This window comes from Caloenas nicobarica, chromosome 3 (assembly GCF_036013445.1).
Source record: "Caloenas nicobarica isolate bCalNic1 chromosome 3, bCalNic1.hap1, whole genome shotgun sequence".
Lineage (NCBI taxonomy): Eukaryota > Metazoa > Chordata > Aves > Columbiformes > Columbidae > Caloenas > Caloenas nicobarica.
Window position 1 is genome coordinate 28,322,878 of NC_088247.1, and position 1,153,433 is coordinate 29,476,310.

The 1,153,433-nt window shown below is 36.9% G+C and overlaps 4 protein-coding genes across 17 annotated transcripts; 3 read left to right on the top strand and 1 right to left on the bottom strand.

Annotated features, from left to right (window-relative positions):
- Positions 1-34,705: 34,705 nt before the first annotated feature.
- LOC135987296 (uncharacterized) lies at positions 34,706-42,918 on the top strand. Its single transcript, XM_065632095.1, has 2 exons — positions 34,706-34,959; positions 42,819-42,918. Exons 1-2 carry the CDS (start codon positions 34,921-34,923, stop codon positions 42,912-42,914), a joined length of 135 nt encoding a protein of 44 aa, XP_065488167.1. The 5' UTR covers positions 34,706-34,920; the 3' UTR covers positions 42,915-42,918.
- A 346-nt stretch (positions 42,919-43,264) lies between these two features.
- Positions 43,265-49,522, top strand: PTP4A1 (protein tyrosine phosphatase 4A1). Its single transcript, XM_065632094.1, has 5 exons — positions 43,265-43,369; positions 44,813-44,905; positions 45,294-45,424; positions 46,828-46,902; positions 48,085-49,522. Exons 1-5 carry the CDS (start codon positions 43,265-43,267, stop codon positions 48,200-48,202), a joined length of 522 nt encoding a protein of 173 aa, XP_065488166.1. The 3' UTR covers positions 48,203-49,522.
- An 11,229-nt stretch (positions 49,523-60,751) lies between these two features.
- Positions 60,752-119,182, top strand: PHF3 (PHD finger protein 3). Of its 14 annotated transcripts, none has more exons than XM_065630495.1 (18): positions 71,635-71,724; positions 83,308-83,444; positions 84,867-85,022; positions 85,247-85,324; positions 85,582-85,743; positions 86,942-88,763; positions 99,640-99,967; positions 100,983-101,160; positions 103,705-103,855; positions 103,981-104,137; positions 105,165-105,281; positions 107,380-107,511; positions 108,033-108,165; positions 108,664-108,859; positions 110,194-110,341; positions 111,800-111,889; positions 112,772-112,967; positions 114,119-119,179. In XM_065630495.1, the coding sequence occupies exons 5-18, from the start codon at positions 85,602-85,604 to the stop codon at positions 116,296-116,298; spliced, it is 5,970 nt and encodes a 1,989-aa protein (XP_065486567.1). In that variant the 5' UTR covers positions 71,635-71,724; positions 83,308-83,444; positions 84,867-85,022; positions 85,247-85,324; positions 85,582-85,601; the 3' UTR covers positions 116,299-119,179. The 14 variants fall into 14 exon arrangements, with proteins under 14 accessions (XP_065486579.1, XP_065486571.1, XP_065486566.1 ...); XM_065630496.1 differs by having other exon boundaries at positions 71,665-71,724; positions 83,311-83,444; XM_065630497.1 differs by lacking the exon at positions 83,308-83,444 and adding an exon at positions 83,753-83,845 and having other exon boundaries at positions 71,679-71,724.
- Positions 119,183-120,283: 1,101 nt separating this feature from the next.
- EYS (eyes shut homolog) lies at positions 120,284-946,533 on the bottom strand. Its single transcript, XM_065631328.1, has 48 exons — positions 945,693-946,533; positions 942,387-942,500; positions 885,400-885,593; positions 882,576-882,703; positions 875,913-876,027; positions 863,012-863,171; positions 845,597-845,701; positions 845,188-845,327; positions 838,056-838,222; positions 828,420-828,673; positions 811,342-811,446; positions 725,823-725,936; positions 723,786-723,908; positions 711,911-712,015; positions 695,108-695,230; positions 693,268-693,381; positions 691,978-692,091; positions 691,424-691,537; positions 673,392-673,589; positions 671,059-671,180; positions 636,804-636,925; positions 611,909-612,168; positions 606,727-606,823; positions 605,346-605,453; positions 604,819-604,964; positions 585,147-585,318; positions 584,546-584,624; positions 570,627-570,826; positions 507,619-507,743; positions 503,802-503,926; positions 497,556-497,808; positions 413,485-413,675; positions 411,649-411,740; positions 396,116-396,266; positions 364,084-364,196; positions 340,209-340,438; positions 284,960-285,124; positions 277,271-277,424; positions 243,281-243,389; positions 239,840-240,060; positions 178,421-178,593; positions 163,253-163,435; positions 158,662-158,828; positions 158,328-158,472; positions 151,796-151,970; positions 143,942-144,114; positions 131,337-131,498; positions 120,284-121,498 (listed from the first exon to the last, which is right to left on the bottom strand). Exons 1-48 carry the CDS (start codon positions 946,531-946,533, stop codon positions 120,300-120,302), a joined length of 8,940 nt encoding a protein of 2,979 aa, XP_065487400.1. The 3' UTR covers positions 120,284-120,299.
- Between the last annotated feature and the right edge of the window lie 206,900 nt (positions 946,534-1,153,433).

Sequence of the window (1,153,433 nt, forward strand, 5' to 3'; positions counted from 1 at the left end):
TTTTTCAGATTTATATTTACTAGCTTCTTTCTACTAACTCTAAATGCTATCCCAAAGTCACTTCCAGGTGAGTGAGGCTAAGCTCGTGGTAAGAGACAGGCAAGTTAATAAGTTCAACTTATTCTGCAATTGAAATTTCTTGGCTATATATGTGAAGTGAAAGAAACCTTAATTATCTTCATGATTGCTCCAATAGTAGAGAGTCGTAAGAGAAGCACTAAGGCTGGTATGGGCTGAATTAAAGTTTGTGTGCAAAAGCAGCTCACAAAGGGCTTGAGGGCATTTGTCCCATCCCAACAGATGGGATGAGGGATGAGTTAACTCTGAACGCGACACGCACCCTGACTCAACAGATGAGATCAGGTGTGAGTTAACTCTGGGTAATTCTGCGCGGCAATGCGAAGTGGATGACAGACAATCACTCCGGGGGTCCAGTTATGAATTTACTAAAAGCACGTGGTGGTGTACAAATTACAGCGATTAGTGACTTGGCAAAAGTATGTTATAGTAACATGAAACTTCAAAAGCCCTTCTAAAAAACGGTGGATTGGCAACAATTAGTAACTGTAATGCAAAACTTAACAAGACTTTAGCAGCAGAACTTACAATGGTATTACTTTTATATGTTCAAGAAAAAGAAAGAGAGAAAAGGAAAACTAAGATATCAGAAAGAGAGAGAGAGAGAGAGTGAGAGAGAGAGAGATAGAAGGATATCACCACTCCACAGGTACATCGGTCCCGTGACGACCTCTGGAGGGGGGGATGCATTGAAGATTTACACGCCGCCAACCTATATCATACATGAGGTTGTTGTATAACCCAGTTCATTTATATGCGAGATAGGAGAGGGTGGTTCATCTCTTCCCTCTGCTCACTCTTCATGCTAATTAGGAAGACTTCTGGAAATGGGTCTGGGGTCTTCAGACTAGGGGAGAGTTCACAGTACTGGCCAGAAGTGAGTTGTTTTTCCTGTCAGGGGTAGCTGTTGGTTTGTGGTTTCTTCTGGTAGTTGGTTGTCCGACAGATGGTTCATCTCTATCATTCCAATTAGGCCATGAGGCCTTTCACAGCAACACTGTTAATTGCCCTTATCTTGCAAGGTGTCTGCCTCCATGGCCATAAAACTTTGGGAAAGATAAGACAAGGTGTCATCTATCTTTTCCTCCCAAAGTAACAAAAACCAGACACTTAAGGCATAACAAGGTCCTTTGTTCTGCTAAGGATGGGGGATGTGCTTCAAGGTTGTCACAGTATTGACGGATAAAAAGCTGCACATGAGCTGGCAATATGCGGTCACAGCCATGAAAGCATCCTGGGATGCATAGAAGCATGACCAGCGGGTTGAGGGAGATGATTCTGCCCCTCTACTCCGCTCTGGTGAGACCCCACCTGCAGTACTGTGTCCAGGTCTGTAGTCCTCAGTACAGAAAAGACATGGAGCTGTTTGAGAGGGTCCAGAGGAGGCCCACAAAGATAATCAGAGGAATGGAACACCTCTGCTATGAGGACAGGCTGAAAGAGTTGGGGTTGTTCGACCTAGAGAAGAGAAGGCTCCAGGGATACCTTATTGCAGCCTTTCAGTACTTTAAAGGGGGCTTACAAGAAAGATGGGGATGAAGTTTTTGGCAGGGCCGATTGCAACAGGGCAAGGGATAATGGTGTTGAAGTAGAGGGGAGATTCAGACTAGATATAAGAAGGAAATTTTTCACAGTAAGGGAGGGAAAACACTGGAACAGGTTGCCCAGAGATGTAGTTGATGCACTATCCCTGGAAACATTCAAGATTAGACTGGGTATGGCTCTGAGCAACCTGATCTAGTTGCAGATGGCCCTGCTCATTGCAGGAGGGGTAGACTAGATGACCTTTAAAGGTCCCTGCCAACCCAAACTATTCTATGATTCTATAAGAAGCAGTACTGCAAGAGCTAAAAGAAGGGCTTGTGTTGATGGCAAAGGACAAAACTGACAGCAATCAAACTGGTAAAGACTGAGGAATGAGGTTTTGTCAAGAACAGAGGGCTTGTGGTCCAATAACAGGAGGATGGCAGCAAAGACAGACCATACTGTATATATCATTCCTGTTCATCTTAACAGGGTAGCAGATTGTAACTTTAAAGATACCTCAAATGAGGAAACAAATACAATGGGCAACACATGGTCTAAGATTCATGGAAAGTGAAATTAAATGCTGAAACAGAAGAATCACCCTAAAATAATGTTTGATTTTTAAATGGTATTGAAGAGCAGTCCAAAAACCCTTTTGTTATTGCCAGTGAAGAGGAAGCTAAGAGACATAGTAAAGAATCAACAACCAGTATCCTTTTTCATCCACGTAACACACAGATGATCACTTGGACACACATGTCTCTGTGCTTCTGAGTATGTGGGTAAGAGTGAGTGAAAACCTAGAGCTGACTGAAATCAGTCTTGTTTAAAATAATTTTCTGTGAGTTTTCACATTGAGGTTTTTACACAAATTTCCCACAAAGCTGAGGAGAAAAAGGATGTTCATATTAAATTTGTTGTAAATGATCCCCAAAGAGACACCACTTAAAATAAAATGTGTAATCACTTGAGCAAAGAACTTCTTTAAGAAATTCGTTCTTTCTATGAGTGCCTTGATCATGAAGCAATAGAGTTATAGTGCAACTAAATTATTTCTTGATAATAGAATCACCATTATTCTCTCTTCTATTAGCTATGTTTTAGAAAGTAGAGCTCTGATTAAATCTGAAGGATCTCAGATATTTTTGTGGAGTTAGGCATATCTCAAGCAAGGTTTTCAGACTGGATCCCTCTGAAGTCTTAACAGCTGTTTTGGGTAGTGTTTGGATTCTACAATAGCAAAGGTGGAAGCCAAGCACTGAGCTTCTTATACTGGGGCAGCGCAGAAAAAAAACTCTGAGCACCAAGGAAACAGTCAGGATGACTTTCTGAAATGAAGCACTTACAGCCACCACATAAAGGCTTTTGATGTGTGACTGCACTGAGTATGAGATTAAGACACCTAAATCAAAGTGTTATAGGCATCTAAGCTGTGGAACTCTTTTATTTGCTAGTAAGGTCATAGCCTTCATGTCTGCTCTAAGGTGAACTAAACTGCTCTTCAGACTCCAACTCAGATTAAATTTCTATTGACTATAATGGGGCCATAGACATATCTGTATGCATCTAAATATAAAAATCTAAATTTAAGGGTCTTAATGTATAGACAAGTATCACTGTCATGCACATATCTTGTTCTAGATGTCATTGGTCTTTCTTTGTACATGCCTCTAGATCACATTTCTGCAACAGTTTGCTTATGAATGCCCCTCTATTTTTCATGATTGACAACATTTTTACTGTGACCAATTTGTAATTGTTCTCACTTTGTCCAAATAACAGCATTAAATATTGTTAATTCATGCTTAAATTATGCATTTCTTGAATTAAAGTTTCATTTTGTGTCATGGAACAGTTTCATACAGCTAAAAATTGGCATATTCATAACTGCTCCAGTTTTTTGGTGGTATCTATGCCTAGCATAGCAGGGCTAATGTTTCCTGAAAGTTTAACAATGGACAGACTATGTGACATGAAAATCAGAATGTCTGGAGCAATTACCTACTGTTTAGCTCCCATAATTTTTCTATCATTTACAGATAACATGCCATGGAAAAATGTTCAGACAATTCTATTGTAATAGTTCAGGTTACATTTTTTTTTTTTATAGTGAGAATAAACTCTTGTTCTTGGAAGTCCTGGTAACAATGATATCTGACATCTCTTGCTTAGTCACATAACAACATTTATATCTAATGATAACATACTTTTCCCCCGCATTTGGCTGCTGATAGTTTCAGTACCGAATAAAATATTCTTAGTTTCCAAAGAATGAGATTAAAAATCTGCCCTTTATCATGCTGTTCTTGCTTGTAAACTCACTATGACTTTACAGTTGTTAAGATTACAAGTAGGAATCCAGACTTTGGGGTTTTATTAGCAGTTCTTTGCTGTCTGTCCAGACCTGTGCAGTCCCTTAACTTTCATTTCTGTGGTTGGTTTGTTTGTTTGTTTATTTTCTTGGGTTTTTTGTTTGGGTTTTTTGTGCCTAGTGTTCATGGTATAGTCCAGAACCTCATATAATTCAGCATAAAAACAAATTTTAACAAGTATTGTAGACGTCACAGTGTTGGTTTTTAAACCTATTTTACTCATCTTAAACTAAAGTGTTGATTTTTGAATGAAGTCCTGATTATCCTTCCTACTGTTACATACAAACACCCTTTAAAACTTCATTTTGATTATGTTTGCCCTGATTTGGGTCACTTTACAGAGCTCCAGGAAGTAACATTTCCTTTGCTCCCTCCCTGTGGTTATGGTGTGAAGCCAAGGAAAGAATGCTGCATGGACAGTGCAGAATGAGCAGTCCCATGGGAATACCTCCTCCCAAATGGGCATCCCTCTTCCATCACCTGTGGAGTTGTACAGAGAACTTAGCATCCATCCACCCACCCACCTTTGACAGAGCTGACCATGAACAGGGCTCTGAGCAATCTGATCTAGTTGAAGATGTCCCTGCTCATTGCATGGGGGTTCGACTAGATGACCTTTAATGGTCCCTTCCAACCTGAACTATACTATAATTTTATGATTCAGTGCCTTCTTTACTGATTATAGCCCCACAATCTTGGATACTCCTGCATGTTCTTAGCAATGTTTTATTTCTTTTGGTTCACATCCAGAAAACGTACATCTAAGTGCAGAGGAAATGAGCTCTAGCGGTGATATAGATAGCCTTCCACTGGTCCACATATATCCTGGCTGTGGTGTAGTGCACAGACAAATGTTGAAGACCCATCATTAATTTTTCATGGCCTATCAGGAGAGGTATGATGTAAAAAACATCTGTGGAAAACGTAAGACAAGTCGCAGAACATTAACCGTTTTCTTTCTTGCTTTGGTAACAGATTTAGGCTATCCTGTCACCATTTAATTCTGCCAAAAATGCCAAAAGTCACTATGTTAATTATCCTTAGGATAGGTTGTCATTAGCCTAAAGGCTGAAGTGATTCTTTCTGTGTTTTGATACACATATATATATGTATATACATATATATATGTCTGTCAATATCTGTCAATATTTAATACCTGCCTGCTGTGATTTTTGAAATATGTGATTTTTTTAAATTTGTAGATTTTATCCTCTGCTTACATAAACCAATTTTAGTAGCTTGTTCCATTTTGCTCTACACTACAGCTGAAGGTCTTACTTTTCAAATTTCATGCAAAATATAAAATACATCAAAACAGTGAACTAAGTCTGACTATTCTATATCCCAGTTTAAAACTACTCTGTTGTTTTTGCCCTGTGTACCAGCAAATAATTACTTTATGTTATAAAAATGAAAAAATTTTAGTTTTTTTCTCTTCTCTGTATTCTGTTGATTAAGGTGTTGGCCCATCCCACCAAGTGGGACTAGGGAAGAGTTAACTCTGAGTACTTTGCACGGTAACACAAATTGACAACAGACAATCACCTCAGAGGTCCAATTCAATCACGGATTTACTAAAAGCACTCAGTGGAATTGCAAATTACAACGAAAGAGTTACTTGCCAAAAGTTTGTAACTGTATCATAAAACTTAGCGAGACTTTAACAACAAAACTCTTATCTGCCCAGAATAAATTAAACAGGGAGAAAGAGAGAGAGAGAGGAAAAGGAGAGAGATAGGTTAATACATCAGAAAAAAGGTAAGATCTCACCACTCCATTGTTCTTGGTGGTGGGTGTCAAACTTGGTTAATGCCTTGCAGCATACACACACACAGAAAACCACAAAACAGACAGACAGACCAACAGACAGACTGATGACCTAAGTTTCTCAGGTGACGAAATTTTATAACACAGTCCATTTGCATGAGAGATAGGAGAGGGCATCTTGTCTCCTCCCTCTGCTTGCTCTTCATGCTAATTTAGAAGATTTTTCTAGAAATAGGTCAATGGTCAAGAAGTGGTTGCAGTACTGACCAGAAGTGAGTTGTTTTGTTCATTAGGAGTAGCTGTTGGTTCATGGTTTCTCCTAGCAGTTGATTGTCCACCAGATGGTCCATCTTTGATCTTCCCAATCGCACCAGGAGACCTTGACAGCAACACTGTTAATTGTCTCTGTCTCAAAAATTTATGCCATCATTTCACAGAACCTTGGAAAAGACAGACTGTCTGCCTCCACAGCCATCTATCTTTTCTGCCCAAAGTAGCAAAAACCAGATATTTAAGGCATAACATGGTCCTTTGTTTTACAAAAGATGGGTGGGAGGGAGCGGTGCTTCAAGGCTGTCACAGGTGTTCTCACATAAAAGGGGAAGACTGCTTCAGATTCTGACATATTAAAAAGAAAATTTGAATATACATTTTTTCTTCTCACATGAGTGCTCCAACTATTGCTTTTTGGAGGGAATATGTGTATCCGCTACCACATGGGCTATAAAAGCCTTTATCGTTCATTGGAAATGGTATGAGAACATCCTTAAATTGGTCGTCTAAAACATTTGGGAAGATGTCTGGTTTGGCAATCCTGCCATGAAATATTTTTCAGTGTAGGTCCCCAAGCAATGCAGTGACAACCAGTGTAAAGTGGCAGAAGCACTTCAGTGGCAGAAAATCACACAGTACCCAAATTGCAGGATTCTGTGTCTGCAAAGTTGTGGAAGCTGGCACTACCTGAGACTTTTGCATTAAGCAGCTTTTGATAGTAGACCTCTGCCTCAGAAAATGGAGAAAACTGTTATCTCCTCAACTTGCAGAGATTGTGGGGAAATAAATGCCTCAAAATTAGCATGGTTCTGAGACCAATAGATAAATAGTTTTTCATGTAGCTTTCTAGGATAATATACTGTGTTCAGGAAAATCCTTAGTTTAAACAGATGGACAACGCAAAACAGTAGGGTGGAAAATTTACAGATGGCACAGAAATATTCTGAGGAATGAAGCCAACATTTTTAAGTATAAATCCTCATAAGCCACGCATACAGTGAAAGAAGCATCTTGTCTGAAAGAAGCTACTCAGAAGTGTTGGGTCCACCAATACAGGCTGCCTGTTGTTCATTTCAGGTTTAATTCTAGTTTTAGGACTTAAGTGAGCATTCAAGCTTGAAAATATTTGTCTGTTGCTATAATGCTTCAAACCAGGAGTAAAATAGGCAGAGCAGGTCATGCTATTAAATATTCAAACATAGTAGCTGCTCATAGAGCCAGACTCCCAGGTATCACAATCACTTTCTATTATCTAAGGAAGCACTAGAGCGTCAAGCACTTTTACACATGGACATCAACTGATCACTGTGGTGGGCTGACTCTGGCTGAACACCAGGTGCCCACCAAAGCTGTTCTGTCAGTCCCCTCATCAGCTGGACGAGGGAGACAAAATCGTGGGTTGAGATAAGGACAGGGGGAGATCACTCACCAATTGACATCATGGGTAAAACAGACTCAACTTGGGAAAATTAATTTATTACCAATCAAATCAGAGTAGGATAATGAGAAAAAAAAACCAAATCTTAAAACACCTTCCCCACCCCATCTCTTCTTCTCAGGCTTAACTTTACTCCTGATTTTCTCTACTTCTTCCCCTTCCAGCAGCATAGACAGACAGCGAATGGGGGTTGTGGTCAGTTCATCACATGTTGTTTCTCCAGCTCCTTCCTCCTCAGAGGAGGACTCCTCACACTCTCCCCTGCTCCAGCCTGGGGTCCCTCCCACAGGAGACAGTCCACCATGGACTTCTCCAACATGAGTCCTTCCCACAGGCTGCAGTTCTTCACGAACCGCTCCAGCGTGGGTCCCTTTCACAGGCTGCAGTCCCTCAGGAACACACTGCTCCAGCCTGGGTCCCCCATGGGGTCACAAGTCCTGCCAGTAAACCTGCTCCAGTCTGGGCTCCTCTCCCCACAAGGCCACAGGTACTGGCAGGAGTCTGCTCCAGCAGGGGCTTCCCATGTGGTCACAGCCTCCTTTGGGCATCTACCTCCTCTGATGTGGGGTCCTCCATGGGTACAGGTGGGTCTCTGCTCCACCATGGACCTCCATGGGCTGCAGGGGGACAGCGGCCTCACCATGGTCTGCACCATGCAGGGGAATCTCTGCTCCAGCTCCTGGAGCACCTCCTGCCCTCCTCCTGCACTGACCTTGGTGTCTGCAGAGTTGTTTCTCTCTTTCTCTTCAGCTCCAGTTGTGCAGGGTTTTTTTCCCCCTTCTTAAATACGTTATCCCAGAGGTGCTACCACCATTGCTGATGGGCTCAGCCTTGGCCAGCAGTGGGTCCATCTTGCAGCTGGCTGGCATTGGCTGTGGTGGATGTGGTGCAAACTTCCAGCAGCTTCTCACAGAAGCCACTCCTGTAGCCCTCCGCTACCAAAACCTTGCCACGCAAACCCAGTACAATCACTTTGAAAAAAATTTGTCCCAGAAAAATAGCAAACATGATGGTCTGTATGAAAATAATCAAAAGAGTTATAGCAAGTAACTCTTTCTCTTCCTTTTTTCTCTTAATTCCCTCTCTTTAATTCAACTTTTCCATTTTGCCCATTCAATTTTTTTCTCTCATTTAACCTCCTTCAGAAATTGTATTCCCAAGCAAGCCTCCTATTTCTTCAGTCCTCACTCAGTAACTCCCACAGTGGTGTAAATCAGGCTTTGGAATCAGTGTACGGAAATCCTCCTGTGACTGACAAGTCAAGGGATCAACTGTATTCAGATTTCTGAAGGCAGTATTTCCTATCTCTGACTGACAGAATGAGTTCAGGACAGATTATTTCAACCTCCTCTCATTTTATTTCTTGTAACCCAGCCCAGATATTTTTTTTTTAACTTGACACCTTATAGGATTAAAATTTCTCATTCCTCTTCCTTTCCTCTTTCTGATCTCTTTCCTCAATGTCTTCCAACCTTATCTCTTAGCTCTGTGTCTTTTTCTTCTATAAGGAAAAGATCAAATTAACTTACATTATTTCTTCCCTGTTTTTTTTTATATTTAAGAAATACAGCTCTCTGATGGTACCAGGAAGGACTTTTTAAGTTGAATATAGTCACACATTTTTAGAAATTGATGACAAAGAATGATACAGTATTTCACTATCATAGTTTATGTGGTTCACAAAACAATGTTATGCACTTGAGAATATGTATCAAAACATTGTTATATGTACACTATACATATACATATATATGTGTGAAAGAATGGGCAGGGTGTATGCATGTATGCAGATACATATTATCATTTTAAAAACAAGGCTAGAAATATAAACTGGAAATCTGTCACAGAAACACATAAAGTCCCCAAATGACTGAGCTTTTACTTTCAAAAAAGCAACTGTTTTGATGAATTCCTGTATTTACTAAAATAAAAGAGTAGTTACTAATTTCTACCCATAATGTCTTTAAGTCTTTTTATTCTATGCAGATCATATGAGAGTACATTCTTTCTTTTTGAAAAGAAGATAAAGTTATGAATATCAATATTATAATGTTTTACTAAATTTGGACCAATTTTGCAGTTGCTGAGGGTAAATTCCATGCATTTTCAGTAGAAGTTTAGCTGGAGAGTTGTAGGTTCAGTCCCAGTGTTTCCAGTGTCTCACCATGATAGACAGTATATTCTAGTCATAAATAAAGCCAATGTATGTTTGGAGAGAGGCAATCATTTCATTATGTGGAAATAACTAAATTTTCTAAATGTTATATTTCCTAAATGTTATGTATTCTAGTTTAAAGCCCTTGTCTGCATGTTTAGAATAACTATGTAAGAAAGTTATTTAAAGGAGGATGACCAATCAACAATGTGTATTTCAGAAATGAATCAGAATACTGCTGAGTTTGGAAACCTAGAGAAGCGTCTCTTCCCCATCAAGCTTTGCCTCATTCATGATTGCTACACAACAGTGACACTCCTTTTCCTGAAAAGCAAGATAGATTTTTATGGAATGTCTGGTTGAAATAGCATTTTTGTCTTTCACTGACTTATGATGATGAAAGCATTGTATTTTCAAACTACTTATATAGTAGTTCGAAAAAATAACTTCATTGTTTTTCTGAATCCTCTGTGGGTCTTGGGCAAGCAAGTTGGATGATGGCTTTAGAAACTGCTCATATAGCACAGACAGAATACGTGTTCTTTTGATGGACGAATCCCAGGAGGAACAGCAGAGCTGACATTTGACACATGCTGGTTATTAAACTATATCTCAGGGGGTGTACCGGAAGTGGATTTGCCAGCCATGCCTCCATTAATAAAGATGAACTGCAGTAGATACCGTACTTAGTAACTCTGCTTGAAAGTTAATAATTAAGATTATATGGAAAACAATTCCATTCACCAATAGCTTTCGAGATTACTTTCATTTTGATGTGGAATGAAAAGAAAAACAAGTGGATTTTTGTCCCCCAAAAAATTCTGTTGAAACAGCTCTTTAACTTTCAAGAACAGAAGTTGTGTGATCACTAGAAGTAATCAGAGAACCCTGCTAGAGATCCATCATAATATTAATTTCTGCTGAAACTTCATGAAATGTACACATCCAAGAAATATTCCAGCCATGGCAAACCTGGATATTTCAACATCTTTCCATTTTAGTGAAAGCAGTTCTTGTAATTATGTAGAAAACTAACATAAACACTACAAATCTTCTCTTACAACAGTGCAACCGAATTATTAATAACATGAGTCCTATTTTGCCACTTCTAAAGGAACTTGGTTAAAATGGATAGGAGACAAATGCAATGGAAACCAGAGGTATTTTGTGATCATCGTTCTTCATGGGTTGATTTAGATCCCTTTTATTCAAAATGCATATTTGCTTCAACGAAGGGTTTCAAAAGGCACACTTTCTCTTTTTATGCCCTTAAAACTCGACTGAAAAAGAAACTTTGATATATGAGTCTGCCAACAGGATTAAATAAAACAATATTTTAAAAATTATTCAAGCAGAATATATTTTCGCTATGGCCCACAGTGTTGGGATAAACCAGGGAAAGGAAGGACGTGATCACTATGGCTGAGCATGATCTCACTGAGAAGTACAGAAGCCAATGTTGCCAGAGAGTCTGGTGCAAAGCAGTTAGGTCTCAGTCTTTTCTTCTCCCTACTACTGCCTCTCTTTCTATTTTACTAAATGCAGCATGAAAAGGAAAACCAGAGTTCACCCAGCCGTGCTGTGAAAGGATCAAAAAAAAAAATAAAAAAAAACCCATTTTTCAACAACTGCACTAAATGATTGTAAGTTGTAGGTAAGCATTATCTGTAGTACATAATTCCTGATTATTTGGGATCAATACTTTCAAAAGGTTAATCCTTTTTCTATAAAATTTATTTATAAAATTGTACGGTTTTACCTATTTATCTTTAAAGCCAAACAGCAGGGGCATCAAACTCATTTTCACCAGGAGCCACATCAGCCTCACGGTTGCCTTCAAAGGGCTGAATGTAATTTAGGACTGTATAAGCGTAGCTAAAATTACATTTGGCAAGGCTGATGTGGTCCCTGGTGAAAATGAGTTTGACACCACTGCCATACAGTAACGTGTCATTTCTCAATATTCTACCAATAATATTTCATGAAGTGACTATGTTATTTCAAAAAATTAAACATTTTCAGAAGAATATGGGTGAGACAGAAGGGGAGCTAAGGCATCTCGTCCTTGTAAATTCCTTCAGAAAAAGAAGCTACAATGGCTCCACACAACTCTCCTTAGAGTTTGTAGAAGCCTTGACAGAGGCCGGTAATACTTATAATGCCAGGCATTTCACAATATGCCTAATATTTTTATCAGTTCATGAGTTGACTAATTCCCCAGGAATGTAATATATTTTCTGTGCACTTTTCCTATTACTAAAGTAACATGATTTTTAAATAAATTAGTGTTTGCATGAAACTGGAAGTGGACTAATAAGGTTACTGGCAAAGAAAAGAGACTGGATTTTTCTGTGAGAAACTTGTAAGCCACGATTAAAATAAAGGATATAGGGAAACTAAGACAGCTGCTGCTATGATGAAAGGTCACTGCAATGTATGTGCATGAAAGATTTGACTCAGCTCCAGATACATACAAAGTCCAAGATGTCATCTGATACTTCTAATTTCCAAATTAGTAAGAAAACAAAGGCAACATAAACAGGATAAGAGTCATTCTAATCTTGTGAAGACACTGTTGTATTTGCTACAGCAGAAGTAAGGCAACAGTCAGAGTTCTGACATAATTCCTCATCAAAACTGATTTTCTGGACAATGAAATTTGTGTAGCAAGACCAGACATTCATAGATAGTTAATTTCCTAGCTTAGTGTGCAAAAGGAAAAAAGAGGGAAAACATGCTTAATTTGTACAATTTTTTTTGTTCAAATTCATGAAAGTTCCATCCTTCTCTTTATTGACATACACTTAAGTATTATCTTACCTGACTTACAGTTGAAAATAGAATACAAAATGTCCTAACAGTGTCAATTCCATGTAACTTCATTAAGATCAGTTCACCTGTTCATTTGCCCCAGTTTTAGAGTCATGTATTTTCTTCTATGGCACTGAAATAACTCCTGATTTACACAATAAAAATGCAACAGATCTCTGGTCCTTTAGCATGAGATTGTTCTTTATGAACATCAGTGGATTGCATTCTAAAAGATATATAGAAATTATGCATTTCTCCAGGTGAATTAGCTGAGAGATTGATCTGATTTGGGAAAATAAAAAATATTTTAGGTCAATTAAATTGCTTGTCTGGGATTTCTAATTGTTAGGATGCAGATAATTGAAGGAAAGTGGGAAAAAAACCTCAGCTTTCTCCTAGAAAAACTGCCAGAGTATGTCTGGAAAAGCAACTGGACCTAGAAATACTTGCTAAATACTTAATGAGGCAAAGGAGCCATACTTCGTTACTTCATTTTTAGCTGTTCAGTATTGGCTACAATTGTTAGGCACTATGTGTTTCTTAATGAAAGAAATTATTTAATGTAACTTTTATTTGACATTATTTTCATTATTTGACATCATTTTGCACTGATGTTATTTCTTTTACAAAAATGAAAGTATTTCGGACCTGTACTAATGTAATTTAGAGCAGAAAGAGGCCCTTAGAATTACTGGAAGGGCAGGTGGCTGAGATAACCATAACCAATACTTTCCAGTAGAAGTTGTTCATAGAATCATAGAGTAGTTTGGGTTGGAAGGGACCCCCAAAGGTCATCTAGCCCAACTGCCCTGCAATGAGCAGGGGCATCCTCAAAACTACAGTCATTCTTTTCTTTAAGTCAATTCACAGAACTGCTGAAAAAGTTCTTGGATCAGTTATTTTAAACTTGCCCAACAACTGTTGAAGCTGACATTTTCCATACTGGAAATCTTGTTGAGCCTGGAAACTTTTAGAAAACGTTAGCAATAACACTTTGGTTATTTGTGACAAGAGAATAAGGAAAAATTGGTTGTTTTCTACATACTAAAACCAAAAGTATTTCTTGGCAATACTTTAGCCCCATCTCACTCTGCACCTGTCTTCCCCTCCTCCATGCTTTGTTTCATGGTTTTATACCTGAGCAAGACATGGATATTTCAAGGATGGACCTGTCACTGTCCCTGTGAGATACCATCTCAAATGGCCACATTATAAAGCTTTAAAGTGCCACCCACATGTACCCACAGAGACCTGTGAGAGATGACAGTCAAAACTGTTAGAAGTTCCATACTCACTGAACATATTAAAGCTTTACAAGGCTTGTAGTGATGAGTGGGCTGATCCTGCACTCTCTCCATAAAGTGAATGACTGAGCTCATAGACAGAGCTTTGGAAAATTTTCCCTTTCCTGGCTGTTCCCAGTTGCTTTGTATCAGATTGGTTCTGGTATAAGAAGTGAAAACTGCAACCACATAGTCTGATTTTTTCAAGTGTTAAGCACTCTGATTGTAACAGTTGTCAGAGGGACCTCTGCTCTAGACATACGAATTGCTAAAAATACTACCTTATTTGAAAAATGAGGCTTCTGCCTTCTTAGTTAGACACATGAAATTAATGGATCCCTTTGACCTTAACCTCTCCATACTTCAGCCTTCTACAAATTAAATAGGGATGAAATACTCCATTTTTTCACAAGGGTGTTGGGAAAATAAATTAATAATTTTTTGTGGTGATTTCAGATGCAAATGATACATTTCATAGGAAAACCTATGAGAAAGGTAATGATTCAGAGAATAACTTAAATAGTGTGCACTTTCAGCTGTAATGAATTAGGCAATATTTTAAATATGTGCTTCTATATCGTAATACATAGGCACTTGGATGCCAAATTAAGATTGCAAAGGTATTTTTCATTCTGGCACTTATACATTTTATAGTACCTGGTTTCTCAACCTTACATTTTTATGTTTATGCATATGTCTATGTTTTTAAAAAAATGAATTTTGCTGCAGCAGCACTTTAAATCTGTATTTAATGACAAATTCTACAGCCTCTGAATAGAAAAGGAATTATTTATGACCACCATGACTGTTTCTCCTTATAATTATTATTAATTACTACTTACTGTAGTCTGCTTTTACAGTCTGTTTTCTCACTGTATGTCCTGCCTTGCATGTTTGTAAATCTAGTGAGAGCTGAAGAGTCACCTTCCTCACTGTTTTGTGACATGGTCACTGCTACCTGGTTCTGCAACATTAGTACAATGATCTGTTTGTAAACATTTTAATCTTACAATTGCTGACCATAATGAAAAATAAGTTAGTGATATAGTAACGGAGAAAGGATTCACTCCTAGATTTTTGCCTACAGGCTATGAAACCAGACAAATGAACAGCAGAGCAGATAACACTTTACTGTTTCTTGTCCTATTTCACTTCTAGGGGACATTTTTAGTGACCAGTTTGTTTTAGCATCATTCGACTTTGAGTAAGGTTAAAAATTTCAGTCCGTGCTACATTGCAATACACTTAATTACATTTTTAACTGTTGCCAGTCATATAAATAAGTCCTTGATGTTAAATCCAGAGGCGTGAAGCGGGTTAGCAGGAATTTATTTTCTACTCTGTTTTGCCACTGGCTTACTTTTGCAGGTGTGGCTCTCGATTAATAAAGAATAGATTTATTTGGTAAGGAAGTGCCATATTTACAGTAATACTGTCCAAGAAAAGCCACAGCTTGACATTGTAACTGAAATTTTTAATAAAGTGGGAATCATAGTACCCAATAGCTTAAAGCTGACAGAAAAGACAACGTGCCTATACATTCACTCCAATACCATGGTTAAAGCCAACATGGAAAAACACCAAGAGTAACAGACGCTATGGCAAATTTTGCACATCATCAGAAAGAAGACTTGAACTGTTGTTTTATTTGTATGCTGTTCAAGCAGGCAGATTTCTAGAAACAGCCTTTTAAAAAAGAGCATAGCCAAAAAGCCTGAGTCTGGGCATTGTGATAGCCAAGTAGGTCACCAAGAAAATAGCAACACAACTAATGTAAAACAGAAATAATCCTGAAGATGAAAAATAGACCAAAAAAACTCAGGATGCAGCTGAAGCAATTATTTAAATCCTAAGAAAAAAACAGGTTATACAAGACAATTTCTCTAAGAGAGGTCACTATAAATCCAGATCAACAAAGATTAAAATAGCAGCAGGAGGAATTCGCCATAGTAAATCAATTTTACAAAATAAAAGTCCTTTATCTCAGTGATAAACTAGAGACAAACTAAAAGCATGCAGTAGAAAATAATATAAAATAATAACTACAATCTTTGGTGTAATGTACAAAATTTAAGTCTGGAATACCATCCATATTTCAGTAAGTTTAAAGGTCACAAATGTAAAGAGAACATAAAACTTTTGATGAATCCTGATATCAGGATAATTGAGTGTGCCAAATATATTATAATGTGTGTTAGAAGCATCACAAAGCCCCAGTCAAAAACAGAATTCCATGTACAAAAAAACATATGAAATAATGATAACCATGCTAAGCACTGCAGTATGAGCAAGATACAGACTAAATTGTTTTATTCACTGGAGCTTTTACAAGACAAAAATGTTGGGGTTTTTTCATTGCATTAGTTGCGCTGCTGCAAGTTTATCCATACTGAAGGTTCTACAAATTATGAGTGTTAGAATAGCATCCAAATACTAATTAGGTATTAATAAGGTATTAACAAGCAGGTCTTAATAAGACACAGCAAGCTGATAGGGACCAAATACAATATCACTGTTCCATACACATCACATAAAAGAACAGCTTTTGAACATTACAGCCTAAACTTAATAAAAGCTAAAATTCAGTTAATTGTGTACTGCACTGAGGTGCCCATGTTATATCAGAAATGGCAATATGTTTTAACCTTTCCTACAAAATACATAGGGATCAGTTTGTGTTTCAGTCAGAAGAGAATTTAAGTCTAACATTTCAAGCACTATAACAAAACTGTTCTATCTTGTCTCCTTCTAAATGCTTCATCAGAATTCCCACAAGACAAAAATTACAAGAGATTTTAAAATATACTGAATGATAGCAGAACCGTGCAGTCAGCATTTTTCTCTATAAATTCACTGTAAATGCTAGATGTGTCATTGCAGGCCTGACAATCCCACTTCTAATTTTTCCACACCTTCCTCCAGAGATCCAAACTGTTTCATTTTGTACTATCCAAAAACTGTTCCACCTGTACATTTCTCAATTCAATATCTGAATCAGATAATGATTGTGATTCCTTCAAGTAACTGTGATAATATTCGCAACTCCAAATAACTGCCATCAGTTTTGTAAAATACCAAAAAAAGCTAAGTAAACGGAATAGACATAAAGAATTCTGAAAGGTCAAGCTCTAAACCCAAATTTTAGAGAACCTTTGTGTTATCTCTGTAGTTTTCAAAAGCTGGTTATAATGAAATTTGAGTAAGCTTTGCCACGTGCTTTCTTAACTTTTCCTGATTTACGTAATGAAAATACAAAATTGATTATAAATTGATGTTGAGTTTCACTGAGATTACTCAAACTGACTGGGACTAAAGGAACAAGTGCCAACTATGTCTGTACATATGCATTAGTATTTATTTATTCTGTTTCTATACATGAAAGCAGGTGATTCAGACGAAGACTTTTGAAGTATTGACACCATTTCCCTCTCACGAAGAGTGACTTGGAGTTGAAAAATGGAAAAGAAAGAGTTGTCATGCCTTCACTAATCCTTTACTAAGAATACTTTGTGTTTCATTATGGTTTTTGTTTATATAAAAGATCCTTTGAGATTGTACACATATCCATTTATCTACATAAGTTGTTCCCTATCAAAATTATCCTCAAATACTGTCATTTTCAAATCACATGAAAAAAAGTAATACATTGTCAAGAGATATGAAAAAAGTCCATTACAAACAATAAGATTTAGACCTGCTAGGGATTTGACTTCTTAAAATCAGTGATTCAGTTATTAAAGCAAGGATATTCAAAGACGACTGAAAAAATTGACAGGACAGACTCCCTTTGAACCTTTTGAAAATCTGAGGTGTGATCACTGAGCAGAGCAGCATTTATTTTTCTATCATACATTAGTTACTTAGCCAATCATATTAGAAGACAGCAACAACAGAAAATAAGCAAGAGATTTAGTAACAACACATACTGTATGACTTGGATCACTGTGAAGCTACGTAAACATAGTACAGAACAACAGCAAGGTACATAAGTGAAAATTATTGTAAAGAACACTGAACCAACTCAGTTCATGGGGTAATGTATACTTGTAGGATGTGCATCTAAACCACAAACTTCAGAATCAGATTCCCTAAAAGAGTCTTGACCCTTTATTCTCTTTTTCTATAACCATGGTCTGTTTACACATCTTACTGACTCAAATTCTAAGGTCCTGTCTCAGTAAGCTCTCAAGAGAAAATCTTCAATGGATTATCTGCACAAAGTCTCCTTTGATTCTTCAAAATTAATTCAGGGACCTAGCATGCACAGTCTACTCCTTCAGTTACTCAAAAATTTATTAAAATTATGCTGGTCTTAAAATATGTCAGTATTTGCTTTTCCCTCAGCCTTATCCAGAGGCGTGTAGACCTTATGTAGAGTAAGGAAGAGGAATGCAACACATGTACAAGCAGTGGTACGTGAAAGCTAACTTTAAGCTGACTTGGGCAACAAGTTCATAAGCTGTTAGTACTTCAGTGCCCCTAAAGGCCAGCAGGAAGATTTGTATTCGATTATGGACACCAAGTCCACAGTGCAGGTGTATTTGGATTCCAAGCTTTTTCCAGCCAGTAACAAAGGTTTAGGAGGTCTTTGCTACAGATCACTGATCTACGTGAGCATTTAAGCACGTAAACAGCACAAATACATTAAAAAGTTGCTGAGCTGTTCAGAACACTATCTGTATTTGTAGCTTCAGGATGTTAAATAATATACTAGATTTGCCTTTTAACAAAGAAGAAAGATGAAGGTTAGTTTCAACAAGCCATTTTTCCACACACAGGTAGTTGTTTCTTTTAGTACAAACACAGGTGATTAAAGAATCTCAGTAAGCTAGCCATGTCACTAGACAGTGACAAAAGGCAATTGGCAGTTATTAACTGGGATTTGTCTGTACTTGTTTCACATTTTAAAAGTGCTGTATAATTCCCATTATTCTTAAATGTCCTTTTGCAGAAATTGAGAAGCTATGATTTTCTTAACTGTATTTTCCTAGTCATATCTATGGAAGTGTTAAAAACAGCAAGAACTCTGGTGCTGACTCATTCTCCATTGAAAAGACATTTGTGTTGAATTAATATGAATAGTGGGTTTAAAGGTATTTTACCCATGAACTGAGCAGTAAGGCATTGCTTTTAATTCCAGTTCCAGAAGGTTGTAAATCAAAACTGCAAACTCCTTTTCCATAATTCTAAGAAGGTATCAGACATGTCCTACTGATATTTTGTTGGTATATTCAAATGAGAGTCAAGTATCTTGCCAAATCTGAAGCAGAGTGTTGACTGATTTAAAAACCTTCTTCCTTAGAAAACCTAAAAAAGTATATTTTTTAATATATATTTCTGTAACATCTATTTGGCACAAACAGGTGGTGCACTGAGTTGCAGGTTCCTGTTCTAGTAATAGAACCTAACAGTTTGGTAGGTGCTCAAATTGACACTAAGTCAATTTGCTTCTAGCTAGTATTTCTACAGCATTTTATCCCAGTGCATCCAAACTAAGTGAAAAAAACCTTTTTTTTCTTTTTTATTTTATTTCTTAGAAGCCAGCATTTGTCAGACAATAATTCCAGACCAAATTGCTTCAAACCGAACACCAGAGGTCTTAGTAGAAAATGAGCTAGAGACTAATTTTTTTCTACAAAGTTTTGGAATGATACCTCCCTTGCAAATAGTAAATAGGACTGGAAATTGGAGGTTCCCCACTCCCTTGTGCAGTGGCTTCTTTTTACCTAGAACAAAAGAAAGGAGAAACAGAAAAATATGTGAAATTCTTACTTGCAGCTACATGCAGAACTGCTAGAATTGTGCTGCATTTTCTACCATTGTAAGGTCTTTGGAGGACATGGTTTTTTTCTTTATGCCTCTACCTGATTTTATATAGCTACAATTAAATGCCAAAAAGCTTTACTCAACTTTGCTTTACTCAAAAAAAAGGCTTTTTTAACATAACTTGGTTTATTTTTATATGTAATAAGAGAAAAATCACATGAAGCTGGGCCTGTGTCTGGGAGACTTCACTGCCCAAAATACCAGTAGTATTACAATCACAAAAATAGGGCTTGGTAGAGGCCATTCCAATTTAGCTAATGTATTGCTCTCCTGACACTGGCGTTATACGAACACAAAGCTCTTCCTATTCTCAGCTCCCACTTGCAGTTTATAAATAGCTGTGTTGCTCTGTGCAAAAACAGGTTGCAAACAAGATGGAAGGAACCAGTAGTGGGAAATAATCTACCTTTTTTCTGGGGTCTAATTAGTGTTTGTATTGCTGCAATGATCAGAGTCAAAGCACTTGAATTCCCTGTGTGCTTCAGAAATGAACTATGTTCTTTTTCTCATCTTCAGGATTTTGTGGAAATGATTCTTAAAACAGTATTAAAGTGGAATCCAGTAACGGTACATTGATCAAAATAATAGTTGAGATTAAAAAACATTTTCCTTTCTTTTTTTTTATACACTGCCATTCCTTCACATTTCTTCAGGCAACATTTCTGCCTGCATCGACATGGGAAGAGAAAGCTTGGTGGGATGATGGCAAAGGAGTACACAGTACCACTATGGCAATTAGGCGACACCCAATGCACTCAATGGCAGCAGCAGCACAAAGAGGACCTACCAGCTACAGCTGCTGGCCCACAGCCCATGTGATCTGGCCTGCCCAGAGAAAGCTGCTATCAAATTAGACTTTGACCAAGATCTGTGGGACAAAGAACAATTTGTATAGGAAGCAATGATCTAAAAAATCCCAATTAAAAAATGATGGACTTCTGCCAAACAGCATATTGGGAGCTTTGGGAGCTTTTTAAGAGACAAGTTTCCCCTTGCAAGTGAACTGCCCTACACATGTACTCTTTTTCCTCTTTGACTTTTTTTTTTTTAGAGAGATTCTGCTAACCTTGCAAAAAAGCAGCAAAAATCCAGTAAGCCTGTAGTCAGACAGTTCTTCCCTCAGAAATCTTAACATAGTGTCTATCAGGCCTGCTCCTAAGACTGCACAGCACCTGTCTTTCCAGTACAGTTTGGTCCTGTGCCCTCCCTGACTTTGGTATTTTCAGCTAGAAACCCTCAGCCTAAAATCACATTGCATCCTCTATTCAAAGAAGATCTGAAAAGAGACCAAATACAAATACTTCAACACTTGGTCCCAGGAGGAGGTTTCAAAACTGAGGATTTGGCATCCATATGACATATATAGCACATAGCAGTATGTGACTAGAATAACAACACAAAAATTTGATACCCTGCTGTCCAGACAAAAAAAATCCTGAGGATAGTGACATGTCTGAAATCCAGAAATGTCACATGCAATGTCAGACACCAGTAAGGCCTTCCTGTCCACTTGTGATCCATAGTCATGAATTCTTGCTTGAGAACAGGCTGGATCTGGATTTATGCCTTTCCTTCTAGACCACAACGGAATGGTTTCTGCATAACTGCCTTAAGGGTAACACACTGCTAAGGGAAGGACTGCCTTGAGTTTAAAAATTGTCTTCAACCTCAAACCCATGTTTCCTATTTTCTAGAGAATTTTCTAATTGACATCCTATCTGTTGGCGGTAAATAAGGTTCCGGAAAGAATTATAACACATTTTAAAAGGAGGCAAAGAGGGAATTAGGAACTTACAAACTAGTCATCCAAATGCAATTCTCAGAAAAATACTGTGATAATCAACCAAAAAAGTTTGAAGGTCTCTAACACACAGACTAAGAGATTTGTAGGGAATCTCCTGCAATAAACCAATTTAATCTCCTTCTAAACCAGGCAATTGGCGTTGTGGATAGGACAGAAGCAGAAAAGATTATATATATTAACTTGCAAAAAGTTTTTTGATGCTTCCATGTGATTTTTTTTCAAGCAATGAAAGAAAAATATCTTTATGAAACTAAAGACAGGTACAAAAGCACTTGGAAAACTACTCTAACTAGTTTTTAAAGAAAATTCTAAAAAATTCTTCTTTTTGTGTCACACTAACTAATGTTATGTCCATAGTTCAGGTCAAGTATATTTACAGCACAGAGCTTCATTAACCCTACAGTCTAGGGATGTGACCCTTCTAAATTGACAGTAATCTGATTTCCAGCCTTTCAGTGTTCAGTCTTATACTGAATTGCTTGAAATATGTTTGAAATACACTATACCTCCTTGCTCTTTTAAAGCCAGCAATAAGAAATAAATTACTAGTTGTTAAGGCACTATCCTGGAACATTTGAGACTTCTGTTTAAATCATTATTCAGAAACAAACAGATGTAACTTAAAATCCTGTTTCTTTAATCACTAGTCTGTCCTGGACCACCAATGATATTGTTCCACTATGGATATAATGGATAAATAATCAGTGAGTCACAGACCAAAAGAGTAAGAAGGTAGACACTTAACTAATAGGTATGGCATGTGTATTCCAGCAAAGGGGTTTTCTACATCTTGTTAGAGAGTGAAGAGTAACAGAAGAGATCGAGAGGCCCTAGTCACTCACTAGAGATGTGGTGCAGTCTGAGGCTTAAGGGAGTCTTCTCAGAGATGCAGTCTCAAATCCCAGAAGATAGGAGAGAGGATTAAATTTAAGGTCTTGTAGTCCTTACAAGTGCTCTGACCCTGCAGTATTACACCAATACCGTGACATAGTTGTATTTGCAAACCATGTGAGGCCCTTAATTTCTTTTGTTTTTCTTAAAAGTGCCTAAATCATTTCAGGTCAAATGCATCCTTTAAGGCTGTAAAAATGAAATTATGATGGTCTCTGTACTTTATGGTTTTTTAATGTTTTCAAGGTAAGGATAACAAAGAACTACAACAGTCGTCCAAGAGGTTGTAGTATCCCAAATATTGGAGCACAGTCAGGACACATTAGAAAAGCATCTGTCAGGAGTGACGTGCACTGATCTGTAACATTTTGGGATGGGAAAATAGACTGGGTGAATTCCTGAGGTTCTTAGCTAGCTCCATTTTCCTCTGGTCTTCTGTCCTTCAGAAGAGATCAGACTGGTTTTAATCTCAGCAAAGGCAGAAATTTGTCCCACAGGCTTAAAGATTACAAGTTCATTTGAAATATAAGACACGTAGATTCAACTGCATAATTTGAAATATGGACATACGTTCTTAGGGCTTGCAAGTACTTTAACTGTCTTTTTAACTTGATACTTGAAATAGAGTATCACTGTTTAGCTTCAGGATGATGAGTTAAGAGAATGTATCGAAATACTCCAGAAGAAAGGTAGAAAATAATGTCATGTGAAATAGTAGGTGTGTCATGTCAACTGACTGTATGTATTTATCAAGAGTGACATTTGATTGTGGTGCAATTCTATTGGTTTTCACAAACTAAGTGGATTAAGGTCTATTTGGAACATAGCACAACTCAAAGTAAAACATCAGGCAGAGTATGGGAACAGATACTGGTGACTCTGAAGATATCCTTTCCTCTGACTCAGAACTAAGCCAGACACCTACCATGGTTTTAGATTTTGATGGGGTAATTTTTTCAGATGAGTGATATGCTAAAGCCATTGGTAAGGAGAGTCTGTGTCACTCTAGATTGGCAAGACTTGGAATATCACTTTTGGTATGACACTGAACCCCACATAAATTCTGGGGTTTCAACAGAACACAAAGTTGGTTTATTTTCTTCCTATCACAAGTTGTTTGGGAGACTTACAATGCAAATAAACTGCTTCACTTCAGTATGATTATTGTTTGCATAGCAGTATATTAAATGCTATAGGACAGTAAGCATTAAGATGCATTCAGGGTATTACAATGTAATTTTAGAATTTTCCCTTTACTTTTATATTGGCTTTGCTTGAGACATTTACTGTTACAGTTAAAAGGGAAAAATATTGTTAATATTTATGGCTACTAATTTAAAATATTACACACAGTTTGACTCACTGAATGTGTACAATTTAGCATGAATAAATACACAAAGCTAACAAGGACTCCAGATAGGACTATAATTAGACAGATGTGGAAATACCAGAATTCAATATCACCAGGAGCTGAATGAGAGTTCAGGGATTGGAGCACATTTCATATGAGGAGAAGCTGAGAGAGCTGAGGCTGTTCAGCCTGGAGAAGAGAAGGCTCAGGGGGACTCATCAGTGTATATAAATACTTGACGGGAGGGCGTAAAGAAAATGGGGCCGGGCTCTTTTCAGTAGTGCCCAGTGGCAAGAACAGAGGCAACAGGCACAAACTGAAACACAGGACAGTCCATCCGAACATCAGGAAACACTATTTTACTGTGAGGGTGACCGAGCGCTGGCACAGGTTGTCCAGAGCGGTTGTTAAGCCTCCATCTGTGGAGATATTTAAAAGCTGCCTGGACATGGATTTAGGCAACTGGTTCTAGGTAGCCCTGTTTGAGCAAGATGACCTCCAGAGGTCTGTTCTAACCTCAACTACCCTGTGAGTCTGTAATAAACTATGGGTGAGTTGATATAACAACCCACCTTAAGTTGCCCATGCGGGACAGGATTCACATTACCCCAAGTGATCAGTTCGAAATATAGATGTTTACTCTAATTGTTCATTCTGTCTCTACAGTCAAGAGAAATACTGATTTAAAACAATTTATCCCATGTTAAATGCTTATTTCAGAACAGGATTAATTACTCTCTAGAAGGGCTTCTCTCTCTCTCTCTGTGAATTACAGAGGAAGCGTAGACGACTAACTCACATTTGACACTTAACTCATGGTGGCTTGGAGGGAAATGATTTTGATTTAGCTTGAATTGAGATTATTCAATGCCTGAATTTGTGTGAATAACAATTCATAAATGTGCTGCATTACAAGTCAGTCCTCTGATTAGGATTTCCTGTATTTATCATTTTATTTCATAGTTTACATTGTATCTATATAATGCAACACCAGATCAAAGAAATTTCTTGTAATCTGCTCTCTTAAAGCAACAACAGTTACTTCAAAGACAAATTTTATACCATTTTTGCTATATAATAACATGGCAGAAGACAGAGCATAAGGAAAGCATACAAATACATGGAGGTCAGGGGAACTTGATAAAGACAGCGTAGGAGAAATACAGAGCATAAGGAAGAGGAAAACCAAGTGAGCCCCAAAAACTAAATATAAAATGGTATTCCTGACCATTCAGCAGGGAAAATAAAGTAATAAATTTTCACCTCTGCTTCTGCAGTTGAAAACTGCAATCCTTGAAGAATCTTTTAAAGAAAATTCAGGTAGCCTGGTGCACAATATACAGGACTGAGATTACAAGAATAAAGAAAAAGAAATATGTGGTCTTGTGGCAAGTACGATGGAGGAAACAAGTGGCAAATAAGATGAAGGAAACAATATTGTTACTATTCATTGGTCCCTATAATGACAGCAGAGAAAAAGCAGAAGGAAGAGCTGTCAAACATAGGTAAGTGAAAATCCTTAAAAATAAAGAATTTGTACTGCAAGTGGAGGAAGCAGCACACAAAAGTAGTTAACATATTACATAATTGTAATAATTAAGAATGCCTGCTGCTTTAGTTTCTAGAGAATGAATGGACTTGAGTAACAGTGTGTGGACAAGACATTCATAGGTAGGAGCCTCTTTTATTTTTATGTTCATTACTATGGATAAGGAGGTAAATGAAAACATTTTTTTTCAAGCTGTATTATCGTGATGGTGCTGCACAGGCTGAAGTGTATTTACAAATTGACTGGAGTAGCCATTTACTTTTCTTTACCTGCAGGCTGTACTGATACCTCTTTCTTTTTCTTAACTCATCAGCATTTTTAGTAAATTTTCTTAGAAGCCATAGTAAGTTTTTTAAATGTTTTACTTTTTAAAAACATTAGTTTCATGGTTATGTTCAAGAACTTTTACCCCCATGTTTGCCTATTTTCTTCCTTTGTTTTGATTGCAGCCTGACTAAAGAAAGTCAGTCTCACCCCCCAAGAGTTGGCAGTTACTTAAGCTTTATTCCTTTCCTCTACGTTTTTTGTCTGCTGTATCTCCCACTGAGCTGTGCTGACTCCTGCTGATTCTGTTCTTAGTCTCCTAATTCTTCTCATGTTTTGATCAGGAATCTGAGCCTTCTAATTAAGAGTGTCAATTCTCTTATGCCGTAACCATCTAAAGTTGGGAAGCCCCAAGTGACTATTGCTTTGGAAAATGTGATTTATGCTCTGAGATCATTGAGATGCTTTTGAAAAGTAATCTTTCAAACTAAAGGCCAACTTCCAAAGGCAAAACTTATCTTTTGCTCAGGTCTTGATCAGAGATGACATCATATTTATTTGTTTCCAAAATTAGTATCATATGTGAGAATGTGCCTGAATAAAGCAGAGCAAAACCTGAATAAAGGCTTCAGGCTATTTTCTGAAAGAAGACTAAACCAGGGTATCTGTTGTTCTTTCCTACATAAGGATAGTGAAAGTACATTAAAATGGAAAATAACACAAAATACCCAAAAATATGAGCAGTGAAAAAGTATTGATGGCCAGTTGTATTCACAATGGTACTTTCAAAAAAAGCCATGATTTGTATATTACTTTCCATTGTATTTTAGTCAAATCAGAGAGAGATTTGTAGCTTTTATCTTCTACAAACAGTGCTTGCTTCTGAAAGCTTCATGCCCAGACTTACTAAATCACTAACGGGTTGAGAGGCTTCAGAAAATGTGTGGTTCACAGAGCTACCTTATGAACCTAACAATGCAGACAGCAGAGGTTGTCAGACTTTTATTTGCATCAACTGAGCAGCATAAGGTGCTTGATTTCAAAGGTTCTCTCCAAAGTCTGTAGCATTCTTAGAAACGGTGTCCGCAGAGTTCTGGTATCACATTGCCCAGACTTTTGATAATGTCTCCAGACTGTTTCTTGCCTAATTACAAATGATTAAATAAAATTAAATCTTAGGATGTATCTTGATGCCTAGATATTAGAATTTCTGGAATTTTATTATTTTTTCTACAATGGAATTTATTTAAAAACTGGAATCTCTAATAAAATGACAAGCTACAAGAAAGATGTCAGTAAATTTTAGAATCTGGTTTCCTTAAAAAATATACTCTGTGTAGTGAAAATATGAGAGTCTGCTTCTACATTTCTTTAGTCATTCTAAAGTACTGCAGAAAAAAAAAATATTATCAGTTTTACATTCATTTTTTCTATATCCTAAGAATCATCTTCTTCTGCCAACAAGGACTTTGCATGGAGTGTTTTTTGGTGTACTGAAATCTTTAAAAAGTGTCTAAGAGACTCCGCAGGAAATATTGGCTCTATTGGCATCTCAAAGAGCTACTTCACCTTTTTTCTGCCATTGCAGACATTGTTAGATTTTCTGAATTACTTGTTGTGACCTGTTTAGTAAGACTTAGCTCTTAGTTCCATACTTTTCTCCTCCTTTTCCCTCCCTTCCAAAGGCCAGCTTCAAGGACATTAGTTTCGGTATATACGATTATCCACAGTGGGTATGTCCACCTGACGCACCATTTTCACATCTACTCAGGCAACCTTAAACCAAACTATTTCTGATGATCTACAATTCCATAAACCAGGTATATCCTGAATACTCACTGGTGCACTTGTTTACTCCAATGGTTATGATGGTATATCCCAGTTTAACGAGTGCCCTTCTGAGTGGCGTATCTCTAGGAACAAAGCAAACAGATTATTTTTCCTTTCTGGCTCTAAGAACAGAAGATACTTTAGCTTGCCACCACACACACGGGGTACTTCTGGCCCCTATAGTTCTTACTATTCTCCATTTGCATCACAGACACATCAAATATGCTGCCCCCAATTCTAAGTGTTTATGTTATGATGGAGACATCCATGCAATGCTTGATGCCTTTTGTACAATACTAGAATGCAAGAAAACGCTGAAAATGTAAAGAAATTACTACCACAGTATTTTCATTACAAAGTGGACAGCCACAGAAACTGCTGCAATTGTTACTCTCTTCCCAAGTATACGCTAGTGTTTCAGGCAGGAATTGTGCATGTCCACAATGGGAACGTTTAAACGCAGATAAGGAATAATTGCAGTGGCTCTAGAATTCTGCACCTAAACAGATGTAGAAACAGATGTGTCCCACTCTTCTTGGTGTGGAGACGCTACCACTAATTATTCAAAAAAGTTACCCATGTGGCATATGTTGAAATAATAGCTAGTTTCAGAAAGCAGGATTATTGCTAAAATGCACATGCCCACAGCTTGCATTGCTGAGAACACATATGAACACGTCGACTGCAACAATATCGCAATCCCTAGTTTTGGGCTTGATGGCAGGTTCAGAACTAATAGTTTGAAAAATTTAAATAGATGCATGGCACTAGGGGTACAGAGGAGGCCTTTCTGCATAAAGAAACTTGCACAAGCAAACTACAGTGTATTCAGTCATAATATTTTCCATGAGGTACAGGTCCCTATGTTCGGTATGTATTATTTTGGCCAACACTTACATGACTGTTACCCAAAGCAATATTCTGACTGTGGAAGCCCAGGGAAAAGACAATATAATGACACACATAGCAAAGGCTAGTGCAGAGTCCATCTGGCAGATTGAAAGTAAAACAGTGTCAGGCCTACAACATCATTCAGATGTCAGTGTGGCAAAAAGTGCATGTTTATTGGTAGCCTGAGAGTCTCTACCCACTGCAAGACCAAAAGAAGTCCTTTTTCATAGCAAAGTCTCAGCATATTTTTGATTTGCTGAACAAAGCAAAAGGCAAAGGAAATTATGGATCTAAAATAATCTCAGCACGAGGTCACAGAGGCTGATAGTTCTCAGATGCTTTCTTGTTTAAAACCAAATAGAAAAGCCAGGGGTTTTTTTTTGTTTTGATTTGGGGCTTTTTTGTTTGGTTGGGTTTTTTTTTTTTTTTTTAGGAAATACAGGAAATTTCTAGTCTTTTCCTTGTATTGGCTTACAGCTTCCATCTTGTTTTTTACATATACATTCTTTTTTCCATTTAAAGTAATACTAGTTCATCTGTGTTTGTGAGCTTTGGATTATAAGGTTACACATATTTTGTTTTCCAAGTGATTTGTTTTTCCTATTAAATTCAAAATTTCAGAAGTCTGAATACAGGTACATTTTTTTCTCATACACTGACAATTATGGTACTATAAAAAGAGAAATGCTCACTAAGCAAAGAAGCAAGAAAAGGACACGCACACCTGAGAAGAAAATATAATAATTTGTATTTTCCATGACATGTTCTAAATTTCCTTCTTCTATAATAATTTTAATTTCCATTAAATAGCATAGGCTTGTATTTGAGCATGGAATAGAACTGCAACAGAGCTTCTGTTACCAGCTTTGGATTCTTTCAATTTTTAATTCAAATCCCAGAATTAAAATCAAAGGCAAAAATTTTTAACAATAATGAAATTCCAACAGTAAATGACAAGACAAATTTTGACTCTGGTGACAGCACAGCATACCAGTTGACAGATGAATATAGCAAGTTTTACAAGTGGACCTGTAAAGTTTTCTTGTCTAATTTGTTGAGATTTTGCTGGGGAAAAAAAAAAAGAAAAAGAAAAAGAAAAATCAATGAACAGGCAATGAACACCATAAGGGATAAAATCAGGAGAAGTGTGGCGAGGATGCTGAACAGGCAATGAGTGACCGATAGCTGCAGTAATCTGAGCAGCTGAGCAAAGAGATCGCTGTTTAGTTCTGGCTGCAGCACTAACAGCACAGGGCAGTAAAATCTGTGGTTAAGATTTTAGACCAAAAACATAAAAGAATTTTCACACTCATCCAAACACTGTTCAAAAGGGAATAGTTACAAGTCTTTGTAATTGCCATTTGCTCTTCCAATTACCATTAAAATGTAAAAGACATTATTATTAAAGTACCAGTTTAGCAGTCTTCATAGACAGTATTGTTGAAAGACAGTAACAAAAATAACAAAAAACAAACACCAAAAAAAATCCACACAAAACAAACAAACCCCACAGAAGCAGACTGCAGTTTTGTAACAGCAGCTGTATAGGATCTTTATGCCACAATTTCCTACATACACAGTCACAGCAAATATGGAAAGCACGATCGGTGCCAAAGGCTCTGTTCTTTGTCCTTGTGGCTCTGATTCACCCCCAACATGTCTTGTCAAAGTATCCGCAGGCTGTCAGCTTGAACAGCTTGCCGACATAAATGCCATGATATATCCAGAATGTCAGATCATTGGACTGTTCCACAAAGAGTGTTTGGAGAAAATCTAACTTAAATTAAATTTAAAAGGCCTGGTTTTCCTAATGTATAGGCTTAATCTACTTCACTAGGAATAAATAAGTAGATACGTTGTAGAAATGCATAACAACAGAAAACTTAGCAGTAAGCAATATTGTGCAATTTTGTTAAAAACTATTGATCTTAAAGATTACTCCTGTAATACTTAAATCACCATCTACTTGGATTATATGTTGCCTAAGTGCCAATCATGAATGTTAAAACTGCCGAGTGACAATTACAGCATAAGCCTATGAAAGACCATGATTTATTCAATCATGAAAAATCCTTCTTTAGCAGATCCCCAAGGTTTTAACACGTTAGGCATAAAGTCCATTACAGAGACTTTTTTTTATCAAATAGACATAAGCAACATGAGGAATTAACTGCATTTTCCCAATATAAACCTGAAAAAGGGCTTCAGAATGTTTGGTTGTATTTGTGAAGTATTAGTAGTAGTTGTCTACTCTCTCTAACCAGTCCATGGCCAATGCATATTACCAGAGTTCCAGAAAGAAACTGAAACTACCTTCTCTTCCAAAATCAGAAGCAGTTTTAAGAGCTGAAAAAAACTCTCATTACCACTAAAGCATATACAAAAGATCTAGCCCAAGATCATTATGCTCTTCCAGAAGCCTTTAGCACACCACACTTTGTATATGAAGCGCCTGTTTACATTAATGGGCAAAAGGTGTGTGCTAAATCCTCGTAACAAATTTAGGGTAGTTTTTATAAGTACTTATGGACAAAGAAACCAAATAAATATGAATAATCCACTTGTCTATTATAATGCCTGAACTCTTTTCAGGGTAACAGAAGCATTCTTACGAACTCACAAATCTTGCTTGCACTCCTGGTTCTAGCTATATGACTTTGTGTGTGTCTGTACTAAAACACATTCCTGAGCGAAAACAAGTCACTAAACCATCTAGATTACTTTGCATAACCACATCAACATCATTGCTACTTGCTAGTCATCAGTCTTCGCATAAGTCACACCTTTTTTAGTGATTATTGATTACAGTCCTTTGATAAAACTGTTCAGAAACACCAACATTTAGTGTTACTGCTATGCAGTTACTTTTATGCCAATCTTGTAATCTTATCAAAGTATTAAGTCAGTTTTCTTTACAACAGCTGTATGCCCTAGAACTACATTTATTTACATTAATTATATTCTTGTACTTTAATTCTTTTTTTAATTTAATCAGCTTAGTCATGTATGAGTCTTCTATTTGATGACAGTCTAACTTGGTCATAGTCAACTCACTTAACCTTTTTAAACATTGGCATGACATCGGCATAAATAACAGCCTTCTAAACTTCCAACACAAAAAAAGCTACAGTTAATATCAGGAAATCAAACATCTAACCAGCAAACCCTTAAGTGTGTAATTCCATACAGCTAGACTAGTAATGGACATAACATCTCTATAAAATCCATCTGATTCCATTCAAATTTAAAATAAGATTGGTCCACAGAAACACCAGGTTCAGTGAAACTACAGTGAATCTACATCCAACTGATACTTCAACAAATTCAGATTCTCTAATTACTTTTTAGTATATAATTGTTGTGGGGTTTTTTCCCCCTCATGTTATCATACTGAAGATTCACAAAAATCTCAGGGACAACTGACTTCTGTCTGGATAGACTAAGGAAATTAGATGTCTGCAAAAGACAAGGACATCGAGAATCAATATTTTTATTTAGTCTTCACATAATATTTACATTAGTTGATACATAAAGATACCCATTTCGAACATGACTAATATTTTAAATTTTAACTTTCACAAATCTCATAGAAGCAGCATTCTCAAACCAGAAGACATGTACTAGCAAAAAATTAATACAAACCACTTCAAAGTGAAGCATAGACACAGTGGGACTGCATGTTGAATACTACTTACTGTTCTGGTCTCTTTGGTTAAAAAATAATATAATGGATTTTTTGTAAGTACAGCATGGTTCACAAAGATGATCAGAAGTAAAACATTGCTTCCTAATTATATCAGGATTTCCCTTCTTGACAAAAACGGCTAACAAAGCATATAAAGTATATACACTTTTACATAAACAAAGTGAATATGGAATTTTCTCCCTGTTGTACTTAACAGAATAAGGTAACATCAAACTATCAGATTACAAAACAGCAGATTTTATAAAATAAAATAAACATAAGGTATAACTTCTCATTTTGATTTTTGAAACTTCGTTATGTTTGACTGGTTTAATGCACAACTTCCTATTAAAACTTTCCAAAAATATTGATAAAAGTCCACAATGAACTAGACATTCTGGCTACACCTAAATTTTATTTTTGACTGACAAGGCTTCAAAAATATATTCAAATGTTGTCGTATTATAGCATCTTATCGTAAAAGTTGTATTAATCTTCTTAACACCAATGGTGATGATCATGTCTGCTTCTCAAACTGGTATCAGTCTCTTCTGAATTTGCCCCACAGATTTCTCTTTACAAGCATTTCTTTTTTTCTTATCTTTAAAATTCTTCAGAAGCCTTGTCTCTTTCTGTTATTTTCTGCCTCCTCAACCCACTTTGTTTCATCAGTTCACTAGTTGGCACCTTGTAACTATCCACTTGTCTATCCCATAAATATCTTTGGTTCTGTCCTATGTCATATAAAATAATTATAGACTATTTTATTGTAATCTGCTTCTCTCTGACACTCCAAGTATCTCGTCATCTCAGAATGTAAAACACAGTGACTGCATCTGAAGTGCCAACTAGTATGACATAATTAGTAACAACCAGGGGCCCCAGAGAAGAACTATCACAATAAAAATGAATATTAAATAGTTAAAATGAGACAGGTGTTCTTTCTTCAAAAAAGAAAACCTGCGTGTTTTTAAACTAAAAGCTTTCTGAGCTAAATCCTTTCTTCTTGGGTATATAATTTCAAATAAACTGCCAGTGACTCTTATTTCCAGTGTAAGCTACTGTGCTACAGCACTGAAAGGATGCCGCAGCAGAAAGTAATTTGAGCCTAAAATCCTGACCAGTTTAATGTCCAATGAAACAGTAAACAAAAGCTGGCATTGTTGGAGAAAAAGAAAAAACAGCATGGATTAAAGCAGGTAAATAGCAGTTTTATGTCTCAAAACTCTATCCAGAGCTAATTCCTCAAGCATTACTTACTATAGAGAGAAACTGTACTGACTCTTTCTCTTTTTTCCCCAAAAATGTTCCTGACATTTTAACCACCAACAAATAAACAATATTCCAAGCAGCCACTAGCCTTGGGATCTTCTTATTTTATAGGACTCTGAGCACATTTTTAAGCTTTACACGGAAAAGGAAACAGCTGCAAGTTCACCAGGGTTGTGCCCTGAGTCAGTCAGTAAATACAAAATGCAAATGTAAATAAATACAACCTAGATGTGTTTATAGACCAGAAAAGCTGAGTATATTAACCTAGTAGAGACACGTCTCCCGGTCAGAAATTAACTTATGCCCACCTGAAGCCAGGTGGAGTGAAAGGTAATACAGACATGTTCTAAATAACACATCTCTCACGTGTCTGTTACCATGAAAACCTCCTCTGTATGAACCATGGTTTCTGCAGGTTATACAAAAATAGAAAATTTGGGCAAGACCACAAACCAGCCATGCCTTTGTACAAGCCAATACAAACTGCTGAGATTCAGAATGGAGCTGTTTATTTTTCTGATCAAAAAACAATTCCTGCAGACTCCCGTAATCTGTATAGTAACAATAATATAACATGCAAGAAGGCAGGCTTAACTAGTTACATATAACTAGAACAGTATCAGGCTAACTGAAGCTAAAAATAGCCTGTTATTTCATAAAGCTAGCGCTGACCCAAATGGAGGTGTTTTCCAGGTTGACTGTGTCCAGCTGGGGATGGACTCTCAGGCCTCTGTCAGTTACACATGGCAGCGATACCACAGGTGTTTCCCACCACCGGCTTTCACGCGTGAGGTGTCTGTGTCTCAGCAGCACCTGTGTCCTGGGAGACAGCGCTTCCTGGGAGCAAGAGAGCACAAGGCTCAGTCCATATTGCTCCCCACAGCACTTCTGGCCTACTGGGCTGATCTCCCATCTGTAAAACCAGAAATCATGATTTTATCTGGACTTAACAGCCCCGAATAGTCTGCAGACCAAACGCGCTAAGAGCTTCCTGTTAGCATTAGACTTGCGAAAGAGGTTTTGCAGCCCGAGAGCGACGGGGCCTGGGTATCGGAACGCGCGCAGGGCCGCGGCTGCTCCACCGCCGTTCGGTTTCTCACGCAGCTTCTGGCGGCGGAGGGGCCGCAACGCGCCACCGCGCGTCCAGCCGCGCTGCCCTTGCCGCCTTCCCCTCAGCCCCGTCGGCCGCCCTTCCCTCAAACATCCCGCAGCCCCGCAGCAGGGCGCCAGCCGGCCACCCCGCACCGGGGGCGCGGGGAACAGTCTGGAACTCGCCGCCCCGGGGGAGCCGCGGGCCGCGCCACGCGCTCCCCGGCGAGACCGGCGGCAGCGGCGGGGGGTGGCGCTGCCGCGCAGGGCGGCCCCGGCCCGGCCCCTGGAGACAATTCCTGCGCCCGCCCGCGCGTCCCGCTCTGCCCCCGCCGCGCCGCGCCCCTCCCCGGCCCCACCACCACCCGCTTCATTCACTAACCGGTTCTCTCCGGCTGCCTCCGCCTCTCGGCTCCCTCCCGCCTCCGCCCAGCCTGCCGGCGCCGCGCCCCCCGCGGCGGCCGAGCTCCCGCCCAGGACGCGCTGGAGGCGCCTCTAATTGGGCAGGCGCCACGCTCGTCGCCGACGTGCGTGAGCGAGGGGCGGGCCCTGGTCTCCTGTGCGGGGGGCGGCGCCGAGTGTCCCTCCTGGTGCAGCAGCGTCCGCTCCGCGCCAGCCCGCAGAGCCGCCCGCTGCTGCAGCTGTATGCTCCAGCCCCGCTCCGCCGCCGAACCCCCTCCGGCAGCTCCGCGGCCTCCAGCGCCTCCGCGTCCTCCTAGTTCTGGTCCTCCTGCCCCCGGCGGTGGCGCCCGCACCCCGGCTGTATGATCAGGCTACAGTCTTCAATGAGTAACCATATTCCTGTGAGTGCCGCCCGCGCCCCCCGCCCCGGCCCGCTTCCCCCGGCCCCTCGCCCTGCCGGCTGCCCTCCTGCGCCCTGCTCCCGCGCTTCTCCTCCCGCTGCCGTCTCCTCCATGTTGTCTCTTTGTTCTGTCGCCTGGGTCACGCTGGCTCCGGGCGGCTTCTCGCAGCGCCGGGCTGTGGCTTCGCCTGTGCGGGCCGCAGGGGAGCCGATCCAGCCCTGCTGCGGCGCGGCTCGGCCTTCCTCCCGCCCCCGGAGCCCCTCTCCTCCTGCTCCCGCCTGCCGGTGCTCCTCTCCCCTTCTCCACCGGGAGATGAAGAGAGGGCGACCTCTCCGCGGCTCCCGAGCGGCCCGGCCCGGGCACAAAGCCGCGTTGTGAGCCCGGCTGCCGCCGGCCCCGCCCGCCCGGGCTCCCCCCGCCGGTGTCTGTCTGGCGGCGTCTGCCGTGCTGGGCCGGGGCGGGCGGCCGCCGGGAAGGGCAGCGCCTCTGCCGCCGGGGCTCTGCGCCCCCGGGCCGTGTCAGGCCGGCGGGGGCTGGGAGCCCCCTACCGGGAGGAGGCCGGGGCCGGGCGGCGGCTGCGGGGGACAAGATGGCTCCGCGTCGGGGGCCTGATCGAAGCGTGATGCGAACCCGTGACCGCCGCAGCTGGGGCGACGGCCCGGCCCGCGGGGCGGTGTCGCGGCTGGGGCAGCGTCCCCTCGCCGGGGAGAGGCAGGCGGCCCGGCGCCCCTCGGCTGACGCGGCGCTGGAGGTGGCCGGAGCCCGGGGCTTTCTGGGCAAGCCGGGGCTTGCCCGTGGGCGCTCGCCAGCGGGGCAGCGCGGCCGGGCCGCGGCGCTGGCACCGGGTGGCGTGGCCGGCGCTCCCCCCGCGCCGGGGCCCCACGTGCGCGGCCGGGCCGAGGGCGAAGACGGGCGAGCGGCTTCTTTGTCTCCGGCGTGCTCGGGCGGGGAGTCAGACCCGGCTGCGAGCGAGGACGTGAGGCCTTTCCGAAATGAGCTGTACGCAGCAGAGGTGGGGTATGCCCCAACTCACGTACGCAGCCGCCCGGCTCAGCCTGGGCTTTTGGATGGCTCCTCAGCGGGGGAAGAGTCCGCAGAGGAGTCATTCAAGTACACGTTGAGGTGGATGTTTCTGTAACAGTCTGCCATTTACCCTTAGAAGCTCACGAATGCTGTCAAATACCTTAATTTTTACCGGACCTGCTTTTAAGATCTTGCCATCTGGCTTTTCAAGGAAGGCATTTCCTTCTGGAGGTGGATCGCAGTTTAGCATCAGAAGTTTTTGCTTTCCTCACATACTTGCCTTTCCCCCCACTGCTCCTAGTCTAAGTGTGCTGCCTAACATCTGCGACCAAAGAGCACCCTGTGTATTTAATTACAAACAACGAATGGCTTGCTGGTGGTAGTACATCCTCCAAAAGTAAGGAAGCAAGAAAGACAAAGCATTATAAAAATCAAGTAACCATTGTATGGTGATAGTAGAATCACCATTAGTGGTGGTTGTGTGCAGATCTGGGTTGCTGGTCTGTTAGCCAGCTACACACATTGCAAATATTATGAGCTGACAAATGCACAGTCTTTGTGGCATGAGGGTCCTGTGATTCTGGCGTTTCTTGCTGAAGACAACTTCCCAATATCTCTACCTGCATCTGCAGAGTCTCCAGAGCAGTGACTCAGAAGTAGGAATTCTGTCTATAATCTCATAAAACTGTCAAATCAAAAAACCTGAAGATGACACTTAAATGTCAGTTCTTATTATTCCATTGATGGAACATCAAAGGGTTTTCTAATTGTCTTACAGGAACAGAATCATTTCAGGAGGAAAATGTGGAAGAGAGAAATTGTACAGCCATGGGAGGAAACGTGAGAGTGAGAAAGAAAAATGAGTGACAGATGTAGCAGGAGCCAAGGGAGAAGAATGTTATTGTCTTAACAAAACTAAATGTGTCAGGCAGTAAATAAGTATAATTTAGTATTATCTAGTAACTTCTATCTTGTGAAACCTTCCTGTTCCGACAGAATACATGCCACGTAAGAATGCTGGATCTATCCCAGTGTGTAGGCTGACTCTTAAGTGATCACTTCTTCTCTTAAAGATTAAGCAGGACACCCAGATCAGGGTATTACTGTATTCTAAACTAGTAGGAGATTGTCACATTGTATTTAAAAAAATTAAAACTCACTCTCTCAGATCAATACAAGAGGTACCTTTGTGTTAAAAGTCTGTAACTCCTTACAGCTTTCTTCACAGATGCAACTTGTTTGGCACTCACACCTTTATTAGACTCAATAAAATACAGCAATAACTGTCATTGTGTGTATATGCAAAGTTTCTCATTATTACTTAAAACATAATGGAATAATTTTTGAGTAGGATGACAGCATTTATGTAGTTTGCTGCTGAAGTGACAGTGTTAAGTCATTTTGAGACCACTTGCTTTCAGAAACTCAAAAAGAGGTTACGTTAGACAAGGGGATTGAATCGTTTCTTTTATGTCTTATTTTCCCCAATACCTGTTAAGGCTTTTTTGCATTCTTTTTTTCCACGGTCTAAGCAGAAGAACTAGGAAGACAGTCACATGGCCTCAGTTACATCATCTCTGGAAGTTGCATTGACTTGTTCTACAGGAAGTTTTGAGAACTTTTTCTTCCCCCTAAACTGCATACTTGAATCACAAGAAACATCCTTCTTTCACATAGCATGTCATAATAAATCTATGATAAACCTTTGGAATCTCCCATCTGTTACATGTAAATGTATTTTTGTAGGCCATGAGTTGCTTTCTGTGGTCCAAAATGAGTATTGTTATCCCTGTGGATATCATAATACAGGCATTCATGTGCCTAGTAGGTAGAAGGTGAATCTTATCAACAATACCTAATGAAGGTACCTTGTGTAATGGCTCTGCAGTCTGCACCCCTTACCCCTCCTGCTCTTCCTTGTCTGCCTTAGCGGTTGCTACTTAGGCCTTGAGTAGTTGGAGGAAGTCAGAGGTATTTGTCCCTCTGTCCTTCAGTAGCTTTTTGTTGGGTAGCAGGTTAGAACAATGAACTTACCTGCAGGTGCTCTCAAATTGAAATGTAATGTAGTTTATTTTAGTTTTCTAGTTTTGATCCTGTGGTTTCAGCAGGTGAGTGTGTGGCAGGTCTTGACTTCAGAAAATGATCCCATGTAGTTAATTCTTGGCAGTGTATGAGCAGGTGGACCGAGCAACTATGAACAGTCTTCTGCATCTTCTGAAGGTAGAGTGAAGTGTCATGTAACTGTGTAAACAAGTGCTTTTGTTTGCAGGCTTCTCAAGATACTACTAAGTTGTGAACAACAATGTCAACAGCATGGGATAACCTTACACCTCTCTGCTTTCCACCTATCAGTAACAATCTGATATATTACTTTCATAAGCAATTTTTGGCAGACACCAGCGATTGTTCGTTTCAAACCCAGAATAAGCATACCTGTGAATCAGTCTACTTGCCAGTCAAGAGAGATACTTTAGCTTCCTGTCCCAAAGAAGGACATGAATTAAACCTTTTCCTTTCATGATGTCTTTCTTTTGCATTAATAAACTATTCTCTAACTTCTCCTACCATAAATGGTAGCAGATGGTGCAATCATAATTAACATAACATCTCATATTGGACAGGATACCTTCTCTTAATAGGTGATCCTCGCATATTAACCTCAGTTTTCTTTTCCAAGTTTATTTTGATGGATGTCGCAGTCTAAGTGCTGTTTGGCTTTTTCTTAATAATACAATCTGCTGCGTCTGTTTCCAAAATCCTTCAGCGTTCATTTTCCTCAAGGAAAACTCACATGTAAATTGAAAATAATACACTGGTGTACCCAACTTGATAGTGTAAATGTTGAGTTGTGTCATTCTTTTAAACTTCTGCATACAATACCATGCATTTGAGTTTCATTTATGCAGCCTTATGCTTGCATACACTATCTTGACTTTTTGATAGATTACATACCAAGTAGTTAACTCTGAGACAACCCAGAAATTTTCAAGCTGTGTTTCCAAGCCTCTTGAAAGTTGCTCACAGCATTTGGGTCCCCCCTGTGCCCAAGGCGGTCTTAATTACAACACTACTTTCATAGCTTATTTCTTGTCTTGCAGGTCTTTTTGCTGAAGATGGGTGAAGCCTTGTACTCTAGCTTAACGCCATAGCACAAACAGCATGCCAATGTACTAGTTGTCTTTAATCTTAATTTGGCTCCCAGAACAGAACTAAACTAGGCTGGCAAAGCTGTCTTAGGATAGTGCAGCATGTTGCTGCTTTAAGGAGTTGGTCTGTGGAGCTTTCTGGCTAGCAGTGGTAAGAAGTGATGGCATTCACATCAAAGGAAAATGTGAGCTTTACTCATTTATAATGTGGCAGCAGCAGTTGCCAAGGTGAAGAGCGAGACTCAAATACATGCTTGGTTAGGTCCTTAGTTGTGTGAATTAGTAAGGTGCTGATGTGTCTAATTTCTAAGTGTTAAGATAGTATTAAAGAAATGAATTCATTTGTAGGGGTTAATTACACATGGACCTCAAACTTAACGTTGCGTAATGTACTTTTTTGTGTGTAAGAACTTGAGCTGTGCACCTAGTTTCTAAGTGTGATTAACAATCTTCATTTTAAAAAGTACTTACGGATGCTGTGCGGTCTGCCCTCCTTCTTACCCCCATGATGAGTTTGTCTGGTATCATACTGAGTGCTCCTAGTTGCGTACTAAGGGCAGGTTGCCTACCAGACTGGATGAATCTTCATTACTTTTTACTTCCTACCTGCCCCCATATGGGGTCATGTTAACTGTGTCCAGTTACTCCACATTCTTTTCTCCCCAAAAATCTCCATCTTGCAGAGTAGGAGGTCTTGTCTTTACCCTAGTCAGCCCATTCCATCTCCCTGAGCTCACTTGCATGCTTTGTTGTTTCTGACAGCCTCCAGTCCTTCATCTTCTACCACAGAAAAGGACAGGCTATGATTCCTCTTAGCAGTCTTAAGAAGAGATAAACCTGAGATCTGCCAGTGCATGCGAAAAGCGACACAAGACCATGTGCAGCTATATGTGCTTAAAGCTGTCCTGTCCCTTTTTGCTGCTCTGCTGCTTAAACTAATTGAAAGTGACTTTAAATAAGCTATCTTCAGTTCTTTTTTTCAGTTGCTGTTTTAGGTGTTCCCTAGGTCTGGTCCTAGGAGCCTTTTTTAATGCACATCTACCTTCTGCTGAGACATGGCTGGTGTCAGATGACAATTCTTGGAGTTCTTACGAATCTGAATTTTTTGTGGTTCCTGTTACTCTGTTGGCCTTTGACTTCAGAGGATCCTTCTTACTCTTTCTTTTCATGCCTGTTAGATTTAGAGTTCTCGCTGTCCCTCAAGTTATGGCAAATAAAAACTCAAACAGTTGTAACTAGCAAACTTAATCCTACAGTCTTTACAGAAATGGTGGTGGTAGCGTCTCTGGAGCAGCAGCAAAGTGCATGTGAAATTATCATATTATAACTTAAATAGTTTCCTTATGCAAACGTCTTTCTTGTAGTTCTTAGCAGTTTGGGGGGTTTTTTGTACGCCACGCTTGTCATTAAGGTTCATCCTTAAAATTCTTTGCAGGAAGCTGTCTGAAAACATGAAGGATTCCTGGAGTTGGCCTACTTTTTCTAAAGGTCCTTTGTAACATTGTATGATGCAGCGCTACCCATCTGCTACAGTCCGATCTTAATTATTATCTTCTTTGTTACTACTGCTCTGTTACTGAACTTCCTCTTCTCTGGACTTGCAAAATCATGTCTACAGCATAAAACATGGTTGCAATTCTGTAAATTGTAGTTTACCATAAGAACTCCTGTCCTGCTGAGGTACCTAGATGTCCTTTAAAGGTCACTTCCTACCCAGACTGTTCTATGATTCTACAACTCCGTACCTTTTAGAAAACTCAACAATTATTAGACTATTGATCTGTTGTGACTTCTGCTTAATACTAATCATTATTAGATAGACTTGCTGTAGTCTTAATGGTATATGGTGAAGTGCCCGCAGTGGAGTCTTGGTCTGACTCCAAATCCAACATGGTAGTTAGTGGTTGTGACTTATTTGCATGTAGCTTTTTCTTCCTGCCCTTTTGTAAAGTGTTTTAAGACATTGGCTTTTATCAGGACTTACTGGACAGTTGTCTTTAGGACCTGATCTTTTGAATTTGCCTCCTCATGATTGGGAAGCTTTTCAGCACGGGCTGCTTGTTTCATGGTCACTTGAATGGGAAGGTATCAGTGTAGACAGTATTTCAGTGCTCTATCTCCTTATTTTTTCTTGTACACTTGCCTTGATTATATATGTGGATGGATGCATAGCGCTGATTTGTAATTATTAAAAAAGCCGAACACACCTACAATTAAGTTACATGGTCTGTTTGCTAGAAACTAAGTTTATGAAGGCAAAGAACCGATATTACTGTATCCCAGCCAGAGGAGAAAAAAAAAAAAAAAAACACTCCGACATTTTAAAGAAAGTATGTGATAGCAATTTTATAGCACTCTGTGCTCAGCTAATGTATTCCCACAGTGTCTTGGGCAATATTTTGCTTGGGTGTAGAAATACATAGATGCCTTCCAATGCTGGGAGTTGACTGGCCAAGATAAGTCATTTGTTCTGCTAAACAGTTGTAGGGGTCAATGATGTTTCTCTCTAGTACCCAAGTATTTTAGTGGGCATTTGGTTTGGCTTGTGCCTGTGTTTTGGGACACAAAACTTCTCTCTTTATTTCTGTTCCCTAGACAGGTATTGTCAGCAGCACTGGTACTGAGGTTGGCCACAAAACTAGCTCCTCTGCTGTAACATTCCACAGAGCATAAAAGCATATATTCTTGGGTCACTTGCATAGGAACATCTGCAAATGAATACACAACTCGGAGCAGTTCGTTAGCTGTCTACTTTCTTGTTGTGCGTCTTGCAGTAATTTTATAAGTAAACTTACCCATAGTAAAATAGCACACCACGGGGCAGAAATAACCTTTTCAATAAACTTGACTGTGTATGTTTTTAGCTAGACTGTTACCACTATCTTGGTATGTTAACAAAGTCATGGTGTGAAAAGGCAGATGAAGGTTGCCATGTGTCTTCAGCCTTTAGTATGTGAGATGTTCTTTAGTTAGAAATCTCTGTACCTTGAAAATCTCCAGATATGTTCAAAAGCTTGCATTGTTTTGTTAGGCCACAAAGACTTTTTGCTTTCAAGACTTCCTGTTTGACACAGGTGGATTTAAATGATTTTTTGGTCTACTGGCTGTTCTGTATGTGAATTAATAAGGCTTACATGCAAAATAAGTCTTTAGCCTTTAAGTGATTCTGCATCTATGTAGAGACTGGTAGTTTTTGTTTAAACATTAGAAATTGTATGATGTTCAGCTTGAATATTCAAGGAATCTCATCCTTGCCTTCATGGGACTACTTAACATCAGTGTAACTTTAGTAGATGTTGTGATGTCTCTCAATTCAGAATGGAAAATACTGTTGTATGAGTATCCTGGAACAGGATATGCTTTATATAAATACTGGGGTTCTTAAAACTTCACCTCATGTTGCTATGTTTAGCACATTTGATTTGGTATTTTAATACATTTCTGGTTTTAGTGTTGAAACAACTCTATATGGAAACTTTTCATTGAGTTAATGTGTTTATTTCAAGTAATCCTTGCTAAAAAAGGTAGCAGGATTCTTACACAAACCTAATTCTTGGATTAAGAAATAAACCTTGTGAAACTGCTTAGTTGCTCTGTTTTTATTTTTTTCATTTTATAATGCTTGTTGTCTTCAAAATAACCTTGCTTCACCTGTGCTCATTATGTGCTTTTTTTCCCCTCTCTTTACAGCAGTTCTGTGGTGTTCTTGGTCACACATTTATGGAGTTTCTGAAGGGCAGTGGAGACTACTGCCAGGCACAGCACGACCTCTATGCAGACAAGTGAACTGTAGAAATTCATTACTACTCCACCAAGAAGCCCCCCTAAGAGTGGTTGACCAGGATAAGAAGTATTGAATTGAAATTGGCAGAGCATTTAACAACAGAATTCAGACCTGGATGGGGTAAACCTCAGTGCACTGCCTTTCTTTTGCCTCAGTATTACTGGATTGAAGAATTGCTGCTTCTTGTTAGGAGGTTCATTTCATTTCCCATTACTCTCAACTTCATACTTGCAAGCACTGAGAATTTCACGTGGAGTATAGTGAAGTAGACTTCAGTTTCTCTACATCACTTCTGTATTAGAATTTTTTTTTAATCCTTTCATAATATTGTTGCATGTTTAACTAAATCAATATGGCCCGAATGAACCGCCCAGCTCCTGTGGAAATCACCTACAAGAACATGAGATTCCTAATCACACACAACCCAACCAATGCAACCTTAAACAAATTTATAGAGGTAAGGCTGGGACAGAATTCTTACTGATGTGATTTTTTTTTTTTTTTTTTTTTAATGCCTGAACAGCATGCTATATTAACAGTTTCCTTCTTTACTAGTTGATAACAGCTGTGGAAGCCATATCAAGAGGTACTGAGACTGTTCGTAAATTGACTTTTTTCAAATACTGATGCCATGCTTCAAAGACCTACAGATAAATCTATTCAGATATACTTTGGCCTTCACAAAAACATACTTTTGAAAGTGAAGGACTGAAATAGTTATGGCATCTAGTACATTGTACATGAAGTACATTGTTTAGGTCTGAAAACAGGAATTATCTGGCAGAGTTACGTGTAGAACAATACAAAGATATCTCCCTTCAGTATTAGCAGAACATGGTTCTAGTGTTGTTTCAGAGAATCCTCTGAGTGTCACAGTGTCTACGTGAGTGAAATCTGTGGCTGTAGGCTCTTCATCTAGAGCTGCTGAAGCTATTTTAAGTGTTTTGCTACATGCTGAAATTGTTTACTGACTAAAGCCAGGTGGCTTGGCGTATACTGCTAGTATTGAAACTCATCATGTAAACCTTGCATCTAGCATGTTGAAGCTATAAAGTGCCCAGTTAAAAGTGTAGGCATATATGCTAACAATAGGTTCCTCCGAAGTTATCTCCTGGTAAGGTCTTGAGTTTGTAATGCAGTTCTTCATTAGCAAGATTCTAGGTGTATTATGCCTCAGTTGTGCATTCAGTGTGGGACAACGTACAAGAAACATAGTGAGATAACATTTGCTTGTCTTTATACCCTCACAACTAGATCAAATATGCTTAAGCTATGCTTCAGTCATTACTGTGACAGCTACATTGTGAATGATGGATTGTTGCAGGGATAATGAAGAATGATTGCCCCCTTTTTTTTTAATGGAGGGTAATAGCAAAATGGAAAGTTAAATTTTCATATTCTCTAGTTACAATAACTTGAGAACTGGAATAATTTGTCTTGTGCTCATAACTCTTAACTCTAATTGTAAGAGGTCTTACAATCCTGTTGTTTTAAGCAGACAGAGAAAAGGGGAAGATCTAAACTTCCCTCAGAATGCTTTTGGTGAAGCATGTAGCTTTGCAAACCAGGAAACTTCCTGTTTCTTTAAAGGAAGGATCTTTTAGAGGTGGCCTACTTATTTCATCAATATTTATGTGGATCTAATTTTAAAAGAAAAAGAAGCCTGATCCAATGTAACAGAACTTAATCTTCAGACATGTTTGCAGAAGAGCTTAAAGGTATCTGGCATTAGCACACAGGTTTTCAGTTATTTCATCTTTCTGTGTTTTTCACAGGGTGGCAAGCATTTGTGTGAGTTTACTTATTAAAAATTTTGGAATGAGTTAATAAGCTAACCTATCGAGAGAAATCTAAGTGAAGTCAGTTTACTTCTAAAGCAGATGTTTTTTTCACCCCCTAGGAACTTAAGAAATATGGCGTTACCACAGTGGTGAGAGTGTGTGAAGCTACTTATGACACTGCTCCGGTGGAAAAAGAAGGCATTCAGGTTTTGGTGAGTAGTGCAGAAGCAGAGTTTTAAACCGACGCACCAGCCCTGCCCGCCACCCCCCCAAAAAAAAATTGTTTTGATACCACCTTATTAGCTCCAGAAGTGTATTCCAGTAGCTGATGGAAGCAAAAGCTGTATAGACATCCTTTCTTGGTCAGGAAAAAAATCCTGTTTGGAGCAAAATCATTCGCTTAATGGAAACAGATTGAAAGGAGTATATTCCTAATTTTACTATGGTATACTATTAGAAAACTGTAAGCTTGAGTGGTTCCCTTAGCTGTCAGCTCTTTTGTCCATTGTGTCACCTCCATTTTTGTGTATGCACATAGCATACAATCATGAAGAGTCCTATCTTTATGTATTGATTCATGTATGTCACACTATATTCTAGGATTGGCCCTTTGATGACGGTGCTCCACCATCCAACCAGATTGTTGATGATTGGCTAAACCTCCTTAAAGTTAAATTTCGTGAAGAACCTGGTTGTTGTATTGCTGTACACTGTGTTGCTGGTCTTGGAAGGTGGGTAAAGTTTTAAAAATCTGTTGAATTGCCATCCCTGGTCAGACTTGTTAAAATCTAGTACAAAAGTTTATTTGAGTCAGATGTAAAATAGCCTCATATCTGGTATTGGAATGACCTCACACTTTAAAAGTAGTTCAGATGACAGGAAACTGTTGTATGTAAATATTAGACTTAAAGGCATTTTAGTCAACAAATGATGCTATTATCACAGATATCACACAAAAACTACTGAATGAAGTAAACAGGTATATTCTTGTGCCAAGCATATTGATATTTTTTTTGTCCTGCTACATCATCTTTTTTTCTAATGAGTTTTGTGACACACCTGTTAAGTTTTCATCCACACTGCAGCAATATTTCCAGTCTCTTTCTACGAAGGGTACTGTAACTATTAGCTTCAAATAAGTAGGTCATTCTGTCATATCAAGACAAACTTTAATCCACCACCTATTTAGTGTTCTCTGAACTCCCAAAGCTCTATTTCTGTCTCATTTCCAGCAGTGAGTGTCAAAATTTTTATGGAAAATGCTAAATAGTCTTCTCTTAGCCCTGTTCCCTCTGTCTGCTGCTGCTGTCTTAAATACAGTTCCAGCAGTTGTAAGAACATAATGTTTTTGCTGCTGTTGTTCTAGACTACCTGGGAACTAGATCTGTTCAAAAAGCAGTTGCTGTATTCTAGGCATGGTTTTCAGCATGTCCAATATAAAATGGAGGTTTCTGTTCTTGCTGTCTGTAAGCCTGGCCTATCCACTGTTTGCATTATGGCTTCATACATAATAAAGTTTACTGTAATGCTCAGTGCTACCAAAACAAGTCATCTTCAGCTGCTTACAATGATATCTGTTGTTTTTTTTCTTCAAAGTTGGGCAGTTAACTAATTGAAAAGAAGATCCTAGCTTTTTATCACGTAAGGTTTTTTTTTTTTTAAAAATCCTTGAAAAGGATTGGGGGTGTGCAGCAGCCTGTGGATTGCATCTGTTCCTACTAAAACTTGTGACACTAGTTCTAGGACTTGTCAGTTCTTATTGGACCTGACCCCTCTTCTGATTTCTGCTTTGGGGTCCTGACTGCTTCTAAAGATGCTTGCTTGTGGGAATAGAAACCCATATGCAGCTCCTCCCCAGAATCAATTGGCTTTGAAACAAATGGGTAAAGATAATTTGCATTTTATACCTGCTGTTTTCTCCTGTACCTAAAGTCAGATGAAAAAAGCTAATGTTGATCAGAGTTAATTTAAAGCCCTTGCTTAATAAGAATGGTGTTGCAGATGGGTAGCTTGAAAACAGATGGTATAATGGCTCAGTTTTTTGCTTCCCCAGGGCAGAAACACCAGATACACAGAAGGACAGAAAAGAGAACTGGTTAAACAATACTTTTTTTTTTTTTTTTTTTTAAACCAGAGCTCCAGTCTTAGTTGCTCTTGCACTGATAGAATGTGGAATGAAGTATGAAGATGCAGTGCAGTTCATAAGACAGTAAGTATGAAGCTAACATCTAACTGTTTCAAAGACTTAACATGTTGACGTATCCTTGGGCACTAAAGGCAATTCTAAATGATGATCTTGTCTTTTACTGTTTTTTTGGTAACGTATTTAGTACCTCTGAACTTTGTAACACATACTGTGTATAGTCAGTGTTGTAGGACTTGGCCTTTGGGATGGGTATTTTCCATTCATGTGGAAAGCAGAATCAGTAAGATACTTGAGCAAGTGTAAAAAAAACAAACAAAAATACCCTAACTTTCTGTTAGATCTACAGGGTTGTCTTTATTATTTGTACATATGAGAGGCAGAATATATTTGAAATTTAGGTTCTGTCAGCTACCTCGAGCTAACAATTATTCACATTTGTGGATCCTTTCTTCTGTATTAGATCAAAGTGTGCTAAACAGTTCTTCCTAGTCTTTTCTGGTAGTCTACCAAAGAAAATATTTGATTGAATTTTTTAATAAATGTAAGTTGGATAAGAACAATTTTAGTCTCAAGGCCTCAATTTTGCAGGTTTCAACTATATTAAAAAGAAGCTGCAGCTCATATAAACAATACCAAAATACTTCTTGCATAACTGCCAAATGTTTAAAGAATTAAATTCAGCTTGTACATCTTAACACGCTAGTATATATCAAGTGAGGAATAGGAAGCCTGGCACATATTCCAAACACTCAGCAAAAATGTACCCTTCCTTCACACACTTCTGGTTTGAGAAAACCGAGAAAACTCAGTTTCAGTTCAGCTTCTTATTATGGGGAGTTAAAATGTTTACGTACTTTCTTAATATTGTAGTATTCTTCATAATTATTTTAAAAGCCTGTATAACTTCAGCTGTCTTAAGAAGACCATCTTGCATCTGCTCCATAGCTTCCTTTTGAAGTTTCTTCTGAAGATCTTAATTAAGATCTTTGGCTTCTGTATTTCAGAAGCTAAAACAGTCTAAAATGCTATATACTCCTTTGAGCATGCAGTCCAACGAGGTATTTGTGAAAGGAAGCTACCACCCTCTTTCCTGGCACTTTTAATTATCCTTATTTTGATTACAGTCTTGACTTAATGGTGGGGGTTTTTTTAAGTGACCTAAAAATATTTTGCTGTGGTTGGTGATGCTGTTTCACTAGGCAATAGATTAACGTTCTGTTTTAAATATTTTTTTCCTCCATCTAGGAAGCGGCGTGGAGCTTTTAACAGCAAGCAACTTCTGTACTTGGAGAAATACCGCCCCAAGATGCGTCTGCGCTTTAAAGACTCCAATGGTCACCGAAATAATTGTTGTATTCAGTAAAGCTCAATAGCCTATAGTACTTCTTTGGGAATAAAGGATGGAAACTAGAATTAACAAGACTGCATGCCAGAGACATCAGTCTGATATTTTTTTTTTTTTAGTAGTAAATGAAGCTTCCTTAGGAGTATTTAATAGGCTAAAGGCTTAGTAGAAATGCAACTTCTATGTTTAGATAAATATCCGTTTGGAGACTCAGTAAATGTTTTTGCTGTACCCTGTTTCTGAGCTGTCTCCTTGTTTGTTAATTACCAGTTCAGATATCCTTTAATCATGCCATTGAGTCTTACCCACATAGTTTCAACTACTAAAAATTGGGGTACTGAAATAAATAAATCTGTAGAGAGATTAGGTGCCAAAATACCCAGCATATCAGCTATGTGTTTTTCCTTATAAATGAGCATATTTCTGATGACGTGAGAACTACCAGCTTATCTGGACCTTATCTTTTTTTCTACAGTCATTTCAATATTGAAGAATATGGCCTCTAAGGTAGCCTTGCCTGCTCACTGTATGTTTTGTCTCCCACAATCGCACTAGAATTATCAGGATTTGCACAGTCTGTCTTTTTAATACTATGAATTACAGCAACTTTTTACCCCAGCGTCTGTACTTTTGTTATCTGAACCTCTACATTTTACAAATCATTATTCTCTGGTTACTCATGTAGAAATCTTTTAAATTGTACAGAAGCACACAAGTCTTTAATGTCTCCAGACAAAAAGCCTTACAGTAAAATTAATGTTGGCACTTCATGTGCAACTTAACAGAGGGCCTGAAAAGGTTGGGAGGGGCTATTTAATATTTCTAGTAAAATGTTGCCTTTGTCTTGTGCAGGAAGTATAGAATATGCCCTTTACTTTAGTAAATATTTTTTTAAAATGTAGAAATGCTTTGTTATTGTAGCTAAAAATTCTTAATCAGAAAATTTCTGAAAAATCTTGTAGTTTCTTTTACTGTACCTATTGAAAGTTGTTTACCAACTATTGCTTTGTTGAAAGTGTGATTTTTTTTTTTTTTTTCTTTTATTTTTCCTCCTTGAGTTTCTGCTATGACTTGGGCAGACCTCTGTAATATTTTGTATGCCTTTCAAGCTGCGTAACTTAATATTTGGATACTTGATAATTTGTTTTACTATGTAATTGATAAAATGGTGATGTGTATTAATGTTAGTTCTACCATATATTTATACTGTCTTGGGAATGTGTGGTTATAGTTCTGTGGGAGAAATAATTTTGCCAGTGTTCACCAGCTTGTAAAATCTAGTGTGAGAGCTTAAACATCTAAATAAATACTGAAATGCACTTACGAAGTTTGCTGAAACGCTCATGACTTTCACTTAGTTTTGTGTACTTTGTCAGCAATCTTGAGGTGCCTAAATCCAGAATCTATCCAGGCATCTTTTTTTTTAAAAAAAAAAAAAAATCTAGGCCTGAATGTCCCCTTTGCTGTAATGTTTGCTGTTTGTTTTACTCATAAATAAATGTGGACAACAATTAATAGTAGAAAGTATAGTATTTCTTTATGTAGCTTGCTTGTGATGTCCCTTCCCCAGTACTAAAATAGGCTACTTGCTTAGTGTTCTTGAAACTGTCTTTACAGATATGTATGCTCTTCTGCATTTACTGCAGAGCTTAGGGAACACTTGTATCAGTAGCATTAGAATTTACTTACAAAACAGTATGATACAGTGCTTCATTGTCAAGACTGAAGTCCAAGCAGAAGATATCCCAAAATCATGTGAGCTAAGACCTGTGTTTGAGTTGCCAGTGTGGTGACCAAGTTTCCTGATTAGGACTGAAGGATGCTTTTAGTAGCCAGCTGAGGTGCTGTTCTTACTGGTGATCATAAGCTGAGGTCCATGTCTGCTTAAAATTAAGCTATGCTTATACCTATCTTGGTTTTTCTAACCGATGAGGTGGAATGCTGTGTACAACATAAGCTCCAATGAGATTTCTGATGAATTGTTCTTGGAAAGGTCTAGTCTCATTATAAACTTTGAAATTCTCTATGATTTAAAACTGCCTGAAACTGAATATAATTTAGCTTCATAAAGTAGTAAAACAAACTCTTAACTAGTTGAGCTTTCCTTTGGAAGTTAAACTTGATTTAAAGGGTATTCTGATCAAAGGAATACAGCTTCATTTGTGTGAGGAAACAAGGCCTTTTCTTTTGGAAGGACATCCAAAGTCATCAATGTTTCTGTTGTCAAGATGGACTAGACTTCAGGAACAATTGTAAAGACAAAACCTACAAAAATTCTGTAACTCAGCAGTTCAGCAGGCTGATGTAAATACTGGTGTAACACAGATTAGTATCCAAACTGAGTTAAAAATACTAATTTGGTCACTCATGGAATGAGGAGGAATCTGTAAAACAACTACCAATAAAATGCCTGCTTTTTTAAAATTTAAAATTATTAGTGCAAGTCTGCTACGTACATCAGATTTTGCTGTGTCTCCACAGGATTCACATGGGTAAGGAGGGCTGTGTTTAGGTTAAGAACTCTAACATTTTAGTGATGGGAGCTTGGTCCTTTGAACTCTTCAAACTTGAGACTGGGCTTGATTTTAGTCCAGAACACTAGGATTTCTAAAGAGGAAGAACTTTTGCATAATAGGTGTGTCTGTTTAAAGCAAAGATCAAGTCAATCTCAGAACTGTTTCCACATGTAGATATGAATCCCGAAGGAACAGAAAATGGCTCTTGCGTAGCAACTCTGGTAGGTTTCAAGGACTAAGATGTTGACTGTACTTGATAAGATAGCAGATGGAAGTATATAAAGTAAGTTAAATGAAGTTCTATATAACTTACATGATTTTACAAATAAATGGGAAGAAAAACTTAAATGGAATTACTGTATCTTCACTTAAGGCTAAAGCCTGGCATGGAAGACAGGCTTTAATGTTACCTAATGGCTTAGGTAAATATGGCTTGTAAATGGTGGTAGTATTTGTAACATTCCTTAGCATGTAGCAGAAGTTAAATATTCATGGGAAATAGGGGGAGAGGGAGAGCATGATCTTGCAATTATCACAGCAGAAAACTTGATGGGTTCTCTATACCGTTCTGTCATGTAGTCCTTAAATATTGCTGAGAAAAATAGTCAAGATATTGTTTTACTTGATGTCCCAAATCGGGTATAAAGTTAAACATGATTCTCTTAAATATGATTCTCAGAAGTGCTGAGCATTCACTTCCAAGTGAAGTCTGTAAATACTGTACTTACATGAAATCACGTAGTACTACATATTTCTGGACAGTCCTGAAGCATTTCAGACTGAGTACTCAAAGCTAGTTAATATTTCTGATTGTTAATATCCCTGGTCTTCAGTTCTTCATGCATAAAAATGCATTCATTCCTGTCCTCGCATACGGAGGGCAGCTGTGGAGATCAGCAGTAATTTCTGAAGTAATCAGAGCCATATGTATTATTGCAGAAGAAAGAGTAGGAAAACGTGTAATTCAGGGTACAAATTCTAGGTTAGACTTAAGATCTTTGTCCATAAGAAAAGTAGTAAAGCACTGGTCATTCGTGTGACCATTGTTCATCCTTACAAGTGAGACGAGGGAAAAATAGTGTGTAATTAGGTATTTGTACTTGAGAGTGCCAGACTAAGGTTTCCTAGATGGCCTGACCTGTATCATGTTTAAGCTTCTGAGTGCTTGACTGTGCAGTATTAACAACGTTTTTCAATTTTTTTTTAATTATTTAAATAGTTACTGAGAGGTAGTATTCAAAACAATACTTCAGATTTGTTGGGATTTTGCTATATTTTACAAGTATTTTCTGTAAGTACACAGGAGGTTTACAAGCTGGAGGTGATCGTAATCTATTTGGAACAATGTTATCTTTTTGTACGTATTGTGTAATCCCTGCTGAGGCGATCTTCACTGTAATAAAAAGAATAGCTAAGATTCGCAAATTGAATGCAAATCTCAAAATCAGGCTGAAATTTGGTGGGTTTTTTTAATAGCTGGGAGGGACTCATCTAAATGAATACAGACTTTTACAACATGTGAGTAGAAGCTTCCCTCACAGTAGAATGGATTTTGCACTTCTCAGGCAACTAATATGCTGAGAGAAAGGTCTAAAATAGGTTAGATGAAGAGCTCTCTAAAGGTGAGAGCATAGTCTGTAAAGGCAGCACTGGACAGCAAATTCAGTTTGCAATGTTGGTATCTACAAGTAGATTAAATAAATCTCACCTAACTTATCTAAGTGCAATAGTTCAAAGTATCAGGTAAAGTATTGGGTATTTCTCTCAACATACCCTGCTCTTAATGTGTAATAAATATTGATAATTAGAATCTGATTTTATTTTTATTGATATGGATTTATGCTACAGGTAACAACAGCAAGCCTTATAGGCATTATTTTCCTCTTGATCACCTGCATTAATGCTGTTAATTTTGATAGATACTGTTCTAATGTGTTCTGTCCTCAATGCATTGATAATTAATTATCTCAATAACAACGCAAGTTAACTTATCGGTGGAAAACATCTTTGTGAAGTAATAGTGGTTAAATAGTGGTCTGACAAGAAAAGATAAGGCCAGTGCCAGAAGATCAAGTTGCCTCCTTCAATTTCTGATTCAAATGAGAGCTCTTTCAAAGCGTAGCTGAAGAAAACCACATACCCCACAGTGTTTAGATACATGGGAATGCTCAATATAGAAACAGTCAAATAGTAGAAGATACTCAGTCTCAACACTACATGTAACCTGTGTCAGTGTAACAAAACCTAAGTAAATATATGGAAAGGGTATTTTCTGGTGGGCTGGCGTCTTAATTATACTTTATTGGTGTAATAACAGCAGTAGCAGATCCTTATCCTTCATATAAATTTGCACATGACAATATTTTGTCAGTGAGTTTCACAGATGTTTGTTCTGAAAAAGACTGAAAGTAAATTACAAGACAAGCTTAAATTACAAGGAGAAATAATTTAAGACATAGTTATGATACTGATCTGAACAGGACAGTGCAACTTCAGTACTGTCACACACTCCGTTAGCTGATACTAGTGGGAGGCTACACACTCCGTAGTTGGCCTCCTTCTATTCTCCAGTAAATCTGTGTGTCACAAGGTAGGACATGCAAAACCTGGACTTGCCTTTAACATTTCCATTCAACTCTGTGAAACTTTCAATTCGTCCTAACAAAAGCACATAAAAACAATGGTGACATAGCAGATCTGAGAAACCCTGAAGGGGTTCTCCTACACTGCAAGAACAATCATCCCTTTAGGCTTCATATAGAAGGTTTTCTACAGTAACACACACCCCCCTATCCCAGGGACACACTATCCTGCCCTCCACCATTTGGTATGGCAGGATTCTTGCTTCTCCTTTCTCTCAAACAGGGAGTTCCGTGTAGGATGCTATGGAAGATGCGTACCTGGCAGGAACTACATAGCCTTGATGCACTACCTCAGGTCTCCCCACATGGACTGTCTCTGCACCATGTCTTTATCCAGTCAGGATTAATTTGGCTAATGGGGAGGCTTTTTTCCTAGGCAGACACTTGGTGGCTGTTTCCCATTTTAATCTAACCAGTTAGACAATTTTATAATATCCAAACACTGTGTCATGTTCAGGAGGCTATCCTTCTGATGGAGAGCATGCAAACTTCCCCACATTTGTGTTTAATCACAAACCTGACTTATTTTTACTACTCCCATTCTCAGGCTTCATTCGCATGTCTGATCGCAGCTCTTTATTGTGTAAGGCTTGTTTTGTACCTTGAGGGTCTTGACTTCCTTATTTTTTTCCTATTTTCCCTGCTCAGAAATTCTTGGTCATTTCTATTACATTTGTCTACTTGTCCTCAAGACTCTCTTCTGGGCTTCCTTAATTGGTATCTAGTTTTCTTCGCTGGAAAATAATTAAGAAGTACTATCTAATGGCACTTCATGTTTACATTCCTGTCTCGTCTTCCAGCATTACCAAATATTTATGCTACTTTAAACTTGGGTCTCAGTAAGTTCTATTAAATAGCAAGCCCTTTCCCCTTGGAAGGAGAAAATTTGGAGGTTCTAAGTCAAGTCCAGGAAGGGAATTAGAGAGAATTACAATATATTCTTGAGTTGAAGCAGTAGGATGTTTTGGAAGGAGATCCCCTAATTGTCCCATTTAGAGATACAGAGTAATTTAGATTTAGGTCAAAACATTAGGAAGTGATCTAGTCCAACCCCATGCTGAAAGCAGGGCTAACTTCACAATTAGATCATGGTATTCAGGCACCTGTCCAGTCAAGTTTTTAATATCTCCAAGGATGGAGATAACTCGGTCCTTTCCAGACCTTTGTTCTAGGGTTTGACTGCCCTCTCAGTGAATACTCTTCCCTTGATAGCTAGTTAGAGTTTTCCTGGATGCAGTTGGCCTCTTTCTCCCATTTTTTCCACTGCAACCTCCTAAAGAGACTGTCTGTTCCTCTTTACATCCTCCTGCTAGGTAGCTGAGACAGCAGTAAACCTCCCTCCTCAGCCTCCTCTTAAGAAACAGAGATATCTCAGCATGCCATATGCTCCAAGCCTCTAAGCATCTTGATGACCCTACACCAGGGTTCCCTCCAATTTGTCAATATTTCGCTTGTACCAGTGAGCTTAAAATTGGACATAGTACTCCAGTTGTGGTCTGTAATCACCTCCCTTGACCTGCTGCCCGGTCTCCTTCTGATGCAATCTTTCAATTCAATTTGTCCACCAGGTCCTTTCTGCAAAGCTGCTTTCTTGCCAATTGACCCCCAGCCTGTACCACCTGTGCATGGGCTATTACATCCCTGATGTAGGACTAACAACTTAAATGACATTTGTTGCTCTCCATCCACTGAAGCAATCATCTCATCATATGCTATCAGATTGGTCAGAGTAGCTTGACCTCGGTAAATCCAAGGTGATCTGTACACAATCGTTTCTTTTTCATGTGCTTAGAAATGGCTTCCATGAGAATTTGCTCCACAACCTTCCTGGGAAAGGAAGTGAAGCTGATGGGTCTGTATTTCCCTGGAACCTTTTTCTTGCCTTGAAGGTGTGCATGAAGTTTTCCTTACTCCAGTCATCAGAAACCTCGCCAATCACCAAGACCTTTCAAAGAGGAGAGCAGTCTCATGACAGCTTCAGCCAGCTCCAACAGTACCCTTGCATGCATCCCATTTGGTCTAGTTGGTTTAATTGTTCCTAAACTCCATCTTTCTCTACTGTGGTGCTGATCTCTTCCTCGTGGTATCCAGTGATAGGACGTGTAGGAATAGTTCAAAGCTGTGCCAGGGAAGGTTTAGACTGCACACTAGGAAGCATTTATTTACCAAGTGGGTGGGCAAACACTAGAACAGGCTTCCTAGAGAGGTAGTCAATGCCCCAAGCCTGTTTAAGAGGCATTTGGACAATGCACTTGATAACATACTTTAACCTTTGGTTAGCCCTGAATTGGTCAGGCTGTTGGACTAGACAATTAGTGGAGGTCCCTTCCAACTGAAATTATTCTATTCCATTCAATTCCATTCTATTCTAATTGGCGTACTGTGCCAAATTCAGCGGCAGGCACCCAGGGGTGCAGTTTTTTGTATCTATTGTACCTAAGGCTGGGACTGAACCAAGCAGCTGCAGTTGTCCCCCAGCACCCCCAGCCTTTCTCCCTGAGGAGCGCTGGGAGCAGAGGCCTGTCTGTGTCAGCAGGACACTGAGGCTAGGAACGGATTTACTGCAGAGCTGAGTAGTGCACAGCCAGCATCTCTGCAAGCACTCCACATCATATAAAGTTTATGATGCACAGCTATGTAGGTTCCCACTCACACAGACTGCAAATATAGTACTGTATAGCTGGAGATTAGCAACTTCAGTATCTATACACAAGAATGGGGAAAAAAAGAGTAGGACAGCTTTGGGCCTGGAATGATAATTACAAATTCTGAAAGGAAAAAACTACATGGAATAAAATGCAGAATGGATTTTCCAGAGGTCATTATGCCACACTATAAATCATTAGTTAAACTGGAGAAGGAGATTTAGTAGAATAATTTTAAGGCAGAAAAAGCAGGAGACAACAACAGATAATAATGGAAGGCTGGACAGAGGTTGAGTGGAATTTCCAAACAATTGATTTGGGAACTGCACTTTTGTGTATGTATATGTATTATTATATTAAATATATAATAAATATTACCATACATAAACCCACATAATATATACTAATATGTCTATATAGATAGAATTATTTAATTGCATTTTCATAAAACATAGAATATGATGAAGAACTGTGATGACTGAGGAAGATCAGCATGGTATGCATAGTCCTTGTTACTTTTGTCCAAGATAGAGGAATTTAAGCTAAAGCAAATAAGATTTCTTCTCCAACAGCCTGGAGGACTTCCAGCAATATCAAATTCAAACTTTGAACCTTTTAAGGTCTTTCATTTGATTTTGCTTTCCAGAGTGATATATCATATATCCTTCCTTCACAAACTAATTTATCTTATTGCATTTTTTCTTAGTCTTTATTTACATTATTCTTTATTTAGAACCCTGGGATTAAGAAACAATTTGCTTATTTCTGTACAGTGGTCACTGTAAGGTCTCTTGGTTCTGTGCTCTGATAGTCAACAGAACCGCCCCACGATCCAGCAATTCCAGCAAAAAAGGCATATTGCCAGTCTTTATTTCTAGTGCCATGGCTGTGCCCCTGCTACTTGATGCAATATCACACTTGTTGGCAGGAGAAACACTTAAGACAACTGGCTATAGAACTGAGACAGAGATGTAGAGAGTGGAAGAGATGAACAGAGAACATGTGTGCAAACGAAATATAACTTTCAACCTTAGTGGAAAAGCAGAAACAAAATCTCACAAATCAGAAACCAGCCTTACAGAAAACTTATATAGATTTTTAATGGAAGATACATCAGGTACTCCCTACAATGTATATGAATAAAGCTATTTGAATATATGTAGAGAGTTATTTACATGAATAAACTTTTCTTAAAATAATAATTGATGATCTCTCCTTACACATATACAGAAGAAATAAAACACTGATAAATTATCAAATGAGCATTTATTCAAAACAAAATTATTATTTTTTACTAACATTTACTACCAAATGCTTATCTCCACAGAACATTAAAATTAAGGTGAACAGGTAGTGGAGTGAAATCTCAGCTGTTTAGAGGATCAGTAACTCCAGCAGCAGTTCCATAGGCAACTGCCCAAACTTGTGTGAGAGATAAGTCCCAAAAGCCTGGTTAATGCAACCTATAATTGTTTTCTTCTACTGGTCCAAAATTTCATTCAAGGATTTTTCTTTTCCAGGTTCATGCAACTGTCTGTAAATAACTGCAAGTCTATCTTGTCTTCTGGGATAAAATATTTTTTTTCAGTCTTGAATCTATGCATTCCATTGGGTAAGTCTTAAAAAAAATAGCTTGTAGCTTCTGTATATTTCACCTCTCTACTAAAATCTACCCTTAGTCATAGAACCTTGCCTTTGTTCACCAAAGCTGTATTGTTAATTTTAAAATCTACAGTCCCTTTCACCTGTGGAACTGAATGGTTTCCTGCTGCTCTCTAGAGTCTGACATACAGCTGCTGTTTGATCTAATGACTGGCAGCTGCCAATCAGTCTTTATGGGGGATCTTAAACTCAGTGGAAAGTGGGTAAAATGGAACACGTTACAGTTACTGTATTAATTGAGGAAAGGTGGGTAATGAAAGGAAAAACAGTGTCAAAATCAGGCATTCTTAAAAAAAAAGACTAAAAAATTTAGGAGATTCTTGGCTATTATTGTCTTGCATTTGAAAAAGAAACAGTAAAAGAACTCTTCTTACAACAAGAAATAGAAAAGATGTGAAGAACCGGCAGTTTGAATTTTTACTAAGGATACTGGTTCATGTTAATTTATACTCAATAGGCTTCAAATGAGCCAACTATGGAGCTTCCTGAACCATTGATATTGGCAAATCCTGGATATTGTGAACAGGCAGTCTGCTGCTCCTCCTGGGAAAAATCTTAGCAAATGTAGTTCGAAAGGCAGTTATCCAAGAGGTGTAAATGTAATATTTATAACTTTTCAAAAACCAGATACTTAGTAGAAAAAAAAAAAAGCTTGTTCAGTATAGTAAATTTAGCAGATAAATAAAACTGTTTCTGTAGCAGATACTTTAATTTCTTTCAAGGTCTAATTGGGCTTTGCATGACATTCTAAGAAGTTACATATTTGCAAATAAGTGTAACACTTGGGTATTAAAATCATTTAAATCAAATATATTGAGAAAATTCAAATAGACACACCCAGCCAAAAAAAAAATGTTCCTGTGAGAGTTTGCTTGAATAGTTATTGGGCTATTGCTACGATATATCTCATCTTTTGACAGTGGCAAATACTACCCTGGGGCATGGGAGAAAACTTGTTAGTCTTCTACCATACCCAACAATTGATTTATCTAGTTAGGCATACAAAACAATCTAGCTCCTTTCTATGTTTTGACAACTGGAGAACTAGTAATTAACACTCATCAGCAAGCCATGTTTAAGACCAGTAAGATACCTGACTGTATAGCATATTTTCAAAAATACCAATTAGAAAAAGACATGGAAGGGCAGGGGAAGGTTGTCAGCAAAATCATTCAGGAACCTCTGGGAAAGACTTGCGGCTGAAAAGAGACTTCGAATTATAAGCAAAGAAACTGCCTTCTGCTGCTGCTGCTGCCTTCTCCCATGTTCAAAGCACTAGCAGACTGTTTCCTGAAAATAAATAGGTTGCTTTCCAATGGAAAAAACTTGCAGGATCTGGACTGTTACCAAGTAGGTCATGTGTAAAGGCACATGATAAAAACATCGCTAGGAATGATAGCAGATGGTGCAGTTGTAATTGTGGATAGCTGACCTGCCATTGTGTATAGCTGACCTGCCATTGTGTATAAAGATCCCTGTAATACCTATTAAGTTGTCCTTTGCAGTCTTTTTGGTTGGTCTTTTTTAATGTTAAATAAATCCACAACATAGGTGCTATAGGTGGGAAAATTCGCTATATATGTGGCCAGCAATTGTGACTATGAAGTTACTGGTACAGCATGGGTCATAGCAAAAGAAAAGTACACACACTCTATTATAGGTCACAGGAGTTATGTGACTTTTGAAAATGTAAAGAAAGAACTGAATAGGGCAATGAATAACGATCAGATTACTAGCAGTGCTTTGTTTGGTGCTTGTGTCAAAAGTAATGAGAGCAAAAGGGTTGAATGCCAGAAAATTTGTGCAATGCAAATGTTTTTAACTGAATTTCACTCCAGGCAGTCATTTCATTTCTTAGCATAATGTTGAGAATACATTAGAGGTTTAGTGCCTTGTTGAAAAATTGTGCCTAAAAAGCCTTTGAAGAAATGAGTTCAATCAGCCCAGTAGCTTAGTTCTGTGCCATCATAAAAAGGCAGTATTTTTTTAAAGATGCTTGCCTTGGAAAGGAAAGAGCATTTCTGAAAATGGGAAAGCACAAGAAGAAAACTGGAAAAAAAACCATGTGTGGTGATTTGCATAAAGATAATTTAAGGACAGAGAAAAAAGTTCGGGTGGGGTAAAAACTCTGCTGTGCTAGAAAGGTGTTACTGTCTTGTTGCAACTACCCTATGTAGTGGTTGAAAATGTCACTTTGCTACTATGCCTTCAGATTAAAGCCTTCTTTCCTACTGTGATGGCAGCAAGAAAAATATTTAAGGCATTTCTACCTTTATGGCACCACAGGAGGCCCTGAAGAACATGAATGTCAAAGACTCCAAACAGAACCAGAGAAAGGTACAAAAGGAAAACCAAACCATTTTAACTTCACCTTTTTGTTATTCTTTTTGTCCTGACACAGTAAAATGTTTGCATTTCATTACAGAACATGAGGAAAATGTAAAGGTACTGTTAATATAGAATCATTCAAAATGTCTGATTGTTAGGATTTGATTGTTCAAAATCTGTTTCTCTTTTGGGGACGTATTCAATTTGAAACTTGGCATATGTGATGAAACCCCAGTACTGCACTTAATACTAGCCATCAAGCTGAAAAAAGAATAACGTATGTTGCATTTAACTAATGCTATAATGCAAAATAGAACGAGAGCTCTTTTCTCAGATAACTTGACGTAGAGACTAAATTACTTCAGGTTCTGATGGTTTGATAAACTCACACCATAAAGACCCTTTGGTGGGAATTTGCGTGAATGTGTGCCACAGGTACCTACAGCGCACATGGAGAAGTTGTCGCCAGAAAGAGGCGGCCAAGGAGAAGTGACACACGTGCTGAGAAGCGGCTTGAGACACGTCTCCCCACGACTGTTCCTGTTCGACCTGCAGTAACCGACGAACCTGGCACATGGGGAGTTGAAGGAATCTGCCCAAGGCCGCCGGCGCACAGGAAGGATCGACAACACGGTTGCATAACACGGACTGCACAGAAGAGGGTGGCAGCTGCTATTTGCAGACAAAGACAACAGAATTACACAGGCACCCGCCGCAGGGGCGCCGGGCCGGCCGCCCCCAGCTGCAGCAGCGGCCTGTGCCCCGCTGGTTACGGGGAAGCCTGCAGGCCCACCCGGCCGCCCTCCACCCACCCGCAGGCCGGGCCGGCCGGGCGCACGGCCTGGCCCGCGCAGCTGCAGCCTGGGGGCCACCACCAGGCGCTTCTCGCCATTTCGGCTCCCAACACCAGCGAGGGTGCCCAAGACCTTCCCCAGGTGAGCCGCGGAGGCCGGCTCCGCTGACGGGGCCTTTCCGGGGCCTGGCGCAGCAGGGGCCGCAAGCACAGTTATGTCACGGCGCGGCAGATCTCGCCGGGAAGAGGCCGCAGGCGGCACGAAGCACCCGGCACCACACCCCGCGCCCCAGCACGGCCCGACCGAGCCCGGCGCCCCCCGGCGCTGGGTGCACGATCGCGGCCGCCCCGGGCCCGGCGCCTGCGCAGCGGCGCACGCGGCCCCCCCCGTACCAGCGCTGTCACGTGAGCGCCGGGCCCGGCGCCGCTCGCCTGACGCCGCGGGGGCGCGCCTGGAGGGCAGCGGGCACGCGGCCGGCACCGCGAGCCGAGCCAGGCCAGGCCGGGCCGGGCCGCGCGGGACCAGTTGGGCCGGGAGAGGGGGAGCCCGCGCGCACCCCCGTTCCCGCGGGGCTGCGCGCGCCGCCCTCTCTCCCTTCGGCGCGGCCGCCGCGTCCTTCCTCCGCGGCTCCGGGGCAGCGCTGGGCGGCGGAGCAGGGTGAGTTACCGCCGCCGGGCCGCGGCAGGTAAAGTGGGGAGGGCGGAGTGGGGGGAGACGAAGGAGGTCGTTGCGTGGCCTCGCTCTGCCTTCCCTGGGGCGCCGTGGGTGGGCAGCCAGGCCGGGCCGGGCCTGCCGTGGCGGTGGGGCCGCGGCCTGGCTGGGCCTGGCGGCAGGACTCGGCGCAGCGGGTCGGCCCGGGTGGGACGCGGCCTGCTTCCGCCGCGCGCCGCCGGCCCGGGCTGGGCGCGGAGCCGCTGCCGCCGCCGGCCCTTCTGTAGAGGCGGCCCGCGGGCTGGCGGCGGGCGCGGAGGACGCTCCCCGGCCGAGCCCCGGCTGCCCCGCTCCTCCCGGGCCCGGCCCTGCAGCGCTGACCTCGCGCAGGCTGCGCCCCGCGGACCCCGGCCCGGCAGGGCCCCGGGCTCCTCGCCCTGCCACCTGACATGGCGCTCTGGCCCCGGCCTCGATGCCTGCGGCGGCCTCTACTGTCCCCGCCCGCCCCGGCGTCCGTGCGGGACCCTGCCGCAGGCTCCCTGCCCGGAGCCGCGCTGCTGCTGCCTTTATTGCACCGCTTTCTCTGCTCCGCGTTTGCTAGGTCTTGCCCCTTCTTGGCGGTGCTTGTCCCTCCTCACTTCTTGAGGCGCTGATGCCTTTTTGCCCCATAAAAACCTGAGGAACGAACACCAATTTAGACCCTGCTGTTCTTCCTGCTATTGGTCTGACCTACTCCGGGCTCCTCCTCCCGTCTCTCAAGCTCAGCATCATCAACAATTCCTGGGTTTAACTCTTGTGTATAGTACCCACTGTAGGAAGTGCGGGAGAAAATGTGGTCATTGGTGGTACCCAGGCCTAGTGGTATTTCCATATCCTGTTGGATGAGATGCTCTTTCTGAGGCAATGCGTCCATGCTTCTTGCTTGCTACTGGAATGCAAGTAATTAATATCTATTAGGCTTTAGAAGAGTCATCATTCATGTGATTGCAAGTGTGTTTTCTATATGATCTACACAATGGAGACTTGCAGGCATGAGCCATTGGAAGAAGAGCACTTTGTGCATTGTAGATCGAGTTAGTAGAAGTAGCCTGCAGAATGAAGCATAAAAGCGAGGAAGAGAAGACAGAAACATGGAATGATGACAGCTGTACCATACAAATTGTGGTTGTGGTGTTGTCTTTCATATGTCTCTTAATCCGTTATGTAATTTTTATACCTTTGCTTTTATAAAAATGGATGTTAACTTTGCTAAACCATGGAAATATTGTAGGATTAAATGTAAGGAGGGTAAACATATGGGATCTCTTTACCACCACTAATTCATGGTTTGTTTTGCTTAATAAATGAATCTGTTAAAGTTCAGGACACACTGTAAGGGGGATCTTGAAAACCTGTTTTTTGTATTTCTTGGAATAATTTAACTTTGGTCTCTACACTTCATCTGTAGCCCACAGTGAAACTGCTACTCAGCTTTCGTTTTACTTTACCAAGTAGTTCTAGTTTTATTTTCTGTAGTCAGCTTTAAAGATCATACATATAAATATGGAGTTCTGGACACCTAGATTTTTTCAGCTGTCATTGCCTGTTACTCAGTCATTCAGTTTTTATGTGCATTTTACATTTGCAAACCCTCGTGAATTTTAAGCAGCTGAAACAGCACCTAACTACAAACCATGCTGGCTAGATCTTATTCAGTATAGTTAACTGAAGTAATTCAGCACAGTAGTAAGGTGTTTCTAAGAAAACAAAAACTCTAAAAAGTCTGTAATTATTATTTCCTCTTTTTACAAGGCTTAGCTCTTCCTTAAAGAGTAAATACTACTCATGTTATGCAAAGAGTTAGGCCCATGTATGTTGTAAGAATTTTTTTTAGCTGTTATTTTAGTGAAGTTTTTATAGTAAAAAATAATTTTCCCTGGTTTACTTACTAAGGGGAGATAAATTATTTGTAGGAAAAAATAATCATTCATTGTTTTATTACATTATTCTGGCATATTATGTCAGAAACTTTTTATTTCTATGGGAAGGGAATATTTTTGAAAGGTAATATTATGAAGTAGCAATGACAAAGTCCACTAAGTTGGGATATGAGTGTTCATTATATAGCAGCAAAACATGAAAATATAGATGACTTGTGACATCTGCTTGAGTGGTGTAAATATAGCTATGTGATGGATAGTATTTTTCTATTGAAGACTTTATGAGGCTTAGCCATTAAGCGTCTGTTTCTGAAGAAAAACTAATTTTAACCTGTTTTTCCAAATGAATCATTATCAGAGAGACACTGACATTCAAAAGGTATTACAAATGAGATTATTTGATCTGGGGTGACTGACAATCAGTGTAACCTGTTACACAGCTTAACGTTTATACTGTGTTCGAGCTGAAAATATTTGAAGTGATTCTTGAGGAACCTGAGGTTGGAAAAGAGTTGAAGAGCATAGCAGTAGTGATGGAAAAATAATCCATCCTTGTTTTTTTCTGTTCAAGGAAATTATTCTTGGTAGTGAGCTTACAATTTCTAGAGATATATGCAGTGATGGAGAGATTAATTAAGTTATGTATAATCTTTGATGATGCTTAATTTTTGTGAGATTCAAGAGTGTACATTGATGGGACCATCCAGGAAAGGAAAACAGTCTACTTTACAAAATACATTTGAAAGATTTCACGAAATAAAGACTTTTTTGTGACAGAACACAACCTCTAGTGCAGCAGTTTGTGCCTCTTCTAGCTGTAAAGTGAGGGTGAAGAATGTAATTTTTTTGAGGAGAGGTTACTTTGTTCAAAAGATAACTGCTGAGGTGATTTTTTTATGATATAATTGGATCTTATATGATGAAGAAAAGGTTTCTCTGTACTTTTTCTGCATTTCTTTGTCTTATAATTAAGTCCTTTGTTTGAAATTTACTTTTTTCCCTGCTCACTGAAATGAGGTACAATTTTGGCTCGTGAATGTAATTCTTTTGGATAGTGAAGGTTTAATTAAGAATCTCAGATTTTCTGCCCTTCGTTCAAATATTGTGATAGGAAGTAGTAAGAGATCTGCTGTGTCACTGAGGGGAGCAGTATATACCTTCGGATTATAGGTGAATTTTGTGGTGTGGTTATTATTATTTGATGTGTCAGACTATTGAGGTTTCCTTAGCAGGGTGATAGGATTTGGGTCAGTTGGTGTCTGAAGACTTTAGGCTGAGGGGAATACAAAAATAATACAGACGAGCTGGTTAAGAATGAATGAAATGCTCAGATTTACATTTCTTGTTCTTTGATCTGTGGCAGGGCTTTGGTTTTGGTGCTACTAAAAGCTAGATCTTTAATTTTAAATGAGAGATTAAAATAATAAATAATAAATAGGGGATATAAATAAGGGAACAGGTGGCTTATGGATACGTATGGGTAGATATTTCTAGTGTACAGCTTTGTCATTGTACCTGGGTCTCCTTTACAGCAATATTAATGTTTCAAATAAACGTGTTGGCTACGTGTAGCTGTTATGCAGGTCTTCGACAGTGTCCTGTTTGATGAAAGATGGGGGAACAAGAAAGATAAAATTTGATTATGATCGAAGGTCAAAGCTCAGCAAACTGTATTCCATCCGAGGACACTGAAACTTTCTTTAACAGTTCTGAACACATTTTTATGGCTATATTGCAGTTCATATGCTCATAAATCAAATTGCTTGTCCTGCTAAAAATGTTTTGTCAGTTAACTTAATTCTTGAAGACAGCCCTAGAGGATGGGATTTGAACCAATGTGAACCAGAGTAGAAAGCTCATTGGCGTGAGAGTTGGATAATCTCACTCAAAAAGTTGCAATCAGCACCTCGATGTCCAAGTGAAGACCAGTGATGAGTGGTGTTCCTCAGGGTTCAGCATTGGGACCAGCGCTGTTTGACATCTTTGTTGGTAACATGGACATTGGATCAAGTTGTCCCGTCCCAACAGATGGGATGAGGGATGAGTTAACTCTGAACGCGACACGCACCCTGACTCAACAGATGAGATCAGGTATGAGTTAACTCCGGGTAATTCTGCGCAGCAGTGCGAAGTCAATGACAGTCAATCATTCCAGGGGTCCAATTATGAATTTACTACAAATTACAGTGATTAGTGACTTGGCAAAAGTATATTATAGTAACATGAAACTTACCAATACATTCACAGCAAAAGCCCTTCTAAAAATGGTAGATTGGCAACAATTAGTAACTGTAATGCAAAACTTAACAAGACTTTAGCAGTAGAACTCAAAATGGTATTACTTTTATATGTTCAAGAAAAAGAAAGAGAGAGAGAGAGAAGGAAAACTAAGATATCAGAAAGAGAAAGGGAGGGAGAGAGAGAGAGAGAGAGAGAGAGAGAGAAAGAGAGAGAGAGAGAGAGAAAGATATCACCACTCCACAGGTACATCGGTCCCACGACGACCTCTGGAGGGGGGGATGCGTTGAAGATTTACACGCCGCCAACCTATATCATACATGAGGTTGTTGTATAACCCAGTTCATTTATATGCGAGATAGGAGAGGGTGGTTCATCTCTTCCCTCTGCTCACTCTTCATGCTAATTAGGAAGACTTCTGGAAATGGGTCTGGGGTCTTCAGACTAGGGGAAAGTTCACAGTACTGGCCAGAAGTGAGTTGTTTTGCCTGTCAGGGGTAGCTGTTGGTTCGTGGTTTCTTCTGGTAGTTGGTTGTCCGACAGATGGTTCATCTCTATCATTCCAATTAGGCCATGAGGCCTTTCACAGCAACACTGTTAATTGCCCTTATCTTGCAAGGTGTCTGCCTCCATGGCCATAAAACTTTGGGAAAGATAAGACAAGGTGTCATCTATCTTTTCCTCCCAAAGTAACAAAAACCAGACGTTTAAGGCATAACAAGGTCCTTTGTTCTGCTAAGGATGAGGGGTGTGCTTCAAGGTTGTCACACAAGTGTACTCTCAGCAAGTTTGCTGATGACACCAAGCTGTGCAGTATGATTGGCACACTGGAGGGAAGGGATGCCATCCAGAGGGACTTTGACAGGCATGAGAGATGGGCATGTGCCAACCACATGAAGTTCAGCAAGGCCAAGTGCAAGGTCCTGCACGTGGGTCAGGGCAATCCCAAGTACAAGTACAGGCTGGGAGGAGAGTGAGTTGAGAGCAGCCCTGAGGAGAAGGAGCACCATTCCTATGAAGACAGGCTGAGAGAGTTGGGGTTGTTCAGCCTGGAGAAGAGAAGGCTCTGGGGAGACCTTATAGCAGCCTTCCAGTACCTAAATGGGACCTACAAGAAAGCTGGAGAGGGACTTTTTACAAGGGCGTGTAGTGATAGGACAAGGGGTAATGACTTTGAACTGAAAGAGGGGACATTTAGATTAAATACAAGGAACAAATTCCTCACCATGAGGGTGATGGGGCACTTGAACAGGCTGCCCAGAGAAGTGGTAGATGTCCCGTCCCTGGAAGTGTTCAAGGCCAGGTTGGATGGGACTTTGAGCAGCCTGCTCTAGTGAAAGGTGTCCCTGCTCTTGGCAGAGGGGTTGGAACTAGATGATTTTCAAGGTCTCTTCCAACCCAAACCATTCTATGATATGTAATGAAAATCCAAATATGTAGTTGGAAAATTAAAAGCTTGTACATACCTGGTGTTTAAGGGAGGCTTAATTTAGAAAGCAAAGGCGGAGTATCCTTAACCTGTACATCAGCTAAGAAACACCCAGGATTTCTAGTGGTATATACAATTTGTGGTCACTTCTGCTTGAGGTAAGGTGGTAGAGACGTGCTGATGCAGTTGGATATCTCTGCTAAACTGTTTTGCTTTGCTCGACAAGAAAATAATGTAACAGTAACTAAAGTATTTTTTTACCTCTTTCACAGAAAATTAAACAATAGAAACCTTAAAGATGTACAGTATCTCTTGTCCAGATACTAGTTTTCATTCCTCTCTGAGATTGGTTTGAAATAGTATGCTTGTTTGAGATCTTGGTTTCTTTCCTTAATAAGTGATCATTCTGGCTATTTTTAATCTTGGACAGTCATTTGAAGCTGCTAGAGATATAATGACAAAGTAGTAAATGGGGACAGGATAAAAATCTGCCATATCGGATCCTACAGCATGTTTATTTCACACCAATATTTATTTGGGTTTGAAGCAATATTATGACATACCTAACTTAAAATAATTTAACAACCGAAGAACTGGGTTTTATAAGCTGGAAGTCTCAGACAAAAATAAAATTATGTTGAGAGCATGAAGAGATTTTATACTAAACATGTGGGAGGAATTCTGGAAGACGTTTAACTGACATGTTTTTTCTCTTTAACAGGATTGTTTTAGTGATGGATCACTTAATAATGAAAGATGTGGGTTGGTTGGTTGTTTCTGTGAGTACTTGTTGTTGCAGTAGGGGGCTGATTGAAACGAATCAGTCTCAAAAGTGTGAGAGGGATGTACTTTATTTAAGGAATTGAGGAGAGCGCTCTGTGTAGCTTTTGCTTTTCTTGATGGTCAGATCTCATTGCACCCACGCTCCTGTATCTTGCTGTGCTGTGTACCGTAGCAGTTTTAGTACATGCCTTGATGCTCCATGAGCCGGTGGGTGGAAGAAGTTTCACAGCTGTCCAGACTGAATCCAGCTGGGACTTCCTCCTTTGTCATTTGCTCCTTTGCCTCGTTCATGTGCGCACCTCTTCTCACTGCTTCTCCAGATGTGAAACTTTTCATATTCTGTTGCTTCTGATTAACTACACCGTGGGAAAACACTTTTGAATTATTGCATGATGGAGTATGCTTAGTATATGCCATTTTGCTGTGACTGATGCTGAGCCACTGGCCTTTAGTGTTCAAGTGAAGGACACAGCTGTGTTCCAGGGGGACGACACATTCATTCCTCCTCCGAGTAGTTAGAGTTATCTTTGGAAATATGTGACCATGAAAAACTTAACTGCGTTTTTACCTCTAACTTTGGCTACTTTTCCTGGTGTTTGAAGTGTTTCAAATGCAAAATAAACCATTCAGAATTAATGCACTTTAGGCATTGTGTAAGGGAAGATTTTTTTTGTTTTGGTAGCAATTATTTCTAGCAATCAGCTGTCTAGCACAAAGTGTATCTTTCATTGTCAGTCTCCACAGATTGTATACTTCATGCGATAGTTAATCTAGTAATGCTAGAAATAATTTTTTAAGCTTGGGACTGTACAAGTTATGCAAAGAATTGAACAGTGGTTTCTCGAAACAGGTAAAGAAAAATTTTGATCCCATGTACTTTACTGGGATAACCCCTCTAAATATTTTAAAAATTGTAAAACAAAATCTTTAATCTTAGATTTTGCTATAGCAGGACATTTATGCAAAACCACTTTGTTTGTATTCTTACAATGACTTTTTGGTGCAAAATTTGGATAGAACTTATACTTGATCATAGACTCATGCTTGAGAAATAAAACTTTCAATAAAATTCCTCTTGAATTTTCTCTAATAGCTAATTAGGTGGTGTTGAAGGTGGCTGTGGCCATTGCATGTATAGTTGCTTTGACAGTTACTTTGCAGTGCTTTTAGTGTTCTGAATCGCTGCATGGTGCTCTTGCAAAACTGTAGGTTTTCTTTCTTTGTCACATTGCTGAAGACAGGTTAATTTCTGTTAGCAGCCATTTTTGTAGCAAGAGCTGACATTCTGCTTGAGCTTTGCTACTAAACACTGCTCTTAAAGAAGGTCAGTATTGCTTTGGTAACAACAATGTTTGAGTAACAATTATATAGATGTTCCCCTCCTATCCAGAAAAGAATTTGAGATATATTATTGTGTGTTCAAAACCCCACCACTCTTTTTAATCTAATTTTGAGTACAAAAAGTTTCTTATAGTAGTTCATGGGTTTTCTATTGAAGTGTCATTGGCAATCATTAGCAGCAGGGTTCACCATCATTTCATCCTGTGTCTGTTAATCTCGTACTTGTGTGATGGTAATACGAAAAAAACCCTGTCATTATGAGAAGATGTTTTAGAATACTGGATTGGAGCATCTGTAATTATTTTCTTACTTTGAGCTACTGCACCTCTTGTAGTTTATCCTGTATAGTATCTGATTGTTGTAACTACATGGTATAGTAAAAACAGATTGTACAGTGCAGCATAGCACTTCCTCTGTTAGACTGCTGCTTTGTTTGTTGCCAAATTTGGAAATTATTTTGACAACTGCAGAAAGAATACAGACTGCTGTACGTGCTCGTTGGCATTATGTATATGTAGATGCACTGCATTGCTTGAAAACAATAGTACATTTTTGGTTTAGAGAGCTTTCAAATTATAACATACTTGCTGCTGTAAGACTGCTGCCTACTTACTAAATGCACCTGATTTAGCCTGATTTGCCTTCTTGCTGGCTGTTTGGTCAGTAGGGCATTGTGTATCAGACAGTTTTGTCATGGTTAGTGTGTTAATACTGTAAAGACACCATGTTCTGCAAAGTAGTGCCATACCTGAGCATTGCTTTTCTTCTGAGCTGCCCTATGGTAGAAGGAATAAACATTGTTACGTTTAAAAGAAAAAAAAAAAAAAACCAAAACAAACCAGAAAATTAAACATTTTTGTTGCTCACCTGTAGTTTTTGTAAATTTGTGAAATTAAATAAATTGCATAAATAGGGTTGAAATTGTAGCAGAGCTCTTGCATGTGTATGGCTAGGGTTTTCCCTGTCGATAGCTAAAACAAAAAATGTCCTGTTAATGTGTATAATACATTTTATACACCAATGTGTTTAAAGAAGCATTCTTACTGTTCTAGTAAGCATGAGTAGGTACTGGATTTATTTAGTGGCATGGTGATGGAGTAGGGATCTAGAAAGTAATTTAAGCACTACAAACTCTAAATCTCACTTGTAATTTTCCTTTAATTAATGCATTCATTAAAAAAAAAATCCTGTCTAGTGTGTAGAAGAAGGAGGATGATGAAGGAAGGAGTGGGAGAGAATGTATATCCTTTTTCCAAAAGCTTGAACGGCTTTCAGTGTGCCAAAACTAGTCTCCCAGACCTTCTTGTATGCCAAATTAAGCCAGACACTACTGCACTACTCCATTTTCTTTGCCTCTGTGACCATGTTTGTTATAATTATCTCTCTCCACTTTTAAGTATATGCTTATGCTAAACTTTTGAAGAAACATTTTGCTGACTTTTTTCCTATTCTTTTGTGTAGTTATGTATTCTCATTAGTTGAATCTCTGCTGCAATAGTTGCATTTCTGCTATGTCGCAAAGATTGGATGTAGAAAATAGGGAACCCCTTCTTGTAAAATGTAGGTACCATCTTTGAATACAATTCCTTAAGTTTTACCTAAACTTCTTCAAAAGTGAAGTTTTTAAAAGGCTCCTGGCCCTTCTGAAGCTAGCACAGCATTCTTATACTTGATTGAGGTCAGCATTTCATATAAAATTTCTATAATTTTATTGATATAATGATAGGTGAAAAATAATAGAGATAAGGCCTTGCTACTTAAAAATAGTTACTTGCTGTGAAGTACTTGGTAGTTCCTCTATGAATGGAAATATAGTCCTTCCCAGTTTTAGGCCTGGTATGGCAGGCTCTTGAGCTTTCCCAGCTCCACTGATGTTAGTGGAAGCTGACCTGACTTTTTACATTTAAAAGTAAAGATAAATGTGTGCTCACAGTGCCGCTAACCAGGTTTGCTTGTTCTTGGTTTCCCCATCCCTCTGTTGTTCCACCCCCTTGGGTTGGTTAAGGTTTGAACAAATTTCAGAAAGGAAGTGTTTGAGTTAGCCCTTGTTATGCAAACTCTGTAGAAATGGCAACACTCTGATGCAGACAGCGGAGTTTATATTAACTTAACACGGGATTTATTTTAAAAATAGTCAGAACTGCTTTTTAGATAGGCGGTGGACCATACTAAACCATAAGCAATTTTTTTTTTTTTGGTTAAAATTCTAAAATATCTTAAACGTTCTTTATAAAACACAACAGCTGAAACAATTTGCTGGTGTCTTAGGTGTTTTACAATTTGTAGCTTATTTTCTTATGGTATTTTTCTTGTCTTTCTATAGGGCTGAAAGACACACAGGAGTCTTCATGGATATAGTTGATACATTTAACCATTTAATTCCTACTGAACACTTAGATGATGCCCTATTTCTAGGATCCAACCTGGAGAATGAAGTCTGTGAGGATTTTAGTACAAGTCAAAATGTCTTAGAGGATTCGCTGAAGAACATGCTCAGCGATAAGGATCCTATGCTAGGATCTGCAAGTGCCCAGTTCTGTTTGCCTGTTTTGGATAGCAATGATCCCAATTTCCAGATGCCTTGTTCAACAGGTAAATGTTACAATTTTTTAAGATTACAGTTTAAAATACAGTTATACTCTAGTACCAACCCTTTTTGGTAATGTAGAAATAATAATTTGGGTTTTCTGTCTTCTTCCTGCCCTTTTTGTTGCGCTGCTTACGTGCCTGGCATGTAAACCATGTGCAGTTCTTTTTAACTTAATCACATAACAATAGAAGAAGGCTCCTAATCTGGATCAGAATTGAGGCTTTGTCTTGAGTATGTGTAAGTCATTCCCAATTGCAGTCATGATTTGGTCGAAGTACTGTGCCTTATCAGTGAAGTTGCTAATTGTCTTCAAAAAATGTAAAAATTCTGGATTAACAGTAGGAGCATGAGAGTTGTACAAATTCCTGCTCTGACCTCAGGGTCATTCTGTTACTGCTAGGCCTTCTAGTAGTGGCCTGGTACCAGATTCTGAGTGTTTTCTTTTGGTTGGCTTCAAACAAAATCTCGCAATGATAATACAATACAGTTCTTTTTGACTGTTTGAAAACACCTGATTTGGAAACAATTTAGAGCAAAGTTTTAAATAAAAATAATCTTGGGGGTTGTGGAGTAGTTTTGGAAGATTTAAAAAAAAGAGTGATCCAGTCCTTTAAATTATTTATATTAATGAGCAGTTGGAATAATTACACTGAATTTGGTGTAAGAGAAAAAAATATACTCTACGCTTAATAGTTTTTTTAATATTTGACTGGAAGTTTAGAAACAGAATAAATTTTTTAGGTTCATTACTTAAAAGTGGTGTAGATCACTGCAGATAACTGACTCTATCAACGTTGGTTTTTTTTTTTTTCCTAGTAACTTTTATGAGCTGTTTCTGAAAATCTTGATGATTTCCTGATACAATGTATATTTTTGTTTCTACTAACAGACTAAATTCTCACCTTCACTAAGCTAAGTGATATTACAATATGGAAAATCGTAAACCAAAGATGATATTGACTGAGGCAACGAAAAAGTGAATTACAAAGCAAAACCAAGATATTTATATTTTTTTACTTCAGTAGAACACTATTTGAGGCCATCCTTAATGTTTTTGCTTGTTCTTGCCATAGTCTGTATCCTTATACATTTTTATCTGTAACCCACCAAATTAATGAAGTAGGTATCCAAGAGGACACGAGGTGTTCTTGCGGTTGCTTGTTCTTTGTAGGTCTTGATAAGAACTATCCTTATTCTGAGATGGTAGGACCACAGTATACGTGTACAGTTGAGAACGATTATCAGTTTGAAGCAAAGTTTCTTTGCTTGTCTTTCTTCCTTAAGTATTCATATAGCTCATGATATATTTGATTTGTCTGAGAATGTTGGTGACCTAATACAGCTTACATAGTCTACTGGTAAGAATGCAGTCATGCAAGATGATAGTACCCTTCGTAAGAACTACCAATGCAAAGGCTGTCTTTTTCCAGACTGTATGTGTGAAAACCCATCTCTACACCAACATCAATTTGTCTATAAAAGAAAAAAGCATAACTCTCCCCACAAAATTTGCCCTACTTATGCCCTTAGAGCTACAGCACCATTGATGTATCATGCAGAATTGTAGTTTGCTGTATTCTGATCCTTCCAGTTCTTTTTTTTCCACCTCTGTGTAGGATCTCACTATGAATTTATTCTATAGTGCATTAAGCAGTATGGTAACAAGAATGGTTGGCTGTTGGCTCTTAACCTTTCACTAGAAGTGTACGTAGAAAAATGTATTTGCAGTAAGGTTGTACTAGGTTTACGTACATTTGTTGTTACCTATGTTAAACAGGGCAAGACCTGGAAAATACTGAAATGGAAGATGGTGGTGATTTTTGATTTCTTTACTGAAGAGTTATTAGGTTGGTGCAAAAGTAATTGTGGTTTTGGTCCGTGAATTTTAATCATGACTAGGCTCAAACACATCTTTATTAATCAAAATAAGAACCATTACAATCAACACAGTTTTGCCAATGAGAAATAAGTTTGTTTATTCATGCTTTGGGATTTGACGAACTCTTGGAAAGCATTTTCTGCATCCTGCTGGTTGTGGAAGCGTTCTTCCTGCAAAAAGTTGTCGCGATGCTCGAAGAAGTGGTAGTTGGTTGGTAAGAGGTCAGGTGAATATGGTGGATGAAGCAAAACTTCATAGCCCAATTCGTTCCACTTTTGAAGCATCGGTTGTGCGACATGCAGTGAGGAATTGTTGTGGAGAAGACATGTGAAGAGTCTCTTCTGTTGACCAATGCTGGCTGCAGGCATTGCAGTTTTTGGTGTATCTTATCGATTTGCTGAGCAGACTTCTCAGATGGAATGGTTTGACTGGGATTCCAAAAGCTGTAGTGGATCAGGCCGGCAGCAGAAACTGCCAGGTCAGTTCAAAGCAAGTTGAGCGTGGCCTCACAGTCACAGGCTCTGGTTCTTATGGGGCATTTTAACTACCCTGATGTTTGCTGGAAGGACTACTCAGCCAGGCAGCCTCAGTCTAGGAGGTTCCTCCAGTGCATTGACGGTAACTTTCTGATGCAAATGGTGGAGGAGCCGACTAGGAGAGGTGCGCTGCTGGATCTCGTCCTCGCTAACAAGGAGGGTCTGGTTGAAGCAGTAAAGGTGGAGGGCTGCCTTGGTTGCAGTGACCATGAGATGGTGGAGTTCAGAATCTCCTGTGGCGGGAGCAGAATACCGAGCAGAATTGCAACCCTGGACTTCAGCAGGGCCGACTTTGGCCTTTTCAAACAATTGCTGGAGGAAATCCCGTGGGCAAGGCTGCTTGAAGGTAAAGGGGCCCAAGATAGTTGGTTAACATTCAGGGACTGCTTCTACCAAGCTCAAGATCAGTGCATCCCGACAGGTAGGAAGTCAAGGAAGGGAGCCAGGAGACCTGCGTGGTTAAACAGGGAACTGCTGGGCAAACTCAAGCGGAAGAGGAGGGTTTACAAATCATGGAAGGAGGGGCTGGCCACTTGGGAAGAATATAAGGCTGTTGTCAGAGGATGTAGGGAGGCAACTAGGAAAGCTAAGGCCTCCTTAGAGTTAAACCTGGCGAGAGGGGTCAAGGACAACAGGAAGAGCTTCTTCAAATACATGGCAGATAAAACTAACACCAGAGGCAATGTAGGCCCACTGATGAATGGGGTGGGTGCCCTGGTGACAGAAGATACAGAGAAGGCAGAATTACTGAATGCCCTCTTTGTCTCTGTCTACTCTGCCGGAGGCTGTCCTGAGGAGCCCCATACCCCTGAGGCCCCAGAGGAAGGCAGGGCAATGGAGGAGTTTGCCTTGGTTGATGAGGACTGGGTTAGGGACCAGTTAAGCAATCTGGACACCCATAAATCCATGGGTCCAGATGGGATGCACCCACAGGTGCTGAGGGAGCTGGCTGAAGTCATTGCTGGACCGCTCTCCATCATCTTTGCCAAGTCTTGGGAAGCGGGAGAGGTACCTGAGGACTGGAGGAAAGCAAATGTCACTCCGGTCTTCAAAAAGGGCAAGAAGGAGGACCCGGGCAACTATAGACCGGTCAGCCTCACCTCCATCCCTGGGAAAGTGATGGAACACCTTATCCTTGGTGCCATCTTAAGATGTATCAAGGATAAGAGGGTCATCAGGGGCAGTCAACATGGCTTCACCAAGGGGAAGTCGTGTTTGACCAACCTCATAGCCTTTTATGAAGACGTAACAAGGTGGATTGACGATGGCAGAGCAGTGGATGTGGTCTACCTTGACTTCAGCAAAGCATTTGACACCGTCTCCCACAGCATCCTCACGGCAAAACTGAGGAAGTGTGGACTGGATGATCGGGTAGTGACGTGGACTGCAAACTGGCTGAAGGAGAGAAGCCAGAGAGTTGTGATCAATGGGGCAGAGTCTGGTTGGAGGCCTGTATCTAGTGGAGTGCCTCAAGAGTTGGTACTGGGACCAGTATTATTCAATATATTCATCAACGACTTGGATGAGGGAATTGAGTGTACTATCAGCAAGTCTGCTGATGACACCAAGCTGGGAGGAGTGGCTGACACGCCAGAGGGCTGTGCTGCCATCCAGCGAGATCTGGACAGGCTGGAGAGTTGGGCGGGGAAAAATTTAATGAAATATAACAAGGGAAAACGTAGAGTCTTGCATCTGGGCAGGAACAACCCCAGGTTCCAGTATAGGTTGGGGAATGACCTATTAGAGAGCAGTGTAGGGGAAAGGGACCTGGGAGTCCTGGTGGACAGCAGGATGACCATGAGCCAGCACTGTGCCCTTCTGGGCAAGAAGGCCAATGGCATCCTGGGGTGTATTAGAAGGGGGTTGGTTAGTAGGTCGAGAGAGGTTCTCCTTCCCCTCTACTCTGCCCTGGTGAGACCTCATCTGGAATATTGTGTCCAGTTCTGGGCCCCTCAGTTCAAGAAGGACAGGGAACTGCCGGAGAGAGTCCAGCGCAGGGCCACAAAGATGATGAAGGGAGTGGAGCATCTCCCTTATGAGGAAAGGTTGAGGGAGCTGGGTCTCTTTAGCTTGGAGAAGAGGAGACTGAGGGGTGACCTCATCAATGTTTATAAATATATAAAGGGTGGGTGTCACGAGGATGGAGCCAGGCTCTTCTCGGTGACAACCAACAGTAAGACAAGGGGTAATGGGTTCAAGCTGGAACACAAGAGGTTCCACTTAAATGTGAGAAGAAACTTCTCAGTGAGGGTGACGGAACACTGGAACAGGCTGCCCAGGGAGGTTGTGGATTCTCCTTCTCTGGAGACTTTCAAAACCCGCCTGGACGCCCTCCTGTGTAACCTCACCTAGGTGTTCCTGCTCTGGCAGGGGGATTGGACTAGATGATCTTTCGAGGTCCCTTCCAATCCCTAACATTCTGTGATTCTGTGATTCTGTCAGTGACCATGATCTTTTTTTGGTGCAAGTTTGGCTTTGGGAAGTGCTTTGGAGGTTGTTCTTGGTCCAACCACCAAGCTAGTTGTCACCAGTTGTTGTATAAAATCCACTTTTCATTCCATGTCACAATCCGATTGAGAAATGGTTTGTTGTTGTTGTGTAGAGTAAGAGAAGATGACACTTCAAAAAGATTTTTTTTTTTTTGATTTACGGTCAGCTCATGAGGCACACACTTATCAAGCTTTTTCACCTTTCCAATTTGCTTCAAATGTCGAACAACCAATGAATGATCGATGTTGAGTTCTTTGGCAACTTCTGGTGTAGTTGTAAGAGGATCAGCTTCGATGATTGCTCTCTATTGGTCATTGTGAACTTCCAATGGCTGGCCGCTACAGTCCTCATCTTCAAGGCTCTTGAACCACCACTGCACTGTATGTTCATTAGCAGTTCCTGGGCCAAATGTCTTGATATTGCGAGTTGTCTCTGCCACTTTACAACCCATTTTGAACTCGAATAAGAAAATTGCTAAAATATGCTTTTTGTCTCTAACATCATTTCCATAGTCTAAAATAAATATAAAATAAACAACAAGTAATAAGTCAGTAGCAAAAAAACATAAAGCGAGAAAAGCACATTAAAATGATGCATAACATAACCACATTTATTTAAGAATGTATTCCAGTACCAAATGGCAAATTTCAACAATGCGAAACTTGCAGTTCCTTTTGCATCAGCCTAATATTTTTTTCCAGAGGCACAAGTTTTTTTACCACAATTTGTTTTAGACCTTCAAACAGTATTTTGCATAACCCACACCTAGACCATGGAACAGTTTAAGAAAAGGAGCAAAATCCTCATGGCAATGAGTTCTGAGGGCAAGCAAAGGGCAGATTTATCGTGCTTGCAGCTCCATGAATAACTGGAACATACTCTGTTCTGTCCAGTTTTATAGTGGTGACGATTTCGTGCTACAGCATATTTGCAGTAAAGGTAAAAATAGTTGGACCGATGAGGTGGTTTGGCTAAATGGTATTAGGTTTCATAGATAAAATGGAGGAGCGGAAGTCACAGCTCACTAATACATGTTTGAAAGTCTAGGTTCAGCAGAGTTCAATACTATTTGTAAACCCACACACAGAACAAGATACTATCTTTATATGCTTTCAACTCAAAGAACTTTTACCATGTTCTATATATGGAATTTCTTATGTAAACGTGAGTACGTGTGAGTGGCAGAAACTTTGAGAAAGGATTGTTTCAGGCCAGCTTACCCACATACCAAATTTCTTAGGATCATGATGACATTTTCCCTGCTTTACTAGGGAGATCAGGTCTTTTTCTCTAAGAACGCTTTCTTGCTCTTAAGTTGTTTTCGAATATGGGTTTGTTTCCTGCTCTTTTTCTTACTGCTGCATTGACAGTAGTTCTTGTTGGGTGTTATTTACAGGCCTAATCCAAAGTTATTACTCATCAACATTGCATCTATCTTGCTCAGCTTTAGGGTTTATGTTGCACATCATTCGCCGTGAAGTAAGGTTTTTGTTAATACCAGGCTCTTTTCATGGCAATATTGCTGTTTAGCGCTGGGCTGGCTAAACATCAAAGCAGTTGCTTGCTCACCTTTACTTCTCTGGAGGGAAGAGAAAGGGGAAGAAAGACTCATGGGTTGAAAGAGAAACAGATTTAATAAAATACTAGTAAAACGAAAATGATACAAAGCAAATACTTGGCTACTAGAACACGTGCTCCCAGCAATGAACATTAGAAGATGGACACTGTGAGCACAGTGAGTTCAGTAAAGGCACGGAGAGCAACATCAGGACACAGGGAATGTACTGGAACCAGGCCCTGGGAGCAGGAACAGGAGCAGGGCCCCCTCAAGGATGGCAGCCATTGAGGAAAGGGCTGTTCTCAGAACTTCCTGCTTAAATGTGGAATGTGACGTTCATGGTATAGAGTACTTCTGTTGACCAGCTTAAGTCAACTCTCCTGGATCCATCTGCTCCTTGCTTCATTATGCACCTGTTTACTTGCAAAACATGAGAAACTTGAGTTCTTGCCTTCTTTCCTGCTAAGTCCCAAACACTGGAAAGTTACTGGAAGAAAACATTAACTCTGTCCCAAGGTGCTATCTTATTATTCTCGAACTACATTCAAAACAAAAGACTATGCTAACTATCAACAAGGGAATTAACTAACCTCATGGAAAATTACCTCCATTCAGTCAAACCAGCACAGGTGAGTTACCAGTTATCTGACTGCATGTGATGGATACTGGTAGAAATTGTTTCTATGTCCTTTAAACAGTTCAAGTACTTGTCTGTAAGATGGAAACATAAATTTTTGTGAGTTGAAGTTTGATTTCTAATCACTGCTTGTTAGAGGCATCTACCCAGAAAATGCAGGTTTTGTAAGTTGGGTTATAAATGCTTCTGTTGGGAAGGATGGTAGCGTAGAGTCAGAATAATTTGAGTTGGAAGAGACTTTAAAGATCATCTCGTCCATCCCTCCTGAAATGAGCAGGGACATCTTCAACTAGATCAGGTTGCTCAGAGCCCTGTCCAACCTCACCTTGAATGTTTCCAGGGACGGGGCATCTGCAGGCAACCTGTGCCAGTGTTTCACCACCCTCATAATAAAACATTTCTTCCTTATATCTAGTCTGAATCTATCCTCCTTTAGTTTGAAACCATTATCCCTTGTCCTATCACAACGAGCCCTATTAAAAAATCTGTCCCCATCTTTCTTATAAGCCTCCTTTGGGTACTGAAAGACCACAATAAGGTCTCCCTGGAGTCTTCTCTTCTCCAGAATGAACAATCCCAACTGTCTCAGCCCTTCCTCATAGGAGAGATGCTCCATCCCTCTGATCATTTTTGTGGCCCTCCTTTGGACCCTCTCCAACAGGTCCATGTCTTTCATGTACTGAACATCTCATAGTCAGCAGTACTGATGTATGACGAATAGCAAGGAGCATGAGTGGATGTCTGTTGTCTATCTATTGATAGGAAGAACTACAGGGTGTTTCAAAAATATGGACCCAATTTCAAAGCCTTGTGATTTCAAATTGGGTCCATCTTTTTGAAACACACGGTATATCAGTACAAACAAAGCAGTCTCATGTTCGTGTCTTGGCCTGAATCCAGTTTGTGCTGGATCTAAGAATGGTTTCTTCAGTTACATGACATAGTTGGTCTTTGCTTGCTGAGCTTGCTCTGTAATTGCCACTGTGTTGTAGAATGAGGTTGTCTTGTTCAGCTTTAAACAGTTAAATGTTTGGAGAAGTTGAGAAGGTTCTTTCCAGGTGATCCTGGTAATGGCTTTGAGAAGAGGTTGAATTAACTCTTTATGACTCTCACAAGCTGGAAAGGGTATGAGTCAAATTAGTAGATTTTATGCTGAAATGCTTTTAGGATGTGTTTGTGGGGTAACTATTTAACTGTAAAGATATAGTTGGGTTGCTGGTTTATGGGGTTAGACTGAGCTGATTGCTGCTCTTATAGGTAGGAAGCTTTCTGTTATTTCAGTGAATCAAGGTACAAGCTATTCACAGATCTTATTCACTGCAGCTCATAGGAGCTTAGCAGTAGTGGAAGCCATTTACTATCTTGAAGTAGGTATGAGCAGAAAAGACATAGTTTTGATAGCGGAAACTGATAAAACTGCTGTCTTTCCCAGTTAAAGGACAGAATTTGACAAAATGAGGCTTTTGAAAATTAAATCAAACAATCATAAGCATCCCATAGCATGTTTTAGGTGTTTCTGTGCTCTTTTCATCAGTGTGGTCCAGGGGCTATTCTTCAAGAACTGAATGACCAATGCAGGAGGGTAGATTACATAGAATAGCTCTCAGGTGCCTTTGTCTGGGTGGTATGGGTGGGTATGGATGTGTGGGTTTGGGGTTGCTTTTTGCTTTTCCTTACTGAGCAATCCCTTGATCAGAAGTGGAAACTATGAAGTTTAGGATATGACATAACTCTTGAGAGCATCACCTTTGGGTCGTATCCTAGTGATAGATTCTTTGGTTTGTTCTGTTATTTCTTGCTGGAAGACATCCTGGAAGCTTATCCATTAATACTTGCTTGTGAGCATAGCCAGTCAGACTGGTCACATGCCAGTGAACTAAATAACCAGCATTGGTACTAAATTGGTATTTTTCAGCTATCATGAATTCTGTAGCTTTTCAGGATATCATTTGCTGGGGCAGTTTGATTTATTATACATGTAATAGATAGAAGGAAATTGGAGTTGCATATCATCTGGAGACATTTATGGATTTTGTAATCAAATTGAACTTTTAACCAATGTAGTTTGTGGGTATGTTTATCAAACCAGGTATTTCTCATAGATGTTGAGGAAGACTGACCCCATAAAAGTGTAAAAAGACTGTTGGGGACATCTTTTTAATTGCCCTTTTTTCCTGTCCCTCTGGATTGCTGCTGGGAAAGTACAGTCTGTTCTTTCAAGTTTTAGCCTGTGATTTCATAAGTACTGTTGAAAGCAGCATCACCTGTGCTGAAATTGTGATCACCTACTGAACCTTTGGAACCAAACCAGTTGTTCAGACTATAAATAATTGTTTTCTTCAGCTAGTGTTCTCTCTGGCTGTGTTAGCCATTTCAGGCTCTTTTCACTAAAGCCAAATGTATGTGTATTTTTCTTCCTGCATATGAAGTAATTTTGAATGTAACCTTCAGATTGCAACCCCAAATTGGGTCTACAGTTGTTTCAGTTTTCTTACTTTTCCTTCCTCCAAGCTGTCCATGTGAACAGTTGCACAGAGTCTTGTGACCAATGTAGTAACTTTCCTGTATAAAATTTTAATTAACTATATTGGTATTATATTGAGAACCTGGAAAATGTTTATTGTGCGCATTTTTCTGTTTGTAGTTAACAAACTACCAGCTTCCCGTATTTTAGGTCCTTCTGAAGACTTTAGTTATTTATTCCTTTGGACAGTTTTATGGATGGAGAGAGATTGGATCTGTAATAGGATTTGCAAGCAGTTTATATATTTATGAATCATGGAGTTCATCTAAAGGCTCTCTTAATAAAATAATTTGATTTGAAGTGCTTGGTTTGATGCTGTGTTTTGTTGGAATTTGTGCTTTACTATTTATTTCCAAAGTAACAGCTTCCTGTGGCTAAAGAACTACAAGTAGCCCTGTGATGTAACTCCATCTTGTTTTTAAATGGGGATTCAGTCCTCTGTCAAGATACATGCTGTATTAAGTTTATTAATCCTACTTGATTTTCATATGTTTTTATTCTAAAGACACGAAAATTTCCTCTTTACAATTTAAAGATTGATGGAGAATGGGAGTAAATGTTTAGTTAGTATTTCACATAGGACTTACTGTGATTCTTTTCTTGCATGGGGCAGTCAGTACAAGGTACTCGCAGGCAAATTCTCGGTTAAATGGGTTACAAGCTTACAGGAAAACTTCAGTAAACCAGTTGGAATGTAGTGTTTTCTTATGTAAGATATGTCATCAGTGACCTCACTTCTCTTGAAAAAATATTTTTTTCTGACAGAGCATTTTTAATTGTAATTGTTTTAATTCTGTTCCTTGAACATATACAACGTCAATAGGAAAAAGGTTTTCATATAAAATATACCATATTTGCTTACAGTCTTGACAATTATCAATATATATGCTTCATTGCTTTACTAGAGCTCATTAGCTCTTATTAAGGTTCACCCAGACATGTGCTAGTTACTGCTTTATGCTGTTGCTGTTCTTTTCATTGAAGTGTAATGTTAGTTTTTTTGTTATCATCTGCATGTAACATAGCAGAAATTTTAAAACATTCAGCCATTTCCGTGGTGCTTTTAGAATTAAATTATGGAATACATTGTGGACTTGGTCAGTCCTGCTCTTAGTGTAATTCAGGTGGACGTAACATTTACAACTATGCAAAGCAGCATCAACAGTGTAGTTCTGCTCCATGTGGTTAGCTAAGCAAAAGAAAATCAGGGCCAACATCTATAGGAATTTACATTTAAGATTTACCTTGACCTGTGTGTCTAAAACCTGAATATTTCTGTCTGAAATAATCAAGGGAAGATGTTTTTCAAGATATTTATACATTTCAAAGGTTTCGATGATGTTTTTAGGGGTATTTTCTTCTCCTTCCCTGCTCTTCCCCCAGCAAGGAAGGCTCGTTTTTCTCAATTTTATGTTGATGAAGAATTTAAAAATTCTCATGCTTTTGTTTTAACACATGGAAAAAATTACTTTAAATTTGCAAGTAAACCATTTTTACTGCTATTATTCTGTTATTCTATAACATACAAAAATGAGTCAGTGGCACCTCACAGTAATTTGGAATTTAAATACTTTACAAGTAATGGAAAGACTCAGTATTAAGTTGAAGGCCAGTCGTGGCTCTTCCACTATGAATATGTTGAACGTGATTCATTTTTTGCTTATTTGCAGCTTGTTCAGTTGTACAGTGGTGTACAACATTTCCATTCAGATATGCTTTTTTCTTTATTTTTTCCTTTCCTCTGTCTTTTATCCTTCTGTCTTAATTTCTATATTTATTACGGAGATAATAATCTTTAGATATTTATTACTAAGGTCATCTGTATCTCTTTAGTTCTGTCTGGTTTTACTTTTGTTGGCTTACTCTTCCAAGCACTGTTTCTCTACCTCCTCTTCCCTTTCATGATTTGATTTCCTAGTCTCCTCTGTATTACTATTTTCTGTCACTTTTTCTCTTCCCAGCAGGGTCTGTGTGGAGTGCTCCTCAGCCCGGGCCTCATGGGGCTGTGCTAGCGGAGTTATAGCTCAGGTGGTTTGAAATTAGCAAGATTCTGTGCTTCAAATTCCTCTGTAAAATTAAAGCTACAGCACAGAGTCTTGTAAGTATGAAAGTACTTTAATTCTAATATTTCAAACTGTCAATAGTAGACTGAATGTGTCCTTTTTGTTATTAATAAAGGAGGGTGTGTAAATTCAGTAACTTGAGCAAGATCATTGTAAACCCCAAGGCTCTAATGGCAACCCTGACACCTGCTCCAGAGCTGTTTCAGAAGCTGAGTAGCTTTTATTTGTCATGTTGTCTTCAGTAGCTTAGTAGTTTAGTTCTACACTGAAGAAAAAGAAGAGGGTCTGAAAGGAGTCTCCTTTGTCACAATCTGTTCCTGAATACCAGTTCCACATTCTGTAGGAACACTCTTCAATGTGAATGCTAATACCAAAGTGCAGAGCTGTTGGGAGGACGTATTCTTTGAGAACACAAGAATGGACAGCCGAAGTTAGGGTAAGGGTCCATCTTGTTTGGTTTTCCATCTTGGACAGTGGCCAGTATTAGATATTTGGGGAAAACTGGTGTCTATGTCATCTTTTTGCCAGTGTGTCCTTTTTCCCAATATGTAGCTCTAATCAGCAGTTATGTGATTAAGGAACATTGGATGAGTGGAGTAAGACCAGCATTATCAGTCCTCTGCAGCTTGTGTGTGATATCTGTGCGTGTATGTACACGTGCACAGGCATAAAGGTGGCTCTGTGGATTGGAAATTGAAAGCTGCCAGTAATTTCTGGAAACACTCTTTTGCTGTAAACTGATGTATACAATGCAGTAACTAAAAAATATGGTTAAAATAAAATGAGTAACGGTAAGTTGCCAGCTCAAGAAACTCCTAGCTTTCAGCTCCTGACAGCCACGTAATTACGGAGGTCCAGAGTGCTGATTATCTGGTGTCAAGGTCAGCCTTCCTTAAGAGGCTGTTTAAAGTCTTTCTAATATTTAAGCTTGAAAATTATCTGGTGGGTTTTTTTGGATACTTCATGATCGGTGATTGTGGATTGAATTACAGTCTTGGTAGACTTGATTATTCATCACTGTTGGGCTTTAGCAGTGTTTTACAACTTCCAATTTTTGTTATTTGTAAAGTATGCTCATGCTCAGTGCATTCACATGAGCATTAAGTTGCAGTAACATCAGACTTGAAAAGGAGCAGGAATTGAGAGATTTTCTGGGACAGTCTAAAAATTCTATCAGTTTTTAATTTCTATTAACTTCTTTCTCATTTTAATTTCTAATATGAATTTATTAATTTAGATCAATTTTAGGTAAGAAATTGTTAGAAATTTTTAGATACCTTTTTTCTGTCCTGTGAGTTAGTTTATCTTAAAAATGCTTCTAGATAGGTGCCTGAATAGTGAAAAATAGGGGCATATTTGGTTGTTTGGAGGTTGTGTTGTATTTGTTGGACCATCCTACATGTTTTGTAAAACCACTTGGGTGTTTGGCTTGGTCTCACAAATTTCGCATCCCACAGGGACCAGGATTCATTAATCACACATAGGATCTCGGGATAGGAGAGGCTGCCATTGCAGAACCAAACTTAGAGAAAGTGAGGAGAATGGCTGGTACAGTGGCCTGACTGCCTCTTAGGAAACCTATTTTCAGGAGCAACCTCTGGGATCCTTCTCAGGTTAGTGGAGGATAGGAATTGGACAATGTTCTCTGACTCTCCTGGGAGACTAGTGCATGCTGCACTCAATGTTCTTCCAAAAAAAGGTTGCAGATGCAGATATGTGATGTGGGTGGGACTTAAGAGTGCTAAAATTGTATCCTATGAGAAGACTGTGATTTTTAAACTCTGTTCACTTCTGGATCAGCTCTTTCTGCTGTTTACCTTTCTTCACTTTTTCTTAGGTGGGAAGGGACAGTGAGGGACAGCTGATCTTTTAAGACTGGGAACCTTCCTGTGGCAAACAAACAAACAATAAAAATGTGAGTCCACCAAAAAGCTATAAGGACTACCTACAGAAATTTTAATCTTTGGGTGATAGCTGCTTCTACACTGAAACTGCCGCACATGGGAGTTTTCTGTCTTGCTTTTCTTCCCTTTTCCCCCCTTTCGTTTGTTTTTAGATGGCAATTTTTTTTTATTTTTCCCCTGCCTCTTCCCCTGTCTTGCTCAACACTGCAGCTGCAACATTTTTTGATCATTTTAAGTTTTAGGTTCTTTCTTGTTTGGTTTTTTTCAGTTATTGGTCTTGATGATATTATGGATGAAGAAGGAGTTAAAGAGAGTGGTAACGATGCCATTGATGAAGATGAGCTTGTTCTACCTAACAGGAATTTGAGAAGCCGTTGTGAAGAAACATCAGTCACATCACCAAGAAAATCACCACGTTTAATGGCACAAGGTGACCATTCAATAGATGATGTGCTTTTGCACATTTGAAATCAATTAAATTTTTATAATCCCATCCCCCCAACATGTATAACCTTGAAGTAAAGCTTTGCTATTTGTCTGTGTGAATTCAAGTATAGACACTTCCTTTTTTATAAACTGGGCCTAGAAGTTGGCATCCATAGGGTACTACTCAATTTTAATTCCTCTTTGAAAATACTAGGTATCTTCCTTATGCCCTGTGGTCCTTAAACTCATTTTTGAGATTTTTAATCCTTTTACTTGCATCAGATTACCACTGTGGTTCTCCACCGACAAAAGCATGTATTTGCAAAATGCATTGGAATATTAGGTTAGCGTGGCTCTTCATTTTCAAATAAAATTTTAATTCTGTTTATTTCTATTTGTGCATTTTCCTTTTGTTGTAAATTATGTTATAGTAATTGCAGTCATAAAGTCTTTCATCAAAATATCTTAATATACTTAATAAGTATTTTAATCAAATATATAAATTCTGTGTGGTAGCTAATTGATTATGATTAAGGTTTTTCTAACTTGTTGAACTGGTGGAGTTATTGACACCTCCGCTTTTTCCCCTTATGGAGTAGGCTGAGTTAAAAAGATAAAATTACTTAGGGAAGTCAGAATTTAAATGAGAGCCTGTGGTACAAACCTGGTGAATATGCCTTTTGAAAAGGCCCTGGAATGGGTTTCTTGTTTAGAAAATGTAAGAGATGTTATCAAGTGAGAATGTGACTGTTCCTCAGATTCATATACTGTGTTCTCAGATTCATATACTGTGTTCTCTAAAAGGTTTGTAAACTTCACATCTATATTTCTAATTGCATTATAACTTGTTCAATTTTTACTTGAGGTAGAAAAAGTTGAGTGGTAGAAATGTAGAGTGGGTTTTGTCTTTTAGTCATCACTTCTCTTTTATACATACTATTCAGAACTTTCATAGCCATTGGAATAATATTTAACATCCAAACTGTGGCAGTGTAAAATTGAAATGCAAGTAATTGATAGCTTTTAAACACAGACAGCTGAGATGTGGGTTTTTTTTTTTAATTAAGTAAACAACTAAGTTTTAAGTTCTTCTTGTGTCCAGTAAGCTGAATCAGTCTAAATCAGTTCTATTGTAGGTAAGTCTTGTGTTTGCAAAACGGAGGATGCTGTATAGCTAAGACATTTTCTTTTTCCCTTCCTAGAACCAGTACGGAGTTTGCGACAGAGCACGCTAGCCAAACGTTCGAATGTTGCACCTCTTGTTAGCACCAAGAAATCATCTGTAAAAAGTGGATCTGCTCTAAAGACTGGACAGAAACAAGAGAGAAGTCCAGCTAAAGAGACAGATGTTGCTGCACCCTTGAAAATAGAACAGCCTAAAGAAGTTAGGCGTAGTACAAGACTATCAGGACAGACAGAAGGAACGGCCGCAGCAGTAACAGCATCCCCAAGTAATACAAAATGTTTTCCTGGTCCCGAAGAGGTGAATGAAATAAAGTCTGAAACCCTTGAGCAGGCAAAAGTTGAGAAAACATCCCAAGAGTTAAGTTCTGCTAATTTAGCAGGAGCCTGTTCTCCTCCTGGAGAAACAACGGAAGTAACAGAGGTTGCAACAAAGACTGAATCTAGGAATGTTGAGTCAGTTTGTTCAGTGTCTGCAGATACTGAAATTGCTGCAGGTGAAAATGAAGCAAATGATGTGATTGATTCAATGGACTCTGAAACTTCTTCAGAAGAAAAGACTGGAAGTAAACCAGAAGAACCGGAGAAGAAAACAGAAGAGCATCAACAAAGTGGGGTAACTGGAAGAGCTAATGATCCATCTAGTGTTTGTGTGAATCCAAGTGAAATTTGTGAGACCTTTTCAAATTTGTCCAGCTCTGTAGAAGAGGAGATTGGTTGTAGTTCAAGTTCCCACAATGTGGATGTTGCTAATGAAAATACATTGTCAGTACAGGAAAGCGTAACAGAACCTGTAGATGATGACAAGGGAGTGGAGAAAACTGTAAATTCAACTGAGAAACTACTGGACAGTAAAGAGTTTCCTAATAAAGACTTGAAAAGCGATGAGTTGACTTCTGCTGACCCAGGAAATAGCATTTTAGAAAGCACTGTTCTTGACCAAACAAGCTCAAACGTACAGCAGCAGATCAGCAGTACTAAAGTAGAAGGTCTTGAGGCACCAAAGCTTCAGGATAATGATAAACAAATCAGCACTTCATCAAAATGTGAAAAGAATGTTAGGCCCCGGCACAGTAAATCTATAATACAGAATAAGCAAAATCTGACTCCAGGTACTCGACAGAAATTGGGTACAGTGCAACAAGAAATAACGCGTTCAAGAACAAGGGCTGGTCTTACTGTTTCAGGTCTTCACAGTCCATCTTCAACAAGTCTGAAGCGGAATGCAGACGAGCAAGAGATTCTTCAGCATCCAAACAACCCAGTTAAAATTAGGAAGAAACAGTCTGATCTGGGTTTGAAAGCAAAGAGCTGTGTTTCAGGGGTGACAGTAAAAAAGCAGACCAATACAATACTGAAGAAAATACCCCGAGTCCAGGCTTCTGGACAAGTACAGAAGTCATCAATTCAAAGAGCAAGTGAGAAATCTCCTACTCATCAAAGCTATTCTAAAGATACCCACCATTCTGTGCACTCATTATCGGGGCATGTTTCAAATCTTGGTCAGAAGCAAGGCCAGAGTCAGAAACACCAGCTTGCAACTGTGCTCAAAACGAATAGCTCCACAAAGGAAGAAGCAGAGACAAAAAATTTCCCTGTTGTAGAACATCTGAAAGAGGATGATAAAGAAAAAAACAAATCAAAAAGAATTGATAAGAATCTCCAACCTCGCCAGAGAAGAAGTAGCAAAAGTCTTTCACTTGATGAACCTCCATTGTTCATTCCAGATAACATTTCAACTGTTAAACGAGAAGGCTTGGAACATACCTCTGCTAGTGAAAGCAAACATGTTTGGGTGCCCAACAAGCAGTGTGGCTTTTGCAGAAAGCCACATGGCAACAGGTGTGTGTGGCTTTGTGTCTGAGGAATTTATTACTGGGCTCAGAAGATAATTTTTTTCTCTCTTACCAAATATTTCATGATGCTGGTGCCAAAACAAAAAGGCATAGCCTTATAATGGAAGCCTGTCTGTTATAATGTCAATTAGTTTCCTTTGGACTCATATACTTTTTTATCATCTTTTAAATTGAGCGTTCAAAACTAGTTTGACCAAAAAAAATTTACTAGAAGTGTTTTATTATATGAATACATTTTGTGAGGAATGTGTTATTCTGCTATGTTGTTAAAATATGTACTTTAAACCTGACTTTTTTTTTTCCTAGAAAGAAATAAGACTAAGATATCTCTGTTCCAGATTGTCATTTCCTTCTTTCCAGAGACCTCTTATGTTGAAGAATCACCATCAACCAAAAAAAATCAAATAGTTGTTTGCATGTGACTTTTATCTAGTAGCAGTGCAATTCTAATTCCAAGAGATTCGGAGGCTTTTTTCAGTTTGTATAATCGCTGCTGTGAGGCTTCATGTAACAGGAGTAATGAAGTAGCTGGGCAGGGGGATGGAGAACATCAGTCTCAAAAAAACCCTATAAAACATCCATGTGAGTGTATCTGAAATCGGCTTTAACTAAACCTGATAATGAAGTTGCATCTGAAGTTCATTATGTCCCTCTGTGACAAAAGCACTGTATGTGAACTGAAAAAGGCCATTGGGTTCCACTAGTGAACTGTCAATCCAAGAATAAGAATTCCTTTATTGCCACTTATTTTCTGGATTTAACATTTAACTATTTTTTCATAGTTGCAGTTTTCTCTGCCAGCCTTTTTTTTTTTAATTGATTTCAAAGATGTTTCTGATTAGTCCTTTGCTTACATAAGAGAAACTTTTAATACTAATTTTTAGTGAGTATGCTTTAGAACTCTGTATATCAGAGTGAAATACTGAACAATTACCTGTGGTGCCTGGAGCTTTTATAGCATTCATTTGTGTTGAAGAAGAGCCCTTGTGAGTTTTATTGACTTATTATATTGTATTTGAAAAACATGCATGAAGTTCATTAACTGTGCAGCTATAGCAACTGCAACAGCGTGTCCTATTAAAAGAATTAACACTAGGTTTGCTCTACCTGCTTGATGGGAATTACCCGATTGCAGGGGTCCTCACACTTAGATCCTTGTTGTGTGGGATTTTTTTTTGTGTGTGTGTTATTGTTGTTGGTTTGTGGGTTTTTTGTTTTGTTTTGTTGGTGTGTGTGTTTGTTTTTCTGGTTGGTTGGTTGTTTTGGTGGTTTTTTGTTTGTTTTGTGGTTTTTGTTTGGTTTTGTTTATTTTTTGGGGGGGTTTGTGTGTGGTTTTTTTTTTTTTGAATCCATCTCTTTACAATTTGTGCCTCTATAACAGTGTTTAATTTTATGCAGTTGGTATTTTCTTAGTTTTCATCATCTCGTGTATGGTAGTGGTAGAAGTACATGGGTAGGCTGTATTTCAGTGAATTGTTTAAATTCAGAAAGGCTGCTTCATTACGTGAAAATGTTTCTGTGGATATTTTAGAGCAAAATATGCATATTTGGGGTGTAAATTGCTTGGTATCTGCTAAAAATTCAGCTTTGAGTTAAACTCTTCATGTTATTATTGTATTTTTGCTAACACTTTAAACATCTGTGGGTTTTTTGTTCTGAATGTCTTTTTAGAGTTCAGAAAGTCTTGATTTTGAATACTAAATGGATCTAACCAATACTGGGAAGATAACAGCAGTGAGGCAGAACTAAATCTGCTTGTTGTAGTTTATAAAGTCAAGGCAATGCTACAGAAGATACAAATAATATGCGCTGCTATAGGACTGAATGCAACAAACCAGTTTTGCATCGACAGCTCTTGCTGCTGCTAGAAGAATGGTTTAATATATGGATCAACAGCTGAGGTTGGATTGAGAGAGCCCATGAGTTGCCACAGATTATTATCATGGGTATCCTCAACTTTGCAATGTCAGTTTTGTTAAGCTGTTGGGGTTGTTTTATTTGAGGTTTTGTTTGTTTGTTTTTTGATATGTCTGTTACAAAAGTGTTGACAGAACCAGCAGTTTCAGTGGGAAAAGATCAGATTTCCTAAATGTAGAAAGATGTTTAGTATATAAACACAGAATTTTTGTATATAAAATGTGACTGAAACATAGCAGTGGAGTGAGGAAGCTTGTAGTATTGAGCCCTGTGCTTAATAATAGAAGACTTAGGACTGTCCATCTAGCACTTTTTATCATCACTGTTCTAAAAAGTGAAATTTCAATTTGTTCAAATTACTTTTATTTTGTAGTTTTATTCTGCAAATAAGAACTCTTAAACCTTTCAGAGTCACTTCATGTCACTAATATACAAGAAGCAGCAAAACTTGTATCTAGAGTGCCTTGACATTTTTGTGTAACTACTGGTACAAGAACAAGAAAATGTTTTCAGCATGGTCCAAAAAAAAAAAAAAAAGCTTAACATGATAAATTTCACTTTTATCACCTGTAAAAACATCAAAACTATTGAAATCGACTGTAGCGATAGAGTTTTTTACATTCACTTTGTGGATTGCTTTTCAAGGAATTTTTGTTTCCATTCTGTAATAGCCTAGCTGGCCAGCCTGGTTACTTTTTTTTTGTTGCCTCTGTTCATTGTACAGGAGAAAAGGAGAAAGTGTGAGACACAAATATTGACAAATGACAGGAATTTCAACAAATATGAAAGGCAAAGCTAAGATCTGAAACAGTATTTGTGTTTATATTTAAACTCTGAAAATTTTTATCAGTGCTATGGTACAATTTACTTGTAGCAAAAGAAGTTGAACTGACGTTGCAGCCCCAAGTTGGGAAATAATGTGCGTAACAGCTGTACAGTACATCATGTTAATGAAAACCATTTAGAATTGAGGCTGCAAAACAGTAGTCACTTGAACCTTTTGTATTCCTTACAATAAATGCAAAGCCATTAACTTGTTAATGTAGTATTAAGTTTGGAAAATTGATTCAAGTGGAAGACAATGTGTGGGGATGGTTTCATCAGCGTTATTTGTGTACAGAATCCCCAAAGGGGATGCTTACATACGCCTTTCACAACCCCAGAGTAAACTTACTGTTCCTGCAGGAAGAACAGTAGAACAAGTAGTACTGGTATGATGTTGATTTGTTTCAGAACCAGCACCTGACAAGTAAATTTAAATCTTAAGGAATATATGCAGTACTTTGCTGGCAACATGCAAAGTCAAAGTACGATTACCTTGCACTGCAGATACAACGGATTTGACTAGGGAAGGAGGAATCCTTTTTTACAAACATGTGACTTGTATGATCAAAAAAGTTTACAAGTTATAACGTGTCTTACTTTCTACGAGGCATGCCTGTTTTTTTTCTGTTAATAGATCGTCATTCTTTGGCACCCGATCTTTGAACTATGAGTTTTCACACTGTTTTCCACTTGTCTTGCTGCTTCTATGTTGCAACCAACATAGTTTTGTATTTTATATCTTCATTACCCAGAGAGTGGGTGGTCAATGTGTGGCTTTAGGATTAATTGTTTCAATCTGTTTGCTTGATGTATTGTGTTGATTCCCATTCAGATATTTACTTTTGCAATGTAACTAAAAGATAATTGTTCTTTCATATGAAAATGAAACCCTGTTTCTGAGTGAGTCAGATAATTATGTAATTAGTAGTTTTCAGCACATCTGAAACAGTTTTTTTTTCAGCATTAAGTTTGAATTATTGTTGTTTTTCGTTATGGTGTTGCTTTCAACCCATTCGACTTTGCTTTTGTGTTCCCATATCGCTGTCAGTTGTTTTCTCATCAGCTAACATAAATCATATGCATAAATTTTCATTCATCTATGTATAGATGAAACGTGTATGTGTATGGATATGCATATCACATAGAAAAATGTTCCAGACTGACATTACTACCTCAACTTGTTAATTAGTTCAAGTGATGTTGAAAATATTAAGCTTTGTCTCAAGCAATAGTTATTTTTCCTGGAGATAGTTGAAGGAAAAAATATGTAGTTCATTGACACAGAGCTAGATGATGGTAGCTCTGCAGACACTGAGAAATCTGCTAATGTTAAGATTTCTTCTTGTATGCATCAAATGCATCCCTTTGATGTAAGGGCTTATAATATGAATTTATCCAGTTTTCACTGTAGATGTTCAAGTTCTCTGTGGTATGGAGGGCTGAGCTCATCTGTGCTTGTACAGTTAGACAAAACTAATGTTTTGCAGATTTTTCTTCCTTGTCTACACTCTAATGGAAGAAGTTCCACCAACTTCTGATTAATAATTCATAGTACATAACTTGAGATATTCTCTTTCTAAGCAAATTTTCTAGAAAGCACTATATCACAATCAAAGTTTGTAGCTTTAATTTGTTGCTGGTGACTTCCTCTTTTGAATTCAACAATTCTAGTAAGGTTTTTCAATAGTCTATGGGAGTTTGGGTGTTCTCTTTTTTTTCTGTTTGTTGTTGCTTGGGATTCAATGGTACAGTTTGTGTGGTCAGAAACAAACTGCCCTTTTCAGAGCTCACAGAAGAATGAAGTGGTGCAGGACCAGAGTTTTACTTAGGGTCTTTTTTCCCCCCACATTTCAACTCTTCTTTAATATGAAGGAAAATTTTGTAATATATTAAAAGGCAATTAAATGGAAAGTGCAGAAGTTGATTTAGCAAAGATAACAGTATTCCTGATCTTTTTCATGTGCATAGTCACAAAAAAGTTTCTGCACAACTGTAATACAGAAGATTACTTTGGCTGATGGATGAAGTTAAAAAAAAAAAATCTGAAACCTGGTTTTTTTTTTCCTGTAACAAAAGTTATTAGGACATTTATTTTTTGAAATTAGTGCTAATACTTCAGTGAACTTATTTTGGAACCAGATCATCATATAATTTGCACAGCAAATACAAAAGAGAACGGTTGAGGAAGGAGATTAAGGCCCCAAACTTAGAGGCATTCTTAAATTACATGTGCATATTTTTTTAAGAATGGGTGCATATACAGCAAATGAATCATTGTGACAAAATTCTTCACAAGAAATAGTAATTAGAATAATTATGCCTTAGTTCCAGTACATGTTCATTGAATAGTATGTTAAATTTCAGATTGTGCAAGATGTCATCAATTTATAGTCAATCATGCTTTTAAGTTTTCTGCCTCTTACTGCTTTCTTCTACTGTGAAAAACCTTGCAACATTAAAAGTGATCATGCATGTCCACAAAAACTGAATTATACAGTATAAGCAAAATAGCATTATAATGTATAATTAAAGAATGGAAGGACTCCAGTGTATTTTATATTTACAGCTGTATCATTTTATTAGTAGTTTTTATATGGGTTATATTACTATGCTGCTGTACTAGTAGGATTGGTATTAATACCATTACCATTAGGGAATCGGGTAAAGGGATAGCATTAGTTCTCTAAAATACATAGTTTTATAAAGTATGTATGTATATATGCAGTTTATAGAATGTACAATCCTGAAGATGCAACATGTGGGTAGAATGCACTGCTAATGAAGCTTCCTTTAGTTATTGTTATGTGTGTGTGTATATATATATATATATTTGTGGTTAATGTTAGGAGATGTATTGTACCCATTTTTTGAGGTTTTGGGAAGTTCATTTTCCTGTTTTGTTGTTGGGCACGCTTCGTGTATTCACCTTTAGTTCAAAGAGCATAGGGCTGCTTATCTCCCTGTTTGCTTCCTTTTTGGAGAGGTTCATGTAATGTGAAAAATAAAGAAAATTATGCCTCTAAGGAAAAAAGGAAGTTATATTACATAAAAGAATGGGTTATTGAAATGTAATATTTAGGCAATAAGTTTGCAGTGTCTTTTTCCTGTGCTGCGGATTCCATGTAAAAGAGGTCTGCTGATAGTGTTTCTTTGAAGATAGTCAGTTATTGTTTCTAGAAGGTCAAAGCCTGAAAAACCATGTTACCTGTGTTAGACTTGTACAAAAAGCAAACAAGAGAAACTGCTATGTATATTTGCTCTGACAATGTAGAGCAATTTTTTTTTATTAACACTCGTTTCACTTGAGCTTCGAATTGAGCCCATACTACTTCACTGATGTGGAGGCTCTGCTAAAGCTGCTTCTCTACTAGTGACACCTTTAGTAGCTGAAGGAAAAACAGTTGCTTCTGTGCAGTGTCTCTGCTGTAATGTTGACTGGACTGTGGCATTAATGCAGCTGAGACACGGTTGTAATGTTAATACAAATTTACAACAGATTTTATAGCAGGTTGTTGAACAGTAGAATTAAGGGGGGAAAATGCAGATGTGGGACATACTTTAAATACTTAAGTCCTTAAAAAGTGCGTGATCGGTGATGTTACTCCTCTTAGGTGAATTTGGGGTTAGGGTGTCATTTTGAATAGTTTAAGTTTTGCATTTTTTTTAATTAAGATTTGAGCCTTATTGCTGTGTTTTCCCTATGCTATGTACCACAAATGCAAAAGACTAAAGAGAGCCAAATATTTCTGAAGTAGATGATTTTCTGTGGTAATGCACCTCATATTGTTAATTAATCTTAAAGTGCCGATTACCGGCCCACACTGAACTATTCTGACAGTTCCTAATTTTTTGTTTCTTTTTTACTCATAAGTATGGCTTTACAACAGACAATTGTTTTAGAAATGAGAGAGTTTCTACTCATTTTATGTGTAAAATATAATTTCCCAGTAATGGATTTCTCTGGAAACTTGGTTTTGTTACAGAAATTGATTGTATGTAAATTAATTTTAAAACATGGCATGCATATTTTGAAAATAAATTGCCCAAGCCTGAGTTTTTTCATCTAACAGATGAATTAAATTTACTACAAATAAAACACCAAAGAAAATCTCCCAATCCGAAGAGAGATTGTGGAAGGTTTGCAGTAATTATTGCCCATCTCTTTTTATGTATTATCTATTACTTTCTGATTTTAAGGTACGTCTTTTCATGCTGATGTGCGCACAACCAAGACGATTCTTTAAAAGGAATGAAACAATAACCTACTCAATGTGAAGTTCTCAATGAACTATAGTACTATCAGCTGTCACCTGTCAGCTCTTTAGATTTTTTCTTAAAATTTTGTTTTTATATTGAAGCCCAGTGAAAGCAATTTTGTTCTTGAATGTGGCATAATTTAATATTTTAAAACACATTTTTCTTTCTCTTTCAGCTTTACATCTTCCAATCCAGCCTTACAACATGGGTAAAACTCCTGCACTTCAAACCTGAAGCAATCTGCAGTCAGAAACTTTGGTGTTTTAATAGTCCAAGATACCAGAACCTCTTCAGTTGCAACTCTGACAGCTGTGCAAGAGGACATCCTTAATCCTTCAAGCCAGGCTTCAGTTTCTCTTGACTCCTCTTTGTAGTCTTTGAGCATTGCCTGTTACCCAGTTATAATTGCTGTTACAAATCATAATTATGTTTTCTGGGCAGTTGAGTGAAACAGATAAAGATGTAAAAGTGGCCTTATGGTAAAAAGGATTGTTTGCATTAGTGGTACCAAAATCAGTATGTTCTCTCCCAGCCTCAGAAGTCAGAGTCTTGCAGTTGCCTAGTGTGAAAATACTAGTAGATATAGTGACTTTTTTCTTTTAGGCAGGCAGCACCAGTATTTTTATTGCCATTTGGTATAATTAGGTTTAAGCAAGACAATTTTAAACACAACATTCTCTTTTATAGTACAGGTTTCATGGACATTTCCAGATTCTCTTTGTAGTCTCAGTTTCTGAATCCTGAATTCTGAAGTTTTATTGTCTGTATTTAAATGTAATGTAATTGAAACCTTATTGTGAAGACTGGAATGAAGCCAAATTGATATTCTACCTTCAGTAGTTTCCTTAAGATGCCTTGAATGATATCTGTCCATCTTGGTATATATTCCTGGGAAGAATGGTCTGTTTCTGAGCTGAATTCATTATAGGTTTTTTAACCTTTTTTTTTTTTTTTTTTTTTTTTTTTTTGGTGTAAATAGACCTGAAAATAAAGATGTAAGACTGGATGCCTATCTGGTGCTTTACTCATCATACACTATTCTAATTGCCCACTTAATATGTGTCAGCTAAGCTAAAAAATTCCACATGCTGTCACTTTAAAGTTGAAGATGTGCAGCAACTTGTATATTTTAGTCTCTGGAGTTCATCGCTTTTTTTTGCAAATCTAGTCTGTTTTCTAAATAATCAAAATTTTGTTTTGGTTGCTTAAAGTTGCAATCTACCTTGCTCATATAACAAATTAGTTTCCAATGCCTGAATTTCCAAACAGGGAAAGAAATACATGTATTTTTAATAAAAATTCAAGTAGTAGTTGTGGCTTCAAGACAGTGTGTTCTTGATTTCCTTCTGTTTTTAACCAAAAGGCATTCATTCATTAGCACTCTAAAATCCTTTAAGGAAGGAGCACCTGACTGTGCTTTGCACTTAACTGTATGCTTTCATCTTATTTCAGCTCTGTAGAATATCTTATGTTTGGAATTTTTGTGACCAGTTTTGGTATTTCCAAAACTTTACAAATATTTTCTTTCTGTGGTGTGAGATGTATCCGATGTAAAGCATCCTCTTGTGGATCCTTGCAGTTGTGAAATAGGTGCTCATGCTGTATTTCCTGCCATTGTGCATTTGGCTCTAGGTTCTCAGGAGCAATCATCTTTGTGTTAAAATCCCATTGCTTCTCTCTTGTTTTCCTTTTGTGTTTATGAATGTTATGGTATTACTCTGGCAAGACCATCAGAAGCAGTTGTCTCTTCTTGTATCTTCACTTTGCTCGAACATGGGTCTGAAAAGATTGAGGTACTGACAAAACATGAAGGAACCTCTGCCTTCCCAATAGAAGCTGCTAAGTAGATGGGCAGATACTGTTTGCTGGTCGTGACTACTACCAAAAATGTACTTGCAACTCAGAAAAAAAGAAAATTAAAAAAGAGAAAATAGTTTTCTTCACAAAGTAGATAAACTCTTTTCTTCAAATCTCACAAATAGCATTACAGGCTAGTGAAGCTGGAAATTAGCTTTTTCTCACACTGCTAGAGCTTTAAACCTTCTCACACTCATTTTACATCAAAATGGCCATTTACTGCAGCAAAATTTAATACTGATTTATTTTGGATAACGAAGGACAGAACATAAAGCCACAATATTTTCTTCTTCTCTTGTGTTTCAAATATTGCTGTTAAATAGATATTTAATCTCTTGAGATACCTATAGTTTCTTGAATATAGTACCTGCATCAAACCATCTGGAGTGTTTCTCCACAGTTCTGGTGAATGAGAGCTCCTCTAAGCATGTTCTGTAATTTCTATATGGTTTTGCAAAGTAGGTAAGTCAGCAGATAGCAGATCCTGGCCTTAATAGGAACATACATACATTAGGAATAATTTTCCTTAGAATCATCTTACGAAAGAGATTTATAGAATAATAAAGAAACAGGCTTTGCAGGTCAGTGTATTTAGCTTGTTGAATATATTGCTGAAAAAACATTTCACTTAATTACTTTTAAAATTGGGTCTGTGTTCTATGGAATTTAAAAACTAATAATTTGGTAAATTTTTCAGTATTGATAAAGCACTCACAGTTTTCATAATACACTTGCAGTCTTTCTGGATTTTCTTCATCCAGGCAATATATATCATAGTACATATATTTAATATATTTTATTTAAGTATAAAAGAAAAAAAGTTATGAAAGGGGAAAGGGAATGTAAGTGGATAATGCAAGAGATCTTGCTACATCATTCAAAGGCAGATCTTTAGTAATGATTCATTATTGTAAGAAAGGATTTAAAAAAAATAATTACTACCAATTAAGTCTCCTGAATTACATATTACATATGTTTAACCTGTCTAACTTTGAAATTTCACATACTTCCACAATAGTTCCACTGGAAATTGTACCTTTCAGTGCAGTTAGGTACTAGTGATACCTAATGAAGTTTTCAAAATACATCTGCAAAATAGTCAGAAATGGTGGTTTTATTTATGACTAAGTGATTTTTACACTTTCAAAATACAATCTGTACTTAGAGTTACATTAACTTCCAAAATAATGAAACAATTTAAGTGCCTGTGAAAAGTGTCCTTTAAATGATATTCATTTTAGTGTTTGAAACAGTCTTTCTGAATAAAATGGCTGAGCAATGCAAAAGTGGCATGTACCTTATTTAAAACTAGCCAGTCAGTCATTGCAAGCTAGTCAGATGTAGTTGGAAGCCAACTGCTGTCCTCATATTCACTAGTAAAGGGTCAGCCTTCTGGAATTAATTCGGTAGTACTGGTCTAATGAATGCGATGTGAAATCCCAACTCATATCTTGATGTTTCTGTGCTAATCATGTTTGTCAAAACTCTCAGACATCTCTGACTGCTATGGAAGATTGTAGTCAATACATTTATCCTGTAAGGATGATGATCATATTTGAAGGAAGGCAAGGATAACGTACTCTTTCAAGAAAACTTTCTTTCCAAGTCTTTCAAATCTTTACAAAAAAGTTTACTGGTTTTGAGAGTTGTGGATTTTTTTTTAATTTTTTTTTTCTTTTTTTAAATTTTATTTATTTTTTTTTTAAACAATCTGAAAAAATCCTGTTGGTAGGATTTGGGGCAGGTTACAAAAATATAATGAGGTTATGATGTTCTCTTGGACTATTACAAAGTAAAAAAAAAAAAAAGTCAAAAAACCTCTTTCTTAAGAAGATCATACCATGTCGTAAGGCTGGAGATGGATGTAAAGCTACAAAGAAAATTGCTTATGAGGTAAGGAGGAATTGTTGAGATGCACAAATCAAAACAAGTATGGTACGTTTTGCTTAAGTTGCTGTATCTTCTTTCATAGTCTATACACTGACTTACGGCTTTTTCATTTTCAGATTTATGGTGGGCTGTGGCAGATGTGATGATTGGTTTCATGGCGATTGTGTTGGACTGAGTCTTTCTCAAGCACAGCAGATGGGTGAAGAGGATAAAGAATATGTGTGTGTGAAATGCTGTGCTGAAGAAGACAAAAAAATGGAGTGTTTTGATCAAAGTGTACCAGATACTGAAGTGAAACTTGAAATCCATAGAGAAGAAAAAGCAATTGAGTGTGAAAAACCAGGGATGTCGAAGCAAACACCTACCTGTAATCTAAATGTAACAAGTGAAAAAACAAAGCAAACAGAGGACGCTGGGAAGCACAAAGTCAAAATCTTCAGACGGGTGAGTCTTAGTACTTAAAATTCTGTTGATTATTCGGGGTAGAAGGAGCTTCCTTCTAACCTCCTGCCATTTAAAATACCACATTTCAAACATTTTTGTGAATCCAATTTAAAACTTCATTATTATTATCAGAGTGACTTCATTTTCTAACTGACTTTACTCTTTTCGAGATTATATTGCTAAACTCCTTACATTGAGCAGGGTTATGTGCGCATCATATGCACGTGTATATATGCCTACATGTATAGGTGTATGTAGAACTTTGTATATTTTTCTTTCTAAACACTTTTACGGGATATCTCTCGATTTGCTGAATGATAGAAACTGCAGATCTTTTTATCTGTAGAACAATATGAAAACAGTATTTTCGTTTTGATTGTTTTAACTTAACTTGTTTAACTTACATGTAGAAGAAAATGCCTAATGCTTTAATTAGGGCCTTTCTGCTTGCTTTGTGTCTCATGTTACTAACCAAAGGATAATTTGCAAAAGCGGTGAGATGTCTTTATTACAATTCTTTAGAATCTTTTAGTATATAGCATCATGTTCATCATAACTTAATCATCAGTAATCCTTTTTGTTTTATTTCTGCATATTAGTATTGTAATTCTGACATGGAAGCTATTCTGTTTAATTTTGGTTTACATGTGCTTTCTAATCATGAGTGGCTTCTTGCAGATATGTAGCTAAAACTGGTTAAGGGATGTTCATTGGTATCTCTGACCTTTTAAAATAGCAGAAAACATAGTGTTTTTCAACATCGAGCCTAACTGGAAACTGCCCATGATGTGTCTTCAGCTACTATTTCAAAGAGATTGTTAAGCAATATTTGGCAGTACTTTGGGATATCGTTCATTAACGTTTTAGAAAATATAATATGGTGGTGCATACATCAAGGCAATTCATTATACAGTGTACTTAAAAAGGAAAAAAACTGGGGAAAAAAAGTGTGGTAACTATGCAGTGGTGCATTGTGTCATTCAGTAGCATGCTCATCTGTAAATGTTTATTTCAGGAATCTGGTGATGGGAAGAACTTGGCCGAGTCCAGAGACTTGGATACTAAAAAAGGGCAACATGTTCCTGCTCGAAAAGTATCACAAACTGCTGTAATTCCTCGGCGGTCCACTGAAGATAAAAATGAAAAAATAAGTAAAGAATCCCTTGGTGTTGTTGAAAGGTCCACGAAATCAGGTAGTGAGATTTGGTGAAGTACTATACACTGTAATTCACATGTATGTACAGTGTAGGATGATGACTTTCTTTATAGAATCAATTTTTCAAACCACATTTCGTAGTGCAAGTGATGGTGATCTGAAGAGCTGTTTGTTCACATTATATTTATGATCTTTATTTCTCATTTCTTTTTAAGTTTTATTTAGCAGGTGAATGTTTCCTGTGTAGATGTGTGAATGTCTCTTGTTTTAATAGCAGAGGATGCTCACATAATCAAGAATGGGAGAAAAAGTACACAAAGACATCTCTGTGTTTAAGCTTCATTTCACATTGCAGAAAACTTTGAAATACTATTACATAAAATACAATGAAATACTTAATGTACATAAAAGTGTTTTAAATATAAGCGATACTTAGACTTACTGATGTCTTTTGCACAAATTGACAAATTGTATTAACTCATTTCAAAGGGAAACATTCTGTTGCACACTGAGCGATCAGATTTTCATCTAAATTTTATCTGAGAGGTTGAAGGGTTGTATTTCCCCCTCCCAGCAACCTCCGTCCCCTCCACAGCTCACTTCCAGGAAGCATTATTCTACCCAGATTGTGGTAATACGAAATTGATGTCATTTGGGACTGAAATCTCTGCAACAAAGGTAGTGAGATTTTGTGTGAGATCTGCGTCTTTGTCTCCTAAACTGAAGCTTTGAATTCTTGTCTAAAAAAAAAAAACCAAACCAACAAACCAAAACACAAACCCAAACAAAAAAAGAAACAACCAACCAACCAACAACAAAACAACCACCAAAAAAACCCCCAACACAACAAAAACCAAACCAAACAAAACAGCAGCTCTTCTGGTCTTCCGCCAATCCTGATATGTTCTAGAAACTTTTTGGTGGAAGAAAACAGTGGAAAATGTCAGGGTTAAATGTAAATTTAAATATAAATATTTTATACTGAATGGTGTCTTTTACACTTCAACTACTTTGTTTTTCAACTTCGAAATTCAGTCTCACGAAATAATTGACATCCTTTTTAACTGCAAATTACATAGAGTGAAATGAGTCTTGGCATCCCTGAAGTAATTGAATTGTTCTAAAATATACTAATTGAACTAGGAGATGACAAAAAGATTTTTATAATGACAATTTCAGAACAGAAGTTAACCTTAAAATGATTTTGAACAGACGGGAGGCTTGGCAGTCTCATTTAGGACAATTAGCATAAAATTATTAAACAGCATATTTGTCTTAATCTCTTAACTGCTTTGAATTATGCTTATAGTGGCTTTGGTTATTGCTAATCTTGCCCATCATTTCCTTGTTACAGGATTGTGCTTTCAGGTGATTCAAACTTCACCAAAGTGTGGCTGGCATGTGGGTGATGGCCTCAGGCTACATTTTTTGAAAATTTTTAGTCCATTTCTTCATCCTCCTTATGAGGAGGAGATGAGCAAATAAAAGCATTATTAGAGCTGCTTTACTTAACAATCCTGGCATATGAACACTTTAGATGACAGCACAGAGCGGCAAACAGCTGTCTGGGGTCTGTACCACCTTGCTGGTGAGGAAGGGGAAATCAGTCATTTTGATAGGGATGATAGTTGCGTTATTGAGGGAGTTGGTGGTCCAACCACACAGTCTGTCCAACGGGAAAGAAAATCTGTCTTCCTATAACTGCAGTTAGTTTGCTTCTGGTATTAATGTGTTTTAAGTTGTAGTCAGTAGGTGAAAGTAAAAATGAAATACTTCTTTTTGCCATCAAACACTCAAGTTATATCTTCATCGGTCTTCAATTTCTTTTTTTCAGACTAGAAAGTGAATAAATTAATATTGTTTATTTCCCATTGTTTTCATAAATGGAAGGTTACTGCTCTAAATTAGTGGCATGTTCATGTGCTGAGACAAGTGAGCTTTCAGTTGACACTCTGAAAATTAAAGTTTGAAGGAATTTTGGTTTTTTGCTTTAATGATTTTAATTTGATTAGAAATTTCCATTCTTTCTGGCATAAACCTTATAATGGCCTTGTTTAAGAGTGTCTGTTACCTGAATCAGAAGCTGAGATTATTACAGTTGAAACAATTTTGATGGCTAACAGATACAGAAATGCCAAGTTTAACAAAAAACACTGTTTTAAAGTAAGCTTTAATATGCTTAATAAGTGCTTCCCAGTACAATATTTCTCAGTCATTGAAAAATTAATTTAAGCTTTTACAAAAATTCAAGGTAAAAAATCCTACTTAAGATCAAGCTAATAAGCACTGGTCATCTTAGGTTAGTGTAGAAGAAAATACTTTAAGACCTGTTTGTTTCTGTGAAAGAAGTTTTTTTCTGGATTAATCTGTGTAATACAAAATCCAAACCAAATAAGAAACAGAACCAAAACAAAAACCACCACTACCACCAAAAAACCACAAAAAACAACCACCGCTCTGTGAGTCCATTCCTTATCCTTGAAGGTCAATTCTTAGCAGTTTAAAAATGACATCTACAAATGGTAAAAGTTTCTAGCAGTGGCTTGAGTAGCTTACAATTTTTAACTCTGTGTTTTGATAGGTGTTCATGAGAAACAAGAAATTAAGAAGAAGAAAAATGAAAAGGGATCTATTAGTGCAACACACGTGCCAGCCGTGCCAGCTTCTAAACCTTCTGCTGATCAGATAAGACAAAGTGTCAAGCAGTCTCTTAAGGAAATTCTGATTAAAAGGTAAAGATACATTATTAAACGAAATTATTAATTTACATTTCTAATTATTTTCTTTCTGAAGGCAGAGAAAAAATATTAATTATTTGGAAGCATTTGCTTATTTTTGCCTTTGTGTTCTATGGCAGGTTGACAGACTCCAGTTTAAAGATTCCTGAGGAGAGAGCAGGAAAAGTTGCCACAAGGATTGAGAGAGAGTTGTTTTCTTTTTTTCGGGACACTGACTCAAAGTACAAGAACAAATACCGAAGTTTAATGTTCAATCTAAAAGATCCTAAAAATAATGTATGTATTATTTGTTTGTTGTGCTTTGCAGAAATCCTTTATTTGCTTTAGATTAAAGAAACAGTCTTCTATGTAGATACATTTTAATCCTTTCACAATTTATCCTGTTTTTTATTTTTTCTGTATGTTTCATCATCTCTTTGATGTTGTTTGTCCTCTCGCGTACTCAGTGTTCTCCATGTTCTTTTTTTCCTTGTTCCCCATCATTAATTCTTCAGCTCCTTGCTCTCAGTGTTTCAAAGTGTGGTGGATACAGGTTGCCTAGGTTAAGCGTTTGTCTTTACCACTGATGTGTTGTCTGGGTGTCCCTGTCCTGCCCCATAACTCTTTCCTGCTTACTGCCCCTATTTTTGTTTCTGTCCAGTAGCTTGCCTCACTGTGCTTTTTCATGCCCAGATTTCTCAAGATGGGTCGTTACTCTCTTTTCTGCTTTCTATGAGCCCATTGTTCAACATTATACCTCCTCAACTTCTATCTTTTGTCCTTTTGTCAGTTATTCTGATCAAGGTGCTTTGTCTGTAGTATACTACTATTGTCATTAGCCAACTGTAAATTATATGAACTGGCTAAATTCTGTCACTGGCTTCTCTTTGCTCATAGTGCTAATCTATGGGGGATTTTTTTTTACCTTAGATATTCAGTTCGGTCAGTCAAGAAGCATAGACATCCTTGTTACTACTAGCTTCTTTCTGCTATGTAATACAGGGCATTTGCACCTTTACAAAAAAAGAACCTCCTGAGTTACTACTGCAATGGGCATAAACTCACTTTCTCCTTTGGAACAGCAGCTAATTATACGTCTGATCATTAAGAGTTTATGTAGATACATTCTGATATGTAGAATAAATGGAGCTCTGGAGTTAACCTTGTATCTTATAAAATCTAGTACTGCTTACTACAGTGGGAGATAATTGCAAAACCACACAATCCGTATAGCTTTACAGAGTATGTTGTATGTTCCTTTTCTGCTTTATTTCCTGTTGGTTTTGTCTTGACAGCAGTAGTTAACTTTTCTACTTTCTTCTAGATATTATTTAAGAAAGTACTGAAAGGAGAGGTTACACCAGACCATCTAATAAAAATGAGCCCAGAAGAACTGGCTTCCAAAGAACTGGCTGCTTGGAGACGGAGAGAAAACAGACACGTGAGATTTGTCAACTTACGTTGTTTAGTTGACTGCCTAAGTGTATTTAACTTCTGTTTTCAGGTTAAATGTGTGTAGAAAGAACAGAATGTACATTTCACAAAGCAACTCTGACTAATCAGGAGGATCTCTAGAATTTATTTAGTATTAAAACCGCGAAGGAGTTGTTAGGACAGAAGTGAGAGAAGTGCAATAAATTCCTAACGGGGGGAAACCATGTGTTTTCTTTTCTGTGCAGCTTTGTTGCTGCTTGCTCTTTCTTTCTTCTGTCTCAAGAGTGAAGGCATCTTTGTCCTTATATCCAACAAGATTTTAAAGCTCTAGCTGGCACTTTATACCCACCAGTTTCTTAAAAAGGGAAAATATCCCTTTAGACAAACCAAACCGAACTGGTGGTGTTTATAACTTACATACTGATGGAGCATGACAATTCACCCGCCAAGAAGTAAACGTGAAGCTGAAAACCCGATTTGCCAGTCTGAAAAACCCTATAAAGTGGGAGGAAAAAAAAAAAGTATGAAGTTTATTAGGTTAGTTTGAGCAGTACTTTTCTCAAAACAGAAAGTCATGCTATCCTTCTTGCGGTGTTGACAGTTTCAAAGGGGAAGCAGGAATATAAGGAGCTGTGTTAATTTTACAGAAGATACCTTTTTCTTGGATATTACCCTGTTTATTAGGCAGTTAGTCTGATGATAGTTAACTGCAGTTAGTTACAAAATCTGAATTTGAGTTGGCAGAATCTTTGGTATTTATATGCCACTTCATAGAACTGAAAGGCGCAAAATGTGGGTGGTGTTAACTGATACGCACTTTGTGTTTGGGTTTTATGGTATTAGGAATTGTGGGTTATATCAAATGACTTCTGATAAAAAATTAATTAGTAGTTACTGTAACATAGAATAAATGGAAGTTCATCCTCTTGAATTCTGTGTGCTCAGAATGAAAGAATGTTCAGTGGTAACTGATTCAAGTACAGTGGGATGTTTTAGACACTGCAGTTTGCATCGCAACATCTATTACTCCTGGGTTTTTTTCTTTTCTTTGCATATTGCAACTGGATCTGTTTATGAGTCACAACAACTTTTACTAGTTCCTATGCAAAAACAGCTGTTGAATTATTCAGTTATCTGAAAGTCGTTTTGAGAGCAAGTCTGTTTATTCTGTAGCTATTGAAATCCCCTCTTTTGTAGTACATCTTCATTACATTTATTTTACAAACATCAATAAAATACTGAAAACAGACTGTACAAAACAGTATTCCACTACTACAACTTCAACACAAAAGCATCTACTGCTTAAAAATTACTGAAGGGTCCTAAATATTTCACAGAAATACTTAAAAATTTCTAGAAGTTGAAATGGAATACAACATGTGAAATAAATATCAATGTATAATTTGTCTGTACCTTTCATTTTCCTATTTAAGCAAAACTTTGAAACTACTGCTTACTAGTATTTTTGAAGTTTCCCCAGTGTGTTCAAAAGCAACTGTAGGTACTTGACAGACAGGTAACACAATCACAGAATCCTTGTTTCCTTATGAAACCAAACTTGAAATATTGGGGACAGCCAACACAAACCGTATTGGTTTAAGAAGTAGAAACGTGCTTTAAGAAGCAATTTAGAAATAATGTTTTATGTTTTATTTTTTGCGACAGAGCAAAGCAGCAGTGCTGATCAGAATTAGCATATCCATTACTTTAAGAATACATTTAAAAGTTTTTATTGAAGTAGAGCCTTAGTTTTATGTACTCAAAGACAAGCTGTGGAAAAATATATGTATTTACATCCTACATTGTCCCTGTTATTAGAGGAAAAGAGTTGATGCGTTTTTTATTATACCTCTTGGAAATCAGAACTACCGATCTTTAAATTCAATGTTGAAAGTCCACTTTATAACTTGTTTAAACACATGCCTGAAAATTACTTGCTGCACTATAGGTCAAATTAGACCTGCTGCTTGACACTTGCAAAATAAGAATGTTTCCTTTTTCTCAGAGGGTTTCCTTAATTGCAGTCCTATTTTCTGTTGTTATATTTGTGAATTTCCAAGTTTTATTATATGGAAGTAAATATACATAACTTCCTGTTTTTACAGACAATTGAAATGATCGAGAAAGAACAGAGAGAAGTTGAAAGAAGACCTATCACAAAAATTACTCACAAAGGAGAAATAGAAATTGAAAGTGAAACACCGATGAAAGAGCAAGAGGAAGTTATGGAAATTCAGGTAGAAATAAAAAAGAACAACACAGCATATTTAGTTCATAGATAATATGGGTGTAAAGTGGTTTGTATATGATCTTGTTGCTCAGATCTGTAAGTATATGTTAGGTCTGGTTTGAGTTCAATTTTTCTTTTAACTTCACTGATTTTCACTTCTGGGCCTTGTGGGTTTGGGTATTTTTTTAAAATTTTTATTTTATTTTATTTTATTTTATTTTATTTTATTTTATTTTATTTTTTTATTCCTGCCCAGTCCGCCAAGTTATGTTCATGACTCTGTGATTTTGGCAATAGTAGAAAATATTCTAAATCTTACCTAAAAGTTACTTAGGAATACCAGTTCAATCTTTTAATGCATTAGTAGATTTTGTGATAGTCTTCTAGGCTATACAGCTAAAGGGACAGTTTTATGTCTGAAGGGAAGAAAATACCATCAAATATTTAAGCAATATGAATAGCATTATTTGGACTACTAACAGAGTGGGGGGGAAAAAAGCTAACTGAAAAGCATTTGACTTTTCTTAGGAACCTAATATGAAGTTTTTTGAGAAGTCAGATGAAGCTGAAAAAGATAAAGAAGTAAATGAATCTGCATCTCCAGACACTACAAGTCAACATAAAAATCATCTCTTCGATCTTAACTGCAAAATTTGCATAGGTAATTTTGAATAGCACATCAAAATAAATGCATCATGTTTATATAATGCTTTTCAGTCATAAATCTCAATATGCCTCAAGAATGTAAATAAATGTGGAGTTTTTTTCCTAGTTTGCTGACAGAGATGTGGAAGCAGTGTTTTTATTTATAATTTACAAAAGAGACAATATTAACATGATACGCTGTTGGCATAAAGTTGCCTTCTACTTAAAAAAGAGGGGGGCTGCAGAGACAGAAATCTCTTTAATGGGAATACATGCTATTGTTGACTCTTCATTTCTTTATCTTATCCCATTACAGTGGCAATATTTATGGATAATAATATATAAATACATAGTATATAAACTTATAAATATTTATAAAATGTGAGATAGAATAAAGAAATGATACCTCAGTGGCAATATGTAGTATTTTTGGTGCATCTTCCTTGTCTTCAGAGGAAGTCCACTTTTGTTTCTTTAATAAAAAATAAAAACCGTTGCAATTCATTCTCTGCAGGCCGAATGGCACCACCTACTGATGATCTTTCTGCAAAAAAAGTGAAAGTGTCTGTTGGAGTTGCACGGAAGCAGTCGGACAATGAAGCAGAGAGCATTGCTGATGCCCTTTCGTCAACATCAAGTATTTTAGCTTCAGAATTACTGGAAGATGATAAGCAAGACTCATCAAAATCATCATTGACACCTCTCCCAAAGTAATATAAACTGTAGAAAAAGTATTTTAAAATGAAAGACATTATTAATCTTGTTAAGCTATTATGACTAAAGCTAATTTTTTCAAATGGCATTTCATTAATCCATTAGCGTACTTGAAGTTGTACAGCTTCTTAGGAATGGGGTTCTCTGCCGAAGTAAATGAATGCTATGCATTTGTATAAATGATACTACATATATTGTTGTGATTCCAGAATTTCTAATTACCACATTTTCTTTTTGAGGAAAAGTAAACAGCCTTACGTTTTCTGGTGCATCAAGGCCTAAAAAGGCACAAGTTCATATTAAAAATATCAGAAAATATATTTCATATTGTATTTTGCTATTAAGGAAAGTAGTATCTACAGTGCTGCAACTGAATGTGTGTGTGTTTGTGTATGTATAAAGCTGCAGAATTTGAGATTTCTCTAAACAGAGCATTTATACTGGTAAGTCAGGGTAGTTTAAAATCTCAAAACACCACTTTTCTAGAAATGACAGTTAACAGCAGCTTGCTTGATGTTTTGTTGCCGTATTTGCTGTCAACTCTCTTCATTTTCTCCCACACTCTGCTACCCACTAAAGAGGGAATTGCAATTTATGAGGCTGTCTTTTTTTTGGTTTGAGGGAGAGATTTCTAGAAAAACATCGACTCCCAGTTATTTAGAATTGACCAGAGTTCACGCTGAAATTCCGCCTTTATCAGGATAGTGTGATCCTTTACCAAGGACGGTGGACTTTGTGTTGTGAATAGTTTGCTGGAGATTCAAATAAGTAATTTCTAGTGTAGACAGAAAGAAACCTAGTTTACTGTATTACTGTAATAGCAAACATCTGGTAGTACTGGGTGGCTAGCTTAAAACTGCTGATAGTGTGCCTAGAATATTTTGATAACATGTTGGGCTGTGTTGAAATGTGTAGGAGCCAAGAAGGCAGGGTGAAGGCCCATAGGCAGTATATCGTCTTTTCCCCGCCTCCCTATGGCAGGGGAAGATGTTACTGGGTCTGCAGCACCTATATGTGTTTGTGTGTCCTCTTCAGTAGCATTTAGTAACTCTTGGACTAAATAACTTCTCCATTCTCAAAAGATACAGTAGTGAACTAGTGTGCTGCTTGTCTGGCAGTCCCTCATGTAACACATAGCTACTCCTCTGGAAGGTGAGAAACATGGTTGTCTGCCTATCTCTTTTCATCGACCCTCAAGTATGCTTAACTGAAAAATAAAATTCATAATGACAACTAATTTCTTTTACAAAGAAAGATGATCTTGCATTTACATGATCTTGAATAATATATCGTATTCTAAACAAAGTGGTTTTTGTTTGCCATTTTTTAGGTCAGAAACACCTGGTACTGTGGAATGTGAAAGTCTGTTTCTGGCACGTCTGAATTTCATCTGGAAGGGTTTCATCAATATGCCTTCAGTGGCAAAGTTTGTTATTAAGGCTTATCCAGTTTCTGGCTCTTTTGATTATTTAACGGAGGTATTTATATTTACTGCAAAGAATGAAAAAATTGATCTGCTATCTTTAGTGACTTGTTTACCTTGTAGGCTAATAAAAATATAATGAGGAAAGGCAGTGAAGCGTGACCACTCTTCTGTGTAAAGTGTTTGTGGGAGGACATTGGTTAGGATATGCATTTGTAAGTAAAGAGTTTTTCACCTTGTCTTATGTGATTCATCAGGATTCAAGTTCTTTGATATGTTTTAAGATGTTTTGCTCTCAGTGTAAGATGTTTCTTGAGGTTAAGCAGCATAATTTCCAGAGCCGGTTTTATAGAAGTTGAACATTTTGTTTATTATGGAACATCGTCTCTAGTGTAAAGTAGCAGGGAAAGATAGGACAAAATTTGCTACTGAGATAACTACCTCGGTGCCATCCATTTTCTGAATTAGAGGTGAGAAAATTGGATCTTAGTTTTGAATTCAAAGCATTAAACAAGTCGCTACCAATTTTTGGCGGAGAAGCGTCTACTGGTGGTTTTTGTTGACAGTGCAAGAAAACTTCTCATCTTCTACAACAGAAACCTGCATAACGGGATTTATTTTTTTTGCCTATCTGGTGGCAATTCTGGTCCTAACTTTATAAGACTAAATACTACCTGAAAACAAAAAGTTTATGAAGCGTTCTCTTCAGTGTCTGAGAGGCAGGAAACGGGTGCAACTGCTTATAATAGTTGTCCTCATGGCATAAAGTAAGGATCAGAGGGCTGATAAGGCTGAATGTTACTTCTCACCAATGACACAGGATGCATCAGCTTTCTAATTAAAAGGACTTAAGTCTTCTATTAATGTGATTATCTTTGCTGTAAATCTTCAGCGAAGTGCAGGATATGCAATACCATTTAATACTAAAGGATTGTTTTATGAATATAATGTTACTCTCCAAACTCTTCTGCTTTATTTCAAAAAACTGTTTTTCCTTAGGTGTTCCTAAATAATTTTGAAAGTCTATTTTTGTTACTTGTGAATAGTGAATTCAAAACTACCCAAGAACAAATTTATGTCTATGTATGCACATGTGGGTAGGTTATGTTTGTCCTTCATGATTAGGATTCTGAAAGTTTGTTGTATTCCTTCGTAGTTGTGGGGCTCCCACAGCAGTTTGATCTTATAGATAACTTGGGTGTTTCCAGAGCACAGTATGGTTATGTTTACAGTTAATGTTGCCGAAATAAATAATTTTAGGGAAGGTATAGATGAACAGTATTGAATGATAATGAATTTAGTACAGATCATTAACTTTGCACTGAAAATACTAATTTAAATATCAAAAATATAAATATTAATTAGTTCCTACTGTTGTAACCTCTACTAATATTTTAAAATTATAATTTAAGAACTGTAAGAATTAAGTATGTCTATAATATGTTAAATAGATTATGAAGGATTTACCACAATTTTTATGTTGGATTCAGATATCTATTGTCCTTTCTCATAGGATTTACCTGATAGTATTCAAGTAGGTGGCAGGATATCACCTCACACTGTCTGGGAGTATGTAGAAAAAATCAAAGCTTCTGGGACCAAGGTAAGAATTTTATATATTGAAGACTTGCTGTTTAACCTATATTCTATTCACCCTAAGGATCTTTTTCTTTTTTTTTCCTGGAACATTTGTGAAATACATGACACTATAAGGATAACTGACTGTTACATTGAGTGGGATGGACGGCAGCTGATGATGTGTATTTTCTTACTATCTAACCTTGAAGCTGTCATTTGCTGTTTAAGAATACTTGTATTCCTTTGAGACAGTAACTCATCATGAATGTTTGGACACCACACGTCTCAAGTGTCACTCTTCAGTTTCGGTACTGTGACAGTATGCAAAACCATCTCAGTGGTCCTCTGCTGGACTTGTCCTGCGGGGTGCGGGTTGTCCTTGTGCTGGGGAGCCCAAAACTAGATAGTGTTCTCCAGATGCTCTCTCACAACTGCTGGATAGAAGGGAATAATCATTTCCCCTGGCCTGCTGGGTGCTGGGTTTCTGACACCCACATGCATTTGGTCTTCTTGGCGTGGATGCGTTGCTGGTTCACATTCAGCTTGTCCACTCGGATCCCTGTGTCCTTTTATGCCAAGCTGCTTTTCATCCAGCCAGTCCCCCGACCTGTCCTGGTGCGTGGGGTTACTCCATCTCAAGGTGCAAGATTTTGCGTTTGCCTTTGCTTACCTTCATGCACTGAAATTCATTTTTTTATACACTAAATGCTTTTTGCTTTCTCCAGTTTTCTTTAATTATTTTTAGCTGTGTTACTGCTCCTTCTTTCTCTCTTTTTCTCTGCATTCATGGGGAGGCTTTTTCTCTTCATCTGAACTATTCTTTTAAATAAAGAACAGCCACTAAAACAATTAAAATTTCATAGAAATATGTATCTGACTATCTTTTTCTCTCTCTTTTTGTAAACAGGAGATCTGTGTAGTTCGCTTTACCCCTGTCACTGAAGAGGATCAGATATCCTATGCATTATTGTTTGCCTATTTCAGCAGTAGAAAACGCTATGGTGTAGCGGCCAATAACATGAAACAAGTGAAAGATTTGTACCTCATTCCTTTAGGTTCCTCAGATAAAGTCCCACATCATCTTGTGCCTTTTGATGGGCCTGGTAAGTACAGCTTGGAATTTAGAACTTTATTTTTGTAATGCTACTTAAAGACATTTACAACAGGAATATAAGAGAAAATTAAATTTAAAAATGCCAGTTATTCTGTTCAAACACGTCATGGGTTTTCCATAGTTTTATAGTAGCTTCCTTGAAAAGACATTAATTTCCCATTGTAAGATTATTCTGATACTTTAAATATTGTTGGAAAAATTACTGCACATAACTTTGTTTCATGTTTACAACATTCTTCCTCTAGCCCAGGTGGCTTTGTAGGTTACAGTTGCAGTAAATTCAGTGATGCAAGTGAACTATGATAGTAGGCGTACTGACTTCCAAATTGATACTCGAACTTTAAAATATTGTTTTTCATTATTTGAAATCTACTAATTCATTTTTTTCTCAAGTTTTCCAAACTTTCTTAAAAAAAAATGGGTGGGCAAGGAAGAAAAGATCCTGAAACAGCTCTCAGTTGTTCCGAATTTACCTGAGTTATTTTGTATCAATTTAGTTTGATTATAAAAATTTGTGGATGATTTCTTCTTTTGAGATAGGCAGGGCCGAAATGAAGACATGATGAGCTACAACACAATTTTTTTTTGCAAGAACCTAAATTACACAGAACAAAATATACATAGTGAAGAGATAGCTAATAGTATACCTTGAAATACCAGACCTTCCTGGAGTGAGGGAAGCATTTTGGAAAGTCACTCTTGGTAGATCTTTGAAGAAGTATCTCTAACTTAAATCAATTTGGAGACTTTGTGGTTGCAAGTGTGCAACTATTTTTTTTCCCTCTTGTGCTTTGCTACCACTGTTAGCAGATTGTAGCTGTGTTAGACTAACATGACGTTTAACTTCTGTGCTTTTTCTTATGTGACTAGATGTCCTACATACCTGTCTTGTGATCTGTATTTTGAAGTTATAGTGGGCAATATAGTACTTAAAGCAATTTTAATTTGCAATGTTCGAAGTAATAATTTTTGTGTTGGAAATAAATTTTTGATAATTTTGTTTGTTATGTTTAATGATGGAAATTTCAAATGTCATAAAATGCTTTCTATAATATAAGAGTATGGGAGTTATTTTTGTTAAAATGATTGCCTTAACCAAAACATAAGGAGATGATAAATTGCTGTTACAATTTTGTACAGGGATTGAAATACATCGACCAAATTTATTACTGGGATTGATAATTCGCCAGAAAATGAAGAGGCAGATTACTGCTGTTGCAAGTGTTACTAGTAGTTTTGTGGATGAAACTTCTGAAAGTACCTTGAGTAGCTTGCCGCCAGAGAAGAAAAGCAAGCCAAACAAACCTGAAGTCTCTCATCATGAGTTAGCACTAGAAGAAGAAGAGGAAAATGATTTTTTTAATTCCTTCACAACTGTGCTACACAAGCAGAGGAATAAACCTCAGCAATCTAATATAGAAGATGTTCCAGCAGTTACTGAACCATTGGTGGAAAGTACCAAACATGAACCACCAAAGCCCCTCAGATTTCTTCCTGGAGTCCTGGTTGGATGGGAGAATCAGCCTTCAACTCTGGAGCTTGCAAATAAACCGCTGCCAGTCGATGATATTCTTCAAAGCCTGTTGGGTACAACAGGGCAAGCATATGAGCCCAGCAAGTCAGAAGCGGGTTCCAGTGAAGACATACCATTATTAAATGAGCAATCAATCTTAAAAGAAGAAAACATGGATGTTGCTGAGGTAACTACTGAAGGTAGTGAAGCAAAGACTGGTTTGGATGGTCTACAAGAGTCCACTAACGCAACTGTAACTGTGGATGCAGCAGCTGTAGGTACCTCAAGTTCCGCAAGAAGTGCTGGATCTTTGATAGGGCTGAGTCTTAAGGGAAAACCTCCAGATGTCTCTACAGAAGCATTTTTAGCAAATTTATCTGCTCAGTCACAAAATAAAGAAACTGAAGAAAGTAAAGAAAATGACCCAAAACAGCAGTTACCTGACAAGGATAATGTTGCACAGGAAGTTAGGAGGACCACAAATTCCAGCTTTTCTTCCTCACCAAATGCAGGGAAAAAAACCAATGAGAACAACATTAATGTTGGCTCTGCTGAAGGTAGCACTGCTAATACCTCTAAATCACCACCATTTATTAATCTTAAAAGAGACCCACGACAGGCAGCTGGACGAAGCCAGCAGACTAATGCTTCAGAAAACAAGGAAGGAGACAGTAGCAGAAATGAAGACCGACAGAATGCCTCAGGAAATGATCAAGTGGAACCAGAAAATAAACGATCTTCTGGAGAAGTGGGCTTAAACCTGTATCAAAGTGACACGCAAACCAGTGAGGCACAGTACAGTTCAACTGCAGCAAAAGCAGATAACGTGTGTGCATCGCAAGCGGAAGATACCAAACACTCGCAGGAAGATGCACTGATGCAAAACATTGAAACAGTGAACTCATTTAGAAGAGGACCAGCAGCAACTTCATCTCATTTTGAACCTGAAAACTCTTCTCGTTCTGAATTCATTCCCAAAGTCCCAAGCCCTGTTACAAGTGGCAGCTTCTCATCTGTTAGACCTCCACAGCAGAATTTTCAGCATCCTAAACCTAATCCCCCTGGGTTTCAGTTTCAGGCTCCTGCACCTCATAACTTCCCTCCACAAAATAACCCTATGTTTGGATTTCCTCCTCATTTACCACCTCCACTTCTTCCTCCTCCAGGCTTTGGCTTTCCCCAGAATCCGATGATGCCATGGCCACCCGTTGCTCATTTATCAGGTCAGCCACCACGCTATGCTGGACCCATTGCACAAGGGCTACCAGTGGCTCACAAACAATCAAGATTTTTGGGGCCAGAAAATTTTTTTCAGAGTAAAGATAGTAGGAGACCAGAAAGACGCCACAGTGATCCTTGGGGCAGACAAGAACAGCATTTGGAGAGAGGGTTCAGTAGAGGAAAAAATGATCAACATAGGCAAAGATTTTACAGTGAATCCCATCACCAAAAGAAAGACAGACATGAGAAAGAGTGGAACAACGAAAAATATTGGGAGCAAGATTCTGAAAGAAACAGACGCAGAGACAGAAACCAGGAAAAAGAGAGAGAGAGGAAAAGCAGAGAGGAAGGACAGAGAGACAAAGAAAGATTGCGGTCTCCCCACAATGATAGGGCTGCTGATGGAAAAAGCCCCAGAGAGACTAGAAATCCAGAAAAAAAGACGGAAAAGCCTAAAAGTGAAGAACAGGCTCATGAAAAAGATAAGGAGAGGGAGAAAGGCAAAGAGAAGCATAGAGAACGAGAAAGTGAAAAGAACAGAGAGAGACATAGGGACCACAGTGATAGAACTAAAAGCAAAAGGTAAAAAGATGCAGGCAGTCTTTTAAAATCCTATTTAAATAAACTGTTAGAGTAACGTCGTAAAACTTTGTATAAAAAAAAAAAAAAGCCTGCTAGGATTGTGCCATCTTTTTTACTCAGTGTTGGTGTTTTGCAGAAACAAGTCTGTCTTTTGGTACCACTCAATGTACCAATACTCATCCTTTTTTTTCGTTATACCAACTATCACTAGAAGTAGGAGTTTAATATTTTTAAAAATTTTACATTGCTGTATATTCAAAATTTTAAAGATTTCTTTTATTAATATGCAATAAAGGCTTAGAAATTTTCTTAGCTGAGGAAGTTGGCTTAAGTCTGCAGTATAATTGCTGCCTTTGGTAATTTGTGCTCTCTTCTGTTTTAAGATGCTTTGCTAATTTTAAAGGTGAATTTCATACAATAACCTTCTTTTTAAATTGCACTGTTTTTACAGACTGTAGCAAAGCCTCAGAATCCACAGACATTATAACAAAATATAATATGTCCGGAGGTGTGAAGAGGTTTTTTTTTTTAATTATTTGGTAGGACAACAGAATAATTGAAGTGTGTTTCATTAGTTTTTCAAGTATTTCCTAAGCATCTGAAGCAGTTTGTGATCAGAAATTGAAAGGCTGAGCTGCTCAAATGTTACCGCTTTAAACTGCACTTGTTTTAATAAGAAAGCATTTTTAACCTAAATTCTTGAAAATATGATTTGTAGTGGTAAATTCATTTCTCCCACCATTTTCCATGCTTCAAAAACTTGAATATCTAAGCTTGTACATTACTTTGTGTTTTGCTATCCTTTTTACTGTAAAATGTAAATATTTTAAGGGATATTTTGATTCTAAAATGATAAAACTTTCTCACATACTGTCTGTGTTTGATTTCATAGGTGTGAAACTGTAGGCTAAATGAATATAGCAGGCTGAGTTACACAATGCCACATTTGTTCTACACTTCATGGCTCGGATGTTTCAAGTTTTGGGGGGGTGAAGACTGGGGGAGAAGGGCAGAAGGGTGTTTTGTACCATTGCGACTTCTAGTAAATTGATATTTTGTAGAGACTATCATCCACCGATGAAAAACAAAAAGCCAAAAAAAGCAAACGTGAAAACAAATCTCTTGCTCTTATACTTCTTAGAATACACTGTTCACTTTGAGTCTGTCAGAAACAACGAAAGTATTCCACCATATATAGAAAAACTTAGATTTATTGTTCTGTTTTTCAGTGTTGTTTGTTTGTTTGGGTTTTTTTCACATGACCTTAGGTACTGACCTAACATTTTGCACTTTGCCATTGAAAAGCCTCTTCTTTCGAGAAAGGTCTTTCCAGTTTAACAACACACTAATTCTTAGTTTTAATTATTAATATATTTTAAGGCAAAATATAATTTGGATACGTTGCAGGTAGCTGCATGAAATGAAGGGGGCAGTAAACCTTTATTATTTAAGTAGTGTTTTGTAGACTCATAGCTGAGAAGATTCATGAGGAAAAAATGCTCAGTTTTTTAGTAGCTTTAGTAGCATGATACCATGACATGATTATATTTGCTTTTTTCCAAATTAATTCCATGGTCTGTATAGCAGTAGTGCCATTGAATATATCTGGTAGTATTATGGATGTATTTTGTTGTTTAAATAATTACATCAGGATTCTTTAGACACAGAAGTGCACCAAAGCATTGTTCTGGTTTTTGGAGTAAGTTTTAAATCAGCAGCTCTGCTTGTGAAGATTTTCTTTTGACCTGTTCAAAAGTATAATAGTCTACTTACGGTCCCTATGCAACCTATCTCTCACGTTCACGTCCATTTGTGCTCTAAAAATAAACTGGGAGCAATGAAAATTGCAACTGTCTGTATGGAAAGGCCAGGAATGCTTTCTGCCAGAACTACCAGAAATAATTTATTTGGAAAGAATATGTAAAATTTGCCACGTGCTTTACTATCGCCCTTTTGTGTGCAGAACCTGAAGAGAGCCTCAGTAAAACAGCTCTTGAGAGAGAGGGTTTTTAAGAGTTTAAATTAACAAGCAGCGGCAGTTTCCAGGATTTGGTCCTAGAATCTGAGTTAGCGTAAATGGGAATAAATCCTGCTACTGCAGGAATGAAGGACATTGTCTTCTCTGTTGCCTTCAGCCACCCGTGTTGGCTGGAAGTGCTCCCATGACTTGTTACTTGTTTTACACTGAATCGCTGCTCAGGCCACAGAAAGCAGCGCGCACGGAGGAGGAACTGGCAGTACCCCAGCAGCCTCTGAGAGAACAGGATAAACCCTAAATATGCTTCCTTCCCGGCATCACATGGCCATAAAAGGCCCTTCTAAGAGAAACTGGAAGAGGAGAAGAATCTGGGGCCAGCTCTAATGCCAAGTGGGCTTCATGAGCTGCCTGTTGGGAAGAGGGGAAGAAGCTCTAGTGCATTGGGGTGATTGCTTGAGGGCTCAGAGCAGCTGAAGAGGGTGGAAGGAACCTCACAAAGATGTTTGCAAATCCTTATTAAAATGTCTCAGGGTAATTCCATCACTGCCTCCCACCTTAGTTATCTTCCAGTCATCTGTAACTGACTTGACAGTGCATTCGGTGCTGCATACTAATTATGGATATGTGGAAAGTAACATGTGTCACCTGGTTTTACTGTACTTATTGTTTCTGCTTTATCGAAAGACACACAAAAAATCAGAAATTGTTAACTTGTTTCTGATGGGTACCCACTGAAGGCTTGTATTTGGAGAATTTCCATGCAAGGAGGTGATGGTTTATTATCTGCTTTTGAGCAATAGTAAAGTAAAAAAGGAAAATATAGGAATCAGTCACTATTTTATTTAAGTATTTTACTTATACAGTAAGTCAGCAGTCAAATAAGAAATGTAGATACCATCATAAATCACTTGTTTAAGCACATTAAAATATAACTTGATTTATTTTGGTTTTATTGTTGACTAAATAGAATATAACGGCTTTTTCAGAAGGAATAGAATTTTTGCATTTGTATATGAAGAGCTCTATTTATTTTTGAGATTATAAATTCATGAAAAACATAGTCATGGAAATTCAACTTACTGTGGCCAAAACCTTTGTTTAGTAAAATTTCAAAATTGCATTTAGGGGCATATAAGCCAGAAAGGAATGTCTAAAGCAAAGCAGTTCTTAGACTCTCTAGTTTTTAAGCAGTTAGGAATAGAAGTTACCTGTAGGCTGACGGCCACCTTCCCACGTTCCAGTTGTGAATGGTTAAAACAAAGAGTTTTCATGTAGTCAAACAGGGGAGACCTCCGCTGGAGAAGACCAGGAGGCATATTTTATATCTGTTCAAGAATTAAGTAAAATACCATTTCCGCTCTTAAAATCATTCTTCAAGTGTAATATTTTAGTGTGAAGACAGGCTTAAGTCCTACCCTCTTACAAAAATGCATAAGTGATGGATAGAGACTTGGGAGGAAGGGAGAATGTCATCACCTTTTAGACTTAATAAATAATTATGGATGTTATGATTTTTTAAATTCTCCTTACAAGAAACATGCTTTTAATCCCAAGTGCACTTTTTTTTCTCCCTCCAATTTCAGTTTTTACACTTGACCTTAATATTACAAAATTATAAAAAAGAAAATCTGCATTCTAATACAATTTCAGTTTTGGAGAAACAGGTAAGTCGTGTGTTCTCATAAACCAACAAACAATACTGGCATGACAGTTGGCTTTATAAGCTAATTGCTACCTATTTTTCTACAAAACTATTTCCAGCACAACAAAGAAAAAAACTGCAGACTTGCCCATTATTTTAAAGTAACTACTGAAGAGTATATGTAAGTAATTATGAGTAAAACAGCTGATCACATTTTAGATATGCTATTAATAGTCAACACTAAAAAAAGAAAAGGAATTAGGGACAATTTTATTAAGTGCTTCCTTATGTTGGTTTGCAAGCCTTACACTGCCAGCTAACATAAGAAGCAGGAGGAAAAGGAAATCCATCACTTTTTATTAAAGAGTCTTAAACAGTTTTTCAATTAATTTCCATAATTTCCATTGTAAACATTATACCCTTCTCCTTTCATTAGCTGAATCTTCTTAGAATCTTGGAAGAGCACAACATCTTTAATTTTGCCAATGAATTCCTTCTGAAAAAGCCCTGTAGTGACTATATTGACTTTTCTGCCAATTTCAAACCCACCAAAATAACAAATGCCACCATAGTTTAAAGCAGTGTATTTTCTGTGTGGATCAATATCTTCAAAAAGAATGAGCTCCTCATCAAGGTATACCTTAATACAAGTTTGGTTTTGAACTACAGTAACAAAATGCCATCTTTCATCACAACAGGTGTAGTATTTACTGTGAATTAGAGGGACAGAGATTCTTTCTCCGAGATTAATCACAACTTTCAATGTTCCATTGGCAAGACCAATGGCAAGGAAATCATTATCTTCATCTTCACCTTTTCCCATCCATACTATTAAGCCTTCAGTTTGATTGGTAGTAAAATTTAAAGAAATGCGGCTATACTGAAGGTCTCTTTTTCCATAATAAGGATCTGTGTATTTGATGTAGGAGTTGCCAACGAACTTTGCTATGAAAAATTTGATTTTGCTGTCACAGTACTTCCCTGACCAGCCTAGTGCGCAGACACACGTGTATGAAAACAAAGCAGGCTGAGGAATACAGAGAGCTTGAGACCCACACCTGTTTTGTGAACAGTGAACAGATTGTTCGCATGTGCTCCCTGTCCACTCTTGTGGGCAAGAACAAGAGAAGCCTGAGTTTTCAACTTGACATGTTCCATTATTTTTGCACACTGTGTAACCACAAGCTGTTCCGTCACAGTCACCAACGTTGGCTCCACCTTTGGGGTCAGTCACGGTAAGCCTCAGTACCCTGTTGTTTATTACAATTTCTCGTATACAACCAGTAAAACCTGTGGGTTCATTTCCTACTGCCATTGAATTGACAAGGTTTAAGGAGGACACCCCTCCAACAAAAAAATCCGTGTGTGTGTCTAGCGCGGTCATTCCAGGACTAGCGTTTTGAGTGACATTGATGCCATCCAGGTCCAGGTAGCCTTCGTTACCTGCTCTTCCTGCTTTGAGTGAATGCCATGTATTGCCATTTGCACGAACCTTCTGAAAGGTCTGTAGGATGACTGTCTTGTCTCCAAGGTTGTAGCGTAACTGTATATATCCGTTTAGTAACGATATGCATAGAAAGTCACCTGTAAAAAACAGTATAAAATAGTTTTACTTTTTAGGGGCAGCACACTGAAGATGCATGATGACACACGTGATGCTTTCATGCCTGCGCTTCCCCAATTCAATAACTTATTTTCAGTAGCCTTATACCATCATCATGTATAAATCACACAAAGGAATCATTGATGAGCTTTTTGTGGCCTTGTTTTTGTTATTGGAAACTGAGCTCATGTTTGCTTCAAAGAAAAGCCCAGCTTTCTGAAAAGCTCTGCTTTGGTGCAGAGACTAGGTAACTGTGAGGTAGGAGGGCACAGGATCTCTTTGGCAACCAAGGAATGTGAGCTGGTGTTCCCACAAAAACAAGCAAGTTTTGGCCAAGTTATAAACACCAGCATACTCTCAGTTTCTATATGGTGAATAAAGGCTTGATGGATTTGTCAGTGTAATGCACTGGAAGTTTGTCTGCACCTAACACACTGCTCTCCCTGAAGCTGCTTTTTGCGACAGGGATGTTTTGCCTTTAATAATCTGACAGCTGTAGGAACAGATAAGGTTTTTATTGAATTGTTCTTTGGAGGCCTCCATGACAGGTGGTATTAGGAGGGAGTTATCTTTTCTTGTACTACCAGTGTTTCTGGCCTTACAGGCAACATAAAAGGAGAGAGGGTACCACTCTGAACTGTGCTTATAAACGTGAAGAAGAAAAACTGGGAAAGGTGAGGAAATGGAAGCTGGAAGGAAAGTATTGAAGAGCAGAGCTGGAGTCTAATAGGGGAAGGTGACAGACAGGCAGAAGAGGATAGCGAAAAAGCGCAAATGAAAGTCACCTTTTCAAACAATTTAACTTTTTTGATATATTGCTTTTGGAAATAGTAGGCATAAGGTTTTTTGTTCATTTGGGGTTTTTGTTTGTTTTTAATAAATTGATAAATATGTTTATTAAAGTTGAATGTAAGCTTTCTCTCCTAATAGTTACCAGTAAAACTTAAGTTCATGTAGTATTTTACTAATGAAAAAATACTTTTAAATTTGGAAAGTACCATTTTCTTAAAGATTCAGCATACTTAAGGGTTGACCTGTTAGTAGAATGAATGGAGTTTGCTTTCTTGGGGGTTTCATTTCGGAGTATATCTAATCCTTGAGCTATGCTGCCTTTAGTGAAGTTAAAAATGAATAGCTTAATTTACTGGAGGTTTGTGAAAGTTAGCAAAATTACACCTCTCTTTTTTCTGGAGATGTTTCAGTTGTATTAGTGGCTGTAGAGCACGTGCTTCATACCGCATCTTCCCTGCCCCAGACAACCACAGAAGAATGAGAAGGCTCTTCCTTCTTTCAGCTTCAGTCTAACGATGGCAGAGCTCTTCCTTCCAGCTTGCTAGTTCCAGCTGTGATGATCTGTTTTACCTACCTGTGTTTAGTGTTCTTTTTGAGTATATTGTTTGTTTCTACATTTTTCAGAAAATGAATAAAATTCTATTCACTTGTGGTTTCTCTTGCTCAGTGATGTGGCCTTAAGCTTGCTTCATTTTTCAGTGCATAGTCTGAATGCACTCATCTCACTTGTTTGTTTGAGCAATGTACATAACTTGCTTGTCTGTTTCTTTTATCAGGACCTCAATCCTAGGGTAAGAAAGGAGCATCAGAAAAAGTTCCTGAACTACCTCTTTGGGAGCCTTCAATCCCCTCTCCTACTCAAACATGCAGACTTGCCCACAGACGTGAGTGCTCATTCCTTGCAGTCTAGGAAGAAGGGAAACATCTGACCAGGGTTCCTTGCTCATCTGTCTTGTAATTAAGAGCTGGAGAAGCTGGAACTTTCTCCAAGACTTCCTGGCCTGCAGGGAAGTTTTTTGGTAGCTTTGCACATTTGACAACCATCTGTCTGAGACAACATTAGCGAATAGTGCTTCAGTGATGTCTAGGAAAAAATGGATGTGGTTTCAGCAGTTAATCATAGTGCTTCTGACTCAAGCCTAACGATGTCTGTTGCTAATGTACATGCAGTCAGGTTCGGAGTCTTACTACAAGAGCAAATCTGTGTTATTGCATCTGCTTTTTACAGTGTAAAGAAAGGTTATGACTGAGTACTCTGGATTGTGCTTTAGCACAATCTCTTCAAATGGGAATAACTTTCTTGTCTGCTAGTTGTGAACAAAATAATAAAACTTCCCTATTTCGACTCTCCCTGAGTCTCTCAAGGCTCTCACTTACTCCCTTGGTTAGATCCTCTCTTTTCACAGTTGACTTTCCATTTTAGTCTTTGGCAAGAACAGCAGAGTGTTGAGATTCAAGTTTTATGACATGGACATTGATCCCAGGGTTCAGCTCAGTATTTCTCCATTAAGTTTATCATGCCATAGGTACTATTTGGGGACAACTGGCTTAAAATGTTTTAGGAGTCTAACATAAGGTGCTGTATGCCCAGTGTCCATTAAATTTCCTCTCAAGGTGAAGGCAAATTACGGGCTTGTCTTTGTTCCTCTTCACTTTAGCAACCAGTGAAATTTTCAACAAGGGGCCTCGGTCTGTCCTGTCCCTGAGGGACGAGTTGCGCAGCCGAAGCCTGTGCAGGCCTATGCCATCATAGGAATTGCATCATAGGAATTGCCTCACCATTTTAAACAAATGGCACCCTTACCGCTAAATTTCTTCTCTAAGCAGTCTCAGTATGGGAGACCATGAAGCAAGGTGGTTTCCACTGTTCCAGTTTGAGCATTAGTCAAACCTGTCCCAAATGACCCTAACTGGGGCCAAAGACCTTTCTGAGGAAGTTTGCTTTTGTTAAGTGTGAAGGAGATAACATCCTCAGTTTTGCAGGATTAGATTTTATAGCTGGTCCCTGCTTTCTAGAAAACACGACCTACACACAGGACACACAACTCTGCTTCCAGCTTTTCAGATTAGGATCTCATCTAATCTGGACTATTTATCCCCATCAGTAGCATTGTAAAAAAAGCAGAGAGCCTCCTGAGGTAGGCACTCACAGCCATCATTTTGTTGTTCACTCGAGCCTTTGCCCAAGCTGTTGCATGTTGTGCAAGGAACTGTCAGGCAATCTGTCTCAATATGGTTGAATTTTCTTTGGGAATAAACCGCTGTAGTTTAGCTGTGGCTTGAAACTGCAATGTGTCAAGACCCTGGGTGTTGAGCAAAATCTTCAATGGTTGCAGCTTTCAGTTCTGTTCTGATGCACGTTCCTGCCCCTCTCATCTTCCCTGTTTCAGTAAAATATAAAGAAGAGGGGGTTTTTATAACCTAAATGCCAAGAGATTGTTTCCTTGTCTTCTCAGGGGCAGGAAATTTTGTAGCAGGTGTTGTCTTAAGAAACTGTTCTGGACTTATAGTAGCACTTCTACTTGCAAACCCCCTTTTCAGGTTTTTCACCAAATGACTGCGGGTCAAAGTTGCTCCACTTCAGGGTGGATTCTCTCTATTCCATAGTAAAAACTAGCACTCCATAAAAGGTATCGATTTTTCTTCATCTCTTTAATTTTCAGGCTTTTATTATGTGCATAAGTGTCACCTGCTCCCATATCAGATGTCAGCATTCCCAGAAGCCAGGTCAACTCTATGTCCTGAGCAGTCAGTTCGTACAACTAAGAGTTAATGAAAAGTCTCCTGTGGGTACGTCTGACTACTAGTGTGAGATCTGGATTATCCACGATGATATCTGCTTATATGACTTCTTATGATGGATTCTGAATGTATCACGAATTTTTTTCAGCTTGCTACTAGTCTGAATAAGTATGATGGTTACAGTCACACAGTCAAGTTTTAAATTCTCTCAAATGGTGACAGTGCCCTTTCATAGTCAGCTTTTATCTAGACGTGCAAGTGTGTCTGTACGTCCCCATCTTGAGAGGGCATCATGCTTAAGCAGTATCAGGTCACCATGTTTTTATGTTGCCACAGGAAACTCATCTACATTGTAATGTTAAGAGGTTTGTGCAGTTGGAAACGCATGCTAGGAATGCTGCCCTCTATTTTGAGACGTCCTGTTCATGCCAGAAGCATTACCATGTGTAACAAATGTGAGAGTGTTAAATTTACACAGCTGTGTAGGGCAAAGACCTCTGCAGTTACTGCCTTCATGATCAAATCTGCTTAATGCTGATGTATTTCCTAGGAGGACTGAATACAATGTCAGGATCTTAGGCTGACAGACCCTGGGCAGGGAGGGTGTCCTGGATATTATTTTTAACATTTCTCTTTCAGGGTCTCTTCCCCATGGTGACTCAAAGCCTACCCTTGTGCTCTGTGAGTACAAGACAAAGCCTTTATTACCTGTTAGAGTACCTGAATTTATTCCTACACTTCATTGCAAATTGACAATAAGGATTTTCCACTGTTTTTAAGGCCAAAGGATCTTCCAGATCATCCTTTTAAGTAACTTTTCCAGCAGTGGATGCAGTCGTCTTGCCAGTGGTGTTCATCTTTTTTGATGCCATTGTCATGTCACCAGTGATCCAGAAGTGCAGGTCTCTCTAAAGGCTCCCTCTTTGCTCAGTACTCACTGATTAGTTCTAGTTCCTGGACTACTGAAGGTCTCGATTCTTTTACAATGACTCATAAGACATCTGATTCTTGTCCTGTTTCTCATCCTGTGCTACTAAGCAGAAGGCTCCATGCTATGATCTTCTGATGGGGACAGAGGCTTTGATGAGCTCAGTGCTTCAGCAGCTCCTGCAGGACAGGTGTCTCAAGAGCTCTAGGCAGTAGTTTCCTGGTTGCAGAACACCTGTAGTCGTGGTTCTGTCAGCCACTTCAGAACCCTGAGGTGGCATCTCTGGATGTATGTTTGCTGGCCTCAGTCTCTGCCTTCTGTTGCTTTCATTCCTCTAGCTCAAGGCCCTAATGTCAGCTTCTGTATTGGGCAGCATCGCCCCCACACCCCTCCCCACTCCTTCCACCTTCTTTTTTCAGAAACGTTTATTGATCATCGGCACCATCTCAGTGACAGAGGGAACATTTGAACCTTATACTCTTAGAAGCAATAACATTCACAGGAATAATTCACAATTAATGAAAGGAAACTCTCTTATTGTAGGTTAGTTTCAGTATATGCTCGTCTTCACTCTAAGTTGACCCTTTAAGCCACCATAGTCACGTGCCTGTGTCTCCAACAGTATTATTGTTTCTTGTTGGTATGATGCATCCTATAACCATCATAGCTCCAAATGTATCTTTGCTCACTTTTCATTCCTCCCTTGCTGAACTTAGTTCATGTTGCTTTCATTCTTCCTTTTTTTTGTTATCCTGTTCTTCACAGTTTTCCTTCCACCCTGTATTATCTTCCATGGACCCAAATCACATCCTCTTATGCTGTGACCCTTTATATATTCTTCCAGCAGCAGAGCTTTTCTTGTCTAGCGGGGGTTGAATAGTTGTGTCAGCCTCCCGCTGAGTGGCTCTACTCTATGGCCAAGGAAGGTGATGTACTGTGGTCTCCACATGGGACAGAACCTAACTGACCAACAGCTGTCCTTCACAGCTGGTCTTCTGAGCATTTCCAAGAGCCAGGGTAAGGCCCAGGACCAAGGAGAAAAAGCAAAGCAGAAGAGGGAGGGCTATAAACATGCAGAACAAGGGAACAAAGGACAGAGAGAAGAGATGAGCCTCATTCCCACCCTTCCGCAGCCTCTGCTGCTAGTTGCTAGACAGTAATACAGCAGCATGGTTGAAATTTGTTGTTCTCAGCTTAATCTGTAGGTTTTGTTGCCTGCCTTGTCTTTAGGTGTTTGTTAACCTTGACTCTGTCTTTGTCACGGTCTGAGTGCATGCACAGCGCTGGGTATCAGTTGCAGCTTGTTGCAGCTGTTGTAACTTGATCTTTCATCCAGAGATGACCGTAGCCAGTGCCTCTAATGCACACTGACAGGAGCTGCCCATGGATGTGCTTTCATGGGTTATTACAAAATAATTCTACTCCATGAATGGAGCCACATCTCACAGCAAGACTGAGAGCATGTATCAGGCCAAGCCTGTAAATCTTTCAAACCATGTTGAAGTCCCTGTGGCAATAGGTGGATTCCAGCTTCCATGGGGAGCACCATCCCAGAGCAGAAGGGGCATAGCTGGGATCAGAACAACCCCAGACAGAGTAATGCTCATGCATCTAGAAGGGGTGGGCAATTATCTATTTGTAGGTTAGACCACTCAGCCTCACCTTTCCAAAATGCTGCCTTTCTTGGTGAAGAAATTTTTCCTGTTTCCTTTAGTCACCACTGTCGCCCTGGCATAATTCGGCAGTGAGAAGGAGCCACCTTCCTTGAGCAACCTCAGTTTGCCAGTCTCAGTTTTGGTTTGCTTGCCAGTGGCAAACAGGTAGCAAGAACACTGCATGTGCAATGGATTTCAGGACAAATAGGGGTGTCTGTTCTGTCACACACAGACCTGGCAGTTCTGCTTCTTACGCTGTTGATTTAGTCCATACAAATGATCCCAAAACTAGTAACAAAGCAGAAATGATGTCCCTATCGGCTAAGGAAATGACTGCAAAGAGAGGCTTAACCACTCTAAGTTTCCGTTCTAAAAGTGGGTGGATAATCAGTTTGTTTCTGAAGAGGAAAACAAGACTCCTCCATTGTGGGTATTCTAGAAATTCTGAACATTTCCAAAAGATTTTAGTCCAATTCCATGATTCAGTTTTCACCATAAACAGTATCTTGGAAAACCATGCAGACATCGCACACCTGCACTCTTATTCAATACCTCTTATTTTCATGCTTTAGGTTTTTAAACTGAAATGCCTTAAATACGAGGAGTTAAAAGTTTGGAGGTTTTTCAGACCAGGTAGGTAACATAATCCTCTTGAGAGCCAGAGCACTGGTGTTGCAGTTGTTGAGTGTTAAATTTAGCGTGAGTCATCCCATTCTGTTTATTAACCTGACTTCCTTCTTAGTCACCCAGCATAACTGTTCTTTCTCATCTCATCAGGGAGCAAACCTTTCCATCACCCTGGCCTGCTCCCTGCAGTACTGCAAACAGTCCACAGCATGTTCCACCTTCACGAACAAATGTAAAGCTTCAGTAATGCTATGACTCAATGAAAAAGTGATGTTCCTTACTGCCCTTTACCCAGAGTGCTGAGGCCTTCAAGTATAGAGAAGGGTCACTATGTAAATGGACTGAATTATACATTGTTCAGCAGTTGATGGGCATCCAGCAACCCCTGTCTGAATTAGAGTCTATTTACTGAATGGGGCTCTCACACGTTCGTTGGTAGAATGCACTTGAAGATGTGAAGTGGGCTGGCCTTGCACCGATGCACTCCTGAACTCCGCAAGAATGCTGTATTATTTGCAGAGACCTTGCTCAGCAGCAGTGCATACAACTGTCTGCATCTCCCACATTTTTACCTCATTTCCATAAACAAGTAATCAAAGAGGGGAGGAAAAAGTCATTCTATCTGCAAGTTCTCAAACCAAAATGTGCACACACAGCTCACTGGTTGGATTTTTTCCCAGCGTATTATTAATACAGCTGGGCACATAAATTTTGCCAAACTTTGGAAATTATTTTCTTAGGGCCTGCAGAAATCAATACTACCAGGCTTAAAGTCATGTTACACATTCAGAAAGAGCTGACAAAGCAAGAAAACTGATGACTGACAGAATTATAGAAAATTCTGCTAACGGATAAAAATTCATAGGATGTTTTCCATTTCATGCCAATTTGTCAGGTGTTTAAATGTGTTTACTGAAGTAATCACACTGTTATGGGGTGAAGGCTGGAACCAGCATACCGGCTTTGGAGTAAGAAGACCAGCCACCTACCCACTCTTTTAGAAATGCATATAATGTTCTTTGAAAAGAACAAAGCAAGAAGGAAGTGTTTCAACAGAAACATTTACCTACTGAAGATTTTATTGTAATGATGGGAGGGTTATTTGGTGGGGGCATGCCCCTGAAGGGAAAGTCCCAGTGTAGCATTTACACAGGTGACGAACCAAGCCAATGTATAACTGTGCCACTGTGAGATGCTACAACTCAGTGTCATTGCCAAATTAGCTACATAGTCAGAGCTCATTTCTTTTTAAAAAACAACATTGCCTAGTGAGAAAAAAAATGTTCTAATTGTTTCCTATTAAAAAGGAATTTTAGGAAAAAAATCCTGTGATTTCAGCAATCAATTTATTAAATCTTACATAACTGTGTAGAAGAAAAGGCTTTATATAAAGTGCTTTCTAAACTAATCCCCAACACAAAGCTCTTTCACATCTGCTGCCTGCTAAGAATACTTCTGAGTCTTTCATCAGTCTAATTCTGCCTGGATTTGACAGGATTATAGGAAGGCAAATATAAAGAGCCAGCTGATTAGCTTTTCCTAAATCTTTCAAAACTTCAAGACAGTGAAAATGGAAGTAGGAAATTTGCAAAGAAATTAAATTACTCTATAGAAGATTTTTTAAATTTTGAAATGAAATTGATATGATTCTAGAAGGTGATTTAAAGAAAATATTATTTCCTGCGTGAACTAAACGTTCATGAAGGGCAATAGAATGAGGGCGTGCTCGTGCTAAACCACTCCTGGCCCAAGTCAACCAGACTTAGCACTCTCTTTGATGCTTGCAAATATTTAATTTCTTTATATGCTAGCTGCTTCTGTGTCCTCTGACTATTCTTTTGAGGGAGATCCTTTTTTCTCTTCTATTTTTCATGGCCTATGTAATGCTTTAGTTTATACAGGAGAGAACTGTTCACTGAGAATCTCAGAATTTGGCCTGTAAGTGACCGACTTATAAGAGATACATTGTAGAAGACAGAGTTCTTTGCAAATACATATATTTGTATTACAGATGCTCCATATATTTTTCTTTGAAACTGCTTCTCTCTGTGTGGTTGTGGAGGTGCCAGCAGTGTATGATGTGTTATCAGTCTTACCAAATAGCAGCCTGTTAAAATATCTGTGTACAGAATAAGAAGGTGGTAAATTTGGCATATATGTGTTTATATTCATGTGTAGCTGAGTATGTTTATTGAAATATCTCAAAGCTCTAGGCTTTGAACAAAGGAATGTAAAAATACATGAGAAATAGTTGTGGGGTTTTTGTCATGCAAAAGCCCATTTTTGCATAATATACTACTTAATGGAAGCAGAAAATCTGCTCTAAGATCATGTTATGAGTGATACGTAATGCTTTTGTTTAAAAACATGCAGGACACCACATAAATGCAATATAAAGATGAAATATATTAATATTATTAATATATTAATAAAGTAATTACAAAAAAATTACACCTTAAAGACTAAATTTTAAAATGTATTTACACTGGTTGGCAAATTATGTTTTCTTGCCATGAAGTTTTAGAAATGTTAACTCAGTAAAGTTTACAATACTTTTATAAATAGTAGAAAGTTTTATTTAGATTTGTTTTTCACTCTGCATATCTGGCAAATGCAGAAATTGTATGTTTTGCATGCTGCACCAGCAAGCATTTCAGCATTGTATAATAAAAAGTTAAACTTCTGATGAACCTCATTAGCTTGTTTGATCAGTTTTCATATTGCTTTATTTTTGGTCATTTTAAAACACTGGGCCAAACCCCTAGACTGTGAATCCCAGTGTCGCTGCACTGAAACTGTGAGAGCAAAATCAGTAAATGTCTGTTGAAAAGCTGGGTACAGTTACTTTTCAGGGGAAAATGGTTTCCTGAACCACCTCATTAAATACTTGCTTGCTTTGGAGTAATCCAAAATTTTGTTATGCATGTTTTTTCTTATGAACTTGATTATTCACTATTTGAAACCCAGTCACTATGGGCAATGAGTTACCCAGACTGAATGTTTGAATCACTTCAATGTACTGCCTTTGTTTTTCAAAAAAGGGTGTATGATACCAGCAAACTGGAATGTCCTTACCTGACTGAGTAGCCAGACGCTGTGCAGTGTAAAACAGGATACCATCTGGAGACAGAGGCTGAAACTCTAGTTTTATATGGGTCTTATGCCGGATATAAAACGGTGCAAATGACATCCATGATGATTCATTACTTCTGAAAGATGGATCACTAATGGAAATATCTGAAAAATACAAGAGGAAATGTCTTCTGAAAGATATTTTGAGAAGGCCACTTTATTATGGCACCAGTTGTCTACAGTTATTTTGTATAGTTCATAAATGCTGTACATAATACTTCCAATTCTTCCATTTCCAAAGACAAAAATAACCTAAATATAGAATAAAACTTAGATAATAGCAAATCAATGCCATTTTGTCTTCTGTGTGCCTTTTTTTCATTAACAATCAAGCTCATAGTTGTAATGCAAAATAAATGTGATCTTATTAGTGTTCACTTTCAAATAAATGTAAGTGTAAATTTTACATTGTTTAAAAATTCAAAAGCAAAATACTTTTGCAGGAGTCAGAATAAACATTTGTTTCTTCACCATACAGATGAAAACCTTAGTGGAGGATTTTTCATGAACTGCTTTGTGTGTCATAAAAATGTACATTTTAAGTAGACTGTGTTTATCAATTGCTGCTGAAGTTTTAGGATAATCATACCAAGATGCTTGATAATTCAAATTGTCCTATTTTACACTGAAACAGAGTACTTTCATACAATTACAGTGAAATACAATGTACACTTTTGAGCTATACATAAATGCATCATTCTGTCTTACCACTTGTCTCAGTGCTGATAGTTCATATACCCCTAACAAACCGTGCTGGTTAAACGTCCTTCAGCCGAATGATAAATGATTATACTTTTCTGTGCTCTTTATGCTACTTGAAACTGTTCCAAGTTTTTTCCCACTATCACAACATTATGTATTTGAGATATAATTATGGCAGCTATCAGCTAATTCCTCATCATGTGGTTGTTAGTTTGCTGTATTTGTTTACTGGAATAAGCCAAGCTATTTAGATGTGCAGGGTACATTTAGACCAGTGTGGGATAAGCCCTCTTTACTACTTAGTTAACGGCAGTACTAAATGCCTGAACCCTAAGTGCTTCTCCTCAGTTTTCTGTTTCTCTGCTGAAGCTATGCTGTTTCTGCTCTGAGGCCATCCTCTTTCTTCATTTTGGTACTCCCAGTTTCATAGTTTGACAGTAACTTGCTTTCAGTCAAATGTACCTTCTAGTATACACGTACCTTGTAGTGCACTTCTAGGCAACCTTATGCTGTCTTTCCATACTCACATTTTCTGCAGAGTGTCTGCTCATTAATCCACTTGCCATCCGGTTGCACCTTGTGTTGCCTGTCGCCGATGGGCCTTAGTTATTAGACTGGTGTACAGTCAGCATGCTGCAAGGCTGCCTAATTTGTCTGCTTGTCACACCACCTCTCTCAGAATAGGACTCAAGGTGTTCCTGGTGGACTGTGTCCAGCAGTCTGCTGCACCATTACACAGGAACCAGATCTCTCAGCTGTTATCAGTGTAATGACTTGAGGACACCTCTGGAATGGGCAGTAACAACACAGCTGGACTTTCTGTTCATTTCCCCCCACTAAATTACAGTCAGTACTTCTGAGGAAGGTGCATGGATTTAACCTCAGAAATTCTCAGTAAGTTTAAAACTAAGTTTTAATGCCTGGAATATCAATTATAATGGATTTATGAAATGCTTGAATGATCAGAATCAGGCTTTTGATGAGCTGTTGTTCAGCCTATGTATTATATATTGTCATGCAAACACATTACATTAACAAATCACTCCCATCCTAAGCATCATAATAGCTGGCAGTGTCTGTAGTAATATATTGCATAATGGCAGAAATGTGAACTTCCTGGCATCTATACTTAAAAGTTGACAGATATAAAAATAGTTTTAAGAGTAGCAACTACCCTGGAAGATAAATAGTAATAAAAGTTGCTAAACAGAGTAGGTGACATAATTTATATCACTAAAACTTATAAACACTATCAGGTAGAAGAGGCAAAATAATACTTAATAGTTTTCATATGGATTTTTAGGTGTCTTTATATTTTTCAATAGGTAAGAGACAATGTTCTCCATTAGTAGTTAAAGATGTTATCCCTAAGCTGATGTCTTCATATTTAAAAATCAATCAGAAATAATAGTTAGTTTTGTACAATAACATTTTTTCCTTTATGCAAAATTTGGAAGTTAGTCTTTTAGCAGATTTTTGCACAGTGAGACTTGCATATGGAGGAACTGTGCCTCAGCAGTCAATCCTGTATTAAAATATGCTGCTGGCTAACAGGTCATACCAGGTGAAGTGTACAATGAGGCATTGGAAAGTCTTTATGTCAGATTCAGTTTAACTTCGTCAATGTAGTTAATTCTTTACTGCTTGTGAAGGAAGCATGCACAATGACTAGAGTGAAAGCAAAATGTTCAGCTGCAGCAGGATTGCAATGCTACATTGCTTATCATTGGAAGGTATATGAAAGGAAAATTGCTGTGATAAAAAGCCTTGGAGCAGAGAGAGAGAACAAGGATGAAAAAGGTGATTTTATAGTGTCACTCAGAGAATGAATTAAATCCATGGCTTCACATTACAAACAGAGTATTAAAAAATAACACCCACATCTTCAGTAGCAAATGTCAGAATGCTTTAGAAAAGCGGTATTATCCTGATTTATGGATACCAAATAAAATACTCTATTTAATATACTTCATTCTGAAACTTCCAAGATGCAAATATTTTATTCCCGTTTTACTAAAAAAACGGGTTTATTTCCAATAAACATATCTGAACAAATGTCAGAAAATGACATATTTTGCCACAATGAAGGAGGACTAAATACAGGAAGTACTAGAATGACTTTTAATTCACTTGTAATAGATTGTTTAAGTACTGATTACATGCATGGAAAAGATCTGACTTGACAGGTACATAGAAACGTGCAACCATCTATCAGAACAGAATGCTTTAACTCTACTGCAGTGCGCACAGATGATCAGTATAAAATTTCATTTTTGCAAAATTGCATTTATAGATAGACAAACTTTTAAGGTGAAGAATAAGACATTTTAAACTTTTCAATTTGCTTTTATGACAGCTATATGCAAAACTAACATGTCATGTCAAATGCTGAGGTACTTCACTGTTTTCTTGGCAACAACTCTTTTTTCCCAGCTAAGGTAAGAAAATAAGAAGATTGGCTAAACTTGTGCAAGCAGATCCTGTGTTACATATGCTTACTCCAGAGAAATTCTTTGCTAAAATAAATGAGGTGAATGGATTTCTTTGCCAATCCTATAAGCTAAATTTGTAGGACTTGGGCTGGGTAACTACCACATTACTCACTAGGGCGCTCAGCACTGTGTGGTGCATTGTAAGCACAACAGGCATTTAAGCAAACATTTCTGTTCTGTCTCTGATTAATGACTCACTTTTCAAAGCTGAGTACTAGTATCTGATGAAGCTATGCATTTCTAAATGATACCAAGAAAAACACCAAATCCCTTTAGACCAGTTAGAAGTTCCTGCACAAAGTTCCTGCAAGCACTATTGCTGAAGTGTGCTTTTCTTTCCCTCTACCATGCATTAATACCTTTCAGGTTCCTCCTGTAATGCTCACACATCCTATTCAACCGGTGTTATGAACAAAGCTTTCTAGCACACTCTTGCAGCTAAATTCCAACCATTGAGGCAGAAGTGCTTGTACACACCCCAGTCTACATTTTGATGGCATTAAATTTTGATATGATCTTCAAGCAGCTTGCCGCCTCGAAACTTTCAGCAAGCCCCTTTTGCTATTCAGCATGTCAAGGAAACTTGCAGTGGAAAAGTAAAACAGTCACCATGAAATAAAGCTCGAACTCCCAGCAGGAATACAGAGCCAGCGCCTGAGTTGAACAGGGATGGAGTTAGGAGTCAAAACTCAGCAGGAGTTGAAACTGGCAAGGGATGTGAAGGAGAACAAGAAGGACTTCCACCAAGAAGGCTATGGAAAAAGTAAGGCTGCTAGGCCCTCCTCAAAGGGGACCTAATAACAACAGACATGGCAAAAGCCAATATATTCATTCACAGCTTGCTTTTGGTTCATTTTTTTACTTTGTAAAGCCTGATGAAGCCTCCCAAATCCCCGAGACTTTTAGCTGAGCTTGGGGAAGTGAAACATTATCTACGGCAGAGGAAGAATCTGGGAGCACATCAGGCAATCAGACACGTACAAGGGGAGGGCACCAGCCAGGGCGCATCCCTGAGTGCTCAGGGAGATGGTCAATATCGCTGTGAGGCTGCTCGCCGTCAATAAGCTCTGCAAAGTCAAGGTGATCACAGGAAGTTCCTGATGACTGGAGGAAGGCAAAATATCATGTCCCTCTCCAACACAGGAAAGAAGGATGATGCAGGGACCAATATACCAGTCAGCCTCACCTCACTTGGGAACTATATGGAGCAAAACTGTCTTGACATAATATACGAGCATATAAAGGACAAGAAGGTGACAAGGTCAAATTGTGTGTGACCAGGCTGATAGCCTTCTGTGAGGAGATGGGTGGCTCAGTGTCAAGCCAAGAGCAGTGAATGTTTTTTGCCTGCAGTTTGACAAGACCTCTGACAGTTTTTCACAGTAACCAGATGGCCAAATTGGCAAAAAGTGGTTTGGATGGATGGGTAAGGCTGTGATACTAAGTAGCTATATCAGTTTGCTTTTCCTCTCTCAAATCTTTTTTGCAATTAAATATATCAAACAAAATTTTTCACAGAACTCTGCCACTCACTACCATAAATCTGCTGTCCTGACCACAAGCCATAATTTCATCTCAGGATTTGTTTAGTTTTGGTGGTGTTAGAAGCCAGGTTTTCTGTGAGGGAGCAGTGAGGGGTGAGAGCCAGGACTGATCTAACACGGCTGACAGGGCAGAGCGGGACAGGCCTGGGGAGAGCAGCCAGGTCAGCTCCAGAGGCCAGGTCACCAGGAAGGCCCACAGTGATGAGGCAGGGGTAAGGTCACACCTGCATGTCAGTCTGTGGGTCAGAGTCCAGGTCCAGATCAACACAGCCAAGTGAGACATGAATGTGATGCTGCTGCAGTGTAGTTCAGCGATGGATCAAGGGCAGGGACCTCTCTTTAAAAGCCGCTCCTGAAGCAATGCAGGAGGAAGCTCCTCCTGATACTTCTCAACAAAGCTGTCCTCGAGACCAGACACCAGCCCTGTCTCTAGGCTGGCTGTGAGACCAGGCAGACAAACCCCCAGGAAGCAGAGGGAGGATGCACTCAGGGCATGGCACTTACAGTGCAAGTCTAACTGTTCATGAGCAATAAACACCTGTCCAAAAGCTTTAAACTCCACAGTCAGAAATTTTCAGTGGTTTCATTCCTTCATAGAGTGAGCAGATCCATCAGTTGCTTTTTTCATTTTGGAAAACAATGACAAATATGGCTGTATGGAATTCCTTGTCTTAAGACTACTGGTACTGCATAGGTATTTTTTTTTCTGTGTAAGAATGTGGAAAAACTGAAAAAAAAATTTCATCTTATCTAAATAGAAAGGTATATTTTCTGTTGAATTATCACTTTTTACTTAATATTTGAAGAGCCTGCTTTTCATAACTTATAAACTAATTCATTGTAGCAAACAGAAGACACATATAACTTCAATTTTTAGTGCAGTAACAGAGCATGTTAACAAAAATAACAATTATTAACACAACTCGAATATAACAGAACAATGTGATCATGAAAGTTGTTATTTTGCCAGACCTGCAGCCATTATTAATTGTTGCTGTCCCTGAAGAGGAGAGACAGAGACAATCATTATTCTGAGCAATGCTGAAACAAAAGACTGCAATTTTCTAAGTGAAGGCTACAGTTCTGTTTCGTTTTGTTGCAGTGGAGTTGTAATCTCTGCTGTTAGCTAATGAGAGACCTAATTAGCTAAGAAGTAACATCTAGGAGCATTTGGCTAAATCCCTAAAGAGATCTCTGGTTTTACAAAGCCTAAAATAGCTATTACTAGCCAAAGTCAAAACAGTAAACCTCAGTCTTTCAGTGTGACACATACTAGAGATAAGTGCCTAAGAATAATTCATGTGAGCCAGCAAATTGTAGTAGGAACAGATATGAAACCTGTGAGTATCTCAGAGTAGCCTGATAAAGCAATTGGTAAAGAATTAAGTACCTAAAAGTTTGTTAATCTAGTTTCAAACTGAGATCTTCCATTACTCATATCTTGGATTGGATTTAGTCTGACAACAGTGCAAGTGTGTTTTGAGGAGCACTGCAGTATAAGAAAGCTGGTATTCTGCATAGTGTCTGTGAGAATAATTAAGTCAGGGAAATAGACTACTATAAAATTGGAGGAATGAATTTTGGCATTAAGACACTTTCCTTCAGCTGTCTACACATATTATTTAGAGGCATGAAAATACCCATTACAGTCAACTATGACAGAAGACAAGATTCAGTTGCTTAAACATGTTCGTCACTTGCCACTGAAATGCCTTAGCATGTCCAGACCATCCACATGGGCCTGGCTGGTATAACAGCAAACACAGGACCTGCTGCAGTCAGTAGCTGGAAGCTGTGAAGGATATATGGCGGTGGGTAACCAGGTCTAATTTTCAAGTAACCGAATAGCATCGCTATGCAATAGTCAACAGATCGAGAAAGAGATTCATCTTATCCTGAAGTAGCTTCCTCCAAGGCTCCATTCAACTTCCTAACATAGGTATCTACTGCTATTTTTTCACCCCCTCTACTGCTTTATCTTCATGTGCCATTCCAGAAAGGCACAGGCATCCAACAGGTCCTGTGCCATATCTATGAACCCTGTCTGGATGCTTTTGGATACAAGTTTCAATGCCAGGAAGTCTCAAACAGCACTAAGCATCTACAATTAGAAAAGCTACTTATTAGCTAAATAGCTTCACTGGCACTATTGACTAGATATTCATTAACCAAAATGGGAACTTAAGATATTGAACTCACATGTAGAGACAAATCTAGGTGCCTTCCCTTTAAAACTGGTTTCGACCCTTGACACAGTTTCTAAATCTGAACACCTTCACAAAGTAAGATGACTGGCATATTTTCTGCAAATCATTCATTCTCATAGAGGAAGTCTGAAAATAATTCCAGAGCCATCCTGGTAAGTCCTAGTTAGCTGACTGTATCTTGTTCTTACTCAGCTGGGTAGCTGGAGGGAATGGTAAGTGCATGACTGAATTTTTATTGGGGCATCACGCCACTCATGGCTGCCCTGGTGTGGAGGGCATTATCGCTGTACTGCATATCAATGCCTTCATTTTGTCATGCATGACTTCCACTTGACTTTATATATCATTAATTCATGGCATGTATTTAAGTAGGCAACTCACTTTATTCTACTTGACATTTTACAAATGCATGTTTTCTTGTGCTGACCGAAAATATTAAGTTTACTGGACTGTTACTGATAAATCTGAAAGCTTAGATTGCTTTTTAGTTAAAACTCTAATAGCACCTTTTATCCTTATAGGACATGACTGCTACAGCTGCTATAATATTTAAAGATTTTTCTCATGTTGCCACAAGGTTTCAAAAAATAAGAGTGGAAACAAAGCTTGATGGGACCAGTGTTGCTTAAGTGACTAAGAGAACACACTAGTCACTGTGACTCAAAACAAGAAGCTAGTAAGTGCCTGCAGTTGTCCTTTATGTGGTTAAACACAGAAACACAAGCTTTCAAATAATAACTATGAAATAGTTTGTGCATTAAGCCAGCAAGTCTAACTGCATTGTCAGATAAATTCAACATACATGTGCATGCACAAATGTGTGCTGAAGTGTTTGTACGTAAGGTGTCTTGTCATGTAAAAGTCTTGAGCTAAATCATACTGTGAATTAATTTGTCTTACAATAGCAGTCAAAATATGTCAGGTAACATTCTAGACTATGTAGAAAGAAAAAGATCTTTATGGTAGAAGTTTTTCCAAAAGCCAGGTTCTTCCATTTTTCATTCATTCATCATGACTATGAAGATGGATTAAATGTTTACAGAATTATTGTAACTTTTTTTTCCTTTCTGTCAGTTTATCAGGTATTTTAAAAAAATTGTTGTATTTTTGTATCAGAATAATGGAATTTGATATCAGAATAGTATCTAGAAATTGACTTGAGCTGCTAAACATGGCCAAAGGAACTCATTTGCCATTTGTTCATCAAGGAAATGGTTTTATTGCTTGACAAGTATCCCACTAAATTGAGGATGCAACAATGAAAAGCTTTTTACATTTGCTTTCATTTCTTCACGAGCTGTATGTTGACAGGCTGTATTTCTAGCTATGGAATTCAGAGGCTAACATATTGTTGAAGAAATCTATTTATTAAGTTATTTCTTTGTGAAAAGGGCAGTAGCATTCCATTATGATGCCTTGAAGTCAAGAAAAATTATTTTAACACATTTTATGAAAGTATGTGACACAAACTGATCCTGCTAAAGAAAACTGCTGACTAATTTAAAATTTATAGAAATACTGTGATGGAATCTCTGCTTATTCAGCCACTGGCAATTCTTCTCCAATACTGCCATCTGTAGAATCTTTCAAATACTACATTGCTGTCCCCTCAAATGAGAATATTATCAGGGTTGTGAAGTCCCTTATCTGAAATTATAGGTCTTCATTCCTCTGCAAAATGGAGTAAATTATCTAGGACATAAATTTCATATGCTTAGGATCTAGAGGAATTCTAGCTTATGTGTAAATATATCTCACTGCTTAACAGAATGTCACAGGAACTTCATTGACTCCAAATTTATTTTGATCAAGTTTTTCAGTGCCTTAAGTGATACTATTGATGTCAAGATGAGAGACTTGATTTAATCCATTAAAACAAATGTTTGCAGGAGAGCTTAAACAACCAGGTCCTCAGAGCTTTCTCCCTCTTCAGAAACCCTTGGAGATACCTAATTACAAAGGTACTCATGGGGCCAAATGGAATTTGGTGTTCAATGCCATGCAGTAGACTCCCCAGATAAAGTGCTGGGAGCTTGAATCTCTTGTTGGTGTTAATGAAATAACTAGACTGAATTACATGCTGCTCTGGGCTGAAGTTTCGCTTTTTAATCAGAAAACAATTTAGACTTGTCTGGTACTTTAGTTGCAAACTTCAAGTTGAATGAACAGATTTGACTAATATTGTATTTCGGTGTCTTGGAAAACATAGCTACTTTAAAACAAAACAAAACAAATAAAAAATACCCAAACCAAACCAAACAAACAGCACCCCCCCGCCCCAGCCTAACAAAACAAAAAAACCCCCACCAAAATCAAAACAAAACCAACCAATAAAACCACACAAAGAACCAATCCCAAACAACCTAGATAAACTACTTCCCCTGTATTCCTAACCCTTGCAATTCAGGGCCTGCTAACTAAGAACTAACATTATGCCAGAGCTCGGTAATGTTTGGTTGCCATTTATGCCATTCCAGATTTGGGCTGGTTTTGCTGCGTCACTGTTACCGTTGGGACCTTTTCAAACCAACGGAACAGAATTATTTGTTGCTTCATGTGTCACAAATAGTCTTAAAGTGGTCTGAGTCCGGACAGCAATTTTAACACTAAGTATAAAAGACTCCTGCATAAATTTCCCATTTCCTTCCCATTTCATTACAATCACTTTTATTTCTAGCAGTATAAATTAATCTGTTTGTTTGTTTACATCAGTGTTACCTTTAGAAACCTAACACACTTGAAGATCCATCCTGTCTTATGAGCGTTAATGAGTTCGGACAACACAGTATACTCAAGAAGTGGAGTTTTAAATTATTCTAGTATTAATGTATTACTCTGCCTTGACTGACAAGGCTTTGCTCCTTGGACTCATTCGCCAACCCTCTCCTCTCTTCCTAGTGCTCCTTAGGGTTGCCTGCTGTTCCAAAGTATGTCTGAAATTTCATAGGCATCTTCCCACTATGCTTCAGTCACCAATGTGTGGCTTACCTGCTAAACCTCTTGATATTTCTCCTAGAAGAGCAAGTCCTGGCACTTGTTTTGGCAGGTTGAAATATACAACGAATTATTTGCTCTCAGTGTCAGACAAAAATATATCTGTGTACTACTTGCTGAATATTAATCGACCATGTATAGGAAATGCAGGGTAATTGAAACTGTTACCCTCTTTTCATCAAGAGGGTTGAGTTCTTCTAAAATACATGATTTAATACACATCTTACTGCAACCTCCTGAGAATATTGCTCAGTATTTACATTTTGGCCATTAGCATTGTCATAGTGGACCAAGTAAGCACTGTGAATATCAAGCTATATGAGCCACTAAAACTGTGTTCTTTCACTGTTCTTGCTCTCCCTGGGTTCACTCTTGTTCTAACTTAGTTTTCCAACTACTGAACACTTATTAGTGCAGCTCTGACTTCTAAAGCTTAATCATAATGTACCATATCTCTGTGCTGACAGTCTTGCATCCTTGGTGGTTTGAGTTGCTGCTCTAAGCAAGACACATCATGTTACTCTTTAAGAACAGTGAAGTCCTCATCCACACATCTGCTTTCAACTGTCATTTACATAGTTCATAAAGAACCACAAACATTTTTATTGTTTGCTAGGCAAAATAGTGCTTGATTATTGTCAGTTTATGTTTAAGTACCCTTAACATTTGTGGCCAGAGAACTCTTCCTTATTGTGCTTCTACCCCTACTGCCCCATTTACTTCACCTGACTTGTTCTCATGCAATTCATAGTGTTGTACTGTATTTACCAGCTGCTATTATTTGGTAAAGCCCTATTTGTTCTTACTCTTTGTTATTGTCCTCTGCTTTTTTGCCTCATAAATCTCTTCTGTCTTTCTCTCATACCTTTATTTATTTTCTTTTTTTCCTTTTTTCTTGTACATTATTAGTCTCCATCATTTAATTTCCCTTTGTTCTCTCCTGGTCCCTTGGGCTGTTCATTGCTCTCTGTCTCTTTTTCTTTTGGCTCCAATAACCACCATCAATCCAGAGATGAGATATTCAATCTTGATAAGCAGCTGTTTTTTAGCAATTTGCCATCCACTAAAACTGCAAACTGTGCTTTGAAAAATCTCATGATAATTCATTATTCTGCCAGAGTAAGGTGAAATGCAGGGCAAAGAGTTTGGTCAGGACTCATAGTCCCTATTCATAAAAAGAAAGCTTTTAAATAAAACAGAGAGGAACCCTCTAATGTGTTTACCAGGTGGAGGAATTACTAAAAGGATGACAACCTACAAGAAATACAATTTTCTGTTGCTCAGATATGCGCTATTTGTACTGGTAATAGTGGCCATAACAAGAAGATCCAAATCTATTCTGAAACCAGAACACAGGAGTGTTTACCTGATTAATTGTGTGCTTTATAGGTAGCACATATCCTGCTGATCAGTGTCCTGAATCCAGATGGCATTACTTTTGAAAACCTCACTTGAAATGAGAACTCAAAGTTGAAAAGTTCATATAAAGAGCCCTGAAAAGCTGTTACAGCAGAAGCAATAGAGCAAGCACATTCTTACATGAAATTTAACAATGACTTTCCAGAAACTATATTCTCTTTTATTTGAGCCTACAAATTGCAAGTGCTTTCTGTAATGGGATTTTAAAACTGTATCCATCTACAGGGTGAGGACTGCAAATCAGTTCAAATGCAGTTCAGCTGGTCAGTTTTGTGCTTGAAACTTGCTCTGTAGGCACAAGAAGGGAGGCTGGACCTTGGCAGGCAGTTTGGAAAGGGAGCTATTTAACAGTAACTGGAGTTCTCCAAAAGATGTACAGAGAGTTTCTCAAAGGACAAACATAAGCTTGTACAAGATTAACTCGAATTTAAGAGCAGCGGAATATAAGGTATGGTCTGTACTACATCTCCTTGCATACAGAGGCGCGTCAGACACTTACAGGACAAGTCTCTGAGCTTGTAGCACCTGTGTATCCACATTGTTGAATATTCATTTGTGCAATCTCTCAGAGAAGAAAACAGACAGATGAAGGATTCCTCTACTTGAGGCTAAGAAATGCAAAGCCGGCAAACTGAGGACATACTTTGAGGGCAACATGTTGGAAGACAGGGAAAACGGGCAGTTGAAGATTACAGTGATGTTTGTATCTTTTATCATAATTCTCAGTACAACTCTCCCCAATAGCCAGTAAAGTCAACAGGAAACTCTCCATTAGCGTCAGTAGAAATTGGATAAGGTCCCAGATGCTTCTTACTTCTGAAGCGTACTCAAAAGTGTACTACTGAGCTCTCAGGTGTATTTCTCAACATGCTTCATTACGATGAGCTTGGAAATTGAACTAAGCACTATAATGCTGCTCTGCGATGCTTGCTGTCCCCTCAGTATCTGACAATGCCACACTGCCCATGAATTTGGTTGAATGATTTGGAAGAATTGAAGGAACAGACAGTGGAAATCAACATGTAACAATTCTTAGCTTTAAACTACTTGATTTTTCTAACAGAAAGGAGCACCAGTTTCTTAAATAAAACCTATTTTGTCTCTCTATGTCACATTTAATTGATATATCACAGAATACTGTGTTTTTCTGCCTAGGCATTACTGCATAATTGTATGTACATTTGACGTACCTTGTTCACAATAGGTACCAGTTGTTCCGAGAGGACAGTGACATGTGTAGCCGTCAGGCAGTGGCACACAGGTTCCGCCTTGCTTACACAGATGTGGAGGATTGTGCTCAGGTTCACATACTGACACCGTTTCTGTGCAAAATGCACCTTTCCATCCAGTGGGGCAGTCACAGCTACAGTGGGTAAGTGAAATGAAATAATGCAACATTATTACCAAATGAAATCAACACATCAGTAACAATGTAATCAAGATTTTCAATTTTGGTACCTATTCTTATAATTGGCACATCAGAGGTAGGTTTGATGAAGCATTTGATGGAAAAGGTAGTGGATTTGACTGTGAAAGAGGTGGCAATCCAAGTGTTACATGTCTGTGACTGTAAATCTATGCCATAAGCACATTTTCTAAACTAACTGAATCACTGGACTTGTTGGTGTCCACTACTCTTTATGCCTTTCTTTCATCCATGCCAGGAGAATATAACAAAAAAAAATTCACACACACTAACCTGTAAATTTAAATTTAAAATTAGCATGAATTCTATATAAATTGTTAAATATAGAATACAGTTGGCATTGATGTTAAAAATGCCCTCCTTACTGAAAAGTTTCAAAATACTGATAGTTAAAATGAAATATGTTAGACCTATTGTATTTTAGAATTTAGTGACACTTTATGATAAAAAAATCATTCCCCTAAATAAAAGTACTTATTGATTTTTCTCTCTCAAGACTAAGAATGAAACCTTGTATATTTTCTTTGATTCTTAGCCCATGTCTTTTCGTATATGTGCCAAATATTGAATTTTTTTTCAGACTCACTGAGCTACACTTTCTCTAGTAATCAGCCCACTGTTTCTGGGCAAAACATAATGAGGACTCTGTGAAACTGCTGTTTCACCAAACCTTCAGATCAGACAACAACATGCAAACAAAGCACAGCCAACAAGCCCTTCGGAGTGATAAACAGCTATTTGGAATGAAGGCAAAAAGAGGACGGGACCTTGCAAATGCAAAAGCACCTCAATTCATCAAAGTCAATATCAGAATGCTTTCTGTCTCAGCTATAAATGTTATGCTTTGATGCATGAAAGATACTGAGAAAGGGAAGTAATTTAACTCCCTGAGCACAAACAGAAATGTGCATTTCTTGGGCTATGAAGCAGGGTGTTTGGAGCCAAAGCCACTGCTACTGGACAGCATGCAAAAAGGTTCTTCCCCTTTCTCTTGCTTGTGTCTCCATGTGCCTAGATTCCTTTTCAGTCTTGTCTTTTAGGACCTAATAAAAGTTAGGTTTTTAAATGTGTTGAAGATTGTTTCATAGAATCATAGAATGTCCTGAGTTGGAAGGGACCCACAAGGATCATGGAGTCCAATTCATGTCTCTGCAATAGGACAACCCCGAAATCCACACCATGTGTCTGAGGGCATTGTCCAATTGCTTCTCGAATGTTGTCAGGCTTGGGGCCATGACTGCCTCCCTGGAGAGCCTGTTCCAGTGCTCCACCACCCTCTGGGTGAAGAACTTTTTCCTAATATCCAACCTAAACCTATTTGCTGTGGCCTACAGTGGCAAAGGTCTACGAATGAATGCAACTTCTTCTACTTAACAGTCCTAAGCAAGTTGGGCTGGAGTTTGGAAGTTTAGATCCAGAATTTCCTAATCTTTAGAGAGATAAGGGAAGAGGCAGTATTTCAAATCCTTTCTGATTGTGGTCTGCCATGCTGGTCTAGTTTTCTTTATGTTTTCCTGGTTGTGATTGCTTGTAGTTTTTCCAGACCAAGACAACCCAATGGCGCGCAACATCACCAGTGCCTTGACTCTCAGGGATTTAAAGACCCATTTAGAATCACAGAATATCTCAAGCAGGAAGGGACACTTAAGGATCATCAAGTCCAACTCCCTGCTCCTTGCAAGACTATCTAAGACTTATGACTAGGGCAGTCATCCAGACACTCCTTGAATTTCTTTAGGTATAAGAGGTGAAACTCATTCTGAGATCAAGACACCTAATTTTATGTTACGTTAGATGCCCAGAGGGCCTCCAGTTGCCTTCTTAGAGGTATGCAAGAGAGGAAGCTTGAGACCAGGGAGACAAGATTCTGACAGAGACCACTGAATGCTCAAGTTTAGGCAATGGGATCCTCGAGCAGGTGCCTGAACTCATATGCTAATCAATGGTGACTCAGCTGAAAGAGTCAGGGGAACTGGAGCACTATCCATTCCACAAACCAACACATGCATGACTCTAATGATGAGGTGATGCATTCAATTGCCTCCACACAGGCATTTTAGTGCCATCTGACATGCCTTGGTGCACCTGGGAGATCTGTGTGATAAGACAGAAGAACTGCATAAGACTCGAGCTCTTCTGGACATCCTATGAAGACCAGAAAAGGTATCCCACTATTTATGCTATTAGAATGCCAATGTTTAGACAATTGGAAAGTCCTGGACCTCCATTGACTGTAATAGGATCTTACATATTTATCTCACCTGGAGACACTCTAAGTTTATGTGTCTTAGGAACTAAATCTCACTACAAGATACTTCCCTATTTTCAGGGTTTTTGAAGAACATGGATTAAATTGATTCTTCTGTACTGCAGCTTTTGAATTTCTCAAAAGCAAGTGCCAAAACATCTCTTATCTTTTTCTATAACAGATTTTTAGGTGGAGAAAGGACAGTAGGGCTTTCATATACAACTTTGATAGTATTTCTGAGAGGAAATTGGATAACCTTGAATCCCCTAGTTTTGCAAAGGACTCTTAACAGGATGCACTTTACAGCAAATACACGGCAAAGTCAGTCAGTTCAGGAAGAGAGAACTCTTAAATTCACAGCTCCCAGACAAATATAACAAAAGATCACTTTCAGTTCTGGAAATTTCAGATACCACTTCAAGTTCTGTAATCTTTGTATTTAGGATGTTCAAGTATGGCTTCATTTAATGTCATCATCTTGTTTGTTTCTTGTCAAATGCTTAACAGTGTCATGCAGTGTTCATAGAACCGTTTTCGAGACTCAAAGTCCCTTACCAAAGCCAAACTGAGCTCTCAAACAAGTAACACAGTTTCTACATAAGTAAGGACAGTAAGTTTATGTCACTTTTGATGACAGACCAAACCCTTAAATTTATGATCTAAAAATTCAGGCAAAATTTAAAAAAAATTATGACAAGTATTTTCATTTTATAAAGTCTGTAAGCAATATGTGTGTACGTTAGTACAAAAAATCCTAATCAAACCAAAAGCATTTCTTGAACCTTAAGGGAAATAATTAAAGGTCCTAAAGGATTTTTGTAAAGAAATAGGAAAATTTGCTTATATCCAATGTGGTTTCCTAAACTAAACAAAGAGCATTGACATTAAACATAGAAAATACCATGCTTAAAATGTCATACTCAATGCTAACAAACCTGCAACTTCCCACAGTTATGAAAATGTAGCGTCAAATGAAACAAATAAAGTTATAGCAGTAAAGGAGGGATTCAGCTTTGAAAATTCAGACACCTGAATTTAGGTGTCTACATGTAAGATGGGCATATAGTCAGTGGAGAGGCTGAACTAATTTACCTAATTAATTAGGCCAGCTGACATCAGGCAGATATTTAGTGTCATCTGAAACTCTGTAGTGTATCTCATCTGGCCTCCAACCACTATTCCAGGAGGAATTGTCACATCTGTCAAAACCATATGGGTATCTCAGCGCAGGACATCCCAAATTCATATTGGCTTGTATTTGCCATATCAGGCTGCCCAAACTACTGGAGATTTCTGGATATATTTCTTAAATTTGTATTGTATTGGCACTGAAAGATGCTGAGCAATGGAGATCTCTAAATAAAAGTGGCTTTAAGTTCAGGCAGTAGAAAACTAGAGCATTAATGGAAAACAATCTGTCCTAGAGGCTAGAAGACAAAAATTGAGCCTGAAGAAATTAAGATTGGAAGTAAAGTAACTATATTTAAACAAAGATAATTATGGAATGCTGCAAAAGGGTGCTATTAAATAAGCCAAATTGGATGACAATTTTTAGATAGCAAATTCACTCCCAAAAGTAGAAACTTTTCTTGATCTAAACCACAACAATTAAACACCTTTTCCCTACAAACTATAAAATTATGTCCTTGCATTAAAGATTGGTTCCATCCTTGCATTGAAAATTGGTTCTAGTCAAATCTAACCTAACAATGAAACTACAGCAGCTCATTTACTTGAATACTGTGTTCAGTTCTGGGCTCCTCACTGCCAGAAAGATGTTGATGTGCTGGAGCGAGTTCAGAGAAGGGCAACGAAGCTGGTGAGGGGCCTGGAGCACAAGTCTTGTGAGGAGCGGTTGAGGGAACAGGAGCTGTTTAGCCTGGAGAAAAGGAGGCTGAGGGGAGACCATATTGCTGTCTACAACTACCTGAAATTAGGTTATAGCATGGAGGGTGTTGGTCTCTTCTCCCAAGTAAGACGGGATAGGATGAGAGGAAATGGCCTCAAGTTGTGCCAGGAGAGGTTTAGATTAGATATTAGGAGAAACTTCTTCATGGAAAGGGTTGTCAGGCATTGGAACAGGCTGCCCAGGGAAGTGCTTGAGCCACAATCCCTGGAGGTGTTTAAAAAATGCATAGGTGAGGTTCTTAGGGACATGGTTTAGAGGTGGACTTGGCAATGCTAGGTTAATGGTTGGACTCAATGATCTTAAAGGTCTTTTGCAACCAAAATGATTCTATGATTTTATGGGGCATTCCTCTACCATACAGGGGTATGATTTAATTTCCTAAACCTAAATGGGTAGTGCTATTTGAAAGCTATAGAGTACTGAGAAATCCACATGAGGCTAAGTGATATGACAGAAGAGTTATGCAAGTTCTCAGCTCTTCCAAAGCACCAGCTGAAGGCCGAATTTCTACCCGGGGTATCTAAAGTGACACTGCGTGCTTACATTTAGCAAACTAAATCCTGCCAATTATGTCTGATGTTCTGTTCAAAGTACACACAAGACATACTTTTACTTCAGTTAACAAGCAATAGTTATAAGACACCACAGACAATCTTGCTATACATAGTTTTCTATTTTGTATGACTCTATGCCATAAATAATGGAGGATATTATTGTCCCTTTAACATAAAATTTTTCATTTTATTATTAAATATTTCTTCTTTATTTTGTTAAAACATAGTAGTTGTGCCCTGTTGCTGGCCAGAATGTAAAGTTTTATGCTACATATTTCTGCTTCTATTTAAATCAAAGCATTATCCCTATAGCAACTGAATTTACAGCTTAACAGCGTTGCGCACTTTCTGGCAGGGTGGTGAAAGCAAGATATAAAAGCAGCTTACAACACCACCAAAAACTTCTGGTAAGATCTCATTTCAGGAGAGGAAATATTTGAACACAAATCCAGTTCCCTCAAGGACTTTGCTCTTCAAAGGAACACAGATGATTTGAAAACAGAAAGAAGTTCCCTCTGAGACAATGTGAGATGGCATTGACAGCTACTATACATTGACAAAAATGATATGTATGCTACATGACACCTCTGGCAATGATTCACTTTTCTGTGAGAGGAAAAAGTGGCCATTACTGGTCCATGCATGCCTATACACATAGTCTGTGAAGACCTAGCTGTCTTGAAATATGAGGAGAGGAATATAATTCAGTAGCAGGCCACTACAAATTAAAAGCAAGCGAATAAACAAGCCCCAGAAAAAACAAATTAAACACCCTCCTCTCCCCCCTCCCATTTTAGAACAATCACCAAATAAATCTGGAATACTAATTATGAAACTATAATGATGAAAAAGAACTTTGCCTATAATATCAAGCTGCCAGTGTAGCTATGTCACCAGCTGCCACTTGCTTTCCAATTATTCTCTAGATCTTGCTGGTGGTGGCTCTGCGAACCTTACAGACATGAGGATAAGTTAGCATAGCTGGGTAAACTGCTGAAGCAAGGACTGAGGCTGGTGCAGGTGAGCAGATGGGAGTGTCATGCTTCAGCCCACATTTCTATTTTTTTTTCCTTGCAGTTTTGGTTTATATCTCTCTAACATGCTCATGAGTGAAAAGAGTGGCATTCTCCTTACTTATTTCTCAGAAAGTAAACACTCTGAATGTCAAGGATTTAACTGTTCTGGAAGGATCCTGCAAAGTGCAATAGTAGGGAGATACCTGTAGCACAACAATTGGAAAACAATACCAAATTACATCTTTCAGAGCATTGTATTCATTACTGTTTTTAAGAGATAAATAAGTTCAAAAGAGGACTGGGGAGGGAACTGCATGCTGCAGTTCACGGGTAAATTTTCCATATTTTAGTACAGCCTTACCAGCTTTAGAAGCACTAGTTTTGTACAGGTTTTCTTACAGATGAAGATTTGTCTCAGGGGCAGCAAAAACAATTACCATGTCATTTTCTCTCCAGCACACAGTCAGTAGATTATTTTTAGCTTGATAGGAATGCAAACTGTTTTCTTTGTAGCACATGGAAGGACAGTTCTTTGTTGTTTTGAAGAAAAATACACAGAAGCTCTACAGTGCAAAGCCTGTTTTTTTTTCTTCTTATCTGTCTTGCTGTCTGCAGTGTTTTCAGTCAGTGTCTTCAGATGTTTTAAATCAGCACTTTTCTCTTTTTAAAATAATTATGCAAATATGTGTAAATAAATGAACACATGCAGAAGCACATAGGGGAAGCAAGAATAATTAATCTTGGCAGATACTTTTAAAATCAAAGATGCTCCTCAGCAAAGGTTTTACAGCTGTGTTACAAAGTGTTTGAAAACACGATTTATTACAATGGAAGTGTTGATACACAACAGCAATTCGGAACTACAAATGTACTTCCTTCTTGTATGCCTTTCAGTCTGGGCACTATGATCCATCTACACTTAGTGATAAGGTATGAAAGACCATAGACTTGTCTTCTGGGCCACTTGTCCTCATCATCACTTATTATGCCATAGGTCAGCCAGGTGAACAGCTTATATGATGAACTGACATAGTTCAAACCATTTTAACATTACGTCCTTACTAACACATCTTGTATTGTTTGAAATGGATTAAGAAGGTCTTACATGAGCAGGCCAGCCAGCAGATCTGGAAAGGCAACAGTGAATGAACACATGAGAATGGCATGAAGAGTGACCAGAGAAGGTGCATTTGAGAATCAGGAAAGTATCCACAGAAATCACAAGTGGAGGCACAGACAACTGTGTGTATTAGGGAGAGACTGAGCAGGAGAGAAGGATGCACAGGTGCTAGGTAAGGGAGCTCTTAAGGATTTGAACTGGCTCAGAACTTTCTGATGTTGGGCAGTCAGTTGTTTACTCCAGAAAGGGGAGTCTTAGATGAAAATAGTAATTTCCAGGAAACAGAAGTCACCTGTTTTTGCTCCATCAGAAATGTTCAGAAATTAAGACAGTCAAGCTGTCCTCTTTGCTGTTTGTTCTCTGCTAGCTAGGCTGCTCATCTAGTGTTTTGAAAATGTCTTTCTTAAACATCTAGTTCTTTCCATGCATTTCGTAGTCAAGTCAGGATGCCAGTGACTTTAGTGGAGCAGAGTCAGTCCATGGACTTTCTTTAAAAAGTTTCCCAGAAAGTGTCCTAACATAATTTTAGTATTTTAGTTTTGATTTTATTAATATAAGATTAAAATTTTCTGTGTAACTCAATGAAGCCTTCAGCAGCTTTCTCCTTCCTTTCTATTTTCCTTTTTTTTTTTCCCTTTTCTTTATTTTCTTTCTTTTCTTTCAAGATGACAGGCCCCTGGAGACTTCTGTTATGAAGCCACTAAATTACCATAGTTATTAGTCTAGAGATCAGTCTATAACGTAGTCTAAAAAAAAAAAAAGTATACTTACTAAACAGTAGAGCCACTTTCTATGCACTTCCCACCATTCCTGCATTTTATTAAACTGCATGGGGAATCTTTACATTGTCCAACGCTGCGACCAGAATTGGGGTGACCTTCTGGAGTCCCTGGTGACTTAAACTCTTGATTCATGCTGGTGCGAACTTGAACATCAAAAATGCAACCTCAAAAGTAGAAAAAAAAATTGTTTAAAACAGACAGAAGAAGTCGAAACAAACCAAATAACAGGACAGTGTCAACCCTCAATGAATGGGTTCCACTAAAATGTCTTCAGTGGGTGGGCAACCATGCCATTTACATGTGCTAAAGATATGCTGACAGTAAGTGCAAATAAGTGGATGATCATAAGTTCCTTCATTTAATGATAGGTAAAGCAACAGAAGTAATTTCTCAAGGAATAGACAGAATACAAAGTCACCAACTGAGGAATGACTAGGTGCAGTTTTGTGTTTATACATGCATGCTCTTACAGGAATGCATCTATATCAGATAAAAGCAGTCGAAACCAACCAAACAAACAAAAACAAACACAGAAAAAAAGGAGAGTATATACCAAGAAGACTGTTTAATGTAAAATACTTAAGAATCCAGAGAATACTGACTAATATAATGCAGGCAGGAAATGTGGACTTGAATTTCCTTAGCTTGAAAAGGACCCCTTCAGAGAAGCACCTAGATCCTCCCCTTCTCAAATGAATGCTTCAGGCCCTGGTACATACAGGTCACATTGCATTTGACCACATTTTGAACTAGGTGTATGCTGCTCCTTTAGGCCCTTAATCTCAGAAAATAATTCAAAAGTTTAATGTATACTAGTAAGGTAAACACTTCCACGGTCTGTTTCTTGGTCATGTGTAGCTGCAGTATAGCTGCATCTAGACTACTGATGGGAAATGGTCCCTAGATTATGCTAAGTCCCTGAATATACCGAAGAATTGTTTGGAAAAATTATAGTTGTTACAGACCAAATATTTGTCAGGGACCATTGTAAGAATTTATTTGTAGGGATGATTGAGTGCCAGTGCCTTGATCTCTGCCCTGATGTTCTTTTAATTTGCTAAAACATTGGTATCCCAAGTGAAAAGAGGGGCCAAAGCTTCAGAGTGAAGCAGAGGTGTTCCCCACTTGCTGCCTCCAGGTAGCTCCTGCTTTGTGTGTGGGATTTCTGGGGACCGCCCCTTTGGAAAGTCTTTGCTGTTCCTAGTGACAGCACAAGATGGTTAGCCTTATGGGTCTAACTTAATTCATCAGTATTTCTGAATCAGTTTCCCAGATCTGCATGCTCATTTAAGTACTGCAAACCCGAATATTATGCCATGTACTACATCTTTTTGGATCAAACCCTAAGTAACCTTTCGAAATATACCTGAACATCCAAACGACTCAGAGTCCCATTTAAAGGTAGCCTTAAGCAGTTTAGAAATGTCATCCAGATCGATACATAAATATATACATTTTTAAACTGAAAATCAGCTTTTAAACCACTTTAGTTAATCCAGAACAGTAATGTGTTTGGAAATGCTCATACCTTTCTAAACCTGATTTATACAGTTTAGCTGAGATATGGTGAATTCCTACAGTGTTTGAAATCATGAAAATAGTAGGTATTCAGCAGTGCATGCCAGAGGATTTCTGCTTAGTATGAAAAGGAAAGGATACAATATGGAGATTGCAAGTAACCATCACTCTGTCTTTTTTAAAAAAATCACTTAATATGAGTTTTTGCATGCTTCACTGAAATCACAGAAGAAAAATACTTGCATCTGAAAGACACAATCAATGTCCAACCTTGATTTTTTTTTATAATCACATAATTTTTTTTTACAAAATATAAGAATACTTATAGCAAGATAACTCCTTTAACTACAGTTAGAACAATGTTAGTAAAAGCAGCTTAGAAAGGCTTTTCCCATGTTATACACATTTTTTAGTTCTGTTTATATTAACACACAGCTGATAATTAAAAAATTCATATTAAGCAATTTAAAAATAACCTAGTTTGATGATGACTTGTTATCTTCATATTATTGTTTCTTTGCTTTTAACAGTGTTGGTTTTAGGCCACCATACGCTCAGTAAATCCCAACTAATGTTTCATCTGTTTATCAGTAGCAGATAAAGCATGTTCTGTTCTCCTGAGTCTTGCTGGAGTGCTAAGGAAAAACAGCCCAGAGCTCTGTGTAAACAATGGAAAGCACAGTGAGTACCCAAGAACTGGTAAGGTCACCATGGAAAATAAACTGGCATTTGTGCTGGTGACTAGTTTAACTGTACCAGCAGAACATCTAGGTTAGAAACAGTTCTTGAGCACTTGTAAACAAAGCATATAGTATGTATTAGGGTGTTTGGACCCAGCTTTATGAGTTCAACTGATTTTTTTCATTTAATTTTCTTTTTTCTTCAAATGCTTAGTTAGTGGGATGCAGAAGAAGGACTCAGAGCAGCAATTTGAGCCTGTTGTAGCAAGCACTGTACAGCCTCCTGCAGAAGGATCAGCTGATGAATGTGCCTTCTTTCTGACCTGAATTCTTTTTGCTTTCCCAGTCCTGGGCCTCTTTTAACAAGAGACTGCCAACTATGCTGAATAGTGGAGCGGTTTTCTGACACAGCCAAGTTAGCAAGAGGAACTCAAAAGAAATTTCTGAATTTGTGAGTTAAACTTGATTTGATCCTGGAGATTAAAGTTTGATGCAAATAAACTGAAATCAGACTCAACAAGACAGTGCACTTGCTGAGGATATACCACCTCTTTGTTTGTAATCCTGAGACTGCGCTTAAAGCTTTCTGTCAATGATTTTTTTTTCCTCTCAATTTAATTTATAGCTTTCACTCCGGTCATGCAGAGCTTGCAAACCGCCAAAGGGCCACAAACAATAGATTAGATAAACTTCAGAGATTATAATAAAAAACATGAGTTCATTACTCAGCTGTACTTTTTTTTTTTTGGCTATATTCTTATACAAATATTTTTTTCAAAAATTTCTCTCTAGTCTTGCTTACCTGCTTGGAAGGACTTGGTACTAATTTGACTAAAAATACACAAAGCAAATAGATACATAGGTAAACTGCGGTCTATCTGAATGGAGTACTGAATTTACACATTTCTAAAATTCTACTTGTCCTGAAGTGCTTTGCTTTTCCCTTGCTTTTCTTGACTGCTTGTGAGTGGTGGGGTGTTTGTCTAAAAAGGAAAATGGCCTCCACAATAACTACCCAGTGCTGTTCTGAGCTATGACCCAAACACCCAGAGGGCCTGTATGAACCATACCCAACTGTGATGCAAGAGGCAACACTGACTAAAAACTACTTCAGAAGTCACTTTTCTCTGTGACAGCTGTGATGCAGAACATAAAGAAAAGTAATCGTTGCCCTGGCAGGCTTATAATGTATTCTATATTATTATGAACAGAAACTTTGACCACAAGACTGTATTTGTATCTATTTGGAACTCAGCTGAGTTCTGGGTTTACTTTATTTTTAAAAGTGACTACAGTAGCTGGAATTTTATTTACTTCTGTACAAAATAATTTAAATGAAGAGATGGCTCTTTCAGTGCAGAAGAAACAGTTCAGCTTTATGGTAAGAGCTTCTTTTGCCTTTTTACTCCTCCACTTAATACCATTTGCTGTCAAACAACAGATTGCTTCTATAGACATACTTCACCCTATTTATGAACAGGACCACAGGAACAATAAGTTGCTCCTCACTTATTTCTAGATGCAAGCCCTGGCTCTCCATCCATTGCTTCTATGGCTAGAGACTGCATCGTGCCATCATGGTAGCACAGAGTGTGAAACATCAGAACTTTCCCTCTTTTTTCTCGCTGACACCAGATTTCTCTCTGCCTTTCTCAGAGATGCGAGGTCCAGAAAGCCAGATGTAACTTCTGGCTTTTTCCAAATAATTCTCTGTCTCATCTTGTGTAGGTGAGTCATAGTTTGAGTTATGCAGACCTAAACATGAGGCAGTTGATTTTATACTCCATTTCAGATTGTCCGTAATGAGCAGGCTAAGTCTCTTTGGCCACAAGACTTGCAGCTACCTAAAACCCACACTGACTTTTTAGAGCAGCTGCAGGATGCTTTGGTACACACCTCAGAAGACCCTCAAAGGGCCCCCTGTTATAGGACAATGCAGAAAAGCTGGACACTTAACTAACCTACCATGTTCCCATTTACAAAAGGCTCCTGTAAGCCCAAAAGGAGCTACAAATTTGGATGAAGTTTAAAGTTGAGAGCACCTCAAACTCCACGTGAACATGGCTGCTTCATCTGAGCTCTACCTTTACTAATTTCTTCAGCTTCTCACAGGGGCTTAAGGAAGTTTTCTAAATTGCTTAAGCTACCATCAAACATTCTTCAGCCTAGCAAAAGAATCTGCAGGTGCCGGTCCCCAAATTTCCTAAACTTAAAATTCCCAATCTTTTGGTTATTAAGTTAGTATATTAAAGACATTTATTTTCTGTTTCCTGCTCCCCCATGGAATTATTTGGACAACAGCTGCTGAAGGCATGCAGGTAAGGGAGGAAATGGTCCGAAACAGCAGCTGTACAGAGTAAAAACCCTAAATGATTGCACACTGACATTGGGGACAGTTAGTCTGCAGCAGCAAGGCTGACCTCCATGTTTCTTGATCCAATAGTGATTGCTTACAAGAGGAGAGGTACACTCGAGTATTAGAAGCAAAGTGGTTTTAATAAATCATGCCTTCTAAAGCAGCCAACAGAGCTTTCTGAAGGTCTGAGCAGTTTAATCGAGTATGTGCTAGATAAATTTATCTTGTTTGTCACTTTCAGAGTTTTTCTGTTGGCTCCCTATAGCTGCAGATTGGCTGAAGTAAAATGGTTCAAAATTCTCTTTTATGTTAGTAGTAATGAAGCTCCTGCTCTGGAGAAGAGCTGTGGAGGTTTATTTCTGATCCTGAGGATCCTGAGAACTGAAACTGGGGAGAAATCTGTGCTAGAAGAACAAATGAGATGCTGACTACCTGAAAAAAGTCATATGAAATCGGTCATAGGGAGGTGTAGCTTCCTTGAAAGTCAATGTGCTCTGAAAAACAGAGACAAACTGCTGGTGGGAACTGGAACAAGGAATGAATTAGCAAATATAGTAGACTTAATGCTGTGAATGATAGGGATAAAGAGAAAACTGTTTATGTGCTACATGTCTGACAAAATTTCGAGGTAGACACTTTTTTTTAAACAGTAAGAAAAATCACTAAATAGTACAGTAACTAACAGTACACAAACTTTGAAATACTTTTGTTTCTTGGGGGAAAAAATATTCATTCTGCATTTGTAGAAATTTGGCCACCACAATGCACTTGCAACTAAAGAACCTCCAAAACTGGCAAAAGTTTTGCGGTTAAAGTGAAGCACCAGAGATTCCTGTTGGAATAGACATTAACATGTCTATAAAATAAGCCAGAAGTACTTCACAAATATTGACACTATTAAAATACTTGCATAGACATTATGTTTTATGAAATGCCAATTTGCAAGCTCTTAAGAAGCTATGAAAAGTATAACTATTCAATCCATACTTCCTGAAAAGATGGAGACAGGTGAAATGTTAATTCATATGACTTTTTGAGTGAAAAGCTCATTACAGGATAAGAAATTGATATTGAGGAAGCTTCTGTGTAAGACAAAGTAGTAGGGTGATGGTTGGAAAAGAAGCAGTTACACGGCCTTAGTAGAAATGGAGTGTAGTAGTGTACAAAAGTGAATTTATTGCTATGTTTGCCTTTCATAATGTGGCCCCAATTTTATAATTGAGAACTCAAACTTTGCTCTGCTCTGGCAAAACATTTTCATTTTAAAGGTTTTCCAGTGCTTAAAATAAATTGAACTTTACCTCACAAATATTGAGCACATTATTTCTATGGAAGTAAGGAAAGAAAATGAAGAAGTGTTATGAACTAATCATTTGCTTCGTTGCTGATCTGGTAGGAGTTGAATTAAGATTTCTACAAAGCTTCAAATATCAGTTTTGAGGTAGGAATTATTATCTGTTAGAAAAAGAGCTGAAATATTTCTAACAGGAATTACTTAGGTCCTATCTAGAGACCTAGATCATGATGTCAGGAAAAACAAAACAACCCGAATTTCACTGTGTCCTATCATAAAGAAGCTTTCAGCATGAAAACTGATACCCAAAACAGCACTGACAGTGACAATAGTCAGAGCTAGTGGGGAGAAGAATCTAAGCTGCTTTACCACAGAGAAAGGAAGTCCTTTTGGAGAGATGCTGTAGAATAGGGACAGATAAGAAGAAATTATATCACGGCAAACTTCCATTTTTATCAGAAACAGAAAATATTAAAAATAGTTAGCAAAGCTTCTCTTTGCATCATGTTTCTTAGTTATCATAGTAAAATAGTGAAAAAGTCACGAGGATCTCAGCCAAAGGAGATCCTAGTTTGTTTCCTTACAACACATAGATTTTAGATCTTTATTTCATAGGCAACTGAAACAACATAATGCATGTTTTAAAAGGAAGTGAAAACAGTATTATCTTTACCTTGAAAGCCGTTCTTAAATCTAGATCCGTTCGGTAGGAGTTCTGGAATATACTCATAATAGCCTCCCAAATAAAACTGACTGAAGACATTGAGTCCAACCAGTCTCCCAGGAGAAGCGACAGTTTTATTCTTGTGATCATCCACCTTTCAATGAAACATTTATATTTGTTACAATAAAGGAATTTACCTTATATAGAAACACCTAATGAAGACAGTCCTCCAAACTTAACAGGGAAACACAAAAGTAGTTTTTAAACTTTCCATATAAAATGTGGGAAAAATAAGGGACACTTTCATCTAAGAGCTATCCTTCTAAAGGAAGTAATTTCTTACCTTCAGCCAGCCTTTTTGTAGATATCTGCCAAGATGGATGACATGAATACTGAGTGTCAGATCAAGTGGTTTACTACTGATTGTTGCTGTGCCAGAACCTAGATTGTAGCTATATACAACTCGGCCATTACGGAGGCCTAACACCAAGAAATCATCTCCATTCAGACCTGAAAAGGCAAAAGAAGAATAACTACTTATTCTAGGATCTAGTGAATACTGGTGCACAAAAAATTCTCCAAATCCACTGACAATATATCAGTTTAGGAAAAATTTAGCCAGGAAGGTTTTAAATTTTATATACATTTTAATATCCTCTGTTTAACTAGTAATACTATTTCCAGTACTCTTGTGGATTTAAAGTGGAAACTGCAGAGATTTTGAACATATTTCAGACTTTTTTAGGGAAGTTCTTTTTCACACTGGAGTAGGTTAATGACATTCACAAAACCTGTTGAGCCTGGTAAATTTAGCAGCCATTGCTGCTCCCTCCCCCTACAGCATGAATAAATTCTCAACTTTCTCCAGAATCTTAAAACGAGCAAATTGAAATTCCAAGTTGCATGTGAGAAAAGCCCATGACTTAATTCTATTCCGGTTTGCTTTCATGGTAGGTACTTGAGAGCAGCTGCTACTGTGAGGTAAGGGGAAAAATAGGGATATGGGCCTGAAGCTTGGTCAGCTGTCCTCAATCCAAGAGTGCCTGGAGACTTTACTGCAGCTGCCCCTGATTAGGGTGGTTCTAGAGTATTTCTTACTGAGGTTTCTCTGGTCAGAACAGCTGTATGCTCTAATTCTCTGAAGTCTTCTTAGACTTTCAGGTTAGAATTCATTCATGTGAAAATCTGCAGTAAATAAATTAATTTCTTTATATTTAGAACTACATGCTGGAAGTGTAGTCTGTGCTTATCAGGTACTATGCTATAAAATCTCATTTGAAAGGTTTTTAAGTCTGACATAAAGCCTGTGAGTGAGAATTAAGTTTCTGGACTCATTCCTGGTTATCTGAGTAAATGGATATTTACACTGGCATCTTTGAAGAGAATTCAGTCTACTCATGTAGGCAAGAGTAAAACCACCATTAGAAAAAACATTATCAACTTGATTATTTTTACAAAACCCACCCTTTCTTTTGCACATACTCCTAGTATGGTAAAAGAACTGGGATACAAACAATGGTAAAAGGGAAGAATGTTATCAGTCTTGGATTAGGATGCCCTGAATTGAAATTCAAAGCCATCAATTTCTTTTTACAACTCTCCTGTGAATTCAAGCAATTCAGCATTCAATTTCATGCATGTAAATTGTGTTTTATTTGATATTCTGTTTTCATAAGGGTATCTCATTTTGTATTTGGTTTAGGGAAGGTCTCTTCCTATTTGTTCTTGCAGTGTCATATGGTGCCCGTCATTTCAATTGTATTCTTTGATGCCCCCATGCATGGGGAGTTTGCTTCATTTGCAAAAGATAAAGTGGGCTTTTCCCCCACAAGAAGCAACGATAGGTATATTTCATCCTCACAGCGAAGTTCTGCATACTAATGTTTCATGGCCAAAACTACTGTATTTCCCTTGTCTCATATGTTGTAAGTGAACATGCTGCTTTAGCAATGTGGGAAGGAGGAGGAACAGTACTCTGCTTTTTCTATACAGAAGTTTGATTTTTCTATATCGTTACTATTTTGATGTAACATGAATATATATAAAAAGAAAAGCTTATTCCAAAGAATTTTAATATGCAGCCTCTGTAGAAAATGTGCAGTTACATTCAGTTGAATAAAACACAAACACTGTTTCTTTTTATTTAGATGATTTGTTCATGACTGAATGAAACCCCATTGCCTTCAGTTACATTGGCATTACCAGTGAAGGATGTCTAAACTGAAAACAACAGTTTTTTAAAGTCATTACCAACACTTCTATTTTTAACAGTGTCCACAAGGTAGTTACATGATTTGGCCTGAAAAACCAGGGGAGGCACATTAAAGACACCAGTAAGAATTTCTTCTACTCAATTCAGCTAAATATGGTTGCATGAGCTCCACAATGACTTTGACATTACAGGGCACACCCTGCAGGCAGGCCTTTTTGAGACAGACTTCAGTGCAATGTATCTGGTTTATTTTTAAGCATTTTTTTGTATTATATTTGGACTTCTTGTAACTGAAAAAAACCCCAACAACCCAACAGGTTAATTCACACTATCGGTGCTCTACATTTCATATTTATTCATAGAATCCTTCATATTCTATCCTGAGTAAAGAAAGTAGACAAACTGGTGTGATTTTTGTTTGGTTACATTTCCTATTTCTGTACTGACAGTTTGAAATTCAGTTCCCAAAGTTGTAGAAAGATGTCTGAATGTGGGGGTTCATTCTTGTCATTGAAAATAATGTACTAATGATTCATTTGTGTTTGTTTGCATTACAAAAGAGCTATGTATAATTGTTATAAAACTTTTTTGAAAGCTGCTTTCTGAATTACTAGGTGGAAATACTCTAGGTAATGTCAATGCACCATTTCCACTTGGCTAGCCAAAAAATAAAGACAATATTTCCTCCATCCACAATAATAAATAATTAGTAAGTGAAAGGAAAAGCTGCCTGCGAGCAAATGGTGACTGTCATGATATGAACGGTGTTAGACCTGGATGCAGTTAAAATAGTGTTGAATATAGTTCAGTTAGCAGGATCAGCCAGGCCTGACCATATTTTGCTGAAGTTTGGAAAAAAAGTTAGCAAAGTCTGATTCACACACAGACACAGAAAAAAAAGTTTTGAGTTTAAATACACTCACAGTGGTTTAATATTTATTTATGTTAGGCTAGTTTGGAGAATCAACTCAATAGATTAAGTAAATCAGTTTGTGGCTGTTTGTCCATATGCTGTACCAGGGTATCACGGCACACTGAAGTACAGCTGATAGCTGAGCTGCACCAGCTAAATTTGACAGGATCTTTGCAAATTAAAAGTAACAGGCTTAATTGTAAACTGCCAAGCCCTTCTAAGCTAACATGTTTTAGTTGGCATTGTAGCAGACTAACACTCTGACTCTCAGAAGTCTACCACGAGGAGAAAGGGGAAGAAGCCCTAGAGTGTACAGGAACTTAAGTAAAGAAAACGAGACCTAAGAAAATATCAAATGTATTAACATAGCAAATGGAGAATACCCTGTATCCTATTGATGTGATGTACTGCAGTTGTTTCATGCAATATATATGTAACTGCATAAGGCATCCCCCAAACATTTTTAAAAATGTAGTTTGGGACCTCAGTATCTTAAAACTGCAACTAATAATTTCTCCCCCCTTTCACCTTCCTGAAGTATTAATTTTCTGAGCCTATTCAGCATAAGCACAGGGTTCCCACATGTTGTGGGCCATAGCTGCCAAACTACTTGTGATGTTTTGGATATGGTAAAGCATCTACTGTAGCAGTAGAGACTTACATCTAGGTACCTAAAGCACTTTCCTACTCTGATGGGTTTAGACCTAAAGACACATCACCAAACATCCCCCCTAGGCTTCAACAATCCTGTAGGACAGCTCCAAATCAAAAAGTTAGCTCATGCTCCAATTGTGGAAACAATTAAGGTAAAAATAAGTACTATGTTTCCTATGATCTATTAAGTATAAAGTAGTTTCTACCTGACTGCTTTAAATCTGCATTAACATTTCATTAATTTTTTCTCAGCTTTCATCAATATTATGGATCCTGTGTGGACAGTAATGCTAGGATGGACATAACACATGTAGTATTACTGTTTTACCCCATTTCAATGCTGAGGCCACATCAGCCTGCCACAGTGGGGTGCTGTGAAGGAATACCTAAAGTATTGCTAAAATCTTAGTACAATTGTTGTAAGTAGATTTATATAACCTGCTTCTCAGCTGTGTTAATCAGACCAAGTTGAATACTTCGCTACACAGATTGTAGCAGGACTTATTCATAGCTAGCTTGGGTTAACTTGTATTGAGTGATCTCAATGATTAGGATCTAATATTTCATGTAAATAACACAGAGTCCAATTCTGGCTGCCACAGGGTTGGATTTCAGTGTTGAGAGTTCTGTGAGCCATGGAAGTGCAGCCACTGAGACAACAGCAGCAATTTGTGGCTGTTCCTGCAGCAGGTTGGTTGAGGACACAAGAAGAAGAAATGGCAGGTGGCTGTGGCATGATGGATGGATGGACTTTCCAATAAAGTAAGTATCACTGGAAAAAGATTTGAGACAGCATTTCTCAAAACTGCACACCAAATAAACATAGTCAATAATGAAATTTATGTTTATGACTGAAAAGAGAATCTTAATCTTCTGGTTTCCATTTATTTTGTTCAGAAATATGCTACCTCAAGCATCAGATTAACTGTCGACTTTAATAACTGGAAGCAGTTACACTTCTTAATGAAAAGAAACATTTATACAATCTGATTGTTTACTGTGTGTTTACAAACCAAGAAAGTATTGAAGAGATTATTTCCTCCTAATAAAATTATATCCTAAAAAGAATCAAGAAAAAGATGCATATATTTATATCCTACTTGTTCAATGAATATTTGAAAGCGTGTAAGGATAGATAATAAAAATAAAGCTTACCTTGGCCTTTCTGCCCAGTGAAAAAAATCAGGTTATCTTGTAAAGCTGAGTGGTGGTTTGCCAACTGAAATTTCACACGGAATTCATAGTAGAAGGTGATATTTGGGATTGTAGAATAAGCTAAGAATGACGTATAGCCAAAGACATCTGTACCACTGAAACTCGGTTGACTAATATTAATAGCTGGATTTAAAAAAAAAATAAATTAGGTGTTAGGGCAAATTATTTAATATATGTATTTGCAGATTCTATTTAATAGCCCATTGCAGAACTTAAAAACTAATAAATAATACTAATAATTTGATACATTGTAATATTTTTCATACATACAAACATAGTTTAACTTTCTTCTGAGTCTAATCTCTTTATTTTTCAGCTTTTGTAAAGAGGCTTCTTTTACCACTGACTTATTGGCAACTACTGCCATCTCCTGGATTCTAGATAGCATTGTTATGAATAGAAATACACTGCAATATTTACTCAAAACTCAGATAGACAAAAGAAAACATACAAAGAAATTCTCCTGTTAAAAGAAGTGCCATCTCTGACATGCATCTGAGTGAAAGTGAGTACAGAGATGTGCTGAAGAGGTTGAGGAATTATAATTCTTCACAGGTAAGGAAATAATCAAAAGAAACATCATAAAAGGATGAATTTGCAGCACAGTGAATAGAACCTGCATGAATTATATTGTTCACATTATTTGCTCCACCATTTGAACTATCTGAATATTCAGGAATTGAGTATCAAAAAATGTATCATTTACACTACTGACAAATTATTTTTTTTACTGTCATTTAGGTTCAATTTAGTGAAAATTTCCTTTATGTTTGGCACTGACCAAGCAAAACACGTAGCTTTTTCTAAAATGCCTTTACCAACTACATATACTCCTCCTTCCTCCAAAGCTGCGAAGGCTACAAGTTCATTCAAACACCTACTGATTTTGCAACACAGAAATTTATAATTTATGCTAAGAAAAACTGTGGGATTAAAAAAGCAGATAAAAAGCAAATGAAATCACGTCTATACACATATCTGTACTGGTAAACAGTTGTTAGAACACTGTTGCTAAGCACTCCCACAGCCCCAAGGACTGCTGCTGCAGCCGAGTAGCCAGGCTGCTGTAGTCAATTCTTGTAGTTGATGCTCAGAGGAGAGATAACATAATGCTTGTATTGACAATATGGTTTAGTGAAACACAGGACAGAGAGGAAGAATAGCTGAGTAAAGCTTAATCCTGAAAGACTGGGTAAGGGGCTAGATTTAAAAGATTTGAGCAGTTATCTCTAACCAACCTGAGCACCAAATGTGACTAGATCCAGCTTTACTAATGGGGGAGGAAGGAATACGTAGCTGCACCATGTACAAACCAGACTGGGAAGTGCTAGTAAAGAATTATAAATCTGTGTTAAGTAAATCTGTGTTAGCCTAGGTACCTTTCAGCATCTGGCCTTCAACACTTACACAGTGGAAGAAATAATCACACGTAATTGTGAAAATGATATCACCATCTCTAGTTTGTGGAATCTGTATCTAAATTTGCAACCTGGGACACCTGCCACGTCAGCACTGAAGTGGCAGACGTTGCCTCAGTATCTGCATCTGACCAAAGGTGCAGACGTAGGCTCTGACAAACCTTTTCTAGCACAGATTTGCAGGCTGCAGCAATACAGAGTGTACTGTCCCATTTATTAAGCACCACTTCACACAGCTGGCACATTGTGCCTTGTTCTGTGATCTGAAATGGGAGCCAGGAAATTTCTCTATGAAACAATGATTTTGTCCTAATTAGAAGAAAACTGACAATGAGTTTGTTCTTAATCTAGTCTGACTGAACATAACCTCAAGTCTCAGACCTTTGTGAGTCATGTGCTGCAGCGGAGGAAAAACACAACTGTTCGTATTTAAATTTGTTGTTGGCTGCAGTTCACCAGTACTCACTCAGATTACCTGAACATGCCTGAGGGACATTCAAGTTCAGCATTTTATGCTTCTCAGGAAGCTATGACAGACAGATGGCTCCTTTAATGTGAAGTATTCTTTCTACCTTTCTTTTTTCTTTTCTTTCTTTCTTTCTTTCTTTCTTTCTTTCTTTCTTTCTTTCTTTCTTTCTTTCTTTCTTTCTTTCTTTCTTTCTTTCTTTCTTTCTTTCTTTCTTTCTTTCTTTCTTTCTTTCTATTTAATTCAAAGCAAAATATTTAAGAGAGAAGATTTTAAAATAAAGGAGGCCTTTGTTTTTACTGGTTTTTCCTGTTCCCTTTATAATGGGAAAGGCAAATTCTTTCATGTAACTCCACAGTGCCAGGTAATTTGGTTCACTGACAGAGATCACTGAAGAGTCTATTCCTGACAAGCTCTTCCCAGCAGGGTGAAACACTTCATTCCCAGGATGAAGTATGCCATTGTCTCAGCTGTTTTGTTGGAGCTTTCTAACTGGGGAGTTATTATCTTGCTTTTCTACTTGCTTCTTTCAACATTCCCTATAAAGATGGATGGAACATTGACAAATGAATGTCCTACAAAGTGAGCTACAACAGTAGGACGTGGACAGTAGAAAGATGCTGCTCCCACTGACCAGGTGCTGTACAACATACAGAAAATTGTTAAATATATCCATACTCATATTATTACTACATATCAGTTTAAATTTCACTGCAGTTTTGACACATCCTAGAACAAAAGGCTCAAAGATCTCAATTCATGCTCACAACTAAAACCATATCTCATTCAAGCAAGAACACTTTTGGCCCATTAACCAGGGGACAGCAAATTTGGGGCTACTGAGACAAGACTCAGCTTTTCTCTGTGTGTTTCTTTATGTAACAAAGTGATAGACAGATTTACTGGCTGAGGTTTTGTTGAAGTCATGACAAAACTGTGTTGATAACAGAACTGTTCCTATCTAAGGTTATTTTAAAATTTATCTTTAAATAACTTTACCTAAAATGAAGGGTATGGGGCTACTCTTTTAAGAAGGCAGAAGTGGGAACTGGCCTTAGTAAGCTGAACATGTTATCCAAAATTTAGTTTGGTAAGTTCACCATCATAGGAAGTTGCTATCTTTGACTCCAGAGACAAGTATCACCATCTCTATATGGCCTGTGATACTACACATGGCACGGGCTCCCAACAGTACTGAAAAGGTTGGTCTTAAATTGTGGTTTCGCCTATTGTTTTCTCCTGCTTTTAGGATGACATCTAAGAAAACAGGCTTGGGAGAAAAATTACCAGGCCAAAGGGATGATGAAGTTTTACAGCCATAAATTAACAGAAAATGGTACAGAAAGATAAGCAGTTTTATTGAAAAAGTTCATACCAGTAAATATAGACAGCAATATTCAGTGTTTGCAAACAGGTTGTGTATGCTATATTTGGTCAACTGTCAGATGTCAAAATCTTGACACTGTCAAGCAGGTTTAAAATGCTTCTTAGAGACACCTCAGAGACAGTCCAAGTTCAAAACACCTCAGACAGAGGTGACATGTTTTGAAGAATAATTCTCAAAGTCCTGAAGAAGGTGTATCACAGAATGTCAACATGTTACTCAGGAGTTCCTGAAGGCGGGACAGCTATTCAGAGATGACACTGAATGAATGGCCTATGTCCATGATCTTTAACATGGATGCACCCTGAAAGAAAGTCTATATAAAGGCAAAAAGATGGGAGCTCTGTCTTCAACCCAAAACATAATATACATTCTGGTTTGGACCTTTATCTTCAGTGCAATTTTACCTACAGCTCACCAGAACTGGGTAGAAGAACTGCACTTTACTTTCAAGATCTTCATATGGGGAAAGGTTACATATAATCATGCCTTCTGTACTCTCACCAAAAAATCCGGTATGTGCTAAATTTTTGCTATACGGTAATACGAAAACATTTTATTTCACATTGATGTTTAATAATTGTTAGACTTTTAATTTCACAGTATTGCTTACCTATTTTTTTCTATATTATTTACTATAGGAAAGAGACATATCTAGGCCCTAAGCCTCTCCCTTAGAAGAAATCTGCACATGTACACAATGGGTGGCAGCCATCTGAGAAAATGAGAGCATCTGTGATTTAGGTGTCTATATAACAGCTGACTACCTAAAGTTGCACTCTATGTCAGTGGAAAAATTAAGCACATTTACGATGCAGTGTCTTTCACATGAAACACCTACCTTATACAGGTCAGGTGAACAGTATTCTGAAATACTTGTTTCACCCCATCACATACAAAAGTAGCATTAGGTCGTAAGTCAGAGTGAAGTATTACAAACTTGTAAAGTTAGGTAGGATGAAGCCTATCTTCGCTGTATCCTGCAACTGCTTCTGACTCTGCTTTTTCTTTTTCTTTGGTCTTCATTGCCATAAAAGCTAAATGATTTAGAAATTCTGAACTCATTCTCTGTGAAATCAAGGAATTTTTTTTTTCTGATTTTGAAGAGTGGGAACCATAGGATACTCAGAAACTAAATTATTTGCACAAAGTTACACACAAAGTCTGGAGTGTATTGTAGAATTGAGTATAGATGTATGAACTCCAGTTGAAAGCACAATCACAAAACATTCTTTGCAAATTGACCTTTTAATTTCTTACCCCTGGGTGTCTGAGCACGGCCCCTTTCAAAATATCTGGCAAATAGCAATTTTCATAACTAATGTTGATCTTTGACCTGAGGATCTCCCCTCAGCTCTTTATGGCCTTTTCATCCAGTTTTAACTGTGCAGTTTGCTGGGGCTATGAAGTATGTTCAATAACACATCCAGCACTGTAGAAGCTCACGACATCCCTGCTGTGCTTTAGGTTCCAGATGTAGTAACAGACTCAACTCAGAATAACAGCACAGTAACAAATACAAATCAGAAGCATGGTTACCCAAGTTAAAACAACAGTAAATCCAGTATATCACTAACAGTGGGATAAACTTAATATCTGGGCACACAAAGATTTATGTGGCGGAGTTATCACGAGGCCAGCAGGAAGCAGAGCATTTCTTCTTCTCCAGATGAGCAACTCAGACCCACTGACAGGTTTAGGGAATTTCAAATTCCCTGATCAGACTGTTATTTTTTATTGTTGACTTGCAGAAGCACTACCTGCATGTGTTGACCAGCCATCACACTCCACCCCTGCTCCTCTCCTTGCTGGTCCTCTCCTGTGTGTGCACGGTGCTTGGATGTTACCTGAAAGGGTGCGTGACCACCATATGGAGCTGTACCTATATAAGGCATGTGGTCACCAAATGGAGAAATACTGTATAAAGCAATAGGAGCCCCAGAGGCATGTTTTATGAAAATCATTATATATTATTTTGGTTTACTTCTTCACAGTTTTCTCCAGAGTGTTGAAGCAATTTCTCACACTCAGTAAAAGTCAGATGTAGTATCTAACTAACTGCCCTATCCTTAGCAGATAGGTACCTGCACTAAATGTTTGTGAACAGCCCTACCTATGCTGGTCTCTGGAGAGTAAAATGTTAACTAATCCTGAGTCAAAAGCTTATATTTCTGGCTAACTCAATAGATCCATCTTGACAACTATTTCATTTTTTATCTGTTTCTGGACTGGCACTTATAGATTTTATACCATATTTTTTAATCATGTTTCTTCTCTACACTAAGTATTATTTATCAAGAGATCTTTATTCATTCACATCAAAAAGTTAATCAGTAAATGTGCATCAGTGTAAAACATCCAGTCTTTGAGATACCTTTCATGCAATGACTTTCATTAGTTTGATTTTGATGGAGAGTAGTTTGCCATACTCTTACATATTTTTAAATTAAAAATTTAAAAAATAGGAAAAAACCCCACAACTGTATGAAAAACACAGTGATTGGTAAAATTGTGTCCAGCAAGATATCTCCACCTTTTCCTTTTATTCTCTTTCCTTTCATTATAAAGCTGTGGAGCCAAGACTGGAGAAAATTGTATAATCTTCTAGCACTTGAAACACAGTTCTTTGAAACATTATTTCTAGAATGTTTTCGGATGGCTGAAATAGCAGAGGGCACAGCTAACCACACTGGTTATTTCCCTTTTCCTGCCTGGAGACCATCCAAGCTGATTCCCACCCTTGCTCTTGCAGTGTACAGTCTGAAGTGAGAAAGAACAGAGATGTGTCCCAATGGCTATGATTATAAGCCATGCAAAACCACATTACAAATTATCAGAGTGCCTAAAACACACACTGTTCTGACAGAGTACCGAAGTCTTTTATCAACTTCTTGTCCTTGATCTTGTCCTATGTCTCCCTGTCAGTCCCATGCCATTCATCATGGTCCTCTTCAGCATTCCCAGCACTGAACAAGTAATAAGGTACGATATGTCCCATTGCCTCACAAACAAATAATGACAAATTATCCCATTATATAAATACATTAATATGGTTGGTTACCTACTTCCCTAACATTGTACAACGTATCAGAGGTGAGCATAAAAGTGGGAGGTAAAAAAAAATCAACTATAGTTTGAAAAAAATCTTAAAGAGGAAAGAATAAAGTGACAAAGAAGAAAGAAAATACTAGTTTCATTATCTTTGAATTTTCTGTTATAAGTTAAAATTAATGTTTCTTTTAGTGTTCACTGGCAATACATCTTGAACCACAGCTTTACAATACATCGCAAAAAACAAGACAGATGAAAGGGATAGAAAAAGATGAAGACTTCAGGCTACAGAATTACCATCACATAATCCGCTTCTTTCTATTATCACTGACTACTGTGAAGAGTTATCAATTCAGTGTCTGGTTCCAGGATTGGCAGCCATATACACTGTGGCATGAGTATTATTCAGTTCTCTTAAATACCAGCTCACATATTTGCAAAGATAATATTGAAAAAAAAAATGGAAATTGCTACCAAGTGTTGTATTTTCCAGTCTTCCAAGCTGTATAAAAGTTTCCAGAAAAATGCCCTTTGCCATCACAAAATTCAGCAGCCACTGTTTCTCTTACTGGCTTGCAGTATAGCAAATAATAATAATAATAAAACCCCAAACAAACAAACTTGCTCTTGAGCACAGAAACATTCATGAACAGAGTGCAAAATATTTTCTTAGCTGAGTTTAGAAAAATTATTTTTAAAGTAGCTGGGTTATTCCTCCTCTTACTTATGTTTGTAATGAATCAGCAAGAAGATTGCACGTTTGAGCTACAACACATGCTCCTGATGGAAGCAGCTTGCTTAACAAAGCTATATAAACCTAAATATAAATGCATTTCTATAAATTCCTATATATTTACAATCACCAATTTTAAATACCCATTTGCATGCAGACCTCTGGCACAAGGTTCTGGTAGCAACCTCTCTCTGTGTAATGCGGCACATTAGAAGGTATTAGATCAGGGACCGATGGCTGATGGCTCTTCTCCATAATTTTTCCAGGAATTGAGGTTACACTAACAGTTCTGTAGTTCCCTGGGTCTTCCCTCGCTCCCTTTTTGTGGATTGGAATAACATTGTCCATCTTCCAGTCAGCAGGAACCTCCCCAGACTCCCAAGACCTTTCGTAGATCATAGAGAGGGGTTCTGCTGTATGATCCACTAGCTCCTTCAGAACTCTGGGATGAATCCCATCAGGCCGCATGGACCTGTGAACATTCAGATGATATAGCTGGTCCCTTCCAATTTCAATGTTCACAAATGGAAAGTCACTGTTCCCACGCTTATGGTCCTCTGACTCAGGACTGGACACCCCAAGGTCTATCATTATCATTAAAGACTGAGACAAAAACTGCATTGAATGCCTCTTCTTTTTCTTCATCCCTATTAGTCAGATGACCACCTTCAACAAGCCCAATGTTTTCTTCAGAGCTCCTCTTGCTATTAACATGCATAAAAAAGCCCTGGACAGTTTCAGCTGTAATTGAGCTTGGGGCTTTCGTGTCTTCCGCCTGCATAAATGAACCACAGCTCTGCACTCTTCCTGCAAAGCCTGACCTTGCTTCCAAAGATCACACAGTTTATTTTTCCTCTTGACCTCCATGAGGAGTTGCCTGTTCAGTGAAACTGGCCTTCTGCCCTACTTGCTTGACTTATGACAGTGAAATTGCCTGCTCCCATATATTTAGTTTAAATGTTTTGCTAGTTCTACATTAAAGCTGTTTTCTTTAATAGGCAACACAGTTTCCTCACCAGAAACTCTGGGGAGTTCAAGGAGGAAAAGCTAAGGGGTGGTGGAGCTGCAGGGTAGTGCAGTGCCAGGTGAGAATTCAAGGTGGTAGTAGAAGACTCCTGATGTCTGAAAGACTGTTGTAAGAGGAGTTAGAGATCTGCACAATGTGTAATTCAGGCATATGGCTTCCCGTTCCCACCTCCAGTAGATACTTAGGTATTGCTTTATTTGTCTTGTGGTATCAGTAGTCATGGAGCCCACGGGCCCTATTAGCTTAGCTTATTTCTGTAATTGTATGGACTGGTAACTTGTACTTCTGATTGGAAGATGAGACTTGAAATAATAAAAGTGATTTCACTGCTCAAGCATGAAAATATGAAGCTGAAAAACTGGTAATACAGCAGTGACATTAATAGTGTGTGACTGTGGATATGATATGTGCGTTTTGTACAACTTTTATGAAATTCCTCACATTGGAGGGGAAAGGGGAAATTAAAGCCCAGCTAAAAGCAAATGACCCAGAAAATAAATTTCCTTGATCAGGAAGAAGAGCCACGCTGATCAGCATTCCTCAAAGTCTCTTACCGCTGACCAGAAACCTTGCAATGCAGTTTTTTTTTTTTTTTTAATCTGATGAAATTTCCTTTGGGCATCTGCTGTCACCAAACTGCATGATTTAGTCTGCAGACCCAAACAACTCTGAAGGTGACATTGTGCGCCAAACATAGCTGCACAGAAGCAATGTGCTTGCAGGCTGATTTTCACTCTACAGAGCTTGGAGCAAGTGACTATTCCCACTTCAGCACTTTGAAATTAATTTTATACATAGGGGGAATACATCCTGCAGAAAACCTGCTGGAATCCTTTGGACTTTGAACCATTACCGTGAATGTTTCTAAGAAATGTTTGAAGGAACATACTTACAGATTGCTGTGAACACATGCTGTGGATGGCCCTTTTTGGTGTGTGTTTATTAAATACAATGTCACAGTTAGGACTCTATTTTATGTTGTCACATATGTACATATGTGAAACACATGGTGTAACTAAAACACTAAAACACTGTAATTGACACAATTACTCAATTTAACAATGCACGTTCCTTTGAAATCCTTCTCCTTTTAAATTTGCATTTGTGCTCGCAAAGCACTTGCTCTTGATTGATGGCTTAACAAAATGCTCCATGGTATGACCAACAGCTTCCCAAAAAGGCCCAGTTTCTTGTGCAACATATAAGTAACAACAACACAAAGAGTTTAGAACTCCAGGTGTTCATTTCCATTCCTGGCGAATGAACCACTTCTACTTCAACAATGATACCCTGATACTTCCTCCTTAACATTTCTACGTCTTAATTATCAAAATTCCTTACGCTCATATTTCAAATGTACTGGCTTTATATTTTACAGATCATACCAGTTTCCTGTACCAACCAGTGAATGCCCCAATCTCTACTTAGATGAAATTGTTAAAAAAAAATAGAAAAAAGAAATAAAGGCTGATTAATGAGATGGTAGGGATTGAACAAGTTGCTGGTTTGGGGGGAGGGGGGGTTGGTAGAAGTACAGTGTCCTAAACTCTGTTTATTTTGGTGAGATACAACAGTAGTGTTTTTAATAGTTTAGTCTCATTAAAACTATTTGACTTTTATTTCATGTTAACCACAGTGATTTGGCCACATTTATGTTCAAATCATTATAATCAGAATTCTCCTTAATTTTAAGAGAGTTGAAGTATGGTGATACGAACATCTCTCTTAACTCTGAGCTCAAGCTTTCTCTTTGGACTTAGCACGCACCACAGATTTTCATGTAAGTCTTAGATTCCATGAAATGAAAATTTCCCTGGATGATGGGCAGTTCTAGTGCTAACCTAATCCTCACTTTCTTCCATAGCGAGTTGTTGACATGTCTTCCTGACCAACTTTTAAAAGTAGAAAAATCAAATACATAGAAGTATTTTAAAAAGCATTTCAGAGAAAAAAATGTCTATAGCACCGCTGGAGAACGTGTATTCATATGGTCTGAAATGGTGCTATTTGTAAATACTTCAATTCACCAGTGTGATCCTAAATACTGGAGATTTACAATCTGCAAGAAGCACAATGCAAGCAACTTTTTACTAAATTAAATATGAAAGGAAATTTATCAGACTAGGGCTCGACCGTTGGCTGCTTTCACACGAAACTACTGAAAAGCCAGAGCTCAATAACTGAGCTCAGTTTAAATGATACAGACTGCTTTTTGTACAGCTTAAAAAAACAAAGCCTCTTGGGAGAGTGAGTCAAGCTGCCACTGTAGACATAGTCACTCTTCCAAATTGTTGCATACAATAATGTGTCATGTTTTCTATTTTAGTAAGTGACTAAATTATTGCTTCAGGCAACTCCACTCCCCCTGAGCTGGAAGTCATAGGGACATTTAACTCCTCAAATCAACAGTGTTTGGTTATGTGATAAATGTTCTCCTGCACCCCCACAAAGCAGCAGGGAGAGCCAATGGCAGGTGGGGGAACTCAGTTCACACTCTACTCCAGCTACTCCCAGTCCTCTCTCAGGCCCATCAGCCCACCACAGGTCCATCTCCACAAACCCATAGAAGCACAGAGCCCAAAGGCAGATGGGAACCCAAATTAAGGATTCAGAGGAAGGGACGCCCTGTCCAGGCTTGTGCCAGGAAACTCTCAGCCCTAGTGTCCAGGTGTGACACCGACCATGGCGAGTCAACACTGGAACACCTTTTGGACAGAAGGGTGTAAGCACCATGGGGTATGGGACACATTACGGGATGGAAGTGAAGAGCATTTTGAAATAGTATAGGACTTAGGGATGTTTAAGGGAGGAACCAAAGGTGGGGAAAAGGAGGGAATTAGGTGATTTGGGGAGGAATAAGTGAGAAAAATAGGGGGATACAGGGACAAAAAGGGCCAGGCACATGTAAATAGTTGGCTGGTCAGTACCCTTGTCTAGCTGTGTCCTTCTGATCAGCACAGCTGTCCTCTCTTCTATTATCATCCCCCGTTCCCCTTGGCCCATTATGCCTTAGCTATTTAGCTTCTTGAGAGAGACTGCAATATATAATGGTCAACTTGTAGTCATAATAACATGGTCATCTAGTGATAAAAGCAAGAAAAGATGTGTAGTGAGAGATAATGCATTTCACTATATATATTTGGAAAAATGGACATGCTTTTAGGAAGCTTTTCTTGATGTCAGAAACAAGTATAACATAACTCAGATAAACTCAGAGCAATTGTTCCCAGCATGCTTGGACTACACTATGCTCCATCTACTTCAGAAATGGAAGAAAAGTCCTTGTCAGTCCCAGAGCCTTGTCTGTTTTTCCATAGTTTTATAGGTTTGTCTAACAGAAGTTATATCTATCCTTAAATTTTTGCCTCATTTGTCATATTTATGGTAGCCCTATAGTTTTCTCACTTTTAGAATGTTGTGCATTGCCCATAAAATGATGTATTTTTAACTTGTCATGTCGAGCGATTTTTTTTCCATTTAATAGCAACAATAGTGTTATTATCACTTCTTCTTACATATTTGTAGAGATTGATGTTGTTTTTAGTGTGACTTCCAATGCTCAACAGATGGCAATTGGAGCTCTGATATGGACAAGACCTGTAGCACTGGGCTCATTTGTCGCTATGTCCACATCTATATTTTTCCTTATTTGTTTTTTGTAAATAATTTCTATTGGTAGGAGTGTCAGAGACTGAAAAGGATAATGGCTCAAACATTGTGGCAAAACTAGCTCATCCAGCTGCAGGAGACTGGACATTCCAAGGAGCAGGAGATGGGATATTCAGTATACGGTGAATTGTGATTAGCAATGACAAGCTAATAAGCCACAGACAAAGGCCGGCTGGCTGATACAGGATTTGGGGGGCGTGTTGGAGAGCACGTAGCTCTGTCTTCTGATAGGCCCAACATGGCACAAAGGGAAAAGACGAGATCCTTCAAGATGGCCTGAGACTTGTCAATCTTTCACATTCACCTCCCCAGACTTTTCTGTCTTTTGCAATAACACCTCCACAAAAGACCAAAAATTACACAAGCAGGCAACCCAGAGGGCTATAAAGGCCCACCTTGTGCAAGCAGTGGTGGTGTCCACCCACCATCCTGAAGACCACTCTGCCCACCAGTCTCACCACATGAACTGAACAGGACACCAGAGGATGCCGCATATCCAAGACTATGAACTCCATCACACATAAAACAGAGCCATAAGGATGGTGAAATCTTTCTCTCTCTTTTCTTTATTTCTTATACTTCTATTCTTTTGCTTTCCTTTTTATAAGTAATATAGTAACATAAGATTTACAGCCCCGCATTATGCCACAAACTTTCTATGTTTACCAATTTAACGTGCAATAACATAAATCCTTCTGCCACCAAATCATTTGCTAATTGGGCCAAGCTGCAAAATAAAAGCCTTTTATGGACCTTAAGTACTGTGTGTACTGTTTTCCAACCAAGGGGACCCACGAACCTGAGTCACCTGTCCCCTGACTCATACCTCTGGGTGGGACATGACAAGGAGCAGCATGGAATCTGCAGTTCTATTTGGTACATTTTCTACATCAATTTTATCAAATAATCATTTTAACATATTGCACATTTCCTGTTTGTGAAGAACAACTATTATTTGATAAGCATTTAGGAAAAACAGGCTTTCCTTCAGTGTTTCAGACACAAAGTAGCATGCATTTAGTTACTAATCTTAACAGTAGAGACAATATTGTATACTTTAAATGGGAGATGATTCATAAAAAATGCATGCAGCTAGACTTTAAATTTCATGAACCATTTCTTTCTAATAAATGTATTCTCTGCATCACTTGTTAGTGTAAACAACTAAATTTGTCTTCTGTTTCTGATATACTTTGCATTGTTCTACCATTGTAATTAAGCAATATACCACAATCTACCATTATCTTCAAATACCTCGTCAAATGTATAGCCTTGATGCTGCTAGGGCTACTGCTAAGGCTGCACCAGCTTTCACTGCATTGCAGCTGTTTCTCTCCTTTGTGGAATTTTAGTGTGTGTGATAAAAAGGCCTTCTGCAGCTCATTTTAAGTTCCAATGCAAAATCCAACTTAACAAGACTTTTGTCTGTGCTCAGTTAATTTCTACTCCTTCTAAACTCTTAACACACTGTCCAATAAAATAATTTTTCATATTTCAGTAATTTTTTATGTTGTGGGCTTATTTTATTGACCCTAGACTTATGCTCTGTCCTACGAAGCTGGGTGTTCCTCCCTGTTTTGCTTGCTTACAGTGATGATCCAGACTGAGTTTTCCCTTTCCACTCAATAGCATTTCATTCTTTCCGTGCTTTCAAAGCCTTCAGCTCTGTAGTGTAATCAAACCAGTGAATTTGTGTACTTTCAACTTAGGCGCTCTCAATTTTTACTCATTCTCTCAATTTAGAGACAGGTAACTACAAAGAACTGTGGAAGAGCCTCATTGAATGAATACAGGGAAAAAATGTTAGATGATACTCAGTGTTGACAGATGTAAATTGAGGTAGATTACAGAAGCAGTCTTAGCCTTCCACATGGAATGGTGGGCTCTGAACTCACCATCAGCACTCAGAGAAAGAGGTGTCAAGAGTTTTAATAAGCAGTTTCACGAAAATATCAGTGTACTTATAAAAGGAAATAGAATGGAAGAAATGGTTAAGAAAAGGGCAGAGAGTAAAACAGAAAAATGCCAGACACTACTGTATAAAGCAGTGGCATTGCCACACCTTGAATATTGTGGTCAGCTCTGGACCCCCATTTTAAAGAGGATGCAGTGGAACTGAGAAGGATCAAAGACAGGCAGCCTGGATGACTAAAGATACAGCATGGCTGGTGTCCCAAAAATGGTTGAATCAACTTGGACTATTCAGAAATAATTTTGGGAGGGTAGTAATCAGGTTATATATAAAATTAGGAGAGGCATGGAGAAGTGCATGGAAGAAAATAATTCTATCAAGGACTAACCCAGATACCAACCCCAGCACATGAAGACCCAATGTCTTGTGCTACTGCAAATTAAGAAAGATTACCAAGGAAGTATCATACATGTTTCAAACAGCTACCTACATATTCGCTATTGGCTATCAATTATCAGGGTTAGATGAAAATATGGATAAAAAATAAACATTCATCTACTGAATATTTCAGAAATTAAAATGTTAAAAAAGAGGTAAAGATGTATATGATATGAAGGAAAAGACAATATAGACTTTGATATGACCTGAATGTTGCTTAATATTTCTTTTAAAAGGCAGTTCATATGCATTACTGAATCAGCTCAGAACCAGTGATTATTTTCTATATGCAGGTTTTTCAATCATTGCTTCTTGCACCATGGAGTGTTAGGGGAAAAGAATACCTTGGATGTTTACACACAGGAATTTCTGACCTAGAACAATCATTATAATCAATGCTTGAGGAATAAAAGCCCCTCCTTTTATAATATTAGTCAAAATGACCTATTTATTTGACTTTACTAATTTCCCTTCATCCTGTCTCCTGTTTCATAGCAAAGTACTTGGTATATTTTAATTTGTTCCCATATTTGACCTCAGAAATGAATCAAATTTTAGCAGCTGGTGGTATGTGTACGATTTATTACCTATGGTTTAAATAATCCTTTTATTTACAAAATATACGAAGTAATACTTCCCTAAGTAGAGGAAAAACCAAACTAGAGGAGAAATTAATTTCTCCAAAGGAGCTCTCAGTCAAATCTCTCTCAGCTTTTCTCCAGGTAAATTACTAAAACATCAGATACTACCTGGTATTTCCTAGCTTGTCTACTCCCAGCTTCTTTGATCCCTCTCTCTTCTTTCCTGTGGCCAACACTTTTAAGAAACAACATGCGGAGAGAGTGCTCAGCTCAGACATTCTTTGCTTGTGACTGGATTTTGGGATGTGTTTGTAGGTGGGGAGGTGGTCACTTTCAGTGTTTTGCCTTCGAAGCACTGGACTTGTTTCTTACCATGGCTTCTATGAATGACAGAAACTATGACTGATGCACGAAGAATATGGTTCTTACCATCACTGCAGAGGATGCCAGATCTCCCATATGGACAAAGGCAAACAGCATCTTGCCTGGACTTTGGAAAACACGTAGCACCATTTCCACACGGATTTTCATCACAAGTTGTGAACTGGCAGAGTTTTCCAGAGTAGAGTTTAGGGCATTCACAAAACCAATTTTCTTTATCACTGAAAAATTTAAATTAAAAACAAAAAAAAAAAAGTATCAGTACAAAAAACTTAAAAAAAGAGGATGGGTTTTATACTCAGAAAATCAGTGGCATTTGACTTATGGTTGTAATACATTTCTTTGTTTTTACTCTCGTAACATTTTTGTTCTTGTGTACCTGGCATTAGAGATGACACAATGCTTTATGGGTGACTTGACAGGTTCTTTTGGGTTTAATTTTACATTTTAATTTATCTTTCCTTTCATGGTAAGATATGTGACTTTTCTAATGTCTCACTAGTTATTTGTTCTGCTGCTTTCATAACATAGTTGAAAAAAATGCTACAGAAAAACTGCTCTTCTATTATGTCTAAAAAATGAAATAAAGTGAAAACGAAAAATGTGAAGTTACTAGTTTACTTTGCAAATGGTAACATCATTTGTACATTCAGGTATTACATATAGCTTGTGACAACACAGTAGGATGAAAAGAAAAACTGAAATACGAATATTTACAGTAGTGATTATAGTGAAATTGAACCAGAATAAACAGGTAATATCTCTGCTTTCATATATCTTATGTTCTCAGTCATAGAAAGAATATTAGAAAAAGTAAGAGAAAAAATAAGTTACCATCAGTCTTGAAGGGTGATAAAAACAAACGTTTAGAAATGTACATATTCAGTTTGTATGAATTATCTTCTCTTTAGTGTGCACAGATCTACAATGGCAGATATGGTACAAAACTCAAAATTAGATAGGAAAAGCAGGAGTGTGAGACATTCCCATCTACCACGTATTATAAATACAATTTCATTAAAGGTCTTATTTAACTTTCTCCTTGTTTTATGACTGAAATTAGATGGCAGCTAGATAGGTCAGTTCATGTGATTACTACACATCCTTGATAGTGAACAGAAACATGTCTTTCTTATACGTGATAAGGTTACATGCGCCTGTGGGTATGAATGCAGAAGACGTGATGTGAGCTGTATCAAACCACAGTCATTATGTCTTTCCAGATAATAGCATAATCATTATGATGATCCGTGATAAAATGTCAAATACATGTGATTTCTAAAAATCTGTTCACTGCTTATAATATCCATGCAATCAGGTTAGAGAAGCTGAGAAAACTCCTGTATTTTTTAAAAGAGGGGCATAAGTAAGTCTTGTGACAGTCTTTGTGCATAGCAGTTGATTAGTGTGTTTCTAAACTGACCACCCGCAGGTCTGGGGAGTGAAGATCTCAGCTGGAGAGTCTATCAGAATGAATCTCATGAATAACGCCTCCAGACACCTTTGCAAAAGAAAATTGCTATCAGCTGCAGTAATAAATTTCTCTGTGTAGCCTATTCTATTTATAGATTTGCTGCAGACACCAGGAGAGGAATGTAAATGAGACACTGGATTGCTTTCATTTGTGCAGCATTGAGAAGCCTGCTTTCAGCGGTTTTAATACCAGCATTACACAGTTCAGCTAATTAAAAAAGCAACAATAAACTGAATTCTTCCTGGAAATCTACAATTGATGGTGATGATCTCTAAAACTAGTTATCAAATGTGTTTCTGTTTGTTTATAGAAGAGAAGACAGATCATCACTACTGACTGAAAAAATATAGAGAACTTAGCCTTCATCTTTAAAAAAACAATTTTCATACATTCTTCTATTGAGCTGTATATGTCAACATCGTCCATTTCTTTCTATTGTCTTTTGCTCTTGTGGAGAACATTAAAAATAATAGGTCTCATAACAAATTGTGAGGAGCTTATTGTTATCAAAATGAATGATGTTCTAATGTTTTGCCATTGATGCCATAACATCCTAATTACAAAGAATAATTAATCCCAATGAGGTAAAGAAAACAGTTTTTAAAAAGTTCTACAAAATAATACAAAGCTTGAAAATATAACAGCTAACCACACAGAAAAAATATCACAGCCAGTTCACAAGAATTAGTATACTGAAATATGAAGTCCCAAATGACTTCTAATTCTTTCTCCAAGTAGTCTGTAACATTACTTAGTTAAGGAGAGGACAAAGGCTCCCATATTCTGCTGAATTAATCTCAGCTGCAAGAAACACAGAAATTCTTGAATCACCAGGGACTTCTCTCCTCCCAAGTGGATTTCACAATTTCATTACATCCTTCTATCCTTTATACATGCAAGAAGCAAATGAAAGCGGACAGCAAATCAGAGAGGTAGTATCTTTTGTGTACACTGTACACATGTGAATGGCTTCAAGAAAAGGTTATTGGATAATTACATACACAAGCTGAGGAAAGTGAATAATGTGTGAAAGAAACAAGGAAAATATCAGAATTTCGAGGCTGCAAAATTAGAAACAAATTTGGAGTGTTTTGCTGAAATGCATTACGTCTTTATTAGTGTTTAAATTCAGCTCCAGAGCATGGTTTTGAAGCAAACCTCTTGGTTGTCCCCCGTTGAAGTGCCTTGGTTGACGTTGTAGAGTGGTGTCAAGAGTACATGAACCCAATTTCTTTCAGATGAACCTGCACCAGAACATTGCCTCACATCTCAGGTACTCAACTGCTGATGGGCATTCAGTCCATGGGGCCATATGAGGTCTAGTGTGAGTTAAAGCTCCCTGAATTGTGAATAATGGGGATATTGGGTCCTCAGCACTAATTGATTTGCCCTGTAAATCTACTCCTATTGAACTACATTACCTGCTAATATGGATGTAGATTTATAAGCCATCAAAAGAAAATCAGACAGCCATGCTGTATATTATATATCAGAAAAGGCTCCAGACTTTAAACTGGAGTACTGATGACCTCCAGAATTAGACAGAGAAAAAACACGTAGCCACCAAGAATCATAAGAAGGAAGAATGTCACAAATGGTGAGAGAAAATGAGAGAAGAGACAGAAATAGTGTAGAAAAGGGGTGAAAGTGAAAAGAACAATACTCCAAGAGCACCATCATAATATGTCACCAGCCTTATGATATATGAAGAAAAAAGCATAGGGAAGATGAACTGTTCTCTGACTTTCTTATAATCCTTCTCTGAGGTGGTAAGGGACACACCTTTCATTACCATTTCCCATGTTAAAAAAGGTCTTTGATCTTTGGTCTACACATCAGATTGGAAAGAAAATCATCAAGAAGCATTTGTGTGGTATGACATGAAATTGGTAATTCAGTAATACAAATTCTTCTCCTTGAATCAGTACTATGTCAGTGGCCCAATTTAATGAAATCAAAGTTTTATATCAGATTAACACCTCTGTGATGCCAACACAGGTTTTGATGACTTTTTTTTTTTTTTTTTTGCTATTGCACATTGTAGAGGAGTCTGGTTTTTAACATTTAACATTAATAATACAGTCACAGCTGTATTTAACCACAGTTTTGACTTTGAAACTAATTCTGGTTTTAAAATAAAATATTATAATCTCTCTGTACAACGTGTCATAGACATCATTTGTACTCCAGTGAAACAGTGCTGTGGCTCTCTATTTTTCTATATTTTTGATATGCCTGTGCTTTTTCCGTCTCTAAAGGGGGAGCACTATGCTTTGTGATTCCCACTGACAGCACTGTACGTGCCATTTGTGTAGTCATATGTGAGAGGCTTCCCTGAAAGGAAGCACACTCAGCATCCTTTAATCATGACAGCGCTAAGGTGAGAATGCCAAAAACTACATGTCACAGTGGGTTCAATATTTAATGACACAAGTTCTTTCAGTGCTCTCACTGTATTATCTGGGACAAAGCCATGGAATTTGAGGTAACAGTTTCCAAAGCTTCCTCGGTTAATAAATAGATGTAATTTAGTTCATTTTAAAGTTGTTACTCTTACTTATTCCTCGTGCCATTTTGGTTTAAATTACTGGAAAATGAAAGGAGCATCATACTTTATCAGTTTAAACTTTGTGTTGAATTACACTTCATGCAAAGATTCATTAAATCTCTTTCTAGAAAATACCAGGATAATGTAAAGGTGATTAGGATCTTCCTTTGAAAGCTTTGTGGAATAGCCAAATCTAAAGAAACTCATTGCAGCAAGAAGGATAACCTCATCTCATCAATAATCTTAAAAATGTCAAAGGACAATACATAAGGGAGGCATTTCTCCCTTGTGAACAGCAGGCGTTTTTCTAGTATATATCTGCCAATCTTTCCTTGCATTATACAGCTCCCAAAAATCAATTCAGCTTTCCTGCTGCTTTAGTACTTTCACCCAGGTCTCCTCAATTATGATATCTTCACTAGATCCGAGCGCTTTACTGATTTGAATCCTTTTTTCCTGTATCAGGAATTATTATTCTGCAAGCTCTGGTGATTCACTTCAAATTTCCTTTCACTGAAAGCACTTTCTAAACTGCTTCTCTTCATATAAACAACCACTGACAGGCCCTGTTTAAACCAAGTCTAAATCACTTGTGGACTAAATTGGTTTTGAAAACTCCTGGGGAGTTTCCAGATTGGTTGGGTGCATTCATGGAAAAAAGCTTTTGCTTTAAATTTTGTTGGAGGCAGGCTTAAACTCAGAGTTATACTGGTTCTAGAATGGACTAAATAGAAGCTCACATTTAAAAGACATTTCCAAATTTTTTGATATTGGTTAAAAGTTTTGGAGTGGAAAGCTTCCAATTCCACTTCAAAAAGGAGAACAGGAGTGACAGACAGGCTCCAGCACCTCACTCGCCTGCAGCCAATGTACAAGAAAGAAAGTATTGCATACAAAATGGTTCAGCTCAAACAGAAAATTAATTTATAGGACTCAACTAAGAAATTTAATTAAAATAGCTACTTAATCCATCCCAGCCAGACACCAATGATCAATCTTATCATTAAGCATATATATATGAGATTCCTTGAACAAGAATTCACTACCTAAATCTTAGAAAGCACACCGGAGTTGTGTTTGAGTTAGTTATGACTCGGGAAGGACAGAATTTGGTTTATGGAAATGATGAAGGAGGAAGAGCTCTTGCTTATTGGCAGAATATCTATTTCAGACCTTCAAAGATGTCATTATTTTCAGGAATTTAGGATTGTTACAACTTATTTTAAAATGTACTCATTCAAATATCTAACACAGTACTATCTAACTTTTCAGGATCATGAATCCTCTTCTGAAGTCTTTTATAAACCCTCTTTAACTCTCATTTTCCACTCAGATAGTGAATATACAGGTGATTCCCCTTCACATGAAGGATATACATCCGTTAAAAAGTATGATGCATAAAAAGTCCTGTGCTTTAATGTGACAATTATGACTGTTCCTGTCACACAAGAGGATACACAATTGTGGTATAAAGCACTTCTGGACACATAATACTTAATGGTGGATGGTTAAGGATCCCTCAGGAAAAAGTACAGCAAGCAATGGTTGGCGAGAACAATTTATGTGGGCAGCAGTCCATTCCCTGGACACATCTGAGAAGACAAACAATGGTCTGTCATGCTGGGTCCATTACAAGGGCTGTAATTAGCTCTGACACTTCTTCCCCAATCTCCTCAGTCTTTTCAGTTAATACTACATTTTCTCTTTCCTTGTGTTGTATGGGAAAAATAATAAATAGAGTTTTCCATCTCTAAAATGTATTTATAAAAATGAAATGAAAAAAAATTAAAACAGTTGAAAACCAATGGTTTTGACAATAAAAAGTAGCACTATCTGAAACATGGCCAGGGAAGCACATAAACATTTTCAACAGCATAATGTAGAAGCCAGATTTCTACCTCTCACTGAAATCACATGCTGCCTAACTTCTTTGTGCTTTGAAAATATCTCATAATTCCTAATGACAGAAAGTTTCCAATTGCTCCCAGCAATCCCTAGAACCCTAAACAGCCTTTGCTTCAATATATTTGCTATTTGCAGCAGAACTCATGAGCACCATATCCAAAGCAGTAACACTGGACATCAGAATGCAGCATATTGCTTATTGCACTGTTTTCATTAAACATGTATTGTATACTATCATTAATTTTTATTAGAATTTAAAAAAAATCTTTTTAGCACAAAAACATTATTTCAGTTTTAGATGAATTTATAGGTTGCAGACCTGTGTAACTTAGTAACTTGTAAGATTTCAAAGTCTCCTCACAGAGTAATTACAGTTCGCTACACTGATCATGAGGAGATGGATAACAACAAAATTGAATAACAAAATTTTGAATAGTCTGTAAAATAACTGCATTTACTTTAAATTCACAATGTAATAATTTTGAACTATAATGGCTATAATCTAAAACCAGAACTGCCTACTGTGGAAAGAGAAATAAAATCAGTGTAAATCTAGGTGTTCGTGACACTTTCCTCTATTTCTCAATTTCTTCCTAATAATTATTTTCTGTTTCTAAAATAGATTTTTATTCATGTATTTATTATTTTAAACTTCCGTAGATGCAAATTCTTCCTATTCCATTCTGAATTCAACTTACAGAAAGAAGTTTTCATAACCACTTTTTAATTGCATTGTCTCTAGTTTGACCAATTTGCAACTGCAATGATCAGTGGCTCAGCATTATCTTCATTTCTATTCAGCACTCATTGGTACTTTCTTGTAAGCCTTGTCTTGTACAAGGCTGGAAGTCAGGAATCTCTTAGGAACTCAAATAAAAAGGTAAGTTAGGCTTTGAACTTGCAGGCATCGTCACCTTCCCACAGTGATTTGCTCCATTCACAGAATTATTTCCCAATACCTCCTTCTTTTCAATCCTAGGTACCATCACTGGTCCTTATATTTTCAACCCAGTCTCTGATCTTTCTGTTTCTTGCTTAAGAAAATAGAGATCATTTCACCATATGCACATAACACAGTGTAATATTTACATATAAGCATTAATTTACACATAAGCTAAACCATAACTTCTTTGAACTGGCATAATATTTACCACTCACTTTGGATACTTGCTTTTCTAACAACCCTACAAATGCCACAAGAGATAAATTCTGAATGAATGAATTTCATGGAGGAATGGAATCTGAATGGAATCTTTCTTAGAGGGTTCTTCTTTCCACATTATATCTGCACCCTATTTTTGTCAGTGATTGTCAGAAGAAAATTTGTACCTCACTTGTTCATGTCTTAACAGAAACACAAAACTGAGTGTACGGGTGCCCACTTTGCTTTTTCTCTGGACAGTTAACAGAGCCACAGGAAGTCTTAACTGGGACAGAGCAGGTATTACGATAACGCTTTTCCATGGAAGGGTATGACTATGAGCCATACTTTTACAACAATATTTTAATATTAATGAGGGTGTCATATATCTCCACTTTGACACTTCAAAGCTCGCATGTAGTTTCTAATTTTTTAATTGTACTTGTTTTCCATCCATGGGCCTTGGCAGCTTGCTGATTTTTTTCTGATTCTTTAAGGTGACATAGAAGAAGGTAAAATTCTTCCCTACAAATCATGCCTCAAAGCAGTAACCCATTGTAGACAGATATTCTCTGTGTTTGCACAGTGGCTAGCAAAATGTAGCTCCTTGTTCCTTCTACCTATTCATTACTGCAAATATGAATAAATAATAACATTAATATATATTAAAAATTGTACTTTTCTTGTAGCATGTCATGGTGTAATTAATACATTAAAAATGCAACACTGACCTAAACAGTAAAGAAAGCAGTTCAGGAAACTGCCTGGACTTTTGTACATTCTTTGAAAGAGTATAACTTGAGATACAACTAGAAGTCATTTGCCTATAAAAAATATTTTTTCAAGCTCCTGGTCAAATGTATTTAATGACTGTTACACAGAATAGGAGGCTGTAGCCTCTCAAACATCAAATCCCATGAATGTTGTGGGCTTAGTTCATTTCTATTAACACCTGAATCTAAACCTATTATGAAGCTTGAAGCGATATATGAATGACACACATCAACTACTCTTACCATATTTTCTACAAATTTAGTGCTTATGAAAGGTGTAGATTAGCTGAAATTCTCTGGTTGGCACAAATTAGATAATGTAAATTTCCTTACCAATGACCAAGGTAATTTTTCTGCCTCAGAGGTAATTCACACTTCTGTGCCTTTTCAATCTGTGGTTTCTCTGACTGACAAGAGTTTTAACTGTAATGTAGATAACTCCTAGAGAATTGAAATAAGGCTGTGAAATTTCCAAAGAGCTTTGTACAGCCCTCAGACTAGAACATCATCAGTCGTATGATATAACTGAATTGGTAGGTCATGTCTGAAGAACACCGATTTTCAGGAATCACCTCACATATACTTGGTAATAAAGTCTAGAGATAAATCTTATCTCAGCCCAACAGTGGTGTTTCATCACTGGGGATATATTTACTTACACTATAAGCATGGAATATGTGGTACTGAAACCCAGCAAAAAGAAAAAAATCTAAGCATCCTAGATCTTAGAACAAAACCAGTAAAATTTGCCTCCATCAGACATTGCACTCTCATGTTGATTGTAGCATAAACAAGAAAATACCATTTTTTTTACTTCCAAACCAAAGTGTCTCTTAAAGCTTCTGGGTGCATATGCCCCGACCGCCTCTTTCTTCCAGTCTCTTAGAGATTCACTTCCCCATTAGTCCAGATATCTTCCTCTACTATCAGGAATAGAGAGGAGAAGAAAGCCAGGGCACTGTCTCCTTGTCCCTCCTTTCTCTGGAGTGCCATGAGCTCTCAGGAGTAAGAAATTTCTGCAGCACAGGACTTATGTTTATAAATTAACTGAACTGTAGGACTTTAAGGAAAACTTCACAGATTCCCTTTGCCCATGGCTTTGTCTGAATACCTACAATTAATCCAGATTAAGACATTTAGTTAAATGACATCAAAGGTAGGTCACAAAATTTAAAACAAAAAGCAGTTAGGAACATAAGTACGTTTGAAGGACCAAGTCTTGACCTGTTTACCACAGTTTACTCCTACTACGAATTAAAGATAATGTATAGGAGACTGCACAAACCTTTCACAGAGGCTGATTAGTTAAACTTGCAAAACTATTTGAACATGAAAAGGGCAAGAGAAATGTTGAGTACTAGAACCATTGACAACATCGACTGAAGTCAGAAGTTAGCAATCACTGTGCTTAGCAATCACTGTGTGCTTTTAGTTTTTTTACAATAGAATATTTATCAATAGCTTGAGTTGTTCTGTCTTATAGGTTGACCTTTTACTTTGATTGCTGCCTCAGCTCTGAATTTCACACATTCCTGGATGATGGCTATGATTTATGAAGGATATAAGGTGCCCTAAAAACTGTGAAATCAAATGCTATAAAACTGAGTGTTGGCATTTTTCAAATGTGCAAGAACTGTAACTGAGCTGTTCTATTGGTGAGAATTAGCATAGCTGGGTGACACACCAGGCTAAACTAGTGCAAAATGCAACAGGAAAAGTCTGATTTGCAGCTGACCTTTATAATTGGTACAAAAGGCCATTTGTGTACCGTTTTCTTGAACAGACGTAACTTAAAATTCCAAGAGATTAGTCACTCTCTACCTTGCACTCAAGAGGTCAGATAAGCCAGGTAGTCTGACTTAATTGCAGCAAAAAGTAAATTACTATCTTGAAACAGTAAATTACAGGAGAATTTATGTTAGAGGGAAACTATTGCATTGCAGCATCATTAGCAGTACTGTTATTTGCTTCCAGACTTCTTTCAGAGAAATGAGTCCGTTCCTTTTCCTTGATATCATGATGCCAATCCATTTATTTACATCTATGCAGAAGAATAATAGGAAATTATTCAGTCAGTCTGGCTCTACAGGTTATCTTATCATGCAAACTTCAGGGGAGTGGAAATAAGCCCTTCTTTTAAAAAAAGACACCTGAAATTATGGATGAATGACTAAAGTAACCCAAATTCAGATTGGAAATACTTATGTAAGAATTTACATTTAATCATAGGGGTGTTTAAAGTAATTTTTGTAGAAAATACAGACACATGATTTTTCTTTTTTTTTTTTTTTTTTTTTTTATATAAGGTGTCTGTAGCTAAGGTTTAGCAAGAAGGTGTCTGTGACAATATTAACCTTTAAATGTAAATGAACTTCTCCACATCTTCTGAATATTTTTCATTTTCCACTGTGCATCAGTATAATGTCTATCCATATAAAATGGATGTACTAGAATAATTACTAATAACAAAGTGATATTACACTGTCTCCTTGAAATGTCTGAACATTTTACAGATATGACCACTGCTGGGGAAATGAATCGTGCTTCAGTCTCTAACATACACTGTACTCTTCTGACAGAAACATTTCTATCGCACTGATTCAGTAGCAAGGATGGTGATTTCAAAGGTCTTTCAGTGTTTTTGCCATAAAGTTTCGAGACTATGTCTGCACAGCAGAATGACGAGATCATGAAAGTAGAATTAGAAATATTCAGTTTAGCTTTAATCTAATTAGCACTGTTACCATCTGCAGTGAAAACATGGCAGGATGTTTCATCCTGACTGCTAATCGTTCAAGGAAAGCAGGACTTTCACTCTGTTTACTAGCATGTATTGATATTACTACACATTCTATCTTCATGAACACTACCTTAGTTGCACCTTTTTTTATAGCCATTATGTCTTTGTTTTGCTTTACAGGCATGCCTTCTGTATATCCATAGAAACAAGCACAGAATGAACTGTGATGCCTTGTGGTCACACATTTGTTTTGAAGTTACCACATAATGGATGTGAGAGTGCCTTAAAAAAAAAATGGAAAAAGTAAGACAGAGGGTTGATGCAGAGGGAAGAATACATATTGACTCCTCCTGTTTACTTATTTCAGTCAACTTATAACATAGTTACCAAATCCATATTGGCTGCAATATTAATGCAGAAATTTATTTGATATCAATACTCCTATAAATGAAATGCACATTAAAGCCAGAAAGTATGACTGACTATTGCAAGAGCTCAGTTATTAGGTTGGGGAAGTTAAACATCCTACTTGTGGATACACAGTGATTTGGTAATGACAGTAGGTGCTTGGAGTTTTCCCAGGCTTCTTGGTTCATTTGTCCAAATCAGAACAGCCCTACTGAAATCTGTGGTGCTCTTGAAAAGTCACAGTTTTTCATACACTGTAATACAAATAAACATAATTAGAATCAGAAATTTAATTTTGGGAAGATGGAAGAAGGCAAACAAAAATCCCATTCTCTAATGCTGGACTGCTTATGCTTTAATATTATAAATTTATTGCCAAAATGAAAAGTAACCCTGGAGTACCAACTAAAACCGCAGTTGTCTCAATTTTTGTTATATGCCTGATCATAGGTAGGGGCAGGTCCCCTACTGATTATCATGCATCCAGGGCAACAGACTCACTCTTGCATTGTTGACTGCTGAGGTCTTCACCTCTGAAGAGGAGGTGAAAAATGCTCCCAGAAAACTTCTGAGAGACTTGGGAGCTTATAGACTAACCCAGAACGGGGCCTGGAGTGCAAAAGTAATTTGAGACCTGTACCACAAATTACCCTAGAATCAGGAGAACTTGACAGAATCAGAGGTTATATAGCATTTTTATTTTACAGGTGTAAAAATTAAAAACATGAATGTCATCTCTGCTTAGTCAAATGAATTGTACAACACAACTGTTAGTCAAAAGAGAACAATTTCTTTGTCCTTTTTCTGATGTGCTTTGTAAAGCCTAAGAGATTCAGAACTGGAAGGCAGTTCCCTGGAGTTGAGGTCCCCCCACAACTAAATAGCTTTCACATTAAAAAAACCAACACCTGTAAGTGAATTTCCAACACAAAAGCTTTTAATGTGTTGAAGAGTAAGGCCATGGTGTGAATGTTCAGCTTGTGTTTGAACCAGATGACTGGTTTCATGAGGATCATATCCTTCAGCACAGTGGCACATGCTTTAATGCAGACAAAGATCTCCATGAAACCAGTTAGCAACTACAGAAGCTGGGAAAACACATTAATTCTTTGATACGCATGCTTATTCTCACCGCAAAAAAAGGGAAGGAAAAAAAAAAAAAGAGATCACAGAATCATATAACCATTTGTGTTGGAAGGGGCCTTAAAGATCATCTAGTTACAACCCCCCTGCCATGGGCAGGAACACCTTCCACAAGACCAGGTTGCTCAAAGCCCCATCCAACCTGGCCTTGAACACTTCCAGGGATGGGGCATCCACAGCTTCTCTGGGCAACCTGTTCAAGTGCCTCACCACTCTCATGGTGAAGAATTTCTTCCTTATATCTAATCTAAATCTACCTTCTTTCAGTTTAAAACCATTACCCCTTGTCCTGTCACCACATGCCTTTGTAAAAAGTCCCTCTCCAGTTTTCTTGGAGGTCCCCTTTAGGTACTGGAAGGCTGCTATAAGGTCTCTATGATGCCTTCTCATAGAATCATAGAATAATTTTGGTTGGAAGAGACCCTCAGGATCATTGAGTCCAACCATAACCTAACCTAACTCTAGCACTAAACCGTGTGCCTAAGAACCTCGTCTAAACACCTTTTAAACACTTCCAGGGATGGTGACTCCACCACTTCCCTGGGCAGCCTGTTCCAGTGCCTGACAACCCTTTCTGTGAAGAAGTTTTTCCTAATATCCAATCTAAACCTTCCCTGGCGCAACTTGAGGCCATTTCCTCTTGTCCTATCACTTGCTGCTTGGGATAAGAGACCAACACCCTCCATGCTACAACCTTCTTTCAGGTAGTTGTAGACAGTGATAAGGTCTCCCTTCAGCCTCCTTTTTTCCAGACTAAACAGCCCCAGCTCCCTCAACCGCTTCTCATAAGACTTGTGCTCCAAGTCTCTCCCCAGTTTCATCACCCTCCTCTGCACTCTCTCTAGTATTTCAACATCCTTCTTATGATAAAGGGCCCAAAACTGAACACCATATTCAAGGTGGGGCCTCACCAGCACCGAGTACAGTGGCACAATCACTTCTCTAGTCCTGCTGGCCACACTATTCCTGATCCAAGCCAGGATGCTGTTGGCCTTTTTGGCCACCTGGGCACACTGCTGGCTCATATTCAGCCAGCTGTCAGTCAACACTCCCAGATCCCTCTCTACCAGGCAGCTTTCCAGCCACTCTTCCCCGAGCCTGTAGTGCTGCCTGGGGTTGTTATGACCCAAGTGCAGGACCTGGCACTTGGCCTTGTTAAACCTCGTACAACTGGCCTCAGCCCAACAATCCAGCCGGTCGAGATCCCTCTGTATGGCCTTCCTACCCTCCAGCAGATCAACACTCCCACCCAATTTGATGTCATCTGCAAACTTACTAAGGGTGCACTCAATCCCCTCATCCCAATCATTGACAAAGAGATTAAACAGAACTGGCCCCAATACTGAGCCCTGTGTAACACCACTCATGACTGGCCACCAACTGGATTTGTCTCCATTCACCACAACTCTTTGGGCCCGGCCCTCCAGCCAGTTCTTTATCCATCGCAGAGTACACCCACCCAGGCCATGAGCTGCCAGCTTCTCCAGGAGAATGCTGTGGGATATGGTGTCAAATGCTTTACTAAAGTTTAAGTACACAACATCCACAGCCAGGCTAAACAACCTCAACTCTCTCAGTCCGTCTACATAGGAGAGGTGCTCCAGCCCTCTCATCATCTTCATGACCCTCTGGACTAGCTTGAAGAAGTTCATGTCCTTCTTATGTTGGGGGCTCCAGAGCTGGATGCAGTACTCCAGGTGGGGTCTCACAAGAGCAGAGTATAGAGGGAGAATTGCCTCCCTCGACCTGCTGGTCACATTACTTTTGATTCAGCCCAGCACATGGTTGGCTTTCTGGGCTGCAAGCACACATTACTGGCTCATGTTGAGCTTCTCGTCAACCAACACCACCAAGCCCTTCTCTGAAGGGCTGCTCTCAACCCATTCTCTGCCCAGCTTGTATTTGTACTTGGGATTGCCCTGACCCATGTGCAGGACCTTGCACTTGGCCTTGTTGAATTTCATGATGTTCACACAGGCCCACCTCTCAAGCCTCACAAGGTCCTTCTGGATGGCATCTCTTCCCTCCAATGTGTCAACCACACCACACAGCTCAGTGTCATCAGCAGGATCTGCCCCATGATCTTGCCAGGAACAGAGGTGAGACTGACTGGCCTTTAGTTACCTGGGTTTTCATTTTTTTTTTCTTTTTAAACACCAGACTGTCACGGCTTCTCAAATAAGATGGATAACGGCTTAGCAAATTAATCTGTCGGTTCCCTCAGGACCCACGCTGCACCTCATCAGGTCCCATGGACTTGTGCACTTTCAGGTGCCTTAGATGGTCTTGAACCTGATCTCCTACAGTGGGCAGTTCTTCACTGTCCCGGTCTGTGCCTTTGCCTTCTGCAACTTGGGCGGTGTCACTAGAGCACTTGTCCATGAAGACTGACACAAAACAGTCATTGAGGACCTCAGTCCTCTCCCTATTCTGGGTAGCCAGGTCTCCCATTTCCTTCCAGATAGGGCCCATATTTTCCCTAGTCTTCCTTTTAAGACTGACGTACCTATAGAAGCTTTTCTTGTTGCCCTTGAAGTCCTTGGCCAGGTTTAATACTATCAGGACTTTAGCTTTCCTAACCTGATCCCTATCTACTCAGACAATTTCTCTGTATTCATCCCAGGCTACCTGTTCTTGCTTCCACCCTCTGTAAGCTCTGTAGTTCCTACTTTACTCAAGGTCATGTAATCCTGAAAAGTTAATACTCAAAAATATGCTGTTGTGTAACAAATCAGGATGTCACACAAATCAAAAGTCTGCAAAACCAAAATAAAAAATATTGAATTTTTATGTAGAGTCAGTAATCTTTTTTTGTTGCTGTTGTTGTTGGATATTGAAGAAAAGGGTGCAAGAAGGAGGGAAGTCATAATAACATCCAGCTATGATTGAACTGTATTGTCTGCGGTATATAACCTCTGTATTAAATTGACATGCATTCAGGGGTAGAAAAGTAGAGAAACACATATTGTCATCAAAAACTGGTATAGTTTTCCTTTTTTTTTTTTTTTTTAAATTTGATTTGAGAAATCCTGACTTTGTTGACATTCACTTAGGACATTTCATATGTGATCTATGTAAACATGGAATATCGTAATCAATGACATAAATTGTTAGGTCAGTTCGATACTGTATCATCTGTGAGATATATGCTTTAACAGATCTTTAACTGCAACTGATATAAACCATAGTTGATTATAAATATTTATTAAGCATTTTTCTGTGGAACTATTTAAAGTGTAAAATCAACAATTAGAGTTAATTAGTATCTTCTATTATAGGATGAGCAAATTCCTTTAAAATCTCACTTTCCTTTTGTACCTACACTACCATTTCTTTTTAAAGTTGTCAAAGAGATGAGTAACTGAACTGATTTAAAATATGCTAATATTAATAATATTTTAATTTGTCAAACAGCAACAAAATTAATTTCACAGTGGTATTTGTGGGAAAGGGATGTCTGGCAGAGGTTTCTGCTAATGCAACTGAACATGGAATATCTTCACTGGAATTGAATCTGCACTGTGATTGTAAAGAGAGCAGAGTAAGAGCAGTTTGTGTTGCAGTTTAAGAAGCTGGCTCAAGTCCTCCAAGACTTTACAGTGCATAGAATCTTTTCTGGCAGAAATTTCTGTAACTCATATGGCTACCCTTAAATGTACTTTCTGTGTGTAATATAATTCTATGTCTTCTAGTATAATCTAGAACAGTGTTTATGCCAAGGTATCATTTATATGTTTCCTGTGTTCCAGCAATAGGCTTAATGCTAGACTGGAAATTGCAGTACTGGATGAACGGTAAGCCCTTCTGCTGCTATAATTGTTCAGCTCCACAGGTGGTAGCTATGGCAGCATCACTTGTGCAAAGAGAATACCATGCAGCTTCTGATATTTTAAGGAAAGTTCAATTTTTTATTGTTAAAAGCAGTCCTATACAGCACAATACTTACATACTTACAAATGGCATTAATCACACTGTTACTATTAGAGATTGACTCATGCACAGTATCTGTAATAAATGCTAAAACCAGAAAAAATAGATACTATGGAGTGACTTACTAAACAAAGACTATATGAGTAAAAGTTATACGTAGAATACATATAAAAAGTGGCTAGCATGGCTTTGAAAAATTATATAATATATGGAAGTGTAAGCATATATATTTGTTAATTTTATCTAAGGGTCACCTTTATCTCCAAAGTGGTACAGTTATGTGCTGAACATCAAACTAATCTATTTTACACAAGACTCCATAAATCTCAAATTTTAGGGAGACAATAAAAACATAGCTTTTGTGGATCCCCTTTAGCACTGTATTTGTTATTTATCAAATGTCTTTTTGTATACATAGCTAAGGTGTGCTGCTGATGTGATACAATAAGATGTAATGACCACTAGAACTATGAATTAATCTAAGAATCATCAGCATAAATCATATAGGATCGCAAATCATACATTAATCACTCCCTCATACGTCACCAACTGCCAGGGGATGGCCGGTAATGTGCCCTCTCTCATTCTTAAACAGTTGCAGGCAGTGCCTGAAATAGTGCTATGTCCTATTTTATGAAGGTTAAGTATCCTGGAGAAAAAGCATCATCCTCTTCCTACCCAAGCTATTAAAAAGCCTCATCCCCCATCCATCATCATTTCAAGGAATACATTGCTCTGCGGTCACTGAGCGCTCCTGCCTGCCAGGGAACGCAACCCTCTGAAGAGCACAACCTGCGGCACGTACCTACCACCTGTCATCTTGCAACACCGGAGTTTTTCCAAATGCAGACCAGAGACCCTGCGAGAAAGCCTCAGAACACACTCTATTGCAGCCAAACTGATGACAAGAAAAAAATAATTCTTTCCCACTGTCCCAGAAGAAATTAGTGCAGTATTCACAGTGGCTTGCAGGATTCACAGCTGTGCTCAGACCTATGAATGAAAACAAGTGATCTCCCAGCAAGAGAGTTGTGGCTGATGAGGCAATATCACACATTCTTTCTTCTCTGAGTTATGAAAAAGAACTGGTGATCTATCTGACTTATTTTTGACATGTCTTATTGACTTCTAGGAGAAACTCAGAACCCTTTATTTCTCCAGTCAGACAAAGTCGTACTCTCTTTTAGCTTATGTGACACACATTCTTGAAATGGAAACTTTTTCCTTCTAAGACCTGTTCTGTGGCCAAGACACACTGACACCAGGCCATGCCCCCTCATCTGAAACACTACAAGGTAGTAGAGACACATGCCATTTCTTTCTTTTGATACTCTGGTCATGTTTGCAAAATGAAGAATTTCGAAATATTATGAGTGGCAAAGAGAAAAGAGGTGGAATATGAAAAGCCTGGTTATAACACTCCATCACATTCAGCAGCAAAATAAAATATTTTTTTCCCCAGAAAATGCTTTCAATTAAAATTGCTGATATTTTTAAAGCTAACTTTTACTATTATTATCCTATTATTATCACCATGACACTTCTAATAATGCAAACATTTCACACGGACGAGATGGTCTGCATTGTGACAAATATTAGAAAAAGCATTAGTTTAATTTTCTTCTGAGCTGAATTTTATGCAGGATTTGAAATGCATGAGGTTTTTGCTGGGAACTAGCATTTGCTAGAGTGTAGCTAGGTCCCTCATGCATTAGATTTAGGTCAAAGTTTGTACTTCTTTTTTTCATAGTCTCTCATTCCCAACAAAGAAGCCAATTGCTGCTGAAAGGACAAACAGTGAGGACATTCTTCCTCTAAAACCTTAACAAGACATAAGACAGGCAGATGTGGACATTTTTTATTATTTCATACATTGACCTATTACTGAAGTGGAATCTACTGGATATTTCATAGTTCACTACTACTGCATCAGATCAGAGAATCAGGCTCTCAACATTTATCCAGCTGGCTGTACTGGGTCTGGCTGGAAAAGAGTTAATTTTCTTCATAGCAGCCTGTATGGTGCTGTGTTTTGGACTTGTGACCAAAGCAGTGCTAACACATCAATGTTTTAGCTCTTGCTGGACAGTGCTTGCACAGCATCAAGATTTTCTGTTTCTCACTCTGAATAGTCTGGGAGCAAGCAGGAAGCCAGGAGGGGACACAGTCAGGACAGCTGACCTGAACTGGCCAAAAGGATATCCCATACCGTAGGAGATTGTACTCAGCAATGAAAACCGGGAGGTCATCTTTGCAAAGCAGTTGTTGCTCGGAGACTGGCTGGGCACTGGTCTGCTGGGGCTAAACGATTGCTTTTGTATTTTTTTTCTTTGTTTTCCTTCAGTTATTAAACTGTCTTTAACTCAACTCCCCAGTTTTCTTGCTTTTGCCCTTCCAGTTGCCCCCCATCCTGGTAGAGGCCAATGGGCAAGTGGTTGGGGTGGGTTACCTGCTGGCTGGAGTCAACCCACCCTGCTGAGTAACTGACAAACTCCAAATGGGCCTGGGAGCTGCTGTAGCAGGAACTGCAAGGAGGAGTTTGCATTTGGTGTGCTGTTCAAGGATGAATGATGTGGCCCAAAGACTCTAAAATCTGGACTTTGCAAGGGACATTAACTTCCTGCAATTCCTCCACATTTTGAAAACAATAAACATTTGTCAGAGTGAGTTCACTAGCAGATCAGAATTTGCGTGACAGCCAGGGTGCAATACATTTGAATCAAGAAATAGAGAGCAGAAATCCTGCATATCCTTAAACGCTTCCATGCTTCATTTTTGAGTCTGTTCCTGCTGGCCCACAGACCACAGCAGACTCCTTGCCCAGGTTCTGTGATGGCAAATACAGAAAACCCACTTCCCTGGAGTCAGTACAAATCCCAGCAGCGTGCCCACAGAACTATGAGTGTGTCATTGGAATTGACACTAAGCGGGGCAGGGCAGCACACAGAAACATGCAGACTTTCTGATCTGGCCTAGTGTAGGCCTTGAAGTCCAGGAACAAAAAAGACTGCAGGGGAGGCAGATGGCATGCTGTCAAGGGAACCATCTAAAATGGGGAACATGTATCATTATCAAGCCGTTTAGCAACTCATACCTTAGGTTAACTTTGGTGATTTTCTCAGAATAATTGTAAGCATTCTTGTACAAAGAAATACTGGAAGGTGAGACCTAAGAGGATGGACAAAAGCACACCAGGGACTTGATTCTGTGGGGCATTTTGTGATACTTATAGATACTAGCTTTGAGAAGGAGGTAGTGTTGCTTCATATGTTATTTGTAAGAGAATTTCAGAGCATTCAGAATTACAAAATTGCTCCTGCTATTGGCAAAAGATGGTCAAGTAGAGTTCTGGACTTTCTGATCTACACTGGATGCGTGTCTAGATCTACACTGGATGTGTCTAGTGTCTAATAGCATCCAAAAGCAATTCAGTACTGTCTCAATATTTTTAAGCGGGCCAATCAGCAAATTATAGTGACTTGTAGGGAGAAACAAACAGGAATGCTATACCTGTTGCAATTATATAAGAAGATAGGAATGTAAGAAGAGTTACACCATGTCAGACCAATGTGCATATGTACCATTACCCTATCTCTGACAATGGAAAAAACTGTCATCTCACAAGAAAGGATAGTTATAATGCAACATTGTGACATCCATCTTCTTATGACCTGCAGCAAAGGACATCTTGAATCAAATATGTTTCACAGTCCTTAATAGATATTTTTTCTCCATGAACTTGTCTTATCCCTTTCTAAAACCATGGCAACTTTGAACATCTGCAGTGTGGCACTGTTCCACTGCTTATCTACCTCCTGTGTTTGAACTTCTGTCTCCTTTTTTCGTGTGATGCACACAAGTTATTCTATTAGAATATGAACAATTATTGTCTATTTGCTTTTCTCATGTCTCTCCTTATGTTGCAGACATCTTTCATAACACTCTTCAACTATCTCTTTTCCACACTAGAAAATCTCAAGCTAATCTGTTGAATGGAGATGCCATTTCTTTGATCATCCTTCTTGCCTTTTTTTTCCTTCAACTTCATCACTCTCCTTTTTGAGATGGGAGAATAAAACAGGAAAAATGATGTGGGGTAATGGAGCCCTAACAATTCACATTTGTGCACCATTATGAGGTTTTATGTTTGGTTGGTTGTTTTTTTTTCCTTCCTAAGGATTTACTCTTTGCTTGCTTAATTGCTATTGAGCACAGAGCTAATGTATTTCATAGATTCTTCATAAACTGTTTCAGAAAATATTAGAGCCTATAAAGCTCCAAAAGCTTTCCTGAGAGGCAGCTGCTGATTCAGAGCAAACCCTTCCATTTGCAAAGTTAAGATCTTCCCCTTTTAATGTGTTTTACTTCTCAATATGTATTAACTTTCTCTGTATTGAACTTTCATCCACATTTATCACTCGCTCGCTCGCTCACTCACTCACTCACTCCGTCACTCAGTAAGTATTGTAAGAACTCTCATACAATTCTTCACACTTGTCTTGGATGGCTACAGATCAGCCTTGATAGGTAAAAGATAAGGTAATATGAGCAAAATGTCACAGTGGACCTTGAGCAGGGTCAAGAACCAACTTGTAGCAGGGAATATTGTAAGGACGGCTTACTTACCCTGAGCTTTGGGAAAGAGAGCAAAACCTCTGTATCTAGTGAACCATATGCCCTAATTCTTTGCCCTAAGTGGGATGAAGCTTTTTTCATACTTTGAATTCTAGAATACAAGGGAGAACAGGTGAACAATATCAATGCACCAGACACATGCTTACACCTGCTTAAAAGACGTGTCTGTCATAATGGAGTTGCAACTTTCCCTTTTAATTTCAGCTCACCTTTTACATCTATATTTCAGTTACTGTTTAAAAATGATCCCACAAGCATTAAAAATAATGAATTAAAGAAAGTTAGGAAAAGGCCACATTCTGTATAGTGAAAGAAGCAAAAATGACATCTTGCTTATAATGTCACACCCTGCTGGCTTTAAACCATTTTAATGCCTGATTTAGAAAGTGTTTAATTGTATTCTAAGATGTTCTAAAGTAAGATAATATCGTCTGTTTCTAAATTTACTTCCATTCAAAGCAGTTTAAGGCAATTTATCTCAAAGAACTGTTGTGCAGAGATGATAAGGATACAAACACATCCTAATTGCAAAGGGACATTTGCCATTTCTGGAATACAAAGGAAAATATTATTACAAGTTAAGGTTGAAAATGGTGGTAAGAAAACATGACATTCACCTGGAATTTTGTAAATTTATGTTTTCATGTATCATGTCAGTTTTTCTAGAAATCAGCTAATAGAGATGCCAAGGCAGCCAAAATTGATAAAATCTAAAGTAGACTTTCTGTTGTCTGGTCTCCAAGTGTCAGCAGCAATACCTTCAACGTTACCAATGTCCTGAAGGCACAAGTGTCTCCTATTTTTACAACTGTGATATGTCTCATTTCTCAGGAAGAGCAGTTGCCATTGAAAATTACATTTTAAAACTGGTAATCTCTAGAAAGAAAATAATGAAAAACATCAAAAAACAGATGACTGAAATGCATCTGATGGTACAAGACTCATTAATGTTCGGTTTCTGATGAGTCTTGCTGTATTTATGCAGAAGATATGAAAGGATTAGAATGTGCTAAGAACTGTGGCATGGAAAAAATCCTTGCTTTTCCACAGATTTTCAGACCACGGGCAAATTTCTTAGAGGTTTTCACTGAAGAGCATATTTAAGACAGCAATAGCTTCATGACAACATACCACCTAAGAAGCAGCCTGATGAGATCCCTCTGCTAGCACAACCGACTTGAGTTAAAAAGACCACCATACCTGAATTTTTGGTAGTAAAAGAATTCAAATTATAGAGGAAAGACTCAACTTTGAATCTGAATAATTTTTCACCCAAGGGAAGACAAGGTTTTTTCTATGCTAAGGTTCTTAATCTGTAAAATTGGCATAACTTTGTTTTTCTGAGTGGGTTACAAAGATCAGCGTGAAGCACTAAGGAAATATGATTCAGATAAGTCCTTAATGCCTATTTAAAAAAAAAATCTGTTACAACAAAAATTGTCTGCCCTTAGACTCATCCAACAGTAGTGATTCAATGGAATGAACTAATATTTCTACTTCTATTTAGCAATATTTACTCCTTGGCCTTAGTTTCAGTGTATTAGTTTACTTGATGGAAAGAAGCACTGTTCTATTGTCTTTCAACACTGAAAGATTTTTGTTTGGAAAGGAAAGTTGAAAATGGCTTGAACGCACAATTTGTCATTTTATTCTAAATTCAACAAATGACTATGATTATTTTTGTATTTGTATTTGAAGCTGTGCTCATAAATGCAAGGTTTCAGAAGCAAAACCAATAATATCATAGCATTCCCAAAGCTTTGTAAGGTAAACTTACTGAAGATATTTACATGCAAGTGGGTGTGCAGCTTCCTTTGCATTACCATGCTGAAAATGGCTTTAGTGCTAGCCAAACTAGTCAAACATCCATCACTGGCATAATAATGGCTTCAGGTCATTCCTAGGAGCCTGCCTGAGCCCTTAGTACATTCCCAGAAAACTTTTCTGTAAAACTGAATTCCCTTCACTGAAGTTCACACACAAGCTTTCTAGCTTTGATGTGTCTACGTTCCACTACCTTAAACTGCCTTAGAAGAAACATGTTGTTTTTCTAAAAGGATAGGAACTAGAGTTATTACAAGTATATTATTAAAAACATAAGCTTATATAGAACAACATAATTCTGCTTACAGATAATCAACTATAGACCGGTCAGCCTCACCTCCATCCCTGGGAAAGTGATGGAACACCTTATCCTTGGTGCCATCTTAAGACATATCAAGGATAAGAGGGTCATCAGGGGCAGTCAACATGGCTTCACCAAGGGGAAGTCGTGCTTGACCAACCTCATAGCCTTTTATGAAGACATAACAAGGTGGATTGATGATGGCAGAGCGGTGGATGTGGTCTACCTTGACTTCAGCAAAGCATTTGACACCGTCTCCCACAGCATCCTCACGGCTAAACTGAAGAAGTGTGGACTGGACGAATGGGTAGTGAGGTGGACCGCAAACTGGCCGAAGGAAAGAAGCCAGAGAGTTGTGGTCAATGGGGCGGAGTCTGGTTGGAGGCCTGTATCTAGTGGAGTCCCTCAAGGGTTGGTACTGGGACCAGTATTATTCAGTATATTCATCAACGACTTGGATGAGGGAATTGAGTGTACTATCAGCAAGTTTGCTGATGACGCCAAGCTGGGAGGAGTGGCTGACACACCAGAAGGCTGTGCTGCCATCCAGCGAGATATGGACAGGCTGGAGAGTTGGGCGGGGAAAAAATTAATGAAATATAACAAGGGAAAATGTAGAGTCTTACATCTGGGCAGGAAAAACCCCAGGTTCCAGTCTAGGTTGGGGAATGACCTATTAGAGAGCAGTGTAGGGGAAAGGGACCTGGGAGTCCTGGTGGACAGCAGGATGACCATGAGCCAGCACTGTGCCCTTGTGGCCAAGAAGGCCAATGGCATCCTGGGGTGTATTAGAAGGGGGGTGGTTAGTAGGTCAAGAGAGGTTCTGCTTCCCCTCTACTCTGCCCTGGTGAGACCTCATCTGGAATACTGTGTCCAGTTCTGGGCCCCTCAGTTCAAGAAGGACAGGGAACTGCTGGAGAGAGTCCAGCACAGGGCAATGAAGATGATGAAAGGAGTGGAGCATCTCCCTTATGAGAAAAGGCTGAGGGAGCTGGGTCTCTTTAGCTTGGAGAAGAGGAGACTGAGGGGTGACCTCATCAATGTTTATAAATATATAAAGGGTGGGTGTCACGAGGATGGAGCCAGGCTCTTCTCAGTGACAACCAACAATAAGACAAGGGGTAATGGGTTCAAGCTGGAACACAAGAGGTTCCACTTAAATGTGAGAAGAAACTTCTTCTCAGTCAGGGTGACGGAACACTGGAACAGGCTGCCCAGGGAGGTTGTGGAGTCTTCTTCTCTGGAGACATTCAAAACCCGCCTGGACGCCTTCCCGTGTAACCTCACCTAGGTGTTCCTGCTCTGGCAGCGGGATTGGACTAGATGATCTTTTGAGGTCCCTTCCAATCCCTAACATTCTGTGATTCTGTGATTCTCTGAATGAAAGGAAACCCCCAGTAGTCTGAGACTTTTAACTCCAAGCAACTGCTGATAATGACAATAACTAGCAGGCAAGTATCACTATCACAAGCAGACATGCAAACTTACCAAAAGCCCAAGCAGATAATCCTAAGAATATACATGATGATATACTGGATGTAACAGTTTAGGAAAAGTTTACCTTCTACTACTTTTTTAAATAGCTGTCAGTCATTAAAAAACAAACAAAAAAAAGGAGTAGCTGTTTAAAACATGCCATAAATCTTGAATGCATATGATAGTGAAACCTCTATAAAAATAACTTGCAAATAAAGATTGACAGTAACTGGAAGAAAAAGCTCACCCTCTGAAAGAATACCAGATTTCATCTTTCAAAAGTTATAGTTGGGGAAATTCGAAGTAAAAATTCTGCTGGAAGAAATTGGCTTAACAAGTCTGTTTTCAGACTCTCAAAACTGAACCCCAAAATAGATGTGAAAGACTATAAAGACAACTAAAATCATTGCAGTGTCTTATGGAAATCTCAGACTTCCATTTACTTTATTCCAGGTTCTTTGTCAAGTCTGCACGAAGACTATTGGTACCATAGGCATTTAATATCTTTTGAGAAAACTGTGAGATGGTATGTGTCATAATAGCAAATCTCCCTGGTAATACTTTCTTAACATTGTTGAATACGATTCTTTTTTTTCTTTCTCCTTTTCCATATTTAAAACAAAACATGCCCCCCCATCTGAAGTGCTGTATCAGTGGAAGTGTATTAACATTATATGTCAAAAATTACTCAGGCAGTAGCTTGTGAAACCACTGAGGACTGGGTCCTATTGTAACAGGTATTTAATACACAGTCGGATCTGGCAGTATAATATTTGAACACCATGGCAACAGATCTGTTCATGCAGTTGCTCAAATACTATGGAGATGACAACAATATAAAGAGAAAGCCTGAAGATGTCAATAGCTTGGTAGATTTTACTGTTCCTGTGCTCCTTTCTCTGTAGGCTGGAAAGATGAGGGGGCTCATATCTATCTCACTGCTGCCCCATTCCTCAAATCTGTCTGTAAGCAGGAGTGACAAACTTCACCCACACATACAGTTCGTACTGTTCGTTCTCCATGTCCCAAAAGCCGGAGAGCAAGATTTGTGCCACTAGACCACAATTTTCAAGATTATTTCATGACACTTAAATGCTTGAAAAGTTAAAACAACAGTCTGGAAATTTCATTGTAGGTACAATTAGGGAATGAACCATTTTAGCAAATGAAAGTCTGCTCAGTGTGTTATACCTGTTTTGTGTATTTGCAATTTGTTAGCAGAGTGGAACTAGCTGCTTCTAGCTCTGGTATTCACAGCAATAGGCTTAAGTACTAGGCAGCCCAATCAAGAGCCTTCATCACTCAGCTTTCAGAATTGCTTTATGACAATTTGCAATGTTTATGATTCTGTCAACTGCCTGTAATGTATAAACTCTGTGGTCATCTGGATAAAATAATGCTCTTATACTAATATGATAAATCAAAACTACTATATAGGATTTATTTCATATATTATGATGCCCTTGGTTCAGCATTATCTTAATGTACTCCACTGCAATAAGGCTCTGTACAGTTGCAGTAATATACTGCAATTGTATATAGTTTAGAAAAGCTTTATTGAAATAATACTGCACAGCATTTTTACATATTTCTTAAAATAGCAGACATAATGTAAGCCAAAAATCACAGACTATTTAATAATGCATGAGATGTTAAAATCATGCCACTTTTATATTGTAAATTGTCCTTTTTTTCTTCTTCTTAGTGTCTCAGATGTTCTCTTCAATATTGTGCTATTTCATGCTCCTTCACTGATCTGAACATGAAGAAGTATCATTTTACAGCACACTACTGTTGTATTTTTCCTACCAATCTATAATGCATTATAAGAAGCAGTTAAAGAATAAAGGAGTTCCTTTTGCCCCTGCTTCCCCATTTACTTTACTTCATTTGCACACATTCAGAAAAAACTGAAGGAATCACTGTGTTTATCTTCCTAAACGCTATTTCAGACCTTATAAAATCAAGGGAGAGATTCAGAGGTCATGCTAATCTTATGCACAATTTTATTGTCATTCAGACACCCTTAGATGTAAAAAGCTATGTTCACAGAAACTAACGACTTTGCCAGTGTAGGAGTCTGCTTTTCAGTCAACGTAAAGATATTACAGAAGTCAGTGCTCACACAGTTTATCAGAAAGGAATATCCTTGCCTCTTCGACTTCTGAAGTAGGCAGGTGTTGTCTTAAGTGTACAACACATTTCTGTCATGAGGGGATCCTAAAGAAGTACAATCCTGTTGCTTAGCAATATCAAGCAAACAAGATTAAAAACAATTCTCTTCATCCTATTTTTCTCTGCCTTGCACTTGTTCCTTTTCTGAAATATCCACAGGCACTTGTGACTAAGCCATACTAAGCTTACATCCAGTATGATGTACCATATTTTTCAAAGTATGAAAAAGGCACTTTTATGAAATCCTTTTACAGAAATACCAGCCATTACTGAATGTTTTAAATTATTAAACTGGTACTAAACTGGAACAATCCACTTAATTATATTTGTGGAAAAAAAAACCCAGCAAAACCAACAAACTAAACAAAACCAAAATATGTCAGATTCAGATTCCTTAAAAAACAGAGGAAATAATACTGTGCTAGAAGCAGAATTTCTTGTTCAAAGATCACAGAGTCAGAGAACGGTTGAGGTTGGAAAGGACGTCTAGAGGTCACCTGGTCCAACCCCTCTGCTCAAGCAGGGTCACCTGCAGCCAGTTGCCCAGGACTACATCCATGCAGCTTTTGAATATCTCCAAGGACGGAGACTCCACAACCTCCCTGGGCAATGCGTATCAGCATATGTTTAGCTAATAATGTAGTACAAAGCAAATTATAACAACTTCAGAATGTATTTTTTTGCTCATTTCACTCCTTATCAAGACAGTGATAAGGAAAAATCAAGAATTACAGACACAAGCAACCTGACAATCACTTTAATTTCAAGATAGATTGTAGCTGTTAACAATTACAGCAGTCAGTCAAATGGAAGCTGCTTACACAGGTGAAATAACATCAGAGCAGACCAAAGAGACAGTGAAGGATGTTCACTGGATATTGAGCATTTTCAACCCTGAAAATGTTTACTTGACAGTTGGCCAGCTTGCATTTAAAATCAAATTTTCATACTCTCTGTGTCTTGCAAACAAATGCTAAGTAAGATATATTTTTCAGAAACTGTAACACCCAGCTATTGAACCGAATACTTGTAATTCAGAATGTTGAATTTTTCCAGCATTTTATGTTTATCAAACAGTCCAAATTATAATATTTCATATTCTACAGGAAAAGGAAAGATTAAAAGAGTATTAATAAATGTATACCTAACACTTAAAATTTGCACAGATCACAGACAAAGTGAATGGCTGTAAAGAATTGAAATAATCTCTTTAGATGAGACAAATGACGATGAATAAAGATGCAGGGTCAAAAAAGTTGAACAATGCCAATGTACATATAGTACACAGAGAGAGGTATGTTACGCAGGGAGAAAGTCTTTACTGTTAGAAAAATATAGTCTATTTTATCTCCCTTTTATATGATAAATACAAATCTAATCACTTTTAATAACATGGCCCTTTCTACAAAAAATCAAATTTAGCTTGGCCAAATATTGTAAATAACACTAGGTGGCAGCAAAAAGTAAGCTAACAAATTCATAACATAAGGTATATATCGAGATTTAGTACAGAAAGGCTGCACAATTTCAACAGGGAACAAAGGTGAAAGGAAAGAAATTCTAGTCTTCTTTTGCTTAGGTGTTAGTAGCGCAATGCCTAAGCAAGTTGTCCATTGCACTATTTATTATTCTATTGCAAAGCTGAGTTGTTCACAATGGTCTTTCAAGGAGAGCAAAACACAAAGTCACTGTGTGGGCTCAGTGCAAAGAAAGTCAGTAACAAACCCAATGGTGCTAATAGGTGCACAAATGGCTATGCCATGCTCTCAATACTTTAGTCAAATATTTTAGTTAAAACACCACACCATACTTAAATATAAAAAAATCTGAGAATATATGCCAAAATAAGGCTCTGTTTTCCAAATTATTTGTAGTGTTGCCTTCTCTTCAATGTATTTTAATTTCTATAATTAGGATTTCAAACTGCAGTCAGGCAGAGGATTCCAGAAGTTGTATGGATTGATCAGTATAGTCTGATTAAAAGTGGATCTCCTCCTGGAAAAAAAAAACTATGTAAAGCTGTAGCACTTAAATCTTATCTAAAATGGCTGCCAGAATATTAGGTATAATACAGAGGACACCTGTAATGACATTATAGTCTGAAAAACGTTTTGAATTTGGCATGTGTTAGTTAACGTGGCTCTCATTAAAGTTAATTACTTACATCTCTTTGCATCCCTACAGAAGAGACACAAAAAGTTACAACTAACTAAGAAAAGATTCATATAATTCTTAATATCTCATGAGAAGGAATCCCTTATAAATGTTGCTCTGTTAATGGAAGCATGGAACCTGCACATGGATCAAAAGAGAAGAGGCAAGCAATACAAATGCAATCGTGCATAAAGCGGAGAACTTGCTATTTAAGATACTTTTAATATTTTTACCTCTTCCTAGCTTCCCTTCCATCATAGTACTAAAGAGAAAGAACCACTTTTGGGAGCTTGCACTTTATAACCCAACATGCTCTCCTGCTCACCAACCTCTCACAGGGATTCCTTTGTCTGGCAGAGCGGGAATAGGGAAAAGGAAGACAGACCAGAAGACTTTGTTTAAAGATCACAAGGCTGACTTCTTGAATTTCAGTTGCTTTAGTATTTATATACTGTAACATACATTAAATAACATATTGAATAATTCAGGATCAGACATGATAGAACTTTATTGCAAACATATTATTTGGCAAATTCATCAAGCATAACAACACAACTGTGTCAAAATGTGCTTTTTTCGCCATCAGCTGAAATCCCAAATGACCTATAGACGGTAAATTTACGGTATAGAGCCTGATGAGTATTGTGGCAGAAAGTAGCAAGACTGTAAGAAAGAAATTTCAGTCCAGGTGTGTAAGTAAATTGATAAATGATCTTAAACATCATCTTTAATATTAAATAACAGCAATTTGAAACTCCTATTGTACCAATGAGGGTATAGTTTAATATACAACAAGGAATCTGATCTGTAATGCTTACTATTTTATTGTAGTCAAAAAGCATTTTTCATCAAACTGTTCCCCCTCGTAATACTGTAGTCATCCATTTTTGTTTTCAGAAAGGCTGATAAAGCTCTACTACAATATGATAACTGTTCTAATCTAAACAGAATCAGATGGTTTCTGGAGTCCTTGTTTCCGTGCATGTGGATATAGACCTACGTTCTCTGTTCCTTCCCTGAACTTCCTACACCTTTGCCCGTGTACTGCTCTCCTCCATTTCCCTAAGAGTGTCTTGCTGATGCAATTTTCACTGAATTCAACTAGTTGGGAGGATATTTCTATTGAAATAAGCACATACACAAACACACAAACATATTATTTGTAAATGGCTTTTGATTACGATTAATTTTCATTAATTTTGTGCAATACAAAGTAGCACTGTTTAATTTTTCATTCTGGAAATCTAGTTTTTCAATGAGGGCTGAAAACTAAAAATTTTTTTACAGACAGTTCATGGGAAGTTTTCTCGTTTTGCAATGGTTGTTCTGTGTATTTGGATAAAGTTAGGCTATCCTCTGGGGAGCTGAGGATTACCTTTCTGCCAAAGGCTGCCATGAATTCAGAATCACTAAACACAGCAGACGGTGGAAGAGAAATTCTTTGTGGACTTTTGCAAAAGAATATTTTCTTCAGCTAAAAGGAATAGAATCACAGTTATAAAGAACTAAAAAAAATGGTTTTATTACCACCTCTAAAGAGAAACAACTGTTAAAATATAGTCAACACAGAAGATTTCTGCGATTTTTATCTAGCTAAGAGGTTTTGCTGTAGTTGGAAAAAATGTTCCAATACAACAAATGACACTTCTCAAAGGACCCATTTTAATATTAATTTCATGAATATGCTTAATTTGCCAAAAAAATTTAACCTTTTAATCAAGGTAGGGATATAACTCTGGTCATAAACTGTATTCTGACTGTATTCTGTGTAAGAAAGTGACTGAATGCCTTACTAATGTGTGAAGATCATTGTGGCTTACGCTATGGAACACCAAACCACAATTTCTGAACTTAATAAATCAAATTGAAAAAGATACTTAAAGAATCCCTTTCTGTACCACTTAAGTGAAGCCTTCTTCAGCAAGGAAAACAATATTGGCTTAATGAGAATGGAACATCTGGGCAGGAAATGATGATTTACTTGGATGTGCAACCAGAACTGCAAGAATACATCTTATTCTCCAGCCAGCAGGTTACTTATGCATTAATCTGCCGTAGGTATTTTTTAAGTATTGGAAGACATTTAGCAATTGAGAGCAAGTAAGACTCATGCTTAAGCTCTCATCTGAAAGAGAATTGCTGTGTTCCTTAACATCAGACTATGACATTTAACCAGAACAGATTTGGAGATGTGTGTCCCTTGCTGAATCAACACTCATGATTCTTTGCCACCTGGGTTTTCTGAAGAGGTTTCCTGAGCATCAAACCAGCATCACACAGCTTAACGGTTCTGACGGTTTCACTGAAAAATACAACAGGCCTACAGAGTATCTGCACCTATTATACTATTCTATGACCTTTCTTTCTGAAAGGGAATTATGTATTTTTTCCTCTGCTTCTGGTTTTGAGTCAGGTGGACTTTGTGGAAATCCTTTGATGATATAGTATCACAAACCACAAGGTCTCCTTGGGTAAACACATTTATACAGGCAGACTTAAAATGCTATGTCAAATTTTTGCCCATATTTCGGAAGCTTCCTGAGAAGCTAAGTATATAAAACTGGATTGAAGAGGATTTATTTTTCTAATATATATGAAAGAAATTGAAAGGAAGCTGTTAGGAATGATTTTATAATCACCCTTGAGGAAGAAACCATTTAGAGCAACACTAGTAGCATGCAAGCTTCATACAATCTCAAGAAAGCATTAAGAACATTTATGATCGTTGTAGCAGAAGTCCAATTTACATTGAGCTAAAGGGAATGCATGACTTGGAATTACCAAGTGTGCAGATAAGTTGAGCAGGTCAGAACAGGATCGGTGTCATACCTTTGGGTATGTCAGAAGTAATATGTACTAATGTATTATTTAAAAGATTTTAATGAAAACTGAATCAGATGAAGTGTTTCTAATCTGATTTTCACTGTATCAGGCTAAGACCTGCTCTGTGATAAAAACTTCATGAAATCTAAAGAAAAATAAATAAGCAGTGATCAACAGAGTGTAAAAAACTTCAGTCTGCAGGGCTGAGACTCAAACACTAACTTTCTGTTATTAGTTGATTCCCAACTTGCCAAATGACTTACTTATACTTTCAAGAAAAATTAGCGATTGATAAAAAATGCCACTTCTCTCCACCAAGGACTGTCAAGAACTACAGCTCCTAGTCAGGATATCTCAAGTGGAATATAAGTTATTAGTTTCTTCTCACCATCAAATACTCCCTCAAAACTGGCACTTCTCATCTTTAATTAACAAACAGATGCAAAGTCAAGTGCCACAAGTCTCAGTTGTGCAAGTAATGATGCGAAACTGTTTCCCTGGGCTCCAGGTCTTTCAATAGGAATAAAGAGGCTGTACTACAGAACCCTCTCCAGACCATCTTAGACTCTGTTCCTGCTTCTCTCCTACAACAGACTCCTCTGGGGCTCTGGAAAACTGTGAATTAATAAAATCAACTTTTTTTGTAGTAGCCAGTTGATTCAGAAAACTGCATCAATGTTTAAACTAAAAATCCTTTTTTTTTTTTTTTTTCCTACAGTCTGTTAGTACTTCCACAGTCATTTCAAGCAAGTTGCTGTGAAGAAAAAATAGTCACAAGAATGAAATTGCAGCATGCATGGACTGATAAACTGCCACTTACATAATAAACCAGTTATGTTTCCAACTTCAGGTTAATCTTCGGCTAACTTCAGCCAAGATAAAGGAACACTTTGACTCCACTTGACCTGGCGACTTCACAGACTGACCAATTCAGAAAACTTTTGCTTGAGCTTACCACTGACCTTGACTGGTAAGAAATACATATTGATGGCTTCTTTCCTTGCAACATTTCATTTATCAATTCTAAATTTTGTAACCTTTCTTACTAAAGGTTTTAAAGACAAGGTAAGAGTGAACAGTATGGGTATTTCCCATACTAAGGCCTAGTCTAGTCTTAGGAACTGTAATCAGACTGCTTCTAAATTATGAGGGAAACAAAATATTTTCTTAGTTTCCCAAGGGTTTCAGTCTATAAATTTACTAATTAATCATAATTTGTCTCTAACCTTTGCTTCTTATCTATTATGTTGGCTTGACATATTTTAGCATGTTCTCTCATCAGCCTCAGAAAAGCTGATTCAGACCTTCATATGTTAGCACTACACTCTTAAATGTTGCACCTTGTAACACTCAGTTCCAATTATTTTTATGCAAATGGTATGACAACAACCCATGTCTGTCTCACCTCCCACTAATTAGATTCTAAGTTTTTAAAGGCATTTTCAGCTCTTTTAACTCTGCACCATGCTTGAAAAAATATTTCTGTAACACTACTCTTCTTCCAGCACTGCAGCCCAGTCTTTCTAATAGCTTCCAGATAATTCCTCCCTTCCGCTATATGATATGTTCCCTCTGGGCTTCTTTAACGAAAAATATTCTCCCCAAGGAGCTCAGGAAGACATTTACTGCATACCTGCAACTGCCAAGAAATTACTATTCTTACCATATTGCTGTTTCTACAGACCGGGTATGACACTTCTTTCTATAAACTCAGACATGCCCATTAAAACTTGAATGCCCAACTTCATTTTTATTTCATTATTTTTCTCTTTGGGTCACAAGCTTAAGTTTGACCTTGTTCTACATATTTATAGATGCCAGCATGCCAGCAATGCTATGAATCTTTGATGACTATGTGAAAAAAAAAATTCTTAACAATGGCAACAATTATTTAGCCTTACTTGTTTTGTATCCATAGCTTCCAAGAATACTAAGTGAGATTTAAGAACAGTGTTTCCAGGCTCTGCATCTCCATTTCCATCCACGCTTTCAACAGTGAAAAGTCCAGATTCAGAAAATGATTTTCTGAAATATGGCAACATATTTGCGTGCCTCGGAGAGTCACTGTACATGTGTACTTGGACCAAATCACCTGAAAACAAGTCAAAAATCCTGCCTGATAATTACCTTGGTTTTTGATGACCAAGAAACGGGACAAACCACTAATGAAATGTCTATGAACTAATGAAAATGAAAAAAAAAAATATACCCAAACTTTCATTGATTTAATAAACTAAATCCATTCCATTAAGGTATAAGTATTAAGTGATTATTAGGAATGCAGCTATAAATTCTTCCAGCTTTTGAGAAAGCATGGTTAAACAGGGAACTGCTGAGTAAGCTCAAGTGGAAGAGGAGAGTTTACAAATCATGGAAGGAGAGGCTAGCCATGTGGGAAGAATATAAGGCTGTTGTTAAAGGATGTAGGGAGGCAACTAGGAAAGTTAAGGCCTCCTTAGAGTTAAACCTGGCAAGAGGGGTCAAGGACAACAGAAAGAGCTTCTTCAAATACATGGCAGATAAAACTAACATCAGAGGCAATGTAGGCCCACTGATGAATGGGGTGGGTGCCCTGGTGACAGAAGATACAGAGAAGGCAGAGTTACTGAATGCCTTCTTTGTCTCTATTTACTCTGCCGGAGGCTGTCCTGAGGAGCCCCGTACCCCTGAGGCCCCAGAGGAAGGCAGGCCAATGGAGGAGTTTGCCTTGGTTGATGAGAACTGGGTTAGGGACCAGTTAAGCAATCTGGACACCCATAAATCCATGGGTCCAGATGGGATGCACCCGCGGGTGCTGAGGGAGCTGGCTGAAATAATTGCTGGACCACTCTCCATCATCTTTGCCAAGTCTTGGGAAACGGGAGAGGTACCTGAGGACTGGAAGAAAGCAAATGTCACTCCGGTCTTCAAAAAGGGCAAGAAGGAGGACCCGGGCAACTATAGACCGGTCAGCCTCACCTCCATCCCTGGGAAAGTGACGGAACACCTTATCCTTGGTGCCATCTTAGGACATATCAAGGATAAGAGGGTCATCAGGGGCAGTCAACATGGCTTCACCAAGGGGAAGTCATGCTTGACCAACCTCATAGCCTTTTATGAAGACATAACAAGGTAGATTGATGATGGCAGAGTGGTGGATGTGGTCTACCTTGACTTCAGCAAAGCATTTGACACCGTCTCCCACACCATCCTCACGGCTAAACTGAAGAACTGTGGACTGGACGATCGGCTAGTGAGGTGGACTGCAAACTGGCTGAAGGAAAGAAGCCAGAGAGTCGTGGTCAATGGGGCGGAGTCTGGTTGGAGGCCTGTATCTAGTGGAGTGCCTCAAGGGTCAGTACTGGGACCAGTATTATTCAATATATTCATCAGCTACTTGGATGAGGGAATTGAGTGTACTATCAGCAAGTTTGCTGATGACACCAAGCTGGGAGGAGTGGCTGACACGCCAGAAGGCCGTGCTGCCATCCAGTGAGATCTGGACAGGCTGGAGAGTTGGGCGGGGAAAAATTTAATGAAATATAACAAGAGAAAATGTAGCGTCTTACATCTGGGCAGGAACAACCCCAGGTTCCAGTCTAGGTTGGTGAATGACCTATTAGAGAGCAGTGTAGGGGAAAGGGACCTGGGAGTCCTGGTGGACAGCAGGATGACCATGAGCCAGCACTGTGCCCCTGTGGCCAAGAAGGCCAATGGCATCCTGGGGTGTATTAGAAGGGGGGTGGTTAGTAGGTCCAGAGAGGTTCTCCTTCCCCTCTACTCTGCCCTGGTGAGACCTCATCTGGAATACTGTGTCCAGTTCTGGGCCCCTCAGTTCAAGAAGGACAGGGAACTGCTGGAGAGAGTCCAGCGCAGGGCAATGAAGATGACGAAGGGAGTGGAGCATCTCCCTTATGAGGAAAGGCTGAGGGAGCTGGGTCTCTTTAGCTTGGAGAAGAGGAGACTGAGGGGTGACCTCATCAATGTTTATAAATATATAAAGGGTGGGTGTCACGAGGATGGAGCCAGGCTCTTCTCGGTGACAACCAACAATAAGACAAGGGGTAATGGGTTCAAGCTGGAACACAAGAGGTTCCACTTAAATGTGAGAAGAAACTTCTTCTCAGTCAGGGTGACTGAACACTGGAACAGGCTGCCCAGGGAGGTTGTGGAGTCTCCTTCTCTGGAGACATTCAAAACCCGCCTGGACGCCTTCCTGTGTAACCTCATCTGGGTGTTCCTGCTCTGGCAGGGGGGTAGGACTAGATGATCTTTTGAGGTCCCTTCCAATTCCTAACATTCTGTGATTCTGTGAATTTATATAGAAATGTCCGGTTACAGAGAAGTGTCACGATTATCAAGTCTAAAAACTTAGGTGCAAAATACAATATCTATGAAGGTAAATTCAGGTCTTATTTAATGAAACAGTAAGGCTTAGCAATGAAGATAATGACTCCACAAGTTAAGAAAATGTAACTCTGAGCACTTTGTTGGTTCACCAATTTGCCCAATTATTAGCATTGGTAACTCAGCATGAAAATTTAGCACTTTCAAGGAAAAGAAGAACAGGAATTCTTCAGATTGCTTTGAAATATACAAAGATGGTAGAAAAAGGCACTTCATCATAATTAAGAAAAAATTATCTTCTCCAGTTACACACCGACCTCTGAAATCCAATGCTCTCCTATACTTATGAGACGGAACACTCATTAATTTTAATTTATGATCCAGAAAAGTAAGAGTCAGTAAGTATCAAACAAAACATTGTCAGTGTGGCTCTGACAGTCATTCCTCAGCACAAAATCAGAAATTTTCTTCAGCCAAATATGTAACAAAGAAACATTTCCTCTTGTTTATAGACTTGTGCTGCATGTTTTTTTGAATGTCCAAGAGAAAAGGGAGCTCTGCAGTCTTCCCTGGATATTTAATCTGTGACACCTTATCTTCTTGATACTGTACTTTGTAAGTCACTTTATAAAATATCACTAATGAGTAATAAAATACAATTAGTGGAGAGATCTAGTATTACACCTTTAAGTCACCAAACATTAACTGAACCTAATTTAATCTTTACCAATACATAAATCTAAAAAATAGTCAATCTTTTCAAACTTTAAAAAAAATACATATTCCTGATGATAAACTCACTAAACACATCACGTAAAGATGCTGTATTATCTGACATCCCTTCACCAAATCTTCCTAAGCTTCCTAAGCTTATAGGAGAGACATGTATATATGATTTAGTAATTTATTAGAACTCCACAAAAAGAACTGTATGCCCAGATTTTTTATTAATATATAGACAAATAAAAATATTTGTATTTAGTTTTACATATGAGCAAAGAAATTGAATATGAAATTGAATACTCTTTTGGCCTTCGGACAAGAATTTTAACTGTAACTGAAAGTCTGAATGAGTGTAGTGGGTTTGCGTGGCAAGGTTGTGTTAGCCACAGGGTTGGCTTCTACGAGAAGCTGCTTGAAGCTTCCCCTGTGTCTGATAGAACAATGCCAGCCATGCGAAGCTCCTGCTGGAGCAGGGTCCTGACAGGAGCTGTGGCCTCATGGACAGAGGATCCCACACTGGAGCAGGTTTGCTGGCAGGACTTGTGACCCCATGGGGGACCCAGGCTGGAGCAGTGTGTTCCTGAGGGACTGCAGCCTGTGAAAAGGACCCACGCTGGAGCAGTTCATGAAGAACTGCAGCCTGTGGGATGGACTCACATTGGAAAAGTTCATGGAGAACTGTCTCCTGTGGGAGGGACCCCAGGCTGGAGCAGGGAAGAGTGTGAGGAGTCCTTTCCTGAGGAGGAAGGAGTGGCAGAAAAAACGTGATGAACTGACCACAACCCCCATTCCCTGTCCTCCTGTGTCACTCAGGAGGAGGAGACAGAGAAAATCAGGAATAAAGTTAAGTGTAAGAAGGGATGGGTGGGGGGAAGGTGTTTTAGTTTGTATTTTCTCATTATCCTACTCTGCTTTTGATCGGTAATTTTGATTTCTAATAAAATATTGTGGGTTTTTTTTTCCCAAGTGGAGTCTGTTTTGCTCATGATGCTAATTGGTGGTGAGTGATCTCTCCCTGTCCTTATTTCGACCCATGAGCCTTTCATTATATTTTCTTTCCCCTTTCCAGCTGAGGAGGGGAGTGATAGAGCAGCTTTGGTGAGCACCTGGTGTCCAGCCAAAGTCAACCCACCACACAATATGACATCAGAGGAATGACATGTAGATTAGAATAGTATTTAATTTCAAATCAGCTGCTCTCCATGTTTTGCATTATATGAAAGAATACCTGACTACACCCATATGATACCCTTCTTCACATCCTACACAGAAAATGATTAAAAATGTTTGTCAGAAAGGAGGAAGTACAATAAGGCAGGTGCAATCTTTTTTAGTAGAGAACAAAACCTCAGCTTTCAAATACAATGCTTTTACTGAAAAAAGTTTGAAAAAAGAATTAGATGTGATGTATCGTCACAAAGGCTAAGCCCTTGACTATACCATCCGCCTTGAGTGAAGAGCAGCACTGCTCTATCTCAGGAAAGATAGAGATACATTAATGAATCCTTTTGACTGAAAACATTACCAGTAAATAATTTTTGCAACTAAAGTGACAGAAAGCACAAACTATGTTGGAACACTAAAGAGGACTGAATGTATTTTAAGGGATATGCTACAGCTAAAGCAAAAATAACAGGCATACCAACAGATTGTGATGAAACCTTGTTGTATATGTTATGAAGTATCTCAAGCTAGACAGTCACAATGATCCACTTCCCATTAGATCCATCATTTCACTGGACTTATAAATATGATAAAGTACTTCAGTTATCCAGGATATGAAGGGAACACAGTCAGGGTTACATCAATTAATAATTTGTGATCTTAAAAAAAAAATAGCAAAAAAAAAAAAGAGGAGGAGGTAGATTACAGTCCTCCACATAGTTTTTTCTAATCTCTGGATTTCACGTACTTCATAAGCAGCCAAATTGGCTAAGAGTGTTGGCCCCTCAGTTGTCAGTACCATCCCCTGTTGGAGGAAACAACACCACAAGAAAATCAGTACGACAGAATGTGTAACCATGGTTCAGTTACTCCTCTTCACAGCTCAATACCTTAATACAAATCCACCTGGCTTACACTAAAATGCCAAACTGGATGATGAGATGCAGGCATACATTGCTTCATCTGACCCAGAAGTGGAGCAGACAGCTTGAACACACACTGCCAGCATTACCTGTCAAAGGTCTGAATGAGTTCATCTAGAATTGGAAATTTATACTGGACAAGGGCAAGTTCATTTCACACTTTTCTTTTTGAACTCTATGGGTGTATCTAATTTGGAAAACAAAGATGGCAGGCCATCTTAAATAGCCAAACAATGCTCATCCCAGTGTATTTGCCTACAGTTTGGGTCACAAATCTTAAATTATCATCTTTTGCGTGCTTTCTACTGCTATATACACATTATTTGATATTTTAGAGTATGTTCCTCTGGTCCTTGTTATGCATTTGGAGTAGATGATTGCTGCAGGTCCCTTCCAACTGAAATATTCTATAAAACTCTTCTATAACTTATTGCACTGTTATGCTATATGTGATGCTACAGACTTCTTTTCTGAAAATCTCCTTTGGAGATATTTTTAAACAATAGTCTGGTGATCAGACTTGTGTAACAAATTCAACACTGTACACACTCGTTTTTACGCATTATAAACAATTCTTGCTGTTCCTCTATTGATTCTTTTTTGTTGTTGTTGTTTTTCAATAATTCTCCAATCAGCAATATATAATTTCAAAACAGAACCAAATGTTTCCAGGATGCTTTGCTTCCAATGTTTTGCATGATGCATACTAACTGCTAAGACATTGATTCACTACATTGTCAAAAACTGTGGGAATTTTCTCTTTTCACTTGAGTGGTCTGAAAGTTAGATAGCTAGACCAAGCTAATTATCTACATATTGACAGTCAAATAGGCAGAAAAGTATTTCTGGAGAAGGATTTATCCAGTACTAAGACATATGCCTAAAAGAAGTGGTATGTTCTGCCAAAAGTGCCTGCAAGTCTGCACTGACTAGGGAGGGAGCACACACATGACTTAGATGAGACATCTTACTTGCTGGGGACTTATGTTGGTACAGTAAATCCCATCCTAGTGGCTCACCTGAAGGTTTGAGAAAACAACTGTTATCTGAAATTCAAGATTTGACATCAAGCATAGGCTACTAATGCTAGCTAGTTCTGTACTGTTTTTAAAATAAAGATTTTAGTTTTTTATTTTTTACTATTCTAAAAATTAGAGATTCAAAAAATTATTGCAAAAGTTTTAAATACAAATTCTAGTGATTACGTAAAACACCTAAGAAAATGCGTGTGTGGGTAATTTAATAAATTAGCTGCTGCTAATTTGGTAAATATAATCTGGTAAATATAGCAAGTTAAATGAAGGTATGGCTACAGACGAAAAAGCTGACATCTTGAGAGCTTCAAGTATCTTTCATAATATGACATTGAATATTGTTATAATTTGCTTCTGGATAAACAATGACCTATATTATATAAAATACATTATATGAGCTGTTTCATGTGTCTGCCAGAATTATAAAGTCAAAGAACACATTAAATTTGTCACACTTGTCACATTTTTGTTAACATACTAAATTCCTGCTGAAAAAGGATTCTGTATATTTTAACAATGTGCTATGCCAGACAATTAAAATCAGGAGTTTCAGTAATTGCCCCTGAAGATTTCACAGAAGAAGGTGGCCTTGATCAAACTGGAATGTAGGGGAATACTTACAAGAAGCTTCCTCTCCTTGGCTTTACAAGAAATCAAGACCACATGTTCTGCATTTGTACTGATTGTTTCCATAGACATTTAGGAAGTCTGAGTCAATTTGTTTCTGATGTGAGCAGGTGCCATTCCACTGAAATGAATGCTGTCTTATCAACAGTGAACTTGGCTCTAGGTATCATAATAGCCAAAATATTCCATTTACATCTATCTGCAGAGAACAGCTATGAAATGCAATGAAAACCTTCCGGCTTTAAGGGAAGGAAGTTAAAGGTGTGATGTAGTCACCAGCATTGCATGGGTCCAGCGCAGGTTTGGGGAGTGTGGTTATGGGGGAATACCTGCAGAAAGAATTTTCTCAGGTGACTCCACCTTATTACATGGAACAATGGATTTTTGGACTGCGTCTGGCAAAGTCAAACCTAATAAATAAACAAGAGATATATAATTTATATCCCATTTGCATATAAAGAAAGCAAAAGTAGGTAAGAAAAGACACTCCAATCATAAACTACTCTCAGCAATAAGAGGACAAACAGCAAGAAGAAAATATACTTATTCATAAGAACAATAATCGTGCAATTTAGTTGGCAAACTAATTGCATTTGTGCTAGGAGAGTGGATATTGGCAGTGGGGAAAATAATGGTCCCCATATATTTTAGTATTACACTAAAATGTGAAGAATTTAAGCATTACAGAGAAAAAAAAACCCCAAACAAATAGCATGAGCAGACCATAAAATATGACGTAATAGAAATAACAGAGAAATGGTAGAATAGAAAATATGTCTGGAACGGTGATTTTCAAAGGAAAGTATTCTTCGGAAAAAAAAGCAGGGGCTAAAGGTGGCATTGAACAGAGGTGTTATGATAGACTATAGCTCTCAGGAAAGGAAAAAAAAAAGGTTGGTGATCCCATAATGTAAAATAAACCATAAAATATCTGGACCTCAGTAAATAATTTACTTGTTGGCATGCTCAAAATTGCTAAACTGTAAAATAATATTGGGTGAGCATGTGCCTACCTGGCCCACCTTCAGCAAAATGTCCTTGAAAACAACAGCTGATAACAGGGATGCATGTAACAGTATGCGTGGTTGGACACCCAGTCACCTGAGTGTTTGTCCCAGACACATAATCACAGAATCACAGAATCACAGAATGTTAGGGATTGGAAGGGACCTCAAAAGATCATCTAGTCCAATCCCCCTGTCAGGGCAGGAACACCTAGGTGAGGTTACACGGGAAGGCGTCCAGGCGGGTTTTGAATGTCTCCAGAGAAGAAGACTCCACAACCTCCCTGGGCAGCCTGTTCCAGTGTTCTGTCACCCTGACTGAGAAGAAGTTTCTTCTCACATTTAAGTGGAACCTCTTGTGTTCCAGCTTGAACCCATTACCCCTTGTCTTATTGTTGGTTGTCACCGAGAAGAGCCTGTCTCCATCCTCGTGACACCCACCCTTTAAATATTTATAAACATTGATGAGGTCACCCCTCAGTCTCCTCTTCTCCAAGCTAAAGAGACCCAGCTCCCTCAGCCTTTCCTCATAAGGGAGATGCTCCACTCCCTTCATCATCTTTGTTGCCCTGCGCTGGACTCTCTCCGGCAGTTCCCTATCCTTCTTGAACTGGGGGGCCCAGAACTGGACACAATATTCCAGATGAGGTCTCACCAGGGCAGAGTAGAGGGGAAGGAGAACCTCTCTCGACCTACTAACCACCCCCATTCTAATACACCCCAGGATGCCATTGGCCTTCTTGGCCACAAGGGCACAGTGCTGGCTCACGGTCATCCTGCTGTCCACCAGGACCCCCAGGTCCCTTTCCCCTACACTGCTCTCTAATAGGTCATTCGCCAACCTAGACTGGAACCTGGGGTTGTTCCTGCCCAGATGCAAGACTCTACATTTTCCCTTGTTATATTTCATTAATTTTTTTCCCTCCCACCTCTCCAGCCTGTCCAGATCTCACTGGATGGCAGCACAGCCCTCTGCCGTGTCAGGCACTCCTCCCAGCTTGGTGTCATCAGCAAACTTGCTGATATTACACTCAATTCCCTCATCCAAGTCGTTGATGAATATATTGAATAATACTGGTCCCGGTACTGACCCTTGAGGCACTCCACTAGATACAGGCCTCCAACCAGACTCTGCCCCATTGACCACAACTGTCTGGCTTCTCTCCTTCAGCCAGTTTGCGGTCCACCTCACTACCCAATCGTCCAGTCCACACTTCTTCAGTTTAGCTGTGAGGATGCTGTGGGAGACGGTGTCAAATGCTTTACTGAAGTCAAGGTAGACCACATCCACTGCTCTGCCATCATCAATCCACCTTGTTACGTCTTCATAAAAGGCTATGAGGTTGGTCAAGCACGACTTCCCCTTGGTGAAGCCATGTTGACTGCCCCTGATGACCCTCTTATCCTTGATATGTCTTAAGATGGCACCAAGGATAAGGTGTTCCATCACTTTCCCAGGGATGGAGGTGAGGCTGACCGGTCTATAGTTGCCCGGGTCCTCCTTCTTGCCCTTTTTGAAGACCGGAGTGACATTTGCTTTCCTCCAGTCCTCAGGTACCTTTCCCGTTTCCCAAGACTTGGCAAAGATGATGGAGAGTGGTCCAGCAATGACTTCAGCCAGCTCCCTCAGCACCCACGGGTGCATCCCATCTGGACCCATGGATTTATGGATGTCCAGATTGCTTAACTGGTCCCTAACCCAGTCCTCATCAACCAAGGCAAACTCCTCCATTGGCCTGCCTTCCTCTGGGGCCTCAGGGGTACGGGGCTCCTCAGGACAGCATAATGCTAAGGAGGAACTCCATGACACCATCAACCAGATGAAGCAGTAACCAAGGAATTGTAAAAAGACTTTTGAAACAAAAGAGTCAGCTTGAAATGCAGTGTAGAAGCACAGGGTGCTGGGAGAGGTGGGGTCAGGAGCAGTGACCCTGGCTCGGCACTGCCAGGTATCTCCTGCCGGCATCTGCAGCCCTGCCTGTATGAGGTCTGGCAGCTCTGTGTGAGGCACAGAGCAGCCTGCACCCAGCCAGGGACCCACGGTGTGGGGGTGGCACAGGAGGACCCATCCTCAGGGTGAATATGGGGCTGTGTGGGGCACTTACCCATGCAGGTTCCTCAGCAGGCTGCTGGCAGCAGCGAGGGGGACACTCAGCTGGAGCACCCACATCTCCACATGAGGGTCTGCATGTGGGGCACCCACACTCTTCAGTGTTTGTAAAATCCAGACTGCCTGTGAGGGGCTGGGTGTGAACACCCTGTCTGCCTGTGTAGATCGGTTATAGAAAGTTGCTTACAAATTTGTAGATGTTTATTAACATTCTGCAGCCTCTAATACTGTGGTTTATCTGTGGCATTGCTGATACTGATCCTGAATGTTTAGTTCACTTATTGCCACATAATTAATAAATCAATAATTACTCATTACTAATAAATCAATAAATTACTTCAATCCAAATTTAAACCACATGAATTAAGTAGCCTTTCTCTGTGACAAATATGTGTAAATATTTTAAGATAGAGAGAGAACTGCCAGTACTGGCTGCATCTAACTTCTTATTCTACATAATTCTAAACATGCACAGACTGTTGTACTTATGTATTCAGGAAACAACTTAGGTTGTCTGAGACAACCTAAAGTTTGTCCAGATTGAGAAAATAGGTGTAGACAGAAAAAATTGTGAATGAGGACATCCAAATAATTATCCATATTGCACTGCAACAGATGTTCCCAGCTGTATCAAACACAGATGAAAGCACTTAATGGCACAAAATCTTTGCAGCATTCAGCTGGCTAAAACCAGATGCAAAGGTTGACAGTCATGTTCTCTGTGGAATAAAGGAGAGCCCTGAATTAGAATCCCTCTTTTCAGACAGAACTAATTGGTTATTACTTAAGATGCCTGTTCTCTTTTCTGATTTTTGAAAAAAGTTATCCCACTTTCCTTTTTTCTTGAAAAATAATTAGAGTCAAAACAGAAACAACAAGGCAAACATAATGCTGTTTACCAGTAGCTTTGGTGACTGCTTGTAGGAAAGGGTAAATGTTCACAGAGGAAAAAAGAGAAACCATTCCCTCCTCCTTAAAGACAGGTCAAGCCAAACCAGCTCATTTGTTAACATGTTTCCTTACCCAAGCAAGCAGAGTGGGAAGGGAAATAACTTCCTACAGTTCAACACAAAGAGGGTCATAACACTTCAGGAATTCTATGTGATATCATTATATCATCTTCCTGTGCTAAAGATCCCTGCAATAGCTAACAGCTTTGTAATAATTAGCTCCTGCCAGAAAGCAGGATGTTAGTGAGGAGGGAAAATGTTAATAGTTTATGCAATAGTCAGGATTATTGGCACACTATCATTATAAATAATTGAATCAAGTAAATCTCCTGGCTGTAACATATCCTTGAGATGTTTGGTTCTTGTTCATATTGATGTGGTTCTGGGACACAATATTGATTTAATCATTCTTTTCTATTAAATCAGTGTTGACGAAACAGGCCAGGTTTATACTCCTCCACATGTTCATTCCAAAACAGGGAGATCTGAAAGCATTTATTTGTATTTGCTCTCTCTGTTTGCACTGCACTTATTCAGAAGCCATTTTTAAGCTGGAGTACCAAAATGCTGTACTGCCTTACTCTGAGCTAGTATGCACTCGGCTAACAGTGGGCTGTAATGAACGTATCAAGTCATTGTATTTCAGCAACATTAAATAGCTATTAATGCCTAAAATATTGAAAGACAAATGTGACAGAATTGACTATATTAGTTCAGAGCTTACAATCTATCCCTGCTCTTATTCATTGGGCCTGTGCAGATCACTTAGTCACTCTACGGTAAGGGTTGCAAAGTCATCTCAAGATGAAAAGACATTTTTTTTCCAAAGGATGAATTCTCGGACTTCTCAGCAACACGTACACTTACCCATGACTGCTATTGCCAGAGGTAGAACAGGGTTTGCCCTTTTCTTTGTCTCAGAAGTGAGAGGCGAGTGGATTTCTCTTTTCCCCAGTTTCACTTTACACTGACATCCACAGTGACACACGCTGCTAGCAGCGAGCCAGTGACACCGCAGCAATTTCTCTCCTATGGAGCTATTCATCCAGCGGTCTAAAATGACTCACATAGTGCTTTATTGCTCTGTTTTCTGTCTTTCTTTATACCACCCTGTCTTTCCCCTTCTAGCTGGCTACACTTCTCTGAAAAGAATAATTAGGCAAAATTTGACAAATTTTTAATCAACATGACTGCAGTGGTTTTGGTGGTATTCCTCCTGGCCCCAGTCTTTACCTTCTATCAATAGAAACCACTTAATAAGTTCAAGACATTATTATGCACGCTTCTGACTGCAGGTCCTTCATTGATTTCTAAGGATGATCCAACCAAGTATGGCAATGAAACAAGCATCTTAAGAACTTTTATTAGGTCCTAAATGAGACACACTTTTTCACATTTCCCTCCTGTTGCTTTCTGTTCAGGTCTATAATGCAGATCAATACAATCCAGAGTTATCCTGGGTGAAGAAAAAGTTGTTGAATGTATCCAGCTGTGGGCTTGATTAGATTTTCACTTCACTGGTATAAATCAGAGTAATGTCACATAAAGCAGGGGAATCTCTGCACTCTAAAATGGTGTAATCTCAGATGTAAAATGAGAACCAAGCTCCATTTTCTTTCTTTTTCTGCTAGCAGTGCTAGCTCAAAATCTTGCATCAGAGAGTGAAGCTCCTTTATGTGTAAACACTGAATTGTACAATTGCTAATTATTAATGATTACAACATTTGGGCAGAGAGGAATATGCCCCTAACATCTGCTGGCAAGAAAGATAATTGGAGATGCTGCCTGAAAGAATATGTACTTCTGCCTCTGTGACTCAGATGCATAATTCCTGTTTGAAGAAAGGTAAGTGATTTGAAGAAATGCTGGTTACAGGCACAAGGTTGCTCAAACAGAAGGCAGTTCTGATGGATGGCTGGAATATGTTGATTTTATTTCTTTAATAGCATGATGTGTTTCTGTGTTTTCTCTTATGTTCATTCTGATTTCAAAAATGAAAAAAAAAGCCTCAAGCACAATTCCTATATTCAAAATGCAGGATAAAATAATGTTTTCTGTACTGTGAATGAAAATAAGGTAGCAGTGCCACGCAGGCTCTTGCCTATGTGCACACTTCACTGTGCAAGGATACCTTCACGAACACAGCATTTCTACTAAAATACATCATTCACTAAGTCTCTCTGGAACTACTCACATAAGAAATACTTTTGAGAGTGAGGTAGCTTGATTGGCCCACATCGAGCACTTTTCTTCAATGTAGCAGAGAAAGGGAAATGTAATCAGGAAAAGCATAGAAAAAAACTGCCTCTGATACCTCAGTAGTAGTGAGAAAAAAAGATACACTTGAATGGAAACAAACAACAACAATTTCCCTTCCTTCCCACACACACAGTATTCTTATGCCAATATTTACTAGGTTAAGCAGCACAGAACAATTGTGAGTAACCCTGAATTTTCCTTATTGAAAAAGATACTGCAATGAAGCACAGAACAAAAAAGGTGGGAGCAGTCGCAGAAAATGGCACACCACTGCTGGGCATTATTATTTCTGGTCTCCTGAGGTCTTAATTTAGAGCATGCTTTTTTTTTTCCCTTTAAAAAAAACCTGCAGAGATAAAAATGCAGTGGAGAGGAGGGACTGAGGTTATAGAAGACAAAGAACATCTTAAGCATCTTAAAACAAGTGCAACACACAAAACCAAAATGACTAAATATGCCCCAACACAGTACTACCTTTTTTTTTTTTTCACTATTTTTTTTTCTTCCTGGTAAATCTCAGAACATTTCAAATGTTAGCTGACATAAGGATTGTCAGAACCTGAGGTTTTTTCTCCTCTCTGTGAAATATAAACTCTGAAACATTTCAGCCAAGCTACTGCCAGTAGGAAGGTGCTTTTATGAGACAAAAATTGCTTGAATATGCTACTGGGGGATTTACTTTCTCTGTAGTCCTAGTTTTATTTAGATGTCATAAAAAGCTGACAAAACCCAATTACTACCATCTCTGCAAAGTCCTCCTTTAGCTCACCTCTAAGATCTACTGCATTTTGTCCAGAGCGGCTTTAGTGCAATGTCCATTTTTCTAGCTGGGAGCGGGTGACATTCCAGCTGCAGGTGGCAGCAACCCACACATCTTCCGTTTCAGAACCTAGCAGAAGATTAAAATAAGCCCAGACACACAGAACAGCGTTTCACTCAGACAGAGCAGAACAAAATATGGACAAAAAGGATCTCAGGGTTTTTCTGACCAAGTAAAAGAGTTTTTGAAGAACCCATTTACTTATATTATGACCTTTATTTTTAAATAAAGTATTTTAAAATAAATTGTACAAATTAAGTATTTTTCTTTACACCAGTGGAGTTTTTTTTGTTTGTTTGAGTTTGTTGGTTTGTAGGGGGTTTTTTTGTTTGGTTGGTTTTTATTTTAGAAAAGGGCTATTTTGCATACAGGCTCTTGGACAGTGTATAATCAAACATCTGCAAAGTAAAAAGATGAAATTTGACATTAATAAAACCTTTCTCATTTCGTCTCCAACTTTATTTTTATAAATTGGGGTAATCTGTAGTGGCTGAACTCAAGATACTCTGGGTATTATTTTGGGATTGTTGCTAAGGTTGCGGTGTTCTTGTCTAAGGAAGGTTAATCGTACATGTACCCATCTTCTCAGTGTAAGATGACAGAACGCATGGCATGTCAAGGACTTGAGAAATACACATACATTGACAAAAGTACTAAAAATAAATATTACCTAGTCTAGCCTACAGAAACTGGTTGCAAATTTAAACATCCAGGAGTTAGGAACTGCCCAATTCATACCGAAAAAAATCCACCCCAAAATATGGACGAAATCATACTGAGAAACAAAATCATTACATATTTATACATATTCATATGTACCAATTTATCTATGCATACACTTGTATAATAATGTACAAGTCTTTTTCTAGTACACAAATATTTATCCATAAAAAATGGATGAAATCTCAGGTTTTAGCTACAGTAGTTCTCGGCAGAAGAAAGATATGTTCATTTCAGTTACCATTTTGTACATATTCTACACCTAGTGAGATTAGTTCATACCCACAAATGCCATCTTGTTTATATTAAATCACAGCTTTTTACCATCCAAGCACAGGATGAACATCCTTTCATTTAAAAACTAAGTATTATAACCCTACATCTGCTTCTAAATCATCATCTCAGCTTTAAAGACCTGCTTGAAAACAAACAAGCAACTGTCTATAAATAAAAAAGTGTCCTGATATTGAATCCTATGCCATCTCTGTATTGGCTCTTGCCTTGCAGTAGTTCAAATGCAAAACATGCTCTCCTACAGATGGAATCCACTTGTCCTTGCTATTAAGTGAAACACAGCAGGACCCAGAGAGCATTTGCTGAAGCTGAAAACTGACTTTATAATTTAGCCTTGAATCTTGAGCTGGCATAACTATTACATTATAAATCTGGATGCTGAGTCTCAACACTTGTAAAACAAATAAAATAAACTCCTGATTGCTTTGTCTTTTTCATTGCAGTTTAAGCATACATATTAAAGCTGGATTTCAATACTAAAAACATCCTATGTTTGTCCACTCAAAGGATTTCAATGCCTAACATTAAACATCTATCTGCCAAGAGTGAAACAAAGAAAGTTTGTCCACCTCACTGTTTTCAAAGCAGGGAAAGTAGTAAGGATACTCAAAGCCTGCATCAGTTTTTAAAAAAGTGAGTGGCTACATTTAACTTGCTGTGAAACCAGATGCACGTTTGTACATAGTATTCTAGCTCCGTTATCCCTGCAACAGTGACAAATTAAGGAGCTGTTTTCCAAGGGGAAGGGCAAAGCCCATGTCACACTTCAGCTCTGCTTCCAGGACTTAAGTGAATCTCAAATTGGCAAATGTCACCCTGGGAATGGCAAGGGTGTAAGAATCATACTGACAGAATCAGAAACCAAGGGAAAGTACCAGGGAAATGAAATGGATCATAACTCTTGTTTCCATTTAGTCTCCAGGTTGTGGGTGGCATTTAGACTTTCTGCCTACTTGACAGGTTTGGTATTAGTCACCAGGAAGATTTTTTTTTTTTCTGATACTGTCTTTTGGATAAAAGGAGACTAGAGTTGTGTCAGGCAGGATCTGAGAGAAAAGAAATTTCATCACATTATCAGCTGTAAGTGTATCATATAATTTGGAGTAAAAGCACCTTATGGGCTGTGTGTCTGGAGGAGCAAGGGGAGATTACAGCCCTTTGGCAAACTTTCACCTTACCTTCTCCATGAAATATGAGCCAAAAATGTTAAAAAAGCTATCCACCTTTACAATACACTATTTATTTGTTAATGGTTCTTAACTCCAAGTGGTTTTCAGTCAAATTTACCCTAGATTTTTCTAAATAGTTTATTATCTCCATTATATTAGTGTATTTATCCAGGTAGTGACTCTGATCCATGTAACAGTATAATGAATACTAATGAATGCCAAGAAAAGAATCTGGATTATGTAAAATGACAACATGATGAAAACAAGCTTAGCTTGAATTTGGGGATTTAAATCAATCTCTGAATATTCTGGTAAAGTATGAAGTTCATAATTAATCCCTGAAGGTATCCAGGACAGAGTTTAAATCTGGGTTAATGAACTACTATGTTTGGTTTCCAGCTTAGAAATATACTGCACTGTTTCTGAAAATGGTTTACAGAATGGAAAAACAGATGAATAATTGAGCAAGTCTGACAACTGAAATATAATGTCATTATACTGTCATATTATATACTAGTCCAAAAAATAATAATTCCTGGATATTCTTCATCCTACAGACAGTAGCAGTCTTCATGTTTTACCTGAAGATTTGTGTTCAAAATGCTAACTGTTTATAACTCAAAACCTCTTATTGTTAAGAATTCTTTTTAAGTTGAATGTCTGTTATTGATGCCATACCCTTTTCTAGCATATTTCTGTTTATTTTACAGTGACTTTTCTTTGGCTTTTCCAGAACCCTGCTGTGAGTAATTCTGAAGAAAATAAATTAATTTAAAGCTGTGAATACTTGCAGGGCTAAGACTGTCACCAAGAAAAATAGAAAAAAAATGGTTATTTATAGAATAACAATCATGCATCTTGAACAAACGCTGTTCATTTACATTTCATTAGTAATATTCACTCACAATGTACTCCAATCCACATGTCTGTTGGGGATTTTACCTATTTTCTCAGTGTCCTCATCCTTACAACTGGGGGGAGATACAAAGTAAAACCCATTGCCTTTAGCACCCTCACGAACAATGTGTTATAAAACTGCATAGTATAATAAAGAGAAGGCAATTATGAACAAAGGAACACATATAGCACAGCTATACCCGCTGTATAATTAAATTTTTTGAGTGTATACACGTGTTTTGTATCTGTGTTTCCACAGGTATTTCACTCACACTTCACTAAATCCTGATGATTGCAGCAAAGATGATGACATGGTAATGTAAGTTATGGACCTTCACATCCTATCAGCAGCTTCAAAGGCTGCTTGGAAACAGAAGAGAGATGTCATGACCAGAGCTTCTGGAACTGAAGGCTTACATACCCCACTGTAATCTTGAGAAAATTTGCAGGAGAATGGAGAGAGGTACCTCTAATGTAAATAACAGTGCTGCACAGAGGAGGCAGTTTCAACAAGTGTTTTTAAAAAACACTCCTGATGCTGAGCAACTGTCTTCTGACTGGGACATTTCACCTCGGGGGATTCCTGAGGTGCTCCCTCCCACTGGACATTTTCAGAACTTGACCTCATTTCTGTTACAACCTATTTAGAAATAAGTGTGAAAAACTGCTAGCACTTCTGTATTTTATGTACACACCAAAGCAAAGTATCCCTGAAAGTACATTACATGTTAATATATATTGAAGTGGTCCAGGTACAGAAATGAGTAGGATGTCCAAGAAGCTCATATAACTATTTCATATGGCCCACTTCATATGTCACAACCACATTAGAAGATGATATGAAGAAACAGCATGGTTAGTCTTCTATGTAGCTTCTCTTCAGAGAAATGAAATGTTTTCTCAGTCTCCTGTAAAACTCCTTACTGAGTCAATGTCAGAAGACATCTAGTGCACATACTGACCTCCAAGCCCAATGAATTTTCCAAAGCATGAAAGAGGGCTAAATTGATGGGCATACAGAGAAGGTGACCTGAATACCAGAGAACATAGCATCCCTTACCGAGCTCTCATGCCTTGTGAAGTAATACAAATCATGGCTTAACTCCCCTGATCCTCTAATTCATACCAACTAAGCACTATCGGACTTTGAAACAGAGAAGAAGAAATACCAGCTGTACTCTTACAAGCACACAAAGAGCGTACTTTAACTGGCTGTGACTAATAAGTCTGGTAATAATACAAACACTATTAAAAAGAGGAGTCTGTCCCTAAAGGAAACAATAAGCCTTTTAAAGCTATGCAGGACTTTTTACTTAGTAATACAGTACTCTAGATAGGTAATTGAACAGCATTGCTACTGAGTAATAGATAAAGGAGATAGACAATAGACAACTGTTACTGCAGATAATGACATCAGCTTTCAAGGTGCTGCTGTGGAACAATTCTTACTGCTCCACAACTAGTCTACAGCAATGCTAGATGGCTCCACAGATTATGGAAGATACTAATGGATCCATATTAAGCCTTGTGTTGACCTCTTCTACTACGATTTCAGGCACTCCAAGGAAGGTCCTGGTGAAGGACAAAAGGATTTTAGTGGTTCTAGTGTCCTTTTATCTTCCTGTCTCCTAAGATTTGTATTTACAGAGAATCAGTCTTCAAGAGCAGTTGTTTCATATGTATTTTTGTCAACACAGTGTTTTTTTGAGGAGGGATGCACTCAGTCTCTAGCAGGACACCAGATAATTCTTAAACCTCTGGATTCTTTATGAATAACATATTTAGAGTAATATACAACTAGCGGTATATAAATATATATATATATACTTCCCCAGTTTAAAACCCAACCAACCAACCACAACAACAAAAAACCCCCCAAAATACCCAACCAACCAAAAAAACCCGAAACCAAATCACTCTCTCCTTTACAACATGCAAGACTGATATTTAATCCGAAATAACTGGAACTGGTTGTGGGGAATATTGTACAAGCACCCAGGAAAATGGGCAGTGAAAAAACAAAAGTGAGGTATTAGTGAGGTTACCTTTGCCTTTGAATAGCCAGCTGGACACTTGCAGACACTCTGGGTACAGAAAGAAAATCTTCTCTATTTTTGTCTTTTCTTCCACCTAAAAGCTATCTTTTAGCTAGGTTTGGCTAGCTAAAAGAAGCCTAATCTAAATGCATTATATGCATGCATACACAGCATGAAATTTCCAAGACTATGTGGGTACCACTCTGTATTTACCTGTACATATCATCACAAAGTTGGCTGGTTTTAACAAATCCAAAAAACAAGGGTTACTGGTAAAAAAAAAAAAAAAAAAAAAAAAATCCAGTTTCCTGTCTTTCTAAAAATCAAACTTAAATAAATGCTGTTACTGAGAAAGAAATAAAGCAACAAAAGCAAATTTGGTGATGTGGTAACCTTCCATATCAAGATGACACCTCAAATCCAGAGTTCCCAAATTACATTTGAAAATTAAGCAAGTTCTCAAATTCAACAAGATACCAAAGGTGAAGGTTTCTCTAAACCATAATAAAAATCAGTTCTTCTCCATGACCTCAGATAAACTTTACTCTTTCTTTTAGTGACAAGTCCCCTAAAACCAGGATTCAGGACAATTATATTCTCCCCCATTCAATCTCCAGTCAACCACGCTAGTCAGGACTGAAATTTTTTTCTCTCTTATGTAATTTTCATTGCTTGAAGTTCAGAAATATATCACTAGTAGGTAGGTGTATATGCTAGGTTAGCAGCAAAGGAATAAATGTTCTAACATTTATTACAGATAGTGCATTATTAATCTTCTGCTGTACAAGTCTTGCAATGTTATTGTGATATCTTACAGTAAACAGCTAGAGCATGTAATAGGTCCTTGCAGGAAACTTACACATTTCACTGGAAGGATTATCTCTGTGGAATTTTTGAAAAGCATTAGTACAAAGAATATGGCACATTTATCATTTTTCATGCACATACTATGTAGGTTACAGCTTATAACTAACAGTATGAGCTATAATATTTGTCAGGATTTATAGCAGAGTGAAATTCTTATAAGAATCTATGCACTACTTCTCCAGTTGGAGTGTTTTAAGTATTTCTATCTAGACTTAAAACATCTCACTGGCCTTGGAAAAATATAGTATTCAATTCATGTTACTGATAAGTTGTGTTTTAAAGCTTTTTCAAATCAGATACTCCTTCTGGAATCAAAACTAACAGAAATGATTTGGTTGTGCTGTAATTCTTGAGAATTAGATGAGGTTCTTAGGGAGAGATGAGGTTCTTAGGGACATGATTTAGTGATAGTGTTAGGTTAATGATTGGACTCTATGATCCTGAGGGTCTCTTCCAACCAAAATTATTCTATGATTCTAAAATGTTGTTCCATTGTATTTCTGGAAATCGAGTCAAAACATTCTGAGATAAGTGGTACTAAAATGGCACTTAGTGGTATGTCAATATCCACACTAAAATTTTAGCCATGGCAGCTTCTCTGATTCAAATACATTTGAATTGAGATGACGTATAAATATCAAGTTCAACAAATTTTGTGCATAGCTTGCACATTATCTAACCAGTCAGGAATTTAAAGTCCTATTTATATATAGACCCTTGATTTTCCTGCATGATCTATTTTCAGCATGTTACTTTTCACACTAATCAAATAGTGAATCTGTGGATCTCCAAATCAGTCTTCCTAAATAATGGGGTTTGTAAGCATGAATCATAATAACAGCGTCTTCTGCAACTGTAAAATGTGAGCATCTTTATTATTGACAGACCTGCCCAAAACCAGCCCCTTAAAAAGAAACAGGTTACCTTCTTCATACAAATCAGTATTACATAAGTGCATATGGTGCGAATTCTGAAAAGATGTGAGAATACACAACTCCCATCTGGAAATCTTCCTTTGCAAATCAACTAAAATACAAATTAATGCCTTTGGTTCATCTTTCCGCAACAGCTGAATACAGTGAGACTTAAAACATTAGTTCTGGACTTAATATGGACAATAGTGAAGTTAACTAAGATTTAGATTGTAAAAAAAAAGAACTAACAGATCTATAAAAAGACCCCTGACATATGATCAGTCCTGCTATTTCTGACTAGCTGGTTTCTTTTTTACACAGAAACACCTACATCTAAAGCAGTGATTGGAAATTTGCGAGCAATTTTCAAAATCTGGCCTGCAATGCTGTTCAGCAGTTATGAGATGTGCTTCAGTGCTCCTTGGTTTGAAAATGGGCACTTACTCTTTCTTGTGTAACAATTTTACATTTAGTTCAACAAACACACAAATCAGATTTTGCAAGCTGGAATCGAACTGCAGCTCTGTGCTAGAAATGCGAGCAAAGCATTTATAAGGGCATAAAAGCCTATCCTTAGATGAATACATTCAGCCCAAACTTGACACAACATGCATTTTTGGGTTATGGCCACAGGGAAGTACAAGAAGTATTTCTGGCACATGATATGGGAGAGGTTCGCCATGACTATACTTTGAAATAGAAAATGATGTAAAAACAAGTTGAAAATAACATTTTAGTGTCTCCAAAGTCATCAGTTTGAACTCCTCCTTCTTTTTCTAAAAACAGTCATAGTCATAATGATTTTTTGTACTGTTTGTTTTAATTAACATTGAGGATGTATACTAAAATGAGACCTCAAAATTAGTTAAGTCACTTCACTTGATCTCTTCAGTATCTGCAATATATGGAATTCTATCACTTAACCAAGTTCAAATATAAAATTTCCTTTAACATACAAGAAAGCTAACCTAGAACTTTCTTTGTTTTTAAAAGGCATTGAAAAGCTAACCAGCTGAGCTTCAGGAAACACTTGGGGTGGAATATTTAATTTGGTGATCAGTTCCTTAAGGTATAAGAATTGTGTGATGCCCCAGCATGCAGAAAACAGACAGTTTTTAGAATATGATTTAAAAAACGGCTTTCCCTGTTTACAGCTGAAAAAGGTACCATCCGAATGAGACCTACAAATTTAGCAAGGTATTTCTTACATTATCAAGGGATGAAAATTGAAAAATTACATTCCTTGTGTATTTTTGGTGATTACAGCATTAATGGCAGTTGAAATCTGAAGATAAGTGTCTCTCTATTGAAATTTATTGCTAATTGAGTTTGATTTTTCAGTCTTGGTTAATTGATTAACATTAATGGACCCATCTGCTGCACCAATACATGAGGAACAACAACAGCAAGAATAATCACTGCGAGAATAGTTTGAGACACTGGAAACATGATTGTTTGTGGGAGCAATTAACTTTGAGATTGCACTCTGCATTGTAAAAACTAAGCTTGTCTATGTTTACATTTTATCAAGTCTTTGTATAGTTTAAAACAAATGTATTAATCAACTACTACTACTGTAGTGGCTGACACAATTGTCAAATCATTGGTGAAGTAATTTTATGAGTTTATTTCCCACACACAGATGTGTCTTCTTAATTAACACTAGGCTTGGTTTACAACATCTGGCTCATATGATCAGGGGGCCACACAGAATATTAAGAGGGTCCTAGGTTAATCTTTCCATGCCCTTTTCAAGCACATACTTTTAAATCTTATCGGCTTTGAAATCACAAAATTAATCATAGAACTATATGACACTGAAACCCTAAATTTACTGAATAGTTGTCATTTTTTCCTCTGAAATAAACCAATCTCTGGAATTCTACATTAGCACGGATTTAAAGGGCAGTAAAAGAGTTAGTGAACTTGCAAAAGTACTTCTAAAAACAATAGAGCATTCACAGAGGAGAGTACTTCAGTTTTAAAAACTAATAAAATAATAGCTATGTAGAGAATCAGAAATTTAGATTTGCACTGGACCACTCATCTGATACAGTATATGTTTAAATACTCTTGAAACAGAACGGCTTTTGTCCTTACACACACACAGATTTTTTTAGTTAAAACATAAATGGACCCTACATAACTTTTTTTTTTTTTTTTGTAATTAAAGTGGAGCAGATCTTAACCTAAAAAGAACGAAAACAACTAGACATTTGCAATTGCACAATATGACATATTCAGTAGTTTCACAGCAAAATGGAGATTATGCAGCCTATCCCCAACACCACAGTCAAGCCCAGACATCCTTGTGCTGTGTCTGACCCTGGTTCCCCTCACTGGGCTTGATCCTGATGCCTCACCAGTGGACCAATGTCCCAGCCCAGCCTCAGCTTGTCACCATCCCCAGGGAGGTGCCAGCTGTCCTGCTTCTGGCTAGGGTGGTGGGACAGGACCTGGCTGCTGGAGTCTGCTCTGATGGACCCCTGGGGAGCACCCGATGCAATCAGGGAGCTGCTGGCCCCTGCTGCATCCTGAAATTTTGTGTCTGAAAACTAGGTGTATAGGAATCCCTGTCTCTTGCTACCATAAATATAGATAAAACATTTTTAATTCCAAATAAATTTATTCTGCACGATTACTGTAATTAATAGAATGAACACAATAGGATTTTTTCTGATGAAGAGAAAAGGCAAGTAAGTTTCTTTTAAGAACTACTGTAAAAAATGTTTCTATGAAACACACCTGTCTATGCCCAGCAGTATGTGTGACGACCTCCAGTGTTCATTATAAAACATGTATAAGATATTTGCTATGTAAAACTTCATGGCCTTTTAGAAGCAAAAGCTCTAATGAGTTGCTAAGTACTTGAATAACATACAATGCTTTTTTTCCCACTAAACAGTATATTTGAAACAACTGGCAAAATCTTAAGTCAATAATGGTTTTATATGGATTGTCAAATTGTTGGGTTTTTATCTGATCTTTTTTTTTAATACAGCTAAGATTTTTTCAGTAATAAATACTCAAATGGACAATTAATGAGGTAGATGGGAATATTTTAACACTATAGATTACTTATGGCTCTCATTGGCTGCAGTCTCATGAATATAAATTCATTATCTGAAGATAACGCAGTTGTATAGTCCACATGCACCACTTGAACACCAGGATTGAAGCCTGGAAAGTTTTCCCCATAAACTATACAGAAAATGTCCACTTCTGGCTTATCAATTCTCCTGCTCCACACATGACATGGTGTGAACCACTACAGTTTGATGACCAAGTAATTAATCAAATAGTCACTAGGATAAAGCAACCAATAAATTAAAGTGGTGCGAGGGAAGAAACTCAAATATTTCAGCTACAAGAGGTACAAAAGGATGTTTGTAACCAAAGCAATGAAGGAAGAAGGTGACAACAAGCCCAAGACACTTAAAATTGGTCCATTTACTGAATAGAATTTGCTACATTACACACATTTACTAAATAGACTCCTAGTATTAGTAGGCACTGCTGGAAACAAGTACAGGAAAAGTCTATATCACAGAATCTGTCACCATTCCTTTCGGGAGATGCTTTACCCACTGAAGCACCGGACTTGGGTCTTAAGACAACAGATTCAGAGAAACAAATTTTGCAGAGTGTTCACGTCCAGATGAAAGAGGTTCTGGAGCCAGACATGCCAAGGCCAATCAGGAGGCATGCAAGTCATTGTTTTCCCTTATCTCCTCAATTTGAGCAAACCTGTTCAAGATGGAATTGGTGTACAGCAAACTGAAGCATTCTCCAAAGGGGTTTCTGATCCTGGCATTCTGTCAGGCAGAGTGAGTGTAAATCACCTGCTAGTACTGCTGAAAAATGGCTGCTAGCATGGGTAAATTTACATCCTCACTTGCCCCTGTTTACATCCTCTATAAAGAAATTGGTGCAGATGCATAGATGACCTCTCAAGAAGTGAATCTTTTAGATCTGTCACGCTTCTCAGCAAAGCAGAAGTGATTTGATTGATTACATGTTACACATTGATGAAGCAATCTGTTCTCACATATGTGTTTAACTGTCCAAGAAAGAGTATGTTGCACTCACTGTGGACAAAATGAAGCTTCAGGACTATGGGATACAGGAATTGCTCCTCTAAAGATTACTACCTAGTAACCTATCCAAGTGAAACCTCCAAATCCTGAGAGACAACCTGTTGTGATAGTTGCTATTAACAGTTTTGACAGCTAAAATGAATGATCAGCCTCTGAAAAAGCAAATTCTATTCTGTGAAGTGAACAGTACGAAATCAGAGCTGTAGAACTTGGACGTGAAACATGGCATCAAGATCTTCCTAGCAAGGTGAAACTTACTCCATGTAGATGGTTTGTGAACTGGCTGAAGGATGTATGTACATACATATGAGAATCAGCAAACTAGGTGAGAAGGGAAAAAATGACCTCCCTTGACCCACTCACTCTTTCTAATGCATCCCAGTATGCTGCTTCCTTTCTTTGTCACACCCATGGTCAGCTAGGTGTCCACAAGACCTGACGAGTCTTTTTCTGCAAAGTTCTTGCCAGCCAGTCTCCAGTCTATATTGCTGCCTGGGTTTATTCCACCCCAGGAGCAAGACTTTGTATTTACCTTTGTTGAACAATATAAGATTCCTGTCGGCTCATTTCTCCGGTCTGTCAAGATCCCTCTGAATGGCAGCAGACCCATCTAGTGCAACAATCACTCCTCCTTGCTTTGTATTTAGCCCTTGTTTCTGGAGTGCACCCTGTTCCATCTTATAGGTCATTAACAAAGAAAAATGGTATTGGATCCAGTATTGACACTTGGGTCACTCTGCTAGTGAATGGCCTCCATCTAGAATTTGTGTCACCAGTCCTCTGGGCATTTTGAGTCTGCCCTTCAGCCAGTTTCCAGTTCACCTCACTGTGCACTTATCCAGCCAGTACTTAATCAGTTTGTCACTAAAGATGGTATGGGCAGCAGTTTTGATGCCTTACTAAAGTTCAGTAAACAACGTCCAGTGCTCTCCTCTCATCCCTCAAACCAGCCATCTCATTGTGGAATGCTAATAGGTTGGTTAAGTACAATTTCTTCTTCATAAATCCATGGTGACCACTCTGAACAACTTCCTTGTCATTCATGTGTTTGGAAACAGTTTCCAGGACAATTTGGTCCACCAGCTTCCCAAAGATCAAGGTGAGGCTAACCATCCTGTAGTTCCTCAGATCCTCCTTCTTGCCCTTCCTGAAGGTAGTCTTCTAGTCCTTGGGAACCTCTCCCAATCACCTCATCTTTCAGAGGTTATCAGGATCTTGCTATGACATCAGATAGCTCCCTCAGCACCCATATATGAAACCCAACATGTCCCATGGACTTGAAGTTTCCAGTTGGTTTAACTGTTCCCTAACCTGATCCTCCTCCATCAAGAGTAAATTTTCCTTGCTCAAAATTTTCTCCTCTAGGTCTGAGAGGAATAGGATTCCTGAAAGCCAGTCTTATCAATAAGCACTGAGGCAAAGAAGGGACTGAGTATTTTAGTCTTTTCTGGATGTTTAGTCACCAGAATATCTGCCCCATTCAGCAGCAAGCCCACATTTTTCCAGTCTTTCTTTCGCTGCTGATGCAGTTGTAGAAGTATTTGGTTTTGCTCTGCATGTCCCCCGACAGATTAATCTCCAGATGGACTTTGGTTTTCATAATGTCATAGCTGCATATTTGGACATTTTCTCTATTTCCTTCCAGGTCACCTGGCCATGCTTCTACCTCTTGTATGCTTCCTTTTGATGTTTGAGTTTTGTCAGGAGCATCTTGTTCATCCATGTGGGCTTCCTGCCACTTAATTTCCTGCTCATTGGAATGGATCATTCTTGGGCTTGGAGGAAGTGATCCCTGAAAATCAGTTGGCGGCTGTAGAAAATCATGAAAATCATGCTTCTGTAGAGCTGCTTATCCCTGGTTTGAACATGCACAGTCTTCCATGACTCTGGGCAGAAGAGCAGCGACCCGTTTTCAGAACAAAAGCATTTCTGAAAAGGGCTGAGGCCAGCAGTTGGAAAGCAGAAAAGCAGGAAACAAATCCAATGGTCATGAATTATTCAGGACCCAAGCTTTAAACGAAACCATATTCCATAATAGTGGATGACAGGCCAATCGGTAGAATGACAGAGATATAGCAAGGAACAACAGAGGAAAAACAGACTCATTACTCCCAAGTACACATGCAGTTTTACCAGTCTGGTAGGCAAATTGTGTATATTTTCATAAAGTTGCCTTGTTCTTATTTGTGCTCTAGTCAAACAAGGTTTAGAGATCAAAACCCTGTTTTGTGTTCTTTGTGTGCTCATACCAGCTAAGAGGGGCGGAGAAGCACCTCAAAACTTTGATTCAGGTTCTCCTCAACCTAAGAAACACACAGTGGTTCAAAGCTTTAAAAGAATTTTAGACTATGTTCTGTTCAGCATTTGCCTTGAAGCTGAAGTACAATTTTTAAAGCAGACATGGCAGATACTTTATGAATTCTATGCATTTTAAATAGAAAAGGGGCTCCTAAGTGCTGAGTGCTTCACACAATGATCAAGTTACTATGGCTTAAAATGTTACCGTGCTCCGATTGAACCATTATTCAACTGAACCATCATCTGCTGTGCTTTTAGCCCATGTCTTCTTTTGACTCCAGTTCTTCTTTCAGCACGATGCACTTCAACTTTCAAAGGATCTTTGACAACACTTCTTCACACATGCTGAAGGTGCTGACTTGTTAGTGTTTCATAGCATGATGACAAAGGTCTATGCTATGTAGCCAGGAGCACACCATGAAGATGTGTGAAGGTACAAGGACTAGTAATATACAGAGTCATTAGACAGAAGAATGAGATTTTATGTGTTTCTGTCCAAACTATCTATATAAAGAGTCTGATTTAGTCACTGAGCCTTGTGTAGGGGAACTGATTTAGTTGATCATAAAAGAATTCTGGCAGCAACCCAATATGTATGCGGTGTGGGCAATGTAAGCAAATAAGGTATAAAATCTCTCTGGTTAAGCATGAAGATGTCACATTTTCTACTTAATATTATCAGGAGAAAAGATTGGTGATTACTTCATTACATAGAAAATGAAGAATGAACCTACCAGCCACAGAGTGTAAATAGATGATAAAATTATTGAAGAGGTAACTCTTACCTAGTGCAGGTCCCACCATTGCGACATGGATGATAATCACATATCGGAACATTGCAGTTCTCAATGTTCCTCCCTCCAAGAGCCTCATCTATGATGAACAACTCTTTGTTGTTAACTTGAAAATCCCTAATGCATCCTTTATAGCCAACTATGTGCCCAGCACATCGATTAACCTCTTCATAAACAGGAACATTTCCAAGGAAGATTGATCCAAAGGTGATCTGCAGAAACAAGAAGAGAATCATCAGAAAAGAATGTGATTTGTGATGTTACTGTAAGCAATGAATGAATAATAACTAGAGATAAAAGAAATTGTCATTACCTGAAGCTTGCCAAAAACTATGATACTTGCTGATGGGATTATTTTTTTAAATGTCATTCTCTTTAAAAAAAAATCATACAAAGAGAGCGGTTTAATGTATTTCCATATCTTCAAACATGTAAGACAACATACATTCCATGAAACACAACTTGGAATTCTCAGTCTTAACTGCAATGAACATGGTAAGGTTTTCTCATTGCTTGCCTCATTCTATACTGTGAGTTTCACATTCATGGTTGAGGGTTTGCGCAGGAACACAGGAGAGGCTGTAGACTTAAAGATAAAGCTTCTCTTCAGGATATGGAAACTACAGAACCCCAAGGCAAGAGGAACACAGAAACAAGATTTTATTCTTTTTAGGTGAATGACAGAGAACAAACTGCTATACTGAAGCCAAGGGGGAAAGGGGAAGTTTTAGGTAGTGAATTCTAGAGCCACAAATACCTAGAACATCCTTATAAAGGTGCCAAATAAATCCGCAACTATTTCATACTGAGACTGACCAAATGGTATTAGCGGTCGGTCTGGTAATTCCTGTGCTACCTGACTGAGGAGTCAAACCCTTGACCATCAGAGGCAAAGGATCTGTGACTCATTTAGCACTGTGAATTCCACCTGTCAAACTGACGCCTGACTTTCTGGACTTCTGACATAGGGTTTCACCATTCCTAAATTCCTTTGCTAAATGCGTGTCACTAAGAATTAAAAAAATCATATTTCTTTCATAAATGTCTCACATTGTGATGCATTTATTTGCACAGTACCATAAATCCAGAAAGTGGGTGAAACCTAGTCAATTCAAGTCAAGTAGGAATAAACCAATGGAATAAAAAGTATTTCACAGCATGTGTAAAACAAAGACATAATTTATGTGAGGAGACAACTTACAGTGAAGGGGCCCTTCGCTATCTTATTCAGCCACCAACTGTAAAGAACTAGGAACATGAGGAAAACATCACATTGATTTATCTGGAATTCACACATCCGTATGATTTTGTTTTGCTGTTCCCTGTATTGCTTTTATCAGTCCTGGAGCTATGTTGCTGAAAATTGCAAGTGAAATTTGGAGATACAAGGAACATGAATACCTCCAGATATTCCTTTACTTACAGTGTGTTTCATTTAGAAGGGAAAGATAAAAAACCCTACTTCTTTTAGAGCATGGATAAAATTAAATCAGATTTTTCATGTGGAAGGAATTCAAAGACATCAGCTCAGCACTTGTCGAATTAATTTCATATCACTTGACTTCATCCCCTTTCAAATAAAGCTATAAACCACTGTAGTTACAGGCAAGATTTGTAAGTAGTGTTTGCAGACAGACATCTCTCTGCTTGTGAACCTGTTACAAGAATTAAACAGAGCACTGGGCTGGAATGTAAACTATGATTAAGAAAAGTGTTTTTAACACTTCTCTTGCAATGCAATCTTTTTATTAATGGGCTTATTTTACAAAAGCACTGACCTTGGGGGCAGATCCAATGTACCACAGAACAACTTCAGTAGGCTCTGCCCAGTTTCTTGCATCAATGGATTTTATCATTATATGTTAGATGTTTAAGCTCATGCTAGTACACCATAATACACATTTATTTCTGTATAGGTCCTATTCTGAATTTAACTGACAATCAGAATATATTTTATGGAAGCACACAGGAAGAATTCCTGTAAGTCTTGTTAATAACATAACAGGCTTAATATAATGTTATATTAACATTATGTTAACTTCTGTAATACTCATGCTTAGCTTTTCAAATACTAATTTGAAAATATCCTTCTTCACTTGGAGCCTGAGTGCTAAGGATTAGCTTGGCTAGTAATGGGAAGAAATTCATCAGTCCTCCTAGAGATAAGAAATGTCTCTTTTTCTTTCTTTGCTTGTGTTCTTTGCAAAGAAAATAGGCGCTCTAGGAGACTAGGAGTAGTTCCGTAAAATGTAATAGTTAGTCATGAGGATATGACATTCACACTACATACCATGCAAGGTGTTATTCTGGATTAAGTATCAGATGGTGCTATGAAATACCCGTTAGTGTTTACAGCACATTCCATGCACTCATTGAGAGCATCTTTTGTGTTGTTTTACCCTAAAAGAGTTCAGCTGGCACACTCCAGGATTGCCCTGCAACAGGAACCAAAGTGTAGTAATTGGGGCTGATAAGAACATTCACTTCAAAAGTCCACTCATGATCTGAACCAAAACTTAACTGTGGACTCTCACAAAAAGAAATAGAGAAGAGTTATGGACTTTTTTAGGAACCAAAGAAATTTCCTGATGAAGAGCAGAAATATTCTGACATGCGATCTTGGTGCATAACATCAAAGACAGCTACCTGCAAGTTTTTTATGACTACGGTATTGCTGACTTCTCTATATAATTAAGTACTGATGGGACAAGATTCTTTGTGCGGAAGCTGCCAATAGTGTTAGCTTTACTTTCTGCCAGAGTTCTGAACCCGAAACATAAAGGAAGAAACAAAGGAATCTTCCACAGCAGAATGTCAGGAAGCTATGAACAACTGATGGGGCTAATAGCAATCTCTAATGCAAGTTGTTTATATCAGACTGAACAAACACCTAGATACAAGCTGGCCTATTGCCCACTTAGAATGAGTCTTCTGCTACCATTTTCAAAATGGAGACAGTCATTTTTACAATACTATTCATAAATGAAGCCCTAGCAACAAGTCACACCAGGTTAAATCATTGATGATTCTTAACTGCCCTCCACTGGACAGTGTGGCCTCTAAATAAAAAGTAACCAGAAATACTGCTTAACAGTATCTGTATTTCTTCTAATAACACCATGGTCTAGATAAATGACATTGCTAAGAGATTATCTTTCCTCTTGCAGTACCAGTGTCCTTTTCAATGGACTTTAGGCAGTTGAAGCAGAATTTTCAGAGTCAGGTAAGATGAAGAAATTAATGGAAATACTGTGGATGCTTAATGTGAAAAGATATATTAAAGAAAAATTAAGTACATATAATGATATCTGAGAAGTAACCACATTTCCTCCTTCAGAAAAAGTTAGAATGCCTATTCTCCTTTGAGAATAACTAATACGCTGATAAAATGTTCAAAGCAAATAGCTATTTTTTGATGTTTTGCAGACTTACCTGAGATGCTCGATATGAGAGAGAAAGTCTGTGTTGTACAGGAGGATTTCCATCTAAAGCCATTTCAATCATACAGTAACCTTCAGGACTGCCCACAGGCAACATGTAGCTGGAAGGAAACAGAAGATCTCATTATTGTTTATGCTGTTGAGAGCAGAGTATTCAAATCTCACACAGCAAAGGCAAGGTGGAAAAGATGCGTCTGCCTCTATAAAGGATGGCAATCTTTGGACACTAATAATTCGAGTTGCATGGCTACTTGGACTACCCAGGAGAAAAAAGATTGAAGTTTCTTCTACCAATGTCCCTCTTCTATTAGCTTTCCTACTGTTCTTGACTCCAGCGTTTGAAATGTATACAGAGACAAAGAAGAAAGAGATCTTTACATGAAAAGAGAAAGAGATCTTTACATGCATAAGTGGGTACTGATAAATTGTAAGTGCTAACTGTGGCTGACATATGGTTTCCCTAGTATAGAGGACTGTTGGACAAGTAACATCAATGTTGAATGATGCTGAACTCCCTAGGTGGAAATCTCCTTTTCCTGCCCTACAGGGGAAACAAAAATGGAATAAGAAATGAAAGGCTGCATACCTCTGAGCAGCAAGATTACACTGCGATATAGTTATCGCTACTTGGGAAGTGTGCTGTTAATGTAAACTCTGGTATTGAGCTTCACAGATAAAGAAGAATATAAGGTTAAGGGAATTTGTAAAGCAAATACTAGTGAACATTCAATAAAACACTGAGAATTCTTCAGGTTCTTTCTATGATGAGATCTGATGAAATGCTATTATCAACAATAAATATTCAATCCAACAAGATGACTTTCAAATATACTGGTTTTGTATTTAGAAAGGAAATTTGCATAAACTTTATCACAGCAATAGCAGAATAGGAGAACAGTAGTCGATAGATTCTTTAAAACCCTGCTATTTCTGCAGAAGTGCTTCCCAGTTCCACTTTGTCTCAGTTTCAATTTTCACATGCATTAAAAAAGAACATGATAGGCCTCCTTTTGGGAGGCATGTTAAGGTTTACTGACCACATGTACTCTACAACATGAAACTCTGCTCAGTCATATCCATAGAATACGTTTCTAGAGCAAGGCTTTAATAAGAACAATGTTACACTGTCGTGCAATATTTCACAAATGTTACACAACGGATTTTACAAAAGATTCTGAAAAAAATATACATTTATATGGATTGCCAAATTTGCATTTTTTTTAGCTGAACAAATGCTGAAGGACAACTACAGGGATCTCATAAACGACCTTGTGTTGGGATAGACGAATTTTTATGTTAGGCCATAGACATATGAAAGAGTTAATAGATTTTAAAGCCCATTATGTCCTGAACAGTAGAACCACTTATTACTAATCTTAGAAGTGACCTCAGCACTGCCAAGGACAAGCTTAGTCCTGGATGAACCACATCAAGACCTACCATGCTCTCAAATGCCAACCTTTTCATATACCACCGCCCTATTGGTTGTGTACAGCTGCCATAGTATTATTTATCCCACGTTATGCCTGGAACGTTGCTTTTCTACTCCTCTGTCTACAGTCTTACTATTTTATCCTCCTGCCTGTAGATTCAGTATGAAATTTCGTCTCAGTTTTCACCTCTGAAGTTACTGGGAACATTGTATTGACATAAATGAATATAGTATTAGTCCCCTAATGAATATTTATAACATTCACTGCAGTGCAGTGATTTCTGAATGAGCGGTAAAAAACCACAGGTCTCATAGGCAGCACATCAATATCAGCAGGTGATACACCCATATTAATAAATCCTTCATTTCCAGTGGTTGTATTGCTTCTCGTTCCAGAGCTAATTCAATCAATACTACCTCATTGAGTTTTTCACTGTGCTCTGCTGTGTGGGGTTGAAATGTGCTAAATTATTTCACCTTTGTAAGTCTGCAACGCTTTTCCTATTTTTCAACCAGGAACAACGTGTTAAAATTTTTTTTAAAGACTGAGGTGTTTGAATGGCATCTTCTATTACCACTTTTTGAAATGTGATCTAGACCCCTAGACTATTCAAACGAGTTTGAAAACTATTTATTTTTCTTTCTTATTTCAGGTTAAAAATATCATGTTGTTTTTAAGTATATTTTAAGTTAAGTTCCTTCTTAGGTAGTCTAAATTTAACATTTTGATTTTGAATGTACGGATCCAGAAGCAATGTCTGCTGTTCTGAAGATAAGCTAATTTTCACAATTTCATTATAAAATACAAATTGAGTAAGGAAAAATTGCTCCTTAATAATAAATTAATAAATAATAAAAATTAAATAACAATAATAAAACTAAATAACAACAAATAATAAATAATAAAGAGTTCACCCTTAATAAATAAACAGATAATTTACAGATAGTTTTATGATCTCCTTTTTAGATATTTGGAATAAGGACAATTTTTGAGAAAGTACTTCAACCTACTGTAGTTTCCAACAAATTATTGATATGTAAAGTATCCTTTGAATTTTACTTATTATTCCTACTCATATTTCAGCTGATGAGAGTTGTCCAGGAAAACCACAGTGTATACAGATAACTTTTTCAGGTAAAAGAAAATCAGTTCATTTAGGATTCTCTTGGGGAAAACCAGCTCATAACCTTTCCTTGATGCTTTCCACTCTGACTGGATATTGTAATATAGATCTAGCATACTCATTGGATTGCTGGGCCCAAAGAGTTGTGGTGAACAGAATAACAGAATGAAATCCAGTTGGCAGCCGGTCATGAGTGGTGTTCCCCAGGGCTCAGTATTGAGGCCAGTTCTGTTTAATCTCTTTATAAATGATCTGGATCATTTTGATCCTTAGGTCTCAATTTCACAAAGAACATAAAACTTTTTTTTTTTTTTTTTTTAAGATGCGGCAATGAAATCTCAAAGAAAAAACTGATTTGTTTGTTGTTAGCCAGTAGATTGGTGACTGAGTTGTGAGAAAAAAAAACATAGGCTGTAAGCAGCAACCTACTGCCCTGCATTCTGGAGCACACATTAGGAATGTTACCACTACTTTCTTCAGCATTTGCTCTTTTTTCTTCAAGGATGTCCAAGCAAGCAATACTTGAAGTTTCTCTCTGTCTTATGTCACAGAAAGGAAAAACTGTCATTTGAAATGTGAGCAAAATGAATATTTTTCATGCTTACATTACCACAAAATTAGGACTGTTTGAATTTGCTAGATTACTCAAATATGCTTAGAGTAGCTTTTAGACAGAGACAGAGCATGGAAAATTACAGCCCAAAAGAGAGTTTTCTGAGAAAATGATAAAAATAATGAAAAATGGCAATTAAAACAGAAATGCTGTCTCTGTCTTTACTAATACCACAAAGTGCTACACTATGGACATATGCAAGACATAATTATACTTGCTTTTAAAAACAAGGATGGAAAAAACAACGTGCTTGAAATATTCTGTGGCAGAAATAACCTGAATTAAAATGTCACTTCATGTAGCTCTGTGACTTGATAATATTTTTCTTATATTCTAAGATTAAATCTGTCTCAATCTTGCAACCAGATAAATGCAGTTCTATTATTGCATGCATCTCATATAAGATTGAAATCCATTATCCACATTAGAAAAGATAAAACCAAACTGATAATTTATTCTCTTGACATTTTTCTTTAGTTTTTCTAATTAACCTCATATTATGAGATACTGACCTCACATTAAGAACACCTGAGTTGAAAGTGGCTAATCACTGACATCTTTAAATTTTGAAGTATTTTTAGTTCCATTGTGCTTTTTTACTCGTTTAGATGCTGAAGGCATTTCAGCCCATCTGCCTCACATCTCAGTGGCGTATTTCAGTTGCATTCAAAGACAGCATATTTTTCCCTCCAGAGGCAGTGACAAGAGAGAATGCAATATGATTCCTATTGCAGGATTATTTTGTCAGGTACTAAAATTGTGATTCATGCACATCACACTCATAATGATATAAAAAGGGTTCACTGAGCACTGGGAATTCAGGGAGAATTGGGTGTGTGGGGAGTAGGTATGGAAAATGGGTGTGTGGGGAGAACACATGGGAATGTTATGCACAATAATCTAAATAGGTCTGGAGCCACGTGGACCCCAACCTATTCCTGTAGATGCTAAGATACAAGCTTCATGTAGTCGAATATTTGTTTCCACATATTTGAAATAAGAAGAGGTTCAGCCTTCTTCTGTGCTTGTCTTAGAATAGCATGATTTTTTCATAGCTGCTGTGGATTTTATATAAGCTTGTTAAGAAAAAGAATTAACAAAGGATTTACTACAGGGGCTGTTTCTTTACAAAAGACTCATGGACCTCAACAGATGCAAACCAGAAATTATATACAGTGATTAATGCCATTACTAGTTACATCTTGATTAATTATGTGCATGAACACTGAATTTCTGACAAAGTGCAATGTTTACGTAACATGCTCATACCTATGACATAATTGTGGATATTAAGTATTGGATTAATTTATGTCTGGAAACGATATTGAAAGAAATCCTCTTAAACTAGTTAAGATTGAGGCACTTCTAAATCGAATGTTACCTGGTATAATCTTGCTCAAGCAAATGTTTTAGCTTAAGTTATAGCAGCTACTTCTCCCCGTGAGAAACACAACCACAATTTTGTTTTCCTTTCAGGCTAGTCACCAGGTGGCACTAGAGCAGCAGAGTAGAAAGAATGAATGCAAACTTCATACTTCTGTCTCTGCTAATCAATGGAAAGACTGATTTAAGCCCTAATTGATAGCATGATTGCTTCAGCCTCCAGTTTATATCAAGGGAAACACAGTAAAGTGTCTTAAACTGATTACATATTTGACAATATGGATGAGAATAGGTCCAGAGACTGGAACTTTGGAAGACTTTTAACTGCATTCATGCATTAAAATTACCTAATGTAATAATGTAAAAATGGCACATTGTTGTGTAAACATATTTAAGAAAATTTAGTTTATAGCAATTACATTTTGTATGTATTGCTGGAGGTGCAGATGTATTTCTAACAGATTAAGGAAGAGGCATAACAAAATTAAAATGTCAGATCATCAGATATAAAAAAACCCCAAGCATTATAAAGAAAACTGGCTTCATTCTTATCCAAGACAAGTTATCAGTGTAAGATTTCTTTTGAACAAAGATCTCACACTGCTAGGAGACAAGAATTTCTGATATTCTGAAAAAATATTACGAAGTAGTTATACTACTGTCCATTTTCTAATGCCACAATTGGAAGGTTACATTTAGAACTATTTGCTATTTTTCTATCTACAAGTTGACAAACACTAGCCCAACTTAAAAGAGCATCATAGGAAAAAATCCTCTTTAGTGAAAAAGTGTTGATATTAAATATACAATCTAAAATTACTCCCACAAAACACTGAAGCAGTGGCTTAATTTACACCCTTGATTAACCAGAGAAGTTGTCAAGGGAATATCTAACCAGCTGTCAAGCAATACATAAGATTTTTCAAGAACAGTAATTTTACTTTTGACTTTTCAATTCATAAGTGTGAAAATCTGTACTGTATTTTACAGTTTTCATAATCTCTTGGTACTTATTTCCAAAATTCTTGCCTTTACTATTTTTTTTCCTTAAAAATGTATTTTAAAAAATTCATTATTAAAAACATACCTTCTCTTCCCAAAATTAACTTCAACATGCTACTTCCATGGAAATGTTCATGTCTCTCTACCCTCTTCTATTTCAACAAGGTCAAATGTGGTACTTCTTACCACATTCAATTACAACACCAAGAAGTGATAATTACGAAAATGAATGCTGCATTATATGTCTGACATTTTATTTGAAATCAATGAAACATCTGTTGTAACCTCCAGCCATCCAACACCAAATTTCAGGTTTTCTCATTGCTATGAGCTGACTGAACTGTTAAAGCATACCACAGCAGGGTGGAGGGGGAGAGAGAGAGACAAGGGAAAGGGGTAGACAAAAGCACGGAAGATGAAAAATCTCAAATGATTTTGACCCCTAACAGTGTCTTGCAGTAATCTCTTGATGCCTTTTTCTTAAAGAAAAAAAAAAAAAAGTGAACTTTTAGAATGCTGAAAAGATCGTATTGAAAGAGCTGGCCAATGTAATCACGGGACCTCTCTTCATTATTTTATTTTTCAGCTGTCTTGGTTGGGAGTCTGGAGAGGTCCCAGTCAACTGGAAGGTGGCTAATGTCCCAATTTACAAGAAGGGAAAAAAGGAATACTCTGATAACTACAGGTCTGTTAGCCTCACTTCAGTGCCTGGTAAAAATATGGAGAATGCTATTCTGGGACTTACTGAAAAACACTTGACAGGCAACGCAGCCATTGGTCCTATCCAGCACATATTCAGAAGGAAAAAATCCTGCTTCACCAACCTAATTTCCTTTTATGGCAAGGTCACCCATCTAGCTGACCAAGGGAAGCCAGTAGATGTGGTGGTATTGGATTTTTTTGATACTTTCTCTGACAGTATACTCCTGGACAAAATGGCCAGCACACAGCAAGACAAGTTCACCATACATTAGATGAGCAATTGGCTGATGGGTCAGGTCAAAGAGTTATGGTTTACATCAGGCTGGTGGCTAGTCACCAGTGGGGTTCCCCAGGGCTAATTTTAGTGCCAGTTTGCCAACAATACTAAACTAGGAGGAGCTGTCGACTCCTTTGAGGGTAGAGAGGCCTTACAGAAAGATTTGGATAGACTAGGTAGCTGGGCAATCACCAACGATATGAAATTCAACAGAGCAAGTGCCAAATGCCCCACCTGGAAAGAGATCTTGCAGATTGGGTTGATGGCAAATTCAATATGAGTCAACAGTGTGCCCTGGCAGCCAAGACGGCCAACTGTATCCTGAGGTGCACCAAGCACAGCACTGCCAGCTGGGCGAGGGAGGTGATTGTTCCACTCTACGCTGCACTGGTGCAGCCTCACCTGGAGCCCTGTGTGCAGTTCTGGGCACCCCAATATAAGAAGGATGTAAAAGTATTAGAGTGTGTCCAGAGGAAGGCAACCAAGGTGGTGAAAGGTCTTGAGGGCAAGACTTACAAGAAGTGGCTGAGGTCACCTGGCTTGTTCAGCTTGGAGTAGAGAAGGCTGAGTGATGACCTCATCGCAGTCTACAGCTTGCTTAAGTAGGGCAGCGGAGGGGGATATGCTGATCTCCTCTCTCTGGTGACTAACAACAGGACACGAAGAAGTTAAATGAAGCTAAATCAGGGCAATTGTTGTCAGAAGTCTAGGTTTGGAGAAGAAAAGAAACCCTAGCTAGTAAAGGCTCTTCTGATGGGGCAGAAAATCCAACAGTTTTGCTGATGGCTAATTTTCAGTGTTTTCTTAATTGAGCCTCAGAGTGTCTGGTATTTGATTCAAGAGCTGTTCCTCACTATGTGAAGAAAAACAATTAACAGTTTTTGGCAGCATTACACTGAACATTACATTCCCCGTTATTACTGACACCTTCCTCAAATCCATACATCAAAGGCTGTTCCTCCTAACAATGCCAAAAACCAGATTCTGCTCCTTGTACTTAAATTCCTTCTTCCTTGATCCATTTTACTAGAGTATGTAGGAAAAGAAGAACTTAGAAAAATCATAAAAAACATACAATGGTTTGGGGTGGAAGGAACCATTAAAGATCATCTAGTTACAACCCCCCTGCCATGAGTAGGGACATCTTTCACTAGACCAAGTTGCTCAAAGCCCCATCCAACATGGCCTTGAATACTTCCAGGGATGGGGCACCTACGACTTCTCTGGGCAGCCTGTTCCAGTGCCTTACCACCTTCATGGTGAAGAAATTCTTTGTTATATCTAATCTAAGTCTAACCTCTGTTCAGTTTAAAGCCATTACCCCTTGTCCTATCACTATGTGCCCTTATAAGGTGAAGAAATTTGAGGGAGTGAGCTCTTAAAGACAGGCAATTAGCATACATAAGAGTAGACATAGTAATGCACATGAGTATTTTGGGGGGTCTAGCCTGCCTTATGAATATATGAAGTTGCTCTTATATATTTGTACCAAATAATAAGGGTACTATATCTAGGATACTAATGATATTGCTCATCTATTTCTACGCCTTATATAGCTTGGTATGTTCATATCGTATAGTGGGTCCTGCAGTACTGCACTGATTCTTCTTGATATAAAAGAACATTAGAGGTCCTGTTACTGGTTACTGCAAAAAAGGGAGAATATTTCAAACTGAACTGGAGTTTTTTTCCTACTATTATACACAGCGCTCTGTCTTCAGCTCAGTTTGTTCCTAAGTGCTCCATATTGCATTGTTGCAAAATACTACTTATTGTTTTCAATGAAAAGAGTTGCAAAAAGCACTGCCTAAAAAAAGACCTGAAAACCGAGTTTTTAGAGCATTAATCCAGTTACATTATACTTTGAAAGTCTTCCAAGTACTGCATTTTCTCTTTCTTCATTGTGGTTGCAAAAAGGAAACAGAAGAAGGAACTATCTAGCTGTTGCATGAACACAGATACACAGTTTTATGGAAATACCAGTCTTAGGCACCACTTTCAACAACAATTTCCTTTTAAATTATATTTTTTTAATTGACATTTGATTATAGATTTATTGACAGGGTTCTTTTATATACATAACATGCTTGATTTTCTACCAGACTTCCGGATTTATCTGTGGAAAACAACAAACATTTCATTCAGCACTTCAAAATGTATGAGGAAGTTTGAACTGAATTGTACATATATTTACACTAGAACTCCTATGCAATTTGCACAGTAATATAATAATTTTTGTACTAGATGCCTCCTTTCCCCCATTTTTCCACATAAGTCTTTTAAAAAGCTTCAAATGTATGTATCTTAATGGGAAAAGCAACAAGAAGCAGAAAAACCTTATAGCTCTTCCCCACATGATTTTGCACATTCCAGGAGATCACAACTTTCTCAACAAAAATCTGACCTTATTAATAAAACTGGTGTTATGTTACTATTTAAAATATTTCTTACAGATATGTTATATATTTTCCTATAAAGATAATACAGAGTTTGATATTGAAAAGGTACTGATTGACTTTTGTTTCTCAGTAGTTTCTCACAGTACTTGCTGGGCCTTCTGAGAACAGAGAGAATTCTAACGAAGTGTAACGCATGTCAGGACTCGCATTTATACAAGAGAGAAAACTGTGGACAGCTCTTCCTCAGTTCTGATTAATCCAGGAAGAATAATAGCATCCTTACATGGCTCTCATATTAAAGGTGCTTAGTCTTCCCAAGTCATACATATATCAAGCTATAAGAAACGAAGCATCCATAAGAGAACGACACTTCTTGGCTTTCTGTTATTAACATGCTGTGAGAATATATTTTTAATACTGTCACAGTAAATCTGCTAAATTTCAAATCTGTTTATCACGTGTGTACTTCCATACTACCCAGTTTTAGTATGAAAAGATTATTCAGTCTGACATTGACTTTTTGCCATTATTTTGTTGGACAGAACCTTCTTTTAATGTGGAAAGATATTTTTAAAAAATGTTTATTTATTCTACTCTTCCGTTCTTAGGACATTTTCTTTGATTTAGAAACAAATCTCACCAGCAATTGGCTTGATGCAGATCATCAGCTTTTTTCCAACTAGCTTTTAAGGGGGTGTTTTGCTAGACTTGTTGTTATGTCCCTTCACATAATCTAGTAATAATTAATCTGTTATTGACATAAAGAACACAGTGCTTAATATGGCACAATAATTATAAGCAAAACATACTTCATAGTGGATTTTCAAAGCTCCTAGGACTTGGAAACAGTTATACAACTGACAACAGTTCCACAGCAAGTATCCTTGAGAGTAGATGGCAAACTGAAAATCAGTCAACAACGTCATCTTATTACAGAAAAGGTAACCACATATTGGGATGTATAGATAGGTATAAAGACAGTGGACATGTAAAGCATTTTTCTGCTTTCTTCCAAGGTAAGGACAACGAATAATGTCATATTTTTTAATGACCCACTTTATTAATCAGTAGTTTTACTCAATCCCTTTTCATTAATCTCTGATCTTCTGTTCCCTTATTATGATCAACATATTTGGTATCTGCATTTCCTCATTTCTCTTGTTGCTGCTACATAAGATGTGCTAATAGACTTCAAATGGTGCACCTCTGACGCAGAATACATAAGCCAAGATAATCAAAACTACGAAAGTGCCTCAAGAACTACTGGAGATCTGGAAAAGTGAGCTATGAGATAAGTTTAAATCCAGGTTTCATCAAATCCAAGATACATCCTTTAGTTGTTGGCATTCTCGCAGTGGATATCTGATGTTGATGATACCATACATTATTTAGGCAAAATCAAAAGAGCTGAAGAATACAAGCCAAATCACACGAACAAAATAATCTCCAAGCATGTAGAAGGCTGCTACAAACAAGCAATGAGTAATCTTTCCTTTGTCTCCATGTCAAACATTATAAAAAAATATCTCTACTAGTATGGATACTGAGGTAGATTGTACAGGTTTGTACAGGCTCCCTCACTGGAGGTTTTTAAGGACAGGTTAGATAAACATCTGTCAGAAATGGCATAAGCATTTAATTTACATTGACGAATATGGCCTGTGTCCTACTAAGGCAGTGGTGTAGACGAGGTGATCATATAAGATGTCTTGCAGCCCTAAAATGCTATAATTCTAACATTTCTGTAAGAAGAATTACATATGATTCAGTGAAGGAATGCTAACAGTGAAAAATTTGTCTCAGATTTGGTGAAAAGTGATCTTAAAACTAAAATGAAATTTCCAGTCTTTCAGATAATTGAGCCCATTAAAAAGTAAAGAAAGAGCAAAAAGGTCTCATAATAGACAAACGAGACTATAATAGAAGTGACTGCAATGATCAGTGTCTCTGAATTTCTATAGGACTAGATTCTTTCATACACAAATCTAATCTTAAGAAAAAATGTCTTTCTAGAGAGTGCTGAACAAAAGGGAAGAAAAGAAAATGCTTTATTCACCTTCAAACTGTATCTTCTTTGCAGTGGAGATACTACTAGAACTGGATAGTCTGGGAGAACAAATACACTTTATCTTGTCTAATATTGTCTACCTTGCACAGAAGGTGCAATTTCTTTCTTTAATGTTGGCATACAGTTTTTCATACACTACACAGAACTTAAAAAACCCTCAGAAATTCATGTTTGTGCATGGGCACATTAGCAGCTGAAAAGGATAATATATACTTTAGCTGAAAGAGATGCTGTTTATGCTAGGTTCTACTTTGCTTGCTTTATGCCTCACTTACTTCAGTTCTGCCAGTCCAACAGTCAAATATATGATCCTTTAGTAGATTGGTTAATGGGACTCTTTCTATTGCATACATCACCGAGCATACTACAGGCAGCATGCACCCAAGGATCATTTACTTCAGTGGAATGCTTTTCTTCAACATATATATTTTATGAATCATGACTTTAAAGACATCTGTTCTCAAACTGGCTCCTTAAAGAAAAGTGTAAATCCTACTCTTAATCATATCTCTGCAATTCCACTGTCTTCACAGAGACTGCACTGGTGTAAACACAATACATCAATGCACTGTGACAACCGACTGATAGACTGTGACATCTCCATTTCACACACGCAAAACTGGGAATAACACAAAGATACTGGAATAATTAGCATTAACACCTATGCAGAGTTTTGAAGCCACAACAACATCATCATCATCATGGTTGTTATCATTATTCATGATCATGACAGTATTGGAGGAATAGATTGCTACAAAATTGATCCTGACAGTAGGTACCAACTCCTACAAAAACCTTATGTTCTAATCTGAGTTTCAGGACAACCTGTTCTTACTTAGAAGAATGGAGAATATGTATTGCACTTGTGCTTATGTACTAACTATTGTCTATTGAATCATAATAGGCTTCTTTGTGTATTTTGTGGGCTTTTTTCTGTTAGATAAATTCATGGAGCCACTAGTTTTTACTGCTGATAAAGGTGTGTTTTTAAACCAAGTAATCAAGCTTCAAGACTGAATACTGTTTATTTCTCCTGTGTCTGACAGCATTACTTCAGGTTCATGTACCAATGGGGTATTTGCTGCACCTGAACAAGGCTGGTTTAATTTTCATCATGGATATCTTTAGCTTTTCTTGGAGCCTGCATTATACCAAAGAGAAAGACTTCTACTCTTCTACTCTCCAGAGCTCCAGAGATGAACATTCCTCAGGGAAAATGCTTGCAGTCTTTTGCAAGCACTTACCCTCTAAATCTGGCTTCTCTAATTCATTGGTTTTTAATATAGATGTAATTGCATTCAAGCAATTTTATGAAAATTGTCTAATGACAGAAAGTTTGCTTCCTCCTCCAGTTAAAAGCCTCCAGTTCGAGCCTATGCAGCACCTAATAAAAATTCTGGAAGACGTACAGAAAAAAATGAGGGAAACTCAAGTATAATCTCCACTGAAAGAATATTCTGATGTGAAAGAAGTGAAACTCTTCTCATGAAGAGTCATTACATAACAGGTTTTGACCTGTTCTTCTCTTAAGTGCAGATGAAACAAAATGGCAAACACGCTCCCTAACACTGATCTATTATCTCAAAAGTCAGATATAGTCTTCCATTTTGTGTCTCACATAAATCTGATCTTATGAATGAAAATTAGGAAGCCACCTGACACATGAATAAAGCTGTATCAATGCAATGTTGTACAAACAACAATGCAATACTGCAGTGATCTCCAATTGAGAGTCTTCTGTTTTCTTACCTATTGCAGACATAAGAAATACAATAATGAGTAATGTATATTGTTTCTACCAGGCAGCACTAATTAATTTTCCTTTGCATACTCTGATGGTCTAAAATGAACTGCTACCTCCCTCTACATGGGAAAACTAAGAGAAAAATAGGCTAAGCAATGTGGTTAATAAGAAACCGCTGTTTAAACTTGAATGCCAACAGAAGGAACAATTTATATACTTATATGGGAAATTCTGGGGAAAGTAAAGAATAAAATCCTTCCATTGCCAACTAACACATACTCTGAAGTTGCGGCTGGCATCTTTGCTAATACTCACGACCAACAGACATCCTGCTAATATTTCAGTTTTCTGAATTTAAGCATCAATAAAAAAAAAAAAAAAAAAAGAAAAGGTGTTTCGGGTTCAGAATCTTCAAGGCCTATGTCTTCTAATCCTTTGTAACTTCAAGTCTTTGGATCTTAGAGCTACTCTCACATTGCCCTAATTGAGACTTAAGCAAACTTTACATGCCTGCTCCTCACAGTGATATTCAGACAGCCTATTCTTAGGCTTTGCTGATGACATTCAAGTAATTTGGTTCTTCCAGTTCTCAGAAGCATCCTAGGCAGAAAAAAGGAATAGACAGACATCTAATCTCTTATAATTCAGGAACAACTGTTGAAGCACCTATATCCTCTACTTAACTCTTTTACAAAGGTCAAAGAATATCTAATTCAGTTGATTCACAATAAGATCAACTGAAAATATGGCAAGAGAATGTGAGTTAGGGCATATGGAGACGAGGACAACCTCTTAAAATAGGATTTGAGTTCTCCAATGTACTGCTTAATTTGGCAAATTAATATTTTATTCCATTGAAGGTGCAAATATATGTTATTGCTGAAGAATCATTTTGTATGTATGACAAGAATTATAAGAAACGTTTTATTTGTGGTAAGCATTACTTTTTCTGTTATCATAAACAAAGGGCCAAGCAGACCTGCAGAGTATACTGCAAAAGGGTAATACACCAGTTGTAGCTCAGATGAAACTGGAAATGAATAACTTATCTTTCTTAGTAAACTGTAACACCAGTTGAGTCACGTCTCCGCTTCCAGCCCTCACCAACATTTTGTCTCTCGTTTTGACACTGTCAGTAAGAGAGGAGGTGAGTCCTTGCCATCACAATCCCTTCATGCCCTCTTCAACACATGTAAGAATGACTTTCATTTTGGACAAATGAGAGGTAGCAGGGCTACTAAAAGTGCTGGGCATATTACAAATCTTCTTTTACAAAGCACCTGAAGTCAGTAATACAAGGCAGAAATGTTAAATGACATGCCCACTTACCAGACTTAAAATTTATTGATTTGTGAAGCCCGCCAGGCAATGTAATCAGTTAACTGTTTCTTGACTGATAGTTATTTCTTTGAACACACAAAGGAATGGAACAGAGCAGATCTGTGTATTCAGAATACATACATAAGTATAGAACTGCACAGAACTTGAAGTTTGCTGTTGCTATCTAAACTAATTAAAGGGGGTCCACTCACCTTTATCTGGACCAGAGTCATTAGCTATGCTATTGCAGTCTGCTTATGATAACACATATGCTGTATTTTTCCCAAACATCAAAAAAGTATGAGCTTTAGAACTGCTATGTCAAAGCAATTAAGATTCTCATAATATTTTCATATGTACTTTGCACTTGAAGCTGTCTAAATCACAGCATCCAACATGAACAGCTAAGAACATTTTGCTAAGCTATAACCAACTTAAAAAAAAAAAAAAAGAAAAACAAGACTGCCTTACGGTTATATGTTTATACACATTTCATCTGCTATCTGTACATGAATGTACAGGATCATAACGTTTATTCCCTATTTGAATATAAAATTGTAAAATACAGATTATAAAATCATTTGGATGTGCTTCAAGAGGGACTGCTTGAATAGTCAGTTGCAGATTTTATAATATACTACATGTGTCTCACCTATTTTCTTCAGTCACTTTGATTAGTGATGTATATTTGAGCTGAAGTGTATTATTTGGAAAATAAATATTGCACAAGGTTTATGAATATTAACTGTAAAAAAGAAAAACAAGGTAAATATAATACATTTAGCTTGTATGAGTAAATGTTTATTCCTAGGCCAACCTTTATTAAGTGTTTGTTTTTTAAACAAGATAGATTACTTTCATCAGATTTTAGAAATAGAAAGTATGAGGTGTTCATGGAAAAGGGCAATCTTGCATGATGTGAAATGTGCTACATTTCTTCACGGGAAGACAAAATCTTATGAAGGATGGTAGCCTTTCAACAAGATTATATTTTATGAATGTAAGTTGTTAAGGAAATTATGGAAGTGTAAACAAACACAATGACTGTTGCTGTGCATGTACAATCTGGTTTTGCTTACAGATGGAGGTGTTTTATTTTTTCATTTTGTTGTCCACTTTTTCACTTCAATATTATGAATGCAAATACATTTGGAAACATTAGAGTACATTTCACTACAAGAAAAAAAATGAGATTAACTATTTCATTTCAGAGGGATGCTCAGTGCTATTAATCACCTAGATACTTTAAGCAAAAATTCAAGCACTGAATAAAGTTTCAATTTATCAGAATAAATATTTTTAACTGACAAAAATAATTTCAGACTAAGCTATCTCTGATTTGCAGCAGTGTAGATTATACACACAAATTACATCAGAGTCAATTCAACTATCTTATTAAAAAATGTGAAATCACAAATTTCCCACCTGGAAGTGTGAATTCATTCAGATTTGTTCCCACAGCAGGAATAAATCCCATTGGATTTCATCTTACCCTTAAATTGCTCTATTTATTAGTAAACCACACTTCCAGTGAAAAATTAAGAACATGAAAATGTTTGGACTGCCTGTATTTTTAGTAAAAAACATATTATGAAGTTTTGGGGAACTACAAAACAAATGACTGAGCTCATAAACATACAGAAGACCATATTCGTCATAACAGTGCATATCATAAACTTTAGCTTTATGTACTGAAACATAAGAAGCATTTTGAAAGGCTGAGTCCTCCAGCATTTATATAGGAGAATAGCTCATACTAGACAAATGTTACAGGGAGAAAAATACACACATAGAAGACAAGTCCAGTAACTGCTGATATAGTTGGTTTGAGATAGTTTAACAGTTAACTACAAACTAACCAAAGCCAATACTAAATCTTTTTATTCAGGTGACGTTCATCGTCATCAGTCGGCATCCAGTTCATGAGACTAAACAGGATTATTCAAAGGAGCTGGATTTTTTTTGGATCTCACTGTGTGAGAGAGTCTAGATGGTCCTCCCTGGTCACCACAAACTTGTCAGAGACAAATGCTATGCAGAAGTGTTCATGGCTGTTAGCTGTAAGGAAGCATGATTGGTGGGGAGAAGTCAACTGTGTTTGCCTGGAGATTAGCTGTGGCAGTGACATAAAATAACATGAAGAAGTAAATATCTTTGCCTGGAGACTGGTACTGGAAGTAACATGAGGAAGAAAACAGCAAGGGGAGATGAAAGGGATGACTGGAGGAAATCACTATAATGAATGAGTACTCGACTGAGTGACCACATAATGCCTAGACCAGAAGACTGCTTAATAAACCCACCATGTTACTTAACAAACTTTGGTAGGAGAAAAGATGCTTTGAAGACCTTGAAGTAGCCTCCACCTCTAGGTCCAACTTGTACCGCCTCATGAGAGGAAGTACCAAAGCCTTGATCTTATTGCTGAACCTAGGACAAAGTAGACCAAGTGTTACATTCTGAACTTGACCACTCAGGACACACTGTGGCCCAGCTGCTCCCTCAAGGCTGGGATGTCGGAAGCCACAGGGGCTCTCTGGTGTGGCAGGGCAGCCAGAAATCATGAACACGGTTGTTTTCTTGTAAGAAAATCTAATAGTAGCTCGAATGATCAAAATGGGGTATCCCTTTCACAGTCAAGCTGTTTTAAAATGTTTTAACTGAAAAGCAGCGTATTTTAGGAAACACTTTTATTTATCAGTCATAAACTCCTTGTTTAGATTATTTCAGTCTTCAGCTATGCATCTCAGTACTTTACGATTATCAATGAATTTTATAATAACAAGATCTCTGCAGATCTTGTATCACTGGGAAGAAGCTGAAGCAAAGATAGATGAAATGACTTGCTCAAGATCATGTCCCAGGGATGCCAAGTATGTCAGGTAAGGAGTGGAAATTCTGTGACTGTCATAGTTATATTCACTAAGTAAATGTTCCTATATGAAGTTACTAGAAATTAAGGGGAATCAACCTAAACCCAACTTGCTTTTAAAGAACATATCCACTGTGCTGATTAAATTGCAGCAGTTAAGTATTTATCTCTCTTGAGTGAATATTAAATGCTTTTCTTAATAATGAAAGTGGAAAACTTTCCCTATTATGCATCTGCCTCTCATTCACAAGCCAGAGGAAGAGAGAGGGCAGGAAAATATGGTGAGCAGGATTAGATCAGCTAATCCTACCACTGCTTTCAGTAAACAGCTATTGGATTGTCTTTAAAATTAAAAAAAAATAATAACAAAAATAGGCTACTGTCTGGTCAGGAAGGAAAAAAATAAACCCGAACACCTGTGCCTGGTATACGAACAGCTGGGTGCATGCTGCTGATGATTCAACTGTAATATGTGCTGCATATAATTAGATAAGCAGAATAAGTTGTGTGGGGAATCTATTACGGAAAATCTAGTGCATGTTTGATTAGCTTTATTTTCTTTTCACTGCCTTCCTTTTATCACCATTTTCTCATTCAGGAAGGGCTGGGGGAGCAAAGGATGTTCTGTGCTTGTCTTCTACTGTCACTGCTGAATATTAATGTAACAGTTTGTGTAGGCAGGGAGGAACTAGCCCTTATTTGGCTTGACTCAGAAACCAACTGTATAATGACATGAACAGACAACACGTTCATTTGCAGAAGGAAAGCTGCAAAGGAGAGAATAAGAAGCTTATTTGGCAAAGTTTTTAATAGTCATCTTCGACCAGCACAACATTTTGGAATCTCCTTGTCGTCCATCCATGAAAATGATTTAAAGCACACTAATTTTATAGCAGAAGTTCTTTGGAGCCCATAGAAAATGGGGTCAATTATCTGGGATTAAAATGATCAGGGATACTCTCAGCTGCTGACATTTAAAAGATCTCAAATGTTTGAATACACAGTTTGAAGGAAGAGACTCAGAATTTTTCTCTTTTTGTTGTTTAAAGGTATGCAATGAGATTTGAAAAGTATAGAGAATGTACCTACAATTTTCCCAGCTATTAGGCAATTTAGTTTATTTCATCAGCTGAACATGCTGGAGCACTATGCTGTGAAAGTTGCAGGTGGCAAAATGTTAGTTCATGTTTAGTTCAAGAACTTGTGTAAGGTGAGATGAGATATACCAGCTTCTTGCAGCTCAGCGTGAACAATTCTGTGCTGCTTCATTTCTTACTTAATGTAGCTGTAAATGTTTTGGGCATTCGGTCTTCTGTATTCAGTGTGCAACCTTTGGCATACTTAGCAGTCTTCCTGCTTATAAATGAGAAAAATGACATCTTACCCTTTCTCTGTCTTCTAAAAGTAGATTTTGAGTAGTTTACAAAAAAAAACACACCAAAAAACCCCCAAAAAACCCAAAACCAACAAAACAAAAAAACACAAAACAAAACCACAAAAAACCCCAAACATGAAAGAATTCTAAGTGAGAGCAAAAGCATATTCTGCATTTAATCACTGATTTAGTACTGCATGAAAAAGAATACAAAAGCTATCAAAAAAATCCCACAGCCTTGCTACAAACTATCAGCTGTAATTCAAATTATATGGATAAATCACTTTAAATCACAAATCGGTGGTATGATATGAGCTAATTATGACAGCGTTGGACCCATTGTCTTTGGATAAGGTTTGTCATCTACACATTTATTCACCAAAGTAAGAGTCTGTTATAAAGAACAAGACAAGATTTTCCAAGATCTAGGACTGTTCCTGGGTCTCATTTCGGTACTTGCTTGAGTGATACAATATTTCATATTAGATCTACTATTAATAAGGGACAGCTTTAGTCAATCTGAGACTGTGCTGCTGCCAAAAGGAATGGTGCCCAATAGCACCTTAATGCAGCTGTTCGGTGTGATTAGAGATCTGATCCTAATAAAACCCAAGTCACCAAATCCCCCAAAAGATGATTTTTCAGTCAGATCAGCAGAATTTCTGCAGCAGTTCACAGCTAATCAGACTAAGTTAATCAGCCTTGTCTTCAATTGTCTGCCTGTAAGGCTGACACTGAAGAAGACTTCAATGAGAGATACATTAATTCCAGAAGCTATAAGATGCTGAGCAGTGTAAAATGCACAAGAAAATAAAATGTCACAGATGCTGTATTGCCTCAAAATACTTTATGCTGAAAGGTAGTATATGCAATAATATACAGCCATTTACCATTCATTATGAATTAATATTGTATATGTTGGAATATATGAACAGTTGAATGCCATAGGATTAATTTTTAGCATTCTGAGACTTCTTTCATTTTTTATTAGAGATGAAGAAAATGGTGATTCCTACCACTTCTGTTATTAAATAGAGAATTTATCTATTATTAAATATGTGCACTGTGTTTTAGAAAAAACAAACAGCAACAAAAACAAAACCTGAAAAACTTTCTGGCTTAAATTTGAGGCTTAAAGAGGTTAAGAGGAAACAGATGAAATCATATGAAATAATATAGGCTTTAGAAAGCATTTATTGCCCTTGGAGCAGGAACTGGGTACTTAGCAAGACAAGCACTACTGCATCATTGGCTTGGAGAACCTCAGTGCATCACCACACTGAGTTCTAAAATTGAAAAACATATATATACATTTGGCATGGGCTGCTGCTGAGATTATTGTCTGCACCAAGCAACCAGCAAACTCCACTCAAGTGTCACTGTGAGCCTGTTTTATCTCACATACCTCCACCTTATGTTTTCAGTAAAACTGCTTGTGTACACGCTGCTGTGTATGGGAACTGAAGAAACACCATTTATTATACAAAGTGGAATGACAGAAGTGCCAGATTCACTACCTATATGAAATACAGTCAAAAATCTGGGGTAAAGGAGACTCTACAGAAAGATTATAGGGGTATGTATTTGGTGCAAATAAATTCACTAAAACAAAGTGATATATGTTCCTCTCCTGTTAAAGGTGAAGGAAGAACTCACAATCTTTACAATAAAAACCTTCCTCTTTGGCTGGTTCAGGAAGAGTGCTTTTCACCTGCTTTGGCTAATGAAAGAAATGGTTGGATCATGCCTTGTCTTATGTCAGCCACAGACTGGTGTTTAGATTTGTATTTTTCACAACAGTTGCCATTGAGCAAAATTTACACCCTCCCCGAGAACATGGGCAAGTATAATCCTGTTATTTTCCAGATGGGTGAACAAAAGAGGTTGCAGAAGATTGCTTCTGACAGTGCTGGGAACAAAACCCAGGGGCTGAACCACCTATCAGATTTACATAAAATGTATTCAAATGCAAGAGAAAATGTATTTTTGAAGGTGTTTTGAACAGCTGCTGAGTAATTTAGTAGCAACACAGCATGCTACAGCATAGCTCCCACATTCACGTCTTTCATTACTACTAGTCCCCTAGGTGCTGGCAGCTCTGACAAGACAATGTGAACTGTAGAGGGGATAAAATAATTTCTGTGACAATGTATAGATCCCTAGCTCCTGGTGTTCTCACTAAAACCCATCAGCTCAGTAGGAAGTCATATCCACCATGAACATAAAAGGCTGACCAGCACTGCAAACTGCATAGAAGCTGTATAAGAAAAAACACAGCGACACATATCCCAAGGCACAGATATGAACTGGTGCTATATAAGCTATACAACCCAAATGCAGAAATGTACAGCAAACATATGATACTGCAGTTGAGCAAAGCCTCTAAAAAAAGGCAGTCAACAGTCTGGAGAATAATTTTATTTTAAAGTACTTAAAATCTCCCTCCACATTACATGTCTGTTTATGGTTCACTTGGAGTATGAGATCAAATGCAGATTAGGCTTTATATAAAGTTTCATCATTCATGGCAAAGCACAGGGTTTCTACTGACCCAGAGAACCTGTTTACAAACTATGTTAAAATAGTTACTGTATCCTGAAATACCTTGTAATGCCACAAATATCTCTCATGCTTCTGGAAAGACAACAGCAGCAGTTGTGCTGGACATTAATTGCCTTGCTATGTCAAGTAAATGCTAACACTTATAATGTGACTACATAAATTCTACAATATATTCACCTTTACCTTCTATTGAACAACAGAATAAAACCTTATGCAACAGAAGGCAGCACTAGTTATAACTTAAATAAACTACAGAGGTAACATTTATTACAAAGGTTTGCCCATGCAGCTATGTATGAAAGGAATGTAGGAAAATCACTTTTTGTACCACTTCACCATTCTTCTGTGGTGGGTTGACCTTGGCCAGCTGGCACACGCCCACTCAGCCGCTCTCTCACTCCCCTTCCTCAACATGACAGTGGGGGCAGAGGAGTTAGATCACAAAACTCCTGGGTCAAGATGAAGACAGGGAGATCACTTACCAATTACCATTATAGGCAAAAAAGGCTTGGTGTAAGGAAAATTGATTTAATTTATTGCCAATATATTTGGGTAGTGAGAAACAAAGACAAAACCTAAAACACCTTGTCCCTAACCCGCTTTCTTCCAGGCTCGACTTTCTTCCGAACTCCTGTATCCTCCCACCCCAAGCAGTGTGGGGAAGGGGAATGGGTGCTGTGGACAGTCCATAACAGCTCCTCTCTGCTGCCCCTTCCTCCTCTCACTTTTTCCCTGTTCCAGTGTGGGCTGTCCATGGGCCGCAGTTCCTTCAAGAAACACACACCTGCTGCAGCCCATGGGCTGCAGCGTGGATATCTGCTCTGGCATGGTCTCTCCACAGGCTGTGTGGAATCTCTGCTCTGGTGTCTGGAGCACCTTCTTCCTCACTTCTCTGACCTTGGTGCTCATGGGATTGTTTCTCTTTTTTTCCTCTCTCACTCTTTACTCTGCCCATGTGGTGTTTTGCCCTTCCTTAAACACTTTCAACAGAGGCGCCACCACCTTGGCGGCGGGCTCAGCTGTGCCCTGTGGTGGGTGGTTGGAGCTGCTGGAACCAGTTGTGTCCAGCACAGGGCAGCCCTGGCCTCTCCTCACAGAGATCCCCCTGCAGCCCCCGCTGCCAGAGCCTGGGCACCTGCACCCTGTACACCTTCTTTCTATAAACTTCGCATGCACTTTGCTAAAAGATTAAGCTGTTGACAGGTAGACGCAACTTTACTAGCTGAAAACTAAGTATCTTATCGTACAACCTTGTCAGTACCAGTATAACAGCAATGACTTTGAAAACTAGTCCTAGCTATTTAAAAATATCTTTGTTTTGAACTGCATAATGTAATATTACCACTAATCTGCACATCTAACCTGTTTCTGGTGAAGGTGTCTGCCCTTCAGTTTCTGCTACATTTAGCCATAGCTTAAATTTCTGTCTGCAATCAGCCTCCAGTGAAATGTATTTTAATTTGTGTATTTCCAGCCATGTCAAGGACAAGATCAAGTAATGGTCACAAAATGACAAAGCATTTTTGGATGAAGGTGATCGCGGATGTAGCAGTAGCATCAGTAACTACACAGAAAATAGATAACAAAGCTGAAGAGAATGGGACAAAAGGCAAGTGGCACACAACGGTGAGCAATCAGAGAAGAACGTTTCATGGACAGTTTATGGTCTAATAAAAAGCCAGGTTAGCGTGTGCTTCAAAGAACACACAAAGGCTAATAAGGGCAGTCAAGGTGGTAGAGAGATGAAAAAAATCTTTTCCCACCTGAATTAACTACATTCTAGAATATAAATTTGTCACAGAATTGATGCACTTCAGTCAAAGGGGGAGAAATACCTTCCTTCCTTGGTTGTGTTTTTTAAATGAATTTCTTTCAGACTCTCAGGAAGATGTAGCTCCCATGTCTCTCTCTCTAACCTAACTCCTAAGACTACTTAACAAATGTATGTGTAAATTTTACTCAATATTCTCTTTAATCAAATGATTCAATTTGGAGCACTGGATGTTCTTACTGCCAGTATGTAAAACTAGACCTAAAGCAGATAGTCTAAAAACAATCAGCTGCCTGATGTCCTTTTTGTTCCTTCTTCTCTGTAGATATTCGTTAAATGTCTACAAGAAATTTATTTAGGATGCAAGAACTTAAAAAAATAAGGTTATAGCAATTGAAATAAAATAACAACAATAAATCACAGAATAACAATTGCTGTTTCTTCTCTCATCCCCCATGAAAAAAGGATTTCCTATGAGTTGTAGGAATCCTGAGTTAGTATACCTGAGGCCCTGTGATGATTTTGGGCCGCAGAGCTGGACTGAGCATAGTACCAAATACAGGTCATGCACCAGGATCTTGATGCCACGTTTTTTAATCTCTTTAAATACTTAACTTGCTCTCAGAACATTTAATCTTTTGAACATCTTTCTGGTGAGTACTACTTTACAGCTGTGCAAGCTAAGTAACAAGTTAAGATTAACCAAACTCTTTAAAAATATGTAGGAAGTTTACTGCTGAGATAGAAGCGGATGACCTAGACTAAGGAGAACTGCTTCCTTCTCCTCAGCACAGAGGAGAAAATTCACCTAACCCTGCAGCAGTCTGGTTTGAGAAACTTCACTGCCTGTTTCATTGCTGGTGGAGACCTGCCCTCTGATTCCTCTACAATTACTGGTACTCATGAGGTGTATCAATGAGAGCCAAACTGGCTTGCTGGGGGATACATTTTCTTCCCTTTCCCTCTATCACTCTTTTTTGGACACTCAAGTAAAGGCTAGCTGACTACTGGTTTTTAATTTTTACTGATTTTCAATATCTACAGAGCAAATAGCACTTCCTATTGCTTTCAGCTAAAGCAAACCTGTAGAGAATTACAAACTGTTATAAGCACACTGAACCAATTTTATTTCTGTATTGATCTTCCACTTAAGCAACAACAGGCTTGACGAAGAGAATTCAAAAAAATTGCTTTGCCTTCACAGATCTTTTTTTCATTTTGCTATTCAGAACTCACAAATACCCAGCAGAGTAAATATTTGCTATCAACTCACTTCCTAGGAAGAAGGCAACATGACACCTTCATAAGCTATTTTGCAATATACTCTATAGCTATAGTTCCATGTGCTGGGCCAAACAGAAATAAAAGAGTTTTCTGGAAAGTCCTCTGTGTGAAGCACTGGATGACCAGATATTGAGCTAATGAATTTTACAGAATTCAATACACTTTAGCAATACATACATGAATACAGAAACTATCAAAATATTGAACATTATTGAAAAAATATTTTTTGATATACCAGATTATCTTGAATTTTAATAGTTATTATTCGCTCTGTAATCCAGTGACTCCTCTTCCCTTCAAATCACAGATAACTGCATCATTTCATGTAGAATACCTAGTGTCTCTTTGGCAGTACTGTAATCCATTTGTACTATTGTGGCAGTTGCACACCCCCCTGAGATCTGGAGCCTTCAACAGGGCAGTTGATGGCTCTTTTAGCACCTTTTGTGCCCCACTGTGCTTGTCCCCACGTACATACCTAGGGTGGTACCAAGGTGTTGATAGTCACATCCTCCCCTGCCCCGGGGCAGGGTGACTTCACCTCCACCAGCTGGTGGGGCCGGAGGGGTGGGTCCCTCAGTCAGTTGACCGGGTCCTTAACGGGACCCAGAGTCAATTGACAGGGTCATTAGGAGAGGAGGTGCCCAGAGTAGCTGAAAAGCTTCTGGATGATATTGTAATGCCCACAGCCAGATCCGACCAGACTATAAAATGGGCTACTCACTGAAGGCCCCCTTTGGAGTGGCCTTCTTGGAGCACCGGGTCTGTGAACTGAAGCCCTCCCCTTAGACTGGGACGCCATCTAAGGAGACTTCCCAGGACTGACAGCACCTCACCTCCTCCTGTGGTGAGTTATTTACTGGATATATCCTTGAACGAGTCCTCGCTTAACCAGGCAAGCATGAGTCCTTGCCTAGCCCAGGCGAGTTATTATTTCTTGTGGGTACCCTGGAGTCAGAGGTCTCTGGTTTTGTTTCTTGTGAGTGTGTGCATGCACACTGTGGATCCTCATTATTCTTATTTTGCTGTACCCCATTAACCTCCTCAACTGATATCCAAACCCGTATTTTATGTTGTTGGAGTGCTAACTAATTGTATAAACCCTGTTCCTAGGCGGTTTATTGGCTGCACTTTTCCAGCCAGAATAAAGTCTGTTTGGAACTTCTTGTCCACCTAAAACTGACTTTGGGGTGCCTCCATGACAACTATCATGTATGTGAATTAACTGTTCTTCCTTCTAAGCAGATCAGAAGGGCTCTGCATCCTGCTTCTTCCCTGGAACAGAGGGAACAGCCAAGTATTTTGAAATCTTTACTACCTGTTTCACACAGTCTCTTTCAGCCACAAGAAGATGAAAAAGTGAATCATATCAGATCGTGGAGCAGAAAGTGCAGCGAGTAAACAATCACATCAACTCTACTTTGAATATAATGCTTTATGCAGCACACAGGAAAAAAAGGACTATGGCACACTTGAAAGGATTAGTGCACACTGTTAAACCAGTGTCTCCTTTAATACATGAAGGAAGAGTTTGAAAGAGCTTAGCAAAATTCTGGAAATTTAGGTTAAATGTAGTTTAGCATTTCCATGATATAACAAAAAGAACATTTATAAGTGCTTTAGCTGTAACATTGCTGAAAGGCAAATCGTATAATTTTCAAAGCAGATATATCCAGAAAACAGGAATTGGGCTACGCAGACTATTAGAACTTTAATCTTGTATATTTTCCTTGCAGAAATACAGAGATTCTCCCGAAATTGGAAAAAATTTGGTACAAAGCCAAATCTAAAAATAAAAGGTAATGAAATGTGCATTCATTATGTTTTATAACGTATACCTTAATTCTGATGAATCCACAGCTCATTGCCTTTAGGAGATCCAGTAAATTGTGACACAGAGCTTCAGTAAAATCACATAAATTAATAACTGTTATTAGCAACATCAGTCACTAAGAAAGTAATAAATAATTATTGCAATGTGCAATTGCATTGAAACAGTGCATTGAAAGTGTTCCTTTAAAGTGATTATTAATCCTAGGGCTTTCTTTGGAAAATGAGGTTTTCTGGTTATTCTTGATTCTGAAGATTACACTAGCTTTTATTTATGTCACTTTTGATAAGAGGGGCTGCTAAACCGGAAGGTGTTTGAATGTTCTGAAGTATTCGACAGTTTAGCTATGCTTTGTTAAGGTTATAACATGAAAAACTGTTCGCGTATCTAGTTACCAACATATATGTAATATGCGTAGTAACAAAATACTGAACATACATTAGCGATTACCATGGTCATTAAAAATCTGATCTTGTTCAAATATGTGAATATTGATACAACAAAGTTTATAGGCATCCCTCATTAGTCCTATTCTTCTACCATTTCCATTCTAGTGAGAAAATACAAAGAAAATACGCTGTACTGAATCATTTGATATTTCTTTACAATCAATAATTGACAGCAATGAAATTCAGGATATGAGGGACATTACTGAAATGCTTGACTTAGGATAAAAAGACATAATAAAAATAGTGGACAAAACAGAATATCAATCTTCATTATCATTTTCAAGTTTGACGTGCTTATCAGCACAACTATGAGAAGAGGTCTGGATGCCTACCACTTCAGGAAAGGCAGCTGACAAAGCTGCACTATGCTACTCAGTATTACTGAACTGCTGCTACAGTTCACATTTAAAAATTTATATTGATATGAATGTAATTCATATCAATAAGAAAACTCACATCTAGCAACAGAACTGATTAAACTCCTTCAGTGCATTGTTTTCAATCAGCTGTTTTAGCTTCTGGACTATACATCCTTGCAGATACTCACATGACATTTGCTGCAGCTCCCTAACTTGAAAATAAGCAAACACAGCAAATATCACTGCTATAGTGATATAGCTCTTTCATCTGAGATAAAAGTTGAATGACATATTATGAGGGGGAAGATGAAAGTATTGTGACTCTATACACTATGGTGAACCACTTTGGAATAAATCATCCAAAAATCAATTAATATTGGAAATTCAATTTCAGATAAGAATAAATCTATCCAGCTAGAAATTATAAAAAATCAATATAACATCATAATTGCATTCTTAAAAATCACATTGTTCAAGTGAAAAGAAAAAAAACCCCATGGCCAGAGCACTTGGCACTTCTGCCCTCCCCTTAGCACACTTGCCATAAAAAGCTCAGTGAATTATCTATGTTGAGGATAACTGCATAAAAAAAAGAAGGTAAAATAAAAGAATTCTTAAGTCAGTAATAAGACAGTTGTCTGCAAGCATTTGCAGTATAAATACCATTTAGCATGTGTATTCTGCTTGGCTTTGCCCATGTTGAAGGGACAAACATCACCAAATCCAATGGGATCCACAGTTCTTTCATAATGGAACAAAGCCATCAATCTGGTCATGACCCAATTAAGACAGTGATGCAGAACTTTCAGACTAGAATCAGAGCTATTAACCACCTGGGTATCTGCTAGAAGGACAATAAAGCATGACTCAAGCCATCTGGGAGATTCCTAGAGTGCATTGACAATCTCATGGCACAGGTGATCAAGGAGCTGGACTCTGCAGGTGCTCTGCTGCACCTGATACTCACAAACAAGCAAGAACTGGCTGGAGGTGTGAAAGTCAGAAGCAGCCTTAGTTGCAGTGACCATGAGATGGTAGAAACCAGGATCCTAGGAGGACAGAGCAAAGCAAAAAGCAGGAGCACAACCCTGGATGTCAGCGAATAGACTCTGGTCTCTTCAGGGATCAGGCCCTGAAGAGAAGAGTGGTCCAGGAGATCTGGTTGATATTCAAATATCACCTCCTACAAGCTCAAGAAAGGTCCATCCCAACAAGTAGGAAACCAAGCAAATGCAGCAGGAGGCCTCCGTGGGTGAACAAGGAGCTTCTAATTGAACTCAGACATAAAATGGAAGTGCACAAGGCATGAAAATATGGGCAGGTGATTCAGGAAGAGTATAGAGTTGCTGTCTGATCCAGCAGGGATAGGGTTAGGAAAACTGAGGCTGACCTGTACTTGACTATGGCAAGTGACATGCAGAGCAACAAGAAAGGATTCTACAAGAATATCAGCAGCAAAAGGGAAACTTAAGTAAATGTGAGCTCACTGCTGAACAGGGAAGTTAATCTGCTGACAAAGGACCTGGAAAAGGCTGAGATACTCAGTGCCTTCTTTACCTCAGTCTTTACTGGCAAGATTGTCCTTTGTGTCCAAGAAGGTAATTTTCCCCCCCTCTTCTACACCAGTGAGACCACATCTGGAGTGTTGTATCCAGTTCTGGGCTCCTCAGTACAAGAAAGTTATGGACTTACAGGAGCGAGTTCAGCAAAAGGCCACAAAGCTGAGTAAGGCATTGGAGAATCTTTCAGATATTCTATCCCTGACTGAACATGGTCCTACATGCTCTATGTGACCCTGATTGAGCAGAAGTCTTGGACAGGATGACCTCAAGAAGTCCCTTCCAACCTAAACAATGATGCAATTTTGTGTTTCTGTGTTCTTGAGATATTCCTGTAAGGTCAGTTAATTTAAGATGACCTAGTCTAAGCCAGAGCATGAAGGGTACAGGAATTCAAACATCTGCTCTTCAAGTCAGTATCTAATGAGCTTGAATTGCCACTGCAGTTGGTTTGTCGGCTTTGACGGATTACTGATGAAATACTGAATACTGTGGCTGAACGAAAGCAAAAAAATTGTTTCAGAAAGTGACATATATTTCCAAATTAATATTCTGTTCACAAAATCTGAAATGGAAACAAAACTAAAAAGTAATCTTTTCTATGCTCTTTATGAGAATCCATTCTCTTATTTGAGTTATTTCAGCTAGCAGGCCACACAGAATAATTTAACTAGTTGACTGTAATGTTCCATCAAATGGTCAATTTTAATTGCATATACAAGAATTTATATGCATTAGTTTGATGTAATGCATTTATTATGGGACTGTTTTTGAGACTAAATAACAGATGTAGTGATTTATCGATGCAAAACTCTAACAGCTGGATTGATGGACCTGAGATTAAGGTTTTCAGAGAACAAATGTTATATGGGCATACATTGTACAAACCTTCCTGCCTCGTAGTGGCAAATGTGATGATGATTTTATGAAATAAATATACATTACAAACTGAACTGAGTCCATTAGTGTTTTTACAAGGCCTGCTAAGTTGTAATTAACTGCAGATAATTTCAGTGGAAAATAATTTCTATGAAAGCCATTTTTAGGTTTTGTCCCATCAAGACTTATGCTGAGTTATCATGATTCGTGATTTCTATAGAAAATGCAGTAAATATAAACATGTATAGTTGTATATACAGTCCTTCTAAAACTGAACCCAACTTTAATTCAAAATTTATTAAGTCTACTCAATGTCCTACAGCATTTCCAGTTTTATACAACACAACATCCACACAGGTATGATTAATACACGTGCTGACTTAAAATTCAAAAATAAATATACAGTAAGTAAGATATTCCATTTCAAAGCCACGTCTAAATGTGTTTTCTTTAACAATTTATAAATCCATATGATAGAATAACAATTCTTAAATCTCTCCCAGACTGAGGTGTGGTGATGGCAATATTGCATCAAGTTGGCTCAAGTTATCTATCAAAACACCTTTCCTTTTCACTTTCATCACATAATTGATTATGTTGGAAGCTTAGGAGTATTTGAAGACAGCAAAATGTTTTCCACACGTCACAAATATAGGCTACACTATATACCTGTTCAGATACAAAGCCACTAACATTTACAAACAGCTGCTCAGTTGTTCCAATTCATCAATCAAAAAATTCCTGTATTCCTAGGTAATTTGGTAATGCTAGAAACAATAGCAAAACAGAGAATTAATTTTTTGTTTTACTGATTTAATGTAATTTTCAGTAATACTTGCACACTATGCAGAACACCCAGCATCTGTAAATACTAATAAAATGCTGACTTAAAAGTATGCACTAATGTGAAAACATATCTCTGGAATGATGACATGAAATACGTAAACCCCATGACTCAAAATGGGTCAACAGATTGCATGGATAGTGATTTACATATTCTTTTTAAAAACACACTTGCAGAATGCACATGCAACAAAAAACTTTAAGGTCAGTTCGAACAACTGTCTCTTCTGTGGAAAAGGAGGAAGTGGAAGTGTAGGTAAAAACATGGGCATGCACTCAGTGCATTACATATTGCCAAAGTTTCCATGTGGATTTACAAAAACATGTTTAGGACTTTCACAGTTCAGAATGAGTTATCTGCTTTTGAAGCATGAAGATGAAATAATAAACTTCAGCGGCTTCCATACAACTGCATGGTCTAGGCTAGAGCTGGCAAAACAACATTAACGGAATAATTTATTTAACAAATAAATGCTTTTATGGACAGCTATATGTTGTCTTCTCGGACACGAGTAAACACTTAAATCCATACCACTAATTAAAGTGTGACAGAAAACTGGAAACAACTACATTCAATACATTCACTTAGAAGATACATGAAATATTAATGTGCACAATACAATGATAAAGCTGTGTGGGAATGGGTAGTATATTCATTAACTTCTGCAGCAAAATTCTGGCAATTCTGCAGGTAAATAAGATGGAAAGGAGTGACACTATCCTATACAGGCAAGATTTTAATTAATGGTTGCCAAGGATCTTCCAAACAGAAAAGAATCTGGTGTCTCCCATCACTGTCTAGAATGGACAATCTAAACTTAAGGAAATATAATTGAAAAAAAAAAATCATTTAGAGAAGAAAGTATAAACATGTCTAAAAAAAAAAATCAGTATTCCTACTCTAAAAGGTAAAATCCATCTCACTACCTAGAAAAATCAAAATCCTGGTGAAATTATTATCTCAGCTTGTTAAAGTTACTTACTTTCAACCACTGAATTGAAGAAAGAGCATCTGGCCTCAGTCACATCACTTTAACCACAAACAACATATAGCAGATTTTGCATCAGGCAAATGCATTTCAGAACACACACATGGAATGAAATGTGTTTGAACTAATGTTATTTGAATAATTTTAAGGAACAAATCCATAAAAGCAATCCAAACTACATCTCAAGTATGTGCTCACAGCTTTAACTGAAAAGATCAATACAATCTCAATTATGAAATCACAAAAATTTAAACCCAAACAAATACACATTTTCAAAACTAGCAATCACATCATTCTAAAATAAACAGAAATGGAAACAAAAGAAGAAAACTGGATTGAAACAGGTTTCTTTAGGCAAGGTAAAAGAGTAAGCCATCAGAGTTTTATTGTTGTTGTTTTTTTTTTTTTCTGTGAAGCTGTTGTTTCACCAGGGCTCGAAAGGCAATGACTGAACATTTAAAACTCATTTTATCTTCATCAGGTTTGAAAGAAATGGCTGTATCTAAGGACACTAATCATATAGATAAGAGAAAGTACAAGGTAGAAACTATGGGGATATCTTAGCTTCCTGTATATGGCGGATTTAGAAAGACAAAGTTTGAGAAGATTAATATCTGCTTCTACAGATACTATTGGTTGTGTTAAATTATAATTTTTATCCACTGGAGCCATAGTTGCATCCAGAACTGGAATATTTGACAAATACGATCTTATAGCCTTATTCAAATTCAAATTTAACAGAAATATCGTCTCCCAATTCGAGTGATTTCAAACAGTAACAAAAATAGTTATTTATTTCAGTCTTCATCTATTTTCCTACATTACAGAGAGAAAAACCTCATTAATTTTGCAGGTAAAACATACAGAGTTATCTATCTTCAAAAGCCTCTATGAGAACACAAATCAACAGTTTTGTCACAGATTAATATTTTATAGCCTATGGTACAAGATCTTGGGGGACCACAAACGCCTTGTCAAGTTTGCTTTTTTCTTTGGCAGAGGTTAAGGATGATTGCTGAAGGATTACAATTTTATTGCTGCGTGGTGAAGGATATACTGCTCTCTCTACATTTTAGAAGGACTCACAAGAATAATCACTAGTCATTTTGAAGGCAAAGCCCATAAACTCAGATGCATGTAAATCCCCACCAGTCACAGCCTACAATCACACCTTGCAAGTTATTTCGTATGCTCCCATTTTAAATATAGCAGCATAAATTCCAGTAAACAAAGGTAATGTGTAAACTGAACTGACGTTACTTTTTAGTGTAACAACATGGAGAATGAAGCCATAAATATACAGGTGTTAATTTTAAGGTAAAAAGGAAGAAAATAAATTAATTTTTCAGTGTGAACTTGAACTCTATAAGTAGAATCAATCTTTACAATGCCATTTAGCTGTACTTCTTGTTAAGATATTATCAGACTTTGAAATCTGTGCCGCGTTTTAATGCCTTAATCTTATGAAGCAGAGACAATGCTATAACAGCTAATACAGTGCAGACAATTACCTGACCAATGTCTCACATGAGAGTAGTCTCTGACATTAAAAAACATATTTATAATTGTTTGTTAGTATTGCGCTCTATACTTCTATCATACCTTCTAAGACAAAAAAAAATATCTGCTGGCTCATAGGGAGAGGATATAATTTTATTTGTACCTTTTATATACATTTACAATTTGTACAGAAATCCTAAAACATTAATTTACCGCTAGAAAACAAGTAATTAGATTTGAATGTATGATATATGACTTTGCTTCATTAGTACAAGGCATTAATACTCATATAGAATAAAGGGGAAAAAGACTTTTTTAAATGGAGTGCAAGAGTAATAACGTACAGACCTGTGGCTGAGAATATAAGATGCAAATGAAACAGTTTCTTAAATGGTAGATTATTTAACCTTCTATATATTGAAAAGAGGTTTTATATTTATATTCCAATGACTTTGTTTTCAAAAGAATATGGTAAAGCCTATGGGGTGAGCATAAAATCTAAACAAAAAAAGCCTACACAGTGTCTTCTCCCCCTACCAATCTACTCTATGTACTGAAACCCTCGAGCCTCCTGGTATGAGCAGCATTTTAGAATTTCTCAACATTTACAGCATACAGAAATAGTTCAGAGGACAAATACAAAAACCTTCAGATGATGCTTTTATACGCCTTTTCTGGTAGTAAGAAGGTAATTTTGAGAACTCTCACACGCCTGTGCCAGGGAAACTTTTGCAGGCTCCTTCATATTCCATTCTCTAACAGCAAAAATGGTCATAGCTAAAACTACCTTTAATTTAATAACTTGTGCAATAAGTTCCCTCACATCACAAATGCTTACAGTTCAGGTGCAGGAATTAGCTCTCATTATTTAACTATGCAAAAAAATAAAATAAAATATTAATCATGGTAAATTGAAATTTTATAAGGGTGTCAAAATTATTCCCAAAATATTATTAAAGCAAACATTCAATACTTCACTGCTATTTTAACGTTACTAATAGAAATTTAACACAACATCTATATTATTTCATTCTTACCTTTTTCCTAACTTGCACATATGAAATTCCAGGAGTGGAAAAGAGTTAATCCATTACCAAGGCATGATATCAATACATTTTCCAAAATTATAAGTTAACTATTCTGTGAATTATTGTGCATACTAGATGAAAAAAATCACAGTACTGATCAGCTACCATTGTACACTGCTCACAGTACAGTTGCATATGTAGATATGACAGCTTACTGCATTGCAAGATGTTGCTAGTATGCCCATTTTTAATTTTTAATCTTAAAATTATATATAAAATTATATATTTAGCACTATAATTTTAATGACAAATCTAGTTTATTCAGTGTGTAAATTAATAAGCATAAATTATGAGCTACCCATTTGTAACCTCCAACGTTAGGTTTAAATTGTTTCAATTCTCAAACTAGTTCCATGTTTATCTGTAAAAATATCTGGAGTTTGAACAACTCACAAATTCTCCAAAGGACTGAACTAATCAGTGTGAGCTAAAATTTATTTTCAGTCAAGGACACTATCTTGTCAAAAACGCTTTTTGTTGTCCAAAAAATGAGGTTGCACTTTACTGCTCAATATACATGACTAAAACTTTAGCATAACACAGTGGTAAGTTCTTACCTTATTGTGATAGGGATGAGTATACCCTTGCTAATGGATTCATTGACAGATACAGTTAGAATGTTCTGAGAGTTTCCACAGCTGAATCGAGCTGTTGGTCTTCCCTCCACAAGATACAAGTGAAGAAACTGTTCTCCGAAATTCTTTTCACTAGCTTTGAAAAAAAAAAAATTGAGACAGTCACACTTCTGAAAGTATAGGACCTTCCAAAACTATTCCACACTACTGGAATGCCATCAATAGTCATAATGCCTATGTGACACTGGGAAGTCTTCTATCCATATACAGGACTCTGCTTGAGTGACTGTGAGAATAAAATTACACTCTGTATGAACAGCTGATAACAGGTCAAAGTAAGAGAAAATAAGCAGAAGACAAAATTTACTTTGCTACCACTGGTAGAGGAGATTCAGGCTAGACAGGAGGAAGAAATTTTTTACAGTGACAGTGGTGAAACACTGGCACAGGTTTCCCAGGGAGGTGGTAGATGACCCATCTCTGGAAACATTCAAGGCCGGGCTGGATGGGACACTGAGCAACCTGATCTAGTTGAAGATGGCCCTGCTTATGGCAGGGGGGAGTTGGACTAGATGATCTTTGAAGGTCCCTTCTAACCCAAACTATTCTATGATTCTGTGGTTCTATGATTTTCTCTATATTCAGCAGTATCATTAAGGTGACATAGGTGACAATAAAAAAAAAATAAAAAAAAAATTCACAAAAATACTATATCATGATTTACTATTTCATTCAGCTTTTCAACCATTTTACACAAAAAAATTATGAGAACATCTTTCTTATAATCTCTGTAAAGATTATGAAAAATTCACCTTTCCCAACTAATGATACATTTCAGACTTGATGAGAAGAATAATTGCTATCTACAAAATATCAGATATATTGCAGTTCAAACTAAGAATAAAAATTTTCTTTTCACTTCCACTAAGTAGTGTAATGTAAATAGGACAGCAAAATATTTCTGTTTAAATGATGAATGGCACATAGGTCATCTACTAAAAAAAGAACTGACATCTTTTCATGGATATTTTTTATTATTATAATTTGCCCTTTGAATTTAACTGTCTTTGCTTCTCATAGAAGGTAAGAGACGGTTCCTGTTTAGGATTTTTATTGCCTTTAAGACAAACTGTTAAAATGTTAGCCTGTTTTTTGCAATGTATTTTACTATTTTTAAGTAAAAAAGACTCAGTAGCTATGTCATGAAATTGAATTTACTGTATATATTTGTTCAGCAGTATTTTAATATAAGATTACTATGTTCTTAACTTCCAGAATCACAGTATTTAGGAAACCTGTAACCTTGAGTTCCAGAATTATCTCTGCATCCAATTCTCCCGCCTGCCTGGAACACACCTCCTATCCATTGTCTGTAGCTGAGTTGAGAAAAAACACACAACACATACACCACACAAATAAACTTTTTATGAGGATATGTAGTAGGAGAGAGTATCTGCTTCCTCATGGCTATCTGATCAACAACCTTGTCAAATGGGATGACAAGGAAAACAGGGAAGCCAAAATGTGCTGAAGCACAAACCTGACCGATGAATGGAGATAGTAACAAGAACCAAACCCAGTGGGTTACACTAACTGGTATGGTCATGCAGAGTGTGTGAATGCTCATTTCAGTAAGATTATCTGATCTAGGACCCTCTAAAAATGATACGGAAAAAGGGAAGGCAATAAGCAAAACACACAGGTGACAAAGAGCAACAGAAATAATGGCAAGAAACCAAACTTGTCAGTCACATTAATGGATGGGCTATCAAGAAACTTCAGGCATCCCTTCAAAGAGTGCCAAGCTGGGCTTGGCAACTGGTCTGGGATAGTGGGGGAGGGTTATATTGGTGGGTGGGTTACTCTGGTTCTGAGAACAGACAGAGGTCAGGAACCATCTGAGTAAAAATCTTGTTGGATATTGGAAGTAATTTACCTTGACCTTAGCAGAGACTATGTGAGGAGATCAGGTCAAAGAAATGAGATCTCAGCAATCATTCTTTCACAGGAAACTGCAGGCCTGAAGGCTATTTTCATACATCTCAATGTGATGGCAGGCAGGTGGCCACTAGGCTCAAATGGCTGTCTATCTAGAGTTTTAAATTCCAGTTGGGATGTAGGAAGAAGATTTATTAGGCAAAAACATATGTGGACACAAAGGAAGGATACTATACTGTGCATTGTTCTCCTGGAGAATGCCAGCTGAAACAACACACAAATAGACTATGGCTGAATAGGCCCATCTTTAGTTTTAGGAGGGTAAGTAGAATATGGGTAGATCTGGGGAACAGAGCTTCTGAGAGTACAGGAAAATAATTTAAGTGCACAACTAATGAAAAAGGAGCTGGTGTCCTTAAGGAATGCTATAAACATGGGCTGTGATATCTGAAATCCAATTGTCAGAAGTTATAGACTTCCATATATAGTAGAAGTTAAACAACAAACAGAGTTGACTCTGTTAAAAGTGAAAATGACGAAGTAAAACTTGATAACTGTATCAGTTTTTTATGACCACTTGTAATTTATTTTGCTTTGTGGCTAAATACCACAATTTGCTTTGACATGATGAAATTAAATCATGCAAAAAAGTAAAATCAATAAGGAATAGAATAAAACATTCTAAGAATGCATACTGTACTCAACAAAGAAATATGTCTCAAATGATGGCTAATCTTTATTGGCACAAATGTAATAAATGTGTATGTTTTCAAACTTTTCTCATTACGTATTTAAAGAAAAATCTCCTCACATTCTGCCAATAATTTAAAGGTAAGGCCCAGAAATTTTTAGTCCATCGACTGTTACCATTTGTATCCTTCTTAAATATAATAAATACTGAAATAATTAGGGAAAACATAATTAAGAAGGTAAGTATATTTTCCTTTGTATTAAGGGAGGCTAGATGGGGCTCTGAGCAACCTGATCTAGTTGAAGATGTCCCTGCTCATTACAGAGGATTTAGACTAGATGAGCTTCACAGATCCCTTCCAACTGAAACTATTCTATGATTCTGTTAAAACAGAGGATGGTTTATAATCTATTAAAAACGATGTGCAAACCAGTTCTTCTTGGATTGATTCTTTGCCTCTAACATATGTAGTAATTTTCTATAAATCACATCCTCTTTCTTTCCTCATGTTTTTAACAATCTATTTTTGGTAGCCTCTGCAAACACCACTTAGTCCTTAGTATCTGTTACTCTCAACCAACCATTGTTAAAACCCTTGCTTATAAAGGCATTAAATAGGAAAATGCATTTCAACAACATTATGGCAAGATATAGCAAAGAGACACATCCAGCACAGTCAATGATTCTCATATTCTGCCTATCAGTTTGCCTATAAGTAGGCTTGTTTTCTGTATACACAGATTTTATTTTTTTTTATATATATATATGTGTACTTGCATTAACTGCTAAACGTATTACAATAACACATCAGTACTTAAGCGTTCACTTGTCTTTATCTTAAGATGCATGAATATGAACAAGTGGAGAGAGTTCAGAACTCCTTTTTTGATCCTCGCTGGCTGGCATGTTAGGTAAAGATAGATACAAGTTTCAATCCTTGTACATTTTCCCTTAAGATTCTGATTAAAATATTCTAGGCATTCAAATAATTCTGATTCAAATCCATTTGTACATCAAAAGCATCTTCTCTGAGAATTCTCAGTATAGTTAAATGTTTACTAATTATCTGCCAGATAAACAGATGTAACCTCATCACAACCTGGTAAAATCAGGTGTGCTTGTAAAAATGAATGGCTTGAAAGTGGACTGATTTAAAAAACAAACAAAACCAACAACAAACCAATTATTTCCTAGTAAAATACACCTGCAACAAACAGATCACTGTGATTTTCTTTATATTTTTAAAAATTCTTTTGACAACAAGAGGATTTTTGCTTTATGAATGTGTGAAACTTATTGCAACCTTAAATGTGGACCTATTGCTATCATCAGTATATTAACAGAATATGAAAATCTCAGTAATGTTAGCCCTTTTTTATAATTCTGTAGTTCTTGTACCTAGTGAGTTCACTTGCCTCAAGACAACTTTCTGCTGACAGTTCATTTCTCAGCTGTTTGATGGTAGCACAGCTTCCAAAAAACAGCAGCAGAAGCAGTTGTACTACTATGAAAAGGAGCGCAGCTGACAACAGCAGTTTCTCTTTTGAAGCTGTTAGAAAGGAAAACGAAAGACAGAGAAGGGGCAAAAAACAAGGATGAAGGAAGAGCAAAGGGAGCCTGTGAACTCATGAAAGATATAATGTTCATCTGACAGAACTACAGAAGGCCTTATGCATGCATAGAGAAATGATAAATTACAAAATTCTGGATAATCCATATATGCACATAGTATTCATTCATGAAACACTGAAGAGATATTTATTTCACAAATGTATTAAATAATGCATTTTACATTCATGTAAAACTAAATATGGATATTGATATGGACAATCATAGCAAAACTTCATATTGTTTGAAAAGGAATTTACCAGAAAGACACACAAGCAAAGAGCGAAAATAAGGGAAAGAAACTGGTGCTATAGAAAGTGGACCAGATCCTGAGGAAGACTAAGTAAAAATGTAAAGCAAAGCTATAATTAATGTTAGATAAAGTATCAGAGTTCTACAAAATATGCAGTCCTCCACTACTTTTTGAGTCTGTGTTCAACAGTCAGGAAGAGATTTTTTTTTTTTTTTTTTCCAATCTTAGCAGAAACCTAACCAGAAGAAAACCTATTGGTCACTAAAAGAGTGGAAACTTACAAGTCAGGTAAAATTCTACTTTAGGGGTAGCAAGGGGAATGGGACTGCAAGTACCACACGTTACTGGGAACTAACAAAGAAAAAGTGAGTAAAATGACTGCTAGAAATCAGGTAAAAATTATCCCAAGTTCCTGGAGCTGCCCCAGCTCAGTGTCAGGGTAAGAACTAAACTCATATCACTGCATCCTGACCCTTCCTTCTTCCCTCTCTCTGGGTGCATGAAGGGATAAGGAGGGAGCTATGACACAGTCCATGAAGGTCTCTAGACATGGATAACTGGAAAGCAAACAAATGCATGGTTCTCCACTAACACCACACTATCTTTCCAGAAAGCGCAAAGATAAATGTTTTAAATAACATGAAGTGCTCAAATACTGCTGTAATAAAACTGCTGTAAACGGAAATACTGTATTAAGAGTTTTCCACAGAATGCATGAACTGAGAGATGAACAGCTATTAGGGTGGATACAGGATAAATACACTATCTAGAAAATAGAATACTTTCTGTTATAAGACCAATAATTCAAGTCAGGTAATCAAAATCAGAGAAAATGTTTCAACTTTCTGAAATTCCAGCCAATCATTTTTATTTTAATTTTTGTTGCAAGAACCTGGAAAGCAAAACTGGAATGCAAATATTTCTTTGTATTTCTGTGGAAGTCAAGAAGAAAGTATGTCAGTGGGAAATGGAAATTGAGGTACTCTGACCTCAGAAAATGGAAACCCTCAAAGCAGTTTTTTTAAGGCACACGCATACTTTGTCAAAACAAGTAAGAGGTACTAGAACTCACGAAAACTTCAGGAAAAAGGAATCTCTGCATGTGCCAAGAACTAGGGTCTCTAACTAATAACAGAGAGGGCTTTTGTGCAGTGAAAGTATGAGAATTCAGGTATAAGACAAATATAGATTCAAGATAAAATTGAAGAGTAATAATTCTATGCAATTGGGATGAAATTAATTTAGGTAAAAACTGAAGTGATAACTACCCTATGATAGTGAGCTTTAAGCATTTACAATTTATTTATGCATAAGTCTTGAATGGTTTAATTATTTTATAAGCTGAAAATTACTCTTTTTTTATTTTCTGTAATTTAGCTTCATGGTTGTGATATATCTGGATATATATCACACTATAAATTAAATCAGATGAAGATCAAACATGGTTGAGTTGTAAACTAGGCCAACAGCATCCAGCATTGCAAATTCTGTTTCAAAGCTACTCCCACCCCCATCCCTCCCCAGCTTTGTAAATTTGCTACTTTCAGATCCAAACACGGTTTAGTGACAGTGTTAGGTTAACTGTTGGACTCTATGATCTTGAGGGTCTTTTCCTATCAAAATAATTCTATGATTCTATGATAAGACCTTTTCCAATAAGCAATGATAGAAACAAATTTGGCTCTGGTTGTAGGAATACAGTTTGATTTTCCTGGTTTTCAGAAAACATCACTTCCTCCTGAGAACGGCAGAGAAATGTCCATGTTGGATTTTTTTTTTTTTTTTTAAACAGACATGCTTACTCAGGGCTTATGGGTAGAGAGCAAACTTAAACTTTGGCTGGAAGCTAACTACTTTGCAGTGAGGAGGCAAACAAAATCATTAAATGCCAAATATATTCAAAGTATTTCCAGTGAACTTCTCTTGAAGGACATATAACTCCTCTTGGAATAACTAACAAGTATAAAACACTTCAACATAAAGAACTGCCACGTCACCACTTATCCATGATTCTTAGCAAATTCTGCAGCCATGTACCTTAGGCAGCTGCAGCAACAGCCCAGCTATAACATGGAAGTATTTGACATAGCATTTTGATAAGAACTAAACATAAGTTTTCAATTTGGTGCTACAGTGTTTTACATCTAAAGAATGTGTCATACAGATAATAATAAAAGGCATAATTAAATAATGTCATGAAGTTTATACTGCTTTTAGCTCTGACTTATAAATAGTTATGTAGTGCAGGTGAACTCACATAATACTTTCAGTTTAATATAAAAATAAGAAAAATTGATGCAAATAATTTGTATTAAACCAACAAGATTTCTTGGTGCAGACAAACTCCAGGAAGCTGCAGTGAACAGAAAATGCTCCTGTCTTTTTGGAGTAAATCTAACACATAGATTATATTTTTCTAGCTCTTACTGGGTTCAGGAAGAAACCACCTCACTTTCCTGGTTTTCCATTTGATAGAAATTATGAGCTAAACATATATATAATGAAATATTCAACTGGCAGAGAAGCCTGTTTTTCTTGCTGACTAGTGAAAAGCAGACTGTCTCAGAAGTTCATGCCATATACTGAGGAATGAAACATGCAGGCAAGAAGGAACATTCTTTTGTAGTATTAACATGCATACCTCCAAGTTTGCAAGTATACTCTCTGGGAACCACAAAGGAATCCTCTGAAGTGTGAAATCACAGTAAATACTCTGAAATATGGCAAATTTGCAGAACTTAAGATACTTGTGCAAGTCAAAAAAATCTTTGGAACCAAGATCATATTTATAATAAGAAGTGAGTCTCAAACCAACTATGGAGAAGCTGTTTCTCTGTAATAAATTGATCAAAACTTCTTCAACATTTGTATTTTAGAGCTGTAACGCTTATTACTAATGTCATACACTTCCTGTGTTCGTTCTTCTCGGGAAGCAGCATTTTCAGTTTTAAGTTATGTTTTGCTCAGTGAGTCATAAATTAAAGAACTTTCCAGAGGAACACAAAAAATGATGGTTCAAATTTTATAATGCATCATGCATTAGAATACCAAAAGGCTTCTACTGCATTTTAATGACTCATTTTGCTGCTGAATAGAAAATGCCAGCTGATGTACACTAAAGTTAATAGGGACCTGAAGGAGCTAAAACTGATACTTAACTTCAAGTATCATTGGTACTCACTGTAAAGAATTGTGCCATGTAGAGCAGTTGTTTTCACTGTCAAGTACAGAGTCATCAGATGGCTTGTTTCCTGCCCAGATGCAGTCCTGGTCTCAGATACAGATGTTAGAAAAGGTAGTTCCAAATAAGAATTTCCAGTGAAGGATGGAAAAAATAGTGCTGTGTCTGAAATGAGTAACCAAAAGCTAATTTTATTATTTTATTTCAAAATAAAGTAATACAATACAATATAATCAGCAAAACATATTTAAAAATATCTGTTCTTCTGAATACATGTGAATGGTATAATCAACTTTATTATTTGCAGAGCATGCATAGAAAATTATTTAATTTCAAACATTCAAGTTAAATAAGCAGAAAATGAAAATGTTCTAGCAGCTGCATATTACCAGAAGTGAAAAGACCATTATAGGAGGGACTACTGCTAGAAGATGCAATAAAGTTCAAAAGATTGTCACAAATATTTTCAGAAGTGTCCATGCAGAAGTTTTGTCCCATGATATCCCTGTGAAGTACTTCTGGTTTATAGTGCCAGATAAGAAACACAGGTTTTCTTCATTTTGAGGATACTCAAATATTCTGAGTTTGAAATTAAGATGAGGATGCCATTGGGCATTATAAACATTTTTCCAGTACACTGCTGCTGTCTTGAAAATAAATAATCACAAGAGAAAATTTTTAGCTATGAAGGCTTAACATTTGCAACATTTACTGCATTAATTACCTTTGTCACTATGTTGTGGTGTTTTTTTTTCCTTCCCCTGAAGCTGTGATGATAATACCACTCAAGCAAGAAAAAACAGAACAAAACTAATTGAGGTTAGGCAGAATGTCTTCCTGATGCCTTAAGCACCCTAGTTAAGCAACTCTCCTTGAAGACTCTCCAAATTCATCACCAGGGATATGAATAAGGAATGAGCAACAAGAAAAGCAGTCTGAGTTCAGGTAATATTTTTGTAAAGAAATTTTTAATTTAATGAACTAAAACTATACAATGGATTTACAGTTGATGGTTACACACAGGCATGACTAATACTTTTTTTTTTTCCAAACTTTTAATTCACTTTATTTTTTGTTTCTTTGTGAAATCCACCCATGTTTTATTCTCTGCCTTTTTTTTGGACTTAAGATGGAACAAAATGAAATCCCTAGTTAAACAAGCATGTGTTGAAGGTCATTCATTAAAAAAAACCCACCACAACCTGACAGCAAAAGAAAGGCAGGATGGAAAGCAAGAAGTAGCTGTTTCTAAATGGTAGGCCTGGAAAAATCAGGATTGTTGGAGAAAGTGAAAAAAATATGGCATGGAAAAATTCCCTTGGAGGGTGAGGTAAGGTCAAAGGCGTTACAAATCAGAAGCAGACCTATAAACTTATGGGAATACCATTTGTCTAATTAAATCCATACTTTCAAAGGGAACAGTACCAGCAAATCTAGCTAGCTCAGTGCAGGGACACAAACATGATTAAGGGACTGGGGCTTCCTTCATATGAGGAAAGGCTGAGAGAGACAGGACTCCTCAGGCTGAAGAAGAGCAGGCTCACGTGGATTTTATCAATGTCTACAAATACCTGATTGGAGGGGATGGAGAAGAGGGAGCGAAACTCTTCTCAACAATGCTCCCTGACAGGCAATGGGCACACATCAAAACCCAAGAAATTTCACCTAAACACATGAAAATGCTTTTTCCACTGTGAGGGTGGTCAATCACTGGCACAGGTTTCCTAGAGAGGTTTGTCAAGTCTCAGTCCTTAGAGATTTTCAAAACCTGACTGTACATGGTTGTGAGAAACCTGTTCTAGGTGACCCTGCTCTGCTTGAGCAGATGGTCGGACTAGATAATCTCAAGCGGTCCCTTCCAACCTCAACAATCTGGTGATTCTGTGACCTTTCACAGAGAGGATCTGTGCAAACAATGTTAATTCTTATTCTTCAAATGCAGTGCCTTCAGAAACCTCAGTGTAGCACAGTACTGACAATATAGTGGTACACCTTGCAGCTATATCTATTAAAATGTCTTTTATTAGGCAGTTTTCAAAAAATACTTGACTTCAAGATTAACTGACACAATTTTGTTTCTACATTAAAAATATTTTGTGAAGTTTCTTTCAGGTATCTGAAGGCGAGAGGTGGGCAGGCTGGCAGGGGTGACACTGTCGTGGGAGTCTATTACAGGCCACCAGATCAGAGTGAGGATGTTGATGAGGCCTTCTATGGGCAGCTGAGGGCGGCCTCACAGTCACAGGCTCTGGTTGTTATGGGGGATTTTAACTACCCTGATGTTTGCTGGAAGGACTACTCAGCCAGCCAGCCTCAGTCTAGGAGGTTCCTCCAGTGCATTGACGGTAACTTTCTGATGCAAATGGTGGAGGAGCCGACTAGGAGAGGTGCGCTGCTGGATCTTGTCCTCGCTAACAAGGAGGGTCTGGTTGAAGCAGTAAAGGTGGAGGGCTGCCTTGGTTGCAGCGACCATGAAATGGTGGAGTTCAGAATCTCATGTGGTGGGAGCAGAATAGCAAGCAGAATTGCAACCCTGGACTTCAGCAGGGCCGACTTTGGCCTATTCAAACAATTGCTGGGGGAAATCCCGTGGGCAAGGCTGCTTGAAAGGTAAAGGGGCCCAAGATAGTTGGTTAACATTCAGGGACTGCTTCTACCAAGCTCAAGATCAGTGCATCTCGACGCGCAGGAAGTCAAGGAAGGGAGCCAGGAGACCTGCGTGGTTAAACAGGGAACTGCTGGGCAAACTCAAGTGGAAGAGGAGGGTTTACAAATCATGGAAGGAGGGGCTGGCCACTTGGGAAGAATATAAGGCTGTTGTCAGAGGATGTAGGGAGGCAACTAGGAAAGCTAAGGCCTCCTTAGAGTTAAACCTGGCGAGAGGGGTCAAGGACAACAGGAAGAGCTTCTTCAAATACATGGCAGATAAAACTAACACCAGAGGCAATGTAGGCCTACTGATGAATGGGGTGGGTGCCCTGGTGACAGAAGATACAGAGAAGGCAGAATTACTGAATGCCTTCTTTGTCTCTGTCTACTCTGCCAGAGGCTGTCCTGAGGAGCCCCGTACCCCTGAGGCCCCAGAGGAAGGCAGGACAATGGAGGAGTTTGCCTCAGTTGATGAGGACTGGGTTAGGGACCAGTTAAGCAATCTGGACACCCATAAATCCATGGGTCCAGATGGGATGCACCCGCAGGTCCTGAGGGAGCTGGCTGAAGTCATTGCTGGACCACTCTCCATCATCTTTGCCAAGTCTTGGGAAACGGGAGAGGTGCCTGAGGACTGGAAGAAAGCAAATGTCACTCCGGTCTTCAAAAAGGGCAAGAAGGAGGACCCGGGCAACTACAGACCGGTCAGCCTCACCTCCATCCCTGGGAAAGTGATGGAACACCTTATCCTTGGTGCCATCTTAAGACATATCAAGGATAAGAGGGTCATCAGGGGCAGTCAACATGGCTTCACCAAGGGGAAGTCGTGTTTGACCAACCTCATAGCCTTTTATGAAGACGTAACAAGGTGGATTGACGATGGCAGAGCAGTGGATGTGGTCTACCTTGACTTCAGCAAAGCATTTGACACCGTCTCCCACAGCATCCTCACAGCAAAACTGAGGAAGTGTGGACTGGATGATCGGGTAGTGAGGTGGACTGCAAACTGGCTGAAGGAGAGAAGCCAGAGAGTCGTGGTCAATGGGGCGGAGTCTGGTTGGAGGCCTGTATCTAGTGGAGTGCCTCAAGGGTCAGTTCTGGGACCAATACTGTTCAATATATTCATCAACGACTTGGATGAGGGAATAGAGTGTACTATCAGCAAGTTTGCTGATGACACCAAGCTGGGAGGAGTGGCTGACACGCCAGAGGGCTGTGCTGCCATCCAGTGAGATCTGGACAGGCTGGAGAGTTGGGCGGGGAAAAATGTAATGAAATATAACAAGGGAAAGTGTACAGTCTTGCATCTGGGCAGGAACAACCCCAGGTTCCAGTACAGGTTGGGGAATGACCTATTAGAGAGCAGTGTAGGGGAAAGGGACCTGGGGGTCCTGGTGGACAGCAGGATGACCATGAGCCAGCACTGTGCCCTTGTGGCCAAGAAGGCCAATGGCATCCTGGGGTGTATTAGAAGGGGGGTGGTTAGTAGGTCGAGAGAGGTTCTGCTTCTCCTCTACTCTGCCCTGGTGAGACCTCATCTGGAATATTGTGTCCAGTTCTGGGCTCCTCAGTTCAAGAAGGGTAGGGAACTGCTGGAGAGAGTCCAGCGCAGAGCCACAAAGATGATGAAGGGAGTGGAGCATCTCCCTTATGAGGAAAGGCTGAGGGAGCTGGGTCTCTTTAGCTTGGAGGAGACTGAGGGGTGACCTCATCAATGTTTATAAATATATAAAGGGTGGGTGTCACAAGGATGGAGCCAGGCTCTTCTCGGTGACAACCAACAGTAAGACAAGGGGTAATGGGTTCAAGCTGGAACACAAGAGGTTCCACTTAAATTTGAGAAGAAACTTCTTCTCAGTGAGGGTGACGGAACACTGGAACAGGCTGCCCAGGGAGGTTGTGGAGTCTCCTTCTGTGGAGACATTCAAAACCCGCCTGGACGCCTTCCTGTGTAACCTCACCTAGGTGTTCCTGCCCTGGCAGGAGGATTGGACTGGATGATCTTTCGAGGTCCCTTCCAATCTGTAACATTCTGTGATTCTGTGAGAGTGAGGAGGGGAAGTGAGCGTAGGATATCCAGGCAATTTTGAAAGGAAGGACAATCTCATCAGTCCTTTAGCTGGAATAGGTCCCTTCAAAGGGGAGACCTTCTGTAAAGACCTGCAACTTTCCAGGGAGTCCAGCACCCTGCATCCAGAGGTCTCTGCACTAATGGAAAACCAAAACTACTGAGGGAAATGCTATTTCAACTGTAGTGACTACATCTGCAGTGCTGCACTCAAAGTAGCCTAGGCCTCCATCACCAATGCAATGAAGTCCTCTCAGGAGTCAGCAGAAGAGAGATAGCAGACAGACTTAAACTCATACCTGGCCAACAAAGCCATCCAGGATCACTAAGATGCAGAGTACGCCCTATTTCCCAGGGTGTGTAGGCTATTAGCCCGCTGATCCTCAAGAGTCATTCTCTACTCTAAAGCTGTGCAACAGTTGCAATTTATTGCAACTGTACAACATCAGTAAAGAGGTCACTGAGACCACAGGGGTTAGTCCTCTCTTGAATGAAGTGCCTAAGTGGGACAAAACTAAACAGCAGGTATCTTCTTGACACACAAACAGATACACAAGTATCTACCTTCACATAAACTGAGACTGATTATCTACAGTGTAGATCAGAAGAAGGAATACAACCTCTACAAGTAGCACAATGAAGCAAAGAAGCCACTAAAAGCTTCTTAAGCATAAGACACCGAGAAAAATATTATACTCAGCAAGAGGAATCAACTGTGAAGCATTCAAATTCAACAGCTGAGAAGTACTGAAACAGGACATGGTTAGCTGTGCTTTCCATGTCCCATACCGCAGGGGAGGGGGAGGTTTGAGTAGCCACAGATGCTGCAGGGAACAGCTTCGCAGACTCAGGGATGGGAGAGGTGCCTGAGGACTGGAGGAAAGCGAATGTCACTCGAGTCTTCAAAAAGAGCAAGAAGGAGGACCCGGGTAACTATAGACTGGTCAGCCTCACCCCCATTCCTGGAAAGGTGATGGAACAACTTATGCCTTGAGATGGCACCAAGGATATCAAGGATAAGAGGGTCATTAGGGGCAGTCAACATGGCTTCACCAAATGGGAAGTCGTGTTTGACCAACCTCATAGCCTTTTATGAAGACATAAAAAGGTGGATAGATGATGGCAGCGCAGTGGATGTGGTCTACCTTGACTTCAGTAAAGCATTTGACACCGTCTCCCACAGCATCCTCACAGCTAAACTGAGGAAGCATGGACTGGATGATCAAGTAGTGAGGTGGACCACAAACTGGCTGAAGGAAAGAAGACAGAGAGTCGTGGTCAATGGGCAGAGTCTAGTTGGAGGCCTGTATCTAGTGGAGTCCCTCAAGGGTCAGTACTGGGACCAGTACTATTCTATATATTCACCAACAACTTGGATGAGGGAATAGAGTGTACTATCAGCAAGTTTGCTGATGACACAAAACTGGGAGGAGTAGCTGACACGCCAGAAGGCTGTGCTGCCATCCAGCAAGACCTGGACAGGCTGGAGAGTTGGGCGGGGAAAAATGTAATGAAATATAACAAGGGAAAGTGTACAGTCTTGCATCTGGGCAGGAACAACCCCAGGTTCCAGTACAGGTTGGGGAATGACCTGATTAGAGAGCAGTGTAGGGGAAAGGGACCTGGGGGTCCTGGTGGACAGCAGGATGACCATGAGCCAGCACTGTGCCCTTCTGGCCAAGGCAGCCAGTGGCATCCTGGGGTGTATTGGAAGGGGAGTGGTTAGTAGGTCGAGAGAGGTTCTCCTTCCCCTCTACTCTGCCCTGGTGAGACCTCATCTGGAATATTGTGTCCAGTTCTGGGCCCCTCAGTTCAAGAAGGACAGGGAACTGCTGGAGAGAGTCCAGCGCAGGGCCACAAAGATGATGAAGGGAGTGGAGCATCTCACTTATGAGGAAAGGCTGAGGGAGCTGGGTCTCTTTAGCTTGGAGGAGACTGACAGGTGACCCCATTGATGTTTATAAATATGTAAATATTTATAAATATGTAAATATGTTTATGAATATGCAAAGGGTGAGTGTCACGAGGATGGAGCCAGGCTCTTCTTGGTAACAACCAATGATAGGGCAAGGGGTAATGGGTTCAAGCTGGAACACAAGAGGTTCCACTTAAATATGAGAAGAAACTTCTTCACGGTGAGGGTGACAGAGCACTGGAACAGGCTGCTCGGAGAGGTGGTCGAGTCTCCTTCTCTGGAGACATTCAAAACCCGCCTGGACGCCTTCCTGTGTAACCTCATCTAGGTGTTCCTGCTCTGGCAGGGGGATTGGACTAGATGATCTTTCGAGGTCCCTTCCAATCCCTAACATTCTGTGATTCTGTGACTGTGCTTGACAGAACATCCTTTCTACAGGGAAATGTACCCATGAAAACACTCTAGAGCAGTCTTCTCTATTTGGCTTAAAAGGTGACTTGAAAGCATCACAAGCTAGCTGAGGTGCTTGAACAGCTAGTTTGCCATTTTGGTTTTTGTAACTTTGTTCTGTAACTATAGAATTGTTTTTAAGTACGCATATTGTCTTGTTCCTTAAATCTTGACAAATAAGAAAGGTAATTCTGAGTAAAAGAATAAAAAAAAATGAGAACTCAATTCCAAAAGGAGGCCTGGAGAGGAAACTGTAATTCAGCGGCAAGAATTTGGCAAGCATGTAGCCCAGCATATGGCAAGACAGTGAAAAACAGGTTGGAACTCCAGCGTCCCAAGGGTACCTGTAGCAATATCCACTAAGTCTAAGTTTTCTTGTCTTATCTTGCATACAGTGGAAACACATTTTAAGTGTCCTCAATATCTGTCAAGAAACAAGCAATTCATTTTCAGTATTGCTGGATTTGTCAAAAGTAAAAAAAAATCTACCCCCTCTTTTGAATAATTTTTCACATCTCATGTTTTATCCTTAACAGAATTGATACATACAGCTAACTGTAGACCCAGTATTTGAAATTAATTCAATAACAGCAGCAAACCGTTTGATAAGAGGGAATAGTTTGATGTAATGCAAACAGTTGTTTGCAGCAAACTGTAGCCTCACATGCAGCATTACTCTTAAAACTTATCAAGATTAACCTGATGACACATTATTTTTGGAAGAACTTGGTAATAACCTTTGAGAGATTTCATAAAGATATGAGTGTTAGGAGATCTCTGATAGTGGAGTATTATCATCAAAAATGTAAGAAATCCATAAACAAAAGAAACTCCAGCATTCTAAGTGAAGATCTTGTCAACTTGGTGCTACATTTTACAGGTAACTATAGAACCTTTCTGTAAGGTTATGTTAAATAGTAATACAAAATTCCCTGATGTGGGATTCTACAGACATTCAAACATATTTAAGCTTTGAATTTATATATGTTACTGGTAATAGTAAACAGTGAAAAGACATCTTAAATTATTTTAGTATGCATACATAGTACATAAAGATGGCTACTGTAAAATCTTTCTTAAAATGAACAAAATCATAACTTATACACTGTGAAAAAACTTGGAATAAAATTAACTTTTAGGGAAAAAAATGTAGCAAATGCATATATCTACAAGTAAAACCTGTGTTAAGATAAATCCACGGTTCTGAAAAATCAGTTGCTTCTCCGTGTAGTTGATTAAGTCTGTGTATTAAAAATCTAAAATCTTGAGATTTGTGATGAAATACACAGGTAGAATAGTACAGTCAAAACTGCTCATCTGGAATATCTTTTTCCACTTCCCTCCTTCTACTAAACTCTGAATTAGCAGAAATTAAAGTCCCACACAGCTCTGAGCATGGCTGCACACTGGTAGGTTCCATGAATCAGAGCCAAAGAGGGCATATGCTGAAATAAAATAAGCTAATAACAGAAATACTATTGATGCCAGCTACAATATGCATGTAAGACTCTACTACAACATTGGAGTATTTTACGCTGTTTTCTAGTAACATTTACAGATCGGCATAGTCTAAGATGGTTGCTGGCAATAAATAATTTTGTACTTTATTTATTTCACAGAATCACAGAATGTTTGGGGTTGGAAGGGACCTCTGGACCTCATCTAGTCCAACCCACCTGCTAAAGCAGGTTCACCTAGAGTAGATTGAATGTTTCCAGAGAAGGAGACTCCACAACCTCTCTGGGCAGCCTATTTCAGTGCTCTGTCACCCTCAAAGCAGTTTCATCTTACATTCAGATGAAACTTCCTGTGTTTCTGTTTGTGCTCCTTACCCCTTATCCTGTTGTTGGGCGCCACTAAAAAGAGTCTGGTCCCATCCTCTTGACACCCACCCTTGAGATATTTATAAGCATTGATAAAATTCCCTCTCAGCCTTTTCTTCTCCAGGCTGAACAGACCCAGCTCTCTCAGCCTTTCCTCATAAGAAAAATGCTCCAGAACCCTAATGATCTTTTCAGCCCTCTGCTGGTCTCCCTCCAGTAGTTCCTTGTCTTTCTTCAACTTGGGAGCCCAGAACTGGACGCAGTACTGCAGATGCAGCCTCACCAGGGCAGAGGGGGAGGAAAACCTCTCTCGACCTGCTGGTCACACTCTTCTCAATGCACCTCAGCATACTGTTGGCCTTCTTGGCCACAAGGGCACATTGTTGACTCAAGGTTAAATTGTTGTCGACCAGGACTCCCAGGTCCTTCTCCACAGACATGCTTTCCAGCAGGTCGACCTCTAACCTGAATTGAGGCCTGGGGTTATTCCTCCCTAGTTGCAGGGCTGTACACCTACCTTTGTTGAATTTCATTACATTCTTCTCTGCCCAAATCTTCAGACTGTCCAGGTCTTGCTGAATGGCAGCAACAGTCCTCTGCAGTATTAACCACTCCTCCCAGTTCGGTATCATCAGCAAACCTGCTGAGGGTGCACTCAGTCTCTTCATCCAGGTCATTGATGAACAGGTTGAAGAAGACTGGACCCAGTACTGACCCCTGAGGAACACCACTAGCTACAGGCCTCCAACTAGACTCTGCACCACTGAAGCACAGGCCTACAGAAGAAATGATTACTTCATTCTTTCCTGGGGCTACTGACACTGTCAGCTCTGACTTCAAGGGACTATTCCACTGGGGCAGAGGTCTCCAAAGTGGACTGCATGCACCCTGGGGTGTATGCAAGACAAATCACTAAGGTACAGGAAGAAAAATTTTACAACTGCAGTAGTACATATATGTCATTTATAAATAAATGCATATTTTTTTTTTTTTTTTTTTACTGATGATGTGCACAATCAAAATAGTTTGGACGCCACTGCACTAGGGAAAATCTGAAGGGCAAAAGGAACTTATCAACCATGTCCCTCACAAGAATGAGAGGGAACCTAATGGAGTCACCAGCACAGTAGGTCTGTAGTATGGATAATTTCTACAAAGGAATTCCATGATGATTCTTTGACCTACTTCTAAGGTCTTTGAGCAGAATGTAACTTTTTGAGATATTAGCTGTTACTACAACTAAACAATGACAAATATGACACTATACCAAGAGAGGATAGTGAGAAAGCTAATACAGTACAACTTTTCAAAGCCATACAGTTATTTTAGAGTTAGAGTATGTTCCTATTTCAATAAACAAAATGGATTAAGGAATTTCAGTCCCCAAACTGTATTTGTTAGGATATATAGATGTCTAAAACCTAAGTTGATCAAACTCAGGTCCCTACCTGCATACAAGCTTCATCTTTAGATACTTAAATACATCAATGATCAGGAAGCAGCATAATACAATTTTATATATATATATATAAAAGACCTTGTAAGTACAAGGCAAAATCAATGTTGAGAAAACCTTAACCAGTTTATATTATGATCCTATTTGACTTAGTCTTACTTAGAAAATAGCAGCAAGGGGAAGAATACAGTTTTCCACTGCTAGTAAATTGGAATCACTCTATTTCCACTTCTATCTCTAATTTTCCATTAGCATTGTTTGCTTTTTGTGGTAAGTTTGGCTTAGTACTAAACTCTATTAAATTCTAGGAAAAACAGACGTTTTAATCTTGAAGATAGTAATATTCATCAACTGCACCAGCCACTGCTAAATAAATTCTAATGAGACATAAATAACACTTTTAATAGTAAGGATGAGTAGCAGAAAAAAATTAACACAACATCAAAACAAACAAATGCCACCAAAAAATACCACCACAAAACCCTAGAAAGGGAAGTAATGCATTCATCTTCTGGTAAGAGAGATCCAATCAAACATCTGACCTAGCTGCCTCCAACCTACAACTCAGATAACTGCACTGAAAGTCCTTGGTCCTCTTTAACAGCAGCAGAAATGGGTAATCCTTGGATGTGATTCTTCTCACCTTAAAATAAACATCTAAAAAGGCCAGATGAATCACAACCTAAACCCACCTCTCTATTTGCTATAAAATGACTTGAGAGTCACTGGCTTAGCTGTAGACATGTACACCAGTAATATTGGAAGTTAGATGACTAATTCTCACTCTTGATGTCTTTGCATCAGAACCAAATGGCCTGCTGGAGGACTTTCTTTAGGCAAATCAAATTAACATAGTAGTTCTGAGTTGAAAAGTTAGAGATGTGAACTGAACAGGATATCAGAATACTGAGTCAGGGATTTAAACTCTGAATTTGCTATTTGTGTTTTTCAATTACAGTGGTAAACAACCTATGACAGAGATCTGAAACTTATGGGCAGATTCTGTACTTGTTCTTCTTTTCCATCACTCAAAGAATATAGTAGAAACATAGATAATAAAAACTTTGCCAACCAGTGCAGAAAACATTTTCTGTATCACCAAGAATGGAGGTGTTCCTAGCAGGGAAAAAGTCACTTTAGCAGCATCATCAAGGGACTGATGAATTCGTGACTTGCTTTATGCATCTCACACTCACAGACTACCCCAGGAGCTAAATTTAACTACCTGACAGTAATGCATTCTTTTATCTCATGTTCACAGTGGGAAAAAAATCAAAGTGAAAGAAATATGATTCAGAAAATTCCTAGGGATTATGTCTGGTACATACAAAATCTGACTTGGGTATTTCATAAAGCATCACACACATCTACAATAGTACAGAACTACAATAACCATTTCCTCAATAACTGTAACTTTAGAAATCTACAAAATAATTGATTAGGTGATTTCAGCTGTTCCCAGACAATCAAATATGAAACAAAATAAATCTCACCCTTGCTGCTTTCATTTGTTTCAATGCACAAAAACCTTCTGCTTGCTGTGTAACTGAACTCCTACATTATAAGGCAAAAAATTCTTCCGGAATAAAATGCACAAGTTACGAGGCTAGCCTGGTGCCTTGTTGATAGTGCTCTCTGCTGTCAACTGGGAGATCTGAATTCAGATCACTGACTTACTCTCTTACTTTGCAGATAGCTAGGGGCTTTGAATGGTAGAGCGACAGTATATTTAATCGTGAAGATTTAGAGGAAGCTCTGGGAGACAACAGGCCACATAAGCAATCCTTAAGAGCAGGATATAATCTCACTTTCATTGAAGGAAACTGCCATACAAGTGGAGAAGTATTAGATGAAAAGAGTTTTAAAAAAATCTAGGAAAATAAAGCAGATGATGCCATGAAAAGTGTGGGGGACTATGGTGGGTCTGTGGATTCCCTGACAGAGGGTATGGGAACAGAGATTGGCCTTGAAGATATTAAGGTGCACGCGTGAGAAAGAAGGGAGGAAAAGAGTAACACTGATGATAGCAAAATTAGCCAATGATATGTTACTATTGCAGACTGTAACCAATAGCAAACAGACACTTGAGCTGGTAAAGACTATATAAAAAAGCATTTGTGGCAATAAATGGAGACTGCTGTTTGTACATAAGAACTTGGTCTGTGTCGTTTGTCCATCTCAACCGCAACAGAAAAGTCTCTTCTGATTTCTTACAAGCAACCTGGTAACATGCATCTGCTAAGGTACAATGAAACACAGAACAGAAGCAGAGATGATCAAAGGGATGGTAACGGCTTCCAGAGTTAGAAACAGATCAGGCCTATGCAATGTGATAAGGAAAATGTGAATAAGAAATGACAACAATGTGTTTTGTAACACAAAAACTAAGGGTACTCAGTGATATTGTCAGGTCACAGGCTTGAAAAACAAAAGGAAATTAATAATAAGTTTTCACAGCATTTGTGAAATATTTGTCTTGGGTAATTTATTGCCACGAGACATTATGTAGGTCACAAGTACTATAATACAACAACAACAACCACCAAACTCAAAACCCCCCCAAACAAACAAAAAACAAAATAAAAAAACCCCAAACAAAACACAACCAACAAAAACCAACCAAACAAAAAACCAAAAAAAACTCCACCAAAACAAAGAAACCCCAAACTTGAAAAATTAAGAAAAATATAGGAAAACCAATCTAAGCCGTCATACGAGGAAAGAATGAGAGAACTGGGTTTATTCAGCCTTGAGATAAGAAGGCTTAGGGCACACCTCATCACCATGTTGCACTATTTAAAGGGTGGCTACAACGAGTCACATGGAGCAGACGTGGGGTAATGGGTACAAGTTATTCCTGGGGAGATTGCAATTGGACACAAGATGGAAGTTTTTCACAATGAGAAGAATCAGCCATTTGAATAATCTCCACAAGGAAGTGGTGGATTCCCCAACATTGGACACTTTTAAGATTCAGCTGAACAGGGTGCTGGGTCAACTTGTCTAGACTGTGAGAACAGTGTGTGATTGTTGTCTAGACTGTGACAACCAAGAAAAGTTGGACCAGATGATCCTTGAGATCCCTTTCAGTCTGGTGTTCTATGATTCTATAATTCATGTGCTTTGGGAAACAGAGAGCCACAAGAAGAATAAACTATTTTCATATCCTTATTTTGTAGCCATCATTATTCTTCTTCCAACCTCACATTTTAGCAGGAAAGAATAACTGTTTTGTTGTTGTTGTTTTTTCCTTAGACCCTCAGTTGCTGTACATCAGAAAAGCTGTAACTGTATCAGTTTACAGCAGATGAGAATTCAGTATTTCTGGCCAGCTCCCGTGTATCTGTAAAAGGAAGAAAGCGACCTGTCTCACAGACTAAGATGAAGCTTATTCAGTTGATGGCCATGAAGCTTGCTAAGCTGTCCAGCTGAGTGATGCTGTGTAATTATTAAATTCTGGGTTTTTTTGCACCTGGGACACAGCAGCCCTGGCTGTACATACAGGCTGGGAGACAAGATGCTGGAAAGTAGCTCCACAGAGAGAGATCTCGGGGTTCTGGTCAACAGCAAGTTGAACATGAGCCAACAGTGTGCCCTGGCAGCCAAGAGGGCAACCGTGTCCTGGGGTACATCAAGCACAGCATTGCCAGCCGGGCGAGAGAGGTGATTGTCCTGCTCTGCACTGGTGCGGCCTCACCTGGAGCACTGTGTGCAGTTCTGGGCACCACACTATAAGAAAAAGATATAAAGCTACTGGAGAGTGTCCAGAAGAGGGCTACAAAGTTGGTGAAGGGTTTGGTGGGGAAGCCGTATCCAGAGCAGTTAAAGTCACTTGGTTTATTCAGCCTGAGGAGACTGAGGGGAGACCTCATGGTGGCTACAGCTTCCTCACAAGGGGAGGAGAACGTGCAGGCACTGATCTCTTCTCTCTGGTGACCCATGACAGAACCCGAGGGAATGGCAGGAAGATGTGTCAGGGGAGGTTTAGGTTGGACATTAGGAAAAGGTTCTTCACCCAGAGGGTGGTGGAGCACTGGAACAGGCTCCCCAGGGAGGTGTCACGGCCCCAAGCCTGGCAGTGTTCCAGAAGAGACTGGACAATGCCCTCAGACACATGGTGTGAACCGTGGGGTTGTCATATGCAAGGACAGGAGCTGGACTCAATGATCCTCGTGGGTCCCTTCCAACTCAGGACATTCTATGATTTTTTTATGGATATCATGTGGACATGTAAAGTAAGACCAGATGTGTAAGTGGAACAGACGGACATCAGAAAGGAAAAAGGAAAATAAATCATTCATATTCAGTTCAAGATTTTGTGAAAACAGGTATGACAGTAGGTATAAAAACCCTCAACAGAAAGTATAAAAAAACCAGTCAAGAAATTGGCTGTTGAAAAAATCCCAAACAATCTAGTTGTTGTTAGTCCAAATCCACAAACAAAATTGGTATCTCACTGTTTTTAGTAGTTTTGGACACAACCCAGTCATTCATCTTTTTGTTTGATTAATTTCATCTCCAAAATTTATTACTTTGCTCCTAAGTGCATTGGATTTTGAAAAGAATGCTCCTAATTGATACTAGAACCTAATCAGATGTATTTTACCACCTGCATTCAAAACGATGCATAAGTGCTTAATTCTTTTCCTGAATTTGACACAGAGAAAATTGGGAAGCTATTATCTCATTTTTTCTTCAAGCTCAATATATTTGACAGGAAATATGATCTTCCTGGAAAAACACCAGAGTTTTATCTATTAAAAAAAAAGTCCTATCTAGGAGGGAAATGAAGGTCCTCTATATCTTCATTTATACTTTTCAATCTCTCCCAATTACAGGAAAAAGTCTAAGGTAGACTTTGAATATCAAACCATAATTTACACTGGAGTTGTCATAATGCACTACTATATTTTATATTGAAAAACTGGTTACTTTTAAGGTCACTGTGACACATTATGGCAAATTTTAATGAAGCAAGGACTTGCAAAAATCTTCTGAAGTTCACTCATTAATATATTTGTTCTGTGAAGTATCACGGAAGGTCGACTTGAACATTAGCTTTCACATTTTTGATTCAAGTGTAATGAAGTGGTAAAAGGAGTGAATGAAAGAAAGTTTTCGTTTTCAGGGGAAAAAGGCAGGTGGCGGAATATAATACATATGGAAATGCTGACTTTTTATAACATGTTGATGTACTAGAGATCATATATTACTCATTGCAATAGAGAACTGTTTGGTTACACAAATGAATGTGACCCAATATCTTCATTTTCTGTTGTTTTACAATCAGTCTCAGTTAAATGTGTATATGTTTTGTGTATTTGCAATTCTCATGTTTATAAAAATTCTAGGGCCATCTTTTTGCTTTATGTGATATCAATGTACTTTCAATGACTTTATTTCTGCCAGATAAATTTAATTTTATTCTCTGCAATGGTGCTTGAACACAAACTAACATTCCTATCCCAAAGGATCAGAGAAATACTCAATGAGTAATTTGCTGTAAAAGTTTAATTTGGAGAAATATTCAGACTTTTTCAGTGTGTGTTGTATTTAGTCAGTTGAAGAGGAATCTTCCATCTGGATAACACTGCAGACTGATTTGTCATATGGCTGGCACCAGATAACAGATGATCAATATTATATGTGAAATGCAAGCTGTAGTTTTAAGAACACTAAATTTAATGTGCTTATATAAATAATGCAGTTTATATATTGCTACATTGTGTATGCACCAAATTCTTATTACTTTTCTAGCAGATCTTAATGAAATTTTGATTAGACTTTCCTATTATTATTTAGACATATAGATGCATAATTTACACAACTGTGTAAATCTAATCAGAAATTCTAATCTGAATTTGTTTTCATAGGTTTATGGTGCAAAGGTAGTTCCTGAAATTTACAGGGAATGTACTGATAGCTAGAAAATCAGAAAAGTAGGTTCCTCCTGCACAAATCTGGAAAGAAAAAAGATAAAATAGTGCTCCAGAGGTACTACTACTGCATTCCTATGAAACCAAGAAGTTTCTTTATCTTCCTGTTAAAGTTTCAGTAACACACTCCTGAAGTTCATTTGAGCTATTTATGAATGATCTCCTAATCTTTTAGCAAACATCACATAAAATGAAGAGACTAATTTGGTAGAGTGTCAACTGGTTAAACAACCAAAGATCAAGCAACTTCCTTCTACCAGTGCTTTTAATGTAGAAAATACAGATTCGACCTTTTTAGATGACTGTTTCAAAAAGAATTTCACTCTGCTTCCCAGGACATTGCAAGATCTCTAAACCATATTTATAGGAATATATTCACATTCTGGTTGTTATGTCTCTCTTTATTTTGATACACAATAATTTGCGGCCAATACATTCAGTGTTTTTTCAGAAATCTGGTTAAATTTTGTTAGAAAATACTTTTCATTTTTGGTGGTTGTGGGTTTTTTTGGAGGCGGGAGGCTGGGGGCTAGTGCATAGATAAATCTATGTGTCTTAGTTAAAAATAAAAAAATATGAAAGCAGCTGCTAATAAATGGACAGAACATTGTCCAGCACAACAAGTGGTTAACAAGCTACTGGAACCCAAAAAAGAGAAAAAAAACCCCAAACAAACCAAGACTTAAGAGCAAAATCATACTAAGAAAACAAAAATTACACAGGTCAAGATGAAGCAAAAGTAAATATTTGGTATTTGGTGGAAGACTGGATTTCAAAGGCAATTTTATAACTTAGCCTCCCATTTACAAAACTAATCAGGAGACCAGACAATAAAAATCAATAAAATCCACTAAGCTAGAATAGAATTATAAAAAGAAATTATAAAAAGAAAATTTTGGCAAAAGAATACTAAAAATACAAACAGAAAGTTCATCAAGAAGTTCTTCTAACTTCTTGAACCCGAGTGTGTAAGCTTTTCTACTTTTTAAGCCTGGAATGAATATATTTACTTGATTCTACCTCTTAATTATAGTTAGCCAGTGAATTGGTTGCTATGTTTTAATTTTTTAAACTAACATCTTACAGTTCACAGAATCACAGAATGTTATGGATTGGAAGGGACCTTGAAAGATCATCCAGTCCAATCCCCCTGCCAGAGCAGGAACACCCAGATGAGGTTACACAGGAATGTGTCCAGGCGGGTTTTGAATGTCTCCAGAGAAGAAGACTCCACAACCTCCCTGGGCAGCCTGTTCCAGTGTCTGTCACCCTCACTGAGAATAAGTTTCTTCTCATATTTAAGTGGAACCTCTTGTGTTCCAGCTTGAACCCATTACCCCTTGTCCTATCATTGGTTGTTACCAAGAAGAGCCTGGCTCCATCCTCGTGACACTCACCCTTTACATATTTATAAACATTAATGAGGCCACCCCTCAGTTTCCTCCAAGCTAAAGAGACCCAGCTCCCTCAGCCTTTCCTCATAAGGGAGATGCTCCACTCCCTTCATCATCTTTGTGGCCCTGCGCTGGACTCTCTCCAGCAGTTCCCTGTCCTTCTGGAACTGAGGGGCCCAGAACTGGACACAATATTCCAGATGCGGTCTCGAGTTGTCCCTGAGGCTTTGGGCTGGGGATGTTTCAAGGCCTCTGGATTCAAATCACAGAGTTATCTTATTCTGAAAAAAACCCTGTTTTGCAGGGTATGATAACAGCCTGAGATTAGCAAGTGACAACGGCTGCAAGTAAGAATGAGCAAGGTTAGAAACAACGTGAACATAAACACTGTCAATTTCTGCTCTCTCAAACCATTAAGTTTTAAGAGAAACAATGACAGCCACAAAATAGGAATAAGAAAGTATTTCTTCTACATCTCACAATTATATTAACAACTTGTCATGGTTTCTTCTGGGAATCATGTAGCTAACTCTGAGGTTGGTGAAAAAAAAAATCAACAAATTACAGACCAAGTGTAATACTTAAGGGCTAAAATTATTAACAAATTAAGATAGATTAATCTTCAGTTAGCATCAGAGCAGGAATTAGAAAAACCAACATTTCAATGTATTTACTCTTTCCTTTAAGGATTCACAAAACAGAATATTTTCTGCCTCCCCACAGTTTTCCTAATGTAGTTTGTTTATTTTTAGCCTGAATTTTCTGATAGAAGAATGCGAAAAATATAAAATTGAGAAGTCTCTCTATAGACATCTTACTTATTCCTTTCCCTCATTTCCTAACATTTGCCACTGTTATATTAGTTAGGAAGTACCAAATTAGAATTACCACTTATATATAATGATCACTTTTAACATTTGCAGTAGACTGTATCTAACATTTAATGTTCTTAGAAAAGTATTCTCCAGTTGATCTCAAGATAATATTTACTGTGTTAATATTTAATAATAATAACAATAATAAATCTGAATTGCAGTAACTTTAGTTGTTATTTTGTCAATTACAAGAGAGCAATATTTGAGGGAAGCATGTACCTTTGCAAATATGCATGTTCAGCTAATCCCAACAGCAATAATTTCAAAGTGGTTTAATTGGCCTCACTGTTGTAGGCACACAACCAGTTCAGTCATACAAAATTGCAAGATAATATTACAGTCAAGGAAGTAAACTTTTCTGAATTGAACTAATAAAGCGGCCAACCGAAAACCCAGAAATGCATAATCTCTTGCAGGATTTCTTGTTTTCTTTGGCAGCCTTATTCAGCCAAGATGTAAAGGCAATCCTGACTGACATTACCTTAAACTTAAATGAGTAATTTTACTGGCTTTATCTTGACTATCTTGTCTTTAACTGTACTATCACCACTCTCCTTTCCAAAACATAACCAGTAGAAGTGTCAGATGAGATGCACAGAATCACAGAATGTTAGGGATTGGAAGGGACCTTGACCATGTTCTGTTTTAGAGCTTTCAGCTCATCTGCATGCTTTTTTCCACTGATTTGATGTTACGGTGACGTAGCAAACCCCTACTGTGGGTGTAGGTGAAACAAAGAGAGTAACTGTTCAATTTACCTGTATGTCACCTGCTATGTGCAGACTGTAGCATGGATTTTTGGACAGCAGTGCTGGACGGGGCTCTGAGCAACCTGATCTAGTTGAGATGTTCCTGCTCCTTGCAGGGTGTTAGACTGGATGACCTTTAAACATCCCTTCCAACCCAAAACATTCTATGATTCTATGATTTTGTTGAAGCAGAAGTGACTGACCAATAGAAAAAAAAAAATAACTTACTGCCTTGCCATAGCTGGTGCATTTTGAGTCAGTGTAAATCCCTTCTGAGAAGAAAGAAAGGGAAGATTGCTTCTCCAAGGAACAGCTGAACAAGCTCCATTTGGAGACGGAAGAAGCCTGCAGCATAGCTGTAAACACAGATATTCCCAACCCCATCTGTCTTCACGCTCCATTCTGCCAACCCAAAAAGGCCTGCCTAAATTTAGTCCCAAAGGCAATAAAAAGGTCTACGAGAGTTTCAACAAACCTAGGAAGCCACCCTTCTTGAAGAGATCTGTTTTCAACCCTTTTAACTTCTTTGTAGTGCAAATCTGACTTTCATCTATACAAAGAGTTACTTTCTTCTAATTTGGATGATTTTAGACTTCCTTTCATGTTTTGGGGTGTTCTCTCTGAAAGAAAAGCAAAACAGTGTTTCAACTCTAGGTTGCAGCTTATCTGGGAAGCTGCCAGACTAAATGCTCTTATTGCAGAACCATTTCTGGCACAGTTTTCCAGTTATCACAAAACACCAAATGCCTATTGATTTCAGTGAAGCATTACAGAACACTTGATTTCTCTTTTGTTTAACTGTACAGAGATAGCTTTTTTTTAGCACTACTGTAAACAAACTTCTCTGTATTGGTGTTAAGTAGGTCTATTGAAACAGGTTGTTGATTTGATTTACAGCACTAGTTTGTAAATCTTTATAGTTAAATGAACAGCAAGAAGTAAAAGAACAGAGATAATCTTATCCTACAGAAAAGTACACGTGAACAAAACATTGCTTTTCTCCCTAGCTTTACTGTAGAATTCAAACACAAACTTCTGCTTGATAGTAATTCAAGTCCAGGTGGCCAAGCTATGTCACCAGAATACAGTTTGAAAAATACTGTAAGTGAAATGACACAAACGCTGGGAAGCAAATGACAAATTATTTTCCAGCATCTGCCAACATTTAAGAAACACTTTCTTGTATACATGGATATTTCTACAAAGGATCCCAGGAGGAAAATGATCTTCTCTTCCAGACAAGAAAACAAATAGAGCAACATTTATCATGGACTAAAGTAATCCTTGTACCTCAACACAACACAAAAGAATTTCTAAAGCAGAGTACGTAAGAAGAAACAAGTCTCAAGTATACCTGGCTTCATTACGAAAAAAACACAGGTTTGATCCTTTCTGATTCAAGGAACACAAACTAGAAGATGTATGAAGGTTATGTGGCAATAAAAGCATAAAACACGCCAAGGTTAAGAGAGTTTCTCAGTGAACCAGGAAAACAAACACCTAAAGTACTGTTTCAGTATGTTGTTTGGGTTTTTTTTGTTTGTTTGTTTTTTGTTTTTGGTTTTTTTGTTTTTTTGTTTTTTTTTTTCTCCTCAGTTCAGAAGTTAACTGCATTTGCACTACTAGAAGCTGGTCTGTTGTAAAAACAAAAGAAGGAGGCTACTGCAAAAGGGACCCACAATTTCCAAGTCTTCAAAGACAATTTTAAAATGTAGCATATAAGAAAAAGGACATTATAATCACTACAAGGAGTTTTGAGTCCAGAAGCACTTTACAGAGGTGATCCAGAGAAAGAAAAATGATGAAGATATGGGGAAGAAAACCCAGCCCAGAAGAGAAATATTTTTCACTTGTGGGTATAAAAGGCAGACGGAATTCACCTCTCAAGTCTGAATAGGAAAAATAAGAAAACTGTTTGACTTGAGTGAACTGTTCAGATCACAGACAACCGGCTATGTTAGAAGTACAAATCAGGTTGTACAAACTTACTCTTTACTTCATATGGCCCTAGGGAACTCCAGTTCAGAAGAACAGATCTGTATCAGGATACCATATCAAGAATCTACATCAACTCAAAGACCTAGATAATTAATTTCTGGTTTACAGGTGAGTAGGACAGTTGTCTGCTTGAAGCTCTTGAAAACTACAGAGCCTGGACCCAGTAAGAATGTATTTTTCCTCTCACTTTCTGGTTTGGATCAACGCTTTGTACAAACAAAACTCTGTGATGCACAAAAACACAGTCTAAGGATAAGTAACTTTATATTGTGCTTAACATTTGCACATCTACCAATTCATACATCTTTCTTAGCAAGTGTGCTGGGTTTGGCTAGGATAGGGTTAATTTTCTTCATATTAGATAGTATGGGGCTATATTTTGGATTTGTGATGGAAACAGTGTTGATAGAGGGATGTTTTAGTTATTGCTGAGCAGTGCTTACACAGAGCGACGGTCTCACACAACCACACTAACGGGTAGACTAGGGGTGCATAAGAAGCTGGAAGGAGGCACAGCTGGGACAGCTGATGCCAACTGACCAAAGAGATGTTCCATACCACATAATGTCATGTTCAGCAACATAAAGTTGGGGGAAGAAGGAGAAAAGCAGGGATGTTTGGAGTTATGGAGTTTTGTCTTCTAAGGCAGCCCTGCTGTCTCGGAGATGGCTGAACACCTGCCTGCCCATGCAAAGTAGTGAATGAATTTCTTGTTTTGTTTTGATTGTGTGCACAGCTTTTGCTTTACTTGTTCAACTGTCTTTATCTCAACTCATGGGTTTTCTCACTTCTATTCTTCTGATTTTCTCCCCCATCCCACTGGGGGATAGTGAGTGAGCAGCTGTGTGGGGCTTAGTTGCCAACTAGGGTTAAACCACAACAGAAAGCCACAAATAATAATTTTATGCAATTATCAGTTCTAGAGGGTTAACATTTCCATATTTGTTTAACATTTGTATATTTGTCTTCATAAATGACTTAGACACAGGACTTGAAGGAATACTAAGTTTACTGATGACACTAAATTGGAAGGAGCTGTTGACACTCCCAAGGGCAGAGAGGCCCTTCAAAGGGATCTGGATAAACTGGAGAACTGGACAATCACCAACCACATGAGGTTCAACAAGGGCAACTGCCGGATTTTGCACCTGGGACACAGCAACCCTGGCTGTACATACAGACTGGGGGACAAGATGCTGGAAAGCAGCTCCGCAGAGAGAGATCTCGGGGTTCTGGTCAACAGCAAGTTGAACATGAGCCAACAGTGTGCCCTGGCAGCCAAGAGGGCCAACCGTGTCCTGGGGTGCACCAAGCACATCACCGCTAGCTGCTCGAAGGAGGTGATTTTCATGCTCTGCACTGGTGCGGCCTCACCTGGAGCACTGTGTGCAGTTCTGGGCACCACACTATAAAAAAAAGATATAAAGCTACTGGAGAGTGTCCAGAAGAGGGCTACAAAGTTGGTGAAGGGTTTGGTGGGGAAGCCATATGAAGAGAAGCTAAAGTCACTTGGTTTGCTCAACCTGAAGAAGAGAAGACCAAGTGGAGACCTCATTGTGGTCTGCAGCTTCCTCATAAGGGGAGGAGGAGGGGCAGGCACTCATCTCTTCTCTCTGGTGACCAATGACAGAACCCGAGGGAATGGCAGGAAGATGTGTCAGGGGAGGTTTAGGTTGGACATTAGGAAAAGGTTCTTCACCCAGAGGGTGGTGGAGCACTGGAACAGGCTCCCCAGGGAGGTGTCACGGCCCCAAGCCTGACAGTGTTCAAGAAGAGACTGCACAACGCCCTCAGACACATGGTGTGAACTGTGGGGTTGTCATATGCAGGGATAGGAATTGGACTCAATCCTTGTGGGTCCCTTCCAACTCAGGACATTCCACGATTCTATGATATCAGCTGTTCTTTTCTCCCAGCAAACTCCGAAAGGTTATTTCAAATTGAAGCTGCTGATGTTGCTTTGACGGTTAGGCTGTTCTTCTCAATAAAAATCATAGACAACTTGGTAAACAAACCCCATTATTATGTCAAATATTTATTTCTCTAAAGCTGAAATAAATCCCCCTATACATTCCATTGGAATATTACTTCACTGTTACACATGAAGCTGGGAAATCAATAAGATTTAGTACAGTGAGCTAAGATACAAGCAATTTCTTAGACTGAAGAAGAGAACGCACCTGAGAGATAAACACTAACTTTTCATTACACTTTGTGAAACTATTAAAATTTCTATTTGATTCAGAAATGGAATAAGAAAAAATGAATTAAGTAACGCCTTGCTTTTAAAACAAGTCAGCATTTCTGATTATCTTCTCTTCTCTCCTTCCATCATGATTTCAGAACATATATTCTCATCAGCTCCAAGATTTAGAGATTAATACATTACCCCACGTCTGATATTGACTTTAGATTTAGCTTTAACAGTCTTTCAGTGAGCAGCTGCTAAAAATCAAAACTGTACTAAGGCAGACAGGAATGCATGATGCAAGATGATAATCAGGATTATGTAGTTTCAGAGATACCAGACTATTGGAGCTAGAAAGTCTGCTGCCCTCTATGATGGAAAGCTAGAGGCACTTTTAGCTTTTCAGCTGGCGTATTTCTATTTTTGACATTAGAGTTGCTCACAAAGCACTTACTATATCCTACAGAGCTGAGCAGCATTTTTTTTTTTACCTAAAACAACTAATGTCTATGCTGCAACAGCAGTTAAGTTGCAGAATGGTTTCAAAACTCAAACATTTCTGAGTCTTTATAATATTACTGGCATGTAGCAAAATAAACCTACTGTCTGAAGTACTGATAGCAAAATAAACTACTTTTTAGGGATTGCTATTTTCTCCTTTGTTCCATTTATCACTGATCCATGACTGATATATATTAAACAACAGATTATCAATCATCTTGCACTAATTTAATTCTATTACCTAATACATTGGAGGACACTATAAAAATACAAAAAGTTTAAATTTGCTTGTATATAGCTAAAATTAATTAATAATCTAGAATAGCATTAATGGTTCAATGTGCTAGTCTTTTGCCATGTTAATTAGAATTTAAAGAGCTACTTCACGAAGTTCAGTACTTTCGTTTTTGTTACTGTTTATGATGTTATTCTTTCAGTTTAATACCTCTGACATCCCACAGTAAATTTCAATGCCATGTCTATACTGGTTTTGAGTGGGATAGGGTAATTTTTTTCATGGTAGCTATATGATGCAATGTTTTGGACTTGTGATGAAAATAGTGCACTGTCAATGTACTACATTCAATTTTTGGTTCACAAACACAGGTCTAGTAGCACTTTTAAACTCTTCGCCTCTAGACACTATGGGCCTGGACTGCGTAGAGTAGAGACTCTCCCAATATCTGATCTTACATAAAAAAAGAATTATTAGTAACTCTGTTTTGTTAAGATGATATGGTACTTTAGGATAGGATATTTTATTTAAATTCATTGGCAGGGGTGAATTAAGTTTCATTTTGAGAACTACTTGTACTACTGTAGTATTTGTTTTCTATAAATTCTATAAATTTCTGATGAGCAACTGCAATTGTAAAACAACCTTACAGCAGTGTCACAGCTCTGCCACTAAAACCACATGTTATTATGGCTCTCTAGTACATGATAAAGAAAACAGGAAAGCAGTGAATAAAACACCACAGAAATCACATTTACTACTACTTTTAAATACATGTTCCCCATCTGCTTGTCCTGGTTTTGTTAAAAACAAGACCAGTTCTCTTTTAGTGAATTTTCCTTTCAGCTAAGTTCTTCTAAGTAACTTCTAAGTAACTGCATGTTTTTTGAGACACTGCACTCCGGAGCTGATAAGGGTGACCAATGGAATGCAGAAGAGCCCCATGTTTAGATTTATTGCTAAAACAACCAAGAATTCTGATAACGTCCCATAAGTGAGAGGGGTGTATTTGCAAGGAGGGGCGGACAGAACAGGCAACTAAAACTGAGTATTCCATCCCATCCACATCGTACATCCTATAGAAGTGGGAGATCATGAGGGTCTCACTCTCTTCGACCATGGCCTGCTACTAATATCTGCTTGGCTATAAATAGTCATCTATGAAATTACTTCTTTTTCAAACCATAGGGATGGGATTTCAAACCATTAGTATGGGATTAAAAAAAAGAGGCTAAAATAAACTATTATTCAGCAGAGCTCAGACGCAGTTTAGAGCAGTGCTAATTATTCTTTTGAAAGAAACACAACCTCAAAACACATTGAAAGGGAGATAAAATTAAAATATGTTCACAAGAACATGTCCTAGGATAAGGAACACCTGTCCTTTTATCTTGTGCTATCTCATTATTAACAAAGGTACATTCTGCATTTTAGTGCTGTCTGATTTTTCCTCTTAGAACCATATTTCACCCTGAGTCACCTCATATTTTCTTCCTAACAGTCTCAGTGCTGAAGGATTTCAGACTGGAAAATGTAATTGCTTTCTGGGTTTTTACTAAATTCATTTGTTAACAAACCCACTAAAATGTATCACAATTGATGAACTGCAGGTAAATGATAAGACAGATTTAATCTCATTTATCTACTAAATCACTTTAATTAGTTTTGGACTGTCAGCTATTACTTCTAGATTCTTAAAACAAAAACTCTCATTTGAATAAAATACTCCTACAAGTCAAATAACCTTTCACAAATTAATTAAAAAAAAAAAAGAGAAAAATTCATGTCATTAGTATACCACTTCCACTTTATAACTTGGATGATAAGACACAAAATAACTAACATCTGTCATCTTGAAAAGTGTTCTTTACCTTTATCTAATGTCAAGCAGAGTCAGACATTGAGCACTCATTTAGACTGATTTCAATTCATATTGATTTTAATGCATGCCTATAAAAATCAAAATTTGCCATTTGGTTTGTTTTTGTACATTGCTTATTGATGTCAGATGCAGTAGTATAAAGTCAAAATAAAGAGTCTGTAAAGCTGACAGTGACTGCTACCACAAAGTGTGGGCAGCTGTTACTAACAATATGAATTATCATAAAAATATACTTAATATCTTTTTGCATCTCGGGCCAACAGAATAAAAACTTTTTTTCTTCTTCCCAGCATGTAAATAAACAATAAATGCTTAAAACTTCATTATATAATCTGTGTTTCCTTGGTACTGAGCAGCAACTGTTTTGAAAGAAGCTTCACATTGATTTTAAAGAACAAATTGTGTGAAATAAAGCCATTATTTCAACAAAAACCACTTCCAAAATGTTATACAAACATGAAAAGGATTTGTAAATCATGTTGGCATTACTAAGGGCACACAGTAGTGATCTTGCTCAGTTAGCATATCAGCTTTCTTAGACTTTTTAAAAAAAATTTCACTGCGGAAGAGGAACAAGAGAGAAAATAATAACATAGACATAGACTGATACCTTCCCCAACCACCTAAGTCTTACATATTTGCTACTTAATCTATGGGAAATTTTCATTTATATTAATAACTATGTGACCTCCTTTTATTTTTTGACAATAAATTAATATATCTGCTGCTATGGCATACATATGGTACAGAAAGTGCAGCAACTGAACTGATACTACTGCTGTAAAAATGTACTGCCTTTAATTAGACTCACACATTTGTATAAGGAGGTATCTGCAACCAAAACGTGGATTCTTCTTTGCCTATGTTTATGTATCAAGGAGACAAAAACAAAGCCTGATGAATCAACAAAATAAATTAATAATTTGTTCTCTTCAATTAGAATGGCAATCCTTCTGTTTTCCTAAGAAGGCTGGGAAGGGACTAGAGTAGCAGCAGGCGCAGGTCACGGGTTAAAGCTCTACTATGAGAAACATCAGAAAGGAGATTTCCAAACAGAAATACGAAGGAGGGATCTGAGATATCTTATCTTCAAATATGAGATATCTGGGGTCAGGAAAGTGGTTAAGTCTGTTCTCAGGTGCTGACATCTCCAACTAAGTCTTGCATCTGGGGCAGGTACACACACAGAGTGAGTTTTATAACCATCCCATTCATTTTCACTGCTAGAAATAGCCAAGATGTAACACAGGTGAAACCTGGATATAAGCCAAGCCGTTATACAAGTAAAATCCTGGCAGCCTAGCCCAGGATTCTGTTTCTGATAGGGCCTAAGGATGTCACAGAAGAGGACAGGAACATGGCACGTATGTAGTGATGCTACTGAAAAACTCTTAGAACCTCCAACAATTTGAAACTTGAGGACTTTATAAGCCAAAGATTTTGTCTTTGTGTTTAATACATTTTAATGAATCTTTGTGTCATGAATTTATAAAAGTTTCTTTTTGAACTCATGTAGCTTCTAGTATTCCTACAAAAAAGTCCCACTGCTTAATTACACTATGTGAAGAATACAAGCAGAATAATCCCCAATGATTTCAACAAGGCTGATGGTTTCTTTCCCCTCAGAACATACAGTGCCTCAAAAAAGACAAAATACCTAAAAGCTGTGGAAAAATATGAATTCCATGAAACAGTTCTTTGGACATTCTGCTAGCAATTCTGTATTACACCTCAAGAAATTAGTTCCAGAACTGTTTTGTTTGTTTTTTTCTGAAGAACTTCATATTTATCTTCAGAATTTAAAACCAAAAGAAAACCTACTACAGGTTTCAGTGTGTGTGCCGAGTTAATGAGAGAAAGCAACTGATTCTACTACTGCAGGTTACAAACAAAAAAAACTTGACAACTGAAGAGTATATAGGTTTAACAAAAACATAACAAACTACCATTCCTAATGTCAAAAGAAATAAGAGAATATCTTCTGTTAAGAAAACAGTTTCTACCATCATAAACTTAACAGATAAAGCTCATGAAGCCCTCAATTATTTCTCCACACAGGATGCATTCTGGTGTCACGGAAGAAAGTGTTGTTCAAAATCCCCACGTTCATACAGACACATCTACCCCTCATGTCTCTACCCATAAATTTAATTCATGACTCTATTTTTTTTTCTTCTCTCAAATACTATCATGTAATTAAAGCATCGAAGTTTGACTAACTTATCTGAAAAAGAATATCAGAGGGCACACAACAGTGAACAAGAAGAACTTGCTAATTTTAAAATGGAAGCAGGAAAATCTTTCTCTAAATGAATCACATTTTTTTCAGTAGTGAAGTGCTGAGACTAGACTCGTGTTCATTTATGAATTAGATGTAGTAGCTAAAATTGTTACTGTTCTTCAGCTGCTCATTATCATGCCCTCAGATAAGATCTTCGATTCATGTGAATCTTGAATCTTTCAGTACATTTCAGGCACAGTAAAACATGTTATCTTAAATCATCTTACAAATGAGACCATTACAGAATCAATTTTTATCAAGATGGATTACAATAATATCCTAAATTAGGTGAAAAATTAGACAGTAGACTCACACTTTAACAAGCATCTGTAAAAACTCTAAAAATAAGTGTTTTCCTTCATGCATTCAACTTTGTACTTCCAAAAGCTAAATAAGCATCCAGCTTTTTAGAAAACAGAACACACCACAGTTTTAGAATTTTGTTAGTTCTTCCACAAATGATGAGTACTGCCTCTGGGCAGGCATGTGGAAAACACAGCTTTCTAAAGGACCAGAACACTCTTGATAGCTTAATTAGCCCAAAATAGTAATAATGAACCCCCAACACACACTCAGCGTAAGCTTCTATGGTCTTTGTTTCCTGTTCTTATTTAACTCATGCATTCTGCATTAGACTGTATTTTATATTAGTATAATGACTATCATAGCTAAACTCAGATTTTTGAGAGCTATACCTTTCTCCTACCTATGGTATTTTGGTAGGATCCCATTCAGAATTTTTCATTAAAAAATAACTAACTCTTAAGTACGTTAAGAGGTTTGTAGTGGTTTTATTTCAGGTAATCAAAATGGTATTACTGTTGCATAAAATAAGATGAAATTGCAACACTTTTTGTTCAGGATTTTGTGTTTCATAGAGAATTTTTAGAAACATCATCTTGTGTGAGAAAGTTTTTGTTATAGTTATGGAACAGCTGATATGGAGCTCCAGTCTCTATAGGTATGACATTGGATATTGATGTAAAATGACAACTGAAATTTTGTATAATAAACTTTGTACCAGAATATTTCTAATTTTTTAGGTCTACTACAGATAGAGTAAGGCTAGATATTGTATCATGATATCAGTGGGGCATTACTTCACATTTCCTTAGAAAACAGTTTCAGTTGTTCAGCACTTGGTTAAATGAAACATACTGAAATTTTGACTATGTAAAGTCTGACTCATGTCCCAAAGATGTTACTAGAATGCTAGAATTTAACTGCACAGATTGAAAGAAAAACAAGAAAATTAACATTCACAGACTAAGTCTGGCTAAACTCAATTGACCTCTTTGCCTCAGAAAAAATGCCCATCCTCCACACTTATAATAAAACGGCTAGGCCTGGAAGGGACCTTTAAAGATCTAGCCCAACATTCATCGCTTGAGTGACAACTGTTAAGGGATGCGCAGACAGTGGATATTTCCACACAGTGTATGAGGCAGCTGGGAAGTAGCCTGGACAGCATCGCACATTCATGCTGCAGGAAGGTTGAGCTCTTGTTACCACACACACTCACAGCACCAAGAACTGCCCAATCTCAAGCTGCTTCTGCACACTAATTAGTCATGTAAAATGTGACACTGGGACCTCTCTATGGAGGTGAGGAGATCACTGTGAGATTGTGAGCTTTTGAAGATCTACATAAAAAGACTTGGTGGTACTATCCCATTTCTGATTTAATGACAGTACCACACCATAACGAGCTGTACTATGAATAATTTTAAACCCATCAGCTAGCTTAGAGGTAAATCTGTCATGTCCTAGAGATAAATGCTCTAAATGTTATTGTCAGTAATTCAGTGAGGATGCTAATGCTGATGGTGCACCTGTTATAAACACTCTGCTTATTTGAAGGAAAAAAGCAGGGATCTTACAGTTTTGTTGCATGAGAGCCTTCAATCCCAAAAACCAGCCTGCCACTGCAAAGGACAAATAACTTTTAAGGAATGTCCTCTTTCTTAAATATCTTCACAATTCCTTTTCTCTCAATTTTTAAAGAAATTCACTAAGTACTGTAATTTTATAAGTAACAGTGAAGTCCATATTTCTGTCACGTAAGTGTATGATGGTGCCAAAGACATAGCTGTTAGGACTAGAATTAGCTATTTAGCTTGCAGACAGACACTGATAAAGGCTAGCAAATGCACATTTAAGGCTCTACTATGACATTACTAATAGATTTTCTCTTTAATTTTTCTGCTTTTTTGAGCAAGATGTTTGGGTCAACTTACATGACAGTTGTATTAAGCTGCACTGTGTCAGCAAAATCAACTGGTTACAAATAGAAGACCTTCATTTCCATCAATGGAACAACACCTTCATTTGTTCCTGAAGAAGACTACGTATTATTGCATCATTACTGTCTTCAAATTACGGATAGATACCCTGAAATGAAACCTAACATCTAAGTATGCAAGCGGTATAATTGTGTCAACAGGAATTCTACTTTTCTGAAATGTTCATCATTGTAATAGCTCAAACATACTTTATCCCCTAAATAAATAAAAATTACATTATCAGGCAGAACTGAAGACACAGAACTCAAAACGAGTGGAAATAGGGTAAAATAATATGCAAAAGCCAAAGACAGCAACTGATTCTGTTATTCTGTCACTCATTTAAAGGACTTATTTAAGGGGCACTTCATACATAGTTACTTTTATCAGTTTATAAGTGGTTCATTAAAATATCATAGGCAAAATACATAAACAATGAAAATAATATGGCATTTTATATATGAAATATCTGCAAGTGATGACAAACACTGAAGTGCCTTATGACAGGCAGTAGATTTTGAGATGTGCTGTGCATGATAGTATTTTCTCCCTTGTTCAAGGGAGATTCAAAGCATTCAGGTCAGAGACTTTTCTATTTACTCACAGCACTTGGGGCAGTTCCTTCTCCGCAAAGTTTTCACAACTAAGTTACAGGAACAGAAGCCACATCACAAGCATCCAGTTACAATATATTTCAGAGTTCAATATTTACTGGGAGACAAGAGGCAGTTTCCTCCTTGAGTGGCTGTGTGTACCTATTCTACTGCTGATGACCTACCACAGCAGGAATTTTTAATAGAAACTCTGACAAACACACACACACCTCACGGTGATCCAAGCAAAAGTATACCAACTTTTGCATCATAAAAACAAGAGAAAAGGACTGCATTTGATGAAAGGACATTAAAAAGATAATTGTATCACATTCCTGACAGCATCCAAGCTAATAATTGCCTATGCACAATGTTCACTCAATGGGCCTGAGTCCCAAAAAACAAGCTGCAATTTTATCAGAAGCATCAAGTCTTTCAGCCACATCCAGATATTTCACTGGAGATCCCTTCATTAGTGACAGACCTGTATTTTATTCTTCAACCACATATACCCAACCGTCCAGGACATTTTTTAAAATGTACCTGTCTAGATAGAGTGAAAATTCTCTGCAAACATCCATTATTATAGTCTGTATTCTCCTTTACCCGAAAGTCATTTGGAAATGCTGGCAAAGAGATAGGTTCATCTACGAAGTGACACATAGCTAACTTTCGCATATGTGTAAGATCCAATTTCACAGAAACTTTATGAAATATGGCAGGAGATTCTGTTATCACTGTCTGTTATCTATTTCTTTCATGGAAGTGTTGCAGCTAGCAATGATACAAAACAGCCATAAGTTTGAAATGTGGGATTGTGAGGTTTGATAAAGCCAAATGCAAATATAAACTCCATGTACTGAACCCACTTAATTGACAATTTTATTTAAACCCTTTCAGAAGTCTGTCATTTGCTGACAAAATGCTGAAAAAGCCATAATAGATGATACATGGCTCAGGTAGCAGCTAAATACACTGTTATCCAATCCAGTGACAGGCACAGCTGCTTAAGCGAATAGTTTAGGATATCCAGAATCTGGGATATTGTTAGTAATGGATGTCATTGTGGAGAAAATGACAGATTGTTTTTTCGCTTTGAAGGTATCTAGGTCTGCTAGAATTGCTTCTGTTATGTTCAAACCTCTGTGGTACTTCTGAAGCATGCACCTTGTCTTGAGGAAATCATGTACTGAGCCTCCAGTAAGACGGACTGCAAGATGAGCTGGAACAAGGCTTAGGTCCACTAAGTTACCTTTTCCTTAAAAAGACTGTGTTCTGAAGTGTATGAAGTATGGGTGGCCTCAATAAGCAGCTGCTCACAAACTATTTAATTCTGTTTTGTTTAGGCTTTACTACAGTGTGAAGATGGGCACTTACAATTAGTCAGAATTTCCCAGAAGTGAAAATGCAGTAGCAGCTGCATCACCATTGGATAAACTAAGCCTGCTGTTTTTGGCAGCCTGGAATAGAGTGCCAAAAAAAGAAAGGGCAGAGCAACTGGGAAAACTGATTTAAAAGTTAGATGACACTTAAGGATCTGATTATATAAAGCAGTTATAAAGCACTTGTAGATTATCCCAATATTTTCATCATAAATCACAAACTTCAATGTTTAAGCAAACAGTCAGAAATAAAAGAGCTGTCCTTACAAGACCCTCGGGCGTGTTCACAACCTTTCTTGCCTTTTAATGCTTCTGTACATCTCATGTCTATAAAGAGCATTTGAGGAGAAAATTCTTTTTTTCGTGTATCTCTGCTTCCCTTCAGAATACAGAGTGTTAGATTAAAGTAGTAATGAAAAAGTCATTGTTGTTGCCTTAAGGTGATGTTGCAGCCTCAACTAAATGAGGGCTCATTATCAAATTTCCTGTTTTATTATTACTAGTGTTCAAAGAATCCAAATAATGTCAATATGAATTAAATGCAGATCCTAACCAAAGTCCAGTGAAATACTATAACTAACACTTACATATGAGTTTACCATTCCAGTGCCATAAAACAATAGCCAAACGTCTAACAATCCTCTCAAATAAGAATTAGCTTCATCTGATAGAAGAAAAAGAGTGTTCCTATTCAAGCATTTATGAGTAGCCAGTCATGCACATTAATGCAGCTAGGAAACCTGTACCTTCAGTGATGGCTCAACAGGCTCAAACACAACACACTACTGTCCAAATGATAATCAAAAGTCTTGGCTCCAGGCTTTGAGTTTAACTCTCTGTTCACTGTGGCATACGGCTGGTTGGACCTTGTTGATCTTCAGGCAACTTCCCTGCCACTATCTGCTAACAGCAGCACTTACCTGAGCACAGAGAAGGCTCCAGAACAACAGGTGGGGAGAGCCCACCCAACAGCAGCCAATGGCCGGGCACTGTGGGAATTTGAATCAATCACAACCGGTTATTCCCTCCCTGCTCCTATGACTGACAGGAGCCGTGGCCTCTGACAGAGAGAGCCAGCAGAGACTCTGCATGAGGCGGCTGGAGCAGGGTGGGGCTCTAATGGCCGCCGGCCCTGCCCAACCCAGGTGGTTTGGAGTGCTGTCCTGACCGGCCTGACCTCCTTCCAGCTGTGCTGCCCCACCACAACCACCACCACCACCACCAAGGGGCAGGGACGCTTTGTGAGGAACCTTTACCCTGGTCCACCTGGCTTCTCTCCCAGGCTGTCACATCTCCCCTGTCATGCGCAGGGAGGCCTGTCATTCGTTAGCATTAATTACATACCTGTGATTAAAAGTGCTTCAGTACCTGGGCCCATTAAGTCTCCACACTGTCAGTTCAGACATCTTAATATCCTGATTTGAACAGGGGTTATTTACAGTGATCCCAATGAAAGGCTATTAGAAAAAGACTGACTGGCAATTATAAAGTGATTGCTTGTACTGCACTTACTGTATTAAATTTTAACAAAATTGAGCTCATTGCAAGCTATGCTTTCAACAAAGTTCATGAAGAATTGGGAATCAATACAGATTTTCTGTTTAGGGGCAAAGCCAGATTCACATCCAGATGCCTCCAAGCCCACAGAATACAAGCTTGACTCCAGCTTTAAAGGACTGCATAGACACATGATATATGTAATCTATTGTCAAATTAATTCATTTTATTTAAAGAGTAACCATTTAGAATCTATTTAAATATTCTCACGATTTCAGTCTGGTTTTAAAATTTTGATTAAGAATTTTCTCCCATTCTCTTTCTATAATTTCATGTACAGTTCTCTCACAATTGTCTTCCCTTAGATCGTTCAGCAGAAGAGAGATCTCTGTCACTGAAGACTGTCTAGATTCTAACAGTCAAAGTCTAACAGCTCCTGAAATAGCATCCAATGTGCTGCAGTGTTACAGTTCAGCTACATCTATAGTTTCTGTGTTTTCATATTTGAAAAGAAAGCATGTATATACAGAGAGGTAAATAAATGTCTTTACTCCCACTTTTTTGAGTTGTAATACCCATGAGAAATACACTTACCATGATTTAAGACTGGACATCTTCATATTTCCTGAATTCAATTGGTGTCTTAATACTCAGTGTCAAAAATACTTTCTGTTACTTTTCTTGTATGCCTTTAGGGTACAATACAGCTGATGGAACTTTCCTGCCAGTGGCCAGTTATGACGAGGGTATCCAAGCAAGCAAGCATGTAAGAGGATACTATGACAATTACTTCTAAAACCCCTTCAGTTTTAAGGGTTTAAAAGTTGTATTACTCCTGGGAGTGGCACTGCAGGCACAAATAGAGAATGAGAGGCAGAAGGAAAGAACTGTACTAACTGTTGTCCCATTTCTCATGGGCAGTGATCTGTTCAGAAAACTAACTCTGCACAGTGCTGTGTGAAGTCAAGTCAGAACCACTAGGAGTTTACATAGGCTCCACAACAAATGAGACTGCAGTTTTGGTGCTGCAGTGAAATAAGAAGGGCATAATCCAGGAGATCAATCATGGAATATTCTTATTAGCAGGTAAGACAGTGACCTGACAGGCATATAATTGACTATAGCTGGCTTGGAGCTCAATATGGTGAAAAAAATACCTATAGAGATATGTTGAGGTATGGTGGATACATAAAACCACAACATATATTCTTAATCAATTAAAATCTGACTTTTGGCAGTGTAAGAGCAGTAGAAGTAAAATCTATGCAAGCTGTCAATAAGGAGCATATTTTAATCTATTAGAGGAGTGGAAAATATTGGAAGACTCAAGCCATTGTTGTAGCACGTATCTCGTCTCTTGAAACCTGGTAATAAGAGCTAACATAAAATGCATCACTAATTATCAGGAGAATAAAAGAAAAAAATAACCAGTGCCTACACTGAAAAAAACAATAAAAGGCAAGCTGATTTTGATTCCTGGCCTAATTATTGCATTATCCAACTGTCTTTCTAAACTCATGTTCACTTGACTCAGTGTGAGTTATTCATGCAGACTCTGTTTCTAGTCAGTGAGTGGAAATAGACACATTTAGTGTCTGATTCCTCTGAACTGTTTTAGATGGCTGAGATAATGGATGCCCAAGAAATGCCTGCTTCTCTTCACTAACTGAAGGAATCTAGGATGTCTAGCTCAGATACAGACAGTTATATTGTAAATATACTTAAATGAGACAAACTCTGCTAGTAAGCAGTGAGATACCAAAATTAAGCTAATTAACCATAAAGCAAATTAAAGGCTGCAGTAGAGCTTCAGTTGAGTATTTTTTTAATTAGGGCACACTTACAGGCTTCTGTTTGCATGAGTGAAGTCTTACGTTTGGGTTAATACCACAAATAGAATAATATCAGAAGAGCAAAAGGTGTTCAAGCCTGGGAAATGAACTCCATGGGACTTCATTTCTTTTTTGAAACTGCAGTGAGAAAATCAACAACATTGGTTAAAGCTGCTGGTAGTTTGAGCTCAAAAGAAGAAGAAAATTATCCAGTCTCTAGAGCTTACTTTCACAGAGGGGCAACTTTGTAGAGATGACTCCAGGCACAGAACTGCATACAGTTAATTGTTATATGCAGTTATGCACGGAAGTTTCTTATCACAGCTTGGGTTCGATGCTACCACAGCTTGCTTTCTATTCAGCAGTTGCTAACTGTGACTGCAACATAGGTATAACTTGAAGAATCACACATTTTATAGCTGAACTAACTAGAAATAAGTGTTTTAAAATATTATTGCTACGATTTGCTAGACTCATCTGTCTAAAAAGCTCAATATAACATTTTAGAAGAGTCTATTTTGCATGCAGAACTTTCCGAAGAAAACAAAAGAACATGCCCAAGAGTGACCCAATCCTTTAATGTACATTTTTGCCACATTAGAAAGTTCATCGATCTAAGCAAAACAAGTAAGATAGTACTGTCTGCAACTTAGCACTAGTGCTTGACTAAATATTGTCCATCCAGTAGTTCAGGCTAAGTATTTTTATGGTAAGTTACACATTTGATACAAAAGAAGGAAACATTTTTTTTGCACTGTTTTAAGTCAGATGTATGTAAAGCTGCCACTGATTTGATGAAAGAAGGTTTGTGGGGAGAATGTATAGGAATGTATGCTTAAAGATTCATAAATAATTTGTCACATGCTTTAAAATTTTATCACATTTTCTGTTACTGTCTATTTGGTACAATAATACAGCTATTTACATCTTGTGTCCAAGAAAGATGTTAATAGATTAAAATGAAAGTTAATGTGTACTAGGGAAAAGATACGTGTTCGGTTTTTAAACATGCTTTTTCAACTCTTGTTAAATATTATTTCCTGAGTCCTTCCCACCCTGAAATACAAACACTTGAAATATTCTTCTCTCTAAATGAGTCTCATCAGAAATATGATTGATATAGGAAAAAAGTTCCAGTACGTTGTGAGGTTAGTTTGATCAATTGGTAGAGCAAGCATGATCTCCTAGCCAATTTTATAGGCTAATGATAAAGAGAGAGACATTTTTCTTTTAAAATTACACAGTGTAGCCTCACTGGATACCAGCCACAAGAGATAAGTCATGTGGGCACTCACAAAGTGCCTCATCTTAATTAGTAGTAAGGACACCAACACATATCACATATCTTCACTCTGTGTTCACTTGGTTCTAACTTAAAAGCAATGCAAGTCGGAAGTCTGCAAACACCTTTCATATGTCAACAATCTGAAAGCCAAATACTTGCTTCTAGAAAGCCGGGAAAATGTGTCATTTCCTTAAAATCTATTCTGCTCATGTTCTGCTTTTTTTTTTTTTAGAAGATAAAGCTGCCTTCCTGTTGAGGCAAAACTGGATACATAGCATTGTATATCAAATGAAAGAATAATTAAAAAGACAGTGCCGGGAGTGACAACTTAGCTACTTAACCTGCTCTCAAGTTTTACTTCACTGTCTTCAAACTGCTGGAGTTACAGAATTGCTGGGAAAACTGTATTACTTTATCTAGCAGTGAATAATGTTTGCAGTGTTTTAGTTCTCCTATGCCTGCACATCTTTTTTTGCCTAATACTGTGGTTAAAATAAAGCTCTCCTACCTGGTTTTCCAATGCAACTTTCCATTTTTACTAGTCTTTTATAAGGGCATACTCTCTCAGGCAATGGATTTAAGTGATTTACACAGTATTAGACCAAGGGGAAGAAATGCTTGTGTTCCCCAGAGCAGCCACACTTTTAATCAAATATAGCTCATAAATCACATTTACAACTTTCAGAGCTCAATCAATAGGATACTTTATAGTCTGTAACAAAATTATCTGGAAAGAAGCAGAAGTATAAGAGGGATGTTACTGAGGGACCACGCACATCTAGGCTCTGCACCCTGTCTGCCTTTAGGGAATTAAACTGCCTATTTTAACAATGAGTGATCTGTCCCAGAACTCTAACACATTTATAAGCAACACATATTTGGCTGATAATGAAACATTCTAAGAGGCTATAATCAATAGTACCACAGCACAGCAAGTTTCCTGTTCCACTTTACCCTAGTTTGGGGAAAATTTTTAACACTTTTCTTATTAAACTTTAGTTAAAGACTTCTGTTCTCCTGGGCAGAAGTTTTCATGACTTTGCTAACACTGTGCTATTAAATTTCTCTGAAGCTCTCTCCAAGTAAATCACAGAATACCAGGGACTTCTTGGTGCTAATTCAGTTACATGTCTTCCTTAAGTTCAATTTGCATATTTAATACAGCAAATTCTTCATCAGGTGTTTAATTTGTGTACTTAATACTGAACAGTATCCTTCTGTAATATGTAGTAAAAATTACTTCATTATGTAATGCATAGAAGTTGCTATTTGTACAGTACTTCATCTAGTACTGATGTAACTCAATTCCGGCTTTATAAATTACTGTTAGATACTCACATAACTTCAATTATAATTTAGATAACTTTCTCATAATTTCTGGAGTACACAATAGAACATGAGAACTTTATCACCTCCGAATAGGTACCTCTTCAAAATGTGGTGCTTACTTGTACGTTCTACTAATGATACAAATGCACTGTATGTATTTTGAGTTGAAGATTTATTTGAACCTTTTTTTCATTGCACAAGGTACCATGAGGATTTTTATACTCCGTGCTATGAGCACAAATAACAAAAAATATTGTCTGGACCTCTTGCAAATCTAATGCCAGTAGCTTTCATGAAATTATAAATGGATGCCTGCAGCTGCTGTATCGATATTCAAATTGCACACATACTCCAGTGATACCAGGGAGTGCTGGCTAAGTGACTTCTAAGTGATGGACTACTCAATAGCACATTTTCATTCAGATTAAAATCATCTTAACAGGCTGAGTTCAGACAGCTTTGCCTTTCATTCCTTTTTTGAGACACCTGCAGGAAGCATTGGCAAAGATCTGGTTGATTTCAGGTTTTGAAGACAGAAGACTAGAACAGACTAAACACTGAAGATGTGAGAGCTGTTACCAGCTCTTACCAAATATAAAGGATAAAAATGAGTAAATAGTAATGATGCATTCAGATTTTGCATTAAAATGTATTTCTTTTATTACTTTCAGCAACTTGGATGCAAATTGCTTATAAAGACAGAAGACAAATGCTGTCATAGCTCAGAAACCTCTTCTCTTGCTGAACTACAAATGACTTTTAATGTTATATCTATGTGAGATCATGTTGCCACTCATTTAAGACAGCTCCATAGACTAAAACTGGTAAAGTCCTAGATGTGACTGAGTCTTTAATGGGTTTGAACACTTATCATTTTCAATCAAAACCTTCAATAATTTTACTTCAAAGGAGGGTGGAAGAAAGTTGACACAAAACGTGAAACTGATAGGAGCCAAATTAATCTTTTGCCCAATTTAATGGCCAATTTCTTTATTTCGGTTTTAATAAACTCTGTAGGATGAAAGGTACCAAGGTCTCATTGGTATCTGAAACCTCCTGAGATATCTCAAGACGTAACATGAAAAGTATCCCTTATACTGCAGGTCCTATGGCATTCTGATTAAGACAAGTGAACCTGTTTCTGAAGTCTGTAAAAGGTTGTTTGTTTATTTAGAGAGCTTCTTCACTTTATGACCAGAGATTCAGGTGGAATAGTAGGATACTGAGAAGGGATGCTGAAAGTATTTAAGCTCTAGAAACCAACTGTTTGAATTCTGCTTGGCATCCGTATTTTAGGAACTAACCAAAGCCTAATTAGACACACTCCTAACTGAAGTCCAAGTCTTTAAAAGATATTTGGTCATATGGAGCCTTTGATTTCCCACTTATGCTATAAGAAGAGTATGTCTGCTAAAGTTTTCTCTTATGGTGTTCTGCAGACCTGATGGGTGAGTCATGGCAAATATCATCTGGTGTCAGATGGTGAGCTTCCAGACAAACCTTCTTCTTGTAGATGATATGTCATATAATAAAATTACCTTATTAAAATGACCTTATTTTCTACCATAATCAGAATCCTCTGACATATAGCCATAAATGAAAATGTTGGTAATAATGTCTTTCTGGTATTCCAGGGACAGCAATTGGATGGACACACAGAGGCCTGTCTGCATGATCTTGCACAGAAAAATACTTACTAATTCAATTTCTATTCAGAGTTGGCAGGGCAAGAATCAGATCTGGTCTACAAGGCATGATGCTGCACTAATGCACACAGATGGTAGTAATTTTCCCGAATGTGTGAATTCCCATGCTAATAAAATCACATTATTTATGATTTCTTCACACACTCCTTCAAGACCAGTGATTTCTCAGATGAAGTTAGAGCATGACCATCTGTCACTGATCATAAGGACATACATAGAGTGGAGCAATCACACAGCATCTCGTCAAAATATAACTCAAAATGCCAATAATGGATACTTGATCTGGAATATGATATAATAAAAGTTATCATATAATGAAAAAGACATATATTCTAGCAAGGCAAGTAACACTTATACTATGGAGTCTAGATTTTCTTCCAATGTAAGATTCTGAAATCTCTACCAAACCAGATAAACTCTGAACTTAAGATTTTTCTCAAGACAAGTCACATATCAGAGCTACTTTACATTTCTTAATATGTTGAATATATGCTGAGTATCCAGCTTATAAGAGGATGTTTTCTTTTGTGTCAGCCAGTCACCAAAGAAAGGTGCACCAAGATACAGGGTGTTTTTAATTAAGTGTGCAACTGATTCCGTTAAAAGTGAAGGAAATTGCCTTTGTGTAATTACTGGACTGACAAGCATATTTTTCATCAATAACACATAGATTTTGTTGCCAAGAATGAATTATGATTATTTGGTGTACATTGATAGTACTGATATTAAAAAAATACATATTTTAAAATTGTTCGGTGCAAATGAATCCTCAAGTTTCTTTTGCACATTAATGTATTGAGTTTTCAAATCCAAATAAGCTTTCCCTTGAGGAAAGAAATTTTCCTCTGGGAAAATAAAAAGAAAAAAAAAAGGTACATGTGCTTGTTTCAGAGAAAGAAAATTAAAGGTTTGTGTTTTGTGAAAACACAAAAAATAGGATCCTTGAAAACACATGGAGTAGCTGTGGTTGGTTTTAAATACTGGGCAGTGGATTTAAAACTGCTGATCAGACATACCTGCAGCCATACTATTAGGTTACTGTTCCCAAGCATTCTCATGAGTTTGCTGTGCTAACTGTTGTGTACTGAGTTAAGGACAGTTGGTTCAGTCTATGAAAACATGACTTCTCTAGGTGATCTGCTGATCCTTGGCAGAAAAAATGGTTTTGGAATTTACCTTTGTGGGACATGATTGCTGTCAGATATATTTAGTGTGTGAAACCTGACAGCACCTGCTAATTCATTGAGCTTCATCCCCCTTAAGATACTGTATTAGCTTTCAAAGGCATCTGACCCGGAGTATGAGACTTCTAATGATTAGAAAAGGATGTAAATATGTACCTCTTTGAGGCAGTCTTGGAAATCTTAAAAAATATCTAGATAAAGAATGGAAAAGTGAATTATTATATGGGAAACAGAATCACATCCCAAAAAAAACTGCAGAAGAAAGGACAGCAAGAATTGCAGTGAAGGAACAGAAGTCCAAGGTCATACAGTGAGTCTGAGGCTTTTTCAAGAATATATCAGAGCTTGATTTTCAGTCCTCTACGCTATTTGATAGTAACAGTTTCTCTGTCAAGCACTGAACTTGTCAGATTACAATAGAAAAAAAAATACATCAGTAATTGGAAAATCAGTTTCTTGTAGAGCATGCGTGGAGCTGCTTCTAGTGTCCTGAAGCACTCACTCTCCATAAGCTACTCCCAGGAACAGGCTTTTGCTCTACTCAATTACTGTAGGGTTACTTGAGGGTGCACAGGAGGACGCTCTTTTAACTTTCTTACCTGATTTTCTTTCTTTCCTCAAATACAGTGTTGACTGAGAAACAGTCAGTGTCTTGGATTTCTGACAGTCTATTTTACTTTTCTTTCAGTACATTTGGCTTTGTTATCTTTTCCCTTACACTGAACATTGTCTGTGCAAATACCTCTTCCACTGTTACCATGAAACGACTGAATAGTTGGCTCCAGGAAACTAATCCTGCAAAGCTACCTGACATCATCTTTCTCCAAAATATCTCTCTTCCAAGTCAAACTCTCTGGAAACCAATCTCTCTACGATCCACCTTGGTGATGGTTGCTTTCTTTGGTACCTTTTATTCAGCTTTATAATCCTGTATGTGTAGACAAAGAAAACCATTTCTGTGGTCTCACTAGAGTAATTCAGACCATCTCAGAACGTATGTGTTATTGTTCTTCCCTAAATCCTTTCCCCCTTTCCTTTATTCTTATAGTAGATCTGATGTGACGTGCAGAGCACCAAGCTAAGGCGGGTGGTGTATACTGTTCTCTGCTGTGTCACATTTATGGTGGTCCAATGGTCACAAAAGTGATGAAAACAAGCAGCAAGCTACTGCAGCTTTTGAGAGAAGAGCTTATGGAACCAGCAGAAAAACACAAAGTACAGACTATAGGTTTTGTGGTCAAAGATAGGACAAGTAAAGCACAGTAATTACTAGCATCATATTGTAACACGAATATTTAGATACATTTTCTGAAATCATCTCTCACTGATAGAAATGAAGTTATTCAGATTTTTATTCAAATTCTCCAATTGTTTCCCAACATTGTCTCTTTAAGTGACCGACTGGTTAATAAAATTTCAGCCCAAATTTCCGTGAAATTTTCCATTTCTCTTTCACTGCATTCTGTTTATTTTGAACATCATGATAGGTGCTACTTCAGTTGAGCTTCGTGCTCTTTATGATATTATATTAGCTTTCAAAAGCAGCTGATCTGAATGATCAGGTATCCCAGGATTAGAAAAGGAAGTATAACAAATAAGGACCTCATAACATGATGTAGTGAAGCATGGAAAGAGAAACTTAATTGTTTTATTCTACATATGCTGTTGTCCAAAAACACTAGGGGCAAAAGAAAGAATATTTATAAACGTTATGAAGATATTTGAAGGTTAACCTTTTCTCAGTTTTTGCTTTCATTGTTACTCTTCTGAGTAGTTATTATATATAATAGTTATGCTGCCATACCTTCAGTCTATTACAAAGTTTTCCATTTTCTGCCAGAATTAAAAAAAAAAAAAAAATAGCATAGAAAAGATAAATGGAAGCAACAAAAATAAAGCTGCCTTCTTATTTTTTTCCCCCCAAAAGGAAGAGACTTCATAGCTCAGTCTTTTTCAGTGATGACAATAGGAAAACTTTCATACACTTTTAAGAAAAAAAGTTGGACTAAATATGACCGGTTTTAGAATTGCACCCAGATTTCTACCAAGAGATAACTGAATTCAGATTTTGTTTAGTAAGTGTTATCTCATTTTCAAAGTTATTGTCATGATCTTTTGTAAATAACCACAATAACCACAAAGTACACTAAGTGTGTGCAGATAGCAAAAAAAAGCAATGGGAAAACTGAATGGAGTGTTTTTTGTAGAAGTATTTTTTTCCACTAAGTATTTAGTAAAAACATCAGTAGTAAAGAACCTCACTTTAACTTCTTGTGTCACCCACATTCTCTATTAAATGGGATGCAGTACACAACAGTTCTGCTGACCTGACCTTCTCACCACAGGGGCCACCACAACCACCTTTAACCTCAACCAGAAATGTTTTCCACACAACCAGACTATGAAAAAAGTAATGCAAGTTTGTAACAGTAGGCAGGCACCAGGCAGAGATCACCTTCCATCCGAGTGACGACTGAAAACCCTAAGACCAGGTGGTCTTTTTGGTAGACTGTCGTGCATGTAAGAGTGACAAGAAATTGTCAAATGTAAAGAGATGTTAAAAATATCCCTTTCTTTATACTGTGGCTCAAGAAAAAGATAGGTGCAGAGTCAATCTTTTCCTCTTCTGTTCACACAGCACTGGGGGAGGGTGGGGCTTGCAAGTCAGAAAGGGCTGTAACGGCTACAACAGAAAGGAGAATAAACAAGTGAAAAAAGTTGGAATATGGTGTTTCTATATGCTTTTTGTCTATTATATGCATATACACGATAGCATATAACCAATTTATTACTATCTGGGGGAACAAAGCCGGAAGATAAATAAGGACATGCTGTCAATATTTCATGGTCTGCAACATAACATTAAGAAAGAAAAGAAGAAAAGAAAAGAAAAGAAAAGAAAAGAGGAGAAAAGAGAAGAAAAGAGAAGAAGAGAAAAGAAAAGAAGAGAAAAGAAGAGAAAAGAAAAGAAAAGAGAAGAAAAGAAGAGAAAAGAAGAAACAGTCTTGGTCAGGTTCAGTAAGAAGCATTTCTGTTATTAGCAAAGACATTACTTCTAATGACATTTCACAGTATTTCCATAGATGCCTTCAGCATTTTTCTCCCTCACTTTTTTTTTTTTGGTAGACAGACATTGTCTGATTACATTCTCTCTTAAAGACTCATGAATCAAATGTTAAGGGGGAAGACACTTTTTATTAGGAGAGCACCTTATAAAGCGGAGAATGAAAATAGCCATTCTATGAGCAAAAAATCGTGGCATAGATTGAAGATATTACCAGAACTTATAAAAACCCTAATGTCATGCACAATGACTAAGCCTTATTGATTATTACAAGTAAGCTTCACCATTATTCATAGAGTTAGTGTCTATATACTTTTGGAAAGTTGTTTATATGAAAAATAAAATACAGTAATATAATAGTGGAGTATTAATCTACTGCTCCTCAAACTGTAACAATTCAGCAGGATTTCAGCGTGCCACCACTGGAGCTAGAAGAAAGAATGAAGAAAGTCTCTGTTCTGGAAATTCAGAAAACATCTAATGCATTTTCAGAGGTAACAGAAAATGCAGAGAAATACAGGAGTTGGTAAGGTCCCTGCTGAAACCTCATTTTAACAACAACAAACTAGTAGACTTCCACTGCACTGAGATAACACAATAACACCCCAAGCTAAAAGAGCTTATGGCAAATGCCAAGCAGAGAACATCAGTTTCCTTCCTCAGATAGTTCTGAGTTCTTATTAGCACTCTCTGTGCACAGAGATTTTTTTCTTAATTATTTTAAGATACCTTCAGCTAGATTAAGTGTAATGCCAATTTATATTTTTCTTCATAACTCCTCATTTCACTTTTATTTTGCTTTTCTATATTAGTATTTCAATAATATTTTCAGTGCTGAGCTGCCTTATCACACAACTTCAGAAATCTCTCCTACCTGCTGTTAAGTGACACAGTAGTAGTTTCTTTACCTTATTCCTCTCTCCTTTCCTTGAATGTCATCAACTTCTTAGTATATCTAACAGGGAACAAAGGCTTAATCACCTTTTTAATGTACCTAAATCCCAGTGAAGCTCTTTGTGGTTTTACAAACAAAACAAAACAAGAAAAGCAAGGGTGACCTGTACATCAAACACATTTTGAGCCAATATTTTGGATCACAATGTTCTGGTTTGGCAAAATTTATTGTTACTGTTCCTTTTAAATCTTTTTCCTCCTCAGCATCTCTGGATAAATTTCAGGCCCTCAAGCATCAGTATCTGGATTATTCATGGAAATGTTCAGGCTTTATATCTGGGCTGGCATTCTTCCCTTTATTCTCAACTGCACCCAGTCTGCCCTCCAGAAATGGAAAATGGGAGAATGATTCTGATCATTTAGAACTGAATTTCGTCTTATTTCCTGTCTTGAGTCTGTCTGGATTCATCTTTAAAGGAAGAGATTTATGCAGTCTGCTGGATTTCAAAGAACAATGAACGGAATGTGCCTTCTTGATTTTTTTAATGCATGGAAATCCTTGATTTTCTGCACCTTTATTATTTATTAATATTTTAATGAGTGATTTAAAATACTTTCATAACAAGAGCAGAATTAACAGATTATAATAGGAATTCCTATGAAACTCCAATATAAGAACCTCCAGAAACAGAGGGAGTTATATGCTGATACTACTGTGGTCTTAACAACATATTTAATAAAGTAAACCTGTATTTGGTGGGAATACTCTGATCTTCTTGTGTGTTTTTTTGCTTGTTTGTTTGTTTGTTTGTTGTGTTTGGTTGGTTGGTTTGTTTTCTCTATTAAAATAACAACTCCGTAATTTAAACGTCAGACTAACCTGCAGTGATAAACTTTTTCCGTTTTGCAACTGTACTCTGAAAATACCCCCAAAACAACAGCATACTGCTATATGAGAAAATGTGTGTGAAGAAACAGGTCTTCAACAGGAACTAGGCTTCTGCTGTTAAACTCTAAAAGAAACTTTAAATACTGTACTTTGCCACATTGTACATATTTCACTCATATTTTTTTAGTTGATTTGTGCTCTTTATTTCACTATAGTTCACCAGTTACTGAAACAGATTGTTCGTATGAATAAAAAGAAACAGTCACTACAACTATGATTATTTCTATGTAATAGTATTAAGGATAATGCCATGTGTTGGCAAATATATTTGGAAGTTGGATGAATCTATAGTTTTCCGTTATGTTTGGTAGAGGCTAATAGAATGCTTGCCTTTATTTTCTTTGTTATATTTCCCATATTTGCACAGTTTCCATTGTATTCAATATGCAAGAGGGGTTTTTATTAATTATTTATAATACAGTGGTTTTATTTTGTCATTTATAGAGCTAAAAAATCATTAAAGAAAATTCTTGATAGAAGACAATTCTTGATACAGCACAATACAATTCACATATGAAAATTGTTTTCATTTCTGCACTTTGCTGTCTTAAATATGGATCTAACAGAAAGTAAGAATATGACAGTAATTTCTGTTTGGGCAATGCCTTAAATTTTTGCTCTGTTTGATGGTGTATTCAGTATTTTCACAAATTCCACTGAAATACAAGGGGACACTACATTCTCCCAACCTTTCGAACCTCTCACACATTCTCCACAAACTGATCTACATGCATGTAGAATGTAAATATATGTGTATTGTGCCACTAGGAAATTCGCCTTTTGAATGCTGAATTACCTAAATTCAGGATTTTAGCTAAATAGCTAAAATATTTTTGCTATATAATTGCATACTTTTTCATCACAAACTGTTATTACAAAAATGTAAAGAAACTACTATGGTGGGAAGAAAAACTGGCTTTTATGTTTTATAAGAGAAGCTGACTCATTTTCTTCAATGGGAGGTTTACTATCTTGAGGAGCTTCAAAACAGTGATTTCCTAACCATTATGTTACAAATTTCCCCGCTGTTTAAACAGCAATAGTTTGAGGTTTTATAAAAGCACAAGCACCAGTGTGCCATGAATATGCATAAAAAGGAACATGTCAGGCACTCTTAATTAGAAATAATTTGGAGTTTCATGGTTAAGTCAGAGTTTTATCCTTAGGCCAGGAAACAGCAAAACCATTTCCTCTGTAACAACATCATGTAAGTAGCCTGTGTACTCTCAAAATGACCACTCACTTAAGTAGGTGACATGGAAGGATCTTCCAGTTGGCTTGTCCTGGAGCAGGGTGCTTTAGTGAGGGCCCCAGAGAATCCTGATGTTTGCTTCACACTTTCAGCTAGCTGAAGCTTCGGAGAGGTGTCCTGGGAGCAGACCAACAGCTGCACATCTTTGTATCCAGGAATGAAACATTCCCTTGTTTTTAACTGCAGCATTCTTGAAATCAAAATGTCAAGGTAGCACAATGTACTGCCATCCTAACTCTTTAACACAGGTGATTTCATTGGTAAAAGGCCTGACTAACTACTGTTTATTCTGTTCTACAAAAGCAAACCCGGTCTTCTATGTATCTTTCTTACAGGCTACGTAATAAAGCTCAAAGACATTATTTAATACCTCAGCTGCTTTATTACATGGTATTTCCCGTGGAAGAACGCAAATGAGTCAAGCTCAGAAAATAAGCTTTGCCATACTGCCTGAGGAGACAGATAACATTTCCCTAGATGACTTGATTATCAGCAAATTAGCACCAACAGAACAAAAGGCAGCAATTCAGGTGTTACTGAAAGAAGGTGTTTCCAGAAAATGCCATAAATGGAGAACTAATGAAAGAAAAAGAAAGCAAGTATTTGTCATTTATGCAACAATTATTATCTTTGTATGACAAGTGACTCGAAGGAGTTGGGAGAATAGGTTGGGAGAATAGCTGAATAGCTTACAAGCTTTAGAAACAATAAATTTTTATATCAACATTTTTAAGCAAAAAATCAAGGGAAGAAAGCTTGTTCCCAAAATTTCTAAACTTGCTCTTATTTAATTTTCTGTTATCTGTTCTTGTCCAAAATAGCATTTGTTATCAAATTGTTTCAATTCTCCTAAAGATTACTATGACAAGAAAGCTTTCATCCACATTAAAGAAATAGTGATTCAGAAGCCTAATACTAGAAATACCAAAATTTCACAGGTCTGATCTACATGAGACAAAGAGGTTTCTACTGCTTTTATCAATTGTTTTTTTTTCCCAGAAATAAAAGAACAGCTTCTTGAAGAGTGCTTATCCAAGCCTTTATAACAAAATGCTACAGCTATCTCATTTTTAATACAAACCTTTAAACAATACTTTAAAACAATGCTTAATTATTTTAAATGGCTCATGACTGGTTATGAATAGATGTGAATATAAAATAGAGAATGTACTAGCAAACTGACAAATGTTTAAAATGTTTATATCACTATTAACTGTTTTCACAGTAATCTTTCAAATAAATTAGTGCCCAACAGGCTCCATAATGTTCTTTCAGAGCAGACTTCTGAAATGTGTATCAACTCTCTGTTCAGTAAGAGAACCCTATAGCTCTATAATATACCATATAGCAATAGATCCTATATCTGTTATGAGGATCATGTTTTGGGGGGAAGTGTCAGTGCAGTGGTATATAGCTTTGCAGAGACTGGAACACCAGTTGTTAGAGTTGGTCTGTGCTTTGAAGAGCTCTTTCTCTAACTCAACAAGCTCCTTCTTTCTCATTATCTTCCCTCTAGATATAACTAAGTTGTATCTTACACTGTCATTTAATCATGCTTTTAATCTATTCTTAATAACCGTAGAAAACTGCCATATTCCTTTGCAATTTCATGAAGTCCCCTAGAAGGGTTTGAGGTTGTTTTTAACTGATAAGCGACATAAATGACCAAACTAGGAACAGAATGGATGGATTCTAATTCAGGATCTGGTGTAGCTGAATACCTGCATCCTTAACATTAAGGACACAAATCACACAAATTACTTACACTCTTACAGTTAAATACATGTAAAGCTTACACACTCCATGGGATCTGGGACATAGTTTCTAAATTAGAAGAAAATGTAATAATATATTGTATTGTGTTGTATTAAAGCTCAGTTATACTGACACTTACTTTTGAGGTGGTACTAAAACTCTGTTCAGAAGGGCAGAAGAAAGATTAGCTGCAAATCTCTTCACCACTTTCTTGTGAACCCAGCTGCTCTTCCCTCAAAATCCTATTTTCCTTCCATTTCAAAAACACTTCAGTAAATTAACCACAGCAAGTAAAAATCTGATATGCAGTAACTGATAAAACAAGATGGCATCAGATTGGAGATATTTTAGACATCTTCAAAAACTTCTCCATAATTTTGTGAACTAAGAAGGAAGAAATTTGGAACCGTATGCTAAATGACTGTGCAGCTAACGTGACTACTCACAGATGCAGGTTCTTGTGAAGTGTTAACAAGTTACACTTCGTAAGGTTTGCCTGTTTCATATCAAAGTGCAAGATTATATCCATGCGTAAAAGTGCAGAGAACATTAAACTTAATTTAGATAATTCCTTTTTGCACTGCGCACCAAAATAGTTTATAGTTTTTCTGTTGAATTTTATTTTACCATCCAAAATGTATGGGAATGGTTAGCTATTTCCTACACGCACTTTAAAATTGTTATAATAGCAACCAGTGCATCAAAGCCAATACACACAGTTATTTGATTTCTGGCTAAATCCTCATTTGTTCTTAACTAGCCTACTGTGTTCTTAATTTTTAATGTCATCCTTTAAAAAGACACTCTAAATCTGAAGGGAAAACTTTTTTCAAATTTAGCCCAAAAGCTAGAGCATTAATGTTTATTTTGTGGGAAATCAATAGGTATCTCATGAGTTTTGACACTGGCTGTGGTTTATGACATCAAATGAATTACTGAAGTTTATACATATCTCTAAACACTTTTTTTTTTCCTTTTCTGGTGGCAGAGTCCTACTGGGTTTTGAATCATTTTCAGGGAAGACGAAATGAATTAAAACGCTTGAACTCTGGAAAAACAAAGGATATGGGGTAACAATTTCCTGTTTTCCTTTCTGGATACCTCAAACTGAGACTTGATTGTGGAGATGAATGCATGGTTGCCTTTCCTCACCCTCAGCTCTTTATATGATTCCCACTTCCTCATCCTTCTTTTCGACAGAAATTGTCACAGACTTGTTTTAAATCATGCATACACAGTATAAACATTATTAAGGAGATAAAGAGATCTATGACCCACTGGATACATGAGATTGTATGCTTCTAAATATGGCTGAAATCACAGAAGTTGGGCTAATTACATTTATTTTTAAAACCAAACAGAAAAAAAGACCAAAAAAAATTGTCAGAGATGAATGATACTAGTCAATGACACAAGTTAGAAAGGTTAAGTTAGGAACAATGTTTAGAAAAGATGTCAGTAAAAGAAACTTCAAACATTGAGGGTGATATTATCAAGTATCGCTCAACAAACCAGGAATTCAACAAGCATATCTTGGGGAACAAATGTAGCAAAGTCTCCATGTGGGCTGTTGCAAGATAAATGCCTGTAACAGCCTCCTATTTTACTCCTGGTTTTGCAGATTTGTCAAAGGAGTTGACCTTTAAGTAATGTACAGAATATACAGAGGCAACATATCAAATTAAACAGATTTCCTGTTTTAACACATGGCATTTAAATATTCTTTTTATTGAACAATTTATAAAACTTTTACAGAATACTAAAAATTTTTGAGACTTTAAAAATGTTAATCTTATAATTAACAGTCAAGGACATGCTTTCTTTTCACACACAAGACAGTGATATTCCAAACCTATCACTATGAACTTTACAGTAATAGACAACCATCTGCCTTCATGCTAAAGCAGAAGCATTACATTTTTTCCACTCGTGCAGGGATTTCGCAATGAAGCAGATAAAACAGCTTAGCTAACAAAGAATTGTTTCAGGGAGGAGAGAATGATATATTTCATATTAAAGTCAAAAAGCTTATTTACCTAGAAAGAAAAAGAAAAAAAAGCAGCTCAGAGTACACTACCTACCCTTCACCATATTCCTTATCTACACAATCCTTCCTGTCTATTGTTTGACCTAGCAAACACAGCTCCACAATAAAGATTAAATTTATGCTAGCAGCAAATTTTCTACACTGCATTTAAAGTTAGAGTTTTTAAAATAAAGCTTGTAGCAATTTCTCCTTTCTGGATCACTTTGGTAATTTGTAGTTAAAATTTTTAAAAAGGAAACACTGAAAGCACTGTTAAAGGGAACTGAGGCTTCAGCTGGTTGCATATATATGCTTTAGACTAAATCCTCACTTTGTGTAAGTTGGCATATATCCAGTGCTGATATATTCAGTCTGACTTCAGCAAATACAGTCATTCATATCTGTGATTTTCTCTTTCCTCAGAAAAATGAAGATAGATTTCCACTTTTCAAAATTATCATTTAAGGACATTTCAGCTTTCAGAGGTATATGATCATTTAGAGTAAATACATCATGTATTTAAATAAACTGGCTGGGCTTTAATATATCCATGATGGCATTACGACTTGAACATATTTCCTGTAAGGGCAGAACAAGCTGCTGGAGTTTATTAGTTAAGAAGCAATCTAATAGGAAAATGCAACATTGCATATAATATGATGCTATCAAATTGAACAACATGACTTAGATAATGACATTCACTTACTTTTACAATAGAAGACGGTCTTATATGTTGTCAGAAATATACACAAAGTAACTCAGTGGTATATCTTAACCTAGATATGAAATAAGCAAATGCACGCATTCTAATGAAGCCAAGATATCTACACAGGGGTTGTATATAAGACCTTGTCTAACATGATTTCAAGTTTACATTACTGAAATGTACAGGTATACATTACAGTATCATTAAAAAAGATCACAGCTATCTTTAAGGGGTTAAGAGACAATTTCCTTGACCGGAGCAAAGTTTCTGGGTTGCATACATGATAATTTACTTTCTCCTTTGCAAGGTCTATGGTAAATAATCATAAAATGATTACAGATGCCCTTATCTCCTGTACTTATGAGACTTCCTGAAGAACTGGTCCCTGAATATCAAAGGCTTATAATGGAAGTTCAGCTGGGCAATTTCTGATCTCATTACACTAAATTATCAATCTCATTGAAACTACAGGATTAAATAATATCACATTATGCTTCAGTTACTTTTCAGCCACTAAATGGAGGATACATAAAATCTGATCTCGATCTATATAAACATGCAATGCGACAGCACATGCCCTGGGTTGTAGCTTCCCCAGTGAGCTGCTGATGAGCCTGTCACATACGGCAGCCCTGGCTGACCCGGGAGTGCTCAGCACCAAGGAGGCTATTCCCTCTATTGACGGTGGGGTTGCAGAGGGTAAAAGCAGAGCTCTGTGAAAAGAGGAACCCTTTAACTCATCTTCTTCACACAACAGGGAAAAAGAAATGTTCTTCTTGCAGTGCCAGAACTGTTAAAAGACACCCCATACAGAAAAATGAATCACTACTAAAATCTCATCACCAAGCATACCTGCAAACATCAGTGAAACAAATGGCATCTCTTCTGATTTTAGAAAAAAAAGAAAGACATTTAACCATTAAAAGGATGATATAATTATACAGCTGAGATTATATTCTCAAAAGGAGCTACTTGTTTCACGTTTTTTGTTTTGGTTTTGTTTTTTTTTGTAATCTTGTATTCTGATTTATTGAATGGAATTGTTACCAGTTTGTCAAACGTAGGATGTCAGATATCATCAGATATTTGGTTACAATTGCAACTTACTATAATAGTCTCCTACTTTTAATTTGCTCTTCAGGTAGTCATAATTCAGTCATATATTCACACATGATTTTTGAAACAAAGTCACAGAAATAAAGAGAAGGGGACCTCTTCAGTTACACAGTGAAATAAACATGTGAATTTCCCTTCGAAATGTGGTTGGAAGACAGTCAACTTATCCCATTTTATGAACTCAGCAGGCCTGTACTGGTTAAACTTCAAAGCCTTAGGATGATTTATTTTTGAATGAGCAAACTCAAGAATAGCTTTTTTAGTCAATGGGCCGGAAGGTACTTCTACGAAAGTCTGTGGCACAGAGAGGTAAGTACTCAGCCCATGTAATACGATTCAAACATAGATTATGTCATTTTTCACTAAAAGCACCAAACTGTAGAAGACTGCTGCACTGACAGGTCAACTGGAAGGTAAGACTAGGTCAGAAGAAGGCAGCAATCAGACACTGGTAGAAGGCACCAGTGGACTCCAGACAAGGTGTCACCCAACAGAGTGGCTGTGCATATAAACTGATATGGCCTATTACTACAAGATGCCTGTCAAACTCCTCAAATTTAACCTTGCTTAGAAAAAAACCCTCCTGGCCTAACCCTCAGGAAAAGCCAAAATATGCTCCCATCCATAATACTGCAGATGATGCTGATACAAAGGATGCCAAATGCATTCTTTGGACTGCAGGAGGGAATTCTGACACATAAAATGTATGTAAATAAATAAAACACTTCATTGAAATATTGAAAATACTTCATTGAAACACACCGAATGGTAACTAAATCAGTTACATTTGAAGGAAACACGCTTTTTTCATTCCACTATTTTATGGATTCTAGTGCCATTTGCACAGCTGCCATGTACTGAAAGCAAGTGCAAATAGGATGCTCAGATACCAAATGCATAGAAGATACTCACGGAATTCAATTTTAACACTGACAATGTGAAAATATATGATTTAATTTATTACAAAGTTGGGAAAGGCTGAAAGATATAACATTCTGTGATATCTAAGCAACACATGACAATTTTTTTTTTGAGCTCACAGTCATTGATTGCTTTCACATATAGTGAGTGTAATGACCTACTTTCAGACAGTAATACAAGGTGATGTTAGTTCAGATATACCGACAGCCTGACAAGGGCATTTTTAACTCCAGGTGCCTGTATTTTATACCATAGGAAGTTCATTTGGAGGATGTTACAGTTATATAACCATAATCTAGACGATATTTTTGTTCTTTTCCTGTGTACCAGTAATGCCCTTTAATTACTATGAGAATTATCCACTGCCATTTATAACTCAATGTACCTTAAAAGTCAAAACAGTGTTTGAAGGCAGCTAGAAAATGTCATAAAAAAGAACTTTCTGAAAAGCAGTAATGCAAAACAATTGCAATTACAAAACAGAAACCCTGGCTGTTATTGATCAGTTTGTCATACAGCCTTGATTCTTTTTACAAAGAAACCAAAATTGTTCAAAGAATTAACTTTATTCAAATTCTAATTAAATTATGTTTTGACTAATTTCTGCATTAAAAGAAAGAGTAATACAATAGAAATATAAATGAGCTACAGAGTGAAAAAAGCCTTTTTCAACAAAGGACCAGGCACAGTGGAGAAAAAAGAACAATCTGTAGAAATAGAAAGCATATCATCTTTTGAGGAAATCTCCTTATTTACATATATTAACTTTCTTCTGTCCCAGAAATATTAGGTTGCATAACATGCATTAACACTGTGCACAACAATTTGCACAAATAACATTTTTTAGTTTTCATTAACTCAAGCCTGCAACTCTTCCAACTGTGCCTGACTGATATCACCCAACTTACCCTCCAATTATTCTAAATACCTCAATGCATCTACTCCTGGGTTACCAACAGGAAGTGAAAAGGAAAGCTGAGAAATATGAGGATCACTACCTCTTCCCCTTTTCCTGCTCCAAAGAAGCATAAGACTTGCATTTCACAACTAATAGAGAAAGAATGGACCATGACTACCTTTTTCGCAGAACCGACCAGTAAAGTGCAGTGGGCAGTCGCACTGAAATGAGGTGGCACCAGTAGGCAGAGAGAGAGGATGACAAGTCCCTCCATTATGGCACATTCCTTCCTGGCACACAGATGGCAGTTCAGGGGAAATCTGAGAGGGCACAACAGGCTCTGGCAACTCAGGCACATCAGAAGAAACCATAGGGAATGCTGTTGACAGATGTGTGGGTTTAGGAATCCTGAAAGGATAGAGACAATACATCAAAACAAAATATCATGAGACATAATTTTGCCACTACGCTTCAGCTTCATTTGAAAACAGTAGGGTTTTTTGTTTAGAAATTCAGATTATATTTAAGAAAATGTGAGTACATCAGTAATTCTCAAATCAAGCTCCCATCCTGAAATCTAGTAAAAAGATAATGAAGGTATTTTTTCCCCATGAGGGAGCAAGAAATTACCTCCATGCATGTAGCACAGTTTGTACATGCTCTCAGAATTCCTTTTCAGTGGATGTCAAGAATGTAGTGATTAAAAAATACAGGCCTGAATTATCAAATATGGTTTTGTTTTCATTTTTTACCACAAATTTTCTTGTTTAGAATGACATTATCTTTCTCTTCATAATTTTTGAGCTCTCGTGTTAACTACTAGACTGATATGTTAATAATTTTCCTCTTTTTAAGTTATTTCCTATCACAGTTGCTAGAAATTAGTTACCAATACCATCTGTTTGTCCTAATTATCAACTCTGTTTATTACTGCTTTTTATTTTATCCAGAGAGACAAACTTGTGGCTCACTAAAACTATACAAATTTAAGGCTACTGATTTACTAACCAGAACAACTCTTATATGTATAACACAAATTGTTACAATGAAGGCAAAACAAAAGGAATCAAAAGTAACAAGAAGATTAATGGCTCTTTAATAAGCTTGCACAACTAAGAAAAATAGTTCTCATTAAATTTTACATAAGAGCTAGACATTCTCTGATTTCATTAAGTTCAAAGGTTCTACTTTTTTCCAGAAGGCAACTTCTAATTCTAAAATTTGGCAACATTAATCCAATAAAATATTTTAATATTTTTACTTCATTAGTGATTTATACTTTCTGAATATTTCTCTTACGACTTAATGTTGTACAAATAGAGTATCATAATGGAGAATGGGAGACTGGATTGAACTGAAATGTCACTGACATTTTGGCTAAAACAGAACATAGGAATTATATATGTCATGCAATGGTTTATAGGCATCATAGAAAGTGAAAGTCAGCACTTCTGACAATGTATTAAACATCAACAGCCAAATTATTTTTTAGTTTAGTAAAAACTGAGGTATAAACCAGCTTTATAAAAAACAAGAGTGATGAAAGTGGTGTGATGGGACCCTTTCAGTGTGACTTTGCATTGGCATTTGTCTTCTTAGGCATTTGTCTTCTTAGATCTAGCTTCTGAATTAATTACATTACCCATTTAGTCATAACAACCTGAAAACTTATTTCAGTAATTTACTTTTTGGAATATATGTTTTATAAAGTACTAATAAGCTTCATAATATTGTGAAAGACAAAAATATAATACATTCCAGTTAAGTATAGCATGTGTAACTCTCATTAAATGAGAACATGAAAAAATCAGTTTTCTGAATCATCAATACAGCACCTGTAAAACCTGCACAAAGACAATGATACATGCTGGGAGGCAGGCAGGAAGGAAAAGAAGCCGGACAGAAGAAGGACAGAAATAATTTAGGACAAAGTACATATCTAAGGGATCCAGAGAAAGCCACAGTGACTAATAAAGGAGTGGAGCCCTGGGGAAGAGCAAAAGGGACACAGGGCTTATGAGACAACAAAGTGGAGACGTGCAGAGCAATAATGATAAGGGAACCACTAGAGGGGGACACTGAAGTAGGGACACAGACTGTGTCCAAAATGTAAGACAGCAAAAACACATGCACTGTGGTGTTTAGAAATGAAGATACAAGGAGTTCAAGGCAGTTAAAAGCCATTCGCTTTGTATGAGAGAAAAGCATCCAAGAAGATGGCAAACAAGAAAGCTCAAAACAAATCCCCAAAAGATTCTGGAGAGGCTTTTAAAGATTTTTAAGAAATAGTGACTTTCTGTTTATTTCCATGTACATTAGTAGAATAACGACATTTCCATTTACATGAATAGAATTACAACAAAGGAATTACTGGGTTTATAACCATCCTTTTCTCCTAAGGGAAATAACTAACATGAACTTCATATGGGCTATTCCATGCAGAGCAGCATTAAGTACACTAACATGTTATCATCTACACAGCTAGCACAGCAAATTAAAAATGCTTAGTCACCTGCTGCTGAGATTGCAACCACTGATTAAAAAAAAATTAAAATCTTCATTTTCTCCCCTAACATAAACTAAATATCTTTGAGAAACTCTGAACTAATAATAGGCTTATGTAAAGAAATCAGACATTTACAGGAGGAATGTATTGGCAGCTATTACTGGGATTTGGGTTTGATTTTTCTGTTCCTCCTGAAAAAAATCAAGAACAAAAACTAAATAAAACTTGGGGAAGAATCAGGGCATAATCTAAGCTCTCACTAGTAGTTATTAGAAAGACCATTTCTCTAATGACAGATAATCCTGTAGATTACCATTACAAAATTTATTCTTCTGAATCTGGTCACAGCTACTATCAGGAGTAAAATACTGAACGAGAGGGAAATCTGCCTGACTGGCAGGTTATGCATTCTTGTATCCACTGGAAGCACTGATTTCCAGCTGTGGAAGTTTCAGATCCCCTTTCAGGCGGCAAGCTACTGTTTTTTCTCTAAAACAGAATCACAGGAGTGTGCTTCAAATGAAATTTTATGAGCGCAAGCAATGCAGCCTCGCTTCATTTTTTGGATGACATTCTGATCCACAGAGAAGAAAGAGAGGAAAGCTTCTTGGCAGGTTGATTTCTCCCCCGGTTCATTTGCCTGTCTCTCGCAGTGCGTCAGCCTTTGCAGTGTTGTTCTGGATGTTTTGCTTCTAGATGGTGCCTGACTGCTTACGTGCCAGCATCGCTTCCAGGCACCCTGCAGCTCGCTGCCTTGCTGCAGAAGTGGAGGAGTTTGCCTGGGCTGGTTAGTGGGGCGAACGTCTGCAGCTGCTCTCACAAGCCATTCGAGCTGCTGCTGTGAATAAATAATGATGCCAGCTCAACCCAGTTTAACTAAAACATTTGTTTGAATAAAGAGCCGGGAAGTGTTTAAAGTAATTTAGTAATTGAGGTGTTAGAAGTTTTGACAAAGTGTAACAAAAATAAATCAGACAAAACTTGATTCACCGGTACTAGACAACGAGGCCACAATTTTCTGTTTTTTTTTTCTTTTAAATTCCCCAGCCTGTCACTGCCTTTCAGGTCAACAATGCACATGAAGATGATCTAACTTGCTATAAGCAACAACACATTGTTTTTAATCTTAAGATGAGCTCAAACAGCTGAATTTTAGAGTCTTGTAAGCTTGTGTTTTGTAGCTGAGTGCATGGAAATTTGAAATGCTTGCCTAAATATAGATGTTAGTGCAATTTGAAGTCTTGTTTATTTCATATTACATTCTTTACCACTCAAGATATATGATCAACTGAATGGCAGGAATATAGCGCTTAATGTTAAGTTATTAAACCAAAAGCACACATACCCTACCCAGCCCTGTTTCCCACTCCCCTGTGCTTTTCTTCTCTCTTAAAAAAGAGCCCAAAATTATTAGTGTATGGGGTTAGGGGCACTGTGGATTAAAAAGTTAAGAAAACATCTGGGAGGCCTCAGCTGTGCACTGATCTGGCAGTGCAGGGGCTCAGCCTTGCCAGGGAGTGTTGCTGGTTTAACCTCTGTGCTGGGGCCAGTGACCATGACCGGCGCCAAGAGAGCTGCAACTGTTCAGCCTGGAGAAGAGAAGGTTCATAGGGATCTTGTCAAGTTGCATAAACACCTGAGAGGGAGAGGAGGGCAGAAGATGGAGCCAGACTCTTCGCGCTGATGGCCAGTGAAAGGATGTGGGGCAATGGACACAAACTAAAATATAAGAAATTCCACCTAAATATAAGAATTATTTTTTTTTTCTCATAGAGGTGATTTATCTGTATAATGGACTTCAAACTGAGATCTGCAAAGAGAGCAGACTTGTACCCAAAGTCATTCATTATCAGGATGGTGGCAGCCATGTCTGCAGAAGCACTCTGACATTTTTGCTGAAGCAGGTTGATGAGACATGCAATGGCATGGGAGTCCCAATGATGTGATAACATCTCCACTGCCTATATCTTCTGGTACTTATGCACTTAACATTTTATTACTGAAGTAATGGATTTAACCTTATCTGATATAAGTGTGATAAGGAAGTTTGTATTTTTAGCTTGTCAATAAAGTAATTTGTGCTGGGAAGCAACTGCTTTTATTTGCAATTTTGCTTGGTAGAAAAGTGTGTAGATGCCATTTTTCTTGGGCTATGACAGACTATTATTTTAAGGAAATGTTTTAGATTTGGGAGCCAAAAGAAATATTTTTCAAGGGCATTAGCATGCATGATAGATTATAATTTCAAAACCTTATTAAAATGAAAACAACTGTACTTCATGGAAATGTTGATCTAAACAGGAATAAAAAATTAAAACCTTGCGTGTAATTTGGCAAGAACGAACAAAACATTTTACAGACTGTTTATTTCCCTGTTCACAACCATGTCAAGAAGAATACTTTAAATGGCATTTCACTGATTTCAATGAATCCATGGAACAGTGTATCTGCACACTTACCCTACTGTAGAAACCACTTAAATTACTCAACAGAGTAACTGAGGAAACAAATTAAGAGATTACCAGAGAGAGATCATTTTGTTCAGCAGTTTATATATGAAATTTATTTCCTCACCCATCCCAGTCTTTGTTTGATTTGAAAGAATCAGGTGTCTGCTTTTGTAACAGAGATGACTAACGACCAGATCTATCTCTTCAAAAAATCCAATTCTAAGTGTATTTTCCAGGCTATGAGCCCAGCTTCTCTCTCCTACCAGGCGCAACATTTGGTAGCAGAACTCAGTGATATTGTAGTTGCGGATTTCAATTTAAAAATTTGCAGTTGGTATAACATCATTTGCAACTGCTTTAGCACACACAGCATCTCATTTAATGGTGCAAACTCTTAGCAATGCAAATAATATATTCAATATACAATGCAGCCTAGGGTGTGAGAATGCAATTAACAGATATAATTAAGTTTATGAAAGCTTGGTTTACAAATCCAAAGAAAAAATTACAATCTCCAGTATGCATAGCAATGCCAGATACGGGAAGAAATGTCAGGTATGGAAAGAGAGGTCAAAGAGGAAAGAAGAAAGAGGAATACATGTGCTAAGAGACATTCCTGTTCTGTTTGCTTTAAAGTATGTAGATACCATAGACTTTGCAACAGATAAACAAGTTAATGTGACACAATTTACAGCAACAATTCTTTATGTTGAAAATTTAATAGCAAAGGCTTTCCTAAAAAGTCATTAAAGTGAATTTTCCTTAGATGACATCTGAAAAAAAAAAAAAAAATCTCTTAGCCCCTAGGTTTAGGGCATGACAAAAAATGGTTTCTCTAGAACAAAATTTCTGTACCAAATGTAGTTCTCTTTTTACTTGACTTGCTTGCAGAAGTAAATGAGCTTTGAATATCTCTGGTTTTTGCACCGATCTTTACTTTGTCTTGGTTTTGCCATTTTGTAGCCTTCCCCATCCTCCTTTTCAAGTTTTTCTTTACTTTCTATCATCCAAACATTAAACTCAAAAAAAGGAGAGCAATCAAAACTACAGAGCACTGAGTGGACCAATGTGCAAATCTTAAAATTTTTGAAGTTTATGCAAATCTCAAATCTGTCTGAACTTCAGCTTTCTTTTTTACATTTAGTCAATAGTCACAGAGAAGCACTTCCCAGTTTCATCTTGGCTGCTGTTTAGAAATACAGCACTTGAAATACCCGAGTACTGCATTTTTTCTGTTGATTTATGCAACTACTTTGTTTCTTGAAACCAGTGGTTTTGAATGGGGAATGTACTTTCATTCCCTCCTTGAAAATTCTCCCAGTCCTGAATAGCTGAGTAAATTCTACTGGGTAAATTGAGTTCCTGTAACAGAGATGCTGTGAGAGCTGTCTATCACATCACAATTCCGAATGAAGTCACTAATTTTTACCAAAGATTCTCTCTAGCTTCAAGGGCTATAGTTGTTCTTCTACCTCCATGATGCCATCCACAATTTAGACTCCAAAATGGAAGATCTACCTATGGCATATTTTTGTAGCACAATGTGTCTGTGAGGGATAAAGGATAATCGCTTCTTGATCCCGGATATAAAATTGATATCCTATGTAATAATTCATCTTGGGTAGGATTTCTGCGCTTTAATTCTCAGGGCTATGGTCTATGCCCACAGTAAAGATTCTCCAGATGGCTAGAGTCCTGCCTTGCTAAGAAAGAAAATGAAGTGCTTCAAGAGGTATACTAAAAAAACCAGAATTGATATAGTGGAAAAATCCAAGTCTGTACATAGATGAATATTCTAACCCAAGCCATGGGGAACCATATGGGAACAATATTCCTTTCTCCACTCAACCCAATGAATGGTTGTTCCATGCAAGGCAGAACAGACCAAGAGACTGGGTTTGGGGAGTTCTTACAGCACTTCTAGTAGCAGTCTGGCAATTTCGTAATTCCACCATTCCATCAAGCTGAGGACACAACTGAAGTCAAGTGTCTGATAAATCAGAACAGTGAACTCACCATTTATCTGAAGAATAAGAAGGGAAAGCAGATATGTAGCACTGTTAGATGTGTCTTGTACAGTTGTATCATTTCTTCGGGGCATGCCTAGTACATTTTGCCCTCTGTGAGATACACTTTTGAAGGATGAGGAAAGGCACTCTCATACCCTAACAGGAGTGATGGGGACTGCCAAGATAATCAAGGGGCTTGCAGAAATGCATGGAAACACATACTTTGGCAGGCTGGAACTTCAATGCACCCTGGATTACCTTATAGATAAAATGCAGTTTTGAGAGTTCATACTTTATTTTTAGGTGCCTCACATGAGAATAGTTTAGGCATCTAAATAATTGCACAAACACAGTCCTTAAACTCTTTTTGCATTCATTTCTCAATGTGCTGAAAATAATGCTTGCCCACATAGTAAAAGTAGGGGAGGCCTACATTGCTTTATAAATATTAATTAAGATTGCCAAATAGAAAGCATTCTACTATTCAAAGACTAACTGGAGAGATATGGAAATATAAAAAGGCATTCTGTATCAAACTCTATTGAAATTACCACGAGAGCTGGCCTGCAAGACAGATGAGACAGACATGTAGAAATTAGTACAGAAAGAGTTAAAAATGCAGAGTACTGTAATGTATTATCTAGTATTTATTCTAGACTTAATTTCTAATTATATTTTAATGCTGCAGAATGGCTGGCATGCATAAAAACAAACATCATTTATTCATCAGTAATCTAGCATTTAATTGAAATATTACTGCATTCTTATTGAGTGTATAAGGAAGAACACTGTAAATATGACACGTAAAAAACCCCTCATAATATTAACAGAGTAAAAAAATATATTATGAAAACTTCCAAAATACTATTTTACAAGGTAACAGATAAGGAACTAAAATAGTAGGCCTTTATGTACATTTTTTCTATGAGGAAAAATGATTTTATAGTCAATAAAGTATGTGTCACAGATGAGAGAGTGAACAACAGCTCATAGTGGATCTGGGTAATGGGTTGTACTTAAGAACAGGCTTCACCAAGGGCAAGTCCCCCCGACCAACTTAGTGGCCTTCTATGATGGAGTGACTACATCAGTGGACAAAGGAAAGGCTGCAGATGTCATCTACCTGGACTTCTGTAAAGCCTTTGGCATGGTCCCCCGCAACATCCTTCTCTCTAAATTGGAGAGATATGGACTTGGTGGGTGGACTGTTTGGTGGATGAGGAATTTGCTGGATGGTCGCATCCAGAGAGTAGTGATCAATGGCATAATGTCTGGATGGACACTGGTGACAAGTGGTGTTTCTCAGGGCCCATACTGGAACCAATACTGTTTAATATCTTCATCACTGACACAGACAGTAGGAGTGAGAACAATCCCAGCAGGTCTGTGGATGACACCAAGCTGAGTGGTGTCGTTGACACGCCTGAAGGATGGGATGCCATCCAGAGCGACCTGGACAGGTTTGAGAAGTGGGCGCATGTGAACCTCAAGTGCAAAGTCCTGCACCTGGGTGGGGGCAACCCCCAGCATCAATACAGGCTGGGGAATTAAAGGACTGAGAGGAGCCTGGCGGAAAAGGATTTGGGGGTACTGGTGGATGAAAGACTGGACATGAGCCAGCAATGTGCACTTGCAGCCCAGAAGGCCAATCATGTCTGACTGCATCAAAAGAAGCATGGCCAGCAAGTTGAGGGAGTTGATTCTGCCCCTCTACTGACTCTGGTGGGAGCCCACCTTGGCAGTACTGCATCCAGCTCTGGAGCCCTCAGTACAGGAAAGACATGGACCTGTTGGAGAGGGTCCATCGGAGGGCCACCAAGATGAGCAGAGGAATGGAACACCTCTCCTATGAGGACAGGCTGACAGGGTTTGGGTTGTCCAGCCTGGAGAAGAGAAGGCTCTGGCGAGACCTTATTGAGGCCTTTCAGTAATTAAAAGGAGCCTATAAGAAAGATGAGGATAGACTTTTTAGCAGGGCCTGTTATGATAGGACAACAGGTAATGATTTTAATCTAAAGGAGAGGAGATTCTGGCTAGACATGAGAAAGGAAGTTTTTCCAATAAGGGTGGTGAAACACTGGCACAGGTTGCCCAGAGAGGAAACATTCCAGGCTGGGCTGGATGGCATTCCAAGCAGCCTGATCTAGTTGAACATGTCCGTGCTCATTGTGGGGGTGGTTTAACTAGATGACCTTTGAAAGTCCCTTCCAAACCTTATCTGCTGCCTGCTACTGTTTAATTTTAATTTTATTTTTTTCCCCTAAAGCAATATAATATTTTAGAGCATCCTAGTGTAAAAGACAATGCTGGTAGTTGCTTTTTCCTGCTTCTCATCTTAGCAGGAAATGACTGTAAGTGTACACTAAAAACATTCATATTCTTATTAAAGGGATCTTCCTAAAGGAAAGTTGTTAAATGCTGGAGCATGGAATATTTTTCTTTCATGCAATTGGAAAACTCTTCGAATTTTGGCCTCAATGTGGTTTTGGAATGAGCATTCTCACTTTACTTGAGAGTGAACAAATAGTGTAACAATGGCAATGACAGCAGTACCAAGAACAATCAATAACAGAGTAATTAACATGTTCAATGCTTATGACATCATCTTCAATCTCTTTTCAATTCCAAATTCTCCAAGGCATCAAAATGACACCCAAAATAACCTTTTCCCTCCTAAATATTTGAAGACATTTCATCTGCCAATAAAATTCTTTGGACAGCATTCACTTCATCAAACATTATCTGCCCAAGAGTTTGGAAACCTGCACGAGCTGATCACCTTGGTTCTCGCTGTAGATGATCTATGTGTAGAGAGAGGCATCTCTAGTTCAGCCTGCTGTAAAATAGGTGATCACCTTTGTCCATTGACTACAGATGGAACTGAACAAATTAACTCTGACAAGTGAGGACAAATTCCTAGTACTCACTCTGTCATGCTTAAAATCATGCATGTTTTGATTATATAACTGAAAAACATCCCAAATCATTTTCAGGTATGCAAAATGTACCTTTACAGCAAAAGACAGAGCTTGGTTTACCCTATTACAGCCTAAAGTGATCTTTCTAAACCTTTAAGTAATCTAAGTTCGCAATGAAGAGACCGATATTTAACATTAGCAAGAGAATGTGACTCTGGTTTAGCAATATCTTAAAACACAGAGAGATAGTAACACGCAGCATCATCAAGACTGCAACTGAGAAGTTTATTACTAGTGTGAACAATGGCAAGAAAAACATAAGAGTTCACAACCAAGAAATAAGGAGAGGAAACTCCAGTTACCTTGACAGCAGATTTCCATATTTCCTTTGAATTTGCGGAACTGTACTCAAAACTGTCTGCACAAGAATCAAGATAAAATGCAGCAGAACAACAACATGCCACTGCACTGCACTAAAATAGTTTATGTTAAGACTAGGAATAATTAAGGAGCCGCCTTTCCTCAACCTGGATTACTAACAGAAAAATGCTAAAAATGAATTATTAATACCCTCCCATCTTCTTATCAGCTGAAAGTTGTGACATGGCAAGATCATAAGGAGGTAGAGAACATATTAAACTAAAAGTATGTTATATTGAAATTATCAGGTGGTTAACTTGTTCCAGGGTAACATTTAAATGAGTTGATATTTTGCATCTATTGATCTCAACAGCTTTTGGTTATCTTAAACAGTGCCTGAACCCAAATGCTATGTCATAGGAGGTTTAAATACCTGCTTATGATTTGGGACTAGGCAATACCAGTTGCCAGAAGTCATTGATCTATCCAACTACAAAACAAGTGTTAAAGCAAGAGAGAAAGAGAAATCCACAGCAAAACTGGGAGAATATTCTCAATGACAGAGTGAGTGAATACTTCTCATTGTTACTTTCAAATTGCACTACGTCTTTCTGCCATCCTTCCTTCAGTAACTTTAAGTCATGAAGGCCATCTATATTGAAAGCATTGATATTGGAGAATTAACAGGGTCATTATCTCAAAGCAGGTTAATTTTCAGAATATCAGCCAAATCCTCATCAGCATATCAGCAGAACAAGCTTTTAAGAAAGCTGTCATCTGAATTAAATCAGAATGTTAAAAGATATATTTTTTTTTCTTTATTACTTTCTTGATTTCCTTGTGAAAAAAATGGACAATTCACTTAGAATTCATGATTCAAAATATCTAACTTCGTTATATAAATGACAAAAATAAAATCCACCATATCAAGCAGATTGTGCTTAGCCATTTCCAAAGCGCTTAGGATGGCTTAGAAGGTACAAATATACCTTTTTTAGTAAAACACGTAAGTTTGTTCAAAAATAATGTTATTCTAATTAATATTTTTTTCAAATTTGATGAAATCTGGTGAATTTCTTTTATCAACTTTAATTCAGCCAAGAAAATTTTCTATCTTCTGGTTTATGAAATGGATTTTACAACTGGTAAACACTGGAAGTCAGTTACTGATGTCACACTCATGTTTATAGTGCCCAGAAACTGAAGAGGTGTAATCACTTAATTTTTATACAAGACTCAATTTTATACCATCAGTGAAATATGTCAGGCAGTTGATTCTAAGAAATTACCGCATTTTCAATTGACTAATGTCATTTGGCCTTCGGCCTAGCTCTTTACAGATGTAAAAATTTCGTATTACATCTTGGATTCTAAGGATATTTTGACAGTTAAGGAATGCCAACACACTTTTATGTCAACCAGGAACTTGTATGAGTATGAGTAGTGTAGCATCTTCTCCTATTTACCTCTTAATTTTACAGTGAATGGAGAGAGGAAAAATGCGGAAAACTGGCTTCAGAGATCTGGTCTGAAGCATGTGTGTCTCAACGAGTTCTTGCACATCACAGAGACAGGTTGGTTTTGTTTGTTTGTTTCAGTCCCTTTATGTGCCTGTCCTCTTTTTGACACTACTTGCAATTTTAACACCTCAGGGTTTTATGAGCTGAAATCCTTCCCTTTCCTTGTACATAGATAAATTACTTAAGATTTCTACTGTTGCTATGACCAACCACAGCTTCCTGTAAACTTCAGAGCTTCAAAACAAATCCTCAAACCCATAATTATTATTTTTTCTAGAAATTTACTAATGACTTGAGAAAGATGTGATTAGGAGCTGAAGGAGAGGGCACAAACCCCAAACTCATCTATATCTTATATGTGTGATTTTGAGTGAATGGTCAAAAATGTACATGAATACCTACTCCAGTTTTGCACAGATGAAACACTGATTTCTATACACTCTGAATATTCTACACATTACAGAATTTGATCTTCTGAAAGCCAGGCTGTTTTTGTAACTCTTCACTTTAATGTTTACACGTGTATTCTGAATTGCTTATGCTTCTGGTTTCTACTTCTGTGAAGAAAAAAAAAAAAGATTTTTTATTCTCACAAATATATCAGATCAAGACCTGTCTCAGTTTTCAGGTTAAATTTCTGAAGCATTTTCCCTTTATCCAAGGGCTATAATTTCACTTTTAAAGAAGGAAGGAGAAAAAAAGGGAAGGATACAACAGGATTTAGATCTGTTCTTTTTCTGAATATTTACCTCAACATAGATCAATAGTGTATTTTTTTAAAACATTATACTAGTGTTTCAAGGCTGCAGGGGGCACTGATGCACTGTATATCTACAGTACTGCAGAGCAAGAGTCAGACAGGATATGATTAAACATTCCTGCAGGTTACAGATACAGAAAAAACACATAAGCTATTTATAATCAATTTAGGTTTTGAGAAATTAGGTAATTGTAAAATATTTATATGAATTTTGAAGGAGAATTAATGTTTCTTTTACTGGTAAATATATTTGTTTTTCTGTTGCAATGAAGTAGTTGTAGGGATAAGACTGTTTTCTTAACTTTATAACCAAGGTCCCTTGAAGGATGATATATCTTTCTAGTATTGCATTACTTAATATTACAGCCTTAAGCAAACAGTCCTCATTCCCTGTAGAAAATAAAATTTTGCTTAGCAGCTCCCCAGAGAAGACCATTTGTTTACTGTTGATAATAGCTTGTTTATATATAAATCAGCCAATACAGACACTATCTGATTCACAGACTCATTTAAGTAAGAATGTATTACATAAGAAACTATGTAAGAAATAATTGTATGTTTAGAGAGACAATTATATATTTTATCAGTGTATTCAACATTTTCTATTTTAGGACCTAGGAATGATGGCATCTAAAATGTAGAGATTTCCTGACAATAAGAATGTATGACAATTTATCACTCAGCAACATATGGTAGACATGCAACCATGCCTACATCGTCTATTTAACATTCAGTACTGCTTGTTTTTTCATTAATTCCTTTATGCACATAATTCCTTTTTTTTTTTTTTTTAATGTAACTTACATCATGGTTTCATCTCTTCTCTTTATCTCCAATCTTCATATTTCCTGCAGTTACAACTGTATTAATCCTAATAAATTATGGCTGTCTATACAATCCTTTATTTTAACACAGGAACACATAAAGAAGCCACCACTTCAATTGGTAGTTTGTACCAATTATAATTGTTACTGTTACAGCTTTTTTGGTTTATTACCAGCTCAGATGTTCTGGTTAGAGTTTCCAGACATTGATTCTAACATGCTGGTCTCTATTGAGCTAAAGAAACCTCCTTCATGTCCAGTGTTCCTCCTCATTAAACATATGTGCTACCTTCATATACAATATAATCACCTCAGTCATATTTTAGAAAAAATATAAAAGAGGCTGATTCCTAAAGTATCATTCTGTATAACATAAAAAAATCACTAATTATTTTGAGGATGTTTTAATTATGCATTTCATCTTTTTCTTTTAGGTATTGCTCCAGTACACACCAGTACACAATAAAATACAGTACAACCAATATCAAGTGGATAGTGTACACAGAAATGAAATTGCCTTCCTACTTTCTTGCTCAGATGCACAGAAATGACATTTAGCATTTTGCTCCAGAAGCTTACATTGAGTTGCATTAACTAAAAATAACTCTTCAGGACATTGTTCTTCCTTTGGGGTTTAGCCTGTTTAAAGAACTTCAAATATGAAGTTTTGTACAAAATTATTTATTTAAAAAAATTACTACTGATTTCCCTTTTTCAGGCTCTCTTTTTCTTGTAAAAATTAAACCTGCGATGTTTCAGCAATTTCAGAGGATTTTAATTTTATTGCAAATACCTTTTATGAAGATAATTGCATACTCATAGATGAAATTTGGGTTCACAGATTCACAATACATATCACTACAATGGACACCTTTTGAAAATCAATAATATAAAGGACTTTTAAAAAAAATTGTGGTTTAAAATTTGGATTATTTAGTGAATTCAGATCTGAAAAGGGCAGCTGTTATTAAAAGTGCTCTGGCAAAAATAAGCTCAAACCATTTTTTAATTGTAAAAAATATTCAAAATATTTTTCAAAAAGTGGAATATTATTTGTGATGGATTTTATTTTCTACTAAAAAAACCAGGTTTTATGAAATTGTTGATTGTTTCTCTTTTATCTTTGTTAAATGAGACTTTTACAAACCCACAAATACTTTATAAGTCATGAAGTCCTGTGTGCTACCCACTGACACAATGAAGAACACAGAATGGATGCCAGCAGAGAGCTGCTAGACAGAATAGAACTGAACTTCCAAACTTTTCTCTTGACATTCCAGCTGTTAGCAGTTCAAAGCAACTCTCATGATTTCTTATTGCTTCTGTATCAAATTCAAAAGTGAATCTCAAAAATGAAAAAAGTCAAAAAGAAAGTATTATACTGATTCAGGCTTCCAGTAGGCAAATTATTCCTTTCAGTATGACTCTCATTCTTACTTATTCTGTCTAATATGCCTTTCTCTTCACAATACAGCCTGGTATAGTAACAAGAGCAACTATATCTCCATTCCGAGGCACTCTCTGCACACGACTTGAAAGTCATGGAAACCTGTTCCAAAGTTTAGTTATTTGTGAGTATAAAACAAAATATTTTTTTCTCTATTTCTAGATTTCTGTAATTGGAATTACAGCAAATGCTGGCACTAAAGCTAAATGTGACTGTTGTCCAATGAGGAAAGCATGCAAGATAATTTCTTTTACTATTTGATTGTTTTTAGACAATTCCTTCTGCTATACACTTGGCTTTTCTGAACCACTGCTCATAATAAATTTAAGACTATATATCTAGGGAAATATTCTGAAAGCAGAATTCTGTCAAAACATCCATGCACCCAACTGCAAGTTTTAGATGGGCAGAACAAAAACAAGATTATTTTTTCTATTTTAAGAGAGTAGAAGAAGAGGGGTTTATTATTCGCATACCTGTCTGGCTAGAAGCTCAAGTGATTATTTCAGGAAGCTACTGAACCATCCCACTTGATATCTTGTGTCACTAAGATAACATTTCTTAAGCACTAAGGTAAAGTTTCCAAAAAATATTACAATGGCTATGATGCATGATGCTATTAATTCTGTGAAAAATATAGGTAATGAATTTTTAGGAACTTTCAAAAATGGTTTTAAAGTTAGTTTTTATTTTGTGAATCTGCTCCAGGTTTGTAGGAAATTTGGGATGTTCTCAACCCTTTTTTTTTTTTTTAATTCTAGCAATACACTTCCATTTTCATGTTTCTAATATTATTTTGTTACTATGGGAAGCTGTGCTGAAACCTGAAATAAAAAGGTTACATTAATTCATGAGAAAATGAGTCTTTCTCATAAATCTTAAAAATGTATTTTCTTAATACAAATTTTTTTCATGGTTTTACATTTCAAAAGCGAATCACATTCAAGTACAGTTCTTGTTTGGATAACAGAATTTCCAGGGAAATATAAATACTCAAAGTGATTTGGCAGAAGATGATGAACACTGTCGTTAGCCTAGAGCAACCCAAAATGTTGTGGCAATCTGTAGGATTCCTGGAACTATGATCTTTGATGTAAAGCAAAACAGGGGTCCACCTCATTTGCTGGAGCTAAAAATATACAGCTGAAATCCTACACTTCTCCACCCATCAGTTTACCATATAATCCACAGGTAAGAAAGGCTGAAAGATTGCAAAAAGGCTTTTAAGCTATCTTAGCAGCCTTCTAATTCTGATCACTCTTAACACTGAAGAAGCTCCAAGTACAGAGATTTCATTGTGTTGTCCTTTAGACTCTAATGCCTCCCAAAATTTCTGAACCACTCTATGCTGGTCCACTGAGCTCTGTCACATCCTTAACTCTCTTATCTCCTATGTAAGAACTTGTGATGATCTACTGAAAAGGCACCTGATTGGCAATCTCTCTCATTTCTACATTTTAGATATGTGCTGTGGATGGATACAGTGACTTTCTACCCTAGTCACAGGTGTTTATGGGGCTTTAAATCTACCACTCAATGTAAAAAGGCCAAAGTAGGTATAGATTTTTTTTGTTGCAACTGAAGTCATTAACACATTTCTTCTTCGTAAAGTATTTACGTAAAAAATTCAGTTCTACACTATGAGCGTTCCCAGTAAAGCTTGGCACTTTATTTTACTCATGTATAAAGGGATCAATTTATATGCAATGGTTAAGCATTTAGGTTTAAAGAAGTTTTATTAATTCCATTAATAAATTTAGTAATCATATAGAGTAAGAATCCCCAGTAACTGGAGATATTCAATATCATGTAACTGCACTAAAATAGATACAAAGGTGTGACAAGAGTGCAAAATAGCATTTCTCCAGCACTGAAGCTTTTCTTTAGCACATGAAACAAATGTGTTAAAAAATAATGAAGTACATATGAACAGCAGTAGAAAGACAATTTCATTAAAATAACTGAGAGTCTCATTCATAATAAAGTTTCCTTTCAGTGCAACTGTGTCATAGTGTTTTCCAAAATATTTAATTGAGATACTATTTATTTTCATCAACACACTGCCTCAGACTTATGCATTGGGATGCATACATTAACATATATACTTGCAAATGGCTCCTTGTTAAAAACAGAAGGAAAAAAGTGCATTACATCCTTGAAGTTTTATCTTATTAGTTTCCATGCAGGTATCTGGCAATTCCAGCAGAAATCAAGACCTCAGAACAATTTTTCGTTATAGACACACTAACAGACAGTGACTGCCACTGAATTCTGTTGAGGGAACTAAGAAACAATCCTCTGTTGGTATAATGCCAGTGCCTAAAGTCAAAGAAGGGTAAGCTCGGTCAAGATAAAAATCACAAAAAATTATTAATAATCTTCCAGAAATAGAGAGTTGCTCCAAGAAAGCTTGGTGATAGTTTTGTGATATGCTGACAAGAGGCAACCTTTTCCAGAAATAGGGAAATGTAATATTTACCTGCATTTATGCATCCCCTGAATATATTTGACACATGGATTTGTCTAATATCCATCACAAACAATTTCCACAGAATGTTTCAAAAGACTGAGCTAAAGGCTTACATAACAATTTATAGTGATTTTGAAGATTTATAACAGTAGGAAAGATTAGATCTGTCACATCTTCATTTTTTAAAATTTTTCAACAGTGAAGTCTATATGTCCGAAAAGTCACCATTTGAATAGGAATGCCAAAAGAAGAAGAAGAGGTAGCAAAAAACCACCCAGAATTCATGTACTCAGAACAGGAAGGAAATTGCACAGGAGAGCAGAACTCACAAAGCAAAAGAAAACATTGCAAACCAAACAAATGTTGTAAAAGAAGAGGGAAATCAAGAAGGACAAATGAAGCAAAGAGGATGCAAGTATATAAAAACAACTCAGGCACTGGAAAAGGATGAAAAGGCAATTAGAAACAAAAAGAAAAGGTTATCAGCCAGCAAAGGCAATAGATGAGGGAGGAAAAAAGTAACAAAATAAATGTATAAAGAAGAACAAATGCTTGTTATCACTCTCTGTGTTAAAATCACAAAGAATTGTTGTTAACATAATATCAAGCATCATATACATGGTGAATACAAATGTATTATATTTCTGAAGCTTCATCTTCAGTTCTGTACTTCAGAGACATTTAACCCAATCTTTATGTTAATCACAGAAAATGTGTTAAATAAATAAAACGTTGTTAATTTTCTTCTACAGTGTTGAAGAGCACTACATATTCTTATTTTTGCTTTTTCAGAATTGAGCACATAACTCTAAACTGTTAATGAAAAAATATTAACATAGCTACCTATGCTGAGATGTAAGAATATAACAAAGTCTGAATAATCTCTCATGTACAACAGAAGCTCAATGTTTCTCAAAGGATCTTGCATTTATTCATAAACTAAGGTGTAAGTAGACAGAAAAGCGTAAGTTTGGAACTCTGGAATTTCCCCTTGAGGTGTAAACCAGCCTGTACATTTCATTGAATTCAAATTTTTCAGCTCAAGTGGATTCATATGAAGGAACTCTTTAACCTTACCTGAATCTTGTATGGGCTCTTACCTAACACACAGTACTCACCACCATAAGCATTTTTCCCTTCCAGGTATGGAATGGTAACTATTTGGCTTTCACAACTAGCTGAAAAATAACTTTCAACAGGCCCAACCTCCCACTTTCCAAAGTATGCAGTTCATTCCAAAGATAGAAATCAAATACCTCAGATGCATGTTGTCAGATGCTCTGAGTTGTGATGTTTTATCATATTCTGAAAAAGCATGAAGTTCCATAAAGGAAGAGACATGCTGAGAGATTGCACAGGAGGCTGAGTATCAAAAAACTGTTACGGGTCTGTTGGGATGTTTGTAAAAATATCACCAAAAACTACAGAATGGAAACGGGAGTACTCACATATAAGGAAGGGAATTTAGAGCTTGTTGGAAAGTGGGTAAGTGAGGAGAAAGAGGAACTGATGGCTTACTGAAAACATGTAGAGATCTCCAAAATGTATTGCACGGCTCCTGAGAAAATTGCCATGCATTAGGAAACCCATCAGTCCTCTTGATGGAGTGGAACTTGGGTAATGCACAGTCAAGAGTCTCTTTCCTAAATGCAAATAGCAATCAGTGTCTTTGCTGAAATGAAGTTCAGATTCAGCCTGGAAAAAAGCATCTTAAGATGAATTAACAGCAAAACAAAATCTTTGAAAAAAATCAGCCAAAAATCCAATGGGCAGTAATGAAGAACTCAGCTTATTAGCTCCTGTGTGTGAGTGCAAATCAGCCTTTTACATTTGCATTCATCAGTAAGACTGCTCTTAGGAAAACAGCAAACAGTATTTTTCTGTTTCCCAATAAGGAATTTTTTAAAAGAGAAAAAATCATGTCTTGGATAGATATACATATGTGTATGTATGTATGTGTATATATACATGTATTTGTGCTTGTTTGACTGAAAATGAGTTAATTTTCTTCATGCAGTTAGAAATCTTTCTTTTTTATAGCTAGCAAGGTCATTATTTGGACTTAGTCTGAGAACAAGAAGATAACACCCTGGGACAGAGTTAATGTTTTTAATTGCTCTGGTCTGAGAGCCGAGGACACTCTGAGCACTCTGCCCACAGGTGTCAGGCATCAAGGAAGGGGGCATGGATGGGGCAGAGCTTGACTGGCATCCAGACCAATCGATAAGAGTATTCCATCCCATTAGCCCCATGCTTCATATTTAAGGAGAGTCGGGATCTTCTGCTTTCTCTCTCGCTTCTTGGGTTTTTTTGCTCTCTTTGTCAGAGCAGGGGGAGTTCTGTTTGGGACGTATAGTTCGGCCTTTTGTCATTTGCAGAGGCCTCTGGGCCTTTCTGCCTTTTTTGTCCTATTTTCTCTCTTTGGGATCAGCTGTTTGGGACCAAGTGCTGCTTCCTGGGACTGGCTGCTCAGTGTGGATGGAGTTCGTGAGGAATTGCATTGAATATCTTTTATTTTATATTCTATTTCTATTTTATATATGTTTACCGAAGTCTCTCCCTTCCCTTTCAATTCACTTGCCTATTTGGGGGGAGCGGGGAAGGAGTGAGTGAGCAGCTATCATGGTTGTATTGTTAGTTTGGGTTAAACCACAGCAAATTTATTTCTGTGCGTGTGTTTGGAATGTTTGAATTTATTCCATGCAGTAAACTCACGAATATAAAGCAGTCTTAGCTCCCAGACATTAAAACAGAAGTCAGCTGCCTAAACACCAACCTTTAAGTCTGGGACTCAAAGCTTCATTTATATCTGTCATCTGTATTCTACCCGAAAGTGATAGTAATTTTTCCTGCAAATCTATTCCAGTAACATTTTCTGAAACACTTACAGAAGCACTCTATTGCATTAACACATCACAAGTGTCTTACTTGTTTCAGAAGAAGGAAAAAATAAAAAATATTTCATTTCTTAAAAGATCTCATCAGAGATCTGTTATTTCCAATTGTCTGTTCTGCTACTGTTGGCCATCATATAATCTCTTTCAAAATTGCCTATATATTCATAGCTCTGAGACAGGAACAGTTTAAACAATCTTAACATAAACTTTGACAAGATTTAGATAAGTATATAGCCTAGCGTAATTCTAGAAAACTACCTATTGGATGCTGACCTTTACTAATTGATACAATTCTATTATAACCTTTCCTGGAAGCAAAAGCTGCATAGCTCAGAGGACTTTTACAGCTGCAAATCCACTCTCAGAGACTCAAGCTTAAATTCATTCTCCTTCCCATTCCATTATTCTGCCATTTCCTATTCCACTTTGGTTACATCTTATGGAAGGAAGCTCCGATGAGCTCTCAGTGCAATACAGCCCTCCTAGCTGTTCTCTCCTCCCTATAGTATCATGTGTTTCAGTGTATCTATAAACTCCAGGATTAAACAGTGATGCATGTGATTAGCAGAATGTCTGGCCCATGACCTTAGAGATTAACTGAGTTAAAGCGTCATGCTTGAAACCTCAGTGCTTCTGAGCGTGCACAGAAATCCTGCATCTTTCAGAATGATCAGGGTTTTAACGTCTTTGATCTTATCCAATGGCCCATTGCTGCCTTTACCAACCATCCCCTTGAATTTAAGTAGAATTTAGCACCTGATTTTAAAATTACACAAAAGGCAATTTCCATGTTGCCCCCATCTCCGATTTTCTTCTACCAAGTTAGAATAATTCTACCTCCTTTGCAGTGTATGATATTTGCATTACAAAATATCAATGGTAAAGGAACAAACAGCACTCTTGTACTATATATTTAGGCCGTTTTAGACAACAGATAGTCAGGTATGTGTGCCCATGGCTTCATTTTTTTACATCTCTTAATTCTCAAGAATTTTTAAACAGTAATCTAAATTGCATTGATGTCCGAGATAAGCAATGTGGTATATAATATCCTATGAAAGGTGCTGACTTGTCCTGAAGTAGGGATGACAATAGTTTTGAAAATGTTAATGAACTGTATGTAAAATTTGTTTCTGACAGCTCTCTATATTTCTTGCACATATTAGCTCATACTTCCGGTATTTTAAAATTCAAATAGACCCAGTTAAAAAATGGCAGAGCACATTTGAGTAAATTCCAAACCTTTTAAAAATTCATCACCTTAAAGTTTACTCACAAGCCCATACACTTTAAGAAGTTTCTGTGTGTCTCCCTTTGGCTGACCTTTGATACCACAATAATGAAGTAATCCATACTGCTAGGGCACCAGGAAATAAAAACCCTGGCAGGGTAACTGAATGCCACTAGAGTATGGCTAAATATGCAAAAGCAGGAGCATTCAAAAGGATTGAAAATCTAAAACTAGGTGATGATAGGTAGAAGGTCAATTAAGGAAAAATTATAACAGCAAGAACAGAAATATTTCGTACCACTGAATGATAAATACAGGGCTGTTCTTAGAGGAAGAAATTGTATTGCTTTGTCAATCACGTTGTAGAGTGCTCTCTTACTGTCTGGCAGCTCCAAATGTAGCAGTATTACATCAACAGAACCATATGAATTCTGCAAACCCAGTGTAAGTACACCAGGCTTTCTAGAATTCAGCAACTACTTGGATTTGCGGCATATATAATCCGTTATTGCCCTATTTAAGTACTTTCTTCAAGCACTTTCTCTTCTGAAAACAAATGTCTCTTCCAAGAATCCTGTCTTGCAAAAACAGAGTGGGAGCTGGGCTTCCTAAACACTTTTTGGAAAGCAGAAATTTCATGTAAGGATTGATGATGGTCAGAATGAATGTGGGTTATACCTTAAGTGAAGAACAAAGGATGATGGAAGCTGCCACATGTGGGCAGGTATGAAATTCATGTGTCATAGGGAAGGGAATGAGTAAGGAGCACTCTTGCCAGGCTTCCCTGCAGTTCACTGCTATGGGACAACAATGCCACAAGCGAAATTCAGTCTAATTTCAATTGTGTTTCCCAGCTTTTCACAGACAGGAATAGCTGTCATTTGAACAGCATGGAGCCAGCTCTGTGTGGACTAAATGGGGCTGGACACTGTTAAGCTCATCTGCAGCATTCTGGAACAAGCAGGGTGGAAAGGAACACATATTGTCCAGGATAAAATATTGAGGAGGCCCAGTATTACTGAGCTCTGATTCAAATGAAGCAATCTTTAATATCTGTACTATACCATACCAGCCATATTTGTATGTTAATTAACTAATTATGAAGGGAAATATCAGGATCAGTACAAAATGCAATAAATCTTGGCATATAATTCTATAGATAATAGTGTAATAGATGATTCTAAATTAAGCACTTTATAAAATGAACAGAGGTGAATTTTCATATCAGCTTTCTCCTTCCTGTCTTCATCCCTCTATACGTTATACAGACAGACTGGACAAAGCAGATCTCCTTCATCTTTTGGGTCTTGAAGGCTCTTGGTTCTTAAATGAATGATTACATAAACTATTCAATAGGAAAAACTGAATAAAGAATGCTGTCAAAAAGCCCAAGTATGTAGACACCTGAGAGAATGTATTATTTTGGAGAATGAAAGAAAACAGGAAAGATGATAACAGTCCTGATTTTAAAGTCACCCCTCTTTTATCTAATATAAAAAACAGAGCTACACCTTACCCAGGATTTGGGACACCCAAGCTCTAATGCCTGTGCAAAATGGAGAACAATTTCCTAATGCAGTAAGCACAGAAGACACTTGAGATTTTTTTTCTAAATGATTATTTAATTTCTAATATATAAATAGCCCTTGAAGTCAATATTTGTTTTTCCTAAATTAATACCTGAATTAAAGGTCTGAAGTAGCTTCCTTGCTTGCTTTCGTCTCCATGAATTTCTGTTTATCACAGAAGCATAGTTCCACAGACGAGAGTGTGTGCCTACATTTTGGAGGAGACACAGTTCTAGCTAGGAAAAAAACTGTGCAGAAAGGCAAGAGAGGAGCCATCACTTCTTTCTAGTTGGGGTTTGCCTCAAAAGAGGCCAGAGTTTTGTATATTTTGTATATTTTGGATAAGATTTACACTCACAAAAATTAAAGCCATTTACAAATTAATGCCACATGTATAAAGGCTTATGCAAAATTCTCCAGGGAAATAGGACATGTCTTGTGACTAAAATCATACTCTGTTCTGAAATACTTCATGATCTACAAATGCAATTCACCTCTACTTTCTGTTGTTTTCCATTTATCCATGTTCAAACTTCTATATGCCAGAATAGAATCCTGATCTGCAACATCGTCTCTGTGTAGCCTTTTATTTCAGCCAATGCATTTTCAATAGCAATATGAATATGCGAAAAATGAAACCAAGTGGAGTTTTTTGTGTATTCAGAAACAATGCTTTCCAGCATTTTTCAGTCTCATATATAGTAAGCGTAGCAGCAAATCATCAGTATTTGTTACAAGATTAATGGAAATCCCCAAACCATGAGCAGAAACACAATCAGCACATCACCCTGCTTCCCACTCCTACATTTTGTTGCAGGTTATCTTGCTTACCACACTGTGTTTCACCATTCATTGGTTTAAAACTCACTCTAAATAAGCCGTCAAGCTTAATTGAACTGCTATGCAAAAAGCATCTTACATAAAGAAAAGGCTTCAGAAGCAGAAAAGAAAGCACAATATCCATCTATATAATCAATTTTTTTTTCTGCAACCATTGCAGAAATTGTCTAAAATGGTCACCTTATTTAAGGAAGAAAGCAAAATCATCACAACCAGTTTCTTCTGATTTGAAAAGGCACAAAGGGTAGTTTACCTGCAATTGTCAACATTATTTCTTCCTGCAGCATTAGAGAAGTTGAAAGGTCCCACATTATTGATTTCTATGACTTGTATACAGCCAGTGAAGTTGTAGACAGGTCCAGGAACCTACAAAGGAGAAAATGCACATGGTTGTTTTGCTTGTTGTTATGATGACTTTCAAAAATTATTAAGTTTCTACAAAAGATTTATAACATAATTTAACCCTACTCCTGAAGAACCCTCCTGGTCTCCATTTTTTCTCTAATGAAATTCTATTAAAAAAAAGAAAAAGAATGTGAAAAGGAATTATAGCAAGATAAATCATACTGACTTGAAAATAAACTCATAGAGTTTTGGACATACAGACAGCACCACAGGTATAGTGAGACACCAGTAAAAAGTGGACTTCTCTAACTTTAATCAGGTACTTATTTTCTACTGATGAACACAGGTAATGGGAAATGGCAAACAAGGAAACTCTGAAAAGTCTGCTTTTAAGTTTACTACTTTCCTGCTCAAAAGATATCTAGTACAATTAATCATGTTTCAAAGATGCCTAAAGACCTACTAAAAATGCAAATCACTGTAGGGGCACTCAAAAAACACAGAACAATAAATTGTCATGCATATCCTGCCATCTAAACAAATATACTGACACAATATGTTGAGAGGTGTTATAATATTTAAACAACCCAAAATGTTTCAGGTGAGTCTTTATGAACTGGACCACTGGACTGGGACAGGTTCCTGGTCACACCAGATCAATCGTACTCATCCTTGCAGCCACACAACAGGTAAGAATCCATAGTTTATATAATAAATATAATAACTTGCATGCTGAAATGGGAAAAAAGGTACTGCTAGGACTGTCATAGAAGACGAAACTCATTGACACATTCGAATGGTGCCTTGGGAGACTACTCAGGAAGAAAGCACAGTAACACTGGAAGAGGGTATGATGTGAGGCACTAAATGGATGCTGGTCATAAGCTCATAGGAGGAGAAGCAAGTGTTGACTTGGTCCTTAACACTGCAGAGGACTCGCTCCCAACACTGATCATGAAATCAGGTTTAGATACAAAAAAAGTCATTGAGGTTGTCATTTCATACAGGCATAGTACATAAAAACAAAGGGACTTTTAAAAAAGAAATTCAAAGGAATATCTCAAAAGGTGAAGCACCTGCAGATGAATACTTAAAACAAGGGATCAGAGGTTCTCAAAAATGTAAATAAAATACTAGAAAAAAAAAAGTCTTCAGAGACTGCTGAAAACTGGAATGTTTAAATAGGAAGGTACAAAATATTTCTAATGGCCAAAAGACATCCTTTAAATGTTGAAGTCATGTCCAAACGATGGAAAACATGAAGTTATATAAATGTTGTTGGTAAAAATCCCATAAATCAGGACAGGTAAAGAAAAGTAAAGATCTTGAGGAACAATTTGCTAAAAGTGTAATGGTGAGCAGTAAGTGCTTTTTAAAACCCAACAGGAGCAGTAAGCCTGCCAGAAAGGCTGTAGGGCCAACAGACCGTCAAGTATAAAAGGCATGTTCGAAGACACAAGGCTCTAGCAGGAAATGTAAATGAACTCTCCAAAATTTAATGTAGAGGAGCTCTAGGGGGTTTCCATGCCAGAACCCCTTCTTAGTATAGATACATCAGAGATCTCAAACTCGAAAAGTTTAAAATAAATGAACAAAGCAAACAGTATGAAAAAACAAGAAAAAACCCACAAACAAACAAAAACAAAACAAAAAACAAAACAGTGTTTTACCCAGAAGTCCTAAAGGAAATTACTGTAGCCATCGCTTAAAATGACATCCAAACCACAGGAATGGTTTTAGAGATTTTTTGGGTTTGTTTGTTTGTTTTGGGTTTTGATTAGTTTAGGGGTTTTTTGCCTTTTATGATTCAAGAAAAGGGGACAAGACTAGGGAATGCAAGTGCACACCTCAAGCTATGGATCATTAAGTCCCAGTTCCATTCCAGACAAATCATTTAGAACTACATTAAAGAACAGAATTAACAGATACATAGATGAACATAATGTACTGGGGAATAGTTGAGATGGTTTCTGAAAAGGAAAATTGTAACTCTCAGGAGGAACACTGAATACGTGAAAAAGGATTTCTTGGCACATAGTGTTTGATTTCCAAAAGGCTTTTAATGTGTTTTTGTGTTAAAAGTTTCTGAAGTAACTTGGTCACCCTGGGATAACAAGGAAGGGCTTCAATAAATGAAGAGAGTGGTTAGAATAGAAGCAGAAAAATTGGGAATTAATAGTGAGCTTTCTTAATATGGACAGGCCCTAGAAATTTCCTTAGCAATCTGTAGTAGGGTCTGTGCTCTTCAGCATGTTCACAAGCAGCTCATTCTTTCCTGTGTTACTCAGGATAGCAAAAACAAAATTCTGAGGAGTTCATAATACACAAAAATTTAACAGTATGCAAAAACTATAAAGTATGTAAGGATGATGATACATATGAAAGTTTCTGAGCAGAGAGTGTCTATATAGACTAGGATTCTTTATTCAAGAAAACCCACCATCAAGGAGACTTAGAACAAAATAGTGCACAGATGAAGAAAGTTTTCACAGTTTCTCACAATATAGGATCAAAAGGACATGATATTACCTAAATCAGTGCAAAGATGAAAGCAAGCTAAAGGGCATATTTTTCATACAACTTGAAATTAAGCTGCGAAACTCTGCTTTAGGATGTTGTGGATGGTATCAGTCTAAAATGTGTTAAAAATTGGTCAAATTAATGGAAAGAGATTTTTCCAAAATAGTCTTCCTTATCTCTTTTATTGTCATAAAGGTCATAAATGGAATGATGGCCTCTAGCCTGTATATTTGCTTTCTTCCTTACCAGCCAATAAACCATGTTTCATATTGTGACGGCATCTTGCTCTGTCCAGAGCCTTGAGGTAAAAGCATTTTGCCCTTTTTTCTAAAGGGAAATGAGATTTTTAAAGACTGAAAAATTTTAAAACTAGGTTTTACTGGAACACAAAATACTAAATTAGAACATAGCAACCATTTAATAGATTTCTGCTGTGCTGGGTGGGATAGATAAATCTCCAACCACACTCCTCTGTCATTGCAGAGAGGGTCCTTTCCTCTAGTTTTGCTTTTTAAAAAGTTCAGAGACTTTGCTGCCAAAAAAATCAGTGTTTCAGAAGCACGCAGCTGCTCTGGGTCCCAAGGAAAATTTCCTTTTTGCCATCACTTACTACAAGACAGCTGAGAGCCACCTCCAAGCTTTAAGAAAGCACCCTGTTCCTCTCAGGACTTCCCCAGGCTGGTGCTGCCACAAGCTGCTCCCAGGTCCCTTGGGAAAAGAGAGGTCTCTCCCTCCCAGCAGAGAGATTTGTGCTCAAGTGCGACTCGGCTGAAGCAAGGCAAAGTCCTTTGCTCCACAGCGCTCAGCTGCGCTGAAAAATAACACACCGAGCAATGCCATGCACAATAAACAAAATGAACCAGCCTTCCAACCCATGGGAAGGGCTCAAAGCAGTTAATTAAAGTTCATTGTTTATTTCTTTAGCAGCAAAGGCTTAAGGGAAGTTAAGACTTTAAAATGGATATATTACTACAAAACAACAATGTAGAAAGTTATGATTAAGGTGGTATTTGTAGTCAGTAAGTTCGGCTGCTGGAATGAGGAAGGTCAGCTCTGTGTAGCAAACAAGTTTTAGAGGATTGCTCCCTGGAACTTAGAAAGAAACAAAACCCTCATTCAAGGATTGGATGTGAACATTTCCCTTCTCAAAGTTACACTTCGGATATTAAAAGAACAATATCATTTGATATACCATGATGGCTGACATAGGCTATTGATATGGATTATGGACAACAGAAGACTGCCTCTCTTCTATTTCATTCCCGTACCAATCACTTTGGCAAGGAAATAGTGCAATGGACTGCCAAGTGTTATAGTCAGCAGTCTGCTTTTGCTGCCATTATCATGACAAATTATACCAGGTAATCTTTGAAAATGTATTGTCCTATTAAGTTTCACATTCTACTTTTTATAAGAGATACTTGTTATTTTTTTCCTGCCTTTTACGAATAGTAATTAAAACAATTTTCAAATTAAGAGGATGCAGGATCTGTTGCATTTCTAATATGAACATGGACAGAAACAGTTACACAATTCTGAGCTGGAAATTACATAGGATCTGACTGAATGTCAGGTTGGTACAGTGAAAATTCACTATGGCAACCTATGATCTATTTTGCACACCGAACAGCAAATTAATCATTTGGCTTGGGAATAAACATTTACCTGCATATTCCCCCAAGCACTGTTGTCGGTGTATATTTTAACAACATGATTTCCTAACCCCCGAAACAAACATAGTGATTGGGCTTATAATCATTTCTCCTATATTGATAAGTGTATATGTTGAATGCAATGCATTCCTCTACAGTAATGTTAAAATACTAACTTATTTGTTCTGTAATCATAACTACATCATAAACACTTTGGTCAAACAATTACTTGCCTTTGGAGTGCTATGCTATCTATACAAAAAACTAATGTCTTCTTAGACGTATTTAGGAATAAGGACTATTGATACCAATAATCAAAAGTAAGCAGCTTTTATTCTGCTACTTTTGAAAACAGATTTTTGTTTGTGATTAGTGGAGTATTAAAATATAGACTTCACATGTAGTTGGGATTCCTTCCAGTTACAAAAGTACATTAATATGCTGTCAAACTGTAATACTTAAATTGCCTGAAAATGTCAGGGTCATAGCAACACCAGAAATTTAATTTAATACAATTCACTATTCAGAAACTATGCAGATATGTTTGACATATAGTAACCATGCTCTTTAAATGCCCTTTATACTTGACAAAAATGAGTACAGATACTTACCTGGTAGGAAAAGTTCACACATATATGTCAAACTATTTATTAACATCCCTTACTGACTAGCTTAAATTAGAGCTGCTGTTAGGTAGAATTAACCTAGAATTGAGTTCCTAGTGAATAGAGCTTGCATACTGTCATTTCACTACAGATTCATAAATAATATAATGAGGTTTTATCTTACAACCAGAGCATTTATTAAAAATAAATTTAATTAACTCAAAAGAAAAAAAAAGCATAGTGCAATCTTTCCTCATTTGTCTCCACTCAAGATAAATGTTATATATCTTAAAAATTCTCACCATACATATTACAGTGTACCAGGATACACTATTCAGTAATCTTTGTGATTCCTGTGAAATATGTCTAATTTTGGAGTCTGATTTGTAGAACTCTCTGCAAAAGATTGTGGAACTTTTCCAAGTGAAATATTTTCAATATAAACAATATGGCCCGGGTAACAAGTCTCCTGTGCTGTAGGGCAAGGAACTGAGGCTATGCCCTCACATTGGATCTGTGAGCAAGACTAGTACTGGTAAAACACCTCCTGGATTGCTGTGGTGTACAGTGGGAACCAGACTGGTCATCTGCCTGGTCCCAGACTCTGATAGAGCCAGCTAACCCGATAGAACAGACATTCACATTCCTCTTGCATTATTACCACATCTAAATTGACTCAGTGTAAAACTTGACTGCAAATGTTTCATTGTCAATTTCCCATGATTCTGCCAGTTTGTTCTGGCTGAGAATGGTTCATTAAGCCACAAAGGATTAATTAAAATCAGTAAGTCTGAAAGATTCAAGGGTACTGAGAAATTCCCTTACCATTTTTATTAAAGTTCGTCCTTGGCCAGGATCCTTATATTTTAAGCTTTTTCTTGGCTTGCAGTTAAGCAATTGCAATGTTGCATTTCAGAAGTGATATAAAGACTCTGAAGTAAAGAAGGACCCTTCTAAATTTTATGGCCAGCAATGTCTAGCCCTTTTGCAAACAATTTTAGTGTTTATGCTTATAAGCATAACATGTGATTTACTTACTGTGTGTTATTCCAATTCTTAGTTCAACTACTGTAATTTATGGTTTTTAATTCTCTCTTATTAATGTGGTACAATACCTTACCCATTAATTAAATAGAAAATATATTGGCCTGAGATGACTAGAACATGTCGAGTGAAATTTGGAAAACAGACTTATGTTTCTTATCTAGTACAGACTCTATCAACTAACTGTTTAAATCAGCTGATCTCCCTGAACTTCTCCTTTTCAGAGTGATGCTGAAGTTAAACATATTGAACACTGTGCTGTCCTAATATAATACAGTATTATAGCACATTAGAGAAAAAGTGTTTGGAGTCCATCACCATTAAATAGTTTTCAGTCTAAGCCAGTCAACTTCTGTAGTTCTGGTTCTTGTACAATCAATAACCAGTAGCTCAGACTTACAAACATTTAACCCAATAGATGTTTCTATCAAGTATATGTGTTTATATACTGATGGATTTGATGATCCTCATGGGTCGGTTTCAACTCAAAATATATTATGGTACCCAAATTAAGAATCAGTGTGAAACACTTCTTACTGAATCATCAATGTTGAGTTACAAAAAAGGGAAGGACTGAAGCAAGTGGTTGTCCACCTGTTTGAACTGGAGAAGGTAACACCTTATCTAAAACAAAGACATATGCATATCAAAGGAATTAATAGCCATATGATGGTCAGGCTATCTCTGGCATAAAGAGGAAATACATATGTTTCAGGGACATTGATTGTATTTATCTGGAATATCTGGAGGTCTCCAGAAGGGAAAAATGGCTATAAAACCTGAACTGTTCCAACAAAATAGACTTTTCTTTAGTAAATGTATCCTGAGGTATATGTATTCTGAAGGAGTTCATTTTGTCAGTGTTCTATGAAAGCTGAAGATTCTCAGCTGAAGAAGGAAGAGACAAGAAGAAGATTTCTTCATACATCTTTATGATTTTGTGTTTTCTTACATCATGCCTGTACATCTTTTATAAACACCTGCAACTGGATTGTCTGGTTTTGTATATCGCAAATTCTCCCCCTCCTCCTGCCCCACCCCACCCCACCCCAGCTTAGTCTCTTTTAAGACAAGAGAGGATTCAAGGTAACACAGTATTCCTTACACAAGATGTAACGAATATGTCAGCTGGCACACTATTCCTTTCAGCAAATGTTTTCACTTCCCAGGTCTGCGGTGTGGCATATACAAGCTATCAGGACGAGGTGAGAACTAGCATTACAGCGGTTTGCAGTGTTAGGAACACGGTAACAAGTAGAGCTGCCCGACATATAACAAGGTGTTTAGGAGCACCATGCATTCCAAGGTCACCAAAACGTTAGCCACATATATTTAGGTGATCAGAAATGTATCTACAGTAGACAGATCACATAAAATCTTTAATCAGGATGTGTGAAGAAGGTAATGAATCCATGCACTTCCAAAATGAATTTAATGCATTCTCTTACTATAGTAAGACAAGACTAATTTTTGTGTTCCATAAACAATAAACTCTATGAATGACTAAAAATTTAAAACCTATATCAATTTTTGATCAGAAAACTGATAGGTTACTATATGCTGTTGTCCACATTGTCTTTCAGCTAGATGTTACTATCCCTGTGACAAATGTAACAGAATAGGAAAATATAACTATAATTCATCATATTAGCATAGACTGAGATTAATGGCAGTTTGATTTGGCACAACTGAGAAATGGACCCATGACCTGTTTTGTCATCTCTCCTGAGGAAAAAAAAACCCTTTAGCAAAGGAATGATGTAAGCAGTTCGATTCAGTTACCTAATTATTTTTTTTTTTTCAGCTTGAATTTCTAGTTCGAGAATCACAGTCCTGAGAGACTTAGGACAATATGTGTTTCCACAGAGCTCTGAACTGTCTCTGTACTGCCTGCTCATAGACAGAGTCAGATGTTGGTTTATGTGGCACATTTCCTTTTGTTCTAGCTGTCAATTCTATCTCCCCCCAGCTTGACTCATATACTATTCATATACTTGTCAAAAGATGTACCTAGTCCTGAGATTCTTATACTTGCCCTGAGTTTCATGCTCTTAAGAGTCCTTGTTTACAGAATTTACAAATTTTGTTTGTAATTGATAGTCCCCAGGAAAGCCAGAGTAGACAAAAAGGTAATATTCACATGAACAAATATTATGCACTAGATGTTATAGAGGAGAAATCAAACAATCTAAAAACTGGAAGTATGAAGTAAGTTCTTCACTTTAAAAAAAAAAAAATACAACCAAACTGAAAACAAATATTAAAATAATGCATGGCAGATTCTAAACCACTTCCTTACTTGCTCCCATTACACAGTTCCTCTTCTCCCCCTCCCTAGTGTTGCTTTAAGCATTGCTGACCTGCTCTATTCTTCTCAAGATGAAATCTTACCTCTTTGATTTTTACTTTCAACATACCTCAGGCTTTTATTCACGAAAAACACTGTGGGGTCAGCCACTTTCTCTTTCTTGAGATTCTAATGCATTTATATTCTTTCTCGAGCACATTCTTTCTGGTTGAAAAAAACTTTCCAACTGTCACAAAATTTTCAAGGTTATTAAAAGGCTTTAGAATGGTGTATATATATATAAAAAAAAAGGTGCTAATGCAATAAACATCCTACCAAGCTCACAACATTTAGTTTTCTATTCAGTCTTCACAGAGACTACAAGTGTAATAATTAATAGTACAGAGATCTGGTACTCAGATGGCTCTGAGCCCTCTCTTCCACTGTTCTGCATCTATTGAGGCTTCTACTACAACAAAGTACACCTGATCATGAAAAATAACTTTTTTTCCGAAACTTTCTCCTAGAAATAGACATATGAGAGTAAACAACCATCTTTATTAGGCACTGAACTTGTATCCTGTATCTCCAGTAGCAACCAATACAGGATGCCAGGAAAGAGTATAATAACAGATTATGTAGGTTGTGGTATTTCACAGAATCACAGAATGATTGAGGTTGGAAGGGACCTCTGGAGGTCACGTTGCCCCAGCTGTTTGGGAGTGTTGCCCTGCATCAGATGGCTTTTGAATATCTCCATGGATGTAGACTCCACAACCTCTCTGGGCAACCTGTGCCAGTGCTCAGTCACCCTTGCAGTGAAAAAGTGTTTCCTGACATTCAGATGGCACCTCTTGTGTTTCAAGTTGTGCTGGTTGCCTCTGGCCTGATCACCGGGCACCACTGAAAAGAGCCCAGATCCGTCTTCTTTGAACTCTCCCTTCAGGTATTGGTACACATTGATGAGCTCCCACCTGAACCCTCTCTTTTCTCTGGGCTCTCAGCCTTTCCTTACAGGAGAGATGCTCTAGTTCCTTAGTCATCTTAGTGGCCCTTTGCTGGGCTCTCTCCAGAATGTCCATATCTCTCTTCTATTGGGGAGCCCAAAACTGGACACAGTTCTCCAGGTATGGCCTCACTAGGGCTTTGATGTGCTAGCAGCACTCCTGCTAACGCAGGCCAGGATGCCATTAGCCTTCTTTGCTGCAAGGGCACATTGCTGGCTTGTGTTCAACTTGGTGTCCACCAGGACCTCCAGGTCCTTCTCTGCAAGAGCTCTACAAACTCTTTCTTGTAAAAACTACAAATCAAAGGATGCCTGATGATGTCAGGGATTCTTCAGCAAGGAAGTTCTGCCATGTCAGTAGAGGACTTTTCACATACTGATCATAGAATGATATAATGTCACATGATCATTCAGCTATTAGAACTTCGAGAACCAAGAGGAACAAACATTCATATATAAATACATACATACATGTGTGTGTGCACACACACAAACAGGTTTATTATGCACTCATTTATGCTGTTAACCGGAAATCTCTTTTAAATAAACAGATCTGATTCATTCAAATCCCTCTCTTCCAACCCCAGTAAAAATTTCAAAAGTATTCTGCTGTACACAACAAAGCTACCAGAAGACAGACATCAGGTTTGCAGCATGAACAAAGAGTTTTCATTTTCTCAAACTGATTACAAGGCAAAATTTATAGCCTTGTTTTTCAGGTATTGAGTACACATGAGATCACAAATGGCAAACAGTGTAGGATCACGTGAAAAGGCAAGATATTTCTACCACTTCAGGTTTACATTAACATTTCATCTTATAATTAACTTCTGTTGATTTTGGAGTACATTCTAGAAATGTATTTTGTTTTAATTTTCCCACCTCTTTTTCCATACTCTTCTTCCTGTGCTGTGAACAATAATCTCTAAAACAGCATTCTGTAACCTGGGATGAGAATCTTTATAATGAGACAGTGACACAATCAGAGAACATTTTTTCTATATTTACTCTTATATACAGAGAAAGCAGCTTTCAGTAGATTTATATATAATTCTCGGAATTCAGTAAACACCAGGTAGAAGCTAAGTAAGTAAATAAGAAGGAGGTTTAAGCCAGAGAAGAGAGCGACAGAGACTGATACAGTTACACATCTTTGCCCCTTTTTGCTTTCAAAAAATGTAGTTTTAATACTAATAAAATAGGAAATTAATTATTTTATGCTAATGCTCCTCAAAGTTCCATTTTTTAAAATGTTTCCTTCTCTTCTATTCTTTCATTTCTATATCTCATTTCATTTAAATGAAAGAGCACAAAATATTCATTACATTTCCAATGGTTTCACATATAATAGCTGCAAGTTCCTTTGTTCCTTTCTTGCTTCTGTGACGCACACCAAAAATCACAAATTCACAATGTGATCACCATGTTCCTCTCTTAATACCGACACTTTCTTTATATGACAACATCTTAGTTGGCTTCTACCTTTAGAGCAGAGTGCATTTCCTGCTGGCTTGGCAAATGTGTTATTTGACTATTTTTCAGCCTCAGCTATTCACTGCATGCCCAATAGGTACATTCAGATACTTAGTTTAGAGTGAAGCCATTAAGCGAAAAGCACTGAAGGGCTTATTTGCCAGGGATCAGGAATGGCCTCTGTTGACTATAGTTTTCTATAAAAACTGTCTCTGCTACATTGCTTGCAGTTGGGAAAAGAAATGAAACAACACAGTAAAATGTCAAAGCTGCTGAGATACACAAAGTCAATTTATTGCTACTTAAATAATGGAAACTTGTACATAGAAGATCAATGAGAATGGAAGATCTCAGTACTGAAAATGAATGCAGAGAGAGATCACTAACATTATTAGAGAAGTAGGTTCTAGGGGAAATCACACAACTATGAGACCAACTTAGCATGCATAACAGGAGACCAAATGTTTTCAATATTGATAGAATCTCCATTCTTCAGCAAAAATTTGATATTTTTTTATCAACTACACATTCAGACTAAAAAAGATGATGATACCTTATTTTAGTTTGATAAATGTCAAGGACACTGTAGAAACACTTGTCACCCAGGTTAACTCTGGAAGGAGCAAATAGGAATCATCATAATTTAAACAGAGCCTAGACAAACAAAGCTACATCTTCAATGAAGATTTTACCTTTTGGAAGGAAAAAACCTCAGAATTAAAGGAATCATTTAAAGAACTGAAAATATCGAAGATGGGAGGTGTGAAATTTCCATAATTGAAGTGGCAGAAATGTCTGACAACCACCAGCTGGAAGAGGGTACTGGGAATGATGAAGATCACACACAAACATACACACACAAAAACACAGCAAAGAATGATATGTGTTGGAAGTAGAAAGCACAAAGATGAAATAAAACTTGCCAAAACTCAAGCTGAGTTGGACCTTACACAAAATATAAACACACTGAGGAAAGAAGAAAGACTGACTGAAAGTGAGGAGAGGCATCAAGTTACAAATATTGCAGCTGTCACCAAAAACGTTTGTCTTACTAACACTGAAGAAGCACTTCTGGGATTCTCCTGTTTTGTATCAGTGTGCTGCTGTAATGGGCTCCACACTATATTTACTTCTAATTGAAGTTAGTATGATATCCTCTTAAGAATAACAGTTACCCTCTGTAAAACCAGAAAATTGTATTTCCATAAGGAGCCGCAGGGTGGGCTCAGGTTTTCAAAAAAAAGAAGTTCCAAAGAACAACCCAGATGGCAGGCAATAGTCATAGCAAGGAAGTAGCACACAGCAGCTTAAGCAGAGAAACTGAAATTAGTGTTAGGAGAACACAACAGAGAACCAAGGCTCAGAGATGAGGGAGAGGAAAACAGGATCAAAGAAGATGCAAATTGACTAACATTCAGAAAAGCAGTGAGAGACTAAAAACCCACCTGCAAGATCATGGTGGGTGGGGAAGGATTGCATCTAGATATTTTTCTCCTGCTTGGTCTGACATCATGTTAGGCTTTTATTAGAAACAGCCTAAATGTCCTAGTTCTCATTCTACTAAAACCTGACGTATTTCTTATTTTGAAGACTTTTGGTTTTCTTTGGTTAAAGAAAACCACGCAGAATATCACACCCAGGTGGCTTCATGTAATTTGGGTCAGATCAGGAGGCTATCAGCTGTGATGGTATTTATGCAGCCCTGTATTATGACTCCATGAGAAAACCCTGTATGTCAATATTGCCTTCACTGAAATATTAGGGCATGTATATAACCTCACATGAGTATTTTCTTGCTGGGATACCTACCAGTATAGTTGTCTGCAATTTATAAACCAGATAGTTCTACCACGAGATACTTGAAGATATGACATCACATTTCTTCCAAAGAATTATTATTATTCTTTTAATTTCATAAATGTTGATTTTTGTTGAGTATTGCCAGGATGAAACACCTCTTATCTAGATAGTAAAGACAACTTCTTAGTGGCTGTCCTAATATTTTTTTATAAAGACATTGTTAGTTCCTTGTGAAAGAAACAGGTCTTACCAGCTATTCAGGCAGGTCTCTCACCTCTAGTCACAACTTTAACACATCGAAAGGTCTACTACAGATAAATCTACAAATCAATAATGACACCTAACAGAAGTATAAGAGAGAATACTGTGTGTGATTCGTTGTCAGTACATGACAGAAGATAGCCACAGAGGTCCCTCTGGGGTGAGAGTGAGCTTGAGGAAATGTAGTGGGTTGACCCCAGCTGGCAGGTGAGCCCCCCAGTCACTCACTCACTCTCTCCAAGCAGGATTGTGGGGAGAAGAAGGGCAAAAGCAAGCAAACTCGCAGATTGACATAAAGACAGTCTAATAAGTGAAGGGAAAATAAGAGGGAAAAAAACAAGTGATGCAAAAGCAATTACTCATCACCAGCAGACTGGTGCCCAGTCAGTCCCTGAGCAACAGCTACTTCGGGAAAACTTCCCCCCATTTTTATTGCTGAGTGTGATGTCATACGGTATGCAGTATCCTTTTGGTCAGTTGGGATCAGGTGTCCCAGGTCTGTCCCCTCACAGCCTCTTGCCCAGTCCCAGACAACTTGCTGAGGGGTAAGAGCAAGAAGCAGAGAAGGTCCTGATGCTGTGTAACCACTGTTCAGAAACAGCCAAAACATCCCTGTGTTAGCAACGCTGCTTGAGTCACCAGTATAAAACACAGCACTGTACGGGCTGCTATAAAGAAAATCAGCTCAGTCCCAGCCAGATCCAGTGCAGGGAATCAACACATCTAGAATTTCTCAGGCACATAACAAGAGTAGTTGATGTGATGCTTACTGTGAGTCAATGCGTGGAAATACAAACAGCTGCCATTAAAGACGTAAGCAAAATACAAAGTGATACAAACATTACCTTAGTGATAAACATGACAGAAGTGAGAAATAAAACCCCAAAAATGTCTGTCCCAGAATACTGTAGAAACATAACTGTGAGAGCTAAGTTTTTTCTTGTTTGTTATTTTTAATTATTATAAACTCAGGTAACACTATATGGTTATAGAATAATAAATAAACTACTTTAATATACTTTATAGTAACGTGTATGTTTCTGGTTTCTAAGTTTGTATTTGTCAGAAATGGCAACAATTTGCTTCACTTACCTTCCAAAGCACACAAATTTAATCAGTAAAAGCAATTTTCAATGGGATTTTGTGGGATTTAGCAGCAAACTGTCTTATTTTTTCCTGAAGAGAAACTCTTGGATTTGCATTTTAATAGGATGGAGATGTACACCCAAAACTTCATCTTCATGGCATAAACCTCTCTGCTATTGAAAAAACTTGGAGAAAAATCACACATAAATAAAATAGGTACAGATTAATATTGGTTTTGTCTATTAAAATATGTTAAGAAATTTGTATAACATGCTTTTTCTCATGTAGCCTGAATTCTGTGGTTAGCTTGCTGCAACTTAAGCCTACACATTTACTGTTATCAGAAACAAGTGAACAGATGAGTAAATAGATAGCTAAAGGAGATCAGCTCTTTATTTTAGCTGTGTGTTACAGGGAAAGCATAAAGATTTATGCATTCTCATCAATTGCAGAAAGAACCAGTCTGAGAGAGATGAACCTACCATTCCTGAACACACAAAGAAAGAGTGGGCATCTAATCTAGGCAACTACTGATTGATAGGGTCATTTGGGTGATTATTGCATTAGTTGCCTGACTGGTACATACATTCTGTTAAATATATTTCCACCTTGTCAAATGGGCTGTAGTCTGGTTTCTCCTGAAGCTGAAAGGGTCCTACCTAAACTACGTGGAAGTAAGTGCTTTTACACAGTTCCCATTAGGTTTACACCCTCGGAGTATATCTCTACAGGAACTACAAAGGAAGATTACAGGCCACTAACTGGTATCTGCTGGTATGCATGGTCAACACATCCCCTTTTCTGAGGTATAAACCCTAGATCTTCTCTGTTTTTCTTCATTGTTTGTAGGGAGAGCGTAGCGTCCAGCATCCATGTCTCTTTGGTATATTCTGGCTTGAAAAAGAGACTGAAAGGAGGAGGTAAGCCAGGGTGAGGAACCATACTAATGTAGTTTTGGACTGCATCTGAAGTTCACAACCATTTTCAGTCTGACATCAAACTTCTTACAGAAGATCCCAGAGCACACTTATGCAATGAATGATTACAGCCTATCCTCCCAAGCTTTGGGAGGCTGCTTGGGAACAGTATGATCTTCAGTCAGTGTTTGGAAGGAACTCAAAGTGATCAGATGACAGATGTCTAGGATGCAAGCACGGAAGAGCACTGCTGCATTAAGTCACCTCACTGTAGTTTCTTTAAGCTTTAAGCTTTGCTAGAAGGGTCTGATATCAAACATAGCCTCTAAGGGCTCATGAAAGTTATCTGCTAACTGCTCAAGTCTTACTTCTCACTTATCATCAACCAGATGTGCTGAAATTGTCCAAAAAGCATCTCAAAGAGTCACACAGAGGAATTACTGAAATGTCATCTTCACAGATAATGCCATCTGTTGAGCTCCATTGCTTGCAGACAAATAAATTAATTATTTTCATTGTTTGTATAACATGTGGTGGCAGATTTACAATTCTCCAAGGTATATACATTATGAATTGCATCGACTTCCAAGATGTCAATGTGAAAGCACAGTTCCATCAAACACCACAGATCCTATGTAGCAGACAGCTTGAATGCGCTTTCCATCCCATAATGCTATGTGCTGCCACTTTCAAGATAACAATCATTTTTAAAAAACAGCTTCTAGACTGGACCATGAACAACAGGCAAACAAAGGTGAAATACCTGACAAGGTACCTGAGCTGTTATGCACATACACACTGTCAGATTTCCAGGTAAGTTAGACAATGTGGGAACATGGAAAGCTATTGGATAAAAAGGGCTGAACATGCTCAGCAGAAAAGTCTGTAATTGCCCAGAATTTTGCACATGAATAGGAAGAAGAGACAAATGGTTAATGTTACTACGAGAACCAAGGTTGTCAAAGAATGAAAGAATCACACAGAGATTGAAAATTTTCTCCCAGGACAATTCTCACATCAACCCACACATCAAGACAAGGTGTCAAGGAGATGTCTTGCCAACAAACATGAACTGTAGCTGTTGCCAGAATCCTGTTGAATATGCAGGAGCTGTGGACTAATTAAGTGGCAACATTAACCACAAACTGAAGATCTTAACAGCAGGTCAGCCTAGCAGCTATGGGAAAATAAGTGTCCTCAGAGTTGAAAAAGTGATCTTGCAGCCTTGCCAATATGTTCAAAGAGAAACGATCACCTGGATTTGAACTTGTAAATTCATAAAAGCAACTTGATTGCAAGTACAAATCAATGTCATCCCTTCAAAATGTTATTCAAAATAAGGAAATAATCTCTACAGAAACAGAATCATTGCACATCATCAAATCATATATTTGCATATCACCAAACCAGCGTCTTTCTTCTGATAAAATTAGTGTCTCTTTGTATAGGGTATGTCATGGTTTTGGCAGTGAGGAGTCTGCAGAGGTGACCTCTGTGAGGAGAGGCCAGGGCTGCCCCTTGCTGGACACAGCTGGTTCCAGTGGCTTCGACCACCCACCGCAGGGCACAGCTGGGCCCCCAGCCGAGGTGCTCAAGCCTTGGGGAAAATGCCACAAAGGCAGAGAAGGCATGGAGGAAAAACTGAGAGAAACAGAAGGGCAAACATCACGGTCAATATTTGCTGCATGTAGAGGACCATGCCAGAGCAAGTGGATGTTTCATGAAAGAACCATGGCCTGTAAAGAGGACTCACACAGCAGCAGGGGAACAGCATGAGGAGGAAGCAGCAGAGAGGAGCTGCCATAGAGTGACCACGGCCCCCATCCCCCCTGCACCTCTTGGGGCTGAAGTGGGAGGCGCTGGGAATGAAGTTAAGTCTGCGAAGAAGCAGTGTGGGCCAGGGGAAGGTATTGTTTGGATTTTGTCTTTTGTTTCTCACGACCTGAATCTCCTTTAATTGGCAAAAAAATAGATTTGTTTTCCACAAGTCAAGTCCAAGTCAAGTGATCTTCCTGTCTTTATCTCAACCCAAGAACTATTTTCATCTTATTTTCTCCTCCTGTCAAGCTGGGGAGGGGGAGTGGGCACTTAGCCAATGTTAGCCCACCCCACTCCTGAAAACTGACAGACGCTTAGCAGGTAGCAGGATTGTGATCTTAATCAAAAGACCATTTGTATCTAAGGTCAAGCACTAAATATAAGAGGACCTTAAGATGGTAGATGATATTGTAGTTGCATGCAGTAAAGGGTAGAAAGGATAAAAACAGCATCAAGCTTTCCAATACATACTTCAGGCTGCTGATCCACAAGAATAAGCTCATGGGTGTAATGCAGACAATTCATGATGGATAAAGAGCTGCCATCTGTGTGGCTGGTTAAATGACTGTTGAGGTTGACCTTGAGGAGTGCCTAGGGGAAGGGGACAGAAAAAAACTGTCTCATTCTTCCTTTGAGTCATTAGAAGGATTCAAGAGAATATGGGATGATGTAGTTTTAAAGGAGTGAAAGACTTAAATCAGTTCTCTCCTGTAGATTCATCCATTTCCTTTGGGAGCTCTGTGCAAAAAAAAAAAAAGTATAAGGGGTACCAACAGGAGGAGGTACCTGATAGATCATGAACAGTTTTCAGCACTATGGAATAATTGGTGCCAGTGGCTGAAAAGTCCTCTAAGACAGATTCTGCAGGTTCAGATATTTTATTGATGAGTTCTTACTGGTGAGCAAAAGCCAAACAGTTCACTACTGGAATCTGAGGGATACAGGAGAATTAGCCTTTTCTTCTAGCAGTCAGTCTCTTAACATCTCTCTTCCCTGTGAGACACATGCCTCCGTATTCCTCTGATGCAGCCATGGGAGAAGAGGAAAAGAACAGCAGAATACATATTAGTTCTCAGTATTCCTCCAGGTTTGGCAATTGTAGTTCATTCATTTTACAGATGACAGTAAGAGGGTAACAGTTGCCGAATTGCCTGGTCAGGCTCCAGCAAGGCCTCACTGACATAAAATAATCTTGCGTGGGCTAATACAGAAGAAAATTTCCATTACACTGTGTCTGCCCTAACTCTTTGAATACTGGATAGAACTTTCCAGGACCAAACACCACACTGGATTCACAGAAGAAGGCAGGCTGAACCTGAAAAACTCCAAAGCCCAAGAACAATACATCTCAAGGCATGCATGATACAGATATAACTCTCTCCTCACTGGCCACATTGCCATATTATGACAATGCAAAGAAGATACCCTAAAAGGAAGTTCCAACTTGTGGGTCCAGAGCAAAAGACTCAATAGAGTCAATTACCAATGACAGGTGCAAACAACAGGGTTTGGATATGTGGTTTGGTATTGACCCCCAGTATCAGCATCAGCACTCTCTTTTCTGGTTAGAGAAGATATGTATCACAGGATCCCAGAACTATTTCTGTTCAAAGGAACCTCTGGAGGTGTTTAAACTAGGAATGACAGGAAAGGGAGAGAGCTACCAGCAGCCCTGTGAGGGATTAATGAGCAAAGCCCTGTGAAAGCTGACAAGCAAAGGGCCTGGGGTGATATGACAGGAAGGGGTCACAAAATCAAAAGAACAGTCCTAGCCTTTCCTCATATGAGAGATAATCCAGTCCCTTAATCATCTTTGTGGCCCTGTGCTGGAAACACTCCAGTAAGTCCATGTCTTTCTTGCACCAGGGAGGTCCAGAACTGGTCACATTAATTCAGTTGTGGCCTCACCAATACTGAGTAAAGAATGAGCAATGAATCTCCTCATTTCACCTGCTGGAAATGCTCTTCCTAATGCAGCTGCAGGATACTGTTGGAATTCCTTTGCAATGAGGGTGCACTGCTGGCTCATGGTCAGCTTATTGTCCACCAGAACTCCAAGGTCCTCCTTTGCCAAGCTGTTTTCCAGCCAGTTGGCCCCACCATGTACTTGTGCATGAGATTATTCCTCCTTAGGGGCAGGACTTTGCAGCTCCCCTTTTCGAACTTATACGAGATTCCTATCAGTTAATTTCTCCAGTCTGTTGAGGTCCCTCTAGATGGCAGCATGACCCTCTGGAGAATTAGCCACTCCTCCCAGTTTCGTGTCATCTGCGCATTTTCTGAGAGTGCACTCTCTTCCATCATCGAGGTCACTGATGAAGATGTCAGACAGTATTGGACCCACTGTTGAATCCCGGGGTACACCACTAGCTACTGGCCTCTAACTAGACTTTGTGCCACTTATCAAAACACTCCAGGCTTGGTCAGTCAGCCAGTTTTTAATCCACTTCACTGTGGACTTCTCTATACCTGTACTTTGTCAGTTTGTCTATGATGATGTCATGGGAGACAGTGTCAAAGACTTTAACGAAGCTGAGATAAACAACATCCATTGCTCTCCCTTTTCCACCAAACTGGTCAAGTATGATTTTCCCTTTGTAAATCCGTGTTGATGACTCCCCGTGACATTCTTGTCCTTCATATGTTTGGAAACGGTTTCCAGGAGGATTTTCTGCATCACCTTCCCACAGACTAAGGTGAGACCATTCGACTTATAACTTCCTAGATCTTCCTTCGTGCCTTTCTCAAAGATAGTAATATTTGCTCTCTTCCAGCCTTCAGGAACCCCTCCTAAGTGCCATGACCATTCAAAGATAATTAATAGTGACCTCATGATGACATCAGACAGCTTCTTCAGCACTAGCAAGTGCGACCTGCCAGGCCTCATGGACTTACATATGACCAGTAAGAGCTCTCTTATCTCCACCCATGTAAGTATTCATTGCTCCAGACTTTCCCTCTTGTCTTAGGGGCCTGGGATTCCTGAATGCTGGTTTTATGGGTAAAGACCAAAGCAAAGAAGGCATCATGTACCTCACCCTTCTCTATGCCATTTGTCACCAATTCTTCTGCCCTGTTCAGCACTGGACTCACGGGTTTCCTGATGGATGAAGAGGTGAATGCCCACAGTGAACCTGTCTTACCAGATAAGACTTGAGTCACTGGTGTCAGTACAAAAAGCATTATGTGTCTCAGGAAATGGGGTACAAACCCACAGCTGGCACAAAGCTGAAAGGGAGTCAAAGCTGAGTTCCTGAAATCCAAAAGGCAAAGACAACTTCAAAGCAACGAATACCAAGTAGAAAAGAATTTCAGCTCCGTACAGTGTGAAATGGTTGCAGATATTAATGTATTTTACATGTTGATTAAGAGGAAAGAGCTTGAGCAGATCTTCTAGAGGTACTGCGACATAAAAAAGTTCTGGTGTCATACAGGAATACACAATATGTCCCTTCTTTCACATATATATGTATTTTTACAGTGGTATATCAGAGCATCTGAGTGTGCCCACCAGTTGCCTTTAGAAACGGAATTATATCATACTATTTTCCTTTTAATTTATCTTTTATTTCCCAAATGCTTATTTCCCTCTACAGGAGATATTAATCAAAAAAAGAGGAAAATGTTTTTTTCATACTGAATAGAAATCTAAACTCAAACCTCTTATTAAATTCTCCAAATGCGAAGTTTGCTTACACCCTCTTCCCCCATATATTTTTTGTTTTGGTTTGGTTTTAAATTATCTCAAGAGAACAAGACAGGGGAAATTTCAGTGATGCCTTTGTATCAGTCTTTTAATTTACTGGGGATGCTATCCGATTAGCTTTGAGCATTTAGAAGACACAAATCTGAGTTCAGGTACTGTAAGTACAAAACAAAGTACTTTTGAGAAAAATACTTCTATAAAGTCAAATTCTGAGGGGATTGCAGTGAGACAGTTGCAAATCATCATCATTCAGGGTTAGCAGGAGACTGCTAGTTTATTTGTTTTTCTCCTCACACTCTTAATTTCGGAGTCAGAAGCTTCAGCAATTTGATTTCCCCATGTACAAACAGGGAGGTCTGGTTATTCCTAACTGCATAAAAGAGCTTCTGGAGAGCTTGGTTAAAGCCATGCATATCAAGACACTGATAGAAATAAGAAACAGGAATAATCTCTTTGGCTGAGCATCCTGATTCTCCCCAGAGTTTTGGAGTTCAGACCCATTGTTTTTAATGGTCTGACTCAGTGTGGCTGCTCTCAGCCAAGCCCCGCTGCACAGATGGCCCAGGGCCATAAACTTCATTGGCTTCTTTTCTGCTAGATTATAGTGTGACTATAATATCACTGGTTTGGGTGATCTGTAGCTCGGTAATAAATATAATAAACTTGGCATTGTAGCATTATCTAATGAGACTGAATTACATTTTTAATCTTGCTTATAGTGCTCAGTTTATGCTGTGGACTGCTGGCATATTATATAAGTGGAATGCAAATGCTTTTTTTCCATGTAGAATTGATATTAATGAGATTTTTACACTTCTGTGAAGCACAGACGTGAAAATGTATCACTACATATAACCTTAAATGTCTCTTTAAATTTGATGCAGAAGATTATCACTGAGAAAAGATCTTGATTCCTCACCAGCAATGCTTTCTGGTCTGTGTACTTAGCATAGTGAAGGATATTTTTTACTTTCTGGTTTAAGATTATTTTGTTATGGTTGAGATATATGTTGTTATTATTATTAATAATAGTAATAATAATACAGTATATTAGCATTATATTAATATTAGTATCAATAGTTAAATCATATAACAGGTATTTGCATTACTAATATTACTATTTACATAATGTAATACTACATACATGCTTATATACATATATACACAGATGAAATTCTAACTTCTCTAAAACAACTCTAATGAAATGAATAAAAGCAGTAAAAAAAAATTACAGAATATAGCTGGAGAAAAGGCAGAAAAAAAGATGACTCCTTCTAATATACATGTTCACAATCAATAAGAAGTCTGATTTATGTGTCAAAAATACTCATTTCAGCTATCTTCTTAATAAAATATGAAGCACAATCTGCAAGTAGTAAAATCACCCAAATTAATAGAAACTTTTCGAAGTAACTGAATAAGAAGAATTGAGGGGATCTTGATGTTTTTATGCCTTCCATTTGGCATTTTCAATATTATAAAATTGGAATTTATCAGACATACTAGAAAGATTTATTGCACATTCTGATTAATATATTCTACGTTTAGATTTTACTATAACTAGCAGAATACAAAAATTCTGCATTCTGTATGAGCTGATTTTTTTTTTTTAGCTTTAAGGATCACACAGCACTAATACTGAGTTTCAACAAGAATTTGAACTTGTTTCAAGCAGATACATCAGTAATAAATTCTCCAAAACACTTATATGGGCATATTCAGATGTAAGAAAAAGTATTAACAAATCAATAATATGCCTATAAGCATACTGATTAATCTAATTAGAAAAAAAAAATTGAAAGTGGTGTTATTCACTACAATGCTCTCTGCATACTAGTGATGAATAATTCCAACAGGAAAGCATTGTAGACACCTAGAACTTGCAGCAAAATATCTTCAGTCCTATATGTATTCATTTTTGGATCAAAGGGCAAGACAGTGTATTACCATTATATAGCAGATACAATTACAGGATATCACAATTACATTAAAACTGTCTTAACTATCTAATTCCATTACATTTTTAACCTAGAAAATATTTTTTTAAAAATGAAAAATTCACATTCAAAATATATATGATAATACTGAGCTAGGTAAACATATCACCAAAAAAAAAAAAAAAAAAAGTAATAAGAACAATTTGTGTTCTTTCTAATACATCTCCCTTTCTGTCAAACCATTAAACCATTATTTCTTATCAAAAGACAAGTAACTGCCTCTGGAAAACCATTTGAATTCTAAAAAGAAAAAAAGTGGTCAAACAATAAGAAAATGATAAGCACTGTGAATGTAGAAAAATAAACACTGGGATATTATGATGCAAGAATAAAAATCATGGAAGGTGTAGGGTGCACCAGAGAAAAAAGACAATATAAAGAAAGTAGTCAAATAAATATATACAAACTAACATAAAAATATATACACAAAGTAACATAAGTCCTTTTGCACTGAAATTTCATGCAGAAAGAAAAATACAATGTTAGAGCAATATTATATATCACCTAACCAAGATGATGATAGTGCTTGTTAAATACTAAAGCAGGTTAGAAAGGGTAAGGAAGAAAACACAGTAATAGGAGAGTTTAATTACTCCCAAGTAGTCTGGTAAGAAATCATGACAAGATATGATGCAGGGACTACATTTTTAGATGCTCTAAATAATGGTTTGTTGTAACCATTAGAGAAATCACAAGAGAAATAACTCTTGATTTTGCATTAAGCCAGGCATAGGATCTGTTTCAACACATAACCATCAAAAATACACTTAAAAACACTGACTATAATGTACTCAACTTCAGTGTCCTTCTGTGAGAAAAACACCCTTAAAAATCTACCAAAAGTAGTTTAACTGCAACAGAAAGATTTTAGTTAGGATAAAAATAAAAGGAAAAAATAATGGGTAAAATCCTTGCAGGTTACAGCAAAAGACTTCCATTGAGTTCAGATAACTGTGTATACTCTAGCTAAAAAAATCCAGGCATTATTTTTTTAAAAAAGGAGCTTGAATAACAGAATAGCAAAATAAAGAAGACTATTAGATGACATCTCTCAGACCAAAATATAGGTGGAGGGTGTAAAGGAAACATATCTGGTAAATTAAATCTAAACTACGCATATTCAAAAGGGCTCTGGGATTTCATTTATTTTTGTCAGAAAAAAAACACTTGAAGAACCACAGGAGCATAGAACAGCCCAGGTTGGAAGGGATCTCGAAAGATCATTTGGTCCAACCTTTCAGAGGAAAGGGAACCTAGATGAGATTATGTAACACCCTCTCCAATCACATATCAAAACCCGTCTGTGATGGGGACTCCACCATGTCCTTGGGGAGGTTGCTCCAGTACTCATTAAAACTTAAAAGTAGGAAGCCTGTAATTATTTAAAGATGGTATGTAAATTTTCACTTAAATTGTGTTTGGTAACTATATACAAGAAAGTGGCAAATACGATACCCATTTTTTAAAAAGGGGCAATGAAATGCCAAAATGATTGAAGCAAAGTAAGGCCCAGCAAATCTATGTCCAGCAGCACTTTACTAGAAGTTGTAATAAAGAAGGCAAGTAGCAAAAACATGGAACAACGTGACATAAAGAGTCAGTGTAAAATTTTGTAAATGAAAGTTATGCTTCCTCAATTATTATTATTATTATTATTAAAAACATTAATGGTTCTGTACAGGAGGATCATTGAGCAACATAGCTTATTTCATTTCCAAAAATATTATTGTATGGCTTCCCACCAAAAGTCTTTAAAGAAAATTAATAGCCATGGAAAATACAGAAAGGTCTTCTTTTGGGTTAATAAACTAGTTAAAAGAAAGGAAACAAGAATTAGAAATACTAGGTGAGTTGTCACATAAGTTAACTGTCACAAATATTGCCATCTGAGTCCTGTTAAAGACATTCACAATGTATCTAAGATTGCATGAAGTACTGAGGTGAAAAAGTTTGCTGATCAGGACAAACTATTTGGAATAGTCAAAACAGCAGCTCCCTGCAGAAGACTGCAGAATTATCTCTTCACTCGAGAGACGGGACCTTTGATTTCAGGGAAATGATTGACTGTGTGAGAACAGAGCATGTAAACCATGACTTCTCAAGAATGTGCAGCAGCAAATGTGACAGAAGACAGTAAAACAATTAATGACATGTAGAAGACTAATTTTTGGTGATGTGACAAATATCTATTTAGTTTCTCTGTATATTTATATAAAAGCACATAAATATATAAAACATCTTGCAGAAGAATAAGCAGAGCCTTTTATGAGAAAAAGCGTTTGGATGATGCAAAGACAGATCCAGAGCATCTCCTAAATAGGCCATTAGAAAGAAAAAAACTCATCAAGATCTAAGGCTATTATGTCAAGATCCAAGAAGAAATCAGACATCCTTCAGGAGGAGGTACGATGCATTTCAAACCAACAAACACTCTTCAAAAGCCTTTCTGAATACTGTAATCACACACCAGACTTAGAAGACCTATATGTGTATAAGAAAAGTCAAATTAAAAGGAAGTGGCATAAATAAAAGGGAAAATATTTTTTTGTTTGTATTTTTTATTTATTTAAAAAAACCCCCCATGAGTGCTGGAACTGATACAAACAGGAACAGCTCAGAGTTTTCACAAAGTAGCACCGAAACCCCATAAAGATGTTGGATAGAAGAGTCAACACTGTTTGCTTGCATTTTCTGTGTCACAGCAGAACCTCAAACTCAAGTGCATAGCTACTACAAGCTGAGCACCTACATTCCACTACACCTTCAGTGAAGACTAATGTCTGGCAACTACCTCCTACTTAGTCTATTCTGAGCTACAGCTTAAACTCATGGAGTAGATGATGCTTTAAATTATATCAAATATGAAATATCCTTTGAACAATTACCAAGTAGATTTATGATCTGATGAAAAAAATTATAACCAGTCTATAGGTTTCATTGATTAAAATATTGATTTAAAAAAATAGGGAAAAAAAATAAGGAAAAAATAGGGAAATTGAGCATTTTTTTTTTTTTAACTTAGAGGACTGTATGAACAGATCTGGCAATTTGAGTTTCAAGCAATATGTCAAAATTCTGTCAAAATAAAATGGGTTTACAAAACATATAATTTTTAATAACTAAGTATGAAAATTTCAGATGTCCTGTGGAACAACAGGGAATTTGTGGAGGTTCGAGAACTGGCCCCTCTAAGGTTTCAAACTACCCACTCTTGCTTATGCCACTGCAGCAAACAGTTGCAGCCATATAACAGTCTAGAATGCTTTGTAGTCCTATGAAAAAAACTGACGTCCCTTCCTTTGTTGGCTTCTCCAGGAATCTTCTCAAGTTGAACACTGCAGTCCAGGGGGCACTAACTGGACCACTGTAATTTGTTCACATCTGATGACTACTGCAGCAGGATGTTAAATCATCATGTAGATCTAATATTATTATAAATCATTATGTGAAAGTTACTGTCAGAGCATTCTTCAACTTTATCAGATAAGGTGAATGCCAGATAATCAAACCTGAATACTGTGCACAGATTGTACTAAATTCTCCCACTGCTTTGTGATGGTCTGGGAAGAGACATGGATCATAAACTACGTCTAACTAGACAGCTACTGTTGCTTTGGTCTGTGGAAGCAAAGCAGCTGTAACACAGAGCAAACTGCTTTCAGATCATTCCAAATTAAGGGCCTGGTTCTGTGTTTTGTAATACCTATTTTATAGTGTCTATTTCTTCACTCAATGCCATTGAATTCAGTGGATGAGTAATTGCGACAAAGAATGCCATTTTATACGTCTCAGTAATAATTTATTAAAATCTTTAAAGCATTTTCATCTACATGTGGTAATACCTGAGAATATTCTGAGACTAAATGGGCAGTTTCACAGCATCATATGACTGTGATATCACACTATCTCTTTGTCATAAGAAATCCATATTTTTCTTATATATGCACAACATATTTTATACTTATGTATTTAAAATATGTGCCCCCACAAAAAAGTTCACCCAGGTATGGGCTAGTAGTCTAACTGAGAGACTTTAGATGTGTAATGACTTCTGTCTCATTTTAGTTATTATACAACACTAACACACCACAATCCTGAGCATATCACTCATTATCTGTTTCTGTTTCCCCATTGGTAATGTTGGATACAAAAGCCTACATATATATTTGCATACTTTCCACTTGATCTTTTATCTTTATTTTATTTAGAAGATTGTTCCCCAGGTACAGAAGCTTCCTTTCCTTCTGAAACTTCCCTATTTGAATACTTGCAAAGTTTAATTATGGAGAACTGCTTATGTTGAAAAGGAATATGAAGATATTATGACATTTCACATTCTCAATACTAAAACACTATTAGCTCTAGATATATAAATTATTGGAGCAATTATAGCAGCAGAAATAACACTATTACTGCAGTCAACTGTTGCTGTAGGTATTTGAAAACAATCTTTAATTTCCCTTTGAGTGTACCAATCTTCTCTGCAGAAGAACAAGATATGGAAACAATTAGTGATACTAGACCTAGCATGAAATTAATTATTCTGAAACATGTCTTGAGATTCAAGAAATAGTGATTTATTTTCCAATTTCTGATTTAAAATGTCTTTTTTCTGTGTGTAATTTGGTTCCTATTTTCCTGTTGATTTTTAAGTCTTAGAAAACAGGTACCATAAACAGCTCTAAAAAACCCAATATTTTAAAAAGATGACGCTATTTAACTGTTTAACCGATTTTGCCGTTTACCTGTTTCTTAGATGTGACAAGTCTGAAGCATGCCTGTCACATTCTTTAAGAAAGAAATAGGATATGATTTAAACATGAGTAATAAACAAAGCTGTCACAGAATTGGATGGTAGTTTTTTCACTGTATAGAGGCAGCGGGACGAGATGTCTGCCAGCCAGCTATTTATAGTTTAGCTTTCCTCCTGACCGCTCAGCTCTGCCTTCCTATCCTGTCAGATGAATCCAATAAGCTTTGCAAAGGACAGTTTACAGAGAGTCATAAAAACAATTTCTTGCTGTGCGTGAAACAGTTTGCAGTGCTTGAACTTGGATGAATTCATCCAAGGTGTTTCAGCACATGTACCTGGTATCTCATTTTCTACCCACATCTTCAGGTCCTTACTCTCTAGTTCATATCCAGGCAAATACTTTTTCTATCTTTGGCCTGTGGGTGTGTAACATCAGAGAACTGTTGATGTGTATGAGGAAGAAGGGGCAGAGATGAGCGTTATGGACTGACCACAACCTCCATTCCCCATTCCCTGTGCCACTTGGACGGAGGTGGTCCAGGAGTTGAGATCTGAAGCTGGCAAAAAAAAAAAAAAAAAAAAAAAAGGAATATCCACTGTCCTCCCTTTGTTTACAAAGCCAGTCACCTCAACATGGAAGGTAATCATACTGGTCAGGCAGACGTTCCCCTTGTTAAATCCATGCTGGTTGTTCCCAAGATCCTGCTTGTCCTTCATTTGTTCCTACAATTGTCTCAGGAACTGAGTTGTGCCATTGGCCCAACCAGCTCATGGTTACCCAGTTCTTCCTCCTTGGTCTTTTTGAAGATGAACATAACATCACATTTGTCTTTTGCCAGTCATTAGGGATGTCCTCTGATTTCTCTAGTCTTTCAGAAGTGATAGAGAGTGGCCTTGTGATAACAGCAGCCAGTGGCACACGCTTGTATGCATCCTATCTGGACCCATGATACTTTATATAACTGGTTTACTTAAGTAGTCCATAACTTTATCTTGGTCTAGTGCTCTAGTGTTTCTCCCTGACAACCACTGCCACTGGGCACAGAGATCTGGGAGATCTGAGAGCTGCTGATTAATGAAGAAATCTATTGGGTATTATGGCATTGCTTGCTCAGATCTCACAGGTGTTCTTTTAAATATATCACTGCCTTGAGGATAAGGCTGTAATCTGTTCTCCTGAAGTGCAATCCCAAGCTGTGGCAGCAACCATGGAAAACAGTGGAGAGTGACTAGGAAGGAAATTCAAACTTCTGTTGATAGTGTGCTAAGTCTGTTATTACCCTGGGCAGTGGAAACATAAATAGTTGGTGCTTATTAAACCTTCCAGTCTAATACTATCATGACTTTGTTTATTGATATTTCTATTCAAATTGGTGTATAATAGGCAGAATGTCAATCAGGTTCAGAACAGACTCAAAACACCTCAGTGAGTACATACAGACAAACAGTAACTTCTCTTAATAATTCCTGAAAGACCCTACGGTTTCCTAACCAATATTTAAGGAAGATTGAAACAATTTTCCTTCTTAAAGAAAGCTACCTCTTACAGTACTCCTTATACAGAATGGCATTGAAGAACAAAAGGAAAAACAGTCAAGACAGGGAGGTATTTCCCCTTTAATTTTTGGAAAAGAAAGCTTCAACTTTTTGAGATTGAAAGCCAGAGAATAATTGTTGCACCTTGCCTTACATGCTGAGGGCACTCTGACTCTAAGCAATATCGAATAGTAAACATACAGACAAAGAAGAAATATGTGGATAAAATGCATGGACACTTGAGAGCTGATTAGAAAATTGCAGTATAGGAAATCCTCAGAGGATAAAATATCTTACCCTGAGGGCTTCACAGATCATATCAAATTTCACTCATAAAGAAAGGAAAAGAAATATAGCCTGGAAATTAATAGTGTAGCATAAGCCAATTCCAGGAATATAGAACTCCTGTGTCAACAGTTTCTGGCACTGACAGCTAGAAGCTCCTGTGAGACAGAAACTGGAGCAGTCTTAGGTCTGAAGTCACTGCTCTCTACAGCTTCCCCAATATTGGAAAGTATGAGAGCCAACAGCAGGGCGAACTCCTCCAGAGGGAAAAGGAGCTCATCTAAAACAAGACAATGTATTACTAGGCAGATACTAAGGATATCACACGGGTCATTAATCAGACCTGACTCCAAGAGTGATCAGAGCATTTGCCAGAAAAAGCAGAGTCTCAGCTGGAGTAGAAATCTCCCTTGAAGCAAACTGCAGGACGAAGGCCAGAAACAGACCTTTTCTGTTTCAGGGATGATGAAGGTTTTACAATAGAAGCCTGACTGCCTGGGTCAAAGATTATGAGAAAGAAACTTCCTGGAGTGGTTTCCTACTGCTGGGATTGAAAAGCCCACATAAGGAGAATTTGGGTAGACGGTTCTCCATTCCCTGACAAAAAGGAAAAATAAAGCCTTTATAGACTGTATGTGGCTTATAGCCAACAGACTTTGATGAGGAAGCCAAGGAAAATTAAACTTGCCCAAAGCTACAAAAAAGTGCAAGTTAAGCAAAATGAGACACTAAGATCAAAATGAACACAAAAATCACAAAGGAACAAGGAATATGAAGTGAAATAAAAGGCTGAGGTAATCTCAAACAGAAAGCAATGAGCTGCAAAAAGCTTCATGGAAAACTAGAGAGACAACTGAGAGTTAAGGACGTATTTTCATCTTTTGGAAAAGTTATTTGAATATAACCTCCCTCAGTACTTGGGAAGTGTGTCACCAGCTTTAGTACTTGCATGTGTCCCACATCTATAACCTCATCTAAATAACAAACATGGACCATAACATTTCACCTATTAATCCTGTGTTAAGAATAGAAAAATCTATTGAAATGCAACATCCTTAAAGGAAGCCCATCTTGATATGACAATCCAACACACACATAGGTAAAACATTTTAGCAGTACATTACCCTTAAACCACTGCGTATTATTACTATTGTAACTTATGTAAGGTAAACCTATTGTTCTGGATTTTATTTTGCCATTAGCTAGTGAAGAGATAGTTATCATCTCAAACTTCCTTCTCACATACACATTATTTTGTATAACTCTCAAACAAATTGCTTCTTTACCTGCTCCTAAATACACTCTACAGATGAAACTTCTTTAATCCTTCCTTATAAATTCTTTGGGGGATCCCCAAAAACTTTTTGCTTAGCCTTTAAGAGACAGGTCATTCAAAAATTGATATCATTTCCTTATATCTTATTAGTATAGACCATTTCTTGCACATATATTTCTATAGTAAATAAAATTTTCTATGCAACTAATAGGATAAAATATTCCAGATGAAAGTATAGTTTGAGTATGAACATTTGAATTCAGGAAAAAGTTATATAACTACAAATTCTATTTGATGTGTTCTGTTCATGCCAGTATGTCATATTTAGAAGTATACTTTTAGCTGAATATTTTGCAACCCTAAGAGCACCTACTCATGAAAACTTTTAAGTTGGGTTTCCAGCTTCATTGATTACTGTACAATTTATTATAAGGTGAAAGCAATCTAGAAATGATGCATTACAATAACAGCATCAAAACCATGTCTGTGCTTGAAATTACTGTATTTTTGTCATTATAGGATGACCTTCACTTACTGTAGAACAGAACAGAAATAAAAAGGTTAAAACAATTGTCACAGGGTGAAGCCTACCCAAAAGTATGGCTTGAAGAATGAAATCTGGACTACATATGTCCATCACTGACTACAGAATTCTGCTACACAGTGGGAAAACAAAAAAAACCCCACAGATTAACTTTGTTACTGTTGGGGGGTGACACCTTATCCGAAGATCACTGCTCAGAAAAATGAGACCTAGGCTACATCAACCCAGCACTAACAGTTTAGTTTATTCCACTGCATATGGAAGACAAGTAAAGACTCACAGACAATCTTTGTTATGTAATGGTGAATAGATTTACATTCCGGTAACACATCTGAGAGTGTTCACATAGAGGGTGAAACAATCCACATAGCAACACTGGTTGGCTTTGGATAAGGGCAAAATCAGAGATTGACTTGGAGCTATGTGACTAACAAGGTCACTTGTACCTTATGCAAAAAATTTAGTCTAAAATATTTATACATAGTTACGACAATAGCCCTTTGGGCATAGGGTGGGACTCCATACTCAGACACCTAACAAGACGTAGAAGGCAGAGCCAGCGGGGAACCGTTCTGCACAGGGAACTGCTCTGCACAGGGGCCATGCTGCCAGGAGCTGGACTCGGTGACCCTCGGGTGTAAGGTGCCAGTCTCAAATGAATTACAGGGGCTGGGACTTTGATCAGTGTGAGTGTCATAGACTACAACAGAAACCACTCATCCAGCATGAAAAATAATTAAAACATTGGTTGGAAGCCACTTAAGTGATGTTCATCTGTTATTATGATGACTCTCCCCCCAGTTCCTCCATAACAACAATTCAGTAATGACCCACTTCTCTCTAATGCTCTGCATGACCCTGTGTGTATCTTACCACCTTCACAGCTCACTTGCTCCCCAGCTCTGTGCCAGCCCATTGCATATTAATTCTCACCCCTGCATGCGCCCTTGCCCTACCTGCACACATGGTCCATTTTTACACATATCTGTCTGTGCCAGCACAGGACGCAAGCAGAGATCGTCTCTGGTTATGGAACCCAGTGCAGTTACACTCTTCACATCTTAATAGAATTAGCACCTGAGGTAACAGGTATGTCCTCTAGATTTGATTGTGTTTGCTCCTTGTTTACTCAAGGCAAACAGGAATGTAGATCATAGCTTCAGGCCAGAATGCTGTTTCTGCTCACTTCACTCACCAATGTCTCAGACACCAGCAAAACTCTGCAAAGAACCATACTCATCCTTCAGATGTAATCCTCAAAAAGCTGCAAGTAATTTTTTATTTTTTTGCATAGTTCAAATCTCTCCAGTTATAACCTGTTCAATATGCTCCTCTCAAAATAAGAAACATCTTAAATAAAAAGAAAAAATATACCTGCTTAATTGCATAACGATGAGGCAAGCCGCCAACAAATATGGATCCTGTTTCAAGCCAATATGAACTGGACAAGAAATTGCTAGGCATACTGGTCTGTGCAGATATCCCCAGGACTGACATTTCTGCTTCACACGGTGCCATGCCTTGCCTGAATAAATTTAGAAACAGGCATATTTTACCACCATATATCGTTTACATTACTCTGTATCTAACAAATTAATTAGGTTGTTAGTAAACCAATAAGGAAAGAAAATCAAGTAAATAGCTGTTTTTATATTAAAGACTATAAACATAAAAGAAGCTGTTTAACAAGATGTAAGTTGGCATATCTTTGGGGTCTGAACTTCCATTAAAATGAAGCCACATTGTAAATCTGAACAATGTAGTTGCTTAAAAAGCCAAAACACATAACAACGGGTGAATAAAACAGGCTGGCAATTTTTAACAATAACAAGGCGGCTTTACAATTTGAAAAAAAAAGACATCCCTTGACTTAAAATATTTTAAATATCCTGCTTTTTCATTACAGAAAAGATAACCCAGAAAAGCAATTTAAAATAAACTGCATTTTAGAGACTGCAGACCTACTATAATCTGTAATACTTATCTTAAAAAGCATTATTGCTAAAACTGAAGGCAGTAATATTAGGTCCTGAAATTAACGTATACATTCCCTTTCCTCTCCCCCTGTCCACACATACCCTCTTAATAGAGTCAGTCTTAATAGCATCAGTCTTAACAGCATGCATAAATTGTTAACAGTAAACAGAAAGTGCAAAGTAAACAATTTGGTTTTCTTCATTTTTTTCTTAATGATGCAAAGCTCATTTACATTACAACATCCAACTGGCAGCAAGCACTCTGTCTTCATGAAAGGAGGAATAGTGAAGAAATATCAGAACTAAACAATAGTCTTTCATGTAGGAATTTCCTTCCGCCTGTCCTTCTCTCTGCATACCAAACAAATCAGAGTTCAATCAGCTGTATGTTTAAAAATATTCAAGTGCCTTTGTAATAGAGGTGTCACAAAAAATCTATGTGAAAATAGCACATACGAAACAAAATCATAAAAGTAACAGTCTGTATTTTAGCTATGATGGTATAGGTAAAGTAGGACTTCCACTTACCTTTGATAATACCAAATTAGCTTCTGAAATGTATTAGTTACAAAAAGAGCATGGAGAGAGTTTTCTTCACTATCTTCTGACAGACAAAGATATATAAGAGATTTCCCACATGCTATTTGATAAGGTCTTCTATAATTTCTAATTGAGAGGATGAAGACCTAACATTTGCAACATTTGCAAACAGTTCTCTATGTTTCTTTTCTGTATAATTCTGGTTTGTGATACTTTCAGAAAAATATGAAAACACGGCATTAGCCTTTTAACAGAAAGGACTGAAAATGTTTTTGCAAGCAAAAAGGCCTACCCATCCTATGGTAAATAACTTCAGGCAACGAATATAAAGTTTTGTTTCTTGATAAAACGAACTTTAAGAAGAGAAATAAATTGGGATTTAAATTTTATGGACTAAAACTTCTCAAGAGATTGGTTCAGGGTTTTATTTTTGTTTTCATCTCTTTTTTTACAAAGTTTTTAAAAACTTGCTAATTAATAGCTAACATGAATGAGAAAAAGGAGAATATTGTAGCTAACTTCGGTCAAGGAAAGGAATGTTTTCCTACCATGTTTTGTACATATCATGAGATGGCTATATGCCTAAGCACATACACAAGGTTCTGCAGCACATGATTTTCATTATTTGCTTACAAAGGAAGTTTGCTGATATTGTATGTAACTCATACATGCATTCTCAGTAGCTCTGTTTGCAATGATCAAGCAGATTTTCCTAAGGCTTGAACCCAATATGACATCTTAGATATATTCATTCTACAGCAGAAAGCTGTGGTGAGAGTTCTAAGGAAAAAAAATATTGATTTTTTAATATCTAAATTTTATTATGTTTCTGGTAAAAGGATATAATATTTATGAATAAAAGCATAATAATAGGATAGCATTATTTCTGAAATATTTTAAATCAGACTTGTTTTAATGCAACATAATTCGTAAGACTGGAGAAGAAGAAGGTCAGGAGGCAAAATGACAGCCATTTTACTTTGTTAAAAATAATTAACAGATTTGCTAAATGAAGAAAATCTTCCCAAACAGCTTATTTTTTAAAAATTACTATTTCTTCTACACATTTTGAGATGCTAACTCTGTAGTTAATTACATGACCACGTATGTACTTCTATTGCACAACCACCCTATTTACAAATGTGGTTCTTTTCACCTTAGCTTTAGACATATTTGCTAGCTTGTTCTTAATAGCTTATATGAAGGATATGCGGAGGTATTTTTGTGTGCATATATAAACATATTTTGAAATTAATTCCCAGTACATTATGTCAGAAAACAAGTTAATACAATTCAATAGCATGAGCTGCCTTCGCCCTAAGCTTGTTAGAATGTCAGCCATGCATCTTTGATTGTGCTTGATTGAATCTAGCAGGGTCTGGCCAAATTAGAATAACAACCTTAAACCATTATTGTTTAGCATTTGCTGATGATACAATCACTGAGTCATATGTGCACTCTATGAAATTTCCATCAGGCTTTTAAAATACTTTTTCTACAATCAGCACATTGGGTGCTTTAAAGGTCAAGTAAGACAGAGCTTTTTGCATAATTATAAATGTGGAAGTGCATACAGCAACTCTCAAGCACTTTTGCTGGCTAAGCTACCAGTAATTGTGCCTCAGTCCAACCCAGGAGTAAGAGTTCACAGATTCCTCATTTGTACTCACATAAATGTAATGATTAAATACTGGCCTATTAATTATAACCTGAAGATGAGTTCTGTTCAAACAGTATTAAATCCATTGCCTAATGCCTCACAGGTTGGAAGGATGGAAAGGCCAGATAATAATTTGATAACTGTTGGGATAATGGTACCTAAACATGACAATGTTTGCATGAAATCCAAATCCTTTTACATAATGTCCTTACTTGCTGGCATTTGTTAGTGGTGATTAAATGACATGTTTGGGATTATAATAAAATGGTAAAAAGGTAATGAAATAAATGGGGGCTGAGGAGGAGGGAAATGGGGATGCCCAGATAAAGTATTAAGTGTCAGTTATGCTGTGCAGCCTTGCTGGGAATAAAGCTTCTTTAATCTGATTTGCCTGATAAGAAAGGGAAATCTCTTGTTCTAGAAATAAGATTGAAACTTTCATCCATCTCTAACTATTTCATTTTGATCATCCTAAACAACAACAAACAATTCACTAATTACCCTTGAACTATTTAGGATGTAATGTTAACATTCAGTCTATTAAACAAAAACAACGGGTTTGCAAACAGCTATATCAAACATGAATTGTGAACTACAAGAATGAAAGAGGTTTTATTATCATATATTCTAAAGCACAATCCCAAAGTTCTCTGCTTTTATTAAAGACTAAGATTAACTAATTAAAGCTAAGAAACATTTCATTTTCAGTGTGTTTAATCATTATTTTGCAGATTTCTTAGCTTAAAAAAAAAAATCTAACTCATGTTTCCCTCTGTTTTCACTCAGTATGTAGTAGATTTCATTTTCTGGTTTCATACTTAAACTGCTCCTTGCAGTAGGATTTTTATTGTTGTAAAATTGTAACAAAACAATAGACCTATTGTCACAGACAATTAAGAGTTACATTTTCTCAATACACATTTAAAAGGTGGGATCAATTTTGACCCAATACTGGTTTTAAAAACCTTAAGGCTTTGCAAGGGTGTTTGAGACAACTTTAAGATTAAAACATTTGGACGTCTCTGCTCAGAGAGGTTGTGCAGGTTTCACCCTTGGAGGTTTTCAAAACTTGACTGAATAAAGCCCTGAGGAACCTGGTCTGACCCCTTGGCTGGCCCTGCTTTGCACAGGAGCTTGGACAAGAGACCTCCTGAGGTTCCGTCTGGTCTGAATTATCCTGTGATTCTATCATCCTGTGACATTTTTCTGTAGGAGATCTATGTAGCAAAAACCAAACCAAACCAAACCAAAAAAACCCCTCAGCTCCATAGTAATAACATTTAGAAAATAAGTCAGAATCTCATATTCCCTCAGTAGATTTATTTAGATAAAGTACATTCCAGTTACTCTCAGAGTCATTAAATTTTTAGTCTGCAGTAAGATGTATCATTTTAGACGGCTCACATCTGTTGGTGCTGACTGTGCCCTCCTGAGACACCAGGTAACACACACTTTCATGTTGCAGATGAACTAATGAGTCAACAATGTATTTTTTTCTCATTCCCTCTGACAGTAGACTCATATTTCCTGAACTTGGAGCTGATGTCTTACTCTGGTCTTAGAGAATGATTTAACTAAATAAATAAGCACAATGAAGCTAATGACAAGGTATCATGTAAATTGCTCTAAGAATACCGGTGGTGAAATAATCTTTGTTTCATATTCTAAGGAATGAATAAATATGGCGCCCCCTTATTCTTTTCACAGAGATTACACTTATATTACTAAACTAAAAAGTTCCGCAACATGAGTTCAAGTCCTGACATATAACCATCCATATTTTTATGATATTATCACAGTTCCTATTAGAGCTGCCACCCAGGCTAGCTATAATCTCCACTTCAGAAACTGAACAAGTTCATTGGTTACTGCAATTAAGGAATCATTCCTAGTTTAAATGTTGCCAACCTATTTTGCAATAAGTATTTTTATAGACACAATCTGGGACCTGCCATTTGGCCGCAGGTCCAGAGAATAGTTTTCAGATTTCAATTTTATTTACTACAACAGATTTAGCTAAAGAAAAAACAATAATCTATGCTTGTGGCCATTTCTGTCTTCGCACTTGGGAGAGCTTCAAGTTTCCTGCTGCTCACATTGTAACAGCCTTAAATGTTGTTTACAGAAATTAAACTTAGAAAACAATATGCACTTATTTCAAGTTGATGTAAGTAAAATATCATTTAGTGAACAGCCTGACCCAAATGAGAGTATTGTACTCAACCATAAAGACAGTGGCAAGTTTAGGCTTGGATCTAGATTTGCAACACTGACATTTTATTTCAAGTGAAACTGAAAGGCTGCACTGAATAAGAATGGTTACACAGTGGAGATTCATATGTCCATGAGCTCTGCAGGCCAACATTATTTCTGGTCTCTATATCCTGTCTGTGTTCTCCATAAGATCATTTCTATGCTTGTGACGTGGGGCCAAGGCAGCCACAGAACACTGAACCTACTTTTCATATCAATAAGCAGCCTTTGATGTTACTCATAAAATAATACAGGACAAAGTTTTAGGTATGTTGCCTGTTGTTAGAGTCGTACTGTACTGTTTTTATATTTCTGTCCCTATAATAAGTTGTTTTTTTGAAATTAAAGCAGAAAATTTTCATTCTTAGAAGTGAGACTAATGAGCTCTTTTGAGATCCAAAGGAAAAGAAAGTAGCAATGACAGAAACATTTTTAGTATTTATTTTGTTAAATAATCTGAGCAAGAATAGATCAGTATACATTATATACAGGATTTGTCACTTTGATGATTCTAAATTTTAACTTCTGAATGTCTCCTTTGATGGCAGAGTTCTGAAAAGATGTAGAATGTGATTTGTACCCAAGATGTGGCACGACTAACTAATTAAGCTTTTATCTTAAAGAGACTGTAAAACAACAGTTTGTATCAAACTAATTGGTGGTATTAAGTTGTTATTAACTGTTATTATGATCAATTTAGTATAATTAAATCCATTGCATTCAATTACATCATTTAAAAAAGGCAGTTGTTTATTCTCTGTTGACTCATATGAAGTCTGTGAAAAACAGTCGCGCTTTGTGGAATATAAAAAACATGCACAACATATTGAGCTTTGATTTCCTGATGGCTTTTCATTCTAATTAAGATTTTTTTCACATTGCATTGATGCAAAATCTAATAATATTACTTAGTTGCAAACAAATGCACTTAGTTTTAATCCTTTGTTTTCTTAGATTTGATCAGTGCAGATTTTTTTGTATACTGAGACAGCTATGCAAGAAGAAAGTCTACTTTCAATATTCTCAGTTTCTGGAAACTAACTGCAATATCTGAAACTATTAATTCCAAGGTTCTTTTTCATAGTTTCTAGGTTTTGCCCATTTCCACTATTCCTTCTTTCTCTGTGAATTCTTAGTTCTTGCTGAATGAATAAAGCATTTCTTGTAGAGACTACAGAATAGCAAAGGGTATTCTGACAGGTCTGGCAATGCAGAACTGAGATCTTTACTACACAATCTTTGAAAGGAGTACGTTCATGTAACATCAGCGGGATAACAGCAAGATTTTTTTTCTGAAAAAAAGCTTGTTTCTGAGAGAAATGTAAATTGCTCATTTTAAGAAGACAAGTTTTAAGCTAATATTTTAGAGAAGTTCTCAAAGTGAATGCAGGCCTGGATCATCTCATTGGCACTTCTTATACATCTATTGATGTGGTCTGACTGGCAATTTATACAAAAGGGTAAGTTCCTGCCTTTATCCCATGGCATTCCTATGTTCCTTCTCCCTTCTTTGCACAGCATTAAGGAAATAATTCAACTGAAAACAAAACAAAACAAATGTATATGTTTTAACTGGATCCATTCTCTACATGAGCTCTGGCCATATGAGCCAGTAGCAAGAGATAAAAAGGAAGTCAGGGGGAACAAAGCAGCTTGAACATGGAAAAAAAAAAGAGAAAAGAGAAAAAAGAGGAAAAAGGAAAAGGAAAAAGGAAAAAGGAAACCTGAGGCCACAAGTCTCCCCTTAAAGAGTCTCTGAATTGTCCCCCTTTTGCTGAAATGACTTCTCCAAAAAGAAATAAAAGGAGCTCCCTCTTTGATGATAGACTTTGTTTAGAGCACGAGATAACCAGATTTTTAAAAGGTAACTTTTAATATAAAGGTGTAGAAATAAGTCTGATAGATTAAATGAAAGGCTTCAAAGGAAATTTATTCTGTAATTTGAATAAATACTGTTGGTCTCGAACAAAATCGCCTTCCTCCCCTGATCTTACAAGGCTCACCTTAGTGCTTACTTCCTACAGCAGGCAGACTCTTTGACTTTTTTTTTTTTTCCTCCATTTTTTTTTCCAGTCTGCGCTGTTGCTGCAGACTGTCTGCAAGCTCTGTCCTGTCCCTCAGGGAGACAAAGCCTATTTGCTTTCAGAAGAGAAGCAATCTCCCTGCCTCCAGATGACTCTGACTGAAAGGGAATCATGCAGGATGAAGTAGAAAGACAGCTTCCTTCTTACTAGTAGGAGTTAAGAGTGTGCAGTATTCACACTGCACCGTCTGAGTAAAAAACCAGTTATAGTGCTTGTCCTGCTCTCTGCATATCCCTCTTTCTTCAGTGAGAAAAGGGTGGCTTGCATCATCTTTCAAATACTCATGCTGCCTCATATCTGCTTCAGTCCAATGATTTTCATAGAACTTATGGCTTCAGGCTTCCGGATGCCATGTGCAGTGCCTAAGAGCATTTTTCTCCCAGTACAGAACTGGCTAATTATTTTTATTTCTCAATTCTCTGGGACACCTCTCAAATAGCAGAGCTTGAGTTTTGTGGTGAAAGAATAATCAGCAGGTGAAAAAAAAATGTCTATGAAGTGAGAGTGAATTACACCTCTCAGATGCCTGCCACTGCTTTTTCATATAGTCAGGGTCACATATCTGAGACAGGGTTAGCAGGGTCAGAAAGGAATCTTTACCCAGCTTTTATTTTCTGCTTTTCACTGAAGTACTGGCTGGGGTTTTCCAGCTGGAATCATTTGGATACATAAATTCTTCACCAAGGCTGTGGGTTTAGGAATAGGTGACTGTAGTAGAATGAATCTCAGGAAAAAATATGTAACAAATAGAAGGGTTTGATTTAGCTGAAGTCAGTGGCTTTCTGAACAAAATATTGATCATTTATGACATAGAGGTCAACCTAGTGGTCCCTTGGTGGTCAAATGAGTGGTCCCTTCTGGCCTGAAACTCTAAAATCAATAAATTCTAGAAATTTTATCTTAGATAAAAATGGTAGCCTATGGTATCTTATTCTGTAGTGTTCAAATGAAGCCCTATAAAATGTTCTCTAAATGCTACACTGTTTTTTCCCTAAGCTCCCTTTGGAATATCTGGTGTAGTTACTCTTAATTAATATGCATATATTGTATAAAATATATTGACATCATATGTGAAAACATGAGAACTTAAAATCACTTTGTTTAGGTAGTCAAAGGTCTCACCACATTCAAGTTTATAAAAGTAACTACTGGATTGTGTGCATTATATGTATTAGGTCTGCTTTCCAAACAACAAAAACCATTCAGAAGTAGGATAGTTATAGTCTATTACTTTCTAAAAGGAAAAATTATTTCAAATATGTAAAATATATCAGTCAATGTTGTATCTAATTTGCTGGGCTGTTCTGAGAATAAAATTATTAACATCCTGAGAAATTAATAACTGAAGAATGGTGTTAAGAGTTACTATACAGATCGCATGGGATGGAACAGGATTTAAATATGCTTCAAGAGAGAACCAGCTAAGGACATGTCTTGAGGAAAAGCCTCCAGCAAATATATAAATTGTTGAGATAATATCTCTAAAAGGTATGGAATTTAGTGATATGCGGCAGTCAGTACGAAAGGGCATGTTGTTTCTTTGCTTTTTCTACTAAAGACAGATAAAGAAAGGCAATTGCAAGTAAGGAAAAAACAAATAGCTTGTGAATCAAAAAAAAAAAATCTATTTTTTTTTTAAACGATAATGACATTTCAAAGAATAGATGATAGTTTTGCTAACGTAGTTCTGCTACTGAAGTTTGAGATGTTCTCTTTTCAGAAAAAAACAAACAAACCCCAAAATCTAACTGGTACTTCAAAAATACCTAAGACTAGTAGAAGATAGCTGCATTGATACACTGTACATGAAACTAATTTCTGGTACTTTTACACAAAAATAATCTCCAGCTGCAGAAATCAATGCTTACTCACAAAGCAAACTAAGTATGATTTAATTGTTTGCTTATAGCTTTCCTTAATATTTCTTCAGCAGCAGGTATCATCAAAGCATTCTCAGTATTCACCCTGTGTATAGACCAATTTGCTTATCTAAGTTTGTTTTTGTTTAACTGTTCTGATGATTTTTAGTTAGATGCTGTATTTCTACCTCCATTGCTATTCCTCTCTAGCATCTGTAAAGTGATTACCTGCATAGTGCCCTAGGTCATTAGAAAGGGAGGATTAGGTTCTTGGAAAAAAATAGTATAATCTGAAAAACTTTACTGAACATTTATTCTTAAGAAGCACCACCATTTACTCTGAACACTTGACCTCCAAATAGAGAGATACATTAAGCTACATTTAAGTTATCAAGTATTTATGAGACAAAGTAATGAATAAAATTAGTCACAGGAGGGAATGGTATTAGCCCAGCTCCCCTTCTAGATATCTCTGAAAGGATTAAAATCAAATTATCTCAAAATGTATTGTGCAGGTTAGTAGAACGAGCAGGAAAACAAAGATATATTCTGACTACGAAGAATTCAAAACTTTTCCTCTATTTAATGTTTTTTGGTTCATATTTGTTTTTAATCTCACAGTTGATAAATCAGAATCTCGTTTGATTCTAATGCTTTAATCCAGCATTGCCATTTCTGTAGCACTGCCATGCTCTGCTAGTGGGCAGTAATAGTGTCACTGTGTGTAGCAGAAATCTTCAGCACCTATAAGTTAGTTTTCCACTTTTTGAGCTACTTGTGCCAATAGCCACTCTTTATTGTTGAAAATCGAGTATCTTTCTTCTTTCAGATGTATTCCAGAATACCCTTTCTGTGGGATATTCTTCTATTCTTCCTCTTCACCTGTGTGACAGTCACCATAAGCATTTTAGTTTAAATTTTTTTATCTCTGTCCACACCCAAACCAAACCAAAGAAAGAATCCTTCCAATTCTCGTGATATTTCATTATCCACTTATTCCTGTATTCTACCTTACAAATCCAGGTCTTAAGATTAGTATTATTATTTCGAAAGTTCTCATAATTTAATCTGTTTTACGTAAAAATGCATCTACATCTAAACTATATTCTCAAATCAGTTTATTTTCATTGGTTTAGCTTCTCTGCAATGGAAACTGAACAATAAGTAGCAGATATAACAACTAGGAATCAAGACAATGGAATTTAGGAAATAAGTATCACTTTATTACCAGTGTTAATAAATCATAAATACATTGGACTAAATTAAATGAACTGGGCTTTTTCTAAGTAAGACCATTGAAGTGGGAAGTTTCAGACTACATAAAAAAGAGAAATTATGAGATAAGTCAGCACTCGTGTTGTATTTCATACACTCTGAGTTTCACACTAAGCACTTTAGGAGAGACTGCATGAAAGATCAACGCAGCCATACCTCGGAGAAGATGCTCTATCAGTGGCCAGTTTAGAAGTCTAACAACTTCCTAAATCCTTTGTATTGGTAATAAATATAAATCAGGCTTAACCCTGCATATGTCCAAGTACTTCAACAAATGTCTTGCAGCTGATGCAAGTCCATTGATGGCTTCTCTGGGAGAGGCCCAGAAAATGTATAGGGCATGAAGCTATCTTACACCAAGAATACACTTTTTACATCATTCTATAAATATTGAATACACTTCTACTCTAATTGGGCAGTAGCCATTGCTATTAATATCTTGTGGCTTACACTGTTTTTCGAGGAGATGGCTCATTAAGCATGTTTTCATTAAGTAGAGTATATGGCATTTGCACGGTACATGAAACAGCAGATGGATGACCTCTTCACCTATATGCTGTTAAGTTAAAAATCAAGACAAATGTAAAAGTGAAAAAAAACCAAACCAAAACGGAAAAAATAGAGAAGCATTTGCAGTTTTTTCTAACCACTTTATCTGTCATCTGCTTCTCTTACCTGCCTGAAAGCCCTAGGGAAAATATGAGCTTTGTAGCATATTCTGAAGAATAATAAATACAGCATATTTTGCACCATATGGATTATCTCAGGCCTTCATAAAAAGCTATCAAAAACATGCAATATACAAGCTCCAGAGCAAGCATATGTTGCATTATGGCATGATTAGAAAGACCTTTTTTGACAAGAGGAATCAGAAAATATCTACATCTCAAAACCAAGACAATCAATCACCAAAAGGCCTCTGGTCAACTAGTGTAAACCTCAAATCACAAACATTATGAGTTAAAGGACATAATAGTGCACACCCATTTTTCACTGTAAATCTTTCACTTCCCTAGTAATATTCTTAAGAAAACCAAAACCATACAATCAGGTATGCGAGTGAAACAACTGCAATTATTTTCATTAACAACTAGATTTAGTAAACAGCTGTACTATAATAGCTTAGACATAAAACAGAACTCTCAGACACTACTCTAAGAGGCAAACCTTGGCAACATGTTGGCTTTAGCAGCCAATGACATAAATGAAGCCTAATCTGATGCAAAAAGTTATATTCCTATCCAAAATTATAAACCTATCCAAGATCTTGATGCACACCCAGTCCTTTTATTATATTCAATTTTATTAACAATTGTTACAGCCACAATACTCCATCATCATGAAAAATGTGTTTCAGCAATGCTACGATTTTACTTTCAGCATGAATATTCCGGTGAACTACGGGAATTGGATATAGTATAGTGTCTGACAGTAATATGCACATTTATTTGCAAACCTTAAAAGGTGTGACATTTCTTTTATTCACACCAGGAATGATTTCTGTGGGATAAAGGAAGCAGTAAAATGTTCCCCTGTAAGCAGAAAAGGAAGATATTATCACTATCTAATTTTCACTGTATTTCAACTTGTACTACACAACACTCACTACTTTTAAGTCTATTTCTTTCATTTAATATGATATTGTAGAAGCAATAGATCCTTTGTAGATGGCTTATCTTCAGTAGCTGAAATGCAATGCTTTTAGTGAATTTGAAAGAGAAAAACCTTTGCGTCACAGAGCCACATAAAAAGGGCTCCAAACAATTCTGAATATTTTAAGTAATGAGAACGAGCATTTTCTTTCATCAAACTAGTAGAAGACCATATTTTTTGTATTACCCATGATGTCTGTTCATAACACTTAACATCTGCAGAGCAAAGAATGTCTCATGCTGTGCATATCCACTATGTTACTGTGTCTAGTATATCCTACGTTCCCATCCTGACTTTGCCAGTTTCCCAGATACGATTGTTAAAAACTTAACTTACTTATCTCACTGCAGATCACCTCTGAGGAGATTCAAGAATGTTTGTGAAGCTCTAGACAGTTGCTGAATAAGCTACAGCAATTTTTCACCAAAGTTATTTTAAGTTTTACTATGCTGTATTATACTACAGTTGATTAAATGTTAACTTCATGAAACAAGAAACACACATATTTCAAGAGTCACTCTATCAAATCTAATTGTCAACAATATATATCTATTTTTTAATAAAGAAAAAAGTATGTAAAGCAGTGGTTATTATACTTTTTGTACAGCATATACATTTTCTTAATTAACTCAAGCACATGTGAAGATACACTAGATGAAAATAAGAAGCAGCTTCTAACCAAATCTTTCTGACATCTGTGCCATTAAGATTTTAAATCTTAGAATCAGAATAATTTAAGTTAGAAAAGACCTTTAAGATCATTGAGTCCAACGGTAAACCTAACACTGCCAAGTTCACTGCTAAACCATGTCCTTAAGTGCCACATCTACATGTCTTTTAAATACATCCAGGGATGGTGGCTCAACCACTTCCTTGGGCAGCCTCTTCCAATGCTTCATAACCCTTTCCATGAAGAATTTTTTCCTAATAAACGTCCCCTGGCACAACTTGAGGCCATTTCTTCTTGTCCTATCACTTGTTACTTTGGAGAAGAAACCAACACCCACCTCACTACAACCTCCTTTCAGGTAGCTGTAGACAGCGATAAGGTGTCCTCTCAGCCTCCTCTTCTCCCGGCTAAACAGCCCCAGTTCCCTCAGCCGCTCCTCACAAGACTTGTGCTCCAGGTCCCGCATCAGCTTTGTCGCCCTTCTCTGAACTCGTTCCAGCATCTCAATGTCTTTCATGTAGTGAGGAGCCCAAAACTAAACACAGTATTCAAGGTGTGATCTCACCAGTGCTGAGCACAGGGTAACGATCACTTCCCTGGTCCTGCCAGCCACACTGTTTATGATACAAGCCAGCTATAGACCAGTATTCCCAGGTCCTTTTCTGCCAGGAAGCTTTCCAGCCACTCTTCCCTAAGTCTCTAGGGTTGCATGGAGTTTTTGTGACCCAAGTGCAGGACCCAGCACTTGGCCTTGTTGAACCTCACACAATTGGCCTTGGCCCATTGATCCAGCCAGTCTAGATCCCTCTATAAGGACTTTCTGCTCTCAAGCAGATCAACACACTCCCCTCCCGCCCTGCACCCTGGTGTTGTCTGCACGTCATCTTAAAACAATGTCTAAAATTGTTTTCACTCTACTAAAGTGAGTAGAGTGATTAATTATTACTTACTAATTAGCCTGAATCCCATAAATGCTCTGCATTCTTGCTCTTTCAACAGCAAAAATCAGTGTGGCCCATCTTACTTGAGCTGTTCTGAAATAATAACCATTATCTGAAAATGAAAGAAGAGAACTTCTTTCATTTTCAGGCTCAAAAGGAACACCAGAAATAGAAATTGGGCTGTTTTTCTTTCCAGCTATTGACACAGGTTGATTTATAGATTCAAGTTATTTTCTGCTCAAAGGAGCTGGGGGAAAATGCATATAAGAGGTGCGCTCACATCATGGTAGTTAATGCATGCCCGAGTAATGCCAATGACATGGCAGTTCTAATTCTCTGGCACCAGGGGAAGGATGTTTTTCTTAAAATCTCCTACCATGCTGAGGGTTCTCGTATTCAGAGTTTTGTTATCTTCAGGATCTTAAATCTTTCTTAAACTGAACAATGAGGGAACAGCAACGGTATTCTAATGGATTAAACTAGCTAACAGACAAAAATTTTTGTCTCCAGTCCTTATCCACTTTCTCTGCGTCACTTGGGATTTTTTAGATTTGTTTGGTATTCTCCCTCCATTGTCTTTAACGGACTTGCAGAGACCTTGATTATTTAGTCACTGTTCATACAAAAGCTGCTCAATACCTTTATCATCTTTATATCCCTTCTCAAAAAAAAAATCCAATTCCACTTTATTTTGAGATTGAGAGGGAGTCAAAACCAGAGAAATAAACAGAACTGCCTATGTTATTAATCATTTATAGAATCCCACATTTATCAGTATCACAGAGATGTCTTCTATTCCTTCCTGGCCAGAGAGGACCTTACACTTGCTATTAGCTTCCATTAGCATGGTTTGGTTTTATGTCGTTCCCATTTTACATGATAAGCACAACTGCAGTGACTGGCTTTTGCTCCTTGTGTTAGTTTGCATTGTCTTACCATGTGCTCTGGAGCCTGATCCTGGTTAACCATATTGGAAAAAAATATGCCAGCGATGCCAGATGAAATGCAGCAACAAACTCTCGTCCTTCTCACTGACTACTCACTGCCACATCTCAGGCAGCAAGGCACAATATAATGGATACAATCACCACTATGGTTTCCCATAGCAGCTAAGGGTCCAGTTGTAGTTGCCTTGCAAAAGTGCTTCATTTAGCTACTTTTGGACAGATATAGCTATAAAAGGCTTATTCCAGTAAAGTACTTTTGTTCCTTCTGTACCCCTTCACAAACTTTTTAGGGAGTCATTTGTTCCTGAGATCAGAAGACAGCTAGCTCTCTTTCTTCTTGCTGGACTAGAGCGCTTGGACCTATTTTAAGCTTTCTAACAGGAACTAGGCACCTGAAGGGCTCACTGAGACTGATGCTTAATTTCCCTATAAAGTGAAACCAAAACTTTCTCTTCCAAGGTCTTAAAAGCTTGTGGATTCTAACAGCACAGACATTTGATCATTAGATACATCTATATACAAAGAACAGGAAAAACATACTACTACCTAATTTTCCTTTCATTTTATTCTCCTTCAGTTGCAAGCATTATTACTTTTGCAGGACTAATATATCCTATTATGAGTTGCAAATCAGTGACAGCAACAATAGTCATGGTGCTGCTTCCGCCTATCTATTTTCCAAGATTTTTCTATTAGTGATCGTTTTATTGTCAGAAATTCAACGATTTCCTGGACTAAATAGCTTGGACCTACTGCACGGCAGCTTCCCTGCCTGAATGTTTGTTTGTTATGGTATATGATTTCAATGAAAATAAACTTATTTAAGTACATTAAGCACATCAGTGATGTGATAGCACTGTACTATAGTTTTAAAAGTTATTTCCAAGGATGTGCTGTAGTCCACACTGCCATAACATGATTTTACTGCACACATTCAGGTATCGCTCCTAACTTATGAGATATCTTTGCCATTCATTATACTAACTATGCAACCTGGATGATCTTTGAAGCAATAATAAACACAGACAACAGTAAAATAGAAAACTTACCTAATTTGCACTTTATACCAATGTCCATCATCCACTCTACCAGTAGTAGTGATGTTTTTGACTTCTGTGGCTTCATCACAAGAAAACTGGTACTACAGGGTGGGAAAAATGCTTTTATTACATAATTTCTAATAATGAAATAGTTACAGACTTAGAAACTTGAATTTAAAAAGAACAAATGGTTTCATGAAAACCTGAAGGATGTCATGTTTATCAAGGGAAACTAACGTTTCATTAAAGATCTGGATCAGGAAGCCTATTGTACCAGAAATATACCCACACACATATATGCTTCCTAGCCTGCATGAAATGCTTTAATCTTTGTGTATTGCACAATCAGATATTATGGGCCTGATTTGCAAAGAAGTCGACCATCTGCAACCCAGCTCAAATTAAGATTGGCCACGGGTGAATTTTACTTACCATTTTATGGCCTTCTTACACTTCCAAACATGTAATGTAGCATGCAGGATTGAGCATTTTGGAACACCATTTAATTTCCTATACTAATGTGAACAAGCACTTGATTTCATGGTTTGTCTACTTGTAATTGTAGCTTGATTGTGAGCTTAGAACCATTTGTTCATTGGACTTTAAATCTACATTTAATTGACCGGTTTTGTGAATGATTAAGTGAATTCAATTAGTTTTAACATGGCACACTGGGATCTCTGAATAGATTTTTGTCAATTAAAGTACTTTCATATTTTATGGTGCTTATGATTTGCTAGAAAAATATTTTCCTGCATCATTACTTTACCATGAATGCAAGTAAGATGGACTTAAAGCCATCAGCATTTTTTAAACCTTGGATAACTACTTGCCCCTGACTAATACAATTTGTTCTGGATAAAGATAGTCACAATATAATAAAACACAGTAAATCATAATATAACAAAATAAAGCAAAAGCTTATTTTCTTATTTTCCTATGTCTCTACTATTTATATATGTTTTTAGTATGGCCGTGCTCTTTAAACATCAAGGTAACTAAAACTCAGATATGCTGTTCCTAACAGTCATTTCACAGCTTTTACAGAATAATATAATTATAGCCAAACTTTTTGAAATTGTACCAGGGAAATGGAAGATCCATTATGAGAAAAGTAACTTATCTTTTAATTTATTTTTATAGCCTTTTTAATATCTCTCCATATCTTCATGAAGCTCAAGCTTTATCTCTTCCTCAGAAAGATAGGAATAATTTGCCCAAAGTAAAGATATACTGGGATACACACTTTAGTCCTTGAAGTTTGTGAACAAATGTATCCTATTGAGTTTGTCCATGAAAGACAAGGAAATATTTTTTTGTGATCCCGTGGAACTGTGAATTAACATCATAGGTCAAGTAAAAGGTTTCTACACGGTAACAAAGATACACTCCATTCCCTTACATAGTAAATTTTGTTATGACAATTCACTTAGTTACAATGCCTCCCTTATAACAATTCTAATGAACTTGCACATGAAGAGGCTCAGTCGGTTTAGGCTTCGTATATAAAATAGAAAACCTTAATTCGTACCAGTTGTAAAGACAAAATCTACATTCTTTGTTTTTGTCTTTTAATGTGTACTTTTTATATGAGACATGCTAATTTATAATCACTGTTCCATTTTTGTCAAGTACCACATACTACGAAACATATTAATCATATTAGCCATTAATTTGTCCTAACAGATAGCAATTTTGACAACTATTTTCCTTAAAAAACTAAAGAATCTCAAGACACTATGTAGCTCTTTCTACTGTCTTCTACAACAGGAAACAGAAAAAAAAAAAAAATTTACAAATCCTAAGTTTTACTTACTTCTTCAGTGGGAGATTTTGATGCCTTACCTCTAGGGTGCCATGTTTGATGAAAAGCTGAATTAAAAAATGTCCTGTAGTTTCTGGGCTCTGATCAATATACAAGATGAGACCATGAGCATTGTAGGTCTTAAATTCCAAGTGGAAGAAGTTTTGCGTCTTCAAATGTAAGCCTTGAAATTCCAGGTAAGAATCACCATAATAGCGAGCATGACTAAAATCTGTAAATAGAATTTTGAGAGATATAAGGATACAATGACATTTTGCTTCTTCACCCACTGCTTTCTTATTCTCCCAATGGTAGCAAAGATACAGGTTACTCTTTTATATCTGTCAACGAGACAGACACGAATCTGAAAACTGACGTTAGTTTTCTTCTGTCAAAGACTGAGAGTTTATACAACTAGACATAAAGGTTTAGGTCAGATTATATGAAACAGGTAACTAGGATCAATGCCTGAAAGAAAAGGCTATGAAGATGATAGCACTTGGTAAATATCTAGCATCTTTCGCTCCCCATAAATCAATAATAGTTTTTTTAAAGTTAGGCATTCACGTAATTTTTGATGCAAGACTGAATGAGTTTGAAGTCTTTGCAGAAACCACACAGTACAGAAGGGGAGGAAGACATTCCACAATCTAATTATGAAACTGGAATCTTAAGCAAATATGTCAACTATTGCTGTCAAACAATGGGAAGTTGCTAGAGTGAAAGATGCAAATTTCCCTTCTGACTACATCTAGCTTGACTGTTTGATTTACATAGTTCCCTCATAATCTCTAGTACCCTGTGCCATACCTAGCAAAGGCAGATGCATCTCTTATTTTAATGGAAAAGGTGTGTGAATACATCTGCAAGCCCATCAGATGACACACTATACTTAAAATGGTCTTCTTTATTCCCCCTTTTTCTCCCCTGTTTCCTCTCTCCCTTCCTTTTTCCTCTCCTCTCCTTCCTCTCTTCCTTTTCTTGGTTTCTCTTTCCCTCCCTTTCTCCCTCCCTCTCTTATTTTTTATTTTCCCTTCTCTTCCCATCCATTTCCTTTTTTTCTTCCTTTTCTTTCCCTTTCCACCCTTTCCTTTCTCTTTCACGTGTTGTGTTTTTATGAGAGTATTCAACATACACACAGGTACCAATTCATACATGAATACACAGTCACGCACTTAGTTTTTTTACTTGCCAATATTTAAACTGAGCCTCAGATCAGTACATTTATCTGCTCATGAGGAATTAAAAAAATGTGTCTCCTCTTCCACACATATAACAAGAGTTTTGTTGTTTCATTTTAGCACAGCTATGGTATTTTGTTTTTTGCACAAGCAGAAATATGCTTTAGTCTCACTTAAAGAATAACACAGCATACAATTATTTGTTTGATCAGCTTTATGAGACTGATAAAGATTTAAAGAAATATTAACAACTCACCCATCTTGTTAAAAAAAGTCAGTGCAACAATATGAACCTAGATCCAATGACAGAACCCGAGGCAATGGCAGGAAGATGTGCCAGGGAAGGTTTAGGTTGGACATTAGGAAAAGCTTCTTCACCCAGAGGGTGGTGGAGCACTGGAACAGGCTCCCCAGGGAGGTGTCATGGCCCCAAGCCTGACAGTGTTCAAGAAGAGACTGGACAATGCCCTCAGACACATGGTGTGAACTGTGGGGTTGTCATGTACAGGGACAGGAGTTGGAGTCGATGATCCTTGTGCGTCCATTCCAACTCAGGACATTGTATGATTCTATGAATGCATAACACCTAATTAGTGAATAATTCCATTTCGCTTGGCTCAGATTTCACTGAATCATCTATGAAGGGATTCTGAGTATCTTTGAAGGTCATAGATCCATTTCTGTTTTCCAAAACAGGCAAAATTTTAGTCTATTCAGATACTCATTCCAATAGCAAACACATTATACGTATGCTGAAATTATGAACATCAATGATACTGGGATAAACTCTGAACTATTACTGTTGTATTCCTGTATTATCACTGTAAGACTATGCTGAATTTCATACTTTCATGACTTTTCAGAAACCTGTTTACAAAGTCAGAGTCACTGTGCTCAAATCCTGAACAAAGCTCTTCTTAAAAAAAATTCTCAGGAAGAGGTGAAAAGAGAAACAGCAACAAATAAGTAATACACGCACACATACAACACAGAGTAAAACAAACCAAAAATTTCAGGCAATACCAATTAATGACCAGTGATGCAGAAAAGATGACATTAGAATTTTAAGTTTATTTAATCTTTTAAAATTCTGTTTTTAAATATAAGCCTGTATGTGTAAATTTCAGAAAATCCAATTGAAAAAAAAATACAAAATTGCACTGGAAGCTTCCATTTTATAGACATGACAATTTCTCTAAGAAAGGGCAGACACAAGTTTAGAGGATTATCTCCAATCCCTAACTCTTGCTTGTTTTCCTTCTTGAAGCTCTCCACTAAGCACTAGATCTTTTTCTCATTCAATTTGCCCTGAACTGTCCCTGCACATGGTTTTGCTTCTCCCATGTAACCACTCACTTATCCCAATACTCCTGAGATACCGATATCTAACCACTTATTTTTCTTGACTCCACTTAGGAGATCAGCTTGGCTCAAAGACAGCAAAGTTGCACGGACCATTTCCTGCAGTTCTAATTCCTCCTGTACCTCCTCAGTTTTCTGGAGGTGGGTTTTTTTTTGTGTGTGGTTTTTTTTTGTTTGTTTGTTTGTTTTTTCCCCCTTGTGTATGTTTTATTGCTTGACATATAATTCAGCAGACATGTGAGAACAGGTGACAATTATGTCAGTTCTTTAGCACTCTGCTAACACAAGGCATCTGACCTGGATCTCACTACAAGAGAGTAAAATCTGTACTTGTGAGGAAAAAAAAAAAGGTGGTAACAATGCAGATTACTCATGATTCCTGAAACTATAATCTAACTCTGGTAATTGCAGTCAGACTCGATTATCTACTAAATTTCAAGAAAGACCAAAGAAGAAAAAGCTTGTGGCATCTACCTTTAGTTTTCTATGTATAGTTGTAATAAGTACATAAACCACTGCAGACAAAAATTATACTTTATTCTCACTGACATCCATGCCTTTTTATCTTCCTATGGCCACAAACGGTGCTGCCTTGCACCACAATACACTCCAGTATTCCATGGATGTGAGGCCAGTTTGGCTTCTTACGGGAAATATTTTCATGCTGTTAACCAGAAAGATTTAAAAGGAATCAGCTGCAGTAAAATTGCTGCAACTGCTCTATGTCCATAAATATGGAAGGAACTAATGAGAGAGAGCACTGAAGAATATTTAGCAGGCTCCAGGTTTTTATGAAACCCATAAAAATGTGCTACCTGAATCGCAAATGGCTACTTACCTTCCCACAATAGATATTAACAAAAACTACTGCTGTGGTTTTACCTATAAAGATTCTCACCTTGTTTGTAACAGTCCACAACCTTTTCCTAGAACAAAATCCTTGCTTATAATCCTCCTACTACACTTAAATGCAGCTTTTTCATTTGACCTCTAGAGTTGGATTCCTAAATTGCTATTTGCCCTAAAGCAGAGTGCTCGTCACCCAAGCCTTTAGAAAAAAAAAAGGAAAAATTGAAGCTGTATTTTATCTTTTCACTCTGAATGTCTAACACTTGCTTTCCTAAGAAACAGGAAAGCCCTTTGGCTTATAAAATCCTTTCAGCTGTAGCTTGTTCCCCTGTGTACATACAGCTCTCAGCATTTTTCTGTTTACACGAATTCACATTAATGTCAGAATGTTAAAAGTTTTGAGACCCAGACATAACACTAAGAACATAAGCAGGCAGGTCCACGACCCAGCTGACTGGCAAGCTTCATTAAATCTTGCCAGTACCTATTGGGTTTCCTTCTTTTCAATGAGCTGCAGGTGCATCAGCTTCAGAATGGAGGCCTTCAAATTTAAAAGTTCTCAAGGGCTAGACAAGTTCAGTTCTTGTTTTTTAAAGACAGGTAGAGATAATAAAAACTTTAAATATGGTCATGGGTATACACTCCTGTGGACAATAGAGCTTTTGACTCTGGACATTTCAAAGTCTAATGCATACTCTGCAGTTTGTATGGATACAGGAACAGAGAGGATGCTAATAAATGTTTTTCTTTTCTCTCTACTGCTCTTCTTTTTTGTTGTGTTACACCTTAGGATAAAACACTCCTGATCAAGCTATAATTTTTTCCTTTCATTGATTCCTCTTTTAGATAATTCACTACTCCTTTAATTAGAAATACCTTACAAGATTCAAACAGAAGGCATCGTTGCCTGTGGGAAGGACTCTCTCAGGAAAAATAAGAAGTATTAACTTGCTATTTGGAAATTTTATTTGTTTTTTTATAAAGAAGGAACAGATCTCTTACAACAGTATATGTCTGCGGTCTTAAATTTATGTCTGACTAAGACTGGGAAACAGCAAGTGACAAGAAGTTTTAGAAAAGTGAAATGAAAAGGTCAGAGCAAGGACTGTTTCACTGGGCTGGTTACAGATCCCCCCCCCAGCCCAACATCCAACTTACAGCAGCCACCCGTGGCCCAGGCTTACACTAACAGCAGGCAAGGAGCAGTGCTTCTCCTGGGACAGCCTGTTGGCTTCCACCAAAACCAGCACCATGGCTTCCTCAGCCAGGGTATGTCTGTGTCCCACCACACTAGGTGTCCACCCATGCTTGCCACGTCCCATGGGGATGGCTGGCAGGCGGGTCAAAAACCTCAGCGGTGGCCCAGTGTCCTGCCCCACCAACAGCTGCCCCATGCACCACAGCCCCTCCCAGCCCCACACTGCAGCTTGTGGCTGGGTCTCTCAGCGTGCCCTGGCGCTGTGTTGTCAAGTAAGTGAGCAGTGGGGAGAGAGAAGTGGCCACACACCATCAGGGAAAATGAGGATTTTTTGCAGAAATGTACAGACCACCAGCGGCAGGAGGACAGCTCCTGATTGACCTGCAACTGTCCAGGACACCACTGAGGGCAAACAAGATGCTTCAGGAGACCCCTCAGAGCCAGCTCAGCCCACACCTTGTGTCTGCAGAAGGGGGCGAAGTTGAGAGAGACCATTACTGAAGACTCCCTTCTGCAGAGAATGGAAGAGTCAATCTGCCAGTCTGATCTGATGTCTCCAGAGGCTTACTGCCTGACAGGGTGAGAATCCAGGATTTTGCACAGAGACCCACAAGGCTTCCCCAGCCCACAAAAGGTTAACCCTTGCTACTCTTCCACGTGGACACCAACAATGCTGCTGGGGTAACCCGAAGCATCAAGAGTGACTGCAGAGCTTTGGGTATGAAGGAGGAAGGCATGGGGGCCGTCGGTCCCACCAGCAAGGAGGAAAGTCCTAACCAGCATCCAACTCATCCAGCAAGTCAACACCTGGCTGTTTTGCTGACACACCTAACAAAGTCAGGCAAGAGTGTTTTCACTTGTTAACCTAATGAAGAGGACCTCAGTCTAGGTATGCTGGAGGACAGTTCCATAACTCCAAGAGAATTGAGGGAGGAGCAGATATGTCTGGGCAACAGCATGACAGGGAGCTGTTGCAAGTAAGATGAATTTAACTCAATATGTGCTGGTAAAAGGTAGTCAATCTCCTAAACCACTGACACTTGAAGAACAGTACAAGTACTGCAAGGAATTACAGATGTTAAGTCAGGTAAAACCCTGTTATATTTAATTAGCTCTCCCCACCATTTCATTCTCCTATGAGTATTCATACACAGCATTCTTTTAAATTACATTAACACATTTGGAAACTTGAAATTTAACAAATATTTTTGTGAATATATTCTTGGGGAGATTAGTGCTGGTAACAATTCTTCAATGACCTTGAAACTAATAATTTCTTTCTTAATTCATAAATAAGCCTTCAGTCCTCTAATTAGGATGGCACAAAGCAAATTCAGCCATGATACTTTGCTGTGAAACTCTATTTCTTGGCTTATTTCTTCACTTTCTGAGTAACATGGGAAATACATGGACAAAAAGTAAATCTTATTAGTATTACTTTTGTATTGAAGTTGACTATTTAAAAAAAGGAAAGAGAGATTTTTATAACCAATTTTCTTAGTGGTAAAGCTGCTTAGTGGAAGTTCCATTCTAGCTGGAATTTATGCCTTCTGTAAAATATTACTGTGGTGCACCCTGGAGAAGATTTTCTAACAATGACTCTAACTACTGTCAATTATCGTTAAATATTTTGTCAAAACTACAGTGTATCCAACCTTTAGACTTAGTACCAATAAATGATTTAAAGCACTAAGCTGCTGTTTGCACTTTTAAAATTCACTCTTTTTACTGTACAATTGTGTTTGTACCTAGTTGGCAGCTGATAGTGAGAATTCGTTTTTTCCAGGTGCACACTACCTTCTCCATACTACCAATAGGTACGCACAGTGTTAATTATGTGATTTGGTCACATTTCAACTACTGCTGAAGGTTCCCAAAAAAACCTTCATGTGAGGAAAAACAGCTGCTAGGACAGAGAAGGGGCTCAGCATTATGTTCATGCTGAAGATGAGAAGCCTTCAGGGAAGGTTGGAGGGGGACCTAACAGCAGCCTTTCTGTACTTGCAAGGAAGTTATTGAGGAGACAGTCAGGCTCTTTGTAGACAGGAACGACAGGAGGATGAGAGAAAATAGTCTTAAATTGAAACAGGTAACTTACCAGATGCTTGCTGTCCTAACTACAAAGAATTCATGCCTCCCCAGTGTTGTGAACTCTGGCAGAATATAAAGGCAAGGTTAATGGATAATATTGTCATATGATGCCTTTTTTTTTAACTTCTTTTAGAGCATCTTGTCCCCGGTGGCCTATGCACGTAGCAGTGTTTTCTCTTTACTCTCGATATGTTGAGAGTACCTCAGCTTTCATTTTCTTTACGTTTCTATGTTTTATCTCCAAAAACTGCATTTCTTTGAGGTTTCACATTTAATGAGTCAATCACTCTCCTTTGCATTCTAAAATAAGGTCAACCATTCCTGTGAGTCTTGGAGGACAGTCACAGCAAAATAATCTGTTTTATTCTTTGTTCCTTTAAATACAATAGCCTACTTCATATCTGTAATCAGTATTTTAAAAGTTCTAGTTTATTTACAAATGAGTCTCATGTTCTTCTGTATGTTTCATTTAGTGTTTTCAGCTGAAACACCTCAAAGATAGAGCAGAACAATGATCTTCAAGTGCTATTTCTATTTCCAGATGCAATGCTATTTCACTGTGATATGCCTCACCTTTGGTTCCACATAATGTACCCACAGTTGCAGTGAGCCTATGTTTATGCTGTCAAAGAAGTCTGTGCTGCATGACTAGCAGAGAATTATAGTTATGTTTTTCTCTCAAAGTTGAAATGTTCTCTAATGTGGCGTGGTAGACAACAGTGAAATGTGGTTAACATCCAGAACAGTTGCCAGTGCAGCCCACGAGCAGCTTTCGAGCGAAGAAAAACAAGTTATGAATAAACCGTCTTTACTGTTCCTTTGTCATGCTTACACGGACCTACAGATTTGAACAGACTGCAAAATTATTCTGAAAGAAAAACATGTCTCTTTCAGAGCTGCTATAATCCATGATGTCTACACTTCTATCCTACACATGCACACATACACAAACACATACATGGAATTCAGCTGCCTTAAAGGGATAGGAAATCAGCTCCTAAACTCCAGGAAGCTCTTTACCTTTTCCTGCAATTATTGCATACCTTTCCTTTCCTCACACGTGCATCAGTCATGCCTGTTGATCCATGTTTTGATTCTTAACTCCTTCACATTCAATAGTCTGCAATGCTCTTTGTAGTGACACTTACTCTGCCTGCCCACTCCATAAAGGGGACGGCAGGCTGCATTTTCTATTAATTTTCAGTTCTCCCCTCCATTCTGTTCAAGAGTTATAAAGTACAGTTGGAAACAAACAAAAAACCTCTATATACAAGATTTTCTTACACAATACATTATCAAATCATTTTTGAAAAAAAGATACGTATGCACAAATAGCACAGATCTTTAGAAACCAGAGAGGTATGAAGAAGCCAAGACTACAATAGAAATTGAAATTCAGATATTTGTAATCATACAAGGAGCAACATTCTATAATATAGAATAATTTTATGGGAAGTAAAATCCCTTTTAAAAATGTAACGATTTATCTGTTTATTATTTACAGTATGTGGATACTGTGGGAAAATGGGCATGAAACTTGTTTATATCCAAGGATATAATAGTCCATTATAGTCACAGTAATAATATCAATTTTCTATATAATATTGAGTTATATATGTAATACATATCAAATTTCTGTATGTATAAAATACATAAACACTTTTAACACTTTTAAAATCTCTTGGGAAGGAGGAAAAGAGTTTTAAACTATTCCATTTTTTTTTACACAGAAGAAAACTCACTGAACACCAGCAAATAGGTCTTTTCTATGGCCAAAATAGGTTCTGGAGATCCTCCCATGGAAAGGAGGGATTGGAATGCTGGACTGTACCCAGCAATGTGGGCTATGCCTTGCACTGGCATATGGTATGTGCCAGTAAAAGGTTTGCGCTCTGACAGTCTTTCAAAACTATAACTTAAATGTTCATTTCGAACTAAATAGAAGTCAGCTGTAAATTTTTTTCCCTCAGGTGTAACAGATCGGAGAGCTCTATCACCTGCATATTTTTTCATGAATGCAGAGAATTCCTGAATGACTTCGAAATTATTTTAGGATGACAGGTACTCAATTACAATGTCTAAAATTAAGGTCCCAATTTCTGTTGGTTTTCATCCTGATTTTCACTAATGCCTGCATTCTGACAGCCAAATTGGTGGCCATTTACATATGCTCAGGTCAGCACTTAGGTTTCAACATCTTTCCAGAATCACCTAGTGCAGGTAAACTGTGGCTATGATCTCCCTTGCCAGAACAATTATAACTACATGGTATTTCTGGAAATTGCTATTTGCTACTTATGTAGGCAATGTATATGTGTATTACAATACTTTAAAACTCCATATTTATTAGCAGTTAATTTTAAACCTATTGTTTTCCCCTCTCCTCTTCCTTATACTTACTGAATTTGAAGAACCTCACGCTCATGCAACGTGACCTTTTTATACAGCTGTTACTTTCCTGTGAGCGATGCTTTAATTGTCAGTTTTACCTTCTTATTTTCAGATGTCAAATTCCATCTGCCTCTTCTGCACTCAGACATCTATCAGGGCCTACTATAACATCTTTTCCTGGGTTTAGCAAATCCTTGCTGGGGCCCTGTGCAAAAGCATCTATATTCCACTGACGTTTAAATTAGACTGACAGAAACGTCTTCTCTAAAAGCAAGACTACAGAAGATTGCCATAAAAGACATGTCAACTGGTCCAATGGACTTGAAAATCTTTACAGTTTTCTTGTCTATGCATTTACCACTGAGAGGGTTATATTAAATGCTTCTCCTGCTACCATCACTGCTAACTGAGTTCCACCAATAAGTCAACCAGAAAATACAAGTGTGCTACATAATGGAAAACTTGCTGATACTGAGAAAAATTCATAATAAGATATATGTTAATACAGCTTAACCAAGTTCAAGGTTTATGAGAATGAGAGGATAATAAAAAATATGAGGCATTTATTCTGTTGGATTCGAATACTAAAACTGGTTAAAATGTCTACAGAAGAAGAAGAGCATGACAATCTTGGAAGTTTCAGGCATTTCTGTTTTAATTTGGTATCCTGCTCACTCATTCTCTGAAAAAGTATTTTTTGTCTACAAGTAAATACTCAAAATTAATTTTCTAGAAAAATTCACATATGCAGCAAGAGCAGTGAATGTTATATGCTTATGAATATATTGGAGAGGAATAGCAGATATTGCTTGATATTTTTTTTTTTTCTTAAAAGTACAGATAAAACAGTAAATAAATTATTTGATTACTGTACATTTTAAAAAATAATACCTTCCCTACATGTTTTCATATATATATAAACTGCAAAGTATGGAGAAGAGAGTAAGTCTTGGCCACACTTTGAATTCAGGGAAAAGGGAGGCAGAGTATTCTACCAGTAACCCATTTAAATTATATGAAGCACCTGGAATGTAATTAGTGCAGGACATTGTTTTATTATCATCACTAAAGTATAAATAGTTCCTAAAAAGGGATTGTGTTTCATGTTCAGCTCTGCATGACTAGATTTATTAATCACAGTATAAGGTCTGTGAGAAGAACTGAGACTTGTTTGAATGCTGTCTGTCAGTCACACAAGAGATTTTTTCAACATGTTGGCTAGCTCAACAACATACAGATGATGGAGAGGTGTTAAGTTTTACTGCAATCAGCAGGGAAGTAGAAAAGATTCTCTCACTGAAGGTAAAAAACATATCTATAAAATCTGGAAAAAATCTCAGCTGTGTGTTTCTCTTTCAGCCAAACCCTGTGTTGTTTCCTTGCTTTCTAAACTTACCATAAGGGACGCAGAGAGGATCAAGCATTATTACAGGAGAAATCAGGAACAGCTCTTACCTCGGGGATAATTTGGCCTGCTCTCAGCAGAGCTCCACAAAGCTTGCTAAAATCTTTCCCTTCTGCTGCCCTTTCTACAAAGCGCTGGCAGCTGGCACAGAGCCAGCACCAAGCCCAGTGCCATGGCTAGAAAGCATCAGAGCCACCGCTGGGAGAGAAGCAGATGTATCCTTAAGAACTTAAGCTTTTTCACTCCTACTCATAAACATACTTGCTATTTTCAGTCTCTTACAATTAGATTTTGAACAAACACAACCGAACTTATTTTAACATCTTATTGCCAATTTTAAAGATTAGAACCAATGGTCACAGCATGAAGTGGCTTTAAAATATCCTCTATAGTATTGTAAGTTACTCCAGAAGGCAGTTAGCTCCCCACTATTCAGAATAAATAATATAGAGGGGAATGGCATGATAATAAAAATCTTGCAGTGCACTACAAGAACTTCACACCAAAAGTACAAGGTTTTAAGTTTATAACACATGAAAAATTAGGTTAGTAATAATCCTTCCTCCTTTGCCTCCCAATACTAAACCAATCACTTCAGCAAGTTTACTTTCTAACTAGAAAACAAACAAACAGTCATTGTGAAATCCAGCAGAAAACAGTAACAAAATAACAAAACAAAAACTGGTAGAAGGGATGGAGTTTAAAAATTAGTTTAACAGCATTTTTTTTCCCTAATGAAGTAAAAAAAAAATCACGATGAAGGTACATGGACTATCCAAATATGGGTGTTGTTCGAAAGTGACACCTACAATAGTATTGTGAATTCTATTCATTTAGTTGAGGATGCATGTATGGTATCTACTGTAGCAGGAGGAGAGTGGAACTCTCTGTGAATTCAATGGAGCTCTTGTTCCAGATTCAGATCTTTACAGATCCAACATTTTTATTTAGCAATTCAGCGTAAATTTGCTTAGCACTACACTGCTATGGGAGAAGCGATATTCAGGTGATTTACTGACAACAATTCTCAGGAGTGTGCTTCTTCCTGTTGTTGTTTTTTGGAGAAAATCTCACGGTATCCTAAGACTAAAGCTATGCTTATCCTGAAAACTGTGTCTCCTCAACCACTGACAAAATACTGTGGCAAGATGGCACTGTTAAGTCTCATATGGTAGCTATGCTAAATTGACAGTTAAGATTTATCTGTTTATATGTTCTGTATGTTGTATTTACTGCAGTTGCAACTTTACACAAACCCATATTTGCCCAAGGAGTTGCAGTTAAATTGGTCAAATGCGTGTTTTTATCTTCAGTATGCCTTGTTTGGGTCATGGCTAGGTATGCCAGCTCTCAGAGCAGAACCACAGCTGTCACTGTGCAGGGATGTCAGCTGCAGAATCTGTCTGTATCTTGAATGTATGGAACCTGAAAACAGGCCCAACCGAAGCTGCACCTTCAGGCGTTGATAGTATTCACAGCAGTGCCATACTAATCTGTCATTTACAAATGGGGCTGATACTATTGATACTAATACCAGGAAGTCATGGTGCTCTGATATAATACTTCATTCACCTCTCCTGGTGAAGTTGTGACTCTTTCTTCTAATACCTTACATATAGTACTGTGTTCAGTCTGCCTGTATCTCTCTTCTATTTTCCTTTTATCCAAACTAATCTGCAGTACAAATATGTGGCTGTCTTATGAAAGAAATAGTAAAACAATCAATTAAGAGTGTGGTGAGCCTTATTTCTACTTCCTTCATCTTATGTCAAGTAGTAGAAGCCTGCAGGCTGTCTAGTGTGCTGGTATGCATTTTATTCCCACTTAGCTCGTTAGTTCTAATGAAGACCTGCATGCACGCAAACCATCAACAAAAAACCACTCAGTGGATGTTAAAAACACTCGTCATTCATAGTATTAAATTCCTCAATGATGTCCAATAAAGGAGGCATAAGAAAAATGAATATGACTTCCCATTTTCTGTTTCACTTTCTGAGTTACAGTGGTCTAGTGTCTGCTAATGTGAACAAGTACTATGGAAACAAATGCTGCCACGAATATTTAAGAAAATAAATGTGGAATGAATCACTAATAACACATCAGACCAACGTCACATCACATAAAACTCAGTGGATGTTTTGAAGGTCACACAAATGAAACTCTGATTAAAAATAGGACCAGGAAATTTAAAATATATCATTTCTGACACATAACCTACTAGAGAAAACCAAAACTGTAAACCTAAAATAGACGGTTCATAAATTTTATATATATATTATAATATATAGTCCCAGCTTCTTCCCCTCGTGTTTTGTATGTGATCTAGTCGCTTGTAACATATAAATGAAAAATTCTTATTTGATAGCCTTTTAATATGGGAACTGGCAGCTCAAAGGATGAGGAAGATCCAGAATAATAGTGCTGCTTAGGTAATTTATTTCAAAATATACATTTGAAATAATTTATACGCTGAAAAAATTAAGTTTATTTTTAGAGTTTTAGTGTAAGCACTGTAGAATTATTTCCCCTATGTAGAAGAACTAACAGTGCAAAAGGAAGCCTTCACACAAATTGTATTTTGCAAAGATTTGGCATGAATCATGAAGATAAGATTAAAGAGTGCAAACACAGGACATCTTCCCAAATAACTCTGTGTATGGAAGTTGTGATGAAAAATGAGAAAATTCTTGCTACTTCAGAGTAAATACATGTGTCTGTATTGTGCTTAGCTGTAGTGTCTTTGGTTTAAATGAAGACTGGACTCTGAAGAAACTACATAGTGGTTAGATAGTGGCTTTCTAAACAAGGATTTGTGGAAAGTTTCCCACTTTTGATCGTGATATCTAGTTAAAAAGAAAGATAACTGCAAACCTACCTGAGGGGTCATGGCCAAAGGATAAAAGGCTTAAAAATGTTAGTCAGCTAGCAATCAGGGCTGCAAAACAAATAAGTTACCAATACACATTTATTTGTGAAGGAAAAAAAAATAAAGGCAAATAGGTAAAGATGTCTGCTATCAAGGTAACAGAAAGAATTAAGGTAGCAAGAGCAAGAATTTTTCCTTCTGAAAAAATGGTGTGAAATACATAATATTTGACTATGTTACAAAGGCATGCATTTTTATATGAAGTTTTTCCAATAGATCTCAAAAGTGAAGATCACAACAACAGAAGCTGGAAACATTGATGAAATTTGAAATAGATCCATAGACATGTATGGAACAAAGATGGTGGTAGAAGATAACAGCCTCCCACACAGGTATGTATGTCAGATGAGAAACAAGGAATATATTGTGATTCAGATAAGTAAACAACAATGAGGAAAACACAAGAAAGGATCCTAGGTAGTAAAAGAGAGACAGTAGAGAGGAGAAACCAGTAATGAGAAGTAATGGGAGCAAAGTCACTAATGCAAGCTGAGTGGAAGGTGTTAAAAGCTTCAGTCTAAACAGTCATATGGATGGCATTTCTGAAACTGTGAAAATGAAAAAGCAGTATTATCTGTGACCAGAACTCAGGTGTAAGCTTATGCAAAGGATTATACTATCCGGCAATCTGCAACAGAAGGAGAATTAACTTAGTACGTACAGGTCCTTGCCAGCTTTATGCTTATGTTTGCATGGAAATAAGGTGAAGAAAGCAGGGGAAGATTTAGATTTCGTGTCACAAAACCAAAACAGCTATAGCTCTTCTCACATTGGTGGCATGGTGTTGACTCTTCCACAACTAAGAGGAAAACAAAGTCAGCTCTAGAAATTCTGTAAGACCAGTAAGAGGCCTAGTATACTCTAGGATCATTCTCTGCAAAGGGACCTGAAGTTCTCCAATCAATGTGCCTGGTACTATTGTCTAAATGGATACCTTCAGATATCTCATTCAGAATAGTCATAAAGTGATGGCCAGAATAGAAAATGCCATACTAAATTTTATAACTAATTCCACTTGGTGTGGAATTACTTACCACCTCCCTAATCCTTTAAGTGCAATATTAAATCTTAGAATCAAGACAGAATTAGGAAGAAGATGAGTAAAACTAATATCTACACTTGATCCTGTTTATCTCTAAGGTAAAAATGAAAAGAAACCTCAATTCTTATTTTGTAGGGAATAAGATTATTTTTAGGTCAGTATAAGAAAAAACAAAATCTTTGTTATGCCTTCCACTTCTCACCATAAGCAAAATGTCTGCTTTATGTCAAGTGAACTATGTTTACACATTGGAAGTCTACAGTCATACTTACTTTTGTGACGTACAGCATTCATTTCTGCTGAATATTCTACCAAGATGATGCCATTTCAAGATCTCCACTATTTTTTCTCATACATATGTCATTATAAAACAAACACTAACTTAAAATATGAAAAAGCACCTGTTTCTCTGTTTAGATTTTGCACCCATTTTTGTGAGAGGTACAGCAATACTCATTGCTGATGTCTATAATCAGAGTCGTTTTCTTGCTCTGCACCAGCGTATGGGTCTAGGCCACAGAAATCGCTGCACAACTTCATGAGCTGATACAGAAATCATGCCAGTTTAATACAGTTTTTAGCTATACAAATGTTTGCACTTCGTGTGTCACAATAACACCAAGTTTTTCTCTACTGAGGAGTTACGGTAAATAGAGACAATGGTCTGACAATCGTTATTTGGCAATTCACTTGCAAGACACATCTACTGAGCTCCTCAGTAACTTTAATAAAACAATCAATTTCTTTTACTAGTTTGTCAACAAATTCCCTACCGGCATGAAAGTTTGTTCTGCTCAAAAATGTTGCTAGAACACCAAATGCCAAACAGGAAAGAAACAACCAACCAACCAAAAACCATAGTTATTTATGTTTGAGGCACATTCTGGAGGACAGCATGGGTTCAAAATTAGTGTCAATTAAAGTGATCACTTGGTCAATGGGCTGGGTTATCTGATTTATCCATACAAAAGCTGGAAAGCAGCTCTATATCACGTTGCCTTCCTGTCCCAAGACAACTTTCTAAAAGAACAGAAAGAAAACTCTGCAAAGGCTTCTTTTTCCACTACCGAAAGATGCTGGACAATCTTATACTAGCCAGTTGGAGAATCACTAATCATAGAATCATAGAATAGTTTGAGTTGGAAGGGATCCTCAAAGATCATCTAGTCCAACCCCGAGCACAATGAGCAGGGCCATCTTCAACTAGATCAGGTTGCTCAGAGCTCTGTCCAGCCCGGCCTGGAATGTTTCCAGGGATGGGGCATCTACCACCTCTCTGGGCGACCTGTGCCAGTGTTTCACCACCCTCATTGTAAAAAATGTCTTCCTCATGTCTAGCCTGAATCTCCCCTCCTTTAGTTTAAAACCATTACCCCTTATCTTGTTGTAACAGGCCCTGCTAACAAGCCTGTCCCCTTCTTTCTTATAGGCCACTTTTAAGTGCTGAGAGGCTGCAATAAGGTCTCCCCAGAGCCTTCATTTCTCGAGGCTGAACAACCCCAACTCTCTCAGCCTGTCCTCATGGCAGAGGTGTTCCAGCCCTCTGATCATCTTGATCATCTCTGGACCCTCTCCAACAGGTCCATGTCTTTCCTTTACTGAGGGCTCCAGAGCTGGATGCAGAATGGCAGGTGGGCTCTCACCAGAGTGGAGCAAAGGGGCAGAATCACCTCCCTCGACATGCTGGCCACATTCCTTTTGATGCAGCCCAAGGTACATCTGGCCTTCTGGGCTGCAAGCGCACATGTCTATATGGAAAGTGTCTTGCCCAAAAAGACAGCAGGAGTTTTTGTTTGGTTTTATACATCTCTATGCATCAAAGTTGCAGGGCCACTACAACTGTAGTCAGCCTTAGGAAGGGCCCCTCACTATTGTGAGTTTGAAGGGACCAGATGTCTATAATTCAGGTCATGTATTTCCTAATATGTCTATCCCCTTTTAAGATAAAAATTGGATATCAACAAGCTGAAGAATCACTGTTTCAACTTTCTACTTATTCCTTAGTAGCCTTTACATAATTTCCTGACTATGATTGCTTATATTGTTGAAATTATATTAAGTAGGACTAAACCCAGGAATTTGAGGAAGGACTGAAGTACAAAACTACTATTTGTATAGGAGTTGGAAATGGTCTCATCTCACAACCAAGCACATACAGAATTCTTTGTTGTTGTCCTGTTATTCAATTTGCTGGCAATACACCAAGCATTTCCATGTAAATTTACTTGTTAACTCTCACAGAAATCTAATATTCACTTCTGGTAAACGCAACGTTTATCTGTACTATATAAAACACCATTTAAGAAAAACAGTCTTGTCCCTGATGCCTTCAAGGAAAGATTACTCAGGAAAATCAATCTACAAATACTGACTTATGCTTAAATACCACAGAGCAGCAGTCACTGAGGAATTCTTGACAAACACAGTATCCTATTTTGACCAAAACAAAGAGAAAAAAATCTGCAAAAATAGATCAGTATTTGGGAGCTAGAGCTCATTACATTTTATGTCTTTAGAAAGTTAGACAAGAATTGTCAGCACATACAGATAAGGATGGAAAGAAACCTTATTTACACTAAATAAAATTTGAAAAAATATTAATTATAATCTTGGGTACAATGATGTTTCACTTACCTGACTCTGTTTAAAATTCTTTTTGAAATCCTAGTTTGATTTATTAGAAATGTTAGGCATGAAATGCAATCAATTAAAAAGAAGTATTTTCAGATATAAAAAGTATAGAAACAAAGAACATATAGATATTTGTATGATACATATGATTTTCACCAAAAATATTGATATGAAAATTGCTTGGTTAAAGAGAAACACTATAGGATTTAAGATTTATTGTTTTCAATTTTGCATATGTCAAAAGTAACAAAATAGTTGCAGAGTATTTCCTAACAACAGGAACACATGCTGTGCAGACTTTTGGGGGAACAGTCATTAATGATAACCAGAAAGAGCCTGGAATACAAAGGCTTTGTCCTGACAACTGATGTTACCACAGTGCATAGAGATTTAGAGTGTGATCTGTAGTATAGCAGTATACAACACTTGTGTTACTTAGGATGGTATTTCCAGCGTTACAGAAATACTGAAAGCAATAACTGTTGTTGATGCCATTCTCTGTGTCTTCTTTAATTGATTTGTAAAGGTCTTACACTTCTTTCTCTTTACAGGATAGGAAATTTATAGTCAATTTTTTTAAGTAAAATTTCAGGCTAGCAAATAATGACTATGCTTAACATCTCCAAGTGAATTTCTTTCTATCTGATATTATAAATAAATTTTGGGGAAGTGCTAAAAAACCAACCAACCAAACAAAAACCCCCACACAAAACAAAACAGAAAAGAGAAAGACCATCCCACAATTAAGGATGTATAAATGATCTAGTCAGTGTCTTTTATAGGTCATCCCCAAATTATTATTTTTCAATTGAATACATTTAAATGATTTGAAGCTAATTAATCCAAAGCATCAGAAATTCATCTTATGTCTTTCGAATGTTCAAATGCAAGGTTTTACATGAAGGTAAAATCCCAACATTACCAGTTGTTAGCAATAAAAACTATGTTCTCAAGAACAACAATACTCCATGGCTGTTTTCATCAGCTTTGTTATGAAGCTATTCCTTCTGTATGGGCACAAGTTTTACCAGCTTGCTAAGGACAGAACCAAAAATGGCCTGATGTTTAAAACTTGGCTGTTGTAAAGGTCTAACAAGGATCAGCTTCTTACTGTACAGGAAATGAGTTAAAACAGTATTAAACTAATCAGCACATTGAGCTTTGTGCGCAGCTTTAAGTTCTGAGGACTTAAAACCATCTCCCTTATTTAAAGTACAAAATAGGCTTCTCCATCCATAAAGAGGATAGTCCTAAGCCCTCTGAAGGAATGAGAAGCATTTTCTTCTCTGATGTGGACAGCAGGCATATTCAATATGTGACAACAATTCACACATAAATACATATTACAACTGAGGAAAGGACAGATATTACAAAGCCCCTCTGCCTGAAGAGGTTTAATCTGCAGCTCTCATTTTCCTTAGGAGTGTTATGGATCATATTCATGTCTTAATAATGTCATTCTGCAGAAGTGAATGCAAAATCCACTGGGATGGAGAAAAGGAGGAACATGTCCAAAACTTCTTAGCTGTAGCCTAGTGAACAAGGCTGTCACCTGACTAGAAACCTCAGAGGACTTGTGCATTGTAACAGGATTTTTTACTGTGTGACTTCAACTGTACCACAAATACAGAGAAGAATGGAATTTAGGTAATCTTTTAACATTAAGAAATTCTACGTTGTTAAAAGAATGCATCAGTTTTGGATGGGTGCTGAGAAAATATTTGTAAGAACAGAGGAGATATATTTGCAAATGAACTCTATGAAAGATTATGCAAATATGATATTTTATATCAGTTTCATTATACCTAGAAAAGCAAAAAGGAAAAAAAAAGAAAACATAGCTTTAATGGGTTAAACCCCTATTTGGTCTGGAAAAGGTATAAACAAGTGTACTGGGCTTGAAATAATAAAAACCAGTGTAAAAATAGCTATCTAAAAATTCAGTTTGCTAAATAATGTATATTCCGCTTCAGGGAATACTGATTGAGCACCATCTCCACTAGAGTGATCATGACCAAATCCCTACACCGTGGCTTTCTGCCCCTGTAAAATGGGATCAAGAACTACACACTACTTTGGAAATTAAGAATTTTTGAAAAATAATCCAAAAGCTGTACATGAAGCAGGAACCTATCTAACACTAGATAATGAAACTGGGGAAGCCAGTGACTGGGACTCTGACCTCTCCTCAGCTGCCAGATGTCTGGTTAAGGATCCAATGTAAATCCGTCCTCCTGGAAGCTGAAGGCCAGAATTGTCTGCTGTGCATTGACATGTACAACTGCACTTTCAAAGAACTAAACAGGGATCATTATTTTCCTTTACAGAAGTGCCACTGAGGGGATGGTAGTGCCATTGTTCATCTTTTATGCTACAAACCAATTATTACACTGTTCAGCCAGTGGGAGATCCAGGTTCATTTTTTTCTCTGCTTAGGTCTCAGTATATGTGTTTTCTATGTATTAGCAAATGTCCTAGCTACTATTTTAGAAACCTAGCCCAGAGAGTATTTTGTCCCTCAGAGTGGCAAATTTCATGAAAAATGTAAGTGAGGAAGAAAGTATAGATTTTGTAGCCTTAGATGAGGGCACTTATTTGAGAGCAGGGAGACACAGGGTTATTTGGATTATCTTTATGGTGGATGGAGAAAGAGAGGAACTTCTATAACATGATTTATCTGAATAATTTTAGACGCATTCCTTGAGATGAATCACAGCCTAAAAACATCTATTTCTCTGCATAAAGGCAGTCTAGTGCCAGACTCCAAATCCTGCCATAGGCAAAAGAGAAAACACCAAGAAATCGGTGTTTTAAAGGTCTTTGTAGCACATACTATCCAATTAATACAGAAATGCCTCATTCATTAATGTAGTTTAAATTGTTATACAATAAAGTCTTCCTATTATCTGTCCTTTTCCTTAGCTGTTATGCTCATCCTTCCTGTGTCCTGCTGGGACACAAGGCTGACTCTTCACTCTTCCTCAAGAGTGACAGGGGTGGGAGATCGTAGGGGTGTCACAGTGAGCTGTCAGCACCCTCAGGTCTTCACCAGAAAAAGTGTCACATTTCTTTCTTCTAAGCCATGAAAAGAACCCGAAGCAGAGCCCATACATTTCCCTGTCACAGCTCATTTCCTTCTCCAAGGCTGCCAGCTGCAGCCCGGCAGTGGCGCTCAGTCCCCCAGCAGTGGCTGTCAGGGGGGTGTGTGTCACCCCTCCCCAGCGGGGCCACCCCCAGAGCAGAAGCTGGAGCAGGGAGGCAGCAGTCACTGGGCCCAGCACAGGGGTTAAACCAGGGACACGCAGCTCAGGCCATGGCGAGGCTGAGCCCCTGCACTGCCGGGTCAGTGCACAGCCGGGCCTCCCCCTGCTGAGGGCAGAAATCATATTTACTGGGCTGCACTAGACTCAGCTCCCATACGGATATCATCATAAGTATCCAACTTTAGGCATAATGAAGTTTAACTTTTCTTGCTAAGGATAAACTACGGACTATTAATGATCAAGTGTGAGACAAACAGTATCTATTGCAAATTAATTCAGCCAAGCTGACTTTTCTGATGTGACTAAAAGTTACCTTGTATGTCTTTGAAAGGAAGGGAGAAAAAGAAAGGGAACAGGGTGGGACAACATTGGCACTAAAATTGCTAGTTGGTAAAAGCAATCATACACTTGCAAGGTTCTGAAGAAGTATCTATTAACTCTTGTGCAGAAGTTCAATTAATGGAATGAAATCTTTACCTTCATCTTCCCTTACAGTTACCCCAAACCCCCTAATCTCTCAGACAATGAAGCTTCACCTTTAAGGAATGTGAGATGACTCCAAATTCAATGAACTTAATAATGAAACATTATGGTTTCTCAGATAGAACAGAGAAGTAACTTGTACTACTGCTCCTCTGGACACTGAATTAAAGAACACAATACCCAATTTGTCTCGTATATTCACTTAATACATTCCTACTGATGTTATTGCACTGATGCCTCCATCCCCTTCTTTTCTGCTGTTTATTTAGAAGTCATCTGAAGTTGAGTACTTGCATTTTGGTTAGGATAAGTCCTGTTTTTTTCTCCACAACTGAAAGGATAGAGAAAGGGATATCACATCAGGATTTTACTGATCACTGATTTGTTTCTTGTCTTGATTTCTATGTTAACCTAGAAAGTAACAATATCTGGTGAAACTTTATCCATCGTTGATTCCAAACAGAAGCGTCTGACATGACTGAACCAGAATAAAAAAGGAGGACATCTCATATTCTATGAAAAATAATCTATTACAGGAAAGTTCCTTGTACTCTTTCCTTTGTTGAGCAAGTCCTTAAAATTTTAGGAAATTACCACAACCATTTTTTCAAAGCCTTGAGACACTAAGTGCTTAATTTTCAGTCATCAGAACCGAATAGACTATGCCTAGAACCTGCACTCTATTAAATACATAAATTTTTAAATTTCTAGTAAAGCCAAGATAACACAAAATGTCACAAACACAGTAGCAGATGTATCTTTAGTTATCATTTTATTTGGTTACCGTAATGTTTAGTGCATTATCAAGTTCTCTGTTTCCACATGTGCTGAATAGTCATGAAGTTTTAAGACACACCCATGTCAAGAAATAAAATATATTTCTTTTTTTTAACTACTAGAAATGCTGTAATAAGAACTGGTCTCAGTTCTTATTCTGAAGCCGGATTTCTCAGGGTTTCAACTATACAGCAATTTGAAAAAAAAAAAAAAAAGCCACATCTATTTCTTAAATTTTCCATTCCCTCCTGGAAAGGATTCCAGTACATGTTCAGTTTCATCTATACATTAGTAAGGAAAAGAGCCTATTTTAAGCTTAATTCCAATCTAGCAGAAAACTCAAACCACCTGTTATATATTTCAACTGTACTGTGTTTCGTGTTGCAAAATGTCTTTCAGCTGGGCCAAATCTCTCACAAGAACCACTCAGAGATGGTGAGTCCCAAACTCTAGCTGTGTTTTGTCTGAGATAAGATTCCTGGTAGAAACCTAATCTAAATCAAAACACAGTCTGATTAATCTGTTTCTCCTTGGTTTGTCTAAGTTAACAGATGTACTTTTATAACATAAAAATTAATAGCCTTCTATAACTGTTTAGTGTTGACTCTACATATTTTCCATCCCATAAAGGAGAAAGGCACATATCAAACTAATTTTACAGAATTTTTCTCCATTCTCATCTACTGCTTAGTTCCTGACTGAAAAATGGTGTCTTAAACATTTCATATATATAAAATACTTTAAGAAAATTAAACTTGGACTTACAAGTCTGTTGCCATTTATGTCTTCTGCTGCTCTTAGGACATTTTTTTGACAAAGCTTGCCTCTGAAATATTTTGGTAACAATTCACACAGCTTGTTCAATACAGATAACCTATACTGCTGAGGAGAACCATAATAATGAACAACTAAATTGAAAATGATGAATTTTCTCACTATTAATTTTAAGGTAAAAAAAATGCAGTACTAGTTCATATCGAACATATGCATTATAATAAAACTGCTGTAGTTGCTTGGCAACCAGGATCAGACCTTTTGGAGAACAATAAATACCTACAGCGATCTATAGAGATTTGCCTATAATACAAAGAAGAAGTTGATATTCATTGGCAGGTTGCTTTGCCTCCTACACGAGTTCTGTCTCTGTGTCTTTTTGTGGTTAAGAGTTTGAATTTCTGTTTAGATTGCCAATAGTGCTATAGTGTTATATTAATTCTTTATTTCAACCTATATTGGCTAAATAGCAGCCATCAGGTGAATTTGCTGAGCAGATCATCTGTCCAGCTTCCAATATAAATTTAAAGGTTTCTTGGAGCACCTACATTTGCTCATTCAAGAAGTGACTAACTTCGAGCCACTGTTGCTGGAGAGACTTTTTCAGAACAGTATCTCTTAACAGCAGTGTAAAGGGTTGTGTTTGCTTTCACAGCACATTTCAGGCACCAGTATGTAGCATATGCTTAAGTCCAAACCGCTCTGGTTTCTGTACTGTGAGGACCAAAGGCCATGACTAGGTCCAGACTTGCAGATCTACAGGGAACTATAAACAAGACCTGTATCACTATTAAGCTCAAACCAAGACATGAACCCTCATGCAGTATGGTTGGAGTACTTTGTGCCTGGCCTATGTGGCACAAATTTTTGTAGCACTTGACCTCCCCAGTATGAAAGAGCCCCAAGGCTGCCTGCTGCAAAAGTTAATGGGATCTGTAGATTTTGTATACCTAGGCTGCTCAGGCAACATCTATAGCTGTTCTTCAAGTAGGGCAGCATGCCCGTAAACAGCTGAGTCAAAGAGACTGTGACCTGAACCTTTTTCCTGACCTGACACTCTGCCATCAGCATAGATATAAACTTTCCTGTAGGGCAAACTATTTCAGAGTTTTGGAGAAAGAAAAAAAATTGCTTCAAGCAAAAAATATAATATATTAACTTGTAATAATTTCTTTCTACACACACGCTTCATTGCCTCCTATGTTCCAGAAGAAACAGTTAATCTTAATGTGCTGGTAAAATATCCTCTGCCCTGAAGTAGCAGTAGATCATTTCACTATATATTAACCTTGTGTCTGCTATCTACTTTGTCACGTATGATGTAACAATGCTTACATTAGAGGTATGAACTTAACTGAACACATGGAAGGATTCCCTTTAAAGAGAATTTAACTCCCTCTGGACTGAGTCATCAGTGTTCAGCATATAAGGAAAAAAAAAACACAACAAAAAAAAAGGGATTGTGTTGTGCAAACTTTTATTTTCTCTGGTTGAGGTTCATTTCTGTAATCAAGTGTATCCCACTCAGAAGCAGTGTTTATCATAAAGGCTTCCTCCTGTTTTATCACAGAAAAGAGCTAATTATTCATAGCCAATAAGAATGATAAAGGTACCATGGCACTCTGGTATCTCTGGGTAAAGGCTAGCTTTATTTTTCCTTTGGTTATAGAAAACTTTTGTTTATATAAATGCATCTGTCCTCTCACAGCCTTCCCTTTCAATTTTCACCTTTAAGCTACTAAGACTTCAGATTACTGCTGATGTCAAGAAAGGCTTTTAAAAAGGAGTGAGAGTATGGTATCACTATCATGAAAAAAGAAGAATTCATTTACAATCTACAGCTACACAGACTTTCTTTAAAAGAATTTCCTCAGCAGGTTAATGTTCCCATCCTGTGGACAGGCTATCTAATGTTAAAGGACAAGAGTTTAAGTAATACATTTTTTTTCCTCTTAGCTACTAAGAGAAAATGAAATAACTTACAAGACTAAACATACTTCAAAGGGATTAAAACCAGACACAAAAGTGTAAAACACTGCAGAATAAACAAGAGAGTGTTTTATTATCTTTTTCTTCCATCTGACTACAGTGAATGAGTAAATCTAAGGTAACTCCATTTGATTTAACTGTCTGTGGAGAACAGCATGAAACTAAAGCAACACACAAAAATGTAAGCGGAGATGCTGTTTCTTGTTATTTGGACACCTACCCAGATGTCCCACATTTCACTAGTGCGTGAATAGGATACTGGTGCATCTGCTGCAACTAAGACCTTTCTTTTCTATTTAACACTCTTACTCAAAGAAACAGAAAAAAGTGATTTCTATTAATGGGCCCATATAGATTGTGATTTCATAGAAATCTTTATGGCTGTTTAAAAGAACACAACTATTGATAGGACTGCAAAGTGAGGTTTAGAATTAATTTGTATGTACTAATTCCAAATAATAAGCTTAGTTTTTATTATCTCGCTGGAGTTCACTCTACCTTTGATTCCTCATTTAACATAATATCACTGAGCTGTAATACTGCTTCACATGTGAGAGCTTCAGTAATTTAACTGGTTTTAGTGGTCTTAAAGTGATCGTACCTGTAATGCAGAACTAGAAAAAGCCTTTTGATGCTTAACACCTATAAACCTGTCACTGTAGATCACAGAAAATCTATTATACCAGTGAACACTTTCTGCTTCAAAAGGAGATGAGCAGGCAAGCCTTTTATGGCGATCTCAGAGATATTTAATGGTGTGAATCAGGATTCAGAAGTTTTTTATACCATTATTAAGTCCAATATAATTCTTAAGCTTAAGAAGGTGACAAGCATTAGCTAATAATACTGTCATTTCATAGGTTGCACCAAATGCTAATGAAAATGACACTGGAGGACTTAGCAGAAAACAAAACAGAATACAAAACAGCTACCACAGGCTGTCATTTGAAACCATCACATTTAAATTATTCATTAGTTAAAAGATTACAGTGCATGGAAGAAAAAAAAATGACAAAGAAAAAAACCAAGGAAATAAAAATATGGATGTGAACATTATTATTATTTGTTAATGGCAGAAGCCTTCCATCAATCAATACACCTCATACTTCCTCAAAACAAGCTCAGTTTTGTCCACAACTTACCAAATCAACTAGTTAACTCAGTCAAAACCTGTTCCATTACTAATGAAGAGTCTTCCATCTAAAGCCTTTCATATACTTTATAAAGTTGCTAACAGATGTAATAAATACATACCTAATCACGTGGTGCTTCCCTCTCTCTACAGCTATAAAGTTTTTCACAGTAACTTTTTTTGGTGTGTTTTTGAATTAAAGCATCAAAAAGGTAGAGAACTATCAGCAAGGCTAGACTTCTGTGTCTTAGATTTTACAATAATGACTCTCTAGTATTTCTAACTTATGCAAACACAGAGGTAAACTTCTAGTGTTCAATTTTTTGTAAACTAAGTACTCATGTACTCTTTATTTGAGCTGAGAGATGCAGGGGAAAAAAAAGAAAGAAAAAAAATAAAGCACATTTAAACAAATGGAAATAACCAAAATTAAATGCTCAGGAAATATCTAAGCTAACTAGGCATATGCAGAAAAAGGTGAGGAACTGTTCCAAAGGACACTGGCTAACTTTGAATTCAAGGAGGCTGCTCCTGGCCAAAATGGCAAAAGCAGATCGACTGGATGAGGAGGGGCTTAAAAGGCCATGATCCCTTCTTTACTCTTTGCCAGTAGTCTGAGTGGTGCAAGCTCTGTCTCATGTGACAGATGAGACTGAAAACTCTTATTTCACACCTATAGCAAGTTTTAATACAATTATAAATGTAAATTGTGTAACTTAGTAACTAAAAGCATACTTGTCAGTTTATTGCTACCCACTGCCTCCAAAATTCACATTAAAATTCACCAAATATATATGTATTTTTAAAAAGGAGACAGTTCCCTGCACAGAATTTTAAATGTCTAGATAGCATGACACTAATAATCCTTTGTTAATTTAGCAGATGAGAGTATCAGATATTTATTCATAGTTCTGTAAGAGCTGCTGCTTGACCTATAGTTGCAATGGTTCTTAAAAGCACTGCAGTTGGTGGAAGTTCCACTTTTGGCTCTTATACTCATTAGGAAAGTGGTGAAATATTCTTTAAAATGGCAGTGTCCGCTGTGGCCTTGAAGCGACCTCCGTTTCCTTATATTTTCTCAGGAAAAGAAACAACACAAAAAAGAATTTAGAATCCTCTCTGCACAGTTGTGATTTACAGTCATCAGCTGACATGAGGCATGTTGGGATCCATTGTAACTATAACACCTTAAAAGAAATTGCAGTCGTAACTGAGCGAGCTACCTGTCTCCGCTGAGTGCATGCTGGCCTAGTTTTCACTCTACTTCCATAGTCACACTCCTCCCATACCATGCAATTAAGCCTGAGTCTTATGACAGCCAAGACTGATACAACTTCACATTTCTCAAGCTACTCAGCTGCTCATCCAACTAAATTCAATGTGTGGTACTTGACGTGGTCCATCAGTGGATTCCTAACACTGATTTCAGAACTATGACAACCATGCAGAAGTTGTTGCTGCCACTCAGTGCAGTGGACCTCCATGGTTACCAAAAGAGTTATGCTAATAGTATAAATGTTAGAAGAGAAGTGGCCAGTATGGTCTAATTGCTCAGGTTCCTCAGCAGGTCTCACAGTGATGAACTCTTTGCTGGTAAAGCTACTCAGATATCTGCACCACAGCAAGCTATTTTACAGCTTGGTCCTCTGTACCCTACATAAGCTGTAGACATGTTTGACTTCCCTACAAAAAAAATCCTGTGGGCAAAGATTTCATGCGCTCTGAGAGCTTTTTTTGCAAGAGACAAAAAATGTATTAGGGATGGGATTCAGTTCAAGATTTAAATGTCTAAATGGAACTGTCTTGACATATAAAGACATAATAAATTCTCACTGTAATCAGTGGAGCTTTGTAGCACAGACACTTAGCTACCTGAACACAGATATTTGATAACAGTTTAGATCCCATAGGATACTCTGCTTTGTGAGAACACTTGAATCATATCTTCTAGCCTTTCAGTATCCATAAGATAATCTAGAGCTTCCAGTATGCGTAGCATAATCTAGTGTTTCATTTGACATTTGTTTAGGCAACTGAATTGAACTCTTGGTCAGCTGAATAGCTCTCTAAGATTTACAGACAGTCCTAACCACATCCCAGGGACCTGAAACAGTTAGCAACACCTGCATTTACTTTTCAAAACTGAACTGAATTTCAGTCTATGAGATTCTGTTCTTTTATTCCTAGGGATCGCAAGCAAAATTGCAAGGTTGACTTAGTTTACACCTTAAATATAATTACATATAATAAATATAATTACATATAATTTGAGAACAAGAAAGCAAACCACCTCAAGAGTATGTATGGCTATGGTGGACCCTTCTGCACACCTCATGGGAAACCTGCATTCTCAGTTACTTCTCTGAAATGTCTGTACACCAACACATGTAGCATGGGGAATAAACAGGAGGAATTAGATCTATGTGCATTCACAGGGCCATGATCTCATTGCAATTACAGAGAGATGGTGGGACAGTTCACATGACTGGACTGTTGTCATGGAAGGCTATGTGCTTTTGAGGAAAGACAGGACAGCAAGGCGAGGTGGAGGAGTTGCACTTTATGTGAGGGAGCTACTCAAATGTATTGAACTCTGCCTAGGGGGGAGATGAAGAATGAGTTGAGTCCTTACGGGTAAAAATCAAGGGACAGGCTAACAAGGGAGACACTGTTGTGGGTGTTTATTAGAGGCCACCTGATCAGGAAGAAGGAGGGGATGAAGCCTTCTACAGACAGCTGAAAGTAGCCTCACAATCACATGCCCTGGCTCTCAGGGGAGACTTCAATCACCCTGACATCTGCTGGGTGGGTAACACAGCTAAGCATGCACAGTTCAGGAGACTCCTACAGATCATTGATGACAACTTCTTCACACAGATGGTGGAGGAGCCAACAAGGAGAGGTATGCTGCTGGATCTTGTCCTAACAAATCAAAAATAACTTGTTGGAGATGTGAGGGTTGAGGGCAGCCTTGGCTGCAGTGACCACGAGATGGTGGAGTTCAGGATCCTGCATGGGGGAAGCAGGGCAATAAGTAGGACTAAAAACATGGATATCAGCAGGGCCTCTTCAAGGTCCTACTTGGAAGAATACCACGGGTCAGGACTCTAGCAGGTAGGGGATCTAGCAGAAGTGGTTAATATTCAAACATCACTTCCTCCAAGCTCAAGACCGATGCACCTCTATGAGCAAAAAATCAAGTAAAGGGAGTAGGAGACCAGCATTGGATGAGTAAGGAGCTCCTGTTTAAACTCAGGTGGAAGAAGGATGTTCATGTAATGTGGAAAAAGGGACAGACCACCTGGGAGGAATATAAGGAAGCTGTTAAGAGTGTGCAGGGATGCAGTGAGGAAGGCCAAGCTCCACTTGGAATTAAATCTGGCCAGGGATGTGGAGGACAACAAGAAGGGCTTCTTCAAGTACATCAGCAGCCAAAGGAAGATTAGGGAAAATGTAAGTCCACTGCTGAATGAGGTGGGTGCCCTGGTGGCGGATGATACAAAGAAGGTGGAATTACTGAATGCCTTCTTTGCATCCGTCTTTAAGGCTGAGACCAGCCCTCAAGAACCCCAGACCCTGGAGGTAAGACACAAAGTATGGAGAAAGGAAGACTTTCTCTTGGTTGACGAGGAACAGGTTAGAGATCATTTAGGCATACTGGACATCCAGAAGTATGTGGGCCCTGATGGGATGCACCCACAAATGCTGAGAGAGTTGGCAGATGTTATTGCTAAACCTCTCCCCATCATCTTTGAAAGCCTGTGGAGAACATGAGAAGTGCCTGAGGACTGGAAGAAAGCCAGCATCACTCCAGTCTTCAAAAAGGGCAAGAAGGATGATCCAGGACACTACAGGCCTGTCAGCCTCACCTCCATCCCTGGAAAGGTGATGGAACAATTCATTCTGGACATCATGTCCAAGCATGTGGAGGAAAAGGTTATCAGGAGTAGTCAACATGGATTCACCAAGGGGCAATCAAGTTTGACCAACCTGATAGCCTTTTGTAATGGCATGACTGTCTGGGTTGATGAGGGGAGAGCAGCTGTTGTTGTCTACCTTGATTTCAGCAAGACTTTTGATACTGTGGGTTGGATGAGTGGACAGTGAGATGGATCGAGAAGTGGTTGAATGTCAGAGCTCAGAGGGTTGTGTTCAACGGTGCAGAGTCTAGCTGGAGGCCTGTAGCAAGTGGTGTTCCCCAGAGGTCAGTACTGGGTCCAGTTTTCTTCAACCCGTTTATCAATGGCTTGGATGAAGAGACTGAGTGTACCCTCAGCAAGTTTGCTGATGACACAAAACTGGGAGGAGTGGTTGATACAGTAAAAGGCTATGCTGCCATTCAGTGAGATCTGGATGGGCTGGAAGACTGGGCAGAGAAGAACATAATGAAATTCAACAAAGATGAGTGTAGAGTCCTGCACCTGGGGAGGAATAACCCCAAGCACCAGTACAGGTGATGCAGATTGACCTGCTGGAAAGCAGCATTGCAGAGAAGGACCTGGGAGTCTTAGTGGACAACAGGTTGACCATGAGTGAACAATGTGCTCTTGTGGCCAAGAAGGCAAATAGTATCCTGGGGCACATTAGGAAGAGCGTGACCAGCAAGTCAAGGGAGGTTTTCCTCCCCCTCTACTCTGCCCTGGTGAGGCCAGATCTGGAGTACTGCATCCAGTTCTGGGCTCCTCCATTTAAGACAAGGAACTACTGGAGGGAGTCCAGTGAGGGCTACAAAGATGATTAGGGGTCTGGAACACCTGTATTATGAGGAGGGACTGAGAGAGCTGGGTCTGTTCAGCCTGAAGAAGGCTGAGAGGGGACCTTATTTATGTTTATAAATAACTCAAGGGTGGATGTCAAGAGGATGGGACCAGACTCTTTTCAGTGGTGCCTAATGATAGGATGAGGGGCCACAGGCACAGGCAGAAACACAGGAGGTTCCATCTGAATATGAGGAAAACTTCCTTACTTTGAGGGTGCCAGAGCACTGGAACAGGCTGCCCAGAGAGGTTGTGGAGTCTCCTTCTCTGGAGACATTCAAAACCCACCTGGATGCATTACTCTGCCATCTGCCCGAGATGAACCTGCTTTAGTGGGTGCGTTGGACTAGATGATCTCCAGAGGTCCCTTCCAACCCCAACCATTCTGTGATACATATACACCTGAAAATCCTTTAGACAGAAACCTGTTTCCTGTTTCGAATGTCTCTTAATTAAATGTTGATGAAACAAAATGTGATATTTGATGATATACATAAAGCTACCCGATAAACTGATTTTTTAGAAAAGAGAAATGAAAACCACAAGCTTCTCAGTGGAGAAAGATCTATGAAAATTGCGTTCACTAGCTGTCACCCTTCCTAGGTATTCTCTGACTAAATCAGAACTAAAATATCTTTTCATACTGAAATGGAAAACAGACTAAATCTCAATACAGGAGCTCTACAATTCTGATGCAAATGGATTAGCTTTGCACAATACATGATGATGAGTATAGCGGCAAGTTCATGCTCATTCTGAAGAAATGTCACTGATGTTTTGCAGCTACACAGAGCACTGAATCATCGTCTCTGCTTATGACTTGTCAGCTAAAGCTGTAAATCTTGCAGGAGTCTTGTAAGGACACTTAGGTCTGGGTAACAGAACATCAAGAGAAGATATTTAATTTCTGAGATGTTAAAATTCAACCTGATATTCATAGTAGCAAAGTTTCCATAGTTTCCTTTTCTGAGTCTCCATTTTTGAACCTTTCTAATCAGAAAGGTTCCTGAGATACAGACATAATTTAGCAAAGCTGAATTTTATTTGGCAGTCTTTGTTTAGTTTCTGTACTTACCTCATCTCAGAGATGATGTAACATTAAAATTCAGCATTTGTAATAATTGACATCTAAGGCTATCAATGTTTCCCCCTCAGTGTTTGTCAGTGACAGCATTCACTTCCAGGTCCATCATATTTCCACACAGTTTAACCCAGAATGTGTTCAGAATTTTCTTTTTACATCAATGAACCTCTAGCAGTATCATAAGGTATCATAGTCTCAGTATCTGGTCTTAGTAGATCTCTGATAGCATTCAGTAATAAATCTATCCAATCCATCTACTTGAGCTGTTAGGCTACCATAGTAGTGAAGTATCAGATGACTACCATTTGCATAAAAATATAGAACTAAATAGAACCTATATAGAACTTAAAAACAAAGCTCCATTAAGTTTAAGAGAAACTCCTGCCTTTTTTGATGAGAGAATATGAGGCTTTGTGAACCTAACTGAACTACTCACAATTAGACAGGAATGGTATACAAAACTAACACTCAGCCAATTCTCCTAATTTCTGCCTAGATCATGTGGAACAAACAACAGGAGTTCACAGAATATTCTCTTTCTTTCATTTGATGGCACAAACTTGTTTGGTCTTGGCGAACAACTGTCAGCTTCAGTAATTATGTGATCAATACTTTGAGGTAAATAAATGTAATTTCATGGAAGACTGTATCCCTTTTGCCATCATTATTTCCTGGTCTGCTGCCAGTGTAAAGTGGTCTACACACCTCTCAGGTGCCATGAGTAACATGTAGGTGTAGAGGTCATAGTTGTGAAGTATCTCATATTTCCCTATTCTAGCTCTACTTCTGGGGATAAAATGAAATCTTAATTCTGTTCCATTGCTTAAACCATGATTTGTTTCAATAATCATATTTGTCAGTAAATTGAAATGCTTACAAGCAACATGGGTTGAATTGTTTATAATTTTAATAGCAGCAGCTTTCCTTTACCCATCGCAGTTTGCATGCCAAATGCCAGTCTTTTGATAGTCATTCATCTACATGTATCAGAAGAACTAGAAAAATGAGACATAATTTGCAGCTGAGCAAAGGAATAAAATAGCAGCTGAGCTATCTCCCACAAGACTAATGCCTTGAAAAGATAATATATTGCAAAAGGATCCTCTCATGTACTCAAACTTGATTTTATTAGATGAAGATCATTTTCCTATGGAAGACAAATAATGCTTTAAACATGGTCATTGTCATCACTATGCATTGTCAGGAAAAACATAGTTTCTAGAATGAAGGAAGAGCAGGAAATCCAATTCTGCTATTGATATGAACATCATTTTTTGTTCAATCCAAAGGATTTCTGTGCAGAATGATGCCCACATCCACAAGAGGAGGAAAAAAAAAAATCCACTTTATTTTAGTGCAAGAGTCCAACTGAGTAGTACCTTTTTCTTGATAATAGTGTGCTTTAAAGCTGAATTGACAAGTGTCAGGTTATGGTCATGACCAGGATACAGAACGAGGAACCAACAAAACCTTCTTAGAATTCTCAGTTTCCTTTTCTTGTCCTAATTTTGCTGATCTCTTGTATGCTCTGACACATTTACTGACAGGTCTATGGGGAAAAATGCCAAATTCACTTAAGAAACTGCACAGGTAACAGAAAAAGGAATCAAAAAGTCACAATTTCATTTCAGTTAATTGAGTTGTATGTTCAAAGTTGCACACTTTAGACAGCTGCAGCTGGTACCTAAAGCAAGCAGCAGAACAGCAGTTACCTCTCTCCACTTTCCTGCCCTCTACCAGCCTTACATTTTTATAGACAGTGTTAAATATGTCAAAATATATGAAAAAGGGATTCAGAAAAAGGAAAAAATTTACTCCCTCCTACAGTGCCTCTTATTTCAAAATTGAGGGTATTTAAAAAAAAAAGAAAGAACAGAACCAAGCAAAGACAGACTAAAACATCTAAACAACAGCAGAATAAGTTTTCTGAAGAGATCAGGGTTATAATCCAGCTTTTCTCAATCACTATGACATCTTTACTTCTAACTTTTTTATCTTAGTAATCTTTGGCTTCTACTTAACAATCACCATCTCTATCTATATAAATGCATTCCCTCAGCTAGATGCTGGAATTCTTGCTTCCCCATCTTTCTGTGGTTTACAGAAACTTATAAATCACAGCTCTGTTCAGTCCAGCCTCACTCCCTATGCAACCGTGTCATGATTCCAACACGTTGCAAAAATCCCAAAGACCAGACTGCGAATCCATAGCCAACACTTCTATCCAGCCCCTGGACTTCTCACTGTTTCTCTGGTGAGATCCTCTACAAATTCAGGGCCTTACTGATCATCTGCGAGCCTTGCAAAATTACTGTGTTTCTTCCGAGATTGAATATGCAAAATTTTCCCACAGAAACTTGCATTCTTATTTTTCCCTACTAAATGTTTTTGCTCATACATAAACCCCACTGGTTCGGGAATTTTTTGTATGGCCATAGCTCCACATTATGGTTACAGGAGATAAGAAGGCAGAAGACATTCCAGGCACTCGTGAATCCCATCATAGTACCCTTGACTGAAGAAAGGATAGCAGCAATCACAGAATGTTTGGGGTTGGAAGGGACCTCTGGAGATCAACTAGTCCAACCCATCTGCAAGAGCAGGTACATCTAGAATAGATTGAACAGGAATCACGAGATGCACTACATTTTACCTGTCACATTCAGCAAACCCTGAGGAGTTAAACACAGTTTTAGTCTACATTCTTGATCTAACTTTCAACTGAGATAACCATGAAAACAGTAGTGAGCCATTCAGAGGGAATGCTGTATGGTTGTAGAGGTACCTGCGATCACTGTAACAACCAGAAAAGGTTGTATCCACCAAAACATACCTTTTGCACACACACACACAAGGACTTAGGCATGCCTGTATCTTGAAAGGCTCAGGCCGTGCATGACAATCAAGATGAAGTGAACTGATATCCCCCTCGGCATTCCACGTTTTACATTTTTTCATGGCAGAGGGTCAGATCACTTGTTTCCTCTGCTTCTGTAAAGTGACTCACTATTGGGAGAATCTATTCTGCCTGACCCATAACCAAGCTTTGTAACTCACTAACAGTTTAAAGAAAGCACAGAAAAAAACCACACCAGAGAAATCAGAGTAGGATTTATGTTAAGGATATGAAAAATCTGCAATAGACACTATTTCCTTTTCAACTGTGGTCAGAAGACTTAACAAATCACTGTGGGTATATATTACATGCTTTTGTCAAGGCAGATACACAGTTTGTTTTTAAGAGTTCTTGGAAAATGTTCTAGAGTCTCTAGTATTAAAAGAAAGATCTTATGGGAAACAATTATCCCTGGCTAAGTTAAGACATAGTCAAGTGCATCTTACAACATAAAATTATTTAAGGGCACTGATGTTACTGCAATCTATTTACATTTTTAAAAGGTTGGGTTTATGTGCATGAATAAATAAGGTCAAATGCTTTGTAATGTCAAATGAGCTTTTTACAGCTAACTTAATCTAGAGATGCAATAAGTATCAGCAAAGCAACTAAAATCTTTGCATGATAGTTCAAAATTAATATAATAATCAAATTATGAAAGAGTACTGATGTAATTAAAGGTCATAAATTGATATAAATAAAAAGAGTGAAGAATGGAGAGTAAACATAGTTTAGGATCAAGAAAAAAGGGTCATAAAAATTCAGCACAATATTTTAAAGATATTATACCATTTCAGGCTATAGGCAAAACACGGCTATTCTGAAATCAATCTTTCTCACACTAACAGGTCATCTGCAGTGGACATGGAGTTAAATGCACTTGTAAAAGTACATACAAAGAAAGTGTACTCTTCAATACATTTTTAGGTATCTAACCTAAAAGTTTAACAAGTTGATATAATTATTTATTAATTCTACACTCATTTGTAAACAAAGTGTTTTTGAAGCAGTGTCATGTTTTCTAATTCTGTCCATAGTAATTCTTTATACAGACTGCATTACATGATCAGACGACAGGGCTTATCCAGAGCTAAGACATGCATCTAAGTGCATCTAGTATAACAAGCTGATTTTACCTAAAAAGTCAGAAGTTTGGAATATATTGTATTGGTTGTTTTGAATACAAGCGAATGAGTTCTAATTTTGGTATTACAAAACACACTGGCTACACAATAAATGCTTTCTTTACATCAGTGCAGCTCTGAATGATATGGGATTAACAGGCAGAATACATACTGTTCACAAAGAAAAGCTGTCTGGGAATATCCCAGTGTAAAGCACCCTAGTACACATTGTCTCTCCTGGAGCCTGACAATCTTCTGTTTTTATAACAGACCAGGAATAATTTAATTCAGAATTAATTTCATTAGTTGTAAAGGTTTATTAAAGGCTCTGAATAGTTACTAACATGTCATCTGGAAAATTAAAAAAAAAAAAAAAGCCTATATCAATCTCAGCCCTATTTCCAAACAAAAAGATTTTTTTTTTTAAGATATGGTATTATGTGTAGCATTATCAGATTGGGAATGCAAGTGCTGCTCAATTTTGTACTCATATGCATAGAAAACTTTGTTCCTCCTTCATGCTTTTTACTTTGTCTCAGACTTGTCTCAAATATACTTATTATAAAATATTTACATGAAATCTCCTCACAGATGTTTCGAAGGTGACAAAGCATGATCATGGCCTTGCCATGATTAGGAGTACAATGTACACAGAAGTTTTGGGACCATGTTCAAAAGGTCACTAGGAAAAGGAGCTGACTACAAAGAGCCTCAGCTTTTCCATGGCTTGAAAACTGACAGGAAAACAGTGCTTGAAACTGCTGGAAGGATGCATCGTGACAGCATCACACAGTGACGTGATCAGCAGCCTGTGTTGAAATCTGGCTATGAACACACCCCCTACAACCCTTCGCCACTCCAGTTATAACAGAGATAAGTGATAGTGAATGACAGAGATGCATGGGAAACATTTTTACGTGGATGCAGAGGGCCTGAGGTGCAGAAGTTTTCTGTTTGTGCCGAACTGCTGAGCAGAGCCCAAAGCTGACACTGGCCGGAGTTGCCTTCTCTTGAGCTCAATGGTGCCTGCTTATCACAGCACCAGGGATGGGTCTCAGTTAACAGTGCATGTGTGTGTGTGCACAATGTGTCCCTTCTTTGGTCCCCTTACTAAATTGAATGTATCAGTGGCGCACTACATGGTGTTTCTTTTTCCTCTCCTATGACAAAGAAGTTCCATGTTTTCTATCTTGTAATTTTTTTTTCTTTTTCCAAGGGTGGGAGAAAATAACTATTTATAAAAATCTAAAGAAGTTAAGCACACAAGCTCATTTACTCCAGCTGTCTTGTGCTGTATCACAACTAAGTTCCCACAGAGCAAAAATCCTTAAGAATATAATTTTCTGAGGAGTCCTGGACATCCTGCAAGTTGAAGACAGAAAAATGTCTCTGCTCTAAGCCTGGAGAAGACAAGGGGTGATTGTTTTAAATTAGAAGAGGTTACATTCAGACTAGATACAAGAAAGAAATTTTTTTGTGATGAGGGTGTTGAAACACTGGCAGAGGTTGCCCAGAGAGGTGGTAGATGCCCCATTCGTGGAAACATTCAAGCCCGGGCTGGAAGGGGCTCTGAGCAACTTGATCTAGTTGAAGATGGCCCTGCTCATGGCAGGGGGGGGTGGACTGGATGACCTTTGAAGGTCCCTTCCAACCCAAACTATTCTATGATTCTATGATTCTGTCAGTCTGCCATTCTATTCTGAACCCAGCACTGTGACTTCAGTAATGGAACTGGGTCTGCATCACAGCCACCTGTACAAGAAATACTGGCTTCCTACATATTTCCTTTGTAATTTTTTTAGATAGTGCTTTCATTCCAAGACACTTTCCTTTGATAAAGAGATATGCAATAATAAGTTCTTGTATTGTGTGTTTCTACTACTGGAACTCAAAGTTCGTTGCTGGCAAGATCTAAAATATTAATCACCCATTGTAGAGATGGGGAAATGGAGACATACTGAAATGACTTTTATGAAGTCAGTACATCAGAAGCAGGGACTGAAAACAGAAACAAGATGGAAAAAAAAAAGATGCTTTCACTGAAAAAGGATTGATATGGTCTTTTCTGAGACCCTTAGTAGGACAGCTGAATTATTGCCTTGTACATTTTAGAATTTCACTTGACAGTCCTCAGATAGTATCATTTGTAGATGGATACATTCATCTACTCCTCTTTTCCCTAAGAAATGTGACACATCGAAGGGTGCATTCAGTCATGCCCCTACCCTAGCCACCAATACAACCCTTGAGACACAAACCAGAATTTTTTCAAATGAAGGAAATAAAAAATTTGGTCCACTCTCAGACAGCATGAATTTATACTTATTATCTGTGCAATGCTTGTGGAATAGAGTTTTACTTTGATGCTTCTTAAAAAATAATTTGTTTATTAAAGACAGCTTTAGGGAAATCTAATTTATCTGTGGGTTGTTAAAATCTCTAAGAAAAAAGTTAGCAGTTATTGAAACGTAATTATTTTTTTTTATTAAAAAAGCAAAAAAACCAAACCCCAAAACATTTTTCCTTCATAGTTTTTACGAAGGTTGCACAGCTTATAAAATAACAAAAATAGCATGAGTGTCATTTTCCCAATTTAAATATTGAATATTCATGAAAAATCAGTAAAAGTAGAAATATATTTGTTAGTAGGATTTTTTTTTTTGTCCAGAATTAAATGAATGTAAAAATGAAAAATATGCATCTAATCCACAAATAGTACTTAAAGGCAGGCTTAGCAGTAAAGTAATGCACATTAATCAGGAGTTCATTAAAAGAATTAAGAATAGAGTGAAATTGTACTAGGTTTTATTAATGAATCTGTTGATTACAGTTCAGAGACCAAAAGAAATCTTCTGAATTAATAACGATTTACAATCTGAGCCCATACTAACCAGCTAGAAAACAGAATTGACCAACATACAGACTTTATTGTATCTGTCTTTTTAATTTGTTCTCTGTATAGATTGCAACTGAATGATAGTTATAGCACTGAACTATAAAGTAACCAAGAGATAATTAACTGCTCCTAAGGTAGGTCTGATGCATTACTGATATCACAAAGTTAAAAATAAAGAAAATGTGCTCACAAATATCATTTGTAGGCTACGCTCTTGAGGGGTGAAGATATATTTGTAAATCCTTGAAGGAAAAAAAATTCGTTAATAGTATTAAATTATTTAACACAGCAACAAAGAAGCGTTCTATAACTCATGAGCAAATATTATTGTCTAAAATGAGGGTTGGAGAGAATGAATGTAGCTAAAACAACCAAAACTTTCCCCAAAATAGCCAAGTGTCCAACACATTAACTTTTTCAATTAATTTTCAGCTGCTCAGATACCGTAGTTGCAGTGGACACTGTTGCTGTATTTGCATTCCTCAGCTCTTAGCATATCGTTCCTAGTGAGCAAAAGATAAGAAGATCATGTGGGTGTCCAATAATAATTGCCTCATAAACAACTCTTTTGCAGCTGAGATGCTGTTATTACAAGGAAATCTTGTTATGCATTTGATATTCTCCTTATCAGATATATTTCCCATGCCTTTTAATAATATGTACTTTGGACTGTAAATGTCATGAAAATCCTAGACATTTATAGCCTCAAGAGGAGAGAAAAAAAATTTTAAAAAAAGGAAAATATAGATAAAGCTTCTAAATATCAAATGTTATAAGTGCCAGCCCCAGACTTTTTCTCGAAGGCCAGGAGAGAGAAATGTTACCATGGGCTAACACTTGTATATAGCTCTGCAGTCTTTAAGGACAGTTAAAGGTAAACACAAGAAGTGAAGCTTTAAAATACGTGGTCAGGAGTCTACAGGCATCCTAATATAGCAGAAATTTGTCAGCTGTCATTAAATTTATCAGCTGGTTACTGTAACATCTTTAGACCAGCCACAAAGTATCCATTAGTACCTATTGCTAACATTATTCTTATGCATCCTGGTGTTTCATGGAGAAAAGATTTATAGCAACTATTCACATGTATGAAAACATACTCAGCGTTATTAATTGGTCCTGACACAAGCAGCACTTTTGCTGTGTACAACTGAGCAAAAAGCCTTACTCAGTGCAAAGCTTTCATCAAATTATCTGCCAGTGAAAACTGACAAGCTGATTTAAAGTGTCAGAGGGAGGGGGAGGTGATATATAACAGCACAGTTTTCATTGCACAAAGCAATATTTTTAGCCCTTACAATTTTGTATTGAAACTCATTATTCTTTTCCATTATGGGCAAAGGGGAAACTCTGTAAGTGCCCAAGCTTGTGACTTCTCTAATTTTAAATCTAGTTCAAATGACTGCTTTCTGCAGGGAGACGACTAAATGATATACAGCTGCTCACCAGGCATTTGTCTCTTGTTCACACTCAGGGCAAGTTATCAAGAATTAAACTCGGTGCAGCCATTACACTGGTGGGAATATTAAAGCCAGGACTGTGCTGCATTAGACACTAAATAATGAAGGATGTTGCATTGCAGTCGGTCTAGAATTGATGTCACAGGACAGATGCCTGTGTCACAAATAGAAAGAAAAAAACAGCACTGTTATTTGGTACTGGCTCTATGTTGAGCACTTCTTGACACAACGTAATCACTTTCCATCCATGTGGCCTCCTCACGAAGATCCAAACGACTGACATGTTTCTTATCACAGCAGGAATTTATCGAACTGCCTGGACCCACCTGTGTACAAAGTAATCTAACCGTACTCATTCTGTGCACAGGAATGACAAAATGGTCCTAAGAGCTGATGGGAATGTGTAAAACCCATTTGAGAAAACTGTTACATGTAAGACTTTTTTTTTAATTATCATTGTGAAGTTGTCATTTCATCATGCATTTACAAAATTGCCTCTTGAAATTTCTGAGGCAAGCAAGTATCCTTGCCTTGCTAGGATTCAGGTATGAGCAGGTGGAGAAGCAATTCACCAGGTCCACTCACATCTATTTCATTTTGTGTTTTCAAGCGTTTTTATCACCAAAAAAAGAAGGTTTTCAGAATATTGAAAAACAGTGGCCACACTCAGTTTTGTCTTTCTTATTCTATAGCACACAACATTGTTCTGCCTGAAACCTCATCAAGCTGTACTTGCTATTTCATTAAGGTTGCTATAAGAAAAAGGAGACCGATATACTGCAAAAACAGATGGCAAAATTATCTTGTAAATTCTGTGCCCAGTGGTGCATGATTGTTCACAAGTTTGTAAGAAAATTATTTCCTTGGTGGAAAGAAAGAGGTCAGGATCTGCAAGTCAGCTTGATATCTAATCAAGAAAAAGAACAAAACCACTGGTTTCTGCAGGTCAAGCATTTTCTTGGGCTACTTCTATGGAAAATTACTATTCCCAAACCAGACTTTAAATTACATTTTTACAATTCTATTATCTTCAGTGTGGCAGCATCTGAGAGTGTAATTTGAAGATAAAACAGTTTGATAAAGGACATTGCAAATAAAACTGAGTTTTGATGACTACATACAAAATAAAACATAATCTAATTCAATTTTACATTCATGTTGATTATAAAACATCAAAGGAAAATTCGGTAAAAATAGTCCAGTAAAATATGTAAGAGTATATAAACAAATAAACATAAAAGCAAGTGCAATGAATTTTTTTAACATAGTCATTTCAAGACTGAAATACATATTGAGGGAAAATGAGGGCTTTTTATTTTCCCTCTATTGTTTGTCCTTTATCCCAAATGCTGGTCAAAGATTGCTTGAAGATAGTTACTCATCAGTGGCAGACCAGACACTGATATTAAAGGACGGTCTTCCAAACAAGAGATGTAAGGTACAGTAAAGTATTTGCACATGGGGTCACAATATGTGATATTTTTTAATCATCAACATATTTTAATGATAATAGAAGTCTGATGAAAAAGTAAGTCTAGTCTAGAAGAAGAGGACTGAAAAATCAAAAGCAGAGAATTCTGAATGTCATGTTATGATGTCATGTACATGTATATGTAGCTGAACATGCAGAAAGAAAGAATTGGAAGAAAACCAAAAAACTAAATCAGAGCTAAATTAGAAGAAGAAAGGAGTGAGATGCACGAAAACTAAAGACTGCTGCTTTAGAATGATAGAACAAGATTTCTCCTCATTAATATGAAAAGAAAGTGAGATCAGTGACAAGAGAAAAAAAAAAAGTACGAAAATAAGAAAACAAGGAAGAAAAATAACATTATGTGTCTGGAACAGGAAGGAAGTTAGTAGAAAAGATTAATAATGCAATGGTAAAGAGTGTCAAAGACAAACTTTCTAGGGCAAGTGGTAATTCAGCAGCATTTGTTCTCTGTCTTGAAATTCTCTGGCAGAAACTGCTACGCATTCTTTAAGAAAACTTTCTGCTATGTCTAGATTCATTGAAAAAGCAATCTGTATACTGGTTTTCCTATATCTGTCTCAGCAAGGTTTTCTTTTAAGATGCTCTCAATGAACTCTCAATGAGAACGAAAACTTTAAAAACTGTAAAAGGTAAATTAATGTTAACACCTGATTTTTTTTTCCACCCAGTTTTTCCTGTTTGCCATGGGTGGTTTTAGGGAGTTGTTTGACAGTATTATCCTAAAAATCTTCCCAGTTCCATAAAAACTCCAAAGACAATTTTAATTGTTATATTAACTTATTCTTTTACTTGTTGAATTAAAGCTATATGATCAAGTGAAATCACTGTTTCTCAGTACAAATTTGCTTATTCTATCCAACTATTTTTTATATATATATATATATAAAAAATCATTCTAGTCCATGGATAAAGTTACTCGGTATGTTCAAAATTCCAGGTCAAACAAAATAATCACAAGATAGACCTTAAGCATAAAAACTGAAATATCAAATAATTATTCTGTTTCTTTCAGTAGTGTTTAGAACCTTTTTCTGACCTATATAAAAATAACTCAATGTACACTTCAGATCTATGTCAATTCATTAATTATCCACTACAAATTCAACAAATAGAACTAAAAAAAATCAACTTCCAAAAATACAAATTGCACTGAACAAAGAACTGAAAAGAGGAAAACATGAGAAATGAGGAACTGAAGACTATCTGGGTATTGCAACATTTTCATACTGTTGAGAGCTACCTTGTCATAAATTGTGTAAAGGTAACCTCTGACTAGAAGCATCATAGGTAAAGTAAAATGCCTTTCTAAAAGGCTTTTCAAAGCATAAGGCCATAAGAATGATTCTTCAAAGTAAAAACCTCCTGTTTTCCTGAAGTGTCACAGAGTTCAAACTTAATCACTCATTAGACTAAGACAAGTTTTCTTCACTTACTATTTGGGACTCAGAATGACCATTAATAACTCTCAGTGAAGACAACAGCTCTTGGCAACAAGCTCAGCTTCCATTCTGATGCGTGTACTTAAAATTATAAGATATCTGCTTCTTGTTATGCCCTAAATTCAAAAATATGGATGATAACAGTATATATATAAAAAAGGAAACAACTTTTTCCTAAGAACTTTTTAATAAAATCAATCCCATTTACCTTTAAGGAGAAAGCCATTTTTAAAATTCTGCCCTGTCTATCCTACTGGTATTGCCAGTCAAGCTTGAAACCACCAGTAAGTACCTGAGGACACAATATCTTCCCCAGAGGGAAGGATTCTTCACACAGACCAGAAGGAGAGCAGGGTGTTCTAACAGTGCTCTATGCTTAATAGACTTTCTTGACCTCTCTAAATTAAAACCAGAAAAGACAAAGCCATAGAAAGCAAATCAACTGAACAATAAAAACAAAAAACCACCGTTTAACTATGTATCAGGTGACTAAGATTTCGTTGAGAGCTGGAGGACATAACACTTTTAGCAAACTAGTAGAACTTTTAAGAGTACTAAGATCCTGGAGAGGTTTGAATAGCAGCAATGATTTAGTAACAATAGGCTGGATTTCAAAAGGAAATACAAATGTATTCAGAGTATACAAAATTAATTAGCATGATAAATTACTAATGACTTAGAACTTCAAAGTTATAATTCTTATATATCTTGATTTCACTTATATCAAATGTAAATAATTTACGCTCAGATTTCATTAGTAATTATTTGATGTCTTTCTTATAAAGCAACACCATAAAGGATTCACAAATCTTGACAGGTCTGGTACTTTTCAACTTTCAACTTTTCTGAAGAAATTAGAGTTTTGCATTTCATTTTCCACTTTCCCTTATAAAGTGAAGTAGGCTTTATAATGTGTTCCATAGCGCACGTACTTTAAAATAACTGTCTAAAAATCCCTGAAAGAATTAAGGATTTCTGATCCTATTTGGAAAATGATCTCTGCTATTACACATAAATATTCTAATAAAAACCACTTAGATGGAGATTCAGAAACTGAGATTACATAGAAACATTATGCAGACAACATACAATCGATTTTGTGATCGAAGGATAGATATGTCGTTTGTGGGTGGAGGAGCAGGTTTGAAGTTTGTCCCCTGAGCTCAAGCTCAGAATTGGTTGAGTTGTGGCCTGGTCTGGCTTCTGAACTGCCTTAGCCACCTTTACAGGTTGGTAGCAAGACCTGCCTAACCACCTTTGGCTAGAACCAGCTACAGCTGGGAACTTCAACGTGTTTAGTCTGAAACCAGATCACGCATTGCTAAGTGGCACTGAAACCCCATCAAAGAATTTTGATCTCTATCATAACTGCAGAAAGGTTAACATAAGTAAGACAAAACTGGATTTTTTCAATTACATATTTCGTTAATTTTTTTATTCTTCAATATTTGACATAACCCCTTTACCCCACTGCTCATAACTCAATGGTAACAGCAACAGTAAGGCCTACAACAAGCACCAATGATCTCACAACTCGAGAGACAACAATGATGGAACTCTGGTTTTCATATAGATCTTCTCAAGTTTTGAGGATCCGGTATTGTCTGTATAGCCTTTCCTGATGTCAATGAGCTCTTTTGGTTATCTTTGATCACGGGAAGATTGATTCCTACAATACAAAGTATCAAATTAGCTAAACACAGCCTCTGCAGGTAAGCACCACAACGGTGAAGGGCAATTGCTGGGGAATGCCAAAACCTTGCTTTTAAGGATTTCCCCACAGTTAAGTAAACCTGCATGCCAGATGAAAATAAGAAGTGAATAAGAATTACCAATAGATACTATTTAGGAAGCAAATGGAATAGAAGGTTTAAATAATGCACCCAGACAAACTATGAAGACGTTCCTTGGATGTTTCTTCGTGTCTATCTCTAATTAAGCTGAAATTCTGTTAAGATTCAGGTGAGAGAGGGGTAAGTAAAGGCTTCCAACACATGCAGAGACCTTCCTTTGATCTTGTGCCAGGACAGTCTTCCAGTGTGACTTATCCTGGTTTATGAAAAATTTTTTTCTTCTGTATTTATGCAGTAACACACTATGAGTTTCAGCAAGGGATAAGATTATATCTTTTCCTCTCCTTTCCTTTTTATGAGAGTCTTGATTAGGATTTTGTCTTCACACTTAATATGTCTCATTTCAGCCTGTTTTCTCCCTTCACAAAGTACACTGTGTATTTAATTTTTTTCAAAATAAGTTTTCCAGTCATCTTATGAGAAATAATTTTTGTGTCCATGTGTATGAATCTCAAAAAGGTAACACATGAAACCAAAGAAGTTAATATTCAGAAATATATGCTATTTTGAAAGAGACAACAACCTATTTCTGTGTAAGCTTAGTTTTATATGATCCTGCCAGATTTGGGACACTGCCTTCATTTCAGTACATCTTGTAATGAAACTTCAAACTACTCAAAGACAAGTTTGAGATGTTAGAGTTAGAATACCATGTCCGTAGCTGTAGACTACTAAATCCCTCCAGATTCAGTGCTAGTGACTCGGGTGACAGCACATTAAGGCAAGAGCAAGAGATACAAGGTAATACAACCTCAGTACAATAAAATATCAAACCTAAAACTGCAGTAAATTTTGGTGTCATTTTGATGAGGCCAGCAGTTAACTCTTCAGTAAGAGACAGAGAGGCAGAACTGAGTCTTTATTTCATTTGCCAGAACAGTACAGAAGGTTCTAAACTGGCAAAATTTTTTATTTCATCAGACTGTAGTGATTAAGTTGGAATTTTTTGGCAGATATATATAGATACAGACCTCTGGGAGCTCAAACAGTTAGTCTTAGTTTAAAGAAGATTTTCTCAGTCTGATCCTAATACAGGTAGCTGCTGATGACTGAAGAGGATTCAGTGCCAGTCATTTGTTCTAAATATTTTATGGCTACTTTTTGTTATGCATCAAGATATATGTTTCATATAGCCTGACAAGCTTCTCAGGGTGGTACAGAAGTATTCTTTAAATTTTATTTAGTTGCTTAGATTCCCTTCATTAACCTTCTGGGTTCTCTCAAAGGGCCATATTCACAGAAGGATCTATCCATTTGATGTGGTACTGCTTAATGTTTACCTTTCCAGTTCTGGCATAGACCCCAAGTCTCTTTGCAGGTGAACGCTTTATGAATGCCCCGAGTCAACTAGCTGAAGAATCATAGTTGCTGTTGAAGAGGATTAATGTGAAGTTCATCTCCTGCCTCATGTTGTTTAAACCATGAAGCAGTGGTCCAAGGCTGAACACTAGAAAGCAATTTTGGTTCATATTTGCATTCAGCATTGTTATCCTTAACTCAGATATTTTTAATAGTACTTTGACATGATCCCCCACAACATCTTTCTCTCTAAATTAGAGAGATATGGATTGCAGGGTGGACCGATCAGTGAATGAGGAATTAGTTGGATCCACAGTCAAATCCAGAGGGTAGTAGGTCAATGGCTCAATGTCCAGATGGAGATCAGTGACAAGGGGTGTCCCTCAGGGGTCTGTGTTGGGACAAATACTGTCTAATATCTTCATCAATGACATAGACAGTAAGATCAAGTGCACCCTCAGGAAGTTTGCAGATGACACCAAGCTGAGTGGTGCAGTTGACATGCCTGTGGGTAGGATAACATCCAGAGGGAGCTGGACAAGCTTAAGAAGTGGGCACATGTCAGCTTCATGATGTTGAACAAGGTCAAGTGCAAGGTCCTGCACCTGGGTCAGGGCAATCCTCAACATCAATACAGGCTGGGGGATGAAGGGATTGAGAGTAGCCCAGTGGAAAAGGACTTGAGGGTACTGGTGGATGAAAAATTGGACATGAGCCAGCAATGTGCACTTGCAGCCCAGAAGGCCAATCGTGTCTTTGGCTGCATCAAAAGGAATGTGGCCAGCAGGTCGAAGGAGGTGATTCTGCCCCTCTGCTCCACTCTGGTGAGAGCCCACCTGCAGTTCTGCATCCAGCTCTGGAGCCCTCAGTACAGGAAAGACATGGACCTGTTGGAGAGGGTCCAGAGGACAGGCTGAGAGGACAGGCTGAGAGTTGGGGTTGTTCAGCCTGGAGAAGAGAAGGCTCCAGGAAGACCTTACAGTACTTAAATGGGGCCTATAAGAAAGATGGGGACAAACTTCTTAGCAGGGCCTGTTACCATAGGACTAAGGTAATGGTTTTAAAATAAAAGAGGGTGGATTTAGACTACATACAAAGAATAAAGTTTTTATAGTGAGGGTCATGAAACACTGGCACAGGTTGCCCAGAGAGGTGGTAGATGCCCCATCCCTGGAAACATTCAAGACCAGGCTGGATGGGGCTCTGAGCTACCTGATCTAGTTGAAGATGTCCCTGCTTATTGTGCTGCGGGTTCAAGTAGATGGCCTTTGAAGGTCCCTTCCAACCCAAACTATTCTGTGATTCTAATAGATTAAAACATCAGTGTTTTAATCTGTAGAGAAAAATAATTCTTGGTAATGCGAATTCAAAATAGCACATTTTTTTGTTAGTTACTACAAATTCTGGTTTTAGACCCCCTCAGTACAACCCACTGAGATCAGATACTGAAGAACTATTTGCTTACTCCTTACATAATATTGTTTCAAATGATATAATAAAACACGAGAGAACTATAAGGCCTTGTGAGAGAACAGAAGCAGCTAGCTGCATATGTCTGTAGTGATGGGGCTTGTACCAGGACTGCCTATTTGAAGAAATCCCATTTTCCTTCCATCCACCTTAAAATGATCACCCTCTGGTTCCAAATGATAACATTTTTATTTGTATTGTCAGCTACTTTGCAGCATTCTTTCTTTGCCCTTACTACAGATTCAAATTGGAAACACTAGTTTCTGTGGAAGCTTTATATGTAGCTTGCGCAGCTCCAGTTTAGTTCCGTTACCTATCCTCCAGCCCAGGGGTATGGCTGATACAACAGTTAATCAGAAATTGTTGATGAAAAGGCTGGTACAGCCATTAGGTTGCTTTTTGTGGATACCTGAAATGATTTTGCAGCTGTGGCAGGCTGAAGAAGCTACAGCCATTCAGAGACCAGTAGACTGTTGGAACTAGCAATGACTAAGTCCATGTTCTGAACATGGTGCAATTTCTCATACAAGTAGCTATCAGTATCATATAGATAAAACAGAAAGCCTTTGGTAGGTACATGTTGCCAGTCACTACATTTTCAGAATTTCCAAATAACAGAAGCCGTTACAGAGTTTTAGAAGGATTTTTTTCTTTTTTGTAAGCTACACTGTGCACTAGCAGGTCTAAAAGGTAAAGGCGAACACATTTATTAATAACCACCACATTCTGAGAGTGCTTTACTCTCCTAAAGCAAAGAAGGAAACACATTTTATTGTCACAAGAGGGTATAAAACTGTGTATAAGGCAAGCATTACAAAACCCAGAAAAGTTATGTACCTTGCTTATAGCTATATCTTTACTTTTTACAGTGATTGACTGCTCATCTTCTTTTACCAACATATGTTTTTAAAACATTCCTATTGGTCAAACTTTGCATTCCCATTCCCTCTTCTAATGATATGTCAGACTTCTGTTATTTTCTTTCAATTTCTCTCTAGTCATCCCCTGTGTGCTTCTTGCATGTTAAACAGATTGATATTCAAAGGTATTTATACAGTGAATGGTGCTACTTTACTGGTATTAAATGCTTTACTGCATCTAGTCCTTGAACAATCAAAGGTCTATGTTTGCAGTTAGGTCCATTCCACAAACCTCATGTGAGATCAGACACCAAAATATGTTCAGCAATCTTTGGTAAGATATAATTGGTAGGATGACCAGAATATACAGGTACTTTTGATTTAGTGCTGCTGAAAGTGGGTTCTATCTGCCAGATCCCTTCCTAGAGAAAGTGGTTAGAGTCTTTCTCAATGTACTTGGCAGAATTTTTTTTCTCTTTTTAAGAGGGCAGTGCTAATGTTATTGTAGTCACTACATACTTTTCATATATTTGCTCAGAGTTTATGAAAGCAGATTTCCATGTTTGTGAACTGATAATTACCTCAGAAGCTCGAAGTTCTCAGCCAGAACCAGAAAGAGAGTAGCCAAGGTTATTGAGGAATCAAATCTTAGTGGTGCGTGCTAAGCTGTGAATGCAAAACCGGCTGCGCCCAAGAGAGCAGAGGAAGAGGAATCATTACTTTTCTGCAGTGTGATGAGGACTACCCATGTGCCACAGCAGCACTCAGTTCCTGGTACAAAAAGAAATCTACTATAGGCTTTTGATCAATCTGAAAAAGAGCGGTGCTGAGAAGTGGACCAATCTGAAAGAGCCTACTTTGAAACACTTCTAAGGAGTGATTAATGACCAGAGGACATACTTAAAAAACATACAACACAGCTGTGATTTAGTATGTTCCTGATATCTTCTAGTGGCTAGACATTGTTTGACACTAGCTGTGGTTCTCTCTTTCAAAGCAGCTAAGAAATGCTACCACTCCCTTCCCCAGCTTCATAAAATCTCACTCCTGTGCTGGTTTGAATGTTTTCTTTTGGAACTTTCATTTGGGGGCAGGGGTGGGAGGGAGGAACGAGGCACAAACATTTTTGGGGATTTTATCTTTCAGAGCAAGAAGTCAGTTGCCCTAATTGCAATTTGTTATCCTGTATGAAGCCTGCTTTTAATTACAACTATATGTATAAATACCTGCATCAATAATGACTCTGCCTTTCTCTGTATTCTGAGAGTTTAGATTTAAATCCCACTTCTCCTGGGACATTGTTTTGCTCAAAGTAAAGGATCTCAAACCTCTCCTGACTCTAATGAAGACCTGGAAATGAGGAAGAGAGTGACTGAAAATAATGGTCTGATAAGAAATGGATCAGAAGCCTAGGCTGAGAAGATCCTGATCCTGACAAAGAGTGGCTGATAAACTGCATTATGCTGACCTCCATGAATTATATCCTATCCTTCTGGAGGCAAGAACAAAAAAATAATTTGTGTACCCATGTGCACACATACAGTTTACCTAGATTTATAATAGGAACAATGATAAAGGAGAAATTTGACCATAAACAGTGAGATACCCAGCATAAAACAGCTGCTAAATTTACTTCTACAGTGAATAATAATTTATACAGTGCAGTAGAAGTCACCCTGATGAGAATAAACGTGCACTTCCACTTTTTTTTGTTTTTAAGCCTGGATGTCCACTGTGACTCTCCAACTTTCTGGCTAAAAGCTGAAATAATTCCCTTGAACCACAGAACTAGATTTCCCCCTTCAGTTCTAGCAGGTCATGATGGCTTCAGTTTCTGAGTTGATGCTTGTTACATCAAGTGAACTGGAAATAATGTAGAAGGGTTTTGCAATATTAACTTATAAAGCAATAAAATGGTATATGAAAGTCTAGGTAGATAAACGTGAAGTGATGTTAGACACTAAGAACATAAAGACAAGGAAACAGAAAAGATCTCACTAGACTTATGTAGTGGTCATGTCTCCATGCTATGAATACTGAGTGGTCTGGTCCCCCATCTCAGAGACTGTCAGTGTAGAACTGGAAAAGTAACAAAGAAGGATGAACGCCTTCTTATTAAATAGACTTGGAAGGATGGAATAATAGTATGAGAAAGGTCCAGAAAGCTATGGGTGACGTGAGAAAGGTTAATAAGGCATTCATCATTTTCCAACAGAAAAACAGAAGCATTATCTTAAATCCGTCTTGGCCGATCAAGTCAAACTAACAGCAAATGCACTACTTTCTTATTATTTCCACAGTTCTAAATTTTTTAAATCAACCTGTATTGTTCTGCTCTCTTAGGATTTGTTATGGTACATATTAAAAGCTGTCTGTAGGATGAAGAAAAACATTAAGTTCAGGGTTGAATCAAAGTGATTCAGCAGTGCTTTATGCTTAATCAACCACTTTGAGCCCATAAAAAAGTACGTGCTCGCAACTGCTGCCTTGAAGCATGAAGTTTATGAAATGCCTTTGAACAATGGTACGGAGAAAAAAAAAAAAAAACCCAACCATTTTTCCTCACTTATGCAATTAAGAAGTTGCAGTTACTGGTCTTTTTTGAAAGCAATATTGCACTAGTATTCCAGTAATTTTCTTGAAATAGCACCTGTGTACTCTGCAAGCTGGAGCAAAACTGTCAGTTAACCAGCACTGCACTGAGAAGCCACAGTTCCAAAGGATAGAGGAAACAAACACTGCGAAAATACTTGGAATCTGTGCAGTGATGGAGAGAGTCCTGCACATTGGGTACACATCTGAAAATTTCACTTCCAAGTCTGTAGACTTAGTACATACCCAGAAGAGCATCCTTCCCTGGGCATCCACTCTGGTGCATAAACTTTACCACAATAGCCATACAGTTTTCATCACGACTTGCTCAAACTCTCTATAGATTGTTCATGCTTATGATGCTATCGGCATTGAGTGGAACATACCGTGGTCATGGACAGGTGCTGCACACTAACTGGTTAAGCTTTGCATGTGCATTTGGTTCCCTAATGTAAACCAAAAGGGTACAACCAATGGGTAGGAAAAGGGAGAAAGAAGAGGTGATTTGCGTGCCACTGGCATTTCTTTCCCATGAGAACCCACCATCATGACACCATCACGACTTGCAGGAGCATGGCCATGACAGTTACAGCACAAGAACAAGAGAACCACACCACCCCCAAACCTGTGCACACTGCTGGCTCGTGCTTGGCTTGCAGCCCCCCAGGTTCTTCTCAATAGAACTGTTCCCCAGTCAGCCAGTCCCCCATATGTTTCTGTTACAGGCTCTAATAATAATTTAATTCTACTGTTCCTACTTCACATACACCAGCACTGCTTCTGCCTGAGTTTGTGCTGGTTTTGGCTTCCCTACAACCTTGTATTCCAACTTTCGAATACTCTAGCTCCCTCTCTGTGAAACACAGCCAGCCTCATTTACACAGCCCTGGCTGCCTCTGTAATTTCTCAACATTTTTAGCAAAAACTCTTCAACTTGAAGACTTAATTTCAATTTACTTGTATGGTTATGATTCTACTTCTCACAACTTCATCTCATTTTCAAAGAAGAAGGATTTCAAAAAATCTCACTTCTTCTGAAACATTCCTGGATATGTAAGAACTTGACCCAGACCTCAAACTGATTCCACTATTTATTACACCTAATTGTTGTGTCTTTTGAGCTGTAACCACAGGTGTTAAAACCATGTTTTCCACTCTGGCTACACATAATACTCTCACCTCACTTACAAAATCAGCAGAGCTTAGCAGCTTGTTTTAATATAGTTTATGTCAGTCTTATGCATCACATCCCACAGATGCTTAAACAACTTACGCTCTGAGACGAGTGCCTCATTAGTTGGCTAGTTAAATCCTGAATAAATATTCTATACTTACAGGCAGAATAATGGTCTCCTCTCTGCCACAGGAGAGGAGCATAAGAAATTTCAACAATTTGTATACATCAAACTAGTTTTTACAATGTATCTTTGCAACCAGAAAATTGTTGATTGAGCTACTGCAATTGCAGTATTTCAGATGCTGGTCAGCATCATTATTATACACCTTTCTTGTCTATTGTAGGCAATGTAAGCTAGCTGAGCACAACAGGGAAATACAGAATATTCAGGGCAGTATGTGAAATTATGACCACTGCCTGCGTGGAACCATAATTAACTTTCCAGAAAGAATCAAAGGCACAAACTCCTCAAACTTCCCTGTTCACCTCACCTGTTTATGTGCCTAAGCAATAGCATGGCTATTCTCCAATAAATTAACATTTAAAATATATTTTTTAAAAAATATGGTAGGATGTACTCTGAGAAGCAGAATGGTGAACTGAAATCTATCACTTGGATTAGTAGAGTTGCTACATGCCTTATATGAAGTAGATTTTTCTTTTTAATTTTGGAAAATTCTCCAAAATAAATCAAAATGCTCTTTTAATTTTTTTTGAACCTACACAATTACTAGAATACAGAATGTCTCAGTTTTCAGAAGTTTGAATCTGCAAAGCATTCTTACACAGGCATACTAAATAGCAAGTTAACTTACATTTGAAAATACAGATCACATGCCATAAATTGATGTCCGTTTACATGATAAAGATACTGAGATCTACTAGAGTGATACATATCACCTCATATGGATTAAAAGAATAATGAGAACTATATTTGCTTGAGTATGCATTTTCTAATTCATTTTGCTATTGTGAAATGGGAGAAAGAATATTACTGCCTGCAATTGCAATTTCTGCTTTAAATAACCAACAAATGACAGTGGTCAGACAATCTGATATTGCAGCTATAAGAAGAGTTGGCTTCCTTCTTCCCTTGTAAATATGTGGTAAAAATGAAGTTAGCATATATTAAAGGGGTTTTGTTATTCTTTAGTTTCTATTAAAAAGTAGATGCTACCTGCAGATTAGGTCAAGTTAAAAAATTACAAAAAAACATAAAAATTCCCTTCCAACTTCATGTTCTTTTTTAATAGATTTTTACTGTGTTTATCAAGACTGACATCTTCTTAGTCTTTTTTCATTCATATACCATATTTTGGCCAATGATTTTGAAACAAAAAAACCTAAATCTCCTTGGAGATATGTAAACAACTGAAATACAAAATGAAAAAATAAACCTTGTATCACTCACTGGTCAGTGTAAAATATGTATTGGTGACTGGGTGGCTGACCACTTTCAGGCAACCCAATTGTTTCTACTCAATCTGAACATTAGACAAGTAGCACTCTCAAAATAATTGAATTGTTAACAGCTCTATTCAGGTGCAGTCACTACACTTTTTAAAAATCAGCATGCATATGAGTAGATTTTTTGAGTGTCTGGATATTTGCACATATGACAGTTCATCCTTTATACACCCATATACCAGTACAAACAGAATCTGACTATACAAATACTCTCTGATCAAGTTCTACTATTATATTCACTGACTTTCCATAAAGTCAACAGATATTAACAAAGCAAAATATGAATATACTTTCTGCTGGATCTCAAGGTTAGAGGCTAGATATCAATATTTCATAGTTCTGAAATTAACTGTTATGCCTGTTACAACAACCTCAATATGTGGCAGGGTGTTTTTGTTTGGTTGTTTGGTTGTTTTTTTAAAGTTATTGACAATAACATTTCAGTCTCAGGGGAGAATAGTTTTGTTTGGCATTTTGCAAACAGTTGCATTTCAAAGCATTATCACACAGAGAAAAGGATGGTATTCACTCCTGTCCTGATGCTAAAATGTACTACAAAGTGAAAGCCAATTCAGTTGACTCCTGAGGGAGGATCACTTGTTTATTTGCAACAGGAGCATAGTTTCATCAGTATCAGAAATTACGGAATTTTAAGACACACCATGCTGTGAATAAATTGTTTAACTTTTGATCAAACATTTGTAAAAGATGACAAAGCGATTTAGTTAAAAGAAAAAAAAAGAGGAGACACCCTTACCCCCATACTATCTGCTTCATAAACCCACACACTCACTAGATCTAATAAGTTTGTGAGCTGATAAAGCAATCACTACTTCCTGCTGACACCAGGAATACATACCACTGAAGAAATTCTCTTGAGAAAATATACTGGTTCAAATCATAGCTTGTTGTAAGTCAACACACTACCTAGTTTCTCATACTTTTCACTCTGTAAGATCCCCAGAGTACTTTGAGTTCCAGGTCCTGTATTTTACAGTATTTTCTGTAGCGATTCCTTGCATGCATGGCTCTTTTAAGTCAGTGAACATTTATCCTATTTCCCTGATAGTCACTCTCTCTCTCTTCCCTCTCCATCTCCCAAAGATTTTAACCAAGTCTACTGTGCTCAAGGACAGACTCTTTGAAATGTAGAGATTAACCTAGTGATGACAGAGGTTTTACCTTTTTTGTTTGTTCACAGTTTTCCTTTAGAAGGACAACTCTTAGCAGCAGGGGAAATACCCATTTGCTTTTACCTGGCAACTGCACCACTGGTAAGAAGAAACACTACAGGCTGAGGAAGAAAGAGAACGGTCCTTCCTCAAAAGAAAACCTACTCCAGGGGGATAAACAGAGCAAGAGGTACTACAAGCAAGGAGTTTGTAACAGTAACAAAGAATGAGAGGTATCTGAGAAAAGCAGGGAGCAGGGACAGAGCTGTACTTTAGTGGTGACAGTAGATTTTTTTCCAAGAGACTCGGTAGAGACTATACAGAGATTTTTGCTGTCAAACATAGCCTCTACATTTTAAGCTACGTAAGCCTTAGAGGATGTAAAAATTCATAGTCCTTACATAGTTATAAAACTTAGTTCCAGAGAGACTCTGATATTACAAGACCAAGCATTATACAACTATGCTTTCAAGTAGTCTGTCCTTCATTTCTCCGGCCATAATTTTCGTTCACATAAAAAGATAACAAAGTCTTCCAGCAGTGTTAAAACAACAGCGTCTCTAGGTTTACTGTATCCTGATTTTGCCTCGTGGCAGGAAAGTCTTTTTTCCCCAGTCTAGAAAAAAGAACACTGTCCATCTTCTCTCCTACATTGGGACTCTGTCAAAAAGGTAGCCATGTTTATAGATTGTCCCCAGAAAATACGTAATGAAATAAGTGCCCTATTTATATTTGCAGAGAAGACTGTACTCAATTTTTCCAAGCTATCAGTAGAGTCTAGCAGAGATTATATTTTTGAAGAAATTTCAGGAAAAGAGACTAAAAAAGGGCTATAAATAGATTGTACAACCTCATAAATAATAATATTCCATAAATTTACAAGTCCATACAAGGCCATGCATTTAGCATTGGTTCTGTTAATTAAAAGTTATTCTGGTCATAATCATAAAGAAAATACAAAATTAACCCAGAGTTATAAGAAAAAAAAAGGCAAAATATATCACAACAGTCATGCTGTCCAGAAGGTCCTACTTGGATCTCCTTCCTTGTCTTTCCTGCTTCCTGTTCAAATGTGTCTTTGCTCTCCTGCCATTTCCCATGATTATTGCAACTCAGGAGTATTCCCAACTCAGCCCTCCACTACAAGCCCCTGCTTCCCTGTCCCCATGCCATCCCTCAGCTACATATCCTCTTTCAGTCCCTGTATTTTCTTTCACCATAACACCAGTTCTTGTTTCTTCACTTTATTCCATGATCGAGCTTTCTTCTTCTCTTCTTCATCTAAATTCCTGATTAAACTTAGTTCCCCTCTCTGCATTTTATACCTTCCCTCTACTGCTGCCTGCTGAAGCTTGTAAAGGCTGCATGGACACAGATCAGGAAAGATCACGTAACTTTGCAGTAGGTTTTAGAAAGTTTTTTGTGAAGTAGGTTTCCATAAGTCGCAGTTTCCATGTTAAAACAATGCATTCTGGATCCAGAAAGACAAGAACTATTGCTGAATGCTTTCTTGGCATTATGGAGGCATCTTCATGTTTTATGCTAAGATACTGTTAGCTTTCCCACATAGTTCTAGTTTACCATAAATAATTTTCCCATGAATAAAGACAAACAAAAGACACTTCTATGAAAAAAAAAGTTATTAAGAATTTGAGGATTCATGAACCACTAAAGATATGACGAATACAGAGTGAAGCTGTATTGCATACCAACACGGAGTTTCTTAAGAAGATCTCAATGATCCCTACAAAAAAAAAAAAAAAGGAGAATTTCTTCTTGAAATGTAAGTCTATATAGCAGGTATTCAATGCTTATAAAGTCCTATATTTTCAATGCCTCAAGCAGCATTTCTATGCTGAGCAAAATGACCCATTTTACTGAAAGTGTTATTTGAATTTAAGTCAAATTCAGGTTGTGCCTTCCTGGTAGGCAACAAACTTTAATGATACCTCAAGAAACGTGGCACTGTGATTAGCAGGATTATTAGGGTTTACTACACTTTTCCCCAGTATACACAAATCCAATATGACAAACTACTGATATATTTTCCCCAATACAAGAGATTTAGTAATAATGTTCTGTCACTGTATGAGCCTAGAACTACTGGCATTCTGAGCACTTTCACATTAATACCTATTATTGAAGGGTGAAACACAGTCATTATAGAATCATAGAATTGTTTCAGATGGAAGAGACCCTCAGGATCATTGAGTCCAACCATAACATAACTGTAACGCTAAACCATGTCCCTAAGAACCTCATCTAAACGCCTTTTAAACACCTTCAGGAATGGTGACTCCATCACTTACCTGGGCAGCCTGTTCCAATGCCTGAAAATCCTTTCCATGAAGAAGTTTTTGCTAATATCCAATCTAAATGTCCCGTGGTGCAACTTGAGGCCATTTCCTCTTGTCATATCACTTGCTACTTAGGAGAAGAGACCAACACCCTCCACGCTGCAACCTCCTCTCAGGTAGTTGTAGACAGCGATAAGGTCTCCCCTCAGCCTCCTTTTCTCCAGGCTAAACAGCCCCAGTTCCCTCAACCACTCTTCGTAAGACTTGTGTTCCAGGCCCCTTCCCAGCTTCATCACCCTCCTCTGCACTCTCTCTAGTACCTCAGTGTCTTTCCTATGATGAGGAGCCCAAAACTGAACACAGGATTCAAGGTGGGTCCTCACCAGCACCAAGTACACTGGCACAATCACTTCTCTAGCCCTGCTGACCACACTGTTCCTGATACAAGCCAGGATGCTGTTGGCCTTTTTGGTCACCTGGGCACACTGCTGGCTCATATTCAGCTGGCTGTCAATCAACACCCCCAGATTCCTCTCTGCCAAGCAGCTTTCCAGCCACTCTTCCCTGAGCCTGTAGTGCTGCCTGGGGTTGTTGTGACCCAAGTGCAGGACCTGGCACTTGGCCTTGTTAAACCTCATACAACTGGCCTCAGCCCAACAACGCAGCCGGTCCACATCCCTCTGTATGGCCTTCCTACCACTCCCACCCAATTTGGTGTCATCTGCAAACTTACTAAGGGTGCACTCATCCCCTCATCCAGATCATTGATAAAGAAATTAAACAGAACTGGCCCTAATACTAAGCCCTGGGGAACACCACTCGTGACCGGCCACAAACTAGATTTGACTCCGTTCACCACAACTCTTTGGGCCTGGCCATCCAGCCAGTTCTTTATCCATACTTTACAGATATCTTCGCTTCAATTGCCCAAGCATTCAGCTAATGAGAGTCCCTGAATTTTAGGCCATTTACAAACTAAAAGTACTGAAATCTCTGCCCTCTGCCTGTTGATGATTAGATTATAAGGATACTTCCCACCTTCCTATGAGAGATGTGAAACTGTTGTAATCCAGAAAATGCAATTAATGGATTCTGTCATCAAGTAAGCAAACACTAAAGAATTCAGAGTAAAGCAGTTTAAAAGCTTACAAAAAAAGAGTAGAGAGCTTGGCATTATAGTCTGGTGACAAGCAGAAACACATTATGAAATAAACACAAAGGGGAAAGTGGAAATCAGTAGCTTTTCAATACAAAATACACACAAAATCCTGGAAGAGCAGGAACACAGGACTCTTGTCTTGTTCCACGTGGACACTTGTATTGGTTACATTCATAACTGTGAATGTAGGCATACACTTCAGATCTCTGTCTAAATATTGTGGGCTAAGGAACTGCACATTATTTTAGATGATGTTAAAATTAAAACACATGGTAAAAGAAGCCTTCCCTCTCAACACTAAAATGAATAAATTAATAAAAAATTCATCTTTTAAGCAGTATGTTTGCTCCTCGTTTTTCGAAGTGATTTTGGTAGAAAGCCCCAAACCTTGAAGAATAGATTCATATTTGACTGAATAGGCCTTTTTCATCTATAGTTCTCTAATTATCCTGAGGAGTTTAAAAATGCTCATAATGATTTATGTAACAAGGTCTACTCACCTGAACTGTCAAGTACAATTTCAGAACAAATCATTAAACCAGTATAGCTACTGCATCTTTGCAACCCAATGCTGATGATTATATCTCATTGTTTATTAAAAAAAAGAAAGCAAGCTTAATTGGCATATTTAATTTGTGACTTTAACTGTCCAAATTTGCATTGAAAGTTTCCATGTGGTAAAATTGCTTTATAATCCCTTCCTTAGTTAATTCTGTTTATTCTTCTTCCACTAGACAAACCTATTTCTTTATCATCATGTTGGTTAAGAGCAAGTCTCCTGGAACACTTGTTCCAAGTTCTTGAAAAACTTCATACCTCAGGCCTGGAAACTTTTAATCCAGGAGATGTGAGAGAGCAGAAATCAACACGTGGGACAAAGAAGTCATATGCTATTCCTTGTGAAAAACCTCATTTCAGAAGTTGTCCCTAGGAATACAATTCAATTGATTTTACAGCTTCTTTGCACTATACAAAAAAAAAAAAAAAGGTAGGGGAGGGAGGGAGAAGGATAATATAACCTCTTGTTCAGAGTAGCATTGCAAGGATCTTAAAGGAAGCTATTAAGTATCATAAATAAAGATTAACAGTTTGAAAATCTTCTTTGAAGTAGAACTGAAACTATAAAAAAATTTATGTTACTGTAAAAGCACCAGACTATGTTGGCATTTCAAGGTAAAATAAATAAACTATTGAATTGCACTAAGATAAATGAGCCAAAAATGGTTTGTTTATGTTTTTCTGCTTAAAACTGGTTTATGACAACCAATCAAGAATTCTGCCAGAATGAGGACAGAACTCCAAATTCTGACATAGGAAACGTGACAATAACCTTATTGTTTGATTTCAGAAGTCCCCATTCATTTAAAAGGAATGATTGTAGAAAGGCAAGAAAAGATCAAACATAGGAGTGTCTCTGCTAGTCTCCTATTATTCTTCAGCTCAAATGAAGCTTTGATGGCTTTCACACTAATAACTTCAAGATTGTTTGATCATTCCCAATTCTATTATATCTTTTTCAAAAAAGACCAAAACTGCATACTGTATTCATTATATGAACATCTATGCTGTATCTTTGATCCTATAGAATCCCCCATTTGTTTTCTTAATCATTCCTAACACTTGATTTGGGATATTTTTTGTGAATACTCAGCACTCAGCTGACACTTTCATACAAACATTAGGCATGAACCTAAATACTGCTCCTTAGTCTATGACTGTAAATTGAGTCAGGATTTTTTTATCTTCCTTCTGTGCCTGTGCACCATTTCGGACGTTGCTGAATTTCATTATCCATTTCATAATACAATCCCACAGTATCATATCTTCAGTGAACTGTTTTTCATTGCACTGATTATTCCATTTTCAGGGCATTAAAGAGCTTACCAGCTGTAATAAACATTTACTGGTTTTCTGTTTCCTACCCTGTAGCTTGCTCAGTTTCCCTAAAGCTCTGTTTTATGGGACTCAGCAGCAGCTGTTTGGAAATTTAAAAAACTTCCATCAGTCCCCTATCCACATGACAGCTAACTCTTCCAAGCCTTCCAATATGTTTCGGGGCAAAATTTATCTTTAAAAACCCCAAACATGTTGACTGTTCTTAATTAGGTCATATTTAGCTGTGTTTTCACCAATTCAATTCTTAAATATTATTTCTATTACCTTAGCTGATACAGCAGGACACCAGTCTTATGGCTTGTAGTTTCCCAGAGCTCTCCTAAATCCTTTTCTGGCATCACAGTAATGTCTTGCTTAAAACTGGCTTGTCATTGAAGACACAGAAAATTTCTAATGTTCATTTTCTCAGTTTATTCAACTATCATTGATGTAGTTTATTTTCCAAAAGGATGGTTGGTATGCTTTATAAACAATAAAACACCAGGCAGGTTTTAGCTAATTTGGAAACTGGGTTTTGATCACATAGAGAAGAATAAAGTTATATGTAATGTGACAAATAAGTTACAAAGCCTGGCAGTAAAGAGCAGTCTCTCATTGAATTCCTTGCTTTATAAATACTTGGAAGGTGTGTGTTTTTGTTTTGTTTTGATTTCATGTTCAACTACCTTGCTTAGAATATTCAATACATACACATTATGCTTACTCTTTCTTAAACCAGATTTTATTTCTATATTAGAAAACAGAAAGTATACAAAATGGGAAGCTATCCTGATGGTAACTTTGACTCTCAAGGAACTGTTATTACCTTTGCAGAAAAGCCCTGGCTAGTTTTGCACTTTCCAAGTCAGATATTGTATATACTTACGTCCAATATTTTTGAGATTTAATAAGAATTCAGGTACTAAGACAAGAGTTTTTGTGTTTTATTAAATGGAACTTCCTAATAAATTTCTGAGACGGTATTTTTAAACCATGCATTTGTGCTTAGGCCATTACCAAGGGCTTCAGCAATTAAGACATCTATGCACTGCTACTGTTTGCTCTTATTTTGTTAAATTTAAATGTTGGAACAAGAGAGAAGAGAAATAAGGCCAGCAGTGAGCACTGGTATCTTGGCTATGAAAAAAAAAAAAAAGATCCTGCTGCTTCTCATCAGGATATTCTTCCATTTCTTAAACAAACTGAAAGACAAAACACTTCCAAATGAATTATCTCCTGGTTATGTAACCTGTTTTTATAATCAGCTTCATAATCGGCATGTAATCACATTTTCAGTGATGATTTCTCTTTCTGTTTCATACATTAACAGGAAAGAGATTAGCTTTCTGGCATTGCGATTAGCATACTCAGAAGTGAGGATTTAAAGTTGACATGAAAGATGGGAGTACCAAGTAAAGAAACTAGAATCCACAGAACTACACCATCCTAATCTGGGACATAAGTTCAAAAGAACATAAAGAAAACTGTATCACCAATATCTGCAAGTATACTGTATTGATTTAAGTGGAAAAAGCTGAATTTCTCAGTTTTATGCCAGGAAAGATGGTGTCGATAGATGTTATTAGCTGACAGGTAAATCCCTATTTGGGGAAAGCAGACAACCCTTGGACCAGCTAGACCAGCTTCCATCTACAGAAGTTTGTTTCAAAGAATAATGCCAAAAACTCATCCATATTTCACAAACAACTCCTCTCCATCCCCAGGTCACAATATTCCTTTTTTAACTATTGTAACATATGAAATCTAATTTAAAGTCTAGCAAAGAACAGAGTTTAAGATACTAATATTAATAACACATATTTTCTTGATGGGTCTACACCTATGCACATACCTTTTTTGGGTTTCTTTAGACTTTACAAAACTTTACAATACTTAACATACAAAACCCCCTTAATTCTACCCTGATCAATCATATCCCTCATGTTAGTCACAGCAAGTTTTATAACATATGGTATCGTGACATAGAGGTTTATTGCAGCGACCTGTAAGATTAGAAGTTTTATTCAGTCATAGACTCACATTGTGTATTTGGAGTGTAATTGAAACAATGCTTACCCTGAAAAAAATTTATTCTCAAATACAATAAAAGCCAGTGTGACTGTACTAATGAGATAGAAACCCTCCTGCAATTCCTCAGAAAGTTACAATGTCACTTAATCGGCGTTCGTTTTTCTTTTTTTCTTTGGTTTAATTTTTAAATGTAGAAGTGTGCTTTAGGTGCTAACCTGAAGTCTGTTACACTAATTTCAAGAAAAATTTCAAGAAACAGAATGTAAAAGGAACAGGGAAAGTCCCACACTATTCAAAGGCAGCTTATACTGAAAATTTACTCAATAGAACTCATTTCCCCACTCCATTGCAAAATTTTAATTTCTCAGTCTAGGAGACTAAGATCTGAAGGAGGAACAAAAAAAGTAGAGTTCTTATGATGTGTTTAACAATCTGACACTTTCAAGCCCTTTAAAGGCATTAATGAAAAAATAAGGCAGTGGGAATGGCTGTACTGACTCATCAACTTACTGTGTTTATGAGCAGAATCTTCTGCTCATAGCCTTCCCACTCTTATACTAGCAGAAATCAATGTCCTTTACAGTCAGAGCAGAAATATAATTTAAAGCAAAATCCAAACTTAAAAATAGAATTTACTTAACAGTTGTGCTACAATGATTGTAAGTATAAAATTAATACCTTTTCCTAAATGGTAAATGTTATTTCAAAGTTCAGTTAGTAATTTTATTTATATATTTATTTTAAGCTTTGAACTATACAGTCATGTATCTAAATGTAAAGGAATCAAGAACTGAATGGTACTAGGGTGCATTAGAATTTTTTTTTTTTTCTTGAAATATTGCATTGCTGTTCACAGAACCTCAGAACTGTTCGGGTTGGAAGGCACCTCTGGAGATCATCTAGACCAACCCACCTGCTAAAGCAGGTTCACCTAGAGCAGGTTGCACAGGCTCATGTCCAGGTGGGTTTTGAATGTCTCCACGGAGAAGTTTCCTTGAGCTTGCTGCGACTCTCAGTTACGAAATCATATCTCAGCTCATCATCTATCACCTCTTGGGAAAGAAAAGCATAGTGACCTATGTAATAAATAAAATGTATTAGAATTTCATTCATCCTGCTCAGAAGGACGAATCATTTCTTTCTTTCCTTTCTCTTGATGCAATGCACCTGTGTAAGAAGTGGCTCACATTTCATAGGCCAATGCTGTGTTATGCCCAGCAAATTAGATGTGGTTACCAGGAATAACCTAATTAAGTTTCTATAGCAGCCTGTACTACAGAACTGAAGCAATTTTTAAAGTAGGGCATGATCTAAAAGCAAAGATTTGGAAAAAAAGTATTCAGAAATTTTATAATGATCCTGTTATGAGTGGATGCTTCACAGTCTCAGCAACTTAATGCTTTATTAGTATAACTGAAGTTATTTTACTTCAGTAAGTGTTAGTATTGAAACGTTTTCATTTGAAATCAGTAAAGAGCAATGGTTAACCATGCCTTACAAACATAGTGGATTAAGCTTTAATAGCTCAAAAATATACAGAACAATGTTTATAATGCCAAAGTTCAGTGAAATGGGTGTTTTAACAGCTTTTTAAAATTAAGGCAAATAGCATTTCTATCATTTCTATGACCCACAGTTGCTTACCCTGCAAATGGGGCATGATACTTTCAGCAGTTACTATAGCAATAACTTAGTAATTGCTTTTAAATAGCAAAAAAGGTTCTTCAGTAAAAATCATTTAAAATATCCTCATCTGACTAGATCCCACTACAGCTTCAACTGTGGTCTTTTTCTAATTTAAAAAAAAAAATTGACAAAAGCAAATTTCATTTATGCACTCTAAAGCTTTGAAAAAAGAAGTATGTATATAAGACTGAAACATGATATACGTAAAAAAAAGTGATCTGCATTTTAAGCAGATAAACTCATAGGCCCTACAAAGATATTTTAATTGGTGTAATAAAACATATGCAGCTAGCTGAGGCTTAGATTCTACAACTCACACTACAGTAAAATCAAGGTCGTGGCAGGAGGCATTATACCCACTAGTAAATGCTTGTAGGATTATATACAGAATTTGCTTTCCTATGAAATATATAAATACACAAACATGTGTGTATATATATTTTTTTTTAATTGGTCTTATCATAACATTGAGGAGAGAATTAGAGAATACTGCTAATGAATTTGAAGTCATATCTGATTGTCAGCGTTACAAACTCATCTGAACATTGCTTGTATCTGGAGTTATGCATGTGTTCCAGAGCAAAACAAGCTCAGAAAACCAAAATGAGAGACCTCAATATAAAACTTTAAAAATAACCCAAATTAATTAGCACACCAGCAGCCTTAGGTGGAAGCACAAATAAACTTTTTATGCTTACTACAGGGAAAATTTCCACTAAAAAGAAGTCACTCTCAGAGTTTTATTTATTTACCAGATGGGAACTGGCAAGTTTAAAAGTATATTGTAAATAATTGCAACAATTAAAATAAGTCCTGATCTTTGTACTTGTACCTTAGAGAAATGTTTTAATCTCATATTAAATGGAAACCACAGTTGTGCACACACTTGTATCATTTACCTTTAACTCTAGGTCAGTAAACATTTTAGTGAAGTCGGCTTATTACAATGAAATAATCTTAAAAAGCAAGATTATTTATAGGTGAGAAACAGCATATCACAGTATGTATACGTAATATTTTTCACTCCTTTCTGTGCCTTTACTGACTATTATTAGTGCTGATGGAATAGTTTCAAGTTAGCAGTTACTGACGTTAATTTAGAAACACATTATAATCTCATTTTTTTGATAGCTGCAAATATTTGATTTTAATTTCTATTAGAAAATACATCTTCATGTAAAAGTAGTTATCATTATTACAGCTTTGTTATATAAAGGAGGTTTTAGCTAAACTTATGACAACACGAAAAAGAATAATCACTGCACTAAAGGCATGGTCCCATCTACACCTACCTGCTCTACGTTTCCAGCATTCATTTTATACAGTCGTATATACGCATCACTAATACGCCACTCACTGATTTAAGAACCAGAAAAAGAAAGATCTCCAAAACCCAGGAGAAATGCTGAAGATACTCTACCTACAAGTATAAAAACTGCAAGGACAAAAAGAGCTCCCTTTTCCGAAGCTGGGAAGCTGGATTTAGTAGTATAGTATTTTCCAAGACGTCGAGATTCATAATTGTGTTAGGATGCCAAAAAGCAAAAATTCATTCTCAAATGATGGAAAGCAGCAACATTCCACTTCATTAAAACTCAGTTATTCCAATCAGTCCCAAGATGTGGAAACAACCTAGTTGTTCAAATGCAGTACTGTGTGAGATGGATTTGAAAAGAAAGTGAGACAGAATTGGCATAATGTTAAATTTGAAGGGAGTCCACACCATTTCTGTACCATGGACTCAATGACATCTCCTGCGACCCCAGCAATAACTGAGGGATGTAGCCTCGAGTAGGCAGAGAAACATAACCCCAAAGATGACAAAAGAGACACAGAAGAAATTGTGCTTCATTCTAAAACAAGATTCAATGTATACATTTTCTATGCCATACTATTTCATGGGAGAAGAATTGAAACAAATGGTCTAATTGATTATCTAACATACACTGTGCCTCTAGGGGCAGCTAAAGTAAAATGCTCTGAATCATATAACACATTGAACTTTTTATAACGTTAAACTTAGGATGCTTTTACAAGTGAATCTAAGTGAGAGCTAGTCTTGTTTGTTTTCTAATCAATCTTCTGATTTCAAGAAGAAGAGAAGTTTATATAGAAAAGCTCAGAAACTACTCTAAGAAGAGACACTCAACACCACCTTTTTCCATTCTGCTTTCTATTAAGCTAGAGCATCTACACAGAGTTTATGTCCTACTGGATGGTAACACAAACTAATTTCTTAAGCAGCTTTTCCATTTCAGAGTCTCCTCTTGATTTCAACAAAGCTATTCAAACACAATTTTTTTTCTCAAACTCCAAATTAATTTTATTAAAATTACAGTTTGTGACAGAGTTGGTCATTTGCCACCAAGACAGGGAAAGATGAAAGAGAAAGATGTGAAAAACTCCAAGACAGATCACAGATTCTTTTAAGTCCTCACATTCAACATCATGGAAAATATGGGACTTGATTCTCTTGGAAGAAAATTGTTAATGAGATTGATAACATAGATGTGTTACAAACTGATCACACGTCCAAAGGTAACCAAAATATAACTAAAGCAAAGGAAGACTCAAGTCATAATATAATGCTTTAATTCATATGTGCGTGTTTACCTAATGATAATATGGACAGTGAAAGTGTTAGAAACTGTAAACGGAAAAGCTGCATCAAGGAGGGGAAGAAGAAGAAAAGATGGGAAAATAATATTTTAATACTTTACCTTGAAAAAAAATCCACTTCACCTTGAAAGGATGTTAATAACTGCATGTACTTATTTAAGTACATTAGTAAGTAGTATTTAAAATATTTTAAGAATGCTAGGAACCAAATTTACATATAGTAGTAACATAGATGAATATAAGAAAACCAAACAGAAGCATATTTCGTCAAAAGACAGAGCTCCAAAGAGTCCTGTTCCATCACATGAAGTCAGTTCATCTATACTTTCCTTTGCCTGAGGAAAGCCAGTGGCCAAAATAAATTCTAATTTTCCTTTTCTGTTTCTCGAAGGTGTCTTTTTTTAAGTAAATTCAGTATCAGCAAGAGGCGACATAATGACAACTTTTTATACTGAAGTGCTCCATTTATTAGCAATACTGGTACAACTCTGACTGTATACTGTGGTTGAAGGATCTGAGTGGTTTTGTTCCTGAACGAGAAGTTAGCAATTTTAATACATATAGCATGCTGTTAATGTGAATAACTTCTTGAGCTGAATCATAATGGACTGAAGGCTGTAGACATTAAAAGAAAAACAAAAACATGAAGGATGAATTTTTAAGCAAGCTATTCTTACATTCTTATTTATGTGAGATACTAAGGTTCATCACATGGATTATTGACCACAGAGGAGTGTAAATTCTGAGGTTTTGCCAAATCCTTGTCATGACGTATTATTTTCTACAGTTCCTGAAGCTGATGTCTTTAAGTGAAGATAAATAACAGAATTTTATAGTTCTTTACTTAATCTTGAAACAGTCTCTTCAATGCAGAAAAAAAAAAAAAAATCCAGTGAGGCTACAGTAAAAAATTTGCACATAACTGAGGGATTTTGGGTGAGTCAGTATTACAGAACTTGGCTCTATTTTTCAGTCTTCAACAGGAAACTATCTTTCAACATGATGGCTCTCCAGTAGTCTTAAATAAAAACTGTAAGAATTAATAGTTCACCATTTTAGAGGTAGACAGGATTATAACTCAGCACCACAGTATCACTGGTAGGCACTATATTTCCTTTGTACATTTGAGGTTAAGGAAAAAAAAAAGGCAAATTATTACTATGAGAAAAAATGACTCATACTTTAGATAGAAGAATTAACCTAAGAAATAGGTACGATAATACATATATCCTCTTCAAAGCATGATGTGGGGGAAAAAAATTAAATCCCTTCTCTTCTGCCCCCCTACCTCTTTTTAGTATAAACTAATGAAAAAATAAATGGAGTAAATGCAGCCCACTTCTAAACCTAATAATGAAGTTCTTAATTTTTCTTTTTTAATTTCATAACTCAAGATTTTGAATTTTGAATTCCAATATACTAAAATATATTTTGTAAATGTAGATGTGTTATGGCTAAAAGAACATCTGGTGTAACAACATTCACAGAAGTCAAGTCAGCATGTGAAGCTTGTTTACCTGATGTCATATGGACGCAGTTAAAAGCTGCAGTGGCTGAACTAGTACTGATTCTTTCTCTTCCGTATATTGTGAGGACTCATGCAGAGACAGGTGGGCTAATCAGATACAACTGTGGGAATGCCCAACATACAGAAGAGGTGTACAGCTTCAGAGACTGACTGGCTTTCAGATTTGGAAGCCATGAGTTTTCTGCAAAGTTCTGAAATACATTCTACCTATACTAAAAGGGCTCACAGAAGCCACAAACTCTGGAAGAACTGAAAAACCTGGTTACAAGGTTAACTTTCAGAGGAACTACTAAAGCATTACATCATACATGGTTTGAAGTGTCCTTCACAATCAAACCCGTGTAGCAAATTGTGCAATATCATATAGGGTTTTTTTTCTCTCTTCAATAGAGGGAAATCAAAAATGTCGACTGGATAGTTCTTACCCCTCAAATCAAATGCACATATAAGCAGTCATGCTGAGGTTACTTCTTAAAAGAATGTTTAAGATCAATATGTTATTTTCTATATTGAGTGAAAAAAAAAAAAATCTACACTGTGGTTTCATCACTGAACTCTCACAGTTTTATTAATCTTTTATTATGTATCTAAATTCAGAAAAGATTACTAACTACGTCAATGATTAGGCTTGTATATTCATCCAAACATATTAGCATAAAAATTTTAAAAAGTTCTTAGACTTTTTTGATAAAACAATCCATTTGTTCATCCAGATAACCTTGGGATGTCTGCATAAGATGAACTGGAGACATTAATACACCCAGATCTCACTATTTCTGCATTGTAGTAAGTTGCCTTTAGGAACAACTTACTTTTAGAACTTACAGCTTTTAGCTTTTCTTTGTATTTGTAAGATCAAAATGGACTTAGTACAGCACCTTTGGCAATCAAAAGAGCATACATCTCTTCAAAGTAACTCAAGTCAAAAGAATCAGACTGATAAACTAATAGGGCTTCTATTTAACCACAATCTTGGCAGTTTGTGATTTCAAAGTATATCTAAAGTATCTAATAATTTGTTTTTCCCCAGAGGTGCTCTCTTTTAGGTGTCTATGTTCCTTACACACTGCCTAGATAGTCTGAAGCTCTTCAGAGTAGCCTATAAGAAAACTAACATGTCCATGGGAAAAACGATCTACACCCTCAGGCAATCTGCCTCTCCAAATCCACAATACGTTTTTTTGATAGAAGTCCATGATAGAAATTTCAGGGGATAAGTATTATCAAGGATTCCACATTCAAGTTCTTCCCTTCATAAGAAAGCTAATGTCCCTCCTTGCCACAGCTGGAGTTAGTGGGGACCCTGCCTTTCTGGTCAGTGTTTCCATAAAAGACACGCTAGTGAGAATTCTCTCTTCTCCCTGCAGGACACTAATCCTCAGACCCCCTTATGAAAAGACGATGCAGCCTAGCCTGCACTTCACCTTCACTACAAAGCTCAGAAGAAATGGAAACAGATTTCATTCTCCTGGCTTTGCTGAAAAGATGTTCTCACCAACACAGAGAGAGAACTTTTAAAGTCCTGTAGCAAAAGAACACTTCTTTCTCAGGGAATGGAAGGAAGGGAAAAAGAAAGTCTTCCCAATCTCAACTCTTAACAATATATTTCTTTTTATATTAAAGTATAAAAGCAACTAAACTCCTCTCACCAACAAAAGAACTATTATTTTTACTAAAAGATAATTATATTCAAAGTTTTTCATTAAAAGTCTTCATTAAGTAATATTCCATCATTTCCAGAATAGATTTGATGTATGAACAATATTGGAGGGAAAGATGTCTCATACTTCATAATCCTAACTTGAAGGACAATGATCTTTAAACTTTTCTCCAGTATCTCCATCTCTATGTAAATATTAAGTGGCTGCATGCATAAAAAATAAGGTTACCAAGGAAACTACCTCTAAAGAGATTAGAGAAAAGCAAGGATGTAAGTGATGGTATCTGTACACAAAGGGAAGAAAAAAGGAAACAGGAAAATTCATTACACTGTTCCATGTCCTGCAGTTTTTAAGATGTGATCTTTAAAACCAGATCCACAGAAGATAATTTAGATAATCACTGATTTAGGTTTTCCTTTAAGATACTATTCTATCCTGTTTATTTCACTGAAATAAGTATTAGTATAAATTAAATATGCTGTTAAATGTGCTGTTGCACTGCTGTTGTGGTTTAATCTGGCAGGCAGCTAAACATCACATAGCCATTCGCTCACTCCTCCCGCCCAGTGGGATGAGAAGTGAATTGGGGAAAAGAAAAGGTAAAACTCATGGACTGAGATAAAGACAGCTTAATAGGATAGAAAATGAAGGGGGAAGAAATAATATTAATAATAATAATGATAAAAGAACATACAAAACAAGTAATGCACAATGCAATTGCTCACTACCAGCTGACCAATGCCCAACTTGTCCCCAGGCAGCGGCCACCCGGTCACTTTTCCCATAGTTTACATGCTGAGCATGACAGTCATATGGTGTGGAACGTCCCTTTAGTCACCTGGGATCAGCTGTCCTGGCTGTGCACCCCCAGCCTACTCGCAGGGTGATGAGAGAAGCAGAAAAGGCCTTGACTCTGTGTAAGCATTGCTCAGCAGTAACTGAAACCTGTCTTTTCAACACTGCTTTCAGCACAAATCCAAAACACAGCACAATATCAGCTAGTAAGAGGAAAATTAACTATCCCAGCTGAAACCAGGACAAATGCACACATTTAACAATCCCTTTTGCTTAATAGTTCTGAGAGATAATTAAGACGACTGCATAAAACTGTGACATGGATATTCTTTTAGGAACATCCAATAGTCTCCAACAATTAAGGAAAACTGTTATATACTAGGATATTTGTCAATACTCAGTGAATTCTCCAAATTAAGATAACAACCAATATTTGAATATTCACCGTGAAAACTAGGAAATCAGGAGAAACTGAGAATACTTAATCCAAAAAGTAGAGATGCTTAAACATTTAGAGACACACTGCCGTACGTGGTAGAAGCACTGAGTTCGAAGAAAAGTGCTGTTTTGTTTAAGGAAAATATTCTGATTCTTTCATTCCTACTTTTATCATGAAAGACAGGATAGACTTTTAACTTGTGTTTCTAAACTGAGTATCTTCAGTATGTTTTATGCCCTCCAAACTTTCCTGACTCATTCATTGTCATACTAAGTAAGTTCTGAACACTGAACAGTTCTAAACACAGTTTCAAATTTTTTTTTTTAGTGTCACTAGTACAATAACTGATTGTGATACACGCAATGACTGAATTCTCATATGATTAAATATTTTTGATACTTTACAATGCTGAATTTCTTTGGTATTTTGAATATATGACACTTTGGAACAACACAAACCATGATATAAGGCCTTGCACCTGCTTAGCTTGGAAGAAAAAAGAAGATAACCACATTTTCACCTCAATGTAGAAAACAGTGTCCAAAAGCTGTAAGTTAAAACATTTAGTTGAGGAGCAGCTCTTTCGAGTCAATAAAAAGAGTAAAACATTTTCCCTCTGGTATATTCTTGACCTATTCAGGTATGCAGAAAAGACTTAGGTCCAACACTTCTTCAGCTATCCTATTTGTTCTCTTGTAGTAACAGGCATTTATCATCAACTGTTCAGTTACACGCACATTAGCAGTTCTAGGAAGGAGGTTTATAAATGTATTTAAGGTACCTCTAACTTCTGAAGCAGAGCTGAGGCAACAAACACTTGAGGGCATTTGCTCCAGCTCCACACTGTTCACTTACTAATAGAGAAAAATGTGTTGCATCTTTCTTTTCAAGAAGAAGAAAAAGAATAGCTATATATGACAAATTGCTGGCCAGGCCATGTCAAGCCACAGGGCAGCTTGCTGTTAACCAGGCATAATTATCTCAAGAGTATTGAGTAATCAGTTCAGTCTTTATGACAAAGTGACCCATGTGACATTAAAGGGAAAAATAGGATTGGCGTATGAAGTCATTTTATGTTTCCCATAACTGCACATAAAGATTTACTGAAACAAGTCAAAGCCCTCGGTCAAAGGTCTGAGGTACATAATCCACTCTTGCTGAGAACTCTACAAGCCTGTTAAAATTAGAGGCGCTGAAAGGGTAAAATAGTGAGCCTACATGACATGTAGTAGAAAGACTACTGATTAACTCATGATAAGGTAGTGCCCCTTGTTTCCACCGGGGTAAATATGGAGATTTTTAGGATTAGTGAAAATAATCTAGAAAGAGTACAGGCACTCTAGTTTTCTTCAGGACCAACAACCTGTTGTATCATTTCAGGTCTCATTCCTAAACCTGTCGTCCTGAATACTCTCACATTCTTGAACAAGTCTGCTGCTTGATTCTTACTCCTTGTTACCTCACTATGCACCCACTCTTGCTTATCCTGCCCTGACCCTACGATGTCCCCTACCCTTCTACTTCACATATGTTTCTTTTTCACCATCCCCATCCTACAGCTTCCTTCACTTGCAAACACATATCACAGCATTTTAGAAGATGTTTTTCTTCTTTTACTTTCGAACGCACACTACTCTCTTTACATCTGTACAGATATGACTGATTTGAGAACAAAACTGAGACTTTCCTGGTTTTGTTAAAAACAAGACCAGTTTCTTTTTCAGTGAATTTTCCTTTCAGCTAAGTGCCTTCTAAGTAACTGTACTTTTCTGAATTTTTTGCCTGCATGTTTTTCTCGGACACTGTGCTTGGTGCTGATATCACCAAGGTCAAGACCAACGGAATGCAGAAGAAGCCTCATGTTTAGATTTGTTGCTATGACAGCCAAGAATTCCACACATCCCATAATTGAGAGGGGCGTGTTTGAGGAGGGGCGGACAGAACAGGTGACTAAAACTGACCAGCTGAGTATTCCATCCAATAATCATCACACCCCCTATATAAGAGGGTGATCATGAGGGACTAGTTCTCTTCAACTATGGCCGACATCTAGAGAGGACCCTGCCTGTCTGCCTGCGATCTGGAAGGCCTCAGGCCCTGCATCCCTGAAATCCAGTTTCCGGCTTGCTGTGAAGTACCGCCCATGACTTCTGGTTACCTGCCCTACAGCTACTGGAGCCACACCAGCTCCACCCACCCAGCTCCGCTGGAGTGACGCCAACTCCATATCGAGCATTCAAGATTGGTTTTGTATATTTTGCGTATATTCTCTGTTTATTAGTAGAATTAGTAAAACCCTTTAAAACCTTCCAACTTGAAGTCTGTTTTCCTTCCTTCTTATCTTCCTTATCTTTCTGATCTAAAGGAGAGAGTGGAGGGAAGGTGAAGGGATAACAGAGAGCGTCTGCCATGGTTTATTGTTGCTTTGCCTTAAACCTTGACAGACTTATAGAAAATTTTTAGCCAAAAGGTCCTCTATCTTACTGTAATGTCCATGCAAGCAGAGATCACAATCAAAGGAAAAGAGTTTCTGAGATGCAACAAATAAAAAAAGAATTTTTTTTTCTTAAATATTGATTAACTTTTCTTAGGAGGATGAAGTCTGAGAATTTGCACTACTTAAAATTCAATATATGTCCAGTTTGCTCAAAGTTACTCAGAGATACAGTTATTATTTGCAAGGCAAATCACACATTGTCCACCCTTAATGTTTTTTATTCCAGTCTTAGATGGGTGATAGCTGTCATACTTTGTATACACTGTACAATAGAATTTAAAACAGATGCCTATGTTTGAATAATCTTTAGCAACTAGAGGACTAGAGACCTTGCACTAGAATCCAATAGTAGATCCCTCCTATTCTACTAGTCTCTTTAGTGCAAATCCCGGTGACTATTATCAGAACTTATCAGTGCTGGTAAGCAGTTATTTGGTCAAGGGAATTGTACAGGAACCACTTAACTTCCTTCACTAAGCTGAAGAAACAGTTGAAGTGGAAGTGTTTATACTTCCTGAATGCTGCTAAGTAATCCCTAAGGATTACTTAACTCCAGGGCATGTAACAGAATCTTTGAAAAGCAATCTGTGCATCTGGGACGCACCTCATATTATACCAAATAACAGGTTTTTCAAATAAATAACAAGAGAAAGTCTTAGTAGGGGGTTCTCATAACTCTCAAAACCTTTGTTATTTCAAACCACAGAAGTTGACCACTGTGGTTTATTTTGAATATATTCAACACACAAGTTTAAGAGCAAAGCATAAGTAAATTCAGTAATTGCACTAACTGCTCTAAAAGGCAAATGCAAAATGCTAGCTGCATGGAATTCTTCATATCTTTCATTTGCTGTTCTACAAATTAAATCTACATATATGCAACTTTAACACAGAATGCTGATATTATTTACCAATTATTTACCAATTTCTTTGAATTATTGGGAAAACAGTAGCTTCCCTAACCCAGAAATACTTGTTCTATTCCACTTTTTTTTTTTTTTCTCATATGGAAGTTAACTATGCCTGTAGAAAGTTCCTTAGAGTACTGTCTTTCAAAGACAGATGATGCTGTTGGGGATTTATCGGTCCCAGAAGTAGATGCTGCTCATAGATCCCCCTGGCTTTGGAAGTCCAAATAAGAAGAGCTACTGACTGTCACAGATACTGTCCTCAGGATGGCTTCTATATACCTGACACTCAAAATCTGCTATCTTTGGCACATGTGCCAAGAGTTTTATCCCCAAAATCATGATTCTTTCTTCTGTGAATTAACATAGTCCTGGGAATATCAGGCAAAATGAACCTCTGAGCGGATGGACAATACAGTCTAGAAAATGTTTAAATATTACTGGAACACTTGATGGTTAGAAGGCAGACAATAGTTGTCAACTCAAAATGGAAATGTAACCCATCACAGATAAGAATGTATCGCCTATAACTATCAGCTTTTTTTGCTAAGACTACAACATCTACAGTATCTAAATTATCAACATTATTTTTAAAAGATAAACCTAATTAAATGTTTGGGAAATATACAGTTATCAGCAGAAAGTTTATTTTGACATTTGTACAAAACATTTCTTATTGCTGTGAATCAAAATTATCAATAAAAAAAAAGCCTTCAATACAGATATATCCTTATACGCGATCTCCTTGAAAAGTCTGCTCATTAAATTTTATCAAAAGAAGCTAGTCAGCATGCTCTACAGTCAGATATTACAGAATACTATGAATTAGTTTCTCATGGTAGTTTTTAAAATGGTTATCAAAAATATTACCTGAAGTCATTATGATTCTGTCACATTTTTGAAGTTCTATTTTTGTATGTTTTTGTGTCTGCTCGTAATAGAAAATACAAAGTAAAAAAATCAAGGTAAAATATTTCTGGAATGAAAATGACGTGACCTAATTTAACAGACCGTCTTAATTGAACTTAGTTTCATTTGACTAAGACTGCATAATAAAATAAATGAAAATGTGAAGAATTTCTACCCAGTCAGGAATATTAAATTATTAAAGTAGCCAGTTGCCAACTGGATTTAACTCCATTCACCACAACTCTTTGGGCCCCACCATCTAGCCAATTTTTTTCCATTGAAGAGTACACCCATCCAAGCCATGAGCAGCAAGTTTCTCTGGGCATGCTGTGGGATACAGCATCAAAGGTTTTACTAAAGTCTAGGTAGACAATATCCACAGCCTTTCCCTCATCCACTAAGGAGGTCACCTTGTCATAGAAGGAGATCAGGCTGATCATGCAGGACCTGCCTTTCATAAACCTGTGCTGACTGGGCCTGATCGCTTGGTTGTCCTGTATGTGCTGCATGATGGCACTCAAGATGATCTGCTCCATAACCTTCACCGGTAACGAGGTCAGACTTACAGGCCTGTCATTGCCTGGATCCTCCTTCCACCCTTTCTTGTAGTTGGGCATCACATTTGCTAAACTCCAACCAACTGGGATCTCCTGGTTAGCTGGGACTGCTGATAAATGACTGAAAGTGGCTCGGTGAGCACTTCCACCAGCTTCCTCAGTACCTTTGGGTGGATCCCTTCCAGCCCCATAGACTTGTGTGTGCCTAAGTGGTGTAGCAGGTTGCTAACCATGTCCCATGTACTCATTTTCATTCCATTATAGAAACCTAGAAAGTTACACATTATGTATATTTTTTTTAAAGAAAGGTTAATTTTAATTTGCTTACCTTTTTCTTATTATGACACTCATGTACATAAAACTCTCACAGATTTTCCTATAGATCTTACTTGCCTAGAAGTCTGAGCATGAAGCAATCAGAGTAAAAAATGCACTTCAAAGTTACAGGCTATCAAAATGCTTTTGCTTGCAGGGAAGCAGGTTGCATCTAAATAAAAGCAGAAGCAGGCCAGGCCTGCATTAACACTTCTATGTGTTCTTTATCAGATCACTGGGGAGAATGACTGCTTGTGAAAGAGGTCTGGAAAGTTACCAAGTTCAAGCATTTATAGATACAGTGCAAATACTGGACCAGCACTCAATGCATTCACTTTGTAGAAAATTCCATGCTAACCTACATAGCTGGTGTCTTATACTATGTCAAAAGTATTTCTTTCCTTGATATAGAAGATATAACAAGACACGTTTAAAATCAGCATATGATGACACCTATTCAGAACAGGGAAACTAAAATGGGCTGAATAATAATATGTATGGCAGAAACGATAAAAGACAAAGTTTAAAGGATTCATGAGGATGATGGCAGATCTAGTGAATATAACAGTCACAATGACATCAATATGATAAAACAGAATTAGAAGGCAAAGATGTCATGTAATTTCAACATTTTTCAGAAACCTTGGCATACACAGTTTCATATAATTGAATAGAACTTGATTAAGCACAAAGATGAAAAAGCATTACGTTATGGAAAACAGTGTGTAAAAAACAATTAAAGCTCTGAGTTTTCTTTTCTCCTAGGAGTCGTTAATTGATTACAAGTGAATACGAGCAAGTGATAAATCAAAATTTGAAATCTGGCAGAGCAAGATTTTCAATAAAATAGTATTGCATATGAGGAGCTTTGTATCACGTGACAATTTCACTCTCTTTAATCATATTTTCAGATCCCATTTGATATGTTAGGTATACTTAAAGGAAATAATGATATATATTGAACACAAACAGTTTAAGCAGTGGGAGTAAGTGGTGCAAGAGAGGGTTGAAAATCCACTTCAGTGAAGTATTTATTTAATGTGTGTTATTCTTTGTAAAGAATACAATGCTTTTGGTCTTCCAGATGACTTTGTGAGCTCCACCATTCACACACATAACATGAACAGGAAAGTTGGTCCAATATTCACTTTGCCAAAAGTGAAAGTACAAAGAAGGAGAATACTATATATGAAGGAAAGGAAAAGAATTTACGTTCTTTTCCAGAATAGATGTCTAAAGCAGGTGGTGCTGTTTCTCTTCATTTAGTACAGAGTGATATAGCTTACACAAATTAACTAATGGATAGCTACAGGTAAAATGAATCCCACACTTGGTGACTAACTATATATTGCATAGAAGTAAATACTAGCATTTTAAACAACTTCTGAAAGTCAATTCTCTCCTAACAAGTACAGGGTATCACAGAACAAATGAGGTTGGAAGGGACATCTGGAAATCATCTATTCCAACCTCATCTGCTCACAGCAGTGTCAGCTATGACAGGTTGCTCAGGACAGTTCGGTTCTGAATATCTCCGAGGATGGAAATGCCACAGTCTCTCTTGGCAACCTGTTTCAATGCTTGAGTGCCCTAACAGTGTAAAAATTTAAAAAAAAAAAAAAAAAAAAAAAAAAAAGGAAAAAAAACCTCCTGCATTTCAATTTGTGTCAGTTGCCACTTATCCTGTCAGTGGGCACCATTAGGAAGTCTCTGGCTCTGTAATTGTAAGGTCCCTCTGATGAGGTAAGATCACCCTCTGTTCTAAGACTAAGAAACCCCGACTGCCTTAGACTCTCCTCATGTGTAAGATGCTATAATCCCTTCATCATCTTCATGGCCTTTTCCCGGACTCACTCGAGTAAGTCCTGAAGGCAGGAATAACATGTTTTCTTCCAGTTACCAGAAACCTCTCGTGACCACCATAACTTTTCAAAGATTATCAAGAGTTGCCTCACAATGATGTCAGTCAGCTCCCTCAGCATTTGTGGGAGCATCACTGTGTCAGGTTCAACAGACCTGTGTATGCCCATTTTTTTAAAACATTCCCTCATCTTCTTCAAGGGTGAGTCATCCTTGCTCCAGAATTTCTCACCGGTCTCAGGGATTCCTAAAGGCCAGTCTTACCTGTAAAGAATGAGCCAAAGAAGGCATCGAAAGAGCAGTGTAGGAGAAAGGGACCTGGGGGTCCTGGTGGACAGCAGGATGACCATGAGCCAGCACTGTGCCCTTGTGGCCAAGAAGGCCAATGGCATCCTGGGGTGTATTAGAAGGGGGTGGTTAGTAGGTCCAGAGAGGTTCTCCTTCCCCTCTACTCTGCCCTGGTGAGACCACATCTGGAATATTGTGTCCAGTTCTGGGCCCCTCAGTTCAAGAAGGACAGGGAACTGCTGGAGAGAGTCCAGTGCAGGGCAACAAAGATGATTAAGGGAGTGGAGCATCTCCCTTACGAGGAAAGGCTGAGGGAGCTGGGTCTCTTTAGTTTGGAGGAGACTGAGGGGTGACCTCATCAATGTTTATAAATATATAAAGCGTGAGTGTCACGAGGATGGAGCCAGGCTCTTCTCAGCGACAACCAATGAAAGGACAAGGGGTAATGGGTTCAAGCTGGAACACAAGAGGTTCCACTTAAATGTGAGAAGGAACTTCTTCTCAGTGAGGGTGACGGAACACTGGAACAGGCTGCCCAGGGAGGTTGTGGATTCTCCTTCTCTGGAGACATTCAAAACCTGCCTGGACGCCTTCCTGTGCAACCTCATCTAGGTGTTCCTCCTCCAGCAGGGGGATTGGACTAGATGATCTTTAGAGGTCCCTTCCAATCCCTAACACTTTGTGATTCTGTGATTCCTTGGCCTTTTCTGTGTCCTTTGTTGTTAGGTTCTTTGCCACATTCAGCAGAAGGCCTGTGTTTTCCCTAGTCTTACTTATGCTGCTGGATAGCCTGTATGGAAGCCATTACTACAGAAGCGGTCTGTAAATGTGCAGACCAAATTTCCCCCCAAAGTCCTCCATTTTTAAAAATTGACTTATTTTTCAAGCTGGTAGTAGAATACGTTTGAGATCCATAATCTAGACCAGAGACATCATGTGAACAAATCGTTACATGTCTTCATAGATCTTTGGATACTTGTGGAAATTAACACTGAAGAAAATTTCTTTGACTATCTTCATGTTGAAAAGCTTTCAAAACTCAGAAGGTCGTCTGCTATTATAATTGTAATCAAGAGAACATTCACATCAACATGAGCATGGTCACATTATGGATAGGGATATTAAGCATGCATACAGAACTTTGCACAGTGCTGACGGACATTTCTATGTGATGAAGAACCTAGATCATTCTTTCTAGTCCCATAAAAGCTTTTCTATAAACATGTATTTTTCTCAGAACAAATTTATTTGCAAAACATTATTTGCTGTTAGCAATGGTATAGTATTTGAAATATTTACCTGGAAACTGGAACAAAGAATATACTTTTCTGCTAAACAGATCCCACCTCTTATAGCCCTTTTCTAGAGGCCCCTGCTAGTTTAAACTCTCTTAGAACTTGCTGTAATGTATGAACTCATTGTCAGAGGAGAATAACAATAATAAAACATATGAAAAGTATGTAGTATCCATCTTCCCCAGAGTGCCAGTTATCGATAGTAGATCATCAGTCTCTCTTTCCCAAGTTTTAGTTATATGGGTTATTAATAAATACACTAAGCCTAGTAGGCACAGAAGCGAACAGCAGGTTTAATAGCTTGACACATTTCTTCTACCATGGATACCCCAGTGTATTAAGGATCTTACTCATGCAAAAGCATTGTTCATTTGGCTTTATAATAGTCCTATTTCTTCCACTAAACAAGGCATAGATTTGCTTATGCATGAATGCAGTGGCAGATATTACTTTTGAGAATGCACTGTTCTTCCTCATCTGTTCTTTCCACTACAATAAAAAGATCCAGCCATGGAAAATAAGATATTGAAAAATAATGCCTTTTAGGTCTCTTTCTGTTTACCTTGTAACTTATGTGTGTTTGTATGGGATCATGGCAGCAATACCTGTTTCCTTTAACTCCCAAGTGATGTTCCACTCAAGGAGTGACATCTAAAGCCCTTTTCTGTTTTCTAAGGCACTCTTTTTAAGAGGAAGGACTAGAAGATAAATCTGTCTGATGCTTTTACAGGAAAAGTGAAAGGAAAGTATGTTTCAATTCTATTCTTTTTGGTATATTTAGGCCTCCCACTTTCAACGAGGAAGCAGGTGGGGGTCAACTAAACTGTGGTATGCAATACTATGATCTTGGTGACTTTTAGGTATCTTGATATTGTATAAGCCAATAAGAAGGATTGATATGGACAGGAAAGAGTTCACTTGGTGTCAAAGAAGTCACAGGCATTGAAAGAAACACTTTGAAAGTGCAAATTATCAGTTATTAATTAATCAGTTATTATTCAGTTATTTTTATGAAAGTACAGTATAAAAATGTAGTCCAACCCAATCAATATTCCCTGATATTTAATTCTAGAATTCATAGGGGTTTGTGTGTTCTTTTAATTCCCTGACTTTATTTCTGAAAGAATTGTAATGTTCTTACTAAAGTACTGTTTTAAAAAAAAATGTAGCCATCTTCTGTCTCATTTTCAAAAGATAAATGGCAAGATAATTATAGATATATAAAAATTATTATCTCAAGATAAAAATACATTTTTCTCTATACCTATTTTACATTCAAAAATGTTAATGATCATACTCATATACTGTAACAATAGAGTTACTTCCTGAAATAATTCCATAAGTATGAAGGAAAGCTACACATAAACTCCCGAAAACTTTACTGTAGCGAAGGGAAACTGTACAGTTGCTGACTGCCTGCCAGCATTATAGCACCTTCCAACCTGCTTCTATATTGATCTAGCAGACTATGTGGCAGAACACGAAGAATAACCATCTGTGTCAGGTACAGCAGCAAGTGTCATATCCATTGAACAGGTTGCTGCCTGATTACAATAAATCTCTTTCAAGCACCTGGCAACCTTGACAGACACTTTTATCTTTGTATAAAAACACCCCATCACCTCAAAAAGTTGTCTGAATAGAAATGAGAAACTCGATAGCTAACAACAACTCATAAAGGCCAGAAACAGAATCCACTGCAGATACAGAGTGAAATTTAGGTAAGACAGCATTTAGATTCATGAGGAGTTCCTTGTCGTGCACAGCAGTAGTGTCTGCTCATCTCCTGTTTCAGTACAATACTGCTAATGTTCTTGTAAGGCAAAACTTAAAGTAGGATAACAGTTATGTAAAGATAAATGATTTGTACCTAAGATTTTACAAATTTCTGTTTGCACTGACAAGGCTTGTGCAGATAAAACAAAGGAAGAGAACTTGTCACTAGAAGATTCGAATAATGACAACTTTTCAGGGTATCTCTCAGTAAGTCTTTATCTGAAACTTTTGTAGGAAGAAGATATACATTAAGAACACTGATCAGATTGTTTTCAAAAATATTTTTAGAGCCTCACCTGCATTTATTAGTAGACGTGTTTTGAACTTAGATCTACTATGTGCATTAAAAGTAGTTCTTGAGGTACACTACTCAGCTGCATGTTTAAGCAAGTACTCTGACTTTATGAATGATAGATCTCCATAACCAGATCATGCAGGTTTGTCTCCAGTAATTGTTGAATTTTCTCTGTTGTCAGCCACTCAATAGTAGTTACTAATTTTGTCAAGTCTATATTTGTCTTTTTAAAGGATGTAAATGATGAAAAATTATTATTATAAAGAGAAAGTCTTTGAAGGAATAATAGACAATACGAATCAAAACATGGAAAATGAATATCTGGTTCTTGTGAAGGAAAAGGCAGAACAGAAAGTTCTATCAGAGATGCGTGTGTATTTCCTGTAGTGGGAAGCAAGGATGACAGTTCTGTGAACTCCACTGATGATGTTATTTTGCTAGATGAGGAAAATAAATACTTGGAAGTATTATAATAGCAGTAGGTCCCATTAGTGTGTACCAGCTGGTTAATATCACTGAGTTCATCCAAAACATCTCATAAAATGAGAACTATTTGCTATACAGAACTTGGTCTGAGAATTAGTCAGTTTTATTCCAGTCATAGAACATGTTGCACATATTTGGCTGAACTCAAAGAATCAGCAGACTGTGATTTGATGTTTGTGAGTCTCTGGCTGATGGATGAAGCAGTAAACAGCCAGATATTCAATAGGAAGAGATGTTTGCATTTACGTTTCATGACTCACTAAAAAAACAGGGAAAGATATCTGGTTTTAAATATATATCTTGGTAGAGGAATGAGAAATTATTGAAGGACTTAGTAATAGCCACTGCTCTTCTGATGCTGAAAAGAGACTTGTCAATTCTTCAGGACCCTTTTGAGGCAACCTAGAGAGAACTGAAGCTGCACTTGTAGAATCAGTTGTAAACTGTAACCAATGGTGAGTAATGACTTGCTATTTAATTCAATTTCAGCCCCTGGTATGTTACTAATTACTGAACTCATGTCCATGATAGATAAAGCAACAGTCTGGTGCTGCTCTAATGATGAAACTTGTATAGGGAAGACAGAAAGTATCATTAAGGAACTAGTGATAAACTAGATTGTGTCATAATTATGCTGGGAAAGAGGTACTGACCTTAAATCTATGAAAGTATCAGTAGCGACATATGGTACAGGTCGGGTATTAGACTGTATTTTTACTGAGACCTGAACAGCAGAACTAAGAAAGTGCGAAGAGAGAACATGTGTTGAGGTTGATATCTTGAATACTATAGAAGACTCTCCAGTGGCAATTAGTCCTCCTAGTCCATAGCTCAGTTTAGTGGTCAGAAATATCCCATAGTCGAAAATATCTGCCTTTTTCAGACCTTTAAGGATAAAAGTGTAGAAAAACAAACAAACGACAAACCAAGAAAAAACAACAAAAAACCAAAACCAAACAAGAATAACCCCCAAATCCACCAAACAATAAAACGATACCAAAACAAACAAACACAAATCAGAAAGAAAAACAAAATAAACAAACCCCACAACCAAAAAACTCACATAAGAGAAAAATCAAAATATTAGTAACTTTGGCCCTGGCCTGAATCTGCAGCAAATTACATGGCTACCAAAAAACCTTTCAGTCTTACCAAAGTATTATATAGCAGACAAATAGAACTCCAAAATGTAGAAGCAGTTTTAGTGACCTCAAGAAGGGAGTAAATGCAAACTTTCTCATTATTCATATTCTGCATGAGGGCCAAGTGGCACTGCTCAGAACAGAAGTGAATCAATATAAAATGAATTAATTACAAATGTTATCCATTGAGATACGGCAAACTACCTGACATGATCTTTTGGAAGACATACAGATGTAACTGCATTTACTAACTGCATTTCACTCAGTGTCATTACAAATATCAAGAAGGAATATTATCTATTAAAAATGCAATAAAAGCTTAGTTATATCTCCAAAAGACTAATCTGTATGGAAATCAAATATTCAGTAAAACTCATTAACCTAAATTAAAAAACAAGACTCCTGGCTTATTTCTTAAACAAGCAAAAAATTCTGAAACGAAATAACTGTAAAGAGGATACCTTATACACACACGATCTGTATAATACTAGCTTTAGTAAAATGAACAGGCCACGAAGAAGGCACAATCTTCAAAATAAAACTTTGCACTTCTGTTAGTGTTGATTTTTCTTCAAATATTTAAAAAATAATAGGATAGGCAATTTTTGGCTTCCTAAAAATATCACTACAAGCAGTTAGAATGGCAGAGATGTTGAAATGCTTGTTCCAGATATTTTTAGTGAAACAAACATCTACATGCGCAGAAAAGGAGGCACTCAGCAAATACGAGAACTAAGAAAGGAAAACCAAAATCTCCATGGAGTAAGGTAAATTCTTTTTCTGCTGCTGACTAGCCAAGGAAGAAGGGAAGATTGGCATTAGGGTCAGAGATTGCTGAACACAACATGAGGCACATGAAATGGTAGATTCTAGCAAAGCAAACTGAAAATGAAGCTAAGAAAAAGTGCATTTTTTGTTACTGCATGCATATGATGCTGGGAAAAATTCTTTTGAGAGAACAGAGTAATTAATAAATAATTAATAAATCCAATTAAGAAAGGATGATGGATTAAATCAAAATAATAGAAGGTGATATAGGAAGTAGAAAAAATACTCTTAAGAAGAAAATTAATACATTTTGAATATTCTTACCATTTAAAAAGCACTAACGAGGAAAGAAGTTTGACATCTGCATTACTCAGAGGCTTTTTCTACTTACCTTGGGATACCTCTTCTGTATGAAAATCAGGAGAAGTATGTTTAGACAAAAGATCCATAAACACAGCCTGGGCTGATGGAAGGTCATTGTCTAAAATCTCAGCAGGAAACACTTCAGCCACTTCAGTGACAGTTTTCTTGCTTTGGGGGATAGTAGGTAAACAGGTGATATTGTTTATTCCATCAACACAAAGAAACCCAGTGGAGCAGGACTGTATAAGGCAATCATTGTAATTAAGCTCACAGCTTCGTCCCTGAAAGAGAATTTTAAAAAAGCCATTTATGAAGGCAATTTGCATTTCATAGCTATGTTAGTTCAAATTATTGCTTTCTTTTGATTCTAAAATGTTGTTTACTTATATTAAGCTGTCCACACTTTTGAAAGCAAATTTAATCATGGGGAAAATATTGCTTAACTAATTTAATATTATAGTTGTATATTTTAAATTATAACAAAACTATATTGACTCCAACTTAGTATTACAACTTATAAATAAAAATAAATTCCTCACAGATTTGTAATTGCAAAGTATCAAAACTGTATTGTCACCAGTAATAAATAGCAGTTAAAATAACCATCTTCAGTAGAGCACCTAGTTATACAGAAAACTTTATACAGTGGATTTAGCTGTCTAAAAACCTCTGTTCGTTCTGATTGTCAAGTTAATGTTCTTTCTTTTTCTACGCTGAAGCTCAGTATTTGTTGCCTGTTGTTACCAAATCTTCACACAGCACCTTATTAATACATTAAGTTGATAGATAATTCTTAGAAAAGAAAAAAGGTAATGGCAGTCTCAAATTGGATGTGGCACTTACTTTTTATTTTTTATCAAGACTAACAATTCATAGGAAGCCTGAATTATCCTTCCTAGTAATAAATTTAAAATGTTCGTATTCAGTGGTCTGTAAAAAAGGCAAGAAAAAATGCATTTCTTTTACAGCAACAATTATGTGAATTAAACATATTCTTGAAGTGTGAAATAAATATATGCTGAAACCAGGCCTGGGTTAATTTTATTTTCACTTCTGTTGTAATGAACTAATGGGCTATGTGAGGAGATACAGCTAACTTAGCTAACCTAAAAGGATCCTAAATATCTGGATAGCTATTAAAAAAATGCAGTGTCATCCCTGAAGGACATGCACCTCTGACAACATATTATCACAATATAATTTCTGACTGAAGTTTCTCCTGCAACTGGGCACATGTAAGAAAATCCAAGTAATTTCTCTAGTGCTCAATAAGTGTGTGCTCATTGCACACTTTCCCTCAGACAAGATGCTTAAATAGTCTCTTGTCTACCTGCCCAGCTATTTAAGCAACTTATATTTTCTGAGATCTCTATCAATTCTATTAAATTCATTGATAATATTAGGAAACAATAGAAGGTGCAAGAGATATAGGGGCAGAAATGCAGACACAAAATCTCAAATTACTTTTCTTACAAATAGTTTAAATTATTCAGTGTTTAAAATGGAAGAGGTTAATTTCTTTTTTAAAATGATTTAGATACACCCACACTTCTTTCAATCAAGTTCTTAATTTGTTTTGGCAAGTATTGACCTATCTGGTAAATTCATGGCATTTTATAAAATCACTCACGATACTAGTATTCTAAAGTATGAAGGAACAGCAGGCAAATTTATATGTAGGATTTCAACACAATGATAGAAACAATTTCTTCCTTGCTCTCTTCTAATTCCACACACAGCACAAATTAGCAGTTTGAATAAGATTTCTGTCTAATAATCCTTCCTAGTACTACAAAACTTAAGTTTCATTCTGTCTTTCCCTGTGACAAATTATTGCATTTTTATTACTACTATGTGTAATGGTGAAGAGCATTTTATTATGGTTTTATGACTCATAGAAACAAAGCAGATGTGGATAACCTCCACTGTGCATGAAGGGTACATTAAATAGTCATAGACAAATTTGATAGCTTTGAAAGTGTCTGTAAATGCTTTAAAAGTTTCCATGCAGGCAGATGGTGCAGCTTTGTATTTAAAAGTAGGTATGTGTCTATAGATGTTTCCATTTAAAATGTAAACATTTATTCCATATACCACTGGCTATGCTTTTCTTCTCAAAATTTATGAGAAACTTCATGATCTGTACTTTATGATCCATACTTCAGATAACATTACATATATAGAGTACAGAAGATTTACTTAACATACACTGTAGCTGAAGTTCCTTGAATACTTATTTCTCTGGGAGTTCCATTATTTCCGCCCCACACTTAGAGTTAGGAACCAGAACCCATTGGGGGCTACCATATACACATCTTGAAATGTTTAGACACTAACGCCTTATTTTCCATACTGAAGATAGGTATGTTGAACATTTTTTTGTTTTGTTTTGGGTTTTTTTCCACATTTTCTTTCTCTACTGTGGACTTCCCAAAACATAGAGGAATCTGAGGGACTGAAGACGGAACAGTGAATAATGGAATAAAAACACAGAAAATATATATTAAATTCCAGCTACTTCAAAGGTTTGTTACTTTTTTCATCTGTAAGGGCTTGTTCTGCAACATGCTGTGCAGTTAACACCCAAGCTATGTACTAATAGAACAGCTGCCCCCACAGGTCAAATATCTATCTAGCTCCATCATCGGTGAGCTATTAATGAATACTTGGGGGAAAATGCAGGAAGAAAATGAGCAGAGTTTGCAGCTGATAATTCACCAAATATACCACTACAATTCCTGGCAATGGGTAATTCAAAGACTCCCTAAGTCAGGGTAACATTCAGAAGAATAATTTGAATTATGATGAACCTATCCTCCTTTTACTTCATTTTTGGACTTATTTGTACTTTTGGTCTCTACAGTATCGTGCAGCACTGACTTGCACCAATGAATTTTGCACTGAGCAAAAAAATAATTTCTTTATCCAGACATCAAGCTTCATCTCTGATAGTATTATTTGGTGTTTAGAATATTTTTCTGAGAAATAAACACTAAAAAAGTAGTGTAATTGATCTTCTCCATTACAGTTGTTCATGGAGGATAAGTATAAATACTTTATGAACAAAATCAGATTATTTTAACACATGGGTCTGACTGTTTTCCATATAAAAAGACTATGTCACTCAACTGATATATCCTTCATCATCACCTGCCCTTGTTTTGAATGCCAGCCTGCTTTTGAAGACAAAAAGAAAGCAGTTGCTGTGGTTTGTGGGGAAGTATCAACGGTACCCGTTGTGTACTTTAAAGAGCACCCTACTGAAAATCTGTATTCATTCTTACAGGCTAGTCTCTTACTTCTTAGGATAGTCAGTTAGCCCATTTAGTCAGATTATATGCATTGTTAAAATCCATTTTCAACCTACTAACCCCTTATGATAAAATGCAGATTTTTTAAAAAATATGGACAAATGCAACCGGGAAAATATGTCTGACAATTCTGTCTTCATGACAGGCAAGACGGGAGATACAGGGAACTACAGACCAGTCAGCCTCACCCCAGTTCCGGGGAAGGTGATGAAGTAATGGCACCTGGAAGACATTTCTAGGTGCAGGAAGGACAAGGGGATGATTAGAAATAGTTGGCATGAAGCTTCGAAGGGGAAATAGTACTTTACCAACCCAATAGGACTCTAAGAAGAGATGACTGGCTCGTTAGAGCAGTGGATGTTGTCTGTAAACTTCAATGAGTCCTTCAACACTTTCTGTCATAATGTCCTCACAGAGTGTCTGACAAAGGATGGACTAGATATTTGGACAGTGAGATGGACTGAAAACTGACTGAATTACCAGGCTCAATGGTCTCTATTCAGCAATCAGGAGCATGAAGCCCTGATGGTGGCCAGTCATTAATGATGTACACCAAGGCTTCACACTAGGTCCAATGCTACTTAAGCTCTTTAGTAATGGATGCTAGGACAGAGTGCATCCTCAGCAAGTTTTCATGTGATACAAAATTTAGAGGAGTTGTTGATATGCCAGATGAGTTTGTTGTCATCTATACTGGCTTTGAGAGATTGAAGGAGTCTGCCAACAGAAACCTCAGGAAACTCAGTAAAGGGAAATGCAAAGTCTTGCACCTGGGGTAGAAAACCCCCCACACCAATAAATACTTGGGGCTGACACACTAGAAAGCAGCTTTGCAGAGAAGGACCTAGGGGTAGGAGCCAGGAACGTGCACTTGTAGCAAAGAAGACCAACAAAATCCTGGGCTGCATTAGGAAAACCATTGTCAACAGGTTGAGCGAGGTGAGCCCTCACATTTACTCACCAGTGGTGAGGGCACACCTGGGATTCTGCATCCAGTTCTGGGCTTCCTAGTAAAACCAAGATATGAATCCACTAACACATTCAAATAGACCTTTACCTTCATTCTATTATTCCCCAGAGGAATATGAGAAAAGTTTTCTTAATTTAGAGAAAATCTCTGCCTCCACACAATCCTTTCTGTGTCCACTTCTATAGGGATATCTTACGTAAATAATCTACTGCTCCCAGAATGATGACTCTGCATTATAAGCAAATAGGAGACGAACAATGAAGAAGTTGGTGGAACTGGAAGTCTCTAAATCCAGAATGCAGTGGTATTCTACTTTTTCTCATTTAAATTAATACCAGGAGTGAGGCCTAGCCCAAAACAACAGCAATAACAACAACAAAAAAACCTTGAGCAAACAACAACAAACCAAAACAAACAAAAAACCCAAACCAAAAGAACAAGAAAAAAGAAAAAAAAAAAAAACCACAAACAAAAAACCAAAACCAACCAACCAACCGAAAACCACAACCAACTAAACAAACAAACAAAAAATCAAGGATGCCTTGCTACTGCTGCATTCAGATATGAGTCCTCTGAGTCTAGGAAAGACTTATGGTTACATAGAGGTTAACAAGGTTACATGGACTCCTTTCTCCACATTTTGGATTGTGGAAAGTATGGATGCAGGTTCAGGGAACTCATAACCTCTTATTCTGGAAGTGGATGTAAACTTCTTGAAAATATGCCCGTTTCAGGTACCTATACAGGTAACCTATACAGGCTTCCATTATTTGGTGCCACATTTGTACCACACAAAGAAGACAGCCCTGTCCTCATTTACTACTAATGGTGGACCACTTGGTATGAAGTTTGATTTGAACTGGAAGTTCCCCTCTGAATGTTTAGTGGGGGCTTGTGTGACGGACTTAGAAATGTCCTGTGATAAGAGCATTAACACAAAAATCTTCAGGTATTTTAGACTTCAACATGTTATTGTCAAGGCCCTGGTGAGCCTCATTTTCTGCTGCAGAAAGAAGCCCTGAAACTGGCTAATGTCTGAGAAGTTACTAATTTCTTTCTTGACTTGGTTGAAGAGAATCTATGAAGGTAAATCTTAATCTTACTTGCCATAACCTGTTCCTTCTATTTTACAAGCGTAAATACACCAAATAAATGGTGCATATATATTAAAATAAGCATCACTGTTACCATTTATAAAGAAAAGGTATTCAAATAATTTCAAGCTTGGAGTTGTAGAGATAAGAATTACTGAAGTAAGAAAAATAAATCTCAAAAAAAAAAAATTATATACTCCTTTCTCCCCTTTTTTACTAACCCCAAACTATTAAATGATTCTATCAAGCTAAACCTGAAGTGTGATGAAGTAAAGCAAAAGCTCAAAGCATAGCTACCAACTGCATGTTTTCAACTACAGAAAGAACTGGCATAAAAAGGTGGTGGCAGCATGGAAATTTCAACCTTAGATGAACACAGCACTGGTATTTAGCCACCCTCAAAGGATTCTTTTGGTATGTTAAACACAGAGAATAAAACATAGGACCAAAGCCTACAGCGTCAAGCATTCAAAGGCTTAATTTAGTTTCAGGGAACTTGTTTTCAAAATATCTGTCTGTGTGCAATAGTTTCAAGTATGAGTTCTCTTAGTATATAAAAATATTAATTGGTATGTGAAATAAAAATATTAATAGGTATGTAAAAAAATTAGTTACTGTTTAAAAATATTCTGATTACTGACAAAGCCATTATATACGCTCACACTTTTCCACTTTTTATGGATATTAGGTAATTATTTATCTGGAATACTAGAGTTCCTTTTAGTAAAACAGACAAACAAAATTAAAAAAAAGGATGGTTACTAAAATATTGTATTCTTCAGAAAGGCCAGGTTTTGTCTGAATGGGGTTACAAAGAAAAGGGATTACATCCAGTATTTTCTGTGCAACAATGAATAATCAGGTTAAGGGAAAGACAAGAAAGAATGTCAGCATCTCACCACAAATCCTGGCTTGCAAAAACAGGAATAACCAAAGCTGGGATCCTTCTGAACACAGATGCCATGTATGCAGGGGTTGGATATGCACTCATCAACATCCAGTTCACAGTGGAGGCCTTCCCATCCTGTCAGGAATAAAAACAAACAAACAAAAAACCAGACACCCATTAAAATCTAAATCCATTTATTAAGCGTCAATCTAAAAAAAGCTATGGGTAACTATAATCAATCCTCATATACACACAAATATAATATATAGTATAAGATGTGTATGAACTGTTTTGTGCTATGGTTTCTCAAAGCAGCAAAAAGACAATAAATAGTTTAACAATAAACAAGCACAATCCAAACTAAAAGGACTTTATAATTATACTCCACTCCAGGAAAGCTGATATTTGCTGATTTCTATTTCTGTAGACACATAAGTAACCAAACAAGAGTAAAACCTGAATATATTATTTCATTACTGAATTAACTGACTTGATGGGTTGCCATTCACCTACAGAATTATCTGTACTGTTATCTTTCTTGTGGCTAAGAATTAGCAAGGGTAAAACACTCCCTGAAACTTATCTCATTCCAGATCTGGATAGTGCAACAAAAGCCAAAATTTGAACTGAAAGAGTATGGAATTGCCTATCTTAATTTTTGACTTCTTTATCCCATTCATTGATTTTGTGTATTATTGCCACACTGGGGAAGGAAAGCTGAGCATTTAGATACATGAAAATAGTTACAGTTAAACAAAATAAACCTAGAATTTTGTGAAATATGCCAAATTATTGAAGAACACCAGACCTTCTGTCATGATATTCCCACCACCCATTGCAGGTTTGTTATTTCTCCAATTAAATTTTCCCATTTCTAAACAAATAAAACCCCACGGCCTAACCCCTCCCCAAAAAACCCCCACACAACCCACCAACCAAACCAAACAAAACAACAACAACAAAAAAAAAACAAAACCACCACCACCACCACCACCAAAAAACAGTCCTTGATTGATACAAATCTCGTTGCTTCTGTCCTGTATTTGCCTCAGAGCATGCATCAAATAGTTACATTCCAGTCCTGGTTTATCTGCCCTGGTAGAAGTGCAGCCTGCCCCAGCTAAACACTTCAGCTGTGAGGTTGCTATTAGTTCTAACTGCTGCTGTTGTTGCTTTTGAGCTGTCTGAGATGCTGTTAGAATATAGTTTACATCTCTCTGTGCTGCTTCTGCACCTGAACAGCCTGCAGATGCAGCCACAGATCCTGAACATGCATCTATTATTCTAAGAGTATGGGGCCTGCTACTGGGACACTAGCTGACAAAATTCATGATCCATTACATAGTAGGTTTGTCAGAGCTAAATTAATACCCTTTTCTGGTATCACATGCTGTCACCACATGCTGCATTTTGTTCTCTGGGTTTTTTGGAAAGCTGCAATCATCTGCCTTGTTCCTCCTTCTGTCTTGCCACTTTCCCTTTTCCATTTCATTAAATTCCAACTGTGGATCTGTTGCTGGATATCTCAGACTTTCTGCCTTGTGGAAAGTTCTTGCCCATAGTTGCCTTTACAGATCCAAAAATAGTCAATCCCATCTTCACATTTCTATAGGCGAAGCTTAGCAGAGAAATCCAAGACCTATCATAGGTGAATAGTAGTAGCCTGCAACAAAAGCAGAGTTTTTCCAAGCTTTTCTACTTTTTGTCTCTGGAAGAGATTTTTTCTTTATCTTCCAATCTCTTCATTCAGTTCTGCAACTTTCCAAAAAGCTATTTTTCCCAATGGTTTCCTTGCTTATCCAAATACACTGAGTTTCTGAGTTGTAACCTTCCTTCAGATGTTTCAGAAGCCATGTAACTCAAATGACACTTGAAAATACCACATTAACTAAAAAAAGCAAGGTATGTAACCATGATACACATACCTAACACATGCATCTCTTTCACTGTGTCTTTTTCTATTAAAGAAAACATGTAGAGATCTTTCACCCCTACTAATGAATGTTATTAATAAAAGAAGTGTAAAAGAAGGGCAGTTTATTCTTGGGTTGGAAGGTGTTTAAATCATGTTGGCATCAGGAGTGAGTTCCAAGGCCCCCGAGAAGCTTCTTCTACTTATACCAAGCATTTCCATGTACAGTTGCATACAGATAGCAGCCACAGTCCTTGGCTGGCAAGCAATTTTTAAATGTCTATATTCAAATATATTGAAAGTATTACTAGCTTTAAAAATATGGAGAAAAATTTTAAACTCGACAATGTATTCTGTGTGAATCACTGAAATGGCAAATATATATATATCTTTTACATTTTTAAGTCATCTGTATTGGTAAAATAATATCTAGCCATATGCAGTACGAGGTAGAGTGACAGGACATGCAGTTTTATCCAGGTAGAATTCCACTGTGTAAAACTGCACTGAGAGGAAAAAAGATAAACAGTACTGAAGATAGGTCATGACTCAGGCTTTTAAGATCAGAAGGGACCATTATGATCATGAATTCTGACCCTCTGTATGGCGAAGTCCAGAAATTTTTCACTCAGTGGTTCATACATCAAGACTATAATGTCTTCCTGGATTATTGAGTATCTCTTAGACATTAAAAAAAAAAAGTTGCTATAAAAATATTAATCTGTGAGCAAGTTAGTCCTAAGATTAAGACAAGGATACTTCTATTTAAGTCTCATGTATTAGAGTATCATTCCTCAGTATGAATAAACTGTCCATATTGACTCTCACTACACACACACAAACATACACACACGCTCTTGCTTCAGTATCTTGCATACTTGAAAAAATAAAATCTCTTACATGTAGTTTTGTAAATTGCAGTAGGGACACTTCAGAATTAAAAAAAATATGTAAAATAAAATCTGATTTTATTGATATTGAATTTATTTGCATGAAGATATCATGGGTGAAGAGAATACTTATTGTCAAGAATATTTCTAAGCAATTTCTAAAATAATCACTAAGAAATCTTGGACAAATACCAACAAATAATGCATTTAGCAGTGCCAGTCAGTGCAATAGGAAATAATAGGCTTAAATGGAAAAATTAAAGTTTTAGGAGGTAAGTACTAGTATAACTCTTAAATTAAGAGTAACTGAATTATGGAGCAGTATGCTCCAAGGCATTTATTTATACTCTGCTTATGTTGACAAAAGGCTCTTTGTTAATAGACATGACAGGAGACACTGAGTAGTCCTGAACAGATTAAATTTGTGATTTTGTGACAAGGCAGGCTGATTGTGACTTTTGCTTTTGTATAAATACTAAACCTCTTATACCTTTTTAAGTTATCTATGTTAGCATAAGAAAACAGCTCCCACTTTTTTTTTAGAAAGTGCTTATTTTCATTCTGTTCATAATTTTCCAGAAAATTTCATCCCTGCCAGAAGGCCTAAGCATGGGTTTGTGTGACAACAACAATAACAATAATAAATGTTGGCTAAAATGTTCTGAATTTCTTTTCAGGCAATCTTATTCTGTAACTAGCTAAATTATCTAGTTGCTACACATTGCCTATTCTACTGCTTGGTCAGTAAGTTACATTAGCAAAGAACATACACAATAAACCCAGCTCCAGATAATTCCTCAGAATCGATGTGCTGGTTTTAGTTTTAGGTCTTTCTAACGTGCTTATTAGAGTAGTTAATTCTCTTTAGATTTCATTTAAAACGCTTGTCAAAGAGATAATAGTTTTGTACCTTGTAGATTATATACAAATTAAGAGCTTGATATAATTTACCAATTTTCTCAATAGCAACACTGATAATTCAAAAAGTATAATTGTGTAAGATTGTTCTGTCTGATGTCAGTTACCTTGTTGACATTTACAAGTGTATCCATTTATATGATCTTCACAGGTTGAGCCATGTAGACAAGGTGATGAATTACACTCATTAAGTTCTATTTCACAAAACTGTCCAGAAAATCCAGCGAGACACCTGAAGCAAACAATATTCCAAAGTGTTATACTACACATAACCATTAGATAAAATATACTTTGTGTGGAAACAATTTGTATAAAATATGTGCATTAACAGCAGTGTGGAAACAATTTGTATAAATTATCAGCATTAACAGCACACAATCTCATTTATTTCTTTCTGTTTTAAGAAGTATTTTACTCGAAGTCTTCTAAGTTTCACACTGTAATCCATGGTGATCTTTTAGAGGATTTATGATGTCAAACCTCAGTCACGAGTTTCACATCTGGATCATAATCAAACCAAACAGTCTCAATTCAGTTTCCTGGTTCTAGCAAGGTGAGTACAAACCCTTCTTAATGGGAGACTGTCTGTTTATTTAGCTAAGTAACTGCAGTCTGTGCACGGAAAACTGCTTGTTAAGAAATGTTGAACAATTAAATGTAACTACAGCATAAAAGCTAAACTTCAGGAACCATGCTTTATCATTCTAGTTTTCAAGTATTAGTCATCATGAAAAAATGATTTTTTTTTCCTCATAAATTCTATGTGATCATTAATACCAAAATATTTTGGTATGACTTCAACATGTAACTATACATCTGATTCAAACAGATTCACAAGACCTCTAATGAAGATCAAAAATCTTACTGATCTCATCATTGAGAGACATCCTTGCACACACCTGCACATCTTTACAGACATACTCAAATATGTTCTGCAAAACAGGGCCACATAATGGTATTTACAACATTTACTTTTTTAAGATGTTTTGTACATGGATATAATTTACATGAGACAGTGTATCCAAAAACTCCTGTTAGCAACCAGGTGGTACACATCTTGCATGTTGTCTTGGCTCTAACGAAGAGCATAAAACATTATGCCCCACTTAGAGGAAGATGAGTACATTAACGAATTACCTTTGAGTAAATTAGAATAGTCACATCACTTATTCCTCAAGGTACTACATTGTACGAATACAAAACATATCATTGAAATTAAATATCTGCAGTGTCTACCTTAACTTTCCAGATCCTGAAGCAAAAAGGGAAGAATGATAGACCACAGAACAGGTACATGTAACACTTCTTGAAGGATCATTACACTCTGTATTTGCAATTATGTTTTGGTTTATTTCTGCCTTGACTATTAGAAGATATATATTTAATCTTACACGGAATACACTCTGAGTAATGGGAATTTGGAATCTACCAAGCCAAATCTACATCAGCTACAGCTGACAGTGATGGCACATTGCTTGGACAATGTATAAACTGACGCACCCACTACTATTTTTCAAATATCTAATTATAATGTGTGAAAGAACGTGGATAAGGCTTAATGAGTGAACCATAAGGGCACCTGAATAGTTCTTTGGCAACAAAACATCAAGCAAAATATACGGAGACGGTACAGTTTGTCCTTTCATCCTACTGGCAAGCATCAAAGCCTAGGGTTTAGAACTGGATTAATGCCACCTAACTTCACGTACCTAACTGTAATAACCCTAGAATTCTATTATGCTTACTGGAATAAGAAGCACAGAGGATGATGGTGTTTAATGCAAGCCTAAACAACTTTCCGCAGATACCTTTGTCTTTCCACTGGCTTTATACCATATTAAAAAAAAAAAAAAAAAGGGAATGACTTCTCCCAGATGTGGGAAGGATGAACGCCTATAAACTAATGGAAAGAATAGTCTACTAAAAAAAAAAAAAAAAAAGGCAATTGTTCACAGGGAATACTGTGAGAGTTTAAAGTCCACTTACCTTTAAAAAAAAGATTACAACATAAACTGGAACATTAATTATGTAAAAATTCTGAACAGAATAACTATACCCATGTGTAAATAAGATGGACAGGCTTGACTTTTATCTGTAAAACTCAAAAACATGGGTACATTTGTGACATGTATACTTTCTAAAGAGTAGAAACCAGTAAAGCCAGAAGCAGTTTACAGAGTTATCGTGGTCATAACTAGGTGGAGCAAGAGTGACTAGTGGAGCAGGTTGATATAACTCTAATGGAAAGAATCAATAGAATGGAATCAGCTTCTCGGATGACCTACAGGATGACCTACAGCTTAGATGAGTTTCAGATGATTTTCTACTCAGCAAGGCTTGAGACTTCAGAGACACAAACTATATATACAGAGTTAGGCCACGGGCCTAACTCTATAGACACTAAAGTAGAAAAATAGAGCTGTAACATGAAGTATATTTATATATATTTATATGTATAAAGGTTTGGTAAAATAATCTCTTTTATACTGAAAACTTTCCAAATATTTATTAAGTGTATAATACTATACAGAATGATGGTGTCATCACCAACAAAGAAAATAAATAAAAAATATTACATTGTCTTACAAATTGATATTTTTGGTGGAAAACATAAAGCCATTAAAGCACTTACATATTCAGTAAATCACATCCCAAATATGTCAATTTGCATAAGGCACTCTTTTTCCTAAGTCAGACCATCATTAAACTTAAAGACTATTTAAGAATGTTGCAAGTATTTCACATACTATTGTGGTTTATTTTTTCTAAATGCTACAATACTGCAGTGTTCAGTTTGCTTGTGTTCAGATAGCATAATTAGATATAAAAGATGCTTCATGACTGCAGAGACAGGCACTCTATCAACTAAACGATTCTGAGCAATTATGAAACAACTAGCAGTAAGCAAGTTGCTGGCATTTGTAAGTCATAAAAAAAACACCTTAATCTCAGCAGCTTTCTCAAATTTCCCAAAATTGCAATAAATTGTATGCTTTGTTAGGAGTGTTAATGAAGTTAACGCTTGTTAAGGTATGACAAGCACTTCCATAATTTCTTATTTTTTCTACATTCTTACCTTCATTCATGTTCCTTTTTTCATAAATTTATAGTTCTCTTCTGCCTATCTACATCCTCCCCTCCCTTCTGTCATCTCTTTTTAAGCATTAGGAGACACAGAAACAATATAATTTACATAAAACTGATATTAGAAATTTTAAGTAGATACAGAACACAGTTCTTATGCTATAAATAACATTAAATTTAACTCAAATACTCTGGAACACATTTGTATATTCTGCAAATGAAAACCAGGGGGGTTTAGATAGCTTTCATATCAAGATATGATCACTGCAAATCTTGTACATTGATTACCATTTATTAAAATATAATTTATGCCTTTATAAGTAAATGCATTTGTAGGTTTAGCAGCAAATAACTTTTAGAGCTTATCTAATAAAGCAAGCTAATACATTGTGAAGTATGAGCTTTTAAAGTTTCAAAGGTATCAGCACAAGATCAAAAGTTCAGTACCGAAAGCAGCAAAAAAATACTTCTTGTTTTCTGTAAGATAAATGCATTCACAATTTAATTATGACCAGTTTATAGGGATGATGGCAATGGTCTTTCTCTTTTCTATCATTCTCTACAGCTTTTTTTCTCTCATATAAAATACTGAGATAACATGCTGCAAATATAGTCCCTTTCAGTTTTACTTTTATATCAGTCATTATCAGGAGTGATCATCTTAATTTGGGCACATGCAATGCAATACCTGAACAGAAGACTGAAAAAATTCTATTGAATTGCATGGATTTGAAACAGAAGAATATAGCTTTAGTATTTCTACAATGCAGTAAGGAACAGAAATGGGAATAAGTGTCTCAGCAAAATGCTTAGTGTAGTGTAGAAGATGTAGAAGATGAGAGTTAATTTCCTTCTTCCAGAAAAACATGGTCAGCTAATCACTGTTAAACCTCCTATGCATCTGTATGAGCCAGTTCTTTGCAGTTTTCAACCTGCATCTTGACATTAACTGCAAACTGTGATGAAATGATATCTGCAAACTTTCAATTTTGCAATCTTTCTTCACTCATTAATCTCAGCTGGAATGGAAATTCTGTCTTCTACAATGAATGCAGGAGCTTCTTAAGATGACCTTGAAGGTCCCGTAGTTAAATAAATGGGCATTTGCCTTGGTTATGACAAATGCTGTTTCAATAGCACGATTATTAAGTAGCACAATGAAGAACAGAAATGAAAGGAAGAGGTGTACCTGCCTCTCAGTGTCTAAACTGCCTGCAAAACACGTACACAGATTTAGAATCAGTAGCCAGTTTCACCACCCATCTGGTAAAATGCATCCCAAGCCACCTAGGAAACCTGTGAGTCAAAATGATTCTGAAGTGTAACTATAACATCTTAGACACTTCCAAGCCAAAATTCCTAAATCAGGAGCAAAGTGCACATCAGTTTGAAGGTGCTTCCTCTTTATGCTTGCCCTTTGGGCTATTGGCTAAAATGTACACATTAAAGATAAATAAGTGAGATTAACTTGTTGGTCAAGAATTATTTCACTCAATATAAGAAGAGAAGGGAAGGAAAGTTTAAAAAGCATGAGTTTTTTAAATAATATTTTCAGGACAAAAAGAAACAGTAAGGATAGAAGTGTGAGGCCCTTCTCTTTGGGGGATGAAGTTGGGAGATGAAGTTGTCATGGCACTGCTCAACTGGAGGTAAAGATAGCTGGTGCTCTAACGATACGGCATTAGGGACATGACTATTTTTAACACTCTTTTCATCTAAAAGTCTAAATAGCAACAGCTCTGGGACAAAGACTGTCTGTTCTTGCAGAAGAACAATTTCCTGATCCTCCATGCCACTCTTCAGTCTCTCCAATACCAAGGGCTAGTCCATCTTAGGCTTCCTCTTTCTTGTCTATACCCTTGCATCTCTGGAGGGTGTTGGGACTGATAAAGCAGAGATACTTCCAGCTCTATTCTTCTAAAGACGTCATGCTTCTGTCACAACTGAGTTTTCAAATTCAGCTTCCAGTGAGATGTACAGTTTGAGAAGTCCATTAGTTATCCATAACATATTATTTCACTCTTACCATCCCCCAAAGTGCTGAGAAAACAGAGACTGTCATGCTAGGCACTGGTGACATCGAAGATTGTTTTTCTCAGAGAGCTAGCTGGCAAAAAAAATCAAACGTTTGTAGCTTTCACTCATACCTGCTACCACAAGTGGTCACAGATACCTAGGAAGATTCAGTCACAGAAACCATTGCTGCCTGGGTCCTGAATAGCAGAGTTATGTTGGGAAAATTTATTTTGTTATATCCAGCATTCTAGCTTTATTAAGATGATTTTCACTATGGTTTTCATTATGATTCACTATGGGTGATAGAAGCTGCTCTTTGTCCTTGCCTCACAGGGCTTTGTGGTACTTCGAGTCAGTAACAATAGAGAGAATACTTATGCACTGAAGGCCTTTTGCCAAAAGCAGCTTGGACATTTAAATTGAGTGAGGCATTATACATAATTAGGGAACAGGCAGGAAAGGGGCTGGAGAATGGGTCTGTAATGGACTCAGTATAAAAGCAATTGGCAAGCCTGAAGCTGGCCTAGCTGCACAGTTCAGGCAAAAAGAAAGATGATTCACTGAGGATGAGTTTAGTTGTCTAAGGGACTGACATTAATATGAAGAAGAATTGAGACAGTTGTATAGATACAGAAAGACAGCAGAGTTAATAGGGTGTTGTCTATATGCACTTTGCTGACCTATTTAGAAAAGATGAATCAGGCCCTGAGAAACATTCACAGATACAGTAATCTTAAACCAGAATTTAGGCATTTATTACTATAAAATTGACAGATTTACAGAACTACAGGAAATTGTAACATTATTGATATTTTATCAATCAAAGGTCAGATAAAATGCCTCTACATGATTTAAGCAGCCCTGTCTCACAGTGTTGCAGACATCCTCCCCAAGGCTGGCTATACAGTGGGTCAGAAATGGGCTAATTGTTAGTAATAAGAAAAATACTTGCTCTATATATAACATTGAACGATCTAATGCAGGAGCTGCTGCACATGTGAGACTGATCCCACATCTGCAGTCTTGTTCTTCATTATATCTAATCAAATAATTAAGGTTGTACATTATGATTTATGAATTGATAATAAGGTAGAAATACTTCTAAAGAATTCACAGAACTCGCACTGAGAAAATGCTTATTTTTCCATTAGTCCAGAGCTTGTCAGAGTGAACCCGAGAACATTCATGTTTCCGCATTAAAGCAACAATCTTTTTTTGAGATTAAAGCTAAAAGAGCAGCAGAGGAATGTATTAATGAATCAGAACACAGCTCAGGCAAAATCTCTTTGAATATCTGCGTATTTTATGAGATCCTCACACTTCAGTATAAACTCTGTCTATAAACTCTCTTGTTTCGTGATTATTGATCAAAACACTAATGGCAGAAAAATCTAAAACATCCTCAAAGTTGCTCTGCTCCTGAAAATTATGATAAATAAGACACTTAAGTTATTTTACTAGCTTGTTATATAAGTACGTAAGTTTTGGTTCTGTGTGTTTTGGTTTGTTTGTTTGTTTTTAACTTTCCAGTTATTTAAACAAAGAAAAAATGTACAACTGCTTCTACACAAATTAGAAATTCCATATTTGTATCAGTATTGGAAAGATCGATCAGAGAAGAGGTAAGGGAACTTCACAGACTTGTTCAAATATTTTACACAGAAGTGGAGTTATTCAAGCCTAATCAGAGTTTTGTAATAACAATTTTGGGCTTGCCAAAATATCTGTATTTTTGCCAACATATTTCCATATAAAGAATGAGTAAATCAACAAGAGACTTCAACTCCTAGATGAAGATTTTAATAAAATCCCAAGATGTCCTATGTAAAACTCCTGTAAAAAAAGTAGCAGTGATAACTGTTGTCAAAACTTTTTTTTTGTTCAAGCTAATTCTGCATTCTGAGGGTTACTGGCATGCATGCATTTCTACTACACCAAATACTACATTTAAATCAACTGCAAAGTGACTGATTAATAATCTCTTAAGAGAATCCAATTAATTTTGATCTGTGACAATTATAGCTGCAGTCATAGTAAAATTTCTTCTATGTGAGTAAACTTTCATCCTCAGAGAAAATGTGCAAGAACCCAAATGTCAGCCAAAGTTTTACCTTCAACTCTAATTCATATGCTGTTGTAACTCATTGCTCTTTGAGTTTGTTTTGTAACTCATCTTTTGAGTCTATTTTTTATCTGTACCCTTTTCCTTCTTTCTCCCTCTCTTTCTTCATCCGCCTTGTGACCTTTTGCAGCTTATGAATAATTTGTGTATTTGTGAGATATAAGTTTCAGGAAAAAAAGCATGTTTTCTACAACACAGAAGATTATCAGGTTTATCTGGGAGCAACGATTAACAGCAATTGTACTTGTAAGAGAGCACTTACGACGTAACCTTTACCTGCCTGTGTGACTCATTCAGCCTGGTAAAATCAATGAAATTTATAGACCAGTCCATACTACTGTTTGAGACATCAATGTTTCTTCATGAGTGTTAACCTTGATGAGTGGGGCAATGCTTTGTTAATACTTCTCAGTTAGGTAATTAGGACTTTGGGCAGAATAATAGATCAATGTGAAAAGCACCTCTCCTGACCAACTGTCTTGGCTAAAATGGTTTTGTAAATGTGCAATGCTTTTTTGACATTTGTCATGACTTTTTCTTTTTCAAATCTGCATTTTCTGTTCAAAATAAATCTAGTTAACTGCTCTACTGTAACAGGCCAGCTCTGTCACTGCAAATTTACACTGGGATTGCTATACATTATTAACAAGCTATGAAAAGTCACTGGCTAAATGTCATGGAAACTGAGATATAGCAGCACCTTGGGATTCATATAGCAAACAGTTTAGTTTTAATCATCTTGGACCACAAGGTGCCTTGACATTTGCGAGGCAACTTTTTCGTTTTTAACTTCCACTGGAATCAGACCTCTATTATCTCTACCATAATTCTTGACTTCAAATGTGATTGGAAGTTTTACTTTCTAAATTTAAAAAAGTGAAAAATCGATCAAACGTGGACCTTATCACTCATTTCATCGATGCTCATATGGCAGCTTGGAAAGAAAAAAGGAAGAGCATGGAAGACTCGATAATTCAACCACCTTCAGGATTATTAGAGAAGTTTCCTATGAAATACGTGACCCTTAACTTAGCACTACTGAGGCATGACCTTCATGAGCAGTGTTAACACAACAAACTTCTTCAGAATCTCTTTAATTTCAAAGAAAAAATTAGGAAGATCACGGATTCATTTTAAATATGCATATGATTACAACATGTTTTCTTAAAGCTTTGAAAATTTATTGGGAAAATTCATCTATAGTGCCAAATAAACTTGCACCCATTATCATACTTCAGTCTCTAACAGCCAACCTTTTGGATCATAAGTTCCAATTTACTGGAAGCCAATGCATCATTTTTGCCCTTTTAAGTAGGATTATTCACAGAAAAAATAAAAAAGACAAACATTATTTTATTCAACTGAAATTACTATTTCTCAAGAATACAAGAGCAAGCCAAAATCCTGACCCTTCTAACATTACTTTGAAAAATGAAATCTATTTTATTTTCAAGTTACACTGTGATGTTTATAAAGTTTTGAATGTTCAGAACTTATAACTTTCAAACTTAACTGCCTCAATTTCTGTGCATCTTTTTTTCTTATTTTACACATTTGTCCACACATTATCGTATTGCCATAATACACATGTCAAAAAAACAAAAAAAAGTTGCCTCATAAATAAATGTATATATGAAGTATTGGTTATACAATGAATGACCACAACCTCCCACTCCCCATTTCCCCTGCACCACTTGGAGGAGGGGAGAGGGAGAAGCAGGTGAAGGAGTTGGGAACAAAGCAGTGAAGGCCAGGGAAAAAGAGAGTGGGGAGGGGAAATTGTTTTAGGTTCTGTCTTTGTTTCTTACCATCCTACTCTATATTAAATTCATGACATTTAATTTTTCCCAAGTCGAGTCTGTTTGCTAGTGGTGTCCCTGTGTTTATTTAGACCCCTGACTTTCTCCATCTTCTGAGAAGAGGGAGAGAGAGACTGACTAGCAGCCAGCCAAATTCAACGCACCCCAAAGCTATATGCTTTTCCAGAGATTTCTACATAACTACTGAAGTTCTCAATTTACTTCCCTACCTCAAGAACTAATTCTGTTTACAGTAACTAAGATAGAGACCAAGCCTCTTCAGAGTTTGCCAGGACTTTGCTAAGGAGCTCATCTCAGAAAAACAGCAATATAACATTACTTTCTTCATGATGAACTGACCTGTACTCTAAGCATATTCTGTAAAAAAAAAAAAAATCCTTGAGAGAGAATGCAAAATAGCATCATCTGATGATGATGTTTTTGCTGTGGTCTAGAAAATTTGTATGAACCATTAGATCTGCATACTGCCCATTAACACAACATTACATATAATGTTAATTTGATTAAAATAAAAAAAATGTTGGCAGTAGAATATTTTATTGCATTCTTGTTTCATTTATGAAGTTATGGAAACTTTTGATATATTTCCTTTCTGAAAATGAATTTAATAGATATGGGGATGTTACTGTGAACCTAATAGAGAATTCAGAAAGGAAGCTTTTATAATTATCTAACAATGACCAAGCACCTTATTGCTTTAGAATTAACTTCTATAGGTCAATCACTTCAGCTGAGAAACGTTTCTTCTAGGTGTTTCATGATTCTAAGCTTTGCATCATACATTTCAAACCGCTTTCACAGTGAAGCTTTACCAGGGCCTTCAAGTAACACCAAACATGTGGGTGTTGGACAGGTCACATAATGAGCTCATCTTGGTGTAAAGTGTCCCACACGTTTCACCAGGTACAGATTTTGAACTGTTATCACATTAAGCTCAGATGCAGAATTCCCTGTGGAAAGCTGAAAAATGAAAGTATCACGTAAATCAAATTACCTGCTATCTGGCCATCCATCTGGCTGGAAGATTGTGGATGCTGGTGGTGATGCAGCAGATGATGCAATCAATGTGTATGCCACATATAAAAAAAAATTAAAATGTTCTATTTCTTTTAGATTCTGAAAAACTGATAGGGGAAAAAAACTCACTGACTTCTGTGTGCATCTGTGTGTGAACTCTTAGTGATTTCTGTGATACGATGTTGGATCAGCATAGATCTTTGTTGTTACTGTGGTTTCACTGGTGGGTTAAACTGATTGTCTCCATAAGCCAAATGACTCTGAGTTCAATGTAATATGAGTCAGCTGCCTTACCACTAATACTATTGAAAATTGCTTCTCCTGATGTACCTTAAAGCATGTTTCTACAGAGAGAATTTGAGAAAGCAGCCAGGAGGCAACTCACAGAATTCTCCCGAGAGAGCTTTTCTCAGATTATTTTCTCTAAAACCCTTCCCAAGAGTTGATATTGTGATTGTTAATTTTAGAACACTTACAATGAAGCTTTCCCCAAGCTACAGGTCTAGCATATCATGTTACTTTTTTTCTTTCCCTTCCCTCCTCTGAATTCTCCTTAGAGGCACTGTCAAGAATGAACCAAATTTATTTACCTCTGAAGTAAGATTTTGCTTAGAATGAAGGAAAAATAAATTATAGCTCTCCACGGTTGCCAACAAATGTTAGTTCTATTTTAAACAACAGTGAATCAAAAAGAAGAAAAATAGTAATAACACACTTGAGTGTATATTTGATTTTAGAGGGCTTTCTACCATCTATTCACCTAAAGTCATGTTCCTATCACGTTAGCATCCCTCCCTCCTGGATATTTACAACCTGAAGTAACAAGAGTAATCTTTTTCCTTTCTGCTTGTTTTCTTAGTTTATGGGAGAAGTCATTCAATGATTAAAATATTTTAGAGTTGTATGAAAAATTTTCATTACCATAGGTTTACAGAAATCTACTGGTTTAAAGATATCAGACATTTAATGCCAGTTTTTGGCCCCATCCCTACTACATATTATTGCCTGAGATTTATATTCACAGGAGTAGATGTAAGGAAGAATGAACTGATACTTCAAGACTGTGTAAGCAATGACAGAAATAAAAGCATTTTACTCCTAGTTCTTTTAGAAAAGCGACCCTGTCAGCATACTATGCTAGATATTCTAGTGCAAGGCATCTTTCTTCACAGAGCGGGAATGTTGCATGTAACGGAGCCAAACCAGATTCAGGTAGTTTAGACAAGATTGGAGCTGGAAGCTCTGCAACTTTTGAGCTTTCTTCTGTGCTTGAAAGAGAGTTAATAACACAGAGAAATTATTAAAAAAGAAAAAAAAAAAAAAAGACAACTAAATGGTAGGGCAATAAGGAACATATTTAGAGCTTTATTCCTGACTATAATAAGTGCAATGTGGGCTAAATAGAACTACTTTTTTACTACTCAGGACACAAAAAATTACTTGGGACATTGTCTGCATTTTTATTCATAAAAATATCTGGCCAGTAAGGGTAGAATGTCTCAGGACCACCACAGCATATACTAAACATTTGCAAATGAAAAGTTCTGTTCTTTCTAAGGTCATTGTCATTATAAGAAACCTTAAACTTTCTCAGTCCACTTGGATACAGGCTTTATTTTCCCTAAGAGAAAAAGCAGATTTTACTGCCAATAAAATCTCCCACTGTGGTTAACATGGACATTCTTATTAAGTGATAAATTACATTCTTGCTAAATCACAGTTGGTGGGGTGCGACAGTGTTATAAGAAAGGTTAATCTATTGATGATCAGGCTAGAATGAATATAGTAAAACAACCAGAATGGCTAAGCCTTCATGAAAGTCTATTGGAGTTAATACACTCCTCTATTTTATTAATCTATCCAATTGGACCACTAGATGCATTTCTTCACACACCAGTAGTGCAGACAGAATTAAAGAAGGAACTGGCGTGTGTGTGTGTCCTTGCAGGACTTATGAAAAGCCACCAGTCAGCTCGTTTCTAAAATAATCCAGATATCATTATCTGGTCAATCCCTGCTCAAACAATAGTCTCCCTAAGCTTTTTATTAATAATTCTTGTACACTAATATGTTAAGACAGGTCCTTAGCTGATGTAAACTCCTTGATAAGTTTCTGTGCTCTCCAGGCACTCATTCACAATCCTAGACACAACAAAACAAAGTAATATCATACACCATTTTCTTTTTTTTTTTTATTTGTTAAATTTCCTTGGTTCAAATCAGCTCCTTATATGACCATGTTGAGAAACATGCATATGAAAATGGAGGTTTTGAATTAATAAATTTTATATAGATCTACTTAAAGGCATGATTTATGAACATCTTAGTCGTCTCTTTGTGCTGGAACAACTACGAAATAATGACAAAAGTAATCAAGATGGTCTTCAGCCTATTCCAGCCAGGACAGACAATGAAGTAAAGCAATTTTTATTTGTACTGTCCCCTAGTCCAGTCACCTAAGATCTCTCCATTTTCAGTGGGGGAAGGCTGCTGCTTCCAGAAAGCAATTCATACCACTTTAGATATCTGTCCTACCTTGGAATCTCCAGAAAGTAATTCAACTGTTCGTTTTATGAAGGGGCAGTTCATAGTTGGAGAGTGCCTGTTGCTCCATTCAATATTAGTAGAACACATACAACTGATTTACACAAATGCTTAATTTTTGCAAAGCAGATATAAACAAGATGGATCTCATTACTAGTGTTATATTACTAGGAGTTTTGCATCTGTAGTGAGATTTTGTATTTCTAAACTCAGTTATCTGAAAAACTTATTTACTTGTTTGCTCTCTAAAGTTTCTCATTACTCTGAGTGTCTCTACACTTAAAATTATTTTCTGTTTATAAATAGCCATAATCAAATATTGCTCATGAGAAGTATTTTATTTTGAAAAGTCACAAATTATGGGCAACTGACTGAAGCTGGTGATTTCTGTTTCCTAAAGAACATACAAAGCACTCATTGTTCCAAGATGAAAGCCACCCTGAGAGAGAAATATACAGGAGTATACACTGGATTATAAAACTCTCACTGGAATGAAATGTGCTTTTTGAAGAGGAATTTTTTTCGTATTTAAGATACCAAAGATTTTGCTCTAGACTATGGAGGATTTTTGAAACAAAGCACATCTTAAAGCTAAATCCAACCTGCTTCTTTTCCCTTAGATCAGTCACACACTTCCTTAAGGACGTCTCGAATGTAAGGCCGCCTGCTGTGTAATGATATCTGTTTAACAGCTATTCATCATAAGGAAAAAGGACAAAATATAAGAAAAGTAATAAATGAAACATAATTACACAAACTTTAAGGAGTGATATACAACTGAGATGATAACAAACATGAGACTTTTCAAGTCACTAACTGAAGGGACATTGAAAGGATCAGTTGAGCACAACAGTGGAAATGTTCAATCAGAACTTTGTAGCTAGCAAGAAAAGAAACATTATCATACATGTGAGAGGAATAGGAATATAAACTAATAATCATGTATAAACAAGCTTCTCATCAGTGTGCTTCTCTGGCCAGTCCCTCCACACAATCCCCATAGTCTGTGCTATCCTCCTACAAAGTTCCACTGCTAGGTTATTTTGTGTGTGACCCTACTGTGTTTGTGGACATAAGCAGCCAGTGAAATGGACTAGATAGTTAGAAGACCACCATCTGGAAAGACCCAGGGTTGGCGGTTGCAACTGGCTAAGGGGCCTATGGTGTGAGTCTTTGTATTGGATTTTAGGTCCACGCTAATATTTCAGGGATCCATGAATACAGATTTATCTATGAATAAAGATGGAGAGGCTGCGTGCAAGTTTCACTAGTGTAACTGTTGTGTTTATGTGGGTGCCTGTAAAGGCACTGCTGTGTTGATCAGTGAGGCTGGTTGGCTACGTGGGGTGTATTTGCTTTTTTCGAATCACTGTCTGCAAACTCTGCTTATGTAAATAGGACTGGATATTAACTTCCACCAACTGCTCACAACTTCACCTTGTAATTGATCTTTGTCAGTACCAGCAAAAGTTGGTACTTGGCTTGTACAGCTGGAGTGCTCAGTCATGGGTTTTTTTGTTTGTTTGTTGGGTTTTGGTTTGTTTTGGTGTGGGTTTTTTTTCCTGTCATGGTGTCCCTTTTCTTTTGTGAACCACTACAGGACTTGATGTGAGAGATCATTGCCGATATTTCATCCTCCTTCATGCTAAGTGCTTCACTTAAACTCCTTTTTGTATATTAGCTTATAAAACAAGTGAAAAGCTCACAAAATGCTAAAGGAGAACAGGAGAGGTGTTATCCAGAGAGATAACCCTTCTGATAGAAAACTACTTTAGTTAGTCTAACTTTGCAAATACTATTTAAGACCTCTGTACTTCCCAACTCTGATAATAGTTATAATACAGAATGGAGAGCACCTCATTAGCAGGTTGCTATTTACTCTCAAGACCAATTTCCCTACCACCCTTAGCTTATTGTTAGAATCCCCAGGGATCATTTCACAGTGGTTGGCTCAGCTGATTCTCAGTGTTAGTTATTTTGACTTTGAATGATTCAAAAATAAGTAAACTGTACCAAGTTCCATTTGAGAATATATTCACAGTTTTGCAAATAGTATCAACACAGATTGTCCCCCTCTGTCTCACTGTTTCAGTCCTTTAGCTCAGTAGATACAGTATTGCTGAAGAAGGAACCACAGGGCTTGTTCTAACACTGCAAGGCCACTGGACTGGGTCTTACCAGGCATGATTTGTCTGGACTTGTCTTACTCTTGCCTGGAGCTTTGTTTTAGCTTTTTAGCTCTAGCAGACCATTATCTAATTTGTTCGAGTTTTACTTATCTTTGTGCAATTGTGTGGTGCTATGTCTCTTCTCATAATAATTCTGATATAGCTCTGTGAGTAACAGATAGTGATAACAAGTACTATAGCGACACAGTTTATTGGGCACAGAATAAATTATGTGGTATTGTGGAATACAAACACTGTATAACAGTAGAGACTTTGAAAAATGTAAACATGGGATGACAGATCAAGGCTCTAAACAAATCATCACTGACTAACTACTGAACACAGAAGAGATGATAAGGTTGGAGCTGGGTGAAACTGGCTTTAGGAGTAACAAAAGACAAACTTCCAAAATAAATAAACCAAAAAGAAGCAAGGTGTAGAACATGATAGAAAAATGCTTAAAAATATCCCCTAGTATGAGCTCCTCCAGTATGAGAAAGAAGCCCCCACCACATCGCCTTGGAAAAGGGTTCAGGATGACAACTCACTATAATGCTTTCTGTCTCAATGAAGCCATTAAAAGTGTTAAGTTTTTAACTGTTAAAATGTAATTATTGTGATCCAATTGCAATAATTGGATAACTTGCATGGTAAGTCTTAGTACTTTTGTAACTGGACTAGTAATATTTCTTTGGCAAGATTGTTAAGATTCCAATTGACCCACAGTAAATTCTTGGCTTTGCATATAAACCACATCTCTTTGTGAAGCTGGGACACCAGTGTTTTAGTGCGACATACTGGGAAAGGCAACCAGACCTAAAATTTAGTTGAACCTTTTTTCCCCAGATTTTTCTCATACGTCCAGTGCACTTTCCACCTAGGGGCTCTGTTGGGTACTTCTAGTGTTAAGCACTATGATGTTTGGAAACACAATGACAAAAACCAATCCCTTCTGAACCCAGATTGACTTTGACAGCGAATCAACAGTGTCACCTGGAAAACACGCTACTTGTTCACCACTAATCACTGCTACTGTTTATTTGGCTAAAGACAGATACACTAGAAGTTCTCCCATGGTGGTGGTCGGGGCAAAAGACTGGTTGACTACCATAGCAAGATGAAATTGTGGCACATACAAAATGCCTCTAATAGCTATGTAAAACTCATTTAAAATCACAGCTGTCACCTTAGATTCCCCAGAAGCATGATCAGAAAATATTGCAATCTGTCCAGATTACTAGCATCCACAGCAATTTCTGCGCAGTAGACATTTTAGGAGAGCATATAGCTCCATTTAATAGTAGTAGAGAAGAGCACGGTCAAGTCAATTTCTTTATCAAGGGACATAGTTGACTGCCAACAATGTAGTTAAAACACTTAAAACCAGCATTCCACTAGAAAAAATCATAGCACCTCTTTGAAAGGCTGGACAAAGCTATAATAACTCTCAGAGAGATGAAAACAATTTTGACACAATAAAAGAAAACAGTGGAAAAAGAGAGGAGAGAAGTTGTGCAGAAATTTTTAAATAAGAGCTCCTCACACTAACTAGAACATCAGTTGATTTTCTTCTTTTACTGTGTAATTGCAAGATCTTGTATACTGACAAAAAAACTGCTAGGCTTTGTTACTAATACATACCTTCCATAAAACATGCAGAGACACTACAGCAGTTGGTAAAAGCAGAAAACTAAAATAGATACCAAGGATAAACAAGAATATTTACAGAAATCAGTACTTGCACATTCTAAGTCAGACTGAATGCAAAATGTAACATTTTTTTCCCCTTTTCCCTATGACTTTACTTTTTTTTTTTTTTTTTCCTTAGCACAGAGTATTTCCCTTCAGGGCAAGCATACGTATTACATATGAGAAGGAAAAACTTATGCCTTCCTTACATTGTCTGGTATCTTACAAATACTGATTACTATCTGTGCTAAGCTACCAGTGATGCTGCCAACAGATCATTGCCAGTTCCTGATTTAAGCTAAGAAGTGGATTCTTCTCCCACTTCCCACTCCCCCACCCTAAAATGGGTAGAATGAGTATTAGCATGAAGATGGTGTTAGGTAGTGCTCAGTCATAAACTGTACTTGTAAAAATTAATAGTGGAAATAATATATTATCCATCTTAACCCACTGCTTTTCAGCACCTTTGACATTAATCCTCTTTTGTCTGTTCAAAAGACTTCTATTATTGTACAATGCCACTACTTTCCAATATTTTAAGAATAAGTTGAAGGTTCTGTTCAAATCCTTACCTGTCTAAAACTGCACTTCCAGCCTGCAACATTTCTATTATCTACTTAATTATGTGCACTCTATTAGTTAAGCTCTGCTTAGAACTTCCTTTATACCCTCTGCCTTCATTCTTGCCATTTGCAGCACATAGTGCCTTCTGCTTATTTTTGTTTCCTGGCCTTTGGTTGCTAGCTGTAGTGCTATGGGTGGGATTCAGTCACCTACACAGAGATATCATGTGAGAATTTAGGCAATCTAATGTATTCCACCACGATTCCTGCTACTTTTCCAGAAGTTCTTAGCTTTCTTAGCTTAGATTTTCTTTTTCCAGAAGTTCTTAGCACTTAACACCTATTGCACTTCAGTAAATGCGATTTGTGCCATTAACAGTAGAAGGACACGGGCTCTATGTTGACCTGACATTGTGGGCTCTCATGATTTGTTTGAGCTTGTCCTTGCCTGAACTGGATTTGTTTTGTTGTATCATCTAGGCTGAACTCAGTGACTGCTACTCCCCTGCTCCAGCTTTGGGGTTGGCCCCTCTGGGGAGGGTGTCATACACACCCCTCAAGGCTCTGCAGACAAACCATAGCCCGTTGTGGGTGGGAGGCTGCAGCTGGCAGCTTGGGAGAAGGAAGTATGCTGCAATATGGAAACATACGAAAGAAACCCAAGTGGACCCAAAAAGTGAGGAGGAATAAGCTCCCACCATCAGCATCATGTTCCTCCTCGCAGAAAGGACATCGGAATGCTAATGGCTTATCACAGCCTACGTCACATTTTGCGTAAGGAAGACTTGAACTGTCAGTCTTTAGGACTGGGAAGGACATTGGAAGTGTGAGCATAACACCAAAAAAATGAGCAGCTGCTAAAAAATAATAATAAAAAAAAAGTAACAACTTACTGCATTTGTAATGCATCTGTAATTCAGAGCACTGGGCTGATAAAACTAGCTCATGGCTCCACCATGTATTTTGTGTTCCACTTTGCTCATAATAACACTGATTGCAACCTTGTCTAGACAACCAAATCCCACTCTGCACCGCAGGACAGTTCTCATGCCTTCAGTCATTTCCATTGCACTCTACAGCTCAAATCCACAGCTTTATCTGATTAGCTAAAAAGCTTGCCCATTAAGCTACTGTAAGACCTTCTCCACAGAAAGTGATATTGAAAGTTAAGATCTCATGATTAAGTACTCAGGAACAACAATCAGCATTTATACCTGAAGGCTTGATTTAACTGATTTCCTCTACTCCTACTCATTGTTTCCTGGTATTCACAGAGCTATCATAAATATCTACTTAGAAAGTTATCTGACGTTCTGTAAGCCACGGCTTTAATTTCTTTTGTAACTTCATCAGATCTTACTCATGCGAGGTGGCCATGTCCCCAGCCTGCAGCGTGTCACAACATGGCAGCTCCTAACGGGGAGCCAGTCCTCAGACATGCCACGAGTTCACAGAGGAGGGAAAAAACCCTGCAGGGATAACTTAAACTTCCCTGCTAACACTCAGGAAAATACACTTTAAATGTGTCTTGGCCTTGTAATGAAGATTATCTTAGTCTTCCAGTAGAAAATTTGACCTATGTGTTTCATATTATATAATCTGCTTGCAGAAGAGTAATGGCGGAATAGGAAAGATTAAAACACGAAGCCACCCCTTCACATCAGCAACCAGCCTATCAGAAAAAAGCTAACAAGCAAGACCCCACCAATCAGGGAGTGGCTTGCAGAAGCTGTTAGCTGCAGAAGCCCCTGGAACCTTCTGGAAGGTCTGGAAGGTCCTGAAAGCCACTGTCTGGATCCAGGGCAAAGCTGAATCACAACAAGAAATAAACAACCTGTGCCAGCAGCTGCTAAGAGGAGGAAAGGCTGCTGAAAGAAACAGAAAACACAAAGTAAACCTGACCCCAAAAATCCACCTCTGAAAAAAAACAAAACCACAAAAAACTGTCAAAAAAAAATATAACCCTCACCAAAAAAAATTTCACCATCTGCCTTTCTCCTGCACCCTTGATGCACCGTGTAGACAGTTCATGGCATGTGCTTATGCGAGAAGGTGAGGATGAAGGAATGAACTTCTCATGGTGGCACTGGAGACGGGGCATTTCAGACCATCTCAGATGGTGACCAGAAACATCCTGCTTTTTCCTCACCCTGTACTGAGGCTGAGCTAGGCCACTGCCCTCATGGAGACCTCTGCAAGGCACAGGAGGGTGACATTTTCTGACAGGCAGTCAGACCAGCCTACATGTGGCACAACCGCTGGGGCAGCTCCTCACCACGTGAGGGCAGACAGGGCTCCTTGCAGATGCACTACAGTCTCCCTCTGCTCCCATCCAGCTCTGCTGATTTTTTGTCTCCCCACTGTCACTCCTCACATCTTGTTGCTCACCTGGTTCTTATTGAACGCAAAGGGGGAAGCAGGGGCAATACTGAATGTGGTCTTTCCTGCACACTACAGTTGTCAAATCCACACAACAGCAAACAAAAAATATGATGCCACCTAATGACATATTATAAAACCCTCTGGCATGTTCTGGAGAACTTCCACTTTTTTCTAGGACCTAATAGACTTTCGGCTTTAAATTTGGCCAGGTAAAGGTCAGACTACATAAACATTCCTTTGTCAGCTTTATTGGACTAGAGAAACTGAGATTACTACAGAGTTAACTCCTTTTGGGAGAGGCTTTGTCAGAAGGTGACATTAGCCCCTTTTGTCAGTGAATTAAAGCACTAAAAATCAGGTGTCCGGCTCTACACGCAAACCCTTTTTTTGTCATTTAAATCTCATGCAAAACTTCAGTCTCCCCAATCCCTCTACAGTTTTTAAATACATTTTTCAGTACTGTAAAAGAAGACAAAGACACTTGGTGACATTTTGTTACTCTTACTGACTCTGACATTGAGCCAAGCATATACAGACAGGACCAAATTGCTCCAACCCCTACAATTTTTATGCTTCCCTTACGGCACTGCTCTCTCACTCCAGCCAATTTAGGATGCTGGAATCTTGCACAACTGAACTAAGTGGCTTTCTAAGCCTGGCCTGCTCATTCTTTTGAAGTCAGTAACTGCTCACTAGATAGAAGTTATAAGTAATATATTTATCGTTGTGCCTCTTACTGACAACAAGAAAAACATCAATTTAACTTCTTTGGCTCAATGTGAACTAAAGCCTTAAAAAGAAGATGAGTGACTCAAACTACTTTGCTGCTGTTGCCCTGCAACTCTCAGAGAGAAATGAAATACTGCAGGGATCCTAGAACTCAGTTACAAGTGCCTTTTGCAGGAGATAATAAATTCAGTTACTAGCGGCCAAGCCATACAAAAATACTAGTTCAGATTTATGCACATTAAGTCTCCTTGACCCTGTTCAGTTCTGAAAAGGGTACATTCATTTAAGGGACTTAGCAAACATTTTATTTCCAGCTGATTTCTCTCTGGCAGAGAAATCACTATTGAAGTGTTCCTTTTTTCCTATAGATTCAGAATCACATCACTAATACATTTATTGTTGTCATTCTTATTATAATTCATATGAATGTGACATCAAAATAGCCAGATCAAGATCTGTGGGTCTGTACACGTGGTAAGAGAAAGTGCTAGCAATATAAATAGACGAAGCCAGAGGGAAGGGAGCACAGCCAAAGAGAAGTGAGATACTCAAGGTCATCCAAAGTATCCATGAGAAAGAACTGAGGTTTTACCCGAATAAAAATTCCTGAAGCACTCCATATGGTAGCCATTTCAAAAGTAACATAAACAACATGCCACATTAGAGCTATCTAAATTTAGGATGTTATTCTGCATAATATAACACCCTCTAGCTTAATCTTTTTCAATGAATCTATAGTGACTTGCTAATCCTATCTGACATAAATGCAGAACAATCAGAAGTAATAATCTGTAACTCATTAATCCTGATGTTGGTTATGATGCCTAATATTATGTTTCATATCAGTGCCTTATAGCACATTCAGTCACAATGCAAATGATTAATCTGCATTAGGAGATGCAGCTGTATAAATAGATTGCTTTTTTTCCAACTTCCATTTTATTTTTACATGTATGTACATAATAAAACAATTAACACTCAACTAATTCGGAACTGTAGTGTGCTCATTAAGCTGTGTAATTATTTGAGATGTTTACAACTACTTTTCTCACACTAATTAACAGGAAAAATGTAAATCACCTCTTGTTTTTTTTCAGGCTGCCTTCCTTTAAAAAAAAACGTTCCACAGATGGCATTTTTGACTAGTGCTGTGCAGTAATGTTTTATAAAAGTTGCATAGAGCCTTATGAACCCCAGTTAATATTTAAACCCTGCTTTCAGTGGCAGCAGGAAACAATCCATCTATGTCAATAGTAGAAAACAGCAACAACAAAAGTTTTCTTGGGAGGTATTTCCTTTTGAACACAGGGCAGTTCATGTTATCTTGTAGAGAATTGTTCAATGGGCATCCTGCGTGTAAGCAGTGCCTCCCCTTTTGTTTGGACTTTATTCATCACACTTCAAAGTTTTCCATGCGTCTTCAGTCTTATGTGGTTGACGTGCATGAAAGATTGCATTCTGCTACTCCTCAAGAAGAAACACCTGTAACTGCCCTAGGTTCTGCTTGCATTTTCATACATGTTCATCAACAATAGTGTTGAAACTATCTTAGGTCTTACATTAAGTTTAAACATAGAGTATACAAACTAAGGTTTTGGATCAAGTAATAAACAGGAAGTGGGGGTTTGACTTGTTAAATATCTCTGCAATCTCTGTTTTACATCTTTGGCTATTGCATGCCCTGCAATGTCTCAGTTAAGGAAGACACAGAATTCATTTTTCTAAATACAGGAATAGTTCTCTGTTACTAGATCTGGAACAACAGTCAACAAAAATTAAAGTGCATATAATATGGGAAAATATCCTTTTCTTGCTACAACAGAATTCTGCAGTCAGTAATCAATGTTGTTCTGTTAAATATAGAAAATGATGGACCAGAAATGGAAAAAAAGGTTGGAGTTTCATACTTCTAAATGTTTTTTTTTTGTATTTTTAAGCATTTAAAAAGTCTTGCAAATAAGTGTGCATGCCTACACATACACACAGATTTTTTGTGCTAGAATAAGATCCCGTAGGTATATAAGCTTCTTTGGGTAAACAGTCTAAAACAGGAATGTGATAAAATCTTTCAAAAGTAATCACTTTTTTTTTTTTTAAGCAAATGCAGAAGCTATATATATATACACACACATTATTAACTCCTTTTAATTTTGTCATACATATATACCCCTACATACATATAAACACCTGCGTGCATATTTACCCTTCCCCTATAAAAGAAAACGGTTTTTCCATTGCAAATGCTGACATTTGCTGATGTCTGTTAGAATTTTAGCATTATGTGTCAAAAGAAGTCCATTGGAAAGAGCTTATTTTTTCTTCCTAGTGTTAACTTTTGAATGAAATACAAGTTTACATTCTATGCATATACTCCAGAAAAAACTAAGAAAGCACCTTGAAAATTTTAATACTTGGACATATCCAGGCATTAGATCTTGTAAATACATTAAATCCATTTATAGGGCAGGCACTTAATTTGTGCATGCAGATGTTTGCAACTTCAAAAATGCATGTGCATGTTTAAGCACCTTTATTGTCATACTGACATGATGCTTTGATGCAAATTGAATGCTGGATATTTATTTGCTTCTGAATGAAGAAGTTGCAGAAAGCCAGGCAGCAGTTATCTAAGAAGGCCAGGTAGAATGTTGCTGAGATGTAAATCAGCAAAGATACCAGCCTCAAGGACCTTAGCACACACAAAGGAGAGACATTGCTGTGGTCTTGTAAAAAAAAGCTATTTTCCATAGGCAGTTGTGTTAAACCTAGCAGTTGTCGATTATAAAGCTGCAGATGTTTCCAAATCTGATTAGAGCTGACTGAGTCCTTTTAGTTTCAGGCCATTGATTTCAAGTATGCTTAGAGATTTGCTAGAAGGCGTAGTGTGCCAATCTATACAAATAAAAGTGCTGGCAAATTGCCAGGGTATTACATATAATCTCGTAATCCAGCAGGTGCTTGCTCTGAGAAAACAAAGTGTTTGATGTGGCTCTCAAGTTTTCTACTAGGCAGTGTCTCTTATAAAACATAAATACTCCATAATCTTCTTTTTTAGATCGAAGATTAAAACATACGTACCTTGTATTTATCAAAAAATATTATTCTGGTGTTACAGTATGCAAGAGCTCTGATGGTACAACCAGCTAGAGAATAACGAGAGTGGTTTTATAACATGATTATATATATAAGGCTTCAAAAAAGAAAAATAAGGTATGATTTCACTTAGAAATTTACCTAATATTTTTTATTTTTCCAGCATCAATATCACATTAAATTTTGTTAATAGGTGACACTGACAAATTTACAGGAATAATCCAGTTACAACTAGGTTTTTGGCAGGGAAGCTGTTTTCAGGTAGCTTTTGTTTAAACAGATGGCTGGGTGAGGAAAAAAATATTATTTGCATCTAAAAAAAATAGTGAACATACATATAAGAAAAATCAAAAAGCTAGAACCATGATCCAAATGTGAAATCAGAATCATAGAATACCAGGTTGGAAGGGACCTTTAGGATCATCTGGTCCAAACTTTCTTGGCAAAAGCACAGTCTAGACAAGATGGCCCAGCACCCTGTCTAGCTGAATCTTTAAAGTGTCCAATGTTGGAGAATCCACCACGTCCCTGGGGAGATTATTCCAATGGCTGCTTGTTCTCATCATGAAAAATTTCCCTCTTGTGTCCAATCAGAATCTCTGCAGGAGTAACTTGTACCCATTACCCCTCGTCTTTTCCATGTGACTCCTTGTAAACAGGCAGTCTCCATCTTCTTTGTAGCCATCCTTTAAATATTGGAACATGGTGATAAAGTCTCCCTTCAGCCTTATTTTTCTAAAGGCTGCACAAACCCAGTTTTCTCAGCATTTCCTCATATGACAGCTTCCCAGTCCTTTGAGCATCTTTGTGGCCCTTCTCTGGACACTCTCCAGCCTGTCCACATCTTTTTTGTATATTGATGCCCAAGGAAGAAAGACAGTTTCATATTCTTTATTTATGCTTTGACCTGTTAAAGATACTAAAGAAATGTTAATCATACTATTAATATTTTCAGTAGCTGATAACAATCCTATGGGGCACACAGGGTTAAAGACACCCCTGATGAGGAGTAATGACCAATACAGACAGTATTTTTAGCTGGCACTGTCATACCTGGACATGATGTGTGCCCACAGTGAGAATTTCAGAGACCTCTCCCGGTCCCCTTGCCTTTGGAGGAAATTAAAATTGGACCATACCTATGCAGTCAGAGAGCACTGAATTCAGCAAAATATGCAAAAATACAATGATGCAGGAGAAGAATTCAAGTACGATATTTTATAAAATTGTATGGATAATACTTTTTTCCATGCTGGGAAAGATTCACATTCTAATCTTCATAAACTAAGAAAGCTTAGTGTTCCTACTCTCCAACAGAATGGCTTAATTTTCCATGCCTCTTTCCTTAAATGTTGTGAATCATCTAAATTAATTACTTTTGAGATCACAGAATCACAGAATTGTTGTGGTTGGAAGGGACCTCTGGAGATCACTGAATCCAACCCACTTGCTAACGCAGGTTCGCCTAGAGCAGATCGCACAGGAATGTGTCCAGGTGGGTTTTGAATGTCTCCAGAGAAGGAGACTCCACGACCTCTCTGGGCAGCCTGTTCCAGTGCTCTGTCACCCTCAAAGTAAAAAAGTTTCACAGAATCACATAATGTTAGGGATTGGAAGGGACCTCGAAAGATCATCTAGTCCAATCCCCCTGCCAGAGCAGGAACACCTAGGTGAGGTTATACAGGAAGGCGTCCAGGCGGGTTTTGAATGTCTCCAGAGAAGGAGAATCCACAACCTCCCTGGGCAGCCTGTTCCAGTGTTCCGTCACCCTCACTGAGAAGAAGTTTCTTCTCAAATTTAGGTGGAACCTCTTGTGTTCCAGCTTGAACCCATTACCCCTTGTCTTACTGTTGGTTGTCACCGAGAAGAGCCTGGCTCCATCCTCGTGACACTCACCCTTTATATATTTATAAACATTGATGAGGTCACCCCTCAGTCTCCTCTCTCCAAGCTAAAGAGACCCAGCTCCCTCAGCCTTTCCTCGTAAGGGAGATGCTCCACTCCCTTAATCATCTTTGTGGCCCTGCGCTGGACTCTCTCCAGCAGTTCCCTGTCCTTCTTGAACTGAGGGGCCCAGAACTGGACACAATATTCCAGATGAGGTCTCACCAGGGTAGAGTATAGGGGAAGGAGAACCTCGCTCGACCTACTAACCACCCCCCTTCTAATACACCCCAGGATGCCATTGGCCTTCTTGGCCACAAGGGCACAGTGCTGGCTCATGGTCATCCTGCTGTCCACCAGGACGCCCAGGTCCCTTTCCCCTACACTGGTCTCTAATAGGTCATTCCCCAACCTGTACTGGAACCTGGGGTTGTTCCTGCCCAGATGCAAGACTCTACATTTTCCCTTGTTATATTTCATTAAATTTTTCCCCGCCCAACTCTCTAGCCTGTCCAGATCTCGCTGGATGGCAGCACAGCCCTCTGGCGTGTCAGCCACTCCTCCCAGCTTGGTGTCATCAGCAAACTTGCTGATAGTACACTCAATTCCCTCATCCAAGTCATTGATGAATATATTGAACAGTATTGGTCTCAGAACTGACCCTTGAGGCACTCCACTAGATACAGGCCTCCAACCAGACTCTGCCCCATTGACCACGACTCTCTGGCTTCTCTCCTTCAGCCAGTTTGCAGTCCACCTCACTACCCAATCATCCAGTCCACACTTCCTCAGTTTTGCCGTGAGGATGCTGTGGGAGACGGTGTCAAATGCTTTACTGAAGCCAAGGTAGACCACATCCACTGCTCTGCCATCGTCAATCCACCTTGTTACGTCTTCATAAAAGGCTATGAGGTTGGTCAAACATGACTTCCCCTTGGTGAAGCCATGTTGACTGTCCCTGATGACCCTCTTATCCTTGATATGTCTTAAGATGGCACCAAGGATAAGGCGTTCCATCACTTTCCCAGGGATGGAGGTGAGGCTGACCGGTCTATAGTTGCCCGGGTCCTCCTTCTTGCCCTTTTTGAAGACCGGAGTGACATTTGCTTTCCTCCAGTCCTCAGGCACCTCTCCCGTTTCCCAAGACTTGGCAAAGATGATGGAGAGCGGTCCAGCAATGACTTCAGCCAGCTCCCTCAGCACCCGTGGGTGCATCCCATCTGGACCCATGGATTTATGGATGTCCAGATTGCTTAACTGGTCCCTAACCCAGTCCTCATCAACTGAGGCAAACTCCTCCATTGCCCTGCCTTCCTCTGGGGCCTCAGGGGTATGGGGCCCCTCAGGACAGCCTCTGGCAGAGTAGACAGAGACGAAGAAGGCATTCAGTAACTCTGCCTTCTCTGTATCTTCTGTCACCAGGGCACCCACCCCGTTCATCAGTGGGCCTACATTGCCTCTGGTGTTAGTTTTATCTGCCATGTATTTGAAGAAGCTCTTCCTGTTGTCCTTGACCCCTCTCGCCAGGTTTCTCCTTATATTCAGATGGAACCTCATATGTTTCAGCCTGTGCCTGCTGCCCCTCATCCTACCTTTGGGCACCACTGAAAAGAGTGTGGTCCCATGCTCTTGCCATCCACCCTTGAGATATTTATAAGCATTGATAAGGTCCCCTCTCAGCCTTCTCTTCTCCAGGCTGAACAGACCCAGCTCTCTCAGTCTCTCCCATAGGAAAGATGATCCAGACCCCTAATTGTATTTGTAGCCTACTGCTCATCTCCTTCCAGTAGTTACTTGTCCTTCTTAAACTGAGGAGCCCAGAACTGTATACAGTACTCCAGATGTGGCCTCACCAGGGCAGAGGGGAAAGATAAACTCCCTCGACCTGCTGGTCACACTTTTCCTAATGTAACCCAGGATACCATTGGCCTTCTTGGCCACAATGGCACATTGCTGACTCATGGTCAGCCTGTTGTCAACCAGAACTTCCAGGTCCTTCTCCACAGTGCTGCTTTCCAGCAGGTCAACCCCTAACCTGTACTGGTACCTGGGGTTATTCCTCCCCAGCTGCAGGGCCCTACACTTGCCCTTGTTGAATTTCATCTTCTCTGCCCAGTCTCCAGCCTGTCCAGGTCTCACTGGATGGCAGCACAGCCTTCTGGCGTATCACCTTGATGAGGCAGTCTGAATCTATCCTTGGATTAGTGGCAAAACACTTAAATATGCCTCTTTACAAAAGGGAAGAAGGTTTTGGTCATGTCGTAGAAGTTCTTAATTTGATGAATACAGAAAAAAAAAATTAAATCTGTATTTAGAGTCACAGAGTGAAACCTACCTGAAATAAAGGAGACCTGCACTCCATCTGCCCTGCTCTAACTGATGGGATGATTTGCTATGTACTAAGAAAGCAAAAAACAGGCAATTGCCATGAGCAAGCTCTACTGGAAAGGGGTCATGAGGAGATCTGACCTATCTCTACCCTGCTACAATGGTTTAAAAATATGCTCTGTAAAGAAACAGAATCACAGATGAACTGTTAATCTTTACATCCTTTTAGCACATTTGGGATGGAGGCCAGAAAGTGACAGTAACCCAGGTAAGGACTGCTAATTGGCTTAAATGGAGAGAGAATTATAGAGATTTATCTAGGATGACTTGACCAGCAAGGTCATTATGCTAACCATCCAAGTTAAAAAACCATGAATAGTGGGAACAGTAGTCCCTTGGGGGAATGCATTTGCAGACACCCAATGCTGCAAGAGAGGGTGGAGCCTGAAATAGAAGCGCCACATAGAAAGGCCAGACTGCCAGCCAGGACTGGGACAAGCTAGGAGTGACTGTCCTGTTCCCACCACAGGTCCATGATTCTGGCCACAACACCAGAGGAACTGGGATTTTGATCCGTGTGAACATATTTGTATGAATGTCTGTGTGTTATAGAACAGGAATTGCGGTACAGTTGCTATACCCATCCCACTAAGTAAATAATTCTATTTTATGTTTCTGAGGAGTGTGGTTCTGTTCTTGTAGCCATCTCAGCCTAAATTCCACTGTTTGTTTAAGCACTACACCAACAATCAATACTAATCAAGAATGCAGTTTGCCTCTCTGATATAGCTTCAAATCAGAGTTAAATAAAGGTGCCGTGTAACAGGTGGTAAATGAACACTGGTAATTAGCTTTTAATAAAAGTGCAGCCTTACTACTAAGCTAGGAAAGAAGCAAAAAGGTTTTTTATGGAGGCCAATATAGGTCAGAGTATTGTTTATCTTAAAACTGTTGTATAAATTTTTGCACAAATTAGGTACTATAATATCTTTGCATTTTATCTGTTTGATTTTTAACCAAATGCCATACAGTTTCTTTCTAAGCCATCCTCAGAATGCGGTAAGAGAAGATTTGGTATAAGCTTGTCTGAAGCATGTAAATCATAGAACAGAATAGAATAAGATAAAAACTTAGGCTGGAGGGGTCCTCTGGACATCATCTAGTCCAGCCTCCTTCTCAAAATACGGAAAATGGGAAAATTAATCCAAGTTGCTTAGGGCACCAAAGGCATTTGGCAGAGCTGCACCTCAGCTTACCATCTCACTTTGCTTAAATAACCATCAGTTTTATATGCCAGTAAACTTCCACATGGTGTCCACATTTAGTTTTGTTGCATCATCACAGAAAAAACTTCAAAGATAAGCTAAAAAAAATTGCCTCATCTTTATCAATCCTACAACAAAGTGTATAAAAAGTCAGTGGAAATATTTAAAAGCTTCTTTCACATAACAGTTTGACTCGACCAAAGGTATATTTTAAAAAGAAGTGTATTGTTTTTTCTCTATTTGACTATAATTAGCACCTGTCTCTGCAAGTGTAAACATCATTCCTCCTACCCGACTCAACCAGTTGAGAAGGATTCGTGAAATATAGCTAGGACAGATAGAATGAACAACATCTACAGCTATTTTGCAGGAACTCACCAATATAATACACATTTTATCCATTTGTTTCAATTATATTGTCTTAAAGAGAGTTTTAAAACCAGGTTTGGCTTTCTTTCTGGGCTGCCTATATGAGTAATAGGATTTAGCAGTAATAAACCACTATAGGAAATCCTGACAGGAAGAGATAGGTAGTAAACCTCATTCCCCAGGTAACCCATAATCCAGGACTGGGCCTTTTGCACAGGAAGACAAATAAAAATAAAAAAATAAATGAGTTATAATTGTGATTAACTATATCTGTACTACTTTGAAGGGTCTCTACAAAATACATTTTGTAATACAATACATTATGTTCTGTCAGACAGACTTTTATGAGCCCTGACCTCACCAGACTCTCAAAATGTGTTTTTTACATTTATTTACTGTTTTCAGAAGACGTCTTTTCTAGAGCCTACAGGAAAACAAAATAAATGTAAACATATAACCTGTCATCCTCTTCTTACAGTTACATTTTTGTTATATGTAACATGAAAAAACTGTTTTTCTCTGTAATGTGTTCTCCAAAATATTTCAAGTTAACAGCTAAATAATTCACTTATTTGTGATGACCATCCACTCTTTTTTCCTGTTTAAAACTTCGTATTTGTACATTTTGTATATTAAAGCCAGTAATTCAACATTTTATTTTCAGCATGTCTTCAAGAAGTGTGGGTTAGTCAAAGGCAGCAGAAATTTATTACCTTTTTATTGATATCCTTCTAGGTACATCCCCGTGGCATTGAAATATCAGCATTTTCAGTAGTTCTATACTGCAAAATCTCAAGGCCCAATATATGTTTGAGAAAAACAGTGTTTCTGCAATTATACAACAAATTGATTTTCTGTATAGAATTCAGTTCTAACACAATGCATGTGAGAGTTTGTAGCAAAACAAACAAACAACTAACAACAAAAAAGAACAACAAACAAACAAATCCCAACAAACCTATACTGACTTTAAACAGAAACACTTCAAAGTTGTCACAATCCATTTTTAGAGCAAGGGTTTTTTTTCATAATGATCAGTGTAAATTAAGTTTTCTAAATAAATACTCAATCTTCATATTTAAAGATTATGTGAAGAAGCTAAGAAACATGTTGATTCATAAGAATTTTTTTAGAATCAAAATCATTATGCTATCATATACGTTTGAAATTCTTCCTACTTTTTTTTTTTTTTTAAATAAAGTGCATTTTTGTAAATCACAGAATAACAGAATCACAGAATGGCTGAGGTTGGAAGAGAACTCTGGAGATCATTTGGCCCTATTCCCCTGCTTAAGCTGGGTCAGCTGCAGCAGATTGTCCAGGACCATGTCCTGTCTCCCCATCTACCAAGTCAGTCATTGCATCACAGAAGTCTACTAAGTTGGTCAAGCATGAATTCCCCTTGGTGAATCCACGCTGACTCCTGCTGAATGAATTTCTTCCTTACATCTAATCTAAATCTACCCTCTTCCAGTGCAAAGCCATTACCCCTTGTCCTATCACTACATGCCCTTGTAAAAAGTCCCTCACCAGCTTTCTTGTAGGTCCCCTTTAGGTACTGGAAGGTTGCTATAATGTCTCCCTGGAGCCTTCTCTTCTCCAGAATGAACAACCCCAGCTCTATCAGCCTGTCATCATAGGAGAGGTGCTCCAGCCCTCTGATCATCTTCATGGTCCTCCTCTGGACTCTCTCTAACAGGTCCATGTCCTTCTTACGTTGGGGGCCCCAGATCTGAATGCAATACTCCAGGTGGGGTCTCACAAGAGCAGAGTAGAGGGAGAGAATCATCTCCCTTGAACTGCTGGTCAGCACTTCTTTTCATGCAGCCCAGGATACGGTTGGCTTTCTGGGCTGAAAGCACACATTGCTAGGTCATGTTGAGCTTCTCATCAACCAGCACCCTGAAGTCCTTCTCCTGAGGGCTGCTCTCAATACATTCTCTGCCCAGCCTGTAGTTGTGCTTGGGATTGTCCTGGCCCATGTGCAGAACCTTGCACTTGGCCTTGTTGAACTTCCTGAGGTTTGCACGGGGTGGTCAAGTTCTTTCTGGATGGCATCCCTTCCTTCCAGCATGTCGACTGCAGCACACATCTTGGTGTTGTTGACAAGCTTGCTGAAGGTGCACTTGATCTCACTGTCCATGTCATTGACAAAGATGTTAAACAGTGCTGATCCCAATTCCAACCCCTGAAGAAGACCACGGGTCTCCACTTGGACATCAAGCTGTTGGCCACAACTCTTTGAGTGTGACCATCCAGCCAACTCCTTATCTGCTGAGTGGTCCATCCATCAAATCCATGTCTCTCCAATTTAGAGACAAGGATGTCACATGGGACATTATCAAATACTTTGCACAAGTCCAGGTAGATGATGTCATTGCTCTTCCCTTATCCACCAATGCAGTAATCCTGTTGTAGAAGGCCACCAAATTTGTCAGGCATGGTTTGCCCTTAGTGAAGTAATCTTGGCTGTTGCAAATCACCTTATTTTCCATGTGCTGTGCCATAATTTTCAGGAGGATCTGCTCCAAGATCTTGCCAGACTCCCTGGGTCTTCCTTTCTTTCCCTTTTAAAAATGGGGGTTTCCCCTTTTCCAGTCAGTGAGAATTTCACTGGACTGCCACAACTTTTCAATTATGATGGATAGTGGCTTAACAACTTCATCTGCCAGTTCCCTCTAGACCCACAGGTCCATCTCATCAGGTCCCGTGGACTTATGCACCTTCCGTTTCCTTAGATGGTCTCAAACCCGATCTTCTCCCACAATGGGTGGTTCTTCATTTGCCCAGTCCATGCCTTTGCCTTCTGCAACTTGGGTGGTGTGGCTAGACTACTTGCCAATGAAGACTGAGGAAATATAGTCGTTGAATACTTCAGCCTTCTCCATATCCTGGGTAACCAGGTCTCCCGTTTCCCTCTGGAGAGGGCTCACATTTTCCCTAGTCTTCCTTTTATCATTGATGCACCTATAGAAGCTTTTCTTCTTGCCCTTGACATCCCTGGTCAAATTTCATTCTATTGGGGCTTTAGCTTTCCTAACCTGATCCCTGGCTCTTGCACAGTTTCTCTGTTTTCCTTCCAGGCTACCTGTCCTTGCTTCTACCCTCTGTAGTCTTCCTCTTTGTGTTTTAATTTATCCACGAGCTCCTTGTTCATCCATGCAGGCTTCCTGTCATTTTTGCCTGACTTCCTCTTTGTTGGGATACATTGTGAAGTAACTCACTTCAGGACATTCATCACCTATTGTCCAAAATTGCTCTTCTCTTCTAAATAAAATATTCCAATGTGTCTCAATTGACAGCAGTGCTGAACCTCGGAGTAGAAAAACTTGATGGAGGGCCAGATGAGCATAAAGGCAACTCTCACCCAGCTTAGAATTTTAGAGTCTGAGAGAAGCAGAGATTGAACAGAATCTGTTTCTCTATGCACCTCTGTACGATGCTTGATAGAGCTTAAAAAAGACAGTTGTAACATGAGATCAGTAAGACTAGATTTTGCAGAAGCAGTTTTGGGGCATATAAGTGCACTTGAGCTTATATGTATTGTTCCATACATTTCTGGTGTTCGGCCAGATAGGCACCTCAGCATGAGCTTTGTGAAAGATTGTTCTCTTGGATATTCTCCAGGATGCATTAGCATCCAGTGTCAGTTCACTGAGAAGTTAAATCTTGGAGTTTATTAGAACACTGTATCTGGAGGTCTTTATGCACATTCTAAATGGCTGTATTACTTTGCAGTCTACAGGTGGGGCTAAAATAAAAGAGGTGAGGGAAGATATCTGTTTTCCAAAAAGAAAAAATCAAGAAGGACTAACAAGTCACTGCTGTCTTTGTTTGGAATATAGATACCAGTAAATATTTTAGCACCATAGAGAACAGTAATAGAAACTGATTCTTAATTAAAAACAAATAAACAATCAAAACCAAATATGAGCAGTGACTTTAAATGGTGTAAAGAACATGAGTAGTAAAGAAAAAGAATGCTGGTTTTGCTTGCACAGTACCACTGTACTGCAGTCAGATCACTATGCAGCTACGTAGCCTATTTGAATTGCCATGGAAAAAAATAAATCCCTCTCACACCAGTGCTCATACAGGTTATTCTCATGGGCTTGATTGTGCATTCGCGGTATTTGAGAGCAGTTTTCCTATTGACTCATGGCAAGTGCCACTGAGTCTAGAGATTGAAAAGCAATTCCAGTGTAAAGAACTGAATCCTTTCTAACTTACAGAATATATAGATGACAAATACATAGATGAAAAATCTAGCTCACTTTCTAAAGATACAGTTATTTACCTTAACCTTTTGATAAAAAATTATTGCTTGAGCAAAAAACCCCAAACAACCAACACCAAAAAACATCCTACTTCTATTCAGACATAGAAATTTTACTGAAATCTACTGTAATTTTATTTTTAAAAACATAATCTTGAAACCATGTGCCAGAAAATCTGCCTTTGCAGGAAAGAAGACTAACAGTATCTCAGGCTGCATTAGGAGGAGCTTTGCCAGCGGGTCAGAGGAGGTGATCATTTCCCTCTGCTCAGCACTGGAGTGCTGGGTCCTGTTCTGGGCTCCCCAGTACCAGAGAGAGATGAAACTACTGGGGAGAGTGCAATAAAGGACCACAAAGATCATTAAGGGACAGAAGCATCTCTCCTTTGAGGAAAAGTGAAGGGAGATGGGACCGTTCAGCCTGGGGAAGAGAAGGCTCAGAGGGGGATATTATCAATGTCTTTAAATACCTGAAGGGAGGGTGTACAGAGGACAGAGTCAGGCTCTTTTCATTGGTGCCCAGTGACAGTACCAGGGTCAATGGGCACAAGATGTACACAGGTGGTTCTTTCTGAATATCAGAAAACACTTTTTCACTGTGAGGGTGACTGAGCACTGGCGCAGGTTGCCCAGAGAAGTTGCGGAGTCTCCATCTGTGGAGGTATTTCAAACCCATCTGGACACAGTTCTGCAATGAACTCTAGGTGACTCTGCATGAGCAAGGACACTGGACAAGACGACCTCCAGAGGTCCTATCCAATTTCAACTATTCTGTGATTCTTTGACACTACTGTAGAGAAGAAACTGGTATTCTGTATGGGAAGAGACAAAATCCCAGTCTACCAGAAATAATACAATTATTTTAGCTATTACAACTCAAAACCAAACCAAACCAAACCAACAAACAAAAAACCCCAAATCAAATAAACAAACAAAAAAATCAGTGTAGCTAATGAAGACAAAGCTACAGATAAAGCACAACTGCTACAGTTTCATTTTTAACCCAGGGAGGTAAATGCACTGTAAGAAGATGAATTTTACACTTTGAAGGCTCCAGGTTATGAAATATTATTAGTCAGAGTCTTAAGCAGCCTGAATAAATGCAATCCCCAAATCCAGATAGTAATTTAGAATTTTTGAAGAGCTTTTCTTTAATAATAGACATGAAAAAGAGATTCAAACCAATAGAGCACTGATGTGATTCACATTTGTCACACAGATACAAAAGGCTGAATATCAGGTTAAAGTCTGAAGCTGAAACTGATACAACCAAGACTAAAATTTTTAGTATAAAGCTTAATTCAAAATATATGATAGTGCCAAACCATTGTTGAAATTGTTTTCTTTAATGAAAACTGAGTTATCTATTCAACCATAGATTAGAAGCTGGTAAATAAAGATTAAAAAACCAGTTGATTCCGTGACCTCTATAAACTGATCATGAAATCATGAAAATGTAGAGGTTATCATTCAATTGCTTATCCTTGTCTTTACCAATAAACACACAGTGGTGCTATTGAGGGCAATAACCCAACGATCATTTTTTTCAGTAATTTAAGATACGAGAAAAATCTGTACAAGATGCTTATTTTATATGCACACTAGAAATGGTAGAAAAAATATTGCAAAGCTTCAAGAAATAGCCACGTAATAAGATCAGGATTTTGTAAAAGACAGCCTAGTTTCAAAAATGACGTAGATGTAGCAGTTATGAGCTATCTATTTCATAAACCTGAGTTCTGTCTATAGGAAAGAAAAAAACCCAATCCGCTAAGAACCATAGTAGCTGAAAGGACAGACTAGCAGTAAACCATCGGTTTATTTCTGTATGCAAAATAATCTTGATTGTAAAGATTGTCTTATTATAAACTTCTATATACTATACATAAATAAATTTATATCTTAAGATTAATTGTCAAATGGGAAAATTTTTATGGTCACATTTACAATGTAAGGCTTGACTATGCACTGGTAAGTGAATGGAAAAGTAGGCACTGACTTTTATAGAAGCAGGATTAAGCTGTAGTACTTGAGGCAATATATACCATCTCTGTGGGGATAACTCAAGTCACAGAGTATAATAGTACAAGGAAACCAAGTTCTTCACTGAGCTTTGCTGTAGGCCTGCCTGATTTATTTAAATGTAGCACAACTCCAGCTTTTATAATATAGGTTCCCTAAGTAAAGTAGAGCATTGTTTCAGAGTGAATCTAAAATGTTTGTCATGTGAGTTGTAAACAATGAGCAACAGAAGAAAAATATAATGGAACAAAAAAGCGCACATCTCCACACTCCAGAGCACTCCAGTCTTGCTACAAAAATTCAGTTTAAGCAGAAATATCACTCACTTTAAACAATGGATACTACCTAATAGAAACAGCACATATTAATACTGTCAGTGTGACAGATGGTTGTGCAGTACATAATAAAGTAAAAGACATTTTGACGAGAAAGAAGATGTATCTGATAATTTGCAAATCAGAATCCTGGCAGCACAGCAAGGGAAAGATAACTGGGTGTATGCTATGCCGGTGCATCTTTAATGTTTCACAATTCAAGGCAATAAAGGAATGGAGGTGAATACAAGAACTTAGAGAAATGAAAGGGAAAAAAAGGGTGTGTTTTTCCGCTACTAACAGTCATACAATATGGAAGATTTTTGGTTTGAAAAAATGATACTACATTTCTAAATAGGTCCTTATTAGCTGTATGGGGGCATATGTAGACACTGTAAGTATTTTGATGACTAAACTAATTTTAAAAAATCATCCTTGGAGTTTATCTTATATTTCAAATGTCAAAGGTTACAATTTAGGCAAAACTAAATTAAAAAAAAGCTTAAATGCAAGACTCTCTGGCAAACATTGTCCCAATCTTCAAGAAGGGCAGCAGGGATGACCCTGGCAACTACAGGCCTGTCAGCCTCACTTCTGTGCCTGGCAAAATCATGGAGAAGAATTGCTCAAGATTTTTTATCAGAGAATTTCCTCCAAAGATATCTTGTCCCCCAAAACATCAAATAGACTTACATTATAAATTGTGTTTTCAGATAGCTAGAAAGTGTTGAAGTCGTATACTATGTATCCAGGACAGGAAGATATATATAATCTTGATAGATAAAAACTTGGTTGATGTAAATTGGATCTGGATGGTGGCTGAAATGTTCAGGATTAAATTTTTTAATGGCAAAATTCAGAAGTGTTATGAATTTTTCGAAATATTCAACAAGATCTCAGAAAGAATGCCCTTTCGCACACCAAAAACTTTGTGGATTTTTCACGGAAAGGCAAATGGTGGATGAGCCAACTAGAAGAGGAGTGCTGCTGGATCTCATCTTCACTAACAAGGAGGTTCTGGTTGAAACGGTAAAGGTTGAGGGCTGCCTTGACTGCAGCGACCATGAGATGGTGGAGTTCAGGATCTCGTGTGGCAGGAACAGAATAGCAAGCAGAATTGCAACACTGGACTTTAGTAGGGCAAACTTTGGCCTTTTCAAGCAATTGCTAGGGGAAATCCAGTGGGAACGGGTACTTGAAGGTAAAGGGGCCCAAGATAGTTGGTTAGCATTCAAGGGCTGCTTCTTCCAAGCTCAAGATCAGAGCATCCTGACATGTAGGAAGTCAAGGAAGGGAACCAGGAGACCTGCTTGGTTAAACAGGAAACTGCTGGACAAACTCAAGTAGAAGAGGAGAGTTTACAGATCATGGAAGGAGGGGCTGGCCACTTGGGAACAATATAAGGCTGTTGTCAGAGGATGTAGGGAGGCAACCAGGAAAGCTAAGGCCTCCTTAGAATTAAACCTTGCAAGGGGGGTCAAGGACAACAGAAAGAGCTTCTTCAAATACATGGCAGATAAAACTAACACTAGAGGCAATGCAGGCCCACTGATGAATGAGGTGAGTGCCCTAGTGACAGAAGATACAGAGAAGGCAGAGTTACTGAATGCCTTTGTTTCTGTCTACACTGCTGAAGGTTGTCCTGAGGAGCCCTGTACCCCTGAGGCCTCAGAGGAAATCAGGACAATGGAGGAGTCTGCCTTAGTTGATGAGGACTGGGTTAGGGACCAGTTAAGCAATCTGGACATCCATAAATCCATGGGTCCAGATGGGATGCACCCACAGGTGGTGAGGGAGCTGGCTGAGGTCATTGCTGGACCACTCTCCATCATCTTTGCTAAGTCGTGGGAAACGGGAGAGGTGCCTGAGGACTGGAGGAAAGCAAATGTCACTCCAGTCTTCAAAAAGAGCAAGAAGGAGGACCTGGGTAACTATAGACCAGTCAGCCTCACTTCCATTCCTGGGAACGTGATGGAACAACTTATCCTTGGTGCCATCTCTAGGCATATCAAAGATAAGAGGGGCGGTCAACATGGCTTCACCAAGGGGAAGTCATGCTTAACCAACCTCAGAGCCTTTTATGAGGACATAACCAGGTGGATAGATGATGGCAAAGCAGTGGATGTGGTCTATCTTGATTTCAGTAAAGCGTTTGAAACAGTCTCCCACAGCATCCTCGCTGCTAAACTGAGGAAGCGTGGACTGGATGATCAGGTAGTGAGGTGGACTGGGAACTGGCTGAAGGAAAGAAGCCAGAGAGCTGTGGTCAATGGAGCAGAGTCTTGTTGGGGCCTGTATCTACTGGAGTCCCTCAAGGGTCAGTACTGGGACCAGCACTATTCAATATATTCATCAACGACTTGGATGAGGGAATAGAGTGCACTGCTAGCAAATTTGCTGATGACACAAAACTGGGAGGAGTGGCTGACACGCCAGAAGGCTGTGCTGACATTCAGCGAGACCTAGACAGGCTGGAGAGTTGGGCAGGGAAAAATTTAATGAAATATAACAAGGGCAAGTGTAGAGTCTTGCATCTGGGCAGGAATAACTCCAGGTTCCAGCATAAATTGGGGAACGACCAGTTAGAGAGCAATGTAGGGGAAAGGGACCTAGGGGTCCTGGTGGACAGCAGGATGACCATGAGCCAGCACTGTGCCCTTGCGGTCAAGAAGGCCAATGGCATACTGGGCGCGCCTCAGTTCAAGGACAGGGAACTGCTGGAGAGAGTCCAGCGCAGAGCCACAAACATGATTAAGGGAGTGGAGCATTTCCCGTATGAGGAAGGGCTGAGGAAGCTGGGTCTCTTTAGTTTGGAGAAGAGGAGACTGAGGGGTGACCTCATTGATGTTTATAAATATGTAAAGACTGAGTGTCACAAGGATGGAACCAGGCTCTTCTTGGTGACAACCAATGATAAGACAAGGGGCAATGGGTGCAAACTGGAACACAGGAGGTTCCACTTAAATATGAGAAGAAACTTCTTCACGGTGAGAGTGACAGAGCACTGGAACAGGCTGCCCAGGGAGGTTGTGGAGTCTCCTTCTCTGGAGACATGCAAAACCTGCCTGGACACATTCCTGTGTAACCTCATCTAGGTGTTCCTGCTCTGGCAGGGGGATTGGACTAGATGATCTTTTGAGGTCCCTTCCAATCCCTAACATTCTGTGATCTGTGATTCTGTGATATGCAAAATCAACACCCTCTTTCCTAGTCTAGCTGTCTTTAACTGTGCTAATCTGTTTTCTTTTGTTCTTGCGGTAATGACAAGATGCATGACATTTTTGTGTTTCTTAGAAAAAGATCTATTAACAAGCTTTACATCTTCCTTGGCTTCTCTCTTCTTACTTCTGACTTTTGGCTGTTCATTTCTTCCACATCTATGAATTTAAACTTTAGTTTAGAAGGATACTTACTGATCTACAAAGTATCTGTTCTGATGAACTTGGAACTAACATTCACAGTGAATACGAAATTTAAAAGATTTAATAGGCTAAATCAAGTTTAAGGCTTATCACTTGATTATATTTATATAGCTTTAAAAAACTGAACTAAGATAAATCCAGAAAGAGTTGTCTTCTTTCTCCAATGCTGAATTTCAGGCTTTATTGCTTCAAGACATATGTTCACTGCTGAGCATTTTAAAGAAAAAAAATGCTGTGTACAAAATATTTTGTCTTAACTTCTGGCTGAATTTAGGCTGAAATATGTAACTTAGCATGAAAATACTCATCCCAAAGCTTTGGAACATTATCATCAACTGAGAATGGCATATCATGGGACATCCCAGCAGTCTCTGTAACTGAGAGCCTCACTTGTAAATTAACGTTTTTATTAATCACTTCCATTATTTCTTTTTCTGCCCAGAGAGGTTGTGGAGTCGTCTTCTCTGGAGATATTCAAAACCCGCCTGGACGCCTTCCTGTGTAACCTCACCTAAGTGTTCCTGCTCTGGCAGGGGGATTGGACTAGATGATCTTTTGAGGTCCCTTCCAATCCCTAACATTCTGTGATTCTGTGATTCTGTGATTCTTACACATGTCTTATCAGAAAATTCATAGCACATTTTTTCTGCTTATTTTTTTGTTTTTACCTTAACCAAGTCATATGTATTCCTCCCCTAAAATCTTATAGAGTTCAAATTTAATAATTTGACATTACTAAATATACCATTATCTGCATTCTATTCTTCTTCCACTAGCAGATTAAGAGAAAAAAAATTGTACTACTGTTTAGTAAGTTTAACTGAATTCTGCTTAAGAGAATTCTTTTCTAACTGATCACTGAGACTCAAGAGAAACTGGCAATATTCAAACATTCTTTCAGTACTTCTGCCAGTAGATATATAGTTTTGTCAGTAGAGCTCTATGGGTATCTCGTTATGAACACATGCCATGGACATGCATGATGAAAAACTATAACATCAATAGATTTGGCTTTTATGCTGTCAAAAGAGGACATAATAGATCAAAGAAGTTCACTGAAGCTTTTAAAGTAAATTTTAAAATATTGTGTGTGTATATACATGTATTAAAAAATCATAAATAACTGCTGGCAGAAGTAGTACAACAATACAGAGGAAACAAAATGTGTAACCTTCTTAGAAGAAGGCAGAAACAGCTGTTACTGAGTTTCTGAATGCTGTGTACGGCTCTCAGAAAGATTTATGTTGACATTTGAGACTGCAAATTTCCATTAGGGTCGGACATAGTGACACAACTCTCATTTACTCTCCATAAAAATGTATGAGTCCTGCTAAAGGCATTTCATGTATCATAAGGATATGCAATAATGGTGCTCTGAGAATTATTGCTCACTTGACCATTTTATTATTACAAACTAATGGCAATTGCTAGGCAGCAAACTTGTAGTTACATTTAAGTTACTTATAAACTGAGCAATATGAAGTGTTGCTCTATCAAGCCTGACACAAAGGTAGAGATGATGTATCTCTTTCCTTTGCAAAATATTCAAGTAAAAATTTCAAGAAACTTATACTTGAAGGTAAGTCTTTTAGTTTATAGTAGGCTGATGGGTAATGTACACCAAGTTAATTATGATTTTATGATTCTATAGGTGAGGTTTAGTGGTGGACTTGACAGCGCTAGGTTAACAGTTGGACTCGTTGATTCTAAAGGTCTTTTCCAATCTAAATGATTCTGTGATTCTGTAAGTTCTTAAGTCTCTAGTAACCAGTTCTTTCAAAGCTTAACATACCTATGCAGGCCCTGTTATACCCTGAGTAATTATTAATGACGGGTGATTCACGCACATATAGACAACTTCTCACTCAAGAAATCCACCCAAATGTTAAAAAGAAAACCAGTGTATATACTGTAAACTTTAATCTATATTTTTATCTTAAAATTACCTTGTGCTAGTACCATCACAATCTACTTCCCTACTTCTGTCTGTAAGCACAATTTTATTCCTAATTGTTTGACTTGTCAGAATGTTAATAAAGATGTTAAAAATAATAAAAGCAAAAAAAAATATTGTCAGTTAATAACCAAAATATTAAATATGTTATCTTTACACTCTTGTTCCAGCTGTCACATAAGAATGAGGCAGAGGTGACCCATGGATTTGCTTGCAAAGACTAGTTGTGATCAGGTATCTTCAGAAACACTTAGATGAATGGATGATACTACAGTATATATTGTAGCATTATATAGAATGTATATGCCAACTAACTTTAAGTGCCTAAGTTTAGAGGTTAGTCTCGTGAGACAGGTAATGTAAAGATATAATGAAAAGAAAATTTAAATCAAGAGCCTGCCACTTTAATTTGACTATATGTAGAAACTTGGCGGAACTCTATCACTTTAATTAATTTCTTCAAGTAATCTAATTTCAGACATCTATTTCCAACAATCCTGGCTTCTTATGTTCTACCCTTATGATTACTATCTTGGAATTTTGTTCGTATCAACTGAAGAAAGTCTTATTACCCAGTCCCAGGTAACATTTGACTTTTCAGAGCTAGGAATTAATACTGTGGTAAATCAGAAGTGCAGCAACAAAGGCTACATGCAGTCAGGATTAACACTTCAGTGGAGGTTGTACAGAGAGTTGCTCTACTGGTTTTGGCTTGAATAGAGTTAATTTTCTTCATAGTAAGTGGCATGTTGCTATGTTTTGGATTTATGACCAAAACTGTTGCTAACACACCAGCCTTTTAACTACTGCTGAACAGTGCTGGCACAGCCTCAAGGACTATTCTGCTTCTCACACTGCCCTATCAGCAAGTAGTCTGTGGGTACACAAGAAGCTGGGAGGGGACACAGCTCGGACAGCTGACCCCAACTGACTTAAGAGATATATCCATACCATATGATGTCATGCTCAGCAATAAAAGCTGAAGGAAGAAAGAGGAAGGAGGGACATTCAGAGTTACGTTATTGGCGTTCCCAGGTAACTGTTATGCATAATGGAGCCTTGCATTCCTGGAGATGGCTGAACACCTGCCTGCTGATGGGAAGTTGTCATGGTTTAACCCCAGTCAGCAGCCAAGTATCACACAGCTGCTCGCTCACTCCCCTCCACAGTGGGATAGGGGAGAAAATTAAAAAAAACCCCAACTCATAGGTTGAGATAAAGATGGTTTAATAGGATAGCAATGGAAGAGATAATAATAAATAATAATAATAATACTACAATATACAAAACAAGTGATGCACAATGCAACTGCTCACCACCTGCTGACCGATTCCCAGTCCATCCTTGAGCAGTGACTGCCCTCAGCCAGCTTCCCCCAAGTTTGTATACTGAACACAATGTCATATGGTATGGAATATCCCTTGAGCCAGTTCGAGACGGCTGTCCTGGCTGTGTCCCCTCACAGCTTCTTGTGCACTCCCCACCTCGTTGGCAGGCCAGTATGAGAAACTGAAAAGTCCTTGACTGCTTAGCAACAAATAAAACATCAGTGTATTATTGACATTATTCTATTCTAAATCCAAAACACAACACCATCTTAGCTACTAGGAAGAAAAATAAGTCTATCCCAGCCAAAACCAGGACAGAAGTAGTGAATGAATTCCTTATTTTACTTTGCTTGTGCGTGCAGCTTTTGCTATACCTATTAAATGGTCTTTATCTCAACCCCCGAGTTTTATCACTTTTGCCCTTGTGATACTCTCCCCCATCCCACTGGGGGGTGGGTGAGGGAGCAGCTGAGTGGCACTGAGCCTCCTGTCAGGGTTAGCGCACTGCAGTTGCAAAAATGTTTTCTTCTCCATGAAATATTAATGAAATTACAATGGACTGTGTTTTCATTTAAATTTACTATGAGACATAGAGATATGTAAAATAAATAGCAGAAAAGCTACCCTTGAAAATGAGTCCATTAGCCTTCAGTAATTTACACCCAGTACATTACATTAATTTATTTCTTTCCTAGTGGGTAAGCTACAGCCAGTCAGAATCAGTCAGATATCAGATATAAATCTAACTGGTCAGCTCACTGAATTTTTCAATCACCAGGTTTCACATGCAGTATAGTATTAGCTGGTTCTATGACTACACATTTGCCTAATGCCAATTACTATTTCTAAAGAAACAGCCTTTATCATTACTATTTCTTCCCATTTTAAAATAGAAATGTATTTTGATTGCCTTTTTTACGATATTTCAAAAATAAAATGACCAAGCTACATCACTTTCTTCAGGATTTAGTACAGCTTATCCCAGCACCCTGTATTATCAAGAATACAATGATCTGGAAATAATCTTACAATATATGAAACAATCTTTCAGGACGCCAAGGCATGTCAGTCAGTAGAAAACAGCATTAGCACACAAGAATTCACACAGTGAAAGAGGTGAACTTTTTTGCTGAAGAAACAAATCAAACATGAAAAAGAGTAATTAGATTGAGAAAAATGAAACATTAGAACAATAAAAGTGACACTTTTCTAAAGAATTACTTGGTCTGTGTAGTGGAGCATTTTGTCTCCTAAATGGAAAAGTTAGTTTTGTATAGTCCTATGTGACAAGTTTTAAGTTTAAATATCAAACGCTGTAATAGATGTGATTTGAACTCTGTGCATCCTGGACTTCATTAAAGAAAAAAAAAAAATCCATCGCCTTGGTTTAGGACAATATTGCATCTCAGAGCAATTTATAAACAAGATAAAGATTTATTATTTAATTTTTGAAAGAAACATTTAGCACATACACTCGTATTTGTAGAAAGTGAACAAGACATTTCTTCCTGTTTCTCTCTTCTATAAATATATTGTGTTTTCTATTCATTTGTCTAATAGTACAAGGAGTTGGGAAGAAGCTAGAATACAAACCTGTTTCATTTGGGTGGCCATAAATAGAACATAAATAGACACCAAGTGCTTCTGTTAAAACTCACCCTGCATGAGTATGAAATGAATTACCAGAAAACAAAGAAGAAAATCTGCTTCAACAACCAGCTATAGGTCAGTAATAATAATATACCTACTTATCACACCATTTTCAAACTGATCAAGAACATGCATAGTTAACGACATCACTAATCTTTTTCTGCTCCCACAAAAAACGTACCGTTATTTATGAGTAAAGCCAAGTTTACTGAAGTACAGTAATCTTACTCCATAGTTGCTTTCAATTGGTTTTCCCTTATTATTTGAATTTTGCCACATACCTGCTAATTTGCAGTGAAAATTATTGTTTTTATCAATCAGAAGTTAACTCTTGGTCAGGTACCAATCCATTGAAATAATTCTCAAACAAGAAGCTAGGCTCAGGATATGGATTAGCATCAACACAGGAGGTAAGAACAATCAGATATTTACTTTGACTGACTGCTCAAAACTGTGTTTCACTTTCCTGCTAAGAGATCTATTAAGTATCTGATCAAAATACAGAATCACAGAATGTTAGGGATTGGAAGGGATCTCAAAAGATCATCTAGTCCAATCTGCTGCTGGAGCAGGAACACATAGATGAGGCCACACAGGAATGTGTCCAGGCAGGTTTTGCATGTCTCCAGAGAAGGAGACTCCACAACCTCCCTGGGCAGCCTGTTCCAATGTTCTGTCACCCTCACTGAGAAGAAGTTTCTTCTCATATTTAAGTGGAACCTCTTGTGTTCCAGTTTGCACCCATCACCCCTTGTCTTACTGTTGGTTGTCACCGAGAAGAGCCTGGCTCCATCCTCGTGACACTCACCCTTTATATATTTATAAACATTAATGAGGTCACCCCTCAGTCTCCTCTTCTCCAAACTAAAGAGACCCAGCTCCCTCAGCCCTTCCTCATACGGGAAATGCTCCACTCCCTTAGTCATCTTTGTTGCCCTGCCTCTTAAGCTGTTCCCCATCCTTCTTGAACTGAAGGCCCCAGAACTGGACACAATATTCCAGATGTGGTCTCACCAGGGCAGAGTAGAGGGGAAGGAGAACCTCGCTCGACCTACTAACCACCCCCCTTCTAATACACCCCAGGATGCCATTGGCCTTCTTGGCCACAAGGGCACAGTGCTGGCTCATGGTCATCCTGCTGTCCACCAGGACCCCCAGGTCCCTTTCCCCTACACTGGTCTCTAATAGGTTGTTCCCCAACTTATACTGGAACCTGGGGTTGTTCCTACCCAGATGCAAGACTCTACACTTGCCCTTGTTATATTTCATTAAATTTTTCCCTCCCCAACTCTCCAGCCTGTCCAGGTCTCGTTAGATGTCAGCACAGCCTTCTGGCGTGTCAGCCACTCCTCCCAGCTTGGTGTCATCAGCAAACTTGCTGATAGTACACTCTATTCCCTCATCCAAGTCATTGATGAATATATTGAATAATACTGGTCCCAGTACTGACCCTTGTGGCACTCCACTGTGATTATAATTTGGCCTGAGAAACTGACACAACTGAATAGTTCTCCAAAGAGTTCTTAGTGAATAGATCAGCTCCCCAAGAAGGAATCAACAACAAAAAAAGCCAAAACATTCTGTTGAGCATGTGGTGATGTTCTTCTGTCTTCCACTGTGACTGCTGGATACTAAAGCAACACTTGGTGGTGTGGTTTCAGGTTTACTTGATCACTGGGTAAATTAAAGGAGAGGGCAGTTGAAGTGTTGCATTAACACTGAAAGCAATGTTGGGTAGTGGTATCAAAAAGATGGGGATAACCAATGCAATTTGAACTGCAGAATCTTTAAAAGTGGAAATAACTTGTGAAAAGATAAAATGCAGCTGAACCAAACTGTAGATGAGTTCACATAGCTAATGCAAATAATCTCTCATGGCAATTTTTAATAAAATTGACCATATACTTTGAAGAAAATGTAGAAATAAATAGTGTTAAATTTTTAGCAATATTTCCATATCTGTATATTTCTTTCACTGTTCACATTTCCTTGAAAAATTATTTCATACTGTTGCCAGTAATAATCCTTGTCACAGAAGTCACCATAGTAGGAGCAACAAGTATGCATTCTAGCAGGAGCATTCTTACTGCACTGCTGGCTACTTCACACAGAAGGGAACTACTTAAACGTGAATGAATAAACATAAAGGGCTAATCACACAGCAGGACTTGTGCTTTGCACCACCTAGTGTAGTTAAAATCAGCTATTTCCTTATGCTAATACTTAATTCCATCTGTTAAAATCCCACCAGCCACATGTGTAACACACTCATAGAATTTGTACTTCAGAATTTCATTCACATGTCTACCATGTCTATGAATTTCTTCCCATGGAAGAATGCTGTGGTTGTAGGAAATAATCCATAATACATGTGAAAATGGTAGGCAAAACATGCCAATGGAGAAGCTGTATCTTCTTAAAGGAAGTGAGACTATTTCTTAAACACATATAAAAAGCTTCATTTCTTATCCAGAAAATAACATTTGCAAGATACATTTTCAGTGAAAAAGTTAACATGTAGTGAGCCAGCAAAAGAAAAGCTAATCTATTTGTATACAAATTCAATTGATAGAAAAAACAGATTTAGTCTCTTGAGTAGTCTCATCTGTCCTCATGTATATGTGAAGTATTTACTCATTGCAGATGAAGCACTATTAAAAATACTATGTGGCTACACAAAGACTGTATTCTTGTGCATACATAATTTGCATAGCAACAATTTAGGTGTTTTGTGTACTTTAACCACTTATATGTAGCTTATACAACTGTCATTTAGTGTACTTTGTATATTTTCTTCTGAGAATTCACACCGCATGCAAGTATATGACTTGAATCTCCAGTGTTCCATATTACCCGCATATATTTCTGCACTTTTACTTATGTATGAGGCACAATGGGTGGCACTTGGAGAAAGTTTGTTTTGACAGAGACATGCTGAGTACGCCCAAGTGACTGTTGCAGACTTCTCTCTCTTGTAGTCACACCTTTCCCAATTCTGAAGAAACTCTTCTGTGCCCTGTGCCATATCTGCAGGCTGCAGATGATTAGACACAAGCATCTCCTCCCCCAGCTAGTAAAACTGCTCTGGCATCTCCCAAGCACTCCCAATGCTGCTGCAGGTGTTGCTTTGGCAGCGCATGAGCTTAGCTCTTAAAAATGTTCATATTCAGTTATTTGGTCAGACTGCCAACTTTTCACCTGAGGACAAAGGTAAAATGGCTGAACTTTGAGTGTTTTGCTAGCACAGGTGCAATTAACATAGGGAAAAAAAGAACGAATCACGTTTCCATTCAATACAACTAGAGGGACAAAAAAACTATGGGTAGACATGATTTATTCAAGAAGATTTCTGACACTGCTAGGGCTTGTGTCATTCAAGAAGGCAGTTTATGGTGAAGAAAGTTCCTTTTGCAAGAAGGTATCTCTCCAGTAGAGGGCTTTATGGGTATGATTGTTTTAGCTGTAGTCCTTCTAGTCCTGAAATTCAGCTGATACACACGACAGCAGAGTTTTGTTCTTGCTCAGTTTAGAAGGCTACTTCAAATAAGTGTTTAGCCAAAAAGAAAGAATGCCAGAATAATTTCTAATAACAAAAATTGTCAGTTTAAATTGAGATGTTGATTTCCATGATGACTTTACCTCGTATACATATGAATATATACACAGAGTTCTCTCTTTTACGTTACCTGTACAGAAGTTCAGGTACAGCTGGCTGCTGTTGTAAAGAACAAAATGTCAGTTCCTATATGGCAAAAATAAAGATTTAAAGAGGTGATTGAAACATTAGTGAACTTTCTATGCCGTATTGCAAAGGGAGCTGAAACAAGAAAGTTTCTTGATGAAGATTTTATTTGCTTCGTGGCACATTTTATTAAAATTTCAAAATCAAAGTAAACACTACGTTGTACTTAATGTTCGTTTCTGAAAAACAGAGGGAGTACGGTGAAGATGAAATAGAATATGATTTATCAGTCAGAGATATTAAGAAAAGTAAATATTGAGAAGTCTGATCAGAATGTTGCGTCTGTTTATCTCAACAGTTCCAGTTTTGTCTTTTCTTGCAGAGAGGGCTATGAGGTTGGATGGAGCTCCCTTCCCCTCTTCCCTGTGCATCTGTACACTCAAACTCTTGGGAGAGGGAGCAACATTCACCTTCCAACTGCTATTCTAACCCCCACAACAAAGAGTGAGGAAGGGCTAAGCAGGAAGGGGGTGAAAGCTTTAACAATTTCATTTATTATGACATTCTAGCACCAGCCTGATATACTTCTCTTTATTTGTGCATCACCATGGCTGTGAGATGCATTTCCTGTAGCGTTTTCTTGTTATTTTTACCAGTTTGGATTAGTTTCAAGCTTTGATTTGTCTGTATCACATAAGTCTCAAAAGAGTGATCCTGCTACATTTTAAACAGAGCAGTATATTGTACCTCCCATAGTCTTATTGATTACTCTACTTTCACTTTGAGCTTATGGTGTGTCTTGGGTGTAAGGTTCACAGCGTGGCCTATGGTTAATAACTTCTAAGAACTGCCTCTAGAAAATTCAGTGAGTAAAGAATCTAAGTTAATGAAATGTATAAGTAGCAAATGGTAATGTAATACGTAAGAAAACTGGGAAGGTTATGGGTGCAGAATGGATTTAATAATGGAAATGCAAAATGCTTTCTGAGAAGCACTCAGTGTTCAGTAATGCTTATCTTGGCTGAAATTTCTCTCTTTGATACCTTTTAAAATAATATGATCGATTGGTGCTTGTAAGCCTTCAAAAAGCATATTGAAGAGGTTCTGCCCTTGATTGGTGCCTCTCCCCTGGCCCCCAACTGCTTGGTTATTCAGTATATTGTCTGGAAGATACAAAGTCAAACTAATGGGAACATATGAAAGAATCACATAGATGTGCTGTGCTTGGGAGAAAACATCAATCTGAACTGGAAGGAAAGATGGAGCAAAATTACAGCAGAAATTTACAAATGTTAAAATTAGCTGGGTATTGTTTAAAAACTAAATATTGAATGAATGTTACATACTTAAGTGTTAAATATCTAACATTTAACATCTTCTCTCATGCCACATACATGTCAAGCTATTTGGAAGTTATTTTACATGCAAATAGTTACATTCAAGAACCATTGATATCTGCACTGCCTCCAGGTTACTCTGTTATTTTTCAATGCAATGTTTTCCATGCCTGCTTTTTCAAACATAAAATACAGGAACCCTGGAACGAAAAACTAGGTATATTTTCTGAACATCAAGCCCTGTTGTGTCTCAGTTTTTTTGCCCACATATTCATAGCAATATATGAAGTCACAATTCACTATTTACTTCAGAAACTACATTTAGTTTTTCCAGGTAAAGGTATACTGTTTTTTTATTTACAGTGATAAGGCTTAATATAACAATTTAAAACATGTATCTTAAACTCAGTGTATGCAGTATTCAGTACTAGAATTTATTTTTTAAATTTGTCCAGATAAACTCCTATTTCACAACAAAACCATGTACATATATGCATGAAAGTGCATATAAAGATATCTATATATATAAAACATTGTCTATGCTACTTTTCATCATGGAATATGGTTTTACTGTATGAATCATGGGGAAAGGAGATGTCTGAAATTATATACCACAAAAAAATGTAGGATTCCTCCACTTACTGCCAGCTATTGTTGCTCTTGTGTTTAAAGGATAGATGTGGCTTGCAGAGGATTTTCTTTATTGTTTTGAAGCAGTTGGCTCTGAGTGTAAAGAAAACGTCATGCTGAGCTACCAGGAGCAGCATTCATTCTCATTTGAAAGCAGATCAAGTATTCAGCTTTGCTCTCAATTTCTGAATAATCTCAGCAATGTGCACCACACATGCTGCTTCAGGCCTTTGAAAGGGCTCATACTGGTAGTATCGCTTAACACAATTATCTTATTGGTGGTCTAGGCTTGTCTTTTTTTCACTTTGGTTTCTAATTTTGCACACCTGCCACAACGAGGCAACCAATAAGTCTGCCTATGTCATTGATGATTTACCCCCGCCTCCAGGTAGAAACACTGAGATTTTCCATGAAAACAAGAAGAAAAATAGTATAATCACTACAAATTCTGCCATTGCTTCTCAAAAAGTATCCACAGATATGAAACAAAAAGCAAATGAACCATCAGTATAATACTCAGAACAACGGATATAACTGGGTATTGTCATCTTCAACACAACTTCCATTACTGAGAATGCAACCTGGAAAGGTATTTAGTTCCTATCCTCAAAGGCGGCTATTGTTGTATGGCAGTCAGTCATATACTTGACTTACTACCCCCAAAGGACCTCAAAATTAGGAAGCACAGTTTTTTACTTTTATGTCTTTTGTTTCTGTACTGTGTATCAATCAAAGAGGAAATAGAAAATACTTCAGTAAAAGGTAATTTAGCTATTTATGCTTGGTATATTGTAGTCTATTCACACAGCTCTAATTAAACAACAAATTCAGTGAGGGGAATATAAACTGATGGACACTAAAACATTACACAGACTATTCTGTTCACATCAATTTGATTGTATAGCAATTATAGCAGCGATAATCAACTAAGGTGTTATGAGGCTATTATCTGATCTCTCCTACCAATTTGCAGCTCACTGTAGGTATTTGTGCCTGAACTACTAGAGGAAGTTCATGGTTTTGATTTTACCACTCCATCCAGATAAAACACCTGTACAAACATGATAGTGACCATCCAGCTGGGTCTTATCCTGTGGGAAGTTAAACCTTTCTAGGTTCTACAAGGTCTGTAATGTTATGCATACTAGCTGTTGGAGGCAGCCTGGAGAAGACTCAGAAAGTGGACAAGAAGAGATAGCAAGACTAAATAACTGCTTCTAGAAGACTTGCCTTGGAGAAACCTTCCTCTGAACACATCCGTTTCAAATTTCATTAAATAAGTATCAGTCAGAGAAGAAAAAAAAAAAAAATCACCAACCAACCCCCCAAAAAACACATAAAAAACTCAAACCAAACAAATAAACACAAAAACCCCCACACAAACAAAAAACCCAAAGTAAACCAAAACAACACCACAAACAAAATGCAAAACAAACAAAAAAACTCCACCCAAAACAGTGGCAAAATAAGCAGCAGCTGCAAAACTTCAGAATAACACAATGGGTTCTTTTATGAGTACTTGCAGAGAGTGTTAGGTTATGGTTGGACTTGATGCTCCTGAGGGTCTCTTCCAACTGAAATGATTCTTTGATTCTATGACTTCTCATATCATCTTGACTTGATGAGCATACTCCGGCAGAATCCAGATTTGAACATGTGCGTGTCTGAGATGTGCGTACATGCCGGTTATTTCTTGGGAGGTTGCAGTCTAAACAATCTTATTGTCAGATTTTACTTGTATTTATTGACCTGCATATCTACAGTCATCTCCTAAAACAAAGTGAAAACCTAACTAAAGCCAAACCTGAATTTTGGTATCGAATCTCAAAGGTACAATCACAGAGATAAAGTCACTCACGTTAACTTTCCTTATGTGAGAATTTCTATAGATAAAATAGATATCCTGAAACCAAAACACAGTTCAAAAGAATGTATATTCTAATGGTTAAATTAAGTGAAACAGCTTACTCTAGAAGGAGCTTGCCACATATTTTTCCAGATTTTTTCTTTTCCTAATAACTAATAGTTTATGAGAATGCAGTTTGATTTTATTTATTTTAAAATGACTATATTAAAAAATCAGGATATTAAGTTCTAGTTCAGAAATAGAGGGGAAGTCAGACAAAATACAATTTTATAGTCATATAAAATGCCTAGCTGATATTTATTGTAATTCAGTGAGTTAAAAGCCACTGTTAGATATTAAATCTAAAAGAGCATTGTTGTTCTAAGATTACATGCAGCAGCTTGAAGAAATGTTATCTCAAATGGATATGGAGTCATATGTTATATATTATGTATATACATACACTTATTGTTATAGCACAAACTTATTGATAGAATGAGTCAGTAAACAAAAGAAACCATTACTTACTAGTGGCTAACACACATGTCCCTTTGAAGCAAAGAAAATTACGAAAAAAAATGAAAAGTTTGCCCTTCTTCAAAACAAGTGAAAATAAAAATCAGCTAACTATATTGCCCATTGTAGAAAACTGAATTTCTAACACTGTCTGATTTTTCCCACTATCCAGTTGTTACTTCATCATTCAGTCAGCTTGTACCAGAAAATTCCTCAAGTACCATGTGTGGTAGACTTCCATTTGAGAAAAGGTCACGAAACAAGCCCGTAGATTGCTGGGAGTACACAACAATAATCTATAAATCTAATTTTTCAGTTAAAACTAACTTGGTTTTCCAAACCTGGCAAGAGCTAGATTGAAAAACAGATGCTTCTCACTTTCTCTCCAGTCTCCACCCTGTCTAAAGAAGACAATTCAAATTATAAAATTAAGGCATTGCACAAGATTCATGTCATCCTGGTTTACCACACTAAGATGACTTCAGTGCTCACATTGCCAATGTAGTACCTAGAGTTCCATCTTAATTTCTCAATCAAGACAGCTGCAGGTATTTACAACTGTTGAGAGATTTACAAAACATAATGCAAATTAAAGTCTTTACTAGTATAAAAGTAAATGTGGGATAGAAAACTGGCTTAAACTTTACAATGTTGTAACAGAAAAGAAGTCTTTAACCTTTTGTAGGCCTTGCATTAAACATTATTGAATATCTGGAAGGAATATAAATAGAAGACACCTGTTTGCTGCCAAAAAACCCAAACCAAACACACAAAACAAAACCAAACAAAAAAACCCTATAGTCAAACAATACATTTTACTCCCCTAGTAGATGTTAGAGACTATTTACCAAAGAGGACACTTTCAGAAAGGGAATTGGTTGTAAACAGCCAAACTTAAATCTCAGAGACTCTTTCTGATAATTGCAGTCTCTTTCATATCTTTGGGTATTTGAATCTGTTTTTTTTTTTTTCTACTTTTTATGACCCTTTCCAAATCAGATGAATATTTAGTATGTAAAGGAAATATGTTTGTTCCAATAATGCATTGGCAGTGATGAATTATGTCTTCTGCTCCCTGGTTTCATCAATCTTGCAAGCAACTAACTTCTGTCAGTCCTCTACATTTACTTGAAAAACAAAGGTGGACAAATCACTTTCTAGAAGTGTCTCTGTTTATCTTTTTCTATTATTTGAGAACAAACAGCAGTTGTATTTCTTACTGTAAGACCGTCACAAGAAAATTGTTGATAAGAAATTAGAAATGAGAAAAAACATAGGAATACTTAGTAGGAACTGAAGTATCTAGTGTCAGAAGTACACAGGCCTTAGTGCTCACTGAGAACGAGACACAGCACCTAAAGTCTTGCAGGAAATAGTATCTCAGGGGACATCTATCCAGAATGACAAATACTGGTTTGGGGAAAACTGAGTTCTGGAAGAAATCAAAAAATGGAGAAATATACAGGAATATATATGACTTACACAACACTATGCCACATCATATTCATGACAGATGAAAAATTGCTAATGGTAGAACTGTGAAGGAAAGCTTGGAAGGGCTTGGAAATTTTATGTTATACAGAAATATCCAGATTTAACGTAAAAATGTTTAAAAATAATCTTTTGGAAGGATCTTAAACTTATATTTCGGATTAGTCACAGCCTCTAACCAATTAAATTGAGACCTATATGTGGTGGTAGATGAAACGGGGGAAGCTTTTTTTTTTACCGACTTCTTCAGGCAGTCCTCTGAAGTCTGGTTACAGTACAAGATCATACAGAGAATGAGATGAGGCTGAGGTCTGACATTAAATAGCAGTTCGATGTTCCATTTTCTCTCCCCCAGTTCTCTAACACAATAACAAGTACAGAGAACTATGCATCAATATTAGACAAGAAGTTATTGAAAATTATATCAACAATGAAAAGTTTTACAGCAATGCTCAAAAGGTGAGGAAGATTATTTCACAATACTTGTTTGACTTGTTTCTAGCATTAGTGCTTCCTAAGATAAAGTTACTTCTATATGAGGTAATTCAAGTGTACATAGTTGGAGAAAAAAAAAAAACATCTCGTTATGGGTCCATGCCAGCCATTACTTGGTGCTATCCTTTAGGAGCTTCTGAAGGGAAAAATTACCCCATTGTGATTAGTTCCTAGGGAAAAGCACTGATTGTCCAGTGCAGATGAATGGAAACTTGATGAACACCGCTACCTAGTCCAGTCCTACAGAACTGAAATTGAGAGTTTCAACATGAAACCTTCAGAAAATGAAACATCTCAGGTAAAGCCAGAAGGAATATTTAATTCCAGTTGCATGAATATACATGATTCACAACACTTGTCACCATTTAAGGCTGGGCAGGTGATTAAAAGGAACAGATGCTCTGTCATAAAATTACATAGTATGTCGCATTTGGGCATAGCCACAATACCTTATACATATTTTTAAAGATGAGTAAATATAAATAGTAGTTGAAATTACAGAAGGTTTTTATGTTAAAAAGTATTCCCTGGTACTATTACTCTGTCAGATGGACTTATTTATGCATATTTATAAATACAGAGTCAAACTCTATGTTAGTAATCACATTCATGCATACTGGCACACACATGCACTTGTCAAAAATTGTACAGCTCTGCTGGAGACCGATTCTGAAATGTCCATTTTCAATGTTAAACTTAGATGAAAAAAAAATTATTGTTATTCTGGGCTTCAAAAATGATCCATTTATCTGAATAATGCCCTCCTTTCCCTTTCCTTATTTCTTTTTCTTTCCCTTGCCCCTCTCTGAAAAGTAGCAATCCATACATCTGAAGAATGACAATGCAAAACAGCTTGTTCTTAAAAAAAAAAAAAAAAAAATAAAAAAGAGAGACGGTGAAGTCTCTTCCCCCACCCTCTTTTCCCCCCCAACAAAACCAAATAACCATAATCTAGATTGTAATTTTTTCCAATAAATGCCCTTTAAAAATAAAACAAACAAACTAACCAAACCGATGTAAATTCTGTTGTTTCATACAATGACTTGAAAGATACTGTCCTTGAAATTCTTTATGTGACCAAAGTTTATGGTCAAGTGAATGCAGTTTAGAAATATCCTTTCTTGTACAGTCAAGTTGGAACACTAATACTTCTATATTTGTTTTAAAATAAGAAAAAATATTTCCCTTGATTTTTTTTGTACTTCTTGCAACTATTTTGCATTGTAAAAACTAAACACATTCATTTAACCATTCAAAAAGATCCTCAAGGATTCTAGTAAACTGTGTCTTCCTGCCTGAACTAGTATTTTCTTATGAAGTACAGCCCTTTTTTTAACTTGTGGACTGTCACTCAAAATACAAGGTAGTAACATTTCTTATGTTTGCAAAATGTCAGTAGATCGGAACTCTACAAAAGAGTAAATAAAGGATTTTAAAAAATAATAATAAACATTTTCAACTATCACATTATATGACTTGTTAATACAACATCATTGAGAAGTCTTTTAAAAATGATGTTGTAACTTTTATAATAGACTTATTGCTGGTTTTGTCAAGAATCACTATGAAAATGCAAACTCACTGTTAGCATTATGTGTGCCATTTGTACACATACATTCAGAATATATAATTTAAAAATTTTAAAATATCACAGTTTTGAAGACAGTTGCAGCAGAAATATCAAAGATGATGTATTTAAATCACTTGTGTAGCATGCTTTAGTATTCCATGTGGAATTCTGCAGAAATAAGAAGCACATTACATCTTAAAGCACTTTTTTTCAGGTGTTGGATTTTTTTTTTGGCATGTATGTTTTGGATAACATTGAATTAAATATTCTATGTGTATGTGTCCAGAAAAACCTTAGATATTCTGTTACAGGTACATTCCCAACGGTTCGGCCACTGCATCTTGTATAATGGGGATGTGAATGGAATTCCCAGTAGGTATTCTTGCTTGGTTTCTGTTTCATGAAGTCAGAAACAACTTAGCTAGAAAAACTAAAACAAAAACCAAAACAAATATATATGCAGGGTAGAGACATCCTGTGTCTTTTCAGGCAATTAATTTTTAAAAGGTTTGTTTAAAAAAATCCAGAATATAACAATTGTGAATAGACATTCAGATACAAGCTTTAAAGTAGTTTTACTCCAAGGTTGGGCAACTGGGTGATTTGTACTAGATTTATGTTTTGCTTTTGGGCGTGTTTTTTTCCCCACTAGTTTTCAGTGCCTCTGTCATGGAGGCACCCCCAAAGTCAATTTTAGATGGACAACAAGTCCAAGAAATAATCACTTGCCTGAGTTAGGCAAGGGCTCACACTTGCCTGGGTTAGGCAAAGACTCATTCAAGGATATATCCAGTAAATAACCACTCACCCAAACGAGGAGTTGAGGCACTCTCTGTCCCGGGAAGTATCCTTAGATGGCATCCCAGTTTAAGGGGAAGGCTCCAGTTCACAGACCCGCTGCTCCAAGAAGACCACTCAAAGGGGTCTTTGGCAGGGACCCCGTTTTATAGCCTGGTCAGATCTGGCTGTGGGCATTACAACATGGTCTAGAAGCTTCTCCGCTTCTCTGGGTGCCTCCTTTGTTGAAGACCCTGTCAATCAACTAAGGGTCCCACTCCTCCAGCCCCCCAGCTGGTGGAGGTGAAGTCACCTTGCCTGGAAGAAGGTGACAATGTGACTGACAGCACCTTAGTATCACCCTAGATGTCTACATGGGGACAGGTGCAGTGGGGCACAAAAGGTGCTAAAGAGCAATCAACTGCCCTGTTGAAGGCTGCGGACCTCAGGGGGATGTGCAACTGCCACAGCCTCATTTCCAGACACTGTTGTCTGTGTTTTTGTAGACAATGCTAATTCTCTAACAGATTGCACTTCACTGTTGAATTTTAGAACTTCATAATGGTAAGGAGAGTGGGTAATTTTAATTTAATGCAGTACTAGCATTGTAAATATCACTAGTAAAATGCAACAAGACAGAACAGGTATTTATTAAAAAAAGAAAAAAACCAGGAGCCTTGTTTGGGATATCTTTCTTAATGCCTTGCCTTTCTTCATGCTCCACTTTTACAGTTTCTTACCATTTTCAATTTTTCCTATTTCTATTTTGCTATGTAATTGGCAAAATATATATAATGTTTTAATATCAATATAAATATCCACTTGATCAACAGAATGATAATTTTTCTTTACTTTTGCCCAGAAGCACTAGGGGACACAGATATAACAGCTACTCCATCAGGCATATTGCACAAATTAAGTATCTTTAGACATCTTATTTGTTTTGAATACTCATTCTAAATCCTGTGATCTCTGCCTCCTAGTGAGTTTGCTAGTACAGGAAAAACCTCTCTAAAATGGATGTGTTGCATTTTTACAGCTATATTATTTACCTTTCATGTAATATCATACAAAAAGAGCAATGTATCAATAGAATCGAATCTGAATAAGCAAGGGAGCAATAAGGCATATATGAATCAATATGCAAGCTATGAGCACCAAAGCTGCTTCTCATCAAGATTTCTAAAAAATATTTCTAAAATAATTCAGAACTATAACTCACTTGGGGAATTACCTTTTAAAAAAATATTAACAATTTTATGATTACAGTTCTTTTTTTATAATAGTTGAAAGTCTAGAGATATTTTAAGAGTAACAGCATACGCAGTTTTTTTTTTTTTGAATTCATCATTTACTTTATATTAACATGTAGATAAAGACTATGATTTACTTGTTCTTTTTTTCATATAAGCTTGTCATAAGTGGAAGTAAGGAATTTTACTATATATCCAGAAATAAGAAAAATACAGGATATGACATGCATTTTTATTATACTATTTCTTTTGATAGTGTTACAGTTAGTATTTTTCATAGCAGCATCATAGAATGATTTCTGTTGGAAGAGACCCTCAGGATCATTGAGTCCAACCACAACTCAGCACTAAACCATGTCCCTAAATGATTTGAGGCTTTAACCAAGGCAGTAAGTTTTTTTACACCTTTAACATTGGCCCCAGCAAGGCAGCACTACCCTCAGAAGTGGGTCAGGCCTGTATATTGAGCCTTCTGTTTCCTTTAGAAAGGAGTTCCCTGTGATTACAACCCACCTTTTTTTTTTGCTTTGCAGGAGCTGTTTTTGAATGAGGATGATAAATGACATTTCTGTTTAAAAGACAGTTTCTTATATATCATGGCATTGCACTTTGTTTTGTCGTCTAGTTGAGCAGGAAATCATAGCGAAAATGATAATGTAATAGATACTGTAGGCAGTAACAGTTGGAAGCATTCACTATGTTTTCTATCATTGATGCTGGCCAAACTTCCATCTTTTTCAAGGTGGACTCCATCATCACAGCAATTGATGCATTTGTCAGCTTCAGACTGGATTATTACAATTTGCTAAGGACAATTTCTTATAGAGACATGCAAAGCCTAATTACTTCAAAACGTGGCTACACTCATGTTAAGTAGTATTTCTTCAAGAACAAACTATTTTGTTTGATGTGCAATCTGCAATAGCTTTCACTTTAAATATGATTGTCAGTTATCATAACCTTTTCAAACCCTTTGAAATAATACAGATCAATGCTTTCTCTGTATCATGACAGAATTAAATGGCAACTTTTTTGGACACAGTTCCTTGGGTTGCCCTACAAGACTCTGCACCCCTAGGCTACCCCCAGAACTATCTGCTCCATATTAGCAGTCTATTCTTTACCTTACACATGCTCAAAGACAAATCATTCTACTTTGTTGTTTCTTATGTGCAGTCTGCATGCAGAGCAACAGAGTAATATATTTTTCAGACTTCAGTTTTCTGCTCATACAACATTTCCACTCTTGAACTGTTGTAATCCCTTTCCTGTATCCCTGCAGAGGCCCTAGCTAGTTACAAGGCCTGATGTTCCAGTGAGAACGCCTTGCACACACAAATCAAGAGGTCAAGCAAATTAGAATAGAAGGGAACTGGAAACAAGATATTTTAAAATCTAAACTTTGCTTCCTTATCATCAGAATATGAGTATGAATGTATTTATCTTAGTTTAGTTTTACCAGCTCTTCCTAAACAGCACAAAAATAAGATTGTAAGGCAGCTTTACGTTTTTAATTACATGTTCTATATGTGCTCCAACTGTGGAATGAAAAGCATTAAATATAGAAAATATATAAAAGAATGTAATGCAGATGTTTTTGAGAGCAATTTGATTTTACTGAGAGAAAGAAAAGACAAGAATAGTTACAGGAAGAAAACAAAAGGGTTTTCTGAGTGCCAAATGGCACGTGAAGAATCTCAAGGCAGAAAAATATTTACACTGCTTACAGGTTTTGTGGATGTCTTATCACTGATACTTGAATTCAATTTAATATGATACATTCCATCATAATCCTAGTCCCTTATCCTTATGAATGTCAGAACTCGGGCTAAATTATACAGATTTCATATTTTGATTTCATATTTTCTTCCAGCATAAGTTCTACCACTTGAAGATGTCCAAAAGTGGTATATTTTAACCATCTCAACAGGATTTTCCAAGGAGACAAGCTGTTAAATACATGCTACTATGACTGCTTTTGACAATATTATTTGCCCCTTTAACTTAGCATTCAACTAATTATTAGGCTATATTGTTTTACAAGTGCTAGTAAATGCTTGCTTAACTGTGAGTCAAAGGTCCTCCAACCTTTTCTCATATACATGTGGGAGTATAAACAGTGGTATCCAGCCTTTCACTGCTTGCCATTGCATTCATTACAATCAGTTCACAGTTACAAATAAGAATAAGTGGTAGATATCATAATAAACATTTTAAAATAATTGCACCTTATTTGGAAGAAATGTAGAACAACATACTCCTATTTTAGAATTATTTCTTACTAAAATTTCACAAGCTGGAAGAAAAAAAATGACATTTTGTCGATCAGGTATTCTCTGTTGATCATATATTGACCCTTACCTGCCCTCGGAATACAAAAATCAAGCCCATAGAATGGTCTTGTGAGTATAAACTAATCTCTGAAAGGTGCTGCCAAAAAAGCTTCAGTTCTGAATCCAATAACATAGTCAAATATAATCCAAAAAGCAGATTTATAAAGCACCAGTCTCCCTTTATGAATCAAAGGATAGGACCCAACTTACTTGTGACTCTACACATTTCTAAGGCCAAAGTTATCTTATACCACTAACTACATTTAAATTCTGCTAAAAGATTACTTAAAGTAGATGTTGAAAGACAGAATGACATAAAAAATTACCTCTGTTTTCCCTAACAAAAACATTACAAAACCCAAATATGCTATAAAGTGCTGAAAAAGCACAATGAAGCTATAATATTCAACAACTTAATCTAAGCCAAGGCCCATCATAAGATTGTTGACATTATTTTCACCTGTTTAATCTGAAAGCACTTCACAGATAATCCTTTTCAAGACAGTATGACCTCTGAACCTAGTCAGCAAGAAGTACCTGACATGCACATTTATAAAAGGCTCAACGCCAGCATGAGTGGGAAGGGAGGAAATTTTAAAGTTATGTTATTTTTACTTTTTTAAATCCAAAGCCAAGCATAACCAAATGGTTTGGGACCGAAAGATGCAAAAGTGAGGAAGAACCAACTGTATATTGAATATAATGAAAAAAATCTGAGTAATTTGTATGGAACAACTTCTTTTCCTTTAGATGCTTGGAAAATACTATGAAAAAGCTTCGCAATTCTTATTAAATACTCATTATATCAACCATATGTAGGTTGGATTGAACTGTCTTCTGAAAGCCCCCTTGAGCCCAATGACAGCTTTATTATTAATTTGCTAATTTATATAGTGTTTATTGTTGTGGCAACCAGTTCCTTTAATTAAGAAGACTAAAATACAAAGCAAGGTAGGTGGGCATCCCTTCAGATGATAATCTGTTTCCTGAAGCCCTAATTCAGTGGCAGTCTGCCCAGGATAGAACTGAATTACAACTCCCAACACCCCTCTCCTTTCCAATGAGGTGTTTTAATTTTAAACCAAGGGCTTGAAGATAACATACACATATTTCAGATAACACACAATTCAAGGGCTAACCCAAAGGGTGTTTTTCATATTCATTTCAGGAAGAAGTCTGTAGGGTTGTTCATGTAATTGATTCCCACGTAATCCAAGAAAAGTTGAATCATTGACTGTACTACTGGGTAAAATATCATAAACATCATAACTAAAGCTGGTAGTGCTGCCCACATTTAAGGCAGTGTGACACACATACTGGACACTGTGCATTACTTGCTCTTTTCAGTTTTACCAGCCGCAATAATACAAACATCTCAGGCCAGATGCTCAAAACAAGGAGACTCTAAAGGATACTGGATTTTTGTCTTCCCTCCTGCCCATTCCGCAGCGAGTGTGTAACAGGCATTAAGACTCCTCATTCATTTGGATGTTTATGGCATTTTGCTAGAGTAGGAGCTATTTCTCCCTTCCTTATTTTTCAATTATTCTGCTTTTCTGTCCTCCGTATCAGTCCTATTCTCCAGTCATGAGTACATGAGTTTTGTTCAGACTGCTTAAAGCAAGTGGAAGGAATAGGAGAAAAGGAGTGTTTACATCTTAATGTTCACAGTAAAGGAGCAAACCCAACGTAATGATCTTTTTATGTTTCTTATTTCCACCTTGTACACATTACTTGGAATTGTAGCAGCTGCCGAAGGGCAAGGCAGAGAATTACATCTGTCTTCTGAAGTATATCAACGTGGAAGAGGCAATCAGCTAAAAAAAAGTCCTTTCCCCAGATCCCTCAGAGGAAGAAATTTATATCAAGTACAGGACTTCTTTTTGCAAGATCACAACCTTATCTCACATCAACTGACCTTACTGTAGTCTTGCATCACTCATGAAATCCTTCATGATTTTGGCAATGCTAAAAATCCTGATTTTAACTGTTTGTAATTTTCCTGACACTGATTTCATGAACAGCTCCTCCCGAAGGCCAATAATGGGCTCAGAAGCAAGTGCAACGTAGTTGCCATCACAACGTTTGGAATAAATTCCAAAATAGAAGAGAGGAGAAATATAATACACTGATGTTTGAGGGATGGTGTGCTGGCAAGGTCCTTGGGTCTGCCATCTCAGTGGAAGGAGGGGTTAAAGATCCATGAGGCAGGTTAGCGGCAGATATTGGCAGTAATACTTTTATTTCTTAACCTTCTTAATTTCATAAGAAATTAAATTGGTTTCCTTTCTTATAGTGCATTATAAAGCTATCAAATTGTTACACACAACTAAGAATGATTATTCTTAGTTAACATTAGCAGGTGTTGGGGTTTTTGTTTGTTTGGTTGGTTGTTTTTATTTTGTTGTTGTTTTGTTTTTAAATAAAACTACTAACCTTAAGCTTCAATTTTGGCCATTAATCAGTATCAACATACTGGACACATGATTGTATAGGGGAAGATATTTATACTTCATAATTAAGTATGTTTATAAAATATTTTCTTAGTATTTAATATTTCTACAAATGTAGCAACTGAATAGGGACTTAGATAATATTTGTGAGTTGATGTATTATTAGTTGTAGTAGGGAATAATGTATGCAATCTATGGAGTAGCTTAATTTTAAAGCAGTTTCACTATATTAAAAGTATATAAGGTATGAGACAACATGTATTTTGTCAGAAGCCTTAAACAGCCAGAGAATCATTATGATTGATCATAGGAAATTTCTTTGGATATATGTCTGTGCACGCATACTATACAAATTACCTATCATCTAAATTTGAGTGCAAATCAATTTTATCTCTGAGTACAATACACAGGATTACATACATATCTGTAAACATCATGATTTTAAATTTTGTAGGGTCAGTTTGTGTTAAGAGTATCCACATAGAATTCTGAAAAGCACCAGGAGATATGTTTCCACATAAAGGACCTGATGTTAAACAGTGAATGGTTTAAGATAACAAAATGTTTGAGCACTAGATTGAGCATCAAATCCAATCGGGTTCGCATACAACACATAGTAACAACACCACCCTGAAATCTTAGCAAATCAATGTGTATTAAGTAAAGCAGTTATATGACAGTATTCATACTAACCTGCAATGAAAAGTTCTTCCTGGTCCATCAACACATACACCTCCATTGTAACAAAGAAGTGAGTTCGGTGTAGCCTCACTGCAAGCATCAACATCAACTTCACAAAACCTGCCAGTGTACCCACTCAGGCAAGTACAAACAAATGCATTGACTGCATCTTGACAAGAACCTCCGTTAATGCAGGGAGCAGACTCACATTCCTGAGGAGAAAAATAACAACACATTGACTACACAGCTTTAAAACACATTACTTATTAATTCATATCAACAGCAAGTGCAAGAGACTGAATCCGGATATTAGAAAAAGAGTGATGGACTTTTTTTATTTTCTGACAAGCGGAAGTCTGTAATTTAGGGCACTTTTTGTTTCTATAGAGAACCTTTGGTTACAACTCATACTCAGTCTTGAAACTATGCTTTTTCCCCTAATTAATCTTGGAGAAATGCATGTATTTTTTATATAAGCAGTCTTACAGCTGTAAGTATGTGCTTCCCACTCATGATTCCTTTATTAAAATTTTAAAGCCTGTTTTTGAGCCATATTTTATCCAATTATTCCTTCTATGTTTTTATAGTGGGGCCTATTGCAGTGAAAAAAAGCCACATTAAGACAGTTCTGGACAGAATAAAAAATTACTTATATTAATCAACACACAGAGGCCTTTCATCAAGTATTTCCTAATAAATGCATTCTTATTATCAATTAATGCATAATATTACAAAGAGAAACATGTAGAAATGTTTGTGTTCACATAATAACAATTCCCCTGATAAAGCTGTTGTGAAAGTCATCAAATTAAAACCATGCCAAGTAGCAGCAAATTAATGTTTCTCCATAATTACAGGAGAGTTTAGTTAGTGCAATTGCCAGTGCAAAACTACGTTTTTACCCTTGAGCACAGAAACCTAGTTTTTGCCTGTATCCCAAAGGAGTATTATTTTGCTGCTGCCACCCAAATAGCCTAACTAAGGCCAGTATTTTAAATTTATTCTCACACTGCTGTAACTTTAGAAGATTTAATTCTTTAAGGATATCCAAGGGCACTCAGATTTCCTGCAGGTACTGCAGTTGCTTTGACAGAATGTAAATTCAGATACCCATGGGGAATTATGAGAAAACCACTTATTTTCCTATGCGTTCTCCAACTGGGTGTCTATAGGATGATTTATTAGTGAGCATTACATGAACTAATTGAATTGTACATCCCACAGGAAGATGGGGATAGCTCTACAGATTGCCAAAAATCCTGTAGGTTCTAGAAATCCTAGGTTCTAGAAGCTGTCTTTTGTTATATTAATTACATTTGTTGTTGGCAAACATAAGTAATCTTTGTTTTGTTTATAAAAAAAAAAAATCTCAATTCACAGTCCAAACTTCCTGGTTTTCTTTCTGTTCCAGTAACTTGTCTAGTCTTCTTAATTTGTATTCACTTGTATCTCTCTGCTACTTCTGTTTTTACAGCTTTGCTCATTAGCAGAATAAATTTAAAATCTATCAATTAATAGATCAAAATTTTACCTACTTATTCTTCAAAAAATTATCAAAATCAAAGTAACTAAGGATAATTTCAAAGCTCAGACAAATGTTCACAGCTTTGGCTCAATATGCCACCACAGTCATATCAAGTTGCAAACTTAATGTAAAACTTTTTTATTTTCTCCTATGGAATGTATTGTTCTTGTAAAATCTTACAAACCAGCTCAGAGTAATTAGTTTTTACAGTAACATAAAAACCAGACAGTTTGCAGGAAAGAAATCACATTTATCACTTTCCAGTATACTTCGATCCACTGAGGTTAAAAGTTCATCATTAAACTTGCAAAGAAAAGAGTACACTGTTACCAGAAAAGTGCTGGTCTGCACTGTTCTTAGGCAAGAAAATTGTTTCAGTGAACAGACACACAACTGTAAAACGTCACAAGTAACTTTATCCCTAACTAAGTGAGCTACCACATTGCCACCACATGCTGTAATTCATAGGCTAAAAGAACAAGGACATTAGATGGCAAACTGAAGTTGCAACACAGCTGTGACTAAGTCCTGCCTAAGTCCTGCCTGTCTTAGATCCTACTAGAGACTGACTTGACAGCTTGGCATTGGGGAATAGCTGGCTTCACAGAAAATCCTCACCTAACCCGATTCCCTGAAGACAAGCTCACCTAACCACCAATGCTATTTCAGTTTTGTCTTCCTTTTCATAATGGGAGATTGAATCTTAAATATGACCCCTAACCAGCCATTTCCAAAATTAGAGCAACAGTTTCAGGGACTCACAGCCCTAGAAATATTCTCTCTCTTCTCCAGCACAGTAGTGGAAGAACACTTTCTTGGGCACCTCAGGTGCCCAGTTCCCAACCTACTAAGATATCCTTTAACTTTTTCTCACCTAGAAGTCATCAGATCCTGTCAAAGGAAAATAGCCTTTAAATAATGAAGAAACCTGAAAATTCCAAAAATATTATTGACAAAGGTTATTTTAGGTTTTTCAAAGCACAAGTTGTTGATATACAGATGTGTCACAATTGGTCATTTATACTTCATTTTGTACCTTAGTTTCAATGGGTCTTTTTAACCTTTACTAAATCTGAAATGTTATTTTGATCTGGCATTTTAAAATGCATAATTTTTAAGCTTCAAAGACAAAGTCATTATCTTACAGTAATCCTTCCAAAACTTTACAAATAACCTGTTTGAGTAAAACAAATAAATAATCACTACAACCCCTGCAGTCAGTGATAGCAGCATGGGCTTGATCCCTTAGAAATTTACAGTATTTGCTTGGCAGATACAGAGAATAAATAGCAAGTTTAAATGGTGACAAATAACTCAAGGTAATAGACTGAATGCAGCAGATAAATGTGGGTAACTTCAATTTATTTGCCATTAGAATCAAATGTTTGCTAACAGGAGGTATTTCGCAATACCTCACTGATCATGAGGCCAATTTCTCCATTTCATTTTTCTCTTTCCTTGCCTCTGCTCAATCCCATTTTGGGGCGAAAGGAGCAGTGTTGTGAGCAAAAGGAAAGCCCTGTTACCACCACTATACAGTCATACAATATTCCTAACCTGGCAACTTCATGGTAAAGAAAAACTTGTAGATTATGTTACAGAACAGAAATATACACTCTGATCTTGATTAGCAATCGAGGCCTGAAGCCCAAATGTAGTTTGACTTGCATTTCCTAGTGAAATCAAAGTGGAATAAACTTCTTCAGGATTTGCCAGTGGTTTTAGGTTATGAAAATTTCAGGTGCAGTTTTGGCTTATGATGTTCTTAATTCCTTCCACTATTCCCTGCTAGTTCCTCATCCCAAATCATGCTCATACTTCTTAAAAAACAGCAACAACAAAACCATCATTGAATTTGTAAATGATGCCCAGTGCTCACACTTTACAGTATAACAGTACTCCCTTTCCCATCTCATCTTTTAAAACACTAACAGCTTCAATAAGCTCCCTTATAAAAATTTGAAATGATTTAACAAAATATAAATTATACAATTGTAATTATTTGTACAGAATTTTTATAAACTTTTTTTTTCTTATATCTGATCTCCTCAGAGTAAAGCAGGAGGGCTCCCTTTTAATAGGCTTTTTTTTCCTGAGTGTGTTTTTTAGTGTGAAACATACACTTTTCCCATTTTGATCTAACAAGGAATCCATTAAGTTTGTGTTGTTGATAGGCAATGTCCTTGGAAAATATTTGAAAGTTATAATGGACAAGGTATCACTATGAACTCCCATTGCAATGCTGTTGAAAAAATTGCTAATGTTATCCTTACGTCTTCAGCGAGGTGAACTATGACTTGCACTTAGACAGTTGATTATTCCTCTTTTTATGGTACTGAAGCATTGTGCCAAGTTTTAGAATCTGTTTATTATAAAGGATGCCAAAAGACTGAGAATATAAAATGATTTAGGTACTAGATAAAATGCCTTATAGTAAGCTAAGGAAAATAACACTTAACAGAACTTTTAGGATTAATTTTTTTTTGCAAAACATTATTACATCATAGATCTCATTTTTACATTATACTGCCAAAAATATAAATGAAATATATGGCTTAAAAATTATTAGACAAATTCATGGAGTACAGGTCTCTTTCTAGCTATTAAAGCAATAATCAGTGCGAGTTCTTTGCTATAAGAAGTTCCATAACTCTTGATGACTCTATGACTGTTCTTAGGTTTAGTTTATCACCAAGAAAATTGAGAGAGAGAGATAATGGCAGTGCACAGCTATTTTCACAAGCAGTATTATATATTAAGGAGTATTTTAACTCCCAGAGAAAGTCAGGACAAAAATGACTACCTGGATTCCCAAATTCAGATATATCCAGTTAGAGATAAGGTCCAACTTTACTACTGAGAGTCAGCCGCTGTAAAACTGGCAAAAGTAGTTGATCTTCCGCCTCCTTATGTTTTTAAATAAAGACTAGATATATCTCTTAAACATATGCTTTAAGCAAGTGTAATTTAAATACAAATATTATTTTCCATGGAGCTGTAAATGAAAGGACTATACAGACTTTTGACAGGAGAACATAATGGTGATTTTTCTGCCTTTATTTTTACTAAATTATTGTTATGGTGCATATAAGTTGTCATTTATTTTCTTAGGCTAGCAAGACAATTTAAAATTCAAAGTAAAAGAAAACCTGAAAGAATATTAAGACTTCTAGTTACTTAACTCCTTTCAGGTTAAGGATCCTTAGTTCAAAAAATGCAAAACAAGATCCACTACATTTACTAGAGCACAATAAATTACTATTTCTTGTTCTCTGAATGTCATAGTGTAGTAAATCTTGTTTTTACTAGGAAGGGGATGACTGTCCCCTAAGAGAGCTCACCTGGCATGGTACAGTCCACTGATTCTGCTGGCAGGGAATTGTTCTGAAATCTGGACTCTAGCAACTGACTTAGAAAGGCACAACCCTTTGCTCAAGGAATATTATACAAATCTGCGGGTCCATACTGACATCTGTCTTTGGAAGCAAAGTCAATTTGCCTAAGACATTCCAATTTTCTATATATCAAATTACATAATTTTCAAAGTCCCAGTCTATAGCTTGAAATAATTATGAGGCAATGCATTTTAGCAAATTAATAAAAATCGTGAAAATCTACTACTTTTCCAAATAATGTGTCAGCTCAACTCCGTTTCTTGAAACAAAATCTAGAAGTGCATTGCAGAAGTTAGGATTTTTATTTCCTTTTCCTACAGAATGGACTATTTTTCATTAGTCCTCCTTGGAAACTGATTAGAAATAAAAAAAATAAATTCCAATACTTCAAAATCTATTTCTATAAAAGAGATTCAAGATGTTCAATTCTGAACATAAATAACTCATGCAAATCCACTATGAAGGGAAAAAGTCTACTGCAAATATCCATAAGCTGTTTATGAATGTATCTTTTGACATACTTGTATGTATGTGAGGCATTATAGGATTTAATTTCCTGTGAATACTTCAGATATAAAGCCCCAAGTACCATTTGGTGTTTGATTTCTTTGTAGACAACTATGCAGTGATTAACTGTAAGGGAAGACTTGAAGCAGAAAAAGGTAGTGAACACCAGTTCAGGGAGCAGAAGTAAGCATCCCGATATTTGTGAGAAAACCAGATTCCAGGTGGAAGTCACTGACTCGTAGAAGGTAGAACCAAACAGAGATTTAGCTTGAATTTGATGAGAGATGAAAAGAAAGAGATAAGAACTCAAAGATAGATACTGCACCAGAAAAGAAAGATGCTTTCGGAAGTTGTGTTTCCAGTCATTTAATGATAGGTCTGAGGGCAAAATTATTCTCAGGTCAAAAGCAGAATTTTTTGTAAAAAACCAAAGCCTTGTGGTTAAGAGTTTGGATTAGAATTTAGAAATGTAGGCAGAAAGGAAATCAATACTGTAAATAAATGCTTTGGAAACTAATGTGTTAAAGCAAGGTTTTGTACATACAAATTATGGTATGCATATGTTTTTTAATGAACCCTGATTCTGGATTTCAAAAAATGTCTAAATTTACAGTATTACTTCATAGGAAGCATACAATTTAATGTTCTGATATGATTTCATAGTTATGCAAAACTGCAATGGTTCAGTGCATTAGTGAGAAGCCATATATATGCATATTCTGTGATTCTGTGATTTCAGTTCCTTTCAAAGGTATTTTACCACAGTTTAATTTATTTAATTTCTCGTGACTGCAGCCATCTGATGTAATTATAAGCTACTAAGAGACCAAAAGGCCCAAATTTCCTTTGCTAAGTTTAAAATAACCTTAGTTTAAACTCTGTTTGCTAAGTTATGGACTTTTCCATTCACATGGGAGTTTGAAGTTCACTCTTACTTTGGGCTGTCTCAATAGTATTACTATTAATATAGTATGTCTAATAAAATTATAAACAAAGTGGTTTTCTAACCAGTAACATTATTACTCTACTTTTTCTGTAATTTTTTGTTAATATTATCACATATCCATATTGCTTCATTATTAACTTTGCAAAGCTTTTTCATTTGATGGAATAAATATACATACAATATTTTGTGAAATGAACTGGAAAAACTTATTTTTTTGTTTGAGGATGTTGGTTTTATCTAACATCATTCAATTCAAAATGATTTCAGAATTACCAAAATATTTTGCTTTCAAATTTTGGATTATGGACATAAAGAGAAAATAATAAAAAATAAACCTGTTTTCAACACAATAATACAGAGCAGGAACAAACTGGATCAGACCAGTGCTTCATCTATCCTAGTATTCTGTCTATAATAGCGGTGGAAAGAAAGTCACTTCAGTAAAATCATGTGAACTTTGTCAATTTCTACAGCTTATGTCCCATGCATCCTCCCAGCAAGCAGAACCACCTAATCAGACATGAGAAACAGTACTTCCCTGACTGGTTCATTTGTAATTAATTTATGAACCTGTTGTCCATGACTTGCCTAATTTATTTGAACCTACTAAGATATCACCTGCCTTCCCAGCCTCCTGTGGCAGCAAGTTCTAGAGGTTCTCGGCTTCATGTGAAAGTCCTATTTCTTCCAGTTGTTTCTCCACTTATTTTCATCATGTCCCCTCAATTCTTTTACTGCATAATTTGGTGAAGAATTTTCCATTTAAGTTTATCGACCACTGTCATAGTTTTCTAAACCTTAATTGCATTCGCCTCAGCTTTCTTCTCTTCAAACAGAATAATTTCAGCCATTTAAATATCTCCTTACAAGGCAACTATTGCATTCATATAATTTTTGTTGCCTTCTGTAGCTTCTCCAACTATACTAAATCCTCCTTGAGAATCAAGGTCCAGAACTACGCACAGCACCCAATATATGAGTTTACTGGAGTTTTACTCAGTGAAATCATGCCCTCTGTCTTGTTTTCTATACTCTTCCTGATCAGGTCCAGAGGGTTTTGTGTATGTGGTGGTGTTTGTGGGCTTTTTTGGTTGTGTTTTTTTTTTTTTTTCCCCTTCCTCTATTCTGCACTGTGACAATAAATTGAGACAATGATTTCAAAGAACTGTCAAGGATTGCTCCAAGTCTTCTTTCCTGCATTGTAATGGCCAGTTCTGAATTCAGCTGTAGGTAAGTATTAGGCTATTTTTCCCTAGATTATTATATTACACTGAAACTTATCTGCCACCTTTTCACTCTTTCCATTTTGTGAGGTCCTTCTGGAGTCCTCAAGTGCAAAGAATTCACTGAGCTTCTCTTGCTATGACCTTAACCTGAGTGCCCAATTTATGCTTTAGCCATCAAACAATTCTACAAGTTCCCTGCCTTGCTTCCTGGTTTTGATAGATGTGAAGAGCTTTTTACAAGTTATAGTATCCTTTACAAGGCATTTTTCAATTTGTGTTTTAGCTTTTTGAACTTCTTGCCAAGATCTGAACTAATGTGTTTTACAGAGTTTTCTGTTCTTCCCATGTGGCCAAGCTTTCCATTTACTAAAGTGCCATTTTTTTCCCAATGACAGCCTTAAGTTTCCTCCTTAAGTAATTTGGCAGATTTGGCCTACTTGTGGTCTTGAATTGTGGCACACATTTTACCTGGACTTTTAACTTAGTATTTGTTTAACAGCCCCAAGTAAGTTTCTTGTGGTTTTGGCTTGCTCCTCTTAAGTTATTTGACAATGCACCTCATTTTTACAGTTTCCTTTCCCCAAATTCAATGTCTATCTGCTGAACTTACTTGGCATGTTCTCTCATGCTACAGTCATAAACCTAGCTGTATTATAGTCACTAAGATATGTAATCTCTGTCATTAACACCTCTTGAGCCAAATGCTGGTCTTTTCAGAGGCAGGCTGAACATTAGTCATGTTCAGATTTTAATTCTGTAATTCAAATGGCGTTCTTCTACACTTGTTAGGTTTTCCCAAGCATCTAGCTTAAATATTTCCCTACGACCATTTAATTTTAATTCAATAGCCTGGGTCCATGATGATAAAGGTGCAATCTATCTTGCACAGTGTCCTGGTTTTGTTAAAAACAAGGTTTTCTTTTAGTGAATTTCCCTGTCAGCTAAAGTCTTCTTACTAACTGCAGTTTTCCTGAAAGTTAGGTACATGTTTTGGTAGACATAGCAATGGAATGCAAGGTCATTGATAATGATGCATCCCACAAGATGCGCAGGCAGGAGATGAACCGAAAATTGACCAACTGAAGTATTCCATCCCATTCACGTCATACTTCATATAAAAGTGGGGGATCACGAGGATCTCGTGCCTTTTCCTTATGGCCGACATTGGGAGAGGACCTTGCAAGTTGTCCCTGCGAACTGAGGCCTAGGGACAGACTGAATCCAGTTCTGGTTGGCTGCAGAGTCCAGTCCAGGACTTCGGGTGCCGGCCCCACATCTGCTGGAACAGTTGCCGGGACTTTCAAGATTGGTTTTGTATATTTTGTATTATTTTCTCTATTTTTATTAGTAGCATTAGTAAAACACTTTTAATTTTTTCCAACTCCCTTCTCTCTGTCATTCTTTCCCTCTCAATTGCCTGTCCTTAATGGGAAGGGGGGAGAGGGAGGGGCTGAAGGGGAAAGTTGGGGGGAGGAGGTTAACAATACATCCGCCACGGTTTTATTGTCACCCTGCAATCAAACCACGACACACAGGTTCTTTCAATTTCAAAAGGTTTTCCATTTTAAATGCATCTGGATTGCTTTTGTCTATATCAGCACAATACTCATGTACTAGGGCTCAATCTCTGTCTGCCTTTCAGATCTCATGGAGAACTAGCAGTCTTTCAAAGAAAGCTAGATGCATGTCCTAGACCATGGTTTCCCACCCAGACTGAATTTATAACCTCAAGAACATCCCTCCTACACTTCCCTCCATTACTGCTCATCAGCACAGGTCACAGTTACCAGCTCCTTTCCAATACACTGAAGGAACATCTCTAGAGATATTGTGAAATCCAGTATCCTTCCAGATGCAAAGCAGGTTACTTTCTACCCAAGGTTTCTTTGATGTCATATACCCAGTTACTTATGTACCTAACAATTGAATAATCTTGGGTTTTAAGATATTCTCTGTTGCTAGATGCAAGAGCATACTGTAATATCAGTTGATATACTTTTCTTATGTAAGAGATCAGAAATATTCCTATCAGTGGTATGTCCACAGAAGGCTTACCACTTTGGAGGTGAAACTCCTCTGCAACATTCTTCTAGGTCTCATCCATTTCTCTACTTCTCCAATTTCTATTCCCTGTTTTTCTCTTACTTCTCCATGTAATAGAATATCCAATTCGGCCACTCCTACTTAAAATAAACTTCTTAGGGCCAGGAGGTCTCTATAGTGTTACACACACTGAAATCATCCCATGGGTGGGTAATCACAGATCTTACGCTTTGCAGAATAGAGTGGGTATCTCCCTCCTGCTCTGAGATTTACCTATCTGCATCTTAAGAATAAACTACTTTTTTTTTTTTTTAAGTTTACATTAGTTTAGCTTTTCTGAAGAAACTGCTTACCTTACTCAACCCTCTTTAAACTAGTTAGCAATATGTAAAAGTACTTGAGAGTGTGAAGAAGTCCCACACAGGCACAAACAAGAGCATTAATCTCGTCTGGGGCTCTATGTACATTCCCTTATATTTGCTATACAGATATATGCTACATGTATACAGTGAGAATTCTGGGGAGGGGGATTCTACTCTCTGCCTTACTTACTATAGTCCATTAAGATCCAGTAATCATAGTCCATGGAGTCTAGACTCACTAATGAAATGCAGACATCCATTTCAAAATCAGCTGAACGACTATATAGATCTCACTGAATATTCACCACATTTTCATTGACTAGAAGTAGTGCATATACAACTAGCTTTCTCAAAGGCACCTCAAGTTAGGCAAGCTGAATCCTACTCTTCTTCCCGATCAAATTACAGATAATTATAGGGCTGTCAAGTATCATGTCTTCTGTGCAATCTGGCAAGTCCTGTTAAGTAATTGCTTATTTGCTTGGACTAGCAGAATATTGTTCTCTGACTCTACATGTGCATCAGCTGTGATGCCTTTGTGTAGAAAATTAGCTGGTTTTCCTGATCTTCCCCTTGTTTCTGTCTTTTATTAAAACAGAGAGAAAAGATCATTAAAATGATACAAATTAAAATAATTCTAGGATGCAGTCTGATCACAGCTTTCTGTCAGATACAAGCAGAAACACCAACAAGCTGAGTATCATTCTGAGTAAAGACTAAAAATCCTTTTTGCCCTCTTTTTGACAGCATGAGACAGCCTTGGCTGAGCGTGGAAGAAGCACAACTGCCAATGACTTCTCATCAGTTGTAGAAAAAAAAAAAAAAGCAAAATAAAGTAAGAAATAATGTCTATTACTAATATTCTACTGGCTACGTTAGCAATATGTTTACTTATATCAGACAAAACATCAATTTTCAGTTATACACATTCATCTTACAACTTCAAAAATATGCAAATGTCAAATGTATTGCAACTAATTCATATAGTGCATATATTTTTTCTCTTTCGTGCATGAAATCCATAAATGAAAAACCAATGAAAACTGTAGCAGATAGGGAAGTTCCAGCATCCACACCCCATATTAGATATGCAAAAGCTATAGGCTATAAAGACAAAGTATTTGGGTTTTTTTCCTAGAAGTGTCAGACAACCTGAGAAAGTCTTGAAGTGTATTTTCTTGCAAGCTATATTGTAACACATGTAAAGATTGAAAAAAATCCAAGATGAAAAATCAAAAGCATCCAAGTATGTCTAGGGAAATATATATACACATACATAAACATATTTCATTTTTCAGTTGATTATTTGAATCAACTTAGTTGCTGACCTTGCCTGGCTGTGCGATGCCCACCCAGACAGTCTGTCTCTTCCCCCTCAACAGGACAAGGGAAGAAAACAAGATGGCAAAGCTTATGGGTTGATAAAGACAGATCCCTTATCAATTACCATCACAAGCAAAACGGACTCAATTTGGGAGAAATTATTTTAAGTTATTGCCAATTAGATACAGATTTTTGGAAAGTGAGAAACAAATTCAAAACTTAAACCCAACTCTCCCAAACCCGTTCTTCTCAGGCTCAACTTCACTCCTCCATTCCCAACTCCTCTACCTCATCCTTTCACCCTGAGCAGTGCAGGGCAAGTGGGGAATGAGTCAGTTTGTAACAGCTCCTCTCTGCTGCTCCTTCCTCCTCACATTTTTTCCCCTGAGTGGGTCTTCTCCACTGGCTGCAGGTCCTCCCTCCTGTGTGAGCACTCCATGGGCTACACTTCTTTCAGAGTATACCTATCTGCTGCAGCATGAGGTCCTCCATGAGCTGCAGTATGAATATCTGCTCTGGTGTGGTCCTCTCCATGGACTGTAGGGAAATACCTGCTCCACTGCAATTCTCTCCAGGGGAATCCCTGCTCTGGCACCCACAGCTCCTCTTTGCTCTCCTTCCCTGGCCTTGGTGTCTGACAGATTACTTCTCACAGTTGTTTTACTCACCCCTCTCTCTGCTAGGCAGTGTTTTTTACCCTTTCTTAAATATGTTTCCACAGAGGTGCAACCATCCCAGTTTAGGGGCTCAGCTGTGTCCTGTGGTGAGTCCTTTGGAGTTGACTGGAGCTGACTAGAACCAACCGTGTCTGGCATGGGGCGTCCCCTGACCTCTCCTCCCAGAGGCTGTCCTGTAGCCCCCTCCCTAAATAAAACCTTGGCACCTGCACCCAATGAGTTGCATAAACCTTAATACAAAGAAAGGTATCTTCAAGTGCAGAAAACATTGAAATATATTAACCTGGATTAATTCCTGATTATTTTTTTAAACAGAGGAACTGGCTGAGGTTATTCTAGAGGAAAACAATTATAGAGCATGAGCCTACCATGTCTATCCACATATGCATGCCTCTAGAGCATTAGAAAGCCTTGTTGATCACTGTAAGACTTGCAGAGGCATGATATATGTCTGACCAGGATAAATGTAGTGTAGAGCATTTAAAAATATGGCACCTGCAGCATAGTCTGATCACATTGCATGTAAATAGAATGAATATAAAAAAATGAAGCCATCATTCTGACAGATTTATCTGTCAAATGTGTATGTATATTGTTTCTTCCTATGAATTTCTAATCTATGCATTTTTAAACATCTCAGTATGAAATGTGGTTATCTTTTGAATATGATTTTATGCAGTTGTCTACAGGTCATTTAATCTCTCATTCTCTTAAAATGGAGGAAAGTGTAAATCATGGATATTGCTAGAGAAAATATCACCCAAGAGTATTCTATATTAGCATTGGCAACAGCTGATAATCATACAGATTTGCAATATCATGTCATGATGCACAGTCTGTTGATTTGAATTTTTTTCTGACTTTTTTTTTTTCTCTAAAGGAAACTGGAAATTGTATTCCAGCTAGATTTACTCTTTATGTGAGACTGTAATGCATTTTCAACAGAAAAGTTGTAAACCGTACTTACTTTATGTAATATGATTTTTAGTTATCTAATACTTTTAGCAATATATAAGAAGTGAAAGGTCCCTACATGCATACATAAGTTAGAAAGAAATTTGGGTAACATTTTGGAATGTGTTTTTGACAATTCAGAAGCACAATATTAGAAGCCAGACATCCCAAAGGGAGGCAGATCTCATGCCAGACTTTCTCAAGGCCAAATACATTTAAAAGGATCAGATCCTAAGATTTGAATAAACTCTATTTGGAAAACAAACAAACAAACTCGAAAAAGTCTAAACTAATTCAATACTTTCCCCAAAGTGTGGCCAACACTGTGAAGAATGTTCATTATTATGACAGATGGAGTCACCTTCTACAAGTTGATTTGCTGACCACGGGAACCTTCATGGCACAAACTCACATATACACGTGTTTTCTTATGCACAGCCATTCCCCATGATAATGCAAAAACATTCTTGAACTTAAGAGGAGAAACTGGGCTGTGTATTTTACACACCACAGTTTCATATCATAGAATTCTAGAATTACGTGGATTTAGAAATATGAAAGATGACTCATGTCTAATTTGGTGTAGAACATTGCATTTTGAGGTTTACTATTCAAATATACAGTTAAGATACAGCAAATGGGGCTCACAATGCAAATTAGGTAGTTATGTCATCCATGCTGAACTGAGGCATAAATGATTTTCAGGTAATGTTGGCTTAGCTTGCTGTAACTTTTCAGATTTACTGTTCGTGCTTCACCTTTAAAGTTCTTTAGATATTTTCTTAATGGTCTTTTTTAATGCAGTTTCATGTAAGTAACAAGTAATGAAATTTTCAGAACTGACTTCAAACAAGTGAATTTCAGTCACGTATTTTCAATAAACTGACGTGTTCAGAAGTTACTTAAATAAAAATAAGTTTCAAAGAGCATATTACTCTTTCCCCTATAATTAAAATAAAATTTGAAGACATACATTAATATTTATCTCACATCTTGAGCTGGTCCATCCTGATTCACACAAGCATTGATATCCATCAATGAGATCTATACATCTGAAATACAAAATAGTATTATTCAGATGAAGCTATGGCATTCTAGATTCAGCAGTAGTAGCATCTTTCCATACATTTCTAAATAGTGGTCTGATGTAGCCTAGTGAAATCTATGGTACTTCTAATAAGTTTTAATAATGAGTATCAAATGTGTATATTATGGATGCTGAGGGGTTTTATAAGGATATTGATTCTCACATTAAAAGACATCTTCCCATTTGAACCTGTTGGCATGTAACAGCTAAAGATTTGCTTTTAAGTATATTAAACTCTAATTAATTCACATGTGCTGAAAACTGGCTTATGCTAATGAACAAAAATGAAAAAGAAATTGAGATAATGTAACAGTATATTACGTTAGTTTAAGCAGGCAACATCTGTCATCTTTAAGTGTGCTTGTACTCTTTAAGGAAGAACATAATTAAAAGTATATTTATCAACCTTCCCATATCATTAAATCTTAAATATTGCTCATTAGATACATTATCTTGGAGATAATAGTAGTTAAATAAAAATAACCACCTTCCATGAAGACAAGGATCTGGCAAGCATTCATTAACATTTATCTCGCAGTTTGTTCCAATAAAACCTCTCCTACAGTGACACTTATAGGAACTGACGTCATCAATGCAGCTTCCATTGTTGAGACAAGGAGTAGACATACATTCATCTATATTAATTTCACATCTATCGCCTGTGTAAAAACAGAACATACAAATAAGCTTTAAATTCTAAACTCAAACTAACAGTTCATTTATTAATATAAATAATTCCAGATAAATTGTTTTTATTTACATACATTGTTTTTGTAGTTCATTATATTCATCAATAATGAACATCCCAGTGGAATTACCTGTGAATGTAAATGCCAGAAAGAATGGCTATATTGCAGCGTATTGCAGCGACAACATCTGTAATTGTGGCAAGGCAACAAGACTTTGAGGGTCAACTTGCAAGCAAAATAGTTAAATGGAGAAACTGAAATTTCAAGAGGAACATTTTGCACAGTTAGCGGGGAGATTAATAGCACAGGTTTCCTATAAAAGGAATACAGAATTAAAATCATATATGTCTTGGTGGTCTAACTGTAATACTTATTTCCTCAAAATGAAATTAAAATGCAGGGGCTTTTGGTAAATTATGCCAGATGTAGAAGTCTCTGAAATATTTTTGAAGACATTCATTATGAGAGATATGGTGGTGCACTTTTCTGCTTGTAATTTTTCTGCAAATTAGTGCCACACATCTTCCATCTAATCACCTTAATGTACTTTACGAAATAGTGATTGACAACCAACATCTACCTAGGTCTATTTGTAATCAGCTACTGCCCACTACCTCATAGGCAACTAAGCTCCCCCAGCTGCTCATTCACTACCCCAGCATGGAATAGGAGAGAGAATCGGAAGGGTAAAAGTGAGAAAACTTGTGGGTTGAGATAAAGACAGTCTAATATGTAAAGCAAAAGCTACGCATGTAAGCAAAACAAAACAAGGAATTCATTCACTAGTACCCATCAGCTGGCAGGTGTTCACCCACCTCCAAGAAAGCAGGACTCCACTTGCAACAGTTGCTTGAGAAGACAAAATGCCATGAGTCCAAACATCCCCCTCTTCCTCCTTATTCCTTGCAGCTTTTATTGCTGAGCACAACGTCATATGGTATGGAACATCCATATGGTCAGTTGGGGTCAGCTGTCCTGGCTGTGTCCCCTCCCAACTTATTGTGCACCCTCAGCCTGCTTGCTGATGGGGTCATGTGAGAAGCAGAAAAGACCTTGACTCTGTAAGCACTGCTCAGCAATAACTATAACACTGATCTGTTATCAAGACTTTTTTTCAGCACAAATCCAAAACAGCACCATACTAGCTACCATGAAGAAATTTAGCTCTGTCTCAACCAACTCACTTTCCTAGTTAATCACACATGTTACTTTGGAGGTGCAAATCTGTATCTCACGAGTTAGAGATTCTAAGTTCAAATTTAGTAATTTGCTTTTGATAGTGAGATATATGTGAAAGCAATAATATATTTTTAAAAATAATTTTACTGTTTTATGATTTTTTAAGGCAGATATTTCTGATCTTCAAGAAAGCAAAACCTAGAATAGCTCCAGTCAGGTTTTTCATTATTTAAAATAGTTTGCTTTATAAATAACTCAATGACATTCATTCCTACTGGTAGCTTTCACTGCTGCTGTTTCTATCCTTTGCATAGGTGTAACACACCCACTAATGGAAATAAACCTGAAATCAAATTACATTATATTTAAAAAAAAAGTATATTGCTAGGAAGATATTTAATTAGTTCGGCAATATACCAGTAGCAGATTCCAAAATCAGTTAATGAAATTTGGTATGACTATAATCACCTCAGTAGAACCATTGATAATTATTCCCTATTCACATGTGCTTCCATTACTGCATAATCAATTGTGAAAGGAAAAAATGTATTTCCTTTAGATGAGTAACATCTTGTAATTAAATAGATTCTGATTGGCATTTCTGACCTTCTCTTATTTATGCTACATTGATCTACTATCTCAAGGCCATTGAATAAATTTTTACCTGAACATTTAAGTGAGCCCAATGGCAATGCAGTGAAATTCCATTACTTCATTGTGGGAAAAGAAGACTCAGTGCATAAATTTAATGTATCAATAAATGATTACAAAAATACATTTCTAAAGACAAGACATATTGAGAAAAAAAAAGTATTTTATATCCTAGAAAAGAACTTACAGTTATAACCTTGGAGAGTTATAAAATCAGGAATAATTGTAGTATTTATTTTTTTTTAAAAAAGTACTCAATTACATATTCATAATTACCAAATTGTGGAGAAATAATCAACTTGTAGAGTATATAAAGAAGTTTTCCTTTTCTGTAACTTGAAGACTTAAACCAGATATGACTTAACATATTTAATAGTCAGAATAAAAGAGAACATGGTAGTAAAATACCATAGAATTGCGATCAACTTTGCAACAGCTCTTAAAGGAAATAGGCTACTTCCATTGAAGTGCCCAAATGCTTGGTTGATTTGGAAAAAGAGAGTAATGAATTTAGTAAAATTCTGATCAAAGTGCCAAATTAGAACTAGTCATACATATTGTTAATGCAAATAAATAGTTCTTTCCTGTATGGCCCCATGTCTTTTCTAAAGGCCGGCATGCCTCCTGTCGGAAAATCAGTAAAATAATTGTAATGAGTTAATGAAAAAATAAACCTTCAGAATAACTACATAAAATTGAGAAAGTAACTATTTTTAGTACCCTAGACAGGGTATGCTTATGCAAGATAAAAAAAGTTGTAATTTTTTTTTTCTATAGATATGTAATTTTTTGGAAATGATGGTGGACAGAATGTAACTGCCCATTCCTCAGCTTTTATGTGACAGTGAAGAGAGTAGAATTCAGATAATGTTGTGTTAGGGAAGTCATAGCGTAATATATCCCACCTAATTTTAACTATTGTAAAATTAAGAAACTAGTTTAAGATAGGTGTTTAAATTCACTTTAAAATAGATAAAGAGAGAAGCATCTTCAAAGGGTGACCTGTGTCATGTCTTGGGCATAATTTATCTGGAACATCCTAGTGATGACAAAGAGTGCAATTGATATTAAATGAGTAATTTGGACTAGCTGCCTAGTTTGTAAAGCATTAAAAATAGATGAAATTAAGCCTATTCCTAATATCAGCATGATAACCTATAAATAATGCTTCCTTAAATATTTTTTTTCTTCTCAGCCTCAGTTTTCCTGCTCCTTAGAGTTCAGTGAGAATGTATCACAGAAGTCTTCCTTAATTTCTGTCCAAATGCTGTGAATACTGTACATCACTTTTCAAGGCAACCTTTTCTTAAGAGAATGCTTAATGTCACAAAGGGTCTTGTCTTTAATCTCCGAGTAAATCTGAAATACAGGAACCAAATTTATGAAGTTCAGGCAGAGAATAACATGGGAAGCTAGAGAAATGCAACTTTGTGTTTAGTGTCTTTAAAAAAACAGATATCATGACATGTAATTAAGATGAGATTTGGCCATGAAAGACTGAATCTGATGGAAAGAATAGAAATGCCTTGTAGTGATATCTCCATATTCTGTCCTAAATAGGAATGCTTTAGCAATATTAATAGGCAAAATGGACATTTAGTACTGCCTGTGCTAAAGTTTCAGACATATGTAGAGACTAATAATCCATTTTGTCATTCCCACCCTAACAGGAATTTGTGAGATTTGCTACAAAGACAGACTATAATCGTTACAGTAATTACTGGTACAATAGGTTTAAAGATGAAAACAAATACCTGTAACACAGCAAAAAGAATTAAATAAAATGAACTAAATAAAAAATAATAAAATTTTGAAGTATTAGTTCTAGCAAAGAAAATAACTTGCTCAATAGTAGGAGCTAGTTCGAATGTTCTTGCCAAAATACAGTAATTTAATATATTTTTGATAGTTTTTGTAAAAAGTAATTTATATTCAGATGCAAAAATGTTTTCTTTAAATTCAACACTCATATTCTAATCACCTCTGAAGAAATCAGACCAAATACATGCCTGGCACTAATTCATTAGCATCTTTGGATTAATCCATTTTGTTACAGATAAACATTTTCATTTTAATTATTTCCAAGAACAAAATGTACTAAATTTGTAATCTGTCACATCACAGACACAAAAGGCTGGCAATTGTTCATGACCATAATCTGGACAGTCTGTCATTCTCTTCCAATGTGTCTGTCATTTAATTTGAAACCTGACTTCTTTTTCAATCTTTGTTCAAAGTATGAAAACTTTTAACAAAAATAATCTTCCTGTCGTACAAACATTATGATACAACCAAACATTCTGCAAAGTTGGTGTGAGAGACAGACTATAATACCAGAGAACTAGCACCTTACTTAAAACATTGCCTGTAAATTGTTTCATAGGTCTGACCATGCCAGATGTGTTACTGGGTTGAAGACATCTCTTGGAGCTCTGCTTTACAGATCGTATTTACCATACTAGAAATAATGCCTCTATATATCAAAGTAAAGGGAAAAGTACCTCTCACATACGTGATAGGGGGATTAGAGATGTTCATGGTAACCTGGGGACACCCGTGCGTATCAGAAGGCAAGGAAATGTCACAGATGTGAAAAGACAAGAGTGTGGAGTGTAACACTAAGATGAAAAGGAGACAGCTATTTTTTTACTCATTTGAATAACATAAGGATCAGTTCTTAATAAAGAAAACTCTGCGATCTTTTCCAATGCCCTTTTTATGATCAACCTACTTCACTAATCGGGGATGCCTCAGCCTTTCTTGGAGCTCATTTGCACAATTACACATATCCTAATATAGAGAGTGTCACCTATTCCATCACAATTTTCTTCTTTTTGACTGTAAACCCAAATAAGAAATTACCCTTCTCTACCTTCAAGGATGTTTCTCACCAACTTCAGATCCAACCTAGCATCTCTCCCTCTTCTGGACACTGGGCATTTATTCTCAGTCTTCTGTTTAAAAAAATATTATGTTTTTGCATTTCTTCCCTCAGAAACACATGCCCTCCACATCTCAGTTTTTACAAGCTGTAGTGCACCTAAAAAGCTGAAAAATCAGAAACTAGACTTGATCCTGTAAGTATTTCAGCATAGGAAAGGAGGAAGTTTGAAAAGGCAGTGGGTCCTAGAAATACCTTTTTTCAAACTCTCCTAGTTGCAAAACTTGAGCTCTTCAGAAGCTTTTTCCTTTCAATAGAATAGTGCTGAAAGCAGACACTGTGAACATAAGAACGGACCACACAACAAACACCTCTGACGTGTGACCTCTGAGGTGCACAAGCAGTATTAGCTATGCTCTCTCTTTAAGCTCTCATCCTACTACTAGCAAAAACAACTCTGAAGTTTTTCTACACATTTTTGCATTTTGCCTATGACTGATACGCTCATTCCAAGTTCTGTAGTATATGCAATGTATATAATGATTTATTTATCTTAAAATCATGCAGCTATTCAGCTTCATTACTTTAAGACACCTGCTTTTTTTGTTGGTTTCTTTATACTGCATGCACATAACTTTGCAAAATTTTAATTTTTTAGACAGCAAATGATTATTATTTTTACAAGAAATTTCTGACAATCTCTGTATCTTCCCCTCTTGGTCAGTAAGCTGGACATTTTCACGACATTTCATATTTGGATGTTTTTGTGATTCTGTATTACATTTCTGAGCATAAAACCACTTTTTTTTACTATAGTATATATTCTGGTTTGTTTACTTCTTTTTAGACTTGTAAGAAGACATGTTAGAACTTATACATATACATTTCAAAAATATACAAAACCTCTATATACCATATGTTAAATTGTTTGATTTTTAGGTTAAAGACTGAGGAACATGGTAATTTATATACCTGCCCATTTAATTTAAAAGTGAATGCAAGAACCAGAGGGATTAAACTAAAAAATGTCACTTTGTAGCTTGTACTATCTTTTTTTTTAGGTATTTGAACTCTAGACTAGAGCATGATGAGACCATCAGAAGGAGCAATCTACCTAAGCAAATTACTACCTGGATTATTGCTGTGCCTAGTCATAGCATCAGATCAAGCATCAGATCTTAGTGATTTGAACACTATCTAGTAAAAATACTAGAAATTCAAAAATTCATAATCTTGTGACAGGTGAAAGGGAACACACCATATGGAGCGTCTATAATTTAGTGACAGTCCTATTAATGTTTTAGCAGTCTGATAGTCAAAATTATCAGTACTGAAAAGCATCAATATTAAAATCATTTAAATGATTATACCAAAATCCCCCCCAAACCTTGCCAGTCTCTAACCTTTTCCACTGGTGGAACTTCCCTGTGGGTCTAAAGTGTAACACTACAGTTTTGTCCCAAAAATGGTAGATGGGGAGTGGTCGGAGAGGCATTGCAAGGGTATGTCAGCATCATGACATCTTTGCCAGGAGGACTGTGATGGACCTAGTGAGAGATTTCTTTGTTTGAAGGAACACAACAATGATACTTTCTTCTTCCCCTAGTCTTGGGCTCTGCTTGGGTTTCCCTTTATGCTTTTCCTTGTCACAAGCCCACTTCCTTCTCCCAGGTTGCCTGGCAGTGACACCCAGCCTCCTACTCCCTGGCACACAAAGGGCAGCCTGGGCAGTGGCTGTCAGGGGGGTGTGTGTCACCCCTCCCCAGCCGGGCCATCTCTAGAGCAAAAGCTGGAGCAGGGAGGCAGCAGTCACTGGGCCCAGCACAGGGGTTAAACCAGGGACACGCAGCTCAGGCCATGGCGAGGCTGAGCCCCTGCACTGCCGGGTCAGTGCACAGCCGGGCCTCCCCCTGCTGAGGGCAGAAATCATATTTATTGGATTACAGGACTATAAAATCAAGCTATACCTAAAGATATCACAGTATAGAATTATGATTCAGTTCACCGATGAAAAACTTACAAAAAAGGGATGGAGAACAAGATAAATCTGAAGACAGTGCAATAAAATCTGTTAATTCATGTCTGAGTATTGGAAACATCATGGCAAAAATGTCAGAGTTGTCAATATTGCCAGGGGAGGTTGCGTCGTAGCTGGAAAAGCTGCAAATATCAATTCAATATTTACGACATTTTAACTTTTATTTAAAGAACATAAGGTTTACTATGTGCAATTATTTTATTAAAATTGAGAAAAACTTTTAAAACTAAAAGATAACTTAAAACTTTTAACTGAAAGACAAGTTTCTAAGAAGCAAAGTGTCTCTCATAAGAAGTAATACAGTTCAATACAGAGAAAATAACTGTATTGGTATGTTGTATTGTATATATAATGTATATGTTTCGTATATTGAGTATATGTATTAATATAAACACATACACATGGTCTTACAGAGGAATAACCCTTTTTTTCAGAGTAGTCACTGTTTATTATCCATTTTAACACTGTAAAATGGAGTGTAAAAATAAAATTAAAATAAGAGGAAATTGGAGAGCTGTATTATATGGTAAAGGCATCAAGAAAAAGATGTTTTAGCATCACTCTAAATAATATAAGAATCGCTTTGTGTAAAAAAACAAATACATTTACCTCATCACTTTATAACCTGAATGCCTCCAGAATATGCTAATATTATTATTATTTTTATAGCTTTTGATTTTCTTCTCTGTTAAGCATGTTTTATGTAGTCTGTAATAGTCTTATTTAAAACTGAAGCACTTCTGCATTTTCACAGTCAAATGATAACAAATGTAAAGTTTATTGTATAGCTAAAAGCACAACTTGTCTTTCTCTTCTTGGAACATAAAAGATCATACTTGCTACTAATAAAGTAGTGTATTTTTCACATTACAGTTTAAATGTCCCAACAGAAATGAGAACAGTACTGTGCTTGGAGATTTTTGAGACCCAACGGGACAAACACCTAAGAAGCTTGGTCTCACTCCAGACCTAACACGGCTTTCAGCAAGATGTTGGACTAGATATCTCACAAGGTCCCTTCCAACCTGAATTACTCCACTACAAGAATGAAATTTCCTCTGGTAGCTTGGCCTGGTAGCCTGGTTAATGGCAAAATGCATGAGATCGAAAGTATGCAACGAGTGCACGGCAGCAGGTGACAATGCAATAAGAATTTGATCATGGTTATATGCAGAATTAGTTGTGAATAGCATATATTTCATCAAAGACTAATAATTTTCAAAATTCATATGCTATTTAATAACACTGGTCAAATTCAACCTCCTCCCAAAAAAAATCAAAATAGAAAGTATGCAAAGAAGGTAGGTTGCTTTTTTTTTTTTTCCATTTAGATTGATGCTAATCACACACTGAGATTCCATGCAGGCAAGCAGGAAGTACAAACACTTGGAAATAATCTTGAGAACTGGAAATAATTTTAATTTCTGACAAGAAAATGTCTTATTTACAATATAGGTATGCCATGAGTAGCATATTTAGGCACTTATGTTTGGTCCATTTAATTACTATAGCACAAGATCTTCACTATTTGTTTCAAGTGAGAACATGGCAACTGAGAATAGTACTTTAGGCTGACTGCAGGGAAATAAAACCGATCCAAGTCAAGTAATCAGCGAGACCCAGGGAGCTGCCCCATACATTTTTCCACTAGAAACTAGGAAAGAAAAAAAAAAAAGGAATTCCTAAGAAAAGCTACTAGATTCTTAGCATGAAAGGTCAACCCATTCTACTTTAGTGGACAAAATACTCTTCATGAAGTCACCTATTTCTCTGAATCTTGCTGAGGATAAAAGACAGAGATTGCTGGCAGAGATAGCTACAGAGAACTGAAAAAATCCATGATGCTACCATGGCCATGCTTTTCAGAAATGAGAAGCACAACTTCACAGTGACTGTTCTAACATATAGCATGTTGAATTCTGCCAAGTGAAACCATCACTCAGCAGTCATTGCTTTAGACCTTTATTGCTGAGACTGATAGAAACATTCACAGATTTTTAAGTGATGAGTTGCTTGTTTTTATTTAACCAGTTCCCAGTCATGAATTTTTGAGTGCACAGTGAAAAAACCCACACTATCAGAAATAGCTATTAAAATATCCTAATTTCATTTGTAACAGTACCTTTTAGAAATACTACAATAATTTAATGTAAAAGATTTAAACATTAAATACATTTACAACTTACACAAATCTCAAAGAAATATCACACAATCACAGAAGAACAGAGCCGAATTATAATGCATAATGTTCCTCTGTGGTGTTCTAGCATTAAAGCTGCTTAAAAGTTTCTTTGTCACAGTATTGGTAATAGAGAAATTTGTGTGGAAATTGCGATTTCAATCCCCTGGGCCTTGGTAACTCTTACAGAATAGAAACTCCTTTAAATCAACGCATAGTGGCATGCTTAAATACATTCAAAGACCCCTCCAAATTTACACTTGCTGAAAAGTACAGAGACTTTCCTAGCTAGCAGTAACAGCTGGGAAAGAGCTCTAACAGTTGTATCAGGGCTTTCTTGAATTTGTTGTAGGTATAATGTGAAGAACTGATTTTGGTTCTAGAAGCCCTAGATAATTTAAATTCTCACCAAATATTTTACTATAATAGATAAGATCTAGATATAATCACTTGACCACAAGTTCTCAAATGTTCTCACAGGATAGTCCTGCCTCCTGAATTCTGCATTTCAAGCAGCTCAGAAAATCTTCAAGGAAGGATTCTATATCTGCTTTACCCCGAAACACTTATCTGATAAATTATATTTATGAGAAGGTAAATTAGGATGTTATAATTTCAGTTGCTATTTGTTTAGCTGGGGATTGTCTCAGTTGTATTAAATGTTCCTGTTCTGTTAAATACTCTGTGTGTGTGTGTGTGTGTGTGTGTGTGTGTGTGTGTGTGTGTGTTCAAAAAAAGATACTTCTGGTATACATAGCAGCATGATCATAAGGAAAACCACAGAACTTCCCAGGAACACTTCTATAATTAGCATACAATGTTTAGCAATGATTCTATGCTTGCAAGGCAAGGTTTTCTGAAGGAAGGTTCTTAGGACATGGTTTAGAGTTGGACTTGACAGTGCTAGGTTAACAGTTGGACTCTGTGATCTTAAAGGTCTTTTCCAGCCAAAACAATTCTATGGTTATTATTATTATTATTACTACTATGTTTACTTTGATTGCCACTTTGTGGCAACAAGACAGAAATAACAAGAATGGTGGCAATATTCTTGGATGCCTCAGCAAAATCTATTACTTTGAGAGAGGCAACCAGACCTTCCATGAAATCCACAACGGAAGTCAGGCACTGAAGGATGCTAGAAACTAGAAAACTGAGGCAAGAGCTATCAGCACATGTCTCTGGAAGACCAAAAGCACTTTAGCCATGTTAGTGTGGCAGTGTATCTGGCTCTACCACCATGCCTCTAAGAAGAACTAATTAGCCTGGGGCTGACACTATTCTGATGCAACTTTTTTTTCCCCCCATCCAATCTAGCTTGCAAATTTTGAGCGGTGATGAATAGTATGCTTTTGCTGTCAGCTGCATGAGTCTAAGGGAACACCTCACTCCATTTACAGTAATACATTGAAAAACTGATCTCAAACATTTACAGATTTGCTTGATATGGAGCAAGAATGTTTCACATTAACAGAGAATGCATGGATGGCTCACCTACTGGATATTTTATATTGAAAAGATTTCTTCCTTTTTATTTTTTTTTTTTTTGTTTTACCTCACTTAATATAAATGATTAATATTAAACCAACCAGCTACAGAGAGAATGTGGGAGAGGATGCATCACCATAATTCTACACTATGTGCAAGAATCTGATTCAAGATACTGTTCTGGTCAATATGGAATGATGTATGCAAAAAGAAGCAGAAGTAATTCAAAACTCTTTATTAATGCTGTTGTATTTAGTAACCTCTATAAAGGTGCAGGAAACCTGGAGAAAAATCTATGGTGAATCAAAGTGAGATTTTCTCACAATCTGTCATGCCACTTTAAGCAATGAGTACAACAGGAAATTGGTGTAAGACCTGACATGTCCATGACTGTATGAACGGCATCCTTTTTAAAGCAATGTCTTCTACATTGATGCTATTCATCATTAATATGCTGTTTCTTTTCAGCAGTCAAAAATAAGAAGCAGAACTAGTTCTATTCCTCTTTTACTGACTCCTATAAATTCAGAAAAAGAAACTGGTTCTGTTTGAAGATAAATAGTAGTTAACTGTACAACACATTGGTGAAATCACCTTAGAATTGCTATACTAAATACATTCAAATTAGACAGTAATGAGCATGAAGAACAAACACTTCACATTTAGATATTCTTTGCCAAAAGACAAGGATTTTCCTCCCTAAAGGCAAAGATCTGTAACCTAAAATAATTATATTTTACTAAACAAGGGGAGTGTACTGTCATCCAAGTTCTTAATCACCAGATTTAATTTGTACACACAGTGAGAGTTGCTGTTGCCAAACACTCATTATGAATGGGCTGTTACACCGCATATTTTGAGCATAATCTGTACAAAAAAATTAGGTAGTTATTGACTTTGTCTCCTTAAGGACCAGGGAATTTGCATGCACTGTAGAGACTGCTCTTTCTTACAAAGAGGATTCTTAGGTGTTCAGTAACTTCACTGGTTTGAAACTACAAACACATTTCTCTAGCTTTCTAGTTGGAGGTCACTACCATATGGTATAGTAACCTTTATGTACTACATAAAACGTTTCCTCAAAGAAGAAAATATGTACCAGAATATCTTATCCTGTTGCTGAAGCTGTAAACACAAGATTTAAAATAAAATTATTCAAAAGATCATATCCAAATAGCGAACTTGGTTAGACACAAAGGTTAGACACAATAATCTATCTTGGTTTCTGTTTGGCATATAGAACACAAGGCCAAACATAAATTCCTGTATTCAATTCTTGTATTCATTTCCTGTAACTCAGTACCCTACAGGCTTCATCTGAAAGTGCTGAATAAGCTGGCCTATGTCATTGGAAGGCTGATTTCTCTTATGTCTGAAAGGCCATGGAAATTGGGAAGGTCCCCAGAGACTAGGAAGGGCAAAAATTGGACTTATCTCCCCCCATAAAGCTAAAAGGATGATCTGGGGAACTACAGGACAGTAATCCTCACTTTAGTCCCTGGAAAGATCATGGAGTGAATTCTCTTAGAAGCCATTTCTAGGCAATAGAAGGAGAAGAAGGTAACTGGAAACAACCAGGATAGGTTGAGAGCAGCCCTGTGGAGAAGGACTTGAAGTACTTGTGGATGAAAAGCTGGACATGACCTGGCAATGTGCCAACATAGCCCAGAAAACCAACCGTATCCTGGGATGCATCAAAAGAAGCATGGCCAGGAGGCTGAGGGAGGTGATTCTCCCCCTCTTATCTGCTCTGGTGAGACTACTCCTGGAACACTGTGTCCAGCTCTGGGAGTCCTGAGTACAGGAAAAATATAGACCCGTTGGAGAGGGTCCAGTGGAAGGCCACAAAAATGATCAGAGGAATGGAATACCTCTCCTAAGAGGACAGGCTGAGAGAGTTGGGGTAGTTCAGCCTGAAGAAGATAAGAGTCCAAGGAGACCTTATTGTGGCATTAGAATACTTAAAGGAAGCTTATGAAAAAGACAAGGACAGGGTGATTAGCAGGGCCTGCAATAAGACAAGTGGTAATGGTTTTAAACTAAAACAGGACAGATTCAGACTAGATATACGGAACAATTTTTTTATGATGAGGGTGGTAAAACACTGGAACATGTTGCCCAGAGAGGTGGTAGATGCCCCATTCCTGGAAACATTCAAGGTCAGGTTGGACAGGACTTTTAGCAACATGATCCAGTTGAAGATGTCCCTGTTTATTGCAGAGGGGTTGCACTAAATGACCTTTGAGGGTCTCTTCCAACCAAACTATTATATAATTCTATAGGTTATCAAGGGAAAACCATGTCTGAACAATCTGATTGCTTTTTATGATGAATGAGGGAGGCGATTGTCCCACTCTACTCTGCACTGGTGCTGCCTCACCTGCAGCACTGTGTGCAGTTCTGGGCGCCACACTATAAAAAAGATACAAAGCTACTGGAGAGTGTCCAGAAGAGGGCTACAAAGTTGGTGAAGGGTTTTGTGGGGAAGCCATATCAGGAGTGGCTAAAGTCACTTGGTTTGTTCAGCCTGGAGGAGACTAAGAGGAGACCTCATTGCAGTCTACAGCTTCCTCACAAGGGGAGGAGGAGGGGTAGGCACCAGTCTCTTCTCTCTGGCAACCAATGACAGAACCCGAGGGAATGGCAGGAAGATGTGCCATGGGAGGTTTAGGTTGGACATTAGGAAAAGGTTCTTCACCTAGGGGGTGCTGGTACACTGGAACAGGCTCCCCAGGGAGGCAGTCATGGTCCCAAGCCTGGCAGTGTTCAAGAAGAGACTGGACAATGCCCTCAGACACATGGTGTGAACTGTGGGGTTGTCCTATGCAGGGACAGGAGTTGGACTTGATGATTGTTGTGGGTCCCTTCCAACTCAGGACATTCTATGATTCTATGAGGAGAAACTTCTTTACTTTGAGGGTGACAAAGCACTGGACCAGGCTGCCCAGACAGGTTGTGGAGTCTCCGTCTCTGGAGACATTCAAAACCTGCCTGGACACATTCTTGTGCAATCTATTCTAGGTGAATTGGCTTTAGCAAGTGGGTTGGACTAGATGATCTCCAGAGGTCCCTTCCAACTCAAACCATTCTGTGATTCTGTGATTCTGTGACTAGGTTTGTGGAAGAGGAGATAGCAGTGGATGTCACTTGTCTTGATTTTAACATGGCTTTGACACTGTGTCCCACAATATCTCTGTACCCGAGTTAGGATGCTAGAATTTGGACGGGTGGACAGCTGGATGGCTAGAAATCTTACTGGTTGGTTGGGCTTCTCAGGTTGTGGTTTATGGATTGTACTCTACCAGGAGGCTTGTTAAAAGAGGAGTACCCTCACCTCTGCCACTAGGCTCAGAAACCTGGGAGGCTTGATACTAGACTTCAGTAGTAAAACCTGAAATAAAGACTTTGTGTACCTCAGGCTTTTCCATGTCTTTTGTCACTAGGTCCCCCTCCCCACTAAGAACTAGACCCACTTGTTTTATTGGTCTTTCTTTTGCTGCCAATGCACAAATAGAAGACTGCCTTCTGGCTTTGCACATCCTTCTCTGTTCTCGGCTCTAGCTGAGCTTTTCCTTTCCTTTCCTAATTTCAACTCTGTATACCTGGGCAATGGCTTCATATTCCTCCCAATTAGCCTATCCTTGCTCCCTCCACCAAATCAGTCAGGTATTTCCTATTCATTCTTGCCTTCTGCCATGGCCTTCTGCCATGACTTCTTGACCACTCTCTTCCTCGAACAAGGATGAGCAGTAATTAGAACAAAGCTGCTACCAGACTAAGATTTAACTGGTTAAAGTATGGCTAAAGGCTCTAGTTAGTAGATAGTAAGCCACTCTGAGAGAAAAAAGACTGTTTATGTCCTGACCTCGGTTCTCAGGAGAGAGAGAGGGAACTAGCCGTATTGGCTTGGCACTTCAAGCCAAATACTTAATGAGGTTACATATTACTGTTCTACATTCTTTCTGGCCCAGGAAATCTTTTCTGAACAGTATTGAAGCTCAACAAGTACAGCAAAAGTGCCCCATCCTTTCCTTACAAATCAGACTAGCTTATAGCATGGACATTACAGCACTCCTCAGGAAAATACGTACAGTAAATTTGCCCCTTCATGATGGTATGTTCACTGCACCTATAATTCCTAAAACTTATGTGAATGCTCTGGTCATTAAACCTAAAGATGGGCACCACTATATCCACATTTATTATAGAAACCCAGTTGTGACAGTATACAAGTTAAATTTGTTCTTGGCATGCCAATCAATTTTGGCCTCCCTTGATATGTAAGCTGCATCTTGCTTTGACACCTCAGGGAACGTACCATGAGATTCTTCCCCTCTAACTCTAAATAAATAGTTACTTCAGTTGCAGTGTAGTTTTTCATCATCCTCTGGATATCAATAGCAATGAATACAGACAGAGGTTTGAGGAGTGCAGATGCAATCACTGACAGAGTCAGCTGACAGTGTGAAGCTGTAGAAGTAGCTGTGAAGGTCAAAAAGATACAGAAAACTTCTCTCTCTTTCATTGATTAGATCTTGTGGGACTTTTTTCTTAGGTCAGCCCATTGTATAAAAAGCAGAGCAGAGTTTTCATTGTCACGTAGACAAGATGAACAGCACATTCTGAGGCCCAGCATAAGGAAGGTTGAGGCTCAGAGCTGGCATTAAAGATAAAATACAAGATCAGTTATTTAAGTCAAGTTTTTGATTTGTTTTAACATATAACTTAAGTGCACCCTTAGTCACTTCCAAATGCCAGTTTGTACTGATCTCATAGAGAAGTTAAGACTGTAAGCATAGATCTGAGTTTGAGAGAATAGCTATTGAGAATTAAGGAATAATTACTGCTCTGGAGAAATGATGACTGAACCTTCACAGCAAAAAGTTATTTCATGGTACTTAGTCATTTTTAGGCATCTTTTGGATCAGATGTCCAATAATTGGCAGTCAGAATTCTGAATTAATATAACTCAGTTTAATACACATCCTTTTTAGCCACTGAAATCTTATTTTAAGCATTAGGTGGAGGTGTCAAGGTGTCGGTTGGGGTGGAGACGGGGGAAGCTGCAAGGCAGCTTCTGTGAGAAGAGACCAGGGGCTGCCTCGTACCAGATGGAAGACTCCAGCTGGCTCCAACAGACCCAGTGTAAGACACAGCTGAGCCTCTCAGCCAAGATGGTGGCACCTCTGTGAAAATATATTTAAGGAAGGACAGAAAGTGCCCAGGCAGAGTGAGCAGGAGGAAAGTGAGAAGCAATCCTGTGAGCACAAAGTTCAGAGAAGGAGGGAGAGGAGGTGCCCCAGATGCTGGAGTAGAGATTACTCTGCAGCCCATGTGGGAGACCATGGCAGAGCAGGTGTTCTCCTGCAGCCTGTGGAAAGCAATCCTGACACAAGCAGGCTATCCACACTTCAGCCCATAGAGGACCCCACCCAGAGCAGGTGGTTATTTCCTGAAAGAACTGTGGCCTGTGGAGAGTCCATGCTGAAGCAGATATATCTTGAAGGGCTACAGTCCCGGTAGAGGACCCATGTGCAAGCAGGGGAAAAGTGTGAAGAGGAGGGAGCAACAGAGAGGAGCTGTAACGGATTGATCACAACCTCCCATTCCCCATCTCCCTGTGTGACTCAGGGTGGGGAGGTAGAAGACTTGGAGATGAAGTTGAGCCGGTGAAGGGGTGAGGAGGGAGGGAAGTGGGAGAAGCATTGCTTTATTTTGTCTTTGTCTCTTACCATCCAAAGATCTATTTTAATTGTCAAAAAAATACATTATTTTTCCCCAAGTCAAGTCAATTTTGCCTGTGATGATAACTAGTATGTGGTGTCCTTGTCTTTATCTTCACCCAGGAGTTTTTTCATCTCTATTTTCTTCTCCTGTCCTCTTGATGAGGGAGACTGAGAGAGGCTAGCAGCTGGCCAAGGACAAGCCAACACATTTTAGATAAAAACCTTTAGTCATTTCAAGAGATCTTAGAATTACTTAGTTAACCTCAAGTAAAAAAAAGCATAACAAACAACAATGAAACAACAAAAAACCCCACAGAAAATAAAGACTTAAGAATGACTAAGTCTGCCAACAAAGGCAGTGATGACTTGGTAATCCAAGAATCATTTCAAATGATGTAATTAGGAATTATTAAATAAAATTCTACAGTCAAAAAAATGTATTCTTAATAAAACCATTTTGCAGCAGACTCAGTGACCCAGACACTTATGGTTTCTATTTGAATATAAAATAAATTTTCCATGAACACAAAAAATATTTCACTTAAGGCATGTCTGGATCATAATGATCTGGATTATACTTTGACATAAAGTTGTTCAGATGGTAAGATTTATAAAGGAGAAATGATTAACACCTCAGTCATGAAAATGACCTTCAGGGTAAATGATAATAATAAATTCTGTTTAATTTCTTATTCCTTTTAAGATGTTGCGCAGTTGGATTGAAAGTAATATTAGTGTTTTAATTATTAGGTTTTTAATATTAAACCCAGTGGACCCAGGTACATTAGCTACCACAATTTTAGAGCTTACAGAGCAGAGATCGGTATCTAAAGATTGTCTCTTCTAAGACATTAAATAACATGATGACCAGAAAAAACATTCAAAATATCTTATGAAAATGAATACTTTTAAAGTCAGTTTTTATAAATAAAATGAAACATAGTAATATAATTTGGCCTAACCCATTTAATGCATTGTAATTTGTTTCCAGGTTCCATGCAAATTTATAAATTTATAATAAATTTATATAATAAATATAAAATATATTTATAATATTTTAATAACTATAGTCAATGATTAAAGTTTTCTCTGTACAAGTATCTTAATTATTTTTAAAATTCAAATGATCACTGAAATCAATACACACTGTTATGTATCTTGAAAGGCACCTTGTCTGTGACAAAATACAAAAGACTTTTCCTAAGTTTATGAAATTACTGAATATGAAAGTGGAAATACACCTGCCTTTCAAAGATTGAAATAAATTACTATTATTATACTCTTAAAAATTCAGTACCTTAAACACCAGTATTTTGTAGTTTTAAAGATTTTTTTTCACTATTTATAATTCCAAAGCTTGGTACTCTCAAGCAGTATAATTACTTTTCCTTTAGTATAGGTAACTTGAAACAAACAAAACAAAAAGTTAAATTAAACATGAAAAATCAGCTACTAGCAATTTGAATTGCAATTGCTAGAAAAAGGTTTCAAAACCTCAAACTATCAGAGAACTACTTAGCAATTCTGTATGTTTGCCAGGGAAATACATCCTTGACATATGCTCTTTTTGCTTCAGAATCCAGAAAGGTCCGAAAAGACCTTGCTTTGAAATCAAGTTAATTTCACTCACTTCTTGGCCTGCTAACACTGCAACTTTGTTTTAAAGCCTTAGTTCAATTGCTGTAACTAACATTTTGTATTGGATGCATCATTTCTTCAGACTCAATATAACTGGTATATTGCACAGTGGATGTCCAAATGGTGTCAATTTAAGGGGAAAAAAATCACTGGTTATAATTAAGTGATGGTCTATCTATCCCTCATTTATGAGTAATTTTTCAGTGTTTGACAGATACCTGGATAACACACCACCCTTCTTGGTAAATAACAAACACTAAATAGTAAACAAATATTCTTGTAAATATACTAAAAGAATTTGTATCAGTAAATAACAACTTGTAACAATAAAAAACTACTTTGGCTGATTTAAAAAAAAAACCACAAACCCTGATGAAACCCAACATTCTGTCCTTGTTGGTTAAATGTGTTAGGGAAAAGAACTCAAGTCAGATTGTTTAGTCAATAATGAAGCAGCATAAAAGGAAAGCACACCTGCGGATTGCTTTGTCCTTTTCAAATTAGTCTCACAAGCCCTTCAGGTACAGGTGTCTTGTCATTTATGAATATAACTGGGAATTCTTACAGAAACATATACGTAAAGGTGAAGGCAACTGTTTTTTAACATCTGTTAGTTAAAATTATAAATCTGCAGCACCATTGCCTAATGAATCAAAGTTTCTGTGATACCTGAGAAGTAGTATTCAGAATATAGCCCTTCTGAAGAAAATATTGAGGGGGAGGGGAAAAGACTTTTAAAGTTTTAGGCAAGAGAATTACATAGATTTTTCCAATTTTTGCTGAAATATAAAGGATAATTTTGAAGAACACTGCACAAGTGTTATATGGACTGAAGTTTATGGTGAATGGAAGGATATGCAGCTATATAGATATTCCCAAGACTATAACTTGTTCTTTATTCTGTGGAGCAATTATATTCCTCTTATTTCAGTGGATGCCAATTGTGTTCTTTCTAACATTACGTGGTATTTGTCACAGGCTGGAATGGGTAGGAAAAAACATCTTATGCGAAAGAATACAGAAATGATACAACTTGAGACAGACAACTATAAACATTTCTGCAAACAGTGTCAAATGACTCCATGTGTTGTCAGGTTGCTTAAGCTGGATATATCAAAACATTAAGTACAAACTACTTGTTCTGTAGCATACAGAGCATTTAAATCAATGTCAACATCATTTTAGAGAAATTTTACTACATCTCTACCCATTAAATATTTTGTCATTATTTCTTTATAAATGTAAAGATTAACACTAAAGGCAACAGTGTCAGTCCAACAGGTCAGCAAAGTCAAAGTGTTACTATGGTTCTACGTAAATTCAAATTACAAATAGCATTTTATTATGTTTGTAAAATTTACTCTGCATCTATGCTAGCACTTTTTTATTTCTAGGCTGAATTCAGAAAACATTGATTTTCTTTGCACTATAGAGTGTCTCTTTTAATGTGTTTCAGCTGCATGTATAGGTGACTAAAGAAATCATAGATCAAGTCTTAATGCAAATAACATCTTGAGCTACTTAGCAAGAGTTGGATCAAAGTTCTATTTGAATTAATATTGATTTATCCTCCAATACACAGATGATCCTGTGTACGCTTCCTTGATTTAGTTGAGGTCATTACTATAAAATTTAAAAAAATGTAAAACCTGTGAAACAGCTTTCTCCACTGTGGTAGGGAGGATCATACCTGTGAATCCAGGGGGACAGAAACACTGATAGCCTCCGTGCCTGTTGATGCAGCTTCCTCCATGCAAGCAAGGCAAAGTTTCACACTCATTTACATCCAGCTCACACAGAGTTCCATAGTATCCAGGTGCACAGCTACAGATGAATCTTCACAAAAAGGGAAATCAGATAAGTCAACAGAGGTAAACATGATCTATTTCAATATTCTGAATCTACATGTATGTCCTGATATCAAGCTGGTGTCCCTAATTGACATCCATATTAAAATAATTAACAAATTTTTCTTTTTTTTCTGAAGGAAAGAAAGCAATAGGGAGGAAAAGAACGAGTTGTGCTGAAGACAGTTTCTCTTCTGTTTTCTTCTCAGGTCACATAAGAAACAAATAGCTGAATCAGTAGCATTTGCCTGCCTCATTTTAATACAGAATCCTTGTCATATGCTGAAAGTCCAGTTCAAACCTCAAGGCAGCAAGTAGACGTTATACACAAGGAAATCAGAGAATTGCTTTACATTTAGTAGTAACTAACCTGTTTACAAGATCCAGGCAAGTTCCATTGTTTTTGCAGGGTCTTGATAAGCATTCATTAATTTCCACTTCACATAGTGTTCCAGTAAAGCCATGTTGGCAGGAGCACCTAGCAAAAAGGAGGTAACTATATTACTTTTCAGTTTAATATAAAAAGATTCTGAAAAAAATGTGGTAGATTTTGAAGGGTAGGAATGAGGTGATTCCATTTTTTTTTTTCTTTTTTATGATCATTACAAAGTGCTGTACTTTAACAAGCTTCATAAATACAGTGACTGCAGCCCAGGAAATAAGATTTTTGCTATTCTTAGTTGAAGGCCACAAGCCTGCCCTGGAGGCAACTGTCTGCTGCTTCTTATGCTTTAGGTTTAGCTCTGGGAATAGCACTTATGGTGAGGGTGCAACATACTGGGGTAATCATCATGTCACACACAAATAGCCTTTTGTGTCCATGTGGGCTGGTGAAGCTGGTAAACAGTGCAAAGAAAGTAAATCATGACAAAGAAACATACAAAAATAGCTCCAAGCAGGTCTGAGACTGAAGACGAGAAAACCCCCACTGTAAACATCCCACTTCTCCTAGCAGAGACTTCCAGATGCTGATGACTCGCAGTAACACTGCCAGAGTTTCTTGAGGAAGACTGAACTCACTGATCAAGGACCCAGACAGACATCGTGAGGGTAATCAGAACAACAGAGATGAGAGATAGATAACCAATGGTAAGACAAGGGGTAATGGGTGCAAACTGAACACAAGTGGTTCCACTTTAATTTGAGAAGAAACTTCTTCTCAGTGAGGGTGACAGAACCCTGGAACAGGCTGCCCAGGGAGGTTGTGGAGTCTCCTCCTCTGGAGACATTCAAAACCCGCCTGGACACATTCCTGTGTAACCTCACCTAGGTGTTCCTGCTCCGGCAGGGGGATTGGACTAGATGATCTTTTGAGGTCCCTTCCAATCCCTAACATTCTGTGATTCTGTGATAATTGCAAGATTTCTTATATAACAATTATAACTACATTGTTCATGAAGCTGTTTTATATTATAGTAATTTCAACTTAGACTATTAGCATTATTGTAACTTAACTAATAAAAACTGTTTGTTATATTTTGATCGGATTGTTAAGATTTGAGTTAGCCCTACAATAGACTCTTGAGCCCACATGTATGGTGTACATACATGCATGCCTTTTTGCCCACAGAAAGATTTTAAGTGTAATGTAACCGTGTAATGTATCAAACAGATCACAAAGGAAAAAAAATAGACCTATTACATCACTGAAGGACAGCAAATGTAATATAGGCAAAGTCCCGAAAGAATAGTTACATGAAAAATATCCATGTATCATACTGAATATCTGTCATTCAAATAATTTTCCTCACCTGTAATGGTTAACCCCATCCACACAGAGACCTTCATTCTGGCATGGATGGGAGATGCACTCATCACTGTTTACTTCACAATAAGTACCTTCAAATCCTGAAACACAGATTATACTGTCAATGAGTAAATTCTACTACAAAATGTGAATGTAAGAGTCACAGTTTGTCTTGCAGGTTTGGCCATCTGAGCTCAGGAACAACTTAATGCAAGTGGCAGGTGTGAGAAACATTGGCTGCCCTTAAAGCTGTTCAAGAAAGAGTTGAGAGAAGCATCAGTGGTGACTACCCCTTCTCTTGGGAGCATCTAGGCTGAGGCTCTTTACCCTTAGTATCTGACTGACCTGCATCGCAGCCATGTGCATGCCTAGCCATGCACCTGTTTATCTGGATGCTGACTTGGACCTTCAGACTACTTCCCTGACTTGACATTGGACCTGCCCCATTCCCTGTAGATTTGACTGGTAACCTGGCATACTATGCTGATCCTGGACACCATCATTGGCCCTGCCCTGCTCGCCTCATTCAGATACTGTCAGATAGGACTCTTGACAGTGAGGTCTCAGCTTTGATAAGACTCCTGGCTTACCTTTGCTTCTGGAGCAGACAGCCCTCATTGCTCCCTGACTCTAAGATCAGGGACAGCAAGTGGATGCAACACTAAAAGAACTCTCCAATTATTTTTGTTCCTTAGCTTCAACAAATTGATTTCCAGTGAGTATAAGAAGTGTTAACATACTTTAACTAAACAGAGAGAATAGATATGGATGGAGCACCTGGCTAAACATACTGGGGAAATGTAAAACATTTTAAAAGACTAAAAAGGCTTTCTTGAACAGTGTGGGACAATATCAGAAACTAAAAGCTAATTCAATAATTAATATATTACAGAACATAAAGGAAGTTAGAGAGACCACATTTATTCAAAGCAGTCAGTAGATGAGAAAAAAAAAGTTTTAATATTTAAATGAAGAAAAAATGTGATAAAGATCTTGTCTGCACAGTACATTACTTGCATGATACATTACATTCACCTGTGTAAACATCGCAGAATATGTAGTAAAGAAAAGTAAGAGATTTTTCAGTGATGTAAGAACACTACTTTTGCTCTTACATAGCATACTAAGTCTTAAAACATTCACATCAATAAGTGTTCTTTCTACTAAATACACAGTCATGATAAAATGATACACAGTGGACAAACTATAGCCACTTAGTTGAATTTTACACAAATTGAATACATGTTTCAACTGATGCAGTAACAAATCCATTACAATGAAGAAACTATTTGCGCTGTAGTGACTGTAATACACGACGCCTGATAGCAAACTGACTGAAGAGCGTTTATGGTGTTCACCAAAGTGTTTTGAACACCATTTAGATATCAAGATTAAATTAAAACAACCATAAAAACAGCCACTGAAAATTTAGTGTATATTATTACAAATATGATGAAGTCTTTACTGGATTATCTATTAAAACAACTTCAGTATCTTTAGATACTGAAATAAGGATAGCAATGACTTCTATTGTCATATTATTTATTTGTGGTTTTCAAAGTACTTCATGAAAGTGGAGAATTCATGAAAAATCACAGAATAGCATGGCTCATTTTTATCTAGATAAAATAATTACTGGAAAAATTCAGTGTCTTGGTCAGAGTTGTAGGAAAAGCTGTAGAGAAGAATCTCTGCTGGCGTTCCAATGTATGATCTAAACATCAGCTCACATCAAAGCAGTTGGTGTTTTCTTCTTAACAGGATTTCTTCTGTTCAACAACTTTCCTGGCTAGACCTGACTGAAATAATTTCTGAATATCTGTTGAAGATTTCAAACTGTGTTTTCTACAAACCTTGAAAATAAAGCCTGGAATGCATCTCAAACTAACCCTTCAATTATAGTCACCATTTCCTTTAGCTCCTGCATATAACTAATAATAATTCTCACAGAACAACAAATCGCTGTTAAAAGAAGTCTTTCATTGGAAAACACTAGATGTTTTCTGGCCCACAGTTTATGTTGGCAACTTACTTTTTGTCCTGTCAATTCTCTGTAATATTTATGAGTTCGTATTTCCATGGGTTTCACATTTCTCCATGATAACTGTTAGCTTTTGTCTCCCATTTCATGATTAAGTAGACCTGTTATTGTTCAACAGTCCTCACCAGATAGCTGGTCTTGCACTCTGTAGTTGCATGCCCTTAATATATGTTTTTCAGTAATTTGTTCTTTCTTGGAACAACATTGTTCTCAGAAAGCTGCGATATTTTTACCAAACTGTCCTGTCTTCTCTTTGGGTCACCATTATGAAACTAACACTTTCGTGCTTGGCTTTATCTAGAACAGCATGGTCTAATGTTCATCCTCTAGTTTACTGACCCTCTAGTTCACTTATGTATGCAGTTGAATTGCTCTTTGGATCTTTTGCATGTAGACCTTCCAGAGAATTTATGGATAGTTGCCCAGGCTCAGCTACAAATATTTCAACATTATTTATATTCTATAGCTTTGCTCATGTTCCTTTCCTTTCTCTTCTGTTACGCTAAATTCTCATTTCTATTATTAAGATTAATTCCAAGAATGAAATTCTTTAAGAACAGAAAAATATGTTGATAAATTAGGGAAAATAGCAGAATGTTTTATTGCTTAAGTTATCCTACCCTCCTCTGCTTCATTTGCATTTAGTATGTAGCATTTCAGGAGAAACTAATGGCAGGATTCAATGCTGGGTGTATATATATATATAAAATAGCTGAAAAAGCCAACTGCCCCCAGTCTCCTTGATCAAACTCTTGATTATCAATTACTGGTAAAGTATATAAGAAGAGGTGGTTTTTGTACACTTCTTGGGAAACTTACTCTACTGCAGTGACTCCTAAACTTCTACAGTAACAGCCTACTCTACAAGATTTTTGCAACCATGAATATATCAGCATACAATTATAGAGATTACAATTTTTTAAACTGTTTAACCTGCTTGTGTGGACAACTAAACCTAATGGTCATGGTCTAACACTGTTCCATAATCTATAACATGAGAGCCTAGTTTTGTGTTACAAATGTTATAATCTGTCTCCTTCCAGGAAGCAAACCTCTACAGCTGAGGGCAGACACCTCAAAAGGAAGCTTTTCCATTTATATTATTTATAAAATGTTAAAAATCTTTAAAGCAAGAACAGACAACTGTAACTTCCTAACATACATACAAGAACAAAGATGCATACCTTATACTACTACAAATCATTACTTCATTATCTCCCTACCAATTTGCTGTAATAATTCTGTCCTAAGCTAACATTTTACATCAAGTTTGATTGTGTTCAATTTATCAGTTTTTGTCTTCTCTGTCCTAGCATGGCATTCCAATCCCAGCTGCCTTTAGTCAGTGGATATTGTTTCTTTTCTTATAAAGAAGTGCCCCAGGCTATAGCATATATGGTTTTCTAAAGATAATATTTAGAATTTGTTAGCACAGCTACATTTTGTAACTATTGCTAAACTAGATTCATACCTTCTAATGACTGGACCATTAACTATTGGCAAATTGTTTAATCAACATGCCATTTGGTACTAAATCAGGTATCTTGGAATAATCTAGCTATGTCAGTGTGGTTGCCCTTTGTGATCAGGTCTGTAATTGTGAGAGGTTCATTGGGAGAGAAAGGCTGCCACATGGCAGACAAAAATCGAAGAATAAAAGAAAAGAAGACAGCTGTGGAGATAGTTTTCTATAAACTGCTCTCAATTAAATTTCTAGATTTTACTGTCTCTTCTTTCTTGATAAGAGTCCTGAATAAATTTTTGCATTTTTCCTAACATAAATGATTAACTCATTTCATGAATGATGCCTTTTACCCCTTTTCAATATTAAGATAGTTTCCATTTTCCAAGATTTGTTAGCCATGCATGTTACTGGTTCACATAACTCCCCTGCTAGTTCCCTGAAGATTCCTAGCTGCAATCTTCATGAATCCTTGAAGATTCTGTCAAAGTTTTTGAGAATCTTGGCTGCAAGTTTTTTGGATTCTGGAAAAACTGCACAAAAACATTTTGAAAACAAGACTTTTCTAAGGGATATTAAGAAAATAACTCAAACTACACGTCTCTTTACAGATAATTTCTGAAAAAGGTTTCAAAATCAACAGATTAATACAATCTGTTTTTTTTACAAAGCTGTTTTTTAAAGGTAGCTTTCCTAAAAGCTGCTTCAATAAGCAACTTGCATACCTCCAGTGAGGGTTTTTTAACTCAACAACTTGCGGTAACCTTTACCTTAATTGTAAAAAACAAGCTATAAATTCTGCTGACTTCTATGTATTGTCTCCCCATCTTTGCAGCTTAGTAAACAATGAGTAGTACCTCTGTGGCATAACGCTACAATTAAGGTATTTGCTATCCTTGATCCCTGGGACACCCCTGTACCCCTGCCATTTATCGCTATAAAAGTGATGATTTCAAAATCCTGTCTAAATTCCAAATTCAGTAATTGTACTCTCCCTACTTAAATTTTCACTGTGGTTTAGTTAGTTAATGTATTCTTCAATTGCTATGCAGAATTGCATAGTGATGTTCTGTACAGCTAAACTGTTGCTCTGTTCTACCTCAGCAGTTCTTGTACATCGAGAGAGAGAACATGTCTTTTAAGCCATGGCCCAGGAAAGCTGTCAGCACCTGTTGTGATTCTACTTGTCCATACAGAAAACAACCCTCTCTACCCATTAGGCAGGGGAAGATTACTCCCCTGATGCGCCAGGTCTTCCTGGCAGCTCAGCAGGAAGAGGAACCATTTCCAACTTGCTCCAGTTTTTGTACCTTTAACAATTTGCATATATTTTGTCTATTTCTTCCCCTGTTTTCTCAATTTAGTCTGTCAGCTCTGCTGGCAATGTGCATGCCTCTCTCTATGTTGTCCTATCAATTGACTCAGAAATAGTAATTTTGAGGGCTGGAATCTAAACAGCCACAGGTTTAATAAGTACTACACTATAAGAAATTAATAGTAGGCAAACTGACGGCTATCTTACCAGTCTTTTAACGTAAGTGATAGACCTGCTGTAATTCATGAAGGTTTTACATGCTTTGAAAGGTATACCTTGTTACTTTCACTGAAGACAGCATTAAATTCAACACGTATTTGCAACTTTTCTGCAGCAAAACAGAAAAGATTATCCATACCAGTTCTTACCTGTTTTGCAAATGCACATTGGATTTCCATCGACTTGTGCCAAACAGGTTGAATTGTTTATGCATGGATTGTAAGGCAGCTCACAGGGACTGAAGCGCTGATGGCAGAAGTCACCAGTATAGAATGGAGGACAAATACATACAAACTGTCCCTGCTTAACAGATTCGTAACAGGTGGCTCCATTCAAGCATGGTTCAGAATCGCATTCGTTTATATCTTCACTGCACTCTGGCCCTGTCCACCCTACTGTACACATGCATCTGAAAGGAAAAAAAAAAAAAAAGCTCAAAGCAGTACAGGAATAAAAATCAACAATTTAGCTCAATCGGTTTGAACAATTTAAAATGAAACAAACCAAACAAAACAAAACAAAAACAAAAACGCCACAATATCAAAACAAGCAACAGACAGACAAACTAAACCAAAACAAAATAAAACAACACCAACCCAAGCACGTTTTTCTGTACATAGCCTTTTTCTCCTGATTGTATCAGACTGCATTATGTAAAAAAGTTATATTCAGGTTCTTCTCCCAAAATTTATTTGAGCAAAAGCAAAATGACTTATTTTAAATCACAGGATTTATCAACTTGGAGAACCATTTGGTTTAGTTAATGCTGACAGAACCATCTATGAAGTTTCTTTAAACTGAAACACCATCACAAATTATCAAATATAGCATGTAAATTTCATTAAGATTCAGAAGGAGAATGATGTATTTTCATATGTATGAAACTACTAAGAAGGTACTTCAGTGTTTGGGATGAAATGCACCAGGTAGTATTCAGTACACTTTCAAGAAAGAAGGTAGGAGGTTAAAGGCACAATAAATGATAGAAGAATCCTCTTCTCATTATGTTTTTTCTCTTTTTAGTATGGTCTTGTGAAGACTTGTTATTGACAATATAGAAGAGAAAACTTGGACCAAAACCCACATTACATCTGAATTGTAAAGAATCTACGTTCATTAATTAGATAACACATGTTTTAATTGCAACATGAATTTGATGATAAGGTTCTAAAAATTAAAAGATAACGATTTGCTAATGATTTCAAAGTTCGCAGAGAAAATTTCCTCATTAGCAGCAATAAAAGAAGGTTCTATATGCTTTAATAGGTACAACTCTTGTGATGATACTTTCACCGAAGTTAGAATTAAATTCAGCATATACTTGCAACTATTTTGGAGGACAACAGACAATACGAAAGATTAACTATACCAGCTCCTACCTATTTTGATGGATATTGATTTTGGGCATTAAGCCCTTCAAATATAGCTTTATAGTTCTAATTTCAGAAAAATAATGGATTTTAAATAATAAATAGGTCATTCAATGGAGAATAAATTAGTTCTATAAGGCACGGGTATTGCTTACGAGACAAAAGGTGAACTTGGCCCCGTTAAAAAAAACCCACTGTTTTCTTTGAAATTTTTATGTTCCGTGTGATTGGTTCACAGAGTATAATTTCCATGTCACATGAAATTAAATAGGTATTACTAAGGAACTTTATCATTTGAAAGTCCTGAGTGTTTTATCAATAAGTATTCATAAATCAGGTTGCTGTATGTTTTTCATGGGAAGAAAAATTGTTGTAACTGTGAAATGGCATACAGACATTCTTAAAGCAACTATGAGAAAAATCACATTTTAAGACTCATTTATCAGTTACAGCACCCAAATCACATTTTTGGAAATATGGTTACAAATAAATATGTTTTGTTAATCTGTGTTTAGGAACAACAAACTTTTTGGTTTTGCTACACATGGTGGCATCGGTTTGGTATCTAGAAGAAATACCCACTGAATAACAATGAATAACAGTGCACCCACTACTCAGCACTTTGTTTACTTTTCTTTTAAGTAATCAATCAATCAAAGCACGAGCATCTACTACAAATTAAATATCTCAAAATCACTGACACTAGACAAAGTAGAAAGATCCGTCAGAACAAATATTTCACATTTAATTCTTTTAGAACTTCTCATTTTTTTCTTGACTTCATTTATGAAGTTCTGAGGAAATTACTACCAATGAAGCACTACAAAGTGGTATGTATTACCTTGTCTATGCTCCATTTGTAGCTTGGAAAGCTCATTAAATGTAGAGTCTTTCACTTCATGTTAAGAGAACAGGGTTCAATTCTTAACTGGCCCTACTCTTACGCGTGTCACTGAGGTGCAGAGAACCAAACATAAAACATGTTCCAGTCCTTCTTTTCACTTTAGGGTTTCACAACTGCCTTTGAATTATCAAAACTATTCTCTTTAACCACAGGGAACATTATGTCAGATGGAGATCACCAAAGCACAGTAATTTCCTACACCACACAACTACCAAATCCTACCCTGGCCTCATGCCAGCAACCAAATGAGATGCAAAGGTCAATTTAATGCAAATGAGACAATTAATAGCATAGTTGTATTGTACTCTTATCTGTACTATCAAGAAATTGCTGGTGCCCCCATTAAATGGAAAAAATACATAGAAGTTTCTGTCTCGAGGCTCAGATTTAAGAGTCAAGACAACATTTAGTCTTAATGAGAACTGTTACTTAAACAAGGTAAGGAGGTGTTAGGAGTATTAAAGATACAGAATATAGAACAGAGTGTTTTAACTGTGGATTATCAATTAAGCTGCTACAGCTGATATTCTAGTAAATTATCTGATGAAAAGGCAAAACTCCAAGCATTTTTTTTTTTCAAAATGATCATTTCATTCAGTGCATTAGATGAAAAATCAAGATGATTTCTAGGATTCTCAAGGAAAAAAAAAAAATGAGGTAATATCTGGTTTTGTGAGACCACATAAAGACAAGATAGTAATTATTCAATTTCTTTTTGTTCTTTTACCAATTTGTAAACTCAGATAAAACATTCTTATAGTGCTAAAAAATACAATAAAGTTTTCATATACCTTCTAAAAGGAAAAATGCAAATATGGTGGATGTTCTGTATGCAACTTTAGGTTTATTCCTAAATCATTTAGAAATTATATAAACTTTTTGGAGCCAAGTTTTATAAAAGCAATCTAAAAATATAAATTATATATTTATAAACTGTTATATTAATCAAACATATTGATATATCTTTAAGCATGAGATTTTGTTATTGCCTGTAAATTGATCTACTCTATTCACTAGGAGTATGTTCAGAATTTTTTTAGAAACTGTGTATGTCTATAAGATGCAAAGAATAATAAGAATGGTTTTATGGGTATGTTGGCCAGAAAAGGAAGATTAAAGAAAATATACCTCTGTTATAAAGGAGAACTGGTAACAACCAATAAGGAGAAGGCTGAGGTACTCAATAATATTTTTCCCTCAGTTTTCAGTGCTAATCTCTCTTCCCCCACCTCTCCAGCCTCTGAACCTCCTGGAAGGGACTGGGGTAATGAAGTCCTTCCAGTCTTGGGAGAAGGTCGGGTTTGAGACCACCTGAGGAACCTGAACATACCTCATCGATGAGATGTGCTCCAGGGTCCTGAGAGAATTGGCTGATATAGTTTCCAAGCCACTCTCCCTCATAGGTGAATAGTCATGGCAGTCAGGCAAAGTCCCCACAGATTGGAAAAGGGGAACTCCATGTTCATTTTTACAAAGAGTAGATAGACCCTGGGAAGTACCGATCAGTCAGCATCATCTCTGTGCTTAGGAAGACTGTGCCTGCCCAAGACTGACGATAAAACTAGTTGCTTAATCTGTTCTGCATTGGAAAGGTAATATTAGTTTTTATTCTGCTCTTTCTTTCCATACTCTTAACATGGGAAATATATAGTAATCTTTATGAATGGTAGCAACGAGGTAGAATTTTTAAATGATTGAGGTAAAGTCATAAAGGATAATAATGGCAAAGACTAAAATTCCTATTTCTTTTATTGCTGTGTTATAAACTTGCTTACTCATTTTGCTTTTCAGCGGTGTGCCAGAAAACTTTTGGTTAATGTGAATAACAGGAAGATCTTTTCCACACCAGCGCCTTCTACTTCAAGCTCCTGAACTGAATCATGGAGTTCAGCGCAGGTGTACAACTAATCCTCAAGGTCCACTGGACTGTTGTAAGGAGTGCTGCGCACTGTGAAAGTACTGCAGTATCTCAGCTTAAGGGACCATCATATTTTTAGGAGCGTCATGACTTGTTGTTTGCATTTTTGCTGAGCAACTATTAAGTTATTAACTCTTAGGTTAAAAAAGAAAGTAAAAATACATGTATTTAATAGCTGTTAATAAAATTCCAGATGTGTTTAGGTGCTGTTCCAGTCAACAATGTCATGTCAGTAAGTCAGTTATAAAACTTTCAGCTTTGCCTTTTAAAAATACTAGGACATTCTTCATTATTACAATATAATTATTTATTATTATAACTGTTACAGTAGTCATCACCACTTTTTGTAAACTGAGTTATCAATTTGAGCACAGAGACTGAACTACTCTCTCATCTTCTCATTTCAGTGCAAGGAAGTGGTATTAATGTAGCACTGCTGTGGTTAGTCAATAAGGAAGTTCAGCTCCTTGGGCTGTCAATTTGATGATGGAAAGTTTTATTAGCAGTGATATAAACAATAGCTTGGTTTCATTTCATTAGTGAAGTCCAGGGCATAGAAAGATTAAACAGGGGAAGAAATATTATCCAGTGGTTTTGATTCCTCAATACACTCATATCTGCCATGACCAAGTGATAAATATCTTTCCAAACTGTGTAAATGTGTACAGCAAGAAAGTGGCCACACAGGAAGAAATTTCACCTATTCCCTCTCACCTGTCTCCAAAGGATTAATCAGTAAGTGAGTAAAGAGCAATTTGTCTTTCAGAGAGTAAACTGGTAGGCGTATATCAATTTCACAGTTAAATTACAAAAGAAATTCCATTTGCTTTTATCAGCTGTTAGAATAATGATTGGAAACTGAAATTAAGGAAAACTAAATTTTTACCATTGTCATACATACACCAAAAATTTCTTAATTTAACAGACATGTAGATGCTGGCTTATGGGAATTATATGCACCACCTGAAGTCTTCCAAGTTGAATCTGAAGTGTTGGCTAAAAAAGCATAGATAAAATACTTGGGGAGTGGTACCAGGTAATAACAGATATGCAGAGATGAACTCTATTGCATGCCTAATCATTCTAAGTGTCTGAGAAGTTTGCATCATGGAATGCAAAATACCTGTAGTAGCATGATGACTAATAATATAGTGCATGAACTGTAAATGCAATAAACCTTGCTGCCATTACATCTCAGAAATAAAATGAATCTGTAAAAGAACGCTACAGTAAATCTACACAGAGTATGTCCTAAGACACTTGGTTAAACTGGCTGAAACAACTTTCACTCTTCTCCTTTGTTCATATGGTGTATAAAGGTTGTTGAAAACTATGCAAGTCAACATTTTTCCTAAGTTAACACTGCTATCTGTAAAACATTCTATTATTTATTTTGAATATGTTAATTTTCAAACTGTTTATGCAACTTAACCAACTGATGCATTGTGGATTATCTATTCAGTAATAGCAAAGCAAAAGCAATGAATAATAAGCTAGAGTTTGATACCAATAGGCATTGCTAATATCTAAAAGGAACAATATATTACCAGTGTTTGTCCATTAGCTCATTAGAAATGTGAATATTGTTAAGTATTGGAAGTTGTTTAAGCAGTAGAATACTAATTCAAGTCTCACATTTCAGAAATTCATGTTCTACAAATAAAAGAAAGTATCAAGAACTTCTGCAAAAGACATGTAGCATTCCACTGCACAGGCATCTGTAGTGAGCCAGGCTGGAACACCATTCTGTATCAATGCATTAGCGATCCACGGAACAGTTAACCTGAGCAGGCATGTACTGTGCTGGGCTATGTAGCATGTAGAACTTGGCCCTGTGGTCTGTGTTGTGCTACGTGCATCCTTTGACCACTGGATAAACTTTGCTGGCTAATTTTAACAGAGGAGTCTCAGTACATGTAACTGCACCGGCTGTGTGTTCTTGCCTTTATCTAAGACTATAGCAACAAGTTCTCATGTGAACATCCTTTCTATTTAACAGTAGAAATGATTAATTGAGTTGTTTTCCTGTAGTAAAATCCTGTAAGAGCTTTAATAACCAGAATGGGGTAATCTTTCCATAGACAGGCTCTGCATGGCATTCTGGCCCTGATGGGAGGTCTGTTTGAAGCTACACAACTTGAGGTTCCCTGTAAGGATATAAAATTGTATACTATCTTCTTCTTTATAGTATTAGTTCCAATATGTCATTCTAAGTGATACTGTATATAGAGTCTGAATGCCTTTCTTAGTGAGATCATAAAGAAACAGCACCTCCTCTTGCCAAACATCATTGTAGCCCTATTTTAAAAAGTAATAAAATAAGATAGGTATTTGTGTCTCACTAGTTGAGCCTATGCAGCGGAAGCTGTCTTCTTTGCACTGCCCATCCTACACATTTCTTTCCATGATGGGGTGACACAGAAGAAAGAAAAGAGCCAAAGACTACGTCCACATAGTATGGCACAAATATAGATGACGTGTGAAGCAAAATAGTTGGTGCAGACCCAGTATAACCACTATATATGTTTTGCCTGGTTTACTTCAGACTAGTTCTAGTCTTGTGTCATGGACTGAAAATCCAGTAGTATTTCTAACACATGGGATACAATGTGAGGGTATCCTCTAATTTAATTTCAACCAAAAAGATTCCAGTTTGCACGCATAGGATCATTTGACATTTCAAGCCAACCAGAGCATAGTAACTTGGACATGTGGGAGATTTACTTTAAAAAAAAATCTAGTGACAATTTGAATTAAAACTCACCCTGGAGTAGCCTTTGTTCCACCTAGACAGCTGAGGGATCTGGCCTTCAGAAACATTACAGACCACACGAGTTGGGAGCAGACTTGTCTTTCAACTATGCAATTCTAACCACTGGAAGTTTGTACATTATGAGTTAAGTCACTTTGAAGATGCTGTTAATTCATTGGAGAGAACTAAGTTACTTAGAAGTTAAAATCTCAGATGAAATGAGTGGGTTTTGGAAGGAATCTCTCCTTCTACTCATCGTCATTGGCTATAAAGGAAACAGTGTAGGTAGGCTTATGAATTTAGGGTTCTCTGTCAGATACACAAAGAACTATCTTGATTAAACTGATTTCCTCGAATTTGAAAATACTATCTAAAAGCCTACTTTTTATTTTTTTATACTATGCTGTCTTCTTCAATTTGATATGCTATGAATCCCTGATATTTCAGAAGCAGCTGTATTCCTTTAGTAAAAAGGTAGTTCAACAGTGAGCAGTTCACAATACATTTCCCATAGAACTGAAGAAGAAATGGCTTTAAGAGTGTTTTTGGTATGTGGATCTGTTACAGCTTATGTCATTTTAATAATTAAAACCACAATACTAAATACTTTTTCCCTCTAGCTTTATATATTCCTGAGTACTGAAAAAATAAAAACTATAATTTTCTTTTAAAAAGCAGATATAAGGCTGAAGTGTATCAGATATATAACTGTTAATTTTCATCATGTCCTACTCAAAGTATGATACCATAAATAGAAGGCTCCACAGCAACTGCTTGATTTCTTCCTATTCCTGATACACATGTTAAAAAAACTATTTGTATTTTCTCATTTTGAAGACAGATTGGTACATCTTTTTTCTGCTTTTAAATTTCTGAATTAGAAATCAGAACGATAAACCCTTTTACACAGAAAACATGAAATACAATACAAACAAACAAAAAATAAATGAAATATGCAAATGCAATATGATTTGTTTTGTTCTTAAAGCTTGAAATAGAAGCGGATATTGACCCCAAACTAGAGGAAAAGGATTTGGGAGGTACACTGCTGGAAAGAGAGATAAAAAGATTATGTTTCTGCTACTATAATAGTGTGTAAGTGTGCCTTTTGCCTGTCTGATGCATAGAGAAAAACTTCAGAGGGCTTAGGTACTTTTCATTCCTTTCCAGTTTAATTGCTTCGGTCTTTATATCCTTGTCCTTTTTCTCATTTTTAGGAGATATTTTCTCTGTTCTGTGTACTTTTGTTCCCATAATCCTCTGCTCACATTCTTCCTTTAGTAAAAGTAACTAAAATGTATTCCTAATATTCTGTGTATTCAGGAACATGACACAAAGAAAAAGATATTTTACAGGAACAAATAGACAAAGTTCTATTTGCTTGTTTTCCAGATCTTTCTTCATGAAGCCTATATTTGAAGCAATGAGCTCACACAATCACACGGTAACGTTCAGCTCAATGTGACAACAAGCTATATTTCAGCTTTTACTTTAAGCTCTAGTTGAGCTGCAATGCACACTTTTCTTATTTAGGAAACAGAATTTTATGTCCAACAAAGGGTATTTCAACTTTCAACTCTAAATTCTTTAACACAACTTTTTTTCTTGTTCCATTTTCCTAAATCAAAATAAAGATACATTTTACATCAGACTGAATGCAACTTTCAGACTACTAGACCACAGAGATGAGGTACACCAAGTTTCTTTTCAGGTCTATCTAACTATTTGCATATTTACTTCGAGAAGGATTCTGCAGCAAATCCTTCAGTCTACAAAGACAGACGAAATTACATTGTTTCCTGTTTCGGGTGGGAAAAATTAAAATAATTAAAAAACAAGAGTAAAACTGTCACTAGAGGGCAGTCTCATTAGAATGAATGTGCTTAAAAAAGAGCAAACACTAAATACTTTGAATACTTTTAATTAAGGAAATCAGCAAAACAAGTAAAACTGAGCATTATTACTGTCACTCAGGTCATGTGGCTTGGAACCAGAAAACACAGTATGGTTTGGTATTAATAGTCTTGTTCATAGTCCATGACCATGGAGAATACCATTGGTAAAGTGCCTTCCCATTAGCCTTACCTCCTTAAATTCTTCTCTTAGGTGCAGCAGGAATTCATTAAAAAATAAATTTAAAAAAAAATAAGTTTTTTTGTTTTGGGAGAGTTGTTTTTACTTTTGCTACACAGTTTTGGTTATTAACTAGAGTTCTAGGAAAATCTACTTGCCATGTTCAAGATTTTTAAAAGAAATTATGAAAATATTTGAAAATACTACTGCATCCCTTAAAAAAAATAGGAACATCCTTCTCTTAAATTCCCTAAGATATATCGGAAGGGTGTCATAGTCACATAAATCTTTTGGAATGCAGCTTAGCAATTTAGCATGCAATGCAGGGTAAAGAGAAAGAAAGATCTGTCTAAATTTGTGTTCAGCGTGTAAAATGATCTTCTGAGTAGCAGTGTTAATTCCATGAATTACTACAGACCCCCATATAGGGTGTCTATGCATTCCGGCATATGAAACTGTTCTTTTGAGTAACATCTATTAAGTAAACCTGCTTTAGACTTCCTTCTGTTCCTGACAAAATGCAAACATAAAAGGACATATGTTCTTTTTTTATTGTACCATCTGTTGTCAGTAACACTGAGAGCTGCATTTTTTGCCTATGTGTCCTTCATCCCACACTGGAACAACAACAATCAGTAAAACAGCAACAAGGTAACTCAAGACTCCATTCAGCAATCTGAGGGAAAATATGTAATTCGCATCCTTTTTAATAGGCAACACTTCTCCAAGATTTCAGTGTCTTGGATGGTACTGATTCACTTCAATAGAGAAAAAAGAAATATTAGTTCATTATTTTAAAAATAAGAGGGAGTCAGTTGTCATGCAGCGTCCAAGAAACTGATGTTATGTAAAGTTAATCTGTTAGAACTCAGATGTTGAATAAATCAGCTATCTGGAAGACTCTCTGTCTTTGAAGGATTCCTGAACAAAAGACTTCCATCTCCCTAGTTGCCTGTTTGCTTGTGCTCATCCATCTTAATTTAATGCCAGTCTTTGATGACAAATTTGACAGTACTGGGTTTATTGCTGCACATACTCAAACTGGTACTTTCAGCACTAGTTCCTCTTGGAAATCTCTTCCTGTCTACTCAATTTCAGTGTAAAAGGCCTAGTTGATATGGAAATTAGCTCAATGACTTTTTTCAGTTTGTATTACTCTGATATTTTCTGAGAGTTACAGGTAACTCTTACTGTGTTTTACTACATTGATTTTGAGACAAGTACTTTTTGACCTGAGAAATCTGAAAGGAAGAAGAATGCTGCACTGAAAAAATAAGAGCTATCACCTGTAAGCCAGTAACAGCCCCTGCAGAAGAGACATTTATTAAATTTGGAAAGTTTAGCAATGCAACGGTAGTTCTGTCAATTAGCTTCAAAGCTCTTCACCTAGTATGCAGAGATGGCACTGATTACAGAAAAGAAAAATGAACTCTTCAGGTAGAGTGCTAACAACAGAAGGTACTTTTGCTCTAGGGGAGTAAAGGAGATCTTTCCTGGTCTGTTCCTTCCACCTCAGGCAATAAAAGAAGACCAAGCAGAGGTAATTACAAGTGCTAATCTTTATTAGCAATAATTAGCACAGCAACATGAAGTGGTAGATGATATGCTGCACCTCTGAAATTTTATGAAGCGTGAGCAATACAAATCTAACCATGAAGATAGATTACTGAGACATTTAGAAAATTCGATATGAAAAATAATTGAATGCACACCAATTCAGAAGTCTATGCAAATGACCTCTGCATAATGATTTGAATGATTTGAACAGATGAGACAAAGAAATGTTTATCTCATGTTCCTGTTTTTGAATTCTGCAAAAACTTTTGTCGTTTAAGCGGGATGTCTTTATCATTTTTTTTTTCAATGTTCTATGCCTATTTTTAAGCTACTTTCAGAATTGTCACTTGATCATTACCTTGGGTCCACTGAAACTCCAAGGAGGTATATCACAGAAGAAACTGTATGTCTTTGGCTCAGTCTGATGTCAAAGCACTATCAAATCCAGGAATGGAAGCAATGGCATAAAAAACCTACATCTTTGAACAAATGGATTAAAGTTCCTTTTTTTTTTTTCATTCCAAATATAGAACACATTGAGTACTTTATGACTAGAACCAGTTAGGTGCCTGTAAACAACTGATAATCAAGGATGGCTGCAGTATGTAGTATAGCAGAATACATCAGGACATCACTTAACCATATAGCACCAATGTTTATACATTTAAGAACACTACTGAAGCATTTTCAACACTCAGCAGTAGTAAATTATACATCAAAATTTATCTGGTGAATCACTTAGCATGCAAACAACCCTCACAATGCTAATTTCAACATCATGAACTTAGATTTTCAAAGAAGCCTATATGAAATAAAACATTTGGAAAGGCTACAGAGTTTGTCATCATCAATACTGGCAGTCTATAAAATACTTTTTTAAAAGACTAAGAAGAAAGGATGCCTCTGTTCTCACATTTGTTACGAAGAGAAGCGGAAAAAAAGGAGGGGGAGAGAGGGGAGGAGGGGAGGGGAGGGGAGGGGAGGGGAAAGGAGGGGAAGAGGAAGGGGGAGAGGGAGAGGTCTTGCACAAATCGACCTTAATTAATCATTTAATATACCAAATTATAATCTCTTACTATTCACCTAATCATGCATGAGTATTGTAACCTCCAACAAATAACTGAGACAATAGCATTTTATCTTGCTACAACTAAATTTACCAAAGATCATCCAACACAGGCCTTGCTTATGTTTGCCTATGAATTATTATTTAGATAAACCAATGAAATATTTTATAAAGGAGTGCCAGAACTTCCAAGCATATAAACAATAGGAAAAGATCAAAAGAAGGCATATTTAAGCTCAACTCAGGCAGTATTTCTCAATGTTAAAAATAATAAAAATATATATATGTATATATGCTGCTCAAATACTGTAGTCACAAGATGAAGTGGATATTTCCCTGCTATAGATTATGTGAAAAAACAAAATTCAACTTGTGATGTCCTGGCAACCAGCATTTCAAATACAGCTTTATCCTTAAAAAGATTATTGTTCTGATATAAAGCTATAAAAGTGAACAACAAAAATAATTTTCAATTGGTCTCCAAAAGTCAGTTATGTCTTTATCTATCTTTGATATCTACTGTAATATAAACAATCCAACTTTTTGCTGTGGCTGTCTCACTGAGATATTTCAATAGAACAAACCTATGAAAATTTTATGACTGCCCCTTCCAGACACGGAATGAACGAGCCTAAGAGACATACATGACAATACTTATGGATGCTCTTAGAGAGGTGTGACTTTTGTATGTGTGCTCCCTTTTCACTACTTGTGACCTTCAAAGATAAAGGCTTCCTATTGTAATTATGACGATAGATTTTTTTCTTGCATCCAAACTGGCATTTGGTGGAAGCAAATACGATAATTACAGATCCTGCATTAGTCTTCTTGCTATTGCTGAGGAGCAAGCACTGTTTTATAGAGAACCTCTAACAGCATATTGTCTGTAATATCAGTATAAATAAACTTTCCTATAATACTTCTATTGATCTAACAGAACATAACAGTTTAAATCTGAGACAAAACCAAAAAGACTATTAACTAAAATTTACCCATAGAAACTAGTGGTGGGGAAGATGATGTTGATTTTCTAATTATGTATCGTATATAGTTTTTTTATATGAGGACCATTTCACATAACTTGTGCATGTGTACATATATTTCATGTTGCACTATCATATATAAGCAACCACCTCAAAGATGCAACTGCTTTAGCTGAATAATTCACACTTTCTCAAACATATATTTTCTAAACACACAATTATGCTCTTCTCTAAAATCAATTTTGTAGTTTCTAGCACGATCTTTATTTTTAATAACAGTTTTTTTAAAAGTCTCACATTTCTTTTATCACATCTTAAATGGAAAACCAAAACAAAACAGAACTCTGTTTTTATTTCCATTAACTATAGGCCATGTACTGCCAGTTTCACATATGCTAGATTTTACTCTATTCTGTTAATGGTCTTGCAGGATTCTTTTTCACGTCTATTATCTTCATTGTCCCAGTGACCTACTGATGGTAAAATAATTTACACATCTAAGGTATCTGAGCACAACTGATGGAAATCAATGGTGTCTGTGTTAGGTAGTATTTCACTACTGAACTGCTTGACATCACTAAAATTTATTCACCTACGCTACAACTAAATATATAGTCAGGCTTCAGTTTCATCCTCTTATCTCCCAAAACAGAGAAAATGCTGGCTGCAAAATAGTCTTGTATGTTACTGGTAATAAGGAAATTGTGACTGCTATTCTCTGAAAATCTTTCTCTACTTCAAGAGAAAATGCCTCATAACCAAAGATGAAATCTTGCTTTTCTTTTGGCTGGAAAGTTATATCAGTACAAAATAAACACAGCTAACACCTTGGCATTAAATCTGATACCATTAATTTACAAAACCTTTGACTCCTAACCACTTTAGAATTACTTTAAGAAGGTAAGTAAAAGGAACAATACCTATGAAACTGAAGAAATCTGTTCTGTTTTAACAAGTGCAACATGTAGGTTTTATTAATGACCTTTCAAATAAAAGGAAAAAAGTACAGATTTTACAGTAAAGAGAATGTTGATCTACATCCTGTCCTTTTCTGTGAAACTGTTTATTACCAATTGTTCAATGGGATATAGTGTCAGCAGCAATGCCCATAATCCTTCCTAAATTTTGTTCCTTTGTGTGTATACTAGACACTGCCCATGCATGAAACATCTAATTTGTAGCTAACAATGACAGATGGTTTTCCCATTCATTTCTAATGAGCCATTTTAAAAGTGTCAGCACTATTTTTTGTTTGTTTAAACTTCTAACTTAACTAAAGTTTTCTGAATAAAAACGTGAATGTGCTTTTAGAGAGCTCTTAGATGAAGGGTAAAATAACAAGTAAAATTGAGTCTATTATAAATCTTCTGCAATAGAAGTATTATAACAGATTTGGGTTAGAAATAATGAGGCAGTGAAGTCTGTCTTGAAAACATTTTCAGGCATTCTCCTGTTCGTTACCGATCTTATTTCTATCCATTCCAGTTTTAATTTGCACTCCCCCCTCCAAAGAATACTTAGTGCTGGCAGCATTTTTGTTATTGCCCAGAACCGTAGCTCCTCTGCTACCAGGTCACTGAACCTAGTCTGTCGTTGCAGAGCTGCAGATAGGACAGGAGCCCTCAAGCTATTGTTGATGTCACAAGCTTTCAGCCTTCATCCTCACTGTAGTCTCCATTTCCAAATCTCATAAGCACAGACTCTGCCTGGTCCTCCTTCACTATGGTTAGTAATTCAGGTTCCTGTATCCATAGGGTCTTGGAGATTATGATGTTCTAGTCATCTGCCTCCTGTAGATCATTTACTTGGCAGCAGATTTTCTTTCAGTGCAAAAGTACCTCTGATAGGGCAAGGACACTGTAGCCTCTGGTCCTAGTCTCAGCAAGAGGCCCCAGGCATCTCTGCAGACCCAGACCTGCAGAATTACTTCTGCCCTGAGGAGTTCAGTCTGGTTTGAGGTCCCTAATGTGCTGAGGTATTTGCTCCTGTGGATGGTCAGGGATAGTGCCCTGTAGCACCTCACTATCTAAGTATATAGTGTCCTCAACAGAGTTTCTGTCCCCCTTCTACACTACTACCTCTGTTGTCTCTGCTCTAGGCTTGGTGATTATATATACTCTTCCTAGTATGTGCTGAAAGGATGCTTGACTGTCCCTAATGATGGGTCAGCCAGAAACAAAAAGCTCAAAGTCCCCATTGATCAAGAGAAGTTGAAAACAAAGCTTGTGGGAAACTGCTACAGTTTGCTCTCAGTCACAGCCACCTGCAGCTACCCCTTCCCAGGAGCAGCAGGCACCCTGAAGCTCCTCAAAGTGTTCGTAGAAGTCTTCTGATGACCCCAGAAGTAGTTCCCAGAAAATCTAGCATATTTCAAGCCAGAGCTCAGAAACTGCTGTGCAGACAACTTCATCTGTTAGCTGTCTGCTAGCTGTGTTCATGTATGTGTATATCATTTACACTGAAAGTGTTTAAACTACCCTACAGCTACGAAGAATTTGGTAACTTTTATCACATTTCATGCACTCTCAAAGATATGCCTCAAGTACCTCATTTTAGAAACTGTTTTTTACTCCCTTCATTTAACCTATGAATTCATCAAATGATCATTTCATTTATCTTTGGGTGTCTGTAACCAAAAGATGTTACAAAACATTCATTTAAATTATGTCACGTAATGATTTAATATACCAGGAGGACAAATGCTACTGTTCAGAAAGGAAAAGTTAAGGTTTGGGGGCGAGGCACGGTACTTTCCAGGTACTTACTGTGTGTTGTTTTAAATTTTTTGTTTCATTGGGATTTTTAATAAAAATGCCTCTATCCTTTCAGAAAACTGTTGAATAATGGCCAAAATATGCCTTAAGGGGTGTAAAATGTCAGTGACTTTTTAGTAGATGTTCCTGAGATGGCACAGTGATATTTTGTTGTTTGCCTAAGGCAATGAAATCCCTAAAGCTGATTTCACACACTGCAGTATAACAAGCAGCACACTACACATTTCCAGTCGTTAGCAGTGTTACCAGAGATGAAACTATAAAACATTTGCTGTCTTTGGAGGAAATACTTGTTTGCGCTTTCACAAATGTCTTTAGTTAATTCATTAGTAAATCTCCTGACTGACCCTATAAATCTTTCAAAGATGATTTTGACTAAGAGGTACATATGGTATTTGGTACTAGGATGAAAAAAAAAACCCACAAGTAAAACCTAAAGGTAAGTCAGAAGTGCAACACACAAATGTTTTGGGAAACACTTCTGCAGCAAGCAAGGAAGAGCTGGCCAAAAAACCCTGAAGAAATGCCAGCTAAGAAGCCAGATGCTGCTTGCAAAACAATGTTCCAGAGTTTGGCATCTGGGACCATTAAATGCCAAGCTGATCCCCATCTGTGGGAAAAGATGCTTACTGCTTCTAGGGGAGAAAAACTAAGAGTACAACAGTAGTTTAAAGGAGTGCCAGTAAAAACAGAAGGCAGACTGAACTCAGCTTTCAAATTATAATCATATCATGATTTACTTTTGAATTCCAATATAGTTTAAAATCCATTCATTTAGAAATAAACATATCTTAAAAACATACTGCATAAATATGCATGCTTTTACTTATGTATCTCTGAGGTATTCACCCATCTCTGATTTAAGAATCACCTGCTTAGACAACTTAGTACAGAACAATTCTCCTGTAGTCCTGAGAAAACACAGAGGCTGCTTTTACCTTTGCTTTTCCAAAGAAACTTCTACAGAAGGGGGAAAAAAAAAAAAGTGCAAAACGGCATGCTGCTTTTCTGTAACAGTACTATAATTAAAGTTCATGGTATGCATAACATTGCATACATTCAAATGACAGAAGACTAGTCTTTGGTAAAGGTAAATGACAACCACACAAATGGAAAACTGTTTTTTACTCTGAAAAGAAGATGTGGCTTCAAATGCTAAGAAGCAAAGAGGAGAGCTACAGGGTGGGATGTTATATTTGGGAATGGACTGAGAAAGTAACAGGAAGGAGACAGAATTTCTAAGTCTAACTCTGACAACATGGTTACCCAGATTGTCAGTTGGCATAAATTATTATCTAAGTAAAGACAAAGAAATATGATCATGGCATGGTTACTAATGGAAGAAACATTGCTAGGGAAGACTCGCACAGTTAGAGATGAGTTCTGAAATTACTCAAAAGACTCTCCAATACAAACACAACTCATTATTTCAGCTGGAGTCTAAAGGGGGGTAGGAAAACTAGGGCCTCTTACAGAACAGGATAAATAACAGAAGGGTTTAAATGAAGAGCCTTTAAATACAGACAACATTTTTTCACATTATCTGTAATTTCTCACAAGTTCTTACGGAACTTAAGCCTCATATTTAAAGGTGACATTGGCCAACGTTTTTCTTTGCAGAAGTTAGTGGAAAAGAGGTGCTTCAGTGCCAGAGTCACCTCTGAAAAGAAGTTAGCTCCTGGAATTAGAAGCATACAAGTAACATTACAAAACTATCTAATTTTTTTTCCCCACATGTGATCCAATCATGACATTATACAAAACTCAGATCTGTATCACATGTAGCCAAAGAAAAGGATCACTGCACCCAAAAAAATGTGCTAAGAAGCAAGATAAAGGAAGTGTACCTAATATTTGTTCCAGACGTAAGCACACTAAAATAGCATAACTGGAGAAAATGAATAAGCATTTCACAATACCCTAACCACACTTACAGCATTTTGTAACACAACTAGGCTTAAATATATAAATAATACTCATAATTGTGAAGGGGAAAATAGAGACCTATGATATACAGGGTGTAAGAAAACATGTGCCAGAAGTAAAATTTAAAGGATAAGAATGAGCAGGCAGGAAAGATGTCTGTCCAGAAAAAAAAAAAAAAAAAAAAAGAAACAAGAAGGGGTCCTTATTCCAAAAGTAAGATGTTAAGGGCAGATGAGATCACACTTTTGGAGAGGAGACAAGAAGAATAAAACATAGATGGTAAGTGAGGAAAGATGGAAAAAATAGACAGGTCACTGTGGTTCCTGCTTCCCTCACTGGAGAACTCTAGAGACCAACTACCTTGAACTCAGCAACTAAGAACAATCAACAGCCACAGCCAGCAGTACTAGCTAAACAGCATCAGTTCCATAGTAATGCATTGTTATATAAACATAAATGATAAATAAATTTACAAATATAAATAAATACATAAATGCAAATTATATTGGTTTGTAAAGTTACTAATAGTAAGGACTAATAGCGTTGTACATACAATGATACTGATTAACAGCAATTAAGAATTAACCTTTGTCAATGTGCAATGTTAATGAGTATCAGCAATCCAGTAAAGTGTAATTCTGAGTTTGGAACTTGGACAGTTTGTCAGTCTTTTTAAATATTCCCACCACAGAGATCACTAATTTCCTAACTGATACATGTATCTATATATTCATTTGCAACAAACTTATCTTTAATGAAGCTACAATGAAATGAATTTATACTTTACTATAAAGTCATAGGGAGTAGAGATTCTGGGTAGAGGTCTGGTGCTAAGGACTGGCACTGTTAGACTGGCTAACATAGTCAGCATGAGTTCCAATCAGTGATCCAAGATACTGTAAAGATTACTTTTCTGTATTTTTTAAAAAGTTTTTTTTTAAAGTAAAATATTTTATGTATATATAAAAAAGTAGCAAAGAAGTGAAAGGACAAACTACAGATATAAAAATAGAACTGGACTTCTGTTCACACAGGGATTATAAAATGGCATCTTAGTGGATGGATTCAACATCTGACAAAGGACAACTTTACTAAAGCAAACATTAACACTGTTATAAAAATATAAGATCAATAGATGGCATAAGGACATATACTTAATTAAGTCTAATTTCCTATTTAGTTTGGAGAAGTCCGTTGGTACGTTATAAAAAGAAAATTAGCAACAACTTCAACCATGAATACTGACAAAATGGTAAATAGCATGAATCTGTGGGATTCTTTGTGGATAGACAAAAAGAACAGAGCACTTTGAAAAGGCACTTTGTTAATTCTCCAGGTTTTAATGTCATCAAGATTACTTCAAATTTCCAAACTATGCTACATCATTAGAAACACCAGCTCATCCATAAAGCTATGTTGCTTATTATTTTGCAAGAAGAGTTGAAGAGATTTTCACTTAAAGTTTCTCTGTAAGTTGGTAACAGCAAAGGAGACACAAGGGTTTTAATTAGTGTTTGATGTTATTAGGACAAAACCTCAGAAGCATCAGGAGAGATGATAAAACATAGAGGAGAAATAGGGAATTCAGTTGATAATAGATGCAACTGTCTATAAATGTTCAGGGACATAATTTGAGAGATTATGCTGTTGTGAGGATTAGAGTGAGCTTCACAGGATACTGGAAATATATGCATGAAACTACTCTAAATTTGTTTCTTTGCTGCGCCATGTGGCAAACTGTAAAGTGAGAAAAAGAATTTTCTTAACTTATCAGGTGAACAAAAATTAACTAGAATGAAACAGGAATTATGTAACAAATGACTCACATTTAACAATTCATGTTTAAGTACAGATTTGGTATCTGTCTTATTCTAACTTTTTATTCTGATTTTTAAAAATAAAAATATGCAACTGAAAATATTTTTTTTCTATTGACATGATTTATTTTCCTATGGTGGAAACCACAAAGAAAAGCATTCAATTCTGGCATACTTCTTCATCCTTCAGTTTTGGCAGCAAGATTTCATATCAAGGTTCAAAAATGAACAGTGTAAGATAAATAAATGAACTTAAAAGAGACATTTTTAATCACTAGTTATGGTTTGCATTATTATTCTCATTATTACAGATTTGAAACTTGGTACAAAAATATTTCTTTTTGTATCACATTATTTTCTGTTTATTTTTTAATATATATAAAAATATATTTTTTATGTTGCTGCACAATAAATTACCTAATTTGTCAAGAACTGATGTTTTCAAATGGATTTGCAAATACTCAACAGATAGTAAATTAGACATAAAAGAAAGCTATGTTTTTTGCATTAATTTAAGAGTGATATCAAGTACTAGCAGTGGTGGGACCAACTTCAAAGAAATTTAGAAAATTCTGAATATCATTGCCAGCAGCTAAAGTTACACCAGGAAAAGAAACAGTGCCAGAACATGGCCACAGGCAAGGAAATTGCATTGTCTATCACTTTTGCATTCTCAAAAGAGTGCCTGGCCTAACTTTGGTCCAGACAAACTATTTCTTGTCCACAACAATGCCTAGGCACAGCCCAAGAATGCCAATGATCTTTTCTATTAGGCAGTTAAGATCCAATTATCCTGTTTGAAAGACTACATTTAATTTTAAAGATATGGTGGGATGTCCTCAGGATCAGATGCCAGTCACTGCCAATGCTTAGCTACAATGAGATGAACACTTGTCTTCTTGCTGTAGTTTTTAAGAGAAAAGTATTTTTAAAAGCAATAGAAACCAACACTTTTTTAATATTAAACAAGAGTAATAGTGAAAAAAAGTAGAATGCCTCAACATCTGTGAGCATAAACTCTAATGATTGAAATGAAATGTCTTTAAATTATACAACAAAAACATTAGTCTAGACTCCTTTTCCTTGTGGTTGCCAAGTCTTAGACTCCTAGTTTCAACTACAGGTACCTCTGAATAAGTTGTTTTCATTTGGCTATAGTGACCCTTGATATGATGACTAAATGATACGTCTAATTTTTCTGCTCTGTTATGTCAACTAGGACAAAAAGTTCTGAGGAAAAATAAATGCAGTGCTTACAGTTCAAACAAATTTTCTTGCAAACATTTTATTTAACAGTTCAGCATTTGTCAAATCCAGAAAAAGTACCTTTTGAGCACTTTTTTTTCTCATTAAACAATAGTGAGTCCTTGGATTTGCTTATATGTAGTTGACCCAGCTATGAATAAAATCAGAAGCCACGTTACCTTCTGCACAATATATAATACTTCCAGAGGCTGAAAAAAATAGGTAAAATGTAAGGACAGGTGATGATACATGGTTGCAAAATATTAATGCACCTGGCTGTGGGACTGGTGTCACCAGCAGAATTTGGGGTTTTTTGATCATGGCTTGGCTTACATGGCACCTGGCCTGCTAGCAACAAATGGGATGCACCTGTCTCAAAAGCAGAAAAGGATCCTGGGGCAGGAGTTAGCAGGACTTATTGAGAGGGCTTTAAACTAAATTTGAAGTGGGAGGAAACTAGGTGTGGCAGAGGCACACCCAAGGGTGACATGCTGGCATCTGAGAGTCTGATGCCGTTCGGTCTGCTGCCCCAGTGGAATCAATGGCTCAGCTGAAGTGCATCTATACGAATGTATGCAGCATGCGCAAGGAACGGGAGGAGCTGGAAACCCTTGTGAGGCAGAAAAACTATGATTTAATTGCCATCTCAGAAACATGGTGGGATGACTGTCATAACTGGAGCACTACAATGGATGGCTATACACTCTTCAGAAGGGATAAGTGAGGAAGGAGAGGAGGTGGGGTAGCCATGTACGTTAGGAAGGGTCTTGATTGTCTGGAATGTGATGAGGGTGATGATAGGGTTGAGTGTCTATGGATGAGAGTCAAAGGGAAGGGCAACAAGGTGGACATCCTGGTGGGGGTCTGTTACAGACGACCCAACCAGGATGAAGAGGCAGATGAAACATTTTGCAGGCAGCTGGGAGAAGTCTCCCAATCACTAACCCTTGTTCTTATGGGGGACTTCAACCTACAAGATGTCTGCTGGAAGTACAACACGGCAGAGAGGAAGTAGTTTAGGGAGGCTCCTGCAGTGCATGGAAGACAACTTCCTGACACAGCCAGTTAATGAGCCTACCAGGGAAGGAGCCCCACTGGATGTGTTGTTTGTAAATAGAGAAGGGCTCATGGGCAATGTGTCGGTTGGAGGTCGCCTCGGGTATAGTGATCGTGAAATGATTGAGTTTACTCTCCTTGGAGAAGTTAGAAGGGTGGTCAGCAGAACTGCTGCTTTGGACTTTGGAAGGGCAGACTTTGACTTGTTCAGAAGTTTGGTTGGCAAAGTCCCTTGAGAGGCAGTCTTGAAGGACAAAGGAGTCCAGGAAGGCTGGTCTCTCTTCAAGAAGGAAATCTTAGAGGTGCAGGAGCAGGCTGTCCCCGTGTGCTGGAAGGTGAGCTGGCGGGGAAGAAGGCCGGCCTGGCTGAATAGAGAGCTGCGGCTGGAACTTAGGAATAAAAAGAGAATTTATAGCCTTTGGAAGGAGGGGGAGGATACTCAAGAGGAATACGAGAATTCTGTGAGGTTACGCAGGGAGAAAATTAGAGGGCCCAAAGCCCAACTAGACCAGAGCCTGGCCCACTGCTGTGAAAGGCAACAAGAAATGTTTCTATAAATATATTAGCAAAAAGAGGAGGGCTAAGGAAAATCTCCATCCCTTGATGGATGCAGAGGGAAACATAGTAACAGAAGATGAGGGAAAGATTGGGGTACTAAATGCCTTATTTGCCTCAGTCTTTAATAGTCAGAACAGTTGTGCTCCAGGTACCCAGCCCCATGAGCCAGAAGACAGGGATGGGGAGCAGAATGAAGCCCCAATAATCCAAAGGGAAATGGTTAGCGACCTGCTGCACCACTTGGACACCCACAGGTCTATGGGGTCAGATGGGATACACCCAAGAGTGATGAGAGAGCTGGTGGAGGTGATCGCTAAGCCACTTTCCATTATCTACCAGCAATCTTGGCTAACTGAGGAGGTCCCAGTTGACTGGAAGCTGGCTAACATGATGCCCATCTACAAGAAGGGCTGGAAGGAGGATCTGGGGAACTACAGACCTGTCAGTCTGACCTTGGTGCCGGGGAAGGTCATGGAGCAGATGATCTTGAGTAATATCACATGGTACATACAGGAGAACCATGTGATCAGGCCCAGTCAACATGGGTTTATGAAAGGCAGGTCCTGTTTGACCAACCTGATCTCCTTCTATGACAAGGTGACCCATCTAGTAAATGAGGGAAAGGCTGTGGATGTTGTGTACTTAGACATCAGTAAAGCCTTTGACACAGCGTTCTCCTGGAGAAGCTGGCAGCTCATGGCCTGAGTGGGTGTACTCTGCAATGGATAAAGAACTGGCTGGAGGGCCGGTCCCAAAGAGTTGTGGTGAACGGAGCCAAATCCAGTTGGTGGCTGGTCACGAGTGGTGTTCCCCAGGGCTCAGTATTGGGGCCAGTTCTGTTTAATCTCTTTATCAATCATCTGGATGAGGGGATTGAGTGCACCCTCAGTAGGTTTGTAGATGACACCAAATTGGGTGGGAGTGTTGATTTGCTGGAGGGTAGAAAGGCCATACAGAGAGATCTAGACCGGCTAGATCTTAGGGCTGAGGCCAATTGTATGAGGTTTAACAAGGCCAAGTGCCGGGTCCTGCACTTGGGTCACAACAACCCCAGGCAGCGCTACAGGCTCAGGAAAGAGTGGCTGGAAAGCTGCCTGGAAGAGAGGGATCTAGGGTATTGATCGATAGTCATCTGAACGTGAGCCAGCAGTGTGCCCAGGTGGGCAAAAAGGCCAACAGCGTCCTAGCTTGGATCAGGAATAGTGTGGCCAGCAGGACGAGAAAAGTGATTATGCCACTGTACTCGGTGCTGGTGAGGCCCCACCTTGAATCCTGTGTTAGGTTTTGGGCCCCTCATCATAAGAAAGACATTGAAATACTAGAGAGACTTCAGAGGAGGGTGACAAAGCTGGCAAGGGGCCAGGAGCACAAGTCTGATGAGGAGCGGTTGAGGCAACTGGGGCTGTTTAGCCTGGAGAAAAGGAGGCTGAGGGGAGACCTTATTGCTATCTACACCTACCTGAGAGGAAGTTGTAGCATGGAGGATGTTGGGCTCTTCTCCCAAGTAGCTAGTGATAGGACAAGAGGAAATGGTCTCAAGTTGTGTCAGGGGAGGCTTAGATTGGATATTAGGAAAAAATTCTTAATGGAAAGGGTTGTTAGGCATTGGAACAAGCTGCCCAGGGAAGTGGTGGAGTCACCATCCCTGGAGGTGTTTAAAAGGTGTTTAGACAAGGTTCTTAGGGACATGGTTTAGTACTAGAGTTAGGTTACGGTTGGACTCAATGATCCTGAGGGTCTCTTCCAACTGAAATGATTCTATGATTCTATGATTCTATTCTGTGATTCTAGAATTGTCCTTGAGGATGATAAACTGTACATTTACCTATACAATCCATTATATCATGTAAGAATTCAAATTGGCATAATCTGGTAGCTAATCAGACATAAACACCATGCAGTTATAAAACTATTTTTCATTAGTAGAATAAAAAGAATGACACATTTCAAAAAATAAGAACTACAAAAAGAAAAAATTGGTTTATGTCCCAATAAACTTTAAAAAGTGAAAAAAAAAAGTTAACAGATTTTCTCAACCTCACTAGGCTCTTCTTTTTCTGTTATTGGACTGAAGAAATATTTACCAAAATAAAACATCTAATAATATATAAAAATGCAGTTCTAAGATAATACAAAGTATTTCAGTTGTATTCTGAACAGAAAATAATGCTAAAAATTATATTGCATTATATTATATATATTATTAAACTTAGTTAAATTTATCTTCGGCTATTTGGAGAATCCTTTGTCTGTTTTCAGCTGTGTTATATTTTGTTTCTGATTATTGTTTATATTACCAGGAATATAATGACTGTCCAACAGCTAGACTGTGTGATGTGTACAGTCATTACACTGCGTTCTTTATGCAGCTATATCAGCATCTATTAAGATATTACATTCAGATATAGAAGGACTGTTCCAGTATTGACATCATACAGGTAAACTTTGGCTACAAATAACAGAAGCTAACCGCAGGATTGTTTACTGAGTTCTTATCCTAATACTGAAAAAAAATCATTTTTATATCATAAATTCTTGCATGGGGTGTGATTGGGGTGTGAGTTAAAAATTGGGGTGTGAGTTAAAAATAGTACAGTTAGTGTCAAATTCTTTGCTTTCAGTGTTGCTTTAAATTTCAAATTACTGATTTGTTGTCATTTTAAGCCACGAGGTGGCAGTAATGATATAATCGCTTCATCTAAAATTGTACAACTACGTCCACTTCCAATACTTTGGAAGCATCTCCTGTGCTTACAAGGCATACATGACAGAGAGAGATCCTATATTTTTTTGACAAAGTACAGTTCCAGATTAGATTACTTGCTAAGTGTTTTGAATTGATGCATGTTTAAAATTTTCATCTACAATTATGTCTGCTGACATAATATGTATGTGCAGTGAAGCAGTGCATCCACGACACAAGTGGTTTGCTCATCTTTGTGTAATAATATTCTATTCCCCAAGTTGAGAAATAAAGTAATAACCGGATGCATAAGTCTGTCATTCCTGGAACACAATGATATAGTGAGAAAATGCAACGCTTACCGATAGCTGTTGAAAAGATCCATGCAGGTGCCATTGTTTTTACAAGGTTCTGAATTACATTCATTTGATTCATTTTCACAAAATGTTCCTTCCCATCCAGGCAAGCAAACACACTGGTATCTCTGTAATGTATTAAGTAAAATGCATAATCTGTTACTTTTTGTATTTTTAATACTGTTACACTAGGTATTATTAGTGATTGTTGTGCATTTTTGTCTTCTAACAGGTGCTTCACCATTTCAAACTTGAAAATTTTATAAATATATCAATAGTTAGGCCTGCTAATATGATGAAAACATGATATGAGGTAAGTATGCAACAGTACTTATTGCTACTTTCTTGTATAATCAACTTGTGTACCTCAAATCTTTTACTATCTCTTTCTTCCTCCTCCAAGTTTTTCTAGTAAAAGTTATTATGTCTTCTATAAAACTACTTTGCTTAGATATTACAATGACATGCCTAGAACACATGTATTTGCAATCATCTGAGTTATATTGTTCATCATGCAGTCCAAACAGAACTCATTATAAAATAATTTATTATGGAAATTCTAAATAATATATTTCTATCCAAATTAACACCTTTAATATGAAATCATGCATCAGTATATTAATTAAGCAATACTAGACAACTCATGACATGAGAAATACTGCTTCCTATACAACACATTAGATAGAATACAGGGTGTATTGGGTAATAATCCAGATAGCATAAATACAAATATTCTAGCTCTCTGCTGGTAGTATTATATTAAATAGACTAACCATCAGGTGTTGTGAGTGCAAAATTTCTGACTGATTAAACTGAATAAAACTTCAGCAGTGTGTATATCCACCTCAAAATGACATACAGTACAGGAGTTTTTTCATCACACTGCAAACCTGTTACACCAAATTGTAAACACACTCAGTATTACCTCCAACTTCAAAACTATCTGGTATCTGCATGCAATGGGCTATTTGACATAGTCTCAGAAAAGGATAATGCATCTATTCCCTGCCTATGTTCTACCAAAGAAAAAAAAGATAAAGAGAAAGGTGAACATCTGCTGAGTTGATTATTAATTAGAGAGAGGCAGCAATTCCATTCAGCAGAAGTTTTAATTGCTTCTTTTGTAACACGCTTGCTTCTTACAAAGCTTCTTTCTACCAAAGGTAGGAACCACTTTAATGGTAAGCATGACTAACGTAAATGATTTCATTACTTGCTAAACATTCCAACAGCCTTCAGGGTAGATTTTAAAGTCTATTAAAATCCATGTAAATTGTGAACCACTAACAGACAGCAAAAAAAGTTTAGGAGTATTTTTTAAAGCTGAGTGTGTAAATAAACTGCCATAGCATGATGATCAAATGTGTAATGTATCAGCGTTGTGGCATCTACAGGCGTTTATAGTCTGCAAATCATACAGCTGCATTTTAGCTCTTCAGTTACTGAATCTGCATTTTGGAAACAGAGACAGCTGTTTTTCAGAGAGGTATGAGCTATGAATTTTTACATTAATGGTGAAGAGAAATTATTTATTTCCCTAATACAGTTTATAAATATAATAATTTAAGTGTCAGAACTCTGAAGGAAATGCCTGTTGGCCAATTGTCCCAGATCTTTCTATGATGATACTCACTCTCTCCTACAAAATTAAAAGCTTAGAGTATTTTATTGGAACAAAGATAACAAAATAAAAAAGAAAGTAAGTTAATGGTTTAAAGTTGAGCTCAGTATGATTGTCCTGACATTTCATACAGTGTGGAAGAGTTCCACTGATTCCAGTACTTAAAATTAAATTATGTACATGTATATTCTACTATAGCTGTCCAAATCAACTTTTGCACCACCCAATTTGTACATATAGTATTTGCGATTCATATTTTTCCCAACTGCATTCTATTGTTTTTGTGCTCATGTTGACTAACACAGTTGCTATGCTTGCTTGGGACACAGCCATGATTTCTGTAACATGGATTTTCTGCAGCCACTGAGATACATTTTAGAAAACAGAAAATTAAATTGAAGGGTATTTTTCGAGTTAAGATGAGGCATGGAATGTCATTAATTTGTTTACAGAGCAAAATGAGACAACAGAAAAATAACTGTTTGAAAGCTAGTAAAAAAAAAAAAAAAAGAAAGTAATGTTTTGTCCTCTGTGTTTTACATTTGCTATTCCATGCAACTAAATACAACTTGCAACCTATGGACTCCATCTGTTAAAAAAACAAAACCAAAACCACCAAAAAAACTCAACTGATAGTTTACTGTTATTGCTCTATACTCCTATAACTCAGGCTCAAGAACTGCAAAATATTCTCCATGCAGAGAGAAGAAAATTTGCTACATGAGTCCAATAACTGGGAAATATTTGCAGTGAGAGTAAGTCAAAGGTTAATATAGGAGACAAAAAGATTTTGTTAAAGTATTTTGTATTTTTTAAATAGAATACTGAGACACAGGCTCGGAAAGATAAAATAATTTTCTGGGAATTGTGCCAAGGAAATAAAAAAAATACATTGAGATGAATTACATTACTAGACTACATGTTAATATTTTCTATTACATCATAGCCACATCTAAATTAGATATTATATATTTTAATGAATCAGAATTTTTTTCTGAGATTTCCTCAGCTCTTTGCATATATATCAGTGCCATGAAAACAAACATTAGAATGGAAAACAAAAGACGCTACAAATACAAAAGGCAGAAAGGAGGACTACTAAACCCTACTCACAAGTAACTATTAGACACCTCTTAAAAACTGTTGTTTTGTCCGGTTAGGTTTTCATATAAACCAGAAATGTGAGAAAATTTCTTACTTCCAAAATCCTCTTCCATAAATGAATTACAAAATTAGAAGTGAAAGGAGACTGCCAGTGGTTTTATTTAGAAAGCAGCAGTATTTTTTCTCGTCTCATTAAAACATGTATAAATCAGCTACTGAATTTCTGTGCTTTGCAGATTTCTCATTACATGATGATTGACACACCAAGCACAAAATATTACTCACATATATGTATATCATGCGTAGGTGCAGGATACGTAAGCTGAAGATTCTCATATAATATTTCATCTCTGTATAGATTTACAATAACAGAAGGTGCTATGTTACAATAAATCACATGTAAGTATAGGTAGGTAAAAAGGTACTGATAGACACAAGACTTTGCAGAGAAGGACCTGGGGGTCCTGGTGAACACCAAGTTGAACACGAGCCACCGATGTACCCTTGAAGCAAACAAGGCTAACGGTGTCCTGGGCTGCATTAGGAGAAGTGTGGTCAGCAGGTCAAGGGATCCTCTCTGTCTACTCAACACTGGAGAGGCCACACCTGGAGAGTTGTGTCCAGTTCTGGGCTCCCCAGCACAAGAGAGAGATGGAGCTACTGGAGAGAGTCCAGCAAATGGCCACTAATTTGTTAACAGACGGCACATCTGTCATATGGAGAAAAGCTGAGAGAGGTGGGACTGTCAGTCAGGGCATAGTGTACACTGAACAATATAAAAGGAAACTGCATAGTGGAAAGTATACAGTGAGTCAAGCAAGAGACTGAAGGAATAGGATTTGACACCTATTCATGTATTTCTTCCCCTTTATTAATTGTAATGATATATTACTATCCATTGTAGACAGATTAAAATAAACGGTACCTTTAAGTTCCTCCAAATCATCTTTTCCTTGTCCTCTAAAGAGCACGATAAATTTATAAATACTTTAGTTTTCATTGCACATAGCTTTCATTCGTACAATACATAGCACAGCATTTGTGAGAAGAGTGGGCTTTACCAGCTATACACAGGGTCACAAACTGTGATTTTTTTAAATCTCCTGTCTGCACATTCAGAACCATACATACACACTAGCATGTCTTCATTCAATTAACTGTGTGTGGTAAGAAAGTGTTATTTAAGAGCATTTGCATATTTTCCCTTCTCCAACACTGTAAATGAAAACTTAATCATTTCCTTAAGCCCTAGTCAATGTTACTTTACTGGAAAATGGCAGCTGAACATCTGGCAAATAGAAACTACAATGAAAAAGGTTCATCACACACAACAAGGATCTGAATTATGAACATGGTAAATGTTCAAGCCTGAATTTTTACCATGCAGATATATACTCCAGGTACTTTTTCCATGTCTAGAGCAAAATTTTAATGGAAGTAATTTCATTTTTAAAGATACTATGGAGTTGGAACATTTTTGGAGGTGTTACTGTTTTTAATTTTTTGGTAAACAGAAAGGACAAAAAAATACCTTATCTGGAAACAGAAATACACGAATTGAAATGTAGAAGTCTCCCTTTATTCTGTGTGTTCCAAGTGCTTCTTCCACCATGTTTCTTGCAGTGCAACTCTTTTTCCATTAAGGCAAACAGCACATAATGGGAGATGTACATCAGCAAGAAACCTCAGGTTTCCCTTTGAGATTTTTTTTTTCTCCTGCCTCTACAGAAAACTTTTCATCACAAAATTCTGTTGGAAGTAGGGCTTTTTCCTGCAGAAAATCTTCATGCAACTTAGTTTTTTTAGTGCTAACAGCAGTTCATTTAACCTTGTGAAATAAATCTGAACATAAAAAAGTAAGCATCTGTGAAATCATATTTGCAATTGCTCTAAGTTGTATTGAGTTCACAACATTATTTATGCAGCCTTTTTGTTAATTTAAGGGTCTTTTCCAAGTAGCTACCATAAGGCCTCACTTTTAAGTTATTACTGATCTAACCATTTACATAACCATACATATTCACTAACAAAATCAGATTATTCACATTTTCATTATTACATTGTTTTCATGATGCAATTGTCTTTGAGTTTATATCCTAAATAATCAAGGTTATTTGAAAAAAAAATGAATTAAAAAAACCCAACAAACAAGACACCTGTTCATCTTCAGTTTGTTTAACCCTTACTTTAACTTTTACTAAAGAAAACCAAGCTAAAACAAGACCTATGCAGAGTGAAATCCCAGCAACTTCACTACCTTTTAGTCTTCTGGTAATTAATTATTTACCTGTTCTTCACAGGATGTAAGAACAGTGAATGTATTAATAGCATTCCTCCAGAAGAAAAAGAAAATTGACTTCTAAGGCATGAAGAAAACCTTCAATTGGCCTTGTTTTTCCTAGTCTAAAAGACATATATGGCTTGCTCTTACATAAGTTAATAACTCTGTAATAGATAGAGTCAGATTGCCTAACTAACAGCAAATAAACCCTTATTGGGGGGTGGCAATAAGACTATTAATACTGATATTAATTGGATGAACAATTATAATAAGCTACTTGAAAGATTAAGGTAAAAAAAAATGAAACATTGATTTGGAAGTGTAGAAAAATTACAACAAAAAGTCTACTTTCTAAACAGTGCTACAACAACTGAATGGCTCTGATAAAACCACTATGTAAAAATCACCAAAATCCATTACTCGATCTTATTATTAGAATAATTAGCTGTCATATTATTATGCATTACTTTACTTAAAAAAGCTTTTTTCTATTTTGCTCTTGCCATGTAAGTTACAAAGCCTATGTGAGTTTCGTGCTAAGCACTGCAAAATGTGAAATACTAGGATAAATAACTTAATAATAAGTACTAGCTACCTCCAGAAGTTGAGATACCACTATGGATTTTCAAAAGCTAATCTACTCTCTATTTTTATTTATATATATTTCCCTAAATAGTTTGACATGTTAAAAATCCTGACCAATATATTTATTTGTCCTTCTAAACCTCCTTATATGATTTTGCACTCTAAGTTATTATAAATTATATATTATCTGATATCAGGGATAAAACAGAATTTCTTTTATTTAAATTTTGAGCAAGGCTTACGGGAGAAATAAAGGACATTTTTAATTTGCTTCTCTCTCCAATCTTTTAAATAATGAATTAGTTAAAGTAGCAAGAAGGAGCATATTTGAAACAGTTAGTACAGGCAAAGTTTGATGAGCTGTAATGAGTTTTGCCTTACATTGTAATATTTCTATATCTGTGTCTACTAAATGCATTTAATAAATATGTGCAAAAAAAGTATATTTTTCATCTTAATTCAACAGCACACCAGTAGTAAGACAAAATTACATTTTCATTCAGTGCGGGCTCCAACTTAAAATATGGCTTGTGTCTAGATGTGTTTCATATTTACAACTCTAACTGCTCTTGCTGTAGTTTGTAACCACAAAGAAAATGGTCTTAAATGGGAATACTACTTATTTGCACTGTTTTTATACACTATCATTTCATAAAATGCTAGCTTTGCTAATAAATCCATAATCACCACTGCTTTTGATACTGATCATTTTAAAGTGACACATTTGTAAAAATACGATACTTTGCTGAAAGTTTAGTGCTCTTAAAATTAAATCATGACTAATTCTAGCAACAGACGTCTCTTTAAATTACATTAGATTTCATGTTCCCATTGCAAACAAATGCTGCCCTGTGCCTTTAGAATCGAATCTATTATATACATCACTGCTTACATATGACAGTTCTCATAGTCCAATGGAAATGTTGGATTAGTTTTCTATATGGAGATTCGTCCACAACATGCTGAGGCATACAAACATGCAACGTGGCTTTTACGCATATTGATACAGGTTTTCTATTTGAAAATGGCTAATATTAAACATTATGTAAGTGTTAGCTTAGCAGAAAAAACGAAAAAATACTCGGTAACAAATGCATGCCTCTGTGATGTTATATTTTTCTAGTTATTTAAAAATGTTATTCTATGAGACACTACAAGAAATACGAACACTAGAAAACCATAAGAAGTATTTAAGAGCAATCATTAAAATAAACAACTGTGACAGTAAAAGTGTTTAAAACTTTCTGCTGCAAATTGGGAAAGATCCTTCTTAGGAAAGAAGAGAGATTTCTGGGGAAAAAAAAAAAAGTTTTATTTTAAATTTTTTTACAGTTTTTTAGAAATTTAATTCTAAGTATGGGCCTAATCTAACCAGACTATAAGTAATTTTATGACAACAAACCAAAGTCAGTCTGAGATCTCTTGCATGATTAATTGGTGATAGATTATTTTTTTGTCTCTATTTCTTGACCTCTGCCATTTATTCTATTTATACCCTTCTTTCCTTACTCTCTTAGAGAGGTCACTTGGAAATGTGTCAAAGAAATCACCTTCAATGTGACAGGTGTTAACACCAAAGGAAAACTAATGAAAAACAACAGCCTTAAGCTGTTTGTGCAAAATAAACCAAATAAATAGTCCAGCTAGTGACAGACATTTGAGTATCAGCCTTTGATCAGTGTACCTTGTTTGATGTTTAGCTCAATTGTTCAATGAATAGCGAAAGGTCATAAACACATTCCTGTTAAGCAGAAGTACTGGCAGGAACTTGACCCACCTAAAAGCTTGTCCAGAGCTTTCAGTTCATTCCTAGACCTCAGGTAACAGGAGAGCTCTGGGAGTCAACTGTGATATTCCAAAGGAACAACCTACTGACAGACAGGAATTACATTTTGTTTCTGAATTTCAAACCTTGTGTTGCTGCTGTTAGCTTTTTAAATAAAGTAAGATAGCTTTTTAAGTACAGTAAGAAAAAACAGTAGAACAACTACTGTTTGCTACAAAACAAAGCTATTTTGTACCTTAATAGCTGATTAAAATATAGATCTAAAGCATACAACCATTATCACCTAAGTACACTTCAAATACCACTAAGTGCCATTTTTGCCAACCTCAGGCTTAAAAGTGGGGGAACGTTAAAGAAATAGGCAGTTCTGAAAATACTTCAACCCCAATATCCTTAGAAGCACCTAGACATTGACAGAATTATGTGATGTCAAGTTTCCTCTTTGAAGTTTCACTCATCCCTACTTTAGATTTATAGAGCATTTCAGTATAATAAAACACATTCCAAATTAATGTGCTGCTTCTATCACATCTAACAAAGAAGTGAGTTTCTGAAAGTGCCAAACCTTGGCACTTGTGCCCTTCTCTAAGTATGGTTGGCATAAAAACAACCTGCTAGACAGCTAATAGACAAGGATCAAGGAAGGAAAGATGACTCTAATAAACAAATGTTATTCAATCTAGTCTGGCATTAATATGTATACTTGCAGACATTTTATTCAATCTAATTCAATATTACTATGCGGTAGAATAAGAGAGTTTCAAAATCATACGCACAAGCTGTAAAAGAAAATTATGTCATTCTCCAAACTAAAATATATGATACAAGGATCAGCTCTAGTGATGGATACAATTTGGCTGACAGAGCCTCTGAATTGGACAAAGGAAATTGGTTTAATACAGCAAGCAGGAGCCTATGCAGAACAAATGACGAAAATGGGCAAGCCCAGAGAGAGAGGAGGGGAAGCACGACCTGACCTAACAACATAAAGGCAAACATCAAGAAGAAAAACATTACAAAAAAGACAGAAATGCAGAGTTTTTCTGGAAAAATGAGACCCAAACAGCCTCGGTTAACCATAACCTTCTTTGTTAATGTAAGATTCTTATGACATTAAGGTTATCCCATTGTTTCTGAAACTAGAAGCATGACGACTGGCTGCTCACGTGGCGACTCTGCATTTCAGTATCTCACAGCAATCCAAAATAGCTGTTTGCTTATACTGGAAGGATTCACTCGCTTGTTTCCTTCTAAAGGATCAAGAAAACTTGTGTATCTGGTGTGGCAGCCTGGCACGAGGTGAACACTGTTTAAGCCTTGCTGACCCTCAGGCGACTCCCTTCTCACTACCTGCTAATGGCGACACTTGCCAGCCTGCAGAGAACCTTCCAGAACGACTGGTGGGGAGCATCTGCACAGCAGCAGCCAAGGGAATTTGAGCCAATCACAAATGGGCGTTCCCTCTCTGATCCTATGACTAATAGGAGCTTCAGGGCTCTAATGGTGGCCAGGAGTGCTGCCCTGGCTCACTCCACTTCCTTCCACGCTATATTGCCTTTCTCCACCTCCAACACCGCAAGGCAAGGACATTGTGTGAGGAACTCACCCTGACCCACTCGGCTTCTCTCTCAGGCTGTCCCATCTTTCCCGCCACAGGCAGAGAGGTGTGTCACTCAACATTAAATACATTTCTGTGACTAAAAGTGCTTTCACACCCGAGCCCAGCTAGTTCTCAGCCTGTCAGTTTGGTCTCAAATAGCATCATTTAGCTCAAAGTCTGTGAGTGATGAGTGCTCCTGTCATCAGGAGCTCCAGCTGGTGCCTGGTAGCAGCCCTCAGCCAATGCACAGTAGTTATCTTACAGGGTACATTTTCAAATAAAATATGTGATGCTAGTGTTAGGCTATGAGCACACAAATGAAGATGCAAAGCTCAGAGCATAAACCAGTAGGAAATCACATAGCTGTGCCAACACAGAGGTAAACAAGGTGTGCATTGGAAGTCGGGTGTTTGAAACAATGAGAACATGGATCTATATTCACATGGGGCTGAATTTGCATATCTCAGGGCTCGACTGTGCTGGTTTTCAGAGCTGTGTCATCATTCTTTGCTTTTTTAATTAATCAACATGCTCAGAAGTTTCAAATCTGGTGGAAACTCTCCCATGTACTTAGGTCATACAGCTAGATAGCTACTAATGTCCAGGTAGCACTCGCTGTGCATGCCTTTATGAGAAAGTTCAGCACCTTTATTGCTAAGAGTTTTGTCATTGCAAGTCCAGTGCCACAGCTCCTGGAAGGCCAGTGGGTGCCTGGAGCTGGATGTGTCATGTTCCCCAAAAGGGAAATTCCAGTGTCCCCAGATTCTGAGTCACTAAATGAGGTGCAATTTTCTAGAATTTATCCCAGGACAAAAAGTAACACAGTAGTGCAAATGGTTGTATTTAATATGTGTCCTCTGTATTGGAAACTAAACCTCAGTGGACTTTTCACTGTTTCTTCACTCACAGTCTTGCATTACCAAAACTAAGAGTACATGGTTGTCTGGTAAAGAAGACCTGAAGCTCATTAATACACTAAGAACTTGAAGGAGTCTATTTGGCAGTGTCACCTAGTGATAGCTGCATTCATAAGTAAAACATTCATAGCAGTTTCTGATTGCAAGAGAATTTCTGTAACTAATGTTTTATGGCCTCAGAGTAGCTTGTTATAGGAATCAATACTTTCTGGGAAAGGCACAAATTGTGTCCAACAGTCTAATTCTTTTGTTACATAACGTGACTTATAAATAAGTCGCCAAAAGTCAAATACAAGTACTCTTTTGAAAACCAAATTATTTAACTGAAAAATCAATGAGAGTTTACTTTTGAGGCTTCTTCTAAAAATTGTATGTCAATTAAAATAGGAATAAAGAGCCTGTAGAACAGGACACAAAAGTTAATACTGAGATTCATTTTAATTAGTTAAGAATTGTCACATTTTTAAATATGCCATTTATTAGAAGGAAGAGAGAAAGAAAAAACAAAACTAGAGGCAGACTAGATAAACTGAGCAATAGCATCATGACCAACTCCCATAACTTTTAGAAACTTTTTCCTATCTCTGGTTTTTCCTCTCATCTTTTGAATATGTTTGTCTTGCTGCCTTGAAAATCAGACCATGATTTTAACAGCAGCAGCAGCAGCAGCTCCAGACTTTAATAGTGTGTCTACATTTTCCTGAAAAAACGAAAGTTAATTCTAGATTTATTAACATATTAAAGGACTATTAAGAAGGGATTTCCATTATGAAACATTTCTACAGATAAGAAAAAAGGGAACAAAAGTATTCTTAGAATAAAATCCTAACTTAACAGTTTACCTTCAGATGTTGAGAACTGTCTTCCTCTCTTTCTCTGTTTTCCTAATACACAGTTAAAAAAAATTTAGTAGTATTTAGAGTGAAGTGATTAAACCATCAATAATTTGTGCTGCAATTAGACTACACTGTGACCTTAGGGAAGTTATACTTCAAGAAATTATGACTTTGGATTTTATGATTCTATCTATATTTGGTATGGTAGAGGTTAAAAGCTCTTTACCTGTTAGCTCATATTTCATATGAGCAAAAGAAAAGGCTTTTCACTCTGATAGCAGCAAATTTAAAGACTTTCATTCTAATCTTGTAAGGCTGTAAAACTATTTAATCTTAGCCATAACTTTTTCTGTCTCATTTCCACTCCCTGGGAGAGCTCAATCTTATTAAGGGCAATCTTTTGCAATTTCCATGTTGTAGGCCTTCCTGGAGTTTGCCTCTTATTACTCTAACGAAGTTCTGTTTCTGAATATTGAGGATGCTTGCTTATAGGACTTTAGGTGGCGCCACACCTTTTAATGGTATTGCAAGCACCATACCCACTACCAATACTTATTAAACATATTGCAATTTATGATGCTGGTGCATGGCTAGGGCTCTTCTTAATTCTTGGCATTTCAGTAGCATATTGATGAGACAGGAAATGTCATCAACAAGCCACAAAAATATTATTTATGTCTGAAATTCGCCTAGAAATGTGATAAATTACATTTCTTCTTTTCCTACCTGAATCATCATTAAGCCACTGAGTTTGTTTTTATTATCCCTCTTTCTCTCTTCACAACTAAAGGTGCATCCTTCTCATGGAACCTTGCCCAGGCCCTGGCAGAAACTGTTTGAAGGTGTGAATTTTTGCAGCCATTGAACCTAACAGGACAATAATGAGGGACACTATAAGCCAATAGAAAAAAAAAAAAAAAAAAAAAAAAAAAAAGACTGAAGTCCAAAACTAATAGCAATGTGAGGAGACTGTGGTTGACCCTGGAGGAGGGTACTGATTTAGGGAGTTTTAAATGGGGAGAAGCAGTAGCAAAATAGGATAGGAAAGTCAGATAGGGAACTGAAGATTCAGAGCAATGAGAGCAGGAAAGGATATAACCACTGACTAAGCAATCTTTATTAGAATTTGTATTAATAGATCTTTTGCAGATCTGATTTTGATCATCCTGTGTTAATAGGTCGAACTGTGAAATGAGGGATGCTGTGGAGAAATGAGGTTTCTGCAGATTGGAAGAAAAAGCCTATGAAAGCACTATGAGATCTCTGGACTTAGGACATTGCCATAGTGTATTTCCCACCAGCCATTTCAGGCACACAAATTTTGGTTTTCCTGTTCCTGAGGTACAACAATGCTATATGAAATGATTTTAAGACGCTAATATCTGGAAAATGTAAACATGTATGCTTATACAAAAACTCCAATTGGTTAAACAAAGAAAAAAACCAGAAATTTAGCTCTCTCAATGCAGTCTCAGATAGATGCTATCCAAATAATATATTTCCATTAGATATTATTCTCACAAATTACTTTTTTACAGGAATTCCCCAACATATTCTGCTTCATCATTTCCAAATTATACTAACCAATCTCAGAGTCCTCCTTCTACAAAAGTTTGGCATGCATTGCTTGCTGAAACTCGTTCCAGTCATTTGAAACTATATAGTTTCAAAATAGCGTTTTAAACCAGAGGAAGAATGGAGTAGAGCGGGCATTTTTCACGTACAGCATAGTTTTTCTTAAAATATTTTATCAAGGATATTGAGGTACAACAGACACTTATCTGTCATCTAAAAAATATATATTTCAAATTCTTTTTACTTCATGTGTTCCTCTCTTTTTTCATGCTGAGGATTTGGCCATTTTTCTGCAGACATTGCTGAAGCACCCCATTTCTGGTGCTGAAGCACTCTATTAGGAAAAAAACTCTTCACAGAAAGTGTTGTCAGGCATTGGAACAGGCTGCCCAGGGAAGTGGTGGAGTCACCATACCTGCAGGTGTTTAAAAGGCATTTAGACGAGGTTCTTAGGGACATGGTTTAGTACAAGAGTTAGGTTATGGTTGGACTCGATGATCATGAGGGTGTCTTCCAACTGAAATGATTCTATGATTCTATATATCTCTCTAAATTCTGTGTTTGTATATATCACTTCAATTATGTGCCCAGAGAAAAGTAAAACTGTAAGTTGATGCAATAACATATGATTTATTTTAACTTTTTATACTAAATCAATACTATAATGGGCATAGTTGATTTCTTTCTCTTTCTCTTTAACAGAAAACTTCAGTATTTTCTTTTAAAAAGTGTAACGTGAGTGCACAAGGATGAGACAGATGCTTAATATATCAAGGACCTATTATTTTATACTGCTGACCCAGACTTGAGGTTGAGCTCTCTAAAAAACAGAAGCATACATCTGGGACACCGTAGTAGGAAAATGTAAGAATTTTTTCTTGGTTTTCACTTGCCAGCACAGTGGAGTCAATTTACTCTAGCATGGAAAGTGTATAGCTTACTTTCCTGTTAGTAACAACTCACACTCCAGCATAGGCCTAAAGAAGGATATGATAGGATGTTGTAGTCAGAAATTGGAAAGAGTTACTGTTGCAAAATTTTATACCAAAAGCTAAAGGTAAGACTTAAAGGGGTGGAAATTCAAGACTGAAACTTAGTGGGAAAAAAATTGGACCAGCTTCTCTGAATCAGATGTTTTAAAAAGTAAGTGGATAGAATCATAGAATCATTTTGGTTAGAAGACACCCTCAAGATCATCAAGTCTAACCATAACCTAACTCTAGCACTAAATCATGTCCCTAAGAACCTCGTCCATACGTCTTTTAAAAACCTCCAGGGATGGTGACTCCACCTTTTCCCTGGGCAGTCTGTTGCACTGCTTCACAACCCTCTCCGTGAAGAATTTTGGAAGAAGAGACCAACACCCTCCACGCTACAACCTCCTTTCAGGTAGTTGTAGACAGCGATAAGGTCTCCCCTCAGCCTCCTTTTCTCCAGGCAAAACAGCCCCAGCTCCCTCAACCGCTCTTCATAGTTGCAATACTGTGTTAAACACAAATGTAAATAAGTTATTTTTCTACACTTGAATGATTGTTTCTGAAGAATGTATAAAGATCAAGAAAATAAAATACTGAACATTGAAAGGTATTTTAAAAATAAAAACTATTTCAAGAATTGCTCCTTTTTTTTTTTAATTTGCTAAATGTGCACAACATCTTCTGAAAGATAATACAGCAGAAGAAAACAAAGCAGAGCTCTGTAACATTCTGTACATTGAGAAATCATGAGATAATGAAGTGCAGCAGAGCATCTTGCTGTTTTGGTATTTCATTAAACATGCATACTGTGAGCAAGAGTAAAGAATATTTGTTTACTGATATGTATGGAAAAAGACAGCATAAGCACTATTATGGATTAGTTGCTGCCATTGTACTCAATAATAGATGAGGAAGGAGGTCTCAATTTTATAAGGCAAACAGGATGGTGCTTATTTAGAATACAAACTCTTAATTCATAACAATATATCTCTTCATTTAAAAACGAACATGAGAAGCAGACTGGGATCTCTATCTAAAATTTTAAAATCGTAAGTTTTTTAAATTAAAAAAATCATAATTAACATTTTGTTAGTAGGCAATTAAAGAATAATAAAAAAGTAACTGTATGCATACATATACACACACAGAATCTTTAGGAGACAATGGGAGACAATGACTTTGTGCTCATGTTTATTTGTTCCAGAAATATATCAAGCTTCCTTCTGTGTACTCCTTTCTTCATGAAGAGCATAGATATATTTAGAAGGAAGAAAGGTCATTTACCATCTATTAATAAACGCCTAAATGGCCAAATGGGATGGACTGACATTATGGATGTCAATAAAACACTGAATTTTAAAGATTCGATAGGTATGCATTAGGGGGAGGGGTCCAAAACAGGAACTAATCTAGAGGTGGAGTCAAGAAGTGTTAAAATTGCCAGGCACAGGATGAAAAAGGAGACTATAGGCATTTATTTGTTTTTTTTTTTTTTTCTAAACCCACTTTTTCTGAATCTGCCACTTGTACCATGCAGAACAGTTGGGAATGGAGACTCCAGAAATTCCTGCTGAAATGTTCATTGCCTTAGTTCACTTCTTGATTCATTTTTCATAATGCTGAAAGCTTCAGTTGCTCTTTTAGTTTCTCCCCAGTCTTTTTTTGCCGAAGAGATATTTTTTTATTGCTAAAAGATCTCACTAAAAATCTTGTGTCTTTCACACAGTTCCTTTCCTTCCTCTCGGTCAGCTACAAGTCAGTATTCCATAGAACAACCTCACAATAATTATGTAGCTCCCTTAACGAAATGCATACAAATAGTAATAGCAATAGTGTGGATTTTTTAATAGGCAAAGATTTAATGGAGAAAACCTGACAGTCTGGAACGTAGGAATTGTAAATCATTTGGGAATACAGTCAAAACCAACAGAAGTATTATAAATCTGGGAACTTGGAAGATACTGGTGTACCTAATGAAGGCTGAAGAGGAAGGAACCAAGTGTCTACTGTAGGAAAGTGTATTTAGCCTACTGTTCATAAATATTATTATTAAAGAAATTGACACATTTAAAGTATGTGAAAAACAGCATCTCAATTACTGTTCATTCCTCAAGCATGAAACAACTATTAAAATATGACTAAAAAGCATATGTCCACAGCCAGAGGAGACTGAGAATGTTGCCTAGGCAATAAAATCACTTTAGTTTTGGGAAAATTAAAATGTCAGACTCTTTAATGTGCCTTTTGTGCCTTTCTCCTGTGTGCACATATGCAGAATGTACATTATTGTTCTCTATAGCACTGGGACTTGTCTCTGCAAATGCTTTCCAGGCTTGGACTTCTTTAGTACTCATTTAGCAACAGTCATCCCAGATGGACAGCTAACCAGCAAGTGGCAATGGAGTAAACCAAAAAATATATTGTGTTTCGTTACGCTGTACAGAACATAAAAAGACAAAAAATACCAAAAGGAAAAAAAAAAGAAAAAAAGTAATATTTGAAACTGTCCATTTCTTACACTATATATGTATTTTAGGACTAGGCTGATTTTAAGATTAAGTTTAACATTTCTCAGCTGATTTTTAAAAGTACTTCATATATTCTATTACTGTCTTCAAACATGAAAATCAGAAATAATCTTATAACATGAATCTTACATGATAAATTGCTAACAGTTTTTCAGATCCTAAATTTGTTCTACAAAGACTGTAAAGTGTAGATACTTGTTTCAAAGAACATTCCAGACATAACATAGCAAGGACATGCATGAGACCAGGGAAGTATACAGTATCAGTAGGTATCAGAGATATTAATTTTAGGAACATCTCATACAGTTGTATTGTAATTAAGGTAGAGTAATATATATACTCATAAACTACAAAAACCCAGACTAGTTTAAAACTTTTGCAGTCTTACATCAATGGTCTTTTCTTTGTTTTTCCTTCATTATTGATATATCTCAGTGATTGTATTTGAGTGAAAATGGAACAGCAAGGTTCTTGAAAAGTACTCAGTCCCAGATGCATCAAGAAACATGTATCAAGAAACAAAATTTCTTTGTTCTTAGTACTCAGAATCAGGGAACTGGAAATATGTCCTTAGTAGGTTTCTATTTCATATCACTAACTGAACTACACCAAGATAGATGTGACACTGAGATATAAGTCAAGATTGTCACACACTGAAGCTACCTAAAGCATCTACTTATTCCCCTTTAAAAACTCAAAAAAAAAAAAACTTTCATTGATATCTGCCACTGCAGTGCTAACTAGCTGGTTCCTTCATTATTAAATTCAGTTCCATATTATACATCTGCCAATGGGCAGATTGTCAGTAACAACTGTCTAAATTTAGTCTCCTTGCTGTGATGTCTTTTAGGGCTTGGGAAAATATGCATAATTTTTTGGAAGCATGAATGCTGAGTTTCATTTAACTATTATGACATGCACTGCTATGGACTGGTAAGAGTTAAACTATTTCAATCACTTGGCACATTTTGTCTGGCGCTGTTAAATGGACCACTGAATTTCTAGTGGGCACAAAACCAGACAAACATATGGAGAACATTTATAGGCAATCAGTACACATACACATAATTTGAGTATCGCGGCTGACTAATGAGGGACAGACTTAAAGCCAGAGATTTCCAATCTGTTGTCAATACTGAGATCACAAACTGCTGTTTCAGAAGACTTGTCCTTTATAAATATATTGGCCCAAGCAGCTTAAAAGCAACCATGTGTTCATATTTCTGTCAGGGTTCATAAGGTTCAGACTCATTAGTGTTTTATTTTAGATCAGAACTATGTTTTTGACATTAATTTCTCAATTGTCCTCACTTAACTGTGCTTTGCCTCACATCACAGAGTGGTCTCAGTGCACACAAAACAAATTACTTTTGAAAGAAACTGAACCAGAAGATGTGCTTCAAGAGTGCTCTTAGTGCTCTCCAGCCAGTAATGAGTATTTAGTCCACAGGACTACACACACTATGCTAGAATGAGTCCAAAATAGCAAGTCCCTGCCTCAGCTCCAGTTGTTCCATTCTCCTTCTCCTATATAACTACATTTAGGAAGGTCCATTTACAGACTATTTTTTGTTTAAGTAAGAAAAGCATAGAAATGTGATCTAAATTCATCTATAATATGTCATTAATAAGTAAAAGTCTGGTCTTGTTCTGGCACAAGTCAATCTTAAATGGTTTTTACTCTAAGACTGAACCAGACGAACCTGAACTTCCTATCCTTCTATATTCATTTACACTCAAGTGAAGTGGTTGTTAAATAAATTACTACTGCATTTTTGTATGGGCATAATGCAGTGTCACATTCTGTCAATATAATTTTCTCCACCTAAATGATTAGTACAGATGTGAACCACCTTTTGATCAATTCTTAATGTATAGTATTTCTGCAATGCAATTCTAGGGCTCTATTATATGAGTTTTTTTCTGTACCTTTACACAATTCTCATATGAATTTATATCACTGTAGTGAAAGATATATATTAAACTGTAAGTGGCTTGGATCAGATACAGGAATCAAGCTTCTTTATTACAGAATCATGAAACAGTAGACACTGGAAGGGACCTCCACCATTCACAGCAGGGTCAGCTACAGCAGGCTGCTCAGAATCATGTCCAGTTAGGTTTTTGATATCTCCAAGGATGGATACTTCACGTCTGGCCAACCTGTTCCAGTGTCCAATCACTGTTACAGCAAAAAGATTTTCCTTACATTTAAATGGGCTTGTCAATATTCCAGTTTGTGCCCTTTGCTGCTTTGACTGGGCACCACTGTGTGGTGAGAAGAGTCCAGCTCTGTCTTCTTTACTTGCTGATGTGCTGCATGTATTAGTGTACAGGTACTTCAGATTGGCACCCAGTTGTGTGCATTTCTCGGAATGGTGCAAAAATGCTGTCCTGTTGGCACTTCCTTATTTTTGTGCACAGACTGAGGTGAGCCCTCCGCAGCCCTAGCCTGTTGATGAGGAGATCTATCTTGTCTACTTTGCCTGCATCCTTTGCTTGACAACCTAGTCCATCACTTCTTCACTTGATTTTGGTTGGCAAACCTGTTGGCAAAGATACTTTTGCCTCACTTGATCAACTGGATCCCATCTCTTCTTAACCTCAATCCTGAGAAAGGATCCCATGATTCTAAAAGATGAAACCCTGTTGTCAACACCAGATACATGACCAGTTGTTGACCAACAGGATTTATCCACAACTCCTCAAGCCCTTTCTCTCACTTGTGGAATCAGGGAGAAAACCATCAGGGGACCTCATCTGCTACCAGAGCAGTTAACCTGTTCTATATATTCATTAAATTAAAAAATCCAATAAAATTCATAAATTATTTCCAGGTTTCGTTTACTTCTTGGTTTCAACTCCAGGGGAGTTCAGAAGAAATTCCCTAATATTTTCTTCTTTTATTGTTTCTGCTAGATAAAGTCTAGTAATTCCTTAACAATAATACTTAAAAAAACCCCAACAAACCACCAAACGTAGTATTAATGGGTATTTTCCCGATTAGAGGAACCATTTGGAAAAATGGGAGAAAACACAGGTGGAATGTGAAGTATTTTGGGTCTCTTCTTGTATCTCAGTCTTTCATGTTCCTCTCTAGACACTCCATGGCTCCAAGGAGCAGGTGTGAATGAGTGAAAATCAAACATTAAGTTTAGTATTTAACCCAGGGCAATTGCAGTGCCATTTATACTGTAGACTACATTAGATATGTATATATAAAGAGAATGCTAATTAAAAATTATGGGACTTTAAATCTGTCATATCAATCAGTTTTGCTATTTGACTGGAAGAGAGAGGCAGCAGCAGACATTAAATAACTTTTTCCAGTTATCATTGACAGAATAGAGATATCTGAACTATTCTTATGGGATTTCTTTCTGTATTGGTGAAATCTCATCTTGGCAGGATGTTACTCAGCAGATGATGACAAGAAATTGTAAGAGTGAAAGTATCACTCAGTATCAGTAAGCATTATATATGGAGCACTAGTGACATGAATAAAATGTTATCTTTACTTTTTGCATTAAAAATCACTGTATTTATTTCAGTGAGGTAGCACCTATCTTTAAAAAAAAAGAAGCAGGTTCATGATACGCAGATGTTGTAAGTAATGAGTAACTGGCAAAACTAGAAGTCAAGTCATGGACTATAGATGAAATAACACAATTGTAAACCATTCAGAAAGAACTCTTAAAACACAAATAATTTTAAAGCACAAACATACAACTTAAAATCTCCTGTGAGTGACAAGAGAAATAAACAGCATGAGATTGTGAAATGAACAAGTAAGGTGGTTTTTTTTTTAATTATTTTTGAGTGATTTTTTTGTTTGCAAACTTCTGGGATCGATCGCAGGCACAAGTTCTTTATCCAACTGCTGACCCATTGGATTAGTAAATCACATGTTGGTAGAACTTAAACCTGCTGTAAGAGTGAAAATAGATTAAAACTATAATGATTTATGACAAAGTTTTTACAATCTGACTGATTGGTGCTAATGCTTGACATTTAAGAACCTGATATGAAAATAATACTTTTGCACAAACCAGAAAACATTTTACTGTATTACTTGGCTGAACAATAGTAGCTTAACAACTTAGTTATTCAGACGTTAATTTTGACATAAAATACCATTAGTGACTGTGAGGGAAACTGGAATTGTGGAAAGTTAAATGCATTTTTATAATTTTATGCCTCAGAACGTGGTAGGTGCTTCTCAGAAATAAATGAAAAAGCATAAGCATTGTGTCCTCTTGTGCTGGGAGCTTCTAAGCACAAAATGGGAGAAGTGGAACCAGGAATCAATTATTAGCTAGTTATACGCACATTCATTAGTAACCAGAACACAGCCACCCTATTTTGTTTGCTAAAAATGCTTAGGCAACAAGATGTCCCAGGCCATTTGATGTTAAAGCTAGGGAACAAGCTCTGACATTATCCGATTTACTATTTTAGAAGTAGCCAATGAGTCTACATTAAGATGGTGAAGTTTTTGTTTCAAGTAATCCATTTTAGCTATAAACATTATTCTATACAAGTGAACCTGGAAAAGTACTGGACTGAAATATGAGGGAAGTGACATCTGACTAGAACAGAATTAATCTGGGAGGAAACACAGTTTATTGAGACATTCAGGGAATTTCTGGCTGGTGTTGAAGCTGTACTAGAACAAACAAAATAAGGCATTTATGCAATATATCAAGTCTTTTCCTTAGTATAATCAGATCCAGAAATTATTCAAAATGTTAGCAGAGACCTCTAAAAAAGTTGGTTTGGCTTTGCTTAGGTTTAGTTTGGGGTTTTTTAATAAGGTAATGCAGATGCCTATTACTAATTATTTTTAAAGTCTTGGTAGCATGCCTCAAAGAAGCAAATGCATATATAATTACTCTTTCAGAAAGCTTTTGGGTAACTCCATATTCTGACTCAGTGTATGTGAGAGTGTATCTTTGCAGCCCTTACACTGGACCACTAAATGTCAGTTGAAAACAAGTATGAAGGCAGAACTTGAACTGATAAGGGAGAGTAATTAGGAAATAGTATGAGGCTTTCACCATTATTTTGAAAGGCAATTTTGGTCAAGAGTTTTGATTTCAGTCAAACTCTAATATGATGTAATGTCCTATTTTCACGATTCCCTACTAGTCCTACCAAAATCAGTTAGTATGTTTACTCACTGAATGAATGTAATGTTTTCCTAGTGCTATCACAGTCAATTATTTTGTAAAATATAAGCTATTATAAATCAATCTTGAAAATTACATTTTCTGGGCAATAGCTCAGCATATTCAAGTTTTTATGTTATCCAAATAAAACAGAGTATACACAACCAGAGTTTATCTTTGGTTTGAAAAGTCCTCTCTGAAAGAGCATAGATTAGATACAAAGATAAGAACAATTGGCTTTTATGACAAGTAACTCAGTCTCAAATGTAGTCTAGAACATGATAAATTGTCAGGGCTCTTCCTCAGTTTCCTCTTTTCCATTTTCATAAGAAAAACAGGCTAAGGAACAAATAATAATGAATAAAGAAATAAATAATACTGCAAAATATGGACTAATTTTAAACTATTTAAAGGGACATCTTCTTTGGTTTTTTTTGAAATATATAGGCCAAAATATAAAATTTGCCTAGCAGGACTTGGTTATGGCCCCTATTAGTTATTTTTTAAAATAACCTGTTTTTTCTTTATTACATATTGATATTTTTGCTTATGTGGTACTGCAACATAGCAGAAATAATATTTCAAGGTTTCCATCTGACTTTTTTGTTATTTGCTCTTGTTTACTGTCATGTTACTGTTACTCATTGCTGAGCTTGCTATAGAATATATAATCAACACTGAACCTAATACATTAGAAAAATATTATTTAGGGAATCAAAGGAAATGTATTGCAGTGTTAGTCTTGAGAGCCTACAGAATCTTTTTGTTCAGTCTAGCTGAGTGAAATAAATTCAGAGATGGAAGATATGCAAGAAACCACCACTGCTGTTTGTAGAAAAAAAGCTTTCAGCAGAAATGGATTTCATGAGGTAGATTTCAGACTCACACAGTTTTTCAGCAATTGCATGGCTTAAATCTAAGCATCATTTTGAGCATTTGAGGGTACATGCTGTGCACGCATGGAATAAAATAATATTTCTAGACTGGCTGGCTGACATAATTTCCTTCGTAACAATATCAGTGGTAAAATAAATGTATTGGTGCATGAGTATATATCTATCATGACACACATCTCCTAAAACCTCCATGGCATACAATTTATGTAAATTCTATAAATTTAAAGGCAAATAATATAAAATATAATGTAAGTAGGCTGGATAAATTGTGCTATATTTTCATGAAACTTCAAATGAATATGGCTGTGTCTGCACTAGCAATCATCAATAGCAATGAATCTCTGAAAACAGTTGGCACTGAAGACTCAACATACACACTACCTGGGTTCTGAGGGTTTTACTTTAAAATAGATTTTTCTAAACCCATGCATGGAAAATCAGTGATTGGAGCCCATTATAAGCATGTGTGAAGAGCATTTTCTGGTTTAGTTTCATCCAAGGGAAATCCTGTTTGCGTCATCCAAGTCTTCTCCACAATGCAAATGATATGCAGTAGGTGGGTATCGCTGGGAGAGTTGCTTCAGAAGTGTCCTTGTAATATAAACTAAAATGCCAGTGTAGATATACCCTGCAAGACACTTTAAAGTATTTAGGCTTTTTTTCTTGTTAGTTTTTACTCTTGATTTACAAGATGGAAACAAGTAGAAATCATTTGTTTCAAAGAAAAATTTTAGTAAGACTGTAGCATAGAAGGAAGAAGAAAAAAAAATGTTTACAGGGCAATTTGGTGCAAGAAAACTGAGCTAGTCTCAAATTAGCTAAAGTTGAATCCACCATGTATGGATGAAATTCAGAACTGTGAGCAAGAACTTTTCCCAATGAAGCAATCAAGCTGGATTTGCATTTGTTCTAAATTAGTGAGCTAAAGCAGAGAGCTATTAAACAGTTTGCCCAGTGTTAAAAAAGCCACTTCAGAAGCCTGTTAAGCTAATCTGAGCAGTTGTATTTCCAGAATCTCTCTTGTGATCACACCTTTTCAGGAAGAAACATTATCTCTAGCCTGAGACCTTTGGAATTTTAGGTCTAATTAAAGCAATTTCTATGCTTTAAATTTAAAGCAATTTTCTATGCCAAAAGGCGAGATAGAGTTCTGTGACTTAGATAGTGATTAGTGTCCATGTGGAAAGTATTACTTATGAGAAATATTCCAGAATATTTTATTTTGATATGATAGAAAACCCTCTTCTTCATGTGCATTAATCAATATGCTAGGCACCTTGACATGTTTTTATCACAGTATAGACTTTGTAACATTAAAAGAATCAGTTAATTGACTACATATGAGACTAACCTCTCATAAAATCCTAAAGTTATCCGATGCCTTTGGCCCTCCCTCCAAAACCTGTTTTACAGACTGTGTGGTACATGACCAACTTTGGGTTCTTTTTATCAGTTAAGGAGAACTTACAGAGCCTGAAACTGTGAGAAATAAATTTCCAACTGATGCCATAGCTTTTTGTAACAAAAGAGACACTGTGCTGTGTGGATAGTCTGAGTGAAACTATAGCGATATGTAACAATGAGAGAATCTAATCTACTTGGCTGTCAACACTGAACACCACAAGGTCTTTCTAGTTTATATGTATTAATTTAAGTCTGCACAAACAGATGGTGAAAATTCTGGATAACTGGATACTACAAATTATATTTCTTAATAAATAGGTTATCACATTCTTCACTGTTGAAACAGCTTAAATGTATAGACGTTTATTTTATTTTATTTTAGTTTAGTTTACTTTAGTTTAGTTTACTTTAGTTTTATTTTCTTTCCTGAGAAAAATATTTTATATAATCTTGTAAAAACATCTGTTTGTCACACGGTCTGGCAATACCCTTTTTACATAAGACCTGTGCAGCAAAACGGTATCTTGATCAAGGGGAAAGGCAGAGTTAACACCAACAAAGTTCATCACAGATTTTAACTGAGTACATGGCATAGGGTATATCAGAATTTGGTATGCAAACAGAGAGAAGGTTTTCAGCATGGAGAAAGGGTAATAATCCAATATGAGGGTTCAGAAATGACAATAAACAGTGATACAGTGAAATCTGATATGACAATAGCTTAATAGGGACTTAACAAATTATAGATGAATCAGGAAAACATTAATAGCTATAAGTCAATGTTTATTATGTATTGTTGATAAATGATGTTTCGAATTATTTAAGATCAACATATGTATTAAGAAGGTAAGTTTTTTCTTGACATGAAAATCTGTCCTCACTAATGAGATTAGAATAGTATACTGGAATTGAGAAAGGTCTTGTAATGAGATTCCTTAGAACTAGGGGTTTTTTTGTTTGTTTGTTTCTTTCTTTCTTTTTTATTAAGATCTTTTAAACAATGTCAAATATATCATTTGTGAAGAAAAAGAATGGTAGCATCCTCTGCTAAGTTCTTCCAGCTGTGCTTTCCACACACATGCTCCCCTAGGTATGTACTCAGCCATAAAAACAGTCTCATGTCAAGTCTCACATACGGCACTATCTGTTAGTGCCCATTCTTGTATGCCTTTACAGCCACTTAGTCAAGGTGAAAGTATATCAGAAGCTTGGCTTTTCACTCTTAGTTTTTCAGTCAGAGTCCCTGGAACAGAATTTTAAAATCTAAAGGAGGGCAGATCACAGAACTTGCAAGTAACTAAAAAAAAGTGGGGTAGACATTCTTTCTATGGGCTGTTTTCCATGCCAAGTGACAACTAGTTTTTGCAAGCCTGAAGGTAGTTCTAAACAGAGGTTAGCAGCTAGAGAGACCTACTAAAATTAGCAAATGACCTTCTAGCCTGTGGATGACGAACACAAGCAGGTAAACACGGTTATCGGTTGTACATATTTCATGTGAAATATTTCACATTCTATTATACAAACAGAGAGAAGAGGCTTTATTCCTTCAGAACTTATTTTGTTAAGGAAGAGACAGCATAGTATAATTTATAATTGATGAGTAGAAGTAACATTCAGACTTTCTCTAGAAATGCAAACAGTTTGAGTCATGTACAAAATGATTTCATATTCTTTAAGCAAAAGAGAAGACCCCTCCCTCTATATACCCTACAGAAAGGGATCTGGGGGTGCTGGTTGACAGCAGCTCAGTTTGAGTCAGCGGTGTCTGTCACGGCAGCCAAGAGGCCAGTTGGGGTCAGCTGTCCAGGCCGTGCTCCCTCCCAGTTTCTTGGGCACCTGGCACAGTGGTGTGAGAAGCTGAAAAGTCCTTGACTACTACTTAGCAACAACTAAAACATCAGTGCACTATCAGTGTTATTGCAAATCCAAAAGACAACACTATACCAGCTACTAGGAGGAAAATCAACCCTACCCCAGAAAAAAAACCAGGATATCTATCTAAGCCATTCCTTTGGAACTAGAAAAATATCTTCCTGTACAGTCATTTTGATGTTTTCCATCTTGCTACCACCTCAGTTCTTTGCTTTACAGTATAAAATTTTCATTATAAATGTTTCTATCTTGAACCAATCTTCTACTGAAAATGGACAACACTATGTCTGAAGCCTGGCCATAATTTCTGAAAAAGTCAAGCAAAGGCAACGATCAAAAATCATCAGACATCTTAAGCTTCTTTCAGCTTTCAGCTGCTTTCAGGATGCCCAAATAGCAAACTTCCTGTTGACTACAGTACAGTAACTGGCAGAGTTGATAGTGTAGGATCAATGAATCATATTGCCAGGGAAGGACTATCCAAAGACTTGATTTTGTTTAATGTTTGATTATCAGTTTACTGTAACAGCAGCCAGTAGTGCCTCTGAAGTTACATGTCTGATGCTTTTCCCTTTCTGAATTTCTTGGAGAAGAGTTGATATTGTAGGCAAATTTACTTACACTGGAAACTTGGTATCTCTGGGTAAGATCTTTTATTTCGTTGAAAGAGAAAACAGATGGAGTCCATTTTTATAAACAGGAATATTTTGTAGCAAACAGAAAAAGACAGAGGCCAAGCTGGGGTCAGAGGTATTTTAGATCCTAGATTTTTTTATCCTTTAATACCATACTTGTGAAGAAGATAACCTATAAATAGTATTCTGGACAGTTTTGGGTTTTTTTGCATAAAGAAGGTAAAAGATTTGACTGGCAAGCATCAATACACCTCAGGTGTCTGCCACTGCACAGAAAACTGACCCTGGAATTAGCATATACTTCAATGGTGGAGCTCTGAAGTCAACAACAATTTTTTCTGTCACCTACAGTGGGACCAGAGCAAGGCCAGAGCTGAGTGCTTTTCAGAAACTCTCGCAAATCTCTGTAGCACCTGCTCACATTTAAGAGTGAAAAACATCTACTATATGGGTGACAGAAAATGGCTTCCTTACCAAAACCTATCCATATAATGATTTGGATCCCTTACATTTATTTCATATAAAAATGTAGGCTAAAAGTAAAATGTAGGGGGTGCAAGATCATATGCACTCAAAATTTAGGAAATGCCAGATTTAAGGGGTTTTTACGATTCATCAGATTTAGCCTCTCTCTAGCTAAATATCATGAAAGAGTCTTTACTTACATGGATTATATAATTTTCCACCACTTCATTCGGTGCATAAAAGAGCATGAGGAATCTGGTCTGCTCTAGAGGTGCAGAAAAGGGAAATATGTTTGTTTCTGTTCACTTGTACTTAGAATAAAGAAGGATACCAGAAAAGAAGGGTTAGTTTTATGGTTTCAGCTGAATGTTACCCTAAGGAAATTTATATAAATTATACTTTAGCTGAAGTTGGTTTGCCCTAGCAAGTATGTTTTTATAGGTAGAAATGAATTCTTCCTGTTCTTTTTTAATTTTTTTTTTCCTGAATTTTCAGCTTAAGGTGTGATTTTCGGAACCGCTGAACATTCAAAACCTGCAACTGAAGCCAATGGAGGTGTGTCTTCAAATAAGAAGTAACTGATTACAAGATACATAGCTACTTGGTGATAAATGTCACAAAATACATCACTAGAAAATAAGCAATGCTGTTCTCAGAACAGGATGTAGATAAAGCTTAAAAATTCCTACTCAGAATCATCTAGATTTACTTTAGGGACAATGACATATTGCAATAAAAATTGGGGTGTGAAATTACAGTCTGAGAGCTCCTTTTCAGTAATTGTTCTGATACTCAGACTTATCCCACTGTAAAAGGATTAGTTTGTCATCCCTTTACTGAAAAATAAATTTAATCTTAATTCTTTTATGCTGTATGGTAAAGACATGTATGTATGTGGAAAGTTTTCAAAGACTGATTGATGACCTATAAATTTCATCATTTAACTTATTTCAGAGTAATTTCGTTGTGGACCCATACTCTTCCATGACCTTCTGCTCTATGAATTTACTAAATACAGACAATTTACTGTATCCACTTCTCTGCGGCTAAATCCTGTTGTGTACAGTTCTCTTCCTTGTAAGTCAATGAAGCCTCTGTAGTCCCAAGTCTCCATACCACTGCCAGTCTTTTAATGCTTTCAAAGCTACAAAGACTTAATATTCCACCTCAAACAAAATGTTAGTCTCTATATCATGCAAAAATAAAATTTAGGGTTGTGTTTTCCACAAACAGGCCATGGTTCTCCAGCCTGTTCCTAATGTTGTTGAGTTCTTCACTTATTTCTCTGCTGTTGTTGATTTTCTCTGTCCAGCTGCCTTGCTGCTGGCAGAACCTACAACACACCATCTGGGACCACCTTCCTGCATCTTTATCTCATTGATTTGCCATCTGTTAACAAGTCTCATTGGAAAGCCCATCTTTAACTTCCTCTTAATTTCCCTTTTCTCCACTTTGTAACCATTTTATTCAGTTCTGTAGAGTATTTCAAATTCAGTTTATGAAAGACAATAGAATGCTTTAACTCCTTTGGTATTTACTGACATTGTTGATTAAAGCTAAGAATTTTCATGTATGTCTGCAATTTCTTTCAAAAAATCAAATTAAAACATTTTCAAATAAAGTAATAAATGAAGCAAATAAATGGAAAGTTCATGCTTGTTTGCTGACTTTAACTTCCAGTTAGATGAGTTAGCTGTAAGACATCGTAATTTTATCTAAGCATTGTATAATTTCACGGAAGAATATTAAGGACATCATCCTAAGTCAGTAAATCAATAATTAATTTCATGCATTCCAATGTCTTTGACACAACTGGACTTATTAGAGTACAAAGGAGTACACTCCATACTGAAGTTTTCAGTCTGTGTACTCCTTTATCCACTAGCTCAGTAGTGCAAGACAGAGGGAATTATTTCACTAGACCTTTTTCAAAATACTTTTATTGAAGGGTTATAAAGACACTGTTCATTTTTTTTTTAATAAATATAGCTTGAAGACTAAATATATCAGGGATGGCAAGTCAAATCTTCAGGGCAGCACAGTGAGTTGTATTAGCAATATTCGTTTGCAGAACTACGGTTGCGGTTGCTAATTTCTTAAGCGAACTCCAGTTGCTGCATAGCTCTTTTCTGGGATGCGTAATTGGTAATCTGAAACCGATTTGTCAAACAGCACATTCAGAATTCTAGCACATGGATTTTCTCAGTGAAGTCGATGCATAAGTTTAAATCAAGTACAACTGGGAAATTCTGGGAGTTTATTGCTTGCTATATACCGTATGTCATTCATGGTATGTGGTCTGACCTTTAGTTAAACCAAAGTACTGTTTCAGACCAATTTCAGTGGCAGAGCTTGTTTGCTTTATTGAGACCTTAGAGAATTTCCACTACCACAGAAATCTGGTAATTTTTCATTGATACAGGCCTATGTGGTCTTTATGCCCATTTCAAGTGTCAGACCATCTGCTGTCATTAGCCAGGAGGGAGAGCCTCCTGAGTATCTGTTACTTCATCACACCTTGAGCATCTCTGCATGTTCTAAAATAAATTATAAGTTTTGGAGATAAAGAATAATCTTCTCGCTATTTAGCAGAAAGTACTTTAGATTCTGTTTTAAATAGAAATGAATAGTGGATGACAAATTTAGGAAATTATCTTAGGTTAGTCCAAAGACCTGACTTAATTTCTTTTGGGTAACATAGGCTCTTCACAGTTAACTACTACTTTGTACCTTAGTTCTCAATGCCAGAGCTCCTTCCAATTAATCTTCCTTTCACAATTTATGTAATAAGATAACCTACTTGTGGATTAAGCTCTTGAAATACGATCTGTGGAACAGACTTCCTATCTGTTAGCTCTGAATATTTTTTCTATTTAAAAAATTCTAAATTTTAATAGTATTATCTCTCCATCCTTCACATAAACCTTCCGTATAAAACAAAATGTAAGTTCCTAAAAGACCTGAATTACTGAATTTCACCTTGTTATGAGTCCTTATTTTCTGCCACTTTGAAAACAGAAACTGAACAAGTAATCACTGGGGTTTTTAGGTTCAAATTGGCAGTATCTTCTGTTATTGTATGGAGAGCTCAATTCGATAACATTACATTTTGGTGAATGGGAAATAACAGTGTTTTCAATCAAGTAGTGATAGAGAGTTAACCACAAGGATGATATGGGATTGCACTGAAAGAGCTATTATGCAACTATAACTTTACCTACAGTTTATTTTTTTAAATTTACTATGTGGCTAGTATACGGAAACAATAGCTTCCAGAAACAAAGCTCTGAAGAAACATCTATTATAATTTGCTGCATGGATATCCATATACAGTAAAGTGTCAGGATTTGCATTATATTTTGACATGCAGAACAGTACAAGCAAAAACTAAAGTCAGAGCTACTGTAGAGCTACTATTATTTTTTTTTTTTTAATGCAAATACCCCCAAATAATGTTTTATGTTATATAGACTATGGGTTCCATCTGATCTCATATAAAATTACTAAGGATAACATCTAAACTTTATATAATACTTTGAATTAATTATTTTAACTTTTTTTAGAAGAATTTGAAAATTACTCTGGGTAAACTCTGCCTTACCGTAAACACAGCCAGAAGCTAATATTACTTTTTTTTTTTTTTTACTTACTGTTTACTAGCTTGTATTTTGATCTACGAGTTTGACTGAACAATTGAAAAAATTCTGATTCATGTAAATCTGACATTTCATACTGTTTTGCATAGGACTGGCCAAATGTTTCTTATTACAGTAAAATCAGTCACTTAGAGCTTAATCAGGACTATGTCATGATTTTTTAAAAAATATAATTGATTTCTGAAGGACAACTAGCATCAGACCAACCTTTCCAGTATCAATCTTCTTTTTCAGTATCTTCATTTTTTTATAGTCAGGCTACAAAACAAGATGATAATTCTAGTTGAAATTACCTATAATTGAGAATATGTAGGATAGGTATCTGTGCTAATAGAAGTATTAGCAGCTTTTAATTTTTCCTGGCCTACGTGACCTAATGAAGGAAGTATTTACTCTAATTGGTTCCTCTTACTCATGTCTCAGATTAGTTGCAATAGGTAAATATTTTTTCTTCTATTATACTTCTATAGCAAACGCTTTATAATTTGTCACATATTGTTTAAGATAGAAGAAAGTTGATATGTTGGTAAGATGACTTTTCTATTTTTTAAAAATCATCTGTTAATGCTGTATGTCTGGTTGTCACTACTTAACACTCTATTTCATTAACAACACATGTGACTAATACAATGCCCAGCCATCTTGCTATATGAAAAAATTCGGGAACTGAATAAACAATAGATGTCCCAAATTTTATCTGAGAAAATCACACATTGTTTTTCGAGTCCTCAGTTGTAAATATTTACCCTTACATTTTGGCATACAGTCTTGGAGCACTCAAGTGCTAAAATCTTGAGAATACAGTTGCTGGGTCTCTGCTTCTCTCTCTAGTTAGTTAGGTGAAACATTTTGTGTTTTTACCCTTCTTGCTGCTGCTCACTCTCTGTCTTATATTAGCACCAAAAATACTTTTTTGGGGGGGAATCTTATGGTATTGAGAATCTTCGAATCATAGAGAAACCTTAAAATTCTGAATACGTCACCTAGAAAGAAAGACTAATCCCTTTGGTTCTACCAGAATGAAGGGGGCCATGTCCTTGGTGGGACTGACCAACATAAACACCTTACATAAATATTTTACAGACAGATTTTGCAAACGAGACCTTTTAACACATCAGGAGTTGCATCACAAACCCAGCTTTTGTGATTTCCTCATATCAAGTTTAACCAACCCCTTTGGAGAATTCTGTTCTGTAGTAGATCTGGTTGTTATGGAGTTAATTTTCTTCATCGTGGCCTGTATGGTGCTTTGTTTTTGATTTGTGACCAAACCAGTGTTGATACACCAACATTTTAGTTACTGCTGGCCAGTTTTTACACAGCATCAGGGCCTTTTATTTTCCCCATTCTGCTCCCTCAGCAAGTAGTCTGGGGGTGCACAAGAAGCCAGGAAGGGACGCAATCACAACAGCTGACCTAAACTGACCAAAGATATATTCCATGCTATGTTACTTCATGCATGGTAACAAGAATGAAGGGGAGGTGGGTTTTGGGAAAGTGGTCGTTGCTTGAAAACTGGCTGGGCATTGGTGTACACATGGAAGGTAGTGAGTGATTGCCTTTGTATCACTTGATTTTTTTTTTTCTTTCTTCTTCGCCTTTCCTTTGCTAACTAAACTATCTCAACTCTCAAGCTTTCTTCGTTTTGCCCTTCCTACTATCTCCCTTGTCCCGTGGAGAAGATACAGCAAATGAGTGAGTGGCTGACAGTTGGGGTCAACCCACCACACAAGAGTAATTTTTTATGCCTATATTTGCTGATACATTGTTAAGATAATATGGTGATCTAGTTTTAAGGTTCTATATTATACCACATTACAAATATCGAAGAGGAAGAAGATGTATTGCTAGTGTCATTCCGGCAATGCTAATTGTCTCACTTTGACCTAGAAAAATGGAACTTAATAATAGCATAAGGTTAGCCAATTAATTATTCTTGAGCCACCAGAGGGCCTAATATGACTGACAGTGGCTTGTGCTGGTATATAGTAGCTCTTGAGTGACTGTAATTCTCAGAGGCAGAAGAAAATTGAAGCCTCCTTAAGCTGATGTAGTTGTGTTTTTCCTCTGTGTACTTCATCTATATTGATCTCAACCCATGGTCCAATTGCTTAATGCAACCAACTGCCTACAGAGCCAAGGTAAATACTGTGAAGTATATGTAGCAATTAGAGTGTATATTTTAATTCTTTCTCACATTAAGATCTCTGGTCCTTGACTTATATAATAAGGCTAATGTAATATATCTTTGGAAGAAAATTGTCTTTGATGGAAACATTATGAAACTCCTGAGGTTTCCATCTGTTTATAAGTCTTTGATTGTGCCTCAGTTGCTCCCCATTCCCCAGTTTATTACATTTCAGAGGAGAAGGAGGAGACCCTTTAATGTTAAAAATTCCTTCTCTAGGGGATTGTTACTTCAATATCTCTTCTTTTACAGTTGCTCTGGCTGAAGAAGAGCGAATGGGACTTCTTCCATTTTTATGAATATATGTTAATTCATTAATCCTCTTCCCATTCTTCACTAAGAAATCTTAGTGTATAAAATGGCATCATTTGATGTGGATGAAATTCAATACTCTTTGATACTGAATACAATAAAAGAAGAAAATTGTATGTGGAATAATATAGTCGCACATGAACTGAATAATGCAATCACTTAGTAAGTCTTTTATGTCCCCTTCTGGATTCAACTTAAAAGATGATCCACATGAAAGTTATTTCAGAAACTTATATCAGAAATTTTAGTTTAAGTAAATATAATATTGAGAAGAACAGAGAAGAAGAAAGTATAAATATTGAATAGCAATGCATTATTATTGTTATAGCAAAACAAAACTACTAGCAATTCCCTATTTCTTGTCTTAAAAATATGCTGATACTAACTTTTCAATTTAGCAGAGCCCATTCGGTATTTACCTTTTTTTTTAAGTACTAAATTACATTACTATCAAAAATGCCAAAGAACAGTCTTCTAGTAAAAAATACTGAGAATTTATTATCTGTGCATTAACTAACATCAAAATGAACATTTTAGTATGAGCACTTACTGTAATGTTGATGACATAGGTAAACTACATTGAGAAACCCATTGAGGTCTGAAAGAGATCAAATCCAAGGTCTAAAATGACACCTTGATGTTGAGTTTCTACAGTGTTTATTTTCTGTAGTTAGTAACTGAATCCACATAGATTAGATTGTTTAATGTCAGGCTTTCTCTGAAAGAGTGAGTCTGCACAGATCTCACTGATTTACCACATCACAGTCCATTTAAAACAAAATTGCATAGGTCTGTGACAAAGAAGATGAGCAATGTAGAGGTACTGCAGGACAAAAACAAACACAAATGAATCAAGCAAACAAAATACTACAACTCATTCAGTGAAGATCCAGCAGACATTCTTGGTGGAACAATATGTTTATTTTATAAAGAACCCATAATTTTGTCCATTTCTGATATCTTAATTTTTATGGAAGGATGCTCTTTAAACTTTTGCATATACAACTCCATTTTATCAGTCTCAATTAAAGCGTCAGCTGCATTTAGGCATAATACCTGAAATGTCTACATATACCACACAATCTCATGGAGGATAAGACAGTACATGCCTTGTGAGCATAAAATTAATCTCTGGAATGATGTCTAGCCTGATTTTAAGATGGTGGTATATGTCCAGAGCTTGAAATATTAATTGCAGTCTACTGGTAAAAATATATACATTTGCAATCGTATCCAAAGACAAGAACAAAAGTGTCACAAACTCTCTTGTTTCCATATCAAGTGTTTAATTTTGTCCAAGGCATTCACTAGTTCTGGAAGTATATTTACAAAAAAAAATTCTATAATGCATAAAATGTTTTAACTGTGAAAAGGAGAAACAACTCTGGAAATCAGAGTAGAGAATTTGAGAAAATTCTCTTGAAGCACGTAACTTCTGCTCAAGTTTAGGAAAAAGTGATAGCTGTGGGTTTCCACCAGGATTTGTCAGAAAGAACTGCAATTTTTCTATGTATGAACTAAGAAGGAAAAAAAAGGGCAAACCAACAAAACCGAAGAAACTATCAATGCAGAAATGCACTCATCTCTCACACACTTCTGGGCTTCTGGGATAGGATTCAGCTGGAAATGCAGACACCTAAACATGGATGCCTGCTTCACCACTAATGCAGCTTAGCTGTACAGTCAGTGGTATCCACTGAGTAGTTCAGTTCAAAGTAGACATCTACAAGACGGGCAGCTGAATCACTGGGTTGTGCTGACTGCATCAGCAAGGATTCTAGGACCTTTGGTGGGTGCTTCGGATTTCAGGAATAAAACTTAGCAATCATTTTAGTTAAAAATGTTCTCTACTAACCAGATGTAGATCAACACATGTAGAATTGTTTTCACAAGAGTTGATTATGCAGTCATCAATGTCCTGGTCACATGTCAATCCTGCATATCCTGGGTTGCACAAACAATAGAAGCCATCGACAACTGTAACAGACATAGTATTTTAGTACTAAAAGGGTTTTAGAATAACAGCTGAATGTAGTAAAATTAAGTAACTTACAGCTATGTCTACCATCTGGAAAAGATTTAGACTGGTTTTACCTAAAAGGTGTAGACTTGTTAAAAAATTGAAATAAGTGATACGCAATATCTCAAAACAGCTTTTTAATATGAAAGCAAATTACTGTACTGAATCTTACTGAAACAAGTCAAATGTCTTGGCATAAGAATTATCAATCAGTGACTTATTACTAGCTTTTGAAAAGTGATAGCATCTTATAAGCTAATGAATAATTTTCCTTCACAAAACTGTACACAAAATACATAAGATTTTATCTTTGGTATTGTGCCTAAATGAGATGGTGCAGTTAAACATTGTTTTATTTGTTGGCTTGTTTTTGGTAAAAAATGCCTCATATTATACCACTATATTAAAGGAAAACTTGCCTGAGTTGAATTTGGCAGCTCAACCTATGATGTATTTCCATGCTTCATTTTAATCTTAACTAGTTAATGATATGAATCCTCTCTCTTTTTCATCATTAATGATCGAAATGGAGAGGAATCTTTAGAGTGCTACATCTTGTGAAAACAACATTTCAACTTCTTGCAGGTCTGCATTTATTCTAATCTCAAAGAGGTCCCTGTGTTCTTCATTATCTCTGAGATTTACCATGGAATCTATTCTGCCATTGTGTTTGTACACTTATCTGCTGTTGTATTCCTTAAATGTCTGAAGTCCCTCGAAGCAGTAGTACTATTCAACTGCTGAGAACTTCCTAGCTTCCTCGAGATTCCAGTTTTTGTCAGCCATTGCACATAGTTCAGAGGAAATAAGATGTCCATGATATAACTCAAATCCGGAGGCACCACAAAGACAAGCTATCCCTAAAAGATCTGGCACTGCAGAACTTTACTGCAGCTCTCTAAATTCCAATTGAAAAATAACTCTGAGCTAATGTAGAGGACAGAGAAAATATCTGTAAACTTGTTAGGAAGTAGTCTTTACTAGATAAAATATGAAGCTGCTCATCTTATTCACATGTATGAAAAGATAGATTTCTGAAAGCTTATTGAATCATTCTAATTTTAAAAGGGATGTGGGGACATAGGAGAGAGATGTAACAGAAGACAAACATGATTGTTCAGTGCTTGAAGTATGTGACCTATGAGGAAAAGTTGACACAGCTGGGCTTGCTTTGTTAGTTCCTTAAGGGAAGGGTTAATAATTAGAAAGCTATATAAAAATAATTTCAAGGGCAATTGCACAAATGATAGAAGTGAATTCCTCTCAGTAGTTTTATATAATATTATAAGGTGCAACGGCCAAAAGTTACAGTTTATGAGATTCAGATGGGATTGGGTGGGGTTAACACTACAAGAGTAGTACATTAGTGGAAAAGGCTGTCTAAAAGAGTTTGTGGAATTTCTATCCATCCTTGGAGGCTTTCAAAATTCAGCTAGAAAAATCTCTGATAGTTCAGCTTCATGCAGGTTTGACTGCATCACCTCTAGACATCATTCTACTTTCCAGCTAGCATTATAAGATTCTCGGAAAATTGCCACTTTTACTTTTGTTTACTAAGCCTAGAAAGTGTCTGATAGGTTTAAGTAAAACATTCCAGTAAGTACTCTATGCAAAACAGGTGCTACTAATGTTAGCCTGCCAATCCAGACAGAATATATTAATAGGAGAGTGATTCATCATCAGATTGCTTTTAAAACTTTTAAGTATATGTATCAGTGAAAGTTACATAGTTAGGTGACAGAAGGTGCTTAATAGTAAACAGACACTCAATTTTGCATCAGTTTGATATTTAACGCAGTTTTTGGACTTGGTAGAACTATGACATATACTGCCTATCTACTCCATGAGCTCCTTTTCAGAACCTCAATATTCTTGTATTGAATGCACAACATAAGATATGCTTGGCTAATTTAGGTATCAAAAGAAATAGCACAAATCTCATTAAAATTTCTCATTAGCTACAATTCTGACCCCCTGAACACACAAACCCCGGTGCCAGGAATTGAGGCATTTTGGCAAAACTAATCCTCCTGGTGCTGGCTCCGGAGCTTCAGACAAGCTAAATTTCAGTAAATTATCCACTCTTCTCCCCAGAGCAGCTCAGTAGCTGCAGACGCTTCAACAGAAAGACTACTCTACATTAAACTGAGTAATCAGACTGAACTCACTGTCATAGCAGTATCCGTGGAGGCAAGGGTTAGAACTGCACTCATTGACATTGATCTCACAACGTGGACCTGCAAAGCCCTTCACACACTGGCACTGGAATCCAAGGGGAAAAACGTCCAAATTCATTTCTTCTATGCACACAGCTCCATTCTCACAGGGATTGCTGGCCTCGCAAGGCCTAAACTCACAGTTCAAACCTGAAAAGGAAAAATGGCAAATCTGTCAGTGTTTAACTAATGAACATATCCCTGCAGCTGCTGCCTATTATGAGCTGTATTTTCTTTATATCGTTGGTTAAAACTGAGTCAGAGGGTCTCAGAGGTACATATATGTATAGTATAATGCAGAAACATTTATTTGCTTTGTAGAATTACAAACAAGAAAAGACAATTTTATCCGTTTTGTTTACATAATGACATTGCATTTTAAAATAATAATAGCTATCTCAATATATTTTATAGTTTTTCTGTTTACTCTTGTCTTCTAAAAAGGCTCAAAAAGGTATATTTAAAAATAATTAATGAATTTTGCTTTGAAGCTTCCTGTTATTTCTTCCTAATAACCTGTTGTCACAGCTACCATATGCATTGTTTACATATTAACCCATAATCCTGAACATTAATGAAATGGAAGTAAACTTGTATGATTGTTCTGCTTGCTATTCATGACTATATACAAATTATTATACTGAAATTATGTATGTATTTAGTAACGAGTGACTACCTCCATCATTTATAAAAATGCCATACAATAGAAAATCTCACACGGTCCATTTCTACACTTTCTGACAAATACTCTAGTGCATAACAGATTATATACATTTATCTGTGCTAATCAAGGAACTGTATAATGGTGATCTTGGGTCACAGATGCCCTCATCTAAGTCTTTAATTTGCAATAAGTAGATCAAAAAAACATTAAAAGGCCCTTTAAAGTGAGTCTTAGTTTGTTAGAACATAAACAAGACTGATTCATGTTTTCCACTAGAGAAATTCAAAATGATGAAGGCAGACAGAACAGACATCAAATGGGTTTGGATTTACAGAGCTGCTTCCTTTTTCCCTCGGTGTTGCTGAAGGCAAGTCTGTTCTTTCAGGCTTAGTTTCAGACAGAGCACAGTGGCTTTTGGGGCTGCAACAAACTGTACACAAGCCCTTCTGAGCCCTGCCTTTCTGTGACTGCTGAGACTGGGCTGTGTCAATGCTGTGCTTTCTGGCGGAGCCACCCATGGCTGGCTGTACTGCCAGCCCTCTGCTCACTTCTCCAGTGCTGTCGCCCCAGCTCTGGTTGCCCAGCCATTCCTTCCTGGAGCAGCTTTTCCCTGCCCCAACAACTTCCCTCTTCCTTTGACAGGCTGTAACGCCAACGCAGTGATGGGCAATGTGACACTACAACATAAAGCACCTAGAGTAGTCATGTGGAAAATCGAATCCATATAGTTATATCGTGGTGGGTTGATCTCGGCTGGCTGCCAGATGCTCACCCAGCGACTTTCACTCCCCTTCAACAGGGCCGGTGGAGAAAATAAGATAGAAAAGCTTGTGGGTCATGATAAAGATAGGGATATCATTTACCAGTTACTGACTTGACTTGAGGAAAACTGATCAAATTCATTGCCGATTAAAAATAGAATAGAATGGTGAGAAACAAACAGAAAAATAAACCACCTTCCACAATGCCTCTCTGTTTCCCAGGCTCAACTTTATTCCTCCAGTCCAGACTGCTCTACCTACTCTCCACCCCTGAGCAGCACAGAGGAATGGGGAACGGGATTTGTGGCCAGTCCATAACAGTTCACCTCTGCCCCTCCTTCCTCCTCACACCTTTCCCCTGCTCCAGTGCAGACCCCCCACAAGCCACAAGTTCTGCCAGAGTCCTGCTCCACCATAGTCTTCTCCAGAGGCTGCAGCGGAATCTCTGATCTGGTGCCTGGAGCAGCTCCTCCCCTTCCTCCTTCTCTCACCTCAGTGCTCACAGGGCTATTTCTCACATTTTTTATCTCATTCCTCACTGACTGTGCAGCTTTTTACCTTTTCTTATACACATTTCCCCAAGGCACCACCTCCTCAGCTGGGGGGCTCAGCTGTTCCCTTCGGTGGGTGGGTTGGAGCCGGCCATGTCCAGCATGGGGCAGCCCTGGCCTCTCCTCACATAGGCCAAACACTGGGCACTCGCACCCCGTACACGAGGTAAGCCATGTTCATGAGATGGATAATTGCACTGAGAATTTTCAATTTATTTTCAGGCTGAAAATTTCATATAAGAATTCCTGACAAAGAATCAAGCAGTCTTACAGGTCATCTACAGTACATGGAAGCTTTAAGTTTGTAGATCAGGTGCTAACTAAGTTGGCAATCCATACAGTTATTTTGCATATAATTTTGAGGAAACTGAATTAGTTAAGTGATTAGTCTATTCTGAAGCAACATACTGAATATCTTATCACGGTTTCAGAAGAATAAGACTTTAACTACAGTACGGTGGTTGAGATCAAGCTACAGTGCCACTTAGTGCCATTCTCTGACTTGTTTGAAAGCTTAAAATTCCTTAAATTTGTAGGATAACTCATTGGTTAACTTCAATATTAAGCTGTCCATGACACTGAATGTTATTTAATATTATAAATGAAACACACACTGTCCAAAATGTCAGTAGAGTCATCTAAGGGCTGAATTCTTAAGGTTTCTAATAGCAAAAGCAACAAGTAGAAACAGAACAGATGTAAAAAAAACAACAACCCTCTGACTCCAGCAGTCATGCTGACAGAGGAGAAAAAGAATGGCTCAAGTTGTTCCTTGTCTTTATGTCACCAGTGGTCTCTCCGGTGCAGGGTGACCCTCCCATAGGCAGCCGACAGTCTCAGATCTGGAATTCAAGAAATTGCATGGCAAAGTCTGACATATGGCACATTGAGGTTTTGCCCTGAAGTTTCATCTTTATATCACAACAGCTTGACATGGGTAACAACCCTGCTGATTCCTAAAGTGGAGTTCACACGCAGATAAAAAAGCTTAACACATGGCTCACAATCATAATTGGAACTACCATATGATCCAGTAATGCAGTACTTGTTTTTCTCCTGGGTTGACAGAAGAACCTTTAAAGAGATTTGTCCACCCTTTTACATGCCAAGTGTTTGTGAGGGTAGACATTACTGGCAGATAAAGCAAAAGTCATTTCATGAGTTAGCTATATATTTCAGAAAAATAATAACTTAAAAAAACCCAAACCAAACCAATCCAAAACCAAAAAAACCCAAACAACCAAAACAACTCTCAATATACTCCCAGATGCCCGGCTTTTATGTATGATTTTTATTTTGAACATCTTGCTCTGCTGATTCAATAACATATCAGGTTTCTTCTGCCTTTTCATTCTACACTGTGTGTAGAAAATTGTATTTTTTTCCAAAGAGTAACTGAACAACTTTTGTCTGGTCTCAGTCCCTTCAAAAAACAGTGAGCTTCAAAGAACTATGGATAAACCCGTATTTACCTTATTCAGAAACTCAAAATTTATTTTAAGCTTTGGCTTATGATGATTCTTACTATCTCAAATACAATTTCTGAGAAGAGTTTTGCAAATATTTGAAATGTAAAAGGTTCAATGTGAACAGATTCAGAAACGAAGATACACAGGCAACCTGCACTTTCACATTCTTTTGTCGCTTTCATAAATTTTAACACATATTAATTGACGTATTTATCACCTCAAATCCAGTAAGTGCTAAGTGATGATAAGCGTTTGTTTTGTTTTGTTTTGATGAACACTTGAATACATGTCTTTCACAGTATGCTCTGCAAAAAGGAGCCTGAGTCTGTCTTCTCTATTCACTCATATTAAATGTGTGAAGTTGCTGTTAGGTCCCCCTGAAACTCTCATTTCCAGGCTGAAAAAGCCCAGGTCCCCAGTGGTGGAAAAACGGTGTGAAAGAGGCATTGAGTATCTCAGCCTTTTCATTTCCTTTGTCAATGCAGCAATGTGATCTCATTTTTCTCCATCTTTCTTTTGTTGCTGGTAGACCTATAGAAATCTTTCTTGCCGCCCTTCAGTTGCCTTGATAATTTTAGCTCCAGTTGCCCTTTACCTTTCTTAATTCTGTTCCTGTCTGACTGGATGCTTTCCGATTAGGCAGCTCACCATTGCATCTAACTTCTGTGAACTTCCTTTTCTCTTTAAGCTCAGTCAGGAGTTCTCCATTTGTTCACTTTTTCTGCCACATCTGCTTGAGTTCCTGCATATTGGAAAGAACCACATTTTGAGGAAACTGTCCTTCAAGATGAATCAGTGGGCCAAAAACAAATCAGTTTTTCCTTCAGTGCATTCAGCAACATGAGCTTGCCAAGCAAACCGGTCAGCTCGCTGAAGTCCAGAATCATTATTCTGCTACTTGAATTTCTCATTTCTCTTGGGACTACAAACTCCATCATCTCACTGCCATTGTCATCAAAGCTGTTTTTGACCATTATATCCCAAACCACCTCTTGCTTATTCACAAATAGGGAATTCAAGAAAGTACCTCCCCTAGTTGTATCACCCCACAATTGTTTCAAAGGACTGTATTCAACATGGTCCAAAAATGTCCTGGATTATTTCTGTCTTTCCATGCTATCTTTTCAGCAAAATTCAGGGTGGTAATATCCCAGTCATAACTAGGTCCTGTATTCATGAGTCTTCTTCCAGTTTCCTAAAGATAACTTCATAAACTTTTCTGTATCAAACTGTCTGTAGTAGATACCCACAACGATATTTCTTTAACTGGTTCCCTTTTCATGCTGCCTCATTGACTTGAGCACTGCATCACCATCACCCACTCCATAGTAAAGCTCCATGCATTCAAGACACTGCTTTGCATGAAGTTCAGTCCAGCCTCCTCACCTTCCCCATCTGTGTTTCCAGAGAGCTTGTGTCCATCCGTTACAGCATACCAGTAATGGGAGTCATCTCACTGTGTTGTTCTCCTGATAGGAGGCTGTTTTTCTGAGAAAGCACATAGACGTGTTACTCTGTCTGTCTTTCATATGCTGTGTACATTGTCTGCAGACACTTGAGATGGGCCCCCATTTGCAATCCAAGGAAGTGTGACAGCTTCCCTTATCATGCTTACCCACTGACAATTCTTTCCAGCTCCAGGTACCTCCGCTTCCCATTAGGTTTTTCTCTGCATTCCCTGATGAATGTAGTTTAAAACTCTCTTCACAGAGTTAGCAATCCTGTTGGCAAAATTCTCTCTCCTCTTTTTTTAGATTGATTCCATCTTTCCTCATCAGACCTTGTTGCTCAAAGAGGGCCTTATGGTACTAAACATGACAACTCTGGCTTGGCCTCTTTCTCTTGTCACTAGAGTCCACTAGTCAGTTTTCATAAGCCTAGGATCTCTCTTGGCAGTATCATTGGTGTCTGCATGGACAAGCAGCAAAAGATAGTGATCTGGGCATCAGACAAGCTCTCTTTCCTGCTTCTTGAGTCCGGATGTCCGACATGAAAATAAACTTGCTCAGAGATCAGACCTTGTGGGTGCCACTCTCCCTCAGAGAAGGGAGTCTTTATCTGTTGTCAACCTTTGTTTCATTTTAGCAGTACTGGTGAGGGTGTATGCATCAGACTCAGCTTACATGCCTCTTCAGATGAAACTGACCCTTCCTCACCTGCTGTCATGGCCCAATACTTATTCCATAAGTGAACCTCCATAAGAGAAAGTCTCCTTCAAATTGTCAGAAGTAACCATCTTCCAGCCTCCACTGTTGTAGGGTCTCTGTCCTCCCATGCCTGACTGTGTCCTCTACTTTCTCTTCCCCTGCTCCTCCGATCCTGCTCCTGTGGGTATCAGGCTTTTGTCCCTTCAGAGTCTCTAAGAAAAACCTCTTTATCTTCCATTTTATCATCACTGATGCTGTGTAACCTGTTGTTCTTCCTCAGCTCCTACCCCTGGTGGCATGGCAACTCAACCAGGATGCGTGTCTGGCTGGTAAGGACCTTGTGCACCTTCCTCCCATGCAGGCAGGAGCATGGGTTTATAATCTTCTTCAGATTGTTGTTCAGGGTATTCCCCAGAAGGGTACGAATTCCAGTGAAGTTTGTACTGATTTGAAATTATACTAAAATTGTTCCCTGACAAAAAAAATATTTTCCTCCCATTTTTAAGGAATTAGAGGAAACAAAAATACTACTTTTATTCTAGCTATAGTAAAGTGAAACAGCACGAAGCAAAAAAATATTTACATTATCCTTATATTTATAAAGAATGGGAAATTAAAATCTGTTCATAAAGTTGATGACCTGGGTTAACAATCCCATTTAACAAATGAGGCTAAAACATGCAGTATAATATTATTGCTAGTAGTATTTTAAACAGGTTTTTTTCCATGCCTTCTTTCAGGGAACATTCACCACTCTTTAACTAAAAATTCCACCTCTTTTTTTCTCCCACCCAGCTTTCCTGCATAACACTGCATGGAATTTTTTTTCCTGCTACCGGCAGAAATGGCAAAGATTTCATTCATATTCAAACTTGAAGATTAGGAAAACAAGAAGATAAGAAAATAATATGCCTGTCTCCCACCCACTCAGTCCCTGAATCAATTGATTTTTAACTGTCCAACTTGAGAATTAATAATTTAAAAGACCATTTCCTCAGTCAAAGGATCACAACTGTTTATATTATTTTAATACAATTCTGAAAGTCATCCATTATTAAACAATTGATTATTAATGCTAATAGATATAAATAGCAAGGAAAAAAAAAGGTTGGCTGATTTAAAATAGATTTTTTTTTTAAATGTATATCTACACAAAGATTAAGGCTGAATATTAGTAGGCAATGGTAGTTACATGTTAATACAATGAATGCACTACTGCTGTTGCTCTCATATCAGCATTTTTTTACAAATCTGTAAATGTATGATTAAAGCTATTTTGATAAATCAAGCAGCAAACATGTTATAGGTGATTTTTTTTAAAAAAATAATGTAGATTATCAGAATATAGAGTTCATGTCTTCTGCATTTTCTCTTTCTTGTAACTTATTTGTTAGAGAATTTTTGTGCAAATATATAAATACTAAATGTTTAGCTGTAACTAATTAATTTGATACATCTATTTTTCACTAAATATAGAAAAGTTCTCACCTGACCTGGTAAGTTTCTGAAATAGTAAGTCTGTGATTGTTCACAGAAAGAAATGTTGTGGCAGGAAAAGAGTTTGTAAACTGCCTTCTCCCACTGACATATTAGGATTTCATATTCACCATCACAGAGTAAAAAGGTAATTTTCACTGAACATAGTTAGCTGACAAAAAAAGAGAAAGAAAGAAGCAGATCCACTGTGGAAGAATCAAACATAGAAGCTCATTAATGAATTAATAAGTTCAGAACATCTTTCCAACTCTGCTTATTTCCATTAAACAACTTTAACATTTGTAGTTGTTTAATTCTTGGCTATATTTTATTTATTTCTAGAATAGATTGTCTTTACTAGACAGTTAAAGGCCTCTCTATTAGAATAAACTTGAACAAATCCCAAAAGAATATGCACAAATAATTAAATTACACAGTCAGTTGAAGAACAATTTTCTTTTCAGTGGCACAATATATTGGGTTAAATATTATATGTCTTTATATATATATATATTTTATAGAAGCATATACTCATAGCATATATTATGCTTCTCTGTTAGCATACAAGATATATCAAATACTGAATAATTTATTTGGAAAATCCTCTTTTTGTTTGTTTAGGAATGAGAAGCATATTGCGTATTCAGAAATGTCATTCTACTAATATTAATCAGTTCTCTTTTCTACTGTGTTTGCTTACAATACTTCTAAAGTAGAATCTCTAAATATTGCAAATGAACGCTGAAAATAGAATTTTTGCTCAAAAACACTGTTCTGTTAAAGCTATTATTAAAAGTCAAAAGCATAATTTATAAAGATGACATAGAGAATAAATCATCTGAGATATATTTTCACTTCTTTATGCAAAACTACTGACATTTGTTTCTTTGTTTTATTTTCTCAGCATAAATTTGTAGACGAAATGTTTTGATGTGTACTATAGAATTCTCTTATAATCAGAAATGGCATCTCCTCAATATTATTATTCTTTTTGGAAAATAATGTAATAAAAACCACATTTGCTAGTAATATTTTAAGGAATTAAATCTGAAAGCAGCTTTCAAAGTCAGCATTTTGCCGCAAAAATATGGACAGAATTGGTGACAAAATATATCTGATTGCAGACTGCTGGCATGATTATGACAATATAGTGAAAATAAACTATTAATATCTATGGCTTGTACCAGAAAAACAAATATGTCATTTGGATGACAATTTCCTAAATAATACCAAGTAATCTGGTACTGGTGGTAAATGTGCACTCGTGAGGACAAAAAGCTCTCAAGACAGACCAAGATCCATCATTGCCAAGGGGTCCATGTGGGGGTTTGGACAACAGAGGAAGAACCAAGCAGGTATCAGCACCTACCACTGGGCACCAGACTCGGGTCAGAGGAAGTAGCTGCTCTGTGAAGTTGTAAAGTGATCGTCACAGTCCCAGTTCGACTAGCTGCTCCAATTGAAACTGTGCTGCTGATCTCATCTTTGCATCTGATCTTTGGACACTGGCTAACTAAAAGGTTTTTTTTTTTAAATTTATTTTATTTTGATCCAGCTCCAGTAGGCTTATGACACTGGTGTCATTGGATTTCAGTAGCCTTGCTTAGACTCTGTCCACTGTTGTTGTAAATTTGATGAAACAGAGTGTGTATCATATGAATTAAGTTAATAAAATTTTGCTTCAATGGGATAGAAAATTACACGAGCTTAAAGGATGTCAGCAAGAAAAGAATAGGGAGAAAATCTACAACAGGCTAATTTTATATGGCTTGTATAAATACATGAAAAGTTTCAAAACTTTGTGTTAACTCAGTAATGTTTTATTTAAATTTACATTTTTTAGTGTATATGTTCAGTTTCAGAATACAGAGACCGTTTTTTCAAAATGACACTAAAATAATTTCATATATGAAGTAAAATCCAATGACTGGCGTGAGTCTTCCACAATAAGTGTTTTCTTATATGTTTTCTATGTGTTTTTGTTTGTTTGTTAACAACAGAGCTAAAAGACATTTCTAACATTAAAGTGAATCACCGATGTTTTCCAAGATAAATTAAGGAAATTGAATGTCATTCAATAAAAGTAAAAATGTGTTTACTTATGGGAGAAAATCCAGTATACAAAGGCACTATAGGGCTTTATAAAAACAAAAAAACCCAAACAACTCAAAATCCCTGCCCCAAATCTATATGTAACTTTCCGTTTCTCCCAGGACTGTTATTTCGAAACTAGTAGGTACAATAATTTTAATTAAAAAAAAAAATTATTTGATCACTTCAGAGAAATCTGTGGTTTGGTTTTCATCAACTTCATATAGCTTAGTAGCTCATACCCTCAAATGTTTTCATATGCTTATAATAAAATCCCAGGAACACTAATAAGCAATATGTTAGATGCCTAAAATTTGAGGTCTCTGCAACTCTAAAGATTAAATGTCTTAACACTAAATATGGAATTGCCTCTATTAAAAGTTCAAAATTGTAATTTCCTATAACTTTGAAAAGTTCGGATGTACCTCTAAGCTTGTCATTATTTTATGAAATGTCTGCTTAGCTTGATCTACTTTGTGGCATAAGAAAACAAAACACCTACACAATTGAGATGATTAAAGGTTAGTAAATGTAAATAAAAAATAGAATTACCCTGGAAGTGGAAAGGAAAAAAAAATAACTGCAGAAGCATGCATATATTAATATTACTTGAAATTAAGCAAAGTATTACTCTAATAGTTTAAAAATATAGCAAGTCTTTTCTTTCTGTTCATATAGCAAATCCATTCTTTTCCTTGGAATGCAAATTTTACTTTTCATGAAAGGAATTTCTTTGTGATTCTATATATAATCTGTGGAAAGGCATTTTCTGTGAAATCCATGCCAATTGAAAATAGTTTGTTCATTTTTTAAAGGAAAGATATTTGAAAAGCAATACTTTGCACTTTTCAAGTAAAAAACATTTCCTTAATTGTATATGAATATGCAGATCATGCAACAATGCTGGAAAAATAATGAGATAGACCCACATCACAAGCTTTACAATGAAAATCACACAGACATGCATATATTGTTGCTCCATACCTGTATAAATTTCTGTAAAAATAGACAAAAACAGAAGTGGAATATATTGTTTAGGTGCATTTTTTTTTTCTTTTAAAATACACGTTTATAACTACTAAACAGTGAAGATACTCCTGTATCCACATCTGTGCATTTTACATGTCAACATAAAAGCAAGCTTCACTCTTTCTCAGAAAATATAAAAAGAATATTACTAAGGAAAACATTTGCCACGAATTTATTTCCTATTGAAATATATGCTTTTCACCCTTTCATCTTTCATAGAATCATAGAATAGTTTGGGCTGGAAGGGACCTTCAAAGGTCATCTAGTCGAACCCCCCTGCAACGAGCAGGGACATCTTCAACTAGATCAGGTTGCTCAGAGCCCCATCCAGCTTGTCGTTGAATGTCTCCAGGCATGGGGCATCTACCAGTTCCCTGGGCAACCTGTTCCAGTATTTTACCACCCCCATAGTAGAAAATGTCTTCCTCATGTCTAGCCTGAATCTCTTCTCTTTTAGGGAAAAACCATTACCCCTTGTCCTATCACAACAGGCCCTGCTAACAAGTCTGTCCCCATCTTTCTTATAGGCCTCTTTTAAGTACTGAGAGGCTGCAATAAAGTCTTCCTGGTGCCTTTTCTTCTCCAGGCTGAGCAATCCCCCCATCTCAGCCTGTTCTCATAGGAGAGGTGTTCTATCTTTGTTTACTGCATCAGAATTCAACTGAAATTTTTAATATATGCATAAAAGTTACAGAAAGCTAGTATCAAACACAGTTTTTCCTCATGACCTAGGACCTGTGGGAGTCAATTTCGGATACAGTGAGGGCCACCTTTAGCTCAGTCTCTGTTTTGAGATCCTATTTTAAGGATTGTCCAGACATCAGTTATAGAAGCTGATACCAGGATTATTACTTTATTACTTTTATTTGTGTATTGCCAGATGAGCCTACACCATGAGTAGGCCCACCATGCAGAAAAATAAAACTGCAAACATGTGTTTCATCAGCCAAAAAAACCACTGAAATTTGGTAAACTTTTCTTCGAGAAACAGCAATACCCTCATAATTTGTAGGGCAGCCAAGGAAAACATAACCATATCTAAAATATTTGAAAAATTGTGTTTGTGCAACCAGAGCTTTTAGAGATGGCCTTGGGGTTCTCAGTGCTGTTTTGTAAGGCCATGGGTCTCCTGCAGATCTTGTCATATCTGCCAGACCCTTGTGTATATCTAATGTACCCAAGAGTGCCTAAATTGACACAAGAAATGGCTAGGCAAAATACTTGCTCTCTGAATTGTTTAATTTTAGAAGCAGAAACAGCTGAATTTATGTATCTAGATGGCAACTTTTAGAAACAACAGAAAAATCAGTAGAAATACCAGAAAAAAATTCCAAAGAATATCTGTGGTGACTTCATATAAGAGCCAGCAGCAAGTCCCAGTTTATACTGATTCACACTTAGGCATCGCATAGCTTTTTAGACAAACCTTCTTTTTTTGCTTGGAGGCAATGTGTATTTTCTATGTAATATACCACAAACGTGGCCACTCCTCTACCCATAAAAAGCTCTTATATGATGCAAAGTGTCCTTCATAGCTCTATGCACCAGTTTAATTTTTCCCTAAGTAAAATTTTGTTTGGTTATTCAGTGTCAAGAGAATGGCAAAACCAGATATAAACTGATGTAGAACAGGAGATACTCTTTCTGACACACTAACACAGTGGTATGCTGGAAGGAGCCACAAGTCTTGCAAGACTGCCTTTTTGTGTGGGTCTTGGCACAGAAAAGACTGAGATTAGGCCTATGAGCACTGAAAAAGTAATTGCTCCATTATCTCTAGTCTAGTTTTTTTGCTTTCATGAGCACTTAACATTTCTTACTTATTATCTGTTTTGTAATTAGCTGTTCCCATAATAGTGTCCTATGCTGAAAACTCCATTATTACTCTTGCTTTTCAACTGACTTAAGCATTTTTTTTCTGCTGAGTTGCCTTTCTCTCTAGTTTACTTTCTTTTGCAACATGTTTAATGGCCAATTACCATTTTTGCTTTAATCTTAATTGGAACACATTCGGAGACATGTGTCATTAAGGCTGAAACAAATAAGCAGACATTTCCTCAGAACTGAATTTCAGTTTTCCTCTACAGTTACACGTATTTGATTAAAAAGGTCATGCCTATTAGCAACATCTAGACTAAACTCATACAGTGCATTTTTAAAATGATTTGGGTAATAATTTTAATCAAAGGATAAACTTTTTTGCTCAATTTTTTTAAAAGCAAGTTACTAGACAGTTTGTTGTTGTTGTTGTTTTTTGGTTTTTGCTTTTTTTTAATATTCACGTCAGCTCCTACAGGGCTATCACATATCAAATGTACACTCTCTACCTGAAAAGGACATTATAATGCTTTATTCCTTCCTGACCTTTCTTTGGGAATAGCAGAATACTGGCTCAGTTCATGGGTCCCAGAAACACTGGTAGTTTGGTTCACATTTTCCTTAAATACAAGGGTAGAAAATGGGGAAAATTTGAAGTTCTAGTGTGGGAGTACAAGATTTGTTCTTAGATTTCAGTCCCAAGTAAGAATAAAGAAACTTTATAAGTCTTACTTTAATTTCAGTAAAAAATCAGGTCTAGAAATTGAAGTGGAATCATTCTGCTTTTGCATGCTAAGAATGCTGAAAAGCAACATGACTGATATAAGGACGATCCCACTTTGCTACACTCTCAGCAAGGACTCTTGTTTAATAATTATGACTAACTTCATTGATCTGGCTGTGCGACACATAAAAATGTTGGCACTTAGTAATAGTTGCCTATGAACAGCAAACTTGCATTTATTACTATGGACCTGGCTGTTCGAAGAATATTTGAATATACTGCAAGGTTCTTACACAACACTAAAAACACCAATACTCGTAAATATGGATGAAACAGCTAATGGTTGGGGTGAAGCACCTAGAAGCACCTTGAAAGTAATACTAGAACAATTCAAAACTGTAGGAGAGATTTATGTATTGTGTAGAGGGCCACTATTACTAAGAAGCAGTAAACCAGTGTTTATTAGTGGAGCATTTGAGCACCTCTTTTACCAAAATATCTTTGAACGACTGAATGAACTGCAGGCGTTCCTCCCTTTCCCTTCATACAAGTATGTAAGAGTCAGATAAACTCTGTAGGCTCATGTGCTCCTACAGCTGCAAGTTACATGAAAAGTTAAAATTAAGGAAAGCAAAGAAAACTGTAGCAATCCAAAAATAAAGTTCTGATTTTGCTGGCACAGATGGAAGAATATAATGGGTATGTTTCAGCCTTAAAACAAAATAAGTAACTTAAGAGAAAATATGTAATTTGCTAAATTATAACAGATACCACTGAGGGACTGAAAAATATGGTAGGGTTGAGGTCTGGAAGAATATTTTTTCACTCCTTAGCATAAGAGAATGAGGAGTCTTTCTCTCTTTCATTGAAAATTAAAGGGCATGTTGATTTGAAAATGTTATCTTTATCGACTTCTGCTTGCTATTATTTTCTGTAAATAAATACTTTCAGGTCTGCATTTAACTTGCTTCCACATGGAAGGAAAAGCATGGATATAAATATAGATGAAACATATATTTTATATATGGATAAAAATACAACAATAGGGACTATAAAATTTACTAATTGCACTGTTCTTGAACTGAGTGTGAATTTTTAATGGAACAAGACAATATTTCGTGATGGAGACATGGGGGCTTTCATTCTACCTTCCATGAAACTGTTAGGACCCCTAAACACATTATGTTTCTCACACACTCTGCTGTCTTCTAAAGCACTTAATATCAATTTCAAAATAGCTGTGATTCTATTATAGAAAGGCTACAATTGTAGAATCAATATCGTAATAGAAAAGTTATTATAATAACTCCCCAGCTAGGATACTATAATGGAAGGAAGCTCATAAGAGGGTTGAGAGGCCTGCTTAACACTATACTGGATAAATTACTGTCAAAGACTATCAGTGATAATGCATTGGCCAAACTGTAGCTGAATATACTTTTGATCTGTCTCCTACTGCTAATATTAAAATGTTTGATTTGTCCTGCACCCAAATAAAATTTATCTTCCTTCCTGCTGCCAGTTCGATAGTTACTTTGCCAGTAGGGAAAGCAACAGAAAACTAGCTGATCCCCTTTCTCTGTTTCTGAACAACTTAACTTCAGAATGGCCTCTGATCAAAAGTGTCCAATGTACATCACTGTTAGTGTTGTATCTCAGATACAATAGAAAATGGGTGGAAGAGGGAGACATTTCTAAAGTAGTAGCACATTTTCAGGGCCTAAATTAGAACCAAGCAGAAGCAACTAAAACAGATATGTACTGAGGTAAAATCTTATATGAAAAGAACATTATACTACAGTATGTGTAAATGGCAGCACGGTAAACAGCATTTCAGCATTTAAGTGTGAGGTATAATAGTAAGTTGTACTATACAAGTCAGTGACAGAACACTAGTAAAAGTAGACAGAAACAGAGAACTAGACTATAAGGAGTGGACTGTCATATTGGAGTAATTAGAACACATTCACAAACACATACAGTATTTGTGGCATAGATACTGTATTATAAATGGCAAAAACATGTTATATAAATCCAGATACTATTAATTTTTCTCTATTTGAGCCTAGTTACAACACATGCTCAGTGAGGCTCAGTAACTTCTAAGATTTCTGTGTGAGTTTACACAGCAATCTCTTCACTAATAACATAATCTGGTAAAGATTTCTTTCTCTTTAATCAAATTGTGAGCTTCTTCCAAACCAAGGTCAAAAGAGTTATGATATAAAAGTATAAGACTTTGAAGTTCATTTTTTTATACCTTATTGGGGCAAAAGCTAGAGCTCTATAGAAATAGAAATTCAAGGACAAGAAACTTGTCTAAAATAGAATGAAAAAAATTAAGTTATCGTATTTAGTAATTAGAACATTATCAGAAGTTGACAAAGATATAATTTTGTATCTGGAAGTCTTATAAGTTTCTTCAGTTTTCTTTTGAATTATGTGTAGATGGACTGCTACTCAAGCTGTTCAGCTGGACATTTGGGAAAAGTCAAAAGTAGTAAATTCAGCGGCAATAATTCCAATGAAATACTAGAATATATAGAAAGCCCAGTGATCTACACTAGCTATGGTGAAATCTTCTGTCAGGGAAACACTGATGGAGAGGAATGTACAGGGTTGCAGTAACAGCATCAGAAGACATACTTCTTCTCCAGTGCTCTCCATGCATTGACTTTACCATGAAAACTGGATTTTCGAAAAATGTTTGTGTCCACAGGAAAACTAAAACATCATTTGCAGATCAGGCTTGTAGAGTTGATTTACACAGCCTGAACTGTCAGACATTTGAAGAAAAATCCTGATACATGCCACTACCCAAGTATCTTTGTTCTTAAAAGATTTGGATGTCTTCCAGTATTCTATGGAAGGGAATGGAATGAGTTAAAACATTCTGGCAAAGTAGACAAAGCCATGCTTAAAAAAAAAAAACAAACCAAAAAACCAAGAAAACACACATGAAAAATACAATAAACTAAGAATATACAATAATATTTAATAAAATTTCTGATGACTTTTCATGTTCATATAGAACTAATGTAAAAGTTTGTTAAAATATAAAAGCACATATTCAGGATATCAAAAAGTTTGCAGCATGTAAAAATGAGAAGTAGCTACACTTGCTCTCAAAAGAAGTGAAATTGAAAGAAAGTTAAAAAGTTAAGATTTTTCTGTTTTCTTTTTTAAAAGGAGAGGAAATGAAGGGGAAGAAAAAGTTAAACGGAAAAATCAAAACCTTCTGGTCATAATCTTTTCTAGTCTCCTTGTCAAAATAAACAAATGAGAATAGTCAAGGAAATTAGAAAGAGAGAGAAATGTATGCAAGCCAGTTTCTATAGATAGAATCCATTTCTAGCTTAATCTGACAGGCTGCCTTTTGTATGAATGCACCTGAATGCTGCAGTCATGCCTGGAATTCCTTCATTCTGCATTCTATATAGTAGATGTCTGTTGTAAATGTCCTGACTATCTGGTATATGTTCCTAATAGTGATGCATACCTTTCAAGTCAAATTTTGTGATGGGAGAATCAAACCTTTACAAAGCATTATGGAAATACAACTTCAGATTGCTTTCCAAATAAATGACAGCATTCATAATATAGCATTTATATTTTTCCACTGAGAATAAAAGAAGCAAGAAAATCTGTGCAAATATTCCATAAATAGAATGGATATTCCTATATAGCTTCTACCATTAATATATCTACTTCCTTAATAAAACAATTCTGACATCTGTAATTAGTGCACAAAAAGGTATTTGTTACAATAACCTGAATATTTCCACACAATTAGAAATCATAGTTTAACTACCCATTATGTTCGCTTACTGTGAATCTGTTTAAGACTACTTTTACAGCAGTTAAATACTAAATGAACAGATGGTGTGAGACTGAGGTAGTTTTCATATTAAACTAATTCTTCTTCTATTTATACAATCGTAAGTCTAGGTAACATCAGCATAAAAATTTTATCTTGAAAGGTACAGAGTAAACCTGTAAAGAAGTAAACGGTCTCAAAAAAATCTTTTATTTCAACAAGAATACTGTAGATTCTGGACATCCTGTACCAAGAATACTATGTTTTCAGAGGATCTCAGTTACCATTTATGAATCTTGCCAGCAGGGTTTAACTTTTCAATTGAGAGTATTAGACACTGCTGGCTTCTTGAAGGATGACTACAGAAATGTTGACTTTCTGAAATTTTAATCACTTACTTAAATATCTAAATGAATATCAAAGTCTTCTAAAAATCTGGCTCCTTGTGAAACAAGCACTTAAAAGACCAGTATTTCTAACCACTTACTGAAAATGATTTCACATCATTCTGAGCAGAGGCAATTCTGATACTGCAATACTCATTTACTTGTTATTATACTAGAATTTATTCAGCAGAACATAAATTAAAACTAATAAAAATTACAAACTGAATTTTGACCATTAACTAAAATAATAAGAACAAACATTAGAGCTCACTCTTTTCTTATGAATGATGAATTTAATGCAACAATCTTCCCTAAAGGGGAAAAGCCCTGCTGTCTCAACTTATCAAGAAAATTGCCTTTTAATGATTATTCTGGAATCCTAAGCATGTATCATTATATTGAACTGCAGGAGGAAAAATGTGTTTATATTTAATTTATAAATCAACGAGCCCCTTTAATTGAGATTATCACTTGAACCAGATTTGCTCAAGAACACCACACAATTTGTTGTTTTAAATTATTTAAGCAGTGAGCATTTAAAATTAAACCCCAAAATTTCTATCAAAAAGGTCACAATAAAGCTTTCATTTTAAGTGTATTTCCTTTAAAAGCATCAACAGAAATAATCACACACAGTTTATGGATTCCAAGATAACTATAAATTGTTTTCTGAGAATGAAAAAATAATTTAGAGAATGTCACAACCAATCAAACTAGAGAGAAAAATGTGTAGAAAAGCAACTGATCTTTATGGTGGCAGTTTAATGGGCATATGCCGCTCATTTTGTAAATAATCTTATTCTGTTAATAAACTGATTTTAAAGTATCTGTTTTGATTAATAAATGAACACTTTTAGTAGATGTATAAACAAAGTTTACTTCACATTAGTTGCAGCCTAAGGCATAATTGGCTGGTCACTTTAAAAGCTTTGCTTGTGAAAATGAAGGACTAATAATGCTGTAAGAAGAGTGAAATAAGTTCAGACAACTGACAGAAATGCTTTCTAAAGTTAATTATGCTTGCTTTCGCCTCTCCCTGGGTGTTCATTACCTTTAAAGGGAGCCACACATTGGCAGAAGTAATTACCAGGTTGGTCAATGCAGGTGGCTCCATTCTTGCAGGGAAATGAAGCACACTCATCTATATCTGTTTCACATCTTGCACCTTTGAAAAGACGAAAGATTTGAACATTTAGTAAGACAATTTCTAATTCATTTGCACCCCAAAAATGTCAAGCAACTTGTGAAGAGAAACTAACATAAATCAGCCAAATAAAGAGCCACATATACTAATGTCAGCATCCATTTAATTCTTATCAGCATGAATACATAACAGCTCATTTCTGAGTTGCTAAATGGTAACTAATCTTCCCTGTGTGTCGAAGCTTTGAAGGCCTTTTTAAATGCAGACTAATTTATCTTGTGCTATTTAGTTTACACGCGGAGTCAGTGTTCCAGTTTGTTGGAATGCAAATGAAACATTAGTCCAGGGCAGATAAAGAGAAATGAAAAGGAAACAGAAGCAAATTAGTCAATAATGTCTTAATGGATGTTTTGTGGACTACCTCGCTGTGGAAAACAAAGTTTGCTAGGAATACAACTCACCAGTAAAGCCAGGAAGACAGATGCATTCAAAGCCACCAATAAGGTCTGAACATGATGCATTATGAAGACATGGAGAAGAGTGACATTCATTTATATTTGCTTCACAAGTTGTGCCTACATATATGCAATCAAAGGGGAGAAGAGTTACTGCACAGTACACATAGTCAAATATCAAATAAAATATTATTTATTTTAACTGAATATAGCTCACATATTGGAATCTATTTGACACCCTTTTTATATTCAAATTTGGGCATCTGTGACAGTATGTTGATATTTTTAAGGTTTAAGCTATTCACTAACTTTCACAAAAGATTAAAAGTACATTCATTGAATAGATTCCTAAGGCTTAAAGCAGGCAATTTTCTTATTATATGAACACAGAAGAATAGAAAAATAAATACATTGAAACATAATAGACTGCATTGCAATAACATGTGAGGAAATATTTCTAGTGTTCATGACAAGACAACAGATGTACTCCCAGAAAATGCAAAAATAAATCTGATTTAGACAAGAACAACATTTATTCCCGTATAGATTATAGCTAACATAACTGCATAGCTACTTAAAAATATAAAATACTCAATTGTTAATATTTCCGAGTGAACTTAATTTTTTATCATTTGAATAATAAATGACGAATGACATCAATGGCGAGGTTTGGGAAGTTCAAAGAATTTTAATACATAAAAATGCAAGTGATAGTTGTTCAGAATATAACTAGCAGTAGAAATACAATATTTTGCCCTGTGACATTTGAATTATACATTGCTTTGTATTTCAATGATTAAAAATCTATGAGCTTTAAAAAATGGTGCTCTAAAAAGAAAATGGATGCACTTTAAATTCCTAATCTGAGCTGAAAGCAAAGAATAGCTGCAGATATTAATGCATCCACTCATCAAAGTTACTGCGTTTTTCATAGAAATTGTACAAATATGTCAGAAATGAAACCTTTCCCACACAGGTTTTTTCTCTGATTCCATTATATTTAATCTGTCAACAATTTAAAAAGCTTCATGGAAACAGTATATGTTATTTTCAAAATTTCACTGAACCCCATTGATCCATTTTCAACAACTAAGCCACTAGCCAGCAGAAAACACCTAGTTCCATGCTGAAAACAAAGTAGATAACTTTAGTAAAGGTGCACTTATGCTAAATTTACTTGATTAGAACTTCAGATGACACAAAAATAAATATATATGCAACTCATTCAATATGTTAAAAATTGGTATAAGACTCAAAGCAGGTTTACAAAGTTATAGTTCTTTGGATTTTTAATACCTTGAAATCCATCCTGACAGGTGCAACTGAAGGCATTCACATGATCAACACAAGTAGCTCCATTGTGACAAGGGTCACTAAGACACTCATCCACTTCAATCTCACAGTTATTACCTGGAAACAAGTGAAGGATTTTCTTTATTAGGAACATGCCACTGGCAAGTCACCAATGCAAGGAGCAACAACAAAATGAAGTAACAGAGGTTATGTACAGACAGCTTTTACCAATGAGCTGTAAATTGTCTTTGGGAAACCAATTTATTGTTGATTAAAGGCATAAGTGAAATGTATACATCATATATAATGTTCAACAATGATCTGATGGGAGTTTTATAGATTCACTTATAAATGTACATATCTTCATATTTTAAGGGCAATAAAGTCTTGAGTTTTCCTGAAACATCACAAAAGAGTAAGTATGGTTTCTAAGATAAAATGTTAAAATATAACAGTCTTTTTCTATAATTTCTTTTCATTCATGTATTAATGTCTGGATTTGTTATGAAGATCTCTATGGGAAATGTTAGGAAAGTTTTCCATTATGGCCAAATATTTTAATACTTTTTTTTTGAATCTAATAACAAAAAGATATTGCCATATATTTTTAAATATGTGGAGGAAAAAAATTACAGATGCTTATTTCTAGTTGAGAATGATGTGCCTAATATTTTTTCTTGCCTTTGAGGTAGAGCAAAGCTCAGAAAGTATTTATTTGCATTTCGCATATGAATTATCCAAACAGATGGTAATGGTTTCGACTTTATTGTTACTTATCCCTAAAAGTTTGTTTCAGAGGGGTTTTGAGGGCTTTATTTGTCCACAGAAAAAGTATAAAATAAAAACAATAATCTGCTATTGTGTAGATATAAGAATTTAAACAAACATTTCAATAAGACCTCACCAAGAATTATCACAAGTAACATCAGATATTTTTACTTTATATTTTGACGACAAAATAAACCAACCATAGAAATAAAATATAGCATTTCATTATATTACAGACACAAATACTACAGCTATTAAGTTACATATTATTTCATCTAAATGGATGCCTACATTAGGACATAGAGCAACAATTTAAGAGGTGTGGAGTCTACTCAAGATCTGAATACTCTGGTTGCCTGGGTCCTCCTTGAGCATCAAGAGAGACTCCAGAGTCATCCTGTTCCTGCTTTAGGAGCCCTGTCAAAGTTCCTGAAGTTAGACAGGATGGATCTGAGTTGCAGAGCTGAGTTGCAAATAGGGAAATACTACTGCACTTGAGTAGTTCATCATACAAGTGATCGAAAAGATCTGACTCTCTATCTAGAAAGGTTTTGTTTGTTTTTTTTAAACGCTGTAATCAGTGTTAATCCATGAAAGTATGCTGGCATAACCAAACTAATTTTAATCTAGTCAGACTCTGTACCAATGATTATGACCTGCAGGAGAGGTTTAAGGATGAGTAGTTAAACCTGCCCAGGAATCTTGGATGTATATTTGGCTGTTGAGGCCCCTGTTACTGCAGCCTTATTGTTACAGGAATCGTAAAGCAGATAAATTAAGGCCAGCTTGTGTGTGGCTGGGAGTTGCAATCCCACCAGTGTAAGACAGACACCCTGTCTAAAATAGTGTAAAGTAAGAGTTATTCGAGTGGAAACAGTCCCTTGTAGACAATATTTTTTACAGCTGACTACTCTTACACAGCCAAGTACTTTTGTATGCCAGGAAACAAAAGTTGCTTCTGTCTGACTCAGAGACACACTGCAAAATTGTACCTATTGCTATTTTTGAATAACCTTCTTTTCTGTGGTTTCAGACTGACTTAAACAGCTGTTAAACAACACTCTTTTGAACCCACCTATAAAACCAGGTGCACAGAAACAAAGATAACCACCCGATACGTCTTTGCAGATGCTGGAGGCACCACACGGTTGTGACAGGCAGGCAGCAACATCTGCTTCACAAAACTGACCAGTAAAACCTGAGGAAAAATAGAGTAACAGAAGACAAAACTTTATTATCACATTTCATCTGAGAAAGCAGACAAATGAGGAACTAAGTAATTTTGTGTTCTTTAATTATATTTCAAAAATTTATTTAGGATAGTGTAAAATATTCCAGATTCTTCAAAAGTTTCAGTTTCATATTTAAAGCAATTCTAAATGGAATAAAAGAACTTTATGATAAAGCCATACTTGCAAGAATATTAAAAACCATTCAAGATACAATGTGTCTTCAAGAGAATTTGATAAATGTCAATATCTTCAAGTGGTTTTATGCAGATATTCCTATTTTTATTGAAATATTAGTAAGCACACGGGTGATAATAGCTTCTTCATTTTTTCTCTGGTGTTCTGTACAGCACACTAAGAAAACGTCCTGTATTTCTAAGCCACAAAAGAAAATTGTGCCAATACTGTGCAGATATTACAAGATCTGACAGTTTGACAGATATCAATATTGATTTTTTGAACCAGTTAACTTATAGTTAATAAGAAACTTAATCTTGTGAAAGACTGAGCACCTGTGTTTCCTGCTGAGGGCTACATATGCGCAACATTTAAAAAAGAAATTAAAAGATAAAATATGAATCTGCATTTTACACTTAGGCTATATTTGCCATTGTATTATAGTTTCTGAAGCCATCATCCAGCAAGAAAATCATATGGTTCTTTGGAGACAGCACCTTTATTTTTGAACATACACAATAAATAGTTGGAAGCAAATGTTTTTCGTTTCACAGAAAAATGGCTTTTTTCAAACCCAATACATATGTTTAATTTAATTCATATAAAGCAATTAAAAAAAATCAATCGTGTGTGGAGCTACGATCCAAGTGCTGAATATAAATGCCAGGTTTTAAACTTTAGACATTTTTGTTGTAACTTTTCTGATAAAAAAATCAGTGAGTATACTGTAAGAAGTATAGTTTTGTTTTCTCCTATTAACCAAGCATTTTAAAAGTTTCTGAAGATTTTTAGATTCTTGCAAAAATAATGTTACAGCAAAAATCAAAACAGAATGGACCAATTTAACCATTACAGCATGAAAAGCCACTAAAGACTTAAACTAGAGATTTGGTTCAGTGAACTAAGTATAACTAATTCCAATGTCTTACAAACTTGGATACCAAGTCTGGCTGAAGATCTGAACTTCACATTCTGTTTTAAAAAAGCTTCATAAAGAGATGCTGTGCTTCAGTAGCATAGGTGTTGCCATGACAGATTCTAGTGGGCCATTGAATTGCTCTGTATCTGACCTTGAGTTCATCAATGTTTTACACAATGAAGAGAATAAGGAAGAATCCTTTGTCAAAGATGTTCAAACAAATCTGTTCCTCCAGCATGCCGTGATAGCTTTAAAAACTAAACATAACCCTGTTTTTACAGCATTACTATATACTATAAATGCATAAGCATTACTCTGGATGGACATCCAGAGTAATAAATTATTGCAAAATTTTTAAAGTTCAGTCCTGCTTGGGCCTAGTTTAGTACAGTCTTCAAATTAAAGGAAATATAAACTATGTCCTTAGGATATGACTGAAGAGCTCCTGATCTGGGTGATTTTTTGAACAGCTGGTTAGATGAAGTAAGACAGCAACTTCTGACCATCAGGGTAAATTGCTGAAACATATTGCACTTTAGAAATCTTGGCTTGTATAACAAGCCTTTGAGGCATAAAAACAAGACAATGCATATTAAAACTGCCCTACACATGCAGTCATTTTGGTTTCTATATCAGTAGATGCAGAAAGGTGTCTTCAAGCTATGTTTTTATTCCAACTCAAACACCAGCTGTGCAGCTTTCTCACACAGCTGAAGTTTTCCTCCCTGTTGATTGCTATTAAAAATTTAAGCATCTCTCTCATTTTTGCCTTCATAAATAGACGTTAACATCTGCTTACTGAAGTACTACCTAAAACTAATATAAAAATTATGATAAAGAAGTAAAATGGAAACATTAATCAATAATGGTAACAGTATACACAGATATATTTATAACTGTTATATGTGGTTATGTGACTTTCATCCAGATGGAGATACTGAATATAGAAAAAATGACATGATTTTCTTTTTGATAAACTAAACCTAAATATTCATGATGACCTTATAGATTAGAAATAAAGATTTTAACCTATGTATGCATTTATTTTTGTGGTTTGAATTAATTATCAAAGTATTGCAACATGGACAAATATATCCAAAGTTACTATACTAAGTTGAAGAGCAAAGGGTGGTGGTTTCAGGGCCCAATTTTAATGTTAAATATCTGGTTTTGTATAAAGTTTCTCATCAAAACAGATTCAGCAGCAGTACTTTATAATATTTCCTATAAAAAGAGATTAGCAAGCATTGGTTTATTGTTGTGCTACAAACACTCAAAAGATACTTTATTAATTTAGATAATGGAAATTTTGCAGCAGAGCTTTGTTTTTTGGTTTTTTTGTTTTGGTTTGTTTGGGGTTTTTTTTCCCCAAAAAATGTCGCATTTACATTCTTCAGACATTTCTTTCTGACAAACCGCAATGCCTCATGACAAAAGTGATTTTTACTAGTCAGACTGTGACACTTAAACTCTCCAGGGAGATCATCACACTGTGATCCATTCTGACATAGTCCAGCCACACAGTGATTTATGGCAATTTCACTACATGGCTCCTTATATTCTGGATGGCAGGTACATCTGAAGCTATTAACTCGAACCTCACATTAAAGGTTATTGTCAGGCCCAGCAGGTTTTGATGTGCATTCATTCACTCTTATTGAACAAATATTACTTCTGGGGAAAATGTTATATGGTTCCTGTTAAAATTACAGCTTGGAAAACCTTAAACAGATGGAAAGGAAAAAATCTCAGAATTTAATAAATTCATTTAAAACTTGGACAGTATTTTTACCGTCATTAAGACTCATGCATACTAATGGGTTGCTGATTTTTCCTTGTTTGCCCTGGATGTGATAACAACATACAAGCCATTTTATTAATTTGAGTTTTGAGACAGAGTGATTGTTATTGATTTTGTCATTCAACATCTGTCATAATGAAACCCTGGCTTTGCTTGGGTCCTTTAGAATTTCAAGTGTAAAAATTGCACTTATTTCAAAAATTATACAAAATGTAAAAATTGTAAAAAATATTCAAATAGCAGTAGCATAGTTGAACAAAATAGAGAAAAGGTAATAAAGTGGTGAAATCATCACTTTTGAATGAAAGACAGGGAAAAAATGCTGCTGTTACCTCAGAGCATACAACAGAAAAGTGTTTTATTGTGACAATCTGCTCTAATAAATGCATCTGATAATTGTATTGAAGTAACCAGCCATAACTATAAAAGACAGAGTGGAAGATACAACTTTCTCTGTTGTATCTTTCTTGTGTATAGGCTTTCCAGAACTCAGAGAACAAAACTCACTAATTCTCAGTAAAGACAATTTGAACTTTGGCAATTAAATTAGAATAACAGAATTACTCTCTAAACGTTTTAAAACCTTCATATTTCAAAATTAAAGAGACTGAGAAATGATGCACATGTGACATTAAGAAAGCTTTTAAGTTCTCTGACGGCTCCTCATTTTCACAAGCAGACTTCGTGATCTTACAACTGCAGCAATCTGAAAAATGCTATTCTGTTCCTGTGAGAAATTCAGTTGTCATTTTATTTTCCCATCTAGCTCAGCGAAAAGTCAAAACTTGTGTTTATGCTTACACATAATCTGAAAGAAAACTAAAACTTGTTGCAAGAATGTGCTATCATGAGTATTCATTTTCTTACCTACATATTCCTTTCCAGAAATAAATAGGTAAATATTCAAAGGCAACAAAATTTCAACAGATTTACAATCTTCTGCCATTTGGGTTTGAAGTGAAGTGTTTCAACAGTTTTAAATATTTTGCAAAGTTTTCTCAACTAAGTAGTAAGTGAAAAAAAAAACTATTCTAAGCCAAAAGTCAGTTTTTATCTCATCATGTCAGCATTTTCTGATGAAATAACATTTCATTGCATATTCCTCAAAAAGCTCTACAGACGGCTAAAAAGTCATCATTAAAACTCACTTTAAATTTTATATTATGATTTTCTGTCAGGAAGACTGAAAAAATGTTTTTTCAGCAAAAACTTCTATACATCATTTAAGCTCAGTTTAGTCTGGAGCGGAATCTTAAACAGCAGTCAGTCCACCTTCTGCTTACTACTCGCTTTGGTATCAACAAACACCTGAACATTTTAAAATATTCTTGACACCACAGAAGTTCTGCCTCAATTGTATTAGGTTGTTTACTGTAAACACTAATGTGACAATGATGGCAAGCTGATGTACTTGTCGCAGGAAACAAAAAGAGATTTCATCTAGGCTGCAGATAATATCTTTCTCCAAGATGGATTTGCTCTAAGATCAATTCTGATTCAGATAGTTCCCAGTGGACGAACCTCCCAGGTTGACCTTGCAGAGCTAGAAGCACACCATACCCCAGCCTGAATCCACATGCCTTCCTGGCCCTCTTCTAGGCTTTTACTAAGCAATTGTTGTTGTCCAATTTATTCGAGTCACCTTTGTACTAGGGTAGAAATTTTTTACACAGGTGCAGTAATTTCCCCTCACTGATATATTTGCGGGTGCTGCTCAACCCTGGAGATTCATTTTTACCTACACATGGTTCAGTTATGCTCCTACACAGGAGAGATAAAGGGCACTGTTATTTCCATGTCATGAATGCAGTCCATTATGGAATCAGACTGAAATTACAGGTTAGTATGAACTCTGTGTACCTGAATGTAAATTGTTTGGAATATTTACAAATTAAAAAATAGTCAGAATAAACTCAGTTCTCTAATGGTATCAAGCTGTTCTCTATTAGTTTGGCCACTATTTATTGAACGACAGTGCTTTTCTGATAAAAATCTTTATTCACCAATGAACTCTACCCTCATGGATAATAATGGCTTTTTTTCTGTGTTTTGTGATCAAAATCTGAATACCTACAGTTCCATACAGAGGCACAAATCCTTTACAGCAATAAATATTAATAGACTTTGGGACATGGATAACGGTCGGCAACAGACACTTTTCAGTCATAGCATGTGGTGACTGTATGACAGGTCTACATCTTAACACCATATTTTACTGTATTCAGCTAGATTTAGCTTAATAATTTTAATCAACTTCTATTATTCACATAGGGAACATGATGGCAAGGCAGGAAGGGCACAGCCTCACTGACAAGAAATACAGTCCCATAGTACCCAAATAAGCAGAGCTGAGCAGGTGAAATCCTGGTAACCAGGGTCTGCCATCGTCCAGTGATGATCAAACAGCCTGTATTGACAAGGTAGGTCTGAGATGAAGCTGAGAAATCAAAGTCAGGAAGGCAAGGTCAGGTTGGTAGGAGCCTACTGGTACACTGACATATGGCAGGGACCTACATCTCTTTTTGCACAAGCAGAACTGACCAAATATGTCAGCATGGAGACCTCTTTTTTCCACAATATCAGGAGATTGCTGAATGCCATTCAGCTTGATCTTTCTGGATCTGTTTTTGCAGACTAATGACTGGTTGTTCCCAGTTTGTATCTATTTGTTTATGACTGCTGAAAAGAATGCATCTTCGCTCAGCTGAATCTTCTTTCCCTTCTAGACAATTTAATAGAGTTTTTACCTGTCCCTCTGTCAGATTGCTGCCATCTTCAGGTTCAGTCACAATATTCCAAAGTGTATCATTCAGGTCATTGATGAAGAGTATTGATGAAGAACATTAGTGGACCCAAAACACTTCCAGCAAAATTATTTTCCATACTGAATCACTATCATATTTTACTATTGTTTTCAGTGTGTTGTCATTTAGTGGTAGTTTCACTGACACAATATCCCCTTGGTTTCCTTATAAGAATGCTGATGCATTCAAGATATATATCACCTAGTTCTTCCTTATCCAGGTTTATTACCACCTGAGAACAGAAATTGCAATGGTTTCACACACTTTGCTCTTGAGAAATCCATGTTACCTAGTGACTGACTCATCATTTTGTTGGTTTCAGATGCTTATAAATAGTTCATCTTTATATTTTGTCTAGTGTTTTTCCAAGAGTTCAAGTTAGACCTGACAGTTCTATACTTCACTTCTGCTCTTTTTTGCTTTTCTGTTATTTGACCCATCCACAAGCCAACAGCTCTGAAATGGCTCTGGATAATTTTTAAATACCATGGCTGACCTTGTGGCTGAACAGACCTTGAAGTATGCATTTTCATCTAAGCATTTTCTAGATTTTTTTTTTCTCGTCAAAGATTTTATTTTTAGACAGTTCAATGTAGTTGACTTTTTTGCTTATGGTCAAGAAAAAAAAGAATGTTGAAAATGTCTTGGTATCATATGTCAACAACTTTCTTTGTTAGGAAGCATATTGACACTTTCTAAGTAATTACTCAAATATCAACTATACATTTCCTCCTCCTCCCATCTTTTTTTTTTTTAATCTCTTGAATATAGAGCAAAACAGCAGAACAGAAGCTAATCATCTAGAAAAGGAGTGACTTCATGAACTCTGCTGTTAGTGATCTTCAAATTTCTGTGTAAGATCCCTGACTTTTCTGTCACTTTATTTCTCTTCATTCTCCCTGTGTCTAGAATTTATTTCTTCCAGTGAGGGCTAATGAGTTCATCTCTTCTTTCTTAGCAGCCTGACTTGAATGACCATTTCTACTGCTTTGGACAAGCTGGACCTTAACCCATACAATTTAATGAGAAGATGTAAAAGAATTATCACTCTGCAGTGTTTTTCTTTCAAAAAACCCTTCAAACCTAGGAAAAGGACCACAAAGGCCAAACACAGCTTCCAATACTGTAGAAATATTTTTGGCAGTTCCACTAAAAGATGGATTAGACCTAGGGAAAAAGGATTCAGCAAGAACAGTCATACCCTATGCATCTTACAGAAATACAGCAGAAGACTTACAGCTATTACAACAGAAGTTTGATTACCATACCACAGCAGGCAACTTCAGACTATTATTTATAATACACTAAGAAACCAGAGAATAAGATTTTATTCTGACTGTGCTTGGTGCCTTGGAATTTGTGGTATGATGCATTAGAACAGGACCTAATGCTATTTTACAACTGCAGAATAAAATAGCCACAAAACTAGAAAGGAAAAAGGAAAACCTTATGAAATAATAAGTTACCCATTTTCATTTACCAGAACTGCAAAGTGGTCAGTGTTTGTAGCTTCTTTTGAGAGGATGTCAAGCCATACTGAGAAGATGGTGTGTATCACAGAACATACCTCGTTTCTTACTACCAATAGGTAATTTTTTACCCTTTCCTATATATGCAGTGACTATCACATTTATAAATTCTCTTATGCATAATGAAAAATGAGAGTAAGAAACTGCTTAATAGAAATAGTTTTGATTTTTCCTTTTTTTTTTCTTTTTTTGTTGCATCATCTCATAGATCAGTCTAATGTGATATCACTTAATGAAACACAAATACAGGACCTGAAAAATGACAAAACCTCAGCAGATAATTAAATTCCAGAGTGATACTCCTCTCCTCCCTCTGTACTGGAGTGACTGTACATGCTATATTGATATTTTTAAAAACAAATTCTGTGTAAAAAGACCAAAATAAACACCTGAGGTGCTTGTTTTCAAAGCAGGCAAAAACTGGGAAATATCAATGCTGCTAGTAGGTCAGTATGTAACAGCTGGCTTCAGCTTCAGGCCAGTGGCATTTTTTAAACATAAAATAAATAATAGTTCACAGGAACAGATTAGTAATCTAGAATAAAAACATTCTACCACTCAAATATTGCTAGTTTATTTCTAAAGAAATGACATGCCTTGATTATCACCTGATTTAGAGCACCAGTAGGAAGAGTAACTTAAATTAAAACGGTGGTGTTCCACCAGTGAGAAAGCAGAAATGGAGACACATTTCTTCTTAAAAAAGAAAAAATGAGGAAAAAATAATTCTTTAAAATATTTTTTCAGAATGTCTGTTTTGTAGAAGCATATTTCTTAGAGGACTTTCTTTTTGGTTGGATTTTTTTGTTTGTTTTTTTCTTGTTATTTTTTTTTTTTGTTCTGTCACTGATAGTTTACAGGTAGATTGCACAGGAATATATCTGTCTGTCTAGAACTAAACCAAAAAATAATCACCTCTCTCCTTGCTTCCTTTTTTCAATGCTGGTATGTGCAGCAGTCAGGCTTTAATATAATCTAAGGAATGGCTTATGTTTTGAGGTTCTGTTTGTTTGTTTTCTGCTTTAATAATGTCTTTTGATGCTTCCTTTTAGTTTAGTTGATTTATAATTGCTTGCTGCTATTGCTTACTTCTACTGATATATCTTATCTACCCAACACCAATTCATTACTGATAGCCTCACCTTAATGTGTATCACCATCGAAAACTCAGTCTATTGTGTCTATCGTGCTAATCTATTTTTTGCTGAAAAAGAAAAGGAAGAACTTCTAGTGGGAAGAATTAAGATTTAATGAGAAGAAATAGCTCTTTCATTACTTCAATACAGTACATAATTAATTCAAAACAGCACCTCCTTAAAAGAAGTAATGGACACTGATGGAGAAAATTTACAAGTTTTTGTCCTCAAAGCTTATGTTTATTTGACAGGCCTATATAATTTCTGAACAGTTAATATTTCTTAGAAATAAATACCTGTGCATTTCGACAGAAACCAAATATGTATGATGAACCATGTTTTTATACAAAAGCAAAAATAATATAAACAATAGTAATAATTATTACATACTTTCTAACTTCTGATAATGACACTGTATTTAACTCAACATAACATCTCTGAAACAAGCATCAGTGGCATACGAATCTCCCAGCAAAATCAGCACAAGCAGCGGGCAGTGTTGCTGTCCTCCATCAGTCACATCTCGGAGGTACTTCCTGCCTTCCAGAATTCATGTGCCCTCCATAGTGTGATCTGACACTAGATTAAATAAAGAGCTCTTCACTGCAATATTCTTCTTTCAGAGATAAATTAAATTTGTTACAGAAAGTAAGTTCAATGCCTTCATTTAAAATAAAATGGTTTCTGAAGTTCAGCATAAAGTTGGGCATGCATTTCCTCAGATTTTCTATAGCATGCAATACTATCCAGACTGTTCTTCAGAGTGAAGGTGCTAATAAACAGCTTGAGTGCTCTTTTCTGAGAGATCCATCAGGGTCTTACCTTACTCCTTTCTCACCAATGGCAGTATGTCAAAAAAGCCCAGCTATCCTTCTACATGTAGTCAGTTTTCTGTGCAGCTAATCTTGCATGCTTACCCTTCCAGTTAGCATTATTTAAGCTTTGTCCATGATGGCCTTGTTCTAAACACACATATACCAATTAAATGTATCCCTTTGCTACATAAGGCATTTTGTTATTTTAGTCATACTTCTAGTTATAATGACATCTGTGTACGTCATTGACAAAAGGATCATACATACTGAAGAATGAGGGTATGAGAGATCCCATTTTTAGAATATATACTGGAAAAAACTGAAAAAAATTTGGACCTGCTGCACCTCAGATTCTTCTTGTCCAGAGAGATGATATGAATACAAACAAAACTTGAGATTTCTCAGATGGGAAAGGGAATTAACGAAGTGGATTTCTAGATCTGACTCATTTGTTTACCTGAGTAATAAACCTTAAGATTTTTCGCTTGTTTGGGATGACTTTATTAATTTCATATTATATTTGAATGGGCTCATTCTATCAGCAGGAGACACTTAAATACAGTATCATATTCCATTAATGTGTCAGACAAAAAGAAAAGTGTAGAGATGCCCAATTTAAGAAGCAGCAAATGAAAATTAGTCAACAGTTGGGGAGTTAAATCTTTTCTAGAAGAGTATAACTTTGGTGAATTGTGAAAAACAGCTATGATGGTTTTAACAGATCTTTAGAATAACTTTAATATTGAGAGAACAGATGATTCCTTTCCATTCTGTTACTGCCATTCTAGTAGTTTTATAAATGAACAGACTCAAGCTAAAGGCTGTCAGAGACATTTCTTCACCTGGGGGATTTGTAATGGGCTATTACGGTATTTCTGAAGACATCAGTGTTTTGTGTCTGCTTTTGTTAACAGTAACTCCATGTCTCATTATCCACTTTGAAATAAATAGTGTTGTTTCTATTAGAAAAATGTCAGATTTTTAAGTCATCTGTTAGGGTTGAAGGACTGAATTGATGTTACGAATGAGCTGTTAATCAATAGAATTTTTTTCTTCTACTTTTTCAACCTCATAAATGACAGCCTCAAAATGACATAAATTCACAAGTATAAAAAAGAAGAGGAAGCCAGCAATTTGTGTTCTATTGCAGGAAAAATTCACTTACTACTGGCAGGAAGCACTATACACAGGCAGAAAATTGGAATTATAGAAGAGAAAGCAACTTAGTAAAGCTATTAGAACTAATAAGTTTTGATCCTTTCACAACAGTGAGAAATTTGTCATATTCTCTCCAATCAGAAGTTTACTTTCTCTTTCTTCATCACATCCTACCTTAACATCAAACCCTTGTGTGAGACTTTTTAATGAACTTTGTGAAGTATGTTGCTCTTCTTGTTTTCTACTTTTAGCACAATGCCTTTGGATTCCATATTTTTCCTTCTCCTACACTTGGTTGCGTGCTTCTATACACTGCCTAGTATGTGCTGGTGTATAATGAATGGTTTTCATTGCCATCATGTCAATTTTCTTCTGCCTTCGCCATTTACTTCTTATCTTTTGTAAAAACTGGCTGTAATTAAAAATGATATATTTTAATAAAAGTTTTTAATAATTTTATCTTGTTTCAACTTTTTAATTTATCAAAATTCTACATATTTCAGTCTTTGCATGAAAAAGCTCTCTAAATGCTTATTTGTGTAAGAATAATATAACGAAATCTCGCATAAGTAGAAACTGCAGAGTCCTGTTTGCTCTTACACATTTGTGTCCACTTTTTAACAGAAAATAAAGATTGTATTTAAAAATTAAAATCTTACTGTGCTTCTGGGAACAATATAAACAAATAGAAGGTACACTTGCCAGCATATTACAGAAAACACAATTATGTATTACATCATAACACACACTTTGAATACACAGTCAGTGCAATCACGTGACCACTGCAGTAATGACTGTGTTCTTTTTTTCCAGCATTTTTATTCATATAAATGTCCAAGTGCAGATTTTCCTTTGCATGGAACATGTATATTAAGGTTTGTATTACAGCTTAAAACATCTATGGCAGCTTAAAACAAAAGTGTGACAATTACAAGTGTGGAATCTTAAAACTTCACTGCACTGTAATCTTGTTCTTCTAGTAAAAATAATGAAAGAAGGGACAGGTACGAATATCTCAAAATTCGATTTACAAATATTATATATACCATACATTTGTATTTTAACTGCACATTTTCTACATGGCTTAAAAGCAGAATAATGTGCACTACAAAATCATTACCATTCTGACTTTGAAAAGATAAAACAGACAAACCAATGTTGTCTTTCTGCAGCCCTGACATTTATAGCTTTTCATTTTGTAAGCAACAAGCAGCAATGTTGCTGCAATTGCCTACAACTGAATTACCGAACTAAATATATAAAAAAGAAAAACTTAAGTGTTTGGCAGAATTAATATAGGTAAATTTATCAGTGTTCTTAAAAAGGAAAAGTACAGCCTGCATTGAAAAAAAAAAAGTTTGTCGAGCCTATCTAGATGTCAGTACTAAATGTATAACCTGTTACTCAGTTCCTGGAACTTTTTCACATTTTCAGGATCCAAGCCTGCTGGATAGTATGGGTTATGTTCTGTGTAGAAAGGATGGGTTACACATTTGCTTTCTAGATTCTGTCCTAGGTCCCCAAATGGGGCATTTTTTGCTTAGCCTTGTTATCGTCTTCCCTCTGTCATTCTCTTAGGTTGAGGCTAGGAGTAATCAACATTCTTCTGTTTTATTACCATACTTTATTTTGTCTAATGATTTTGCTGATACATACACAAAATTCTAGTAACCATTCTCCTATAGTAAAGTCTGAGTTTCATGAGGACATAGTGATTTATTCAACACTTTACTTCATACATCTGAAAAAGCTAAATTAAATGGCATCATTTGCTGTACCAGGCTTAAATAGTGTGATGCAAATGTTACTGAGCAGGAGAGAGGAAGGACAGGTTAACCATTACACTGCAGAGTGAAAAAGGAAAGAATGGCCTAGGAAGATTATTCTTTCTACTTCTCTATTTTTAAAATACTTTAGAATACTTCTGATATTTTTTCTTTATAAATGAGGGCTCTCATAACTTGTGCCACTTTTAGAATTGCCACCGTTTTCTGCTAGGCCTTTTATAACAAAGAATTGAAGTCTCTAATTTTGTAATGGCTTCTATGAAAAAGTGAAACAAACAATCCGACCTTCTATGGTAGCAAATGTCTGGGCACTCTCAGGAAGCTCACCATTAGAAAACCAGCTAAATATACCAAGATTCTCAAAACCACAGAAGAATGACTAGAGTGTCTCAAAATATATTTAGCATTTCACAAATATCAGAGAAAAATTAATGCCAGCGTATGGATCAGCTATAAATCTAAGGAGGAACTCCTTGGAAGGACCCCTAGTGATGTTCCTTGACAGTTCCTGGGACTGGAACCTGGAACCTTGACAGGTTCCTAACAGTACCTTCCAGGTACTGCTTTTGCAAGAGCCGAACTTCTGTCTCTCCAACAGCTCTATCAGTGACCTCAGCAGTTTTCCTGGATGAAGAGTCAGAACTGATATCTCATGGATGTGGCTGCCTACAGCAGTTTCAATATAAAGAATTTGCAAAAAAGCTAACATCATGTGAATGTATTAAACTTATTTCTTCAAAATAATGAGTCTACTAGCAACTGCCTTCAAGCGGTTCTATATTTTCTCACTGTATGAATACTCATAGCATTTTCTGAAAGTGGTAGGCTGCTGAACAGCATTTCTACAGCTGATTAGATGGACTTCTTTAGAAAGATTGCTATCCTGCAGAAGTTACGGTGTTAGAGGTATAAGAAAAACATATTCTTTCCAAATCGTATAAATGAATGGTAACTTGGAGCAAGAAATTGATAATATGAATTTCAAACTATGCATCAAGAAAATACTTTTGGTAAACTGAGCAACAGCTTCCTGTAAAAAAAATATTAGAGCCTCTTCTTAGGCAATTTTGAAATCAAGACAAAAAAACCCAGTCATACAGATTCTATGTTAAGAGTGATTGTTCAGAAACAGTGTGAAGGATTGAATGATTTCCTAAATATTTCCCATCTGTAATCTTGATGATTCATTTTATTTTTTGAGTCACAGCATGCAACAATTTTCCTAAGACTTCTTTCTGAAATAGAAAATTTCATGTATAAGCTTCTACTTTATAATAAGAGTTTCCAGAAAGATTTTAAAGAAAGTACAGTCTTATTTCATGGTACAGTAAACTTTAATAAAAGCAAACCTCCAAAAAAGGAAGAATTTGATTTACAGTTTTTCTGTATGTGAGTTTACTCTTAATCAGAAGTACTGCTTCTTTGATTCGATGTATTGAGCTGAACATAAATTGATTCTAGGTTGAATCCATCAATCCAAGCACCTCAACTGACAGGATTTTCTGCTTCAAAATCAGTCTACTTTAGCAATCATACTAATCATGCACTAATCCCACTGAAAAAGAAAGAATTTTTTTGTGTATTCAGTAAGGTGTAGCAAGGATAATATACATCACTGAGGCAGGAATAGGAATAGGAAAGAAGCTGTGTAGTGGATGTAAGGTTTTGTAAAAGGCAAAAACATAAGAACATTCCGTAAAGACCGAAGAAACATCCCGTGTGGTCAGTGCAATGGTTCATCTAGCCCAGAATTGAAAGTAGAAAAAAGAGAGGCTATTTATGGAGAGCATACTACCCTAGCCACTTCCAGCAGTCTGTTCCCTTTGAAATTTTGGAGCATTCAGTTGTATTAAAGAAGTCAGAGGATCCTTTAGTATCCACTTACAGCCATTTTAGTTGTGAATTTGTCTAAACCCTCACCAAAACTTCTAATCAAAATTGTCTACCAACATCACTTTCTGTGGTAACAAATTTAGAAAGATATTATCATCTGTTAAAAGTTGTTCTATATGTTTTATTGCAAAATGTCACTAGGTTCTTCAAGTGTCTTGTTGCTTCTTGTGAACAGGCTTCAGTGAACACCAGTTCTGCTTTCAGCTTAGAACCTGCTTTCACAATTTTCTTTCTAAGCTTCCCCTCTTTCCCTCATGTTTTTCTTCTACAAATTTAAAGAATCCTTGGTTTTTCATAAGGCAGTTTCTCTATTCCATTGATCACTTTTCTTGGCTTTCTGAATACATTCTACAACTCTAACTTCTAGATTAATACTACCTTAAATATCAGATTACCTGGGGAGAAGTTATGGACTTTAGAGAATGACTCCTCACTTCTTCCTCAACCTGTGCTTCTCTACTTTATCATTTCAAGGCAAGGTTTCCAGATGACAGACTACTGTTGTAATCAACTTTTCACTACACCACTGTAGCGCTTGTTTTTAATTTTGTTTTTTCTCTTGTTAAAATTCAGTAGAGAAATGAAATAATTTCCTAGTGGAAGGTTGAGTTAACACATGGGGAAAAAATTATATTTGAGAAGTTTTTAAATACACAAATTCTGGCTTTGGAAAAGCATTGCATATAAACAAACATGTTTATTTTTTTTCAGCTACAAAGTCGATACACCAAATGAAGATTATGGAAAACTTTTAGATATGGCCAAAATTATTGCAGTCTTAAAGGCCGTGCATGTAGGCATAAATAGTTCAATTCAAATTCAGCTGAAAGTATTACATTTGTAAAGTATACATAAAATTGGGGAAAGATTCCTATTTTAATAATAGAATCACAAGACAATTTATGTTGGAAATGACTTCTTGAGGTCATCTAGTCTAATCCCCACTGAGAGCAAGACGAGCTAGATCAAGTATTTCAGGGAGCTGTTCTGTCAAGATCTCTATGCATCCAAGGACAGGGATTCCACAAGCTTGTCCTCATAGTTAACCAGCTTCACAGTAGATTCCCCTCCTCCCCAATATCTAATCAGAATTCTCCTGTGTTCCAACTTACATCCATTGCCTTTTGCCCTACCACAACTTTCACCTCTGAGAAAAATCTTGCTCTGTCCTCTGTGTATACTCCCATGAAGTAATTGTAAACCCCGATAAACCTCCCTTTAGAGTTTTCTTCAGACTGAAAAGGTCCAGTTACTCCAGACACTCTTCGTACATCAGGTTCTCTGGTTCTCTGGACATTGTCATGGCCCTGTGCTGCCATACTGGGACAGGTCCAATGTCCTTTTACCGAAGAATGCAAAACTTAGACACAGTCCTTCAGATGCAGTTTCACAAGTCCAGAATAGAAAAATAATCACCTCCAGACTTGCTAGGTACAGTCTTCCTAATGCAGCCCAGGATGCTTCTTTGCTGCAAGGACACGTGACTGGCTCATATTCTGCTTGTTGAACATCAGGACCCCCAGGTCATTTTCTGCAAAGTTTTGTTTGTGACTGCACAATGCAAAATAATCTTTGACAAAATTACATGTGACATTTGGTTTGTCTGTCATGGAAAGTGTAATGAAATACAGTCATAGGTTTTGCAATTTAAAAAGTAAAACTAACCTATTACCTCAACATAAAAGAATCCAGTCTTAACAAACTAGCCATAGTAATTGATAGTAATAACAATAAAAAAGACTAAACAGATATTCTGCATCGTGAAAGTCTATTGAGAGGTCTCAAGTCTTAAAAGAGTTTGTATGTATATGTATGTATATGTATAATATGCACATGCATGCACTTCTATATGTACTAATACCCATATGTATTTATGCATATACGAGAGTTATTTTTAAGTGCATACACTATGATTTAATGGCCATGCTGGCTGTGAGTGCTATTTCTATTTTTCATACTTCAATAACTTCCAAGTTATTTACACATTAGGCTTTAAATAGTTTGCATATATTTTTATATCTCTTACATAAAAACATATATAATTCTTATAGGGACATCATCATTTTAACCCTATCTTTTTCCTGTCCATTTTAAGCAAATATTTCTGTCCAAAGATAAACTTGATTTTACCATTATATTGCTAAGTTGACATGATGGAACAAGGTTTAGTGCAATGTAAGTGACTTAAGAATATAAAAAGGCTGCAACTGAAAAAGTACTACTGTTTTACATTTTACATTCTACTTTCCAGGCAGATGATGACTAGCTGACCCACAATAATGATAGCAGGAAAAAAAATCAACAATTTGTTATGCTATATAAGTATAATATATTTCAGAATGCCTCAAACATTCTGGAGTGAATACCACTGCAAGTGTTGGTTGATTTCTAAGACTCTTCATTCATCAGTTTGCAAGGCAGGACTTCTGGTACACAAGCTCTGTTTTGTAAACAAATTTTGCTGGCACCAGCAGCATAGCAATGGTAGAGTAGGCTTAAAGAATACCTGCTCAGTCCTTCTCTCTTTTCAATAAAATAAATTACTACTCAGTTGTATGCTTATGAATAATAATATTTCTTTCTTAAATACCACAGAATATTTCTCACCTAAATATCACCTGACTTCTTACCTGGCAAACAGCTACAGTAAAATTCACCAGTCAAATCATGGCAATGGCCTCCGTTTTTGCAGGGCTTGAAGAAACATTCATCAATATCTGTGGAACAGTTTTTGTCTGACAGAAAAGAAAATGAAACATCAAAACTACAAATCATTTTTGGGTTTGGGAAAGCAGAAAAGCTACTTCACAGTACAAGTGACAACTGCATAATTTAACTTTTCCAGGTTGGGAACACTATTTTATTTCTGCTTGACAGCTTTAAAACTAGAGGTGTTCATACATCATAGCTGATAGTTAACAAATTTCCAAATTATTATTTGTGTATTCTAGCATTACATTTCAACACCATAATTACTAGAATTATATGCCACAATTTAAAAACTATTTTAGACACTTAATAAACTCAGTAACAATTATAAGAAAAATATTTCTCAAGGTTGCTTCCTTGTTTAGATGAATAAAACCACTTCTCAGATCTCAACAGAAACCTACGAATTTACTAGCTGTTTCTTCATTTTTCTTCTTTTAAAGAGATTTCATTGAGGTACAATTAAAATTAATTCAAAGATGAAACAACAAAAATACAGGAGAACATACAGGAGACATATAGAAGAGAATTTTTAGAAGACAAGATAATAGGTGGCTTATGAAAACAATTAACTCATTTGGCATACCAAAGAAAATCCACAGTCCCTCATCTCTCTGTTGTGCACTACATTAATTTAGAGCAAACTCTAGCCTGGTATAAATTATACTGAGATGTTTCTGATCCAAAACTGATGCAAAATCAAGAGATAACTGTAAAGATTAAGGGCTTCTGTGCATACCAGTAACTAATTCATTGACAAAGTAGGAAAACTGTAGCTGTTACTGATGTGAGTGAGCAAAATGGCCATTGGCATTCTATCCTGAAAGTGATGGAAAATAACATTTTGGAAAGGAATAGTAATTCAAAAATACAAGGATTTTTGCATGTGCTATTGGCATTTTTTTTTCATGCAGTAGTGAAAAAGACAACTACAAATAGAGATTTTCTGGGATTTGATTCTAAGTAAAAAGGAAGAGTACTCTCTGAATGTGAAGAGAAGAATATGAAGAACTTGGGTGAGATCAATTGAGTTCCATGGGAAGGGAGAGGAGAGGGAGCTGAACAACATAAAATCAAAGGAATTTAGAAAAATTGCAAAGAATGTAGAAAATCTCTGATGTGAAACCCCATGAAAGGCTGTACTAAAATAAAAAGATAATTAAGAAAGTTATGCTTTTTTAAGTACACCAAGACAAACTATCTTTTTGTGTGGAAAAAGATACTAGGTATTATGAGACCAACTTAGCACTTCTTGTTTTTGGAAGGATGAAAATGCCTAACAAACAATAAAAAGGCCAGGTTACTAAGGAAAACCTAAGAAGTACAGCATAAATATGTAGGCATAAAATGAGACCAGCAAAGACACTGTATGTGATGTAACTATGATGGGATGGTCAGTGTAATGGGAAATAATGCTGTAAGTACTTCGGCATTAAAGATGAAGGAAGGGTATGGTTTGCCACTCAATGGAAAAGGATGGCTACTGATAATGGTAATCATGCCAAATTGTTCAATGCTTCTTTTGCTTCAATCATCAGTAGAAAGGTCGCAGATCGTTATCATAATTGATACCTATGATTAAAGGGCAAAACTTCAGTGTTGGATAAAGAAGGCAGGCTGCAGAGCTGTCAGATGAGTTAGATGTTCAGATAGGCTGATCTGATGAACTTCGCCCTTGGGTACTTCAAGAACGAGCCGATAAAAATTCAGTAGCTTTCTTTGTGAACTTGTGTGAGAGAGGTAAAGCACCTGAAGACTCAATAAATTCAGCCTTTAAAAAGGAGTAAAAGACAGAGCCGTGAATATAGATCCATTTCTGTAATTTCAGCTCCTGAAGGAAATATGGGAAAAAAGTTACCAAACTGATTAGTTGTAAGAACCTGTAGATATTAAATAATGTATTAAAAATGAGCCTTATATAAGCAAATCGATTCCTTTCTACACCAGAGTTACAGGCCTTGTGAATTTAAAAAACAAAAAAAAAAGTATCATGTGTCATATTCCTTGACTTCAGTAATGTTTCTACTGGTGTCTTGTGTGAAATCCTAATAATTGGACTAGATATGAACTACAACAGAATGTTATCAGGTAAGTAAAAATATTCACAATGTATTATTCATACATTAGTTATCAGCGATTTTACTACAAAATGGATGGATTGGATGGATGGATGAATTGCACATATTTTGAAAGAGACGTACTGTTCATCTAGTTCCACTCAATTTTTTGAACAGCGGTCTGGATGGGGGACAACACAGTAAGGTTTTGATGGCAATGCAAAAAGGTACTTTGGAGGACAGGATTAGAAGTCTTCATAATTTTGACAAATTGGAGATAAAGTTTGAAATAACAAATGTTATCAATCAGAACAAGTGGAAGATATCCTAATACAGCAAATCACAAGTTAAATAGGAACAAATCCCTGAATTTTGTTCCAGATCAAGTAGTGTGCTGGTGTCATGGAGGCATCCCAAATATAAGTTTAGGTGGACTAGCACTCCGATAACATAAGATACAGGTTCGGATATTAGGTTAGGAAATTATTTGGGGTGCAGTGAAATAAGAATGAGGATCCACAGCGTGCATATACGCACTCACAAGAAAACAAACCAGAGCCCTCTCTGCCCCATTTTGCCCATAATGGACAAACACTAGCCTACTGCGGCCAGGACTTTACACTCATCTGTCCCAGACAACGAATTTACACTTGCCTACCAGGCAAGGAAAGTAAACTTGTCTGTCCCAGCCCAGACGAGGAATTACACTCGTCTGTCCCAGACGAGGAATTTACACTTGCCCACCAGGCGAGGACTTATTAAAGCATATACTCAGTAATTTATCACTCACCCACATGCGGAGGTGAGGCGCTCCCCATCCCCGGAGGTTACCTCAGACGGCTTCTCCGTCTAAGGGGAGGGACTCCGGCACCATGGCAGACCCACAGCTCCGAGGAGACCACACAAAGGGAGTCGCTGGCGGGAACCCCATTTATAGTCTGATCAGATCTGGCTGTGGGCATTCCAGAAGCTTCTTGGCTTCTCTGCGCCCTGCCCCCTCGAGTGTGGGCCTTCGAGAAGCTTCTCGGCTTCTCTGGGCTCTGGGTGCTCTGGGCCCCTCCTCTGCTAACGACCGTGCCCACCACTCTGGGTCTCCACAAAGAGCCGTCAGCTGCCCCGTTGAAGGCCCCAGTTCTGAGAGGGGATGGGCAGCTACCAGTGCAACCGCCACACCAGTTCTCAGGGCGTGTGGGGGGGGAAAGTGCAACTGCCACAGCTGGGATATATAAAAAGGAAGATAGCCAGTTAGAAGCATAAAGCAATCCTTCCATTTTCATCTAGAGAGAGTAAAACTGCACTTGGAGTGCTTTGCACTGTGCGGTGAGCTGCATTAAGGGAATGTGGACAAAATGAAGACAGTCCAGATGAGCATGACAGTAATTACAAAAAACTTGAAAGCATGACTTAGGAAAAAAATGAACAGTGCTGTAAGGCCTAAATAAAGAAGATTTGAATAGAAATATGATGACATTCATAAAATAAGAAAAGGCTTTTGCAAATGTCTAGTTTTCCATGTTCATAGTGGACAGGAAGTAATGCATTTAAACTGCAGTGAAAGTCAGATTAAATCTTAAGGAACTCCTTCTAATGGTTAATATTATAACACACTGGAAAGATTGCCTGAGGAAAGTAAGGAATGGTATTGGACTTCTTTAAGGTGAGTTATATCCCAAATGACAAGTATGGTATGTTTTCTACTGGGATGTAGCTGGAATAGATGACCTATAATGTTTTCTTACAGTGCTATGATTATATAATTTACAGAGCACACACACTGTTTATAATGCAGAAGAAAGTTCAAAGGCTTTTATGTTTATGTAGTGAGCTGGATTGTTTGGAAATTTGCTGTGCTTCATGGTCATGTAAAGAAGTACCAAGAGTCATCCATATGAAAAAGTCTAGGAAATCTAAAGTAGGATAAAATGGTCTTAAGTTACTTGATGTGTGGTGACAGACCACCCACATTGGAACTTAGTGCTACTATCCAAATCTGTATCTCCATTCTGTCTCTCAATTATAATGCATTTCTGTATTAGTCAGAAAAGACAGAAGTGAGTCCAGGTATGCAGTAGCCAAAGAAAGAGAGGACACTCAGGGTGTAGAAGAATATTTACACTAGCAGGCAGAAGCAAAGACATTCTTCATGCATGCAATAGAAGTACGTGGTTAAAAATGCAGAGGGATAGATGGAAAGTCCTGCTCTTACAAAGAGAGCAGCACAACTCTTGTCACATTCAACCTGTATTCACACCTCAAGTATTTCTCATGAGAAAATCAAAACGAGACAAATGAGCTACTTACGCTTGCCTGAGCCCCTTTTTCTGTAGATGAATGGAAAGGTCTTATTCTACTATTTCAATACTGATTTTTAAACAAAGTCTGCATTTCCACTCTCTCTTCCTTTCCTGCATCTCCCTGCTACAGGAGAGCAAGCATATGCAGTAACTGAAATCTCGTCATAAATTTCGTATAGTTAAACAGTACATTTTTCAATGTACCGCAGGTCACTTCTGGTCACTTGCAGCTGCCAGATACAAGCAAAGAAGATATGTAGGTTATAGCTACTGAACTGTAGCTGAACTGTGTGTGAAGAGACAACAAAAGTGATCTGAAACGGACTGCTGAAGACCTCAACATACGAGTGCTTTGCAGTGATGTGACAAAATAAATAATAAAATTATTCTGAGATGTATTTAAAAAACCAGGAAGGACTATTTATGTGTAAAATACCTCTGCATAAAACATTGACTACAGTGTTCCATATTAAAAAATAAGTGGGAAGGACACAGGGAAAGCTACGCAATTTATTCAACAACTGAAGAAAGCATGCTGTCAGCAAAGGCTTAAAGAGCTCCACCTGTTTCATTTAGAACAAACAAAAACAATAAGTGACTTGATTACAGTGTATAAGTGTTTTTACAAAGAGAAAATACTTGAACAGTAAGAGGCTTTTTCATTTTGTGTAGAAAAGGTAATGAGACTCAATAGCTTGAAGTTGAGAAAAAAAATTAAATAAAATATTTAATATAAACTTCTAAATTTGGTGGTGATTACTACTAGGAAAAAAATACCAGTGAAATTCTAGCTTCTCTTCATGCATTCAAATCAGGATTGAACGTTTTTTGAATCAATGTGTGCTTTAATCAAAACTAAGTAATTAGGTTCAGTACAAGGTGGTTATTGGACAACACTAACTGCCTTCTGGTATATAGACCTAATGTAGAGCACACAACCAGCAATTTAAAGGTTGTTAGAAGATTTCCAGAAAAAATTCACTCATCCTGTAGTCTTCTGTGGGTCTTTCCTGGGAAAACATCAAGACAATTCTGTGAACTAGACATATTTTTATGACAGCAATAGTCCACCCCAAGGCAACTGAGCCCTGCAGCATCATCATCATGTAGAATGTGTACGTCCTGTCTTTGAAGGTTCTTGGGAAAAGTGGCTGTCAGGTGCTGCCCTGCTGTTACAAGGGCAGATAATCTATGCAATTCTGTTTCTTGCCTGATTGCAAAAATGCCAAGGAAAAAAAAAATCTTCCTATAAAAGTTTTATAAACAGCTTTAAAAACATCACTCTGCATTTAACACTTTACCCTTCCTGTCTCAAGACTCCTTAGATCTGAGCAAGCAGTAGTGTCTGGTCAACCTACTGTCAAAGTGAAGTGAGCCAAGCTGTGGGTTCATGTCTCCATTGTTACCAGTGAAGCCTTGTAGCCCTGTACATATGGCATTGCCATTGCTGGCATTGGGCCACAGGTTTGGTGTCAAGTTAACACCAGAGACCTCGGGACTCGTCTGGCGGCCAGGTGGATCTTGTCTCATTTGGTTTTTTTATACAATTGCATCATGCTATGTTTATTGTTAATAAGATGTAGACAGGAATAACAAGTAGTTACACTGTATAGAATGAAATAATTATGACCCTAGAGTAAGGCTGTAGTGTGAAGGAGTACAGGGGAAAGAGCAGAGGCCTTGAAGATGAGTTTATAGGGTGGTACTGAAGACTCCAAGGCTACTAACAGCTCATGCATGGTCAGTTACTTGTAGTGAAGCAAACACAGGAGTTGCACAAAAATAGTTCTAGGGATAACAAAATGGAAAAAGAACAAATACCTGACATATGCAAAATACTCCAAATATAGAAAAGTCAATAGTTACAGAGACCTGCAGAACTGAAAAAGGTGTGAAAAAAAGAAAAAAACAAGACAAAGGAAAAGGCCAAAGAGTGAAGAACAAAAACGTCAACTGTGTTACTGAAGATGACACCATATATGGCTACTACTGAGTGTGGTCATACTAAAACTGATACTTTTTATGGTACTGAAATCTTTTATAGTATGGTTCTGTCAAAGAAGAGAGTGCCCAAAGGTAAATTGCATCACTTGTTAAAAACACAGCCGAGTATGTACTTGGAAATATCATTTAGTATGAAAACCTCTGTTACAATGCTAGTTGGTATTGCAAAGGCAGTATTGAACAACAGACTTTGTCCAAGATCAATGATTTGGTGGATTTTTTTCATTAGAAGAACCATCCGCTATAAAAAATCTAGAGAAAACTGGTCTTATGTAAGATGCCCCTTTCATTTCCAAAATTCATTAAGAGATTATCTGAGAAGGATGGAAAATGTGTACTGGGGAAGTTGGCTGAAAGCATATTTTCTTATGTCAGAGTTCATTCACTAAGTGCTTATGTCATAACAGAAAGCTTAGTCCTAACAGGTTAATTGAGGCACTTATAATAAAAATCTCGATGCAGTAGGAAATTCTGTCTTGATATCCATACATTATTTTTACAGATGCACTCAGATGTAAAAAGAAAAATTGTGCTCACTGTGTTGGCATATTACTGTTCATAATGTGATTTCACCCATTACTTTAACTGTTTATAATATAAATAGAAAACACATGAAAACAAAAGGAGAAAAGATAAATTGTTTACAGAAAAAGTGTGGAGTTAAGGAAAAAATTGATTAATTTCTCACAGTAACTCAGGAAGAATAAGAATTTCAACCGTGTTTTCCAGACTCTTCTGTATGTACTTTAATCACTGTAGGAGCTTTTGTAGACATGACTGCTTTTCACTTTTTATTTGGGAAGGACTGTTCAGTTTAAATTATTATGTTCCAATTTATCTAAAATTAATTAAATACAAATCATTCCCAGAAAGATATTAATGTATGTTCTACATAAATTAAATTATGTATGACAATTGGCATCACTAATGAAAAAACCCCATTGTATCTAAAATACAGGGGAAAAACTGAAATACAAAAATAATCTCATAATACATCCAGTAGAGCAATGATAAAGTAAATCCCATATAAACTAATTAAATGTTTGATTAAAGAATTAGTTTATCTTTTTTTTTCATATGATTCCAACTTTTACTATTCACCTTTTAATTTAAAGAAATCATGCTTAGTATTTGGAGGTGGAAAGCTATTGGAGAAATGTGTCATTTGATTTCTCACCAAAAAAGGGACTTTGCTTATTTTTTAGATGACTGGAAAAAAGATTGCTACTGAACTATAATTGATTTGATTTGCCTTCATGCAATTCAATAGTTTTTATGTATTAGTTTATAAAACTTTTAGTGTCATGTAATTTGCAGCATGGTGAAACTTAAACAGACTTTTCTGCGCTCTACTGATCTTTTTTTTTTTTTTTCCCCCACTCAGTGTTCTTACCTGAGTTCCTTGCAGGGGAAGCACATATTCTTAAACACTAGACATTCTCAAACACTAAACATTCTCTAATAACCACAGAAACACATATTGAATACATATCCACACACATAAATAGCGTTTATTTTCCAGTATGTTAAGTTTGCACACCCAACAGTGGGAAGCCTGTCCTCGGCAGTCTGCCTTCTGGAGTGTTTCTGAAAAGCAGCAGCCCATCAGCACCGTCCCAGCGGACCAGGGGCAAAGGCAGCCCTTTGCTCTCATGCTGCCTTGGGCCCACTATGAGTGACAGCTCTGCTGGCCAGGAGCCAGGGGAACCATCCCAGCCTGTTCAGCCTTCAGCTTCCAGGTGTTGGGTTGGTTTGAAAACCATTAGCGCTCTGACTAGAGATCAGATTCAGCCATGTTGTTTATATGAACTTGGTCATCAGGAGACATCAGAGAAAAGAACACCTGGCTTTTGGGTTGTTTCTGTAAGGGCCGTTGGTGTGGAACAATAATCTGATGCATGAGATACAAGCGAGACTGACTATCTGTGACTGACTTTAGTGATTGGTAAGAACCAAGAGAGCTCTCAGGCCAATTTTTTCCTTTGAATCATTGAGAACAGCACTGGAGATGAGTAATGTGGAATGGAGGATGGAATGACAGAATGATTTTAAACTGTGCAGTGATCCTGACGTTAACTAAAAACATCTGGGTCAGCCAAAAAATGTCTAAAATAGAACAGCTTTTGCAGGCTTACTGAAAACAAAGTTTAGAAAACCTTATAAAAAAGATGCACAAGAAAAGATTTTTGAAAGCACAAATAAAGGTGTCACTTTTTTGCCTCATAATGGAGTGATCTGAACTACAAGACACTGCACATCCTTTTATAATCTGGGTTTTCAAATGTTCCGTGTTGAAGGGACCACTTCTTTAGCCACAATAGCTACTACGGGATTCCTAAAGCTTACAGTATGAGACATACCAAAGGAAATTATATAGATTTGATCTTCAAAAAGCATATTAAAAGGCCAAAGCCATTTGAACAGGCATCTCTCTCATTTCTGTCCAACACTGCCCTTTCAGCAGAGCGTTTGTGTACAAGAAAGGCACATAATACCAAACCGTAGTGATGCCATCTGACATGGAGCTAATAAATGGCAAGACAAACAAACGGCCAGGCCTAAGACAGTTTTTGTACTCAACCAGCTCAGATTCTATAGCTAAACTTTATTTAAAAATGCATTTTAACAACCCAGGAAAACAAAAATGTCTTGAAAAAAATGAAGAGAGAGAATCAGCCTTATACATTTACCGGACTTTTCCAAATTTTACTTCCTTAATCAAATCTCATGAGAAAAATACAAGATGTGATTGTCAGGGAATTGGCAGACCTGCTGATGAACTTTCTAACTTGTGCCTCCTTGTTCATAGATAACTGTTGTAGCCCAGTAAACATGATTTCTGCCCTCAGCACGGGGAGGCCTGGCTGTGCACTGACCCACCAGTGCAGGGGCTCAGCCTCGCCATGGCCTGAGCTGGGTGTCCCTGGTTTAACCCCTGTGCTGGGCCCAGTGACTGCTGCCTCCCTGCTCCAGCTTCTGCTCTGGGGGTGACCCTGCTGGGGAGGGGTGACACCCTCCAACACAGTCACTGCCTGGTAAACCATAGCCCTTTGTGTGCATGGGGCTACAGGGGCTGAAGGCCATGGCCAGGCTGCAGCTGGCAGTGCAGGATAGGGATGCAGGCTAGATGAGAAAAAGTCTAAAAATAACCCAAACTAGACCCCTGACTAAGGAGGAAGAAACCCCCACCAGGAACATCATCTGTCTCTTAGGAAAGGACTCAAGATGCTAATGACTAAGGCCTAAACTCCTCCACTTCTTCTTGAGAAGACTGAAAACATCACCTGTAGGACCCAGAGGGACATGGTAAAGTTGAACCTAACACCACAGAAAATGGGTAGATATTAATAGGTTTTCCAGTATAATGACTTTGACTGTGCTGTTAATGGTGCTTTTCTACATTCATTATGTAATATGGATGTCTACATTGCTTAAATAGTAATTGGATAAACAAAAAAAAATCTACATATACATTATGTTTCTTTTTGTCCTTGAAAAGATTTTGAGTATATCACTGTGTGTGTATCTTGGACCATATACCTCAGTCCTAGACCTCAGAAGGGCATGAAACGTCCTTTTACCATTGTTTGCTTTTCTTAGAAGGTAAAAACGCAAATATTCAGTATGTTGCATTGAAGACTCTTTCTAGGCAGGTTGAAGCAGTTGTTGGAAGGCCTGGAGATAGGAGATCTAGTGACATCCATGATGGCTGACTGTGCATTTATTACACAAATCAAATGAGCACAGATGAAAATATTCAGTGTAATCAGGAGGATTCTTATCCCCACTTCCAATTTCAGTCAGTAGACTGGCTGATTTGTTTTCTTGTGGGAGTTGTCATGTCTCACAAGAAAATCCAATTTGCATCAGTATAAAGTATTCCTCCTATGGAGATCATACCCTATTCCAGGTTGCCCTAGTGACACCCACACATTAGTTTATGGTTCTGGTTCTGTAATGTGGATTCCATCATATCCCAAAGTAGTGTAACTGTATTTTCAGAGAAACAGCTTTACCTGTATTCCCTAGTTCAAACTGACTGTTTAGAACCTACTACTGAAAAGTTAGATGTTTTCCATTTTTGTCTTTGTAATAAACCATTAAGTTTGTAAAGCTCCTTCTTTTATAATTATTGCATTAAAAATGCTTCTATTTATATGAACAAATACTTTGTAATTAGCTCCATTATTTTCATGATTGACATAAAAGAAGCGTATGCTATGCAAACTCATGACAGCAAAGCCAGTTATAAAAGAAAGAAGAAAAGGAGAAAACGATCTTGTAGGAAATAGAGCACATCTCAGTTTTGTGATGCTAAATAATTTTAGAATATGTTGGCATGAATCAATCAAGTAAAATCACAGACATCTGTTGGAACTGCAACTATTATCACTTTCACAGATTCTAAATTTCTGTGTATCATCGTATATTCCTTATGTTCCGTCTGCCTATTTTTAACTATTGAAAAAATATGTGTGAAGTGCTCCTAAGCTGGATGTTGCTGGTGTTACTATCAACTTGAAATGCTTTGTTTACTTCTAATTTAATTTTGCCTCCTCATCCTTTACTACTGTACTTGCTTCTTTAACCTTTCATTTCCCCATAACAGGTCTCTTTGTTTTTTTCTTTTTTTTTTTTTTTTTTTTCTTTCGTTCCTTACCATTGGTCACCACAGATTTTGAGCTCTCTGTACATACCTGTTTGGCTTTTTATTACAATACCCATGAACTGTGTATGATTTCTGAGACTGCCACTGCTTGTCTTCTATTACTGCTTCTGACTAATGCTGCTCCATTTGCCTCTCTGAAGCCAGCAGCTGAAAGTCAGTGTGTTCCACTCCCTGACATCACAGCATATTAGTTGTTAAGATCACATATTTTTTGAGACAATTTTATTGATTTCCCCATGATCCTGTTAGCTGCTTTTGGCAGAAAATAGGACCATGAAGACTGCTCCTGATTCAGGAGCTATTTTCTTAAGCCTGTTAGACTCATATATAATTGTGCAGTTTACAAGCTATTTATCATAAGGATCTGATGGCATCTTTTGTGAAGAGAACAGTGTGTCCTCTTGCTAAAATTGTATTCTCATTTCTATTTCAATCACGTATGACTGTGATATAATCTTCTGAAGACAAATAGCATTAGCTACAGCTATCAATGCTCACCTATTTTTCATAGACTAGGTGTTTTTGAATGCTTTTTTTTCTAGGCAAAATACAGTTTTACATTCCATCAATTAATCAAATAGTATACACATTGCTTCCAATTTTTATCACATTAGTAGGGATTTTAAAATAGATTATCAACGGCACACAACACTGTGTTGAGTCTATTTTATTAGTGTTGAAACACTGAACAAAATGCAATTAAAATAGGTTGGTTTAATTTCAGAAAAGTTTAAATATTTAATGTCTTTTCCAGAGTTAAAATAAATCTTACCAGTGAATCCTGGAGGACAAACACAACTGTAGTCTGCAACCAGGTCTAAACAAGTTGAATTGCTTTTACAGAAGCCGTAAGTGCACTCATCAAAGTTGATTTCACAGTTCAGACCTTCAAATCCTTAGTTGGAAAAAAAACCAAAGAGCTATGTATTATTCAGCTATATCTGTGCCCTCTTTTCTGAAGCATGTATTTGGGTCTTTTTTTTTTTCCTAAAAAATAGATTGTTTTCAATTTACTCTTGTAATAAAATTTTCTTCAAGTCTTGGTGAAAGATCTTTCTAAAAGCTTTTCCTTTTTTCTTTTTTTTTCAATTAATAGGAAAATACATCTGACCATCCCCTGTATTTTAAAAGGAGGTAATAATTGATATCAAATAACAAGTTTAGGATTCAGTATTTCCATTGATCTAGTTGAACTTTTTGTTTAGCAGAGACTTAAGAATCTATATACTGCCATTTTGAGAACATTGCGATGAAGATAATTGATGCTGGGGTTTGGATATCTAATTGTAGTTTTAAATATCAATTCTCAAATAGTTACTTCTCTACTTTTTGTCTATTTGTTTCTTGTGCCACAGTGACTTTTAGAAAACTCAGAAGTCCAACATTGTTTTTTTGTACTTGAAATTGCCGGAGAATCTCCACGCTAATATCTGACATTTTATGCTCTTGTAAATGTATTCTAAGTCATGGTCATGCTACAAAATGACTATCATTAGTGCTGTCACAGGCCATGGCTGCAGGAAGACCATGACTAATGCTAAGCCATCAGCACACTCAGTGCTAGGCACATTCCCATAATTTCTCGAACTGACCATGGAACCAATTTCCACTGATCCTTAAGTCATAAAACTTTAGAATTACCCTTTTAGTTCATTAATAATGTATACAGTAACAGTTCTCATTTGCATTTAGAGTTTAATTAGAACCAGATCTCACAGGTAACAAGTGAGTCACAAAACTGTCAATGTGGATGCTGAGATTTATTTTTTTATGAGCTAGTCAAGCAGACTAAACAGCAGAATGGTCTTTTCCAAGTTTAATTTTTAACTGCCTTCCAATATCTGTTTTAGCTTCTAATTTAAACTAACAAATGACAGAGGCCATACTTATGAGAATTATTTGGAGCAGTTTAATCTTTTGTGGTGAGTTTCTGAACTTATCACCACCACTTGGACGCTTGTATTAATATATAAAAACCTGAAATATTGTAAGCTATAAAATCAACTCAACGTGAGCCTCTACTTACAAAACAGTACTATTTGAACATTAAAATCAAACAAGTATAAGAAAGTTTGAAATACAGAAACAAAGTACCAGGTTATAAATCACAACCTTGACTTTATTTTTAACTAAAAATCCAATTTAAAAAAGCATAAATATTCAGAACAAACCCATTTGTGAAAGTATCTCAGAAAAACACTGTAATTTTTAATGGTTTTAAGCATTTTGGTTTTTCCTTGTACTAGTTTTTTCTTGAAAACACTAATTTGTTCATACTCTTCTGATAACACTGAGCAACATGCATTTTTAAAGACACAGAGCAAAAGTCCTGAAGATCACATTATTTTTGTCTGTGAAAATTTTAATAGATATTTGTATTGAAGATATATTACAGTCATTATTACGACCATTGTACTTTACTTGCTATGCTCAGTCACAAATCTGCAAGTTAGTACACCAGGATAAAATATTTTCTTTGTAAGTTCAATAATTACATTTTCTGTGGATTTCACATACTGCACATTTGTGTTTTCTCTGCTCCTTCAGACTTTGTTAGATCATGAGATTTTATCTGAAAAAAAGCAGCCCTTACGAATGTATCTGTCTCCATTCTTTATAAGCGTGCTTGTTTTATTGGGTACTTTCGTGGACAAAAATGCAAATGAGACTTCAGAAAAGATTGAATAACATTCTATTGAAGGAAATTTTAACAATGGTTTTGAAGACTGTCAAGAAGATGTTTTGCAGACTGCAGGCAATTTTGAAAATTGTCAAAGATAATGAAAATAAATTATTTTGAACAACATACCTTCAGGGCAAAAACAATCATAGCTGTTGACATCATTCTGACAGACAGCACCATTCAAGCAGGGAGTTGAATCACACTCATTCATTTTTATTTCACAGTACTGGCCTGAAAAACCTGCAAAGGAAGCAAGATAAGCTTTGATTTTCTTCATATTTATGTGTGCTACTCACATGAAACTTTCACTCCAAATGTTGTTGTGTAATTAAAACCAAGAGGTGTTACAATCCATGTTCCCCTGAAAAAGGAAGCTGTAAGTCAAGAGTTTCTGTATTTTATTTACAAATATTTAAATTTCACTCTTTTCTTATTCGGTGTTACAAACACATCTTTATTGCTGGAATAAAGCAATAGATGCAGTAGGAAGTACTTCCAGAAAGTAAGAATACATTCATAGCAATATGCAAACAATATACGGATTTTCAAGTGTTTTCCTTGTATCAGAATCACTTTTACTATTTTTATGATATCTTTTTTTACATTTTGTCGTGTTAATACAAGAAAGAGTACATCAATTATCTCCCATCCATTGTCTGATGCTTTCTACTTTGGAGGAGAGTAGTGAAAAAAGTACAGAGTAGAAATGCATTGGGCATAACAAAACACATGCCATACAAGTCAGGTCTTCAGCACGTGTAAACTGCATTACAACAGATGAGGATTCTGTATATGTTGCTAAAAGAAGGAATGTAGACATCATCAGAACAAAAATCCAAAGACTGATGTAACTTACAAAAGAAAAGGATAACTCAATTTTCTCATTTCTTATAGATACTTTAACAGACTGTATGTGGTGCAGGTGACCAGGCTCTGGCAGCAGGGGCTGCAGGGGGATCTCTGTGAGGAGAGGCCAGGGCTGCCCCGTGCTGGACACAGCCAGTTCCAGCGACTCCAACTATCCACTGCAGGGCATAGCTGAGCCCCCAGCCAAGGTCGTGGTGCCTTGGGGAAAATATATTTAGGAAAGGGCAAAACACTGCATGGGTAAAATGAGGAGTAAGGGGGGAAAACAACTGAGAAACAATCCTGGGAGCACCAAGGTCTGAGAAGAAGGACGGGTAGGAGGTGTTCCATGTGCCTGTGGAGAGGACCATGCCAGAGCAGATATCCACACTGCTGCCCATGGAGGACTCCACGCTGGAGCAGGTGGATGTGACCTGAAGGAACTGTGGCCGATGGAGAGCCCATACAGGAGGAGGGGAAAAGTGTTAGGAGGAAAGAGCAGTGGAGAGGAGCTCCTGTGGACTGACCACAGCCCCCATTCCCCACCCCCCTGCACTGCTTGGGGTGTGGAGCAGATGGAGAAGTAGAGAATGAAGGAGTGAAGTTGACCCTCAGGAAAGAAACAGGGATGAAGAAGGTGTTGCTTTAATTTGTCTTTGTTTCTTACTATGAAAACCTACGTGAATTGGAAAGAAATTAAACTAATTTTCCCCAATTTGAGTCTGTTTTACCTGTGACAGTAACTGGTAAGTGATGTCCCTGTCTTTATCTTGACCCATAAGCTTTTTCACCTTTTCTTCTCCTGCCATGCTGGTGAGAAGGCAGAGTGAGAGAGTGGCTGCGTGGGGGTCTGACAGCCAGTCAAGGTCAACCCACCACATGTCTCTAGCTTTGCTCTATGTTAATTCCAAATATCACCTCTAATATTTGCACAACTATTAGCACATTCAGTTTCACTGGAAGAACAAAAGAAATCACATCTTCACCGTTACTATTTTTTTTTTAAAATCCATATATAAAATGAAAGTGTCTCTGTTGAATGTGGGTTTTTTTCTCTTCTTCTGTTCACTTTCTTTCCACATACCTTAAGTAATTTTTCAGATGGAGAAAAAAACATTCATTTTTTGTATTATGTTCCCAGGACATGAATTGTGAAACATGTATAGTAAAAGAATGCCACGCTATCTATGTAAAGAAAAAAATTATATTATTTTCTTAGAAAAATATTTTTTAAATAACAAATGAAAATAAATCAATAAATTAAAAAAATTGCATCTGTTAGCAAAGACAGGTGATTTTACATATTTCCTTCCTATTTTTGTATCATATTTAAAGTCCCTCAACCTTATCTCATTTAGAAAACAAAGGCCTTCAGAATCATCATGAATGTCACTCTATGATACATTTCTAAATACCAGAAAAATAATTTGTATACAGTTGATATTTGTGTCTGCACAATAACAACAAATGAAGATAAATAATGGAGTTTCCCAGCATGATCAATGTTTGAGTTCTTTTCCCTTTTTCTTGCAGAATTTATTTGTGAATTCTAATATACAGTTGAGTTGTCACATAAGATACAGAGCACAACCTGCACAGAATGCAAAACAAGTCAGATATCAGACAAGTTTTCAAAGAATCCCCTTTTCAGTCTTAGACTGAACATTTTTAGGAGGCACCATACAATCATCACTACTTGGATCATTCCAGATGATCATTCTAAATGTAGATAATCCATAGTAGTTAATATATATCGATAGTAGAGGGTACAAAACATGCAGATTAATATGAAGTAAACGGCAATTCCAGAGTTCCTTTCACAGATGTTATAATTTACCAGCAACTCTAGCCATGCTGTTGTATTTGGAAATATGATTAGTCTTTACTTTTTGAGAGGATACATTCCTAAGCATTAATGGTGAAAGTAACATCCGGGGAATAGATTTTTGGTTAAGAACACATTGTTTTTCCAAAAGTCTTCCTTTCTGAAGTGAAACATCACAGATGTAATAAAAGAAAAATAAAACAGTGCTGTTCAGGTTGAAGCGTAGTTAAGGTCAAACCAGAGAAATCCACGCTGTCCCTTCCAGGTTAGCTTTTTGTCAGTCTGTTGCTTTGTGGAACTGACCTCCATAACCTAGGATGTCCCCAGTTGTCCTAAGTTCCAATGAGCTTTCATTTCCCAGCACTTGAATATTTGATAAAAGCCTTCATTTAAAAAATAAACAAACAAAAATCCAAACAAAAAGTGGAAGTATAATAAAATTACTATACAGCATTGAAGTCCTCAACTAAATTTGACTAATATAGCTTTCACTACTTATCAAGATCCCTCATTAATTGGTGATCTTTACTCATACGTGTATTTACTGTTGATTCCATTTTATATGCTATTTTAAATGCAGCCTTTAAGCCCATATTCAAGATCAGAAGTAATCTAAAATCTGAAATATTTGGATGCAACTGTGCTCCTAGGAAGAACACAGCATAGGCGCAAGCTAAATATTTCACTAACCCTTCATGCAGGCTCAAAGACACATCTATGTCCAGTTCATTTCTGTTGGGAGTAGGTGAACCTTCTCACACCGAACCCATCCTACATATGTTGTTTCAATATAAAATTGCCAGCCTGGTTATCTTTCTTGAAGATGAAAAACCTACAGCAAATTATTATCAAGTATAACATGCCAAACTGCAGGGGCTACCAGTGTAGATACTCGTAACATGAATATTTGTACCATAAAATATTTATGGTTCCAGCATGAGAAGTGCTGATCACCTTTTTAATGTCCTTCTCAATAACATATCTGTTGACAAAGATGTCGTTGAACTGCTCTTTCAGATAAACCTGTCTCTTCCCAGCAATCTCATTCCTCACACAAAGTCCTGTGGTCATAGAGACAAAACCCTGTGTGTGGCACCTCCTACAGAACCAGGAATCAATGTAACATGATATTTCTTCTTCTCTTTTTGTTTTGTCACCTGGACTCAAACATTCTTGCTGTCCCCGTGTGTTATGATGTTGACCTCGTCACCATAATCCATCCTTAGCTCAAGAAGAAAATAACTCCTAGAGATTTAATCAAACTGATCCTTGGGAAAATTTTCCACTGCCCCTATGTGGCTGTAGCCTCTGTCTTTACTATTCCTGCAGGTTTTCTTTGAATTAGACTTCCTTACCTCAGTTAACACTTCTGGCTTATTTGCAAGGGCTGTGGAAAAGATCTGGTTTCTCTTGTCTTCGTATATTTTTACGTATCTTGATATTCCCACTCAGTCTTCTGTTGCTTTAAAAAACCTAAACAATTTCTTCCACATTTTCCTCATAGGTCTTGTTCATGCAATCTCTGATGAGTCAAACTCCTGTCTTTTCTGTTCCTGCACTTGTGTATGATACAGTATTCTAACTTGGGCTGTAATGTGCAGTGAATCCTTAAATATACATTTCTTAGAACAGTATTTGTTATATTTTTGCAACTGTGTGATGTTTGTGAATCATGTCTAATTTAAATAACTGTATCTCCCAAATTGCCCTCTGCAGAACCACAATCTAAATAGTGTTTCATATTTTTTATTTGTTCAGTTTATTCCTGCATAGATATCCTGCTTGTATATTCTTAGATTGTAAATTCTTAGATCTCTTTGTTAAATTATATCACTCAAAACCCAAAGAGAATTACAAATTCTCACTGTTTGAAAGAGTCCAACAAAGGTTGATATCTTCTTCTGAAGTATTTTTAGTATGATCCCATTGACTAATGTTTGGTTTTTGGTCTTCCAAAATACAGAACCTTTTTTGTTGAATTGAGGCTTTGCTAGTCATTTTCCAACTTAAGATTGCATAGTTGGTAATTTTGAAGGGGTGTTTTTTGCATGTTCCATATTGACCTACTTTTATTTTATTTTCTTTTATGTCATTTATCATACCAACTTTGTGTTCTTCCAGAAATAGAGCTTTGAATATCAGAAACTTAAATTTGTGTAAACATCTAAAATTGGGAATTATATGTGATATGTCTGATGATCTGATCACCAAGACAATTGCTGTTTTAACACTTGGCCACTATCACTGACCATTGTAAAGGAAAGAAAAAATAAAAGCAGCTCAAAACAGCCAAATATCCCCATCCATTTGCAGTGACAAGTGGTTTCATATGTAAGCACTAATATTAGGAAGTGTATGTCTCCAAACCTGTCCTAGTAATGATCACTACCTGGAATGAAACACAACAGTCAGCAGGTGACCAATATGTCTATTTTCTACAAAACTGAAGATAGCTTAGGAAAGTTCCTCAGATTTCTTAGGATTACAAGTTTTGAACAGGTCATTACAAGAACATTAATAACTCTGAAATGGTATTTTTATTCCTGAAGTTCCTCTGTTTTTCAAGAAAAAGAAAAAGTAGCTACAGAAGACCTGGTATAGATTTCAGTTGGAATAATTCAGCAACAGACCTGCAGCCTATTCAAAACAGTCCGACTATGCTGTTGGGCTAGCTTTGAACATACTAGACCTGACATGATGGCGCACAGCACAGCTACAGCAGCTCACACCCCTTAATGGGACAGCTGATTCTATGAAGTGTCTAAGCAAGAGGTAGAACACAGGATGAACTCTATGCTGTGATAACATATGCTGTCCATCTGGTTTAAAGATACCATGATCTCACAGACACACATTGTCACATTTACTTCCAAGGCTAGTCCTACCCAATCTGACTCTCTTCCACTGGGGAATGTGAAATAGGCAACTTGACTATTCTGATTTGTGTCAGCTGATAACCTCACGTCGAAAGAAAGCAGAAAATAATAGAAGAATGAGATTAATTCCTACTGAAAACACAGTTTGAGAGTCTTACAAGCTACTAAGTTTAACATCAATGATCGTACATATAACTGTTCCACAGCATATCCAAATGCAGAAGTGCATATTTGTTTATTCCTTATGATTTTGTCATGAAAACAGTACATTGAAACCAATGAGTGAGAATGTAAATAAAACCCCTCAAGATGTAAAGTGGTAGCTGATGGCAATTATGGGAACATGCTCAAGTACTCAGCCTGCATATTCTATATACAGTTCTGTATACTAAAAATTTGGCCATAAAAATTTGAATTGTAAATTTAGAACTGATTCACAAGCTACTAGGAAGGTGCTATGGTTTCAAATATCTAATGGAAAACATAACAAAATGAATTAGATTTAAAATCTGTTTTGCATGACCTATCTTACTTCCTAACAAGTGAAGACACATAAAATGATTCTTCATATTTTAAACACAAACAGTGATTTCCCAATGTATTATGAGATTAAGCATCATGAAAATGAAAAGCCAAGAGGAAAAATTAATTAATATAAATCCTTTGTTATAAATTCTAGCAGACCACATACACGAATTATCACAAGTTTATTTTTTCTTTTATTAATATATAATTATTTCTTTAATGTATTTCAAACTGAGAGCTTTGAAGATCATATCAGATTCCCAGGGAAGTTATTGTTTCACAGGACTCATCAAAGTTCTTAATTTAAAAGTCCAGAAGAGTGAGTTTGGAGGTACATGTAGTGCCAGTTGTGACATACTACAATTTAATATTTTAAGTTTTGCTACAACATCAAGTTGGCACTGCAGAAATTGCAAAACTCTGAGACTAGAGCCTTTCTCCAAGTAATAATGAGAAAGTTGTTTTTTAATTAGGCAACAAATACATAACTTCAGAGTTTTATTGTTTATCTCTGATTGCTATGCAGATTCACAATCAGCCATTCAGGAGGAGTTCTAACAAGATAACTCCTGCCAGCTTCAGATGATAAAATAAATGTTCAAGAAGTTAGATTGTTGAAGACAGACGGGAACCTTTATTCACTCCTTTTATAGATATTCAGCTTTCTCAGAAATAATTTCAAAAATCTTTTCTCAAGGGACTGGTAGAGAACAGATATCCAATACCTGATTTCTCAACTCTTTCTTGTTTTATTATATTTGTTAATAGGTAGAATAAAGCATTATTTCTTTAACAAGTTCATGTTTAGCATCTTTTGTGTTTTCTTCTGCCTTTTCTATGAAGTTTTGCCCATTTTGCAACTTATTTGTTTTAAGTTACACATTATTAATTGTCAACTAACAATTGTTATTGTCACAACCTATTGCTGCTTTTCTTCCCCACTAGGAGGAAGGTAAGAATTTCTACATGTCATAGAGCAAAAGAGGAGGGATGGGAAACAGAGCTGTAATGAAAAGAGATATTCCTTTAAAACAGTGAGAGAGAAAGAAAATTCTTCAATATATTAGCTGCTGCTGTTAGCCACCAAAATGCCAAGTTAACGTAACTTTTATTTCTAATAATAAAAAATCTTCATGATTTGGCTTCTTTGAACAATTCTGTAAGGAAAAGATGAGAGAACACTACTGTTCTGATAATTTCTTATCTTTCACAGTAGCAGTGGCCATCTTTTATCCTGTGTCCAACAAAGGAGGGTCACCCAACTAAAAGAAAAACAAATAGATATACACTATCTTATTAAAAGTGCTCAGTAATGGAAGAAAAAATAAAAGGTTTTGAAGACCTCTCAACATTTTTCTACAACATGACATTAAATCTCAGAAAATAAAAAAGAAAAAGAGAAAAATATATTGGACTAAAAAGAGACCCACACAAATCACAAGGGAAAAAGAAGTCTCACTTTCTGAGAAGCCATCCTATTAAACTGGGATTAACAATATTCTTCCCTGCAAAGGTATTCTGTACTATCACTTCCATATAACTCACAACAAAATGCAGGACTCAGTTTATCTCCAAAGATAAGGCGGCTGAGATATTTTTTTTTAGTTTTCTTTAAATAAAGATTGAAAAGAAGACCATCTGCTTCCCTCAGAATGGAAAAAATGCCAAAAACAAAGAATAAAAGAAAAAACTCTTAGAAATGTGACTGAAGTCCTCATGTGGGACTTAAACCACCTTGAAATCTGTTCAAGGGATGATACAGCAGGGCATAATCAATCCAGGAGGTTCCTGGAATGCATTGATGATAACTTCCTTCTCCAAGTGATAGAGGAGCCAACGAAGAGAGGTGCTATGCACAGTCCTTGTTCTCACCAACAAGGAAGAGGGACCCAAGACAGCTGGTTAACATTCAAGGATCACTGCCTCCAAGCTCGGGAGCAATGCATCCCAACAAAGAGGAAGTCAGGCAAAAATGCCAGGAGACATTCATGGATGAATAAGGAGCTCCTGGACAAACTCAAAAAAGGAAGCCAACAGAGAGTGGAAGCAAGAAGAGGTAGCCTGAGAGGAATACAGATAAACTGTTCGAGAAGCCAGGGATCAGGTTAGGAAAGCTAAAGCCCTGATAGAATGAAATCTGGCCAAGGACATCAAGGGCAACAAGAAAAGCTTCTATAGATACATTGGTGATAAAAGGAAGACTAGGGAAAATGTAGGCACTCTCTGGAAAGAAATGGGAGATCTGATTACCTGAGATATGGAGAACGCTCATATACTCAATTACTTTTTTGCCTCAGTCGTCATGAGCAAGAGCTCTAGTGACACTGCCCAAGTTACAGAAAGCAAAGACAAGGACTGGGAGAATGAAGAGCCACCCACTGTAGAAGATCAGGTTCAAGACCATCTAAGGAACTGTCAGGTGCACAAGTTTTTCATGTGAATGTACTAAAAAACTACAGGAGAAATTCCTTTTGCCTGTGTTTTTTAGCATTTTGACCTTTAGAGAAATGGGGTAGTTATGCATAGCTGCCAACCTACCTTTTAACAGTTGGACTCAATGATCTTAAAGGTCTTTTCCAACCTAAAAAATTCCATGATTCTAATGTAGTTGCTACAGGCCAATTTTTTAAAGTTTCAACTATTTAGAACAGTTCTGTGCTTTTGAAAATGTTAGCTTCTGATATTTTTTCCCCTAAAAGTATAGAAGATTAGCAAGCACAGAGAAAAGCACCTCATTCCTAAAAATGGAAAAAATGATTTTCAATGCTACTCTCCTCTTTCTTAGTATTCCCTATTTCAGAAGTCATCTCCTGAAAGCAGCACTTTGTAGAGAGCTTCCAATAGAGGTACCAACAAGTGTATTATTCAAGTAAATTTTAAAATAAATACTTAATATTGTCACAGTCTTTGCTAATAGTGTGAAAATGTCTTAGGAGCTACTGCTGTCTTTTCAGGGTCAGAAAAAAAAAATGCACCATCGGCAATAGACTTACCATTGCAGACAGTCTGAAATCTGGGAAAATTATAGTGGCTCATAGCCTTCAATATGACTGGTTGGGGTGTTGCAAGTACTCCCTGTGACAAGTCAGGGCAGGGACACTCTTTTGCAGAACGAATGTAAATGTCCAGTGTCTGTTCCTGACATTCTAAGGATATTTGTTGCAGGAGGGCAAGTAGGCAAGGAGAAATATCATAGAGGCAAATACAGACCTGCAGATATCGGAGACTGTTTTTTAAAGGTTTTCATTATACAGTTCACTTCCTGCTGTTGCAGCTGTTCAGAACTATCTAGGGTATATTACAAACTATGGATCGAGAGGGAAGAAATTAAAAGCGTAAGTCAAATCTGTCTTTAATAGAGTTGTTTGGTGTACACAGTGTGAATTATCCACTCTGAAGGATGTGAAAGGCAAACATATTGATAGATTTTTATTTCTTTTTCTCTTCCTTGTTGCATCTTTAAAAGAATTTGTCCTGCAGACAGAAAACAATTTAAATGTGATTTGCAATTATCTTAATTTGTTTCTGCTGAGGTAGATTATTCATTTTCAATATAGTGTCATGTACTTTGATTGTGTTTATTTCTTGCTGATCAGAATGCTAACGAATGACACCTCTTTCACAAACATCAATTAGCCATCTTCATGTGCTGGAAGAACATGAGGAAGAGAAAGCTTCGTTTGCATTATTTTTAAATCAATAATGAGTTAAGGGGGGGTGTTTTTAAGCACATTATAACCCTTGTATTCACACTGAATTACCTACTTCTATTGTAATAAAATTGTTAGACAAGAAGATAGAAGAATTTAGTCAAGTAAAATAGAAATACATCTGCATGCTTGAAATTGTACCAGATTGATGTGGTTTTAACTGGGATATCATACAAGTTTCACTAGTTCCATACACATGAAAATATGAAAATAAATTGATGTCAATGTTAACGTAGAATATAAAATTATTGCTAGTGGGATAGTACATGAAATGCTGTGTGAGGGGAAATAGTGTATTTGTATTTAATCAGTTTATGATGACAAAATTGTAAAACTAAGTGTCTAGTGAAAGTTTGTAGGTATAAGAATCCAGATGATAATTCAAAGATGATCATGTGTACAAAATATTCCTGGTTTACATTTTATGAGTATCACCAAACAATTTGGATTGGGAAAACTAAGGTAAGTTGCTAATGGACATGAGGCTACTAGAAGAAATATGAAAGGAAAAATTTACTCCGTGCAAAATGCAAGGACCATTAAGAATCAAATTTGAAACAACTGAGATCAACCCCCTTTTCTTCCCACTTGTAAAGGCCATAGGAATGAAGCATGCAGCTTTGTGATATGAATGCATAAATGCCAGTGCACTGCTGTACAACTGTGTCAGACTATATGAGACTTCCAGGAGTACACTAAGCCTATCATTACACAGTCAAAACCATAGAATCACGGAAAGGTTGAGGTTGTAAGGGACGTCTGGAAGTCAAACTGTGCAAACCCTCTGCTCAAACAGGGTCACCTAGAGCCAGTTGCCCAGGATCATGTCCAGGCAGCTTTTGAATATCTCCAAGGATGGAGACTCCACAACCTCTCTGGGCAACCTGTGACAGTGCTCAGTCACCCTCACAGTAAAAAAGTGTTTCCTGATGTTGAGATAGTGCCTCTTGTGTTTCAAGATGCGTCCGTTACCTCTGGTCCTGTCATTGAGCACCACTGAAAAGAGCCTGACTCTGTCTTCGCAACCTCCCTTTAGCTATTCATATACATTTATGACATCCCTCCTGAGCCTTCTCTTCCCCAGACTGAACAGCCTCAGCTCTCTCAGCTTTTCATCATAGGAGAGCTGCTCCAGTCCCTTAGTCAACTTTGTGGCCTTTTATTGCACTTTTTCAAGTAATTCCATGTTTCTCTTGTACTGGGGAGCCCAGAACTGGACATAGTACTCTAGGAGTGGCCTTAGCAGCACTGAGTAGTCAACATGATGTTTCTTTACCAACGAAACCACAAAACCATAAGTCATGAATACAAAGAAGACAAAATTTTCAGGCACAAAGCCAAAGTAACTTTGTATTCAAATTACTGGACTTTAAGGAATCAAACATAGTTTTTATTGCAATGGTTATAAGTTTTGCTGTATTTTAAAAGAGGCTTTTCAGTGTTATCAAACATCAATGCTGCAGTAGCAATGACCACATTGTATTAAGAAAGTTATAAAACAGGACTTTGTTTATTCAAATTTCACATGTACCAGTAGCACTGGTAGTATGTATTAGCTGTTTATTGGTTCACATGCAGATGCGGAATACATACTCCCTTTCCATCCTCATACATGCTGCTGTAACAAACATTTGCCTTTCCTCTATGTGAGTATTTCAAACATTTCTGCTCCATCCTCTTATCCCATATGATGACTTTGGCATCCCCAACATGATGCTCTATGAACTAGGAAACAATTATTTTCCTTCACTCATCCCACTCCCTTCTCCATCAGCCAATGATAAGTGCTATCAAAGAGGTGCCAGCCTCATGAATAAATATTTCCATGAATCCAGTGAAATGGCATATGTCCCATTAGCAAATACTTTCATACAATCCAGAGCACATTTGTGGAGATATTTTATGCAAAAATGTATTAGTGTAATTTGTGGCTTAATTTATAATAACCTCCCAAATTATTATAATATTATCATATGATACGATGTAACATAATGTAATGTAATGTAACGTAGCATAACATAACAGAATGTTTGTATTAGCATAAAAGTAGGTAAAAAAATATGATCTGCATAAATATTTTGACATTGCCTTCACTGAATGGCAAATAGCTATAGTCAGAGCATGTCACAGATGATGCAGCTGTGACACAATTTTTCTCTAAACTGAAAACTCAAGGGTAAAAAACATCTGAAAGATTAATTAAAATATTAAATTATCTTACTTCAGTTATTGCAAGGAAGGAATTGGTAACTGACAGTTTTTTTGGCTATGTGTCTGGAAAAATATAGCATAATTATTTACTAAGGATATGGTTTCATAATCTTTTTGCCAACATACTCTTACACTGAACTAATTAGTTTCAGCTCTCAGGATTTATAACTCTTTATTTAGACTTCATCCTCAAGATGGGGATGAGATTTCTGTTTCCACTGGTACTAGTCATAGTTTTATCAGCTAATAGAAAGGTAAAATAAAGCATAATAAAAGGATCAAGGTTCTCTGGGAAGCAATTTCGTGAATGCAATGTTTCTTGTGAGAGTCTTCTGCATATATGAAGTTGTCTAAAAGTAGAGCCATTTTTATAGAACTGTAGATATCCTGTGAAGACATACACAGTCAGCTGACTCATAATCATGTTTCATATGTCAAAACCTCAGCATTGTTTTATTTTTCAGAGACTAATTTTAAGGAATATATCATAAAAGGAAAAAAATATTTTCAGTGTGCCATGACCCAAGAAGCTGTGGGTTAAATCTAAAAAATGCTATTGTTTCAACAGAAAATATGAGTTAAAATATGTTCCCGATATTTGATACTTGAGAACTGTGATTCCACCTTCTCATTCTTAGCAGAAAGGCCACAACCACAGAAAAAGTAGTCTGCATTATGAGTATGTTGGAGAAATGAGAGTTGCTTCTTAGGCCCTATAGGTATCCTGCTCAATCAGAACTCCCTGGATGCTTAAATCTATTAGATCACACCCTTAATCACTAAAGGCAAGAAATTTTTGCTATTATATTTTATTTTCGTAATGCATCTATTTGTGAAAAGGAAACAATATATGTCTATCTTGTGTATAACTCTACTAGTTTCTACAAAATTACACTAATACAGATGTGGTCTAGGATCAGCTTCATGGGAGTTTGAATTCAGACACTTTACTTTAAACTCACAGATTTTTAAAGTGGTAAGACTCCTAGATATTTTCTAAGGATGAAAGCATGAAACTGAAAATATTTTGTTACAATTTTAAAGTCTCAACACTTAAAATGTCCAACTAAGCCAGATACTAAAGTAGGTTATATGTGAATCACTTGCACACAGGTTATGCACTGAAAAATAAGGTGCGTTTGGAAACTGAACTGTCTACACCTCTAGTAATGATGTGTGAACTTTCCTTGTTTAGATCACACGTTTTTGAGTCTTGGTTCCAAAGCAAGATCATTTCTTTGTTAAAAGCCTAAATTGAGAACAAAAGAAAAACAATCCAGTCCACAGAACTGATTGGATAGAAAGCCAGAAGAATGGTACAGTATTTTCTACTTCAAATGTATATTGGCAAAATAATGGAAGGGTCTCTGTATGGGAATACAGCGGAAGAAGGACGAGGAGGTTAGTTAAATGTAAATATGCTCAAGTGACTTGCAGCTGTCTGTAGAAAAAGCACATACATTGCACTAATTGTTTTACTGACCTTGTGTGCTTGACAAGTAGAACCTCTGTGTTAGATAACATAGGCCTATGAGAAACTCTAGACATCTTATCTCTATGTCTGGGATTCCTGCTTTGTTGTGAGAAAGAGCGGGAGGCTGCGCCTGCTTGAAGCCTTGAAATACAGGCGAGCTCAGCAGGCCCAGTGATCTTCCAGCAGGGCTGGACTTACCAGCGCCTGCGTCCCCACTTGTGTTACTTCTGCGCGGGAGCTCAGGTGCTACTTCAGAGATCCCCCAGTAGAGAGGTAACAAAAATAAAACTTGCTCTTTGCAAATGCATTTGTGGCCTCTGGCTCTTCTTGTGATGTGCCTGCACCTGTGCTCACAGTCTCATTAGAGGAAAGCGCTGCTTTTCAAGAAGATGTAAGAAAGAAGTTTCCTGCAGTGAGAACATTCACTGAAACAACTTCTCCAGGGATGTGGTGGAGTTCCTATCACTGAAGATTTTCAAGATACAGTTGAACAGGTTGCTCATCTAGGTTCAGTTTACCACAAAAGATTGCACGAAATGATCTTTCGAGGTCTCTTCCAACTTGGGCTGTTCTATGAGTCTATAATTTTTAAAAAATTCTGTAAAAAAGGCTAGAATGACAAGGGAAACAGAAAGCTTGTCACACAACAGAGGACTCGGAAAGTTTAGGTTGTCTTGTGTAACGAAGTGTAGGCTGAAAGGAGATATGACTGTTTCTCCTAAATCTGCCAATGAGAAAAATCACAAAAAAAAGACTATTTCAAACTATTTAAGTTCAAAGGTAAGTATCACAGGTACAAAGTGACATTGATTTTTCACAGACTTAAATTACATAGTAGAAAGCCTTAATCAGCAGAGAGCAGTGAGATTCTGGAATAATCTTCCAGCTGGAATGGTTAGGATGAAAGCTCACCAACTCTGAAAAGTAATTTTTACTGTAATGGTTGCAGCAAGTCAAAACTAGATTATTGTAGGAAAACAGATTGTGAGACGGTTGGTTATCATCACCAGAGACTGGAATTATTAGTTCAGAAAGTCCCTTCTAGTCATACATTCTTGAGATTTCTTGTTTGTTTTTTTTTTTTTTCTTTTTTCTAATTTTATTTTACCAAAGTTCAACTAAACAAATCTTTTACTGAAAAGTCTGGAAGTATAACCAGCATGAAAATTATGGCAAAATAATATTTGTAAAGTATTTGAAATATTTGTTGAAAGGAAACTATTATTATTATTATTATTATTATTATTATTATTATTATTATTATTATTATTATTATTATTAAATAAGACATATATAGATCAGTTCAACAGTTTTACAAATTGGACAAATTTGTCTGGTCACTGCAGTTTGATTTTCTGCTTTTCTTTATCTTTTTTTTTTTTTAATAAATGGTAGGTTATAAAATTTGGATTGCAAATGAATAACAGGAAATATCTACGCATGTTTGTGCTATTTATGATTTCTTTTCTTCAGAGAGCTCCACAACAACTGCAATGGTGCAGCTATTTCACAAAAGACACGGTATTCAGTTGTCTAGATGTAGCTTCCTTCTGCTATTTGAGATGTTCTGGGGTGCTAAAGACATCTGCAAAGGATAGAAGTCTTGAGGAGTCTTGAGGTCTAAAATGCTATTAGCTACCTATACTTAGGCAACTGAATCCCCCTTTCAGAGGACCTGTGTAGATGTAAATTTGATACATTGTCAAACTTCAAGTCAAACATCACAGAATCATTAAATAACTTAGTTTGGAAGGAACCCCTGGAGGTCACCATGTCTAGCCCTCTGCTCAAAGCAGATCTGATTAGATCAGTTTCCTCAGGACTTGGTTCAGTTGAGCTTTGAGTACATCCAAGCATATTCCGCAGCTTCCCCTGGGAAATCTGGTCCAGTTTTCAACCATCCTCACGGTAAAAAAAAAAAAAAAAAAAAAATCTAATCAACATTTGGAGATTGGAGAGATCTGTTGCTTCGTCTCCCATTTAACAACTTCTGAGAAAACTGGTTCTGTCTTCTCTATAGCTTCGTATTAGGTACTTGCAAATAGCAAAAAAAAATCTCCTTTTTCCTCTTAGAGTTGAAGGGATCCAGTTCTCCCAGTCTCTCCATGTACAACCTGCACCAGTCCTTAAACATCTTGCTGGATGGACTCACTGTACTATGTCACTGTCTTTCTTGTACTGAGGACCAAATATAATGACACAAAGAAATAAAATTTATTTTCTTATTACTAATCTTATTAAATTATCTAAAAGAATATTATCATTTTTTTCAGATTAAAATGCATTGAAAATATTATATGAAGGTAAAAATTAGATTTGCTACGGCTACTTGCTGTATACTTATGTATTCACTAAATCTTTTCACAGAAATACTCATAATCTCCCATGAACTTCTTAAATCTGCATAAATGAATTGTGATAGTATTGGGTATTAATGAGAGGACATGAAAACTTTCATATGCTAACATGCCAGCTTTGTATTAACAACACATATCAGCAGCCTTAATGCGACAGAAGACAATATTTTTCTGAAAATCAAGATTACATTTATGATTGAATTAGCACTACACCAAATATTATTCATAATGAAGTCTTCTTAACTGTTAGAATCCAGCAAAAATAAGAGGAAGTAGTTGTTACCTCTTAATCTAAAATTTAAAATAATCCTGTAAATAGAAGACATACATGGCATTTAGGAATTTAACTGACTCCTAAGGATATTGGAATATATGTGTAGGAACATCTACTCTTGGGTTAAATGTATTGTACATACTGTAAGCAAAAGGAAATTATGCAGCTTCAGATTAAAATGGATTTACACAGAGACAGGGTACAGGAAATCATACTGGCAACATTAATTCTGGCCTTTTCAGATTCTGAAACCTTAATCATTCTTTTAATACAGTTTGTGGGTATATACATAATAGCCACATTCAAGTATTAACAAAGAAAGAATAAAGTCCCCAGTTGTTCAAGGGATATCGTATAGGCAAACTATTCTACTTCCACAAATACCACTGATCTCTATAGGATGAGTTATTCCAGACAAGTGTGTCCCCAACAAACATACTTAACTTTCTGGTTAGAGTACTAATCTATTATAAAACGAATGAAAGGAATACTGAGGATTAATCTAGAAGCATTAAAGAACAGAATCTCATCTTCTAGATGCTTCAGTTTTCTAAATCTGTGTCCAAATGATTTGTTTTATGTCTCTGGCTGTTCAGGGTTAAGCCATTACTAACTCCATGCTGTTAGGAGGGGAAGGAGGACATCCAAAACTAAGCTGTCTTGTCTTCTGCAAACCACCCTGCATCCCTATGGGATTTCATGTCATATTTTTATTTTTTAAGGTCTCAGTTGTCTGAGCATAAGATACCAAAGTGTCAGAAAACTTCAGAACAAGGAGAGAACAGACACATTAGAATTGTCTAGTACAAGGGTTAGAATTATCTGTACAGGAGACAAAGCTTTCTTGGCAGCCAATTCAAGACTGCTGAACAAATTTCAATGGAATTAAGAACAAACACATAGCAGAGAGTACATGTATTCAATTATTTTAAAAAAATATACTAAAAAAATTCCCTATATGAATTGCCCTTGTAGAGAAAAATAAAGACAGACTTGCATGTGGAAGATGTTAGTTACACAAACCATAATGTGGGTCTGAATAGAAAACCATGCCCCCTAACAGGATGATTGTATGAAAAATGTGCAAGCTGAAGCTTACTGATTTTACTTGTGCTACAGCAGGAGATATTCCATGCTTTTCTTTCAATCCTTTCTAATTTTCAAATGCCCTGTGAATTTTTGTTTAAAGATGAAAAGCATCAGAGTGGTTTCTTCCATTCCTATTAAGAACAGCATTTATTTTTTTTTTTAACATTAGTATATGTCTTTTTGAGAGGATGTCATTACTGCAGCCAAATTTATAAAGCCACATCAAAACTAAGGACGCATGAACAGCACCTCGGTACCTCCCACTGACAAAAAGCTACAGATGCCAGCAAAAAGACCTCTATTCCAAGCAAGAAGCTGAACATACCTGTTACCAAATTCAGCACAGAGACAAATATTGTTTCATTTGTATCTCTAGGCCTGAGAAACCTCTTCCTGCATCTGTGATTTTCAGGACTTATAGTTTGAGTGAAAAGAATAACAGAATTAACAGCTTGAATAAAAATAATAACTGATGAAGTACACACAGTTGTAAGAAAATACAACACATCTATGTAGCCAAAATTTTCCTTAATGCAAATGTATTAAAAGCAATATATTTACAGGATTAAAAGAACTGGTTTTGCTTGGAATTCTTTTGTTTGTGTCTCTGCTTTCATTTCTTATTGTGGCTGTTATATTTTTTCTTTTTTTTTTTTTTTGCGGGGGGGGGGTGTCTTATTCAACATTTATTTTTCTTAGAGATTTTAAAGTGAAATCAAATGAAAATATTCCTGATTAATTCACTGTAAAATAAATAAAATGGACAAATGGCATTAGAAATAGTAGTTGTACATCTGGACTCTAATAATCCAAGAGACTAAAATTCTGATGTATATATATATGCATATACATATATATAATCATTGTCCCACAGATGTACAACACAAATGACATTTTTTCCAGAGAAATATCTCAGGCAATGTGGAGCATTGTTAATTTCTTTGAAATGCTTCACCAGAATACTAATAATTCTACAACTCCTTATATTCATAAATCTGTTTAAAGTACCTATCTGTATAAGCGAAGTATTCAGGACACAACTTTACTCTAGGAAAAACTCAAACATAAGTTTAGAAATAGTCTGGAGAGTAACCTTAACTCGAAATGACAAATTGTTCAAAGTATGTAGCATTTGAACTATGTTATTTTTTGCCTCTTGCTGGTAAATGCTGCACAAATTCTATCGCATAAAGAATTAATGAATGCTCTCTAATTTCTCATAATTTATAGAGGCAAAGATGCTGAATATGACTCCCAATGAAATTGACTAGATTGACATCCTTGAAATTTGATAACCATTCATCGCAAATAGAAATCCTCAATGTGACTGTCAGAGGAAAAAAAAAAAAAGCTTAAATTGTAAATGCTAGCAGGCAGCAGATAATTGTGGATGTTGGTATGGGTAAAAATCTCAAGCAGAAGTCTGCAACTTGTTAGCTGTAGTCATCATGTGGACTTATTGTCAATTTTGATAATACCTAGACCAAATAAAAGTTGCATGTCTTGAACCTTCCAGTTAATGGAGAGACGTGAAAGAGCATCACTAATCTGATCACCAGTTGTGCTTCTGCTAAAAGACTGTTTAGACTGGTAGAACTGGGGAGATTGGGCTTTCAGAGAGAAGAGTTGGTGCTGAAGAATATGAGGTCCTCAAAACAAGGAGTAGTATTGTAAAGAAGGGGATTTCTAAAGAAGGAGGTGAAGATCATGACTGGAGGAAAGATCCTGGAAGTATGGGAACAGTCTGGAGACCAGGGAGACATGTGGAAACAATTGCCAGAGGATGCACAGAGACTGTGGCTGGTAATGTCCAAGACTGCTAACTTTGAGCAGTGGCTCAGCATGAGCCAACATGATTTTCTGCTTGAGCTTCCAACAAAATGAGAACATAGCATATGTAGTGCTGAAGGGGTGCAAGTGGGTGTGAGTGTGTTCCATAACCAAGTATGGTAAGAGCTCTGATTTGGTTTGTTCTTAAATAAGCCCCATTGTCCAGATCCACTAGATCAAGAGACTGCCACTGGTGGTCTTATGCCCTGGATGCTCTCCTCCAGAGCCACATCATTGCTCTTAATACTCTCAAGGTCTCCTTGACAGTGGTGGTGCCCATGTGGAAGAACAGTAGATGCAATGTCCTGAGGCCCAGCCAAGCCTCAGCAGTCTCTTCACTACATTTTAGATCCAACTGTTTGGACAGCAGTACACCTGTGGACATCAAACCAGGTGAGCAAATACGTGACTTCACCCCTTGCGGGAGGAAGGCAACTCCTCAATACTGTCCTGCTGCTGCAGGAGATCCACCTGGCACTGCCTGCCACCTGAGACCTGGATGGCAGCATCTTGCCCTGGACCTCTATCCGGGTTGAGGCTTCTGGTGTTCTAGGGACTGTGTTCCATCCCAGATTGGAGTCTGTGGCGTATGGTGCCTCACCACCATTGCTGCACAGGTGTAGGCAGAGGCCTCTCCTGGAACACTCTGCAACCCTGCTGTGACAACTGCTTGAACACCATTAGCTGTGCTCTTGGTATAATAGATATAGTTTGTCTGCTAGGTACTCAAAGAGTAGTTTGTCTCATTAACATACCTTGCTGGTACAGCTAAACAGATACTGCTTTCTAGTTGTACGATTAAAGTGGGAGTTTTTATTAAATAAAAAAAAAATGACCTTAGAGACAAACAATTTGAATCAGCCTAATTTCTTCTCTTGCAGCAACACGATAATAATTTCTCTTCCATCTAGGATCTCAGTGAACTGATGTGAAGCTATGGTCAGGATACAAGCAGAAAAAAACACTGAGAAATTAATACCCAGAAATTTGAAAAATCAAATAGATGTCCTCTGAGGGGAGTAGCTGAGCTATATTTCGTGTAAGAAATTAAACAAGTATAAGGAGAAATTGCATGTTTGGAGTATATTTGAAATATCTTGAAAATCAGGGCAAGTCAAAGTACGGTATCTAGAAACATAAATATTGTCACAAGATTTAGTACTGGGGTGGTAAAATGTTGGTGTTATCATTTTGAGACAGCTAAACAAGCAAAGAAAATGGTTAATCTCTATCATCACTTACCATTGAAAAATATTTTCCTCTCCCATTCATGAATAAGAGAGTAATCTGGTTTTACAGAACCACTGAGTATAGGCAATGAAGTAGGTATTTTTCACAGAACTCAAGATGTACCATCACCACTTCTTGAAACAGAGAATTTTAACAATGATGTGACAGTTTAATGCAAGACCATGGAGACCCAACTGCTTTCAATACTGTTACAAGGTGAGATAATCATGACAAAATGATTTCTGTATGTTTCTATAGGGAGCCCATTGGGAGTCTATCATGTTGGTTTTATAGTGTGAAATTATGATGGGGAAAAAAACCCTAAATTTTTACTGCACAACGACATTGTTCCAGCATGTGTTTATAATATATAGCAACTGAAATGCAAGTTTTTTTTTTTTCTTCCTGTATTCTGAATAGAATTCTGCCTAACCACAAAATTTTGATTCATATGTTTTGTAAGAGAACTTGATATTAAAGTAAATTATCAGAATTACCTTCAGTTAATAATATATTCTTCTCAGTGTAAAAATCCTGCCTTTAGGCTAAATCAAGATGTTTCTTCACAAATTTACCCTCAACAGAAATTCACCTTGTATAGATAAAATATACAAACAAAACCTCATAATTAGAAATCAATTATCCGTGACCCCAGAATCTAAAAAAATAGAGTGTTTGCACTTCATTTACTCAAATTTCCATTTGCTTTCTCCAATCCAATTATTCTTACACTCCTGCCAACTTGGAGTTCTTTTGTTAATAAAATCATTTTAAGCTTGCTCTTTCGGGTATACTAACATACCTATTTATGTGCATTTTTCACAATATTTCATTATTTGCCCTTCATAATCAGTGGTTTTCTTTGCGGAAGCGGGATTTCCTTACTCACTGATCAAAGTATATTTTCTTTTTCCTCATAAAAGCCTCACTTACCTGAACTATTTTTACTCAACTTTGTTATTCAATTTATTAATAGGCCCACCTTTTCAATGACTTTCAATTAAAAAATATGTTTCAGGCTATTTCTAAATTGTGAATTTTCCTAGAGATTTTACTAAATTTCACTTCTTTGTCTAATCCATATTTAGCAAAATCTATTTCTTCTTTTTAAATTTTTTTTTTAGATGAACACTAGCCTGAACTTATTTACTAAACAACAAAGAAGAAAATTGTAAGAAGTGTCTCTGTTCAAGATAAATTTACACAGCATTAAAAACTTATTCAACATTATTTCATATCTCTTGTGCCAGGCAAAAAAATTTTTTCTGATACTGTCTGCAAGTATGTTTGTTTCCCCAATAGATATGGGAATAGTTAAAGACTGTCTTGTGTGTGTTGTTCCATGGCACAAAGCACTGGAGTTTGAAAAGCCAAGACTTCTGTATTCTCTTAGCTAGGTAGTTTGAAATGTTTTATTTAAAAGGTGGGCATAGTGCTGGTGAAAATATTGAACAAGCACCGTCCTTAAACACAGGCACTTAAGTACAATAAGATCCCACAGATATCCTAAACAATGTGACTCATTAAGGCTTTGGAGGGACCTCCTTTGAGAGTTAAAATGAAATTAATTTTCCAATATCTGTTATACTTCAGTATTGAAAGTACCTAGTGGTAAAATATGATGTGTTAAATTAAGAATAAACTAATAAAAATAAACTAATAAAATAAACTAATAAAAAATTAAGAATAAACTAATGTAATGTAATGTAATGTCAGGAGCTAGAACCCATCCAAATGGAAACACAAGAACTGCTCAAGTGGGCAATTTATATCTTTCATCTTTCACACAGAGTTTGGTCCATATTAAATTTTGCTTTCTGCCACTGTTCTTCTCAAAACTCAGTGTTTATATGATAGTCACACAAAGTGGAAAAACACTCTATGGGATACTGAGATCTGCTACAGTTCTTTCATACCTTCATAGTCTAATGGGATATAGGAATTCATCTTCGTTGTATAAAGATGTAAACTAAATCCCTTAGAGAGAGATGATTTCCATGATCATTGATTCAGGCATAAAGGTTTTATTTCTAATTCTTAAATTCTTATTCAAAAAGTGTATACTTCAAGCTACTTTTAGCACATGCATTTCAATCTCCTTTTCTTTTGATATCAGGTTTATTATAAAGTCTTTTTGTACCTACTGAAAAAAAACATGAGAACCAAACATTTTAATGAACTTTTCCTCAAAAGCTGTATTTTTTCATTCAGAGACAAAATTTTTTTCTAGGTAACAAAATCTAAGTGCCTGTCTCTGAATATTCCTAGCACAAACTTGAAGACAGTTGTGACTATAGAATTGCTGGTTTTTTTGGTCTCAGTAATTCATTCCAGCAACAACTGCTTAAAATATAACTGACCAAGAATATAATATTAGCTTAGAGGTGTTAGAAATAGTGTTTGAATAGGTGCAATTTATTTACTTAGAAATTAACAACATCCACCATGCACATCCTTTGTTTTCAACAATGATTTAATGATTTCTTGTCCAGAACTAGTCCTAGACAATTAAAAAGCTAATAAATAGTCACAGTGGAGGGGAAATTGCCTTTCCTGCTTTCGAGAAGCATGTGTGCAGCTATAAGATAAGAGGCTGTCACTCTGTTAAAATCTCAGCATAATCCTTCCTCATTAGATGTTTATACCATAGCATACCTCAACATCTTACTATAAGTATTGAAGGTTATTCTTCCATATAGTGTCACACCTTGGGAGTATAAACAAAACAATATTACTTATGATGCTGAAAATATAAGGAAACAATGTTAAAGATCCATTAATTTAGAATTTACTGATATATCAATTTTATGTCATCTAGGCTAAATGCAATTATAAAGAAGCACAACTAAGAATAAGATTTAGATTAGTAGTAAGTAAAATACTTAGTGAAATTAGTAACATACTGAAAAGAAAAAGTTTTACATATGGACACGTTACAAAATTTTCATTAATGCATACAAATTTCTTTTTCCCTGTCATTGTTAAAACATTTGTTAAAAATACTGTGAGGCTAAACTAAAGAGAAAAGACCAGTTTTTCCTTTTAACTTAGGAACTATTCCTATCTTTACAGTGATCATGAAATATTTTTTATTTCATCAGTGTTACAGGTAACACTAAAAGACAAGCATTCAATTTACTACATTTTCAATCTAAGGGGGCACAGAATTCTCATTCAAGATTATTAAAAGAATTAACTGAGTCATCTCTGATAAATATTATTAATTTCAACAAAACTTGGAATAACACAAACTCTTCAGAAGGTTGGAGGGGAGAAGGACAATTTTTGCTTCTACTTTAAAAGTCCCAGTAGGCGGGCTATTAGAGATTTAGATTTGCTAGCTTGACAGTACTTCAGAAAACAATTCTAGTAAGATTTGGGTAGAAGTTAGAGACAAATTGAAGGACAACAATATAATTGAAATCAGTGATTACTATTTTAGGAAAATAGGCAATATCAAATAAAATTAACATTTATGGCATGATCATAAGTACAGTTAAGAGAAAGCATGTTGACACAAAAAAATTACATTTCTATATATTTTTTGGCTTAGTATAATAAAATATTCTAAATAACAAATCAGTGCTATGCAAAATAATGGGTCTCCAGATTTACTGAAATTAAAATTAGCTAACTGAAGCATAAATAATTTTGACTATGGTACCTCTTCAGAGCAGGTGTTTTTTAGTCAGATATGGAAGAGATCTGTTCTTGGTGTAAAGATGTTCAGTATTTTAATCATACAAATATAAATAACTATTATCAAAATTTACACTTGGAAGTAAAGATGAAGGGATTATAAATATTGATAGAGACATGCAAGTTATAAAACTTGTGTTGCTTTGTAAGATGAGTGTTTGGACAAACTTCCAAAATCAAATAGTTAAACTAAGGAAGTGGGCCACAGTTGCAGGTAAGGATAGAACTGTAGTTCACAGATACTTACAAAGGGCTTATGGATCACAATAACTTGTCACCTGTTGTGAAAAACGTTATGTTGTATGTAAGACGTTGATGTGTGCAGCGAGAGGCGCTAAATATGAATAAGAAGAATAGTACCAGTGAGAACATTATGGCAATCCTCTGCCTAGTCCTTGGCTGGCATGTCTAAAATGAATTGGGAATGCTTCATGTCTTCAAACCTTTGTCTTGCAAAGACAATCGTAAGAGCCTCAGTCAATCTGATATGTCTGAACAAATACAAAATACTGCATGGAATACAAGGGTGTAGAAGACAACTTCTAACAGTAGACTTCATATAATGTGTCCTTTTTACCCTTTCCAGGAGTCAGAATAGCTTGTGGTTATTACTAATTCTGTTTACTTTTAGGTATTTACTTTTCAGATAGAAATTTGTATTGCTGCCTTTCAGTCAAACAAGAGTTCTCGTGTGGGCTCACAAAAATGGCAATAACAGTAAACTGTATCATTCTGTTCAGATCTGAATGAAAACTGTATAAAGCTCCATTCTAATTCATCTTAAGTCATACAGGACTATGTAGAAAAAATATTAATTAAATATGTCTACATTTGTAATGAAAACAGGCTTTGCAAATTATTTAAAGGAAATAGATAGACACATTAAATTGCACATTGTTTGTTTATAATTTTTATTAATGTGATCCATTGACTCAATCTGACCTTATGAAATGAGCGTGCATCTGACATATGAAAGTTTTCCAGAAATACCCCTTTATTCTTACATTTCTCTGAAATACAAAGAAACACATTTTCTAATGACAGTATTTTAGGCCTGAATCCAAGAAAGCACTTAAGTAAGGGTACAATTTAAGCATGTGAGGAATTATATTGATTTTACTGAAGGCATTTATATAATTAGTGTTACTCAGGTGATTAAATACTCTACTGGACTTGTACCCCATTGGCATGGCATAAAATTCACCTTTATGCAGAAATGCAGAGTCAGCAGGATGAAAAAAGATCTCATAAAACTTTCAAAATATGGACTCCAGTGTGGGCTTACACTCAAACTTCTCATTTTTCAAAAATGGAACACCAGCCCATCTGCAAAGCAAATCATATGGCTAAAGAATGGTGTGACTGAGTAACATCTCTTATTTTTCTTTTAAAACAATTGTTTCTTCAACAGTGATTTTTCACACCGGAGCAGGCCACGCTGGGTATAACCAATGTAACCCAGGGAACAATCTCTGCCACTGCACTTGCAGAAGACACTGAACAAGTGCAGGTAACTAATTTATTATGTTCCAAAGTGAGAGACTTCATGGATGGTGTGCTGGGAACAGGATGTAAAGGGTAAGTAGGTAGGTTGCAAACCAGAAACATGTCCACATGTCCACAGATCGCTGCCCTTAGTTGCACCCACTTATTTCTAGGAGGATGCTAAGAGTACTTCTCTGAGGTTCGGTTAGGCAGCAGTGCAGTGCTGCAGATTCCTACTGAACAGAAAGAGTGTGCCGCTCAGAAACGGGGCCAGAAATCCCTACATGGCATCGCAGAGTGGAAGAAAGGATGTAGCATAACACTATACAAAAGAGCAAGACACAGAACTAGCAGCAGGGTGATCTGGGGCAGAAGCAGGTTGTGCATACCTCGTCTGCGCTATGTATTCCCCATCCTACTGTCACCATCATCAGTTCACCGTTTCTCCTCATCTGATAGTTCTTGTGCTGATTCAAAGTGGAAGATTAAGCCATAACGTAGACAATATAACATTTTACTGTCTTTTGACATTGGTGAAAGCAGGCAAGAGACCATCTGGGTCCTAGGCATCTAAAGCTCTGTGTCAAAAGTATATGCTAAAAACAGATCAAAGGGTTTATATAAACATTGTTAGTGGTATTAATTTAGAATGTCATAGCATTTTAGCATATGTCTCTTATAGGACTTATAAGTAAATGCCTTCAGCATATGCATGTGGAATTTACACAACAAGCTTGTCTCTGAGATTACCAGAAAATCTAAAATATTGGGTTTTTATCCAATCTGATTCAGCCTCAAATGCCTGTGCCTTTTTTCACTTCTTGCAGAAACACTCACTGAATGCTTTACAAAGCCAAACAATTGCTGAAGCAGTTTGACGAGACAGTCTCTTTTAAAGTTAAGATATGCTTCACAATGTAGTAATTAAATTGTTCTGATATTTTTGATTCCTGTTATTACAACTAATTTACATAACCACATAATTAATTATATGAGACAATTACTCAGCACTATTCCTTTAAACTGGTATTTAAAACATCTATGGCTTTGGAATGCAGACCTGTCAACTACACTGGCACAAGGCTGCAATTACTCTCATCTTGTCAACACGTTTTCCTCTTGTGAGTCTACAACTAATCAGTCACTACAAGACTTAATTATCTACACTTACTTCTGGAATTCAGCTGTTTAATGGCTGAATTTTTAGATCTTTGTGTTGAATATCTTGGTGTTAGAATAGTTATCTGAAATACTTTTCCTGAAGTTCTATTCAAAGTGCAGTTACCACTCAAGGACTGACTACAGTCCATTCACTTTTTTTTTTTTTTTTCTTTCAGTTTTGCACTTGTCAAAACTGGAAAAAAATGAAAAAGTATTTTAAAAATTATTCTATGCAGCTTTCCTATCAAATTAAAATGAACTGTAAATAAATTATGTCAAAAGAAAATGCACCTTCAGCTAAAAAGGAATCAGCTTGATAAGAGAATTTTAAATTGTGTCCATATTTAACCTTTCTTTCTCTTATGCTTATTGATTTTTCATTATTAGTTAAATGTGTTGTAGGTTCCAGTTTGTTCAGATGTTTAAATTCATTTGCCTAAATACTGGTATACCCATGACTTATATGAATATGTCTCATATAATTGATTATGTGGTTATGTAAATTAGTTGTAATAACAGGAATCAAAAATATCAGAACAATTTAATTACTACATTGTGAAGCATATCTTAACTTTAAAAGAGACTGTCTCGTCAAACCTTAGAACCTACACAGACAAGACAGACAAAGTAGGGAAACGGAAACAGGCACGCAAACTGGAAAACAAATTTGTCGTATCTTGAGCAGATTTGAAAAGGCAATCCAGGTTTCACCTACATCATTCATAGCTCTGAGTGTGTTAGTTCTTGTTTTTACAAATGAGAAAAGAATACGAGAAATGCAGTAAAATGCTTTCCAAGAGAAAAGAGGAATCTAAAAGCCAGTCAGCTGCACTGCAGCTCATTAACCACTGATGAAAATGATGCAGCTGAATCTCTCTGCAAGATGCATAAACAAAGATGAAACAGAAAAGGTTTGCAATTGGTATATCCTGAAGATGGATGAGAAATAGTTCAAATATTGTTTTCCCTGTCAGAGTTGTTCAGACAGGCAGTATTTAATACCTAGCCATTTGCAGCTGGACTCTGAGCTAGCTGGATTGTGGCTCGCAGCTTTGTGCAAGTGCCAATATAAACGATGTCCAGCAAAAATCAGCATTTATCAATAGATAACACACCCAGATATATAACGTCACAATTGTTTTTTATTTGAAGAAAAGAGGAAAGGTAAGACATTGTATGTAAACTGTGGCTATATGCTATTAAACAAGGAGTGCATTGAGTACAGGGACAAATTTTTCATAGCGTTTACAGCATGTACTCCTGTACATTTGGCATAGCTGAACCAAATGTATAAAATCATTGCACAGCAAGAAAAACCTTAAAAATTTAAATATTACAGCAGCAAACACTGAAGATTGATTCATTCAGTTCCTTGACTTGTATGTAATCTACTTCATTCTGGGATTGTCACGGCTTTATTTTACAATGCTTTCCCTTCTACCTACATCCTTGCCTAATGCTGGTTAATGACAATTACCTTTCTTCATTTTACATTTTATGTTATAAATGAGTGGCATATTTGGGTTTTTTTTAAGATTTATAGGGACTTCTATGGCATATATTTTCTCTACATTGCTTTACAATGGAACCTTGCTGCTTCTACTGAAATATTTACTCTCAACATATTTTATATTGCAAATTCTGACTATACCTATTGCTCTTGCCAGACCTGTCACTGTGTTTACACCCTTTCCATTTGTAAATTTGTTTTCAGCATTCCTTGTAACTATATTTTATTACGTTAAAAATTATAGTATAGACAGAAGGAGACGCAGGCTATAGCTAAAAGAAGAACTTCAAGTTTTAAGTGCTTAAAGACCTTAAACTCTTTATAGAAAGAAGATTTATGCTTTTATCTGACTATAATACTGTACAGTTTTGGAAAATTATTTATAAAGGATAATTTACAATATCTACAGAGCAACTCGCCCTCTGTACTTTTGTTCCAGTCACACACCAGCACCTGACATAAGCTATTTAATCCTCTAATGTTGGATTTAGGGCACTTTTCCTCATAGTCTTCAGAACAGCTATAAAATTAAGATTATTGCTTTTCAATAATGTGTTTTATAAGGGCAGAATTCTTAATCTTAGCCTGATTCCAGAAACATTCCCAAATAAACTATTCATGCTACTACATATTTTAACTATGGCCAGCATACCTTTTTCCAGATATACTGCTGAATCATTTTAATCTATATATTATGTCTAAGCATTAATCAATTTGAGATGACCAGAATAAATGTCTTAAAGACAAAATTAGTAAGGTCCAGCTGTCTGAAGTGGAGAGAAGTGGGTAGCTGTGGGTAAGCTGTATGGCTTTGGGGTTGTCCCAGCTGCTCTCCAAAGGCTTGATCCCACTGAAGTCAATAGGATTCTCTCTGTTGATTTAAATTTTCTTTGACTCAGATCTTCACTTCCCCAAACCAAGACCTCCCAAGTCAGCATTTCACTTGCTATTCCAATACATAGCCAAAGTTCAAGAAGATGATGCAGTACTTTGTTGGGAGCCCTTTGTTAAACTTTGGATAAGATGGACTGTTTTCAATTCAAAGTGCTCCATATTATAATCAGAATAGCTATAACTGTGCATAAAATCATCTGGCAGACAATCAGATATTTCCGTAATTAAATGCTAGATGACATATCCAGTCACATCTGCTAGACTTCTAAAGTTTTCCACACACTTTCATATTTATGACGCTTTCTGTGATAAATTCTCATTACTTATTGGATGGAGTGTAGTGAAGACTAAGTATGGAAGATATAGGGAAGTCAGCAATTAAATTAATAATGAAAAGTAAAAGGGTTTGTAATAGAAAGAACTGGTATATTCTTCATTCATAAAACTTGTTGGGAAGGTCAGTATTTTCTGTTGCATCTAGTTTTGTTCTATTTTGACAAGATATACTCAAGAATACTTGCACAGGTATAAATTCACCTATGTTTTTAGAATATTAGTTATGTGAAGAAAATGATACTTCAACACTATTTTTGTAAGATAATTACCTTAAAAATTAAAACAACAACAATGTAACACTTTGTATCATGATATATCTTAACTGATATTTTATGTTTAAGTCAATAATTTCTTCATTTACAGTAGTTCAATTATTTTAGTCTCTTCTGTACTGGTATCAACATGTTAAGACAATAAGAATTCATCTTAATTCCTCCCAACAGCTCAGTAGCAGATAAGTATCTAGAATAATAATGGTTTTTTGTGTTCCAGGGAATTGTTCTGCATTCCCCGTTCACATTCAAATAAGTTTAAGTCCCCACTGTATGACTGTTAAAGCAGGTAATTAAATACTTTGCCAGGAATTCTTTTTTCCTCATTTAATTTTATTTCTAAACTGAATGTGCTTAATCAAGGGTGAAAAACATTTCATTAAGAGTTTTATATTAGAAAATCAAAAGTATCCAGCAAATTAACTAAAATGTGGACTGTATCAGGTACAAGTGAGAGTATAAATCTGACAGTTAAAATATGTGCATGCTGAGATAAAAAGGAAAGAAAACAAAGAAAATAGAAACCTATGACTATTCTCCTTCACTGGGTGCTAGAAGCATGTATCTTCATTTAATCGTTTATATGAGGAGAGAGCATAGATGACTGCAGTATGGATATGCAGGCTGTCAGATTTGCCTCAAGCAAAATACATTTAATCATAAATGTTCTGAAGCAGTATTTATGAATTTTATTGATCTAACAGTAAATCAGAAGTTACAATACACTAAATGTTTCTAATATGCTGCACTTCAAAATTTTTGTGCATAATCATGTAAACCATATGACTAATGACTTGTCTATTACAATTATTTAACGCATTAGATACCAAACTTTCAAACTTTTAATGTTTAAGGTTGGGGATCTTTATTTAATAGGCAATCAAAGCAAATATAATTATCAGTGAATGAAACACATAAGTATTCTAAAAAACCTTTCACTGTTTAAAGTCAACGAAGAGCTTTTTTTTTTGATAAATAATTATGTTCTGCCTGTCTCAAAAAGAGATTTTTTTTTAATTGTCATTACATTTAAATTTTGACCTCATATTAACCAAATATTTAGTATTCTACTAATTACCAGCATGTGTTTTATCTTGACACTGTTATTATGTCTGGCAACTCTAAAAATAGGCTTATACTCCTTTCACCAGTTTGAAAAAGAAAATCTGCTTTTGACTAACAGACTTGATCCGAATTTAAAGTTGACTGAGGGCTCTCATATAATGTCAAATGTCTTTGTACATCTGAGTAGGCTGTGCAACAGAACAGACTTTAACAACAGAGATCACTCATGAACAAATCCCGAGAGCATGTATGTGGAACATCACCGATTTCAATGGGCTGCTTTGGGGCAAAGGGCTGTCAAAGGTCATCCCGGTGTAAACAGGAACTAATCTGCTGCAATCAGGAAGAGAGGTGACTGCAACTTTGTTAAAATTGTGATAAGTAGGTACTGTAGTATAAATTAATTGAACAAATTACAAATTATGCAAGTTAGATTTAGTAGGCAGGCTAAGCAATTTACAGTGATACAGTGTCCCTCTATCCCTGCTGACATAAATTTGTGCCTAGGTCACAGGATGGGAAGGTGTCTGTGCTGCTGTCAGATGCACTTTCCCTACACAAACAGCTCTGTGACTCATCAAGAGCTGCAATGGCCATTAACTTGTGAGTATCTAATTGGAAGACATGACTCCAGATATGATGGACTGAAAAAGAGGTCTGTGCTCACTTATACTGGGACAAGTTATATAGAATTTCCCCAATGTCAATGTACAATTGTGAATGAGAAATGTTAGTCTCACCATTTACAGGTCATATCTCTACAGATAGTCTGGATCTGTTTGTTCCTACACATAAAAATATGCATAAGGTACAGATCACTTCTACCGTACTGATCAGAACAAAGGGCCAGTAGAAAGCATACCGTATCACTGCCAACAGCTGCCAAATGGGGAGCAGGCAAGACGGATCCCTCTAATTCCTACTCCCTCCTTGTGCTGTAGTCGTGTGAAGTATAGAAAAACATCATGAAAAAATGAGGAACTATGCAAAAATATCATTCAACCCTTCTCTCACCTCTTCTGTTTCTCTCAATCCTGTTCCAGCCACTGAGGTCAGAGCACACCAACAAGAATGGCTTGGGCTAAGACAATCTCTGTGTTCAGCAGTCCAAACTGATTAAACACGGCTATCTGCATTTTCTCCCCTGCTTTTCTCCTTCACACCAGGAGGCAAACTGAACAGGGTGGTAAAAAAACTGCTCCAAAAGCAACATAATAGGCGGGCTCTAGACTACCTTAATGCATTGCTGATTAAGGCAGCAAGTATTCTTTCTTGTGAACATGTGAAAAAGTTATTTTTTAGGGATTGTTGAAGATAGCATGAGCAAGGTCTGGCAATGGGGAGGATGACACCTACAAAGCGAAGACTCTGGAAAGGTTCAAATGAGACACACAAGCTTGGTAGGTGGTGAGGCAGTGCAGGGAATCTCTGCTGTAAGACTGGGAGGAAAAAGGGAGGTTTAGGCTAGATACCATTAATGTCAGCTTACCACAGGCTTGAGGAGTTGAAACATGTTTGTAATAAGGATTATTAGCACGCAAATTGTTTGACTTTGGCCAAATTATTACAAAAAAGAAGAAAGAAAATCTAAAAAGCATGGTATCATCAAGGACAGCAGAGAATACCTCTAATCTCTCACGCAGATTTACTAAATTCAGCCTGAATTTTCATTTTCACCTGATTTGTAGTCTTCTGTTTACCATGAAATTAATAGGGCACATTTATATATATTTTTTTGGAGATTTTTTTTTTTCCAGAAGTTATTCATGCCTAGGAACTTCACAGAATGATAGCATCAACAAAACTGAGCAGAAAGTCCTCCATGTCATCAGAAAAAGACCCGCAGCACCATTGAACAAACTGACCCTCAGGAATCTTGAACATAAACCCAAGGGAGAACAGCTGATGCCTTGGAGCCAACATCTGTTTGTTTTTGCTGCATGTTTCAAAGCAAGGAGTGACTGAACATGATGAGGAGCAAGGACAGAAAAGAACCTTGGGATTTTTTTCCTTCTTTTTTGGAGAAATGATTCTTCTTACTGATTATTCTATTAAGGAAAAAGGTCCAGGTTTCTAAGGGTCAGCCATGCCAAAGTCACTGGAAACATGAAATCCAGAGTAACACCAAGAGTTATAGCATTTTCTCACATAAACAATCACTGACAGACATCACTCTTAAATTAAAGAGTTAGTTAAGGACAGTTTGACATCCTTCCTACCATTTTACTGTCTGGATAACAGCTACTCATTTTGATGAATCACATATTCTTCAGTCAGATTCACTTAGATTAATTATGAATTGGGAGAGGCAATGATAAAAAGAAAAAAGAAATAGCTGATGACACAGAATAAGCTGTCAAAAGGCTTGGCTACCATCAGATTTTCTTCATATTCTCAGAATTTTTGTTTGAGGGAAAGCCTTTTATAGGCAGATATTGTCTTCTATAAGTTTCTGGATTGAGTTCTTCCTGTGTGTTTTTGGCAGAATCAAGAATTAGCCAACACTGTCTTGAAGATATGCAGTCTCTATTTTAATACTGAGGATATCAAAACTGAGAATAAGTGACTCAAGCCTCAAGGAAGATGCAGTGTCAGAACTAAGGCTAAAACTTACTGCCACAGAATCTTACTTCATGTTAACATCCAAGTGGTATTTTTATTGTGAAACAATTTGCCAAGCTCCTTCAACACCATTGCAACTCTTTCTCTGAAAGAGCTTGATATCTGACTGTTTTTTAGCTCCTCTACTGCAATGTTCAAGTTTTTGCTTAGTGAGATAGCAACCTATTGTGATAATTCTGTTTTCCACAGACTTTATTCTGGGAAGTGGTACTGGCCGTCCTACCTGATACAGATTGCTCTGCAAGGTGCTGGAAAGAAGGGTGGCATCAAAATGGCCATCCAGCCAAAAATATTAACTTGCTGATCACCTGCAAAGGTCTTATTTGTACTCTTCTGTTCTCTAGCTATGATCAAAGTACCTACAGAAATTTCTGTTAACTGAAACTGGATACAGTACAGGCTAGACAAGATACGGAACACAGAGCACCAAAATCCTCTGTTTCTGTACCCAATTACATACTAGTGGTCAGGTTGATCACTGGATTTATCTTTGAGAAGGAATTTTGCTCTGTGCTAGATTACCAGTTGTCTCAAATTTCAGAAATTCTCTTTTATATTAGCTTTTCTTTTGTGGCCTAAGACTTTTCTTTTTAATCTTTAAATTTTCTTTTCATAGACTGTGCCCTGCAACTGTACTAAAGGACTGATGCTAATCTAAGTGATTAATATAGAGAGGTGGGAGGAAGATAAGAGCTTACAATATGAAAGTGGGAACACAAGTTTGGTGATACCTTCTGGCATAAAGGTCTGTATAGCATTTTTTCTTCATCACTATCTCCTACAATTAAAAACAGAATAAAATAAAAAGTAGAGTGTATGTTCACATATGATGAAGAATTTCTGGGGATTATTAATAGACAGCAAGGCATCATCACGAACATTTGGTAGAAATCAATCTCTACTTAGGTCATCACTCCCACTTCACTTATGCTTATCTGCTGCTTCCAGGAAGCTTATTCTCCTCAATTTAAATAGTTCTCATCCAAGTGGCTATATGCACACCTTCTAGACTCCTTCTCTAAGCTTAAGTTGTTTGACACATTTTCTGAGTTACTCTGGCAATGTATTTTACTATCTCTGAAACATTTGTTTTCTTTTTCTTTATATATATATAAGATATCTGCAGCATTTTATAGCATTTCCTTTTATCAGAATAAATTTAGTAATGCAAAGAATTTTTTTCCACTTTAAATATGTCTTCTAGGTACTTTTATCTACATTGTGTTTTTCAGCTTTTAACTACTGGGATGACCACTGATATTTTGAATATTATGTCTGTGAAGGTCTAAATAGATAAAAATAGGAACCAAATTCATACAATTTTGAGTTGCCAAAATGCACTGCACTCTGCATGGAAAGCTGAGAGCACACAACTAGAAATAATACTGGAATGACACGAAGGTCATGTTGGTGTATGCTCTATGAAAGCTTTGGTTCCTAAAGGAGAAGTAATGCAAAGTCTTATGACAAGATATATATATATATATTTAATTAAAAAAAGGAAAATAAAGTCTGAGATTACAATTTCTGGTGCTGAATGTAGCACTTAGTACATCAATTTTGCACACTATGGTATGAAATAATCTCTTAATTAAGAATGCATGGCTAAGAAGACATTCTTATAAAACAAAGGGGAAGCTAGACTGCATTTAAATTTTCAGTGTCTGTAGGGAAGCAATACTTATCAGTTAGTGCCTACATTTGAAGTATAGACATTGAAAATATATTTTCTTTTTTCTTGAAAGGATCTATCAAGACAATTTGTTTACCTAACTTTATGTATGCAATTTATCAAATTGGATCCTATCTCCAATTTTAAAATATTCAGGATATGAGATATAGCAGAGTGATCACAAACAGGTGTTCATGGCAAAAAGAGATACAGCTGACATCTGAATTAAGAGTAGTATTACCCAGCATTAGCAATGTTGCATGATGTAGGTACACATGGCCCACTGGTCTGCACTCATGATCAACCTGCACTCTCAACACCTTGACTTAATCCATTCTTAAGCAAGGAATTATAGCACTAATGCCAACAAATCCTCCATGCTTCCAAAAATTAACATAAAATAGTTTTCATGTAAACCGTGCTACCTATGACATTCAGAACTTTTCTAGAGTGCAGAGTTACATGGCAGAAAAGTAAATTTGAGGCAGGCACTGCTTTTCTCTGTGTCTGTGAAATAATTTCTATTACAAAAATAGCAAAGGCATTGAGAGAGAATCCATCTTTAAAAAGCTATTTATTTAATTCAGGGTATTCCCATACTAGCAAAATAATATTCACAGTAATACTGCATACGTATTATCAGGAAATGATGTTATGCTTCAGTGAGAATTAATGTTGACATCTTAGAAAGCAGTTAACCATCTACTTCAATATTATGAACATAGGCTTATAATAAGGGCTATTTTGCCCTTTATGACCTCTTAAATTAAAGTATTCTTTAGCACAGATATAGGATAAAAACTCTAATCTGGAAATAACTATGCCAACTGTAAATAAACCTAATTTGTGATATACACATTTTGTGCCTCAAGTGCCTACTACCAATGTTTTGAAAAGATATTTTTCATTGCTGTAAAGTTTATCAAAAGTAGCAATACCAAAATTTAAGATTGATAATCTGCCTAAATTTATCTTGAAAAGAATAACTGAGTTAATTTATTTCAGTTCAGCTATAATTGTAGATATCTTAATCTGCATAAATACTCTTAAGAAACATTTAAATTTGCCTTTATCAGAAATGCCTTGATTTTAGTAAGGATTAATCTTCATTCCTTACCTCTTTCTCCTGAATTCAGAATCATGCAAACTTGTTTGCTGCCACAGATACTAGGTTCTGTAGCAATTACTATTATGCACAATCTCACTTTTTCCTCTAACAAAGATTGAGTGCTCCTTGGCAAGGTCTCTGCATGCGAAATGTCGTTCGGCACAAAGGGAACTTGATTATCTATTTCTTAAAAGCTTTTACAGTCATTTCTACCTCTGCAAAGCGTGTGTGATGTCCTGAATTGTTTTACATAGTTTTACAGGGACTATATTCACACAGAGAAGAGGAGATTGTATCAAAGACAAAATACGTTTACTATATGCAGTAGAAAATTTGTGTTTAAATTGTAAGTATAAAAAAATCAAGTATAACAAGAAGATGAAAAAGAAGGAAAAATTGAACAGAAGAAAATAATATTCTAATAATACATTACCTAGCTATCGATAGTATCATAGAATCACAGAATCATAGAATGGTTTGGGTTGGAAAGGATCTTTAAAGATCACCTATTGCAACCCCTCTGGCATAGGCACAGACACCTTTCACTAGATAAAGTTGCTCAAACCGCCATCCGACTTGGCCTTGAACACTTCCAAGGATGAGGCATCCACAGCTTCTCTGGGAAACCTGTTCCAGTGCCTCAACACCCTCATCATAAATGATTTCTTCCTTAAGTCAAATCAAATCCACCCTCTTTCGCTTTTAAAACCTTGCCCCTTATCCTATCACTGCAAGCCCTCTTCAAGTCTACAAGTGTCTCTTCACCTTTCTTATAAGTTCTCTCTAAGTACTGAAAGGCCACAGAAAGGTCTCCTAAGAACCTTCTGTTCCCCAGGCTGAGAGAGAACTGCTTTAACAGTTCCATGCCTTTCTTGTGCAGGGGACTTGAGAGCTGGATCCAATACTCCAGGTGGGATCTCACAAGAGCAGAGAAGAGAGGGAGAATCACATCCCTTGACCTACTGACCATAGAGTCATAGAATAGTATGTGAGGGACCTTTAAAGGTTATCTAGTCCACCTCTCCCTGCAATGAGAAGGGACATCTACTAGATCAGGTTGCTAAGAGCCACATCCAACCTGACCTTGAAAGTTTTCAGGCATCTACCACCTCTCTGGGCAACCTGTTCCAGTGTTTCAACACCCTCAAGGATACAACTGGCTGTCTGGTCTGCGAGTGCACATTGCTGGCTCATGTCCAAGTTTTCATCAAATCCTTCTCTGCAGGGCTGCTCTCAACTCATTCGTCACCCAGACTGTACTGATACAGACCTAATACAATAATGTATGTCTAAAAAAAAAATTTTTACTCGTTGATACTTGGCCTTGAACAAGCTATATTTCAGTACTTACTAGTTTGTTTCTCTGTTCTGTCTCTTCTAGTGAAAACGATATAATTTTCTTTAGAATCAAAAGCATTTTAACCTTGCCCTTGTGCTGTCTGAAAATCAAAATGATGATTTTTTTATCCTCTGGATAGGTCTAAAAATGAAAGCTTACAGTGTAAATAGAAACCATGCAAAATCTATCTTAGATCATTACAGATATTATCTGTGCAGTGGTTGACTTGGCAGTGATGGGTTAATGGTTAGATTTGATGACCTTAGAGGTCAAATGCCTACAAAATTAATTCAAAACTTGTTTTTTAATCTTACACCAAGAAAATAATATGATAAGGAAAGAGTTTCAGCCTTTATGCACAAAGATGGAAATGGTCTACATTGTCCTTGTATACAGCAACGAACTGCAGTGGACACGGAATGAGCATGTTCAGGAATTTGAAGTATGGATACCATTAGCATGATGTTCCTTACAGCTTAATTTAATCCACAGCCTTTCCCTCATCCACTAAGTGGGTCACCTTGTCATAGAAGGAGATCAGGTTAGTCAAATAGGACCTGCTTTTCATAAACCCGTGCTGACTGGGCCTGATTGCCTGGTTGGCCTGTACGTGCCACGTGATGGCACTCAAGATGATCTGCTCCATAACCTTCTCTGGCACTGAGGGCAGACTGACAGACCTATAGTTCCCCAGATCCTCCTTCTGGCCCTTCCTGTAGATGGTTCTCACATTTGCAAACTTCCAGTCAACTGGGACCTCCCCAGTTAGCTAGGACTGCTGATAAATGATGGCAAGTGACTTGGTTAGCACTTCTGCCAGCTCCCTCAGTACACTTGGATGGATCCTGTCCAGCCACATGGACTCGTATACTTTAAAAGGAAACACAATGCCCTTTATACTTGTTGATATGTGTAGAATTATTTATTCTTGGCTGTAAACATTTCAATAAAACTAAATTTTGAACAAGATACAGGACATGTGCCATGAAGTAATGACATCCTTTATTTCTTAAAATTAATTCATCTCATTAAACTTGAAAAATATCTGTACCACTGCTGCTGCAGGTATGTAGGCTATTCTTTTTTATTTAATATGCATTAACTCGTTTTAACTTATCTAGGGGATACTAAGTAAGCTCTGTTTGCAAGAGCCTTCCAAAAAGAGAAAAAGTTAAAGAACAATTTGTCAACAATATGTCAGAGAAAGTCTGTTTCTCATTCATGCTGAGAACAAATGTCAGCTGACAGCTTCAATAGTTACAGTCACAAGGCTTTCCAAGTTAGTAATACTTGTAAAAATCAAGCAGTGCCGAAAAGCCTAAGTTGGATGTCATTTGTTCTGGTTTAACCTCCAATTTCTAGTTCAGAATTACAAACACGGAGTTTCACCTGAGAAGGAAAACTACAGAAAGCACACTCACACAAGCCTAGGTTGGGCCCCAGAGCAGGGCTAAGTATGGTACAGATGCTACTTCTGAGCTGTTGCATGATATGCCAAATTCTTCTCGTGTTTTTTCTCCCTCACTTTTATTTGCTTGCCCTCGCATGTAAGTTAGTGGGTTCCCAAATATAACCGAGGCCTCTAGCCATAAAGAAAACATGCTTAACGCTACAATAGCAGCCACAGATATTATTTATGAGATATTAGAAAATAATAATAAGGATCTTAGTCATTGAAGTGAGGCCATTTGCCTGTGCAAACCTACTGTTTTCTGGACAAGTAGCTGAAGTTCCAGGTAGCATTTGGGGGCATTCAGAAGACCAGAGCAGGGAGAAATGAGGCAAGGACTTGAAGAAGTCATCAAGATGGCTTCCTGAGCCAGTTCAACAGCTTCTTTTTCAACCTGTTGATATGGACTTCGCAGGTTGAGAGATGATAAGCTGAGAGTTAGGGCACACTGTATCCTAGATGACCTTGGAATACGAACCAATTTTAAAACCTCCTATGGAATAGAAAGTCTGAAAGAGACTAATTTGGGAAAGAACTGTCCATGATATTGACAAGAAAATACACACTACTGTTCTGTGAACATTTTCAAATTAAATTTATTTTTATTTGCTTTTTCATTCCAGATTGTAATGATTATTAGAGGATATAGCTTTCCACGCTACTGTAAAGCCAAAGGAACCTGGATACTGAGTGACAGGTGGCATTTTCCAAGAGCATCCAGGGCCACCAGACCTTGGGATCTTTGTCAGGGTTCTTGGAAGCCTTGAAAGTTCACTTCAAGTCACAGGCTTTGAAAGAGTTGGATCCCAGCAGAGTGCTTAGAAGCCCAGGTGAATTTCATTATGACTAGACATAAGTTTCTTGACTTCAAGAGGTTTCTATGAAATATTTGGCTTCTACAAACCAGAACAGAATTCATAAATAGTCTTTTGCCAGGAAACTTTCAGATAGTTCATATGGTAATTAGGCTCACAACTTGAGAGCACAGCCATTGTCTTTGAATCAAATTGAAAGAAAATACTAGAAGAAAAGTTCAGCATTCCTTGGATATACATTATATCTAGTAGAAATAAACATTAATCCTACTTTATAATTAGAACTATTTTTTTTTTTTTTTGTATTAAGTGTTTTCATCTTATGAACGACTCTTGGGCTTACTGTGAAACACTTATAGAAAAACGTTAATCCAATTTGCAAGGTGCATCATTGTGAAAGCTCACACAGTGGGAAGTATTCCTTGCCATCATATGTTGCAAATTGTGTTTGAAATTAACCTTTTCATTTTAAGTGGTAGTACTGAACTTCCTGGAGAGGACCTATACTGCTGATAAATGGTACTTTTCACTTCAAAATTCACTTGAAGATTCTAAAAAAAGAGAAATTATAATCTTGATCATTTAACAATTAAGATGTAACAAACAGAGTTTGGTCTCTGAATTTTGTTTTAAAAACTTGGTTGGATTTTTGTTTAAATTTTCTTTACTGGAACCTGTGTAAGTCTTAATTTATGCCCAAGTTCATCCTGTGGGTGACAGCATGGAGTATAAATCAGCATAGATCTCGTCTATTATGATGGTTTTCAACCATTAAAACTACAGTAAATTAAGGATTGAATTACAAGCAGAAAAATTAAGCAAAGTCAATATGAAAATTGTAGAAATTGTTTCACTGACAGGAAGAGTCACTTAAACGTCCCCTGCTTGACCAAAAAAAAAAGTAACTATAACTTGTACAATGGTACAAGCAGATAAATATAGATCAAGTTAGCTCAGGATAATACTAAATCAATCATGACACATTTCTTTTAATAAATTTTCTTATTTTAAGATTAATCTGAAAAAAATACTTCATGAGAGAAAGACAGGTACATATTCTAAAGCTCTGACTGCTTACCAAAGTATGTTGAATCACAGGGTCAGAGGATAATATTAAGTTATTGCAGAGATATAAGCAGCTGATACTAGTTAATATCTTTAGAAATCTATGCTTTTACTTTGAATGGCCTTGGTGTTTGTTCCACTGGTGAATTATTAGAAATATTAACATGTGAAACGCATAATTTGAAAAAGAGTTTACAAAGTAGCCCTGAAAACTTTTTTTTTTCTTTTACTTAAAAGGAAAAACAGTTATTACATTTTTACTCATATCTTATACACTTTATCACATCTAAGTAAAGAACTTCCTGTTTCAAATGCCACATGAAACTAAAGGATGCTGCAGAAAATGTAGGCGTATATATATAAAAGCAGAAGAATATAGCTTGTTATGTCTACAATTCAAGGTGAAATAGAAGTTTCCTCTGATTCATAGCAGGTCAGATACAGTTAGTCCTCCATTTTCTTGCAATACATTACACTGAAATTTCATTCATTACATGCTTCTATAGTAATTTTAAGTAGAAAATTTATTCCATATCTGAAATACTTATGCTTTGTCCCAAGACATGGAAAGCCAAGAGAGCTGCAAACATTCCAAAAAGCCTAGAGATCGTCCTCGAACAGCTTAATCTCTGTGGAAAAGGCTGAGGCTCCCATAACCAAGAGACGTTTTCATAATATATATCCAACAGAATGAATGAGAGAAGGCTGCTTGGAAACTGTGAACAATTTCATTTTGCTCTCAGGTCTACTCGTCAGACTCTACTGTAAGCATTATCAGAAGCAGCAGCTAGCTTTGTTTCAAAGTTATTTTGCCTATCTTTCAGCTGCTATTTGGATTTTATATCCACTTCAGGTAAGCTCTAGAGCTGTAGGCATTTTAGTAGCGCAATGAACGTTTACTGTTGGCGCGCAGTTGCAAAGTCAGTTCACTTGAGATTCATTAAATCTGAATGAAGAAAACACAATGGGAAACCTTCTTGGTAGCTAAAAACAGCTACACAAGAATTAAGTGTAAAACCAAACAGTCCAATTTGCTCATCCTGACTTACAGGTTTATTTATTTATTTTTTTTCCCCTCATGAAAAATTAGAAAAAAAAAAATTAATTTTACAGTTTTATGTCATTAAGGTATTGACAAGGATACAGAACAGTCCTCTCTCTCTTCATGCAAAATCACTTTATTTGTTATAGTGCTAATCTGACAGCCTTTTAGTTTAATCTATAGGCAGGGCTAAGTTATAAAATAAATACCTGCTTCTGCGAGAGTGAAGCATATTTCACTTTGTCAGAGTCTAGTCTGACTGACTCACTTGGTTATATAACGTATTATTAAGATGTTTGTCCCTGTATAATACCTAAAAATAAAGCAGCGTCTTATTGAAGGAGTGCATAATTCTGGGCTGCATGGCAATATGTGTAATTAATCACACTATTTTGAAGTGCTTTGAGTGACAAATATGAGTAGGTGGAGAGGCTTGATTTTTTTGGTGGTAGAAAGAGTTAGGAAAGCTGGGATAGAGAGAAAGCAGAAATTCTTGGGTAGAGTTTTACAAAAATAGGAGAACTCTGAAAGTTTTGGAATTGAGCATTTTAGTTCAATATATATGCAACAATTTGTGTAAAAATGTGTGTTTTCATTACACATAATACTTGATAATAACTAGTGAATTTATAATATTCTACTTATGACATTGGCAAGCCGTTCAGGAGAACTGCTCAAAACTTTGTTTGAAAAATAGGTTTAAGCTGTAGATTCTGAGAAAAAGGGAACGATGGTTAACTGCCTTTGTTATCATGACTTGTTTGTGCTGTGAACATGTGAATGAGTCTCCAAATGTGGTATTGCTTATCCTGTGTAACTCGTTTTCTGCTCCATATAATATTCTTATTATTTTATTTGCTTCAGAAGATGCATTTTCTAAATATCACTAGTTTTGCTTTGAAGATATGAAAGATAACAAAAATGATGGAAATACTTTTTCACTGGTTAATTACAAAAAACCCTTTAAACAACTACAAAAAAAGAAAGGAATAATGAATATAAATCCCATAAGAACAGTGTTGTCTTCTACAAGCTCTGGTCATAAATATTACACATTGCTGCACAGTAGTATGTGTTCCTTAACAGTTAGAATTAGTTTTACATGTACTAAATGTATTGAATATGATTTAATACAAAAATATTTTATAAGTGACTTCAGCAGAAATGAAATCCTGGGGATTGATAATAGGCATGTAACCTTCTTAATGGAAGAAATAATATTTTTAATAGATAGAATTATTTTAAGTGCCGATTCTTCACCTGCATTTGACAATAGCACCTTGTATGTCATCCCATATAATGAACACCTTGGTTGACGAGGGCTGGGGAGGTTGGTGGAGAGAGAGAGAGAGAGAGAAAGCAATCAAGCACAAGAACAGGATTCTTAGTAGTACAATGTATAACAACAATAAAGACACTTTGACAATAAACTGTTCATTTTTTAAGGCATTTATATTTACTTTCAGGTACGTATTTCATCAAATAATAGGTAGCAGTGCATTTAGTATTGTTTTCAAAATAAAATCTTATACTAATTTAAAAAAATCATATAAAGGGAAGCAATAAAACCAAGAAAAAAATTAATTTAGAAAATAAAATCCCATATAGTACAAGCCACGCTCTTCTCCCTGTTTTTACAATTGATTTCCTGCAAGTTGAATCTCAACAAGGTGAATAAATGTACCTTTCCTGCTGCTCTGCCTACCTATGCATGTCTTGAGATCAGGACATGTGAGTCAGTGCTGATTCTGAACACCTCAACATGAAACTGCTATCACTTCCTAAGCTGCTTCCCCTCCAGAATATTCCTGAATCTCTTCCAGTCTTCTTCCAGAAGTAAATTGCGCAGAGTCTGACATCCTTCAGTTACATTAGGAATATAAACCGAAAAGCCATCAATGCCTTCATACTCGACTTCTAGCAGCATTCAAAGTCAACACACCTGTGTGTGTTATTCAGATGAATTTCATCTTTACCAATGTGACTTATTAATTATCATACCTTTTGCTTCTCTTTTTTCCATCTAAAAAGCACTTAAGGAGAAAAAGGGGCACAAGACCAAAAATATCTCATCAGTGTCCTATCTTTATACCAGCAGTCATATTCCCACTAATCTCATTTTACTTCCTTTCCTTGAACTCTTTTTCCCACTGACAGCTGAGGCTGAGGAGGTTCCCACTGCAGCTCCTCCAGTGGCTAGGACATGACCTTGGGAAAGTAGGAGAGGTTTACAGGATGTCTGGAGTTTGATACCTGCATGTTCTTGGTTTGTTGCCTGTCTGTCTCCAGAAGGGTGTCTCCAAACCAAGGTTCAGGCCTGATTATTTGGGTGGTTTATTCCAGGAACCATTCCCAAGAAGCAAAACTCATAACACTGAAACAGGTTTGGCTCTTTCAGTCCTACGTTGTCCCCTGTGACTATGTCAGAAGACTACACTCCCAGTGTTCAAGACGCCTACATATAAGCTTAGGAACCTTGTTCTGGACTTTTGCTATGGTAGCAGAACATCAAATCAATAAAGACAGGTTTGCTTTCATAGACTCTTTCTCTGAATCAGTCTCTACAGTTTTAAAGTAGGAAGAAATGATTTTTCAATTTTTATTGAATGGAAAATCTCTTTTCTCTTAAATGGATTACTACACCTAAATGTGGTACATTTGTAATGAGACTCTTGGCATTGTTTTCTCCAATTTATTATAAACCATGGATTTGGGAAGTGTGAACTCTAGAAAACTAAATAAATTTAGCTGAGAAATATGTAAGATCCATACTATACTGCTCAACAAAAATCATAGCAAACCAAAGTGAGTAAAAAATAATCCAAACATCCTCATGCTGATAGATTTTGAATTTAAAGTATGCTCTGAGGGACAGGAATAATAATAATTAATGATTTGCACTTACACGTGATCTTTAATTTGAAGATTGTGAGTACTGCATATTATTATCTCATTAAACCTTGCAATACCCATGTGAGAGAGGAAAGTGCTTTATCATAGATATTTTACAAATGAATAAGCTGAGGTATTCAATTAGGAAAAAACATGGAAGCTCAGTAGCAATATTAGCCCATATTGCCACAGCACTTAAAAAGCAAATGCCACAGTTTTGCCCATTAAGGAAGAGCAGAAACGAATAACAAAGTGATAAAGCTGTTATTCTAAAAAGAGGACAAGCCTTCATTTAAAGTACCAATTTGAATTTAATAGCTTAAAATAGCACTTTGGAAGGACTGTTTAAGATGGCAAAAACTGATAAGAATTTGCCCAGAGAAGTTAGGGATGTTCTATCTTTAGAGATTTTTTTTAAAAACTATGGCACAAGATTCTGAACAACTTGAATGTAGCTCTCTTTTGACCAGAAGTGAATCAAGATGATCTCCAGAAGGTTATTTCAGACCAAATCTTTCTGTGATTTTTTTTCTTATAATCAATATTGCACTTCAGATACTGAACTCTCTACCACATAACAATTTTTTAAATAAAAATCTTCCATCATGGACATTCACAAACAGAACAATATTAAAGAAATAATCTATCACAATTCTCACTCTAAGTAGGGAATAAATCCTAAATTTTTTTTTAAATCCATTAGGAATTATGCTATTCTTTTACTTGCAAAGTTAACAGTTGCTGCTGTAAAAAGCAGAAGTAAACAAATACAAACAGAAAACCATAGCCATATGAAACATTAGCTCTCATTCACATATCTGCAGAACTCTGTTCTTTCTATTTTAACTGAGTTTTAATAACTCACTGGAGACCATTACACTCCAGCTAGGTAATTGAATGATTTTCCTAACTATATCATTTAGAAAACAAGCCTCGTAATTTAAAATATCAAGCTGGTTTAGAATTTTATTTTTTTAGCTTGTTAACTTATTTAGTGTAAAAGAACATGTATTTTTTGTTAGACCTTCTATTCCCCTGCTTTTTAAACATAGAGTAGCTTCCTTAAAAATTTTATACTTAGATCTTTTAAAGTGCAGACTCTTTTCCACAATAAACATGTCAATTAACTTCTCAAATTTTCATAAAATGTAATGATAGCTCTTGGATGGTATGCCGCACAGGGAAAATCACTAAGTACCTTTCAGAATTTTAACTTTACTATTTTCTTCCTCAACAGTCAGAGGACTAAAAGAATGAAAATAATTGTCTCTGTTAATTGTGTAATTTTCGTTATGCAAACATTCGATGTCCACTTAGCATCATTTAGAACTTCCTTCTCTTTGCTACTGATACAAACTACATATATGCAGTGAACAGTTTGATCATTGATTGTTTAGAACATTTGCAAGGATAGTGATGAATAAAGTATGTTATATGTAGAGTTTAAAGACAGAAGGGACTTCAGCCTGGTCTGACTTTCACAGAATCACAGAATGGTTAAAGTTGGAAGGGACCTCTGGAGATCATCTAGTCCAACCCACCTGCTAAGGCAGGTTCACCTAAAGCAGATTGCACAGGAATGTGTCCAGGTGGGTTTTGAATGTCTTCAGAGAAGAAGACTCCATAACCTTTCTGGGCAGCCTGTTCCAGTGCTCCGTCACACTCAAAGTAACGAAGTTTCTCCTTATATTCAGATGGAACCTTCTATGCTTCAGGCTGTGCCCATTGCCCCTCATCCTATTGTTGGGCATCACTGCAAGGAGTCTGGCCCCATCCTCTTGACATCCACTCTTGAGATATTTATAAACATTGATGAGATCACCTCTCAGCCTTCTCTTCTCCAGGCTTAACAGACCCAACTCTCTCAGTATCTCTTCATAGGAAAAGTGCTCTAGCCCCCTAATCATCTTCATAGCCCACCACTGTACTCTCTACAGTAATTCCTTATTATTCTGGGGAGCCCAGAACTGGACACAGTACTCCAGATGCAGCCTCACCAGGGCAGAGTAGAGGGGGAGAATAACCTCCCTTGACCAGGTGGTCACAATTTTCTTAATGCACCCCAGGATACCGTTAGCCTTCTTGGCCACAAGGGCACATTTTTGGCTCATGGTCAACCTGTTGTCAACCAGAACTCCCAAGTCCTTCTCTCCAGTGCTTCTTTCCAGCAGGTCTGCCCCTAACCTGTACTGGTGCCTGGGGTTATTCCTCCCCAGGTGCAGGACCCTACACTTGCCCTTGTTAAACTTCATCAAAACTTCATTAGGTTCTTCTCTGCCCAGTCCTCCAGCCTGTCCAGGTCTCGCTGAATGGCAGCACAGCCTTCTGGTGTGTCAGCCCTCCCACCCAGGTTGGTAGCATCAGTAAATTTGCTGAGGATGCACTCAGTCTCTTCATCCAGGTCATTGATGAACAGGTTGAACAGGACTGGACCTAACACTGACCTGTGGGGAACCTCACTAACTACAGACCTCCAACCAGACTCTGCACTGTTAATCACAACCCTCTGAGCTCTGCCATCCAACCAGTTCATGATCCATCTCACCATGCATTCATCCAGCCTGCTCTTCATGAGCTTGCCTATGAGGAGGTTGTGAGAGACAAAAGAGCATTACAGCTCACTTGATCCTTCTAGAAAGACATATGGCCTGATTTACAGTTACAGAGCTTGAGAACACACAGGTTAATTGAGGACTTTCTAATATCTTTATCACTAAAGAGACAGTTACTGCCTGTTTTCCACGCCATGGAAGTTTTCTTATGAGCTATGACACAATCTTCCGTTATTTCTTCCTCATAAACCAAACTCTTACATCTTTCACTATAAACTGTTTAATCAAAATTAGACATTCAACATTGTCCACTCCAGCTTTCCATCAGAATTTCAAAATGAGCAGACAGTGTGCTATCCTGGCAATACCTCAAGGGTGGGGGAAACTGAATATCTGTACTAGAATTAGTTTACTATCTTGTCTAGGTTAATAGATGTATTTCTAGTGGACTGGAGAACTTCATTACAATATGGCTATACGATGTAGACACAATGCCAAGAACTTCCTTTAACCATGCTAAATCCATCTTTAGCATTGGCTACTGGCTTTATGTTAGTTTTGGTGTGACATTATAGTTTTAGCCTGTCCCCTTTCATCAAAGGGAGTGAAAAAGGGGAAAGAAGTTACCATTATTGTAAACTTGAAGCTTTGAAGCAGATGTACCAACATTTTTAACAATAACACGAGTTACAGTTTCTTTTAAAAAATGAGTGAAAATAGAGTCTTGGATCACACATTGAAAAATATATCATAAAGTTGCATTTCCAAAATACCTTTGCCTGGATATATCTGTGTGACTTGGGCATATAAATTACTTAAGTACATTTGACAATTGCCTTTTTAAACACCTAGGGATTAATTTGTTTATGAATTATTAATGGTAAAGAGAAGTTTGCCTTTGTGAGGATAGATTGCTCTATTAGAAATGTTGATAGCACCTCAATCTTTAGGACATTATTCCTTGAATGCCACTCTCTCCTCCCTAAAAAAAAGTAAAAATCCTAAAAAAAAATAAACAAAGTATTTTCAAATGCCAATTTTTAAAATGGTCCCATAAACAAAATAACTTTCTCATCCTTTCTCCCTGTACCATGGACTTATTTTTCTTACAAATTTCCTCAAGTGCAGGTCAAAACTGATTTGTACAGGTAAAGACTAGGAACATTTGACAGCAAAACTTCAGATTTCTTTAAGGTATCTAATATCCAAAGATTTTATTTTTAACAATTGTATTTTTAAAAGTGTCACTGATAGGGGACATACTCCAATGACTAAATTATTGTGTTTCCCCATGCAAAATTCTAGACACATCCTCTTCTGATTCAAACTAGACTATGCAGATTTTTAATATGACGAAGTGATTATATTTGTTCCTTTCCATTAAAATCTAGCTTGAAGCTTCTGAAGATGGGGACACTCCCCAAAGATGCATGTAACAACATGACTCCTGAGGCCTCTAACTGGGTAAACCAGACATTTTACATCTTTACTGTTTAGTTTCTGACAGAACAATTAAGAAACACTTCTCGAGTAAACAACAATTCGTAACACAAAACTACTGTATTGAAATGTAAATGTACAGCTTTCTATACTTTCAAGTATCCTGCCTACCAGTTATCAGCAATATTTTAAAGTTATTATAATTTTTCTTTCATATACATATATATTTTCGCTTATGTTCTCACAGATAACTCCAGCCTTCCGCTGCTAACCACCACCTCTACAGGTTATGAGATCATAGTTGGATGAGATCTCGGTCCTTCCATAAGTCTCTCTGTTCTCCTTCTTATTGTTGTTTCTAGGACAACATTGCTAAATTCTGTAAGGAGAAAGCTACATTGCATCTACTATAAAAAAAACCCCAACCGAACAGCAAATCTTATCAAGTCAACTTTCTCTTAAATGAGTTTTGGCACTGCAGGAAAGAATAGAGGAAAATGTGATTGTGACAGGGAGGTCAGCCTCATATGTCAGTACATATAACTTCAATTGTATTCATTCTCTAGTTTCAATTACAAATGTTGCATACTGAAACTAGTGAAGCTTTGCATTACAGTTAGGAGATGCAATTCTATGAGGGCTAGGGGTTCAGACTAGCTTGCTGTTGAGTTTAGATAATTTGCTTTTTACTAAAATAAGTTTTTGGTTAATGATCATATGAACAGAATAAGGAATAAAAATATTGTTTCATTTCTTATTCTTTTTCAGTACTTGGTGTACAGTAGAATTTTCAGGCTTGGTGTACAGTAGAATTTTCTTTTCTTGAAACATTTATTTTTCTTCTATGAGTTATGCCTTGATCTAAATCCCTCTGAAAACATAGCCCTTCTGTTAGAACAAAAGGAAAACAAGTCAAATTCCATTTCATTTAGTAACAATCAAAATAATAGAGGCCATTGTACTCAATTTCACCTCCCTGGCATGATTGAGCAGAAGCTTAGAGGCTTAAGGTACTTTCCAGTAAATTACATAGCTAGACCAAATCTATAAATTGGGCACTACAAGAGATGAAAATGTTTAGAGGTAGATAGTGCAGTTTCTTACAAATCTTGGAAGAACCTCCCTCCTTTCCACAAAAAGTTTAATACAGCCCTTTAGGTATTTACTGATGTTTGGCATAATCATGGTAATTTTATCCCTTTAGGCTGAGATATTTGACCTCATTCTGAAAAACATAGATTTTAATACATAAAGATGCAATGAGATCATGCCAGCAAACAAAATTAAGAGCTTTATTACTAAAAGTTACCCTTATAGGCAGAAATCTCAAGGGGTGTTTTTAATAAATCTTTACTCATATTAAAAAAAAAAATCTTTACTATATAAACCATTCTGACAAAACAAAAAAGATTAGTTGTGGAGATAACTCATAAGCAAGATGAATAATGATAACCACAAAATGGGTACATACTTAAAAGGAAAAAAAAATCTACTGAGCAGAGAGAGCAAAAGAGAGAAGGCGGTGTTGCAAACAGACATCACATTGAAAGAGAATTTGACATTTATAAAAACTGGATAGTTTTGCATCTCAAGCAGACTTTGGTCCTTTTGCACATAGTACTATGACATTTTATCTGACCATAACCAATCGCCGTTGTGACTATGCTGTAGTCCATTTCCAGCTCTGTCTGCCCTGTCTCCTGCATGGACTTCAGCCCTACATTGTAGGTAAATGGATCCTTCAGACCCACCTTGTAGCCTTATTCCCAGTCTTGCCTCTGGCCTCATTTCCTTTTGTTCCTGGCTGGACTTTGTCAATGGATCCTGGACCTGGTCCATTGCTCACTGTGTCTGAGTTGTCCCCTGCTACCATCCCCTTGCTCTTCCCATAATGTTCAGCCCCTATTCGTGGAGTAATGTCTGTACTGGGATCACCCTCATGGCTCTCTGACAGTGCTTGTATTACTTTACAGCTTTATGAATTGAATTATAATCAATGACATGAAAAAAACAAAATGAAACAAAGCAAAACAAAGCAAAAACCAAAACGAAACCGTGATTCAGAGAGTTTCAGATCCTGAAATTATTTGCACTGACATCTTCTATTACCAGGAGACTGTCCTAGCCTCAAGGCCATCAGATATCTTTGCGAAATATTCAACTGTCTCTTTTTCTCTTCCTCCGTGGAGAAAAAATACATAAAATGCACAAAGAAAATGTGGAGATACAGACAAAAATGTATGAATTTTCAGCCTAATATCTGAAAAAACTCACTAGAGAGAGAACTTTCTAATGGTTTTGATAAGAACTGCATCTTTGCAGGAAATCTGTGAAAGAGGACCTCTCTGATGCGAGTGATCTAACCATAAGGCTACAAAAGCAATCTTCACTTTGTTTCTTGGGCTATGCAATTTTTAGGCAGAAGGCTTTGGGATCGCATTTTGGGTCTGATGTGACCTTATTCTGGCTGGGTCTTGCATTAAGCTTGTTACAGAATTTAAACTTTGAGCCAGTTCCTTATATGGGCAGTACTTTTTTTTCTTTTGCATAAACACATTTGAAGTCTTCCAGGTAAGCCACTTGCCAGTTTGCACCTACAATGAGAATTTCAAATATCTACCACTGTGCACTTCAATGTAAGAGGTTAATAAAACATAATATCATAGAGTCATAGAATGTCCTGGGTTGGAAGGGACCCACAAGGATCATTGAGTCCAGTTCCTGTCCCTGCATATGACAACTTCACATTTCACACCATCTGTCTGAGGGCATTGCCCAGTCTTTTCTTGAACACTGTCAGGCTTGGGGCCATGACTACCTCCCTGGGGAGCTTGTTCCAGTGCTCCACCACTCTCTGGGTGAAGAAGCTTTTCCTAATGTCTAATCTAAACCTCCTCTGGCACATCTTCCTGGCACTCCCTTGGGTTCTGCAACTGGTCACCAGAGAGAAGAGTTCAGAGCCTACCCCTCCTCCTCCCTTCTGAGGAAGCTGTAGACCACCCTCAGTCTCCTCCAGGCTGAACAAACCAAATTATTTCAGCCACTCCTAATGTGGCTTCCCCTCCAAACCCTTCACCAACTTTGTAGCCCTCTTCTGGACACTCTCCAGTAGCTTTATATCCGTTTTTTACTGTGGCGCCCAGAACTGTACACAGTGCTCCAGGTGAGGCCGCACCAGTGCAGAGCAGAGCAGGACAATCACCTCCCTCACCTGGCTGGCAACGCTGTGCTTGATGCACCCTAGAACACATTGAAAAATCATGGATAGAGATCTTGCTATGATGTCAGACAGCTCTTTAAACACCCTTGGATGAATCCCATCAGACCCCATTGACTTGTAGGGATCTAGCTGGGGTAGCAAATCCTGTACAAGTTCTGGATTGATTGGGAGTTTGTCATTCTCACAGCCATGGTTCTCTAAGTCAGGGCTATGGGGGGCCGCAAGTCCATCATCGGTGTTGAAGTCCAAGGTGAAGAAAGCATTAAACATCTCAGCTTTTTCTGTGTCCTGTTAATAAGATGATCATGCTCATCAAGTAATGGGCCAATGTTATTTCTAGTTTGCTTTTTGCCATTAATATATTTTTAAAAGTCTTTTTTATTGTCCTTCACAGTACTGGCCAGCTTCAATTCTAATTGAGCTTTGGCAGCGCGAATTTCCTCCCTACAGTGTCAAGTAGTATCTCCGTAGTCCTCCCATGTTGCCTGACCTTGCTTCCACTGACCATGTAATTTCTTTTTTCACTGTATTTCAAGAAGATCCCTGCTCAACCAAGCTGGCTTTTTGCTTCACCTGCTAGATTTTCAGCATTTTGGAATTGCCTGGTCCTGTGCTTTTAATGGGTGGTACTTAAATGACCAACACTGATGGAACCCAACACCTTCAGAAGCTTCTTCCCAGGGAATCATACTAAGCACTTCTCTGAGCAGCCTGAAGTCTGCTCTCTGCATACCTAGTGCTAAGGTCTTGCTGGCAGTTTTCTTACCATTAGCAAAGATTTCGAACCTTGATGCTTCATGGTCACTGTGGCCAACACAGACACCACTCACCACTTCTCCCATAAGACCCTCTCTGTTAGTGAGAATGAAATCTAGGAAGGCAGCTTTCCTGGTCAGTTCCCCTAGTACCTGCACCAAGAAGTTATCATCAGGATGCTTTAGGAATCTTCTAGATCTGTTGGTGCCAGCTGTGTGATATTCCCAGTTGACAAAGGCAGATGACTCGGACACTTTGCTTAGTTCCTTAAAGAATAACTCATCTGTGTCAGCGTCCTAGCTGGGTGGCCTATAGTACACACCCATGACGACATCCGCTTTATTTGTCTGACCCTTAACCCTTACCCAAAAGCTCTCAACTTTGCCATCACCAGCTGCCAGCTCCATGCAATCCATCCCCTCTGCTACATACAGTGTCCCCCCCGCCTCTCCTACACTGCCTGTCCCTTCTGAATAGCCTGTAGCCATCCATCATGGCACACCAGTTACAGGATTCATCCCACCAGGTTTCACTATTGACAATTATATCATATCCCTGGGTCTGGGCCAAGGCTTGTAGTTCATCTTGCTTTTTCCTCATGCTGCACGCATACTGATTTTAACATGCAGCATAAATTGCCACCTCTGCCAACAGGTCAGCCATTGCATGCCTATGGTACAACAAGTTCAAAACAGCTTGCAGTATAGCTGTATCAAGTCATTTTTACATGAAGAACCGAGGTTCTTAATAACATATTGTCATTTTGAATTGTTTTCTGTGTACTTATATGTGAAGTATAATGGTCTGAGAAGTCTGTATCAGTAAACTCACAGAAAGTTGAGAAGACGTACATTACAAAGCCAGAAAGAGAGAAAGGGGGAAAGAGGGCATTAATTCAAATGCCACTGCTTTTATAATGCATTTAGTTGGAATGTTAGTGGATTGGTGGATATGCTAGTGTCTGCTGATATGCTGATATGCTGATAAGCATGAAGTACAAGTCAAGGAACAGAACAAAATACATCTGTATCTGCTATTCATGCATACACAGGCACATAGGTGCAATGTTTTCCTTTTTTAATGCATAAGAAAAACTAAAAATTTATGGAGAAAGGTTCTCCTTTCCTGAAAAAATCCCCTGTGAAATTACAAATCATGCAATGTAAATCTCTGCAGACAGAGAAGTGTGGAATAAAAATTACCAAACACAGCCACTAGCTCTAAGCAACATCACGTAGCAAATCATCCACCTAAGATGCAGTGGTAAGGACATCATTTCAAGCTACATTTAATACTGCATGATATAATACAAGCCATTTTGAAAGATAATTAGATGCATAATTTCCTATACAGACTGCATGAGAAGCCAAATCAAACTAACTTGGTCATTCTACTGACACATTTTGCTATCCTTAATGTCAATTTGCTGTAATTTTTTTCCATTCACTGTGTTGTTATTTTTGGTGAGAAAGAGTACCACAGAGCCTTGAGGTATATTTTGCACAAATCAATATATCAGGATGACAGCTGTGAAATTCATTTACAAAAAAAAAAAGACTACATAAAGTTTGAAGAAGACACTGTAGCGGGCACACCCATAAGTTTGTTTGTAAGATTGTCTCTCACTTTTCCCATTTGCCTTACATATATTTTGCTTTATAACAAAGGCAGAAGTTCTATGAATTCCAGGTGAACGAGATATTTATAATCGCATGTTAGTGATGTCAGAACTGAAAAGGTCAAACAAACAGTAGAATTTCATGATGTCTTTATGGAATATAGCAACAAAAAAGATCCTTCTATTGACTTCCAGTTCCTATGCCTTCAATGTATTTTCTTGTTAGACTTCATTGTAAAATCTGGGATCAAATAGTGTAAGAATGGCATAATTCCAATAAATCAACATTGATTTGAACCAAATCAGTATAACTTCCTCTCTCCCTTTCTCTCTCTCTCTCTCTCTCACACACACACACACACACACTCATAGACGTCTCCTTAAATTATGTTCCTCCTGTTTGTGGTGATAAATACCTATACTTTACACTAAGCATAATTCATTAATTATAGTATTCATTACATTTATTAGAGCTTGCCACAGGTTATAACTTCCACATAAGTAAACCTGCATACGTGGACTAAATCTCATTTATCTCTGTGTCCTGTTTTCTTTAATAGATGATGATCAAAGGTTATTTTCTCAAGTCTGTTTTTTTACAGGCACAACCATAAAATTATGTTATTGTTGATTTTTACTAGGCCTAGTTTTTGGATATCTGACCTGCCTGAGTGACACAATGAAATCCATTGCTCAAAGCTGTGTCTCTCTCTGTAAGTGGGAATGAGACAGCCTGTAGCTATCAGAGCATCAGGCAGAAAACTATGAAAACAGGTCAGTAGGAAACAGGGGAGTGATTTCTCTTTGGATTTAAAGGTGCCTGTGTTGAACTGGGATGCGCATACCAGAATGTGCAAGGCAAGCACTGAAGTCATCCCCTCTTTTAAAGTGAAGTATAAATTATGTATATGCATTACACAGTTCTGTAATGGAGCGCTTCATGGGGCAAGGTGGCAACACAGCATCATATCTGTTCTCAACTAAAGATGTTTAAGCTTCACTGTTCTAGTAGCAAGCCCTGTTCAACAGGGTGTACTCTGAGGACCCTGTACCCAGCTTCATTCTGGGAATGAACGGCAACAAATGCAATATTTGGGAAAGAAAAATGGAAAGTATAGGCTTGTGGCTAGGAGTTCACACAGGTGTTTGACTATACCTGTTTTAGCTCAGACCTGTTCCAATTAGAGGGCAGAAACATGCCTAGGAACAAAGGCTGAAGGCAAGTTCATACTCTCAGTGGGAATATGTCAGTGTTAGGCTGCTGAGGAGCACAAACATTGCATGCTTTTTCTCACATCTGTGAACCCTGAAACTCACTGTGCATTAGTCTGGTTACTACAGAAAGAGTTTATACATCTTGCCCAAGTCATATGTGAGTCCAATAAGTAAGTCTTGGAATTGTTTACAGTGGTGAGACATGTAAGCTGAGTAGGGAACCAAAATTTTATACCCTTGTTTCTGTATGATTGGTCTAGTAAATAGTGCTGTTACAGGAAAAAAAAAAAAAAAAGCTACTATTTTAAACAACAATGATAATGGAAGATGTCAGTCTTGTTTGTTCAATGTAGATTTTCAGTCCTCAACCATAAAACTATATCCTTTCTGCAAATGTCCCCAACTCTACTGTCAAATTAATAAATGCCTATAGACATTAAAGCAATTGAAATACTAAGCAGAGTCTTGGCTTAGAAATATATTGCTTAGTCTTTCTGACAGGAACAAGAATGTTTGGTGGAACATACATCTGCTAAACAGAACTATAAGAAGGCTATTTTACAATAATATTTTTACCAATATAAAGAATACACAGCTGAAATGTCTTTTATTAATTTCTTTCCTGCTGTTAATTTCTGCACCAACCTGCACCCAATACTGAATATGCAAATACATAAAAAGACATGACAGGAATAAATTTTCACCACCCAGAGCTACAGTTTTATACAGTAAATGCTGAGAAATATAGTGCAGTGATTCACTCAATAGATCACTAGACATATCCTAGTCCAAAACTGGCAGCAGTTGTTTCTTTATTCTTTTGCCTTTGTTTATAGGCTTTGCTTCTACATGTGTCACATTCCTGTCAGAGACACTTTGTACCAGAGGGAAACTGCTTCTACTTCATCTGATGTACTGTGTTAGTTTTCTACTACAGAATGTGTTAAATTGCAATAATTCACCTAGTACTGCATTTTCAGTTTCTGTTACCTATGTCTTAATTATACCGAGTAAATGGTGAACTACAGAGTATGGCTCCTTATCAACAGACACACAGAAACAGAAAATCTTCGTACTTAACATTGTTCTCTTCTAACACCCCTCATAGGTCTGATTTAAAATAATTATCTACAGGGAGCATAGAGAGATTCTAGTATAATTGTTTGCAGTTTGAATGTAAAGAAAATTACTAATAGGTTCATGGAGGCTGCTCACAAAATGACTGTACTTATTACAGGATTCAGCATTTATGAATGCATCCTGACCTAGTTTGCCATACAGAGGTTTCAAAGCAAGGATTGTTACATAACTGTAACTTCATTTAGGACATGCTAATCCAGATTCTCAAGACTATATAAAGCAATGTATAGAACTTACTACTAGGAAAAGATCTGGCATACCATGGTTAACTTTACGTAGACTTCAAGAAATCAGCTGGGTATCATATGACTGAATAAAGTATAGGCTGAAGGGGCTGTGTGATGGTAGAGCTACTTGCCCTATTCTGTACCTGGGAGTGAATGCCTTTCAAGGAGTAAACACAGGGGAAGTACATTCTCTAAGTATCTACAGCTGTAGCCCTATGAAATAGCATATAGTTTGATTTTCCTGTATACAGAATAGACGCTATGAGAATGAACATTTGTTACTCATACTGATCTTCTGCTGAATGGTAACTGAAGTAAGGATTCTATAAAGTAGTTTCTACTAGAAGGAATAGTCTGTGAGGTAGTATTTGCATGTTTCCTCAGTGTAACTTGTTTATTTACATGGATACATGAGTTGATAGATAGGTACACTGTAGTGTAGACAAGTCTCTCTTGCTGACGTCTATATTCAAACATCAATATCCAGTTCCCGAAAATTTACTGTATGCAGCAATACTAAAGCATACACAATGTTTTCTTGCTGCAGCACACACAAATAAAAAGCAATACAAGTAATTCTGAAGAAATTGTATATTGACATGTTAAAATCGATAAATGCAAGGACATAGCTAGAAAACCTATGGGAGCATGGTGAAGAAAGGAAGAAATCTGTGAGCTAGGTGTGGTCTGAAATGTTAGGATCCAACAAGTCATGGAGACAATGCAATCTCATGTATTTGCACAGGAGCGCTACTACTTTTTGTTCTAGTGCTCTAGGGGAGCAGGCAGGCTGTGCCTGGCCCAAGCCACTCCTCACCCAGCCACGTGCTTCAGCTACAGTCATCTCTGCTCTGGATCTTGGGAGAGTACCCATGAGAGGAACCCAAGTCTACCTACTCTGGGTATCTGTGAAATCTTACAGTGCTAAATGAAGCAAACTCAGTAGATTATCACACATACTTCTTTCTTTTACCTAATTTCATGCATGTCCTTGTCTCATTTTCTATTTCCCTGTTCTGGGATCATTCTTTACAGAGAAGCTTTCTGGGTTCAGTCATGCATGAAAATGTATTAAGACCACCGGGGGTTCTATATTGATTGAAACAACAGCCATGTAGAACTCTGACTGCTAGTCAAAAAAATGTTGATTTTATTGTTTAATGCCAGCTGAGCAACTCATTATCTTATAATGATAAGTCTGTGACCTCCCTACACCAGATTTCTGGATAAGTAGCATCAAAAAAACCACATAATGACAAGGGAAATATCCTTCTCCAGTGTTTGGATGTCAACGAAGGAAGAGAAAACTGGGCAATTATCATGACCACTACACTATTAATAAAGACTATGATAATAATATTAGAACAACTTTAAAGAAAGCAAAACCTACGATTTTAATTTGAGTACAATTCCATGTGATAGGCAGCTTGTAAGATCACATACAAGCCAACATTCACCTTGAGAAACGGACTTAAGAATAAGAACTCTATGAATACATACTGGGCTTTGCTCAATGTTTAGCTCATGCTTCCCAGATCCTGACAAGACTGATATACCTTTGAATTTGATAAGGAATAAGGTTTGGGGAACTTTTAAGTGTGACATTCATTCAATTCAGAACACAGATATTGGAGTTTTATGTCTATTTTTACTAAGCTGTCTGTATGTGTATTAAAATAACTTTAGTGAAATAAAATAGATTACTAGTAAAATAATCTCTATCAATATTATAATAGCAACTGAATGTGGACAGGCATTATAGACAGATATACAGTATTTCCAATGTGGATCATTTTCCACTAAGCCTTGTTCTTCTGTACAGATCGTTTTTCTGGACTGCACAATCTGCCTGCATAATGTTGCTGGACTGTCATTGACGACCTCAGGCCCACAATATTTGTTTGGCAGCACTGTGTGTAGAAGTAAAATACAACCATGCTGCTGATTTGGAATGTAAGAGGCACACAAGGTTCTCCCCTTCCCTTCCCTTCCCTTCCCTTCCCTTCCCTTCCCTTCCCTTCCCTTCCCTTCCCTTCCCTTCCCTTCCCTTCCCTTCTCTTCCCTTCCCTTCCCTTCCCTTCCCTTCCCTTCCCTTCCCTTCCCTTCCCTTCCCCTCCCTTCCCCTCCCTTCCCTTCCCTTCCCTTCCCTTCCCTTCCCTTCCCTTCCCTTCCCTTCCCTTCCCTTCCCTTCCCTTCCCTTCCCTTCCCTTCCCATCACTCACTTTACTTCAAGGCCTAGCCTTAAGCTCAACTATATGTGGGTATAAACACAATGTTGAGAATTGAACAAATAATCTTAAAACTACCAGAATTCTTACCCACACAGAACTGAATACACAAATCTTTTAATGTATGTGTTCTGAACACACTAGAAAGAGAAATTAAAGAGGCATATATTTGTGACTCCCTCCTGTGTGGATTGTTTTCTCCTATATAGTTACAAATTTATTATGACTGATTGTAATAATTTATTATCACTCTCTAAATTCTATGAATGGAAGAAGCACGTGTTTCCTGGATCTCATTTGCCACTGTCAAGTGGAAAATGTATGTGAGATTATAATGGATGCATCAGAGTCTTCTTATTATGTGAATAAAAACCCAGCAAATTAATATTGGTGAGATGAATTCATGAATATTTACTTTGAAACTGATTATGAGGAAAATAGTCATTTGTATGAAATTTATCAAAGCAGACAGGTGGAAAAAGATGATAAAATGTATTTTTATGAATACAGGAATATGTTTCAATGCAACTTATATTACAAGATACCACTTTCTTATTCTGACTAGAAGGCCAAACTTTCATTTCAGAATGTGCTGATAAACCTGGCAACAGCAAATGTCATGCTGAAATGCAAAGTCAATGGAAACTGTAAATGAAATGTTGGAGCACCCAATATGCAGTTATTCGGACATACAGCAAAATAAATATGTTTTGAGTGCTGTGAAGTACAACTCAGTTAGTTTTTATCAGATGCAAAATAACACATTTATAAAGCAAGCAAATGGCAGCAGTGTATGGAAAAAATAGCTGTAAGATGCATTTAACAAGTTTTTAAAAAGTATTTATCTCAGAAGAGTCTGAAGTTGAGTATTTGGTGCCAACTAAATAAAAAAGAATCTTCATGAAGTACAATACTTATTTGCTTCCAAGAATTTGGTAAGCTACAGAATTATGCAATGCATAAGCAGGTAATTAACATATTAAACATACGAAAAGAATATATAGTTCATGTTTAGACAAGAATTCAGAGGAACTCAAATTTGCTTACAGTGGTTAGATTAAAGAATGAATAAAAGCTGCCTATTAAAATCAGGCACATATTAGCATGATATTTGCATGTGAAACTGGTCATGTCCTTGAGACCTGACAAGACCAGGGCTGAATGTGTACCTCAGCAGAACAATTGGATAGAATATGGTCAGAATGCAGAGCTGCTGCTGTGGTGAGGATAGCTGTCTTTCAGAAATAATGTTACATACCAGACTTTTTCTTAGGAGGCCCAAATAAACACACATCTTATCCCTTCATCACCTATGAATTATTATATCTTCATTCACATCCATTTTACAAACAATTATCCTCTCCATATCATTCCTTGCAATGCACACTAATTTTATAGATATATAAAAAAGTATATAAATAAAAAATTTTTATGTCCTGTTGTACTGATATACATAATCTTTTCATATATATGAAAAGATTATGTATATCAGTACAACAGGACAAAAAAAATATTTTTCTTTTAAAAGGGATCGGAAGGATCTAACTATGCATTTGTATCACGAAAGAGGCATAAATATGTTTATATTTTCTTCTTGAGAGGTTTTGAAGTGATTGAGTTTCCAGAGTAACTTTATACAAGTTATGAAAAAACACCCTTTCCTACTTTTAAATGGAGCTTCAATGTTTTGTGAAAACAATTATAAACTGTACTCACCTGCAACAGCAGGAAACCAAGTTCAGAGGCAGAAGACACTTTCTTATACTGTATTACTTCATAGGAACTTGTTTTTATGGACAATCAATTACTCTTAAATTATTTTTTGGCAACTCAGCACATCTATAAATAAGTATACACAGTAACTTTTCCTTGCTAGGCTTCTAGTAAACACTGTTAAAAGGATCCCCAATAAAGTATCTTATAATTTAGTGACTCATGCAATAAGCTTTACAATATTTTGAAGTCAAATGTACTAATCAGCAACTGAAAGACCACTTAATTCTACAGTCAACTTTTATGTCTAGATGTGTATGCTGATACTGGATGGATGAAGAGGGAAGGAGAATGTACAGTTAATTCTACTGTTAATGGTGATTGTTTTTCTAGTTAAACATACATGCATTTTAAAATATATTTTAAAATTTCAAACAATTTAATGCAATTTTTTGTATATCTTTTCCCTGCATTACTGGTTTTCAAGGGAACATTGGTTAGTGATTAACCCACTGAATAAGAAAATGGAGGCAGTGAAAAAAGTTCCCAACCTCATGTTGTATGTAGGCAAAAATAAAATGGTTTCAAGTCAGATCACAATAAATGTATTGATTCTAAAAAATAGATCCATATATGCAATGATAGAGCTCATAGGTGGTTCAGTTTTAACTTAATCAGTGGACCGAATTACTCAGCACAATTTTAAGTGAAGCCATAATTGACTTCAGTTTCTGGGATACTTGCAGAGCTCGCAGATACCTTTCTTTGCATTTTCAGATTTTGACATTTCATTCTTCTCAAAGTTTTTCTTCTCATTATCTCTTCTCTCTAGGTTGTTTTTTGAACTCATGGTTACCTCACAGACTGAATTAGCTGACAGAAGAGTCCACCCCATTATTTTTAACTAAGCTTTGTTAAAATGTGACCTTAGCTGAATTAACATCACCAGTTCAGCACATGATCTTTGAAGAGCAAGATCTTGTCAGGCTGCTACTACTGTCTGACCCTCAGCTGATAATGTTGATATGTTTAGACTAAGTATATTCAATTTTTTAAGACAAAATTACTGTGTGCATTTGGACAGAAAAGGTGTAGTTATAATATGATTTAAAATAGATGAATTATAAAGTTCTTGCAAATGAAGGTTAATGATGAAACCATGGAAAGACTCTTGAACACAGCAATAGTGTGTAATGGTTTCTTGACATATTAAAGAAAACTCATATTACCTTTTAAAGTTCCTAATGATTTTTCATTACTCCTTTGCAGTATCCCTGGACTACAGCTTCATACCCTATGAAGTGCAGTCTAATAGAGGCTTCATCCTGTCACTATTTGTCATAATTTAGAAGGTCTCTCAGGAAAGGACACGTTAAAACTTCAGTTCTTCTCACTTGTTCAAATCTTTGCAGAAGCTCAATTTTACAGAAATTGTAATTCAAACAATATATATCTTCAATGTTACAACATGGAAGTATTTTACTTCAGCAAGCAGCAAACTGAATGACTCATATTTACTTACACAAAGGTTTCACTTCAAAGGTAAAATAACAAGGAGTGTTCTTTTATTCTCTTAGCTCCCTTTCAAAGTGCTTAAAAACCCTTCATTTTTTCAGTTTTTTAAAAAATAGTATCTTTAAATGTAACAGCAGAAAACTGCTAACAAAAAACAAGTTCCCTGAAGAGATATAAGTGCAGGTAAAAGAATTCTGTATCAGATAGAAAACAACTGTTTCTTAACTCTATCTGGGAAACTGCATGAAACCACTGAGTTTTGCACTAATTGTAAGACACAGATCCATTATGCAAATAGTATCAGAAACAGTTCAGAAAGCTTTACAAGAGACTCTGAGTTCATGTATTTATATTTATATTCTAAATAATTCAGAGAAGATGGTCTTGAAAATAAAGAAAAAAAATAAATTGTGTTTTGTAGGATTATGCAGAGAAATAAATAATGTATTTTCTTTCAAACAGGTCTAGTGGGCAACAGGGAGACAAAATAGTCTGTTGGATTGTGTAGTGATGTAGGTTGGAAGGAGAGAGGTCATCTACTGCAGCCTCCTGCTCAAAGCAGGTCTACCTTCAAAGGCAGACGAAATTGCTCAGGACTGTGTCTAGTTACATTTTGAAAATCTCCAAGGATGGAGATCCCACAACATCTCTGGAAGCTCCACTACAACATTTGACCACCACCACCTGCCCTTTTGTGGTACATATCAGAGAAAAGTCTGCTTTATCTTTTCCATTACCTCCCATTGAAAAGGAATTAAAGCTGCCTGACTTCTCTTCCCTGGGTTAAACAAAAAAAGTCCCTCTTTGTTTCCTCCTGAGTTAGGTATTACAGGTCTCTAGCTGTCTTAGCGATCTTCTGTGGGATTTGCTTGATTTTATCAATATATTTCTTGTACTGGTGCCCAGAATGAGAATTAATATTCCCAGTGTGTCCTCCCCAGGACAATAAGTACTTCCCCCGGTCAGCTGGCAATGGTCTCACTAACACAGCTGTACTGGGTCTGGCTGGGATGAAGCTAATTTTCTTCATATCATATGATATGGTTCTGTTTCGAATTTCTGACCAAGGCAGTGTTGATAACACCCCAGTGTTTTAGCTATTGCTGAGCAGTGCTTTCACAGTGTCAAGACTTTTTTGTTTTCCTGCTCTGCCTCTGCAGAGAGCAGGCTAGGGGTGCAGAAGAAGTTGGGAGGGGTCACAGCTGGGACAGCTGGCCCCAACTGACCAAAGGGATATTTCATACCATATGACATCAGGCTCAGCAAGAAAAAACTCAGGAAAAGAAGGAGGAAGGGGGAAAGACATTCATGGTCATTGTGTTTGTCTTCCCGGTTAACCGTTATGTGTGTTGAGGTCTTGCTTGCCTGGAAGTGGCTGAACATCTGTCTGCCAATGGGATGTAGTGAACAAATTCTGTATTTAACTTTGCTTGCACAAAGCAAGTATTTCTCACTTTTGTCCTTCTTATTCTCTCCACTATCCCCCTGCAGGGGCATGAGCCAGCAGATGCGCAGTGACTTACCTGATAGCTGAGGTCAAGTCACCACAAGAGATTTCTGTGTGTTTAGCCTTTACCACCACAAGAGTGCAGCCCTGGATCATGTTAATTTGTTCATCAAGGCACCCACTCAGGACCTTTGCTTCAGTGCTCTTTCCTGGCACATCAGTCCCAGGACTGATGCACCATGTTGTTCTGTTCTAGGGGCTGAACTTCCCGTTTGTCTTTGTTGAACGTCACGGAACTCCATTGGCTCCTTTCACTAGCTTGGTTAGCTCACTCTGACTGGCAGCAGTTCCCTCCAGCATATCAGCTTTTTCCCCCAATTCGTTGTCATCCATGAACTTGCTCAGGGAATCAGATGAAGTATTGGTCCCTGAGATACTGGAACCAGGTCACTCAAAGAGGCTGTGGCATCTCTGTCAGTGGAGATTTTCAGATCTTGACCAGACAAGCCCCTCAGCAACCTGATCTCACTTTCAAGTTAGACGTGCTTTGAACTGGAGGCTGACATAGATGACCTCTTGAGGTCCTTCCAACATAAATTATAGGTACAACAGAAAGTACAGGAGTAAGCCTATTTTTTCTCAATTTCTTAAGTCATATCAGAGCACTACTTAGAGAAGGAATAATTAACTATTTCCAGAAAGAATGATCAACTCTTCCTATTCTGACAATGCTTTGATTACACCTCAGATTGATTGTTTTCATATACAAGTGATTTAAAAGATGTAAAGTTTGGCAAATCCCTGGTTTTCTTCAAGAAAAATATAAGTGCTTTCTAATAGGAAGGTAGAAGTAAGATTCCATAACAATTTGAGAAACACCAGATATTTCAAATGCTGTGGGAATTCTGTTATGTGGTAATGATGAACACTGCACAGTAAAACAAATTGTTATTTACACCTTGCTCTCAGCAGGCGTTCATTCCTGTAAGTTGATCCAAAACATTAGTATATACTGGATACAACTGTCACTGATATACCAGAAGTTTTTAAGCCTCTCTGTGTGTTCTCATTGTGAAACAACCTTTTCAATTAAAACTTTCCTTTACAGGAGAGTTTAATATACCCAAATGCATGTGTATATATTCTTATTCCTCTCCCAGTATTCAGAGATGTTAGAGCTACAGTTTTATTTGTGAAGGAAGAGTACTTATAGCTTAAAGGATATCCTTTGAAATGTCCTAGAATAGTCACTCTCAATCCCTGTAACTCTCTGAATTATTTGGCTAAATTGCCTGCTCTCTTATCTTTCCAGTCCTGTTCCAGTGCACTAGAAATGCAGAGCAGCCCAAGTTGAAGTATAATTTTTTATCTTTATATACACACACAAACACACATAAAGCCTTAGGAGAGATATCAGATAGATACAAGGAGATAAAATTATTTGCTAGCAAACATCTACATTTTCTGAGAGGAACCTGTTCAGGAAGTTTTTGAATGTGATTGATATAATCCAAAATAGACACCTAAAAATGATGAAATGAATCATTCACTAAAAGTACCTCTTTTCCCTGCTTCCTATGCAGCTATGTCATTTATCCATGACTATTTCAAAAAAAGATAGCTCAAGCTGAATGAAATTAATACCATCTCTGGCTAAAGACTTCATATTGGGAACTGACAAGACTGCTATTAGGGACTCTCTACGTTCTTCCAGTTTCTGAAATCTTATCTACAAGGCCTGGTGTTCTTTGGGATACTACTGGGATGAAAACTTCAGTGTAGGATTCACCTCATCTTACTGAAGGTGCCTGCAATATTATAATTACCATGTCATGGAATTCCAATAGCAGCTAAAACAATAGTTTTTCTTGAGTGAATCTGGAATACAAACAATTTCATTTCCAGTACACTGTAAGGCAAAAGATATGCCATGGAGCCTGATACTCACAGTTCTCACTGTTGCTTAAACATATGCTTACTCAGAATCTGATTAAAACAACAACAACAGCAATAACAGCAACCAAACCCCAAAACTTTTTATCTCTTACTCTGAAAAAAACCCAAACAAAACCTATTTTATATAATGTAAGACTGAGTGAAACAGTACACAGTTCATGCATACATTTAAGTTAATACACTGAAGTTAACATTGATATAGACAAGTATTTTATCATCTTACTTTTCTTCACTGTAGTACTTGAGAAATCTAAGTATCTTTCTCCAAATCAAAACAAAAAAATATTTTACAGTCAAATTGCCTGAGAATGAAATATGCAGTAAGTAGTTCAAGTATTGTGACTTACCTCTGAATTGCCCTGGCATAATTAATCATCAATAAAATTAAAAGAAAGAGCCCAAATATTGAGAGATTTATACACATAACTTTTATTTGTCTTGGTAAAATTAAGAAAGCTATATGCACTAATATTGCCATGGCAACCTAAACATATGTTGATAGTATACGAGTTTGGATGCATTGGTTTCTATTCTTTGTTTAAACTCCCAAGACTAGAGCCTGTTGAAAGAAAAGCTTAGAAGTACAAGATTCAATGCAAAAAGCACCCAAAGCAGAACAAAACATACACCCCCAACCTCAAAAAATGTGCTATCCATTTATTGCACATCTATGAATAGAGGAGGGGTTTGGGTTTGGCTTGTGGTCTTTGGCTGATTTTCTGTTTCCCTATGAGGGCTGAAAAGGCTTTGATCTTGGTCAGAGTGGTCAATGGTCAGAGCTGAGATGTATACTGGCCTGCCTACACCTGGTGACAGCCCTTCACTTTTCTTTTCTTTTTTTTTTTTTTTTTAATCAACGTCAGCATAACTATTTTACCTACTTTGCTTTGCTTTTTCAAATGAGGAGTTACTTCAGGTCCTTCCTTCATTAACACTTTGGAAAAGGAGGACTGAGCACAGCAAAGGGGGACAAATGTCTCTCTGGAAGACTAAAAAAGAGAAAACGTTCTGCAATGTGACCATTGCTTTTTATATGGAATGTATGTCCTAGCCAATGCAATGGAAAATACTGCTACTCTGTCACTTTATTATTAGATCTATTTCTTCATTCATATTTGTAGGAAATGTGCTTACTCACACTTTGTAAGACGTATAGGTCACCAGATCCTCACTAGTAAATGGCTTGGTGTAGAATGAAGCCAATAATTTATTCATATTGATGATGCTTATCCTTTATGCCTGGTCCTCCTCCTTCATCCTTTATTTGTAGCATCAGATTATTGCATAATATTTGTACTATCCTTAATGTGCTCACTATTAAGAAATCAATGAATGTAAATTGATTTTCACATATAGCCTACAGGGTATTCTGTGAGAAAATACACCTTGCTTTAAAGATTTTTTTCACACTGCTTGCTTAGGCAAAATGTTTGTAATTTTATTTTAAATAAAGGCATGTTTTAGTGAATAGTTGAATTTCAATAGCTGACTTTTAAAAATATGTTTTCTACCTTTTATCATCTGCAAACAAAGAGAGATTTCTTTCAAAGAGAGACTGAAACTGAACAGCTGGGTTGAGAGTTTCATTATCCTTATTACGAGATGAAATCTTATATTTTCAACTTAGGTATATTCTAGCAGACTTTAAATACAATATAGTGTAATAAACCAATGGAATTATTATTTTTAGGTCATGCATGATGCTTGACTGACTTACAAAATTTACGAGTGAATGTACGTGAGTTAATAGTGCTATCAGACTAAACAAATACTGTAATTACTCTTTTCATGAAATATTCAATATCATACTTAAAAGGTTAAGATAACACCTTCAAACTGTCTATGTACAAGCATCCCTGCAACAAGAGGATATTTTTACAGTGAGATTGGCTGGACACCAGAGTATTTGTTTCTGTATGGTGAAGTGAAGTAAATTAATAAAATTATTTTATATTTAGACATTGGTGAGACAATGATGCAGCCTATGTTATCTAAATTATGTAATAATTATAATTAGATGATCAGAGCAGCAAATAATATATTGCTAATATACTTATTATTCAGCTTTATTAAAAATTCACAACAAATAATTTCTTTTATTTCTATATAGTATTCTGTAATTTTATAATAAGTTTCTAGCTTGTTTTTTGCAATTATTACAGTACGCTGGAAAAAAGTTTTTTATGTATTGTATAAGTGTTAGTGTATACATGATTTCACAAAATAACCTCATCATTTTATTAATGCTTTTATGAAAATGGAATCCTAGATGTTTGTTTACTGAGTGAACAAAAATGTAATTATGTGCATCATATTAAATTCTATGAAGATACTATACAGATATTGCAAGATCTATTGACCCATTGCAAGAAGTATCTCTCTGTCATTATTTTTCAAAAGTAAATTGTTTTGTATGATCTTTTGAGCAATGAACTCTATCCAGGGATATATTTTAGAACATAACTGGATATAGTGGTATCTGCATATGTTGATATGCTCAGAGAAAACATCTTTTAAGAATTGACTTAGGAGAAGCTCATTATTGTTTGTTATATTTATTAACTGTATTTATTAAAAGAAAGTATACTGAATGGACATAGATATGAGGAACAATCACTTGAATGACAATAAAGCTTTTATAGTCAGGCTCTTCTGACTGCCATTTGACCAAAAAGAAACAACCTCCAGTATGTTTACCAGTAAAACCGAATGGTAAAGACAGAGTCTTCAGAGGAAATGAGAGAGGGTGTTCTAGGGCAACAAGGCTACAGAAATAGCAACCGTTCTGTCTGCAAGCTGCAAACGATACAGAATTCAACTGTTATAAGGTGATTTGATCTTTCCTGTTAAAACACAGAAACTTCTGACCTGCATCTAGTCCATGTAGTCATCCACTGAGCGTATTACATTCCCCTTAACACAGAGAAACCCTTATACAGCAGTGTTATCTGGCTCATAGTCTTCATAAAAATATTTTCCACTCAATTGTTATTATTACTTTTAAAAAAGTGAAAACTGAAAAAACTTATAATGAATAAAATAGAGTGGCAGAAATTTGAGTGACATATAGAGCTAGTTACATGACACAACATATTGCATGTGTCTAGAGATGTCCTAAATAATGAATTTTGGGTGTTCTTAAATGGTAATAATTTCCCAATTTAAAAAAAAAAAAAAAGTTTTACAATTTAAATTAAAGATAAGATTACTGTCAGAGAGAGGGGAAAAGGACCTCAGTAAAAGAGATCCAATTAGCTGTGTTAAACTGCAATAAAAACTCTAACCAATCTGTCATACTCCTAGTGGCTACTAAGACGATTCTGTTTTCCATAGTTTCAGAACTCTGTGCACCTGATTTGTTGCCAGAGATTGTCAGAATATCATATTTCCTGTTTGTTATTGAGGAGGAAAGTTATTGTACTGGTTCCCTGCCTCTAGTACCTTTTCCAGTTGAATGTGTCTCCAGTGTTATCATGCTTCAGCTACGCCACATCTATCTGCTGATGGCTGCACATTCTCCTATCCATTCTCTGATTTGTCTTTCTGCTGTCTAAAGAGCTAATTCAACATCATTTCAGTCAGCTCTACACCCCAGGCTTCACAGATAGTATTCACACTCTCTTCACTTCTCCTAGATGCCTTTTCTCAGTTGTTCTGTACTGTTTCTTGAGACAAGTGCTCACCCTTCTATGATATGTGGTTCCCATTGACTTCTGTCATTTTGTCAGGGCTATCATTTGAATTTTAACTTTCAATCATTTTATCAAAACAGTCTGAATTGTTGAGAAAGCTTGACTTCAGCTTCTAAGATGTAGCTATGAGTCTACAGTCTATCATGGAAATATAATCAGGGTTGTAGTTTATGAAATAAAGAAAATGAAGCACCATGGTAGCACCACTTCTTTGTTTGCTTTAGTTTTTTCTAAAAGACATTTTTCTTCCGAACTCTTTTTTTTTTTTTTCTGTGCCTAGAAAAAGAAATGTATGGAAACAATACATTTTGACAGCCAAGGTAACATTTTAGCATTCTGATATTTTTCCAGTGCTTCCAAAGCTAGCAGTTCATAAAGTATGTTCTTTTTCAAAGCCACACTCACCTTGGAAAACACATGATTCATTGTAAACAGCCAACAAAGTCCCGATCATTTCAGCAGAGTCAGGATTTTATGTTAGCTTCCTGAAGTCTTTCTAAGATCTCTCACTTCTGTAGCTGCACCCAGGTGTTGAACACTGTTATTCTATTTTTTTCCTGTGTAAATATACATTGCAGTAAAACCAGTTACCTACAATACAAAAAGAAATCCCAACACTTAGGAGCGCTACTGTTACTTGGTCTTCTGTGACCAAACATCCTCTAATATTACTAGAGCTAGTGGCATTTTTGCGGGGCAGGAAGGAGAGAGGAAGCATGTATTGCAGAACAGTGACAATCTTAATTGTTTTCTATGTGCTATTCTTTTGGAGAAATACTTTGAGAAAAGCAGACATTTAAACAGGTTTCAAGAGTCTGAGAGTATAGAAGTGAAAAGCTGCTAAGACCTTTCTGACTTTTGTCATATTGATTTTAAAATCTGCTAAACCATATGGTATTTCAGATGTAAAGAATACAAGTCTAAATACCAGTTTCAACATGATAGCAGGTATTTCCTCAAGAAGCCTAATTAATTCACTCATAATATTCCTTCCACTGCTTTTAGGATTGTCCTTCTGGAGGCATCTCATGTGCATTTCACTGAGTAATCAAGTTTGGTTGGTAATGACTGGTCCTTTGATGATTTTAAATAGATTAATGCTTCCATAAAAAATGACTAATTAGAAGACATTTAGTATAACTAATGATTTCTGTGGATTTCATTAAGTAAAATAAATAATTATTTTATTCATCACATGTACAGCTAGCAACTGTGATTATCTGATGAATACACTTTCATAAATGACAGCAACATTATAGACATTGGCACTTTTGCTGATATTCCTTCAAATGTCCTGAAAACCAGCTGCCTTTATAAAAGGCAACAAGACAGCTAGTGTATTCAACTTAATACATGTCCTGATAGCCTGTCTTTTATATTAGGTATAAATCTTCTTGAAATGTTAGATTATTCTGTTTTTTTCTCTAGATTTTAATAAAGCTCTTTATGAAATGTCAAGTCTCGTTATTTCTTGCAAGCTTGGCTGTTAATTTCTCTTTCCAAAGGAAGATAGTATTCCATATGCCAGAATGTATATAAAAATCTGTTCTTTTTAACTTGTTAAAAAGTTCTATCTTTGTTATAAATTTGCCAGATAATTAAAATTAGAAAATGGAGACTAAGAAATAATATCTAAAGTATTTAAACAGTTTATTATATTTATCCTGATATATTTATAAAATCAACCTTATGTGATGATGTTCTTTATGAAGTAAACTTTAGGTAATGATTTTTTTTTGCATGTATGCATGAAAAAAGCTTATTAAATTATCTGACTAACTTCAAATTCTGAAAAACTCACAAATTTAAAAGTGCTATTTCTATATATTCCATGAAAGTGAAAGTTGAGTTCTGATGTTTCTAATGACTAAAGAGCTTTACTGTTAGCTCTCCTTTTCTAACACAGCGAAGAATTCATGACGCAGTTCGACTTTCATGTGGCTAAAATCAGGCATGTTATCTCAAATGTCAAAAAATTACAGTCTATGTTAAGGAAGTCATACTACCCAAATATGCAAATACTGATTTGAGTCTTTCAGCTTTCAGTGATACAGGATGTTATCTATCCCATGCTTGTCTGTCTTACGTATATTGTTTAATTCCACACAAAATGGGTGGGAAGAGAAAGATATTTCATAAATATACCTTTCCAACATATATTATTAAGAATAGAAAAGGATATCTAACTCATAGATGTGTGAGAGAAGACAAAAATTTGGATAGTTAAGAACAAAGAATGGGATTTGTGTTCCTAACCATAAATGTTAAGAGTGTAGATTTACATCATGCAGCTGATCTAGCTTTCCTAATGAGTTTTACATCAGTGGTGAAAAAAACAAAGGCATTTCTGGATTGTGAATCATGACTTGGTAAACATCTAAAATGTTGTGTGAAATGAGTCTTAAAAGTTTTCACTTCTTTCCATTGGCAAGATAAGATTTTAAGGTTTGTTGTGAATATATAGGTTGGACTCCTGAATCTGTGTCTCTCCAAGATAAAACAGTCAAAATGGTTGCTGGCAAGTATCTTTCTTCTCATGCTCAACATAGAGTTAGAAATTGTAGGGCTACAAAAAAAGAGCTGAATGACTAAATTTTTGGTGGAAGTTATGGCATGAAGGATTAAACTTCTGCCTCAGTCTTCATCAAGCTACATCCTTTGACTACAATATTTAAGAATGTAGATACTATACTGTAGAAGTTTTGACTCAGAGTGGAAAGGAGGGAGGAAGGAATAAGCAAGTCTTTTGCTTGAGTTTCTTTTTTTAATTGGGCTATATACGAGGCAAATGAAATTCCTTATGAAATCTAAATATGCTTTTTTCCACAAAGAAGAATTTCTAAAATAGAAGAACTGATGTTGCTAACAGCTGACTAATACATGTGACAGACTAAGATAATGGAATATGCAATGGTAAAAGATTAGGATGTTTTTGAAAAAGGAATTGAAAAACTCTTGGACTGAAATAAAGTATAACATAAACATAACAATGAGAAAAAACTGATGTATGTTGAAGACTTAAGCCTCCACTAATGGCGAATTCTAAAAGATATAATACACAAGGACAATCATTTAAGTTTTTATAAATCTTTAAATTTATTTAAAAATGTATTTTATAAATAATACCTTCCCTAAGTAACATGCCAATTACAGAAATGACAGTTTAGGCTTCCATATTTTGCCAAGATAAATAGATGCTAGCACTAACTATCTAATTAGAGAGACCAGAATAGAATTTTACTTTCAGGCAGACACCCCCGGTTCCTGGGTGACTTTGGTAACGTCTGTGTGTAAAGAACTAAGTTCTCAGTATGAAGTTCAGAGATTGTAAACGGCCAGTGAAAGCCCCCACCCTTCCCAATCCTAAATCTACTTTTATTCATGGTAAAGGGTATAGATGAATTTATGCTTTTTTTTTCTTTTTTCTGCCTTGACTGTAGATCCTAAAAAGCAGGTGTTGGTAACGAGCATTACGAGAGGGAAAAAAAAAAAAAAAAGAAAAAAAGGAGGAAAAAACAACCAGCCAACCAGCCAACCAAAAAAAAAAAAACGCAAACCAAAACCAAAACCAAACCAAAATAACAACAACGACAAAAACACCACACCAAGACCCTAAGCATTGGAAGAAGCCATCACTAAAATGTCTAGTAGCTGAGTGAACATGATCATAGTCAGTTACAATATTTTTTTTGTGGCTACTTCATTTGAAGCATTCGTATTGACACTTCGGAGATTACTGAAGGGATTGCTGTTCCTAGAATTAACCTAGCAAGGAAAACTGGATATTTTTGCAGTTTTATGCCTAATAAGATGTATTCCAGGACTGTATATAAGAACTGTCACTATTTGAGAAGGTGGCTTTTAGTGTACCTAGAGATGTAGGGGTAAAAAAAGAAAATGAAATCTTTTGTGAAAAATAAATTCACCTTGTAAAGGGATCTCAATTTAATCATGTAGATAATCATTGAGTATAACTAGTAGCATGGGTAGACCTGCCCCTAGTTTGGGTACATAAAGTTGTATTAAACTCCAGTGAAGTACTCAGGTGCTCTTTTCTTAAGAAACAACTATGACAAATTGATCATTAATAGCCTTTATTTTATAGCTAACTACATTAGCATCATTTTATTGTCATTAAAGTGAACCCTGTGAATCTGGTCTAAGGCCTTTGTGATTGCGTTTGGCCTGAGTACCTGACTTTGGGGACTGCCTATTGAGACTGGATGCAACAACCGAGGAATAATGTGGGCAGCCTAGACTGTAATTCGCCTGCAGGAAAACCATGCTATTAATTAGCTTACATTTTTATTTTCAATTGTGGGAGGCATAGCATGAGCAGATAGTGTGCACTTTGCCTCAAACACTGTTGGTGTACTTCAGCAATTCAGGCAACAACTTTACGCTTTCAGTCCTGAGTTATTCTTGAAAAAGGACTACCAATTATGCCGAACTTAATAAAATCATGTGACAGCTTTCGTGAGGTTTCATTTTCTTGAACTTTTTAATGGTGTCTTATTACAGCTTATTTTCACTGTCATATAGGGACTGCAGTTCTGGCTTTGTCATCCTTCTGCACATAACTTCCCTCATGTTATTTCTTTGAGGATTCACGGTTGGTTATAATACATACATATTTTCCACTTGTCCTTTTCAGATCCAGTCAGTGGATTAAAGCAAAAAATTATGATTTAATAAAGTAGATGAACCCCTTTTGGAACCTTAAAAGTATAATCAGAGTAACAGAAAACCGTGAACCAAAAAAAAAAAAAAAATCCCCAAAATTCAGTTGTAAAGATAGAAGAAAAGCATCAGAACATCAGAATAAGCCTAAGGAGATCTCTGTCCACTTTTCCTGGAGTGTCTCTAGTCACAAATAAAATCACCTTAGCTGGGATTCATCTCATCTCATCTCATCTCATCTCATCTCATCTCAATCTCATCTCATCTCAATCTCATCTCATCTCATCATCTCAACTACCTTCAGCTGTATAAAACTCAGTTTTCTAAATCTAAACTCTCTCAGTTTAAGCTCTGGTACAAGAGACTGGTACCTCTGGTAGAATGTTCAGCCCATCTGTATTCATTGTCTGTACAACTACAAAATAGGGAAAGCAATACTTATATCCAACCGTTTCCTATTTTGTTCACAACAATGATGTTTGCACTTAAAAAACAAACAAAACCTACTGAACTTTCTGAATCAGATTAATGCCTATGCTACTGTAAAATAAAAACACGTTGTATAATTGTCCTTAATATAAATCAGGCATCATGGACACTAATATAATACAAATAAAGAATTATCTTCTATCTTGGTTTTCACCTGACTTTTTAATATGGATAAAATAAAAATATCTGTCCCTTGAAATAGCATACAATGAAAGGGATGAGTAGCATGAGAGTAACACAGAAATGGTTTTTGAAACTCTGAGAAGGGATGTTGTCATGGAAACAGCTGGGTTAAAAATCTTTTTGTTGCTACAGATTTATTTAGATACTGCTTGGTCTTTGTGTTATTTTAATAAATTAATCTTCCTCAAGTCATTCATGATTTTATTTTTCTCAAAACAACATGCTACATTAAGAACCTTTCAGATGCACAGCAATGACTAATGACATATTCATCTATACTGAAACATACATAAATGAAAACTTCCATTTCACTCCTACAGTCACCTAGCTGAAGGATTAAAACAGAAAGGTAAGTAAAAGAGTTAGTCACTTTCTCCATAAAAGGCTATCATGGTGTTCTAGACAATGTTTTACCTAGAGTGAACTAAAGAAAGAAGAAAACACGTATAAACAGTCCTCCAAAGTTTGAAATGCTTATATTATTTATTATGTATGAATGTAACCTGTGAACTGAAAAGATCAACTAACAGATGTCATCTATAAAAATAAATAAATAAATAAATACATAAATAAACCACTCAAACAAGTAAACAAAATAAGTACCAGGTTAATCAGAAAAGGAACACAAATACTCAGGTGGCAAAGTAAAAAAAATACTTGCTAACTAGTCTGCCTGCAAGAAATGGAAGTTTAACTAGTCTGTATCAACATACTTGCAACAAATAAGAGGTTTCAAATGTTAATTATCATCAAACAAAAGAAGTGTTAAATACCATTGAGAGAATAATGGTAAGGGCAGCAAGTAGCACATCTTCAGAAAACAAGTTGAAGAAATGAATATAAAAAAGCTTAAAAGAAAAAAAAAAAAAGACTGTTTCAATGAGAACTATAAATTGTCAAAATGAGAAAAAAACATGAGGCATGAATAACAATCTGAAGACTGAGTCACATAAAAGAAGGAGAATGTATGATGAAGCTACCAGGCAGTAAAATATACAGGGAATGAATCTATGGGTTTTGAAAGCGTGCATGTTATTGCTTGGAACAAGAACAGATTTAATACACTCCACTGGCATTTTTTTCCTTCTAAAAATGCTGCTTCACTGATAGCTAAAATGTTTTGCAGACACATTAGTCTTAACAAATCTTAGAGCACAACTTAGGTTCAAATACTGTCCTTTAGGGCTTCTCCATCAGTTTTCTGCCCTTCGTTTTTCTTGACAGACTGTATGAAGAATTACATTCACTGTGTTGAGCCAATACTGCATTAGCTCCAATATCACATATTAAATCAAATATCATATACTAGTTGCATATCTATCATAACTGAAATTTCCTCTGTCATTCCTTCTGTTGATGAAGAGGGCATTATGTTGCATTTTTATTATACCGAATTTGGAATACAAATTAATTAATACCAATCAGTCTTTGTGTTACTGATGGAAAAGATCACATGGTGACAGTGAGTGATAGAAAGAGACATACTGCTAGTGCCTATCATGTTTTCCTTAGTACTGTTAGTTCTGGCTGGAGGTTTTGTCTGCTCTGGTGAAAGGGGCAGGAGACTCTTCTTACAGAATTGATGGAAAACATATTTCCAAAAGGTATTATTCAACAATGCAAGACTTTTTGCTGTGTAGAACATAGATTTCATACTCCTTAGAATTCCTTGTTTTTCCAGTGCCATCTTCCAGGCTTATCTGCCACAGACACAGCACTTGCCTCTGTCAAAGTACTGAGCAGAAGGTTTGTCTAGGGCCCTTCCACCCTATTTATAGGACTCAGTGTTATGGTACTTTCACAATATTTCAAGAATCTTAAACAGAATTCCTCATGTTAATTATATCACTGGCTAATTTGAATTTAAATATTTTAGAGTTTCCTTGCTACAGACTTTGTCCTTGTGTGGAAGACATTGTTGAGGAGGTTAAAATACTAAAGGTTGCTACTTTTACTTCTCTTTTTATTAAATCTGCAGATCCCCAAGACTGGTGTTTGTTGGTGTGGTGGTTTCACACTGAACGGCTTCCAGACTCCCACCCAGATGTTTTATCACTCACCAAACAGCAGAGGGGAATGGGGAATGGAGGATTGCAGTCAGTCCATAAGAGCTCCTCTCTGCTGCTCCTTCCCTGTCACACTGCCCCTGCTCTGGTGTGGGTCTTTCCCACAGGCTGCAGTACTTCAGGATAAATCTCACCTAGTGTGTGTCCTCACTAGGGCTGCAGTGCTTCAGGAAAAGGATGCTCCTCCATGAGCTTCCTCTCCACATGCCCCTGAACCTGTCAGGACCTTGCTCCAGTGTGAGATTTCCATGGGGTCACAACCTACTTCAGGCATCCACCAGTGTGGGGCCCTCCATGGGCTGCAGATGGATATCTGCTCCACCGTTGACCTCCATGGGCTGTAGCTGGAGATCCAACCTCACCATGGGCTGCATCACGGTTTGCAGGGGAATTTCTGCTCTGATGCCTGAAGTACATCCTCTTCCTCCTTCTTCAATGACCTTGGTGACTTCAGGGCTGCTTCTCACATGTTTTTTTTCTGAACTGCTCTCTCACTAACTTCTGTGTAGCATTTTAAACTTTCTTAAATATGTTTTCCCTGAGGCACCGTCACCTTGGCTGGGGGGCTCAGCAGTACCCTGCAGTGGGTAGTCAGAGCTGCTGGAACCAGCTGTATCCAGCACAGGGCAGCCCTGGCCTCTCCTCACAGAGACTCCCTGCAGCCTCTATGGCTGCCAGTGCCTTGCTACGGGCACCCTGTAGACTTTGCACAACCAAATCCTCTAAACCACTCTGTCCTAGATATATAAAAAATGACTAGTGAATTAGAATAGAGAATCATAGAACACTTTGGGTTAGAAGGGACCTTAAAGATCATCTCGTTCCAATCCTTCTGCCATGGGCAAGGACACCTTCCACTAGAGCAGCTTGCCAAAAGCCCCATCCAACCTGGCCTTGAACACTTCCAGGAATGGGGTATCCATAACTTCTCTGAGAAGCCTGTTCCAGTGCCTCATGATCCTCATGGTGAAGAATTTCTTCCTTGTTTCTAATCTAAATCTGCCCTCCTTCAGTTCAAAGCCATTACCCCTTGCCCTTGTAAAAAGTCCCTCTCCAGTTTTCTTGTAGGCCCCTTTTAGGTAGTGGAAGGCTGATATAATGTCTCCCTGGAGCCTTCCCTTTGCCATGCTGAACAACTATAACTCTCTCAGTCTGTCTTCATAGAAGAGGTGCTCCAGCTCTCATCATCTTCATGGCCCTCCCGTGGGCTTGCTCCAACTGGTCTATTTCCCTCTTACACTGGGGTCTCCAGACCTGAACGCAGTATTCCAGATCAGGTCTCACGAGAGCAGAGTAGAGGGGGAGAACGATCTCCCTCGAGCTGCAGGTCACGCTTCTTTCGATGTAGCCTGAGACACAGTTGGCTTTCTGGGGTGCAAGCACATATTGCCAGGTCACGTTGAGCTCCTCATCCGCCAGTAGCCCCAGGTCCTTCTCCGCAGGGCTGCTCTCAATCCCTTTATCCTCCAGTCTGTATTGATGTCAGGGGTTGCCCTGACCCATGTGCAGGACCTTGCACTTGGCCTTGTTGAACTTCATGAGGTTTACATGGGCCAACTTCTCAAACCTGTCCAGGTCCCTCTGGATGGCATCCTTTCACTTCAGTGGGTCAACCACAGCACATAGCTTGGTGTCATCAGCAAACTTGCTGAGGGTGCACTCAGTTCCACTGTCTGTGTAGTCGACAACCATGTTAAACAGCACTGGTCCCAATACCGATCCCCGAGGAATGCCACTCATCACTAGTGTTGACTTGGACATCGAGCCATTAACCACAACTCACTGATTGTGACCATCCAGCCAGTTTCTTATCCACCTAGTCATCTATCCATCAAATCCATATCCCTCCAATTTAAAGACAATGATGTCGTGTGGGACAGCATCAAATTCTTTGCACAAGTCCAGGTAGATGATGTCAGTTGCTCTTCTCTTATCTACCAATGCAGTAACCCTGTTGTAGAAGGCTGCCTGGCATTTTTGCCTGACTTCCTCTTTGTTCGAATGCATAGCTCGTGAGCTTGGAGGCAGTGATCCTTGAATGTTAACCAGCTTTCTTGGGCCCTTCTTCCCTCCAGGGCTTTATCCCATGGTACTCTACCAAGCAGACCCCTCAAGAGTCCAAAGTCTGCTCTTCTGAAGTCCAGAGTGGAGAGCTTGTTGTGCACCCTCCTTGCTTCCCTAAGATCTTGAACTTCATGATTTTATGGTCACTGCAGCCAAGGCTGCCCTTGAGCTTCACATTCCCCACCAGCTCCTCCTTGTTGGTGAGAACAAGGTCCAGCATAGCACCTCTCCTCATTGGCTCCTCTATCCCTTGGAGAAAGAAGTTATCACCAATGCATTCCAGGAACCTCCTGGATTGCTTATGCCCTTCTGTGTTGTTGCTCCAACAGATATTAGGGTTGTTGAAGTCTCCCATGAGGACAAGGGCTTGTGAATGTGAAGCTGCTCCTATTTGCCTATAGGCGTCCTCATCCACTTGGTCTTCCGGGTTAAGTGGCCTATAGCAGACCCTCACTATAATGTCACCTTTCCCTGCCCTCCCTTTAATCTGGACCCATAAGATCTTGGGCAGCTTCTCATCCATCCCCAGACAAAGCTTCATGAGCTCCAGGTGGTCACTGACAGAGGGTGGCATCACCTCCTTGTCTTCCTTGACTGTCTTTCCTAAAGAGCCTGTATCCTTCCATTCCAACACTCTAGTCAAAGGAACCATCCCACATCTCCATGGTGCCAATAAGATCATAGCCCTGCAGGTGGCACACATCTCTAACTCTTCTTGTTAGAGAAGCTACATGTGTTTGCATAGAGGTGTATAAAGCATGAGGTGTGTTTTCATAAAATTAGCACATATAAGTTAAATGTGTATATTTTAGATTTGCTGAATACTTATAGTTCTTCTCATTTCTCAACAAGGAAGAGCAATACTCCTCTGAAGGATGGAGAAACTGTATATGTAAGTTTGAAAACTAAAACTAGTAAAGGTCATTTTTGTTCATTAGAACTGACTGTAGGGTATGGAAACATTTGGGGTAGATCTGCGTAACTGTCTAGAGAGACAAGGCACACTGAAACTGGCACCAAGGATCCAGGTGAAGGTTAGACTTAGAATTCAGATTTGGCTGAGCAGAAGCCAGTGCTCAGAAACCTCAGCTCAAAACTTTTTGCCATCAGCATCGTTCTGCAGTTCATATTAGCAGAACCAATTCTTTTACTAACTCATGGTATTAAAGATATTGTGCAAAAATTCACTCCAGAGCAAGGTAGAACTTGCAACAGATTTCCTAAATCAAAGTTCATCGCTTTAGCCCTCAGGGAATCCTTCCTTTCTCCTTTTATAGATGAACTATTTCCTTACTGGTGTTCTCTTAGTTTCTAAGGTGTGGCTTTTCTTTCTGGGAAAAAAAAAAAAAAAAGAGTTTGCTGTCATGTTTAACCCTACTAGGTCAGTTGCATTTTTGACACTGGATAGGTGGATGAAAAAGGAATTCAGCACATTCTTCCCAAATTTAAAGTTTTCCAGAAGTAATAATTCTTTTCAAGTTTTTATGTACTCCTCTATTCATCAGGATTTAATTCTTATCCAATAAATTTAAATATTTCAGCACTTAATTCCAGTTGCATCCCACTTTAGAAGTATGTAAATATTCATTACAAATTATTAAAGATCTTGGACTAGGAATTCCACACCATGACATTTTTTATTACATTTTGGTTTATTACAGCCCTTAAAGTACTCTAAAGATAGAGGAATATAGACATATTCAAAAAACATACATTTTTTTCAAATGTGTTTTCTTCACTTTTAAAATTATTCTTATATCCCCCAAAGTTCTTCTAAGAATATATTGAATGTGTTTATAGGATGCTCAGTGGAAAAAAAATAATAGATTTGATATAATACATCACTATATATTCCTTACTATAAATTGCAAAATACTAGTACTTCTTGTTGTGGCATCATAAATAGATAAACTAAGTCGCTAAGGATGTTCCTCATAGTTTACTCTTTTATGTTCACATACGCAGATTTATGAGTTTGCATGGTTTCAACTGAGACAGAACAGATATGAAGACAGAGGTGTTGATTTTTCTCTTACTTTGAACTTAATTATTATTTCTTATATTAAAAGAATGAGGTTGAATTTATATAACTGAAGAGAACACGTGTCCTTCCTTGTATTTATATTTTGAAAAACTTTGATAATTTCTTCGGAGATGATTGTTTGGTTTTTTGAGAAGAGATTAGGAATAAATTGGATTTTATCTTTTTGTATGAGGGTTAAAACATGGTTTGACAAAAGACATACTAGATAAACTGGCAATGAGTCAAAGTCGTACTTCTGTATTTGTTTTACTGTAGTGACTGGAGAACTTTTTAGTGCATCAATGAATCCAAGCTAGGCTAATCTCTTAAACCATCAGAAGGATTAATACTGAGGATCACCTAACTAGTTTCCTGGAATTTGGGTAGAGAAGGCACACCTACTCATATTTTAGAGAGAGCGTTTTCTGCACAAATGAGAAATGAAACATGAATCAGTAAAGTAACAATTCAGTAAAAACAGTGAAAATTTCAAATTTCAGTAACAGGAAAATTTTGCCACAGAGAAGGCAGAATTTGATCTCTAAAAATAAGCAGCATATTTTAACAATTTTAAGTTTTTCATAACTGTAATGTTTTAAACCTATCAGTGTAGCTTATTTACACTTTAATGTGATGAATTATATTTGAATTTATGTGATGTGTATATTACTATTCTAAAGCTATTAAAAACTCCATATTATTTTGTTTTAGATAAATAAAAATTGCCCTGATATTATTCGTTGTTGTTTTAATGCCCATATATAGCACAAACATTCCAGAAATTAGATTTTCTTTTGGAAGGTTCCTACTGAAGTATCCTATTGATTTTATGACTGATGTAAATAAGTTTTTCACTAATATTCTATAGACTAATTAAAAATGAGATAGCAGTATCATAAATCATTCAAAAATAAGAAATATAATGCTTAGCAAAAAAAAATCAATATTTCTCAAAATAAAAAACAAAATATCTGGGCTCTATGCTATATCTGGGCTATGCTGTGCTAAATTCAAATACTTCTATCTTTTGAAACTTAATATAAATATATTTAATACATTGAAGAATTGTAAGAAATTCTCATTTTACTGCATCCAACAGTAAGTGCTCAGTATTTTCTATAGACTAATTACAGAGGTGTGCAATGTTAGTGTGCCTTGGTTTCTGTTAACACAGTGACTACTGGTGATGGAAAAAAACCCAACGACTTTGGAATTTCCAGTGGAGAAAATATGGAAGTCTTCACACTTGCATTTATGACAATTTCTAAAAAGAGAGACTGTCTTGGAAAACTTGTACAGACATAAACATAGCAGACTGGAGCTTGGTCTGTTGGAGGATTGTCCCAGCAAAGCAGAAGTCCCTTGTTCATTCTACATGCATTTCTTACTTCAGACTCTTCTTTAAATAAAATAAAAATGGAAGACCACAAGTCTTAATCAATAGCAGTTTGATCAGTCTATAAATCTCTGACAATGGAATTCTCTTTAACTCCAGCCAACAACAATATGTTAGTAGCTCTGGACTTCGTAAATATAGTACTTTAAAAAAAGACACAATATCTGAAAGAGCTTACTTCAGTACCAGGAGCAGCATAGCTATTAGCATAACTTTCTTGTCAGGTTAATGAACCTTGCTTCTTAGCCAGGCTAATTAACTTGCTTTCTTCAGATCCAACCAAATGTATATGCCACACAGCACAGTGAAGAATCCAGTCTTTCATCCATCATGTTCGCATTCTCATTGGAGCAGTTATGCATTTCCAAATAGAGCACTATATATCATGTGTAACCACATGAGCTTTTGAAAAAAATATATATCTTAATAATAAAAATTCTTACTTATACCTCCACTTCGCATAAAGAAACTGCATAAGGTGAAAGAAGATATAAAACACATTTTCCTTTCAAAACATATATGTTTACTATTTATGCAGCATCTCTTCACTATTAAGCCATGCCAAGATCATTCGTTAAGCTATCTTCACCCACTGCTAATACAAAACTCTTTAGGAGTCTTTCCAAATTTATTTTAGCCTAGCATTGAGAGTTTCTGAAGGGAAACTAAAAGCAAATTCATTCTTTTCCTTCTAAATTGTATGTCAAGATAACTTACACTATCATATCCCAAATAAATGGCACTACTGTTATGGTATAATTTGAAGAAAAACACTCATTACATTTTAACGCATATAACTCCTAACTATGTCACCTTTTAATTTCTTAGTCAAAGTTAAAAAACAGTGCTGCTCACTTTTGACAGGGCAGAGATGCTACTGACATATTTTTTGCTCAGCAAAGGCGTCTTAGGCTGTATCCAATAAAATGAAGTTACAATTCCTTGTAAATAATATTTTAAATAAAAATATAAATAAAATCTCCACTGTATATAAAGATATTTATGTTCATTTTTGTAGCATATTTGATAATATTGAAAGGGGTAATTTGGGAAGACATAACCATGCACCTAAAAATAGGATGCAGCCAGAGACTTTTTCAGACAACAGCAGGCAAAGCAGAGAAGTGGAAAGATAACAGCCACCCATTTAATGAATAAAAATGTATTACAAAGAAAAACAGGCAGTGAAAAACAAGTTATTGGTGGTCTAGTCAAACAGTTCCAGATACAAGTATTTTCATTTACAAGAATTTGATTATTAGGGCATATCTAAATTCTCTGTGCTCCCTTGTATTTTCTTACTGAATACATGCGATTTATTCCAAGTTGGTTTTATTTATTTATTTATTTATTTATTTACTGTTATTTACTTGCTAAAAGCCAGCAACTACAGATCCTCTGATAAACAAAACCTATTTTTTTTTTCAGAAATCCAATATGACACTGGTTGTCAATGAAAGTATGAAGGCATAAATCGTTGTTTTTCACTTAAGGATTAGCTTGAGTTAACTGTCTTGTGAACTGATACTCTTGTTAGAGCCAAGCTAGCAGTAAAAGTATCCAGTAATGAAGTGACTTTTGTTTTCAGGCAATTTACAGGCATTATCTGTGTAATCATTGCAATATCTTTGTGAGATGGTTGCATTTGTTTATCTACACTTTCACCTAGAGAATATGAACTGGGATATTAATTAATTTACCCAAGGGCAGAAAGGGAATCCATATCACATTTATATTAAACTTCTGCTCTTTTCAGCTCATTGTTAGGTATGTACATCACTACACAATTTCCCTCCTCTCTAATTCAGCTTGCTATTATATTAATAAGGTAGCTGTAAATAGTAATAGAGAAAGCCTTAACTGTTTTCAGAAATAAATAATAATTTATACAGATAACCTCTGGTTTACTGTGGGTTATAAACACAAACAACCTACTAAGACAATGTCAGGACCATTTTCTTGCCTATCACTGACACATTCTGCTGTGCAAAAGAGGTTCAGGATGCTTCTGTCTAAAATCTGCTGAATGTAAGAGTGTTAGTGAACACGGATGGGAGTTAAATATGGGATAGCAAAGCAGTGCATTGAATGTGAGAATCTCCATCTCAGAGGAACAAAGGAGATAATGTTTGTGTTAATGTTTAGCTACAGCTCTTATTCAGTAAAACACTTGAACCTGTGTCTAGATTTGTCCCAATGAAGCAACAAATACAAAAGCATCATCTTACCTTTGAAGATATCTCAGTATTGTCTTCAGTTCCCAACTGATCAGGATACCGCCCTTAAAGCATTTAAGGATCTCTTGATATTAAGTACATTAAGGTCCTCTTAAAATCAGTTGCTTTGCTTGAGAGGGATGGTTGGAGATTCATGTTTCAGTACTCTGACAGTTCCAGGTTTTACTGATCATTATCAGTTTCTCTTCCAAACATCCTGGTACTGTAAGCCTTCTTAGACCATGACTATATAAAAGTAATTTTTCTGACCTTATTTTGCATAGTAACAATGAGCTTGTAAATGCATATGTCAAAAACCATTTAAAAATTTATCAGTAATTTCTTATCCATGTTAATGAATGAACTTACCAGCTGCTAAATGTCTACCCCAGTCTCCTTTGACCACAATGATTACAAAAAATGGAGAAAGCCTGCTGATCCCGGTCAAAGGATTTATAAGATCAGGAATTTCTAACCCTCCCTTTTCTCTGTTTTCTTAGTCAGCATACAGAAATATAGAAATCCCAGGTTATACAGTGTATATATCATTAGCAAAGCAAAATCTTCAGCATCATATTTCTTTCTCCCTTTATTTTGCTGGGTCTTTTTACACTTTGTGCCTAGTTCAGTTGCCACTTGGCCTGACTCATCTTGGATATCCCTTATATCCCATACCATATCTTCCAGCCTCATACAATATCTTGGATACTTGAAGGCACTTCAGGTGGCACAAAGTGCCCATGCTCAGGCAATCAGGTGGGGGTCATACATACTTCAGAGCAGTCTTCAGTTCTTTTAGGTGTGACTAATGTGGCCAGCAGAACAGGATTCCAAAGACTGGGATTTTGGATGTTTGCCTAATTTCTACAAGGTTTGCTGCCTAAAACCTGCACCTTTTTTTCCAGTACTACAAGTACTTCGTAAATCTATTCTTTATAAAATTCAGTCACAGGCAAGTTGTTATGGACACTCGTTGAGAAAATTTTCCTTTCTATTAATCTAAATAAATAGCTCTATTTTTCAAAATGTAAGCAAAATGCTTTCATCATACAAGACTTTAGAGCATCTGAGTAACAAATGTAGAACTCACAGACTATGCCAAACCAGCAATTGTATAAAATCTATAAATGCTTACCAAAGGGGCAGATGCATTTCAAGCCATTTATGTCCTCTTCACAGGCTCCTCCGTTCCAACAGGGTCTGTCTAGACACTCATTCATGCGAACAGAACATGTTTCTCCTGAAATTTTAGATTAATAATAAAAAAGTGCTGATGTGTTCAAATCATAGAGACATATTTGTAATGAAAAAGGACTATGAGGTTGTTACATTCTAAATGCTGACCCCACTGGCCAAGGTGCACTTACTGAGTACACAGGGATACTGACAAACATCCTTTATGTGTCATTAATTTTTCTGCTTCATTGGTTACAAGACAGTTCATTTTGACAGGCAATGTTGGAAGCATGACAATCAGGAAAATAGAAAGCTTTCCTACTGAGGGTATGCATAATCCTAGAGCTTTCTGCCATTATAAAAAATTGCTATATTCAGGCAAATTTTGTTCAGTTGTGTCAATCATTTTCTTTCATTTCACTCACTGTCTCCTTTGAAAAAGAATGGCAAAGTATCATTGCATATGAAAATCACACAAACACTAATTTACAAACAGTTATGCGTAACAGTAGAGATCAACCTATGTTCTACAGAAAGGTGTCAGTACTGTGGTACCACATATTTCTATTTCTCCATGTAATACAAAAGAGGACAATCAGGTGACTGAAGAATGTTTCATGCAGCAAAATACAGATGAGAGGGAATTAAATAATTAGGAGCAAAGGTAGGAAGTACAGTGAAATGTAAATTTGTAATCTACAGTAGGGGCTGCTTTGATTTTTAACAGGAAAACCTATTTCTAGGCACAGGAATATGGAGGTAAATCATATGTTCGGTACTTGTCACAGGTCGGTTGCGTACAAAGCATGCTGGGCTTTCTGTCAGCCTCACTCACAGAAGAAGATAAAACCAAAATGAATGCTGAAATTCCTCTGAATTCTTTGAACTGCAGGAAATATTTGGTCTCTTATCTACACAACACATACATGCCCTCTCATACAATCACATGAACCAAGACAGTCAGCTCTCAAAACCCATATTTTGTGAATCTACTAGATATAAAAGACATTTACTGGAGAAGCCCATAGTATCACTGAGGTTCTCTTCCACACATAAATATGACAGGGTGGCTCCTATTAAGGTTTTCTTCCTGCCTCTAAACATGCTCTGCATTTTTCATAAAACTTCAAGATATCTGGATGAAAAGGGGGAGACACAAGCAGAGATCAAGGAGAGTTCAAATAATTCAGTAAACTAAAATCTATCTCCTAGCAGCAGCAGCATAGAATGTGCTATGACGCCAGTGAGGAATACAGACAGTCAGAACTGGCCAAGATATAAATCCTTGTCAAAGTTATTTTAATTTTTTACATTTTCTTTGAAGGGCTGAAAAGGTAACAGCAATATGTGCAACCTTTCTGATCTAATTCTGATATTTCGCTTTCTTTATATTTTCTACTTCAGATCAATTTCCACAGTTAAGTCCCTGATTGTGGTAGGTGTCTTTTGAGGAAGATATATGGAAAAGCATTAGCATCTGTTCTGTTATTCTGTGTAGACAAGTGGAGAGTAGTGCAGAGTTTCTTCTAGAATTAAACCATCTGGCCACAAGTCATGGGTAAACTGCAGCACATACAAGAAAAACTCTTTGAAACAGATTATTTCACCTACCTTGACTTGTTGTGTACTCCTAATAGATAAAAGGTCGAAATAAAGCAAATGCAGTTCTAAGGGAAATAATGGAATGCGATCATCCTCATTTACTCATTATATCAAAGATTTGTGAAATTCTTACTACCTTTTTGTGAAGATGGCTCTGTTTTCCTCTTGGATCTAATGTGGCAAATGTATCTTACTGAACTGGATAGTACTATAATTTTAGGACATGGCTGTAACAGGTACAACTACAATATCTCATGAACTGTTCTTATTCGTCTCCTTTGATCTTCTTTTCTTTTGGGGATAGGAAATTGGGTGTGGCATTCAGCAGGAAAATGAGTCAACTACTTGTAGGCTTCTGACTGCAGATGTATACTTTAAAATTGAGTATTTAGGGTAAAATTCAGTTCCCTAAATGCCAGTATCTAATGCAATATAGGATATCCTGTATTCAGTCTCAAGGAAATAGTCCCATGGGGATGAAATGGACAATAACCATTGACAGCTGCAACAGTGCAACAGTCATTCAGGCTGAAAATCCTGATGGGATGGTAGGAAATAAAAGAACAAAAATACAGCGGGTAGCTGTCAACTGAGGAGTATTTCCAAAAAGGAACAAAGAATATAATGTACTGGGCAAGGTAAAGCCTTTGAACAATTCAAAAGCAAAATGACACATGATCTAAAGGTTAATTCTGTGGCCATGTTTTGACTGAACTATGTGAAATTATACAACACCTGGGGAGTCCTGAGAAGATGATGAAATAATGAAGGCTAGAGGAATATGGGACATGAAATGAACATTGGAGCTTTAGCTGTGTTAAGGAGTAATGACAAAACCAGTTTGTGTGTAGAAAAGTTGAACAAGGAGTAAAAGCCATTCTCCCATTCCAAGGCTGACAGGAAGCATAATGATTCTGTCAATATGAGAAAGGATGTGAGAAAAGGTAATTTATTTCGTATCTTCATTTGGAAAAAAAAATCTAATCTAATCTAAAACTAAGAAATTCTCACCAGAGGCATCAGAAACTGAACTTCATTTCTGAGATCATGCCACTAACTCTCGTTATTTTAGGACTTCAATAAGTACAGTTTTTCTTAATGTATTAATCTATATTGCAATACTCCATAGATTAAAAGATTTAGTTCCATTTTAGACAATTAATCCCAGATGTCTAAACTAATATTGTACAGTAGAGATATGCATGCTATGCTTGTTTAGCAGAAAACTGTCTGGTTTCAGTTATTATGCTATTGTTTACCTGTGGTCATGCTAGATGTATATGATTTCCATTCTTCATTTAGGAGAATAAGGAAATGGGAAAAAAAAATCCCTGTTCTGATCAAGGTGCTGATTTTATGCTGGAGGCTGTTATTACAGCTAAATTACTTCAGTTGACAAAGAAGCAATTACATGCCACTCAGCCTTATCTGAGTTATCAAGCACTGAGAATACCTTTCTCATAACTAATGAAAATATTTGTGAAAACCACAGACTGATTTACAAATTGTGCTAGCTAATGGTACTTGCAGAGTGATTTAGAAAGATATCAAACTTTCTGTTATATTTCACTTAAAAATACTGTTAACACATTAAATACAGATAGTTCACTGTTTGTTTTTTGTTTGGTTTGGCTTTTGTTGTTGTTGTTGTTGTTGTTGTTTTTCCTGACAAACTTGCAATATTGTTGACATACACAGCTAAGCATTTAGTTTCTATGCATCTCTCTTACCATTCCTGCAAGATCGCTTTTTTTCCCTTCTGATTTTGCTATCTAGCCACTGAAAAATATACTATTTCCAGATATGAAAAACTTATTTTATTTTTCATCTATAAGTTAACTGCAGATTTAATCATTCTGTACATCTCAGAAAAGGCAAGGAGAATAGCATTTCTTTCCTATGAATCATGTTTGTCCTGGTGCATTGGTTTGAAAATGCTGTGGTATAATTTGTATCAGTTATTTTCTGTTTTATGGACTGCAATACCCAATTTATGTTGGCTGTTTCTTGGGAATAGAATCTTATATTATATCACAACAAAGAACTGGACAATGCTTATGACTGTACTGTGTGGTTTGGCATTGGCTTACTTTATGATATTGCAACCGATAATGAGTTTCTATTCATTTCTGCTTTACTTTGAGAAACCTCCGAGAGAGATAAAATCCAGCTATGTGTTTGCTAAATGGGCTAGTGAATCTTTAGAAAGGTTGACTAACCATACTTTTGCCTTCTCGTTTGAGCAGATTACCAACATTTTTGAGTGCTTTGAATATCCGTGGAGTTTTGATAGAACTATAGCAGTGCTCTCTGCCATGACGAATGCGCTAGTATTAATACTAGTGTTAAGAGAAATTAGATTAAATCGGAAGTTTATGTCCCTTTTGAGCAAAGAGAGTTGCATGGTGTCTGTTGAAGCCGGAAGGGCAGCTGAAGCTGCAGCTGCAGCCACCGCACCCCCAGTCGCAGACACCACGGCTACACAGGCTCAAGCTTCTTCCTTGACTGTGGATGATGTTGCTTGTCCAAAGGCTAACAGGGCCCCTCCTTCCTCAAACATGGGGCATGGTTGCTGTTGCAACAATAACAACCCCTGTGATAATGGTGAGCCCATATCAGCATTAGCTGCCGGTTGTAAGAAAGTCACTAGAAAGGCTACTCATACTGCAGATGATGGCAACAGGCCAGACTCATTCCAAGGGGCATCATCAAGGGAGGAAGTGACCACTACTCGGTCCTTTTCTCCAGGTGAGCTGAGAGATCTGCGAAAAGACTATAGTCGTTGTGATGGCGAGAATATTGTAACCTGGATGCTCCGATGCTGGGATAATGGGGCTGAAACGATAGAACTGGAAGGCGGAGAAGCAAAACAGCTGGGATATCTATCAAAGGATTCCACCCTTGATAGGTCAATTGCAAGTGAGCACAACTCCGCTACCCTCTGGACCCGACTCCTGACAGCTATGAAAACAAGATTTCGTCACAAGGACGATTGTCAGTGCACATCAGGGAAATGGAATACTATGGGGAGAGGTATCCAGTTCCTGAGAGAATTAGCTGTGCAAGAGATCATCTATTTTGGGCCAAACAGCCAAGAGGGGATAGACCCAGATAGAACTGAGTGTACACGATCTATGTGGTGGAGATTAGTACAAAGTGCACCACCTTCATATGCTAAGTCATTGGCAGGAATGGTCTTGTCAACTGGTGGTAGACAAAGTGTTTCTGACATGACTGAGCAGCTCCGGGAATTTGAGGGCAGCCTTGCTGGTTCTCTACGGGCTTGTGTCTCTGCTGTGGAGAAACTGTGTGAAAAATCTGATGACCGGTTTGAAAAGCTGTTGCAAGAAATCAAAGTACTCAGAGAAGACACACACGCTTCACGAACCAATGTTGCAGCTGTTAGGAAAAGGTGTTTCCAATCTCCGGAGAGAGAGCAGAGGCAGACCAGCACCAGAAGTTCACTGTGGTCCTTCCTACGTGAGCAGGGAGAAGATATGAATAAGTGGCATAAAAGATCTACTTCAGAACTTCAAGAACGAGTACGTGAGTTAAAAGGGAAAACTCCTAAGAAAAGGGCTGCCCCAGTTTACAGAAGGGACAGAAGAGATTCTGATGCTCATGAAGGAACCTCTAATTCACACTCAGAGACTGTGCAAGACAGAGATTAGTGGTGCCCTGCCTCCAGCCAGGTGGAGGAAAGGAATAACAAAGTTTATTGGACTGTACAGATACGATGGCCTGGTACAACGCACCTCCAGGAGTACAAGGCTTTGGTGGACACTGGCGCTTGGTGCACGATAATTCCTTCAGATTATAAAGGAATGCAATCCATCAATATTTTTGGAGTGACGGGGATCCCAGGAACTGACTGTTGTAGAGGCTGAAATGAGCCTAACTGGAAAAAAATGGCAAAAGCATCCCATTGTGACTGGCCCAGATGCTCCGTGCATCCTTGGCATAGACTACCTCAGGAGAGGGTATTTTAAGGACCCAAAAGGGTATAAGTGGGTGTTTGGTATAGCATCTGTGGACACTGAGAAAATTGAACAGCTGTCTGATTTGCCTGGTCTTTCAGACGACCCTTCTGTTGTAGGACTGCTGATGGTTGATGATCAGCAAGTGCCAGTTGCTACCACGATGGTGCATCGTCAACAGTATCGCACCAACCGGGACTCTTTGATTCCTATTCAGAAATTGATTCATCAACTAGAAAGCCAGGGTGTGATCAGTAAGACTCGCTCACCTTTTAATAGCCCAATTTGGCCAGTGCATAAGTCTAGTGATGAGTGGAAACTAACTGTAGACTATCGTGGCCTGAATGAGGTTACACCACCTTTGAGTGCTGCTGTACCTGATATGCTAGAACTGCAATTTGAACTGGAGTCAAAGGCAGCCAAGTGGTATGCCACCATTGACATTGCTAATGCATTTTTCTCTATCCCTTTAGCAGCAGAATGCAGGCCGCAGTTTGCTTTCACCTGGAGGGGCATCCAGTACACATGGAATCGCTTGCCCCAGGGGTGGAAACACAGTCCTACCATCTGCCATGGACTGATCCAAACCACGCTGGAAGAAGGTAAAGCTCCAGAACACTTGCAGTATATTGATGACATCATTGTATGGGGCGACACAGAGAAAGAAGTCTTTGAGAAAGGTGAGAGAATAATTCATATTCTTTTGGATGCTGGTTTTGCCATAAAACGTAGTAAGGTCAAGGGACCTGCACAAGAGATTCAGTTTTTAGGAGTAAAATGGCAAGATGGTCGGCATCAGATCCCAATGGAGGTGATCAACAAAATTTCAGCTATGTCTCCACCCGCTAATAAGAAGGAGACACAGACTTTCTTGGGTGTTGTAGGTTTTTGGAGAATGCGTATTCCCGACTATAGCCAGATTGTGAGCCCTCTCTATTGAGTGACTCATAAAAAGAACCAATCTAAGTGGGGACCAGAACAATGACAAGCCTTTGAACAAATTAAGCGTGAGATAACTCATGCGGTGGCTCTTGGACCAGTTTGGACTGGACTAGATGTTAAGAATGTGCTCTACACTGTGGCCGGAGATAATGGTCCTACCTGGAGCCTCTGGCAGAAGGCAGCAGGAGAAACCCGAGGTCGACCCTTAGGTTTTTGGAGTTGAGGATACAAAGGATCGGAGGCCAATTATACTCCAACTAAAAAGGAAATACTTGCAGCTTATGAGGGAGTCCAAGCAGCTTCAGAAGTGATTGGTACTGAAGCACAGCTCCTCCTGGCACCTCGACTGCCGGTGCTGAGCTGGATGTTTAAAGGGAAGGTTCCCTCCACGCATCATGCAACCGATGCTACGTGGAGTAAATGGATTGCATTGATCACGCGACAAGCTCGAATTGGGAGTCCCAATCGCCCAGGGATCTTAGAAGTGATTACGGACTGGCCAGAGAGTAAAGACTTTGGGATGTCCCCAGAGGAGGAGGAAGTAACACGTGCTGAAGAAGCACCACTGTATAGTACCCTTTCAGAGACTGAAAAGTGGTATGCCCTGTTCACAGATGGATCCTGCCATCTTGTAGGAAAACACTGAAGGTGGAAAGCTGCTGTGTGGAGTCCCATACGATGAGTCACAGAAGCCACTGAAGGACAGGGTGAATCTAGTTTGCAGAAGTGAAAGCCATCCAGTTGGCCTTGGACATTGCTGAATGAGAAAAGTGGCCAATACTTTATACTGACTCGTGGATGGTGGCAAATGCCTTGTGGGGGTGGCTACAGCAATGGAAGAAAAACAACTGGCAATGCAGAGGTAAACCCATTTGGGCTGCCACACTGTGGCAAGACATTGCTGCTCGGCTAGAGAGCCTGACTGTGAAAGTTCATCATGTAGATGCTCATATGCCTAAAAGTCGAGCTACCCAGGAACATCGAAACAACCAACAAGTGGATCAAGCTGCTAAGATTGAAGTAGCTGAAGTGGATTTGGACTGGCAACATAAAGGTGAACTCTTCTTAGCAAAGTGGGCCCACGATGCTTCAGGGCATCAAGGTAGGGAGGCAACCTATAAATGGGCTCGTGATCGAGGGGTGGACTTAACTATGGACACTATTTCACAGGTTATTCATGAATGTGAAACTTGTGCGGAAATCAAACAAGCTAAAAGGTTAAAGCCTGTATGGTATGGGGGGTGATGGTTAAATTATAAGTATGGAGAGGCTTGGCAGATTGATTATATTACATTTCCACAAACTTGTCAGGCTAAGCGGTATGTGCTTACAATGGTAGAAGCAACCACCAGATGGTTGGAAACATATGCTGTACCCCATGCTACAGCCTGAAATACGATCTTGGGCCTTGAAAAGCAAGTCCTTTGGCAACATGGTACACCAGAAAGAATTGAATCAGACAATGGTACTCATTTCAAAAACAGTCTTATAGACAACTGGGCCAAAGAACATGGTATTGAGTGGGTATATCACATTCCATATCATGCACCAGCTTCTGGGAAAATTGAAAGGTACAATGGTTTGTTAAAAACTACACTAAAAGCACTGGGTGGTGGAACCTTTAAAAATTGGGATTCACATTTAGCAAAAGACACTTGGTTGGTTAACACTAGAGGATCAACTAATCAAGCTGGGCCTGCACAATCAGAAATTCTACGTACTGTAGAAGGAGATAAAGTCCCTGTAGTACACATTAAAAATATATTAGGAAAGGCAGTTTGGGTCACTCCTGCCTCAGGCAAAGGCAAGCCCATTCGTGGGATTGTTTTTGCCCAAGGTCCTGGTAGCACCTGGTGGATGATGCTTAAAGAGGAGAAGTTCGATGTGTACCTCAAGGGGATTTGATTTTAGGTGAAAATAGTCAAGACTGAACTGCATGATGTTAATTTCCATACTAACAGTGTCTAATAAGTGTCTTTCAGATCAAGACAGTGGTGATGGAACCAGAGCTAGTTTCTTGGAGCAGCGCCTGACAACTTCTTCGAAGTTGATGTCTTTAACCCACAAACAGTGGTCATGAGATGTACTAGATGTGTGATAAGTGAACTTAAATGAGTTTTTCCGAAGGATGGCCCATGGACTAAGAGAATGATGAGCTACACCTTCATATATATATGTGTATAGTTGTTGTAATTAATTAGATCGCATTAATAGATTGTATTAATTAGATTGTGTTGATGAGGTTTAAATATGCCGTGAATGATATGTTATAAGCGGTGGAATGTCCTGGGTCATTGAGGGGGGGCAACGAGAGGAGGTGGTCTGAGTCAGGTGACCACGAATTGACCAATTGGAGTATTCCATCCCATTCACGACTTCCTGGATTTAAAAGGTGGACCCGAAGGACTCTCTCTCTCTTCTGCTGGGTCTCCTGCTGCTTTGCTTCGTCTCTGCATTTTTCTGCTGTCCCTGCAAGCTGACGCCTCGTGGCTGTCCCTGCAAGCTGGGGCCTCGTGACAAACTGAATCTAGTTCTGGTTGGCTGAAGGATCCTGCCAGACTGAGCTGCTGGGAATTGCAAGACTGGTTCTATAATATTTGTTCTGCTTTATTTTTCTCTATGTTTATTTAGTAGCGTTAGTAAAACGTTTTCAAATTTTCCAGCTTTCTTCTCTCTGTCCTTCTTTTCCTTTCCTTTCAAAATCGCCTGTCCTTAGTGAAACAAAGGGGGAAGAGGGGGGGGCAGAAAACGGGAGTGGGGAAGAGGGTTAAGGAAAATACATCTGCCGCGGTTTTTGATTGTCTCCCCGCGATCAAACCGCGACAATGTTAAAACTTGGAAAAACCTTCATGTTTTAGTGCATTTTCGGCAAATCAAATGCACGTGTAGTAAAAATAAAGGTAATCACTTTTTGTGTACTGTGGAGAATTACTAGCTCTTCTGGTTACGTGCCGTAACATGGAGTGCCATTAAACTGGTAATTGCACCTGACAAAAGGCATGTCCCAGAACTTCTTGAAAACAGTTGCTAGGGAAATTTAAGAATTCAAGTCCTCAGAGGGAAAAGGAAATATATGGACAGTATTTTTTAAATATTTCAGAGAGATTCAAAGACTCCGTGAAGCTACTGTGAGACCAAATTTTCTGAGTATTCAAGACACAAAAAAAGCTGGACATGTACAGAGAAGACTTTTTTTTTTTTATATGCAGCTAATCTCAACTACACATTCAACTATCCATTTGAAATGGATAGTGAGAACCTCATTGAATATTCCTTCACTTCAAAAGTAAGAGCAAAATACAAAGTTTCATTTACATACAGTTTATACCAACTTTTGTTTTAAAGGTATTAAGGGATATAAAGTTTGACAATGAAAAGGCAGATAGAGTGACCACAATTAATAAAAGGATGTCTAAGAATATTTTTTGTTTTAACCAGAACTCCTTACTTGAGGAAATATTATTACAAGACGTGAGAGGAATCTCAATATTCCTAGATCAGATGAAAAGCAAATTATTTAAAATTCTACTTAATGTCATCTTAATGAGTTACTGTTGGGGGAAAAAAAAAAAAAGGTTTTAAAAATTCAAGTAGTATCCAAAACAGTAACAATATATATTCAAAGGTTGTCTTCACAACACTCCTGCCTTACTGTGGACCATCTTGTAAAATGTATATAGACATAAAGCATTCAAGTCATGTACTTAAGAACAAATGATGCAATTTTGTTTGTTTCTAAGCAACATAAGTTATCATGTTATATAAGAGAGGTGTCAGCCTGAGTAACAATTCTTCTTACTTTGCATAAATGCAGTTATCAAAAAGCAAGACAGTCCAGGTGTGGCCTTAGTGAACTTAACCAACATTTCCCTTTCTCAAATACGTTTTCCTCCACACTTTGTCATTTTTTTATTTTATTCAAGATCTTTTCTGTGTAAGAAGTTGCAATATTTAAAAATCTGAAACAAAAAACCAAATTATTTACTTCATGCAGTGTAAACCTTTATGTGAGCAGTTGTTCCAAATTGAAAGTGATTTATGTAATGTTGTCTTAAATTGTTTCATTGGCTTAGATTCTCTGAAAGAGTTTTAACTTGGAGAAAGTCTGTGGCTCTTCAGCTGTAAACTGCCAAGTACCCAGCTCATCTCTCTCCGTGGGATTACACTGTACATCTGACAGGCAGGCTGCATTAACACAGGGTGCCAAGGACAATCAGGATCCCCAAGCAGAAAAAGCCAAAGCCCCCATGGAGGCTTCACTGATGGATGCCCTGAGCCACACATCCAGCCCAACCCAGCTCTGTTTGGTGCTGGAGATGTACTGACAGTATGGCCTTGCCCTATTGAAATAGGAACTGTATGAATGGAGATGGAAGCAGGTATATTAAATGCAGAAAGGGTGTGTGAACAAACCAACTGAACCCAATTGCCTTCCTTTGTGCAGCAGAAATAATAATTTTATAATTTCAAGTGACCCTGCAAGGATAAGCAGATATCAGGGCCCTTAGAACACTAATAGGCCCTAATTACCCTGAGCAGCCTCACCTGGGACCTGCCCACACACCCTGTCTATTGTCCAAGGAGCTGTTTCAGCTCAGCCCTACTCAACTGTAGGCACTCAGGTCTGGCCTGAGTTAATCTGTAGATGTTCCTGTTTCCAGTCCTGCCTTTCGCCCCATCTCAAGAACAGACTTCAACCCATGCTGTAGGTAATTTTTTTCTTGGGACACACCTCTTGTATGTTCATTGGAGCTTTGTCTCTGGTTCTGTCTCCTGCTGCTTCTAACTTGCTTCCGTGGATAGCTCCTGGACCTGGTCCATTGCTTGTGATGCCTGGGGCTTGTGAGGTACCTGTTACCAGCCTCTGCTCCACCCACCCTGTTTAGATGCTGCAGGGCTATGCCTTGCTAAGTGATGGCAGTACCTGCACTAGGGTTACCCTTGGATCCTGCTTTGTGGTGCACATTGTGGAGCAGACTTGCTCTTGCTGCTCCTTGTTAACAGGATCACTCTTCATTATGTATTAGGGTGTCCATCAGCTGTTCTAGAGTTTATTTTTACAGGAGTTAAGTGTTCCTAAAGTTACTGATGTTGAAAAGGTTTGGTTTTCACACTTAATTTGTTTTTCTTAATGGCATCAGGGATATCTGTTCACATCTATCACAGAAGGGTGACACTATTTAAAAAATATCCAAACAATTTAAAACCAAGGAATAACTTACTGAAAGTACAAAGACTTAAAACCTCTCAGATAGACTCCAAATGTTAAGTGGACTTGTCTGATGTATTTGTAGAAAAAAAAAGCACAGAAATTGAAAGTAATAAAATGGTACTAAAAAATGTCCTAATTGCATTTTCCTCTTTTGGACAAAAAGAAAAAGTACTGAAAAGCATCATATATAGAATATATTAATGGCAAACTCTAAAAGCTACTGAGAGGCCTACATTGGTGATGGGCCTTAATACTGTTATTTGTTACTTACACATGGGTAGAGCAATGATGTTTCAGTGTCTTGCTATGTGAGTTACAGTATATATTCAAAACGAAAATATTTTCCAAATCTTAACTATACAATCAATGTGATATAGATGCAAACCCTCAAGAGAAACCAATGAGGCTATATTGTATATCTACTTAGAGCTCTCAGCAGCCATCTTCACATTTTTATAGGCATATAAACAAAAAAGAAGTTTAATGAAGGATGTGTTTGTATGAAGGCAGCCTTTTTTTCAAATGCTTCCAAAAAGATCTTCTTTTGAACCAGAAATGAAGCACAGTGTTATTTGTTCAGAAATACCAGTCATCAAGAAAGCTGGAGTCATTTGATGCTGAACACTGATGCTTTGAGATTAACACAAAGATATGGAAGAAGGGATAGACTGAAAATGACTTTGAAGGTGAACAGAATTATATTGGAAGAACTGAGCCAGGAGAGGGCAATATAGAGGGTGATCCCATGATAAAAAGGGTGGGATAATTTTGTTGAAAACAATTATTTACTCAGTCTTCAAAGACCATACTGCAAACTTCCAAGTCTGACATTAGCCAAATTCTCTTGTAAGTGATGGAGAATACTCCAGATATATACAAAATGTCTCCATATTAAAGTTGCCATCACAAGTACAGTTTACAGTTCAAAAGAAGAGACTGTGGTACATGATGTTACAAAGTACTTGTTTTTACTGTGCAAACACACAAGCCTTGGATTTTTTATGAAGTTGGTTTTTACCAAATAAGATCATGCTTTTCATGTTGACAAGTCCCATTACAGTTCCTAAGGGGTCCCTAGCTAACAGAATGTAAAGCATTTGAGAAATGCTGATAGACATCAGATGGATCAATCATCTAGGCAGAGAGGACAGCTCTGAGTTATCTATGTAAAATTTTGCTTCTGAAATAAAAACTGATTCTAACGTTGTATTAAAGAGTACCAAGGGATTCATTTAATAGCAGGAGAGAAACCAAGTTGATGACTGGGAGCTTATGGCTTATTTGCAAATCTATGAATCCTTGTACACAAAGTATAATAGTCTCCCAAAGATGCACAGAGCCCTGAGCAACAATAACTTCTGTTTTACTCTTTAGTTTATTTACTATTGCCTTTGATATTTCATTTGAAAATAAATTTACTCTTTATGAAGAAAAATTAAGTACATCTGGATATGCCAAAAAGTTGAATTACAGACAAAAGACTTCACATACACACATACAAAAATAAATGAGATAGGAATAAATGTGGTTTTTTAGTATTATACTGAGATACTCTTCACTGATTCATATCATGTAGTTATGACTGAACTTCAAATCTGTTTTGTGCTGGAAAATATCCCAGGATCATAAACTGTCAGAGACTATATGAAAATGGAATTGCTAGGGTAGTGATAACATTTTATAAGTTTAAACAACCTTTTATTTTTGTTTGTGGTTTATACTCTGAAAAGTCAGGATTCAATATATTCAGTACATGTGATAAGTTACACTAAGTGAGTAATATTGTGAAATTTCTTTTTTCCTTCAGTTCACTTCTGTGGGAATGCTATTATATAATACCTCATTGTGTGATAAAATAACGATAATAGAAGCATTTTTCAGTAATATATCATTGTATCATTTATACAAGCAAGTCCTCATGTTCATAGAGTCACAGAGTGGTTGAGGCTAGAAGTAACCTGTGGAGGTCATATTGTCTCCCTGCTCAAGTGGGAACATCTAAATCCAGTTTCCCAGGACCATGTCCAGACAGCTTCTGAATGTCTCTATGGATGGAGATGCCACAGCCTCTATGGCCAACCCATACCAGTGTTCAGTCACTCTAACAGTAAAAAAGTATTTACTGATACTCAGACAGCTCCTCCTGTGTTTTGGTTTGCCCATTCCATCTGGTCTTCTCACTGTGCAGCACTGAAAAGACCCCAGCTTTATCTTCTTTGCACCCTCCCTTCCAGTATTTATATACATTGATGAGATCCCCTCCCTGAGCCTTCTCCAGGCTGAACACTATGGGGTCCCTCAGCCTTTCCTATAGGAGAGATTCTCGAGTCCCTTAGTCATCTTAGTGGCCCTTCACTGGACTCTCTCCTGTTGTTCCATGCCTCTCTTGTACCAGAGAGCCCAGAACTGGACACAGTACTCCAGGTGTGGTCTCAGTACAAATGCTGAGTAGAGGGGAAGCATCACTTCTCTTGATCTGCTGGCAAAATGCTGCCTAATGTAGCCCAGGTATTTGCCACCTTTATCACAAGGGCACATGCCTGGCTCACATTCAACCTGATGTCCACCAAGACCCCCAGATTCTTCTCCACAAAGATGCTTTCCAACTGGTCAGCACCCAGCATGTACTGGTGCTTGGGGTAATTCCTCCCAAGGTGCAAGACTTGGAACTTCTCCTCCTTGCACGTCATGAGATCCATGTCAGCTCATTTCTTCAGCCTGCCAAGGTCTCTCTGGATGGCAGCATAACCCTCTGATATATCAGCCACTCTTCCCATTTTTATGTCTTCTGCGAACTTGCTGAGGGCACATTCTACCCTATCAGCCAGATCATTTATGAAGATATTAAACAGGACCAGAACCACTACTGACCCCTGGGGCACACTGCTAGTTACTGGCCTCCAACTTGACTTCATGTTACTGATTAGCAACCTCTAGGACTGTTTATTCAACCAGTATTCAATTAATCTCATTGTCCAGCCCATATTTCATCAGCTTTTTCATGAGGATATTGTCAGAAACAGTTCCAAAAACCTTGCTGATATCGAGGTAGACAATATACTTTACTCTCGCCTCATCTACCAAGTCAGACATATCATTGTAGGAGTTCATCAAGTTGGTCAAACATGACTAGCCCTTGGTGAATCCATGATGACTATTCCAGATGATTTTCTTGGCATTTAGGGTTTCCAGGATTAGCTGCTCCATTGCCTTCCCAGGCACCAAAGTGAGGCTGACATGCCTGCAGTTCTCCAGGTCTTCCTTTTTGCCCTTCTTGAAGATAGGAGTGACATCTGTTTTCCTCCAGTCTTTGGGCACTTCTCCTAATCACCATGACCAATTGAAGTTGATTGACAGTGACCTCATAATGACAACTGCCAGGTCTCGCAGCATTTGTGGGTGCAGCACATCAGGGATCATGGACTTAGGTGTCTCTAGTTTGCCTATTTCCTGATCTGAGCCTCTTGCACCTCTTCCATGCCTTCTTTGCTCCAAACTTTCCCTATGGTCTCCAGGCCACTGGATTTCTGAAAGACAGTCTTATTACTACAGACTGAGGCAAAGGCATCATTCAGTACCTAAAAACTTTTCCATGTCCAGTGTCATCAAGTCCCCATCTCCTTGAAAAATGGACCCACATTTTCCCTACTTTTCCCTTTGTCACCTACATACCAGTAGAAACCTTCTTGTTGTCTTTCACATCCATTGTCAGATTTGACTGCATTTGGGCTTTGTCTTTCCTGACATTCCTACTGTATGTTCAGATAATGTCTTTGTATGTCCCCTCAGGTTACCTGTGCCTGCTTCCACCCTCTATCTTTCCTTTTCTGTGTTTGATTTTGGCCTGGAGCTCCTTGATCATCCATGGAGGCCTCCTGGCATTTTTTCCTAACTTCCTGCTCTTTGACATGAACTACTTTTGAGCTTGGAGGAGGTGATAGGCTTTCTTGGGCCCCTCTTCCCTCCAGGACTTTATCCTATGAGACTCTTCCAAGCAGATCTTATAGCCACTCTATTGTCCCTGCAGTAGATATTGGTGCAGTTGAAGTCTCCCATGAAGGTCAGGAAAGTACAAAATAAGAGTTGAAGTTTCAGCAGTGAAACAGAAATATATTATGTTAGATTTTGTACAGGTGAGCCAAGTATTTTTTTCTCTTCACTTGCAGTCAGACATTTGGTAGTGCTATCCGAATGGTTTTCAGGCCACCTCAGGGACAATACTCTGTTTTTTTACACATTTATTAATAAATGAACATGAAGAGGAAATATATTTATTAAATGTGTATTTAAACGACCAAGAAATTGTATACTGAACTCAAATTGAGAACAAGATACCTGCAAATGTATATCACAAACATGTAATTACTTAAATAACTCAGCACTTTAGTAGTGACCCAGAAAGATCAAAATGCATGTGTGATCTCAGTGGTTTAACTGGGACTTACAAATCTAGTACTATTGCATACTCCCTGAACTGGAGCAAGAGCCCTCAGCAACTTGGAAAAATAAGATGTGAATTAATGGTTAGTAAGTACAGATGGCACTGTGCATACTACACTATTTATTTTTTTCTTTGTTAGTGGTAGTATACTACAAACTGCCAATAAAGATAGAGAAACATTCAGAATAATAATGTTTGTGCGTGATGATATAGATTAAAGGCTGTGAATACAGAACTTCAGCATTGGTGAATCCAAAATTATTTTTTGCCTCCTATATGTAGTCTGAGTATCAGGATATTCACACAAAACAGCAAATTAGGACAAAAAGTAATCCCATTGTCAGCTTGTGTGGGATTCCTCTAACCCAATGCAGAAATCTACAGCCCATCTCATCCTAGAACAGATGTCTAAGATAGGCAGATGTCATGTCTCTGCTGAGTCGAGGGAGAGTCTGAGCAACTCACTCAAATGTAACTGTTCCTAGTCTATACATGCAAAGACATGATACTGTTGATCTCATTCCTCCTCGTGCTTAGATTTTCCTGTTCTGTAAAAAAACATTTGTTCTTATCAGCCTGTGTATAACTAAATCCATGACACCTAAGGCTGCGTAACACTGGGATCAAAATAATATAATTAACATTGTTTTGAAACTTTTTTCCAATGACATCAAACCTCATGCTCTAAAGGTTTCCATGCTATTTCAGTTAAAAGTCTTGGAAGTCATACAAACAGACAAATATTAGTATATACATACTTTATATATTTAAAAAACTGTTATTAAACAATCATATAAACATTGCTTGCATAGAATTGGTCAATCACATCTGTAGTACAAGGCACTTCAAAAAAGAAAACTTACCTTTGAACCCGGCTGCACAATGACATGAAAAGTGTCCAATTAAATCCATACAGGTAGCTCCATTTTTGCAAGGTGAACTTGAGCATTCATTAATTTCAGCTTCACAGAGGAGTCCTTCATATCCAGGCACACAGTTGCAGCTGTAATTATGCAAGTTGTCTTGGCAGAAACCATGCTCAGAACACTGGTTTCCAATGCAATTGTCTATATCAAGTTCACAAAATGTGCCCGTGTAACCAAGGGGACATATGCACCTGTTATTGTAATGAGAGGAGAAAAAAACCCACAACCAACCAAACAAAAAAAATAGTCTTGAATAGATACGTAAATAACAACAAATAATGTTAACAATACTTTCACTTTGAATTATTCGCAAATTAATTGCAATTTTTTTCAGTCTTCTTTACATTTAATTGTCACAAAGTAGCTTGGTTTCACATAGACTAATTGCAGTTATTAAATGGAATGCACAATAACCAAAATCTTAGCTATTTAAATGGGACAAAGTAGTAGCTATACAGTTTTTAATACCAAGCTTACAGTGACAATATTCGAATAGAATACTAGTACAAATTGTGAGTATTATGCATTTTAAGAATTTCTTTTATGAAAATTATTAGACGTTTGCTACAATGTCTTTAAGAGAAAAAAACAATACTAGATTCTGTTTGCTCTGGACATTAAATCAGCATAAAAATGCTTTATCATTAGATGCAAAGGTTGCAATTTCTGTCTGTAGGTGAAAAAAAATAACAATCTATACAATTTTAAAGAAATTGAGCTGGGTACTTTTTCCCATAATGTAGGATGACATTCAAATTGCAGAAGACCAGAGATTTTTTATGCTTCTTTTTCTCTTTTTTTTTTTTTTTTTTTAATGTGTGAATGAAAACAAAGCTGGATTATCTCATAGCCGATCCAAATCTCATAGAATTAAAAAATTAGAAAATCCCTTGTATTTGGCAATATTTTCTTCAATTGATCCTTCCCTTATCATGTCCAGAGGTGTCCTCACATGAGAGGAGATAATTTTACAATCATCTTACGTATTCTGGGTCCATAGAGATGTTATCTAGAAGCTGAAAGGAACTAACATGTTAAGGAAACCTTGATTATAGCAATTTTCTCTACCAATCCATCTGGCAGAAAGGATATTTTTTCTTTATTTTTAATGGAAGCAAATGTTCTTATGGCTGTTCACTTCAGTCCTTGCTTATTATTCCTGCATTTTTATGTTAGACTTTTGGGAATTTCCACTTAGATATTTTTAGATCCCTATCAAATTTCCAACAGGATAATTGCAAGTCAGTAGGAAAAAGACCCCATGTAAGATTGTGTACAGAAAGGATCCTATAAAAGGTAGCATGATGATTTTGAATGCCATTTCACAAAAGCTTTTTGCAATATAACTTTTGGACTAACAAAGTTATAACCATGTCCACCACTGGTATACATTGTTCTCTGTTCAGTTAGGCTCTAATTTTGCCTGCAGTTCTTCTTGGCAAGAGAGAATTTGAAAGACCAAATAACTTTGTGTACAAACTGGAGATCAACAGAGGCAGGATGCTGTGGGAGCTCCATCTATTGTAATACTAATGAAATACTCCTGAAGAAAAAAGAAGAGGGAAAAGAGATATCTATAAAATGAATAGATCCTATTGTTTAATCCATTTTTTTTTCTCCAAGGTAATTGGTGGACATTAGTACAGCTCTGAGTGTTCAAGAGTAGCTTCAGAGCAGGTAGAAAATTAGGCAATTTTTCCTTTTCATGCTGTGACTAAAAGAAGCCTACAGTAAAGAAAGTGTCCTCGTAAGGATACATTATTGGTTGTTATGTGGAACTCTACAGTGGACTGAGTTTAGAGGTGGTTTAGTCATTTTCTTATAATTAAAGAAAATTTAATCTATGGAAAAGCCAGGTACTATTAGAAAATAAAATGATTAATTCTTTAAATAGCACAATCATCAAGTTATTGAGCAAAATTATTGTTATTTTTATATGTATATAAACAAATACCAGCTGCTTTCAGGAAGGTCTAGGCTTCCCAGTTAGACTTTTGTTGACTTTGTGTTGTCTTCATGCCTGGGAATTTTTTTTTAATACCTGAGGCCTGGCATTGTGCTCCATTGTGTCTCGAGGTGCAGCTGTATAACAATTTTATATGGATCAGATAAGGGGAAACTTCCTGGCTGTTTCAAACTGTAGTGTTTTGTATCACATTGCAGAGAAGTATCAGAACATGTAAAATTGATGAATTTCAATTCAAACTAAATCAGTAGATGTGCTCCTCAGAGTACAGCCGATGCACATCAACTGCTAATGTGCTTCTAGCCCATGAACCAAAATAGAGCTTGCTTGAAGTAAGCCCTCCATATCTTGTATAGTGTGTCTATGAGTTCTGTAGCAGCACCATTTTTGCTTTACAGATCCATTGCTACTGCACTGCAGTACCTACACAAGAAAGTATAGCTACGGTATTCTCTCTTCTAACCTTGGTCACTCCTTAACAAAGGAGAAATTTTCCTCTCTTGAGAACTCCAGCTGATTCTGATTCTCACTTTTTTAAAGGAATGAAATTCACATGGATCTTCTCATACAGTTGCTTTACAGCTAAATGTAAATGTTGATTTACATAAAAATGCAAAGCACGTGCACTTTTAGTCACTTTTAGCTGAACGGTTTCTGAATCCACCAACAATAAAGCTTCAGTATGGAAACAACAGCCATACTGTTGTTTTCTGGTGCAGTTAATCAGCTTGTTTCCTTCATTAAATTTTATGTAGCCAAAAAATATTTTTTTACAGTAATGATTAGTGTGTGCATTGTGAAAATGCAACTATTCTATCTTTCTTTGAAAACATGGCTCTTAGTAATATTGAATAGAATATTTAATCTACAGCTCTCCTTAACAGGAAAGAGAGGATAAAGAGAAGGAATTTTCTATCATTTCCTTACTATTTCTGGTTGTGTAGCTTATCTTTAGAGACCACAGAACTATACAGGAACAGATGTAAAAGAGAATCTTCTAGTTTCAGTTTCATGTTTCTGATTCCATACTACAAACAATGATGTTATGAGTAGCATATTTTTCAGTGCTTCAGTGTCTGAAGAAATCTAAACCAACTGAGAATGGAATGTCTTTTGATTTTCCTGGTGAAATTATAACTGGATATCTTCCAATTTAATATGGCTTGTCTCCTGTAGCAGATAAATCAAGACTCTTGATTTCATATTATTGCTCAGGAAAAATAAAATAATGATGTTTTCTCTTGTCACTTCATTGTGAAAACTTTACTTGGTTTAGCTATTAAGTATAGGTTACTGCTTTCTTGAATATATACGAGCTGTTGTGGTTAGTTTATTGTTTTCTTTTATTTGTTCTTGTTGCTGGTTGTTCGTCTTTGTTTGTCTGTTTGTTTTCTCCAATATAAACATAATTAGAAAATAACTTTAAAACTGGATCTTCATGTCATGTGAAACAATGTGGCTGACATGCAGCTAGTCAAGCCCAAATCTGTGACAGTGGCCCAAAACACTGTAAAACTACAAACTAACGATGCAGAAATAGGTTTTGTTCTGTTACTATTTGCCAAACACATACATTAATGCAGACAGGAGTATTCTAGTCCTCTAAATAACAACTTAATTTCTTACTGTGTGTTGAGGATTAAAACATCTAAGAATCATTCATTCATTGTTTATAATTCAAACTCAGGTTTAGAGGTGATAGGATCTAGAAGTTCAATAAATTCCTTACAAGCAATTTACAACAATCTACACCAAATTCTAAGGACATGTTTACGAATAACTTTAGTACATAACATCATATATGGAAAATCTAAAAAGAAAGGCTAACATTTATTAGTAATAATCTTTATTTAGCCTTTATTTTAAACCTGTACTTTATGATGTGTCTATTTTTCAAAAAACAAGCTATTTTTACACAGTAAAAGTCTAAACTAGTCAGGTCCTTAAATTTGGTGCATTTTTGTTAATTTAACAGCATTAACATATAATACTTACCACTTGCAGTGATGCATTAAATATTCAACAGTACTACGCAAAAAAGTAGACATGGATTGCACTGCACTTATTTCTTAAATTTAATGTGTAATAGTGTAAGTGCAGTTCTGTGGGCTTTGGATATCAGCATCTGACTGCATTTATTTGTAGCTTTAACATTTTGGTAAAATTCTAAATGATCCAAGATGTTTAATAAATGTTATCATTTCATCACCAAGTCAATTTATGAAATGGATCTTGAACACAGTTTTGTTAAACAACTGTGCCAGTATTACACTGACATAGCTGAACTTCAAATATCTTTTCCTCTCTGTCTTAGAAATAGTATCAAGACCAATGATCTCGAAATAATTAAGTCTTTTACACTTGTAGTAGGAAAAATAATATCACCATATTAGATTTTAATGAATATGACCTTGCATTAATACTTTGGCAACACTAAAATACTGAACATGACATAAAAAAGCTTTGAATCATGGATTGATTTGCAGTTTTAATTTTCTGCAAAGCTGAAATACTTCTCTACAATAAATTAAAAAAGAATTTGTATACAGATGTATACAATACCAGAATTTCTATTCGTGAGTAATTCTGTAGCTCAGGAAACATGATTTTTGCCCTTATCAGAGGGATGCCCCAGCTGTGTGCTGGCACTTCAGTGCAGGGGCTCAGCCTTATCATGGCCTGAGCTGGGTTCCAATGGTACAACCGAGTGACTGCTGCCTCCCTGCTCCAGCTTCAGCTCCGGGAATGGTCCTGCTGGGAACGGGGGCGCATCTCCCAGCGAAGACCGGAAGATGCTAATGATACACCCCAACTATTTCTTAAGGCTAAAATGTCAACCTTAGAAACTGGGGCAATGTTGAAAGGATGAGCATGGCACCAAAGAAAGGTTAATGAGGAAGAAGGTTTGTGTTAACATGAATGGGAACAACAATAACTTCTCAGCCTCATGTATGTCCTCTTTTGTCCATAGCAAGATTTGTGGTGTAGCAGATCATAGGGGTGGAAACCAATACTTGAATATTTTTGCTACAAGCATGGATTTTAGTAGTTAATACCAAACTCAAGCCAGAGTTACCCTATTGTGGATTACTTTGATCCTACACATATCATGCAGATGACTGTTTGTTGATACTCCACTGTCTAAATCTAGATAACATTGCACAATAATTTGATATGCCTGTGAAATAAATGTTAAATGGAGATTTAGATAGGCCAGGCATAGAGTTTAGTCTAAGAAGGAACATGTTACTCAAATGCAGATGGCTATGGCATAGCTACACTGTGTTCCTACCAACATTCAGTAGGATGTGTGCAGGTGAGTAAGTTGGTACTAGTTAGTTCAGGCAGGGCAGCTGTCACAATGTCACTACAGACTGCATACACTGAAGAGATGTAGTGCAACTTGTGCCGTTGAGTAAATAGCTGTGTACAACAAATGAATCTTTAAAATGACTGAAAAAAGCCAAAGACCAGGCTGAAGATGTGGCTATGCTGATCTTTGCTAGGAGATGTCCCAGCTATTTTCTGTTTTGAGACAGAAGACACATAGCAGCACTGAAGCTTGGCATTAGCACAGACTTCCCAGTATCCCTCCACTTTGTTTTTAAATAAATGTGGGATTTGTTATTATAGTAGCCCAGGAAGATTAACTGCATTTATTCAGAATTAATTATTTTGTTTTCTAGTTGAAATATAAACTTCACGCACATTCATAAATGGAATAAAAAGTTACTTAGTTTGACTTTAGCTTTTTGTAAGCATCTGTATTCTCTGCAGAAAAGCTATTGTATAACTTATTACAGAGATGTTCCCTAAGAAATTGCAACATATATTCATCTACCTGCTGGAGTTGTAGCAAAGACAGGAAAAGTATTTTTCCTCTTTCTCTAGTTGAAGAAGCCTATTATTGCTACAGAAAACTGTGTAGTTCATAGCACTAACTTTATATGGCACTGTCAACTAGGTCCTGCAGTCAAATTGCCTATATAGTATAGGATGAATAAACTTGAAAATGGAAAATTAAATATAAAAAATAACCTAATCAAGCAGCTTAATTTAAACAGCTGGCAGATAATTTAAAAAGTTAAGGATTAATAAAGCAATAGAAGCTTTAAATTTTGTGATACCGAAAAGTTATCTAAATTATGTTTACTTTTCATAATCTTGCTGGCAGCATGCAAAGGAGTGATTCATATTCTAAAGCATTTTATTTAGCAGTGTGTCACTAGGTGAGGCTTTACTCTTTTGTAGTGAGATTAATTAAAGATAAAATTATACAGTCTGAAATTTATATACTGAACAACGAAAATGAGTTCACAATTCAAGCTTTGCTGTACACCAAATCTAACTTCTTAATGGGAAGTTTTCCTGCATAATAACTCATGAAATGCTGACCTCAGAGCTGTATCTATAGACTAAAATATATTTTAAAAACATATTAGTTTATCATGAGCTTTTCAACAATGGTAAATCCTACAATACAGCTTCTTCAAATGTCTTAATCTAATAGTTATCAATCTTTGTTGCTGAGCTTTCCCAGGGCTTTGATAAGTGTAGAACTTCATCTGAATAGACTGGACTGAAGAAACCGGACTGAAGAAACAAGAGAAACAGGACAAGTATTGGAACCTACATCGAATTTTAAATTCTGGGTTTTTTTCCCTCTGTTACTCCCCTTCACTAAATAGAGTACTGTAAAATATCTATTAGGATTTATTTCAGTTAGGATCTTAGTTGTCCAAAACATAATGATGGCAAGGAATAGATTTACAAGAGTGAAGAAAATAGAATAATAAAATCCCCCTTGGATTTTAAACCAGAAGGATCAACTCCTTGAAGAGTTCTTTTACTTTAATTATTCATTAAATGCTTCTCATTGGGCCATGTAAAATCAGTTTTTCGCTCCCTTCTCCTACTGCAGTGAACCAATAGAACTCCTTTTGAAAGGAAGGTTCAAATACTTTTTTATGTAACACTGTCTATTTGCCGAGGTAATTAATTTTCTCTGTTTTTTTCTCTCAGGTATATATGACCAAAAGTAAAGACATTATTTTGGTGCGTGGATGCAATTGGTCTATTGCATGGTATCTGCCAGATTAGGCATATTGACAGTTACACCATGAACCCAGTGCCAGGCGCAGTAATTCTTTGGAGAAGTTACCACTTTAAATGCATGCTGATTAACTTATGATATCTCAAAGAGCACAGACTCAGCTGGAAGTGCAATAATTCATTTGAATTAATAAGAGGTTTTGTGTCAGTGTGATTGAGGCTACTTTCATTGTAAGAAAAGGCTCACTAAACCAAAGGAGTTAAACTCCTAAGACTTATTACTGTGATTATGTTTCTTCTATTATGTAGCCTTACTGAGTGTTATACTTTTTCATAGTTTTAAAGTCCCCCTCCTTCACCCAGAGCAATTCCCCATCCTAGACTCAAAGGAAATTCTCTGCATATATTAAATATACACCTATATGACACTACTGTCTGGACCAGGAACAGTAATTTCAAAATGGGATGGAAAAAAATATGCCATGGTAAGGAGAGGGAAAGTTAAAAAAATTGCATACAGCTGAGTGTTTTATTTCTAATCTGGAGAAACCTTACAGCTTGTGGACCAAGAGGGAGATGTTCTTGAAGCTGAGCTGGATACTTTCCATGCTTTCATGGTCTTACCATTACTACAACAGCCACCACTGGAATGATATATTTTGACCAAAGTTTAATAATTAGTTTAGAAGTTAAGATTTCTTAACTAGGAGAAAAGCCTAGAGTTTACACTAATTTTCCATAAATTAAAAACAACAACAAGAAACAAGCAAACAAACAAAAAAATATATAACATTTTGGCTTACTTAATAAGTGGAGGAGATAAAGGTACCTTTAAGTGTTGTTTTGAATGACTATAATAGCTTTAAAGATGGATCTCAGTAGGGTCATTAATGGCACTTACATGTCTAACTCTCTATATATTCTTCTGACAGTTTTCTTATGTCTCCCTGAAACTACTTTGCATCAAATACAGCTCTTGATAACTGCCTTATCAAAAATGATACCATTTTAGGACAGAGATGTAAATTGCAAGAGTGTTTCAAAAACGTTCATTTCCTCTCCTATTCTTTTGGTTTTAATGATGTATTGGATGGGGAAATGACAATTTCACTTGCTGACAATAACTCTTGTGAAATTCTATTATTTTTAAGGAAGGAGTAGTTCAGTTCTCTTAAAAAAATGCTTCACTGTCATTGAGAAACAGCAATCCTGTGTTGACAGAGCAGGTGTTATACAGTAAACACTCTGCCCAGTATTTTTGCAAAATAATCAATTGTGTTTCTGTAGGGTCAGGTCCTCTGATAACAAAACTGTCTGTTAACATATCTAGGATCAGGATCTTAATGGTATGTATTCTTGTTCCTTAAATAAATGGACTGATCTGTCAATTTGATTTGTTTTTCAAAGACTGAAAAGGTAAGAATTGTTTTCTTTCAGTAGCCTGCGTCTGGATTAGCCAGCTAAATTCAAAAGGTCTTGTTTTACTAGAAGTCTTCAGACCTACTAATTTCTCCATAAATGCTAGTGGATTTTGTAAAGCAAACATGGCTTAGTTCTCCTATCAGAATTGTTTTCCTCATGCAGAAAGGAAAACCACAGATGTATCAGCCAAATAAAATGTCAAAATTCTGACTGATTTGGGAGCTGACTGCAAGCTGGCAAAAAAGAAGGATATCGACTTTGTAAGGACTCTGTGGCAAAAATTCCTTCTAACTTGAGTATATTGAGAATCATATACTTATGTCTGTGTGCTTATTTGGGGATTTCAGTTACTATTACAGAAGATCCTACAAAACCAGAGATGGAGTGGAAGAGATTTTTAATTACTTCTATTTTAACTTTGTCCACTCTTGCAACCTTTTCTAAATAGAAACATTAAAGCATATTAATTACAATGCTTCTAAGTACAGGGCACAGCATAAAATTAGAGCCTTTCAAAATACATTTGCCGACATTATGAAGAGATTTTAGTTATTCTGCTTTTTTCTAGAGGAAAAATAAATAATTCAACTCTGATAAGAACAGCTGAACTCTGCTTATTGAAGAAATCCTTTTCCATTTATTTTTCCCCATACTTTTATACAGTCTCAGTTTCAAATTTCCAGACCATGTTACAGCTCACTAAGAAAGCACATACTTGACAGTTTTGTCAATAGCTAAAAAAAAATAGCCACAGGGAACTCAGCATTTCAAATATTCACTTGAAAATTATAATTCAGCTTTCAATAAGAGAAATCACTCCATGTCACATAGCAGGCTCATGGAGTGAATTTTACAAAACTGATGATTTATTTAACTGAGGTTTTACATAGTTGGTTTAACTACTTTGTCCAGCAAAGAGGAGTGTTTGTGAGGCCTTCCTGTGCAATACTCTCAGACTACAGTCTTATTGAATGTGCATGCTTATTGAAAGTTAATACCCAAGGCCTTTTATAATCTGAGAAAAATGTTACTGCAACAGCAACTCCCATTGTAATTTTTGTTGAAAGAAAACATACCTTCATATGGCATAGACTTATTTGTGAAGGAATGTATAGAAAGCATCATGTTAGTACCTGTATTTATTAATTCCATCTTCACATGTGGCTCCATGTTGGCACTGGTTTACCTCACAGTCATTAATATTCTCCAGGCATCTTTGTCCTGTCCATCCAAGAGCACAGACACAGTGAGATGTCTGGTTTTCTTCATTGTAGAAGCAGCTGCCTCCATTTCCACATACCTGAAGATGAGATGTACAAATATATAAAGAGTTTTTTCTCTACCTGTTGGGTTTTTTTCCCCAAAGAGTTTAACTGAATAAGCTGATGGTAATATATATGGTTATTTAATGTTTTTATGTTGCAATATTACAAAAGACAGATCTCCAAGAACCTAAAATACTGAATGTCATTAAATCAATATATCAATTTATTGTTTAGTTGGAAAGAGGCATTTATGATTCAATTTAATAGTGCCGATTTCAGAACTGACCTTAAAATGTTTTCTTATTTTAAGATGGAAGATGGTAAACTAGCCCATTATTTTTCCATTGAAAGATTAAAACAACTGTTCCTGTGCTTAAAATCTATGTATAATTTAATGGAATTTGTGGCTATTGGGAAAAAAAATACGGAATATTTTTTTAAATTTTAATTATAATTCTGATTCACAACTTGTCCTTGAATCTTTTTTATTTTAATATATATATATTACATCTATTCTCTTGAAAGACCAAAACCTTCTTTCTTTTTGACTTACAGATATTGAAAAATTAATAAACCTAGACTGGAACACCATTTATTTTCTTATAGCTTTTATTTTCTAATACTATTTACTAAACCAGTATTTCCCATATACTTCAAAAATTACAGGAAGTTCTAGTTTGGAATGAATACTCCTTTCTTCATTTTACTTTTAAAGTCCCATTTTATTTCCATGAAAATTGTGCTAGTGTAAAAATGAATAACTACATTTTCATTTCAAAGTAATTAAGACCTCTCCTTCTAATCAATTGGTTTCTAAAGAAAATGGTGTCTAGAAGATGAGCTAATGTACTAGTACTTCAGTTTGGTTGAGTCTGAATATCTTTATAATGTCATTAAGATTTGTAATAATAACAGTTCTTGGCAGAAATCCTCTAATATTCATTTGTCTTTGATTAAGTTTTAAATTGACCTTAAAATTAAGAGATCTTTGCTATGCTCTCAGTACTGAATTTAGGACTTAATTTTGGATTCTTTTTCAATAGAACAACTTATTGAAGAAAAACACTGCTCAATATAAATGCAAAGAAAACTCTTCTGTGTATAGTTTTGGAAATGTTCTCTTTTTTTATTTTTGTGTGTCTTCTTAATTTTTTATTTATATATTTCTGCAGAATTTTGTCCTGAGACTTAGTATTTTCTCAAAGCTCAAATAAGCTTACACTCAAGAAAACCTTCTACAAAAAAACTTAGATGATTAAGACAAAAGTATATTTCAATATTGCCACAATATTACATTCATTATGTTCTTGTGCTGTTCTGATAATTTATAGCGTGAAGAAAGTTGTTACCCTTTAAGATTGTCTTACAAGACAAAAATATCAGAATTTCAATAAATATTTGCTAAAAAGTCCAGAATTAATTATGAACATAAAACATAGAAAAGTATGATTAATATGAAAGAATCACTCTGCTTAATTTAAATGCTTGTAGGTTTAACTTTTACCTACGTTGTAGATACTATTGAATTATTCCTTGTGCAGCAAATGCTACAATCCTTAGATTACCTGTAAGCAGAACCTGGTACCTTTCTTGGTCTCCATAAATATGTTAGTTCTCCTAATTTCTGCATAGTCAGTTCCACTATGTTTCCTTTTATCCAATTTTGCAACTCTGGCTGCTGACAATTAAGCATTTTTTTTTCATTCCGTAAGTGTAGTACGTATTGTTAACGTGGTTTCTAAGAAGCAAACTTTGTAGACAACTATATAGAAAATATATTTCTACAGATGGCTATGTTGCTCAGCATCTAAAACCCTACCTGTAATGTTTACTAGCACTAGTAATTGAAAAGTCATTGAATTTTTTTTATTTTGGAGATTAATTTCAAACGACAATCCTGAAGTTTACAGATGTCACTTGTCCTTTGCAAATACACACACTAGATTCCATCCTACTTTTCCAGATCATTTCTCCAAGGTGGTTTCAGATTGAGTTTTATCATGTATAATCTTCTCTACCATTCAGAAAAAAAACACTGAGTGGAACTGAGAGCAAGTCAGGCCCTTGAAGAACACTCCTCACTGTTTCCCTTGGATATTTGTCCAGGAAACTAGTGCTAGGAAAACTGGGTATAAATATCTGCTTTACATCAAGCTGGAGCATGTGCATTGTTTCACTAGCTTGCTTATGAGATTACTACATGAGAAGTTGATCTATTTCAACTTTTGTAAAAGCTTTTTACTTTTCCACTTCTATTCTTGTTATAGAAAGAAAATAAATTGTCTTGAAATTATGCACTTCTGGCAATTTCTGGTTAACTACCCCTCCCTTTGACTTTTTTTTTTTTACTTTCTCACAAATTGCACTTTTACCAGAAACTTTAAATGGATTGATTATAATTATTAGGTTGGTGAAAAAGTAATTGTGGGTTTGGACCATGAATTTTAAATAATTATAGCTAGGTTCAAACACATTTTTATTAATCAAAATAGGAACCATTACAATCAACACATTTTTGGCAACAAGAAATAAGTTTGCTTATTCTTGTAGTGTAAAAATCAGTGCTTTGGGAATCAATGAACTCTTGGAAAGCATTTTCTGCATCCTACTGGTTGTGGAAGAATTTTCCCTGCAAAAAGTTGTCGAGATGCTTGAAGAGGTGATAGTCAGTTGGTGAGAGATCAGGTGAATAGGGCGGATAAGGCAAAACTTCGTAGCCAAATTTCTTCAATTTTTGAAGTGTTGGTTGTGAGACGTACAGCCGGACATTGTCATGGATAAGAATTGGACCCTTTCTGTTTACCAATGCTGGCTGCAGGCATTGCAGTTTTCAGTGCATCTCATCAATTTGCTGAGTTGTTGATATTGCGAGTTGTATCTGCTGCTTTATGACCCATTTTGAACTCAAATAAGAAAATTGCTCAAATTTGCTTTTTGTCTAACATCATTTCCATAGGCTAAAATAAATATAAAATAAACATCAATAAATAAGTCAGCAGAAAAAAAAAATAAGACAAGAAAAGTGCATTAAAATTATGTATAACATAACCACATTTATTTAAGAATGTATTCTAATATCAAATGGCAAATTTCAACAATGCAAAAACCACAATTACTTTTGCACAAACCTAGTTTCCTTTAGATAAATAAAAAAAGCTTTATTTCTGAATATATAAATGCATATAATCATATAAGATATAATGTCTGTTTTTTCCTGCTTTTCCTGTTTTCACTATCCTGTGTAGGTTCTCAAAGATAAACACCTAGTGATTCAAAGACAGTCTGCTCCAAATTTTTTTGTGAAGTTTCCCAGAGCAATCTTCTGTTAAAGCATCTAGGTATTTTCCATCTTCTTTGATTGTTGGAAAGTTTACCTTGAACCAAGAAGGCATATCTTGAAAACGACACCAAGATTTGAATTCCACAAGCCTCTCTTCACACATAAATGCATTAAACAGATTGAAAAAAATACACACATACAAATTGTTATTATGAAGGCATATTAAAATCTGTTTAGATTGAACTATCGGTGTAGTATTTGCAATATGACAGAACTCTAATCTGAAATTCAAACATCACATCATGTCATATACTTCACAAGCAACACAGATTTGCTGAAGAGACAGTTACTCGCAGGTACAACTTCAAGGGTAACCAGAAAAGCCTTATTTCTAGCTTTCAAGATCTTTTAGGTGGTTTTTTTCCTTCTAATAAATCAAGCCCAAAGAAATCAAAATGAGCGTCCATTCTTTAATTTTTTCACTCTTCCATGATTTATGTGATTGCCTTACTTTTACAGATGAGGCAACTGTATAAACTTGCACACCATGTAAGAACCAGCACAAGCATGAAAGTGGCAGCTCTTCTAAACACTAAGTATGCATTCAGCCCATGGATCTTTCCATTCAGAAGGTTGGAACTGCGATCCTGATTGCAAATGTAACAAGGTAACTTGGAATAATTTGGCCTATAAAAAGAGAAAACCACTTCCAAGTAAATTATGCAAGTGGAGCTCAATAATGTAGTTTGACACAACTTTAGAACCATAAAGATGTAAATAGACACTGAGAGGACTTTTCAGAGATGGTTTAGTTCATATGGGGATTATTTTTAACAAACCAAGTTGATGCCCACTAAGTATGTCTGTTTACATTTTAAAACTGAAAATAGAATTTAAAAATAACTGAACGGTATTTTGTAACTCCTATGATTACTTTTAAGAAACAGCAACCATTGACCAACATTTTGAAGTTCCCACAGTTACTGTCATAATTTCAAATACTTTCTTAAGAAATGCTAATGGAACCTATGATTTTGTAAGCTTGCTAACAGAATTTTGAAAAACTAGTGTTTTAAGAGAAGCAATAAAATGGCTCGAAAGGGCTTAGCCACAGCCACTAAAAATAATTGCATATATTAGCATCCCTTCACATTTGTGATTGTTTGGGTCACAGGTCGGCTTTTGAAGTAAATAATCTGTCCAGGGATGTGGTGGAGTTCCCATCACTGGAGGTTTTAAAGATGCAATTGGACTGGGTGCTAAATAATCTCACCTAGCCTTCCTTTCCCACAAAAGTTCAGACTAGAAGGTCTTTTGAGATCCCTTCCAACCTCGTCTGCTCTGTGATTCTGAAGTTCTATGATCTATGTTCAGTAAGTTGCACTACAGTTATTTTTTGTTACCATTGGTCTTATCAATTCTCTATAAACTACTGTTAATAAAAATATTGGGGTTTATAGCATACATTCTCTTCAAATGGGACAAGGATGTTTTCTTTATTTCTTTTGACATTTTCCTGGTTAGATAAAAGCAGGAAGGATATTATAATATGAAGTGGCTAAATTTGGTCTTGTTGGAAGTAATTAATTTAAAGATGCCAAAATTTTGAATTAATTTAGAGATCCTTCATAACTCCAGGTATAGGGCAGGCAGGCTTTATCCTTGTTACAAAGTTAAGATCAGATTTTGAAATTTAAAGGGAGATATCTCCTGTTTTAATAGATTCACATGTCTTTAAATATAGATATATATATATAATTAAAATCATAATAAAAACTATCTTACTGTTTTAAGTATTGTGCTGGGAAAGAAAAAAATAAAAACAACACATTAGTGTCGTCATTATACATTTATATAGAGATAAAAGAGTCCCAATGTCTTAAATTTATTTTTTATTAAGAAAATATTAAAAATAGTTCCATTCTTTTCAGCCTATTGTGCTGAATACACAGAGGTAAAGCAGTTCAGTGCAACTGATGTCCCATTGGAAATGGAAAAGAAATGAAATAATGCAAAAATATATACTTACTCTCCAGCCACAAAGAAAAAATAAATAATTAAATGCTGAATTATGTAATTTACTGGATAATATAAACTTTTAATTTCAAATTATTACTTACACTACTTCAAATAGTATTCAAATATTCATTTGTTTGAATAAGGCCTTTATTTTTTGCAACATGCAAATGACATTACTTTAATGATCTGTAGGCTAAAAAAACAAGTAAAATGCAAATATATCCTTTATTTTAGTTTCTATTCCCTTTCTCATTAGAAAATCTACTAATTATTCACATCATGCCCAAATTAAGTGTCTTATACAGTGAGTATATATAGATACACATACATAGTACTAAATTTTTTTTCCCACATGACATTTATGATGGTCTTTGAAGTGTTTGTATCAATAAATTAAATATGTCTGAAGGCTTTTAAGCAAATATTACAGTAAAATGCTTTAGTAGCTCCCATCAGCATCCTTGGCACACCATCACTACTCATCCTAACTAGCCATAATGATTGTTGCATCATTATCGTGTTATGCTACCTACAATAAATTTGCACTCAGTATGACACTCTAAATCATAAAAATGTTAAAATTTACCAGATGCTGAACAATTTAAATACAAACCTTTGAGCCAGTGAGTATTTCAGTGTTACATTTCATATTCATTGATGCGTGTGTAACCATGGAGTTCAAGGTGACATAAATGTTGATTGTTTCTTTGTAAACACATTGCCTGCTCTGCATAGTATATTTTTATGGTTAATATATTTCAATGAAAGAATTGATTAAGCCTTTGAAACACTGGTTATCATGTTTGAACAGCTGTTTGAAAGGGCTATATATCATTGTGTACATCGCTTTTAAAAGAACTAGCATAATAAAAAAGAGTGCAACTGCATTTTACTTTATCCCATATTGAAATCTAAGTAACTGAAGGGCCTGCCTGGGTCTGTAGTCCACCCTCATGTGAACGAATCCTACTGAAACCAGTAATTTAACTGAAAAAGTCACTAAAGGGAAGTGAGAAAGATACAGCAAATGCGTTTCTTAAAGACACTGGGGAACACAATGGATGCTATTTTGACCTAAGCATTGTAAGTATCTAACTTAAAGTTTTCTAGAATACTTTGAATGTACAAAAATAAAATTAATTACTGTATTCTGTGTGCATTTAAGAGTAACTTGCAAGGAGAATTTTGATGTTTTCTAACTGCATTTTCATCTCTCGTTGCAGTGTATTTAGTCTTGCTTTAGGTTTTTTTGTTGTTTGGTTGATTATTGTCTATTTTTGTTTTTAATGTAAATGAAACTTTTGCCATTCTTTCTGTGAGTTGATGTACCATTAACCTACTCTCTAGTAACTTTTAAACACATCAAATACTTCAAGGAAATTTCACCTTAAGTTTCTACAAGTTTCACAACACAACAGCAGCAAGTAGGGGACAGAAGGAGACATCAATGAGTAAACCTATAAAGAGCAAGAAAGGCAGAGCTCAGACATTAGAGTTCATTGCCTAAAGACCAGACTAGTCATGTCATGCACTTTTCAATACGTGTGTTACAGAAGAAAGAGGAAGGTTAGCATGAGAATATATCAAAAACAAGTACTGTGCTTAGGAAACACACGGGTGAGGCTTCATCAGCTCACTGCTCTTAGAATAACTTATTTGATTTCCCCAAAACACTGGGGGAAATATATCACTTTATCCTACCTCTTTGTTTCCAATACACGGTGATAAACATGTGTAATTAAATCCATGAGATTTATCCATACACAGTCCTCCCGGGGCACAGCTTATATTGTAGAATAGGCAGGCGTCAATATCCAGTTCACATCTTTCACCTTCAAAACCTGCACCACAAAGAGAATGTTTAATCACAGTTCATTCAGAATATTGACATAGTGTCTGTTCAGCATGTTAGCAGTTAACACCACTCTACTAGAGTAATTTGGCAGTTTTATTTCCTAAGCAACGTGAAAAAGTGGGATTCTTCATAAAAATGTTAATTGTATACATTGAGATATCTTGCTATTTTTATGTTGCTATTGATCAAACTTAAATATTTGGGTGACATTTTATTTGTTCTGTTAGAAAATATAATAAATTTCCAGTGACTTACCTATAGGGCAATTGCACTTAAAATGGTCTTCATAGTCAACACATGTTCCTCCATTTTTACATGAACTGGAACCACAGTTTTCAATTTGCACCTCACAGAATTTTCCTGGAGTTGAAAAAAATAAGTCCAAAACAGATTAAGAATTAATATAATGTTCTTAAAAATAAACCATGAACCATATCAGCAATATTGGTAAAATAACTATTGCATTAAATAATCTTTCTGGATTATTGGTTAGAATTTAAAAACATTGTTTAAGTTTCCAGACAACTTTCTCTCCATTTGTATATATAAAATAAATCTCAAGGTCTTAAAAAAAAGTCCAAACAAACTCTTTCAACATTAAAAAACAATTTTAGATGGGATCCAAATGGGGATACAGAGCTGAAGAGGGAAGATATTCACTTTAAATCATTATCTGAAATTGATTTAATACCTTTGCATTTTCTGCTACTTTACTGCTGCATGAGTCAGCCCTCTACTCAAGACTTTTGATTCTATTATATACATATTTCATTATGTCTTTTCTGGCTCCATTTTGTCTAGGAAAAAGTTAGTCCACATTTTTCTGAGGTAACCTTAAGTGTCATTCCACCGAACAACTACTTGTTCATTTAGATGAAGACTTTTTTTTAGCTCAGCAGAAAGAAATAACTGAACTTGTAACTGGACAGTTCTAAAACAAATGTACTGAAGAGAAATAGATCTCTGGTAATGTGTTAAGAGTCAATAAGGAAGACCATCAGCTTTGCCATTAGTCTTGGAAAACCAGTAGACTTGACAAAAAAGAAAACACATTAAGGTTTTCTCCTTATTCTTTTTGGTACTGAAAACAATATAATGAATTCTGTGTAAAGGTTCTTGAGACTTTTTTTTCCTTGTTGTTGGTATGATCTAATTCCTTTCCCATTATTTGTTTTTAAATTATTATTATTATTTTTAATTTACTACTTGTACAGCAGGAGTTCTGGACTGGGTTTTTTTTGTTTGTTTATTTGGGTTTGTTTGGTTGGTTTTGATTTTGGTTTCAATTTTAGAAAAGATAAAGAATGGAGAAATGAAAAGTGAAACAATCTTTACCACTGAGAAAACTAGAAGAAGGTGGAGAACTTTTGAAAAGTTTCAAGAAGGGAAACTTCAGAAAAGAAAATAAGAGTAGATTACTTATGTTTTTATCACCAACTTGTTTGTTATCATTGTTACTTCACCCAGTGGCTTAAGCAGAAAAAGCAGAAGGGTTGTACAGGAGAATAATATTCAAGAAATTATACAAGAAATTGAGATCATTTCTCTGAACAGACACTATGTTCTGTAAAATGTTGTGTCAAAAGTTAGTATTCTAAATTCTTCATATGGAAAAAAAAAAAAATTACTTCAAATAACAAAATTGTTTTAAAATTTTTAATCAGCTCTCCTTTCAACCTAAAGTCAGAGACATTAGGAGAATATGAACTAATAGTATACAATTAAAAAGAAATTACTACATCTCTGTTTATGCGAAGAGTTTCTGCCAATTTCATTCACTTTAGTCCATTCCTAATATAAACCACTTAACCTTTGAGAAACATACACTGCATCTTTTAATACACTGGAATGGAGTGTCAAACTAAGACCTAAGGATTGCTTTTTATAGACTTCTGTAAATGTAAACAAAAATATGCTTATTAAGTCCTTAATGCTGTCATTTGTTGGCCAGAGATCTCCATCTTGGGCCAACAGGTGCTGAACCACATGTACAATCTCATGTATTTACAGGGAGGCTGACCAGTATGCTGTACAGACTTTTAATGTTTATGTTGTCCCTTTGCTCTTCAGACAAAAATAGGTCAGTATTAATATATATCAATTTTTCAACAGCCAAGAGTATATTTTACTGTAAGTTATAAAGCTTAGTGAGTTAGAAATATTTTTAAAGTATATTATTACTGTAGAATTTTAAAAACTAGACAAAATGGGAAATTAGATACTTCTTACTGTTTATTGTTATAATATAATATGTAATATTACATACGCAACTATGGACAACATGACAAGACTCTCATTCGCTCACTTTGTATTGACACTAACGGTAACCATACATACCTGTATCTCTGGGGAAGTACCATTGTGATTAATGCTTATAAAAAGCTATGCTATGAGTCAGGAACCGAGTTATAAAATGTAACTTTATGTAATATTGGTTGGCAAAAAGACATGCTAAAAAGTAAGCAGATATTTTAACTGCAAAATCAACTGAATATATCGAGGAAGTTGGTATCTCACAGGAAATATGGGTTTTTTTCTTTTTTCTTTTTTCCTCAATGAGGTCTGGAAGGAAAATTTGGAGGAAAAAAAATGCTTGGAATAAAATTCAACTCAATATGTATTTTGGATCCATTTTTTCATATTTATTCATGAGGGTGGAATTGTCTTGTCCAGGAAACCCTTATGAATAAATATTAGTACTGGCTTAAAGAATTATTTTGCTGTAAATCTGAAATCCTTATAATGGCTGTATCCTTTAAACAAACTTTACAACTTTTCCCTGCACAATGAGGTCAAGAAAACCTAGCAACTCTAAACTGTTATAAAATTTATTAGAATCTGAATACTGCTGAGAAATGCATAATTTATGGTATTAAGATCTGATTAAGTGTTAAATGGATGTCAGGAGAGATCTCCACAGTAATCCACTTAGCTTTTAATGCCTCATTATCACTTCATAGTGAGTGAGGGCTGAATAATTGAGAAATGCAATACTTAGAGAACTCAAACAAATTTTTTGCGTTCAATTAAGTATGTTATTCTTCTATCAGGAATAAGTTCAGCAGGTACAAGGAACAAAGGAAAAAATAAAGAAATTCTACAAAATAAGAAGGAGAGAAGGTAATTCAATTAAAGAGTGTACTGTTGTACTGTTTATTTTTAAAAATGACCTTATACATTTTTTACCTAAGAATGTGTTCTTACAAGTTAAATTGTTTAATTACAAATTCTATATCAGTGAAATAAAATGTGGCCACAAATGGGCACAAACTGAGTATATGCATTAATATCAGGAAACATTTTTTTACTGCAAGGGTGACGAAGCACTAGAAGAGGTTGCCCAGAGAGGTAGTGGAATCTTCATACTTGGAGATATTCAAAAGACATGTCAACATGGTCCTGGGTAACTTGCTGTAGGTGACCCTTCTTGAGCAAAGGAGTTGGACAAGATGACCTCCAGGGGTACCTTTTGAACCTCAACCATTGTGTGATTCTGTGATTCATAGAATCATTTAATAGCTCAAGTTGAAAGGGACCCATAAGAATCACTGAGCCCAGCTCCCTGCTCCTCACAGGGCTACCTGAAGGTGAACTATATGACTAAGAGCATGGTCCAGACATTCCTTGAACTCTGACAGGCTTGGTGCTGTTACTACTTCCTTGGGGAGCCTGTTACAGTGACCAGCCACCCTCTCAGTAAAGAACCTTTTCCTAATGTACAATCTGAATTTCCCCTGACACAGCTTCATTACATTTCTTCATGTCCTATCGCTGTTTCCTGAAGAGAGAAGATCAGCACTTCGCTCTACACTCTTCCCCTTGAGAAACTTGCAAACTGTGATGAGGTCATCACTCAGCTTTCTCTTCTCCAAGCTGAACAAGCCAAGTGACCTTAGCCACTCCTCCTAAGTCTTGCCCTCGTGACTTTTCACCATCTCAATTGCCCTCCTCTGGACACACTCTAATAGTCTGATGTCCTTCTTATGCTGTAGTACACCAACCTGCACACAATACTCAAGGTGGGTCCATGTCATTGCGTTGTAGAGTGTGATAATCACCCCCTTGAATGGATAGCTTTGTTGTGCTTGATGCACCCCAGGACACGGTTGGCCCTTCTGGCTGCCAGGGCACACTATTGACTCATATTCAACTTGCCATCAATCCAAGACCCCACATCACTTTCCATGGGGCTGCTCTGCCCCATGATGCAGAGCAATACTTGGCTGCTGGAATGTGCATTCCCAGCAATGAAATCTAGGGAGTGGACACTGAGAGCACACCAAGTCCAGCAAAATGCAGAGATCATAGTAGGCATAAGGAAGCCATGGAAGTTGGGCAATGGGAGCAAGAGCAGAAACAGGAGCAGGACACCTCACAGATGGCAGCCATCGAAGAAAAGCCATTCCCTAGCAATTTCCTGCTTATAAATGGAGCATGGCATTCATGGTATGGAATACTTCATTGAACAACCTAGATGTCAATCTAGGTGCTGTCCCATCTGTGCCTCCCTCCTACCAATTTGCACCTGCAACAAGACAGTTGAAGAAGTCTTTGGTTTCCTTGGCAACAGCCAAGATACCAGTGAGTTCTCTTCATATCAAATCCCAAACACTGGAAAGCTACTGGAAGAAAACATTAACTCTGTCCCAGGGTGCTATTTCGTTATTCTCAAACTGAACCCAAAACAAAAGACTGTGCTGGCTACTAAAAATAAAAGATCCTAACTACATGGAAAATTACTTTGATTTCAGCAAAGGCAGCACAGTTAGATCTGCCATAAAAAGTAAATTCAGATATCAAATAGAACTGCAGCCTAATGAAAAAAAAAAAGGCATTTTAACAGGCACATAAAAATGACTTCAAGTCAATCCTAGAGAGATTAAGAAGAAACCACCAGTCTGAACATCATATTCCTCCCAGTGAAGGACTACAGATTCTGTAATGCTATTCCCAACTCCACCACTGTGAAATCACTGACCTTAAGTCTCGGAGGAGGAGGGAAAAGTGTGAGTATGAAAAGAAGGTGAAACTAAATAATGTGTACATCCCAATTTAAAGTGCATTTTTATTCATTTTCTTTAGCCACTAGATCTGGCCCAACAATGATATATTTTTAACACTTCAGTTATATTACAAATCAATTATTGGCTTTAGGTATGTATAAAGTGAACTTCTCCCTTACTCAAAATCAAGATTTTGAGCATAAAAGAAAGAGCTAGACATGTATGTACTAGTAAGCGTGATTTTACCAAATAACTTCCTAAATGTCTTTATAAAGAATATAACTCATAGTTGCCTTCCATATTGCAAAGTGTAGAAAAGTCAGCATTTCTAATAAGAATGTTTCATTTTTAACTGATCCAAACATTTTAAGCTCTAAAATCAGAAATTGCATTCCTTAGGACTTTATCTGAACTTGTAGTTGCTAGAGATATTTTTAGGTTTAGGTGATCTGATTTGGTCTATTTTGCACTTCCGGTCTTGATTTAATGCTATCACTTTTTTAGCAGAAGCTGTGTAACAAGCAGTATGCTAATAAAGAGTACATAAAGACAATCTAGACTAAACATTTCTCATTCCCTGTTCTATATGGCAACAAGCTTATAAAATAAAATAAAATATTTGACATGACCTAACACTTTTTTTCAGTGCACAAGTACTGGGACTGCATCATAATTCTTCTTTTTTTTTTTTCCTCTCTCTAAAATTAAGGTAATTTGAGCACTCTACATCTCAAGATTTTTTTTTTTCTGTTTTTGAATATAGTTGTAACACACAATTAGATGTAGTGCATATGTGCACCCACAGACATACAAACAGACCCATTACTTTTTTTTTTTTGACTATTTTAACAAAGAAGCTAGTAGGAACATGAAAAAAATGTTATTTTGCACAGCATGGGCAGTTAAGGTTCACCTTCTGAAATGTGGGCCTTTACATCCATGCTATTGCATTTACAGGCCATAAAAAACTCTTAAATTTTGAAGCATGATTTGTATCATCCTGAACTCTATGTCCAGAATAGGTCAGATGATTGGAGTCTTTAAAATTCTCATTTCTTTCCACAGAACCTGCGGAGGCCACAGTGTCAAGCCTGGTATAGATGTTTACACTGTACACACTTAAAAATTAATCGTGATTTATTCCACTTCCAAGAACTTAAAATTCAATTATTTTGAAAGACACTTATAGTAATCTTTATTGGACCCACTAGAAGTTGGAAAACAGATTTTTGTGGATTGTGAATATTTCTTCATTTTAATTTGGAGCTATGTAGAACTGTGCAGTAAGTGTATTCTTAGAGATGTATAGGTATGCTAATTAATCTTTGTGTTTTTCAAAGTAAAATAGTTTCAGTGAATAAGAAAAGAATAAAAAAGCAGACATGAGGAACTGATCTGACAATTCACACATGTAGATGTTAAAAGTACATGCCTGACTGTAGCTCAAAGGTTTGAACAATCAAGTTTAAATGACTTGGTTTTAACGTTAGAATTTTAAAATTCTAGAAGGGTCACATGACAAATCTATCTTTAATAAACTAGTTATCATAAATATTTAAGACTTATCAAGAACAATACAGATAGTTTTTCAGTACTCTAGAATGAAGTATAACTGTATACTCATTAAAAAAAGTTGTCTTGACTCTACAGATAAACTTGAAAAGCAGGAATATATAATTCATCCCGTTGATGAGGAGATTTCTACTATAGGCAGGTTGAGAATGCCTACAGCTGAATAATTTCCGTTGACTATAGATGGAATCTAGAAAACTTGTTTAGAGTAAATATTAACTTTTAGATTGCTCAAGACACATCACACTGAATTATTTCATTCATTGACTATCACTACCTCTATCCCAACATTTAGTAAAAAAAATAATGAATGAATGATACAGCCATGTGAAATGACAGTTGTCTTGAAAATGTATATATTTTTCTACAACTGTCTTTGGAAAATAATCTATGAATATTATTTTTGTCAAAATTGACAGTTTTAATGATAATTTCTCACTTACTTTGCTTCCAAAATTCCTTGTATTTACATTTTAAGATGGTGTTTCACAAATCTTTTCTTCTGAGGAGAAGGGACTATAGAAAGTAAACTCAAGAAAAATGTGATATTAATAATTTTCTAATGACACAGTTTTTCTACTTAAGATCTAAAGGGAATAGTTTTCATCAGCTCCTGAAAAACAAAAAAATTGCTTGGGTTGGAGATAAGAGTTCTGAGGTTAGAACTCATCATTTATTAAATCTAATTAGGTGAAAGATATTAGACGTATTTACACTATACAGTGGACTGGTGTTCTAGAAAGCTATTCCTCCTCTTATGAAAGCAACATAAGCTTTTTAACATAGAGACACACATGTCCCCATAAGTGAGAGTACCCAAAGGGAAACACATATGTTCAGTAAATACTGTCCCAGTTTCATATACTATGAGGATCCAAACTTTAATATAAACAGTTCAAATGAAACTGAGTATGCTTAAGCTCAATTTTACCAGCTGGCATCTTTTTATTTGCATGGAGCTGGATTTAAAGCTTTTTGAAAAGATCGAAAAGACTTCAACTTGGCACAGTCAGTTTATGACTTAGCCCCATTGTCTACTGCTAGTGGATGAGGGAAAGGCTATGGATGTTGTCTACCTAGACTTTAGTAAAGCCTTTGACACTTTTTCCCACAGCATTCTCCTACAGAAACTGGCTGCTCATGGCTCAGATGGGTGTACTTTTCACTGGGTAAAATACTGTCTGAATGGCCAGGCCCAAAGAGTTGTGGTGAATGGAGCCAAATCCAGTTGATGGCTGGTTACAATGCTGGGCCCCAAGGATCAGTATCAGGGCCAGTTCTGTTTAATATCTTTATCAGTGATTTGGATGAGGAGATCAAGTGCACCCTCAGTAAGTTTGAAGATGATACCAAATTAGGCAGAAGTGTTGATTTGCTTGAGGGTAGGAAGGCCATATAGAGGGATCTGAACCAGCTGGATCGTTGAGCTGAGGCCAATTGTATGAGGTTTAACAAGGCCAAGTGCCAGGTCCTGCACTTGGGTCACAACAACCCCAGGCAGTGCTACAGGCTCGGGGAAGGGTGGCTGGAAAGCTGCTTGGCAGAAAATGACCTGTGGGTATTGGTTGACAGCCAGCTAAACATGAGCCAGCAGTGTGCCCAGGTGGTCAAGAAGGCCAACAGCATCCTGATTCATATCAGAAACAGTGTGGCCAGCAGGACTAGGGAGATGATTGTCCCCCTGTGCTTAGCATTGGTGAGGTCGCACCTCAAATACTGGCTTCAGTTTTGGGCCCCTCACTACAAGAAAGAGATTGAGGTGCTGGAGTGAGTTCAGAGAAGGGCAACGAAGCTGGTGAAGGGTCTGGAGGACAAGTCCTATGAGGAGCAGCTGAGGGAACTGGGGCTACTTATCCTGGAGAAAAGGAGGCTGAGGGGAGACATCCCTCTTTGCAACTACATGAAAGGAGTTTGTATCATGGAGGGTGTTGGTGTCTTCTCCCAAGTAAGAAGAGATACGATGAGAGGAAATGGCTTCAGATTGCACCAGGGATGGTTTAGATTGGATATTAGGAAAAACTTCTTCACTGGAAGGGATGTCATGCATTGGAACAGGCTGCTCAGGGAAGTGGTTGAGTCACCATCCCTGGAGGTGTTTAAAAGACACGTAAGTGAGGTTCTTAAGGACATAGTTTAGAGCAATTTGGCAATGCTAGGTTAATGGTTGGACTCAATGGTCTTTAAGGTCTTTTCCAACCTAAACTGTTCTATGATTCCATGATTCTATGACTCTACAATTCTACGATTCTGTGAATTATAAACATGGGCACATATTCTCAAATGTTAAATATGCAGTTAAACTTTCACCTTCTCCTGGTTTAGAATGAAATGAATCATTCAACTTCCTGAAAGTTCCTCTGTAACTGTTGTTTTAACAGAGTCTTTTAGCTGAGGTACTTTTTGCAGAATGTCTTTAAATTTGTTTTTGATGTATTTTATTAACCTTGGTTCTTAAATTAACTCCTTATTCCAGAACATACAATTTGACTTTTGACCATCTAATAGATTATCTGTCCTTTCTCTTAACTGCCTCCAGGATTTAGCTGGAAATGTGGCCTTAAAAATTCAGCCCTTGGCAAAGTCTTTTGTAGGTTTCTCTTTCAAATAATCTCTTAGTCTCTTGGGGGGGGTGTGTTGGGGGGGGTATGGAGTGTGGATTGGTTGTTTGTTTTCTTGCCAGTCAAAGTGCCCTTCATATGTCTCACTAAAAAAAATCTGTTCATAAAAGAAAAGCAAACCAGGATACTAGAAGAATATGCAAAACATTTCTCATGCCTGGAACAGAGAAATTTCCTCTAGTTTTATCCCCTTCCACTCTCTTTTAAAGTCCTCCTTCTCTGAAGGGAATCAGTCAATCATATGTGACATATGAAGAAATCCACAACAACCACTCATAGAGAGAGAAACTTCAGAGAGAAGCTTCCAGAACGAGCATCCTACCTAGCCTGGATAAACAACTCCATACTTGCAGGTTCCTCTACCCTCTGGATCCCACAGAACCCCTAACTGTCCCATAAAAACTCTCCAAGGGACATGAAAGTGCTCCACCTACTTGAGCCAGATAGCAAGGATGCAACTAATAGAACACCAATGTTTCTGTATGGATGCTTATTGGATTAATTTCAGTGTTGACAAGAGAAGCAAAGAACTGGGTATTACAGGAAGGCAGTTTGCTCACAGCTGTACCAACAGCTATCTCAAATCTGTAACTCTCCGAAATGGGTCTCTTCTTTAGCCAGACATCTTCTCTGGATATCATCATTCTTCCTCTACCCTTGCTATGAGCCCAGGTGGTGTAGTAAGGCACTTCAACAAAAATTTCAGATTTTTAAAATAATGAGTGGTTTGTACAAGCCCAAGAAAAACTGTCTTGGGTTTTGGAAAATCATACATATTTCCAATTAAAAAATATTTTTTTAATTTAGTTTTGCAGTTTTTCCCATTTTCCCAATTGCCAAATGATGTCTGCTTTGTAATTTTTTTGCCTAATGATAAAAATCTCAAAAGAATATTTTTTTACTCACGTTTGAGTTTTTGTAGGAAATTCAGCAGAATGTATTCAGCTATCTCAAATCACCTATAGGGTAAATCTGTTTAAGAAAGCACACTACCCAACTTACTTTTACATTGTTGAAATGAGGACTTCCTAATGATATTCATAAAAACTAAGTTATTGGGTTTTTTAAGGAAAAAACTATAAACAACCATGCATTTGCAGAGGTAGATAAAATGCTATGAGAGATTACTGTTCTCTCAAATTTGAGTGAACCTACTTTGTGTAGCACGGAAATGGAAAGAGAGTTCTTATATGGTTGGCTGGTTGGTAGCCTCTACATGAAGGTCATTAGCAAAGAAACAATCTAACTAAGATCAGCAAGAAAATATTTACCCTGACTCTTATTTTTGTTTACTTTAAAAATACAGGTGGTTGCATTGTTAATGCAAACATTTCTCTCTCTCTACTTCTCTTTTTAAAATTTTTCTTGGATTATTTCAAGCATGCTTGAGTGACTGAGTAATATTCAGTTCCAGCACAAGTCAGGTGAAATGTCAAATGGAAAAATAGTTTTTAGCAAGATGAATGTCAAACATCCAAACATTCAGGCTTTCATTCCTAGAACAAAAGTAAAATTTGTATGCTTCATTGAATACAACACTCTGCCTACTCAATCACACATGTAGTCATTCCACATAAGTTCATCTTATAAACTGGTTAACTTCCATCTTAGCTACTATTTTTTCCTCTCATTTGGGAATCTGAAAGACTAATACTTTAATATTTAGGAGAGATTTTGTTTGTTTGTATGTTTCATTTCTGTTATAAATATATTGATAGATCATTTATGACCATATATGTGCATTTCAGTGCACTTCATGCCCTGACATAAAAAGTCATGGTAAAATGTAATCAAAACATGCAATGTTCTCAGAGAAATCTTCTATAGTTTCAATTTAAAATCTCATTAAACTGGAACTTGCATCTAGCTTTCTTGAAACGGAAGCAGATCAACACAGGACTAACTGTCAAAGATCTTTTGAATAGATACATATTTTTTTTAATGTTAGGATACAACTAAGTTTAGTTTCTGGCTTCATTAGACATTTTCCATCTTCATCTGGGGCTGCCTAAAATTAAGCAAAGCAAATTAGGATTTTAATCGCTCTGCATATCAATGCCCCCTCTATGAGAAAAGGATAATAGTACTCCTTTACTCAGAGGAATATCATAACATTACAGACTAACTGTACTAGATGATAACAGAATTTGCTGCTGATTTCACAGTATGCCCAACATTATACTTTTCTGTCTACTCCTTTTTATTGTCTATCAGTCTCCTTATATATTCTGTGCTCTAGTCTACTTCTGGACTCAGTATCACCCTCACAGATTCTTCTTTTATACAAAAGAATCTACATTCTATTCATTTCTCTCTATACACAATACTTTCTTCCCAAAGCAAGGTGAAATAAAGTTTACCATTTTTTAGAAGTAATATTTTACTGTACTGAAGCTATACTGAAATACTGGGCTACACTTCCTTGTGCAGCATTGTACAAATTGTTCTTAAGGTGCCAGAGTTCATACAGTCCACTACGGAATACTTCCTGATGAAAGACTGCTTGAGGTTGCCTAAAGAATGCATAAAATCAGGATATTGCTCAGTGTCCTTAGCACAACCGTGATATGGGGAACAGCAGTCTATTGTGGGTACCAAACCTGCCAGCCTTAGTTGCACAACCAAATTTTTGTTCCTAAAGTACACTATTCTCTGGTTTGTATTGGCCAAGAAGAAGAATGGTTTGCAATAAGAGGTATGAATGTCCCACTTGGAGTTCCAGAAAGGTAGTGGTTTTAAGTTTTATAAAAATTCCTTGGCAAATTGACTCATTATTTAGGTACAAGAATTCTGGATTAAGAACAGGGTGAGATGAACTATAAAGCTGGAGTAAAGATGAATGTCAGTGTACGGGGGTGGCAGCCCAAATTTTCCACAAAGATTTATGTTAGTTCTAATGTTATTTAATGTTGTTATCAATTATGTTATCAATGTTATTAGTGATCTGAAAAGCAGATTAAACAAAACTTTAATCACATACAGAGTTTATACTAAATTGGTGCCAAATACTAAATCGAAAGGTATAATACAAACAGATCTAAAGAAGTTAAATATTTTAAAGGAACATGTTTCGAAAGTGAGATATATCTCAAGAAATAGCAGTGGAAGCAAGTATATTTCAGAAAAAGCAAAAGTAAACCTGAGCTGTTCAGAGAGAGAGTGTCCCAGAGTGAAGACCAAAGTATAGAAGCTGTTGCTGAATGTAGGTTTTCAGAGTAATACAGGTTAAAAAAAAGTGGTAGGTTTTACAATGCCTATGGAGACTGCTTATGTCACAGGATAAAACATACATCAATAGCAGACCACAATAACACAAATGAAACTATGCCTTCAGTCTGTCACATTGTAGTATTGTATATAGTACCTCAGAGTTGTTTTGTTTTCTTTTCTTTTGTTTTGTTTTCTTATTTTTTGTTTGTTTGGTTGTTGTTGTTGTTTGTTTTGTTTTGGTTTTTTTTTAGAAGGAACAGCTATTGAACACAGAGCTTGAGGATCAGCATAAGAAAGCCTTCAAGATTTAGTTCATATGTTAGCATAAAACTATTATAGCTTCAGTGGAGATAAAGTGGACCCTTTCAGCAAATGATGTGGTACATTGTGTATGAGAAAAAGTAGGCAATACATGGTTACGCATGATTATCCATACTTTAAAGAGGAAAGTTGAGTTCATGTTAATATAAAAATACTGTGGTAGATTGGTTTATTTGAACATGGTTTTCTACATAGATGTATTCATGATATTTTCTTCAGAAAGAGTAAATCCCAGCTTGAATGCTTCCACTATATAGAAAGACTTCAGGAGCTAAAAGATGCAAGACTAAGACCTTTTAAAGAAATAAAATACAGCTACAAAGATCAGTTGTGTAAGAAAAATAGTCAGTAGGCCTACGAGACACTGTTGTTCATCTCTCCAATGCATTTTCTGTTTTTAAACATGCTATATTTAAAACTACACTACACACCTTATCATGTTTTAAACCCATTAGTGTGACAAGTGATTTTATAGTGCTGTCGATAACTTTTCTACCTAGATAAGGTCTGAAATGCTGTACTTGGTTGAGCTAACCAACACAGGCTCAGCTGAGGTGCTGAATAAATGTCTCTATGGCTATTATAGATCATCAACTTTTTAAACTGCTTCAAACAATTTGTTCTGAAGGCTTTTTGACTGAATTTACATAAAAGGTGTATAAATACTACCCACCTGATTCATATTGATAATTTGATGATTTTGGGAGGTGATATTCAGCTATTTGAATGTACACTATCTCTCCAGCTGCCTCTCCAGATGCTTAAAGAAAGCTGCAAATTTGTAGTTTCCCTTGTCACTTACAGCAGATTTATGTGTTGGGTAATGAGAATGAATAAGGCAATGATGTTCTCTGTGAGAGACTTATGAAACTATCCATGGAGAAAAGATCTTAGATTTCTTTTAGGTTTTACTCTGAATGAGTAAACAAGGAAAGAATAGACATTGATAGATGTAAAGCCAGAAGAGACAGACAAGCTAAACTAAATCGACAGAGTTCTGGAAAACCCCTGAGAGTAAATTAGGGGGTTTGACAGAGGTGGATGAAAATAATTTTTGGAGTTCATAAGTAGATGTAGCCAGTTAGAGTATTTTATATGTCAGGTTTAAGGGCACATTTTTAAACACCTCTTTCAATCGGGAACTTTACTCAATCATTTATTTATAAATCCATAGACTGATGATATATATGCTTCTTAACAAACTACAGCATCTTTAAGTTAACCACATTATATAGTTACTCTCAATGGGTAAGAATTCTTTAAAAATTCTTTCTTATTCATATGGGCTAAATATATTCACCGTACAGCAACTTAAACTGGAAACTGAAATTTTAAGAACTATTAACATATTCATTAATATCCCCATGCATTGGAAACACTTTGTTCCATTTTAAAAGCAGCTGAACTTAAATACTAATATTTTTCTTTGAAATATCAGGTAGAGTATTTTCACAGTCTTTTGGATTTTCACGAAATTGTTGCATGTGAAAGAAAAAAAAAGTATTTCCAGCATAAAAATTTCAGTAGTCATACTTTCTCTTGTGGAAATCAAGACCTGAGAAAAATTGACTTAAACTGCTGTTGGTCGTAGTCTGCCTGGATTTCCCACAAGCATGGTGCAACATCATTCATTAGCCCTTGTTTAGTGTTCTAGACTTCACCATCTGCTTAAAATTAGATATTATAGCAGTATGGTTTACTATGTTATTTTTATTTTTGGACTGCATACTCCTATATTCTTTTATCTTGGTTAGTACATTGGAGTGCTCCTAATGGAGTGGAACTGTCATGTTTTCATGTAATTCAGCTTGGTATCTTCTTAGGTAAGAGATCATTGCGAGTAACTGTGTCCTAGCTAAAACCATTTGCCTTTTACCCTAACTAATACTATTCAGCCACTCTCTGTTCTAAAAGGCATTTTAAACAGCAGGAAATATTTCTAGACTAGGAGTACTAGAGATTGAATTACTCTGGTTGTGTCCTAGTTTTGGCTGGGATAGAGTAAGTTTTCTTCCTAGTATCTGGTATAGTGCTGTGATTTGGATTTAGTATGAGAATGATTTTAATAACACATTGATATTTTTGCTAAGCAGTCAAGGACTTTTCAGCTTCTTATACTGGCCTGCCAATGAGAAGGTGGGATGTGCAAAAAATATTGTGAGGAGATACAGATGGGACATTGAAATGAAACAATCCATGTCAGCAATTCCCCAGGTTTTGCACAGCAGACCAATTCTCCCTGATGTTCAGAGTTATGGCGTTTTTCTCTCCAAGTAACAGCTACCCATGATGGAGCCCTATTTTCCTGGAGGTGGCTGAACACCTGCCTGTCGATGGGAAGTAGTGAATGAATCTTTGTTTTGCTTTGCTTGTGTGCACAGCTTTTGTTTTACCTATTAAACTGTCTTTATCTCAACCTACAAGTTTTCTCACTTTTACTCCCACAACCCACCAGGGGGGAGTGAGTAAGTGCCTGTGTGGGGCTTAGCTATCTGCTTCGGTTAAACTGCTACAGGTTGTTATTTTGCTTTCCGTCAGTTATCACTGAAAGTTCTTCTTTAACAGAAAAATCAATCCTTTTCAAAGCAGTGAGCTTTTCCTTTTTTCTTCATTTACTGAAGATAAGTATTCTGAGTGAATTCTTCTAGTAATACTTAGCAAGTATTGGTCATTGGTGTTTGGAATCTGTGTGCACTAACAATTTCTCTCTCAAAGGTGACAAAGGTAATAACGCATAAAGTGCAATGAACAAAGCATGTATTGCTGAGACATATACTGCTGTGTAATTCCAGTGACACCCCTGTGATATAGGGAGCTCTCATGATGCTACAAAACTCCTTTACTCCTTAATACAAGGAATAGAGCTGTGGAAGAAATGTTGCTCTTTTTGTCTATTTGAGTTTTGAGACTTATAAGTCTTCCACTGTACTTCAGTGTGAAATAGAGACTTTCCTCAAATATTCTGGAGATGGCTGAAGACCTGCTTGTAAATAGCAAGTAATTAATGAATTTCTTATTTTGCTTAGCTTGTGCATGCAGCTTTTTCTTTCCCTATTAAATTGTTTTTACCACAACCTTCAAAAGTTGTCTTACATGTACATGTACCCTTTGATATCCCACATCTTCTTTTCTGGGACATTACCTATCATGGTGCCAGAGATTCCTTCTACAGGAGACTGTTTCAAACGACTTACATAGTTCAATAGTCCAAGCTTCATCCAGATTTGTTTCCATTAATTTCCCATGTACTTGTAGAAATTATCAACCTTGTCTCAACTCAATAAAAGAGAGAAAGAAAAAAGTAAACTGTGGATAAATCTGTGAATGATCTTAATGATTCTTCTAAAAGATGAGGAAAAAGTATATAATTGAAATAGTACTTTAAATTCTGTTTGCTGAGTTTACTTGGGTGCTGTTCATTTTAGCAGTCAGAAGATTATTTTAATTAAAGGATTATTCTACCAACTAAATAAAGCGTCTAACATGCCTAATCAATTCCTGCCAATATGATTGCTCTAAACACAAGGAAAGATAGTGACTAATTAGAGGAAGCTTCTTCAAAGATAATTGTTCTACTGTGCAAAATCTGAGAAACTGCTGACATGGATTGTTTCATTTCAATGTCATAAGGTGTTACTTACATGCACTGTTGTAGATACAATGGGTTTAACCCACTTTCAGAGAAGAAAAAAAGCAAAAGGAAAATAAGGAACTAACTGTAGAAGTAAATTGAAAGCACAGAAGTCATGACATCTATTCAACAAAAATAACTATATTTTATAACCTTCTTATTCTCTCCTTTGAGAGTTTAAACCAAACACATGGAGTCAATTATCCAAGATGTATTTTACATAAAAACAGAAATAAGAAATGTAGTTTAAAATTGCACTTGTGTGTATATGCTGATCTTCTTCAACCAAAAGGAAATGTTTTTATTACTTTTTAAATCAAAATTCTGCCTTTCACAGCTGAGAGTGTTACATCATATCATACTTTCTTTTCTATAAGATAAGTCCACATATGATTTAGATGTTAATGCAAAGGCTGCAGCTGTAGTGTTTATAATTTATAAACATAATTAAGAACAATTAGATGTGAAATTGCAATAGCCTTTCTGGTTGCAGATGCTATTTAATTCAGAATCAAGTAAACATGCCAAAATTTAGGTCGAGAGAGGTTCTCCTTCCCCTCTACTCTGCCCTGGTGAGACCTCATCTGGAATATTGTGTCCAGTTCTGGGCCCCCAGTTCAAGAAGGACAGGGAACTGCTGGAGAGAGTCCAGCGCAGGGCAACAAAGATGATTAAGGGAGTGGAGCATCTCCCGTATGAGGAAAGGCTGAGGGAGCTGGGTCTCTTTAGTTTGGAGGAGACTGAGGGGAGACCTCATTAATGTTTATAAATATATAAAGGGTGGGTGTCACGAGGATGGAGCCAGGCTCTTCTCGGTGACAACCAACGGTAAGACAAGGGGTAATGGGTTCAAGCTGGAACACAAGAGGTTCCACTTAAATTTGAGAAGAAACTTCTTCTCAGAACACTGGAACAGACTGCACAGGGGAGTTGCGGAGTCTCCTTCTCTGGAGACATTCAAAACTCACCTGGACACCTCCTTGTGTAGCCTCATCTAGGTGTTCCTGCTCCAGTGGGGGCATTGGACTAGATGATCTTTTGAGGTCCCTTCCAATCCCTAACATTCTGTGATTCTGTGAAATTACCACTGCATTGTCTTTCCTTCTGACCCTTATCTCCCTTCCCAAGTACATAAATGAAATAAACAGGTATAAACAAAAAATGCTATCAAAAAAAGAGTGAAGGAAACACAGAGATGTGATTACTCCTCCAAACACTTCTTTATTCCTTATTTTTGAAAATTCGACGCTCCTATACTTTAATATTATAAAGGAAATGAAACTACAAACTTTTACATGATTTGTGTATGCCTTACCTGTGAAATCATGAGGACACAAACACTGAAATGAAGGTTGCTGTCTCAGGTGGCTCATATCAATGCAAGTTGCTCCATCAGAACAACTATTTGGGTAAATTAAACATGCATTTTCAGCAAATTGGCAAAGTTCTCCTGCCCATCCAGGTGCACAGAGACACTAGATATAACAAACACACACACACAAAAAGAAAACACAACATGAAAATGTAATGTGAAAGTTTGCAGAAATTTCTTTGGGTCTCGTATTTTACTACTGAGTAAAAGTACTGTAGAACGCAGAGTGGTACATCCAGCTGACACTATTGTTCATGCTTGTATTTGCAGATAATAAAACAGTTGAGAGAGGCAGAACTCATCTACAATGTCTGCTGAAAAGGTGTGGGAAAAGAGGACACATGAGTAGGAGGAAATGGCAAAGATAATTACTGGCTGTGACAGATGGAGCTGCCTGCAGGAAAAGAAGAACTGAGTGTGAAAAAGGGATTTTAAAGGCTTAGAGGTGAGGGAGAAACCAAGCAGTGATACTAAATCAGCCTGCAAGGTAGACAGTAGCCAACCAGTAATGAGAAAACAAAATAGGAGATTCTGTTCTACATTTTAACAGTATCTGTTAACTAAAATAAATAAAAATAATATATTCAGATGGGTAAGATTTGATGCAGTCTAGTGCCTTTCCTCATACATCATGTGCTGCAATCCTTTCACAATGTCTATAGCTCTCTGCTGGACTTCTTCCAAATTTGTAAAAGACTTTTTTTTTTGTACATTGAAGCCCAAAACTGTAACACAGTAGTCTAGGCGTGGCCTCACAAGTGCTGAGCAGAAGGGACTAATGACTTCACTTGATCTCTTGACTATCCTTTACTAATGCAAGCCAGTGTCAGCTAAACTAGATTTGACTACCTTCTGATTACATTGATCCACATCCTCACCTCCCTTAGATGCATCCTATCGAGCCCTTTGGACACATATATACCCCCTTTGGCTAACTAGTTCCTAGTTTGACATTACTCTATCATTGATAGTACTCCTTTCCTCCAAATTTTGCCACTCGGCATAGGGACATGGGAAACTTTAAAGCAGTGCAAAGGCACTTAATGTCAGCCATCTCACTCAGCAGTGGACTAACATTATTCTTGGTCTCCTTTTTTTATTCTGCTATATCTATAAAAACGGAGTTTATAGGATAGTTTCTCTTTTATGATTGCTTTTCAAAAGGACAGTATTTATTTGGAAAAAATGCCAGAGACTTAGTTGTTGTGAAAACTACATTTACTTTTCATCTAGCAAACTGGCTTTCCTGCACCTGTAATTCCTGGAATGGCTAAGGACTTAAAACTTTACAACATTGATTCATTAGTCTACAATACATAAGGACATGCAAATGACCTTTTAGCAAAAAAGCAAAAAATTAGTTGATCCTAACTCACTATATCTGTCATTGCACAGGGCAAATATTTCTTTTTTCAAGCATTACATTGCTATGTTGCAATTTATATTTTTTTTAAAAAAAAGAAAATAAAAAGAAAAAAGGTAGAATTATTTTACTGAAAGTTTTTTAAAATCTGCTTCCACATTTACACAAAATACTACTGTAACTTCTGCTGTTTTAAACTCCTTAGGCTGAATCATAGTAGCAGTACGTTGCTTTGTCACATGGATATCCCACCTCACAAATTCCATATTTTTGGAAATTTGGAAAATCCAAGGGCAGAAATTTCATTTTCATAGCTCTTAAGTGATGTTTGTGTGGGAACACCTGATTTCTTCTCCCAATTCACAGACCGCAAGGATTCAGTGAAAATGCTCTGGTTAGTCTTCTCCTTTAACAACATTACGTCAGAGTATATTTGAGCTAGAAAAGGATGCAAGTGGAGGTATTCAGTTCTCTGTGTACTGCTTATGTTATATGACCCATTATTACCCTGTTGGTTCTTGATGGTTGCTGAAGAAAGGGCAGATATTGAAGGATGAGAAACAATCAGCAAGAAGCTGTAGCATGTACTAGAAACGTATTGTGCAGCATTGGAAGCAGCTGCTGAAGGCTCCACAAAATTTATACAGCACATGGAGAATGTGTGTCTCATCTTACTGGCATTAATAAACAGGTTAAAGAATTTTGTTATAAGTTAGGTACTTCAGAAACACAAAGTGCTGAGTTGGCTTGCTGAACTTTTATGGAATCTTTCTACATCCATCCACCTAATTTCAAGTGGCCAGCTCTTTAATAGATAGAGAAGGCAGAAAAGAAGAGTTTGGGGAATTTCTGTATCCTTGAAAAGTAGTTTAAACTTGAGCACGGGCTTGATTTTAACTGATTTTGTAAAAAAAGATTATTCAAACTCAACTAGCTTACCCATTCCTTGGACTTTTTCATGAAACATGGGAAAATAACTTATTTCAACGTTATACAAAGTTGTCAGTTCCATCCCAGTCAGTTCCATCCATACTTTCTTACACAAGGTGTGGGGCTGAGCAAACAGCTTTCACATACACAGTGCATATGTGTGAAGGTGCAATGGTCTTACAAAGTACTGTTTTGTTACAAAATCATAAAGTATGAGGATTGGCAGGGTAGGAGCTCACCTCTTCTTCTGCTTGTTGGCCATCATGATTCAGGTAATATGAAAAGTACCTGTTGTTCTATTTATGGTGAAAAACTAGCCTGTGCTTTTACTAAAAGTAAAGTAGTACAGTAGTAAAATTCAGTCCAGATTTCTTTCTTCGTTGTTCTTAGGACTCATAGGACCCAGGGCCTGTTTTTCTTTTACCCAAAAGCAACCAATCTTTTAGATTAGTTGAGTCACTAGAACGTAAAAGAAATTGAAATTGTGAAAGACTCAACAACTACTTTATTTTCATATTTCTCACGAACTCATGTTACATAAGCTTTTGCTGGTTTGTTTGTTTGCTTGCTTAATTTACTCATGACTGTGAATAATCAAAGATGGAATTTTCTAGTTTTCTGTGAGTATGCCTATTACCATGATCCTTTGCTACTTTGGGATGCCAGTATAATTCCTTTTGGCTGAAGATCATTCCATCATCAGGAAATCTTATTTGGAAAATCAGTACAATTATTTTTCAATGTGAAAAATATTTTAAAATGTTGGTTTGGGTGGTTTATGCAACCAACATAAAAGAAACATTAGAAGCTGCTTTCACTCTACTTCTACTTGTTATTTCTGTTTTGGGGATAGCCGTTGCCACGTGATGCATTGCTTCATTAAAAAAAATAATTCTTTCTATAAATGTTCTGTTGTTTTGTGGAGGCATTTTGTGATTCTGTTAAGATATTAAAAATGTTTGGTGATCCTTAACCACCAATTTATATGCTGGAAAAGGAAATTCATAAAACAGAAAATTCCAGATAAAAACCTCTATGTCCAGTTTTGCACAGCTGCCTAATGGCTTTAGATATATTCAGCTTAACTGTCAAGATGAATACAGAAATTCTGGTTACAACCTACTATTGTGATGACTGTTTAATATTTCGCTTGTACACCTTTTTCAGGTGGGAGAGACTAAAGGGCACTGATATATCACAATCTCCTATAGCATTGCACGTTTATTATTGTCTACTAAAAGTGAAAGTATAGCTATAGAAAAAAATCTCCAAACTTTTAGAGGTCTTTACTATGAGCCTGTGGTATTTGACACTGAAATGTACTCAATTAATTTTAAATATATTATATGTATTATCATTAGGAAGAGGTTCTTCACTGAGAATATGGTCAGTTATTAAGCCAATCAGAGTTCAAGGAATGTCTTGATGATGCTCTCAGTCGTGATTTAGTTTTAGGCAGTCCTGCAAGGAGCAGGGAGTTGGATTCGATGATCCTTATGGATGTCTTCCAACTTGAGATATTCTATAATTCTATGTGTTGTTTACAAGAACTAGGCAACTGTGGGGAATAGTTGACCAATCTGTGCATTTTGTATAAACTGTACATTTCCAGTCCTAGTATAGATCCCATTTGAATACCTGTTGTATGAAGATATGTAAAAGTATTACGTGATCAGAATTTTAACAAAATATTTTTTGTTTAAATAAGCTCTTGGAATGAAAGGTTTTTAGTTTATTACATGAAGAATTCTACTGTTTATTACCTTCTGTACTGCTCAGAGATGCTTAACAGCAAATATGAAATGTACCTAGGGTGCTTTGATGCTGTTTATTTCAATGAAATAAGAAAAGCAGGAAAAGGTTTTTTGATAAAGTTAAAATTAAATACCGAAGAAGCACAAAACTGTATAGGACATTTCAAAATTATTTGAGCTTTTCTGCAGAATTACTGCTACTGTTTGGAATAAAATAGACTAATTAACTTGTGCAAAACTAGCCCCTAATGGAAGTATCTGACTTTGAACTTCTGCTGTTTGAATAGTCAGCTGGAAGGACAAATAAGGGAGAGACATCAAGTTGCTTCACAGAGGTGAAACTGTATTGTTCAAATAGTCCATGGGGAGAAAACTGTAGGAGAGACACCATATTTTTTAAAAAGGAAAATAGCAATAATCTATTTTATATGTTGTACATAAGTATGAAAGTCGCATCTGAGAGCAGTAGATTTTGCAGTGCCAACTTTCATTGCTTCTAGCACTGCTAGTAGAGCTGTTATAAATATTCAAAACAATTTTATCATTCCAACCAACTGCTTTAATATATAGTATGCCAACCATATTAAATGTTTGTTTCCTTATGGCTTTTTTATACTCAGAAATCAAATGCTGATTGATGAAGTGCAGAGTGCATTCAAAAAGCCCTAGTGTTTCTTTTTAATTTTTTCTGGTTTTGTTTTTTGCTTGTTTGTTTGGGGTTTTTTTTGGTTTGTTTGGTTTGGTTTGGTTTGGTTTTAAACTACATTTGTTTAACAAGGTAATGTTTTTTCTCAGCTATATTCCCTCTTCATTCTGGATATGTTATCTAGAACTTATTTCTCCTCTTATGCAATAAATACAAATAGCTTCTCTAAGAATAACTCTGAGTCCTTCTCAGGGCTATGAGATCCAAACAGTGTGACTGATGTAGCTCAGTTCTGGAGATTATTGCTAATTCTGCATACAGATGTTTATCATCTGGGTTATTAATTCAGCCATACTTCTGGGGATAAAGTATTACCAAAGAGCATTAGGACTGAGAGTGGCTCCTCAGGGAAGAACTTACAAAGTGGCAAAGGGGAGCAGTGCCAGCAGAGTTTGCACCAAGCCTGTTCAGGCTGATGTAGGGTGTATTACAGGCCTGCAGGGCTTGGCACTGCTTGATAGTCTTCTGAAAAGAAGCAGACTGATTCTCAGCCTGACAGCTGGCTGTTGGGTCTGGTTCTGCACCCAGAAGGGCAAACCTCATCTGGCAAGGGATGAAACTTGGAGCTTTGTCTGCCCAATTGTAATTTCTGCACAAGTTCTCTTGAATGTGTACCATGTACTGGCTTTCTGACATGGGGAAAAAAAAAAAAAAAAACAGGAGAAAGAAAGGTTCCCTCCTCTCTTCTCTCTCCCTCATCCCCCCTTGAAGGAACATATTACCTATGGTGGAGACAGTTCTTTTTCACAGAATCACAGAATCACAGAATGTTAGGGATTGGAAGGGACCTCAAAAGATCATCTAGTCCAATCCCCCTGCCAGAGCAGGAAAACTTAGGTGAGGTTACACAGGAAGGCGTCCAGGCGGGTTTTGAATGTCTCCAGAGAAGGAGAATCCACAACCCCCCTGGGCAGCCTGTTCCAGTGCTCTGTCACCCTCACTGAGAAGAAGTTTCTTCTCACATTTAAGTGGAACCTCTTCTTTATTACTATGTAAGCTGCTTCTGCTTTACCAGAGAACATGATTATTCATTCGTGCTCGTAATTTTACTTTATCAACTATATACCCTCCTGGTTTATACTTTGTTATTGAAATATCTCATGTTTACCATAAAACTCCAAATATAACAGTGATGGCTTTGATATATGGATGTGAGGAAAAGGATTGAAAGAATGTAACATGAACAGCCACAGAGCCATCTGCAGGGCAAGATTTTAGATACCAATCTTTTTTATTATATTATATTTTTCTATCCTGTTACAGTGGATCATACTATTTGATATACACTATTAAACACATGCCCATATCAGAAACTGAAAATTGAGTGAATGAAGAGCAATTGTTTGTAAGATGTGTATGTCGGTACCTAATTAGGTGATTTCTGGGTTAGTTCTGGCTTATACATATAAGTTTTCATTAACCAATATTCACCAGGCATATGGAAACACCTGATGTTTACTGCACACATATTCTGCAAATTACTTACAGAAGTCAAAAACATTACTTTTGGTTTTGCTTAGCTTCACTCCCCCTTAACAGCACTATCTACTTCCTCTGCACTGTATAACACTAGCCAGAAATTGGCAGCAATTCCTGCTGCTGTTTTGGAAGGCACCAGGACATTCATTGATGATGGCTCTGTCATCAAATTTCACATTTAAGTGTCAGTACAGCTTCTCAAAGAAAATTTAAATATTTGCTTTGAATGACCAACAGTAGGTGTAATTGTAAATTCCATAATATTAGCACAGATTATTGTCTCTTTCCTTAATGCTGCTCTAGTGTTTATTTGCTTGCCAACATAGCTCTGCTATTCAAGCAATATGTATGATCTGCTTAGTCCTTGTCTCTAGTGTGGTGCATGAAAATGAAAATGGACCTTACAATGGCATTGCTTTCACTCCACCTTTTAGCTTCAGTTTTTGTGCCCACACAACTCAATTCCTTTGTTAGCAATAAGCACATAACCTTGCACGAATCAGTGGTTTGTCAGGATGATTGGACAAAGGCCTATTGACAGAATAGACTTGGAAACACTATGCAAACCATATAAGTTGAAAGATAGCTGCTTGTAACATAGTAAGGTGCTATTAAGCAAAAAAAAATATGCTATAAGCGAGCATTTTTACATCCTGTAAAAAGTGGAAGGAATTTTTAATCTGTGTGCCCTTCTGTAAAGAATGTGTGGCAGAGCAGAAATAAGAGAGAATTTGTAGCCATTCCAAATCTCCTGCTTGCAAGTACTGTAGGTCTGCACCTTCCTTTCCCTCCATGTACTTCTGTAGCTAGTCATAATTGGCCTATGAATTCTGTAAATTCTATGCAATTCAGTCGTTGAAGCGAAAGAACACAATCTCTTGTCTCTCCCAGGAGAATAAAGACAGCTGGTATGCCAGAACTTGACAGTCTTCATACTGTTGACTTTCCTAATATTGTGAGTTAGAAACAATTCATCTTCCACAATTTCATAACCAACAGTTCTGTTATCCTCATAATCTACACTAAATTAGTTAATTTTTTTAGTATTTCTTCCCCCCAACTTCCATACAAATGATTCAGGAAAACAAAACAAAGTAAAACAAAACAAAACACACATGCAAAAAAACCCTCAGGGGATCTTAAGCACGGATAATTCTTTTGCCTTCTTGGATAAGTAGATACTTAGATACCCAATTCCTCCTTGGGACCTAGAGGAAATCTTTCCAGTTCCCAGGTCTGTATTCCTGATTTAGCTGTTTTTACTGCCCAGTCTGCTTGTGTGAGAGGCATTGCTGTAGCCAGTCCAATTCACTGGGAGAACTCTATCCAAACCACTGCATGTCCCCAGGTAGTTAGCCTATGGCAGCAGTATGATCAGCATAAAAGAAACAACAGCTCACTCTTCCCCATCAGCTACCCTTTGCAAACTGTTCATGTTTTCTCCATCTTCACATAAGGATAATAGATACCAATAGCCATAAATTGCTTTAGACACTCAGATTAAAAGCACTGGGGAAACAGTATCCACTACAAATCGAGAACACTGACTTTTCATTTATAAAATCCATTTAAGAAAAATAAAATTTGCTATGAGAATAGAAATGTCTATTGAAATGTGTCTCTGTGGGCAGATTTTTTTTAAATGTTTTTAAGAACTAGCTTATCATACGGCAAAAATACTGCCAAGTAATAATTTTATTGAATAAAATTCTACTGGAATCTGTAGTTGGTTCACATTTTAGTAACTATAAAAGTATGGTTATGTTAAATCTGTTTTAATTTAATTTTTTCCTTAAAACAGTGGCCCCTGTCTTCTATTAATAATACTGAGTAAGTGGAGGTGTTTAGGATGAAGTCGCCAAATCAGGATAGTATTAAACAAATTTTTTCTTATGTGATGGATATCAAAGAAAAATAAGCTATATTACATTTTGTTTGGAAGTTTAACAGTGATCATACAGTTTTGAAAAGTGATTCTGGCACTGCATCTGCAAAACATGAGAAATTAAATACCAGTGTTCTTGCAATAATTGACAAACCAGTAGTAAATTATAGAATTTTACATAGCATTTTTTGAAAGAAGACCTGTTATGTTCAAGCACTCTATTTGCCATCTGTTAAAATGATATGTTCAAATGATATCAAGATTTCTTAAACTGAGAGAAGGCTGCAATCCTACCTTTCTGTATTTTAGAAAATAGTTAACAATGTAAAAAGTATTTTTTCATTTTTTTTAATGTTTTGACTATTCATAGCAACTCTAGGAAATATAATCGTTTTTCCCAGACTTTTAATATCAGTGGAATAAGTCTGCTGTATTGACTACTAGAAGCAATCCACAATAAGTTTTCCAGCCTTCAGTCTTTTGGTGGGATTTTGGAGTTTTGGATTCCACAGTAGTAGATCCTCATGAAATTTAATGTCCAATGAAGTTATTCACTAGGGCAGATGTGACCTGGCCTTGTTGATCTGATGGAAAACTGCTGCTACACTGGATTACACCATATTTTATTACCTAACAATTTCTGAAAATGCTCCTGGTGTAATAAGTAGTGCATAGAAGAAGCAGCTGCACAGAACTATGCGCAATACTGTTAGCACTTCCTTGCTAATGTGGCTTCAACATTTTTTTGGTATCCAGATCTAAATATTTGAAATTCAACTGTTCCTTTTTTTTTCTTTTGAGGAAAAGTGATAACCCGTAGACTGGCTTCATTTTGTGAATCTGTATATATGTTTAAAAATATAGTTTTAAAGCGTTGTTTTTCCATAAAACTTATAGTTTTCCAGCTTTATTAAAACAATTTAGATGATAGAACTGCATATGATGTATCCTCCACTGACAGTCACAGAAGTATGACCACTTATAAATGCTTCTATATACTAATCCTCTATTTATGACAACAGGGACTGTCTTTCTGTCTTCATCGATAGCATGGTGTCAAATTTAATATCCACCTTGAGCTCAAAGTTGTTGTATTTGTCACTGACTATCAGGAAATGGTCACTACTGCGTAACTCACGTTATTTTTCCTGTGCATAGAGTATTGAATTTGCCTCCCCTAAAATACATTTTTTTTCTAAGTTGTATAGCCTACCAATAAATCCTGATCAGATTTGGTTATTATTAATTATACCACTTTTTTCTGTGGTCATCAGCACATTTCAAAGAAAGAGTTTTGTGTTTTAGAAACATAGAGCAAATTACTGAATAGAATAAATGTAAGCATTTTAATATGTAAGCATATTATAATTATGGCCTGTGCGAATAACTGTTATAGCAACACTGAAAAATAAAACCCTTTCTCTTTGAAACTTGATATTTTAAAAATTATTATCTTGTGTGGTTTGGGGTTTTTTTTGAGATTAACTGCTTCATGCCACTTCCAAATCTGCTTTTGTAAAAAAAATATTAATCTAACAGCCAAATTTCTCTCAGCTGGACTTCTAAAACTACTCATCAGTATTAGATTTTCTAGTAATACTGAAAATACATATTTTCTAAGAATTATGATCAAGAAAGTTATAACTAAGAGAAGAAAAAAAAAAGGCTGGACAGAATCCATAGTTGTTTGTGTGTTAAAAGAGAAATTAACCTATAATTGATGTACAACCGCTTACCTTCAAAATAAAGGTGCCACAACACAGACTGTCAAGGAAAAGGGTAATGATTTTCAGCTGTGGATCTGTGTAATGTATATTTTCAACAAAAATTTCAGTAATAATTTCCGACCCTTTTTTTCATCCCTTCCACCCTTTGCCTGCCCACTCTTCTTTGTCCATCCCAAAGGCCTTCTGTACTAGTTTTCCATCAGGTACTATACCATACCATTCTCTTCTGTAGGCATCAAAGTTGAAGCAAAAAATCCAACCTTTGCTATGCCAGGTCATTAGGTCCATCTTATAGCCTAATTCAGTATCTGCTAAGGAAGTACCACATCTTATAGTGATCATCAAAGTGTATTCTTGAGGATTATTTTATGAAAACATTTACTGCTCTACAACTAATGTGCTTGTCTCTAACAGGAATTGTTAGCACACGTACTAATGACAGAAAAATTTGGTATCCAATTTTTGTTTGCTTTCCTAAAACTTTCGTTTAAAATTTCTTTTTGTGTTTGACCAGTATTCACTGATGTCTGCTAATGTCATACACATTGTACTCACTTATTAATTATATTACTTTTGTATTCTAATTGTTATACTGTAACTTTTGCTATTGCTTCTTATAAGCTGGCATAAGTAGTTGAAAAGAGCTAAAAACAATGTTTCTGTTTTGAATCTAATATTTCTATAATGTAGGTAAGTTAACTGGGAGACACAAACCTCTTTAAATCAGTATATCTTTTCATGAAGCCTTTTATTTCAGTGCAGCAGAACTGAACTCAGTATTTGTTTCATCTGCTATCAACAGAGAGAATTCCTTGCCATCTATTTTATTCTTCTGTGGATATATTATATATATTCAACAAACCAAGGACTATGTTCTTCTAAGTATGGATATTTTAGTACTCTATTAGCATAAATATCTGATATGCAGTGTTTTGCAAATTACCTCAGATTGTGTTAAAGTACATTTATATACTATTGCTCTAGTTAAGATATATTTATAGGTAGCATTAAAAATATTCTTAAAACACAAATTGTAAAATAATTTTCATCAGAATTAAGAATTTATCAGATACAAATACTTATTTCCTTCAGCAATACAGTATTCATTAATTTCTGACATTATAATTTACATGCACTTACTTCAATATCTTTATCATGCTCTTAAATACAATTCTTATTACAGATCTGTTATATATCTCATTATATACCTGTGGAAGTTCAAGTATTTGAATGAATAACAGGCCAATTAAGATCAGGGAGTAAGGGAAAGGACAAGATGCAGCAATTGGGAGACTGTAGTGAAGTCAGTAGCAGTATGAATTTATTTCCTAGTGACACTTTACAAGTCCACAAGAGTATCTGACTTAGAATGTGCACACAGAACTAGGTGCAACAATATGGGCTGGCCACTTCGAACAAACAACTGGAAGCTTCTCTTTGTTCTTATAAGTAAATAGGAGAAATAATCCTTGGTCACCTGTATGTAGCAGTTTTCAGATCACATAAGACTCAAGGAACATGAGAAAACACAAAAAATCAGGTGGGAAGCACTGGGGTAAATGTATCAATGCCTCTTTAGCTTTTGTGACTACAAGCAAGGCAATGATATTTGGACTGAATGAATAATTACATGCAAGGAATATTCAGAGATACTGTCAGGACCTTGAATACATCAACAGGCTCTAATTGGCCTGATCAGCCTATAATCATTTTTCTCTGCACTCTTCCTTGATGACTTCTTGCCCTTTTGTCACAGGTTTGACTGTCTGTGTTCAAGGTCAGCTCTGACGTGACCCAGCACTGTCACCTTGAATTACCCTACTGTGAAAACAGAACTTGCCTCTGAGATGTCCACACTTTCTTTCACTTACTTATGAGCTGCATTTGAGCTCAGGCCTTTGCACTAGATCCTTTTCAGAGCTATTTTGCCAGTATGCCTGTATCCAGCTGATTCTGATCTGTTGACTTCACTACCCAACTTGACTGCAAATCTACTTCATCACTAAGGATTTTTTCTGGTAATCACTGGGTATTTGGATGAATCTGTGGATCTACTGTGTTCTTGTGGGTATTTAGAGATTGTGCCCCTGGTTGGTGAGGACGTTGTCTCTGATGGCTTTGCACACTCTCATTTCCAGTTCTCCTTCCCTTGCAGGGTACACTGCTCTTCCTGTTCCCTAAAGTAAGGAATAACAATAATCCTAACACATTTTGTCTGAACACCTAAACAGATAAGTGCAGTAGGACTAGATAAATGGCCCTAGGTAGCCGTGCTTGTGGATGGTGGTGGACAAGATGTCCTCTGGAGGTCCTTTCCAATCTCAAACATTCTGTGACTCTGTGATCATCTCCTTTTATTTGCAGAATGAGTGAGTGGTTGTTTACAGTAATCTTTAACTTGTTCCCTATTACTGCTTCGGAGAAACTATTTCCTCTCTTTTGACAAGCTATGGCCAGAAGAATCTTGCTATATGATGGATCTTGCTGAACATTTTCAGGAGCTATCAATATTTTGAGAATTATGTTTTTTTTCAAATTGTCAGTTGGAATCAACCTCACTGCACTGCAGTTTTGCGATCAAGCCTCTAAGTTTGTATTAAGTTCAAATGTGCTTATGTTTAAATTACTGATTTTGATTAAAACAATAGCAACAACAATGTACTTAATTCAAGCAATGCATTTTTAAAGGCTCCAATATAGCTATGATTATCATCTATGTGGATACTAGCACTGGACTACAATTAGCTATCTATTCATTTTCGTATAAAAATACTCTTCAGTTCTCTTACTTGATATACTACAAAACACAGTCTGAGGAGAAAACTAAAAAAAAAAAATCCATATACCCAAGTGAATCATCCATGATTTAAGTAAATAACAAACACATAAATGTATGTCCCTCTTGTCTCTTGGAGTAATGAATGCATTTCAAGTTCTGCTTCTCTGAAGCTTTTATACTTTGGAACACTGAATTAGTTTAACATGTATTAAATTACTTACTGTGAATCCTCCAATTATATTAAGACACAATCCTTCATTCAGACAGTTGATGCTGAGCAGCCTGCAGTAGTCAATTACTTCCTCACAGTTCTTTCCAGTGAATCCTGGCATGCAGCTGCAAATACACCAGTGTATTTTAGAGGACTTGCATTTTAAAAGTTAATTGTATTTAATTATATTCCATAATTCTATTAAATAGTGTTCTTGCTGTAACAAACCAGACCTCATATGTTATTTAAAATAAACAGAATGTGTTTTCAAGCAAAGAAAAATCAGTTGCATGATTCTGGATATTTTTGCTTCTCCATAACTTTTTTTTTTCATCGACTAAACATTTTCACACCAATGTTTCATATAAACTTCTGGAAACAAAAACTAATCTCAAATTAGGTAATATTTAATAAAAAGCTATAAATGAGGATTTTGAAACCTGTTAGAAATTAAACCGTCAGAGAGGAAAATTAGAACTATGACAATAAATGAGGTTTAAAATAGTTACCATCAATCATTACTAGTGATTAACAAAGATTAGTCAATAATGAAATGCTAAGGTATGTAAGAAAAAATGTAAGGAACCTGTGAAGTGGACAATGTATGGTTGTTTTTGTTTTTGCTTAATTGTAATACAGCATTTTCTTTAAAGGAGAAAACTAGCATTCTGTTTTGTGACAGTTTGTTAATTCCATGTGATGTCAATGAAGTCGTGGATAAGTCTTCTGTGGTAAAAGGAACTGCAGACATCTCTTCTGCTTCACGTCAGCACTTGTCGTTAGTAGGAGAAAATCCTGTTCTTACCTAGCCCTCCAGTGTTTAAAAAAACCCCTATACAGACAAAAAATAATGAGATTCAAATGGATAGTAAACAAGTCTTATTCAAAAGCAATAATGAAACAGCGTAGAAAAAACTTGAATATTTATATCATGCTCAAAATGTGTAAAAAGTAAAATCTCTCTTTACTTTAAAAAGCAAAAACTCTCTTTTGTGTTTTGATTGGTACATTATCCCTGTCAAATTTACTCTACACGTCCTTACAGACATGCGCTGTCTAAAGGCTCTTTCTGGTAGCATGGAAAGAAAAGTTTTAAGTAGAAGAGAAAGGAAATGGCCAGTTAGCTGAAAATTTGCATTTGTGAAACCAACAGTAACAGATGAGAAGTTTCTTTAGCTATTTTCTGAGGGGTACTTTGTCTAATGACTTCTCCCAGAAGCTGGAAATCATGAAGATGATACAGAATTGCTTCTGGTTTTCTGTGACCTTGCTTCAAATGGATATGAGATTCAGTCATGTTGCTTACGTTTACCCATTTAAAAAAATGATGCCATTCCTGGTTTCAGAATGCATGAAGCCTCTCACAGTTATGTAACATACAAAAGTAAAGGGTATCTTTTCAACAGCAAATAGTCAGGAAACAACATTCAATTGAAAGTATCTGATGTTAACCATATTTTCTAAATCAGTTAAAGATGCCTAGTCAGTGGGTATGGCTATGCCCCCTAGCATGTCCAGAAGCTTAAGTCACTTATCAGTTTTTGATGAAGTATTAAACAGGCTGGATTTCACGAGAAACCCCTGGAGATCATCCACACAGTCCATGCATAGGACCATTTGGACAGAGGGAGGTGGATATAGGAAAACTTTCTTTAAATAGTTTCATTCATTGAGACTAGTATAGACAAAACCACAGGAGGACACTCTATGGAAGTAACAATGCGCTATGTAATCCTCACCCTGCTCTTGGAAAAGTTACTGTGTGTAAATCTTATATAGCTACAATTTCAACTACTTGGAATCAAAATTATTGCAAAGTCTATTCTTAACCAAATTTCCAGTTCACTTACCATAGCTAAAATGAGTTTTTCACAATACTTAGCTGCTTTTATTCCAGCACGTTCAAAGATATCAGATAGTTACATAATTATGTTTCCCTTTAAACAAAAGTACTCACATTACAGATAGTAATTTGTTGTCATTTATATTATAGCACCATTCATCCATATGTTGTACTTATATATAAAAGGAATGTAAATTTTTAAAAAGTGTCTTTTGTTATAATTCTATATTTAAATGACACTTAAAACCAAATCTGAGCAACTCAGTTACGTTTGTTTTATTGATTTGTTTTTACATATGACCCAAAATCAGGTGAAAGAGCTCCTGGCTTTCTTAGTTCAATTTATTTTGGTAATCCATGACTGTTTTATAAAATAAGTAATTTAGTAAGACTCTTTCAGAAATTCTTCTTTTAATTTTTATAGTTGCTCATTTTTCCTATTTTTGTTTTTGTTGTTGCTTTGCAATAGACAGGCCAGTATCGGAGAAGATGAGAGTAAATTAACAGCAAGAAAGTTGACAGTGACATTCCAAAGATGACACTAACAGAACAAATTTTCTCAGAATGCCATTTCACATTTTTTTGTGACTTTTTATTGTCCTAAAGAACAAGGATAACAGAAGAAGATAAAAAGTAAACAACCACAATTTATTGTGATGGATATCCTTGTTCACTAACTATTTGAATTCACCTTAAATTTTGACATTTAAGAAAAACTGCTACTGTTAGCTTCTTAGCACAAAGCTGTATATGATAACAAGACTGAAAGGATGGAACAAAGATACAAGATAGTCATACATCATAACTGAAGTGAGGAAAATTATATTGAGACCGTTTAGTTATATGTTTAGAACAGAAAACAACTGCTTTCCCAAAGAAGAAAGTATAAGTATATAGAAGCTGAGATGATCATGGATATAAGAAGAATGCAGCTTAGGCATAAGGAAAACCAGACAAAATAGGGGCAACCAAACCAAATAAAAAAAGATTAAAAGTCAAATCAGCTATTAGTTGAATTTTTATATGCATGCCAGCTAAAGCCATACATTTACTTAAAATGTTTTAATTCTGTAGAAGTAGGTCAGGTAGTAGTATTATATGAAATTAAACACAAGCATTTTTTTTGGTGGAGTAACTAGACATAGCCATGAACTACAGTATTTCACAATTGTTACCAAAAATGAAACAAAACCTCTATTTAAAACTTTGAATAAGCAGCTCCAAACCTCCTGAAGAAAGCAAACTCATTAATGGCAGGTTTCCTTTGGGTAAAATGAATTAAAACATGACTCACAGCCAGAAAGCTTCCAAGCCTGTGACTTAAAAATAACTGAAACTGTTAAACCACTGTTCCTATAGGCATTCTGACATCATTCGTTATTCAAGTAGCTAATGCAAGACTTAAATTTATAAATAGAATTTTGAATCCTAAAAACAGTGTGGCAGATGCACTCTTCCACTCTGAGAGCAACAGAAAATTCTAGGCTGATGGACCACCGTGGTCATGCATATGCCCCTTGGTCAACAGACAGGGCTTTTGACCAGTGAGATGCCTTGGTTGAGAGAAGTTTCTGGGCACCTACCATAAATGGCCACAGCTCAGAGTCAACTAGGTTATAAATGGAGCCTGTCAGAAACTCTCTGAGTTGGTCTTCCTCTGAGTATGCAGTTAAAGACTTTCCTCTCCAGACTGGCCATAACAGGAACATTCTCTGGAGACTGAGACACCTTACCAACCTGGTAAGCACACTGGGTACCCTTGAGAGTCCTCACTTTGGGTCACAGAGTGGGAAGATGCACATTTTGAACCATAACTCTGGAATTTTGGGGATCCGATCACCTTGAGTTTGAGTTGGCTGTGTAGTAATTGAACTTCTAACAGATATTCAAACCTGTGTTGTATAACGTTATCAGAATACTGAATAAGTTGGATAAAACCCATTTGTAGTTGGTTTCTGCTAAACAGCTCCGATTAGAATAAAATCTGGAGGTTGTTGCCTGCCTAAATTGACTTTTGGGGTGCCTCCATGACAAACAGTAAAACCTGCTGACTGTTGGCCCTCTTTAAAACTCGGCACCTCCTCTACATTTCAGCAATCTGACTTTGACAAGACTGTAGCTTTCACAACCAAATGACTGAACCTGGTCTCTTTGTGAAAAATACATCATATTCCCTTGAAATGCTTTCTCTCACCTAAATGCCTCCTTCCAAGCATACAGGCATAAATATACACAGAATTTGCATTTATTTATTTAATATTTTGGATTAACTGGTAGAAAACTGATTTTATTTTCACAAAAAATGAGGAAATAATTTTCAATTTTTTAACAATAAACATTGAAAAATATTGCAGTCACTAATTGAAGCCTTCAGGGCCTGAAAGGCAAAACCAAGGCTGAGTATCCAAATTAAGTTCCAATGCTGCCTTATTTATCTAATGTCAAAAGTCTGTAGTTTTAATATCTGGTTTAGGGAATCGGTCCAGTCTTTCTCTGTACAGAGAAAATTCAGAATCTCCAGGAGATGCTTCATCTCATCTGTCCTGGATTTCTCTTTGGAAGAAAGGAGACAATTTCTGGAATTGTTCTCTTCACAAAGAAAGTCTGGTGTACAGCTTAGATGCTAGGGAAAACTATGTAAATTGAATACTATCTGAAGTTTTTGCTTAAACAGTATGCACAGAGCCATGCACTTGATGTTGTACAAAGTTGAAGGAGGGACTCTTCATTGCTCTATTCACAGTGTTCTCTGTAGGATGTTATTTCCCTTTTTTAGAACATTCTTAGTGTTAAAAATAATAAGCTTATAACCTATCCCATTTCTCAAACTAGCTCTCCACAAATGTCTCTTGCCTGTCTCAGCAAATATGTATTTTAGAGGTAGCAAAACTGAATGCAGGAATAATACACAAATATTAAAATGAAAATCTAAGCACCACTGATATTAATAAGATCTTAATGCTTGATATTAGTAGTAAACAGGATTGTACCATCTGAATCCAAAACCAACGCTGCTAGTACCTAGCTTTACCACATAATTTAGGTGATTCTCTTGATAATCAATATAAATCATAGAATTGTTTAGGCTGAAAAAGACCTTTAAGATCATCACATCCAACCATAAATCTAACACTGCCAAGTCCACCACTAAACCATGTCCCTAAGTGCCACATCTATACGTCTTTTAAATACCTCCAGTGATGGTGCCTCAACCACTTATCTGGGCAGCGTGTTCCAATGCCTGGCAACCCTTTCAATGAATAAATTTTTCCTAGTATCCAATCTAAACCTTCCCTAGTGCAACTTGAGCCTGCTTCTTTTTGTCCTGTTGATTGCTACTAGGGAGACCAAAGCCCCCCATGCTACTCTCAGCTTCCTTTTCTCCAGTCTAAACCCCAGTTCCCTCAGCCGCTCCACATAAGACGTGCTCCAAAGCCTTCAGCAGCTTCGTTGCCCTTGTTTGGATGCCAAGTTGGTTGTTAATTACCCATTTTCACTTTCTGTTATATCGATGTAAATAATTATTCTAATTGTCACATGTCAGTGGAAAGACTGTTAAATCACTGTGCCTTTCCATAGCTATTTTTGTAAACCAGTTTTCATGGTGCAATGATGTTCATGGTAGAGACCATTTCTACCAGGGATTTGTGAAACTGTAAGTTAATCAATCTCCATTGCACACAAGGCCTTTTTTTTTAAAGAAAGGTAATCTACATCTTAATATTAATTGCTCATGTTATGCATATTTTGAAATTTAAGCTTCAGGCATTATTTCACATGGATTCATGCACCAACATATTGTGTAAAAGATTGGCTATATAATGGTAAATTATTTGTAGCTTATATCTTGATTTAAAGTATTGGAAAATAAATGATAACATTTGTTCTGTGCTCTGGGAATATCTAACTCTGTGTATATGTTCGTATGTAGATATGTATATATGCATTTACGTGTAAGTATAAATAAAATTGAATATTTTTTATCTTCTTTGGGAAAATTGTAAACATAGTTCTACTCATATTTTGATTTAGAGACTTCTCAACTGAATCTATTCTGATGGACTGTAACTTTATGTTCTATACTTCTGTTATGTATTTTGCAGTTTCTAAGTTCAATCATAATGTATTTTCAGGCTTTTGTGTACTACAGCTTTCAGTTTTCTCCTTTTATGAATATCCTGAAATTTGAAAGTTGTTTACTGCACTTCAGTAATACTTAGCAGAACTTACTTCAGGTAGCCAGATAAAAGCCAAGCAAATGTGAAGTGTACAAATTGTACTCCTTAGTGGTGTAAGAAAATATCTAAAAAACTATTTAAAATTGAATGAAATTATATACCTCCTGGGTCACTTCTATTATATTCAAATGGATAATTTATAGTATGGTCTTTTGGAATTAAGTGCTTTTTAATATGCTGCTTGAAGGATCAGTCTAAGACCTGCTAATGCATGTCTGTAAAACAGAAATTAACACAGTTGTCTTATCCTTTCAGAAACATAACATAAATATCATGGATCCTGAGTGAGAGCGGTACCTGTAGTTCAAGTGTCTTACTTGTCATCAATGTGTCAGGATTTATGTATTTTATCTTACAGAATTAATGATGAAACAATTTATAACCCCTAATTTTTTTAAAATCTTTTTGTAGCACTTCAAGAGTTTTCAAGATTAACACAGTATAGCATCAAAATTAAATAAAATATTGTTAGAATAAATGTTTATAGTTTTCTGTGTTGTCTGTGACTGATGATGTCTTTTCTTTCTCCAAGAAGTGGAATATCATAAAGTGATCCAAAAAAGTACTGAAATAAATTATTTTCTAATCTTACCGGCAGTTATAATTCAGTTGTTGAGCTACACAAGTTGCATTATTTAAGCAAGGCAACAATTCACATGGATTCAGTATTCTCTCACAGAATTTGCCAGTGAATATTGGCAGGCAGATACATGCCACATCCTAAAGAAAAGAAGAAAATTAGAAATAATTTTTTGTTGTAACCAAGGCAATACAGAAATTAGTGTTTACTTCCATTACTAGAGAGACTCTAACTAGGACAGGTCTCATGTTAAACAGTTTACAAAGACAGAAAGAAAAAAATCCTAGCCCCAAATAGGTTGCAAACACATTTTAGGACAAGTGGATAGGACAAGTGGAATAGGCACAGATTATACTCGAGTTTGGTTTGCTAGCTGGAAATATACCAGCTCTAAATTTGGCTGGCTTTGTGATTTCATAACTGAATCAAGAAGGGACTTCATAATTCATTCATGTTGTTTCCTCATTTTTGAATTTCTTCCAATGTAATGTTTGCATCTATCAAACTGTAACAGTGCACAAGGTACTTCAGATAGCAAACAGTATTCACTGAGTAGGAAAGAAAATGGTTTGTATCCTTTTTTCCCCTTCAACATGAAACTTAGAGACTATACTTCTCTAGGATGGTGAAAGACATCTGTCAGTCTTTGCAATATGTAATGTAGACAGCGAGAACAGTAATTTTACAAAATAAAATACTTATTGGAAGTGACAATCTCAACTCTATTTTCTATTAAAAATAATGTTCTTTATGGGCCTTTTAATGTTAGAAAGTAAAGGAAAAATATATACGGTTTTATTGCCCCAGTGAAATTGAAAGAGTTCATGTGTTTCTTTAGAATCAGTCTTAAAGGCATAATCAGGGAATTTTATTTTAACATCTACTGAGAGATTTCTACATGTGTAAAACAAACTACTGCACCTGTTTTTCTATAGAAATGGTCATACAAAATGGTACGTGCTAGTTTATCTGCTAGAGGAAATATTTAGACAGATTGCATAATTTAGAAATCTATCAATTTGGTAATGCAGATGTCTCTTTCTGTGAGTATGTGTTACTGGTACGCAATAACTGAGCTTTTGAACTCTTTCACTGTTTTGGTTCTGTATAACCACTGCTATTTGCAGTAGTCATGCTAATGAAAGAACATTGACATTGCAGTTTGAAATACTAGGAGATATGACAATTATCAAACCTTTGTGAGTCCGAGTTAATTTATTCTATATTAAAAAAAAAGAAAATAGGTAAAAAAAAAAAGAATTAAAGATAGATACCACAGGAAAAGCAACAATAGGCAATAAACACTCGGTAATAAAGATGACTGATGGACTGATGTATCATGTTTTATGTCAAATTTTATTATAGAGAGAAAAAAAAATTAAACAACTTCAGTAATTTCCTAAGTGACCTACAAGCAACTGAAATGAAAATGAGGAATTTGGGGGTTTTAATTATAGAAATACTAGAAAAACTGCACATTCAGACAATGCTGTGTCTTCATGAAGCATGCAAAGTCAATTTAAAAAGTTACATTAGAATGAAACGTTTAGAGACTTTCATGGAACGGTTCCTCCTCGAAGCTATGTCAGGGCACATGGATGACAGGGAGGTGATTAGAAACTGTGACTGTGTTGATGGATAAGAGAAGAGCAACTGAAGTAATCTACCTTGAAATCTGTAAGGCCTTTGACATTGTCCTACACAACGTCATTGTTGCCAAATAGGAAAGATGTGGGTTTGATGGATGGACTATTCAATGGATAAGGAATTGGCTGGCTGGCCACATCCAAAGAGTTGTAATCAACAGCTCAATGTCCAAATGGAGATCAGTAACAAGTGATATCCCCCAGAGGCCCCTATTGGGACAAGTACTGTTCAATATCTTTATTAAGAACATAGACAGTGGGATTGAGTGAATCCTTAGCAAGTTTGCAAATGGTATCAAGCTGAGTGGTGCAGTTGGTACACTTGAAGGAAGGGATGCTATCCAGAGGGACCTTGGCAGATTTGAGCAGTGGACCCATGTGAAAGTCATGAAGTTCAACAAGGACAAGTGCAAGGTCCTGCACCTGGGTCAGGGCGGTCACCAGTATCAGTACAGACCAGATGATGAAAGGATTAAAAGCAGCCCTGTGGAGAAGAACTTGGTGATACTGGTGTGTGAAAAATTGGACGTGACCTGGCAATGTACTCTTGCAACCCAGAAAGCCAGTTGTATCCTGGGCTGCATAAAAAGAAATGTGGTCAGCAGGTCAAGGGAGGCGATTCTTCTACTTTACCCTCAGGAGGCCCCACCTGGAATACTGTGTCCAGCTCTAGGAACCCAGCACAAGAAAAACATGGACTGTTAGAGTGAGTCCAGGAGAGTGCCATGAAAATGGCTGTAGAGAAAGGTTGAGAAAAATGGGGTTGTTCAGCCTGGACAATAGAAGGCTCTGGGGAGATCTCATTGTGGCCTTTCAATATATAAAGGGGACTTATAAGAAAGATGGAAAAAGATTTTCTGCCAAGGCCTTTAGTGACAGGACAAGGGGCAAAGGTTTCATACTGAAAAAGGATAGGTTTAGATTGGGTATAAGAAAGAAATTTTCTACAGTGAGGGTGGTGAGAGAGTGGAAGAGGTTGCCTAGAGAAGTTGTGGATACCCCATTATTGGAAGTGTTCAAGGTCAGGTTGGACAGAGTTTTGAGTAATCTGATCTGGGGGAAGATGTGCCTGTGCGAAGTACGAGTGCTGGAACTAGATGACCTTTAAAGGTCCCTTCCAACCCCAATCATTTGATGATTCTGTGATTCTATGATTCTATGTTCAAATAGGAATCTAAGTTTATACTTACATTTGGCAGATCGATACATGTACCTCTGTTCTGACATGGCATTGAAGAACATTCATTGATATCAATTTCACAATTGTGACCAAGAAAACCAGTGGGACAATCACAAACATAACCAGACTGATTATATTGACATATGCCCCCATTCACGCATGGCTGAGATGCACAAGGATCACCAGGTTCCTCACAAAGTGGACCTAAAAGAAATAAACATAAAAAAGTAGGTAGTGTTTGAGTGAATTATGATTCTTGATATGCTACCCATAAACATTAATTCGTCACTATGTTGTATTTCCCTATTATTTATCTTTTTTTTTTTTTAATTTTAGGAGAGATTGACAGGCTTTTATCTACTGTGTTTTTCTGAAATTGTCTACGCTGTGAAGCTCCATTTACTGACTCAGACACCTGTGAACTATCACCATTTAAAAAGCAAAGAAGTATTAAAATATTACTGTATGTTTTGCTTGTTATGGTGAATAAACATGGTAGAAATATGTGGGAGTGATTAAACTCATCTGTAGCAAATGAAGGACGAGAACTGGAACCATAGTCCCAGGAGACTCTGAAGAGGGAGGTTGTTCCCTTTCCTATTTATGGATCCAGCCAGTAGTGAAGCTGAATGTACTCTCAGTAGATGGATCTACAATCACGTGTGCACATGTGCACATAGACACAACCGAGACACAATGACCACATGGATCAACATGGAGACCAGTGTCTTTCCCTGGACCACATCAACACAAACAGCTTGAACAGCAGCAATGGCTCAAACCTTTTCCTCCTCTCAGCCTAGTCAGTATTGAAGTTCATCAGCAAACATACACACTCTCTCAGTTTCTAAATGCACAAATAAACCCATATTAATGGATCCCTCAAATATTAGCATAGATTTTAAGTGTGTCTGATATCTATACCCAGATCCTGGACCTCTTGCCAGCTTGCTGGCTCAGACTTTGAGTCATTCCAGATTTGGGTATCATTCTAGTTGCTGGCTAGACCAGCTTAACCCCTGCCCACTAGGAAGAGTGGTAACACAGAAATAATAAAGAAAAGAGACTGCTGTTATCAGATGCAGGGCTGAGCCAGACAAGTGTAATGAGCCATAACCTGCTTACACTCAGCCAGACCTCTTATCACATTTTCTCTGCATTTTCCTATATTAGTACTTCTCCCGTCCACCTTGATCCCTACCTTCCTTCACCCTTTTCATCTTCCAGGTAAACTACCCTTAGCTAAGTGTTTGCCCTTATTGACCCCAGTTTTATCACTTCTGTAGACATATTCAGTACTTCTGATATGGTTACCTAGATAATCTTGGCTTTCTGTAGGATTACTGATATGGTTACACAAGTTCTGAGGTCCTTGCAAGAAAATAATTCCTTGTAAGTCCCCAGTTATCCCCTTTTAATTATCTGTGAAGTTTTCCTGTCTCTCACAAAAGTCTCCCTTAACTGCCTGTGGAATCCAGTCATCCAGTCATTGCTGATGGTGCAATCACTATCTGTAATTTTTGTCAGCCACTTACTCAGTTATTTGTTAAGCTCAGCAACTTTACATGTTCACATGTTATGTCAATGTTGTGGTTTAACTCAGCAGGCAGCTAAACACCATACAACCACCCCACGGTGTTATGTGGGAGACAATTGGGAAAAAAAAGAAAAAAAAAAAAAAGTTGACCCTGTGGGTTGAGATAAAGACAGTTTAATAGGATAGAAAAGGAAAACACTAATACTACTACTAATAACAATAATAAAAGAATACATAAAACAAGTGATGCACCATGCAACCACTCACCACTCAATGAACTCATACACAGCCAGTTCTTGAGCAGAGGTCCCCCTAGCCAGCTTCCCCCAAAATATATACTGAGCACAATGTCATATGGTATGGAATATCCCTTTGGCCAGTTTGGATCAGCTGTCCCAGCTGTGCCCCCTCCCATCTTCTGGTGCACCTAGTGTGAACTTAGAAGCTGAAAAGTCCTTGATTACTTAGCAACAACTAAAACATCAGTGTATTATCAGCATTATTCTGATTCTAAATCCAAAACACAGCACTACACCAGCTACTAGGAAGAACGTTAATTCTATCCCAGCTGAAACCAGGTTAGTCCATTAGTTTCCTAGGTTCTGGTCAGTCGTGGTAATCCCAGACAGGGGTTTACTACTCTGCTTGCATACATCAACAGTTATGAGCTACATAAGTATTTTGGACAATTAACTCTTTTTAATTGTGCAACATCAAAGATACAGCAGAATTACAGCAGCTAAAAATCTACTTCCCTTTACTTCTGGAAAATTGTCTAGCAAATATGCTTTTTACATATCCCCTACTTTGTTACTCTGATTTAAACCACTTTATGAACATGTATTTACAGATCACATCAGAAGAATTTTTCAATAACTTGCTGTAGCAATAACATTAACTTCATAATAATTCTGAATAGTAGTATGTATTGATTCCACATCTTGTTAGTCACTTGAATCAACTGAATTAAAAATAGACATTCATAAAACAATAAATTATACTTTACAAAATGATGCATACTTTTGAAATGGTAAATAGAACAGTTTTAACTCAGAATTGTAACTGCCTGGTAAACATAGCTAATTCATTTGAAAACAACAGCTGACTATGTGAACCTGTAATAATTTTCTTACCAACACAGACTAGCTACACAGAGCAACAGTACATATGTGGAACAACATTTACCAGGAGGTCCAAATATAACACTTTATTATATACCACGACAGCTGATGTAACAAACACTATACAAGAAAATCCCATTAGCAGAAAAAGGGTCAAAACACAATTTCCTTTCTATCGCCCAGCTCATTGGAAATAGTTCTTCCAATAAGGCAAAATTAATTGGATCTGCTTTTAGCACATATTATTCATTTATCTTTAGTGTTAGAGGACATTCAAAGAATCTTTTGTGAATTTGTTGCTACCCCTCATCACCATAGTAACCAAATTACAGTAAAAGTACATTGCAACTTGCAGATGTTGGTGCTTGCTAATAGGAAAAGCCAAGAAGGCCATTCCTCAGAACAAGGCCATTGACAGGTACTAGTGCATGTGTAAGAGGCTATTTGCAGCATGAAATGATGTGGATTGGCCAATTGTTTCTTATTCAGTTTAGTATTTACCTGTCCTGTTATACTTCAATACAAATATTGTACCCTGGCAGTACTCATAGATGAGGCAATATATCAATGCTTATCTTATTTTTTTTTTCCTTTGATCAGGCATATTTGACAAGAATCAGTGCTCCTGACCCACCCACATTACTGGACAGGAGCAGGGAAATCAGCAAAACAGTGACTCCAACTGCTCTACCCAAAGGAAAGCCAGAAAGTATAATTCCACAGGACAGATGGATTAATAAGTTTTTCCTGCCATCGTTTGTATCCCTGAATCCATTCAATCCTCCTCATTTTTTCTGTCACCATTACCATTACCAATCTATTCTTAGTCTTTTGTTAAAAAATTTGCATTGGATGGGATTGTTAGAAAAGGGAAAGACTAAATGAACAAAATAGCACAGGACAATGAAATCCAGTTGGGGAAAACAGATGAAAGAGATGCCTTTTTGGTAATGCTATTCTCATTTGTAGACAAACTAGGAAAAGAGCATTGTTCTGCTAAAACAAAAAAAAAAAAAAAAAAGAAAAAAAAGAAAGTAGTTAGAAGAGGAATAGAGCAAAGTCTGAAAAGAGATAAGGAAATACTATTAATCACAACAGCATGGGATTTGAACAAGGAAATGGTTCAAGGATGGCAAAAAAGGTGTTTAACTTCTTTCCTCCTTGGCATCTCCTTGCAAAGGACAAATATATATATATATATATATATATATATATATATATCTATCTATATCTATATCTTTTTCTTAGTTTGGAAAAAAACCAGTGCACTTAGTGTGAATTGGGAGCCAATTATCTAACCAGGCCAAGGATGATAATTTTAAATGAAGATACCAAAACAGCAACTGCACTCATGGTCTAAAACACAAGTCACATCTTTCATAGGTCTATCTAGAGTGAATTCAATAAAAAACTCTGTGAACTGCCTAACATCTTTTAGGAAAGATTCAATCTTAAGTAGAAATGTTTCCTTAATCATTGACTCTACTTCTGTCTTTGATATTCCTCTAATTTATAAATTATTTTATTCAGCATCTTATGTGAAAAGAAAAAGCCATGCTCTTTCACCTGAACACCCATGCTGGAGGAGTTTGAGAAATCAAGTCAATAAAAAGAATTATGGATAATTGGTGTTTCAAACTTTGTACTCTATCATTCTCAAACCTGATGTTACAATCAATTTTCTAAAGAAGATTGAAAGGTGACTTAATTACAGTGGTTGAATGTGGAAAATATCAAGCACTGAAGGGATCATTAATTCAGTGGAAAAAAGTGTAACAAAAGCAAATGACTGAAGAGGGAAGCACGATGAAATAAAGCTAGAAACACCTCACATATTTTTACCAGTGAGGTCCCTGTACTAGACTGCCATGAAAGAACTGGATTCTACAGCTGCTGATGTCTTCACATAAATGCTTTTTGTAAGATACTACATTAACCATATACAAGACAGAGGCCTTGATATGCGGGTAAGCAATAGAATAATCTTTGGTCAAAACAGATGCAAACTCATGCTCTAAATGTGCAAATCTATTTAACTACTTTGGCTCAAAATGTATACAAAACCTCTCAATAGCTGTCAAAAATCAGAAATTTATTCCAAATTTCCATTTAAAAATTTACACATTTTTGTCATCATCAGTGTCTCTTGTTTAGGTGTGTTTAAATAACATCTACTGATCTCTTGAACGCTGTTAGAAGCAAGGTAAAGAGAGAACAGGATAAGAACAGATCTGTATAATCTGAAGTCAAATGTAAATCCCTGAAGGAGAACAATATTTAAGCAATGAACAATGAAGCTGGGAACAACACACCAGTTCAACTTGCAAGTGCATATTGAAAATGCTTATACAAATTCCGGAGACCTGAGACTTAAATTAAAAAAAAAAAATAGTGCAAGCCAAGACTCGTTTTAACTGCATAGATTTGGTGCATAACCTCCTGTTTTACTTTGGTATCAATAACAATATAGTATAGACATAGTATTTGACATAAGTGCAGTGTGTTTCTGTTGCCAGCAATTTCAACAGAAGTACTTCTTTCCTCAGTCAGACCCAAAGACATTTGCTGAAAATACTGAAGTCACTTTAGTATTCACTGATGAATGATTAGCTACTCAAAGCTATGATATATTGTTTAACTTCTTAGGAAAATAAATGCAGAAACCATGTTATAATGGGAGACAGCTAATTCAAGAAACTTCAATATAAAAAAAAAATACTTATCAGCTTGATTGAATAACCTCATTCAAGAGGAAAATTCGAGAAATTAAAGACATGATCAGTAGGATTGGTTCACCATGGTGAATTCTTGCTTAGTTTACTTCAATAAAATAAAAATTGCAGAAGATTAAATGGCAGTAATGATTGAGTAAAGATTATACTGCAGACCAATATGAAAGCTGATGAATTTTAGTTTAAGGAACGGAAACCTATTTCCAGCACTTTCTATTGCTTTTACATGTGAGGAGAAAAAAACTCTTCACTAAACTTAAACAAATGACAAAAACCCCCTAGCAGTTCCTTGTTTGATTTAACTGTATCCATTCTCATCTTTATTAGTTTAACTACCATGTTTTAATGATAATCCACTAGAATTCAAAGGACATTTCTGACACCTTTGATAAGCACCAGTCAGTTTGTTAAGATACTACATAGTGCAATTTACATAAATATCTGGGGTTATTGATTAAAATAAATATTATTTTTAGAAAAACAGGTTTTTTGTGCTTCATATTTGTACTATCATTTCTCTTTCCAACGAGTAAAATGTGTGAAAGATCATCTTAGCATACTACTCTTTAATATGATTTCAGTACTTTTGTTTCGATATTCCTGTAATGAAAAATCAATATTTCCTAGAGCAGTTAAACAGACTATTTCAGGAAACAGCATGTGTTAAACCAGTATGCATCCATGGATTTGTACTTTAGTTAGAATGAAGCAAGAACATTTCAGGCCTAGCATAAGAAATGAACTATTTAGAAGGAGAGAGATTTATTTTCAGTTTAAATGAAACAAGTAGTTCACAGAATCACAGAATCACGGAATGTTATGGATTGGAAGGGACCTCAAAAGATCAGCTAGTCCAAACCCCCTGCCAGAGCAGGAACACCTAGGGGAGGTTACACAGGAAGGCATCCAGGTGGGTTTTGAATTTCTCCAGAGAAGAAGACTCCACAACCTCCCTGGGCAGCCTGTTCCAGTGTTCTGTCACCCTCACTGAGAAGAAGTTTCTTCTCAAACTGAAGTGGAACCTCTTGTGTTCCAGCTTGAACCCATTACCCCTTGTCCTATCATTGGTTGTCACTGAGAAGAGCCTGGCTCCATCCTCGTGACACCCACCCTTTATATATTTATAAACATTAATAAGGTCACCCTCAGTCTCCTCTTCTCCAAGCTAAAGAGCCCCAGCTCCCTCAGCCTTTCCTCGTAAGGGAGATGCTCCACTCCCTTAATCATCTTTGTTGCCCTGCACTGGACTCTCTCCAGCAGTTCCCTATCCTTCTTGAACTGAGGGGCCCAGAACTGGACACAATATTCCAGATGAGGTCTCACCAGGGCAGAGTAGAGGGGAAGGAGAACCTCTCTCGACCTACTAACCACCCACCTTCTAATACACTCCAGGATGCCATTGGCCTTCTTGGCCACAAGGCCACAATGCTGGCTCATGGTCATCCTGCTGTCCTAGTTGCTAGGATCTACAATCAAGGACCAAGATAGTAGGCAGTGAACAGAAAAAAGCCTTGTTAATATCTTAATATGTTCAGTTACACCACTGAAATTCTAGAAACCTACCTCTTACGTCATGTCCTTCTTACGTCATGCCACTATTAATGTTTAGCACTCTTGTTCACTTTAAAACTGATTTCAAAATAAGGCTATTTTAATCTGATGAACATTAGATTTCAGTTGCTGAAGTGAAAGTAGTTCTACAATTAAAGTAAATCCTATCTGCATAGCTCGGGTTTTATTTATTTATTTATTTATTTATTATAGTTTATTTGTTATAGTTCTATATAATTTATTTATTATAGTTACTCCTTATTATAGTTTACTCCTTATTTTTGCTTTCCTGAGTTTCATCAGCTGCCTTTTCTTTTAAATGTAAAACTGAAAAGTATTTTATTTTTTAAAGTTATCTTTGTGTAAAGAATATCTTTTTGCTCTTCAAAAGTGTCACTGAATCACAACAAGCTTTTTTAAATATATCTAGACTGTGAAATATACAAATATTTCCATTGATATACTAAGAGCATTAATACTTGAAAAATGAATAGAGTATTTGCATCTTCATATAAATTTCTAATCAAAAGCAATGAACAACACTTTTTTTTCTGTATATATTTCATATAACATATATTTCAATAAAGTTTGAATCAAAATTAAATCTACTTAAGGCACTGCAAATCTAGGTCTCAGAAGAGAGTGAGTGCAAATCTCCCTGGAAGACTATAAAGGCTACAATCTTAATTTTAGACCAAATATGCAGTATCAAAGCTCACTGATGTGCTTTATACAAAAGCTCCAATCAGTACACTTGAAAATAGACATTTTGAAAGTAAATGAATGAGAAGAACATTAGCTTCCATCAGAGGAAAGCCTATTACAGAGAAAATTACAGTACTACTGGAAAAACTCATCAAGAGTCCTTGTAAACTTTCAGTTTTACTTCTTATCTTGACTAACCAGAGTGTTCAGAAATTCTAAAATAACCAAAGCAAATAGAGATGGGCTGATTCTGAGTCAATGCTACCCTGGGCACTGCTAAGGAAGTGTGCATGGGCTATTATTCCCTGGGGCAAGAGCAGGGCATCACCCTAGTTATAAAAAGTCAATACACTCTCCCTAGCCTAAAATCACTTCCTAGTGCCTCAGTTTGTTGCAGAAAGGGGTCTTCAAATCTTTACTAGAGGCAGCAGAAAGAATAGTCATCATGGTAAAATTGACAGCTATGACTTTTATCAAGAACACCGGTGCTGACTACTCACAGAATATCTAGATTTAGAATTGCCTTTCTTCATGCTGACAGCTGCTGGTGTTTATCACACACCAAATACAGAAGAAAATATAAGTGTATCCATTAACAGTGAATTCACTATTTCTCCATGTTTTTTACTACAGTGCAATGATATGATTACTTATCCAAGTTTTGGGAAGGCGGTTTTAAAAATGCAATGATTAATCACTCCTTTCTCTAAGGCAACAGTTTCTCCAGATAGTATTCAGTTCCCCGCCTGGCCTTCAGGTAACAAGACCTTTCCCATGCTCAAATGCAAGATATGTTCCTAAAAGCTCACATACTTCTGTGCGAGGCTCAATACTTCTGAATTCTGAAGTATTCCAGGTGAGGAAGTCTCTCCTGGCATTCATGGACTAGCATTGTGCCTGACATTGTTCAGTACAGTTTCTAAAGGTATGAATGGGAGATACACTTTTTATTAAAATCCTGAATGATAATAGAACAAGCCAATATACTGAATGGGACAGGAAACTCTCTTCATTAAAATACAAAAATTTGTGTGATTTCAAACTGTGAAAGTACAAAATATGAAAATAAACCTGCACAAAAACATTAAATATGTAACTACATAATACCAGACAACAACAAAATGCCAATGCTTTGTGAACCAAAACAGAAGGATGTTCACAGGAAAGAAAACATCATAATCATTGATTAGTGATTTGAAAGTACTGTTTTATATATGTCATTAGTGAGACTAAAATTAAATACTTATTACCATTCAGGGTAAATGACAGAGACGATTCAAGGAAGTTTAACACCAGAAAGTGTCTCCCAAGTGAAGGTAGGCAAGCTGTGCAAGGGCACACCATGCTGGGCTGGGTGAAACCTAAGGATACTGCTGGAAGAGAGGATGAACAATAGAGAATTCAAGAGGTGCAAGTTCTCACTGGGTTTGCAATGAACAGATGATGTTTGATTAACGTAGTATAGATGGAAATCAAGGTAGAACCATTGAACAGAAAAAGTTATTTAGAGATATTTGAGCATTTTCTTGTGGAAACATAAACCATTTCAATTATAAAAATTTGTTGTGAGTAAAGCAAAAAGAATAAATTGAAAATAAAATAATTTCACAGAAGAGAGCAAGCGGTAAAATGACCAAAAGGGCATCTATCTTTAGCTGTTAATATTACTAATACAGGGATGTATATTTTCTGATTGTAAAGAGCTGTTGCAGAAAATAAAAGCATTTATTAGTAAATGATAGTGAAAAATCTTTAGAGAAGAAAATAAACTTATATTTAGAACAAATACAATCCAGCCTTTTCCATTATATTGCCTGTGTGTTTACAGCCAGCTAGAATTGAAAAGCAACATCCCTCCTGAAGTGCTCAATAATATGGGAAAGTGAATACACCTCAAGGAACACTGTAAGTCTATTAAATTCTTAATGGGCAAGGTGTTACTTAAGGCTTCTATGGATGCCTATAAAAATCCCATCGGAAACAGAAAGGTCCTGAAACTTTCTGTTTTTTGTGACGCAGGCAAACCATATTTCCTTTTCTTCTGTTCAGTGGAATGAGTGGTAGCTTCCATGCTGCTTAGCAGCAATGATTAGCTGCCTGTTGAAATCCTCCTGTTTCTATGGGTTTTTTTGGTGGTGGAGACCTCAGGGCTTCTGCTTCTCCTTAGGTTCTGAGTTGTTGTTTTCTCAACTTGCCTCTTTCCCAAAGGTCAAGACTTCAGAAGCCCTTTAGCTAAGATATCTATTTCACATCAAAGGAAAAACTAAAATAACGTGGTTCCATGTTCCATAGGTATGTTTGGAACTTAGACCTTCCCTCTCGAGTCTTTGAACAGCAATTTCTAGCTGAAACTTTGAATAAATGTTTTTCTGAAACTAATATAAGTTTATCATTATGCATAATGAAGGTAACATGTTCTTAACTGTTCTGTAAAGAAGAATTAAAGTGTGTGGTATTTTCCTCACCCAAGGGAGGGAGGAAGGGTGGGAGGTTAAGATTTCTGAGTGGGGCATCTATACTCTTTAATATTCTCCAGAGTAAGCATGATAGGCATCTGCATAGACTTTAGAAAAACCTTCATTAGATACCAAAGCAGTCTAATCTGTAATTCAGGGTATTTTAAAGGCTTTTAGTTTTAGATTCCCAATTTATTCCACAAGTGATACACCAAAAACTTAGTAAGAGAAAGGTCTAGATCTTAATATATTTTAATTTTCTGCTATATATTAATCAAAGAAGATCATTTGTCTTCACATAGATTTTGTTTTTAGTTGAAACTGACCAAGGGCTAGAAAGAGAAAAAACACTTCAGAAGTCATTAAATGCACAAAGGTTTTGATGAGATGCCTAAAATTTATTTATACATGGGCTAGATTTACTCTGAACCACTCAAAACATTTTGGGACACACTATTTTATAAATGTTCACAACACAAATAACCATTTTAGCCATATTATGGACAATCTGGTTATTTATGATTTTTAGCACTTACCTTTCTAGCACTGTAAAAACTAGATGAGGTTTTAAAGAACACATAAAGAGCCTGAGTGGCATTTTTGAAAACACCTAAATAACTTGACATACAAAATAAATGTGCTACATGAGATATCCCACTCAGAGGTCTCTTGTATATCTAGACTATTTAACATCTTAAAATATCTTGTATGAGGTTGGCAACTTCATATTGCATTTTAGATTTCACTTTTTGAGGTGACTTAGATACTCTGATATCCTATGAAGTCTCATTTTCAAAAATAATCGAGGCACCTTTAGAATGGAAATTCTATTATTGGCACTGTGAAGTATAATATGTTGATAAATGACAACTGTAGAAGGTGGGATACATAAGCCAGCCATATATTTTTAAAAAATTCTTGTTAACTCTGTGCTGACAGGCTTACTGCAGTCTACATACTGACTTATTCTGACCATCTTCTTGACACACTTTTCTTTGGTAAAGTGATATGGGTTAGATTTGTTGGATTGTTTTGATTCACTTATACAAATATGCAAAATGACACATTTCACAGTTTTTGGGTAGTCATAATTGTGTTTAATTGCTAATTTTATTTGAAGCAACTACTAAAGACCTGGGAAACAGACCCTCAGGAGACATATCCACTTGAAATTCAATAAGCAAGGTGAGGGTTGAGGAAGAGATGTGAATGAAAGGAATATATTCTGGGAAGGTGTGCCCTTAGGCAACTGTAGAGACTGAGATCATGTGCTAAATAAGGAGAAGCCTGTGGCAGCCATAGGGATTAAATATATTGAGAAGGAGAAGAAGGAAGAGAGAGCAGATGGTATAGAAAGTGAGAGCAAAACCAGTCCTTGAATCTCAGGAATAGAGGAGCCCATTAGGGTAACACAAAAGCAGTAGAATGGGCTGAGTAGCTGCTGATAGCCCTATATTGATACCTCCTGTATCCTAGGAGGCAGAGGAAGGAAAGTTGAGAATAGCTTTTAAAAAACCCCTGTTTATAACCTTTATGCTGTTGGTGAGAAAAATATGCTGGTTTTAACTTCAGTATTTCCATATTGCTGATTTTTTTTTTACCCTAGCTACTAAATTTTGAGAATATTGGCTGTCATGAAAAATCCCAAGAGAGCTCAGTTGTGTTAATGACTAAAACGAAGGCTGTTTATATGAATAAAATGTGTGATATGCTGTCAAGTGACCACATCACATCACCTCATAATAGAAATTTATCTTCTCTCTTCTAGATTATGCATCAATTTATGGTAATGAATTAAACTTGAAAAAAAAAATCCCTAGGAGTACCTATAGAAGAAAACCAGGAAAAAAAAATAAATCACTAAGTTTGTACATCTGTTCATTCTGTTAGAATTGTTATGAGAAGGAAAAGCTCTGTTTATCGTAGCAGTTGATAAACATTATTAGACTCTGAGAAATAACAGAATGTTATACCCTTTGCAAGAAAATCAACTTTCGAACATTCAAAGTTTCTTTAACTTTCAGTCTCCAATGACCTTTGGGTGTATTACCATTTCCTGAAGCCAAATTTGACATCCATCAGCATGATTTAATGAGACAAACTGGGAGTATTTTAATCCCGGGATGTTGTGCAGAGTACTGCAGCACCTGGCAATTCTGGAAGCACTGTAGACATAGAACGTACTCAGTGCCTGACTACATGCCAGGGCACTACTATTGAGAGAAGAATGGGATCTGGGAGTCTCTTATAAAAAGGATAGTGATCCTTAAAAGCTGATAATACCACCGTAGGTTTCTGGCTCTAACCTAGTGATGTAATATATAGAAATACAAACCTGGTATGGTAAAAGAGGCCTTGAAAATTGTAGACACAGCATGCAGCATAGAGTAGTATGGTGTGGAATAATAAGAGATGAGGCACAGGATTGGCACTGGAGACCCAACAGCTGTAAAGAGCTCAACAGTGAACAGTCAAACACATGCATAGCAGAAGCTACACCAAAACTGGTCTCAAGGGCAACAAAAAAGAAAAAAGGAATAGTACCTAATATACATAAAACCCACGATACATAATAAATTCAGATGTGCTGTGGGACTGCAGAAAAAGAAAGATATATAAGTGTGTTCACAAATATATAAGCATGATCCTAAGTAGAAGTTGAAAGCATCAGCACCAACATTATATTCTTCCTGGTGGAGAACTCCAGATGCTCACAATAACACCATAACACCCTTGCTGCCAACAGCAGTAAAAGAAGCAGGGAAAGGGTGAGCATAGCATTTGGAAAAGGGTTGGAAACCAATTAGTCTATATATAAGGAATTTACTTGTATTATTATTGAAACATTTTCTGCACAGATGACTCCTAAGTTTTCAATTATACTACTTTTTTTTACTTTATATATGCACTGTTTTTTCCAGAATCCTGCGTTTAAATATTGATACATACTGAGACATATTATGGCAGAAAGATAACAAAACCAAATGAAATGAAAGCCAGGGAAAGGCGGGGGGGGCGGGGCAGAGAGGGGGCGGGGGGAAAGCCATTAATATTGAAGACATTTCCTGGTTTAATGCAAAGACCTGATCAGCGTTGAGAACTCTACAATATCAGAAGACTGTATTTTCTCTCATCGTTTCGGAGGTCTGTGCTCTGTAATTTATAAAATATAAGTTTATACAACCTAACTTGGGCCATATAAAAAAAAGACATTCGTTCTAACCCCTGTTAAAACCTACAGTTTAAACTGGACACGTCTAGAAGAGGTTTCATTCTATCAAAAATTAGATCTATGACAGATGCAATTAATTGTTCCTCAGATCTCTGTTTTTCATCTGACAAAACAGGGCAAACTGAATGAATATTTCAGGTTAGATACTAAACTATAGACAGTTCATGCTAAATAACATGCAGCCAGTCAATGAAGAATATCTGAAAGCTTGCTAAATGAATGGATTAAAGCTAACCAGAGAATATAATTTTACTACAGATTTATCTTTACAAGCATTCATTTTGCAGCAAGCTGCAAAGGCTAATTGATAAAAATAACTGGTTTTAGTTTGTTGGTTTTACTGCCAAGGTGGTAAAACATATTTTGAAGTGACTGATTACTGTTTGGAAAATAGTCAATGAAATTATGTCCTGCATCTAGGAAGAAAAACAATTTCAAATATGATATATTCCTACTTATGTGTTTAGGGATTTCATTCACACGTATACAAACAAATAAATTAAAAGGGACAGTGGTTAATGTGGTGTCTTCATTTTTCCTATATGGTATTTTTATTTTAATCTGTAATCTCCATTCATTCTGAAAATGCCTTAAATTAAAAAGATCCAAGTTGCTTTTATTGGTATTATGTTTGAACAGTTCAGCAAATATGTTTTAGGACATTCATTTTATAAAGGATTTAAATCTACCAGCAAAATGAACAAAGGAATTCTCAAAGCTTTCTGAAAACTTTGAAAAGCTTTTGAAATAGTGTCTTTTTGTCATAATTCACAGGTTGTCATTATCTCCTTGTAAGATAATTTTGTCTTTTGTCTATTTAATAGTCTGTATATCATGGATATTCAGAGTGGATTTCCTTTTAAAGGAAGACAGACATTATTTTACTGAAATGTTTGCAGCAGTACTGATTCTACGCTCTGGTGTGTATCCCTCCTGTAGCTAGCGATGTCATTTGTAAAATTCTGCTCCATTGCTAATTCTCTAAAACAAGTAAATGAGTCTTACTAAATTTGAAATGTGTATAGTAATCATCTATTCGAAGAAAAAAAAACCCTACACATATTTTTAATGTTTTCTAGTGTTTGAATTTCATTCATTAAGTAAGTAGATTAGGTATTGTGTTCTGTTTACGTGTGGTATGATGTCAGCTACAGTCAGCTACTTGCAAGACACATTGTGTCAAGCCATTGATTTCCACACCCTGAAATAAATAATATGATAAAATTACGATATGTAAGTCCTATGGTCCTCCATATTGTAATTAATTATGAAAAAAAAGTAATTACCACCATACTCACACAATTTTGAATTCATTGCCTGCCACAGAGATTTCCTTGGTTCAAACATGCCTGTTAAATATTTTTAGAAAGCTCTTCTCTCATCTTCTTGCACATGGATGCTGGAGCTACTTGCTTTGTTCTACTGATTCAAGTCAAGGAATGAAAGACTGGATCTAATGTTACCAGAATACAGCCTTGTACTTGAACTCAAACATTAGTTATCTGGTGACTGCTGGATCTTTCCTCTGGGTAGATATGGATCTGAAGGCATTCCGAAGTACAGAGAAGGAGAAATTTGAAGTTGAGCTTCTCCTTAGAGAGGGAAGACATGTCAAGTGAGGGCTGCTCTCTGGAAAGTATTGAATTATCAAACAGAAGTTATTTGATAGCATGACAAAGTTTTAATTGCTTGAGAACAGTGTGGCTGGCATCACAGGGACCCTAAGCTTTCACCTGCTTTCAGGACCAAACTCCACTTTAATGTATGGGCTGTGTTTTCTCAATAAAGCCCCCAAACTGTGAAAAGCTATAATATATTTGTATGCAAAACTAAAAGCCCCACTATGTGTATTTAATATCTGTTATTATTAAAGGTATCTAAGTCTGCAAGTGTTCATTGTGTCTGCTTTTAGAACTCTATCAGGAAATTCCCTATTTACATATTTACTGAGCAAGAGGGAATAAGATGTGAGTGAATATGTCTTTTTTGTCTAGAGGTTAGTGAACTTACATAGCAACTATGAAATACATAATATATTCAAGGTTCTTATCCCTTTCATAGATAAGGATGAGGGTCTTGCCCTGGTGCCCGCAGTCAGACTTATCTCTCTCTCTCTGGACTAATGAATTTCATGGAAAATGAAAAAACTTCAAAACATTGCTGTAAAAACATTCTCAATTTATATAAATTATAGGTTGCTCTTAATGACATAGACTTAGCATGCATTTTACTTCTGGGGTTATTTCTAATTTGAAACTCAAAGTAGTTCTATATATTGTTATTTACGTTTTAAGATTGTCTCACCACTGTTATCACAGGGTGTAATGGCAGGGACATTAGGAAGTCTGTAGCTCAACCTCCTGCTCAAAGCAAGATAAAATATGAGGTCAGACCAGGTTAGTCAGAGCTTTACCTAGTCTAGTCTTTTAAACCACCAAAGATGGAGACTGTATAATTTCTTTGGGCAACGTGTTCCAGTCTTTGACTGCCCACACAGTGAAAAAGATTTTCCTGATATTATTTTGACCCTCTTTTGTTTCAACGTATGCCTGTTGTTTCTCATTTTCCCACCATGCACTACCGTGTCAAGCCTGACTCCCTCTTCTCAATAATCTGCCTGGTAGGTATAGATGAATGCTATTGCATCCTGCCATAGAATCAGATCTTGAGTCAGGACCCTAAGGTTTTCAATTTCAGACATTAAACTGAATTCCATCAGTTGTAATTAATTACTAGCCTGGGGAGAAAGATTAGTGTATTGAATAATGGTGTTATCAATTCTGGGACTTTGTGTCTAGAAATATTTCCCAAAGCACAAACTTCTGGTTGCACGTCATTATGCAAGAAACTGAAATTTAATTCTTAAAGGAAGTTTGTATTTCTGATGAGGGGAATTCCAAATGAAAAAGCTGGGTACTTGTTAGGTCATTTTTTTTACTACATATAAAATGATAGTATAAGCTAGTACATGTTAAATTCTTTTTAAAAGGATGTGAGTGAGCAGCATAAAGGAACGCTGTCTGTTTTAACTTTTCCTGTCTACTGCACTATGGATTAGAACGAAGCTGCTGGAGGGAGAGGTGAAATCACTCCTGAGTACAACTGAAGCTGCAGGATTCCAGGCAGAGCTGTGAGCAAGAGGGTGAGCAACATGAGCACAAAGCGAAGGATTTGCAAGAAGCAAAGAAAACAGACAGGAAGCTAAGGCACCGTGGTGAAGGGCAGAGAAACATTTTTCGTGTGGTAGCATGAAGTGTAGAAATTGTTTCAACCCAGAGAACTGGATTGACAAAAGAACCTGACAGCAAAATTGGAGGAAAAGACAGAACAGAGGCCTTTTTATTCTAGTTTTTCTTTGTCAAAATATCTCTTTAAAAGTTCATTGTTCTCATTATGCTTTTATTAAACATAGCTTTAGCATTTCAAAGCCCTTCCATATCAAAGAAATAGTGCAAGCAGGTCCAATTCAAAGGTCTGGCTGAGTCAGGTTTGTGTCACAATTGCTAACTCTATTTTTTTCTCTCCATTGTGGGAAAAGGTAGTATACTATAGTATTGTGGAGTATTATTAAAATACACATTCACTCAGCACAAGTTGGGTAGAACAAAAGGTTTTTGGGTGGTCTGCTAACCAAATGTACTAATTACCCTATACTTGAAGACTCAGAAAAACCTTTAAAGAGAGCAAAATTAAATATTTAATGATATAGAAGACAAAACAAAATGCTGATAGCACTTAGGAGATGGACATATGTTCACAAATGCTTTGCTTATAGCTGCCTATCTGATTTTAAAACTACTCAAGTTCAAAGTGAACAAAACTAAATGCAATCTTTATTAATTCAAGAGTGACGGTTCTTCATCCCTATTGAATATACAGTGTTATCGGTTAGGACTGCTCCATTCAATCTGCTATGTTATTTTTTAATGCATGAATTCTTGGAAACTAAATCTGAGCTGTAAGCATTAGCTAAATGAATTATTGAGTTATTTAAGTGCTACACACTAATGCCACTGTTTCTGATGCTAGATGACTAGAGCTACACCTCCAAAGGCATTGCTCTTGAAGATGGAACCAAAAAGCAAGAAAGCTTCTAGTTACACCTTCTTGTCTCACTTGTTGTTTAACAACCAGTATCACCCTCCTGCTGGTGCTTATGCTGAGGCTGAACTAGGATGATATCAAATGGGAAATGTAGGATGGGTTTAGCTAGATAAAGAGCTAGAAGAAGTGACAAAATGGCACAGGGACACAGATGTCAATATGGTGCAGATTCTGACTACAGAAAAGCTGCTTCTGCTTGCCTGTGTTATGAATTTGGTAGAAACTGAGAGCTACATGTCAAGCACAAAATATTGTGGGCAAAAGTAAACATATGATCCAAAATTTTACTGTTAGTTCAATTAATGTTTAACTGTCTAACAGTGCATACTCTCTATTTAATACAGAAACACCTAAAAGCCCTAAAATACCTATAGAATAAAATTTACTAATATTCCCTTTCTCTGGTGTTATGTTCATCCTTCCAGTGTCTCTCTGGAGCCCAAGGTTGACAGTTTCTGTCTTTCTCCATAAGAAGGGGGTAAATGTACAAGCCTTAGCTATGAGACTTATGCACATCTTGATGCCTTCTTGATGAAAAGTATGATGTTCATAGAAGGGGTTTCTTCCTCCTCTGTCTCAAGTCTAGTTTGTTTTGTTTGTTTTGTGTGTGCATGTGAGTTTTTCTTTACATATTTTCTAATCACAGACCACTTCCTTCTCCTGGGCTGCCAGCTGAAGCCTTGGCCCCAGTCCCCCCCACACAAAGGGCTATTATTTGTCTGGCATTGACTGTGGGAGACGGGATAGGTGGTGTCCCCCCCTCCTCTGGGGCCATCCCCAGAGCTGAAGCTGAAGCAGGGGAGGTAGCTGTCACTGGGTGCCCAAGCAAGTGTTAAACTGGTGACACCCAGCTCAGGCCAAGGTGAGGCTGAGCCCCTGCACTGCTGGGTCAGCACACAGCCTGAAGGTTTCTACTGTTAATAGTAAAAATCACATATTCAGTGTACTAAACAATCATTACACTCTCTCAAACGTGCAATATACTGCCAGCCAGATAAACAGTTACATGTTTACCCTCCATCTGGTAAAGAAAAAAACAATCTGGTGTATATATACCGAAGGACTTACAATACTCAGCTCAGAAAGAACCTCAGATTATACAACATACTATTGTCTGTACCTTGTTGATTTTACTCATTCTGCTGTGGAAAAAATGTTCTGCTATCAATTTATTCAGAAAACTGATTTACAAGCTAAAGAAGAAATATGTTTGAAAAGTTTCATCCTTTTTCAAAGCCTATCTGATCCAATAGCCTAAAAAATTCTGTGTTTTAAACCTTTCCCTTCATTCTGCCGTATTTTCTAATTCTGTCTTCCATTCTTTCTTCATATCCTTGATTTTTACTCACTTATAAATATACTATGCTTATTTTTTTTTTTGTACTGGTTTTGGCTGGGATAGAGTTAATTTTCTTCATAGTAGCTTATATGGGGCTGTTCTGGATTTGTGCTGAAAACAGTGTTGATAACACATCACTGGTTTAGTTATTGATGAGCAGTACTTGCATAGTGTTTTCTGCTTCTCACAGTGTCCTGCCAGCAAGTAGGCTGGGGGTGCATGAGAATTTGGAAGGAGGCACAGCTGGGACATCTGACCCTAACTGATCAAAGGGATATTCCATACCACGTGACATTGTGCTCATCAAGAACAGCTGTGGGGAAGAAGGAGGAACTGGGGGAATATTTAGAGTTATGTAATTTGTCTTACCAAGTAACTATAACACACAATGAAGCCCTGTTTTCCTGGAGATGGCTGAACACCTGCCTGCCAATGGGAAGCAGTGAATCAATTCCTTATTTTGCAGTGCTTGTATGTGTAGCTTTTTCTTTACCTATTAAATTGTCTTTATTTCAACCAACTAGTTTTTTCACTTTTACCATTTCAATTCACTTCCCTGTCCCACTGGTGGGGAAAAGTGTGCAAGTGGCTGTGTGGGACCTGGCTGCCCACCAGGGGTTAACCCACAACAAATATTTGGAAAACTATGTAGCTCTAATCACAACAAACATCTGGAAAACTGTGGGCTCTAATGTGACTGAAAGCTTACTTCCCGTATTCCTTTTTCACCTTTACACTAAGTATTGTTTCCAGTAGAAGTTGCTATGTTGTCCAAGTTTCCCCAAGTTGAGTCACACTACATATCTGCAAATTTCTTTGTTTTGAGAGAGTATTAAAAGATGACGGTACCTTTTTTGGGTAATTTGACCTCAATAACAAATCACATGATTGCCTCTGGAAGTAAATTGAGTTTTTGAAAGACTATAGTAGACAGTTTTGATTGGGTTTTGTTTTCCTTTTTTCCTACCAGATTTGTTCTGATTTTGATGTAGCTGGTCAAGTTTCCTCAAAAAAATGGAAAGCAACATGATGGACTAAGTTATGAGATAAGCTGAAGGAGATATTAATAAATCGGGATTTTTTTAGAATTGTCTTTGGAATCAATGTAACAAGGGAATAGAATTTATGCAAAGTAGACAGGCAAGTATTTAAACTTTATTTTATTTAGTGGGATACAAATACTCTGGAACAGGTCACCAAGGCAGCCACCACTTTGAGGTGGCTATCTTCTTTGCAGTGAATTCCTAAATAACATCTGAAAAGTTTTTTAATTGAAAGAAGAAAGATTTTATTAGAATATGAGCTAGAGCAATTAGTTTTTAAAACAAAAAGAACTCAAAGTGACCCAGCCAGCTAGAATAAAAGGAACTCATTCACAGTTTTTTACTCCTCCATGATTTCTCTGCAGTTCTCATTTTTGGCCTTGGATACTTGGCTAACTGCATAGTCACCCTAGTCCCTAGTAAGTTCTTTCCAACACCACTGGCTCCTGGACATCTGATCCTTACTCCTCTCCAGCAGTCTTCTGCATCATCTGCAGTCTTTCCTCACTGCTTTTCCCCTCTTTTCACTGCGCTGCTGTGTGGAGAATTCTGTCTTATGTCTGCTCATTTGTTCACTAGGGAAGAAGCAATCTTCTCTTGTCTTTTCTTTTTTTAATGGGGACATAAAATATTAACTGAGACCAATGGAGAACAGTGATTCTTTTTGTTACCTACATTTTTAAGCACTCTGATGGGTGTGTGCCATTATTCCGTTCTGCTCATTTTCGTTATTTTAAAATTATGCTGCTGGTGTCAGTAACTTTGACTCATTTACAGTCCTCTCTAGCCTAATTGGTCTGTGAGTGTACAGTCTTATATTCTTCTCAATTTACTGTCTTATTGCATAGTATCATTAAATACTTTGAATAATCTTACAAAAATTATGAAGGTAGTGGTGATCTTAAGTCATGATATGTTTACTATTACTACTGTTACTATGGAAGATATTTTTCAAAAGGATATTCTCTTAATCTCCTATGTCTGTAAAAGATGTGCACGTGCATTTGTGTACAGAGAATGCTTTTAAGAGATTCTATTAAGCAAAGACGTAACCAGGCTGTAGTTATTGATGCAGTCCAGCAATCAAGTATATAGATTGTTACAATCTCTTTATGCATTTGGAGACATATAATTGTGCTTAGAGGCTTATATTTATGAATATTTAATATATCATGATCTTTTTCACTGTTTTTGACTAGGCAGATACAGTTTTCAAACACTTCTAATGTGAATACTGTGTACACATACACAGGCACATTGCAAGAAGAGCCAGAGGCCACGAATGCATTGCAAAGAGCAAGTTTTATTTTAGTTACCTCTCTACTGGGGGATCTCTGAAGTCACACCTGAGCTCCCAGGCAGAGGTGACACAAGCGGGGACGCAGGCGCTGGTAAGTTCAGCCCTGCTGGAAGATCGCTGGGCCTGCTGAGCTCACCTGTATTTCAAGGCTTCAAGCAGGCGCAGCCTCCTGCTCTTTCTCACAACAAAGCAGGAATCTCAGACATAGTGATAAGGTGCCCGGAGTTCCTCACAGGCCTATGTTATCTAACACAGAGGTTCTACTCATCAAGCACACAAGGCCAGTAAAACAATTAGTGTGATGTATGTGCTTTTTCTACAGACAGGTGCAAGTCACTTTGAGCGTATTTACATTTAACTAACCTCCTTGCCAAATCTTCCACTACGTTCCCATACAAATACGCATTATATGTTTTGCCTATCAGGCTCTAGGTTCAATGCATATAAGCTATAGTTGCTTTTGTCTGATTATGGTCAGTATGCTGGAAAGTTTTCAAGAGATCTGAATTCTCAGAACACTGGATATTATATTTATAAATAATTGTGAGCCAAAATTAAAACAAGAACTGAACTGTTTGAAATATATCAAAACTCCTGAGGTCCAACTCCCTCTCCCTGAAGAGTGATAAAAGATCTCTTGTGTTAATTAGAGTCATTGCATAAGTCTTGTTCAGAATCAGAATTATTCTGGATCGTAAACCAAATAATCAATAATCATTGTCTGCCCTACATTGAACTTTCTGCCTTTTTTGCAGCCAAGATTACCAACGTCCAGGATGGATTCCAAATGAACCATGGGTTAAAAGTAATTTGCAAACTATTTAAACTTATTAATTTGGAGATCCTGACCTGAACTACTGTACATAAATCAAATAGATAATCATGAGTGTACAGAACAATAATTTGTCCACATAGTAATGGATAAAACATGAAAATTCAAAATTGAAATGGTATGGTAAAAGACCTGAATGTATTACAGTCTTTAATTATACAATGCTTTTTTAACACCCTATATTTCTAGAAATAATAAATTGAATTTCTTTCATTCAAATTTACTTACAGGAAATTCTAGTCTCTCCAATTGTATGTGCAATTAACTCTTCTAACAAATAAACTTCAATCAGGTTGCCATTCTTTTAAGACAATTAAAAAGGTTTTCTGAAAATGAAAGACTGCCTGATATAAAAAGAAAAGAGGCTTTGCTTTCACATGGCACTATCCTATATTTTCATGACCTTGATTCATTACTATGTGGACAAAGTTAAAGTCAAGATAGTGCTGAAAGGTGTACTATCTGTTAACTTCAGAGTGATTAATGACAAGATATCAGGTATCTCAGAGTTGAGAAGCCATTAACTTGGGAGAAAGCTGAAAAGCCAGAGGGAAGAAATAAGTCATAGTAACAAAAGGACATGAAGAAGCAGTGCAGTTCTCTTGACTATAGATTGATATGCTCCTGTAGCCATGCTTACTGTCAAAAGGAATTTCAAATTACTGCTCATGTACACTCTGGCTTTACATTCGATCAAACTACCACAAGTTGACCAGTAAACACTAAGGCCTTAAGTAAGGGAAAAACAACATATGCCAGCAGCAAACTAAATAAATTATTCTCTAGAGGAAGTCCATAAAAACAAGAAGAAAAGTTCAAATATAGGAAAATTAATGGCAGTAATATTTTTCTCTGTTATGATAGCTTAAAAAAAGGATTTTAACTGTATTTAATAGAATTGCATGTGTACAATATATGTTTAATCGATAAAATATACACAGAATTTATTTTCTTTTAAGACTTGAACAGAGTGTTCAATCGGCTCCTCGTACTGTGAGAATAAAACTATTACAAGTTTACCTTCTGCAAGGATATCTGTTGAACAAAAGGAAAATATTTACAGTTAATCAATGTCAACAGCAAACATATTAATACAATTTGCTTCACGTTTCTAACTTCTCTGTGTTTGCAGTAGTTTCTACCATTTAGAAAAACTTAATTCCTCAAATTGCATAGCATTCCTCTACAGAGATGAGCTCTGTGTATGATTTCTTGTGTTAACAGACATCCACAGAAACTTCTCTATTGTACAACTGTTTAACGCAGTATGCTAAGGCTTTCTGCATTTTGAATAAATCTGGTTTCAGGAACAGTTCTGACTATGTTTTTTTCCTTTTATAAAACAAGAGCAACAACAACAACAAAAAAAACCCTACTTATATAAGCAAAACATTTTTTTAATTTGTTGAGTGTTGATAAAATGGTGCCTACTAAGTGATTTTCTACAAAATTGATTAAGTAGAGAGTATCTGCTGGTTTTAAAGGCCAATAATAACAGCAAGAAACTGCGAAACAGAAGTTTTTTATACTGAACACTCATTAAGCTCTTTATTCATGCAGTGAAATAGAATTCTTTCGGACAATTCAAATGATGAGTGTATTTCTACATTTTATATCAACATACAGTAACGGAAAACTTCAAGGTTACAGTGATCAGGTCTTTCACAGACAACTCAGAGTGACAAGTCTAAGTATGGAAGACTCAGCTGGTGGGTATGGAGAGGAAACAGAGACTGCAACCTAGAGCTCATGAAAGCTTAATTGTTGGTGGCAGGACTTCAGCATCAAATTTCTCTCTTTATCCAAAATTGTGATAAAATACCCTCCGTACAGCTGGCACCTAATCATCGAGGCACCCACACACTATAGGCATTGTCATTTCAGTATTCTATATTTGTCTAACGTGCAGATGCCATATTTAGGCTTTAGCTACTCCAGTTTGATTTGATCACTGCCTGTCTTCAGTGGTGTAACTCAGATAACAGCTAAATGACATTTATTTACTTCTAATTGAAGTAACATACACCAAGGACATCAGCTTATCTATTTTTTGACACTAATGCTACTATACCCATGTTCAGTGAAGACATGAGAAGTAGAAGCCTCTCTAAATTCCCCCAAAAGTCAAGCTATACACAATTAGAAAAATTCTTGCATATCAGTCAGAAAGAATCCACTTCACACTATGAGAAGCAACAGTTATGGGGAATCACATATAATTTGAATAAAACAGAGCTATACCCATTTATTATGGACATCATATTACTTTCAGAAAAACTGCAGAATTCTTGTATGTTGGTTTCACATAATTTTGTCTTGTGTTTAAAACACAAATATTCAGAAAGTATCTTTATATAGGAATATAATTACAGTGATCTAACACTCTCAGTGGGCATAAGAGATCACTGTACTGAGGAACTTCATTGTTTTGAAAAGACTTCATGATTACTAAATAGATATAATTAAATCAAGTTCAATTTGTCATAAATAATGCAATCGTAAAGTACAAAAATGCATTTAAAACTGCAGTACGGAAATAGATGCAGTTTGGCCATTTTTTTTTTTATATGAAACTAAATATAAGCTTAAACAATTTGTTCCTCTTACCCGATAAAGCTGTGATTATCTTACAGCTGCAATTCAGTCTATTCAAAACATTATTCTTGTTGTTCTAAATGTGTATTCATTTACAGAATGCTGTTTGACTTGAGGCTTTCAGGTTTTTTGTAAATGAGCACTGAAATAATTCCATAAAATCATGTTGGTCACACTGAAAAATGGGTTTGATACAAATGAGAGTCTATAATCACAAATTATTGAAATGTGTTGGAGACAGCCTTTTGCTATGGAATATGGATTTCAAAGTACTTCAGTAAAGCAGGATGTAACCCAGAGAAAAATATGCAGAGTCCTACCATTAGATGAGAATACTCACCTCTGCAATAACCAGCTAAATAACCATATTTAGAAAAGAGTTTCATGCTTTTAGAGCACCACAATCAAAATGTGAATTAGTAATTTCTTGCTGTTGCAAAAATTACTTGTGTAAATGGAAATATTTTCTGTATAAAGAGTATTATCTGTTACCTGTGAAATGATTTCTCCTTTACTTTTTTTACTTCAGCCATAGTTTCTAATTTGAGGTCCTAGCTGCCTACTGGATTTTGGATGGAAATGAAAGCAACAGTGATCCTTTGTAAACTCCTAAAGGCTCAAAACTGACTTATCCCTATGTGGTATGGTTGCAATTCTGAGAAATGTAGTCGTTTCTGCAATTTATACTATCAACCATGAGAAAATTATATTAATTGACCATATTCAGACAAACAATTTGCACCTTATCACCCACTTTTTTCAATTAGCTATGTTAATAGATAATTAACAGCCATAGACAGGAAAACTGGAATGGGATTATGCATTTTTTTCTTGCTATGATCACACAACTTGAATATATTTTCTAGAGCAGTATTGCACTATTCCTTTTATTCTTGACTATATTAACTCATGCAGTGTAGAAAAATAGAAAAAGTGATAAGCAGATGTCATAGTTGGAATTTAGAAATGCTTGGCCAGCAAATCTCAACTGGAAGACTTTGAAGCTGCCTGGGTAGGCAAACTGGAGGAAGAAAAAGAATAGTATGTGGTTGCTGACACATGAGTTCTATACCTAAGGAACTGGTAGGCCAGCTGATGACACTACAAAGAGCATACCAGTTACTTTGCTACTCTTGGGGCAAGACACTATGATAAAAGAAACAGGAGGTCAGAGAACTGTATCTTTACAATGTCATAAAGACAATGGCATAAAATGACAAACCTTTGAATTCCTATTTAAAAGAAAAAGGACCTAGATAAGTTTAGTTTTAGGGAAGAAAAAATAATATCCTACTCAGTTTCAGGTGGTCATCAGAGAAGCAAAAATTCTAGATTCATACATAGTCTAGGCATAACAATTTGGTAGTTACATCATTGTGAGGCAATTTAGTAGCTGCAGATGTCAGAATTACCCATCTATGATGCAGTTTGCTTGCCAGATGATCAACCTATGGGGTGCTACAAGTCACAAGCGACCTGACAATTGCAATTTAAATACCAATTGTAACACATTAATGGGTTCAGACTCAACTATTCAGAACAGCAGAGAAGAAGAAATTAATGGAAGTAATTTTAATGCTGTTTAACTTTTTAAAAGATTAAATGGAAAATGTCAAATAATTAAGCTATTTGCAAGTACCTGGAAGACAATAAATATAGCAGAAAATAGCAGACATAAAAGACTACATGGATTTGTAAGCTACAAATCTTGTCACACCAGCCTAGGTTTATGAAGAACAAGTCTTATAATGCCATTTACATAAAATTTAATAGTGCATTTGGCATTGCTTTCAAAAAATACTTGAAGAAAATGTAATCTGGTTCTATCTCAGATTACAGGCTCAGATTAAAAACAGTGGAAAAAGAGAAAAGGAATCATTACAGAAAATCCTGCTTCAAGAACAAGAAGGATCAAAAGTTTAATAAAGATGATTTCCAAAGAAAATTTGAATGAAGTAGAGTTCAGCTTAAGAAAAAAAAAAGGGTCAGTGATAATATGATGCCAATTTAAGTACAAGGGCGGTTTCAAGATTTTCCTCCTAACAAAATCCTATACTAACTTGAATGACCAAAATGGAGTAATGTTTTCCATGGACAATGTCAGTAGAGAGTGCTGCACACTGCTTGGAGGACAGTTCAATGCTGCACAAGTTCCCAGAATCTATAGGGATATAAGGTTTTCTATACTAGTTCCTCTTTATTTATTTTGGTAACCCTGACAAATATAATTTTAAAGTATCATTTAGCATGATACTTTACAGAGTCTGAGGGCCATTCTTACTGGCATCATAACCGACCAGCACCTCCTGGTATAAAATATCTTTGTGCTAGGAAGTGCTAAAAAAACCCCAAATCCACAACAAGAAAAAGCAGCCCCTCTCCCCTCCACTCCCACCAAAAAACAAAAAACCTGATTAAAAACCCCAACCAACCAGCCAAAAAACCACAAAAAAACCAAGAGGCTCACCAATTAGGAATTGTATGGTATTATATGTGGTAACCTAACAAAAGCAAATATCTCTTACAAGTTGTGTTACAGGTGTAGCTGATCCTTCACTGGAGAAGAGGGATGGAGTAGATGATACTGGGATTAATTTAGTTTTATATTTCTTTGATTTTTTGTCAGCCAGGATGCCAGACAGGCAGCGTGCACTACTATAGACGAGTATAGACGAGGCCCTTTGGTTTGTCAAAGGCAAATGTGAGAAGTGTTATTTTGTTTGTTTGTTTGTGGGGTTTTTTGTTGTTTTGGTTTTTGTTTGTTTTGTTTTTTGTTTGTTTTTTGTTTGTTTTGTTTTGTTTTTATAATTTCACCATAACAGTATTAAAGTATAAATATTGCACAAAGATTGCATAAAATGTAAAAACTGGCAAACAAGAAAGCTACTTACCAAAAATGATTGTTTTGAAATGCTAATCAACAAAAGCATAAATGTCAACAAAACGCAAAATGGTATCACATCAAACACGTCTGCAATGGCTTTAAATTATATATGCCCCTATGATGGTGCTATTGCACAACATTTCAATGGAGATGATCAAATTCTGTCAAGTGATGGAGAAGGAATCCTGAATCACTGGTGCAAAGTGAACGATTCAACACCATTAAATCACTTATGTATAATTTCTGACAAAATGCTAAATGAAACTTAGGCTACCTATCAAGAAACAGATGGTAGCAGTACTACCTTTGTGATATGCTTAAAACTACTGAACAACTGCAATAGAGCCATTCAACAGAAACTTATGGTATTCTCACCAAAACACAGAAATACAGGAGAAACTAGTGAGTCAGAAAAACTGCGCTTTCAACAAACATCAGGTAATCTTTTTTTTTTCACATTAAAAAGTAATGTTCATCTCTACAAAGAAAATATGACCTCTCAGGCATTGTAACTACCAGATTGATTCTCTCATTGATAAAAAATATAAGGAAAACTATAGCTGACAGTGCTGATGCTAATAAACTTCTAGCAAATCTGTTCAGTTTCTGGCTGTACTGGTTAGGCTGGGATAGGGTTAATTTTCTTCATAGTAACTGGCATGGTGCTGTGTTTTGGATTTGTGTGAAAACAGTAAAGACACAGGGATATTTTAGTTATTGCTGAGCAGTGCTTACACAGAGACAAGGTCTTTTCTGCTTCTCACAACATCCCACCAGGGAGTAGGCTGGAGGTGCACAAGAAGTAGGAAGGTATACAGCTGAGACACAGAATCACAGAGTCACAGAATGTTAGGGATTGGAAGGGACCTCAAAAGATCATCTAGTCCAATCCCCCTGCCAGAGCAGGAACACCCAGATGAGGTTACACAGGAAGGCATCCAGGCGGGTTTTGAATATCTCCAGAGAAGAAGACTCCACAACCTCCCTGGGCAGCCTGTTCCAGTGTTCCATCACCCTCACTGAGAAGTTTCTTCTCAAATTTAAGTGGGACCTCTTGTGTTCCAGCTTGAACCCATTACCCCTTGTCTTACTGTTGGTCGTCACTGAGAAGAGCCTGGCTCCATCCTCGTGACACCCACCCTTTATATATTTATAAACATTAATGAGGTCACCCCTCAGTCTCCTCTTCTCCAAGCTAAAGAGACCCAGATCCCTCAGCCTTTCCTCATAAGGGAGATGCTCCAGTCCCTTAATCATCTTCGTGGCCCTGCACTGGACTCTCTCCAGCAGTTCCCTATCCTTCTCGAACGGAGGGCCCAGAACTGGACACAATATTCCAGATGAGGTCTCACCAGGGCAGAGTAGAGGGGAAGGAGAACCTCTCTCGACCTACTAACCACTCCCCTTCTAATACACCCCAGGATGCCATTGGCCTTCCTGGCCGCAAGGACACAGTGCTGGCTCATGGTCATCCTGCTGTCCACCAGGACCCTCATGTCCCTTTCCCCTACACTGCTCTCTAATAGGTCATTCCTCAACCTATACTGGAACCTGGGGTTGTTCCTGCCCAGATGTAAGACTCTACACTTTCTCTTGTTATATTTCATTAAATTTTTCCCTGCCCAACTCTCTAGCCTGTCCAGATCTCGCTGGATGGCAGCACAGCCTTCTGGCGTGTCAGCCACTCCTCCCAGTTTGGTGTCATCAGCAAACTTGCTGGCAGTGCACTCTATTCCCTCATCCAAGTCATTGATGAATATATTGAATAATACTGGTCCCAGAACTGACCCTTGAGGCACTCCACTAGATACCGGCCTCCAACCAGACTCCGCCCCATTGACCACGACTCTCTGGCTTCTTTCCTTCAGCCAGTTTGCGGTCCACCTCACTACCTGATCGTCCAGTCTACAGTTTCTCAGTTTAGCTGTGAAGATGCTGTGGGAGACAGTGTCAAATGTTTTACTGAAGTCAAGGTAGACCACATCCACCGCTCTGCCATCATCAATTCACCTTGTTATGTCTTCATAAAAGGCTATGAGGTGGGTCAAGCACAACTTCCCCTTGGTGAAGCCATGCTCACTGCCCCTGATGACCCTCTTATCCTTGATATGCCTTAAGATGGCACCAGCGATAAGGTGTTCCATCACGTTTCCAGGGATGGGGGTGAGGCTGAACGGTCTATAGTTACCTGGGTCCTCCTTCTTGCCCTTTTTCAAGACCGGAGTGACTTTTGCTTTCCTCCAGTCCTCAGGCACCTCTCTCGTTTCCCAAGACTTGGCAAAGATGATGGAGAGCGGTCCAGCAATGACTTCAGCCAGCTCCCTCAGCACCCGCGGGTGCATCCCATCTGGACCCATGGATTTATGGATGTCCAGATTGCTTAACTGGTCCCTAACCCAGTCCTCATCGACCAAGGCAAACTCCTCCATTGTCCTGCCTTCCTCTGGGGCCTCAGGGGTACAGGGCTCCTCAGGACAGCCTCCGGCAGAGTAGACAGAGACAAAGAGGGCATTCAGTAATTCTGCCTTCTCTGTATCTTCTGTCACCAGGGCACCCACCCCATTCATCAGTGGGCCTACATTGCCTCTGGTGTTAGTTTTATCTGCCATGTATTTGAAGAAGCTCTTCCTGTTGTCCTTGACCCCTCTCGCCAGGTTTAACTCTAAGGAGGCCTTAGCTTTCCTAGTTGCCTCCCTACATCCTTTAACAACAGCCTTATATTCTTCCTAAGTGGCCAGCCCCTCCTTCCATGATTTGCAAACTCTCCTCTTCCACTTGAGTTTGCCCAGCAGTTCCCTGTTTAACCACACAGGTCTCCTGGCTCCCTTCCTTGACTTCCTGCGCGTTGGGATGCACTGATCTTGAGCTTGGTAGAAGCAGTCCCTGAATGTTAACCAACTATCTTGGGCCCCTTTACCTTTCAAGCAGCCTTGCCCACGGGATTTCCCCCAGCAGTTGTTTGAAAAGGCCAAAGCTGGCCCTGCTGAAGTCCAGGGTTGCAATTCTGCTTGCTATTCTGCTCCCGCCACACGAGATCCTGAACTCCACCATTTTATGGTAGCTGCAACCAAGGCAGCCCTCCACCTTTACTGCTTCAACAAGTTATCAATGTACTGGAGGAACCTCCTAGACTGAGGCTGGCTGACTGAGTAGTCCTTCCAGCAAACATCAGGGTAGTTAAAATCCCCCCTAACAACCAGAGCCTCTGACTGTGAGGCTGCCCTCAGCTGCCTGTAGAAGGCCTCATCAACTTCCTCACCCTGATCTGGTGGCCTGTAATAGACTCCCACAACAGTGTCACCCCTGCCAGCCTGCCCCTTAATTCTCACCCATAGACTCTCAACTCACTCCTCAACTACGCCTGGACAGTACTCTATACATTGTAGTTGGTCTCTCACGTAAAGAGCAACTCCACCACCACGCTTGGCTGGCCTGTCTTTCCTGAAAAGGACATAGCCATCCATGATCACATTCCAGTCATGTGAGCTGTCCCACCATGTCTCTGTAATTGCCACCAGAGATGGCTGACTCCAACTGACCAAAGTGATGTTCCACACCATATGGTGTCATGCTCAGCAATAAAATCTGGGAGAAGAAGAGGAAAGGTGGTAACATTCAGAATTATGCCCTTTGTCTTCCCAAATTATTGTTACATGTGGTGGAGCCCTGCTTTCCTAGAGATGGCTGAACACCTGCCTGCCAATGGGAAGTATTGAATGAATTCCTTGTTTTGCTTTGTTTGCACATACGGCTTTTGCTTTCCCTATTAAACTGTCTTTATCTTAACCCACAAGTTTTCTCAATTTTACCCTTTCAATCCTCTCCACCATCCCGCTGGTGGGCAGTGAGCAAGTAGCTGTGTGGGGCTTATCTGACTACTGGGATTTAAACATGACACTGATCAAGCTGATATGATTTGTACAACAAGGGAAATTTTACAAAAATGTTATATAGTCAATCCAAAATCTTCATTACTATCAGCTAGCAGGTTCCCTGAAGGCTTCAGAAAAGATTTCATTGTTCAGAAAAGTTTTCAAATATGTTTCTTCTATTCCATAACGGATGAGGGCACAGGTCCCCGTTTAAAGTGGACTGCTTTGATCTTTCAGTGCAAAAGAAGTTAGAATGCAATAGCTTGTTATATAGCACAACCTGTAAGCTGTACTTAGTTGGCATAAAGGATTCTGTATTTGTCAGCATATACATGAGAGATATTTTGTGCTAAATCATAATTTATATAATTGCCGTACTGCAGGCTGTTCTTTGCCAATGATTATGCACATATTAGGATCTATGCTATATATCATCAACTCTTTTGATCACAAGGAACAGTGATTAAGCCTGCACATCAACATCAAGGAAATTAAGGTCCTCATCCAACTTCACAACACTGAAAAGCTAGAAGATGCTGAAAAGTCAATTAGATCCGTGCATTGCCACTGAATAACTGAAAAATATGTGGGCAAATGTATCTAGGTTGACAATATGACTGATAAAATATACGTGGATAACAACACATATGAATCTAAGTTCCATTTACGGACATTAAAAGCTCATCTCTGTATTAAATAGAAAAAATATTTTGAATGAGTGTTCTGTTAATTTTTCAAAAACAGTTTTGTGTAACCAGCAGAAGTTAAGAAACTTGCAGTCGTCAGAATAAACATCTCAATGCTTTTGACATGAGTCTGTACAAATGATTTTGCTGATATGAAGTGACAGAATATAGTTTTGAATATTGAGATCAGCAAACAGCACAGCTGTATGCTTCTTTAAGCACAAATATGCATGCCCAAGCATCTGTATTTCAGATAATAGAATGCTCAAACCTGTTTTCACTGGCCAGATCATATGTACATAAATAGCTAAAAAGAAGGCTGATGAAACATTACATGGACACACTCAAGATAAATCTTTAGTGGAGTGGCAGCATCACCATCACAACATGGAAAGATGAAGGCAAAGGGTAATTTGCTGAGTCTGAGAACCTATTGCCAAGGCCTTCAAGCAAAAACTAATTCAAACTGCATGGACAAAAGAAACCATTGAAAGTGAATGCTGTGAAGAGTACAACACATTTTTATGGCATTTATAGTACTATTTGGCTACAAAATAGTATTAGTATTTTTATTACTATGGCTACAAATTACAATGGCTACAAAAATGTATGAAGAAGCCACAAAACTGAATCTTCCCATATCAAACTAGTAATGGCTCTGTAAAAACATTCCTGGAAAGCCCATCTGCCTAAAGAAACACAGGAAACAGTTTGAGATTTAGGGTATTTTGACAGAAGTCTGGTACTGCAAAGCTTTCAGGAGGGAAAAAAAAAATTACGGGAGTTGTGGCAGTGAAGTGTAGACCAAATAATCTAATTTTTGTGGAACAAAGTGTTTGCACACTGGTACCATTTTTATTTTAAAGATAATTTTTAAAAATTCTTCTGAAAAAACATAGTAACATATATGCTGCAATCAAATTAGCCAAGCAAATATAACTACTACCATTTCTGCCTGGATGTTGATTATGTGATTTAGAGTTGCTTTCGTAAGTCTGATGTACTACGTCAAGAAAGCCAGTACAAGATTAATTTGCAGGAATGAAGCCAAGTGAAATAACACATGTTCACATTAAGAAAATATTTACCTCATTATCATCTGTGCTGCTTCTATGTTATTTTCTTTGACATGTGGTAGGTAGTTTGGTATGAAGGCTTTTAAAGAGGTAACTAACCTCATTAAAACTTATGGATATGATACAGTCTCTCCTGCCAGGAAATACTAACTTATTTATTTTAGCACTGTGTATAAGTCAGCAGGGACACCACTGCCCTTTACTTCTTATGGTTACCATAGCAACTAGATTATCATGTTAACCTTCTTTTATTATTCATTTATTTCTTTTAGATTTTAACTAAGGATCTTAATTTATTTTGTGCTCCTTAAACTCTTAAATAATCCCTAGTTCATTCTATAACATCAACAAGTTGTTAGATAATCTTTGGTTTCTTCTACAGCAAAGTCTATTACAGTTTTCTTTAGTTGTACAATTTAGTCTTCTTTTTCAGTATTTCTTTCTCTCCAATCATTTTAACTGCCCTTTCAGACTTCCTTTTTTCCAATTGGTATTCATTGCGGATTCATATGAGAATGATATTGAGTGAGCTGAATGGATAATATGACATGGTATTAACAGGAGTGCACTGTACTGAAAATGTAATGTTACTTAGTAGCACAAATTTGCAATGGAGGTCCTAAACTAAATAAAAAATCAAGCCAGAATAAGTAGTTCTTTTCTGGTTGTTTAGTTGCCACAAATGCAGGCAATTAACAACCTTCTGTTGATAAACAGAGGTTAGAGCTTCTTCATAGGAACATATGAACTAAAAGTACTTCTTGGACTGCAGAGTCCCATGCTCTTTTGAAAGCACTATTTTACATATTCACTTTTATAACAATGAACAAGCTACATTTTGGGAGACACAAGATCCATTTGAATAGGCAGGGCAAAGGTATTATTATCAGTGGGATGGCTGACTTGTTAAGGAGGGTTTTAAACTAGAAACAAACAGGAGAGGGACAGAGTTGCCAGCAGCCCTGTGAGGGAGTGATGGAGAAGGTTGGTAAGTGCCTGAATGTGAATGTGAATGCGAATAAAAGGGAACACAAGTCCAATGAAACATTAAGCAAGATCACCTCTGGCATTTACATAAAAGCAAGGAAGTGTCTACAAAGCACTACTATGGGAAAAACAAACAAACAAACAAACAAACAAACAAATATTCAAGCATCACCTCTTCCACATTCAAGAGTCGTCCACCCCAATCAGCAGGAAGTCAGGCAAAAATGCCAGGAAGCCTGCATGGATAAACAAGGAGCTCCTGACAAAACTCAGACATAAAAAGAATACAGAGGGTGGAAGCAGGGACAGGTAACCTGGAAGAAATGCAAAGACGCTGTCTGAGCACACAGAGACACAGTTAGGAAAGCCAAGGCCCAAATGTAATTGAATCTGGCTGGGAATATCAAAGGCAACAAGAAGGGCTTCTATAAGTACATTGGTGACAAAAGGAAGAGCAGGGAAAATGTGGGGCCCACAGCTGAATGGTGCAGGGGACATGGTGACACTGGACATGGAAACTTTTGAGGTACTGAATGTTCTCTTATCTCAATGTTTATTAACAAGATCATCTTTCAGGAATCCCAGGCTCTGGAGGCCAAGGCAAAAGTGAGGAGCAAGGTGGAAGAGGATCACATCAAGGAATACTTAAGCAAACTGGACAAAAAAAAGCCCACAGGTCCTGATTAGATGCATCCGTAAGATTTGGAAGCTGGATGATGCCATTTTTAGGCCACTCTCAATAGTCTTTGAAGTATCATGGCAATTCTTAGAGGTGCCTGAAGACTGGAGGAAAACAAATGTCACTCGTATCTTCAAGAAGGATAAGAAGGAGGACCTTGGGAACTACAGGCTGGTCAGCCTCACCTCGATCCCTATGAAGGTGGTGAAGCGGCTAATCCTGGAAACCATTTCCAGGCAGATGAAGGGCAAGAAGGTGATCAGGTCGGCATGGCTTCACAAAGGGGAAGTCATGCTTCACTGAATTGATAACCTTCTAAAATGAAATTAATTGTTTGGTAAATGAGGGGAGAGCAATGCATATTGTCTACCTTGACATTAGCAAGGCTTTTGGTACAATCTCCCACAAGATCCTCATGAAAAAAACTGATGAAGTATGGGCCAGATGAGAAGACAGTGAGGTAAACTGGAAACTGGATGAATGGCCAAGCCCAGAGGGAGATGATCCATGGCCAAGTCTTCTTGGAGGCCAGTAACCAACAGTGTACCCCAGGAGTCAATAATGGGTCCAGCCATGTTTAATATCTTCATTAATGATTTGGCTGATGGGGCAGAGTGTACCCTCAGCAAGTTTGCAGGAGACATAAAAATGGCAGGAGTGGCTGATACACCAAGGTGTTGTGCTGCCACCCAGAGGGACCTCAACAGGCTGGAGAAATGGGATGACAAGAACCTCATGAAGTTCAACGAGGGGAAGTGCCAAGTTCTGTACCTGGTGAGGAATTACCCCAAGCACCAGTACCTGCTGTGTGCTGAGCAGCTGGAAAGTACCTTAGAAGAGAAGAACCTGGGGGTCCTGGTGTACATCAAGCTGAATATGCACCAGCAATGTTCCTTTTGCCACAAAGGCTAATTTTATCCTGGGCTACATTCAGATGAGTTTTGCCAGCAGGCTGATGGAGGTGATCCTTCCCCTCTACTCAGCACTGGTACTGAGGCCACACCTGGAGTACTGTGTCCAGTTCTGGGCTCCCCAGTATAAGAGAGACATGGACATACTGGAGAGAGTCCAGCAAAGGGTCACTAAAATGATTAACAGACTGGAGCATCTCTCCTATGAGGAAAGACTGAGAAAGATGAGCGTAAAGAAGAGAAGGTTGAGGAGGCAACTCATCAATGTATATAAATACCTGAAGGGAGGGTGCAAAGAAGACAGAGCTGTCCACTGTGCCCAGAGGCAGGACCAGAGGCAACGGGCATGAACTGAAACACAGGAGGTTCTGTCTGAACATCAGGAAAAACTTTTTCACTGTAAGGGTAACAGCACTGGCACAAGTTGCCCAGAAAAGTTGTGGGTCCTCAGTCCTTGGAGATATTAAGAAGCTGTGTGGACGTGGCCTTGGGGAACTGGCTCTGGATGGCCGTGCTTGAGCAGGGGGTTTGGACCTGATGACCTGCAGAGGTCACTTTCAATCTAAACCATTCCATGATTCATTTTACAATTAGTCAGGCTGTTGGTTTCACAAGCTAGGGTTTTGGATCTACAGGACATTCACAGTAGCACAATTATAGAAGTCTTTCAGACTCCACTTAGAAAACAAAATATTATATTTCTTCTCACACTGTATTTTGCTAGACTACCAAAAAAAAAGTTAATATAGTCTTGTCTTCATTCCTTTGTGCTTTACTTGCCTAACTTCATTTCTCTTGCATGAGGATAAGTAGAACTTTACAGAATATATGTCAACTGAGCTTCATGTCATTTGAAAATACATTGAGTAAAATGTCACAAGATTTCAATTGCCTTTTCCTTGATAGTACTGTACTGGTAGCTCTGTGTGGGTTTCTTTGAAATCAGTCAAAACACATAGATTTTCCTCTCCATCTATTGAGGAGCTTATGGTTTTAAGAGATTTTTTTTTAAAAAAAAACCTCTTTAAAAGTTTTAATAGTTTTAATTTAATGCTTTTATTACTCTTCCAGGTCACTTGCATCTTCCTGTGAAACTTCTCTAATTCTCCTTTTTATTGACAGAGCATCCTAACTGGTATCTTCAGCAAATTTCTTTACCTCAGCTTTACCTCCTGTACTCAAGTCATTAGTGGATTGTTTTTAAGTCACTGCTGATCGTCTCTCATGCATGTTTGCACATTGCACTTCCCTAAGAACCAGTCTTTGTAGGTTTACATTTCCAAATGTAATCACCTCTCTACATGGTTGTCTGCTACAGTTTAGCAAACCACAATGCTTTTGAACATTTATAGATGAATTTGCTATAGCTTTTTCACCAGATGTTTGTCATATTAAGCAAGGTGGAGATTATATATTTTCCTATGAGAACCTGCAGTAAAATCACTGTGAATATAAAATAGTTCATCATAGTAACAATTGTTTTTATAAACAGGTAAGCAGTTAGGTACTGTGATTTCTATTGTTGTGAATACTTTTTTGCTATTGTAGATGTTTTCATGAAATCTGTTTGTGGTTAATCAGTCACTTTCTGTTGATATGTCCTGCATGTTATACTAGGATACATCAATGAGATACATACTATGCAAGTAATTTACGCATACAGAATTCCACTATGGTTACACTTATCCAGTAAATAAGCAGGGATTTATGTATGGCACTTGAGCTGTCTCCTATGGTGTCCTGATGAGTGACTTTGGAGCTTCAGCCACAGTTCCTTACGATTCACCAGACATGTTATTTCAGGCATTTGGAAAAAAGATGTTTTTACTTGCACAATCCTTAGTACAATAACAACTGGAATTACAGCTAGAATTAATGTAAGGTACTGAAGTGAAAAAAAAAATGTATAAAGTGGAAAAAAATAATAAATATCTTCTATTTTTTCATTTTCATGCATTCTGTCTCATTCTCTTGCTTTTTTTCCTCCTCTGTATGGATTTCATAAGCCATTATTATTGTACCACTGTGAAATAGTAACATCTGCCTTTTATTTTTGCTCATAAACCATGGATTTGATTTCAAAGTATTTTTTAAAAAATTTGTTACTTGCTTAATGTTGAGAATTTTAAACAGTCTATTGTTCAGAGTGGCAGTACCATTTTTGACGGTGTCACTTTTATTATTTCCTACAGTATTTGTCCTCATTCTAGAATTACTATTATTTTTAATATTTGCTTTGTCAGAGTTTGTAAGACTCAGTATGCCTTGTGCTTTTTTTCTCTCAGTAAGTGTAATCTATAACTCTGTAAGTGGAATGGCAGCACAGGCAAAACTAAAAAGAAGTATTACATCTCCATGTTTTCATCAGTGTTAACCCAATATATTGCAATGTATGCTTTGTCTTTACCTATCCAGCTATGATTGCTAAATATGAATAATGTCAGTCAAACCATGAGCAATTTGTTTGTTGTATTATCTACCTATCTGTCTATTCATCCATCACCCCGGTATCCAATCACTTTCATAAAAATGAAAGGTGATATATTTTGTGGACTTAATGGAGCCTTTGGCATGTCTCCGATTTCAGGCCCAGCATTGTGCTGGGGTAGAGCTCTTTTGTTCTTGTATTTGCTGTGGTTTATGGTTAACAAAGAACGTCACATTTGAGCTACCTCTCATTCATCAGCCTTGTTGGCTATTCTAGACTCCTATGCATAATTTGGTTTCCTCACACTTACTTTTGGCTTTTTGCAAAGCTTGGTGCTGTTTTTCTTTCAACTACTTCCATTCCTCATATTTTTAATTATTTTATATATTCTTTTGTTATAATTTCTTTAAAAATACTAATTACTACACTTAAAATGTCTTTCTTCGATTCCTCATTTTTGTTCAGTCTCTTAGCTGATACCACCTTACGAGCCTGTCTTCCATGAAGTCTCACAATCGTTCAACTCAGTTTTATATAAACAAACCTCCTTTTCCTGTTTGTTTGTTTGTTTTTTTCTTTTTCTTTTTCTGCTATTCCACCACTATGTTCTCTTTTTGGTGTCATCCTCTCTGCTGCAGTTATACATAAAGCTATTATTAAGTCTTGGCTCTACATCCTTCCAGTTCTTCACTGATTATACTTACAATATGAAACTGAGCGTTGTTCTGGATAATGTAGCTGTGGAGGGTTATTAAGAAAACACATGCTCTCTTCTGGTCCTCTGAAAGTAAATGGAAATACACTTGCTGCTTTCTACTGTTTATCATACTTCATATATATTTTATTAGATAAAAATTATTACAGTGGTGTACTTTGCAGCTGTAAGAGAAGCAGCATGCACCTTTCCTTTAAAAATATTTTACAGAACTGGTACTTCATAAACTAATACTATTGATAATTTTCCCTTTCATTATGCATCTAGCAGATGTTGAAATAATGAACTGAAATGAACAATGAACTAGAATTAATGTCCAAACATATTCTCATTCCCTGTTTCTCCATTTGTTTACATTTTTTGACTCATCCCCTTTTTCTTTGTTAATGAAATTAAACCCAGAGAATTTCTCCATCGGATTTTTTGCATTTGACTGCGACATGCAAATTAGGAGCTTACTTTCCGTAGATGTGTTTGTTGTCAGTGGAGAGACAGACACATCTAGTGCAGACCAAATAACATCAAAATATATGTCTCCACTAACTGCACATTATGATTGTGCTACAATCTGAAAAGAGCCACACTTAGAACTGTAACAAAAATTGCAGTAGTTAGATATTAATAATAATTAGTTGAGATAGTGACATATATATGTACGGTGATACACTTTTAAACACCAGTGTTGTGCACTGTGAGCAGTGGCAGATGAGACGAGTATGAAAAGTGAATGATCATAAGACTATAACAGGGGTCCCTGAGAGTTCAAAGCAGAGGCTTTGAAAATACAAAAGAATGTTAGAGACTGCAGTGCGGTGCACACAAGTGGCCAATTAGTGATATAAAGTTGTGCAACAAGCTAATGAAGCTGCCCATAACTCAGAGCAATGCTAGAAATGTCTTTATAGTGTAAACAAGACTATATGAAAAATAACTACTTCTGCAGATGCCATGCTTCAGGGCTGGGTATGCAGAGCTGATCACTCTGGTATCCTACAATATATTGCTACATATCTAAGTGGTTTTTTGTTGGTTTTTTTTTGGTTGTTTGGTTGTGATTGTTTGTTTGTTTGTTTGTTTTTTAGTTGTCATTAAAGGATATCTTATTTAGTATTTGGTCTGAAGCTTTTATGTCTGTGTTTGATTGGTCTGGTTACCTATATTTAATGACCATGTTTAATGTAGATAATAACATTTCAGTTAAGTAGACTCAAAATTATGCAGCTAATTCTACCTTCTTCAACAGAAGGTAGCATCTGGGGATCTTTTAATCTGTCATAGTCTTTTCTCGGTATACCAGAAATATTAACACACCTATACTCAGTGCCCTTCTGAGTATTGTTGTCTTCACAGTGCAACAAATGGAGACTTTACAACTGCTTGGGTTATTAGAAAGAAACTATATTATATTCAGAGGTAGCCTTTCTGTTTATGTTTTGTGTCTTCATTCCTGACAGAGCAAATAAATATATAGAGTATTTTTTCCTGATTGGTTTTGGTTTGTAATTTGAAATAATGTTTAAGTAAGTAGGTTCTATTACACTGTAGCAAATACATATATTTGCAAAAAAGACGTGTAACCGTCTTCAAGTTCCTGCCTCACATAAGAGCTCATTTCACTGAAATAATAGATTTAAATATAATACCTAACTTCGGAAAGGAAAGAAAACAAAAATAAAAGAAAGAATTATAGATGAGTCAGTTCACTATCAGGCCCCAGAAAAAAGTCTGGAACAAAGCACCTGGAAGATAGTAAAGATATTAATATACTTGGAGTAGTCTAGACTAAGACTGAATAGAGCTATAACCATCTTCGTGTACATCAAAGACTGTTGCAAACAGGGAAGATGGTTCTGTTTACTCCATTCAAGTCATAGCACTAAACATGACTTTGCAACAAGGATTTAAATGAGTTGTTACGAAAACTTTTAATGATGCAGACAGAATAGAATGGCCTGGGAAATGATGAAGTCTCTGTCTTTGGAGATCTTGAAGAACAGGTGAGAAAAATACTGGCACAAATGATTGCTGTGGTTTAACGTTGGCTAAGGGCAAATGTCCACTCTGTTGCTAGCTCACTGCCCTTCCTTAACAGGACAGGGCCAGAAAATATGAAAAACAACAGGAATGAGAAAGCTTTTAGGTTGAGATTGGGACAGGCAGGTTGCTTACCAACTACTGCTGTGGGCAAGCTAGACTCAACTTGGAGAAAATTAATTTAATTTATTGGCAATTTAAACAGATTTACATGGTGAGAAACAAATATTAAAACTACACCTTTCCTTCCACCTTTCCCAGGCCCAACTCTACTCCAGACTCCTACACACCCTGCAGGGAAACACCTGCTCCATGCTGGTCTTTCCACAGGCTGCAGGAGAATCTCTGCACCAGCACCTGTGGTGGGTGGTTGGAGCCGCTGGAACCAGCTGTGTCTGGCATGGGGCAGCCCCGGCTTCTCCTCACAGAGACCCCCTGCAGCCCTCCTGATACCAAGAGCTTGCAACAGACACCCCCTACCACACTAAATATAGCTAATCCCACTGAAGGATAGGGGATGCCTTTGAAATTACTTTTTGGTATCTCACGCTCCTCTGTTTTTTCATGCTAATTTGACATCTTTTTAAATGATGATGGTATCAAGTAACAGCCCCTTCTTTTGCAAGTATGAAAGCTCTTTATAAAGATGGTGTTTTCTCCTAGTTATATCAGATCGTTTTTTTCTATATTAAAAGCTGTAATTGCATCACCTGCACTACCATTATTCACACTCGGTTTTAAAACATTTACAAATGTTGATTTAACATTTTCTGTCATACAGAGCCACTGATACTGATCGGGTTAGGAGCAATAATAACACAAGTTACTGATTTACACCTACATCTGAAATGTCAGTCAATTTGGCTTGTACCTTTTACATACTGCTGTATATTTTAGCACTTTGCAGATGCTGTTATTTTCCAAAGTCTAAATGTTGTATATAAACATCATGTAAGGTTTCTTCAAGATCTGTTTTCCAGAATACCATTTTGAGAAGTGTTAATTGTATAGTCATCAAGAGTATTGAAATATTAACCACATTCTTTCACTTCTTTCTTTTGAGAAGTCATGGTAATATTTGATATAGTAAGGTCTTTATCAACATGTGCCTCTTTTAAATCACATGAATAAAGCTATTTACAATCCGGTGTTGAAAAATAGCATTTAAATATGTCATTTAGTCCAAAGCACATCATCAATGTCAAATGAAATAGCTCTTTCAGTATAGCTGATTTATTTTCTAAGTTGAAAAAGATACCTGCACTATCTGGATGCAAAAGATGGCACAAGAAAAATGTTATGAGATTTTTAGATGACTTAGAGCACAAAACAGTAAATGTGTCTGACCTTATTAGGTATATTATATCTATTTTATCCTTTCGTAAAAAAAAGGCATATTTTTCACACTTGAATGCACTTGCTGCAGAGTACTATACAAGTGAAATATAAAGATGGGAAATTAACTCGCAGATGTATAATGCTATGAAGTCATAACTAAAGAAACTAAGATACTGGAATTATCACCAGTTTTTATACATACTGAGATTCTTCAGGCCCTTGTGTGACTGGGACTCTGGGCTTTTTTGGGAACACAACTTGCTTGCAGGAGTATTGAGGATTGCAAAAGGTACCTCATTAAACAAATCTTGAGATATTACAGCATGACAAAGCGAATAGCAAAATGTTCTGATGAGTGGATGAGTACCATTAGATTGTAGTTGGCTTTGATGCCATAGTGAGGCCTCTGAGAAATTGCCTAATTATTTTCTTCCTTCCTTCCTTCCTTCCTTCCTTCCTTCCTTCCTTCCTTCCTTCCTTCCTTCCCTCCTTCCCTCCTTCCCTCTTTCCTTCCTTTCTTCCTTCCTCCCTCCCTCCCTCCCTCCCTCCCTCTTCTTTTCCTCCTCCTTTGTCTCCCTCCTTTCCTTCTTTCCTTCCTCTCCTTTCTTTTCTTCATCTGATAGCATTCAAGACATATTTACTGATTTTTACCTCACAAAACAATTGTGTTCCTGTATGGCATGTGCATATGTACTGGCACCTTTTATAACATCTGCACCATGTGACATTCATAATAGGTCACTAATACTGTGACTGTATTAAACCATGCCCATTCTCAAGGAATGTTCTTTGATTTCTTTAAAACAAAGATCACTATTTGCCTATCTGGGAACTGTTTACAGTTTAGGCTGCTGTTGTTATTGACCATAAGGTATTGTGCCCTCGTAATGTCTCCTGCTTATGACAGATGCACTTTGCTTGTCTAGTCATCATTATACCTTCCTGAAATATCAAAAGGCTGTTGAGCTGTAATGGCTTTTGTATTGCAAGGGTCGCAATCTGTATCATTTCATCAAGATAAATGCATTAGCGCAATTTAAGTGCTAGGATCTGCAGGGCAGTGAATATATCATTAATGGGCTCACCTATTCTTTTGGACTTGTTTTAATCTGTATCAATTATCAATTAATTTTCAAGAAAGGAAAAAAACCAACTAGTCAGATGTTTCTGGTATCAGTATTGTCTTATGCTACTTCCTAACTCATGAGCATTTTCAGTCCGTTATTCTGTCAAATACAGAGAAAAGTCAGCATGTCTTGCTTTTTAGTCCTGATGCCTGCCTGCATTTCTCAAATATTATATCCTCCTTGGTTCGTCCTTCAATGTAAAATTTCCTGGCTATGTAGACTGAACTATCATGGCTCTTTGATACAACTTGCATCTGTATTATCTTGTGGATTTTCTAGACTGTAGGCAGACTCTGACTGTGCCTTAGAGCTTCTTTTATTATACTCATTGTCACAATATTATTAATATGTTTGTATTGCTTAAATAAAAAAACTAGGGTAAACTCTGGAGTCTACCATATTGTGCTCATTTTTCTTTCAATTCAGAGCAATTATGTGAAGTACTTGAGGAAAATGCAGACAGAAATCCTACTTCCATCTTCCTACTTCCATACTTCTTTGAATAGTAATCTATATTCTCAACACATGCCCTTAGCAATTGTTTCCTACCATAATTGTTTTAAACAGGAAGTGAACTACAATTGCATTCAGTTTAAAATGAGCAGCCATATTTGTAAAGAAAAAATTGTTATGAACAGCTGTGTTAGGTATCTGAAGAAAGCATTGGGACTGAGAAAGTGAAAGGAAAAAAACCCCACATTACTGTGCCCTTGTATGCATACTACTTTTGGATATTAGTACAGAAATCTTGGAACACTGAGGCTATAAAAATCTCTAAATTATTTTGCACAAATTTAACAATATAATTCATGTGATTTAAAACTCAAAACCCTATGGAAGTTTTTCTTTTTCTTCAGATATTTCACTTTTACTACTGAAGTTTTCTTTAGTTCATCCAGAGGCAACAGTAAGACAGATCCCTCTACAGGGTGTTTGAGTAAATGACTAAGGCTAAGATGAGAAAAAACAGAACTTCACAAGACTTAGGATCTGGCCCTATCAAAAAAAAAAGGTTGACCAAAAAGAGCTTCTGTGATAATCAGTGTCCTATACTCATTCAGTCATGATGTTTGGAAATTTTTTGCTTGTTTGTTGTTTCTTTTTTTAATACATTTATAATGCAGTACTACACCTGTGAAGACACAGACTGTACATTGTATTAATTTATAGGACATGGAAAACAGGTAAAGACTGATTATGAAAGAGACCAATTGTCTTAACACATAAATGTCTAAAAGCAAATAAACATCAAGTTGACATAAATCAACCTAAATTATATTCCTAGTAAAATTAATCTTGTTGTAAAATATATTATAACTGAACCTCAATGAAAAAAAAAAAAACACAACAGTTCTTTTTTTTTTTTTTTTTTTGTATATGTACATAAAAATGTAATGTTTAACCTTTTCCAGAACGGTTATTTTTTTTTGTATGCAGGTAAGTAGAAAAGCTACCTGCACTGAGATAATGTTTGTCTTTCTTGCAACTTACAAAGATTTATATGTGTTTACATGTTCCAAGACCTTGTTAAAATGTAAATATCGTGTGTGTATATATATACATGTTTTAAAAGATAATTATTATAGTAATATTTAACAGATTTGTAAAATGCAGCGTATTGATCTTTCCTGTGAAGTCTTGTTTTTTGATAAGGCTGATATAATCAGAAATCTCAGTTTTAAACTTCATTCAAATCCAGCTGTAATATATCATTTTAGAACAAGTTGGTAATATGAACTATTGACTGACAGTCATGGTAAAAATCACTGTAGGCCACATGGTAATGCATGCAATTAGTCTTCTTTTTATATCCTAAAGTTATTATTGCTTTGTCTTTTTTTCTTTTTAATAGAATTCTGACTCTCCCAACTGTAACATCAAACACAAAATTTTAAGACTGGTATGTAAAGGAAGTGTGCAATAAATAGCCTATGGCCCTGATCCAGCAAAACACTTGGAAAAGCATGTGAGTCTAGCCATACACTTGCATGTCCATATGTACTTATTGCACTTGTGCTCAGTAGTCTAATGTTTTTTACAGAACTATTGAAACATGTTTTTGATACTACACGTACACTTTAAGTCTCTGATATTAAACTAGTTTGTATGAATTATTTCTAAACCTTTAGCCTATGGCCAACCCTAAAACAATCACTCCCCATAACAAGCCAAAGTTTCTTACTTTTTCCTTTTTTTTTTTTTTTTATTCCCCAGCCCTACTTTCCTTCACTACTCAGTAACAACTTAAACTGTTCTGTGTTTTCTTTCTAGTCTATATTACTAAGCCATTCTATGTCAGTACATCTGTCTCTTACCAGTCTTCCATGTTATCCTCCATATCTTGTAACTCAGCACTGAATATGTATTTTCATCCCCGTGATCTGTTACTTCTTAATTTCCTACTAGTCTTCACTTAAGGGGAATCTTAGATGTGGCATGACACAAATCTGCTCTTCCCCTAGTTTTGCAGGCCTGTAATGATCCATTTCTTAGTGACTTCTGCGGTCGACAGTGCCATCTGTAAGCTCTTCATGATCACCAGTCATCTTAGGCCTGGCAGAGAGGGACAAGTTGCTGGATACACAGTAAATCCAACCCTTCTGCTCCACATCTGTACTCTGGAACTGATGTGTCCATGATTCTGATGTTTCTAATGAGGATAGGCTAATACAAGAAAACTTGTATCTGAAAGCAAGTTGTATCTCATCTGTCATTACTGCCATTTTAAATTTACCTCTGTTGAGGCAGAGAGGATTACAGAAATTTGGTAAAAAATATCTTTTGTAATTCTGCATATAAGGGCTTTGGGGGATTTTTCTATATAATGTGATTTACAGCTGAGAAACTCAAACTGAAATTTTAAACCTATAATCCTAAAAATGCTTTTAGCAAAAAAATATATTTTAGGCAAGTATGGAGAATTTTGTATGACTCTGCACAGAGCATGCACATTCATATAAAGTGAAACTGTTAATTTGTCATAATAGTCTTAGAATAAAAACATTTTCTGAAGATTATATTTCCTTTTCCAAGATTTTAATCTTTAAAAAGTGAACTATTAAATATTCATGCTTCTATAAAATTATAAATTCAACTATGAACATTTCAGCCACAGTTGCAGTAATGTTAGAATATTACAATTCTTATACACAGACACTTGAACAAAAAAGATGAGGAGAGGGCTTTCTAATAAAGAATGTTAATCATGTCCACATTGCAATGTGGAAAAGGAGGAAATGAAAACTTATTTCCTTTTAAAATTCTAGCTATTTTAAACATAGTATTTAAAAAAAAAGCAAGCATGACAAAAATGTTCTTGTTTTTATTAATACACTTAGGAGTACTACCTAAGTTTAGATACCTACAACACAAGAAAATACATGAGAGCTAAATATCTAGAAATTTCTTATATTTAAAGGGAAGATCTAGGTTAAGACCAATTGCTCCAAGAAAATTGCTCTGAGGAAATAAGATTTTAAGCCTGTAGAGGAATGCTACAGGTAAGTTCATCTCTCAGGTTAAGGCACCTAAATTTACATAGTTGTGTTGTTACATGGTTAAGTGGATCTATGCATGCATGTGGTCTTTACGTTCCTCCTATTTTCAGTTGTGAAGTAGCTAATAGTAGTCAGTCGGGCTTGAAGAGTGATTCAGCTAATTGTTTAACTCTCTTAGTTCCATTTTGTGTTGACTAGATATTCATTGAACGCAATAGGAACTTGGACATTTAACTTCTATACTTAAACAAATTTAAGAATTTTAACTTTGTGCATGTCTAGCTGAGACATAAACCAATGCTAGTTGAGATGAATGTTCAGAGCCTTCCAAATTCAACCTTGGTACTGATGACAACATTTTGCATGGGAGACCACAATATGGGTTTACAGGCTTAGCCATTTTGCTACATGTGAATGTTAATGTTGACTTTGAAGAGGCTCACTTTTTCACACTGAGGATCTGACTAAGAACACCAGCTATTTTCAAAGGCTAAATTCTTGTCATCCTTACTTATGTAAGACTAAGTTAGTTGGTGTCATGTAACCAGGGAACACACATGAGCATTTGACATCAGAGCTTTGGGTCTCGAGTTGTTCAGTCTGCTGACATATGTCATTAGCGCATGAAACACCATCTTCTTTCAAACATAAACCATTTGAGATGTGTAAGGAGGAGAAGAGCTGCAACTATTTATAATAAGGAGTTATTTGGTTTGGTTTTGGTTTTTGTGTGTGTGTGTGGGGGGGGGGGGTTGTGTGTGTTTTGTTTTGTTTTGTTTTCATTTGTATTTTCTTTTTTTTTTTTTCTTCCTTACAATTACTTGCATTCACTGCATTCTGTAATTCAAATAAGTATAATACTAACAGGCTACTGCTAATCAAGTGGAAAATATTTGTGGTTTTCCTGGTAGCAGAAGGAGTTTAGAGAAAACTGACAAACTTAGAGGTCATAAAGGGAATAGAATAATTTGAGTAGTTCACTGTCATGGGCATTCATACACCAGAGTTTCAGTCACTTCATTCTTTAATATATTTTACAGATTATTTCTAATTCCATATTCGGTGTTGTCAGTATTTGTCAGCTGACAACATCTATAAATAGAAAACATTTTTCTAGCTACTTTTTGCAAGGCTATGTGCAGGCATTATTTTTATATCCTTGAAGAATTAAAAAAAAATGTATTGTCATGGAAAGACATTTAAGAATTACCAGTGAACATGCCTCATGAAGTATCCAAAGAGTGATTTTCTGTCTGTAAGGAGATGGGAAAGATTTAGTCTGATTTGCAGCCTGATAATATCTCATTACATTCTATCATCTCATTTCTGCATATGATGGTAATGGAATAAGGAAACAAAGGGAGCTCACGGGTTAGAATAAATAATTGCATTATTTAATATAGTGAGAGTTCTGTAACCTCACAACAAACTCATTCATTTAAAGCTGATAATGTGATTGCTTTAGTGATTTAATTTAGTTAAGATTTAGTGAGAACTACATTGCTTCTCTGAATACTGAAAAACCACAATCACTTATTTAAAAACAAGTAGATTAATTCAATAGAAGTAAACAAAAAAAAATTATTCAGTTAGAAATTAATTGTGGAGTATGGTATTAATAATCTTGCAGGGAACAAAGCCCTTCCCTGAAGAAGAATATGTCTTAAAATTATTTATTTCAGAAAAGAAAAAAAATAGATAAATGTACTTTATCCTGAACCAAACTGTCACATCAGTTATTATAAATAACATGGGTGGTCATAGATCTGTCCTCATAAAAAGCGACTTCTACAGGCTGGCATGTTCTGTGGACCCTAACACATAGCCTAAGTATGGTTGGATCTTGGCTTTTAATGTATTTTGAGACAGTAGTAAAGAAATAACTTTACCATCTTTTTAAATTATTATTATTACACTAAAATAAAGCAGCTATTAAATTGGTTCCTCTGATTTTTAGGGAGTGTCTGGTACTTAAAAATCTAGAAAATAAAGTTTCAAATAATGATGTCAGGGTGAAAATCCTTTTACAAGCCCAGATAATTAAATACAAAGTGAAAGTGAAAAATAAAATTATTTTCATCCAATTTTTTAAGATGACACTGCTGCCAATATTGACAATATGTTTTTGCAAAACTGAAAACACAAGGAATTGAGGGATTGAGTCATCTTTTCTTATAGTATTCTGTCCAGCCAAACTCTGTTGTTAATCACAGCTCAAGCATACATCCTCAAAGAATCTTATAAGGAATATGCTTAAAATCTGTACAGTACCCATGAATGTTTGCACATTGTCATCTATTTCCAAGTTATTTTAGAGCTGACAGTCTTACTTCTTTAACAATAGGGCAATTTCAACTTTTTACTATAGAACTAAGTATTGTTATTCATCTCATGGTCATTAATCTTCCCCAATTCTTTTTTTTCAATGATTTGTTACAATTCATTCTATTAAAGACTTACTAGTTGGCATATTGGATTAGAGTGTCAGTGAAATGTACAATTTGCTCTCCAAGGTCTCGATTTACATTTAATCTTGGGAAAGGTCACTGGAATTTGCTCTGCCATAGCATTTATAATAGGACAACTTGAGTGCAAGTTAGCTAACTCCTTTAAAAAGGATCACTGACCTGCTCATCATGTGAAGCTACTCTATTTAGTAATTAACAGTGAACTACAGGAAGTATACAAGTCTGGTGTTGTCCCAGAGTAATTATACTTGTCTATTGTATAGAGAAACACTAAACCCCAAATTCTGTAGCAGGATTATCTCTTCAGGCTGACCTTTGTGCTGACCTGGCAGTGCAAGAGCTCAGGACTTGTCTGGTTTGTGTCAGTCCCTGTGCTGATCCCAGGGACAGCTTCCCGCCCTGCTCCAGCCTCAGCTCTGGGAATGGCCTCTCTGGGGAGGAGGTGACCCCATCCCCACCCCAGTCATAGCCCTTTGCGGGGTGTGGCTGGGGACAACAGCCAGGCTGCAGTTGGCAGCCTGGGATAAGGAAGCAGATAATTATATGAAAACATGTAAAAGTAGACTGAAGTGCACCCTCGACTGACAGGGGAGAAAGTTCTAGCAAGAACATCACACTCCTGAAGAAGACCTCAGGATGCTGGTGACTTGCTGCAAGTCTTGTTCCCTCTCCTTGAAAAGATTGATCTGTTTCTCTTGGGACCAAGTAGAGCACTGGAAAGCTGAGTTTAATACCAAAATGAAAAATAGATAATAGGAAGGCATTTTTGTATAATATTTTTAGGGATTATATTAACAGGCTTTGGGTATTAATTTGGGCTATGAGTATTAGAATTAGACAAATTGAACTATTAGGCTGTTAAAACACTAATTGTACAAATAATTTTTTCTCTCCATATATATATATATATATAGTGAAGTCCTTTTACAATTATGAACTTTTTCAAAGTAGTCTGGCTGTAATTCACTGATTAAGTGAACAGACCATTTTAAAATATAGCACCTGGATGATGGAAGCTCTAGCAAAGTGGCTCCAAGCAAAACCACCTCGTTCTTATAGTATCTCCTGCCCCGCAAGCGGGGAGGGAACTCATTATAGCCTGTAAAGAGGCTAAGTGGACCATTGGGGAAGGCAGGAAATATAGTTCTCCCTTACAGGATAATATTAAAAAAAAAAAAACACAATCAAACAACATCCCCCCCCCCACCAAGAACAACAACAAAAAACCCCACAAAAACCAACCAAACAACCAAACAACAAAAAACACAAACAAAAAACCAACCAACCAACAACAAAAAACCCAAACCAAACCAAACCAAACAAAAACCAACCAACCAAATGAAAAAACAGCTAAAAATCTCAAGTGCTCTACAGAGCGTTGGTTTCCAATCACTTCTCTTACCTTCCATCTTCCAACCTAAGGACTAAAAAGCCCCCCAAATTCAACAAAACATGTTCAAATGGAAAACTACTGCTCTCAATCCACCAAACACGGTCTAGGGTAAACACACTAAGCATTGCCATTACAGAGGTAGTTCAGATATTGCTGTTTCCTGCAGGTTGTGAATGAGTGACAATCTTATGTGCATCACAGGATCACAACATCCATTAGAACTCCAGTTTCTGAGATATCCTCTTTGTTAGCGAATCTGTAAAAGGTATACCTTCTGGTAGACTCTGCAGCCTGATAAGCCTCCTTCCCAGCTGCTGGAGCCCAGTCTGGTAACTCATGGACCTGGGGAGTCCCTTTGTCCTAGGCCAACAGATGCAGCTGCTTTTTTCCCATTTACAAGCTCAACCAGTAGCGAAGATGAACATGGGTGCCAGAGACATGCACATACAGAGGACACTAACACAGCCAGCTACAAAGACTTCTGACAGACAGGGCACTGCCTTTAACAACACCCACATATAACACCACATAAAACATATGTACAACCAGCCAAGTCCCAGTCCTCCTCTCTCACTGATCAGGACTGACGCTCGCCAGCAAAAACACTCAGTGCCTTACTCTCTAGTTCAAAAGGACAGACACACTCATGGACCTATTGAATACAAGCTTGGGACCTCAGCTCCTCTAATATTGATGCCCAGATCCCAGGCCTCCTGCTCACGAGATAGTCCAGCTTGAAGTCTAATAATGAATTACACATGCACACATATGCATGCTCACACGTGCACATGCGCACACATGTATACACTCCAGGTTACGGGAAAACAGAAACATTCTGGTCTTCCCAGTGGCTTGTGCCCAGGCATATGGGCCCTGTCATCAGTCCCCTCTCCACTTGCTGATACTGGGACTCTAACCTGCTCCAGCTGGCATCAAGCACAGAAACCACCATCACCCAAGGTCTGATGCCAATTGCTGCCACTAAATTCACTCACTGCAGACACAAGCTTGTATGATCTGTGGTGTCCCTCCAGCTGCTGATGCTGAGACCCTCATTCACGTCAGCTGCTGGCATCACAGATGTCAGGACCACTGTCACTAGTGGTCTAACTCCAATTGCAGACCCCAAATTCAGTCACTTTATTCTCTCCAGTTGCTGGCATCTCGACCTTACAGCACTCACAGGTGAGGAAAGAGTGAAATGGCATGGAAAGAGAGTTAAGAAAGGATTTAATAAGAGGAATGGATAGACTACAGTGATTCAGGGTAAGGCTCAGCCAGATAAGTGTACTGACCAGTGACGGTTCACATACTACCAGCCTGTTTTATACCTCCTTCCTTTCCATACCCACCCCATCCTTGTTTTGCCCAGATCCCCTTCCACTGAACATTTCTCAATAAGTTTAAGGATGTAAATTCTGGTATGAATTGATACTGTTGTGGGAGTCTATTACAGGCCACCAGATCAGAGTGAGGATGTTGATGAGGCCTTCTACGGGCAGCTGAGCGCGGCCTCACAGTCACAGGCTCTGGTTGTTATGGGGGATTTTAACTTCCCTGATGTTTGCTGGAACGACTACTCAGCCAGCCAGCCTCAGTCTAGGAGGTTCCTCCAGTGCATTGACGGTAACTTTCTGATGCAAATGGTGGAAGAGCCGACTAGGAGAGGTGCGCTGCTGGATCTCGTCCTCACTAACAAGGAGGGTCTGGTTGAAGCAGTAAAGGTGGAGGGCTGCCATGGTTGCAGCGACCATGACATGGTGGAGTTCAGAATCTCCTGTGGCAGGAGCAGAATACCAAGCAGAATTGCAACCCTGGACTTCAGCAGGGCCGACTTTGGCCTGTTCAAACAATTGCTGGGGGAAATCCCATGGGCAAGGCTGCTTGAAAGGTAAAGGGGCCCAAGATAGTTGGTTAACATTCAGGGACTGCTTCTACCAAGCTCAAGATCAGAGCATCCCGACATGTAGGAAGTCAAGGAAGGGAGCCAGGAGACCTGCGTGGTTAAACAGGGAACTGCTGGGCAAATTCAAGTGGAAGAGGAGAGTTTACAAATCATGGAAGGAGGGGCTAGCCACTTGGGAAGAATATAAGGCTGTTGTTAAAGGATGTAGGGAGGCAACTAGGAAAGCTAAGGCAGAGTTAGTGAATGCCTTCTTTGTCTCTGTCTACTCTGCTGGAGGCTGTCCTGAGGAGCCCCGTACCCCTGAGGCCCCAGAGGAAGGCAGGACAATGGAGGAGTTTGCCTCAGTTGATGAGGGCTGGGTTAGGGAGCAGTTAAGCAATCTGGACATCCATAAATCCATGGGTCCAGATGGGATGCACCCGGGGGGTGCTGAGGGAGCTGGCTGAAGTCATTGCTGGACCACTCTCCATCGTCTTTGCCAAGTCTTGGGAAACGGGAGAGGTACCTGAGGACTGGAGGAAAACAAATGTCACTCTGGTCTTCAAAAAGGGCAAGAAGGAGGACCCAGGCAACTATAGACCGGTCAGCCTCACCTCCATCCCTGGGAAAGTGATGGAATACCTTACCCTTGGTGCCATCTTAAGACATATCAAGGATAAGAGGGTCATCAGGGGCAGTCAACATGGCTTCACCAAGGGGAAGTTGTGCTTGACCCACCTCATAGCCTTTTATGAAGACATAACAAGGTGGATTGATGATGACAGAGTGGTGGATGTGGTCTACCTTGACTTCAGCAAAGCATTTGACACCGTCTCCCACAGCATCTTCACAGCTGAACTAAATAAGTGTGGACTGGACGATCGGGTAGTGAGGTGGACTGCAAACTGGCTGAAGGAAAGAAACCAGAGAGTCGTGGTCAATGGGGCGGAGTCTGGTTGGAGGCCTGTATCTACTGGAGTGCCTCAAGGGTCAGTTCTGGGACCAGTATTATTCAATATATTCATCAACGACTTGGATGAGGGAATTGAGTGTACTGTCAGCAAGTTTGCTGATGACACCAAACTGGGAGGAGTGGCTAACATGCCAGAAGGCTGTGCTGCCATCCAGCGAGATCTGGACAGGCTAGAGAGTTGGGCAGGGAAAAATTTAATGAAATATAATAAGGGAAAATGTAGAGTCTTACATCTGGGCAGGAACAACCCCAGGTTCCAGTATAGGCTGATGAATGACCTATTAGAGAGCAGTGTAGGGGAAAGGGACCTGGGGGTCCTGGTGGACAGCAGGATGACCATGAGCCAGCACTGTGCCCTTGTGGCCAAGAAGGCCAATGGCATCCTGGGGTGTATTAGAAGGGGAGTGGTTAGTAGGTCCAGAGAGGTTCTCCTTCCCCTCTACTCTGCCCTGGTGAGACCTCATCTGGAATATTGTGTCCAGTTCTGGGCCCCTCAGTTCAAGAAGGACAGGGAACTGCTGGAGAGAGTCCAGCGCAGGGCCACGAAGATGATTAAGGGACTGGAGCATCTCCCTTATGAGGAAAGGCTGAGGGAGCTGGGTCTCTTTAGCTTGGAGAAGAGGAGACTGAGGGGTGACCTTATTAATGTTTATAAATATATAAAGGGTGAGTGTCACGAGGATGGAGCCAGGCTCTTCTCAGTGACAACCAACAGTAAGACAAGGGGTAATGGGTTCAAGCTGGAACACAAGAGGTTCCGCTTAAATGTGAGAAGAAACTTCTTCTCAGTGAGGGTGACGGAACACTGGAACAGGCTGCCCAGGGAGGTTGTGGAGTCTTCTTCTCTGGAGATATTCAAAACCCACCTGGACACCTTCCTGTGTAACCTCACCTAGGTGTTCCTGCTCTGGCAGGGGGATTGGACTAGATGATATTTTGAGGTCCCTTCCAATCCCTAACATTCTGTGATTCTGTGATTCTGTGAATTGGAGTATTCAATCATAAGAATAATAGCATGCCTAATGCTAGCTGCTTGTTATTATGTTAAAAATGTTCTTTCAGGAAAGAGTGAAGAGAGGTTTGAGCGCTCAGTGAATGAACTAAAAAAATAATAAAAACTAAAAATACATAACTGACATGAACATATACACCGCTACTCCAATAGATCCATTCTATCATTGAGAACACAACAACTTGAAAAAAGCAACCTTTAATACTTTTTAATAAATACTTACAAATAATTATATTTATAAATATAAAATAATTTCACTACAATTTCATTTACATCTCATCAATTTACAGTAAAAATATCTCATACTTTCAGATCATGTAAACTACTTACTGCCAGTGACTTACCTCATTTTGGAAAAAAAGGTATGTCGAAGATTATAAAATCTTATCATTTGCACATATGTTTATGTTTTCTGTGCACAAGTTCAATATCAAAACAGAGGAATGTTTTGAATTTTCTGCCAACTTCACACATAATAGCATTTAAGATACAAGATTCATAATTACGGTAGTCATCTTGTCTGAGAACATAATACTGCCAGAGTGAAATAACAAGAGAAAAATGTCTGTTTTCATAGAAGAATGTCTGGATTCACATAAGGTTTTTCGTTTGTTTGTTTTAGGGTTTTTTTAACTATTACTGAAACTGCCTTTGTGCTAGCAAACACTGGATCACAGGAAGACATGTAGACTTAACCACATTTGGTCAGAAAATAATTGCAAAAGTATGTTAGTCAATCAGTCCTATTGCAAGGTATGCTGATGTACTACATACTTCCTTGTTACAGCAGGACCTGAAGCAATTTATACCAGAGCAGGACAAAAGAGGTAAATTCCTGAAAGTCCGCCTTCTTCTCCTGTGATATTTTTCTGCTAGAAATTAAAAGAAAGGCTTCTTCATTTTGTTTTAGCTAACTGGAGAATAAAAAGGGATCTAATTCACACTCATAGTTTCCTTTACTCCCTCACAGTCCTTACCACCTACCTGGAGAGTAGATTGCAATGATTGCTGCCATCCACTGTAGTTGAGTGTGCCGAGCTGTTTTCATGTCATTATGAGTTTGAGTTTACTGTATCTGGAAAGGTGTTTCTTCTGTCTACATCCCTCCTTTCCCTCACGAGGTCAAAATTGCAAGGATACAAAAGATTTTTGTGGGGAAAATTTAAAAAACAATATGCCCACACAATTTGGGTGAAAGGGACAAGAGTAAGTGTTCTAAAAAGATATAGACCATGCACGGGCGAAAAGCTAGTTCTAGAAAAATTTACAAATGAATTTCCTTCTTTGAAAAAAAAGGGGTTTTTCAGTTTTCTCAGAATGACACCGACAATGATGCCGTCTATAGAGAAGGAAAGGGAGGAAAAGGAGACTAATATAAAACAAATTTAATAGGAATTTAGAATTAAGCATGTCTATCCTATTTTTAAAAATATAGTTCTACACAGACTTAACTAAAATGTCAACAAGAATGTTCAGTCTTTCACTATGAAAATAAAGATTGGCTCTTGGATACTTCTTACTACCTTATGCTTTTTTTTTTTCCTTTTTTTTTTTTTAACTCTGCATCTCAATGTAATGATTTTATTTTTATATTTTATAATTGTAAGGGTAACTGATACTTCCAAGAAAGTGACATTTTTTAAAGTTTTACTGTCCTTGGTTATTTAAGTTCTAGCATTATACTTTGTGTATTCTTAAATGTTCTGAGTATTCTTAAATGTTCTGAATGTGGCTACATACACCGAGACAGTAAATCTCTGCTGTGAAGTACAAGAATGAACAGTGTTTTAAGTTTGGCTGCTATTCTGACCCCCAAGAAAAGGCGTTTACATAGGATATCTTTAAATATATTTTCTACTTCAAGCTTTTTTCATGAAAGCATCTTATTTGTCCAATATATCATAAGTAAACCAATTAGCTTCTGACAGTTGTTGTCGGTTTTTTTGTTTTGTTTGTTTGTGGGTTTTGGGGGGGGGGGGTTGTGTTTTGTTTTGTTTTGGTTTTTTTTTAAATGAAGACACACTGCTAAATTATGAGATTATTGACTCTTTAAATTATTTCCATCTTATTTTTCTAGCACATCTACTAAGACAATATTGAAATGATGAATACAGGTGTCATGATCATTCTAAATCACCCAGCAAGAACTTCTGACCCTGTTCTTGAGAAGTCTGTATTTAAGAAGCAGTGAGTTAGTGAGGATGAGTCTTCCTTTGTCATATTGCCAATAGGAGGAAGGTACTCATGGATGCACTCCAATTATGAAAATCCTCTGTCATTTATATGGTTTTACTTTAGTACACGAGTATTTTAGAACAGTCACATGGAAGCTAGACTTATTTTACAAGACCTAGCTAAAAAAAAATCTGAGGAAATTGCAAACTGTGCAACAATAACATAACTATTTTAATAAAGCAAAAGTCCACACCATTATTATAACACAGGAAACCACTATTATAAGACAGGAAACAAAGTTGTTTCTTACCTGCAAAGTCCTTGTCACATTCACAAAGAAAAGTGTTTGGACTAACATTGCTGCAGTTACCATTGATACACGTATGTGACTGGCACTGTCCCACTATTTCTGTACAATTTTTACCTATGTAAAAGGGATAATAAGAGCATTGAACTTCAGTAAATATTTATATTTCTTTCTGAAATGTCAAATATACATGGAAAATAAAATATTATATTTAATAGGTGGATGAAGAGATAGTTATTTGTACTTATGTTGGTTGCTAGTTTTCATCAAAATTACTGAAGTTGTAAAGCAAGGCAGAAAGATGTTCAGTAGCTGTAATATGAGCTACTGTGCTCAACCTCATCTGTTGTATAGCTACAAATTCACTTATAGCTTAAAATGTAGAAATCATATTAGTACTGCAGTATTTGTTTCCTTATGACACAAATCTAGCTTTCATTTTCTACCAGAATTGAGAACAAAAGATGTTCTCATGTGGAGTTCAATATGACTGATTTTTTCTTAATATGCAGCTTTCTGGAAATTACAATTCCAATTATAAGTTGTTTCTGTTATTACAGCATATGGGTCTAAATACTGTATAATTATGCTTGCCACTTGAATTGCTGCTATGACATTATTCACACTTCAGCAACTTTTCAAATTTTTAATAGACTTTATATTATGGGAGGAAGTCTTTTCCTCCCTTTCTCTTGTGTAGCCATGTCCATAATATGTGATGGTTTAATCTCCTAATTCTTCTTGTTTACATACAGCTTGTTTACTGAACCAATATTGCCAGTACAAAATTATGTTATTAGTCAACACTGTCCCATATAGGCTAGCAGAATATTTTAAGCATTGCTTGTTGAAGACATCAAGCATGATGATTGCTTTTAATAGAATTGCTTGTGAATCTTTCCATTAATTTGAGTTAAAGTAGTGCCAGGTGCTTTTTGATATTATTTTTCAAAGCATTTTACACAGCCCCTAGAATTCACAACAGAAACAGAAAACATTGCATACCATCAATGTTTTCCATTATTGTAACTAAACTCTGAATAATTTAAAAAATATTTTTCTTATAACCTTGACTTATTCATACCTGCATAATCTTCTGTTTGCAAACGCATCAGTAACCAAATTATTATGCCTTTTGAAAAACAATTAAAAACAAATTACAGCAAACTATGCAACATAACCTTAACTTCTGTATCCTATGTACCTCACTCTTTCCTGACTCATCAGATGTGTTTCATAGCATAGCATCGCTGTTGAGAGAGCAAAGTGCAGTCCATCAAAGGAACATTGCTAGAATTCTGCTCCAGAAGTATAGAAAGAGCTGCAATGGTCCTTTTTGTGATGTGAATGAATATTTCTGGTATTTTCAAAATGATTGTCTATGCCATTGATCTGATTGCAGGAACAATATATCCAACCTGTGGTGGGTTGATCCTAGCTGGATCTATCACTCCTCTCTTCAGCTGGACAGGGGCGAGAAATATAACAAAAAGCTCCAGGTTAAGATAAGGACAGGGAAAGATCACTCACCAGTTACCATCATGGGCAAACCAGACTCAGCTTGGGGAAAATGAATTTAATCTATTGCCAATTAAATCAGAGTAGGGTAATAAGAAACAAAAAATCCTAAAAAACTTTTCCCCACCCCTCCCTTCTTCCCAGGCTTAACTTTACTCCCAATTTTCTCTACCTCCTCCTCCCCAGTGGCACAGGGAGATGGAAAATGGGGAATGTGGTCAGTTCATCACACATTGTCTCTGCCGCTCCTTCCTCCTCGGGAGAAGTACTCCTCACACTCTTCCCCTGTTCCAGTTTCCCTCCATGGGAGACAATCCTCCATGAACTTCTCCAGAGTTCTCCCCACAGGCTATAGTTCTTCATGAACTGCTCTAGCATGGGTCCCTTCCACGGGGTGTGCAGTCTTTTAAGAACAGACTCGTGGGGTCGCAGGTCCTACAAGAAGATCTGTTCCAGTGTGGGCTCCTCTCCGCAGGTTCACAGATCCTGACTGGAGCCTGCTCCAGTGTGTGCTTCCCATGTGGTCAATTCCCTCCTTTGGGCATCCACCTGTTCTGATGTGGGATCCTCCACAGCCTGCAGATGGGTATCTGCTCCACCATGGACCTCCATGGGCTGCATGGGACAGCCAGCCTCACCATGGTCTGCACCAAGGGCTGCAGAGGAATCTCTGCTTCGGTGCCTGGAGCACCTCCTCTACCTCCTTCTTCACTGATCTTGGTGTCTACAGAGTTGTTTCTCTCATGTATTCTCACTTCTCTCTCTGGCTGCAATTGCTGTGGTTTTGTTTTTTTTTTGCCCATTATCTCAGAGGTGCTACCACCATCACTGATTGGCTCAGCCTTGGCCAGCAGCAGGTCTGTCTTAGAGCTGGCTGGCACTGATTCCATCAGACATGGGGAAAGTTTCTACAACTTCTCACAGAAGCTGCCCCTGTCACCCCTCGGCTGCCCAAGCCTTGCCAAACAAACACAATATAACCTGCTTTTCGTCCTTTGTGAAAAGAAGACGTTATGTAAGAATGTATCTAATCATGCTGTACTCTCTGGTAGTCCAATCCCAAACACAGATTCAATTTCTCTAATGGGTTTTGGGTAAGTACTGCAATATTTCCTAGAGAAAATTAAGTTTGTTTTTTTAAATTTGTGAAATATTGGTAACAATAGTGTGTTTACCAAACTGCTTTTGAAGGGAACTTCACAGCACAAAACAATCTGGAAGAAAAGTGTTTTGTTTTGCTTGCTCTTCTAATTAAATGCTTGACTTTTCAATTAAAATGTTTTGATTTTAAAATTTTCTCCAGTGTAATTTGGAAGGTCTTTAAACTGAAAAGGAAGTTTTTATGGCAGGTCGAATGAAATATTCATTTCAACAAAACTTTTTTGCTGTTTTCCAGCATTTTGGTTAACTTTTTTTGGATGGGTTTAATCCAAATGATTTATGTTATTTGGTGTAAGAACTTGAACTGCTGAACAAAAAAGTCAGTTTCTTCTGTAAATTCACAAGCACTTACCTGTGTCTTGTGCTTACATGGGAAAGAAGCATGATGAGAACTTATTCTGTCTTCCCTTACAATTCACACATGAATGTAAGGAAGGACAAATTGCCTTCAAATTACTGTACAGTCTCCTGTAGTTGACTACATGTAAAAAATACAATGCAGGTGTGGTAGTGGCAACACACAATAAAATTATTCAGAAACATTGCTAATGATGTTCTTACCATTTTATTATCCGTTAAGGAAAATATATTATCTATGTAATATTTATCCACTGAGGGGAAAATAAATACCTGAAAATTGTGGAGGACACGTGCATTCGTAAGAATCTCCAGAAAGTTCCAATTTCTCAGTGCAGGAGGCATTGTTGTGGCAAGGTTTCATGGAGCACATATCAAATTTCTGGCAGAATCTTCCAGAATACTGTGAGAAGCAATGGCAATTAAATGTTTTTTCCCAAACATGGCTTAGACATTTTCCATGTCCAGAACATAATGGTGCATTTGGAGACTGTTGGCAAAATTGCTGCTTCACAGTTACATTCAGACGGAGGCCCATATTGCACAACAGAGGGCCTCTCTTATGGAGCTCTGCAAAGTAATGAGTTCCAACACCAAGCCAGTTAGGGTCAACCTGGTGCAGTCCTCTTACCTGGCAAAAAAAAATCATTTGCTCTTGAAGAACATCAGCTTTAGGGCAGTTAATAAATTCTTCCCTGGAGATGTTTACCAAATTCATTCCATAGGACTGAAAGGATGGCTCAGAGGAGATGAAGAGACTGTCACCTAATTGAAGCTGTAAGGGGCATATCTGAGGGATGATGAGATTTTGTTCTTCTGATATTCCTCCAGTAATAGTTTTATTCACATTCCAGCATTCGGTGTAAAAATTTGAGCAGATGTTCTCCCTCAGTGTCCATTTTATTACAGTAGGTTTCGGTTCTACTCGCCATTCAACAGTCATTTGCCTCTCACATATTACCTGCCCATTTACAACACATATTTGAAGAAAGCACGCTAACATGCAAACTGCTGATTTTGATGTCTTCGTTTCACCTGGCAAATAGGAGTTGTATTTCACACCTGCTTCCTTACTGAGGATAGCTTCAGAAAAGGATTTGTCTGTATTCTCCATGGCAGCCTAGCAATTCAAAAAGAGAAAAATATTTCTGTTTTTACACTAAATACAGTTGAATATCAAAGCCTTGTTACAAAAATAGAAAGTATACAACGAAGCAAGTTATACATCTAATTACACTGCTGTGAACCTGGAATAAGTCAAATTAACTGCTGAGAACTTCACCACTATAATCAGATTTTTCCTATTTCTATTCCTGCTAAAGATTTTATTTTCATTCAGCTAGTCATTGAACTTGTGTATGGAAGAGCAAGGGAAACACTTTCCATTTCCCTCCCTCTGTTGAAAAAAGCTAATGATAAACAAGTTAAGATAGGACATCTGTGGCAAAACTAAGAAGTAAACCAGAACATCTAAGCTCTAGTCAGGAGTTTTTACCGTAGATGTTTTCCTGATGATTTATCATCAATTTGTGATAAAAGTAGATATTCTGAAGGTATAAGCATGTGAATTATGGCTTCATTGAAGAAAACATGCAAACATATACTCAACTCTCATTTACACAACTCATGTTCACACACACTCAGCAAAACATTTAAATGCTTAATTTTCAAAGTATATATTTGCAAATCAAAGGTCCTTAATGATATGCTTGAAGATTTTGATGTATCACAGTGAAAGCCAGGAGACTACAGAGTCTTCCAAGACTATTTAATGCATAGGAAAGCCTTTTTTGGCCCTTCAAAATATCTGGCAATTTTTATTCCACGGAGAAGAGTGATTACAGAACAGAAAGAAAACCGTAATAAGATTATGAATCATATCTTGGAGTTATAGTGAAAAGTCATGAAAACACAATCTGCTGCTTAATACTTTAGAAATTGTCAATAACTTTGAGTTAGTAACAGACTAATTTTCCATTAAAATAATGTTTTTTCTCCCTTTTATTTCTATAATGCCTTTTTTTCCCCGAGTATATTTATCTTACACTTTAAGATAGTGTCCTCTCAACTGATATTTATAAAGGAAAAAATTATTGTAAGGAATAAACTGTATCATACAAGGAAAGCCATTTAATAAAAATAAACTATAGTATTTGTATTTTTAAATTGGTTTTCATGGTTTTCATTTTTACACAACATGTGGAATAACATGTGGATGTGTATATTTCTACACTTACATATATCTGGTCTACCTCTGAATTGTACATGGATTATGATACTACTATAATTATATCATTTCATGAAATGCCCTCGTCTTCCCCCATGTACTTCAAAAATATTTTGGACCATATTTTGGACTATGCTGAAAGATTAAAGTAAGACAAGAAACAAAGATAGTGTTTGTGGAAACCTTGAGCTGGAGAACACTGAATGACTCAGTGAGCTGTTGAAAACTATAAGATAATATCAAAGGGTGATATTCAGCCTCTCCTATTGTCACCTAAATTGGGATGAAAACATCTAAAATCTAGCTGTCCTGTTCATAAATTGTTGTGCATGTGAAGCTGTCCCAATGACCTTTTTGTATCAGGGTGACCAGCACTGTTTAAGCCTTTGAAGATACCAGAAAGGTGTAGACTATGACTAAGTAGTAGTAATAATAGCAGACTTAAGGCTTAGAATATTAAATCCAGAAGGGATTTTTCTCACCTTCCAAGAAAAGTGGTTTTGTTTGTTTGTTTGTTTTAAATTTAATTAATGAATCCCAATTCTGTCTTCAAACAGCTGAAGTACTCTGACCACCTAAGCTCCACAGAGAGGCAAGTATGCTAATTTCTAATTCCTCTCTCTGCCTCTGTACTTCCACCCTTGGGAGGTAATTCCCTACAGAAAAAGAGAAAGGACACAGATCTGCAAGAAAACTACTAGCCTTGTTACAGAATATTCATAGTCTTACTATTTTGAGACCATTCCATTATCTTCAGAATCTCATGATGTTCAATGATACCATTAGATAATGTGCTATCAAATACATAGTTTGGATCATTTAGCATTTTTTCTTTTAAGGTGACTGTGTTGAACTATTATATCCATTAAAGTTGCTATTACATCTGTCACTGTTATCAGGTGTAAAATTCTATGCTCTATACTACTGTATATTTAGAAATCTTACATTCAACAACCCATCTTTACATCCTTTTTTATAATGTGTTTTTCTCAGGGATTACTAAAATAGATGTTTATAAAAGGATATTTTTTTTTAGACACTTCAAAAAGAGATATTGCTTCATTTTTACTAATAAAGAAAATGTATTTCCTCATAATATTTGTATGGGATAAAACTTCTGAAATATTTTAAAAGAAAAGTAATCAGTAGTACTATAACAGTTGATACTTTGTCTTCACAAAAATCATTATTAGTCTTCAGGCAACTGACAGATTATTATGGGAGTACTAGAATTAATATTGTTAAGTAAATTAGTACCTCCTGTAAAAGCAGTGGAAAAATCAGGGGAAGATGGAAAACAAACATCAAGAAAGAACAAACAATGGCATTTTAAGCAATAATATCAAGAGTAAAAACAAATGTTATAGTGAAGAATATGAAAAGACCTATGCATGAAATAGAGTTATAATATTAACATACAACTTAGAAAATTAGCCAAGAAATTAAATATCTTCAAAATGCTGATGCCATGTCATTGAGACAGAATGATGTCATGAGATGAAATTAGAAAGTGATTATGATAACTGTTCTATTTTAGGCCTGCTTTGGGCAAGGAGAAAATTTTCCTATCTATAACCCCAGATGCTTCAATGCAATTGATGAAGTCTAAGAAAAGTCCAAGACTGAGACTTATATGGACACACAGTAAGACACTTGAGGAAAATGTAACTCTTAAAGTTACATAAGGCTGGGTAAAAAGCAGCACAATGCTCTGTTTTGTACTAAAGGAGAACTGGAGCAGAAACTTTTTTGCAGGACCCCAGAGAGCTCATTTAAAAGCAAAAATGAATCCAAAGTTACCTTGCATTAGAGTCCATTATCGCAAATATTATGTTTTCTTTCCATTAGTAAGAGTTATTGAATATTAATGTAAAAAATAAAGTACATTTTAAGCAAGTTTGTAGAAATACCCACAGAAGACTCTGACTCTAACAACCTGTCAAAAAAAAAAGAATCTATCACAGAAAGGAATAAACCAGAAAATGTTTAGGAACATCGTGTCACCTTGTTTGGGCCAGGAATGAACCACATCTTGCTACCTCCCCACATGTCACATGCACACTTTGTGGACTGTCTGACTGTGCTTGAGGTCAGCTCCGGTAGGATGGGGCTGCGACGTTGGATCTGCTCTGAAATTTGCTGAGAGGGAGCTATGGGGGCCTTGCTGGGGGTCCCTCACTCACGGGCTGGATTTAAGCTCAGGGTCTGGCTCTTGGTCCTCACCTGGGCTACGCAGTAAGTGGGCTGGTACCTGACCTTATACCTTGCTTACCTGGGCATTGACCCTGACCAAAGTATTTGACTTACTGGCTTGATCTCAGAACATGTCTGCACACTGTGTACCTGCCTGGGAACCACTGGACTGGCTGGCTCTGAGTGACATCCCCAGACCTACCCTGTGCTTCTTGCATGGATGCTGTGGGATGGCACAGCATGTCACTGAGGTTGCTGTCCCCCGCCTCTCCCAGCACTCCTCCCTGCACTTGATGGTCCCTGTGACTGTGATATCATGCTCACTTTATTTCTGATGCGTATTTTAAAACCTCAAATTTAGGCATAACTTAATATGTACACATAATGTAGGAAATACCGCAAATTATGTTGCCTGCACAATTTGACTTCCACCCTCTGTGTGTTTTACAATATACACTAATTGACCCGATGACATACCAAGTTGTCTTTTGTACTCTTACATTTTTAATTGCAAAATTAGTAATTCTTAGGAAATGATGCATTATTTACGCCAATCTTCATTCTTTGAAAATTATCCTTTCCTTATTTACTATACACATTTCAAAACATACAGTTTTTGCTGAATTATTAATTTGCTAATATGATTTTTCAGAATATTGATCATGCTAGACAGTGAATTTACTTGCACCTCAAATTACAGAATTCATATTTCTATCTTATAGTTATACTGTATCTATAGACAGAAGGAGTGGTGACACAGCCACTGCGGAAGTTACCAGGGATTTCTGAAGGCTGGTCTGTTACTCACCAATCCATACTATATCATTTTATGGACAAACTTCAGACAGGCATTTGAGTGTGGAGATATTAATAATAAGTCTTTATGTCTGTGTTTGTTTGCTTGTGTGATTCTTTTTCTCAATATCAGTCACTGAACAGAATTTTATGGTGGCTGGTGTGCTGGTTTTCGCTGGGATAGAGTTGATTGTCTTCACAGTAGCTGGTATGGTGCTATGTTTTGGATTTGTGCTGGAAACAGTGTTGATAACACAGGGGCATTTTTGGGTTTGCTGAACAGTGCTTACACAGAGTCAAGGCCTTTTCTGCTTCTCACACCAGCCCACCAGTGAGTAGGCTGAGGGTGCACAAGGAACTGGGAGGGACACAGCCAGGACAGCTGACCTCAACTGTCCAAAGGGATATTCCATACCATGTGATGTTATGCTTGGCAATATAAAAGTGAGAGAAGAAGGTGGAAGGGAGGAATGTTTAGAGCTATGGCGTTTGTCTTCCCAAGTAACCATTATGCATGGTGAAGCCCTGCTTTCCTGGATATGGCTGAACACCTGTCTGTTAATGGAAGTTAGAGAATGAATTCCTTGGTTTGCTTTGCTTGCCTGTGTGGCTTTTGCTTTACTTATTAAACTGTCTTTATCTCAACCCATGAGTTTTCTCATTTTTACTCTTCTAATTCTCTCCCCCACCCCACCAGGGAGGAATCAGTGAGCAACTATGTAGGGCTTAATTGTTATCCAGGGTTAAACGACAACACTGCTTCACTTTAAAAATCCTTACATTGATCCACATTGTTTGAAAATGTAGACATACCTGCAAACTAAATGTGAACTAAAATAGAACTAATTTCCTAAACTATTCAAGAAGTTAAACTCTATTGCATTCAGCAGAATTGTTCCCTAATTAGAGCAAAGGAATTCAGTCCATCATGTAGACTTACCTACCTGAAAACTTGCATAAATCTTGAAAAGAAAATTTATTTTTGCCAACTCCAGCTAATTTAGGTCCACTGAATTGGCCTTAGCACTGTGTTAGAGAAAGTATTAGCCTGATTTGTTCATTCTTAAGGGACTATATTAGTCAAGGATTCCTTGACTATAGCAGTCCATTGTAACTGTCGCTGAGAACAGAAAGAAAGAACAAGATTATTGAAGACTTATAGATGTCCTACTTAACTGAAAAATGAACCAGCATAGGAGCAAGTCAGATGTTAAAGGAAGGCTCAGTTCTCTTTTTCATCGGTATCAGCATATTCAGAAAGGAACATAAGACTGTGATTTCAATTTTGTCTTTTATTTGAATTTTTTTTTAAATGCTAGAATGAATTTTCTCTATGGTAAAATAGACCCTTATTCTACTAAATGATTGAAGGAAAAAAAAAAAAAAGACTAGAATTATTAGCAATACTTCAGGACCAAACAGTACTATTTAGGAGGTAGTTAAGTATTAAAATCTAGTAATATGGTAGGAAGTAAAAAATGTAAGATACAATTGCTATGTCTATAGTAATAATCAAGTATCAGTTTATTTTATCAGTTCTGGAGCTGGGAAAAATACATTGATCTTCTGTACTGTTGAGCTGTTAAACTGGTTCCTGGAACAATTATGACCATTACAAACTCATACTTTAAGAGTCAATTCTCAAGCACAATTTGTGAGAGATGTCAGACCAAGGATCATTCCCAACAGGCAGTCAGAGTGCACATGTTCTGGAGGCCAACAAAAAGTGAGAGCTTGGATAGTCCTGACAATCTTATTAAGCCTTGGGACTAGACAACAGGTTCTGGAAACATCGAGCTACTAGAAAAATGACTTCATGCCTTTAATGTAGGATATGATTATACCATTTCAGGGAGTTGGGAACCAGAAGACAAAAGACAAGATCTATGTCTACCTGAAAAAATAATTGCCCAGAATATGCGACCCAGAAAATACCTCCAGAATATGAGTGCTGTTTTACCAGTATTTTGAAATATATTATATACAAAACCAAAAATATTGGATCTGTGAATAATGACAGTAAATTAAATTGTATGACTCACAAAATTGTATGACTCACAACTCATTCTTGACACTACGTGTAAATAGAATCATAGAACCATTTATATTGGAAAAGATCTTTAAGGTCATCGAGTCCAGCTGTTAACCTAACACTGCCAAGTCCACCACTAACCATGTCCCAAAGCACCACATCTGCACATCTTTTAAAAACCTCCAGGGAGGGTGACTCAACCACTTCCCTGGGAGAGAAGTGCATACATAGAGTAAATGCATACTTACAGTAAGCAATATTTATAGTACGTATTCGTAATATCTCTTTTTTGAAAATTCCTAATAGAGGTGATGGAAGCTTCTGCTTAATGACAGAATTAACAAAATCATTCCACTTAAAATGTTAAGATTTAATATATTTAATACCAAGCATACAACTGTATATCTAGGTGATACAATAAATTGAGTAACTAGTTTATCTTTGCAGGATTTTGCAGACTACTACTTTACAAGGACAAGAATAATTAAACCACCTTCCCACTGTTCCTCCAACTACACTATCATTTACACTGACTTGAAGGGTTTGTTATAATTTTGGGGAATTTAGTTTATGCTTTTTTATCCAACTCGGTTGCTGTATTCTTGAAAGAATAAAAAAAAATAGTTAATAATGACGCCTATGATGGACATGTACCATTTTCTAGCTTTTCAGTTGCCTCCATGATAATTCTCGTATGAAATCACAGAATAAAGAACATGAGGCCTCTCTATTTCAGGGATGGGAATGAAAAATAAGAAAGCTCACAGTTCTCACCATATTTATTTTGAAAGATCTGAGGAAATAGGGAGATGATTAAACCCTTCTGGGTCTTTAGAAGTCACTATTAACACTCTTGATATCAGCCAAGCCTTTGCAAGTCACCATCAGTAACCTGAGTTCTATCTGAGTAAAGCTGCAGCAGGTGCATGGGGAAAATATTTTTCACGTATAGCACAGAAAAATAAAGTTGTTTTCAAAGCAAATCCTTCAGCTAGTCAAGATGAGATGAATAGAATTTTAATCTAAATTTTGAAGGAAGTATCATGTGGATTGTGTAAGAGAATTTCAGTCTTCATGTCAAAAATTATATGAAGAGCTAGCAAGTATAATGTTAGAAAGGAACATACAGTCCTAAAGCCTCAGCTGAAATGGACACTCAGGGAGTAATCAAGACTCTATAAATAACCCTCAAAAGCAGATTTTAGCTGATGGTGGGAAAAAAACCCCTGTAGATAGCAAAAACTTTAAGGAATTGTAGCAAATTTTTCTCCTGATTCTCATCACAAATAATGATCACACTGAGTTAGCTTTTGCTGGCATAAATGGCTTAGAGTTCCTGGAACAGTATTCAAACTCTCTACTTGTGAAGCAGAAGGTATCTTGTCACCTGCTTCGATTGTGGAAACACACTACAGGACAGAAAGTCTTATGAAATGCCCATGAGTGTTTGCTTGAATTTAATTGCCAGAAAATATTTGCTTTGCTCCTCATGCTACTTTTATTTAAGTGGTGATTTTATTCAACTATATGTACTTGTGTTACTAGTTAAAGCAGCAAAGCTTCCTGGCTCAGAGAAAAAAAGATTACTGATGCATCAAAATTAATTTACATTGGTATCTGAACTTTGATTTTCTTTTCTTCAAAAAACTTTGCTCCAATGGTCAATTTAGGATAGGTAAAATGCATATATTTTACTCAGACTCTCATCATGATCTCAGAAAAGTAATTTCTAACACAACTGCGGGAGATTCCTTGCTGTTCTCCTCATTATTCATGAAAAAGGTGCATGTGCCAGCATAGCTTTCAACTCTGAGGGAAGTATGTAGATCATAATTGTCAGAGCAAATCAGAAACTCATTCAATGCTTGCTTCTGAGAGCACTTCATTTTTCAGGTAAAACTCAGCAGAACTCAGTAGAAAGACAAATGGACAAACCCAAACAAACAAACAAAAAACACAAACACAAACAACAAACAAAACTAACCAACCAAAAAAAAAAAAAAAAAGGCAGGCAAAGCAAACCAAACCACAAAAAACCCCCCCCAAAACCTGGAACATCTGACAAAGGAAAAAAATAGTGAAGTCTCTCCAAAATTTCTAAACCTAGAACCTGATGGCTGCTCACCCCAAATCACCTACAGCTTTGAAACAGATGCACTTCTCTTCATTTTTTTTTTCAGAAGCCAGTTTGTTTTGGATTTCTAGGATTATTAGAGCAAGATACTTTTAAGTTAGAGTTGATAAGACAAGAAGAGAAGGATTTTGTAAACAGTGTTACTAATACCCATTGTGTAATTGAACTCTTTCCTGTGGTCCAGCAATTTTCAGAAGCCTTTTGGATTGAAAAACCTACACTGTTCTCTCTAGGAATGTAAAAAACCTGTCTGTATTTTCTGTAGCTTCTGAAGTCTCCTCCCTGTTCTTTCCCAGATCTCCCTGACTCTCTTAATGCTTAACAATCCTTGCTTACTGAGGTTCTTGCAGGCAGTTGCTCACCGCCTGCATTGCAAAATCTTCGTCAAAAGCTCATACTGAGCTGAAAACAGGCAAAGCATGATCTTCCAGTTTTTCCACAGAGGTATCCATATACATCAGTTAGGACAGGGAACATATATACAACAACATTTTTCTCTGCTGCCCAGGCACATTTATTTTAGCATATTATGTAAAACACAGCAAAAATGCAAGTAAACAAATCTAATTGATACCATCTATCACAAGCAGAGGAAGACAGTTATATCTTGTACAGAAACATATAAAATCAATTGGTCAAGCTGAGAACTACCTAAGAGGTTTTAAAAGAAAACTAGAGGATATGTTGTCCACCTCTCAATAGGAGTGATTGTAAGTAAATGTTTAGTCTGAAATGAAGCACAAAATCTGGTAATTTAAGAACTAAGGAAAGAGTTCCTGGGTTTCAGGATTTATTTCTTATTTTGGCATTAGAAATGTTATGTGATATTTGAAATGAAGGCACTGAAATTTTTACTCAAATTCTAGATTTTTTTAGACTGGGTTACAAATAGCATTAGTCATAGTGGTATTTTTAACATAAAAGAAGTCTTCAGCATTAAGAAGACTTAAAGTTGATGTTTAACATACAGTAAACTTGTAATATTATATTCACTATTATGTAAATAATATCTGAAAATTAATACAACTTACTGTTGGTAAAATGGCTTCTAAATTTTTTCAGAAAGTTGTATCAACATTCTAGAAGCCATAAAATATTTTTAATTTTATAGTGCTTTCTTTTCTGAAGGAATGTATATGTGTTGATAAAAAAGTAGCCATTTACTTTTAGAAAATTTTATTTAGCTGTTCATAGATTTTTTGTCATTTGGGGGTTTTCTCCACAAATATTAAATGAAAAAGGAATTAGTTTCAGATATATTGAGTAACTTATCAGAGAATTCACCTTACATAATTGAGATTTGCAATCTAATTAGGTTTTGTTTTTACTTTTGGGTGTTGTAAGTTTTCTAGCATTTTGTCAGCTTGTTTTGTGCATAAGCATTCCTATTCAAAAAGCAATATCTGTTTAAAACATTTCACCTGTTGACTTCCAAAATGCATTGCAATACAAGAGATATACTTGGAGATTTTAATATCCATTTGAGCCATTTGCAATAACTTTTATTTGATCTATGATTTTATTAATTATATTGCATTTTGCAACAGTATTACTGCTACACAGATACATTATTTCATTGCAGATCAAGTTCTGTAACAGCTGGGCTTGACTCCTGTGGAAAAGGCCAGCTATGAAAATGATACCTGACACAGGAAATCAAAGGTGAAGTATTACAGTCAAAGATGTGATAATGTCAATGTACAGTTACAGGTTCTTGGCAATAGAATACCCAGTTCTACATATAGATGTGTCATTTGAATTTAGAGTTCTATACTGGGTTTTCACAGAATCACAGAATGGTTGCAAAGAGCCTCTGGAGGTCACCTTGTCCAAACCTCCTGCTCAGGCAGGATCACCTAGAGCTAGTTGCCCAGTACTGTGTCCAATCAGGTTTTGAATATGTCCATAGATGGGGACTTCACAAACCTCCCTGGGCAACTTGCCCAAGTGTTTGACCACCCTCACACAAAAAAAGTGTTTTCTTTTGTTCAGATGGAGTTTCCACAATACTCAGGACTGGTGCGGTGACAAGTGGAGTTCTGTGTCCAGTTCTGAGCTCCCCAGCACAAGAAGGGTACAGGCATACTAGAGTAAGTCAAAAGAAGGGTCACTAGGATGATTAAGAGACTGGTTGATCATCACTAGGATGATTAAGATATCTTTCATATGAGAAGCTGAGATAGCTGGGGCTGTTTAACCTGGAAGCAAGAAGGCTCAGGAGGGATCTTATCTATGTGTATAAATGCCTGATGGGAAGGAAGAAGAAAAGAGATCCAGACACTTCCCAGTAGTCCCCACTAACAGGACAAGAGGAATCAGGCACAAACTGAAACACATGAAATCAGGGCTCACTGACATTATGTTATCTGAGCCTACATCAGGGAAAGTAATTTCTAAATATGCCTCAGATGAGCAATCATGGGTTTAGAATCACAGAATCACAGAATATTTCGAGTTGGAAGGGACCAATAAGGATCACCTCCCTGCTTCTCTCAGGACTACCTAAAACTAAGCCATATGAATGAGAACACCACCCAGGTGGTCCTTGAATTCTGACAGGCTTGGTTGGACTCGATGAACCTGAGGGTCTCTTCCAACCAAAATAGTTCTATGACTTGACCACTTCTCAGTCGAGAATCTTTCTGTAATATCCACTCTGAACATCCCCTGATGCAGCTTCGTACCATTTCAATAAAAGTGGTGAACAGATATGTTAAAAGACACTACTCACATGTAAAGCTTAACTTTTAAAGCAGCAATCTGCTGGTCCCTGGTGTTTATTTCGGATTCTAAAAACTGTCCAAGTATACTTAATAAATCATAAGCTAGTCTTGCTGCTTCTCTCATGATATTCTTGTTAGGATTTGAAGATTAAACTCCTTACAGCTAGGGTTACAACATTTAAAATATTTAAAAGCTATGGATACAAACCCTGAGCTATCTTAGCTGCCCTGGTTTCACTCATCTGAAGTTATGAATTTTTTTCTCTGAACAACTGACTCCTCATGACTCCACAGCACACATTATCACTACAAGCTTTATGACAGACAAGATTTGGGCAAGATCTGGCAAGATTCTAACAGAATCTGAAACAGAAGTTGTATATAAACTTTATCATGAGCTTTCAGATAAGTAGTGGTTAATGATTGGCCAGCCTAGGCCAAAACCAGAGAAAGTTCAATTCCTCAAATCTGATTTCCAAAGTCTAGATATAAGGCTAAGAGAATGCAGGGTTATAAATATTTGCCCACAAAAATTGTAAACAATTCTTCCTAGTTTATAGATAGATTATGCAAATCTTAATAAGTTACATTGAAATTTTCAAGTTTCATCGAGTGTTACCAAGTGTTAAATGGACACCTATAGGAAAAGTCATGGATAATTATCAGCTGTGGATATAACAAGCCACTTAATAGCCTCAAGAAAAAGGCATTGCAATAGTGAGCATATTTTAGAGACCAGTAACACAGATCATATTAGTATTGTGATTGTACTGCATATTGCAATTTTAACCATATTTTGTTAAGTTTAACTTATGTTTGTGTTGTGTTATGCAATATTTCTGTATAACTCTGCTAAATCAAAAATTCCATGTAACACCAACTATCTTTGAATCAGTAAGTTTGATGTCACACATTACACCTAGAAGTTGTGGACTATCTAAGAGAACCTGGTCAGAGAGCACTGGAATCCGACAGCGGCCAGCCTGAAGAACTACTCAGCCATATAATTCAATATAATTTAAATGCAGACTTCTCATTTTACTCTGTCTTATTAAAAGATTGCTATGGATTTTACTAAAATACTTCAAAATAACTACATTAAGATTTTAATTTAGCACAGCAAAACACTTGTGATATAACTATCGTACAGTATTGTCTTTTCATTCTTACTTTTTTTTTCTTTTATCCTAACTTAGTGACTTCTATGTGTCATTACCATTATTAATCATTACTCATTAATTGTGATGGATATTATTCCTACAGCTAATCATACAACGAGATTCTAGAATGTTGGCTTGCACAAACATTGAAGGAAAAGACGTAATCCAATGTATCTTCACAGACCCAAACTACAAAATAAAATGTTAGAGAAAAAAATTATAGCAGGGTCAGAAATGTACTGGCTTTTCCAGAAGTCCCCTCCAACCTGCAACATTTTATTCCTTTGCACTTTTCCATTTGGTACATTCTACATCTCAAAAGACTTTTGTATTCTCACCACATAGTGGTTGAAAACATCTTTCAAATTTACTTACCTTATCTTAGTCATTCCCCCCATTAATAGGTGTAATAGCCTTTCTGAGTGTGGGATTTTTTTTAGTTGTACATTTGCCATTACTCTGTTCCCAGGCCTTGCTTGTGAATACATTTTTTAACTCTATTTTGTGGATATATTGTGTCATTACAAAAGGATACATTTAAAACTGTTCAAAGTTTGACTTTTAAGCTACGAAACCAAGACCTGTCAGAATCAAGGATGAAACTCTGGCCTGACATTGGCCTCTTAGTATAAATCCAGTCTCACAAGTAATCCTCTTAACTAGTTCATTTTTCCATGATCATACTTGTAGATCAGTTAGAAAATTTTTATAATCCTTTAAGCAGCAGAAATACATTAAATTCAATTCTTTCAAATTTATAGTGGAAATATGGAGATAGACATAAGAAAGTAGAGGCAAGATAAATCACCCGATCATGTACTGCAAAGCCAACTCAGGTTATTTGTCATAGGTTGAAGGCAGTATAGCATACTTAGAGCAGCAAACTGACAGTCTCTAGAATGAAAGGGAAATAGGAAGGCTTCGTAAAAGATGCCGGAGCAGTTGCCAGGACTTTCAAGATTGGTTTTGTATATTTTGTATTATTTTCTCTATTTTTAATTGTAGCATTAGTAAAACATTTCTAATTTTTCCAACTCTCTTTTCTCTGTCTCTCTTTCCCTCCCAATCGCTTGTCCTTAGTGGGAATGGGGGAGAGGGAGGGGCTGAAGGGGGAAGTGGGAGGAGAGAGGGTTAACAATACATCTGCCACGGTTTTATTGTCACCCCGCAATCAAACCACGACACATTTCGTATTATTTTCAATTTTCAAATAGGTTTTTTTATCAATTTCTTTTCCCCTGTCTCATCTTGTACTTAATTCTTTTTTGTTAATTTCAAGACACTAAATACTTCTGCCAGTACCCTGCATGCTTTCTGTTTTTACTAGTGCATTCCCACATTTGTCATTGAGTTATAATCATCATCTTACCTCTACACAACCAAAGTGAAGCTGAATTAAGTAGTGCCATATTTCCACATTTTTCTTTGTGTCACTTAATATTTTTACCAAAGTTTTTGTGTTGGATTTTTTTTTCTAATTGTTTTATTATCTAACACAAATTCCAATTCATTTTTTCCTTTCTGCATAATTAAGCATAGAAACAATTCACATGGCTTATGTTTTCCTTTTTGCCAGAGTTCACTGTACTTTGCCTTGGCACGATAAGCTATCCCTGTGCACTAGAAAACAGCTATCTGTTCCAGAATTAAATGAGCCATACTTACTTTGAAACAGATGTAAAGTAATTTAATATTACACGACAAGTAAAAACCCAAACAAAAACCAAAACAAAGCAAGTCTTCTGGAATATTTCTGTGTACTAGTATAGTAAATAGAGTCTGAATCTCCTAAATCTCCTATATCATAAATATCTTTCTGATTTCTCTAGTAATTATTGCATTCTCCCTCTTGCTGTTGTGTGGGGTTATTTTTGTTTCATTCATTTCACCAATAACCACATAGTTTTGAAAAATCTCCTGAGGGCTTCAACAAGTTTTTGAAACTTTTTTTTTCTTTACTATACAGATTTACTTTCTCCTCTTTTGTAACCTGAATGAGTAAAAAGATAAAAAAGATTGCATAAAAGCAGCCCCAGCATGGTACTTTCAAATACTGCTCTGGGTTTTGAAACCTATTTACCTGCTGCAAGTTTTTCATAAGAAAAATGACACATAGCAATACATCACAAAGTCACTAATAAGGTACAAGTCATATTGTTCTTCTTAGATTCAATTGCATGCCAATTTTTCTTTAAAGTATCATTCCAAGATGTGACACAGAGCTTGGTATCTATGGAACACATTAGCTAAGCTACACAGCTCCTCTAAAATGAATCTTTCTTGTAGTATTATACATGGGGATGTGTTCCATTGGAAAATATCTTAAACTGATGCTAATTATTTCAGAATGAATATTTAATGCACTCAAATAACCTTGTCACCTTTTTATTTGAGCTTGTTGAACAGATGTAATACTATACTGTCATACCAGACAGAAAATTTAACTTGTTTCATAACAGGATAGAACAGGGTTATGTTTGTGGCAGTTCACATTTTGAAAACACAAATGTATACAACTTTGATTTTTCCTATTATTGAAATTCTATTTTTTTTCTAAAAATAATACATTTTATAAATATTATGGGCTACATACTCTTCACTGTTACTAGAAAAAAAAAAAAGCAGAAATTTGTCTTTCTCTCTAGCAAATGCATAAATAATTTTAGAATTGTAATTGGCAACCAATGGAACATTTAAATATATAATAGAAAAAAAGAAGAAGGTGACAATATATGAACATGTTGTAACCATCAGATTAAAAAAAATTAAAATGTTAATAATTCAACATAATATAGTTAGACTTAACATCTGTTCAGTTAATTGGTAGTTATCATTGTTACAGAACAGGCCAGGATATTATCCTTTAACTCACAGATTGCCTTTATGACTGAAATAGTAAAACAAACTCATGACCTATTTTAAAATTCTTATTTATTTCCTTGTAGCATAGAGCAGACATTTCATAAGCACAATCACAATAGCTACTCAGAGGCATTTGCTACAGTTTAGAATCCCTGTCCCTCCTGTACTTGAGCTTAAAATGAAATGCCAAGAGTTCGGAATAGGGTGTGTGCATAGAATCTTTCTGCAGAAATATATCAGTGAGGTGCCAGGTTTTCCTACATTTGCTTAAGGTGCAGCAAATGAACCCTGTGGGAATGAAACTCTCTCAAGGGAAACATGAAGATTTGCAGCATAGGAGATTTTGGGGCAGAGAGGAGAAAGCTGTGAACTTATCTGTTGAATACATAGAAAATTAATAGGAAATAAAAATGTCTCTTAAAGAAAAATCTTGTGTAGCCTAATATATTTTGTCATGTGCACTATTTAGGACTATGTGTTTACTGGTCAGGTACTACAAATCTAGCTCCACCAGTGTATGTCATCATCTTGGTATCACGTTCAGAGCAAATAACTGGAAGAAGAGAGAGAAAGAGTGAAGAAGAGGAAGAAGAAGAACACAGAGATTTATTCTCTGTTTCAAAACTGTCTATTCTGGCCTTTGGCTGAGTGAACTGTCATAGAAAGCATAATCTTTATGGTAGAAGTCACTTTCCCATGCATGTATGAAGTAGTGCTAATGATGCCTCATACATACAGGAGATCAGGGTAAAAGACGAGTTTACAGAGGTAAGTTATAGGCTTTTATATAGCATTTCAGGTGATGATCATGAGAACAGTTAATGAACTTGAAAAAAGGTGTTAACTCTCCTCAGACAATCTCCTAGTGGCTGCAAGGTAATGATACAGAGTTGCAGAAGCAGTTACGTTAAGACATAGCAAAAGGAGAGTAAATTAAATTAATTATCAGAAGTGTTACTACATGTAGCTTTATTATAAATACAAAAATCTATTGCTTCATTTTAAAAAGCAAAAAAAATCCCAACTTGTAGGTTTCAGATTTTCTAGCCTAAAAAATAATATATAGCTCATCCTTTCCCATCTAAGAAAACAATCATTGCAGGAGGTTAATTATTTCTGTTAATAGAACACAGTTTTCAAAGCACTGTGATTTCAGGAACAACGCTGAATTCAGGTAACCCAGACTGATTGTGAAGACTTTTGTGACTGTCCAAAAATTTCACAGACTTGAACAAGAATACAAAATAGCTGTTTATCAGAATCCTTCTAGGCATCAAATTGTCATTTTAAAAATAAAAATAATGTACTTCAGAAGCATAATTATGTAATTTTATTTGCACAACCAAGTGCATTGTTATAAAAGTAACAGCTCAGGTAAACTGTAACATACAATAGCCAAAATTTTAGTCAGTTTACAGCATCATCAGTATCATGCAGGGACTAGCACAAGTACAGTAGTAACATCACTGGATGAAAAATTAAAATTGACTGAACCTGATGTTCATTGGATTTTCAGAAAATAAGAAAATTAGGAAGTTTTAAAAACACTACCATTGGTAAGAACAAGCACCCTGATCCACAATTATTTCAGTTTTAGATATGTTTTAGAGCCTTTCATCTCAATTATCCTTTATCTACAAATTTTTTATTATATACTTGAAAAGGATAAAGCTATTGCACTTTCATAACACAAGCTTAAAATTGTTTCATTTTTTTGAAAGGATAGTAAGCCACAAATATTGTAACCTGACAAAACTGAATGCAGTGTCCAAAACCTGAAATCAAATGATTCATATATTATTTGGCAACATCACTTCCAACACCCTTTTGGAAAGTTTTTAATCTAAAACAATTTTTCTTTTTTAATAATGCAACTGAGAGGTATGTATATGCTAGTGAGAAGAGAACAATGCTTCATGAACAGGGAAAACCTTCATTCTGAAATCACCTGAGAGTACAACAAATTCTCACATTCTTTTGATTACTTGCGGTTAATTCAAATCTAAAATAACTCTGTCCATCTGTAGTCCGTATTTATGGATTTAAATGGAATTAAGAGGCTCCTCAACAAACATTTTACTACTCTTTAGTCACAAGCTTCCTGACCTCTGTAACTATGCAGCAGATGAAAGTCTAATGTTGAAAACAGGAGTGCAAGATTTGACAACTATAAAGCAAATTGTTCTGCAGCTTTCCTGCATACTTCTACTCCCCACAACACAAAAGCCAAAAGACATAGAAATCTTCACTGGAACAAGTCCATTACAAAGCATGCATGTAATTTTTTTGCATTTAATCTATACTGTTACAAGTTTTAACTTCAGCAAGCTATATTCAACTTGGGAAATGACATCTATTTTTCTGTTCCGATGTAGTCGGGTTATCATAACCTAAAACCAATATAGTCTGAATGTTTCAAAATAATTTCTGTTTAACATGCAGAGAAGATTTAGGCTTACAAGGAGAATAAAAACACCGCACACTAATTAAAAGTGTATGAAAATTGAAAGGAAAAAAAAAAACAACAAAAAGCCATGATTTCATCAATGACAGTGCAAATTTGAAACAGGAATGGATTCTCTGAAATTTCAGGAATTGCTTTGTAACCAATTATTTAAGATATTAATAATCATATTAAAGGGTAGGGAAAAAATTCTGTGTTACCAAGCAACTAATAGATGGCAACACTACCAAGTCTTTTCCATTTATAGCAGAAATGTCAAGTTCCAAATGCATATCAGCATCATTCCTGTAAAACAAAATGCAACACTTCAAAGAGAAGCCTCCACATTCTCACCCTGTAGAGGCCTACATTCCAGTCTTTCCTAGGATGTCTACTCTGAAGTTGTGTCTCAGCCATGAAAGAAAATACCTACATTAGAAGAATGATAGTAAAGCAACTATCTACCTCCACTTCCTGCATGGCTGCCTCAAAGAGTTTTTTTGGCAAACTACTGAAAAAGCAAAGACCTAAGGATGTGCTCGAGAGTTTACGTGACAAAGTAACACTGAGATAAGGAGCAAGGCAGCTGCATATAGATGCTGAAAGGTTTTGTCTGCCAAAGAAGAGCTCTTTAAGTCCGTGCACAGAAAAGAAAATGGCTCAGTCCAAGCAGCATGGCAATTAACAATCATCTCCAAGGTTTGCTTAACATAAAAAGAAGCTCAAAGGAGCCTGAGAGATGTGGCACCTTTTTTTTCGTGTTATCTAGAATCCAGAGGTATTGATTTCCTGCTTGTCTGGTCAAGTCCCTCTCTCTTTTCCTATTATGCTGAGCTGGAGTGCCTGGCTAGCACTGAATGCATTTCAGTTAAGTTATATCTTATCTAGAAAATATTTCTGTTTTTTCCCTATTTTTAAATTTCTCACATTTACAGGATGCCAGGTTACCTAATGTTATCAATGTTTCCTTTGAGAAGCTGCAGCATCCTCAAAATGTTGCATGTTCTGTTCATACACATATTCTATTACATATCAGTAACATTTTTATAATTTCACTCTCAGGGTGCATCTTTGCACTTGTAAGATGGTCCCTGTCATGAAGGCATTTACGTTCTAAGGACAGAGAAAAAAATGAAGGGAAAAATTACAAAAAAAAAAAAAAGAAAAAAAAACCAACAAAACAAAACCAAAAGAGAATGAGATTAAAAAGAAACACAGGCTTACGTACAGAGTCAAAGAACAGGGTCCCTAGCGGGCTTGAGGTATGATCAGAGTAGGGACCTTGCGTACAAACCCCAGAATCAGATGCAACACATAAAGAGCCATGTGAGTGAAGGCAGAGGGTGATTCCATGGGGAGCTGACAAACAGGCAGTCAAGGGTGGAAATCTTAGAACTGAAGATGGGAACTCTTTACACATGGCTGAGCAAAATTAAACTTTGCTATGACACAGAAGTAAATATACTGACAGGATCTGAAAGGTTTTATACACATTTTTCATAAATAATTTTTTTGGGAAAAATTATATAGTTAAGTATTGGGAAAAAATTATGAGGAATGTAAGTATAGTTTTCTTTATCGTATCCGTTACCTACTTGAACCGGAATGGAATAGAAAAAATTATTAATATCAATATTGTTTATCCGATTTTCTAAGAGTTTTATACAATAATTTTATTTTCCTTATAAGTTTGATAAGGAAAACCATACAGTTTAGAAGAAAGCATGCTGTTTGATAAGCATTCAGTGCAATTTAAACATAAATTATGTATTTGAAAATAAACCTAAAATCACAGAGTCTGCTTTGAACAGTGAGACGAAAATTTTAGTTTGTTATTTTTGCAAGCTTTAAACAAATTTGGTTTAGTGTTTGGATCTAAGTACCAAGGCTTGAAAATTCATTTTCACATCCTCCTATTATCTTATAAATCAGTTGGTGGGTAAGCCTCATACGTATAGACCTGGCGCACACTGTGATTTTTGGATTCTCTTTTTTAATATACAATTTCAATTTTAAAAGGCATTTTTTTATGGAACAATTTGACTGGACTTCCTGTCCATGTTGACATACAACTGCAGCACCATCAGAATAGCTCATGTATTAAATATTTTGTAATCTGGTTGTCTTAATTTGCCTGTACTGAATTCTAGCCAAAGGTAAGAACAAGAAGTCATTATCAGGTAACAGTGTGTAACAGATTTTAAGTGGTTCATGGATTCCATTCCAAGAGCACTTGCTGAAGCCTCCTGAGGTAGCATTTGCTTCCTCATGTTTTTACAGTACCTTGCTGGAGGGTGCAGAGTTTAAAGGCATACAGGAATGAATCCATTTAAAACAAAACAAAGCAAAATAAAACAACAAAAAACCCCACTATCTTATTTTCCTTTCTATTAAGCTCTGTATTTCTGTCTTCAGAAATAATTTAAGCCTCTGATTTGCAAAGGGCTAGTTATCTCCTATTAGGTGCCTCTCAGCCACGGAAAGTTGAAAAATCTTTGTGTCTTACATTGATATGCCTGAATCAAATCATATTCAGCTGCTTGTTTTATTTGATTAGCCTAAAGTCACATCACTCTCTGTAATTTTGCTGAAATAAGCTATGATGAAGAACAAGCCAGTCATGTTAAAATCTGTGATTTTTCACACAAGATACTGGGTTAGACTACTGACAATGTCATAAATGGCATGTTTTGGGTAGCAAGGACAGAGGAGGGGGGCTGCAGGGATGGCCTCTGTGGATGAACAGCAAGGCTGCCCCACATGCTGGACACAGTGTATTCCAGTTGCCTCCACAAGAGACCAGCCACAGGACACAACCAAGCCCATCTGCCAATCTGGCGGCTCCTCAGTGAAAACACATTTAAGAAAGATGAGAAAACATTAATAAGGAGGAGAAAATGAAACAGCGGGACAGAAGAAGAACGAAGTGAACAAAGAAACAAGGTCAATATAGTAGAAGGTGCTCCACTACAGAGCTGGTAACACCCCTGAAGGGACTGAGGATGATGGACACACATTGACACAGGGACACCCTGAAGGGACTGAAGCCCATGGAGGACCTATGCTGGAGCAGAAGAAACAAGTGAGAAGGCAATAAATTAAGTTAAATTCCCCAAGTAAAGTCTGTTTAATCTGTGACATTAAGTGGCAAGTGATTTCTCTGTCTTTATTTCAATCAACAAATTTCCTCATTTGTTTTCCATCTATTTTTTTCCTCTATCCCATTGAGACTTTGCTCTTATTAGCTGTGCGGATGTGGGCCTACTCACAATAAATGCCAAAGAATATCAAGTATTTTCACTACTGTCTTCTGCTTTCACCTTAGGTATAAATATGTATTTTAGGGTAGAACTTTTTTCTTTTGAAAATGAAAGATAATTGAGTACTCACTGAAATAAAATGCTAATAGCCTTTGCAGAAATTAAGTCTTTTATGTATGTAGCAAATGCAGAAAAAAATTAAGATAATATTTTTATTGAATTTCTGCAGTCCTGCTGACTCCTAAAAAAAAGCTGCAACCTCAAAATATGAAACTCTTTTGAGTAGAGAATGACAGCAAAAATAGGTTGCATGGTGATATTTGCAATACAGTCTTCAGTCAAAAGGAGGTGTAAGTTATGCAACTCAATCTCACTGTGACTTGGGAAGAAGGGGTGTTGAGGGAGATAAGACAATCTATTTTATATAATATAGAGGATTTCTAATTTTTTCACTTCCATATCTGCTGTGGATCATACACTCATCAGTTAATTGATATTGATCACACTGTGTTTGTTGGTCTCTTTTCCCAAACAAGTGATAGGATGAGAGGAAATGGTTTCAAGTTGTGCCGGGGGAGGTTTAGATTGGATATTAGGAAAAAATTCTTCACTAAAAGAGTTATCAAACACTACAACAGGCTGCCCAGGGAAGTGGCTGAGTCACCATGCCTGGATGTATTTAAAAGACGTGTAGATGTAGCACTTAAAGACATGGTTTAGTGGTAGACTTGGCAGTGTCAGATTTATGGTTGGACTTGATGATCTTAAAGGCCTTTTCCAGCTTAAATGATTCTATAAGTCTGTGATTCTATTTTATAGTCGACAAATAATATTTCTTCTTTTATTCAGAATAGTTAATTGTCAATTTATATCTAACACATTGAAATGAATAATGCTATTACGTTTTTTCAAGGACAAAGATAAATAATAAAAATTTGTGCTTTTTAATATTGAGATATTTTCCTTGTTATTGTTTTGCAGGTAAGAATATTGGATTTGCTTTGTAGCTTTTTTTTCCTTCCTTTTTTTCATTTTAGAGTGCTAATCTATTTTTTTTTGTAGCTAGATGATAATGAAAACAGAAGTCCTTATAAAACAATCCCCAAAGCCAGCAGTGAAAATTGTTGTCACACCTTTTCCACACAGATAGCTAAACCAGACAAAATATTTGAAATTTAGCGTTTTAATAATGCTCATTTTGATAAAGACTATACTTGAAAATGGAATTGGTTAAATAATAATGACACAAGGGACAAGAACTTGATGTAAACTCATTAGGCACTGACTGAGATTCCCTTTAGCACCTACTAAGGTAACACAGCTGCTTCTGCACCTCAAAATAGATATTTTCCCAATCTGGCAGGTAGAGCAGCTGCTCAAAGACAGTATTTCCCTAGGAGAAATTTGATTAAGGAAAAACATATGACTCTATCTAACCAAAACATTCACTGAAGTACGATCAACAAAGTCTTCAAAAAATGAACACTAAATTCTGAGCACTGTTATGTAAATTTATACCGTACATTATTTCATTAATTATAACATTTGAAGCAAAATATAACTTGTTCCCTTGTCCAGATCCACCATTTCACTATCAAATAATATATATCTGTTTATATTGAGGATTTATGTTCATTCACGTATTAGGAGAAACAAATCAAGCTTTATCTAGTTTTCTGTGGAAAGCCTAGCCTACAACATTAGACCAGTGTTGTTGAAATGACAGTGCCATTCATTGTGCTGTGCTAAGGCTACTAATCTCCCTACAAACAGCAGCAATTCAAAATTAAGGCTGCATCAATAAGACTTTAAATATGCATATGTTCAATCAGAAAAAAAATACCTTAAATATACTCCATAGCCTAAATATCATACTAACACAATAGAAGTGAACTGTCTTTAATGCGATTTGCTTCGATGCATACAGTATGTTTGAAGTTTAATTTTGTTTGATTTCCTTCATGAAACACATCTGTTGATTTGAGCATTTTCCTTGAAAACTCTACAGCTGTTTTCTGGATTCTGAACTTGACTTTTCAGAACTATAGATCTATTTTATGTTAATTCACAAAAGTGATCCAGCAAGCAAGTACCTGAAATTTATCATGGAACAGATCACAGGATCATAGAATAGTTTGGGTTGGAAGGGACCTTAAAGAGAATCTAGCTCCAACCCCACTGCCATGCGCAAGGGCACCTTCCACTACACCAGGTTGCTCAAAGCCCCATACTACGTGGCCTTGAACATTTCCAGGGATGAGGTTTCTACCACATCTCTCTGGGCAGCCTTTTCCAGTGTTTTACCACTCTCATTGTAAAAAAAATTCTTCCTTATATCTAGTCTAAATCTACTCTCTTTTAGTTTAAAACCATTACCCCTTGTCCTGTCACTATAGTCCCCCCAAGTCCTTCTCAGCAGGGCTGCTCTCAATCCCTTCATCACCTGTATTGATACCAAGGGTTGCCCTGACCCAGATGCAAGACCTTGCAAGTTATCCAAGTTCAATGTTTGTTGACATGACTTTTCTGCATTAGTGATTGATGGGGTTTAGGATACAATGTCATAGCAGCCAGATGAATTTACTCCATAGTCACTGTAGGTGGTGGATGAGAAAGTCCACTAAATGTGCACATTCTTCTCCTTTTTCCACAGTGTACATAAAAAAGCTGATAAACTGGTTTATTATCATTACTTTAAGGTATCTATTATTAGTCTTTTTACTGACAAAATAAAAGTTGGTCATAGTTGATACTTGGGCTATGACTATCATACTCTTCACATTAGCTTTCAACTATAAATTTACTCTTGTTAAAGTTATGAAAATGAGAGCTTTGGTTTATATCATCTTAAATATCTCTTGTCATCTTAACTGAAAGGTGTTCCGTCTTTTGTGTGGGTAGTAGACTGGATATGACGATGATGAATATTTGAGTATATATGAAGAATGCCAACCTGATTTAAATCTTGGGATAAGCAAAGATGAACAAAGGTGATACCAATTACAAACCAGTTGTGATAAACAAGGAAAAACACTGGTGAATTATCAATAATAACTTCATTTTTACCATACCACACAGGCTATGTGATTATTCTCTTCACTTGCGAGTAGAGCAATGAGCTGTCCTTGGGTGGAACGAAGGCCTCGTATAGCATTTTTCTTGTCTCTTGCAGTGGCCAATTGTAAATACTTAGGAAAGAGCACAGAAACAGTCTCTTTTTATTATCTCAGCTTTTAAAGACATGCAGCTGAGGCACAGCCTGAATCAGTGGTGATAAACTCTGTATTTAATAGCTTTCAATAGATTTCCTGATTCATGAAAAGAGTTTTTATCCTCTTCAATTCCTTCCTAAAAAGATAGGCAGATTTTGAAATACACGAACTCATATTTTTACTAATACTCCTCCGTTATTTTTTTGCAGATTCAAATATGACTGTTTTTATACTAAGCATCTCAGGAAAACATCAGAAAGAAGAATATCAATGCATAAATCAAATAGTGTAATTTGGGGTTCAGAAAACTTTCATGCCCGTCTAATGAGCTGTGAAACTGAAGTGAATAGTCTGTCTTTACCAAGGCAGAAAGGCACAAACATGTTCAGAAAATCCACACCTTTTAGATGCCCAGTTCCAGTTATGAAATTCATAAGCCTGAACTAAAGAGAGCATTTCCTGAAGAAATGACAAGACACAAATGTTTTATTTGCTTCTATACCATCTACAGACTTTATACACTGTTTTTGTATACTTCATCCTAAATAACTAAGCATGTAAGTTTCTGTACTGCATAAGAAATTAATTCTTAATCAAAATCTAAAAATAGGATGCACAGCAGACAACATGAGAAAGTGAGAAGGTTGTTAACATATTAATATAAACTACTGAGAAAGGGTCTGTATCAGAAACTCTGCCATCTGCTATACATAAACTTCTGCTAATGTGCCCACGTTCATGAGGGATCATAAACAAAAGCTTCACCAGCTTACATTCCAACAAGAGCAGCTGCATTTTCCAATATTCTGTCTCTAATAGTAGTCAGTAATAGACGCTTAGGAAAAGAGGATAAGAAATGGAGCAAGCGTGAGTAAATTGCGTTTGGTCATGCTATTCAGACCTGATTACTGATTGCAGTAGTGGTTACTGATTGACCTGTCATTAGATTCATCTCATTCTTTTTCTACTTCCAAAAATATGCTATGGCAGAATATCCCACAATTGTTAAATGTTGCTTTCTTTTATTTGTTTTAACTCTAAGAGTTACAAATTGTAAAATGTAGTGGATAGCACTTCTCCATTCTTGTATGATTTTAAATACATCATTTGTCTCTTTTTTGAAATTATCCATATGGATCATATCATGTCTTTGGTAAAGATAAACTTTTGCTCAGGAAACTATCTATTTCAGCTACTCAGTCAGGAAACTAAAGGCATAACTTTAGTTTTGACCTTAATTATTCAAGATATGAATCCAATGTCCTCCACTTCAAAGGACAATGCTCTGACAACTAGGCTGCAGAGTAATTTTCGTGCATACCCAGTCCATACACTGATCCAACCGCTGAGTTTCTCCCCTTTAATTAAGTTCACAAGTTCACAGCTAAACTGTTTAAGTTCAAAATCAAATACGTAACATCTGCTGCATTTTAGGCTTGACTGACGACATCAAAATTAACTGGGAGCTGTTGGCAGTGGCTTAACCATTTATTTGATCAACATCATATGCCATTACTGGGTATAGTTTTCAGCTAAAGAAAATTTGACTGAAGACAGGAAAGAAGGCTGTCCACCTGTCTGGCCCTGGCCTTCAGATCCCATGCGAAAACCTTCCAGAGAGTAGATTAGACTAAGCTCATTGGAGTGTGCTCTGTTTCAGAAAACATTCTATAAACAGAACAGTGGGGTGAAGGAGAGAGCCTGCAGTACAAAGGATAAGGATACATTTACAACTGCAAACAAAAGTCTCAGAAATTATGAAAAGAAGGCAGCTTTCATGGGGATCCATGACAACATGTTATTTAACATGTAGAGCCTCTAAACCACTAAAAGTTACTCCCAGGAAAGCAAGACTAGAGGAAAGCTTGGAAAGTCAGATCAGGTAAGAGGAAATTTATTTTCAGACCTGTATTAATATTTAGTCAATTTCACCTGTAGATCTGAGTATTTCACTGTTAAAGTGTCACCTTCTCTCGTGTATAAGTCTTAGAAATCAGAAGCTTGTTGCTATATGTTTAAAGGTTGTAACGGACATCATGGCACCCAGAATCCAGTCCCAGTTAGTCACTGCCTCAAGCTGGACGTTACTAACAGCTAAGGTCCAAGGCATGGCTCAGTCTGTTGAGGAGGTCCTGCCTTAGAATTAAGATTTTGGAGCAGATTTACTTAGGAATGTATAGAATTACTTACATAGTGTAATCCACTTCGAAAATCTCACATGTACTCAACGCATGCTTAAGGGACATCTCCCATTCATGACTTGCATGTGCTTCATCTGGTCCCGGAAGAGGGTGAAACTCAACATAATTATACCAATTTTCACTCAATAAAATGGGACAAGAGATTCATCAAGCTAAATCACAGTTCAAACCATGAATGAAATGTAAACATATTACTCAGAAGGGGTAGATTTGTTTTCTGGAAGCAAATAAAATCAGATATACGCATACCTTAGAAACGTAAGACATGCCAGATGTTTAACTGGCATAGGAAAAAAGATATCCAGTGGTGCTAACCGAAAAACACCTGTAAGGGGATTACTTTTGTTTCTGTAATATACATTTATATCATTAAAAATTAGTACTTTTAACCTCAAAAATGGAGTCTTTGGTCTGTGCACAATTGCAAATGTACTAACAAGCAATGTTAAAATGTCTACAGAACTATTTTACAAATTATTGTCGAAGATATTCTGGCAGAGGGTGTTAGGAACATTACAAAATAAATCTGAGATTTACTGTTAGCAAGAGTAGAACAAATACATTCTCAAACTTCAGAATTCTGATCTTCAAATCTTTAAAACACTTCCTGTTTCTTCTCTGTTGCTTTGTCATTGGGATTCATATTATTCAATCTTTGCATGGAAGCAACATCCTAGGTAGTGGTTGTAAGTTCTGCTCTCTCTCTCCAGGAAAAATAACTGTATCTCCTAAAAAAAAAAAGAGGTCTCTGTGGAAAAGAACATGCAAATTCTGTTCTCAGAGACAGTTTTTCCACCCCTGCTAAATTATATCACATTGTTATATGTCATACCAAAAATATACTTGCTGTGCATATGTTAAAAAAATAGCCAAAATCTTCTGAGAATAGGACAACAGAGTAGGGGTTGGAAATAAAACTTTGGGACGTAGAAATTAAAACCAATAATTTTAATTTTTAATAGAATATTTTTTGCTAGTATAAAATATAGAAATAAAATACAAAAATACTTTAAATCAAACATATATATTCAAACAAAAATGTAAAATTAAGATATTTTAGAACAATTTATTAAAGGAGTCAGATATAGCAGGAAAGCAGAAAAAAAATCTTTTTTTTTTTTTACACTATATGCAGCTCAGTGAAATTGGCACTGCTCCACAATTGAGAAGTTGTTTTTTCAAACCTCTTTCAATTATATAATATCGTTAGAATCAACAAGATAAAAGCAGCAGCTTTTCTCATATCGAGAAGAACTTCTATCATGTCCTAAATGCTCCTGTATTTTAAAATCCTGAAAGGGCAAGTAGCTGGATTAACTGTTCTTGCACTGAGATTACTGTGGATCAGGTCATAAAAGTGGGCTCTAGTGTAATATTTGTTTGAACATTTTAATGGATAATCTATTTCAAATTTAAAAAGAGTACCTAGAATAATTTAGTTAGTGTATATTTGGGAGATAATCTGCAGTGAAAGCTGAAAAAGTCTTCATGTCTGCACTCATTTTTCAACAAATCATATTTAATGAAGAATTACTTTTAACTAATTCCATTTATGTGAAATTTTGATTGAGAAAGTACTATATGGGGCATGATATTTCAACTCATGTTCCTAAAATAAACCCAGTTCAAAGAATAAACATGCACATATATATCAGAAGTCATATTTGGAGCTAATTCACATACATGACCTATGATATTCTCAACAATCAAGTGCTCACTCTGCTTCTGAATGTAGTACTCATTTCTCTAATGTCGCTTTTCTGAGAAAAGTTTAATGCAGTGGTTATTTTTTCTTCAATTGTAGAGATGTGATGCAAAGTATTTAATGCAAAGCCACACAGGAAGTTATTCTGAAGTTTGAGGATTAAAGCTGTAGTTGTATGGTGTTTTACTGTAGATTGAAAATAATAGTATTCAATGGGAAGCCACCAGGCTGAAAAGCAAAATCTTACCCTAGGGATCTCACTAATAAGAACAAAAACATAACAAAGTGTTAATAACATTTTCCTAACCCAAAGGTATGGAAAGCATCACTGATAAAGAGAATCAGAACAGGAAGAACTGAAGTCTGTGGGAACAGAAATGGAAATTAACTATATTAGTATAAAGTGCATGATTGCTAATAATAACAGTCTGTATGCATGGAGATTCTGAGTTGGAAAGGACAAAGAAGGACAAAATCCTGTCTGTATTAATTCATCAACTAGCAGCATAATGGAGATATGAAAAAGTAAATGGGTTTTGTAGGGCTGATCAGGCCATGTACTTGCCATAGGTAAGGACTTGGGCCAATGTGCAAAACACAGATGAGACTTCATCTGGAATATTGGGAAGAATTAGTACAACCTAATTTTATGTTTCTAATTAAAACATCTTCATTATATATATAAAAAAAGTCTGTCTATGGCATTAATAGAAACAAATAAATTTCAAAGTATGTGAACAATATTCTGAATTATCATTCTGAATGGCCTGTTTCACATTTTTATCGTATAAGAAACTACATTATATTCCCCAGACAAGTTATTAGGGCTTTTTTTTTTTTTGTATACGGTATGGGTCATTGTTTTTTAAAAGATTTATTCAGATGCAAAAAGGAGGGATCACGAAGTTAGCCTATTTTAGACAAAAATACTAAATTGATTTACTTATCCCAGTGAAATGAAAGCTATATAGACATAATTTCTTGTAAATACATCACGGAGCTGAGATGCAATGTTGGCATAAGAATATATTAACATAAATGCACCAGAAATAAATTTAGGAGAAAAATCAGATCATTCTAACCTTCAAACTACTGATGTTGTGGAGTAGTATGTCAATATAGTAAGTGGGACAAAAATATCTTGCTATTTCTGTGAGAAAGGTGAATCGATTTACGGTGTGGTTGGTTACATTATAAGGGGACTGGGGTCAGTGACATGGAGAAATGTCCAAGTCCTTTCAGGATAAGTCAGACTTAACCTGTAAGACTCAGAGGTTTTCATATTTATTTTATTAAGAATTGAGGGGAATTCTCTTTTGTCAATTCATGAGAGTGTTTTAGCTAAAACACTTCTTATGTTTTCCCATTTCCAGAATTTCAAGACAGATGAATTTGAGCAAGGCTGATTTTTCTTTCCTAGTGGTACATATAAACTTCCATGATGCCCCTTGCCCTTCCAACGAGATGAAATGGAAGTACTTCCTTTCAGAAAATAAATGGTTCAGCTGTGTAAATGTAGTGTTATTATAGGAATTTGGATCACTTGATTCTCTTATTTCAAATAGTAATCAGGAGAAACTTCATGCCAAAACATAGTTGCTAAATACTTTTAATTTACCTTTACAGCTATCGAGAGTCAATCACTACTACCTGCTGACAGAAACAGCCTCATTCTTTCTGTCAAAACACAGACATATATATATAAAAACAAAAGGCCCAACATCTTGACATGCTATCTCAGCATTCTTATGACAACATAAAGCATTCATTTTCTCATTCTGAGAATAGCTTCTTCTATTATCTAAGGTGTTATGACAAATACAGTTTGTACCTAATAATCGTTTTGTTTTTGAAAGTTTTAACACCACCCTGCAGCAAAGGCTGCAAACTTCAGCTACTCAGAAGAAAGTACTGAAGGTATACTTTTAAACAAAAAGATTTGTTTTACATAGACTACTCCAGGAAATGTGTTCTTAGGAGAATCAAGAAGAAGTTGGAGTGAAATGAAAGACTGACAAGGTACAGATCTGATGTTATAATGGTGTAATTAAGTATAATTACAAAATTATAAAATATATAAAATAAAAATGTAAAATAGCATTGACACTGTTTCCCATATTATCAACATTCATCAAAGTTATGTGTTTCTATTACCTAGGCATTAGGTTAACCATACCAGTGTTAGTATTACTGCAGTCATTATGGTTGACGGATGCAAAATAAGAAAAAATTCTAGGAAAGGAGAACGGTTTTTGATGCTATCTGACATGCCTAACTTTTCTCTGTAGCCTAGATATAAATTTTTATATAGGGAAAAACAAGGGATTTTTGAGAATTAAGAAAAAAATAGAAGTGAGAATAGTTTTCAGACACTAAAACATCAGCCAGAGTGGATATACAGCTCAGTCTTACTGCAAGAAAGCTGTATCAGTCACAGCAGTCTCTGTTAATCTGCTGTTTTCCATGACTAAGTACTCAGACAGTCTAACAACCGAAACAAGCTTCACTGCTGATTACGTGTTATCCCAGCACCAGAGTTGTGCTTGAACTTCTTGAGAAATGTATGAAGCTCAGTAGTCCGGTATTATTTGACTATTAAGCTTATACACAGCTTATAAGCTACTAAAGTTACAGTAATTTTGTGTTTATGTTCATGTCTTTGTTGGGGTCCTGACCTTGAGCAGCTATTCTATTATATAGGAAATTCTTAAAAAAACCACTGAACTAGAAAATAAAGCAGGGGTTCTAATGATTCTATTTCATCTGGTCCAGTAAATGTTTAAATGCAACTAGACCCACCAGACTGTATCCCCCAGGTAATCCCAAATGCGTGTATGAAGTACTCTTAGAAAGGAAGGTGATTTAAAAATCTCAGATAAAAAAAAAAAAAATCCTACTCTTTGGGTGAGTACTTACACATATATAACTGAATAGCAGCTCAGCCACAATAGATTTCTGAATCTAGTCTCAATTTTCTGTTGCTTTTCTCATGCAAGATTAAATTTCTTAGCAGTTTGAGTGAAATATATCCTCTAAAAAATATGTTTCTAACAATCTAATTTCTGTTAAAAAGCAAGAAAAAACAAAAACCAAATGTTTATCTTCAATCTGTTTTGATTTGAAAGGATCAATTGCATTTGCATCTTTGACTTTTACTTGGCTTCCATTTCTCCTTTGTTTGCAGTTCCTTCAGGGGAGTAAGGGATTAGATGTATTTAAACACACAAGTCTCTTTTTTTTGGGGGTGGGGTGGGAGATGGGTAGCTTTTTAGGTACCCTTATGTAAGCAGCAGTCATATTGATTATTATGATTAAATGTACTACTTTGCCCCATCATTGTTTCTTAAAAGGCATGAATTTAATCTTAAAACGTTTATTCTACTTTTGTAGGTATACCATTTGGGCCTGTCCTGTTAGCACTTGTCAAAGTCTTGACTTTCAAGTAATATATATAGTTTTTCAAACCATAAAACTCAGTTGAGGAAGAATGGGTAGTCTTCATTAGATTAATTATACTGTTACTGGACATATTCATTCATCGGTAACATGCTGTTAATGATCCTATGCCAAAGGTTACCAATCCGACACAATGTACAGAGTGTTGTAAGATATTTTTCTAATGTTTATATTGGGCAAAATTTTGTATTTACCAGTATTTTAGACTTAGCATATCTCACTGGTCAATTCACCTGACTTTTAATTCACTACCTTTCCTTTCCTGAGCTCTGCTTTAAAGTGTATCTGGATCTCTTTTATGGACTGAGTCTACATTAATTTGCATCCTCTTGAGTCAGCTTGATTTCAATTGAATTTAGCATGTTGACTTCAGTAAGAAAGAATTTAGGAAAATACATGTAGACAAGGAGATTGTTGTTTAGTCTCCTGCTCTGTTGTAAATGACCAGAGAATCACTTCTCTCTTCCTCTGCAAAATAACCTCCAGCTTTTAATGGGAGCTGTGTTAACAAAACCACTATATTATAGATAGTAAAGTACCTTCTTACTCTGATAAGGCAGAGTTTAGTCAAAGAACAATGTTGGAATCCACTATTTCATAACTATGTGAAATAACTGCAGGCTACTGTTCCTTATGTAATGGTCCACATTTACATTTTCTTTTTTCTGACAAAATTTGCAGTTTCCTTAAATGCTCCTTGTCAGATATATACTTTTTCACAATGGTTTGAATTAACGTCCCAAATTTTTATTTTGCTGTAATCAAATTTTTACACTAATTGTATCATTGTATCCACTACACCTTTTTAAGCTTTGTATTTTCCTCTTCAGTTTATACAGATATTATTAAACTTCAACCCATTTTCTGATCTAATGTTTCTTTTTTCTTTTCCTTCCCATCCCTCCCCCACTCTGAGGACTGTTTGTCTAATGCCTGCTAAATTTATGACAATTTCTTCCTTCATATCAGAAGATGTGAAGCAACACTCATCTTGGTAATGTCTGGAATGGGTGAAATGTTGCTTGTCTCTTTAGTGACCATTGAAATTGGTAGTCAAACTCCTGAAGGCTGATCATGATATACATAATAGCAAAATTCAGAAATAGACAATGGCAAAATATATTGATTTATTTCAAATTTAATTACAGTAAAGGTAGGAAGATGAATAATGATAATAATGAAAAATGAATAATAATAATAACGAATAATGAATAATAATAATAACAAGAATAATGAAATCATATTCAAAATCACTTGAACTGTGATTCAGCCAGCAGATGGCAAGTGACGTTCAGTGAAGAAAGACAAGGCTGAAGATCTTACTTGTACCACGCAAATATTCTATGAATTGAAGAACCAGACAAACCTTTTTCCTCACCTACCCAATTGTAGAATATACAGCGCTTTTGTTACTGTGAGAAGGAAAAAGACAATATCTTATGTAGCCTAGAAATCTCAAGGATAAGATGTTGAAGATGTTAAGTGATTCCTTTGTAGTGAACCTGAAGGAGCTGTTTCATTTTTACTGGATATTCCAATCTGGGATGGGTTCATTTGCTTACGTTTTGGAGTATTAATCTCTATTATTTGCCTAAGCATGTGGAGGGACAGGTAATAGGAAAACAGGAAAACACCAACAATTATTGAAAATAAATGCAAAATATTGCTTATAAAACATTACCTCTTCTACAAGGAGTTATCTAAGACAGAAAGCATAGCTGGAGCATGAAGTAAATGCTGCAATAAAAATCACAAGCAGCCAGAAGTGTGGTCAAAAATAATGGGGAAAAAATAGGAACAAAAGCCTTTCTGTTTTTTTCATCCAATGAATTCTGTCGAATTTAGTGTCAGCATTGACGCTAGTATTAGGGCACAGCTTTTGATTGCAACAATATAAATGACTCTAAAAATACAAAATGTTTGGTAACAAGTTAGTTCTAACTCTTGATGCACTTGTTATGTCATCTAAAATCACTTTTCAGGAAACGAAAAGTGTCTTAAAAGGCAAAAATCAAAATTTCTTCAAAAAGTACCAGCAACTTCTACTCTGGATGTGGCCAAGCACATGCTGACTTACACATGTGTCACCCAAAGAACTTAAGATATACGCTGTCACAAAAAGCATTCCAAACAATGTCAGCCAAACATCTGAAGGAGGCATTTAGATAACAGCATGTAGTATTTTCATTAGTTCAGGTGAACATGAAAGTTTTCAACTGGCTTTCCTCAACAATTTTTAACAATAGTACTTAATAAGTAGTGGTATAATTTTCTCTTGGCATTCTCTGCAGGATGCTTGATAGCCCTCACTCTTTCTTATGATGCACATTTAATCTCGGCTTTCTAGATATGCTTACTAAAAGAATGCATGTTAAAAGTGCATAAATAATTCATATTAAAATTATATGATTAATCAAAAATGGAACTAAGGCAGGAGGCCATTTAAAGAAGAAAATATGTAAATTTGATCCTTCATCTTTAAAACAATTTGCAATTTTTTCCTTTGGTAACAGTAAAACATAAATTGTGATGTGGACATAACAGTAAACAGTATGGAGTAGAGTCAGAAGACTTTAATTTTGTAGAGATGTGATATTAATTGGCTTAACAATCCTGTCAAAACAATTAAAGCAGCAGTGGGTGGTTTGAGGATGATGCAGATCATTGATGCCCCATCAAGCTTAATGTGATTACAGCCATATTTTGCCTGAGTGGATGAACCACTCACACAGGACAGGGATTTCAGAAAGCCTCTCTTCAGAAGATTTCAGTAATAAGTGAATCACAAGAGTGTTAAATGTACACTTTCTGGTTTCTAACATTGGACATAGGATGAAAACTTGAAAAAAACCAAAACACTTTAAAATATAATTAAAAAAAAAAAAAAGAAATTGAGGAAGAAAGACCATGTGCTACTTTCTTATGACCAAAAATTAAAAACAAAATAAAGAAAAACCCCCCAAAACCAGCAGGTTACAATTGATGGATCTTAAATATAGGTTCTTCTGGATAATTAATAAAGCAAAAGCAAAATTTTATCATTTATGTTTTTGAAGCATGGTTTAAGTTTCAGTCATATAACTTCAACTGTTTTTGAAGACGAACAGCTCGAACTCTACATTCAAAGTTTTTAAAATGTATTCAAATTGTGCAAAGATATCGAAGCAGAGTTATTAACACTCCTGAATCAAAACAGCAGCTGTAAATGTCAGAATCTTTCCTAGCTGCTAAAAGAACTTGAGAACAATTGCAATTGCTTCAGTTTCTTTATTCCTACTGTTTAAATAATTTAAATGAAAATATCTTTGCAGTGACTTCAAACACTGAAGTATAAATATTCCATTAAAATTTTGCAAAAAAAAAGAGACTGGTTTCTAGCCTTGTACATTTAATTTTTATTCTTTAGTATCTTGTTTTAGAACCCATATTTCTGGCCTTTAACATAATAAGGAGAGAATAAAAGAATATAAGACTTGGTTATTTGGGCATATTTTGTCTTTTTCTGTTCCTTTAGTCATCCTGTCTGCAGGTCAGATTCTTATCTACTGTAAATTAGAAGAGATTTCAAAACACTGGTTTAGTGAGTCAAAGAGTTTGAGGAGTACTAGCTAGAAGTGTTCTGCTCTCTTTTTTTATGTCCTCACTGTATGGTGTATTGTAGTGCTGTAAAAATGCTATGCACTGAAACTTGATCTAGCTTTTAAAGTGAAAATTTTAATCTTAATTACGAGGAACCTTTCTAGAGATCACTTCTCAGTGCTGCATTTGCCAACATTTGTCAAACTATCATTGAGTTGCTCTGTGTGCCTTCTTGTTGCACTCACCATATAGCTTTTCTGAAACTGGATATCATTATTAATCTTCTCACTAGATGGAGAGTGTTGGAGAAATTATTTTTTTTTTACTCTTAGGGCCCAATCCTACAGTACATAATACATGTTATAATCATACCACCTACAAAAAGGTCCCAGCTTTCTTCAGTGAGGTAACCTGTATGCCACTGTTCAAATACCAAATTGCAAAAACTTCATTGAATCTCACATCTTCAAACATTCTATGACAGAAATAGAATATTCAGTGCTTCTCTTATACTAGTAGTACACTGTAGTGGGCTTGTACGTTTATTCTTCTTCATTTTCAACATTTAAAGGAATTTTGTAATTAGTTATTAAAGCCTTATTTCAGCCCAAATAATCTAAATCACCTGCATGAATCATCTAAGTGACTCAATTTCTGAACTGTGCTTTACAGTCTGTCTATTTTTTAGTATAGAACGAATCTTATTCATGAAGGCACTGATCTGTACTTGATGCTATGACATAAATGAACCTTACTCAATTCAGCTATCAGGAAAGTAAATAGAAGTATTTCAGATATATCATTGGCTAGGAAATGATGTAAAAAATAAGCACAGAAATTGATCTTGATTTTACTGGGTGAATAATTTTTGTAGTACTACTGATGCTGTCCAGGGCTATTTACAAATAGCCCTATTACAACTGAGAGGTAATTATTTTCCTAACATAAAGAATGGTGACAGATTTTGCTTCAAATGAACATTACGTTCTTTAACAATTACAATTATCCCAGCTTCAGATTGGAATTTCATCCCTTTTATAGAGCCAAAAGCAAGAATCAGATTGTTCAAAACTGGTCAGTCAAGAATATTTAAATTCCCCGAATGCACCTTTCATTCCAAGATGTATTGTTCATTTTATTATGATAATTTTAAGTGAATTTGCCAAATATTGGAATCCAAGAAAGAAACAAGCCTTTTACTTTAGTTTTTTCTTTTTCACTTTGTGTAACACAGTTTAAAGCCCTGTGGCCATCCAACAATTCTCCAGAGGAAGTTTAGTTCTTATTAGTCACAGAAAAGGCTCACTATTAGAAAGATAAAGGGAAAGAAGTGACAGGTTCTAATTTTCACTCACATTCTTAGGTCATATCATTCCCTTCATTGTATTTTTAGAAAAGACGCATATACAGGAATCTCTTGATTTGTGTCCATAACAGAACTGAAAAAGATGAATAATTTCACCACCTACTGGGCTAAAAGTTGCTGTTGTCTTTTCCTTAAAAATTTTGCACGGTGTCTCCTTTAGATTAGTACTGTGACTTACTCTTTCTACAAAAATTAGTTAGAGATCAAAAAGAAACATTTCTACAGTCATCTTATTTGCTTTTCCATTTTAATATCTTATGGTGTCTTTTAGTCTTTTCTTCTGTTTTTTTATTGAATCATATATAATAACTGTCTTCCCTGTGTAACTTTTTATGTATTTTAAATCTTTTTACCATGGTAGAAGATACAAAAGTTTATTAGTTACCATGTTTTTATATCATGTCTTAAATTTTACTATATTATTTCAGTGCATACACTTTATGTAGGTAATTATAAGAAAGGTTAAATTCCAGAATAAAGTCATATTTATCTTAACATTTATTTCTAATTGGTTCATCCCATTGGAGACATGTAAATTAGAACAAGTTTTAGTTACACCAAAGGACATGCTTTACAATGTCTTTGACTGTGGCTGAATGATTTGAATCAATAACTTACTGTCAGGACTCCAAATTTTAGTTGTTCCTAGCTAACCTTTCAACATTAGTTAGTTGCTACATTTTAGATTTTGCATGGTTTTATGTGGAAGGCGGGAAATAACACGGTTGCTTATTACTGACCACAGTTTGGGAACCTGTGAATCTTTTATTCTGAGCCTGACAAAAACACTTTCTTCAGCAAGAAGGCTGACATGAAACTTCCAGATGGCTTCCGTGTACACAATGATTCCTACCTTTTTTCCGCAGCCATCACGTTCAGTAGAGAGCTACTCTATCCTACAGCTGTCTCCTGGAGCCATTGTTTCTAAACACTAACTTAGACAATACACTAGTATATATGATACACTTGCCTCTTTTTTTTTTTTTTTTTTTTTTAAATGGCTTTATTGACTTGCCTGTCAGCAGTTTATATCTGGGACAATGAATTCAATTGCCTTCTCCATATATAGTCTATGCAGTAGTAGTCTAGAATCAGTAAGCACTTCAGCTACTTATGTGAAGATAGATAGGACCTTGACCCACCTAGACTGTTTCTGGAATTAACAGAAAGACTAAAAGATTATTCTGGTCTTAAATGAGCAGAATCGCCCTTTCTGCCTTTCTTTTCTGCCTCTGATGACTAAACTTACAACTTAGATGGGATGAAAAGTGAAATTAACTCAGGAATTAACTATGAATTCATTATGAATTCTATTATAAACCAGAGGTTCTTAAAAACGAAATGTCAGAAGAGGAAGATGACATAGGTAGATTAGTGTCTCAGGATGTTTAAGAGCAAACTATGCAATGTGACTGCAAAAAAAAAGAAAATATCTGATTTTTGGATGTGCAGAGTAACATCTCCAGAAACAATGTGTAAGTAATAATTCCATTGAACAAGACCTCAGCTGGCATATATCCTCAATAATGAAAAAACAAGAAAGCAAAAGTTAACATAGAATTGACAGCTGTGATCAAGGAAACAGAAAATTGAACCTTGGTTGCAAAATAGAGGGTGGCTTGTTTAGTTTTGGAAAATAAAGGCTGAAAGGGATATGATTGATGTTTATAATGCATGAAGGTAAATATTAGACAGGAAAAAGCTAATGTTGGAAAACGGTATACATGCCACATGAAAATAACTGAAAAAAAATTTTTTAGAAATATTTAGACAATACGGGACCACCTTAGCAGCCTCAGTGGCATAGTAGGAAAAAACTCAGTAGTTGTAGGATGGAGCTGGTATCTTCATTACATGAAAAGATGCACACAACAGAATGAAATTGGACCAGGTCTCTCTTAGTTTTATATTTCTTATTCTTGCTATCACATTTTCCAGGTGAGTTCAGATTCCTGCATTATGTATCTTATACAGCTTCTCATTAATGTTGGAGCTGTTTCAGAGATGTGTAAGAAGAGGAGACATGATAACAGTATCTTTGGTCCTCAGTTTCTGCTATGCAAAAAGTGCTCTCATAATGGTCTTTTGGGTCACTTCCTGTACAGTCCTTTTTAAAAATAAAAATTCTATAATATTCAGAATGCACAAATAATACATCATCTTTATTAAAAACTTTTGACAGAATCTTGCCTGGTCTCTTGTATCTGACAGTTTGAATTTACATTTCCTGTAAATTTAAGGCTGTATAGAGTTTGCTAAACATTCATTAGGAAAGATGGCACTCATCATCATAGACAAAGATTTCTGATTATCTCAAGAACATTAAAGCTTTAGATTAGATTCTAAAAACAAGTAGAAATTTTGTCAGTTTTCTGTGTGCACTAAATCACCTGCATTGTTTTCTTTCTATAAATATGTCTACATATTTATCAAAAAATCTATTTAAAAATCTATTATCAAGATGAATCTTTTCTAAGTTTAATATTTTCCATCAACTTTGAACCCATGTACAGTACCAAAACAATAATGAAACAAAAATGAATGTTTTAATTAAAATTAATCCAAGGAAAAATAGGGAAAGGCTGTAAAAGAAAAAGATACATCCATGGAGGACAGCATTTCAGATGATACTAAAAAAAGATCTCATTTAACAGCAATTATGATGTGCTAAACTCTCTCCATCCTAAGCCAATCAATAGTGTGTCGTTTAAATACTGAGGAAAATGAATCCAGCTGCTGAGAGAGTTTATGCAACTGGAAAGAAGATGAATAAGGTTGCAACAGCCCTGAGATATCAGGATGTTTCAGAGAAACAAAGTAAATTTTGTCAATCACTGAAATAAAAATTCCCTATTAAACTATATTTTTCTCAACCTACAAGTTTTCTCACTTTTCTCCTTCCAAATCTCTTCCACATCACCGTGTGAGAAAGTGAGTGAATGACTGTGTGGGGCTGAAATGCCTACTGGGATTGAACCGTGACAATCAAGCAAGTGTTAATCTGTAAAGCAAAGATGTTTTGGAAGTAAGACTAAGGAACAAGAACAGGATCTGGGTTAGATTTCCAGAAGAAACATAGTTTAGAGCAAGGTCTACAACCATAGTGGCTACTGCCAACAGTAATGCTCTGGCATGTTTGGAGAGCTCTTTTTGCAGAAAACAACCATAGTCAGCAGCAATGGACTTGGGAAGGACCCCCTAGAGCATCATTGTTTGCTTACCACATATCACTGGACAGGAAATGAAATTAAGCACATTCAAATTTTGGGGAGGTTTGATATTTTAAGTGAGGATGGAGCAGACCACCCTTAGAAATGGTGGATATTCCATCTCATCTAGTCATCACACTGCATTTTAGTGGAAAAAGCCCACTATGTTCTAGGTTTAATACACAAAAGAATTCAAATACATAGAAATTGGATCAGCTGACTGAATGACCTGGAAGCAGAAAACAAACAAAGAAAAATTGTAGCATGTTTCTGTGGCAGTTTTGGTAGTGGGGGAGCTACAGGGGTGTCTTCTGTGAGAAGCTGCTAGAAGCTTCCCCTGTGTCTGACAGAGCCAATGCCAGCTGGTTCCAGGACAGATACGCTGCTGGCCAAGTCCAAGCCCATCAGCGACTGTGATAGTGCCTCTGGCATAATGCTATTTAAGAAGGGGAAACAGTTGCTGTGTAACTGCAGCAGGAGCCAGAGACATGAGTGTGACTATGTGGGAGAAGAAACTTTGCAGCCACCAAGGTCATTGAAGATGGAGGTGGAGGAAGTGTTCCAGGTGCCGCAGCAGAGATTCCCCTACAGCCCATTGTGCAAACCATGGTGAGACTGGCTGTCCCTGTTAAAGCCCATGGAGGTCTACACTGCAGCAGATACCCACCTGCAGCCCATGGAGGACCCCACACTGGAGAAGGTGGATGCACCTGAAGGAGGCTGTGACTTCATGAGAAGCCCACACTGGAGCAGATCTTATTGCAGGACCTGTGATCCTGTGGGGGACTCACGCTGGAGCAGTCTGTTCCTGAAGAACTGCACTGCATGGAAGGGACCCATGTTGGAGCAGTTCATGAAGAACTATAGCTCATGGGAAGGACTCACGTTGGAGGAGTTCATGGAGTACTGTCTCCCGTGGGAGGGACCTCACACTGGAGTAGGGGAAGAATATGAGGAGTCCTCCCCCTGAGGGGGAAGTAGTGACAGAAACAACATGCGATGAACTGACCGCAACCCCCATTCGCCGTCCTCCCGTGCTGCTTGAGGTAGAGAAGGTAGAGAAATCAGGAGTGAAGTTGAGGAAAGCAAGAAGGGAGGGGTGGGTGCAAGGTGTTTTAAGATTTGATTGTATTTCTTGTTACTCTGCCCTGATTTGGGCAATAAATTTAACGAATTTCCCAGAGTCGAGTCTGTTTTGCCCATGACAGTAGTTGTTGAGTGATCTGTCGTTATTTCAGCCAATGAGCCTTTCATTGTATTTTCCCTCCCCTGTCCAGCTGTGGAGGGAAGTGATAGGGCAACTTGGTGGACACCTGATCTCCAGCCAAGCTCAACCCACTATGATGTTATATGAATGGAAAGAAACATAACAATCAGCCTAAAGCTATTCATAACTATTCCACACTAAGGTTACACAGAAAGTACATACTTCTAGTTTAAAAGATGTAATTTGTATTTCATGTTGTAGACAACATAAGGGATAACAGTAATGTTATAGGAAGCAAATTAAAGATGCCTGTAATTTGTGAAGTTATGGATGTTTGAATATCCTATGAATTTTTAATTTACTGTTAAAGTGAAAATGAAACATAACTGAGGAGGCTAATGAATATGTAAAATTATGACAGATTATAATTCTAGAATATTCAGGGATTGATCACATTACTGAAAAAGGAGTGAATAAAGTATTTTAATATGACATAATTCAGAGACTGAGATATGTTTAGATTCACCACTTCGAGTCAGGATGAAGGTTCTTAAGAAAAAGAGTTACATATTACTAGGAGAATGCAGCAATTACAAGAAGTCAGAAGTCTCACATCCTCAGTAGTTCTGATATGCTATTACTTATATAAGATAAAAATGCTTCTTAATGGGCTATCTGAACAGGACATCGATACAAGAAATGGTAAAAGTTCCTTGTATTTGATCACAGTAAAATTTCACTTCAAAGACGCAAGGGATAAATTTCTTTCACTGTATCCAGCTTATATATCAAAAAGAGAAACAGGTAATATTGTATAAAACAGGGAGTGTGATATATAAAATATGCTTATTGGAAAAAAATATTTTTTTCATCCCTCTCACTGAAATATTAGATAATACTTGTCAAACAAGCTACTTTGAGCTGTAAGATATACATAAATGTGCATTAAAATATCTTTTGATAAGGCTTGTGACAGTAAGATAATATGACACAACGGAATAATATCAAGTTCTGTGTGAATCATTCTTTGTAATGCCACAATACTTTTAAAGGAAGACTGCTAAATGATTTTAAAATGGAATCTCAGGGAATTAAAGCCTATATACCTAGAATGGGATATGAGAAATAATAAAATACTTGCTCTTTTCATGTCAGTAAAAGTTATTTTAAAAGTGTAGGGCACTCTACCATACTTTTCAGGTCTTTATTACCAAGTTATTTTAGTGTCTTAGATATACTATTTAAAGATTTTTTGTCATATGCAACTATAATCTACAGTTACATATATGCATACATAGGTGTAAATACAGACTAGTGATAACTATGTATATATGCATAATATTTTGTAATAATTTTAACCTTTCACCACACCTTGCTAAATAAGGATGTATTGTTTTTTCCATTATGAAAACAGAATCCGTGGTACAGATGGATGAGTGAGGATTTCCACATACAGGATTACCAAACACTTATCTCCTAATCCTTGCCAATGCACTGTTGTTCTGTTTGCACAGTGAATTTAGCTTGTATCTTCCATAACCATTAGCTCACTGTCAACTTTAAACAAAATGTACTAACCGGTTTTCCAAAATGCATAGAGGATATTAGTGATATTCAGATCACATGATTTAATATAGCTAAGCTATGGAGTGACCAAAAGTTAGGTACCTATTTCTTGCAAAAATAAAGATGTCAAATAACTTCAAGTTTTACTTTGCAAAAAACCAAATTTAATTCTCATTGAATTCTACATAAGCATTGAATCACAAGTAAACACATAAAAGATTAAAGGCTTGATTAAAAATTTTGTTGACACTAAAATAGAAAATGTTGCAGAATTTGAGAAAATGTTCTATATTTAGATCATAGAATCACAGAATCATGAAATGGTTTGGGTTGGAAGGGACCTTCAAAGACCCCCGGCCATCCTGGCCTTGAATATTCCAGGCATGGGGAATCTACCACCTTACTGGGCAACCTGTTCCAGCATTTTACCACCCCCATTGTCTTCCTCATACCTTGTCTAAATCTACACTCTTTCATTTTAAACCACTACCCCTTGTCCTTTCATAACAAATCCAACTAAAAAGTCTGCCTCCATCTTTCTTATAAGTCCCCTTTAAGTTCTGAAAGGTTACAATAAGGTCTCCCCAGAGCCTTCTTGCTCGAGGCTAAACAATCCCAACTCTCTCAGACTTCCATCAGAGGACAGGTGTTCAATCCCTCTGATCACATTTATGACCAGATAGGACACTACGTAGGAAAAGCAAACAAACAAACAAACAAAATTTAAATTTGAATATTAGTTTTAACAATTGTACTGACTATCTAAGACGAATTGTGACAAAACTGATATTAATGTGAAAAGAAAAAGATAACAAATATCAAATTTACAAATAAATAAAGGTAACTATTAACAGTCTTTCCGAAAATGAACATTGCAGACTTGAAAATATCTGTCTATAAATTCAGTTATAATACTGAACTAATAATATTAACATAATTTTTAGTTTGAAGTTTTTTATTTGAAGCTTTTTAAATTATGTAATTTCTGTTCACATTTTATGGCAATTAAGTAGCTTCATTTCATTGTAAGCAAGAACATAAAATACGAGAATGTCATCACTGAAGAAATTTCCAGGAACGCTGTTTTTATGAAAACTTCAGTTTTACTGCAATTGGAAGCATTTTGGAGAACATCAAGCTTTTATGATGTCATTGGAAGTGATATAGACATAGTAATATTTTTTGTACTGGATTGACAAGATGGTATTACCTCTATACATTTGTTTAGGTCACTAGTCTTTTTTCAGTATTCTAACATTGATTAGTTTGTGTGTGCAATTAACAAAGAACATAAGCATCTTCTATAACATATCAATGGAAAAAAAATATGTATTATTAGCACAAACTTCTTGCAACGCCATAAAATAAGATGCTATATTTTCCAAAACTATATCAGCTAAATTTCTGAAAAATTCTGTTGTTTTTAATAACAATCTGATGTGTAACATATCTACATTTAACTTTTTCAGAAATTGATCTTAAAGCCTCAGATAATTCCTTGAGTATTTGACTTCTTGATTTTAGTTCCATTTATTTCCCATTACAAAATGACAGTTCCGATGCTTGAGATGCCACAACTTACCTTTAGTACTTACAATGAGAACACAATAGTTCAGAAAAAAACTGATAAACCGAAATAAACACAAACCTCAGCCAAGCAGCCCTATACAAGAATAATATCAGGCTCTGCTCACATCAGTGACCTATACACGTCTCCTTACACATTTGAGAAAATAGAATTTGTACAATGCAAAATCAATATCCTATTAGTTCCTTATCCTGACCCACAGCCACATCATCAGGACTGATATATCTTGGTCACGAAGAGAAAATCCTAGCCTCTGGACTATATTTTCAAAACAAAATAGCTTTTTTCCAACTTTTCTGATACTCATTAGAGTTGTATACAACAATCATGTTAACCAAAACACTTACCAGTGTATACAGAGTATACATTATTTTCCACCCGAACTAAAAACATCTTTCCACCATGACAATGTGTTATTTGTTCATCAAAAGGGAAAAAGTTTTGTCTCCTTCTGTCTACCTGCTCAGGTTTATTGATGAGTTATTTTAGGGACACCCATTTTCTATGCCTTCAGCTTCTGCTGATATGTGCATGTTTCAGGATAAAGCAAGGTCTTAGTGTCTATGAAATAAATTTAGCATATTCTTCCTGCAGTCCATCAACTAAAAAATTGTATCCATACAAATATTTAAATGGTAACATTTCATGAATTGACTTCAAATGAAGTGGAGAATTCCACTAGTATAAATTAAATGGTAACATGAACAGCATGGCAGATGAAGCTTCTGCTAAACTTGGTACCAGGATACACTGATTAAGATATTGATTTTTATAATTTTCTTAATAGAATACTACTGTGCTTTATACAAGTCTATTTCACTGCATTCTCCACTACTCAAAAGAACCTGAATAAATAAATGCAACAAAAAAAAAATTTTCCTCTGAAGACTAAAGTTTTTTCTATTTTTCCCATTGTTTTTGTCCCAGATGGATTTCAGTTACATTTGGAGCAAGAGAATGTGTTATATTTCCCCATGAAATGTAATTCTTACATATTTTTTGAAGGTCATCTTGTAAGCCGGCATAACAGGTAAATAACGCTGTAAACAATAAGAAAATACTGTGCAAATTAAGTGTATTTAACTAATTGAGATTATTGAAATATTAAAGAATTAGAAGGATAGGTCAGTAATGAAGTGTCCATAACCCTTGATTAGCTGGGGCCAGTCAAACAGAAATCCAAGGTAAATAAATAGACTTTGGAGTAAGAAAATATGCAAATATTGCACTTATAAAATGTGATGACTCTGGAAAATATATGTCATAATAAAGAAACAATTCAGAATGATTTCATACAAAATAATGTGGACAGAAAGAGAAGTGATTTTCCACTTGTAAAAGTTTTCATTGAATTTTTATGATTACATCTTTTAGATAAAAAAATACAGGAAAGAGTTATGAAGAAAAAAAAAAATCAAAAGACTTAAATGAATTAATCTATTTCAATTTCCACCTTGATCATAGTTTTTAATTTCTTTCAAAAGGACCAAAAAAAAAAAAAAAAGCAAACCTCTGAAGTACTTTTAGGGTAGAGAAAGGCACAATAAGAATCAGTGATTGGAACCTAAATCCAGAAAAATTTAAGAGAACATACGTCTAAAAGGTAGTTGTTCCTTTATAAGAAATGTTACTGGAAATATGTTTGAACCAGAAAAAAAAAAAAAGGTAGTGCATGTTATATGAAGGTAATATTACATAACTAAACTTTTGAGACAAAATCATCGGGCTGCATCTTCTAATTATTTTTCTAATATAAAAGTCTATGGTATGACATCTGTACTGATATGATAAAAAATATACTAAAATGAAGCAGTAAACTGTCCTTCAAGGGTGTAATTTATTTTTTAAAAGTATTCCTGAAATTATTCTCTAGTTGATTCTGGTCTATATCTATGAATGAGTTCAAATTTCTTCATAACAGTAATGTTTCAGGGTAAAGATAACAGTACTATTTGCCAAGTTAAATCTATTAGCCATGCATACAATGTTGATAGATAAGATTTTTTCCAACTATTGTGAATTTTGCACAAAGGCAGAAGAAAATCAATTATTACATTCACTTTGTAATATGTAACAGATGCAAAGACCATCAAGACCTTTTCAAAATCACAAGGATGTCATAGCAATTTAATTTGCTATAAATCCATATGCTTATATCATTTTGACTTTTACAGTAAAATGTGGAGGATTAGAGAAAACAGAAGACACATTGCTGCCAGATTTGAAGGTATAGAATATCAAAACGTGTGAAATTCAGAGAAATAAAAGCATTTTAGACAACAGTTATCTTAAAGTATCAGAAGATAAGTTTTGCTGATAATGTGTAAACATGATGCATAAGATAGGTGAACATGAAAAGAACCTAACAATTAACCTATGATCCTGTATTTTATATATTTGTTCTTTAAAAAGCTCTGATGAGCTCTTGCCCTGAATTTGAACAAATCATATGAGTCACTAATGACATAAGACCTTGTCGTGCTCTGATAACATTAGACAATGATCAAAGGCAGAATTTTGTATTTGATTAAAGTTGTAGATACAAAAAAGTCAGCTTTTAATGGGAAATAATCCTTATTTGCAGTCATTCACTCTACCATCAAAATGTGCTGTTGACATAAAAACAATATGAAATGACTTAACAGATTTCCTGCTACTTTTGTATGCAATATATTGTCCAAAAGCAATAAAGTCAGAATAAATGACACTGGATTAAAGAAAGCACAAAATGTGAAACACCTATGATTAGAAAACAGATTTTTAATCTAGTGTCTCTTGCTTATTGGGACACATCTTTTTCAGGTGCTACCTGACTTAGACATTCACGGCATTAAATAAACAAGGCTGCATACCTAAGGGGAAAAAAAATCTGAAGAAATATATAGTGTGACTTCTAGCCCTTGAAAAGTCAGGTTTTCATTAAGAAACCAGAAGGTCAACTAAAATTTTCAATAAATATAAACATTATACCAGGAGACCTATTAACTTAATTTGTTATTTTAAAAAAAGAATGCCTTAAGTGTTTGTTGTTATTCATCAGTAAGACCTCCTGCCCTGAATCATTTGCATCTATGAATGACAGTGTTATCCTACTGCGCTTTTGGTGTCATTGTCAAAAGCTGTTACAGAAAAAAAAAAAAAAGAATGATGAATCTAGAAGGTAAGGACGATGGTTTAGTTAACGATAGCGCCAAACTCAACAATATATAATCGATCTGTAGAAGCATTTAGATTTTAATTGGCTGCCCAATACATTTGGCACATTAATAATTTTCCAGCAGCTTGAAACTTGAACTCTCATCCTTTCAGTTTTTGGATATATATTATAGTCAACACCTCAAAGAGTACATGGAGTATCACAACATTATATAACAACACATTACTTATGGGGTATGGCTATCCAATATACAGATTAATATGGGGTGCCAGAAATACTCCCTTTTGCCACTGGAGATCTAAATTCAAATCTTCATTAGTTCACAAATTAAATTTTGGTTTTGATTTTGTCTTAATCCCTGTGTGGCCTTTTCATTAAAACAATATGTCTCTCTGAATAATTGATTTCAGATAGCGAAATTTGAAATAATGAAAGTGACAGTGTGTGCATGTCAAGATATCTATTCTCTATCAAATAGGGTAAAATAGAATAGAACAGAAAATGTTTCAGGTAATTTTTTGCATAGGAGAGATGTGAACCTTGAACTACATTATCCTGCATATCCAGCTGTTTTCTTATTACATCACTGCTTTGGCATTTCTCTTAGAAAAAACAAAATTTTTACTTTTCTTTCATTTGTATCTGCATGTTCCCTTTTTAATAGTATTATATCAAAAAGTCAATTCACTTTTTTGCTTAAAATGATCATGTCAGTTCCTGCTATAGAAAGTATCCACCTGCCACAGAAGACATAATCAAGTTTAATGTGACAGGTGTTTGAAAAGCAGTAGTTTAGTGTAGACCAGAAAACAGACATGGAGGCTAGCAATATGGGTTAAATCCAAGTTGTGTTGATCTACTGTCAATGTATAAATTAAATGAACTGGACAAGAAAGATTAAAATAGTGGATAAATCTCTGAGAATTAAAAGATAATATCGTCAGGATATATTAGGAGGAAAGCTGCAATCCCAAGACATTAGCATCACAAACTGAAAGGTAAGTACTGGAAGAGAACTGAAACTGGTGGATACAAAAAAATATAAGAGAAAGATAAATAGGTGGTACTCTATGGGCAAAACACTAATGACTGAGTTCTGAAGAGCCTGCAGAAGGCACCAGGTGGGGGAACATCATGAATTTGAATGTGGCGTATTTGTCAAACTTGACTAAGGATAATTGTTTATCTAGCATAGCATTTTGAATATACTGTCAGGAGTTAGAATTACGCTGTTAGAAGCAGTTTACTATAGATGTGAAATATATGATCTTGCCATAAATATTATATTCAGAATCATAGAATCATTTTGGTTGGAAAAGACCCTCAATATCATCAAGTCCAACCATAACCTAACTCTAGCACCAAACCATGTCCTTAAGAACCTTGTCTAAACGTCTTTCAAACATCTCCAGGGATGGTGACTCCACCACTTCCCTGGGCAGCTTGTTCCAATGCCTCACAATCCTTTTACATTAGCCAAAAAACTATTATTTTGCTAGAATCTAGGCAGTGAAATGCTCTGTCTTTATCAGATGCAACTTAGCAAAAGAAGACAGAGGAGGAGTATGATGATACCTCTTATACAAACACTACAAGGGTATAAACATCAGCAAAGAAAAAATTACTGTTTAAGCCACAAGTCAATACTGGCAAAGAGATAGATGGGTATACACCAGCTGTGGAAACACTTGAAACCAAAATTAGAAGAATGCTTAATAGTCACTAAACCTGTCCTAAGCAGTGTTCTAACAGAAAGAGGGTTGGTAATCATGAGAAAGACAAAAATTAAACCGATGTAGAGGAAAATCAAACTATTTTAAAACTTAGAAGTTTTGAGCTATGATCACTCCAATCACACAGGCTTTAGTTCTGACACCTGGGAGCTCCATTTCAGACCTATGTTTCTAAATACTTGCCGAAAACACAGTCCTGCAGTGTGAGGGCCTCTATTGACGTGAAAAAAATATTTTCCAATTATACTAGAAATGCTATTCCTCGACTTTGATTGCATGATGGAAATGATTTCTGAATCATCTTAGTACTAATCTTATACACTTTAACTACATATTGAGATAAAAATGAATATAGTAATTGTTGACAATAAAAGAAACAAGTAGTCCTATTAAGGAGAGCTATGTAACGCATCTCCAGCTGTTTTAAGGGATTACTTTCTTAGTGCACAAACCATTTGACAAGACAACCGTGCAGCAAGAGAGGTTTTTATTGGCAAACTATTGGAGTTATTATATTACATAAATAACGTAATATATTGTAATTTCTTAATTATCAAGTATTGCCATTCATACCAACTAACTGTTAAGACATTATTTTTTAGCTATAGCTTTGTAGTCAGAAGTAAGAAAGTGATCTTTCTGCAAAGGCATTTTAGAGAAGAGGTGTGAGATAGATGCGTAATTGGAAATAAAGCTATTGACCTTCATCTGTTGTCCATGGATCAGTTATGTTTTCAGTACTAGAATTTCTCAAAATTCCAAGTCTTACAAAAATAAAACACTAGCCATCTCTAATACTGTGCTCACGCTACAACTCGTAACTGATTTATCCTATTCGACTAGTTTCATATCAACAACCCTCTTTGACTCAAAAATTAAGAAAAGTTGTGATGTTTGTATGGTTTCAGTTTCAGTTTGCGTTATATGGAAAAACAAACAACAAACCCCAAATGTAGCTACAGTAGATACTGACAATGCTCCAATATCAGTCATTAGAAAGTTACAAACCAGATGTTCTTCATGAAACCTTAGCTCACATCCACCAGAATATTAGGATGACCATTGTTTACCAGATCAGCCCTATTTTGTTTAGCTATTGAATTAATATATTTTTTTTTAGCAAAACCACATAATATTACTAATGGAAGTCAAGCTTCTTGGAAAGGGGTAGTACTCTTTGGCAGATGCTACTAAATAACCGGAAAAACAGAAAAGGTTTCAAGCTTACTAGGTTTAAGTTATTCTCTACATCAAAAGAATATTACCTGAATAATGCAAATATTACTAAAATGTAACTTCAAAAACATAGTCAAAGAATGTGTAAATGTGTTAATATGTCATTTACTTTATGTAATTTTAGTGTTGATTTAATCTGCAGGTTTCTTGATCAGTTGCTTATTATAATAACCAATGAGAGGATTAAATGATTAATTAAAATGTCTGAACAAGCAAAATAGGAACTCACTTATTTGCATGCAGGAGTGAACAAGAATACTTTAGAATTATGTGATTCTTATATGGAAACCAATTCAACTATATAAGCAAAACCACACCAGAGATAAATGGGTCTAAAATATCTGTGAAATGAAAAAATCTATTGTGCTGATAATCTAAACAAATAGCTGAACTATTAATTCAAATGAAAAAAAAAATAGACAAAGACTTTTCATTACTCATATTAGTTCTGTACAACTGATGTTTTATGTTTCCTATATATTACTTGAACTACAAGTACTCGACAACACTCATTATCTTGTACTTTACAAACTATCATAACCATGGAACAAGTCACACATGTTACATATGTAAAAATAATATTTGAACCTAGTTCTGCTTATATACAGACCTGATCAGAAACTTTCTGAAAAACCACACACTATTAAGAAACATTAATTGCTTGATTTTGAAACATTAAGTTGGAAGCATGTTATATCTACTAACTTTTGGTCATTTGAAGGTAGAACTTGAAGGCACACAAAAAAGTGTAGCCCAGACAGTCTGACTGTTTTACTTGCGGAAGCACCTTCAGGAGCTGCAGCCTGGAACATCCAATCCTGTTAGGATTTCAAACTGTCAGTTACCAACTTCACTGATGATCTCCTTTATGTGAAAGAGTGAGCTAACATTTCTGAAATAACTTTTCCCACAATTTTCAGGTTTGTTTTTTTTTTCATACTGTAATTTAATTCAAATCTATTGAGGTGATATTTCAAAGTAAAGTTCATTAAAATAAAATTACTTCAGGACAAGATTTTCCATTGTTTCCTGATACTATTCCATGGAACATAATGGCTGATTTTGTGCATATTTTATAAAATATAGTTTCTTAAAACAAAAATAATTATGATCTTAATGATTCAGTCTGTGTCACTAGGAGAACAGTTACTGACTGCTGATATACTGGTAGCTAGGGATACATTCAAGGCAATGAAAATTGAAATTTTGTAATGGTATACAAGACTTACTAGGAGACAGCACCTTTTTGGCAAAGGACACAGTAACCAGTAGATTTAAAAAAATAAAATGAATATAACTTACCCACCTAAGCACTGAGCTGTAAGGAAATGAGAGAATAACAGCCAAGAGTCAGACTCCAAGAAATATGTTTTAGATAATACAAGAGAATTGCTCTTGATAATCTTTTTTCCTCTCTGAATTGAACAAAACAACTTTTTACAGCTAAATCCTGTACAGATATAGATGAAAATGCAACAAAACAGGCCTAAAGCTATTAAATATTTTCATTGTCTGCATTTAAAGATTTAAAGATTCCTCTTTTTTATTTTTGCACAATGCTACAGGTGTATTTTACTGCTAGAGAGAAACGACTTAATTCAAAGCTGAAATCAGAGTGGCTTCCATTTCTGTTTAGTAAGATCTGATGCATGGTCAGTGCAGTAGAAAAGCTGTCTAAGTGCTGCCTAAGACTTTCCCATGTTCCTGTCGTATCTAAATCACCCTGAATGTCAGATCAGAGCTGGTCCCGAACTTTCTGATAGAAAAGTGGCTTTTCCTGCCATCACCATAAAATATTTCAGATAGAGTGAGTGAACTTTTGCTCAGAGTATTTGTTTTGTAGGAATCTCATTAGGCTGCTGAAGAGTGAAGAGCACTGTCTATGCTATACTGGTTCTTCAAGGCTCACTCATGGGTTTCTGGAGACCAGAAGCTCCTGGAGGGCTCCTGTTTGTAGCTGTGAGTTCCAGTCCCTGTTTGAATCTGAGAGTCCAGGGATCCAGGGAGATCCTCCTATGGACAGATTGCTTGGAGTCAGTGGTGCCAATGTGGAGTTCAGATAGGATCTTTCTTGCAAGGATCCTCAGATCCCATGCATCAGCTCAGCCTGCCCTGTTTGTTCTGGGAGGACGAATAGGGTTTCTGTATGTGTTGCTCAGTAAGCATTCTACACCAAAGGCTCTACTAGACTTAACGTATTCTATACATAAACTTCTACTAATCAGTTTAACACACCATAAGCCTTTCTTTTATTCCCAATAATTTCCACCGTTTTCAAAATTTCAGATCTTTCTAAAGGATTAGGACTAAGTCTTGAGCTAGGGTTAAGAGACAGAAAAAGGTTAGAGCTCATGGGTTTTTGTCTCCTGGCACTTGAATTTTGTGTCTGAAACAGTGTTAGGAGCTCAGGTCATCTGCATTCAAAGCAGAAATTCCCGGCATGGAGTCAGTTTATTGTGGCTATTGCTTCTGATTCATAAATACCTTATAAAAAGTTAGAGTTCCTTTAAATCACTGCAGTTTGTCACCTATTAATCTTGATCAAATAATTACAGTGTTGAGAGCTTGCTGACTGAGTTTAATAGGCTTCTAATTTTGAAGCCCGCAGTGAGAGGGAAGAGTGAAATGGAAATTAATAATCTGCACATCGCAAAAAGTGGGAGATGGAATATTTGGTCTTAAATTGCTATGGGCAATTGTATAAAACACATTTATTTAACATGTCATTATAGTAGATTTTGAGAAATAAGACTAGGATATTACAGTAATTTTAAAATAATCTGGTTTATAAAGCAAAACATCAATATTATTTATGTTTTTATAGTAAATAATTACATTATTGTATGAGCTTGTAATTCTGGTAGAATAAGTATCTCACCAGAAGAATGTCTTTTTAGGAAGAACTTATGCTGTTTGTGAAAGACTGGTGCATTGAAACCCCTAACATGAAGTCTGCACAGATACTTGAGGTCCTCTATACTCCAGAATGTGGCTTCTGGCCACGCGGTGCACTACATAAACTGCTCAAAATATTTTGTTTAGCTAATTGTGTTTAAAAATATTCAGTTTCATGTTAGTTAACAGTATCCGAGAATAAAAAGGAATTAAAGTGACTGCTCATCTACTTATTTTCAATAAAAACAAAACTGTGATTTGCAATAGTTTAATTCATTATGGAAAGAACAAATAATTTCCCAATTTGCGTATTTTACATATAGACATACATTGGACATTTTCATCTAGGATACATTGGCACATGTTAAGATAATTTTCTTTCGGTTGCATATTAAACTTTTAAATTTATGGTACATTTGTCAGACAAGAATATAAGAGGTTTTAACTTCTTTATCTCATTTTGTTCACAGATCATTTAAAACATAAAAGCTTTTACCTTTCCTTTGAAAACATCATGCAGTATAGCATGCATATTGCACTACTGGACCTCCTGAAGTGTGACTCAAAGCATTATGAAGTTGTGGTTTTGCTCCCACATGAGGATCCTCATAAGAACAGTGTTTAGTAGTATAAATGAGCAGATAAAACCACAAAACTTGACATTTCAGCTATAAAAATGTAATATTAAATGGCTGCTGGCATGCAAAATACCATTCTAAAGAAAACCAAATAAAATAACCTCAGTTTTTTACTGTTCCTTAATACAAAATAAGGTGTTTTCTGTTTTCCATTGGTAAAGCTCACAAGCAAGAACTAGATATAAAAGAGCTATCCTTTAAGAAGTGACGTGCTGCTGAAAATTTTTGCATGAGGCCAAATTTTCTGAACTTCTTATTTCTCTTCTTTAGTTGGATTTTCTTGCTTATCAGATCCCCATTTCCATAAGTAAACATTTATCAAATTAAAACAGTAGTAAAAACTGAAGGTAAGAACCACTATTTTCTGCTTCCTAGCATAATGGGGGAAAATTTATTTACTCCTTCTGATATGACAAAATCATATAAGGCCTTGTCTGCATTTCTTCCAAGTAGCAGGAAACACTTCATTTCCTACACTATTACATTATTTTGCTTTATGTGAAGTTATATCATATTAATGAATCATAATCATCATAATGAGATTGACCACCACACTCAGGCCTTAATCATATTTTGTTTCCAATGATGAATTTTCAGCTTAGAACAAAAGTTCACGTGATCTGTTCTGAAGAGTATAACCTAAAAATTTACCTTTAATCTCATTTCCCTTACTCAGGTCTTCAAAATGCAGTACTTTTTTGTGACATCTGTTTTAAACCGATTCACTACAACCATTAGGTAGTTTTGACTTCCTCATAACAACATGATATCATTATTACTCCTTTTCCGTGGAGTGGGATGTTAACATCTGATAAGTCGCATGTCCACACAACATCAAAATTAAAACAAAATAATGCATTGTTACTTTCTGTGCTATGAGTAGGTCCAGATCTACACTGTGGAAAAATAGCAAGGGACCGTGCAGCTGAAGAACGTATCATAGAGTGAACATGAGGGTATCGAATTAACACTTTAAAGAACTGGAATTCAGTAATTTTCTAATCCTGCAATTCTTGACCAAGCAGTCTTACTACAGTGTTTTTTTTGGTATAGTGTGTGCATACTAATATATATACATCAGAAATATAAAGAATTTTATCGTATGGCTCCTGAGACTACATAAATCTCTCAGATTCTAAAACTATCAGCTTGCACTCATCAACGATTTTTCCTTCATGGTTAGTTTGAAAACAAATTACAATGTCTCTGATTTGAGAGAACTTGCCCTTCTCCTTTCTGTGTTCTGCTGCTGAAAGTCAAATAAATCTTGTTCTGTGGAAAAAAACAGTTAAAATAAATTGTATTACTATTTAAAAGAATAATGGATAGTTATTTCCTGCCATGATGGTTTCAGTTCAACAACACAGTTAAGGAATGAATTGCCTCAAACAAGAGTAGTCTAACAGAACTATGACTCTAAAGCCAGACACAGATTCAAAGACATTTAATTACATATAACAAGTCAAATACTAAATATGCCTTTTTATAGACAACGTAAATTCAGGTATTAATTCCAAAAGATAGTGAGTATTTTTTGTCCATTTTTGTATTTCCTTGTCCTGATAAGAATACAGAAATATTCTCTGGTTTAGGAAGGAAAATTTGGTATGAAAATAAGAACAGTGAAGTGTAGGGGGTCAGTTTAAGAAGAAAAGCCTGAATAAATATGAATAACATATTATCCTAAGTTACTTGGGCTTTATTTACACAACCTTAACAACATCAATAATAATGATTAGGTCCTATTTTGCAAGTGAGCTCCCAATTATACTCTCCGAAGTAATTGGAGATAATTTCAGAAGACAGGGAGAAAAGAAAATAGATCTCCTAACATTTTTATTTTTTTTTAATAAATATAAATATATTTTTGTTTATATGTACTTCTTTATATATTCACTGCTTAAGACTGCAGATGCCCAGTCCATAAACAAAGAATTCATTTTGCAAATAATACAATATTATTAAACCTTTCCTATCAATTTCCCAGAACTAACTATTCACCAGAACTAACTCCAGTGGCAGGGGTTTCAGATAATTGGGCCATGCTGGTAGAATTCATATGCACTTTTTCAGAAGCTCAGTTGGTGGGTAACAGTTTGTTAAGACACCAGCACTCAATTGTTTTTGTCTGTTTTGGAGCCCTAGGTATAAACTCATTCATTTCTGAATCTGAGGGATAGGATTCTAGTGTCTGGTTACTTCTCATCTTAGTTTGCCCTGACAATTTTAAACCATAACTCTAGGAGACTTGAACTGCAAAGAATGTGTTTAAAGTATGTGATTAGAGGGAAAGAGAACATAAGGAATATAGAGCAACAAGCAACCAGAAGATGCTCCAGTTTTTAAAATGAGGTACTAGACAAAGCATCTGCAACCTCTGATTAACAGAGAACCACTAACTGCTATTGCTGAAATTAAAAGCAAGGATTAGATGCTTCAGTAAGACAGATTTCCAGTTGCATAAAGCTGAGATACGTCTACTGTAAGGAATTCTACTAAAACTGTTTGCCTGGGGCACTGAGCAGAATATTGGCCAGATTGGAAGATTAATAATAATGCCTACAAACAAACTAAAAGAGAAGCTTATCATTAAATGAGCTTAAGCTACTGATCAGTTTTTGATAATATATATTTGTTTCTTTTCAAAGCAAGAGTTCAGATTAGTTATTTACTGTAAGACAGTAATAAATAAAGGCTAGTTAGTGATCTACACACAGAGAAATTTGAGGAACCCAGGGATACTAGTAGGAAGGGGAGAAAAGTTACAGGACTTTGATATTGTATTCAGGGGAAAATAGACTTCGAGTAGAAGTCTACATATTGCAACACGAGTAACACAGTGTATTTTTTTAAGTTAGCTAATGAAGATAATTACCAAAATGATGTAATGTCATCAAGACAAAAACTAGTCCTATATACTCAAAGATGTGGGACAATAAAACATAATTAATTATCCAATCAGCATACAGTAATCAGTGTTTGTCAGTCATGTGATTTTTAGAAATGATTTGTTTGTTTACACATCATACTACAGCGTGCTTTGTAAACACCTAAGCTGGAGATGTTTATGAAGAACGTCCACATAGTACATTAGTACCCTATTGTGTGCTTATGGTGTTGCGGTGTGTCTCTCTGCTTTTCAGCTCTTCTCAGTGTTCTTACTAGCTAAAAGAGACCTCTATAAGGGGGAAGGGGCAGAAAGGACTGTACATTTTGAAAGCACATTTTGAAATTCTTCAGTTTAGTGGCAAGTAACTTTGCGTTTTTCATCAATGGTTTGTACACATTTACGTCATATATAGCATGGACATGATGATCTGTGATTTTATAGTTCAATGAAAGAAGAATCTCTAAAGAGCAAAACACCATTTATACTTTCATAGGAGAAGTCTGAACCTTGGATGCATTAAAATGCATCTACCATAAGAAGCCAGAACATAGAGCCATAAGATTCAGAAGATTTCTCTTATGACCCGTCACTTAAATTCAGTACTTGTGGACTTCTGGAAATCACTATTATTCCAAAATAAAGATTACATAAGACTCCTAAAAAGAGGGAAGAAATTTTGACACAAAAGTCTCTAAGTGATGCAGCACATAACATTGTAGAATGTGTAGTAACGAAGAAAAACATGATCTTAAATACTCCAGGAGTTTCTCAAGCTTCATAGAAAGAGGTCATCATTCTTTGTTTTTTTCTCATAAATTTCTGGCTTTTAAAAATAACGAGAGTCCCAGATTAGAGCTGAATTCTCTGTCACCGAAGAAAGGAATCAGCTGTAGGTATCATCATCACTAATTTAGTGAGGCTTGGTGCTCAGTGAAGATGACAGTCAGAGCAAACCTCTGCTGCTCAAGTCAGACTATCAGCAATACTTGGGGCAAAGTTTTTCCTTTAAGTGTAACCATTTGGTCTACAGGCAGTATATCAAAACCAGATATCAGGATGCTTACACAGACAGGCTTCCATAGTCCTTGGGATTTGGAAAGTTGCTTTCTGCAAGATAATGAAAATGGTAGGGTGATCAAGATGGAGATAAGAAGGAACTAGACTTGCCACAAAGATCTCTGGTGTCATTAACCTAGTGTAAAGTGGGTATCTCTTAAAAAGAGACTTCCTCTTCCCTGCTTAGAATATAGAGAAGAAATGAAAACATTACTCATGGAAGAATGAAGCTATATTTAGAGAAAGACACTGCCATAGCAAAAAAAAAAAAACCAAAACAACAAAAAACAAAAACCAAAACTTAACAAACTAGTTTTAAAAAAGAAGATACAAAGGTGCCAGATAATCAGAACTGAGCCGACCTTTCTATTTCTGCTTCTTAAAATGTGAATGAAAAGCATGACATCCAAAATAAATATATTAAAGAAAAAAAAAAAGCAAGTCTCTTGCCTCAGTAATCTAAGTGAACAGAAACAGGACAAGGAAAAATGTGAGCACAATTTGAAGAGTTGTGAGACATACACCTAGAAGGCAAGACAAACCGACTTGAAAAAAAAGGAACATTTGCTGTAGGGAAAGTCCCAACATCTGTACATGTCGTCATAGCTTTATTCAGCAGTATTCAAATAGCTTATTTAGATTAAAATGTAGATTTTTCAGTCTGTACATTCTCTCTATGGTTGTCTCCTCATAATCCAGCAATTCAGCATAAAATAGTCTGATGACCATAAATCATCCCAATGAGAATGAGAAAACATGATGAATACTAATGCCAAAATTAGTAGAACAACAGGCTGTGAAAAAGCAGTTATCAGAAATCAGTGTTAAAAGTTTGCCAGTCCTGCTCCAGAAGCCACATTTCATTGACTCGAAGATGTCAGTGATTTATTGAAATATTTACCATAATGTTAAACATATATGAAATAAATGTAATTCTACCTATTTCTTTTGTGTAATATAAAAGCCCCTTGAAAAATAATATTCATAAATATGCTACTGCTGGATATAAATATCTATACAACATTTTCTGTTTGTGTTTAATGTTTCCATGCCATGCTAGATACAGTTTCCTTCTTTGCTACTACAGATATTATTATTTGTTCCAGTAAAATGTTCCCAGCTAATCTGCATTCTCTTTTTTCAAAAAAAAAAAAAAAATTCAAATCCCTTAGAGTTTTGGCCAATCTCCCAAAATTCACTTTTTATTTATAATCATCCTAACTGAAGAGCTGCTCTGGTGACTGGTGAATGCATTTTCAGTGCATGATAGAAAATAAATGTTAATTTTTTAAATTATAGAGTCTGGGAATTTTAGCCTTAGTCTATGTAGAATAATTTATCTTTATTAAAAAAGTAAAATGCCTATACTTAAACATATAGGAATTATGAAAAACTACTTAAACATTTATATATCAAATATCTTGGTGTTCCAAAAAATCCAAAAGACAGCAAATAGTTCAGTCAGCAACCAAAAAATGAGCTTGATGTACAGTCAAAAAGAAAAACTTTAATGTACGACTAACTTTTCAAAACATTCAGAAACACTAGTCACTGTAACACTAATCACTGTAAGAATATAAAAATGTTGTGCTATTTCCAGAAGTGCCCAGAATTATATGTCTGGGAAAGATTATTAAAAGAAGAGGAGGAATATAGCAATGCATCTTCAGAATATTTTCCTAATTCGCACTTGTTTGCAGTCAGGAACTTGCTGATCATAGCATAGCTGCGATGAACAGCCATTTCTATTCCTTAAAATTTACATAACTGCCAGGTAAAAATTTGCCTGAAACTTCTGAGCTCTGTTTTTGGGGAAGAAAAATAAAAATTGTTCTGAGCAAATTTTCTTAAAGTAAATTATTTTGTCTACCGTGACTGGATTCAATCCTTCAGTGTTTTTCTCCTGTAGAGATGACCTTCTGTTAAACCCAGATCTGTATTAAGAATAAATCTTCCTAATCTATTTCAGTTGCTAAAGGTTGCGGACTCATACAGGAAAACCCAGAAGACCTAACCTTAAGTCTTGGGACATAAGTGAAAATGGGTTAGTCTGAAAGTGCTGTTAAATAATAAAGAAATAATAGAGAAAATCAAGTTCTGGTGGGGAGACCAGAGTAATCATACTTGGTTATAAATGGCAAAAGAAGAAAAAAAGTAATGGAGGAGAAGGGACAAACTTCATAGAGATGCAGATTATAAGAAATGTTTTCTTCAGAAAGAGAATAAAAACTATGGGATGCTTCATAATGGCTGTCTTTGGAAATTACTACTCTTGCTGAGCAATTCAGAAGTAGGGAGTGTTCTTTCTCTGAAGCAGGAAAGAATGCAGGTTGTAGCTGTGCAATGTTCAGCCATTGGAACGACGTCCAACTATGTTAGAGGTCTCATAGAAACTGATTCTCTTGGCATCTGTAGTAACATATTTGTTAGAAGCGGTGATGATATAATTCAGTCTTTACTGATCAGTACAGATAAGGGCTCAGGACTGGTGTCATTTCCTGACTTTCTTAGCTTTCCTGCCCAGACTTAAGATGACCTATGCTGTACAGAATCACAGACAGTGAGGGAAAAATTAGAATCTCAACTACACAGTACTGCAGTTCTCCCCTGAAATGGGCCACTGTCCTTTAGGCAGCTTTTAACACCCTCTTAAGATTTGTTCGGTTTACAGCTATAGAAGAAAGAGATCAAGACTGGAAAGAAATACTTTCTTTTCCCCCACAAACTTGAAACACTTTAAGTGTGCTTTGACACAGAAGTTGGGATGAATTTCACTTGAAAGAGTCATTATTGAATCAATCTACTTCTATGGAAGTACGTTGACATGATTATAGTTAAGTTTCCGTGCGGGATGTGAGGTCACAAAAGGAATTTTTTAAGCATTATTTTATGATATTGGAGAATGGGGCATGAACTTAAAAAGAGCAATATAATTAAAAGATTTTGATTGCACCTTCAGGTTTGTTTGGGGTTTTTTGTCTTCTCTTTTTCAAATAGTAGTTGCTTGACCATGATTTTGCTGGTAAGTCACAAATGCTCTATGAGTATAAATCCTTTGTATACTGCATTAGGTTATATGGATAAAAATAGTACAAGTTTAAAAAGTAGCCTTAGAACTAAAAGCCTTAGTTATCTAACTGCTGAGGAATCTAGTGCCTCATTCAATTGATATTGTCTCTCTCAAACTCAGTATTGATTTGTTAGATCACCAAGCTCCCTGAACTACCTCAGGAATGGTTGAAAGATTCTTGAAGTGAAGGGATAGACTTTTTAATTGCAAAAGCAAAGCTAGTTAAATCTCTTGCTACAAGTTACAAACTGTCTTAAAACCTTTATTTACAAAATCAATCATTACAGAGTAAGAATTTGGTCTAACTCAAAGACTTATTTGGTTATCTTTTGTGTACGAAACCTCTGAGATTCACATACAAAGTGTCTATTCATCTGTCTTAATACAAACAATCACAGCAGTGGAATTAATACAGAAATTGGTAAAACAGAAATTGCTTTCTTCTAGCTTGTTTTTCATCATCTGGAATTATTTTTAAAAGTTAAAGGAAAGAAAATACATTTGAATAAGAGTAAAGAGTAGAAAGCTACTCAATACAGTTCTTGTCTTAATTATGAACACAAAACCAAGAACTACGCTGCAGATAATTTAAAGATTTTTCAGTCAAATATCTCTTGCTGTTATTTGCTTAGATAACACAATGATGAACTGTGTTTAATTTAGGGTATAATAAAATAGCTTTATTTTTTATCTATGAATACTGTTATCTGTTACCTTTCTCATGAAGATTACTTTCTGTTCCATTTGAATATTTTTTGTGGCAGGTGACTGACATCTTTAGAATAACACAGGAATCTCATTCTTTAGAATAAAGAGTTTATTTACACTTTGCTAATATCCATACTGATCTTAGAGAAAACTGAACAAAGCTGACATTAGTGGAATGGATTGTGGAAAACAACAGATCTTTCGCATTTTAAAAAGTCTACTTTTTGCTGTCTCTACTTAACAGCATGTTACAAAAGTATTCAATATATATATTTAACTTTAGCACATCAAGGAAATAATGGGAAAACTGTTGACATTAACTCAAAGGTAAATCTCTAGTGCATAAAAAAAAGTTCTTTAAGAAATCTGGGTTCAAATCAAAGCCAGAACTAAACTAAGCTATGAATATTATTTTTGTGAAAGCACACGTGTGCTAAGATATTACTTGAACATGTAAGCAAGAAACAAATCTGAAAGTTTAATTTATTAATGACACACAATAATAGTTAAAACTTTAAAAAGACAGTGTGTGTGAAAAAGAACATACAATATTTCTGTCTTATTTTCAGTGACACAAAGTATTCTTTATCTTGTAATCGCCAGTAAAAAGATCAAAATTATATTCAGGTTGCCACTGGTCTTTTCCTCAATAGTGTGAGTATAGTAAACAAATTTAGTACTCATTATCCACTCAGAAAAGTAACATAATGTCACTTTTGAGAATGTAGAGTTCATCATAAGGCGCGGAATAGGCAGTCAATACAATAATTAAAAATCTATAAATATTAAGATAATGTATTATACAAAATTAAGTTATGTTCCATTTCTAGTAGTATCAGCATAATAACTTATTAAGTAGGTACATAATTGGATTGAATTAATTTCATTTTAGGTATAGTATCTGATTTATAAATAAATAAGGTAAATAATCACATTTTTAAACAATTAGTTTACTTTCGAACAATGATAAAAGCCACTTAATACTTGGCTTCTGTTAATGGGCATGAAATTGAGTAAAAGATTTTTTTTAAAAAAGCAATTCAGTATATTTGAAATATAGCTAGAGGAACAGGTTAGTCATTTATACCATATAACAATATTTCTTTATGCAAATCTTTTAAAATAAGGCTAAAGATTATTTTATGTCATGCATTTGCTGTAATACCCCATAAAAAGTAAGTCTTCCCTTTTCCACAACAATTAAAAAAAAAATTATAATTTAATCTAGAAGTTGTAATTTTTTTTTTCATGTTGTCTAAGTCACTTTTTAGTTCTTATATACTGAAAATGGTCAAGGAATATGTTCCTGTGGTGGTATGTATAGGATCTAAAAGAAGGTTTGTTGTCCAACATTTGTTTTTACAAAAGTTCTTCAGTCCTCAAAGATGACACTCAACTTCTCTATCTTAGTGGAAGTGGCATTTTCATCTAGTGGGAGAAATAATCATATAGAAAGTACATCTAAAGTACTTTGAACATAAACTGTAATGAAGAGCAAAAAACATGTATTACACAAACCAAGAAGGCCTCCTTACAACAAACTACTGTGCTGGTTTTGTCTGGGATAGAGTTAAATTTCTTCATAGTAGCTAGTACGGGGCTATGTTTTGGATTTGTGCTGGGAACAATGTTGATAACACAGGGGTTTTTTTGCTATTGCTGAGCAGTGCTTACACAGAGTCAAGGCTTTTTCTGCTTCTCGTACCACCCCACCAGTGAGTAGGCTGAAGGTGCACAAGAAGTTAGGAGGGGACACAGCAGGGACAGCTGACCCCAACTGACCAAAGGGATATTCCACAACATATGACATCATGGTGAGCAATAAAAACTGTGGGGAAGGCTGACGGGAGCACTGCTACTTAAGGACTGGCTGGGCATTAGTCAGTTGGTGGTAAGCAATTATTGTAATTTGCATCATTTCTCCTTCTTGCGTTTTACGTCTCACTTTGTTAGTTTCCTTTTCATTACCATTTATTATTATTACTACTACTTTTAACATTTTATTTAAATTATTAAGCTGTTCTTATATCAACCCACCAGTTTTCTCACTTTTACCCTTCCAATTGTCTTCCCCCCACCCTGCTGGTGGAGGGGAATGTGTGAGAAGCTGTGTGGTGTTTAGTTGCCAGCTGAGGTTAAACCACAACAACTACTTAGTATTTTTAGACAATTCAGATGAAGGGTAGCAGGACCTATATGGCAGGTAGTGGGAAACTAGGATTTCAAGATGATGAAGAGGGACTGTCTAAAAATATAGAAATAATAGTTCTTCAGAACCTCTTTTTAGCTGCTTTCTGAACTTGTGTAAATTATAGACTGGGAAACTTCACATCTGCCTGTTGAAGAAAATGTATTTGAAGAATCTGTTAATGTGGCAGGATTTTTTGTTTTGGTTTGATTTTCAACTGGTATTTCTTTAAAAGTTATCCAAATATTGAGATTTTCATGTGTGGAAATAAAACTTTTGGTTTGGAACTATGAAATATTTTCTCTCACATTAATGTAGTAAACATCAAGCAAGTGAAAAACAGTGCCATTTAGGACATGCAGAATATTTAATCCTTTAGCAGAAAGTATCAAGTGGATTTTTTATAAGGCAATCACTAAGATATAAAACTATTCAACTCAGTGATCCCAGTAATATTTAATCTTCTATATTGCCAACCTTGCAAATATCTAACATTACTGAGTTATCTTACTTATTAATTAATTATTTTTTTTTTTTTATAAAAAGGGTATGCAAAACACAAAGTGGTTAAGGGAGGGAAAGACTGTTCATGTTTACTTTAAACAATATAACAAAGGATGTATATTTTCATATTAGAAAAATACCAGTTGCTTAAAATTACACATTCATTTAGGATAAAATAATATTTTCCATCGTAATATCCCCAATATATATGCTCCTTTCCAGACTGTAATGTATATTTGGTTACTAAGAATCCTAGCAATGCTCTCAAAACTGAAATTATTGATGATGTTGAATGATAATGAGACTTTTACTTCTTTCTCAGGAGTTGAATAGTTTTCAGAATTGTTTCTTCCACACTATGTTTCCACACAGCTTAAACTGTTCTAAATCAAGTTAGGAATTACACTAAAAACCCACAAAGAAGTCTCATCTTCCAGAAGAAAAAGGTTTGAATAAGATCTTTGTCTCATTTATGAGTACAGATAACCTCAGCTAGGCCATAGACCTCATTAGAAATTTTGTGCTTGTGAACAGAATATTAAGAACTGAAATACGGAAGAAATTTCACTAGTTGAAGATATTGACATATTAAAACTTTTTATGCTTAAATGAGCACCGGTTTCTATAGTATGCTGTCTTTTCTGATAATACTATTTTATATTTTACATTAGCATAGTATGGTTCCAATTTATAGGAGGAATGGAAAGTTTATTCCTTTAATAGGTGCAAAGAAAATAAGCATAACCAAGTATAATTTTGGAATATATTTTAATTATATCAAAACTTCTTTGCTTATAATGAGACTTTAATCAGATATTTATTAGGTTGCCGTGCTATCAGTGTATGTTCCATGATTTTTAGCAAACAGTTTTATTGGATTAAATATTTTATGAGTAATAAATTTGCAATAAAAATTAGTACTGTCATTTTCATGCACTTATGTAATTATTTTCAATAGCCTGAAGTAAATTCTGTAATCATGATTAATAATGATTAGTCCAAAGTTATCATTACGGCTTGATTATATGGAAAAGAGGAAACAAACGGATTTGATTTTGCAAAATTCAGTCCTCCAGAATCCACAGCTTTTAAAAAAATATATTATTATTTTCTGGTCTATAACTTTTATTTTTAGAATAGAGTTAAATTCTGGTAAAAAAAAGGAAATACAAAAAACCCACTTCCCACCCAGTATGTCAATGTATCTATATCTGTTCATCTACAAATATCATTGCATTATACAACTTCTTTGTTGTCATCCTAACATATTACATTACTAATTACATGATGCAATGATCCTTGGTTATTTAACACATATACTGAAGGCTTATGAAGATTATATTCATACAGGCTAATGCAAAAGTACATGGATACTAAACATGATTAGGAATATTACATGCAATATTCTCCACCTTGGTTAAAAAATACCAGAAATTAGAATTTTTCTGAAACACTTAAAAACTTTGAGTGGTCTTCTTTAGAGTGCTTTAGGTAAATGTAAATGCTACTGGCAATACACAGCAGATCTGTTTATCAATGCAGTAGTAGAAAATGCCATTTTATGTACTAAACTTTTCTAACAGGTCCCCAGATTACTTTTAACAAGTGACTCTTTATTTCCCTGTCACTTCTACTAAGCTGAAGGCATTGGATTTGTCTATGTTCATTCTGTTTTATCTGTTTTAAATCCTTGAATCATATTACTTCACTGTTATAAAAACTAACAGTTTTGAAGTTTCATCGTTATTTGTAGAAATAAAATAATGACGACAATCTTCTTCACTAAAGCGTTTTGAAATCTCAAGCCTCAAAATAACACTAGGTGTGTTGTACTAGTAACATAACATATACTTGGGCATATTGTCTAGCTTATAGCAAAATAATCTTATTTATCCAGAAATCTATTGGAAACACAATTGCATGGATGGTTCTCATTTTATTTCTTCCGAATTAGTAAAATTCTTCTTTCACAGATTATCAGAAACTATAATTTCCATTCCCTCAACTCATATGATAGCACTGTTTTCTGGAAAGCATGAAAATGTTAATGAAAATTACAAAAGGAGAGAGTCCTGCATTTTTTTGTTATTTCAGAAGTTTTCATAGTATAGTATCAAAATATACGTAACAAAACTTATCAGTTGCTATATAAATCAAAACCTTTAAAATATTAATAAAGGAAAGGTTAGAATCAGATTTATTCTGCACTTCTGCACTGTGCCAGTTAACAATTAAACAACATACCTGAAAGTATAAGTATTTGTGTTATGAAGATACTCATTATTTTTTATTAAGAAACCAAGAGTTTGAAAAAATGGGAAAAAAAATCTAGATGGCTACAGACAATGGTACTCCAATATGCGACAGAAAAAAAATAATTAAAACATCTCGTGAAGTAATCTTTTACTCTAAATGAGAAGTCATTAGAGTTCTTTTCCATTTCTATTTTTGCATATATGGAATGCTTTTTAATTAACAGACATTATGAATACAATATATTTAACAGATGTAGTTTCTAGAGAATCAATTTGTCTCATATTGAAAGTAAATTCTACCATCTGAGATAGAAATAGAATTATTCTGTTCCATACAGCAATTTATCTTGAGAGCAGCTGCAACTCTATAGTCCTTGAGAGAAGAATACCCTCAATGTAACAGAAGCAACCGTTGAACTTCAAATCAACCTGATCCCAGAAGTGTTAAAACAGAATGAGGCAGCCACTCCTTGCACCTGTGAGCATAAAATGTCTCTGTTCTTATTCTGGTTTATGGACATTGCACCCACAATAATTGTTGTCTTCCAAGCTATTAGTTCAATTATTAAGCAACAGTAGATATTTTGCCTTTTTATGTTGTCCGAGGTCTCAAAGTGACCCAATCGGATGGAGGAAACTCCCAGTTCACAGGAAAAATATTGCTTGGTATTTACATCACAACAGTGCCTTGAAGCTTGCAGTTATTAACCAAGGTCCCATCATACCAGACAAAATGAAAACAAAACAAACAAACAAAAACAGATAGGTTTTTCCACAAAGACCTCATGACTGACTGATCATTTGAACAAGTCACATAAAGATGAACAAAGGCCTAACTTCACCACCACTATTTTCAGCTTTATGACTACTCATTTAAAAGGAAGGCAGAAAACAAACTGGAAGATGACTTTCAGGTCCATCTCAAGCAATGGTGTTACGGAAGGGGATGTCATAGTCCTATTGCACTTGTCATACCACTGTAACTAGTGTTAATAATGAAGACATGGCAAGTTATCTTTCCATCATTCCAAATTCTGCATTGAATGACACCTATGAGGTACTTTGAGATTCTTCATGAGGAACTACTTATATTGCCAACCTCAAAATATCAAAAGAATAAATTTGAGTTTCACTGCACAAGCACTGATATGAAGGAATCACACTGATTTCAAGGACAACAGAAAGAGCTTCTTCAAATACATGGCAGATAAAACTAACACCAGAGGCAATGTAGGCCCACTGATGAATGGGATGGGTGCCCTGGTGACAGAAGATACAGAGAAGGCAGAGTTACTGAATGCCTTCTTTGTCTCTGTCTACTCTGCCGGAGGCTGTCCTGAGGAGCCCCGTACCCCTGAGGCCCCAGAGGAAGGCAGGACAATGGAGGAGTTTGCCTTAGTTGATGAGGACTGGGTTAGGGACCGGTTAAGCAACCTGGACATCCATAAATCCATGGGTCCAGATGGGATGCACCTGCGGGTGCTTAGGGAGCTGGCTGAAGTCATTGCTGGACCACTCTCTGTCATCTTTGCCAAGTCTTGGGAAAGGGGAGAGGTACCTGAGGACTGGAGGAAAGCAAATGTCACTCCGGTCTTCAAAAAGGGCAAGAAGGAGGACCTGGGCAACTATAGACCGGTCAGCCTCACCTCCATCCCTGGGAAAGTGATGGAACACCTTATCCTTGGTGCCATCTTAAGACATATCAAGGATAAGAGGGTCATCAGGGGCAGTCAACATGGCTTCACCAAGGGGAAGTCATGCTTGACCAACCTCATAGCCTTTTATGAAGACATAACAAGGTAGACTGATGATGGCAGAGTGGTGGATGTGGTCTACCTTGACTTCAGTAAAGCATTTGACACCGTCTCCCACAGCATCCTCACAGCTAAACTGAGGAAGTGTGGACTGGACGATCGGGTAGTGAGGTGGACTGCAAACTGGCTGAAGGAAAGAAGCCAGAGAGTCGTGGTCAATGGGGCGGAGTCTGGTTGGAGGCCTGTATCTAGTGGAGTGCCTCAAGGGTCAGTTCTGGGACCAGTATTATTCAATATATTCATCAATGACTTGGATGAGGGAATTGAGTGTACTATCAGCAAGTTTGCTGATGACACCAAACTGGGAGGAGTGGCTGACACGCCAGAAGGCTGTGCTGCCATCCAGTGAGATCTGGACAGGCTAGAGAGTTGGGCAGGGAAAAATTTAATGAAATATAATAAGGGAAAATGTAGAGTCTTACATCTGGGCAGGAACAACCCCAGGTTCCAGTATAGGTTGGGGAATGACCTATTAGAGAGCAGTGTAGGGGAAAGGGACCTGGGGGTCCTGGTGGACAGCAGGATGACCATGAGCCAGCACTGTGCCCTTGTGGCCAGAAGGCAAATGGCATCCTGGGGTGTATTAGAAGGGGGGTGGTTAGCAGGTCGAGAGAGGTTCTCCTTCCCCTCTACTCTGCCCTGGTGAGACCTCATCTGGAATATTGTGTCCAGTTCTGGGCCCCTCAGTTCAAGAAGGATAGGGAACTGCTGGAGAGAGTCCAGCACAAGGCCACGAAGATGATGAAGGGAGTGGAGCATCTCCCTTATGAGGAAAGGCTGAGGGAGTTGGGTCTTTTTAGCTTGGAGAAGAGGAGACTGAGGGGTGACCTCATCAATGTTTATAAATATATAAAGGGTGGGTGTCACGAGGATGGAGCTAGGCTCTTCTTGGTGACAACCAACAGCAAGACAAGGGGTAATGGGTTCAAGCTGGAACACAAGAGGTTCCACTTAAATTTGAGAAGAAACTTCTTCTCAGTGAGGGTGACGGAACACTGGAACAGGCTGCCCAGGGAGGTTGTGGAGTCTTCTTCTCTGGAGACATTCAAAACCCGCCTGGACACCTTCCTGTGTAACCTCACCTAGGTGTTCCTTCTCTGGCAGGCGGATTGGACTAGATGATCTTTTGAGGTCCCTTCCAATCCCTAACATTCTGTGATTCTTTGATTCTGATGTGGTCTTTAATCTGGCTTGTTTTTTGTTTCTTTTGTTTGTTTGTTTTTTGGTTGTTTTTTTTTTTTTTTCCATCTTTCAGTTTATAATGCATGCAAGATTAAAGATGTTCCTATGCTTCTTCTACCCATCTCTTCCTGACATTTAGAAAAAAATAGGAAGGACACATTCCATTTAACTATCTTCCTTTCTGCTTTCCTACCTCCCAACGAAACTCTTTGAAGTAGTACTGTGATTTGTTGAAGAATAACTACAATGAAATATAACACATTGACCAATCTCTTAGTGCAGTAATTATACTTCTAATTTGTAAACATTGTTACTTATGCAAATAATTATCACAAACTCTAGTTTTCAAAAATATTTTTTTGATATTCACAATGACATCAATATCCATGCTGACTACAATAGTCAATCACTGTAATCAGTTATAAAAACTACTGTAATTCAAAGTAGCTCCTATGTGTAGACATTAGTATTTACCTAAATTACCTTTCCTTTCCACCTCTGCTACCTTTGAGTTTTTTCTCTGAAACCCTGAAACCCTTTCTCAGTTCTCTTCACCACTTGACAGTCTTTTTTTCCGTTGGGTCAGGTTACACAGCAAAGAGGAAATCTGAGCAGGTTGCAGAGAATTTTTTACAGTGGGTTCTGAGGTCAGTTCTCTCCTGCTGAACTGTGCTTCACGAATTCCAGAAAAGAAGAAATGTCTCACATAATTACAAATGTTACGTGTTGTTCCTTAGTATTTTGGGGGTTGAAACCAAGGGGGAAGATCTAGGCAAGAGGATAAGAACATCAAGAAGACTGCAACTGTGCAAGAGCTTGGATGAAGCAAAAGTTAGAAGAAGGGTAACATTCATAGATATTGAGTACTAAAATCCATGGTAGACATTCTGATTCTATTTAATATACCTAGCTTCGACAAGTGTGTTGTGTAAGTCATTCTCACTCATCTGTGTCACTAATCGCTTGACTTTTTATTTAAAATGTAATGATATATTAACATACCATAGTAGTAGCTTATGTATAAGAACAAATATGTTCACCCTTAAAAGAAAGGCATCTGATACAATCGCTTGTTATTCAATAGCTCCAATCTTAGCATCTCCATCTGCTTTACAAACATTAGCTAATTAAACCTCGTTCACAACCAGGTGAAATCTTTCTTCTTGACAATATATTAAATGTGCAAATACATATTCTGTACATAAACTCCCTGATTCACATGTAACTCTTGTAAATGATGCTTTTACATTGCATTTTCTATACAATATATTAAAGAAGAAAGGCACAAGATGAACTGGAAGAAAGATATAATTTCAGTTCTAATTAAAAGTTGAGATCACTCTCAAATATACAGTGATTAGAGTATTTGGGACCTCTTTATTTGCCTAACTGACAACACTCTCATCTGTGGCTGTGGAAGTTTTTTAGCTTTTTCCTAGCATTTTTGTGCAACACATCAGATATCCTAACATTACTGGGTTTTTCATTTAAGTAACCAGTCAACAGTAATCAAAAGTTACAAGTAGACCTGTACTACAACACGATATTAAATAAATGAGATATTGCATACAAATCTCTAATATAATCTGATACAGTTATTTATTAACATTTATACAGATACTTGTTTCTATTTTAAAAATAAAACTTTCTTCTTTAAAAAAAAAAAGTCGTACAAAATGCTTTACCAGATTTATCTACGGCTGAAGCACACTGGTTTAAATAAAGAGTGTGTACCATCCATTTAAAAACAGAAGTTACCTCTTGACCTGACTGAGAACAATAATCCTTCATGGCTTTAGTACTACATTTTACTGGGGAAAGAATATGAACTCATTTCATCTGTAAAGTTGCTCTATTAATGGCTTATATTTAGTCTAGTGACTTCAGCTGATTTTCATTACTTAGTTTGCAGAACAAGAAGGCTAAAAATTCTTCTACATAACTTTCTATATATTCAGTAAAATAATCTTATCCAAGAGGAAATTAAGAAGACAGAAAAGTGACAACATTGATAAATGAGTATTTGGGAGAACAGATTCCTTGTTTAAATATCCTTTAAAATATTTTCTTGAAAAGTATTAGAAAAAACCATGAGCAGTTACTACTAGCCAACCAAAAACATCTTGAGCACTTGAACAAATGTTCACTGAGTGACTGTGAAATAAAATGCCAGATAAAACTGTGATAGTAGCTTCAAAGTATTGTACATAGGCAAAATAATCCTAACTATGTACAGAGTGATGGGTTATAAATATTCTATTCCCACTTGGGAAAGAAATATTGTGGAATCAGCTCAAGAAGTTATATGAAAATAGCAGCCCTTTTTTCACTGAGGTCCAGAAAAATTAAGAATCATTTGAAAAATAATTAACAACAAAGCATGAATCTTTATTTAGCCACTGCTTAATTACTTAATACAGTCTTAAATGCTGTGGCAATTCTCTTGTAATCTTTCTTAAGTGGAGTCATTAAGACGAAAAAGTAAAGGAACATTCAGAAGTCTAAAAAGGCTCCCATATGAGGATGGACAAAACAGAGTGGGACTGCTCGCTTTAGAAAAGAGATTTCTAATTGGACCTATGCCATGATAAATATTAAAAATTGTTAATGAATTAAAACCATAAATAATTGTTAAATATAACTTGAGTAAATAAAGAATATGTGTTCACAATCTTTCATCTGATATTTACAAAAACAATGGACATTCAAAAACTGGATTTAATCTTTCATTGTGCTTTAGCCCCAACTAGCAACTAAGACTATGCAGCCCCCCTCCCCCCTGCAAAGTGGGAAGGGGAGAGAATCAAAAGGGAAGAGAGAAACTCATGGATTGAAATAAGAATAACAGAACAACAAAGGAAGAGATAACAATGATAATCATAATGACGATGATAATAACAATAATAGTAATAAACAAAATACAAAATAAGGAATGCAAATTGAAATTTCTCACCACTCAGTGACCGATAACCAGCACGTCCCCAAGCAGTGATCGCCAATACCAGTCTTGTACAGCTGATCCTGGAAGAGCAGAGACCCAGGAAGCAGTTCACACTGTTAATACAATCACACTGAACAGTTGACCCCGTAAGAGAGAGTGCACCAGTCTCAAACAGCTGATCCTGGAAGAAAAGAAAACAGAGAGGAGCAGGAAAAGTCAGTTCCTAACACATACATAGCATCATGGTAATTGTAGGGAATAGCACATTGGCCAGCCTGGATGTCAATCTAGGTGCTGTCCTGTTATGTTCCCTCTGAGACTCTATCCGCATCTGCAGCTGGAAAGTTGAAAAAGTCTTTGGTATTCTTAGCAACAGCTAAAACATCAGCAAGTCCTCACATTATTTTTATACCAAATCCAAAACATAGCCTAGCAACTGGAAAGAAAAAAAAATAACTATGTCCTAGGCAAAGGAATGGAAAGTTCAGTGTGTTGTCATGTTGTTCTCATACTAAATCCAAAACAAGAATGTGCAAAATCTGATGTGACATAGATAGTTCCAGTTAGAAACTTGAGAATAATGAATGAAATACAGGACACTTTACTAACAACTATCTGGAAGTTTGATGTGACATCAGTCTCATCATTTGGGAGCTAAAATGTTGGTAGAGTCTCCTTCATCATTTTAAAGATCAAAATATTAAGAGGAAGCTAAAGCCACAGCGGATGAGAATTTAAATTCTCTCACCAATAAGAGTTCCAGGAACAAAATCCTCATGAGCTAGAAGGACTGCAATACAATCATAGAATGTCCTCAGTTGGAAGGGACCCACAAGGATAATCAAGTCCAACTCCCGTCCCTGCATAGGACAACCTGAAAATTCACACCATGCATTATCCAGTCTCTTCTTGAATACTGTCAGGCTTGGGACCATGACTGCCTCCCTGGGAATCTTGTTCCAGTGCTCCAGCACCCGCTGGGTGAAGAACTTTTTCTTAATGTCCAATCTAAACCTCCCCGGCACATCTTCCTGCCATTCCCTTGGGTTCTGTCATTGGTCACTAAAGAGAAGAGTTCAGTGCTGACCCTTCCTCCTCCCCTTGTGAGGAAGCTGTAGACCACAATGATGTTTCCTCTCTGTCTCCTCTTCTCCTGGCTGAACAAACCAAGTGACTTTAGCCGCTCCTTATCCAGCTTCCCCTCCAAACCCTTTACCAACTTTGTAGCCCTCTTCTGGACACTCTCCAGTAGCTTACTATCTTTTTTATACTGTGGTGCCCAGAACTGCACACAGTGCTCCAGGTGAGGCTGCACCAGTGCAGAGTATTGTGGGACAATCACCTCCCTCGCCCGGCTGGCAATGCTGTGCTGGAGGCACCCAGGACACGGTTGGCCCTCTTGGCTGCCAGGGCACACTGTTGGCTCATGTTCAACTTGCCGTCAGCCAGAACCCTCAAATCCTTCTCTGTGGAGCTGCTTTCCAGCATCTTCTCCCCCAGTCTGTATGTACAGCCAGGGTTGCTGTGTCTCAGGTGTAAAACCTGGCACTTGCCCTTGTTAAACTTCATGAGGTTGGTCATTGCCCAGTTCTCCAGTTTGTCCATATCTCTCTGCAGGACCTCTCTGCCCTTGAGAGTGTCAACAGCTCCTCCTGATTTAGTGTCATCAGCAAACTTGCTAAGGAATCCCTCAAGTCCTGAGTCTAAGTCATTTATGAAGACATTGAAGAGTGCTGGCTCTAAGAAGGATCTCTGTGGAACCCCGCTCGTGACTGGTCACCAGCCAAACATAACCCCATTTACTAGAACCCTTTGAGCCTGACCCATCAGGCAATTGCCCACCCACTGCATTGTGTGTTTACCCAGCTGTATGCTGGACTTCTTGTCCAGAAGGATACAGTGAGAGATAGTATCAAAGGCTTTACTGAAATCCAAAAAGATCGCATCGACAGGCTTTCCTTGGTCACCTAGGTGAGTATCCTTGTTGTAGAATACAATAATAGAATCTTTCCTAACTCCAGATAAAATGGCAGCCTACAATTGATTAGATGATTACAGTCCCAGGACCTCTAGAGTACAAAAGTAGTAACTGAGAAGGCCTACAAAGCAAACTGTCACCGTTACATTTTAGAGAAATAAACGCAGACTTCCTGCTCCCTAAAAACTGCTGAACAACCTAATCCCTGGTAACAGCAGCCATTTGGAACCTAGCGTAAATGGACAGTGAAAAGGAAGTTTACAATGGCTACCATGCTAAATAAACAAACTATATATCAGCCTCCCTTTCGTCATTCACTCAATTCCAAAACAACCATTTCCTTGTTTCTGTCCAATGGCCACACAAGCAGCCAGGAGAGGTCTCATTTCATGGCCATGCACAAGAGGCAAATGAGGATAAGAGAAACATTGTCACTTTCTTTACCAAATCTTTTAAATCCATGCTTTGGTTTTTGATGCTGAAACATTTTAAATGTAAGCTATAATTGTCTCATAATATCAATGTGTTAAAATCATAAGGGAAAAACAGAGCTTATCTGAATATGAATATATTCAATTACAGAGCTTCAATCATAAAAAAGCCTTTATATATTAGCATTATTTTCTATGTATACAATACATTATCTGCTGCTATAGCAGCACTACACGGCATAAACCAATTATAAATAGATTTTCAGCTAATATTAACTAAATCCATGAGTTTTTATACCTTTTAAAACCTAAAAACTGTGAAAAAGTTTGTCTGAAATCTTGACCTATTTAAAAGTTAGAATCGCTTGAAAATGTTCTTCAAATTCTAGATATTTTCATCCTTAGAAAAAACTAGATACATTCCTTAACTGAAGAATATTTTCTGTGTCACTTGTATGCTGCTTTTAGGTTTTAGACTAATAAATAAAACTTAGGTTTTTGAATGATCACCAAGAGTAATGTATGCCCAGAATTTATGCTTGTGTATTTTCCTAATATATTTGCCTTCTTCTCTTTAAAAGCTGATATTATTTAAAGCATTTCCTTTAGAATGAATGTTTGTCCACAGCTCTATAGTGACAGTGTCTTTCTGTATTAAGCTCACTATTACAGGAACTTCTGGCACCCTTTGAAATGGATGCAAAAATAAATGTTAACAAGAAACCAACAGGTTAACCTGACTAATATATAAGTCAAAACCTATTGTGTTTTAATGTTCCTGTATGAAATGAGTGATTGAAGACTATTTTCTTCCAGCTCCCACAGGACAACGTTCATAGAAAACTGACTGAGAAAACAATGAATTATTTTGTGCAGTGGTGACTGACTGGTAAGATGTATATGAAGAGATTAAAATGAGTTGGGCAGGGTCACTACATTTTATCAGCAAGAGTTTTATAAACAATAAAAAGCGATAAAAACTTGATGATAAGCACTTGTCAGTGCCCTTTATAGAGTAGGTGTCTTAGTGTTACCTTTCTCTAGTGAGGATTTGGAAGTACTTAGAGGCTCGTTCATTTTAATGTGACTAGTTCTGCAATATCACATCAGAATTTTCTTAAAAGGAAGGCTTCACATGGTTTTGAAGACTACAAAATGCAAGGCGAACTTATTCTGTTCAGCAAATGAAGCTGCATAACATTGTCTCTGTATCAACGTCTTCATAAATAATTTTGCAACACGTACTACATAGTAATGGAATTCCAGATCCAAGGGACTGAATATATAAACACTAGACACACCACTGCTCAGCCTGGTCCTTGGAGCATGATCAGGTCTCCAAAGATAGACACAAAGGCTTTTATAAGTAACAATAACACAGATCTGAATCCAAAGCTGCTGAACACTGACTAGGAGTCTGTCAGAAGTTAGCACATTCAGCAGTTTCCCATTAGGTATCTAGAGGTAGGGAACAGGAAACATTGATGGCTTCGAACTCTGTTTCTCACAGGAGTCACACAATGTTCAGGAATGATGCTTTCATCCACTCAGGATGCAATAGACTTCTTATTAAGGTATTCATGCAAGAAGTGCAGGAGCAAGGTTTAGTGTCTTCCTTTTTTTTAAGGGCATTCAAACATGTATGTTCCTAGGGATTACTTTGCATAAGTAGATGATGACTACCACGAGGCTTGGAAATTCACTTTCCTTCCTTGTAAGTGAGGCCCTACAGAGTCAGTAAAGCAGCTCCAAGTTCTGGTTCTTGCTCCCAAACCTGTTAGATGAATTTTATGTCTGATGCCTAATTAATCAACAGTCCCTTGAGCAAGAACTTCTGTTTCATTTGCAAATCTGGCTTTCAAATTGAAACTGCTTGATGAGTCATCAGCTCTGGGGATAATAGATAAGACGCTTAATATTATGCTAATACCTCTTTTTTCTTTTTTTTTTTTTCTCCTTCTAAATATAGCATTGTTTTCTATCTGACAATTTTGGCCTCTGATATATGTAAACCAGAAAATGAACCTCGAAAATATTGACTACAGATCTAATCAACATGGAACTTTTTTCACATTTTGTAAGGATTACCTATTCCCAGGTATGTAATTTGAAACCATGAAAACAGAGCACAAGTGGACAATGAGGTTACAAGATGGTATTTTAAATAATATATTTATTCCTCTTCTTTTAAAAATAGGTTGAAATATATCAGTTCCATGTCCTAGAGACAGAGAAAATGAGCTGTAATATTTTGAAGGCAAGTTCTCAAATTGTTGGTCTACAAACAATTCCCATGAAAAAGGAAGACTACTTGTCAAAGTGTGGTCTTATTCAAATACTAATATACTGATAATGAAACAGTCCAGCACCAAAGCAGCTACAGATACTTAATAACTAGTAAAGTTTTCTGAAACTAAGTCTGAAAGCAATGAAAGATGCTAATATGAGCAGATATCCTGACTAAATCTTGCTCACTGTTAATTAGATCCCAGATATAAAAGGGGCTACACTCAGATTTATCAGCTGGGTAAAAGCTCCACGACTGTTTATTTCCCACTTCTCTGATATTCTGCAAACAGTATTTCCCCTTTTTAAAGCATTTATATGCAAAATAAACAGTTGAAACCTATACTGTGTAATAAAGGGAACCCCATACTGTAATACAAACCTTGTATTAAAAACCAGGAGCACAGTGGTATTCAACTCAGAGTTATCTTGTTCCCTGGGAAATATGTGATCTGATACTGGAGAACTAGAACACAGAAAGAAAATAAACATCCGGAAGGCCACATGTAGGAAAATATCTAACTAACATTTCAGACATCCTTGTGGAAGGTTTGGATACTGAAAGCTAGCCTGAAAGAACTTGAAAAACTTCAAAATAGGTAAGCACTAGTCAAGCAGATTCTCCAAAATAGGTAGACAGGGAAATTAAAGAATACATACCACTTTCTGGTAAGCATCTTTGAAAACAACTTGGGGCTGCTTAATCTTGAAAGGCTTTCAGAAGAAGATTACACAGTAAGAATTTGGAAATCTTACAAATTTTCTTTTCTAAATGCTTACAGATACTTTCATTGGAAAATAAGCACTTCCCTTTAAAATTCATATTAGACTTATTTCAACTTGACTTTAAAAAAACCAAACAAAACCACTTTGACTTTTTGTTTTGCCTTGATGAGGGAAAAAAGTCCACTTATAGAAATAAGAGATCATTTTAGTTCAGTATTCCAGACAATGTGAAATTACTGGGTTCCCGTTCAGAGATGGTACACTGGTTTGCTTCAGGCAGTAGTAGCAAAATGATCTCTACCTATCATTCATTTAATGGATTGATGTAAAGAGTTAAGGTACTATGAAGTAGAATCAACTAGATAAAGTAGGAGAGGCTCAAAGGTGTCCTTACAAGCTGATTATCATTAAATAAAGATAATATTGATAACATGACTGTCTCAGTATTAGTTCAAAATTTTCTACTGAACTGTGTCAAGTATGGTTTTATTATATTCTGTCATATACTGCTTAAACCTTTCCTACTTCATCAGTTGATCAGACCTGAGGTGAAAAAGGTTCTTTTACTTGGAAAGTCTCTTTTCTGTTTACTCTTTGTGTTACCATTAGCTTTTAAATGCAGCTCAAACAAAAGATTCTTAAGTAGGGACAACGACAAAGTGTTCAGTAGAATTTAGGAGTATTTATGTTTCCAAAAATTGCCTACTACGTCCCTCAAAATAATTTGGCAGCTAAACTTGTATGGAATTCAACAGACTTCTCCCAGATTTAGGTTTTGGTATAAACATTTCAGCTGTGGTGGTGGGTTCACCACTGTGCTACAGACACCCACTACATCAGTCTATTTAGCTATCACATTCAGTCTTTCTCAATACAGGAGAAAGGACATGACCTTACATGGTCACGGAGATATCTTGCATGTTATCTTCCTTCTCCTTTCAGCATGTAATTTTCAAAGTAAAAATACATTCAGGTTTTAAGACATGTTATGTCAGTGATTGTGTGATGTTGGTATGTAGCTCTTTTTGTTCAAAACTCTCATTAAATATTTCAGCTATGTATCTAACATGGACCAAAACTACATTATGAAGAGAAAACAAGAACAAAAATTAAAGTCATTCAAATGTGCTAGTTCAAAATTATAGTCAGATAACAGTGATTTATCACATGAATGCATAAATGTATACACATACAGAAAAGGATTGTATATCACAGAATCACAGAATCACAGAATGTTAGGGATTGGAAGGGACCTCGAAAGATCATCTAGTCCAATCCCCCTGCCAGAGCAGGAACTCCTAGGTGAGGTTACACAGGAAGGCATCCAGGCGGGTTTTGAATGTCTCCAGACAAGGAGAATCCACAACCCCCCTGGGCAGCCTGTTCCAGTGTTCCGTCACCCTCACTGAGAAGAAGTTTCTTCTCAAATTTAAGTGGAACCTCTTGTGTTCCAGCTTGAACCCATTACCCCTTGTCTTGCTGTTGGTTGTCACCAAGAAGAGCCTAGCTCCATCCTCGTGACACCCACCCTTTATATATTTATAAACATTGATGAGGTCACCCCTCAGTCTCCTCTTCTCCAAGCTAAAAAGACCCAACTCCCTCAGCCTTTCCTCATAAGGGAGATGCTCCACTCCCTTCATCATCTTTGTGGCCCTGCGCTGGACTCTCTCCAGCAGTTCCCTGTCCTTCTTGAACTGAGGGGCCCAGAACTGGACACAATATTCCAGATGAGGTCTCACCAGGGCAGAGTAGAGGGGAAGGAGAACCTCTCTCGACCTACTAACCACCCCCCTTCTAATACACCCCAGGATGCCATTGGCCTTCTTGACCGCAAGGGCACAGTGCTGGCTCATGGTCATCCTGCTGTCCACCAGGACCCCCAGGTCCCTTTCCCCTACACTGCTCTCTAATAGGTCATTCCCCAACCTGCACTGGAACCTGGGGTTGTTCCTGCCCAGATGCAAGACTCTACATTTCCCCTTGTTATATTTCATTAAATTTTTCCCTGCCCAACTCTCTAGCCTGTCCAGATCTCGCTGGATGGCAGCACAGCCCTCTGCCGTGTCAGCCACTCCTCCCAGCTTGGTGTCATCAGCAAACTTGCTGATAGTACACTCAATTCCCTCATCCAAGTCATTGATGAATATATTGAATCATACTGGTCCCAGAACTGACCCTTGAGGCACTCCACTAGATACAGGCCTCCAACCAGACAGTTGCAGTCCACCTCACTACCCGATCATCCAGTCCACAGTTCCTCAGTTTTGCCGTGAGGATGCTGTGGGAGACAGTGTCAAATGCTTTGCTGAAGTCAAGGTAGACCACATCCACTGCTCTGCCATCGTCAATCCACCTCGTTACGTCTTCATAAAAGGCTATGAGGTTGGTCAAACACGACTTCCCCTTGGTGAAGCCATGTTGACTGTCCCTGATGACCCTCTTATCCTTGATATGTCTTAAGATGGCACCAAGGATAAGGTGTTCCATCACTTTCCCAGGGATGGAGGTGAGGCTGACCGGTCTATAGTTGCCCGGGTCCTCCTTCTTGCCCTTTTTGAAGACCGGAGTGACATTTGCTTTCCTCCAGTCCTCAGGCACCTCTCCCGTTTCCCAAGACTTGGCAAAGATGATGGAGAGCGGTCCAGCAATGACTTCAGCCAGCTCCCTCAGCACCCGCGGGTGCATCCCATCTGGACCCATGGATTTATGGATGTCCAGATTGCTTAACTGGTCCCTAACCCAGTCCTCATAAACTGAGGCAAACTCCTCCATTGCCCTGCCTTCCTCTGGGGCCTCAGGGGTATGGGGCTCCTCAGGACAGCCTCCGGCAGAGTAGACAGAGACAAAGAAGGCATTCAGTAACTCCGCCTTCTCTGTATCTTCTGTCACCAGGGCACCCACCCCATTCATCAGTGGGCCTACATTGCCTCTGGTGTTAGTTTTATCTGCCATGTATTTGAAGAAGCTCTTCCTGTTGTCCTTGACCCCTCTCGCCAGGTTTAACTCTAAGGAGGCCTTAGCTTTCCTAGTTGCCTCCCTACATCCTCTGACAACAGCCTTATATTCTTCCCAAGTGGCCAGCCCCTCCTTCCATGATTTGTAAACCCTCCTCTTCCACTTGAGTTTGCCCAGCAGTTCCCATATATATTCCTTGAAGTTCTCTGTCTGACAGTTTTTTAGACTTCCACCTCATATATTTGACTACAAGTAAAGCATACTGGATTTTTGTATCAGTTAAAATCAATACTTTATGAATTATTATCATCGTGTGTTTAACACACTTACCCATGCTATAATTTTTTTGGCTATATATCCCTACATTTATACACATCTGTAAAACTTTAAATAGTTAGAAACATAAAATCTTAGAATAGTTTGAGTTGGAAGGGACCTTAAAGATCATTAAGTTCCAACCATCCTGCCATGGGCAGGGACATCTTCCACTAGACCAGGTTGCTCAAAGCCCCATCCAGCCTGGGCCTTGAACTTTTCCAGGGATGGGACATCCACAACTTCTCTGGGCAGCCTGTTCCAGAGCTTCACCACCGTCATAGTGAAGAATTTCTTCCTTATATCTAATCTAAATATGACCTCCTTCAGTTAAAAGCCATTACCCCTTGTCCTATCACTACTTGCCCTTGTAAAAAGTCCCTCTCCAGCTTTCTTGTAGGTCCCTTTTAGGTACTGGAAGGCTGCTGTAAGGTGTCCCTGGACCCTTCTCTTCTCTGGGCTGAACAACCCCAGCTCTCTCAGCCTGTGTTCATAGGAGATGTGCTCCAGCCCTCTGATCACCTCTGTGACCCTCCTCTGCACTTGCTCCAACAGGTCCATGTCCTTCTTATGTTGGAGACCCCAGATTTGAATGCAGTACTGCAGATGGGGTCTCATGAAAGCAGAGTAGAGGGGGAGAATCACCTCCCTTAGCCTGCTGGCTACGCTTCTTTTGATGCAGCCCAAGATATGGTTACCTAAGTCACGACCTATTCACTGATCTCCATTGATATTATATTTTAGTACTTTTTACTGTCCTTGCTAAAAATTACATTAAGAAAAAAAAAGTTATCTGAATGTTGTGTTATGTTTCTTCTGCTTTCTGTTCTTTACTGGTATTTCTTCCAGAAGCATAACACAGGGTTAGACTATCCAAACTACCAAAAAATGTTTCATGTCTGAAGGGCTGTGAAAGTTTTACGTATTCCTGTGAACTCAATGGGTCGTGAAAAATTTGATGTCTTGCCTTCTTGACAAAGATTAACAGAAACAGAAGATGGCTTGGCATGTGTCCATTTTGTGACAAAAATTGCCATGAGAATACAAAATAGCACAATATTAATCCAATCTCATGAAAATGGTGGTAATGAAAATGAGAAATGGCATTAGCTAAATCCATTTTCATTACTGTTATGATTGCAATCTTGTAGCTCTCAGATAGTATGCTGAGTGAAGAGATCTATATTTTAGCCACTTTTTCAATGTCTTTGATGAGCATCTCCTTACCATTATACACCTTTTCATTCTATACTCTGAATTTTTGTTTTAAAAAGCTTTTAGATCAGTTCCAGGTATCTAAATTGACAGCATGCTTATCAATGCTCCTTAAAGATTGTCCACAAAAATAAAAGCTAGGGAGCTCTGGAGAAACTGGCATTGCATGACCTGATTAATGAAAATGCCAAACACTCTATGTTTGCAGCAAAGTTATATAAAGATGCAGAAAAAAGGTATAAAACTGTAAGTGCTCATATCAAACTCATTTTCCTTTAAAAATGTGTTAAAAATATTCTACCGAAATGAAAAGTATTTTTTGGATTCCAAGTGCTTTAAGATACTCAAATTGTCAACATTTTTAGTAGCAGTAGAATTGACATCACATTTTAAAAACAGTGATATGAGTTAAAAGATTATTTTCTCACTGTCAAATTTCCAATATTATTTACATGGAATTATTTTTGTATGCTTTTCTGACTATGCATAGAATTATTTTCTCACTAATGTAATGTTTAACTTTGCTTAGTGTGGATTAGGAAGAAATAAGTCAATATATGACTGCTAAAAGTAAACTTATTGTAAAATTAATAGTTGTTAACACAGAAAAATTTAAAGTATATGTGGCTTAATATCTAGAACGATCACTCAAAACCAATCTCAAAAGAATCACATCCTTATTTTAACAAGACTAAATATTAACTCTTTTTTTTTCACCACCTCAGTTCTTACAGTGAGATTATTTGGCTGTATGAATAGTTTTAGTCGACCTTATGTCAGCATTCAGTTTTAGAGTATAATTATAATAATGGTTTAATTATGATTTGTAAAAGAACAATTCTAGCAAAAGGTAATTATGCATGACCCACTCTTTAATATACTAACATATTTTTGTTATTTATTTTTTGTTGTTTTGTTATTTTTGTTGTTTTGTTTTTTTTTTTGTTATTTATATTTACTAACATACCTAACATATTTTTGGCTCTGCACTTCATGCTTGCATTTTTGCAAAGCTTAAACAACTCCCTGTGCTTCGATTTCCCAAGCACCACAAAACCTGATGCTTCAAGAATAGGATTACCCATAATCCATAAATACAGCTCCGTGTTTCAACATGAAAAACTGAGTAGCCTAACAGATGCACAGCTAATTTGAGTATTCCAGCAAGAAGTTCCACATTCATGTCTCTGGCTTTTTGCGTGGACTTCCTTTGTGTCCATGATGTCTAAGAAATCCTGTTCTCCCTACCATCTTAATAAGGTTACTGCAGAACAATTTCTGCAAATAAAAATCCAGGATTTTCAAATTATTTCTCTAACATTTTTTTAAATAGAGGAAACAAAGTGCCTGGCTATCAAATTACCTCAGCAAATAAAAGTCTTGCTTGTGTTTATGGCTGAATTACAATAAATACCACCGAAACACAGGGTAGAGACCTATCATAGAATCATAGAATGTCCTCAGTTAGAAAGGAACCACAAGGATAATCAAGTCCAACGCCTGTCCCTGCATAGGACAACCCCACAGTTCACACCATGTGTCTGAGGGTGTTGTCCAGTCTCTTCTTGAACACTGTCAGGCTTGGGACCATGACTGCCTCCCTGGGGAGCCTGTTCCAGTGCTCCAGCACCCTCTGGGTGAAGAACCTTTTCTTAATGTCCAATCTAAAACTCCCTGGCACATCTTCCTGCCATTCCCTTGGGTTCTGTCATTGGTCACTAAAGAGAAGAGTTCGGTGCTGACCCTTCCTCCTCCCCTTGTGAGGAAGCTGTAGACCACGATGACATCTCCTCTCTGTCTCCTCTTCTCCTGGCTGAACAAACCGGGTGACTTTAGCTGTCCTCTCCAAACCCTTTACCAACTTTGTAGCCCTCTTCTGGACACTCTCCAGTAGCTTACTATCTTTTTTATACTGTGGTGCCCAGAACTGCACACAGTGCTCCAGGTGAGGCTGCACCAGTGCAGAGTATTGTGGGACAATCACCTCCCTCGCCCGGCTGGCAATGCTGTGCTGGAGGCACCCAGGACACGGTTGGCCCTCTTGGCTGCCAGGGCACACTGTTGGCTCATGTTCAACTTGCCGTCAGCCAGAACCCCCAGATCCTTCTCTGTGGAGCTGCTTTCCAGCATCTTCTCCCCCAGTCTGTATGTACAGCCAGGGTTGCTGTGTCTCAGGTGTAAAACCTGGCACTTGCCCTTGTTGAACGTCATGAGGTTGGTCACTGCCCAGTTCTCCAGTTTATCCAGATCTCTCTGCAGGACCTCTCTGCCCTTGAGAGTGTCAACAGCTCCTCCTGATTTAGTGTCATCAGCAAACTTGCTAAGGAATCCCTCAAGTCCTGAGTCTAAGTCATTTATGAAGACATTGAAGAGTGCTGACCCTAAGATGGATCCCTGTGGAACCCCGCTCGTGACTGGTCACCAGCCAAACATAACCCCATTTACTAGAACCCTTTGAGCCTGACCCATCAGGCAATTGCCCACCCACTGCATTGTGTGTTTACCCAGCTGTATGCTGGACTTCTTGTCCAGAAGGATACTGTGAGAGACAGTATCAAAGACTTTACTGAAATCCAAAAAGATCATGTCGACAGGCTTTCCTTGGTCGACTAGGCGAGTCACCTTGTTATAGAACGAAATTCAGTTGGTCAGGCAAGACTTCATGAACCCTTGCTAGCTGGGAGCAATAATATTGGGACCTATGATACTCTTTTTACTCTTCCCACCATAACATCAAGAAATTTGGTGTCCAAAGTGTAACAAGAACTTCCTGCCATATTAGTGTATCACAAGCCTTCCTGAGACTAAGATACACAAAGAGCTCTATTGCAACCTGGACATGTACAGCAGCTGGCCAGCAACTTCCTTCTATATGTTCCTTCCTTCAAACTGAACAACATAGCAACCAATTTAAAAAGCATGACAGTACAGGTCAGCCACAGATCCACATAAAAGGTGTTCCATCATACACTAATCTCATAAAAACATATACAATATTTTAAAGTTTTAGAATAGAATTTGTTTCAATAAGGAGATATTTACTTGGGCATTTGCAGTCTGGATCCATAAGCTCTTCTTAACATCCACTTCCCTCTTTATAAAAGATACTGTATGCAAGTTATATTCTTAAAAGATACCAAGAGTATAATTTGTTGCATTATATATCCATAACTTTTCATGTATTTAAATTTATCTTTTTTCTTTATTAACATATCTGTGAGTTATAGATCAATGTGTCATTCGGATTTTTTTATTAGTCTGAGTCCTGTTTGTCTTCTCCTGCAGCTGGAAACAATTATACATTTGCATCAAAACAATATATGGAAAAAACACAGAACTCAACCTGATTCATATAACTTATTTGCTATATAATTCTTCAGAGTTCTCATGACAAAAAATCTAAGGAAAATAAAACCTAGATCATTAATCTTATCATTTCTGAAATATATAACAAGTGTAAAAAACCTTAGAAAGCATAACATAGTGCAATTTTTGAATTAATCTTAGAGTCTTGCCTTGTCTCATATGCCTTATCCTACAACACTAAATCTGCCTTTGGTCCTGGAATCCTAACAACATTCAGAACTGACCTGTTATCTTTAAAGCAGAGATACCATTACTCTTCTTTTTTTTCCCTCACTACAGTTTTGAAGTTTTGAAGAAAAAGAAAGCAGATAAAGTATATTGATTCAGAATGTTATTGAGCAATACCTCTGCTCAGTGCTTCATATCCTCTGAGCAATTATCTATTTTTTAAAAGAAAGTTACTCCATCTTCACTTGAAAAGTAGTTTACAGATTCAATTGCAGTGTCTCTGTCAGGCAAGACTAAAATTCTGCATAGATTATATAAAGCTCATTTCAAACTTTTATTCAAAAAGACCCTTGAAATATTAGCTAAGTTGGCTTTTGTCTCTCTTTCTTACCCATGGAGTCTTTGTGCCATATCTAGCTTTCTATCTGCTTAATGATGTCAGGATGCTGCCTCATAGGAGGCAGCTGATACAGCTCTAATGAACAAAACAGTCTCTCCAGGCAGTGACATCAGACACTGTCTTCAAGGTGATCCAGGCTCTTATGAAGAGTTAGTGTTATAAAATTACATATATAGTTTCTTGAAAGCCATATCTGGGGCAGTTTTTTAAGAGATCTGTAGCAGTGTAGACAGCAGGGTACCACAGCACTCAAATCCCAGTGTAGTTAAAATAGAACTACTTAAACCAAGAAAAAGCTGTATGGTCCGCACCATCTGAAAATTGGTCCTGAACACCCAGATTCTCTGACCGAACTTTTTTGTGCAGGTTCAATGATTTTTCTTAAGGACAGCTATTATATTAAGTTGTAGTACCCTTCATAAGGTTTCTGTGCCAACTGCTTGACAAATACCGTACTTCTCTGTTCCCTGTGCATTTTAACACTCAGATGGTAGCCAGGAGACATGATAGCACCTAGCTAAAGAAGCATACAGGCTTACAAGTGCTGTGGTGATATGATTGGAAGAGAAAATTAAAAATAGCTAGGTAACTAAATGTAAGGTATTTAGCAATAGATGGACTGAGTTGCGATACTTCCAAAAAGAGAAAGAGCAATCATACATATATATAAGATTCAGAAAACCCTAGAAACTGGATTAACTCTAATTTGGGAGCACAAACTCTCTTAACCGTAATTAGGAAAACCATATTCTGTGTAGAATATGAAAAACAAGGTACTACATTTTCACTGAAACTATACTAAATTACCTCTCACAGCCATGTTTCTTCCTGAGCAGATATTAAAAAATAATTTCAATATCAGACATTTATTTTGATAATTTGAGGAATTAACCTGTGCATGTGCGCGTGTGATTAATGCTTGCTGAAATAATGAGTTCTTTTTATTGTTCTCCTGTACTCTGGTCATCTATGTTTTATTCGATTATGTGGGTTTTTTATTACGAAGTGAGGACCTGGTGCACCTGGTGCAGTTTTGTATTTGACTCCGAATCAGACTGAATAAGCTTTGGAACAATGAAGCAGATAAAACTCAGGCAAAGGCATTGGTCTGCAGGAAAGAGAAAAGAATGGCATTGTGTTTACACTAAACACCTGTAAAAAGGCACATGCCAAAAATATAAGAACAGAAGAAAAAGGACTTGTTGCTTTTTGAGCAAAAGCAATACTTTTCATTGTCACTCTTGCTGAAAAGTGATGGAAATTGGTCACAGGTGCAAAAAAAAGAGATTCCTCAAAGGGAAGCAAAAGAGAGGGTTCTGTTCATCTGGAATTCTGAATCAGTGTGAACACTTCTGGATGTCAAGGAAACTGAGGTGATACTGATCTACACATATACTTGAACATTTTTGGTAGATCTGTAAGTTTCTCTAATTGTCTATGAGTGCTTATATATATCTATATATGTATTTCAGAAAGACCTCTGCAAAAATCTGTCTACATAATTCTGCTGCAATACATCCTTCCTGAAAGATTAAAGTAATATTCCATAGTAACAAGAAGAATGGCAATGCACGCATCTTTGCTACAAGACAATTTTGGTAATTCTTTTAACTTGGGGATATTGTAGGTACTGTTTCAGACCGCATGTGCCACAGGTAAATATTCTGCTTCGCATCTGTTTAACAACTACTGAAAAGAGTGTTTGTAAAAAATGGCAGGCAAATTATGTCCTGTTTCACTGGTGATAGTACCTCAGACACTACTGGTTGCTCTCTGTCCTGGTTTTCATCACTGAACCTCACAACTGCTTTAACTTTAGCTGCAGTAGTGTTAGAAGCAAAACAGATCTTCTGATGATGAAAAGCAGTGTTGTTTTGCAGTTTCTAGTACAATACAGTGTCTAAAGTAGTCTCTGTATAAGAATACAGTTTGTACAAGTACACACAATGATTGCCATCCTGTTGATGAGCTGGGTATAAACAGTTTACACCTTGAGTTCAAGTATACCATTCTTAGAGGGCCAGAAGCAGATATATACTCTTTGAATCAGTCTGATAAAAAGATATACACAACAACAAAAAGCAGATTTCATAGAAGCAAGGAGACATAAAATGAAGACTACACCAAGTGGCATGATGTAGAGGTAGCACTAACACCTCTAATACACTGTGTTGAATTTGCACCTGGTATAAGAATGGATTGCCATTGACATTTTTTTTAAATTTTGCATCAGCGTGAGGTGCTGCCAGTAAAGTTTCATATAAATACATCATAAAAACACTGTGTAAAAAGAACTTTCTATTAAAAAAAAATCCAATAGAAGGTAAGTATGCAATTCAGTGTCTTGCCTTGATTGCAGTATTTGCTTGTGTCTTTGTTTTTAATAAGATACATTTTGTGTGCAATCCTCGTATCACACTGTGTCTGACTTAATGTGTGAGGCACTTCAGTATGGCATGATTGTTTTGTTACTTTAGGCAGCCCTTCAGCTGCGGGCCAGCACTTGGTCAAACTGATTTGTTCTTGGCAGGAAGCTAAGAACACATAACACTTTCAATTGTACATTATGACTTTGTGGGGCCATGGTGGGAACTAGCCAAAAGTGTTATCTCAACCCTTTCAACAATGTACAGTTTGGCTTGCTAATCAGTCACAACCTCTGCTCTTAGAAAGGGGTGGGTTAATGGCAGTTTTCAGAAAAAGCTGTTAAGTTGACAGTGTTTCTGTAATCTCTTATACTGCATAACTACTCTGGTCAATTACATACTGATTCTCATTCTTATGACAATGATTGTAATGAGAAAAGGAAATTGTACAGCATGAATCTTTACTTGTGGTAAAGACTACTGCAAGGATTTGAAAGGGTACAAAATTAAACCCACCCTCTTAATAATCTCGAAATTGTCATCTGCTGTTCTCTTCAAATGCCATAAGGGGTATGACTGCTTGGACATTATCAGTCACAAAAATAGAAAGCAGATCTGTGCTTCCTTCAACACAGTGAATCATCACAAAGAGATTGTATTGTAATTGATAAAACTGCTACTTATACAAATTATCAAAATAAACAAGCAAGAAATCAAGTCTTTTAATTTAGCTAGACAAGAAGGGGACAGGGATGACAAGCAGAGTTGGGCCAAATTTACATGTTTGGCAAAATACCTCCTTTTTCATATTGAGATGAAAATCTGTGTAATCAAAAGGATAGATGCTCAGTCCATCCTGCCAGTCTCATTTTTAAAAAAGCTTTGCTTTTTCAACATGTTGCTGTTTTTCACTCTCCTCTCACTTGTTAATAAGGCTGCTACCTGTACTATGTCACAAAGTAAGTCTGAAAATTGTTGGTTTTTTTGTTTGGTTGGTTTGGGTTTTTCATCAGATATTTTGGCAATTAGGGTAATAGGCAACAATATTTCCTCAAAATGAAAAGAAATAATATATTAAATTATTCCAGAAACTAACATTATGTGAATAACATACCATAGTCTTTTGTCAACACAGAAGATAAAAATTCTACAATTTAGAGAAATTAATTGCTGTATCAAGCATCCTTTATGTTGTAGTCATGGGCTTTTAGGCTGTGTAATATTCATCTGTGAGCATTGCTGTTAACTACTTCAGTCATCTTGCTCTACTGACTATTTAAGATGCATTAACACTAATAGGCTAAATTTCCAAAACTTGAAGGCAGTGTTTCACAACTGAGTTAGCCTGACATTAGCTTGAAATAAAGCAATTGAAATGCAGAACGGAAAAAGATCATGACCAAATACACCATTATTTATATGATCTTCTGAGTATTGCTTCAAAAATTGAACCTGAAAAATCTTTTTTTTCTTGTTTATACAAATACACATCCCCCAGGACTACAGAAAGCTAGTCTAATTCTCGACCTTTACATACAGCTAATTGTTCTTAATAATACTTCAGCTAAGATAATCGGAAAATTCAAGACCGTGTGATGTTGTTATGTTGCACTTGTGGTTATAGAAGAGGACACAACATTTAAAAGCAAAAGAAGAAGAGAGTTTTATTTCATTTTGTTTACTTTAAGGCTATTCAGCACAAATGAAGCACAATAAGCACCTTGGTGTTTCAGGGTCCAATTCCAGAAGCATCAGTTGTCTCTTAGGATAAAAAGCAGTATTTGAATCTATTTTAAAAACAAGCGAATAATTCAAGACTGTGACAAGGTCATAATGTCCTAATACTTTTCCCCTTTATGTTATAAATCACGATTTAATTTTCACTACATAGATCCAGCTTGTACAGATGCAAAATCTGACACTGCATGAAAATAAATTATTTCCTAAGTGACAACTGGGGAAAATATGGACACATTGTAACAGAAAGTGATTCATCCATGTAGTTGTACAATGATAAGGACATATACTTCTTAGTGATGAGATGTCCTAAAGGTGTCCTTCTTACTTGTACATGAGTATAAATAACTACCATGCTTTCAGCAATCCATCATTTATCTGTAAAAGAACAAACATGAATGGTACAGCAACAGGGAGAGAAAAGAAATTCTGATCAATAACATTACATATGGGCTACTGTATGATTTGCACAATGTCAGGAAATTGTCCAATTAGGTTTTTACCTGAAGTGAGCATAACATAGTGCTGCTCACCACAGAGAAAAAGTTAATGGGAAGAGCAGTCTCTCTCATGAAAATCTGCTTTTCCACTGAGTCTAATCCCCCACCTACAGACAACAAATAATAAACAGATTAATCTGATAAATATAGAGGGCATTACAGAATGTAAAGCTGATGTCCTTATGTGATAAAAAGGGAAATTCCTTTTAGAATAAGATAAGTATTTTTCTAAGAAATTTTGTCTTCAAAATTTGCAAAGATGTGCAGGCACCTGACTCCTACAGGTTTCATAATCTTTACGAGCCTGCTATTTACCATGTGATTCATGCCTATGTAATTCAAAGGAAAATACCCTTTTATGAAGCTTAGAAAGGTGCAACTGAAAAAAAAAGGTGTGAATTTATTATTAGCTGTCATCCTCTCATTTCATCTCTCATTTCAAGAAGCATTATCATCTGAAAGGAAACAATCTGCAAACTGCTCGGAATGTTCAATAACCTACTCCTTCAATGTGTCCAGTGACAAACATAGATCAAGATAGAGCCAGTAAACTGTATTTGCTTAACAAGTAGGATGGCTTCTCCATCGTCATACCCATTTACCATATAGGTAGGTAGTTTACTGTGAGATTAAATATCCCCACCCCATACAGCTAAAGCTCCAGGAACACCTAATTTCAAAAGGCATGCCAAAGGGAGCACGGCGCTTCAGCAACATTGTTCTCCCCACACCCTTGTCATCTGAGACATCCATGCATGTTGGCACCTGAGCACCGGGATCAGGCTGCCATTAGGGTTACTGTTACGGTTAGGATTAGGGTTCTGAGAGTCACAAAGGCTATAGTTCCAGCGACATGGTGGCTGCAAAAGGCATGCCAAAGTGAGTATGGCACTGCAGATATATTGCTCCACCCACACCTTTTTCATTTGGACCACCCATGCATGAAGGGACCAGAGCCCAAATTGCTGGGTTCAAATAGCATTACGGTTAGGATTCAGGGAGCCACAATGCCTACAGCTACAGGGGTACTGGGGCTGAAAAAGCACAGCACTGTACCAACACTGCTCCCCCCCACCTTTCTCATCTGGGCCACCCATGCATGTCAGCACCTGAGCCCAAGTCTTAAGAAGTACCTTCAACCTTATAAGAAGCAGGAGACTCCCATGGAAACCCCTATTAATCTCTTGACTGTAGAAGAAGATAAACAGCTCTACAGTTTCAAAAGTATTACCTATCCTTCCTTTCTTTTTTAACATTAAGATCTTCCAGGCACCTTAAAGTCCTTCTTCTTATGAAGGCTGAGCTACATAACTCTCATTTCTCACCTGATTTCTTGACTTTTTTTTTTTTTAAATAGAACAGTGCTTTGTGCACCAACCCAATAAGGGAAAGACTTGTGTGTAACTCATTCCTTTACCAAGGAAATTTTAATGCATATATCTCATCAAAGTCCTACCTATATGCTGTTAGCCATGCAAGAAACATCCACTCAATCTGGGAAGCAACTAGTGTTCAACAATTATAAGTCCTTTATGATAAAAAGAGAACAAAATCTATGAGCATCTAATGAAATAAAGAGGCCACAGAGTGCCTACCTTGCAACCACTTATGTTAGCAGCTTTACCCAACCACTGCTTTCACGTGGCATAGTATATTTATCCTATTTAAGTTTTGCTGTATTGATGCTTAACACAATGGCAGCTACTATCTTCCAATGAAAGATTTCCAAAGAAACACACAGTTTGGGTATCATACAAAATCATAGCTAGCAAAAGACTGGGAGGTCAGAAGGGACCTAAAGGCACAGCAGCAGCTTGGCAATGTAAAGTATGACAAGATATTTTACAGCCTGCATCAATTAATATCATTTATAGAAAAAAACGAATCTTTGTGTCTTTTGATTTAATAAATAATTATTATGATTTATAATTGCCGCAATAATTGAACTGATCCAGAAAGTCAATATTCAAGATGTATTTATAGCTAATAACAGCTTCTTCATCATGTACCTTGGAAATCTTTATTAACCTTTCACACTTTAGTATGAAATTTACGTTAAATACATTTTAGGATGAAGGTGACTTTTACTACAACTCTTGTCCAAGGCATGCTTAGCAATATATACATGGTCATCAGCACTTTGAGTGACAGATTATGATCTAATCTGGCATTCCATTTGCACAGGCAGCTTTTCAGTAGATTTGACATTGATCATCTGTCCGTTTGATTTGTTAACTTCGCAAAAACTTTGTGTTTGGTTGGAGTTTTTTACAAAATAATTAAGGTTTCCAACTTAGTATAGAAAATACTGTTATTTTATATTTTACTTTGCCACAAACATCTTCCAGATAAGTGGTTTTGGTCAGTGAAACCAATGACATTATTTTTCTTTCTCTATCAACTCTCCATAGCTAAATGAGCATCAGGAATTTGGGGCTCAAATGTGCCTAATTTGACTGGCATAAAATAATGGATGCTAGACTGACAGAATGGGGAGATACTAATAAAATGCAACAGTATGGACATGAAATTATGTTGCTGCATCTATCACCATCAGTTCCTGTCAGCATGTCCACTCTATAATACATCTTATTTTCTTATAAATCTTCTATCTACCAAATGCTTATTAAATATATATATATTCAGAAACTACAAATCAAGACAATGTATGACACCAGAAAGAAAATCAACCGTCCAAAATGTTTTAAGGAACAAAAATTATCTAGGATTACATTTGCCTAATATCATATTATTTAATTTTTTACATCCATCATATACCATTTTCATAGAGGGGAAGTATTTTAAAAAATAAACATTGAAGCCTACATATTTTTCCCTATTAATGTAAAAGCTTACTGATACTATTTGGGAATGTGTAAAAAGAATAATAACTGGAGGAAAACATGGATGAAGCTGTGTCCAAATGTCCACACAATATCTGCAATGTAACATAGAAGTAAAAAAAAAATGTTCATGATTTGTTAAAATGTGGTTTTGTTTGGTTTTTTTTTTCTAATCTGGATTACTTGTCTATGACCTAAAGAAAAAAAATACTAAATTTTTAACATTATTACGAATACCAATGAAACAGGGAAAATTAAGATACAGATAAACTCCCTGTATTGGCTCTACAGGCCAAGTAACTTACTAATGCCTAAACAAATAAATTCTGTCTTCATTTAGCCTTAAATATTCAACTGTGTTCCCATGAGCAAAATTGTTTCTCCAGAAACACTTTTTTGAAGAGAATTACTTGCTTTGCATTTAGAGTAACATGATCCAAGGTCCAGCTAGGACTACAGCTGTAGTAATTTTATTACCAAAATAGATGAAAATGTTTATATCAAAACACTGATTACTTTATTGAAAGATCATGAGTATAGTAGAAAACTACCAACTCAATTTTTAAGAAGTAGCAATTATTTTTAAAAACAAAGGTTGATTAAGAAACTTGCTGAAAATCAGTAAAAGAGTGGCCTGAGTTCTACAGCTGGTTCTGCTTAGACTGGTGGGTCCATAGTGCTGCCCTGCACTGGGAGGACATACAGAGATCTCGACTAATTTGAGGTACTTAGCACTTTGTGCCATTTAAAACAGCCTCTGTGCGGTCAAGGTGTGTGGGGTTTTTGCCACTCTGCTGATCTCTTCCATTACTATCTTCATATCACTGCAAAAGCCAGATCTGTGCCAAAGTTGTGGTAAGTGTGGATGTTTTCCATTCCATGCTCATCCTCAAATCAGTACAACGCTGCTGCTAGCATAATACTGTGTAGTCAAAGGTCTGCTGATTTCCTACACCCTTTTCAGTTTTACTAACTAGATACTTCAAATGGTGGGTTTATTTAACTCTTCTTCACAGATGGGTAAACACTAAGTGACATTTTTGTTGTGCAATGTTATGAAGCTAAAACACAACAACTTACAAGGAAGGTGTATGTGTCTTCCTATTTTTAAAACTTTTCAAATATGTCATGTTAAAATGGTATTCTATCTTTATAACGAGTTTTCTGAAAATATTTACATGCCTTTCACATGATTATCTTCTCTCATATCATACTCTTCTTTAGGAAAGAGGCCAGTTCATGTTACTTGGAAAGTCTCTATCATTGTCCTGATTACTTCAGAGAAAAGGTTTAACCCTTCATTAGTTGAAGATCGTATTTTAATGAAATTGCTTAAGGACTTCTGAGAAATCATCAGAATCATTTAGCAAATTACTTAAAAATGAAACATGAAATTATAGCTATACTTTAGCTTTCACAGTTATATAAAGATTAGTATAATACATAATGGTAAGATTTTAGAACAGAACAAATATAATTAGAAGTCATCACTGGAGATGCCTCTACAAAAAAGGCAAAAATACTGTTTCTATGAAAGTTCTTGATACTTGCTACAGCGTCTCTTCCTCTTAGTGATGTCCTTTCTCATTAAAAAACAAAGGAACATATTGTCATAAATTTATAAACAAAGAAGCTTATTATATCAAAGTATTACCTTTTTTTCTTCCAATTTTCAGAAGTATAACAGCACAATCTCTTAGTTTAAGTAATAAAGCCACAGTCACAACTGTTTTACTCAACCTATGTCATAGCTTTCATGATTAACATAGCCAAATTTTGTACACTAAGAAATGACAGTAATTCAGGTTTATTTATGAAGGTGTTTTTAAAAATGTATCAACTACATTTTGTATAAATATTGCTTACAAAACATGGGTATGGTATCTAAGAGAGATTCCTTAAAGACAACATGCATGTTATCAGTTGCTACAATAAAATTAGATCCTAAAAGTATAATGAGAAAGAATGGGTAATTACTAAAATGAAACTCAAAACTCCACTGATCTTGGAGCTTCCCATGCTAGCTGGGTTGGCTTTCTATTTGATTTAGGAAAATTTGGTTGTCTTAGAAATGAAAAAAGCTTATTTCAGCAGATGGTTTCTTAGTTTTAAGTGAACAGAGAAAAGGTTTTATTTAGAATATGTTAATAAGTACAAACATTCAGTCTCTAAATCACATTCAGAAGCATTTGCAGTTTTTCTCTATGAAAATCATACATGAGTTCTTGTCACAGTTTTTAATTATTATCATATATTTAGAGTCAAATACAGTTGTCTGTTCTGTGAACAATAACTCCTAAAGCAGTTCCACCCGACATAATTTGCATATGGCTTGCTATTGTCAGCCTGGAGAGGGATAACAACGTGAAAACAGTAGCATCAAAACTAACTTTAAACATCTTGGGAATTTGTTCATCTCATCAAATTTATAATCAAATGACAATAAAGTTTTTCAAGATTTGCTGCCTTAAATAAACACTAAAAGCCCTGTAACCTCTTATGTTTTACAAAGTAAACTCATAAGTGCGTGTGCAGGCCTACATATAGCCCAGACTTTATCTTTCTAATCTGGTGATGAATACAGCAGGCCACCATCTGGCGTGAGTGTACACCAACAGCTAAAATACAGTCCTTTAATTTAATAAGCACAAATTTTAACTGCTACTTACCACTTCTTTCCAGATACAGAAGGTCTCAGATTAAATCTGCCAAAAAACCGTAGAAAAACAGCATAAGATTAACTGGTTTTGTTCCGTATTTCAGATGCAGACAGTGAAGAAGGGAGAGCTCATCTGTTGCTAAGGAAACCTGACGCTGAGGATTTAATGACAGCATCAGATGGTATTGTACTGGAGATTGTCTGCTTGACGGACTAGACAGCAATCCTACTGATAAGAAAAAAGAATTAATTTTGAATGTTTCCAATTTACTTTACCAGAAGAATCATTTCATTGCCTCAAATGTATTAACTTGATCATAGATACAAAGAATCTATATTAATGTTAGAAAAATATATACCAGTGAAACATATTCTGTTTGGAAGCTCTCTAGGCAGGTAACTAATCTTCCCAAAACCTTTACTCAGTGTACGAAATTTATAAAATTAATATTGTATTTCAAGTTTTTAGTCTGAAGATGATATGTTTTGCTTCCTCAAAACACTTGTCTTTAAACTGACAGTTTATAAAAACAAAGACTTTTTAAGGTCTTGTATTTAAGTTCATTGATTATTGTTGGAAAAGGATCCAAAGAGGAAAAAATCCCAACAAATTTCAGATTCATAGATCTCTGGAACTATTCAAATTCAGGGATTTATTTCATACTTAGTCATTCATTTAGATGAGTAAACATTTTTGTTTTGTGATATGTATTTTAAAGTCCTATTATTAATATAAAATAGCATTTCCGAACACAGCCTGCATAAACTGCAAAGTATCTCCTTTCGGGATGTAGGTTGATACATGTCTTTTGCAGTTCGAAACTACCTTTAATAAAGTGTCTTTCTACTTCACATATCACTTGGAGCTTCGTTTCCCTCTTCTGATTTGTTGATTGTTATCAGATGAATAATTATCATAAAAATATTTTCTGAAAACAAGAAACATGATTATAATATCAAATATGTCTCATTTTTTTGTTGGTATATTTGATCTGTAGGATATTTGTTAATTGGGAGGTTTATATAAATACACAGAAATAATACTTTATATCTAGTTGAGGGTATTTCATTCCAAGGTATTCTACAAACATATTATGTGTCCCAACCCACTATATAATTCTGGGAAGTCTGCTGACTGTATTCACAAAAGCAACTCCTTTCCTTCAAGGATAAGGCCTTTGCAACTTTACACTCCAAACAGAGGAGAAAGGTCTGCCATTTCAAAAGTCTAAACCAAACATCACACAAGAGCAATTGATTTATCTGCCTTTGAAGGTTAAAGATTGATTCAGTCCTACTGGGATTTAAGTCTGTATCTATCTCCAGGATACTTAGGTATTTTAAACCTGAAGAAGACAACACCATCAGTAGGTCTCACCATTAGCATCAAAGGGAATTTCTGACTAGGTCAATGGTAGGTCCAAGCAATATCTCTACATATTGTCTTTAAAAACAACAACAACATAACAACAACAACATGGCTGGAGCATAAATTCTCCTGTTTAAAAAAAAGCTGTTGTTGTTTATTTAGATGAAACACCATTTTGAGACAGATAGTAAGAATCTCAGACTATTGCTGAATTCATAGTGAAAAGTATGGAACTGGCTTGGTTAAAATAGACAATCAATTATGCTGTATGAGAGAGATATTCTCTCTTAAAAGTATTATATAATGCTATGTGAAAATTTACTTCCCAAATAAAAAAAGAAGGAAAATATATGTGAAATACCAAAATGATATATTGGAAAACCAGAGTTGAAGCAAATTATACTTACAGGTAGCTCAGTTCACCAAGATAGGAAGCATTGCAAGTTGTCTGGGCATCCTGTCAACAGTGTCCCCTTAGGAAGATGTTTAACTATTAATTCTCAAGTGTATCACCTCATGAATTACTATCATTCAAAAATCTCTGGTCAACCCAATCATTTCCTCATTTAGGTGTTATAAGGAATTCACAGCTACTACAGCACAGTTATACCAGCTATAGATTAATGTAAAGTATGAAATTAATGGAGGTGTAATCAGACTCCCAGGATAAGCAAGATAATTCAGATACTTCAAGCTTTGGATATGTAGCAGGAGATGAACAGTAGTTAGTGAATAAGACAAATGTTCTGGCACTAGAAATTTAAGTTGATTTTGATTTATGTTCTGTGAGCACAGACACGTGCATGAAGTGCAGTATAGCAGGCAGTTATAATTAGTAGTTTTCTGCTACTGAAACTCACAGCCAGTGCTATCTCTAGTGTTCATGTCATTTATTGTGTTATAGGCACTGTGGACACCAATGTAGCTACCAAAATATATGTGTGTATGTGTATATATACGACTTATATTTGGTCTGAAGATCATTAAGTGCATGCCTATTTATAGATAGAATTACAAATAAACCTGTATCAACCTACAGATGTAATTTCTATGTCTAATATTTGGAGGTATTAAGGGAACATCAGATATTTTTTGATAAGTTTTGTACCTTGTTGGTTAAGTGGGGAGGTATGTAAGATCTACATACTCTTACATGCATACCCATTTTTCTGAAGGTCTGTCAGTCTACCTCTTTATTGTTACAAAAGTGGTCTATAGATGTATTCAGTGTTCCTCAAATTTCAGAAATGTATATTCCTACTTTTGGACATCTCCAGCACTGGACCCTAGTTTATGATGTGCAAATTGTGCCTTTCCTTTCCCATACGTGTGTGGCAAACCATCTGTCTTTGAGTTATTTTAGTAACAATGATTCCTACAGGATGTTTATGTATCAAAAGAAACTGCTGCTCTCAGAAAGATCAGTGAGTGAGTGATACAGTTCAAGTCTACCGCTGACAACCACACAGAACTCTAATGGAAAACTACCATTCCAACTTCCCATTGGTATACCATGTATTTCAACAAGACAGAAACATGGAGTCCAACATCGTTTACAAACTGTTGGTTAATATACTATAATCATCTCCAATCCTGTATAATCCACACCTGTGAATAAACTAGCCTATAGTAGCTACTCTGCTAATTCAAATTAAAAAGTTTGCTCTTTTGCTTCTGGGCTCAGTTTTAATATCACATCAGTGTGGAGAGGCATATCAATGTGGATATCTTATCAAGAAAAACTCAAAAATCCTCCCTGCTCATCAATATTGCAGTCAGTCTTGTGGTTTGCAACAGATTAATTCCTTTTCCCATACTCCCCTCTCCCTTTAAAGGTCCTTATTTCTCAAAAAAAACCCCACATCTGGACTACATAGGTTACCTATAAGTAATTCTATTCTCACTTTAACTGTGTGCATCATTTCTTTCTGTTTCATTGTTTGAGCTGGTCTCTTTTGGGCAAGGACCATATACTTTCGCACCCCACTGTTAAATGCATACATTTGAAGCTACATAAAAATGTTAAATAATGAACAATAGAAAGTAATTCAGAACTCTCTCTCACCAGAACTTAAATCTGGCAAGATTTCAAGGAAACATTATTGGAAGCAAAGCGGGAACAGCCATCAGTGAACTATCTATAGATTTATGTTTGGTAGTAGCTTAGAACAAATAACTCTTTATATAGATATTACTTCTCCTCGTCTCTGCCCCTCAGTGCCTAATAAATACAATAAACACTTCAAAGCTCCTTGGTTCATATTGTCCTTTTCTATATTGTCATATCTATAACATAGACGTTGTATAATATATATACACCATAGTGATATAGCATTATATATATATGGCATAGTCATTAGCATTTTTGTACCTTTTTTGCTATGAATCTGAAGATTGAATGACTAGATATTAGTTTAGAAATTTTATAGTTAATAGAGTTGCACCTTTTTATATAAATCCTAGAAAAAATGGGCTGGAAAAACAAAAATATTTTGTCACTGGAGAGGCTGTTTTATCAGTCGATTATAGTTTGTTTTGTTTTGTGTTGTTTTTACAAAACCACGGATTTCAATCATTTACATTATACTTTTCCATTACCTGACAGTTTTTCTCCTAACCTTCATCTAAGTATCTCAACTCCAACAGGTGTTATTCAAAGGAAGCTACTTAAATACACATCTTAACCATATCACACTATCCAAACAGTTAAAGCTCACGTTCAGATCAGTGGCATATATTGCTTTATGCAGAAGCAGGTCCAGATTTTCTGATCCACATTCCCAGAATGTCCTGCAAGAAACTAGTCATTTCCCTCAACTGCTCCCTGGCCCTGAATCCATGGGACAATGTCAAGGCAGAATGAAGTACAAAACAAGATACCATCAGAGCAGACTGGGATCCTGGCTAAAACAGGGAGCAGGAGAATGGGAAAGAAAGCAGTACACTGTGACAGAGATGTGGAAGGAAATGGGGAATGCATTACTGGTTTCCAGATGCAGAGTGGAAAACTAATGGAAGAATGAGACCTTTTTGTTGTGATCTCAGTTTGTAGGACTAGGGTTAGCATAGGCATGAAAGAAAAGAGAATTATTCTTATCCAGATGTGCAGCATGTCATACAGCTGAGTTTCTTGTTGCCATTGCTTACACCTCTACTCAGCTACACCAGCAAAAGCTAGAGAAATTGAGTCTGAAATCTCATCACAAAAATGGTGAGGTTTATAGATTTTCACAAAAGCATGTGTTCTGTCTACATTTACCTTCTTACATCATAGTCATAGTTATCTTTTCCAGTATAGAGCCTTGATTCTGGTTTATAGGGTAAGATATTTTAATATTATAGATATGGCCACATGTTTGGATGTGTGACCTCAGGACCAGAGAACAGGATCTGTCACTGCTCAGTTTCCTAATATAGAAGAAACCTTACTCAAAGGAAGGTAGGTAGCCTCCCTGAATCTATCTTGTAGCTTTCTGGCAAGTGGAGTACTATAGGTATTAATTAATAATCTTTTTAGATTGTTATAAAAATGCAGATGCAATTTTCAAATTGATTTATTGGAGTAAAGTATATGAACACAATATGAATAAATGTATTCATTTTGACTTATCTCTATTGAATAATAAACAGTAAAGTCTTTGATATTAAGGTATCAGGAATGCTATTTCAGGTAATTAAGAAAGACACTAATGTGACACTCCAAAAGTCCTTGCATGATGTTGGAAAAATAGATGAACATAGTTTTTATTCCTGTAGTGAATTTACATTGTCAGATTTTTTTTCTTCAGTTCCAGATGCTTTTTTGCAAATAAGTTCTTATAATAAATGGTGGCACAGCTTCATATTTTTTGTTTGGTGTGCTTCAATATTAAAAAAAACCCAAAAAAACAACCACTATTGTTATAATAAAAGGGACTATATATAATCCCTTCCCTTATTTCGTCTACAAGAGCTCAGGATATTTTGTCTTCTTCTATGGGGTACCAGTGCACATTTTCCAAATAAAATCACAGAAAATAATAATAATAAAGAAAAAAAAAAACTTAGGCCTAGATTCCTGGGTATGTTATGTGCTAGATTTGAAGTGCAGGATATTGAATCTCAGGCACTCTTGTTCTCCAAATTAGGGGATCTTTTGAACTACAGGATTTCTTCCCTTCCAAAGAAACAAGGTTGCATAGAGGGCTGATAAGTATCTGGCTCCTGTCCTGACATAGATTCAGAATGTTTGTGAGGTGCAACACAGAGCACAAAAGGCACACTTTAAAGTGTGGATATCACCAATTTACCACTGAGGACTTATATTTTTGTTCTCTATGCCTCTTCAGTTTCTTCTGTTAGATCAAAACTAGCTATGTAAGAAACACCAGTCACTAGCTGGTGCCCTTACTACACCTAAGATCCAACGCAATTTACACAGTGAACTTTTTCCTACTTATCCTGCCTATAAGATCCAGTCTGATCAATATGTTTATAATGTGTTATTTCATACAAAACACAACAAGCTGGCAGTTTTGTCTCACACATTCAGTAGCCATGAATTCAGTTCCATAATGTGGAACTATTGTCTCCAAGTTGATTTCAGATACTCCAGATCCCAGAATTTCTACTGAAATATGGATTACTTTCAGACAAAAACTCTTGCTAACATCTTCTGCTTAGTATGAAATACTGATATTATCATTATAATTTGTTCATTTAAATATTTTAAATTATAGCATGACATAACAGAAAAAATGCTGTTCCCTTTCTTACCTTCCCATCCTAGTCACCTAGCATCTTAGAATGTGCTGTACCCAGACTGTACAGGGGGCAGAGATTGGTTTCAAATATTTACTTTAACAAGATGTTTGAGAGACTTCAGAATGGTGTCCTCAAATCTCTTTTAATTCAGGTCAATTTTCTCCTCATGTAGCAATTTTATGCATAGGAACTGCTCCTCTTTCTTTCTGAGAAAGAACAAGTGTTTATCTGTTCTAGGGCATGGATAAACACAGCTTATTCTACATGAGTTCTCTGTACTTTTAGCAGAGAGAATAGGTTGAAAGTCTTCTTCTGAGCTGGGCAGTCTTATCTAGATGTCGTTTTGTATCTTATCCAATGCTAGTGGGTTAGCAGTCCACAAAAGAATTAATGCAGGTTTCAGGATGTTCAGCTGAACTTGGCTGAACTTAAAATTTATGCTCCTGTGTCACCATCTTTCATCTAAACTCAGCTTCACTTGAGATGAATTCAGACAATTAGCCCTTCAGCCATAGTCATTTCCAAACAGTAAAAAACACTAGAAAAGCAAATGTTATTTTCTAAGTGGCTTCTTTATTGTTTTGCTCTTTCTCTAGTTCTACAAATATAGAATCCAGGCCTACAATATAACTTTCTCTGGTTAGAGTTATATTTTGTCTGTTAAGGCTTTCATATTAAGAAAAATACCTTTTTTTTTTCCTAGTTAATTTATGATTTCACATAGAATAAAAGGAAACATGCAAATGCAGTATTTGCTGGATGAAAGATGTAAAATAACATACATTATGAAATGTGACCACTGCCACTGTTCGACTGTTAAATTAGCAATACAATTTCAAGCAATATATGCTTGAATAACAACTTGAAAATGTGAGGGTAAAAAAGTAGCACTTAAAAAGTGTGACCCTGATATCTAGGAGATTATTCTCTTTTCAAATCAACCCTCTGGATCTTATTCCAACTGTGAGGGGACTTGAATGACTGCCATTAATGACTCAACGTTGAACAGTTCCCCATTGTTTTGGACTGACAGGTATATCTCTATCTTATTTTCTCTTTTTCATTTTTATCACTTGGAAATATTGCTCTGGCCACTGGTCTTAGGCTACACGCCAAGAATGGTGAAATATAATAAAACGTCAGAAAATTTGGGCATATTTAATGCTCAAAAAAAAATATATAGTTCGTGCACTGACACAAATAGTTAAAGTTTATTGTTTAGCTTTTAATCCAGAGGAAAGAGTATTTCACCTTAAAGATATTTACTTTATAAAGAGATATTGGGTCACTGCAGACCACAATATCATACTTTAGGTCCTTTTTAATAAAAAAAATTTTGAATCTGCCAGGAGAACACTAAAGTAATAAAAAACTTTTATATGTGCTTTTTCATGTAACAGTTGCACAAAATATATAATTTTTTTTCTGAAAAATTACTTCTGTCTATGCTTTAATTTCTACTATAAAAAAGCACTTGTAAATCACAGAATCACAGAATCACAGAATGTTAGGGATTGGAAGGGACCTCAAAAGATCATCTAGTTCAATCCCCCTGCCAGAGCAGGAACACCTAGATGAGGTTACACAGGAATGCATCCAGGCGGGTTTTGAATGTCTCCAGAGAAGGAGACCCAGAGACTCCACAACCCCCCTGGGCAGCCTGTTCCAGTGTTCCATCACCCTCACTGAGAAGAAGTTTCTTCTTAAATTTAAGTGGAACCTCTTGTGTTCCAGCTTGAACCCATTACCCCTTGTCTTACTATTGGTTGTCACCGAGAAGAGCCTAGCTCCATCCTCGTGACACCCACCCTTTATATATTTATAAACATTAATAAGGTCACCCCTCAGTCTCCTCTTCTCCAAGCTAAAGAGACCCAGCTCCCTCAGTCTTTCCTCATAAGGGAGATGCTCCACTCCCTTCGTCATCTTCGTGGCCTTGTGCTGGACTCTCTCCAGCAGTTCCCTATCCTTCTTGAATTGAGGGGCCCAGAACTGGACACAATATTCCAGATGAGGTCTCACCAGGGCAGAGTAGAGGGGAAGGAGAACCTCTCTCGACCTACTAACCACCCCCCTTCTAATCCACCCCAGGATGCCATTGGCCTTCTTGGCCACAAGGGCACAGTGCTGGCTCATGGTCATCCTGCTGTCCACCAGGACCCCCAGGTCCCTTTCCCCTACACTGCTCTCTAATAGGTCATTCCCCAACCTATACTGGAACCTGGGGTTGTTCCTGCCCAGATGCAAGACTCCAAATTTTCCCTTTTTATATTTCATTAAGTTTTTCCCTGCCCAACTCTCCAGCCTGTCCAGATCTCGCTGGATGGCAGCACAGCCTTCTGGCGTGTCAGCCACTCCTCCCAGTTTGGTGTCATCAGCAAACTTGCTGATAGTACACTCAATTCCCTCATCCAAGTCATTGATGAATATATTGAATAATACTGGTCCCAGAACTGACCCTTGAGGCACTCCACTAGATACAGGCCTCCAACCAGACTCCGCCCCATTGACCACGACTCTCTGGCTTCTCTCCTTCAGCCAGTTTGCGGTCCACCTCACTACCCGATCGTCCAGTCCACACTTCTTCAGTTTAGCCGTGAGGATGCTGTGGGAGACGGTGTCAAATGCTTTGCTGAAGTCAAAGTAGACCACATCCACCACTCTGCCATCATCAGTCCACCTTGTTATGTCTTCATAAAAGGCTATGAGGTTGGTCAAGCATGACTTCCCCTTGGTGAAAAAACATGGTCTGTAATTTTGGAAGTTCAGATTCATAAGATGTTCCCTCATGTTGTAGATTTAATTCCCTTCTGATTAGTCTTGTTATTTTTAAGTGCAGCAGGCATGATATGAGGGTTATATCTCTTTTAATCTTTAATCCTTCTTCCAATACTTCATAATTCTACTTTCACATCAGCTCCTGTAAATGATGAGTCTCTTTATATGTCCACATTGGTCCCATTAACATTAACAGTAAATGCATCTATGCAACAAGCAGAAAATATAAGCTAAATCCTTTATTTCACTCTCTGGAATATATTTCTTTAAATTCAGAGTATGCCAATGTCTAGTTGATGACCCATTCATCTGAAATTTAAGTGAACTCACACTATAGTGTGGATTTGAGACATCCATATAACTGTCAGGAGACTAAAATTATTTTCCCAGGTCTTTGCTAGCTCGTGGAAGTTATTTGCTATTTCTTCTCTCTGCTTGTTCTCATATATACATATAAAGCTCCTGAAAAAGGGAGGCCTGATTTCAGTTGAATGTAGAGACTCTAGCAGAAAAACAAACAAACAAAATTACTATGTTTGTTTTGGTTATTAATATTTAGTAGTAAACATGAACATATAACTAAAGAAGACTTGGGATGGTTTTAGTGACAGATGAAGCAAAAATCGCTACGACAGAAAAATCTAAATATGCAAACTTGGTCATGCCATGATTCTTGTACACATTTTCTGGAGTGAATTCCTTATCATCCTCATATCTGGTTTTGATCACTGTGAAGGGACTGAATAGAAATGCCAAGTTTACTACAACTGGTATATCTCTCAATTTTTTTAGAAGCATCAGCTGAGTAAATAATATTTGATAGCAGCAAATGTCTTGCACATTTTCCCTGTGGGTGTATCTGGAATAACAAATAACAACTGACTGGCATCCTCCACAGGGATATTCCTCTATAAATACTGTTAGACTTCAAGACCTCAAAACCTCAGGAAGTCCTTCCATGCATTTTACCACAGAGACAATTTTAGTTTGGAAAAAGAACTGAACTTTTTGAAAATATTCCCTCAGAAGCTATTTTTTATGGAAATGTGAGATTTGGATTAATATTTCATAAAAGAAGAAAGAATTTTCATTTCAGGAGAAACAGAAATGAAAACTGAGAATGAAAAATTTTGTCTGTGATCCCCAAATATCTCAGTTTGGTAGTATTGCTGTCGTACATTAGGAGAATTCTAAATTCAATGCCTCAGTTTGCTATTCGCCTCCATGGATGAGGTTCTCCAGACTAGCTATTATCCTATTACCAACTAGATTTAAGAGAGGGAGGTTTTATTTTTCATAAAAAGCTGCTTTGTTTTAGTAGGGAAATTTATTGCAGCTTTCCTCCACACAGTTGGTAATTCTTTCCCCCTACCAAAAAAAAAGTTTGAACTCCATTTGTGTATACATTTTGATGATGGAAGTATTTTGAGAGCTGCTATTTAAAATTATATGATTCACTTCCTATGTAATTCAAAGGAAATCACCCTTTCATGGAACTAGGAGAGGAGCAACATGTTCAACTGAAAAAAAAATTGTTAAGTGTGAATTTATCATCAGCTGTCAACCTATTTTTTTTTTCTAATTTCAAGAAGCATTGTTATCTGAAAGGAAACAACCTGCAAACTATTTGGAGGGTTCAATAATCTGCTCCTTTTATATGTCCAGTGACAAACATAGATCAAGATAGAGCCAGTAAACTGTGTATTTGTTTAACAAGAAAAATAGTTTATCCATCCCTAATTCCCTTTTACCATACAGGTATTTAGTCTACTGTGAGATGAAATATCCCCAACCTATATAGATGACAATTTAGAGCTTGTTATTCTTATCCAGCCTCCCAGAACTCAGCCCACATTTGATCCTCTTGCACTTTTGCTGTGAGGGGAAGGAATACATTAAAACAACTTTTGAAGGCATCAGTCAAAGTAAAAACATCCCTAAGCCAGAAGCCCTTTCTGAGCTCCATGTTCATGCCTGCCTTCACCTTAAAGGATAAGATGATAGTAGGCACAAGGGGGTTTTAGCACAAGCTCATGGAGTTTTGTACACAAGCTCTTACCCTTCATCTCAGGACCTGTGCATCTCTTTTTCAATTTGACAACCTGTTCCACTTTGAGGTAGGAAAAGGAGGTTTGTTGAAATTAGTCAGCTTGCAAATGACCTGAAAAAAATGCAAAAGGCAAAAAGTTACTTCTAGCAATAAAAAGGCAAATCTACTCCACCTGCCACAATCAAATGTTTAAAATCACTTTAACCTTCAACAGATTTACTTTTCCAGGCATACTTTAAAATCATAACCCCACAATGCAGAATTTATAGTAGATGTGATTAATGCATGCCTTGGGTGCGCTGCAGGCATTTGTTCACACACCCACAGTCTGTTATCAGTCAATGCAACTCCACTGTTGTCATGTTTTGTTGCTTGTTTATTTGACCATGATCTTCATCTGTCCCTTTCTATTAATGCATATGTATAGCTAACCAGACAAAGTACAATGCCCTTGTCTAAATTTTCATATACATCATTGTTAGAAAAGATTTCTCTTACTTGATAATTACTGATTTTATAGCTCAGTCTCTCTATGTAAATATAGAAGGTTTATCCAATTAGTGTTTCTGTTTTCAGCAATACTTATATAGTTAGTCAAGCAGCTTACTTTAATATTACAAGTCAAGATGAGAAGGAACCCACTGGCTATTTTACCTCTTTTTATGCATTCCAGCATAGTTAAGAACTGGAAGAAGAGAAAGAGGATGAGTTTGGAGCTATCATTTACTGTCCAAAGTACAGACTGGACTGAATGTTTATTTACGGAAGATATAAATTAGATGTCTTTAGATGGACAAAAAACCCCCAAAATATTATAAAAATACCATATGTATGTAACAGATGAAGACTCCTACAAATTTGAAAAGAGATTGTATTCATTTTGTTGCCTAGAAACTACTCTGGTCCTACATTACCTGAAAATTCAGTTAATCTGACCATAATTTTACAGTGCTTTATCATTTGGCTTCCCCAATCCTTCCTTGCTTCTTTGCCACTGTCACTCTCACTTTTACTATGTTAGGTTTAGAAAGATAGTTTTGAATGGAGAAGAGAGTTGGGAGGATGAGGGTTCTTTATGTAATATATTGAAAACCCAAAGAACATTCCTTTATTAGTTTTGGTTTATACCGAGGGTGTCAAACTCATTTTCACTGCGAGCCACATCAGCCTCACCATTGCCTTCAAAGGGCTGAATATGATTTTAGGACTGTGTAAATGTAGGAGTAGTTACATTTTATACAGTCCCAAAATTACATTCAGCCCTTTGAAAGCAACCACCAGGCTGATGTGACTTCCAGTGAAAACGAGTTTGACACCCCTGGTTTATAAAAACACAAAGGATAAGGACTCTGGTCCTGTCACTGGGTTCCTCACAGTGTCATGAATTATAAAGCCAAAATTAGATAAATAAGAGCTTCTTTGGAGACAGTAAAAACAGGTTCGGATCTGAATTTCATCAATTAACATAGAAATACAGAAGTCTGGACTACTTTATAAATGCCTGTAATTCATTTTATCACATTAACTAAGATGGAGATGAATTTGTACCTTATTTTTCCAACAAGCAGCAACTGGTTACTCTAGTTTCTCATAGGCTGCCTTTGAATGCAATTCAGCCTGTGCAGATGGCCTGCACAGGGATGACACTTCACTTAAGGCTTGATTAGCTTCTCACTGCAGAATTTAAATGGGATTACTGATACATAAAACCTTGCAGGCCCTGTCTGAAAAGAGGTGACTCACAACCTCTGAAATGAAAAGTTAACATCTGGTGAACCAGCAATTTAGGTACTCTATCTTTTTTTTTTTTTTTTTTTTTTTTAATAATGATACTGGAATACAGTCTTTTCTTTGAAATTTTTATTGAAAATATTCTGGCACGTTCAGGAACTCCAGTTCTGAGAGTCTGGCACATGACAAGAAATATCACACCGTTACTGACATATCTATCTATGTTATATCTACTGACATATCTATCTCTGTTTTCTGTGGAGTATGCATTTGCTCTGTAGTTATAGGCTGCAACACATTAACTTCCTTTCTTTTTTATCTGTTATGATGTTTTTAACTCACGAACAGCAAAACTGAAGGTTTCGCTCAACCCAGATTAAAGATCAATAATGGTAGCTGAAATGTTTATTTCATGTTCTGGTAGGGACATACATCTCTAGCCATCAATGCAACTGATAGCCGTATGGTCCTTTGAGACTGATTGTAGTACTTTGACATGTAATGGTTGCAACAAAAGGCAAAGATGGATTTGCAGAAAGGGTTTTTTGCATGTTGCATTTATAACTTGGCAAAAGAGTTCTACAAAGGCACCTATGAAAAAAGAGCATTTTATTTCTGTTCATTGGAAGCTGAACAATTCATTGATTTTTAAATTACCCTCCATTCTTACAAGATGCTTTACAGCTGTATTTTATTGACTCTCTTTTTCCTCATATAAATAACTTGCCCTTCTGTTTAAGTCTGCTGAAACAGAGAAGTTTCCCTTAAGCTCAACAGAGCAAAATCTGTTTAGCATGCTCTTGTGTGGTAGAATTGTATAACAGAGGAATTAAACTACTATTAGAACATAAAAATGTATTTAAATCTATCCAACAAAACCTCTATCTCCATTTCCTTTGAGCCTCTGATGTTCTTCTACTTTTCTTGCTGGTTCATTTTTTGATGAAAAAATGTCTACTGGTAACACGTTTTGAAGGAAGATTCTAAAAGTATTAAGAGTTTGCAAAATGCTATGTGGCAGGGGAATCCCTAATGCAGGTTATTCCCAGTTGGTAAAGATCCTGGAAGCAGAAGGCTCATTAGACTCTAAACATTAGACCAATTTTTATTCTTAGTTTATTGGAGATTCTTCCTCTTGGTATGTGAGGAAGAGTGTCACAAAAAATTGGTAAAAAAAATATCGTTTACTTTTTGCAACTGCTTTTCCATTCAATATAGCTAAAACAGACAGTGAAAAGATCTAATTCTGAAAAAAAGATTTAGAGGGTCATCATGAAAGGCCAGCTACACAAAATATGATGCATCAGCAATAAAGGGCTGAAGCCATCTATAGAAGCGTGAACATAAGATTGCTAAGCAGGCACAAAAGGTGACGTTACATTTATACTCGGAACAAGATTCTCTCACTCTAGAGTGTCTAAAATGGCACAAAATAATTATAGTTGTGCAACTGGACTGTGACTTTAATCAATACAATTGATAGCACCCAGAGACACATTTGAGGGTGACTGAGCACGGGAACAGGCTGCCCAGAGAAGTTGTGGAGGCTCCTTCTCTGGAGACATCCAAAACCCACCTGGACACATTCCTGCGCAATCTGCTCTAGCTGATTCTGCTTTAGCAGGTGGGTTGGACTTGATGATCTCCAGAGGTCGTTTCCAACCCTAACCATTCTGTGATTTAGCAGAGTCTGTTGGAGGCCTGTAGTTAGTGAGTTTCCCCAGGGGTCAGTGCTAGGTCCAGTGCTCTTCAACCTGTTAATCAGCGACGTGGATGAAGAGACTGAGTGCACCCTCAGCAAGTTTGCTGATGATACCAAACTGGGAGGAAGGGCTGACACACCAGAAGGTTGTGCTGCCATTCAGCAAGACCTGGACAGGCTGGAGGACTGGGCAGAGAAGAATTTGATGAAATTCAACAACGGCAAGTGTAGGGTCCTGCATCTGGGGAGAAATAACCCCAGGCACTAGTACAGGTTGGGACTGACCTATTGGAAAGCATCATTGCAGAGAAAAGACCTGGAAGTTATGTTTGACAATAGGTTGACCATGAGTCAACAATGTGCCCTTGTGGCCAAGAAGGCCAACGATATCCTGAGGTGCATTAAGAAGAGTGTGACCAGCAGGTTGAGGGAGGTTATCCTCCCCCTCTACTCTGCTCTAGTGAAGCTGCATCTGCAGTACTGTGTCCAGTTTTGGGCTCCCCAGTTTCAGAAAGATAAGGAATTACTGGAGGGAGTCCAGCGGTGGGCTGCAAAGATGATTAGGGGGCTGGAGCACCTTTCTTATGAGGAGAGACTGAAAGCAAAGGGTCTGTTCAGCCTGGAGAAGAGAAGGCTGAGAGGGGATCTCATCAGTGTTTATAAATATTTCAAGGGTGGTTGTCAAGAGGATGAGACCAGACTCTTTTCAGTGGTGCCCAATGACAGGATGAGAGGCAAGAGGCACAGATTGAAGCACAGGAGGTTCCATCTGAATATGAGGAGGAACTTCTTTAGTTTGAGGATGACGGAGCACTGGAATAGGTTGCCCAGAGAGGTTGTGGGTTCTCCTTCTCTGGAGACACTCAAAACCCGCCTGGATGCACTCCTGTGTGATCTGCTCTAGGTGAACATGCTTTAGCAGGTGAGTTGGACTAGATGATCTCCAGAGGTCCCTTCCAGCCCCAGCCATTCTGCGATTCTGTGTTTCTCTGATTGTGTGATTCTAAAGCAGACACATCTGCCTGAAGACTTTGCTAGGAGCCTTTGACTGTGTTGATTGTCTACAGACTGTAATGGAGGTTTAGATTTCTACCTAGCTTACATGTAGACACTAGTGTTACAGGTAGCTAAATGCAAACGTGTGAGTCTAGAGTTATATTTCCCTTGCAGCCTGCTTGGGCATTTAGGAGAGAAGATGAAAGAATGATAACCTGTTTAAAATATGTAAAGGGGAGAATGCCACTGAGAGAGGACTTTTCAGTGTAGAATATGTGAACAATTGCATGATACAAGGTATGCATAACGAATCTAGGAAAAATTTAAACTTGAAAGCAGACACATTTTACAGGTAAAAACACTAAAGCACTCAACAGTCAAGGCTTTTTGGTCCAGTCAGGTACTGGAAAGAACCTGAATCAAGATTTATTTGATATTTTTTGCAGGTCTCAATGTTTTTCTAAGAACTATGTAACAGACTACTAGCAAAAATAGAGAATAATGAATTAATTGCTTGTTACACAAGGACAGCCTTAAGCAAAAGGACAATGGATTATCATAACAGGTTTTTTGGCCATAAAGTCTACTGCTAAATTTATACTAGGTGATGAACAGGGCCATGAGGGTGAGCACTTACCCCTGACAGTGCATTCATTTTGTTAACACAACCTCTAGCATGGTTTTGCCTCATGCCAAATAACACTCTCCCAGACGGTGCTGAGATACAGTGAAGGAAATAAGATATGTGAAACCTCGGTTTCAAAAGCATGTTCGCGTGTCATTAACATAGGAAGTCTGAATTCCTTTTTTTTCCCTGCAGTAGTTAAATAACTATAGGACTGTTACTTTGCAGTATGTTTCACTTTACGTAACTTTCTTCCTGATTTATATTTTCTTCCCTCCAAAATGCAAACTATCTTCCAGCACAACCCGGAGTCCATCTCATAGCTGAGATGTAGCAAAAAAATTAATAGTGTGCTATTGTTAGCAAATCAGGATCAAACACAGCTCCACACTAATTGACATAACAAAACAAGTATTACTGACCTATAAGCTGAAGTTATGATAGCTGTAAGAAGGCCAAGCCTAAGCAATGAAATCGAATGGGTTTCTAATTTCTAATATTGCCAGGTTCTATATAAAAAATACATAAAGTTGTTATATTTGTATTAATTTTTAATATAATATGTTTTGAGTCTAACAGAATATTTTATCTGAGAATTGTCCATTTGGTGTATCTGCTATATTATAAAGAAATGTATTTCAGTGAGCATTTTAAAATATACGTGTTGCAGTTTCTGCATAAAATATAAGTATTTCATGCTTTAACAAATGAGTTTCATTACACAGTGTATATAACTTTTATGTGCATCAGTTTCATAATGTGATTTATGATTTTAATAGCATCTATTTTCATATTCTTCCTTTCATAAAAATTAAATGAAGTACTATCTGTTTATCTGTATCTGTTTTTTCTCATAAGCAATAATAATTGGAGGATGTTATGCAGCTCTGGTAAATCTCAGCCTGTGCTGCCCTCATACTTTGCTGTATTTCGATCTTAGCATTTTACATTTCTGTATTCCTGTGCTTCCCGAGGTTTGAACAGACAGGAGCAGTGCTCCTTCCTGTCACCTTTCCGCCTATGAGCCTGCCTCAGAAATGAAGTCACAAGCTCCTTCTGCTCTTCCTCCTTACACTATCACCTGTGTGGGAGGAGGCCATGAGTTTCTGACTTGGCAGTGGATGGAAACACCCCACTGTGTCCCAAAACTGAAGCTGGTGAGGAAAACACACAGCATCATCCCTCAGACATATTTGAGAAAGGGTGGAAGCTGCAAGGCGTGGGAGCTGTGGACTCGCTTGATGAGATATGTAGGAACACACAAAAGGACACACAAAAGGAAAGAAGTGAGGAGACATAAGAAAGAGACACTAGAGGAGAGCAGTGAAGAGGTGCGGTTTTGGAAAAAAGTGAGAAGGAAGCAGAGGACACATATGGAAGAGGACACGCCATGAGGATAAATGATGTTGAAAAGACTGCAGCCATGGCTGACCTAGGCTGCAACAGGGACACCCCTGATGGACTGCAGCCCATAGAGGAACTCATACCGGTGCAGAGGAGCAATAGAAAGCAAGGGGCAGTGGAGAAAAATAAGTAAGAAAGACTGAACAGCAGAAGGATACCACGAGGCAGAGACTCCAGCCTCCTGCGTTGCCCATCATCTCATCAAAGGGATTGGGAGGGGCTGAGCATAACATACTCTGACAGGAAAATTTTTCAACCAGTTAAAAAAACACAGTAAGCAAACATGTTAGGTAGACAGAGAAAAATGTGGAAAAGACAGAACTAGAAGTAGAATTGTGATTAAATTCTGACACAATTAATGAATCCCCAGTATTACACATAATTAATAAGCGGTATGTAGACAGGTTCACAGCAAAAACTTTAATAACTCTTTAAAAGAGAAAAATTCAATGTTAACACTTTATGATTTTCTTCTTAGAAAGAGAACTACAAGTCTGATACTGAATCTTTCTCTTCATTTTCATAAACCTATAGTAAACAATGCCTGCAGCATTTGTTCCACTTATTCTGTATTTCTTAATCACAGCACCATCTTTCTCCTCACATACCTCACCACTGTGAATGTAGCAAGAATTTTTCCATATGTTTTTATAACAGTTATGTTTCATTCTTTAGGACAAGAAAAAATTAAAAAGTCATCTTCTGACTTCTTTTCCAACCAACAATGAAGAATTTTTTTCAGTAGTATAGTCTTTCATTGAATGTGGATTAAAAGTTCCTGGGCCCTACTGCAGGGTTTATACTTAAAAAATGTTTTAATCGGGAAGATAAATACAGTCTTAAAGCTCTTTTACATTTACAACTATTAGTTAGAACAGTTTGAGAACTATCGTGAAATCATAAGTTATTTGGTCGAGACTGACTTTATAAAATGCAACGCTTGTCAGAGAAGAACAACAATTGTGTAAAATTGATTCTAATGCGACAAAAGAAAATATGAAGGAAAACAATTACATTAAATTGCAACAAAGACTTGTGAATTCTGTCTCTTGTCTTCCCCATCAGTAAGTGAAGGAGGAATAGAGCCTCGGACTATAAAGCTATGCATAATGGTTAGAGCTATTCTTCATGTTCACCGCCTGGGAAAGACCACAAGGTAAAACTTTCAAAAGGATGAGAGTGAATTAGGAGTATAATTACCATTTTCAAAAGTGAGGTCATGCCATATTTTAAGTGTATTTTAAAGGTATTTCTGTACCGCACATTTCTTAGGAGTATAAATATCATTACTATTCAATGAGATTTAAGGTAGATTTTCAAAGACACTTCCTTAATTTCCAAGGACATTTATTTGTTGCAATGCAGATGTCATGACATCCAAAGTTTTTGAACATTTCATTTCTCCTAAACTAGTGGTCTAGCATTTGTCACTAGAAAAGAGAGGGTAGTTCCACCTATTTATCCTCCCCAAAATATGGGGTGGGTTTCTATTTCTTTACTTTAAAATAGTGGGAGTCAGAACAATACAATTAGATTAGATGGCTTGAAATAGCTAAGATAGCGGAAATGATGAGCTAGGTAAGAATAATTTAAAATGAAGTCATTATGCCAGATTTTTCTTTCCCATTCTGACTTGCACATGTTTATGACTGCTTAGACTGTAAAGTGGCAGAAAACACAGCTTTTAAAATATCTTTTTTTTTAAGAACATTGAAGGACTTATATGAAAAATTTAATAAAAATTTATTTTCAAAGTTATTATGGTCTGTCAAAGTCTAGGTTTGTTTTAACAGTAACAGAAGAGTTACAATGTGTTGTGACATTCATATGCCTTCTGAAATCAATGAATAATCCTTTCAAATCCCAGTAAAAAACTTCTCGTGCACACACATACACATATAAATCTTATAGCTACTTCTGTTCAACACCTGGTAAAACATACCTGTGTATTGCATATGAGCTTTTGTACAGTCAGTTCCTCCACTTAGTGGAAGCTGCCTTTTTATAAAATAATTTATATGCCATGATACAAGAGTATTAACACTAAAACCATTTTCAATACATTTCTCAAAAATAATTTATGTTAATATATTATTTTTCTGATTACATAAACCACTACAATAGAAACATCAGAGAGTATTTTTTTGTCTGAACTTAAGTACTTGTGAGTTCTTTCATAGACAGTGGAAAGGTTTTCACTACAGATTTATATATTTCTCATATACTGGTTACCAACTCTTCTTTCCAGTATATAATGTAGTTTCTCCCTAATAAGATTTTAGGATAGTGTCTTAAGTAGAGACATCCTATTCACAGAGCTATCACTTCAGCTCAGAATAATGCAGGAACTGTGACTATATTAGAAACACAGGCCTGAATGGCTTGTTTGCTTCCTGGTCTCCATGAAGATTTTATATCATATCTTAATAGTGGTTCTTTGAGTCATGACCTTTAATAGCCTATACTTAAAACATTACGTATGCCTTACAGCCTTTAGTGGATCACAAAGCTTTCTGAAGGCCCGACAGTTCTTTTTTCTTGCTAGTATAGATCATTGGTAACTACTTGAAAGTCATAGCTATGCCACCCTCAAACTGGAGTGAAAGCAGATTCAAACATACAGACCTTTCTGTCAGACATCAAATTATGCTCCAGTCTCCACCATTTGAAACCATTAAGCAGCTAGTGGGATTTTCCGTAAGAGTAGAAGCATTAACCCCAGTGTCCTGGACAAATTCCAACACAAGCAATTACACTGTGCCAGTAAATCTCCATGCATGTCATTTAGATGCTGCCTTTCTTTTTCTTCTAGTAAAACATTAGGTGAGGTTTGCTGTGCATTGTTAAACAGGTGCTGAGTTTTACCTAAAAAGGCTGCATGTCAATGATGTTTGAAGTGGTCTCTAAAAGACACAGTAGGGGCTTAATATATCAATTTAGAATGCATGTTATTACTCTCTGGATTTTATTGCTATATTCATGCAGATGAGCGCTAAAGAAACACAAGAATCTTAAGCAGCTTTAAGTAGAATGCACTGAACTGTTCTTTAGAAGTTCTTTCACTAATTTTGAACAGAATTGGGCTGACCATTTTCTTCCTCTGCATAACTTTTCAGGATCTCAACAACATCTATGTTTCATAGTATAATAAAGATACTGTTTCCATATTCTGCTTACAGAAAATAGGAGTTACTTATATTCTAGACAAGCTACTAGCTTACAGAGAAACTCATTTCTTTCTCAGTCCAGAAAACGGCATTCAGCTTCCTGCTTAGTTTGGAGTAATGGCTTAATCTCTTCTCTCACTGCACCTTTTAAGATCAGCTGCTCAGTTATTTGAATTCTAAGTGTTACTTACTCAATGCTGAATTAAATTTTTCCCCAAAAAAGGACTTGTGAATGAAAAAGGCCAACATCTACATATTCTAGGGGGTTTTTTGTGCAATTTTTAATGTAATTAGCTTTATTCTCAATACTGGAATTTTTTACCTGTGCTAAATATTGTGAGGTGCTTTATAACTGTTCTGCAGTGTTAACAAAACAAATTTGAACTTGTTCCGACCTTATGTAGATGCAATAAACCAACTGCTCAAAAAGAAAATTGGTCTGTATGTATTTGTGACTAACTAGTTCTTTTTTGCACAGTGCTTTGAATGTGTAAAATATTTTCTAAATGCTAGGCATCATTACATAGGACAGAGTCCACTGCAGAGATAAGAAGCACCTTTACTTGGTGACGTGTGGTCATATCTTATGTAGCAGCTTCATATTATTGTGCAAAAACATGAAAGTTTGTATGATTTACCAAATCACTTCCTGAATGCATTTCACCAAATCAAATCATCACATTTCATTCACTTCAGAAAGACTAAATCTAGGCTACCGGTGGTATAGAAATTCAGCTATAAATTTTACTACCTAGGTGCACTTTGATTGAAATCTTTTTAAGTAAGGTGTAGATACTTTCAGATGTTTCTAGCAGATCTTTTTGATTCCTTTTTTTGAGGTAGAAGTGACAATAAGTTAAAATTTCAGAAACCTATGAATATTAAAAATGTCAATGAAATTCTGACAAAAACCAAAGCACTTCTAGTTTGTAAACTGTTTAGCTGGGCTAAGGAATCAGTTCCATTCCTGTGTCTGTATTTGTGTCCTGGTTTAACCCGAGCGAGCAGCTCAGCCCCACACAGCTGCTCACTCACTCACCCCACTGGGATGAGGGAGACTATTGGAAGAATAAAAGTAAGAAAACTCATGAGTTGAGATAAAGACAGTTTAAAAGGTAAAGCAAAAGCCGCACATGCAAGCAAAGCAAACCAAGGAATTCATTTACTACTTCCCATCGGCAGGCAGGTGTTCAGCCATCTCCGGGAAAGCAGGACTCCCTTGAGCATAATGGTTAACTGGGGAGACAAACACCATAACTTCAAACATGCCACCCTTCCTTCTTCTTGCTCACAGCTTTCGTTGCTAAGCATGATGTCCTATGGTATGTAATATCCCTTTTGTCAGTTGGGGTCAGCTGTCCCAGCCATGTCCCCTCCCAACTTCTTTTGCACCCCCAGCCTTCTTGTTGGTGGGGTGGTGTAAGAAGCAGGAAAGGCCCTGACTCAGCTTAAGAATTGCTCAGAAGTAACTAAAACATCCATGTGTAATCAGCACTGTTTTGGTCACAAATCCAAAACATAGTCCCATACTAGCTACTATAAAGAAAATTGACTCATATGCAGCCAAAACCAGCACATTTTGGCAGATCTGAATTTCTTGCCTTCTTGGCTGGCTTAAAATCCCAAAACTCGGACCTCATTTTCCAGACTTAAGGTATTGGCTGCTTAGTGAACTGAGATTTACGGGACACTGATGGAACCTAACGCCAGCTACAAGACAAATTCCAGAACTGCTACCTACCCTAACTAGGGTAAATTCTCGTGCAGCTTGAACCTCCTGATATTCTGGCAGGTGAGGGTAGGGAGAGGAGGAGAGATCTTGGCAGCGGAGCAGTTGTGGCGGCATTTTGATATCTTCCAAATCCGACATAATTTTTATTTTTCGATGTAAAATAGGCATTTGCATACTTCAGACCTTCTTACTCATCTCATGTTTCATCTAGTTTTCTGAGTTCATTTTGGGATATCTCACAGAGCTGTAGTATTGAGCTTGAAGTAACCTTTAAGTTCATTTGAATTTTATTAAAATTAACACTAATCTTCAACCACGAGGCATTTAGAAACTTATTTTCACAGAGATGTGCTGTGGTTTTAGACAGCTGTTAACCAGTCCACAGCTTGGTGTTTTTTCCCTTTTTATAGTCTGAAGCCTGTGTAAAGGGTTCGTATGCTGCTTCCATTTAAAAGTGTAAAATAATAGTTGTTCCTGACCTCACCTGTCAAATACTCCTGGAGGCATTCTCTCTGCATCAATAACCTGCAGGCAGAATGCTTGCGGGAAATATTACATGGTTAGTGTTTAATGTGCTTCGTATGATAGTGCAGTTTACCCCACTTCTTTCACCATATGCCAAGAAACATGATGCTGGAAAATGGATTCTATGTGTGTTTGACTCTGGAGGCATATTTCTACAAGCCCAGTCGAATTCTGAGCCCTGTGCTATTATTAAACATTTTAGTAGAACTACTACTACTTAAGAATATTCTTATTACTGTTATTAGTACAGCTGCTATTAGTACCAAACAGTTGATTTACGAAACTGCAAAGCATGATTAAATAATTCAGTGTCACAGTATAGTGCATTCTTGTAAAATGACAAATAATTTCAGGTGCTTTTCATTTGTTATTTATTTTTATTCTGCAGTCTCTTACTTCATCTACACTGTGCAAGAAGACCACATCAGACAACTAGACCATCTGTGTGCATCCAGGCAATCAGACTTCAAAATATGAAGATACAGGATTAGTTCTGATCAGTTGCAGAGGTTAGCTAAAATGCTGGTTTGTCAAAATTTAATAATTTTCTTATATGGGTGTGAGGTTTATATCTGTAGTACTGACAGTAAAAACAATGTGTGCATATAAAAGAGAATTTTTGAACTGTGAAATGGAAGTCATAATGTATAAAGAGTAAATAATTTAAGGAATTATTGATCAATTAAGGAAAAATATGCCAAGTATAAACATGGGTGCAGCTTTTTTATTTCTTCCATACAAAATAAAGCAAGTTTCCTGTATAATTAAATCTGTTCAACGTAATCTCCTCTTTTAAATGGTTGTTCCACTGTCAAGGTGGAATGACTTTTTAACAAGTAAAATATAATGGAAGGATACATTCAGCTTCTGACTATCATTTTAGAAGTCAAGCAACAAATTTTCCTGCTGTTTTGTTGCTGAGTATGGTTATGTCGCCTAATTTTTTTCACTTAGAGGAACTCCCTGCTTATACACAAACTATGTAATTGACTTAGAAGGTTTGATACATGTAGCCTGGACCACAGAAACCAGCATGGGACAGGAGTGTCTCCAGTGTCAATCTGGATCCAAAAGCCAGTTTATGAGGATAGGAAAGTGTAGCTAATTAATTCAAATAACCTTATGCCGAGTTACATCAGCTGCAATTCTGAAAACCTATGAGTTTTTGCCATCAAGTTTGAAAGAGTTCCAAGTAAGCAAAAATAACATAGTTAAATATAAATAGTTACTTAAACATAACTATAGAATTAATTAGCACTTCTTTGAAAAAGCAAAGAAGCTTTCAAATATAACTGAAATACCTTGTGTATTTTTATATTGTGTTTATTACTGTTGACGTGCTCAAATTAAATTGACTCTATATTTTGAATATCTTACACTTTGATCCTAATATCTGTGTTTATTGAGTATTCAGATGATATCATTTTCCTAAGTGATTTTTTCCCTATTATTTTTCTTCCTTTGTTTTGTTTTGTTTTGTTTTGGTTTTTAATCCTGGCTGTTTTAAAATATGCTTTATGTACCTGATAAAATCTAAGCTTGAAAATATGAGTAGATTATTTTGCCTTGATGAGAAATAAACTTTGTCACAATTTAAAACTCTTCAAAAAATAATTACTAGCGTGTTTATTTTAGCAGTATTTCCTTTTCATCCACACATCAGATAAATGAATCTGAATTAAATTTCATTTAGTTCAAATGTTTAGGAAAATCACGTGTGAAAAAAGTTGCTAATAGTTGAACACTCACAATTTTTTAAATTATTTGTCTAATTCATTTAATTTTATTATTATTATTATTCTTTTATTCACACCATGGATGGCAATATCAGAAGAGGTGCAGTCTAGGAATACTCTTAAAATACAATAGTATACATAAGTAATTTGCTCAGCCTACCTTAAAATTGAATTATTAATATTACATTGGTGGCATACTGTTGAACTATGCACCAGAAAATAAGAAATCAATTAATATATTTCTAAGCAAAACAATCTGGAAACCCTTGGGCATGGTGAGAACACTATCCATTATGAAGCTAAATATTGTATTAGCTTTTCAAATTTCTGAGCTCTGATCACTCTTTTTGCAAAAAGAAAATGATAGAATGACAGAAGGTCAGGAAGCTCCTCTAGGGGATTGCTGCATCAGAGGCACCAATACAGTAATGAATCATTATGACAGCATTGCAAAACAATAACAGGCTGAAACTTTGGGTGAATCACTGAAACGTTTGTTATAAATCCAAAAAATTCATAACAATAAGATACACATGTAAAAAAATCTACGTATAGAGTGCTGTACAGAGAAAAATGTTAGATAACACCACCTTCTACCTAGGAGAAGTAGGGATGGTGCCCACTACTGGAAGCAACAAGTATTCAATGAACCATTCAACAATCATCCCCCTTTCTGAAGAAAATAGACAAACTATATCCCCAATGCTAGAATCTGGATTTTGCTTGAGCCTGTGGAATAGTAAAAGAGGGATCTGAAATCAATGTGCATCACAGAGGAATGTATAATGCAGTAAAGAGGAGGAATAAAATACTAGCATTTCTAGTTAATAGCTTAAAAAGACCTACGCGGCCCGACTTTTTCCATTTACTGATAAGAATCCTACATATTTTTATGTCATTATCTGTGAAAAGCCAGAGGATGGTGGAGCACTGCGACAGGCTCCCCAGGGAGGCAGTCATGGCCCCAAGACTGACAGTGTTCAAGAAGTGATTGGACAAAACCCTCAGACACATGGTGTGAACTTTGGTGTTTCCATATGCAGGGACAAGAGTTGGACTTGATGATCCTTGTGGCTCCCTCCCAACTCAGGACATTCTATGATTCTGTGATTATATGATTTGAATAACTTTGTAATACTACAGTCAAAATCAGCTAAGGTATGACACAATCTATGCAAATAGTGCACAGGTAACAGATACGTAGATTTAGATGTAGAATTAGTCATATATTTTTAAACAGTCCTTCTACCAACTTGTGTTTTTTATTTCAAAAATACAAAGAACTTCTTAACGTGGAGGTTCTCCAAGCCTCAATGAAGAAAGAGAAAGGTACAAGGATTCTTCTGGACTGTTGGTTTTGTTACAGAGATACTGTAGGATCTCAAGCGTAGTGTCTTCTGAGATTAAGTTATCTCATACAATGTGAATGAAAGCTTTTTAACTGCAAAGAAACTATAAAACTACCCACTCAAAGGGATATATTTTCCTGAAAAATAGAGAATCCCAGAAATATTGTAGACATCATTTTCAAAAGTATCCCATGATTTTTGTTATGGCCATTTTAGATATCCAACGTTATGTCCAACTTTCCCTTGACACTGAGCAGCTGGATTTTTTACTAAAAGAACTCACAGTTTGTGTAGACTGAAAATTACTCCATTGGAATTGAAAGTCACAAACTCAAATTCCATAATTAAAAAAATAAGGGAGCATGCCTGTCAGCCTCAAATTCTGAGACAATAAATAACTATTTTTTTTAATAGCTAAATAATTATATTAAGTTAAACATGATGCCACATTTGGATAACTATAAACAAAAGTTTTGATTGTTAAGGTTACTATTTGTCATCATCTATGAAAAATCACTTTTGGAAATATTGTCAGCAATACTTAAATTTCTTCTCTGGTTTAATCTTATAAATGTAGGCTATCATAATGTCAATACATTCCTATAATAGACTTTATTTTGTTATATGTGCTAGCTGTTTGTGGCACTCTTACTTCTGAAATACCATCCTCAGTTAATTTTGGAGTATTTTGAAACCACATTTACAACTTCAAATTGGAATTCCCTGATGAAATCTGGAATATGGTGGAATATGAAGATTTGTGGTAATATAACTCACTAAAGAGAGGCTTCTGTAGACACAATTTTTGCGAAAGAAGCTGAAATGCCAGCTTAAGTAATGATGAACTCTCACGTTGTCCAGGATTCATTGCATTTAGGTTGCAATATTAGAAACTTTCTCTGGTTAACCAATGTATCTTCTTGGGCTGAAAAAAACTCCAACAATCCAAACCTGCTTTGCCTCTCAGGGAGACTGAATAATGTCGTGGTTAGCACAATTAACAAAATATAGGAAAAAACAAGTTAGAACTTTATGATTATCATTTTTTACTAGAACTCCTTCAAATTACAACAAATAGTTAAAATAATTTTCTTTGTTCTGGTTGTCATTATCGATACCATCTTGGCCCCACAGCCACATGGCTCTGTCACACAGTAGGGTAGTAAAAGGCTAATGAGGAGGCAAAAGAAATCCATGCCAGCATGTACTAAACTGAAAGCCAGACACTGTAATTGATACTGCTATGTGTCCTACTGTACATTGATCTCTTGTAATTGTTTTCCATTATTGTCTTAGAAAAGTGGATATGATTACCTCAGTATTTGCAGTGTTACAAAACACAAAAAATAGACCTGGAAAGGCACTTAAGGTATCATGTAATACACCTTTCTGCCCTAGGACAGAATCAGTTGTAGCCAAGGTATTCCTAACACATTCGCTTTACCCATTTTTTAAAAAATATCAGTGATATGGATTCTAAAAGCTCCCTGGACAATGTATTACAAAGCTTAATTACCTTTACCAATAGAAAGATCCTTACCTTCTTTAATGTCTGACTTAAATATCCCTCCTTGCAAATTAAGCTCATTACCTTTGGGCCAATGGGATAAAGAACAGTTAATTGTCTTCCTCTTTCCAATTGCCTTTTATTTACGGGAAGGCTGTTACCTTGTCTTATGGTCTCTAAATTTTCCTGAACACAAAAGTAATAGAAAAAGACAGAGCTATGGGGCACCTTCAGAAGTAAATTGTTAAGCAAGTGTTGAAGAAATTCTGGAGTGAGAAATTAATTTTCTGCGTATTCACTGTGCTTGACTGAAAAGATTCTTGATATAAAGGGTTTGAAGATCAAAAATTATGTATAGATATATATATTTCAAGGCAGACAATTATATTTTACTAAAATATTTAATATATTGTAGGTATTCTATTCTCTTTGTAGAACTATTCTATCAGATTAAGCTAATTTGAGATGATGAAAGGATACACTGTGTTATTTTATTAGAGTTGCATTATGAGTAGTATTTCATATATGAGTCCAAATTTATGAATGCTAATGTAGTGAGACAGGCAGAAAAGATTTTGTTCTGTTTCTCAGATTAGAATAATTCTTAAAACTCGTGTAGACATAGGCTTGAATTTTGCAGTAAAATGAAATGAAAATATTCTAGAATAATTAACTAAATAAGAGTTGTGGAAAGGAATAGGATTCCACTTACTTTGTCTGAAGCCAGCAGTATGAAAGATTTGATACACTAAAATGTATAATCACTAACATTCTGTTTCTAAAAACAGTTTACCTGAGTAAAAATAATTCTCAGTTTATAAGAAATATCATTAAGCGTTTAGAATAGTTTTTAAAAATAAAAAGTAAAAAAAAAAGTTTTAGCTATTAACTGTCTCTTAAGAAAGCATTTTTTTCCCCAAATGTTGTTTCATCTCTGTGACGGATACACTCGACATGCCCCCCAGCCAAACCAGCAGCAGTTTGGTGCAGGCTCCAAAGGAGATAAAGGCCTGAGCTGCAGCTGGGTCAATAACTCCTCTTAGGAAACCCACAAGGAAGCAGAACAGCACCCTGAACACCAATAAGTTGTGAGTGCAGGGAGTCTTATGCATATCTTTCTCACTGTATGCAATTTGACTACAAGCCAACCACATTATTCCATAAATATGACATTCTGGGTGGAGCCTACTTTGAGCTCTTTCTGCTAAACAAGCATGGCTATATGATGATGATATTTTACTACTCACAGACCACTGGATGAGCCCAATTTAAGTTTTATTTTAATAGTTTATCTGAAGTAAATGCTTATTAACTAGAATTAATCACTTAGAATTAATCACTTAGAATTATAAGATCATGTGATTTTTAGTATACTGACTGTCTCACATCACTTAGTAAGCTAAATTTGCTGAAATCTTAAGCTCTATGTTATAAAGTTCTGCTTATATTCACCAAACTTGGATCTGCTTAATGAAAACAAAAGCAGCTACAGACCATCACGAACACCTACAAGATAAGGCCTGTTTGGCACTCTACTGGGAAGAACAGAATTTACTTGGACAAAATGATCCCTTTAAGGCCAGCATGAAGCTACAGACCATTGTGGACACTTGCAAGATAAGACCTGTTTCGCACTTTGCTGAACAAATAGGGTTCATTCAGACAAAACAATACCTTCAAGGCTGGCATGAAGCAGCTACGGACTGTAAACAACACCTACAGCTAAACAAAACAAAGGCCTGCCGAAGGTCAGTGAAAAGGATCCAAAGAGAGGCAAGAAGACCCCAGACTCAACTATTGCTATTGGACCAAATTATGGCACGAGGGATGGGCAAATAGTCTGTAAGAGTATAAGCACCCACAGATTTCTAAGATTGGCTGGGATCTCTGCGAAGGCACTCAGCTCAAGCCAACCCTGCTGCTGTACTACTCCATTACATTATTTATTTCTGCAAACTTTGATGCCTGAAGGTTTGCTTTGAGAGATCTAGGATCCCACCCTCATCGCCAATGAACTTCAGTGCCTGAGAGCTCTCCTCAAGAGACCTGGGATCCAGACTGCAGAGCAACCTGACACCAGGCCCCTAGAGGGCAGGTAAGCAGGTTGAGATACACCATGAAGAAACTTTGAAATTCTTGCCAAGTGACATAAAGAATCAAGTGTGGACATATAATCCTTTGGCCATAAATACATACAATCCCTTACCTGTTTTCCTTTACCTTCTGTTTCTCAGACATGAACTTCTGATCAAGTCTGGAGCTAAGTTTGGGTCCAGTCACACCTAGACTCTGAGAAGGAGTTTAGAAAGCAAGGGGCTCCATTCTGAACCTCCTTACTCAACAAGAGGGCCTCCCTCTATCCTTTCATATCTCCTGTCCCCATACAAATCACTCTAAACCAACTCTCACACGATTCAGCTTGGCCTATTTCCTACATACAGTAACCTTGCCATCAAACTCTGTTAAGTCGTACTTTTCTTTAAGCGATCTAAACATTGCTCTGCGGCAAGCAGGACCTTAAATCACTCATGGACGACAATCTCAGCTTTGAAATCATGTGTATAAGCAATATATTTTTTACTTCCTTTTTCTATATATCCCTGCATATAGAAACAAAATATTCAAGCAAAAGCTTTCAAATCTTACTAAAATGACATCAGAAAAGGTGAGACAGTAACCCAGATCCAAAGAGTAGAGGAAAACAGAACATTTCAAGTAGATGAATCAAAATAAACAACTAAATAAACTAAAACTAAGATAGAAGAGTCACAAGAAAACCTACTTTTTTCCCAATTGTAATGAAAAATAAAGAACAAAAACATAGTGTGAATTAACATTGTTAATACAGACAAAATTGTGTTTTAGTCACCTGGTAAAGCATGATTTGATTGTCTTGTCTATTCCTACAACAAACAAGAATTTGGACACTCACCATGTCATCAACATAAATCAGAAAAATCTTTCTTTTCCTCTGTAATCATGCTTATACTTTGTAAATGTAAAACCAGTATGATTTTCACTATATTTTAATGATCTTTTTCCTTTCTATATTTTTTATTAATAATCACAATGGATGAAAATTCTTTCTCCTCACTGCTGTCTTCAGGAATTTTCATACAGAGTTGATAATGCAGGTCTTACTCAAGAAAAAAAGAAAAATCACTAAAATCAATCAAAGTAGGGACCCATTCTTTTAGTAATTCTTCTGTTGATTGCTCATGGCCAAGATTAGTAGATGTCATTACTGGAAAAAAATACAGACAAAATCCTTTGATCTTATTGGATAGTAGAATATTTAGCTCAAGGACAATAAAAGATCAGCACAGTGTGAATATTCTTGGGCTTATTGTTGTGTGCAGTAGAAATCATGGCTGAACTTCACTACAGATGATGCCATTTAAATTGTCCATTTCCCAGTTTGTTTATATTTTTGTCTGTTCATTTAGCAGAACCTTGATGTTTCCTGACATGTAACTTCAGTGACTAGCCATGAACTTAGAAATAATGAGTGTTTTTGAGGTGAAAATGATGGGCTTTCTAACTACATTAACTTCTGCTAAGGACACATACGTTTCTCTCCACTTAAATCACATCTAAGTTTGACCCCAAGACTTTTCATTGGTAAAAAACTGCTGCTGCTGCTGCTATGCTTTCATTTGATCCACAGGTTGTTGCAACTCCCCATCCTATCAAAGAAGAGCTATGTGTGAGGTAGGTGTTAAGACATGAAACTGCAATTCAAAGGAATTCTTAGTATGAATCCCATGGCACTATGTCAGCACTTGAAAGCTTCTGTTCTAGAGAAGTGGAAACAGTAGGATGAAAGACACAGGATAGTGTAATATCATTGTGCCTTTCTTTAAACCAAGATCTAAGCAAAACATGTTTGCTTCTCCCAAGAGGCTTAACTCTCCTATAGCTGGGGAAATTGATGGTTCTAAAAGTCAGCAAGGATAGGAAGGAGTACCACAGCACACACATCAGGGATATATATATATACAATGGCATTTGTATTCCTGGGGCCTATATCCAGTAAGAACTGAAAAAATAACACATGCCAAGCATTTATTTATTGTGTTGTTTCCAGACTTAATGCATAAATCAGTGAGCCCGGCACATCAATAAGGGATAGAAATCATTAAGTGTGACTGTAATCAGGCAGAGAACTGTGAAAACACTATGTGGTACTTCACATTGGCTTGTCCTCAGTTGCATCTCTATCAAACTTACTTCTGTTTGAAGAGTATAACTGTTGAGCCTTGTAAGAGTCGGTCTGAAGAACAGTTTCTGCCTGAACATCACCATCAGGGACTTGGAGAACAGATGGACTGATAGAAAGAATTGAACAATGATTTGGAGAGAGGCCTGAAGCAAGGAATAGTGTTGTGCAGGTCTCTCCAACCTGGGAGCTACGGGTAACAATGGCTGCTGTATGGACTCTATCTGCCGCCTGAGCCAAACTTGCCCCCACCACCTGAGAGGAATTGTGTTACGAAGGCCTCTCCGACCTGGGGACAATAATTGCTGTCCAGAAGATGGATTTCCACCTGTCGCTTGAGCCAGACTTGCCCCCCACCTCCTCCCTGTGACAAAAGCCTACGAAGGAGACCATGCGCAGAGGCTCGCCAAGGGTCTTGAGGTTGCCCAATGACCAGCAAGAGACCCCTGAACTGAGGCAACGCAGGCGCAGGCGGGTTCGGGCAAGCGAAGCGAGGACTTTTTGGGCCTGCACAGTTAAGCCTGGATTGCGCAATAGAGGCGGAGATTGGCCTCGATCTGTGGGAGTGAAGCGAGGGTGAAGAAGCATAAAAGACAGTTCCCGACGGGATATCGTTAAGATCTCCCCACCGAAGGATCCTGGACCACGACAGAGGACCGGCAGGACTCTTCTCACGGGACCCGAGACCAGAGGGACGCCTTTTGAACTCGCTCGGTGGTAAACCAAACCTCATTTCTGCCTTTTCTTTTTACCTTTCCTTTTCCTCTACTCTCTCTATCACGTGCCGCTTTACAGGCAAATTAATAAAGCAACACTGCTTGATTGAATTATAACCCCTTGGCATTTTGGTTGCCTTAATTTTGCACCTCGAGATCAAGGTAAACGAACCATCACGAGTCCATCACCGAATGGACCGTGACAAGCCTGTACTCCTAACCTGGAATTTCAGCTTTGTTAGTTTTATTTCATTCATAACCCACACAAGTTTGGCAGCTGAGTGCAAGATGTGCTAAGAAAGTACCCACTTCCTCTTCTACATGTCTTGGTCTGAAGCGCTACCCTTTGAAAAAAATGTGTCCTGTCACCTAAATTGGGATGCAACTACGGAAGGTCTTTGCTTTGTCATTTAGTACAGAAAATAGTTGATTTAATCTAGTCTTCAAGCACAATATAAACATTAAATAAGAACTGGTGGAAGCCAAACAGCCACAGGAGTAGGGAGTATAATGAAAAACATACCACATTTACACAGTGATTTTTATGACTTTTAAACTAAGTCAACTTCTGGCTCACCCATAGGTTTATCATAACCAGGACAATGACATGTGGTTCACGAATTTAGAAAAGGCTAAGAGCAACATGTGCGTACTCTACCTTTTTTGTTAGGTCTAATTGCAATGTACTGCAATGTAAGTGAGCTCAAAGTCCCATGGAAGAGTCCCTCTGAAGCAGACACGAGTTGTGCACAGAGATGTCATCCACAAATGGCTGTGAATCTTTGTCAGGGAAGACATCTGAATGGGAAAAACCTGTGATAACTGTTGGACAGCTGTAGATGTATTTACAGTCCTTCCTTCTAGAGCTGTACCAGGTGCAGGTGCCCAGGTCTGGCAGCGGGGGCTGCAGGGGTCTCTGTGAGGGGAGGCTGGGGCTGCCCTGTGCCACACACAGATGGTTCCAGCAGCTCCAACCACCAACCGCAGGGCACAGCTGAGCCCCAAGCTGAGGTTGTACTGCCTCCATGAAATGTATTTAAGAAAGTGCAGCAAATGCTACAGAGTGGCAGTGGGGGGCGGGGAGAGCAAAAAAAAGAGTGAGAAGCAACAGAGGGAAGACCAAGGTGATGAAAGGAGGAAGAGGAACAACAACTCAGTGGCAGAGCGTGCTGGAGCAGGGGGAGGGGGAAGCACGGAGATGCAGAGAGAAACTGCCACCTCCTGCAATGCCCTATATGATGTTCGTTACCTCATGAAGAGACCGAGTGTAACTTGTAATGATGTAAAAGGGGAGACAAGAGGTACCCAGAGTGATGAAGAGCCTGGGAAAAGGGGAGGAAAAGTACTTTCCCCAAGTGTGTCATGCTTGTTTCTTTTTTCTTGGTTTTTGCTTCCCAATACCTGAATCAGTAACTAAAAATTTATATTAATTGACAATAACTGAAGCTAATTTCCCAAAGCTGAGTCTGTTTTGTCCATGAAAGTAACTGGTAGTTGTCTCCTGTCTTGACTCCCTGCCTTTGTCTCTAGCCACAAGCTTTCTCATTCCTGTTTTTCCTATTTTCTCCCTCTTCTCACCGAAGAGTAAACAAGTAGCTGGGTGGGAGTTTGGCTGTGAGCCAAGGCTTACCCACCACAGGCGCAGACTTAGCATCTCTATATAGCACAGACACGTAGCAAGGCCAAGAAAATAAGCTAATTTGATTGTAAATATTGATATATATCTATATGTGCTTATATATATTCTATATATAGTCAGGGGAAAATCAGAATTTTAAACCCAGACTGTGTTCCTTAAATCAGTAGAACAGTTTTACAAGCACTACTACGAACAGCAATAATTAATGTTTAGTAGAACTAAGAGAAGAAAGCAGTAACAAGTGTTGTATACAAGAAACAAGATAAATTCTTTTTTTCTTTTTTTTTTTAATGTTTTAATAGATAGTGTAGATTAATTGGTCTAGGCTCATGGTATTAAAGACCACGTGAGAAATATCACTTGTCTTTTGTGATGATATCTTCCCAGCAAATATTACTTCGGTTTGGATAGTTCAAATATTTGCTTCTTTCCTGCTAGAAAGATGGTATCTTTTATTCCTGAGCCAATATTTGTAATTATTAGCAAATTTGGAAAAGTTGTCACTTGTTGAATTTATGCTGAATTTATGTTGATTGTGGATGTACTTAAGTCCAAAGTCTGGCACAGTTCTAGCTGTAAACATACTTGCTAGCAAAGCAAAAAAAAAATATTGAAGCAGTTGTAACAGCAAATAACAACTTAGCATTATCTCATAGTATTTATTCTCATAAGGATATGCACATTATGGAAAGAACTATTCTGCAGAACGCCGAAATAGTTTTTGACTATATATGGTTTAAATTCTGGAATATAATTTAAATATTTCTTAATTCTTTCTTTTTAACTGAAACAAACAAATGAACAAATATTTATATTGCTAGTGGAAACTGCTGTGTATTAGAGGAAAAAAAAGTCTTCCAGATACTATAGCTGTGTTTACTAATCAGACTTCCTTTTTCAATTTAAGTCCTTAATTGCATAAATAGGCTTTAATACATCTTTGCTTTAAGGTCATAGGAAGTGAGATTAAATGACTCTTCTCAGAAATCATTTGACAATATGAACATGCTCAGTTAACAAAAGATTATTCAAAGCTTTTACTCAGATACATAAAATATCACATTATGAATCATTTTAGTCTGACCTGTTTCATGCATGGTATTAAGTCACAGTGCACAGTATAAAAGACAAATTTGAAAGACTTTACAGTGTTTGTAATGTAGTTTACAAAATCTTCCACACATACTAAACCCATGAAGTTTGTTTTGTAAGTCTCAGTTCATGAATGGAAGAATCCATCCCCAATCAATTTGTACTTTAAAAGCAAGAACCAGAAATGTCACATGCTTCATGTATCCTCTCAACGCAAAATAATAAACTTAACCGAGGATGAGAGCTGTCTTTTCATTAAGTAAAAAATTTAGGTTCCACAGAGAAAATAATAACCTTAGAAAAGGTTTTGTTAATCAAAAACTATAGAAGTCATTCTGACTGCATGAACTTCCGTGCCGTAAAATTATTTGACGTCTCTATATGATAAAGGAAAAGAAAAAAATAGTGAACACAGGGGTAACAACCAAAATCTGTTCTCAATTTTAAAATCTTTACTTTATACTCAATACAGGCTATATCTGTGTTTGTATTCTAGATTTATAAAAGGTTATTGTCTCATATCTTAGTGAAAAAGAAAATCATCCAATTAGATATTCACATGGCCCTGTCACTATAAAACACCAAAGAGGAAGCATAGTTTGACTTTCGAGTACAAGACCTCAGTTTGCACTACTATGTTGGTAGTATGACTATGCTGGTCAATCCTAATAATCTTTGAGTATATTTTGATAGGGACACATAAAGAAAAAAACAAGGAAAAAGTGAAAAAGCATTCTGGAATGTAAAACGAGCAATTGTGCAGAAAGATTAATTTATCTTCTGGAAAGTTTCTAGGAAGTTTGACATTTCTACTGAATTAAAAGGCCTCCTCACTTTGGAAATGACAGTGCTGTCTCAGCACATGAAGAGCCACATCCCATCTGCCATTTTCAAGTTCTTGTTTCAAGAAACGTAAAATGTACTCCCTCCAAATGATGTATGTGCTTTAGTGTAAAATATACCAATGGTTAAGCATCTTATTCAACCCTTACGTTTGCAAACATATGAGGAAGCCTATGCATTAGATGAAAGCATGTAGCTGTTATTGACTCTTCATTAAGATCACACACAAAAGTATTGTTATTGTTTAGGTCATTAACTCTGAAGACTTGTGCATTATTTAGGTGCAATAACAGCAATTACATTTTTTATGTGGATATTACTTCTTTCTAAGAGTTGAAACAAATTCAATTGAACAAATAAATGTATGACGTACTAAAGTGGAAGTCACACAGAATTCATATGCAAATATAATTCATTTCAGATATGGAAGAGTGGATGTGATCAGAAAGACTGTCTAAGAATTGGTGTGTTCAGAAAGTTGATAAAGACCAGAGGTGTATTAAATAGATGCTGATTACATTTGATCTTGGTTCTCTGAGTAACTTCACCAGAGCTCAGGTGATTGTAAATTGAAATGTGTTTGTTAATTAAAATGAACACTGAATAGCTGCAAATACACTAACTTCTGCAAACACTTCTTCAGCCAAGGAGTAGAGATTTACTTCTAAACCTGGTTTGGAGGTTTTGGTTCTCACAGCAAGAGATGTCAACTGGAGTAAAGGCCTGCTTGGAGAAATGTGCTTAGAGAGACAGAAATTATTTCCCTGAAATGAGGCTGGCTTATTGTTTTCCTACAGCATTCAAATATAGTACAGTACAAATAAAAACCTTGGCACATAATTATGCAAAAAAAAAAGCAACACAAATAAAGATTTGGTTTTGGCCTTGGATGCAGTCGTACTCAATCAGACACCATCCATCAGGCCACCCATGTGCACAAGTTTGCTTAAACATTTTCTAAGTAAAGTAAGAGCTGTTAGCTGAAACTGCCATCCAGTGATAGGTAATTTCCCTGATGCTTCACTAAACTTGGTCATTGCTTCTTCAGCTACAGCTGACAGTTAAAGAAACTGTTTGCTACATCGTGCTTGCTTGGTGCTGCTTCCCAGCAGTGAGTTTCCTAACTGCTATCCAGATTGCAATTAAGGAATTCAAGATCTGGGGAGAGGCCTGGCTTTCCTCTTATTCCTGCTGCCAGAGGGTGCAGAAAGAAAGTTCGGAGTGCAAGATGTGATATCTCCTTGTAAACAACCTCAACTCTGCTGAGCAAGAGCATGTATACATGTAGTTACTCAAGAAACCAAGGAACAACTTTCATGGGATTGCCTGTTCTTCTTCAGTAATTTACTCAGTTATCAAAACTATTAAGACTGTTGCTTAGTTCCTAATCTGAAAAGTACAGTTTACAGTATTTATTAACCTCATGGAAATCTTGTGAATATAAAGCACTGAAAACATGCCAAGTAGTCCAGGTAGGTTTAGAACCAGAATCTGTGACAGAACCTAAGATACCTATTTTTTTCCTAGCAAATCCACTGTTGTGTTGGTAGGATACTTCAACTGCAACAAAAACTGCTTTTAACTATTCTTTTTATCTACATTAGGAAGTAAAACCACCCAGCAACTATTTGCAGGAGAAGCCCCTGTGTCGTAGCACACCTATACCTCTATACTCCCGAGAGCAGTGTCGATGTGTCCAGGTTGGCTCCTGGAAACTGTTTGCACGTTATGTTAATATCCATACTTGGCACAGATTGTCTGGACTGAGTTGACCAACCTGCATCAAAGCTGTGCCAGGGACCACCTTAACTGAACAGTAACACCAGTTCCAATTCAGTAGTTAAGCCTATACCCTGTTCAGTTGATTTGAATAGATGTAATCTCTCTGTACACTTTATTAATCTTTTTTAGTGCACTAGAAGATGATTTACTGTTTCACATAATGTAAAAGCCTAACTGAATGGAATGGCAGCTGTCTAGAATTTTTTTCAACAAGACAAAAATAAAATATGGGTGAAAACTATGGAAGTTCATGGAAACATGCAATTTTTCATGGTAGACAGATAAAAGAGTTTGTAGATAAAAATGAGGACATAACCCTCTGCAAATGATGGTAGGTTGTGGCGCTTACCTAGGGAATGGATGGCCAGTATCAAACCTCACTGCTTAATACTATATTGAAAGTAATTAGACCCTTTATATGAGAATTGAATGTTGGCCTTCTGTTTGCTTTACAATGAAAATAAAATGCAAAATTTCTTCATTTTACTCAAGAAGTCGAAAATCTCAAAAATTCTTCTAGGATGTTTTTCTGACCTAGTCGGTTAGTGAGTGTCTTCTAAAAAAAGTCATTAGATATTACACATTAACTTGTAAGAGCAAATATACTTTCATTAAAGACCATTCCTGGGAACAGTTAGTCTGTAATCATCCTTGAATCTAGAATGCTGAGTGATCTGACCCTGGACAGAAATTAAACCAGAAGGAGAAACAAATATAACTTTAAAATAGCATTGATACCAAAAATCGAGCAAAAATACTCTCACAGGACAAAATGTTTTCAGAATACTTCAATTTAGATATACAGGCTAAGGAAAAAAAAAAAAACAAAAATGTTCATGTTAAAATTTTAATATAAGGTACAGTTCTTTTTTTTTCCTAATATGATAATTATGATTTAATGTATGAAATGCTATCAACTCTATGGGATCTCTAACTTTGCATACACATAAATCCTGTTGGCTGATAAACAGGCTTATATTAGTGTCATGTGTGGAAATGAACCTCGCAAAATTTCGTGTACATAAAAAGTATATTGAACTATTGTAAAGACACTGGTGAAATTTTCTGAAGATCCTCATGCTGACCTTCAAAAAAAATTTTTTTTGCATAAACCGATAATACCTGTAGAGTATGAATTTATAAATTCTCTTTTAGAGAAATAAATTTTAAAACATGGCACAAAATGTTGTGATGTCTACCTTCTCTTACAGTAACACAGTATTCTGTGTACCACCTTCACTGTGCTCTTTTTAAACCCGAGTGGAGTTTCTGTAGGATCCTAACTTGTCACGTGTATTTAGAACTTCATTATACCATTGTCCAACTCATCATACTTAACTAATAACAGAAATTTCAGCTTGCAGGTAAAATTTTACCATGTTTGCAATTTTCTTTTTTTTTTTTAGAAAATAGTATATAATATATATAGCATATATAATAAATCTTGACCCTTTCAATAATTTCTTACTGAGGAAATTTGGTAGGAGCTTTTGTATAGACTAAGAAATTAGTTCTTTCAATCAGTTTGTTTGTACCAACAGAGATTTTACCATTGACTTAATGATCATTACCATAACCTTAAAAATTAAATAGTTTGCAATTTTACTTATGTTTTCCAAAGGCTGGATATAGTGAACCTATAAACAGTGTGTGAGAGCTGATGCCATTACATGAATATTCAAAACTGAAATATCTCACACGATTATGTGAAATGTAATATTATTTCTCTGTCTTCTACCTTGCTACTTTTGTTTGCTGAGATTCATTGTTAGCGAATCAGGCTAATTTTAGGTGCTAGCAAATGGTACTAAAACCTGTGGACTCAAGTAAAACAATTCATCCAAATTACATGGTTTGCACCAACATGCAACAGTTTATCCTGGAGTCCTTATATAGTTCTGGAAGCGTTCTAGAAAGTCTTTCTCTGGGCACCTACAGCACACTATAGCTCTGCTGCTTCTTTCACAGGATTCTTTCAATATTATAGTATTATCTCTTTTCTCACATTTCCTTTCCTTAGACGCCACTTGCTTGTCCCATATCTCCTACAATGCAGGCAAAATTAGGCTCTTAATGTGTGAAGTAACACTGGGATATACGGGCATGACCAAAAGAGAGATTATGGTTATTTCTCCCCCGGAAAAGAGAGAGAAGAAATTAAGTGATCTTTCTGTTTTACCATTTGTTCATGGTTTTAGAAAATCTTCAAACTTTGAAAGAAATACTCTCTTTCCATTGACAATCATCAACAAAGACCCCTGGAGAGGGTTCTTCTAATTGAAAGGATTGCATTTACTTGGAAAGAAGGTGGGATTGTTTTTTATCTTCTAAATAGGATAAAATTATTGTTTAATTTATATTTGTGACAAAACCAGATATTTTATATATCATGGAGTATCTCAAGATGATGCTAACTCACCTGTGCTAGAGAGAAGAAAAGGAATAATATGAGAGAGAGATCTTCACAACTACTCAGAAAAAAGGAGGCAGAATTAAATTATTTCCCAGGCATACTGAAATAAAGATCTATGTGACAGGGTCTCTATGGAATGATACTGGTTTTGTTCCTAATCAATAGAGAGAGTTGGTATCTGATTGATTTACTAATCTCATTCTTGTGAAATCAGTTTTAATCTGCTGAGAATTTAATTGCATTTACTGTATGATTAATTGCATTAGGGTGCTTGGAATGCTAGACAGGCTTTTGTAAAAATTTACACCTGATTCAAACCAAAATATTAAAAATATTTTAGGATAAAACAACTCTTGAAATCTGGAAGAAAAATTATACCTCTGCTCTAGGATATGCGTTGTTAAAGACTGATTTTTATACTATTTTTTTAGTGCAAAGGCAATAACAAAGTTCGGGTTGAAACCTTTGCTGTAGAAAGGTTATTGTGTCTTAGCCACATGATCATCAAATTCACTGAAATGTTTTCAGGAGCCCTGTGCTTGCTTAGTCTTCCTTTCATGTGTTTATTTTTCCTTCTAGTACATCAAATTGCCTTTCAGTAGGATGTCTCTGCCAAATCAAGGAATTCACAAATACGCCTACACTCAATTGCATTAGATCTGTTGGGATGAGGTTAACTTTGCCCAGAGCAGCCCATATAGTGTTGTGCTTTGTATTTGTAGCTAGAATGGTGTTGACAATACACCCCTGTTTTAGCAATTGCTGAGCGGTGGTCGCGCAGCATCTAGGCTGTCTCACACACTCACACGCATCTGCCAGTAGGCTTCAGGTGGGCAAAAAGATGGGAGAGGACATAACCAGGACAGCTGACCCAAACTGACCAAAGGGATATTCCATACCATGTGATAGCACACTCAGCAATAAAAGCTAAGAGAAAGAGGAGGTAGGGAGAGGCACAGGGGATTTCATTATAAGGTGTTTGTCTTCTGAAGAAACTGCTATATATACTGAGGCTCTACTTCCCAAAAAGCATCTGGACATCTCCTGATGATGGGAAGTAGACAATAATTCTTTTTTGCTCTTTGTTTGGTTTTGTTTGTTTGTTTGGGTTTTGGGTTTTTTGTGTGTTTTGGTGGTGATGGTTTTGTTTTGTTGGGTTTTTTGTGTTTGGTTTTTTTTTTTTTCTGTGTGCAGCCTTTGCTTTCTTACATTAAACTGTCTTTATCTCGATCCACAAGTTTTTCATCTTTTCTTCCTCTGTCCTGCTGAGGAGGCAGAGTGAGAGAGAGGCTTGGTGGGTATCTGGCAGCTAGCCAAGTTTAATCCAACACATCAGTAAAAAAAACAAACCACAAACCCCAAACCGATAACCACCTTTACTTCCTGTATGAAATTCACTGATGTAGGATTACATGTGATATCAAAAAATGGAGCCCTTTGAGGACATTATAGGACTAGGAGGCATAGAATGGCCACATACATTGTTCTGTTCACAAAAACGCATAACCCTTAAAACATCAGAAGCAGCCATTTTTGGAGGGGGAAATCCACAGAAAACTGCCCAATCTACGAAAAATAAATATGACACTTTAAAATCCCCATTCTTTTCATTCTGTTGTCATAGCACAGCTGCAATCTCTTCAGGGAACCTAAATATGTTTATCAGTCTGTTTCTCACCTTCATCCTTTATCTGTGAACTCCTGACATCCAGATGAGACTGATTGTGTAATCTCTTCCAATGTGAATCAAATGAACTAACCAGACTTTTCCATAATTTCATAATTTCCAGCCTAGTGAAACTTCATTTTGAATTAATATAAAGTCTGCATCAATCCACAGAAAATGCAATTTAATTATTGTTTTAGTTATTCCTTCAGAAATCCACAGAAAAACCTACATACATGAATAGAAATTCTGATGAGGAAAAGCTATTTTATGTTCTTGTGCCATGTAAAACATCTGTAATGTTTGGTTTGAGGACCAAGACAAATGCAGTTTAATCCCTTGGATGCTAGAGACAGAATACACTCAGTAAAATAAACTTATGGTATCATATCAAGACTTCCTGTTATGCATTCGCATTCACTCAATTATTCTTCCTATCAACCTTTCATAAATTTTTTGCTGACATTCTTCACTCTTCTTATTTTTAATAAAAAGCTGCTGTGACACAGTCTAAGGCTACAGCTTTTGCCGAGTGTTCCTTTTATTTATAATAGCATTCATTGTCTGACATGTTCCTTCTACAAATCTCTTTGATATGGGTTACAGATCACAGCTGCCACTGAAATGACTCTTTCAGTGTTCTGTCCTCGTGTTATAATACATGAGGACATCATATGTAGAGTTAGAGTAGGAGGGTAAATAAGACAATTCACTTTGATGACATTTCTCTCCCGTACCCCTGTAAAAATAAAAATGAACAAACAAAAATCCCCCCAAAATATCAAAAACACCAGACTAAAAAGATTTTCTAGAGAAGCTATGAAGAAATTAACACAAAAGTGTTGCTTTTCAATTCAGTTTTCTGCTGCCTTCCATACACTTCATTTTAAAATCAGTTTTATCACAACTTTCCGTCTTTGCTGATGATTTTTTTTTCTTTAACCAGATTTTACCCTAAAATCTGCCTGCTTTTTAAATTAATCATTTTGTGCAGCATTATCCTAAGTCTTTTAACTGGGTATAGCTCAGGCTTTGGCTATTCTCTAGATTCTCACATCCAACCTATTCAAAGTTAGCCAGATTCTTTTGCATAATAGCTCAAAGACGTCTTCTCTATGTATGGGTCCACATCACTAGTAACCTTGTGCACTATCTCCCCTTTTGATTATTGAAAACATTTTTTCCACTTAACTTCATGAAATGCAATCATGTCTTTCTGATAGCGAGCCAAAAAGCTAATGCAAAGCTTTTTTCCTAGTCTGTCATTTTAACTTTATAACCTTTATTCTGCACTGTTCTACTGGCTGCTTTTCTGAGAGCAGAGTAGAAATAGGCTTCTTCACATTCAAGGATCTTCCAGACTATATCAGCCCACAATTATTATGCAGTATCAAGAGATTGATTCTTGACCATGACCAGCAGTTGGGCCCAGCTTCATGAGACTTTTTAACACAAAACAAACAAAACTCCAAACAAATAAAATAATGGTAATTATTATGAGACAGAAACTACATGGGTTCCAAAAGGAGGTGGGAAATTACCCTAACTTACTTTGCTGATGTTTTAACAAAATGATTCCCATGAGTACTTACCAACACATCACATAGGCTAACAAAATAATGGTTTTGACTCTCCTTTTGATTAATTCAGTTTTTATGAAATGGGAATTAAGTCGTAAGAAATATGCAAGCTCTTTGATAAGCAAAAATAGTTTAATCTTCACCTACTTTTAAATCAACCGTGGCAGTACATGACCTGTAAGACAATGTTTGCTGAAAAATGCTTCAAATTTATAAATACACTCTGTGAAATGGAAACTCTTCCTTCCTACTGCCATCTTAGAGAAAAAGAGTTTATTGAGGGATTTCTCTCTTTTTTTCCTATCCGTTAGATCTTTTATATTCATATTACATATTTAATAACTTAAAGAAATAATTCTGCTTTCTTTTTCCCTTTATAGAGTTAATATCATAGCACAAAGAGCTAATGCCCTTTGTCCACACAGGCAAAGTGTTAGTTGTTCACCATGATCATGCTCTAGAAAATATTCAGTTGCCGAAAGTATTTTCTCCTTGAGATTTCAATGATCAGTAAGCTGTATCATCTGTGTACCAAAAAGAAAAGCCAACAAAAAAAACCCCCACCTAAACTCAAGCCAAAAATACTAATCCCAAAACCTAAAAAACTTCTGGCATCAGATTTACCACAAACAGAATATAGACTTTGAGATCATTTGTCATCACAGTGACTGTACAAACAAGGTAACTTTAACAAAAGCTACTGTTAGATTAAACTGCATGTGTCTTGGTCCTCAAACCAAACATTACAGGCATTTTACATGGCACAAGAACATAAAATAGCTATCATAGGATAGTTTTTCCTCATCAGAATTTCTATTCATGGGAGGTGTTCCTGCCCACGGCAGGGGGCTTGGAACAAGATGATCTCTAAGATCCCTTCCAACCATTCTATGATTCTATGAACTTAAATATTCAATTCTAAAAAAAAGACCCTGCAACATAAGCCACAGGAGAACCTTTCCACATCCACAATTTTATCTTTATTGCACGTTCTGTATTGCTTTCCACTTTCTTTGACTTCACTGATCTCAGCTCAGTTGTGCTGAGATTCATTTTAACCAAGGATCTGTATCCAAACATTTTACAGCTGGCATACAACCAGCACAGGTGAATACCATAAGATATAGAAACTTGACTCACTCTCATTAAATAGCAAAACCATCACTGATTTTAACAAAGCCAGGGCTTTGGTCAGAGTTCTTAGTTTGCCTTATCAACATAATTTCTGTATTTAAAAATTGCTGTAGTGTGACATAAAAATACCTCTCAGTGATACCTTACAATGACTGATTAAGGTAGGGATTTTTTTTTCCTCTCCTTTCCTATAATGTGTAGCAAATAAAAAATACCATATTTGAAATAGATAGACAATTTGCTGGAAAATGGTCTATTTTATAAAAAATACTTTTAATATCTATTCTGGGAGTTTCCCTTAGAAACAACAAAATAAATGGCTGCTGCTCCATTAAGAAAGCTCCAGTTGTATTCTGCAGGCACCAGTTTTGTTTTACTCTCGAATTCCTAAACAAATTTAAAGTTAAAACTTCTGTTTACTTTCTAATGTGTTCAAAAGACTAATCAATGATGTCTACACATCACAGTAATAGTATTTCTCTATGTCTGATATGGGCAGTAAAGGAAGCATGAGGCACTGTTCAGTAGGCCCATCACAAGAAGGTATTTTTTGTTGTCAACTGTGAATGAGCTGAGCTGTAATAAATAGTACAATTAGTAGAAATAAAACAGCACACTGACAAGACTGAGATGGTATTGAGCAGGACACTTTGCAAATGCATAGTCAGAGAATCATAGAAAACTTCAGTTGGAAGAAACCCTCAAGATCATCAAGTCCAACCATAACCTAACTCTGGCACTAAACCATGTCCCCAAGAAACTCATCTAAACACCTTTTAAACACCTTCAGGGATGGTGACTCCACCACTTCCCTGGACAGCCTGTTCCAATGCCTGACAACCCTTTCCATGAAGAATTTTTTCCTAATATCCAATCTAAGCTTCCTCTGGTGCAACTTGAGGCCATTTCCTCTTGTCCTATCACTTGCTACCCTCCATGCTACAACCTCATTTCAGGTAGTTGTAGACAGCAATAAGGTCTCCCCTCAGTCTCCTTTTCTCCAGGCTAAACAGCCTCAGTTCCCTCAGCCGCTCTTTACAAGACTTGTGCTTCAGGCCCCTCACCAGCTTTGTTGCCCTCCTCTGCACTCTTTCCAGCACTTCAATGTCTTTCTTAGGATGAGGGGACCAAAAGTGAACACAGGATTCAAGGTGCAGCCTCAGCAGTGCTGAGAACAGGGGGACGATCACTTCCCTGGTCCTGCTAGCCACGCTATTCTTGATACAAACCAGGATGCTGAAGGCCTTTTTGGCCACCTGGACACACTGCTCATTCATGTTCAGCCAACTGCCAACCAGAATCCCCAGATCCTTTTCTGCCAGGCAGCTTTCCAGCCACTCTTCCCTGAGCCTGTAGCGCTGCGTGGGGTTGTTGTGACCCAAGTGCAGGACCTGGTACTTTGCCTTGTTGAATCTTATACAGTTGGCCTCAGCCCAATGATCTAGCTGGTCCAGATCCCTCTGTAGATCCTTCCTACCCTCCAGCAGACCAACACTCACACCCAGTTTCATGTTGTCTGTAAATCTTTTCAATTAAATGGTTAGAATCTGAATAGAAGGGGGAAAACAGCAGTCAACCCAGAAACTAAAGACACTCTTGGTCTCTCAATCCCATTTTAGCTTTGTGTCTTCTAAAACTTTATCTCACTAAAGTGCAGTGTTATACATTCCATAGGTGCCCTTGTACTCATATATAGCTGACTGCCTGTTTTGATATGTTCCAACAATAACAAACATTGACCAGCAATCACTTAAAGGTTTTCTTAAGATTTTCATATGTACTTCTCCCCCTGGAGCTGTCACTCCATCATTTAATCTTGATAGCTCTATATATGGACCATTATATCCCTCTATTGACATTGCTTATGCAGCAGCTGCTTTACACAAATCTGTTTTGTTCTTGTAGTCTTTGCTGTTGCAGCTGTCTTAGTTTTACACTGGCTTTGTTCATTTCAGGTTAGTGAACCTATTTAGATCAGTTGAGAATCTGGATCTAAACCTTTCTGATTAACATAAGAAAAATATTTTCTAGGGAGAAACAAAGAACAAGTACTTTAGCATAAGTCACAGAATCACAGAATCACAGAATGTTAGGGATTGGAAGGGACCTCAAAATATCATCTAGTCCAATCCCCCTGCCAGAGGAGGAACACCTAGGGGAGGTTACACAGGAAGGCGTCCAAGCGGGTTTTGAATGTCTCCAGAGAAGGAGACTCCACAACCTCCCTGGGCAGCCTGTTCCAGTGTTCCGTCACCCTCACTGAGAAGAAATTTCTTCTCAAATTTAAGTGGAACCTCTTGTGTTCCAGCTTGAACCCATTACCCCTTGTCTTACTATTGGTTGTCACCGAGAAGAGCCTAGCTCCATCCTCGTGACACCCACCCTTTATATATTTATAAACATTAATAAGGTCACCCCTCAGTCTCCTCTTCTCCAAGCTAAAGAGACCCAGATCCCTCAGTCTTTCCTCATAAGGGAGATGCTCCACTCCCTTCATCATCTTTGTTGCCCTGTGCTGGACTCTCTCCAGCAGTTCCCTATCCTTCTTGAACTGAGGGGCCCAGAACTGGACACAATATTCCAGATGAGGTCTCACCAGGGCAGAGTAGAGGGGAAGGAGAACCTCTCTGGACCTACTAACCACCCCCGTTCTAATACACCCCAGGATGCCATTGGCCTTCTTGGCCACAAGGGCACAGTGCTGGCTCATGGTCATCCTGCTGTCCACAAGGACCCCCAGGTCCCTTTCCCCTACACTGCTCTCTAATAGGTCATTCCCCAAACTATACTGGAATCTGGGGTTGTTCCTGCCCAGATGTAAGACTCCACATTTTCCCTTGTTATATTTCATTATTTTTTTCCCCGCCCAGCTCTCCAGCCTGTCCAGATCTCGCTGGACGGCAGCACAGCCCTCTGGCGTGTCAGCCACTCCTCCCAGCTTGGTGTCATCAGCAAACTTGCTGATAGTACACTCAATTCCCTCATCCAAGTCATTGATGAATATATTGAATAATACTGGTCCCAGAACTGACCCTTGAGGCACTCCACTAGATACAGGCCTCCAACCAGACTCCGCCCCATTGACCACGACTCTCTGGCTTCTTTCCTTCAGCCAGTTTGCGGTCCACCTCACTACCCGATCGTCCAGTCCACACTTCTTTAGTTTAGCCATGAGGATGCTGTGGGAGACGGTGTCAAATGCTTTACTGAAGTCAAGGTAGACCACATCCACCACTCTGCCATCATCATAAGTCTTCCTTTTAAAATACAATTTAGGACATTTGAAAAACAGAAAAGAAAAAGAAAATGTTCTACATTTCTTTTTCTACACAGCAAATGTAAAGCAGGAATCCCTAGGGGATTTGACTATATTATACTATACGCACATAAGAAACATTGCAAATCAAATTTTACATCAGTATTTTATAAGCTAAGCATTTAAATTCCCATCATCTATAAACATACATAGATTACAACTGCAACTGCCATTGAAAATAGATTCTTCTGTTAGTTTTAAGAGAGGTGAATTTTTTCCACGAATGTTAAGTTTAGAGATGTTTTAATTTACATGTGCAAGTCTCTTAGAAATACTTCAAGAATCCATACCATACATCAGATTCAGGTTGTGGTATCATTTCTTGAGAGAGGTGAATATTGTGCAACACTTGGAGGACATTAATGGAATTTACAAGCTCAGAATACTGTTGAACTGTCATGATAGCTAAGATAAACAGTCTCTGTTGATTTATCCCTTAAAAGTAGCTAAGAGCCAAACAGCAAATTGAGTTAATGCAGCATGCTCTTGATCAATATACCTGCTGGCCATTAAGCCTTTAATACTGCCAGTAGTACATTTGTTTTCCACCTTATTATAGTCTCATGTAATTGTCTTAAAGTTAACTTTACTAGATGAAAACCCAAAATTTAAAAAAAAAAAGAAAAATATAGCAGATGACTATTTGGCTTTTAATTCTGAAGAATATTGATATTCAGATTAAATTTCATTAATAACTTAACCTCATTAAAAACACTGTTCAACAGATTTGCACAAAGAGCCTCATTACTCTTAGGTCATACAGTAAATAACATGAATATTTTATACTTTATAGTAAGGAAAAATATTTATAAAGGTATATATAAAGTCTAAAATATATTCAAGCAATACTAAACTAGCATTAAACTAATTTCTATTAAGATCAGGCATTTATTCTAAAAGAACACACTGCAGTACAATACAAAATAAATCACTAACACTTTTTAGAAGGGTATTTAGTATAACTGGGTTCTCAGTATAAGTCATACTCGTCAGCTCACAGCTGACAGAAGAAAATAATACCAAAGTTGTCAAACCCTAGAAAAGAAAGTTAGAAAATGAATGTTAACAGGAAAATACATACAACATGAATGATCCTTAGTAGAATTTTATAACCCTCAAAATTGAATATGCACTTTTTCCATTTTCAAAATAGAGCTCTCCTAATTTCAGACAGAATTGAAATACATTAGTGGAGGAGTAAATTAAGGTCAAGTTTTTAATGTGTGAATACATCACTCAGGTCCAGTTTCCATCCACATATTTTTCTTATCAAGGCCACTTACTGGATATCAATTCTAAAGATTGGTTTGGTAGCAATTATTAAAACTGGTCTTGTTTTACTTGATTATTACATAGAATATGGTGCAAATTCTTTCAGTATCCAGAACTATTCCCTTAATTAACTTGCAGTGCCTGTAATTTTGACATGCCTTTGATGGTGTCCATGTAAGCAGAATTAAACAAAACAATTCTGATTATTGCACACAGAATTCTTGTTTCCTCATTCTGTTTCATTATTACTATTATCTTCATACCTGCTTTAAATCTATTTCATCTGATCACAAAAAAAAAGAAGATATGTTCTGATCAGAAGAATGCCACATCTTGTCAAAACAGGAATCAAATTGGTGGATGATGTAACCAAAAGAGAAATAATTCCACCTGTCTTTCTCAGAGATAAACTGACACAATTATTAGGTGGGAGACTAGTGCACAGGTGTTTGTGAACAATTGTGTAATTGTGACTTTGGTCCTCCAGATTAATAGGACTACTAGGACTACTTTGCTTAGTGTATAACTATGATTACTTCACAAAGAAGAGAGTATCTGTCAATATACTCTTCAGATATTTCACCTGAACTCTGTAACCATGAGCTCTACTCATCCACTTGTGCAATAAAATGTGCAACTTTGAAACTCATGTCAGAGATGCCTGGAGCTCAGCACCTTTTCTTATTCTATGTAGATCAAAAATAGTCAATCTGTATCTCATGACCAAAATGAAGAACGTAGTAGAGGGGTGTTTACTTTATAAATTATTAAATTCTCAGTCTAATGGGTCAATGATTAACAAGACTTAAGGTTGTCACAGAGGCACCCTGGAGTTACTTTTAGATGGACAACAAGTTCCAAACCAGACTTTATTCCAGCTGGAAAAATGTAGCCAATAAACCAACTAGAAACAGGGTTTATACAATTATTTAGCACTCCGACAACATAAAATACAGATTCGGATATCAGCTGAGGAGATTATTAGGGAACAATAACATAAGAATAATGAGGATCCACAAGGAGCATGCATTCACTCACAAGAAACAAAAAACTGAGGCCTCTCACTCCAGGAGAAATAATCACTCACGTGGTTTAGGCAAGGACCCGTTCAAGGATATATCCAGTAAATAACCACTCACCCAAATGAGGAGGTGAGATGCTCTCAGTCCTGGGAAATCTCCTTAGATGGTGTCCCAGCCTAAGGGGAAGGCTCCGGTTCACAGACCTGCTGCTCTGAGAAGACCACTCAAAGTGGGTCTTCGGCAGGCACCCCGTTTTATAGCCTGGTCAGATCTGGCTGTAGGCATTACAACATGGTCCAAAAGCTTCTCCAATTCTCTGGGCACCTCCATTGTTGAGGACCTTGTCAATTGACTAAGGGTCCCATCCCCTGCCCCATCCATCCCAGTTGTGTGCCATGGAGTAGGGAAGGATGTGACTGTCAGCACCTTGGCATCACCCTGAATGTGTATGTTGGGACAGGCACAATGGGGCACAAAATGTGCTAAGGAGCCATCAGCTGCCATATTGAAAACTCCCAGTCTCAGGGGGATGTGCAACTGCCACAGGGTGGATAATGCTGGAAGGTCAGACCCTCCTAGGCTTGTATGTTTGCATTTCCTTCCCTGCCAACTCTTGCTGTTAAAATAGTAACTCTAAGAAATAACCTTGAAAAAACCCTATGGTCTTGTATGCACAATGCTGTTGATTTATCTAGACAATAAGTTTTCATCTTAATAAACAACAAATTTGTGCTGTTTGCACTAAGTTTTTAGGAGAAATAATAAACACTTTTTTTAATACTAGTATTTGATTTTAAAATCTCAAGACACATGAAATATAAAATACTTAGTGAAGTTATTTTTTAAAGTCTTTATTGAAGAAAGACTGAAAACCCACTTCCCTTGTATGCATGCTTGTCAGAGATTTGGGGCTGAGACAGTGGACATTTGTTCTAATAGTAAAATGTCCTGAAGGAAATGCAGTTTTTGATGAGGATTTTGCTTTTTTTTTCCAGTTTGCAATAACAGAGCAGTGACCTGGGTTGAATATCTGAAAGGTAAATTAGTCTTATAATTAAAAAAAAAAAGAAAGGTATATTTTCTGAATGTCTAAATAGAGCAATATATTAATCATGTTAATTGCAGATTGTTTTAAATTCTGATATAAACAATAACTTTTTAAATGATCAACCCAGTTTTACAATCCTAATTCTACTCTTCACACGTATTTATGCCTGATATTTCAGAAAGATTACTGCTACAAGAGAATAAACTTATTAAATTTGTGAACTATACAAACTTGGAAGAGGTGCACATTCGTTGCAAATAAGGATTCGAATTTTAAATGATTTAATGAAATTAGATAAATAATCTGAAAAAAAAATGAAAGCTATAATTCAACAGGAACAGAAGTGACTCCTATTGAATTTAAGAATAATCATCTGCATAAATGCAGGATAAGGACAAGTAACAGTTTCATAGAAATTAATATAGGGAAATAATCAAGTGACACATGAATCAAATTGCTATTCTACCACCAGAAAAGGCAGACATTGTATTGACAGATAACTTTGAAAAACTAGTCTACAAGGTATGAAAAGAGAATCTCCTGCTCTACGCTATATTGTTGAGGGAACTGCATCCAGGTCTGGACACTGCACTTCTTGAAAGAGCTCAGCTCATGGATCAAAATGAGAGTAATGTAAATTAGCAATTGTACAGAAAACAGAGTGCATGAGGATGGGTTTAGAGAGGGACTTATTTCATTTCTAACACTTAAGACTAAGTACAGGAATGACTAGATGACCTTCCAATTCTCTGTCATTCTATATACAGAGACCAACATGAAAGAACGGAAGTTTGCCTAAATGTATTTAAGACAGCCAGAGGGAAGAAAATTTAGCAGATGTACTGATATATACTCTAAGTCATGGCTCAGATTTCATTATCAGATTGTTACACTTCTGCTAGTGCAAACTCTTAGCCTTGTTTGAATCTTGTTTGAAATATATTTATACAATATGCATATTATGATAAAATGAGAAAAAAATGTAGCTTCAGGTGTTACAGTGGTATAAAACCAATTTGAAAAGACCTCTTCCATTGGCAGGTGTTCCATGCTCTTATGTTCCAATAATTTTTAAAGCACTGTATTCCATTGAGATCCGAAAGTTGTTTGTTTTTTTTTTTTCCTAGAAAACTGTTAGACAACTGCATTTCCCTTTTCTTTTATGCCCAATCTGCAAATGCATATGAATCTTTCCCACATGACATTTTATAATAGCCTAAGCAGAAGTTAGGGCCTATGCAAAAGTATCATTCAGATATTTTTCAAATGATTCAGCACTAAGCTGGAGTTTATTTCAGTTGTAAAATAGATAGAAGAGGTGCCATCAAACATTTTCTCTCCTTTGTGACATAAAGCCTCTGTCCCATGAATGAAAGCCTAGGTCTTTCCGAACAGTAAACTTGCTGACAAATGGATTGAAAAGCTTTACGGTGATAACCTCAAGGTGTAAAGAAGACCATTCTGTAGAGAGAAATACAGAAGAAAACAGCCAAACTTAACAGGGAAACAAAACGGGAAAATTCTATCTTCCAACTGGGCTAAAGGGAAGGGAAATTTTCCAACCATACACTTTTTTCTTATAATGAGAACATTAAAGAACAGAAAAAAAACCTAACTAAAACTCTTTATTTCAAAACAAAACTGAATGTTATCATTTAAAAATTTTAAGGAAAAACAACTCTTCTTCAAGTAATTCTGTTTTGTTCTTTATTTTGCTGCATCTTAACAGAAATGTACAGAATTTTACTCCTCAGTTCTTACTGTCATTCATCTCTTTGATTAGAGGTAAATAAAACTAAATGGAAGACCATCTTGTACTTTATAGATCTATAAAAGCATGTTTCTATGCTGGATCAGAGTCACCTGCCAGATGACATGGAATGAAGCAGCTGAAGTGTGGTTTTCCTACTAGGAATTATCCATATTTTAAATTGTCTGTGTAGGTAACCTCATATAGGGTAGCTCTGGTTTTAGTGAGGGTTCTATTCAAGGATCTACTCAACTTAAGCAACAACAGCAAGTTAAAAAAAATTAAGAGACTATTGTGTCACTCCTTCCAGAATATTTAATTGTATGTGACATGTATCAAATAGCTGGATTTTGATGAAAAGAAAAAATTCAGTTGATCTACTCCAAACATTTATTTCAAGAAAATAAAGCAAATAAAGACCAAAAGATAGCTGACATAATCCACTAAAAACTTGCCTTTGAGAGCAAGGGAAGCACGGCACTTGAGTACTGCTTTTAAAGCTGCATTTGATGAACTAGAAAAAAAATAGGGTAAGAATCAAATCTGGAAAAAAATATCACAGAAGAATTACAATTTATTTTGGAGTTTCCACCCAAGTAATTGAAATAGATAAACAGTGCAAGACAGGCAAGATAATAAAAATTAATACATATTCATCCTATCTAATTTGAGGTGATAAATAATCACAGAATCACAGAATCACAGAATGTTAGGGATTGGAAGGGACCTCAAAAGATCATCTAGTCCAATCCCCCTGCCAGGGCAGGAACACCTAGGTGAGGTTATACACAGGAAGGCGTCCAGGCGGGTTTTGAATGTCTCCAGAGAAGAAGACTCCACAACCTCCCTGGGCAGCCTCTTCCAGTGTTCCGTCACCCTAATGTACCAAGCTAAGAATTTATATGCCTAAGGATCTGTACAAAGTCGATGCAGAAAAATAGACTCCTCTATATGGTGCTTCGCTTCATCCCTAATCTTAAAATACTTTATGAAAGTGCTGTCTCTTGCAAGCTATATTGAATAAATTTTGAAGAGACAAAACTGGCACAACGAATATTACCTCAGTTTAATGAAAATAGAAGGCCTGCATACAAATCAATGAGGCCCAAAGAGAAAGGCTAAGAAAAGTGTATTTAGAACATGTCTCTACAGGGATGAAATAAAATTATTCTCAAGGAAAAAGAAGAAGAAAAAAAGGTAAAAAAAAATAAAATAGAGATGAGCTTCTACAGCTGCCTGAACTTGACTTTGAACTGTACAGGTATGCAAGATCTAAGCATGCAGAGTTCCAGAAATGTGAACCTATTCATCCAAGACAATTAACCTTTGAGTAATTAGTCTGAGTATTCAAAGCTTTTTGAAGTTTTCTGGGCTTTCTTTGAAGTGCTTAGGTTGTCTCACACCTTAATATAGGAAGTCTGAAAATGTTGGAAAAATATGATAAAAGGTAGGGTGAGGGTCAAGGAATTACTGGAGGGAGTCCAGCGGCAGGCTACAAAGATGATTAGGGGCTTAGGGCACCTTTCTTATGAGAAGAGACTGAGAGACCTGGGTCTGTTCAGTCTGGAGAAGAGAAGGCTGAGAGCGGATCTCATCAATGTTTATAAATATCTCAGCGGTGGATGTCAAGAGGATGGGACCAGACTCCTTTCAGTGGTGCCCAATGATAGGATGAAGAGCAGCGGGCACAGACTGAAACATAGGAGGTTCCATCTGAACAGGAGGAAAAACCTCTTTACTTTGAGGGTGACTGAGCACAGGAACAGGCTGCCCAGAGAGGTTGTGGAGGCTCCTTCTCTGGAGACATTCAAAACCCACCTGGACACATTCCTGTGCAATCTACTCTAGGTGAACCTGCTTTAGCAGGTGTGTTCGACTAGATGATCTCCAGACCCCAACCATTCTGGGATTCTGGGATTCTGTGATAGTAGGGAAAACCCTTGTCAATATTTTATATTCCAAATTTATGTTAGTTTAAAATATAAAACTTATTCACTACCTTATACGCTTTGAAAAGAATACAAAACCAGAACTATGGATATTTCAATCAAAAATTAATTTACATCTACTAACATTTTCCAGGGATTTATATTTTCACATTTATAAGCAATAACAATATTGGATCTGGTTTTGTATTCTCTCCAGTTTACAGCAACTCCAGCAGAATACCTCATCTTTTAAGTAGATATCTGGGACTCCATAATTATTTTCCCTTATTCTTGTTCTGGTAAAGAGTACAACATTTTAGAGATTGCTCTATTGCTATCTACTGCCAGAAGTTCCCAAGAGAAAGTATTGGTTTAAGTATTGGTTGAATTATTTCAACAATTCATTGTTGAAACACACTAAGGATTGTGCAAAGTGGAAGAATCTTAATCTCTACTTCTTTCGTACTGCTGGAATATAAATACTAGAAAATACTTCTATAGCACCTTTCATTACAACAAAATGTACATTACTGTAGAAATACATACTAGATTATTTTACAAATTTATAAATCACATGACCAGTTTAACAACTGAGAAAGGGAGGAAATCTAATCCCAGTGATGTCAAATGGTATTTTCTGGTGGAACAGCATCTCTCCAAACAAAAGAAAAAGTAGTTTTAGTGTTTAGTCCTAACTTGACAGAATAATTATCAGAGTATAGGCATTTCAGCGCATATTACCTATGTCTTTCATAATCCTCTTTATTCTGATTTTACCTGGTTTCATAATGAAGAGTATAAGACTATACCCAAGTTTACAAAATTATGATAAAACACATCACTCTGGTGAATTTGATTTAATAAATTAGATTTCTATTTGCAGTGATTTTTTTTAAAGACATTCCATTCTGATTTAATTTTACACTGATATGTTTTAAACATTTCCTACCAATCATGGACTTTTTAGGTGACTGTGACCAAACTTACAAGGCTCTCAATGCAGTAACATTTCTAAAAGCTGACATCTTTAGAAGCAGGAAGACAAGTATTTTTCAAAAATACTCTTACTTCTTGAGAAGACACAAATAACTCAGTACATATATATATAAAAATTTCAAACGCCATTTCATATTTCAAACAGGAAATATTTCAGATGTTTCTGACATCTAAAGAAAAAACAATTGTGGTAGAGTATGTGATAAGTTTTTGTAAATGCAGAAAGCACAAATAGAAGGAGAAATACAGTGCTTTATTTGTCTTGGTAGTACTGGTTTTCTCTATACATAAAAAAAGAAAAAAAAAGCCCACAACAAGAAAACAGGTTAAACTTTCTTCGATGGCACTGTTGAATATAAGAGACAGTGATCTAAACTTTATTCCTTAGATAACTGTCAGTAAAGTCAATAGGAATCCTGTTGTGTATAGAAGTGGGATATTTGGCCCTTAGTGGCTGTGAGCAAAGTATTATGTGGCAGTAATGCTCAACAAGCATGGAAATGACAGCTGGAAGATGAATATAAGAACAGATTCAAAGTGACATTGAGTCTGATAATATGTACATTCTTTTTTGTAGAAATGAGCTAAAAATAACATCTCAAGTACTGTCACTTTTCTTGCCACTAGTAGCTATTTTTATTAATCTGGAATAGGCAAAGTGGCCTACAGGCTGAATGTTTCTATGGAGAATAAAAATGGAATTATTTCCTGAATGTGAATACAATACCCAATTTACATTACCAATAACAAAAACAACTGACCTTAATGGAGAAGTTTGGGCGTTGAGACACTCGAGAAGTAATACTCACTAGCACTATCCATCATTTCTTTCTAGCTATAAACAGACACTTGATTTCATTTTGGAGGAAAAAAAAGGAAATACAACGTAGACACTTAGTGGCAGAGAATCAGAATTTAAGTAGCTTTAGACTGTGCCATTCACATCATTCTGTCTGGAAGTAAAAAATTTTATAACATTTGGTGTTCCTGAAGATGCCTGAAAGGAAAGGCATTTTTAGTCTAGATATCTTTGTTATTTTGTAATTCGGGTGTATATAAGCTTAAATTATTACAGCTGAACTTTAAAAAATGTATAAATAATTTTAGTTCTGCTTAAATCCATTGTATTGATACTCAGATTATATTTTATTTAAGATTTTTTTGTGTGTGAAAATGTAATGTGGTAATTTTGTAAAAAGGATTCCCTCTTTGGAAATTAGGTATACATAAAGTAGCCCAAGATACCTAACACTTTTGAGCTTCTGTACCCATCATATTACTTTCCGTACATTTTCAGCTAAGAAAAATTAAATATTGTCAAGAGAAACATCAACGCAAATTTAGATGGGAATAAAAGTCTTTTTGGTTTCTAGATCTCACACCTCTAAAGAGTACTATCAAATTGGAATTTGCTTAGAGCTTTTTCCATGTTGATCACAATTCTTAAAAAAGAAGCAGCATTAGCTATTTCAAGGATAACTAAGGAAGCCTGCCTTGGGAAAGATAATATTTCAGAGAGGGCCTTTTAAAAGCAGTAGTGTTTTTCTTTTAAGCTCTGGAAGTGCGAAGTCCATCTTGGAAGTCAGCACTTCAAAGTGTAGGATAGATAAAAAAGCAAAGTATAGATAAACAGCAACACTCAGGCAATGTGGGACCTGAGTTCCTTGTGAGGAAGGGTAGGCTTGATCTATCTATGTAATCTGTCTATCTAATCTGTCTATCTAATCTATCTATCTATCTATCTATCTATCTATCTTATATAGAGATATATAGAGATATAGAGACTTGATATGTAGAGACTTGATATATAGAGAAGCTTTACCTTCTTCCTTAAAGAGGAAGTCCTTAAAGTCCTTCTTAAGACTGACCATTAGGCTAACACTTGATAAATGTACTTGTATTTTTATACCTGCATTATTCAAATTGCCTTTACACATTTTTGAGCGTATCCTTGTATTTTATTGTAATTATAGTAAATAGTAAATACTGAGAAAAGTATTTTCACACTTCAGTCATACAGAACTGACGTAGGTACCTGCACAAAGTGAACAGAGTTCAGAATTGGTTAACATCCATTACCAGTATATGAGAAAGGAGACAGAAAGACAAACAAACCAAAATCCCCAAAACAACCAACCAGCTAAAAAACCCCAAAGCTAGATGCTGAGTTTCCAAAGTGTTTTCAGGAAGTAATCTCAGCAGCAAAATAATTTCGTATATTAATTTTGAATGTTGAGTCTTTTTGCTTTTTTAATAAAAATTGAAGACTTCTGGTAACTGTTATTGCTTCAGCTCTTTCCTAAAATACTGTAATGTGTACTCTTTAATAAAAGATCTCTGGAATAATATTCCACTAAGCAAATTTAATAAAGCTCTAGAGTGCATTCTGAAATCCTTCCTCCAGTCTGCAAATAAACACAAGCTGTTTCCATGAAATACTAGAAACAGAAACTTGGAATTTGGATTTGAATGGTTACAGCTGAGAATAATATTTTACTTGAAAAGTTATATAATTCAATTTGTACAATAAAGATCACTACAGTTAGTTATTAGCTAGTAAATTGTTTTGTTTTGTAGCATGCCTGCTTAGAAAATATGTCTTTATTACATTGGAACAGATTCCACAAATTCATAAAAATAACAATGTTTTTAACTATAGCAACAAGTAACCCTAGCAGCAAATCTTTAATTTCCTTATCCTTTTGCATCTAATTGGTAAAACAGAGACAATAATATCTGCCAAATCTGACAAAACAATGTTGTGACTATGAATGGTTTTTAAGGATAAACAGATGAAGACTGTAATCAAAAAGACCTTCAGAAAAATGTAAGATTCTCTACACAGTGTGGTATCTGAATGAAGTACAACAGATAAGTAGAGATATCATGCTGAATAGTGCAGACAAAAAGCATATTGAGAGTTTTCCTCTTTCTGTAAGCATTTTCTAGCTTGAGGTACTGGCCTTGAACATAAGTAACCAGACTGTTTAAGTCAAAAGAGGTACTACATGTGGAGAAATAAACACATTAACAGTGTTGACTGGGGAGAGGCTTGAATACAAAAAGGATTGAAAACCAAAATATTGTATGAGTAACTCCTGAATTGCAAGGAATAAACACAAAAAAGTATTAAATGTTACTGTATAGACAACTAGACAAAAAATTAATGTATCTTAACTTTTAAATGATTGAATTTGTAACCTTATAGCATTTTAATCCTTTCTAATTTACACATGTTTAATTATTTAATAACTGGATTTATGTAAATGGCTTTGAAATTTTCAGTTGAATAATAACCCATATTAAATACTTGAAATACATACATCGTCCTTTTTTTTTTTTCTGTAACGTTACCATGCTTAGCTAATTATTGGTAGTTATTATTTGTAAGAGAAAAAAAACAGAGACATGTATTTTTTAGGGAATAAAGTATAAATGAAATCGAACTGATTCCAAAGACAAGATGAAATGAAATCAGTATGCTCTAAGGGTTTCTTTGTTGAGTTTACTGTGGGAATGGTAAACTCCAGGTCATCAATAGCTGTCGAGAGAAATGTCTTCAATTATACCTGCCACATTCATAAGAAAACATGTATTTATGCTCTAAAATCCTGAAAAGGTACATTTATTTTCTGCCTTTGATAAAAACCTGAATATATGTTGCTACTCAGTATTTCAGTAAAGAAAGTATATACCATTCTGTGGCAAAACAGTGATCTCACAGTGTACTTAACTCCATGTTAAATGGAAGTATTCTTTCACCATTGTTCTATGAATAGTGTTTTTTGGTGGCAGCACATGGTATCCTGAAAAAACATAGCATTTAAATAGATCTTAACATAATGTATGAAACATTTCATTGTTATTGCAAAATGAAGAAAAGAGTAACAGCCCAACTAGTCACAATTGTTAAGTACTTTTTTCTGTGATATTGCATACCTGAAGAAAAACAAAACCAAAATTTTAAAAACTCTAGTAGAGCATTTTAAATGGTACTGATTAAATCTGAATTTGGAATGAAACTTTAAGAGCTTCAAATTACAAATAAATGTAATTCTCATGGGAAGGTAAAGTAGAAATTATTCAAATATGCTTTGTTAGTCTTTCGATTTCCAAAGTTTTTCTTCTCATAATCATTTTTAGTAATGCTTCATTACTTTGAACAAGCACTTCTAAACCAATCTGAATAAATTCATTATAACTTTTGTTGTCTGTCCTTCCCCTTCTATTTTTATGAATGTATAAGGTTTGGTTAATAAGTCAGCAGCACAAATTGTAGTGTTAGTACATAATGTAGATTTTGTTTGGTGAACTAGTAAGCATTGTTGCAACTGTATACATTTTAATGAATGTATGTATGAGTACATATGTATGTCAGACATCTAGACACTACTGTGATGTTATTGTTATTAAATGTACTTGAAAGAAGTACAGACTACTCATCCATGTTAGTCTCCTACATGTCGGTTGCACAGATTAGCAATGATCATGAAAGACAGGAGAACCAATGAAGTATGAAAATCCCACAGAAGCTGTATCTGGAATGTATAGGAATAGTCATAGCTTCCTATTATAATATTTCTGTCCCTGCGGTAATAATTTCAGCCTTGCAGATGACTAAAATAAACAATGAAAAGCTCATCCTGATTTGTTTGTGCAGTAATTTAATAATTTAGTAAAGCTGTGTGTTTATTCAGTTGAAAGACTAGTTGTTTAGAGAAAATTTTTACACTGTAATACTGAACATTTTTGTACGTCTTTTCACATACAGTTCTGGTGTGTAAGGTCCTAAGTATAATGAAGAATGTTGTTATTTTCTGTCAAAATGTCATCTATAAAAAAAGCATGTTTATGACAGCATACATGATGACATTTTCATAGCATTTTACTGCTACAGTGTTATCAGTGGAAACCTGAGGAACCTGATGAGAAACATTTCTTTCTTCGCTCATTTTATTTCCAGTAGAGGATAAACTTAGAATCCTATGGTAAAGGTTGTGCTGATATGTTTTGGAGGCAGTAATATTTTCATATGCAATTCTATCAGTTCTAGTTTGGATGTTCCAATTTCTCAGACCTGAAATCTTGATAACATCCTAAGAGAGCTAGACAAAAAGATCAAATATTTGCAAGATAGGAATCCGAAAGCAATAGTAAAGGATATGTAATAGAAAGTAGACAGTATTTCCAGGTCATAAATATTTCTAAGTAACTGAAGATTGACAAGAATATAGATAAAAAGCAAGTTTGAGTAACACTGTCAGATTTTAAAATATATTTTTTTTCTAAACTAAATTCCAAAATGTAGATGTTTAAATATTTTTTATCAAACATAAACTGACAGTGAAGTTTCCATGGAATGTCTGAGATTCGACAATACTTAAAAGAACTGTTTAAGTTACATATTTTTTCTGTAGAAGGAATTTTTCTTTAATTTATTTTTTATCCAGCTAAATTTGCTGTTCCTTGTTGTTGTTATGTCAATGATCTATTTGATAGCCCTTCATTAACATTGGTATATACCATTTATGGTACAGGATGCTTATTCCTAAGATTTGTTAAATAGAGTTTTTTACTTACATTTAACACAGAAACATCTCCAGTATCTGTCCAGCACCATGCCTGTGAGAAATAAAAATAGAATAAAACTAAATAGTACGGAAATAAATTAAATATTATTCAACTTAGAACTAGGAAACCTACAGAAATAACTTCAATATTATTCAACTTAGAACTAGGAAACCATAATTTACAATAGATAGTCAAAAGCTTAACAACACCTATATAGCACGAGCTTTTGACACTGCAAAAACATGTTAGGGTTATATCTTTTTTTGCATGATAAATGTTTTATTGAGTATGTAAAAACACGCTTAACATAAAAATATATTAAAATGTGCTAACATTGTTTTAAGAGTCTGAGGTAGTGAGAGAGAGCAACAGGAATCAAAGTAATCATAGGAGAGAAGAGAGATAATGGGAAAAGGAGAAAAAATACAGTAGTCATGAAATGATGCAGAGAAGAAATAAAAAGAAGGGAAAGCAGAAACCGTTAGAAAGTTGCAGCCTGGACAATTCAGAGCTATAACTTTAACTGTACCTTATTATGGTGATAGCTATGAATACAGGAAGTCTGGAATGGATCTTCAGATTCTTGTGATTTAATTAAGGTAAAATAGTTGCTCACTGCGTCATCTCATTTACCTCATGCCCAGAGTGATTACTGAACCCACAAATCTAATAACCAACCAACAGTGAGAAAACAAAACTTAGAATAAAAACTAGAGATATTTTTTTTATTACATCACACGTGCTGACTCTAAGAAGATGAGGTTGTTACTGAAGTCACAGATTTATGTTTATGCTTAGACAAGCCTTTGGTCCCTTGGAGAACCTTTGGTCTTCAAATGACTATTTTTATTCTTAAACTCACATAGTTTAAATATTGAGGGATGCAATTTCAGTAGGGCATAAAAGCAGAACAAAAAGCAGAATACTCAGCAGCTACAGAAATGTATGTACCACACCCAGCATTTTGTAAAACAATACATCTAAACATGATCGAAGCATTGGCAACAGCAGTATCCTGTATGAACCAAGAAAACATACTGGGACATCTGTAGATGAACTCAGTAAAGAAAAATTAAAAATTAGTACAAAGTTTACACACAGTGATAAATTTCCTAAACAATATTACATGGATAACGCTAGTCAGATACAATGACATAAATTTTAACCTTCAGCAGAGAAAAAGAATCTTGCATCATTAGCCCTGGATGAGTCTGAGCCTTCTAGTACCATATTGCTCAGACATTCATGGAAATAGTGCCTAAAGAAAATAGTTTTTGTGATTCTTTGCAAAGGGATATTCACATGTGGAATCAAATCTTTAGAACAGGATAGTCAGTATCTGTTTGGATGAAGATAGGAGTTGAAGTGATCATTGTAACATCTTCTCCCCCTGGTTCAAGAAAGACCTCATGAACCTCTGGTTTGCTGAATTCCCATACCCAGCTGGTCTGTGGTCCCATCGAGCTACCTGGAATATACATGATCCATCATTATCGATTATCTTAAAACTACATGCAAAACATCTCCTGACTGTAAAAATTTCAGACCTATCTGTCCATTTCTGTGTCTTCAGCAGTGATTTCTACTGAGTATTTACAAGTGCATTACCTGTGCCCAATTAGGTCAGTTCTGCAGCAGAAACTGCCTGGGTTCTCTAGAAAAAAACAGTTTCTCCACCCAAGATGTTAATGAACACATCTAAGCATATACATTGTGCCTGTAGTTGTAATTCCGGTGTGGCTAGACGTGAAGTCACTGTGTTTAAGTCTTTTATTCCCTGAGCAGGAATAACATATCAGAGATAATACATTCATCTTAAATCTAAGAGGACATAAAGAGAATGTAGAAAAGTAGCCACACAATTTGTTGGCAAGAGTTCCAGACAATGCATTTTGGGGATAGGTGAACAGTCTGGAGTAGGACATTTTCAGTTATTATAGTTTTAGAAGGAATGAAACCAAAATTGTTCTGGAACAACTTTGAATAACCTTTTTTCTATACTTAGGTGTTGACATCGTAATTTGTGGTGTGGTAGAACTTAAAAATCCTAGTACTAAGCACTATACTCTCGCAAAAAGCAACAACTCCCATGTTTAAAAATTCCCTAAGAAGGGTAAAAAAATCAACAAATGTCTATGTATTAATAATCAGATACAATGTATAGTAGTAGTGCAAACCCACAGTACTAATGTGAGATTCAGTACAAAAGAAAAATGCATTATTTTTGTTTCAATAAATTTTACAATAAACAGTGATACATACATAATGCTGTCTTTTGAGATGTCAGGATCTACATCTCCAAGATATCCTAATGTGAGATAATAATTAACCAGCATAGTTTTGTCAAGTTACACAGGAAAGGTTTCACTACATTTTATTGAATACTGTGTAGTATATTGCTTACAAAAGGTACTTTTCCACTTTATTAGAAATTAGAATTGCTTAACATTGTGGCTCTTACAAAGTTGTCCACAGGAATTTCTCAGATAACACACATCAGGACAAATGAAGAATGGCCAGAAGTTAAAGCATTTAAATTGCAATGTTATGTTTGAATCAAATACCCTGGTATTTTGCTATCTTCCTAATTCCATTATTTTTATTAGTTTCACACTTTCTGTTTCTCTCCTATTCTCACATTTTCTCCACCTGTGAGTGTAAATTAGATATTTTTCTTCTAAAAATGTTCAATTTTCAAAGTTTTGGAAAACTTAGTAAAAGGCATCTTAGAAGTTTCTGAAGTTGCCTTTAGAGAGTCTTAACAAGACCAATATAGTATCCTTGTGGGGTTCTAACTTTGTTTGTCTAATAACAAATCTTGATTTTCTTATTTCTCTAATAAAGATATATTCAACCTATTGATTATTTGGCACAATGACGGTGGTGTTTCCTACCTGGTTTTGTGCAGACTATAGAAAGTATTGGTGTCACAAGTCATTACGATTACTTTGCTGGATAAGTTTTGCTGACAGAAAACAGCCTAAACCATAACAACGATCATAAAGACTAACCTTTGGCTCCTTTAAAAACCCGCATTGTTTTTTACTTAAATGCTAGTAAATGTTCAGAACACCTATTATATATTAGTAATCCCACTGACTTTGATGGTACTGTTAAAATGTCCACGGGGTACTCAGTTTTGGAGTAACTTTTACTCTAAATAGTAAAAACGAGCTTTCTTCCTCTGGCGTCATTCTTTACATCTTTCCTTGAAGGGACAAAACACACTTCTGCTGACACATGCTTGGGATTTTGCTCTTAGTAGGTCACACAAACCCATGAAAGACTCATTGTATCCACCAGTGGTGGAAGGATGGGCATAGACTGTGTCCTGCACTTTTATGTCCCCTTATTCCAAACAGCTTTATTGTGATGTGCCAGTGTGCCTTTTGACTGGATGTTTGCTGGTGGCTGATGCACCCAGAGCTGATGTCCTCCATCAGCAGGAGAGCATATACACTGATGTTAATTTCAGTTGCATCTATCTTTTTTTTTTTTTTTTTTTTTTTGAGTGAGAGTGAGTGTGGTGGGAGAGATGGTATGTTAAAAAATCACTCTGATGTGTATGTAAATTACCATAATACCAGTACTTGTGCAAAATCATGGCACCTCATTCATTTCTAGTAAGAAAATAGATCTCTAAAAGAAACAGTAAACATGGTCTCAGTGCTTGTGTCTTTCCCTACCATTCCCTTCCTTTCAAATAACCAACACTATCCGTCACCCCAGTCCACCCTCTGCCTGCTCCTGGTACATTCCCTCCCACTACATTTGTTGTTGCCTTTGTAGGTTTTCCGTGCTAAGTTGTTGACAAGTACAGAGTGAGAGGAAGACTTTATATTTCATATTTGGTAAAGGTAAGAAAGAAGGTGTACATGAGGGGAGTGTGTTTTATTTTCTTCAAGGCCACAGACAGCTCTCAGAGCTCTTGTACACAAGCCACGTCTGCCAATGTCAAAGTCAAAGCACAAGGCTCTGGGGGACATTTGCATGCAGAGTTTGTGTGCAGTTTGCCTGAAGCCACTTTCTTCATCAGAACAGCGGCTAAATGTCCTAAGAAGATAATGCTTCTAGAAAAGGTATTCTGTTAAAAAAGAAATAGAAAGCCAAAAAAAAAAAATATAATATTTTGAAAGTGAGCATTCAGCTATTCTTCTCAGCAGCAGACTATGATGAATGGACAAGGAAAAGAATCAGGCATGTGTATGGGCAGCCTGCAGACAGCCTCAAAAGAAAAAGCCATGCCTGCCTTCATGTTCTTAAACATATGCATGCACTTCATTATGTTTAAATTTAAAACTTGCAAGATTCAGTTTGGTTCTGTTAGGGAATAGACTGCTGTAGCTTATTGAATTATTTGGTGTACTGTTTCTCATAGAACTTATTTAGAAACAGCTTATATAAAATTCACTTAGCTTAAGTAAGTTTGCTTGGCATAACTTCTGCAAGAACCATAAGGCTGTATTTAATGGGTTTGATGTTTTAGTTTGAGAAAACTTCCTTATTTTGATGCAGACAGGGAGAGGATAACTATGAAAGAACAATACCTTAGATTTAGAAGTTCCACACATAGTAGAACTAAAATTTTCCAAAACAAGCAGTAATCTAATGGATGCTGGAGTCTACCATGAATAATATTGCTTACAATAAAAAAAAATATATTTGGGGGGATTAATAGGGAGGAAAACTATGACATTTACATCAGAAGTATGCTTTCATCTTGGACTATAACAGCCATGAAAGTTATGGGTATGCAACAAATACATTATAATTTATGTAGTGATAAATACTCCTATACTTGAAACTTTAAAACCTGCCAGGTTTCAGATGAACATTTCTGCCTGAGGGCATCTGCTAAATATACATGTTTTTTTTCCCCAGTGAATGCAATCTACAGTGCAATAAACAGAATGCTGTTCTTGAAGAACATATACTCTTAACTAATTTTATTAATCTTCACTTGTTGAGAAGACCCATCAGCTTGCAATTTACTTCTTAAAGAGGCATTGACACAAGCAAGACGTACCACTACTGCAGCAAGAATGAAATGTATTACAACTTCCATTTAATTTTGTACAGTCATTTCTGTAATAATTTGACATGCATAGAAGCTATGCAGACTGCAAAAATAGTTGAAGGTTACAAACAATAAAGATCACTTGTTGAGAGACATTTTATATCCATGAAAATATTTAACTAGTCAGATTACTGCACAAAAAATTAAGACAATTGAAGAATTTTTAAAAGAGTAAAATAAAAAAATCTTTTTTAATCAATTAAACTTCTGGAAAACTTTATGACATTACCCAAATATTTCTATGTATTCTGGTAATATTTGAAGGCTGTATTTATCTTCTTTTTTTTATTATTATTTTTGTTTTCTTTAACTTCAAATGTAGTTTATCAATGACTGTTACAAAGACAGCGTGGAAAGAGGTTAAAAAAATCCAGGTATATTAGATGCTGGGAGAGTAACCTGACTAACCTGAGGAATTTTCCAGACTTAGCAAGGGAAAACAAAACAAAGCAAACAAACAATCAAGCATAGAAAAAAACCACACCACTGAAAAATAAATCTACTCAAAATAGAGCTTATTGATGCTTGATAATGATATACGTTAATGTGCTCACTAACATAATCATCTAATACTGAATATTTCTCTTGAAAAGAAAAAGCACAGCTATTATACAATAGTTTCCATGAACCCAGGTGCCGTTATCTGATTAGGCAAATCTAAACCTTCTAGCTACAAATAACTTTAGATGGAAGCATGTTCTCACAAATGAGTTACTGAATTTTCTGGGACTTCATTTACAAAAGATATTCAAAATCACAGGTTTATTTTGTAAATTACTATCTATTTTCACAAAATCACATAATCATTTTGTTATTGTCTTTTTTTTTCTATTTCCTTTATTAAGACCTGGCATCTACTGTCTTCTTATTGTAATCATGTATTTCTGTCATACAACATTTCCATTCCCAGAAACAGGCCATAAGCTTTGTACTGAATTTACCTCAGGACTGAGGTTCATCAGTCTTGCTCTCTCTAAACTTTTTTTGATCTGCCTGCAGCTTTATTTTACTTGGATTAGCTTGACAATAATTCTCTAAATGAACAGGTGCCTTCAGCTAACTTATTTCCCTTTTGTTACCTTTGTATGGTACAACCACATGTCATGATAGTAAACATATAAAAATGACCACAAGTAGATTCTAAAGTAAGGAAGAGAACATCAAATTCCCCCTAGCGAAGGGCTCCAGATGCTGTCAACTCACTGTAAAACCCCTGCTGACAACACCAGGATGAAAACACCAACTTTAGGGGCAAAAGTACAAATGGAATATAAGAAGTATGTGTATAAGAGTTTTAACTCTATTATTAACCTTTCATTTTCTGTAATAGTTAAATGTACACTAATAATGATTAATGGTAAGATTTCAATTATACTGACAATAAATTATTCCTGTTTGCCCATAAGCAAGATTTTGAACATAACACTATGGGCCATCTTTTAAATTCTGTTGCTAGGGCTATGATGATAAGCAATCTGGTATTTATTACAGAATGCCTATATATTGTTTCTCCAATCTGTTTAAATAAAGATTAATTAATGATTGTTCAGTATATCTAATCACCTGAAAAGAAGGATATGAAAAGATACAAAATAGAAAGCTATACAGACAAATATCTTGGTTAGGTAAGAAAAATGATCAGAAATTGCATGATAAACTACAACTCATATATGGAATCCTTGAAATTTAGGTAAGTTCTGTCTATACAATTCTCCAGTTTTAGATCAGATAGATGACTCTTAGGTATCTAATAGAAACAACATGCCTGTGAAGATATTAATGATAAAACCCTAAAGTAAATATAAGGATTATTAAGTTCCATTGGTCACAGTAACAGTGTTGCTCCTCCTTTGCTTTTAATCAATCAGCACCAAATAATATCTACATACAAAGTCTCTCTGTACAACAAATACACTAAATCCAGATCACCAGATGAATGAAAGCAGGCACAAACAAACATACATAATTGTACATTTAAATTAATTTGAAGTTTCTGCCTTTGACAGCAGTAGAGCTAGCTATTTTTAGGACATATATTTTCTAACAGTGACATTCATGCCAGCCTTACACTATACAGTCTATGTGTTGTTTCAAGACAAGCATCATCAATGACTCTTTAATGCCTGTGACATTTTCTAGAAAGGTCAAATCCATCAATATAAACTTAATGAAAAAAAAATTGTCTGCTATATATTGCTACATACATCCAAATAATCTGACACTTTTTCAGTCCTTAGTATAAATTGTTTTGCAGTGGCAATGGTAAAAAGTGCTTATTTTAATGTAAGAAAAACTCACTCATATATAACTGTCTTTTATGATTATTGTTTGAAAGCCATTACAAATCTGTCTAATAGAAGTTGTAAATGTTGAAATATATTTGACTTTTAAAAGGTAAAATACTAAAACATTTAGCACTGCAAGATGAAATTCAACTTTCAACCAATGTATTCTATTCTTAATTTGGTCAAGTCTTAATGCTTATGGGTGCGATTTTTATCATTGACTATGTACTATTACCTTGAACTATGTCTCACAGATACTCTATTTCAGAATACATACACAAGGACATTTCCCTAATATTTCAGCCTAATAAATATGCCAGTTCAAATTTTTGAATTTTCCCCTAATTGCAAATGTTATTAACTTTTTAACATAAAGTAGTTCATACATGATGTGATGAAAGACACCAGACTAATTCTAAAATAAAACTATTTAATTTTTTCTCAGTAATTAGGATAGTAAATTTTTAAATACTTTCTAATTTTGAAACATCTGTGGAAAAGGATTTTACAAAAAGATTTCTTCCTTCAGGCTTTGGAACTAGCATAGTGCAAAATATTGTTTCTCATAAAGTGATAGTTCTAATTATTTATTTATGGAAGGAATCAAAGTTGTAGCTGGAATTCAGTGAATTATTAGCACTGTCAGATCTTGCTTCAGTGAAGCAAAGCATGTAATACTTCAGTGTGTTTCATTCAATAGTAATGTTACATTTGATGAACAAGAATTTTTTCTGAAAAAGTGAAAAATTACTTGAACATTTGTGGTATGGGTGCAGGAAGTTTCTTCTCTCAGCCTTGTTTGTTGGACTGATTGCGGTCCAAACTGTAACACACATAATATAGTTTATTTAAACTAGTTTGCAATGGCCTTAGAAACCAGCAAGCAGTCAGTCATTTCCAAATTTCAGGAGAAATCTCTTTGTGCCCTGGAGTCATCACAAAGATCTAACTGCAGAGGAACTGATATCTCAACCAATGTATGCATTTCAAGCCATTCCCCTATGTTGGAATTATCCTAAAGTCAAGCTATCCAATAATTTGGAGTGCCACATGACGTAAAGAAAATGGGAATATCTGGAGCATTTAATGCAATGGCAAAATAATGCTGACTTTCACTGCCATTAATTGTTAATTGCTTGTCATGTTATTTTATCATGCTTTCCTCTCCCCTATGTGATAATCCATGGTTATTGAACAGCAAAAAAAAATCAGTCATTTGTTTGAATATTCATGACACTAAGCAACTTTTGCCCAGAAAAACTAAGATAAATGAAACCATTGATTAAGCAGTTTAAGTGATGTTACTAATCTGACTGTTACTACAGTCAGCAGTGTATCCATTACCTAAGACTAAGTTCAGCAATTCCAAGTCATTACAGACAAACATTAAACTCACAAAATTGCTAGGCTGTCCTTTGAAAAACATAGGGAAATATCAATCTTACAATGCAATTTTGCTTTGCAAAAGCACATCCTAATTGCTGACATCCTATACTGTAGTTGCATTATCCATCTAGCAACTGATTGCAGTTGCACACAACAGCTGCTTTCAGTTCCTTTCTTTAGATTGTGGGTAGGCAGGTTCCAGCTGTAATTGAATCTTTGGACAGAAATGCTATATCTTTAGTATGACCTGTTTTCTCTTATTCTTAGATTTGAATATGCTTTGTTTGCATAGTGAACATGCAATTTACCAATATTTAGTAAAGATGTTTTAATAAAGGTGAGTGATGTCCCTGCCCACAGGAAGCAGGGTGTGGACTAGATGATCTTTAAAGGTTCCTTTCAACCCAAACCATTCTATGATTCTAGGATTCTAGGATTTGAAAATGTTTTGGATATCGAAGGACTCTTTCTAATATCTGCATATTTTTACCAGGAATTTTCATACAGCCATTTAACCCTTTTCAAAAACAATTAGGTTCATCTTCAAAGGCAGAGGTTTTCTCCTTGGTGAGTGCAGTTCAATGCTTTTACATATTATTTTTCTTCTTATGCTACTCCAATGTTGCAGTACTCTCAGTCAAAAAGAAAACTGTGTTAGTGATGAAGTGTTTTTAATAAACTCTGTACTGGAGACAGACAAATGGCTTGAAAATAAGCAGAAAACAGTAGTGCAACAAAACAGCACCATGGTTGTTGCTAACAGCAAGTTTCCCTGTACCAGCCTGATTGTAATCTCTTGACAGTGTTTGGAAAATGTAAAAAAGCTGCAACTCAGTAGGCAATATGCCAAATCATGTTGAGTAAACGCCTTATAGAACTATCCACTTTATTGTTGGGTTTAATGCATAATCAATTGAAGCACCATATTTTGACAAGTTCTCATGATGGCATATTTAAAGCAAAGATCTGCCAACTGCTACAGCACATTTATTTTAGGGCCATCACAAAGCAGTTTATTTAATGTCCATAGCTATAGATGCTGAACTGGGAAAGAAAAATTATCCAGGTACTCAGGACTGTTTCTGAAGATGATATGGAGGCTGAGGCACTTGCCTGGGACAGGCACAGTAGAATGCAAGTGCACCAGCCTGCTTCATTCTTCTGCAGGGAAGCACTATAATTCCCTTAACTTCTGGACACCACAAAAGGAAACATGCATCTAACCTCATGTCCTTGTCCCACAGAGTATATAAGGCAGGTTCAACTACTACATGATAAAAGCAGATGGCTTAAAATACTTGTCCTTTGGGCTGAACTGATGACCAAGCTACTAACTAGATTAAGCTGAAGAGGGAACTAAGTATGGCTCTTCAAGTCAAGAGGTCAAAAAAATCCTCGTTGCGACCTCAGGAAAGTCATTTAACCCTTCTGAGCCTCAGATTTTCCAATTACTTCCATTGTCATTTGTTCTGTACAATTAATATAACAGTGAAGGATGATAATAGTTCACTGAGAACTTCAGAGTTTTAAATAATTAATGTTATCAAACTTTTGAACTCATCAAGGAAGAAAAAGGAGAAAAAATGAATGGCACAGTATGACATTCCCAGCACATTGTGGAGCCTGTTTTTCCCTTGGAGAGAAGTTACTAAATAGCAGCTTGGAAAAGTATATTGTTGTTAGAGGATCCTGCTGGAAATTCTTCCACCCCTCTCTCCCATGTTTTAATTGTACAGCTGAAAGTTTTACACTGGAATAATTACAAATTTTTCACTGTATCAGCAATACTACTTTCATTCAAGTAATAAAATAAAAGGATAGTTGGTCTACACATATGTTCATCTGCATTTTTATAGCTGATTTGTGCTTTGGTTTATTACAACTGTGTTATACACAGAAAAAATACATGTAAATAGCAAGAGGAAAATTATAAAAGAGAACAAAAGAGTAAATGCAGTTTTATTACTTGTGCAACGGAAAGTTAGCAAATGGAAATGTAAAGAAAACGAAAATAACTTTTTAAAATAATACTTTTAGATTTTCTTAGCTTTTTATAAAGTCTTCTCATGATCTTCTATTAAAAAATAAATAAAAGGGAAGGAAATAGGAATATAGGGTAGAAAAAGAGGAGAATCTAGAAATTAGTATTTTTTTGTTCCCCATTTTCTGTTTAAAATTATTATTTGTTTCTTCTTTATTTTTGCCCCCTAATGAATGATACCATTTCATTAAAATAGAAAAACTCAATAACTTAATTACAGTAAGAATTTCTCAGTAAGTATACCGCATATGATATTTCTAATTGTACTGAAAATCAGCATATGTATACATTCTGAACCCTAGATTTTTATATAATATCTGATCCAAAAGAAAAAAAAAAGTTAACATTTGAGATTTTTGTTTTGTTTTATTTATAAATTTAATCAGTGGATGGTCCACAATTATGTGCAGCATCTCAAAGTAACATTAACTCCTAGAAACTTTTATTATATTATTTTGGAATGGATGTCACCCATCATTAAGTCAGATATATTTGTGTAGAAAATAATCCTTGCCACTATATTCATTGAAGTTATAAAAGGAAGCATATATCTGCTGCAAGAATAGGAATTATTCCTCTCTGCATTTGTAAGAGTATGAGTTTTAAAGCAATTGTAATAATTGTAAAATATTTTCAAAAATATTTAAGAGCTCAAAATGAATAGTTATAGACTGAGGTTTTTGACTGACATATATTCTCATCAAACTAAATGGTATGGGACTGTTAAGGTTAAAGGGAAAAAGTTGTGCCAAAAGCAAATGATCAAACACTTTTGAAATCTTATTCTAAATGTGCATCTGGGGCCTGATTCAAGGCAATGGAAAATGAAAAACACTCCTGGGGAACATTGCTTCCTTGAAGCATGTCACATAATAGTTTGCACTACTTGCATCAACTTCACATTTGCATTTTAGGCATAAAAACATTCAGGAAAAGAAAAAAACAAACAAACAAAAAAACCAAACAACAATTAAAATACATCCTTACAAAAACAGTCATGTTGCTCAACCAAGAAAACTGTCTACGTAATACAGGATGCTCCAATACAGGTTATACCCTACTAAAAATAAGTTTACTGAGAATTGAAAAGTTGCTCTCCAAATTAAATAAACTGGAGTAGTTGACATGCACTGTTTAACCACAACAGCTTTTCTGTATTAGGGATAGAAAAAAGATAAAATAATTGTACATATCTGCCTACACTTGTATGTTTGTAACTTTCATTGGATCTTTCCACCAAGCTCATGCCTGGAAGAAAAAAACCTCATTGGAAAAGACTGTTGGCAGGACCATTATGACATGCAGGAGAGGTAGCATTGGCCTTCCTTTTCCCCAGCTGAAGAGAAGACAGCAATGTCTTTGATCTGCTTACAAATGTGTCAGAGAGGTGACTGCTGCATGATTTCTTAGGTCCACTTTTGCAGACTTACAGTGACTTCTCTTGTCCACAGGGAGAAATAAGACTGTGGAGGTCTTGCTTCGCAGTTCAGTTTCATCAGTTCTCTTTATTCTGACGCGTGAATTGGGGTAGTTGAGGGACATCGAGTGGTCGTTAATAGGCAAAGTAGAATGGTATAACACAAGGAGAGAGTTTCCAACTGTTTTTAAAACAAAGCCAGTAATTACTTTTTTGTTGTTGTATTTACTGTATCTAATTTATGGTAGTGTAGTTGGTAGAGTTATTTGCAGACAACTATTATCTTCTATCAAAGTATATTAATTCTGAAAAGGTGAATAATTTTCAAGTGAAATGCTTAATGTGAGAGTTGATCTAATCCAAAAGAAACCTCAAAACAAATAAGACATTTTCCCCATATTTTTTAACATATGCTTTGGAGTTGTGCTATCATGTCTTGCAGTCCTATCAGTCTCTTAGAAGTTCATTATCTTCAGAACAGACACAAACAACTGGAAAGTGGCTGATAAACAAAATCATCAGCCCAATTTTTCCATTTGCTTTGAGAATTCAGAAACAGGTGCTGCAAAACAAACCTTCCTTAAACAGCTGTTTATTTCATTTCAGTAGCAGTGTGCACCACACCCCTTCATCTCAGAATGGAGTATGCCACTGTTACAAAATTTGGTTTAATTTATTGAATGAGTGACCATCTCCTTTGATAAACTTCAATCTGAACTGGAACAGACATGCAATGTGAACATGATGACTAAGAGCCTGGTCAGATTCTGAGGTGTTTGCACAGTGTGCTGATTACAATTTCTAAGTAGTATCCAGTAGTATCAGTGTAGTGGCTTCATCTATCTTGTTGAAAGTTAGAACTAATGCATATTTTCATCTGTTTTCCTTTTGGTTATAATTTTTCATCTTCTATAAGGTGTACTATAGCATGTAAAAGAGATGCTTGAAGAGATCTAGGCTATATGATGCTAATGAAAGAAAGCCTGCATTTATTTTAAGGCAGGTCTACATTATTTCCTAAATTTGTTGTTCTGCACTTTTCCTAATAATATTTTGTTATAGCAGTGCCTCTAGTTGCAAAAAAATTCAATCATCCAGTTTGTACAACCTAATAATAAAATTTTCACTAAAAGATCATTTTATAGCACTATACAGAAGACCTGGAGAACAAGACCAATAAAGACTAATTTTAGGGGAAAAAAAAAAAAAAGCTGAAAGAACTCCTATTTAGTACCTTAGTAGATGACTTATAACAATTTGAAATTATTTTTAGACTGGTCTGTAGATGCAGGAATCTACCACTTTACTTACATTGTAAGTTTTGAATCAATACAATTGGTTTTGTTGGAAGTAATTCACTCAGCAGAATTCAGAAAACTTAGCTTTTTGAGGTTACAAGACTATACTGTCATCCCACAATTTTCTCCGTAAAAACTAATAAATCAACATTATTGTGTAAATTTGCATGTGTATTGTATGATATCCAAAAAAAGGGGAAAATATAACATAATTAAACATAAGCCAACATAATTTAAAATAATAAAACATAATTATGATCTGACTGGACCCTGTATGTTCATGTTACTTTGATGATTTCTTGATTTTCATTAAGTTATTTTATTGCCTACTAGTTTCAGAAATAAACAAGGACTTGCTTTCACGAACTCTCTACTTTGCTACTGAGAAAGAAGCAAAGTCTCCATGACCCTTGTAGTATGTAGCTAAATATATTTGTTATGATTCATTGAGAACTGCTCATGTAAGAAGTTATTAAATAATAGCTTTTCAGCAGGGAGTATAAAATGAGTCAATCAGTAGTTTGTGTCAGCTCTTACTAATACAGGTAATGCCCCACTGCTTAAGGCTTCCTGCCTATGGTAGACAAATCATGATATATTTCCCGGTGCTGGCTGCTTAGAATTGCTTTTTGTTTGACTAAATGCTGAAAGTTTAAAAAGTGAGAAAATCCTCAGACAGAAAGAAAGAAAAAAAAGCATTTATTTTATACAAAATAGAAATATGAAGCCCATGTTGGATTAAACATTTGATCTGATCATAAATAAATATTATACTAGATAGATGCAGGATAATTTGCCTCCAACATTAATCTTATGCTAACACACTACATCTGGGGAACATTGCTATTATGAAGAATTTTAACAGTTCCTCTACCCTGAAGTGTCTTATTTTTTCTAAACATACGTTGACAATAGCCAGAATGATATCAACAACATAATAATGGCCAAAATGCTTTTTTTTTTTCTTTCATAGCTTTCAGTTTTATTTGGTATGTCACACTCAGGAAAAAAGGGAATAAATCATAATACAGACCTAAGAATTTTCTGTTAGTCCAATTAATATTTTAGTAGTCTCATCAAAATACAGTAAATGTATACTGCTGGTCCACACTAAAACTCATGGTCCAAATTAGTGCAAGCAAGTCTCAAGAATACAAGGGTTAAACTGTTACAACAAAACTAAACCAAACCAAACCGAACAAATCTATCCATTTTCTTGGATGTGGCACCCCCTAGCCTCCACAGCCCCATGCACACAAAGGGCTGTGCTTTGTGAGGCAGTGACTGAGGTGAGGAAGGGTGTCACCCCTCTGTCACCCGCAGAGCTGAACCTGGAGCAGGGAGGCAGCAGTCACTGGGCCCAGCACAGGGGTTAAACCAGAGACACCCAGCTCAGTGTCAATACACAGATGAGTCTTCTAATAACAAAATCATATTTACTTGGGAAAAATGGTACTGCATTGTTTTGCTGTGAAATATGAAAATAAGAACATAAACTCCAGTCTTACTTCAACGATAACATTAATCTGCCTCCCTTCTTACAAAATAAAATCAGTGCCTTTAATACTTATAAATTGTAATTTCATTTTCTCTTTGTCTTGCCAAACTTTTTTGTCATTCTGTGATACATTATCTGCCTATTGATACATTGATTTATGAATCTACCTATCACCCAGGCATAAAAGAAACATGATAAACTGTTACTTTTACTAGTTGAATTAATCCAATAATTATCTAGTGACAATTTGTGTGCTGGTATTAATCCTTTTCTCTAGCTCTAGTTAAAGACAGGTAGGAAAAAACGTGAGCTTGTTTTTAAAAAACAACAGCCATGTTCACATAATGTTAGTTGGGAAGCTTTCCATAGAAATGTATTTCTGGGATTCATTTGCTTTGGGATTGGACCGACAGGAGATAATGGAAACCTGGAGAAGGCTGTACTATCCCCTCAGAGTTGTACATAGATCCTGGCTCACACAGCCAGATACAAAGGATGTGGAGAAGCAGCCATGAGATCTTCTTGGTGTGACCTCCTTATTAAAGACCCCACTAAAGACTGGACAGGACATAATGCTACCTTCTCCTTCTGTGCTCCTCATGGCACCAATATCTTGTGTAGACTCTGTGGGATCATCCCCATTAAACACAGGCCATTGACATTCAACCTGTTGTGTGCTCGAGAGTGTCCAGATGAGGGCTACGAAGTTGGTGAAGGGTTTGGCAAGGAAGCCGTATGAGGAGAAACTAAAGTCACTTGGTTAGTTCAGCCTGGAGGAGACTGAGAGGAGACCTTATCGTGATCTACAGCTTCCTCACAAGTGGAAGAGGAAGGGTCAGCACCGAACTCTTCTCTTTAGTGACCAGTGACAGAACCCAAGGGAATGGCAGGAATATGTGTCAGGGGAGGTTTAGATTGGACATTAGGAAAAGTTTCTTCCCCCAGAGGGTGCTGGAGCACTGGAACAGGCTCCCCATGGAGGCAGTCATGGCCCCAAGCCTGGCAGTGTTCAAGAAGAGACTGGACAATGCCCTCAAACACATGGTGTGAACTGTGGAGTTGTCCTGTGCAGGGACAGGAGTTGGACTCGATGATCCTTGTGGCTCCCTTCCAACTGAGGATGTTCTATGATTCTATGAAGTTTTACATTAGTGTGGTGGAAGTGAGTGCTAGTTACTCACTTTGTGCCAGTTACTGAGAATTGTTATTAGACATGCAAGACATAGCAAAATCAACTTAAAATTGTTACTCCTTTGTACAGAATAGACCAACTCCTTCTTAGAAGTGAGCCCACAGATTCATTTTTATTTATGTGATGTACAAAAGGAAAAAATCAAATACAATTCTAACTCCTTTCTGATTTTCTAATTAGATAAAACCGTCTTTATCTCATCAATATTCTAGGGTTCCAAATCATGTGTATTTTAGTTTATTATGCTGTGCCATTCCTATGTATGATGTATAGGCTAAACAGATATTATCTATAATTCATTAATATAAATGCCTGGAAATAAGATATGTTTTAAAACATGTTAAGTAGAGTGATTACTCTGCTGGTATCCCAAAAGCCAATGGACTCAGCTATCTTTAGTAGTTGAATCTAAATGCAGCTACTTTTCATATTATTGTCTTTCCTATGGTGTTATATTGAATGTTGATAAGAAATCCCTTTCTGCATTCACTAAGAAGAGGTTAACAATCTTCTGCACTGAAGCTTACAAGTATTAGTAGTAGTATACTCATTCTGCCTAATAACGAGTGTCTCACATTTATTCCCACACAGCTGGCAATGGCAGTTGACAGAAATAAGAATTGCCTCTACTTTAAATGTCAACTGAAGGGGGGCCTAGAAGAGCAGAGCTATCCATTACTGTGGTAAGAATATCAACAAAACCCACATATGTGATGCTGAAAAAAGGCTCATTTTAAATTAATGCCTCATGAAAGCAATTAGAATGCCTACTGGGAAAAAATTTAGACAAGCTAGGTTTTGTTGTTTTATTTTTTCATGTATTTATTTTTGTAGCATGATTATGCAAAACATTTGTTGCATTGGAAGACACACCAGAAAGGAAAGAATAATATGAGAGAAGGAAATAGTAAACATTTTTGTGTATTTATTTTTAGATTTAGATTTAAAAATCTCTTTCAAAAAGGTCCAGCCTCCCTCATACTCTTAATTTAAAAATGAAAGTCAACTGGCAGCAAAAAGTATTGATGTAAATTTAATGGATGAATTCTCTGAGCCTGCAAATTAAAGGAGCAAGAAAAACCTCTTCAGGCCCTTTTCCCTGGGTCATAGCTCATATTCCCTGAATACCTTTGAATCAGGATTTACAGCATGACAGATAACACTATATAACACTACAGATCTCTTTGAGGTGTAGATCACCACTAACTAAGGATCATGTCTGTAGTGCTTATTTGGTTAGGTAAGAGGGCTATAATATTGGCCTGTTCAGCTTATCTCCATGTTACACAAAACTTCTTGTTCAAAGAAGCTGATTATTCAAGTTACAGTGTAAAAATGCATGTTAGCACCCAGAAATAATTCCAAAGGAAAAAAAAAAAAGTATGTTTTCATGGATCTTTAATTCTTTGTGAAACTGCAGCATCAGAATGTAAGCTTTACAGGTTAGGAACTTCTGGCCTGATTCTCTAGTCTACTGCACAACCAAACATCTCAAAGAAAGAAAAGTAAATAGAAAATGCTACTGTATTGATTTAGCAGGCTTTGCATTTACTTTGAGCCAATAGAAATGCCTTTATAAAAGGAAGGAAAATGAAAATCAAGCCCTCTGTTTCCTGTGTTCTGTACAATTCCTAAAACAATTTTTCTTTGGAGGGAGTGGGTCTAGAGCTTTTTGTGCTTTTATGAAGGAGTTATCAAGAAGCAGACAGTGCAGCTCAATGCTGCAGAGTTATAATATTACTTTCAGTTCTCATATCTCAGACACTCTTTGGAACTTTTGAATAATGTAATATATTTAATGGAAGACTATAAAATAGGTAGTATTCAGGAAAATTTAGGGAAAATGGTAAATGCTGGTTTCTATCAAATGCAAAAGCTATAGGAGATAAATCAATAGAACACCAACTACATATGTGTGTATATATAACAAATATTTGGGAAAGCCTATTTAGAGCACTGTTGAGATGACTGTATACAATGGAGAATGACCTATTAGAGAGCAGTGTAGGAGAAAGGGACCTGGGGGTCCTGGTGGACAGCAGGATGACCATGAGCCAGCACCGTGCCCTTGTGGCCAAGAAGGCCCATGGCATCCTGGGGTGTATTGGAAGGGGGATGGTTAGCAGGTCGAGAGCGGTTCTCCTTCCCCTCTACTCTGCCCTGGTGAGACCTCATCTGGAATACTGTGTCCAGTTCTGGGCCCCTCAGTTCAAGAAGGATAGGGAGCTGCTGGAGAGAGTCCAGCGCAGGGCAACGAAGATGATGAAGGGAGTGGAGCATCTCCCTTATGAGGAAAGGCTGAGGGAGCTGGGTCTCTAGTTTAGAGAAGAGGAGTCTGAGGGGAGACCTCATTAATGTTTATAAATATGTAAAGGTTGAGTGTCACGAGGATGGAGCCAGGCTCTTCTTGGTGACAAGGGGTAATGGGTTCAAACTGGAACACAAGAGGTTCCACTTAAATTTGAGAAGGTGAGGGTAACAGAGCACTGGAACAGGCTGCCCAGGGAGGTTGTGGAGTCTCCTTCTCTGGAGACATTCAAAGCCCGCCTGGACACCTTCCTGTGTAACCTCATCTAGGTGTTCCTGCTCCAGCGGAGGGATTGGACTAGATGATCTTTCGAGGTCCCTTCCAATCCCTAACCTTCTGTGATTCTGTGATTCTGTGATACAATAAATTCAAATTAAAAATAACATTATGAAATACAGATTTTAGCTCTAAACAGCTGGGCTCCTTTCTAGTATCTTCTTTTATTATTACACCAAGAGTTTTGTAGAATATCACTTATTTTTGAGGACATATATTTGCAAAATCATATAGAATGCATGGCATGACTGGTATTACCCACTGAAAAATACGTTTTTTCAGATTTCACTTTGATAGTTCTAACACATCTGTTGAATCAATAGATTCTTCTGAATACCAAGATGTGTTCATTGGAAAACTCAGAAATTTTTCATTTGTCGCAGGTTCCAACTGAGCACTTATCTAAAACAATAACAACATAAAATAGCCAGACAGCATTATGATTTTATCGGCTTTCACGAATAATTCAAAATACAATCACTGCCTTTATAAATAAATAAAGGAACCTAATTTAACAGAAAAAAAACATGATAAATCATAGCTCAGAATTAATAACCATACTCAATCAAACAGAAAATTATCTTTAAAATTCACACATCAGAAATATTTTTAAAAATTTATTATTTTTTGTTTACCCACACATTGCATGTTTGAAAGTGGTATAAGAATTGTGAGCAGCTATACCATATCCTTTATTATCAGTAATCTTCTAATGACTTTTTTCTCTATCTGTTCCAATGTCACTTCTAGGTGGGACAGACAATATTTTTTCACATTTTATTAGCTAAATTTATCATCAGAAGAGGCTCATTAACAACCATAGTTAATGTGAACACCTATCTGCTTATAATCTTGGCAAGCACATGAAAATATCTTACATGTGGGAAAAAATGGACTTGCAGAAGCAAAATTATCTTTAGGCATTTGATCTGGAATTTTTGCATCCAAAGCTCAATCTCTAGCCATTTCATCTAAAGCTAAACGAATAAATACACAAAAAGTAATGTTACCTTTAAGTATATTCATAGGATTGGATGACAAAATAATTCAGGTTGGATGAAGCCTCAGGAGGTCTCCAGTCTCCTGCTCAAAGCAGAGTCAGCTATGGGGTCAGACTGGGTTGCTCAAGGCTTTATACTGTTGCATCTTGAAAACCAGGGATGGAGACTGCACAGTCTCTGTGGGCAACCTGCTTCATTGCTGGGCTGTCTTCATAGGGAAAGAGCTTTGATTTATACCCAACCGAACCTGTCTCTTTTCAATTTATGCCTGTTGTCTGCCATCCTCCTACCAATCTGCCATCCTCACCAATGTGAAGAGCCTGGCTCTGTCTTCTTGATATGGTAAATGCCATTTCTTTTCCAACTTACATGAATTTGCCATATCTAGATCAAACCTCAACAGGGTGGCTATAACATGCATACACTCACTCATTACATATACACATATGGCATGTGTATACATTAAGTCCAGGTCTGTATTCCTTTGCATACTAATTTAAAGCTTTATTGTCTCAGTTAACAAATGAGCAACAAATGTAATCTCACCATTCTTTTGGTAATATTTGTACACTGTTGTGTAAAAGAAAAAAAAAAAACACAACACCAAAAAACCACAACAAAACAAAACAAAAAAACCTCACACAAAACAAAAAAAAACAAAAAAACCCACCAAAAAAACCCAAAACCCCTCCAAACCAACCAACCAAAAAAAATATCACTACAAAGAAACAGAAAATCTACCTAAAAAGAAAAGTGGAAGGAAGCTTAGCAATGTTCCCTGAGGAATAAAAAACATATCTGAAGACATTTAAAATGAGATGAGAGTCCATTTCTTTGTATCAACAGTAAGTCTGCTTCACAGAATCACAGAATGGTTGGGGTTGGAAGGGACTTCTGGAGATCATCTAGTCGAATCCACCTGCTAAAGCAGGTTCATCTCGAGCAGATTGCACAGGAATGTGTCCAGGTGGGTTTCAAATGTCTCCAGAGAAGGAGACTCCACAACCTATCTGGGAAGCCTGTTCCAGTGTTCTGTCACCCTAAAAGTAAAGAACTTTCCCTTCATAGTCAGATGGAACCCTCTATGCTTCAGTATGTGCCTGTTGCCTCTCATCCTATTGTTGGGCACTACTGAAAGGAGTCTGGTCCTATCCTCTTGACATCCATTCCAGCAGGTCCACCCTTAACCTGTACTGGTGCCTAGGGTTGTTCCTCCTCAGGTGCAGGACCCTACACTTGCCCTCATTGAACTTCATCAGGTTCATCTCTGCCCAGTCCTCCAGCCTGTCCAGGTCTCACTGAAAGGCAGCACAGCCTCCTGGTGTGTCACCCTTTCCTCCCAGTTTGGTATCATCAGCAAACTTGCTGAGGGTGCACTCAGTCTCTTCATCCAGATCTTTGATGAACAAGTTGAACAGGACTGGACCTAATACTGACCCCTGGGGAACCTCACTAACTACAGGCTTCTAACCCAAGTCTGCACCACTGATCACAACCCTCTGAGCTCTGCCATCCAGACAGTTCATGATCCATATCACCATGCATTCATCCAGTTTGCACCTCCTGAGCTTGCGTATGAGGAGGTTGTGAGAGATGGTGTCAAGCGCCTTGCTGAAGTTAAGGTAGAAAACATTCACTGCTCTTCCCTTGTCTACCCAGCCAGTCATACCATCATAGAAGGCCTGTGAAGGAATTATGGTACATATATACTCTTTTACAGCATCATAGCTTTGATGTCTACAGTGCAGACATCTACATAAAGTAAGTATTTCTACGTATTCTTTACAAAGAAATAGGTACCTCTAAGAGACAATTCATTCAACCTGTCTTACATATCTACCTTATAGAGGTCAGATGATACTCCATCTAGGGAGTATATAACATATATTGGAAAGAAGTAAGATATCTCATCTATATTATAAACAGTAGGCTATGATATGGTATAGGTAATCGGAGACAAGTCTCAAGACAAAGTGTATCACCTAGTTTTATATATACTAACATGAATTCTATTAAATATGACAGTGGGCAATACACAATACATTTTTTTTTCTTAGAAATGAGCTTTAAACAGGAAAACCACCTGAGGTTAATTTTGAAGGCAAATTGGAAGAAATCTGGAATGTGTGACATACATTAAAGTCAGGGATATTTATGTTATCTCATTTTCTTCCCAAACCTAATTCTTTGTAACTACTTAATGTTGGAAGATACGTTAATAAGGCACCATCATATAATAGTGTAGTCCATAAAAACCTGACAGGACTTCTATTTCTACATGTAATGATTTGTATTTCCTTTTTTTTTTTTTCTATTGGAACCTAACACATATAATTCACAGGACTGATGCTTGCATGATCTTTTGTGTTTGACAAAACATGATTTCCATAGATATGGTTTTGTTAAAAAATAATGAGTTGTTCTTTTATGTAAGACTGTGGGATCACCTGGCTTTCTGGTACAGAAACTGAATCACTGACTAAACACTGAATCTGCACCTAACTTTTTTTTTTTCTTTCTCTAGTTCAATTAGTCTACCAAAATATTTTGATGCCACTCAGTTTTAGTTTCAGAAGAATGTGATGTACCATCTCATGCAGATAGAAGAACTCATGTCTGAATGTTACTAAGTCATTCAGCTCATTTTCAGTTCATCATGTATGTATAATTGGAATTGCTTTTTCCTCACAGAAGAGGCTTTATGTCAACTCTAATTATTACCAGATATTTTATTAACCAGTTATTCATGTCATGGGACAATTCTCTTCATAGGTACCCTTAGATTTTCTATACTGAATAGTTTTGTAACAGTTCCAAACTTTACATCTTCTACATAATTTTCAAATCATTCATGAGTGAATGGTAGCTTAAACAAATTGGAGAACTGGGAAATCGCCAACCGCATGAAGTTTAACAAGGGCAAGTGCTGGATTTTGTACCTGCGACATGGCAGCCCTGGCTGTACATACAGACTGGGGGACGAGATGCTGGAAAGCAGCCCCACGGAGAGGGACCTGGGGTTCTGGTTGATGGCAAGCTGAACATGAGCCAACAGTGTGGGAAGAGGGCCAACCTTGTCCTGGGGTGCATCAAGCACAGCATTGCCATCTGGGCGAGGAAGGTGATTGTCCCACCCTACTCTGTACTGGTGCAGCCTCACCTGGAGCACTTTGTGCAGTTCTGGGCACCACAGTATAAAAAGGATATTAAGCTACTTGAAAGTATCCATGGGTCATGAAGTTGGTGAAGGTTTTGGAGGGGAAGTAGTATGAGGAATTACTGAAGTCACCAGGCTTGTTTAGCCTGGAGAAGAGGAGACTGAGGGGAGACCTCGTAATGATCTACAGTTTCTTCACAAGGGGAGGGAGATGGGGCGGGTGCTGATGTCTTCTCTTTAGTGACCAACAACAGGATCAGAGGGAATCACAGAATCACAGAATCACAGAATGTTAGGGATTGGAAGGGACCTCAAAATATCATCTAGTCCAATCCCCCTGCCAGAGCAGGAACACCTAGATGAGGTTACACAGGAAGGTGTCCAGGCGGGTTTTGAATGTCTCCAGAGAAGGAGACTCCACAACCTCCCTGGGCAGCCTGTTCCAGTGTTCTGTCACCCTCACTGAGAAGAAGTTTCTTCTCAAATTTAAGTGGAACCTCTTGTGTTCCAGCTTGAACCCATTACCCCTTGTCTTACTGTTGGTTGTCACCGAGAAGAGCCTGGCTCCATCCTCGTGACACCCACCCTTTATATATTTATAAACATTGATGAGGTCACCCCTCAGTCTCCTCTTCTCCAAGCTAAAGAGACCCAGCTCCCTCAGCCTTTCCTCGTAAGGGAGACGCTCCACTCCCTTCACCATCTTCGTGGCCCTGCGCTGGACTCTCTCCAGCAGTTCCCTATCCTTCTTGAACTGAGGGGCCCAGAACTGGACACAATATTCCAGATGAGGTCTCACCAGGGCAGAGTAGAGGGGAAGGAGAACCTCTCTCGACCTGCTAACCACCCCTCTTCTAATACACCCCAGGATGCCATTGGCCTTCTTGGCCACAAGGGCACAGTGCTGGCTCATGGTCATCCTGCTGTCCACCAGGACCCTCATGTCCCTTTCCCCTACACTGCAAGAATGGCAAGAAGAATGGCAAGAAGGAATGTCAAGAAGATATGCAAGGGGAGAATTAGGTTGGATATTAGGAAAAGCTTCCTCACCCAGAGGGTGGTGGAGCATTAGAACAGGCTCTCCAGGGAGGTGGTCACAGCGCCAAGCCTGACAATATTCAAGAAGCAATTGGACAATGCCCTCAGACACATGGTGTGAATTTTGGGGTTGTCTTATGCAGGGACAGGAGCTGGACTCAATGATCCTCGTGGGTCCCTTCCCCCTCATTCTATGACTATGATTTTCATTGTTGTGTAGCTATACATCTATTCAGTCCTCTATATTCCTCTTAACCAACTATTAATCTATTGAATAATCATTCCTCATTGCTGTTAATCCCCTTTAATGAGCCAATTTTTTTCCTAAAATTTAATAATTCAATATTGATTGAGCAATATTATCATCTACTTATTCAAGGATATTAATACATTTGTGAAGTATGACATTCCTTCACCAAAGTGGTATTGATCTTTCCATTATATTACGTTTATTCGTGCATCTACTGATACGATTCTTTATTATAGTACCTATTATGTTGCCTTGTAATAGAGTTAGATTCATTCATCTGCACTTCCAAGAATTATTATTAAATGCCTTTCTAAAAACTGGTGTCAGTTTACATTGTGAGCCTTGGGCACCAAAAGTGATTTAGGCAATAAGTAACAAACCATGGTCAATATTTCAGCAATTTTATAACTGAGTTTTCCTGCTACTCCTGGATGAATATCACCCTGTGTCCCTAATGATTTATTGTTGTTTGTCATAGTAATTTGTCCTAAAACTCTTGACAGTTCAACTTGAGACCATTCCATAACTTATCCGCAAAAAAAAAAGTATTGGTCTGGAATTTTCCCTGGCTAATGTAAGTGAAACTGCCAAAAATAAAATTAATATGTTCTGAAATAGCCTTATTTTCTCAATATATTCCTGTTAGGCTTGTGCCAAGGTTTAAACCCAGCTCACAGCTAAAGCCCACAGAGCTGCTCGTTTTCTCTTCCCCAGTGGGATGGGAGAGAGCATTGGAAGGGTAAAAGTGAGAAAACTTGTAGGTTGAGATAAAGACAGTTTAATAGGGATAGCAATAGCTGCACATGCAAATAAAGCAAAGTAAGGAATTAATTCACTACTTCTCATCAGCAGGCAGCTGTTTAGCCATTACAAGGAAAGCTTTATCATGTGTAATGGTGATTTGGGAAGACAAATATTTGAACTCCAAATATCCCCCCCACTGTCCTTCTTTCCCTGCACTTTTATTGCTGAGCTTGACGTCATATGGTATGGAATATTTCTTTTGAGGTCAGCTGTCCCAGCTGTGTCCCCGCCCCACTTCTTTTGCACCCGTAGCCTACTTGTTGGTGGGATGGTGTGAGAAGCAGAAAAGGTCTTGACTCTGTATAAGCACTGCTTAGCCAGAACAAAAACATCTCTGTATTATCAACACTGTTTTCAGCACAAATCCAAAACATAGCCCCATACTAGCTACTATGAAGAAAATTAATTCTATGCAAAACCAGTAGAGTTTTGGATCTTTATTAGGCCTCCTAACAATCCTGCACAGTCCCTGCTTCGACATGTTTCTCTGTGTTAGCCTATCTAATGGCTATCTGCTCTGTTTAGGCCTACCTAGTGACAGGCTTAGCATTTTGGAGTTTATTATTTGTTATTGTTTTTTCTGAGGGTATGTGAAGGACAGCGTCTGCTCCTTCAAGGCTGTCTGGTCAAGGACCTTTTTCCATGTAGGAGGGGAAAATGTGGAAGCCATGGACAGGGACATACAGGGATACAAACCTGACCGACAAGTGGAAAGAGACGTGGTGATGAGAACTAGACTTATTAATGCAGGTATGTGAGAGAGTGAGAATGTTTATTCTAGCTAGGTTGTCTGATTGGGGTAGTCTTGTTTTTTGGGGAACTAAGGGAAAAAGGGGGGAAACAGAAACAAAATATACAGACACAGACCTGACAAAACAAATGTGGAGACAAAGACAGAAAACAAACTCTAACAGTTATGCTAATTAATGGGCTAGTAAGAAACTAAAGGTGCCACTTCCAGGAAGATCAACTTTGACTCTGGTCAGGCTGGGCTAAAAAGCAAGGGTACGTGCTGACATTCTTAGGGGGACTTGACTGCTGTCCTTGTTAGCGAGCACCAAGATGGACCAGCTGGTGACTAGGGCACATGTAGGCCAGGTAAGAAGGGCTGGGGTCTGGCTAGGGGTACCAAGAGGGCATAAGAGCTGCTTTTAAGGGATCCGTGAAAGTATGTGAACTCGTGAACCTCAACAGTTGTGTGTGTGCCTGCACTAGTGATCTTCTGTCTCTGCCAGCCTAAGAGGAGGATGGGGCTTGGCTGTCTGTTCTCATGTGTGTAGTTGCTGTTGAAAGCACTCCCTTGTTTGTAGCAATCTCTGTGACCAGGCATGTCACTGTCCTTTGTGTCTATCTGTGTCTTTGTGTGTGTGTCTCTGGGACATGTCTCCACTGTGGATTGAACCTGCATACAGGGAAGAGGCAGCTGCATCCCTCAGCCTGGGCAGAGACCTCAGGTCCCCAGGGTACTGGGCTGGGCTCTGGCAGTCAGGCAGGAGGGAGATCTGGACCAGAGCACCAGGGGGAGGTGGCCACACTCCTTATATGCCTTAACATTTTCGAGTTGCATCACTTTGGCTTTGTGAAGAATTGGCTGGGGTTTTTTTTTGTTGGGTTTCTGTTTGTTTGTTTGAGGTATTTTTGTTTGTTTCCTTTACTTGTTATTTGTGGAGTATGTTTTTTAAATGCAACCTATGCATTGTATGTGGGCATCTGGTCTGACACTTTTTTTGATATCCTATTTCATAGTAGAAACAGACCAAAACACGGAAATAGCAGAGTAGACTTTGGCATAATTAAAAGGTTAAAGAGAAAGTGCAGTTCCATTGTAAAATACTCCAGAGGTAAAAATGTTTATTGGAAATGAAAGATCAATATTGGCACTCGGTTTGAGACTAATAGCCCCAATTTAGATGTCCTTAGCAATGCTTTCTTGTTTGAATTTGTATTTTAAACAGGGACATCCAGTGAAAAAAAAATAAATATATATGGCTCAGTTCTTTTGTTTTAGCTAGGTTTCTAGTGCCACCAGATTGTTCCCTAATCTCCTAGATGGACAGACGGAAACCAGGTGAAGTACCCCAGCCAAGTTCAAAGGGCATGAGGTAACATTGTTTAGGCAATTGAGTCTTACTTATGTCTTGGTCTTTGGTCTGTACTGCCTCCAAGAGGACTATAAAACATATACTCTTAGTCAATCATATGAGGGTACCTTAGTCTCAAACTGAATCCTACTCTTGTCCTCAAATACCTTTTCTGGTTGAGGGAACTTGAAGAAGGACTTGCTGGGACAGTGTTTTAGCTAGTAGTAGTAGTTAGTAGAATATATCCAGAAGACTTTTAAAGTGCTAATATGCTGATGCTTAGGAAATATTTGTGTTCCATGAGACAAAAAAAGAGGACAGAATATGCCTGGAAACTCTATATTTGGGGTATGAAAACAGAAAGAGTATGTAGAAAACACAACACTGTCAGAGTATGGAAGATCCATGCTAAAATACCACCTACCGCAAAGGTGGGATTCAACTACATGTAAGTGGATGGAAACCTAAGTCTTTTTGCAAGCTCTGGAATGTTATCCAGCCTCTTAAATGATTAGGTAAAAGTGTTACTTCTACTGGATTTGGAGACTAAGAAAAAAAAAAAAAGCATCTATATATGCTAAAACCATACAGGAGATACAGACTGAACTTTTGAATATTTCAAAGGCTATGGTAATGCATTTTTCAGCAAATTACCTGTTTTTCCAAAAAATGTGTCATCCCTATTCCTCTTTAGCTGTGGATCAGTAGTTTTGATTTTTTAACTAATGATTTATTTAAACAAGATTTTTGCTTTGTTTTGTTGTGATTTCTCTCTTATATTGATAGATAAATGAATCTGAATATGATATAGAAAATGGCTAATTCTGCGAAATTTGGTATATTACATGGTCAGAAGGCTTCAAAGGAATTATTTTTTATAGGATGACTTTCCGATTTTAGGGATATATTTTCAGTATCTTTACAATATGATGAACTTAATCAAGCTGTATGTGGTGTACACCATATCGTAAAGAACTGCCTTAGTAGAAGAATACGCTCAGCCCCAAATACTTAGGCTACTCAGACGTCCCCCTACAAATTATCATGTAAAAACTATACAAAATGTAAGTTTTTCCAAAGCCAAGAACAATCATAGTGACTTTTTAGCCTGTGGATTATTTCCTTTTTTAATGATACACTGCATATCTTTGCTAATAACTTCTCTATTTCACACTTAATTTCCTTCACAACCCTCAGATGAATATTGTCTGGTTTTAGTGATTTACTATGCTTAAGTTTTTAAAGTTGCTCTGTAACTTCCTCCTTGGAGGCTATCATTTTGTTAAGGCTGTAGTATAATTTCACATGAAAAGTGTCCTTGGAAGAGTGATTTCCCTGTAGCCCTTGATAGTAAAGACAGATGCAAAAAATTAATTTCAGTCCTCTTCTATTTTACCATCCTCTCTAATTGCTCCCCTCAATACACCCAGTCACAGGTATCTTCTGCCTTTTTATCTGCTGCATAAAGTTTTACTATTCATAGTCATACACCTGCCAGTGCACTGTGAAGTGCATGCTACAGAAAAGGTGCAGAGCAATCTTGATGTTACTCAGCAAAATATGTGTTTCGCCTTCTCAGTGACCTTGCATTTTGCATAGTCACATCTTTCCAAGGAAGGTAAAACACTACAAAATAGTAAAGGTAGCATTTTATGACCTCTAGTGCACAGATGTAAATAACTATGTGGAGCAAAGCAGGAGAAACTCTGATGTTGATGAACAAAAATCTTGTGGATATAAATACTGGTAAGCTTGACCACTAAGGATCCTTGTCTGAATGGGAGAAATATACATTAGGGTTTCTTTTTCACAAAGCACTTCCTAGTTGATTGCTAAAGGCACCTTCTTCAAAGCATAGTCATTGAAGACATGGTAAAACCTTCTTAATGCTTTCTTATTAACTTCTTACAATGTGATTCCTTCTTAAAGAGTATGGCAAGGTGAAAGGAAGAGTGGAGGCTGATGAAAGTAATTAATATTCAGTCCATTCTATGGTCAAGAGTTTCACTTCTAGACTGCTCTCTCACTATGAAATGTGCAGCCAGAAGAAATCTACCTTGCAATGAGGCCTTATAGGCAGGACATCCGCTGGAGCCTGTAGCCCAGTAAATATGATTCCTGCCCTCAGCAGGGGGAGGCCCGGCTGTGCACTGACCTGGCAGTGCAGGGGCTCAGCCTCGCCATGGCCTGAGCTGCGTGTCTCTGGTTTAACCCCTGTGCTGGGCCCAGTGACTGCTGCCTCCCTGCTCCAGCTTCAGCTCTGGGGGTGGCCCCGCTGGGGAGAGGGTGACACCCTCCAACACAGTCACTGCCTGGTAAACCATAGCCCTTTGTGTGCATGGGGCTGCAGGGGCTGGAGGCCATGGCCAGACTGCAGGTGGCAGTGTGGCAGAAAGGGGCTGTGACAGGGAAATGTGCAAATACTCAGATGCGTGGACCCTAGACGGGCAGAGACCCCCACCATGAACACCTTACTCCCCTGACAAAGGCCTCAGGACACAGCAGCAGTTTTGTGCAACGATTCCTCCCATTTTGTTATTAAGGTTTTCCTATCCTAGACAATTAGAGCTCTTCAACTGTGAAAATGTTAACAGGATTATCAAACAGTTGTTATCTTTGTATGTTTGGTGTGCTTCCTTTTGCCCATAGCTGGATACTGAGTGTAACAAACCTCCTACCCGAGTCTGCTCTGTCTTCACTTGGATGTCTGGTCTGACATTAGGGAAAAGAAGGTCTGATGATACATCTACACTACAAGCTGAGAGGCTGAGATTAGTTCTGGAAAAATATCTCTAGGAACAGTGTAGATTCAACAATGGTATAAATACCACTGTTTGTTATGTGCTGGTTGCTTTATGCAGAGAAACTATATCCACTCTAAGAGAGTCTGCTTTTAATCTGTAAGCAATAGAGTAATTTCTACTGGCTTCATAGTTCTGTTCGTATTTATGTCCTTTGTTGGAAACTGTATTGATTACTGCATATGAAAACCAGGAAGGGATAGGCTGACAACACTGTAAAAACTTGATTTCATAGATTGCCATGAAATCCTCTTGAAGATCTGAAGTTAATTGAGGTCTGTTGCCAGGTTCAGGCTATAAAGAAATTAGGAATTTTGAAAGAAAGGAAAACTGGGCAAAAATTGAATCTCATAGATATTTCTGTAACTTTTAGATTAGGTCTATACACCAGAAGGAAAATACTTTAGATAAATCCTTCAGATGCGTGCTTCAAAACACAGCTGGACAAAGTCCTAAGCAGTCAGATCTAAGTTGATCCTGCTCTCAGTGTGGGATTGGACCAGATAACCAGTAGCAGTCTCTTCTAGCCTATATAATTTTCTTGGTTTATGCTCTAATTTAACCATTTTTGTTTTCTCTTCACATCTAAACAGCGTTTGGAGAAAACAGACAGATAGGAGGCTATTGGGTCATGAAGCAAGGTCCTTCCTGCTAGAAACAAATATTGTTGCTGGTTTTATTGATAGCATCTGAAAATGAAAGGGCAGGCTGTTGCAGAACAAGATTTCCCTACTGTAGAAGCTTCCAAATAATTAAAAAAAATACATAGATCACTTGTAAAGTGATCTCTATGGCCACGTTTTTGGTCAAGTTCCTTTATAATGGACCTATTTAACCCTAATTTTAAACTGTTGAGCTGAACATTTTCCTGTAAACGATAATTCTGTAATCTTTATTATCAATGCTAAATTACTCACTGGAAGTCCCTTTCTTGACACATGAGGTTTGAACAGAGTGAACTGTATTTCTGCGATAATTACTATACTAGTAAGAGAAATATAATTTAATTGATAATAGAAAACATATATCATAAAACTATCTGGGCCTTCTGAAGACAGTAAGAAGAGGATTGGATTGTAAATCAGTCCTATGCACTGAAACCTTTGATTGTCATTAATAAGTTCATAAGTGGAAGTGAAAAAGGGTTTTTGGCAGCCTGTATGATGAATGTCAAGCACAGAATCTATTGTGTGCAATGGTCTTCTTAATCTTTAATGGCCAGTGTTAACCATAGTACTATATATATAAATGATACTATATGGTGGTAGTCCAGTCCCAAAGAGATAACAGGGCTTTCCTCTGAATGACAAAAAAACCCCAAAGCCCTGCGTTAGGACAAATGGTGGAACATAGGGCAGAAAATTCAAAAAGCAGGGCAAGGCTTTCAACACTAAGTGCATTCCTGCTAGTTTGATGAATGTACATCTATTAAAACGAAAATAAATCGAAAATATATGTTAAGGAGAAACAGATATCTTAATAGCATGGAACAACTTTAATGTAGATATTACAGATTACAACATAATGAGCAACTAGTGTATTTTAGGTTTCTTCTGGACAGTAGGTAAACGCAGCATGTCAGAGAACATATGATGTGGATAAACAGGAAAAATATTGGAGGACAAAGCCCATAACTCGCTTCTCCCAGACTTTAAGTATTTCTTCAGGTTTTAAAAAATATAATTTTCAAATTAAAAAAAGAAAACCAGTAACTGTAAAATAGACAACAAAATATGATAGCTTTAAGATCTACTTTGGAAGAGAACCTCAGAAAATATAATTTCTCAGTGTCAATTCTCAGTAGAGTTGATGATATGTCCTACATATATGTCACAAACTCAACGTTTGATCAAAATCTGTGAAGGAAAAGGGACGTCACAGAAAGTATTGAACTCTGAGGGACATTCGATGTAAGACTTAGTAACTCTATAATACTATTCTCAGCTGTATGTGCACACAGGAAATTTCCTTTCAACAACAAGAAGTGCCACAAAAATTGTAATACTGTACAGAGATAGTTATTATTGTGTCACTGGGATCACTATAGTAGCAGCACTAGTCAGTATTCATTGTCTTACTAGTAATAACATAAAGAAATCTGGGAAAATTGGCCCAGCTGGATGGAAAGTCCCAGGGTATAGTGGAAAAGCTTAAGTTCTGCAATAAACAAGGCCCAGTAATGTTGCTTCCACAGTCAAAAGAAGTCCTACTACAATGTTGGACAGTAATCCACTGAGTGCGATAAACCTTAAGAGAGGAGAAAAAAGTCTGTGTAGATTTACATCCATCTATAAATAAAAAAGTCTGAAGTGTAGATTACCTTGTATTAGACTTCTGCACACATATCTAATACTGTGTCTGAGCATGGTGTGTACACAGGCACATGAACTTCAGAAGACAAAAAATTGACTATAACAAGAGCTCACTATACATTTATTAAGCAATTATATTTAGATCTTGCACAGGCAGTTTCAGACTAGAGCAAAATGTTATGCCTGAATTATTGCAGATCTGGTTTCTTGAGATTTATGTATATTCTAGCAAACAGTTATTCACAGTGGTTCTGTGGAGACTGATTTAAAACATATTTTAAAACAAAGTTTAAATATCCCTTTGGGTAAAATGAAAGACATAGATTAAGACAAAATCATTGAACTCATTGCCCTTAACTTATCCTTTTATGTATAAAAGAGGAATATAGAGGTCTGTATTGAATGTAAATGTGAAAAATCCACATTTTAAAACCTTTGCCTGCTAAACTTTAAGTTCCTAGTGTTTAACTTTTCTAATCGCAGTTTCAACAAGTCAGTTCTCTATGAGTAAGACAAAAAGGCATTCATTTTCTCTCTTACATTGTGTTTTCCAGCCTTCATTTAAAGGGTTACAGGATTTAGACGTATTACAGCATTTATTGTTACAAGTCTGATACATTCTTCTCAAATTAAACAGATATAAATGTTAATTAGTAGCTATTCCACTCAGTGCCCACTGTAATACTGGCCCTTATCAAGATCACACCAAATTGTGGCTAGGCAGTATTATAGTTTATTTTTATAATGCAATTAGCAAAGACATATTGGAACAGATAGTTTTCCTGATTCTCTGTATTATTTTATATTTTAAGCAATAACATTGGGCTTTTATCCTTTAAACAGTTAAAAAAGCAAATAAATTCCAATTTTCTGAAACATCAGGTATTGCTATTTTCCATTTAATATCCTTTCATATGCTTGTGTTGGTGGCGAGTTGTTTTTTTTTTTGCTTGCTCTGTCTTCACTGGCAACATACAGGGTACAATACCTAAGATTTTAACTTTGGCAGCTAAATGGGATGCTTACAATCAGGTAGGGAAAAACTTTTACTTACTTGAAAATACATTTTCTAACAGAAGTCTATATTAAGAAAAGCACTCAATTTCCATTCTACCAAAATAATAGTGTGTGCAATGTAGGCCAGGGCATTGTTGCTTCAGTGGCAGAAACACAGTCATCAAGAAAACATCTTTACATTTGCAAAAGCTCTGTAGAGTTTAAACAGATAATGTGTCTGCTAAATATCCTGAATTGCATTAGGAATATAGCTCATTAAAACTATTCACAAATAATGTTAGACTTTTTTTTTTCTGTCAATCATCAAATGTGTTATTTTTTAATAGATTTTCCTCATTAATTGAGTACTTCTAAGATTAAAATATTTAATGTTTTTGCCAATTCATTATGACTTAAGGCATTCAAAACTCTTTGGTAAGCACATTCTGTAATAATTTATTCCAACCTCTCTTTAATATTTTTCTGCAAAAAGCTATAATCTGCTCTGAGTTGCTTATTTAATTAAAATTCATAGAGAGAAAGTAAAATTTGATGCTAGACTTCAGAATTACGATGCATTCTAATTAGTTGGAAAATTAATACCATTCTTCATAGTGGAAAAATAGAAAGGGAGCAACATTCAGTATGAAATATAGCTTATTCATTTCAAGTTTGACTAATACAGTTATATGCTCTTCATACTGATTTCATCTAATTACTTTAGAGTAAGATTGGTTTATTGTAATAAAACTATAAGAACATGAATTTTTGTAAACTTGGCAAATCACAACTTGGTTGGTTTCTTGTGGCGTGATTTACATGAAATTAATATTCTAGCTTTCATTCTTTGTTATGCACTGTTTGATACCAAGAAAAGGTTCTGCAAGTAAGGATGAATGCATATATATATATCTTTTTCTTATTCAGCAGGACAAAGAAAGATTCAAAAATAGTTTAAACAATGATTCAGTTCTAGCAAAAAGGGAAATTATCAGTGTGGTACTGCAGGGTTCCATGCTGGGACTTTTTCTGTTTACCTTATTTATACATGATCTGGGAAAGGGAGTAAAGAGTGACACAGTCTGCTATTGGTACAAACTCATTTCGAAAAGTACATCCAAGGCCACACTGAAAACAACAGAGAAAACACTAAATAAAATTGAGTTACTGGGGGAAAAAATAAGCAGCAAAACCTACCACCACTATTAACAACAACAACAAAGAGATTCCAAACCAATATATTAAAATAAAAATAGATAAACTTAAGTAATTTTAACAGGGAAATAAAACCGTTGTTTCACACATAAAGTGATGGGCTGTGACTGACCGTTATCTCTCTGAGTGAAACTTTAGTTTATGATACATCTATGAAAACATCAAGCTCAGTGCTTGGTGACAGTTGAAATAGCAAGTCTTGGTCCTCATGGGTGACTGCAATTATCCAGAGATTTGGTGGGAAAACAACACAGCAGTGCACAAGTCATATCTCAAGTTTCTGGAATGCATTGAGGACAGATTCCTGCAGGAGATGCTGGACATGCCAACTAGGAACAGCACGTTGCTAGATTCACTGCTCACATACTGAGAAAGCTTACTTGATGACATAACTACCAATGCTAACCTTGGTTAGAGAGATGATAACATTGTGGAGTTTAAGATATGCAGAGCACACTGGAGACCAGTAGTAGAACAAAGACCCTGGATCTTTGGCCTGATTAATCTGGTGGCTTTCTGTGATGGAGTAACTGCATCAGTGGATAAGGACAGAGCTACAGATGTCATCTCTCTGGACTTCGTAAGGCCTTTGATACTGTCCCATGCAACATTCTGTCCACTAAATTGAAGGGATATGGATTTTGTGGACACACTCTTAAATGGATAAGGAAACTGGCTGGATGGCTGCATCCAGATGGTTACAGTCAATGACTTAATATCTGAGTGGAAACCAGTAATGAGTAGTGTCCCTCAAGGGTCCATACTAGGACCTGTACTATTTAATACCTTCATCAATGACATAGACAGTGTGATTGAGTGTACCATCAGCGATTTTGCAGATGGCACTAAGATGAGGGGGTACAGCTGATATGTTATTGTTGGATGTCCCATCATTGCACATGTTCAAGGTCAGGTTGGATGGAGCTTTAGAACAACTTGACCTAGCAAAAGATTGCCATGGCAGGGAGAGGTATTGTTGGACCAGATGATCTTTAAAGGTCCCTTCTGGCTTGAACCATTCGATCATTCTATGATTCTATCATTCTACAATTCTACAGTCCTATGATTTTAGAAAAGCCAAATTTGAGAAGCTCAGAGTCCATCTGCAATTGGTTCCATGACAAGCATCCCTGAAGGGCCAAGGAGCTTGTGAGTGCTGGGATCGTTTAAGAACAGCCTCCTGGAAGCAAAAGAACAGTCCAGCTCCTACAAAGGGAAAGGAAGAAGGCAGAACAATACATCACCCTGGCTTCACTATGAGCTGTTAGATGTGTTTATAAGCAAAAAAGCATCATACTGGCAAAGAAAAGCCAGCCAACTCTTCCAACATAGGCTGTTCTGTGGTTCTGTGACCATACCACACCATACCATACCCCTTTGTCCTGCTCTTCTTTTCTCTGCAAGCTGCTTATTGTCACTGATGAAAGCAGAAAACTGTGTTACATGAACCGACTGTTTGAAACACTGTGGCTGGACTCATGTATCTACTGTGGACTATCCCTGGCCAGCAGCTAAGCAGCCATATAACCATTCACTCTACCCCTCCCAGATGGACAGGGGAAAGAATAGGAAGATCAAAAGCAAAAACACTTGTAGGCTGAGACAGAGACAGTTTAATGAGTGAAGAAAAGTAGGGAAACAAGTGATGCACAGTCAGTCATCTACCACCTCCTACAAGCAGAACTAATTTCCAGCCATTCTGCAAGAAACGGCTGCATTGGAAGAGAAATGCCCCCAGTTTTATTGCTGAGCATGGTGACATCAGGTATGGGATATCCCTTTGGCCATCTGGGGTCAACTGTCCCAGCTGTGTCCCCTCCCAACTTCTTGTGAACCCCCAGTGTACTTTTTGCAAGGAAGTGGGGAATGAGGGAGAAAAAGAGCAACATCCAAAATATTGATGTGTTATCAAACGTGCTTTACTCACAAATCCAGAACACAGCAGCATACGGGCTACTACGAAGCAAGTGAACTCCATCCCAGCCAGACCCAGTACAGTAACAAAGCCATTTGCTTCATGATCCTTTTCAAGATTATAGCTGTTTTAAGCATCTACCAGCTCTTTTTGATAATCCCAGGCAGGTGGGCCAGCTGCAGTACCAGATGAAGTTGCCAAGCCCATGCCAGCTATCCATATGTCACCGTTTAAAGCAAGCAACAATAAAAGGAGTGGCAGATGCTCTCTATTTACCCCCACCCTCTCCACCAGGCAAAGGGAAAAGGGAGGAAATGGAAGAGAGACTGACAAGTTGGAAAATTAAAACAGCTTTACTAATAATACTAATAATAAGAAAAATGTTGCAAAACATACAAAAGCATTATTGAGTCTCCCTTATGATCATGGAATTGCACACTGTGGTGGCGAGTGTCAAGTCAGTGGCTTCAGGGCAAACACCAGGAAATCCTGGACTGGATTCAGCAGTAGATGGGAACTGGATCCAGGAATGCGTGGACTGCGGCTGGGATCAGGATCACAGGCAGGACAACTGGAAGGATTGTCTTCAGAAGGTGACCATGGACAAAGAGAGTGAGACCTTCATGATCCCTCTGTTTTAAACTGAGTATGACATATATGGCGTGGAATATCTGAAAAGGACAGTTTTTTGTGACCTGTTCTGTCCACAGCTTCCTGCAAGTATGACTCTTTACAACCCTTCTCTTGTAGAACATAGGAGATCTATCAGTGACCTTGACTACTACAGAAATAAGTGCAAACATGGACATTTTCTGTATAATATTCCTACTGTTAGCTCCATAAAGCTGTAAACAGCAGGTGTTATCAGCTCTGGAGCAGATACTATCTGAAAAGCATGCAGCCAATTTCAGAAAAGTTGGCTTCTTAGAAGAACTTAGCTAAAAGGAAAATTCACTAAAAGGGAATTGGTCTTATTTTAACCAAAACCATGAAACCAATTTTATGACAGTGTAGCTGATGGATGTTGCTAAGCTTCCCTCTTTGTGACTTCATTGCATCACAGTTCTGGGAATTTCAACGTACTGATTTTCATGGTTTTTATTTTCATTGAAACAGTTTTAATGCCTGAGTTACCATTACCATGAGGGAAAAGAAGGGAAAGAGATGAAATGGTTTGGGGAATGCTGACAGTGAGCATTCCTTTAGCCTAATAATCAATTAAAGGCGTGGCCTTGATTTAGTTTATTTCTTAATGACATATATAGTATGTACTTTAAAGGATGGAAAGCTGAAGCATAAGCAGATAAATCAGTTCTTCCACAGTCCAAATATGGTTGTAGAAGAGATAAATATATATTTAGTAAATCTTTTGATCCTGCTGTTCTTTTCATATAAAATATCAAAAGTGATTATGAACATCTCGGCAACTCAAATATTGGAATACTCACCTATAACTGGAACATTTGGTTTCAATTTCTTTCTCTGGTTGTTTGGAATCAAACTTGCATTTTCTTCCTCCCAGCAATATGCATAAAACACCAAGTTACTACATAAGGATACCCTCAATCTGTCTTGTTGATACTATTTACTTTCAATAAATACATGGATATTCAGTGAACTGGCTGATATCACAGAAGTTGAATGGCTGAACCTCTACTCTAGTGAATCATCCTCTTGATATTTTTGACAGTGACTTTTAAAACATTGTACACAAAATAAAACAGCTTCTGTAAAGGCAGAGAGAGATATTTGTTACACTCCAGTGCATGATCTCAATTCTATGATCATTTGTAAAAGGAGGTCCAAATAATCCTTAGCGTAGCTGTAGGGATTTAAATTTGAGTCTTCTTTTCCCGGTACAGCCAGATACGGGGGACTCAAAAAAAAAAAATCCTCAAATCTTAACGCTAGAAATATTTCACTTATAAAATATTTAACAAAACACTGAGAGAAACAGAGAGTGCTTACTGTGATTAGGACTTTTGACTAGTAGGCGGGACACATGGATTCTGCTTAATTTGCTGCTCATTTTTTAACTGGTGATATATACCAGAACACTATCAACAAGAGTAAGATTGTACTGCTTGCAGCTTTCACAGGCACATATTTAAATAATTTCGGGCAGATGAAGGCATAGAATCTGGATTGCTGTGACAAGCCTTTTATAGCAGAATAAGAGACAGGCACACCTAAAACCATTATTTTCATTTTTTCTTGTAAATTATCCAAAAAACAACATTATATTTTAGGGTCAAATTTAGAGTTTCATGCTGAAATAGAAACCAATTTTGCTTTTTCATTTTGATGGGGAAAAGAGAGAAAACAATCCCCTCACCTCCATTAATTGTTTCTGGGGTGTTGGGGTTTCCTTTTGGTGTTGTCTTTTGGTTTGATTAGATTTGGTTTCATTTTGGGGGATTTTTTTAGTTTAACAACTGAATCGAAAAATTGTATATGTTCATAACTCTAATATATACACTGTCTTCTCCAGTTATTCATGACACTTCCATCTAATGTATCATGAAGGGATATGACTGGCCTAATTGTGTCTGTTTAGGCCAAATGGTTTAGACAGTTCGTAAATATGTCACTCATTAGAAAAGTCAGTAGTGATAGGGAAATTAGGAAAAAATCTATCCACGGGCTACTGTTTAAATCCAATGATAAAATATGTCAGCTTCTTCTTAATTACTGCTTGTTTCTCACTCAATTTGAACTTCACTGACTGCAGACCCATATTACTGGGAAAATTACAACCTTCTAAATGTCTTGCACCACTCAGTCTGTAGTCAGCTTTTCAGAATAATGTATGTGCTTTGATGTTTCTGCTTCTGTTACTGACAACAATTCAGAACGGGTAATGTTATTTCCTTACTTCTCTAAGTGAAACCCAATCTTGCATTTCTTTTCTCTAGTGTGATTTTCCCGTTGTCAACTGAAGAAAACACAATTTTGAGTTTCATATCCAAAAGAAGTTACTGCTGAATGAATAACTACAGCTGGAAATGGTGTAATGACCTCTCACCAGATGTCCATGGCATTTCCATCTGAGATAGCATTTTTAAGTCTCCAAATCTTGGTTCTTAATCTCCTTCACATATATACTTATCTGTGCAATCTTGTGGGCGGTTACTTAATATAATTTTCTTCCCTCAGATATGGATGTGGTATGCCTCTGGCTTTTAGGGATTATACTGCAGTCTGAATCCTACCCAGTTTATCCAAAATAATTCCACATGACTCACTTTTGTCATTGTTTCTGCCTTTAATGTAAATGAATCAGATTTTCTTTGTCTCATTACTTATTGTAATTTAAATGTTAATTGTCATGCGAAATCTCTAAACCTGTATATTGGCCAATAAAAGTAGTCTCTTTTCCTAAGTGGGTCCCCATTTACTTCAGTGCAGCCCTGCATAGGCTAAACCATTATTTAATGAGGAACAGCTTGCTAGACTGATATCAGTTGACACATAATTAAAATTTTGTCCCTTCGTTGCACAAGATTTGATTCCACAGGAAAACGTGCAAGATAATGAAAACTTTGACTATTCATTGAATTGTAAGCACTGAAACTTCTGAAGTACCACCTCTAAAAAAATAATTTAGGAACCCAAAGTGAAACATAGAAATTTCAATTTTGACCACACTCCTCAAAAGTTATCAGAAGAAATTTAAGATACATCGTTTCCCACAAGGATCTTCTCCCGATACCTAGAGTTCAGCTTCTATTTATGATCAATGATTACTCTTCTCGGTAATATTGCAAGTTTAACAGTGGTTTGGAATGAAAGCATGCTTTTACCAAAAGAGATTGTACTATTATATTTTTAAGAGGATGTCAAATGGTGGAAGCCAAATATGTTGGCAAGACTGACTTAGAAAATGAAGATGTCAAACCTGCAGTGTTTTACTACAGAAGATTAAATGACTTAAGAAATAGATTAATTAAGTTTAAATCCTTCTGTCTGGGGAACACTTAAAATCCTATGTTCCCTCTTTCAAATAAATACTTTGGTCATGAGTTGATATGCTAGATTGGAAAGTTTAGGAATATGGTCAGTAGGCTTCCTCTCGAAGCTATTTTAACTGGCAAAAAAAACCCCTACACATTTCATGAGCCAACAAGTGTAAATATAAACACATGTCTAATCTAGAGATGGAAGCACCTGAATGAGGATGATATATAAACCCTTCTTCTACAGGCTGTTTACTATAAGGTGCATACAGTAAGAAACCACTGAATAATAAACAACCTGGAATGATCAGGCACACCATGAGATGTCATGTGTGTGAATTTCAGTTCCGTCAGGTTGGAAGTGCAATTGAAACTGCCTGTTTCACATCATGGGTGGTGAATGCTCTAACTACAAAACTGTTGAACGTAGTAGAGGAGGAGAGGAGTTTTTTTTCAGAAGTAACAATTACCATTTGATGTGCTTAAAAAGAGAAAGAAGGGTATAGTTGTTCAACTTCAGGAGAGATTTAAAAGTAGGAATCCAAAGTGAATGGAGATGTGGTTATTTTTAGATGCTGATACAATGGCTGCCACTTAGAGCTTAAATTTTTTAGAATATTTTTTACAACAGTCATAATCAGAAAGTATATGTAACAGTTATTTCCTTCTTCTGGGTTGCCATTCTTATTATTGAGTATTTGGCTCTAGATTATAGTTAGGTAATAAGTAAAAAAATTTCTTGTATATTTGCAAAGTAATTAATTTTCTTTTGCCACTGTTTATTTACCTCAGGGATATGCAATTTAATTTTTTTATGCCAATATTAAAAAATACAGTAATTTGTTTCACTCATGAACTGTAGAAGGAATCTGAGGTAATCTACCGTACAAAGGAAAAATATTGTCATTTAGACCTTTAGTTCTGAATCAATTAGCTTAATTCTGCAAGGTCTTATTTAGTATCAATCCATTTACTGTAATAGAATTTAATGGGAAATAAATTAGAATAGCACTAGCCCCATTATATTTGTGCAAATTTCAACAATGGTAGTTCAGTAGTGCCTGGAATCTTACTAACTTTTAAGATCCAACTTTTATCTTAGAAAGAAAAATCACAGTAGGAATATTACTTCTTGATATCTGAAGTCTTCATTTATAATTCTGCTCAAAGAAATTAAGATGCTAAAGAAGCATGTATTTTTTTCTCAGATTTTCATTCTTTCAGAGAGCCAAAGGAAGTTAAGCTTGTCTTACTGCATAACATTAACTTGTCCCATTGAAAAATGTTAATTTGAAGCAATTTGCATTGAGGGTTATGCTCCCTAACTGGTAACACATACATAGATGTACTGAGCCTTGTTCTTTTGCAGTAATACAACTATTTTTAGTTAATAACATAAAATTCCAGCTCTTAAAGTCAATTTTTAATTTGCTTGACTTATTTATAGGCCAAGATCATCTCTAGTGATGATCTGAGACTTTAAAGTTTGCTTCTAAAAACACTTTATCCCTCATTAAAATATATTCCCTGCTAGCAAGACAAGACTATCCTGTTGATACAATCTTCACAAATTTGTAAAAATCTAATGGAAACAGCAGTATGTATCGTTCAAGTGCAAATATTTTTAAACCCAAAAGAAATACTAAAATGTAGAACTACTCAAGAACTACTAAAAGAACTAATAAAATGTTAAACATAGACTTTTCTAGGTCTATGGAGGTAGCTGTTGTCAAATGTTTCTGAGAGTATTCAGCATTTGGCAACATTGCAAATTAAGACTTCGATTAACACAAGACCATCTCTGGCTTGCAACCAAATGTAGCTGTCTAAATCCTTAAAACTCATTTCTAGCCCTAGAGATTCATAAGTTCTCTATAGTAAAGTGAACAATGAGGATATGCAGAACTTGTCATATATTTTTTGTCTAAATTGAGTGTTGAGTTCTCTTTCTGCCTCACATACCTTCAGTAGGCATGTTGCCTGTGTTCTTCCCTGACTTCTAAAAGGATGGCAGAGGAGGATATTCCCACTCAGAAACTGTATCTCAGTGTGGGAGCTCTGCTTTAAATTTCTTGTTTTGCTTGATTAAAAATGGGGAATGGGAACAGGATGTATCCTGCTATTTGGAACTAGGATATTCTCTGTTGGATTTTCCCCAGTCTCTTTTACTGGTCCTGCTGTAAGAAAGAGTAATTAGTTTTTCACACTACATCTATGCCAGCAAACAGCACTGAGGCACAGAATGAAGTGCTAGCAACCAGTTGCCTATACTGGTTACATCAACATTAACAAGAAGTGTAGGACAATAGCAGCAGATGAGTAAAACAAAAGAATTGATGCTGAAGACACAACGATCACACTGCTTGGCAGTGCCATGTCCTTTGTCCTCATGTCTTGTTTCATAGGGCAGACTAAAATTCTGGTTCTCGTTCCAGGAAGCTATCACTTTTATGAAATGGATCAGCTTTTGTAGGACACATGTAAAAATTCTTCCTTACACTGGAGAGGGTAAGCCAGTGAGGTTATCTATCACTCTTCTGAGAGCTGGAACTCAACTTCCTGAGTCTCCTGCTTGTTGGATAAATTCTCTTAGTAGTGGGCTGTGGTGAGACCACCTCTGAGAAAGGGATGGTCTGCCCTTGGTGGAAATACCTACTTTCAAACACTTTTCTGCCCTCTGTCCTTGACAGAGATGGATTCTTCACTTCAGCTCAGTAGCCTCTTGGTAACATTCCGAAAAGGAAGCTAGTTCTTTCCCCCTCCTTCAGGGAATCTGGCTGCTTCCTGTGATTAGGAATTAGACACTATCATGCTAAAATGAAGTCATCCCCACCATTGTACTTGTGCGGGTACAGAAATAGTGAGGAAATTTTCACTGAGTTATGTATGAGGTAGGAAAGTTGTCAAAAGTATTTACATTTTAAAATGTATTATTTCGTATTTTTATTAACATTTCTGTATGGTGCCATTCATTAATTAACAGTATTCTACACAGAATTCTTAGCTCTGAGAATACAAACCTCCAGAAGTCTACCGATTTTCCTCCTTATTCTCATAACTTTCATTTCAAAACATTTATCACATTATTTAAATATTACCTTTTTCTAAAACTGTTGTTGCATTTGAGCAATTTGCCCATCTTCTTAAGTGTTTAAAAACATAAGTCCATAATAAAGAACCAGTAAGAGCCTGAAAGAGCCACTGAGGTGCCCTTTAAACCTGAGTTTTTAAAACATTTGTTTTTCTCTCTTCATGTCTTTTATACATAACATTTATCTGACTTAGTTCAGCAGTATTTCACACTGACCTAAAATACTTTTACATTGTAAGGCTAAATTCCTAGTTATATTTGAGGCAAATTAGGGTTTTAAATTCCTGACAATATCTCCATCATTGATTTTTGCTTACAGAAGCAGCCCACAGTTTCTCTCAAAATTTTATTCCTTAATACCTTTTAAACTGAATAATAAATTTTGTGTAAAGACCTTTTTAAGACCTTTTTTTTTTTTTTTTAATTCAGGTAATTTATCATCAAAGACTTCTAATTTTTCCTGCTAAATACCTGCCATTTTTTTTCTTGGTTTTCTTTCATTTAGTATTTTATTCTGGGCTTGACACAGCAAAATAGTTCTATCTTTTACATTCTTTTACATTCAACACAGACCTATATGAGTAGTCTAAAAATTACCTCTTTCGTTTTCTTCTGTTTTCTCTTCTGTTCCTGCTGTTTATTGGTAGTTTTAGACAAAGTGCAATATTGAACAATATGTGCAGAGAATGGAAATATTACATTAACATTTCCTTTGAAGATGAGCATGTTGTTTTTTAGAGGGCTAAAATGTTGCTGTAAGCAAAAATTTTAAACCCAAAGATTAATTTGTACTTTCTCCACACATGCTCAGGTTTCCTTCATATCTCAATGCAGAAAAGAGTAGCAAATCAGTTTACACTTAGGCAGCCAGCAATCCTATGCAATACTTGATCTCGGTAGAAATAATTACTGTGTAAAATTGCCCAGTACAGGGGTTTATCCACCTGTGAATAACAAAGCAGTGAAGAGAGACAATAAGGATATTGTTCGCTTGCACACCTATATTAACTAAGGGAGAAACTGGGACATAAAAAAGATACTTCAGAAATATTTGGGTTTTTTCAAATATTTTAATAAATATTCTGTTAATATATTGTTAATTTCCATGGTCTAATGTTTCCTCTCCTCAGTAAAGTGGTTTATATACTGATATGGTGTTTGCAGGGATACTTATGACTAGTATCCATGAAAAATATTTTGGAGAATTATCTGGTGATGGTCATGAAGTTGTAAAATAATCTGAAGATATTTGATTTTGCTCCTTGGAAGCATCAAGCAGTAGGGTTGAACAAACATCACTACTTGTTTTGTAGAAAGGAATATCTTGTTTCCTGCAGATAGTCAGGAATATTCTGTGCCATATGAGAACATCTTCTAAGGAGATGTTGAGTGCATTCATAACTCTCCTTTATAAAACATTCAATAACTCAGGCATATAGAATATGCATGACTTGGAGAAAATTAAACTAATGCAAGTTACACAGCATTCTCCTGGAGAAGGTGGCAGCTCGTGGCCTGGATGGGTGTACTCTTTGATGGATAAAGAACTGGCTGGAGGGTCATGCCCAAAGAGTTGTGGTCAATGGAACCAAATGCAGCTTGTGGCCGGTCATAAGTGGTGTTCCCCAGGGCTCAGTACTGGGGCCAGTTCTGTTCAATCTCTTTATCAATGATCTGGATGAGAGGATTAAGTGCACCTTTAGTAAGCTTGCAGATGACACCAAATTGGGTGGGAGTGTTGATCTGCTGGAGAGTAGAAAGGATCTACAGAGGGATCTGGACCAGCTGGATCATTGAGCTGAGGCCAATTGTATAAGATTCAACAAGGCCAAGTGCCAGGTTCTGCACTTGGGTCACAACAATCCCAGGCAGGATACAGGCTCGGGGAAGAGTGGCTGGAAAGCTGCCTGGTGGAAAAGAACCTGGAGGTTTTGGTCGACAGTTGTCTGAACATGAGTCAGCAGTGTGTCTAGGTGGCCAAAAAGGCCTTCAGCATCCAGGCTTGTATCAGGATGGCTTGTGGCCAGCAGGACTGGAGAAGTGATTGTGCCACTGTACTCGGCACTGGTGAGGCCCCACCTTGAATACTGTGGTCAGTTTTGGGCTCCTCATCATAAGAATGACATTGAGGTACTAGAGAGAGCGCAGAAGAGGGCAACAAAGGTGATGAGGGGCCTGGAGCACAAGTCTTATGATGAGCAGTTGACAGAACTGGGGCTGTTTAGCCTTGAGAAAAGGAGGCTGAGGTGAGACCTTATTGCTATCTACAATTAGGAGGTTGTAGTGTGGAGGGTGTTGGTCTCTTCTCCCAAGTAGCAAGTGATAGGGCAAGAGGAAATGGCCTCAAGTTGGACTAGGGAAGGTTTAGATTGGATATTAAGAAAAAGTTCTTCACAGAAGGTGTTGTCGGGCATTGGAACAGGATGCCCAGGGAAGTGGTGGAGTCACCATCCCTGGAGGTGTTTAAAAGGCATTTGGACGAGGATCTTAGGGACATGGTGTAGTGCTAGAGTTAGGTTATGGATGGACTCAATGATCCTGAGGGTCTCTTCCAACTGAAATGATTCTGTGATTCTATGATTCTGTGATACTATGATTATATGTATATTTCATTAAACCAGAGTATATGAATGATGGCATCATCAATAAAGGAACAGAACTATGTCCACTACAGAATTTGGCATGTAACAGGATAAGAAAGAAGCAGAAACAAGGGGTTACAAGAAAAATTGTAGTGAATTGTTGGAAATGACTAGAAAAATATTGTTGAAATGTATAAAGCCATGAGCAAAGATGACAGATAAAAGGTCCTTTGAAAAACCTTCAGAGCAATCTTTACTGAGAAAAAAACCAAACACCTATTTGAAGTCTTAGAAATCTGGATGACAGGAACATATACCGATAGTATAGTCCTTTACACGTGATTACTTTAATCTTGGAGATGTAGCCTGTTTGCTGCTAAAGTAAAAATAGAGAACACATTTGATTCTTACATAAAATTAAAGGAAATTGTGTTCTATTTCAATAAAGATATAAAAGTTCTGTTCCATTTGCTCCCATCATTTCCAAGGAATACTTAATTTACTGATTTTCTGATTCATTACTTTCTCTTTGTACACAGTGACAAAAATGGAAAAGAGAAGAATATTTTTTTTTCTGTAAATAAATATATATATTTACATATATATGGAGCCCAAATGAACAAAAGTAATTATGGTTCTTTATCACAGGATATTTTTTCTTAGTTTTAATAATGATAACAAAATTTAGAACCTGACTTTTGTCTGGAAACACAAAACAAGACAACTAGCAAGCAAAGTAATATTTTAGGGTCCATAAAACTAGGTTAATAACTTTTCTATTTATTCACTAAGCTTTCTAAATGCCAATGCTAATCTCGTTTTTCATACATTTTGAACTAGAGAATATTACCAACCCTCTTTGTTGTGGACATAGTCTTGAAATTGTCAGTTGTTTGTCAGAGATGTAAGTTATGTTCCTTGAAGTATTAGGAGTGTTTAGATTTTTCTTCACATGCAAGTATTTCTAGATCCTAAAAAATCTATGATTTTTTTTTACATATAAACAAAGTTGTTCAAGTTCAGTTTATAAATAATTCATATTTCTAAACTTCTGAAGGAATTATTACTGTATAACTTTGTGACAGCATTCTTAGAATAGAAAGCTTCTTTTTTTCCTGTGTAAAGGAATTCCACAGAACAATGTTGAATTGCAAAAGTATGGAATATCTACTACTTTTGACCTTCTGAACTACAGACAAAATATTCATATGGCAGAAAGATGCAAAAAAATACCATATATCGAAGACGCTCCTGCTAGATGTGTGCCATCCTCCCGAAGAGAAAGACTTATGTTGCCTAACAAAACCATAAGGTTCAAGAGTCTTAAGTTGTTTACTGCAGCTGTAGATGATAAGAGTAATATTATGCCTCAGATCATCCTAGATTTCAACTTAAAATGAAAATGATTTTAAAAAAATCAAGCCTTGCTCTGATGAATAAGATTAGTGTTTGAGTTCTGGACAATTAGAGTGAGTGTTATTTCCCTTATGGGAAGTCAAATACCTACTTTACATATCTCTTTCCACCTCAGCCTGCAAAACAGTGTGTATTTTCTTATGGCAATTATAAAATTCTTTCTTATAACACAATTTGTGTGGTGAAGAAGATAGAAAAAATGGGAGACAATAATGAGAATCTTCATCTTTTAACTCTAAGTTCAAAACACTTTGTTTTTCCCTGTAATTGCTGCTATTTGTACTCAATAGTTAATGTTTCTTGCCTTGTAAAACCAACCATCTTAGATCTACAAAGCAGAGGAATGCAAAAATACTTTGTCCCTAATGGGAATCATTAGCCTCCCTTCTGCTGTTACCTTTGACAAACAACATATCAAAGTAAGTAATTGTAATTATACTGATCTGTCCTTAGTGTATTTGCACTAAACAGCAATATAGCTATGAGTTCTGACCAAGCCTGGAACATAATCTGATGCTTTTTGCTTATGAATATTTGTTTGATAAACATCTTTTAGAGAGAAGAAAATAAAAAAACAAGAAAAAATATCATCATTGTCATTAACAAGATTAAACACCATTGCCATAGAAAGAATTAAGAAAACTCCAAACCTCACCAGGAAAATAAACCTTTAGCATGGATGGGATCTAGTATTAGGTCTGTATAAAAACCTTACAAATTCTTATTCATACCCCTACCCAATAGCCAAAATTTATTGCTATTCTGGTGTTGCCACAAAAATCTTAAACTGGTTTTCAAATTAAGGTCTGTGAACTGGAGCCCTCTTCTTAGACTGGGATGCCGTCTAAGGAGACTTCTCAGGATTGAGAGCACCTCACCTCCTCCTGTGGTGAGTGGTTATTTACTGGATATACCCTTGAATGAGTCCTTGCCTAACCCAGGTGAGTGATTATTTCTCTTGGAGTGAGAGGCCTCTGGTTTTTGTTTCTTGTGAGTGTATGCATGCACGTTGTGGATCCTCATTATTCCTATGTTGTTGTTCCCTAATAATTTCCTTAACTGATATTTGAACCTGTATTTTATGTTGCTAGAGTGCTAAATAATTGTATAAACCCCGTTTCTAGTTGGTTTATTGGCTACACTTTTCCAGCTGGAATAGTCTGTTTTGGAACTTATTGTCCACCTAAAACTGACTTTTGGGGCGCCTCCATGACAGTCTTATTTTTTTATTACACTAATACCATTGGGGTGTTGAAACAGAAATTTGTATACACTATCACATCTAGTTAAGAACAGAATCATAGAATCATAGACTAAACCAGGTGGGAAGGGGCTTCTGGAGACTACTTGTTCCACCCCGCTACTCAGATCTTGAATCGACATTTGGCTGCTCAAGGCCTTAAAACAGGTCATCTAAAAGGTCAATTGAACAATGTATCCCGGTGCTAACATCGGGAACACACAAGAGTAAGGCAAGCAGATAGTTATACTTAGCAGGAGTATTCTTCCAAGATCAATGAATCTATAGTTCAGCTGCTGTTTGAGACACAGGTATTCTGACAGATAATGCTTTTGATTCTTCACCTTGAACAATTCTCTTAGTCTTATTATATCCATATTCCTGGTGACCTACTATCGCAGCAATATAGCAATAGCATGATTTAAGATTAAGCTTAATTGCTATGGAATAAGTGACAGAACATTTCCACTGACACAGAAATTATACTTGCTGCATTTCTTTCTTAAGATAATAGTAGTATGGAGTTGTTTCAGAAGATTAGGGTATGTCTAAGCACCCAATGAAGCTGATCATTATTTAATAATCTCTAAAGGAAAGCAAAATGTGTCTGACTACATAGATGATACAGAAACTCATATACATTGTGAGCTTATTTTTTCCAGGCATAGCTCTGCAAGCTGATGCACAGAAAGGAGTCATGTCTCACCATTTTAGAATCTGGGCAGAACATAGGACTGTCTGTAAGTTCTATATAGAAAGGTTTTCTATTTGTATAGCTTCTTTAGACACATGCACTATTTTGTCTGACCTTAAACATCTCATGTATTCACTACAAATATAAAAATTA

Excerpts from the sequence above, each read along its gene's own strand:
- LOC135987296 (XM_065632095.1), top strand. The coding sequence starts at position 34,921 with ATGATCAGGCTACAGTCTTCAATGAGTAACCATATTCCT. Across the intron at positions 34,960-42,818 it reads CAATGAGTAACCATATTCCT|CAGTTCTGTGGTGTTCTTGG; the intron begins GTGAGTGCCGCC and ends CTCTCTTTACAG.
- EYS (XM_065631328.1), bottom strand. The coding sequence starts at position 946,533 with ATGGAGAATACAGACAAATCCTTTTCTGAAGCTATCCTCAGTAAGGAA. Across the intron at positions 885,594-942,386 it reads ATGTGACAAGGACTTTGCAG|GTCCACTTTGTGAGGAACCT; the intron begins GTAAGAAACAAC and ends TATTTCTTTTAG. Across the intron at positions 131,499-143,941 it reads TGGTACCTATTGTGAACAAG|ATATTTCCATTAGTGATCCA; the intron begins GTACGTCAAATG and ends TGTATTTTTCAG.
- PTP4A1 (XM_065632094.1), top strand. The coding sequence starts at position 43,265 with ATGGCCCGAATGAACCGCCCAGCTCCTGTGGAAATCACCTACAAGAAC. Across the intron at positions 44,906-45,293 it reads AAGAAGGCATTCAGGTTTTG|GATTGGCCCTTTGATGACGG; the intron begins GTGAGTAGTGCA and ends ACTATATTCTAG. Across the intron at positions 45,425-46,827 it reads TGTGTTGCTGGTCTTGGAAG|AGCTCCAGTCTTAGTTGCTC; the intron begins GTGGGTAAAGTT and ends TTTTTAAACCAG.
- PHF3 (XM_065630494.1), top strand. The coding sequence starts at position 71,481 with ATGGATATAGTTGATACATTTAACCATTTAATTCCTACTGAACACTTA. Across the intron at positions 107,512-108,032 it reads AGGAAGTTATGGAAATTCAG|GAACCTAATATGAAGTTTTT; the intron begins GTAGAAATAAAA and ends GACTTTTCTTAG. Across the intron at positions 110,342-111,799 it reads CTTTTGATTATTTAACGGAG|GATTTACCTGATAGTATTCA; the intron begins GTATTTATATTT and ends CCTTTCTCATAG.